This window comes from Hypanus sabinus, chromosome 4 (genome assembly GCF_030144855.1).
Source record: "Hypanus sabinus isolate sHypSab1 chromosome 4, sHypSab1.hap1, whole genome shotgun sequence".
NCBI lineage: Eukaryota > Metazoa > Chordata > Chondrichthyes > Myliobatiformes > Dasyatidae > Hypanus > Hypanus sabinus.
The window spans coordinates 141,212,488-142,323,697 of NC_082709.1; the positions used below are offsets into that span (position 1 = coordinate 141,212,488).

Genomic DNA, 1,111,210 nt, shown 5'->3' on the forward strand with positions numbered 1-1,111,210 from the left:
GAAGTTAAATGGGGCTATTACAGTAATTTTGGGAATGTCCTCCAAGTACACAGGCACCTGATGGCAGCCCCTAACCAAGTCAGCCTGAGCAAAAATTAAGTTACTGGTTAAATGTGCTGAAAAGTCTTGGATCTTTGGGACTGGGTAATGATTGGGGCTGGTGACCTTGTTAAGATGTGGGTAACTGCCAGATGCACTTAGCAATCATGTGGAGGTGTAAAGCCCAGGGGCTATTCGACCTGCATGCAATGTCAAGTCTTTCCATGTTGGCAAACTCAACCTTTGTGGTTGCCAGCTCTTCTGGGTCCAATCTGCATGAGTGGGCATGGACTGGCAGGCCAGTTGGGGAAACGTGGTGCTCGAGCTCATGTTTTGTGACTGTAATGGAGAATGTGGGCTTGGTGACGTTTGGAAATCCACCAAACAGTCGCATGAACTCACAGGTGGCCGTGTATGCGCTTCACAGAGTCATTGTGGGGAACTTACTGGGTGAGCAAAGACCACAATCTGTGACATCTACAAGCCAGCAGTATTTAACATCAATCAACTGTCCTTGGACATACAGGAACTCTGCGCCGAGCAAAGTTCTGGTGTGTTAGCCAGGACAAAGTCACATGTGTAATGTCGCCCACTGAAGCAGAGCATCCTCTGTCATGTCCCATAAGTTTGGATCCGGCTGCTGTTGGTGGCCTCCAGGGAGGTTTTGTTACTCCTGATCAGTAGGCGATGCTGGCCGCACACTCAGTTGAGCCTACGTGTCACACTGGAAGTGTCATCCTGAAAGGGTGTCTGTAGTGAACTGTAATGAACCTTGGCAGCTGGAACCCTCGGTGTTCACACACCTCTGATATCTCTATGCACAAGCACTGTTGAAGTTGCAAGGCAGTCAGCACTTCCTAGCATTCATACCAAAGTGAGATGTGGTAAAAGCGCAGACCTGGCATTGTCTGTTTCGGAGTCGCGGACACGCATGTGTTGGAGAACCCTGCTAACTGGGTTTATTGAGACATGGAAAGGAGGAGGAGGAGTTATGTGTCTCTGCCTGGCTGAGTGTAGACTATCAGCCATTTTAGCAAGATCCCTATAGTCCTACATGGGTGATTTAGCAAGGGCTATGCAAACTTGCTCAGGCATTTGCTGCATAAAAAATTCTTTAAAAATAAAACAAGGATGGTGATCTCTCAGGAGAGACAGCATGTGGTCCATTAGCTCTGAAGGCCTAGCCTCCCCCAGGCCAGGCAAAGAGATAGATCAACTGTTTAGCTTGGCCAGACTCTGAAAGTCCAGAAGTCTGTAATAAGTGATTTTTCATTGTGCCATATTTATCATGTTCAAACAGACTCACCACCTGCACTGCTGTAGAACTACTGAGCAACACTGTTACATAGTAATAATGTCATCCGCGGAGATTTCTCACAGTGTGAATTGGGCCTGGGCTTGTACAAACCAAGTGACGGCATTTTGATCCTGAAACTTCATCAGTTTCAAAGCAACTGCATTGGCCAACGTGTTGAATAACTCCGGAATTGTCCTGGAGCATCGGGGTCACCAGTGTAGGTTCTCGTAAATAAAACGGCAGAGGCATTTTAAGTTTAAGGGAAACTGTAACAACTCTTTTACAGTCCACCAAACACAGAATATAAAGCATGGCAAAACCTTCACATCATTATGTCACCACTGCAGACTAGCCTCTTAAAGTGAACCCCAATTCAATTCAATTCAAGTTTAATTGTCATTTAACGATATATGAATACTGACGATCACGTTACTACAGGGTCAAGGTGCAAGGACTCATTATCAACAGTCACAAACAGTAAGCACACACATGCTCACCATCGCATAATAAGAGTCCTGAGGCACACCTCCCCACTTCCTCCCCACAATGCCATGGCTTGATGCGTACAAGTCAAAAAACCCATCAAACCCATCTAGAATATCAGTAAAATCCAACGCAAAATATGTGTGTGTGTATATATATATATATACACATCCAGACCTACCCAACTCACCAATATCTTCTGTCAGCTGGTCCCTGACTCCCACTAGGTGATTCTGTGGCCTTAAGGCCCAATCCTCGCCTTGAAGCCTAACTCCCACAAGGTGAATCTGTGGTTATGCATTTACATGCACATATAGAATATTAGTAAAAGCACAACCAGACTAATATATATGTATATAGTCCAGGCCCCTCAGTCCATTTGAAATCTTCTGTTTCCACAATTGCACTACACCACCTGTGGTAGAGCATAATGGCTCAGACCCTCTCCCTGGTGGCTGAAAAGCAACCAACCCCACAGCTTGAGGCCTGAGTCCATTGAGTGCCACTAAAAATCTGCAGCCGGCCACAAAAGAGCTTGGACTGTGAAGCCAACTCTCCACCAGTCTCGGAAGTTCAGTGTGCTGCAGTGTAGGGCTTCTCTCTGCTCACAGATAACCTTTGAGTGTCAGCCAGTATGTCCCTGTCTCCAGCCACCAAAGCTGTCACTGAAATTGAATATCTCTGAATGTCAAAAACATCAGTGAACCTTAGAACTTAAAAATAAAATTTAGAAATTAATTTATGGATGATACAACATAGCATATACAATTAAAATAATTAAATGTATTAAACTAATTACTTTAAATCAAATAAATGTATCTGCTACCTATCTCTTTCACATGAATGGAACTGTTACTTCTGCACCTTGTTTCAGGTGGTACAGGCTAAGCAAGCAGATTTCCTACTGTGCTGACAAGGTAGTCTGCGGCCATTTGTATAGTCCCTCGGGACTCTATGAGATGTCCACCAGCACAGCACAGGCAGAAGATACCAACACTGGAGTAACTCCGCACCAGCTCAAGGCCTCACGACTCCCATGGGGAATCGTGGTCAAATCCCAACAGAAGGGCAAGCAAACAATGAAAAAAAAATTGCACCCATATGTCTTTCAGCACCTGTATCTTAGTCATACACATATAAATACTGGAGTCAACAGGACCAGTCTTATTGCAACATAAACAAACTATAGTTTGGAGCTTGTTGAGGATAGTATACCTGCTCTAGTTCATTATTCGTATATTGTAAATGTGAATAAAAATACTATGACAGAATAACAATAACTATATCAGACTTTGGCTTTACTGATTATTGTGATTTTGCATAGTGCCTCAGTCACTGATTAATAATATGAAACATAATGTTGCATATGGACAATACACAGTGTGTTTAAATAGCTCTTGAAACACAAAAGCTGGTTGTTTATTTAAAATGCAACACTGATGGATGGTGTCAACAAGTGCTCTTGAATATGATGGATATTGTTACCATGGCAACAGCCTGTTACCCATGTAGCATTTAGGTGCTTCAACACATCAATAGCCCTGCAGTTATTTATTAGTATGGATCACCGGCTGCAGCTAAACATCCCAGAGAAATTATTGCTGTGGGAATTTGTTCTGAGTTGTTGGCCAGCGTGATTTCCATGTTTTATTATAACAATTGTTATAATTACAAGAATTGCAAGGTGAAACTACACTGGCGGCATATGCGAAAAGCAGTTTATATTCTAAGCCCTGAATTTAGGGTGCTTGATAAAATCAGCAGTTTCATTGTGTACACTTCATCAGACTAAAGATTTTCACATGCATTTATTAAATGGCCATTAAACTTAAACCACTCTGTGACAATGGATTATCTGAGAAGGGAAGCAGACAGCCATTCGAGATTATATACGAACTATGCCACGCTAATGGAGAGATTAGTGCAAAGATCGAGGATGAGCTACAGGGATTAGTAGCGGATATTATAATAATTACTGGATAGTTAAACTAAATAATCTGAAGTTTTGATGACATCTAGTGATTGACATCCTGATGAGGGCTTGTTGTCTAGGCAGAAGCTTTGCCATAATCATATGCAAGCTTAACAGGAACTTACCTTCCACTTTTTGCCATAAATACAATCATGCTGAGTGAATGCCAAACTTAACCTAATTGAATTTAACCAATGAAACTACCACAGTTGTGAAAAGGAGGTCACAAAAAATTTGGGTAGAAATTATTAACAATAATTTAGGGATTGGGCAGGATCGGGAAAGGAATGGCTTGAAAATCAGGAATACTAGATGCATGCAGAGTAAGTAACAGTGGAATGGCTGAGCCATTCCATTTATTTCTGAGCTGTAAACTCTATATACTTTGACTTATGCTTTAGTTTGCTATCCTTGAAGCACGTTTCCCGATTGCTGAATCGAAAGGTGACATCAGCCATGATCGGATGGCGAAACACACTCGATGAGCCGATCAGCCTCATTCTGCTCTTCTGTTTTATGGGATTATGGTCAGCAGGGTTGCAGTAACAGTCTAATACAGCCTGTAGACTACAGTCTAATACAATCTACGATCCATTCTGGACTTAATCAACGTATGAGTCAGAGATGCTACAGTTAGCTGTCCTCTACAATTAACTGGAATAATTTCTTAGAATAGTTTTATAGGGCTAGTAATCAATAGGCACCATGAAAGTACAGACCAGATATTTTATAAGTAGTTAATATCCCTTCAAACACTCAGACCGAGCTTTCATGAGGATGTGGAAAGCTTTTGACATATAGGACTCATTTTAGATTATTTGGTAATGTCGGCTCATTTTTATAAAGGATCAATGGAATATTACTTATGGACTGCATTATCAATACCTTGCAGTGGAGTTAGTCTCAAGTTTGAGATGCTTACACCGACGTGCACCCTGTGCTTATAGGTGCAAGCCGATGCAGTTATGTTTATTTTACCCACTTATTGCTTGGTGCCTATACATTCAGTGACCACTTTATTAGGTAGTGCCTGCAGTAGTAAAGTGGCCATTGAGTGCATGTTTGTGGTCTTCTACTGCTACCGTAGCCCATCCAATTCAAGATTTGATGTGTTGTGCACTCAGAGATAGTCTTCTGCACACCGCTGTTGTATCACATGATTATTTGAGTTTCTGTCACCTTCCTGTCAGCATGAACCAGTCTGGCTATTCTCCTCTGACCTCTTTCTGCCACTTGCTGAATGTTTTTTCTTGCACCATTCTCTGTAAACCCTAGAGATTGATGTGCGTGAAAAACCCAGGAAATCAGCAGTTTCTGAGATACTCTAAACACGAACAATAATTCCTTGGTCAAAGTCACAGTGGAAACCATTTCATTTGGCACTTCATTCAATGCTGGAACATCTGGTCAGCAAAGATGCATACATCAGGATGCTCCTTATCGACTACAGCTCAGCATTCAATACCATCATCCCCTCAAAACTAATTAATAACATCTTGGCCTCAATACCTCCTTATGCAATTGCATCCTTGATTTTCTCATTTACAGACACCAGTCAGTTCGAATTGGCAACAACATCTCCTCCACAATAGACACCAGCACAGATGCACAACAAGGCTGTGTGCTTAGACCCCTGCTATACTCACTTACACTCATGACTGTGACGCAAAGCACAGGTCCAATGTTTTATTTCAGTTTGCTGACAACACCACTGTCATTGGCTGAATTAAAGGTGGTTGCAAATCAGCATATAGGAGGGAGACTGAAAATGTGGTTGAGCAGTGTCACAATAATCACCTCTCACTCGATGTTAGCACACCCAGGGATCTGATTATTAATCTCGAAATGGGGAAACCAGAGGTCCATGAGCCATTCCTCATCAGAGGATTAAAGTTGGAGAGGGTCAGCAACTTTAAATTCCTCGGTGTTATCATTTCAGAATCTGTCCTGGGCCCAGTACGCACTGTAAATGCCAGCATGGGGAAAGCACAGCAGTAATTCTACTTCCTTAAAAGTTTGCGAAGAAAACTTCTATAGATATGTGGTGGAGGTTACATTGATTGGTTGCATCTTGGCTAGGAATGGAAATACCAATACCCTTGAGCAGAAAAGCCTCGAAAAAGTAGTGGATACGACCTTGTCCATCTCAGGTAAAGCCGTCCCCACCACTGAGCACATCCATATGAGGCACCGTCACAGAAAAGTGTCATCCATCATCAAGGACTCCCCCTCCCCACCCTACCATCACCCAGGACATGCTCTTTTCCCATTGCTGTCATCAGGAAGAAGGTACGAGCATCAGCAGCCATACCATGGGGTTCAGAAATAGTTAATACTCTTTAACCATCAGGCTCTAGCACCAGGGCAAATAACTTCACTTGCCCCATCACTAATCAGTCCCACAAACAATGGACTCACTTCATTTCAGGATCTCAATATTTATTGTTTATTTATTTATTAATTTTACCCATTATAGTTGCACAGTTTATTGCCTTTCACATTGGTTGTTTGTCTGTCCTGTTGGAGATGGTGTCTCATTGATTCTATTGTGTTTCTTGGATTTGCAGTGTAGGCTCACGAGAAAAAGAAGCTTAGGATTGTATGTATGTATGTATGTAGGCCTCCGCTAGTCTTGATAGACCATGGATTTGCACCTTGGAAAGTTTCCAGGGCGCAAGCCTGGGCAAGGTTTTTTTTTATGGAAGACCAGCAGTTGTCCAAGCTGCAAGTCTTCCCTCTCCATGCCACCAACGTTGCCCAAGCATTAGGACCCATACAGCTTGGCACTGGTGTCGTCGCAGAGCAATGTGTGGTTAAGTGCCTTGTTCAAGGACACACACACAGCCTCAGTCAAGGCTCGAACTAGCCACCTTCAAATCATTAGATGAATGAATTCAGTAGATGAATCCCACTTGGCCACGTGCCAGCATTAGGATTGTACATAGTGACATATATGTACTTTGATAATATGATAATGTTTGGTCTGAACAACAGCTGAATCTCTTAACCATGTATGCATGATGATTAGATATTTGTATTATTGAGCAAGTCTACAGTTGTACCTACACTGAGCGTAGATGAGAAGCAAATTTCCATTTTTGACTTGTAAGTGTTTAAATATTAAAACCAAGACCAAGAAACTTGCCCGTTTTGAATGAGCAATCATCATGAGCAAAATATAAATATAGCTCAAGCTTAACATGGACCAGGCTTCACATGGGAGCTTCTGGGTCAGCCATCTGTCTATTCTCAATCAAGAGTTAAAATTTGTTCTCAAGAATTTTGTAACTGTAACTTACATCCTTAAAATTAATGTGGCTGAGTTTGAACTACTATTTGAAATGAATGACTCCAGAATCTGTTTGCCTGAACCTTTGAAACACAAGTCTGGAAAGGTCAGGTGAAAGTGCATATTGACACATCTTTGCAGCACAATGTATGTAATCATGCTTTCACCGGTTAAATCTAAAATTGCAGAAACTACTTAAAAGGCACTTCAGACAACAGTAATCATTCCTTTCAAGACATTCGCTCTTTGAGTGCTTGTTGATTGCAGGTTTATTATTGAAAAATGCATAATGAGGAAATTCAGTGTTCTTGATTTCGGAATTATACTTGCTTGTTCATATTCAGGTATAGCGTTATTTTATAACAGGATCCAGCATGTATTTTTGTGCAGTGTAACTTCAGTAACCTTGTTGAATGAGTCACAGTTTTAAAAAAAAATGTTCAAGTTAAAGCTACAAACTGAGATGCTGAAAGCCCAGGCTAATGAGGAGAGAGAGGACGAGATTTCCTCCCCTCAGTGTTTTGGCTGAGCACGTGAAATGATGTCCTTGGAACAACTTGGCCTCCAGCGAGACTTGAACTCCATTTGGAATTGGCATTTCGTTCAAGCTGGGAGCAGGAGGTTAGACACTGCTTTCACAGTTTAAAGCTTCTTGCTCTGCAAAAATATTGGAAATCTAATCTAATGTCGGTAACACTCAGTACACCTTCTGTATCAGGAAGCTGGAAAGGTAAAAACCTCTTTCCACGCACAGGAGTTCTGCTGCTCCTTTGAAGACCTTTGATCTGATGGAGCAGCTTCACATCACCTGTGGTTGTATTAGCGGCTATGATCTGCTAGATGGATTTCCTTTAAAAAATTGTGTGTGAGTTCATACTGTGCTGCTCTGTGGGATTGAGAGTTCTCTTGCCCACTTCTCCAGTTCAGGAAATGCATGTAAATGAAATGCTATGCTCCAGAAATGAGTGCATCTGGGACATTTGGGCAGAAGGAGCTCAGTTCAGTTTACAGCCTTTGTCTTAGAACTAGCGGGGGAGAAAACTGATAAATATAAATCACAAGATCAGTCATCAATGAACTCAGATGTAAAGCCTTTGATGTTAAATATCAATTCTGTTTCTCTCTATACAGGTGCTGTTTGGCCTGCTGAGGATTTCTGCTGCTTTCGGCTTCCTGCAGTATTTTGACAGACTGTAGACTGAGAAACAAAAAAAAACTCTGCTGTAAGTTGAGCAGCACCCGTGAGGAGAAAGGAACTGTTCACAATTGAATCAAAACCCTGCGTCATGACTGAGAACGGAGAGCGAAGGAATAAAGTGGAGTGGAGAAATTGTGAGACAGGGTCCAAAGGTGATTGGTAGGCAGAAGGAGTGTATTTGCTGAAGGATTACCAGCAGCTCAAGCCATGTAAGAGGAGAAGAGGTGAGGTGGAGTGGAGATGGGAGTTATGATAGCTTGAGGCAGACAATTTAAAAGGATGAAGATGGAGCCAGGAGGGGAAGGGTGAAGGTGGAGCTAGCTGCTGGGGATGATAAGTGGGAACACAAAGATTAACAATGCACCAAGGTACCAGGGCTACTGAAGGCTACAAGTGAACTTCAGGTACCCTGTGCTGATCTTGGATTCCTTCAACAGAAGCTGGTCTGAAAAGTTGTCTTGGATTCCAGCCTGACATGCAGAAATGGCATTGTTGTCCTAGAACCACAACTCATCCAACTCTTAGAAACCCTGGCCTGATCAGTATGTTGTAGATTCAGATTCCCACAGTAAACCTGTGAGAAAGCTGCCACTCACATTCACTCAATAGCCACTTTATTTGGTGCCCTGTACATCTATTTGTTAATGTAAGTATCTGATCAGCCAATCATATGACAGCAACTCAATGCACAGAAGCATGCAAAGTCAAAAGGTTCAGTTGTTATTTAGACCAAACATCAGAATGCAGAGGAAAGGTGACCTAAGTGACTTTGACTGAGGAATGATTGTTGGTGCCAGACAGGATGGATGGTTGTAGTATCTTACACAAAGTGCTGGTGGAACACAACAGGCCAGGCAGCATCTATAGGGAGAAGCGCTGTCGACGTTTCGGGCCGAGCCTCTTCGTCAGGCCAAACTGAAAGGAAAGATAGTAAGAGATTGGAAAGTAGGAGGGGGAGGGGAAATGCAAAATGATAGGAGAAGACCGGAGGGGGTGGGGTGAAGCTGAGAGCCAGAAAGGTGATTGGCAAAAGGGATACAGAGCTGGAGAAGGGAAAGGATCGTGGGACAGGAGGCCTAGGGAGAAAGAAAGAGGGAGGGGAGCACCAGAGGGAGATGGAGAACAGGCAGGGTGATGGGCAGAGAGAGAAAGAAAAAAAGGGGGACTTTTTTCCTTTCTCTGTCTGCCCATCACTCTGCCTGTTCTCCATCTCCCTCTCGTGCTCCCCTCCCCCTTTCTTTCTCTCTAGGCCTCCTGTCCCACGATCCTTTCCCTTCTCCAGCTCTGTATCCCTTTTGCCATTCACCTTTCCAGTTCTTAGCTTCATCCCACCCCCTCTGGTCTTCTCCTATCATTTTGCATTTCCCCTCCCCCTCCTACTTTCCAATCTCTTACTATCTTTCCTTTCAGTTAGTCCTGACGAAGGGTCTCGGCCCGAAACGTCAACAGTGCTTCTCCCTATAGATGCTGTCTGGCCTGCTGTGTTCTACCAGTATTTTGTGTGTGTGTTGCTTGAATTTCCAGCATCTGCAGATTTCCTCGTGGTTGTAGTATCGTACTAACTACTGATCTCCTGGGATTTTCTGCACAGCATTCTGTAGAGTTTACAGAGGATCATGCACATAACAAAATACATCTAATAAGTGGCAGGTCTGTGGGAGAAAATGCCTTGTTAACAAGGGAGGTCAGAGGAGAATGACAAGACTGGGTGAAGCTGAAAGGAAGGCAGCAGTAACTCAAGTAACCATGCATTACAACAGTGGTGTGAAGAAGAGCATCCCTGAATGCACACGTTGAACCTTGAAGTGGATGGGCTACAGCAGCAGAAAGCCACAAACATGCATTTAGTGACTACTTTATTACATACAGGAGGTACCTGATAAAGTGGCCACTGAGTATATGGAGTAATGATTCACAGTACAAAAATGCTTGGAAACACATGGTGTAATGTATTTGCTTCAGGAAAATCACTATAAATCACAATAAATCACTACAAAACCAATGGCTATATCTTTTGCTGTAAAGGTTCAGACTGTTAAATTCCCTCCCTCAAGCGCCTAGGTATGTGTGTCTTATTTTAAGTTCTAAATAATTACAACTGGTTGGATGTTTCAGACATGCAAATGTGAATTCCTTGATAAAAAACATTATGTAGCACAATTTCTCAAGGTTTAAGAGTCATTTAGTAGTCTAGTAGCAGGCACTGTAGGGCCATGTATTTGTGGTCTCTCTGATTCTTAATTGATTACAATGGATTCTGTAAGAGGAGTAACTATTTCTTTTCGTTCCTTAAAAGTTTTAAAATTTAAACAAGAGTAAGAAACAAACTTCAATTTCCTCCTGAAGCTGTGATTTGTGAATATTTTACATAATTGAAAAATAGAGAGAAATGTTTGCTTTCCTTGTGATGATTGGATCAGAGAGTATAAATAATAAAGAAAGCCAAAAATCATGTTTTTTTACTCAAAGCAAGTTATTTCAATGATCATATAATGAATAAAATATTCTAAACCTAGGGTGAAAATAAGCTATTGAAATTCCGGCACCAGACAGAGGCAAAGTGAAACAGCTATAAACTATGCTACCCTTGCCTGCCCTGCTAATACCGATAACTCTATTTCCAGATTGAGGATTCCTCTCGTCTTCCCACATCCAATGTGTTATCCAAAGGTCTACCATTGTTTTCACCTCTGTTGCAAAAAAGCCAGCCTCCCGCTGTCCTAGTAGATATGTTGGAACCAATATAAACACAGAGTTGTGAAATCAATATTTTCACTGTGGTCTGAAACAGCCACCCCAGGCAATGTCATTTCTAATGTGCCACAGTTCAGTTATTCAGGGAATAGGAAGCAGACATCCACATAAAGCATCTATCAGCAATGAATACATCCACAGTGGATCTTAGACCAGACAGCATTTCTGCAGCTTACAAATATGACCAACATAGAATTTGGCAACAATGCAGGGGATCAATTTGGATGCATGGACATTCCTAATTCTCACCCAAAGCAAATATTCAGAAGAAAAGGTTAGAAAGGTGACAGTAGAGGGTGCATGGTGCAGCAACAAAGATTATGGGAGGGGCAGCTGTTAGCAGGAAGACTCCTGATGCTCCAAGCTCCAGATTCAAGTAGATTTTGACATTTCACTTCATTCACAAAGGTACCTCGATTTATGTATTCTGGCATTATTGCCAGACTCTGGCAGGCTAACCCAAATGGCTGAGGGAGCATTAAAAATGGTGGTACTCTTACTTTGTATATGCCAAAGATCTACACCTATTTCAGGTATGAAATCTGCACATTGATATTTTGACTTTCATTAATATAGTGGCTGAATGCACTCCAGATGTGAAACCATAAGCACTCTGACCAACTGCCAAACTGGGGGGGGGGGGGGGGGAGGCAGTTTAACGTCCACACAAAGTGTTCTAAAGGGCTTAATTTCTGTGCCACTATATTTTTCATTCTATGGTTCTTGAATAACACATTAAGGACCAACCAAATTAACAATTTAAATTAATGAGATAGAACCACATTAAATCTGCTAAAGAAGTCTCAGTTAATTAACTTACAGGCATCAATAACATTTAAATATGCATTGAAATAATTGTGAAGAATTCCAGAATTAGAATTTTGTCAATGGTGTAGCTAAATATCATAGGAGATTAGAATTGTTCAGTATAAAATCTATAAAGTAGCCTGTCTGTAAAAATTTCAATTTCCATACACAATAGCTGGATTTATATGGAAAACAGAGAAATGTAGGAAATCCCTCAGGATGCCAGGGAGTATCTGCAGAACGGATGGAGGAATTAGGATTTCCATTTTGCTCATTTCTCACAAGAATTCCTTATTCTTGGTGCTTAACCATGAAGGTTATGGTATTTCAGGCATCGAGCCCCAAACTTCTAGGAGGCACGTTGGTTCTACAGATTCCATATAATTGTTTTACTGAATAACTTACATTAATGCCTCCCCAAATCTCTATAGGAAGGGAAAAAGATCATTCCTTTCCATCGTGTCTCAACTTCTCATAATTTTTATACATCTCAAGGTATGAATTGTAGGAAATCTACAATGAGATGGTTTACATGAGTATTGGAAACATAACTAATAATTTGCACACTTTTTAAAATTTATTCATTTTTGGGAAAAGGACATTGAAAGCAAGGCCAGAATTTATTACTCATCCTTAGGTTTGGTTGAGGTAAAGCTGGTGAATCACTTTATTGAACAACTACAGCCCTTCTAGTGAAAGCACTAAAGCTGTGCCACAGGAAAGAGAATTCCAGGGTTCAGAGCTAGCAACAGTGAAGGATTCCTAAGTCAAGATGGCTTGTGACTTGGAGTGAAACATCGTATTGTAGTGGATTAAAATCACCGTCCTTTTCCTGATGAAAGGGGTCTCAGCCCAAAGGAACTGTTCAGTCCCCTCCACAGATGTTGCCTGTCTTGCTGGGTTGCAAGTGCTACTCAGGATTTCTAGCATATGCAGCATCTCTTGTGTTTATGCCCATGGAAAAAAAAGAGTACTTATAAGTGTAGGTCATATGTAGCATTAGCCAGACACAGTGGACAATAAAATAATATGGCATGAGGCAAGTTATATAGAAAGCTATTTCTGTTAAAAATTGCTATTTTGAAGATAAGAATAATTTGTAATTGGAAAAGTGGTTTTAACAGAAGATTCCAAATGATATAATATAAACTGCAAACACTCAAGGCAACTGGAGTCAGCATTAGTAGATTGAATTGATAATGTTCTTGTCTCAGTATGTAAGGGGATCCATGAGAAGTTGTCCGCATCATAACCTGGTATTCATAAAAGAGCAAATAATAAACAAGAAAGGGAAGCTGCAGCAGCTTAGGAGAATAGAACATGTTGAAATTATTTGATCCAAAACCCAATTACACCAAATACTAGGAACCATGTTCACTATTTTAAAAAGTCTGAGTAAATAAAAGATGGGTGCAAACTTGAGACAAAAGGATTAGAAAATGATATTTATCAAGTCATACATTTAAAATTAATGCTTGCCCATGTGGTCAACTACATATTCAAGCTTAACAAGCCAACATTTGACAATAGACAATAGACAGTAGGTGCAGGAGTAGGCCATTTGGCCCTTCCAGCTAGCACCGCCATTCACTGTGATCATGGCTGATCATACAAAATCAGTACCCCGTTCCTGCCCTCTCCCCATATCCCTTGACCACGCTATCTATAAGAGTTCTATCTAACTCTCTCTTGAATGCATCCAGAGACTTGGCCTCCACTGCCTTCTGGGACAGAGCATTCCACATATCCACCACACTCTGGGTGAAAAAGTTTTTCCACATCTCTGTTTTAAATGGCCTACTCCTTATTCTTAAACTGTGGCCTCTAGTTCTGGACTCACCCATCAGCAGGAACATGCTTCCTGCCTCCAGCGAGTCCAATCCCTTAATAATCTTATATGTTTCAATCAGATCCCCTCTCATCCTTCTAAATTCCAGTGTATACAAGCCCAGTCGCTCCAATCTTTCAACATATGACAGTCCCGCCATTCCGGGACTGTCTTGAATTTGCCTTGAATTCTGGTTGAATGTGTTGCTCATAATGTCCTGACAGACTCATAAGTTATTAATATAATGGGCCCTTCCAGCCCAACAAGCCCACACGAGCCATTAACACCCTTGTGACCAACTAACCTATTAATCCGTACATCTTTGGAATGTGGGAGGAAACCAGGACACCTGGAGGAAACCCAAGGAGACGTGGGGTGAAGGCATTACAAACTCCTTCCAGACAGTGGTAAAATTTTACCTAAGTTGCAGGCATTGTGATAGCTTTACACTAACCACTATGCTACCACATTGCTCATGTTTGGAAAAGAAAGGCCTAAGTTGATATCAGTCCTAAGAACAAATGTAATTCTAAATTTCTACCATAGATAGTCTACGTAGTACACTTTCCATGTAAAGGACAGTCAAGTTTTGTGCTCCATCAAGTACCAATGAACATCTGCAGGATCTTCTTAATTACAGTAATTTGCTCAGTCTTGTGAATTCAAAATTATGAATCCTATAAAGTGGTGGTTTTTGAAAGTATTTTTAAATGAAACATTTTATTATGCAATTATCAATTGATAGCAGTATTGAATGTTTCTTGCACTATGAATCAAATTTATAATGCTTTGCATCTCTGTAAAGAAAATTGTTCCTTCTGCTACAAACTTTGCTTTATATTAACCACTGGGAGAATGAAATCTTTAATGTGAGCCTTATAAAGTGATTATCCCTTCTCATGGTGAACATTTTTGTCCATTCATTTAAGGTACAAGTCAATCCTATCTCGATGAATAATAGGCATATTCTAACTAGAATCTAAATTCCCATTTACAATTTGACCTTCTATAACTACAGGCCCTATATGTTGATTAAAATTATATAGTTTGGTACTATCTCAATAATCCAGCTAGCAATTTTAAACATCCAATTACCTAGATATCAGTCGTAAGTAGATCAAGAACAGACAATGCTATCTGAATTGAGAATCTTATTAAAATAAACCTAAGATTAAAAAAAATCCAAGTAGAAGATAAATCTCAAAATATATTATTAAGGGAAAGGGGATTATGGAGGAGCAAGGCAGGCAGACAAGTGAATTCCATTGTTAGAAGCAGTAAGATTTTTAGCAGAAAGTTATAGAAATACCAGATAGACAAAGATTATGATGCATCAGCAATAATCAACTGTTACAGACATGTGGCAAGATAAAGCAGCCCCAGGTGCTTTGGTCGAGAAAATTAAGTACAAGTATAATGAGTGGGAAAGTAGAAAACAAGAGACAATAGACAGTAGGTGCAGGAGTAGGCCATTCGGCCCTTCTAGCCAACACCGCCATTCACTGTGATCATGGCTGATCATACACAGTCAGTACCCTGTTCCTGCCCTCTCCCCATATCCCTTGAGCCCGCTATCTATAAGAGCTCTATCTAACTCTCTCTTGAATGCATCCAGAGACTTGGCCTCCACTGCCTTCTGGGGCAAAGCATTCCACATATCCACCACTCTCTGGGTGGAAAAGTTTTTCCACATCTCTGTTCTAAATGGCCTACCCTTTATTCTTAAACTGTGGCCTCTAGCTCTGGACTCACCCATCAGCGGGAACATGCTTCCTGCCTCCAGCGTGTCCAATCCCTTAATAATCTTATATGTACGTTTGGTACACTGGTATGTTTGGCCCCCAGTTGCAATAAAGCTTTGGATTCTCTCTTCTCTGCTGCTGCAGTTTATGTCATGGGAGTATAGAGAGTGGCTTGGATGTTGGTCTGTAGAAAAGTCATGACTGTGAATGAGGTTCCAAAAGATGTACAAGATGGTGCTGGTCAAGCAGGTACGGCACCTTAAAGCAGACAAAGGTTCATTGCTGTGGTCAGAAGCGAGGCAGGAGAGGAGGACTGCAAGCCAGGCTGAAATGCAGAGAGATGAGCCCCCTTCTACCCAGCCTCTTGTTAGGAAACGTGCAGTTGCTGGAGAACAAAACTGAGGACCTAAGGGAAAGATTACTGAATCAGAAGGAAATGTGGAATTGCTGTGTTCTGTGTTTTACCAAGATGTGGCTTACTCTGAGTATGCCAGTCACAGCAATCAAACCTCAACACACAGGATGGACCAAACTGCTGATTCAGAAAAGGCAAAAGGTGGGGGTATGTGTTTCATGATAAACTCTCTGTGATGCTCTGTTGTGGCAATTTTGTCATAGTTCTCCTGACCTTGAACACCTAACAATCTAATACCAAGCATTCAATTTACCAAGAGAATTCTCTTCCGTGATCCTGACCACATTTTACATGCCATCAGCGGTCAACTGTAATCAAGCACTTGAGATACCACATGATGCCATCACCAAGCCAGAAACAGTCCATCCCTACGCATTTCAAATCACAGTCAGCGATTTCAATTAGGCTTGTTTGAAGAAATCCTTGCCCAATTACCATCAGCATATAACCTGTAGTACCAGAGGTCCTAATACATGAGACCACTACTATATGAAGATAAGGAATGCCTACTATTCCATGGCCAGACCACATTTTGGGAAATCTGATCACTTGGTGTCCTTCTTCTACTTGAATATAGGCAGAGATTAAAGATCAAGGCTCCAGAGATTAGGGCAACAAAGAGGTGGTCACGTGAGGCAGAGGAGCACTTGCAGGATTGCTTTGAGTTGGTGGACTTGGCCGTGCTCAAGGACTCCTCTGGGATTTAATACACCAGAGTTGCCATGGACTTCAGAAGAACAATCATAGACAAGTGTGTTTTCACAAAATCTTTCAGCGTATTCCTCCAACCAGAAACCTTGGATGAAACACGAGATCTGCAATCTGCTGAGGGCCAGATCAGAGGCATCTAAGTCTCGATGATCAAAAAAATTATAAGATGTTCAGGTACGATCTCCGGAAAGCCATCTCATGGACAAAACTTGAATCAATGAAAGATGTTCAACTGCTATGACAGAGCTTGAATGCTATCACCTCTGAAAAGTGAAATCAAGCAATAATAGGGCTTCACTTCCAGATGAACTCAATACCTTCTATGCTCACCTTGACTGGAAGAACCATCACACATTCCCATAGCCCCCAATGTCACTGTGATTTCAGTTTGAGTCTGACGTGAGAGCATCTTTCTGGAGAGTGAAGCCAGGATGAGTATGCATGAGGATGGGGTACCCGGCTGAGTACTAAAGACCTGCGCTGATCAACTGGCTGAAGTGTTCACTGAGATCTTTAACCTCTCATTTTGGCAGTCAGAGATCTCCCTGTGCTTCAAGCAGACCTCGGTTTTACCAGTGCCCAGCAAGAAAGCGGTAACCTGCTTCAATGATTGTTATCCATTAGCACTTACAAAGAACAAAGAACAATACAGCACAGTACAGGCCATTCGGCCCACAATGTCGTGCTGACCATTACATCCACAACGATGAAGTGTTTTGAGAGCTTAGTGGTGAAACATATCAATTCCTGTCTGAAAAGTGAGTTGGATCACCTGAAATTTGCCTACTGGCACAACAGGTCAACAGCAGTTGCCATTTCATTGGTTTTCACTCAACCCTGCAACATCTGGAGAGCAAAGATGCATACATTAACTAGGATGTTCTTTGTTGACTACAGCTCAGCATTCAATACCTTTAAATCTAATCAATAATCTTTAAAACTCTGGCCTCAGTACTTCCTTGTGCAATTGGATCCTTGAGTTCCTCACTTGCACAGCCCAGCCAGTTTAGATTGGGAACAGCATCTGCTCCACAATCTCCATCAGCACAGGCTCAGCACAGCTCCAATGCCATATTGAAATTTGCCGACACCACTGTCGTTCGCCTAATGAAAAGTGATGATGAATCAGCAAACAAGAGGAAGATTGAAAATGTGACACAACAACAACACCTTTCTCAATGGCAGCAAGACCAAGGAGCTGACTATTGAATTCAGGAAGAGGAAACCAGGGATCCATGAGCCAATCCTTATTGCATGATCCAAGGTGGAGAGGGTCAGCAACTCCTCATTTCAGAGGACCTGTCCAGCGTTCAGCATGCAAATGCAATTACAAAGAAAGCAAGACAGTGCCTCTAGCATGAAAGTTTGCAAAGTTTGGCATGACATCTAGAACTTTGCCAAACTTCTATAGATGTGTGGTGGAGAGTATATTGATTAATTGCACCACAGCTTAGTATGGAAATACCAATACCTTTGAATGGAAAATGCTATGAACAGTAGTGGATACAGCCTTGTCCATCATGGGTAAAGCCCTTCCCATTTTGAGTAATCTACAGAGGAAAGCAGCTTCCATCATCAGGGACCTCCACTAGACAGGTTATGCTCTCTTCTTGCTGTTGCCACAAGAAGGTAGTACAGGCACCTTAGGGCACACACCACCAGGTTCAGGAACACTTGTTAGCCCTCAATCATCAGGCTCTTGAAGAAGAGGGGATAACTTCACTTAGCAGCACTTGCTGCACCACTGAACTATTCCCACAACCTATGGATTCACTTTCAAGGCCTCTTTATCTCATATTCTCAAAATTTATTGCTTATATGCTTATTATTATTATTCCAAACACTGGCACCTCCTGTACTACATCTTGGTACGCCAAAAGGATGTGTCGGTTGTTCTACACACCAGGGTTATGCCGAGTGTGGACTCTAATATGGATCACAGACTGGTCAGACTGGCTATCAAGCCAGCAATAAGACTCCGGGTGGATAAGCTCTTTGGCCTCTGAGGTGTGTTCCAGATCAAGCTAAGGGAGCAACTGGACAGCAGAGGCACCCCAAGAGCAGACTCTGACACGGGAAAGAAATAGGAGCTCCTGAAGACTGCCATCTAAGATGCGGTTGTCGAGGTAGTTGGGCATTCTTCATGAAGAAACAAGGACTGGTTTGATGAAAACAACATTGAAATCCAGAACCTGCTCCAGATGAACTGCTCCTCCCATCAAGTGGTGCTGTCTAGACCCGACAACCAAGCAGCCAGAGCTACATGCAGCACCCTCCAAGCCAAACTGAGACAGATGCAAAATGATTGGTGGACTACCCTAGCAGAATGAACACAGCACTCTGCAAACACCAGCAACACTTAAGCCTTCTACGAATTGCTGCTCTCTGAAGTGCAGATTCAAGCCTTTCTACACTCATCCAATGGCTCCCGCCTGCTGACAGACAAGGAAGCCATCATGAGGTGATGGACAGAGCACTAAGAGAGCCTTTTCGGGGATAATCGTCAAGTACAAGAAGCATCCATTGAAATGATCCCCCAGCATGAGGTCAGGCTTAAGCTTGATGGCCCGGCAACTCTGAACGAGGTCAGCGTTGCTATTTCCAAACTAAAATGTCATAAAGCCCCTGGCATTGATGGCATCCCAATGGAAGTGTACAAAATGGGCAGTGACATTCTCCTGAGCAAACCTACAAACCCGTTCATACTCTGTTGGAAGAAAGGTTTCAGTCCCAAATGACCTACGCAGCACTGTAATCATCTCCCAGTAAAAGGAGATGGGGGAGAGACTGGATTGCTCAAACTACGAGGAGTTACCCTGCTGTCCACAACCGGGAGAATCCTAACCAGTAATTCTCTTGGACAGAACCATCCCTGCCATTGCAGAAGGTAACCTTGAAGAGAGTCAATGTGGATTCAGAGCGAACAGAGGCACATCATAAATGGTACATGATCTTTGTCGTACACCAGATACAGGAGATGTGTCACGAACAGAACATGGGATTGTACACGGTGTTCATTGACCTGACCAAGGCCTTTGACACAGTCAGCTGCAACAGTCTCTGGAAGATTCAATTGAAGCTCGGCTGTTGCCCAAAATTCCTCATTATCCTGCAGCAGCTCCATGAAGGCCAAAGATGTCAGATTAAACACACTGCTGACCTGTCTGATCCAGTCCCCATCAGTACTGGCATGAAACAAGGCTGTGGTTTGACTTCGATGCTCTTTGCCATCTTTTTCAGCATGATGTTATGGGACCTCCCTTGGAAAGCATCTACATTTGGTTCCACACTGATGGAAATATCTTCAACCTCAGCCACTTTCTCACCCAAACAAAAACCATGCAAGAGCCCATACTCAAGCTACTGTAAGTGGATGACTGTGGTCTTCTCATGCAAATAGAGGATGCACTACTGGCTGCAGTCACTCAGTTCACCAAGGCTGCAATGCTCAGTCTGAAGAAAACAATGATCCTCCATCAGAAGCTCCCTCGTGCACTTACAACTCACCTCAGATCACCATTTATGACCATCATCTCACCACGGTTAAGCAGTTCACCTACCTGGGCAGCATCATCTCCAAAGACACTATTGTAGTAAGGGACTTTGACAATCGACTCACCAGAGCTAGCAGTACCTTCAGGTGCCTCCAGAAACGTGTGTGGAAGAACCACCAGCTGTACCTCTCCACAAAAATCCAGGTGTACAAGGCTGCTGTCGTCACCACACAGCTATCCGGCTCTGAAGCCTGGGTCTTGTGTCACAAGCAAATCCAGTTGCTCGGGCGTTTCTGTCAGTGCTGCCTCTGCTCCATCATGGGTATCAGCTGGCAGGATCGTGTCTCCAATGGCGAGGTCCAGGACAAGGTTCAACTTCCAAGCATTGAAGCCACTTTGTTGCTCAGGCAGCTCCACTGGCTTGGCCACATATCTCACATGGGCAACTCCAGGCTACTGAAAGCAGTGCTCTACGGAGAACTCCCTCAGGGCAAGAGAGATTGTGATGCTTACACAAGACGTACGAATATCAACATTATCAGCAGCTCTCTCAGACAAGTATCGAGGTCAACAAGTGGCAGCAACTCGATTGTGACAGAGACCGCTGGGGGAAGCTGATCCACAGAGTAGCCAAGAATTCTGATGTATCCAGATGGCAGACTGGTGAAAAGAAGAGGAGTTGCAGGAAGGATCCAACTACCCAAGCCAGCACCCACATCCCAACTGTTCCCGTGTCCCTACTGTTCCAGAGTCTGTAGATCCAGAATTGGCATCAACAGTCACCAACAATTGTGGCATTGCTCCTAAGGACTCTTCTTCCTTCCTGATCTTTGCAAGCAAATCCAGCTATCATCATCATCACCTGATATTATTATAAATGTTCTTTCTTTTTGCAGTTGCAGTTTGTTGTCTTTTGCACGGAGGCTGTCTGCCCTGTTGGGTGTGATGATTCTACTATGGTTACTGGATTTACTGACTGTGCCCACAAGAAAATGAACCTCTTGTTCGCAGATTTACTTTCACCTTTGCACACTGTGCATCACTGGTGCTCACAATAGGAAACAGTGACAGCAAACACTTCCTGAGTTTTTGAGGAAGAGGGTGGAGTGGGCGTAGAATAGATAATAGCCAGCAAAATTGTAGATTTTATTACCTCACTTACAGCAGGAGGTGAAACCCTCAGGCAGGAGTAAACAGAATTTCCTGACTACCTTAATGAAAAATTCAGAGAATTCGGTAAGTTCTAAAAAATCCTTTCAGCAGATGGATGATTCGGCACTCATTTCCTGTCCTTTGCTGAGCTGAGGAAGTAATGAAAGGCATCATCCATCAACCACATTGACAGTGAATAGTCTGTCAGGCCACTTCAGAGGAAAAAGTCGACCATGGAGGTGTTGCACATGTTTGTCAGAGGGAACAGCAATGTCACAGACTACTTGCAGCATGGAAGAAGGTCATTTGATCTCTCAAGTTCATTGCAGTTCTATGTAAGTGCCATCCATCCAACTGGTCCCATCCCCTACCTGCAGCTCATAGCCCTACAAATCCTTATCTAGTTCCATTTTAGACACCACTACTGAAGCTGCTTCACTGCTGCTTCTGCCTATACATTCAACACTCTAGCCATTCTTACCTCACCGATCTTATCTCCTCATACCTTGATTCTATCCCATCTCCCCTTGTCCATCTACATCCCCGATACCTCACATACCCCCCTCCAATTTCACAACTTCCGACTTCCTGATCCCCGGTGCCCTGTCTTCACTATTGATGTTCAGTTTTTAGAAGCCTCCACCCCTCATCAAGGAAGTCTTAAGGTCCTCTGCTTCTTTCTGCAAGAAAGATCCAACCAGTCCCACACACCAGTACTTCCATCTGCCTTGCTGGTCTTGCTGAACGTAACAGTGGATCTGTCCTGGATCCAGCATGTAAGTTTCATCAAAAACAGGCACTACAGCACCTTTAGTTTCATCAAGAAAGCAGCACCCATCATCAAAGATCCCCGCCACACAGGCCATGGGCAGATAGTACAGGAGCCTTAGGTCCCACAGCACCAGGTTCAGGAACAGTTATTAACCTACAACCATTAGACTCCTGAACCGGCATGGATTACTTCAATCATCACTGATCTGAACTGATTCTGGAACCGACAGACTCGTTTTTCAACAACTCCCTACAACTTATGTTTCCAGTATTTTTTTTATTTTCCCAGTTTGTCTCCTTTTGTCATTGCGGTTGGTCAGTCTTTGTATGTTTATATATAAACAGTTTTTCATAAATCCTGTTATATTTATATTCTCCTTGTAAATGTCTGCAAGAAAATGAATCTCAATGTCAATATGTATTCTGGTAATAAATTTAAGAAATTTACTTAGAAATTTGAACTTTCTAACCAGAAAATCTTCTATTTTGACTCCTCTCACTTTCTTCGACTCAAATGTGTAGACATAGATACCTACACAGGCCTCAGCAACAACTGTCTTTCTGAAGTCTGCATGGAAAAATCTTTGTCCAACCCTTCTCTGGTACCACTCCTCAACTCATTCCCTGTTACATTGATGAATGCATTTGTGCTGCTTGTTAATTTTTATTGCTACTAAATTCCATTCTACTCTCAAACAGACATGGATAATTTCTGATGCCTCTCTCCTGTTTCTGCATCTCTTTGTCTCCATCTCAGGAGAAAATTCTATCTACCGACATTTACTATAAACCAATTACCTGCCATAGCTTCCTAGACTACACTCCAGAATATCATCCTTCATCATTTCTGCCAGCTGCAATGAGGTCCCAGCACCAGCTGCATCTTTTCCTTCCCAACCCTTTCTGACTTCCGCAAGGACCACTTTCTCTGTGGCTCACTGGTTCGCTCATCCGTACAAACCATCCTTTCCTGATCCTTGGCCCTTTCCTCTGCCCTCGCAATAGACGTAGTATGTTCTTACACCTCCTCTCTCACCACTCTCCAGAGATCCAGGCAGCCTTTACAGGTGAGGCGAAGAGCACATGCACCTCCTCTAACTGTATCTAATGCAATCAGTAATCCTAATGTGGTTTCATCTTTAAATAGCATCAAGCACAGGCGAGCCAACCGTGTTTGCTGAGTGTCCCAAGTTCCCACTTGCATGCCATTTTAACTCCCCTTTCCACTTCATCCTGGGCCTTCTGCCCAACACATTCAGCTGGGGTTTGCAATCCAATGGTATGAACAGTGAATATTTCACTCTTAAATAATATATTCCTCTGACATTTATCTTTGCCACCATCCATCTCCCACCCACAACCCACCTCTAGTCATCTCATTTGAGTCCCATTTCCTATGCTCCATTTTCATTGCCCTCCCCCCATCTGGTTTCATCTTACTCTCTCCATTAGTGGTTCCTAAAGGCAACTTCCTTACTTATTCATTTCCATTTCTGAAAGCCTTTCTGTTCCTGCTTATCCCCCTCCTTGCTGCCTCCATCTTCTCCTCTCCTCCCTCCACCTTGCTACTTCTGAACTGTTTTTAACCGCTACATACCATACACAGTTTCCCAATTCCACTCCTCTTTCCTCCTCCCCCCACCGTTCACTTGGCTCCATCTGGGTCCATCAATCACCTACTAGCCACTGTCTCACCACTCCCCTTCTCCTCTTCCCTCTCTGCTTCAATCCTGATGCACAGTTTCAACACAAAATTGACATTTCCTTTCACCTTTGACCTTGCTTGACCCCTGAGTTCTTCCATCAGATTACCTACTACTCCACACCCAAACCTTTTTTTGGGTAAAAAGATTTCCCATGTCACTTCCACTTTATTTGACAACTGTCTGCATTCTATGTACTTTGATTCTTCATCATTTTGCCAAAAAGGGGATAATTTCTTTCTTTCATAATTTTAAATACCTCAGTTAAACCCCTGTTCCAGTCATTTATGACCTTAGTGATTGTCAGTGTAAGCTTGAGAGACTGAATGTCCTCGTTCTAGTCCAAATTTGTATGTCTATAAATATCTCCAGCTTCTCTCATCCTTAGAAGCACCAGACCAAACACACTAGCTCAGTTACAGGTGGACAAGTGACCAGTTTATACCAAATTTCCTTTCTTGGCCACTGGTGACCAGTTAGGTTTCCAACAAATGTGAACCAGCTTCATTACCTGATTTACTGGATTATTTGTTAAATTGAAAGTGCTTTGGCAGTACTGGAAGTTATGTTCTTTAGACTCTTATTATAGGCAACAGAGTGAGTTCCACTTCGGTAAAATAACCCACTAGAAACAAGCCAGCAATCCCCAGGTAATCCTCAAAATCTTTTCCTTCTGCTGGCATTTTGTAAAAAAAACCACCAGAGGGCACTCTGATGGGAGCAAACATTATGCAATGTTCATCATTCCAAAATATATAATTCTGTAATAGATTGAGTTATCCAAAAAAAAAACCCTATTGAATAAACAGCCACCCATTATGCTGCCTGGGCAATGGAATACTTAATTGGTAAAGGATGTGTGAATTTGAAGAATACAGTGGGGGATCCACTTCACCTGTCAGATCCAGTGTCAAATACATTGACTAATTCCACAATATACTTCATTGATTTCATACCGAAAATGCATATGCAAAACAAATCAAAATCATCAAAGGATTGTCAGTTCACGGAGTGTAGGAGACATATTGAGTGGCATTTCTTTGTGTCAGCAGCAGTAAGTTTAGACTGTTGGTTGTACAGAGGCAGAGGCAGCAAAAACAGATCTGTATAAACTGACCTGATTACTATGTAAATGTATGCAGACCATAGTTTTAAAATATACCACAGAGGTGCTTATATCTGTCAGTTATTGATCAGCAACTTCTTTTATGTCGTATTTCTGAGGCTTAAAATTTAATTTTTTTCTGAAATAAATATGAGGGATGCACAGACACAGGACACTGCTTGGATATTGCTTAAACAGGTACGAAGAAAGAGCATTTAAAAAGATTATTGAGGGAAAGCCTACTAGGCTTTTCATGGATTCACTTGTTTACTTTCATACCAAAGTAGAAGCCTCTTTTCAGAAGTATCCAAGCAAAGAAAATATTCCTTAACTCTAAGATCTTCTTTGTTCAGACAAAGAAGGAAATGACAAATCAAATCCAAAATGTTTGAGTAGGACTCTTTCTTCTAAGGGAATCAATTAGGTTTCCTTCACGATCATACAAATGAAAGGTAATGATCAACAGTGCAGCAATCACAATTGACGAATCATGTCCAAAAAAATCCAGCTTTACAATGGAGTTACCTAGCAGCAACAAAAAGAGTAATCATTATACCATCACATTTCCTTCTACCAGCAAAAACTTGTATCAACATCTCGGGAAAGTAAATTTGGCTTTACTGAATCCACCAAAAGAAAGAAATGCAGGCTAATGAGGAAGAAAGCATAGATGATTGGCAATTGGATCAAAGTACTAGAGAAAGAAGAACTAAGATGAGAAGGGGAAAGCTTAGTGGCCACATTGTTAGGTACACCTGCTCGTTAATGCAAATATCAAATCAGCCAATTATGTGGCAGCAACTCAATGCATAAAGGCAAACAGACATGGTCAAGAGGTTCAGTTGTTGTTCAAACCAAACATCAGCATGGGGAAGAAATGTGATCTAAGTAACTGACTGGGAAATTATTGTTGGTTTGAGTACCTCAGAATCCGCTGATCTCCTGGGCTTTTCATGCACAACTGTTCCTAAAGTTTATGGAGGATGGTGCAAAAAACAAAAGAAAGACATCTAGTGAGTAACAGTTCAATGAGTGAAAATGCCTTGTTAACGAGAGAAGGCAAAGGAGAATGGCCAGACTGGTTTATGTTAACAGGAAGGTGACAGTAACTTAAATAACAATGTGGTACAACAATGGTGTGCAGAAGAATATCTCTGAACACACAACACCGAACTTTGTAGTGGATGGACAATAGCACCACAAACATACACTCAGTGGCCACTGTATTAGATGCAGGAGGTACCTAATTAGTTAGCCAGTGAGTGTATATGGTGTATATCATGTTTTATGCAAAACATTTTAAAGTACTTTATACTCAGTATTTAAGTTACAATAAAGAAATACCATCTAACTTGACAACACTAATTGTATTTACTATTTTTAAACTAATTTGAAATGTTGTTTTCAAAATACAATGATCTTACCACAATTCCTTATGTCAGTTGTTTTAATTTCATTTATATTCCACTTTTGAAAGTAATAAACCCAATTTCAGTTTATTGATTGTCTATGTTCAGGAAGGTGTTTCTTAACCTTACAGAGCTACTGTACTATGTGACATATGTAACCTTAATGACTGTTAGAAACTCAGGGAGAAATTGGTGAAGACCAAGTTCTTCTCAAGCTGCTTTGTATTTGTCAGTGGTCCAAAGCAAGTAGGCTATCAGGCATCATTTGAACAAATAATATTGTGACCGTCAAATGTGCATCATGGCAACAAGCTCACCCATGCTAAATTCTGGATTATTTCAGGGCCAAACTGACCACTGGTTGGGTGAGTTAAAGCCAAAAGAAGAAAGCCCACTTTGGAATAAATGATATCACTGAAGTGTAATGGGAAGTGCCCAGTGCTCTTTTGTTAGGTAGCCTCCAGGACACCTTGTCAGCTGCAGATCCAGTCGGATAAAGCTTTGGACATATTTAACTGAACTGGACAACTGCAGGATGTGTGCAGTAGTTCCCAACTCCAGCTGGAATTTTTCAGACTTTATTCCATGACCTCAACGTTCCTTTGAGTTCTTGGGACCTATGGGCTTTGATAGATTGATTACGAGTTTTTCAAATGCTTCAGATTTGACTGGCAACTCTGGAATTTGTGGTGAGGAGAATATAATTCAAACTTTTCTCTGGGCTGTAAAAGGAATGATGATAAAAACCTACTGGCCAAAGAAATTGCTAACAGTGGAAAATGAAAAGAAATGTAAGAACTCATCCAGATCTAAACAAAGCAAAAACAAAATATGAGACAGACTTTGATTATTGAAAATACAATGGTACTTTTCAGAAGCAAGCCCTTCAGACAGCAATGTCTGTGCCAACCATGGTATCAGTTTGAACTGCACATCTGCCTGCACATTTGTCTATATCCCTCAATTCTCTGCCTGCGTGTATGCCATCTAAATACCTTTTAAATGTTGTATCTGCTTTTACCACTTCTCCTGGCAGTGAGGTCCTGGCATTTACCAGTTGCTGTATATAAAAAAATGTGCCTTGCTAGCAGTAAATTGGCAACAACCAAACATTAAGACAATGGCTTGTGTTAATTGGCTTACATCAAGCCAGGCAACATGGCTAAGTCATTAAATAACTCAGCCATTTTGCCTGGCATGTACAAGGCAATTAACACAGCCAATTGTCTTAACTTTAGGCTTTTGCATATGCAATGTCATAGTCTGTGGGCCAATTTAACTTCAATTTGCTGCTTGCAATTTACAATAAGGACTGAAGGCTAATTGCAAACTGCCTGAATTTATTTACATTTACAATAGGATCTGAAGCTGCTTTCTGTTTGAATTAATATCTTCTATATTCACATCATTCCAGAACACTTCCTAACACAGGTCTGATGCTCCAGAGAACATGATCCAAGTTTGACGAGCCTTTCCTTGCAGCTCATAATCTCAACCTGGGCAACATCATGGTGAACCTCTCCTGCACCCTCCCCAAAGTCTCCACACTTTTCCTGTAACGTGGTTGCCAGAACTGCACACATTGCATGTTTGAACATATAAGCAGCGGAAGTTAATGAATAATCCTTTTTGTGTTTTGAAAAGGGAACTGTATTGGAGAGGTTATGGCGACCCACTTTCTGCGCAGGCGAACCGGCTCACAAATAGCACCTCTGGTAATGCACCACTGACGTCAATTCCATCCGGAGAGGGTGGGCACTCGGGATTAAATACCAGTGCTACGAAGTTTGAATAAACTAGTCTCGAAATGACTTACCGACTGCGTGTCGTCTCTAGCTCTGTGTGTAGCACATCGCTACATTGGTGACCCCGACGGTCCAAACGGGATTTGGACCAAAGATGACTGACTCTTCATCCGTTCACGCAGTTTCGCTAAAACTGCCGACTTTCTGGACGCTGTGACCACGCGTGTGGTTCAGCAAAGCAGAAGCCCAGTTCCAGATTTGGCAGATATCGTCTCATTCCACACGTTACTATCACGTGGTGAGCGCCGTTGACCAGCAGACGGCCGCCCAGGTTGCAGATTTCATACAGTCACCCCCGGAAGAAGGCAAATATGAAGCATTCAAAGTGCTGCTCATTGGGACCTTTGGCCTCTCGCGGCATGAGCGGGGTGCCCGCCTGCTTCACCTGGACAGTTTGGGAGACAGGCTGCCGTCAGCATTGATGAACGAGATGCTGGCCCTGGCTGACAGACACAAGCCTTGCCTCATGTTTGAGCAAGCGTTCCTGGAGCAACTGCCTGAGGACATACATCTGCTGCTGGCCGATGCAGATTTCAGCGACCCCCGGAAGGTGGCAGCCTGGGCAGACGTGCTGTGGAAAGCCAAGAGGGAGAGCGTGGTATCTGTCGGTCAGATTACCAGACCAGGCTCAGCAGGGGGGCACACACAACACAGAGGCAGGAGTGAGGAGGCCAGTGAACAGTGGTGTTTCTACCACCAGCGGTGGGGCACAAAAGCCCGCCATTGTTGCCTGCCCTGCAAGGGCCAGCAGCCACTAATACTATGGCGGCTGGCCACCAGGACAGCCTCTTATACGTCTGGTACAAACAGTCGGGACGCCGCTTCTTGGTCGACAGCAGAGCGGAAATCAGCGTCTTGCTCCCGACGGGGTACGACACCCGCAACAGGAAGCCAGGACCCACCCTGAGGGCCGCAGACGGCAGCAAGGTATGGACCTACGGCACCCGCACAGTGCAGCTGCAGTTCGGCGCCAGCCAGTTCACATGGGACTTCACACTGGCCGCCGTGGCCCAACCACTCCTGGGGGCAGACTTCTTGCGAGCTCACAGCCTGCTGGTCGACTTGCAAGGGAAAAGACTGGTACATGCCGAGACTTTCCAGACATTCTCCCTGGGTGAAGCCAAGTTGCCAGCCCCATACCTGGACTCCATCACGCTGTCGAACAACGAATTCACCAGAATCCTGGCTGACTTTCCATCGATTCTGGCACCACAGTTCCTGGCAGCCATGCCCAGACATGGCGTACAGCACCACATCCCGACCCAGGGATCACCCCTCCACGCCCACGCATGAAGGCTCCCCCCCCGTTAAAGCTCCGCCTGGCAAAGGAGGAGTTCAAGAGGATGAAGGAATTGGGGATCGTACGGAGGTCCAACAGCCCATGGGCCTCCCCCCTGTACATGGTGCCCAAAGCAGCCGGGGGTTGGAGACGATGCGGTGATTACCGCAGACTGAATGAGGCTACCACTCCAGACCGCTACCCCGTGCTGCACATACAGGACTTTGCAGCAAACCTGCACGGGGCAAGAATATTTTCCAAAGTAGACCTCGTCTGGGGATACCATCAAATCCTGGTGCACCCTGAAGACATCCCCAAAACAGCACTCATCACCCCGTTCAGCCTGTTTGAGTTCCTCCGAATGCCGTTCGGCCTGAAGAATGCCGCACAGACGCTCCAGCGGCTAATGGATGCGGTGGGACGGGACCTGGACTTTGCGTTCATCTATTTGGACAACATCCTTATGTAAAGGGGGTATCTTCTTTTTCATTGTTACTGTGTATGTTACTCAGAATGGCTTCTTTGTTTTGTTAAAAGTAGGAATGTTTCTTTGTTGCGAGAGAGTGCTGGAAACTTGTTTGGGTTGAAATTTACTGATAAGGAAAATTGTATTCCTTTGTTAACCAATTGGGATTAATGTTGTTCTTTCTTCTGAGTCTGTAAACTATTGTTGGCGGACTTTTGGGCAGTTGGTGCGAGGGGGTGAAAGAGAGAGGACGCGATGCTGGAAGCTGGGCAACGGAATGGACCCCGAGTGGAGGTCCGAGGCCCAAGGTTTTCGGTGAGGAGAGGAGACGAAGACAGATTCATGTGGAGCGTCTGGTCGACCACCGTGGTTGGTCCCAGGCGGCGGGTCGAGGAGTTCGGAGGGGATCGAGTGGTGGCCAGAAGACTTCAGTAATTGAGCTCCAACGGTTGTGCACGAAGTGGTTTGGACTTTGATCAGTTTGGCGCCTTTTCTTTATTTTTTTTCCTTCATATACACTGTATCGTTATTAATCACTTAGTTATAGTAACCTTTATAAATTGTACTCATTTAATCGCTTATGGTGTACTGTCTGTTTTTGGGCGAGGCGAGAACATCACACAGCATCTACACCAGCTGATTACCCAGTTTGGCGGGGCCGAAGGCTGCTCCCCCTAGACGACAACGAGCTGAGCGAGCTTTCTCGTAGGCCCAGGTGAGAGGACCCTCCTGTGCGACGTGGCTACCGGCCAACCTTGCCCCATCATCCCGGCAGCCTGGAGGTGGCGAGTTTTCAACTCCATACATGGTTTGGCACACCCATCTATCAGGACAACCATCTGGCTGGTCTCCAGCAAGTTCGCGTAGCACGGACTTCACAAGCAGTTCAGTGAATGGGCCAGAACGTGCGTGCAGTGCCAAACAGCCAAGGTGCAGCGGCACGCTAAAGCCTGGCCGCAGCAGTTCGAACCCACCCACTGGAGGTTCGATCACATTCATGTGGATATCGTGGGGCCTCCACCAGTGTCCCGAGGAGCACGGTACTTGCTGACTATGGTAGACCGGTTCACGAGGTGGCCAGAGGCGGTCCCGCTCACCGACACATCTGCCGATTCCTGCGCCTGAGCACTGATTGCAACCTGGGTACCACGCTTCGGGGTACTGGCTCACATTACCTCCAACAGAGGCACCCAGTTCACTTCCAGCCTGTGGTCGGCTGTGGCCAGGCTGTTGGGAACGCAGCTGCACCACACAAAGGCCTACCACCCACATTCGAACGGACTAGTGGAACGCTTCCACCATCACTTGAAGTTGGCTCTCATGGCCCGCCTGAGAGGACCTAACTGGGTGGACGAGCTTCCCTGGGTCCTGCTTGGAATCTGCACGGTGCCCAAAGAGGATCTGCACTCCTCATCGGCCGAGTTGGTGTACGGCGCACCCCTGGCTGTCCCAGGAGAGTTCATACCAGCCCCAAGGGGACAAGAAGAAGAACCCACGGCAGTCCTGGACAGACTATGTGAAAGGCTCGGCAACCTGGCCCCCGTGCCGACTTCACAGCATGTTCGGACCCCGACCCATGTGCCCAAAGACCTACAGGACTGTAAGTTTGCGTTTGTACAAAGGGGCGGACACCAGGCACCGCTACAGCGGCCGTACGAGGGGCCGTTCAAAGTGATCAACAACAACGGGTCCACGTATGTTCTGGACATTGGGGGGAGAGAGGAGGCTTTCACGGTGGACCAACTCAAACCAGCCCATGTGGACTTGGCGCAGCCGGTCAAGGTTCAGGCGCCATGGCGCAGAGGCAGACCTCCGAAACAGAGACTGATCCAGACTGTGGACATTGGGGGATGTATCGCCGGTTCTGGGGGGGCGGTGGTTATGTGGCAATCCATTTTCTGCGCAGGCGAACCGGCTCACAAATAGCCAGCGCGCGGGGGGAGACTTTGGTAATGTACCTCTGACGTTATTTCCACCCGGACAGGGCGGGCGCTAAGGATTAAATGCCAGCGCCGCGAAGTTTGAATAAACTAGTCTCGAAATGACTTACCGACTGCGTGTCATCTCTAGTTCCGTATGGAGTACATCGCCACAAGGTAAGGATTAGTAATCTTTAGAAGCTCTTGTGTTTTTGTTGGACTATATTCAGAATAAGTGAAATCTGCACTCCTGATTGGACCCCCAAGGTCATAAAGGAATTAATATTGAGATAAATTAACCAAGTCCTTCAGTACCACCTCTCCAAAAAACATATCCCCAATATTGAACCCATTTTCCAAGAATCCCCTCTAGTTCTTAAAAAGTTGCAGTAATAATTAGGCACTAGTTTTGGTGGGAAGCAAACTGGGAAGATTGGGTATGACTTCTCCCTTTCCTTCCCAGTCCTGAAGAAGAGACTCAACTCAAAACGTTCACTGTTTACATTTTTCTATAGATGCTGCCAGGCCCATGAGTTCCTCCAGCATTTTGTGTTTGCTCCTTTGGATTACCAACATCTGCAGCTTTTCTCATGTTCGTATAGCCTCTTGATCTAGTTTGCATTGGACTTTAATGTATATTGCCAATTTTATTTGTAAGAGAAATACAAAGGCATATTGTAATGGAAGGAGCTGCTGCTTGGATTGCTAATTGCTCTGAATCTATGCAAATCTGGTATGATTCACAGAAACATCTGGACTGTTATTCACACAGTGCCAATACCACATGCAAATATAAATATCCCCAAGTTTTGAACACTACTTATCCTCATTAATCTTCCAATTCTGTCTTAACTGGTTACTCATCCACATCAGTTAATCAATATTAGGTATTAACTTCTTTTGATGTTATTCTGTTGCACACATATTGTTCTTCAGAGAGAAAAGAAACATCTTATCTCCACTCTTGCTTAAGGCATGTTAATTTTGGAGAATTTATACATATGTCCTCTAGCTCTGGGATCAAGGTAAACTGAATAACTTCCTTTCATCTACACTATCCATGTCTGTCAAAATGTTTAAAAACCTAGAATGTCCTACTTTCAATGTCATTTTCATCAGAGGGAATAAATTTAGCGTTTCAGTATTTTATGCAGACAGTGCATAAGACATAAGTGCAGAATTACACTTTGTGGCCCATCGAGTCTGCTTCGCCATTCATCATGGTTGGTTTATTATCCCTCTGAACTCCATTCTCCTACCTTTTTCCCCTAACTTTTGCTGCCCTGACTAATTAAGGATCTATCAACCTCCACTTTAAATACACGCAATGACTTTCCCTCTATATCCACCTGTGGCAATGAACTCCACATATTTACTACCCTCTGGCTAAAGAAATTCTTCCTTCTCTCTGTTCTAAATGAACATCCCATTATTCTAATGATGTGCTCTCTAGCCATAAACTCCACCATTATAGGAAACATCCACTCTACATTCACTCTATCTAGGTCCTTCAATCTTCAATAGGTTTCAATGAGATCTCCACTTCTCACTCCCACCCCATTCTTTTAAACTCTAGCAAATTTAGGATACACCACACTAGACCGGATAATTTTGAAATCGCCAGTTTCACGTAAAAATGATAAACATCCACACTATGCGTTTTTAAAAATATCTCTGTCCACATTGAAACGGAGATTTTGGCGAATCTCCTCCTACTACGTATGCACAGGACACATCTACCAAAAACAAGCGACATGTTTAGTGTTGAATCTCGCTATGAAAGACGGTGTTGTGTTTGTTCAATTACAAACTAGAAAAACTTAACTGACAGGCAGCTGTTGGCTCTCACAGAGGAAGATTTAAAAGTAAAAAAAAACAAAATACTGAAGTGTATGGAGGCAACTGACTGGGAGTTCACGGACTGTATGACCCGGCTGACGACGAGCATTGAAAAACTGACTAAATCTGTTGCATTAATAAAGCACCTTGTTAAATGTATAAAACATGTCTGCATCAGTGTTATCTTGTTTTTCCATACAATGTTACATTAGGCTGTTACACATCTTTCGTCAGAGAAGTACTTGCATAAATAGGTAAACCACCTTCATACGAGCAAGGACAGAAAACAGGGCAAGTGAGTACAGTATATTTATTTATTCAGTAAGTTATGGGTCAAAGTATTTGGTGAGTACATTTCTAACTCTTCTGGCTTCAGTCTCGTTGCTGTCTGTTCTGAAATTGTTAGATTGCGTTCAAAAAAAACAATGAAATAGCGTGCTGTCATCTGACAGCATTTTCAGATTTCCCCGGTTACCCCATCCACACTGATCTGCCCAAGCAGCATTTTCAAAAATACCCACTCTGGAGTGATTCTGAAAAGCTCCGGTTTCGGGGGACATAAATGCTGTTTTAGTGTGGACGGAGGGTAAAAACGAAGAGAAAAAGCTTCAGTTACAGATTTATCCAGTATAGTGTAGATGTAGCCTTAGGCCCAGAGGATTCAACTACTCCTCAAAAGTTAACCCTTTCATTCCCGCGATCATTCTCCTGAATCTCCTCTAGACCCTCTCCGATGCCAGCACATATTTTCTTAGATAAGATGCCCAAAACTGCTCTCAATACTCCAAGTGCAGTCTGATCAATGCATTATAAAGCCTGATCCTTACTTTTGTATTCTAGTCCTCTCGAAATGAATGCTAATATTGCATTTCCCTTCCTTGCTTCTGACTCAGCCTGCAAGTTAATCTTTAGGAAGTCCAGCACGAAAACTCCAAAGTCCCCTTTTACTCTCTTTATTGAATTTGGAAAATAGTCTACACCATTATTTCTTCTATCAAAGCGCATGATCATATACTTCCCTACACTCCCATCTTCCACTTCTTTGCTAATTCTCCCAATTTGACATAGTCCTTCTGCAGATTCCCTATTTATCCCCTTCCTTTTGCTTTTTAATCTTTTATTTTTGCCTTTCCTTCAGAATACTGCTTCATCTTTGGATGTGTCTTGCCTGTGCATTTCAAATTGCTCCTAGGAACTCCAGCATTGCTGTGTTGCTAACCCCTGCTAATGCCCCTTCCAATCAACTATGGCCAGCTCCTCTCTCATGCCTCTGTAATTCCCTGTACTGTAATACTGATGCATCTGACTTTATCTTCTCCCTTTCAAATCGCAGAGTGAATCCTAGCAGATTATAACCTTCACTAAAGGTTCCTTTACCTTAAGCTCCATGATCAAATCAGGTTCGTTACACAACACCCGATCCAGAATTATCTTCTCCTTAGTGGATCCTATCACAAGCTGCTCTAAAAATCTGTCTCGTATGTATTCTACAAATCCCTTCTTGGTATCCAGCACCAACCAGATTTTCTCAATCTACCTGCATATTGAAACACCCCATGATTATCATAACATTGCTTTTTTTTAATATGCCTTTTCTATCTACCCCAGATCCTGGCTACTGTTTGGAAGCCTGTATATAACTCCCATCAGGGTCTTTTGTATCTTTGCAATTATTACACTTCCGTAAACGCTTCCTGAAAGGATGACAATGTTACTTTCAATGATAACTTTTGAAAGAGAATTTGATAAGTACATGTATTTCTTCAGACTAACATAGAAAGCCCAGAAGAGTGGAATGAATTAGATAGCTCTTTCACACCCAGGTGTTCACAAGCTGGATAGAATGTTTTTCCTCTTTGAGAACCTTATCTCCAGCTCCTGAATTCCTGATTTTATTTAAATGTTGATCTATATTCATTTTCTGAAGTTCCCTCATTTTCCTGGTGCCCTTCTAAGATAGCTAACCTAAAAGTGTACCCAAAGTGGCATATTTTCATCTATTTAGAAACTCTAATGTGGAGAGCTTTGAAGCAAAAACCAAAGGAGGAGTGGATTGAGACTGAGCAGACAATGCTATTACTTCACCAAACCTTGCCCATAAATCTGCTGGTAAACTTGAACACAGGGCTGACCAGTGCAAACCTGTGCTGATCAACTGACCGGAGTGTTCACTGAGATCAATAATCTCTTGCTTCAGCAGTCAGAGGCACCCACCTGCTTCATGCAGTTTCAGGTATACGGGTGCCTAAGAAGAATGTCATAACCTGCCTAATGACTATTGGCCACTAGCACTTGCACCACAGTGACTGAGTGTTTTGAAGCATTTCAGCTCCTGCCTGAGAAGAGATTTGGATCTACTCCAATTTGCCTACTGGCGCAACAGGCCCACAGCATAAGTCATCTCATTGGCTCTTCACTCAAGCTTGGAACATGTGGACAGCAAAGATGGATACATCAGGGTGCTCTTTATCAGCTACAACTCAGCATTCAATACCATTAACCTCTCAAAGCTAATCAATAAGCTCCAAGGTCTTGGCTTCAATACCTCCTTGTGCAATTGGATCCCCAATTTCCACACTTATGGACCCCAGTCAATTCAGATTAGCAACAAGCATCTCCTCCACGACTTCCATCAGCACAGGTACACCACAAGGCTATGTGCTTAGTCACTTTACACTCAAGGCTGTGTGGCTATGCACAGTTCCAATGCAATATTCAAGTTTGCCGATGACACCACTGTCGTAGACGGTGATGATCAGTATATAGGAGGGAGATTAAAAATCTAGCTGAATGGTACTATTACAATATCATCTTACTCAATGCCAACAAGGCTAATGAGCTGATTATTAATTTCAGAAGAAAAGGAAAGGTCCATGAGCCAGTCCTCATCGGAGGATCAGAGGTGGAGAAGGTCAGCAACTTTAAATTCCGCAGTGTTATTATTTCAGAGGACCTGTCCTGGGCCCAGCACTTAAGTGTAACTACAAAGAAAGCACGATAGTACTTCTACTTCCTTAGGAATTTGAGAAGATTTGTCATAACATCTAAAACTTTGACAAACTTCTATAGATGTGTAGTGGAGAATATCACAGCCTGGTATGGAAGCACCAATGTCCTTAAATGGAAAATCCTGTAAAATGTAATGGATATATCACGGGTTTAATCCTCTCTATCACTGAGCACACCTACATGAATTACTGTTGTCACAAAGCCACATCCATCATCAAGGACCCCCGCTGCCCAGGACATGCTCTCTTCTCACTGCTGTCTTCAGCAAGTAGGTACAGGAGCCCAGGACTCAGACCACCAGGTTCAGGAACATATTTTTCCCCTCAGCCATCTCAGGCTCTTGATACACTGAACTTCACTTATCCCATCACTAAACTGCTTTCACAACCGTTGAACTCCCTTTCAAGGACTTTTTAGCTCATGTTCTCAATATTTAATGCTTATTTAATTTATTTATTTTTGGATATGCACAGTTTATTGTCTTTTGCACATTGGTTGAATACCCAAGTTGCTGCGGTCATTCATTGATTCTATTATGGTTATAATTCTATTATAGATTTACTAAGTATGCCTGCAAGAAAATAAATCTCAGGGTAGTATATGGTGACATTGATAATAAATATACTTTGAATTTTTGAACATTGAACACAGAAGAGACAGAGGGTTGGTATGTAGGAAATATGCACATTATTATTTATATAGTTGACTGATCTCACCTGGACAAACAAAGTTAAAGACGGCGTGCTCCATCTCTTTAGCCTTCAGTGGCCTGGAAACGAGTTCACACATTCATTCTGTACTAACAGCTGCACAAGTAGCTCTTCACACTGCTGCAGGTTAGAAAACATTCACTGAGAAACTTCACTGCTGCCTCTCTCCTTAAAATCAGTTAAATACACACGCAACTCCATAAACTGTCTTCTAGTCTATTACTGGAATAACCTTTATGCCAGCTTTCCATGACACTTGCCACGTATTAAAACAGAAGTTGAAAATGCTGAAAATACTTAGCAGGTCAGGCCACATCTGTAGAAAGAGAAACAAAATCAATATTTCAGGTTGGAGTCCCTACGGTAGAACTGAAAAAGAAGCTTGTATTTTTTTGTTTTACTTTTTTTCTTCCTTCCTTTATTCACTCTCTCTAGGATTGGAGGACATGCCCAGGCTGAGATCTTGGGCTTGTCCCCTGATCTGCGTTTTGCAAGTCCCACTTTAGTTTGTCTACCATTCTTACTTGTTAGCAGCTCACATTTACTCATTCACCAGAAAATCTTGTTTATAGTTTCTCCCATGATCAACCTGTTTCTACTCAATCAGAGCCATCTCCTCCCCTCCACCACAGCACCAGCCAGCACTTCTGCAGCTTCACAAACTTTTTTCTCCTTTTCAATTCGGATGAATGGTGTCTGACATGAAACCGTGACTCCCTTTTTCTCCCCTCAAAAGCTACCTGACCCGCTGAGTCTCTCCAACATTTTCTGATTTTGCTTCAGATTTCTCACAATATGCAGTTTTTGATTTTCATATTTGGTGCATAGTGTTTTAACTATTAAGTTAATTACAAGGATTTTCCTGTCCTCTGTCAAAGATATTATATTTACAGCCCTCTTAAAAATGTAACATGTTTACTTAGTGAGATCTGTAAGTATTTTGTGGGGTACTTCAACTGCAAAGGCTTTTTGGACGTGTCAGAGTAGTTCAGCTTTCCAGAAACATCAATCACCAGCTAAGGAATATCTAGCATCGGTCAGTATTAATATTCTTTGGTCTAACTTCCAAGAGGTCCTTCAAGCAGCAATTGACAAGTATGTCCCTCTAAAGTGAGCTCTTCCAGGTTCAACTTACCAGGGGTAAACCAGTCCATTCTATAATAAAGCTAGGAAATCCGGTCATAGTGAAGACTGGCAAAAGTTCAAATCCTCGCGCCGACTTATTGATAGAAACATCAGGAAAGCTCACCATCAAAATGTTAATGAGGTAATAGGTGAGAGCTTAAAGAGTGACAACACCAAACCCTTCTGGAGTTTTATTAAATCTACAAGGCAAGAAGTTTTTGGAATTTCCTCTCTCTCATCTGGCGGCCGTGTTGTATCTCTTGCTGCAGACAAATCACAAGCACTTAACCAGCAGTTTTGCTCTGTGCTTACAAGGGAAAACTTGAATGAACTCCCCACTTTATACCCCAGCAATATCCCATGCTTGCCAGATCTCATTCTAACTGTAACAGGGGTTAAGAAGCTTCTTGAGGAATTACAGCCTAAGGAAGCACCAGGACCTGATCAAACACCAGCCATAATTCTGAAGAGTTGTGCTTCCAGTCTAGCTCCTGTTTTGCAAAGGATATTCCAGAAGTCTATTGATACTGGGACATTACCGGATGATTGGTTGAAAGCGAAAGTCATTCCAATTTATAAGAAGGGCGAGCATACAAATCTGGGAAATTACAGACCGGTTCCATTCACTTCCATCCCTGGTAAAATTCTTGAGCATATTATTCACCATCACATTATGGACCATCTAGACAAACACAATGTTCTTACTCCCCACCAACATGGATTCCGACAGGACAGATCTTGTGACACACAACTTGCAGGGCTGATCAACGACTTAGCAAAGACCCTTGACAACAGAAGCCGAGCAGACTTGAAACTTAACTTCAGCAAGGCATTTGACACTGTCCCCCACCAGAGAATGCTACGTGAGCTTGAACATGTGGGCATTGACAACAGCCTTCTACATCGGTTAAACATGTTCCTTACCAACAAACAGCAACGTGTGTTTCTCGAGGGGGCAGAGACCCTGAATCTCCAGTAACATCTGGAGGGCCCCAGGGGACCATGTTGGGACCCTTACTTTCTCTCATTTACATCAATGACTTGCCAAATACAGTCAAATCCAAGGTCAGACTCTTTGCAGATGACTGCATAATCTACAGTGAGATAAAAAATGACCAAGATGCTCAGCTGCTGCAAAAAGATATTGATTCATTATGTCAATAGGAGTCTCAATGGCAAATGTCCTTCAGCTCATCCAAATGTTATGCTCTGCATGTCAGTCACAAAGTTAAACCAATCAACATGACATATAACATGAAAAGAAAGATTCTTGAACCAGTCACCCGCCACCCATATCCTGGTGTTGAAATTAGCAAGGATCTTAACTGGGTATGCCACGTCAATCAGATTACAGCTAAAGCAAACAAAATGCTGGGTATCCTGCGAAGAAACCCCCACTCATGTAGGAAATCCATCAAGGTCATGGCATACAAGACACTCGTCCGTCCAAAGCGTGAGTATTGCGCGGCCGTATGGGATCCCAACAAGCTAACAATAAGAAGTCCATTGAAAAAATCCAATGCCGTGCTGCTCGCTGTGTGCTAAACGATTACAGCAAGAAGTCCGGTGTCACCAACATTGTCTCTAAACTTCAATGGGAACCACTTGAAAACCGACGTACTAAATTACAGTTAATCTCCATTTTCAAACAATTTCACAACATCACTCCATCTGACATCCAAATTCATCACAGGGTCTGTTCAACTCGACAGCAAACTGGACTGTACATACTGGAAACCCCTTCATTCAACAAGGTTTGCTACCAGTACTCGTTCTACCAAAGATCAACAAGAGAGTGGAAACTTCTGCCACCAGATGTGCGCAGCATTTCCGACATTAATATTTTTAAAGATAGACTCAATCAAATCAATTTAGGTGATCTAGTCAAAAAAGCTCTCTTTACAATATAACTCTCACACCGTTCACACCGACTGCGCGCTATAACAGCCGCCCGGCAGTGCTTGCGCAGCACCAAGCAGAGACTGAATGCTTTTACACCTATTCCATTGGTTCAGGTGCTGTAAAAATGTATCATGACACTAATAAACACCTGCCATGAAGATGTCCTTGTGTCCTTCCACTGTCTGCCCCTTACATCAACACTGTCAGTTTCAGATGACTAATTATTTAACTCACAATTAATTAGAGGATCTTGCTCTGCAGCCCTCAATAATACATGTCACCATAAGCATGGCTATTGCAGCTTACTATGTGTGAGGAGCTTTGAAACATTTTGAGAGCAATTATAAAATGTTACGCAAATAAAACTCATTACCTGTTCACACCTTCAACCTGATTCCCACAATGGTTTAAATTCACTATAGTACTCCTGTGGTAATCAAATTAATTCATAGCAAGAAAAATACAAGGTGAACTGATGACTTCCTGCTAGATAAACAACATATTAATACGGTTCAGACAGAATTGAGTCAGCTATGAAAGCTAACTAGGTTTGTAGTTTGTCTAGTTAGCTGTAATATTCTGGATGATGCTAAATGTAGTCACTAATAAATATAGAAACGGAGAATTGTTAGAGAGATAAAGGAGGCTAATCAGCCAACTGAGACAGGCTGCTCACTGTATTCGTATCAGTTGTATACCCCTGCTCTTTCTCCAGAGCCTTGGAAATTATTCTCTCTTGAGTCCCTAACCAATTCTTTTTTTGAAGACAATGGCAAATTTTGTTTCCACCATCTCTGCAGGGTAGTGAGATGCTGATTAGAACTGCCCTGAGTGAAAAAAAAAATGTTATCCTCCACTAACTCCATTTTTCCCAGAATACGTCTCTGGTAACTGAAGATTCTCTGACTGAGAATGTTTATCTCAATTGAACCAGTCATAAGATTTCAAACGCCCTCCAGAGATAACCTGGAGCCCATGTTGGCCAGCAGAAACAGAATGGGCTGAATGGTCTCCTTCTAAGCTATACCAAATCTAAATAATAAATGCACCATAATAATGGAGTAAGAACCAGGTAAGTGCTTTTGTACGAAGCAAGCAGAAACCTCTCACAGAAATCAATGCATCAAAGAAATCAAGTCAGAGTGGTTAACTCCAATAATCTGGACCAGACGATATTTTATGCTTTGCAAAATTAATACCACTAGTGGGGCTTCCACATTACTGAGAACAGCCATTACTATCATTTAGAGCTTTTATAACAAATGGATGAGCCACATTGGTCAGAATTGTCTGTTCAAATTCCCACTTTCATTTTGGGTCAGAAGGAAGTTATGTAACCTGCTTCACTTAAATTTCTAAGAAGCCATTCCAAACATACCCATTTGTCACTGAAACTAAACCAAAGGGAGGTCAAGATGGCAAGGATGAGCAATTAGCTGCAGAAAAGGAACCAATGCATGCTAAATAGACAAATGATGTTGGGTGGGTTAACGCTGACAAGGGACTCCAGGGACCAAACTGGTCTCTAATCTGCAGTAATAGTTTAGATTCAGAATCCCAATGCACTGTCAAATTTACAGATAGTGTTAAAATGGGAGAAGGAAGGAAATCAGACAGGGTAATTGAAACAGAATTAAAGTCTGCAAACAGATTTGGATTTAATACATTGCAAATTGTCTTTTTAGTGCAGTTAAATGATATTATATGTAGATTAAAATAAAAATGGATGTGATAAGCATAAATGATTATGTAGAACAATTAAAGCGAAGACATAAAGAGTGACAATTGATTTGGCACTCAGCAGCACATACTGTAAATAGAAAGTTGAGATACCAGGTGAATTTAATACAGGTTAGTATGAAACCATTCATTGCCTTTGGTGAAGGGAGCTAATTCTGCATTGTTTAGCAAAAAATGTTAGAACCACCCAGGGCTGTGTAAAAAGAGCATAAGAAATTTATCATGAAAACATGCACCAAAATTAGCCACTTTTGCCATTTGGCACCAGTGCTGCGTGTGCAGGGTTTCATTGTGTGCACCTCACCCAAAGGGTCTTGCAATAATCAGAATGATTTTCCCATCTGAATCAATCAGTGAGTAATTTCAGAAGTCCTGTGCAGGAGCTGAAACCATGCTGCATTGACTGATGCTCTGATGGAAAGATGAGATCCGATTCCAACTACTACTGCAAGTTCACTGTACAGCTTAGATAATGGAAGATGGAGCCACAGAGAGGGACCAGGCAGAATCACTATTCCAATCAGGTTCATTATTACTGACATATGTCACAAAATTTGTCACTTTGCAGCAGCAATACAGTACTATACATATAACGTACTATAATTTATAATGAATAACTATATATTAAATATCTGGGATTACCCTGAAGGACAGAAGCAAAAGAGACCGCCAAAATCTGCAGAGGAACGGTGGCAAATTTTCCAAGTTATTTGGAACAGGCTATCAGCCATTTTTCTTATAAAACTGCAAGAAAGAGAATTGATTCAGGTTTAAAGGCAAAGGGAGGTCACACCAATTTAATTTATTTTTTTACTGTTTACTGCTCTTTATAGTAATCCTTTCGATATTTTGAGACTTTTTCATTACTTTTGAAAGCATCTTTGCTTTATAGAATTTATTACATGTGCATAAGACTTTTGCACAGTATTGTATCTACGCATGTACAGTACGTATATACATACATATTCGGCATAACTTATGCATAACCTGATAGATGGCGATGAACATCTTCATACTCTGTTCTTCTATTTACAACTACTTCCACTGAGGTAGCTATACAGCAATAGCACTTTTGTAGCTGCTGGACCCTTGTAGTCTCATACTCTGTAATAATGGAGCCTATCATTTCCAGGATGATGTTCTGAAATCTTCAGCTGGTTAAATTCACTATCATAAGATGTTTGTTCATTTATGACAAGGCTCTGAGAGGTAATCTTCTGATACTTGCCAATATTCACAAATCCAATTTTAAAGGAAAGGACTTCCTACGGCACAACTAAACAATTCATTTCAACAAATGTCATTTCATGGCAAATCTGTCTACAGAGACCAGTTTGGATTTAAGAGTGACTTAATTTGAAATTGCCAGATAAAATTTCTGAGCCAGGTATTGATTGTTTCTCAAAGAAAAAAAAAATACTTAATCAAACAACAATGTTCCCATTGAACTTTCAGGCCGTTACTGCACAAAGAAACCCTCTTTGCCAAAGATAGGGCAAAAATAGAGCAAAAAGTAGAAGATGTGGAAGCTTTTAATAAGCCATGGCAAGCAACTAAAAAAGTCATTAAGTGGGAAAAGATGGAATATAAAAGTAAGCTAGCTTATAATATTAAAAAGGATACCAAAGTTTCACCAAATATGTAAACTGTTGAAGAAAGGCGAGAGTGGATATCGGACCAGAAGAAAATAATGCTGGAGAGGTAGTCATGGAAGACAATAAAGTGGTGGATGAACTGAATAAGTATTTTGCATCAGCCTTCACTGTGGAAGACACTAGCAGTATACAAAAGTTCAATAGTGTCAAACGGACAGAAGTGTGTGAAGTTGCCACTACGGGAGAAATGTTTTTTGGGAAACTCAATGGTCTGAAGGTAGATAAGTCACATGGACCAGATGGTATCATCCCAGGGTTCTGAAAGAGATGGCTGAAGAGATCATGGAGGCATTAGTAATGTCTATTACTAGTAATATCTATCGATTCTGGCATGGTTCTGAAGGAATGGAAAATTGCAAATGTCACTCCGCTCTTCAAGAAGGGAGAGAGGTAGAAGAAAGGAAATTATAGGCCAGTTAGTCTGCCCTCAGAGTTAGGTAAGATGTTGGGGTGAATTTAAGGATGTAGTTTCAGGGTACTTGGAGGCACATGAAAAAATAGGCCATAGTCAGCATGATTTCCTCAAAGGAAAATCTTGTCCAACAAATCTGTTGGAATTCTTAGAAGAAATAACAAGCAGGATGTACAGGGGAGAATCGGTGGATGTTGTGTACTTGGACTTACGGAAGGCCTTTGACAAGGTGCCACGCATGAGGCTGCTTAACAACTTAATAGCACATGGTATTACAGGAAAGATACTAGCACAGATGGAACATTGGCAGATTGGCAGGAAGCAGAGAGGGGATTAAAGGCAGCCTTTTCAGGTTGGCTGCCGGTGACTAATGGTGTTTCAAAGAGGTCTGTGTTGGGACCACTTTTTTTTATGTTTTATTTCAATGACTTGGATGACGGTATTGATGGCTTTGTTGTAAAGTTTACAGATGATACGAAAATAGGTGGAGGGACAGGTAGCTTTAAGGAAGAAGGGAAGCTAGAGAAGGACTTAGACAGATTAGTAGAAGAAGTGGCAGATGGAATACAGTGATGAAAAAGTATAGTCATGTACTTTGATAGAAGAAATAAAAGCATAGCCTAGTTTCTAAATGGAGAGATAATTCAACAATCTGAGGTGCAAAGGGACTTGGGAGTCCTTGTGCAGGTTAATTAATCTCAAGGTTAATTTGTAGGTTGAACCAGTGGTAATAAAGGCAGTCATTTCAAGGGGAATAGAATATAAAAGCAAGGAGGCTTTGTAAAGCACTGGTGAGGCCTCACTTGGAATATTGTGAGCAGTTTTGGGCCCCTAATCTAAGAAAGGATGTGCTGACATTGGAGAACACTCAAAGGAGGTTCACAAAAATAATTCTAAAATTGAACAGTTTGTCATATGAAGAGTATTTGATGTCTCTGGGCCTCTACTCAATGGAATTCAGAAGAATGAGAGGTGACCTCATTAAAACTTATCAAATGTTGAAGTGCTTCAATAGACTGGATGTGGAGAGGATGTTCCCTTTGGTGGGACAGCCTAGGACAAGGGGGCACAGCCTCAGGATAGAGGAGCATCCATTCAAAACAGAGATGCAGAGAAATTTCTTCTAGAGGGTGGTGAATTTGTGGAATTTGTTGCCATGTGCAGCTGTGGAAGCCAGGTCATTGGGTGTATTTAAGGCAGAGATTAATAGGTTCTTGATTGGACATGGCATCAAAGATTACAGGGAGAACTCTTGCAAATGGAGTTGAGGAGGAGAAAAAAAAGGATCAGCCATGATTGAATGGCAGAGCAGACTCAATGGGCCAAATAGCCTAATTCTTCTACTCCTATATCTTGTGCTCTTAAGTTCCTTACACAAGGAAGTTTCTCAGGGAAGACTCACCCAGAAAGTCATGAGACATGGGATCCATGGAAACTTGGCAGTGTGAGGCAGAAGGTGGTAGTAGATAGAGTGTACTCTGCCTGCTGGTCGGTGACCAGTGTTGTTCTGCAAAAACCCATTCTGGGACACATGCTCTTGTGATTGTTATAAATGACTGGGCTTGAGGAAGGAGAAGTGTGTGTTAGTAAGTCTGCAGATGACACAGTGGTTGGTGATATTCCAAATAACATAGGAAGTTGTTGTACATTACAATGGGACAGAAGGCTGAGCTAGGCTGAGAAGGGGCATACAGAGTTCAATCCAGTAAAGTGTGAAGTGATAGATACACGTTAGAAAATTGAAGATTGAAGACAGAACATCAAGTTAATAGCAGCAGTCTTGACAGCATGGAGGAACAGAGGGATCTTAAAGTCCAAATCCATAGATCCCTCAAAGTTGCTGTGCAGGTTGATAGGGTGGTTAAGAAGGCATATAGTGTGTTGGTTTTGTTACTCTGAAAATTGAGTTCAAGAGCTGCGAGGGAATTTGCAGTCCTATAAAATTCTGGTTAGACCAGACTGAGAAGTATTGTGTTCAGTTCTTGTCAAAGGATGTGGAAGTTTTAGAGACCATGCAGTGAAGATTTACCAGGATGCTGCCTGGATTAATGAACTTGGCTTAAGGGGAAAAGTTGACTGAGTTAGGACTTTTCTCTTTGGAGCAAAGGAGGATGAGAGTTACAGTAACTTGTTAGTGGTGTACAGGATGAAACAAGGTATAGTATTTGTAGAGAGCTGGAGACTTTTTCCCAACATGGCAATGGACATCCTTTTAAGGTATGTGGAGGATGTCAGGGATAGATTTTTTTTTAAATACAGAGAGTGGTAACTGCCTGGAATTCACCACAGAGGGTAATGGTTAAGGCCAATACATTGGGGATAGCTAAGAGATTCCTAGAGGGGCATATGGATAAATGAAAAATAGAGAGGTTAGCTGTTATGTAGGAGGGATGAGTTATATTGATCATAGAATAGGTTTAGAAAGGCTGGCACAACGTCATGGGCTGAAGTCTCTGTACTGTGATTTACGTTCTGCATTCTATGTTTGAAAGAAAAAGAAAATCTATTGCTTCAATCTGGCATTATTCAACACTAAACCCCCTATTCTCACTTACACTCACAAATGCAATATTATACCTGGGTTTATGATACAGGGTCAGTCCTAATATAGTTCACCTCCCATCAGCGGCTAATGTTATGAGCAGTGTGCTAGCCAAATTAAGGTTTCTTATAAAATTGCACACACATACAAGTTATTAAAAGGTAAATTGTTTTATAACCCGAGGTATCTTGTCATTCTCTCAAATATTAAATTAGTATATGGAAAAGAAGGTCCACTCCACCTCAAAAATTGATGTATAGAATGCAGAACTCCTCAGACTATCTTATTACGTGCCCTGAGTTTGGCATATTCACAGGAATATAAATGCTTCTTGAAATTTGTGCAATGTCTTTGACACTTTGATTTTTAAATCCGATAGTCCAGCGATAATTCTTTAATGTGATTTGGTGGGGTTAGAAAATCAAGTTCACGGCCCTGATAAAAGGTGACAGCTAGCATGTTCAAAATATGTGCATAATAAAGGCCTGCATTTTAAAGCTTTCCTTTGCTATTTAAGTCAGTAACAATTTATTTCTGGTTATTTTCTTCTTGAGTGAATTTGCACCAGTTTCAGTCTATATACTCTTCTTTTCCTTAATCTAATTTCCTGTTGCCTGTAACTGCAATAAATTCATTCACAATGAAATTTTCCATCAGTAAACAATATGCCCAACTCTAGCAGGTCCATATTAATACAGCTCAAGGCAATAGCTGCAATAATAACTAGATTTTCTTATTTTTGCTCTTTATTCGAATGACGGGGGGACATTGACAATGGGCACCATGGTAGCATCGCAGTTAGCGTGAGTGTGATGCTGCTACAGCTCAGGTCTTTCTGGAGCTCAGAGTTCAATTCCAGCACCATCTGTAAGGAGTCTCTGTATGTCCTCCCTGTGGAATGTGTGTGTTTTCCCTGGGTGCTCCAGTTTTCTCCTACCGTCCAACGATGTCCTGGGTAGATTAATTGGTCATTGTAAATCGTCCTGTGATTAGGTTAGGGTGAATCAGGTTTGTTGGGGTTTGCTGGGACGACATGGGCTGAAGGGTCAGAAGGGCATAATCTGCACAGAATTGTGAAATAAATAAATAAATAATCATTTAGAGGGGTTTATGTCACTTAGGATATTCTTACGGAAATAAGGAGCCAACATAATTATGGAGTTCTGGAGGTAGAGGCTAAAAGTGGAGTCTATGTATCTAGTCAACTGTGATCTTAAGGAGTGCTAGAAGTTCCTGAGAATCTAATAGCCTGCAGCTGTTCCCATTTCTTATTTAAAACTCCCCAGTGTATTTTGAAAATCTAGACAATATGTAGGGGAAGAAACAAATTTTTAAGTTGTTCTTCATTAAGTTTACATCATTTCCAAGGTAACATAATTGGTGGAAATGTACTGTACCTAATTCACCACCACTAACTGTGAGGCTGGTCTGATGTGAAGACATAATTACGTAAAGGGTTTTAAGCACGCTTTTGTGTTCAGGTTTTGGAGTTCAATAAAATGTGTTATGGTTTTCCTTAAACATAAAATGCCTCACTTCATATTATAAAAACCTACACTAGTGACCCCGATGCTCTAGGATGATTCAAGAGTTATTGAACATGTGACTAATGCAGTTACTTTGAACCAGCTGGAGTTTTGGGAGCAAAATGCCTTTGCTTAGTTTGTACAAGGCAAGACCCAATTTACACTGTGAGAAATATCCACCAACAACACCAAATGTTTTTATGTGGTGGCATTGCTTGGAAACTCCACAACTATGACAGTGTTAAGTCTACTAGAAAACCTGCCTGAATGTGAGAAATACCAAACGCTGAAGACTCACCTTTTACAGACTTCTGGACTATTGGAGCCTGAGTGCACCAAACAGTTGCTCTCCTTTCCCAGCCTCTGCGATGCTAAGCCATCGGAGCTAATAGACCACAAGCTGTCTCTCCTGGGAAATCACCATCCTTGTTTTATTTTTAAAGAACTCGTCATGCAGCAAGTGCCTGATCAAGTTCAGATAGCCCTCGCTAAATTACACTTGAAGAACTATAGTGAGCTTGCTAAAGTGACCGATAGTCTACACTCTGCTAAGCAATGATGTGGAATTCCTCCTCCTTTCTCTACCTCAGTAAGCCTGGCCAGCAAGGCCTCCAACACAAGGACACCCGCGGCTGTGAAACTGATAAGGCTGAGCCTGTGTTTTTGCCATGCTTGCTTTGGTACAAACACTAAGAAGTGTTGACCACTTTGCTGCTTCGAACAGTGCCAGCACATCAAGACATGAACACCATGGGATCTGGATGCCAGGGTCATCTACTGTTCATTGCCAACACCCTTTCAGGGCGACACTTCTTGTGTGAGGCAGATGCTCAACTGATATGCTGCCAGCATCGCCTATTCTTGAGAAAACAAACAGCAATAAAATCTCACTGGAGGCTGCCAAAGGCAGTAGGATCTAGATGTATGGGACATGACAGTGAAGCTCTTCTGCGGATTTCCTGTGTGCCCAAGGACTATTTTGTAATCATGGGCTTGTGGTTGGCTGACATATGTTTGAGAAAGTTGTGCGATGTCTCAACCGGTCACCGTTGCCCTATAGTGTCTGCAAATTGGAGGTGTACTCTTTTTAACTCCATTCATAGCCTCCTGCATCCAGGCTAGAAGGCCTCACAGAAACTGGATACACTAAAGTTTGTGTGGCACGGCCTTAGAAAGGACATGCGTGATCGGGCTGCAGCCTGTGTAAATGCCAGCAGGCAAAATTTAACCATCGTGTCCAGGTACCATTGGCACCTTTTCAGGTCCCTGAGTAACGATTTAACCATATTAATGTTCCCCCCCCCCTTTGTTTCATGCACCTCCTTACCATAGTGGACCATACCACCAGGTGCCCAGAGGTTGTCCCTCTAGCTTCGACGATGGCCACAGATGTAGCTCAGGCATTCATCAGCACCTGGATTGCTCAGTTGGTCACCCCATCTGATATTTCCTCTGACCGTGGTCCCCAATTCATTTCAGACCACAAGGCTGCGATGGCTCAGAATCTCGGCATTAGGCTACATCACACCACGGTGTATCACCTGCAGTCTAACAGCCTGTGCGAATGGGTTCACCACTCTCTAAAGGCTGCTCTGAGGGTTTCTCTGAAATATGAGTGTTGACATGATCGTCTCCCGTGGGTTCTGCTGGGGCTCAGTACAGCTCCAAGGGAGAATCTGCAGTTGTCCGTGGCTGAGTTGGTATATGGTCAGTCATTACGTCTGCCAGGTGATTTCACTCCTGATACCACGATGCTTGGTCAGCCTCTCAACAGAACTCCACCCTCCTCAGTAAATCCAATTCCTTTCACCTATTCCTACCTTCCATCATCGCCTGCAGCATGCTTGGGTTCCTGTTGAACTGCATTCTGCCTCGTTCATTTTCGTCTGCCATGATGCACGCCAACATCCCCTTAGGCCCAACACACCTCTGGATGAGCCAGAGGCAGCTTTGTTTCCTCCACCCATGGAACATAGAACCCAACCCGGATCCAGACAGGCTCACAATACCGGTTTTAGTGAATTCTGGGGTTGGGGGCCTGTGTAGGCCAACTTAATTGATGGAAATGTACCTAGTTCATAACCAATAATGTCGAGTTGGGATTTCACTTTATGAGGCTGGTCTGACGTGATGATGTAATTATGTAAATGGTTTTTAACATGCTTTTATGTTCAGGTTTTGGAGTTCAATAAAATCTGTTACGGTTTTCCTTGAACATGAAATGCCTCACTTCATTTTATTTTCAGAAACTTACACTTTAATTATTTAGGGCTTTGCAGTATTAGTTTCTGTTTTCTTGCAGATTAAAACTAATTCATGAAGCATTAGGGCAAAATAAACCACCTAGTTTGTAAGAATTTGCTAAGATTATTTTCTTTAGATTTTTATCAACCTTCTGATGTAGCCAAGTCATTTTGTCAACACCGCAACGAGAGATAACCTTTTGCCACAAACTGACCAGATATCTGTCCTGAAACTCAGGACACAGATAAGAAAACATTGATTCTGCCTGAAGAATTAATAAATTCTCTCTGTCACAGCCTTTTCTATAATTAGTCGGATATCTTTAGAAGCCATCAGAAAAGCTCACCAATGCCACTGCTTTCTGAGGAGGCTGAAGAGAGCTGGAGTATGCATGTCTACGCTTTTGTCATTCCACAGATGCACAGTAGAGAGCATTCCAACAAGCTGCATCGCTGCATGGTACAGAAACTGCACTGCGGAGGATAGGAACGCCCTACAACAGGTAATCAGAACTGCCCAACGCCTCACTGCGCGCAGCCTATCCAACAACAAGGACATATCTACCAAAACGTGTTGAAGTAGGGTCAGTAATGTTACGTAGGACCCATACCACCCTATTCATTGAGTGTTTGTCCCACTCACAGCAGGGAGGAGGATATGAAGCATCCACACTAGAACTACCTGACTCAAGAACAGTCACAGACCCAAGAAGTGAAGCTGATCAACACTTCCACTCATGAACCCAAACCACCACCACTAATTGATCATTTGCTGTCAGTCACATTATCTACAGTGCCTATAAAAAGTATTCACCTCTACTTGGAAGTTTTCATGTTTTATTGTTTTACAACATTGAATCACAGTGGATTTAATTTGACTTTGTTGACACTGAGCAACAGAAAAAGACTATCATCTAAAAGTAAAATCTGATCTCTACAAAGTGATTTAGATTAATTGCAAGTATAAAAGACTAAATAATTGATTGCATAAGTATTCACCCTCCTTTAAAATGACAAACCAAATCATCACTGGTGCAGCCAATTGGTTTTTGAAGTCACATAATCAGTTAAATGGAGATCGGTTTTTGGAGACCTGTGTACAGTCAAAGTGTTTCAACTGACTGGAGTAAAAATGTATCTGGAAGGTTCAACGGCTGGTGAGTCAGTGTCCTGGCAAAAACTGCACCATGAAGACAAAAATACACTCCAAGCAACTCTGCAAAAATGTTATTGAAAAGCTCAAGTCAGGAGATGGATACAAGAAAATTTCCAAGTCACTGAATATCCCTTGGAGTACAGTTAAGTCAATCATCAAGAAAGGAATAGAATACGGCACAGTTGTAAATTTGATAAGAATAGGTGGTCCTCAAAAATTAACGGACTTTTCAAGAAGGGGACTAGTGAGGGAGGCTACCAAGAGACTGATGACAACTCTGGAGGAGTTACAAGATGAGATGGGAGAGACTGCGCATTCAACAACTGTTACCCGGGTGCTTCACCAGTCGCAGCTTTATGGGAGAATGGCAAAGAGAAAGCCACTGTTGAAAAAAACTCACATGAAATCTCAGCTAGAGTTTGCCAGAAGTCATCTGAAAGAAGGTTCTCTGGTCTGATGAAACCAAAATTGAGCTTTTTGACCATTAAACTAAATGCTATGTTTGGCATAAGCCAAACATCACACTTCATCAAAATCACAACATCTCTACCATAAAGCATGGTGGTGGCTGCATCATGCTCTGGGAATGTGTCACTGCAGCAGGCCCTGGAAGGCTTGTGAAGATAGAGGCTAAAACGAATGCAGCAAAATACAGAGAAATCCTGATGCAGTCTGCAAGAGAACTACGGCTTGCGAGATGATTTGTTTTCCAGCAAGACATAAAGCTAAAGATACACAGGAATGACTTTAAAGATAACAAAGTTAATGTCCTGGGGTGGCCAAGTCAGAGTCCAGACCTAAATCCAATTGAGAATGTGTGGCTGGACATGAAAAGGGCTGTTCATTCACAACCCCCTTGCAGTCTGACAGAGCCGGAGCTGTTTTGTAAAGAATAATGGGGGAAATTGCAGTGTCCAGATGTGTGAAGCTGACAGAGACCTATCCACACAGACTCAAGGCTGTAATTGCTGCCAAAGGTGTATCGACTAAATACTGACTTGAAGGGGTGAATAGTTCTGCAATCCATTGTTTTGTGTTTTATATTTGTAATTAATTTAGATCACTTTGTAAGGACCTGTTTTCACTTTGACTATAAAGAGTCTGTTTCTATTGATCAGTGTCAAAGAAAGCCAAATTAAATCCACTTTGATTCAATGTTATAAAACAAAAACATTCTAAGGAGGGAAATACTTCTTATACGCACTGTACAGACACTTCTGTGCCTTTGTCACTCTATAGACATAGAATCCATCTGTGTATACAAGCTGAATTATGTCATGGAGTCATAGAAGAGTACAGCATGGAAACAGGCCCTTCTTCCCATCTAGTCAATGTTGAACCATTTGAACTGCCTGTTCCCATCAACCTGCATTGGGACCATAGCCCTCCACACCACTACCATCCATGTACCTGTCAAACTTCTCTTAAATCTTGAAATCAAGCTTTCATGCACTACTTGTACTAGCAGCTTGTTCCACTTTCTCATGACCTTCTGAAAGAAGTTGCTTCCCCTAATGGTCCTATTAGACTTTCCACCTTTCATCCTTAACCCATGATCTCTGGTTGCAGTCCCATCCAGCTTCAGTGGAAAAAGTCTGCTTGCATTTACCTTATCTATACACCTCATAATTTTATATACTGCTATCAAATCTCCTCTCAAGCTTCTACATTCCAAACAATAAAGTCCAATCTATTCAAGCTCTTCCAGACCTGGCAACATCCTTGTAAATTTTCTTAGTACTATTTCAACCTTATTTACATCTTTCCTGTAGGTAGGTGACCAAAACTGCACACAATACTCCAAGTTACTCTTCTCCAATGTCTTTTACAACTTCAGCATAGCATACCATCTTCTATTTTCAATAATTTGATTTATAAAGGCCAATGTGCTAAAGGCAATCTTAATGACCCTATCTAACTCTGATGCCAGTTTCAACAAATTATGGACCTGTGTTCCCAGAACCATTTGTTCTCCTAAGCTACTCAGTGGCCTACCATTCACTGTGTAAGACCTATCATTGTTGGTTCTAACAAAGTGCAACACCCTGTACTTGTCTGCAATAAATCCCATCTGCCATTTTTCTGACCATTTTTTCAGCTGGTTCAGATCCCGTTGCAAGCCATGATAGCCGTCCTCGCTGACCACTACATCCCCAATCTTGGCATCATCTGCAAATTTGCTGATCCAATTAACCACATTATCATCCAGATCATTGATATAGATGACAAATAACAAAGGACACAGCACTGATCCCTGAGCTCATCTGCCTTTTCTGCAATACTTCTTGCAGTGAAATATATGCATACCAGGATATTCATCACACCATGCTCAATCTTTTGTATCCCGACTTTGTCTGAGGTTTTATCAACATCTGCCTCTACAAACTTTTCTATCACTCTGGTTCTCCCCCTACCCCCCGTACCTCTAGTTTATTTTTATATTATTGCATTTTTTAAACTTTGTTATTGTTTCTTTTTTTGGCTGCATCAGAACCAGAGTAACAATTATTTTATTCTCCTTTACTGGAAATGATATTAAACAATCTTGACTGTTGAATCTGAATTCCTGAGTTACTGTGCACAAATGTATTTGTAACTGTTGCACAGTCGAGAATCCTTTATTTACTGATGCCTATGACTCGCACCAAAATATTGTTTGAAATTCACTACATTATCACAGCCTCCTTCATGATTTGTGAGACCAGACCACATATACAAGTAAAAGTTGGCTATGGGAGCTCAGACACGTCCTCCTCTTTCACTTAGAGTTTGACATTCTGTGGCATGGGTTACTGGTTACTGGTTAAAGAAGAAAAACAGGCTCTGCCTGGCTTAGCAACTTTTACAAGAGCAGACTCAATGGGCTGAATAGCCTAATTCTGGTCCATTGTCTTATGTTCTAACTACTGCCCAAAGTACAGTGCAGAAGTTATGCATCATTGTTTATGGTACCCGTTTAATGAGAGTACGAGAGATTATCACCGTTTTATTCTGAGCAAACGAGCACAGATGCTGCAACAGAAATCCAAATATGTTTCGTAACAGAGCAGGTCAGGCAGCATCTAGAGGGAGAGAAAGAGAAAGAGTAAATGTAACCACTGAGCTCTCATCAGAACTGAGGAAAGGATCATTAAAACATTACCTCAGATTTTATCTCCACAGATGTTGTCTGACCAGCCAAGTATTACTATAAACTTTTAGTCTTTTTCATTTATTGTGTGTTCACTTTCTGTGTAAATTTTTACTTCTTACCATGTTTTGCAAAACTATTTATGGATGGTATGCAAGATGATAACAGCATATTGTGTGTGTTAATATGACTGACCACATACAACCATGGAAAGGCAAGTTTTCAAGGGTAAAGGAATGTATTTATGTCAAGCAGAGGATTGGAAAATGTAAGCGAGCCTCTGTATTTGTATACAGCATAAGAACAACTGTATTACAAGTGGTTTTCAGTTCACTCAAGATGTAAAGCGCTGACCAGAAAGATTAATTAGTGTTTCCTGATGACATAGTGGCACTTCAGTGATTACTTTTTCATCAAATGCAAAGCCCTGTGAAGAGAAAAATTTTCCATTATGTCCTTATTACTCTAAGTCCTGTATCATTTGAAGTGAAACTATTATCAGACTTATTAATGCATAATTTCCCCTTTAAGCAAGGCCTGTAAAGCTTTAAACTATAACTTACCTGTCCTTGTGTAAATATCTACTTGTAAGTGTGACCAATAACAAGCAGAATATTTCAATTGGATGAATGAAAGGCAATGAACTGATAAATTAGGAAAAAAAAAGAAAAACTGATTTTTTTAACAAGTCAGACAACTGTATCTATTTCTAACACATTTCAGCTTGTTGTAAAGGTTCTGCATAAAATCCACCAGGTGACATGAACATTATGTTTCCTAGGGTCAACCTTGTTATGGATATTAACACTGAAAGTAAATATTATTATTACAATTCAGTATATAATAGTGATTGTACTAAAATACTAACCCAATAAATATTGAGTTGTGACAAAGGTGTTCAAAAAAAGATACATCTGTTTTTGAGTGGGTATCTGGGTGACAGTCATTAACATGGGACACCATGGATTTTCTCTGAATGCTCCAGCCTCCTCTCACACCAACATGTTTTTTTTTGTGTGATAGGTCATGTCTAACCAGTCTTATAGAGTTCTTCAAGGAAGTTACCAGGAAAGTTGCTGAAGGCAAGGCAGTGGATGTTGTTTACATGGACTTTACCAAAGCCTTTGACAAAGTCCTGCATGGGACTTGGCCACAAATGCTTAATCACTTGGCATCCAAGATGAGGTGGTAAATTGAATTAGATATTGTCTTCATGGGAGCAGCCAGCGAGCATTAGTAGATCATTGGTTCTCTGACTGGAAGCATGTGCCTAGTGGTGTGCCACAAGGATCGGTGCTGGGCCGATTGTCATTTATCATCTACTCCATATCAACCATTTGGATGATAATGTGGTGAAATAGATCACCAGATTTGTGGATGAACCCAAGACTGGGGATGTAGTAGATAGCAAAGAAGGCAATCAAAGCTTGCAGTGAGATCTGGACGAGCTGGAAAAATAGCAGATACAATTGAATGCAGACAAGTGTGAGGTGTTGGATTTTGGGTGGACAAACCAGCGTAGGACTTATGCAGTGAGCAGTAGGGTACTGAGGAGTGCAGTAGAACAGAGGGATCTCTTGAATACCAATCCATAATTCCTTGAAAGTTGTGTCACAGGTAGATAGGATCATAAAGAAAGCTTTTGGCACATTAGCCTTCATAAATCAAAGTACTGAATACAGCTGTTGGGATGTTATGCTGAAGTTACAGATGATATTGCTGAGGCCTAAGTTGGAGTATTGTGTGCAGTTTTGTCACGTACCTAGAGGGAAGATCTCAATGAGAATGCAAGTGTGCAGAGAAAATTTTCAAGAATGTTGCCAGAACTTGAGGAAATAAAATATAGGAAAAGGTTGAATAGGTTAGGATTTTATTCCCTAGAGCATAGAATGAGCAGAGATTTGATAAAAGTATAAAAAATTATGAGAGGTAGAAATAGGGTAAATCCAAGCAGGCTTTTCCCACTAAGGTTGGATGAACTTATGGATAACATCAGCGGGCACAGTTTTAAGGTGCTTGGAAGTAGATACAGAGGGACAAGTACAAACCAGCTTCAGCTTGTTTATACGTGTTGATTTGACCACAGCATCTGCAGTGTACTTTGTGTTTAGATACAGGGGAAATGTCAGGAGTAAGTGTTTTTACACAGGGAGTGGTGAGTGCATGGACTGGGCTGCTGGCAACGGTGGTGGAGGCAGATTTGATAGGATCTTTTAAGAAACTCCTGGATAGGTACATGGAGCTTAGAAAAATAGATGGATATGGGTAACCCTAGGTAATTTCTGAAGTAAGGACATGTTTGGCACAGCATTGTAGGCTGAAGGGCCTATTTTGTGCTATAGATTTTCTATGTTCTATGAACTAGAATTAGAGGTTATGGGTTAAGGGTGAAGGATGAAATGTTTAAGGGGAACATGAGGGTGGTGGATCGGAGGGATATGGAAGTCTATGATCTGAGTACAGATTGATGGCACTAGGGAGATGAATAATTCAGCATGTATCACATGAGCCAAAAGGCCTGTTTCTGTGCTGTGGTGTTCTATGACTCTATCCCAAAATATGAGTGGGTTGGAATTTGAATGGCCACTGAAGAGTATTGGTGGCTGGTAGAATCTGGGAAGTGGATGGTTTTCTGTGTTTGTTGGTTGGTGGAGGAAGGGGGGTGGATTTAATAGAAACAGATTACAAGGAAAATTAGCAGGCTGTATAGCCTTCTTCTCAAAATATGGAAATACGGTAACTGAGACGTCCATGTGTCCTGTTCAAACTGTGGATTTCCAAAACGATCAGAACTATAGGCAATTATGAAAAAATACATACATTATTTATTACCCGTGAACCTGTCATAGACAAAGAACCAAATACAGATTTATCTTAATTAAAGTATGAGTTAATACTACTACAAAATAGGCTTAAGAATGGATTAATTGCATCGATGTAATATTAGGCAATAGGGTCAGTTGTTATACTCAGTAAAATTGAAGATTAAAGAAGCAACACTCAAACTTTTGCAAAGGAATGAAGTCCAATATTAGAATGCACACACAAGGACAGTTAAGAGAGAAGTGAGTAGGAGAGATTTGCTTTTGTCAGCTTTAATTGATTTTAATGCTCTATACATGCTTATATCCAGTTAACTGGCTAATTTCGATGCGTATGATTTCAGGGTCTTTTAACTTTTGTATGAAACGTGTCTCTTAACTATGAAGTGTAAATATCTCATATGATTTATATACCTGCTACCCAAATCTTTTACCAAGTTCATTAAAGTTACAGTTTTTATTTAAAATTGTTGATTTTGACTCATCCAATTGGTAAGAAATTTATTTCAAATTTAACATATTCACCAGATATTTACTTATAATTTAGAAATAGGACTGTTCCCTTTAGAAGTTACATTTCGTGATGCTTATGGATCTTCAGATATTTATTCAAAATTTGTTTCTTTGAGCATTCATAACCTTGCATACCTAGTTCCAGCTCAGTGATCAGCTCTGCCTCAGTAAATTATGCTAGATTTTTTGAAGTAACTGCCCTTTATAAACATGCTTGGTTTTAGTTGATTCTGATGAAGGGGTCTTCCATCTGAAACGTTGCATCTGTTTTCTCTTCTCACAGATACAGCCAGTTCTGCTCAGAATTACTAGCGTGTTTTGTTTTTTATTTAATGTGTGTTCACGTTATTGTATTATAATCTGTAACTTTGTTTCTGTGGAAAATATTTATGGCTATGAAGCAATGTAGGTTGACAAAGATGTCCAGAAGAACTGCAGCATACATACAAGAATTGAACTCCAAAGATCAATAAGCTGCCACAGATGCAACCTCCTGACAGGTGGCTGGTATCAGCAAAGCCTGCTCAGAGCAGGGTCTTTTTATCTGCTTGTCTGTCTGTCCGTGGAACTCCACAATAGCTTCATCTGACCTGGAGAAGATGATGGTGTGGTGGAGAGGGGGTGGGTGAGGGATTGGGGACGATGGGGAGATGCTTGAAATTCAACGTCAAGGAGCCATGAGTACAGGGGTGCTTGGGGAAGGTAGAGATCAGGAGGTTTGAGGGAGGACAGAGTTTAGTTGGGCTTGGGAAGGTTAGAGATTGGGAGTGCCAGGAGTGAGTGGAGTTCAGAAAGGAAAAATAGACATTAATTTGCAAGGGTAGGGGAACTGGAGTTCCCGTAAATCTTGACTCACTTATTATTCAAAAACCTCCCTCGGAATACATCCATTGCTGCTCCACATTGGACAGGAAGGCAACACTGCAGCATGACATAAACGTGTGCTAATTCTAGAAATGTAACATACTGTGGCACTCTGGGGGTGATGCCAACAGCTCACCCCAGCATTCCGAGCATCCAACACTACTTATTGTTCTTGTTTTTTAAAATGCGTTCAGAGTGCATGTACCCAGTAAAATTATGGTGAGATGTTCAAGTTCATTTCTTGTTAATTTTTATCCTGGGTTAAACAGTTATTCACATGTGTGTTGTGTGCCACCTTGAATGTAACTGAGGTGTGTAATAATCACCTCCTCTGTCTGTATGTGACTCAGTTAGTTCTCACCAAACTATTGCGCTCTTTCAGTTGTTGTGCTTGTCACAATAAAAATGGCCATTGAGATAAACGAGCTTTTCTGTCTGTCATCATGAACCGAATGCTTAAGACTCCACAAAAATGAATTCAACAAAAATTTCCATTTGAAAGTTACTTGTCTTATATACTTCTCAAGCCATTAAATACTTGCATTGAAAAGAAATTATTTTTCCTCACCTATTACATTACTAGAGTACAAGTTATGACTATGGGTTTTAATTGAAAGTGCAAGTGTTTTTCATGCACACCAGAAACTCATTGCAATGAATATAGAGCAACATTGTGAGTAGCCTGACCTTCTGTAGCAAGAGCCACTACCCAACAAACTCCACTATTACCATGTCGCAGAGAAAAATCTATCACCACTGCCTTTATCAGGATTTTCATGTTAGAATTTGTATGTATTTTCAAATGCTAAAGTAAATCTTTGGATAAAATCATTCCAGATATATTTCTATTTTAACCAATATACAATATATATGACATAGATTGTTCCATATTTAGGTTACAGAATATGCTTATGGTATACTCGAAAAAATGATTATGGTTCCAGCTCTGTTCATGTCCAGTGACATAATGGAAGGTTTGCTGGTCTGTTGTTAATAATTACATCCCATTTGCATTAATCTTCTTCTGATCTTATTTCAAATGTTGGCAATGATTAATTTTAATAAGCGATATATATTGTAGTCTTGATTAAATATACCGGTAGTATCTCTAGAATTCACAGGAGAGCAAGTTCACTAATGTAGCTAAGGTTAATTTGAAGTATGCAGAATTTGATGGTCGCTAGTATATAGAGCTAGGAATTAAATGGTCTCATCTTCCGACTTGTGGATATTGTCACTAATATTGTTCCATTTTACCTTCAATGAAAAAGAGTTGCAGATTTATTCAGCATTTTCAAAGTATCTATAGATAAGATAATGTTGATATGGAAGGACATTTAGGAAATGGATTTCACCTTTAATGAAGGTGCAAAACAAACAGCGGCACTTAGCTCACTGGTTAAATTCAGTACTTGGCCTTATTTTTCTATTGTTTTGCCATTCCCAGCTTTGTTTCATCCCATGCACAGATTGAATTATAATCCTTCAAGAGCCATAAAAATAAAAATAAATGATTTAAAATTCCATAATCTCTGTTACTAAATTTACAACTGGTTTCAAATAAAATTCTAGGAAAATGCCCCAGGAACTTTACTCATAATACAGAAAGGCCCGAATCCCAGAGGAAGAGTATAATAAGCAAATGCTGACTTTCACCATACATTAATTCCCGGGTAATATGACAGTCAGGTAAATGACAATTGCTACTATTGCTTTTTGAACAGAGACTAAGGCAGATCAGTAATAATTGTTTGCTGATAAATGTCCCTCTATATGTGGTGCTATCCACAAACATGATGGGTAAAATGCAGATTGCTTTTCTCTCCAGCTAAAACATTAAAGACCATCTTCCATTGCTTCCTTTTTTGCTCTAGTAAGCTAGTAAATTTTGCCCTGACCAGAAGTAATATCAACGAACTTGTCTGCATTCACAGGTTTTCCTTTTTCCCCATCCTGATGCTTCGCACAGGAAGCTCGCCTGAGAGAAGGGGATAAGAAACCATGTGTCAGCAGCCCACCTGGAAAATCCAACAAATGCAGGAACTTAAAAATGAATGGATAGACAATTACTTTATGCTTAGGAAGAGGTACTAAAAGGGAACTGTGCAGGGCGCACTTCCAGGTCTACGGAAGGCTGTTTTTCATATGAGCGCAATATCTCAATGTGGAGCCTTTCAGCACATGCTCATGAAACGTCCAGTAAAGCAGCAGGTTCTCAATCTGCTACACAACCTAGTTAGGCCTGATATATGGAAATAGTGACATTGCCACAGGAATAGGCATCATACTTCTCTAATGCACAATCCAACTTTGTAATGGAGGTATATAACCAGAAGCCATGATTGGTACAGTTGGCCTCATACTTCATCATCAAAAGGACTGGCCCACATGCAAAGAAAGTAGATATTTGACAGACTGGGACTCATGGGTGCTGCAGGATTCACTGCTCAGGTCCTATGTTTTGACAACATATATCAGTCATTTGGATGAAGGAACTAAATACCTTTTAATCATGATCAGTACTGAGAGCAAGTTATTTAATATTTACTGAACTGTTGTGTGAAAGCCTGCACCATGACCCAGAATCAACAATTTAGATCTCATCATAACAGCAAGGAAAGTTAAATTCAAGTTATTAAATAACTTTTTTTCAAAAAGAAGAAACATAATAGTGATGCAAAAAATAGCAGACTGTGGTTTTGTTTTTATAAAGTTATTGTTGGCTGATGTCCTTCAGGAATGGACATCTGATTCGCCTTTCTGATCTGGCCCACAGATGAGTGTGGACCCATCAGTGAAGTTGAGTGTTAACTTCCCACTGAAGTGGCTTAGGGAGGCAATTAGGGACAAGCAATCAATGATATACAGAGCAGGAAGCACTCATATCCCAACAAACAGTTTTGCATGATTTCATTTCTAGACGAAGAAGCCAAGTATCAGATTCTTCAAAGTGGTAACTATTTCCAAATAATATCTTGGCCTTGGCAGTTACAAAATGGGAAGAAATGGTTGGTAAAATATAACGGAGAATGCGGAGGATGGAGGCACTGAGTGTGAATAAATGATAGAGTGCCAAGCAAAGCCCCATTTGGTAGCTGATGGTGCCTGAAGTGGGTGCAAGGAAAGCTCACTTATATTTCTAGAAGATAGCAGTGCCACATGCCAGACGGAAGAAAAATATAGGAGCTGGCAAACATAACCAGCATTGGCATGTGCTGCTTCCATGCTTCAGCTTGGTTGCAAGAATCCATACAGCAGATGGTGAAGATCCATAAATAGTCGTGTGTTTCAGTATAACTCTGCTAGCAATCTGGGTAGCTTGCACTCAGTTCTCATCCCCTATTATCAATGTCATCCTTCAAGTCAATGTAGTTTCCAAATGATTTTTTACCTCAACACAGAAAGCAGAAAGTGTGAATAAACAGATCCTTCTCATATTGGTAGGCTGTGACTAGTGGGACACTGCAGGGACCTCAGTAGTCACAGCTGCACAACCTGACCAGGGGTGTGCCTTCACACAGGCCAACATGTAGGCACAACAGATGATTAGAAAGATTAATGGTAGTTTGAATACAGGAGTAAGGAAGCTTTCTGGCAATTATATCAGGTATTGGTGAGGTTACCCCTGGAATACTGTGTACAGTTTTGGTGTCTTTATGTAAGGATGTAGTTGACATAGATAAGTTGCAGCAAGTGTTCACTAGATTGCTTTCTCAGATGGTAGGTTTTCAATATGCAGAAAGATTGAGTAAACTGGGACTGTATTCTTTAAAGAGAGTGTATTCTTGAGACACATCAATCTGCAGATTATTTGTCATTGTATACTCGGGTTTTAGAAGAATGAAATATCTCATCAAAACTAACAAAATTCTGAATGGCCTTGACATGCTTCATACAAGGACAATCTTTCCCCTGGTTGAGCAGTCTAGAACTGGGGGCATAGATTCAGAATTACATCGGTAGAATGGGTGCTGTTTAGTTCTGAAATGAGGAGGAATTTCTTCACTCAGGGTAGAGGGAACCTTTGGAACCACTATACCAAAGGGCAGGAAAAGTTAGTTAGTAGAGATTGGTAAATTCTGGAATCAAAGACTATAGGGATAGTTCTGAAAGATAGCTCTGAGGTTGACAAACGTGACCTTAGAGAATGGTGGAACAGGTCTGAAGGGTTGGATGATCCATTCCTGTTCCTATTTCTGCTGCGCTTATGAAAGTAAGAGTGCATACAAAATCAGGGTACTATTTGCACTTGGTTTCTGTTCAGTATAAAGCGGGGAAAACTAGAAATCTAAAGTTTACCTTGGATAGCCAAACAAAACGAGCACTACTGTATTGGCAGTATTTTTTTATGCTCAGCCTGACTTGCCTACTGAGGTCAAAACAAATTTTACAAGGAAAATCGCTCCAACTTACATTAAGTCAGCATTTTGGATCACTTATATTGCTTGCAAAAGTCATATAAAAATCAATATCTCCAACGACGAGGCTCATGGAATGGTGTTATCTAGATTCTTAGTGTAGTATCACACTATGGCCATTTCAAAGTGGTGTTTTCTATTGATGAGTTACAGATTCTGTTCAGTACTAGCCTGTAGCCTTCAGGATTGAACTTGCCAGCCAGCTTTCACATACATTTCCTTTAGCAGAAGCAGCACACATTCAGCCGCTGTTTTTATTTGCATCGAATGACTGGACGTTACAATGAAACAAGAAGCTTGGAGACCTTCAAAGTGAGCCAGAGGCTTCTGGGAGTTCTGGTAAAGAGCAGTTTGTGTTCTTCGGGCAAAGGAGATAGGAAGACCATTCAGGACTGTAACCAAGTGCTCCCAGTAGAAAATTGCTAGGGAGATCTCTCTAAGAACATGTGGGGTTAATCAATGCCTAAACATTGTGGATGTCTGCAGGCTAAGTGCTGTGTCTGTGGGGGTTGGAAAAGTAAATGTAGCCTCCCATCACTGAGTATGGAGTATTTGTGATTTCTCTATTTTCACTGCAAGAAACAAAGTGGGATGTAGAAGGGATCAGCAGCAACATCCTGGAATGATAATGAGATGAGAGTGAATGCGACCCAGTCCTTTCAAAGCAATGCAATCGTGGCACAAATGTGGGGTTGTATTTCAGATCTAACATTTCTTGGGACTTTTAAATGGCATGGTCTTAGAAAAAACTGGGTTAGAAATATCTGGCCATTCTGTGAGTAATTTAAAACTATTCTGTTCTCTATACTGTAATTGAGATTGCTCTACCATCCAGTATGATTTCAATTGGACAAATTGTGCCAGCAAAAGCACGTCACGGCCAATGTCAGACATCACATGAAGCTGTTTAACATCCCCAGAAATGTGTGCAACATCTTCCAGCTCAATCTTCAGCCACAGTCCACCATTGTTTTGGAATTGTGAGGAGGAAATTCTGGAACCGTAAGTTGCTACTTTAATGATAAATCTGTGTCATTTCTGTAACTGCTCCAGAATGAGCTTAAACACTCTGAGATTTCTTAACACATTACTATTGTTTCCACTGGAATATCTACAAGCATTAATCTATCTTTGGAAATATTTGGTTTACTTTGGATTTCAAAAGCAAGTTGACTCAAGCCGTTTTATAATTATTCATATGCATATTATCCAGTAATTGAAAACATTAACTTTCTATTCCACAACACGTAAGTGACCATTTGCCCCACCAGAAAGCAATATGGAGAGTGACGTATATGGGTTGAGAAATGCACTGGGAAACAAATCTTAAAGATCAGAAAATGTGAAAAAAAGACAGAGTCTGAGGAAAGAGAAAAGCATTATTGTTTTAGGTCAAAGACCTTTTGTAAATACTGGAGACCAAATCTTTTTGAAATGAGCAGGGTCATTAACAGAGACAGTAAGAAGCAAAATAGACTATTAAGATAACACCTAGCCAATCTATCAAGTGCTTAAGTTCAGAAAACTTCAAGAATGAAGTATTGGATGAAATTCTCTGTAAGAGTTATAACTGATGGTAGAGTTCAGAAAGGGAGGTTTTAAGCAGCTGCCGTTGAGCAAGTTTGGTTATTGGCAGAATCTGCCTAATAGCAATTACATTTTCTGGAAAAAATTAATTAAAAATGGCACTTTCAATTTATTTCAGCCCTGACATTTTGCAAGAGGAATTGTATTTAATCCTTGAGCATGCTTCCTGAAATTTAGTACAGATATTCTGAACATAACCCTGAAACAAAAGCCATTCAAACATGAAGAAATAAAGGTGTTATAAGCAAACAATACCTTTGCTAAGCATGGATATGGCTTGTCTAATGCATTTGATGCATTAATGCAAATGTAAAGTTTATTGTAACCAGAAGAGGCAGAAGTAAAATATAAGTAGGTAAAACCCCTCACTTTAGAAACAAGGTTTATTGACCATGTTCCTTCCTCAGGCTGAGTTTTACAATATCCACTAATGATTTAATTTGGTCAAAATAATCTTTTAAAATGCATCCTAATTTTCAAAATTATTCAGTGAACATTCCAAAATACCCATTCTTGTAAATAATATGGAAGTATGGAAATTTATGGCAGAAATGAAGACCATTCAGCCCAATATGTTTCAGACTGCCAAAAAAAGTTCAACTTAGGTCCATCTTACTTCCCAGCTCTTAGTCCATATACATACCTTCGACTGTTCATCCTATTACACTTTGAATAGCAAACTATCAATGTTAATGAGAAATATCAATTCCTCCCTTCTTCTGGCATGGGTCCAAGCCAACAGTTCTTCCCATATTAAAGAGTGTTACACAAGTGTCCTATGGCATGGCCATGCTCATTTTTAGTGTGATTAGCAAGAAGGAATTGAAATAATGCACTGTACAGAGTTTAATTTTGAGCTGATTCTTACTATAGCTGTTGCTACAATTCTGTAAACATTTGCTGCTTTCTATAGTTCATAATACAAGAGTCTACAGGGAATGGTGTGTCAGATGCGGAATGTATTTTAGCTGACTTCAAATTTTCTGCACAAACCAGATCCTTCAGGGATTATTACACTAAAAGGGGTTCCCTAGCAATAAAGCACCAATGGGAGCATGAGCTGAGAACTGGCAAAGTGGGAAAAACTATGGGAATTTCATGGAGGATTGGGGAAAAATATGCTGAGGAGGACCGCCAAGCCTACCAGGGGGCATCAGAGAACAGATGTCAGAAAGGGTCAAGATGTGACATGTTTGTCTTTCCTCACTGAACTCAGCAAACTGAGGCAGCAGCACCAGCCCTGTTCGAGCAGGATTAAGGCTGCATTGGTAGCAGTTTGCTAGATCAGACTAGCAACTAATTTCTGTGCATCGTCACACTTCAGACTGGAGTTGCAAAAGTTTTGATACCTCACAATTTGATGTTTGTCACAATGTAAGGGAGGTTACTGAATCACAAACACAAGAATATCTGCAGGCGCCAGAAATCCAAACAACACACACAACATGCTGGAGGAACTCAGCAGGTCAGACAGCATCTATGGACAAGACCAAACAGTTGACATTTTGGGCCCAGCCCCTTCATCAGGACTGGATAGAAAGATGAGAAGTCAGAGCAAGAAGATGAGGGGAGGGGAGGAAGAAGTACAAGGTGGTAGGTGACAGGTGAAACCAGGAGACAGGGAAGGGTGAAGTAAAGAGCTGGAAAGTTAATTGATGAAAGAGGTAAAAGGCAGGAAGAGGGGGAATCTGATAGGAGAGGGTAGAAGACCATGGAAGAAAGAGAAGGTGGAGGAGTACCAGAGGGAGGTGATGGGTGGATAAAAGGAGATAAAGTGAGAGAGAAGTGGGAATGGGGAATGGTAAAGGAGAGGGTGTGTTCAGTAACCATAAGATTGAGAAATCAATGTTCATGCTATCAGTTTGGAGGCTACCCAGATGGAATATAAGGTGCTGTTCCTCCATCTTGAGTGGGGTCTCATCGCATCAATAGAGGAGGTTACTAAATGATTGTTTTCAACGGAGGTAACCATTTTTCATTCTTCTTTCCCAGAAATCAGCAATGCAGAGTACGTATAAGGATTGGGGCTCTCAAAGATGCAGGCTGGCACTAACAATATGCAGAGGGCATTGTGGACAGTACTTGTTAACTTTGTCATCAACTTTCAACTTAGAGGAACTCCATACCTTAACCTCCAGTTAATCTGTGATCTTGGGCAGCACATCGTGCAGGCCAATGTCTTCATGCTGCTGCAGGTGTCTGGGCCAGGTTTGTGACTCGGTGTGCAATATGTGCATATCACATTCCAACTTATTTCATAGCTCATACCCACAGTAGGTAAAAGGAAATGAACATGAAAATAGGATTTATATCAGCATAGTTTTGTTGGGCCAAGTGGCCACTCTCTGTATCATCAGAAAATATAAGAAATTCATCCTGCCTTCTGTGGTCCTTATCTGTCTTCAAGCTCCTCCACAGCATTATGCATTACCCTAGTGGATGCTGGAGGAAGGTTCAGGGTTTTAGTGGAGCAGCAGCAGTTGATTACGAAGGATAATCAGGCGGCTCTGAGCATGATATTCTGATTGCGGATTGTACAATCTGACAGGCAACACCAGGTTTTGGCAAAGTGGATGGACTGGAGATCAGACATACTTTCCCTAATGGGTCAGTATTTGTGATCCGCAAAGCCACGGTCACTCCCCGCAAGAATGCGTTTGTAATACTCAAAATCTATTGGAGGACAGGTTGCTAGACATCTGTAGCAACTGACAAGTCCCATTTGCACAAAGTAATCAACAGCTATGATGCCAACGAGCTGACAGCAGAGTGGGCTTCCACAATGGCACTCAGCTATTTGCTGCTCATCCTGTATTGAAAACTGCACTGTTTGACATCAGCGGCACCAGGAAAATGTGTGAACTGAGTTGTCCGCCAACTGAAAGGGAATTTAAGCATAAATCAAAGCAATTCTCCCTGAATCTTCATGAATTTTCTCTGGCAGGGTAGCTACTTCTTTCTCATCTGAGTTCATCAGGGCCCTCAATCAGTGTAACGTCAATGCATCCTCTCCCTCCTGGGAATAGGCCCACTTGCTCCTTGCCCTGAATTTTGCCACATTTTGCCCAGGGACACATCGAATTCAGGTGTTTTCTCTAAGTTGCAGTCCAAGTTATACACATTTCTAGCATCTGAACTGGTGGTTGTGAGTGTCAGATTGAGTGAGGGAATGCCTTCTGCTCTCTTGTTGTTCATCAGTTGGAGCCAAGCCAGGTGGAGAATTGTGCATCATAGTCCCAGTACACATTTTCCAATTATGCCACACAGAACACTGCTGGCAATGACTGAAACAATAGCAGAATGGGGATGAAAATTCCATGGAATTTACACAAAAATTACAGTCAATATAAAATATAAAAGCTGCAAAGTATCTACTATAAGATGAGTAATAATTTACTGCAGAACAATTCCTTGCATGTTTAGCATGGAGATTTCTAGCATCTTCCAACAATTACAAAAAATATGAGCCAGTACCATTAAGACAGCAATTGTTTTCAGCATGGACAGCATCCCCTAAAACTAAACCAACAACTTTCAGTACTTCAATTTATACCTTCTAGAAAGGAACCACAGTAAGGATGTATGATTAGCACCTGTTTAACTATATAGTATTGTTTGGTCAATTCAGGTAGCTGTCACAGAAATAGTTAAATCTGCACTGGTGAGAGTTAAGAATACAGTCAATTTACCAAAGCAGCATCAATTCAGAATTATTCTACCTTCTATCTTAAATCTTTGAACATCTAGTAAATCCTCTTGGTATATTGCTTGGCCAAACAAACCTGTTCCCGTACTGCTTAAGTGGAAAAATAACCTTCCACTCAATCACATTCTTCATCACTTAACAGATCAGATGAAAAAAAAACTTGTCATATAATCAATTATAATTATATGAAATGTCCATCTACCAATTTGACCAATGACATCATGACATGGCATTGTAGAATTCAGATTAATAATAAAACTCAGCATCTCTAATTTTAAAAATATATCTAAATAGAGTCCCTGGTGCACATTGAGTGGATTATATAGAGATATGAAAATATTATTAAGTAACTAAACATGGCTCTAACTAAAGACACCTGAGATATTTTCCAGAATTACTGTAAGCAATACCCATATTGTAATTTATCTGATTACACAATGAATAATAATCAATATATCATGGAAAGCAATTGTTAAACCAGTAGTGAGGACAAGTTATTGCTGTTCAGATAACATGATCATTCATAGCATTATCAGATAAAGCCATTTTAATATATATGGGGTCTGACTGGAAAACTTAAGTATTAAATAAAATGAAGGAATTGAGCCAATGAAGAAGAAAAAGGCAGGGAAAGGGTTATGGAGCAAGCAGAGTTAATTCTTGCAAAGAAATGCAATTGAAATGGTATTGTTACTCGAATGATTTTTTGTCGATGTGAACTTGACCTTAGCTGTCTTCAATTTTAATTCAGTTATCATTAAAATTTTACTGCAATGATTCATTGGCAGGCTCAGTCAAAATAAAATTTTATAAAGAAACTCCCAATTGATCGAGTAACAGACTCACTCCACGGAGGTCAAAGTCAGTTGATGAGGTTTCCTTGAAAGTATCCCCCAGGTGTCATTAGAGCAGTTGCCCAGATATTCAGGTTCTGCAGTATTATAATTGTACTGTCATGATAGAAACTTCAAGAACATACCTAATTATCTCTTCAGTTGGAGCTGCTATATATGCCAACTGCTGGGAGTCTGCACACTGGGAGCAGGATTGCCCGCATTGTCAGTTTGCAGCATTCACTTCAAGTGTAAAGAAAAAACTTAGAAGTGAAGAACTTAAAGTGAAGCTTCAGAACATTTGCTACATACGAAACTGATCTGAAAAGCAGCTTAGTTAATTGGCAGCACTAGTGACGCTTCCTTTTTCTGCCACTACCCGCTCAGTCATGGACAATGCAGTGTTGCATCTAATAGAGCTGTTTCTGCATACTGAACTACAACTGGTTCAATCCTGTCATCAGGTCCTGTCCGTCTGAAGTTGGCACATTCTCTCTGTGGTTGTCTGTGGTTCCTCCAGGTGCTGTTTTCTTTCAAAATTCAAAGACATGGAGGTTGGTACATTAAACGGTCATTGCAAATTGCCCCTGGTGTGTTCTGCAGGTGTGTGGTAGGATCCAGTAGAAGTTAGAGAAAATGTGGGGAATGTAAAACTGGCATGAACGTTGTGTAAGTGGGTAGCTAATGGTCAATGTGAGTGTCATGTTGGATCTCTCTTTAGCTCTATGATTATGGCCTTCTGTTCCAGGCCTAGTAAGAAATGGAAATAAAAGTAACTAGCATTTATAGAACAGAGAAAATAAAAAGGTGCAGCACAAGAACAGGCCATTTAGCTCTCAAAGTTGTGCAGAACCAATTAAATTATTTATCCAATGGCTAACTAAACTAATCTCTTCTGCTTACACAATGTCCATATCCTTCTATTTTCCTCACTTTTATGTGTCTTTCTAAATATTTATTTAAAGTCTCCAATGTTTCTGCCTCTACCATCACCCAGGCAGCACATTCCAGGCACCAACCAGTCTGTAAACAACTTCCACTCTGTGTAAAAAGCGTGTCCCTCACAGCTCCTTTGAAATTACTCCCTCTCAACTTAAATGAACACTCTCTGCTATTAGACGTTTCAACCCTTGTAAAAAGTTATTGCCCATCTACTCTATCTGTGCCTCTCAAAATCTTATAAACCTTGATTAGATCTCCTCTCAGCCTCCATCGCTCCAGAGAAGACAACCCAACTTTAACCATTGTTATTTTAACCATTTGATTATAGCGCATGCCCTTGAATCAATGGAACATCCTGGTTAACTTCCCCTGCACCTTCTCTAAAGCCTCAAAATCCTTCCAATAATGGGGTAACCAGGAATGGATGCAATACTCCAGATGTGGCCTTACCAGAGTTTTATAAAGCTGCAATATAATTTCCTGACTTCTGAACTTAATGCCTTGACTAATAAAGGCAAGCATAGCATATGCCTTATTAACCACTCTATCAACTTGCGTAGCCACTTACAGGGAGCAATGAACTAGGATGCCAAGATCCCTCTGCTCATCAACATTGTTAAGGATCTTACCCTTAACAACATACTGCCTACTTGCATTTGATCTATCAAGGTGCAACACTTCACATTTGTCCAGGTTAAACTTTATCTGTCATTTCTCAGCCCATATCTGCAATTGATCTATATCCTGTTGTATTCTTTTCCAGATCCTCTGCTACTCATTCATCTGCATTATGATCACATTCCTGTCCTGACTATCACGTGGCAATGAAAGTAATCCAGAGATTACTACCTTGGAGGTTCTGCTCTTCAGTCTCTTTTCTAACTCCCTAGATTCACAGTCCAGAACCTCTTCCCCCTTTTTACCATGTCATTAGTGTCAATGTGCACCACGACCTCTAGCTGCTCACTCGCTCCTTCAGAATATTCTGCAGCCTCTCTGAGATAACCTTGATCCGATCTGGGAGGTAACACATCACCCTGGAATTTCTTTCGTGGCCACAGTATCTCCTGTCCACCTCCCTAACTAGTAAGTCTCCTATCACTGTTTCTCTATCTGACTTTACCCTTCCCTGCAGAGGTTCCACTATCTTGGTTGCTACAGCTGTGTCCTGATAAGTTGTCCCCCTACCACTCCTACCCCCAGCACTAGCAGTATCCAAAGAGGTATACTTGTTGCTGAGGGGAATGGCCACAAGGAACCCTGCATTGACTGCTTACTCCCCTTACCTCTTCTGGTGGTCACCCATATACCATCTGAAACCCACACTCTGTGTGTGACACCACAATAAAAGTCTCTTCTATGAGGTTTTCAGCCTCCTGGATGGTCCTGAATCACATGTTGAGGTGCAAGATACATATTTGCGTATCATTTAAAATAATTCCAAAATTTCAACACTACTTCTTCACCTGCAGGACAAATTGGCACAAACAAAAGAAGGAAAATCTCTAGGAATAACATTCAAGTATTCATAGTTTTGATTCTGTATATAAAACGATGACACTAAATTATAGATTCAGAGAGCAGATCAATGCATTAGAGGTCCAAATAAAATTCTTCCCCTTTGATCTACAGCAGGTCACCTGACAGCATCTTTAATTGCTTTCTTTCAACCGTGAGTGGACTGCCGGACAATCAGATCACACTGTGAAGAGGAGCAGTGGCTACCTGGGAAATCAGTGACTGATTCAACCAACAGTCTACCTCATTAACCAATGACATTTAAAGAATAAAAATGACACTAAAAATTAAGAACTGAAAGCAAATCAGAGTCAATTCAAAGGAGAAATAATAAAAGGGGAAGGAAGGTTGATTTAAGAAACCAAATGGAATGAGTTTAAATTTTTCCCATTCTGCATTGGATAAATTTACTAGAAATGTATGAATCTAAAACAAGCCGATTAAAACAGATTTTAATAGTTAAGTAGCGACCCTAACTTTTAATGGAAAACTTTATTTCTATTAATGTATAGTTAACATCAAAACAACAATGAAGTTGATGGCAACTGGCTAGAGAGTGCCAAATGACAATAAACTCAGATTTCACTGCCTTGCTCCACCTCTGGGACAATTCACAAATCATGAACCGTATCTAACATTAAACTCTCTGTGCCAATAAATTCACCTCTGTCAGCTGATCTAATCTATCTCCAAAATGGATCTCAGTGAATCAAATGCAATAAAATTTGGGGACAGTGCACAAATGTGCTTACACTACTAAATGGCATATTTAGAGGCTTTAACCAAGGATATATTTGTAGCTAGAGTTATGCAGGCAACAAATTATGGGCCTGCATCTCTCCCATAAACAATATCTTAATCTTTCTTAACATTATTATAATTAAACACATCAGCATGATACAACACATTGCTCTGGCATTCAAGCTGCTGATGTGTACAGACACAGTTACCAGCTTAAAATGAACTAGTAATCTCATTATAAAATGTCATATCAGACTTGAGACTACAAATCAGCTGCAAAGAAGGCAGCATCTAATAACACCTTCCATTTTTCACCCAACGTGCTGCAATGTCAGCAGAGAAACATCTACCCCAGGAGGTTTAGGTAGTGAGTTTGAAGAGGGCACAGACATCCAATGAATCACAGCATTAGAAAGAATAAGCAAGTGGTGGTGATACTGGAACAGCAGGAATCTGCTGACTGGAAGGCATTGATACAGGCCTCAAAGGACCAAATCAAATGCTTAAAAAAGACATTGGCCTAGAAATTCTATCATGTAGCCTAATGATTTTTTTTTTAGATTTAGCATAGAATTTTACCTAAAATCCAGTAACATAAGTGTAATCGAATACTGGTGTACTTTCAGATTTTTCTTCTTTATCCTGTAGGCCTTTGACATATGAACAAGCTCCTTTGGGTGTAAGCAGTGGTGTAAAGCAATGCACATGTGTTTTTTGATGTCATCTGCATAAAGTTTTGCATACCATTCTCACAGATGGGAGTGGGCTTTATTAGGAGCTCAATTTAGCAATGGTTAATAAAGACTGACCTTACTCTTGTCCCTGTCTAGACAACCAGATGTTTCCATTATCTTCCATGTGGACTTGTAATGCATTTAATACTTCAGTAATCTTTGAGTAATAATTGTAAATATATTGTTTGATTAAGCATGTTTTGTTTGTTTACATAATTCATTATGAGTTATATGTATGAACTATGTTAATGGCATGTGGCATTTCACCACTTCGTCAAACATAAAATGTCAAATGCCTCACTAAAATAAAGGAGAAAAAAATAATTAGACAAGTATCCTGGCCATTGTGTTTTTCTTTTGATTCTGGAGATACAAAAAAATAGTGGTGATGAGGAAGTTTTAAAAGAAACCCAAGATGACTACAGTACCTACCTGTTGAAGCACAGCATGTTTTTCTTTGGATAGGGAGAGTGACATTTGAGTTTTTTTTTTAAAAGGCAGAAAAGGGATGAAATTAACAAACAATGAATACGGCCACAGGTTCATATGCAGTGAGTACCAGGTGATATTAATAATTTATAAAAAGCAGAAATGATTCACTACATCAGAAAGATAGAAGTGTTTGATTGCACAACTGATAACTGGATGATGTATACTGAATGAATTAAGCAGTATTTGAAACAAATGAAAGAGCCGATCAAAAACAAGTGCCAAATTTGCTGAGTGCAATAGATGGAAAAGCACACACAGTTTGCTTGGAAGTTTATCTGCTCCAACCAAACCAGCCAAAATGAGTTTTCCTGATATAATGAACATAATGCAGGAATTTTTAGAACCAAAGTGCTTTAGATTTCATAAGCAGAATCAAAAGGAAGGGGAGCCTATTTCAGTTAACACGGCTAAATAGAAGAACTTGTCCACACATTGTCAGTTCAGTGATGGGTTTAATGGAGCACTGAGAGATCATTTAGTTTGTGGAATCTTACAAAGAAAATTAAAAATTGACTCTAAACTAAAGCACAACTCACATTTAAAAGAGCAATTGAAGTCACTGTATCAATGGAAATGGCAGCCAGATACACAATTGAGTTGCAGTCAGGAATGAAAGTAAGCATGAACAAAATTGCAAAGTCTAAACAGAAACTTGCCTAGCTAAATAAATTGTGTTACTGTTGTGGCAGGGTCTCACCAACCAATGCAGGTTTAAAGCCGAAACTTGCAGAAATTACAACAAGGTAGGGCACATACAAAGAGCATATCTGGCAGACAAAAATAATTGGATGCACAGGAAAGAGAAAAAGTTAAAACTTCAAGTTGTAGTTTCAAAAAGAACATTAATCTGCATGCTGTTGATGAAAATTCTGATAATGATAAGAGTGAGAGAGAACAGAGTAGCCTTGAGACTTACAGCATAATAATTAACAAGAGATAAACAATTTGGCTTACACCAGAAGTGAATGGCAAAATATTTAAAATTGGATTGGACTCTGGCTCAGCTGCTTCAGTCATTCCACAAAATTAGTTTGAATGCATTTTCAAAGACACTGAATTGAAGCCTGCAGGTATCCAACTAAGAACTTATACTAGACAAAAGATAACTTTTGTGGTAATGACATTCTTAACAATGATGTATGACAACCAACAAGCCATAGCGGGCATGTGTATGGTAAAAATAGGAGGACCAGCATTGTGGGTCCATAATTAGCTGAGACAGTGACAACTTGATTGGAAATCCATCCATCACCTACCTTCCACATCCCCTGCATTAGAATCAACTGAAAACGAATTAAGAAAGATGATGGCACAGCAGTGTTCAAGGATGGCATTGGAAAACTTAAACATATCAATGGTAAACTAGTGTTAAATGAAAATACCACACCCAAGTTTTTTACAGCCCATCTGGTTCCTTATACCATCCGTGATAAAATAGCTAGTAAACTAGTTAGCATGGAAGCTGAAGGAATTCTTTTCAAGTTTGAGTGTAGCCCAAGAGCAATACCAGTGGTTCCAGTAACCAAGAAGGATGAGTCTGTCAGGATCTATGGCATAAATACAGAGATGCCTCTGTTTCTTGGAGGATACAATTACAGGACTAAATTCACAAGAGGACATCTGATTATGGAAACACAGATGGATTGTCCTGTTTACCATTGGAAAAGGAAAAAACCAAAAACTTTACAAAAGGGGACACTGCTACTTACATACTATATTCTTCCTCATGTAAAATTGAAAGTGTCCCCATTATGGCAGATATAATCCAAAGGGAAACCCAAAAGAGACCCCACATTGTCTCCTTTCTCAGGTCTAGATGGCAACCCAAAACTGTAGGAATGTACAGCTGAAATCCTATTTCCCCACTTTTAAGTGTCGGGATGAACTTGCCCTTGACAGAGGTTGCTTTATGTGGGGTTTGAAATATTATGTACAATCCAAGCTGAGAGCTAAAGTGTTGGAGGAGCTACATATCCAGGTGTGGTCAAAATGAAAGCGTTGGCCCGAAGCTTTGTCTGGTGGACTGGGATAGATCAGCAAATCGAGCAGCTTGCCATGAACTGTTTGGGATGCCAACACATCCAGAAGTTGGCAAGAGCAGCACCTCTCCACCCCAGGAAATAGCTGACATTGCCTAGCGGAGGATGCATATGGATTTTGCTGGACTATTCATGCGCATAAATTTCTTGGTAGTTGTGATACAGTAACAAAGCGGCCAGAAGTGTTCCCAATAGCTTCCACTACAGCCTTGCACGCTGTTGATGTGTTGTGAAAGACTGGTATTCCAGAATACTTTCGTCAGTGACATTGGACAACAATTTGTTGTGGAACAATTTCAGTCAATCCTGAAAATGAATGGAATAAGACATATTACATCTGCACTAGGCAACCCACCTACAAATGGCTTAGTGGAAGGGCTTGTCCAGAGTCTAGAAGCTCACCAGTTTTCTCCTTGCAATTTGCAATGCAGCACACTCCACAACAAACAACTCACCAGGTACACTATTCCCTTGCACTCACCCTTAGATCTCCTCAAACCCAAACTCAGAAGGAGCATGCAGGAGAAACAGCTGAGTCAAATTGAGGGCTTCTCAAACAAGGAGTTCTGATGTTTCACTTCTGAACAAACAGCTCCGGCAGGGAACTACAGAGATGATCAAAAGTAGGTACCTGGAAAGATTAAGGACAGAACTTGGACCACTCTCCCGAACAGTGGAGATTGTGTCTGATGTCATCTGAAGATGACACATCGATCAACTGAGGGGAGCAAAGTCAATTTTTTAGAGAAGAGAGGTGCCCAGAACTATCTGAACCGCTTCCTGCCATACCAGAGTCAATTCCCACAACTACGATGCAGGAGGCTCTTGAACCTGAGATTGTTTCACAGCCACAAGTCTCACCTGCCAAGCAGAGTGACCATCGCCCCCCCACCCCACTTCCATCAGGAAAGATGTAATCCTACTAGAGTAAGAATCCTCCACAACAATTAAATCTTTCAGTCTGAATGGGACAACTTAAAATTTATTATGCTGTGGATGACTATATAGTAGTGATTTATATATAGATATATATATATATATAATTACTATAGAGCAACTTGTTACATATTTGAGTTAAGATGCATTCTATTTTGAGTTGATATATAGCTAAGCAAGGAGGAGTATAGTGTATTTAATATTTCAGTAATATTTGAGTAATATTGTAAATATATTGTTTGATTAAGCATTCTTTGTTTGTTTACAGAATTCATTATGGGTAATGTGTAAGAAGTACATAAAAATATACATTATTATGTCACGTGCAGGCAGTTCACTGAAACAAAGGAGAAAAAAAACCTAAGTAGACAAGTATCCTGTCTCCTGTGTTTTCTTTTGGTTTGTTTCTAGAGTTTCAAAGCATAATAGACCATCTTTTAAATTATTTCTGTTACAATTGCTTCTATACATTGAGGATGTGTTTCCCAGATTACCACACCAGTCCTAGCCCAAGACAAGCATTGGTCTTCTCTCTCAGATACCCAAACCCTCCCAATTGATTTCCAGTGGCATCCACAGCTTGGGTCAGCCACCATGCTCTGAATATATCTTGACTCTCCCACAATTTTCTTTAATCAACCTGTGCCACAATGATCAGAAGGTTTTATTTTAACTAAAGATCTGATGTTGAATTGGAACCTGTTAAACAACAAAATGAATACTGAAGTTAAAATATAGACCAGTCACAATTTCACTGGATCGTATAGAAAAGAGCATGGTCAAAGTTAAGCAAGGCATAAGGGCAAGAGGAGAAGGAAAGGACAAGGCTGATAGGAACAAATGAAAATATCTAAAGTGCTCTTACAACATCAAGGGTGTGTACTGGTGGGTATAAGTGTACTTTGCATCCACTTTCAAAATTCATTTCCTTTGATTTCAAGGACTAACATTAATGTGACATGGTCTCATTTCCCTTAATACTACGGTTATGAATTTGCTCACAGTTTTGCAGAATCTTTTAAAAATTAATTATTTAAATACTTTTAAACTGTTTAAAAACATCTCTGATTATCAGGGGCATTATATACAGTAAGCCTTTGAGAATGAAGGGCAGTTCGGGGAGGGCATGCAGAATTGTCACCTGAAACATTGATAGCATTTGCAGGTCACTAGACTTCACTCAGTAGCTGTCTTAGCATGCCATTGCAGACCACTGGACCCACACAATATAGGTACAAGAATAGTGCACAAGGCCCATGCAAGCAACAGTCTGGATTGAACATAATCTGCCTCATAACTATCTTGAAGAACACGTCAGTATGAATAGCCTGCAGTACATACTCAAATTCCAAATTTCAAAAACATTTATGCTTTCATCAAGGCATGTCAAGGGCATGATGGAATATTCTCCCCTTGTCTGGATGTGCAACAGTAATAACACTGAGAATATCCTCTCAGTTGCCTGGATAAGTGCACATCAATAACATTCAAACATTTAGCATCATTCAAAATAAAACAACCCACCTAATTAACTCCCTTATCAACCACAGTGAACATTTACCCTATGCACCTAGGCACACTATGGTTGCAGCATGAAGCAGTAGAAATCCAAGAGTCGTACAAATCAATCACAAACGAGCAAAAAAAAATCTGCTGAAGGCAGCATCTTTGGGGGCAAAGGAATTGTCAATGTTTCAGGTCAAAACCCTGCATCATAAACCTGCATGATATATCCAACTTAGATGAAAACCAAGTAAACCAAAGTCAACCCATGTGCATATCTTTAGTTCTCACCTTCCAGCTGCCTTTTTCTGCCTAATATTTCAGGCAAGTACTTCTCTAGTGCCTGCACCCGGTCTGGTAGAAGTTTATACTCTTGCACATAAAAAGGTTGCTCACGAGTGACTTTGCTAGCTCCTAGATAAATAAAAAGGATCACCTATAGATTTAATTGCTTTGTATTACAATAATAAACATGACAAGCTTAAATAAGTAGTCATGAAGCTACACAGGAGGTTTAAAAGATTCAGCTTTCAGTCAAATTTTTTGATGCATTGATTATCTTCATACATTCTATTGGTTTGTATCATATTGGTAATGGGATGCATAAATATCAACAACTTTTAATTGTTTTGCTGACACAAGAATAATGGTATATTATGAATATAATCAAGGTTTTATTTTTTTTAAGTCAAATAGGATCAGGATGTAAGCACTTCAGAATAAAATGATTGAGTGAGTAAAGATAAAAATATTTGCTCAAGAAACAATATCAAAGTACATCCCTCTGTAAGAATTATATCAATGTGAATTTAGACCACTAATCAGAGTTAAGATGATAGGAATTGATCAAGGCTGTTTCTGAATCACAGCAACATGAGCCCCAGGCTGTTAAACCATTAGCAAAAAAATGAAAATTTAAATAGTACCCTTTCATTGAGAAAAGTTTTGTCCACAAATTTGTTTGCTTAGCCCCTTATTTCCTTTTCCAACCATAATAATAATAATAATAATGAATGCTCAGCAGGGAAAATCTCAATAAAGCATTAAGACACCGATGGAAAGAATACAGAAAAACAAATAAAAGTAAAATAAAGAGTAGGAAGAGAGATTAAAAGATTATTAACAGCCATGATAAGGAACATCTCAAGGTTCATTCAAATAAAATGTCCACAAGGGGAAGAAACCACTTTTTACTGCATGCAATGAGACATACTGCCGTAGCCATAAAGCGTATCTAAAAATTACACAGAGAAATCTGAAAATACCAGAGCATCAGAAGGACTCCCACATTAATGTTGATTTACCACCTCACTCTATCTTAAGAAGATTCAAAAGGAAGTACAGTTAGCTAATACAAATCTGCACTAGTCACCTTTTGTAAACCTACCTTAGTTTTCATTCTCTTTACTGTTGAATAAAGAACTCTTATAAAAGACTGTAATAAATATAGTTTGTTACTGAAATTTTGTAAGCTAAATAAAATAAAATATCTGGACAAGTTCTTCTTAACAAATTTAGAAATAACAAATTGCTTACTTTCTTTTCAATAAGCTATGACCAGCTATAAAGTGCAACCACAGGCGTAGTTAGTTACAGACAGATCTTCCAAGGGGAATCCTAACATCCCTTTCAAAATTTATCCAACCATCTTTCCTGTTTGATTGTCTCAGCATAATCAAAACAATGCCACCAAAATGTACAAATGGTGCTTTGTAAAAGGAATGATTGTAATGTAATGCCCTCATAAAATCACAAAAAGCACATTAGTTGTGATGGCATGTCAGTTGTTCTTGCAATTATTATTTGGCATATTCTGTATAATAATGATATAATAATCTAAATTATACTGAAGGAGATGTTGATACAACAATGTAAATTTAACACCTTAAAATACCACTGAGGGGCATCATCAGACCTTTTTTGTGTCCCATAATGTACGCAGGAAAAGTGAATGTCTGCTTCCGCCAATGACATTAGAACAGGGATTTAGAATAGCTTCTTAGGGTCAAAGATTAAGGATTGGTGATGATATTATGAATATACAGGGACATTTTATTTTTTTCATAATGCACTCAATATTCCTTTATCATTGACCCACTGAGATTTTTCCACTTCCTATTACAAAATTAATTGGCTCTACCAGGCTCATTAAGTCGTGAAGAAAATAGGCAAGAGCCCAAGTTAACAGTTCCATTTGTCACAATTAACTTACAAGAACACAGAGTAGAAGAACACTGAAAAAAACATAATTTTCTACCTTGAGTCAGAGTCTTTGGGATTCAGTTCATGGTTGAAAAAATATATTGTGGAAGCAATATATTCAGTTTATATTCAGTTTATCTAATCTCCATCTGGGAAATAAAGACATTTTATTTTATTTCATTTATTTATCACATGTATATCAAAACATACAGCGAAATGCGTTCTTTGTGCTAATAACCTACACACCGTAAGGATGTGCTAGGGACAGCTTGCAAGTGTTGCCATCGTAGCACACCCACCATGCTCACAGAACACAAGCAACAACAACAGAACAACTGGAACAAAACAACAACTTCAAATGGAGCCCTCCCACACACTCACACACAGACAGTCCTCCATCCCCAGGACAGGCAGCCTCCTGGCCTCCAGTGGATTTGTGGACTCGCAGACAGGATGTCAGAATGAATAAACTGCAGCAAAATGAAATTAACGCTGAGGAAAGTGGTGTGTTACATTTTCTAAGGAAGAATAGATTGGACATCTCACACAGAGGTCAAAGTTCTAAAATGGGTACACGAACATGAAATCTTTGATTGGATGTGCATAGTTCATTAAGTCTGACAGAGCATGTTGAGAATGCAGTTGGAAAAACCAGCAGGACCCGGGACTTTGCACAATCAGAGTGGAGCACCAAGAGAAAGGAAGTAATGACCTTTACTTATGAAAAACTGTTCACCCACAAATGTAATGCTGTACCCAGTTTTAGATAGCATGTGCAGTACTTAAGAATTGTAAATGGGAAAGGTAGATACTGTTACTATTGGTCAAGCATAAGGTGAAGAAAATGACTGGCAAAACAACTAATAGTGACATGAATTAACAGTGTTTTTTAATGTAAAGACTGGTTAAGAAATGGATTACACAGTAATTGAAGCAAAACCAATCTCATATTTAACAGGGAGCTAAATGGAAGGAATTTTCAGGACAGGGGTACAAATGTTGTTGCAAAGGTTGTTCTTACACACAGGAAGTTTGGACATGCTAGCCACATAGCTCCTTCCACACTCAAGTGATTTTGAGATTCAGTGATTACATGTAAAGACCTCTTTTATATAAAAAAAGAACTTGTAATGTGGGGTGTTGTGCTGGATGTGCCCAGCACATCCATTTACAAAGGAAGGACATTTACAAAGACAGGTGTGTAAAAAGGGCCTGAAGGATCATTGGGGACCCAAGTCACCCCAACCACAAATTGTTCCAGCTGCTACCATCTGGGAAATGTTACCACAGCATAAAAGCCAGGACCAACAAGCTCCAGGACAGCTTCTTCCACCAGGCCATCAGACTGATTAAGTTATGCTGATACAATTGTATTTCTATGTTATATTGATTGGCCTGTTGCAGATACTATTTATTACAAATTACTATAAATTGCACATTGCACATTTAAATGGAGATGTAACGTAAAGATTTTTACACCTCCTGTATATGAAGGATGTAAGTAATAAAGTCAGTTCAATTCAATTCTCTTCAGTGCAGTCTGTGATGCTTGGAACTGGATGTCCCCACCATTGTCTGCGACTCCTCATCCAAAAGCTAGATTGCCTGGTCAGGCACATTCCAGCCTATTAAACATGAAATAAGCGGATTTCATTACAATACTTATGTTTTATGTGCTTTAATAATTTTAAAATGATAATTTAATCAATAATAACTATTTATTTACCTCAGTATTTCCATGATGAGTATTTAAGTACATTAATACTAACAGCTCCCCTGTTTGAGAGAGTACCACTGCTGGGAATGGCCAGTTAATATTGCAGGAAATATAGTTTGCTTACTATTTGTTTCTTCATGTACAGTAAATACAATGATGCAACATTACTAATGGTTATCTCATTTGGTCTAGTCAGTATGGACTTATATAACAGCATAAGGAGAACTTAAAGATTGCAAACGTTGTATATCCTGGGGCATTTGGGCCTCAGGAATATTGAGTCAAATAGAAATAAAGCATTGCCTTCTGAAGGACAAGACACTAAGACAGAGGGATCGTCTGTAAATCAGTAGATTAGATACAGGTAAAGTCTGACTGCAATTTCATTGAGCACTTAGAAAGCATATGCAGAGCTAGCTTATGCAGCAAAATAAAATGGAAATAAATTTAATGCAGCTCGTGATGTGTCATTGCTCAGTTACCCTTTGAGTGGCATACCTCTCATCCTCTGTACTCTTAGGTCATAATTTTCCTGCTCTTGCAGCCTTGGCAGTTGCCACTAAATCTCCATATTATTCACTTTTAACATTATCTTGTTGCCTTCAAATTATGCCATGCAACACACACAAAAAAAGGATCATGGGACGGGAGGCCTAGGGAGAAAGAAAGGGGGAGGGGAGCACCAGAGGGAGATGGAGAACAGGCAAGGAGTGATTGTGAGAGGGGCAGAGAGAGAAAAAAAGGAGAAAAAAGGGGGGAATAATAAATAAATCATGGATGGGGTAGGAAGGGGAGGAGGGGCATTAACGGAAGTTAGAGAAATCAATGTTCATGCCGTCAGGTTGGAGGCTACCCAGACGGAATATCAGGTGTTGTTCCTCCAACCTGAGTGTGGCTTCATCTTGACAGTGCGTCTTCCTATAGATGCTGCCTGGCCTGCTGTGTTCCACCAGCATTTTGTGTGTGTTGCTTGAATTTTCAGCATCTCCAGATTTCCTCCTGTTTGCGCTTTTAAATTATGTCATGCCTTTATTTGTAAATGCTGTATCTATTATCACTGGTATTCAAGAAACTGAGTCTTGCTTTGAGATCTTTTAGGACCATTTTTCCACACACAATAGATTTGGGGGGGGGGAGGAATAAATTTTAATGTAGAATTTCTTAAATCATAGATCTTGAAATTCCTCAGTAATCTGTGACATACACTCAGTGACCACTTTATTAGGTACCTCTTGAACCACATAAAGAGGTCACTGAGTGTATGTTTGTGGTCTTCTGCCGCTGTAGCACAACCAATTCAAGGCTGAATGTGTGCAGAGGTGCTCTTCTGCACACCTCTGTTGTAACATGTGGTTATTTGAGTTACTGTCGCCTCCCTGCCAGCTTGAACCAGTTTGGCTATTCTCTTCTGACCTCTCTTATTAACATGACATTTTTTCCCACAAAACTGTTGCTCACTGGATTTGCTTTTTGGCTTTTGTAAACTCTAGAGACTGTTGTGTCTGTGAAAATCCCAGGCGATCAGCAGTTACTCAAACCAATAACCATTACATGGTCAAAGTCACTTAGATCATATTTCTTCCCCATTCTGATGTTTGGTCTGAACAACAACTGAACCTCCTGACCACGTCTGCATGCTTTTATGCATTGACACGCGGCCACATGATTGGCTGATTAGATATTTGGATTAATGAGCAGGTGTACCTAATAAGTAGCCACTGAGTGTAGAACAGTACAGCCCATGAACAGGCCCTTCATTCCATCATATCTGCATCAACCATGCTGCCAACCTAAACTATTCTGTCTTTCTGTACACAGCCCATATTCCCTGCCTGTTCAGGAGTCTGTCAAAATGCCGCTTGCCATTGTGGTCCTATATGTTCCCATCTTTCCCCTGGGAGCCACAACTCCCTGTGTTTAAAAAAAAACACTTGCCCTGCAAATCTCCTTCAAATTTACATCCTTTCAATTTAAACCAATGCTCACTAATATTTGAAAGAATATGGACATAAGATTCTGATAATCTACTTATCTATACCACTTATTATTCCATATGCTTTTATCAGATCAACCTCTCAGCCTCCAAGGTTCCAAAGAAAACAATCCAAATTTGTTAAAACTCTCCTTACAGTTAATACACTCCAAAAGCTTGGAAGAATTTATGAGCCAAGACATTGCATGCACAAGGCCATGCTGGCTATCCTAATAAATCATAAACATGAAAAATTCTGCAGATACCGGAAATTGAAAGCAGCACACACAAAAAGCTGGGAGAATTCAGCAGGTCAGACAGCATCTATGGAAATGAATTATCAGTTAATATTTTGGCCAAAGACTCAACTTCAGGACTGGTAAGAAAGGGTGAATACACCATTATAAAGAGGTGGGGAGAGGGGAAGGAGGAAGATAGAAGGTGAGAAATGAAGCCAGGTGGGTAGGAAAGGTGGGTAGGAAAGGTGGAGAGGAAGAAATGTGATAAGGGAGGAGAATGGACCATAGAAGAAAGGGCAGGAAGAAGGAACCCAAAAGAGGTGATAAGCAAGTGAGAAGAGGTAAGGAGCCAGAGTGGGGAATAGAAGAAGAGGAGGAGGGGAGAGATCAATATTCATGCCATCAGGTTGGAAGCTACCCAGAGGAATATAAGGTGTTGCTCCTTCACCCTGAAGGTGGTTTCATTTCCAAATGCAAATAAATCTTGTCCCTAAGAATCTTCTTCAATGATTTCCCTATCACTGTTGTAAGGCTCACCAATAAATCATTTTTTGGTTATAGGATGAATGCTGATTTAGAAGTGTTCAGTCATATTCCCATGATGGAAGCTTCACACCATTGCCTCTAATTAGAGAAATGAATAATATACAATGAATTATGTTAAGGTCACAACAATCTCCTCTCTTGCCTCCCTTAGTATCCTGGCATAGCTCCCATCAAGCCTTGGCAACTTATTCATATTAATATTTTTAAAGACACCCAACATCTCCTCCTTCTTAGCATCAGCACATGTCCTTCCCTAATATCTCCATTGCCCATGGTCATTTTCCTTATTAAAAATCAATACAAAGTAATCATGAAGAACTTCACCCACTTCCTCAAGCTCCTTGAATTGTATTCATCCAAGCTCCTTGCCAGTGAGACCTTTACAAAGATTTGTTGATAGGAATCTTAATTTGCCACTACCGAGTTATCAAATATAAACTTAACAATTGGTTGAAATGAATATGCCCTTTAACCAAAAGTATTCAGCCAGGCAGCTGTGGGTATGATAGACTGCATTAAACTTTCCTTTACTGAATCTTCCTTCTGCATTCAACCCATTTTAGTAACTTATTCTTTTATCCTTTAGCATCCTCAAATATTATCTCAAAACTCAGCATCTTTAAAAATTCACTATTATATTCAAGCATGTTTAAAATTGTAGTCATGAGGTTTCTTACACACATGACTTTCATACACTTTGCTTCAATTCAATGAAAAAAAAAATCCTTGCTCCATCGTCTCACTTGCTAGCATTAATTTGTCAGCCACCAGTTAAATCGATAACAATGATACCAGACCCGTGGTGTTGGAATGTGAAATAAGTTGAAGGAGAGCTGACACTTAATAGATATGACATTTAATAAGTCCAATAAAGAATATCAAAAGAGCTTACAGAAAGCTCAGCTTTAAGCAAAACAACAGAATTTAGCTCAGAGAATGCAGTCCGAGTCAAGCTATATCTGTCGTATGAAAAGAGATATGCAAGAACTCTGAAAGCAGAGAAGAACAACCAGTAGAGTCATTGATCTGACCGGCCGAAGAATACGGTTTTTTCTCTAGAATGAAAATATCTTAAGCAGTGTTTTAACGGAAAAAAATCCACTACTTTGAAGTTGTTCAATACAATAAGGGATGTCAGGAATTTCTTTTTTCATATAAAGTGTAATCAATATGTGAAATAACTTCCAGTTAGAATGATGGAGAAAATCATTTAAGAGACAATTAACTGCTACAATGTGGGGAATTGAGGATTTATCTGCTGAGATGAACTGTGATGAGCCTATTACCTCATTATTTTTGCATTTGCACACAAGAACAAAGAACATGATCTTTGTGTGGAATGGCAAGAATAATGTGTTAAAAGGAAATGCTTTATCTATCTGGCTGTTATTTTGTGGACTTTATGAATCTTGTAATCTCTCTGTGAAATGCATGAACAATGCATTAATAAGCATTGCTTAAGCTTTCTGATTGTTAATTTCTAGAAGTCAATGATGTGTCATTTTTAATTAGTACCACTAGGAATGATTTCTCTGACACAAAAATGTACAATATGTTCTGTATTGATCTACAGCTTGTGTAACAATCAGACATCAAATTAGTTAATTCTGAACTTGCCTAATTGATCTATGAATATAGAAATGAGGTTCAACACTTTCTAATTAATGTATTTTTTCTCAGACCTTTGAAAACTACAAGTAATTGAGACTACCTTTGTGCTATGAAATAGCTATGTATTATTCTAATTTATTATTTTGGAAATCAAACATTCTAAGACAAGCAAACCACATCACAAAGTCACAGTTATAATATTTTGTTTGATGTAATCTGACCAAAAACACAATGAAATATGCTTCCATGTAAGTTGATACTTTAACATACCCATGTGTGGAAACACTCAAGTCCAACTGCTTAATCTAACCTGACAAAGACCAGGCAGTTATCAAATCTGCATTAAGCACTGAGAATTGATCAAAGAATGCTATCTGCAAAGTATTGTCTTTTTTTACTATATTACGAAGATTTCTATCTTTGTTACTACATTTTGTTTGTAACCTTTCTAACATAAAACAACAAATACTAAATTATTTACTGTCTCTGGGTGTTGTAATGGAATCAAGATGAACAAAGGGAGTTGTTTCTTAATGTACATTAAGTTAACATACTTTACATACCCATCAGAACATTAAGGGTAAAGAATTACATCTTTAAAGGTACAACTGCACTTAAGTTAGCATGTCAAAAGAATATTGTTCCTTCCAAGATCATAAAAAATATAGAGTCAATAAAAGTGGTCCTTTATCTTTTGGCATGAAACTTCTTGAGGGATCACAGCATTGGTATATGGAAGAGTTGATATCTCCTTTCACAACTGTTGGGAAGCTCAGTATTGCTGTGCTAGTGGCTAGTGAACATGAAACACTTGTACATCTTCACATCCATTCCAAATGTGCTGAAGTTCAAGTGCCAACTTTCTGCAGTTCCCCAGGAATCAGACTGGGAAAATGTGCCTGACAACCAACACTGGGTAACATTGGCCAAGGGTTCAGTAATTCCAATCATTTCACAAACAAAAGAAAATCTGCAGATGCTGCAAATCAAAGTAATGCACACAAAATGCTGGAGGAACCCAGAGGGCCAGGCAGCATCTGTGGAAAAGAGTAAACAGTCGACACTTCGGGCTGAGACACTTCATCAGGGCTGGAAGAAAAGATGAGGTCAGATTGAAAAGGTGGGTTTTTCATTTAATGGACTACCGTAAATGGATGGTTTTGAGTGAGAGGAGTTAATGTTTTTTTTGTCACAAACAATGGCTCCAATGAGAGTTATCAGAGAATTATCAGATGAGAGTTATCCAATGAGAGTTATCAGAGAAGCTCAACCTCTGTAATAAGGGTAATCTTTGGAGCCTTAGAAATGCTGTGCAATTTATGGAAGATGACATATTAGCAAAATTAACTCCAATTTTATCCTGAATAACTGCTTAACATGGAAAAGCCTGTAGGCAAAGATTCTTCAAGGATGGCAGAAGCTGCTTTGGTGACCGAGAAACCTGAAGGGACTTTCAGATTGACTGCCTTTGAAACTCTCCACTAACCATTTCAGGAGTCGATCAGCCCACAACTCACTGCTGAAGTATTCTCACTTTCTTAACATCATTCTTTGACACAACTATATGATAAATTTTTCAAGCTGCTACTTACCTAAAATATTGCAAGTTCTATTCCCTTCCCCAGGGTAAACTCAAAGCAGCATGTAAATCTATTCTGATGCTAAAGCATTTCCCCATGGAGGAGGGGGGAAAGGGATGGAATGGTTCCAGAAAATAAAATTTTAGACAAACTGAAATGAAGTTGGTGATATCAAACCCACAGACAAGGGTGGTGCTGTTGCAAAACATCAGCTATCTATTTCCCTTCAATTATGCCATCTGACACACTGAATTCCTTCACCTGCTCTTATTTTTCCCCTAAATCTTGCATCAGCAGCCTCTTGTGTCTCTCTGGCTTATGTTCTGTCAGATTATGTTTTATTTCAGGTGACATGATAAAGGACGGTCTAGTGAAACATCACATCAGAATTTTTTATCCCATATCAAGTAGATGAGGATAACTTATTTGTCACTTATTTGTCCAGATCAAGACCAAATGTAGTCTTTCCTGCACCTCAATATTCTCAGGAAGTAGCCATAATTTGGTTCCTTCAGGAGGGGTTTGTGGGAATAAGCTTCCACTACCTATTAAATGCTCCCAATGGTGCGTGTGCGCCTCAAATAGAACAAGTCCAGCTCCTGGCTTTCACACGTGGCTTAGTTACTAAGCCCAGTGGAGCCATTTCTATTGACAGGACAAGAGGCTAAGGCAGATTACTGTTGCCTTAAAACCAGACACTCCAAGCAGATGGGGCTCGTCAGCTGTGGTTGGGAACTCATCCAGAATAAGGAGAATTCAGATCTCAAGCCTCTGCTGGCTTGCGGAGAAAACCCTGAGGGAAAATCCAGAGCTGTTGTGTTCAACATTGACTGGCAATCCCTGCGATGCCAGTGGTGCAATAGTTTCAACTGCTTGGAGAGGAGGAGCCTGTGGCATGGGCCACAGCTTACTCTCCATCTCGTACCATCCTGGCTTGCATACTGGAGTGTTTATCAATAACGTAGACATCCATTGTTGACCCCAACTACTGGAGAGCCTCAGCCATGATATATAGTATATAAATGCTATTTATATACATATACTATAAATATACTACATAAAATTATATACTCATTCATTATTTTTTAAAATAAGGAAAGTTTAGACAAACTTCCCTTGGACCTCTGAATATCTTCTCTTTCTCTCTTAATGTCCCAAAACAAATAAGATCCTGATGTTATAGGATCTATTCACTGCAGAGATTTTGAACAATTCATTTTACCCTGAGTCCATATACACCCATCATATACAACTGGCATTGATTATTGTTAATTTTCTGCTCTCTACTGATAATGATTTGGATAATGAACAGTTAAAGAACATGATAAAATATTAACAAATGGGACAACATGTATAATTCTGAATTGATTTTATAGTGTGTCTAAACTACAACACGTTGCTTGTATTGTTAATTCCAACAGCCAATTACAAGGTATACAGAACACTGCTCATATCAACAACAGACACACATAGGAATTCACATAACCTTGTTTTCTTCTTCGAGCATGTGCAAACGAGGTGGAGCAAGATGACAAGGGAAAATAATCCCATTTGGAAACGTCTCTAAAGGCACACTTTTGAAATCCCTTGCCTCACATAGAAACAAATATCAAAATCAGAATCTGAATAAGGTTCAATATCACCTGCATATGCTGTGACATTTGTTGTTTTTTGGGAGCAGTACAGTGCAATACATAGTAAATGTAAAAATAAAACTATAAATAACAATAAGAAATATATATTGAAATTTACTTAAATAAGAGCAAAAAAAAAAGACCATAATAAAAATAGTGAAGTAGTGTTCGTGGGTTTATTGTCCATTTAGAAATTTATTGGTGAAGGGAATAAACTGTTCCTGAAATGTTGAGTGTGTGTTCTCAGGTTCCTGTACCTTTTCCTTGATGGTAGGAATGAAAAGAGGGCAAGTCCTGGGTGATGTGGGTTCGTTATGCTTACTTTTTGAGGCATTGCCTTTTGAAGGTGTCCTCGTTGCTGGGGAGGCTAGTGCCCATCATGGAGCTGGCTGAGTTTACAACTTTGTTTACAGTCTCTGGGGTGTTTTGTGCAGTATTACCTATGCCTACTAACCAGTGTAATGGCTGATTTGTGAATTAAATTCACATACCACCTTCTACCCAAATCTCTTCATGGGTCAGATTTTCTATTGCAGGCCACCTGCTCCTATACTAGTGTGTTTTTTTTTTACTCAGCTTCATTCCTGAGCAAACTTCCATTGGGAGCCCAAATCCAAGCAGCTTGGCATTGCCCAGAGCAGTGCAAGGGCTATCTGGATGCAGGCTGATGGCTTTACTCACAGAACCACCATGGGACCAATGTTCCCACCCAAAGCTGTTGGTGCGAATGGATCACTGAATGTCTCTGATCATAGATATTCACAAATGTTCAGTCACATTGCTGCTTTTACACATTTAAAAGCTGATAAGCACACCCAAACACCAAAAATCTAACAAATAAATAATAAAAGCATAATTGTTTAGCATCCTCACAGGAGCCAATTACTTCTTTCATTGGAATAGGAAGTATGGTGCTTGCAGTTAACCCAGCACAGGATTGGGGACAGATGGCCCATCCTGAGAGTTGAAGCTTATAGAAGATTGTACTTCTTTATTGGTCCCATGAAGAGTCCACCGGATCCATACAGGGCAGTCACAGCCAGCTGCAAATGACTTAGGCTGACACTGATAATGGACAGACAGATAGACAAAGAAACAGAGATAGAAGTCTAATATGTTGAAATGATAGGTACAGAAAACAGCAGCTGCTGGAAATCTGACATAAAGGAAAATATGGGGAAAGTTTAGGAGGTAGACGGATGTTTACCTAGCATTTTGTTTTACTTCTGTTTTCTAGTGACTGCTATGTTTAATTTCTCACAATTCTGGCATTTTTTTCTTTTCTGTTTCTCCCCTCTGTTCTCTCTCCATTTTGACAGATCAGCTCCCACTAACAAGTGTCAATCAGCCTGTATTGCCCATTTTATCTAGGTCTATTCCAATCACTGATGGTCAATTTATTCTCTTTACCCTCCCTGTGTCTGCAACTTAAGGCACATCTGTTGCTTAATTTTTTCTCTAGTTCTGATGAAGGGCCAATGACCAGAAATTGTAACTGTTCCTCTCTCCATATGTGCTGTCTGACCAGGTGACTATTTCCAAAAATAGTCCAAAAATGTAACTATTCTATTTTTTTTAACTTCCTGCCCATAGTACTTATTTTTTTCTAATGCTGATGGCCAATCCTAATGCTTTGAGAAAGTTTGTCATGTGGGCAGAGCATAGTTTGCCTTAGCTCTTAGACAGGGAAGGATGATCAGCTTTCCATCAGTTCTGGCATGTAAGGGACCAGCCTTTCTGAGTGAGCTGAGGGTGCATAATAACAGTAATGAGAAGAATATAATAAAGGTTATGTTGTTCTCCATAAATCCTTTATTTAGAAAGTACTCCATTCCAATCTTTTGTGGTTAAAATCTGATGTCCTCAGACTTGTCTACATTGAAATCTGATTGAAAATTTGTTTAATTGATTCATATCTTTTGCAGTTTTATGCATCTATCTAGTTTGTTGACATGATGATCTGTCTTTGTGAAATCAGCCTTCTTGAAACTTTGGTACTTTGGCTTAATATTTGAGTCACGAATAGTGAATAAATGACCTCAAAATAGTTCCTTGCAGGAAACTATTAGTCAAATCCTAAAAATTACTGTAGATTACTTGTTCAGACAATTTCCTAACAAAGCCAATAATTTCCCTTCAATTCCATGAACTTCAGCTAGCTAACAGACTTTTAACATAGAGTTTATCAATTCCCTCTGGTCCATATGAGCAAAACCATTATCATTCCTCTGGGTAATATTTATATCTCTTTTTTTAAAAAAACTACACTACATCATCAAGCTTGATGTGTCCTCTGCGGGTGTTCTTAGTTAATGTGAAAATTTTCATGATGTTTAGTCACTTTAAACTGAATTATAGCCTCTACTAGTTTTCCCGACAAATGTTATGCTAACTGCTTTGCACCTCCCTTATCACGTCTTTCTTAAATGCAACTACAAGAACAATCTAAAGGAATTTTTTTCAGATTACTGCCTGTTATCTGCAAAAACCTCTGCACTGATCTTCCATGTTCTTGGCTTTATCACTTGTATTTCATGGGGTATTTTATACACCAAGCAGGTCAAAACACATGCAAAACAACAGCAACTTGCACAAACTGCAGCTGGAGTTAAGAGTTAATAAATGACCATTGATCATCGAGCTAGATTCTTATACAATGATATGCTTTAAATGGAATAAAATACCATGACAGTGAATAAACTCGAACATCATAGAAACGGGATGTCTGCCCCCCCCCCCCCCCCTTGACCATGCTACAATGTCTATCTATTAGTTATTAGCTATTTCCTCAAAAACTCAATCAGATTTTTAAGACATAACCTCCTGTACAAAAACAACATGGCCTCCTTCTAACCAGTGCCTGGCTTTCCAAATGAACACAACTCCTTTCCCTCAGGATCTTCTCCAACTACTTCCCTGCAGATGATATATAGCTCATCAGCTGGTCATTTCCAGGTTCTTGCCCATTGCCTTTTTGAAGTAAGTGACAACCTTAGCTATCCTTTACTTTTTAAGTAATTTATCTGTGGCTAACTAAGATGCAAACCCCTCTGTCAGAGCCCCACCAATGTCTGCCCTTGGTTCTCTTCGCATCCTCTGATAGATCTCATCAGCCCCCGAAGATTTATCCACCATAATGTTTGCCAATGCTTCTAACCCTTCTACACTCCAGAATATCAGACTAACCCCTTCTCTTAATTCTTCAGCCTCTATACCTTTCTCCCCAGAGAATACCAATCAGAAGTATTAACTTAATACCTCACTCCTAATCGCCTGGCCCCACACATAGATTACTACTCTGGACTCTTGAGGGAGCTACTCTTTCTTAAGCTTTCTTCTTGCTTCTAATGTACTTTTAAAAGATTTTAGAATTCTCATTAATCCTATTTGCCAAAGTCATTTCATGGCCTCTTTCTGCCCTTCTTACTATTTTTACTTTAGTTTTCGCTAACCATGTAAACATCAAAGGCCTCCTTCAATATCAATTTCCTATATTTGGTAAATGATTCCATCTCTTCCTTGTTCGATATCCTTTGTTAACTAAAGTTCCCTAAGTACATTATATTATCTTTGCTTTTACCTTCACAGGGACAAGCTGTGTCTGATTCCTTACTATCCTACTTCCCTTGAATGGATGTTGTTTTCACTTCTGGCAACTGCCCCCATTTCTCTTCCAGCAGGTTCCATCTTACACTATTGAAACTTACCTTCCTCTTGTTTAGGGTCCATCTTGAGCACCAACCGCATGTTTTTCCATGCCTCCCTTATGCTTACCAGACTATGGCAATTGCTCCCGAAGGATTCCTCCACCGACACGTCCACCCTTGTTCTGACAAATAAAATTTAACTAGTTCCCTCCCCACTTCAAAAAAACCTCTTATTTTATGAATTCCACCCATCAAAGCCTCTACCACTAATATTGGAAAACTTAAAATCCCCTATTGCTACAAATTGCATTTTTTATACCATTTTGCCATCTGTCAACATTTCTCTTCTTCCAATTCCTACTGATGATTGGGAAGCCAATAGTATAACTTCAAAGAAGCAATGCCCCTTTCTTATTCCTAAATTCTATCCCTTTAGCGTCACTGGCAATCTGCCTGAGTACTACCATAATGCTCTCTCTGAACAGCGGTTCAACAACCCCACACCTCACGTGGTCAAACTGAAACTTCTATATCCAGAATACAGAGCTGCCAGTCCCAACCTTTTCTGAACCATGTGTTCACAACAGTATCATAATCACATGTGCTGAAAATGTTTTCAGTTCATCATCTTACCTCTGAGGCTTCTAACATTAAACTAAATGTAATTAAGCTTAGCAGCCTTCTTGTGGTCCTCCTCCTACCTCTGCCTACACTTTAATTTGTTCTGACTCTTCGACTTTCTGCATGCTCGTCTACATGCTGAACTGTCATTCTAGGTCCTACATCACTACATCCTTAGCTTAAACCCTCTCAAGCGGCACGAATAAACTTCCCTGCAAGGGTAGTGGTCTCCCTCAGTTCAGGTGCAACCCCTCCTTCTTGTGCAGGTCACCTCGCCATGAGGAGATCCCAAAGGTTCAAACATCTGATGCCTTCCCTCTGCACCACACAAATGGTATTGTATTTGGCGGCACAGGAATTTAATATCTACTCAGCCACCTACTCCGTTAGTGACCTTCAGCTTGCAGGTTTGCAACAGTGAGAAATGCTCTCTCTGTGGAGGTTCTTCAGTTTTTATTCTGATGTTCTGCATCTGGCCTTTCTCAGTGTGATATGCAAAAGAGAATAAGCCCCAAAGGTTCACATGGCACAATTTGAACATTGGTAGCTGAGAAGAGTTTTGGATCACAAAAGCCTGGTTTTTGAGAAGCAAACATTTGAGCTATTCATTCAACAAGAATGCAAAGCTGAAATGCACAGCCAACACTGTTTCTGTATGGCCCTATGTAATACCTAGTGTGTGCCATTTAAGAAATAGGAATTACTCTCTAATTCCATGTTTCATTAAAGTAAGTTCAATTATTTCTCAACGTAAGCTCAATGATAACTATTATTTCAATGAAGAAATTAATTGTTAAAGACATTTCAGCCAACAAATTGTAGTGTATCCGAAAATAATCAAAGTGGTAACACACAGCATGTAAAAGTACACACGATTGAGATTAGGCCTAAGGGGATAAAAGGGACTAGAAGAGCAATTACGGTCTGAGCAAGGTCAGACATCAAGTAAGTTGTGGGGGGGGGGGGGGGGTGATCTCAAAAGAGAATTAACAAGCAAGTTAAAGGCTAGCTTGGGGGAGATCAAAGCCTTGGCCAATTTGAGAGGGATTATTAATTTAGCATTCTGAAAAGGAGAATAGTTGCTTGGGATTCGAATAGCAAAGGTTTGTAGGCACAAGAGACTGGGATGTTGGAATCTGCAGCAACAAACAATCTGCTGGAGGCATTCAGCGGGGTGAGCAGCATCTGTGTGTAGAAAGGAATTGTTGATGCTCTGGATTGAAACCCTGCAAGGGAAATGATGCCGAATTGATGCCACTTTTCCTCCCACAGACGCTTCTCGACCCACTGAGTTCTTTCAGCAGATTGTTTGTAGCTATCACAGGAGTATCAAAGGTATTACCATAGTAGAGTTATAATCCATTGTTGTACTGTGAAGGCTTAATGTAATGCAATTATCATCCAAGCTATCTTGCACTTTATGAAGAAATTGAAAGGGGATTGTGTCTGCAGAGATGCAAAATGCAAACTATAAAGGTTAGGCAGAACATGTACTCAACATGACTATAAGCCAAATAACTACCTTCATGTGTGGTTTAATCAACATGTGAGTAAATTATAAATATACAATCACCAAGTGTCACCTGGTGCTGTGGTTCTATCAATCCTCCTATTGCAAAGGATGGGTCTGGCCTATGTATTGGAATGTCCCTTGGATATAGAATATTATTTAAGACTCTGTCACTATTACACACTACGGAGTCAGAACCTGTGTAAAAATCTCTTGGATTGTTTGATAGTGGAATTATGTGCAAGAAAAACTAAAATAATGCGAAACGTATGCATAAAGTACATTTTCTGCCATTTACTGTGAGTAATTATATACGAATACACTGCAGCTTGTATTTGCATATGTTATGAATAAAGCATATCCATTTCAAAGGAAAAACCCAAACTAGCTGCACCCCAGTTCACTCCCCTCCCACTAATCCTCAGCCCCTCTCTTTCCAGTCAGGCCTTTTACTGTTGCTGAACCTCCTCTATTGACTCTTGATACTGACTCCTGTTCTAATTCCTTAGCCAGTGGATGGAGGATTTCTCTAACCAAAACTTCACAACTCAGACTTGAACTCACCTATTTTCCATTGCATGGGGTGGGGGAGGGGGGGGGTAAGGCCAAATGCAGCAACAATGTACAGCCAAATGAGTATTAAAATTTCCTGTGGCAGAATACTGACCATTTAGTGAGTCTTTGCTGATGCTATTCAGCTTTTTCACCGTCAGCTCTGCTGGGCCTGTTGCCACTGGACCATTATGTTAGAAATCTGACAAGGATGAAGCAAGGTGTTTCAAACTAAAATAATTTCTGCTGGTGACATTAATCAATTAATTTTTAATGCATTTGGATGACATTGATTTGTTAGCTGTCGTAGTGATGATGTTAATTCATTTAATATATAAGTGCTACATCTGTATTAATGAGGGATGGTGAAATGGGTACACAATGATTAAAATATGTTCATAATTTCGCAAAGAATTGAAATACACAACCAGAGTAGCAAAGAGTGACAAGAAATTAAATTATCAAGGAATATTAAAAATACAATTTTACAGGCACATAAATAACAAGAAAATATAGGATCACAGTGAAGTCACTTCATCATATTATAGGTAATGAAGGTAAAATACCCCTATCTGAGAAAGGAGAGAGAGAGAGAGAGAGTGAGAGAGAGAGAGAGAGAGGGAGAGAGGGGGAGAGAGGGAGAGGGAGAGGGAGAGGGAGAGGGAGAGGGAGAGGGAGAGGGAGAGGGAGAGAGAGAGAGAGAGAGAGAGAGAGAGAGAGAGAGAGAGAGAGAGAGAGAGAGAGAGAGAGAAGAAAGTAGCATTGATTTGATTGATTAGGTTCAGGCAGCCTGCTGTAACAAAGCAGAAGAGCCAAATATTGAAACCTGTTTACCCAACAGCAGATACTTAATTTGCATGTGTTAATGATTTATGTTCCAAACTGGATCATGATATTGTTGAGGTATTTTGCATTTGATGTGAATGTAAATATAGCTGTTTATTTGCATTAAGTACCAGACCAAAGAAGGTCAGAAAGGCCATCACTTACCTACAGAGATCAATAAAAACGAGATGACAAGCTTTGTTGGCTTATTCTAAATTGGGTTTGATAACAAGGACAAAACTAATTCACAATTTTCAATAATAGCTGAGAATATCCAAGTGTATGAATGTAATAAAAGTGTTTTTAATTTAATAGGTGAATATTTTACTGCATCAACTTCAAAGGTATATAAAAGTTTAGAAAAAATCTTTTAAAGTTTAGAACATGAAGGGTATAAAGTTTAAACATTAAAACTACCCATTTAAAATTTTGTTAAAATGTTAGCACTGTCATTTAAGACCATGTAATTTCTCTTATTCAATGGTATCAGGTTAGTACAATGTTATAACTTAAGTGATTTATTGCAAGATTAACTGCAATTGATATTTCTAGTGGCAGCTCACAAATTTCAATGTAGATCTTAGCAACGTCATTTCAAAATAAGATACGAATGTAAAGCATCAAATGCAAATTATAAGTTTGAATCAAGAAAAATGTTGAGAAAAAGCACACTCAATAATAAGTGTTTGGAATGATCAACAGAGCATAATTTTGGTTAATCAAAGGCTAGGTAGATGAGATGCTGGAAGAAGAATATATTAGCGTTAGAGATCGACATCTTTTTTTCTGATGGTTAATTGAAATTAACATACCAAATTGAACACCAGGGAAGTGCAAATAGTTAAACTACATTAAGATCTGCTAAACTACATGTTGCAAATGATTACATTGTGTACTCTGCCATTTTTGAATTCAGAAAGTCCATATGGGAAACAACACTAGTGGAAAGTTTTCTTTTGGAGGTTAACTATCACAGCAAAAGCTGCTGACAGAATCTTATCAAAGAAAGAAATAGAGTCACACGCATGTAAAATAAGAATAAATAACCTTCATTCAACAGAGAAGTCCATATAATCCTGTGCCCTATTTAGACCTACCAGAGGACGAGAATATCCATTGGCACAGGTGCTAATCAATGACTTCAATTACCTTGCTTGTGGCTGTAACTATGACAGCAGCATTAGTTTGGTGGCTTTGGAGTATTCCAATCACAAGAGGTTGATTTCTCTGGCTTTCGACAAGGTACTCTATCCACCTGCATTCGAGAAGTGACAGATGCACTGTTTCGTAAGGCTGGCAGGCTCATCCATTTCCACAAAACCCGAAGAAATAGTTGTGGAGACAGTAAACATAATCCAGTAGAGCCTCTGGTGATCCCTTTAAATTGGTTTCCAGCATTGAATGTACCTTTGATAAAACCTCCCAAGAGAGCTCAAACCATCGACTGCTGCTCTGATAGGTTGTAAAAGATCTATAGATTAGCTCCATCTCATGTTCCTCAACCTCGTTGTGAAACCAGTCCTCCTCAGGTGAAAATGTGGTCAGTGTTTCATATGGTAGATAAAAGGGAAAATAATCCAGTTATTTGAAAAATAACTAATTTTTAACCTTGATTCAAAAACAAACAAGTGAATGTCAGTAGCTAAGTGGAACATCTGCAAATTAATTCACATGAAACTTTCTTATTGCACAATAAGGAACTGACAATGGAAATGGCAGGCCCTAAAGTGGGGTTGGTAAATTGGCATTCAGGATGGAAAAAAAAACATTTTGCTAATTCAGGAATTCAATACACAAAGACATTTAAAATAAATGTATTTTTAATTGAATATTCTTCCAAAGTTAGGCTCCAGGGACATCAGTGTACCAGTTAGGGCCAAAATACATGACTGTGGAAATGGAATTTAATGGCATGTAGGCCCTGCCTTCTGTGTGTGGCTCCTAAAACTCTGCTTCACTCCCCACTTATCCCAATAAATATTCAAGCCTGATTCTCTTTTATTTTCAGAAGCTGAAATTTTATTAAGCAGAACAATGGCACAGCGTGAAAATACTGCACATTAAGTCCTATGCTGTAGAACTGCACAAAAGTCAGGGTTACCAACTACTTAGTGGTTAAGATTGAGACTACTTTATAATTGCCAATACATGTTGGCAGAAACTGAAAGACTTTTCCTGAGTAAATCAATGCACTAATCTCTAATAAATTTGTAGATTACAACGAGACATTGGTAGGATGCAGAACCGGGAAGAGAAGCGCTAGATGGAGTTCAATCCAGATAAGTGTGAAGTGATTCACTTTGAAAGATTGAATTTGAAGGCAGAATACAGGGTTAACAGCAGGATTTTTAAGCAGTGTTGGGGAACAGAAGGTCCATGACTGTGGATCCCTCGAAGTTTGCATGTAAATTAATGGTTATGTTAAGAATCCATATAGTGTGCTGGCCTTCATTAATAGGGCAATGGAGAGCAGCGAGGTAATGTTGCAGTTCTATAAAATTCTGGTGAGACCACACTTGGTGTATTGTGCTCAGTTCTGGTCACCTCATTTTAGGAAGGTTGTAGAAGCTTTAGCGAGGGTACAGAAGACATTTACCAGGATGTTTCCTGGATTAGAGAGCAGGCCTTGTGAGGAAACATTGAGTGAGTCAGGGCTTTTCTCTTTGGAGCAAAGGAGGATGAAAGATGACTTGACAGAGGCATTGACCGAGTAATTTATTGGATTAGTTTATTTGGTTTAATCAACTAATTTATTTGGTTTGGCACAAAGGGCCTGTGCCTCTGTTGTAGTGTTTTATGCTCTATGAGTGGACAGCCTGTGCCTTTTTCAGAATTCCCAGGGCAGAAATGGGTAGTATGAGACAGCATAATTTCTAGGATGATTAGGAGAAATATGGGGGGAATTTCAGAAATAGGTTTTTACAAGGAAGTGGTGGGGCATAGAGTATGCTACCATGAGTGGTGATAGAGGTAGATACATTAGGAACATTTAAGAAAATTTCAATAGGTGCACGGTTTAAGGAAAAATGGAGGGTTATATGGAAGGAATACATTAGATTGATCTTGGAGTACATTAAGAGATCAGTATAACATTGTGGGCCAAATGGTCTATACTGTGTTGTAGTGTTCTTTGTTCCAATTTTAATTTTGTCGAAACTAATAGCCCTATAATTTGTAGTACTTCTGTTGAATGTGCAACATAAATGTAATGAATTCAAAAGTATTGCTAACAGCAAAATCTCAGGATCCCTTCACTTTTCAGATTACAGGACAATATTAGGATCTGTCAGGAACCTAACTTGCATTGATAAACAGATTAGTGTGATTTATTTTAATGTATTAACTTGGTTACAAGAAGTGAATGTCGGTGGTTAGAGGAAATTTTATTAGCCTTCAGATTACATCTGGAGTGTTTTGTGCAGTTTTGATTTTCCTCACAGAAGGAAGATATCTGCCTTGGACATAATGTAAATAGATTTCCTAGTCAGATTCTGAGAAACAGGAGAGATCGAGTTATGTGGACTTGCACTCATTGGATTTCAAAGAATAATAAGCGATCAATTTAATACAGAATTTTGAGAGGTTATTACAAATTAGATGCAGAGAGGTTGTTTCCTTAGGCAAAAGAGCCTAGGAAGATGGGAACATAATAAACTGAGAAGAGGAAAAAGTGTTCCCTCAGGAGGCTTACAAATGCTGAAATTCTTTAATTCTGATGCTTCATAGTTACGCATTTACAAAACTGAGATTGAAAGACAGTAAGGAAATCAAAGAGTGTAAAGACGGGGGGAGGATCACCCACAATAATATTGAATGGAACATTAGATCCTCCAGCAAGATGGCGCACGACTAACAGCAACATCTTGCAGACAGCTTACAAAACGAATGGATCGACTTCTTTTTTGAAATGTACTCCTTCTTCTTCAGAACTCCAATTGATTGCAGCCAGTAACTTCCCTTGTAGGAGTGTATTTTTTTGGGCCGACTGAATGATTCGGCACTTCTAAGTTCTCCTGGGGCATTCAGTGCAGTTGAGCTTCTGTGTCGATTCCTAATGGTGGAATACGAACCTGAGGTTGGCTCCATTACTTCATTACTGATTAAAGCGTCAAGCAAGATTAAAATCATTGAGGATGAGAAAGGAAAACGAAAAGGCATTCAGCATCATCTGCCTGTGTTTGACCAGTCTCTCTTGCCACGGTCAGCGGTTAGAAGGGGCAGGATTCTTGGGTCCCATGCTGCTGGATCCAGGAGCAGCTGTTGCCTGAAACCAATGGGCTCGCCTCAACACTGAACATGCTCTGCTGTTTTGGATTTACTTTGGGGTCTCTGCAGATCATGTTCCGTACGTTTTTCACTTATTTCCTTTTACTATTTGCGTGATTTGATTGGGGCACTTCGGTGCTGAACTGCCTCTGCAGCTGTGGCCTGCAGCCATCGGCACAGCGCTGAGGACTCACTTTGGGAGACACTGTAGTTAATGTTATTTGTTTATGTTTTACTGGTTGCTTGATTTGTCAATTTTGGTCTGATGGTCTTGTGCTGGATTTCCTCTGAATGGGTTTTATGGTGTTTCTTAGTTTTATGGCTGCTTGCAAGGTGAATTTCAAGGTTCTATACTGTATACATACCTTGATAATAAATGCACTTTGAACTTTGTGATTGAAGTTCTGCTTCACATTTGCATCCTTATTTCCCATTCCAAGAAATGAATCAAGCCTCCTTCTTGAACTGCACTAAATCAAGCAGGGAAGCAATTTTGAAATTGTTGCTGGGTGGAGTGTTTTTGAATTTCTCATGAATCTCAATTCAGAATGGTGTGTGACTTGACAAGTGGGGGAATTCCATATATTCACATACCTCATCCTCTGGAGTAATTGCAGATTTGAGAGGTAGCACTAAAGATGACTAGACATACTTTATTTTATAGCTGGCATATATTGCAGCAATGGTAAGCCAGTGGGGAGGAAATGTTTGGGATGGAGACTTAAATGACAATTTAGTGAACAGCTAAGCTCTGTACAATGTTGTGCTTCTTGTATATTGGAGCTGCACTGATTCCATGTGCTGTACTGAGGCTACAGGGAGGCAGGAAGTGAGCCAAATATAATACCACTGTTTGAGGAAAGAGATAAAGCAAAAAAACTATCAACCAGTTTGCCTTTTGATATATGCAGCAATCCATTATTAAGGAGATCATTCCAGGATATTTAGAAAATCTTAAGACAATTTAGGTTTAATTAATGGTAAATCGTGTTTGACAAATATGCTTGAGTTATTTCAGGATATAGTAAATATGGTGGATAGGAGTATGTTTAGATTTGCATAAGGCATTTAGTAAGGTTACTGCAGAAGTTAAGAGCTATGAGGTTGGGAGTAATATTCTATCACAGATAGGGAATTAAGTGAAAGTAAAGGGAACAGAGACAGCATTGGTAATCAGCAACTAATGGGGGTGGCAATAGGCATCAGTGCTGGGTAATCTATAGCATGTTAATGACTTGGATAAAGGAAACAAGCGCAGGATTGCTGAAAACATAAAGGTACGTACAGGATGCAAGGATACGTGTGTGGATATGTGAAGTAAGTGGTTAAGAAATTGGCAAAAAAAAATAAGGTAGGAAATAAGAGTTTATTCACTCTAAAAGGAAGACTGAGAAAACAAGTTATTGTTTAGACTACGGTAGTGTTACCATACACGATGGCCTAATTGTTAAGGTAGGTGACACACAACATGTTGGTTGTCAGGTACAGCAGTAATTAGGAAGACATGAAAAATTGATCTTTATTTCAGGGGTTATGAAGCATCAAGTAGCTCTGACACAACTATAAGTAGCACTCTTGGCAGCTACACTGAAGTCCCACATACAGTTTGTATTTCAGTATTTAAGAAAGAGTACCTTTGCACTGGAGGGAGCATCGAGAAGGTTCGCTAGGTTGATACTTGGGATGAGAAGCATGATGTACGAGCAAACTATTGAACAAGTAGGATCCATACTAATTGGAGTATAGAAGAATGTGAGGCAATTTCACTGAAACTAGAAGATTCTTCACCAGTTTTTCAACATCAGTCCTTCAAGATCACTGGGTCTAAATTTTTGAATGCTCTGCCTGGCAGTTTGGTGGTATTTTCATCAATAGAACTACTGCTACTCAAGCAGTGGCTCACCACCATCCTCTTAAGGCAATCAGGATTTGCACAATAAATACTGGCATTGCCAGGGCTGACAACATTCCAAAAGTGAATAGCTGAGGATAGTTGAGCCTGAGAAGCCTCTGCAAAGACTGACAATCAACAAACAAACCATTGTCCTCTGTGCTATATTCAATATGTATGACATCTGCCAGTGGAAGCTTCAATCTTTAATTCCTATTCAATTCAATTTTAGAAAGACTCCTGAATGCAGATCTGCAGCAATTCAGGAGTAAGCACTACACCAGATTTGTTTTGTATCCATGCTGTCCGGCAATTCTTGTCACAAAAGTAAATTAACTGTTGATTTTATAATTGCAATGATCTCAAAAGGGGCAGGATGGATACTCATTGGAAGATGATTGTGAATGCTTCTAGCCCCTTCAAAGGTCTTTAGAATCCACATGACATAATAGCCCATATCGAACTTTAACGTATTATTGCTGCTGAATGAAATGCATTATTTTCTTTAGTCAAATTTGCAAGTGTGCAGTTGAAAGGCATATCTACCATACATTTCTACAGGATTCAAAAAAGGATAATGACTAGTCTTTGTACAGCACCTCAAAATATCTCAGCTTGTTTCAGGAGTATTACAAAATGAAGTTTGACAAAATGCTACATGAGTTGAATTTAAGAGATGACAAAATATTAATCAAATGAATAAGGGTTCAGGACTATCTTAAAGCAGCAAGAAAAGCAGAGATAATGAAGGAGTGAATTTCAGAAATTTGATCACTTAATCACTGGTGAATATATATGGTTGTTTTTTGATCATTTATAAAACTGTGTCACATTAGTGTATTCTTTGCAGCTGTTTTCTTTACTGCAATGACCTCCGTTATAAGCATTAGTGCTTGAGGATACATTAACGTCTGGCTCCGTCATAACTGTTTTCAGTCCAGGCAATGAAAGCTCAAAGGAAGCACCGACATGATTCAAAGAACCTAAGTTTTTTGCTTAACTTTTGCTTAACAATGACCATATGGAATCACCACCTGACTATTTGCTTCCCAATAAACTGAGTGATGTCGTACGGACCATGAGGGGAAAAAGGAAGGAGAGCTCAGAGAACAACTAGAGACACAGGTAAAAGAAAACCATCTCTTTTAGAAGGACAACATTGCTAAACTATACCAACCCAATTTTCAGGCACTTTTATATCAACTTCTCATTGGCAGGGTTGCATCGATTTTATGATACAAACTACCCCTCCTCAAACACTTGAATAAACAACACACGGGATAAAAGTTTTTTATGTCTTTTTGTGGACTGTAGAACGGTTCAAGGGATCATATCTTGCAGAACTTGATTATAAATAGAAAGTTTTGTTATTTGGTACCAAATTGTCATTCCATTCAGTGAATTAATCAGCCTTGATTTTCTGATCCTCCAGCATTCTAGACATTCTCTTAAATAGGTGTGCCTCACAGTGGCCTTTGTAGGCTATTATAAATTTAACAAATAGATATAATGATGATGGCTAGAAATGAGGGATGGAAATAGATCATGGGTTAGCAGTTTGGGAAAAAGGGAGAGTTTGAGGTAGGCAGGAGGGTATGCAGAAAATGTAGGCCAAGAAGCCACATCAATATTTCAAGCCTTTTTATAACAGAGTCAAGGAATGACTATGGGTGATCTAATGGAGTGTTAATCCTCAGGATTTCAGCACAAAAATCAATGACAAACTGCTTAGCTATTTACCTAATAAGTTAATAATAGCTATCTGTTTCAGGTTAAGTGTAGTTTATGTTAAATAGGAGGTTGGGCAGTTTAAGTTAAATCCTTTCTAAGCATTTCACATTTCAACCTTCTTTATTTTTAACAGGCAAGATAGCTAATGAATTCATATAACCATCCAAATATTTTAAACAGGTTTCATTGTAGTGAGGTGACACAACTCTCTTGCAATTAGCAAATAAGATAGGTGTAAAGGTACCCTTTCTGCGGCCTGGAAACAGAGACTCCACCAGGGGGAAGAAAACCTTCCAAATTTGTTTTCCCAGCAGTTGGATCTGTTGCATAAATTATAAGACAACTGAAAATACTGGCACCTAATAGCACCAAGGAGTTTAAAGGTCTGGAGCCTCATATTTAAGTCAGTGCGTTTATTTCACATTCACAGTGCTATCTGCCCAACAGAAACCCATTTAGTGTTAAAATTGACCAATGCCTCACAATTGCTTATTAACCTTCTATTTTCAGGAATAGCTCAATGAATCAGATTTTTGGCTGTTAATTATAAATTTAAGAAATTGACTCCATTGAAAATTGGTGAAAGGAACATTACCTATCAAATCATAGACTGTGGGAGCTCTTTTAATGTGGGCTTGAATCAAGGAGAAGTCACATATATAATTATTCCCTTTGTGGGGTTTTGTGAGTTCAATAATGAAATCGCTGAAATGAGGCTTTAAGAGGCTGATAGAAAATTATACCTAAATTGTTTCCAATGTATAAAGGAAAGAGATTTAGATTGATTTAGACTTATCTCAACTGAAGAAACATCTCTTGGAATTACTGTAGATTTGCAATAAGCTTATGTGACAGATACATTTTGTCTCATAGAATTAATGCACAAGTAATCCCAGTTATAAATCACAATTATGCCATTCTGGCAGACACACCAATAATATAATTCAAATTTTAAAAGATGCATTGAACTTTTTAAGCAGTAAACTTATCTGTATTTCCAGTTCCATAATCTGTCTACTTGGGTTCAGCATGGATTTCATAAAGTAGGCTAAATATCAAACATTGAAATAATGTCCCTATTTAATCAATAGTAGCAGAAATTACTTCATTTTTTTCTTAATTAGCTCATTGTTTGGTGCAATGTATTAGGGAAGAACTTTAGCTAATCTTTTGAATTCTGCAGAAGCATGACAAAATGTTGATAATCCTTTGGTTGTGAAAGTCCCTAACTTTTTCAGCGAACTCCTGATGTGTATGGAAGTATCATGAGTTAAGCTGACAACCGGATGCTTTGAACCTTGAATATCCTTTCTTGTGAGCTTCCTGACAATTCTTGTTGTACTTATAGGTGCTATTCATCTCCACCTGGACCACAGAGACACAGGGGCGGATGGTTGAATGGGAATTCAGAGACCCATATGTGGTTGGTGGTTTACAGGTACATTGAAAGCTACCATTTGCTTTAGACAATTTATATGGAAACAACATAGTTTCCCCCAAGAAAAATGCACTTCAGGCAGGCAAATTAATAGGAAAAGAGGCCTGATTTGGGAGTTTCCATATGTAATGCATAAGTCAAAGAAACAAATAATAATTTTCATTTTACTAAACCTGCTATTTTGGGTACACAGATGTTTCAGTGAGTGTTTGTTTAAGTAAAACAAAGATGGTAGGTACTAGTGAAGAACAAAAGCTGAGCTTGGATCGTACCTTTTTGTATTGCATTGAACTGCTGCTGCTAAGTTAACAAATTTCACGTCACATGCCGGTGATAATAAACCGGATTCTGATTCTGAATCTTTATTCTCCTTTTCTTATCTGTTCTTGAAAGTCTTTGCTTGTATTATGAGGACTGGCTTCTGAAGTAAAGTAAGAATGCAGAATTACTACTCCTCCTGTATCTTTGATGTTTTATCTGTACAGGCAAGTATTGCATTGTTGAATTTGAAGTTCCAACATGTACTATAAATGTGTTAAAATAGTATCCATAGTCATGAAGGCAGAGAAGTGCTGAGCATGAAATGAATTCTAAGGAATGATGACTGGCAAATTGTGTCCTTTATATTAACATCCATGACTGGTGGCTGAGGACTAGAGTAATGTTATATTCTTAAAAAAATATGAACCATATTCCCACCACACTTCCTGCTGTCTTCTGAAGCAGCAGTGTTCTGAGATTAGGTAGGATTCTATTAACATATTTAATTCAGTTCAGTTGCTGATCACCTCTCCAATCACCAGCCCATTAACAATCCAATCATGTTGGCAACTGGTTAGTCAGGAAAATTAAATAAAATACAAATTGTAATGAGATCCTTACTTTAAATTTAGCAAGACCTCCAGATTTTTTGGTTTTGTTAATTTATTTCTAGACTGTAAAGTGCCATGCATTCCTTATCCCCACTCCCAATGTCACACCCCCCCCCCCAACATAACTTATGTATCCCAGTCACAGAATGGTATAAAGCAAAACGTCATTTTCATCTTATTGCTGGGGAATTGCAATAAGCCACGGTCTACTATTGTTGCAGTGTGACAACCAAACAGAACATTTACAAATAAGTGCGATATGCATAGAGAAGAATCAATGTAATATTTTATCCAACTGAAAACACTTCACGAAAAGTTCTGAATTACCCGTTTCTTGAGATGTTTTCATTCTATACTGCTGGTAAGATGCGAGGCAGAAGAAGAAAAGTTTATTTGTTCTTCCATTGTATTATGAGTTACGTCAGTGAGGCCTACCAACTGAATGTTAAACAGTGCTGGCACACTCTAGCAGTTCTAATTACAACTTTGTTGTGAGGAATAAATTGTTGGAAAACACTCATAGTCTACAACATCCACTGTTGTTGGTGGAATCTCAGATGGTGACGAGGAAACAGTCAGTAGTGAGTTAAATCAGATGGCTCAGCAGTGATACAACAATAATGTACTCATTGATTGTGGTCTTCCGGAAGAGTAAATCAAGAGAACTTGCACTAATCCTCATTGAGGGGTCTGTTGTGGACCAACATATTGATGCCATCATGATGAAGGCACACCATCAGCCATACTTCATTGAGAGGTTGAGGAGATTTGGATTCTAGCATGGAGAGCATTTTGACTGGTTCCAGGTTTGGCGGATGCAATGCAATGCACTGGATCAGAAGAAGCCACATATCTATGTAGACTCAACTAGTTTTTCATGGGTACAATCCTCACTTCCCCCGCCATTGAGGATATCTTTAAAAGGTGGTGCCTCAGGAAGGCATCAATTATTAAAGACCCTCACCATCCATGACATGCACTCTTCTCATTACTACCTCAGGAAAGAGGTACAGCAGCCTGAAGACTCAACGTCATAGAAACAGCTTCTTCCCCCTCTCATCAGATTTCTAAATGGACCATGAAACAATGAGCACTACATAGCTATTCGTCTTTTGCACTTTTTTATTGTAACAAATTGATTTTTTTTATTGTTTTGCACTGTACTGCTGCTTTAAACAACAAACTTCATGACATGTGTCAGTTGATAATAAATTTGCTTCTGATTCTGGAAATAATTGAAAATTTATTTTGCATGAATCTTAACCAAATGTTTCAAATCCACAGAGGAATTCAAATTAAAATTCACAGTGTAAATAAATAACAAGGTTTGAGAGAAGCAAAAAATCACCAAAATCTTAAGCAATTATTGGACTAAGATGGGCAAACTGGACTACAAATACATTAGTCAGTTATGTGACATGCTGTTTCGGTATTTTCCCTGTGTCACAGTGATATGCTCTCCTCCTCCACTTTCAGCAGATATGGGCCAGAGGTGGGGAAAAAGCTTGAAAGATGTGCATGATTTATTTTTCCTTCTGATCAATGTCTATTTATGACTGTACCCTGAAAAGAGTGAATGTGAATAATGTGCTCTGCTCACTACTGCTGAATATGTGCAATTGGGTTGCCCCGAGAGAAACTGCTGAGTAGGTCTGCTTGCCCTTCCGGTGAATCTGGGGTATTTTGCTGAGGCAGCATTAGTTATATATTTTTTTCAGTTTCTTCAAGTACCTGTTGCAGGTAGTCCTTGAGTTGGAATCATATAGAAGGCTAATGATCACTGCTGCCCAGTAGACCATATATTTTGTGCCCAGTCTGAGGAATAAATTTTTCAAGTTCCTTTTCCTCATTCAACCAAAAGACTGTACTTGTGCATTGTAGTTGATGGTGAATTTCATTATCAATGTCTGCTTGACTGAACAGAAGTAGTATTACAGCTTATTCCAAAAGGACATTAAATCTTTCCAGTATGAAAATGCTACTCAGCACTCCTCGTTCATGAAGTTATGATACATGTTCTTAATTTTAAATTATTTATTTATTGAGGAAGAACCCATGTGCTAAATTAGTTTGGCAAAACTTATTAAAACAGGGCCCACCCGTCTGCTAAATTAGTTTGGCTAAACTTATTAAAACAGAGCCCAGTTACAAGGATCTGTCAATGTTATAGTGGTTAAAGCAGTTTTCTGTAGTACCAACACTTTAACGCAAGACTACATTTGCCCAGTGGCATTTGAACTAAACCAAAGGAGGGAAAACAACCTTTCACAATATGTTATCCCTTAAAGGTAATTAGTAAGCAAAAAGTTAATGGTGGATTTCACTTCAACTTCAGATAGATCTATAAACTACTTTGCTTGAACACTAGTGATAATCCAGTGACATACATGCACAATACACAGAAATTAATTCAAAATATATCATAACAACAAAGGAACTTGCATTTCAATACTACAGAAAACATCAAAACAAATCTGCAAAAAAGCATTGCTTTTAGTCATGCTGTCTGTGAAACTGTTAGATTGCGTAAGTGCAGACACTCAATTGGTTCAGGGAAGGAAATCTGCTGTCCTTACTGAAGCTGCCCTTCACGTTGACTATTAACTACACCCTGTCGCTAAGTACCACCCAGTTCTGCCAAATATAAAACTGGACGGAGAATTGGCATTGACTAATTATCAGAGATTTAAACAAATCAGTCATATAAACTCTGTAGTTACATGACAACACAAACCTCCAGACACCCTACAAGCCACAGGTCCGGAAAGCAATGGAAGTGCATCCCCTTGCCTGGACAAATGTAACTATGACAATACTCAACAGTTTTTCAAAAGTTCACAGTAAAATTTGTTCTCAGAGTACACATTACCACATACAACCCTGCGATTCTTTTTCCTGCGGGCATATTTAGCAAATCTATAGAACAGCAACTGTACACAGGATCAATGAACAGAAAACTCTGCAACTGCAAATAGAAGTAGGTAGCAATAAATAAAATGAGCGTGAAATAACAAGATAAAGAGTCCTTAAAGTGAGACCATCAGTTGTGAGAACACTGGAAAAAGAATTATGTAGCTATCCACCTTTTTTTTAAAGAGCCCGATGGTTGAGGGGCAGTAACTGCTCTTGGACCTGGTGGTCACAGTCCTGAGATTCTTGCACCTTCCACCTGATGGCAAGAAAAGATTATGGTTTGGGGTGGTGAGGATCATTGATAATGAGTGCTGCTTTTCTATGACAGCATTTTGTGTCGACGTGCTCAATGGTTGGGAGGGCTGTATGCTAGTTCAGCACTACTTTTGATACAGCCCACAACAGTGGTGTCATCAGCAAACTTCTATTTGGTGTTGGAGCTGTACTTAGCCACACAGTCACAGGTGTAAAGTGAGTAGAGCAGGGGTCTAAGTACACATTCCTGCAGTGCTTCTGAGCTGATGGAGGTTGTGGAGGAGATGTTGTTGCCAATCCAAACTGACTGGGGTCCGCAAGTGAGGAAATCCAGGATTGAATTCCACAAGGCGGTATTGAGGTGCAATTCTTGGAGTTTACTGGTTAGTTTTGAGGGGATGATGGTTAAATGCTCAGCTGTAATCGATAAAAAGCATCATGATGTATGCAACTTTGCTGTCAAGATGTTTCAGGGTTGAGTGAAGAGCAAACCAGATAGCATCTACTGAAGACCTGTTGATTCGGTTGGTGAATAGGAGCAGATCCAAGTTGCCACTCAGACAGGAACTGATATGTTTCAACACCAACCTCTCAAACCATTCCATTTAAGTGCCTCTGGACTACAGTCATTTTGACAGGTTTCCTAGCTCTTCTTGGACACTGGTATAATTGAAGCCAGCTTGAAGCAGGTGGGTAACACACACAGCTGGGGTGAAAGGTTGATGATACCTGTGAATACATCAGCCAGTTGGTTGGCTCAGGTCTTCAGTATTTGGCCAGGTGCTTTCCATGGATTCACTCTTTTGAAGGCAGCCCACATGTCATTTTTAGATACTGAGACCAAAGGGTCATCAGGAGACATGGAGATGTGCGATGGTTCCTCCCTGTTCTGGTGATCAAAGTGAGCATAGAAAGCATTGAGCTCATCTGGAAGTGATGCTCTCCTGTCCCCTATATCAAAAGATTTAACTTTGTAGGAGGTTACGGCATTCAAACCCTGCCACAGCTGTCGAGGATCCCTCGTTGATTCCAGCCTCATCCGGAATCACCACTTCACCCGAGAGATGGAGTTCTGGAGATCATAACTGCACCTCTGTTAGCATTCTTGATTTCCAGACTTGAATGCCTCTCAATCAATTCCAGATTTCATTGTTCATCCAGGGCTTCTGACTGGGGAAAACCCTAAATGATTTCACAGGGATACACTCAGTCACAGCTGTTTTAATAAAGTCTGAAATGACCCTGATGTTGTCATTCAGGTCCTCAGATGAGTTCTTGAACATGGCCCACTCCATCAACTAAGGCAATCCTGTAACTGTTCCTCTGCCTCCTGCGACCACCTCTTAGCCGTCTTGATCTCTGGGGCCTCGCTCTTAGGCTCTGTCTGTATGCCAAATGTGGTCTTGGGAAGGAATGATAGGCATTCCTTATGACAGTGTAACAGTTGGTTACCTGACCACTGGCTGATTACACTTTATCACACTCCATCCAGACTTGTTTGCCTGTAATCCCTACACCAGCCTTCTCTCCCTTTCTCGCTCCCAACCCCATCTGGTTGTTCCCCAGTCACACTGTATGCTCTTTCATTAGAAGTATTAACTTTGAGCAGGCAAATTGCCATGGTCCATTTACACCCACACTAAAATTTAATTGTCCCTTCAAGATACTCAAACTGGCATTGATATTGATCGTAAGTATTCATTAAATCTTTAAATTACTTTTTTTAGACATTAAAAAGGTCTTTAATGATTCATTTTGAATGATTGTAACCTGAACTTTGAATGCTTATACATAAAGATAGAGCTGAGCGATTTCAAGCAGTATCTTCCTTTATTCTTCAGCAGTCCCTTGGGATTGAGAATAACCAGCTGTCAGCCGGGTTCTGTGGATTTTGCAGTGACTGATGAGAGGAAGGTAGGAGTGCATTACAGGCTGAGTGGGTAGGAGGGGATATGCTTCTTCTGCCATTTACACTGCACCTTCAAGTACTTCTGATGAATGGAAGAGAGGTTCTCAGTACCATCCTGAACGCCCCTCCTTCATTCTGAGCAGTCAATGGCCAAGGATTCTCTGGAATCAGAAAAAAAAATGCATCTTTTAACGGAAGTTTTCAGAGTATTCTTGCAACCCCTCCTTTATTCACCCGGATATCTTTTCCTGTGGCAGAGCTTTGAATAAAGTGCCCATCTCGGGAGTTTTGTATTGGGCATGTAGGTAATGTGGCTCATCCAACAGAGCTAATTGAATGTAATTAAAGGATTTTGGACAGGGAGAGGATGTTGATATTGGTTTATTTATCCTTCCTGTGGATTTGGAGAATTTGAGTCACAGTTGGAGACCTCTCTCCAGAGCCTTAAGGCTAAGGGTAATCCATGGATCAGAGAGGTTTGGGAGAACAGGGATTACTACTGCTCAGTAGGCCATGTTATTATCTTGATTGAGCTCTTGTTCTTCAAACATCCTTTTACTGAAATGCCCAAAGCCTGTGCCAACATATCAGAATCAGATATATTCTCACTGACATATGATGTGTTTGTAAGAGCAGTTCACTGCAAAATCATAACCATCTATAAATTACAAAAACAAATACGTGGTAGGAAAAGAAAGGAATAGAGAGTCAGTGTGTGTGGGCCATTCAGAAATCTGATGGCAGAGGGTAGGAAGTTGTCCCTAAATTATTGAGCATGGGTCTTCCAGTACATTCCTGTACCTTCTTTCTGATAATAGTAATGAGGTGAGTACATATTCTACATGCTGAGGGTCCTTAATGATGAGTGACACCCTCTTGAAGATGTCATCAATGGTGGGGATGGTTGATTGAGCTGCCTGAGTCTATAACCCTCTGCAGCCTCTTGTGATCCTGTGCATTGGAGGCTCCATACCAGGATATGATGCAATCATGAACACAAGAGATTCTACAGGTGCTGGAAATACAGAGCAACACACATAAAATGCTGTCAGGCAGCATCTATAGAGATTAATAAACATTTCGGCCCAAGACCCTTCATCAGGTCTTGAAAGGAAGGGAGAAGAAGCCAGAATAAGAAGATGGGGGGGGGGGGGAGGGAAGAAGTACAACTTAGAAGGAGATAGACAGATACATTATTGATCCCAAAGGAAATTATAGAGTCATCGAAGTATTACAAGTGATCAGTTATAAACATTAGAAGTAGAAAGAATTAAAAATAAGTTACCTCAAACAGCCTAACAGTTACCTCAAACTTCTCTGGCGATAGATTGACTTTAGAGCTGAGGGTAAGAACGTCCTCATATAGCGCTCTTTGGAGCAACGCAGTTATCTTAGTCTATGACTAAAAGTGCTCTTCCTTCAGCCAAGGAGGCATGCAGAGGGCGAGAAACATTCTCCAGAATGACCAAGATTTTCTGTAGAGTCCTTTGTTCTACCACAGCCTCCAGTGTGTCCAGTTTGACTCCTATAACAGAGCCACTCTTTCTCATCAGTTTATTGAGCCTGTTGGCATTAACCAAGTTGATGTCATTGCCCCAGCATAGCACTGCAAAGAAGATTGTACTGGTGACAACAGACTGGTAGGTCACCTGAAGGAGAGGCCTACATACTCCAAAGGACCTCAGTTTCCTCAGGAAGTAGAGGTGACTCTGGCCTCTGGACTCCAGATAGGTGAAGAAAAGTGGGTGAGGAAGGAAGTTAGAAGCAGGAAGGTGATGTATAGAAGAGACAAAGGGCTGAAGAAGGAATCTGACAGGAGAGTTCCATGAGAGAAAGTGAAGGAGAAGGGGACTAGGGGGAGGTGTGATAGGTAGCTGAGAAAAAGATGAGAGATGAAGGAAAAGCCAGAGAGAGCTAGATCCTCTGAGATGCTGGTGTCCAGGAACTTGAAGTGCTCATCATATTCATGGTTGACCCTTCAACAAAGACTGGTATGTGTTCTCCTGATTTCACTTTCAAGTCCACAACCAATTCCTTGGGCTTACTGACATTGCGTGCGAGGTTGCTGAGATTGCATCTGACTTTAGGTTTCATCATTAACACCTGTCTTTGCTGAAAGATGGCTCCTAACATATGAGGAATGGGGAGGGTCCACATTTTTCAGGATCTCATTGTGAAGCTTTACTGTTAAAGAGATAGCATGGTATAGCAGGGGCAGGTTGATACAGGGCCTTTGTTTGGTGTATGTTGAATGCAAGGTCTGTTCTCATGAATATAAGTAGACAATAAGTTGGAGTTCAGCACGTAAGTACATGCAATACATACATACTACTTACTACAAAACAATCATCAAGATTCAGGTGACCTTGGTCCTGGAGTGGAAACCACATAGGCTAACCAATATCTCAATTCTCTGTTAGTTCCAGTCCAGCAAGAAGTTTGTTGGATGTGAAATGCGTCATTACACTGAGAAATAGTGAGAAAATTGTTGGGGTGATGACGCTGTTTAACATGAGATTCAGCCTATCAGGTATCTATCACTTCGGAGTCTAACTTCCATGCCATCATATAGCAATTGTAAAATAGATGCAAATTTCTCTGGTTAGCCAGGAAAAGGAATGCTGTGCAGTCCTTCCTGGCTGACAGAGTCAATGCCTTTACTGACATCAAAGAAAGGCATTTTGAATTGGGTGCAGGTATTCCGTCATTTTCTTTAGAACTGGTGCACAATAATGATCATGTTGATTGTGCATCTGAATGGCTGAAATCAGCACCACAATTTATGAAGCAGCTTTTCAGCTCCTGAGCAGAGCTATTGGTGATGATCCTCATGTGGACTTTCCCTGTGGCAGATAGCAGGGGGTCCCTTCAATAGTACTGCTACCCCTTTGTAATAGATTATGGAGCCAGTGACATACAGCTTTGGTGATCAGCAGAAACATGAAGCTCTATAAGCAACCAAAAGTAACGTTAGATCAAAGCTAATGAAAAACATCAACCCCCATAAAATAAGAACATGGAAAAAAAAGCGAGACATTTCAAACCCTTGTACCTGGCATTCAATAAAGTCACACTTGACTAACTCCTGCCTTATTCTAATAAATATTTAATCGTGTATTTTAAATGCAGAAATGCTAAATACTACTAAAGCAGAAATGAACATTCAACTTGATATATGACGGTGGGCATAAAGAGCATAATAATTACAACAGCTTTGGAAAACATGGTTCACTCTTGTTGTGTGCATCTATACTCTGTGCTTCCCTTTTGAAAACCTATTTTATACAGCTTCCTTTTTGTTAGATCTTTTTTCTTCTTTTGAAAATGACTTGATAGCATAGATTATTGAAGACTTTTGCAAAAGTGACTATATTCTCAAACATAATATGTTTCTCTTCCATTTGCAATAACAATGTGTTAACAATAAGTTTCTTTTGCTACAAGCAAGGATAATAAAAATTAGTTCTCAAATTCCTGGGTGTCAAGATATCTGAAGATCTAACCAGGACCCAATCTATTGATGCAGTGGCTATATTTCATTAGGTGTTTGAAGAGGCTTGGTTTGTCAACTTAAACACTCAAAAACTTCTATAGGTGTACTGTGGAGAGCATTCCGATAGGCTGTATCACTCTCTGGTATGGTGGGGTGGGGGGGAGGGGAAGCTACTGCACAGGACCAAAAGAAGCTACAGAAAGTTGTAAAATTAATCAGCTCCATCTTGGGTACTATCCTCTGTGGTATCCAAGACATGTTCAAGGAGCGGTGCCTCAGAAAAGCGACGTCCATTATTAAGGACCCCCATCACTCAAGGCATGCCCTCTTTTCATTGTTACCATCAGGAAGGAGAACCAGAAGCCTAAAGGCACACATTCAGCGATTCAGGAACAACCTCTTCCCCTCTGCCATACGAATCCCAAATGGACATTGAACCCATGAACACAATCTCACTTTAAAAAAAAATTACTTCTGTTCTTGCACAATTTTTAATCTATATAATACACTGTACATGTGTGTATATATATATATATATATATTTACTGTAATTCATTTACTTATTTTTTCTATCTATATTTTTCATGTATTGCATGGTACTGCTACTGCTAAGTTAACAAATTTCACAACACATGCCAGTGATAGTAAACCTGATTCTGATTCAATTCACTATGAAACTGTAAGTGCCATTAGTTCATGAAATGGCGCCACTGAGCAGATGCACAGTCAATTGTATTCACACTCTCTTGGGATTGGCTGTGAATTGAAAACCCAATATAAGTGTCCGTAGAAAGCAGAACAAGCCCTAAATCAGTGAGCAATGCCAGTGCTTCTAATATGGGAAGTCTAACCTCTAGCTGATCCCCCTGCTGAATCACATGTGGTTGCATAGGTGTAAAGCATCAGGAAGGAAGCCTCAGTGCAATTATTAATACAATTCCTCAAGTACATGATATTCTGTAAAGTTCTTTCAAACTAGGCAAGCAACAGGTGGTGTAAAAGGACATTTTTCTGACTTCAAAGCTTCTGTGCAAACCATGACTAGTTGTCCCTGCTATGTATGTAACATGACTGAAGAAGTGACCACGTGATACCCATGAAATGGACAAACTCCTAGAAGAGGGGTTTGGAAATGTTCTTTGATCAGAAGATATATCTGTTCTGGGTGCACATGACAATTACCTGTGAAACTCTGTGAGAACCAATAGGCAAGATACTGTATGTATTCTTCAGTAAGGATACGTTCATTGCCACTGCAATGGCAACGTTTGAGGACCACCTTCTGAGTGGCTGTGACTATAGCAACATATGTTGATGTGCTTTGTTCTTTCCTGAAGACAATATATCTGCCAGTTTGTGGACCATTGAGTGATTTATTTTGTGGCAATAATTTCAGGTCCTTGCTGCTTCAGTTTAACATTGATTTTTATGTTGACTTGCAAAGGGGAAGAGGAACATATCCTTAAATCATCGCTCTCCAAAACAGTTTAAGTTAATGGATCTGCATATATATGGTAGTTCCGTAATGTGAAAACCATGCATAGTCCTCCAAACATCAGCAAATTTAAATTCTTATACATGTCCCTGAGGCTATCTGTTCCACTGTTCTCTGAATATGCATCTGAGGGCATCTAATACCAATTGATGCAGAGTTAATGAGTTTAATTTCTTAAAACTAATTACTTTGCATCCTTTGGTCAAATATTAAAAAAGAATTGTTTAGCTGATTGTTTTAGCTATTGAAAATAACACTCAATTCTAATTAGGTGCAAGAGGTTAAAATGCTTTTAATTGCTTCTGATCAATATTAAATTTAAACTAAAGGTTGATAGACTCAATCTTCTAAAGGTATGAACTGGTCACTCATTAGGACTCCTTGTGCTTGGAGTAGGTTCCAAGGCAAATATATGTCTATGAAGCACAGTCGTAACTGGGCTCAAAAGCCATTAATTCAAATTAGCAGAAGAATGCATGGATCCTGCACTCTGAAAATTTATGAAAAAAAACGCGAAAGTGATGATCGCAGAAGAATCCACATTTGAGATACATCCAGTATGAAGGCAACCAGTAACCAGCAACATGTATGTAATTAGCTTCACAAGTGTAGACTTTGACTGTGTAAATCTGTGGACCACAATGTAGACGACAGCTTTACACTTCTCTCTCTTATATTCTCATTGCCATCTATGGAAATAAAAAATGGGTAAGATCGAATACAGGCTGCTAATTTGCTTTCATCAGTTATACACAGCAGCAGCTGAAAATCTACTCCACTGAGTGAGGTTTACTGTTCTCACCAGCAAATGCTTCCTGAGCTAAGGAGTGAAACCAATTCATCAATCATAAGCTGGATAGTCCTGGATACACCGTTTTTCATCATACCTCAGCCATTCCCAGAAAATAGACTTCGCTTGGTCAAAATTAATAGACTTACTAGCTCGATACAATGTTCTTTTGGTAGCTATAAAGTAATTTTATAACTAAGTGTTTATTAGTTTCCTTTAAGTAAAAGGTGTGCATATACTGTATAACATACTGCACACCTAAGAATGTGCAATTAAGATTGTATCATGAAGGAGATCAAATTACATTGCAGGCAATAACATCAAAACAGCTGGAATTTAATAACCCCTGTGTCTCTGCACTAACTTGATCAGGTACCAGTACAGTGAATAAGTTTCATCTGGAAGTGTTACTCAAATACAAATCCTCTTGCATTCGTAATTGGAAAGGAGGAACAAGAAAACGATTTCAGCAAAAATGTTTAAAGTATGATTTTAAAAATATGATGAGTTTATAATATAATCCTTGTGCCAGTGTCTGAGTAATATTAATGTACTGTAATAGGAAAAGAAAGTTTAAGCTGAAAATTAATGTAAGTGTGCAGTCCAAAGCTGTGGGAGGAAGATTCCTGGAACAGAGATGATATTTTTGATGACCTCCCTTTCAAAAAGTTATTAGATTTAAGAAAGCATGGCCTTTAGGGAAACAGATGAGTCTTGGATCGGCAAGAAAAGACCGATTTTCAATTTTCAGGCCAAACACATTTTACTGAGGGCACAAGATGCATCAATGGCTATGCCCATCATTCCATTCTTTTTCAAGATAGATAGATTATGGCAGATGCTTATGTACTCCCAACAGACCAGTGCAGATATATTGACACCAGGCCAGGAAACAACATTGTGAATCCAAAGATAATTTCTAGTCATTCCAGCATAGCTGTATTGAAGGTAGTTTTTAATCATTCCTGCATTGAAAGATACTTGCTAAAACTGTGATACATTTCATTGTCAGTAATATGGTCTCAAAGCATTCTACAGTGTAAAATGTTGCTGAGAGCAAAATGTACACTGTGGCCCTTTGACATAGATACTAAAGAGGGATTACTTCAGTTTGACGGTGCATTCTCACAAAATTGCAGGCTTCAATGCACATATAGCAGTTTATAAATTTTGTATTAGGATAGTTAGTTCAAATGGCAGCTACTTATTTTGTCGACCAATTGTTCACATTCAACTCAGTGCTATGGTACATTGGCTTTTTTTGCTCTGGCATGTCCATTGGGAGTAACAGTTGTTTAATGCCTGAAGCACAGCTGTAATTATTTTTCCCGATTCAAAAAGAGTGATACTTATGAATGTTTCCAATCACGATGACTGGAATCTATTCATGGAATCTATTCATCTATTCATGTATCAATATTCATGTGATATTGTGATCATAGGAGCCATTTTTTCCTTTGTCAGTCTGACACAAGTGTGTTCATTTTATCAATGCACCAAATATTTTAAGTTATAAACATGAGAAAGTCTGCAGATGTTGCAAATCTAAAGCAATGCACACAAAATTCTGGAGGAACTCAGCAGGTCGGGTGGCATCTATGGAAATGGGTAGATGGTAGACATTTCAGGCCGAGACACTTCTTAATATTTAAGTTTGTTTAACTGTATAGGAATGAGAAGAAACTACTTCAGAGAAGAATAATTTTTGTACCAGGGACACATTCTTTAGTGTGTTTCACACTTCTGCTATGATTGTTTCTGATCAGAAAGTTACAGTAATATGAAAACTGAACTTACTTTATGAATACATTGTCATTGCTTTAGTACAATCTTGAATTATATTGCAATTTTGCATCTTACACTAATTAAATGTCATGGGATTTCTCATTTCTAGATTTGTGATGGTGTACTGCAGAAGAAAGATATTTTACAGAACTTTCTATAAAAGATTTAAGCCTTCAATAGGTAGAGCAAGCTCAGCAATGCCATCAACACTTGCTGCAAATGTTTTCAATAAAATATTCAGTGGTTGAATTTCAAAAGTATTTTAATTTCTTTAAGAAATGCAATCACATAGCAAAAACACAGGAGCTTACTGAGTGCAGGATTAAGTAATATTTGGTACTAAAGTGCAGAAGAGGTTAACATTGTAGCCTTAAATGTTCGAAAAAACAATAAATGGTCAACATGAACTTAGTCATCCATTCAATGAAACACCACAGTCAAATATTCATCATTGTTATTTGTCTGTTCCCTTTTTCAATTTGAGAATCTTAGTATTATTTATTACCAGTAGTCATTAATCCTCTGTCAGCTGCTCCAAGTGAAGCTACAGTATAGTTACACAGGCAAATAAAATGAGGGACATGAAGATTAAGTGTAATCATTACAATTGTCTACACAGGATTTATTTTAGTCATTGTCAAGTCAGAATCAAATATATTATTTCTGACTTATAGGTCTGGAAATGTGTTTTTAAGCAGTTATATAGTAGAAAGACATAAATATTACTATAAATTACAAAGTAACAAAAATGGAATAACAAATAGTATTCAAAACACCTATGTCAGGATGCTGTTCATCGATTTTAGTACCATCAGAATTTAGTACCATCATTCCCACAATCCTGATTGATACAGAACCTGGCCCTCTGTTCCTCCCTCTGCAATTGGATCCTCAGCTTCCTAACTGGAAGACCACAATTTGTGTAGATCAGTGATAACATCTCCTCCTCACTGATGATCAACACTGGTGCAACTCAGGGGTGTGTGTTTTGCCCACTGCTCTACTCTCTCTATACTCATCACTGAGTGGCTAGACATAGCTCAAATACCATCTATAAGTCTGCTGATGATACAACCATTGTTGGTAGAATCTCAGATAGAGACAAGAGCGTGTTTAGGAGTGAGATATGCCAACTAGTGGATATGCCAACTAGCAGCACAGCCTTGCACTCATCAGTAAGACAAAAGAGCTGATTGTGGACTTCAAGAAGGGTAAGACGAAGAAACACACACCAATCCTCAGAGAGGGATCAGAAATGGAGAGAGTGAGCAGTTTTAAGCTCCTGGGTGTCGAGATCTCTGAGGACCTAACCTGGTCCCAATATATTGATGTAGTTATAAAGAAGACAAGACAGCAGCTATACTTTATTAGGAATTTGAAGAGATTTGGTATGTCAACAAATACACTCAAAAATTTCAATAGATGTACCGTGGAGAGCATTCTGACAGGCTGCATCACTGTCTGGTATGGAGGGGCTACTGCACAGGACTGAAAGAAGCTGCAGAGGGTTGTAAACCTAGTCAGTTCCATCTTGGGTACTAACCTACAAAGTATCCAGCCATCTTCAAGGAGTGGTGTCTCAGAAAGGCAGAGTCCATTATTAAGGTCCTCCAGCACCCAGGACATGCCCTTTTCTCACTGTTGCCATCAAGTAGGAGGTACAGAAGCCTGAAGGCACACACTCATTGATTCAGGAACAGCTTCTTCCCCTCTGCCATCCGATTCCTAAATGGACATTGAAACCTTGAACACTACTTCATATTTTTAATATATTTTTGTATGATTTTTAATCTATTCAATAAACATATACTATAATTGATTTACTTATTTTTTTATTATTATTATTTTCTTCTTCTTCTATAGTATGTATTGCATTGAACTGCTGCAGCTAACTTACCAAATTTCAGGACACATGCCGGCGTTAATAAACCCAATTCTGATCCTGATTCTGTTTCTGATGTGGTGGTAGTGCGAAAGAAGCAGTTCCTAAATTGTTAAGTGTGGACCTTCAGTCTCCTGTATCTGCTCCTCCATGGCAGTTACATGAACAGAGGAGATATAGAGGACACAAGCTCATGGCAGAACCTGTGTAAGTTCTGCTTTATAGCTTCAGCTATCTCGATTTGTAAATTTTACCAATATGCACTTGTGCACACATCTTGTTTAGGGGGCTAAGTGTCATTGACAGAACTAAATGAAAATTATGATGTTCAACAGTGCTGTTTCATAATGTATGTTTCTAAATTAAGATAGAAACACTTCATAAAAGATTTATCTAATAAATGTTTTGAATGTTAATTTCTGTAAAAGCTATCTTTGCAAAATCTTCCCAATGTTTAATGGCAAAAAACTCGAACAGCCATCACAGAATTTCACCACCATTATATTTCATAACAGTCCCTCACCACTGGAAGTTATCAACAGTCATGGATATTGATCTAACTGTTTCTTACTGATCCCTGTGATTGAAAGTGTGTGGAGTGCCTCAAGCAGGGTTTCAGCTGAACCAACACCTGGCTAACTACACTCTGTAGACTTACACCAGACATACAGCCACTGGGGAAGAGATGCAGACAGAATATTGCCAATGATATTCCGTAAAAAGAGCAAGACAACCAAAATGAAATCTGATTTTCTATTAAATGGAACTAACATGCAGTTATAAAATTCTTCTGCACAGAACCAGACTCGTTAATCCAGGATGACCATGTTGACTATTGTATTTTCTTTCTGTCTCTATGTTTTTCTGAAAATGTAGCCATGTGTGCCAAATTTGCTGTTTGTGCTAAGTGTTAAGTGCAGTATTTTTCACCTTGGCCTGGGAGAATGCTGTTGCGTTTGACTATATTCATGTATGGTTGAATGATAATTAAGCATGAACACAATCTGCTCCACCTCAGCACCAATGATAAAGTCAGAAGAATGTACTCCACCCACATCCTCCTGAAACACAATAGAAGCAAAGATCGCACCCAGCAAGATGGACAACCAATATGCAAATGACAGACTGTGTAAATATAAAATAAAACAAAATAATCAATAAGCAATAACTATTGAGAACATGAGATGAAGAGTTCTTAAAAGTGAGTCCAAAGGTTATGGAACAGTTCAATGATGGGGGTGAGTGAAGTAGAGTGAAATTATCCTCTCTGGTTCAAAAGCCTGATGGTTGAGGGGTAATACCTGTTCCTGAACCTGGTGGTGTGGGTCCTGAGCCTCCTGTACCACCTTCCTGATGGCAGTAATGAGGAGAGAGCATGGCCTGGATGCTGAGCGTCCTTTATGAAGGATGCTGCTTTCCTGCAACAGCGCTCCTTGTAGATGTGCTCAATGGTGGGGAATGGTTTACCTGTGATGGACTGGACCACATCCATTAATTTTGTAAGATTTTTCCATTCATGAGCATTGATGTTTCCATAGCAGGCGGAGGTGCAGCCAGTCAACAAACTCTCCACTACACATCTATAGAAATCTGTCCAAAGTTCAGATAACACACCAAATCTTCACAAACTTCTAAGAAAGCAGGGGCACTGCTATGCTTTGTTTGTAATGGTACTTACTGGCCGGATGCTGGACAGACCCTGTGAAATGATAACACCAAGGAATTTAAAGTTGCTGACCCTCTCTGCCTCTGATTCCCCCAATGACGACAGGCTAAGGTCCTCTGGTTTCCTCCTCTTGTAGTCAATAATCAGCTCCTTGGTCTTGCTACCATTGATTTAGAGGTTGTCGTTGTGGCAGCACTCAACTAGATTTTTAATTTCATTCCTAAATGTTAATACATTGCCACCTTGGATTCGGCCAATGATAGTGGTATCATCAGCAAACTTAAATATGGCATTGGAGCTGTGCTTAGCTTCACAGTCATTAGCATAAAGGGAGTAGACCAGGGGGCTCAGCACACAGTCTTGTGATGCATCTGTGTTAGTGGAGATTGTGGAGGAGATTTTGTTGCAATCCTAACTAACAGGGGTCTGCAAGTGAGGAAATCGAGGATCCAATTGCACTAGGAGGCATTAAGGCCTTGAAGTTTATTGATTAGTTTTTAAGAGGATGGAAGTATTGAATGCTGGGCGGTAGTCAATAAAGAGCATCCTAGTGTGTGCAGCTTTGCTGTCCAGATGTTCCAAAACTAAGTGAAGAGACAATGAAATGGCAACTGCTTGGAGTGGGTCCAAGTCGTTTTGGGGCAGGAGTTGAAACGTTTCATCACCAACCTCTCAAAGCATTTCATCACAGTGGATGTATGTGCTACTGGAGGATAGTCATTGAGGCAGGTTACTATTTTCTTCATAGGCACCTGTGTAATTGAACCCTGCTTGAAACAGGTCAGCACCACAGACTGCTGAAGTAAGAGGTTATAGACGTTGAACAACACCTCAGGGCTGTGGATAGTGCAGCATAGTGCAAGCTCCACGTCTGCCTGGAGTGGAATGTAGACTACTGTTAAGATAGCCGAAGTGACTTCTTGCGCTAGGCTGTATCATATTTGATTCATAAAATCTCTCCGGCATAAAATCTGCTCTTATTAAAGTGTGGAATTCAAACTCCGCTTGAATCTGCGATTCATACAAGTGCAATTTTGAATCTCAAGTCTATAATTCAAAATTATTATTTCAGTTAAAGATATTCTGAGCATTAAAATTTGTATTTTAGAATTCAAAGATGATTTAAAATACCACAAAAAAAAACCTGTGGTTCACCAGGAACTTGAAAATCCCTCTGTTCTTTGACATGCATGTGGCTTTGAATTGTGCTGATTATACACTTCATAAAGACAAAATGAAGAGAATGAATCATATGCAGACACTCCTTATTATATTGTACTTTCATTTTCAATATAGATTATGGCATGGAGTAGTAATAGAATATTAGACCAAGAACACAACGTATTATTAATTCTGGAGGTGATAACACATCGGTTATAAAAACAGAGTAGTTGACAGCATTTGGTTTAGCGTATGACATACAAATCATGCTGTTTAGTGAAAAGAACAAAAGAATTTTCTTAAGGCTTGAAATTAAAAGCCATTAAAAACAGTAATTGTCAAATATGCCAGCAATATTAAAAGCATCCAAATTTTCTATGCTGTGATAATTATTCTTAAATTGAGTGCATTTAAAGATACGAAGCCCAATGTATTTTTAGTCTATTAAACTTCAGTTTAATAAATTGACAATAGAATATTACAGTTGTGTAATTAAAATGGAAACTTCTGCAAAAGTAATACTATCCATGATCATGAATGCTTAATGCTTAATATTTTCCTCTCTACAATTGCAACCTAACGTGCAGAGCATCTCTAATGTTTTCAGTTGATATTTGCTTAGCATTTCTTCGCCATCAAAATGAGTTTAATGCTTTCTTCTGACTTCACTGTATTAAATGACACGTAAAAATAGAAAGACAGCAAAATAAAAGTTGGTCAGTTCAGTTTTCATACATGTGTTACTGCCTTTATGATAGATACAAATAGTTCTGGATAATTCAAGTTTGAAATTTTTGATGAATGCAAGCCATTGCAGAAATATTGCATTAATTCTTAAAACGGGAGGAAAATAATGGATTTGCATTTATGGTTGTTACAGCTTTGAACTGAAGTAACTTATTAGCATAACTGTTGTTGCCATAAGTTCACAATCAGATTCATTAATCATACAGCACAATATGACAAATAAAAATAAATGTCAGGATTCTGACATTTAAGCACAAAGAGTTGAGGTAGCTCTGTCTAATTCTACACACAAATTTTATAACAACTGAAACAGGAGGATTTGAAAAATAGCAGATGCAACTTTGGTAAGGTCACATCTTAATATGCAAAAGAAATAACCCTTCTGTCTCACCCATCTTTATGGTGACAAAAACAAAATGATGACCACAAACATTCCTACTGGAGTGTGATTGTGAAGTGTATTAATATGGCAACATCACCAGGATCATGGAAAGCAATATAATTTACAAGCATTCAGGTGTCATCTGCACTAAAATGGTATGTTCATATGGTATTAAATTTCCTGAATGTAATAATAACAAGGACAAATATACCAACAATTAACCATTTTGAACATATTCCTGAACTAAAAGCAAAACCCTATGAAAATTTCAAACAAATAAAGTAAAATTCGTAATAATATTTTTACCACTACTTTTATTCCGGAATACCTACCATGTCAAGGTAAAAATGAATCTGGGCCACTTTCTATACCCACTTAGGGTAGGACACGTGTAAAATGCAATTAGATATAGAGATTCTGGAGAAATTGGTACTAGTAAGTCATTTACTTTCCTTTGATGATATATTGGTACTGTGTAGATTTCTACAAGCACTTACTTTCAGAAAGAAAATCCATTAAGTGACTAGTAATTTTGCTCGATCTGATTCCACTGGAATAAAATGAAAATTGTAGCCTGTTGATAGGGACTACATGAGTACGTATTCTGAGCAAACTCTGTACCCATTGGCCTCAATAACAGAAGGTAGGGGACATGTAAAATAATATGCATGATGAAATCAACAGAAAAAAAATAAATTCATTCAAACGTGTCATACTGGGAAAGGCAAATAATTTCCCTCTTTCAGAAGTCATAAGATAGAAATTGGTCTTCTCTACATACTTTTTTTGTGTGGGAAACTAATGGAAAACAGCAACAATTTCCCAAGGCAATGGCTAGGGTCCCATCCCAATTGCACCAAGCTACTTTCTAGGATTCTGTTTGCTTGCATTGTTGAAGGTATGCCGATAAATAACTAAAACCGTCAGAATGGATAGAGGTAGGCTATTTACATGCCACGGTTTGCACATCCCTGAAAAGTATCCACAGCTCTGGCTGTTCTCGGAAAATGTCATCCATGGAAGTGGAATACCAACATCCACTTACCCCCTCAGTACAAAGTATCATTACCTTTCAATCATATCTCACAACACCCACACTAGCTCAGTCTTGCTAAGCAGTGCTATTTTCTAAGCCTAATTTGTCAGCACATTTGAAAGAATAGCTCAGGCCTATGCTTCAATTGTTTTCGAATTCTGATCTCATAACATGCCCATCATAAAGGCAACCTACTTCCATCGTAAAAATTCATATGGACCAACAATTTGCCCAGCACTTGTCAGATTCAGCTGTGTCATTGCTGAGGTTTGACTGTTCCAATATTTTCAGGATTATGTTGCCACTGTCTACCCAAACTAGTGCAAAAGATGACAGAAATTCCTATCAGTTGATGCACATCAGAATGTGTTATGAAAATATTATCTACTGAAACCTCAAGTGGAAGGAATATACATGGCTCAAATTCAGAATTTATACCTTAATTAGTTGCCAGTTACTATTATAAAGCTTATGAGAATGATATTACTTGAGCCTCATTCAAGCCTATAAAGGAACACAGATGAAATAGATGAAATTAGAAAACTACTGTTTGCACCCAGCCCATGGACAATATGCGGATGTAAAATACAGAAAGCATAGTTTCACAAGTTCTTCTGTGAAAGATGTGCACTCTATACAGCCACAAAAATAACAACCTAAGAATTGAAATTGTATGATTCAATATCACCATCCCTGTTATCTTCCTGAGTTAGAGCTGGATCTGTGCCACCTGTATTTATTATCCTCATTAATTGTGCTGTATTGCTAAGCGTCAACTTTGTTCTGTAAATGCTTCTTTGGATTTGTGGATTTGTCAGTTGGGTGCTCGATCTAAGTAGCATTGGTCAAGGGAATGTTACATGTTGTTAATGTTTTAACACAGTATTACCTGCCTTGGGTACTAAGGGTGATCTCCTTAGCCTGGTTCTTTTCTCCTACAAAAACAGGGATACACATGTTAAATACTCATATCTGTAGCATCACATATGTCAAAGCCAGGGAATTATTTATGGAAAGAAAAAAAGCATGCATCAACAGAAAGCAGAAGGTTGCAACTGAGAGAGATAAAACTGGGCCCATTAAGTTTCACTTAATGGACAGTTTTTAAAGCTGAGTGAGTACTGTAGGATCATGGGAGAAGCAATAGCTACTGTAACATATAACTCTGTAGTTCTAATTGCATTGCATCTCTTGGTGTGGACATAAATATTTTTCCAGCACTAATTCATCGGCACATTTTTGTTAGCACTGACATAATAGTCAATTTTCTTTGAACTTTGAATATTCTAGCAAGCATGCCAACTGTCTTCTGCAGTCCCAAGGTTACATTGGTGAACAACATTTTTCAAGCCTCAGTACAAAATTGCATGCTCTGCTTTTGAGCTGACTCAATTTGTTCATTCTTTTGATGTGTTTTCATTCACTCAATTTTCAACCAGAATTTCAGGGTTCCCATTTCAGTCATCAAAGGCCTCTTGGACTCAGCACACAGGAGTGGATGATCCCATCTAGTGCATAGACAACCTTGAGTTCAAATTTACAGTCCAATGCATGTAAAATACAATAATGCTAGTGGTAAACTGCCTTTGTGACACAATGAAAGCTTGCTCATTTCTGCAAACTACAGAGCTATTGATGTATATCCCACAGATTGCTAATGGTAAATAAAAGCATTTTAAAAACAAAAAACCATAAAAGGTTGAAAGTGACTTTAGTATTCAAATTATCATTTACTAAAGTAACTGTAATGGGCTCGTAAGCAGCCAGAAAAGAAAATGAGGATGCTTTAGTCACACAAAGAAAGCACAAGAGGAATGTAAAATGATGCATTTAAGTATTAGCATAAAATTAGGCATGATTATTTTGATGGCCAAACCCTTTCTTCTGCTTCATCGATGGCTTAAACTTCATGCCTTATAATAACAATTGTGAAGCAGGGACAGTGTAATATGCAAAGATTATCCAGTCACCAGCTGCTTTAGAATAATTAATGGAAAAGATGTCTTCTCAGTCTTTGCTTAGTAAGATTAAATTATTCCCACAGTGTGCATTCATTCCCTATGGAACTATATGGGATAATTAAAAGAAATCATAAAACCTCCGAGAAAGAAAGCTGCCCATTGAGTGCATACCCAGCAGTTTAAGAAAATACAATGCAATGCTAGTCAGCACAGGGTCAAAATTCCAATGGGTACAAATAACGCACAGGGAAACCCAAAACTATTCATGAACATGAACAGAGAAAAATTGGTAGGGATTGACAAGCTAGCATCCTCATTAAGGTTGCATCAGAAGCCTTGTCTCATTTGTCTATCGGAAGGCAAAGAGACAATCCTTCATCGAAGCAATAGCCAGGTCATAGAGACAGCTGCAGTGAAGAATTCCAACTTCAGCACGTTCACTAATTCTGCAAATTAAAATCTTATTGATCCCCTCTAACTCTTGAGAATCAAGAACCATTGAATATCATTTGATTCTTTAATGCAAAGTTCTGGCCATATATTACTTTCATGTCCAGTATTCAGCAAACTTTGGGACTTCAAATGAGAAATAAGGTATACTTGCAAACATACATCAAGTGCCATAGGTCAGTGTTGTTATTCTTGCCCCTTGTGTACATAGAGTCATTGCAGTAACTCATAATTCAGGAAAACATTTCTGTTGCCTTTGAGTCTAGAGAAGAACCTGGCACTATACCAGAGTGCCAGCTGTTTAAGTAAGAAATTCACCTTATTTTGATAATGGAAAATAAATACTATGCATAAGAATTTATCCTTAAGCATATTTAAGACAAAATGTTTAACCGAAAATGAAAGAATATTAATTTTACATTAATGAACACAAAGAGAATTATTGGGAAAAACAATTAATGTGTATTCCAACCAAAGATTATAGATTAGGTTTTACATGCTTAAAATTTAGAAGAGAAAAATAGTAAAAAATAGAACTTGCCTTGACACATGAAATGAAGTTTTTCCCACAATGAGTATTTACTTTTTCTCTAAGCTCACCAGGCACACCACAAATAGCAAAATTTTTGGACTGGAATTTTGCTGGTGGCTCAGATGGAAATTGAAATAAACCTCTGACATCCATGCAAGGAAATCCAGGGCTTAATGGTAGATTTGGAAGATTGAATCCACCGTCCACTGCAAACTTCAAATTAAGTCTAATAATAGGGCCTGATCTTACAGTGATTTTGAGCATTATACTAGGTCCAGGATGCAGATCCCCACTGATTTCAATGGGATTGTATTGGCAGGCAGGGGTGGGTCAAATGTACTGATTCTGCCCAAAAGGCAGGGCTAGCAATGAATTGGACAAATCTGGGATCAGTAGCACTTGAAGAATCAGATGCTAACCATAAAATTGAATTTCCCTTTTCAGTCAAATTTCATCCACCATAATATAACATTAGAAGATTTTTAATTGTAGCAGTGGTAGAAAACTGGCAGCAAATGATTGTCTATCTTCTATGCACTCTGTTCATTCTCTGTCACTGACAAAACAGAAAATCTTACTCCAGACTGTCCTTTGGAACAAACACATCTGTTAGTTTGTGTAGCAGATGCACTATCTCAGAACCCTGAGTCCTGTGACCTCTTTTCCTTGTTAAATTTTTAAAATATATACTTTTGGGTATTTATCTCCTGCAGCAGCCCTTTCAAATTCTTAATGGAAGCTTCATCTTAACTTTATGTACTTTTCCAAAATTAAGGAGAGTACTTATTACACATCTCTGGTATTCCCTCAGATGGGTCCTTTCACTCTAAACTGTTTCATCCCTTCTAAGACAACATTTTCCATTTTATTATGCTCATAGCATCTCTTGCTATTTCAGTCATGTTTTTGTCATTTCCTATTTTTACTTCCATGAAAATAAGTCTCTTCCTAATTAAAATTTGGAATAAGTTCACGATAATACATTTAGCAACTGTATAGGAAGCATACAATGTTCCTTTACTAATAATTTTCTATCAAAAGCAATGTATATTGCAACCGCTTTTAAAAAAATCTGTAATTTATGCAATACTCCTTTTGTTCCAGTGTGGTAAAAGGCCTAAATGGACTCTTGGAGTAATCTATATGTTGTCCAATGTCAGCATTTTAAAATATATTTGGCCTACACGTATTAAGGAGTCACCGATTAAATGATTCCTTTTCAATTTCCTATTTAATCAGTTGAAGTTGTTCCCAAGTCTTAAAAGCAGACCTTATTTTTAAAGAAATGATTGGTAAAGCATCTTTGGACAAGCAGTTCAAAATGGTAATGATATCTTAAATAGTCATTGCCTAATGACTGCATAAAGCCCACTCCGAAGTGCAAAATTTCAAACAATCATGCATAATAAGACATCTTCTTACCATAAGTTACATTTAAGTGTTTTAACCACTGTTGACAATGAAGTTGATAGGGACAGCTACAGAAACAACAAGATATGTCAGATGTTACTCATTGGCATTTGAAGTCTTGCATTTCATTTATAAAATCCTTGTATTCAAGAGTCATACAGATTTCTGATTATTTTGAAATGTGTAGCCAACTCCAAAGTCTATTTTCCAGTATATGTAAAAAGTAAAACAAAAATCAAAAAACATTTCTAACTTGCTACTTTTGCCATGATATTCACATGGACAGATTAAAAAAAGCACATTGGTAATCACTGTAAAATGAATCTCATTTTCAATAACCGTACAAGGTTGCTTTAATAACTAATAACAGAATATGAAGACAGAAAACTTCCAGTGCAGTAACGTGGTATATAATTTTATTTGCAAGTTATAATACAAAAGCTGTATACTTAAATCTAATCTTTTTCCCCTTTTCACTGACTAAAGAAGATTGGGGATCTGAAATGAAAATGGGTTTCAAGTGTTAAAGAACACCTCACTCCTTGTCCCGTAATAATTCTTTAATGTGGACACATTAGCAAAATTAGTAATCAACCATCTTTCCTTTGTAACTCCTACTTCATCTATTTAAAAACAAAGATACGAAAAAAAATCAAAGATGCCGCTATTTTGCTAGAAATCAGTAAAAGTACTGTGAAAACTCAACGTCTATAAAGATGAGTGATCAGTTAATATTACAGGCATTTCAGCAATATTTTTTTTTTGATTTGTAGGTTCTCCTTTATCCTAGCAAACCAAATCAAAGTGTGGTTGTTCAAAGCAAATAACATGGAACAAAATTCCTAAAAGTCCATAAACCAAAGAGTACATTCTAACTCAGTTTTTATGAGCAAACATATACAACACAAATACTTGATCAGCATTTAAGAAATGATGGCAAAATGAAACAATAGTTGAGAAGAAATAAATCAATGTAGCCAAACCAGAATAAATAAGATCTCAATTTGATTTTTTGTTGGTAAAAGAAAATGATGCTGAGTGATGACATGACTAATTGGAAAGCAGCATCAAGAGCAACATAAGTGCCTTCCTTTAAACCTGGCCAGGAAATGGTTCGAAGTGTAAAGTCTGTAAGAAAGCAAATGAAAGTGTGATGGAAGCGTTAAAAAACAGGATGCTTGATTACTTTGCAAATCAAGTGAAATAAAAGTAGCAATGCATCATCAGAAAGGCATGAATGTGTGAACTTTGCAGTGGGCTTTAGAGCTATTCTGGAATGCAAATTGATGTGCATAACATAACAATTCACTGCATTTTCAATTTATATTTCATGGCATTAAATTATCAAACAAGCATTTGGAATTTTCATCAGTGAATATTAAATACATTATTTACTTAACAGAACACAGATTAATTAATTAAATAATAAAGGAGGAAACGCCTAGAGATGGACATAAAAATCTAGAATAACACATACAAAATGCTGGATGAACTCAGAAGGTCAGGCAGCATCTATGGAAGTGAATAGACAGTCAACATTTTGGGCTGAGACCCTCCATCTGGACCCGAAAGAAAAGGGGAAGAAGCCAGAATAAGAAGATGGGGGTAGGGAAAGGAGTACAAGCTTGAAGGTAATAGATGAAGCCAGTGTTCAAAGTTTAGAACTAGATTGTCTAAGACTGTTCTCCAGCTGTGAACGGCACAGAAATACATTAACCCTGCTCAGGAATCACTTCCTTGTGAAACAGTACCTACTAGGAAATTGCTTTAGGCATTTCCATACATTTTTATGTTTATCTGCAGTAATGATAATACATCAATCTCTGGTCTAATTACATTGCTGCCACTGTTTTACTGGTGAACAACTCACCATGGCATACATTCTGAAGTTGAAAGCATGTTTCTCATCTGGAGATTTTCATACCTGAAGGGCACATCCAGAAGCACCTCCTGCCTGGTTCCTTCTGTGGTGGCCCTAGCTGATCTCCTGGTCTTCTTGATGTCCAGGATATCCTCTTGCAACAGATCTTACATGTTAGGTCCTTGACGTCTGTTCTTCTCCCCCTCTCTTTTGCAACTCCTTTCCCTCCTCCATGGCAGTCACAATGCACCTTCAGGAATTTGCACCCTTCTCAGAGAAGTGAGCTGCAAATTGGTAGAAGCTGTAAACAGCTGAGCCTGGTCCTGACAGAAGCGATTCAAGTCTCTGTTTAGCACATCTTTTATGGCTGTGAACTCTCTTAACACAATTACAAAATTCTTTTTAGCCTATTTCACTGTTAGGGTGACCAATTAGACATTAGTACAAAGCAAAGCCCTGGTATAGCACACTAGAAACAGGGAGAGGCCATCAGGCTCCTCAAGTCTATCCTAACATTCAATGCGATCATGACTGATCTTTGCTGCCCACCACTCCTCTTTCATACCATTCTCCATAATCCTCAATTCCACAAGTATCAATATTCTACAAATAACCACATTCTTTCAATTATCTGTCCATTTCCAGCTTACCTATATCTAATAATATGACCTCCACCTCAATACATGCACAGAATTCCAGAAAATAATGGCTGGCCTTTGAGAAATGAGCTCAAAGATAAATTCTTGTTTTGTATCCATTTCCCCTTGTTTTTGACTCTCCCATTAGTGATAGTATCTCAATATCCATCTTGTCAAGCCCCTGAGGCACAGGTGTTTTAAATGTACACAATATATGCAAGCATTTCATGCATCAAAGATGTTGCAAGCAATGTAAACAACTAATTTTGCACCAATTCCAATTACAGAAGCTGTTGTTTACTTGAGGCAACAAATTATACAAATCAATGCAAACTGCTATTCATCAATTTTGAATTTGAAACACGCCATCAAAGTTTCATTTTTATTCATAAAGTGATCCAAAGTTAATTTGAATGTAATTTGAATTTGAAGCTGATCGGATCAGGTTCACCATAGCAGTTATGTAAATATTCAGAGTGTCTTCCATTTCGAAGTTGAAGTCTTCACCACCAAACACTCAAATGCCAATTTCAAAAGAGAAAACGTAGAAGATAGCAAGTCTCAGAAAGTATTTGCAGAAAGAGGAAGAATTCAAGTATCCGGTCAATAATCTTTCATTCAGAACTTGAAGGTTGAGAAAACAGAGTTGGAGAGGGGTGCGGGTGACCAGATATTAAGGAGAGGTCTGAAATAGAGTAATGACCAACATGATAAAGGTGACATAAATGTGCTGATACTATCAGATATTGTGAAGAATTTGTGTTAATCATAGCTGATCTTTCTCTAGGAGTGCAGAGGGAGAGGAAAAAAACAAGAAATGTTAGAAGTACACATTTTTGAATGCAGTAGTTGCTAGAAACATGAAATGAAAGATATGCTGGAAATAGTCACCCAATCGGGAGGCTTATGTGGCAAGAGAGAAACCAAGCTTATTGGGCTATGTTAAATGCCAATAATTTATTGCTCTTAGATTGCTTCCCTGTAAATGGCACTTTTAAGCAGGCATGAGAAATGCTGAAGGATTCATTAGGCATTCATACATGAAATTTGCAGAACATAATTTTGGGGTAAGTGTCCAGATAAAAGCATGATTAACCAGTGATTAAATCTGGCAAAGTGATTTAGTATATTGGTAAATTGCAAGGCTGCATCACATTGATGCTGGATCTGTTCTCCTACTCAATTAGTTCCAGTTCTGGACATATAATTCAATTTGCATCTAGTAAAAACAAGTAAGAGAGTGGCTTTATTTGGCAACAATTTCTGGACTACAATGTCACTGAGTGCATTTATTGGCTGATCAAAGCAGCAGTTGGGGACTGGTGTGTGTGTGAAGGTAAATCCAAAGCAATTGTATCAGTATCAGGCCAGTTTTACTTTTTAGCAAACATATACAGTATGAGCTGCTCAGAATAGTGACTGAAATTCTTCCATCAATATTCCCTCTACCTTCCATGTCTTTCTCCTTATCCTACATTCATACACCTTCTTTGCTTGCTTTGACTGTCAAAGCACGAAGGAACCGTCACAAACACCTACAGCCCCTGACGACCCTGTGATTTCATTTGAAAGCAGCCTTCAGTAGGGTAAACCCATAGAAAGCATCTGGCCCAGATGGGGTAACCGGACAAGTACTAAACACCTGTGCTGATCAACTGGTCAAAGTGTTCACTGATATTTTTAACCTCTCACTTCAGCAGTCTCAGGTACCCATGTGCTTCAAGCAGGCTTCAGTTATATCAGTGCCTAAGAAGAACGTAATAATTTGCCTCAATGATCATCATCCAATAGCACTTACAGCCATTGTGATGAAGTGCTTTGAGAGGTTGGTGATGAAACATCTCCTGCTTCGGAAACAACTTGGATCTGCTCCAGTTTACCTACTGACACACCAGGTCCACAACAGATGCCATTTCTTTGGCTCTTCACTTCAACCTTGGACAGGAAAAATACAAATGTCAGATTGCTCTTCAATGACCATAGCTCAGCATTCAGTGCAATCATCTCCCTCAGAACTAATCAATAAATTTCAAGACCTTGGCCTCAATACCTCCTCCTGTAATTGGATCCTTGGTTTCCTCACTTGCTCCCAGTCGGTTCAGATTGGTAGCGACATTTCCTGCACAATTCTCATCAGTACAGCTGCACCACAAGGTTGTGTGCTTAGACCACTGCTCTACTCTACTCAATTTGTACTTATAACTGTGAGGCTAGGCACAGCTCCAAAACCAATAATTAATTTTGCTGACAACATCACTGCCATTTGGCTGAACAAATCAGCATATAGGAAGGAGATTGAAAATCTGGCTGAGTGGTGTCATAACAACAACCTCCCAGTTAATGTTAGCAAGACCAAGGAGCTGATTATTGACTTCAGGAGAAACCAGAAGGTCCATGAGCCAGTCCTCAGCAGGGGTTCAGAGGTGGGGATGTCAGCAACATCAAATTATTCCATTATCATTTCAGAGGATCCAGCACATAAGGGCCATGACAAAGAAGTAACAGCAGCACCTCTACTTCCTTAGAAGTTTGTAAAGATATGGCACAACTTCAAAAACTTTACCAAATTTCCATGTCATACATTCAAACTTCCATACACGTATGCTGAAGAGTATATTGACTGATTGCATATTTCAATAGTCCCATTTAATATCAGAGAATGTACAGTGAAAAAAAAAGCATCATTACCCTCCACTCATCCAAATCATATCCAATCAATACCCTCCCTCCAAGCAAGCAATAGCAAAGCCCCCCAAAAAAACCATAATCTGCCATACAACAAAAACTAATCGTTCACTTGACAATTCAACTTATCACAGCCTCTTCTCTCCCTGATAAAGGGTCAAAGAGGTGTCACTCTTTCACTACAACAAAAATAACCAGCTTGCTGATTTACAGTGTTAAAGTCTGCTGCATTTCTTTTTTCCCCCCAGAGTTCTCTGACTCGAGAATCAGCAACAAACTCTCCCCCCCCCCCAAAGTGAGGGGGAGAGGGGAGAGGGGAGAGAGAGAGAGAGAGAGAGAGAGGAGGAAAGAGAATTCTAAGTACAGAGACCCTGATAGTTGATCTGCTGTTCCAGATGTTCCATTTTCACCTGTGACACTTCATTCAGCGAGACCAGCATAGAATTGGCCCATGCCCACAGTTCCAAAGCCTTGGAACCCCAAAGGCGCATTTGTCTTCCACACCACGTTCTTGAGATACCAAAAAACGGCTGGTCAGTGAGGCTCAGGAGTGGATCCCATCGCCATAAAGAATCAAAGTTTGAGTGTAGCTCTAGGTCAGGGTCTTCAACAGAACCTCATCCTCCTTGGAAAGGAATAAGAGAGACATTAAAGGTAGAAATTAAGTTGTTTCCAGAGATGAGCTCGAAGAAGTCGCAGTTGAATGCCATCGTAGCTCCGCCCACTGCATCATGGCCTGGCATGTAAACAGCAATGCCTTTGAATGGAGCGTCCTACAAAAAGTAGTGAATATGGCCCAGTCCATCATGGGTAAAGCCTTCCCCACCACTGAGCACATCTACATGGAGCACTGTCGCAGGAAAGCAGAATCCATCAACAAGAACCCCCATCATCCTGGCCATGCTCTCTCCTCATTACTGCCATCAGGAAGAAGGAACAGGAGCCCTAGGACCCACACCACCAGGTTCAGGAGCAGTTATTACCCCTCAACCATCAGGCTCTTAAACCAGATTTGATAACTTCACTCACCCCATCACAGAACTGTTCCCTCAACTGACAGACTCCCTTTCAAGGATTCTTCAAAAATGTTTGCGATATTTGTTGCTTACTTATTATTATAATAATTTTCTTCTTTTGCATTTGCACATTTTCTTGTATTTACTGTGTATCCCCACAAGAAAATGAAGCTCAGCGTTTTATAAGGTGACATATATGTACTTCAATAATAAATTTACTTTGAACTTTTTAAAAGAGTACTCTTTCATTTTGAATTGCAGTGTTTTAGAAAGTCCTGGTAAATATGAATGATTTGATAAACAGTAGTTCATTATCATAAGCAACATGCACAAAATACTGGAGAAACTCAGCATTTGAGGCAGCATCTAAGTAAATGAATAAATAGTTGATGTTTCAGGCCAAGATCTTTCTTCAGGACTGAGAAGAAAGGGGAAAAATGCCAGAATAACAAGGCTGGAGAAGAAGGAATACGATAGGAGAGGAGAGTGGATCATAGGAGAAAGGGAAGAAGGTGGGGCCCAAGAAGAAGTAATAGGTAGGTGTTGTTATGACCGTAGCCCCCTCCTTTGTGAGAATCGCAAGATCACTGTTGGGTTGGGTCAAGGGGCACAGGAAATGAGAGAGAGAGACGTGCAAAATGCCTCGTTTCCCCGGCGATGTAAAGCTACATGGCCATTGTCTCCGGAAGACCAAATTGTGTATTGAGTACTGTACTATTCATTGAAGCCCCTCAGGGGATGACCAGAGTGGGCTGGTTGAGGGATTGCATCATCCCAACTTGATTGACATCTGAGACCCCGTGAGTAAGGATAAAAGAGGGTCTGGGGAACAACCCCTTCAGACGCACCAGGAGAAACGCTAGAAATCCCGTGACAGCGTTTAATAGCGACGGCCGGTGGGGGGCTCGCGTGTGTTCTTTCCCTCGCCTGGGATTGGCAGCCTCACCACGGAAGAACGGCTTTAGCTAAAGGAGAGGCCACAAGTGAACGGCCACCCCAACAGGACTCCTGACGGATTGAAATCGTGAAGGTTGGAAAACCCGCAGCGGTAACTGTTCCCATTCTATTTCTATTTCTATCTCTCTCCAACAAAATGCAACACAGCGACAACCAAAAGGCTGCAGCCTGCATGAACTGAGTGACTTTTATATTTCCATTGGACAATACATTTATCCCCCAGACAACGATAGAGCTATTTCTTATTGGTTATTATTATACCCATGCTTTAGATTTAGTATTGACGATGTATATTATCTGTATGCTTGCATTAATCTTATTTTTGTGCCCTTTATCAATAAATACTTTTAAAAATAGTACCATCAGACTTCAACGGACCTCTCTATGTTTGCTGGTAAGTGATCCAGTTATGGGAGTTCGTAACAGTGTGAAGAGGTAAAAATTCAGAGAGAGAAATAGAGGAAGCCGGGGGGGGGGGGGGGGGGAGGAATTTGTTTACCGAAAGGAGAAATTGATATTCATACCAGGTGGCTACCCAGTTGGAATATAAGGTGTTGCTCCCTCCACCTGAGGGTGTCCTCACCTTGGCACAAGAAAAGGCCATGAGGCGACATGTCGGAACAGGAATGGGAGGCAGAATCAACATAATAGTGCTTTATCTTTTTCAAACAATAGACTCAATGGACCTGAACACTGATCAAAGACGACAATATGAAAACTGACTCTGCTAGATTTAATATGCACTCAAGCAGCTTCATATAAACAGCAGGTGTCTCAATATCTTGTGTTTCTGGCTAGTATACTGCATGACATCTGATCATTTAAATTTAAAAGAAGCTTTACTGGCCAAAAGACCCTGGAGAGAGGGATATAGAAAGACTGATTCCAGCAAGCTCCCTACCAACTAGGTAACAACAATGTTGCATAATGCAATTCTTAAAATGACTTAAGTAAATATTAAACACGAGAGATTCTGCAGATTCTGGAAATATAGAGCAACACACACAAAATGCTGAAGGAGCTCAGCAGGCCAGACAGCATCTCTGGAAAAGGAGTACAGTCGACACTTCGGGCCAAGACCCTTCCCAAAAGGCAGAAGGGTCTCGGCCCGGAACATTGACTGTACGAAGGGTCTCAGCCTGAAATGTCAACTGTGGAAGGGTTTTGGCCTTAAACGTTGAATGTACCCTTTTCTGTAGACGCTGCCTGGCCGACTGAGTTCCTCCAGCATTTTGTGTGGGTTGCTTGGATTTCCAGCATTTGCAGATTTTCTCTTGCTTGTTGGAGGAACTCAGCAGGTTAGGTAGCATTTATGAAAATTAATAAAGAGTCAAAGTTTTGGGCTGAGACCCTTCATTAGGATTAGAAAGGAGGAGAAGGCACCAGAATAAAAGGTGGGGAATGGGAAGGAGGACAAGCAAGAAGAAAAGAGTGAACCATGCGTGAAAGGGAGAAAAGGGAAGGAGGAGGTGCATCCAGGATGAGTTAATAGGCAGATGAAGAGGCCAGAGTGGGGAAGAGAAGAAGAGGGAAGGGCGAGGGGAAAAGAAAAAAATGAATGGATAAAACAGAAGGAGAAATCAATATTGATACCATTAGGTTGGAAGCTACCTAGATGTCCTAGGATACACATTATATTGAAAGGATTGGCAGGAAGGCAGAGGGGGTAGCATTGCTCTGTTGGTAAAAACATGAAATCAAATCAATAGAAAGAGGTGACATATGGTTGGAAGGTTTTGCATTATTGGGAATCATTGTGGAGCTAAGGAACTGCAAGTTAAAAAAAAAGACCCTGATGGGAGTTATAAACAGACTCCCAAACAGTAGTAAGGATGTGGCCTACAAGTTACAACAGGAGGCAGAAAATGCATGCCAAAAGGGCAATGTTACAATACTTTCAATATGTGGATTAAATAGGTAAAAACAAGCTGGTGCTGGATTCCAAGCGGGAGAATTTCTAGAATGCATATGAGACGGCTTTTTAGAGCAGCTCGTGGTTCAACCCACTAGGGGATCAGCTATTCTGCATTAGCTGTTGTGCGATTAACCAGAGTTGAATAGAGAGCTTAAGGTAAAAAAAAACCCTTGGGGCAAATGATCATAATATGACTGAATTCACCCTGAATTTTGAGAAGGAGAAACTAAAGTCTGGTGTATCAGTATTACAGTGGAGTAAAGGAAATTACAGAGGCAGCAGAGAAGATTTGGCCAGAATTGTTTGGAAAAGAACACTGGCAGGGATGAGAGCAGAGGCAATTGGCAGGAGGCAAAGAGTGGGAATAAAGGGAGTCTTTCCTGGTTGGTTACCAGTGACTAGTGGTGTTACACAGGGGTCTGTGTTGGGACTGATTCTTTTTAAGTTATATGTTAATGATTTGGATAATGGAATTTATGGGGGGTTTTTTGCAAAGTTTGCAGATGATACAAAGACAGGTGGAGGGGCAGGTGGTTTTGAAGAACTAGAGAAGCTACAGAAGGACTTAAACAGATGAGAATGGGGAAAAGTGACAGATAGAATTCAGTGTCAGGAATTACATAGTCATGCACTTTGGTAGAACAAGGGTTAACTATTTTCTAAATGAACAGAAAATACAAAATTTGAGGTGAAAAGGGACTTGGGAGTGCTTGTGCAGGATTCCCTAAATATGGATTTGCAGGTTGAGTTTGGTGCAGAGGGCAATTGCATATTAGCATTCATTCTGAGAGGACTCAAATATATAAAAACAAGGGTATAATGTTGAGACTTTATAAGGCACTGTTGAAGGCTCATTGGGGAGTATTGTGAGCAGATTCGAGCCCCTTATTTAGAAAGGATGTGCTAAAACTGGAGAGGGTTCAAAGGAGGTTCACAAAAATGATTCCAGGATTGAATGGCTTGTCATATGAAGAGCATTTGATGGCTCTGGGCCTGTATTCACTGGAATTTAGAAGAATGTTGGGGGGAGGAATCTCATTGAAATGTATCGAATGTCGAAAGGCTGAGATAGAGTGGATGTGGACAGGATGTTTCCTACGGTGGGAGAGTAGAGGACCCAGCCTCAGAATAGAGGGGCATCATTTTAGAATAGATTGGGGAGGTATTTCTTTAGCCAGAGAATGGTGAATCTGTGGAATTCATTGCCACAGGCAGCTGTGGAGGCCAAGACTTTGTGTTGATGGATTCTTGTTTAGTTAGGCCATGAAGGGATACAAGGAAAAGGCAGGAGATTGGGTCTGAGAGGAAAGATGGATTAGCTGTGATGAACTGGTGGAACAGACTTGATGGGCCAAATGGCCTAATTCTGCTCCTATATCTTATGGTCTTATTGAATATGAAGTGTTACTCCTCCACCTTAAGAGTGGCCTCATTGTGGCAGAAGAGGTGTGACATGCCAAACAGAAATGGGGATAACAGTTATAATGATTGTTGGCCACTAGAAAATTACGCTTTTGGCGGATGGAGCAGATGTGCTTGATAAAGCAGTCCCCCAGTTTAGATCAGGACTCAGCAAAGTAGAGGAGGCTGAATGGGGAACACTGGGGCAGGAGCAGGCAGAGACAATGGGCCTCCCTGGACAGTCAGGAATGCCAATATTATATAGCTTATTTTAAATAATGAAATAAATTGAAAATGTCACATCCAAATCACAACTTCCCAGGGCCATATCCAAAAAGTCACACCCAACCCAATCAGTGCAGAACCTTGCAGATAAGGCAACCTCTGTACACAGGAAATTTTGTTTTCAGCCCCTCATGCTACTGCCTGTAATGCTTGCAAAATTCTAGGCTGAACATACTCTGCCTTTTGTCTTGCATTTCCCTACATATGGTATATCTTCCGCCATCCAACATGTCTAGTCTGACTTTGCGTTGCATTGTAGCAGTGCACATCCATCTTCACCTCTAATTTGTTCATTCATGAGCAAGTTCTTCAGTAAGTACCTGCATTTCCATTAAGGAGATAATACAGTAAATGCTGATAATCTAACATAGAAGTGGAAAATACTGGAAATGCTCAGCCAGTCAGGCAGCATCTGTAGAAAGAGGAGGGTTAATGACCTAAAACATCAGCTCTCTTTCTCCCACCATTGATGCCTTCTGACCTGATGACTGCTTCCAGCATCATCTCCTTTATGTTTCATTTCTAATTTCAAGATTCAAAGTACATTTATTATCAAAGAATATATAAATTATACAATTTTGAGATCTGTCTGCTTCCTTGCAGCAAATTGAGAAACCTGAAAGAACCCTATTTAAAAAAATACAGGCCAACCCCCAATGTGCAGAGAAAGAGAAAAAGAAAACAAATCATGCAAACAAAAGAAGCGAGCAACAACAGCAGCATTCTGAACCAAACTAAGTCCTTAGATCCAAATCTCCAGAGCAACCAGAGTAGGCCCAAAGCCTCAGTCTCATACTAACGCAGCAAATCCCAGTGGATTGTTCCTGCCACACAAAACACTCCACACCTAGGCCACACCAGCCAGCCCAAAGCCATTCTTAACCTCTTCAAATTGGCTCAGCACTTACACCAATCCAACATCACGATGCATTCTCTTGACCCTTGTTTGGGGGTTTGATGGAAAGGCACAATTCTCTCTCCTTGGGCAACTGTGATGCAACCATGTCTATTTTTCTGTTCTGGTTTATCTGCCACAGCCAGCTCATTATGAAATGTGAACACTTTCCTCTGTTGTCTTCACTCTTCAGGTGATCTGCCTGGAAATCCAGCCTGGCTCTCTTTACTTTTTCCATGTGTATCAGCTCTATTGACCCACACAGCTCACTACTTGTGAGCACATGTCCAAGTGCTGTTTCAGTCAGGAAAGATGATGCCCAAAGTTCCATTTTCACATTCAGGCACAGAGTCTATATTTCATAATTCAAGCTAATGTTTCTAACACTGTGTTTCTGCATTTTCTCACCTTCACACTGTAGTACTGGAGAAAACCCAGCAATTTAAACTAAATAAAATTAAAAAAACAACATTTCCTTTATGTGCCTAGTTGGCATTCTGGCAAGTTCTAAAATAACAGTATAAAAACAAGTCAGAGATCTGTTGGTCACATGCTTCAACTCTTAAAAATACCTACCAAGATTATATGCTCATAGTGTCGGCTACATACAGGAAATCCTTAACTTCCACATTTTTAAACTTCTGAGTTGTCATAAATTAGCAGTTGAAACCGTCAATAGTTGCCCTGGTGAGGCTGTTGTGTAGCTACAGCATGACAAATAAACTACTGCAAGCAGCGTCCAGCTTTACACAACATTGACTACCACCCACATCCCAGAATCTTTGCAGCCGTGATATGGCCCTTATAACAGAATGAATATGCCCTCTTCTCCTCCTCCACTACTAACCTTGCTAGCATCTCAGGTGGCATCTTCATTACAGCTGATCCAGATAATCTTGCTGGGAAACAGAAACATTAATTTGTTGTCTTCATGATTGTATGTCAAGTTAAGTTTAGTAATATATCAAATTATTTGGTGCACATTATATATGTATTGGACTAACGTAAAAGGGGGTTTGTAGTTGTTCAAATTCACAGCTTTTTTGCAACACATTTTCTATGAAAGTTTCAGACAACGGGAATTTAAGTTTTGTGAATAATTAGCTCAGTATTTTGTACTTCAATGTTTTATATCCTGCCTGACATCCCTTTCCAATAACATCAAAGAAACAAATAAAGCTTCAATAGTGCATAAATCCACCCAACATTTTCATCAACTCCATCTATAAGGTTGGGTCATTCCCCAGTCTTCTTTTGTCACTTGTGAAATTTTACCTCATCCTATAAAGTTTTTTTTAAATGCAGTTGATATTTTCCATTCCAAGGAAGTTGTTAGATATTTCAAATGCTAACAGGGGTTTTCTCAGCAGATTGTGTCTAATTCACTGAATCTCAAAAACGGTATCAGTTGTTGTCCTGAAGGTGGTGAGTAAGGATGCTATTTTTAAGGCTTCATCATCTTCAACAGCATGCTTGGGTTGCTCTCTCATTACAGAACTGCAGATCAAGAAAAAGAGATTGAGAGGAAATCAGCGTGAAGAATATTGTTCAAAGTGTTCTTGTGGACAACAGACACTGAGCCATCAATTCACCTTTGGATAGTTCTGTGGTGGGAGACGGTCAATGAAATGTCTTTCAAATGAACTATCAGACTCAGGTTCAGCCTGCTTCAATAACACTATTTTTAAGGCTTAAGGAGTTACCCTCAATGTTGAGGAGTTTATCACGCTATTTCACAAATACAGATATCCTGGTTAAAATCACTTGCATTTCCCAGCTTGCTAGACTGCAGCTGACAACCATATTTCCTATATTTCCCATTGACTCAACCTGCAAATTAACCTTTAGGAAAACTTGCATGAAGACTCCCAAGCCTCTTTACACCTCAGGTTTTTGAATTTTCATGCTGTTTAGAAAATCGTATCTGCTTTTATTCCTTCTATCAAAGCACTTAACCATACACTTCCTGACACTGTATTCCATTTGCCACTTCTTTGTCCATTCTCCTAATCTGTCCAAGTCCTTCTGCAGACTCCCTGCTTCCTCAGCACTACCTGCTCCTCCACCTATTTATGTATCATCTGCCAGCTTAGTCATCCAAATCATAGACTTACAAAGTAAAAAGAAGCGGTCCCCACACTGACCCCTGTGGAACACTATTAGTCACCAGCAGCCAATCAGAAAAGGCTTCCCACTCTTTGGCTGCTGCAATCAGCCAATGCTTTATCCATGCTCGTTTGTTTTCTGTAATACCACGGGATCTTATCTCATTTAGCAGCCTCATGTATGTCATGCAAGTATACAACATCCATTGATTCTCCTTTGTCTATCCTGCTTGTAATTTCCTCAAATAATTCTAATTTGTATGTCAAACAAGATTTTCCCTCGACGAAACCATGTTGACTTTGGCCTATTTTATCATGAGCCTCCAAGTACCCCAAAACCACTTCTTTAACAATCAACTTCAACATCGTCCAAAGCACTAAGGTCAGGATAACCACCCTATGAAGTCCTTTCTTCTGCCTTTCTCTGATCCCAAAGAGATGAGTGACATTTGCTATTTTCTAGTGTGCTGGAACCATGCCAGAACCTAGTGATTCTTGAAAGGTCATTACCGATTTCTCCACAATCTCATCAGCTACCTCTTTCAGAACCAGGGGGTGTAGTCCGTTTGGTTAAGGTGACTTACCTACCTTTAGACCTTTCAGTTTCCCAAGTATTTTCTCCCTAGTAATAGCAACTGTACTTACTTCTACCCCTGACACTAACAGACTCCCAAAATACTGTTAGTGTCTTCTGCAGTGAAGACTGATGCAAAATATTTATTCAGTTCATCTGCAATTTATGTGTCCTCCATTACAAACTCCTTAGTCTCATTTTCCAGTGGTCCAATATCGACTTTTACCTCTCTTTTATTTCTTAAACAGTATATCTGAAAATAACTTTTACTATCTTCTTTGATATCACTGGCTAGAATACTACTACTTCTTTGGGATGTATCTATCCTGTGCCTTCCAAATGCCTCCAAGAAACTCCAGCCATTACTGCTACATCTTCTGATCCTATGTCACTTTCCTAAGGAGTTGATTTCATTTTTTTTTTAACCAACAGAGCCACTCCATCCTCTCTGCTGGTCCCTGTCCTGTGTATCCTTGGATGTTAAGCTCCCAACTATAATATTCTTTTAACCACAACTCAGTGATGCCCACAATGCCATACCTGTCAATCAAATATGGCACCTTCAGTCCTGTATTTGTCACCCTTTTTGATTTTGTTCCATTTTACACTGCAGCTCATCCCACTGACTGCAATTTTCCCCTGTCAGCTCACTACACATGCCTCTTTTTGTAAACACCTACCCCATCCTCAGCCCTGTCACTCAGGTTCCCATTCCCTGGCCAAATTAGATTAAGCCCTCCCCAACAGCTTTAAGACCATAAGACCAAAAGATATCGAAGCAAAAGAAAGCCATTCAGCCCATCGAGTCTGCCCTGTCATTCATCCAATTCTTCCGGTAATCCACATTCCCCTGTTTTCACCCCATACCCCTGGATGCCCTGGCTAATCAAGAACCTATCTATCTCTGCCTTTTATACACCCAATGACTTGGCCTCCACAGCTGGTCATGGCAACAAATTCCACAGATTTACCACCTTCTGACGAAAGTAATTTCTCTGCAGATCAGTTCTAAAAGGACGTCCTTCAGTCATGCCCACTTGTCCTAGAATCCCCTACCATGGGAAATAACTTTGCCATATCTAATCTGTTCGGACCTTAATGTTTCTATGAGATCCCCCCCCTCATTCTCCTGAACTCCAGGGAATACAGCCCAAGAGCTGCCAGACATTCCTCATACAGTAACCTTTTCATTCCTGGAATCATTCTCGTGAATCTTCTCTGAACCATCTCCAACGTCAGTATATCCTTTCTAAAATAAGGAGCTCAAAACTACACACAATACTCCAAGTTTTGTTTAGCAAACCTGCCTGCAAGGATTTTGGTCCCCTTTGGGTTAAGGCTTTACCCATCCCTTTTGTACAGGTCATGCCTTACCCAGAAGAGATCCCAATAATCCAGAAATCTGAAACCTTGCCCCCTGCACCAGTTTCTCAGCTATGCATTCACCTACCAAACCATCCTACTCTTACCCTCACTGACGCGTGGCACAGGCAGCAATGCAGAGTCTACTGCCCTAGAGATCCTGCTTTTCAGCTATCTAACTAGCTCCCTAAATTCTCTCTTCAGGACTTGTTCACTTTTGTTACCGATGTCATTGGTACCAATATGTACCAACACATTTGGCTGCCCACCCTCCTCCTTTAGAATGTCATAGATACAACTTAAGATGTCCCTGATCCTGACATCTTGGAAGCTACATACCATCCAGCTGTCACAATCACATCCACAGAATCTCGCATCTACACCTCTAACTATGAAATCCTCCATCACTGATGCAGTCCTCCTCTCCCCCTTGCCGGGGTCTCTCTTTGAGGACTGTGAGCAGTTTTGGGCTCTTTATTTTTAAAAAAGCATGCCCTGACAGTGGAGAGGGTTCAGAGGAGGTTCACGAGAAAGATTCCCGGAATGAAAAGCTTTTCAAATGAGGAGCGATTGATGTCTCTGGGCCTTTACTCACCGGAATTTAGAAGAATGGAGTGGGGCGGGGGGTTCATTGCAACTTATCAATGAGATACAGTGGATCTGGAGAGGATATTTTCTATGGTGGGGGAGTCTAGGACCACAGGACACTGCCTCAGAATAGACGGATGTCCACTTAGAATAGAGATGAGGAGGTATTTCTTTAGCTAGAGGGTGGTGAATCTGTGGAATTTGTTGCCACAGGCAGCTGTGGAAGTCAGATAATTGATGTATTTAAGGCAGAGGTTGATAGGTTCTTGATTAGTCAGGGTGTGAAAGGTTATGGGTAGAAGATAGGAGAATGGGGTTGAGAGGGAAATGGATCAGCCATGATGAATTGACATGGCCAAGCAGACTCGATGGGCTGAATGGCCCAATTCTGCACCTACTTCTTATGGTCTTATATTACAACAGTGTACATCCAAGAAAATCCAAGAAAATCTTTGATTAAACATACAGAGTTTAGGAATGTCTGGAAATATTAATCCAACTCTTTCTTTTAACACTTCAAATTCCTCTACAATGATCTCATTAGACCAACAGATGGCATTTTGGGCAGAGACTCTTCATCAGGACTCCTGATAATTCTTATAAAAGACTTGGTCCAAAATATCAGCTGTTTATTTCCCTCCATGGATGCTGCATGACCTGCTGAGTTCCTTCAGGACTGTGTATATTGTTCAAAACTTCCAGAGGCTGCAGAATCTCTTAAGTCATCACGCATTTTCAGACTAACCTTGAGAATGAGTAGTAAGATAATGTTTTTGATTATATTTATTTTCATACTAAGACCACAGATTCACACCTCCAAGGCTATGGTGAACTTCCCTCTGCAAACTATCTGTGCACATACCTTCCCAGTTCTCAGACATCCTCATATTCTGTGAATCACTTCATGCTATTGGTTGATGTATATTACTGAATCTAGAAATTGTTCCACATTGGGCTTTTGGTTACCTAACAGCGTTCCATGTCATCCAAACACTGCTTGTGGAGGATACATATCTAACAAGACGTTCAGCTGCAAAGCTCAAAAGGCAGAGACATTACATTTCCCTGTATGACATCTGCTGTATCTGACATTATCTCATCCAACCATAGACTTTTCCAGTAACAGGAGAGCATTGACTCAATGGCTGAACACTACAAGAAGGGGTTGAGATGGGAGGGTACTTTGAAGAAGTCAGAAGGCCTTAGGTAAGCTTGGAACAGTGTCTGCAATTCTCTTTTATGTTTTGGGCCAGTAATCCGAGAAAGGTCCCCGTAGGGCTAAAAGTATAGTATGCCCTCTGGGATATTTGTACATAGGAAGAGCAGACATACTTCCAATTCCCAGCAGCAGAAAAGGTAGATGAAGTTTTCTCTGCTAGAATATAGAACTTGGTTGATCTCCCTACTGGAGTTGTGGGCAGCAAGTAATAAAATGCAGCAAAAATTGACCAGCATCAACCAGGAATGGTCCAGAGACAAGGATGCCAAGAGTGACAGTGGTCTGAATTCCATAGGCAAAACTCCTGTGAGATGAATTCATGGATTCCACTGAGGTCAAGAACTGCTTGAGTGGTGGCAGCTTAAACCACAGATTCAGAAAGTCTAGTTAATAGTCGAGTAAGAAATGATTGTTTTAAACAGATAAAGATTTCAGTCTCACTGCAAACAAATTTTGATTATTTCATTGTTTGCCATTATATGGGAAAGATTTTCAAGAGTAAGTAAGTATTAGGGAGAAGGAAAATCCCACTAAAATATGGGACTTCCCAAAACTTTCTTTGAAGTTGCTTTACTCTAGGTTGAATTGACTTACAGCAGCATGATGCTGTTTTGTTTCAAGCTGTGTTCAAAAATTTCTAGCTCTACTTGTAACTGATCCTCCAGTTAGGCAATGAAGCTCTACACAGGAGTAAGAAAACAAGCAATATTATCGTGATTGTGCCAGTGCAATTGGAAATTCAGAGACTTCTGAATGACCTTCTCTACAGTATTCTGCTGCTCATCATCATCTACCATTCACGTCGGAGCTGCAAGGTCCTTGGCCAAATTAATGTGTTGGACAAAATTAGAAAATGAAGCAGCAAGCCAAATGTAATTTTTAAATCGAAGGGTACGGAGTTTCCACAGAGGCACAATTGGAAAAAATATATGCTGGATGTTACCAGTTTCAGTCAAGGTGGTTTTGCACCGACGGTCACACAAATTCAATAGAATGAACAAAAAATGCAAAACCTCCACGAATTCAGCACTCATGCTGCATGATCAATTGCAATTGATTTGACACTAATATAGGGCATTTGCCATCACCACACAGATGAATGCAATTGCCAAGAAATGAGCCATTCTTCAACTGCCTGAGATAATACCTTTGGCCTTACTTTTTAATTGCCTTCAATTGACTGCCTTGGTCTGCCCTTGCACATCAGATCAGTGACTAGCAGTCAATTGAAGCCACACGTGTGTACTCCTCTGCTGCAACTGATTGAATTGAGTTTAATTTAAATTGAATGTAAAGTAATTTAAAACAATTGCAGCAGCAGGAGGAGAAGGAGACCTGGTTCAAGCTTTGATTCACTGCTAGTCATTGAAGGCACAGGTGATTAACGTTGGCTTCACATGACTACAAGTGCCTGCGCAGAAAGGCAGTCACCGCCATGTAGTACACCTCATTCATAAGGAAGACATCACCAGTAATGTTATTGTCAGAGAAGGTCAGTCAGCATTAAATGTGCTGAGGCTGAAGTCTATATGAAGAGAGTTTCAAGATAATTTTCTCTTATATCATCTTCCTACATAATCACATAGATCTTCTGACTCACAGAGCTCAGCACCCATCGGCTACATTACAATTCTATTTCTGTGGTAATACTAATCCTTACATTGCATTATAACTAAATTTCCCCTCTTCAAATAATAACACCAACATCTACCTCACTTCAGACTATTTTAATAAACTCCCCCTACCTCCATCACCTTTAATCATCTAATCTTCCCTGGTTAAACACTTCTTCACCCACTTTGTATATTAGCATATTCCAAAACTATCTATAACTCACTTTGCATTAAGTAACTTTTATCCAGTATTTAGTTTTTGCTGCACTATGATGATTCCAACTTCATTGCAGCCTCAAACTCAAATTCTTACAAACTAAATCCTTGAGTTTCTTTACTGATACAAAACCCTCCAGCCTTACAAGATATGTTGGAAACTATCTTTTGTGTCTTTTGCTCATTCTTCATTTCCTAAGCACAGCGTTGCTGCTTTGGAGTTTTTTTTTACTCCTTGATATGGTCCATGCCTCTCCTTAATTCTAAGGCTATTTTTTAAAGTCAAAGCTCATTGTTTGTGTTCATTTTTACATGAAAATGCAATGGACTTTTGCCAGAATCAGGACCATTCATTTCAGGATTTCACACATGAATACTGCAATCCTGAATATGCTGGCATCTCCTCTGCTGTGGTATATACTTGGAGAACCTGTTAGTTAGACCTTGCAAAAGGCCAACAAATCCATTCTTTTGAATGAAGAGGAATAACTGAGGAATGTAAGCATCAGATAAATCATATGTCCTTAAACTGTTTACTTTGTCTTTAATTAGAACATAGAACAATACAGCAGGGGAATAGCTTCTTTGGCCCACAACGTTGTGCTGAGCCAATTACTGATCAAACAGCTAACTAATTTCTTTTGCCTACACAAGGTCTATATCCTTCCATTTCCCACACGTTCAAGTGCCTATCTAAATATCTCTTTAAAGAACCTTCTGTTTCTGCCTCTACCACTACCTCAGGCAGAGCATTCCAGGCACCAATCATTCACTGTGAAATAAAATAAAAACAACAAACAAACATGCCCCCTCATATCTCCCTTGAAATTACCCCCTCTTACCTCAATCCATTCCTTCAGGTATTTGATATTTTAATCCTCAGAGAACAGTATTGTCTGTCTGTTCTATCTATGCCTCCCAATCTTATAAACATCCCCCGATGAGATCAGATCTCCCCTGAGCCCCAGCTGATGCAGAGGAAATAACTAGTTTATACAACCTCTCATTATAGCACATGTCCCCTGGTTGACTTCTCCTGCACCCTCTGCAAAGTTTTGACATCCATCTATGAGGGTAACCAGGACTGTATGCAATTCCCAGATGCAGCCTAACCAGAGTTTTATAAAGCTCTGACTTCCTGACTTTTGAACTCAATGCCTTGATTAATAAAGGCAAGCATGCCATATGCCTTCTTAACCATTTTTAACTTGTGTAACCACTTTCAGGGAGCAATGAACTCGGACCCCACGATTCCTCTGCTCATCAACACTTAAGGATTGTGCCCTTAACAGTGTACTTTTTCTTTACATTTGACCTACCAAATGTGCCATACTTCACAGTAGACTGGGTTAAACTTCATCCGCCATTCCTCGGCCCATGTCTACAACTGATCACTTCCTTAACTGCTCACCCACTGAGAGGCCTGTCACCTGGACATGCTCATTATCCAACACCAGGTCCTGAACAGCTCCTCCTTTTTTGGACTATCTACATATTGATTTAAGAAACCCTCCAGTTGAAGCCCATCTAAATCTCTGGCGCTCAGAAGGTCCCAGTTGTATATTAGGGAAGTTGAAGCCCCCATGACAACAATGATTTTGTTTTTGCACCTTTCCTTAATCTGCCTACACATCTGTTCTTCAATGCACAGTGACTATTACAGAGTCTGTAAAACAATCCCATTAGAGTGATTGCACCCTTCCTACTTTTTAGTTCTACCTATACAGACTCAGTAGATGAACCCTCCATTATGTCCCCTGACTACAGCTGTGATATTGTCTCTGATTAGTCGCGCAACTTCCCTATTCAAACTTCTATTGTATAATCACCATTACTTGTTAATTTATTTGAGGTAATATTACGTTGTGTTATGTGTGAGTTAAATGTTGTACACCTCAGTCTGGAGGAACGTCATTATGTTTCTGATATACATGTGTACAGATGAATGGCAATAAAATGACCTTGAAACTTGACTATTCCACTTCCTGACGTGGTTCCTATACATCTGCTAAACTAGTTTAAATCCTCTTGAATAGCACTAGAAACCATTCCAGCCAGGATATTGGTTCCCCTCCTGTTCAGTTGCAACCCGTCCTTTTAGCACAGTCATTTCTACTCCAGAAAAAATTCCAATGCTCCAAGAAACTGAAACCCTGCCCCATGTACCAGTTCCTCAGCCACTCATTCATCTGTACTATCACTAGTAGCAATCCAGAGATTACTCCCTTGGAGGTCCTGTTCTTCAGCCAATTTCCTAAATCCCAATACTCTCCATGAAGGATCTCTTCCCCTTTTTTCCGAGTCATTGTTGCCAATGGCACCATGACTTCTAGCTGCTCACCGTCCCCCTTGAGAATATTCTGCAGTCACTGTGAGACAGCCTTGTCTCAAGCACCTGGGAGGCAACTTACCATTGTGGCTTCTCTTTCATGACCACAGAATCTCCTGTCTGTCCCCCTCATTATCAAGTCTCCTATCACTATTGCTCTACCTGACTAATCTGCCACTGGTCTACCTGCTCCCCTCCCCTACAGCTGTATCCAAAGGAGTAAACTTGTTGCTGAGGGGAATGGCTATTGGGGGTGGGGTGTGGACCCTGCACTGGCTGCTTTCTCCCCTTACTTCCGCTGATGGTCACCCGCCTACAATATGAAGCTTGCATTCTGGACATGACCAACTCAATAGAAGTTTCATCAATGAGATTTTCAGTCCCCCGGCTGGTCCTGAGTACAGCCAGCTCCAGTGTTTTGACCTTGTCATTCAGGAATTGATGTTGGATGCACTTCCTGCAGATGCAATCATCAGGGATACTGTTAGGTACCTGAATTCTCACATCTCAAAGGAGGAACATTCCATCAACTTAACTACCATTCTCTCTACACTTGTATACTTTTGTCTCTAATTTCTTAATTTTAAGTTCTACAATCAATTAAATCAATTAAATAATTCCAAAAAAGAATCAGCACCCTCAGCCTGTGCCTGTTTTTGCCAAAGCCCGTTGAGCCAAAGTCTAACATTCTAACATTGGCCCACTCACAAAATGGCCTCTCCACTTAGACCTCACTACTTCTTGTTGGCTCACTCCCATCAAGACCCTTTCTTTTCCAAATGGCTCCCACTTTTCAATGATGTTGCTCTCTCACTCACTTCTTCAAATTATAACTCACTCCCAACAAGACTTGTCTTTTCAAATAGTGTCCACCTTGCAACAATGTTGCTCTCACTCACTCCTTCCTTAAAGTTGTTTAAAAATGCAAATTTGTCTTTCTATCTTTTTTTAAATAATCTTTTCTAAAACCTAAAATCTTTTAATTCTCTCATTGACTGCTTGTTGCTTTTGAATATTTCTGACATTTACAATTGGACAAACCTGTGGAAGTTGTTCAGCTGCTGTCCACATATTTCTTGTTTTTCCTTGGGCTAATTTTATTCTGGCTTGCGAACTGAAGGTTGTATGGCCACCAAGGGCTAGGGAATTTTGGACTGAGATGATGTCAGAAGCTTCTCAACTTAAGTGGATCCAGTAAAGATAAATCAGTAATTGCTTTGGGTCACAAGTGAGTACAGTCAACCTGTTCTTGCTATTTATTTTTGTATTTTACTATCTTCACAACATTAGTATAATGTGGACAGCTTCTTATTGGGTTAAAATGGTTTCCTTATTTTCAACTATTTCTTTGGGTTCATAAAATGTTTAGGTCTTATGATAACCTTTGTTCATAGCAATAATATATAATACTGTTTTACTCACAAAATAAAATCTGAATTAGAATTTCAATTAACAACTGATTGCCACAATTTAATATTGCTAACCATTTGTGACAACTATTGGAATGTCTAGCTTTCATGACTGGGTAGGATGTATCCCCACACAATTGTACAAACCAACAGCAAACAGCTCAAAAATAGGATCATAATTTCATGAGGAATAGTTCAATTCACCACGATGCACACAGACTGAAAGCCAAGCTTCAGAGCCTGCAGCAGCACTACAATAGCTAAATCCCTTCAGTTATTCTAATCTTCTAATTCCAGATGAAACAACTGAATCTCCCTTACCAGGCCTCTTACAAAAATAGATTTTTCTATTTATATTAATTGGCAATGCAACAAAAGAAGTAAAAACATCTGATAAATGACTCAAAATGTAATATTGTAGAATAGTGCATATTGGATTAAACATCTACATAATTGTATAAAATTCTCCATCGTCATACTTCATCCACGTCAACCATCACTATGCTAATCCCGTCTAACATTCCCTGGTCTGTAGCCTACTATGCCTTGGTGATACAACTACTTCTCCAGAAGTTTTATTAAATATTGTGAGAATCCCTGCCTCCATTACTTTGTCAGGCAGTGAGTTCTGCACCACCCTTGGGGTGCAAAAAAAGCTTTCTCAAACCCTCTCTGAACCCATTACTTTAAATCAATGACCTCTGCCATGGGTTAAAGTTTCTTACTATCTGCCCTAATGCTTTTTATAATTTTACACAGCTCTATCAGATTTTGTCTCTGCTCCAAAGAAAACAAACCCACCTAATCCTGTCTCTATACCCAAACTAATCCAATAAAAAGACTCTCAAGTTACGAGCAAAATTTTGCCAGTAACATTTCATCTAAACTCTGAGCAATGTTTTGATTAAAAAAACTCTGGTTTTATCCATTGGCATCTAATGAGAAAATATTACATGATCATAATATAATTAGGTGATAAAATATTATGGAAATGAAGATATCAAAAATGTTAAAATGCAGACTGAACTCAAGACAACAATGGTAATTTCAGCGGATTCTAGCACAGCTGGGCAATCAGTAAAGATTAGTCATTAAAACTGCACAATTCTGGTGCCCTGGCTGAAAATGACCGTATAAAATGGCTGGTGAAGGGAAACGACCAACCTGCCAAATGAAGCTCAGTCAAGCTAAACTCAATGTTGGGCAAACTTCTGCAAGCCAATTGCAATCACAACATGACAAATGTGAAGTAATGTTAGGGGAGGCTGGTCCGTGGAATGTGGCAATACAAACATGGACTGACAAAGTACTACATACATACAGACATACATTCATAAAACAGAACCATGTGGATAACATGGGTCCACATTTGACAATAGTAATAACAGAATATTATATTGCAAACAAGAAAAAATCTGTAGATGCTGGAAATCAGAACAACACACACAAAATGCTGGAGGAAGTCAGCAGATCAGGCAGCATCTATGGAAAAAAAAGCACTGTTGATGTTTCGGGCCGAAACCCTTCGCCAGTCCTGCTGAAGGGTTTTGGCCCAAAACATCGCTGTACACTGTACTTCAGTATCATCAGATTTGATTTCCAATGCATTTTGACCAAACTATTACTAAAACATAACTCAGTGTATTTTTATCTTAAGTACATGTACTTTCTGAGTTCACACAATTAACCATTATATTTCCATACACTGTGTAATGCTATCATTTCAATATGACTATTCTCTTCATTCACTGATTGTGGCAAAGAAAACCAAAAATTTTTCTGTGTGCATAATATATTTAGATGTCTGGTGTCACATACAGCTTCTTTTTGTTCCTTGAATGAAGAACAGCAGGAAACTAACAGTGAATAAATAGATAACTTGCACTTCCACATATCATTAGTAGTTAGACAACTCAGTGAATAAAAAAAACTTACATTTTTATACTGATTTTCATGATCCAAGATCATTGCAAAATACTTCATCTGGAGAACAGGATTATACCAGCTAAATAGCATAAATAGTGCAACTGGATAAACTATGAGATGATGCATGTTTTGTGATGCTTCTGGAGATAAAGGTTGCTCACAACACAAGGGAAACTCCATTGTTTCTCCTTAACTAATCCAAAGAGATCTTTTGTTCCATGTAAAAGCTTCTTATTAATACCGTAGCCCATATAGGGCGGTTTGAGCATGGTAGTGTTCCTTCTGTTCGACATGAGAATAAGTCTAGATTAGATAATGCAGTTTCTGAAGTGGGCTCTAATCAAGAGGCAAGAATGCTTCCAATGAGCCAATAAGCACTAAGTGCACTGTCAGTTTCTGGACAGCTACTTTAGGTAGTTCAAATCACATACCTGCACTCTCATTCCTCAACTATGTGTGTCTCCTTTAAAGTATTACAGAAGAATAACAAACCTACAGTAACACAACATAGCACTGGCACTGGCATAACCTAACATTGTAACATTATGTACTGAATTAACACAAGGGCATTTTATCCAAGTATATTCCTTCTAGAACCCAGTGATACTCTCCTCACTTCTACCTTCAGCTGAGCAACCAAAGGGAAGGGGCAACTTTCATTATGAGCCAGAGCACTCACACCTCCAACATTAAGCAAACGTGGTGAATACACTGAGTGCAAATGCACCAGAGTCTGTAAGCTATGGCTCAAATATAATTTTGTATGCAAATTTAATTCAGCATTGTGCTTGTGCAAGAAATTTTAATCAAGTTCCTCTGAAGAATATAGTAGGTATCAGGTACAGGAAATAGCCACAGCTGACAATCAGGAAGTTCATGTTAACTGAACTCCTTAAAAAATATTACAGCGAAGAAATCCACTTAGCATTGCCTTTTGAGGAATCCAACCAGATGTTCAAGGAGCACAACTCTCTCTTGCTTAAATGTATTTTCCATTGAAAAAAGATTAATTGATTCTCAAATGCAAGAGCAATATCTGAAGCTATCATGATGCAATAGGGCTGTTGACTGTAAAAGCAGCTCTTACCTAAACAAGCACTGTTAGAAATATCCATGAACTGGAATTTATTTCTAAGGCCTGACTGAAGAGGCGTGTATACATTTGTGTGTACAGTGGCCTACGTTATTGACCTCCTAACCCTGAATGGCTCTTTCATCTATCAATCTGCCCAAAATATTACAGTTTCCATAAGTTTTCTCACAAATGTAAAAGAAATGTAAGTATAATATAAAAGTATGCACAAAAGAATTTAAGTTCAACCTGAAAAGCTGTTTCAATTGCATGTGGTCAATAAAGCTCGTTTATGTAGTCTCCTTGACATGAGTTAATTGATTTCTGGTAGTTTCAATTGCTGCTTGGTTTGTGGAATAGCTTCATAACATGAATGAATAGTACTAGGATAACAATAAGCTTGTTTACCAGTGCGTTGAATCTAAATCTACATCCATTCTATGGCAGTTCACAAATTCATTTTATTACGCATCTGATTTTAGATGTATTAGCATTTACTGTAGACAAATAAAAGTATATTCACACTTCTAAAAGTTTTAATTGTAAATATATAGTCAAATACTTTAATTACTCACAATAAGGGTTATTATTTACAATGGGCATCAGAATGGCACCATCTCATTTCAAGCATTATTGTCCTAAATTATAAACTGAATGCAACATATGAGAACCAAGGAATGGTACCAAAACCCAATTCCAAAAGCACATGGCAACAAAATCATGGTAAAGTCTTATATTCTAGTAAAGATATTATGCATCTTGCAGTTAAGGGTTACTTTTCAATAGCACTGTTATTTTATCAGAACTACTTATAAGACCAATGTCTATTGACAGATTTGTTCAATGCCACTTAGCATACTTAAAAATTCAACTGTTTACTTCTAACAGCAGGACGACCCTTTAAACAAACAGTTTATCAGCTAATTGTGGAGAACAGAAGAAATACACTAATTTTGTCAGAGGCAGTTTCTGAAGTTGAAAAACTATGATGGCTAACCAAAAATAAAACAAGTGATAAAATTAGGAGGGGAATAATGGTCAGAAGTACAACTCTGATGAGGTCAGTGAACTTGACTTCCCGATGGATTATTTTCTTACAGCAAGCAGCCAATATGAAGGCAGCTCATTTGGCAAAGTGAAGGCCCAAGTCACTCAGACTGAGACATTAATGTAGCTGTAGAGAGAAGTTTTGGCAGACAAAATGCACCAGTAAAACAAATCTCACAAACCACATAAGGTTACCACTGAGTTGATGACTACTACCAAAACTCCCTGAAATATTCTTCATCTCCTTCTGAAGCCCATCACCCCAACTGGAGCATAGACCACCAGCAGCAGCTCACCAAAGTCCTTTGTCCTGGGCCAGTGTTTCAAGGAGCACCAGGTGTAGCCCAGCTTCAAGAATCCTTCCTCTCCCAAGGATGAGATATTAGAAGCTTCTGCTGGCATTTCTGTAGCTCTAGGTTTTGACAGAATGGGGTTGCTAGCCCCCTGCCCAACCTTCTCCTTTTGCAGCTGGGCTTGGAATCTTCCACGGCAGAGTTCCCTGAAATTTTAGATGGAGGAATTCATTAACCTAGGTGTATACTTAATCTTATGAAAATCACTAAAGCAAGTAATGGGGAGGCAAACAGTATCTTGTTCTATATTAGCTACTAAAGGTGTTGATAGATTAGCTTTATTAGAAAGAAAGATCAGCTTTATTTGTCACATTGAAGCATCAAAACGTACAGTGAAATGCCCCATTTGCCTCAACAACAGTTCAATGGTGTGCTGGGGACAGCCCACAACTGATGCTATGCTTTAGTTACCAAGATAGCATGCCCCGAACTCACTAACCCAACCATCTTTGGAATATGCGATCACTGGGAGACCGTTCAAACTCCTAAAAGACAGTGGTGGGAATTGAATCCCACTTGCTGGTGCTGTAAACCGTTATATCACCATTATTAACATCAATAAAATTATCAAGTTAAAGAAAGTCAAAGAAATGAAAGCAGCATTAAGAAAAATAAAACACATTGTAACACATACAAAATACTGGAAGAACTCAGCAGGTCAGGCAGCATTTATGGAAAGGAATAAACCATTGATGTTTTGGGCAGAAACCCTTCAACAGGACTGGAGAGGAAAGGGGAAGAAGCCATAATATGAAGGCGGGGGAGGGAAAGGAGTACAAGCCCAAAGGTGATAGGCGAAACCTAGTGGGATGTTGCAGAGATGAAGCAACTAACGAAAGGGCTTGGCGTTTTGACAGGAGACAGGATGGGAAGAGGCATAGTCAAGATAGCTGGGAGAGTCAATTAATTTAAAAGGATATTGGTAGATAGTTTCTGATCAGAGATGGAGTCAGAGAATTAGAGAAAGGGAAGAGAAGGCTCAAAATTGGACCAAGTGAACTTAAGGGCAGGGTGGAAGTTGGAGACAAAATTGTTGAGATTCACATCGGTGCATGAAGCAGCACCAATACAGTCAACAATGCAGCACAGTAGAGTTGGGAAACATTACTAGTGCAGTCTTGGACCATAGACTGAGTGCTTGTTAAAGGATCTAAGGATACATCATATTTATTTCTTCATGGCAAATGAAAATTCATGTGGTCTAAAACTTTGGAGTAAATTCACCATTCTCACACTGGAGAAAGTAGAGGTTTGGGATTGGCAGTGCAGTGTTGTACCTCATTTTTGATCTGTGCTCTTGGTGAGGAGAGATCCTTGCTGTGAGCGTAGACCAATGAACATTCCCACATAAGAAACTGCAGGATGGCTTGTCAAAGCAGAAGAGGGGCAATGAGTTATGTAGAAAGTCTCACATGTTACTGAACTTTTACCGTTTTCTAAGTATTATCAAGAAACGGGCTGCAAATTGCAGAGAAAAATTTAGATTCTACCCCTTTAAAACACAGCTTGTAAAATGTTAAACTTGGAATACTTACTTGAATTACACTAACCTTCTAACATAAGAGCTCAGTAGGGCATTATAGGCTGTATTTTTTACAAGGCAGTGAAGATTGATAATCATACTGTACATAGATTTGAAGCTAGTGTTTTCCCGGTGTATTTAATGAATAAACTCTTTCTGGGCTGTCAGTCGGGAACAGGTATCAATTTTAACCGTTTCAATGACAAGCTCTGTCATCTTCATCAGGGATGATGCCCGGGCAGGTCTAGTTTGGTGGTATTTATATCCCCGACTTCTGTCCCTCCTGGTTGGTTAGTTCTCATACTATCAGGTTCCTGCTCTCTCACCTTGTTTTTACAATCAAATTCCAGTTCCTACTTAGAGTGGGATTTCACCTTTATTAAAATTATTTTCCACCAGTTTTACTTCAACAGCTTCCTTCACCAGGTGGTCCCAAAATCCACTGGTATGGCACAGTAGTTTTGTGCCATTGCAGTCAATCCTATGTGCATTGCAAATGCAGTGTTCTGGTATTGCTGATATCCCTGGGTAATTTAAACGGATACACCTCCTGTGCTCCTTGATGCGGGTTTCCACTCACTGTGTGTCCCGTCTGGCTGATATATGCTGCTCCATATTTACAAGGAATCCTGTAAACTTCAGCCGTCCTGAGTCTGAGGTCATCTTTGACCCTCATAAGCTGTGATTTAAGCTTCCTTACAGGTTTGTGGATGGTATTAATCTGGTATTCCTTCAGGATCCTGGCGATCCTTCCAGAAACCGAGGAAATACAGTGAAGACAGGCAGTAGTGATGGGTTCCGCCTTGTTGTTCGGTTTTCTGGTTTTTTCTTTGGCCTTTTTAAGGGCCTGATTGATTTTCTTCACCTTGTAGCCATTTTGTAGGAATATCATACATTATTATCTTACTTCCTTGTGGAGACTCTCCGGGTTTGAAATAGTTTTTGCACAGTTAATCAAAGTAGAAAGAACTGCTCAGTGTTACAAAGCGTGATGATTACTGTTATTGTTGAGGTGCAAGTCCGTGTGAATGGATTTCTGATAGATGCCAATTTCGAGACTACCATACAGTTTCTATCATGTTAGAATGTCTTCTTCTCTACCTCCATTGTAAATTGAATGTTTCAACATATGCTGTTCATCTGGTCGTGGAACTGTTGGGATGCCTGAAGTCATGAGGCCACACTACGAAGGTGTCACTGACATTTATGAAGGAGAATTGGGGAGTGAGGGCAATGAAATCAGAGCCGTCTCCTCAAAGTCCTCCATGCAGAAATTGGCAATAGCTGGTGACAAGAGCAATCTACGGCCACTCTGTCCGTTTGTTTGTTGTATAATGAGCCAGACGGGATGCATGGTGGAAACATGCATCAAGGAGCACAGGAGATGTATCTGTTTGGGTTATCTGGGAAAATTGGCAGTAGCAGAACATTGCATTTGTAATGGCCATGGGATTAACTTCGATGGCATAAAACTACAGTGCCACACCAACGGCTTTTGTGACCACCTGCTGAAGGAAGCCATTGAAATAAAACCAAGGAAAATAATTTTAACAAAGGCAAAAAGACCTCACTCCAAGAACAAACTGGAATTTGATTGTAAACAAGGTGGGACAGTGGAATCCTGATTGGATAAGGACCAACCAATCAGAAGGGTCAGAAGATGGGTGTATAAATACCACCAGACCAGACCTGCCCGGGCATCATCCCTGAAGATGATGACAGAGTTTGTCATTGAAACTTCAGTTAAAATCGATACTTGCACCCAGCTGGAGGCCCAAGAAGAGTTTATTCATATAGACATAAATTCATTCGTCCATGAAGGTTTACATTCCATAGCAATGCCATTACTATAAAAGTCACAGTGTAGTAAGTAACATAATGCTGAATATCCACTGTGTAATTCCACAGCTCTTTGGTCTGACACATTTAGTTCATGATTTGTGTTGTTTGACAACATAAGTATCGGTGTAGATCTTAAGACAGAGAATGTTTTGATTTCCATGTATATAAGGGGCACCCTGACCAATATAAATCAGTGATAATAATTCTGATTCTATGCCATGATCTTTGTTATTTAGACAAAGCAGTACAAAGAATGAAATCACTATAAATGGAAGATATATAGTGCAAGCAAAGAAATAACAGGGTAACACACACAAAAAATCTGGCAGGCTGAGTTCCACCTGCATTTTGTGATGTTGCTTTGGATTTCCAGTATCTGCAGATTTTCTTTTGTTCCTAATAAAGAGGTAGTTTAAATGGGTTTCATGGGCTGTCAGAAATCTGATGTAGTAACAAGGAAATGGAATGTCCCAAATGATGAAGGTCCTTAATGACAGATGTTGCTTCTTGAAGCACAGACTTTTGAAGTTATCATTGATGGTGGGAAAGTTTGGGCCCATGATAGAATTGGTGAGTGATTTTGTGATGTTGCTTGAATTTCCAGTATCTGCAGATTTTCTTTTGTTCCTAATAAAGAGGTAGTTTAAATGGGTTTCATGGGCTGTCAGAAATCTGATGTAGTAACAAGGAAATGAAATCTCCCAAATGATGAAGGTCCTTAATGACAGATGGTGCTTCTTGAAGCACAGACTTTTGAAGATATTGTTGATGGTGGGAAAGTTTGGGCCCATGATAGAATTGGGGAGTCTCGAACCTACTGTGATCCTGTGCCTTGGAGCCTCCATGCTGTGATTTAACCAATCAGAATGCTGTCCATAGTGACATAGCAGATCTCCTCAAACTTCTAACATGGTAGAACTACTAGTGTGCCTTCTTCATGATTACATCAATATGATGGTCCCAGGATAGATCATTTGAGATGTTAGTGCCCAGGAACTTGCTGCTCCCTTTTCCCACATCTAATCTCTTAATGAAGTCCAATGTGTGTTCTCCCATCATTCCCTTGCAGAAGTCCACAATCAATTCCTTGGTTTTGCTGACAAAAAGTGTGAAGTTGTTGCAACACCAATCAGCCAATTGATCTATTTCACTCCTATAAACCCCTTATTACCATCTAAAATATGTCCAACAACAGTGGATTTATAGATGGCATTGGAGCTGTGTTTCACCAATGGTCATGACTGCAGAGCAGTAGGTCAAACGCATATCCTTAAGGTGTACCTGTATTAATAGTCAGCAACAAGATGGTATTGCCAATCTGCACTGACTACAGGGAGACAGTTACACCCAAGGTTTAGGACACTGGTAAATGAGTGACCTTCAGGAGGGGGAAAGGCAGCTTATGCACAATGCCCCAGTGGTCGTTCCCCTCAACAACAGGTATATCACTTAAGTTACCCTTTGAAGGGATGACATAGCAGAGGAAAGCCAGTGGTCAGGTGTCTGGCTCTGTATCTCAGAGGAGAAAAGAAATGCAGTAGTGACAGGATAAACCATAGTTAGATGAGCAGACAGGAGGTTTTGTTGCCTGTCAGTTGCCGGAGTCAGGGATGTCTTGGATCGGGTCCATAATATTCGAAAGGGGAGAGTGAGCAGCTGAAAGTTGTGGTACATACTAGTTGTGGCCCACCAGACCTGAAACATCTCTCACGTACTGTCCACGTTACCTACCATGGGAGATCTCTGTGATCATTTTGGTAGTGGTATACATTCCATCTCAGGCCAATATCAGTCAGGCTTTAGACGATCTTGAGCAATGGGATCAACATGCATGAAACAGCACACCCTAATGCCTTCACCATTGTTTTGGGGGATTTTAACTAGGCCAGTCTGGAAAAAAGAATCTCTAAGCAATTACCATCAACAGGTCACTTGCAATACCAGAGGAAACAACACACTAGACCATTGTTACACTACCATCAAGAATGCCTACCGAGCTATTCTACGCCCTCACTTCAGGAATTCTGATCACCTGGCTGTACTCCTACTCTGAGTATAGGCAGAGACTGAAGACTGCAGCACCAGTAGTGAGGACCAAGAAGGTTTGGACAAGGAAGCACAGGAGCACCTACAGGACTGCTTTGAATCGATCATCTGGACCATATTCAGGGATTCATCTTTGAATCTGATGAGTATGCTGCAGTTGTTACCGACTTCATTAAAACCTGTGTGGATGAGTGTGTGTCTAAAAAGATTTGCTGTACATTCCCAAACCAAAAGCCATGGATGAATCAGGAGGTACATCGTCTGCTGAAGGCTATATCTGTGACATTCAAGGCTGGCAACTCAAGGCTGTACCAGAAAACCAAGTATGATTTGATGAAGAGACAATTTTAAATGAGGTTGGATGTGACATTGGATGTATGACAACTTTGGCAGGATTTGCAAGACATTATTCCCAACATAGCGAAATCCAATAGCATGAATGGCAGCAATGCTTCACTACCAGATGAACTCAACGCCTTCTATGCCAGCTTTAAAAGGGAGAATATAACTACATCTGCGAAGATCCCTTCTGCATCCAGTGATCTCTGTCTCGGACGCTAATGTCAGGCTGTCCTTAAAGAGGGTGAACCCTCGCAAGGTGGAAGGCCTCGATGGGGTACCCGGTGAGCCACTGAAAATTTGTGCTAACTAACTAGCATGATAATTCAAGGACATCTTCAATCTCTCACTGCTACGCAGACAAGTTCCCACTTGCTTCAAAGAGGCAACAATTACACCACTGCTCAAGAAGGATAATGTGATCTGCCTTAATAACTATATTGCACAGTAGCATTCACATATACAGTGATGGAACGCTTTGAGAGTTTGGTCCTGACTAGACTGAACTCCTGCCTCAGCAAGAACCCGAGTCTACTGCAATTTGCCTATCGTCACAACAGGTCAATGGCAGACACAATCTGAATGGCTCTTCACAGAGCCTTAGATCACCCGGACAATACAAATATCTACGTCAGAATGCTGTTCATTGACTATAGCTCAGCATTTAACACCATCATTCCCACAATCCTGATTGAGAAGTTACAGAACCTGGGCCTCCTTACCTCTCTCTGCAATTGGATGTTCAACTTCCTAACCAGAAGACCACAATCTGTGTGGATTGGTAATAACATCTCCTCCTCTCTACCAATCAATACTGGTGCACATCAGGGGTGTGTGCTTAGCCTACTGTTCTACTCTCTCTATACCCCTGACTGTGTGGCTAGGCATAGCTCAAATACCTTCTGTAAGTTTGCTGATGATACAACCATTGTTGGTAGAATTTCAGATGGAGATGAGAGGGCACACAGGAGTGAGATATGCCAACTAATGGACTGGTGTTGCAGCAACAATCTTGAACTCAACGCCAATCAGACAAAAGAGCTGATTGTGGACTTCAGGAAGGGCAAAATGAGGGAACACATGCCAATTCTCATAGAGGGATCAGAAGTGGAGAGAGTGAGCAGCTTCAAGTTACTGAGTGTCAAGATCTCTGAGGACCTAACCTGGTTCCAACATATCAGTACTGTTATAAAGAAGGTAAGACAGTAACTATACTTCATTAGGAGTTTGAAGAGACTTGGTATATCAACACTCAAAAACTTTTATAGATGTACTGTGGAGAGCATTCCAACAAGCTGCATCACTGTCTGATAAGGGGGTGGGCTACTGCACAGGACCAAAATAAGCTGCAGAGGCTCATAAATTCAGTCGGCTTTACCTTGGGTACTAGACTACAAAGTACCCAGGCCATCTTCAAGGAGCGGTGTTTCAGAAGGGCAGCGTCCGTTATAAAGGACCTCCAGCACCCAGGACATGCCCTTTTCCCACTGTTACCATCAGGTAGGAGGTACAGAAGCCTGAAGGCACTCATTCAGTGATTCAGGAACAGCTTCTTCCCCTCTGCTATCCGATTCCTAAAGAGACATTGAACTCGTTAACACTAGCTCACTTTTTAAAAAATATGTATTTGTTTTTTCACGATTTTTAATCTATTCAATTTACGTATACTGTAATTGATTTATTATTATTACTATTATTTTTCCTCTTCTATATTATGTATTGCATTGAACTGCTGCTGCTAAGTTAACAAATTTCATGACATATGTCGGTGATGATAAATCAGATTCTGATTCCAGTACCAACAACAGTGGTAGGAAAATGAAGGAGGGCCTGAAGGGAGAAGATAGGAAGTTTGGTAGAAAGCTGAAAAGCAGGACACCCAGGGTTAGTAATCTCTGGTCTGCTTCCTTTGTCATGTGCCAGTGAAGGCAAGAATAGGATGATTTGGCAGATGAATGCATGACTAAGGAACCAGTACAGGGGGCAGAGGTTCAGATTTCTGGATAATTGGGATCTCTTCTGGGGAAAATAGGAGCTTTACAAAACGAATGGGTTACACCTGAACCTGAGGGCCTAATATCCTTCTAGGCAAGTTTGCTAAAGCTGTTGGGGGAGGATTTGAACTACTTTGGCAGGAGGAAGGAACCAGATTGAGAGGGCTGAGTTTGACGCAGTTGGTAAACAACTAAATGCAGTGTGCGGTGAGACTGAGGAAGGACAGGCAGATAATAGGGCAAAATTGAAAACAATCATGAATCCAGGTATTATATTTGAATAAGAAAAAAAGTAGATGATCTTGAAGTGCACTTAGAAATTGGTAGGTATGACGTCGTAGACATTTCTAGGTCATGGCTGAAAGAAGATCATAGTTGGGAGCTTAACATCCAAGGTTACACTTTGTGTCAAAAGGATAGTAGGTAGGCAGAGGGGATGGACTTGTTCTGTAGATAGAAAAATGAAGTTAAATCCTTAGAAAGAGGTGACACAAGATCAGAAGATGTAGAATCCTTGCGAGTAGAGTTAAGAAACTGCATAGGTAAAAAGATCCAGATAGGAGTTATATACAAGCCTCCAAACAGTAGCCAGTATGTAGGGTACAAATTACAACAGGAGATAGAAAAGGGATGTTAAAAAAAAGGCAATGTTATAGTCATTGGGAATTTCAATATGTAGGTAGATTGGGAAAATCATGTGGATGATGGATCCAAGAGATGGAATTTGTAGAATGCCTATGAGATGGCTTTTTAGACCAGCTTGTGGTTGAGCCCACTAGGGGAAAGAGGGAGAAAATAAGTTAGATATATCAGTACTGCAGTCAAGTAAAGTGAATTACAGAGGCATAAGAGAGGATTGGAAATGGATACTAGCAGGGTTAATGGCAGAACAGCAACAGCTGGAGTTTCTGGGAGCAACTCAGAAGGCACTTTTTGTATACATCCCAAAGATGAAATAGTATTCTAAGGGAAGGATGAGGCAACTGTGGCTGATAAGAGAAGACAAAGACAGCATTAAACCAAAATAATGTGCATATAAAATAGCAGAAGTTGGTGGGTATTTAGAGGTTGGAAAACTTTTAAAAATCAACATAAGGCTACTAAAAAGCCATAAGGAGAGAAAAGATTAAATATGACAGTAAGCTAGCCAAAAAAATAAAAGAGGAAACCATTTTTTCTAGATACAGAAAAAAGTAAAAGCGAAGTGAGAGTGGATATCAGACTACTGAAAAACAATGCTGGGTAGTTAGTAGTGGAGGACAAAGAAATGGTGGACAAACATGTGTTTTGTGTCAGTTTTCACCGTGGACAACACTAGCAGCACTTCAGAAATTCAAGAGTGTCAGGGGCAGAAGTGAATGAAGTTTCTATTACTAAAGAGAAGATACTTGGGAAGCGAAAGCTCTGAAATTTAGCTACTACCCCATCAGCCTTCACATTCAACACAGCATCCTCCAAAGGGATCCCACAAATCTTTATCTCCATACACCACGCCCAGCTTTCTGCAGGTATTGCTCCCTCTGTGATTCCCTCGTCTTTTCATTTTGTCCCTCCCAGCAATTATCTCTGCAAACAGCCTGAGTGCTACACCTGCCCATGCAGATCCTCCCTCACTTCTAATCAGAGCCACAGGCAGTCCTTCCAGGTGAGGCAATGGTTCACCTGCGAATCTGCTGGGAACACCTATTATGTCTGGTGCTCCTGATGCTGCCTCCTCTATATTGGTGAGATCATCATAAATTGGGGATGCTGCCTGGCCTGCTGTGTTCCACCAGCATTTTGTGTGTGTTGTATAAATTGGGGAGTGTTTAGCTGAGCATCTATACGCCATGTGCCACAAGACTTACTGGTGGCCGAACATTTAAATTCCCATTCCGTTTCCAGTTCTGACATATTGCTCCATGGCCTCGTCTTGTGCCAAGATGAGACCACCCTCAGGGTAGAGGAGCAACACCTTATGTTCCATCTGCCTTCAACCTGATGGCATGCATATCAATTTCTCATTTGGTAAATAATCCCACCCCCAACTCTATTCCCCTCTCTGACCTTTTAACTCTTCTCACCTACCTGTTACTTCCCCCAGGTCACCTCCTCCTTCCCTTTCTTGATATTGTCTACTCTCCTAGATCAGATTTCTTCTTCTCTTGCCTTTGACATTCCCACGCAACTGGCTTCACCTATTGCCTTCCAGCCACACTCCTTCCCCTCCCCCCCAACTTTTTATTTTGTCATCTTCCACCTTCCTTCTCAGTCCTGAAGAACAGTCTTGGCCCAAAACATCAACTATCTGGTCATCTCCATAGATTCTGCCTGACTTGCTGAGTTCCTCCAGCGATTTGTGTGTGTTTGGATCGAAAGGTCTGAAGATAGACAAGTCACTTGGGTCAGTTGGACTATACCCAATTGTTCTGAAAGAGATGGCTGAAGAGATTGTCGAGGCATTAGCAATGACTTTTCAAAAAAAAAAAATCACTAGATTCTGGTATGGTTCCTGAGGACCAGAAAATTGCAATTGTCACTCCACTCTTTAAGAAGGGTGGGAGGTAGAAGAAAGGAAATAATAGGCCAGTTATCCTGAGTAGTTGGGAAGATGTTGGAATCCATTATTAAAACTGAGGCTCCAGGATACTTAGAGTTACATGATAAAATAGGCCAAAGCCAACATCGTTTCCTAAAAGGGAAATCTTGCTTGACAAATCTGTTGGAATTATTTGAGGAAATAACAAGCAGGATACAGAAGGAAGAGTCAATGGATGTTGTGTATTTGGATTTGTTGAAGGCCTTTGACAAAGTGCTGCACAGAAGGTTGCTTAACAAGAGCACATCACATTACAGGAAAGATACTAGCATGGATAGAAGATTGGCTGACTGGCAGGAGGCAAAGTGAGGAAATAAGGGGGCTTTTCTGGTTGGCTGCTGGTGACTGGTGGTGATCTGCATGAGTCAGTGTTGGGGTTGATTCTTTTCACATTATATGTGAATACTTTTGATATGGAATTAATGGTTTTGTGGCCAATTTTGCAGGCAATATAGGTGGAGGGATATGTATTGTTGAGGAATCAGGGAGTCTCAAAATCAGAATTCGGTTTAATATCACAAGCATATAGTATGTCTTGAAATTTGTTGTTCTGTGTCACTATTACATTGTAATACATAATTTTTATATATTTCTTTCTTATTATTATGTAAGTAATACAAAAAAGACTGCAAAAACAGTGAGATAATGTTTCATAAGTTCATTGTCCTTTCGGAAATCTAATGGTGGAGGGGAAGAAGTTCAAAGTTCAAAAGTAAATTTATTCTCAAAGTACATATACTGTATGTCATCGTATACAACCATGAGATACATTTTTTGCAGGCATAAACCGAAAATCCAAGAGACGTAACAGAATCAATGAAAGGCCATGGCCAATGGGACAAACAACCAGTGTGCAAAAGACAACAAACCATGCAAAGAAAAATAAATAATAATAAATTAATAAGCAATAAATATCAAGAACATGAGAGGAAGAGTCCTTGAAAGTGAGTCCAAAGGTGGTGGAAACAGTTCAGTGACTGGATGAGTGAAGTTACAGTATCCTCACTGGTACAACAGCCAATGGTTGAGGAAGAATAACTGTTCATGAATGTGGTGGTGTGGTCCTGAGGCTCCTGTACCTTTTTCCTGATGGCAATAGTGAGGAGAGTGTTTGGCCAAGGTGCTGGGGTTCCTTGATGATAGACACTGCTTTCCCATGATAGTGCTTCACCTGTAGGTGCTCAATGGTGGGCAGAGCTTTACCCGTTATGGACTGGGCCATATCCAAAACTTTTTGTAGGATTTTCCTGCTGAATGGGTATTGGTGTTTCCATATCAAGTGTGATTCAACCAGTCAATATACTCTTCACTACACATCTATAGAAGCTTGTCGAAGTTCTAGATGTCATGCTGAATCTTCACAAACTTTTAAGAAGTTCCAAAGTGCTGCTGTGCTTTCTTTGTAATAGCACTTACTGTACATGCTGGGCCCAGAACAGATCCTCTGAAATGATAACACCAGGGAATTTCAGGTTGTGGACCCTGTTTCACCTCTGAACCCCCGATGAGGACTGGCTCATGGACCTCTTGTTTCCTCCTCCTGAAGTCAATTATCAGCTCCTTGGTCTCACTGACAATGGTTAAGAGGTTTCTGTTGTGGCACCACTCAACCAGATTTTCCATTCTCCCTCCTACATGCTGCATCATCACCATGTTTGACTCTGCCAGTGACAGTGGTGTCATCAGCAAACTTAAGTATGGAATTGGAGCTGTGCTTGGCCTCACTGTCATAATTATAAAGTGAGTACTTATGGGGGCAGAAGTGAGTGCAGCTGCCTCTACGAGAGAGGAGGCGACTGGGAAGCTGAAAGGTCTGAATGTAGGCAAGTCAACTCAACCATATGGCCGACACCCCATGGTTCTGAAAGAGGTGCTGAGGTGATTGTGGAGGCATTGGTAATGATCTTTCAAGAATTATTAGTTTCTTGCTTGGTTTCAGAGGACCGGAAAATTGAAAATGGCACTTCACTCTTCAAGAAGGGAGAGAGGCAAAAGAGATGGTAATCATAGGCTAGTTTGTTGGACCTCAGTGGTTGGGAAGATGGTGAAGTCAATTGTTAAGGATATGGTTTCGGGATACCTGGAGACAAATGATAAAATAGGCCAAACTGAGCATGGTTTCCTAAAGGAAAATCTAGGCTGGCAACCTGTTGGAATTTTTTGAGGAAATAACAAGCAGAATAGACAAAGGAAAATCAGTGGATGTTATGTCCTTGGATTTTCAAGACGCCTCTGACAATGTGCTGCACATGAAGCTGCTTAGCAAAATAACAGCCCATAGTATTACAGGAAAGATACTAGCATGGGATAGTGCATTGACTGATTTACAGGAGGCAAAGTGAGACATTAAAGGGAGATGGGCTGCTGGTGACTAGTGGCATTCCACAGAGATTGGTGTTGGGTCTGCTTTTTTAACGTTGTATGTCAATGATTTGGATGTTGGAATTGATGGCTTTGTGGCCATGTTCGCAGATGATATTATGATATTAAGACGGACAGACAGTGTTGAGAAAACAGAGAAGCTGCAAAGGGATTTAGATTTGGATAATGGGCAAAGAAATGGCAGATGGAATACAGTATCAGGATGTGTATGGTCATGCACTTTGGTAAAAGGAATAAAACGATGACTATTTTCTTAATGTGGAGAAAATTCAAATATCTGAGGTGCAAAGGAACTAGGGAGTCCTCATGCAGGATTTTCTAAAGGTCAACTTGCTGGTTGAGTCAGTGGTGAGGAAGGCAAATGCAATTTGGAGAGGACTAGAAAATAAAAACAAGGATGTAATGCTGAGGCCTCACTTGGAGCATTGTGAACAGTTTTCAGCCCCTTATCCAAGAAAAGATGTGCTGGCATTGGAGAGACTATTGTTACGTATCCCGTAACTGGATAACTTACCAGCAAAGATAGAGAGGTCCGTTGGAGTCTGATGTCACTATTTTTAAACGTTTTTATTTATAAAGGGGCACAAAAGTAAGGTTAATGCAAACATTCAGATAATGCACATCACCAATACTCAATCTAAAGCGCGGGTATAGTAATAATCATCATTAAGAAGTGAGCTCTACTGTTGTCTAGGGGTAATAGATTGTCCGTTGGAAATATAAAAGTCACTCAGAAGTCTGCAGGCTACAGCCTTTTGGGAATTGCTGGGTTTCACGTGGAGCGACCGAGAGAGAGAGAGATTGGGGGAGAAGAGAAAAAACTTGCTGGGTCTTTATGAAGCTTCCATGAAATCGGGGGAGCATTGGTTCCCTCTCCCCGATGTTAGTTAAAAGCGGTTTTCCGTGATTCCAGTCACAAATTCCAATCCCGGAATCTAACGCATGTGGCTTCCTTCAGAATGGCTTCCCGCTGCTGCGGGATCACTCTCGTGTCTTCTTGGTGCATCTGAAGGGGCTGTCCCCCTGAGACTCTCCTTTATACTTCCTCACGGGGTTGCAGGTGTCAATCAGGTTGGGATGATGCAATCTCTCTCTCAACCAGCCCACCTTGCCCGAGGGCTTTTCACGTGGTCTCCATGAGACAATAGTCACTGTTGCCTTATTTTGCATCCCGGGTGGAACGTGCTCTTCGGCACATTTCTCTCTCTCCCACTTCCTGGGTCTACTGACCCCCCCCCCCCCCCAACGGGTGCTCTTGCGATTCTCAGAAAGGAGGGGGCTGGGATCATAACACTATATTCACTATAATTTAGAAAAATGGGGGGGGGGCGGATTTCATTGAAATGTATCGAATGTTGAAAGGCAGAGATAGAGCCGATGTGAGGATGTTTCCTATAGCGGGCGAGTCCAGGAACAGAGGACATAGCCTCTGAATAGAGGAATATCCACTTAGAAAGAGATGAGGAAGAATTTCTTTAGCCAGAGAGTGGTGAATCTACGGAATTCTCTGCCACAGCTTGCTGTGGAGGGTATAGAGACCAAAGTCTTGAAACTTATTGATCAGTTGTGAAGGGGTGATGACTTTGAATACCGAACTGTAGTTGATAAAGTGTATCCTGATTGATTGCAAGCATCTTTGCTATCCAGGTATTCCAGGGCTGTTTCCTATAACTTCGAGTATGTCTTCAGGTTCCTCTACCAGGTAGAGGGGTTATTAAACTAGCATCCACAGACTTCTCAGTTAATGATAGAGTCCATGGCAAAAAAACCCATAGGGAACCTTTGCTCTACCACCTCCTTAATGGTAGCTATGAAAGAGAGCATGTTCTTGATCACATGGGTCCTTAATGACGGATGCCTTTCTTGAGGCATCACCTTCTGAAGGTGTTGTTGAGGCTGTGGAGTCTAGTGTCCATGTTTCAGCTGACTGAGTTTACAACTTTCATCAGCTTTTTCCAGTCCTGTGCAATGACCACTTCATACCAGGCAGTGATGAACCAGTTAGAATGCTCTCCATGATATACCTGTAAAATTTGCAGGACTCTTTGGTGACATACCAAATGTTTGAAAACTCCTAATGAAATATAGCCACTGAATTTCTAATTACATCAATATTTCGGACTCAGGATAGGATCTTCAGAGATGTTGACACCCAGGAATCTGAAACTACTCACCTTTTCCATTTGAAGTCCACAATCAATTCCTTCGTCTTACTGATGTTGAGTGCAGGGTTGTTGTCTGTTGAAAAACCTAAACAGGTTGGAAAAAAGGACAAAGATATGGCAGATGGGAATATAGTGTTGAGAAATGTATGGTCATGTACTTTGAAAGAATAAAGGTGTAGACTATTTTCTAAACAATGAGAAAATTCAAAAATCAGAGGTGCAAAGAGACTTGGGAATCCTCATGCACGACTCCCTAAAGGTTAACTTATAGGTTGAGTCGGTGGTAAGGAAAGTAAATGGAATGTTAGCATTCATTTCAAGAGGACAAGAATACAAAAGAATGGATGTTTTGCTGAGGCTTTATAAGGCATTGGTCAGACAACAATTGGAGTATTGTAACTGCATCTTATCTAAGAAAATAAGTGCTGGCTTTGGAGAGGGTCCAAAGGAGATTCATGAGAATGAATCCAAGAAAAGGTTAAAGAATGACAAGCATTTGATGACTCTAAGCCTGTACTCGCAGAAGTTTAGAAGAATGAGAGGGATCACATTGAAACCTATTGAATATTGAAAGTCCTAGATAGATGTGGAGAGGATTTTCCCTATAGTGGAGGGAGTCTAGGACCAAAGGGCACAGCCTCAGAATAGAGAGATATCCATTTAGTACAGAGATGAGGAGGATTTTTTTTAAGTCGATGAGTGGCAAATTTATGGAATTCATTGCCACAGACAGCCGTGGAATCCAAGTCATTGAGAATATTTAAAGTGGAGGTTGATAGGTTCTTGATTTGTGTCAGGGCAGCAAAAGTTACAGAGCGAAGGCATGAGAATGGGGTTGAGATGGATAATATTTCAGCCATAATAAATATCAGAACAGCTCCAATGGGCTGAATGGCCTAATTCTGCTCCCATGTCTAATTGTCTAATAAGTCAAGGAACCAGTTGCTAGAGGAGGTATGGAGGTCCAAGTTTGGAGTTTAGTGATTAATACTGAGGGATTATGCTGTTGAACATCATGCTGTGATTGATAAAAAAACAGCCTGATGCATACCTTGCTGTTGTCTAGTGGATCCAGTGATGATTGGACAGTCAGTAAGATTGTGTCTGCTGTAGACTTGTTGCCATGATGGGCAAAGTGCAAGCCTGTTGGCCCTGGCTTTTATGCTGCAGTACCATTTCCCGCATGGTTGCAGCTGGAACAGTTTGAGGTTCGGGTAACTCAGAACCCCAATGATCCTTCAGGCCCTTTTTACACACCTGTCTCTGTAAGTGTCCTGAATAGCAGGAAGTTCACATCTACAGATGCACAGTGTTATCCGCACCACTCTCTGCAGAGTCCTGCGATTGAGGCAAGTACAGTTCCCGTACCAGGCAGTGATGCAGACAGTCAGGATGCTCTCAATTGTGCCCCTACAGCTGCTCATCTTGCATTCCTTGGGCACCAGTAAGATTGCTGCATTTCTAAAGTAGATGAGAATTTCAGACGTCAGCAGTGAGAGGTTGAAAATTCTACCTGGTATGGAATCCCCAATGCACAGGATTAAAAAAAGTGCAGAGGTGTGTAAACTTAACCAACTACATCATAGGCACTGGGTTCCCCACTATTGAGGGCATCTTCAAATAGTGGTGTCTAAAGTAGCTGGTATCCATCATAAGGACCCTCACCATCCAGAACCTGCCCTGTTCTCATTACTACCATCAGGGAGAATATCTAGACTTAAATGTTTTGGGAACAGCTTCTTCTGCTCCGCCATCAGGTTTCTCGCTATTTTGCTCTTTTTGCACTAGTAAGCTCTTTATATTTCTTATTATAACTTATATTAATTTTTAATACATTACACTATACTGAGAGGTTGGTTCTGGCTAGGATCAACACCTGTCTGAGCAAGAACCTGAACCAACTGCAATTTTCTTACCACCAGTATAGGTCTGTAGCAGATCCCTGGTTCTCTGCTCAGCCTTGGACCACCCAAACTACAACAATACCTACCTCAGGCTGCTGTTTATTGATTACAACTCAGCGTTCAACACGATCACACCCTCGGTATTACTCAACAAGCTTCAAACCATGGGCCTCTGTATGTCTCTCCGCGACTGGATCCTTGACTCCCTCACCAGGTAGTCACTATTGGGTAACTTCCGCTCCTCATTGACAATCAACACTGGCACACCTCAAGGATGTGCCCACTGCTCTACTCTCTGCACCCATGACACATCAACCACCATCTCTCAATATGCCAATGAACACAACTGTTGTTGGCAGAATCTCAAATGGTGACAATGAGGCATTTAGGAGTGAGATAGATCAACTGGTGTCCTAACAACTTCCACTCAACATCAGTAAGACCAAGGAATTGATGGTGGATTTCAGGAAAGGGAAGTTGAGAAATACATGCCACTAATCATTGAGGGGTTAGCCTTGGAATGGGTGAGTAGTATCAAAGTTCTGGGTGTCAATATATCTGAAGATCTACCCTGGGTTCAACACATCAATATAATTACAAAGAAGGTAGAAAAGTGGCTATATTTCATTCAGTTTGAGAAGATTTGGTATGTCAACAAAAACTCTTGCAAATTTCTACAGGCTTACCATGGAGAGCATTCTAACAGGTTGCATCACTGCCTGGTATGGAGGGACCACTACAAAGGATCAAAAAAATCTGCAAAAGATTGAAAACTCAGCCAGCTCCATCAAGGGCACTAGCCTCTCCAAAATTGAGGACACCTTCAAAAGGCAATGATGCCTCAGAAAAGTGTCCTTGCTCATTAGAATCCCCAACACCTAGGACATGCTGTCTTCTCATCGCTACTGTCAGGGAGGAAATACAGGAGCCTGAAAGAAACACATTCAACATTTTAGGAATGGCTTCTTCCCCTCTGCCATCAAATTTCTGAACAGACAATGAACCAACCCATGAACACTACCTCACTTTATTTTTCTCTCTTTTTGCATGATTTACTTAATTTTAATAATATATAATTAAATATCATTAATTTTATATAATATCTATTTTGTATTGTAATTTATAGTTTTTATGTACTGCTGCTGCGAAACAATAAATGTCATGAAATATGTCAGTGATGATAAACCTGATACTGATATGTTCTTGAATGCCTCAGCTAGCTGGCCAACACCTCAAAAGAATCTAACCCAAGGGTCTAAATTCCCAAACCAATAGTCCATTATTATGAATCGAAAGGTTGCACCATTATTTCAAGTATTGTTCCAGATAAGTTCTTGAAATGTCTGTAGGTAGCAATTTCATTTTTCAGCACATATGAACTTAACACTTATACACTCATTTATGATAAATAATTGGATGCTGGAGTATCAAAATTAAGCAGACTGAAAAATGCGAGGCTCAGAACCCAACCCCAACATTATGGGTAACCCTTCTTTACAGCTCTAAACTTGTGCTGCATTAGCAGTTAAACCTTCTATGGAAAATTGTGAAAGTCATCATTGGCAAGATGGTTTGGATAAAGAACAGTGCAATGTTAATGTAGCATTTGAACCATTAAATAAATACATAAGTGAAACAAAAATGGCATTATTAAAGATAAAAAGGGTAATTTTTCAAACAAAAAACCCATTAGAAACGCAAAGCAGGCCACATGGCACACACTAAATGCTGAAGGATCTCAGCAAGTCAGGCAGCACCTATGGAAAAACAGTACAGTCAACATTTTGGGCCATGCAGCATTGCTTAAATTCTCAATTAACCTTCATGTTAATGTCCCTGTTTGGGCTGAAGCTAACCTTTCAGGTTAATATCTTTGTTCAGAGCTTTGTTCAGAAACATCAACATGGTTTCCCTTTGCACAGATACTGCCTGACATGCTGTTCCCCGCATTTTTATTTCAGATTTCCAACATGTGCAGTTCAGTTTTCATTACTTGTGGTTTGCATTTTTTTTCAATTTAGTTTCTGAAGACAAACCCCATTAAGATCAGTTCCTGTTTAAGAGCAAGTCACATCTTAACATGAGAATTGACAGTGGTGTGAAGCTGCTGGCTTTGTTGCAAATGGAGTTCTACACTGGTGTCACGACTGAGGCACATATTGAAGTAGTATGTCAGCAGCTAAAAGCTGACAAACAGAGTTCCTTGTTAGTTTCAGTATATGCTATTATCTTGGGAGTTGTTTGAACAGTCTTTAGAGACTGTTAGGTCTCCTAATGTCAGCTATATATCCTTAGGGAGACACAAATGCAGCAAGGTAATTCAATGTACACTTAGTTTTACTGTGAGTGTGCAATGTTTATTGAAGTTTATTACAAAAATCTCCAATTTAGGATGCCAATGGAGGAGTTGCTGTTTGGGATTTGTAATATCAGTAGGTGCACAATCAATGATGGGAAAGGATCAGCTAAGCTTAACTTAATTGTATATGGGCCAATTTCCCAAGCACAGTTTCCTCCAGAATAATTATGATCCACATAGTTTAATTATCACTGTCTGGTTTTCACAAAAGTTAGTTGCTAATGCTAATGGATGGAATTTCTCAATATCCCTCCTTTTCAGAGCAGTACAACACTAGATGCAACAAGTGATATTGCTTCTGGTGAAGTCCTCTGCATTCTCAAATCTGAGCAACGATCTGATTAACAGAGCATGGAATCCTTGCAAGCGTGGGTAACAGCATCCCTGGATAATACTAGCTCTGCTGCCGGCTTTCTTGTGCATTAAGATAGAAAGCTTCTTTATCTGGCAGCTGGCAAAGTATTCCCCCAATACAGTTCCAGGAATGACCATTCCCTAACGTTGTGCAAGAACCAATGAATTTTTGCAGATGTAATGCTACATTTTCAGCTCTATGATAGCAGAATTCCATGCTTCAGTACTACACGACCAGAATGTACTGACTTCATCAATGACTAAGAAATTATGTAATGCACGATAATTGGTCCCATGACAATGTTTTGGTTTTGTTCAGCAACAAGGATTCTGATTGCAGAGTACATGTGTAAAACAGGTGCTGAGAGACCTCCAAGCTTTGAACCAGAACATCATGACTTAAAGCAAGATACTATATTTGTAAGAGTTGCACTTTGCTTGCTATTTCTCATGTGATAGACTGAAATTTGTTCCTTGCCATGGTGCTGCTCCCCACCCCCACCTAGTTCTTAGTATCATGCATTTCCACACAAGTAATACTCTTGTTCAGTCGAATACCTGCTAATGATAAAAGATGATGCAGCATTACTCCAAGGTGGTAGGGTTTTCAAATGTGCTTGCATTTATAACTGCACATGTATCAGCATCTGGAGGTTTGACAAATTACAAAGCTATACAATCCTTTAGCACTGCTTGCCTATGTCAACCAAATTGCCCGCTGCCTGTGTTTGGTCTATGTCTCCCTAAAACACCTCTCCATCTCACTGTCCAAACGTTTTAATATATATTGGATCAGGTGGTCTTGAAGGAACCTAATCACTTAAAATGGAAACCATTCAATTACTGGAATAACAAAGGAGATAAGTAGTATCCATAATATTGTAATCTTTTGACAATACACATTACATCATTATAAATGAACAATCATAATACAAATGAACCACTAGATGATCCGAGAGTCCTCCAGTGTTCTTCACCTAATTTGTCATTACCTTCTGATATCTGTATACACACCTCTCCCCTTTTGTATAGAGTCTTGATAATTAGCTGGACAATGTATCATGTACAATTTTACCATTTATTGTGAACTGCAGCTTTAATGATACTAAAAGAAGTTTGGAACCCAGTGATAAAGAACAAAATCAGAAGTGCACATTAGAAAGGCAAAAGAATATTGCTTATTTACAGCATACGGGCCCCAGCTCTGAAAGGTAACATCCACATCTCTTTTTAAACATGCTTAGTTGTTGGCTTTCTCTTGTAGAATACAGGGATATGTAGAAACAGATCATTATTCACCTTGTGAGTAGTCAGGCTTCAGCGAGAACAGGCGGAGGTTCTAAGTAAGTTTCTAGTTTTTCTTTGCCCACGAGTACATAGCTAGTGCAGTGAGAGTGGGGCTATGGTTAGTGGTATGTCCTTTGTGTGAGATGTGAGAACTCAGGGAGGTCCCCAGTCTCTCTGATAACTACATCCCCATGAATTGCACAAGCTGCAATTCCTCAAAGACAATGTGAGGGAACTGGAGCTGCAGCACATACAGAAAATGAGGTGTTAGATGAGAGCTACAGGGAGGTCGCCACCCTAAGTTGCAGAAGGCAGGTACCTGGATGACTGTCAGGAAGGCAAAAGAGCATAGGCAGGCAATGCAGAATACCCATTAGCCATTCTCTCAATATTAAGTATACTGCTTTGGATACTGTTGGGGGGGGAGATAGGGGAGAAAGACCTATGAAAGAGATTTAGGCACTAAGGCTCAAGAGGGAAGGAAGAAAAGGAGTGCAGTAGTGATAAGGGGTTCCACAGTCAGAAAAGCCAGTGAATCTCCTACCTGATGTGAAAGATGGTCAGTCGCCTTCCAGGTGCTAGGTTCATGGTTGTCTCACATCTGGTCCACAGTATTCTAAAGTGGTGAGCAGCCAGAAGTTATGGTACATATTGGTACCACAACATAGAAAAAGGGAGGAGGTCCTGAAGAGAGAATATAGGGAGTTAAAGAAAAAGCTGAAAAGCAGGATCTCCAGGGTCGTAATCTCTGTTTTGTTGTCTAAGCCGCATATGATTGAGGGTAAGAACAGGTCGATTTGATAGATGAATATGTGGCCCAGGACTTGCTGCAGGGGTCAGGCTTTCACATTTCTGGATCATTGGGATCTCTTTTGGGGAAGGTAAGACCTGTACATAAAGGATGGGTTACACCTGAACCCAAGGGAGACAAATATCCTTGCAGATAGGTTTTCTAGAGCTATTGGGGAAGGTTTAAAATAATTCGGTGGGGGACGGGAACCAGAGTGATAGGGCTGAGGATGGGGCAGTTGGTATACAAGTAGATGCAATGTGTATTGAGACTGTGAGGAAGAACAGGCAGATGATAGGGCAAAATTTCAGTTAGAGGGATGAGTTGCAGTGTGCCATGGGAAGAAAATCGAAGAGGGAGATGAATACAGGACTGAAGGTGCTATACAGAATAGGTAGGTGATCTTGTAGCACATTTAGTGATTGGTAGATATGATGTTGTGGGCATCACTAAGTCATGGCTGAAAGAAGATCATTGTTGGAAGCTCAACATCCAAGGAAATGCATTGTACTGAAATGTCAGGTAGGAGGGCAAAGGGACCAGGATAACTCTGTTGGCAAATAATGAAATCAAATCCTTAGAAACAGGCGATGAAGAATTGGAAGATTCTTGTGGGTAGCGTTGAAAAACTGCAAGGTTAAAAAGACCCTGTTGGGAAGCCGCTTAACAGTAGCCAGGATATGAGCTATAAATTACAACAGGAGGTAGAACAGGCATGTGAAAAGGGCAATGTTACAATAGTCACATGGATTTCAATAGGCAGGTAGATTGGAAAAATAGGGTTCTTGCTGGATCCCAAAAGAGAGAATTTGTAGAATGCTTACGAGATGACTTTTTAGAGTAGCTTGTGATGGGCCCACTAAGGGAAAGGCAATTCTAGATCAGGTCTTGTGTAATGAACCAGATTTGATTAGATAGCTTAAGGTAAAGGAATCCTTACAAGACAGTGATCGTAATATGATAGAATTTACCTTACAGTCTGAGAATGAGAAGCCAAAATCATATGTACCAGTATTACAGTGGAGTAAAAAGAATTACAGAGGCCTGAGAGAGGAGATGGCCAAAGTTTATTGGAAGAGGATACTAGCAGGGATGATGGCAGAACAGTAATGGCTGGAGTTTCTGAAAGCAATTCGGAAGGCATAGGATCAATACATCACTAAGATGAAGTAGTGTTCTAAAGGGAGGATGAGGCTGACAAGTCAAAGGCAGCATAAAAGCAAAAGAGAGGGCATATAATATAGCAAACATTAATGGGAAATTGGAGGATTTGGGAAGCTTTTAAATACCAACAGAAGGCAATCAAAACGTCGTAACGAGAGAAAAGATGAAATATGAAGTTAAGCTGACAAATAATTTCAAAGACGATACTTCATAGATACAAAGAGTAAGTGAGGATATTAGATCTCTGGAAAGTAACGGGGGGACAAATAAATAGCAGACAAACTTAATACATAGCTTGCATCAGTCATCACCATGGAAGACATCAGCAGTATGCCAGAAAATCAAGAGTGTCAGTGGGGCAGAAGTGAGCGTGGTTGTTACTGTTAAGGATAAAGTGATTTGGAAGGAAAGCTCTGAAGATGGACAAGTCTCCTGGACCAGATGGACCACAATCCAGGGTTCTTAAAATGGTAGCTGAATAGATTGTGGAGGCACTAGTAATGATCCTTCAAGAATCACTAGCTTCTGGAATGGTTCTGGAGGACTGGAAAATTGCAAATGTCACTGCGCTCTTTAAGAGGGAGGCAGAAGAAAAAAAGATTATATGCCAGTTTGCTTGAAATCAGTGGTTGGGAAAATGTTGGTGTCCATTATTAAAGATGAGGCTTCAGGGTTTTCTGGAGGCATATGGATAAAACAGGCCAAAGACAGTATGGTTTCCTTAAGGGAAAACCTTGCCCGACAAATCTGTTGAAATTCTTTGAGGAAATAACAAGCAAGATAGACAAGGAGAGTCAGTAGGCGGTGCTTACTTGGATTTCCAGAAGGCTCTTGATAAGGTGCCACAAATGAGACTGCTTAATGAGACATGGTGGTTTATATGGAAGATACTAGCTTGTATAGAAGATTAGCTGACTGGCCGGAGGCTAACAGTAGGAATAAAGGGGGGCTTTTATGGTTAGCTGCCTGTGACTAGTGGTGTTCCACAGGGATTAGTGTTGGGTCCACTTGTTTTTACATAAAATGTCAATAACTTGGATGACAGAATTGATGACTTGTTGGTCAAGTTTGTTGACAATATCAATGTAGGTGGAGGGGCAGGTATTGTTGAGGAAGCAGCGAGCCTGCAGATAGACTTAAACCAATTAGGAGAATGGGCAAAGAACTGACAAAAATAATATAGTGTAGGGAAGTGTATGGGAAGTTTAGGAGAAGGAATAAAGACATAGACTATTTTCAAATTGGAGAGAACGACCAGAGTTGCAAAGGGACTTGGGAGTCAACATGCAGGATTTCCTAAACGTTAACTTGTAGAGTGAGTCTTGGGTGAGGAAGGCAAATGCAATGTTGGCATTGATTTTGAGAACTAGATTATAAAAGAAAGAATGTAATGTTGAGTCTTAATAAGGCATTGATTATTACAGAGTATTGTGAGCAGTTTTGAACCCTTATCTAAGAAAAGATGTGCTGGCATTAGAGAGGGCCCCAGAGAGTCACAAGAATGATTCAGGAAATGAAAGATTTAACGTATGAGGAGTGTTTGATGGCTCTGGACCTGATGGTCACTGGAGTTTAAAACGATGCGGGCGGATACATTGAAACCTAGCAAATTTTAAATGGCAAAATAGAGTGGATGTGGAGAGGATGTTTCCAAGAGTGGGGAAGACTAGTACCAGATGGACATCCACTTAGAACAGAGGTGGGAAGAAATTTCTTTATTCAGTGGGTACTGAATCTGTGGAATTCATTGCCACAGACGGTTGTGGAGACCAAGTCAGTGGGTATACTTAAAGCATAGGTTGAGAGATTCTTGGTTAGCAGGGTATCAAAGGATACAGGGAGAAGGCAGGAGAATGAGTTTGAGAGAGATAATAAATGAACCATGTTAGAAGGGTGAAGCAGACTTGATAGGCTGAATGGCCTAATTCTGTTCCTATATCTTTTGGTCTTAAAAAGAGTGTGAAACCATTTAGGTGCTATCAAGAAAATCTCCCAGTATCTATAAAATAATCCTTGTGCAATTAAGCCCGAAGTTTTCTGGTAGCGCGTTAAATACTGGTACTGGCAATGCGTGCTCAAGGTGGTTCTAGCAGGGAAATCAGAAATGACACCTGCTCCTTGGGTGCTCCACAGGTTCCAATGTTCACTCATCTACCAATCAGCAGAATTGTTCTCATTCTTTCAGGCATTATGTTCTGAAAAAGCTCATAAAGTTGACTGAAGAACTCTTGCAGGAGGGCATGTACAGTTTTGGACTCAACTGTTGTTTGATACAAGCCTACCAGTCCCACAACAGCCTCAGCCCTAGACCTCTGACTTTCTATTCTGTACTATACTCCCTCTGGATGTCAATCAATGCCTCTATCTGTATTTGGTGCACAGTAAGTTTCTCAATGATTTCAGCTATTTGACCACCCCCCCCCCCCCCAGTTCAAATGCATCTGCTTTCATCTGATGGGGGCTTAGCTATGTTCAAGCTCAGCTGAACTCCTGTCCACATGAGTAGATGAGTTGGTAAAAGGTAGGGGCATGAAATTGGATCATCAAATTTGGTACAGTGAAGATTAAGTGTCATTAATCTGTATTAAGGAAATTGGTGGTTATAAGGAACTGGTACAGAAAAGGCCACAGGCTGCCAATGAGGCCTGAGGCTGTCAACCATAATCATATTAAATTATACGGCAGGTTTGAGGGGTTGAGTAGTCTATTTCTGCTTCAATTATTCATTGCATTTCAACTTCATTACATTTAATTTAATCTATGCAGCCAACTAGAGTTGCCAAGGTACCCATTTGTTGCTTGCATCAGCTCAGGCCCAATATTGTATGTACCACACAATGCCAGGCTACATTACTTGAAGATTTTCTGTACTTTTTAAAAGGAGAGGCATTAGGCTTTGTACAGGTGCTGAGGTCACTAACTGATATTCAGAGGAACAAATGAACCATAGCTCATTGTGAGAGAGCAGAGGTGCCAAGATTTCTGATGCTGCAGTGTTGCTCTACACTGAAGAAATGGGTCCTCAGAATATCTGGTACCTCTTCCTGACATGTACAAACAAACCAGTTGCAAGAAATAATGCAATGAGGTTGTAAATCTGAAATGATGCAGAAACAGGAATAGCAGGAGGTATTTAGCACTTTGAGCCTGCTCCACTAATACGATCACGAATGACCCTCAGTCATAGAATCTTACTGTGCAGATACTTTGCTCCAACTTATCTGCATGTAAACTACCCATCTATACTTAATTTCTCCAACTGGAATGCAGACAAGATGCCAATGTCATTTCTGCACGTGCATTAATACACTTCATGTACACAACAGAATTCTAAGCTGCACCTTTCTTGCAGAGAATAGAGCACAGCCTTTAACAAGCAAGATCTGTTTGGTGCAGATGTGTAACTACATATTCAAACCCTGGTGAAAGCAGCACGTCTGCCTCTTCTGAAAAGACCAGTATGGTGGCTGCCAGCATGGCTGAAGCCAAAGACACGAGTACTGTATGCTCTATCCTAATCCTCCTTCTCCCGTCCCACTTATTCCCTCTTCCTATGTCTTCTGACTTGAGAAGGTTCCAAAAATGAGTATGCACTTCTTAAGCCATCTTTTTCCCCTCTTGCCCTGATATACAAAAGGCAGCAGAGAGAGACAAGGCGGCAGAAAAAATGGAGCTAGAGATTTGATCCTATTCCACATTGGTTCATACTATAGAGAATAGTGCATAGGTGATAGTAGGGACATTCAAACAGTCCTGATGAAGGGGCTCACCCCAAAACATCAACTGTTTATTTCCCTCCACAGATGCTGCCTTACCTGCTGATTTCCCCTGGCATTTTGTGAGTGTTTCTCACGATTTACAGCATCTGCAAAATCTCTTGTGTGCATATGTGAGGTTTGCCTGTGGCTGAGGCATCAGGAACAAGTGTTCTGGAGAGAGAGTGAGACGGAAGGATAGTCCATAACAGCCAATGGAAATTGGATCTCTAGCAGCAATCATATTGGAAAATTTCACAGTTTACACAACAGTTCAAATGTCACCCTTCCAATCCATGGGTGTTGCCACATAAAGTCATGTAATTTTCACTTTCACAGCTCTACAAATCACTGTTTATCATTATTTTCAAATTCAGTTAAACCACCAGCAGCTTTGCATTTACAGTACTTGCTTGTAGACTACAATGGTGCTGCCTCTAACGAAGGACTTGAATGCACTGAGCTACTTGAGACTACCAACAAGGCCACCGACAGCCTTTCCATATAATCCTTCCACCAGCCATACTCTGGAGGAATAATCCAGTGGGCACATTCAGACAGGCCCAGGATAATGGGAGAGGCACCAAGATACCAAGAACAGCACAAGGATAATTTGGTTATTTTTGCTTCCACTTTGGCATAACTTCACTTACAAGTTTAAACAGGGTCCTTTTCTTTTGTTTTTGGCTTTATTATTCCGTAATGTTTAAAAAAAAAACAGGAGATGAAATGGAGAATTGGGATTTAAGATCATTGGTACGCCTCATTAACTGTTGACAGGGTGTTCAGCCAGACCCAGGCTGCCTACATTACAGAACTCTTTTTCCAGAAGCTGAGAATTCCCTCAGGGTCAACAGCCTACCCTCTGGAGATGAAAGAGAAGTGGCAGCAGGATTTTAGCTGCATTGATCTTTCAGAATCCTTTAGTTCCTAAATCTGTGTACACGTGTTGCAAAGAAGCAAATGTAATTTATCTGTTCGAAAAAAAAAAGCAGGGAGTCCACTGCAGTCTCAGATGTTCACAATCCATATCAATGATTAGATCAGGAGATCACAAGTAATACCTTCAACTTAATAGAGGATCCAAAACTGGGTGGGAATAGAAACAGTCAATACACAGAATGGTTGCAAAAGCACAAGGAGCAGTTAAGTAGTTGGATACAATGGACGAGAATGCAGCCAGTAACAAAATTAATTTCAAGTCACTTTTATTGTCATTTCAACCATAACTGCTGGTACAGTGCATAGTAAAAATGAGACAACATTTTTCAGGATCATGGTGTTACATGACACAGTACAAAAACGAGACTGAACTACGTAAAAAAAATAACAGAGAAAGCTACACTAGACTACAGACCTACACAGGACTGTATAAAGTGCACAAAAACAGTGTAGGCATAACAATAAATAATAAACAGGACAATAGGGCAAGATGTCAGTCCAGGCTTCGGATATTGAGGAGTCTGATAGCTTGGGGGAAGAAACTGGTACATAGTCCGGTCGTGAGAGCCCGAATGCTTCGAAGCCTTTTCCCAGACGGCAGGAGGGAGAAGAGATTGTATGAGGGGTGCATGGGGTCCTTCATAATGCTGTTTCCTTTGCAGATGCAGCATGTAGTGTAAATGTCTGTGATGGCAGGAAGAGAGACCCCGATGATCTTCTCAGCTGACCTCACTATCCGCTGCAGAGTCTTGCGATCTGAGGTGGTGCAATTTCTGAACCAGGCAGTGATGCAGCTGCTCAGGATGCTCTCAATACAACCCCTGTACAATGTGATGAGGATGGGGGGTGGGAGATGGACTTTCCTCAGCCTTTACAGGAAGTAGAGACGCAATAAAAGTGACTTGACTTGACTATTTTCCTTGGTAGAAATTGCAAGATTAATAAATACCAGTATTCAGGAAGTTTATGTCCCTTCTACACATCTCACCAATTTAAAATCAAAGGAAGCAACTATTGTTTATTTATAAAGGAGTTAGAACGAGGACACAACCACTGCACAGTTTTGCTGAGATCAGATTTGAAGTACTGTTTATATCTACAGCATGCTACCCAAAGGTGGTCATCTATGTCCAGAGAAGATGCAGTGAATAGTCATTTGTTTGATTCCTTGGATTAGAGGACTGCAAAACAAAATTAGTCAACCTATATTCCCTGGTTTCCAAAAAGTGAGAGGCAATTTCATTGAAATACCTAATTTTATTAGAGGGCTCGAGAGAATAAATATTTCTTCTGTTTGTGCTGAGCAGTACACAAAAGTACCAGGATGAAAAGTCAAACAATTAAGACCAATGTCTTCCCTCAGGGTTGCAAATCTTTAGATTTCTCTGCTCACCAAGTTGTGAAAATTGAATTAATGAGTGTATTTAAGACTGAAATTGATCTTTGAAAAGAAAAGGAATGAAAGGTTATGGACATAGGCCAGGAAAATGGAATTGACCTCTGCAAATTTGAAGAAATTTAAGGCAGAAGAGGTTCTCCTTATGTTGTCATTCCAATCTAAGGAGATCTCTAGTCAAAGAGCAAGAGAACACATGCTAATATTGTAAATGCAACCCACTGCTCTGCACACACCAGCATATTTAATAGGTGCAGAGCTGCCATGGGCCAGATGCAGTTTATTAGTCACTACTGAACAAACAAGAGGAATCTGTAACACAGTTTCACTCTTTTGGGCAAAGCCAAATTATCAAGTTCCCAACTAATAATGTTCCAAGTTGACTACACTGCAAGCAATTTGCGTTTATTTCTGGTAGACTTGCTTCATCCTTTGAAGAACTGAAAGTGTCTTTTCAATACCAAAAAGCAATATGAAAGTCTATCCAATAAACAGGCTACAGTTCTTCTATTATGGTTGAGAATTTAAGGAAGCATGCATCAAACAGATGAGAAAACTCAGCAATGCAAGTTAAAAAAAAAAGTTAAAATGAAATTTTATAAAGTTTGAATAGCAGTTAATACCAGTACTTTACAGGTTGCATTCTAATACAGTAGGTAATTTAGCCCAAGTAGGTAATCCGTTCACACTACAACTCCGCCTGGGTTAAGTGTGCCTATTAGTCTTTTTCTCATGTCAATCTTCTCAATCTACAACATTTTATCTTCAACTTCTAAACCATCTGCTCATCATCTTAGCAAGTTTCTACAGTTACAAAGCTTTGCAGAAATCTGAAATCTAATGAGATTCCTAAAATCATTCTTTTTTTTTAATTTCTGAAATCCATGGATTCTAAAGGATTTAAATGAGCATATCAGCAACTGATTCCTACATCTTTGGAAAATTGCCACAAGCAAATCCAACTCATATCTGTTGTTGTAGGTCATTGCAAAATTATATGTAGCAGACTGCATATGGTCTTAACAAAGTCATGTTGACAGCAGACAAACCCAAACCAAGGAATAGTTCAATGTGATCTAATTACACGGAAGGCTGAAATTTCTACAAAATAGACAGACAGAAAAATGAAGGCCATGAAGATGGCCATATTCCAAGACATATCTGCCCTGACTATAGTTTCCTCTTCTAGCTTAGGTCCACTAGATGGCACAACCATCTCCTTGTATTACCAGTGTACACTGGTTTTAAGGTAGATCCAGTTAGTAGCTCCCAAGGTGGTGGATATGATTCCATGAGCATTTAGTGCACATTCAACAAACCCTACAGTTCTCTGCCATCAGTACGTAAGGACCAAAAAATATTGCTGATGCAGCTCATCTTCTAAAGTGCATTTTTGGCAGTATTGTTTAATTATCTTCAAACAATATTGAAGTAATTTAGAAGAGACAGGTGGAAGGAAATGCTGATAGAAGTGAAAGTGCAAAAAAGTCCTAATTAGTCATACTAAAGAAAAACAATATAAAATTCTCTATCTTCCATTGAGCATTGGAATGCCAGACCTCACATCTCGTGGTAATTATCATTAATTCAAATACCTGCTTCTTACATTGCTTATTGCAATGTCATTTAATATATTAACTATTAACCATCTATGGCTGCATGGCAATTGTACTTAGTAATATTGATAACGTGCAAAATTGTTGGGCTTGCAATCTGAATATTCATTTTTCATAAGATATGAGTATATGCTCACCTTCATTTGCATTATTGGCAATATAGTATGGTATTAATTCAGGGATAAATGGTCATTATTTTTGGATTATATGAACCACATTTATCTGCTAAAATTAATCACAATGTATCAACAAGCCTTAATGTCAGAATAACATATGTAATAAGGATTGACAGGGGAACAGACAATGTGAACAGTTCAATCTACACAAATGTGCACTTAAGGAAAACAAAGTCAAGCATTGTCATCCAATACTGACCAGTGTGGACTATCTTGCCATAGCAAAGGTCAGGGAGATGGCAAGAGGTCAGTGTTGAAATTTTATTTCTTTGGTTGATATTTTCTCAATAGTTAATCAAACTGAATTTTGGAAGGGTGTTTGCAGACTATTGGTACTATAACACTGTTTCAGCCAAGCAACCAGACACATCACCAAAACCAGAAAATATAATAAAGAGTAATCAACACAGTATTCAGAAGTATAGTTTTCTAACGGATTAAGGAAAACCCCCAAGGCATTTTACAAGTACGTGAAGAGCAAAAGGATAAGATGTGAAAGAATAGGACCTATCAAGTGTGACAGTGGGAAAATGTGTATGGAACTGGAGGAAATTGCAGAGGTACTTAATGAATACTTTACTTCAATATTGTAGTGATGACTTGCAGCAGACTGAAAAGCTTGAGATTGTAGATATTAAGAAAGAGGACATGCTGGAGCTTTTGGAAAGCATCAAGTTGGATAGGTCGCTGGAACTAGATGAGATGTACCCCAGGCTACTGTGGGAGTTGAGGAGATTGTTGAGCCTCTAGCGATGATCTTTGCATCATAAATAGGGACGGGTGAGGTTCCAGAGGATTGGAGGGTTGCAAATGTTGTTCCTTTCTTCAAGAAAGGGAGTAGAGATAGCCCAGGAAATTATAGACCAGTGAGTCTTACCTCAGTGGTTGGTAAATTGATGGAGAAGATCCTGAGAGGCAGGACCCATGAGCATTTGGAGAGGTATAATATGATTAGGAATAATCAGTGTGGCATTGTCAAGGGCAGGTCATGCCTTACAAGCCTGATTGAATTTTTTGAGGATGTGACTAAACACATTGAAGAAGGAAGAGCAGTAGATGTAGTGTATATGGATTTCAGCAAGGCTTTTGATAAGGTACCCCATGCAAGGCTTATTGAGAAAGTAAAGAGGCATGGGATCCAAGGGGACATTGCATTGTCGATCAAGAATTGGCTTGCCCACTGAAGGCAAAGAGTGGTGGTAGAAAGGTCATATTCTGCATGGAGGGAGGTCACCAGTGGAGTGCCTCAGGGATCTGTTCTGGGACCTTTACTCTTCGTGATTTTTATAAATGACCTGGATGAGTAAGTGGAGGGATGGGTTAGTAAGTTTGCTGATGACACAAAGGTTGGAGGTGTTGTGGACAGTGTGGAGATTTGTCAGAAGTTACAGCAGGACATTGATAGGATGCAAAACTGGGCTCAGAAGTGGCAGATGGAGTTCAACACAGACAAGTATGAAGTGGTTCATTTTGGTAGGTCAAATATGATTGCAGAATATAGTATTAATGGTAAGACCCTTGGCAGTGTGGAGGATCAGAGTGATCTTTGGGCCCAAAGTATCTGCGTAGGTTGACTCTGTGGTTAAGAAGGCATACGGTGTATTGCCCTTCATCAATCATGGAATTGAATTTAGGAGGTGAGAGGTAATGTTGCAGCTATATAGGACCCTGGTCAGACCCCACTTGGAGTACTGTGCTCAGTTCTGGTCACCTCACTACAGGAAGGATGTGGAAGCCATAGAAAGGGTGCAGAGGAGATTTACAAGGATGTGGCCTTATGAGAATAGGTTGAGTGAACTTGGCCTTTTCTCCTTGGAACGACAGAGGATGAAGGGTGACCTGATGGAGGTGTATAAGATGATGAGAGGCATTGATCGTGTGAATAGTCCCAGGACTGAAATGGTTGCCACAAGAGGACACAGGTTTAAGGTGCTGGGGAGTAGGTACAGAGGAGATGTCAGAGGAAGGTTTTTACTCAGAGAGTGGTGAGTGTGTAGAATAGGTTGCCAGCGACGGTGGTGGAGGCGGATACAATAGGGTTTTTTAAGAGAGTTTAAAGAGAGTTTGGATAGGTACATGAAGCTTAGAAAAATAGAGGCTATAGGTAAGCCTAGTTCAGCACAACTTTGTGGGCTGAAGGGCCTGTATTGCGCTGTAGGTTTTCTATGTTTCTACAAATTCAATGAAGTTGTTCATGCAATAGGAAAAATAAAAAAAGTTGATAAAGGTAATGAAACACATCAACTCCAGCCTGAGAAGTGACTTGGATATGCTCCAATTTGCCCAATGGAGCAATAGGTCCACAGCAGATATCATTTCATTTGCTCTTCACTCCACTCTGAAACATCTAGTTAGTAAAGATACATACCTATACATTGGGATGCTCTTTATCGACTACAGCTCAGCTTTCAATACCATCATTCCCTCAAAACTAATCAATAAGCTCCAAGACCTTGACCTCCTTGATAAACTGGATCCTCAGTTTCCTCACTAGCAGATGAGTCCATTCAGACTGGAAACATCTACTTCATTATCTCCATCAGCACAAGTGCACCACAAGGCTGTGTGCTTAGTCCCGTGTTCTACTCACTTTATACTTATGATGGTGTGTCTAAGCACAGCTCCAATGCCATTTTCAAGTTTGCTGATGACAAGAAGCTGATTATGGATTTCAAGAGAAGGAAACCAGAGGTCCATGAGCCAGTCCTCACCAGAGGGGGAAAAAGGGTCAGCAAATTCCTTGGTGTTATTCTTTTGGAGGACCTGCCCTGGGCCCAGCACATAATTGCAATTATCAAGTAAGTACGGCAGTGCCTCTGCTTCCTTAATAATTTGTGAAGGTTCAGCAAAACAGCTAAAACTTTGACAAAATCCTATAGGTGTGTAGTGGAGAATATATTGACTGGCTGTATCACTGCGTAGTCACCAATGCCCTTGAATGAAAAATCCTACTAAAAGTGGTGGATCCAGCCCAGTCCATCACATGTAAATCCCTCCCCACAATTAAGCATGTCTATACAAAATGCTGTTGCAGGAAAGCAGCAACTATTATCAGGAAGCCCTGCCATGCAGGACACACTCTCCTCTCACTGCTGCCATCAGGAGCCTCAGAACTCACACCACCAAGTTCAGAAGCATTTATTACCTCTCAACCATCAGGATCTTGAAGCAACAGGGATATCTTCACTCAACTTCACTTGCCCCATCGTTGAACTGTTCCCACGACCTACAGACTCACTTTCAATGATTCTTTATCCCATGTTCTCAATATTTATTCCTTATTTATTTATTACATTTATATCTCTTTACTTGTATTTGCACAGTTTGCTGTCCTGTGTACATCAGTTGGTGCAACATTTCAGTGATTCTTTTATGGTTATTATTCTATAATGTATTTATTTAGTATGCCCACAAGAAAATAAATATCAGACTTGTACATAGTGACATATATGTACTTTGATAATAAAGTTATTTTGGACTTTAAACATAGCAACTGTAATGTCAGGATTTCCAAGAAGATTTTGTAAAGGCACTGCTTAGTGGACAACCGACAAAGAACAAAATATACCGATCAGCATGGTAGCATGGGAGCTATCATAATGCTTTACAATGCCAACGGTAGGGTTTTGGTTCTCGCTGCTGCCTCTATCACTGACACATTTTGTCTCTTGTGTGACTATGTTTGCTTGCTCTGCAGAATGTGCTGTGTATGTTTTACACCTTGGCCCTGGACAAACTCTTTCACTCAGCTGTATCCATGTATGGCTAAATAATAATTGATCTTGAAGGAGTTTGGACATTCTCCTCATGACCAGAAGGTTCCTCCTGTTTTATCTCACATTCCAAAAACACAAGGGTTAGTAATTTGTTGGCATGCTATGTTGACACCAGAGGCACAATGACATTTGCAGACTGGCCCAAGCACACCCTTGGAATGTGTTGGTCACTGATGCAAACAACACATTTCACTGAATATTTCAATGTACATGTGACAAATAAAGCTAATCTTTAGTAGTGAACTAGCCAAGAGGAAACCCTGCACAATAAAATGTCAAAAATAATATGCTTGAATTTTAGATTCAAAGTGAGGAGGAGGAGAATGACTGCAAGACAATATTTTAAACTTAAGCAGGGGTAATAATGAAGGCACAAAAACAATGCTTACTGAAGTGAACTATCAAATTAGGGGTCAGTCAGACATATACAGTGGCAGGTACTGAAGGAAATCTTAGAACTCAGAGGATAGATTGAAACCAACAGGAAAAAAAAATCCAGGAGGAGCAGGGCCACCATCTATGGTGAACAAAAAGAGGCAAATATATTACCAATCCCAGTAAAAAGTAAAGCATATAATTGCATTAAGATGGCTTACATGTCAAAGCATTGATCAGAATGCAAAGTAATGTGATTGAAAGATTGCTAAGAAAAATCAGAGTAGAAAATAAAGCCAGTCAAAAGTATAAAATACAGACGGTAAGAGTTTCTATAGTTATAAATATCAGAAAGGAAAACAATTAAGAGTTCTAGTCCTACACGAAGCAGGTATTGTATATAGATCTAATAATGGAAAACAAAGAAATGGTAGATGAATACCTTTGCTTCAATCTTCAACCTACACAATACAAATAATATTTCAGCACGGATACAGGCTTTTCAACTCAATTTCTCCTGTGCAACCAGAGCCAGTCCCATTTTTCTATGTTTAGTCCATATTTTTCCAGCCTTTCTACCTATGTACCTACACTTATGTCTTCTAATTGTTGTATTTGTACCTGTCTGTCACTTTCTGTAAATCAGAAATTGGAAGGACAGGAGAAATTTTGGAATACAAGTCCCCAGGGAAGAGGCCCTGAGCAAATTGTTGGAACTGCAAGCTGGAAGATCTCTGATCCTGATGGACCTCATCCTAGCATCTTAAAAGGAAGAGTTGGTGAAACAGTGGATTTATTAAATTCAATTTTCTAAAACTTCCCATGCAAGCTTTCATTACATTGCAAAAGAACAAACACAACGTTGTAAATGATATAGAGAAAAGACAGAAAACAATAAAACAATAAAACTACAGACCATGTAGCATACCTTTCAACAGAGGGAAAATATTGCAAACTATTATTAATGACTTTATAGCAAAAATTTAGGAAATAAATGAAGGCCATCAGACAATGATGGCATATCTTTGAGAATTTAAAAAAAAATGACCAATTTACTGAAGTTCTTTCAAGTAACAGTAACATTTGTTAAGGTACTGTTGCTGAAAATAAATCTCAAGATATAAAAGGTAGCATGTTAGTGTGGATTGAAGAATGGCTGGCCCACAGGAAACAGACAGGAGGCATAAATGGGTCTTTTTTGATTGGTGAGATGTACAAACGGTGTGCAGAGATCATTACTAGGGTCTCAACTGGTTACAATTTATATAAATGGCACAGATATATGGTAAATAAGTTTGTTGAAGGTATAAAGGTAGTAAGGAAAGCAAGTTAAGAAATCATAAGGAGGTCATAAAGAAATACAGATAGGTTAAGTGAGTGGGCAAGGATCTGAAAACAGCATATAATTTGGAAAAAAAGAGAAACTGTCCATTTTGACAGAAAAAAAAAAGAGTGAAAAATGCATTATCCAAATGGTTAGATATTGCAGAGTCCTCATGTATAGAGGGAGCTAGCTGTCTTAGTACATGTTTTGTAGAAGATTGATACGAAAATATATTAAGTAATTAGCAACGTTAACAGAAAGTCACATTATACATATCCGGTGAGACCATATTTGAAATGCTATGTACAATAATGATCCTCTAATTTAAGGAAAGATGTTAATATGTTGCAGAGGTTTAAACAACTAACTCCCAAAATGGATCAGTTATCTTATGAGGAAAAGTTGTCCCTACTAACAGGGATAATAATTAATATTGTTTCTGTTGCAGGAGAATTTGGGATCATAATCTAAAAAATAAATGAACACTCAGGAAAAAGTTATTTTTTTTCATTGGGTTGTGAGTTTTTGGTAGTCTTTTCCTCAAAGGGCAGTTGAAGTAGGATCATTAAATATGTTTAGGTAGCGATGTTTCGAGATGTGTGAGGACGGAATGGGCAGGGAATGTTAGGGATGAGAGTGTCAAATTTTTGAGGGGACCGTTGTCTATTGTCCTACGCAAGGCCAAAGGTACACTGTGTGGTGACCAGCAACAGCGCACAAAGGCCTTTCATATACAACTACAAAGAGTGGCTAGAATCTGTTTGAATCTAGGAGGGAATTGGTTGGAGGAGGGAATTGGAATGTAACAACAAAAATATAATTGTTAGGGATGGGAATAGTGGCAATAAAGTCTTATAGATGAATTAGCTTTAGTGCCAGATTAATACTTAGTAGTTCCCTAGGAAAGCATGGGCACTTTGGCCAAAAATACATCAGCAACCATGTTACAGCAAAACCATCATCCTCAAACTTTCTTGCATTTCCTTTCCCAACACTCTCTCCCGTGTGTTGTCTTTTCTGGCATTGGGGGAGATCTCAGAGGAAAACAAAGTAATTCTCTAGAAAACTCTGTGGGGAAGTAAAGCCTTTGCTATTAAAACCTTAGAGGTAAAGCCTATTCTCTAATAAAGATTAAAATTTATTAGTCACAAAAGGAACAAGTTTATTAATGAATTAAGTTCCCAGTAAGTTCAGCATTTTAAAAGTGAATTTGAGTTTCATGATTTATGAGGACACTGTTTCACAAAATCAATGATAAATTTAGCATTATAACAGTGTTACACCTCAATGCATACCCTCAATATAATCTTAGAACTCTGATGAGCACTATTGATTGGAAGAAACACAGAAAATAGGATGATTCATACATAGCTATTTAAAGGCTAATTAGTCATAATGTTGTAGGTTAAAAATTAGATAAAATACAATGTTCATTCACAGTCAAAATATTTTAAAAATTGTTTCTCCCCCTCCCCAACAGAAAGAAAAAACATTTTAATGTTTAGAATATTCATTTGAAATTAAATTTTTGCCCTTTCTCCCCAACAGAAATATACTTTTCTTTTAAAAAATTTAGAGGCTAGATTACTTAGAAACCAAGCAAAAAAGAATCTCCCAGAAAGTGAACTGAAAAAAATTCAAATACACTTTACAACGAATTGTTTTATTTAAATAGGTTAATACATCCTGTCAAATAATGGACAGATTTATTTCATAATATTTTGATTACTAATGTCACTCACTACAATTTAAACCAGTATGAGCTGTCGGTCCAAAACATATTGCACATTGATTCCCTACTGTAACATTGAACTTTCATTTAGATTGCTTCCTCTATGTTCAAATCTACCTCAAAGATACAGAAACATCAATAAAAAAAATTACTGTGCTAAAGAAAGAGATAATATGGGGAGAGAATAAAAGCAATAACATTAATGGTAACAAAAAATTGCATACAAATTACAACCAGAAATACAATCCATGAGCAGAGATGACATCATAAAAATGAAACTGAACTCGTTGCCAATTTAACATCTGGATGCATTGGTAGAAATATTGTATATAATTTCATTTTTATTAAATATAAGCATGCCCGTGGTTATCCTATAACGGTGGCATTTGCTAAGAAATACGAGCAATCTCATACTGATATGACCCCATAATTATCAGGAAGTTCTGAATTCCTACACAAGGGCAGAAGTTATGAACTTGCTGACTGAGCCCACTGCAAATTTCCCGGAGGCACTCCCCGTAGAGTCCAGCAGTGGTGCAGAAACTTATACAGCAATCTCTTCATTCAATCTGTCAGGTTAGGAACACTCAGCTATGGAGAGGAATGGCTGTGAGCAACAATGCAAGTATCATCTAATTCACATTTTGTTTAATCGAGTTTGCTTTTATGATTTTTTTTCCTTCCAAGAAAAGTTTGGCTGCACTGAAGTGATTTTCTTTTTCAACTCTATAGTAAATAGATTTTATGACTTAGTTTTAAATTGCTTTTAAATGTCTGTTGGTAAGACTCGAGGGCTTCTCGATACACTGGCTACACCGGACTGCTGATTCAGAGAAGGTAAACGGTTGGGGGGTGGGGGTCGGTGACTCATGGTAAACTCTTTGTATTGCTCTGACACAGTGGCCTTGTCGCATTTGTTACCCCAACCTGAAACACCTACTGATTAAATGCCAATCATTCCACTTAGCAAGAGAGTTCACCTCTGAACTCCAGACCGCAGTTTACATACTGCCAAAGACCAATGCTAAGCAGGCACTCATGGTACTGGGTTGCAATCAGCAAACAAGGAACAGTCTATCCCGAAACCTTTCCAATCATTGTCGGGGACTTCAAACAAGCTTGCTTGAAGAGATCTCTACCTAATTATCATCAACACATCACCTGTTGCACCAGGGCTCCCAACATCATAAGACATAGGAGCAGAAATAGACTATTTGGACCATCAAGTCTGTTCCGCCATTCAATGGTCAACGCTCGACCATTGTTACACTATGATTAGGAATGTCAACTGTTCCATGCTTAGACCATATTTGGGAAATCTGATTACTTGACAGACCTCCTCCTATCTGCATACAGGCAAGAGTCTAAAGAGCAAGACGACAGAGATAAGGATAACAAAGAGGTGGTTGCAGGAGGCAGAGAAGCAGCTACCAGATTGCATCGAGTCAGTGGACTGGGCTGTATTCAAGGATTCAGAGAATACAGCACAGTTGTCACAGACTTTATAAAAACATTTATTGATGAGCATGTCCCCACAAAAAACATTCAGTCTTTCTCAACCAAAAGCCCTGGATGAACCATGATATATGCAATATGCTGAGGGCCAGATCAGCGACATTCAGGTCTGGCGACCAAGTTAAGTTAAATACAAGAGCTCCAGGTACAATCTCAGGAAAATCATCACACATGCAAAGTGGCAAATCCAAACTTGATTCAATGAAGGATGTCCGTCAACTGTGGTAGGGCTTGAATGCTATCACATCCTATAAAGTGAACCCAAGTGACATAGGTGACAACAGGACTTTGCTCTCAGGTGTACCCAATGCCGTTTAAGTGTGTGAAGCCACTGAAAGCATCTGGCCCAGAAAGGGTACCAGGCCGAGCCCTGAAGACCTGTACTGCTCAATCGGTGGATATCAGGGGAGTGTTCACTGATATGCTTAATCTCTCACTTCGGCAGTCTGAGCTATCCAACTTCTTCAAGCAGGCTTCAATTATACAAGTACCTCAGAAAGGCCTTAAGGCTGTCTACTTTTTTGACAACAGACCTGACCAGTTCCCCTCCACCACCCTCCAACTGGTCCTCACCCTCAACAATTTCTCCTTTGGCTCTTCCCTCTATTTCCAGGCTTGAGGGGTAGCTATGGGCACCCACATGGGCACCAGCTATGCCTGCCTTTTCATTGGCTATGTAGAAAGGTGCATGCTCCAAACCTTCCCCTCTAATGCTCCCCAACCCTTCCTCTGCTACATCGGCACCAGCACTGGCACTATTTCGTGCACCCATGCTGAGCTTGTCAATTTCATCAACTTCGCCTCCAACTACCACCCTGTCCTTAAATTCAGTTGGTCCATTTCTCAGTCCTGAGGATTCAAAGTGGTATACCTTTCCATCACCTCCATTTAGGGTGCCAAACAATGCTTCCAGGAGAGGCGACAATACACCTGTGAATCCTCTGGAGTTCCCTTTTGTGTCTGGTGCAACCGATCTGGCCTCCTCTGCATTGATGAGACCCATTTTAAATTGGGAGATCGCTTTGTCGAGCACCTTGGCTCCATCTTCCAAAAGTGGCATTTCCCAGTGAGCAAACATTTTAATTACAATTGCCATTCCTCTTCTGACAGGATGAGTCTGCCTCAGGATAAAACAGCAGCACCTTATATTTCAGTACAAATATGTTTTCTTCCCCTGCCCCTTTTCATCTGATCCTCACTCTGGCCTCTTACCTCTTCTCACCTGCATATTACCTCACCCTAATGTCTCTCCTCCTCCTATTGTCCAATCTCCATTCCTATCAGATTCCTTTTTCTGCAGCACTTCACCTTTCCTACCTGCCTGGCTTCACCAATCACTTTTATAGCTATCCTCTTTCCCCTTTAATTCGGGCATCTTCCCTTTTCCTTTCCAGTCTAAAGAAGGGTCTCAGCCCAAAACATTGACTGTTTATTCATTTCCATGCCTGAGTTCTGAGTTCCTCCAGCATTTTTACATGTTTCTTCATCTCATGTTCTTGATACTTATTGTTTATTATTACTTTTCTCTTTCCATTCGTACTGTATTGGCGGTTCGTTGTTTTTTTTTGCACAATGGTTGCATGTCCAATCTGTTGGGTGTGGCCTTTCCTTGATGATTTTTTTGTTTCTTGTGTTTACTGTGATTGTTCACAAGAAAATTAATCCCAGAATTGTAGATGGTAACAGATATGTACTTTGCATATAAATTTACTTTGAACCTTGAATGTCAGCAATGGTTAGAAGCAACTATGCCTGTCAATAGAATAAACATTTAACCAAGCTAAGAGCATGACTTAGTAAATTTGTCAATTACTTTCAGCCATTTTGTGGATGAGATTATATTAACATACTTTCGTACCTTAAATTTAAATCAATCCACTCTAAATTAAACATTACCGACCTTATTTGGGTAATTATCTATTTCTGAGCAGCAACCAAGAAAACACTTTCATATTTACTTCCGCTGCCACTCCAAATAGTGAATTCCAGGCACCCACCAATCATTTATGTAAAAAGCATGCCCTACACCTCTTTTGAACTTACTCCCACCCTCAGCTTAAATGCATACCCTCTAGAATTGGACAATTTAACCTTGGTAAAAAGATACTGACTGCCTACTCTGTGTCTTTCATAATCTTATAAACCTCTATCAGATCTCCACTTCTGGAGAGAACACAACCCAATTTTTTCAACCTCTCCTGATGGCACATGCCTTCTAATCAAAGCTGCATCCTGGTAAACCTCTTCTGTTCCCCCTCCAAAGCCTTGACACGCAGCCTTCACAATTCTTCATACAAATAGAGTTTTATAAAATGGCAACATACCTTCCCAACTCTACAACTCATTTCTTCAACTGATGAAGGCAATCATGTTACATGCTGTCTTTACCACCCTATTGACCTATTTTTCCAGTTTCAGAGATCCATGGCCTTGGACCCCAAAATTTCTCTGCACATTAGCAATGTACTGTCCCTTCACCTTTGAGCTCACAAAGTGGAATATTTCACATCTGACCTGGTAAATTCCATCTACCATTTATTCTCAGATATCTGCAACTGATCTATATCCTTTATTGATCTTCCATCCACAACAGAACCAATCCTCATATCATCTGTAAACTTATTAAAGTACATGCATTATAAACAGTAGACATCCCAAGTTGAACCCCTAAAGAATACAGGCCTCCAGCCACAACAAATCTTATTGACCACAACCCTCTGTCCTCCATGGGCAAGCCAATTTTGAATCCAAATGGCCATCACACTATAGATCCCAGGCATCTTAATTTTCTCAATGAGCCTCCTGTGAGAGACCTTGTAAGCTACTAATAAAAATCCAATAAATTTATTGTAAAAGGTTTCCACTATCTGCAGTCAGACTACACACAGTAGGAAGACAGTAATGTTTACTGGATGCCAATTATTTCAGCTATAGGAATTTCACAATAACATCTTGAGTCAAAAACCTTTATCAATGTTTTTCCTCCATCACAAGGTCTTGGAAGCAATCCATCTCTACAAGTGGCAGGGATGAGGCAACAATCAGACTTGGACTACTGAAGCAAACCATTAGGACTATGGTTAAAGAGTGATCAGGTCTACTATCTGTACAGTTCTATAGTGAGTTGACCTGGTACACGAAAAGGCATCTTTTATGATATAACAGCTCTATAGTAATTATGCTCTATGCACTAGACAATGTTAATCTCCAAGAGAAGTATAGCCCAATCACTTAATTTTAACAACTCTGTCATTACAATTGTCAGACATCCAACCCTAGACACCTTGTTAAACATGGATTACAGCATAGTACAGGCCCTTCAGCCCACAATGTTGCACCAACCTTTTTACCTGGTCTATGATCAATCTAATCCTCCCCTCTACATAGCCATCAGTTTTTCTATCTCCTGTATGTCTATTTTAAGAGTTCCTTGAATGCTCCTAATGTATCTGAGTACATCACTACCCAGGGCAGGGTGTGCCGTGCACCCACCACTTTGTATAAAGAACTTATCTCTGACATCCACCCCCTAATACCTTTCTCCAATCACCTTAAAATTATGCCCCCTCAAATGAACCATTTTCATTGACTCAATCGATGACTCTTACCATCTTGTACACCTCTATGAAATCACCTTTCATCGTCCTTCACTGCAAAGAGAAAGTCCTAACTCAATCAACTTATCCCCTTAAGACATGCTCTCTAATCCAGGCAGCATCATGATAAACTCCTGAGTAATGTAACTCGGTCAACTGCATAAACACTCGCATCACAAAAGGAGATACACGAGAGAATATACATGGAAGAAGCAACACACCAAAATGCTCCAGGAATTCAGCAGGTCAGGCAGCATTTATGAAGTAAAATGAACAGTTGACATTTTGGGCCAAGACTGTTTGTCAGGACTGGAAAGAAAGAGGTAGAAGCAAGACAAGGTCTGTCATTGGATTTCCAGCAGTGAGCGACCCAAAGATCCTTCCGCCATTTATAATGCACACATTCAGTATGTGATGGAATCATCCCTACTTGCCCAAGGGGTGCGATCCAGATAACTCCCATGAAGCTTAATCACAAGCAGGTCAAAGCAGCCTATGTATATCATCTACCATCCCAAACATCCATTTCCATATAACCACAAGTCCCAAGAGCAGAGTCAGGCCATTCAGCCATTGAGTCTGCTCTGTCATTCGATCATGGTTGACTTAATTTCCTTCTCAACCCCATTCTCCTGTTTCTTCACACCCTTACTGATCAAGAATCTATCAATCTCTGCTTTAAAAATCTCAATGACATAGCTTCCACAGCTGTCTGTTGCAATTAATTCCAAATATTCACCACTTTCTGGCTAAGGAAACTCATTATCTCTGTTCTGTTGTATTCTGAGGCTGTGTCCTCCAGTCCTAGATCTTCTACTATTAGAAACATCCTCCTTACATTCACTTGTCTAGGCTTTCAATATTTGTTAGAGTTCAATAAGATGACCCTTCCATTCTTCTGTAGGCCAAGTGCCATCAAACACTCCTCAAATGTTAACCCTTTCATTCCTGGAGTCATTCTTGTAAACCTCTTGTGGACCATCTCCAAGACCAACACATCTTTTCTTAGATAAAGAGCCCAAAAGCCTCACATACTCCAATGTGGTCAGACCAATGTCTTACAAAGCCTCAGCATTACATCCTTGCTTTTATATTCTAGTCCTCTTAAAATAAATGCTATCACTGCATTTGCTCTCCTTACAATGACTCAATCTACATGTTAACCATTGGCTCTTATCTGAATTGGCAGCCTCATGTGCTGCACCTTGTCAGAGCCCTTTTGAAAATCCAAGTAATCCAACGTCCACTGACTCTCCTTTGTCTATTCTGCCTGTTATTTCCCCAAAGAATTCCAACAGATTTGTCAGGCAAGATTTCCCCTCAAGAAACCATGCTGACTTAAGCCTATTTTATCACGTGCCCCCAAATACCTCAAAACCTCATCCTTAATGATCTTGTCATCCAATGAAGTCAAGCAAACTGATCTATAATTTCCCATCTTTTGTCCGCCTCCTTTTCTAAAGAATGAAGTGACATTTGTGAAATTCCAGTCCTCCAGAACCATTCCAGAATCCAGTGATTCTTGAAAGATCACAACTAACAGCTCCACAATCTCTTCAGCTACCTCTAAGAACCCTGGGGCTTAGTCTGTCTGGTCCAGTTGACTTATCTACCTTGAGACTTTGCAGCTTCCCAAGCACCCAAGGATATCCTCAGATAATGGAATACAAAATAAATAACTAAAGCATGTTGGGGTTGGCATGTACAAGAAACATGCATGTAAGCACCATTACTTAACTACATGAAAGTAGCTTCAAAGGCACTCATGGAGCTCAATAGCATCCTGGAGAAAACGGGCTACTAACCTTGGTATCCGGTTCCTCCACCAATTTTACAGCCAAACACACTATCTCACTAGGAGGTCAATGATAACAGGTGCTTGTGAATGACACCACTGAACATTCCCCTCTACCATCCAAAAGAAAGCACATCACCATTGCCACATCATCAATGTGTTTATATTCTTGCTGTCTAACTGACAGCACTCGTGGAGTATCTTCACCTATATTTAAGGAAGCTCGAGAGTAATTACGCATGAGCTTTCAAAATTGTTTTGCCAGCAACACCTATATTAATAACTAAATAAAATTATTGTAATGATTGATCAACAATGATTTGCACTTCAAATCTAATCACCTTTTTGCCATATAGGCTTTTTGATTCTAACCTTTTCTTAAAGTTGGATGTAAATCACATAGTATGTAGTTCAATGATGTGATTTATATCCAATTCTTCTCTGGCTCATTGTCCATGAATTTACATTTGAGGTATGCATGTAAGTGTAACTACATTCTGAAATAAAATGAATTATAAATCTAGCGTTTTCTGCAATCCACATGTACACATTTCCATGAGGATTGCCTGATACCAGTTGCTGCACCCTATTGCCCCAATTAGGATCCACAACTTTTGAGTGCACTGGCAAACAAGTTGCATTCATTAAGACTGTCAATCAATATCTATTTTTCTGCATGCTTCATTTATTCAATGAATAAATTTACTTGCAATCACTGGAGAAACCTGAATAAAATGTAACCAGTTTAGCGCTTCAATGTGAAGAGTATAATATGAAACAATATCTTTGCTAAGAGGTAATATATAATTTCTTTAGGATGCCCTTTTACAACACAATGAGGAGAATAATTCTATTACACTAAAACTCCAATAAATTCTATCTGGTTATTCAGAAACTCAAGACATTCAGCATCTGGTAAAGCAGGCTCTGAGTCCCCTCCTCCCTCTAATACACTGGGTTCCAATTTCTCAAAATCATTTTAAACTCACCTAGCTCCATTTCTGCTGCTCAGTTCAAAGTTACTTGTTTAAATGGAAAGTTTATTATACCACTGTGTTATACAACATCAAAAAAGTAAATATAATCTATTAGTCAGGAATAATACCAGTAATCTGGGAAATCTGTCAATCAAATTCCTGAGCATGCTGAATTAAGAAATTTATTATATTGATAACAAGAAGCCTACAAAGCTACTTACATTGGAAGGATGCTAAAAGTTTTACAAACATTGTGCCAAGATCGCTGAATTTTGGATGAGTGGAAAGACTGGCTGAGGTCAGTTTATTTTTGTGACACCAGAGACAGGAAATATCAGAACCAGATTTAATGTCATCGGAATATGTCATAAAATATTAAATAGTGTTATTAATTAGAGTTGAATAAAATTATGAAAAGAATGGACAATGAACAGAATAGGTCCATTTCCCTTGGCACAGAAATCAAAAACGAGACCAGGCTAAACAATAGATAGATGAGGGAGAAAAATTAATGTTTTTGACTAAAAGAGCAGCGAGTGTCAGGAACTCTGCTTGTAAAGGCAGTGGAGGTGATAAAACTCATCACATTTAAAAGGCACCTGAGTGAGCATAATCTGCAAAGCTATGGACCAAGCGTTGAAGTGTGCAAGCAGCCTAAATAACTTGTTCTGTTTGTTCACTCTGGCTACAATAGGTCCAATGAACACAAGGGATTAGGAGTTAACCATTCAGTTTCTAGTGCCAGTTCAACATGTAGTAAGATTATGTTCAATCTTCTGTCTCTGTATCACATTCCTGTACTAATTTCATATTCCCTGATTACCTATTAATTAAAAACTATTAATCTCTGCCTTCAACATACTTGGTAACTGAGCCTCCTAATGCCTTTTACTTTCTCTACACTCCAGATGAATCTTGATCATGAACGACTGTGCTCTTACTTAGAGATGAATCAATGGTTCCGGACACATCAAGCAGAGGAAGCACTCTTCTAAACTCAACAGGGCATCAGCTCAGACTTCTTGATCTCTCCTTACATGGCCAAGTTTTTGTGAATCTCCACTTTTGTCATAAACAAATTCTTCTAATGACAGGGAGAATGGCCATGTACATAATATTCCAGATGCCATCTCACTGGAACTCCATTCAACCGAAGGGAAATATCTGTCTCTTATGACAAGGGATTTTCATTTTAAAGGGCTAACATGCCATTATCCTTTAGAGTGGCTTGCTGTACGTGTTAAATTACAGTAGCATGTATACAAAATTGCCCAGGTCCCGACATCATTTAAATACTCTACTTTGCAATCTTTTCAACCAAAATAACACATTATTTCCAATTAATATTCCATGCCTTTGACCATTTTCTTCTTCTGTCAATATTTCCCAGAAAACTTTTTGCTTTGCACTGCTCCATCACCAAATAAGCAAACTTGAATAAATTATACTTGACCCCTTCATCCCATCACTGATTGAGATTGTGAAGAGTTGGAAGCCAGCATAGGTCCCCACAGCACCAAGGAATAATTTATTACTACTCTATTTCTGTTCTTTTATTTACAATTTACCCTCAGTATTATCCTTAGCATATTACCTTCAGGACCACACTCTCCAGAGTTGTCCAATATTTTCTCATGAAACACCTTTTTAAATGTTTTCTGGAACTCTAAATACATCACAATAACAAGTTGCTTATCTACTCTGCAATTTACCACCCTGAAAATAAATGCTGACATTTTTCAAACATTATTTCTTTTCTATGAATCTATACTGTCATTCCTGAATAAAAATTTCCAGCATTTTTCGCTACTTTTGTTTTCAGGCTAAATGGAGATGGAATATCAATGATACACTTACTTTTGCTATAAATAGCAAGAATCTTTTTTAAGTTCAAATAACAAATTAAAGGACCAGATTTACAGTACAAAGAGAATAGTTAAATATTGAAATAGTCACTAATAAGAATGTAATTTCTCTTATTTTACTTGCTAGTAAAAAAATGGTTCTCGAGTCTGAATGATGCCAGACAGATTTTAAATCATGATAACAGTTACCATTTTGTATGATAGATTTTGAAAGGGTGGAAAATGCAATCATTTGGTTCTAGATACTTTGAGAAACTACATTTGCTATTATTCACATAGCCTATTATATCTTGGGAACCATTCAACTGAATTACTATTATGTAACTCCCTGACAAACATCCATTTTACTACCTTATACTTAACTACCACTCAGCATCGGTGACTGACATAAGCTCATTTAGGCAGTAAGTGAGCTTTTGCCATTCATGAATTAAGGGAGGGGTAATACAATTACATGGCAATTATAATGAAATGATTTCTTTTGTAACGTTTGGCAAGCTCAGCAGACTGGTAACAATTAGTTGATTTTAGTGGGTAGTACCAGAGGAGAGATTTGACTCATTGCTATGCTAATAGTAGTGAAGCAGGCTTCAGAATTTAGATGATGTGATATAAGACAGGTGTCAGGAGGAATACAGTTCAGCTTAATGAGTTCTTAAGGATAGAATCACATTCTCTCCACATTCATACCTGTAATAAAAAGAAAGAAAAAAAAAGGACAGAAGAAAATACTTGAGTTTCCAATCACAAATGAAGTCCATTTGGCGGCTCTTCATTGAAAACAATTACACCTTTTGTCACTATTGCAGATTTTCATGACTGTTGACTTGTGGGATGATTGACATCTCTTGCACAGACACCTGAATGAAATGACCCATGACATTCACTTATCTTTCACTGTCCTGGTTATGATTTCTTCCCCAGGAGATATCAAAGGTTAAGTTTATAATAACGATGCAAACTTGAACTTCCACTGGCAGCCTGGTACAGAAACTTCAGATACTGGCAAAGGCAAAAAGTCTTAAAGACCTAGGAACATCAACAAGGCAACCTTTAAATATCTCAAAATTTCCAAGTCAAACTCCAGTCTATCCAGCTTGACACTTAGTTTTTTGATTGATAGCTACATTGTTCCACAAAACTTTTGAGTTGCATCATCAGCTATGTGGGATGCAAGCATAAGCAATATCAAAGTGACTCCAAAAAAGTATTACCACACTAATATTGATTCAATGAAAACACCCTCAGATATTCTACTTAGTATCCTAGCTGCCCAGCATACTATTAATGCCCCGCAGACAGCATCCAAAACAGTCTAACTCACACTCTTATTATTGAAAACAACAAATTCCAATTTTTATATCCTTAACAGATGAAAAATTGTAAAATACAAGTTAAAGAAATAAGCTATTGCTAAAACCTTAATGGAAGTTGTGATAATGAGATTTAAGGAAGAAGGGGGAAGAGGGAGGGGAGGGAGAGACCTTGACATCACGCAGCAGAAGGCGAAGAACAAAATACAAACAGAAAGTGAACAACAAGCAATGTGAGTGCGATGCAAGGAGGTCAGGGGGAAACTGGAGCTCTGACAAATGTTTGGGAGACAAGATGGAGGTTTTAAAAAATCCAGATATTTAAATACAGAGTAGAGAAATTTACATTTAACTTGTTGAGTGACAATTCAGCGATGACAAAGAAAATGAAGTTTGTGCTGAAAATATGTAATAAGTCCATAGATTTTACCAACTTTTACCTACAAGATCCGTCATGGCAGCACAAAGGAAACATCATCGCATTGAAAACTGGAGGTGAGGCAAAGTTAAATATCACGGAGGTACCAATCCACAACAGTGATAAAAATCAATCCAAACTACCAGAGCAGTTTCTTACATTGTTATATACCACTGACAAACTTAGTCTATTTCACTGGCAAATTAGATTGAACTAAACTATGATATAGACAATGAAGTTTGTTACAATGTTTTGCACATTTGAAAATTAGAAATAATAACTTTCCAATATATTCTGTTCAAATAAGCAGATTTTCTTCACTAAGTTTGTGATCTCTTACACAAAATGTCTTAAATCTGAAAGTCAGAAAACACTGGAAGAACTTATTATTTCAGGTCAATGACCTGTTCCCAGGAATTCTTCAGCTTCTGTCTGCTTTGCGGTTTCTCAAATCTCAACAAAATCATAAAAAGAAAAATGTTTTTTATGAATTTTGAGTCACTTGCAACTATTGTTACTTTCTCGTTGTTTACCTCCAAATTAATTATAATTAGATTAATAATTTCTTTCTCATTTACAAACGTAAGTGACTGATTGTCATTATAGTCCTTATTAAAAATACAACTTCATGCATCAAGTCACCAAAAATATCACTTCATCAACTTATTCAATGCATTAAGTTGCCAATTCCTCCACCTGAGGAGTTTATACTTAATTTTATGTCTGATTGCCTGGTTTTGAATTTACCAATCTGCCCCACAAGTTAGAATCTCATGCTCAACATCCCATAGAGATAAAGCTACTCTCAATGCCACCAATAAGATGTTAGTACTTTCTAAATTTCATTATTGTTTTTAATCAATATTGTCCATATTCCTAATATAGTTAATGTATTCTGCTGAAGGTTAAGAAAGAGATGGAAAGGAGAAATCTGTAAACGTCCTTCAGAATTTCCGGTAATTGCTTCCAAGTGGGAGTTCATCACGAATTCACCCAATTGGCAGCAACCAGCAACAATTCACCTTAAGTACGACAATCAAACAATCAATAACGATGAAATGGGCGTGGCTTTGAGGGAGGTTCTTGTAACCCACACACTTACCTATAATACCTCATCATCGGCTTTGATTATCCAATATTACGATAATGACGACGCTGCGATTGTGATACCGTATTAACTATTGAGATGCTTTTTTTCTTCAGCATTTTTAAATTCCACTTTTTATTAATGATTTAGTGTTGATGTCTACAATGCTTCTAAAAATCTGATATTTCTAAACATAATATATTTAATACAGGGAATGCTATAACTTGTTAAATGATCTAGAAAAATTGTGTTTTATCTTAAGCACTATTAACTCGCCGTAAATAGAGAGCGTATCCGCTTTCCCATAGGGGCGTACGTCGTCGCTTAAAACTGTTAAGAATTAAAAGTGGAACATGAACTTTGATGAATGGGTGAATGTGACAATGAAGTGAACAAATATTTTATGATGCGTGTAACAACAGGGCCAAGAAATACCTTGTTTAAAAGGCAAACAGCCTTATATCTGAACGTGCCGTCGACCAAACGTTAAAATCAGTTAAAACAGTTTATTTAGGTTCTCTCAGGATTCGCCCTGGCGATTTATTCAACAAATGTCCACCTTGCATGTTTAAAAACTCTCATAATCCGTTCACCTACTTACATGATACCGTATTAGTTGCTCTTAAAGAGGTGAAATGTTTGCCGATCGTAAATCAAAGACTGCGCGATATAATCATGAGAGTACTGTCCCCTAACGGCAGCTGCCTTCAGAGTTTTTCACGGGCTTGCGCTTCCTCAGGCTCGTTCCATGCCAGCAGAGTACCAGCGTCTCCACAGATAAAGTATAAATCACACACTGGTTTATTCGCAAGATTAAGAGGCAGGAGAGTCCAGTTAGCGATAAATAGACGTATCCTTAAAACAATTACATCAACCACGAACAGGAGGTATCATATACATCCACGTCATGTTAAATCAAAGATCAATAGGAATGATTAGCAAGAGCCTCATGGCTGATAGGTCAAGTGACTGAGTTGTTCTCTAAGACATTCATTGTAATTTCCACGGATCCTAGACAGAAAGTATTGCAGTCAAATGATTTACTGTATTTATAACCGAAAATATATATTTACAATATTAATATTAAGGTTATTAATTACAAATGTGCAGAATTAATTTCGTCTATTAATAGAATTGGTGTGTGATCTTGTGTTATACCTTCGCAGCGTTTTAAATTGTACATATATTTTCATGGCTGGTCCCACCTGTATGTGACTATAGTAATACTCCATCTTTGTTTAACGTATTTACATATTAAGAAATTTGGTTGTAATTTATATTTTAGTCTGCATGGCTCCTAGTTAAGAAAAGCCTTGAATTTAAATGTCTTTACTCTCTCACCTTATACAATCTCTGCGATCCCCGGCCCTTGGCCCAAATATCCCCAATGTAAATTATTCTATAATTGGAGGTACGACTGCTCTGACGCAGGTTTGGAGACGGAAAACACCAACAGTTCTTTTTCTATGGATGCTGCTCGACGTGCGAGTTTTTCCAGTATTTTCTGCCCTTTTTTCTGTTTTCCCCCGCATTTAAGAAACATTGGCAAGCAAGCTCTGATGCCCAAGCCTTTGGCTTTCTACCCAATTGCTCACTGTGTCATTTGGTACCACGGAAGGCGTTGGGACATAATGAATATTGTTGCAATGTAGAATATTATTGATTGGTATTTGTCAGATATTCAGAACATAGTTAATCTAATGAAATTGAAGGAGATAAAGTGAGCAAAATGATTATTAATTGTGCTATGATACCACGCAATACAGATCAGATGGCGTAATTTCAAGCAAGGGTGAATGAAGAAGCTTATCATGAAAGAGTTTCCCTTCTCTTTCCATTTATTGTAAACTACACAATTGCACACAAGTGAAATTTAGTTGATGAAGCGATATGTTTGAACGATGAGAATGAAGCAACTTTAAGAATGGTGTGTGATCTCATACTAGTCACTTTAATCCAATTTATAATTACTCTATCCTTTATAAATTGCCACACGCCCAGAGGATGATTATTATTTACCAATCAGAACCAAATTTGTGAACCCCGACTGCAAAATTCCCTTTGTGATTAATTTCAATTTGAATATTCCCTTTCCTCTACCCGGCATTACTTAGTTAGACAATTGGTGGTATTTTGTCTTCTGGGGCCGGGGGAGCTGCCTGCAGTATTTTGTGCGAGATTGCTCTTTCCTGTGCAACTGAACACCCAAAGAGCCGCTCGGGTGACCTCAGACGTGAAATAGTTTCCCCGCCCTACTTGGGTTTCCCAGTACGTTTGACCAATTGCGTGGACAAAGTCATCAGTGGTTACAGATTTAAAGCTGCTCGAGACCCCTGCCAAAATACTCTCACTCAACCTTGTAAGAGTTGGGAACAAGCTGTATGTTTTGTTATTTAAGAGCGGGAAGTAGCGTTGAGTGTAGCTGTTGTTGACACCCTCTAGTGCTCAATGTCAGCTCACTTGACCTGCCAGTGGCTCAGAGGCGCCTGTCCAGCTCTTCCCTCGCCGCCAGCTTTCCCGCTCATCCGCCTGGACAAGCGTTCTCCCAGGGGCGTTTTATAAAAAGCGCAACTATGACTATCCTCCAAGGGGCAAGAATGCCAGCACCCGTCTTTCTGGTTTCTATAACGATGATGTATAAAAAATAGCAAGTTTTATACAGTGTGAGCGGACTGGGCGAGCGAGCTGCTGAAAGTTGGCAATCTGTGGTGCGCTCGCATTTGCTGGAAACAATCCCCACCAAAGCCGGCTTCTTGTACACTCCTTTGTCTGATTATTTAAAATATAATACTTTTCAAACCGGCGAGAGATAATTGGCGTTCGTACTTATATTCTGCAGCTACAAGCCGTCACTATAGACAGAGGGAGGAGAATAATTAGTCCTGAGATTCATGAGGCCAGGCGGGGGTCTCTCCCACTCCCCTTCCCAACGAATGGGAATTTTCGTGACCACTGTTGAAAGCAAGGGGGGTCTGGCTGTGAAGTGACTGACTACCTGTCCGTCAGCCCAGAGACCAGAGGGATGCTGCTGTGAGCTTGGTGACTGCAATTCCCAGACGATGGCTCCCTCAGTTTGGACGTGAGCGGACGACCGGAGGAGGGCAGCCGCACTAACTCGCTTCTCCGGCTATTCCGCTCCTATTATTTTATTATTTTTTTTTCAAATTTTTGACAGTCGGAGGGCCTACCTGGTGCCTTCCTGTCTCAGCCAGAGTGAGTTGAGCCGCTTCTCTTGGAGCCGGGACTGAGAAGGGTGTGTTTGAAGGATGATTTTGAGCGTGGGCTTCAGCATCTTCCTGCTTCTCTCTCATCGGGTCCTCGGCGCCGAGAGTCACATTTCCACCGAAGGTAAGAGAGAGCGCCCCGGGGAAAGTGACAGCCACTCAACACCACCTTTAACTTTAGCAACCCCGCCAGTAGCCGCTTCGGCCCGGGGAGCGCCACTCTTGTTGCTGTCATTTGAAGTGGGCGCAGGATTTTATGTTTACAAAATGGCAATGACAGCGGCGTTTAAAAATAAAATGCATATTTTTCCCGGTATCTCAGTAACCCAGCGCAGGAATGGACCCCGCGATGTTGTACAGTATCTGAAATAACACCTTCCATAAGTTGGAGCTAAACTGATGCAAAATGGTAATGAGTTACACTCGGGTTTAATAATGTTTGTGGAAAATCGCGGGCGCTTAGTTTATAATTGAAAATCGCTCTGTTCAAATAGATCTGTGTTTTAACTTAAACGGCTGGTTGCTGGGTCTATCCTTCTGGTGTTGTTTTAAATATTGCAAAATTTATTTTGTAGCTATTTCCTTAAAAATTAATACATTGATGTGTTGTTATTCCAGTTTATTTTACAAAACAATCTATAATGTGCAATATTGTCCTAATTTATCATATTGCATCGTTCGTAGATCATATAATGTTCAAAGGGAAGCAGTTTTCCTTATATCTTTTCTAAATGGTTTTAAACTATTCTGGAATAATCTCACTTTCACTGTAATAACTTACCAGTTTGAGGGGAGATAATGAAATAAAAGGTAGAAGTAACAGCAAATTTAAACTACGGTTGCCGGCCTTGGTTCCAAAGGCCCAGCCGAAGTCCTTTCCGATTCAGTCCTTATCTGATTGAGCCATGATCTGTTTCCCGTAAATATTTAGAGACCAAGATCGACATCTATTGAGATTTTCAGGAGAGATAACCAAGAGTGGTATCAAGCAGCTGTTCGTATAAGCCAGGCTTGGAACATGTCATGCCTATACTAAGGACAATCGGGCTCTTTTTAAAGTTTATAATTTGAAAAGGACTGCTGCAAGGTTAAAACAGTGACTGCAGCTGCTTTCAGGAAATAGGTGTACGTCATCATTCGGGTGCTTTTTGCTGGGACAATTGTAATAAAATTGAGATTGGATTCTGCTAAAATTATCTGTAATGTTGATGTCTGATGGGACAATATGTGAACTAAAAGCAAGGTTTGCAACATGTTTATATGTAGTGTTTATATACGTTCGCAAAGAGGACAACTATTCCTCTTCTCATTTATGAGATAAGCCAATGCATTATTTAATGTCATTAGTGTGCTGCTACATATCAATGTCCTAAAGAAAAGTGGGATTTTGAGAATGCTTTAATATTTGAATCAGAGGGTGCATCCAAGATGCATAGAGCAATACAACCGAGGGGAACATAATGCTGCGCAAACTATCTGGAGTTTTTACATTCTGATGGTGGTAGTTGCTTTTTTTTTGTTTCATGATTTGTTCACGTGGTCAGTATGTAAATCTTTACTAAATTTATAATTGAGTTATTTAACTCTGCCCATTAAATGCCTTTAGGTATCATTTCCCTTAATAGTTAAAAATGAGTACTTTTTGAACTATAGTGTCAATTTATAGGGTTGTCAGAATCCTTTCAATTTTAAAAAATGTTGCAGTTTTAGTGGTCTGTGGATTTTGTTTTGGAAATTAATCCTCGGAACTAAAACTTCAGTCTGGTTGATTAAACATTTGCAACCATTTTTAATACTTCATCCTGGGAGGTTTCGGTCTCTCTTCCACCCATCAGAAATATTTATCAAGACCGCTGCATACACAGGGCCCTTCGCATTGTCAAGAATTCCTCCCATCCATCCAACAACCTCTTTGACCCCTATCATCAGGCAGGAGGTACCACAGCTTTAGGATAAAACTATTAGAATGAAAACCAGCTTCTTCCCCCAGGCTGTAAAATTACTGAACTCCCGGCCACCGCCTAGGTCTCGTGCATGATGCGCCACTAGCATTATACTGCTTACTTTTTAACTTGTGTCATAAATGTGCCTTAGTATTGGTTAATTGTCATATTCATATGTTGTGCACCTGGGTCTGGAGGAATATTGTTTCCTTTGGCGGTATACATGTGTAGGCTTGAATGACAGTAAATTGGACTTGAACTTGGCAACATTTTGAATTTGTTTTCTCTTTCAACAAAAAGTTAACTTTATAGAGTCAACAAAGGTTCAGGAGGTGTAAAATAAGTTTTAACTTAAACATTCTGCATTGAGACCCTAATGTAAAATAAGTGGTTTTATGGTTTAAAGCAGACATTTTATAATTGCATGGATCATCATTTGATTGCAATAATACAGTATATCCTAAAGACTGGACAGGTGTGATGTATATAATAATCTGAAAGGGATGAGAAGATGTTGCTTAAGTTGAGCTTGTGGTAAAAGCATTGTTTTTTTTTCATAAGTTGCTTTAATAGTTCTATTACACAAGCCCAGGATTTACGCAGGAATAGTATAACATATTAAGTCAGCAAATTCATAAGAATAAAATGCATAATTATTATAACCAAATTATATGTAGTATTTGTGGACTTAATTTACATGTTTTTGTATTTATTTATTATATCCTGTTACAGTTCTCTGTTAAAGTAATGGTGAGGCTGGCAGTGCTTGCAGTTTCATGTGAAAATGGCAAAATAACTTCACATGGAGCACTTGCATGATTAAATTTAAAAGCTGGTGCTACTCTATTCTGTTAAATAGTGCAATATTGACTTGCAAGCTACCAGATATTAAAATGGTGCATAGTTGCCATATTTGTGTTCTAAAGGTGGAAAAAACAGTTGGTTCGCGGCTTATCCATTTCAATCCCGTTACCAAGCCCAGTTAATTTACAGTCCTCCAAGAGGACACAGTCTTTGTCAGGTTTGGAAGCTTGAGCGCTTCAGTGACCTGGAGAACTACATATGCTGGTAGGAGTCAGGGCCTTATACTTTGGCTTTTGGTAGGGTCACCCATACCAAATAGGTCAAAGAGTAGAGGCCAGACTAAGTTGTCCACTGGTCTTGCAGCTTCAGGGGTTTAGCTCAAGGCTAACAATCCTGACTAGTCAAACAAAACTGTTACAGAAACAGAAAGAAGAAAAAAAATCCTTCATTGCTGCCCTAAACGTCAGCAGTGTAATGGGCAGTGAGTAAGTATTAATTTACAGTGCTAATTAACAAATAACATAGTGGTGGCTTGTATTTCATATTTGAATGGTTGGAGGTAACTTTTTCTCAATGAAAATATTTTTTCTCTTTATTTTCTCTGAACCTGATTTAGCAGTAATTTCATGCACTTGTGTTTACATTTTATTTCCAAACTTGGGATGTTAATTTCTTAGTCCTTTATTGGATAAAGAAGTCTATAGTTAGTTTTCTGATTCAGTCAAGCTCCAAAAGCCCTTTCTCTCCCCCCCCCCCCCCCCCATCCCTTGGCAGTGCTGTTCCTAGCTCATATTCTCAGCAACATGCAACATAAACTCTGTATAGTTTCTATGCAAGTTGGGTCTTAAATAGCCAGCTGCAACAAATAGTGGCTCAAGCCGTTAGAAATAAAATTAGTACATTTTCTCACGTTGATGCCGAATATATAGAGTAATTGATAAACTTCAGTCTTAAGGAACACTTTCGTACTTTAATCACAAGTCTTAGAGAAGATGCAGTTTTCATATGGGGTATTCTGCAAACTGGCTTATTCTTATGAATCACTTTGAATTTCGTCTGTGTTTAATACTTGTGATTAGTTGACTGGCTTAGAATATTAATAGCACAATGTCAATCACCTCTTAGAGACTGGGAAAATATCTTAATCAGTTCAAAATTTAACAAAGTCAAGCTTGGAATTAGAATAGATTCAAATTGGTCACTGAAATATGACATCCAATATTCTCACACCATATCGGAAAGAAAAATCAGCACCTGGTTTTGCTCACTTAATTTTTGAAAGGGCTATGTTATAAAGGCAACTAGATGTGCAATATTTGCTTATTTTACTTGGAATAAAAGTAAAAACTTATTATATACAAAAATCCACTGATTATGGTAGCTTTACACATGGGATTATAGAAGCTGGAAAAAATTATTCCAACGATTTATTTTGATTGATTTAATGGTGATATTTTTAACTTATTGTGTGGGTATGAGTACAATGTAAATTCAGAATACTAATGGAAATACCCAAGCAAAGAAGATTAGTGCCCATAGCAGAGGAGATTCATTGATTTCCCTAAATGTTTTTGATTGTCTCTGTTGCAGCAATCATTTTTTGTTGGGTTTTCAATTAGGGCTTAAATGACTATAATTTGCAGGGAATTTGTATAGTTTTAAAACTTTGAGCCTATTAAACTGCTTCACCTAGTGTCTTTAGTAATGTAGAAAGAATTAATTCAGTTACTTGGAACAAAAGTTTTCAAAGCATTTTACATGAAAATTTGTTAATTTTGTTGAGTGTATTTGATTGTAAATATTAAGGAAAGCAGGTTATGTTCACTAATCAGCTTTTGTGCTCGGTGAAATTGGTATCTGAATTTAATCCTAGTTGAAGTAGAAGAGTCAAGTTTATCTTTGAATACTTGTTTGCTTTTTGTGTAATATGTGCATGGAAGCAATCTATTTACTGAATTTAAAGAAAACCCTTGTGTAGCCAGTGAACTTTACAATATCCTTTTTAATGCCTGTAAACTACTTTTTTCTGTGTTCTGTTTGGCTTTTTGCTTACAGTTGTGTTATCAATGCTTCTAAGCTAGGCAGCACGGGTAGCCAGGTATGAGTCCTTTTAATTATTGTTTGACCCTCTGCTGTGCAATTCTGAAAATTCCTAGAGCCTTCATACTGTCCGGCAGAAGGGAAGTTGTTTGCTCTGCATCATGAAACCTGTTACCCAAAATACTTGCAATTGCAATATCCGATTCCTATATTTTAACTTCATGGTTCTGTAGCAGAATGCATTATTAAATGCCTGTATTCTTCTACTTGTTTCTGTCGTGCAATTTTGAAGGTGGAAATTGTAGCTAATTAGCTTATGGTAGGCTCCTTTTTGCTTTCTCAGAGACTGATCAGCATGCCCTATCAGGGGTTTCCCAACCTTTTCTATGCTGTGGACTAAGCAAGGGGTCTGTAGACCCCAGGTTAGGAACCCCTCACCTAGTTCATCTTTGAACCTGTATGAGCCAGATCACTTCTGAGAAATGAGCCAAAGTGGGAAAGGTGGATAGATAAATGCATTTGATATAAAGCATAAACAAATATCTACACAATGCAGTTCTCTCTGCTTTGGATTTGTCACATGCACTTTATTTAATATTTAGCTGTTAACAGGTGTAACTGTTCAAAATGGCACATTCTTTAAATGCATCGATGAATGATTCAACTTTCATGATGCAAATTGTTAAGTATTTATTTTATTTAATTAAAATGTGAAAGCAAATGGTGTAGCTGGTAGTTAAAAAGCAGGACATTCCAAACAAAATGGAAAATGGTAGAACTACTAAGTACATTAGGCAGCATCTGTTCAGAGAACGTTTAAGTCAATGCTTCATATTGACTTTCTACAACTTGCAATGTTGACTGAATTTATTTCTCTACATTTTTTTGTTTCTGATATTGGTGATAATACAGGTCATTGTTGGCCATCTTGAACTCTATCAGTGCAGAAATGCACCTCGGTGTTAGTGAAAGGATTAACATTGATATGACAGTACTGCGGAACTCAACATTTGTAGCGCACACTGTGAAGTGATATGTGTGCTCACACTGAGCACATTCTTCATTATTACTTTGTAGGGTACAACCTATAATGTGACAAAAATCTGTGTGCATTTCAGATTTATATTTAGTATCATTTTAGAGACATTTTATTTTCTAGTTTATAATGGAATAAACTACTACAGTATTGGAAGATTAAACACTAAAATGTAATGGAAGTAGAAAGGTTCATAAAGGTATTTCATATTCAGTTATATTGGTGCAGGATTGCAGCGTACAGATTGGTTAGATAAATACAGGAACTCTACAGCAGGCAGACATTTGGAGATTATAATATGGAATAAATTGAACAGAAACTTTCATTTTAAAGAAAAACACAGCCAATATGGATTTATTAGACATGTCATGTCTGACAAATTTAACAAGTGTTTAGTTTGAGGAAAAGCAGTGGGTGTTTAGTAGATGGATTTTCAAATGTTTGAAGTGGAGCATTAGAAGCACTCAGGATGAAAGTTGTTATAAAAGGAAATGCAGGAGCAAGGAAATGAAGTTGAATGGTAAGAGCTGATAAATGTAATTCTGGCTATATATCTATACGTTGTATAGAATCATTTAATATTGGATTTCTGTATTCTCAGGTACAAAGTAGTATGCAATAGTCCAATCCCAAAATTTGTTCAGAATAGTTCATGTAAAATTATTTAAGGGCAAAGTTAACATAATTATCTTTCAAATACAGTGTAATCATGAGAAAACATGTATTCTGTGTTGTAAAATTCTTTTAAAGATGTGCTATAAGATCTATTGCTCTATGGGTGAAATCTTATCCATTTGTAGTAATGATTCTTTATCATCTCTAACATTCAGAACCCTCAGTTGAAATGAAGACTGCTGGCACTTTGAAAACATTTAAAAGTCAGGATGAAGCAAAAGCAAAGTAATATTAAAGTGAACAAAATCTTTCATCATTGTTATCATCTCAGTTAAACTTCTACTGTGCATCTTCTATAATATCTTGATGTCCTAAGTTCTGGGAACGAAACAATGCTGAAAGAGCATGCGACGGTCATTTGACTTTGGTTGAACTGATATTTTTAAACTAAATTGTGTGGTTTCATTACATAAAGTTCAAAGTAAATTTATTATCAAAGTACACATATGCCACCCTATACTACCCTGAAATTTATTTTCTTGTGGGCATACTCAATAAATCCATGATAAAATTATTGCCATGACAGGATTAAAGAAAGACTGCACCAACTTGAGCGCTCAATCAGTTTGAAAAGAACAACAAGCTTTGCAAATACAAAAAGAAATACATAATACAAAACAAATGAGCAATAAATATTGAGAACATGAAACGAAAAGTCCTTGAAAGTGAGTCGATAGGTTGTGGGGCAAGTGAAGTTGAGTGAAGATATCCCCTTTGGTTCAAGAGCCTGATGTTTAGAGGTAATAACAATTCCTCAACCTGGTGGTGTGAGTTCTGAGGCTCCTGTACCTTCCTGATACCAGCAACGAGAAGAGAGCTTGTCTAGGGTGGAAAGGGTTCCCTGATGATAGATGCTGCTTTTCTGTGACATTGTTTCGTGCAGATGTGCTTAATGGTTTGATATCAATCCAAACTAATTATGATATTCAATTCACTGAAGTAAGTCAATATATGTTTTCAAAATCTTTGATTTATTGCTTCTTAATGTTCATAGTTTAAAATCCTAGTGTATTACGTAATGAAGCCAGGGTGTCAAAAGGTATGGGGAGAAGGCAGGGGAGTGGGGATGACCGGAAGAATTGGATCAGCTCATGATTAAATGGCGGAGCAGACTCAATGGCCCGAATGGCCTACTTCTGTTCCAATATCTTATGGTCTAACTTAAACCATAATTTCAACTATTTTCTTTGAGGAAAATTTAGAATAGAAAAGGGTTAGTACACCATCTATTCAACATGTTTGTGTTTAAAATTCTAGCGTTTGATAATAAATGGAGAAATTGCTTCAACTGGAAAGAGACACTAATTCAGAATATGAGGAAAGAATTTACTGTGTATTACCTGTGAATTCTGGAAGCAGAATAACTTTTGTAAATAAGTGGGTATATAATTAAATTGGAATCTTGCTAGCTCCATGCCCCAGCTTTGAAGTTGTCGGGTTTTTTTTCTTGTATATATAATTGTCTTTGAATGTTCCAATAGAAACTACTGCCATCAAATTTCAAATGTAACATTTCATGCAATGATAATTGAATGATGAGATTTTCCCTTATTTCTCCTCTAATTCTTCCACCAGTTAACATAAATTAGAAACTTCTTACCATTTAACTTGCCTGAAGAAGCAGTTTCCCCTATTTGCTCTCTAAAAACCTCCGTTTTGAGGACTCGAGTAGATTTCTACTTGGCCTTTAACCATTCCTCCATCCCAAGTGGAAAAATAAAGTTCTATTTTATTAGCCTCCAAAGCCAATCCAGTCACTCAACCTAAGTATCATCTCAGTAATATACACATATCCTCTCTAAATCCTTCCCAAGAGTGTTATGTTTAGAATTGTACAGAATAACCTAAGGTATGTAAAGTGTAGAATGTTGCTTTTGCTTTTGTATTCAGTATCGTATTTCTTATTAAAGCCAGGTAACTCTCAATTTCTTAACCAGGTGTATTGCCACTTCCAGAGTGTTGTGAATGTTCACCCCCTGGTGGTTTTATTCTTGCACTTCCTTCAAAACAGTCCCTTGTACAGAACTATCATGTCTTATTTAATCATTTAAGGGCACCTTCTGCGAAACTTTGGTAATCAGCTGTATTATTGTTTATCTTTGAAATCTGATGAGAAATAACAAAATGAATGATATAAAAGTTTGTAGAAGTTTTTTTCTCTCTAAAAATGAAATCCTAAGAAAGTTCTTAAAAATCTCTATTCCAGAAAGCAATTGACAGTGTTAACATTAGGTCACTAGACACGGCATCCTATAATCAAAGAAATTTGTGGATTATTAGAAATGCTTAAAAGGAAGTAAATGTTGCATGGATCTCAGAGCCAGAATTCTTTGTTTACTGAAATTAAACCGGTATCATGATATTGGATGTTCATTATAATCCCCTCCTTGTATTCTGTTCCATTGTCCTTAAGTCTTTTGGAGGAGAAGCCAACAGATGACTTGTACTGTAGTGACCTTTTATTTCTAATGATTTCACAATTAATTTCAGTTACACAAAGGTTGTTCCACTTGACCTTTCAAAGATATTTTAGTTACAAAATCGAGCAGCCATTAGCAAATAATTGGAAGATGTGTTCATCTTGATGTATGGTTCGGTGTGGAGTGACTGCTTTCACTGTAAAAAGCTTCAAATTAAAGCAATCATGGTTCCAACTTTATGTGAAAGAAATCACTTACAGGTTAAGGTCGTAACTGACAATATCTGCATTCAGTGCCCTTGAGAAAGTATGGTGAGATGCTGGTTAGAGAGCTGCAGTGATTCTGATTGAGTTGCTCACTCATTTCTAGGATTTGGATCAAACCATAGTGAAAGACTGGTGATTCGATAGAGTTCCTATGCACTAAGAGCATGGGAATTAATCCTTCTTGGTATTAATGTTACCATGCTTGATGGGTATTTTGGTACTTTACTTATGAAGTAGCTCTGTGGATAGGAGTGGATGTTCACCATGGTAGGTAGCATACTAATTCAGTTTTGCTCAAGATGGTGCCAGAGTAGCTGGAGCTGTACTCACATAGATGATGGAAAAGCCCTGAGGAGATGGGAGATAAATAATGATATCCAGCTTCTAGCCTGTTTTTGTGGCCATAGTCATTAGTTGTCTGATCCAGTTTTGCCTCAAAAGTGATCAGAATTGCTAATGTTCAGTGGGATTATTATTACCAAAATAGAGTCTGGAAGCCTAAAATACTTGTACTTCACAAATACTGCAACACAAGCCCAACGTGAAGATTGCAGAAATCACACAGTTAATGATCTCCATTTGTCCGTGCAGGGTTATCTTTATATAATGGTTCAAAGTCAACAGTCTTTGAAATGTTAAGTAGTATTCCCTTTTCCCTACGTAAACACTAATACTGTCTGAGACTTTAGTCAGTTAGTATGCAGATCATTCACAACAAAATCTAATCTTTCCGCTTATTTAATTGTTTAACTTTCTTAGATGTACAACACATGCTTATCCCAGTATAAAGATTAGAGGTTGACAATACATTTCAAATTCACTATTTTTAATTATTTATTTTCAATTTAACTTTGCAAGATTACTGTGGCATTATTATTTTAACACCCGAAAAATACTCTATTTAACTTTTCATTATGTGTTCCATAAAATCTATTTAGGGAAGCATTTGCTGCTTGCACTTGACCTTTTTGGTGCATGCCAGAATTGCTGAAAGCAATCCTATTGATGTAGCTAGTCCTATCTATGGGGTTTATAAATGACTCAGAGATGACTGGAGTAGTGCATCTTCAAGTGAGCACCATAACTGGCTTTTTACCTGGCCCTTCAATTTGTGTTGTGTTATGTTTTGCAATGCAGAATAATAGTCATTTAAATTGATCATAGTGCTAAAGGACATCTGGTTCATCCTGAACCCCAAGTCCAAGAGATTATCATTTTCATGGAATACAAAGGTACAGAAATAAACAGAGAGCTAATGCAAAATAGATAAATTGGACTGTTTTTGGATAAAGAATCGAACAGGAAAATAATTTAAAGATGGGAGTGTATTTCTTAAAAATTAAATATAGGGCAATTTCAAATATTCCCTTTCTGGAGCATGATAATCGAGACGAGCTAGAACTATAAATCACATCATTAATAGAAACCACAAGACATAAAACATGAAACCTAAATGGCTGTAAAGAGATGCATTTGCATTTATGGCATAAATCCAATAATTTCTGACACTTACGAGAAGTTAACTGCTTTTGCATTTGTAAGGCAGAGTAGGAGAACAAAAACTACAATGGCCATTCCTAACTATTCATACCTCTTCGTACATCTCTTGCCACAGTTTTATTTTATTACACATTAATTATGATTAATGCTGAGAACCCACAGTTATCTTCCCAGCGTCAGCTCAGCCAATGGTGCATTATTATGCCTTCTATTTGAAAATCAAATTGTTTGCAGTTCTTAACCTCACAGAATTAACAGAAGAAACTTAAATGGAGTATCTGGTCTTGTACCATATCAAGTTGCCAGAGTAAAGGCGCTGGTTTCCAATTCATGCAGCTAACCTTAAGTTTGAAATGCAAGACACAGAAGAAATTGGCTGATAAGAAGCAAAATGGGGTCACTGGATTTTGCATTAAAGTCTCTTGAATTGAGTTTCAGTCCATTTGTAATGAATATTTATACACATTCAAAAGCACAAATGCTGGAAACTGCCATAAAATGGTATTTGATTGGCTTTGAAAATACTATATATGTTTAAATAATCTAGTGCAAATGATATATTTAATTTTATCCCACTGAAGGAGAAACCTGTTGTTTGTCATGTAGACAGTAATGTTGTTCATGATAAACTAAGCAGCTGAAAAATCATCAATTATTATTTTCAGTGTAAAATGAGCTTTTTCTCCTGGGACTTGAACAGAGCCTTGTCATTGTTGTAACCTCCTTAAAGATTAGTGGTTTCAAGGGAATAAACACTGGGGCATTTGGTTTGCTAAAATCCTATTGTAGGTTGAAACCATTTTATTTATTCCCAACCCCTTTTACAAAAATTTCTGAGGCAGCATTAGGAGCTCAGTCGGGTTTTTAGATGATTAGATGAAAGATGTAAGCCTAGACCTTGATGGAGCTCCATTTCACTTCATTGAACACTTATATTCAGGCATTTTGTGCAATTTTTGCTGAATGGATAAGCTTGTATTGAAACTCCTGGGGCCATATAACCAGTATTTGTATCTCAACCAATGGAATATATGGATTGAGGATTATAAGGATGCAGTGATGGAAATCAGTGGAATTTAAAATCAAATTGGGTATACAGAGTGTGTGATGAGGAAGAAAAATCAGAATTTTGAAACAGAATCTTACTCTGCCTCAGTCTGAGTTCTTTTCATTTTCAAACAAATTAGAATTTGAATACCTTAAGACTAAAAATAGGCACTTTAATTTACATGCAAGAAGTAGATGTGCTTTAACATGGAGCCTATCACACCGCTTGTATGGTGTCCCAAAGTTCTTCACAACCACTGTAGTACTTTACAAATATAGTTGCCATTGTAATCTGTGTAATGGTCTGTTAGGCTACATCCACACTAGACCGGATCATTTTGAAAACGCCAGTTTCGAGTAAAAACGATAGGCGTCCACACTATGCGTTTTTGGAAATATCTCCATCCACACTGAAACAGAGATTTTGGCGAATCTCCTCCTCCTGCGCAAGCGCAGGACACATCTACTGAAAACAAGTGACATGTTTGGTGTTGAATCTGGCCGTAAAAGTGCACATTTGTGTAGTTACAGACTAGAAAAACTTAAAATAACGGACAGCTGTTGGCTCTCATTTAGGAGAACTTAAAAATATTTTTAAAAATACTGGAGCGTACGGCAGCAACCGACAGGGAGTTCAATGACAGATTGACTCGGCTGACGATGAACATTGAAAAACTGACCAACTCTGTTGCATTAATAAAGCACCTTGTTAAATGTATACAACATGTCTGCATCAGTGTTATCTTGTATTTCCATACAATGTTACATTAGGCTGTTACACATCTATTGTCAGAGAAGTACTTGCATAAATAGGTAAACCACCTTCATACAAGCAAGGACAGAAAACAGGGCAAAGTGAGTACAGTATACTTATTTATTCTGTAAGTTTTGGGTTAAATTATTTGGTGAGTACATTTCTGACTCTTCTGGCTTCAGTCTCTTTGCCGTCTGTTCTGAAATTGTTAGGTTGCATTCAAGAAAACAATGAAATAGCGCGCTGCCATCTGATAGCGTTTTCAGAAGTCTCCGGTTACGCTGTTCACGCTGATCTGCCTGAGCAGTGTTTTCAAAAATAACCCACCCTGGAAAGCGTTTCTCAAAAGCTTCGTTTTCGGGGGGACGGGACAAAAACGCCATTTTAGTGTGGACGGAGGGTAAAAACGAAGAGAAAAAGCTTCAGTAACGGATTTATCCGGGGTAGTGTAGATGTGGCCTTAGGTTTTTGAGAAGCAGTGTGATAATGGCCATGTGATCTGTTTCATTAATGTTGATTAAAAGATGAATTTTGGCTCATTCACCTTGGACAACTTCCCTGCTCCTCATCAAAATGTTTTCCTGAGAACTCAGATGGGGCCAAAACATTTGTGTTCATGTCTGTAGAGGGGTATTTGAAATTCCAGCCTTCTGACTTGGATGGGATTGACCACTTTAATCACAGCTGATGTGACTGGTGAAAACTACCAGTGCATTTTGTGGCCAGAAACATTGCATCTGCAGGAGTGCTTGCATTAATCCCATTTGATGTGGTTAAGCACCTTCTTCAGAAATTAAGCTTGCGTAGAATCAATTTCACTAGCCATTATTGTTAGATTGTGGATAGTTTTGTTTAGTGGACCGAGGGAGTGGATGGAAGCGGGTGAAACTTGTTCATGATCATTTAGTGTGAGTGAGAAACGAGGAATCCTAGCAGGCAACTGAACACAGTTTCTCATCGGGTTTGAATTCTCCTTTGATTGGGACTGAAATCACCTTTGAGGCACAGAACTAGAGCTGTGATGCAGCAATTAAATTGATTCAGATCAAATAAGGGAACAAATTCATTACTGTGTTTTTTTAATAATATATCTTAAATTACTTAAGTAGTTACATCATCCTAAGAGAGACATGTAATGCTCTCAGTTAAGTAAAACCTTGTGCTGAACATGGGATTATATGTTTTGGTTATTTATACATCAGATACAAGCATTTATGTTGATGCCCACATCCATTACCTGACCCTGATTGCTCACAGAATGGTGGCAAGGCATTACCTAAACTTCTATAATAGGTGGCTGTATTTCATAGTGAGGGAGAGTGTTTCAGATTTTACGGGATAAGGGAGAAGATGTACTTCTAAGTCAAGATGGTGTGTGACTTTGAGGCATTTCTGCTGGTTGAAGTATACAAATACAGCAGATACTTTCACAAAATGTCATGGCAAGTTCCTCGAGCAGAGATAATTCCCTAGTGACTGTATGAGCTGTAAACCAATCATTCTGCTTTGTCTGTGTGATATTACAGTTGCTAGTTGAAGTACCTTTGAAACATAATCTTTAATATTGAAAATGCATGAGCCAATTTGGACAAAGCAAGCTCTCAGAAAATACAATTGCCAAATAATCAGCTTCTTTGCAAAGTTAACTTGGATAAATATCACATGGAACAACTACCCTGAAGAATGTCCACTCATGCAGCAGAATAGGCAATATTTCACCTTGCTCCTGATACGCTGTGTGGAGAGGGGAATTGCTTAGCGGTCACGGATCAAGTCATTTGCTGCGGAATACCAGACTCAATTAACTTTCTAGCGAAATGAGCTCTAGGAGGTTGATGCTAGAGGATTTAGTGACAATACTTTTCAACACAATTGCGTGGGGGATGGACGTAATAAATGGCGATTGCTGTGTTGTACTTTTTGTGAAGGAAAGGATACTTGGTATTTATCAACTCATTTGTGAATGATTTTCAGGTGTTACTGGAAATGTGCATAGTTTGTTTTATAGAACAGAATATTCCATTCGTAGAAAGAGAAAATAACCTCATCCTTCTCCATGTGGAGATGCTGCAGCAGCAGGGTTGGCCTTGGGAAGCCAGGGTGTGAAGTGTTTGATCATTGGATACTTCGTTGTGAATCAGAGGTTGGATATTGGCCAGAGTAAGTAGGAGTGTCATATTTCCTTCCTTAAAGAACATTAGTTTCCAAATATGATTTTCAACAATTCATTAGTTTCATTGTCGCCATTAGTAAACTTGCTTCATATTCCAGTTTTACATTAAATTTCCCAGCTGCTGCACTGCAAATTGAAACTCTTGTTTCCAGATCATTAGACCAAGTCCCTGGTTTACTAGTTCACTAATGTAACAGTTAAGTCCCACTCTTGCAAGTGACAAATCATCAGTAATAACATTCGGTCATCTTTAAGGTCAACTCGGCAATCTATTTTGTGATTTTATTCTTGCTTGATCATCGTGAAATCACATCAACAAAATACTACATAAAATTTGTGATTTTTGTTTTGTATAATAAAATTGCATAATAAATTTGTGATAGATGAAATCAGTGCTATTATAATGAAAAAATGTTGTTTATAATCTGATAAATTCCATTTAATGTCATTGTTCAAGATCTGATTCGCAATACTTATGAGTTTAAATATAAATGAACTGAAAGGATGTTTGGTGAATTGATTTCTGCACACAGTGGACATAATGATTTATTGTTAATAAAACTAGGAGAATGTATTTTTAATACCATGATCAGTCATTGGTCTAAGTTTGTTGGACATGGGTTTGTCCAAAGTTGTATTACATCAAAAACTAAGCTTTCTAGGAAATTCAGTGCCTAAGAAACCAGTTAAGTTTTTTGGTCAATGAAAACCAACAACATATGAATTCAAACAACACACACAAAATGCTGGTGGAACGCAGCAGGCCAGGCAACATCTATAGGGAGAAGCGCTGTCGACGTTTCAGGACGAAGGGTCTCAGCCCGAAACATCAACAGCGCTTCTCCCTATAGATTCTGCCTGGCCTGCTGTGTTCTACCAGCATTTTGTATGTGTGTTGCTTGAATTTCCAGCATCTGCAGATTTCCTCGTGTTTTCCATATGAATTTTAAAATGCCTTTTATAGATATATATTATATAATCTATATAATATATTATAGATGGTGGTAAAGTATTGTAGAGAGCAGAATTTATTTAATGATCATCACTGCACATAAGATTAACCTATTTGTCCACTGACTGTGAGAAATATGGTTAGCTAATTTGCAACCTGACCCTGTTATGCTGAAAAATTCAACAGGAGCATACCGATAATATACTTTCTGGAGTTGATTTGTCACTGACAATAATGGGTTCTTTGAGACCTTAATTAAAATTTCACAGGCACTGAAATCCACAAACAGCATTCATTGTAAAGGAAGTACATACAGTCTGGAAGGTTTAGTGCCTTTGAGATGGTCTCTATTATCATTTCCCTGACTTGCCTTGAATGCTCTTCTGTCTTCATTTTGGTTTGGTCTGTTGAAAATCTACTGCCCTGTTGGACCTTACAGAGAGAGGGGGTACTTGTTCAGGATATCCTCCAATTTTCTGCATCAACAAATTGGGTGAGTTGGTAATGTAATATACAGAATTGCACCTGAGGAAAATCAGTGTTATTACAAAGGGTATGAACAGTTTCTCAGCCTCCATTTTGTTTTTATTAATTTTTAGTTAATTGTTGACAGATTTTGACATTCTTCTTTTGATTTGACATGATGCACTTTTTTTTGTAGATTAGAGATAAAAATCCTACTTTAATATATTTCAAATTTAGAAAATGAGTAAAATGTGAAAATAGGTGTGTGTTGAACACTTTTTCAAGGTATTGTAAATTAGAAGAACAGAAAGGGGAATTCCACAGGTAAGTATAATTTCTGACTGTTGAGTGAACAATATTATTGCTTTTTGGGAAATTAATGCCTTTTCTAACAGCTGAACCTGATATAATCAATCAGTACCATCAAGGTGATTGAAGCAACATGCCTCTCAGGAGGAGGGCAGAGCATTTGAAACACTGTCAGGATGGCAGTGAAAGATCTTGATGAAGGGGAAACCCTTCAACAGGGTTCTCTTTATCATGAAAATCCTGATTGAGTGGCAAAGGGCATATCTTGCCTCCGGGATTCCCAGGTAACAGGCACTTTGTTGCCTTCAAGTATGCAGTTGGATGACAGAAGATACTACAGGCCTTGCAGGAGAAGGAAATGAGGTTCTTTTCTCACTGCTGAGGTTACAACCACACTTCACCCTCTTGTAACAGAAGGACCATGTGGTACTGAAGCACATATTCAACTCGCGTGTGCCCTTTACATTGAGAGAATAGGAAGCTGTGGAAATATCAAGGTCCTGTTTACAGTCTGGGCCACCAAGCACCAGGTGAAAGTCAAGCTAAGGATGGATGCTAATGGAGCCATCATTCAATCTCTGTGTTTGCTGTCGAAGGGTACTGTGGGCCCGGTGTAGTGCAGTCATCTAGAAGAATTGAATGGAGGAAGGACTGCAGAGGAAGAAAAAGTTGCAATCAGTGCAGACAGGCAGGCCATCCCTACAAATCTTGCCTAAAATGTGCTTATAATCTGTGCTCAGGCAATGAGGAGAAACTGACTCCAACACCTGTCAGGGGAATGCTGATGCATCCCTTACTAGTACAGAGGCCCCAGTAGAGACTGACAGCAGAACTTAGCAGAGGACATTAACCTTGAGTTTCTAAACCATAGTTTCCAGTCAGAGACTAGACAACAAACCTGATGGAAGCAGTTAAAGATGCAAAACCCTTAGCACCTTTAGCACCCTTCAAGCAGAGCATAGTCCAGTGTACTTGGCCCAGCACAGGCAGCTCAATACGATCCTGGATTGACTTACTCTTTCTGTCGAAGACAATCACAGTCAGATCCACCTACATCACTTGGTGTTCTTCTCTGATAACTCTCTCCTTTGAGCCTTCCTCCCCAGCAGGAGGACCAAAAAGCAGACACAGGGACATGGAAGTTGAATGTTAAGCTGCGGACCTCACAGAGCATCAAGGAACTAAAGAAGAATTGCACAGGTTGGAGAACTGTGAAGTCTCTCTTAGACTCTTGGATTCGCTGGTGGAAAGCAATCAATGAGAACATCAAGGAGTTCTTCATTCACAAAGCTTTTCTGAAAGCAAGACAAAGATCAAAAGAAATTCTGCCAACCTTTGTCAAACTTGCAGCAGCTTCTGCAATTCAGGTTGAAGAGGAGTTCAGATGAAGAATTGGCAAGCTGCGCTCTTTATCTTGGAATCCTCCAAGATCATCTTCTGACTTGTAGTCCACTTTGTGAAGTAGGTTGAGATATGGTCATATTTCTTCTTTCAAAAAGTTCACACTGCATGTTCTGTAATCCACATCCTTAAAGTAGAGGATGGCCCAGTAATGTCTTCACCAACAAACATACTGAGGATCTGCAGAACCTATACTGGTCTGTATGACAGCAAGTCCACAGACAGCACATACAACCTGTGTTCTATCACAGAGGTGCTTATCGATATCTAGTAGAAAAGTGTGAACCAACCTCTGAACCTGGGGAACTGACTAGCACAAATAAAACTCCCAGAAGCAAGTTTGCTAGATGATTTGTACTCAGCTTGGTGGGACTTGATGGGCCCAAGCCTGCCAGAAGTGTGCAACACCGCTTCTGTCTGGCAGTCAGGTTGTAGACTGATCAGCATCAGTGGCCATACTCCATGAAGAAGGGCATCATTACCTTCATCAGCAAGGAGAGGAGTAGAAGATCACCAGGAATTGGAGTCCCACCTCACTGTATGCGTGGACTAAAATACTGTCCAAGGCTGTTGCCGCAGGTCAAGTTTGCTTTGGGACTGGTGAGACACCCAGATCAATCCTGTGCTGTACCTGGCAGGAAAATCTCTAGCCTTGCAGTACTTGGGGATACCATCGCCCTAAGAGGACAGAAGTGTGGATGTCACCTGATCACCTTAGAACAAGAGTAGGCCTTCAGTATGATATCAAACATGTACACTCCATGATGGGTGTGCTCTCCAAAATGGGATTTTTGGAGGGAATTAGAAATGAGGTCCATCTGCTGTACACAGACATCCTTTGTGTGGACTAAGTCAATGGATGGGAGACCAACAGCTTCCCTATCAAGTCTGGAGTCAGGCAAAGTTGCCCACTCCACCCCTATCTTGTGTGTGTTGCGTAGAACCATTTGCTGAATCCATCAGGAAGGACAAGAACATAAGAGGGGTGACATTGCCAGGCAGTGGAGGCATACAAGTTAAACCTCCCTGTCTGTGGGCAATGTTGCCTTATTCTGCTTGGATCAGTTTGTAGATTGATCAGCATCTCTGACCAGTTTGTTCTAGATGGGATCCAAATCAATCACACAAAGAATCAGGCCATGCTCTTTGGTAACTGGCGTAACCAATCTGATGTTCTAATGATGCAAAGTATCTGGTTTGGAAGGTCTGAGCTGCTTAATGAGAGCTAGCTGGTGCATATTGAGAATATAAACCAGAAATAGTCCATAAATAGCTGGGAAGGATTTGGTTATCAAGTGTGATTATGCTCTCAGGCCTCTGTGCTTGGTGCAGGTATAGCTTGTTCCTTGAATCTCTGCCTTGTTAATCACCCAGGATATTTTTTAGTTTACCTGGGCATCCACAATGGAGTGAGTCTGTCAAGTCACTACAGAATTGGGGCAAAAGCATAACTGATGTTGCATCTCAGCCTGGTGGCTACCTTTGTGTCTGTGGTGTGTGGACCAAAAGTACGTGGGCACTGAGTGTCACCACGTGCAAAGGTTCTTTTGGTGTTGTGGAAGGAAAGCCTTGATCCATTACTGTGCAGTATCCCAGTCAGCTGGATGTATCCACAGGATCTGTCCTTTGCGGCAGAGTTTTCCCAAGTAAATGCCTTTGACCACAAGTTCATCAGGCAGTGGTCTGTTGAATGTAGATACAGACACTGAAGGATAGGGACACTATGGACTCGGGGTTTATTCCTGAGCAAAGGTCCAAGTCATCTGCCAGAATGCCTCAAGTACCAAGGAGTACCAAGATCTTCCCATACATACACCCTCTCCCACCTCACCCATGCACACTGTTCTTAAGATGGCTGTAGTGGGGAAGAGATGGTCACCTTCCTCTTTGCACTCTGCAATTGCTAGCAGAGTACAGCAAAGCATCATGCCCAGCAGCTGTGTATCAAAGGACTCTAATCTACAGGCTATTCCTCACAACATACATCAAGGCATATATCAAGTGCAGAGAAGGGATGAAGGGGCCAGTGGAATAAGCGTAAATGAATTGGTGGGAGAGGGAGGTGAGATGGGATTGCTTAGCAGAAACTAAAGAAATTCGTATTGATGCCATCAGGTTGGGGACTACCAAAACTGAATATGAAATGTTGTTCCTCTAATCCACATATAACCTTGTCCTGGCAGTAAAGGAGGCCGTGGAAATACATGTCACTGTGGGAATGGGAAGTAGAGTTAAAAATGGTTGGCCACCAGGCGATTTGGCAGAGGGAGTAGGGAGTAAAGATGCTCAACAGAGCGATATTCCCCCCCCCCCCACCCCCTTGATTGTGGGATCTAACTGTAACTTTCAGTTCTGATAGTGGCTTAAACTAGGGGAAGATGGTCTTTGGCCCTGCCAAACTTAAGAAATCTTGTTTGAGTGGATGCTGCACGATGTGTTCCCTGTTATAACTCAGTGCCACAAAATAACAAAAAGTAAACAGTATGCGATTAAACAATTGAGCTTTATAATTCGTAATTTGACTATATGGTTAGTAAAGAAGCAAAAAAAAAGAAAAGGGGCCCATTCTCATGAAATAGTCCAATGCACAACATTGGAGCTCGCAGTTCCATTCATTTGTTCCCCATCAACTTCCTCCGAGTGTAGCTGACCCTTGGACCCCCACTCCTCCTCCACTCCATCTGGCGGTCTACCAACTCTCCTCATTCAGTCTACTTTCCCCATCTCTCCCTGGCAAAAGACAATGAAATCCCTGCTCCCAGACCCACAAGAAAGAACAACATCCCGCTAATTGGCTAGCATACATTCCAAAGCCCCTGTTATCTCTTGGCATAACCCAAACATTGCTGCTACAGAGAAACCATTACCTTAGCAGTGAAACACTACAGAGAAGCCATTACGTTAGCAGTGAAACCTTACAGAGCATTACATAACCAATGCAGAGGAGGTTGCAGCTGATGCAATAAATGATGGCACCTGTGAAGTGCTGCTTCCTCAGATGCAATAAATGATAGCTCATGGGATGTGCTCCTTCACCTGGATGGACTGTTTGGATCCTTGAATTGTGAGGGAGGAGGTGTTGGGGCAGGAGTAACATATAGCAATAATTCCTGGAGGTGATTGATAGAGAGATATGAGTGGACACGGGAGTCCTGGAGAGAACAGTTCCTACAGAAAGAAGAGAGAGGAGGGGAGAATGTCCCTGTTGGTGGTATCTCGTTGGAGGTGGTGGAAATTGGAGAGAATGATCTGTTGAATGCAGAGCCTCATGGGGTGGTAGGTGAGGACAAGGGGAACCCTATCCTTTTTTTGACAGCTGGAGTGAAATGGGGGAGAGAGGAGATGCAGGCATGGGCTGCATTGTTAGCAGGGGAATGGAAACCCCGTTCTCTGAAAAGAAGAGAGGACATCCTGCCTGTCATGGAATGAAAAGTTACGTCAAGTGCCCCTTGCACATATTTAACGATAAATATCAGTGAACTCAATACACAGCTAAACTACTGATGCTCATTACGGCAATGGGCAATGCTGATAGGATTCAGAGTAGAGACTCATCAAGCAAATGAGAAGACCAGGGTTAGATCCCAGTCACCCCAGATCAAAATTTTTTTCCTGAGTTCACTAAGATTTTTCAAAAATTCTATTTAGACATTTGCAATGGAAACTGTCCAAGTTAAATTGCTGTTATATAATTGTGTTCCCTTGTTGAAATGAATGGTGTTTATGACCAATCAAGGTCACTTCCTTGGTAAGATCAAAAGTAAACTGCAAGGCAGTTTAAGTAGCCTTCTGTCACCCAAGTTCTCTGCCAATATAAAGAAACAATCTAAGATTTATCATGTCTTGAGTTCCCCTAGGCAAATGGGCTTTTCAAATATATTATCCATGAAAATATAATAAGTGTATCTGGCAATGGCTCCTAAATCAGACCTAAATTTAAGCCTTAAATCTTTTGATTAATGTATGACAAATAAGTAAGAATTATTCATTAAAGGGCATTGAACAAATCTTTCCTTATCTCTATACTTCTGCATTAGTGAATTGATTTTGCCAATAAATTATTCACATGTGAATTTTTATGATGTGAGAGGAACTCTCCTTTTGGATTGCACCTAATAACAATAATGCAATGCAACACATAAGCTAGGTATCATGGATGAAGAACAAGACTGATACATGAACTCAACTAAAATAATAGCTGTATTTTCATGATAAAATGTATATTATTTACAGCCTTTAATACAGCCTAAGGTGTATGTTGGTAGTAATATAGGTAATGCAGCAAATAGTGTTCAAGAATCGGGATTCTATTCAAACTAATGTAGAAAATTATTGATGGTAGGCTAAAATCAGCATTGTTACAGGAATCACCCCTTATAATAATGATCAGGGAGGCACAGAGAGAATCTGTAATCACTGATTACCTTTATTGTCTCAATGGAAGAACACAGGAACTTACACAACCAAGTACCTGTGTGCACACCTAAGTTTTTCCTGATCTTCTATGAACAGTCAAAGAATAGAAGATATAATACCAGTTTAAAAGGAGTTTCTGCTGCTGGCCAAGTGTACCTTGTAGTCCCGTTTCGAATCTCCACGTATCCATGAGGCACTTCACATCCACGATACTTGATCCCTTACAGAGTTAACACTGCCAATGCACTTGAAGTGTCTGCTTTTATATTCATTCCTTACCAATTCAGATGTCACATTTCGATATCATTGGTTATAGGTCATGTGCCTGACCTTCGAAACCTTTTTATTGGCTCTGCTCCAGGCCAGCATTCATTTATTGCCCTCTTCCCAGCAAGTGCCAATTGTTAATTTATGGCTCTTTGTTCTCAATCAGATAACTTCTTACTTGGAAATGATTCTTAGTTCAGCAAAATACCTGAGGCATCATTCTATCGACTTTAAATGCCAATCAAGCCAAGCGACTTCAACTCACAAAATGTCTTTTCATAAAATGGCAGCCTCCATCTCTCCTTCATGGCAAGAACAAAGGTAGTTGGTCTGTCTGTCCACTGTCCTTGATTCAGTTGAATTTTCTGATTTGTAGACTGTAGCTCTTTCTGGCCAATAGCTTCCCCCCACCCTCGATCCAAAAGATATTTATCTTAGGATCACTGACTTGCTCTATTCTATTGACTACTCGTTGGTCTGCTGTGAACCCCCAGAAGATGTGTGACACTTGCATTATACAAAGATAAAGGTGCCACTTGCTTACTGAATTCATACACTCTGTATACAGATAATCATCTCTGTATTATAAAGGCATCATCCTCTTCCTTTTGTACAACTACGCTCTTCCAACTTCTAGGGTGATGCACATTGAACAATATTAGTGACAGCTTATATAAAATTGATACTATGACAGCATACAATATTATCCTCATGCATGGATGTATTTGAACATTTGATCCCCAATTCCAAAACATATCGCAAGTCTGAGTCATGCAATGTATCATTTACTTTCTCAGCATATCTGAATAACTTCTGTATATTTAGTCCATTGATGGATTTCTTCTTTGCCTCCTCCACAACTCGTGTCCAGTCCGCATTCAAATAAGGAATTGGCAGCAACTCAGTATCAGCATAGTCCTATAAGTTTTCTAATCATCACTTTCTCCTGGACTTAATTCTATGGGACTGAATTTTGAGTCAAAGTAGACTTTATTCTGTTGCCTTGTCTTTTGTAATTGGTAGGCTGCCACATAATTGGCCTCTTTCACTATCTCTACCTATAATTGTATCTGCTTTTCTGACACAATCTCATCTGATTCGGGTTCTCTCAAGTCTAATCCTAACAACTGCTCCAACCCTCTCAAGTCTCTTGCATTCGTGTTTATCGGAGGTGTAACCTATTGATGATGCCACTCTATTCCTCATTATCATGGGTACACAAGGCAAAACTACCTGCCCTGTTGTTCCATGTTGTTGCACTATCTTGGCCATCATTTTTTTCATCATTTTCACAATTCCACTAGACTAGTTTCTATAGGGTATATGAAAACTTTGCTTGATCCTTAAAAGTGCCAAGACACCTTGTGTTACCTGGACTGTAAAATGTGTATCTTGATCTGATTCTATATTATGAGTTAATCCCCAGTGAGTGAAGACCCTTTCCAGTAAGATTTTTGCAGTGGCTTAATCACGTTTGCCTTAATCAGGAAAGCCTCCATCTACTTGAAGTATCTACTGCAACAAAATACTTTACCCTCCTGGGGTGGAAGGCAAAGGTCCAACGTAATATGTCTACAAATTAGCCCAAGGCCTTTCCACTGGTCTGGTATGTCAGAGGTCTTCTTTCTTTACATTTCTATCAGGATTATATTGTGTACAAATCAAGCAATTCTTCATATAGTGCTCCACATTGTCCTTAATCCTAAGCCACCAACACCTCCTTCATCTTTTCTAGGGTGCTGTTGGCTCCCTGGTGTCCCCTTAGATCATGGTACAAGTAGATCATTTGATTTCTTCCTCCCTCTGGGACAATAAGCTTCCCTTCATACAGGGCTACTCCATCCTTAACATGTACACCCTTCTGCTCTTAGTACATTTCAGACTCTGCTCCTTCCATTAATTTTTTAAGATTCCATTTCTTTACTATGCTCCTTAATTAAATTCATAGCCTTAACCTGTTGCCCCTTCTGCCTTCCCATCTCCCTGATCTGCGGCTGCCATTCCTACCCATTTAAAGCACCTTGCTTCGCTAACTCATCAGCCTTTTATCCCCCTCAGGGGATCATTTAGACTGGGGTTTCACCTTATAACTCCATATGCTTTCCCTTTTGTCTTCAAATATATACTCCAACACAGCAGCAGATGGGAGGGGCTTTCTGTCAGCTGAAACGAACCCTTGTACTTCCTAAAGAGGCAAATGTTCTGTAAGTCAATTGCAAATATACATAGTACAAGAATGTATAACTATAATTGATTTGTTTATTATTTTTCTTTTCTATATTATGTATTGCATTGAACTGCTGCTGCTAAAAATTACCAAATTTCATGACATATGCTGGTGATGATAAACCCGATTCTAATTTGAGTCGGACACATTCTCAGTGGCTAATCACATACCACAGCTGCCATTTTTGCTACCTGTGCCCTCATCGTGTTGGGTAACTTTAAAGCTATACTTTACCTTTCCTAGCTATTTTCATCTTCTACTTATATACCGCATTCAGTTCTCCTCTCACCCATCTGTACTGATAAGGAACCACTACAAACATTTAAAATTGTTTTATTTTCCTTTGGGTTTTCCCTTTGTTTGTGTCTTTGTTCTCTAGTATTGCTTTTTAGTCTCCCTCCACGTCACCCCTTATTATTTTGATACAAATGATCCCTTGCATCATTTGCTATCATATGCTGAGGCCCATAAGATTCTCCAGTACAATGAAGATTATTTGCAAAAGGAGTAGACTGTTTGATACCCTTTACAGTTACACCTCAACCCTACGGTGCTAAGGCTGATTGACCAAGTTATTTTAATCTCAACATCCAGTGGTAGTTACTGATAAATGCTGAAATGTTGTTTGGATCAATCCAATGTTTAAATTGAACCTCTACTTGCACTTTGCACAACTAAAAACTGGGTTGCTTCAAAACAATTTGTCCAAGGGGTCTCAAATTCAAAATCAGTATGTCAAAGGTCCTTAGCAATGTCTTTTATATTCTGTAAATGGAAGCAATTTTATTAGTAAAGGCAACTTTTAGGATTGCCCCCCCCCCACAAAGTTCCAATCTTCTGAAAATGTTAAGTTCAAATTCAAAGTTTAACTGTCCACCAGGGCACAATTTCTCTGAATGCCCATTTCCATCAGAAATGTGGGTATCTCATTATCAGAAATAGAGATGCACAAGTTTCACTCCCAACCCAGATTATATCTGGGCAGTATGGTATCTGAGTTTCTATAAATTCAAATCCATTTAAAACACAAGCACAACTAAAGAAACACAAACCAAAACCATAGAGGGGACAAACAAAAATCTATGCTTGCACTATATTTCCTTCGGAACCTTCTTCAAGTAACTGCAAAACTTCAAATAATGGTTAATTAACTCCATGAAACTTGCACACATTTTTCAGTGAACCAAAGAAGAGTGAAAAAATGCTGGTTGCCCCCCCCCCAAACACAATAACACATTTTATGCAACTTTTTTTAAAGGCCCTCTCTCCTACTTCTCTCTCCTCCCATTTGAGGGAATGTGTTACTCTAAGCCTTTAAAATTTAGAAATGCAGGAAACATGTTCCTGATGCTGGGGTGTCCAGAACCAGAGGCCACAGTTTAAGAATAAGGGGTTGGCTATTTAGAATGGAGTTGAGGAAAAGTTTTTTCACCCAGAGAGTTGTGGATCTGTGGAATTCTCTGCCTCAGAAGGCAATGGAAGCCAATTCTCTGGATGCTTTCAAGAAGGAGTTAGCACTCTTAAAGATAAGTGGGGTCAAGGGACATGGGGAGAGGGCAGGAACAGCTTACTGATTGGGGATGATCAGCCATGATCACAGTGAATGGTGGTGCTGGCTCGAAGGGTCAAATGGCCTACTCCTGCACCTATTGTCTATTGTCATTCCACATGCACCAATAAACAACATCCAACAAGTTTAGAGCACAAAACCCCCATATTACCCAACATTATAGCATTGTCTGACTCTTCTGTAACCCCAATCTCTGATTTTTGTTTGGATTTAATTTACCTGAACTGTCTGCTATACATTTCCACACATGATCCATATGACCACATCTGAAACAACAGATTTGAGTACTGTACTGTCCTAGACAACAGCTTCCCTGATTGGGTGAAGGCACTGTGTTACTTCCCTTCTACAATCTCTCTCCTGGCATCTGTCCTGACCTGCATTTCTCCACACAGTTCTCCAAGTATTTTCTTGGAGGAAAGGCTCTTTAGCTGCCTCTGGAGTATTTCTAAAGTTTAAAATCTAGCTTATGCACTTCCTTCATTCATGCTCTAGTCATTTTCCTCAGAATGTGTCCGATGTCTGAGATCAAGCAGTTCAAAATTTTTTTAGATTTGTTGGTGCGATGAAACCCTAATATTAAAAACCTGCATGTTATATCCAACCAAAGAACACATCACAAATAACCTCATATTTGGAAAAGATTCCCAGATCAGCAGATTACCTGAGGCATCATTAGCAACATACCTGATAGCCAGAGGTCTCAGGGAATAGAATTCGGTACAGTCAAGATTACTAGAGAGAAAGTGCTTGAGAAGCTAAATGGACTAAGGATAGATAAGTCTCCTGGACCAGATGAAGTGCATCCACGGAAGGAGGTGGCTTTGGAGATTGTGGAGGCGTTGGAAATAACCTTCCAGGAATCAGTAGATTCTGGCATGGTTCCGGAGGACTGGAAGGTCGCAAATGTAGTTCTGTTGTTTAAGAAAGGGGAGAGGCAGCAAAAAGAAAATTATAGACATCGGCAGTTGGAAAATTATTGGAGTCGATCCTCAAGGATGAGATTATGAATTACCTTGAGGTGCATGACAAGATAGGCCCAAGCCAGCATGGTTTCATGAAGGGAAGATCCTGCCTCACCAACCTGTTGAAATTTATTGAGGCAATCTCAAATAAGATTGACAAGGGAGAGGCTGTGGATGTTGTGTATTTGGATTTTCAAAAGGCCTTTGATAAGGTGCCGCATAAGAGGCTACTTAATAAGATGAGGGCCCATGGAATTACAAGAAAGATATTGGAGTGGGTGGAGCATTGACTGATAGGCAGAAAGCAAAGGGTGGGAATACAGGGATCCTATTCTGGTTGGTTACTGGTTACTAGTGGTGTTCTTCAGGGGTCGGTGTTGGGGCCTCTTCTTCTTACACTGTATATCGATGATTTAGATTATGGATTAAATGGTTTTGTGGCTAAGCTTGCGGATGACACCAAGATAGGTGGAGGAGCAGGAAGTGTTGAAGAAACGGAAAGGTTGCATAGAGACTTGGTCAATTTAGGAGAGTGGGCAAAGAAATGGCAGATGAGATACAATATTGAGAAATGTACGGTTGTACATTTTGGAAGAAGAAACAATCAGGGAGATTATTATTTAGATGGGGAGAAAATTCAAAAATCGGAAGTGCGAAGGGACCTGGGGGTCCTAGTGCAGGATACCCTAAAGGTTAACCACCAGGTTAGATCTGAAGTAAGGAAATAAAATGCTATATTGGCATTCATTTCAAGAGTAATAGCGTATAAGAGTAAGGAGGTATTGATGAGGCTCTGTGGGGCATTGGTGAGACCCCATTTGGAATACTGTGTGTAGTTTTGGGCCCCCTATCTTAGAAGGGATGTACTGATGTTGGAGAGAGTTCAGAGAAGATTCACTAGGATGATTCCTGGAGTGCAGGGACTAACATATGAGGAGCATTTGTCGGCTCTTGGATTGTGTTCGTTAGAGTATAGAAGAATGAGAGGGGATCTCATAGAAACATTTCGAATGTTGAAAGGGTTGGGCAGAGTAGATTTGGAAAGGCTGTTTCCCTTGGTGGGTGAGTCCAGGACAAGAGGCCACAATCTTAAAATTAGAGGGTACCCATTTAAAACGGAGATGAGGAGAATGTTTTTTTAGCCAGAGGGTTGTGGATTTATGGAATTTGTTACCACATACAGCTGTGGAGGCCCAATCATTGAGGGTTTTTAAGGAGGAGATTGACAGGTATCTAATTAGTCAGGGTATCAAGGGATATGGGGAAAAAAGCTGGAAATTGGAACTAGATGGGAGAATAGTTTAGTTCATGGTGGAGTGGCGGAGAAGACTCAAAGGGCCAAATGGCCTACTTCTGCTCCTTTGTCTTGTGATCTTGTGATTATGTCAACTTTAAAACACTGATCAAGCCAAGTGACTGTAACTCACGAAATGGAGAACACAGTCTCTTCATAAAATGGCTGCCTCCGTCTCCTCCGTCATGGCAAGAACAAAGACAGTTGGTCTGTCTGCTTCCACTGTCCTTGATTCATTCAAATTCACTGATTTGTAGACTGTAGTTCTTTCTGGCCAACGGCATAGATGATACGTTATAGGGAAAAGAATACATCCCTGTCAATGCACTACAAGGGAGATGGTTGTAATACTGCATTGATTGCCAGCTTTCTTATTAGCAGGGCTAATTGCTGCAGTGTATTCTATATACTGTATAATGCATTTTGCAGTCATTGCACACCTGTGTAAAGGGTGTCTTTCTGGTGGACATGTGCTCCCAAACAGATCTACAGCCAGTTGTGCTCTATGACCAAAATGAGATTGGATAGGTTGAAGTTTGCAGTTCTTTGAACAGCTGTTGCTGTAGCCTCCCAGCTGCAGGAATACAGGTGTGATTGTGACCTCCCATGCTGTTAGGAGATTGGATATTTTCCCTTTGCCAGTGCATTTCCCCATGCACTACAAAGACCCTTTGATTGGTTACTTGACTATAAATTACCTTTCAGTGTGGGTAACTGCCAAAAGTATGATAGAAATGGGAGTTTATGGACAGAAAGAAAATAAGTTGCAGGCCACAGGACAAATGAGGAGTGGAGGAAATGGACTGATGGGATTTCTCTGCTGTCACAGACCAAATGGCTTCCCTATATGTCATAATAAATAGGAAAAGATTGTCTGTATAAATAAGCTTTCACATGCTAGCTCTGCTGACTGTGCTCCCTGGGGTTGGGCCTAGAAAAGAATTTGATTAATGAATGGGAAATCTACTGGAATGTAAGAACTATTAATGAAAAGATATTGAACAAATCTTCTTCCTATTCTTCAATTTTCAATGTTAGAAAATTGAACTGGGGATTTATTATTCATGAGGTTTTAAGATGTGAAAGTATGTGATTGTGATTGTCTTCCATTAGCTAGTCCAAAATACAATAAGTTAACTATATTCAATATCTGTCTCTTATCTTATAAATTAAGAAAAAAGTTGAGTGCAACCTACAACCCTCCCCCCATTATCCTGCACTTCCCCAAGTGAAATCTGGAAGTTAAACTTGCTGATCAAGTGCATCCTAAGTTTCAAGGCTGTGCGTAGCCCCAATTCTCCTGGAACTCCTCGAATGTTACTGAGCATGCTGGGGCATGCCAGAGCAACCACCATCATCCAAAAAAACCAAATTCAAAAGCCACGCCCTTTGGGATCAATCAGTTAAATAAAGACACTTAATATCATATAAACACTGTTTAAGGTAGTTATTTGTACATATATAATAAGAATGTATTTGACACTAAATTTTAAGTAAGTAACTTGGTACTTGTTCTGGGGACACAAGACTGCTGACGCTAGATTCAGAAGCAACACAAAGCACTGGAGGAACTCAGCAGGTCAGGCATCATCTACTGAGGTACCTGGGCAGTCAGTATTTCAGGTGGAGTCCCTTCATCTGTAATTCTATAAAATCTATCAACCCAAAATGCCAACTGTCTATTTCCCTTCATGGATGCTGCCTGACCAGCTGATTTCTCTAGTGCTTTGTTGATACTTGATCTGCTGTCTCAATTACTTCGTTCTATAATCTGTACGAAGTATTGTATCATTTGCTAAACTCATGGTGTAAGAATACATAAATACATATGTTACTGAGTCACATCTCAGAAAATCCTAACTAAATGGATGGAAAAAATGGAAAACTTAAACATTCTTCATTCACTCAGAAGTATGGCTTTTAGTTGATGTGAACTCTTGCCTGAGTTTCTGAAAGACAGACAATAGCTTTCACTATACTCAAAATACGTTCTCTACAAAACAAAGCCATAGGGAGATTACTGAATAAGCAAGGGGAGAGGAATAGTGCAGTAGCCATGTTAAGTCATTGCCTGAATTGTGGAGAAGGCATGTAAAGCATGTACAAGACCAGTTCATAGAAATATGGAGCCAAGACCATGCATCATTGTACATGAGAAAGTCACTGACTGAGGACATACACAGGACAGGAAATGCAGCACCAGAGCATGTGAGTGTAACCTCCACAGCAATAGAAACAACTAGAACAGCATCAGTAAAACAATAAAACCAATTCCTTACAGTTAAGAATGACTACAGTCAAGATGAAAGATATAATAGTTTTATGCCTAAACAATATTTGGAACAGAAATTTCTGCAACAAGAACAATATATCACCCATGTCAAAGTGATGTTAATAGAATAGATAGAGAATGATACTGTTTATTGTTGGCAGACAACTAGTATTTCCTCAGTCACTAGTGCACCACGTTTTTAATAAAGTGAATAAATTGTATCATTTGCGAAGCACATGATATGAGTTTGGAAGGAAGAATAAGCTTTTATGATCGTGGTCTGCAAATCTAATTAAACTATGATCCTGAAAGCAAGCAAAATATAATAGAAACATTTGTCCTTTCTTCTTTGCACCTATAAAATCACTACTGAGATGATAAGGCTTATAGATCCTGATCTAGGATCCATAAGGAGTAGTATTTACCCTGTCAAGCTCCATCAGTAACACCCTCTAAAGTACCTGTTCTGTACCTTTGCACTGTCTTTAGTAGCAGCTTATTCATCTTTACCTTGATTTCTAGAGCTAACATTACTGCAACTCTTTTTATGTCTTGTGCTGCATTTCTGGTAGCTGAAGACATTTTGGTGCCATCCAAAGGACCAGTGTGAATGGCTTTTGGAACACCTCCTTTCCAAAATATTTTCATGAACCTCCTTTGAATCCTCTCCAATGCCAGCACATCCTCTCTTAGATAAGGGGCCTAAAAACTGGTCAGAATACTCCAAGTGAGGCCTTGCCAGTGCCTGGTAAGGCCTCAGTGATACATCTTTGGTCTTTATATCCTAGTCCTCTTGAAATGAATGCTAACATTGCATTTACGTTCTTCGCCAGCAACTCATCCTGTAAGGTAACTTCTAGGGAATCCTATATGAGGACTCCCAAGTCCCACTGCACCCCAGATATTTGAATCTTCTCCCCATTTAGAACATTGTCTATGCTTTTATTTCTTCTACCAAAATGCATAACCGTACATTTCTTGACACTGTATACCATCTGCCACTTCTTTGTCCATTCTCCTAATCTGTTCGGGTCCTTCTGCAGCCTCCCTGCTTCCTCTACACTACCTGCCCTTCCAACTATCTTCATTTCATCTGCAACCTTAGCCTCAAAGACATCAATTCTATCATCCTAATCATTGAAATACAATGTAAAAGAAGTGGTCCTGCAGAACACCACTCGTCACTGGCATCCTGTCAGTAAAGGCTCCCTTTATTCACACTCTTTGCCTCCTGCCAGCCAGCCAGCCAGCCAATGCTCTATCCAAGCTAGTGTCTTTCCTCTAATATCATGGGCTCTTATCTTGCTAAGCCTCATGTGGGGCACCTTGTCAAAGGCTTTTTGAAAATCCAATTCACCTATTCTCTTTTGTCTACCCTGCTTGTCATGCCCTCATTTCCAACAGATTTTTCAGGCGAGAGTTACCCTTAAGGAGATCATGCGACTTTGGCCCATTTTATCATGTGCCTCCAAAGATCCTGAAACCACATCCTTAATAATCGATTCTAACATCTTCCCTACCACTGAGGTCAGGGTTACTGGCCTATAATGTCTTTATTCTACCTCTCTCCCTTCTTGAAGACTGGAGTGGCATTTGTAATTTTTCACTCCTCTGGACCCATGCTAGAATCCAGTGATTCTTGAAAGATCATTACTGAAGCCTCCACAACCCCTTCACTGACCTCTTTCAGAACCCTGGGGTGCAGTCCATCTTGTCCAAGTAACTTATCTGTCTCAGACTTTTCAGCTTCCCAAGCAATCTTCTCTCTAGTTTTAGCAGTGACTTCTGCACCCAACCTTCTCAAACTTCTGCTGTACTGCGAGTGTCTTCCACAGTGAGGAATGATGCAAAATGCTTATTCAGTTCGTCTCCTACTTCCTTGTTCCTCCATTACTACTTCTGCAGTGTAATTTTTCAGTAGTCCAAGATCTACTCTCACCTTTCTTTTACTCTTTATATATCTAAAAAAATACTTCTGGTATCGTCTTTGATATCATTGGCTAGCTTAACTTCATATTTAATCTTTTCTCTCCTTATGGCATTTTTAGTTCTCCTTATGGCATTTTTAGTTCTCTCCCATTGATTTTTTAATATAGCTTCCCAGTCTTCTATCTTCCCACTAATTAAGATTTCCCTTTTGCTTTTCTGTTGGCTTTGACTTCCCTTGTCTGACATGGTGGAGTCACCCTACCTCCTCCTTTGGGATATTAAATATCCTGAGCCCTCCAAATTGCTCCCAGAAACTCCAGCCATTGCTGATCTGCTGCCATCCCTACTGTTGATCCTTCAAGCAACTTCAGCCATCTCCTCTCTCATGCCTCTGTATTTTCTTCCCTTTAGTCCACAGTAATACTGATATACATGACTTTAGCTTCTCCATATTAAATTGCAGGGTGAATTTTAACACTTTATGATTACTGCCTCAAAAGGCTGCTTTACTTTAAGCTCCCTAATCAAATCTGTTCCATCACATAACACCCATTTCACAATACCCGATCACCTAGTGGGCTCAACCACAAGTTGCTCTAAAAAGCTAACCCATAGCCTTTCTACAAAATTTCTCTCTTGGGATCTAAAGTCAGCGCCAACCTGAATTTCCCACTCTACCTGCATATTGAAATTCTCCATAACATTGCCCTTTTGACATGCATTTTCTGTCTCCTATTGTTATTTGTAGCCCACATTCTGGCTACTGTTCGGAGGCCTGTATACAACTCCCATCAGGATCTTTTTACCCTTGCAGTTCCTTAACACTACCCACAACAATTCTACATCTCCAATCCAATGTCACTTCTTTCTAAGGATTTGATTTCATTTTTTACCAACAGAGTTCTGCCACACCTTTGCCTATCTGCCTGTCCATTTGATGTAACATGTTCTTCAGCATTAAGCTCCCACCTGAAATGTGCTTTCAACCACAACTCAGTGATGCTCACACATCTCAATGCCAACCTCTCATTTTGCTAGAAGATGATCTACCTTATTTAATATATCATGCAGAAGGTACTGAAGTATAAGAGTAAGGACTGTTAGGCTAGGTAACAGTTTTTTTCTCTAGGCAGTGAGACTTCTGAACGCCCTGCTGACACCCAGTGCACATCATTTATGACAACATCAGTAGCATATACTGTTGTTCATATAACTATATGTCACATATGCACTTTATGTCAACTTGTGCATACATAACAATATTAACAAATAATAAATAATATGTTAATATTATGTTTTTGCTGAATGTGATAGGTAGTGCACTGTGTTTTGCACCTTGGTCCCAGAGGAATGTTGTTTCATTTAGCTCTATACATTATGTTACGTACACACAACCCTGTAAAAGTATCAGGAGCAATAGAACACACCTGTTGCTGTTAACAATCACTATTTTATTAGTAACTTAAACCAGGTAAACCAAGAGTTAGCAGTGTTATGCATATATAGAGGTGTAAATAAAGATCTCAAACTTCTTCAAGTTCAAGTGGCAAGAGTTACAGTCTTACGATGGTATGTAAGAAAGTTCTGTTCAATCCTCAGGTTAATTAATGTGAGATAATTGTAATCCAAAGGCGAATGTTGTGAGAAGGCAAGTATGTTGATATTCCACTGATTCCATGACAGCAATACAAAACAACAATAACAGTCGGTTTTATCTCCGAAGTTGTTCCACTCCACACATGAAGTATCACTGACCTTGATCTTCAACGAATATCCTTACAACAAAAGTGGTACCACACCCAAATACAGTTACGGGTCACCCCAAAGTGCTGGCCACAGGATACTCAAATAGAATCCAAATATGGATTATCCCCAACAGTAGCTCATCACAAAGGGGACCGTCTTCCAGGGAAAACTACCACCCAGGCAAGGGTAGACGCACCAGTAGATTCCACGAGGTGATAGCCACTTATCCAGTTCCATGACATACGAAATAGCTCCAATAGTGATTTTCCACAGAGGTGCATTCTTCATTGATATACTATACCCAGACAAGGGTAAACACACATGTGGTATTCACAAAGGTTTCACCCTCACCAGAGAACCCACTCCTGTGGATTAACTATGTGATAATCACACTTTTGTATTTGAATGAAATCAAACTCACCCCTGCTGGCTGCTTGGAGAGAGAGAGAGAGAGAGAGAGAGAGAGAGAGAGGGGGAGTCCAAACAGTGATCTCTTCGTCACTAGGTTTCTTCTGTTTCAAACCTTCCTCTCCTCTCCTCTCTTCCTGTAACTGCTTCTAGTTGCAGCACTTGTGCGAGTCATTTATCTGAATCTATCTCAACTCATCCCTTTGGGCTACTGAAAGTTTAAACAACGACCACACTCACTGGAGTCTTTCATTGACCAAAACCATTTCGACTCTGACTGTGTTTGTCTCTGTGTCCTTGTATATTCAAAACAAGCTACAGAAAAAAATGTAAACATTCATTATCCATCAAATAACTCCACCTCTCTCACCATAGTAGCAAGCAATTTTGTAGTCAGTAGAAATCCAACAGTGTCCAAAAGTCAGTTTCAGTCTCTCAGTGTTTTAAACTGACAGTCCACAGAAAAAATGAACCCTAGGGGTATATAACAATGCGTACAGTTGAATGACAATAAATTTGAACATGAACTTCCTGAAACATTGCATCTGGGCATTGCAGTATTATCTTCAATAAATAATGCTTTGTTTGCAGTTCTACCTCTTTTTATTTGTGAAAGAAATTCACAAGTAGTACAATAATAAGATGATGCAATACTGTTAAGTGGGGGGGATAGATCACAGAGAGTGGAGCACACTAAAGAGGATGAATGATGATTCAACTAGCAGGAGAATTTAAGGACATTTTATACCTCTCACTGCTATGGGCAGAAGTTCCCACTTGCTTCAAAAAAGGCAACAATTATGCCAGTGGCTAAGAAGAATAATGTGAGCTGCCTTAATGACTATCGCCCAGTAGCACTCACATCAACAGTGATGAAATGCTTTGAGAGGTTGGTCGTGACTAGACTGAATTCCTGCCTCAGCAAGGACCTGGACCCATTGTAGTTTGCCTATCACCACAATAGGTTAATGGCAGATGCAATCTCAATGGCTCTCCACACAGATTTAGACCACCTGGACATCACAAACACCTACGTCCGGATGCTATTCATTGACTATAGCTCAGCATTTAATACCATCATTCCCTCAATCCTGATTGAGAAGTTGCAGAGCCTGGGCCTCTGTACCTTCTTCTGCAATTGGATCCCTGTTTTCCTAACCAGAAGACCACAATCTGTGCAGATTGGTTATAACATACCCTCCTCACTGATGGTCAACACTGGTGCACCTCAGGGGTGTGTGCTTAGCCTACTGCTCTACTCTCTATATACACATGACTGTGTGGCTAGGCACAGTTCAAATACCATCTATAAATCTGCTGATGATACAATCATTGTTGGTAGAATCTCAAGTGGTGACGAGAGGACATACAGGAGTGAGATTTGCCAACTAGTGGAGTGGTGCCGCAGCAACAACCTGGCACTCAACGTCAGTAAGACAGTAGTACTGATTGTGGACTTCAGGAAGGGTAAGATGAAGGAACACGTACCATTCCTCATAGAGGGATCAGAAGTAGAAAGAGTGAGCAGCTTCAAGTTCCTGGGTGTCAAGATCTCTGAGGATCTAACCTGGTCTCAACATATCCATGTAGTTATAAAGAAGCTACACAGCAGAGGGGCGACTGCTCAGGACCGAAAGAGGCTGCAGATGTTTGTAAATCTAGTCAGCTCCATCTTGGGTACTAGTCTGCAAAGTACCCAGAACATCTTCAAGGAGTGGTATCTCAAACCACTTTGAGATACCACAAATAATGAAGGTCCATTATTAAGGGCCGTCAGTACACAGGACATGCCCTTTTCTCACTTTTACCATCAGGTGGGAGGTACAGAAGCCGGAAGGCACACGTTGAGCGATTCAGGAACAGCTTCTTCCCCTCTGCTATCGGATTCCTAAAGGGATATTGAACCCTTGGACACTATCTCACTTTTTTAAACATACAGTATTTTGCGCATTTTTTAATCTACTCAATACACTTATGCGGTAATTGATGTACTTATTTATTTTTCTCTCTCTCTTCTATATCATGTATTGCATTGGACTGCTGCCACTAAGTTAACAAATTTTATGTCGCATGCCGATGATAATAAACCTGATTCTGATTTCGATTGCAGGCAACAGATGAGTTGATAGTAGAATTGCACATGGGCCTTTGCCCTGTATATGGGACATAGGTTGAGACATAAAGATGCTCTTAGATGGGATATGACCATGCATTGAATGGAGGGATATGGACAATGTGCAGACAGAGGAGATCAAAGAGCATGAGCTTAATTACTTTTGTAAAACATTGTGAGCCTATGGGCCTGTTTCTGTGCTGTACGACTCCATGTTCTAAAAAATATTGTTACAAGTAATTGAGTCACAGACAGATGAAATGTTGGTGAGTCTATTCATGCTCTGATCTACTGTCGACTGTGCAAGGGCACGGTAAAGTCCTTGAAGGGAACTTGCAATCTAACATCAGAAAGTGTCAGGAGAATTTTGGTAAAACAGTTTAATGCCAGGAAGGTAAAGAGTGATAGAACATGTGGGCATGCCTACAGCATGGAGATGGTGCTTCAGAATGCAGCCAGTTTCTCTAGAGCAGTGATTATCAACCGTTTTTGGCCACAGCCCCCTTAAGAACACTTGTCAGGTTCCAGGGCCCCCCTTTCAAACAGGAATACAACATGAATAGATAGACAGAAAATCATTTATTATTGAACACCAAGAAAACTTGAACATTCCGACATACTGGACAAAACTTAAAAAAAGACTGTATGAAATGAAACATCTAACAAACGGTGTGTTGGAAAGATATTATAAATAGGAGGGAAACTATTACTGCTTGGGTATTTCATCTGTTCAGTTACCAGGGCCCCCATGAACACTTAAGGCTCCCCTTCTCACAGTTTTCAGTTGGTGGCCCCCTTCAAATTTGCCAAGGTCTCCAAGGGGGCATATGGCCCCCGTTGAGAATGGCTGATCTAGAGCTTACATGAGTAAGAAGATGAGGGTAGGTATTGCAGAACAGCCATGACAAGTGTAAATCCTCAAACATGAAAAAGTACACAACACTGTAAATCCTTAAAAGAGAGTAAAGATTGATAGATAAAGTAGTCTCCTCATGATACAGAAGAAGGAAGGCGATGCCACAGAATGGACCTGCTGGGGTACCAAACATGAGGGAGACTCAGAGACAATCATAAGAAGATTGATTTTGTACTGTGTGCGAGATGTGGGAATTCTGAGAGACCTCCAGTAACCTGGATAACCACGTCTGCACCAGGTGCACCGAGCTGCAGCTCCTGAGAGAACGTATTGAGGAAATGAAGCTGCAGCTCAATGATCTTTGGATCAAATGGGAGAATGAGGAGGCTTATGGAAAGGAGCTATGGGAGGGTCGTCTCCCCTAGGTTGCAGGAGACAGTTAACTGTTAGGACTGTCAGGAGAAGGAAGGAAACTGCACAGCCAGTGCAGAGTTATCCTGTGGCCATTACTCTCAATATTAAGTATACCAATATAGATACTGTTGAGGGGAGATGATCTACCGGGGGCAGCCACAGTGAATGGGTCTTTGGCACAGAGTTTGGTGCTGTGGCTCAGAAGAGCAGAGGATTGCAGTGGTGATATGAAATTCCGCAATTGAAGGAACAGAGATGAGATTCTGTGAGTGCAATAGAGGCCCCTGGCTGGTATGTTGCTTCCCAGGTGTCAGGGTCAGGGATGTCTTGGATCTGGTCCATGGCATTCTCAAGGGGAGAGCCAATATTAGAACCAATGACATAGGCAGATGAGGTGAGGAGATCCTGAAGAGGGATAAGAGAGATTTAAGGGTGCTTGGTAGAAAGCTGAAAAACAGAACTTCCAGGGTAGTAATCACTGGATTGCTGCCCATGCCCTGCACCAGTGTGGGAAGAACAGAATGATTTGGCAGGTGAATGTGTGGCTGAAGAACTGGTGCAGAGACAGTGGTTCAGATTTCTGGATTATTAGGATCTCTTATGGGGAAGGTACAATTTGTACAAACGGGTTACACCTGAACCCAGGGGGGTCCAATATCCTTGCAGGCAGGTTTGCTAGAGTTGTTTGGGAGGGTTTAAACTAATTTGGCAGAGGGATGAGAACCAGAGTGATAGTACTAAAGATGAAGTACTGGTTTACAATCGAAGGTAATGTGTAGTGAGTCTCCTAGCAAAGTGAGGCTGCTGATAGGGCAAAATGTCAGTCAATAGGATGAGTTGCAATGTAAAAGGCAAACAAAATCGAAAGGGGTGACTAATGCAGCATTAAAGGTGTTATATTTGAATGCATGCAGTTTATGGAATAAGGTAGAGTGACTTGTAGTACAGTTACATTTTGGCATGTATGATGTTGTGGGCATCGCTGAATCATGGCTGAAAGAAGATTATAGCTGGGAGCTTAACATCCAAAGATACACAGTGTATCAAAAGAACAGGCAGGAAGGCAGAGGTGGTGGCATGGCTCTGTTGGGAACAAAATAAATTCAAATCATTAGAAAGAGGTGGGATAGGGGTAGAAGGTGTTGAATTATTGTGGTTAGATTAAGGAACTGCAAGGGTAAAAAGACTCTGATGGGAGTTATATACAGACCCCCAAATGGGGCTACAAACTACAATAGGAGATAGAGGGATAGAGATAAATGCAATGTTATAATTGTCATGGATGATTTCAATATACAAGTAGATTTGGAAAATCAGGTTGGGTATAGATCCCAAGATGGGGAATTTCTAGAAAGCCCATGAAATGGCTTTATAGAGCAATTCGTGGTTGAGCCCATGAGGGGACCAGCATTTCTGGTTTGGGAATAGTCCAATGTACCGGACTTGATTGGAGAGCTTAAGATAAAAGAACACTGAGGGAAAAGTGATCATAGTATAATTGAATTCACCCTGAAGTTTGAGAAACAGAAGCTAAAGTCAGATGTATCAGAGTAAAGCGAGTTATAGAAGCATGAGACAGGAGTTGGCCAGAGTTGTTTGGAAAAGAACACTGGCAGGGATGAGGGCAGAGCAGAAATGGATGGAATTTCTGGAAGCAGATTGGAAGGCATAGGATATACATATACATCCCTAAAAGCAAGAATTATTCCAAATAACACACACATATTCTAAAGGCAGGATGACAACCATAGCTAACAAGGAATGTAAAAGCCAAAGAGAGGGAATATAATAGAGCAAAAATTAGTGGGAACTTAGAACATTGGGAAGCTTTTAAAAAGCAACAGAATGCAACAAAAGATCATTAAGAAGGATATTTAGAAGGCAAGCACGAGGAAATGTCAGAGTCCTGATGAAGGGTCTCGGCCCAAAACGTCGACAGCGCTTCTCCCTCTAGATGCTGCCTGACCTGCTGTGTTCCGCCAGCATTTTGTGTGTGGCGCTTAAGAAGGGTATGGTGGAATACAAAAGTAAGACAGCCGATGATATTAAAAAGGAACCAAGTGTTCCTTCGGATACATAAAGTGTAAAAGAGAGGCAAGAGTGGATATCAGACCACTGGATGACAATGTTGGACAGGTAGTAATAGGGGTCAAGGAAATGGCAGATAAACTGAATAAGTATTTTGTCTCAGTGAAAGACACAAGCAGACTGCTGGAAGTTTGGGAGCATCAGGAATCAGAAGTGTGTGAAATTCCCATTACAAGAGAAGCTGGAAGATCTGAATGTAGATCAGTCACTTGGACAGGATGGTATATACCCTAGGGTTCTGAAAGAGGTGGCTGAAGAGATTCTGGAGGCATTAATAATGATCTATCAAGAATCGATTACTAAGGATGTGGTTTTAGAGTCCTTGGAGGCACATGATAAAATAGGCTGTGGTCAGTATAGTTTCCTCAAGGGAAAATCTTGCCTGACAAATTCTGTTGGAATTTTTTGAAGAAATAACAAACAAGACAGACAGAGAATTGGTGGATGCTGTGTTCTTGTATTTTCAGAAAACCTTTGACAAGATGCCACACATAAGACTGCTTAACAAGTTAGGAACCCATACTGTTGCGGGAAAGATATTAGTGTGGGTAAAGCAGTAACTGATATGCAGGAGGCAAAGAGTGGGAATAAAGGGAACTTTTTGTGGTTGGCTGCTGGTGACTAGTGGTGTTCCACAGGGGTCTGTGTTGGGATTGCTTCTTTTTGCGTTATATGTCAATGATTTGAATGATGGAATTGATGGCTTTGTTACAAAGTTCGTGGACAGTACAAAGATAGGTGGAGAGGCAGGTAGTTTTGAGGAGGTAGAGTGGCTAAAGAAGGATGTAAACAGATTACAAAAATGGACAGATTAGGAGAATGGGCTAAGATCAACCCATTAGGAGAATGGCTTGTTATAAGAAGAGAGTTTGATGGCTCTGGGTCTGTACTCACTGGAATTTAGAAGAATGAGGAGGGATCTCATTGAAACCTATCAAATATTGAAGCACAGAAATATAGTGGATGCAGAGGGGATTAATTCTATAGTGGGTGAGTCTAAGACCAGAGAGCGCAAACTCAGAATAGAGGGATATCCATTTCTGAAGAGGAATTTCTTCAGTAAACTGGTGGTGAATCTTTGGATTTCATTGCCACAGATAGCTGCGGAGGCCAAGTTGTTGAGTCTGTTTAAAGGGAGGTTGATAGACTTTTGATAAGTCAGTGTGTGAAAGGTTACAGGGAGAATACAGGAGAATGGGGTTGAGAGAGAAATGGATCAGCCATGGTCAAAAGGTGAAGCAGACTCAATGGGCTGAATAGCTTAGTTCTACTCCAATATCTTATGGTGGTAGGAGGTCAAAGAGATTGTGGGACGGATGGGAGGGGTCCATGGCAATGCCGAGTGCATTCGCTATTTATCTTTGATGAGGTGGGGTGGATAAAGAGACCCTGATGCTCACAATCTCTCGCAGGGTATTGCAGTCTGATGCTGCGCCGTTCCCAGAGCAGACATTGATACAGCCGGTCATGATACTCTCAATAGAGTAGAATGCTGCAGTAGAATGGGGGTGCGGAGCCTCATTCACCTCCATCTCCTTAGGAAGTGGAGGTGCTGCTGTGCTTTCTTGACTAAGGAAGTGGTGTTGATGGTCCAGGTGAGATCATATGTGATATACAGTCCATGAAACTTTGGTATTCTTGATCTCCATAGAGGAGCTATTCACTTCAGTAAAGAGTGATCAACCTGCACACACAATCATCTCTTCAGTCTTGTACATGTTCTGATTCAAGTTGTATTCATAACAGTCCACAAGCCACTCAACCTCCCCTCTGATTTGAATCCTATCACCTCCTGAAAGTACCATTTGCATGTGTATGGCACACCCATGCATATACTCAAACAAGATGGCAAACCAGGAAAGAGTCCCGGCAATTAGACTGGATACATGCAAAAGATTTTGAAGTTGGAACAATACCAGTATATAAAGGATTAAACTATGAGGGCTGACTGCATAAACTTGTCTAGTACTCCCTAGAGTGCAGTAGATCTGTGGTGATTTCATTCAAGATAAAGTAAAAATTATTCAGTAGAGTAGGTACTGAGGAGTTATTTCAGCTGGCAGAGATCTCGTGAACTGCAGACAAAAGACTATCCTCCAATTCTCTTCCAAGAGTCATATACCCACATACATCTATATGAAAGTGAGAGCTTGGTCATTTAGAAGTGAAATCTGTAAGCACAAAGCATAGTGGAAATTCAGATTTCTCTCACTCCCCAAAAGGCTATGTAGGTGTTAGATCAATTGAAATTTTTCGCACTAAGGTTAATAGGGACATTAAAGGATCTAAAGCAACAATGGATTACTACAAATAAGTCATAGTACTTTGAAATTTAGAATGTAAATGTTGAATCAATGGAGGGTGCTAACTTTGAGAAGTAAGCTTCTTGAGAAATATTTCAGTTCAGTTACTTTTCCAGTACTGAACCTTTTAGTTTTGGATACGAAGGTTTAAAAGTGAATTTATATGCAGCCCATTTTCATTATGTGTTGATAGCTATGAAGAAGCAACACCCCAATAGTTTTCATAAAATAAAACTGAGAAGTTATGGCCATTGTTTTTTGAGTTCTCAACAAATTTTGCTCTAACTTTTTTATACTACAATTCTTATCAAATATGGAAACTTGGCAATAGTCCAAACTTTTGATCTAGCCATCATCAAATTATTGATTTTAAATTTAAAATATTCACTCATTAAATTGAATTTTGATTATTGAAACAAAACAAATTCAGTAGGTGCTTTCTGAGAATTAGTCTGATGCAATATTTCTGGTACACAGTTTTGTGAATATTGTGTTTAATTTGTTACCAGACATATTACTGCTTCGGGATTTTTATCAGTGTTCTCACTGTGTTGATTTGGATTTCCTTGAGATTCAGCAGTAAAAAGGCAGAAGGATGTCTGAAGATAATAAAGATAACTAAATGTTGTGCCTTTCTGCCAGAGTTTTGGAGACTTCACTGAATCATGAGCATTGAAGAAATTGAGCAAATTTCCTTCTCAGTATTCAGTGCAGGGTGAGGTAGAACTTAGTGAAAATCGCATGACAGATATCACATTGACATAATGGTAAAAAGAACAACTTAGGTTGCTAGGAAGAATGTGTCTGTGAAAGTGGAACACAAGCTTGGCTCTTTGGCAAGCGATGTGCAACATTGCATTATTCTGTTCTATACTTACACTGGCTCTTGATCAATCGCCAGTGAAGAGACTCTCATAAGGACAATCAGAAGTCATGGAGTCAAGATGAATGGAGACAGTATTTAGCCCAAATGTACATCCTGCTCACAGACAGAGGGAGCTAGAAATTTAAGTGTATCCATGAACAGGAGAAGAGGTAGGGTTAATAAGGTAATCTTTCAAAGACAAATCACGTGGGTTGATTCATAGAGGGATATTGAAAAGATGGTTGTAATTCCAAACTTGCACCAAGTATGGACGAGACAACTTGAAAACTCCAGGGGCTGTGTTGCGTTTTTTGTGTGAGATGTGGGAATTCTGGGAGACTGGAGGTCTCCCAGATAACCACATCTGCACCAGATGTATTGAGTGCAGCTCCTCAGAGAACGTGTTAAGGAACTGGAGCGACATCTCGATGACCTTCAGCTCATATGGGAAACAGAGGAAGTGATAGTTAGGAGCTACAGGAAGGTTGTCAGCACTAAGTTGCAGGAGCAGGTACAGGGTGACTGTCAGGAGAGGGAATGGACATGGGCAGCCAGTGTAGTGTGCCCCTGTGGCCATTCCCTGTAATAATAATAAGTAGACACAGGAATGTTTGGACCAATGGAGGCACCCAGATGGTATGTTGCTTTCCAGGTGCCAGGGTCAGAAATGTTTTGGATCAGGTCCAGAGCATTCTAAAGGGGAAGGGAGAGCAGCCAGAAGCCTTGGTATGTATTGGCACCAGCAGCATAGGTAGGAAAAGGGAGGAGATCTGAACAGAGAATATAGGGAGCTAGGTAGAATGCTGAATAGCAGGAGCTCCTGGGTAGTAATGGCTGGATTGCTGCCTGTCTCATGTGCCAGTGAGGGTAAAAATAGAATGATTTGGTGGACGAATGCGTGGCTGTTGTACTGGTGCAGGAGACTGGGCTTTTCATTTCTGGTTCATTGGGATCTCTTCTGGGGAATATATGAACTGTACTAAAGGGATGGGATATACCTGAACCTGCAGAGAACAAATATCCTTGTGGACAGGTTCACTAGAACTTTTGGGGAGATTCTAAACCAATTTGGCAGGAGATTGAGGAACTACGTGATCGGGCTGATGCTGGGGCAGTTGGCATACATACAGAAGCAGTGACTGTCAATAAGAACAGGCAGATGATGGAGCAAAGTTACAGGCAGTAGAATGAGTTGCAGTGTAACGGGGGACATAATCAAAAAGAGTGAGAAGTACAGGACTGAAGCTGTTGTTATATTTGAATGCATGCAGTGCACAAAATAATGTTGATAATCCTGTAGCACAGTTAGAGATTGGCAAGAATGACATTGTGGTCTTCTCTGAGTCGTGGCTGAAAGGAGATTATAGTTGGGAGCTTAAGATACAAGGATATATGTTGCACCGAAAGGACAGGCAGGTAGGCAGAATGGGTGGTGTGGCTTTGTTGATAAAAATTGAAATCAAATCCTTAGGAGGAGGTGACGTAGGATCGGAAGATGTAGAATCATTATGGGTAGAGCTAAGGAACTGCAGGGACAAAAAGACCCTGTTAGGAAATATATATAGGCCTCCGAACAGTAGCCAGGATGTGGGCTACAAGTTACAACAATGGATAGAAAATGCGTGTCAAAAGGGCAAACTTACGATAGTCATGGGGGATTTAAATATGCAGGTAGATTGGGAAAATCGCCTTGGTGCTGATTTTGGATGCCAAGGGAGAGGATTTGTAGAATGCCTACAAGATGGCTTTTTAGAGCAGGTTGTGGGTGAGCCCACCAGGGAGTCAGGTAATCTGGATTTGGTGTTGTGTAATGAACCGGATTTGATTAGGGGGCTTAAGGTAAATAAAGACAGGAGTAATGATGATAACATGCTAGAATTCTCCCTTCAATTGGAGAGGGAGAAGCTAAAGGCAGATGCACCAGTATTGAGGTGGAGGCATGTGAGAGCAGAATGCCAATGTTGATGGGAAGGGGACACTAGCAGGGATGTGGCAGTGCAGCAATAGCTAGAGTAACCGCAACTATTCGGAAGTTGCAGGATAAATCTATCCCAAAGAAGAATAAGTATTCAAAGGCAGGATAGCATAACCATGGCTGTCAAGGGAAGTCAAAGCCAACATAAAATCAAAAAGAGAGGGCATATAATAGAGCAAAAAATAGTGGGAAATTAGAGGATTGGGAAGCTTTTAAAAACCAACAGAAGACAACTAAAAGAGCCATAAAGAGTGAAAAGATTAAAAATGAATGTAAGATAGCCAATAATATCAAAGAAGATAACAAAAGCTTTTTTTTCAGATATTTGAAGAAAAAATGAGAGGCAAGAGTAGATATTGGACTGCTGGAAAGTACTGCTGGAGAGATAGTAATGGGAGGGCAGAAATGGCTGACGAACTGAATAAGTATTTTGCATCAGTCTTCACTGTGGAAGACACTAGCAGCATGCTGGAAGTTAGTGTATCAGGGGGCAGAAATGAGTGTAGTTGTTATATCTAGGGAGAAGGTGCTTGGGAAACTGAAAGGTCTGAATGTAGATAAGTTACCCGAACCAATTGAACTGCAATCGATGGTTCTGAAAAATGTGGCTGGAAAGTGTGGAGGCATTAGTGATGATCCTTCAAGAATCACTAGATTCTGGAAGACTAGAAAATTGCTAATGTCACTCCACTCTTCAGGGCAGGAGGGAGGCAGAAGGAAGGAAATTAGATAGCCCGAATTCGGTGGCTGGGAAGGTGTTGGAGTCGATTGTTAAAGGTGTGGTTTGGGGTACTTGGAGGTATTTGATAAAATGGGCCAAAGTCAGCATGATTTCCTTAAGGAAAAATCTTGCCTGACAAATCTGCAGGAATTCTTTGAGAAAATAACGAGCAGGATAGGTAAAGAAGAATTGGTGGATGTTGTGTACTTGGGTTTTCAAAAGGCCTTTGATAAGGTGCCACACATGAGACTACTTAGCAAGATAAGAGCCCACAGTATTACAGGAAAGTCATTAGTGTGGATGGAGCATTGACATTGACTGATTGCCAGGAGGCAAAGAATGGCAATAAAGGGAGCTTTTTCTGATTGGCTGTTGGTGAATAGTAGTGTTCCACAAGGGTTAGTGTTGAGATCGCTTATTTTTATGTTGTATGTCAATATGTAGATGACAGAATTGTTGGCTTTGTGGATAAGTTTGTGAATGATATGAAGATAGGTGATACGGCAGGTAATGTTGAGGAAGCAGGGAGCTGCAGAAAGACTTAAACAGATTAGGAGAATAGACAAAGAAGTGGCAGATGGAATGTAGTACAGATGCTGGACATCCGAGCAACACACACAAATAATGCTGGACGAACTCAGCAGCTGGGCAGCACCTATGGAAAGAAGTACAGTTTGATGTTTCGGGCAGGATGGAATGCAGTGTCAGGAAGTGTATGGTCATGCATTTTGATAGAAGGAATAAAAGCAGATACTATTTTCTAAATGGGGGAAAATTTAAAAATCTGAGGTGTAAAGGGACTTGGGAATCCTCATGAAGAACTCGCTGAAAGTTCATTTACAGACTGAGTCAGTGGTGAGGAAGGCTAATGTGATGTTAGCATTCATTTCAAAAGGACTAGTATATAAAAACAAGGATATAATGCTGAGGCTTTATAAGACGCTGGTGAGGCCTTACTTGGACTATTGTGAGCTGTTTTGGGTCCCTGATCTAAGAAAGATTGTGCTGACACTGGAGAGGATTCAATGGACGTAGATGAATATGATTCCTGGAATGAACGACTTATTTTATGAGAAGTGTTTGATGGCCTTTGGGCCTATACTCACTGGAATTTAAAAGAATGACAAGGGGGGATCTCATTGAAACCTTTTGAATGTTGAAATGCCTAGATAGAGTGGATGTGGAAAGGATGTTTCCTGTAGTGAGGGAGTCTAGGACTAGAGGGCCAACCACAGAATAGAGGGAGATGAGGAGGAATTTCTCTAGCTGGAGGGTGAGAGTCTATGGAATTCATTGCCACAGGCGATGTGGAGGCCAGGTCATTGAGTGTATTTAAGGCGGAGGTTGATAGATTCTTGAAAAGTCAAGGTATAACTGGTTATAGGGAGAAAGTAGAAAAATGGGGTTGAGAGGGAAATTGACAAGCCATAATGAAATAGTGGAGCAGACTAGGTGGGCTGAATAGCCTAATTCTGCTCCATTGTGTTTTGTCTTCAAACTATAAGATAAAAGGGATGCAAAATAACTAGAGAACATACAAAAAAAACATGAATGACACTGGAATCTATATACTACTAAAACTCTCATGCTCTGCTTGCCTATTTGTGACCTCCAATTAACCCAAACAGTGCATTACAGCGGCACTATTTTTGGCTAAGTCGACTTGAAATGCACTAACTTACAGAATGCAGGCAATGTTCAGGGTTATATATTCGTATAAAATTGCTCACTCGCCAAAATCAACAGCCCCGCTCTCACCTGAGAGCTGATGTCAGCCATGATGGAAACCGTGATGCAACGCCATGACGCATGCGCATAGCCAGCCTCAGAAGCAACTCATGACCCTCACAGCAGCAACACCAACTGGAGCATAAGGGCAGGGCAGCTCTATTTCGAGCAGTCACTTTCTGCATGTGCAGGACTGGGACAGATCAAACTGCCCCCCATCAACAAGAGATAATTAAATCTTATTGTAATGACGTACTTTGAAACACCCATCAAACCCTTTGCTGCAGTCAAAGGACAGTGGTGACTAAATCTCGTCCATTTAGGAGAGCGCCAACTACATCATCAAGAATAATCAGCATCCTGGAGGCTTTGGTGTTACTAGTTCATATCTTCTATCCAGCATTAGGGTAAAAAAAATATATGGTCAGCCTAATTATGCCACGTGTAAGGAGAAGGGGGGGACATTATGGTCAAGAGATAACGCCAAATGTCGATGGGAAGCGGCAAGGAGAGGGAGAGAACAAGAATCGGATGAGGCCAGGGCCGCATGACTGCAGGATCAAAGAGTCAGGACAAAAAGGATGAGAGAAGAAGAGGCAGAGGAGGAGAGGCATGCATGTCTCCAGAATGACAACAACTGGCACAGAAGGAGGAGAGAGGAAGAGACGGGGGATAAAATGACTGCATGTCTCCAGAATGACAACAACTGGGACAGAAGGAGGAGAGAGGAAGAGATGAAGGAGCTGAGAAATGCATGTCTTCAGGATCAGAGACAAAGAAAAAACAGCAGAAGAGATGAACAGACGGGGGATGAAAGGGCTGCACGTCTCCAGAATGACAACAAGAGGCTCAAGGGTAGCAGATAAACCAGAAATTATGCCATCAAAAGTGTCCTTCCTTAAACGGGGAGGAACTATATTTGCCTTGCGACGTGTCGTTCTTCTTTAATAAACTCAGGTTTCTTCTTCAATTTCCAAAGCCAAGTGATACCAGTAGGATTCAGGAAAATTTAATGTTCATTCTGGTCACATCAGACTGCACTACCCTTCTCTCAAAGGGTGCGCCAATGGGTCACCCCATTGTCTAGTATAACATTAAACGTATAAATGACTAAACAGGGCAGGTTACCTCCTTTTCTGAAACAAGGATGTGGAAGGCAGATATTTTTAATTAAAAGAATCCATTAAAATTCATCCTCCACTACTTGTTGTAAATGTCTGATGTTGTTGTTTATGCCCATAATCTGCTTCTGAAAATCAATTCCATTGCTGAAATTAGAACCAAATTTTGGAGCCTAAATCTGGGTACTACCACATGGAATATTTAATATGTGCAACCAAGGATGAAATTCTATCTCAATCCTTCCACATGAGGGCAAACAAGGCCCAAAGTCATCAATATGAGATAGTCCTCAAAAAATCTAGCAGCGGATTCGAAAGAAATTTGTAAGTGTTAAGAATATGGAACGTAACCCAGGGAGGGATTTTAAGCCAAATTTCTTGGTAACTCTCTCTTTTGTATGTGTATTGCATTGTATTAGAATGATGATGCTTTCATGAGGGAAGTGGGGAACTGAGGGCTCTTCTAATGAAGTTAGATGAGAAAGCTCAGGTAGTACTCAGGCATGACCGAGTGCAGTTCTTTATCTGCTACACACTTTAAGCCACAGTATTGTGCTGCAGAACAGCTCGAGATAACAGAACGCAGAGCCATCTCAAGCAGGTGAATGGCTGATGCCATTTTCTTTGTGAGTGTTGATGATGCAGCTGCGGCTATTGATAGGAGTAATTGTCAGATTGCCTCAAGTATTGAATTGAGACCTGATGCTTGCAAACTTCCAGACAGGGCTTTGGCGGAGCGGAGCCTTCCTACAATTAATCTTTCATGTATTTTGGAACTCGTACGCTGTATCCAGTGCAGTGTGCTTTTGGTAGTCATGAAACATGACCCATGTTAGATAGGTAAGTAATTGTTATAAATTCCATTGTGGAAGGCAGTGCTTCAGAAAGCTACTGCAAAATTGTAAACGTGCCTCTCCTCAAGCTTTCTCCCCTTATCCAGCTGTCTCCTTGTTCAAAATCAACTCTATTAGCCCAAAATTCTCTCCAGCACCTTTGCTTGATGTGAGCTGTTGGGTCTGAGTCGAAGCCAAATGTTATTGAATGCTAGCCCAGTGGTAGATACATCATATGTTGACACCCAAAGATTGCAATTTGCACTCTCTGTGGCAATGATTCCAGTTAAACAACAATCTAGAAAATGAATCATTCATAAACATTCCTGCACTGATGAGTGGGGCTTGTTAACATCCTGTTCCATTAGCCTGCATTTCGATGAAACCTAAATTAATATCGCTACCAATAAGTTTCACTGCACAATTTTAATGCCCTGCAGTGAATTGGCTTTGGAAATAATGATTATAATTTTTCAATTTAAATCTCTAGATCTTGATTTTTTTTTAAACCAATTTCTAGCTTTTACTTCCAATTTCTGATTGCTGTCGCAGCAGCCTTCACCTCCTCTTGATTCACTCAAGTGGCTTCTGGAATTGTTTTAGTTAATATGAATTGTCTTATAGGCGTCTGCTGAATCCATCTCATACAGGCATGTAATTTCCCTGTCTTATGAACATAATTGCTATGTGTTAGCTTTTTAAAATGCCGTCCAATTTTTATTATGCAGTTTCACAGAAATCTGATCTTAGTATGAATTCTATCTCAATTAAAGCAACATCGCTCTGATATGATCACTTAACTGATACAATCATTCTGCACAAGTTACATTGCTAAGCAGCAGCAGAAAGACAAGAAAACTTACAGAAAATTACTAAGTAACTTAAGTGAGTTATTAACTTGTTGTCCAAACAAGTTTATCGACCCAAACTGTTCTCTTTAAGGATGCTTATATTTGTACACCAAGATGATGCTGTGATTTCCTTTACATCACCCCATTTTTATTTTAATTGACCTTTAATTATTTAAATATTTACAAATAAGATTTAAGGGTTTGTCATTAATTTTGTCTCTTGTTTACTTTAACTTGTATTTGGCCTATTGTTTTCAACATGCATGTGTTTCTGCAACCACGTGCAGGATTTCCTTGGGAGTTTTGAAAGTTCTTGCATCAAAGATTCAGAAGATTCTAGAATTCAAAGTGCACTTATTATCAAAGTAAATATACAGTGAACAGCCCTGAGATTCATCCTCCATGGGCAGCCATGAAACAAAGAAACACCATGGAACAACGATTTCAATAGTGCTCTACGCTTTAGTCTACCATGAGCAACAGGGCCATTCGTGAGTTTGTGCTCCGCCATTAGGCTGCACACTCTGCTCTCAAGCTTGCCAACTTTCCCAGAGACAGCAAATGCACCAGCTCACCCAGTCAGCCCAAAACACACCACCAAAATGTAAACTATAGGCTCCCATTGCACACAGTTCAGTAGGGGAAGCAAAGCATGTTGAAAAGAAGGCGTAGTTTTGTGAACTGTCTGCTGGATGTCACCATTGGTCATTGCCACCATCAGCTAGATCTACTGACATGCAAAAGCTTTGTTTGTGGCACTTAGTCCAACTATATGCAAAGCTGTCCCACTTTCTGAATCATGCTTGTTAATGCTCCTTATTCTTGTAATATAAATCTTCCCACCATAATCCGTAACCTTACAACAGAATTTCTCCACAGATAACCTCTCTATCCCAAAAGAAATTACATTGTATTTTACATTAATAATTAACCTAATTTTTATTCCAAGAACATACGGATTCAAATATGTTCTTAATTCTGTACTCTGCCTATTTTATTGTATAGATGCTATATTTGCTGTCCAATTCATTTGGGAGAAGGATTTAAGCTGGAATGCCATGCCTACTGGGTGGAAGGGCCATAAGGTGATGTGGAAAGGATGTCTTCTCTAAGAGCAGTGGGTCCCAAGCTTTTTTGGGTTACCGACCTCTAGGCTCCCAGGCCAAATCCTCAGCAACCACACCTCCCTTCTTTCTGGCCATTACATAAAAACTATGAAGAATTTTGATTTACGACGCACAGTACTAGAAAGAAGGATCTGCAAATTCAAAGCAGTGAGAAATAATAGCAAAAATTATTGAAATCTAGTTAAAGTTACAAATAAAATTATGCCTTTAATTACAGTAAAACAATTTTCAGCAATGATTTTCAAGTGTACATTAATAGTCTAACTATTCACTATTTCATTGCTTTTTGCCTTTCAGTGGGATGGATGGGCTTGGTGAAATGATATCAGCTCAACATCAAGTTTATTGTTATTTAACTATATACATGTATACAACATATATAACCATATAATGCATTTAGAAACGAGATGTTTCTTCGAAACAGGATGCAAAGCATAATACACATAGCACATGATAACTTATGAAGGTAAGCATAAAATCTATAGATGAATCACTCATAAATAACCAACTAAAGTACATTAATATTAAATAATGTAAGGTACAGAATAGATTAACCAGTGACACTTCGAGTATAATGCGGTAGGGAGTTCAGAAGCATAATGGTTTGAAGGAAGAAACTTCCAATCCTGATCGTTCATGTTTTTAGAAAGTCATAGAGGATGCTGGATGGATGAGTGGGATCCTTATTAATTCTAAGGTCCCTTCATACGATGCGCTCCTGATAAATATCCCTGATGGATGCTAGGGAGACACTATGATCCTCTCAGCTGTTCTCATGATCCATTGTAGGGATTTCCGGTCCGCTGCTCAGCTGCTCCCATACCAGATGGAGGTGCAGCTTGTCAGGACACTCTCAGTGGTGCTGCTGTAAAATGCAGTTAAGATGGGTGTGGGGGAGCCATTGTTTTCCTCAATCTTCTTAAGAAGTGGAGGTGCAGCTGTGCCTTCCTGTTCAGGGAGGTGATATTGAGGGACTGGGTGAGGTCATCTGTGACGTGAACTCCCAGCAACTTGGTGCACTTCACTCTCTCTACGGAGGAGCCATGTATTCGTAGAGGGGGATGGTTTGTCTGCACCTTCCCGAAGTCCACGATGACTTCCTTTGCCTTCTCCATGTTCAGGCTTAGGTTGTTGCTCTTACACGAATCCACCAGCTGCTCTACTTCCTCTCCATCTCATCCTCACTCTTGATAAGGTCAATCGCTGTCGTGTCATCCACTAGCTTGTTGACACAGTTTGAGCTGGATCCAGCGATACAGTTGTGCTTCAGCAATGTGAACAGCAGCAGGCTCTGGACACAGCCCTGGGGAGCACCAGTGCTTAGTTTAGTGAGGCAAGAGGCATTGCTGCCCACACAAACTGACTGTGGCCTTACTGCTAAAAAGCCCAGTATCCAATGCAGAGGGAGGTGTTGAGACCCAGCAAAGACAATTTCCCCACAATTTTCTGGGCTAGGATCATGTTGAACACTGAACTGAAGTCTATAAACAACAGTCTGGCTTATGAGGCCACATTTTCCAGCTGGGATAGGACAGAGTGGAGGGCAGAGGCTGTTGCATCATCAGTGGATTGATTTGAGCGATTAGCGAATTGGAAAGGGTCCAGTGTAGTCGGGAGAAAAGCTTTAATGTGCTCAATGACCAGTCGCTCAAAGCATTTCATAATGGTTGATGTTAATACACCAGACGATAGTCATTTAGACAGATTACTGTTGCCTTCTTTGATGATGGTTGATGGTTGCTGCCTTGAAAACCAAGGGGACAATGGATTGTTCCAGAAAGATGTTGAATATATCTGCCAGCTGGGCTACACAGTCCTTCGGAACCCAACCTGGTCTATTATCAGGCCCCGCAGCTTTGTGTGGGTTAACTCTGGCCAGCGTCTTCCTCACCTGAGCTTCAGCCAGATGGAGTGTCTGCTTCCCTGGGTGGAAGGCTGCTACCTTCGCCAGCACTTTGTTCTGTGCATCACACTGGGCGTAGAAGACTTTCAGCCTGTTAGGGAGTGAAGCATCCTGGTCACTGATGTGCAGGGTAGACTGGTAGTCTGTAATCCTCTGAATTCTCTGCCACAATCGCCTCGTGTCTGTGCTGTTACAGAAGTGGCTGTCAATTCTCTGAGAATGCTCCCATTTTGCCTTCCTGATGGAACGAGAAAGTACAGTTCCTGCTTCCCTTTGAGCTGTTGCATCCTCCGATCTAAAGTCCTCATCACAATCCCTCAGCCTGGCATAGATCTCTGCAATAAGCCATGGCTTCTGATTTGCCCTCACCTGGATGTATTTCGTGATGGTAACATCTTCAGTACACTTCTTTATGTAGCTGGTCACAGAATCCACATATTCCTCAGTGTTAACATGGTTGCTATAGGTAACAGCCTCCCTGAACATTCTCCAGTTCGTATTATCAAAGCAGTTCTGCAGTGCAGAGATTGCCCCCTCAGGTTTTCCCACCTTTAGAACTGGTTTGACCCATTTGATCACTGGTTTGTATGCTGAAATTAACATCACAGATAAATGGTCCGAGACTCCAAAGTGGGACGAGGAACTGTTTTATAGGCATCTGGTATGTAAACCAGGTCTAGTGTATCTTCACCTCTGGTAGCAAAATCAACATTCTGGTGGAATTTAGGCTGGACTGTCTTTAGGTTTACATAGTTAAAATTGCCTGTAGTAATGAAAAGACCATTGGGGTGTTTGGTCTGAAAGTCACAGATGGCACTATGGACCTCACACAGTGCCTCGCTGGCATTAGTGGAAGGGGGAATATATACATCTAACTACACAATTAGAGTGAACTCCCTCATTATATAAAAAGGTCTGCACTTCACAAAAATGAACTCCGTTATTGGAGAACTGTGGTTCTTATTTTTGAAAATACAGATACCACCACCTCGGGTCTTGCCTAGAATGATTTTTTGAATCTCGGCTTCAGGTCAAAGTTATATTGTAGCAAGATCAGTTCTTGCTCTAGCCTTCCTGTAAATTCCCCATGGCAAGCATTCAGGAATAGATTTATTCCCCAATCTGGAAACTGGATCAAGAACAGATCCTGAAATCTCTCTGACATACCTTTATGCAGCTCATCCATGTGTGCACTGTATACTTAGAAATCATTGTCTGGAATTCTGTCTTTCTCTTCAAACTCTGGGAGGAAATGGGAGAAGGTCACGACAGCCAATATTGCATTTAAATAGCAATAACTTGGACAGAAATATAGAAGCAATTGATTTGACTATGATAAAATTCATTTCATTTCCTTGCAATTGATGATTGATTTAATTAATCTTTGCAAATAATTCTGGCAAATAACTGAAGTCATGCCTAATGTTTCTGAGTTTATTTCTGAATGGAACATTTGTCTTCAAAGAATTTTATCAGAGTTTCAGAAAGTGTATTGAAGTGTCTCGGGCACTTTTCTTTTGAGAGCCATCTGACATCTGTGTGCAACAGCAAGCATTGAAATTGTTCATCATTCACAATACAAAGATCTCAAAATAATCAAGAATTGAGAGCATGGGGTTTGATTTTATTTACCGCTGTACTGCTGTGATAACAGCATTTAATGATGTGTGCAGCTGATCACTTAGGTTTTTTTGCAACAAGATGTTGTTTGTGAATTACACAGTGAATGGTAAATATGTTAGGTACAGCTTTTTTCAGGAAGGTAATATCCACCACCACCCCCCCCCCCCAACCACTGGTGGCATCCTGTCATTGATGGTGCCCCATCTGTTGCACAAGCAAAAATGCTGGCGAGCAAAATGTCCTTCTCCTTGAAAAATTGCTCAACAACTTGAAATATTAATTCTCCCTTCATATGTCTCCTAGCCCCCTTGCAAATAACAACCATGCTTTCATCTTTTATGAAGTGAGCATAACCAAGAAGCAAAGATTTGTTGCCTGGCAAAGTTGACTGATCCAATTGCAGAGCTAATTCTCTAGCCCTAAGTATGTTGCACAATGTGGCTTCCGCATTCTCAGACTTTTTATCTATTTGTTTTTCAGTAGAATTGTTGGCTGAGCAGAATTGCTTTAATTATTTTGTCTGATGATTTATGCAAAACTGTACTCAGAACCTCCCTTACTGCTGGCAGAATCAGTTTTGCTTCAGTTGTATGGGGCTTTCCAGATTCAGCAGTGAGGAATACAATGTTGTATGAAGCACAGAAACCATTACTGTTTTGTTGTGATGTTCTGGCAGACGTGTTTTGAAGTATTTTTCATTTCTGAAAGTTTTCATGAAGTGACTGAAATAAGCCAAGTACTTATCCAGGCAGCAACCTCCTGCACTGCAATCAATAAAGGGGAAAGTCATAATAGCTCAGGCAAAACCTGATTCTCTAACTGAAGGTACAGTACATAAAATAGGGCAGTGATATCTCAGTCGGTCTGTGGGCTAGAGAAATGCAGTTAAGACCATTCGAGAGGATGGATTCTGAACTTTACCCCATTGAATGCCATACCCTAATTCACAGGAAATATGTTACTATGGGATTGGAGTACAGGAATCATACTAGCTAACTCTGTACTACAGTAATGAACGGCAATAATGTGCAGGATTGGCCCTGAAATAACACGAATTCTTAAGTCCAGATTTCTCATGATATGGCAAAAATAGAAATATCCCTTTGCTTTTCAACAACTATAACTCCCTTTGAGCAAAGTCTAAGAGATCGGTGGGTTAGCAAGATATAATGTGATTATGTGATCATTGTAATCAATTTTATGAGACACTGAAGATCAAATGCTTATAATAAGTAATTCATTTCTTAAATTAAGCCAATAATCCATCAGCTGCCCCCTGCTAATTAATGCCATCCCCATTGCCCCTTTTAGCTTTATCCCTCCCATAGAAGCTCCCTCCGCTCCCAGTGGCATGATATTGCCCACTTTTGGAACTACTGTCTTAGAGCATGGAAGATAGAACATTGGAAGTAAAGCACAGGAACAGGAGGTTTAGCACACAATGTTATGCTGAACTAATTGAACTAGTAATTAAATACCTAACTAAATTAATCCTTTCTGCCTATGCAATGAACACATATCCCTCCATTCTCTGCACTTTCAAGTGTCTATCTAAGAGTCTCTTACTCTATTGTATTTACCTCCACTACCACCCCAGGCATCCACCACTCTCTGTGTAAAAAAGAAGAACTTTCTCTGTGCATCTCCTTTGAACTTACTCCCTCTCACCTTAAATGCATGCCCTGTATTTTTGAGTACTTCAACCCCCTGGGGGAGGGGAAAAAAAGGTCTAGGCTATTTACTCAATCTATGCCTTTCATACTCAGGTCACTTTTCACCTTCTACGGTTCCAAAAAATAATCCAGATTTGTCCAACCTTACATTCTGGCATAATCCCTTTTATCCAGGCAGCATCAACTCCAAAACCTCTGCATTCTTCCATTAATGGGGTGACCAGAAATGAATGCAATCATCCAGATGTGGTTGAACTAGCGTTTAATAAAGCTGCTAGATTGCTTCCTGACTTGAACTCTAATAAACAATGCAAGCATCCCAGATGCCTTCTTAACCACCCTATTAACTTGTTCAACCATTTACAGGGAGCTATGGACTTTGACCACAAGATCCCTTTGTACGTCAACACTATCAAGCACTCTGCCATGAACTCTGTACTGTTCCTTTTGATTTCCCAAAGTGCAACACCTCACACTCGGCCAGAATAAACTCCATCTACATCATCCACATCTGCAAATGATCTTTGTCAACCTTCTCCACTATAAACGGAACACTGCTGGTTATGGACCTCCAATCAGAATAAGACCACTCCCCTCCACCACTACCTTCTATGGGCAAGCCAATTCTATGTCTAATCAGCCAAGTCACACATCTGGATGAAACTACTATGAGCAACTTTGTCAAACACTTTAATAAAATCCAGGTAGGCAACAAGTCTACCATCATTGATCACCTTTGCTACCTCTTCAAAACTCTCTTTCAAATTAGTAAAATACTACATGCCCCACAGAAAGCCATACTGATTGTCCCTAATTAGGCTGTATTATTCCAAATGTTCATAAGTCCTCATCCTAAGGATCCTCTCCAATCGCCTCCTTACCACTGATGTAAGGGTCACCAATCTACATTTGCTAAGCTGATTCTCATTTCTGTTCTTCCACAATGGATAAATTTGTGGGAGAGTTTCTGTTGAAATTTGAACATTAGAAGCTACCCACTTAGGACAAACATGAGGTAGAGTTTTGTTTTCATTTGAGGGTCATACATTTTTGGAACTATGTTTCTCAGGACAGTGGAGGGCGAGTCTTTGAATGTTTTTAAGGCAAAAACTCTTAAAAGTAAGGTCATCCAAAGTATATGGGAATACAAAGTTACTGAAAATGTTATGATGCTATTAACCGGCGGAGCAGTCTCATGGACCAATAATAGGCTGCTTGGCCCCTAAGTCATATATTTGTATGTGACAATATTGTTTATTAAGAGTTAGAGTCATGTCAGGCTAGTAGATTGCTCCACAGGTAATTATAGAGTGGCTGCCTGCAGCAGTCATTTGACTGCAGTGGCTGGATGTCAAGGATGTGAATGCTGGTTAAAAATATGCCAAGTCTATTGTAGCTCTACTTTGAGATAAACCCTCAACCTACATTGTGATCTGTTCAGATTAGGTCACTAGCACTGTTGAGATATCTGAAGTCTTGTTATTAAGTTCCCTGCCAAAGTAGACTATTATAATACTGCTGACAGTCCAGGGCCAAAGTCAAAGCCTTTGTGATAGACGATACGCTTGAGTTTGGAACTATGCTGGAAGAGACTCTATAGTAGGAAATCCTCTCTGCAGCTACTAAAGTTTGCAGGTACAGCAACTAATCATTAAGTATCACAATGCCTGACTCATTTCTAACTGCCTGCTGCACTCCACACCCAAATTCTCCCTTCTGCAAACCACCATTTCACCATCTTGTGGCTGAATGGAGTTGCAAGAAACTGTAGAATCTAGAATCTGGAGCAAAAAGGAACACTGGAGGAACACAGCAAGTTAGACAAAACCTGTAGAGGGATATAGACAATCAATGTTTTGGGTTAACACCCATTGTCCATTTTACTGTCTTTATGAGCCTGGATGTCACTGCTACGCTTGCATGAGTGGATGATGCCGGGTTCTCTGAGAGGCATTTTGTGCTTAACCACTTACTCTCAGGCATTTAGCCTGGCAAAAGAACAATTGGCTAAAGATGGTGATTCCTTTGACATAACTTATACAACAAAGTGTTCTTGAGTCCAGTAGCATTTGATTTGTTTGTACCTGCGTAAAGGGATCTTCAGATGAATAAAAATAAATGAAGCACACAATGACATTGTGCTAGCCTACTTTTTCTCACTCACTATCAGCAATTTCCTTTTCAATTTGAAATGGATTTGTGTATCAATTTCATTAGGGCAAAAATTGCAGCTGTGCAGTTATTTTCAATATACAAGAAAACTCAGATTTTAGTCAACTGAAATATACTGGCTACATGGGGAGAATCTCTGCAGCCAGACCTCTCAAAGTGTGAAAGTCATAAATTATGGCCTCTCCCATTGCATGTGATATTTTTAATTATTCCTGGGTTTTTTCCACGGAGAAAATTAAGCTTGAACAGGAATTTGAGATTAGTGCCATCCAAATGACCAGACCAACACCTACTTAACTTGACAGTGTTTGATGTTTGTTGCTTGCCATATTAACAGGCCATAGGACAAACAGATTGCCTTACTGCAAAACACAGTGGCCTGGGAAGCAATAAATGTATATGTTGATTAGAAAAATTTCTATGTACACCACCTAGGAGCAGCATGCTTCTACTTTATTGTCTGGAAGTTCCAAGTCTGTGGGGAATAGAGCAGAACAGGAGTAAAAGCAACTTGAGATGGATTTTTATCTGTAAAATGAAATGCAACTTGGACCAACTCCAATTTATTATCTTTTCACACTCAACTTGGATTGCTCACAGACGATTTGACAAATTGAACTTCCTTCTGCAAAGCTTCTAGCAGATTAGGAAGTCAATGTTCCTGTAACAATTTTTCTGTGCAGGCAATTGTTTCATTGTACTTCTTGACACTGAGGAATCTGTTTTCAATAAACAAGCATTTGATTGAATTCTACTTTTTAATAGGGGACTGAGAATGACTTTGCCATCAAGTTAGTGCCGTCTCATCTGTACTTAGATAATCCACCGACTTCTGCAGTGAAGAAAAATTCACAGAAGAAACTATAGTTAGAACTAAAAAGTACGGTGAACTAACTCCGTAAGATGATCAGCCACTCTTTCCATTTGATATTGTCGGCATTTACTTCCCTTGGATAAAGGTTATCTCTTGTTTATGAAAATCTGCATTTGAAACTAATATCTTAAAATGAATCTAAAAATAAGTAGGTAGATAGATACTTTATTGATCCCAAAGGAAATTTTAGTGTTGCAGTAGCATTACAAATGCACAGATGTAAATATTAGAAGAGAAATAGAAAAAATAAAAAAATAACTTACCACTAAAAGTCTAACAGGAGGGGGTCAGTACTTCCTCAGCTATAGGTTGACTCATTATTGAGCCTAATAGCCGAGGGTAAGAATGACCTCATATTGCACTCTTTGGAGCAGTACAGTTGTCTTAGTCTTTTACTAAGTGCTCATCTGTTCAGCCAAGGTGGCATGCAGAGGGTGAGAAACATTGTCCAGAATTGCCAGGATTTTCTGTAGGGTCCTTTGTTCTAAAACAGCCTCCAGTGTGTCAAGTCTGACTCCTATAACAGAGCCAGCCTTTCTAATCAGTTTATTGAGCCTGTTGGCATCACCCCTGTTGATGCCATTGCCCCAGCACACCACTGCATTGAAGATTGTACTGGCGATGACAGACTCGTTGAAGGAGAAGTCTGCACACTCCAAAGGACCTCATCCTCTGGAAGTAGAGGTGACTCTGGCCCTTCTTGTACACAGCCTCTGTTTGGTGCTACACTCAAGTCTGAAATTCAAGTGCACCCCCAGGTACTTGTAGGTCCTCACCACATCCACATTCTCACCATCAATAGTAACAGGAGCAGTGCAGGCTTAGTCTTCCTAAAGTCCATCACCATCTCCTTTGTCTTACCAATGTTGAGCTGCAGACAATTCTGTTTGCAGCTTTTGATGACAAAATCCTCAACCAGGGCCATGTGTTCATCCTCCTGTCCTTCATTTATACACCCAACTATTGCTGAGTCATCAGAGAATTTCTGCAGATGACTTGACTCAGTGTTGTATCTAAAGTCCAAGTTGTACATGGTAAACAGGATGGGCACCAGTACAGTCCCCTGTGGGGTCGCTGTGCTGCTTATAGCTATGCCTGACACACAGCTCCGCTGTCGTACATACTGTGGTCTGCTAGTCAGGTAGCCCATTATCCAGGATACAATGGAAGTGCCAACTTGATTTTCCCTCAGTGATGAGGGCTGTATGGCCCTCTGCATTTGAATCTAATCTCTGAAAATGAATCTAAAAATGATTAATGATTACAGTATTTTTGTCAAAGGTTATAGTAATCCTGTGTATTTTTAACAGAAAATTGCAATACTAAATGATAGAACTGATGAATAAATCATAAAACGTCAACATGAAAGAAATCAAGACACCATTTGGATCTGCCTTTAGTTTTGCCACCATCAAGGACCCAAATAGCCCTATCAGCTGAAGCAGTGATTCACCAGTGCTTCTTCCACTCCAGTCCATTATTGCATTTAGTTGTCACAATGTGATCTTCAGAAATTGCAGCTTGCCTAATCACTGTCCAGCATATCTATTCAATCCACAAAGGTAACTTGCAGTTTCTAGTCTCTATCCTGCTTCCACTCAAACCTTTTTGTGTTCAGTCTTCTATATTATTCCAACCATGCCCCAGCATGAGCTAGAAGAACTGTACCTTGTATTCTAACTAGGCATATGACAGTATTAAGAACTTAATATTATCGATATCAGAAAAGCATTATTATTCTATCCAGAGGTGTGACTGCACCAACCTATTTAAACTTTAAAGTTGTTTTTGTAGTACTTTGCTCTCACTTCTATCTTTTATTTAAAGTAGTCATTACTCTGACAACTTTGGTATACATTATTTCACAGGAATTCCCTCTGCTCTTTCCATCTTTCTCTTTCTGCAATTTAAAGTGCATTTGCCTTTCTTTTCCAATTCTGCTGAAGGGTCCTTGACCCAAAACATGAACTTTCCTCCCCTGGATGCAACTTGACTATTAATCTCTTCTAGCACTTTGTTTTGGATTTCCAGTATCTCCAGTTCTTTGCATCAAGTAATTTTTAACATGTCTTTTTTATTACTAATTGAATATTTTGCTTTAATTTCATTAATTTAATTTTAATAAATCAAAAAAGCTGAAGATGACCCTGGTAAACATACATCTGATATTATGTAATGTATTGATTTAACGTTGTCCATTCTCAGTGAACAGGCAGTTTATTAGTTAAATTCTAATTGGCCAGAATGTTATTATTCAATAGCAAAAACTCCTTATTGATATTTTCAGTGAGAGCATTGTAAAGGTATCTTACAATAGTTATCTTTTGTGTGGTAAATTTCTCGCATTTTACAAATGGTCGAAAGACATTGCCAAGTTTAAATAAGATTTCTTAAGATTCTAATACAGATTGACTGTAATAATAAGAAATATTTTAATAGCTTTTAAATGATTTTCATATTAAAATCTTTTTACTCTTTTTTTTACTTATTTCTTTTTACTTAACATGATAATGCTTCTGCTCTGTCTGATCCAGAGAAAAAAGTGTTTTCTATTAAAATTGGAAGAATTTTATTATATTCAAAACTTGTCATGTATACCTGTCAGGTTATTGTTGCACATACTGTAAAAGTTGTTGCTATATTTTATTTAGAGATACAACACAGTAACAATCCTACCAACCTATACGTCTTTGGAATATGGGAGGAAACCAGAGCATCTAGAGGAAACCCATGTTCAAAAATTCAAAGCTCAAAGTCAATTTATTATCAACGTACATATTTGTCACCATATACTACCCTGAGATTCTTTTTCTTGTGGGCATACTCAAAAAATCCAAAATAGAATAATAACCATAATAGAATCAATGAAAGACTGAACTAACTTGGGCCTTCAATCAGTGTGCAAAGGACAACAAAATTGTGCAAATACAAAAAAGAAAGAAGAAATAATAGTAATAATAATAAAAGAAGCAATAGGTATCAAGAACATGACATGAAGAGTCCTTAAAAGTGAGTGTAGGAATATTTCAATGATGGACCAAGTGAAGCTGAGTGAAGCTATCCCCTTTGGTTCAAGAGCCTGATGGTTGAGGGGTAATAACTATTCTTGAACCTGATGTGTGGGTCTTGAGGTTCCTGTACCTTTTTCCTGATGGCAGGAGTGAGAAGAGAGGATGTCCTGGGTGCTGGGGGTCCCTGATGATGGATTCTGCTTTCCTGTGATAATACTTCATGTAGATGTGCTCAGTGGTGGAGAGGGCTTTATCTATGATGGACTGGGCTGCATTCACTACATTTTGTAGAATTTTCTGTTCAAAGGTATTGATGTTTCCATACCAGGCTGTGATGCAGCAATTCAATATATTTTCTACTCCCCATCTATAGAAGCTTGTCAATGTTTAAGATGTCATGCTGAATCTTCCAAACTCCTAAGTAAGTAGAGGCGCTGCTATACTTTCTTTGTTACTGTATTTATGTGCTTGGCCCAGGACAGGTCCTCTGAAATAATAACTCTGAGGAATTTAAAGTTGTTGACCCCCTTCATCTCTGATCATCTGATGACAACTGGCTTATGGACGTTTGGTTTCCTCCTCCTGAAGTCAATAATAGGCTCCTTGGTCTTGCTGACATTGAGTAAGAGGTTGCTGTTAAGGCACCACTCAGCCAGATATTCAACCACGTGGCTACAGGAAAATTGTATGAACTCTTTACAGACAGCAACAGGAATTCAACCCAGGTTGCTTGTACTGTAATAGTGTTATGCTAACCACCACGTAGCTATGCCTCCATGGAGCAGACTTGATGTGCCAAATAGACTAATTCTGCTCCTATGTCTTATGGTCTTTCGGTTGTGTTGAGAGATAAACATCTTTTTATAAAGTTAACCAGTGTCTTTATTATAAAATCCAGTAGGATGCCTCATATTACATATTGGAAAGGATGTATCTTGAGTCCTGGTACGTCATATGTATCATGAACTCAACTGCATCAAACTAATAATAAACTTCATCAGAAATTAAAAACACTGTGCAGACATTGCAAGATCTAGCCTTCCAACTATAGTGACTGGTGAAGGTCTCCTTATGCCTATGCCTGGTCTGGACCAGAGACAGAAGGCAGGTCTCTGTATCCTTTTGCACTGAGGCAACATGATTGAGACAGTGAGAATGCTCCAGGCAATGTGGTGAAGAGGTTCTATTCCCAGAGTACTACATAAACCAAGGACACACCTCATATTTTGTCAAAATTACTGAGTAATACCAGTTTCTAAGGAAGTGATATAATTTAAGGTAATTTGTGAAAGGAGTTACATTGAAATACTTGAAGTTAATTAAAGCACAAAAGTATTTTGTTTTAATTGGACGTATAAAATAAATTCCTTTGTTTTGTAATTTGCAGGATTATAATCCACAATGAAGTCCTTGAAATTTCAGAGCCAGTGCCAGATCTGACTGGTGTAATACTGGTGAATCCCAATGAGACAAGGCTCCACTATTGGGCTCCATGTAGAATCCAGTGGCAGATGCTGTTGCATCTGTCATTCAGTACATACCACACTCTAAGCATGTTACGTAAATCCCACACTTACGTTCAGATGGCTGCATTTGAAGTTAGCTACTGGCCACAGACAACAAACTTGACCTTTTGTTTATTATTATTTAGAGACTCTGTGTTTGTTTAAAATGCATTGGGACTTTGAGTTCTATAGTAGTTTTAACCTCCTTCCTTTTGACTAATTGAAGGCATATAGATCTGCCGATTAGCATCTGGCCTCCCTCACCATCTCTGGCACTCATTTCATGAAACAACTATTCTGCCTGAAAGATTTACCCCTCAGATCTCCTTCAGGACTCTGTTCGCTCACCTTAACCTATGCCTTCAAGTTTTAGACAATGACTGCCTATCTACCTTATCTGTGTCACTCATTATTTTATATACCTCTATCATTTCACTTCTCATTCTCCTGCACTCTAGGGAAATCAGTTCCAGCCTATTCAGTCTCCACTAATTACTCAACCTCCAATCCAGGCAGTATCCTCGAAAATCTTTTCTACATTATCTGCAGCTTAAGCACTTACTTCTGATAGTATGGTGACAAGAACTGTACACGATACTCCAAGTGTGGCCTAACCAATGTTTTGGACAATTGTAACATGTTGACGCAGTTCTTATACTCACTACCTTGGCTGATGAAAGCAAGCATACTATTACATCTTTCTCGGTACATTATTTTCAGTGAACTATTTATCTGTACTCCAATGTCTCTATTCAATAACATTCCCCAAGGTCCTGCCATCTACTGTCTATGTCCTGTCCTGGTTTAACTTTCCAAAATGCATCATGTTGCACTTTCCTACTTTCCTGATCAATCCTCTTGGTCATTATCATCATCATCACCATGTGCCATGTTATGTGATGTGGGTGCTCATGACCTTTGACCATGATTGCTCTTGGGAAAATCTACAGAAGTGTCTTGCCTTCTGGGCAGTGTCCTTACGTGAGGGGTGACTCCAGCCATTATCTATACTCTAGCGATTGTCTGCCTGGTGTCAGTGGTCGCATAACCAGGACTTGTGGTATGCACCAGCTGCTCATTTGACCATCCGCCACGCTCTCGTGGCTTCATATGATGCTGATTGGGGGTTAAGCAGGTGCCACACCCTGCCCAAGGGTGACCTGCAAGCTCGTGGAGGGAAGGAGCCGCTTACCCCTCCTTTGGAAGAGACGTATCTCCACCCCACCACCCTCAGTCAAATTCATGATACGTGATTTCCCAGGCACAAAGCAATGCTGAATATCGGTAATCAGTCCTTGCCTTTCCAAATATAAATAAATGCTGTCCCTCAGAATCCCTTACAATAAGTTTGCCACTGCCCTGTTGTTCCCTTTTTCTCCCTGCTGCTTTTCTTAAAGGAAAAGCACAACATTAGTTATCTTCCAGTCTACCCATATCTTGCCTGTGGCTAATGAATGTGATTGTAATGAATGATGAAACACACATACACACACACACACACACACACACACACACACACACACACACACACACACACACACACACACACACACACACACACACACACACACACACACACACACACACACACACACACACACACTCTCTCCTTGTTGCTTCCCTTGACATCTAGGAATACACTCAGTCAGGCCCAGGGGAATTTATTTTATGCATTTAAACACTTCCAACACCTCCTGCTTTGTAATGTTGAAATCCTCCAGGATAGCACTGTTCCCTCGCCTCAACTCACAAGATTCCATGTCCTTCTCCCATGTCCTTAGTCCCTACCATATTCTTTATTTGATCTCTGCAATACATCCAGGAAGGATTGATGCTAACTCAATAAAATAAAAGTGATAAATGGTCCTTTGCTGTGCATTGATGCATTCAACCTTGATGAGCAAAATATTCACACAGGGAGGGAATGCTTCTTCTTTCCCTTGCAGTTTCACTATACTTGTAGTTCAGAACAAAACTCAGTCACATAAATAATGATATCGAGTTTTCTTTTTTTTTCACATGTGCCTTGGGTCTCATTACACGTACAGGGAAAATGTTCTGTTTAAATTCAATTCTGCTGAGATTCTTACAGCAGGTATCTACAAGATAGGATAAAAATAGAGCCATTTTGTCCACATAGCATTTTATATCATTGATGCATTCCATCAGAAGAGTAACTTGGCATTAACCTAATAAGCTGACAAGAAACATATTAAGCCACATTTGTAAATAACTGAGATGAATATTGTGATAACTACATTCAAGGAATCAAATATACAGTTGGAATGTTTCAAGGTTATTATTTTCTTCTTGCAGTATTTCTGATTGTGTACCGTAGCGGTGGAGATGATGTTCGAGAGTTTATATTTTCACCAGCTGTATTTACCCTATGGTTAGAATTTTGCGCAGCATTTTAAATAAATGAGGATATATGTTATTAAATTGGACATTGGGGAATTCAGTAAAAATGTGGTATGCTATCATGTATAATGGCAAGTTTCTTGGAAATCTGGATAAATGAATGGGTATTACAATTAGCTCCCAGTAATTCACTTGTGTGAGCTTCATTTGGGGAAAATTGCAGTTTGTTTTACAATACATTTTGGTTGCACACCTGCTGTTTGGTGCCTTGCCCAGGAGTGTTTGAATAAATAATGAGTTGCTGCCTGCATGCACGCATTGCAGCTAAGTTCAAGAATCTGATTTTACAGCACATAAAGGTGACCCATTTGGTTGTTGTGCTATTTAGCAAATGTGCTGCTGTTCAACAAAAAGGTGACTATCGTGCATAAAACTGTCATGTTTAATTTATGAAGGTCATAATTTTTTTTCAATGGATAAATTATTAAATACTGTGTCACACTGTGCACACAGCAACTCTTTAATAGATACAAGGCACATAGCACTGAGAAGGAACGTAAGCTTCCATAAGCATTTGAACTACTGAAGTCACCTATATGCTAGGCATCTAACTATGGAAACATAGTAATATGTGCATTTTTGAATCCAAGATCTGAGCTTTAAGTCCAAAAGGATAAGTGGGTCTCCAAGCATCTATTAACAATGTGCTGTGTCAGTTCCTCGATAACCATTTTCATTCATAATGGAGAGAGACTTGGCCAGATCTATTCATTGTGCATCATTTTTGATCGTTCCTGACTGATGTTTTTGTAGAGGGATTGTGTCCAGCCCCTTGGTATGAACATCGAATTCTCCAACTTCTGGTAATTCCCTCCCTCTCCCTTCCACGATCCCACTTTCACTCTGCCTCCTCTTCTAGCTGCCTATCACCTCCCTCATGATTCTGCCTTCTTCTACTACCCATAGTGTTTTCCTCTTACCTTCCTCCTTCACCTCTCCGGCCTATCCCCTCCCTGCTTCCCCTCCCCCAACCCTTGAGCTTTCCTCTGATTGGTTTTTCACCTGGCACCTTCCACCCTCCCCCCACCTTCTTTATAGGGCCCCTGCCCCCACTTCTTCAGTCCTGATGAAGGGTCTCAGCCCGAAATGTTGACTGTTTGTTTACACGGATGTTGCCCAACCTGCTGAGTTCATTCAGCTTGTTCATATGTGTTGTGTACAGATTAAATGCTGCATTGTTTATTGTACAATATTAATGTTTCAAAAGTAGTTCATTGTCACTTAAGTTGTTTGCGATGTTCAGAGCCTTGTGAAGGTCCGAATCTTAGTTTTAGGATCTCCAGGCTGGGGAGGACATGTGGATAGGATGGATGACTGACCCTCATGTTTTGCCCACACTTGCTCAGCCAGCTTCACCTGTGAGTCAACCCCATGATGATCCATGGCAGAGAAGGCTCATATCAACTTTTCAGTTGGAATGCAATGTAGTCTTAGGCATTCAATGAAATAACAATAAATAAGCAAAGCATGCTAATACTGTTGTTTTACTTATTTCCAGTTGTGCTGCTGGACACAACAGCTGCACTTGGAGAACTTGGATGGAAGGCATACCCAGTAAATGGGGTGAGTTGCAAATGATATTCATTTACTTTGTGCTTAGAACTGGCAGGTCATAAATGGCAGCTTAACTAACAAAGAAATCAGACCTTCACATTTGGAATTCTGTCATTGTCATGGCTTGTTTTGCTTTTACAGGTTTTTTTATTATGTATGGAATAAACCTATAACATAATTGCTCAAGAATGAGTATGGTGAATACTCTAATGTCATTGATGATAGAACCTTGGATTAAACCACATTAAAATGTCACAGTGGACGAGGTGATATCAATGTGATCTTTTTTAAACTGATTATTTATCCTTTTGCTAATTAAATTATTGGAGTGCTAAGAAAATCGTAGTGTATGGCTAATGCCATTGTTACCATCACATTTCCCTGCTTCATTGCTACTGTAGTGGATGTTACGTGAAATGCCAATGAAGCCACGAATTCCGCTACATTGCATTTCTGATACATTCCCTCTGAGATCAGTCCAGAAAATGGTCTGATGCAGTATTGTCAAGTAATGATCTGCCAGATCCACGTGGTGCTCTGTTCTAAGTGCAGATCTTCTGTTCCTCCTGGAAGCTTCAGTATGACAGCATGTGAATACAATTTTTAACAGCAATAAATTTGTGAAAAGATGCAGTAAGCACTGTGTAAAAGATTAATCATATTGCAGCAAGTTCTGTACATTCTATCATACCTGACACTTCCTGCCCATTCACTTAGTCTGTCTGCTCCCCTCGGCAGACTCTGTGTCTTCCTTCTCCACTCAGCTCTGTGATATCGGTAAATTTCTATATGTCATGCATTGCCCTTTTATTTAAGCCATTAAGTCATTTCAACCAGGTGGTGCTTCTGCCTAGATTTGATCCTGAGTTTGGATGCTGTAAGTGTGGAATTTGTGCAATGTTCCTGTGATGATGTGTTTCTCCTGGATATTCCATTTTCCTCCTACACTCCAAACATATGTAGATTGTAGGCTAATTGTCCACTGTAAAGGGTCCATGAAGAATCAGAGAGGAGTTGATAGGCATGAAAGAGAAAATAGATTATTGAGAAATAAGTGAATAGGATTAAGTTGATTGCTCTGAGAACTGGCATGGACTCAATGGCTGAATAGACTGCCTTGTCATAAGAAAATATTAAAGTATTAAGATAAATAATACATCAGTGAAGGCCCAGCACTCATCATTTTGCCCTTAACTGGTTATAGACACGTTTAACCTTTTTTATTTTTTAATCAAACTTCTCTCCATGCTAATTTATTGTCATCAATCCCGCAAACATCTACTTTACCTAACAAACATGCCTGAAGCTTGACCAAGATGCCGTATGATCATTCAGATTTACTACATCCACTGGTAGCTGTTATCGCCTTGGCTATTTTCATTTTCATAAAAAAGTATTAACTTTTTTAAACACAATTTAAATTTATTGAAACTGTTTTGAATATATGTTCCTCACCGAGTTTAGGATTCCTGGGTAGAAGACCTGATCTTTGCTCTTTTCTCTTCCTTCGGGTTTTGCCACCTGCACTTCAAATCAGCATCTTTTAACTCTCTTAAAACGGGGGTCTGCCAACGGAATCAGTACAGAGTTTGGTTGATTTTTGCAGGGAAGATCATTCAGTTCAATGCTGATGAAATATATTAGAGACAGAAGTACGTATTATTAGGCAGAGATAGTTTTTATTTCTGAAATAATTTCGTGAAATCAGTTGTAAGTTAAAATAATAAATTAATATTATCTTTAGAATTGACAAAAACACTTAAAAAAAAGACTATGAACATCAAGACAGTCCCAAACCAGTGGCTTGACAGCCAGGTAAGTCTGTAGATCTGATATAGTTGGCTGAAAGTTTTTTCAGCTGTTCAGTGAACAAGTTTGTAATCATCAACTTGTGTTGATATTGTCTTGCCACCAGGCCGGGTTTTGCTATTCATGGGCAGCCATGGGAGTCCTGGAGCAGATGAACATTAGGAGGGTGCTTGACCACAAGTACAAGTTCCTAATAATGTCCAAGTGCCCATTAGCATTAACTTAATAATGGATTTAAGCAATGTCCTGGCAACTAGCATTAAACTAACCCTATTTTTTGAAAGTGGTATTGCACATGTTAACTTCAAGCCTATTGTGAGCAATGCGGATTCTAAGGAATTTTGGAAGATCATTCATGCATTTATTTCCTCTATAGGCAGCTTTTTCACAGCCTTGTAATGTAGGTCATCTGATCCAAGAGACTTCATCATTTTAATTTCTCCAGGGCATTCACTTTATTAATTCTGATTACTCTAAATTCCTCAGTTTCATCACATTATTTCCCCAATATTTCTGGTATGCTCATTACTTCCTATTGTAACAGCAACTGAAAAATATTAGTTTAATATCTGAGCTTTCCTTATTTGACATTATAATTTCTCCTTCCTCTGCCTCAAAGATCATATTTACTTTTTCTTTTCATTTACATATTTATGAAAGCTCTTAAAGTATTTTATATCTCTTGCTAATTGATTTATTTTTATTATCGTATTTATCTATCGTTGGCCATCCTTTGCAGCCTTCTAAAACTGCTAGTACTCTCTACAACAGTGTAAACCATTTTAATCAAATCTTACCCCTAATCTCTTTAATTAGTCACAGATGGGTTTCTCTTGCAATAGAAACTTTATTTTTCAATAGATTGTTTATCTGCTCAGAGAAAAGACATTAGAGATGGGCAATAACTGAAGTGGTTATACCTCATAAAAGAAAATTATGAAATATTTTAAATAGTTGTCAGATTGTATCCACTGTAAAATATTTTAATTCAATGTCCTCATCTACTATAATAAATTCTTTACTCATAACTATATAATACTATTTGAATTAAGTTTGTCACTCATGAAGTCTGCAAAATTATATCATTTTGCAGTCACACTTCCCTAAATTACCACTTGTTAAGATTAACTATAATGTTTACCTTATTAAAATGGCCTAACATAAAAAAGCCTGTTTTCTAGTTGTTACCTGACCTTTGTTCCTGAGGCATATTTGAACATTTTGTATGTACTCACTCCCCAGACTACTTCTGTTAGTTGATTTGTGAAGGCAATATACTTGGCTTTTACTTTGTGTTCCACTTATTTTTTGGTTATCAGTGCCCTCTCCAAGAGTGTAGTTATTAATATCATACATCTAATAGCATTATTGCCTATGTTACCCTTTATGGCATTTTTTTTTACTGATTATGTTTCCTATTCAGAGCCAAGATTATTGCTTGCTATTGCCGTCATGTAATGTAGGTTGGAGAGTTGATGGGCGGTGGGATTGTTGTCTCTTGAAAAGTTCAGATTCTAGTCATCCTGGAGCAGGCAGCACATTTCTGCTTTATTGCTGAGTGTCGCTACTGGTGTGCAAGCATTTATGGGCAAGTGTTCTTGACTCTGTAAATGCAATTGGTAACAAACGCAAGTGTTATGTCCAGAATCCTGCACTGATGCACTGCATTTGACTATATTCATTCAATAACATGAAGTCCTGAGATGAAGAACCTTTAATCATATTCCTTGTATTTTGAAATGGCAGACACATTTGGGAACATGTGGAGAAGTTAGGGAAAAAACAGAACTGGTGCTTCATGCCTTTGTCCCACAAGTTAGCAAGTTCCATGCTGCATGACTTTATGACTCTAAGTTCTTTCATGCTGTCTGCAAGAGTACGAGTGGCAAATGATACCTTCACCAACATCAGTGTACATACTGTGTTTTTCTGAAGTGTGTAAATTTATAAGTACCTAGCAGTTCAATGTCTGAAGAGCTGACCAAACAGTTGCCTCTCTGTCCTAAACTGGGCAGCAGCACTAGTTTGTAAGCAGTAAATAAATTTCTTAGCAGCAATGTTTTCTCCCAGCATTGAATAGGAAGCTCTTGTTTTAAAGTACAGCTAATTGAAATAAATATTAAATTTGTGCCTGGAGCCCTATTGAAAACATTTGAAGTGCAGCTCCACTATTACAACAGCAATGTAACAATTGCAACTCAAAGATTGCAGTATCAGTTAAAGCATGTATTGCTGTTATGTAATCCTGTTCAAATAAATACACAGATCTGATTATAAACTAAAATTAAAGATAAAGTGTCCTATTAAATAAGAATCTGCACAGCTGTATACATCTGTACATGATTGCTTGTTTAGTACATTTGAGGAACGGAGAGATTTAAATAGAATCTAAAGGTAAGTGAATTGTTTAACTCATACAATTAAAGACAAATCAGTAATGACAATGCAAATTAAATCTTTTGTTCTTCAGAGACCCTCATTGAAATCTCTCAAGACTGCTAAATGCAACATCTGTGTTTTCATAAGAGATTTTGTGCATAAACATTCAGCACATCACTGATATTACTTCTAAATCCCATCAGAACATGTGTATCAGACTGTAGTGTGCTAGTAGTGGAGCGAGTGACAGTCTTCACTGCAACATCAGGCTTTCTTGATTTGCTCAAGCAAGCTATAATTTATAATGAAGTTGAATCATTGCTCGAAGATTCTTCTTGATGACTGTTTGAAAATAACGTTTGAAAATTAGCAACCCTTTTGGGCTTTCTTTTAGTCACTTGTGCAAAGTTCGTTATTTGATAAATATGTTGTCAGAAAATTGATCTTTCTTACAGGTTTTCTTATTGTCATCTCACATCAGATTGTTAATTCACTGCCAACGTGAACCATGTGACATTTAGTTAAGTGCTGTCAGCCTGCAATTGTTCAAACACACTTTATGCAAGATCATTATAGTCAACAGGGAAAGGATATTTCATCTTATTAACTTGGGCTAGATTTAATCCTCTGTTCCAGCTAATTTCAACTAGGATGTCACAGAAGTGCAACAGTTAGTGCAGCTGTCTTGCAGCCACAGGAACCCAATTTCAATCCTATTCTCAGGCACTGTCAGTGGGAAGTTTGCATGTTTTTCGAGGATAACGTGAAATTCCTCTGGGACCTGAATTTCCTTCCACATCCCAAAAAAATGTTGGCTGGTCATTGAACTACCATAACTTGCCCTTTGGTGTTAGTCCTTGGCAAAAAAGGATCAAAGAGGAATTGATGGACATGTGTGAGGGAAAATGCATTAATCAGGTTTACAGGGAAATAAGAAAAGAGGCAATGGGACTAGTGGAATTGCTCTTTCGGGAACCAGTGTGCACATGATTGGGCAAATAGCATCCTGTTTTGTTATGATTATAAACATAATTTATCACATTACTTGTTAAGGAGACAGTGATATATTGAGGCGGTAACCCAGTATTTATTAAGTTTAATACACCTTCATGTGAATGATGGTCTTTAAATTTGGGAACCATGTCCAAGGTCTTGAATGGATAGAGAAATCTATTTAATTTTAAAGCATATCTCTTTGTATTCGTCAGTCTAGTTGGGGTATGCCTAGTTAATCTAAATTTATGACCATGCTCTGCATTGAATTGTTAACTGCATGCTTCTCATGATGTACGTAATATCTAATGTGCAAAATGTCACTTAAAAAAGCAACTTGAAAGATCATGGGGATAGAATTACTTAATAATGACCAGAAAAAGTAATTTTTCTACTGCAATGACTATCATAATCTGATTTTTTTTCAACCTTTCCTTTTAGTATGCATAAAATTTAGAACAAAGAGCAGCATGGCACAGTACAGGCCCTTCAGCTCATGATGTATGCCAACCTTTTAATGGACTCCAAAGTCAATTTAACTGTTTCTTCCATATAGCCTTACTTTTTTTCATCCATATGCCTATCTAAGAGTCTCTTAAACATCCCTAATATATCTGCCTCCACCACTATTCCTGGTAGTGCATTCCATGCATCTACAGCTCTGCAAAAAAAAACTATCTCCGGCATCCCCCTGATACTGTCCTTCAAATATGTTATAGTTATACACCCTCATAATAGCCATTTCTGCTCTGGAAAAAGGGTGCTAGCTGTCTACTCTTACCCTTTTATCATCTTAACTACCACCTTAGCCCCCTAACTATGCCTCATATCAGCTTGTACACCTCTATCAAGTCACCTCACATCCTCCTCCTCTCCAAAGACCAAAGTCCTAACTCACTCAACCCATCTTCATAGGATATGTAATGTACAAGATCAGTTGTGAGTCACCCAGACCTACTGATGATCTACTTACTGAGAATCCAGTTGTCTAAGTTGCAGCACAGACATGCTGGATAGTCTCCCAGATCTTTAATGGTGAAGATCTAAACTTCACAATATAAATGGAATGTCACAGGGTTGCATTGGACAATGTGAACCAGATGTTTTATGGGGGAAACAAAAATTGATAGCTGGCTAAGAATTATCCTGGGGATTCACAACAGAATCCCAAACTCGATACTTTAGCATGTCAAACTTGTTGTTTTAGCTTTACCCTTTCCACAATCCAGGTAGAACAACAATTCATTTGTAATACTTCCAATTTTCTTCATTGTTCACCATGCAATTCATCTAATTTCAATGAAACAAAGTCAGTTTGTATGATTGCTTTGCAGAATTTATCAGTTTGGTCTGAAAGAGCAACCTTGAACTTCCAGAAATATGTTCCTTAGTTTCTCTAACCTATTCTCTTCCATCGCTGTCTATCAGGAGTTTGTATGTTCTCCTCATGACGGTGTGAACTTCCTCTGGGTGATATAGTTTTCTCCCACATTCCAAAGACATACTGGCTATGGTTAGTGAGCCAAGTGCATCGTCAGAGTGGTGATACTTGTGGTCAGCTCCCAGCATAGTCCTTGGACTGTGTTGGTTGTTGTACAAAATGACACATTTCACTGTATTGTTTCAATGCATATGTGACAAATATACTGTTCAAAAATGTTTCTTCTTCAATCTCAGCTTGCTGCAGCCCTTGGAACTCTTTTTTTCTTCTCACAGATGTTACTTAATATTTCAGTTTGAATTTGTTCCTTTTTTATTCACTCTTCTGATTGTCAGCCTTTATTTAAATGCTGTTATGTTGACAACAGTTGGCAGCTTAACACAAGTACTTCCTCTTTTTTTTGTCTCGGCCATTCCTTAAGACATAGGAGAAGAATTAAGCAATTTGAACCATTCTATAATGGCTGCTTTCTTTTCCCTCTCAACCACATTCTCTTGTTTTCTCCCCATAGCATTTGATGGCTTTAGTAATTAAGAACCTATCAAACTCCAATTTAAATATTCGCAATGACTTGACCTCCACTGCCAAAAAATTCCTCCACACAGTGGGGAGGGTTGAATGGACAAGTGAATCTTTGAGAGCAATCGCTGTGGAAACCAGAGAATGGGGGGTAGGTAAAGATCTCTTTTATGGTGGGATCCTGTTGAAGATCACGCAAGTTGTGGAGAATGATGTGCTTGATCCAGAGGCTCGTGGGGCAACAAGTAAAGACAAGAGGAAATCTATTGCTGATAAGCTAATGCAAAGATGGGGTGAGGGTAGATGTCTGGGAAATGGAGGAGATATGGGTGAGGGAAACATCAATGTGTGTGTTACTCGGATTTGCAAAATATCTTGTTTTACTGTATTCCATCTGCCTCTTCTTTGCTGATTCTACTAACCTGTCCAAGTCCTTCTGCAGACTCCCTACTTCCTCAACACTACCTGCCCCTCCACTCTTGTTTAGCAGCCTCGTGTGTAGCACTTTGTCAAAATACTTTGGAAAATCCAAGAAAGCATCCACTGACTCTCCTTTCTCTATCTCACCTGTTATTCTAACAAATTTGTTGGACAAGATTTCCTTTTAAAAAATAGTGTTGACCTGATTTTCCTAATCTACCAGTATATTGAAATCTCTCATGATTATCGTAAATTGTCCTTTTATGCCTTTTCTATATTCTGTTGTAATTTGTACCCTGCATCCTGGTTACTGTTCAGAGACCTGAATATAATTCCCATCAGGGTCTTATTAACTCCATGCACAAGGATTCCATCACATGATCCTATGTCACTTCTTTCAAAGGTTTTGATTTGACCAACAAAGCCTCAGTTCAATGTGTAGCCTTGGATGTTAAGCTCCCAGCTGTGATCTTCTATCATCCATATCACAATGGATACCCACAATGTCATACCTGCTCATTTCTAACTGCACGACAAGATCATTTACCTAACTTCATATACTACGTGCATATAACATCTTCAGTCGTGTTTTCACCATCTTTATTTTTATTTTTGCCTCCATGTTGCCTGAACTTTCGAAACTTTTTGTCATATTGTTTATTTTGGAGACTTCAGTAAACTCTCCTTCACTCTGTCAAACCTCCTCCCACCCCACTATTTTGTTTAAAACTCTATCTACTTGTTACATGCTACTCACCTCTGCCTCCTTGCTGAAGACTCAGCATTCAGTCTTCTGCACTGGCCCACTCACACAATGGCCAATGGGTCCTTGGCTTCTCTGCACATCAAATTAACACTCTTGTTTTCACTTTTCCAATCTCTGACCTGAATTGTTGGCCTGCTGAATGGGTGCAACATTTTCAATTTGTTTTGGACTTCAGCATCTGAAGTTTTTGGCTCCAATTACACCATCAGATGTGCATGTGTGATCCCAGCACACATGAAGAATGGCAGAGAAGTTTGCCTGCAGTCCAAGCTAGCATCTGATTGTCAAACAAGTAAATAATCAATAATTATAAACCCTTGATCAATACTCGCAAAGAAGTAGGAGAAAGTCATAAAAGTTTCACCTGCTTTTTTGCGAAATGCTTTATCAAAAGACTCCACTTAAAGTGGATGTAATTGCAGTAAATGCATTAGCTTGAAAATGATAAAAGTTCCACACACATTTATGACTTTTATCCATTTTACACTTTAACAGAGAGTAGAGGCGGAAGGTTAGTTCAAATACTCAATAGTACATTTTATGGAAAAAAAAGTGTAAGATAAATGTAGTTTTAAATAAAAGCAACATGATTAAGAAATGTTATGGGCTGATTCCTTGAAGTGCTAAATTCTCTGAATGTGGCTTTAATATTTGAGTTAGGTAGCTGGGATCAGGAAAGGAGAGGTTGCTTTACAAATACACATTTCAGCAAGAATCCTCAGAAAGGCGGCATCCATTTTTGAGGACCCCCATCACCCTGGACATGCCCTCTTCTCATTGTTACCATCAGGGAGGAGGTACAGAAGCCTGAAGGCACACACTCAGTGATTCAGGAACAGCTTTTCCCCTTCTGCCAGCTGATTTCTAAATGGACATTGAACCCATGAACACTACCTCACTTTATTTTATTATTTATGTTTTGCACTATTTTGAATTAACTATTTAATATACATATATCTTCTTACTCTAATTGATTTTCTATATTATCATGTATTACATTGTACTACTGTCGCTAAGTTAACAAATTTCATGACAAATGCTGGTGATTTTAAACCTGATTCTGAAAAAGGTTGGAGGGAAAGGTTGTAGCGGTGTGCTACACACAGCGCTGGAATAACGACACGCAGACGGTGAGTTGCAGTTGCGTAAAAGAATTATTCAAACTTCACGGCCTCGCTTTTAAGCCTCCCCGTTTCCGCCCTCCCCGGGCGGGAATGCTGTAGAGGGCGCATATTCACAGTCCCTTCCCACACGCGGGCTTTTCCCCTTGCTGGTGAAGAAGGCCTGGCACCCTTTTTGGGGCCGGCCTCTGCCTTTTTGTGAGCCAGTTCGAGTGCACAGGAAAATGGGTTACCACAAGGTTATATTTTAATAACATGGGTTTTCTCCAATCATAACTGAATAATCACAATATATTTCTACCAATTCCCACATTCCAGCCCCTACCTTTAATTACAGCTGTTCCTTCCAATGACCTAATCCCAACATTATCCACACAGTAACGTACTGTTAGCTTTACACTATGACCTGTGTTCAATTCCCACCACTGCCCCAACGGAGTTTTTACGTTCTCCCTGTGACCCCGTGGGTTTCCTCCAGGTGTTCCAATTTCCTCCCACAGTTCAAAGGTGTACCAGTTGGAACGTTAATTGGTCATTGTAAGTTGTCCTATGATTAGGCAAGGGTTAAATTAGGGGAAAGCTGGGCCTATTCCACACTATGGGATGAGGGCATAAGAGGAGTGACGTTGCCAGGCAGTGGAGGGACCCAAGTCAAAACCTCCCTGTACATGGGTGATGTCACCACCTTCTGCTCCGATCTGAGGTCAGTTTGCAGGCTGATCAGCATCTGCGAACAGCTCAAGCAGGCGTCGGGGGCCAGGGTCAACCGCATGAAGAGCGAAGCCATGCTCTTCGACAACTGGCCCGACCAGTCCAGCATCCCCTTCACCATTAGGTCTGCTCATGTGAAGGTGTTGGGGATCTGGTCCGGAGGGGCTGAGGCGTACAACAGGAACTGGCAGGAGCGGACTGCCAAGGTCAAAAAGAAACTGGGACTGTGGGGAGGGTGCTCCCTATCGATAACGGGCAAGAATCTGGTTATCAGGTGTGAAGTGCTCTCAGGGCTGCTGTACTTGGCGCAGGTGTGGCCAGTAGGAAATCACCCGAGCCATCTTCAGATTGGTCTGGAGATCCAAGATGGAGTGGGTCAGACGAACCACCATGCACAAGTCCCTGGACAACGGGGGCAAAAACATCCCCAAAGTTGCCCTCACCCTGATGGCCAGCTTTGTGTGTGGCTGCATCAGGTTGTGTGTGGATCCCAGGTACGTGGGCACCAAGTACCACTATGTGCCCAGGTTCTACCTGTCGCCCTGGCTACGAAGGTTGGGTCTGGCCCCTTACCGCATAACACCCCTGTCAGCTGGTCGCTGCCACCATACCTGTCCATCGTAGAGAAGTTCTTTCAGGTCAACGCCTTTGACCACAGGGCCATCAGGCAGTGGTCAGCACATAAGGTACTGCAGGAGAAGGACGTGATTGACACAGTGGGGTGGTTCCTTGAGCAGACCGTCCAGTTCATCTGGCAAAATGCCTCATCATCAGACCTCACCAAAAGGCACCAAGACCTCGCCTGGCTGGCGGTGAGAAAGGCCCTCCCAGTCCAATCCCTCTTGTACGCCTGGAACGTCGTCTCCACACCCCTCTGTCCACGGGAGGACTGCAGTGAGGAGGAGTCGGTGACCCACCTCTTTGCACACTGTGGGTTCGCCGAGAAGGTGTAAAGGAGGATGGAAGGGACAGTGTTGTGGTTCATCCCCATCGGCTGCGTAACAGAGGACTCTCTGATCTACGGGCTGTTCCCGGGGATGCACACGGAGACCAACATCCGGTGCGGCTGGTTGATCATCAACTCAGTCAAAGACGCTCTTTGGTCAGCTTGAAACTTGATGGTCTACCAGCACATGGAGATGTCCGTGGGGGAATGCTGCTGACTGGCACATTCTCGGCTGCAGGAGTACGTGCTGAGAGACGCACTCAAACTTGGTGCAGCCGCCACAAGGGCCCAGTGAGGAAGGACCACAGTCTAAGGTTCTTCTTCCGCAGGAGTTGAGGGGTAGGGGGGTGGGGTGTATACCCCTGAACAAGTGTATGTAAATATGAAATAACAGAGTGCCACATGAGTGGCCAAAGCATGGGAATGTAAAGACTGTATTGGAAACATTTGTAAAGGACTGAGAGCCATTGAATGGTTTATTGTACATAATTTTATTTTTGAATAAAGTATATTTTGATTCATTAAAAAAAATTCCACGCTATATCTCAATGAATAAACAAATAAATCAATAAATAACTAGATTAAAGGGCCGACTTAGTTCCATATTCCAGATTCCCAATACTTCGGACCTGGGACTGATCTCAATGAGGTAGAGAATTAGGAATATCAATTGAAACTTCACAAAGCTAAGAGTTCAAAACAATCTTTCTAACCAGAAAGAAATGTTTACTCCTCTCCAAGAAATAAGCAAAATGGATCATTTAGCAAGAAGACTGGCAAATAAATCTACAGAGGTTTCAGTTTCTTCACTAGTGTAACGAGATAGAAGGCAGGCAGCAGGCTTTGCAGGCTTTGGCAGGTAGGAGAGAGCAGATTTGTAAGATTATTTCATGATCCAGTTACTGGCCTTGAGCACATTTTTTGTGACAGAAGTTAGTCCTTGGAAACGTGATTCAATATTTACCTATCCATCTCTGGTAATTTAACATCAACAGGATTTGATATCGTGATAGTAATCTGATAGAGTCATAGAGTAATGCAGCATAGAAACAAGCCCTTCAGATTAACTTGTCCAGGCCAACCAAGTTGCCTATCTAAGTGAGTCCCATTAGCTCATATCCCTCTGAACTTTTACTGTCCAAATGATTTTAAAATGGTGTTATTGTGCTCCCTCAGGCAGCTTGTTCTATGTTTGCACGACCATCTGTGCAAAGTTAGTAGCTCGGGTCCCTTTTAAAACTTTCCCCTCTTACCTTGAACTTGTGCTTTCTAAGTTGTGATTCCTTTTCCCTGGGGAAACATAGTGTGTGTTCAACCTATTTATGCCCTTTACCATTTCATATGGTCATGGAACAGCTACAGCCACAAAATTGTGAAGTTTTATTTTTGAAGCAAACATTAGTTTCACATTTATAATTTATGAAATACATATAGATACCTAATCTCTGAGGTTGCCTATGGTTAGTATGGGTATTGAGAGTGATTAGAGTGTGCAATTAGTTAATACAAGCTTAGAGACCATCACATTTTCTGGTATTTCTAGTACCTACTTCCTACTTAACTATACTGGAATGTGATGATGGCAGGTGATTTCCAAGAACCTTTATTTTTGTGAAATGTCTAATATGAAGAATGAAACACCAAAGTGATTTTGTGATGAGACTGGCTTTTCTTATAGAGGAACAATTTCCTGCTTGTAAGGCCTGCTTTACCTGTCAAGATTGAAATGGGAGACACTTGATATTTGATTCAGAGAACTGTGCATTCAAGGCCTGCTGTGGGACTTGAGCACTTAATCTAGGCTGACACTTTGACAAGACAGAACTCCTTTGGAGACATTAAACTGAAGCTCTGTCCGCTGTAAATCAGCAAAAATGATTCTGTTGTACTTTTCCCAAAATTTGGATCTCCCATCAGTCTCAGAAAATCATCATTCTTCAACATCACTAAAATTTATTAATAGCATAATTAAAAATAAAGAAAACAAAAACTACTTGAAATATTCAGTCGTTCTTGCATGAAAAGGATAGTTGTTAATGTTCAGGAGAAAAGACAAGTCAGATAATTCAGTAATATTGTGCGGTCTTCTATGCAAAAAAAAAAGACTATTATCTTCGCCTACAAAGTAATTAATGCTTCAATTTCTCAGCAGAGCCTCTGTTATTTCCTCCCTTGCTTTTCTCAATAGTATGAGATGTATTTTATCTGATCTGATCTTCTTTCAAAGATACCAATTCCCTTAAATTTCCCCTCAGTAATTTATCATTTCTAAAATGTCACAGTCTTTCTGCTTAACCACACAATTTCGAGCATCCCTTTCTTCTACGAAGATGACCATTCAGCATTCATTTACACCTCAGCCAATATCACTTAACACATGTTAACTTTTTAATCTCCAGTAGACACATTTATTTACCTTTCTGCACTTTTAAAATATCTTCGGCTGTCCTTGATTTTCTTTTTGATATTATACCTTGGATTATCTTTACCACCTGAATTCCATCCCAGAACTTTCTATACTCCTTTCAGCATTCTGTAGTATTGAGCTGTTGTTATCTTACATAAGCTCCATAAGCTCCTTTTTTGCCTTATCCCTAGCTTATATGCCGCTTGACATTGCTGCATTTGGTAGTCCAAAGTCTTATCTTGGTAGTAACATATTTGCTCCAAAAACTTGTCATTTCTGTAGTTGCCTCCAACTGTTCTCAATCCCTTCAGATATTTTCAGTCCACTCTTGTTATATCCCATCCTAGTAAACTTGGCCTTGCCTGTAATATGCCAAGATCAAAATGCCATTTTGTACTTATATGTCACTGAAATTATAGGCATCACTCAAAGATTAATGCTTAATTCACAATAAGGATGCCATTGTGGTTAAACAATAAATCTCATTGAGTCAGATTAGTCGACAACAATATACCAAAATCATATCAACTGATGGAGTTCACCCACACCAGCGCTTGGCAGAAGGTTCTGTGGTCACTAAGGACTTTGGATTTTTTTGTGGTTATGTTTCATTGATGGTTCCATGTGTATCTGTCTATTTATGTATTACATTTTGTAAATTGTTCAATTCTCATGTTAGTGATTTCCACCGATTCTTCCAGTTGCACAATTGTATGAGGACATTCATACAAATCATGATCTTTAGAATTCATGCTCTAGCCTTGAAGTTTCTATGAACAAAATTTCACTAACTCTTTCTGGACAATTAGTCTAGAATGAAGCCTTCATGAATCCTTTGATGCCCTGACCAATCAAGAACATAACAACCTCAGTTTTAAGTATACCCAATGACTTGGCCTCCATAGCTGTCCATGGTAAAGAATTCCACAGATTCAATGTCCTCTGGCTAAAGAAATTCCTCCTCATCTCTGTTCTAAATGAATGTTCCTCGATTCTGAGGCTGTGTCCTCTGGTCCTGGAATCCCCCACTATAGGAAACATTATCACCATATCCACTCTATCTAGGCCTTTCAGTATATGATGTTTCAATGAGATCCTCCCCCCCCCCCAACTCATTCTTCTGTACTTCAATGAGTACAGGCCTAGAATTGCCAAATGCACATTAACCCTTTCATCCCCAGAATAATTCTTATGAATCTCCTCTGGGTCTTTTCTTAGAGAAGGGCCCAAACCTGCTCACAATGGCTCAGGTGTGATGTGATAATGAAACATGGGAGGGGCTCTTAAATTGCAAAGGTATTGTAATCTCCACTTTGCTTTGTATGCCAATGAGTTAACGCTTCTTGTTCTGTGTTTAATGAATCCAATATAGTTTGAGGAAACATGATCAAATCAGAGGAATTAAAGGGCTTGTTATAAACTTAGCTATTTCTTGCACTATACTGCTGTACTTTTCTTGGTATGGTATACATGGAATGGCAAGGTAAGAGTGGTTCAGCAGAAAACAAAGTGTGATCATGTTTAGTGCTTATGACATGCGGTGATGAAATCAAAGAGAGCTTCTAGGCCAGGGGTCGGCAACCTTTACCACTGAAAGAGCCATATGGACCAGCTTCCCACAGAAAAGAAAACACTGGGAGCCACAAAACCTGTTTGACATTTAAAATGAAATAACACTGCATACAACGTTTTTTTTTGCCTTCATGCTATGTATAAACAAACAATAAGATGTTGCATTTATGAAATCAATGAACTCCTGCAGAGCAAACGAAATTACATTTCTGCATGCAACAAAAACATTTTGAACTCCAAAAAAAAGACATTGGGTTGAAGGTTACTACATCGTTAACCTACCTTGGATCGAAAAATTAAAAGAAATTGCGCACTGGTGGGTGTCAGGCATTGGCAGTGGTGACGTATATAAATAGCGATAAAAACACGTTGTAGCATTGTGCTACACGCAGCGCTAAAATAACGACACGGAGTGGGTAAACTGCAGTCAAAGATAACTTTATTCAAACTACACAGCCTTGCTTTTAAGCCTCTCTCAACCTGCCCCCCCCCCCGTGGGCGCGGATGCTCCAAAAGACACGGACTCACAAACCCCCGTAGGCTATCACCCTTAGCCGGAACGCTGGCAAATTGTGAGCCGGTTTGGATGTGCCAGGAAATGGGTCACCACTACGTTTTATTTAGATTGTACAAGATCACCATAATCTTCAAATTTAGAATTACATTTCAAAAACTAACAAACTAACATAAAATACATTTTAATTAAATACTGACCATTTATTTTCCAAAGCCACAGGGAGCCGCAGCACAGAGATGAAAGAGTCGCATGCGGCTCCGGAATTGCGGGTTACCGACCCCTGTTCTAGGCCAACCTTGGTCAAGTCATGAAAGCAACACCTCCAAGTGATAATCTCATCCTGATGGGTGAATTCAATGCCAGGGAGGGTAATTCCCCCAACAACTGGAAAGGGTTACATCACTATGTTTGAAATCTCAACACCAACTTGACGATCACTAACACCCCATTTAGACGGGCAGACAAATACAAAGCAACATGGATACAGCCCAGTTTCAAGCAATGGTACTTAATTGACTACATCATTGGTCGCAGATGAGACACTCATGATTTCAAGATCACTAGAGCCATGTGTGGAGCAATGTGCTGGAGTGATCATCGCCTGGTTAGATCCAGCCTATCACTGCATATTGTCCAACTGCACGAAAGGAAATCTGACAACTTCTTGATAACGACAAGTTGCAGCACCGTAAACATCAGAGGCGACGTGCACACCGTCTCGATACACTGGCGTCCCATCGGCCCCTGAATGGGTGTAGCACAGAAGTAGGATGAACACAAGATGCCAGTGATGAAAACAGCAAATCAGTCCTTGGACCAATAAAGAGCTCATCGGGATTGGTTTGAAGAAAATGAGAATATCACCAGGATACTGGAAGAAAAGGCAACATTTCTTGCTTGGCAGAATGATGTTTCTTCTATCTCAAAAACAAACACTTCAAACATCTTCTGAGGCAAGCACAGACTGCACTGTGCAGACTGCGAACTGAATGTGGGAGAGAAAGGCAGAGAAAATCTACACTGACAACAAAAACTTTAAGATGCTCTTCAATACCATCAAAGCAACCTATAGACCACACAAGCCACGCACCACACCCCTTCTGTCAGCAGTAGGCACAGTGTGCTGCTCAGAGGTAAAGTGCATTAACGACAGGTGGAGAGAGCACTTCAGCAACTTGTTCAACAGGCCCCCTACCACAGACCAGGCTGCAAGCAACCAGATCTCCCAGAAACCATTGCTGACAGCCTCGACCTCCTTCCTACAATTGTTCAGGTTAATCAACCATTGCTTACTTAAATTCTGGAAAAGCCTCTGGGAAGGGCAGAATACTTGCCAACATCTTCATGTCAATGGGTCCAGTTGCACTATGGGACTTCCATGACATTATAATGAGCATCTGGGAAGATGAGGACATGCCCAATGAATTCGATTGTACCTCTTCTGAAGAACAGAGGCAGCAAAACTGACTGCAGTAACTACCAGAGCATCTCCCTGCTGTCAATTGCCAGGAAGATCATGGCCCAATACATTCTCAACCACCGGATTACCACAATATCAGAGAAGAACCTGCCTGAGGCACAGTGTGATTTCTGCCCTGGAAGAAACACCATTGTCAAGTCAAGTCAAGTTTATTGTCATTTCGACCATAAACTGCTGGTACAAAACGCAATAAAAATGAAACAACGTTCCTCCAGGACCCTGGTGCTACGTGAAACAACACAAAACTACACTAGACTATGTGAGACAGCACAAGGCTACACTAGACTATGTAAAACAACATAAAAACTGCACTAGACTAGAGAACAGCACTGGACAGTGCAGGGCAGTACAATAATTAATAAACAAGACAATAGGCACAGTAGAGGACAAATTACAATATAATAATAAATTATGTAGATGTCAGTGTAGACACTGGGTATTGAGGAGCCTGATGGCTTGGGGGAAGAAACTGTTGCACAGTCTGGTCATAAGAGTCCAAATGCTTCAGTACCTTTTGCCAGATGGCAGGAGGGAGAAGAGTTTGTGTGAGGGGTGCGTGGGGTCCTTCACAATGCTGTTAGCTTTGCGGGCGCAGCATGTGGTGTAATTCACTGTCTCTCGGGTTCAAGGAAAATGTATTGAACAGAACCTGAATCTGTACATTGTCTTTAAAGATTTAACGAAGGTCTCTGACACTGTTAAGAGAAAAGTGCTCTGGACAAACTTCTCAGAGTTGGGATGCCCACACAAGTTCATCAGTTTTACTCACCTTTTCTATGACGATATGACTGGCTTTGTCCACTCGACTGGGGAAGCCTCAGAGCCAGTCAATAACCCAAATGGTGAAATATATGCAGCTCAGAATATTTGCCCTAGCATGCTCAAACAATGGATTCCTGAATTCATCTGGGGTCTTAACAACATTTGTCTCCACAACCTCTCCACAGTCTGTTCTGGCATTCTGGTTCCCATCTCCCTACAACTCTAGTTTAAGCCACACCGTGCAGTACTAGCAAACCTTCCCACTCGTCTACTAATCCCCTTTCGGTTTAGGTGCAAGCTGCCTCTTCTGTACAGGTCCCACCTTCCCTGGAACAGAGCCCAATGATCCAAAGTTCTGAAGCCCTCCCTCCTGTAGCATTTCCTTAGCTACATGTAGGTTGTATGAACTTCCTATTTCCAGCCTCACAAGCATGTGGCAAGGGTAGCCTGAGATCATAACCCTGGAGGTCCTGTCCATTAAATTTAGTACCTAACTCCCTGAACCCAGTTTGAAAAGCCTCATCGCTCTTCCTACCTCTGGTAACTACATGGACCACAACGCTAGCTGCTCACCCTCCCACTTAAGAATGCTGAGGACTTGATCAAAGATGTCCCAGACCTTGTCAACTGAGAGGAATTTTTGTTCTTAGACACAGAAAATCCATTCTGTTCCCCTAACTAACAAATACCCTTTCACCGCAGCTCAACTCTTCTCCCCCTTTCTCCTCTGAGACACAGAGCCAGACTCAATGCCAGAGACATGATCTCTGTGATTTTTCTCTTCCAGGTCACCCCCCACCAAGAGTATCCAAAATATACCTTCTGTTGAGGGGGAATGGCCACAGGGGTAGTCTGCACTGGATGTTTAACCTCTTTCACTCTCTTGACTGTTACCCAGTCTGCTGTGTCCTGCAGCTTGTGTATAACTACAATGAGCTCTGTCTTGTCAAAGTGTCGGCCTAGATTAAGTGTTCAAGTCTATAACTACCTGTCTATATGTCCTGTCTATCACCCCCTCAGCCTCCCGAATGATCTGGAGTTCATCCAGTTCCAGCTCCAACCCCTGAATGTGGAGTGTTAGAAGCTGCAGCTGGATGCACTTGTTGGAAGTGAATTCATCAGGGGCACTGGAGGTCTCACTACCTTCCCACATCCTGTAGGAGGAGCATTCAACTATCCTGCCTGGCATTGCTGCAGCTCTGTGCAATTAAAAGAAGGATACAATAAATAAACTGGAAAAAAATCTACCCGCAGCTTTTTGCCTTCTCCCACTCAAGCCTCTCTTCTCTGAAGCTTCTAATCTAATACTGTCCACTCCAACAAAGGCATCTCTGTTTGCCCCTGCCTTATTTTTATTTGCCCTGGCTGATGAAACATAGAAACATGGAAAACCTACAGTGCAATACAGGCCCTTCGGCCCACAAAGTTGCACTGAACATTATAAATTAATGAATCCAGATTTCTAATTGACCGGTATTCAAATACTGGAACGCCCATGAAGTGATGCTTTCTAATGCACTCTTACTGACCTATGGCACATTTCAGTCTCTGATTGGCTACTGCTCACATGGCCATTGAAGCAATGATCTTGAACCCATAATTTCGCTGGACTGGACATGATATATGCATGGAGGATTCTAGACTCCCTAAGCAGCTGCTGTCTGGCCAATTGCCACGGGGAATCAGAAACCATGGTAGACCTCATAACAGGTGAAAAGACTGTGTGAAAACCAGCATTGCTTATAATTGGCTTTACTCCCTGGCTTCTGGGACAAAGGACATGAACTTGATGTCGTGCCTTGACTAAGCTTGTTGACTGCAACTTTGAAGATGACCATCATGCTCACCTGGACGTCACATGACAGAAAAAGAAAACAGCAGCAGCAGCCTTGCCTAGGGAATGAGGACAACTCCCTTGTCCCACTGTGAACATCTATGCCATTGAAGAAATGAGTTCCACAGTCACCTGCAAACACACATCAGATGAGTTTTCATGAAATCATGAAATCACTGGACAGCCAACATGCATAGAGTAGCACTGGTATGTCCTGCAACTGGGTATGCTATGTGCAGGGAGGCACCAGTGCGTTCTACAGCATCACAGGCAAAATGCTAGAAGCAACATCCATGGAAGGAATGAACAATCAACATTTCAGGCCAAGACTCCTCATCAAGACTGAAAAGGAAGGAGACAGAAGACAGAGTAAGTAGGTGGGCCGAGGGGAAGGAGTACAAGTTAGCAGGTGATGGGGGAAGGTGGAAGCTTGAGTATTTTGCCTGGGTGTAGCTTGCAAAAACCGGTCTGGGGAAGTTTTACAGCTATGTTATCTTGGAATATAGTAGGCACGAATTGGTGCTGGTGCTCTCTGGATTAGTTTCTCATTAAGAGAATTTGTTCATGGACCGTGAATAATTAGACAAAGCTGACAACTTCCTTTGTGACTTTTGCAGGTCCCACACATTCACTTGTAGAATTCGGTCTTTACTACAATGCTATTCTGTACACCCTGTACTCTGCTTCCGTGTCCACCTCGACTATCCTTCTGACAATGTCCTTGTCCACTACTTCACAGCAATGTTTACTAGCATCTTGTCTTTTGCTTCATGAAGACAATGTTTACTTGAATCCCCAGTGACTGAGCTTGGGTGGGTCCAACCTGCTCAACCTGTATACTTAGGATACTATTTCTTATGATAGTACATTATAATTTGCTTTCAGAATTGGCACCTCTGAGGGAAGAGTTTTGAATGTGTATGGATAGTCACTGTATCACTGCGGCACGTTTGAATGTCGAATAAACTCTTCTCAGACTTCCAGCTTGGTACAGGTATCGACTCTAACCAACATTTCAAAGATAAGCTCTGCCGTCTTCATCAGGGATAATACCTGGGCATGTCTAGTCTAGTGGTATTTATACCCTGTTGTCTGTCCCTCCTGATTGGTTGGTCCTCATCCGATCCAGTTTCCACTGAACCACTTTGTTTACAATAGAATTCCAGTTATTAAATAGAGTGAGACTGTGTTGCCTTTATGGCATTTGCTTAGTTTATTATATTTTCGCTTTAGTAATTCATTTGTTATCGTTTTCTAGTTAAAGTTAAGATTGTTTAAAGTAAATTCGTTGTCTGTGATATATCGCGGCATGCGATGACGTCACACCCAGTTTCGCCGCGTCTTGTGGGAAAATACCGGTTTGGAGAAATGGGAAGGAGGGGGGCTCACATGTGCAGGATCAGCGCAAGAAAAGTTTTCTTTCTATGCACTAGAAACATAGTGAAGCAACGCCGTAAGTTCATGAGATAATCGATATGTTGAATTAAAAATGTTAACGCTGATTCTGTTAAAAGTAATGACGGTTGATAAGGTTTATGTTTTTGCTATTTAAAGAGTTGCAGATAGTTTGTGTTGAAGTGTATTTAAAGCAGTCAATGGCGTAGGTAGATTCTGACTGTATGTTGCACTTTAATGTAATATAGTTGTACTTTTACTTATGCAAGTATTTATGATGTAAATGTGATATCAGGAAGGAAACAATACTGTGTATATTTTGTATTGTTTTATCAACAGTTTTCACCATACGTTAATGTGGAAGAGTGAACAGTAAATGGTTAATCTTACTGGGATTGCCTCATTGATTGGTATAAGCTTGGTGTTTAGTTCAGAGTTCTTTTACACCCGAGCAAGAACACTACAGTGAAAAGGCGGCATTACCAGGTGTTTCAAGTGCTGCAATGACAACTCAATCCAGCATCAAGTCATTGCCATCCAGTAACAGGGGCAGTAGGGCATCGACAAGTAAGGCTGCCCATGCAAGAGCTAAGGCAGTAGCTGCCAAGGTGCGAGCGTTGTACACCAAACAAGAAGCAAAATTGAAAATGGAAGCGGCTGCCAGAGAAGCCGAAAACCAGTTGGAAAAGGTAAGGATAGAGTCAGAGTTAGAAGTGCTGATGCTACACCGAGAAGCAGAAGCTGCCAGGGTGGAAGCAAAGCTAACAGAAAGTGCTGAAGAAATGCATGTTCTGGTTGTCGTAAAATCTACTTCAGAAAAGATCAGATTGGAACGCACAAGTGACTATATCCGATCTCAAATGGACTTGAAGGTTCGTTCTTCCTCTCCATACTTGTATGCTAATGTCCCATTTCATGAGGAGTCTCAGAGAGGCCCAATTGCATCACATTCACCTGAGGAAGGCAATTTACCCTTGCAACTCCGCGATGAATTCAAGAATGAAAGGGCTGATGACAAATACTTCTCGACACCAAACTTACCAGATTTGGCGAGAAGAGAGGCAAAGGCTGAATTCAGAACAGCAAATTCCATAACAAATGTACACCCTCTGTCATATACCCACTGACATATTCCCCCAGCCAGCATGCCACTTGCAGTTGAACCCATGGCACAATATTTAGCACGACAAGAGCTCGTCACTTCAGGACTATACCAGTTCGACGATAAACCTGAAAATTACCGTGCATGATATTCCACATTCACCAACGCTATCCACGGAGTCCAGCTCGGAGCAACCCAAGAGTTGGATCTTATGACAAAATGGCTGGGGAAAGAATCATGCAAACGGGTGAGACGCATACGTTCAGTGTACATTAACAATCCCAAGCTAGCCTTAAGCAAAGCATGGGAGAGACTTCAGGAGTGCTATGCGGCCCCTGAAATTATTGAATCGGCACTATTCCGACGTCTGCAAAATTTTCCTAAGGTGTCAGCCAAGGACCACACTAAGTTGAGAGAGCTCAGAAATTTACTCATGGAGATTCAAGGCGCCAAAGAAGATGGCTATTTAACTGGTCTAGTATACATAGATACTCCATCCGGGATTAGACAAGTCGTGGACAAACTTCCATTTGGTCTGCAGGAAAGGTGGGTGTCTGTTGGCTCAGAGTACAAGGAAGAGAATGATGGTTGATTTCCACCCTTTGAGTATTTCACTAGGTTTGTGTGCAAGGAGGCGAAGAAGCGAAACGACCCTAGCTTCATGAGTCCAGGTAGCAGTACAATTTACACCAAGCCAGTTAAATCCACTTCGAATAATTTCAACATTAATAAACCTGTCTCAATGCTTAAGACTGAAGTCTTTACAACTAACAATGACCCTAGCAAGAATTGTCCATTGCATAACAAACCCCACCCCCTCAAAAAATGCAGAACGTTTAGGGAAAAACCCCTTGAAGAGAGGATGGCCCTTCTCAAGGAGAAAAAAATATGTTTTAAATGCTGTTCCTCAACCTCTCACCTCGCCAGAGAGTGTACGATCACCGTGAAATGCCCGGAATGTAATAGCACTAATCACGATGGGGCCATGCATCCCGGCCTGTTACCGCAAACCGACAAAGCTCCTTCACCTTCACAACAGGACGGCGGGGAGGGAGGGGCTCACTCCAGGACAACTGTTGACAGCTCGAGCTGTACAGAAGTTTGCGGTCAAGCTCAGTCCAGCCGTTCTTGTTCAAAGATCTGCCTCACTAAGGTGTACCCTAAGGGAGCCAAAGACAAGGCCATCAAAGCCTACGTAATTCTGGATGATCAGAGCAATCGCTCACTAGTCAGACCAGAGTTCTTTGACTTGTTCAACATTGAGAGTAATCAGTTCCCATACTACCTTAGAACTTGCTCAGGCAGCGTGGAAACTTATGGAAGGAAGGCAGAAGGCTTCCAGCTTGAGTCCCTGGTTGGTAAAGTTGTCATCTGTCTCCCTCCACTCTTAGAGTGCAATGAAATTTTGAATAACCGCCCTGAGATCCCAACACCAAGTGCAGTGCTACACCAGCCACATCTCCACCACATTGCCAAGCACATCCCAGAACTGGATCCAAAAGCAGAAATACTCCTGCTATTAGGAAGAGATGTTCTCAGGGTGCACAAGGTTAGGCAGCAGGGCAATGGACCACATGACGCCCCCTTTGTACAACGCCTGGATCTGGGCTGGGTGGTGATAGGAGAGGTGTGCGTTGGCAATGTACACAAACCAACTGTTAACACACTCAAGACCAATATGCTAGAGAGCAGCCGCCATCCAATTTTTCAACCCTGCACAAGCTACATGTGTATCAAGGAAGCACGACAAGGCTTTAACAAATGTAAAGTAATCGACAAGACGCTGGGTCAGTCAGTCTTCGCTCAAACAGAGCATGATAATAAACTTGCTCCATCAGCTCAAGACACCATTTTCTTAAAAATAATGGACACCAAGGTCTTCAGAGAGGAAGCAAATAATTGGGTCGCCCCACTACCTTTCAGAGAACCACACCAGTGCTTGCCAAACAACAAAGAGCAGGCGGTCAAGCGGTTCATGTCCTTGCAGAAGACCCTGAAAAGGAAACCCGAGATGCGGCAACAATACATAGCATTTATGAAGAAGATCTTCGCTAATGGACATGCTGAAATAGCACCGCCACTGAGGGAAGGCGAGGAGTGCTGGTACCTCCCAATGTTTGGGGTTTACCACCCACAAAAGCCCAATCAGATCAGGGTGGTCTTTGACTCCAGTGCGCTGGTATCTCCCTTAATGACGAGTTCCTTATAGGCCCGGACCTTAACAATACCCTTCTCGGGGTCCTGCGGCGCTTCCGGAAGGAGAAGGTCGCAATCTTAGCGGACATCCAGCAGATGTTCCATTGCTTCTTAGTACAGGAGGACCATTGCAATTTCCTCCATTTCTTATGGCCCAAATGTAACTTACCTCGCACTGCGGACGAATTGGCCCAGGCAAAGGACGTCATCTTTAAAGCAACTCAAAAAGCGGCTTTTGCAGGGGAGTTTTCAGCTCTCCAAGCTAATAAACCAATACCAAAGGACAGCCCTTTGAGGAAGTCTAACCCGATCCTGAAGAATGATATCATCTGCATTGGAGGCCGGTTAATACACGCCCACCTTCCAGCTGCAGAAAAGAGTCCAGTAATCCTGCCTAAAGACAGCCATGTGTCCTTACAGCTCACTCGCCATCACCATGAACAGGTAAAGCATCAGGGCTGTCACCTGACGGAAGGAGCAATAAGGACAGTGGGACTGTGGATCTTGGGAGGTAAAATACTGATCAATTCAGTACTTCATAAATGTGTAACCTGCAGGAAACTACGAGGCAAGTTGGAAGCTCAACGTATGGCGGACCTCCCACCAGAACGCCTCGAAGCCTGCCCTCCTTTTACATATGTGGGGCTCAACGTATTTGGTCCCTGGACTATCACTACGAGACGCACCACAGGAGGACAAGCAGAGAGCAAGCCGTGGGCCATCATGTTTAGCTGCATGAGTTCAAGAGTGTTACACATTGAGGTCATCGATTCTTTGGATACATCCAGCTGCATTAACGCTCTCAGGCGCTTCTTTGCGCTAAGAGGCCCTGCAAAACAGTTAAGGTCTGATTGCGGCATAAACTTTGTTGGAGCATCAAAGGAGCTCGGGATGGACAAAATGGTGCAAAAGTACCTCAGTCAGCAGGGATGCAACTGGGAGTTCAACACACCACACGCCTCTCACATGGGAGACGCATGGGAGAGGATGATTGGTATTGCCAGAAGAATTCTTGATTCAGTGTTTCTGCAGCAACGCACCTGATTGACCCACGAGGTACTGTGCACACTAATGGCAGAGGTCACAGCCATTATAAATGCACAACCACTCCTACCTGTGTCTTCTGACCCGGAAAACCCCTTCATTCTCTCGCCATCAACGCTCCTTACGCAGAAGGCAGGAGCTCCCCCTCCACCTGGGGAATTCTCTGATAAGGATTTGTACACAAAGCAATGGAGACAGGTCCAGGCTCTGGCAAATCGGTTCTGATCTTGTTGGAGACAGGAATATCTACCTTTATTGCAACACAGACAAAAGTGGACAGAACCCTGCAGGAATCTTCAAGTTGGAGATTTAATCCTGCTCAGGGACAAGCAAATCGCCCGCAACAGCTGGCCAATGGTCAGAATCACTGCCATATTGCCTAGTAGGGATGGACATGTCAGGAAGGTTGAGTTGAAAACTACTGACCAAGGTGATGTGAAAATTTACCAAAGGCCAGTTGCAGAAGTCATCCTACTTCAACCTAAGGACTGATTTAGAGACTGAAGTTTTGTATTATGTTCATTGTGACCCTACGAAGGTCAGGCGGGGAGTGTGTTGCCTTTATGACATTTGTTTAGTGTATTATATTTTCGCTTTAGTAATTCGTTTGTTATCATTTTCTAGTTAAAGTTAAGATGGTTTAAAGTAAATTCGTTGTCTGTGATATATCGCGGCATGCGATGAAGTCATACCCAGTTTCGCCGCGTCTTGTGGGAAAATACCGGTTTGGAGAAACGGGAAGGAGGGGGCTCACATGTGCAGGATCAGCATGAGAAAAGTTTTCTTTCTATGTACTAGAAACATCAGTGAAGCAACGCCGTAAGTTCATGAGATAATCGATATGTTGAATTAAAAATGTTAACGGTGATTCTGTTAAAAGTAATGACGGTTGATAAGGTTTATGTTTTTGTTATTTAAAGAGCTGCGGATAGTTTGTGTTGAAGTGTATTTAAAGCAGTCGATGGCGTAGGTAGGTTCTGACTATGTTGCACTTTAATGTAAAGTAGTTGTTGTAGTTTAACTTTTGCAAGTATTTATGATGTAAATGTGATATCAAGAAGGAAACAAATACTGTATATATTTTGTATTGTTTTATCAACAGTTTTCACCATACGTTAATGTGCAAGAGTGAACAGTAAACGGTTAATCTTACTGGGACCGCATCATTGATTAGTTTAAGCTTGGTGTTTAGTTCAGAGTTCTTTTACACCTGTGCGAGAACACTACAGAGACCTTCATCTTTGTTTTAGTTCAATGGCTTCCTTCATCAGGCAGTTTCAAAAGCCATTGGCACAGCAAAGTAGTTTGATGCCTTCAAAGTTCTATGGCCATTACAAATGCAATGGTCTGCAAATTTGACTGTCCGTCAAAACAGGCTGCCAAAGAACTTTTTATTGAGACCTAGTATGGATCTACAGAAATGACTTGTACTGATGGTCTGACTGATCTAAGCACATACGTGTAGAGAGGTGTTTGCTTCAGCTGCACCCACTGTGGAGATCACAAGTGACTTTTAACCCAAACTTTCTCAGAAACACGTGCTGAAATACGGTTAGTTTGAAGATATGGTCATGGGAGTGGAAAGAGGTAGAATGAGCAAAAATGATATTCAATTTATAGTTTATACTTTTTTTCTGCATAAACACTTGAAACGTACTTTAAAGCACAACTTCAGTTTGGATTGATTTGTAAAGAACTTCAGCTAAGCAAAGCCAAAATACATTACTGTCAAATAATAATTAAAGATGTTTCTATACCATTTACTAGTCACTGACACAATGAAAGTTCTGGCAAATTTCAGTTCATTCTGCAACTATTTCAGTAATTGGTCTGTCATAATTGCTTCTTATTGTCTTCTTAAGCTGAAGGAGTCTAAACAATCTAATTGCACATCCTAGTTTTTAATGGTAAAAGTATGAAATGCAGCAGATGTACTGAGAACTATTCAGGTAGCTGATCCCTTTGTCTATGCTTGGTATCAGTTACAGTGTATATTTTTGTTAGTTTGCGTCCACAGGTAACAGGCTGGGTTGATCAGACCCAGTCAATCTAAGTGTCCAGGAGATGTAGGATTAAGTGTTCAAGCACAACAAAATAACTTAAGCCTAATTTATTATCATGAAGTAGAGAGCACAAATAAACCACACAAAATCCTACATAGCAAGTCACAAGTACTTTCACAAAGGTTTCAGGGCTCACATTTCTGAGTCACACTTGATTGTTGCTGTTGTCACTTGGAATTCTGACTTTCACATGAAACCCCTCTGGGTCCTAGTCACCAAACACATTCTTGGTTGAAGTCCAACAAAACTGGGAAAGACACCCCAGTAAATAAGAGTTTCACAAGTGCAGAGCAACCCTGAGACAGATAAACACCTTGACCTTACATTAACTTAGCCTAGTTTCCATTCAAATAACAGATGTTTTCGTTAATACAGTGTTCAGCATATCTTCATCAATCAATGAGACATTTTAATAGTCACTCCCCCTTATCTTGTTGCACATAATATTCCTTTGGACTTACGAAAGGGCATTAAAGTTTACACGCACAAACAATTAGCTTGAATGTGGACACCAAGAAAGAATCTATCAGCCTAGCTCTCAAAGTGATCAACTGCCATTAACAGACCTACGGTGTTCACTCACTAACAACCATACAGACCCCACATGCTAAGAGTTCAGAATCAGTTAAAATATCATTTCACCCTCTTGACATTCATCCAGTATTTTACAAAATTTAATGTGACATGTTCCTGCCCTTGAATGTCTGGTAGGTTAAAGACACATGGAACACTTCCTTCTGCTTAAAATAAAGAAACCTTTGGATGATTAAAACTAATATTATCATGATTATTAAAATATGAAAAATTATACAGATCCAATGATTAACCTCAACATTTAAATTAGTATATATGTCCTCATCCTTAGGGGGTGGTAACAACATCTTGTTGACAATTTGAACAGAATAAGATGTATAAACACTATGTTGAGATCAGGAGTCAAATTACAATCACTTGTGCACTTGTTTCACCAAAAAAAAGTCATATGCGGTCAGTTACTCTAGGTTTATAACATTCCCTCACACTTACAGGCGCCACTTACCACTTATCACATATAGTACATCTTTTCCCAAAACAATGTTTTCACAAATCACAAGGTTATCATTGGCTTGTCGGGCCTCAATAGAAATCCAGCATCCAACAAACACAAGGCAAGCATTAAAACAGAACAAAGCAACACTCAGGCAGGAACCTTTAAAAACAAAAGTGGACAGATCATGGAAATGTTTTGATTTCCTCTTAGTCCATATACCCCTATCCTCACATACAGGATGGGTCTGTCCTCATACCGTCACCTTGTCTGTCAGCTGCAATCTCACCCTCCACTGTAGAGGAAGACGGGTCTGTCACAAACACTTTACCCCCCTTGCAGAACTGAATTGGCTCTTTATCAGCACAAACAGTTATGTCATCGAGAACAAGAGGAATAGATTGTCCTGTCATTAACAAAAAGGGAATATCTCCTTTTAAAGGGCAGTTGTTTGAATTATACAAAGCACTGGGAAGGACAGGTTACCTTATAGATAAGGTGTGGGCAGGAGTAAGTCAATGAATTTGATGTTTTAATGGCCATTCATTCGTTCAATAGCAACGGGCCTGTGGATAATATAAGACATGGAAGACCCATTAGAGCCCACTCTTGTACCCTGGACCCCGAAAAGTGGCAGTGCATACTATTCAAACAAGAGGAAATCTGCAGATGCTGGAAATACAAGCAACACACACAAAGTGCTTGTGGAACACAACAGGCCAAGCAACATCTATAGGGAGAAGCGCTGTCGACATTTCGGGCTGAGACCCTTCGTCAGGGCTAACTCGTCAGTTAGTCAACTAACCTTGTCAGTTAGTCCTGACGGAGGGTCTCAGCCCGAAACATCGGCAGCACTGCTCCCTATAGATGCTGCCTGGCCTGTTGTGTTCCACCTGCATTTTGTGAGTGCATACTATTATGGGATTGAATTTTAAAAGGATTACTATATTCAGAAGCAAGATGGTACTCTTCAGATATTAGAACATCTTGATTAGGTTTAACAATAGAGATTGCCTCAAAACACCAGATTAAGTGTCCCCCATAGTCAGGAGATACTGAAATCACTTCTGTAAAGGGAGGGGTCCAACATAATCTTTTTGTCAAATCTGAGCAGGGGCACACCCATGCTGAATGGCAGCCAAGGGTCGTTTTTAAAGCTATCAATCCTTCAGTTCTGAATGTCGCCCACAATTCCTTACCGCTAATAGCTAGATCATTGTGAGGGAATAATCCCTGATGCTTCTTCCAGTCCATGTTACCCTGTATCCCCAAATGACAGAAGGCTCATGCACCCATGAGTAAGTGAGAATAACACTATTTGAGGCTGGGGACTAGATGTCACTGTGTCAACAGAAGCAAGTTAGTTCACAATGTTATTAAATCTTGCCATTGGTGAATTATCTTTCAAATGAGTGTCAACATGGTCCTAAATGTCCTTCAATAGCTCAACCCCTCATAAGGGCACCTTATAATAGTATAAGACTGGTGGTTTCACTGGGGTAACCAGAGAGCAAGTCCATTAGTAAAAGCCCAAGAATTGGAATAAATATGGCTTCTTAGGTTTCATGAATAATAACTGCATGTACTGCCACAAGCTCTGCATATTGAGATGCTCTGCATCAGAGCCTTCCTTCTTCAGAACTTTTTTGGTGAGAGGATTAAAGGCAGCAGCTTCCATCAATGATGACTATTCTTCCATCAGTGAACCGGATGTGCTGCTGCTGTGCAGGAGTTAGAAGGTCAAAGGGAATGCACCACACAACGGGCAAGACTTCAGGCATGGGTGACAAAGTCTGTGGGGACTCAGCAGCCAGTTCATGTATTTTATTGCATAGGGTCGCTTTGATGCTCATTTAGAAATATACCACCTCCACTTGACAATTGAACTCTGTTGTGCACACCCTACCGTATGGGCGAGTGTGTCAGAGAGTACCCATCCCATAGTGGGAAGGTCGGGGCAGAGGGTGATGAGAGAATCTCCCATCTGTATTTCAGTCTCCGTCGAAGCCCAGAAGCAGGAAAGAAGTTGTTTCTCAAACACAATGTGTCTGGTGCCAACATCAGGAAGCCTTTGGGACATGAAACCCAGGGGCATGTTCTTTCCACCATACTTCTGTCGAAGGCTCTGGACAGCCACATCATCTTTAGCAGAAACCTACAGCTCAAAGGGGTGGCCCTTTCGATGACAAGAAGAGCGTAAGGCCACAGCAACGGCCTCCTTTGCAGCCTCAAATGCTTATTTCTGACGTTATCAGGAATTATCCTAAAACCCTTAGTCCATTGTATTCCCAGAGGATGAGCAGTCATAGCTGGGCCCCGAACTTTCTCAGGATTAATTTCCCATCCCCTCAATTGCATGCGATCGATCAAAGCTTCAGTGACCTGCTAATCAGAGGATCCCCGCAATAGCATCATCACCTGTATAGTGAGCTGCTTTAACGCTGGGGGATAGGACGCTTTCATGCAAATCCTGTGCCAGTACACTATGGCAAATAATAGTTCTGTGGATTTATCCCTGTGGAAGCCTGTAAAGATGTACTGAAGGCTGGTCAGGGTGAAAACAAACCGATCTGTGGACTGCTCAGCCACAAGGATGGAGAAGGAAGCTTTAGCCAAATCAATAACAGCATAATAACCGTCAGTCCCTCTAGAAAGGTCCTCAGTCAGAGTCACAACGTCTGGAACAGCTGTGACCAGTGCAAGGGGCAGACCAATTTAACCAATGATAATCAGTGGACATATTCCATGAACCATCAGGTTTCCAAACGGACCACACAGAGCTGTTATAAGGGGATGAGACAGGACAGAGAACCGCCAGGTCTAAAAGGGACTCGACTGTCTCTTCGATTTTCTTTTGCCCTCCTGGATACTATGTTTATTGATAACTACTATTTACAAAGGCAAGGATATAAAGACAGGTTCCCATTTTGCCTTTCCAACCAGAACAGTCCCCTTTCTAATACGACAAGCAAATATGCCAAAGGGTGTCGTGATGGAATTTTTTGTTAGCAAATAAATTCATAAAATGTTTTCGGGTACCTGGGAGATAAGTACAGGGGTAAACGGAGAAGGTCCCTTGCCAATAGCGAGAGAGACTTTTGTTAGTACGGTATCCATAACTAACCCCCTATATCCCTCAATGCACACTTGCTCCCTTGTATATCGATCTGGATTCCCATGAAATAAGTAACCTCAGCTTCAGGGTCCACTGGTGCTACTTATTGCGTGTGACCACCAAAGGTAATAGATACGTATGGCCTCTGGTCTTCCTCTGGGATGCTGGAAATACAAGTTGCCATAGCAACAGTGGCAGTCCTGGAGCCCAAGCCATACCTGTAGGTGATGGGCCAAGTAACCAGATATCCAGGGTTCAATTCATCGAAGTCTGGCTGTATCGGGGGAACGGCCCACTTTTTTGGATGAATGTTACATTCTGGTGTAAAGGCCCAGTCCCTTTGTCTGGGCTATTGAATACAACCCACCTGGGTCACAATGCTCGCAGCATAACGCATAAAGGACAGCATAAAGTACACAGTCATTTTTTTTCCTTATCCAGCCCTGCCTTCAGCAGGAACAGAATCATTTCATTTCTGCTGAGAGGTGCTCTTTGAGGCTGACTGCTAAGGTACAGTTGTTGGCTGCTTTGGGGCACTCCCAGTTCCATTCATCATGCACTCAGATTGCCCCTGCTGCAGTCGGGATTTAAAAGCAGCCTTAACCCGCACTCATCCTCAATTTACATCTGACCTTTCAAGTTGGCCCCATGAACTGCTAGACTCTGCAACAGTCCAACCTTCAACTGGCGCTCACCAAGCCAGCAAGGCACCTCTGCACCATGAAGGTCCCCATTCCATCATTTGGGTACGTACAGCCTCAGGGCCAATAAAAACATTATTACTATAAATGGAAAATTGTGTGGCCATATCATGGAGGCGTGAAGTATCCTCCAAGTGTGATTTCCAGGGACAAGGAGATGCATCCTAATTCAAAGGGCATGGAATGAGCATGGACATCTTGTATGACCACTGCCCACAGGAGCGTTCACTTCCGTCAGACTGACCAGCCCACAATTCAGCCAAGACCAATTGGTCCGTCATTAATTATCCTAAGTGAATCAATTCATGCACGTTACAAATAAGTTGAGAGTTTCCTAAATCCTATAGGTGGGTGAGCCAGCTGGGCAAGGATTTGGGCTCAGTTCTGTAACTTGGTGTTAGAGTAGCTACGAATAATGGTCTTGGTAGAGTTAGGGGCAGCCACTGCAGTTTAATTTTGTTCATCAGCGTCTGGCATTCCTTTTTAACTTTTCTCATGTCTGAGGATATGCGTCTCGATTCCATTGTTCTCATCCCCATCCGAATCAACATTATTCCACGTATCCCCATCGGCCATGGCAGTCTATTAAGGCTCGGAGTGTTTAGAATGCTCCTGCCCTGCCCGTGGCATGTCACATAAAACAGTTTTCTGAGACCACAGAGGCCAACTTGCACTGCAGTCACTTCATTTCCTCAGAGAGTTCAACTGTTTTGATACTCAACTGCCACAATACAGTCATAAGAATCCACCTTACCTGTGGCAGAGAATCAGAATGGGAAAAGCAATATGCTTGAGGCATTGTAATACTACACATGGAAACAAAACATTAGACAATTCAGCAAATTTCATCTTCCAGCATCTAGGAGGACCCCATTTACTCAGAGTATTAGCCAGCAATCCAAAGCCCTTAGAGTTATCCATCCATCCAGGAACCTGTCAACTTGCTTCTCTACCACCACATTTCCTGGACACCATTTGAAATGCCAAGGTGTAATGGGCTGGGTTGATCAGACCCAAGTTATTTTAGTGTTCAGAAAATATGGTAATAAGTGTACAAGCACAAAAGTAACTCAAGCCTAACTTATTATCATAAAATTGATAGCACAAATAAACCTACATAGCAAGTCACAAAGATTTCAGAGCTCATGATTCTTAGTCACCACTTGATTGCTGCTGTTGTTGAATTCTGACTCTCTCTTGAAACCACACCTGGATCCGAGACACTGATTGTCATTTCTGGTTCTTGGTTGAAGTCCAACAAAATGGGGAAAGGCACCCCAATAAATACAAGTTTCAGAAATGCAGAGCAACCATGAGACAGACAAGCACTTTGATCTTACATTAACTCAACCTGGTTTCTTTCAACTAAAAAGCACATATTCATTAGCACAGTGTTCAGCATAATCCTCATAAACTAATTAGACACGTTAACGGTCACTCCCTGTTATCTTGTAGCAGACTACATTCCTTTGCACTTATGAAAGTTTTAGCGATTATTCCATCGGAAGCAGGATATATTCCTGCTTCCGCTCAGTGGATGATAGCCTTTTCAACCTTATTGGCTAGGAAAGCCATTTTACTTAAATGGAAGGACCCTAACTTTCCTACCGCCTTTTATTGGCTTTCCTCTATCATGTCCTCTTTAAGTCTAGGGAAAATAAGAAGTCAGACATTGGATACATCCTTTAAATTTGAAGAAATCTGGCGACCTTTCATTCAATATTTTTGTATGATCTGATTTTTGTACTGATTCTTTTCCAGCTATTTTTTCAGAACCTTGGATTTGATCAGAGTCTCTCTTCTCTTGGTTTTTCTCTCAGGATGGCCTGCCCAGTCCTTTTTTGTTTAGAATAGTGTTTTTTTTTCTCTTTTCTTTAATATAAAAATTTCTAATAGTCCTTCCTTTCTTCATAGATTGATAAGAGGAGAATTATACATTCTATATCAAATTTATACTTTGTAGATCAACACTATGTGCGATTCTGATATTGTTTATTTTACCTTCTGTATGTACTGCTATTGGCATATATACCAGAGATATATGGATGGATGGATGGATGGATGGATGGAAGAAAGAAAGAACATTAAGGTTTATACACATAAACAATAAACTAGATTGCAGACACTGAGAAAGAATCCATCAAACTAACTCTCAGAGTGTCAATTGTCATTAACAGACATTAACAGTCCTACAGTGTTAACTCACTATCAAACATATAGACCCCATATGTTAAGAGTTCAGAAAGAGTTAAGTTGTCATTTCACCCTCCAGACATTCATTCAATGTTTTACAAAATTTAATATGACACACCACACATTAGACGTTTCAATGTCCAAAAATAATATTGCTTTTGAAGCAGACAAAGCCTCCACACAGCAATTAGGGAGATAAGTGGAATGTTGGCCTTTATTGAAAATATTGCTCTTGTACTCTATCAAAAGTCACTATAGCTATAGAGCAACTGTTTTCTTAAAAAAAAAGGATCTTTTGTTATGGAAGCAATGCAACAGAATTTCACAAGATTAATTCTGAGGATGATGAGAGATTAAGTAGGGCCCAACTCGAGAGTTTGGAAGAATAAAAGATGGTCACATCGAAATGTAGAAAGATGTTTTGGGTCGCCTGTCCTTGTCCATCTTCAGTCAAGCACACACACACACACACACTCAGGCACTCTTTTCTAGATGGCGTGATTCTGAAGCCTGCACAAGATCAAGGATCACAGCCCAGTATACCATAAGCTTTGAGCCTGGCTTGATATGGTTAAACACCATTTCCTCAGCTTGTCAAAGACTGGACTGATGTATTGAAGGTGATGATAAAACTCACCCTCTATTATTCTTTTTTTTTGAAGGATATCGCTTGACAATGAATGATCAAAAGAAATTGCATCCTTTTCTCTTTATTGCTTTCTTATCATTGCTGCTTACCGGTGCCCATTGCATCACTCCACACATCCACCACACATGGGCAAGTCACGTGATCAATGCAAATTGCTGCACCAATGCAAAAGTGATCTAGACACTACCGGATAGCAACTCAACATGTGTATACAAGAGATCTGGATCACATATTTGGATCCAGATTTTGTATTTCTGTCGGGGAAGAAACTGTACTAGAGGGGCAAGACCTACATAAATCAATGTGATTGAGGGGTAACCTGTTCTATTTGCATATAGAATAAGGGTTACCTTAAATATGGAAGATTCAAATGTCACACTTGTAATTTCTGAGCAGGTTTAGCCTTAGTGCTCCCCAGAGTAACTGTTGTCAAGCCTGGAAGAAACTTGACATTGTAAAGATAGATATGTAATGTTTCAGGTCTATGACCCTTCATCAGAACAAATGAAGGGTCTTCAACCTGAAACTGTAACTCTTGATTCTTATTCCATAGATACTATCTCGTCTGCGGAATGTTTCCAGCACTCTCTGTATTTCCAACACCAGCCATTGCAAGATTTGTCTTTCTTTTAACCATGGAAAGGCCAGAGATTTTATTTAGTATTATGAAATGAAACTTCTTAGTGGCATTAGTATTTCTAGTTCATTAATTTATCAATCCATAGATTTGCATATTTGGCCCACCGTAAACTTGCAGAACCTTTCAGTGAAAAATAAAGATGCTGGAAATACTTAGCAGATGAAAAAGCATCTGTGGAGAGACAAGCAGAATTAACATTTCATTAGAAACATTATTATGCCCCTTTATGCATTCTTGATTTTATATATTGGTTTTAAACACTTGTATTAAGATAAATTACAATGTTAAAAAAACAAACATTGCTTTGGTATTTGGCCTTTCATCTACAATGTGGCATTCTTGAGTGAAATCGTTCAAGTGTCACAGCTATAATTTTAAGTACATTTAAGTACATGTGTACTTCTGGTACATTTATCAGAACCATTTATAAAGTGAATTTAGTCTAAAAGTAAATAGAGTGGTCTTAAGTCTTTACTTTTAATTGTCAGATTATAAATCAATCCCTGTATTTCTTCTTGATCTATTCAATTATATATACACTTAGTGGCCATTTAATTAGGTACCTTGAACTTAATTAAGTGACAACAGTGTATGCTTGTGGTCTTCTGCTGCTTTAAGATTGATATGATGTGCATTCAGTGAATCTCTTCTGCACATCACTGTTGTAACACATGGTCATTTGACTTACTGTCACCTTCCTGTCAGCTTGAACCAGTCTGGCCATTTTCTGCTGACCTCTCTCATTAACAATTCATTCTTCGTCCACATAACTGCCGCTCACTGGACATTTTTTTTTTTGCTTTCGGCACCATTCTCTGTAAGTTCTAGAAACCGTTGTATATGAAAATCCTGGGAGATCAGCCATTTTGCTCAAACCACACTGTCTAGCATCAACAATCATTCCACAGTCAAAGTCATTTAGATCACATTTCTTCCCCATTCTGATGTTTGGTCTGAACAACGACTGAGCTTTTTGACCATGCTTCCATGCTTTTATGCATTGAGTTGCTACCACATGCATGGCTGATTAAATACTTGCATTAACAAGTAGGTGTATCTAATAAAGTGGTCACTGACGCTATTTGTTGAATCACTGTCCAATGGATCCAATGGACTCTGTTTTCTCTGGCAATTGAGTAAAGTTTTTTTTATTACAGTCACCTGTGCTGAGGTAGAGTGGCAAAATATTCCTCTGCATACTGTCTATTCAGATAAATTTGTTATGACAGTGCATCGAGGTACTACAAGGTAAAACAATCACAGTGTAGAATAAAATATTACATCTGCAGAGCAAGTGCAGATAAACAATAAGGTGCAAGGTCATAACAAGCTAGACTGTGAGGTCAAGAGCCTATCTCATCATACTAGGTAATCAATTGATATAATTGTGGGATAGAAGCTGTCCTTGAGCCAGTTTGTATATGCTTTTAGGCTTTGATATTATCTGCCTGATGGGAGGGGGTAGAGCAGAGAATGTCTAGGATGAGGGTGGCATTTGATTATTCTAGCTGTTTTACGGAGACAAGGAGAAACACAGAATCCATGAAGTGCGGGCTGGTTCTTGTGATGTGCTGAGCTGAGTCCACAGCTCTCCAAAGTTACTTGCAGTCATAGGAAGAGTAGTTCCATATCAGGATGGCATGCTTTCTGCGGTGCATCAATAACAATTGGCAAGGGTCAAAGTGGACATTTCAAATTTCTTTAGCCTGCTGAGGAAGTAGAGATGCTGTTCAGTTTTCTTGGCCAAGGCATCAATACGGTTGGACTAAGTTAGGCTAAGAACTTGAAATTCTCGGCTCTTTTAACCTTAGCACTGTTGATGTAAATAGAAGTAGATGGACTACTACCCCACCCCTTTCCTGAAGTCAATGACCAACACTTTTGTTTTGCTGACATTGAGGAAGGATTGTTGTCACCTTACCATGGCATTCTGTCTCTACCTCCTTCCTATACTCTGATGCGTCATTATTTGATTTATAGCCCACTACAGTATCAACTGTGAATTGATAGATGGAGTTGGAGCAGAATCTTGCCATGCAGTTGTGGTGAGCGTACAGGGAGTAAAGTAGGGGACTGAGGATTCAGCCTTGCCAGCCACTAGTCTTAAGGAAAATTGTGGTGGAGATATTGCTGCCTGTCTTTATAGATTGCAGTCTGTTACTAAGGAGCTGTTCCCAGAAAGATCACCTCACAATTTGAATCTGGATAATCACAGATATCAGCGAATGTTGTTAGAAACTATTGGAAGTTCAGGACTCCTAGCAGGGAGAGCCCAAACCTCTTGTGTAGTTAATGGCTGCTATAATGTACTGTTGGGAGTGCAGTGATGAAATGGAAATTTCCAAAACTGTTCATTAGGAAGGCTGGGAGTCCTGTGTGCTGATCGCTGTCCAATGGGACGTTGGTATTAATGGAGAAGATTGGCTGGAGAGATATGGGTGACAGCAAGCTAAATTTTCTCTTGGTTTTGATTTGCTTGATTTAAACAGTGCTTTCTGGTGATTTGAGTATTTATTAATTTATAAATATTAAAACTTCTAATTTTCATAGTTATTGTTTTTGGAGGTAAGCAAATGTTTGACTAATGAATTTTTGATCAATTTAACAGCCTATAAACCTGAAGACAGGATATATTTTCACCTCAATACAACTCAGGGGAGGGGCTTTCTTGTATTGATCTCAATGGGCCTTGACAATTAGCTCCGAGGTGGCTTCTTGGAGGAAGATTTTCTCGGGGTTCTGCAGCAGTTATTGAGGCTGAACTTTGATATTTTTCTGGTCTGTAGAAGATTCAAATTATTCTTTTCTCAGTAACCGGAGCTCCCAAGTTTGATTATTATGTTTACCTGTGCCAACATAAAGATGAGTAAGATGGTTTAAACTGAACATTTCCAGTTGTGAAATACAGAAGCACAGAGGTGACAAATCTACTACTGATGAGGAAACAGATACTCTGAATGGGTAAACATATGGACCAGAGATCTTTTACAAATTCACTGTCATATCTTTTCAGTTGCATGGCTTTCCATTATAAATTATATTTTAGTTTTAGTTATGTATCACTTTTACTCAGACAGTTTCACAACTTCGTTAAAATTCTAATGGTGTACAGGTCACTCGTGTATTATGGCCTTTGAGGTAACAGGAAGTCAATCTGGTGGAATTAACAAATCACTGTCTAAAAAATTAGGTTAGTGAGTAAAATTCATTCTTGCTGAATCTTGTGGGTAAAAAGCAAATACTTTTTTTCCCCAGTTCTCATTTCTTAATGCATGCATAGATAACTCAGCTCCACCTTTTCTCATAATGCCTGGGTTGCCAGCTTTTGCTTTCCCTCACCTCCCACTCTCACTCTCTTTGTGATGCCCCAGAAGGCTGCATTATAGGTGAGATCCAAACGGCTGACACGAATCGAACCAGCAATTTACACATCTCTGCTGGCAATTTTCAGCAGCTCAGGCAGGACCTATGGAGAGACAGACAGCTAATGCTTTAGAAGATTGATTTTTTTTCATAATTGCCTTTTAAATGTTTTGAGCAACAAACTATGGCCATCAAAGCACCTGAGACGCAAGATTTTGGCCCTGTATAAGTAGGGAATGTAAAGACATAATTTTCAACCAATGAAACTCAATAAAAAGTTGACCCCGTAAAAAGTGCATTGGAATCAAATTCAAAATCAGAATGAATGAAAAGTAAACACCTTAATTTCATGAAAAGGCTTAATTATACCTGGATGCTGAAAAATGAAGCTCATTTAAATGGGGAAATGCTTTTAAGAGGACTTTCTCTAAAGGATGGCTATGATAAATTCTCACTTATTTCAATGGTCCTTATATAAACAAGTTACTAATGAAGCACTATTTGTGAAAAAATAGGACAAATTGGAAGGCAACATAAAGAATGCTGGAGGAACTCAGCAGGTCAGGCAGCATCAATGGAAAGTAGTAAACGATTAATGTTTTGGGCTGAGACACTTCAGGACTAAAATTAGAAAGCACTGCTGGATTTCATTGCTTTATTGTGCATTTTCGAAAACACCAATTCAGCCCCAGCTGGATTGGAGAATTCTGTGCAATTTTGGTCATAATGAATTAGGGTGGCTTTTGGAAGATGACTAAGATATTTCCTTAGAATTGTTCTGTTGTTTAAGGAATTAGTTTTACATGGATAGGCTGGGGAAACTGGGAGTGTTCTTGTATTGGAGAAGTTGGAAAGGGAATACTGATAGGTCAATTAAAAATTCAGATATTGTAAAAGAAGCCAAAAGACCTATAACATATTGAGATAAGGTGATTGACAAAGGAACTAGAGATGCTATGATGACCTTTTTTTTTACAATGCAGCATTTGGAAAGCATTGCATAAGAATCACTATATCAATTCACCAGTAGCAGGAGTCTGTGGTAGCTAGCAAAATGGAATTGGGTGTATAAGAACAAAAAATATACTGCTAAGCTTTTAGTGGAAAACCAAAAAATCAACTTCATAAATTTAGTTCAGAAAACTTTGAGCAAGATGCATGTTTTTCTGAAAAGGTTTTGCATTTGATTCATCATGTAAAAGAAATTTTCTTTGAGAAAAACAGAGAATATTTTTATCATCAAAATATCCAAAATCCGGTTAATTTGTGTGTTTGCACATATACTCTGGAAGACATATAATGTGATCAAAATTGTATCATCAGAATAATATTGTGCAGTAGAAGATTAATTCATTTATTGAAATATGAAGGAAATATTTCACAAATCTCCATATAGTTTGAAGGCTTTAGCTGTGACTCTTAACTGTTCCCAAACAGAAATGCTAAATTTACACAATGGTGTTGTTTTTGGTAAACATTTTTATTTGATCATTTGATCATTTTTATTTGAATGGACTGTGTGAGGCATCCAGGAAGTCTTGTGAGAAACTGTGGGGAAAAGTTAGCATGATTCTTTTGTTTCAGAACATACCAACTATGAAACAAAGAAACAACATTTAAAGACTTTCAGGAGACTCATGTGAATCTAAGTGAATTACCCAAATCGCCAGCACCTTGTATTCCAACAATCTATGAAGATTCTTTCCATGCATTGCAGAGCTATTGTCTTACTGTTGCTTGAATTTGTATGAAACCAAGTATACAGTGTTTTGCTGAACCCCGCACACACATCTGATACTGAAACAGATATGGCCGTGTGCAATGCAGAAAAGTACAGGGGTATAAATAATCCTATGATAACAAAGATTTTGAAATGGTTCAGCTTAGATGGTGAGGGCAGTCCTTTTGGTTCAATAGTTTAGACGTCAGACTGGATATCTGACGAGTGGTTGAGACAGATGCTTCTCGATTTCGTACATTTTAATTTACAGTTCCCTTTACTGAAGAGTTGTTTGTAGGAATTCAAACAAAAATTCTTTTGTGCCTTGGTGGATCCTGTTAAAAGTTTAGTTTCGCCCACAATTGAGTGGCATTTGCACATTTTTGCCAAAGTAAATGCGTTGCCCGGATCAGAGCTGGCTGAGAATGCGGACGTCTCTGAGTTCAGTCAAGTAGTCAGGTTTGAGTTCAGATAAGGTGTCAAATGGGGGAAGTGGACTACTGTGAACAGGTAAGCTGCCAGTGAGCAGAGAGAGGTGATGAGTAGTGAGGTAAATAGCTGCTGAGCGAGATAGAGAAATTAATGAGTGAAGGGTGTTTTGTTTGACCAGGGATTATGTGGTGAGAAGTGGACAGAGTGTTTTGGATTAGGGCCTTGCATGAGCAGATTTGAGGGCAGTGTGTGATAAGTAGCATTGAATATGACCTGCATAGTAGAGAGTGAGTATGGATATGCATGCTGTATTGCAGTTCAGTATGTTCTATAAAGACATCTTTCGTTTAAGGGTGCCCATTAATGGTTGAACTAAGGACAACAACATAAAGTTTCTTCTATTTTTCCAGGAAGTGCTGGGCTATATTTCAGGGTTGATGCAAAAAGGCCCAGGGAACTGATCATTATTGCATGTTTCTCTGAGAGAAATAAGTTTTCAATCCATACCTCTGAATTAAACAGCTTTGCACAATCTAATTTCTAGGCAAAGTTGTTTATTGACTAGTTAATGCTTTGAGGCTCAGAATGCTTTGAGGATTCATCAACTTTGTAGCTGTAGTAATACACAGGAGGCTAACAAAGTCATTATAGCTTCTATATAAACTCGGCAGTGAATTACTGTAAAGTTATTCCTTGAGTTTGAAGAGACTTGTGACAGGTTCATCTCATTACTGTGCCACTAGAAACAGCCAACATTAGGAGAAGGAAAACTCAGTCATGAAACTCAGTGCTTACAGAAAGAGAAAACATTTACTTTTCAGGCAATGACTTTTCAGTCGCACTGGGAAAAGTTAGAGAAAATAAATTTTAAATTGCAGAGAAAAGGACTCCTGTTTAAGGTGTGGGAAGGACAAAGAGGAAGAGGATAGGTTGGAGATAAGAAAGGAATGAATGGTGCTTCTGATGGTTTGCAGGCTGAAAAAGAGTCGTTAAGGCAAATTAGTGGGAAAAAAAGTGTTGTGTTGATGAATAAAATTATGAACTAGGGGAAAGAGAATTGAAGACTGGAAATGGAGTCAACTTGAAACAATGACCCTAACTTTACAGCTGCTTGTCACTGAGCACACCACACTGATCACTGTCCTTTGCCACAGAGGCACAATGACATTTTCTTGGATTCAATAATAAATTTAACATTTGCAGATGATCATCCATTTTGACCTTATGTATGCAATTTCCAGCTTTGTCTTTCTTCTTCTCTCCTCTTTTGGTGCTTTTATATTTAACGTGATTTCTCCGACTGACACTGCCTGCAGACACCTCTTCTATTATCCTCTTTCAGCCAGCAACATCAGCCCTTGTATCATGATATCTCTCCTGATCTGCAGCCTATAACTATCTTTTAATTTTGTATTCTCTGCCACTTCTCAATTTTCTCTGCGTCTTGAAGTTTATTTTACTTCTAACTCTTCCCAGTTATGATAAAAAAAAATCGAGTCTGCTTATCTCTCCAAAGATGCTGCCTGTACATTGCCACAATTGTTAACTCTTGAGTTTTTAAATTCATTTTAACACATATTCCAAGATTAAGGAAATATTGCTCATAAGTTATATTGCTGGATAATTGAAGTGGTCAGTATCCTAGTAAAGAAATTATCATTGAAAATCTAAAGCTGGGAATAAAATTTTACTTCTGAAAATATCTTTAATGGATTTGGGATAACATAATATTGTGGACAGAATCTTCTCACTAATATAAATGTTGTGTTCTAATAAAATAAATATTCCTGAAAACAAATCAAAAATATTAATTGCAGCTAAGTTTAAAATGCCTTTCGGTAAAATGTGACTACTATATAGAAAATGAATTATCTAGAATCTAATTGTTATGCAATTATCTTTACATGCAATTTTATAGAAAACATGCAATATATTTATATAGGAAAAAATCAAAGTTTAACCTCACAACAATTATGTTGTGCTGGCCAATAATTCTGTTACTTGTATGTAGTATGAGTTATGTTAATTGATTACATATTCAAAATCAAGGCTCATTTACCTCAATATCAATGTTCTTGGGTGTAAAGGAATTGATCAGATAATAGTTTGTCAAAAACTGCTACAAAAATATTCTTGTCATTTATGTGCTTAACAATCACTTAATATCAAATTTAATGTGAAATATGATAAACTGATACTGTAAAACTTTACTCAAGCATTTAGCTTTAGAAGGGCTAATTTGCAGGCAATTTCAAATGTTTAGAATCAGTTAAAATGTGGGTTAAATATGGACAGAGTTCATTTCAGACTGAAATAAATATTTTAGGGTAAATATTGAGCATGTAGAAAAGTAAAAAAAAAAGCAGGAAAATGAAGTCTATCCTAACTGGAATGGGATAGAGGGAAGAGTGAAACAAAGGAATTCCCACTCTCATATCCATCACATTTCATCAAAAGCTGTCAAAGGCTAAAGATGGAACTTAAAATAAGAATAGTTGCAGCAAGTGATTTTTTTTTGTTCACAGAGGTGTAACTGAGTTATGAAAGAGTTAAGCTGCATTATTAAATGCTCTTAGCTGTGCATGTAATACTAAGTGGAAGTAAACAAAATATTAAATTATTACTAAAAACACAAAATGCTGGCAGAACTCAGCAGGCCAGACAGCATCTATAGGAGGAGGTATTGACGATGTTTCAGGCTGAAATCCTTCATCAGGAGTGATGTAACATGGGACAGTCAAGGGCCGATAAGAAGTGGAGGGAGGGATGAAGTAGAGAGTTGGGAAGTGATACGATGAAGGGAAATAGGCTAGGGGGAAAGGTGGAGAATTATGGGAAATAAAAGAGGAAGGAAGGTAGTGCTGGGGGGAGATTATAGTGGGGGGGGGGGGCGGGAAGAGAGAGAAAGAGAACCAGACTGAAATAATAGATAGGGATCAACGGAGGTCTGTGAGTTGAATGTTCATGCTGGCAGGTAGGAGGCTACCTAGGCGGGAGATAAGGTATTGCTCCATCAACCTGCGTGTGGCCTCATCTTGACGGTAGAGGAGTCCATAGACAGACATATCGGAGTGGGAGTGGTCTGTGGAATTGAAGTGTGTGGCCACAGGGAGATCCCGCCACTGCTGAAGGGCGGAGCGCCAGTGTTCGGCGAAACCCAATATATAAATGGCCACATCGGTGCTCCTGATGTGCCCATTTATACATTGGGGAGACCCGCCACAGACTGGGAGACCGTTTCGCCGAACACCAGTGCTCCAGCAGTGGCGGGATCTCCCTGTGGTCACACAATTCAATTATGCTGTGCATTATGGGTGGTTCTGGGATAAGATAGCGGGACCAGTTGGCTGCCATCCCCTTTGCAGGTAAAGGCCAAATGTAAAGTATATTTGAAACTGTTTTCCTTCTGAGTTTAAGAAACATTAGCAAGTCAAATAATCAAGCTGAATACCAAACTAAAAGATAAACTTAAGTAGTGGAGGCCACAGGCTTTGTGCTGGGTGGTAGTGGAGGCTGCAGTCTTTGTGCTGGGTGGTAGTGGAGGCCGCAGTCTTTGTGCTGGGTGGTAGTGGAGGCCGCAGTCTTTGTGCTGGGTGGTAGTGGAGGCCGCTGTCTTTGTGCTGGGTGGTAGTGGAGGCCGCAGTCTTTGTGCTGGGTGGTAGTGGAGGCCGCAGTCTTTGTGCTGGGTGGTAGTGGAGGCCGCAGTCTTTGTGCTGGGTGGTAGTGGAGGCCGCAGTCTTTGTGCTATGTTCCTCTCGTATCAAAGCAGATAAGACAATGAGGGAAGTATAGCTTACTCTGGCAGAAAGGTAAGATCTTAACAATCAGAATTTTAAGGAAATGTTCAAAATTGCGGCTTTTTTATGTAACAATACATCCAGGAGTCTTACTAAAGTACTCAAAGAAGATCCACAAACATATCAGACAGACAGCCATACTTTATTGATTCTGAGGGAAATTGGGTTTCGTTACAGCCGCACCAACCAAGAATAGTGTAGAAATATAGCAATATTAAACCATAAATAATTAAATAAAAATAAGTTAATCATGCCAAGTGGAAATAAGTCCAGGACCAGCCTATTGGCTCAGGGTGTCCGACACTCCGAGGGAGGAGTTGGAAAGTTTGATGGCCACAGGTAGGAATGACTTCCTATGACGCTCAGTGTTACATCTCGGTGGAATGAGTCTCTGGCTGAATGTACTCCCGTGCCTAACCAGTACATTATGGAGTGGATGGGAGACATTCTCCAAGATGGCATGCAACTTGGACAGCATCCTCTTTTCAGACACCACCATCAGAGAGTCCAGTTCCACCCCCACAACATCACTGACCTTACAAATGAGTTTGTTGATTCTGTTGGTGTCTGCTACCCTCAGCCTGCTGCCCCAGCACACAACAGCAAATATGATAGCACTGGCCACCACAGCCTTATAGAACATCCTCAGCATCGTCCGGCAGATGGTAAAGGACCTCAGTCTCCTCAGGAAGTAGAGACGGCTCTGACCCTTCTTGTAGACAGCCTTAGTGTTCTTTGACCAGTCCAGTTTATCAATAAAGTATTCAGAATGCTAGAAACTCTAAATAGAGAATGGGAGAAAATAGTTGAGGTAATAATGTTATTGATCTGAGGTTTGAGGTCCTGGTAATTTCAAATGTTTGCTACTTTGTTCACTTTGTGTTGCCAGAGCACCATATTTGGCTTGGTCTTGGATGCAGAATGAAAAATAGCTACTGCACTGCAAGCATAGCTCATAAGTTTCATATTTACAAAATCATGTCTTTGTAACTGATTTTATAATCTAAACTCTGTATAGCTAATGCTGCGACCTCACTACTCTGCCTTTCTCTTCGAATGCGGTTCTCCCTGTGTTTGCATGAGTTTCCCTCTAGTGCTCCGACTACCCACACATCATGAAGACATCTAGATAGGTTAAAGGTTCAAAGTACATTTATTATCAAAGTATTTGATAATAAACATACAACCTGGAGATTCATCTCCTTACAGCAGCCACAAAACAAAGAAACCCATTAGAACTCATTAAAAAAGACCATCAAACTCCCAATGTGCAGAGGAAAACTTTGAGCAAACAATAAATGTAAGCAAATAATCTTCAGAACAAAAGTTCACAAAATTGAGTTCCCAGCCACAAAACTCATCACAGCCAATCCAGGAGCCTGTTAGTTGCAAGCCACACCCTCAGTTCAGTGTAGAGACGAGTTAACCTCGTGGAGCAGTGAGCTTAAATGCAGCCCGTCCCTCACCTCAAACCCCAGCATGCTGACCTTTTCAATCTGGTCTGCTGCTTAAGTCGGCCAAGCAACACTTTCAGACCTGAGCCTTGCTGCTCTGATACCTCTCGGGTCTGGGCCCGCCCTACTCAATTCTACCCGTATCCAACCTGTCCAATTTGGCTCGGTGCTTAAATCAGTCAAGCACTGGCTTGTTCCTCACTCTCAGGCCTAGGACCTACCTCAGCTCTGCCACTTCGAATCGCTCCAAGTAGGCTGCAACAGCCAACATTGACTCATTCCTCACTCTTGGACCCGGACCCCACCGGCTCCATTCGCCCATACACACCACACTGCAACCATCCTGCACCTTCAAGACTTCAGTTCACAAGGCAAAAATGTCAGGTCATACAGGTGGTTCAAAAGCTTATCTTTGAAAGGGAAGTTACAGGCTGTTGATTGCAGTGGTTGTTTGCCAGAAAAACTGTGAGTAATGAAGTAGATAATAGTTGTGTCTGCTGTCAGCTTCACCAGCACCATCTTAAACTGAATTAAAAGGCTGCTATATATATTTTTGTTGTATTATAGATAATGAAAGGATCAAAAGCATGAGGATAAGCATGTAGATAGCAGGGAAATAAAAGATGGAATAGGACTGATGGGATGTCTTTGCTGAGAGCTAGCACAGACACACTGGGCTAAATGGCCTTCTATATCATAAGTATTCTGGATGTAACTCATTGAAGAAATTTAACACCTAAGGATGCAGAATGTCTGTGTGACATACTAAATGGAGTTAGTAGTAATAACTCTAATTCTGTGCATGCTTTAATTTGCCATTTGTATTTAAAGAAATCAATAAAAGTAATGGGTTTACTGTATCATTTTATCATTTTATATATCAATTTACAAAATTATCAAGTAAGTTTACACTGTACATAAGATTGAATTGAAGTTTCTACATAATCGTCAATCAAATTAGCTTTTGATTATAGGAACACAATCAATTTGAACAGAAAGTGGAATTTGAACTATTAAGTTGCATCTAAAATTATTTCATAATCGAGTAAGAGCACTGTTTTACTTTGGTTAACTAAGCTTTGCATCCAAAGCAGTCCCAACCTACGAAATGGTCCAGGAATGTCTGCTTTCTGCTTATACATTCATTCAAGGGAATTCATCATCACAATGAGCCCAGATCCTCAGGCACACACACACTTGTGATGACATGAATTCAACATTAATTACCTGACCAGTCAGTTGAAGCCACCAACCAGATTTGCCCTATTCCTGCAGTAATTAGTTAAAAAGCAAGTCTCGAGGGTACTAAATCAGCCAACTATTCAAGCGATTCACATTGAATTACAGGATAAAAATTTTAATTTTAATCCTTACCAAGATAAGTTTGTTTCTTTCCTCGTGGTTTCCAGCCTTGCTCAAGCAGATTTTGTTTCTCTGGCCTTCAACGCTATCTGAGGCCTGCACCTTAAAATCACTTTGGCTTTATTCCAAACAGGATTCACTTACACTAGACTGTACAAGCTTCTTTGCAGACCAGCCAATTTGGTCTTGTTTTCTGAAAGTGTAGTAGGTCAAACGTGTTTGGGAAAATTCAGTTGTCACCAGTTAATTATCTCAAAATGTCAAGCCATTTTGACATATTGATTTTTTAGAATTGAAATAGTGAATCTAGGTAGTTGACTGAAAGTGTTGCACTGAAGGAGGTAAGTATGGCCATCTAAAATGTCCAGGCACTTCAAATCTGATTTCTGACAACCCAGGAATGATAATACATAACTGAAGGAAGGAATAAAAAGGAACATTATTTCAGTAAGATTCCTTCTTGCTTGAAGCCAGCAATCCCATTAAACCCAGCCAAATAAAACCGAACAAAGTAATTATTTCTGTATAAATAGGCATCCATTAGTCTCATGAGGCCATGGATTTGCGCCTTGGAAGGTTTCCAGGGTGCAGGCCTGGGCAAGGTTGTATGGGAGACCGGCAGTTGCCCATGCCACCGATGTTGTCCAAGGGAAGGGTACTAGGACCCAAGCAGCTTGGCACCAGTGTTGTCGTAGTGCAATGTGTTGTTAGGTGCCTTGCTCAAGGACACAACGCGCTGCTTCAGCTGAGGCTTGAACCAGTAACCTTCAGATCACTAGACCAATGCCTTATCCACTAGGCCACGCGCCAGCATTTTCTGTATGCATGTAAGCAATCAGACATGATGTGTGACATTTACACATTCTCCATGCAGTGGCTGTATGGGTTTCCCCTGGTGCTCTGGTTTCCTCCAGCATGCTGGACTCGTGCTGGTAATTTAATTGGTCTCTGTAAGTTGCTCCTCGTGTAGGTAAATGGGAGAAGAATGAAAGATGAGCGGATGTGCATGTAAGTTACAGGAAACTGGGCAGCACGAACTCTTTGGGCAGGAAGGGATTGTTATTGTGCTATATCTCTAACCAAATAAAACATAGGAGGGGCAATTGGAGTAATGGCATTGCAATTCTGGAAACCAGCATTGGTCTCAGTATTCGGTGTTTCACTCAGTCTGAAATCATAAACTGTTAAACCAGACGTCCAACATAATAATCAAAATATCAAGTGTGTGTTTTTAAATGTACACAAAACTAATCTAAATTCTCTCTACAAGTTCAAGTTTAATTGTCAATATCCATGAATACAGCCAGACAAAACAGCATTACTCTGGGGCCAAGGTGCAAAACACAGTAGCAACAGTCACACACAGCACAAGGTACATACAGCATTTATAATATAGCAAGCACGTGTAAGATGTCAATAAAATACAGTCATACAAAAAAAGTGGTCCAAGATCCTTAGTCCATGAACATTGCAGCAGTCTGCTGTTGAACACAGTACAGCCTGTCTTCTGCTGAGCAAACACCGGGGCACAGCACCAGCTGCAGCTTGGATGCCACACCACTCCGACTTTGACACCTCTCTTCTGGGCAGCTGTCAGCAGGCAAAACCACAGCTCCAGGCCTAGTCCTCTTTTTGACCGAGGTCAGGCAGCTCCCCTGCCGTCTGCCAATAAATTAGTGAATCAGACTTGCAGCATTCTACATTTTCACTGTCCCACAGAGTCTAGCGAGCACAAGAAAAGCAACTGAAAAATGATCAAGCTTTCTTTGAAAATAATTATAAATGAACAACTTTTTATTGTCAAGGAACCACTTGCATTCACCTGATGTGTATTGCACCTTCAAAATATCCTGAAACATTTCACAAATAATAAGTGGTCTAGAGCTTCTTGGGGAAATTGTGGCCAGCTCTGCAAAACTTCAGCCTTTCTATGCATAATTGGCACCAAGTTCAGAATTCCCACAGCATGTCCCAAGCTTGCTGGTTGCTCTTGGACAGCCTCTGGCTGTACTCCAATGTTAGACTGCAGGAGAGAAGGAACTTTCAGCAGTGATCTGGATAGGATTAGGCACCTACTTGTTTACTAGTGTTTTCTGGTAGCTTCAAGTATTTTTTGTTTGAATTTAAAACCTACTTTTGTCCCCTGTAGCCAATCTTATTCAGAACATGAATGGGAACTGCTGATCAATGTTCAGTCTGATCTGGAACTATTTGACCAAAGCTCATTTTAACTTGTTATGGGTTCAGTAGATAGGTTTCCCTTCATAATTGCTAGGAAATTATAAGATGTTAGTGCTCAGTTTACAAATTGTATTGGAGCGCCTAATATGTGACACTCATACAGGAATTCTGAACTGACAGTGACATGAGAAATGCTGACAAGTGCACACAATTACTGGCATTTCTCAGAAGCAACATTCCATAAACAACAGCTATGTTAACTTGCAATGTGTTGTTTTTTTGTTGATTACGGTGACTTGGGGGAAATATTTGCCAGAATCATGGGAGAAAGTATTAATTCTCTGCAAATAATGTCATTCTTACTGAAACTGTCCCACCTGAATGTATCAGCAAAACAGAAGGTTTTGAAGGTTCTGAAACAGGATAGTTGGTATGAAGTATGAGCCCCTATTTGACTTTTAAGTGTTATTTAATCAGGATGTTCAAAAACACAAAACAAATCCCAAGACTGCCAGATGTATTGGTTGTGACTTTGACAGCCAACAGGGTGCTTCACTGCAGTTTGGCTACCTACTGCTGCTAGAATCTTGCCCTTTGGAAGCAGGCTGTGGCAAGTTTGCATTGCTGAAGTTGTGTATTCTACTGCCAGCAAATACTGTTTTAAAGTTTTGCTTCCAATATGGTTTTCAGGGTTGAATGTGACTCATGAGGCCAATGTGGGAACAGCAGACTCCTACGCAGATGGGCAGGAAATGGCTTATAGAGAGGGCTGGTTGTGAAGTTATCCACTCCTGCTGCCTGTACAGGGCTTCTGTGTGCCCCTGACGCATGGCTTCGCATTCTGAATGTTCCTTCCCTCCTTTGAGTAGTTATATCCCAGCATTTCCTAGGAGTCAGGAGGAATGGTGAACCTCTTCAAGGAAGCTCCAAGCAGATACTTCCTGAAAATGTCCACCCAAAAAGAGCTCAGAAGAGACTTTCTGGTTCAGGGTTCTGGTATTTGGTGGGTGAACAACATGATCAGTACAGTGTAAATGAATGTATGGCCTTAGTTTTGCCCAGGGGGAGAATGCTCGCATTGGTTCATTTGTCCTTCCAGTGAATTAACAGAATTTTGAAGAGAGAGCATCAGTGATATGTTTTTCTGTGTTTTGATGTGCCTATTGTCGATTGACCAGGCATTATGAAAACCTCTGCAGGGCTGAAACATAGAAACTAAACCAGTGTAAAGAACATCTCTTATAGCTAGTATTACAGAATATAACACATCAAATAATGGTTTTACAATAAAAACATTGAATTAACAATTAGTGTAAATAATAAAACTGAATAACCTCTAATTACCTCTCAGTTGTTTTAAGAGGCCAAAGGAAAATTCAGTCTACTTGAAGTCAGTATATTCTACCTGTCCAATTACTAAACTTGCAACAGGATAATAAGAAACAATTTTCTGATCCACCTTTTTATTTTATGTCTCCTGATTAATTATTCATAGCAGTGAACAAGACTTGCCTGTAAATTACTTGGGAAGTCTACTGGGTGCTTGAATTTTTATTCAGGCGTCTCCTCTCCTTTAGACGAGTATGTTAAAATTATTTTAATTTGAGAAAGCTCAACCTGCTTAAAAATATTATCCTGGAAAACAAAACATTTTGACACATTCCACAGCAAGGGACGTGGGATCATGGGATCAACATTTTGGAAGGGGAAAAAAATAAGCATCTTCTTCAACTTGAAGTGCCCTGCAGCCTTTGGGAAACAAGTTTTATTACTTGTATTCTGCTGAAACAACAGTAAACTAAATATCAAAAGCTTAAAGCTCACGGTTCTTAATGCTGAAATCTCAGCCTTAGTTCTTTGCTGTTATTCCAACCAATGAGTGTACGCTGAATCTCTCAACTTGCAATGGCAGGGAGAGGCAAAGTGGTTCTAGGTCACAGTGGTCTGAAGGGAACTTTGTACAGTATGTAATATTTTTGATCATGGTCACTTGTTAAAAGAACCCAGAAATGATGGGGAAAAGGGAGCAAGGACTAAGCACTTTGAGAGGGTTAGCAGCACGAGGGGTGAGTGTGATTGAGAGGTACTGGCCAGCAAAAAAACAAAGGCAAATTAGAGTTAAACTGAAGATATACATATTGCATTAGATACAAACAGGTTTTGTTTTTCCTCAAAAAATCAACAGTAAGATAAGAGAAGTTCATCAGATAATGCTTTTAATTACAGTGGATTCCATTTAGTTAGGACACATCGGGACCCAATTATGTGGCGGCGCAATTAGCAGAAGTTTCATGGAAGTTAAAATGTTATGAAAAAGACAAGCTACCATTTAACTGAGTAACAAATTATGCATTTAAATTAAATCAGAACAAACTAGAACACTATCAATATGACTAGAGTATTATAAAACTTGTGTATTGGTTCCTAATATTTATCAATAGAGGAACTTATCCAGTGTACGGTGCCCTGTTCTTTTGATTGACTGTAAATAAACGAAGTCAGCACAGGCACCTAATGGACTGCCTTGACGTTTGCATCCTCCAAATCTTCATTTTCATTGTAACATTTAAGACAGTTGTCATTATCTTCAAATTCTTCATAATTCCAAACATGTTGAAGAAGTGAAATAATTTCATTGTTACTAGGCATTTCTTGTATTTCCAAGCTGGACTGTTTGAAACCACAGTGAGTGAGCAAAGAAATTCAGAATTGTCTTACTGCTTATTTCTTGCCAATTACTAGTGGGAAAAATCACTGCTCTTTGAACACAAACACATGGCAAATGACAATATTTAAAAACTTAACTCTAAGCATGATGTAGTGTCCAACAGCAACACAAAATTATGGGACTGACGCTATTTAGCAACTTTTCAGCAACAGTCTCCGGTCCGAATTTAGCGGCATAGTGTCCCAAATAAATAAAAGGAATAGTTTCTTGATCAGTTTTTGTTCTTTAAGACACACAAAATGCTGGTGGAACACAGCAGGCCAGGCACCATCTAAAATGAGAAGCACTGTTGACGTTTCGGGCCGAGACCCTTCGTCAGGACTAACTGAAAGGAAAGATACTAAGAGATTTGAAAGTAGTGGGGGGAGGGGGAAATGCAAAATGAACATTTTCGCATTTCCCCCTCCCCCCACTACTTTCAAATCTCTTAGTATCAGTCCTTTCAGTTAGTCCTGACGAAGAGTCTCGGGCCGAAACGTCGACAGTTCTTCTCATTTTAGATGCTGCCTGGCCTGCTGTGTTCCACCAGTATTTTGTGTGTGTTGTTGTTTGAATTTCCAGCATCTGCAGATTTCCTCGTGTTTGTTCTTTAAGAGTTGTCCCAAATAAGCCGCTGCCTCGATTAACTGATATCCCATTTAACCGGAATCCACTGTGCTTTACCACAAAGAAGCATCTCTGGTATAATACTTCTATGCATGATATTTACCATTTCTATTCAATGCTTTGTATAATATCTTTGTTATTATATAATCTATGTTTGAAATGTTATTTGAATAAGTGCACTAACACATTGACAGCTTTGCCAAGGTTTTAAGGCTACAAAATAAACTTGTGTTCATTTGAGAATAAAAGACTTGAATTTGCACGGGGACCTACCTTTAAATCCAAAGTGTTTAATTATTTTTGATGTTTAGTCAAAGTTATAACATGGGAAATACAAAACCCAATTGTGCAGTGCGAGATCACACAAATGAATCAGAATTAGAATCAGGTTTTTTTTATTGCTCCCTCATATAATTGAAATGTGTAGCTTTGCTGCTGCAGCATGTTATAGAGACATAAAATTACTATAAATTACGAAACAAATACAGCACCAAAAGAGGGATAACAAGGTAGTGCTCGTAGGTCATGGACTATTCAGAAATCAGATAGCAGAGAGGAAATGTTACGTTTTGTAATTCCAAAAATTAATCAAAAGGAAATCACAGGGAGACGGGAAGAACACGTACACTTGGTTTTTACTTTCAATGAGGTGCACCCTTGTGGTGTGGTCAAGTAACGACATAGACCATTCACGCACTTTATCATATAACCCATAATAAATTATATAAACAACAAAGAATGCTTAATCAAACAGTATATTTACAATATTGCTCAAATATTACTGACATATTAAATACATAACACTCCTGGAAAGGATTCTTAAGGATAGGATCTACAAGCATTTGGAGAAGTACAGTCTACTCATGGATAGTCAACATGGCTTTGTGAAGGGAAGATTGTGCCTCACAAGCCTGATTGAGTTTTTTGAAGAGGTAATAAAAGAAATTGATGAGGGTAGGGCAGTGGATGTGGTCTACATGGACTTTAGCAAGGCATTTGACAAGGTCCCTCACGAGAGACTCATCCAGAAAGTCATGAGGCATGGGATAAGTGGAACCTTGGCTGTTTGGATAAAAAATTGGCTTAAAGGAAGAAAGCAGAGGGTAGTTGTGGAAGGAAATTATTCTGCCTGGAGGTCAGTGACTAGTGGAGTGCCTCAGGGATCTGTCCTGGGACCCCTGCTATTTGTGATTTTTATGAATGACCTGGATATAGAGGCAGAAGGATGGGTGAGTAAGTTTGCAGATGACACGAAGATTGGAGGAGTTGTAGATGGAGCTGCAGGTTGTTGAAGGTTAAAAGAGGATATAGACAGGCTGCAGAGTTGGGTTGAAAAATGGAAGATGGAATTCAATCCGGATAAGTGTGAAGTGATGCATTTTGGAAGGACAAACCAGAAGACTGAGTACAGGATTAATGGTCAGTTACTTAAGAGTGTGGATGAACAAAGGGACCTTGTGGTTCAAATCCATACATCCCTCAAGGTCGCTGCACAGGTTGATAGGGTAGTTAAGAAGGCCTATGGAATGCTAGGCTTCATTAACAGGGAGATTGAGTTCAAAAGTAAAGAGGTCATGTTGCAACTGTACAAATTTCTGGTGAGACTGCACTTAGAGTATTGTGTTCAATTCTGGTCCCCTCATTATAGGAAAGATGTGGAAGCTATGGAGAGGGTGCAGAGGAGATTTACCAGGATGTTGTCTGGTTTGGAGAACAAGTAATATGAAGCAAGGTAAGCAGAGCTGGGACTTTTCTCTTTGGAGCGTAGAAGAATGAGAGGGGACTTGATAGAGGTCTACAAGATTATGAGAAGCATAGGTAGGTTGGATACTCAGTACCTGTTTCCCAGGGCACCAATAGCAAACACCAGAGGGCATAGGTACAAAATTAAGGGAGGGAAGTTTAGGGGAGGCATCAGGGGTAATTTTTTTGCACAGAGGGTTCTGAGTGCTTGGAATGACTTGCCAGGGATGGTGGTGGAGGTTAAAACATGAGGGGTATTTAAGAGCCTCTTGGACAGGCACATGGATGAAAGAAAAATGAAGGGTTATGGGGTAGTGTGGGTTTAGTATTTTTTTAAAGGATTATACGGGTCGGCACAACATGGAGGGCTGAAGGGCCTGTATTGTGCTGTAATGATCTATGGTCCTATCTAGCTATAAACTCCAACTCGATATAGAATGCATCTGCACTATGTACATAGGATATTATTCAATGCAACTACTAGATATACTCATCACAGCATAATAAATGTTGAATTGTCCCACTTGGGCCTAAAGATTTGATCACTGTGGAGGATTTCTTACTTTTGTGGGATAAAGTATTTTCTGACAAGGGGGGATCACTCTGCTTGGCATGTGTGACTTGTGGCTGTGTAATAATCTCAGGTTCTGGGCCGTACTTGGAAATTGTCGGAGTTGTCTCTGGGACTGCAGATTTTGGTGCTGGCAGCTCTGGACACCTTCCTTCTGGACGTGTTGGAATTTTGAAGAGTGCACGGCAAGCTGCTCGATCTGCTGACTTATCCCAACATATAGCTCCTCCAACACTTTAGCTCTCAGCTTGAATGGTACACATCTTAATCCTCACAAAAGACAGCCTCTGTCAAATGCAAGTTCATCCCAGAACTGGTAAAAGTGTTCGAACTAGAGTTTTTTTGCATATTCCAACCATTTTGTGTTGCCTCATAGACCTGAGGCAGTGGTTTCTGGTCTTTTCTGGTTTCGCTTTAGATCACCTCTGCCCTAATAGGGAAACTCTCAATTTGCATTTGGGAGAATATGTAGAGAGGAGTGTCCTCTTTTGTAAATTTTCCAGGCACTTCCTTTTCCAAGGGTATATGAGACAGTCCACCAGTATTTCCATGTCCTCCAAGAAACAGAGAGCCCATCTCTGTATTCGTGCTGCTGCTGTTAGTGGAGCTGCCTTCTGTAGATTGAAATTGGATATAGTGGTTGAGGGTCAGTAATCAAGTTCGATAAATTTTCTCCCATATAATACTGGCTGAAATGTTTTACACTTCAAACTGGACTCCAGGCCTTGCTGTCAACCTGTGTGTAATGTTTGTCTGCAGCGGTAAGGGAATGTGATGCAAAGGCTACAGGGCGTTCACTTCCATTACTTATAACGTGTGACATGACTGCACCTGTGCTATAAGGCGAGGCATCACCTCACTTCGGAAAATCGGACCATCAGGCCGTACTCCTCCTCCCGGCTTACAAACAGAAACTGAAGCGGGAGGTCACGGTGTCAAAAGTGGTGTCGTGTTGGACAGAGGAAACGGATGAGGACCTCCGTGACTGCTTTGAATCGGTGGACTGGTTAGTATTCAAGGACTCGGCAGCTTACCTCGATGAGTATGCCTCAGTTGTCATGGACTTTATCTGGAAATGCACAGAGGACAGTGTGTCTCGCAAGAAGATCCAGGTATTCCCTAACTGGAAACCTTGGATGAATTTTGAGGTCCAGTCCCTTTTGAAGGCTAGAGTTGTGGCTTTTAGGTCCAGGGATACCAGTCGCTACACAGAATCCGGGCATGAACTCCAGAAAGCCATTAAGGGCACCAAGAGGCAGTATTGAGCCAAATTGGAAGCCTAGGCTAACCAGAGGGATGCCAGTAGACTATGGCAAGGTCTAAATGAGATCACTGGGCACAAAGAAAAGGCAGAGAATCTCAATAACTGTAGTGCTTCTCTTCCTGACAAACTTAACGTATTCTATGCAAGATTCGAACAGAAGAGGAGTGTCCCGGCCCCTCTGGATGAACCAGACCTAGTGGCATCAAGATTCATCGTCACTGAGGAAGACTTTAGAAGAGCCTTCCTGAAGATAAATCGTCTTGCATTTTCCAACCATTTTGTGTTGCCACATAGACCTGAGGCAGTGGTTTCTGGACTTTTCTGGTTTCGCTTTAGATCAGCTCTGCCCTAATAGGGAAACTCTCAATTTGCATTTGGGAGAATATGTAGAGAGGAGTGTCCTCTTTGTTAAATTTTCCAGGCACTTCCTTTTCCAAGGGTATATGAGACAGTCCACCAGTCTAAGATCCCCTCATGTTTTAAGAAGGCAATGATAATCCCGGTGCCGAAGAAAAGCAAGGTGGCATGCCTGAATGACTACCGACCTGTGGCTCTAACATCAATTGCAATGAAGTGCTTTGAGTGATTGGTTATGGCACACATAAACTATAACCTAATGGTCAACCTCGACGCTTTGCAATTCACCTACTGGAGCAACAGGTCAACGGCAGATACCATCTCTCTGGCACTATATTCCTCCTTAGAACACCTGGAGAATAAAGACACATATGTAAGGCTCCTTTTCATCGACTACAGCTCTGCCTTTAATACCATCATTCCAAATAAACTGATTCCTAAGCTCCAGAACCTGGGTCTCAGCACTCAAATCTGCAGCTGGATCTTCAACTTCCTCACAGACAGGACCCAGGCTGTAAAGATAGAGGACAAGCTCTCCTCTACAATCACTCTGAGCACTGGTGCCCCACAAGGCTGTGTACTCAGCCCCCTGCTGTACTCACTGTACACCCATGATTGTGTAGCCAAGTGTCCATTGATCTCAATATATAAGTTTGCTGATGACACCACAATTGTAGGCTGTATCTCAGGTAATGATGAGTTTGAGTACAGAGAGGAAATTAAGAACCTAGTGGCACGGTGCAAAGACAATAACCTATCCCTCAACGTCAGCAAGACGAAAGAATTGGTTGTTGACTTCAGAAGGAGTAGCGGACCCCACGACCCCATCTACATCGGTGGTGCGCAGGTGGAACAGGTCAAAAGCTTTAAGTTCTTCGGGGTGAATATCACAAATGACCTGACTTGGTCTAACCAAGCAGAGTCCACTGCGAAGAAGGCCCACCAACACCTTTACTTCCCGAGAAAGCTGAAGAAATTTGGCCTGTCCCCTAAAACCCAAACTAATTTTTATAGTTGCACCGTAGAAAGCATTCTTCTAGGGTGCATCACAACCTGGTATGGAAGTTGTCCTGTCCAAGACTGGAAGAAAGAAGAACATCGTGAACATAGCCCAGCACATCACACAAACCAATCTTCCATCCTTGAACTCATTTTACACCACACGCCATTGGAGCAGTGCTGCCAGGATAATCAAGGACATGACCCATCCAGCCAACACACTTGTTGTCCCTCTTCCCTCCGGAAGAAAGTTCAGGAGCTTGAAGATTCGTACAGCCAGATCTTGGAACAGCTTCTTTCCAACTGTGATAAGACTGCTGAACAGATCCTGACCCAGATCTGAGCCATACCTTCCAAATATCCGGACCTGACTTGCACTACCTTACTTTCCCTTTTCTATTTTCTAATTATGATTTATAATTTAAATTTTTATTATACTTAATTCGATTTGTACTTCAGGGAGCGCGAAGCGCAGAATCAAATATTGCTGTGGTGATTGTACGCTCTAGTATCAATTGTTTGGTGACAAAGTAAAGTTTTATTGGACTGTGTGAATCATAATGTGTCAGTTCAGTGACTGCCATCATCATTTCCTTTAACTCCTCTTTGATGATAGTAATGAGAAGAGGGCTTTTCCCAAATGGTGACACTCACAAGGCTGCAGGACAGGACGGCATCCCAGAGTGAGTACTCCGAGTGCATTTTTAATCTCTCCCTCTGCCAGTGTACAGTGCCCTCCTGCTTCAAAACATCCACCATTGTCCCTGTACCTAAAAAGACCAAGATAATGTGTCTGACTGACTGGTGTCCTGTCTCACTCACCTCAATAATAAGCAAATGCTTTGAGAGGCTGGTCAAGGATTACAACTGCAGCATGCTACCACCCACACTGGGCCCCTACAATTCACCTACCGACACAACTGATCGAGAGACGATGCAATAGCTCTACACACCGTCCTTACACATCTGGAGAAGAAGGATACTTATGTGAGAATGCTGTTTTTGAACTACAGTTCAGCTTTCAACACCATAATTCCCTCCAGGCTTGAGTAGAAGCTCAGAGACCTCTGCCTTCACCTTGCCTCGAGTAGCTGAATCCTGGACTCACTGTCAGGTCATCGGCAAGTAATAAGTGTGGTCTCCCTCACTTCTGCCCCTCTGACCCACAACTCAGCTGCCCCTCAAGGTTGTGTCCTAAGCCCCCTCCTTTACTCTCTATATACCCATGACTGTGTCCCCACCCACTGCTCCAACCTGCAAATTAAAATTGCTAATGATACTATATTGATTGGCCTACACAGAAGAAGTCATCACCCTGACACAGTAGTGTCAAGAAAACAGCCTCTCCCTCAATGTCGCAAAAACAAAGGAGCAGGTTGTGGACTACAGGAGGAATGGAGACAGGCTAATTCCTATTGATATCAATGGATCTGGGGTTGAGAGGGTGAGTAGCTTTAAGTTTCTTGACATACACATCACCAAGGATCTCATGTGGTCTATACATACTGGCTATGTGGTGAAAAAAGCACAGCAGTTCTTCTTTCACCTCATACAGTTGAAGAAGTTTGGTTTGGGCCCCAAAATCTTAAGAACTTTCTACAGGTGCAAAATTGAGAGTATCCTGACTGGCTGCATCACTCCCTGGTCTAGGAACTGTACTTCCCCCAGTCGCAGGACTCAGCAGAGAGTGTTGCGGACAGTCCAGCGCATCTGTAGATGCGAACTTCCCACTATTCTGGAGATTTACAAACACAGGTTTTAAAAAAGGCCCAAAGGATCAGTGGGGACTTGAGTCACCTCAACCACAAACTGTTCCATCTGCTATCATCTGGGAATCAGTACCACAGCTTAAAAGCCAGGACTAACAGGCTCCGGGACAGCTTCTTCCACCAGGCCATCAGACTGATAAATTCATCTGTATTTCTATGTTAGATTGACTGTCCTGTTGTATGTACTATTTAATATAAATTACTAAGAATTGCACATTGCACATTTAGACGGTGATGTAACAAAGATTTTTACTCCTCACGTACACGAAGGATGTAAGTAACAAAGTCAATTCAATTCACTTCTTTAGTAATGGATGCTGCCTTCCTGAATGATGGTGAGGCTTGTGCTGATGATGATGCTGGGTGAAGTCACAACCCTCGGTAGCCTCTTGCGATCTTCTGCATTGTGCAAGCTCAGGAACTTCATGCTGCTCACCCTTTCTTCTGCTGACCTCTCAGTGAGAACTGGTGCATGTTCTCCAGGATCTCTCTTCCTGAATCCCACAGTCAATTCCTTGCCTTGCTGGCCTTGAATGTGTGGTTGTTGTTGTGACACCACTCAATCCAATGGTGCTTGAGCTGTGCTTTGCCACACAGTTATGAGTGGAGAGAGAGTAAAGCAATGGGCTAATCATGCATCTTTGAGATGCATTTGTGTTGTTTGTCAGTGAGCAAGAGATGTTGTTTCCGATCCACTTTGACGATGGTCTCCCAGTAAGGAAGTTGAGCATCCAGCTGCAAAGGTAAGTACAGAATCCTAGATTTTGAAGATAGATGAATAAACCAAGGGGATTGTCTATTGAATTGCAAGATGATTTTTGTTTATTCATCTTCTTTAGTATTTAGTGTCAATAGCAAAGCCAAGATTAATTGTCCATCTCTAACTGCCCTGGAAAAGGTGGTGATGACCAGCTTTCTTGGATCATTGTAGTAATTCTGTTAAACATGCTGTTGGGTAGCAAGTACCAGGATTTAGACAGATGAGCCACAAATTTTCAAATGAACATGATTTATGATTTGAAGGAGAAAATGCAGACATCTCTGCTCCCATGCACCTGATATCCTCATCCTTCTCAATCATACTGATTGTGCTTGCAAAATGCTGCTGAAATATCGGTCACTGTGCCTTGGTAGTGAATTAAATAAATGCTTAGAGTCATGGATAGGGTACAGTCACACCAATTGCATTGTCTTGTGTGGTGTTAAGTTTCTTGATTGTTGTTGGAATCGCATTCATGCAAGCTGTTGGAGAATGCTCCATCACACTCTTTCTTGTACCTTTCCTGAAATATTGAGTGTGTGACTTTAAGCTCCCGTACCTCTTTCTTGATGGTAGCAATTAGAAGAGAGCATGTCCTTAATGATGAATGTTGCCTTCAATGTTGCCCTCAATGCTGGGGAGCCAGGTGCCCATGAAGGAGCTGGCTGAGCTTACAACTCTTGAAGCTTTTTCAGATCCTGTGCAGTGACCCCTCCGTACTAGACAATGATGCAACCAGTTAGAGTGCTTTCCCCTGTACATCTGTAGAAATTTGCAAGTGTCTTTGGTGACATACCAAGTCCACTCAAACTCTAAATGAAAAATAGCATTGTTTTGCCTTGTTTGTAATTGCATCAATACATTGGGCCCAGGATAGATCTTCAGAGATGTCGACACCCAGGAACTTGAAACTGCTCACCCTTTCCAGCTCTGATCCCTTGATGAGGACTGGTGTGACTTCCCGACTTCCCCTTCCTAAAGTTCACAATCAATTCCTCGGTCTTACTGACATTGATTACAAGGTTGTTGTTGTGACACCACTCTATCAGCTGATTTATCTCTCTCCCGTGCACCTCTTCATCACCATCTGACATTCCGCCAATAATAGTTGCACTGTTGGCAAATTGATAAACGGCAGTTGAGCCGAGCCTAGCTACACAGTCATTGGTTTAGACCAGGGGTCGGCAACCTTTACCACTGAAAGAGCCATTTGGACCCGTTTCCCACAGAAAAGAAAACACTGGGAGCCACAAAACCCGTTTGACATTTAAAATGAAATAACACTGCATACAACGTTTTTTTGCCTTTATGCTATGTATAAACAAACTATAATGTGTTGCATTTATGAAATCGATGAACTCCTGCAGAGAAAACGAAATTACATTTCTGCATGCAACAAAAACATTTTGAACTCCGAAAAAAAAGACGTTGGGTTGAAGGTTACTTTTAAGTAAAATACTCAACGTCTATTTGAGTCCTTCTTGTATTTATGAAAAACGCCGAACTTAAATTGTCCGCCAGCAGCAAACCAAAAATAACGTCAGCCAGCTGTCAACCTGAAAAATAAAAGGACTATTTCACTGAACAATGAAAAAATATGAATATACTTAAAATAATAGGCAATTAAAATATTTATCATACTTGGTTAATGGGATTCCTGCTCCTGGACCTCAGCGCACAGCGTCTGCACATCAGGGCTGTATGACGTCACCTTCATCTTTACACAGGATCGCAAGCTGTCATCTGTGAGGCATGCGCGATGTTTGTTTTTAATAAAGTTCATGTTGGAGAACACCTGTTCACATACATATGTGGATCCAAAGATCGACAGGACTCCAAGCGCATACTTTTTAATGATTACATAAATGTCGGGGATAGCGTTCCATGTTTCGAACACAAGTTTGTCCGGTTTGGGGAGGTTTTCAATATCACTCCATTTGTGATTCTGAGCAAGAATGGCCTTCTGACGGGCAACATCTTCAAGGTCTGCTGTCAAGCGTCTAAACTTGGACACCCATATGTCTTTGTCAGCTATGTCTGCCAGTTCCATCTCAAGATCAGGTTGACTCACACCTGCCAATGCAGTCATATTCAGTAGGGATGGATCGATGCTTAGGGGAGTGACTGGGAAGGATAATATGTTTTTTTCCTCACTGAACTCACAGAAGCGTTTCCCAAACGATGTTTGCATTGCGATGATTGCAGAATGTAAATACTCCGAATTTATCATGTCGTGAGCTTGTTTGAACTCTCTCAAATTGGGGAAGTGAGACAAAGTGCCTTTCTGTAAATCTCTGGCAAGCACTGTCAACTTGCGCTCGAGTGCCAAAACATCCTCCAACTTGTGCAGGGCTGTGCGTCCTTTCCCCTGATGAGCTGTGTTCAGCGTGTTCAGGTGCGCTGTCATGTCTACCATGAAGTGTAACTTTTCCAGCCACTCTGACTGTTCCAGCTCAGGAAAGGTGAGCCCTTTGCTGCACAGGAAAGTTTTCACTTCTTCCAGACACACAACAAAGAGTTTCAGCACCTCCCCTCTTGATAGCCACCGGACTTTGTTGTGCAGCAGGAGATCAGAATATGCACTTTCCAGCTCGTCCTGTAACAAACAGAATTGACGGTGATTTAAACTTTTTGCCATTATTTTATTGACAATCTGAATGACAACATCCATTACTTCTGTGCATTCCTGAGGAAATGTTTGAGCGCACAGTGCCTCTTGGTGCAAGATGCAGTGAAAAGTCAGCAGCTTTCTGTCCAGCAACTTCTGCAGTAAAGCCACAAATCCCTTGTGCGCTCCTGTCATACTTGGTGCCCCATCAGTAGCTACTGACACCAGGTGGGTGGTCTTTATTCCTTTGGTTCTTAAACAATTCAAGACAGCCTCACAGATGACCTCCCCCAGTGTTTGGCCTTTTAGAGGTATCAACTCAATCATTTCTTCCTGTGGCCCGGCAGAGTTTACATACCGGCAGAACAGCACTATTTGTTCAATATCACCTTTGTCTTTAGACTCATCACAGGCAATCGAGTAGGCCACAGCTAAATTGATGTCTTTAATTTGCTGTCTTTTGATGTCTTCTGCCATTTTTATGGTTCTGTCTTTGACAGTCTTTGCAGAGAGGGGCATATCCCTGATTTTCTGCACAATTTCACTTTTTTTTTTAATTCCGTGAATAGATGTTCTGAAATCTTAATGAAAGATTCTTTTATATATTCACCATCTGTAAACTGCTTCCCGTGCCTGACTATTTCCTGAGCGGCAACATAACTGGCGTATGTCGTTGATTTTCCAGACTTCATCCACTTCTTGAAATGATTTTTGCTCAGATCAACCTTCCGAATCAGTTCCAAAACGGCTTTTTTTCTCTCATCTCCATCCGGATATTTTTGAGCAAAGGCTGCGTGTTTATTCTGGAAATGTCTTGCAACTTTTGACTTTTTGTTGTTTGCTAGTTTCTCATTGCATATTAAGCATACCGGTAAACTAGTCTTGTCAGCAGTGAAAGCAAATGAATCTGCCCACCTACCATTAAACGTTCTGTTTTCTTCAGTCACTTTTCTTGTTTTAGAATTCTTCATATTTAGCCTACCTTGGATCGAAAAATTAAAGAAATCGCGCACTGGCGGGTGTCAGGCATTGGCAGTGGTGACGTATATTAATAGCAACATAAAACACGTTTTATTTAGATCCTACAAGATCACCATAATCTTAAAATTTAGAATTACATTTCAAAAACTAACAAACTAACATAAAATACATTTTAATTAAATACTCATCATTTATTTTCCAAAGCCACAGGGAGCCGCAGCACAGAGATGAAAGAGTCGCATGCGGCTCCGGAGCCGCGGGTTGCCGACCCCTGGTTTAGACAGAGTAGAACAGCTAGTTAAGTACACCTCCTTGAAGTGCATCAGTGCTAATTGTCAGCAAGAAAAAGATGTTATTTCTGATCTGCACAAACTGTGGTCTCATGGTGAGGAAATTGAAGTAGAATGGAAAACAAAAGCGTTGCTTGTTGACATCTGGAAGGGGAAGGAGGACTAACATGGGCCAGTCTACACGGGGGCAAATCAGTGGTGACGAGAGTCCGCAGCTTTAACATATTGGATAACTTACCCAGCAGGTAGATCCAATCACAAGGAACACACAGCAACATCTTTGCTTTGTGAAGAGACTATGGTTATTCAGCTTGTCACTGAATTCTCTGACAAATATACACGGTGCACCATTGATAGCATCCTAACTGGTTGCATCGTGCTCTGGTATGGCAATCTGAATGTGCAGAACTTAAGAAGCTGCAGAGTCGTGAACTCTGCCTAAAACATCATGAGCACTTTCCTCCCCACTGTCAGTAGTACCTAGAGGAGGTGATGCCTCAAGAAGGCAACACATGTGGTCAAAGATTCTCATGAACCAGGCTGTGTGACATTCTCACAGGTAACTTCAGACAGGAGACACAGAAACCTGAACTCCCATACCAATGTTCAAGAACACTGCTGACCTCTTCTGCTGATAAAATGTTGTATTTTCTTGAGTCTTATCAAGCATTTAAAGAAATGTCCAGTGGACCTTGGGAACTTGCAACAAATTCGACCATTAAGTAACAACCTACTGTAAATTCTAATTCCCCTTCCAGTGACTTTGTAAAAGTAACTGCTTCTTAGACAATGAATGGACAAATCTACTGAGCCAGTTTTAGGTCTCAGAATAATTGACCATTTCTAAGCAGTTCATGCAAAAGCACAATGTCGATACATGTACATGTCATGCTATTTAAATATATAGGATTTATAGATATAAATGTCATGCTGTGTGTTAAATGCAAATGATTCTAATTTAATTTGTTATTCAAATGTAATTATTGTTTTTGTGATCTTTTTAAACTACAAGGTGATTTTTTAATTGATGTGCAATGCAAGGCATTCTTATTTAGTGTTTAACAAAAATATTGTATGTGTTGTAAAGGATCATTACACTAACATAAAAACTCTACCTTCAGTATTAAAGAACTGTATTAAATTTTGTTGAACAAAAAATTTATAGCTTCATTATTTATAGCTTTTAATTTGTTAAATGTCCACCAAAAGTAAATTATAAAATTAACAATTTCAGTCATCTGAAATACAATCAAACTATTTTTTTTTTCAATTAAAAACAATTATGGAAAAGTCTGAACCATAATTTTTCAGCCAAATATACCACTACCGCAGAGCAAAATAATAGCTTGTTTTATTATGGCTAACACGGTATTCTATTAACTCTTGCTTTATATATCATTTAACATATCATGGAGAAACTTTGTAAAATACAAAACAATTTCCAAGGCCATTTCAGTTGTTTGGGTAAGTTTTAGCTGAAATTATCTTTGTAGGATTGTTCATGTTGATAATGGGGGAAAATAGGATTTGTGGTCAATTTGGGCCCATGGGATTGTTTTAGCAGTTGATCTGTATGGGCTAAAATAACAGTCCAGGTGCTTGCCCCTGCCACTTAGCTCAGTTATCTTGGGATGCAGATGTTACTGGTACCAATGCATGCATATATCTCCAAATGAGGAGACAATAGTATTTTGTGATATAATCTGCTCTCAGGAGTATGTCAATGTCAAGGTTAGGTCCTTGTTCCCTTTCTCCATGAAGATTGATCTGTCCTCCACTTTTGCTGCTTTGATGTTACTTTTCAGATTAGGTAGTCACTTTTAGTATATGGAGTAACTGGTATTCAAGTTGAATTTGACACTATATTGAAACATTGTACTGGGTCTCTACATTATCTCTTGAAAGCATTAGCTTAGACTCTCTATGACGTATTTCATTGATTGTACCTTCACCTTTCCATTTCCCTACTATTTCATTGATTGATAGTTCCATCTCCGCAGCCTATAGAGAAATGCAGACATCACACTGCTAACTGTACATGTATATTAATTTGAAAGAATGAATTTAGTGTCCTTTAAGTTAAAATATCACAGTAATGAAAGATGTTATTCTGACTTTCATCTTGACTCCATCAACATCTGTTTGGTTAGGTTTGTTACTGAAATGGAGGCCATTACTAATTGTACCTCAAAAAAAAAGATTAACTTTAAAATACGCACAAGTGAAGTAATAAAAACAAATTCTCTTTAGTGAGAACAGATTCTCACTGATTCTCACTAATTCTCATCAGTGAGAACTTTTCTAATAATTAGCACCATTTCTCATTACACAAAGCATGCCTTAAAGTTACTAAATTGGCTCAAATATACCAAGGCAGATTGGTAATGTTAAAGAACTGCATGCACACGTGTGCATGAGAACCATGTGTACCCATATTGTAGCTATGCATGAATGCATTTTCCACACTTGCCTCTTAGAAACTAGGAACATAGGCTAGAAGGGCTGAATGGCCTACTCCTGCACCTACTGTCTATTGTCTATTCCATGGAGTTCAGCAATAGTAAAGTTCAAAGTATATTTTATTATCAAAGTACATATTTGTCTCATATACAACCCTGAGATTCATATCTTGTGGGCATACTCAATGAATCTATAAAATAATAACCATAACGGAATCAATGAAAGACTACCCAACTAGGGCATTCAGCCATTATGTAGAAGTCAATAAACTGTAACACAAAAAGGAGAAATCATTAATAATAAATAAGTAAGTGATAAATATCGAGAAAGTGAGATAAAGAGTCCTTGAAACTAAGTCCATTGGTTGTGGGAACATTTCAATGATAGGACAAGTGAAGTTATCCCCTTTGTTTCAAGAGCCTAATGGTTGAGGTTAGTAACTGTTCGTGAATATGCTGGTGTGAGTCCTGAGGCTCTTGTACCTTCTTCCTGATGGCAGCAGCGTGAATGAAGAGAGAATGACCTGGATGGTTGGGGTTCGTGATGATTGGTTCCTGCAACATCATTTCATATAGATGTGCTCAGTGGTGGGGAAAGCTTTACCTGTACTGGACTGGGCAGTATCCACTAATTTATGTAGGATTTTCCATTCAAGCGCATTGGTGTTTGCATACCAAGCTGTGATGCAGCCAGTCAGTACACTCTGCACTACATATCTATAGAAGTATGTCATAGTTTTAGGTGTCATGGCAAATCTCCACAAACTCCTAAGTAAGAAGAGGCATTGTCATACTTTCTTTGTAATTGCAGTCATGTGCTGGGTCCAGGATAGGTCCTCTGAAATAATAACACCTTGGAATTTAAAGTTGATAACCCTCTCCATCTCTTATTCTCTCATGAGGACTGGCTCATGGACCTCTGGTTTCCTTCTGCTGAAATCTGTAATCAACTCGGTCTTGCTGACATTGAGTAAGGGTGGTTATGACACCACTCTGCCAGATTTTCAATCTCTCTCCTATATTCTGATTCATCACTCCCTTTGATTTAGTCAATGACAGTGGTGTCATCAGCAAACTTGAATATGGTATTGGTGCTGTGCTTAGCCACACAGACTACGTGCAAATGAGTAGAGCAGGGACTAAGCACACCACCTTGTAATGTACCTGTGCTGGTGGAGATTATGGAGGGATGTTGTTCTAATCCAAACAGACTGGGGTCTGTAAGTGAGGAAATCCAGGATCCAATTGCACAAGGAGGTATTGAAGCCAAGGTCTAAGAGCTTATTGATTAGTTTTGAGGGGATGATGGTATTGAATCCTGAGCTGTAGTCGATAAAGAGCATCCTAATGTATGCATCTTTGCTGTCCGGATGTTCCAGGGTTGAGTGAAGAACCAATGAGAGGGCACCTGCTGTGGACCTGTTGCTCCAGAAGGAGTTGATGTGTTTCATTAGCAACCTCTCAAAACACTTCATCACTGTGGATGTAACTGCATCCATTTGGACAGACAAAGCTAAAATAATCCATTTATCTTTAGCTAGCGCTTTAAAATCAGAACTATCCAGTTTAGTTTGTAATTGAAAGAGGAGTGTGTATGTCTAAATCAGTTATTTCACCCAAATATCTACTTAGTTCTTTGTTGAAAGACTGCTTTAATGTTAGTGGTGTGTGAATGTGCTATTTAGTGCTACGGTACAAAAGTTTGTTGATCGATAAATAGGAATCTAGTTGGATGTTTGCCACGGTATGGCAGCTACCTTTATGGAAAATCAATTACGGGCTGGAGCCCGATCATTGCTAACACATTTTATAATTATAGCTGGAGCTTCTATAGAACAAATGTAAGCAGGAGTATACCATTAAGTTAATGTAACAATATTAGCAATGTTGTGGCTTCATTGCCATTGTGTATTAGCTGAAATGTGAAACCATAAATCCATTATAATGCATATATTGTTTTTATTTCCATATTATTTTAATGATCTGGTTAGATTGTTACCCTGAGTTATTTTCTTTCCTATTTTCCAGACACTTAATTACCATAAGATCATGAGACATAGGAGAAGAATTAGGCATTGAGCCCATCGAGTCTGATCTGCCATTCCATCTTGGCTGATTTATTATCCCTGTCAACCCCATTTTCCTGCCTTTTTCCCCATAACCTTTGATGCCCTTGCTAATCAAGAACCTATCAGCCTTCACTATAAACATACCCATTGGCTTGGCCTCCATATCTGTGGCAACAAATTCCACAGATTCACTACTCTCCAGTTTAAAAATTCCTCCTCGGATCAGAGGGCATAACCTCAGAAAAGAATAATGTCCTTTTGAACAGAGATGAGGAGGAATTCCACTAAAGAACTCTTCCACTAAAGAAAAGATAATCTCCATGTCCACTCTATCTAAGGCCTTTCAATATTCAGTAGGCTTCCATAACCCTCCCTCTCATTCTCCTACACTGCAGCAAGTATAGGACTGTATCGATCAAATGCTCCTCATATGTTAACACTTTAATTCCCAGGATCATTCACATGAATCCTTTCCAATGCTAGCACATCCTTTTTTAGATAAGCAGCACAAAATTGCTCACAATACTCCAAGTCTGGTCCTACTAATGCCTTATAAAGCCATTGCATTTTGGTGAATGTGCCCAGTAAGTTTACCAAACATGAGAAAATCTGCAGATGCTGGAAAAACACAGGCCTGATAAAGGGCTTCAGCCCAAAACAGATTACCTTTTTCCATAGATGCTGCCTGGAAACATCCTGCCTAAGTTCTTCCAGCATTTTTTGTGTGTTGTGTAAATTTACCAGCTCTTTTCTTTCTACTCTCCGCCTGCAGAAAATAAACTGCCTTAAACTTGCCCAACACAAAACACTATGTGGAAACAAGCTCTTTTAAAAGATATTTAACACATGAAAGATATTTGTGATCATAACTCTTAATCGTTTGAAGAAGTGTCAAAAATTCCATTAGTTTCAAGGTAAACATGGAGAAGGATAGGTCTACTCTTTGGCTTGAGTTTCTGAATTGGAGAAAGGCCGATTTTGATGATATCAGAAAGGATCTGGCCAATGTGGAATGTGACAGGTGATTTTCTGGCAAAGGAGTGCTCAGTAAGTGAGAAGCTTTCAAAAGCAAAATTTTGAGAGTTCAGAGTTTGTATGTTCATGTCGGAATGAAAGGCAAGACTGACAAGTTCAGGAACCCTGACGTTTAAGAGATAATGAGGCCCTGGTTAAGTGCATAGTAGGCATAAATGGAAAGAACAAATGAGCTATCTGATATTCACCACCATCCTAAGCAAATGATGTACTTGAGGAAAATAAGCAACAGAACTCTTCGAGGAAAGAATTACAGGATGCGTATTGTATACATTTCCCTGTCATTAAATGTACCTATTGAAACATACTGAAATTAGGAGAGCTAAAAGAAGGCATGTGGTTGCTCTCGTAGACAAGTTGAAGGAGAATTCAAAGGGTTTTTATTGACGTATTAAGAGCAAAACAATGGCAAGGGACCAAAGTTGATTTAAAGATTAGAGTGGTCATCTTGACTTGGAACTAAAAAAGATGGGGGAGATCAAATAGATATTTGACATTTGTCTTTACGAGGGAGATGGACACAAAGTTTATAGAAATGAGGCAAAACAGTAAGAGAAGTCATGGATTATGTACAGATTACAGAGGAGGAGGTGCTTGCTATCTTAAGGCAAATCAGAGTGGATAAATCCCAGGGCCTGATGAGGTGTTCCCTCAGACCTTGTGGGAGGCAAGTGCAGAGGCCCTAGCAGAGGTATTTAAAATGTTCTTCACTACAGTTGAGCTGCCAGTGGTTCTTTAAGAAAAGCTTTAAGAATAATTGGGACTTCAGTAGTGGGTTATTATTAGAAGATATTCTAAAGAATTTGATATGTATTTATATAGATAGGAACTGATTGTGGATAGTCAACATGTCTTTGTGCATGGTAGGTTGTGCCTAACCAGTCTTAAGAGTTTTTCAAGAAGGTTATCAGGAAAATTTATGATGTAAAGTCAGTTGATGTTATCTGCATGGACTTTAAGAAGGTTTTTGACAACATCCTGCATGGGAGTTTGGCCTCGAAGGTTCAGTTGCTGGCACTGGTAACACTGTAAATTGGATTCAATATTTGCTTTGTGGGAGAAGCCAGAGAGTGGTAGTAGATGGTTGCCTCTGTGACTGGAGACCTGTGACCAGTGGTGTGCCACAGGGATCTTTGCTGTGTCTGTTGTTGATCACCTGGGTGATAATATGGTAAACTGTATCGGCAACTTTGCGGATGTCACCAAGATTGGGGGCAGAGTGGACAGAGAGGAAGGGATAAAAGCTTGCAGCAGGATCTAGGCCAGCTGGAAAAATGGGCAAAAAATTAGCCGATGGAATTTAATGCATACAAGTATGCAGCATTGTATTTTGTGAGGTAAAGCCACCGTAGGACTTGCACAGTGAACAGTAGGGCACTGAGAAGTGTTTTTAAACAGAGGAATCAGGGAATTCAGATCCATCATTTCTTGAAAGTCACATCACAGGTAAATAGGGCCATAAAGAGAACTTTTGGTGCATTGGCCTTTATAAATTAAAGTATTGAGCACAGGAGTTGGGATGTTATGTTGGAGTTAAATAAAACATTGGTGAGGTCTAATTCGGATTGTTATGTGCCATTCTGTTCATGTACCTGCTGGGAAGATATCAATAAGATTGAAAAACTGCAGAGAAAGTTTACAAGGATTTTGCCAGGATTTGAGGACTTGAGTTGTAGGGAAATGTTGAATAGGTTAGGACTTTATTCCCTGGAGTGTAGGAGAATGAGAAGAAATTTGATAGAGGTATATAAAATTATGAGGAGTGTAGATAGGCTAAATGCAAACAGGCTTTTCCCAGTGAGGAGGGGTGCAACTACAACTAGAGATGATGGGTTAATGGTGAAAGGTGGAATGTTTAAGGGGGACATGAAGGGGGACTTCTTCTCTCAGAGAGTGGTGTGAGTGTGGAATGAACTGCCAGTGGAAGTGGTGGATGCGCATTGGATTTCAGCATTAAAGAGAAGTTTGGATAAGTACATGTATGGGAGGGTAATGGTGAGTTAAGGTCCAGGTGTGGGTTGATTGGACAAGGCAGAGTAATAGTTTCACATGGACTGGATGTGCCAAAGAGCCTGTTTCAATGCTGGAGGACTCTGTGACTCTTTGACACTGTGATGATATTGGGTTCGCTGAGTTCTAAACTCAAATGGAGATCTTAAGTCCTGTCCGATATAAATATCCATGACTACTGTCACCTATCACTGTAGGAATATTATACTGTAACTACCCAATTGTCAAATACTAGTTTACTTTGCTGTTTGTTTTCCATAGTGCACTTAGCTGCTAATGCCCACTGTTCGAGTGGAGGGTCCCTTCTCCCTACCAAGGAGAAGATACTTCCAGCAAACAATGTAGTTTAAAACATAGTTCATTTATTTACAGTGATAAAAGTTTAAATCCAAACAATACTCTTAAAACACATTTAAAACTCACAGAGGATTACTATCGTAAATATTTCCAAATTACAAACCATTTCTAAAACACAAATCATTTCCTTAAACATAAAGCATTTCTCAAGCATAAAGGATAAAGCACAAAGTATAAGCATTTCTTAAACCTAAAAGACTAATAATTTCCAAAATACAGGTAGAATTCCTATAACTATATATATATACCCCTTTTCTCCACTGGGATGATCTCACACGCATATGAAATTTCCTCTGATATCCTTTCAAATCTAAAAGCCTTTTTTGGAGACATAGACCTCAGCTTAAAGTTCACACTTAAAGTTCACACACAAGTAATGCCGTAAAGCTATCTTCTTTGAGTACATAACACCTTTCAACTATATGCACATCAGTTATTGATATACGAAATGATATTATCCATCTGTTCTGCAAGCTTCTTCGAATAAGCAACTTGAGAGTCAACTTGTCTGTTTGAAACAACCCATTTTCTAAAATGACACCTTGAGCAATAATAAAGCAGGTGTAGTGAGCTAGCATCTGTTTTCACAGACAGATAGGGAGTATTTTTTTAACTTCAAGCTGATTACTGCTTTCCATTTACATTTTTTTAAATGGTCTGACTCCCATTTATGACCATAAGCTAAACAAATTTAGTTACAAGTTTATTTGCAACTGTTTGTGATCTTTCAAATGTAGCTTGCATAATTTAGAAAGCAAATTAGAAAACATGAGAAAGAAACAAATATCCAGAAAATCCATCAGAGACACTAGCTGCTGATCCCATGGACTATCCTGGCGTACTGCCTTCCCTAAAAAAAAAACTGGCCTCTCTCTCACTTCAACATTCACTCTGACTTTGCGTTACTTAAATGCAGCAGACTGATACATTCCTGATCACTTCTTTCTATTGATGGTACAAGTTCAGTATTTCTAATAGAACATTTTTCACATCATTGCAATTTGCGAGAGTTTGTGCTTTCTTTATAGAAAGGTAAGGATGGTCTAACTTATAACATATTATTGCAATGTTATTTACAATATAGACCCAGAAATTGTCAGTGTTGAGCAGCCCTAGTTTAAGATTGACTTACATAGAAGGATCTTTTCTTGTGAATATTTTCCAAAGCTAGCATGCAACAAAAGGTATCTGTCAGCATACTGAACAATCACCCTAGCTTAGTGGGCTGTGCAAACAGTCAAAATACCACAAACATTTTTCATACTTAGAAGATATTTTTTTAAAAAATCATTCTTATGAAAGCTATAAAGTTTATAAAAACTTAAACAATTATATAAAAAGAAGCAACAAGCACATTTAAATCCCAGCTGCATTTAAGTAAGTTAAAGTCATTTGAAAATAAATTGTAATTAAGCCAAAACTTAGTTCCTCAAATGATGGTGACATATTTCCTGCACTAGCACAGATGTCCAATAAGTTTTTTGAATGATTAACTCTCTTCCAGTGAGCTCTTTGTGGGGCTCCTTACGAAGTCCAGCATTGGACTGGAGCTGGGAAAATATTTGTAAACAGCTCCATGAAAATTGAGGACCTCTGTGGTTGCATATATACTTATGGGAACTGCAAATTTGCTGAAACTTACATAACAGCTCCATTTAGATATAACAATAATTCCCCACAAAATACAAGCCGTGTAGTATTGTGTTAAATGACATCTGCCCTTTCAATCCTTGGAATTATTTGGCATGTTGCAGTATTATTTAGGTACAGATGGTTTGTGGAAAAAAAAATTGAGTATTGAATATGTGAAGTCATCGAAAACCAGAAAAGCTTGGGTGAATGTAAGGTCTTGCATGTATAAGTTATATTTATTATAAAAACGTGGCACCAAGGTTAGCTGTTAACAGAATCAAAATCAGTTTTATTATCACTGCCATATGCCATGAAATTTGTTGTTTTTTGGCAACACTACAGTGCAATGCATAAAAATTTGCTGTAAGAAATGGATTTTTAAATCTTAGCTCTCAACAGTTTGTTTGCTATAGTGGCTCTTTATGCCCCTTTTGTAGCATTTACCTTCTAAAATTGGTCATTATTATTAATTCCACCAAGTTGGGAGTTTTAATTTCAGTAAATTCTTCTCCTGCTCTCAGTTGCTGGTCTGCTAGTTAGTAGAGGAATAATACAGAAGAGAATGGGATTATTAGAAAGGCAGTGACAAATTTTACATTTTACATAGCACTTCTAAATGAAAAAGAAAAGGATGTCTGATAGAAAGTGCATGGAAGTACAGTGATTAATGAAGCTGTCAGAAATGAACATGTTATCAGAAAAGTTTATATGTGGAGAAATTAGTAAATTATTTCATAGTTTTGGAGGGGAACTTCAGCAGGAAAGACTGTATGACTGGCTTTATTAATGACTTTGAAATAAGATATTGTATAATACAGAGATTGGGGAGAAAAATTCTCTACTATAGCACAAGGGCACTTATAAACATTAGATATGCTTTTAAATGGTTGAAAACAAACACTAGGATTCTATAATCAGTTCCAAGACACATGAAGCAAGTACAACTTGGTAAGAACATAAGTGATCACTGCACAGTAATAGATCAATGGAAGTTTAGATACATGTGGACATGCAGGAGACATATTAAATCTAAATGAAATAGGTGAACAACATGGAGAATGGGAACAGAAATTAGTGAGAGAGTTCACAGAGAAAAGATATGAATAGGAATATTCCATGTTCACTCCAGGCTACTGAAATATTTAACATAGTTCTTACATTAAATTAATAAATAGAATTGCACAATCAAAGAGTGTAAGTTCTTAATAAGAATAATCTGGCAGGAATGCCATTTCCATCCTTAAGTTCAGATTTTCTCTGGCAGTCACTGTAAGACAATCCACTTGCTGGTGGCCGAACGATACTTCCCGCTTAAGTGCCATGGAGTTCTGATGCAAATGGAAAAGACTTGAACTTGTTGACAGGTGTTTACTAGGGTTTTGTAGACGATGTTTTCCTCCCAACTGTTCATGAGTGGCAGAGGATGACTATTCTGCAAGAATATTCCCATTCTATTCAATGCCTGCTCCTTCTCTAATTGACCTGCCAGCAGATTTGTAACTGAAAGATCTAGAGAAATTTACTGGATTGAAAGCCTTAAGTTTGGCACAAGTAGTAACACTGACTTATCTGAGAAGGCAAATGCCTTAGAAATGGCTTAGAGGATTCTAATTCTGATTAATCTATTTCTGATTGTGATGGAGAGCCACTACAAACAAAACTGAGAGGAGAGCTAACTGATTAGTTGAGTATAATGCCACACCATTTTAACTGGTTACCAGATCAATTGAGTTTAATGAGTGGAGTGGCTATTCACAACCTACATTATGATTAGATAGCCTGCATTCTTAATTGAGTTTCTATGCTTATTTTTTTACTATTTAATTATTTTGATTCAATATTTTGATTATTTTACCAATTTCTTTTATTTTTTTTGCATTTCCTGTATGGCAGAGACTTTCAGAAGCATTCAGTAGTTTTCCAGATATATTGGGCAAGAATCTGTTTTCCAGTACTTCTGCATTTGCTTCTTCTGTTTCCACTGTATAATTAGATTCGTATCTAGAATAACCCATCTTGCAGTCTTGATACTGAGAATTGGGATAAATCTACTCGAGATAACTGAAGGTGTGGGACAGGTGAATGAAAAGTTGAGGCAAGTACAGATGTTCAAGAAATTCTGGTCAAACTATGGCCTTTTGGTAGTTAATCATGTCTGGATGTGAATAATCTCATAACCATCAATTACACATAGTGAATACGCAAGTGGGATTTCAGAAATTAGTTTACACTGAGTGGTTTAATAAATTATTTGCAACTTTGGTATTTTCAAGCCAAAGAATGTTGGCATTGTTTCAAACATCATTGCACTGATAAAACCCAAATCAAAATAATCCACATCCAGCTATTTAGTAGTAATACTCATCTGTGCAGTAATCGTGTGCCTTATCCAAAGCTTTTTTTTATATATCTCCCTGTTCATAGTCCTGACTAAACAAGTGTGGTCATGTGTTCTGGGCTTTTGATCAAATGAAGTCTTCAAACTGCACGATGGCAGCTGGAAAATGGAAGTGTATGAACTTTAATGAGAAGTTAATCGTAATAACATTCTCATGAAGCTACCTCATCACTGAAACGATCTCCTGCATAGAATGGTTGCACCAGAGAAGGAGGTTATTTGGGTCTCTGTAACCACCCTAGCTATCCAGAAGAACAGCTCTATGGTTCCAAACTCTGGCTCTTGCAATTTATTTCTTCATATGCTTATCCATTTACCTTTTGAAGGACACAGTAAAACCTGCATTCATCAAATTCACAGGCAGTGCTTTCAAGATTCCAGCTGCATACTGTGAAAAAATTATTTCTTTCCGCCACTCTAAATTATCGTTATTTATTTTATAATTGTGACCTCTAATCTTTTTTCCCTTCACCAATAGGAACAATCCCCCACAATCGAGTGGCCAGACCATCATTTTCTAAAATAAAGCAGAGTTCCAGTGTCTCTAAACATTCTTGTAATTAGTTCTGCTGATCATAGGAACTGCCTGGAAAATCTATTCTGAACCCTCTCTAATACCTTCGCAATCTTATAATTGGCAACCAAAATTCAACAAAGTATTTCTGAAGCCCGAATTGCATTTTACAAAGGTTTAGCACAATTTCCTCACTTTATATTCTGTGCCACTTTTGACAAATCTCAGAATTGTGTGTACCTTATTAACTGCCTTCTCCACATACCCTGCTGTGTTTGATGACTTGCACATCCAAATCCCAGGTCCTTCATTTCATACTCCACTTTTAGGATCTTTATTCTGTATTGCCATTCCTTGTTCTCACCACCTCACATGCATTTCTCAAAATGCCTCAACTCAAATTTCATCTGCCGTGTGCCCACCCATTCTGCCAACTGCTTATATCCATCTGTAATCTGTCATTTTCCTCTTTGCAAACATGATACTGATTTCACCGGCAAACTTAGAAATTGTGCCTTCCACCCTTGAGCCTAGTTCATTCATATACTGTAGACTGAAACAATCTATTGCCCTGAAATCAGTATTTGGGAAATGACATCATTCACCTTCCATCAATCCAAAAAAAAACAATCACCATGCTGTCTACTTCATTATGAACATTTCATGCCACATGTTTCAACTTTGCCAATAAACCCATCACAAAAGCTTACTGGAATTCATATACATCATAACAATTTCAATGGCCTCATCAGTTCTGTCTGTTACCTCATCAAAATCCTCTAAGTTGGCTAAAGATGGTTTGCTCTTAATAAATCCACACTGCCTGCCTTAAATAATCTATTTTTCTCCAGGTCATTACTAATCCTTCCCCAGATCATTTCTAAAAGCTTTCCTATCACCAAAAGAATAATATTGGCTCCATGATGCTTGTTTAATCTTACTCCCTTCTCTTGTAACACAAACAAGAGAAAATTTGCAGATGCTGGAGATCCAAGCAACACACACAAAATGCTGAAGAAACTCAGCAAAAAAGGCAGCACCTGTGGAAAAGAGTAAATAGTCAACATTTCAGGCTGAGACCCTTCATCAGGACTGAAAAAAAAAGATGAGATGTCGGAGTATGAAGGTGAGGGGAGGGGTATCTCATCTCTGAGAGGATTCTGGGAGACAGAGGCAGTGTGCACGAACCTCGTGGTAAAAAGACTGCAGGATAGGTCATGAGCCGATGTTCAATTCCGTTTTGCTGACCAAAGCTTCCATTGTTCACTGATTGAAGCAACTTGTGAGATTGAAAGATTAAGGTGAATGCAGAAGGTGAGCAATGACTGCCTGCCTTTTGATCGCTGGTGGGAAAGATGTGCTCAGTGGTGGGATCCTGTTGGAGATGATAGAAGTTGTGGGGAATTACTTGCTGGACACGGAGTCTTGTGGGCTGGAAGGTGAGGATGTGAGGAACCCAATCCCTGGTGGGGTGGTGGGAGGATGGGGTGAAGGCAGATGTGCGCAAAATGGAAGAGATGAGGGCGAAGGCCACGTTGATGGTGGAGGAAAGAAAGCCCTTTTCACTGAAGAAGGATGGTATCTCATTAGTTCCTGAATGAAAAGCCTCACCTAGAGAGCAGACACGGCGGAGACAGGGGGACTGAGAGAAGGGGGTGGCATTTTTACAAGTGACAAGATGGGAAGAGTTTTAGTACAGGTAGCCATGAGAGTTATTGGGTTCATAAAAGATATCAGTAGACAGGCTTTCTCCAGAGATAGACACAGAGAGATTGAGAAAGGGGAGGGAAGAGTCAGAATTGGACCATGTAAATTTGAGGGCAGGATGGAAGTTGGAGGCAATGTTGATGAAGTTGATGAGCTCAGCATGGGTGCAGATGCAGCCCCAATGCAGTCTCCGATGTAGCTTAGGAAGTGTAGGGGAGTGATACTGGTGTAGGCTTGGAACATAGACTCTTCCATGTTGCTGACAAAAAGGCAGACATGTTAGTGCCCATGGCAATAACCTTGTGCTTGAAGGAAGTAGGAAGAGTCAAAGGAGATATTTTTGAGAGTGAGGACTAGTCCCACCAGACTGAGGAACGTGATGGTGGAGGGGATCTGGTTGGGTATGGTGTCCAGAAAGAAGCTGAGAGTTTTGAGGCTTTCCTTATGGGGAATGGAGGTGTGTAGGGACTGGACATCCATAGTGAAAATGAGACGATCGGGGGCAGGGAACTTGAGATCGTTGAAAGATCATGTGAAGTGTCACGAATAGGTAGGAAGGGATTGAATGAGAGGGATAAAACAGAGTCAAGGTATGCAACCAGGGGAGATTGATAATCTCCTATCTTCTGATACCATTCCTATGTACAAAGACCATTATGATCAATTGCCTACAATTACATTTCACATTTCTCTCATAATCCAAGGATGAATCTCATCCTATCTGGTCAATTTTTCCAGTACTTACATGCTATCATTTTTTAACACATCTGTCATCTTAATTATTTCATCCTTCAATATGCTTAATCAGAATTGCAAGCACTAATGGATAAAAACACATAATCAAGGAAATTTATGGACTGCCAATTAAGAAGGGATTAAACACCAACAAAACTTATTTTGCATAAATGAGATCCTGCTCAGAAAATCTAAGGTGTTTTTGTTTCCCTAGTTTGCAATAGAGTGAACCACCCCTGCTGCACCTAAAAATAAACACGCTTCACTGTTCCATGTCAAAGGCCATTGTCACTTAGCTTGTTAAGATGCAATATTGTAAACTTATCCATTTATATAATGGGCAACTCCAAATACATTCTCCTGGATAGAAGCATTTAAAGGCCCAGATCTGTTACCTAAAAGATAGTAGTACTGGTTTGACATGCCAGTTGTTGTCTCTGTAGGTGTGCTGAAGTTTGGGGCTTACAGGTGAAGGAAGGTGATAATCCTCACTTTCTGGATTATTGTGTTCTCTCACCGGAGCTCCACCACTGAGTATTGTCTTCTGTAAATTTCCCAGCGCTTAGACTGCAAAATCTGCCTGCTGGACCCATGCTGAGCAAACTTGGCACAAGTTCACTGAACCTGTTCATTTGAACAGAATGAATAGGTTGCAGAGAAACGAACAAATAGAAATGATCTTTTTTTCAAATAATGATAGTGATTTAAATGTTTTAAGTGTCAATTGTTTTCTTCTGTTTTAAACGTATGCTGTATATTTTAATAGCATCGCTAATGTTAATGAATATAAAAAGATCTCACAGGAAGCCTGTGAATAGAGCTTAACCCACCGTCAAAGTGAATCTAGCGATAGGACTTGCCACCTAAATATTCAGAGAGGGGCCCCAGAAGATAATGTCCCCGAGGACCTACTCCAGCTAAGAGCAGATTTTGAGGGCAAGTGAACAGTGGGGTTCACTGGTCAGTAGAAGAGCTGGGTTATTAATATTCTAGCATGTTGCTCTTCTCTATATTCCCTGGGAGTCATCATCAATAGTTCAAAAGTTCCACTTAATGTCAGAGAAATACATGCAATACACTTCCTGAAATTCTTGTTCTTCGCAGACTTCCACGAAAACAGAAGTTCCCAGAAGAATAAGTGACAGTAAAAATGTTAGAACTCCAAAGCTCCCCTACTTCCCCCATGTATAAGCAGCCACAAAACAATGACCTTCTCTCATTCCCACCTGCGTCTGCAAAATAGCAGCAGCACCCTCCACCCAGAAAGCAAGCAATAGCAAAGCCCGCAAGAAAGACCATGATCTGCAGTACAATAAAAATTAATCATTCACCCAAAACTTCAACGTGCCATAGGTTTGATCTCTCTCTCTCTCTCACACACACACACACACACACACACACACATATAAAGCATATAAAGGGAAAAAGAGGTGTCCCCTTTCACAGTGAGAGGGGAGACATAATGGTATTATGGTGATTTACAGTGTTAAAAGTCTGTCACGTTACTTTTTTTCCGCTTTCTCTGATCGGAGAATTGGCAACAAACTCTCCTTTTCCAATGAGAGAGAGAGAGAGAGAGAGAGTGATTCACCAAGAACAGAGCCTACAATGGCTGATTTGCTGTACCCAATATTCCATTTTCTCCTGTGATACTTCAATCAGCGGCACTAGCTTAGAGTCAGCTCATCCACAGGGCCACGAAACCTCAGAACCCCGAAGATGCACTTGTCTTCTGGGCCGCGTCTGGGGATTTCAAAAAGTGGCACATCATGAACCCCTGGATTCATATCTCTGCATTACCTGCATATTCTTGTGTCTATCTAAAAGCCTCTTAAAACACCTCAATATATCGGCTTCCACCACTGCCCCAGCAGCCTGTTCTAAACACCTACCATCCTATGCAAAAAGCAAAATAGCTCACACAGATCCTTTAAACTATGTTCATCTCACCATACTTTCATGTCCTCTAGTATTTGACGTTTCTAACCTGGGAAAGAAATTTTGATGTGTCTACCCTATCTATGCTGCTCATAATTTTATAATGTTATTAATACCATCGTTGTCATTGTAGAGGACATACAATCACCAGCTTGGTGTGCAATTGAATGATATATTCTGTATTTGTGCTGAAAAATAATGAAGATAATAAGTCTTGTGGATTAAAGTGATTTTGCCCTCTGTATAATATTATAATAATTAAAGTATTTTTTCCTGGTTTCATGTCAAGTTGCCATAGTCACAGTTTATTGATGTCACTATTGTTTGTCATTATGGATGCCCTACAGAAAGCACTAACTTGCAGACAGGGTCAAAAGCAAATCGACACAACGGATCCACTGAATCCCTATGTGCAGGTTTCATCAAGGTCTCTGGTGAATGTCATTCTTTTCCCACCAAAAATAAACTCTGGGCCTATATGTTAATGTTCCTTGGGCTGCCTAATTGAAGCTTCTAATTGTCTGTGATTGATGAATTGTTAGTATTAAATGCGTTGCTGAACTGTAAAATATTTTTGCTGTGGGAAGATTTTCACAAATTGATCTATTATAAACGATATTTAATATAACAAAATAAATGGGTTTTTTTCAAGAACCACTAGCTTTATAATATTAGCAGCTGGAAGGTGTCCCAGCCCACCTTATATCTTGGCCAAGCTGCCTTAGCCATCAATTCAGATGCACCCAAACCTTTCCTGCTGTTATATAGAAGTGCAGATTGATGTAAAGCTCTGGACATAATCAGCAAGATCTTCTTTCCTTAGTCATTCTGGAGGTTGACTAATATTGGCCTTTCACATTGCTGGGCACAATATAAGTTTCTCCAGCTAAATGCTAGTTGCCAACAACATGTTAATGTGTTTATAATTATCTTTATTTATAATAGGCATATTTTTCAAGACTTCTAAGACCTGTATTAGAAGGACAGAAGTAGGAAAGTTTGCTGATGATTGCATAAAGTTGAATTTCATTGGCAGCACCACCACAGATGAAGCAAAATCTAGACAACAATCAGCCACGGGCTGGCATTAATCACGAGAACTGCCAGGCAATGTCCATCTCCAATGAAAGAGCTTCTAATCAACTCTGCTTGACTTTCAGTATTATTACCTTGTGGCGACCCATTTCCTGGCACATCCGAACCGACTCACAATTAGATAGCCTACGGGGGTTTGCGAGCACAGAGCTTTGGAGCCTCTGCGCCATGGGGGGCAGGTTGAGGGAGGCTTAAAAGTGAGGCTGAAGATTTCGAATAAAGTTTTTTTCCTTCGACTGCAGTTACCGACTCCGTGTCATAATTTTAGCGCTGCGTGTAGCACACCGCTACAACCTCATCAATAAGGCCCCAGTCATGAACATCCTTGGGGATCTCCTTGCCCAGAAATTAAACTGGATCAGCCACACAAAACCGTGACTACAAGAACAGATTAGAATTTGAGTATTCGGCAGTGAGTCACATGGTGTGACTTGCCACTCATCAGCTCACGCCTGATTGTTCTCCAGATTTTGTCTTTCCTGCCGAGGTGCTGCTAATGTGATTGAGCTTCATGCAATCATCAGCAGACTTCCCCACTTATGATCTCCTAATGCATGGAAGGTCATTGTTAAAGACTTAAAATATATGCTTATAATAAACAAAGATGATTACAAATTCATAATCAATCAGGTGTTGAAGCCTGACACCTCATCCTTTCCGTTATCCACATGGTATTTCAGTTTGTGTGCTGGAATTCTCACCACTACCCTGGATGAGTCCAGCTCCAGTGACTCTCAGTAATTTGGACACTATCCAGGATAACGCAGCATCTTTGACTGGCAACCTGATTCATCAAGCTCTGTGTCCACTCCCTCTAAATATTGGCTGCAGTGTGCACCACATATAAAATGCACAGCAGTCATTCACCAAGACTACACTACAATTGCCTTCCAACCCCATGACCAAGAGGAGAAAGCAGTAGGTGCAAAGGAAGCATTGTTACCTTAAAACTTCGCTGCAAGCCACCTCCCCACTCCCCACCACCACCACCACCACCAGCCACCGTCAATGATTAAATATACTATACATCCTTAGGTGTACTGTCTACAAAACCATTCAACCTTTTCTATATTTTTAATATTCCTAGCATTCAGGCAACTAAAAATTACAATGATGACAAATTCAAATAAAATAATGTTTCAAGTAATTAAAGTTGATATTAATTTTTAAATCTGCATACTTTTGTTAGTATTCTGCAGGTAACAAGGGCTTGAAATTTATCTTTGCAACTAAAGTCTTAAATAGAGCTAAGAATTGGAAATTTTAACTTTTGTCCATGTTGTGTGGATAATATCTCTCATGAGCAAAAATGTAAGCAGGAATAAGATGGGCTGAAAGGTCCATTTTTGCACCATATAGTTCTATGACTCTCTAAGTGTGAATCCAGTAGGGCTCACATCTTGTAGCATACAGTGTAGATCTGAAGAAGATCTATGGCACGCATAAGATACCCAAAATTCATCTCTAACCAATCATAGATTTGGGTAGCACAAAACCCAATATAAGGGTTGGGGATTTCAGCAAGTTCATGTTGCTACTGCAGGCACAAACAGTGGAGCACTGTGTAGGCCTCCGTTAGTCTTGATAGACCATGGATTTGCACCTTGGAAAGTTTCCAGGGCACAAGCCTGGGCAAGGTTTATTTTGGAAGACCAGCAGTTGCCCAAGCTGCAAGTCTCCCCTCTCTACACCCCCAATGTTGTCCAAGGGAAGGGCATTAGGACCCATACAGCTTGGCACCGGTGTCGTCGCAGAGCAATGTGTGGTTAAGTGCCTTGCTCAAGGACACACACGCAGCCTCAGCCAAGGCTCGAACTAGCGACCTTCAGATCATTAGACGAACGCCTTAACCACTTGGCCACGCGTAAGTGGAGCACTACTATAAAATCATCAGCAAAGATGGGCTACCAAGTTTGAAACTAATCCATTCGCACCAGATGCCAGAAGTGGCTGGCAGTTATTAGGTAACTGCTGAAAATTTTGTTACAGATTTGAATGTATACCATAAGATTTTTAGCTTGAATTCATATTATTTTGTTATTGTGTATTTTCAAGATGGATGCTTATTTGCTTCAAACATTAAAGTAAAGCTTAAAACACCAACTTAAAGAAATTCTCTGAAATAGTCAAGTGCTGCTGATCACATTTGAAAGTTTCAGTGTTTGGCTAATAGTTAGAAATAGGTTGCTGAGAAATGTCAAGTTTACTTCTTATATTCACCCTTCTATTTAAAGTTTAAAATTGATCACTTCCTTCTTAAACACTTGGAAAGGGATATTTTTAAAGTTTAATTTCAATATAAATAGTTTTAGCAAATAGTAATGGTTTAATATTTTGCAGATTATTTCAAAAGAAATCTTCTATGAGGTCATTTGTGAGGTTGAGGCTTTGGGAAATAATTTATATGAGCATATGATATTGATTTATTTTTGCAGTTTAGGTGGTGGGTAATAGACACAAAAATGCGAGAAGAATTGAGCAGGTCAGGCAACAGCTCTGGAGGATAATTAACAGACGATGTTTTGGAGCCATCAGGACTGGAAAGGAAGGGTGAAGAAGTCAGAATAAGGTGTGTGGGAGAAGAAGTACAACCTGGCAGGTACACATGAAACTGGAAGGTAGGCGGTTGGGGAGGGAAGGATGAAGTGAGAAACTGGAAGGTGATAGGTGAAAAAGGTAAAGGGCTGAAGAAGAAAAATCTGAAAGGAGAGGACAATGGACCATGGGAGAAAGGGAAGGAGAGGGGTACCTGAGAGAAGAGATGTGCAGGTGCAGAGAAGAGATTGGGTAAGAGGGGAGTCAGAATAGGAAATGGAAAAAGAAAGAAAGAGATGGGTGAGCAATTATCAGAATTTAGAGAAACTGATGTTTATTATGTCAGGTTTGAGGCTACCCAGATGGAATATGAGGTATTTCTCCTCCAAACTGACCATGGCCTCATCATGGCAGTAGATGAAGCCATGGACCGATGTGTCAGAATGGGAATGGGAAGTAGAATAAAAATTGGTGGGAAATCCTGTCTATTGTTGTGGACGGAACAAAGGGGGAAGATGTGTTAGTGTTGAGTGTCAGAGTCAGGTGGGTAGAACTATTGTCCTCTTGGCATTTGAGAATAATAGTGTATGGAGTGTGTGATTCAGTGCATTATTTATAAGAATTGTCATTCATATACTGTATGCAATGAGCATATGGAAATAATTTTCTAAATAGGTGATCAGGAAAAATTTAATGAGATAAGAGCTGAAATAACAAATTATAAAGCAGAAACAAGTCCTTCAGCCCACCAAATCTGAACCAGCCACAAAGCACCCACCCACACCAGTACCAGCTTAATCCAGTTTTGTTCTTCCTACATTGCCATCAACTCTTCTCAGATTCTACCCATTATCTACACTCTAGGCAGGTGCAGGTTAATGGAACCAATCAACCTACTAACCCAACATTTTTGAGATGTGGACGAATTTGGAGTACCAGGAGGAAATACACATAATTACAGGGAGAATGTGCAAACTCCGCATAAACGGCACTGGATGACAGATATCAAACTCTGATCACTGGGGCAGTGAGACACTAACTCTGCCAGTTACACCACAATGCTAAGCAATATCTTTTGTTTAGTTTGAAGAAGTCTGATACAGGTTGAGTACCCCTTCTCTGAAATGCTTGGGGCTGGAAGTGTTTTGAAATTTAATGAGATAGCTTGGGATCTCCATCATTTCTGACAGAATTTAAGAGCGGATTTTGTCCTGCACTTGTTCATCATTGTGGACTTCAGGACGGTGCAGATGAACCATTCCCCTCTGCAAATATGTGGCTCCTCTGTAAGTGCACCAAGTTCCTGGGAACTCACATCACAGATTACCTCACCTGGTTCCTTAATATCACCTCCCTGAACAAGAAGACACAGGAGCATCTCCACTTCCTAAGGAGATTGAGGAAAACAAGGCTCCCCTCCCCCATCTTTGAGACACCATTGAGAGTGTCCTGACAAGTTGCATCTCCATCTGGTATGGGAGCAGCTGAGCATCGGACCAGGAATTCCTACAAAGGACCATGAGATCAGCTGAGAGGATCATAGTGTCTCCCTACCATCCATCAGGGATATTTATAAGGAGCGCAATATATGAAGGGAACTTAATATTAATTAAGGATCCCACACATCCATCCATCATCCTCTGACATTCAACCATCAGGCAGGAGACTCCGGTTCATAAAAGCAAGACCGGTCAGGACGGGAAACAGCTTCTTCCCTCAAGCCATTAGGCTTCGGAACTCCTTGCTGCATGGCATTCAAAGTGTCACTGGTTAATCTGTTCTTTCTGTACCTTAGAATATTTAATTTATGCACTTTAGTTCTTTTGTTTATGTGCAATGCACGTGTAGATTTCATCTTTACTTTCGTAAGTTACTGTGTTCACACCCTTGTTCAGTGAAACATTGTCTTGTTTGATGGTGCACGTACAGGTATATAGTTAAATGACAATAAACTTGACTTGATATTTACTTAACAGTAAAAATTCTAAAATACCTTTAGTATATTGAAAATGTAATGTGCGCAGGGTCACAAAAGTGGCACAGCAGCATTGGTAGAATACCTGAATCAACTGTTGAACAGCAACAACAACAGCAGGCTCTCAGTCTCCACCTGCAATGCCCTGTTTTGATTAAAAGGTTACAGTACACTGTATTTGTATGTTATTCTTTTTTAGGTTTTATGTAAGGTATGAAAAAGCAATCAGCATTGCAGACTTGCTCTGGTGCTAGATGTTCCTGATCAGCTCATGCTTCAAAAATTTAATGCAATGCCTTTTCTTAAATTTCTGCAACCAGCCTGCTGAATATTCACAATTATCTTCAATTTTCAGTTAATTGTGACAGATCTTTGCTTGTTTCGTGATCAGCACACTGTTAAGCAGCATATGTTCACTTCGACACTGTCGAAACATGATCAAGATTTACATTTTTCACTTTATGCAGTGTTTTTCTATTTTTTGTTAACTTCTGTTCATCACACATGTGAAGTCACTTCTCAGAGCTCTCTGTCGTCTGTAGAGAACCGTGCATTATCTGGGATCCTTTCCAGCATCCCGTGGAATTTTCCATTTGTGATGTCATATTGGCCCGCTAAAAAAATAATATTTTGGAGGATTTTAGATCTTGGAAGTTCGGATAAGGGGTACTCAACCTGTACTGTTTTTGAATGGAATTTTTTTGCCCAATGTCAGAAACTAGTAATTTACAGTGCTTATAAAAAGTATTCACCCCACCCCCCCCCCCCGGAAGTTTTCATGTTTTATTGTTTTACAATATTGAATCTCTATGGATTTAATTTGTTTTTTTTTGACACTGATCAACAGAAAAAAAGTCTCTTTCATGTAAAAGTAAAAGCAGATCTCTACAAAGTGATCTAAATTATTAAACAAACATAAAACACAAAATAATTGATTGCATAAGTATTCTCCCCCTTTAATATGACACACCAAATCTTCACAGGTGCAGCCAATTGGTTTTATAAGTCACATAATTGGTTAAATGGAGATCACTGTAGTCAACGTATTTCGACTATATCTGGAAGGTCCAACAGCTGGTGAGTCAGTGTCCTGGCAAAAACTACACCATGAAAACAAAAGAACACTCCAAGCAACTCTGCGAAAACGTTATTGAAAAGCACAAGTTAGGAGATGGATAAAAGAAAATTCCGAAGTAACTGCATATCCCTTGGAGTGCAGTTTAGTAAATCATCAAGAAAAAGAAAGAATACAACACAGCTGTAAGTTTGCCTAGAGCAAGCTGTCCTCAAAAACTGAGTGACCGTGCAAGAAAGGGACCAGTGAGGGAGGCCACCAAGAGACCTATGACAACTCTGGAGTTACAAGCTTCAGTGGCTGAGAAAGGAGAGACAGCACAAACAACAACTGTTGCCCGAGTGCTTTCTCCAGTCTTAGCTTTATGGCAGAGTAATAAAGAGAAAGCCAATGTTGGGAAAAAACCCTCCATGAAATCTTGGCTAGAGTTTGCCAGAAGGCATGTAGGAGTCTCTGAAGTCAGCTGGAAGAAGGTTCTCTGGTCTGATGAAGCTAACATTGACCTTTCTGGCCATCAGACTAAACGCTATGTTTGCCATAACCAAACACTGCACATCATCAAAAACGTTCCATCCCTACCATGAAGCATGGTGGTGGTTTCATCATGCTGTGGGGATGCTTCACTAAAGCAGGCCCTGAAAAGCTTGTGAAGGTAGAGGGTAAAATAGATTTCAGCAAGATACAGGGAAATTCTGGAGGAAAACCTGATGTACTCTGCAAGAGATCTTCAACTTGAGAGAAGATTTGTTTTCCAGCAAACACCAGAGGGCATATGTACAAAATTAAGGGAGGGAAGTTTAGGGGAGGCATCAGGGATAAGTTTTTTCCACAGAGGGTTGTGAGTGCCTGGAATGACTTGCCAGGGATGGTGGTGGAGACTAAAACATTAAGAGCCACTTGGACAGCACATGGATGAAAGAAAAATGGAGGGTTATGGGGTAGTGTGGGTTTAGTACTTTTTTTTAAAGGATTATATGGGTCAGCACAACATGGAGGGCTGAAGAGCCTGTACTGTGCTGTAGTGTTCTATGGTTCTATGGTTCTAAGACTATAAGTCCAAGTATCAAGCCAAAGCTACACAGGGATCGCTTAAAAGTTAATGTCTTGGAGTGGCCAAGTCAGAGTTCAGATCTCAATCCAATTGAGAATTTATGGCTAGGCTTGAAATTCCTATGAAATCTAACAGAGCTTTAGCAGTTTTGTAAAGAAGAATGGGGAAAAATTTCAATGTCCAGATGTGCAAAGCTGATAGAGACAGATCCACACAGAATCAAGACTGTAATTGCTACCAAAGATGCATCTACTAAATACTGACTCGGGGTGGGGGGGGGGGGAGTAATTATGCAATCAGTTATTTTGTGTTTAATAATTGTAATAAATTTAGACCACTTTGTAGAAATTTGATTTCACCTTGACACAAGAGTCTTTTCTGTTGATCAGTGTCAAAAAAGCCAAATGACTTCCATTGTGATTTAATGTTGTAAAATGATAAAACATGAAAACTTCTGTTGGGGTGGATACTTTTTATAGGCTTTGTAAATGTGTATTTGTATGTCTATTCCATTAATGCATATGTTTCTGTTAGATGAATAAAAGAACAATTAAGTCAAATGTAGCATTAAGGAAAAGCAGATAACTGGTCAGGCCATAAACATATTCTGTTTTCGACTATTTTATAATAGTCTACTTAACTTGAATTTTCATTGTGACTTAAAATGTTAAGAATTCTATTCAGGATAAAATGTAAAGGTTTTATAATTGAGAACTGACTATGAACTAGAACAGGCTTTTAACCTCAATTTTCCAAGTGATAATCATTGAATGTTGATAGGTGTTGGTCTTAAAACTTTGACCCCCCCCCCATAAATTTGATCCACAGTAAAATATCTTAAAAAGCATATCCATATTGAACCCAATGTAAGTTATAAATGGGAACAAATAAAGCATTTGTAATTTTGTTCTGAACTTGCAATGTATTGCATTTTTGGTTCAAGTTAAGCGATTTAGTAAAGCAATGACCTCAAAGCAACAGCAGATGATTATGTTAGTAGAAATATAAAAAAGATTTTAAGAACAAGATGTGAAAAATACTTAAATCTTAAAATGCATACAGTTATATGCCCAAGTCAATATGCAGTCATTTTCAATTATATTAGTCTATATATTAAAGTACAGAAAGCCATCATATGTGGTTGGTATTTTCTAAATCACCTTCTTCCTTTCGTAATGAGAGCCTTTGAAATCACATCAATCTTTTAACTGCTTGATTTGCTTTTAAAATATTGATATTTCTCCTTGTTGCTATATTGACTTCGGGCAATGCCTGTCTTTCAGAGGGTGTGGACAGGCATGAAATGACAATAGCAATACCTATTTTTAAATAAATGGAAGTATTATAGGATGGAGGTATGAAATTAAACACTATGTGGATCACATTTTGTCTATTTTCATCTGATAAATTATTGTGAACAGAACTGTACTTCAAAAGTATCAAATCTACTGCATGACAGAGTATCTCACTTTTGCATGGAATCTATAAGTGATGTTGAGGGTTGAAAATTTTCCATTTAGTGCCATTACTCTATGAAAGTGATGATGATATTTGTGCTCATGTGTAAGTTAATGCAGAAGCCATGAAGTTTATCTCAGCGATCCATTGCTATTAGTAGCTTTTTTTCCATTTTATCTCGATGTGAATTATCTAAAATTGTAGTGTAGTGCAATAGGCAAATTCATTGGCTGTTGCATGACCCATCAATGATCCTCAGGTTTTGGACCTCTTGCTTCAAGTTTCAGGTCAAAAGCTGGTCATCTGCAGCTAGTATAATATTAGTTTTTCAATTTAGCAGTGGGGCTTTGTCACTCATTTATTTTTAAGAAATCACCAGAGAACTGGAGAAAGATTGGCAATCAAGACTTTGATTAGCTGGAATTTGTATTAACTGAGAACAGAAATAGATTTACAATGTTGTCCTTAAGTAAAATGCTGACTAATTACAGCAAAAATAGTTATAACTATTATTAGTTATAACTATGCTTTTTTTGGTAATGATAATTTGTTCATTTCAATCTTACATAGCCTCGAAATATTGACATTTACTGAAAAGTGTATTTGTTTTGTTGTATATTCATCAGTATAGATTTTGTTTTATAACTGGCCTTATTGCTTGCTCTACCATTAAATGTATTGGCACATCATTCAATGCACAAGAAACATGAGCAGTTTGAAACTTTAGGATACATTTAAGAAATAGTTGAAACGTTACCCACATTTCCTCTCCAGGGTTTCAGATTTGTAATGAAGGTTTGGTTACTTTTGGAGTGAGTGAGCGGTAATATCTTTAGTTAGAGGGTTGTGCTGAATTCAATACAAAGACTGATAGATCTTTGGATACTAATGAAGCTATGGATGGATTGGGCAGTAATTACATGATTTTTCTGAATGGTCTAACATCAAGATGAGTCACTTTTGCTTTTCTTTGTGTTATTGCACCATGAAATTGCTAATTCTAAAAATAATGAAAATAACAGAGCAGTAGCAAGCAAAATACATTTCTGATATTTGTCCCTTTATAACTTTGCCAAAATTAAATTTGGCTAACATCTGTCTTTTATGTCAATATGTGGAAATAGTTTTTCTGCAATTTGTTGAAGTTGTTACCTGAAACTAGGAGCTCCAACTTCTATTGCAATTGGTTTACAAAGATACCCCTTACACAATGGTTGACGTTAAATATGAGTTTGACTTGAGGAAAAGGTCTGATTTGAGGTTTTAAATGCTAAGTTTATCTCCACAATTGACACAGTTTTAACAAGAACTGATTGCCTTAGGATTGGGTTGCTCTGGAAAAATTGCATAACATTATCTAAGTTATAAGCATAAATGTCTTGCACACGTAAAAGCATTAATTAAACCAGTCCTTTTACAGTGTACTACATTTTAATTTATTTTCTGTTTTTGAGTGCATTATTACAGTATTTGTCAACAAGTGTAATCCAGATTATGCACTAAGTGAACCTGGTAGTAGAAGTAGTTTTGGAATTTGTTGGTATTTCATAAATGAGAAGTAACTGCAATTGTATCTGATTAGGACAGAACACAGTTCAATATTTGGTTCCAATAAAATGTGCCTCATGCAATGATAGGGTTTTCGATTATGCAAATTCTGACATTTCCATGCACTTAACACTCTCCATGTAAAAAAAAGAGATATATCTTTAATATCCCTCCCCCCCCTACATTTTCTTCCCAACACCTTAAAGTTATGCCCCTTGTACTTGTCATTTCCACTCTGTTAAAAAGTCTTTGGCTATCCACTCAATCTATGCTTCTTATCATCTTGTACACCTCTATCAAGTCACCTTTCATCTTCTTTCTCACCAAAGAGAAAAGCCAGGCATCATCCCAGTAAATCTCCTCTTCACCCTCTCTAAAGCTTCCACATCCATTTTTATAATGAGGCAGCCAAAACTGAATATTGATTACTATTTTTCAGAAAAGTGGGTCTAGAAAAATTGTCATTACTGAGTGAGGTTCAAAGTGAAACCCAGTCTATTTCCCTTTCTTCCCCCAGGATACCTCTCAGTCTTGAAGCCTCAGAATCTACACTCACTTAAGATGCCAGCCTTGGTGCTTTGATTTCACCAGCAATGATGTCAATAAGTAAATTGGATCAACCCAGTGTTCTTAGTGGCAAATTTTCCTTACCTTGCTTTGATATACTTTAAGGGCTTGAAGTATTAAATTATAACATTGGGATAAAAAAATGACTGGACACCAAATTATGTATCTGGAAATGTCTGCCTGCCTGCTTACAACTGCAATATGTGACTACAGATTACTTGGTTTCTTTTCCAGGAATAGCTGAAACTTCTGGGAGAGAAAAGGAAATTTCAAAGGAGAGTAGTCTGAAAGTATACAGAATGTGGGTTTTTAGAGCTTTTTGCAAAAGAACAGAAATACAGCAGATGGCAGTTTGTTTTCTGGATAGCTTTCCAGAGAGAAGTATGGTGCTAAATGCTTTTGGAAGAAAACAAAATGGCGACAAGACAATAGTATTAATAAAATGATTGGAATGCATGAAATTAACATGCTGCAAAATAAATTATTCAAACTGTGTTTAACAAGGACGTGGATAGATTGAAAGAGGAACATAGAGATATTTTTGAAATAAACGAGCTATTGTTCCAGGAGTCAGTGAAGGATGGTTTCAATGTGTGAGAGTGAGAAAGCATTTAGACTGCAAAGTTCTAGAGCAGGTGACGTGCATGAGTAATTCAGAAAGGAAAGCAGCCAAGGTCAAAGTATGCAAAATCAAATGACAGCGGCTACAACATTCGGTTCAAGGTTCTGATGGCTGAGGATTAAAGAAATAAAACGGAAAGATTCAGGTATAAGATGAAGATGGAGAAAACATAGTTGCTGTGACAAACTAGATGTCGAGTCTCCTCAATAGCAGCTTCAATCTGGACACACCAATTCATAGACTGAAATGTCAGAGGCTGAAATAGATAGCTGTAGTTTCATTGAAATTCTTAAGCTAGAGTGTAAAATGTCAGATAATTATTCTTTTAATATATTTTTCCAAGCCCATTCTATGGATCATGTAAAATTATATGCTCTTCCACCTCGACCTCACTGACATATTACTAAATAGCATTGTTAAATTTAAGGAGAAATTTCTCCTTGGAAGATCACTTTTCTTCCAGTGGCATGGAAATCAAAACATCTATAAAATCTGAAGCAAAAATTAGTTTCATATTTCCACTATCTGCAGAAATAGAAAATCCCAGAAATGTTCAATAGTTCAGGCAAGAACCGTGGAGATAGAGACAAAGACACCCCTTTGAAAAATTGAGAAAATCGTCTTCCCGCAAATGCGGGCTAACTTGATTGTTTCCAGGATGTTCTAATTTTGTAAAATGCATGATATACCGTAAACAGTTTCCAATATTAGGTGAACAGGTTGCACTGCTCCAAAATAAATATCTGTGGCTCATTAAGTGAGCCATAAGAATTCTAAAACATTGGATTGCAATGAATATTAGAAAATCATTTGCCATTTTGGTTGAATAATCTGCTGGGACTGTGTGGTATTGATAGGGTGTAGAATCTATGCCAAAGGTAGCCTCAGATTTTTCTCTGGAGCCTGCAGATTCACTCCTTATGTCACTGATCCCTGCCATGTATTTGCCTAGATTTCGAATATCCTTTGTGTCATTTTCAGTTCAGTAAATTAAAGTCAATTGGGTTGTTTTAGTGCAGGTAAAGTAACCTTGCTAATTAAATGTGTAGCAGAGTATGTTAAAACCAGACAATAGTTTTAATTAGGTCTGTCAAAAAATCCTTGGGAATCTTTAAAAAAAAATCCCTTTTGCTTTTGCAGCTGTGGTCTGCTTTATTTGCCTGTGGCTCTAGCAGTTATGAGTGTCCAGTGTACCAAGGATTTAATTACTAGAAAGGTACTTAGTAGTATTGGCATATAAGGACAGTTCTGTCCTTATCTGTTACAGAATTTAGGGGCTTCAGGTTACACTGTATAATCTCCAGGCAAGCTAAATAAAATATTGCAAAAATGTGAAAGTAAATTCAATTAAAATATTAACAATTTGTTCTCTGGTAACACAAAAATGTGTTGAAAATGTGTTATTGTTGAGAGTAATACTGCATCATTTTTGTTGTTGAAATTAAAGTGGACTGTGTGATAACACAAACTGTGTAGCAAAATTGCTCAGTTAAGAAAAGCCAGTGTGACTGAAAGCACACACAAGATAACTATTTTTAATCTGCACAACTTCATTTCCTGCTGTGCATCTCAAAATTTCCCCAAATTTTAAATGTAAAATCGAGCCTTGCTAAATAACCTCAAATAATCGACTAACCACATGCAAGAAGGCTGTATGGTCCCAATAGTTACTGTATATATCTACAGTATCTATTCTGAAGTTCTCTGCTTTGTAAATTCATGTTCGCCTGCCAATCTATTTAAATAACTTATTATTCCCTGTAATGTCTTCCACATCACAAAGTAACTGCTTGGCCATATTTCCCATCCTCATTACCCCTTCTCACCATCCCATGTTCTCTCCGTTCCCCTTCTCTCTGCCTCTCCTCTGCTCCCAAATTGCAGTTTGACAAGGCTTATCAGATGGATCTGTTTGCCAGGCAATGACTTTCTCTGGTTCATTTAATGTGAACGGTGTGCACATATTACAGTATTGAATGTAAGAAAGGTATTTATCGTTAGGTAGTTAGCAGTGACTTTGAATTTACTCTGGTGTCCAAGTTGTCATTCATAAAGGTTGATTATGCAGGATCGTTGTTTTCAAATCAAAGTCAAATACATTCCACTTATTGGTGTTACTTTGGTCCCAGACTGGGATTTGTTAGTTCTCCACTCTTATGGAGTTATTAGTTCCTTTCCATCAAAGCAGTTAAGAGACTGTAGTTCTATGTTATAATAGATTTAGGGAATCAGCATTAAATATTTATTCTTCTGTTACAAAGTTAGTAAGTGTACTTTTTGAATAATATCACGTATTTTGTAGACATAGCTGAAAGTAAAGCTCATCATTTTCTACATATGTTTCTCTTTTCTGTGTTACAGTGGGATGCTATCCCAGAAATGGACGAACGCAACAGACCCATCCACACATATCAGGTCTGCAATGTGATGGAACCAAATCAAAATAACTGGCTGCGAACGAACTGGATATCTCGTGAGGCAGCACAGAAAGTGTATGTGGAACTGAAATTCACCCTGAGGGACTGTAACAGCATTCCCTGGGTTCTCGGAACCTGCAAGGAAACATTCAACTTGTATTACATGGAGTCAAATGAATCTCATGGAATTAAATTCAGACAAAGCCAATATACTAAAATTGATACAATTGCAGCTGATGAGAGCTTTACCCAGATGGATCTGGGAGATCGTATACTTAAACTAAACACTGAGATCCGTGAGGTTGGGCCAATAACCAAAAAGGGATTTTACTTGGCCTTCCAAGATATTGGAGCTTGTATTGCTCTCGTTTCTGTGCGGGTGTACTATAAAAAATGCCCATTTACATTTCGCAACTTGGCAATGTTTCCTGATACAATCCCCAGAGTTGATTCTTCATCCCTTGTGGAAGTTCGAGGTGCCTGTGTAAAGAATTCAGAGGAGAAGGATACACCAAAACTCTATTGTGGTGCCGATGGAGACTGGTTGGTTCCTTTGGGAAGGTGTGTCTGCAGTGTTGGCTATGAGGAAGTTGATGAAGCTTGCCACGGTAAGTGAATGAAATAAGTACTTAAGTATTTGAGATGTTCTGCAAATGTTTCTTGAGAGAATTTTTTTATATAAACAATGGGGAAAATAGAGAAAATCAAAAATAAGCATCCCATCACATGAAGCCTCAAAAACACAGTATCAAGTTGAGTCATTGCGTCTGACATTGATTTTATAGAAATAAAACAGTACCAATCAGTTTCTGTACTTTTGCGTTATTCAAAACTAAAGTTTCATGGGACAGTTCTGGAGGGAAAACATAGCAGGGCTGCAAAACAGACAATGGCTTGTAATTTGCAAAAAAAAAAGAAAAGCTATTGAAAGTTTTGATACAAGTTGTTTCAAAAGCTACAGTCAAATATCCAGTCTAAACTATTACAAAATGGAAGTTTTGTTTGAAATGGGTATGAATAAATTCTCACTATTTAGCTATGGAACATCCTCAGCATCGTCCGGCAGATGTTAAAGGACCTCAGTCTCCTCAGGAAGTAGAAGTTTAGCTATGGAATATCACACAATGTCATACTAACTAGTCTTTATCCATTAGTTTCTTTTTTTTAACTTAGAAATGAAATAATTATGAGTACATTATAGAAAACAAAGATAAATATTTTGTCATTTTTATTTGCTTATTAAACAATATCCTGTTTAGTTTTGGATTCTTGGCTTGTTAATTAATACTGGCTGAAACCAAATTTTCAATAAAAATCCCTGTTGCAGTGTGATCCATGAAATTCAAGATTGGGGTGTACAATCACACATGAGCCCCCTTTCTGATCCAGTGGGAATTAACACAGGGATGTAATCATTTGTGGTATTTATTAGATAGACCAGTTTTCAAATGGGCTCTGTCAAAGATCTGGGAAAAGTCCACTTGTATAGCCTGAGGCAATCAGAAAGGTTGAAGGAAAAATTCTAACAATGAAAAAGAAAGCATTGTACAAATAACGGAGTTGGAAAATAAAGCAAATTACTCTGTGGTGAGGTTTGTATACAATGAGCACTCTGCTGCATTTACGTGTTCACTTTTCATTTGTTAATTGGTTAGGTCAGATGTGTAAGAGCACTGGCTGTTCTGTTTTTTATATAAAGAAATTAATATACCTGAGACTTATCAATCACTGGCAAGTGGTCATTTACATGTTTATTAATTTATTGTAATAATTACATCCACACACCCTGCATTTTGATATTTCCAACTTGATACCCCTGAGTATTTTAAGTCTTCAATACTGCTCATCAATGCCCCATGATGAGCTTGATTCCAATGGGTACAGATGGAAGTTTAAGGAGAAGCTATATCAGAGAAACACTGATTTTTGATCTTGTTTTTTTTAAATTGTAATACAAATTAAATTCAAAACTGCTGTTCGCTTTGACAGCCAAATTTATCCAGAGATTTCAAGGTACTTAAAAAGAGTAAATATTCAACTGAGAGTGGGAAAAATATGTACACTATGTCTGCAGTAAGGCCAACAATATTCATTTACATTTTGCCCAGAACCAATATAAAAATTAATTGCTTCACCACCACTAAGGAGCTCTTTTAGATTCTTTGTGGAATGGTCCTCTCGTGTACTTCTGTACCCCAGCATTTCCAAGCAGCAGCACAATCTTTGGCTAACGGTCCAGGAAGAGAGACAGCATTTTCATGTCAGCTAGAGTGATCACCTAGTGGCTGTATGCTCCACAGGCACCTACTTTGATGTTTGCTTGTTTACCTTTGTGTCACGAAATTCTTGCTGAAATTCCCACCTGATTGGAATCAAGCAGCCATAAACAAGTGTTTTCCTTGCTGAATGTAAATCATTTGGACAATCTGATGATTTTAATGGTTGCAAAAAAATTGACAAGTGGATTATTTTGATAATAAAATGTAAAATCATACAATTTTAATTAACAATGGTCATCACTTGGCAGGACACCTGCGAGATGGAGGACAATGCACATACAGTACATACCTTGCATATGTTATCACTGTGTTTTTCTGTCGAGTCAGCCTAATTAATTAGGTCTCAGATGGAAAATATGCATACCCTTAAGGATGTTGTCCTGATCATAATATGCTTGAATTTTTAGCAAAGAGCTTTTTGTGATTTAATTTTTTTCAGTTCTGTAAGAATCAATTGCAGCTTATTCTGTAAACAATGTCTACACCTGAACTGTAAGACATAAATAAGAATTAGACTAGCTAAATATCTGAGTATACAAAATAATTTAGAAATAAATTGGAGACACAAGATTCTGCAGATGATGGAAATCTTGAGCAACACACACAAAATGCTGGAAAAACTCAGCAGGTCAGGCAGCATCAATGGAGGGAAATAAACTGTCAAGGTTTCAGGCTGAGACCCTTCATCAGGACTCAGGAAATAAATCACTTTGTCAAGAATTTTTCAATTTATTTTTATAAAAGTTTAAAGCATTTATTTGGACTTGATATTGCCGCAATTTTTCTTGGATCCAGCTGTTACTCAGTTAATGTTTCTAAACCCAGTACAGCATTTCTCAGCCACTGAAAAGCACCATAGGTGCAATGCAGTCAAGCTATCACTCTCAGTCTACAGCAGGCAGGATGCTATTTACATTGCTCTGCTTCTGCTTTGCCGTAGCGTTAACTGTGCTCTTTTGGAGAGCCAACCATACATCTGACTTGGAGGAAAACCTGAGCAAAGCATATCCTTCCGTACACTCAGAACAATTGGATTATAATTCAATAAACTGCAAGCAATTGATAAATCAGGATCGACACCGTACTGGACCTGCAGCAACATACTACGCAATGTTAAACCAAAGTGATGAGAGGTTATTACCTCTGGGTGAATGACTCCTTTCACCCCAGAGTCAGAGCAGAGCATGGTGAATGTTATGTTGCAGCTGTAGCTGCTGCAAGTGTTTAGTGTATTTTCCTTTAATGCACACCAAAAGAAAAGCCAGCATTAGTTTGTGAATAAAATGCTGTGTTTTAGAACAGATAAAGGTGAAGTTAGTGCTGATAAATGCATGGAAAAAGCTAAGATATTTCAATAATGTTATCAAATATCAATAGATTTTTGCCATAATCTAATTAAAAGACAAGAATGGAAATGTTTCAGAGAAGAAACTTGAAGCATTGGGAGTGCTCCCGCAGTAACAAAGGATAGACAGGAGCTTTGAAAATACCATTTTGAGAGAATTTGGTGAAAAATGATTTCTGTCAATGAGTGATGAAGGATTTGGTGACAGTATTAAAATAGAACATTTGATTCCTCAGCAGCATAAAGACATTGATAGGAGGATATTTCAAATGGAACAGTTGGAGCATATTTAGGAAGAATTGGATAAATATCTGAAAGAAGGTACAATATTATGACTATGATACTAAAATTATTTATGCTGACATTTTGTTTGCTCAAGACTAATATTATCACAATGTAATGATTGTGTCCAGGTATATAAGGTAATGCATATTTCCTAACGATCTCCTCGTAATAGTAGATCAGCCCTGAAATTTATTTAAAGCTATCTTTATTCTGATGCTGTGGCACAGCTTATTTTCACTCTACAACATTTCACTGAGTTCACCATACTCTTCTGACAGACAGACCTAAAAATACCTTCCCAGTTATTCATCCAGCGTCTCCACTCAGTGTATACTTGTTCATTTGTGATTGCCTTATTGCTGACCAAATACAGACTGCAGTACATAACAGCAAGCTCTGGCACCCTTGCCTCAGCTGCCGAGTCCATGATTGTAGTATTTGGAAATTTTTTTAAGACTTGGTACATCTTCTACTCTTCTCGAATCTGTAGCTTATTCATTTCTTTGGTGATAGAAAATATGGTTTAGATAAGTATAGCTAAGCATCGAAAAATATAAATGTAGAACTTGTATTATGAATACATTCAATGTAAAACAAATTAGATGTCATGCAATAGGGAATACCATGTCAACTTTTGTGCTAGATCTAGGCCAAATATTTTCAAACATGTAATTAAAATTTTTTGTAACTTCGTAGAAAACATTGTGTCAGCATTAGTTCAGTTTGACTTAGATTAATTCTGTTTGACTTGTTGTAGTGTGTGAGGGACATTGAAATGATGCAAGAACACCTAATGCATTGGGTTTTTAATCTTCATTTACACAAACCATTCTTCAGGCTCTCAATATTTTTTAGTGATGGAATTTTGTCGAAGACATTTTAAAAATGATGTGGCTCAAAGGGAATATGAGAATGTCATATAAAAGAATAGTTTTGGTCACAGGGAAAAGTGATTTGCTCAACAATTCAAGATTCATGATATTTCACAACTCCACAATTTTAAAAATTATTTTCACACTATTCTCTGTTAACACTAGAGGTTATTGAGTGTGAAAATCCTAGGAGATCAGCAGTTTCTGAGATACTCAGACCATCCTGCACGGCACCAACAATCATCCCACGGCCAAAGTCACTCATATCATATTTCCTCCCCATTCTGATCTTTGGTCTGAACAACAACTGTTCAGCTGCCGATTGGCGGATAGGTGATCTGTTAACTTTATGTGTTTGGTGGGGGGCTTTGCTGCTACTGTTGCTGTTCATTTCTGTGAGTGAGGGGGTCGGGAATTGTTATTGTCACTGTTTTTTTCTGTGGGGAGAGGGCGGGGATTTGTTGCTTTTGCTGTTTTTTTCTGCAGAGGAGGGTTGGGGATTTGTCGCTATTGTTGCTGTTCCTGGGGGATTTTGGAGTTTGTGAGTTTTGTTTCATTTTTTTTATGCCGGGGGGGGGGGGGTGGTGGAGGAGGGAGTTGATGTCTTTTCTTTCACAACTTCCATGGTTTTAATCGATTTCATGGCTACCCAGAGAAGACGAATATCGGAGTTGTATTGTACATGCATATTTAGGCAATAAGATGAATCTTTCAAACCTTTGAACTGAACCTTTTGACCATGTCTGTATTATTTATGCAATGAGTTGCTCCCACATCAGAGGCTGATTAGATATTTGCATTAATGAGTGTGTGTACAGGTATGCCTAATAAAGTGGCTACTGTGTGTATATTTAAACGTATAAAATATCCTTTCTTGAGGCAGACCTCTCTAGCATTGTTTCATTATTATTTATTAAATCCTTATTAAATAATAGATTAAACAAAAAAATGAGGTTTCTCTGCAAACCACTGAGGCTATGTTATTTTTGCCTTAACCTAGAACCTGTGTTTTCCTTTTAATTTTGAAACTAAACCAATTGTGATCATTGTATTAACAAAGCATGGTCATAAACACTAGGTTGATTTGGTTTTGAGGAATTTGAATCAATTGAACTGGAAAGAAACTGGAAAGAAACATGTTGAAAGCATATGCATTTCGGAGGGTGCTTAAATAAACTGGTTTCAAATAGAATTAAATCTTTTCCTGCTATATTTGTCACTACTGCAGATCTATTTTAGCCAGCAAGTGATGTTACTGTGCTTTGTGTAAAGTTATACGTAGTACTACACTCCAGCTATATTATCCTTCTGTACTATATAACTGTGACAACCCAGAAATCATGCTTTGATATGAATAAGGTTCTGGCTTTTATGTAATATGACTTAGTCCATTATTAGAACTGAGCTTTGACCTCTACAGTTTAGTTTTATTGCAAGATTGATAGATGCCGTGATAAATACCAGGATTGCGCCTTGAGACAAATTTGCTCCTTTGTGTAATACCATCTGTGAATACTAAACACGATTTGAATGGTAATTGCTTGCACTATTTTTAGTTTTAAATTTATTTTTCGTGTAGGCACTAAGCACCCAGTGTTTGCTATTTTCCTTGCATTTTGGATCTCCCCAGTCGTCTCTTAACAAACATATATAAATTGTCCGTGTTTTCAGGCCGTGTACTCTGTGCGTTTAACATCTGACTCTAAGTAGTTGAACTGGGACAAATTTGATTTTTGTTTCCATTCTACCTAAAGTACTTTGCCGACTTCTAGGCAGATTGCAACCACAACAGATTGAAATGAACACAGTATTCACATACCTTGCTGCAAATCGAGTTCAGATAGAGGTCAGCCATGATCAAATAGAATGACAGAAAGGCTCAAGGGACTGCAAGGCCTACTGCCAATCCAAAGTTCAAAGTAATTTTATTATCAAAGTACACATACGTCACCATATACAACCCCGAGATTCATTTTCTTGCAGGCATGCACAGTAAATACAAGAAACACAATAGAATCAAAGAAAGACTGCATCCAACAGGAAGAACAGAAAAAATAATGTTCAAAGGACAACAAACAGTGCAAATATGAAAGAGGAAAATACAGGTGGCCCTGTTTACTGAACATTAACTTTACGACTGCTCGCTGTTAAAGACCTACCCTGTTTTTGCTAACCAAAGAGGATTTTCACTTTTATGAAAAAAAGACGCCCGCTTTATACGTGTGTTTACCCTGACAAAGACTACCATGACCGTGAAGCCTTGTGCAGGCAGTTGTGTGCACATGTGTGTATGTACATAGGCATGTATGTGCACATACGTGTATGTGCCAATTTTTCTTCTCCAAATCGATTTTCGCTCGCTCTTCCCAATTCTGATAAGTGAAACTACACCGTAGTACAATATTTCTACTTTATATAGGCTGTATATTTATCATATCATTCCTGCTTTTACTATATGTTCATGTAATTTTAGGTTTTCTGTGTTATTTGGTGTGATTTGGTCAGTTATTTTTTGGGTCTGGGAATGCTCAAAAATTTTTCCCATATAAATTAATGGTAATTGCTTCTTCGCTTTACAACATTTCGGCTTACAAATGGTTTCATAGGAACACTCTACCTTCGGATAGTGGGGGAAACCTGTAATAATAATAAATATCAAGAACATGAGATGATGAGTCCTTGAAAGTGATTCCATAGGTTGTGGGATCAGTTCAGTGATGGGGCAAATGAAATTGAATGACGTTTTCCCCTCTGGTTCAAAAGCCTAATGTTTTAAGGGTAATAACTGTTCCTTAATACTGATGTTGTGGGTCCTGAGGCTCTTGTAACTTCTTCCTGATGGTGGCAGTGGGGAAATCACATAGCCTGGGTGGAGGGCATCTGTGATGATGGATGCTGCCTTCTTGCAACAGTGCTCGATGTAGATGTGCTCAGTGGTGGGGAAGGTTTTACCTGTGATTTTACCTGGGCTTTATCTACTATATTTTGTAGGATTTTCATTTCAAGGGCATTAGTGTTTCCATACCAGCCCATGATGCCACCAGTCAATAAACTCTCCACTACACACTTATAAAAGTTGGTCAAAGTTGAACAAACATAGATGTCATACCTAATCTTAAGCAACTCCTAAAGAAGTAGAGGCACTGCCATGCTTTCTTTGTAATTGTAGTGGATCATACGAGAATTATTGGTCCACAGATATCTCAAGAATTGAAAATTTACTTGCAAAATGGTTTGGAGAAAATGACATTGGCAAAAATGAATTGTTTGCACTTTAACTTCCTCCAGACTGATTTTCAAAACTGTTCGAAAATCCGTATGGAAGAGTACACTCAGTGGCCACTTTATTAGATACCTCCTGTACCTTATTAAGTGGCCGCTGTAGTCTGCTGCTGCTGTAGCCCTTCCATTTCAAGGTTTGACATGTTGTGCATTCAAAGATGCTTTCCTGCACACTACTGTTGTAATGCCTAGTTATTTGCGATACTGTTGCCTTCCTGTCAGCTTGAACCAGTTTGGCCATTATCTTCTTGACTATTCATTTTTTTGTTCTTTCATCCATCGGGCAATGATGAGAGCCACTCTAGTCATCCATTATTTGTAGAGGGCTGGACTGGTCTGTGGGTATGCAGATGGCTGGAGAGGCCAATCCACACTTGAAACTTACTTTGGCCATGTTGACAAAAGATAGCTGCCCATACAGCCTGAGAGATGGGTTGGGGTCGCTGTCTCAAGCTTTCCTGGCCAGCCTACATCTCTCTGCTGCAGTTGTCCATTCTGCCTCATTGCATCCTTATGGAGGGGAAGTGTCAAAAAACCCGATGATGAGCTGATGCCAAAGGCCGTTAGTGAAGTTTTCAAGTGTTTTTACAGTGTTTCCTTTGGTCTCCATAGGAATACTTTATTTTCTGTAGTTCACTGTAGAGCAGTCTCTTAGGCAGCTGATGGTCTGGCATATGAGCTACGTGGCCTGCCTAGTGTAACTAGGACTGCTTCAGGACGGTGCAGATACTGGACAGGCCTGACTTGGTAATTACCTCAGTTTCAAGAATTCTGTCTTGATACTTAATGTTGAGGAGCTTTCAGCAGCAGACTGTGCAGAAATGGTTCAGTCTCTTGTCATGCTGTTGATACACTGTACATGTTCAGCAGGCATAAAGCAGAAGGGGAAATACTATGCCTCTTTCTACCAGTTGCTTTATCTGCAGACGTGTGCATCTTCTGTTCCACACATTACTATAAAGTCTGTCAAAGGCTACACTTGCTTTGGTGATCTCAGTGACGATATTCTAGGGCAGGGTGCTGCCAAGATGTGAGAACCTGTTCACTGGGTTGAGTCTTTGACCGTAAATTGTGACGTATGATTTTCCTGGATCTGGGTGATACATTTCCTCAGTCTTGATGTTGATGTAAGGTCCAAAATTGGCACACACACCAGAAAACTTGTTGACACAGTACTGCTTATCAGCTTTTGAACCAGTATTGAGGGCGCAGTCATCAGCAAAATGAAAGTCTCTGATGATGCCCGTCATAACGTTAATTTTTGTTTGGAGCTTTCTGAGGTTGAACCATTTCCCATCAGTAGGAATCTGATGCAGGTGCCTACATCGCCATCTTTGAAGGAGTCAATCATTCAGACCTTTCACATTAACAAAGCATTTTTGCCCACAGAACTGCCACTGACTGGATGTTATTTTAATTTGTTTTTTGCATCATTCTCTGTAAACTCCAGAGGGTGTTGTCTATGAAAATCCCAGGAGATCAGCAGTTTCTGCAATACTCAAACCACTCCATCTGGCATTAACAATCGTTCCATGTTCAAAGACACTTTCCTTCCTCATTCTGTTGTTTGGTCTGAACAACAACAGTTTTGACCAGTCTGAAATTTTGTGCACTGGGTTGATGTCACACCATTGAATGATTAGATATTTGTGTTAAGGAGCAGATGTACAGATATACCTAATAAAGCTGTCAGTGAGTGTACATTAATCAGATTAACAAAATCAGTTACCAGTCAACTGAAACTAACAAATCCCCGACTTATGTACAGCAAATGATCATTTGGGAGACCACCGGAATTCATTTGCCTCAAACCAAGATTCCACAGAGCAGAGCTGCAGGTATCTTCTGCTCTGTGGGAACATGGTTTGAGATCCCATTTCCCACTTGCAAACTCTTTGCACTATAAATAGTTTACATGAATTAAACCCTATTGTAACCTAGAGAGAACCTGTACAGAACTCTTTGAGGAACCAAAATGACCTTAATGTGCTAATATTTTAATCATCTCATTGTTAGCACTGGTGTGTTTTACAGGATACTGCCTGCTTCTGGACATTATATTTCCTACAATTAGTATTGGGCTCTTATTTACCTAGTTAAGATTTCTTGCTTCTATTTTTAGTGTGTGGTGTGAACGAGTATTTAGAGAGATAAATGAAAACTGCATTGGGTTTGCTTTTGCAATCAAGGGATGATGGTGTATTTGATACCCTATGGCACTGTTCTTTGCAAGTGCTAATATCTCTTCAGTCAAAAGGAAAGAATGAGTACTTCAGGTGAGCTTTCTCATGGTATTTGTGCTTACTTTAGTATTAATCATCCCAAATGTTCAACAATAATGTGTTTTAGACCTGGGATTTAAATAACAAAATATTTATTCTTGTTAATTGAAGAGGTATAAAAGATGAAGAAGACCTTTTTAAGGCAACCTAAGACCAAGAGATCTCTGTCTGCCATTTCATTTTGTGAAATGTTCATGGCATTTGAATCTACTACCATTATAGTGGTTTCAGAAATTGCCCTGTTTGAGGTTGTTTTTGAATAGACCCACATTGCATGATATAAAGGACAAAGCTAAGAACAAAGAAGCTTTTCCTCTCCTGGGACCAATGATGTGCTCTGTGACAGGTGCAAAGCAATGGCAAAAAAAATGAGGCAAATGACACTGTGTAAAAGAGGGGAAAAAACCCAAAAAGGATCTTAAAAGAAATATCATGATAAAATAAATTTTATTAGACTGTGTACATTTATTGAAAGGTATAACATTATGAGGAAATATTGCACCTTCATGGGAATACTGCTAATACTGCTATGAAAAGACACTGATTATTGAAGGAAGGTTTATGTAGTTTGAGGCTGGGAAATTCTAATCAAACACTCCTTGCTGGTTTCGCATTTTCTGTCCTTTAAAAAAATTATAACTGGTTTTGCTCCACTCTGTAAAGTTTTACTGAAAAATATCATTATGTTTTGAATGTTATAATATATTTATTAAATACTATAAAGTATTTGATTAAATCTGGCTATTATTGGAGCCACTGAAATGTGACCTGCATTTTCCCCTGGATTAATGACAGTCCCACTGACAAGTGGATTGAGAGTGTATTCAGAAAACATTGCATCAATAAAAAAAATCTGAACATCCAATGAACCAAACAGTATCTATTCAAGCATATGATTTACCTCATATTAAAAACATATCAAAACTCTATCCAACTATCAGAAGATAAATAACTCTGCATTTGGCTCCCATTCTATTAAGGGTCAGTCATCATGTTAGGACAGATACTTCATTATGCATGTCAACACAATATTATATCCAGAATATCTACAGTCAACTGTTCCATATTCAAGATCCATGATAAAGCAGATTGATTATTAACATGTTGTTCTCTCTATTAATAATTACTGAACTGATGTTGTAAGATATTTGCAATGAAAGGAGATCAGCAGGTGTTTTAAGGCCTATGGAATTGTGTGGAGTTACGTAATGCATTCACAGCTTGTAATTCTGCTGCCCACATAAATATGCTGGAGTTTTGTTGTAGAGCTGACTTGGAATGCTTCATCATTTCTTCCCAAGTAATTCTGCACACCGTTATGAGAGGAAAGGCTCTTTTTAGAGCATGCTTGATGAGAAGGGACTGAAAAGTTATCCCTTGCCAAAGATAAGACCATAAGGGATGGGACCATTCAGCCCATCGAGTCTGTTCTGCCATTTCATCATGACCAATCCATTTTGCCTCTCAACTGCATTCTCCTGCGTTTTCCCGTAACCTTTCACGCCCTGACTAAACAAGAGCCTATCAACCACTGCCTTAAAGACACCCAATAAACTGGCCTCCACAGCTACATGTAGGAATGAATTTTATAGATTCAGAACCCTCTAGCTAAAGAAGTTCCCCATCATCTACATTTCAAATGGATGTGTGTCTATTTTATGTCCTCTGGTCCTAGAGTCCCACCCCCCCAATATAGGAAACATCCTCTACATATTCACCTTCTCTAGACCTTTGAATGTTCAATGTTTTAATGAGATTTCCAACCCCCACCATTCTTCGAAATTCCGATGAGTACAGGTCCAACACAATCAAATGTTCCTCATACGATAACCCTTTCATTCCCAGAATCATTCTCATGAACCTCATCTGAACTTTCTCTAATGTCAGCATATCCTTTCTTTGATTAGGGAGCCAAAACTGCACACAATTGTAATGAACTCTTTGGGCGGGCCTGTGTGGGGACCAGAGAATGTTGGGCTCCAGGGTTTTTAGAGCACCTGAACTGGTTAATTGTTGTTTAAAGGTGGTTGTTAATTGTTTAGATTTCCTTATTAAGTTTATTTTGATAGGCTTGGGGATTTTTGTGTAACTTATATTATTTAAGTGGACACTCGATTAGTGCTATCACGGGTCCTAGTTTTGGGAAAGTTTTATCTTGTGATATGGCTCTGCTGAACCTCCAAAGTTCTGTTGGAGCTTTTATGTATTAACTCTGATCACTGCCTCTACACTAGAATCTGTCTTTCCTCTGAACTTGGGTTCCGTCATTTTCCATGTACATTGTGCCAGAAGGACCCTATGAGCTACTGAACCTAGCAACATTTTGATATTTGTCCGTGTCAGATGAGGGTGCCATCAATTCTCAATTCTTCATTCTGAGCTTCTTTAGTCTACATTCTAGGCTGCTTCCAAGGTTTATTCGATGTTTCTGAGGTTTATTCTGTCTTGAGTCCCTCAGGCCTGTCTCAACCTCCCCAGGGCTGTCTTGAGTCATACCTGGATCTTGAGTACTGCAGGTCTCCTTGGGCCAGACATGTGGGCTGGGAGAATACTGTACCAAGCTCTTCAGCAGGGAGTCAGTGAGTGTTTGATTCCTAGCTTTTTAGAGCACCTGAAATGGTTAATTGTTGTTTAGTGACAGTTGCTAACCATTTAGACTTCCTCACTAAGTTTATTTTGATACGCTTGGGGCATTCGGATTTCAGTGTTACTTGCTTTATTTGAGTGGATGCTTGATTAGCACTTATTGGGAGTCCTTGTTTTGAGATTGGTTCATCTCGCAATGTCAGTCGTCCGAGCCATTGATGTTCTCTTGGGATTCTTATTTATCATCTCCGATGGCCGTCTCTGCATTTGTAGTCTGTCTGGATCCCATCATTCTCTGCGTACATCGTGACAACAGTACTCCAAGTGAGACCTCACCAGTGTCTTATAAAGCCTTAGTATTACATCCTTGCTTATATATTCCAGCCCTCTTGAGATGTACCCGTACATTGCATTTGCCTTCCTCACCATTGACTCAGCATGCAAGTTAACCTGTACACCTCAGAATCTGCCTTTTTAGAAAATATTCTGTGCTTTTGTTCCTGCTACCATACATTTCACAACAATGTATTCCATCTGCCACTTCTATACCCATTCTCCTTATCTAAGTCCCACTGCAGCCTCCCTGTTTCTTCAGCACTACCTGTCCCTCCACTTATCTTCATTTCGTCCGCAAAATTCACCACAAACCCATCAAATCAGTCATCCAAGTCATTGACATATAACATGAAAAGAAGCAGTCTTAATACCAACCCCTGTGGAACACCACTGGTCACCAGGAGCTAACCAAAAACATCTTCCTTATTCCCACACTTTTCATCCTGTCAATCAGCCACTTTGTCTATCCTGCTTGTTATTTCCTCAAGGAATACCAACAGATATGTCAGGCATGATTTTCCCAAATGGAAATCCTGCTGACTTCAGCCTATTTATCATGAGCTTTCAAGACCTCGTCCATAACAATTAACTCCAACCTCTAACTGCTCTATAATTTCCTTTCTTCTGCCTCCCTCCCTTCTCGAAGAGTGAAATGAGATTTTCAATTTTCCATTCCTTCAGAACCATGCCAGAATCTAGTGATTCTTGTAAGATCATTACTAATACCTCCACAATCTCTCAGCTACCCTTTTCAGAACCCTGGGGTGTAGTCCACCTGGTCCATGTGACTTACCTACCTTCAGACCTTTCAGCTTCCCAAGCACCCGCTCCCTAGTGACAGCAATTGCACTCACTACTGACTCCTGACAGTCTCGAACTTCCAGCATACTGCTAATACCTTCTCCAATGAACTTGGATGCAAAATACTTATTTAGTTCAGCAGCCATTTCCTTGTCCCCAATTATTACCTCTCCAGCGATAATTTCTCAGCGGTCTGATATCTATTCTCAACTCTCTTTTACTCTTTACGTATCTGAATAAACTTTTTCTATTATTGGCTAGCCTGTTTTTCATCTTTTCCCTCCTTATGGCTTTTTAGTTGCCTTCTGTTGTCTTTTAAAAGCTTTCCAATCCTCGATCTTCCCACTATGTTTGCTCTCATTTGCATTTATGACCAGTTGCATCATTTTGCCTTTAGAATATTTCTTCTTCTGTCCTGCACCTTCTGAATTTCTCCCAAAAACTTCAGTAATTACTTTTCTACCGTCATCCCTGCTAGTGTCCCCTTCCAGTCTACTTTGACAAGCTCTTCTCTCATGTCTCTATAATTCCCCTTACTCCACTGTAATACTGATACATCTGAGTTTAGCTTCTCCCTCTCAAATTGCAGGATGAAGTCAATCATATTATGATCACTGCTTCCTAAGAGCTCCTTTACCTTAATCAAATTTGGTTTATTATGCACCATCCAATCCAGAATAGCATTTCCCCTAATGGGCTCAACCACAAACTGATCTAAAAAGCCATTTCACAGGCATTCTACAAACTATCTCTCGTAGGATCCACCACCAACCTGATTTCCCAATCTACCTGTGTATATAAATCTGCCCACCACTGCCCATCTGCCTACCTGCTCAATAAAATGTGTATCCTTGGATGTTATACTTCCATCTATGGTCTTCTTTCAGCTATTGTGATGCCTACAATGTCATAGCTACTAATCTCTTAACTATGCGACAAGATTATCTACCTTATTCCATATAGAGTGCATTCAAATTTGACACTTTGGTCCTTATTCATCACCTTTTTTGGTGTTCTCATGTTACACTACAAATCATCCCACTTACTACAGTATTCCTTATCATCTACCTGTCCTTGATAGACTTACTGCACACGACATCTACTTGAACAACAACCGCCCGATCCTCAGCCCTATTACTCTGGTTCCCATCCCCTTGCCAAATTAGTATAAATGCTCCCCAACAGCTCTAGCAAACCTGCCTGCAAGGTTATTGGTCCCCCTCAGATTCAAGTGTAACCCATTCCCTTTGTACAGGTCATTGGTCTCCAGAAGGTATCCCAATGATCCAGAATTCTGAATCCCTGCCATCTCCACCAGTTCTTCAGCCATGCATTCATCTACCAAATCAATCTATTCCTACTCTTACTGGAATATGGCTTAAGCACCAGTCTAGAGCTTACTACTTTGGATGCCCTGCTTTTCAGCTTTCTACCTAAACTACAAATTCTCTGTTCATGACTTCCTCCCTTTTCCTACCAATGCCATTTTTGCCAATATGTACCAAGACATCAGGCTGCTCAAACTTACTCTGATGGAGGCAACCCTAACCCTGGCACTTGGGAGGCAACATACCATCCAGGTGTCTCCTTCACTTCCACAGAATCTTGTGTACTTCTCTAATTATGGAATTCCCTATCACTACTGCAGTCCTCTTCTCCTCCCTTCCCTTCTGAGCCACAACCCCAGACTCAGTGCCAGACTCTGGGTCACTGCAGCACCCACCCAGGTGAACATCTATAGAGGTACTTCCTACTGGCTACATATTTCCTTTCCCTCTCCTGACAGTCACCCAGGTACCTGCCTCCTTCCACTTTGGAGTGGCTACCTCTCTGTAGCTCCTATCTATCACTTCCTCAGTGTCCTATATGAGATGATGGTCATTGAGCTACAATTCCACCTCATTAACACATTCTCCGAGGAGCTGTAGTTTGTTTCCCCGGTGCAAGTGTAGTTATCTAGGAGGCTTGAAGTTCCACAGAATTTCCACATCTTACACAAAGCACACAACACAGCCCATGGAGCATTTCCCACTGCACTACCTATGCACTAAGAGACAAAGAATGAAGAAGAAACTTAACTCGCTTGAGCCTGTTGAGCTAAAGCCTCCTCACTCTAACACTGGTCCACTCCAACAATAGCCATTCCACTTGTCCCTATCTTATTTTTATTTGCCCTTGTGAATGTATCACAATTTGATTGGGCCGCTGGATTGAGCAAGAATAGAGAAAAAAATGGACAGATATTAAGAAAGAGCAGGTATTTTTAATAAAGTACAATGAATAACTTAGTGCTGTCCATAAATATGAGTTAACTTACCAGTAAGCTGTCGTCCAACTTCAGTAGTGCCATCTTAAACCGGACCTATTAAAACGTTGTTGATTAGATCAAAGACTTCTGTTATGAGTGTACCACAGCTCTGAGGGGCCGAAGGGGTGGGAGCAGCCCCCTCCTTCCGGAGAATCGCAAGATCACTATTAATTCGGGTCTCGGACCCAGGAAATGAGAGACAATGCAACGGTTTTGGCCATTGTTCTTAGAGACACCTGTGTGAAGTGCATGTCCCTGCTACGTGACAGCTACCAGGGACATGGACACCCTCGGGCAATGTGGGGGTGGGGATTGCATCACCCTACTTTGATGGACATCTACAACTCTGCAAGTCAAGATAAAAGGGGACTGCAGGAGGTGGTACCCCAGTGACGCACCAGAAGGACACCATCGCTCAGTGCTCCCGTGCTAACGGGAAGCCATACAAAGCCACGTGTGTTTCGTCTCTCCTTTGCCTGGGAAGTGGGTGGCTGATAACACCGAAAAGGACTTCGAACTAACCACGGGGAACCAATGCTCCCCTGATTCAACAGAGTTGCTTCATAAAGACCCGGGCAAGTTTTTTTCCTTTCCTCACCAATCTCTCTAAAACACGTGAAACCCAGCAATTCCCCAAAAGGCTGAAGCCTGCAGACTTCTGAGTGACTTTTATATTTCCAACGGACAATATATTATCCCCTAGACAACAGTCGAGATTATTTCTTAAGGATGCTTATTACTATACCCGCGCTTTAGATTGAGTATTGACGATGTGCATTATCTGAATGTTTGTATTAACCTTACTTTTGTGCCCCTTTATAAATAAAAGCGTTTGAAAATAGTGACATCAGACTTCAACGGACCTCTCTATCTTTGCTGGTAAGTTATCCAGTTACGGGATATGTAACACTTCTATAAAACCCTTCATATCAGAAATCTGAACCTCCCTTATTATTAATGTAAGCAGTAAAATTATAACACATACATAGAAATAAATTCACAACAATATATGCTCAAACTTCACTGACTACAGAACAAAGTTTCAACCTAAAATAATCTACTTTCTTTTACATGACGGCTTTAGAGTGCAATAAATTTAATTAGCCTTGCATGAAATCAGCTGTTATTTTCAAAGGCTGACTGTCCCTCCTCATTAAGGAAGCTGAGAGACAAGTAGTATCCTTCAAGCTTAGCTTTGTTAACCATGATAAAACAGAAAAGTTCCTTACTCTAACATGTACTGAATTACTTTTGCTGCAAGTGTTTTATCCAAATAATATTCAATTGGAAAACTGCTGCTGATTCAGCTAAGGAAGGGAAGTAATAATAATCAACAGGCATTTTCCTTGTTTATGTTCTAGATCACAGTATTCAATGTTGATAATTCATAAAACCAAACCTTCCTAACACTGCACCACTGCTTCCAGCATCGATGCTTTTGCACAGGATATGTCCCATTGAGAGAAGAAGTGAAGAAGATGGAAAGTCCTTTAATCCAAACACTTTGAGTTAAAAATGTACAATTTTAATGTATTGACAAAAAGAGTTTTATATTCTTGAATCAGAAACTCTTGGAATTCATTCCCATTCTGGAAATAAAATAATATCATGTATTGTGTGAGTTATTTTGCTTAAGCTAGCACATGAGATATTAAACCAAAGTTCCCTATGCCTTTTCTGTTGGAAAGCTCTCACTGTTCAAGAAGAGCAAATTATATTTGCCCGATATCTTGGTCAGCATTTATTTCCCATCTATGTTTGCAAATCTGTACTTTTTTTTTCTCAGCACCATCACAGGATACCAGCTATCAGTATTAGATTAATATCACACAAAGACTACTTAAAAACTGTTTTACCTCGCAATCTTCCTTGATATCACACAATAGATTCTCACAAAGTACTCAATGAGCCCTAAAATGTTTACATTGCCATGTAAGTAATATCTTTCCATTTTCTCTATGTAATGTATTACAAGAACATAACATGGGTTTATTTCTCTCTCATGTAGTTTTGTAATAAAATCTATCGAATACAGGATTTTATTCAGGAACATGTCACAATCATCGATGTAGCAGAATTATTGTAGGCATTTTTTACCAAGATGTAAGGACAACTCACAGAAGTACAAACATGTCTTTGCTGATTATCGTGTTTCATTAAAATAATCTTGTTTTGGGAAAATAGTACTTTATTATTTAATAAATTATTACTTATATATTTATTATAATTTTCTTCAAATGGTTGTGTCTAATTAAACCGTTTAACTGGTTAGTGCCTTGAGCTTTATATCCTGACAGTACATTTGCATTTTATTGCAGATTTGGATTTGACAAGGCAAAACAGAAATCAGGAATACTGTGCATTCCTTAAGCTGTCATCACATAAATATGAGCTCCATATGTTGGGCAACATTGCTGGCATATCGAGTTCCATGGTTTAAAATATCAAAATTAACATAAGCCAAATAAAATTGTCTAAACACAAATTATAACCTGGGTCTGATTAACCTGCCTGAGGATTAGACCATTTTAACTGATACTACTAGATGAAGATTTAAGTTAGCATGGTAGCTAAATGCTACTAGGGCTGCAACATTGCCATGTGAAATCCAAAGTAGTTTTCCTGCTTTTCCCTGAAGCTGGTCCTACAGAGCACCGTGTTTCCCTGGTGAACCGGGAAATGAATACACAACTATGTTTATATATAGTACTGACGAATAGTCTCAGCCTGAAACATCGGCATATTCATCTGCATAGATGTTGCCTGACCTGCTGAGTTCCTCCAGAATTTTGCATGTGTTGCTTTGGATTTTCAGCAACTGCAGAATTTCTTATGTTTATGTTTATATATGTCAGAAAACATTCACTGAAGTCATTAGGTCTTGACTTTTGCATTTCATTATGGGCCCAATAAATCTGTTATTAGAGAATACCTGTAAAACATGCATGCCACAAAAGTGAATATAGGTCTAATTAGATGGGAAATTGCTCCTGTTTAACCCTTGGTTGTCTGATGCAGAAGGATGTTCAATTCAAATCTTTACAGTAGTTATATTTTGTATGTTAAAATAAACATTATTTTGCCTCACTACAAAATGCCATAATTTATTGAAAGTAAATTTCAAACGATATAAGCAAGATTCTTAAAATTATTTAAGTTATTGCCAGACAACTAATTAAAATATTAATATTGGTGATCATCAAGAAACAATAGAGGAATGATTAGGTTTAATGCTAAACTCAGCAACAGTTTTGTCTGTCTGATAAAATGAAGTACTGTGCCGTTATTGCATGAATCATGCTTCATCCTACTGAAGCAAGATAAATCACCTGGTTGAGTGATGCTGCATAAAGAACCTCTTGCTCAACGTCGGCAAAACTAATAAACTGACTGTTGACTTCAGGCAGGGGAAAGAGGGGAGACCGGTCGGTCTCCACTGCCAGATTGGCAGCAGCTTTAAATTCCTGGCCGTTAACATATTGGATGAAATATCTTGAGCCCAGCAATAGATGCAAATATAAGGAAAACACGCCAGTGTCTTTACTTTTTTAGGAGCTTAAGAGGGTTGGCTTCTCCTCCAACCACTCTAACAAACTTCTAGAGATGTACTGTTGAAAGTATTGTGACTGATTACATCATGGTGTGCTACAGCTATTCAAATGCAGAGGAATGCAAGAAGTTGCAGGTAGTAGTAGAGTCTGCCTGATTCAGCAGGATTTCCTCAAGAAAGTAACATTTGTCATTAAAGATTCCCACTATACAGGCCATTCATCTTTTCACAATCACCATTTGGCAGAAGGTACAGAAGCCTGAAAGCCCATGCCAACAGGTTCCATCACCCATTCAGTTCTTGAAGCAACCAGCAAAACTCTAATTACTACAATTTGGCAACATTGCAATGACTTTGACCTCCTTACACTAAGATTAACTTTGCTTTTTTTTTGTTCTAAATGTGTTTCTTGTAAAAACTGTATATGATTTATGAATAATTAAAATGTTTCTTGTGGATGTTGCTTATTTGATGCTGTGTTGTTGTGATGATGCTGCATTGGAGTTTTAATTATCATTCAACCATTCACATAAGTATATCCAAACAAAACAATGTTCCTCCGGGGCCAAGATGCAAAACACATCACCAACAGCACACAGCACATAGCACATAACACAAACAGCACATATGGTTACAATTTCAGAAAAACAGTTTCAAGAAAAAAATATATAGTCCAAGTCGCCAAATGGCATGATTGCAGGTTGAAGTTAAGTTGTCCTGGTCCAGCAAACACCAAAGGGCAGCACAAAGCGACAGTGGAGTCAGCACCAGAATGGATTCTGCATGTTTACAGAGGCCTCTGCTCTTTCCCACAGACCCTCCCCTGTGAGACTGCAGCAGGTGATCTTTCAGTGAGGGCCTAGTCCTGGTCATAAGTGAGGCTACACAGCTCCCTGCCTTCAGCCTCGCCAATGAAACAGTGAACTGGACTTGCAATATTCTACATTACCAATGTCCAACAGGTCTTTATATCACAGTAAAAATGTCCAAGGCAATCACTCCCACCACACACCATCTCAACACAACAATGGTGCACAACAAGTCAAAGCAACAATACAATAACGGTACGCAATAAGTTCAGTTCCATTGCTATTGAGCAACTCTGATGGGATAGTTCTGCCGTACTTGATGTATTTAGTATCCATCAGTGACTTGTGATCATAAAAAAGACTTTCAAGACAAACAAATACACCTTTGTTTGGACTGCTGCGTCTAAATGTGTCGCCATCTTTCCAGACTTTAACTTTGTCAACTTTGTAAGTTTGCCTTTATTGCAGGGGGTATGGAGCAGGAAAATTAGTAAGCATTGATTCAGCTTTATAGACATGAATATTGTATTTTTAAGTAATGATAGACTTGTATGGGAGGAAGTACAGTGAAAGTTCACAAAGCTGAATCCTCAGATGAAAAGATAGATATATGAAGAAAGGTTTGACAGGTTGGGCCTATATGCACTGGAGTTTTGAAGAAAATGAGATCTTATTGAAATTTATGCTAAAAGGAAGTTTAGCACAATCTAAAACTAGGTGGCATAGTTTCAGTTGCCCAATATAAACAGCGATATAGAGGAATTCCTCCTCTGAAGGTGCTGAATTTTTGGAATTCTCCACCCCAGGGAGCTGTGGAGGCTTAGTCATTGAATATGAAATTGGCAGACATTTGAACCAAGTGAGTTGAGGTGTCAGGTGAGAGAATGCAGAAAGTGATGTAACGCTAACGTCAGATCAGCCCAATCTGGTTGAATGATAGAGTAGGCTTGATATGCCTATTTCTGTACCTGTTTCTTAAGCAGGTTGTTATATGCCAAAAGTTGAGCTCTGTTTTGTGCATGTCAATGCACAGTAATGTGATGTTCCTCGTAGCTAGAGGCAAGTACGGATCAGGTCACTGTCACATTTTGTTTGCTGCTACTTGTGTTACGAGTTCAGAATGATTAATCGCAACTTGTCTTTAAAGGCAATTGGCATAATGTCTGCTTCTCCGATTTAAAAAAAATTCATTTGTTATCAAGCTTGCATTTTTACAAACACAAAGTTGGGACATTTTTTTGATGGTTGTATTAGAAATCCCAGTAAACACCTTGATAAATGGTAAAACAGCACTCTAAGAAATCGAGCTCCATTTATGCCTTTAATGGAGAAATAGACAATATTGAAAAGAGACCGTCTGTCCAAGACTTGGGAAAGTTGCAGATAAACTGATACTATTGTAAATTGTATTTGTTCACTTAGATCAGGGGTCAGCAACCTTTACCACTGAAAGAGCCACTTGGACCCGTTTCCCACAGAAAAGAAAACACTGGGAGCCGCAAAACCCGTTTGACATTTAAAATGAAATAACACTGCATACAACGTTTTGTTTTGCCTTTATGCTATGTATAAACAAACTATAATGTGTTGCATTTATGAAATTGATGAGCTCCTGCAGAGAAAACGAAATTACATTTCTGCATGCAACAAAAACATTTTGAACTCCGAAAATAAGATGTTGGGTTGAAGGTTACTTTTAAATAAAATACTCAACGTCTATTTGAGTCCTTCTTGTGTTTATGAAAAACGCTAAACTTAAATTTGCCGCCAGCAGCAAACCAAAAATAACGTCAGCCAGCTGTCAACCTGAAAAATAAAAGGACTATTTCACTGAACAATGAAAACATATGAATATACGTAAAATAATAGGCAATTAAAATATTTATCATACTTGGTCAGGTTGACTCACACCTGACAATGCAGTCGTATTCGGTAGGGATGGATCGATGCTTAGGGGAGTGACCGGGAAGGATAATGTGTTTTTTTCCTCTCTGAACCCACAGAAGCATTTCCCAAACGATGTTTGCATTGCGATGATTGTAGAATGTAAATACTCCGAATTTATCATGTCGTGACCTTGTTTGAACTCTCTCAAATTGGGGAAGTGAGACAATGTGCCTTTCTGTAAATCTCTGGCAAGCACTGTCAACTTGCGCTCGAATGCCAAAACATCCTCCAACATGTGCAGGGCTGTAAGTCCTTACCCCTGAAGAGCTGTTTTCAGTGTGTTCAGGTGCGCTGTCATGTCTACCATGAAGTGTAGCTTTTCCAGCCACTCTGGCTGTTCCAGCTCAGGAAAGGTGAGCCCTTTGCTGCCCAGGAAAGTTTTCACTTCTTCCAGACACGCGACAAAGCGTTTCAGCACCTCCCCTCTGGACAGCCAGCGATAAAAACACGTTGTAGCGGTGTGCTCACGCAGTCAGTAAACTGCAGTCGAATAACTTTATTCGAACTAAACAGCCTTGCTTTTAAGCCTCCCTCAACCCAGCCCCCATGGACGCAGATGCTGCAAAAGACGCGTACTCACAAACCCCCGTAGGCTATCTCCCTTAGCCGGAATGCTGGCTAATTGTGAGCCGTTTCGGATGTGCCAGGAAATGTGTCGCCACACTTAGATTGTACAAGATCACCATAATCTTCAAATTTAGAATTACATTTCAAAAGCTAACAAACTAACATAAAATACATTTTAATTAAATACTGACCAATTATTTCCCAAAGCCACAGGGAGCCGCAGCACAGAGGTGAAAGAGCCACAAATGGCTCGGGAGCCGCGGGTTGCCGACCCCCGACTTAGATACTTCTTAAATATAATGAGAGTACCTGCCTCCACCACCTTATCAAATACCCTCTGGATGAACAAAAGAATCTTTAGATATATTCTAGGTCTCTAATTCATTACTTTAAGCCTCTGCCCTGACGATTCTGCAAATTAGGAAATGCAGAAAAGCTGAGTGTCAGACAACTTTAACAGGTGCAGCATTGTTATGAGTGAATTTCTTGCCTCTTAAAGAGATGGCGAGCGTTGCTGTATTGTATAACTTAGCAGTGATTCTGTAGCATGGGCTACATTATTTAAGAATGCCAACACACAAGAAGGCTTAATCTACATTAAAGGTGTTGGCTCTTATAACACTTGATTTAGTGTTTTGTTTTGCTGCTCCTGCTCCCATAATAAAAATAAAATAGTTTTCAGAATGGGCTGCAGCAGATTATTCTAAGGAATAGGCATATCAAGCCTGCTCTATCATTCAACCAGATTGGGCTGATCTGACGTTAGCCTTTAATCAAATTAAGCATTGCACAAATTCTACTTTTCCCTTTCTGTGTCTGGCACTTAAGTAAGGTTAGTCAAAGAAAAGCTGAGCTTTCTATTGGAAGTTACCACCAAAGATAACTGTTTCAAATGTTGATTATGGCAATCACTGAAAATTAAAAAGAAAATAGTTATAGGGTGAAAAGTTCTCCATCTTTCTATAATCAATGAATATTCAAATTTAAGTTCCTTTCCATAGCTTGAGGTGGAAATTTGCAAGTGGACAAGGCAGTGTGAAGAAGTAAACTGCAGAAGTAAGTTGTATCAGGCACATGAGCCAGGTCCCAACTCCTAGAATCAGTTGAAGAGCCTAATACAACAGTATTTACATTATCTGGAAGTGGATGGCCGAGCTTGGCCATTGTCCAGCTGTGTACTTCAATGACTAGTCTAGAGCTGGTGCAGTAAGGAAGCCCCATCATAACAGCCATCAAGTGTGCTAGAGAGTAATCCAGTTATACGTAATGAAAACAGGCCATTCAGCTCAACCAAGGACCATGACTGGACTTGTTCCATTTGCCTGGATTTGGATTTATCCCTCTAAACCTTTCCCATCAATTAACCTGTACATCTGTCTTTTGTGTTAAAATTCTACCACCGTGTCTGGCAGCTTGGTCCATATGAATAGCACCCTCTGTAAGCTTCCCTCTCCAGTTCCCCTTAAATCTTTCCCCTTCACTTTAAATTATGCCCTCTGATGTTGGACTCGCCTATCCTGGAACCATGCGCCCTATCTTTGCCCCCATGATTCCAAAAAGCTTGAAAACAATGCACCTCAGCCTTCTTTGTTCCAGGGAAAAAGTACCAGCCAATTCAGTCTCTCCTCATAACTCAAGCCTTCCATTCCTGGCAGGATTCATATGAATCTTTTCTGGACCCTGTCTGGCTTATTCACATATAGAATGGCAACCAGAACTGCACACAATATTCCAATATGGCCTCCCCAGCAATGAAAGTGCATGCACTGATTTCACTGCAGATTATTGAGCTAAACACTGACAACCAGAACCACAATGTCTATCCCATTAACTCTGTCTCTCCAACAGATGAAAATTTTCAGCATAATATGACTGAAACTGTTCTTAATGGGTCACTGGTTATTTTGCAAGTTAGTTTCAGTGATAAGAGCTACTTTTAAATGAATGCTGACTAAATCCTTCGCTAATGGGTTTAATCAGATTGGTTCACATTAATCAGATCAATCTCTAATTATGTATTAAATCATAGAACACTACGGCACAGAAACAGTCCCTTCAGCCCATATAGTCTGTGGAAAACCATTAATCTGCTAATTCTATTGACCTGCATCAATATCTCTGCTAGGCCCTCTGCATTTTCTGCGCTTGCTTTCCACAGGGTCCAACGGAACATACAGCCAGGCCCTGGGGAATTATCCACCCCACTTTGCTCAAGACAGCAAACACCTCCTCCTGTGTAATCTGTATAGGGTCCATAACCTTGCTGCTGCAGTTACTCATCAATAGACTGTGTCCATCTCCAAAGTAAATACAGATGCAAAAATTCCATTCAAGATCTCCCCCGTCTTTTTCAGAGCCTCACATGGAATACCACTCCAATTTTCCAGATGACCAGCTGGTTTTCAGTTAAGATCTGCTTGTTCTGATTTGTTAATCCTAGTCACATGTCCAATGCAGAACAAAGGCACCCAGTCAATGTCAGAGTGGGTTCAATGAACCAGTCAATGACTCCTGTTGATATTCAAGATTCAAGTTTATTTATCACATGAACAAAACATATTAGTGAAAACATATTTGTGCTGACAATCAACACACCCAGGGGTCTCCTGGGGACAGCCAGTAAGTGCATTTCATGTTCTAGCACCAACACCGCATGTCCGCAGTACTAGGCAGAACAACACAGGATGCAACAAAACTGAACACAACAAACAACAGCAGCAAAACAAGTCCCGTTCCTCCCTCATACTTGTGCACATCTACAGCTCACTAACTCCAAGACAGAAAGTATTCTTTGGCCTCCAGCGGACTGTGATTTGGACTTGGACAAACAGGCCCTGGGCCTTCAACTACCCCAGTGTACTCATGGAGATTTCCAGACCTGGAGCTCTGGCCAATGGGCCTTAACTTCTGGATTTCCGATTTAACTCTTGGGCCTCAATCCCCAGCATTGACCACAGGACCCAACAAAGACCTCAAACTGCAGTCTTGCCATTGATGGGACTCTGAACAGTAGGCCTTCAATTCCAGTTACAATGACTTAGAACCCAGAGGGTCCCCGGACCACGTTCCTCCTGCCCACACAAAGTTCCATTTTCAGAACCCACAGACAACTCGATCCCGGGTGAGCCAACAGCCTTCATCCATGCTGGTCTGTCAGCCAGACGTCTTTTAATATGGTCTTTTTAAAGGAAAAAGGTGAACATGGTAGGTCAATGGAGAAGTCAAAGGAGCAACCATCGATTGGCAGGGGAGGATCCATTTGCTAACTATATGAGAAACTGGTGTTATCCTCAAAGAAGGAAGCATTAGACTGACTTCCATTTCTACCCCCTGTATAAAATGTAAACAAACACAATATTCCTACCTCTAAGCCCTCTGTCACCTGAAGAACATTTTCCGTGTTTGACACTCTCAGATCTGCTGGTCATATAATATTGGAAAGAAAAACAATTACCACGCCTCTAAATCAGCCATGTTTAGACATATATTTATGATGACATGAAAACTGTAAGTCTCTCTGTGTGTGGTGCTTTTTATCACTGTGCTATTGCATGATGGATGGACCCTGAATTTTAATTTAGTCCTGTTCCTAGGTGCAACCTGAGCTGCATGAGTTATCAAGCTGTTGTGTGTCAAAATGAGTCTTCCAGGGTTGAGGTGGTTCAGCTCACACCCTGGTATGCACCCTGGGAGACATGACCCTGCCTCATTTCAGACAGAATAGGCAGGACTCATGCTGGCTTTCAAGAAACAGCATTATCATTTGGGCTCCAGCCTGCCAGGGCACAGCAAAGGGCACAGGCTCTGTGTGGTCACTAAACCACAGTGAATGATTGGAGTTAGATAAGAAATCAGCATTCAGTCTCATTCAGATGCAGGTCTGCTGCATCTCATTGTGCAAGTCAACATTCTAGGCAATCAGTCAGAGAAAGTTCAAGTACTACTTATAGCTGTTGGGCAGAAACCTGAAATGAGCTCCACCAGATAAATCAGTGGCACTTGCCAACAGTGGTAAAAGCGATTAACACTGAATAGTGATAGATGCTTGTTAGATCAATATATGCTTTAAATATTGTTTTCTTCATGTTTATTAGGAGTTTTCTGTATGAGGCTAATGTAATTAGCTAGTGATTTCCTCTGGACAGAGAGACAGTACACTCTCAGCAGGAATTAGGATTCAACAGAAAATCAGTGTAAAGAATGTTGTTATCCTCCTTGTCAGAGCTGTATTTGGAAAATGTGAAATTAAAGAATGAAGATGCTTTGAAGTGATAAATCCAAAAATTTAAATGACAAAATTAAACCACTGAACCTGCTTTATGAGAGATGATGTGGTTGATTATAGTAAAACTCCGGCTGACAGACACAACACCTTTGCTGCATCATTAACATTATCCATGGAACATGCCTGTAAGCAAAGCAGAAGAAAAGCTGCACTCACAAGCTGAAGCAAGTATTAGCCTCTCGCTCAGTACACAAACAATTTACTTGATCAGCAAAATAATGAGACATTAAATAAATATTATAATTAAATAATAAAACTTTGGTGTCAAAAGGATATTTTGAGCTGCTTATGCTGTTTACTTATTGTGGTAGCTCAACTAGTTTCAAACTCTTGAGTTACACAACTTTATTTCATTCCTTTGACCCTAAATATCAGAAATGACATTTTTCATTGCCCAGAGCATCAATCATATCTGAATTTCCATTGCCACTTAACAAAAATCAACATCTTTTATAGGCAACAGACAATTTGAAAATCAGAATCAGGTTTAACATCACTGGCATACGTCATGAAATTTATTTTGTGGCAACAGTACATTGCAATGCATATTAATAAAAAATTATAAATTACCATTAGAAGCATATATTAAAATAAATTAAGTAAGTAGCGCAAAAAGAGAGGAAAGCAAAATAGGTGAAGTAGTTTTCATGATTCGTTGTGCATTCAGAAATCAGATGGTGGAGGAGAAGATGCCGTTCCTGAAATGTTGAGTGTGTGTTTTCCAGCTCCTGTATCTCCTCCTTTATGGTAGCAATGAGAAGAGGGCAGGTTCTGGGTGATAGGGTCTTTAATGATGGATGTCAACTTTTGATGGTGTCCTGGGTCCTGGGGAGGCTAGTGCCCATGCAGGAGCTGACTGAGTTCACACCTTTCTGCAGTATTTTCCGGATCCTGTGCACTGGATGATTCACACTAGACGGCAATGCACTGACGCCTCTTTGGCGCAGGCAGCAGCACGATCTGAATCAAGTCCAGCTCTTTCAGTTTTCCGCCAACAAACAGCTTGCTGATAGGGTGGACATGCTGTAGTTTAAGTTGTTGATATCCTGGAGGGTCTTGCGATCATTACAGATATGCTTAAAAAAGACAATAACACCTTTGGTTACATTGCGATTGAATGCACCACCATCTTACCTAAAGTAGTCCTGTATGCATGCCACCCTTTACTATACCTTCTTGGTCCTCACCACTGATGCTGCAGTCTTTAATGTCTGCCTATATGTCGGGGGTAGAAGTACAGCCAAGAGGTCAGACATTCCAAAGTGTGGGCATGGGATGGCACAGGAAGCTTCCTTAATGGTGGTATAACACTGGTTCCTTTGGCTCCACAGTGATATGTTGGTGGTAGTTGTTCAGAGACCAAATGCCCCGGTTGAAATCCCTCGCAATAATAGGGAATGCATCAGAGTCCGCTGTTCTGTGCCTGCTGATTATGGTGCTCAGTTCCTTCAGTGCCTGCCTGACTTTGGTCTAAGGTGAAATGTACACTGCTACCAGAATGATGATGGAAAACTCTGTCGATGGATAAAATGGATGACATTTGACCACCAGGTGTTCCATTTTGGATGAGCGGGACTCAGACAGAAAGCACCATGTCTATATACCATGATGAGTTAATCATAAAGCATACTCCACCTCCTCTACTTTTAAAAGACTAAACTGTCCCCTCTTTGTGGAGAATGGTGAAGTCATCGGGCCTCAGCGCTGTGTCCAAAATGACAGGGGATAGCCATTTTTCCATGAAGCAAAGGATCCAGCAGTCACTGATGTTCCTCTGGAACTGCAATTTGCTCTGTCATCTTCAATTTTATTTTCCAGAGACCGAAAGTTTGTCAGCAGCAGAGTCAGGAGTGGGGGTGTAAGGTCTGTGCATTTTAATCCTACCTGTAGACCAGCATGCCTTCCCCCTGCCACATTTTCTTAAAGGGGAACTGCACCCAGGACCTGAGGCTGCAGTCTGGGATCCATCGATTTTATTTTGAGTACTAGTTGAATTTTTAAATGTCTTAAAACTTACTGAAGTACCCATGGCTGTGACTGTGGATTTCGGTTGTAATAATCCTAAAAGAGAATATTCGATTATTCCTCTTGGAGCAGAACACCAAGAGTCCCTACTTATCTGTGCTAACTTCTCATTCCTTAGGCCTGACAGCATGTGAAATAACATTTTTTAAAATGTCAGTAATACTCACCAATGCAGACAGCACCTGCGATTAAAGGAAACAGAGTTAATCTTTCAGGTCCATAACCTTTCATCAGAACTGATAAATTCCAGGCAGCTACACTCTCAGCCTCTGGCCTACTGTTGTGAGAATAGCATTCATATGGCTAGTTCTGTTGTGCTTCCGGTCCCTAGGTGGGGATTTAGCAAAGGCAATACCATTGAAAATCCGCATTAGGTGGTTGAATAGTCTTTTGTTGGTCACTGGCAAGCACTTTTGTGGTGCTAATGTCACCTTTCAGCCCATGTCTAAAGACTGCCTAAGTATCATTACATGCACGTCTGGACTGCTTCACCTGCTGAGGAGTTGTAATTGGAATTGAACAATGGGAGCATCTCCACTTTGACCTTTGACAGTAAGAACAGTTATAGATGAAGTGGTTGAAGATGTTTGGGCCAAGAGCAAAGTATTGTGGAAATCCTGCAATGGACTCCTAAACCTAAGATGACAGACCTCCAACAACCATCTCCCTTTGTGTAGGGAATACGCCAGCTATTGGAGTATTTTTCCATTGATGCACGTTGACCAGATTTAGCAGGGTTCCTTGAAGTCAAGGACAGTCCCTCATGGATCCTTGGTCGGTTTGATAACATGGTTAATGGCAACTGCCATTATTTTTCAGATGATCAGCAGTCTGAAATTTACCAGACTGGATTTGCCCTGCTTTTTCTGAACAGGATATTACTAGGCTATTTTCCACATTGTTCAACGTTGCAACTGAGATGGAACGGCCAGTTAGTTCTGCTGCACTAATCTTCAATACTACAACAGGGATATTGTCCCGCACCTTTTGCTGTATCCAGTGTTACATAGAAATTTAGAAAAACTACAGCACAATACAGGCCCTTCAGCCCACAAAGCTGTGCTAAACATGTACTTACCTTAGAAATTACCTAGGGTTACCCATAGCACTCTATTTTTCTGAGCTCCATGTACCTGTTCAGGAGTCTCTTAAAACACCCTATCGTATCCACCTCCACCATCATTGCTGGCAGCCCATTCCACGCACTCACCACTCTCTGCACAAAAAACTTACCCCTGACATCTCCTCTGTACCTTCTTCCGAGCACCTTAAAACTGTGCCCTCTCGTGCTAGCCATTTCAGCCCTGGGAAAAAGCCTCTGACTATCCACACAATCGATGCCTTTCATCAGGTCTATCTCTCTATCAGCTCTCTCAACACCTCTATCAGGTCACCTCTCATCCTCCGTTGCTCCAAGGAAAAACGGCCGAGTTCACTCAGCCTATTCTCATAAGGCATGCTCCCCTGTTCTGTGCTATTTTACATCAAGTTTATTGTCATAAGCACAAGCACAGTGAGGTACCGGTACAATGAAAAACTTGTTTGTAGCAGCATCACCGGCACGTAGGTTCAGACCACACGTAGACCATAAATATACAAACTACACATAATATATAACAGACAGTAAAAAAAAGACTGTGCAGAACAAGACATCAATGGAAAATGAAAGCACAGAGACAAGCCCACATTAGTGCAAGAGATGGCATTGGTGTTCCATTGCCAGGGTGGGATTAGGTTCACGTTCTTCCTGATATTACTTGAGTGGATTGGAATGACTGGAGGCTGACTTCTATGAGGGAACCTCAGGAGGAAGCCAAGCTGAATAATTTACTCTGCCCTTTTCTAGCTGAACATATTGCTATTGCTTCTTATTTTATTTTGCCATTTGCACACAGAGCCTCAGCTTTGGTGTGGATGGAGTCTCCTCTTCCCATTAATTGTTTAATTGTCCATTGTCAATCATCAGTAGATGAGAGAAGGGTTTTAATCTTTGTTTTTGTGAGATCACTTGTGTTGCGTTGTGTTGTTGAGCTTGCAGAAAGAATGTGACAGGAGCTCAAAGTTTTGGTGCTGTCCCAGCATGCTTTTCTGTACTGCCTCTTGAGGTAAGGCCATTCCTCAGTTTGAAATTCATGGTAGGTATTCCCCAGTATTCCCTTTCCTCATGTAGAGTGAGGGGATATGCCATGCCATAAAGTTATAGCTTTTTATGATCTATATTGCTACTGGCCCTCAGCACCTCTTTGGTGTGAAATTGTGAGCTGCCACTTCTGCCAAGCCTATCCATTTTAGTATCATTGTTGTGTGTTACAGAACATAATGAGTGGTGTCTTCCAATGCAAAGTCTCTGTTTGGACATTTAAGTGGTTATTCCTTCCAATGCTCAAATGGGCAGTGGTTTCTGCGACAGGCAGAGTCGTGTGGACAAGGGCAGGCCAACTTACCCCTCATGATGGTCAGTCACTAACCCCTTCCATCCCAATCTTAGACAGTTCAGTCTGTGGTAGTACAGTCAAATGACTAGTGATGATGGACAAACTTTCTGTGCTTCTTTCAAGTGCTGTTCAACATGAAGAATGAAGAAGAATGGTGAGTGGTAATGAGATGTATATTTCCATGTCCATAGTTGAATGAATGCCACAAAACATAATGGCAACACGTATATAATACTCCAAGTATCAATAAAAGCAGCCTGACATGTACCCTAAGGACAAGTTTCTGGGAATGAAGGTGACCTTGATGTTGAGAGTGGTGCTGGTACTTGTAGAAGTTTAAACTTGATTTCTGAAGTCGAAGAATGAGTGTGATCTTAAGCAACACACACAAAATGCTTGAGGAACTCAACAGGCCAGGCAGCATCTATGGAAATGAATAAACAGTCAATGTCTCGGGCCAAGACCCTTCCACAGGATGGAAGAAAAGGGAGGGGATGCCAGAATAAGAAGATGGGAGAAGTGAAGGAGGATAGCTAGAAGGTGATAGGTAAAGCCAAGTGGGTCAGAAAGGTAAAGTGCTTAAGAGGAACCAGATAAGGGAGGAGAAAGGAAAAGAGGAGGGGACCCCGGGGAGATGATAGGCAAGTGAAAAGAGGTAAGAGGCCAGAGTGGGGAATAGAAGAAGAGGGGAGAGGGAGAGAAAATTTTTACCAGAAGGAGAAGCAATATTCTTGCCATCAGGTTGGAGGCTAGCTAATTGGAATATAAGGTGTTGTTCCTACACCCTGAGGGTGGCCTCATCATGACACAAGGGAAGGCCATGACTGACCTGTCTGAATGGGAATTAATATGTTTGGCCACCGGGAAGTTCCACTTTTGGCGGATGAAGCGGAGATGATCAAAAAAGCAGTTCTTCAATTTAAGACAGGTATCACCAACGTAGAGGAGGCCGCATTGGGATCACTGGAACCCAGCAAAATTTGCAGATGAAGTGCTGCCTCACCTGCAATGATTGTTTAGGGCTCTGAATGGAGGTGAGGGAGGAAGTGAATGGGCAGGTGTGGCACCATAGCCACTCGCTGAGATGGGTGTCATGAGGGAGATTAATGGGGAGGAACAAGGGAATCATGGAAGGGGCAATCCTTACAGAAAGCAGAATGAGGGGAGAAATAAAGATATGTTTGCTGGTCAGGTCCCTTTGCAGATGGCAGACTTTGCAGAAAATGATGAGATGGTTGCGGAGGGCCATAAGGTGGAAGTTAAGGATAAGAGGAGCCCTATCACTGTTTAAGCAGTAGGAAGATGAGGTGAGTATGGATGTTTGAGAAATGAAGGAGATGTCGGTAAGGGCAGCATTAATGGTGTGGACTGTCTTATGGAAGTGTAGCCTATTTAGACATTATTTCTGCAGGAAAATTAGGAAAGAGGGTGAAGAAAGTATCCCTTAGTCCCCTGTTAAATTTGGAATTTCTATTCAATTTGCAAGTCTTAATCAGGAATTTCTGGTTGCGGAATTTTAAACATACTGAAACTATCTGGTGAGACCATTGGGTCTCTGCTTGGGTCCATTTATGTTATGCTTGTTGTACAGACAGTTGTCCAATAATCTACCTTTGAATAAGCCATGTAGTCTTCTACTGAGTGAAAAAACATCAGTTGTTACTTTCACCAATGTAGTTGGATGTCTCACTGACAATACATTTTGGGCATATCGTGTTATTTGGTTAAGAACTTCATACCAAGCACCAGGTTATATCAACATCTTGCACCAAGTAGAACGCGGGATGTTAATAACTGGCAGTGTGTCTCTGAGAAAAGTATTGAATTGTTCAAAGCCACAATAACAGAATTTTTACCCATGCATTTATTTTGTTTTTTCAGTGTCAGGCAGATGAGTTTCCAGCCATATTATTTTATTATTACAGAGATTGACTGTTTCTTAAATGATTTTATTTCACTTATTCTTTTTATTTTCAAGTGTTGTTGTGGGAAGAAATTCTCCTGGAGGAATTAACTGAAATGTATGCTTTGCTAGCTGCAGCCTATAGTTCCTAACTGATATTGTATTTTATCTCAGAGCAGTGCTTCAGGTTTGCCTTTGTTGCTGGAACTTTGAGTATATACTGTAATGAACTGACCCATTGACCAACTCTACTGAAGTCTAAAGGGTTCGCTTTTTACAGTCACTTCATATTTCAGTGTTTGACACTTAGGAAGTTGCTTGCATCTTTCCACTGCCCTTTAATTTCTGGTCAAAATGAATCCAGTGCTACAAGATCGTGAGATCTTGCTCCCATTCTCCTGGCAATACGTGATTCACTTTCATACTCCTGACTTCACATGCATCATATGTGGCAGTGTGTGTTAATCTGGAAATGAGCATCTCTCTCATCGGTGATTCTGCGACCGTTGACAGTCAGGCAACTTGTTAGGATATTTCATTGTTCTGGGCTGGATTTGAATTTCCATCAAAATTCAAGATTTATTTATTAGCAGAAAATGTATAATTTATACAACCTTGAGATTTGCTTGCTCACAAAGCAAGAAACCCAAAAGAACCCAATTAAAGAAAAAAAGAATGAAAATAAAAATAAAAGATCAACACTCAATGTGCAAGAGATAGAGAAAAATAAAAATCATGTTAACAATTGAAACAAGCAATAGCATTCTGAAGCAAAATTGAGTCAATAGACGGTAGGTGCAGGAATAGGCCATTCAGCCCTTCTAGCCAGCACCGCCATTCACTGTGATCATGGCTGATCATACACAATCAGTACCCCAATCCTGCCCTCTCCCCATATCCCTTGACCCTGCTATCTATAAGAGCTCTATCCAACTCTCTCTTGAAGGCATCCAGAGACTTGGCCTCCACTGCCTTCTGGGGCACAAGTCCTCAGATCCAAATCCTGGAACAGCCCAGAGTAGGCCTCAACCCTCACTTCTCGGTTCACCACATTAGCGGGCTGCTAACGAGTCATGAGTAATATGTTATGTGTGTGTTTCTGATGCAAACCAACCACTGAAGGTCGGATCCGTTTAGTAAAGAATCCAGTAGGTGTTCATTGCCAATGCAATTCTACTTTGAGTGAATTAGATAAATAACTCAAACTGATTTTAGTTTTTTTTAACAAAACCGTGAATAATTACTACTGCTTTGTGTGGAAATATAATAACGATGGTACGTTAATATAAAATGCATCTATTTTTATGAAATGCACTATCAGTAATCACATTGCTCTCTCATATTATATACTTACATAACAGACAACAGCTTATCCTGAATTCCTGTGATGATATTGCAGGCTTTCAGCGACAACAATGTAATGTGCAATGTTCCCCAAATTTCATAATTTTGCCTTTATGAAATATGTTGTTTAGAAAGTGATGATAACAATGGATTAATGTGTCAGATCTAGGCGACACTTAAATAAATCCATAATTTGCACATCAGTGAATAACGCTTCAAGTAAGAGATAGGTAACATTCACTATTTTAATATATTTATCTGTATGTCTTCCATATTAAATATTAAGTGATTTTTAAAAATAAAATTATGATACTGCACAACTTTTTAAATGGGCTTCAGGGTATTATTTTATCAGGTCACTGCTTAATTTACTGATTTTAATCAGATCCTATCTCCCACACCAGATTTTGTAATTATTACATTGGGATGTTCATTGTTCAGCAGTATATATTTGACAGCTTTCCCAGTTACTGTAATGGATTATGATAAGTCGAATGAAAATTGTAATAAGTGGCAATGCATCTAAGACAGTCGCAGACTGCTCTGGAAGTATGTATTCTTTGAGGAATTCTTACTTCAAAGACATGTCGATCAAAGCTGAATGAAATTCCCATATGATACAGTGAAAGAGCTGTTTCAAAAAAAACCTCCTGAAGATAATAATGTTAAGTGCTCAGCATTTTGGAAACAGTTTAGAATCGCATAGAAAAAAAATGTATGATGGCAAAAGTTTGTAATCAAATTCAGTCTATTGTAAATAATTACTTTATTATGCATATTTAAGATTCTAGACTAGCATTTCAAAGGTATGTTCCTCCTGGATTTAACTATTCATCCAAATTAAGTGTGCACAAAGAGAACCTAGAATGTAAGATTTTCGAATTAGCTTCTTAACATAATTGTGCTTTATATTTAGCTGTGGCCCACAATAGTCTCTTTTAGCTAAACATTTTCTTTTTAATATTGCAAGAGATGGTGAAGGGACTTCCTCACTGAATTAGTTTTTTTAGACAAAGCTCCCATGTGAAAATATCTGATCACATCGGAATCCTCAATAATTCTTATTATAACTTTTTCTTTTGTTAAAACACTTGCTCAATAGAAAATTTATTACTTGTCATTTGTTATGAAATAAAAGCCTAAGAAAATTTAAAAAATGCTTTAATTTTTACTTTATTATGGAGAAATATGCATTTTTGTCTAATGATCTTTACTGTAAATTAAGGAAATTAAGAGTAAAATAATTTTCTATTTGACATTCCTAAATAACTTACATTCAGAATACCAGTTCCCTTACAGATAAAATGTTGACTATGGCCTCACCTTGGATGAATTAGTTAATATATTACACCTAACCAACGAAGATACCTAGATGTTGATTGATTCCTTACCAAAATAACTTTTATTATAATAATATAGAGAGGGAAATTGAACCATGTGCTGTTCATCTGGGTGCAGCTATCACCCATTGGTCGGTGTCTACCATGAATATTGCATCCTAGCTCTCATATGCAAGCCAGGCCAGTACAATGTGGAGAACAAGCTGTTGCTCTCATAGCAGGCTATGCAGCTGATGAATCCAAAGGAATGGCAGAGACGATACAGTTTGGTACCAGCAGTGTCGCAGGAACTCAACGTGGGACTTTCTTAGAGGCTCCAGTTCCGCATTTTTCCTTGGGGTTTACTCCTGAAGCCTTCTCCATGAGTGGGTAAAGCTACAAGGCAGTGGAGGTCTGAGATCAGAATTTTCTGTCTCGTAGATAAGCTGCCAACCATGGCTGATGAGCCCCATCTGACCAAAGCGAATGGTTTTAAGGCATCAGTTACCCACCTTTGCCATTTCTTCTGTCAGTAGAAATGGTTCTGCCAGGTTTAGTAGCTAACACGTGACGGCTAGAAGTTGGATTTGGTTGTCGGAGACTATTTGAGATGGACACCATTGGAAGTATTTAATAGTGTTATATAAAGTATGTGGGTTATAACCAAAGGAGTTGCTTAGCACTTTAGTGCACTTTAGCACTTCAGTGTTTATTAGATATGTCAAAAACCAAACTTACAAAAGTTAGTGAAAATAGCAAAAATAAAAATGTCAATATTTACAAAAAGATATCCACCAGAAAACTCAATAATAGCTCAATACTATTTTTGTCCACAGTGAACCCTTGGCAGCCCTGATCTTTCTCTCTTACTGAGAATGATGAGCCCAGGACATAACATTTTTAATTACCCACAAAGTTAACTTAAAGGCTACAGATAAATTAGAATATGATGCACCCCACAATATATTTATTATCATATTCCAAAATACACGGAAGTACCTACCTTAAATAGAGTATACAAAAAACATATACACATTGACACATCTGCATTAGTAATGAAATGGAATATTCTAGCATGTATGGTGGGAAAGGCACCATAAAAACCAACCTGAGTGCAGCAGCTCGGTTTAGGGAATATACCAGGGGAAGACATTGAAGTGTGTACACTTAGAACAACGACACCAGCATAACAAGGCTATGTTTTTGTGTGTGTATGTGTAAGGAATGTGCTTACCGAGTTGTCTCCATCACAATAGGTAGTGGCAGTTTATCACCATTACCTCCCCTGGCTATGGCAACCTTAAGAAATAATGTAGAGAAATACGATCAATTACTCAACTCAATATTTCCAGATCATTTTCATTACATTTGCACTAGCTGCCAGACCAGCAGCAGGAACTTTAATCCTTGGGGTCTACCTTCCCTGTCATCAGTATCCTATATCCTTCTTCATCTGTGGCATTTAAATTCCTTTGTCATCAACTTTATTCCCATTGTGTCTGCCTTATCACTATTCCCTTCTTGACTTCCCCCATTTCCCCTTACACTGTAGCAGTAAGTTGCTTTAAGCATGACCGAAATTCATTGTCCAATTTAGTAAAAAATTGTTAAATAGTACCTAATGGTGGAAGCAAATATTGCCCAGTAAATAAATGGTGTGAATTTTGATTCTGTTTTCAGCAATGAACAGAATTTTCAAAAAGACATGTTTTGCCATTTTACCTTATAGATTTGTAGGTGAAAATGACTGGTGTCTGGTTCGATTTTAAAGTTTGCAGCAAGCTAAATGTAAAGCTATTTTTAAATCACTTCAAAGTTCATGAACTATTTTCCTTTCTTTCTCTTGAGGGTGAGATGTCAGCAAGTAGTGGTCAGTTTATTTATAAACCGCCTGCAATGCAGATTTGCATATCAAAGGTTTGAAGTGATGAAACAAACCGTCCTGGTTCCATCTGTTTTGCCTCTCATGAGGCCAGGAACAGGAAATGAAACAAAGATCGGGAGATTGCCACAGAGCTACAGTACACTTAACTCCTACCCACTGCATCAAAAAAAATTTACAATATCAATTTTGATATACACTCAACGTGCACATACAAATTGAAATGCAACTTAGACATGTGCACTTCAGGAACAGCTTCTTCCCCTCTGCTATTAGCTTTCTGAGTGGACAATGAATCCACGTACACTAGCTCACTAGTTTTTGCTCTTTTTGCACTATTCAATTTGATTTATATATTATATATACACATAAATACTGCTGCCACAGAATGACAAATTTGCTGATATATGCCGGTGATTGGTCCTGATTCTGATTCTGATTCTGAATAGCGCTGGAGAAATAAAACTACCATATGCTAGCTGTTGAGGAAAAAGTACTTGCTTGAAAATTCTGTAAGGAAAATCATGATAGTTTGTTTCAGCCGAATAATTGGATCAACTTGTTTAATATGTCTGCAGTGGTCTGTGTAAAATAATGGACCTGAACTTCCAGTTACCAATATTCAGCATTGACCAATATGGTAGGTGCAAACTTGACTTTCTTATGTCAGTGTTGCCTAAAGTCATTCCGTGTCAACATTGCAAGTCCCTGCTTGGTGGCAGAACATTGTGGGACATAATGGTGTCAAATAGGCAGATATAAAAAAGTTATACCATTAAAAAAATGAAAAAAAAAGCTCGTCAAACCATGGTCAAGCCATGCTTATGGTTATCAAGAATTTTGGATGTTTCCCAATGTTCAAGAAAATTTGGAATGTCCATAGTCAATGAAACAGGTAAAATATGTTGAATGCTTTTGCATTTCTAAAACACATCTAAACAATTGAATCAATTACAAAAACAAAATGAATTAGAATACTCTTTGTCATTGTATAATTACTTTTGTTCCTGACAATAGTTTTATCTTTAATTGGTCTTTTTTTTCAGAATGTATGTATCATTGGCAAGGCCAGTATTTATTGCCCAGTTCTAACTGGCCTGGTCCGAATGCTAAGTCCTTCAGGTGAGGATAATATTTCAAGGCAATTGTTAAGGAGGTCCGGGATTTAGAAACAGCCAAGATAAAGGAATAGAAATGTATTTCCATGTCAGGAAGTGCGTGATTTGTACGGAATCCTGTTGTGTTGTGTTTCAGATCTTGTTTTCTTCCCTGTCTTTCTGATGGTGGAGGTAGCAGGTTTGGGAAGTGTTTTGGTGAAGCAGCCTGGGTGAATAATTGCAGTGCTTCTTAGATGTGACACGTTGTGCGAGCAATGTGCAACAAGGGAGGTAATGAATGTTTAGGGTGCTGGATAATATATCAATCAAGTGAGTCATTATATTTCCCACTGAGGCAGATTCCTGACCATTGAAATGAATGGACTCTCAGTTTCTGTGTGGCCTCAGTGGAATCCCCTGAGTAGCTGCAGTCGAACTGCAGCAAATTCGTGTTCCATCATTGGAAACCATGAGGAGTTCAGTGCCAAAGTTCAGGACATCCACACTTTGAAACTTAATGGGAGAGTTGCCAACAATTTCAGTGCAATCTATTTCACAGCAAGTAAATCCAAGTCCTGATAACACAAAAATAACATTAACTTTTCCTTCCAGGACGAAGGAGATGTCTTCCTTTTTTAAACAAAGGGGCTTCCTTTCCTCCGCCATCAACTCTGCTCTCAAACGCATCTCTCCCATTTCCCACACATCTGCCCTCACCCCATCCACCCGCCACCCCACTTGGGATAGGGTTCCCCTTGTCCTTACCTACCACCCCACCAGCCTCCAGGCCCAACATATAATTCTCTGTAACTTCCGTCACCTCCAATGGGATCCCACTACCAAACACATTTTTCCCTCCCCCCCTCTTTCTGCTTTTTGCAGGGATCGCTCCCTACGCGACTCCCTTGTCCACTCATCCCCCCCCATCCCTTCCCACCGATCTCCCTCCTGGCACTTATCCTTGTAAGCGGAACAAGTGCTACATCTGCCCTTACACTTCCACCCTCACCACCATTCAGGGCCCCAGACAGTCCTTCCAGGTGAGGCAACACTTCACCTGTGAGTCAGCTGGTGTGGTATACTGCGTCCGGTGCTCCCGGTGTAGCCTTTTATATATTGGTGAGACCCGACGCAGAGTGGGAGACCGTTTCGCGGAACACCTACGCTCGGTCCACCAGAAAAAGCAGGATCTCCCAGTGGCCACACATTTTAATTCCACGTCCCATTCCCATTCTGATATGTCTATCCGTGGCCTCCTCTGTTGTCAAAATGATTCCAAACTCAGGTTGGAGGAACAACACTTTATATACCGGCTGGGTAGCCTCCAACCTGATGGCATGAACATTGACTTCTCTAACTTCTGTTAATGCCCCTCCTCCCCTTCTTACCCATCCCTGACATACTTAGTTGTTTGCCATCTCCCTCTGGTGCTCCCCCCCCCCCTTTCTTTCTCCTGAGGCCTCCCGTCGCATGATCCTTTCCCTTCTCCAGCTCTGTGTCACTTTCGCCAATCACCATTCCAGCTCTTAGCTTCATCCCACCCCCTCCAGTCTTCTCCTATCATTTTGCATTCCCCCCCCCCCCACTACTTTCAAATCTCTTATTACCTTTCCTTTCGGTTAGTCCTGACAAAGGGTCTCGGCCCGAAACGTCGACAGCGCTTCTCCCTATAGATGCTGCCTGGCCTGCTGTGTTCCACCAGCATTTTGTGTGTGTTGTTGTTTGAATATCATTAACTAATGCTTTATAAAAATATACTTGATGCTAAATTTTAATGTTGGTGTCAGCTTAGTGGTTTCCCCTCAGCCAACAAACTTTATTCACACAGAGACACAAGAGACTATGGATGTTGAAATCTGGAGCAACAAACAATCTGCTGGAGCATCTCAGTGAGCTGAGCAGTTTCTATGTTGGGAAAGGAATTGATGTTTCAGCTCATATCTCTGCATCAGGACAGCACTCAGAACCAAATTTTTGACCCAAAACTTAAATGTTGCTTGACCTATTGAATTCCTCCAGCAAAATTTATTTTGGACCTTTATTCACCTTTAGCTCCTTTTCTGTCAACATTTCGTTCATTATTTTGTTCAAAAGCTTCAATACCTGGAAAAACATTGTAAACCAAAACAAGATTTAAAAGACAAAATGGTAATTGATTAAGAATACCAACTGCAAAATGAAAGGTGGGGTAATTCACAACCACTGCATGTGATCGGTCCCGTTCTTATTAGCACCTCTCAGGTTTAGCATTTAGTGATTTTCATTTCTCTTTTCAACTTATTTTGCTTGGCATGTGGTAAAGTTCAGCTGAAATGCTAAAGAGTTGTATGAAAAAGTAAACTAGGATTTCTGCTGCTTGGAGTTGCCAACCAAACAGTATGTATGAAAGGTAGCATAAACTGAAAGTTTAAAAATATATAAGCTGTGGAACAGGCAAAATAAAAGAGAAAACATGGTAGATTAGTTAACATGTGGGGAAAACACAAACATTAATGGCTCAGATTTGATGCTGCTATAGCAAAAACAACAACCTTTGCTATGGTTACAGTTGGTCTCAGTTCCACAGTCTGCATGTGTGTGGATAGGCACACAGATATACAAATGGAACTACTGATTCTCAGCTCCTCCACAGTATGTGCACTGTCACAGTCTTTGCAGATCAAATCAGCTCAAAATAATGAAGTGACAACAGTTTCAACAATTGACAACTTTTTGAACTATCTACAGCTGGTTGATTAGCTACAACTGAGTTTCAATGGAATACTAGGGCATAATTGTTGCAGGAAGTCATCTTTTGCACTGAAAAACATTTTACCTGTGAATTATAATTTGCTCAGTATTTCAAAATTCCCTTTAAAATATTTTTTAAATTATTTCAGCCACTAATCTCTGCATAACTTCCATTATTTTTATTTTGCTCTCTGTAAAATCAAGTTAAGTACAAAACTCATTTACATCCAGATATGTTGTTTCTGAGATTTCTTTAAAATGTTTCCTCAGCATCTTCCTTTGATTTCAATATCGCTGGGCATTGAAGGTTCATGACAACTGATTTGGCAATAAACTTTAATGGTGAAAATCTAAGTCATCTCTTTAGATATGGGCTCTTGCATCTGTTCACCTGAAGTCTTAAGTAATCTATCCTGTCCGTAGATGCAGGTAGACAGTAAGGTCAAAGATGTTCTTTTTTGCTTATTGATTGCTGGGGTTCTTCTTCAAATCACCATTCTGTTGTTATCCAATGGTTCGTGGTGACATTTAGCTCCAAAAGTGTCAGAATATGCTGGTGACTCACTAATGTAGGAATCCAGTACCTAGAAGTGCAGGCAGCGGTATGGCCAGCCTGTATAAGTCCATAATATACAGGAACAGAATTGGGCCATTCAGCCCATCATCACCCTCTCAACCCCATTCTCCTGCCATCTCCCCATAACCATTGATGCCCTTACTAATCAAGAACCTATCAACCTCCGCTTTAAATATACCTAAGGACTTGTCTTCCATAGCCATCTGTGGAAAAGAATTACACAGATTCACCTTTCTCTGGCTAAAGAGGGAAAAAGAGAATGGAAAGAGAAAAAGAGAGAAAATTGAGAGAGAAAGATTGAGGTGGGAGAGAGAGATAGAGAGAAAGAGAGAGAGAGAGAGAAAAAGATGGAGAGAAAGAGGGGAACAGAGAAAGAATCCGTGAGTCCAGACTTGTGGTTCCACAGAATCTTAGCATTCCATGAGAGATTGTGATTAAAAAAAAACATAGTTTTTTGAACTTCATGTGATGCACGATAATAGCGCTCGTAATGATGGGCAGTAACCAAGCAAACCCATTAGCAATCTCATTAGAGGTCTCTCAGCCAATTATGGCAATGCGTAGTAGGACTACGTTGAGTCCGTCCTCAGTTTTTGATGTGAGATAGGGGAGGCTGTTGATAATTAGTGAGCACTGTATTGCATGGAGGAGAGGATGGTAGGCTGATGAGGAGCCTGTTTTCCAAGCGTGGAATGGACTCGCCCATTTTTATGTTTCATTATCCCTGTATTTTACAGACATGCCTGATGGTCCAATGTGATAATTTTTGAATTACAATCTTCTGAGTCTTTTCACTACTAGTGCAACAATGGACACAAAATGGTCCATCTTTATAATGAAAGCTACTTATCACTGGGTTTTACATGGACTGGTGATCTAAGTTGTCCTAGTCCATTGTGCCTAATCTGTGGCAAATAACTTGCAAATGCAGCAATGGCTCCAGCAAAATTGAAAAGACACTCAACTACATATGACACATAAAAGTGCTGATTATTTTAAATGGCCATTGGAATCTGAAAACAAACAGTAAAGCTTTTGTTGATAAAGACAGTCAGTAGAGAGACCCAGGAGGCAAGTTATTTAGTATCAGAACTTATTACCCAGAAAAGAAAAAGTCACACAGTTGGTGAGAACCTTACAATGGCAGAATGTAAAATTATAGTGGGTGAAATGCTAGGACAGGACACAGAAAAGAAATTGAAAGGTCTCAAGCTCGATGATGATGGCTGGTTCTTTGCTTGCGAAGATCAGGAGGGAAGAAGAGTCCTTAGGAGCGATGGCACGATCATTGCCGACTGTAAAAGCCAATTCTAGACCTGTAGACTCTGGAGTAGTAAGAACAGGGGGACAACTGGGAGATGGGTGCCTGAGTAGTTAGATCCTTCCTGCATCTCCTCTTCTCTTCAACAGTCTATCTTCTGGATTCCTCAGAATTCACGTCTGTGCCATGGCTCAGTGTTCTCCAGCGGTCTCTGTTACAAGCTAGCTAATGCCACTCTTTGACCTTGATATTTGCCTGAGAGTGCTACTGCTTAAATTGGTATTTGTATTTCTTGCGTGGGGCACCACAGTCTCTCTTGCCCTGAGAGAATTCTCCATAGAGTAGTGCTTTCGGTAACCTGGAGTTGTCCATGTGAGACACGTGGTCTGGCCAGTGGAGCTGTCTGAACAGCAAAGTGGCTTCAGTGTTTAGAAGTTGAACCTTCTCCAGGACCTCATTGCTGGAGACACGATCTTGCCAATTGATGCCCATGATGGAACGGAGGCAGCACTGACAGAACCGATTGAGCAACCAGATTTGCTTGTGGTACAAAACCCAGGCTTCAGCGCTATATAGCAGTTTTGTGACAATGGCAGACCTATACATCTGGATTTTTGTGGACAGATGCAGCTTCCACATGCATTTCTGGAGGTGCCCGAAGGCACTGCTAGCTCTGGCGAGTCATTTGTCAACATCCATTACAACTGTAACGTTGTTGGAGATGATGCTGCCTAGGTAGGTGAACTGCTCAACGATGGTGAGAGAATGGTCATCATTGAAGATCCAAGGTGAGTTGTAAACACCATGAGGGAGCGTCTGATGGAGGATCATTGTTTTCTTCATACTGACTTTTAACCCGAAAGCCCTTGCAGCCTTGGCGAACTGAATGATTGTAGCCTGTAGCATGTTCTCTGTTTGAATGACAAGAGTACAGTCATCTACATATAGCACTCCGAGAATGGGCTCTTGCATGGTTTTTGTTTGGGCGAGGAAGTGGCCTCTCGCAAATAGTACGATAAGATGATGTATTGATGACATGTCAGATAATGCTGAAGAGGTGTGTGTGATAAACTGAAAAACAACAGCCTCGCAATCCAGGTTGATGAGTCAACAGATTTCTCCAATAAAAGTCATGTTGTAGCATTTGTAAGGTTTCTAAGGTATGGTGAAATTCAGGAAAACTTTTTATATTGCAAAGAGCATTCCAAAAAGAGCAAAGACCAAGATATATTTAATATTTTGTCTTCATCTGTTGGAGAAAAGGTATGTCTTAGAGGAACTCTGTTGGCATCTGTACTGATGGTGTCCCATCAATGGTTAGCTCCATTTGAGGCTTTGTATCTCTTGCTAAAAAAGAATATCCTGACGTGACAACACACTGCTTTTTTTCACAGAGAGATGCTGTTGTCAAAGATTCTTGGAAAGAAAATGAAAGGAGTTCCAGATGAAGCTACAAAAATGGTTGACTTTATTAAACAAAGGCCAGTTCACTCAAGAATGTTTGAAAAACTGTCTGAAAACCTGGACAAAGAGCACACCAATATCCTGCTACATACAGAAGTCCGGTAGCTTAGCAAAGGAAGAGTTCTCGACAGGGTGTTCAAGCTGAAAGGTGAATTGCAAGAGTACTTTCAAGAAAATAGTCAGCCAGATTTTGCTGAGTGCTTTGAAGATGAAGAATGGCTGCAGAAACTAGCCTACTTAAAACTAGCAGACATTTTTTCATCATACAAACCAGCTGAACAAGTCTCTGCAAGGCCCTGGACAAAATCTTTTGACCGTGAAATCTTGGATTTCAAAAGAAGCTGAATCTTTGGAAAAATCTGTTGCAAAAGGAAATCTTGAAATGTTTCCACTGCTGCTTGGGCTTGAGAGGGAGGAAGGATCAGAAAGTCTTGAGTCTTATTGAAAACCATCTGGAAGATCTGCAGAACATAATTGAACATACTTCTCCCTTTCAACACAAGCGTATAGCTGGATGAGGGACCCTTTCTCTGAGTCTTCTGCTCAGCCAGAGAACATGACTTTGAGAGAAAAGGAAGAACTTTGTGAGACGTAGTCCAATTCAGCCCTCAAGAGGAGATTTACTGACCGGCCCCTGGACAAGTTCTGGGTTTCTGAGGAAGAAGGGTATCCTGCCTTTCATAGGAAAGCAAAGAATATGTTACTGCAATTTTCAACTTCTTCTATGTGTGAGCAAACTTTTTCTTGTTCATCAAGAGCAAGGATAGAGATCACCTTATTTCAGTTGAGGGTGAAATCTGTGTATGCTTATCTCACTTTTGACCCAGAATTGAGTACTTGTGCAAAAAAATAAGCACAGGTTTTACATGCTAGGCCTATATTTGAGCCTGATAATGTCATTTAGTAAGAAAATATTTTTTCAAAGTCTTGTATAAAATTGTGTCGGGCTATATTTTCATTCAGCTTGCTTTAGCTTATGGTTTTTAGTAACTTTACTATTTAATGTTGTCAATAAATTTTCATGTTGTAAATAGCATTAATTAAAGTCAATTTTTATCCTTTATTTAAAATTAAATCTACTGAGCCTACCTTTGGAAAAATTAAATCCCATTTTGGTTTAAGCCAATTATTTAAAAGAAATTTATTGTATGCCTTATGAGTATTTTAAACTTAAGAAAGGGAAAGAAAGAGATTAATTTCAAGAAAAGTAAGCTAAGTTTAACCACTTGTTTTTCTTAAGAAAGCTTGGCTAAAAATTTATTCTCTACTCAAAAGAGCATTGACAATTACGTTTGGTTTATTATATCTACAACTTGCTGATCATACCGTGAGCTCTAGATATAATCATTTTTATGCAGGGGTTTGCTGAGAACTGAAAATTAGTTTAAGGATTCCTCCAGGTCAAAAAGTTTGAGGAAGGCTGATCTAGACAATTATTGCTTGAGGGTCTGGACACTGATATGGCCATGCTGCATCGGTAAGTTTAGATACTAGCATCACTGTCCTAAGTCTGCGGGCCAGATACAGGTGTGACTCTCCTATGTCTGCAAGTCTAGACAGCGATGTAGCCATTTTGTATCTGAGAGTCAAAATGCCAGTGTAACTGCGGTATGTCTGCCAGGCTAGATGCCTGCATGGCTATTCTGTTACTGAGAGTCTAGACTACAGGATAGCCATCCTGCATTTGACAATCCTGTGCCTGTAATTTTAGATAATGCATTTGAGCAAGTTCAGATTGATATTGGATGCAGCGTGGATGAAGGAGGTGTCCTCTTCATCTGTCTACACAACGCCTGTCAACTATTTCAGACTGCCCTACTACACATTTTTAAGACAATGATATGTTTGCAATCATTTCAAAGATTTTATATATTAGCATAACTTTATGAATATATAAAATAAAAACAAATATTTCTCTGCACTTCTATAATCACGGTGCATAGGAGCTTGTGAATTGAAAACTTGTCTTGATACTAAATCAGCTGATCTCAATCAGGGTGCTGGTGACGACAATGTAATTCGTTTAATGCCTCTGCATCAGTGAGGAAGACTAACAGCTGAAGTATCATTTGGGACCATAATCCAGCCATCCCCGTTGGCAGTATGATCAGGGCAGGATCAAGCTAAGTTAAGTTGTCATTCCATTCCCTCCCCAAACATTTGAAACGCCTGTAGCATCACAGTGCGAATGGCCAGTGGGAAACAAGGGAAGGGAAAAAAGAGTGACAAGAAAAATGAGCTATTCCCAACTTTGAAGTGCTGGATCAGTAACAGACGGAGAGATTTCAATGTCTAGATGGTTAATTGAAACCTTTAGACAGAAGAATTGTCATCAAACAAGTAGGATACCGTGTACTTGCTGATCCGTGAAGATTGAATGTACTGACTCCTTGGATTGCAACGTGTCCAGTGTGGCATATAAAAGCTTCAACAGTGATCGGGCTATAGGCAAAAATTTGAACGTCATCAAATTCGCCTTGAAAAACACAATTGGCTCCTTATGTCTTGAAAATATTTCCAGTTCCACCAACCCCTTTGACCAGAACAGGTTGGAACATCCAAAATCCCTGCCATTTTGCCCAAAATTATAGGAATAGATTAAACAGAATAAATAGAGATGAGCCCTATTGCTGGACCAAAGCATTTCATAGCAATGTCAGTTGTGCATTCTATGTGTCTGCAACAAATAAAGTTCTTCCCTATCCAAGTCAATATGTCCAGGATCTGGATATGTCTGTACAGACTGTTATCCTTTAATGCCCCTTCACTGTTGTCCATCTGGCTCTGACAAATCATGGCCACAATATCTCAACATCCTGTATGGTCAGTGAATCTCCTATAATAGCTTCCATGCCCACAGCATTGCCAAAGAGTTTCCCCTAACCTCTCCACACTTCATCTGTTGGTAACTAGTTCCAAGATAGTTACATTCCATTGGACATTGACAACAGCAAACACTCCTGGAAGGAAGAAGACAAAGAAAAGTCAAAGAAATACTAAGAAAATAAGCGGTCTTCTTTTACCAGTTATCAGTAGACGGATAAGGAAATTTCATTGATAAAACAGCCAATGAAGCAGTTTGATTAATGGCCGCAAAGAAAAAAGCTACAAAAAACAGAACCAGCTACAAATACTACAAATTACTAAGAATCCACTGAACATTTACAGACAACAGGTTATTACACAAACATATAAGCAGTCTTAAAGAAAGTTGAACTACAAGAAAATGACTAATACAACACTTTTTGATAGTTAATCAAACAATCATCGGCATTGCATCCCATTCCTCAAAGCATTTTGAGTAAGGAATGAAAATGTTTGTGGTGGGGTTGCACTCAATTGGTTAAGTTCCAGCAACTGAACGTGTAGCCAATGAGGGGGAAGTGATTAAGTATGGAGATCGATAACAAGCCATTTGGATGAGAACCGATGTACTGAATGGTTTTTATCTTGAAGTAAGTTCAAGTTATAGGGAGGGCAATGCCACAGTGGGATTTACTGACAAGAGTGAACACTTCACAATGTGGATGTTGCTTTATCCTGTAAATCAGCAGTGGAGAGTACTGAATGAGCAGGATTTGGTGCAGTTGGCATATGGGCAGTTGAGTTTCAGAGCAAAGGAGACCAGAAATAGTTGAGGGCATAGTTCAAAACAATTTAAAGTTCAAATAAATTTATTTATTATCAACGTATGTATGTGTCACCACATACTACCTTCAGATTCATTTTCTTACCGCCATTCACAGTGGAACAAAGAACTAAAATAGAATCAATGAAAAACTACACACAAAGACTGATAAAACAACCAATGTGCAAAAGGAAACAAATGGTGGAAATAAAGAAATAGCAGATAAATAATACTGAAAGCATGAGTTTTGGAGTCTTTGGCTATTAGTCCATAGGTTGTGGAATCAGTTTGAAATTGAGGTGATTGAAGTTATCCACGCTGGTTCTAGAGCCGGATGGTTGGAGAGTAGTAACAGTTCCTGAACCTTGCGATAAGCGACCAAAGGCACCTGTGCCTCCTTCCAAATGGCAGCAGTGAGAAGAGAGGTTGGCTGGGATGATGAGGGTTCTTGATGATGGATGCTGCTTTCTCGTAGCTGTACTTAATGGTGGGGACCACATTGCCTATAATGGACTGGGCTCTGGGACCATCACCTTTTGTAGGTTTTCCATTCCTGGTGTTCTCATAGCAAGCTGTGATGCAACTAGTCGGGATACTCTCTACAGTTTATCCATGGATGGGAACAGAAGCAAGGATTAGAGTTTTAACTGAAATTGATAGGTATTGAGGTTGTCATGCATGGTTTTACTAGTAATGTGGATATATATTCATGCAATCTAATATGACATCAATGACAGGAATGATAGGAGGGAGAGGAATGAAATGCAGATCCTGTTTTTGATAGATGGCACAGCAAACTGAATAAAATTCTTGAGGCTTGAGACATAGCTAAGGACAAAATTAAGGCTTCAGTTTCGTACATGATCATTAAAAAGAGGTTGAAATCTGTAAAACAATACTGTTCGGAGCACAATGTGACTCCACATTACACATTGATGTTGGAAAATACTGCGTCACTGAATCTAGTTTCCCCATGTGTATTAAATTTCTACTCTATGCATGCAGAAACCAGTATTTAGGTCAGGTTCCAAATAAAGATCCCTGTAACTTGGAATGCGCTATCATCCGTGGAAGACTTATTTTTGCTGAAAAGTAATTTAATGAAGTTACTTCATTAGCTGAAGACATAGGATTTGGAGGTGAATGGGGATTGCATTAACCTATTGCGCCTCTCATGTGCACATTGCCTTGTTTCTTCAACCTCATACCCTCTATAATGCCATTACATTTCATAACACATTCAAAGATTCAAAGTTCAAAGTACATTTATTATCAAAGTATGTATGCAGTATACAATTCTAAGGTTCATCCCACAGGCAGCCATGAAACAAAGAATACCTTGGAACCTGTTGAAAGAATAAATATCAACACTGCCTCTGCCTCCACCCCAACAGTGCGGAAAAAAAAAACTTACCGTGCAAATGGCAACAAAAAAAGATCGAGAAAGACAAACTGGAAAGTGTCCAGCCAGATTCTGTTCAGTCCAGTGTTCGTTATCTGCAGACCACCCGGTTCAAAATCTCCCAAAATGCAACAAAAAAAAGAGCAACCTGAAACGAGAAACACATCATAATGTGAACTACTGAGTCTATTCCACAACTCATGTCAATGAAACTCTGCCCAAGGCCCAGGACTCTGGCACCTTCCCCTGACAGCACCAAGGGGGAGAGAGATCATTGAAACATAGGGAGCTTCCTTCGGGAGCAGCGATTGGTGGTGGGGGGGGGGGGGGAGAGAGAGAGAGAGAATAAGAAATTGAAGTTCCTCCAGCATAAAGTGGATAAAGTAAAGAAAGCATAAAGTCCACATCTCCTGACCTTGGGGATCAGCCTCACCATATTCAGTGCTTGCTGGCTGCTACTTGTTTGGTACTTAGAAACAGATTCTATTTTCAGGGCTGGTCTACGTAAATACCCATATTTAATCATTTTACCATCTAATTGACATTCCCATACTGTTATTTATGTTGCAAACATCTCAGACATTTTGTGGATTGCATTTAATTGAATGGTTGAAGCAAGTTTACCAAAGCTCTCATGGCTTCTTCCTCACGTCTTTTAATATTTTAACAGAAAACCTATATTAATTTTTCTCTTCCTATGTCCGTCTACAGTAAACTTACTCTACCATTGTTCTGTTGAATTACTAATCTTCCATTAATATTTATTGTCTGCAGATTTGATCAATTTCTGAATCCAGGTTTATGTTAATTAAAAAGAAACGAATTCTCAGCCTCAGCCCTGAGGTGTCAAATGAATGAGCTGTCATTGTCTGGGAATTCCCTCTCAGATGCTCCCTCTGCTACCATAACTTTCCGGGGAATGTTGTGAAAACATTGAACATCTGAAAATTCTCCTTCTCCTCTCACACATCTGGTGAAGTGATATCTGAGCATTCGAAAAGCTCTGCACAACTGCACCGACCAGCTCCTAAACATTCCCACAATGAATAATCACAGCAATTAGTTAAGTATCAGCTTTACCCGTGGTACTCAAAATTTCCTTTGAAATTCTTTATGCTCCATGTGGTAGAATTTATGACAGCTCACATGGACTGTTATTTCTTCAAAGGTGTTTTTCAGCAGACAAAAATATTCTCTTTCATTGAATCTTATGAATTTATAGCACAGGAGAGGGCCTTTTCTGATAATGATACCTGCTAGTCATTACATTATCACATACAGAAGGCACATTTACTCTCAGTAATTACATCATTAATTTACTTATAAATGTGAGTAAGTCTTGCAACTATTTCATTGACTGTCAGATTTGCAATCTTTTCAAAAATGTGTTTCTGTTTTATATCTCCTTCATGATAATATGCAAGCTGTGGTCTCAACCAGTGAGTGTATAACAGACCTGATCTCAGTGCAGTCTCCATCAAGATTCTTCTCACTTTGCTCACCTCCACATGTTTAAGTGAAGCTAATTTACAGGAGCAGTCAGCAGAAGATGCTCAGCCTATGACACCTCCACTGCAGGACCAAGATCACCTGAGCTTCAGTCATTGTTCTTTCCTCTGCATGCGTTCAGAGGCCATACAGTTTGGTATTGGGGGCGTCAAGTCCATTTGCTGGGAGCACACAGAGGCCCAGCATAAATAGCAGCCAGAGAACATCATCTCCCAAACTACTCGCCTACCTGTGCCATGAAATACCTCTCACTCCCACTAGAGGCAGGGTTTACAAGTCCTAGCCTGAACTCATTAGTAACCTTGTAACCTACAGAACTGGAGAGGATATAAGCTATTCACAATCCTAAGGCAGGGGGGAGGGAGGGAGAGAGAGAGAGAGAGAGAGAGAGAGAGAGAGAGAGAGAGAGAGAGAAAGAAAGAAAAAAAATGAATCACATCAGGAACACAAGACACTGCAGATGCAAAAAAGAAATTGCTGAAGGAACTCAGTGGGTCAGGTAGCATCAGTGGAGTCAAAGGAATGGCTTATGTTTCAGAAGAAGACCCTGCATCAGGATTCAGTGTGTGAAAGGAAAACAGACAGTATAAAGAGGTGAGAGGGAGGACAAAGACACAAGCAGGTAGGTGATAGGTGGAATCTGGTGAGGTGGGGATGATGGGCAAATGGAACCAGATGGGAATGGGGAGGGGGAGGGACAGGCAGTAGACAGAGATAAAGTAGTGGGTGGGAAGTGAAACCAGATAAAGGATCAATGGTAGGCAGTTGGTGTCAAGCAGGGAAGAGAATATATGTGCATGTTATTGATTAGTTCAAGTAATTGATAGCTTTACAAGGGGAAGGAAAGCAAATGTTGAGGTTGCCGATATTACAGGATTATACCGGGAGAATTATTATATATGGATGGCCCTACTATACTTTTATCATGGGTAAATACAGAAAAGCAAATGCTGTCAGACCATTGAATTCACAGTAAAACCATCAAGGAAATCAAAGGTGAGAAATAAATGTACAAAGGAATATTAATAGTCAGCCAAAACAGAAAACAGTGACAAACTTTAAACTGCTGCTGCATCCAGAATTTGAGTCCTTTAAGTGGAGACTTAATGATTCAGTGCAGACTGTCTGAATCCATAGTATCACCTCTTGCTGCCTTGATGTGGAAGATGAAAGGTTAAAATAAGTGAATTGAACATTGTGGATTACTATCCATATACACCCATCACATCTTTGAAGTGCCAAAGCAGTTTCTTTGAAGAGGCCTCTGCTTATTTTTCAATAGGCTGGTATTTATATGAATTATTTCTGACACTTTAAGAGATTGAGATGTAGACAACCAGTCCATTGCTGTCTAGAAAAAAAACCCTTTGATTTTTTTTCAGTACATGCCTTTAGTAATTGTGAGTATTGACTCAGATAAACTTGCCTGTGGTGTCACTTAATAAATGTACTAAGCCACTTTGATTTCAGAAAGTTTTGTTTAAACCCAGTTACTTATTCAAAGATGCTCCCAAATCTGGCCTAGGCACTATTCTCCAGGCAATGATATATACTACTTTGCCATCAAAGTGCAACTCTAAAAGATTATTTAAAAAATATTACTTAGCTAGCATTCCAGTGAAATTATACAGAAGTGGAATATTTTTGGGTATGAACCAACAAATTAGGCTCCATTGGAATTTCTTTGCTCCTTTTGTGTAATTATCAGATACATTGAAATGATTGATTTAAAAAAAACTATTGCAAAGTCCTCTTGTTCCTCTTAGCCCCCATTATAAAGCAAATCAACATTGCATTGTTTTGATTATATTTAGGGTTAACTGCTCCTAATGCTTTTTATCAGATGTTTGTTCAGGTTGATTATATTATGTAACGATTTTGCCGAGAATTTAGTGTACACCCTTAATAGTTTTGACCTAACGGCAATAGTCTCCAATTATCAATATTTTTTAATTTAAATTTAGCTGGAACATCAACTTTGGTATGTGGACCATGTGGACATTGTTAATATTACATTCAATTCTATTGCATTTAACCCAAGATGAATACATTTTTACTAAAACATTGACATCCATTTTAACAACCTCACCTGCCAATACACTATCTAATGTCAGCAGGCTTATTTTCTTTAAACTTTCAAAAGTATTAAAACCTCAGTTAACTAAAACCTTTTAAAAGGATTTCATTTTTAGTCCAGGCTAGGCTTGGGCTAAACTTAATAATATCAGATTTATTATTAAGAATCATAAAATACCATTTAAAATGAGTTTCTAAAACATCCTGTCTGCATTCTACAACCCAACATTTGGAGAAAACAAAGGTGATTTATGTCAAGATTGGCGGTTTCATCCTATTCTGTAAGCTAACTTGTTATATCAGAATCAGGTTTATTATCACCAGCATGTGTCATGAAATTTGTTAACTCAGCAGTAGCAGTTCAATGCAATACATAATATGGAAGAAAAAATAATAATAATAATAAAAAATAAATAAGTAAATCAATTGCGGTATACATATATTGAATAGATTAAAAATCATGCAAAAACCAGAAATACTGTATATTAATAAAAGTGAGATAGTGTTCAATGTCCATTTAGGAATCGGATGGCAGATGGGAAGAAGTTGTTCCTGAATCACTCAGTGTGTGCCTTCAGGCTTCTACCTGATGATAACAGTGAGAAAAGGGCATGTCCTGGGTGCTGGAGGTCCTTGTTAATGGATGCTGCCTTTCTGAGACACCGCTCCCTAAAGCCGTCCTGCGTACTCTGTAGGCTAGTACCCAAGATGGAGCTGACTAAACTTACAACCTTCTGCAGCTTCTTTCAGTCCTGTGCAATAGCCCCCCCCCCCCCCAGCCACCCACCATACCAGACAGTGTTGCAGCCTGTCAAAATGCTCTCCTCGGTATATCTATAGAAGTTTTTGAGTGCATTTGTTGACATACTAAATCTCTTCAAAGTCCTAATGAAGTACAGTCTCTGTCTTGCCTTCTTTATAACTACATTGATATGTTGGGACCAGGTTAGATCCTCAGAGATCTTGACACCTAGGAACTTGAAACTGTTCACTCTTTCCACTTCTGATCCCTCTCTGAGGATTGGTGTGTGTTCCTTCATCTTAACCTTCCTGAAGCCCACAATCAGCTCTTTCATCTTACTGATGTTGAGTGCCAGGTTGTTGCTGCGACACCACTGCACTAGTTGGAATATCTCATTCCTGTACGCCCTCTTGTCTCCATCTGAGATTCTACTAACAATGGTTGTATCATCAGCAAATTTATAGATGGTATTTGAGCTATGCCTAGCCACACAGTCATGGGTTAATTGAGAGGATAGCAGTGGGCTAAGCACACAACCCTGAGGTGCACCTGTGTTGATCGTCAGTGAGGAGGAGATGTTATCACCAATCCACACAGATTGTGGTCTTCCATTTAGGAAGTTAAGGAACTAATTGCAGAGGGATGTACAGAGGCCCAGGTTCTGCAACTTATCAATCAGGATTGTGGGAATGATGGTATTAAATGCTGAGCTATAGTCGACGAACAGCATCCTGATGTAGGTGCTTGTGCTGTCCAGGTGATCTAAAGCTGTGTGAAGAGCTATTGAGGTTGCAACTGCCATTGACCTCTTGTAGCAATAGGCAAATTGCAATGGATCCAAGTCCTTGCTGAGGCAGGAGTTCAGTCTAGTCATGACCAACCTATCAAAGCATTTCATGACTGTAGATGTGTGTTACCGGACAATAGTCATTAAGGCAGCTCGCATTATTTTTCTTAGGCACTGATATAATTGTTAACTTTTTGAAGCAAGTGGGAACTTCCACCAGTAACAGTGAGAGGTTGAAAATGTCTTAGAGTACTTCTGCTAGTTGGTTGGCATAGGTTTTCAGAGCCTTAGCTAGTCCATCGGGACCTCTGGAGTGTTCCATTTGAAACCCTCTGAAAGTTGAGGACTCCCTCAAAGTCACATAATTTAAAAAAAAACTACACGCACTGAAAATCTGAAAACAAACCTTAGCAAGTACACAGCACCTGGACGTGTGGGAAGAAATGGAGTTAATACTTCAAAAGATGACGTTTCAGCAAAACGAAACGCGGGAAAGAAAGCATGTTTTAAGTTGCACAAGAAGAGAGAGGTGGCAAAAAAAGGGAATGTCAGTGATAGAGTGGAGGCCAAGAAAGACTCAATGACACAAGGAAAGCTGCAGCCAGGTGAGAGAGAAGGAAGGTTTGTTAATCACAGCTAATCTGTCCAGACAAGATGTAAATTAGAGGAAATGAATGGGCAAAGAAGAAGAAATGGAACATTTGCCAGAACTATGAGATACAAAGCTTCAGTGGTTGCTGGAAACCTGGAGAGAGATGAAAGAATGTTGGTAAGATTCAACAAGTCAACCAGTATTTATGGAGGGAAAGATTTTTTTGTTAAAGATGGTTGGTGGGGAGTAGGGGGACATGGGAAACTGAGAAGAGGAGTTGAGGCCTGGGGCAGATGAACTATGACCATAATAAAAGGTAGGGCAGGCCCAAATTTCAGTTGCTGGGCTTCTATTTTATTGAATTCTTTCTTCAGAACTAACATATCTGAAACACCTGGAATGGCGATATCAGAATTAGCTCACAGTTGTAGTGTTGCTTATAAAAACCTCTCATTCTTCTCCTTCTGTTTCCATCTCCTCCCTCCATTGCGGTCCCTCTACTACCATCACCTGCAAATTTAGACAGATACACACACACACACACACACACACACACATACACACACACACACACACACATACATACACACACACACACACACACACACACATACACACACACACACACACACACACAGACACACACACACACACACACACACACACAGACACACACACACACACATACACACACACACACACACACACACACACATACACACACACACACACACACACACACACACACACAGACACACACACACACACACACACACACACACACACACACACACACACATATCTAGGGTGTGTAGGACTTTTGCACTGTGCAATGTGGAGCAGAGGACGAGTTTGTAAATTTGGCAGGAGCAAAGAATGTTCGGAATAGGTGAGGTTGGAGTGACACAGGAGGGATGTGCGACAGGTGGTCGAGAAAGAGTGCCAGGGGAGCGGGGGATGCTGTGGGTGCAGATACATGCCCAGCTCCGAGCCATTAGACGAGGTCATTTGATTCCATATGATTGGTTTATTGATCATTGCAGGGAGTCTCTCACGTGTTTTCTGCTCCCTTCCCTCCCTCTTCTCCAAACCAACATTGCCCTCTCTTTGCCCACATCCCACACTCAGACCACAATAGAGACCCGTTCTTATTATCACTCACAAATGTCATGAATTTCTTTTGCATCATCAGTTCAGTGCAATACGTAAAATTACTACTGAACTATGCCAAAGTCTTAGGCACATTAGCTATAACATGTGTCTCAGACTTCTGCACAGTCCGGTGTCTCATTCACTCTTGGTCTCCCACCTTCCCAGAGGCATACCCCTTTGCTTTTCTCCACCCCCTTCTTGACAACTTAAAACACGCTTGATGTCGTCCTTTGCCTTGCTATGATGTAAGGTCACAAACCTGAAGCAAAAAGTGTCTGTGTCTCCATGGTTTCTAACTAATCTGTTGGTTATTTCCTGCATGTTCTATTCTTAGGTCCAAAAGTTACACCAGCTTTCCACATCAACTCTGTTATTAATTGCATTAATGAATATTTCCAGATAAAGCATCTCTAATTTACCCATTAAGATTTGGGACTTTATTCTTCTAACAATTGTGGAGATGTTTGTTTATGTCGTTAAATCTAGATTTGTAGATTTTTACTCTAACCTGCATGACCAAGTTCCTGAGGAAAGTCAGCATTATCTGGCTGAGCAGAATACTGTATCCTTAGAAATGTCTCATTCCTATAAAATATGATTTTTAAAATATTTGTGCAATAAAAAAATGGAAATACATTTCTAAAGTCATAAAAGTTTTTATAAATAGAATATACAATTCAGGTGTGTCAAATGGAGCAGAACAATAAAAAAATGGAAACAATATCAAAGGGAATATTCATAGAAACCCAAACTAAACTAAATTACCTCATGAATAACTGCATATCTTTCAGATTGACCTGATGGAAATAAGGTCAGTCTTCCATGAATTGAAGTTTCAAATAACAAGCCAGTATAGATAAATGAAAATGTGTGATTATGATCAGAACGATTGTGGATCCTCAGAAATCTGTTAGCTAGACTTTGAAGCATTTTCATTTTTCTCTCCCTTTTTCTTTAAAGCCATTTACACTTTGCTGAGATACTGGTCCCTAGGCACTGCACTATCCTTTTTCTCCTTTCATCACACTTAAGTGTGCTCTTTACTGAGAACCATTAGTGAGGCAGCAGGCTCTCCTCGCCTTCATTTACCACTCTATAGCTAAACGCACTGGACTATGGAGCAAGTCATTTCTGTCTGTTTCTAAATCACTCTTTGAAGTGCTTAATAATACAAAACAAGATAAATATAAAGAAAATTGATACAAACGTCTTGAAAGCTCAGTGGTGAATTCTTATGAAAATATGTAAACTTGATGTTCAATAAAATGTTGACTTCAGCAGCACCTTATTTTACAAGGGCAATGTGATATATATTTTCATTTCTTGTGCACTATCCACAAATGCTGAGTCAAATATGTTTTTGCATTCTCATAAATCTGTTTAATACAAAGGAATATATGGAATATGCACCCATCTGCTTAGTTCTTGTTTTCTATCAATAAACAAAAGAATTAATCCCTAAAGTAAACTTGCGCACAGATTTATTTAAATCAGTAGTCTGTTCCTTTCATTTAAGGCATTACGTATTTAACTTTGGAAGTCCCAATGGTACATTCACACAAGACTTATTCCTCCCATGGTACTAACTTCCAACCTAAGGTTCATGGTGCTGATCATTCACAACAACCTCCTCAGAACTCTGAAAGACTCAACCTTTATTTCCTTCTGCTGCTTCTTCCACCTTCCGTTTCTCTGGTTAGCAGTTGCATTTCTCTGTTTGTTCTTCCTGGCACCTCTCAATAGCTGTGCATAGTCTTTTTTTGGCTTAAGCAGTGGCTGCCTACTTCCCACTTAGCACTTCAAGAAGCCAATTGACTCCTACAATACTTAAGAATATTCTAATTTGTAGCCTGGAAAATAGCTTTAATATTTTCAAATTACTGAACATTCCACTTTTACCATAGCTATATAGTTAGAGCAAATTTATAACCAATTCCCAATCACAATGGTCAAACAATAGTAGGGTCTTTCTCAGTTTAAGGAGGCATGGCTGAGTAGCAGGTAAGAGCTAAAAGCAACACACACAAAATGCTGGTGGGACGCAGCAGGCCAGGCAGCATCTATAGGAAGAAGCACAGTCGACGTTTCGGGCCAAGACCCTTCGTCAGGACTAACTGAAAGAAGAGATAGTAAGAGATTTGAAAGTGGGAGGGGGAGAGGGAAATCTGAAATGATAGAAGACCGGAGAGGGTGAGATGAAGCTAAGAGCTGGAAAGGTGATTGGCAAAAGGGATACAGAGCTGGAGAAGGGAAAGGATCATGGGACAGGAAGTCTAGGGAAAAAGAAAGGGGGAGGGGAGCACCAGAGGGAGATGGGGAACAAGCAAGGAGTAATGGGCAGAGAAAGAAAAAAGGAGGAAAAATGGGGGGAATAATAAATAAATCAGTGATGAGGTAAGAAGGGGAGGAGGGGAATTAATGGAAATTAGAGAAATCGATGTTCATGCCATCAGGTTGGAGGCTACCCAGACAGAATATAAGGTGCTGTGCCTCCAACCTGAGTGTGGCTTCATCTTGACAGTAGAGGAGTCCATGGATAGACATATCAGAATGGGAATGGGACGTGGAATTAAAAAGTGTGGCCACTGGGAGATCCTGCTTTCTCTGGCGGACCGAGCGTAGGTGTTCAGCAAAACGGTCTCCCAGTCTGCATCGGGTCTCACCAATATATAGAAGGCCACACCGGGAGCACCGGACACAGTATACCACACCAGCCGACACACAGGTGAAGTGTCGCCTCCCCTGGAAGGACTGTCTGGGGCTCTGAATAGTGGTGAGGAAGGAAGTGTAAGGGCAGGTGTAGCACTTGTTCTGCTTACAAGGATAAGTGCCAGGAGGGAGATCGGTGGGAACAAATGGACAAGGGAGTCGCTTAGGGAGTGATCCCTGCAGAAAGCAGAAAGGTGTGGAGGGAAAGATGTGCTTAGAAGTGGGATCCCGTTGGAGGTGGCGGAAGTTACAGAGAATTATATGTTGGACCTGGAGGCTGGTGGGGTGATAGGTGAGGACAAGGGGAACCCTATCCCGAGTGGGGTGGCGGGAGGATGGGGTGAGAGCAGATGTGTGGGAAATGGGAGAGATGCGTTTGAGAGCAGAGTTGATGGTGGAGGAAGGGAAGCCCCTTTCTTTAAAAAAGGAAGACATCTCTTTCATCCTGGAATGAAAAGCCTCATCCTGAGAGCAGATGCGGTGGAGACGGAGGAATTGCACAAAGGGGATGGTATTTTTGCAAGAGACAGGGTGGGAAGAGGAATAGTCCAGGTAGGTGAGAGTCAGTAGGCTTATAGTAGATATCAGTAGATAAGCTGTCTCCAGAGATGGAGACAGAAAGATCAAGAAAGGGGAGGGCGGTGTCAGAAATGGACCAGGTAAATTTGAAGGCAGGGTGAAAGTTGGAGGCAAAGTTAATGAAGTCAATGAGCTCAGCATGCGTGCAGGAGGCAGTGCCAATGCAGTCGTTGATGTAGCGAAGGAAAAGCGGGGGACAGATACCAGTATAGACTTGGAACATGGACTGTTTCACAAAGCCAACAAAAAGGCAGGCATAACTGGGACCCATACGGGTGCCCATGGCTACACCTTTGGTTTGGAGGAAGTGGAAGGAGCCAAAGGAGAAATTATTGAGAGTAAGGACTAATTCCGCTAGACCAGGCATGGGCAAACTACGGCCCGGGGGCCATATGTGGCCCGTTAAGCTTTTTAATCCGGCCCGCAGAACTTGATGAAATTATATTAATAAACCTTGTTAACGTTTTTTCCCCGCAATTCTGGCGTTTTCCCAATAGATGACGCACTCTATATACATTGACCTTTGTTGAGGTGCAGCGTATTACTCCACATTTGCGCTTTACTCTTTGTTTGGCTCGACCTATTTGTGTGAACAGGCGTTCAGCGTCATGAACATCAACAAAGCCAGCCACAGATCCAAGTTAACTGACCAATACCTCAGATCCATCCTGAGAATCGCCACAACAAAACTAAATCCAGACTTTGATGCGCTGGCTAAAAAGGGAGACCAACAACACTGTTCCCACTGAAATTAAAAATAAGTTTCTTCATTGTGTTATGTAAAAAATGCATTTGAAAATATTTTTTCAATAAGCCTTACATGTTACATGTCATTTCTGTTAAGTGATGGACATGAGTAGTGCGCAGGTGCACGTACATTCTCAAAATAAAAAATGCGCTCCAGATCAAATAACGCGCTCTGCATACTGGCGCACTGTCACTGTTCTGTCCTTGTGCTGGTCGTTGTTGAGTTTTGGCACAGGGGACAATTGAATAAGAAGGAGCAGGACAAGTAGACCTGCATCTCCTACTGTTTTTGAAATAAAGACAGGAGGAGAGTGATGATGATAATATCTTGAAGGATAACAGAATTTTCAGTGCTTTAAAATAATAACTGTTACTATAAAAAAAGCTGTATTTTATTCATTTAATTTTCAGTGTTTTAAAAGTCATTTCAATAAATAGCTAAATACCATGGGACTTCAAAGACAGATATTTTGTTGTAATGCATTTGTTCATTTTCAATTGAAATTAAAGCACATGTTTTCTACATATCCCATGATATTTTATTTTCTCTTGTGAGGTGTATTACAAAACACTCTGTCCATCTGCTCCTGGTCCGGCCCCCCTGTCAAATTTTAGAACCCTTTGTGGCCCACAAGTCAAAAAGTTTGCCCACCCTTGCGCTAGACAGAGAAGAGTGGTGGTAGAGGGGAACTGGTTTGGTCTGGAATCCAAAAAGAAGCAGAGAGCTTTGAGACCTTCCTGGTGGGGGATGGAGGTATATAGGGACTGGACATTCATGGTGTAAATAAGGCGGTGGGAGCCGGGGAACTTAAAATCATTGAAAAAAATGCAAAGTGTGAGAAGTGTCACAAACATAGGTGGGAAAGGATTGAACAAGGGGGTATAAGACAGTGTCAAGGTATGCAGAAATGAGTTCAGTGGGGCAGGAGCAAGCTGAGACAATGGGTCTACCTGGACAGGCAGGTTTGTGGATCTTGGGTAGGAGGCAGAAACAGGAAGTGTGGGGTGTGAGAACAATGAGGTTGGTGGCAGTGGATGGGAGTTCCCCAGAGCTGATAAAGTTGGTGATGGTAAGAATTAAGTTTGTTTTTAGTAACAGTTAACTAAAAAGACGCCAACTTAAAACTAATCAAATAAAATAGGGATGTAGGATCTGCTGATATGTTGTAGCTGTGCTATGTGGGAGCTGGTGTACCCCATTGTGGTTCTTGATGACCACACCTGCAGCAAATGTTGGTTGCTCAAGGAACTCAGGCTGAAAGTTCATAACTGGAGTCTGAGCTTCAGACACTGCCGTCAGGAAATGTAGAGGGGGCTTGACTCAAAGGCAGAGCAGCTGAGACGATTTAGCAGCGAGTGATTACTTTAAAAGTAAATTGCAAAGTAACAAGCCACACAGGGCCACAAAACGAGAGAATAGATGCTTAACACAGCAAGGTGACTGAAGGCTGGGAGCAACTGGTTGATGCTGGCTGTATGAGGACTGTGCCTGAGAGCTGGGTTTAATGAGTTAGAAGTGAGTGGCAGATGACTCCTCCAAGCTGGATGGAGACTGGGAAGATGCTGCATGTGCAGGCCTGAAATGTGAATCGTCAGGGAGGGAGGGAGTTAGCTGGGCCCTGTGTTTCAGGAGGCACTCAACCCATTAGATTAACTACTTCAAACTTGGTCTGTGCCCAGGGAGAAGAGGGTGTGACTGTGAGTGAGACAGGTAGGGTATCCAAGAGGTATTGCTGGAGGAGCCTCAGCCCCTAAGCTAGCCCAGCAAGTCTAGATTGTTGCTCTCTGTGAGGATGAGAGTGGGGGCTTTAGGAAGGATGCACATGGCACTGTGGTTCAGGGAGCCTTTCAAGAGGGGGAGAGAAAATGAATCTAGTCGTAATTGTGGATGGTATAATCAGGTGAATGGACATCATTTTATGTTGCAAGGATCAAGATTCTCAAAGGCTGTGTTGCCTGTCTCGTGCCTAGGTTTGGTTCATCTCATCTGATCTGCAGAGGAATTTGAAGTGGGAGGGGAAAGATCCAATTTTCATGGTCCATGTTGGTACTAACAATCTAGGACCAAGGAAGAGGTTCTGCTAAGGGAATTTAGTAGCTATGTACTAAATTAAAACACAGAGCCAGAAATGTAATAATTAATCTCTGGATTGTTACCTTATTAAACTGTACATGTTTAATAATATAGGAAATTTAATGTGTGGCCTAAACATTGATGTGGGAGAAGTACAGGCACCAGTATAGGGGAAGGAGAGCTGTTCCAATGGGACAGGTTCCATCTGCACCATGCTGGAACCAGGGAGTGGATGTCAAGGGCAATGTTATGGAGGAAGTCCTTATGCATGTAAATTGGGAAAGTTAAGTTAGTGTTTGATCTCAAGTCTCATTGTGAAGATCACTCAGCCCATGGCCCTGTTACAGCCTTGATTGAACGATGGACACAAGGAATGAATCCCAGAGTGTAGCTTGATCGAATATGACATCTGGACCCCTGGCTAATCCGCAAAAGCAAAATCAGAACAGCACTCCGTTGATCAGGATTGTCTGTGGACATTGCGTGCTAGCTGTCTACGCAAGCCAGGACAGTACAATATAGATAACAAACCGTTCCCGTGCAGTAAGCTCCTGCTGTCCACGCGGCTGATGAGTCCAAAAGACGGGAGACCGATCCAGTTTAGCACCAGTGGCGTCGCAGGAGTTGCCAGTCAGTATTTAACTCAACAAAATGAGTCCAGCTTGATGTAATGAAGAGATGCACCAGCTGCAGAAAGAAAAATCCCCTGCTCATTTGGTTTTGATCTATATTCAGTGGCCACTTTATTAGGTACACCTATACTCCTGCGTGCTAATGAAAATATTTAATCAGCTAATTATGTGGCAGTAACTCCTAACATAAAAGGTTCTGTTGTTGTTCAGTCCAAACATTAGAATGGAGAAGCAATACAGTCTCAGTGACATTGACCATGGAATGATTGTTGGTGTCAGATGGGGTGGTTTGAGTATCTCAGAAACTGCTTTCACACCCAACAGTCTCTAGAGCTTACAGAGAATGATGTGAAAAACAAATCAAGTGACATCCAGTGAGTGGCAGTTCTGTAGGTGAAAGTGCCTTGTTAATGAGAGACGTCAGAGGTTAATGGCCAGACTAGTTCAAGCTGACAGGAGGGCGACAGTAACTCAAGTAACCACACATTTTATAGTGGTGTGCAGAAAAGCATCTCTGAACACACAACACATCAACATTGAAGTGAATGGACTAGAGTAGCAGAAGGCTATAAGAATACACTTAGTGGTCATTTTGTTAGGTAGTGGGGGTACTGATTGGAGTGGTCGCTGAGTGTATATTGACAATTTTACTTCCTGAAATAAAATACATTAATAGTTCTAAAAAGTTTTAACTGACTGTTATCTTGAGCACTTTTTATTCTTCGGTCTTTTTTCCAGGTTACGTTGAGAAATGATATCACGTCTACTTGACAGCAGTGCACAATAAATAACCAGCTTTAGTTTGATGGCAATACCTTTGTGTCTCATTCAGGAGATCATGGATGGAGGTAAAATGCAGTCTGAGCAGAAAACTAAGCTAGTAACTCTGTGCAGTGCTGAAAACAGGCAACATTAGTAATTGTGCCCTTTTAAACAAACGTCTAAGATTTCTTTTTAGGTGGAGATAAGCGCTGGTAGGAACGCTAGTTCCTCTTTGCAAATCCAGGATCAATTTCATTCGCCATATACATTCACATGTGTTTGGAATTTGCTGTGGTGTGTTGGCCAAGATACAATATCCAACAAAAGATAACATTCAGCAATTATAAAGTGTAATGAAATATAAAGAAAATAAAGTTAGAGGTTAATGTATGGATAGGAAATAAAATGTATTTACAAAGTAAGCAGCTTTTCAAAAAGTGGTTTAAAATGTTTACAGTAAAGTGCACTGAAGGGGGTGATAGAGGGGGTGTAGGGGGAATTAACAGGACTGAAAAATTGCAAATGTCTTTCCACTCTTTAAGAAAGGAGGAAGGCAAAAGACAGGAAATTGTAGGCCAGTTCACTTGATTTCAGTGGTTGAGAAGATGTTGGAATCCATTATTCAGGATGAGGTTTTGGGTTGTTTGGAGGTGCACAATAAAATAGACTGAAGTTAGCACTTTTTCTTTCAGGGGAAATCTTTCCAACAAATCTGTTGGAATCCTTTGAGGAAATAATAGGCAGGATAGACAAAGGAGAATCAGTGGATGTTGTCTTCTTGGATTTTCAGAAGGCCTTTGACAAGAAACTGCACACGAGGCTGCTTGACAAGATAAGACCTCATGGTATTACAGGAAAGATGCTATCATGGATAGAAGATCGGCTGACTGGCAGGAAGCAAGGATTGGGAACGAAAAATGCCTTATATAGTTGTCTGCTGGTGATTAGTGGTGTTCCACAGGGGTCAATGTTGGGACTGCCTCTTTTCACATTATATGCCAATGATTCAGATAACAGATTTGATGACTTTGTGGATGGTACAAAGATAGGTGGAGGGGCAGGTAGTGTTGAGGAAGTAGGAAGTCTGCAGAATGGGTAATGAAGTGGCAGATGAAATACAGTGTTGGGAAGTGAATGGCCCTACACTTTGGTAGAAAGAATAAAGGTGAACACTGTTTTTTAAATGGGTAGCAAATTCGAAAATCAGAGTTCAAGTCAAGTCAAGTCACTTTTATTGTCATTTCGACCATAACAGCTGGTACAGTACATAGTAAAAATGAGACAACGTTTTAGCAGGACCATGGTGTTACATGACACAGTACAAAAACTAGACTGAACTACGTAAAAAACAACACAGAAAAAAACTACACTAGGCTACAGACCTACCCAGGACTGCATAAAGTACACAAAACAGAACAGGCATTACAATAAATAATAAACAAGGCAATAGAGCAGTAAAGTGTCAGTCCAGGCTCTGGGTATTGAGGAGTCTAATAGCTTGGGGGAAGAAACTGTTACATAGTCTGGTCGTGAGAGCCCGAATGCTTCGGTGCCTTTTCCCAGATGGCAGGAGGCAGAAGAGTTTGTATGAGGGGTACATGAGGTCCTTCATAACGTTGTTTGCTTTGCGGTTGCAGCGTGTAGTGTAAATGTCCATGGCGGGAAGAGAGACCCCGATGATCTTCTCAGCTGACCTCACTATCTGCTGCAGGGTCTTGCAATCCGAGATGGTGCAACTCCGGAACCAGGCAGCAATGCAGCTGCTCAGGATGCTCTCAGTACAACCCCTGTAGAATGTGATGAGGATAAGGGATGGGAGTTGGTCTTTCCACAGCCTTCACAGAAAGTAGAGATGCTGCTAGGCTTTCTTTGCTGGACTTGGAAGACCTTGTGCAGGATTCCCTGAAGATTAACTTGTAGGTTGAGGCAGTGGTACGGAAGGCAAATGCAATGTTAGTATTCACTTCAAAAGGACTAGAATATAAAAGCAAGGATGTGATGTTGAGACTTTAAACCCAATGGTCACACAACATTTGGAGTTTTGTGAACAGTTTTGGGTGTCTTATCTAAGAAAGGATGTGCTGGCCTTGGGGGTTGGGGCGTGCACAGGCTCCAGAGGAAATTCATGCTAATGATCCTGGGAATGAAAGAATTAACAGATATGGAGTGTTTGCTTGTTCTGGGCCTGTATTCACTGGAGTTTAGAAGTGTGAGGAAAACTCTTACTGAAACCTATCAAATATTGAAAATCCTAGGTAGGCCAAGTGGCCTAATTCTGCTCCTATGTCTGATGGTCTTTACAGCAAGTGCATGTCCACCAGTTCAGTCCTGATGTGATTGAATTGGAGATTAGGGACCCTGCTTGTATCCATGGTTCCTGGTATCAGTATGGCAGACACAGATGGAATAAGTTTAATGAGGTCTCATAGGACTACTGGAAGCATGAAAGAGCAAACAATAGTCTTCTTAGATTTGATTCAACTGCCTAAATAAATCTAGTGAAAAACAGTAATTTCAATATAGCTTATTGTTTCACAATGAAGTTCTGCAGAAATGGATGAAATTCCCCATATCTGCAATAAAAAGCTGAAGATGGAGAAGATCACATTAGAGGAACCTAGACAGGTAGAAGAGAAGATTAAACAGAAGTGATACACATCTGCGTGCCTTCAGTAAATCACAACATGCCACCTTTCTTCTCTCACCTAGAAAGCACATATCTCAAATATTCCTGTGCTTTGTATCTAGACTACAATTCTTCAGATTAGATATTAAATCCAGCCCCTGAAGTGAATGTAAAATAGGCCACCACACCACTGAAAGAAGAGCAGAGTGTATCTGTCAGTGTCCTGGTCAATTATCCTTTCTTCAGCTTAAGCATAAACAGGACAGTTATCGCATTTATAAGACATTGCTTTGTGAAATCATTCACAGCACAAACTCATCAACTTGCAAACATAGGCAAATCAATGATGATCTGTGATCTTTTTTAGTCTTTTATTAAAAGTCATTAATAAACCCTAATAATTCCTTAAATTCTAAATGCAAAGATTCCAAATCTTTCCCCCCTTTAAACCATATTGATTCAGCTGCCCATCATAGATCTCTTCCAACTTTGCTGACTTCAGTGGAAATGAAAATCAGCAGAGATGCAGCTGGATCAATAGTGTCTGTTTCACACTATCATTCAAAGTCAAAATTACCCCCATTGTGTCACCTGAAAACTTCTGGATCAAAGTCAACATTTCACATTTGGCTCGAGATTCTGTCTTCAGCATGAAGTCTGTGAAGTTTTCTCCTGCTGATTAAATACACAGAGCTTATTAATGGTGATTGTTGTTCTTATATAGTTAAACTCATGTTCATTCTTGGCCATCGAATGTGTTATCACTTTTGTGCAACTAATTAATGGCAAAAGTTGCTTTGAGTAATTTCATTCAGGATCATTTATGAACTCGATGCTCACATTTTATTAAGTCATTTCACACAGGGTTTCCCCTTGCCTCTTGCCATATTTAGTAAAGATACCTGCTGGCCATTAATCCAGAGGTAACACTGATATCCACTATGTAGAAGAAAGAACTGTGCTCCCTTGAGTTTCACTGTTCCATATGAATTTTCTTACATGCTGCAGGAGTATCAGACAAAAAATAATGTAGTTGTGCAGTTCCCCTGGAGCAGTGGTTCCCAAACTTGTTTGGGTTACTGCTCCCCTGGCTCCAAGAACACATCCCCAGTGCCCTCCTCCCCCTTTCTGGCCATTACATAAAAACTATAAAGAATTTTGATTTACAACGCACAGTGAAAGAAAATAGGAACTGTAAATTCAAAGCAGTGACAAATACTTGCAAAATAAAATTCAGATTTTTCAAAAATTCAAATAAAGCTATAAATAAAATTATTTTATTTATTTACGAGGGGTGATTGATAAGTTCGTGGCCTAGGGTAGAAGGAGTCAATTTTAGAAAACCTAGCGTATTTATTTTTCAACATAGTCCCCTCCTACATTTATACACTTAATCCAGCAGTGGTGGAGCATATGGATCTTGGACCTCCAGAAAGTGTTCACAGCAGGGGTGATTGATAAGTTTGTGGCCTAAGGTAGAAGGAGATGATTTATACAGCTCTCATTACATGCACATGCAGTTCAACTCTGAGTGAAAATGCGGAAAGTTTGAAGTTAATAACTCATCTCCTTCTAGCTTAGGCCACAAACTTATCAATCACCCCTCATACATTAAAAACAATTTTCATCAATAATTTTAGAGCATACATGAGTAGTCCAACTATACCCTGTTGCTTTTTCACCTTCCAATGGGCTTGCTTGGTGCACAGATTTTCTCAGCATCAGTCTGAATGTCACTCAGAAGGAGTCTCACATCCCCACGTTCACTAAATTGCAGTCTGTTTCATTTCTTTGAAAGAAGCTGGGCAATTGCACTCCACTAAATATAATATTGGAAAGGCAATAAACCATACCTTCAGTAGTGGAGAATAGTGTTCAGAGATTTCTTACTTCAACCAAAAGTCTTGACATGACGTTTTAAACCTTGGCTTCAGCTCAAAGTTATTTCGTGGCAGGATCGCTTCTTCCTCCATCCTTCCTGTTAATTTCCCATTACAAGAGTTCAGGAATGGATTTATTACGCAATTTGGAATTTGGATCGAGAGAAGATCGTGAAATCTCTGACATGACTTTATGTAGCTCACCCACATGGGCACAGAATACTTGAAGATCATCATTTGGTATTCTTAGCAACACACACAAAATGCTGGAGCCACTCAGCAGGTCAGGCAATACCTATTGAATTGAATAAACAGTTGAGGGTTTGGGCCAAGACCTTTCTTCGGGACCATTACTTTCTTTCTTTTCCAAATCAGAGAGGCTCAAAAAATGGTAACGATTATAATGGCCAATATTGCACGTAAATAGGGTTAACTTAGACAGACTGGTTTGAATTTGATAAGATTTACATCATTTCCTTGTAATTGAAGATCGATTTCATTAAACTTTGTGAAAAATTCTGTCAAATAAGCAATGACATGCCTAATATTCCTGAGCTGATTACTGAATAAAGCATTTGAGTCTGCAAAGAATTTTATCACAGTTTCAGAACGTTCATAAACGCGTCCCAGGCATTTTCTTTTTGAGAGCCACCTGACTTCTGTGTGCACCAGCACGTGTTCAAACTGTTCTTCATTCTCATTACAAAGCTCTCAAAGCCATTGAAAATTGAGAGCATGGGACTTGATATTATTTATCGCTGTGATATCAGTATTCAGTGTAGCCAATCACTTAGGTTTTTTGCAACAAGGTTGTTGTCTGTGAATTACACACTGAGTAGTAAATATGTCAGGGTTAGATTTTTTCAAGAAAGTAATAACCTCACTGTGGTTATTACAGAGAGCATTCTGACAGGCTGCATCACTGTCTGGTATGGAGGGGCTCCCGTACAGGACCGAAAAAAGCTGCAGAGGGTTATAAATCTAGTCAGCTCCATCTTGGGCTCTAACCTACAAAGTACCCAGGACATCTTTAGGGAGCGGTCTCTCAGAAAGGCAGCGTCCATTATTGAAAACCTCCAGCATCCAAGGCATGTCCCTTTCTCACTGTCACCATCAGGTAGGAGATACAGAAGCCTGAAGGCACACACTCAGCGATTCAGGAACAGCTCCTTCTCCTCTGCTATCTGATTCCTGAATGGACTTTGAAGCGTTGGACACCAGCTCACTTTTTTTAATATACAGTATTTCTGTTTTTGCACATTTTAAATAATCTATTCAATGTATGTAATTGATTTACTTGTTTATTTATTATTATGTTTTATTTTATGTATTATTATTGTTTTCTCTCTCTCTGCTAGATTATGTATTACATTGAACTGCTGCTGCTAAGTTTACAAATTTCAAGTCACATGCTGGTGATAATAAACATGATTCTGATTCTGGCATCCTGTCATTGATGGTGGCCCATCTGTTGCATGAGCAAGAATATTAGCGAGCTGAATCGGGTCTTCTGCAGTTGTATGGGGCTTTCCAGATTTAGCAATGAGCAGTGAAATCTTGTATGAAATGCACAGGAGGAGCAATATCCTTGCTGGTAGCATGGTTCGGGAGAGTTTAAACTAATTTGCAAGGGGGATGGGACCCGGAGCGATATAGCAGTGAAAGAAATGCATGGAGTAAAGCCAGATCTAACATATAGAGAGGCTTTGAGGAAAGAGAAGCAGAATAAAGGGTGTAAAGGTAGTAAAGTGTGTGTACTTCAATGCAAGAAGCATCAGGAACAAAGGTGATGAACTAAGAGCTTGGATACATACATGGAATTATGATATAGTGGCCATTACGGAGACTTGGCTGGCACCAGGGCAGGAATGGATTCTCAATATTCCTGGATTTCAGTGCTTTAAAAGGGATGGGGGGGGGAAGGGAGGAGGGGTGGCATTACTGGTCAGGGATACTATTGCAGCTGCAGAAAGGGTGGGTAATGTAGCAGGATCCTCTTTTCAGTCAGTATGGGTCGAAGTCAGGAAAAGGAAGGGAGCAGTTACTCTACTGGGGGTATTCTATAGGCCCACTGGTAGCAGCAGAGATACTGAGGAGCAGATTGGGAGGCAGAGTTTGGAAAGGTGCAAAAATAACAGGGTTGTTATCATGGGTGACTTTAACTTCCCTAATATTGATTGGCACTTGATTAGTTCCAAGGGTTTAGATGGGGCAGAGTTTGTTAAGTGTGTCCAGGATGGATTCTTGTCACAGTATGTTGACAGGCCGACTAGGGGGAATGCCATACTAGATCTAGTATTAGGGAACGAACCGGGTCAGGTCACAGATCTGTCAGTGGGTGAGCATCTGGGGGACAGTGATCACCGCTCCCTGGTCTTTAGCATTATCATGGAAAAGAATAGGATCAGAGAGGACAGGAAAATTTTTAATTGGGGAAAGGCAAGTTATGAGGCTATAAGGCTAGAACTTGCGGGTGTGAACTGGGATGATGTTTTTGCAGGGAAATGTACTATGGACATGTGGTCGATGTTTAAAGATCTCTTGCAGGATGTTAGGGATAAATTTGTCCCGGTGAGGAAGATAAAGAATGGTAGGGTGAAGGAACCATGGGTGACAAGTGAAGTGGAAAATCTAGTCAGGTGGAAGAAGGCAGCATACATGAGGTTTAGGAAGCAAGGATCAGATGGGTCTATTGAGGAATATAGGGTAGCAAGAAAAGAGCTTAAGAAGGGGCTGAGAAGAGCAAGAAGGGGGCATGAGAAGGCCATGGCGAGTAGGGTAAAGGAAAACCCCAAGGCATTCTTCAATTATGTGAAGAACAAAAGGATGACAGGAGTGAAGTTAGGATCGATTAGAGATAAAAATGGGAAGATGTGCCTGGAGGCTGTGGAAGTGAGCGAGGTCCTCAATGAATACTTCTCTTCGGTATTCACCACGGAGAGGGAACTTGATGACGGTGAGGACAATATGAGTGAGGTTGATGTTCTGGAGCATGTTGATATTAAGGGAGAGGTGTTGGGAGTTGTTAAAATACATTAGGACGGATAAGTCCCCGGGACCTGACGGAATATTCCCCAGGCTGCTCCACGAGGCAAGGGAAGAGATTGCAGAACCTCTGGCTAGGATCTTTATGTCCTCGTTGTCCACAGGAATGGTTCTGGAGGACTGGAGGGAGGCGAATGTTGTCCCCTTGTTCAAAAAAGGTAGTAGGGATAGTCCAGGTAATTATAGACCAGTGAGCCTTATATGTGTGGTGGGAAAGCTGTTGGAAAAGATTCTTAGAGATAGGATCTATGGGCATTTAGAGAATCATGGTCTGATCAGGGATAGTCAGCATGGCTTTGTGAAGGGCAGATCATGCCTAACAAGCCTGATAGAGTTCTTTGAGGAGGTGACCAGGCATATAGAAGAGGGTAGTGCAGTGGATGTGATCTGCATGGATTTTAGTAAGGCATTTGACAAGGTTCCACACGGTAGGCTTATTCAGAAAGTCAGAAGGCATGGGATCCAGGAAGTTTGGCCAGGTGGATTCAGAATTGCCTTGCCTGCCGAAGGCAGAGGGTCGTGGTGGAGGAAGTACATTCAGATTGAAGGGTTGTGACTAGTGGTGTCCCACAAGAATCGGTTCTGGGACCTCTACTTTTTGTGATTTTTATTAACGACCTGGATGAGGGGGTAGAAGGGTGGGTTGGCAAGTTTGCAGACAACACAAAGATTGGTGGTGTTGTAGATAGTGTAGAGGATTGTCGAAGATTACAGAGAGACATTGGTAGGATGCAGAAGTGGGCTGAGAAGTGGCAGATGGAGTTCAACCCAGAGAAATGTGAGGTGGTACACTTTGGAAGGACAAACTCCAAGGCAGAGTACAAAGTAAATGGCAGGATACTTGGTAGTGTGGAGGAACAGAGAGATCGGGGGGTACATGTCCACAGATCCCTGAAAGTTGCCTCACAGGTAGATAAGGTAGTTAAGAAAGCTTATGGGGTGTTAGCTTTCATAAGTCGAGGGATAGAGTTTAAGAGACGCGATGTAATGATGCAGCTCTATAAAACTCTAGTTAGGCCACACTTGGAGTACTGTGTCCATTTCTGGTTGCCTTACTGTAGGAAGGATGTGGAAGCATTGGAAAGGGTACAGAGGAGATTTACCAGGATGCTGCCTGGTTTAGACAGTATGGATTATGATCAGAGATTAAGGGAGCTAGGGCTTTACTCTTTGGAGAGAAGGCGGATGAGATGAGACATGATAGAGGTGTACAAGATATTAAGAGGAATAGACAGAGTGGACAGCCAGTGCCCCTTCCCCAGGGCACCACTGCTCAGTACAAGAGGTCATGGCTTTAAGGTAAGGGGTGGAAAGTTCAAGGGGGATATTAGAGGAAGGTTTTTCACTCAGAGAGTGGTTGGTGCGTGGAATGCACTGCCTGAGTCAGTGATGGAGGCAGATACACTAGTGAAATTTAAGAGACTACTAGACAGATATATGGAAGAATTAAAGGTGGGGGGTTATATGGGAGTCAGGGTTTGAGGGTTGGCACAACTAAACCATCAACGTTCTTTTGTAAGTGTTAGCAAACATGTTTTCAAGTGCTTTTTGTTTCTGAAAACTTCCCCAAAGTGACTGGAAGCAAGCTAAATTCTTACTTGCTTTATTAGTGTGTATTCTCTTCAAATGTTCAAGGAACCTGGGTGGTTTCATTGCTGCATTTAAAAAAAAACTTTTTCATATGATAGACACATTGGTTGTTGCTGGTCGCTTGGAACTGGTATAAATCCATATTTCAGATACTCTGAACTTTACTATATACTATCTGCACTTCTTTTTCATTTGATTTGCCTGTGAAATTTTCGTTATGAGTCAATGACCACAGTTAATCACCTAGTATCCAACCTCAAGCTCTGTGATTAATGAAGGGGAAAGTTATGACATCATCACTACTCAGGCAAAACCTGACTCTGACTAAGGATACATAAAGTGGGGCAGTGATTCCTCAGTTGGGCTTTAGGCTAGAGCAATACAGTCAAGACCTTTCAAAAGTGCAGATTCTGAACTTTACACCATTGAACGCTGTACCCTAATTCACAGGAATTGCATCATTAGAGTATATAGTACACTGTACTATAGTAGTGAATGCCAATAATGGGTGGGCTGGGCCCAGAACTAACACAATTTTGTCAGTCTAGATTTCTCATGATATAGCAAATCTGGAAGTTTCATGTAGTTTTTGAACAACTATAATGCATTTCGAGCAAAGTCTGAGGAGATGGTGGGTTAACAAGAGATGAGGTGATTACTTGATAATTGTAATCAATTTTATGTGGCCCTGAGGATCAAATGTTTATTATAAGTAATTAACTTCTTAAGTTAAGCCTGTATCCCCTCAGCTGACCCCCTTGCTACTGAGTGCCATCCCACCACCTCCTTTGTCTTTATCATCCCCTTAGAAACTCCCACCACCTCCAGGGGACTGATATCACCCACTTTGAGAAACATTGCCCTAGAGGAACGAGCTCCTGGTAGTTAAATGTTTATTGGCTAAATAATTGATTGCACCTGCACCCATTTCGTGTGTATTACTTGATTCGATTTCACTGAAAAATTAAATAGAATAGAAAATTGGGGACTCACTGCAATTTAACTTTCCAGTCCATCAAACATCTTTTGTTCTTATGTGTGGCAAGGTTGAAGAAGTCTAGTAACATTCAATAGCAAGAGAGCATTTGTCACCCTACCTCAGCACATAATTAAGGAGGATTTGTACCGGCAGATCCAGTCCAGTCCTGGGAATGCACTTCCGATATATTTCTTTTAACAAATCCATCTATTCAACTATCTCTCTTATTTGCATGCTTCCTCTTCCAGCCACCTTTCTTCCACTCTCCTTCCCACATAGAAGCCACCTACCAACTCCAAGTTCATCCAGTCTTTTTCCCACCAACCAATCAGATGATGTTCCATGCACTGAGATTGCCCACCCCTCCCTCCACCAATTCCCAAACCTCATTTTGCCCTTCTCTCTCTGAAACCACTTCTGACCACGTAAAGACTTCAGCCCAACGCAACGACCCAGACACCTACTCACCCAGTCTTTTTCACTGATAACGTAATCGTCCCCGCTCATGTGGCCCCTGACATAACTAGTTTCCTACAAGTGCAAAGCAAACGGCTTTGATTTTAGAGGGCCTGTTCAATAGCGCATGATGTATTGAGTTTGTGTTCTATTAATTTTCTCAGCTGCAGGCTGTCAGTGAAATCACTTGGTGGGCTGCTGCCTTTCAATTTTTAGGCATGTGTGGTTTCTATTCAAAAGCCCCAGATGACTTTCCAGGGCTATAGTTTTTGCCTCTGATCCCTCGTTTTCATAGTTACGTAATTTATACTTCAGCAGCTTGATTCCATGTGTGAGTTTGTCACAATTTATGAAAATCAACACAGTTTATAAAAAACATTTAGTACTGTACTTAAATAATTGATAAATCCATGAGCTGGTAATGGTTTTTTATTGTCCATTGTTTGTATTTTGGTCTCTGAGTCTCAGAACAAATCACATTCTGTAAACATACAATCAACCTGCTCGTTAATATACATATAGGTTTTAAATCTAGGTCATCAAACTCATCCTTGTGCTGTGCAATAAATATTTGTATGTGACTACACAAAGACAGCAGAATGTGCTGTAAGTCATTCATTGGATCAGTTAGATGTTTAATAGCTAAATTGGTTTTACAACTGAGACAATTTTGCTTTTATGATTTCCAGATATTTAAAGAGATAGAGAAAGGTTGGTTGTATTTGTCATGTGTATGTCGATAAGTCAAAGCAGACAGTGAAAAGCACCATTTACGTCAATGACCAACGCTGTCAGAGAAGGTGCTGGGGGTGGCCGCAGGTGACGCCATGTTTCCAGTGCCAACATAGCATGTCCACAATTTATTAACCCCGAACTCTAACTATATGAGAGGTAACCTATGCGGTCACGGGAGATCGTGCTAACTTCTTATACACAGAGGCAGAAGTTGAACCCTGACTTGACACAGTACAGCATTGCATTATCACCTACACTACTATGGCACTCTGAGATACTGAAAACATCTGCTTTTTGGTCTAATAGATCCTAATTCCAAAACATTAACTTCATTTCTTTCTCTGTGACCTGCCACGTACTTCCAGCATTTTACCACACGCACATTTCCTGACATATCTAACTATTATTCAAATATGTGACTACATTACTATGATTGTTGAGATGTGCATTGAGTGCTCTGTGATTATTTATGTATCAGTTTAGGGATTTCTGATGGATCAGAGCATACTTAATGAGGGTTATTTGCTGTATCAGTATGACAAGTCAAATATGACACTACTGAAGGTTGTTGATTGATCAATTTTAATCTATACACTGGAGATGGAAGATTACAATTCTTTCATAAACCCCCTACCATAATTCAAGGGAGATAGTGATAGGAAGGCCGCAAATTAAAATGGAGCCTGCTTTAATGTCTTGCAAATCTTTGTAGAAGATTACAGCACTTCATAAATCAATGACAGAGGGAGTAGCGGGTTACAGGAAAGAATTCCTCATTGCTGAAGGTCATGTATATTTATTTTTATTCATTGAGAAATACAGCACAGTAACGGGTACATCCAACCCAACAAGCCCACGCCCAGTTAAACCCATGTGACCGATTACCCTGTTAACCCAAAAGTCTTTGGTATGTGGGAGGAAACCAGAGCACCCAGAGGAAACTCACATGTTCATTAGGGACAGCAGCAAAATTGAGTCTGGGTTGCTGTCACCGTAATAGTGTTAAGCTAACCACTGTGCCATATGTTCTAACCACAGACACTTGATTTCCCCCTGCATCCATTATGTCCAATGAATGCTAGCATCATTGAATGAAAACAAGTTCATTTATTTTTTTTAACTGTCCATACACCCCAAAATGCTGCTCCTGCTCCACTTAATGCCACAAGTTTGGGATTCTAGAAGAGAGCCCTAAATTTGCGACTGCACCTCATCAGCTATTTATCAACAATAAACTCTTATTATAATATTTGAATTAAATGTCTGCAAGTATTTTAGGAGATTTAAATTTATTATGTTTGAGTTCTTATTGTTTGATCTTAAAAAGTGTGTGAATGTTTTTAATTATTTCTGGTTTATCAGATTTGACAGCAAGTTAAGCAGCTAACCTGGTGGTGTTGGGTACTGGAGGTGGTGGATAAAGTGTGTGTCATGTACTCTGGGCAGTAGGATGGTGGGTATTCTTATTCTGGGCACCTGGAACTGTGGCAGCTGGACAGTGTGGCGGTGGGTACAGTGTGCCTCAAGTCCCGTGCACAATGGGTACTGCGGGGCAGTGGGAACTGAAGGTGGTGGAAACTGTGGATTGCGGGTACAGTAGATAGTGGGTACTGTGAACTATGGGTATCGTGGACTGTCACCCACCCTGTTTTTTTTTCAATTGTGCCACCTGCAGGGCTATTTCTGCCACCACATGAGGGCAGAGCAGAATAGCCCTGTAGATGGTGCCGTTGAGTAAAGGGCATTATGTGCACAGCAAGTTCTAACCCTAGAGCAGCTAGGTCCCAGGACAGCACAGCAGTCCTATTATATGCAACAATACAAGCGCTTCCCTGGATACATTTGCAGTTGTGTAGCTTCCCACTGTTTAGTTATCATATGAGCACCTCTCCTCCCAATCCTATCAATAACTGTGGGAAAGGTTCGGGCACGTGCTTAACAACACATGCCACATCCATCCAACCAGTAAAACTTGATGTCTCTTTTTATTTATTCTACTTTGGTTTGTCTGGAGATTTATTGTGCTTCACTCTATTGTGTGGTAATGGCACCAATAACAGAAATGTTAGTATATTCCAAATATTCTATCATTATTCTTACAGCTAAACTGCTTTTTATGGCCTATAGGCAAAGTCTTTCTACTGAATTCTAATAGTTTATTGCCTGTATTTCACTCTTGTCACAAATCCATCAGAATTGTTGGCTGCTAGACAGCGTGCTAAGAATTTGCTCCTTCTGAAGGCATTGAGAAGGCCCCACCAAGAGGGGATGAGGTGGAATGGGATTTGAGCAACAAGTAGATTAGTAGTGTTATTTCTTGAGATTCTGCCTTACTAGTTCTGGGGGTTGGTCTTGAGAGGCTTTTTAAAACTATTCAGATCATTTAATTTTTAAAAAGGAAATATTTGAAATTATCTATCACTAATTAAAAAGTCCTGCAGTAAATCAAAATAACTTAAGCATTTACCATTTTCCTGAAACCATGAATCTCTTTAAAATGAATGGGATCTTTGTCCATATGTAGAAGCTTTTCCTTTGGATTCAATAGTGTGTCCAGTGGTAACAAATACACTCAGAAGTGCTGGGGCCTAACCCACAGAATCCTCTCTTTCACCTCACATATGAACATAGAACATCAGAAATAGGAGCAGGAGTAGGCCATCTGGCCTGTCGAGCCTGCTCTGCCTTTCAATAAGATCAAGGTGGACCTGGCCATGGACTCATCTCCACCTACCTGCTTTTTCCCCTTAACTCTTAATTCCCCTATTATGCAGAAGTCTGAGATAGCTAGGGGTTTCCCTTATGCCAGTGGAAATACACAGAATGAAAGAAGTAGTTGGTAGGGTTGTTACCACACTAACATTGTACCGCAAGTTACTACGTAAATGATAGAGAACTGGAAAAGCATTTGAAAGAGCAATTCCGATAATGCTTGTGGAAAGTGCAGAGAATGGACCTCAAACAGATGGTTAAAGTAGTAATGGCATTGAGGATATAACTGGCAAGTCATCACCATTGGACTGTACTTTGACTAGAGCACTGTAGAGTGCATCTTGTGTTTTCCTTACAGCTGGTTCTCAAGCATTGGAATCTCATTTCACTTTTCATTCACTGGCATTATTAAAAGCCCTATTTTCATTTTGGCTTGTATGGCTGAGATGAAACTAAGTTTTGTAGCATTTATTTCTGTCACCTTAGCACCTCAGTTTGATAAGTGTGTATGTGCAATACAGGTGTGTCATGCTGCCAATCAGTCATGGTAATGGAGAACATGTTTAAGGTGAGTTAGGGGCACTGAACAGACAACAGCTGCACTCTTTAAATTTGAACATGGTAAAATTGCATTGATTTGCACAATTAAAGAATCTTTATGAAACTAAAAATGGGACCCAAGAGAATCAACTGGACCAATGGTGCTGACTTTTTTGAAATCAGCAAAGGACAATGATCCTTTTCAGTTCAGGTTATCGTTCTACTGGTAATCAACACTTTCTTTTTGGCACTAAGAAATTCAATTTCACTGCAGCCACCATCCACTTTTTAAATAATTTCCAAAAACAATCTTCATTGATATTAAACACATTGCATTAGTGAATTAGATTAGATCACCCCGCTGAAATCAACCCTGTTCTGGGAATTTGCAAGACGAAGTATTCCAGCACTGGGGATCAGTTGCACTACCAAACGTAACCTGAATACAGATTGTGGAAAAGCATATTGAGCAATCTGAAACAAAATTGAAAACGAGATATCAGTAAGTCACATTGAAATGGTCCCACAACAAACAGATCAAATCATATACACAAGAGAGTCTGCAGATGCTGAAAATCCAGAGCAACATGCACAAAATGCTGAAGGATCTCAGCAGGTCAATCAGTAAACAGTTGAGGTTTCAGGCTGAGACCTTTCTTCAGGACTAGAAGGGAAGTGAGAAGACGCCAGAATAAAAAGTTTGGGGAGGGGATGGGAGACAAGCTAGAGACGATAGGTGAAGCCAGGTGGGTGGGAAAGGTAAAAAGCTGGAGTGGAAGGAATCTGATAGGTGAGGAGAGTGGATCAGGGGAGAAAGGGAAGAAGGAGGGGCACATGGGGGAGGTGAGAGGCAGATAAGGAGAAGAGGTAAGAGGTCAGTGTGGGAAATAGAAGTAGAGGAAAAGGGGAGGAAAAAATACTGGAAGGAGAAATCTATGTTCATGCCATCATAAATTCTGAGGAAAAAAATTCAGAGACCATTTGAAATATTCCTTTAGTTTACTCCTTGAGTGCAAGACATTACAGATCTCATTCTATTTCTTGGCATCATTGCCATCGTAGGCACAGGTGGCCCAGGGACGTGTTCCCATGCTGTAAAATGAACAGTCTGCCCCTCAATTATCCCCAGTATTTCAATGGGTTAGTCATGCATTGTCATGCTTTTTATGCAGTATTCTGGGAAGCAGTCCAACAATAATTTGACCAAGTTGTGTTTTAATGAATAAAAGTTACTCAATTTTCTTCTGTAACAAATCTATTCATTACATTTTTTTTGTGGGTACTCATGTTTATATTATAACAATACGGGCTGTAGCAACTCTAACCTCAAACAATAATTGTTTTTTTTAAACCTAGCAAAATATTGAAAGGTGTACTTTTCTTATATGTAAGGAAATCACAATGTTATTATTAATTTTTTGTTTATTGAGATACAGCTCAGAAAAGGCCCTTCCAGCCCTTTGAACCACGCCACCTGCATCCCCCGATTTAACCCTAGACTATTCCCAGGACAGCTTACTTTGACCAATTAATCTACCAACCGGTCTTTGGACTGTGGGAACAAACCAAAGCACCTCGAGGAGACCACAGTCATGGGGAGAACAAACAAACTCCTTACATACAGTGGAGGGAATTGAACCCAGGTCGTTAGCACCGTAAATTACACTACCGTGGATGAAATTCACCTTCTGCTAGTTCATACATTATATTTTTCCCTTCAATCTAAGAATAATCCTGTCAAAGTTTTTCAGGCAGGATTTCCACCGAATGCCATTGTATTTATTGTTGGGGATAGCAAATTGCTTTGTTAGCTTTTTATTGATTTGTGCTTTACTAAGAATCATTGTAATTTTGCAGAGTTAGAAGCTGTAGCCACACAGGCATGAAACTGACCAAATATAAATCTGAAATGGTTTATCTGGATAGAAGGATTAATTCAGGGAAAATTACAGAATGGATCCAGGAAGTGAGGTTACAAAAGGCCAACAACATTATGAAACTGAACATAATAAAGAGAGAAGACGAGATTGAGTCAGATTTGTTTGCCTGATTGTGGTATCCAAGGTAGGCATTGAAGGGATGTTGCATCCATTACAGTATTGATTTAGTCAGGGACTGAAGGAAAGGGGATCAAGAATTTCTCATTTAGCAGAGTGGTTTGTTTGGCCACAGAAGACAGATAATGCAATCCGATCCTCAGTAGAGCAGACTCAGTTTATAGCATAGTCAAACTTTCATCAGAGTGCAGGCGAATGGGATTAAAACTTTGTTTCAGCTGTTTCAAAATACACAATACATGTGGCAAAATAAAGTGCCACGAGCACTGCTAGATTACTTGTCAAGCATAGAGAAAATCTTTATCTCCTGTTATGTTCATTAACGAACCTTTGAAATTGATTTACAATGAACAAAATTTGTATCAAGAAAAGGCATTCCTAAAATATGTGAGAGCCAATTTGCATCTGTGCCAAGGGAACACTTATCTCCTTGGCACAAAGCAAATGAAAAATAGACAAGGTTGAAATGTGTGCCTTCATGCAGTTTATGTTGCTTAGATACTGCTAACAAATGTTGAAATGAGCAAATGCTGGGAGAGTGATACAGCAAAAAGGCGAAGGGTGCAGAACCACAATGCCCTGTCTCATTGACTTGAACTTTTGTTGAAAGTTATACAGGGCCATTAGCGACTATTGTGCTTTCTACGCAGCTGACAGAGTCTACCAACATTTGTCCCTTGACGAAGTATGTTTCTTCTTATTTGGCCCTTAAGACAAATACAAGTGGAAAGGTCAGAAGATCCTGAAACTAACAACTATTTCCATTTCTACTGGCCTGGAAGTAAACTTCTTCACCTGCCAGTTCATGCTTCTACAACTGTGGTAAATCAGGTTTATGGTAATACTGACCTAAGCAAATAGATGAGTGCAAGTGAAAGACGTGCACTTTGGAAATACACTGGCTGACAACAATCCAAATGCAACCATTGACCGAAAAGTGAACTGAAGTAGGCCATGCACACGATGTGGCTTCAAGAACAGGTCAGAGGTTAGGAATCCTGCGCTGAGTAACTCACTGATTGAAGACTTCGCTTGTTTGGCTGCCAGTGAGAAGATCTCTCCCAGTCCCTTTCATAATATTTCCTAGGTGCTCAGAGTATCACTCCCACTGTGTGCAGCCCCAAGAGTACTGTTGTGAGGACTAGATGATCACACATCTCTTTGCAGGTTGTGGATTTGTAAAGAGTGTGTGGAGAAAGATACAAGGGCTTGTGTCCTGGCTCATCCCGAGCGCCTGCGTAGCAGAGAACTCTCTGATCTATGAGCTCTTTCCCAGGACACACAGAGAGTCAAACATTGCTGAAGAATCATCAACTTGGTGAAAGGCGGTCCGCCAGCGCGTCGTAGTATCTTCCAGGTCACAGGAGTACATGCTGAAGGATGCACTGAAGCTTGGTGCTTGGCGCAAGAACTCGTTGAGAGAGGAGCACAGTGTAGGGTTTTCCACTACTGGATAGCGAAGAGCTCGGATGGGTGAGAAGGCCCCTCAGTTATTGTAGCAATCCAGGGTGTCACATGAGTGATAATTGTCCCATTGTTCATAAAATGTAATTTGACAGTACTCGATGCATTGTCTATCAATGTAGGAATGAAAAGGCATTGCAGAGTTTATCCTTGTAAACATGTTAAAACTATGAATAAAGTTTATCTTGAATAAAAAATACACCCCAGAGCCTATCCACCATCTAGCTAACTCAGATCAGGAGTGTAGTGAAATACTTTTCCCTTGCCTGGATGTGCACAGCTTCAGCAACACACAGGAAGCTCAACTCCGTGCAGGACACAGTAGTATCCAATGGCTGTGGATTCAGAGCGAGTCAATCCACAACCATTCACTCCACCATTGGAACACAGCACCAGCAGTTTGCAACTAACCAGCAACTTAGACAGCAACCACCATACCGGTGACCACCACCAGCAAGAAGGACAGGGGCAGTAGAAGCATTGGATCTTCACCATTGGAGGATGCCCTCCAAGCCACACACCATTTTGAGGGGGAAATACTTTGCCTTTTCTTCACCGCACTGACTCTGCCTCTCTAATAACTTGTACCCTACCTTATGGACTGCAGCAGCTCACCAAGGCAGTTAGGGATGGGGAACTAAATGCTGGCTCAGCCCGCAAAGCCCACATCTCTGGAACGAATAGATAAAGGGAATGAAAGTAGGCTTCATGATCTTCTTACCATTGACGTAACAGCAAAAACATAAGTACCCTGAAGTCCACTCTCTGTCAGTTGAGACAAGCAAATAGGCATGCATTGTATTCTGCTTCTGAAATTCAATTCCTATAAGACTTCACTGCTAATCAGTTGCAGTAAAATAATGCTATTGATTGAATGAAAAATGAATGAAATCATCATGGTTTTAGTAGTTTCCTTTCATTATTTATGTGAACTGGAGCAGCAGTCTTTGATTATCTGACATGTAGAAAGTGACTTTTTTGAGAAGAAATATATTTTTTTTAAATTTTGAGTAAATTGATTGATCTGTTTTCAGTGGCATCCTGATTATTTATTTATTTATTTTCATTCTCCTTTTTTTTTCAAATTTATAGATATAGCCCAGAATAGGCCCTTACAGACCTTTGACCGTGCTACACAGTAACCTCTAGTTTAACCCTAGCGTAATCATGACACAATCTATAATGACCAACTAGCCTTCAAAAGTGTATGTCTTTGGAATGTACAAAGAAGCTAGAGCACCTGGAGAAAACACACATTCCACGGGGAGGCCGTAGACTCCTTACAGAGGATGCTGCAATTGACTTCTGACTCTCTGAGCTGTAATAACTTTGCACTAAACACGTTACCATGACGATTTTTGCTGCTGTTCTGTCTAAGTTTTCTCTATTTCACAAAACTGCGCCTTGCTTCAAACTGCTATTTTGCAGCCAAAGTTGTCAGGAGTTGCTTCATAGCATCTGAGCTTGAAGACATTGCAGCAGCTCTTGTGGACATTGAAAAGATGCACGTGGGCTCAGTCTTCCAATGTGCACTGTGCCATTTTTAGTTTGTGACTTGCATCCTTTGAGTCAGACTTTCAAAGGGATTGCTGTGTGTTTGCACAATTGTTTGGAGTTAATTTATAGACAGCTTGTACCATTTGAACTTTTTGCCTTTCAGACTGCTACCAGTGACATATTTCAACTCTTTGCAAATTCATCAAGATTGCAAGGGGCTTAATGAATAAGGATTATTCATCCTGGGTAGTTGTAAGGACTGTCCTCTTCATACAGGTCCCAGATCCAATGTAGAGGGTACCAAGCTGTGTCACAAACTCCATAAACTTGAAATCCCAAGGAAATGTCTACAAGATGTTAAAGGACAGCACTAAATATAATAAATACCAAGCACCATACCATCACCTTAGCATAAACTCCAACCCAGATATACTCTCAAAAGTTCATTCAAAGTATTTTATCTCTTATCCAGAACAGGTGATCTTTGCATTTTCCACTAAGTGTGGTGAAAATATAATGGCTTAGAGAACTAACTGAGAATCTTTGTTTTTTTAAGTAGCTGTTAAAGGTTGTGTAGAAATCAATAAGATTAATTCAAATTGAAACAACTGTAACTTGATGCTTACCGATTTGATACTAAGGTTTCAACAATAAAGTCAGACTTAATATTCTTGAACTTGACAACTATTCATTTCTCTCCCTAAATTTCACCCCACATCAATGAAATATATGACCACCGATCAATTCTATTTGATTTTACCAGTCTGTGGTATTCAGTCGTAGCATTTTCCCCTTGCAGCTGTCATCTGGCTTCTAATGATTCAATTCTAGCAGGGAACAGAAAATCAAGTAGTGACATTAATGTGGCGACAGACAACAGTTCTAAATTTAGATGTATATTTGCTGCAGACTATAGAAAAGTGATTCGAATTTGTCACTAGCAAGGAAAGTAAAACAGAATTGATTTGATATTTCTCCTGTAGCTGGATCTAGAACTCATCTTTGCTTTTAAAACATTAACTCAATATATAAAAAGTTAGATTGATTTCTTGTGTCAAAATTCTTCAGCGCTATTTGATGTCCAAATATCCTTCTAGCTTTCCCAGACAGAATAAATGATTTATAGAAACGGGAACAGATTGCTTTAAACAGGCATTGTCTTGGAATAGAGAGTTAGATAAAATGTATTCCATTTAATGAACAGAAATGGAGTGACTTTTTTTCAAGTACTAGAGCACAAGAGTGTAATTTACAAAGATCAAGGACAGACATATAACCCTCGAGTGTCCAGATGCAAAGACCTGGCTAAATAATAGATTTGTTTAACCAGCAGTGGTCATATTGTTCCATTGTTCCATAATGTGAACCTTCAATGTTCAGATAGCTTACGAAGTAACCAAAGAATTCTACACTGGAAAACAAAAAATATAAAAAATGTTTAAATATATAATCCTGGAAATTAAATTTTATAATATGTTTCAATTCCATGTGTTCACAAAACCAATTACCATTTGTGACCAGTAGTTTAAACCCTGCATCACACTTGTTCAAAGATTCTATTATTCAGTCCAGCACACAGAGGACAGCATGATAGTGACATCAATCATTGAACTACACAAATGTTGCACCTTCCTGCCAGATTGGTTCATGCACCTGCAATTATCAAACAATGTGGTCCACAAAAAGGATATCTCATCTGAATTACCAAAAGCAGGACCATTCCAGTGCTACTCAAAGGCATCTTTGTCGACTTTGATAATTATTTGGGATTGATTTATTTAGAGGAGATCTCATTGGTGCAGGTGAGCGTGTTTTAAGAGCTCTATCAGTTGAGGGGATGAATTGAAGCCTTTTACTGGGTGTTCGACTGGAACTCTGATATGGGCAGAAAAAAGGAGGGCCCGTATGGAGAAAGGGCAGGAGGAGGGGGAAGGGAGTCTTTGTTCAGGAGGGTAGACTGCCTCAGAAGTCCCACAAGAGCCACACTGACATCACCTGTTCATAGACTAAAGTGCTTGAATTTATCACCCCTAGCAAACAGGGTTCCATTAACTCACTTCTGCATGGAAGTCAAGATCACAGTTAACCCTGAACTTCATGGTATCCAGTTGTTTGCAGCCAATATCAGCCAGGTGACCCTGTTTGCAATTATTTGCTGCATTCGTGATGTCTCCAGACCAAGAGCGGGAAATTACACCTTTCTCTATCAAGCAATGCAGAGGCATGAGTGTGCCCACATTGTGGATTTCCTGTTGACTGGCTGCACACCAATGATGTAAGAATTTATATTTAAACCTGGAGCTATCATTCCAGCCATGTAAGTAGTGTCAAAATATTCTCAATGAAAGCTCTGTGCAAAAAGAATCTGGAGGATAAAATTACAACAAAAGGGCACAATATGAAGACTGCATCATACTTTACAAAGCAGAACTCCATTGATTGGACAGTTGAGCAGGTAGCCCCAGAGGGTTCTAGAGTGGCAATCTGCCTCTTCATTCTCCCCTCTAACAACAACATGGGTCTTGCTGCAGGGAAAGTGTAGTGGCACAGAGGAGTAGGAAGAACAATGCAGAGACCTGTGATAGGAAGATGCTCTTCTTTGGACTTGCAATTGAGCTATACCTAATAAATTTCAATAAATTTCAGATGACAATCCACTCTAAATTATCATCTATAAAATTATAGAAGTAGAAACCACAGTCTTCCAGGTTCGGGGGTTCAGCTCAGTGCAGACAACCCTGACTGATAAACCGAAGTTGTAATGGAACAAGAATGAGGAATCCTGCTACACCTGAGTGCGGTGGTGTCCCATGAGTCTCCACCTGGGACTTGCATGGCTGACAGTAGTGAAAACCAAGAGGATGGTACTGACATAATGAAGGAAGCACAGCCAGTGATGGAGGACCTTCATTGTGGCAAAACGGGCAAAAGAGAGAAAGCGCAGAAGCAGGCCCTTTTGGCACACCTTGCCCATGATGAATGTAATACCTTTTTATGATTGCCTACATTACCTCTTAAATCTTTTTGTATCCAAGTATCTGTCCAAGTAACTTAAACATTGTAATAGTATTGCTATATTGTATGCCTTATGTTTTCCTTTTCTGTAGTCTTTGACTTACCTTGTCAGCCATAATTGCTTAATCCTCCATTTAGAATCCTTCTTTTTGGAATGTATCTATCCTGTGCCTTCCAAATTGCTCTCAGAAATTCCAGTCACTGCCACTCTGTTCTCATTCCTGATAGTATCCCCTTCCAATAAACTTCAGCCAGTTACTCTCACGTGCCTCTGTAGTTCCCTTTTCTCCATTGTAATAATGACACATCTGATTTTAGCTTCTCCCGGTCAAACTACAGGGTAAATTCTATCATATTATAATCACAGTCTCCTAAGGGTTCCTTTACCTTAAGGTCCATAATCAAATCTGTTTCATTACTCAACACCCAATCAAGAATTGCCTTTTCTCTAGTGCTCTAGAAAACAACCTTGTAGACATTCTACAAATTCCTGCTCTTGAGATTCAGCAACAAATTCATTTTTCAATCTACCTGAAAATTGAAACTCCCAATGACTATTGTAACATCATACTCCTTACACGCCTTTTCTATGTCCCATTCTAATTCATGACCCACATCCTGATTACTGTTGAGAGGCCTGTACAGAACTCCCCCAGGATCACTTCACCCTGATAGTTTCTTAACTCTACTCACAAGGATTCTACGTCTTTCAATCCTATGTCACCTCTTTCTAAGGATTTAATTTTTTTTTACCGACAGAACAACCCCAACCTCTCCAGCTACCTGCCTGTCCTTTTGATATAACGCATATCCTTGGATGCTGGGCTTCTAACTATGATCTTATTTCGGCCATGACTCAGTCAAGCCCACAACATTGTACCTGACAAACTCTAATTGCACTACAAGATCATCTACTTATTCCATATCCTCCGTGCATTCAAATATAACACCTTTGGTTCTGTATTCATCACCCTTTTCATTTTTGCACCTATGTTATCCCTTTCCAAACTACACACTGCATTTATTTGTATATCAACTGCCCTCTCCTCTGCTTTATCACTCTACTTCCCATCCCCCTGTCAGATTAGCTTAGCCCTCCCCCCAACAGCTCTAGCAAACCTGCCAGCAAGGTTATTGATCACCCTCAAGTTCAGGTGTAACCCATCTCCTTTTTGTACAGGTCATACCTTCTTCAGAAGAGGTCACAGTGATCTAGAAATCTGAAATCCTCTTCTCTCTGAGCCACAGAATCAGACTCAGTGCCAGAGACCCAGTTATTGCAGTTAGTTGGTCATCCCCTTCCCCCAACATATACAATGTGGTATACTTATATTGAGGGGGACAGCCACAGGGGTAATCTGCACTGTCTGCCTATTCCCTTTCACTCTTCTGGCAGTCACCTAGCTACCTGCCTCCTGCAACTCCGAGGTGACTATCCCCCAGTGGCTTCTATCTATCTCCCCCTCATTCTCCTGTATGAGCCAAAGATCATCAGACACAGCCTCCGTTCCCTAACACTGTTGGTAAGGAGCTCCAGCTGAATGCACCTTGTGCGGATGTAGTTACCAGGGAGACTGGGGGTCTCCAGGAGCCCCCATATCTCGCACGAAGAACATAGTGGACCCTGATGCTGGGCCCATTCTCACTGCACTAACTATGTACTAATAGTAGACAAAGAAAGATTAAAAGCTTACTAGAAACTTACCTAGAGCACTTGCCTTTTTTGTGTAAGCCTCTTGAGCTAAAGCCTGACCATTCCAAAATTGTCCACTCCAACAATGACCACTCCGTTTAAACCTATCTTTTTCATATTTGCCTTTGCCAAGTGCCTGATGGATCATATGATTGAAGCCCAGTGAGAAGTCCCAAAAGGCTCCGAGCTCTATTTAAATTTCGCATGACTGCTCATGATGATTGAGCCCGCTGAATAGGAAAAAGAATAATGAAATTTATGAAGCATTTGTAAATCTGATGTCAGAGAGAACAAAACTGTTCCTAAAACACTGAGTGTGTGTCTTACGACTCCTCCCTGATGGTAGTATTGTAAAAAGGGCATGCTGTGGACTGACAGGATCCTCAGTGATGGATGCTGCCTTCTCAAGTCACTGCCTTTTGAAGATGTCCTTGACAGAAAGGAGGCTTGTGCCTGTGGATAGCTACACCTACAATTTCCTGCAGCCTTTTTTAAGGCAGAATGATAGCATAGTAGTTAGCACAATTGCCATGCAGCACCATTGTTCACTGATCAGGGTTCAATTCCCATCGTTGTCTGTAGGGAGTTAGTACAGTCTCCCCACGAACGTGTGGGTTTCCTACAGACGCTCTGGTTCCCTCCCACATTCCAGAGACACATGGGTTATGGTTAGTAACTTGTGGGCATGCTCTGTTGGCACCAGAATCATGGCAACACTTGTGGGCTTCCAACAGCACAATCCTCACTGAACTGATTTGACGCAAACAACGCATAAGCTATAAATTAAGGATTAACTATAATTAAGCATTAAGGACCCCCATCACACCCATTGTGCCCTTTTCTCATTACCATTGAGGAGGTACAGGAGCCTGGAGACACAAAATCAATGTTTCTGGAACAGTTTGTTCCATTCCACCATCAGGTTTCTGAATGGAAATTGAACCCATAAACACCAGTGATATTAAACCTGATTTAGATCCTGATTCATTTCACTGTGTGTTTTGATGTGCATGTGACAAACAAAGCTAATCCTAATTTTATTTTATCTTATAAATCTTTCAATCCTGTGCATTGGAGCCTCCATACAAGATGGCGATGCAACCAGTTAGGATGCTTTCCACGGTACATCAGTAGAAATTTGCCCGTATTTGGTGACAGCAAGGCTCAATATCTTAGTGAAGTACAGCCACTTAGTGGACCTCCTTCATAACTGCATCAATATGTTGGGTCCAAGATAGATGCTCTGAGATGTTGATGCCCAGGAACTTGAAGCTGCTCACCCTTTCCATTGCCGATGCTCAATGAAGACTAGTGTGTGTTTGTCTGACTTCCCCTTCCTGAATTCCACAATCAATTCCTCGGTCTTGCTGAAGTTAGTGCAATATTGTTTTCGTGACTCCACTCAATCAGCCGATCTGTCCAATTCCTGTACACCTCCCATAGTAATCAAGTCAAAGGATAGCCGGATTGGAGCTCACCAAGTCACAGGCAACCAGGGTCATCAAAATGTTCGGTTCTAGAATATTTACTTCTGATTATATGTTTGGAATTAAATAATAACATGCAATTCCAACACTGCTTGAAATGGTTGACCAGGATTTACCTGTAGTTTTCCACAATGTTATGACATATTGCATCACTGTGACAAATTATCTCACTACAACAGTAGGCATCCTGATCTCGGTTATTCTGTGGACCACGCGGGACTCCACATTCAAGCAAGATGTAGAATATTTAAAGAAAACACAACACATTTATTTGGATGCCCTCTGATCAATGTAAAAGAAGCTACTTGAAGAACAGCCAGGCTTTACAGCTGAAACTACTGTTTAAGGAGCTAACATTCAATCTGCAGTCCTTGATCTCACTAAGATCAGTGACCTCTTGTGACTGCTAATTCAATACCACATAAGTTTCTGCTACATTTCCACTGATGGTTAGTCTCAGCTTACTGAACTTGGCTCTAAGCTGCTGCTGCTGATTACTGCCTCATTCTAGTTTATTATCCAGTGTTACTGTAGAGCATTCACTAAAATTCCATGCTCCAGGAGCAAAGGCTTCATCCATTTTTCCTTCAGGTCAAAGGAGCAGGTAAAGTGTCTTGTTTGCAGACTTCCCCAAAGAGTAATCATTGATTCACTGCATTCATATCTTCATGGTCCTCTGATGCCTCCCTGGTAACTTCCTACAAGCAGTGTTGGACTATAAACCTGGCCCCTTTCCTCAGAGAACATCTGTTTTAGAGGTACATATTTTCAGCAGATTCCAGAAGTTTTTCCAGTCCTCTCAGGACATTCTCCCAATCCTTCATTAGCAACATTCTCCGGTAAATACTTCTGGTATACCTGCATAGGGTTGCAAAGGTGGCAACTGCTGCACTACATTGTCAGTGTTGATGACAGCATTACCCAGGAAAAGCCTGTATTATAAACCCGCTTTGTGTATCTCCACGCTGTGTGAACATACAGAAAGCTGTATTTGGAAATGATCCTGCTTTGTACAGAAAAAGTGCCACAGAAGATCAGGAACATTAGGAGTACCTGCACTGCCCAATTACAACAACTCAAAGTGGCGAATCATTCCCAGTGTCTCCATGACAATTTGAGATGGACATTGAGCACCAATCTTTCCAGCCATGTCTATATTCCAAAACAAATAAATTAAAAAGAAATATGTTATCTGAACATATTTAAAACTGATGAATGATTAGTACAAGACTCTCAAGCAAATTCACATAAGGTATTGAACGCTTTTATTAATTGTAAAGTTACTTCAGTAATACTACCACTTTATTTCAGTAATTCTACTGACATACTCATGATAACATTTCAGCATGTTAGTAGCAGGATTTTAGGATTATTTCCCTATGGTTAGTTTTATTTCTTCAGGAAAGCTGTATTTTATCTTAGCATACCTGGCTCTGCAGTAAACATGTCTCCAGCATTATTTTCTTTTGCAACTAGACTGCCGTACGTCATTATGAATGGCAATATCTGTTTAGTAATTTGAACCATGTGTCTTGAAAATCTGAGTTCCAGTTAAAGTATTATAATAATTTACTAACTAAACTGAATTACTAATGTTATCCATTATAATTGAGGTAAATGAATGGCTCAATTTTTCCACCTGATTATTTAACATTTTTCTTATTTATTAAGTTACTATTTTTATATTGCTGATGTTTGTGCTTTAATTTGGCATCAACTTCAAAGGAAATAGCATATGAGTGGTGAAGTAAATATATTGGAGAATTTGTCAAAAGTTTCTTTGCTCCACTATGAGTTTTGCATAACTGATATATTGCTGTCTACCTTACCATTGTAAAACATTGAATATCAGGATGTTTCTGTGCATAAAAAATACTGTGTATGCTGGAAATTGAAAATCAAATAAAAATATTCAGTAGGTCTTGCAATATCTGTGAAGAAAGAAATAGAATCAGTAACTATTAGTATAAAATATTTAGTGTCCATTCATATGATGTGAATATTCTATTTAAAATGATAGGAGATGCCAAAACATCCAGCTTGCCCCAAACTAACATCTGACATGCACAGTGTTCAGTAAAGTCATGACAAAAATCAGAAGGCATTTGTACGATGCCTCATAAATGCATATGAGTGTATTATATTGGGGAAGTGTATTGGAGATTGGTTATTACAGTCGGAGAGGAGGAATGAGCACCAGGAAACAAAGTGGGAGGGCATGTTGGCTTGACGTTATGTGGACTCTACCACAGGATATAGATGGGTTGGGTGAGAGAGTAAGTACTTGGCAGATGGAGTTCAATGTGGAAACTGAATCCATGAACTTTAGTAAGAGGAATCTAAAGGCAGACAATTATCTAAATGGAGAAATATTGCAGATGATTGAAGTACAAAGGAATCTAAGTGTTGCACATGTATTAGGAAAAGCTAGCAAGCAGGTGCAACAAGTGGTTGCAAATGCAAAAGTCATATTAGAATTATTGTAAAGGGGCTACAGTTCAAAAATAAGGAAACTTTGTTATAATTGTACAGGGGAAACTGGGAGGTCACACCAGAACTACTGGGTACTGTTATAGTTCTTACTTTAGAAAGAGTATACCAGCATCAGAGAGAGTTGGAAAACAATTCACTCTGCTAATCTTTAGGATGAAAACATTGTTTCATTACAAGAGGCCACTGAAATTAGAATTATATTATTTGGAGTTTAGAAGAATTCAAGGTGATTATTATCTGATGGGGCCACAACAAGTTACATGTTCAGATGCTCCTGCTAAAAAATAACAACCTTTTTTATGCCATGGAACCTTACCATTAACCAAGAGGTCCATGGACCCCAGGTTGGGAACCCATGTGCTAGAGGGAGAATCTCAAATGAAAAGGTGTGGTTACAGAATTAGGGGTAGTCATTTAAAATTAAGTTGTTCTTCTCAAAGAGGGTGGAAAATCCCTGGAATTTTCTATATCAGAGGTTTGCATTGCCTAGATCAATGGTGATGTTTAAAGAGAAAAATGTTAAATTTTTTGCAAGATTATGAAACTTATGAAGCTATAGGGAACTGGCAGTGAAGAGGAGATGAGGCCTTGAGCAGGTGATCCACAATCATATTGAATGGTAGCAAATCCTGGGCTCTGCTGGTCCGACCATCACACTTTTGAAGCAGTGGTAATGTCAGCACTGCTTCAAACAAAATCCTTGCTCTTTCAATTTCATTGTAAACTTCTGACACCTCAAATCAAGCTTTTCTTTAAACGTACGGGAAATAGAGAACAGAAAGAAGCATCTTATTTGCAGCACATTAGGAGGTTGCTGCCACTTGAGAAATAGTCCACCACCTGGTGACTGGGATACAGGAGAAGAAAAAATTGAAAAAAAAGAAAAAGAAAATCTATAGGATTTTTATCTTCGACTACACATAATTGCAAAACCAGATCTGATGGAAGCAGTGAACAATGCAAGCCTAATACTTAACTGTAAGTTGTACCTAACAAACATGAAAAAGTTGCTTTTTTACTTCAGTTATAATTAGCTGAGTGAGTTTATTGAAACACATGAAAACAACAAATAATGAACTAGCAATTTGCACATAAACATCATGAAACAATACAAAGGTTTTAATCCAAATTTTGACCTTAAATGGTTTTAACATAACTGCCCATTGTGACAACTGTAATGACTAATGAAATGTAAGCTTCTGTGCCTGTACAAAATTCTACCAAATGTAATAATCCTTTTCAAGATCAAATTCCGCAAGAGTATGGGTATTTACTCTGACTGTGCATGCATGGATACATATTTTTTTTAAATTTCAGAAGTCATAGACAGCATTGCAAGGATGATTAAGATTTGGCAAGGCGGTGGGGAAGGATTCTTATTGAACTGGGAAGCTTACTATTAATTCAGTGGAGTACATTTAAGTGGATTCCAGTTAATTGAGACACATGAGGATAGAATATTTAGGCCCAATGAAGTGGCTGTCCCAATTAATTGAAGTTTTATGGAAATAGTTAATGAGATAAATCACTGTTTAGCTGAGTAACAAATTATGTATTTAAGTGAAATACAGAACAAATTAGAATACTACCAATGCTACTACAGTACTGTAAAATGTCTATTAGTTCCTAATAGTTATCAACAGAGGAATTTATCCAGTGTACACTACTTTGTTCTTTTGTTTGACTGTAACTGAACAAAATCAGCGCAGACACCTGGTGCAGATAATGGACTGCCTTCATTGCCTTCCTGCATGAAGTAGTGTTGTAATCGAACAATAAGTTTCCTGGCATCCTGTGTAGTCACAAACTTAAGTTCAGATATATCATCTTCATCACTTTCCTCATCTTTTTCTTTCCCATCTTGGAGTTTTGATACAATGCTTTCAACGACTGCATCCTCCAAATCTTCATTGTAATATTCAAGATGATCGTCAATACCTTCAAGCTTGTCATAGTGCCTGACTTGTTGAAGTAGTGAAATCTTTTCATTTTCACTCCCAGCCGTATCTGACATCTGTAATCCTGAATGTTTGAAATCACAGTGAGCTGAACAGTTCTGAATTGTTTGTTTATTTCTTGACAACTATCAGTGATAAACTGTACTACATGTACTTACTTCCTTGGCTGATGAAAAAAATGTCAGTGTATTTTCTAGAATTGCTCCAAGAATGTGGTTCACCAACTTCCTGTGGTACAATGTCACTAAATTTTTTTATGATTCCCATATCGACTAGCTGCACCAAGGATGTTATATTGACCAGCAGAAACTCCAGCTGGATGTTCCTCAAATATTCTAAATAAGCATGTGTTGCACAATTGCCAGCAAACTTCTATGTTTCTTGATTTCCACTGTGGCTCCATGTCCTAATCACATCAGCCATTTCTTACAAAATTGGAATTCATCCACGTACTCAATTGGTAAACTATCCATGCTTAGCCCTTTAAAGCATCGAGGCTTAATGCTTTTCCCAAACACCACTAATTTCTTTTTATCAGTTCCTGACATACTTAAGCAACACAACACTGTTAGGCAATCCATTGTTTTCTTTGAACCTGATAGTTTTCCAGGTTTGTAGTAAAGGGAACCGTCCAATGTGGCATGATTAAAAAAAGGCCTGTTTCATGGGCATTTGTCATCTGCACAAGATTTTTGAAGCAAGTCAGGGAGCTTTGTAGACTTCTGCACATACCATATCAACACTATTTTGTTCACCACGTGCTTTCTTGAATTTAATTTATATTTCCATTGAGATAACCAACTATCTGTTGCTTTAAAATCTTCATGATCCAGCTTCTTAGCTAGCTCTTCTGACTTGTTTTTTAACATTGGTCGACTGACGTGTACATCTCTTCCAGTTACAATGGAAAGCCATTAACGGGAGACCTCTCCAACAGCTGGATCCTTACCCTTATGCTTTCGCATTTGGGATGTTCCCAGTTGACCCTCACGTACTGCTCATCCTTCTCACAGTTTATCTTGCTGATGTATCAATCTACAGTTGAATGCTTTCAGCACTCCAGTTATCCGTCAGCTGAAGATGAGTGGTGTTTGATGGATGATTTTAATTTGGTCCAGTAAGGTAATTTTTGCAGCTAGTGTCAACTCTTTTTGTGGCATCTTGGCAAAAGTCTGCAATTTTATAAAGTCAAAATAAAAAACAAAATTATCAGAAAATCACTGCTTTTTGAATCGGCATCAATCAGCCCAAATGGTTCACATACACGCACACAGGTGCCACTGTTTAAAAACTGTTCATTCTAACATGGTGTGGTGTCAATAATCACATGTGCATGTGACTGAAACTGTTTGGCAACAATCTCTTGTCCCAATTAAGCAGTGTTATGTCTCAAATAAACGAGGGGAATCCTGGCTATTTTCTCACTTAGTTTTTGTTCTTTCGGTGTTGTCCCAAATAAGCAACTGCCCTGATTAACTGATGGTGCCATTAACTGGAATCCATTTCAATGGGCCTCTGTAGCTCTAATAGTAGTTCATATCTACCTGATAATGCAGCATCATCATATTAGAGGCTGGTCACGCTGATGCAAAAGCAGGCTAATTTATTGAAGGGTAATGATTTAGCCACCGAGTGCCGGCTCTACTTAATAAAATATAATATTTCTGTGACAAAATAAAAGCAGAAGATGCGGACAGCATCCATAAATACAGAACTGATTACATTGATGTCATCAAACTCAACAACTTGGGAACTACAGAATCCTAACACCCATTTGGATAGAAGCCACACAGCAAAGACTTGTGCAATGCTGGCGGTGATATTTTGATGGTTAGTTTTTGTTTTCACATTAAGGGAATTAAGGGAAAACAAGAAATAACAGGCCCCATTTTCTATTGGAGAATCCTATATCCTTTAAACCAGTGACTGAATGCTATTCTACCAATGCAACTACGAATGTTCAGTGTCTCCTCGTGTACACTGATTCACAAAGGGCCTCCAGTTAACCTGCACAATTTTAAAAACATTATCTCTAAAATAAGTTATGAATGTGTCAGTATTGATAAACTTGGTAATTCAGTTTTGTCACTTGAATTCAATTCCCAATGGCTCTTGTTGATACTCTTAGGACAAATAGGCTCATAAAATTATAATCAATGCTATACATTTTGGATAACCTCTTATTTCCTCCTTGGATTATACCTGAGTGGTTGATTTCCAAATTGAGTAAATCACCTTTTACTCTGAGGGCATGTGAACTGCAAAATTAATACAGCTTCAATCTGTACACATGGCTTTAGACAAGTTTGAAGTATAGAATGCGAGTGTAAAATAGCATAGCAACGAGCTGAACAACAGCGATTTTCTGCTTTTTGAATGCCATTCAGAGAAAATGCACAGTTTGCCTTTGGTGTAGTAAAAACAGAAAATGCTGGGAGTACTGTTGGTCATGTAGTGTTGTGAGGACAGAAACAGAGAGTGGCCAACCTGAAATGTTAAATATTTGTCCCACCACAGAAGCATTCTCTGTTTGGTTTTAGAATGCCTGCATCACCAACATCTTTTTTTACACTTAAGTTCACCTTTAGTCATATGTATGTCCAATGCATGAAAATCAATGGTTATTTAAATTAAAAAACACAAAATGCTGGCAGAACTCAGTGTGCCAGACAGCATCTATGGGACGAGGTAATAATGACATTTCGGGCCGAAACCCTTCATCAGGAGTGAAGTAACATGGGGTGGTCGAGGGGGGATAAGAAGTGGGGGGAGGGATAAAGTAGAGAGCTGGGAAGTGATAGGCTGGAGGGTTGCTGCTGAAGAAGAGTATTAAAATTACCTCATTCAAGTCTGGCAAACAGTTCATCTGGCCACTTGTATCCAATACAAATATACAATAAATAAATGGCTCATCTTGCAAAAGATAACTCAACACCAAAACAATTACATTTTAGAAATGTTGCACACTAGTGGAAAGGCCAAGTCAAGCCATATAGTCTCAGAGGTGCGATCTAATTCGGTGAGATCATGTTTTTGCATTTATGGTGTAGTCATCTGACTTCATTGTTACTTGCTTTCCTCATTGTTACTTGTTACTCCATTATCACTTTCAACTGTGTATTTTTATATGGAATTTATTACACTAAAAGCCTATTGGTCAAGCTCAGAGGTAGACTTGTTTGGGATGCCCTGCTAGCATATATGCTTGGCAAGTCCTCTGTAGAAATATTCTTTCTGGCGCAGAAATAGGTCACATATGACTTGACCATAAATAGCCTGGATGGATTTAGTGGTGGGTGGGAGGGGGGAATGATTGCTGTTACACCTGGAAGCAGCAGGAACGACGTTTGTCACTTTTCAAAAGATTACCAAAGCAAATGTGCTCACACTTCAGGTTGTAATGTTGTTAAACAACACCTCCAACTCTGGGCAGTAAGCCAGGTGGGAAGTGAGAATGGAGGTTTACTCTTGGGGAAGTAAAATGTGGTTTTACATTAGGAAGATTAGTGGGAATGTATGTTTTCTGGTGTTGGACAAGTGGTTGGGGGAGAGTAGAGATATCAAAGGTGGAAATGAAGAATGGAAGAACAAATTGAAAGTTAGAGGAACAGGGGAGCTAGTGAAATGCATTTGGGAGTTTGTATGTATAGTTGTAACTAAACTAAAGGAATGTTATCAGATTTTGTTCCTTTATTTTATAGCTCCTTTTCTATACCCTGCTATATTTTTAAAAATCTTAAGGTTAATGAATACAAACCAATCAATCTAAAAGATACAAAAAAAACAGTATTAATTTACAAGTTCTTTTGGTGTCTGCTTCAAGGTAATGAGAATTCCCTGCTGCAGAAGATCAGAGTGCACTAATTAGGTTCTTCTATTCACAGCTGGGCAAATAAAATGGTTGCTAATCATCAGGTTCTTTAATGAGATTTATAAAGTACTAATATCTAATTTCAAAATTAATGAAAATGAGGAAAATGTGACCATCATATTTGTCATGCTCCTCCTTTCTCTTTCTTAAACAGCAAAATATTATTATTAACACAAAATCCATGATGGGAAGCAACAGGAGGGCAGAGGATGAGTGATGTGAATAACATTCAAAACAGCAGATCCATTCAACTTGATGGAGACATAAAATTAATCATCGTCAACTGCCCCAAACTAGGTGTGAAGAGAGCAATAGTCCTTGGAAATGCAAAGTGGGTAACGGGAGACATCTGGAGAAATAGCCCACCTCAAAGTGCATTGGTGAAACTCAGTTAAAAGTGTTGATTCCTAAAAGGGGCCTTTCATGGTAATATGCAAACCACCACTTTGGTTTTTGTTGCTTTCCTCTGACTTCGATCATAGCTACAACTTGGAGGCACACCTGAAAATTTGATGTAAATGCGCATATCCCAAAGGCAATTAAAAAACCTATTTTGACGAGAGTTGCTGTAAGTTATCAGACGTTGGTCTGTTTTGGAAAAAGGCCAGATTATCAAGTCAGGAATAATCAGAAGGAAATGACTGCATCTTTAACATACTCTTGTTATAATGTGATCTTGGAAGTGGCATATGTACTAGATGAAGGACTTGAATTGAATGCTTTCCTGAACAATACAAGTTATTTTGAAATTATTAATGGGTACGTGACAAAATATATGCCACAACTTTTCATCAAAGAGGTTAGCAAGACACTTACTACAGTTACATATACTAAAAAAAAATTAGTTACCACAAACAACTTATCCAGAGATAAATGATATTTAAGGACCCAGTAATCATATAGTTTGACGTGATAATCATGATCTTAACAATAACATAAAAAGGGAAAAATAAACAACAAATTGACTTCAACATGTTTAACTGGAAATTTAAGCTTAACATGTTAATGTTAACTGCAGTATAAACACTTAAACATTAATTTCATTTTTAATGAAGGTAGGTAATTTCATTCAAGTGACTGCGTGTGATTCATTAACTAAAGCTGAGATGAATCCGGTGTCAGGCATGCAGATGACAGCCCCTGTCCAATGGTAGCCTTTATTACGCTGGGGATGTTGGCCAAGAAGAGGACAATATCATTGGTTTGCTTATCCTTCTAATAGATTTAGAAAAGTCTTTTTGCACACTATGTCACAGATAGCAAATACCAGACAGACAGAGGAAAAAATTTCAAGGATGCTCTCAAAACCTCCTTGAAAAATACAGTATCGCTACTCATTCGTCGGTCACAATCACCCAAAATGAAGAAGGAACATGGTGCAGAGAAACTCAGGACCATGTGCAAATAGTTTCTGATGGTACCAAGTCATCCTTCATGCAAAAGCCCTGAGGTTCAGTAAGTTGCAGAATCTCTTTAGTGATAGAGATGCTTCATCAGGTCAGATCTGCCTGCATCTACATTTCCCATTTTCACACAGCAGGGCACTAACACCAAAGCCATGAACACAAGTGTACCATTGGAGCCAGTAGCTGGCTGTCAGTAGTATATGTCCCAACAAATAAATCACAATGGCCCACAAAGATGTGAAGAATAAAGTCAGCCAAAAGGAATTATTTAAATAAATGTTGTACAAAAGTAGCTTTATGAACGTGTGAAGCACAAGCAAAGAAATGAAAGTGATAATTGATGGCTGCATCACATACAGAAAGCTGGATTTCTAGCATCTAAAGATTTTATCTTCTTTGTTATTGATGGCTGCAAAATTAATTGCCAGCAGAAATGGTAGATGCAGGCTCAATTGCAACGTTTAAATGAAACTTGAATAAGTACATGGATGGGAGAGATGTTGACGGCTATGGGCAAGACACGGGCCAGTGGGATTAGGTAGAGGAACCGTTTGGCACAGTCTAGATGTACCAAAAGAACACTTTCTGTTCTATAGCACTTTATGACTTAATGACTCTATAATATCTTTCATTATACTAAGAGCAGACAGAACATTAAACAGCAGCTATATTCTTGTATGGCATACACTGGTTGGAAAGATTGTGGAGGATAAACAAATGGATGATGCCTTTAGATGAGCCAGTGAAACAGGTGGTGGAATCTGTAATACCTAAGGTATTGCAAAATCCAAATAAGGAAATCCCACCTGTATCTGGTGAAATTCACCAAGGTAATCCTCAAGACAATGCGGAGGAAATAGCAGTATAATTTTCAACAGTGTCATGGAACCAGTTTTGCACCTTACACTGGAGAAACACCCATGCAGGGTTGCTATAAAACAAATTCCACTGAATGATTTCAAATTCCTTGTTTAACATCTTACAACACTAGTACATAGAACACCAAGGCTATTTCATAGGTTATTTTCAAAGTTCAAAGTGAATTTATTATCAACCCACAGGGAATTTTCTTGCAGGCATTCACAGTCAGTACTAAAGAACAATAGAATCAATGAAAAACCATACACAACATAAACAGACAAACAAATAAATGAGCAAAAGACAACAAAGTCTGCAGATCAAGTCAGGGGTATTTTCATTTAACTATATACATGTATACTGCAAACAAGACAATGTTTCTGCAGATAAGGGTGTAAAACACTGTAGTTTAGTACACATAACACACAATGACTTAAAAAGTAAGAATAAAATCTACAGATGAATTTTGCATAAATAAATGAAGTGCATAAGTTAAATATTATAAGGTACAGAACAAATTAACCAGTGAAATTTAAAATGAGATGTGGCAGAGAGTTCGGAAACCTTATGGCCTGAGGGGAAAAACTGTCTCTCATCCTGACTGTTCTTGTTTTTATGCATCAGAGTCTCCTACCTGATCATAGAAAGTCAAAGAGGATGCTGGATGGATTGGTGGGATCCTTGATAATACTAAGGGTCCTGCATATGCAGCGTTCCTAATTAATGTCCCCGATGGATGGTTGGAAGACCATGATGATCTTCTCAGCCTATCTCACAATCCTTCGTAGAGAATTCCAGTCTGATGCTCAACTTTTCCCACACCGGATGGAGATGACACTTGTCAGGATGCTCTCAATGGTTCTCCTGTAAAATTCAGCTAAAATGGGGCAAGTAGAGGTGCTTCTTATTCAAGAAGGTGATATTGAGGTAATACAGAAAGTGAAGAAAAGAACAATAAGACCATAAGATATAGATAATGGAGCAGAATTGGGCCATTTGGCCCATCAAGTCTGCTCCAAATAATAATAAGTAAATAAGCAATAAATATCAAGAACATGAGTTATAGTGTTCCTTCAAAGTGAGCCCATCAGTTATGGAATCAGTTTGGTGTTGGGGTGGAAGAAGTTATCCCTTCTGGTTCAAAAGCCTGATGGTTGAAGGGAAATAACTGTTCCTCAGCCTGGTGGTGTGGATCCTTGAGGCTTGTGTACCTCCTTCCTGATGGCAGCAGCGAGAAGAGAGCATGGCCTGGATGGTGAGGGTCCTTGATGATGGATGCTACTTTCCTGTGACAGTGCTCCTTGTAGATGTGCTCAGTGGTGGGGATGGCTTTACCCACAATAGACTGAGCTAGATCCATGACTTTCTGTAGGCTTTTCCACTCAAGGGTACTGGTGTTTCCATACAGGACCATGGTGCAACCAGTCAGTATACTCTCCACCAAAATCTATAGAAGTTTGTCAAAGTCTTTAATGACCTCCTGAATCTTCGTAAACTTCTATGAAAATGGAGGTGCTGCTGTGCCTTCTTTGTAATTGCAATTAAATACGTGTTGAACCCAGGACAGATCCTCTGAAATGATAGCGCTGAGGAATTGAAGATTGCTGACTCTCTCCACCTCTGATTCCCTGGCTCATGGACCTTTGGTTTCTTCATTGTGTAGTCAATAATCATCTCCTGGTTTTGCTGATATTGAGTGACAAGTTGTTATTGTGGCACTATTTATTGAGAGCTTCAGTCTCCCTGCTATATGCTGACTAGTCATCATCTTTGATTCTGCCAAAAGCAGTGGTGGCGTCAGCAAACTTAAATAAAGCATTGGAGCTATGCTTAGCCTCACAGTCATAAGTATAAACTGAGTAGAGCAGGGCTCTAATCATGTTAAGTATATAAGAGACATTAATCCCAATAGACTTTCACAAACATAACTTCATGACTTAAACATCTTCAGTTCTGAATGTTACAGAATTGGTGGTCTTCACAAGAAAGTATATTTGATTGATTTTTTTTTCAAATTATATATAAATAAAAATAGTTTCAAAGTTTTAAAAATAACTAGCTCAGCTGAAAATAGTTCAAACAATTAAAAAAGCACCCAGAGAAGGTGATAAATGTGAAGGGAGAACAGGGAAGGGTTTTCCACAAAGGTTTATTGTGAATCCTAAGCAAGGTACATTTCAGGAATATTTTCAAAAAGCTGATAGCTAATGTGCTGTATAGTCACTGCATAATGGATTGAAAGAATCCAGACAAACTGAGCTGAGAAGCTGAATAACATTGCTCCTTTTAATAACATATCCTATGTTGGAATTAGAGGCTATGGAAGCAATGGCCAGACTACCATTAGAGTCATGGAAGGGAGCATTTTGACTGTCATTAAAATCAATGACAACTTAAAAGAAGGTAAAGTTTTGTCTCCTTTCAAGGGCATTTCAGGGCCAGGCTTCCCCTCTGGGCCTTTGCATTCTGATCTGGAAAATACATGCATGTGCTTAACTCGAGAGGTATATCTTATCAGTGATCCCAGTCCAGCACAATCTCATCCACAGACAAAAACATTCCAAAATGTTCAAATAACTCAAAACAATTCTTAAGATTAAAATTGCAACTCTTTAAAGCGTTTCTCATGTACTTTAATTAGTAAAGGAAATCTCAGATCCATGTTCTGTTTAACTAAGAGTGGGCTTATGTGGCTTCCCTACTGCCAATCTTCAACCTGCTCTGTTACTCTGATATCTGAGTGCTAGATTACAATTTTGAGTTGACAGCCTCCAACATTTGCGACTTTATGGAAATACAAATACAAAATTCCCTAAAAGTGGCGTCACAGATAGATATGGTAGTAAAGAGAGCTTTTAGAACATTGGCCTTTTTAAATCAAAGTATTGAGTATAAGAGTTGAAACATTATGGTGAGGTTGTATAAGGCATTGGTGAGGCCGAATTTGGAATATTGTGCGCAGTTTTGGTCACCGAATTACAGGAAGGATATTAATAAGTTTGAAAGAGTGCAGAGAAGGTTTACAAGAATGTTGCTGGGACTTGAGAAGCTGAGTTACAGAGAAAGGTTAGGACCTTATTCCCTGGAGCATAGAAGAATGAGGGGAGACTTGATAGAGGTATATAAAATTACGATGGGTATAGATAGAGTGAATGCAAGCAGGCTTTTTCCACTGAGGCTAGGGGAGAAAAAAAACCAGAGGACCTGGGTTAAGGGTGAAGGGGGAAAAGTTTAAAGGGAGCATTTGGGGGGGGGGGGGTTCTTCAAACAGAGAGTGGTGGGAGTGTGGAATGAGCTGCCAGATGAAGTTGTAAATTCGGGCTCACTTTTAACATTTAAGAAAAACTTGGACAGGTACATGGATGAGAGGTGTATGGAGGGATATCAGTCGGATGCCATATAGGTCCAAGATAGGTGCGTCTATCAAGTCTCCCCTCATTTTTCTACGCTCCAGGGAATAAAGTCCTAACCTGTTCAACCTTTCTCTGTAACTCAGTTTCTCAAGTCCTAGCAACATCCTTGTAAACCTTCTCTGCACTCTTACAAATTTATTAATATCCTTCCTGTAATTCGGTGACCAAGACGGCACACAATACTCCAAATTCGGCCTCACCAGTGCCTTATACAGTGGGACTAGGCAGAAAAATGGTTCGGCACAGCCAAGAAGGGCCAAAAGGCCTGTTTCTGTGCTGTAATGTTCTATGGAAATCCCTAATTTACTGCATTTTTCCTTGACTAAATCAACCCCATTAACACTGCAAAATAAAGCATGGGTCCAGCTGTTCTTTGGAAGTTTTTTTTTATTGAAACCGATTCCATTCCCTTTTCAGATTGCACGTTCAAAAGCTCAAATGTAGAAACATATTTCATCTTATCTCCCCTTTGGTTGTTTTGCAAATTGTTTTACTTCTCCAAACATCAGTGCATTTGCTAGTAAAACTAGATTCTTTCTATCAACAGATCAGATAATTCTGTAGATCATTATATACATCCCTTCACCTTAATCTTGCTAAGAAGGTCAATCTCAGTTTCTAAATTTCTCACAGGAGCTCCTGGGAGTTATTTTACCCTGAGGAAAACAACTGCAACACTATGCTTGGTGCAATGTTGCTCCTAGGAAATTGTGCAACATTGCTCCTAGGACAATTGTGCAACTGCTACTCCTAATTGCAGCACATTAGCTAGATTAATTGCTGCAAAATGCTCTCTGATGCCCTTAGGTCATGAAAGTTCCCATATTAGCACCAATTGTGTCAGAATCGTTGTTCTTTGAGTCAGATAGTAAATGTAACCTGTCTGCATGTTATTCTGGTTCTTGTAAATATTAAAGATCCTACAGCAATATTTGAAGAAGAGCTGAAAGTTCACCCTGAGCAACTGATGAATGGTTCACCAAAAGAGAATTAACTGGCCATTAATCTTTTTACTGACTGTGTGTGCAGAAGGCTTTCATGCCTGTTTTTGTTGTAGGGAAGAGGCTACACAACATCCACGCCAGGACCACAAGAATCGTAAACAGTTACTCCCCCCACCCCCCCCCACCAGCCATCAGGCTGATCAACACAAACAAGAGAAAGTCTGCAGATGCTGGAAATCCAACCAACGCACCCAAAATGCTGGAGGAACTCAGCAGGTCAGGCAGCATCTGTGAAAAAGAGCAAACAGCTGACATGTCGGGCTGAGACCTTTCATCACTTCTGAGCTCATTCTTCTAAACTCCAAACAAGTACAGGCCCAGAACCATCAAATATTCCTCATACATGCTGCCTGACCTGCTGAGTTCTTCCAGCATTTTGTTTGTGAGGCTGATCGACATCTCCATCCATTAACCCACCCCACCACACTCCCTACCACCACTGCTTGATTTCCTATCAGAGTCACCCTTCATAACAGATACTTCTGCACCTAGTGCCTTCTTACATACATACAATCAGTCTATGTATATAAACTAATCTTAAGTTTTTTTTTACAGACAGACATACTTTATTGATCCCGAGAGAAATTTGGTTTCGTTACAGCCTCGCCAACCAAGAATAGTGAAGAAATATAGCAATATAAAACCATAAATAATTAAATAGTAAGTAAATTATGCCAAGTGGAAGTAAGTCCAGGACCAGCCTATTGGCTCATGGTGTCTGACGCTCTGAGGGAGGAGCTGTAAAGTTTGATGGCCACAGGCAGGAATGACTTCCTATGACAGTGTTACATCTCGGTGGAATGAGTCTCTGGCTGAACGTACTCCTGTGCCTAACCAGTACATTATGGAGTGGATGGGAGTCATTGTCCAAGTTGGCATGCAACTTGGACAGCATCCTCTTTTCAGACACTACTTTTCAGAGAGTCCAGTTCCACCCCCACAACATCACTGGCCTTACGAATGAGTTTGTTGATTCTATTGGTGTCTGCTACCCTCAGCCTGCTGCCCCAGCACACAACAGCAAACATGATAGCACTGGCCACCACAGACTCATAGAACATCCTCAGCATCGTCCGGCAGATGTTAAAGGACCTCATTCTCCTCAGGAAATAGAGACAACTCTGACCCTTCTTGTAGACAGCCTCAGTGTTCTTTGACCAGTCCAGTTTATTGTCAATTCATATCCCCAGGTATTTGTAATCCTCCACCATGTCCACACTGACCCCTTGGATGGAAACAGGGTTCACCGGTGCCTTAGCCCTCCTCAGGTCCTTAGTCTTTTTCACATTAAGCTGCAGATGATTCTGCTCGCACCATGTGACAAAATTTCCCACTGTAGCCCTGTACTCAGCCTCATCTCCCTTGCTGATGCGCCCAACTATGGCAGAGCCATCAGAAAACTTCTGAAGATGGCAAGATTCTATGTTGTAGTTGAAGTCCGAGGTGTAGATGGTGAAGAGAAAGGGAGACAGGACAGTCCCCTGTGGAGCCCCAGTGATGCTGACCACTCTGTCTGACACACAGTGTTACAAGCACACGTACTGTGGTCTGCCAGTCAGGTAATCAATAATCCATGAGACCAGGGAAGCATCCACCTGCATCACTGTCAGCTTCTCACCCAGCAGAGCAGGGCGGATGGTATTGAACTCACTGGAGAAGTCAAAAAACATGACCCTCACCATGTTCGTTGGCTTGTCCAGGTGGGCGTAGACACGGTTCAGCAGGTAGACGATGGCATCCTCAACTCCTTGTCGGGGCTGATAGGCGAACTGGAGGGGGTCTAAGTGTGGCCTAACCATAGGCCGGAGCTGCTCTAGAACAAGTCTCTCCAGGGTCCTCATGATGTGGGAGGTCAATGCAACCGGTCTGTAGTCATTGGAGCCACTGGGGTACAGCATCTTCGGTACGGGAACAAGACAGGATGTCTTCCACAGCACAGGAACCCTCTGTTTAAATTGTGTTCTTTCTGCTTATTGTGTTTTTTATGCTGCATCATATCCAGAGTAGCAAATATTTTTTTCTCCTTTACACATATGTACTGATGAATGACAACAAACAGTCATGAACCTTGAATATAGATACTGTACTTCAATTCTTCCTGCGTTGTGAGTGACCGAGGTCCTGATAGAGGCTCAACAAGAGCCATTATGATTTGATAGTCACAGCACGTTTAGCTTGATAGCTGTTTAACTCCAAAAAAATCCTCATATTTGATGTGATTTAATTGATGTATTTAAATGAAGCATGGATTTGAAGTATTTGGACAGGCTACTAGTGTTGGATATTTTTGGAAAAATGAGATCCATTGCTTGTTCGATGTCAAGAGCACTTTCTCAGTCAGCGGGTTTTTGTTGATTAGAACATGTTTCTCAAGCCATGTGCAAAGTTGGACAGGCAGGAAATGACTCCTAAATATATAAACCATGAGATTATAGCTGCTGCACATATGCATAATCCCTGTGTTTAGATCACAGGTGCCTGGCCCCATAGAAATGGGCAAATTGAAATTCCTGCAGACACCCCTGAATCTGTTTTGTGTACAGTATTTCGAAGCTTGCAGCATTTTTGTGTAAAGGAATAAATGAACTCTCTTTCACTGTGATTTCCTGAACTTGCCCCAAGTACTTTAAGGGATTAGAGAGGACTTTACAAGACTAATTTTCTTTGAGTTGGACCACAGAATTAAAAAAAAATCTGTAATCAGTTTCTGTTCTGTCGCTGGAGATTATAGGCACTGCTCAGAGGAAACGTTGATGGTCTCGATGGCAGGCTGTGTCGTAACTGCTTGATCAGGCTCAAAGCACAATCAGCCTTTTCTTGTCCATCAAATCTTCCATTCATAAGCTCAAAATAATTAATGGAAACATTGCTGAGAAATGCAGTTCCTTATTATTTATGACTAACAGAGTTGACAATTATTTATGGCTAACAGACTTGACAATAATTTATCAGTTTGAGTGTCATTCCACAGCCTTGCCTAATTTCTCAAAAGACAGATTTAAACAAATGCCTTTTTCCTTGAGAATAGGTGTCTGGAAGTTGAATGACAATGAAGTTAGCATTTATCCTGCAAGATATGCTGTACCTTTAAGGATGCTTTTTCTACATAATGACTTTACTTCAGCTCTTTACCAGAGTTTTATATGATAATACAACCTTTACAGTCCTTCACCCATGCTCAGAAAAATGAAGGATGACCATATTGGACAGGATGAAGTTTTCTGTTCTGCTCCAAGTAATGAGTATTGGCTGATAAGATGTAGCACTGGTTTTATGCAAAGAACAGCTCCACTTAAATTACCTCAACAATGCAGCTCAACCTAATCGTAGATGAGTTCCTCCACAACACCAGTCTGACATTTCCATTTCACAAAATCTGTCTTTGCAGCTTCTCCAGAGAAGATTGCTCAATTAGTGCCATATTTGAAGCAGTTTGGAGTTGTAGATTTATTGCTTGCCTCCTGGGAATGATGAGATTGACACTGCCAGCACTTAATGCATTTTTAGAGGAGGAAGCATTTTTTTGTAGTTGGCAGACTTGATTTGAGCTCCATTTTACAGCAGTTGAGTAAGTTTCCACTTACCCACTATGTAAATATAGTGGTACAAAAAGCTATAGTGCCTGTGTCAGACAAATCATTTTTCAGTGGAAGGGTTTTTGATATAAGCTATGTAGTATATTAAGTGATTATTGCGGTAAGATAGCTCCTGGAATAGCAGCTCCTTAGTGATCTCCCCTACATAAATCTATCCATTATCTTCCTTCCCAATCTCCTTTCTATTTAACCATAAAGCAAAGAAGCAGGCCATTTGGTCCATCACATCTGCTCATGGTTGATTTATTTTCCCTTTCAACCCCATTGTCCCTTTGATGTTGTTCATATCAACTTCTGTTTTAAAAATGACTTGGACTTCATACCTGTCTGTGGCAATGACTTTCAAAGATTCACCACCATATGGCTAAAAAAAAATCCTCCTCCTCCCTGTTCTAAAGGGGCTTATTTTATTCTGAAGCTGTTCACTCTGGTCCTAAACCTTTCCGCTGTTGGAGCCATGCTGTCTCCACACCCACTCTGTCTAGCTATTTCAATATTCCATAGGCTTGAATGAGTTCCCCCCTCATTCTTCTAAACTCTAAGCAAGTACAGTCCCAGAAGTATCAAATGTTCCTCATACATTAACCCTTTATTCCCAGGGTCTATCTCATAAACTTACTCAGGACCTTCTCTAATGCCAGCTATTTCTCAAGACCTATTTACCCCATATTTGAAATTCAAGGAACAATTTACACTATCAGTACACAGTACATTATCTTTTCCTGAAATATTTTTATTCAGCATAAATAAAGTCTATCATTGGGTAAAACAGTACCCATATTAACTTACCAATATTCTGGATTCCCTTTGCTATCACACTACTGCTCTAGTCTAAGATCTGACAGTCGTGCTTTGCTCTGTTCTTTAACCATTTCAAATTTTACAGTAATTGTTTACCTACTGACCCTTAGGACTCTATTAGACACAGGACAGAAATCCATGTTAATTGTGTTACAAAGAGATTTAGCATGAAAAACAGGCCCTTCAGCCCTTTCAATCTATGTTGACCATTAACCACCCATGTATATTGATCCTGTTTTTCATTATTAACCCCACCCCCATTTTATACTACTGACCTTCATACTAGAGACAATTTACAGTGAGTCATTAACCCAGCAAAATGCAGTGTGATTTTCTATTCTTTGAACTCTTCTGACCCTCACAATTATTTTCCAAGCTGTGATTTGCACTAACCTAAATTCACCATATCTTCTACAGAGCACATAACACAGACTTTAATTCTGGAATCTCTTCTTCCTTAGTATCATCCAGGAGCTGATCATTTGTTCTGAGTGAAGTCATTGAGTACAAAATTAAGAAGCAATTTGAAACAAAGTTGTCTAGAACTTTGAACCATTTCCCATCACTCCAAAAAAGAGTAGTTGTGATGGATAATGGAGAGGTTATTCGTTAAGAGAATTAATTGAAATATTTGGTATCTAGGAAAATCTTGCTGAGGTGCAGATCAACCATGATTTAGTTAAATAGTATGATAGTCATAAGTGCCTATTTCGATTTTTGCAGCTAGGCCAAGGTGTTTGAAAGACCTATTCTCACCTGGTTGCTTGACCCCAAGATAATCATCATCATTTGCATCTTCTATTGTACATGACTTCCTTCTGGTCCTTTCAATGTGCATCTGCCATTGAAATTCCTTGAGCTCTCTTACTTCTTTTTCACATTTGCAGAGCTTGTCTCTATATAATTTATGAAATTATTGTTTTCGTCATTGCTTTTGCTTCATAATATTCCTTTTCCCCACCATGTACATTCACCTATCTCAGTTCAAAAGCTCCACAATTGCCCCCTTCATCTCATCAAAACTCATTGACCAAGCATTTATCACCTTTCTGAATCTCACCTTTGACCTTGAATTCAGTTTTTATCTGACTTTGTTTTTGAATTATGGAGAAGACAACTGAGTTAACATTTCAAGTCAATGACTATTCATTGAAACATCAGTCATGGTCCTGAACTGCTATCTCAAGCACTACCAGATGCTTGCTAAGAGTTGAGCATTTTCAGTATTTCCTATTTTAGTTCAGATTTTCAGGATGCACAGGATTTGGGAATGCTATTTGATGACTTGCAAATCCCCTGTCAGTCCTGTATGCAATAAAAGCCTTTTAATACAATCATCCACTCTGTTCCAAGCATGTTTCTCTGTAGATGGAGAACTTGGAGGTGAAGCAAAGAACCGCACGATACAAATTAGAATACAAATGAATTTACTAATCTCCTAGATCAGACAGAATGAGAGATTGAGAAACTGGCTGAGAAAGCAAAATTCTGAGCATTAAACTAGTGGGCAGCTTCTATTCTGCTTAAATTTTAATTAAAAGGTTAATTACTTCTTAACCAATAGATCTGCAATTAAGATAATTTATTGCAGTTGACATATTATCTCTGATATCAATTATTATGTGAAGTTTGTTGTAACCCTGGCTGTAATTAATACAAAAAGTGATTTATTTTAGGATTATTTTGATCACTAATCAATTAAGCATTAATAATTTTGATTATTTAAAAGTCTAACTTGTTTTAACATACTGTTGTTTCCTAGTTGAACTTTTTAAAAGTGACATGCTGCATGAAACTGAAATGAGAGAGGAGGTTTAATATGGTATGGTGGAAATCTACAATTTGCATTCCAAACAGGAAGAGTTGGCCAGTATAGCTTCTCTTTTGTTTCAGTTGAGCAATGCAGAAAGTAATCCCTGGAGACCCATCATGCTTAGTTGCCTGTAACAGGCTAATCTGGCAGTGATGTACTGTAAAATTAGGGTTCTGATTGGTTACATGCATATTAATATGCCAGCAGGTTTCACAAAAAGTAAACCCTGTCAATTTATGCTTCTCTCTTTACACTGTTGGATTCTAACTGAAATCAAAGCAGATTCCTGCAGAAAGCTATTAAACTCTCTGAATACATACATTCACACACACACACATATATGTGTGTGTGTGTGTGTGTGTGTGTACTTCTAGATTATCTGCTCTTACAGTTCCTTACAGTTCAAAGACTTATGCCCTTAATAAATTTGATTTCAGTGTGTCAGAGGAGAATCTTTTTCCCTATATATCTCTCCCCTCTCCTGCCCCTCTTTTCCCGCTGATGTCCAGAGGGGTTTGCTGTGAAATGAGTACAACAATACTTCATTGCCTAATAAAGAAACTAGGGGCATCCTGAGGTTATGAACGGCAAGAGATAAATGCATTTTTCCTATATTTACTGCACAATGACAGTATAATAGAATATTCCCTGCCAACACAACCTCCAATAAGTTCCTTATAAGTGTACTTTACGATAATGGATTATACAGATATTTTTTTTATTTTGCAATTCATAAATATGACAAGCAATGTAAAGAGAAAAAAATTCCAGTGTTCAGTGAACTTGAACTGCTGATATTATATATGATCGTTTTGCTGTTAAGGTCTCAGTAATAACATGATTGCTGTTGTAAGATTACTGGAGAATAGTACCTGACATTTTTGTGTTACATCTTCTGCACTGTTGACATCTTTATACAGAGGTGCCTCCTCTAATCTGCTAAATGTTTGGTGCACAAAGACTGGGAATAACAATGAAATGGATCTGTATCCATTCATTTAATGATGGAGCAGTTGCAACAAAGAGAAGAATTCTCAAAGGTCTTAGAACAGATTTTTGTTTAATTCGAGGTTGTAGGAAATAATTAAAGTTGGTAATGACATGTTAATAGCATAATGTTTTAGATTAACGTTATTGACTTGTAAAAGTTCGAACCTCACATAGTATTTACATGAAGATGACATCCTGAAATTTTCCTAAGTAGTGGTTGGGAATCCAATTCAATGTAACGCTTAGAGATGAAAGCTGAATTGTATCCAATGTAACCTCCTCAAGTGAAGTGCTGCTTGGAACTTCAGGATTCTCTAACCTCAGTCCTTCCTGATAGAGTTTGCATTATTGTGTGAAATTCTGGTCATCCCATTTTAGGAAGCATGTGGAGGCTTTGGAAAGGATGTGGAGGAGGCTAACTAAAATACCAAGGGAATAAAAGTGTATGAGCTGTAAGAACAGATTGGACAAGTTTGGACATTTGCTCTGGAGCATCAAAGATTGATGTTTATAAGTTTATGAGAAGCATTGATAAGTCTTTTTTCCAGGATAGGAATCTCAGCTACAAGAAGGCATGTACTTAAGGTGAGAAGTGGAAAGTTTAAAAGAGATATATAGGGCGATTTTTTTTACTCTGAGTGATGAATGCCTCGGACAAGCTGCCTGGTATAGAGGTGGAACAAATATGATAATGGTGTTGATGAGATTGTTAAATAGACACATGAATATAGGAAATGAAGGGATGTGGATTAAGTACAGGCAAAAGACAATTAATGTTCAGTGTGCACATCATAGGCTAAGGGATCTCTTCCTGTGTCGTACAACAGTTGTACGATATGTTCTATGACAGTTGTCTATATGGAAATAAATGGCAGCTTTATTCCAATGCTGTCATTCTTTAAAATTTGCTGCAAAGCATACTGGACCTCTAATTAATTCCAAGCAGGTTTTTAAATCAAAATTATTTGAGTATTCTATGTCTTATATCAGCACAGTCCAGTTAATTGGTTTAATTAATTACCGGCTTGTTTATTCCATTAGCAATAATATTATACTCCATTCAGACATACAGAATGTCTGTATGTGTGACTTAGACTGGGAACATTTATTTCTAAACAAGATAACCACACATCAACATAAAACACGGATCCTGTGGGAAATCCAAACTAAAACCAGAAAATGCTCAAAATAGTCAGCAGTTCAGACATTAAGTGTGGAATGAGAAACTCAATTAATATCTTGCATATCAGATGATCTCACAAGTATTGATGTTGGAGCATTAGCAATGTAAAGTTTGAAGTCTGAAGTGGGAATTAATTTGAAAGATAGCGTGAGGGAGAAAAACTGCATAGTTCGGATATTTGTGCAAAACTTTGCAAAAGCACATAACAGAACAGATTCAAAACCTATTCTCAGGGGCAATTAGCCTATTATTAACCTCCCATTTTATTCTCTAATAATAATTACTTTTAATGATTATCGATTACTCTGCTTTATATTTCTAATTATGTTTGCATATAGCTATTAGTTGCATCTCTGAATCTCTAATCCACACGGTAATCTCTCCCATTTAGCAGAGGATTCAGTAGAATAGCAGAAGCCTATTATAAAACCCTGGGACAAAATGCTGTTGGCAGAACTATTGATTGCTGTGGTGTACAGTAAGAAAATGGTTTATTTTCATTGGGAACAGATGTTTTCAATGAAAACAGAACAGACCTTTGAAGACAATCTAAATAAAATAAATCTGATACAATTAAATTTTGTGGATGTTTGCCACATTTTGAATGTTGACAAAAAGATAGCAAAATATCAGTATTGCCTGTATGTAGTTTGCAATATTCTCCATGATTTCGACATACATAAAAAGAGGTCATTCTATCAAATGTCTCTTTGAAAGAGAACATCAAACATAGGAGCAGAATTAGGCCATTCAGGCCATCGAGATTGATCCACAATTCCATCATGGCTGATTTATTATCCCTCTCAAACCCCATTCTCCTGTCTTCTCCCTGTAACCTTTGACACCCATACTGATCAGGAACCTATCAACCTCCACTTTAAATATATCTAATGACTTGGTAATGAATTCCACAGACTCACCACCCTCTGGCTGAAGAAATTCCTCCTCATCTCTGTTCAAAAGGAATGTCATTGTATTCTGAGGCTGTGCCCTCTGACCCTAGACTCCACTTCTATAGGAAACATCTTCTCGATGCCCACTCAATTTAGGTCTTTCAATATTCAATACATTTCACTGAGAACCCCCCATTCTTCTAAACCCCAATGAATACAGGCCCAGGTCCATTAAAGTGCTCCTCGTGTGTTAACCCTTTCATTCCCAGGATCATTCTCATGAACCTCCTCTGGATCCTCTCCAATGCCAGCACATCCTTTCTTAAATAAGGGGTCCAAAACTGCTTATAATACTCTGAATGCAGTCTGACCAATGCTTTATAAAGACTCAGTTTTATATCCTTGCTTTCATATTCTAGTCCTTTTGAAATAAGTGGTGCTGACATTGCATTTGCCTTCCTTACCACCAACTCAACCTGCATGTTAACTTTTAGGGAACCCTGCATGAGGACTCTCAAATCCTTTTGCACCTCTGATTTCTTAATTAAGCTTCTACTGTCCTGTAGAATATACTTTTCAACTATTAAATCAATTGCCCAATGAGCATTAAAGTTGAATCTGTTCCCATTATTATTTCTTGGAATGTATTTGGAGCATCTGACTGCACAATTTAATTCAGGTTGATCACCGATTTTCCAGCACCCTCGGTTCTTCAGCCTTGCTGGATAAACATTTTTGCCGGATTAAAAAAGTTAACACGATATTAATGGCAAAAATGAACTGTTGAAACTTAAAATGGATTATTAATTAAAGAAAAATTAAATGTAAATTTATTAATTACTGTGCTTACAAAGAACGTTGCTTCTCAGTTATCTTTTTAAACATTTCATCCAGGCAAATTTGTTTTGTGTGTTTTGATCCTTCCCTGTGTAATTTTTCTTGTGTCAAATAAAAATTCATTAGCTCTTGTTCAGTCACGAAGGTACGTTTTTCTAACCAACCCTTTGATTAAATCACTCAACAACTCAATTAGCTCATTAATAGTAAATCTTTCAGTTTCATCCATTTTGTCATCATCACTGCCATCTTCATCACTTGCAGTGTTTTTATCAGCATTCGAAACACAGTCTGTCATTTCCAAGTCCATAAGGTGATGCACAACAGACGTTGACAATCATCCACTCATGTATATTTCCATCATTAAGTTTACTTGCTGTATCTTTGAAAGCAAGATCTGTAACACACAAGCAAATCATGAACAACTACTTTGTCCTTTGGTACACAAAATCCTGTAAAATCATCGTCAAGCTTTTCTTTAGGCACATTATCAGACATCAAGGTAGGCCATGACTTATGCCAGCCATTCTTTAGTGGTGAACATTCTACCTTCTCCCACCCTCAAGCAATGAACCAAGGATATCCTTCATGTTAAAATCTTTAACGAATGTCCGTACGGAATTACCAGCATTTACCTCATCTAACAGACTTTTCATGAAAAGTGAGCGATGCTTGGCCTCATAATTTCATCCAAATTAAAACAGGTTTCGAACCATTGGTTTCTGGAAAACCGGTGGTCAACCTGTAAAGCCGTTTTTGTTTACGTCATGTGAAATCTCTGAGCGATCAAAACCTTTTCAAATTTTGATCATCTCTACCAAAACTTTCATTAATATTCACTAGTCTAAATGAAAACAATTTCCATTTAGCTCATCTTTCCCTGTATTTAAAATCACAGATATCTAATTCCTTTACAGTAAATTTCCTGGGCCTTCTTATGAGACCAGTGTGCGCTTGTAGCCGAATACTCAGCTTGGATTGTTATTCTCAAAGGTCATTGTAAATAGTCCTTATGTTGACACTCCCTATAAAAACTTACTATTCTGTTTACCATGCCTCTATGTAAAAATATATCACTTAATACTTATAAGAGATTTCAAGCAGGTAGCTACTGGATTACATGTTATTTACTAATAAAATGATTTTACATCCAGTGTAATCTGTTCATCTTGGTTTATTTGTCTATTTATTTCCCATATCTGTTGCTTCAGATTTGATTTGTGATCTCTGCTTGATTAGTCATGACAGGTGAAGTGGAATTTGATCAACACAAAGAGGAACAATTTAACCTCCTTTTAAAGTCATACGTTTTGACCTTGAGTAATTCTTATGTGTGATTTGTTTACAATGTCAAAACAATGGTATGTAGAAAAAGAGGAATGTAGAATTGACTGAAGGAGACATCCAATCATTTTTAATACATAGGTGTAATATTAGGCTATTTAGCCTATTGTGCTTGCTCTCGTAGCTGATTTATTTTTCTCTCAACTCCATTCATTTGCCTTCTTGCAATCACCTTTGATGCTCTTACTAACTTACAATCTATAAACCTCCTCTTTTAATATACCCATTCACCAAATAGATTCACCAAACTCTAACCAAGATGAACACCAAACTCTAACCTCATCTCTGTTCTAAAGGAACTTCTTTCTATTCTGAAGCCATGCCCTCAGGTACTAGACTCTCTGACTGTTGGAAACATCTTCTCTGCATCCTCTTTATCTAGGCCTTCCAATATTCAGTAGGTTTCAATGAGATCCCCCTGATTCTTCTAAACTCTAGCCAATAGAGGCCCAAGGCCAGGAAACACTCCTAATATGTTAACCTTTATATTTTACTTTTTCACTCTTTATTGTATTTTTAGTGACCTTTTGTTTTTTTTAAAGCTCCCCAATCCATTAACTTCCCGCTTATTTGTGCTATACTCTCTTTTGCTTTGATGCTATCTTTGACTTTTCTTGTCAATAACGGTTGCTTCATCCTCTCTTTAGAATGCTTCTTTGGAATGAACCAATCTTCCAAATTGTTCCAAAAGACTCCAGCCATTAATGCTCAGGTGTCATCCCTGCTGGAGTCCCCTTCCAATCAACTTCGGCTAGCTCCTCCCTCATGCCTCTGTGGTTATCTTTACACATCTGTAAAAAATATTAAAGATTAACGTTTTTATCCCATGTCTATTGCTACTTCAAAATATGCAGTGAAGTGCTTCATTTGTGTCAACGACCAATACAATCCAAGGATGTACTGGGGCAGCCCGCAAGTGTTGCCAAGCTTTCGCGCTAACATAGTATGCCCACAACTTACTAGCCTGTATGCCTTTGGAATGTGAAAGGAAACCAGAGTACCCGGAGGAAATCCACACCATCACTGGGTGAATGTATGACAGCTGTGATAAATGAACCCAGTTCACCTACACTGTAAAGTGTCTTGCTAACTGCTATGATACTGTAACAATACATCTGATTTTAGCTTTTCCCTCTCAAATTGCAGGGTGAATTCTACAAAATATGATCACTACCTCCTAAGGGTTCCTTTAATTTAAGCTCCCTAATCAAACCTGGTTCATTGCATTACACCCAATCCAGAATTGCCTTTTCCCTAGTGGTCTTGACCACAAACTGCTTTGAAAATCGCTCTCATATGCATTCTGAAAATTCCTTCCCTTGGGATCCAGCACCAAGTCACGTTCTCCATTCTACTTGCATATTGAAATCCCCATGACCATTGTAACATTGCCTATTTTACATACCTTTTTTATCTCCCATTGTAATTTACACCCCTCAACCTGGCAACTGTTCGGAGGCCTGTATATAACTCTCATTAGGATCTTTATATCCAAACAGTTTCTTAACTCTACACACAAGGTTTCTACATCTGATCCTTAATCACTTCTTTCTATGCATTTGATTTCATTTTTTTAACCAACAAAGCCACCCCACCCCTCTGCCCACTTGCTTGTCCTTTCAATACCATGCCTATCCTTGGATGTTAAACTCCCAGTTGTGATCCACTTTCAACATGATTCTTTGATGCTCACAATATCATTGCTGCCAATTTGTAACTGTGCTGCCAGTTCATCTACCTTATTTTGTAATGTGTGAGCATTCAAGTCTGTAAAGCCGTTTTTGTTTACGTCATGTGAAATCTCTGAGCGATCAAAACCTTTTCAAATTTTGATCATCTCTACCAAAACTTTCATTAATATTCACTAGTCTAAATGAAAACAATTTCCATTTACTAAAGCTGTGGATTTTAAATGTGGACATGGTTGTTTTGCATTTATCTAATTGGCACTTCCTCATTCTGCTTCTCAATAAATGGACAAATTGCTTTAATCAGTGGGAGGGAGCTGCGGTATAGAATCAAACTCATCCAGTCCGTTCTGAGCTGTTTTTTTGCCTAGTCACATTGATCTGTACTCCATACTCCTCCCATCCATGTATTTATCCAAACTTCTCGTAAATATTACAATCAAACCCACATCCACCACATCTGCTGGCAGCTCATTTTACACTCCACACTCTTATTACTCCTAAGTCTTGTTTTGTACATTCTTTAGTTCAAATTTATCAATCTTAAGTATAATCTTTATAAGGTAAAATTCAATCCATCCACTTGAGTTCATTTTATTTTTTCTAGTTGTTGAAAGTGAACTGTACTCATTCAAATTCCTTATCAAAAGGAAGAAACTTACTCCAGCATAAGGGCTTAAATTTATTATTTTCCTTTACATCTGAAATTAGGGACGCATACCTTAAATGAGTTTAAATTTTTTGGCCTTTCAAATATGAGTGTGCTTTCATTCAGTCATTAGGCAAATGTTTGTGTATACGCTTTAGCTACAGGTGAATGCATCATTTCAAATAAGTGTTCATAAGGAAGAGGCCATAGCCTCTCCTCATCAGTCTCTGCCATCCTCCACTCATTCCAACTAGAATTGCCTAAAATACCTGGAACTTGGGTGTGCTTCCCAAATACTTGGTGCAGCCACAAATCCATTGTTATCCTTGGCTCTACTGTCTGCTCACTTTTAAGAAACTCTCTGCTGTCCTCTTTTATAGAAATGGCTTTCACTTCCCTGACTTTGTTTACTCCTTGTTCAGTTCAGCATTCTCACGGGCTCTTGTATAATCTCTAAAAGCTTTTGTTGTATGAAATGTGCCCTTTAATCTTGCAAGGCAAGGTTAAAGTAATATATATCGAAAGCTTTGATCATGCTGTCAATATTCTATAAATATGAAAGCTAAAGGGTTGTAAGAGGAGACATAGCTGATCGAAGAGGAAATTTACTCAGGAAGGCAATACATGGCTACAAGACAAAATGGGTACTTTATATCAATCTTCACCAAGGGAAAAACGCAGATGGAATCTCAACAAAAAAGACACATTTCTGATTCCAGATGCACTAAGAATTGCTAAAGAGGAGGTACTAGAAAGGCTGGCAGCACTTAAATGGAATAAATACCTGGTTTAGATGAGTTGATCAGTGGATGTTGTGTAAAGCAAAGGAGGAAGTAACAGGGGCTTGCCATAATAGATTCAGGTGTGGTACGTGAGGAATGAAAATTCCAAATGTTACTTCATTATTTCAGGATTAGATCCAGTAAATACGGGCCGATCAGTCTAATCCAAATGATGGAGAAGATCTGATAAACAATGGCCAGGATTAGAATTAGCTTGGAAAAATGTGGATTGATTTGAGAAAGTTAATATGGAAAAGTAAATTAATGTTGTAAGGGATTACATTTTGGTTTGAAGAATGAAAAGATATAAACTAGAAGACAGTATTCTAGTCAGGTATAAGATCACATGAGATTGCCCACTTTTTTATGCCATGGACCAATACCATGGGCCCCAGGTTGGGAATCCCTGATCGAGAGAAATGTGTACAAGGTTTGTTAAAAATATCACTCAAGCTCAGAAATTGATAAAGAATATGCACTATCTTAGATGTTATTAATAGAGGCAGAGGCAAGAAAGTTCAAAAATATCATAGTCAATCTGTATAAATTACTTGTTAATCACATATGGGGAAGTGTTTAATTCTATATATTCTTGTGCTAACCTTTAAGAAAGATGTAATAGTTTTAGAGAGTATGCAGAAGAGATTAAAATGATTCCTGGGATGTGAGACTTAAGTAATGTGATTGTACTGTAGAGACTGGAGTTGTTCTCCAAGGAACAGAAATGGCTGCACATGAGGTTGATAGAGGTTCTTGAAGGTATAGATAGAAGAGGTAGAGAAAAAACTGTTTAGGAGTTAGGAGTTGGGGGCAAAAGTTTAAGGGTAACATGAGGGGGAATTTCTTTACTCAGAGTGGTAGCTGTGTGGAATGAGCTTCCAGTAGAAGTGGTAGAGGCAGGTTCGGTATTGTAATTAAAAGTAAAATTGGATAGGTATATGGACAGGAAAGGAATGGAGGGTTATGGGCTGAGTGCGGGCCAGTGGGACTAGGTGAGTGTAAGCGTCGGCATGGACTAGACGGGCCGAGATGGCCTGTTTCCGTGCTGTAATTTTTATATGGTTATATGTTTTCATTGGTGGAAGGCTCCAGAACTAGGGAACATGGACTGAAGGTGATTGGCAAAGGAGCCAAGTATAAAATAAGGAAACACTTCTTTGTACATTTAGAAAAGAATTCACAGAGCTATAGGGAAAGAAACTAACTAGTTTCCTCTTAACAGAGGAACCAATATGGACTCAGATTGCTAAATTATCAACTTTCATGCAGTAAGTATTGGTTGCTAATACCTAAATAACAGTGAAATGTATTGTACAACAGTCTGTTGTTTATCGATTGCAGCTTGCTGCTCAATATTATCATCCTCTTAGTTCAAAAGCTTCAAAGCCTGGGCCTCTGCATCCCTCTGCAACTGGATCCTCCACTTCCTCATCAGGGGAGCACAGTCAATGCGGATTGGTAACTACACCTCCTCCTTACTGGCAATCAATGCAGACACACTTCAAAGATGCTCTCTATTCTCTCTATGTTCATGGCTAAATACAGCTCAAAAGCCATTTATAAATTCACAGCCAGCATTAAGATTGTTGGTGAAACCTCAGATGGAGACAAAGAAGCATACAGGATTGAAATAGATTGGCTGGTTGAGAGGTGTATCACCAGCCTTGCACTCTACATTATCAAGACCAGGGAATGGATTGTGGACTTCAGGAAGGGGAAGGTGGGAGAACACACACCAGTCCTCATTGAGGGGTCAACGGTGGAAAGGCTAATCAGCTTTACTTCCTGGACTTCCTGGATCTTTGAGGATGTATCCTGGGCACAACATATCAATGCAATCATGAACAGGATAAGCCAAAAGCTCTACTTCATTAGGAGTTTGAAGAGATTTGTTATTACACTAAAGACTACAGATATTCTGTAGAGCATATTGTGACTAGTTGCAGCATGGCCTGGTATGGAGTCTCCAGTGGGACCATGGTTTGGGATCACAGAGTTGTAGACTCTGCATCATGGACCGAAAACTCTGGACCATCAAGGAGATTTTCAAGAAGCAGTTCCTCAAGAAGGCAGATGCCTAATTAGAGACCCTCACCATCCAGGGCGAACAATTTTCACATTGTTACCATTGGCAAAGAGGTATCGACACCTGAAAACCAACACTCAACAATTTAGAAACAGCTATCAGCTTCCTGATTCCCACTATCAGATTTTTGAAGTCAACAGGTGAACGCCATCTCTTTATTCCTTTATTTTGCAGTACTTACAGTATTTATTTTGGAATGTATGCCTTTGCTCTGTATTGCTGCCTCAAAGCAAACAAATTTCTTGTCATATAAGACAGTGACAGTGACATTCCTGATATTTAAATTTGACAAAATAAATGATGAGTTAGGGCCAGTCAGACAGCCGAGTCTTTATTTTTTTGCATACAGTGTTTCAAAGTCCAGAGTAAATTTATTATCAAATTACATATACAGTATGTCACCCTATACAACCCTGAGATCTGTTTTCTTGCAGGCATTCACTATAGATCCAGTAATTGTAATAGAGTCAATGAAAAACCACACTCAAAAGGGCAGATAACCAGTGTATGAAGAAAAACAAACTATGCAAATACAAAATTAAATAAATAAATAAATAAATAAATAAATAAATACACAAAAAATATCGAGAACATGAGATGAAGAGTCCTTGAAGGTGAGCCTCTAGGTTGCAGGAACTGTTCAGCATTGGAGTAAGTGAAGCTGAGTGAAATTATCCCTTCTGGTTCAAGAGCCTGAAGGTTGAGAGGTAATAATTGTTCCTGAACCTGGTGGTGTGAGCCCTGAGGCTCCTCTGACTTCTTACTGATGGCAGTGGTGAGATGAGAGCATGACCCTGGGTGGTGGAAGTCCCTGATGATGAATGCTGCTTTCCTGTGACAACGTTCCATATAGATGTGCTGCAAGTACGTTCCTGCATTTTGCCTGTTTCAACAACCCAGAAATTTACAGTGGCATCTTTTGTTTGAGTTGCTTCTGATGGAAATACAACAATAGATCAGTGAATGCCACATGCCTTAGACCAGGCATTCCAAACCCTTTTTTATGCCATAGACCCCTACCATTAACCGAGTGGTCCGTAGACCACAGGTTGAGCCCCCTACCTTAGATGGAACCATATCATCATCCTATAATCAGATCAGATCAAAGCTTTAAAATTCTGCCAAATCCAATGGTGAATAGTGCCCAGCGTCCTACCATGAGGTTCCATTTCTCAGTCTACCTTCATAACGTGCAAACTCCAGTATCATAGGTGATGAGTGTGAGTCAGAATGTACCATGCCTTCATTCATCTCTTGATGCTCACCCTCGATCTGGTCAGCTGGGTGTGCTTGGAGATCTTCAAGAAGAAAGATAAAGGTAATGTTATGGTAAAGGTTTGGGTGTCATATACAAAGTGCATGAAACTTAACCAGAAAAAGCTGTGGATGAAGACACTGGGGTGTGAGGAGGAGGAGGAAAGATGAAATGGATATGCAAATATATTGCATGTAACAACATATGAGGTTTGTGGTTCAGTTTATTGGGAGATAGGATTTGATATTTAGACTAACTTTAACCTCATGGATGAGATTAAATCTCATCATGTTGGAGATCAACTCCGTACAATAACCTTGTTTGCTATCCCCTCCCACAATTTACTGCCAGCAAAGGGGACTTCTGGACCTTCTTTCGGAAGAGTAACTCTCTCTTACTTACTGCCTCCAGATCCAAATGCTGATATCCAGCTACCCACTCTAACCTGTGATAAGCCATATTTTCATCATGGTTCAGAAAAGAGTAAAATGTACAATTTAATCATAGGAAGCCTCAAAGCTCCTGCGCTTAAAGTAGTACAGGCATGGGTTTAACAACTAGAAACATAGAAAATAGGTGCAGGAGTAGGCCATTTGGCCCTTCGAGCCTGCACCGCCATTCAGTATGATCATGGCTGATCATCCAACTCAGAACCCTGTACCTGCTTTCTCTCCATACCCCCGATCCCTTTAGCCACCAGGGCCATATCTAACTTCCTTAAGTTAGATCTGCTGGCTAGTATGAGCAGTCATTAGCCACTCACATGATTGGTCCCTCATATTTGTTCAAAGGCAACCAAAAATATGATTGGTGATGGTTGGGCAGTGGAATGATATTAAGAAGGCCACAGTCAAACTTTGTGTCTGGGCTCCATGGGTTTGAACTGGAATGAACAAATCACCCATTTTGATCTCTGCACTTTTTTTCTGGCAGTCTCAAAAGCTTGGCATATATTTTTAATTCTAATTTTATATTTAATAATTAATTTACTATGGTCCAATCTTAAGATTGGTATCTATAACTATTACAAGATTTACCCATTGGGAAGGTGCTGGTATTTCTGGATGATATAATATACTTATTATGCAAATCCACTCCTCTAATCACATGAGCTAACAGTTCAGGACTATAAGCCATATGTCTGTTTATCCCTAAGGACAATGCAGGTAGAATATGCATTGCTGAGCCTTACTTTGGTTTTGCTGGTTTGTCCATGAATTTATCACTCTGAAGTTCTTTTTTAATGTTTAATTGCATGTGCTATCATGAAACCATAAATGACTCTTTATTGGATGCACACATATTGCCTATTAATTAAACAGAACGCTGTAATTGAAACAACTCTTACCTACTGATTACGGCATCTTCCTTATAAACAATTTCCAGAGTTAAAATTTTCCCCAAGTCTGCAATTGTAAAATTACCACATACAAGTGTTAATTCTGTATTCCTGGAATATTTATTGTACACAAGCACGGACAAGCTATATGTCACGTGGAAGGAAAATGGACACAGTTTGTTTGAGAAATTTATGGTCCAATTATATTTGTGCTGGCCTAGTGCCAGCTCCATTTGTGTAGCAATTGAAATGGAAACTGCTGTGATATTCTAGCCACACTCATTGTTATGGTTGCTGTGGCCAAGCACTGCATGTGTGCACTAAATTGCATTCACAGAGTTTGCTTTTTCAGCATTGTGGATTGCAGTTGTACTTATTAGAAGAATCTTGTAGGCTAGTTATCTCTCTTCATTCAGAACAAAATCAAATCACAGGATAAGGACCAATTTTTTTTCAAATCAAATATAACAGAACAATGGTAGTTACATTTGGAGCAAAGAGGTGTTTAGAATGAAGGTCTGACCAGTATTGCCTGACCTTTAGATGTTGAAGTAGCCGTTGCACACTTTTAGATAGTGTAAGAAAAATAATAGTATGGGATTACTATTCAATCAGCTAAATATTGACTCTTTGACGTATAACACACAGTATGCCAACCGCAAAGCATCTGTGATGGTTTTCCCTGCAAGGTAATGTTGTTCACGTCAAGGGGCTAAGCTGTTTTGAAACAGCTCAGAACAACCAAACTCCAACAGAGATGCCAGCCACTAAGTTAATATTATCAAAGCCTCTGAGAGGCATAACAAACAGATCTCATTGGGTTGAAATCAAATTGCAATGATGGTTAGTAGTTGTCAACTCACTACCATTGGAAAAAATTATAGCCAGAATTGCCCCAAAAGGGGCTTAAATGACTTAATAGATCTCAGTCAGCTCACTACCTTAACTGTTCAGGGAATGACATTCTGCAACTATTACCTGGACCAGTGGCACATGGAAGGTTTTATTGCAGTGCCATTCTAATATGGAGCGGAACCATCAAGAGAACATCATGTTTGCAAATATACCCATAAAGTGCAGATGGCATTGACTCTTAGTCAAATTATTCACCAAATGTTGCAACCTTTAACGTACAAGTAATCTGAGGAAAAGAATCCCATTATATTATTGGAAATACTAATGTCCTCGAGAAGAAAATTCTACAAAAAAGTAGTGGATCCAACCTAGAGCATCACTCCACATCTACACGGAGCACAGGAAGGCAGCATTCATCATCAAGGATCCCCACTACACAGGCTACTCTCTCTCCTCATTGATGACATCAGGAAGAAGGTACAGGAGCCTCACACCACCAGGTTCAGGAACAGGCTCTCAAACCAAAGGAGATAACTTCACTCAACTTCACTTGCTCTAACACTGAAATATTCCCACAACCTATGGACTCATTTTCAAGGACTCTTCATCTCATGTTCTCAATATTCATTGCTTATTTATTAGTATTTGTATTTAATATTTGCATAATTTGTTGTCCTTTGCACATCAGTTGCTTGTCCATCCTGTTGGGTGTGGTCTTCCGTTGATTCTATTGTGTTTCTTGTTTTACTGTGTATGCCTGCAAGAAAAGAATCTCAGGGTTGCATATGGTGATGTTTTTGTACTTTGATAATAAATTTACATTGGAACTTTGAACTTGCACCATGCAGACAAGGGAAGTCAAACGCAGCATAAAAGCAAAAAGAGGGTATATAATATAGCAAGAAGTTAGAGGATTGGGAAGCTTTTAAAAATCAATAGAAGGCCAAAAAAAGCCATAAGGTAAGCTAGTCAATAATATAAAAGAGGATTCCAAAAGTTTTCTCAGATAGATAAAGATTAAAAGAGAGCCAAGAGTGAATAACAGACTACTTACTGGTAAATGACTCTGGAGAAGTAATAATGTGGGACAAAGAAAGGATGCACAAATGTATTAAGTATTTTGCTTCACTATGGAAGGCTCTAGCAGTACACCAGAAATTGAAGAGTGATGGGGGTAGACATGAGTGTCATTGCTATTACTAAGGAGAAGGTGCTTCAGAAGAAGAAAGGTCTGAAATTAGGTAAGTCACCTGGACCAGATGGACTATGTGCCAGAGTTCTGAATGAGGTAACTGAAGAGATTATGGGGATAATTACCATGATCTTTCTATAATCACCAGATTCTGCAATGGTTCTAGCGGACTGGAAAATTGTAAATGCCACTTCACTCTTTTAGAAGGGAGGCAGGCAGAAAACAGGAAATTATAGGCTAGTTAGTGGTTGGAAAAATGTTGGAGTATGAAGTATGAGGTTTCAGGTTACTTGGAGGCACATGATACAATAGGCCGAAGTTAGCATGGTTCCCTTAAGAGGAAGTGTTGCCTGACAAATCCGGTTGGAATTCTTTGAGGAAATAGCAAGCAGGATAGACAAAAGAGGGAAGGTGGAATTTGTTTTCTTGGATTTTCAGAAGGCCTTTGACAGGGAGCTACACATGAGGCTGCTTAACAAGATAGGAGACCATGGTATCACAGTAAAAATACTAGCATGGATAGAAGATTGGTTGACTAGCAGGAGACAAAGAGCTAGAATAAATCGGGATTTTTCTGGTTGGTTGCTGGTGACAAGTAATGTTCCATAGGTGTCGGTATAGGAACTGCTTCTTTTCACATTATATGTTAATGATTTGGATGATGGAATTGATAACTTTGTGGCCAACCTTTGAAGACTATGCAAAGTAGCTGGAGGGGCAGGTGGTATTGAGTAAGCAGGGAGGCTGAAGAAGGTCTTAGATTGAGAGAGTTGGCAAATAAGTGGCATATAGAATATAGTGTAGGGAAGTGTATGGTCATACACTTAGATAGAAGGAATAAAGTTGTAGATTATTTTCTAAGTGGAGAGAAAATTCACAAATCAGAGGTGCAAAGGGACTTGGGAGTCCTTGTGCCAGATTCCCTAAAGGTTAACTTTCAGGTCGTGTCAATGGTAAGGAAGGCAAAAGCAATGTTACCATTTATTTCAAGAGGATCAGAATATAAAAGCAAAGATGTAATGCTGAGGCTTTGTAAGGCATTGTTCAGACTGCACCTGGAGTATTGTGAGTAGTTTTGAGTCCTTTATCTAAGGAAAGGTGTGCTGGCATTGCAGAGTGTCCAGACAAGGTTCACAAGAATGATTTTTGGAATGAAAGATTTAATGTGAAGTATGAGGAGCATCTGATGGCTCTGGGCCTGTACTCGTTGGAGCTTAGATGAGTTGGGGGTGTGGGGGTGTGGGTGATAGAGCGGATGTGTAGAGGATGTTTCCTATAGTGAGGCAGTCTAGAACCAGAGGGCACAGCCTCAGAATAGAGGGATGTTCATTTAGAACAGGAATAAGGGGTTATTTCTTTAGCCAGAGAATGTTCAATCTGTGGAATTCATTGCCTCAGATGGCTATGGAGGCCAATAGGTTCATGATTAGACAGGGCATCAAAGAATTATGGAGAGAAGGCAGAAGATTGGGACCAAGAAGGATAATAAATAAGGCATGATGGAATGGCAGTGGAAATTGGATTAGCTGAATGACCTAATTCTGCTCTTCAGTCTTATGGCCTAAAAAACTCAGAATTCTAATATAAAAGAAAATTAACTTTTAGTACTAAATTTTAAAACTGCTTGCATCTGGAGTACTTGAATATTTTGCAACCACTTGTGTGGAAATCCTTGGAAATCATCTTTTACAGAAACACACCAAGAAACTCTGTCTGATTTAGACTTTTTAATGATTAGTTTTATGAAGATGCTTTCTTGCATTTTGTGTTTTTAAATGGACTTTCAATTATATTTCACTGCATTTTTACGTGAAGTTCGGCCCTTTGTAAACAATAATAACTGGGTGATTCATTCCAGGTTTTGCTTTACTATTTGTGTTGGGAAATAAATAGAAATATTACTGGTGTGACTTAGGTAGTTTGTTTTACCTTCATTGCATCATGTTATCTACTAACAGTTGTCTTATATACCACCAGTAAACTTTTGATAGAGAACTTGTGAATTCATCCCTTATCCAGTGCATAATATAGAGCATAGAACACAACTGCACAGTACAGGCCCTTTACTCCAAGATCAGTCTAACCCTTCCCTCCAACATAGCCCTCTGTTTTTCTTTCATCCATGTGCCTATCTAAGAGTTTCTTAAATCTCTCTACCACCACCCTAGGGCATTCCAAGCATTCACTATTCTCTGTGTAAAGAAATTAGCTCTGATGTGTCCCCTATAATTTCATCCAATAATCTTAAAATTATGTCCTCTGATATTAACCATTTCTGTCCTGGGAAAAAGTCTCTGACTATCTACTCAATCTATACTTCTATCATCTTGTACACCTCTATCAAGACATCTCTCATCCTCTTTTTCTTCAAAGAGAAAAACCCTAGCTCACAATCTTTTCTTGTAAGGCATGCTCTGTATTCCAAGTAGCATCCTAGCAAGTCTCCTCTACACCCTCTCTACAGATTCTGCAACCTTCCTATAATTAGACAACCAGAACTGAGCACAATACTCCAAGCAACACTCTCAACATGCTGGAGGAGCTGAGCAGGTCAGGCAGCATCCACTGGCATAGACAAAACAGTTGACCTTTCTGGCCAAGACCCTTCATCAGGACTGAAGGGTGTTGGCCTGAAACATCAACTGTTTACCCTTTTGAACTCCCAAAGTGAATCCCTTCACAATTTTCTGAGTTAACTAGATCTGCCAGAACTGTGCTAGAACTTAGCACAGCTTTGCATCCCATCAATGTCCCATTGTAACCTACTACACTATCCACAGCTCCACCAGCCTTTGAGTCATCTCCAAACTTACTCACCCACCCTACTACTTCCCCATCATTTATGAAAATCACAAAGAGCAGGGGTCCCCAAGCAGATCCCTACAGAGCCCCACTGGTTACCTACCTCCATCTACTACCATTCCCTGCCTTCAGTGAGTAAGCTGAATCTGCATAGCTAAGTTTCCCTGGAACCCATGCCTCCTGACTTTATGAATGAGCCTATCACCAGGAATCTTACTAAAATACATAGACACTCAGTGGCCACATTATTAGATACACCTTTTAATATCTAAAACGTGTATCTTTATTGCCAATATCTAATCAGCCAATCGTGTGGCAACAACTCAGCATAAAAGCATGTAGACAGAATCAAAAGGTTTAATTATTGCCCAGAGCAAACATCAGAATGGGGCAGAAACGTGATCTAAGTGACTTTGACCATGGAATGACTGCTGGTGCCAGAATGGGAAACTGCTGACCTCTTGGATATTGGAAAAAGCTGCAGAAAGTTATGAACTCATCCAGCTCCATCATGCACTCTAGGCTCCCCTGCACTGAGGACATCTTCAAAAGGCAATGCCTCGAAAAGGCAGCATCTGTCATTAATGAGACCCTTCACATTACTGCCTTCTTCTCATTGCTACCATACAGGAGGAGGTACAGGAGCCTGAAGACACACACTCAACACATTAGGACAGCTTCCCACCCTCCCACACCCACCATCAGATTTCTGAATGGGCAATGAACCCATGTGCGCTAATTCAATCTTGCTCTACTCATTTAATTTTTAAAATTAAATGTATTTCTTATTATAATGTATAGCTTATTTCATTACAATATATTGCATTGTACTGCTGTTGCAAAACAACAGATTTCATGACATAGCCAGTGATAACAAACCTGATTCTGATACCTTCATCAATGAGCTTTGTCACTCCCACAAAGAATTCAGTCAGGCCTCTCAACAAGCCATGCCAAATATCTTTAATCAGACCATGCTCTCTAGATCATCATAAATCCTGTCTCAGATAATCTTCTCCAATAACTTGCCCACCACTGAAGTAAGACATATTGGTCTGTAATTCCCAGGGTTATTCCTACTCTCTTTTTATAACAAAGGAATACTATTTTCCACCCTCCAATCCACTAGTACTGCTCCAGTGGCCAGTGAGGATACAAATATCATCATCAAAAGCACAGCAATCTCTTCTCTCATTTCCCATCATAACCTGGGCTGCATTCTGTCAGACCCTGGAGACTTACCCATCTTAATGTTTTTAAAAAATATAGTTTATTGTTTACTTCTATTAAGGTATTTTTAAACAAGTATTTTCTTTGCTCCCTGTTAGCAAGTGCCTGGCAGGACAATAATAGAGAGCCATTTAAAATGGCCATTTACAGGCTGTCTGTCAAACGCTCTGTTCAATTTATGTGACCTCAATTCATGCATGCAGCACTACCAAGTTCAGAAAACTCGGTGTGAGATGAATTACAAAACAACTGACCACTCCAAAGAAGTGTTAGTTTTAAAGTGCCATTTTACCAGCTGTGATCCAACAGTCTAGTTAATAATTAATATTTAAATCAGCAAATTATAATAAATATTTATGAAACTGACAATCTCAATTAAGGTACTTATTTGTTTTCACAATGCTATTCATTATTAATTAGTTTTGAAGAAGAACGCAATGTTTTAATTTCTATATTTAAACATGTTAATCTGAAGACAAGGTTATGCTCCATTTTCTTATTGTTTAATTTTATCCACATTTTACTTTAAACCCGCTACCTTCCTTTTGGACGTTTGTCAATCATTATTAAGGCATTTCATTATTCCAGTTTAACGCTGTACTAGTTTGGGGCTGTCTATTTCTACATCAGTCAAAGTGTGGCTTGTGAAAACCTGTTACTTTCCATTATATATGCTTCCATATTTGGTACAATAGAAACTTGGCCACTAAACAATGACTAAACCTGTTTGGTTAATTTTATAGATGTAATAAATTTAAGAATTTTCAAATGAAATTAATTGTATTTTCCAGCACCTATTGACTTCTTAACTCGCAGTTCTGTTTCACTTTGCCCAATTGTAAGATCATCCAATTACAGTTACAAATGAAAATGCATAGATAAACTCCCCCACCGAATAAATAATTTGATTTGCCCACACTAAACGATGTCCTTTGGGGAATCGAGCAATTCTTTTGCCACATCATGCACCCTTTTACCTACACTGCTATCCCTGGAACAGCTGTATATCACTCCCATTGACCTGCCTGCAGAATTGGTTTTATATCCCATGCTGGGATTCATTTCATTTAATTTACACTGAATCTAAAATGTGTGAAATTGATTTTGAAGCTTGATAAAACTGAAAAATATCTTCATCCCACCATCCATACGCTTACCTTTTAAGTACACACATCCCTTTAATCTGGAATTGATAGCTGGGATCTTGTCCTGGCTGCTCGCACAAGGGAAAAGCTAGCAACTATGCATAATTATTCATAGAGCTGGAACACAAGCTTTGGAGCAGGCAATATGCATATACATAAGGGAAAAGAGTAAAGGAAATTATTGCAGTAGTTCAGGTGACAAACTGCATCCTGGGAAATTGCAGGCTGCAGCTAACGCAGTGAATAAAACAGAGATTTTTGGAAAGACTAACAAGTGAGACATTAGCAGGGAATACAATAAAATATTTTAGTTGCCTTACCTTGAAATGTGTAGTTAGTTGATTGATTTTAAATCCAATTTTGGACTGTAGCAGTTGTTCAATAATATAGAGATTGATAAATATTCCAGTTTTAGTAACAAGAAAATGATAATTGTGTTACCTAATGATGTGAGAGGTATGGTTGCAGGTCTGCATTATTTTCCGTTTAGAATTCTCGTTAGTGTGTCAGAGATGCGGGTTCAAGGTAAATCATAACATTGCAACATTAGGCTTCCCCAAGGGAATTTTGGAAAGGTTGTAGTAGGCTGTATGTCCTAGTGAAAACTTCTATCAAGACATTGATTAAAAACAATCATTAATTCCTGAAACATTTCTGTAATGTATTTATTTTGAGTAGTTTGGATTAATGACAGGAACACAGAATAGAAAACACAAGTACAAGTTTGTTTTATTCTTATGTTTGTACCATGATGTCAAAGAATTGACTAAAACTTTATTTTCTTTAAAATAGAAAAACTAGGATGTGTTAACTTTCAAACGTAACAAAAAGTCACTCTGGCAATCCTTCTTATCTGACAAGAGAAAAGAGCAAATTAGTGGTCGTTGTCTCTCAGCCGCTTGAGTGCTCTGCAACTGCATGATGATATATGAATGTCAGAACAATTTATCAGCAAAGTAGCTTTCGAATGAAACACAGACGGGATCAGTTCCGATGACTGCATATATGCTGCCAACTTAAGCTATTTAGCTTGGCCTTCAGCTGATAGAAAACATCAAAATTCTTTTACAAAATTGGTTGTGTATCATTCTGTTCAATTGACACCAACGATGTGGTAATAGGAGGTCGCTCAAATGCCAGAAACCACAATTACTTTTCAAGTGAGTCGAAGCACTTGTGAAACCATTTCCTTGTGCTGTAAAATATAGTTGCCTTGCAATAGAAACACACCTGAAAATCAGTTGAGTATCTCTTATTAAACAAAATAGAGAAAGCAGAAGGTGTTCCTTGGTGAAAAATGAACAGAGGGATTATATTCAGAAAATGCAGTGCTTTATCTGGAGAACCATATCTGGGCCATTGATCATTTTATGAAAACAGCAAATATCTTCTGCAGCCATTTATTTTTGATTCAAAATGTGCAAGCACATGATTTAAGATATTCCTAGATATTGAAGAGGGTAGATGATGATAATGCAATTCATGCTCAGACCCTAAACTTTGGGATCACAAACTCCTTTAAACTACTGTCCTTCTGCACCCCTCTTTCTGACACATGCCCTCAAATCCACCTTTTTTCCCAGTATCTGCCCCCTCCCCTAACTGGTTTCATCTACCGCTTCTAGTTTGTATTCCTTCCGCTCCACCCAGCTTCTTGTTCTGGCTTCTTCTCCCTTCCTTTCCAATGCTGATGAAGGGTCTCGGTCCAAAACGTCAACAGTTTATTCTTTCCAGAAATGCTACCTGACCTGCTGAGCTCCTCCAGCATTCTGTGTGTGTTGATCTTTGATCTGGATTTGGCTTGGTATCAAATCTTCTTTAATAATGGCTCCACTGGGAGTACATGAAATGTTCACTATTGTAAATGCTGGCCATCATTTTAAATACAAATGCTGTCTTCCTTCTTTCAGCTTTATTAGCATTAGCTCAGAGAAGTAACGAGTTGCAACCAATGCTCCCTCTAATTTTTAGTAGTCAGTGCACACGAAAATCTTATTTTGTGCAAATTTTTTCCTGTGACAGAAGTACGTGCACACTGAATGCACACATGCCACAGTTTATGCAGGTTTGCAAAATATTTGACATAAAACTGCACGGAATAACAGCAAAATAACATACATATTTAAGTCACTCAGTTACTTTTTCTTTCTCCTGTCTTTGGCATTTACCCATTTTTTGTAAACTCTATCTAGATTAATAGAACTTCCATCCCATTGATAGCTTTTGATTCTCATTAACATATCCAAATTACTTTCACCTAAATGGTTCCTCAGCTTGTTTTTGAGTTGATTCATTAGGCTGAAACCTCGCTCACAGTCTGCACTAGATGCAGGAAATGTTCCCCAATGTCCATCAACTGTGCAAGTCGCAAAACTGTTCATTGTAGACTTTGATCTCCTCTGCGGTTTGATCGTTTTCGCTCTTGCTCATCTGCACTCAACCGTAACATGCATAGCACTCCTGTATTGGGTAATGATGGGTTCTGTTGCCTGAGCTTTTGTACACCGTCCAAATGTGATTTACTTGCCAAATGACACTTCAAAAAGTCAAGTTTTCAAATATCATCCCACTTCTTTCCACTAGCAAATTCTCCAGCAACTTTTGCATCACAACAATACAAACAGATAACTCCAGTTTCTGAATCATACATAAATATTTCTTGTAGCTGAACATTCCTGACCTCATGAGCTTTTGGTGTAGCAGTTTCCACTATTTTGTTAAGCCATTCAAAATTAACAAATTTGCACTTCTTTTGCACTTCACACCCTTCGCTTCTTTTGAATTCGACATAGTGAATCAATACTTTTTCAATAAAAACTTAGTAAACTATCTACAGGATTTGAATCAGCTCTTTGTGAACTTTACGATATGGACACTGTCCACCAAAGATGGCTGCCGCCGTGACGCAGCTGTACAAACCAGAACAGGAAAGGTGAGGTGACGTAGATTAGTGACGAGCATTGTAGTATTTGAAAAACTGACTAACTAGTTAATAGAAAAATTTAGCTAAAAGATTATTTTCAATAAGTATAAATATTAATTACTACATTATTTTAAGTAATTAACCTTTTGTGCGCACATTAATTTCCTTTGTGTGCTGGTTGAAAAATGTGTGTGTGTGCGCACACGTGCACAGTGTAGAGGGAACATAGGTTGCAACTCAGTGTAGAAAGACAAATTGATACTCTCACTATCATGGATAGACTAGGCATACTGGAGTAGTAATCCAAGATGTAAGGATTTATCTGAAATACTCCTTCTCTACTTGTAGTTCCTGGGTGTACCAAGTCCATTTCAGTAGGACAGTACTGAATTAGGAAATTATTCAAACTTCAGTAAAGAAATAGTTAGTCACAGGGATCTGACTGTTTGATGTTCTCATGCCCTGAAGTAATGGGAAAATAGATTGGATTAACTTTCTTCAGGGGTATAATGAGAATAAATGAAGTTCTATTTTACATTGATTATATTTTGTTGGACTGTTAAACATTAAGAATATAAACATAAAGTTTACATAGGCATTCATTGCTTCTTTGCCCTTAAGGAGGGGGATTTAAAGAGAAGATTAACAGTATGTTCTTTCTGGAATTGAAAATGGTTTATTATTGTCACACGTGCAAAGTTTGTCTTCTATACTGTTCATACAGATCGAATCACTACACAGTGTATTGTGGCAGTACAAGGTAAACCAATAACAGAATGTAGAATAAAGCTGAACAAAAAGGATCTAGTGCTTTTCCAGCATATACAGTGCCTATAAAATTAATAACCACTGCCCCCCCCCCACCCCCATGGAGTTTTCATGTTATATTGTTTGACAGCATTGAATCACGGTGAATTTAATTCGGCTTTTTTTTTACACTGATTAACAGAAAAAGACTCTTCCATGTCAAAGTGAAAAGAGATTCCTACAAAGCCATCTAAATTAATTACAAGTATAACACACAAAATAATTGCATACAGTAAGTATTCACACCCTTTAATATGACACACCAAATCATCACTGTTGCAGCTAATTAGTTTTTGAAGTCACATAATTAGTTAAATGGAGATCACCTGTGTGTAGTCATGGTGTTTCAGTTGATTGTAGTAAAATTACACCTGTATCTGGAAGGTCCAACTGCTGGTGAGTCAGTGTCCTGGCAAATACTACACTGTGAAGACAAAATAAAAACTCAAAAAAACTTTGCAAAAAGTTATTGAAAAACACAAGTCAGGAGGTGGATAAGAAAATTTCCAAGTCACTTGAATATCCCTTGGAGTACAGTTAAGTCAATAATCAAGAAATGGAAAGAACATGGTACAGCTGTATATCTGCCTGGAGCAGGCCGTCCTCAAAATCTGAGTGACTGTGCAAGAAGGGGACTAGTGAGGGAGGCCACCGAGAGATCTATGACAACTCTGGAGGAGTTACAAGCTTCAGAGGCTGAGATGGGAGAGACTGCACAAACAACAACTGTTACCCAGGTGCTTCACTAGTCGTAACTGTATGGGAGAGTGGCAAAGAGAAACCCACTATTGGGTTAAAGAGTCTGGCTAGAGTTTGCCAGACGGTATGTGGGAGAATCTGAAGTGAAATGTAAGAAGGTTCTATGGTCTGATGAAACCAAAATTGAGTTATTTGGCCATCAGACTAAATGCTGTGTTTGCTGTAAGCCAGACACTGCACATCATCAAAAACACACCACCCCTACCGTGAAGCATGGTGTTGGCTGCATCATGCTGTGGGGATGCTTCACTGCATCAGGCCCTGGAAGGCTTGTGAAGGTAAGGAGGAAACATGAATGGAACAAAATACAGGGAAACCATGGAGAAAGACCTGTTGTAGTCTGCAAGAGAACTGCAAATTGGGAGAAGATTAGTTTTTCATCAAGACAATAACCCCAAGCATAAAGCCAAATCGACACAGTGATGGCTTAAAAACAGTGAAGTTAATGTCCTGGAGTGGTCCAGTCAGAGTCTAGCCCTCAACCCAATTGAAAATTTGAAAAGGGCTGTTCACTTATGATCCCCATGTCAATCAAGCCCTTAAACAGGCTGACAGAAAAACCAGGAAACCGACCTACAACGATGAACCTGTTGCTACCACTATTCTTCCTTATATTTCCACAATTTCTGGAAGGATCGCCAGGATCCTGAAGAAGTACCAGATTAATACCATCCACAAACCCACAAGGAAGCTCAAATCACCCCTTATGCTGGGCAAAGATGACCTGGGACTCCAGTTGGATGGCATTTACAGGATTCCCTGTGAATGCAGTGTAGCGTATATTGGCCCAGACAGTGGAAACCCGCATCAAGGAGCATAGGGTGTGTATCAAGACACTGACCCCAGCAGATGAAGTGTTGCCTCATCTGGAAGGACTGTTTGGGACTCTGGATGGAAGTGAGGGAGGAGGTAAATGGGAAGGTAGAGAACTTTGGGAGATTAGTGAGGAGGGATGAATGGACAAGGGAAATCACAAAAGGAGTGATTCCTGTGGAAAGTGGAGGAGGGGAGGTAAAGATACGTTTGATGGTATGATATCTTTGGAGATGGCGGAAGTTGCGGAGAATGACATGTTGGATGTGGAGGTTCATGGGGTGGTAGGTAAGGGCAAGAGGAGCTTTATCACTGTTAGGGCGGTGGGTAGATAGGGTGAGTGTAGATGTTTGGAAAATGGAGGCAATGCAGGTAAGGGCAGCATCAATGATGGAGGAAGGGAAACCCCTTTCTTTGAAGAAGGAGGACATCTCTGATGCACCTTCTGTCTGATGGGAGGAGAGAGAATACCTGGGGTGAGAGGAGTCTTTGACGATGCTGGCTGTTTTACTGGGAGGCAGTGAGAGTGTGTGGAGAGGAGGCTGGTTTGCTTAATGAGCTGAGCTTTGTCCATAAATCTCTGCAGTTGGACATAGTTGACATCTTGATGCAGCTGGATAAGATGGCTTCTTTGATGCAATGATAAAAATCGGTAAGGGTTGATGGGAAAATGCAAGATTTCTTTAGTCTCCTGAGGAAGTAGAAGCACTGGTGATCTTTTGTTTGAGGTTATATTGGTTATGCGGACTCAGGAGCCTTCCCTGCACTGCTCCAGAATATTTATGATTTTAAGGAAACCAACTGATTGACATGCATTCCATCTATGCTGGGTTGAGCATCAAGCTAGCAACTCAGCCTTTTTAAAAAAAAATCAGAATGCTAAGGAAACAACAGAAAATGCTGCCCGATTTGTCACAAGGCATGAAATGGAACAACAACAACATGATTTTAAAGGAATGAATTATATGTTTCCAAAGCAAAATGGTCTCTGACCCATATGAGGAAGTTAGATCATTTGGATTTATCCTGCATTAAGTGGACAGTGTGTACACCAGCAACTGGGATGATGTTAATACTACAGCCATTCTGGAATAGGAATGTGAGTTAGCTTCTGGAACACTTGGTTCCTAGGCTCAATGGTGATGATGTAGTGCTAGGCCATAAGGTAAATTATGGTGGATTACAATTTTCCTACTTGATGACCCAGCATATCTCATGAATTCCACTTCAGAGCTATTGGATCGGTTGAAAATCTGTCCGTTGTCATGGCAGTGGCAACACACCACTCTCCACAAAAGGAGCGTGGTATGCTGGCCAGACCTCCATTTGATAAATCCCTTGGTTACATATTATGCTCCTGGGATTGAATGAGTTAAAAATTTGTGTGAAGGATACTTCTTCCAGAGATCAGTGTCTCCATCACCAACACTCCTATCGAAGCTCATCTATGAGGCATTATAAAAATAGTAGAATCTGTTATCCTCTTGGCTTCTGTTCTGCCCTGCTGCTCTCGCAGAGACAGGTGGGATATGACAGATCATAACACTTCCATAGTAAATTAAGGAGTGAATGAAGAATGCATTAAGGTGATTTGAAAGGGAATAGAGTAAGTGGTACACATGACTTGTTGGAGGGGCCCTGCAGGTCAGGCAACATTTGTGGATGGGGATAAACTGGCAACGTTCTGGGCCAAGACCTTTCATCAAATTCCTGATGAAGGGTCTCAGCTTGAAACATCAAATGTTTATTCCCATCATAGATGCTGCCTGACCTGCTGAACTCTCCCTCACATTGTGTGTATTGTTCTAGATTTCCAGCATCTGCCATACCTCTTGTGTCTAGAATAAGTGGTTCTGTAATTTATTACATAAATAAGTGGTCATGTAACTGATTCATGAATCCTGATGAAAGCTCACAGCCTGAAACAGTGACTGTTTATTTTCCTCCATGGGTACTGCCTAACATGCTGAGGTTCTCCAGTATTTTATGTGTATTGCTCAAGCAGCATCTGCGGAAGCTGGTGGGTCTTTTATATCTGAATTTGCCAATACTTCATCAAAACTATAAACTATTGAATAAGTTAATTATTCATGTGTTACTGCATTGATATACATGTGAGAAAACTCACATCATAATCTAATATCATATTAATGATTAATTTATTAATTGCTTTGATGTTTGAAAAATATGCCATTAATGATGTATAAGTGAAATCATAGCTTTGCAGCTGAATACAAGTTTCTGATATCCATGTTGACAAAACACCAGAAATGCCTTCAACAAGATATTCAAAGAAACAATAGATGCCTCAGACTTCCCTTTAAAATTTTAACCTGAATTTTTCCAGTTCTGCACCCCAAGGAAAAAGAAACATTCTGTGTTCTACTGTGGTTGACGAAAGTTTCATGTTATTTGAATGATATTTGCACCTGTTTAGATTTCCTTCAGAATTAACACTTGTGGATGATAGCTGTGAACAAGCAATTATTCAGTAGTTTCTTCAGCTGAAAGTTATAGATGAGTGATCGGCAGATTTTAATCATGCTTCTTCAGCATTTTAGCATATAACAGTGCAGTCATAGATCTGTTAATTCTCTGATAACGTAAATCTCACTTGCCACCTTTGCTCACAAAGTCACTGGCTATTTAATTAATATACTGCATTGTCTGCAGCATTTCATCACTTTCCCAGGTCATATGAATCTTTTCAAGTCTTGAATATTCTTTATCTTTAGTAAACTGCATGAGACCCTTAATTGGAGTTTTTTTAAACTCAGAACAAATATACCTGATTCTGCTTCATTGAGAATCTAACCAATTCAAGTTCTATTGGAGCTGCTAAGAACATGAGTGTATTTATTCTAATGAGAACAATAGCCATTACGGATGGATCCATATCCATCCAAGAATGATAAGTCAGCATATAGAGAGGAGGTGCAGCGGTTAATGTACTGGTGCAGAGCCAACAACCTGTCTCTGAAAGTGAACAAAACAAAAGAGATGGTTGTTGACTCCAGGAGAGCACGGAGCGACTACTCTCCACTGAACATTGATGGCTCCTCGGTAGAGATCGTTAAGAGCACCAAATTTCTTGGTGTTCACCTGGTGGAGAATCTCACCTGGTCCTCTCGTTGCATTCAGTGGTACACCTTGCTGGAATCAGTCTTTTACTAAAGGCTTTCCTCTGTTTGTCCAGTATGTCACCAAGGGGGTGAGAGAGATTGTCAATAATGTTCCGTAGCTTCTGCAGCATCCTCCTCTCAGACACAACCAGGGTATCCAGTTCCATCCTCAGAACAGAACCAGCCTTCTTGACTTTGGCTAGATACAAAAGGAAAATCAATGGGGGTGGGACTGGCCAGTTTGCTGCACCAAGAGCAGTGTATTTTAGAAGAGCCAAATAGACTCTAATATCATTTAGTTCAAATACCACTCAATTAATCATTACTTCAGAAGCTAACTGCTGATGGCTCAGACTTTGCAGTCAACAGCACATTGAAAGATGTGCTGCTAAATGCAGCTCGACGAAAGATGACCATGACAGTCTAGGGATCTCAATGTGTCTGTGTAAGTCAATGTCAGTAACCATTCATGGTGATTCCTGGTATACAGCAATTTTGATGCTGGTTGAGCTATCAACATGTTGAACAGTTGTCAGATAACAAATCAGAAACAGAAGTTCACAACTTTAAAAAAAAAGTATTTTAAACATTTCCCAAAAAATATTAGGGCATGCACACGTTATTAATGTAGAATGAGAAATTGACTACACTTTAAAATAATAAAGAAGCATTTTAGATTGCAATCTGTACATATTGTAGGACAAAGAGAAGGCATGTGTTAGTTGTGGTATTGTATCTTGTTGAAAACTTTCTAATCCCTCTTGTAACAAGTTGCAATATTGTTGAGGCACTTTGTGATGGAACAAACAGCTCCTCAAAACCTGAAGTTCACATCACTGCACTGAATTCTCAAGATGCTAGCAAAGATTGTAAAACAGCACCTCCTGTGGAAGAACAGGGAACCATTAAAAGCAATGATGAGAAAAAATATTAGGCAATTTATTCATTTAATTCAGAAGTTGCTTTGTTTTCAGGATGGTGACTGCTGACAGTTTTGCCATCATTATAATTGCAAAATCTGGAACATCATATGGCATGATGCATTTTAATCGGCATGATCTAATTTTCCAGCCCAACATAATATGGAACATTTATTACAATCCCAGTGGAACAATGGTTTGAAGTCATGATGTCAGGAGTGCAAAAAATCCATTAAAATGGAAGTGAAAAATAGGACCAAAATTATTAGCAACAGCAGTACCGTATCGGGAGTGTGAATGTTTAAATGCATACATCAAAAGTCTAGCATTAAATTGCTATAATATTTTATACTACCTATATATACCTTGTCTTTTAAAAAAAAGTATGTGTCCCTTACTTTGCGTTTCTTCTGACGAAGCAAAGACTATAATATGAATAGCGATGGGAGTGTTAAAAGAAAGCTATACTCTCTTGGTCACTGATTAAGAATATACCTGACACACCGGCAACTTGGGGCTTCTTTCACCCAGCGCTGTTCCTTTAGACTTTGCGTAGACCAACAACTTCCATGTCCATAATGTTATGTTCATTTCAGTTCTGTTTATCTGATGGCATAACCTTTTATCATGATCCAAATACTTTTGAGACTCCACTCCTTCACTCTGCCCCCAGAAAGTATCTACTCACCCCTCAGTAACCTTATCCAATCATATACCAGGTCTCGCTGACCTTTTGCCTTTGACTCATTTTTCTTCTAAAGCCTCCAGATTAGTATACTCACTCCTCATATTTCATCCCCTTATTTCTCATCTTTTCCTAATGCTGCTGCCTTCAGGATTGTAACTCCACCAATCTCTTTGCATATTTGCCACTGGATGTTGGTTTAAGGCCCCAGTTCTTTGCCCTGCCTCATTCCTAATGGTGGAAACCCAGACCTCAGTGCACCAGTGGAGGATTATTTCACAGAGTCACACAGTACAGGAACAGTTCTCTCAGTCCATTATGTTCACAGAGGTTTCCCGAGAAGCTACATTAAGAGAAAGCTACTTTTCCTAAGAGGAACGTGCAGATGTTGCTGATCATCAGTCTTCAGTAATAGAAAAGCAAAACTCCTCCTCATGCTGGAACACTTAAGTAAAAGCTGGAGAGACTCAGCAGATCAGGCAGCATCTGAGGGCAGAGAGAGAGAAAGAGAAATTAATGGTTCAAACTGATAACGTTTCATTGTATCCTGATGAAGGACCTTAAACCTCAAGTATTGATTTTGTACTTAATTAAGAAGTAGCCAAGCCCCCTGAGTTGCTCTATCAATGTGTTTTACTTGGGATAGCAGAGAATACTGTGTTTCTGCCATTACAACAGAACCAATATACAGTACATAGGTTCTTTTGAACTGTGATTCAAGGTGTTAACTTTGGTAACATAAAAGGTGCAACTTTAAGGTAACCACAACCTCAAGGGAAATATAAGGGACCATTGGTCTGCTATAAATCTTAGTGACATGGAAAAATTAACTACCCACTGAAAACCAATATGTACAAACACTTTACTCAATTTAGACCATTGGCAGGAGGCAAAGAATGGGAATAAAGAGGGCCTTTTCTGATAGGTTGTCGGTGACTAGTGGTGTTCTGGAGGGGTCGGTGTTGGGGCTGCTTTTTACTTTGTATGTTAATGATTTGCATGTCAAAATTGATGACTTTCTAGTCATATTTCAGATGATATGAAGATGGGTGGATGGGCAGGCTGTGCTGAGGCAACTGAGTGGCTGCAGAAGTTCTTGGAGAACGGGCAATGAAGTGGCAAATGGAATACAGTGTCTGGAAGTGCATGGTCGTGCACTTTGATAGAAGGAAAAAAGCATCAAGTATTTTATAAATGAGGAGCAAATTCAAAAATCAGAGGTGCAAAGGGACTTGGGAGACCTTGTGCAAGATTCCTTAAAGGTTAATTTGTGGTGTTGAAGTTAAATGTAATGTTGGCATTCATTTTGAGAAGACTAAAATATAAAATCAAGGATGTAATGCTGAAGTTTTATAAGGCATTTGTGAGGCTTCACGTGGAGTATTTTGAGCAGTTTTGGGCCCCTTATTTAAGAAAGGATGTGCTGACATTGGAGAGGGTTCAAAGGAAGTTCACAATAATGATTCTGGGAATGAAAGACTTATTGTATGAGGAGCAATTAATGGCTCTGGGCCCTTATTCAATAGATTTTAGAAGAATGAGGGGTGATTTCATTGAAACTTATCAAATGTTGAAAGGCCAGATAGAGTGGATGTGGAGAGGATGTTTCCTATGGTGGGGAGGCTAGGACCACAACCTCAGTGTAAAGGGACACCTATTTAGAGCAAAGATGAGGATTTTTTTTAAAGCATGGGGTGGGGAATCTGTGGAATTCATTGCTATAGACAGCTGTGGAGGGTAGGTCATTGGATGTATTTAAAGCTGAGCTCGATAGGTTCCTGATTAGTCAGCGTGTCTAATGTTACAGGGAGAAAGCAGGAGAATGGGCTTGCGAGGGAAATGGATGAGCCATGATGAAATGGCAGAGCACGCTATCAATGGGATGAATTAATTCTGCTCCTATGTCTAAAAAATATTTGGCCTGTCTTGAGTTATGTTCAAGGTTAAAATAATCTGGTGTTGGAGTCAGGTGTTTGCCAAATCGGGTGCTGGCTTAATAATTCTTTCATTTTGTACTTTAGTAAATTTTCCCTGTGTAGACTGGGTAATGTACGAGCTCTGTACCTACTGCACAAATTCGCACATATCACAGTGTGTATATCCTTACTGGTATGTTGGAAAATGGTCCATTAATATGAATAGTGTTCAAACCTCACTGGTAGCCTGCATGGTAAGGCTTGAAATTTATCTTGGGGTTTAATTTAATGATTAGGAAAAAATATTTTTTTCTCTAACAAATGAGTTATGGTCCCACAAAGTAAAAGCCTTTTTATTTAAAGTGCACTTTAATTGAATATTCTGAGGATTTCACTATGATTTCTGCACCATTTGAATTTAATGAATTTCTGATAGGTAAAGCACGATTATTGTGTGTGAGAAAAGCGCTTACTCTGAAAACTGGAAGGTAATTTCAGTGCATGAGCACAATGAGAAACCAAGTAGGTCTGTGAAAGATATGCAACACAGATAAAATCTCCTTCTCTGAAGGTGTACACAGAATATCTTGTGTGACATTCTTCTCTGTTCAACAAATCTGATAATGTCTGCTTTAGCTGTTGTATCTCAAGAGTGCTTGAAGTATGTTTTTACTCTGAATAAGCTATGTACAAAATAGGCTAGTGTTACCATGTACTGTCATAAACAACAAGGTTAGCGCTAAACCCTGAGTAATGTGTCCCCTGCTACTGTTTTGCTGTTACCTCACATTCTGTCTGCATCTCTTTATAATTAGCAGTTATTTATCTGGGGATTTACGATGAGCACATTTTACCCCTGAATCAGCACTTATTGTTAAAAAGAAACAGATGTAATGTACCAGATTTAATTTAATATCAACTATTAAAGCCCTCGAGTTTGTAAACCAGCTTCATGGAATATTGCAGAGAAATCTGCTTTCTGCAGCTACTGAGGTGTCAGATTTCCCTGTTCAGAACAGCCTGTGCCTGTGTCTTCATACATATCCCACTTCCAAATTCGTAAAATGGGTTTCTAAATTTATTGTGTTTTGAATCATCCCACCTGGCATGTCTAGTATATTTTTGCATTGATAACATTTATGTCACTCTTAAAAGTGCACATATTCTGTTGAGTAAATTAAAGAACACAGGAATTTTTACGGGAATGCAATGATACAGGGATCGAAGGTTGGGATGTTCACTGACGATCACACAACATTCAGCACGATTTGCAACTCCTCTAATAATGAAGTAGGTCTCATCCAAATGCAGCTAGATCTAGGCTTATGAGTGGCTTACCCCCTGACCCTCAATGGCATTATCACCACTAAGTCCCCCAGTATCAATATCCTGGGGGCTATGTTTAGCCAGAAATTAAACAGGAGCGATATACACAAGGTGGTTACAAGAGTACGTCAGAGGCTGGAATTCTGGGGTGAGTAACTCTTAAAAGCCTGGCCGTCATTCACGAGGTTCAAGTCGGGAGTGTGATGAAGCACTCTCCACGAGCGCAGCTTCAACTCCACTCAGGAAGCTTGACACCATACAAAACGTAGCAACCCACTTGACAGGCACCCTCTCCACAACCATTCACTCACATCACAACCAACCCACAACTTGTACCATCTGCAGTATATACGGCAGCAACACACCAAACCTCTACCAGCAAGAAGGTCAAGAGCACCATCCGCCTGGAAGCTGCCATCCAAGCCACGCATCATCCTGACTACGTCGCCGCTCCTTCACCATCACCCAGTCAAAATCCATGAGTTTTCTTCCAAAAAGCATTATGGGTATACCCGAGTGATGGGAATGCCACTGAATGTTGGGGGTGATAGCTGGATTTTCAAGGACTGTTGTGGTTCAAGAGGCAACTTCACCTTCTAGAGAGATGGACAATTAAATGCTGGCTCTGCCTGCAATGCAAATATCCCCTATGTGTATTTTTTAAAAAAATGTTTCCATCTCATACTAATCTTACTCACAAATTTTTGTTTTCCTGTTTCAAATACCCATGTCGTTCATCTGAACAACACTTCTGGATTAGTATTGCATATTCTTAATATTCTCTCTCGAACCCAGGACCAAATTTATTAGTGTTGACTTTCGTCCTCTAGTTTTGGCAACAGCTCCAATCCCGCTGCCACTAAAGTATAATCGTCTATTCTAAATTTACCTTGTCAGATTGTGCAAATAATTATCCGTTTATCTTTCACTCTTCTCTTTTCTAGAGAGAGAAAAATGTATTATATAGAATTTCCTGCTGGTTTTGTCCTTTCAGTTCAATTACCATACTTGCATAAGAAATAGAAGCAAGAATAGGCCATCTGGCCCGTTGAGCTTGATCCGCCATTCAATAAGATCCTGGCTGATGTGGCCACGGGCTCATCTCCACCTACCTGCCTTTTTCCCATAAACATTAATTCCCCTTATAATATTTTATGTACTTTTTACAATACTGCAGAGACCAAACAGAGCTTTGTGTGGCCTGAGAGTGTCTCTGGGCAGGAGAGGGGTTGAGGAGAAGGAATATGAGGGGATTCAGGATGAGGAAAAGAGAAAGAAAAGGGGCAGATGGAAGAAATTACCCCGAGATCCCTCTCCTCCTTCCCATTTTTCCATGGTCCACTGTCCATTTCTATTAAATTGTTTCTTCAGCCTTTTCCTCTTCCACCTATCACCACCCAGCTTCTTACTTCATCTCCCCCCCACACCTGTCTCACCCATCACCTGGCTACTTGCACTTCTTTCCCTCCCTCCCCGCACCTTGTTAATGTGGCTTCTGCCCCCTTACTTTCCAGTTCTTGAGATGAAGTGTCTCAGCCTGAAACCTGCACTGCTTATTCCCTTCCGTTGACTCTGCCTGGCTTTCTGAGTTCCTTCAACACTTTTATTTTTGAGTGTTGCTCGATATTTCCAACATCTGCAGAATCTCTTGTCTTCCTTCATTTCCCCCACCTGTCAAATTCACACTTACCCGTGGTACTTGTGCAGCAATTGTGATCACAAAGCAACTGCAAACAAGTTGACAAGATTGTACACAATACAGAGGCCGCCACTGGGATTGACATCACATGGTTTATTTCAGTTGGATTATCCACATCTCAAGCATTAGCAACCTGTTTTAAAACTTTGAAGGTTAACAGTTACAAAGTTTCAATAACATCTAAAGATATGATAGTGTTAACAAATATTTTTAAAATGAAAATGCTTTAAAATTAAGCCATTTAAAAATTCAAGCAAACAATTTCAAACGATTAAATAAATTCAAGTAAAAATTGTGAATTATCTGGTTTGCCCATATTTCTCATTGCCGTTCTGGTCCATTTGACATGATTGCAGTCTTTGATCTTACCCCTGATTGAGCAAGCAGAACTCCCCATGCAACTGATGAGAAACTGGTGCTCTGTCCATGGGCTCTGCCAGGAATCCACTGTTGGACCACAGTCAGGAATTGTCAGTGAGGAGCTTCAGGATTTCTGCATTCACTCACACTTGGATAGGAGTGTGAAGCATCTTAAATGTTATGGTGTTAACCTCAGGTCAAACTGCCGGCGATTTTCCATCTACTGAAATTGGAGGTCAGTCAGTCAAGGAACTTCGAGTGCAACCTAAAACCACGTCTAATTTTTGAGACTTATTCTGCTTAATTATGTTTCTTTTGAATTGATAGAGGTTGTAATATATTTACCAATATAAAGTTTTTGTTAGGAAGTACACAGAATCTTGAAATTATTTTTCTTCTGTCAGTCTACAATATCGGCTCATGTAGACATAAACATTTTACTAGCAAATCTTTACACTATTCAAAGGAAGTTTTGCAATGAGATATAGGACAGAAATATAATTCTGTTTAGAGGTTAAACTTTCACTTTACTGCCTCTGTTTTAGGTATCTGTCCTTTTAAGGATATAAGATACAAATAATAAATAAGCTGAGTTCATTCAAAGACTCTTTGTATTTCAGTTGGCTATCAGTTCAATAGTTTGTTTACAGTTAATAGCAAAGCTCAAGGCTATTGTTGCATCGCCCTTTTTCTTATTTCGTAGTGCTTACTTCCCAAGCATCAAAGCTGTTCTTTTATATTCCTTTTGAAGTATAACTAAAGTGTATTAATTTGACAGTTCATGATATAATGGAAATGATGGGAACTTCTCATTAAAGTTAAAGCATGTAACTATTAAAAAATATCATGAACTGTAGATAGATTACTCTAGGAAGGTCCGTTCTCATACTGGAGAATTTGGATATGAAGGTTATAGAAGTAAAAAGTTGTTTTTCTTTGATTGCAAAAAAATGTAACTTGGATTCTGAGTAACAATTGAAAATATTAGAACAATTTAAAATAAATTACAGATCAGAGACCCATGCAATATGTTGTATAAACGGCTGCATATGTAATAGTTAACTTTGCAGTAGAATCTGAGTATTCTCCAGAGCACACAGGAATTTTATGAAGATAATCAAATATGTATGACTTGGCAATATTGTTTGTTGGCATGTTCACGTCAGAGTGATGTTTCCAGTCAACTGAGGGTGCAAGTCAACATGCAGATCCATTAATATTCAAACAGAATCTGCAGATTGTTTTCACTGTAGGGATTTTTGTCTATTTATAGTAAGCTTTTTCATATTTTAGTCTAGTCACATATTTTGAGAAATTTTACAAAAGGAATCTTTGTTTCATGTAAGAGTCCCAAAGAAAATGCTTCAAGTATTTTTAAATGCTAATCCATGATTTGATGAAAGCTGCTATTTAAGATGCCCTGAAACTTTCATTCTCTGGAAGTAGACTAATTCTGACAAATACTGGTTTAAATTAAATTTTTTTAATAAGATGTCTACAAATGAATATTCTGAAAGATGAAAGTGGTATTTCCGGAGCATTGAACAGTAATGCATAACGAAGTATTTTAGAACTGAGCATTGCAGAAACAACAGTTAATTATATTTCATTATTTTTTCAAATCACCTAATAAATTATTATAAGGAAATATTGTTCACTGCAAAATGTTATTCTTTAACGACACCATCAGTCCTCCTCTTGATGTCTCCCAGAATGTGTGAGTTCTCTGTGATTGTATTGTGTTTTGAGTGATGATGTCATTACTTTGCCATTCAAGGAATACACTTGAGATTCTGTCTTGGATTTGAACTATGAGGACATAATAAAAGGAATAATAATATAAATACTGGATGTTATTTGTTGGCCTTAGTGTTGCTTTAGGATTCTGATGTATAAGAAGAATCCAGGAGCTTACATTTTATCATGTTTTAACATCACTTGGCTTTTCTCATCATTTCCCTATCAATGTGTTGATATTTGTTTTTGTGAAAGGAAATCTAGAAGCCAGTTCATGTGCAGTCACTTTCACAAACTACAAGTGAACATTTAATCTGCTGTGGCAGACTGGGTTGAGAAGTAAGTGCTAGCAAGGCACTGGGAAAACTATTTGTTTTTGCATTGTAATACGCACAAAATGCTGGACAAAATCAGCAGGACAAGCAGTACTTTACTTTATTGTCACCAAACGATTGATACGAGAGCGTACAATCATCACAGCGATATTTGATTCTGCACTTTGCGCTCCCTGAAGTACAAATCAAAGCAAATATAATAAAAATTTAAATTATAAATCATAATTAGGAAATTGAAAAGGGAAAGTAAGGTAGTGCAAGTTACATCCGGATATTTGGAAGATACGGCCAAGATCCGGGTCAGGATCCGTTCAGCAGTCTTATCACAGTTGGAAAGAAGCTGTTCCCAAATTCTGGCCATACGAATCTTCAAGCTGCTGAACCTTTTCCTGGAGGGAAGAGGGATGAAAAGTGTGTTGGCTGGGTGGTTCATGTCCTTGATTATCCTGGGAGCACTGCTCCAACAGCGTGCGGTGTAAAGTGAGTCCAAGGATGGAAGATTGGTTTCTGTGATGTGCTGGGCTATGTTCACCATCTTCTGCAGCTTCTTCCAGTCTTGGACAGGACAACTTCCACACCAGGTTGTGATGCACCCTAGAAGAATGCTTTCTACAGTGCATCTATAAAAATTAGTGAGGGTTTTAGGGGACAGGCCAAATTTCTTCAGCTTTCTCAGGAAGTAAAGGTGCTGGTGGCAGTGGACTCTGCTTGATTAGACCAAGTCAGGTCATTTGTGATATTCACCCCGAAGAACTTAAAGCTTTTGACCTGGTCCACCTGCACACCACCGATGTAGATGGGGTCGTGCAGTCCGCTACTCCTTCTGAAGTCAACAACCAATTCCTTCGTCTTGCTGATGTTGAGGGATAGGTTATTGTCTTCACACCATGCCACCAGGTTCTTAATTTCCTCTCTGTACTCAGACTCATCATTACCCGAGATACAGCCTACAATTGTGGTGTCATCAGCAAACTTATATATTGAGATCAATGGACACTTGGCTACACGATCATGGGTGTACAGTGAGTACAGCAGGGGGCTGAGTACTCAGCCTTGTGGGGCACCGGTGCTCAGAGTGATTATAGAGGAGAGCTTGTCCCCTATCTTTACAGCCTGGGTCCTGTCTGTGAGGAAGCTGAATATCCAGCTGCAGATCTGAGTGCCAAGACCCAGGAGCTTAGGAATCAGTTTATTTGGAATGATGGTATTAAAGGCAGAGCTGTGGTCGATGTAAAGGAGCCTTACATATGCGTCTTTATTCTCCAGGTGTTCTAAGGAGGAATGTAGTGCCAGAGAGATGGTATCTGCCGTTGACCTGTTGCTCTGGTAGGTGAACTGCAAAGCGTCGAGGTTGACCGGTAGGTTAATGGTTGGTGTATGCCATAGCCAATGGCTCGAAGTACTTCATAGCAATTGATGTCAGAGCCACAGGTTGGAAGTCATTCAGGCATGCCACCTTGCTTTTCTTCAGCACCAGGATTATTGTTGCCTTCTTAAAACACAAGGGGATCTTAGACTGAAGCAGGGAGCAGTTGAAGATGTCAGCAAACAGTCCAGCTAGCTCACTTGCACAGGCCCAGAGAACCTGTCCTGGGATGCCATCTGGGCCCATCGTCTTCCTTGGATTTATCTTCAGGAAGGCTCTTCTAACGTCTTCCTCGGTGACGATGAATCTCGATGCCACCAGGTCCGGTTCATCCAGAGGGGGCAGGACACTCCTCTTCTGTTCGAATCTTGTGTAGAATACGCTAAGTTCGTCAGGAAGAGAAGCACTACAGTTATTGATACTCCCAGCCTTTTCTTTGCGCCAGTGATCTCATTTAGACCCTGCCATGGTCTACTGGCATCACTCTGGTTAGCCTGGGCTTCCAACTTGGCTCGATACTGCCTCTTGGCACTCTTAATGGCTTTCCAGAGTTCACGCCTGGATTCCGTGTAGCGACTGGTATCCCTGGATCTAAAAGCCGCAGCTCTAGCCTTCAAAAGGGACTGGACCTCATAATTCATCCAAGGTTTCCGGTTAGGGAATACCCGGATCGTCTTGCGAGACACACAGTCCTCAGTTCATTTGCAGATAAAGTCCGTGACAGCTGAGGCATACTCATCGAGGTAAGCTGCCGAGTCCTTGGACACTAACCAGTCCACCAATTCAAAGCAGTCACGGAGGACCTCATCCGTTTCCTCTGTCCAACGCGACACCACTTTTGACACCGTGACCTCCCGCTTCAGTTTCTGTTTGTAAACCGGGAGGAGGAGTATCTATGGACAGAAATAAACAGTGGACATTGGGAGCAGAGACCTTCACCAGCACTAGAAAGGTCTCAGCCCAAATTAGCTACTTTCAAATCCTGATGAACACCATGACCTGAAAAGGCAACTCTTTAATTTCCCTACACAAATGCTGAGTTCTTTCACCATTTTTTGCATGTAACTCCAGTTTTTCAGCTTCTGTGGAATATCTTGTGTCTCGTTTTCACATTGTACCCTTGGAGACCTTGCTTTTGAACAGGCATTGGGACCTATGGATTGAAATTTCGGCTGAAAGACCAAAAGTGATGAGTCTCAGGAATTCTCTACCCTAAAAAGAAACTTGTAAAGTTTAGGGCACTGGCATATTTAAAGACAAGGTAGATAACTTTTAAAAGGTCAAGAAATTGTGTGTTATGGAGAACTGCCACAGAGAAGAGTTGAAGCTTGGGAAAAAAATCACTCATAATCAAACTGAAAGGCAGAGCAGGCCTGAGGGATCAGGTCGCTACTCTTTCTTCTATTTTCTCATATTCTTGATGAAAAAGTTCACTGGAGTGTCAGTAACAGACAGACAGTCATACTTCACTGATCCCGGGGAAAATTGGGTTTCGTTACAGCTGCACCAACCAAGGATAGAATAGAAATATAGCAATATAAAACCATAAATAATTAAATAATAATCAGTTAATCATGCCAAGTGGAAATAAGTCCAGCACCAGCCTATTGGCTCAGGGTGTCTGACACTCCAAGGGAGGAGTTGTAAAGTTAACTTGTCCCAGTGCAGCCTTTAGTCTTCACTGAGCATGTGCACATTAACGAAAAGGGAAGTTCTGTAATCAAGTTAAAGTTCATTTTGTTGTCATTCACATGTATACTGTACCCCAAATGAAACAATGTTTCTCCAGAGCAAGGTGCACAGCACAGTACATATAACTCACGCGCATACCTGTAACATATCAAGTAACATTATCACAAATAAACTATCAAATAATAAGGTGCATATATGATACAATTTTAAAAGTAAATAGTATAATGTTACCTGCACTTCATAAGTGATAAGAGCTGGGTGGTGGCAGGGAGTTCACTCAGGCCCTAGGGGAGAAAGCTAATTCTTGTGCTAATGCTTTACCTCCTGCTTTTATGGTAGGCAGTCAGAGATTGTTGAAAGAATGGGGGGGGTCATGCATCAGTAAATTATTTCACTTAATCAGTAAAATAAAGGTTAATGGCTTTACAATATTTCCATTGTTCACTTCATCTACCTTGATCTTGAAAGCACCAACTGCGTGTTGGGCATAAATTAATTATTCAGTTGTAAAATTTTTGAAAATGTAACACACTTTCAACCTCAAGTGAGGCAGATTGAGGCCATTATTTGATAATGGCAAACTGAAGCAAATTGCAAAATTGAAAAAGAATTTTTTTTTTTGGTTCTGTTGTTTTAAAAAGTCCTTCCTGTTAATTCTTCCTCTCCTTACTTTAACAGTGCGTTTACTCAATCCTGTTTAAACTTTCCTTCTGAGTCTCATGTTATTAATTCACTGCAATGGCAACTTACATTAAAGAATCATCTGATTTTTTTTACTGGAGAATTATCAGATATAGTGTAAACTGGAAAACTTGGTGAAGGAGGTGAATGTCAGGGACATCTTGCAAGACGAAGTGTCATTGGGGAGAGAATTTCTGAGGCTAGGTCTTGTGTGTTTAACATTTCAGTAATCTTGGTGAACAATTTGTTTGATTAAGCATTCTTTGGTTTTTATATAATTCATTACAGGTTATAGGTATAAATAGGTGAAATGCATACGTCATACCATTACCACGTGATACCTTAAAGAACAAAGTTAGACACACATTTCGGACTCCCATGTCTTCCTTTTAATTTGATGTTTTGGGGTTACAAAGCATAACATTGGGGTCTTGGAACTTCAAAATATGATGGAAAAAATAATCTGGAGATGGGCAGAGGCCTAGTTTGGAGGAGCCTCTTCAACACAGTTGATTAAAGAGATGTCCATTTTCTTTGCTGTGACATTTTCAATTTGCAATAGGTCCTTTAAAAAACTTAGTCAAACCTGAACAATGCCAAGCAAAGTCTAACGTTGTTAGAAGCCCTGGCCCAGCAAGTTACCTCACATTATTTGTTTCCTCACAGCCAGTTTCAATTCAAATATGGGCAAAAACAAGGTGTGGAAAATTAAGTAATAATAGCTGAACCTGAGCCAAAACCAGAAGAAATCAAGATAACTTTGGAATTATGGCTAAATCAATCAAGATGACCAGTTTCTCTGCAGCACAATGGCATTTTCACGGCAGTTCAATATTTATTTTTGGCTCATACATTTATGTTGTGAGATGACCGCACAGAGCTCAATGAGTGTCTGATTAGAACCCCAAATGGTGCTGTATGATGTAAAATTAATTGCTTCAGTCTCTGCTGAAGCAGATTCCACAGTTCATTTTAAATCTGTTCTGCTGCCACCTGCTCCCTGCTGTTCCATCAAGCACCGGCTGCACACCCTGGGAATGCTGATGAAGGCAAAGGTCAGCCAGTCCACATCGATTTACACAGCCCTTAAATACTTCAGACAGACTGTAACTAGAATCCTTTTACTTGTTAATGTGTGGCGCTGGCAAAGATAGGAATTAAAAATTGAAATTCAGACAAACATATATGAGAGAGAGCATTAACGAAGAGGACATGTAGCCAGAAAATTCTACCAACTTGCATTCCATCGCCTTTGAGTGAATTGACACATGGGATTCTTGTTCTTTTCTTCAGCCTTTAGCACAATAAGTAATTGTATTTGATGTTGGCTTTCATGGTATATTTTGATAGACATTTGGGAGGCAATCTACATTTGCGAGGGAAGGACAAGAATTCCATGTGCTAATTCACTCAAAGGTGATGAAATGTAAGTTGGTAGAGTTTCTTGACTATCTGTCCTCTGCATTAATGTTCACGCTCATGTATGTTAGTCTGAATTTCAATTTTTAATTCCTATCATTTCCTATTCTACTTAGCAATTAAGAGAAAGTTGGGCCAACAATGGCTCCTGAGCAGAAAGCTATGATGGAAAATTACCTGCTTAACTGGAGGAAAACGTATATAATAGCATTTTCTGTTTGGTTTAGTAATTTTCCCCCCCAATGGGAACCCCAAAGCACCTATTCTACAATTTAAACACACTGTTCAGTCATCCAGAGAAAACCTCATGGTTCGGACTGATAACATGTACAGGTGTATAGCAGTGCCAGTACTGAAGGTAGAAAAATATAGTCATTATGGAACATTTCTCCCTGTAAACATTATTTTTATAAGTATATAAAAGTAAGCTGTAAAAAAATTTGTTTCAGCTTGCAGGCAATTAGAGTTCTCTGTCAATCAAAACCAGTTTCCTCTTCAACTGCGGTAATTCCACAACTATGGTCTTTATATCACATAGAAGACCACATTAAGAATACAAAAGTGAAGAAATTAGTAAAAATCAGCAATAAAGTAAGTACACACAGTGGCCACTTCATTAGGTCCACCAGACACCTGCTTGTTAACGAAATATCTAATCAGCCAATCATGGTGGCAGCAACTCAATGCATAAATGTATACAGACGTGGTGAATAGGTTCAATTGTTGTTCTGATCAAACTGCAGAATGGGGAAGAAGTATGATCTAAGTGACTTTACCGTGGAATGATCGTTGGTGCCAGATGGTCTCAGAAAGTGTCTAGAATTTACAGAGAATGGTACAAATAAAGTAACAAAGAAAAAACATCCAATAAGTTGTAGTTCTATGTTATAACCACATGTTATAACAGTAGTGTACAGAAGAGCATCTCTGAATGTACAACACGTTGAACCTTAAAGTGGATGCTCTACAGCAGCAAGAAACCATGAATATACACTCATTAGGTACCTAATTTATTAGCCACTAAGGGTATATTTTCAAGTGTGAAATAAGCGCGTGCACACACACACACACACACACACACACACACACACTTCCCTTTTCTGAATGTAGATATTCAACTATTTTGATTGACTATGATCTTATGATAAAGAAGTAGGTACCTTGCCGTATACGGTACTATGACAGGCTGGGGATTAATTTCTTGAAATTACTTTCAACTAAATTCTGAAGACGTAATTTCTACCTAACAAGGAGTGATGTGCTGATTAAAAGAGTAACAACCATTTCCTAATTCAGGCTTTAAAAATGATTAATATTTAATCAGTTCACTACCTTTGGCATTTTTCTAGTGCTCATTAAAGGTGCTTTTACCTTTGATTAATGTTTAATCTGTACAATATTCAGATATATTTGTTTTGTGTACCAGAAAATTATTTCCATTTCAATTATTTTTAGTGCAAAGAAGTGTGACAGTAGAAATATTCATGGCATAAAACCCAAATAATGTTCTTCATGTAAATTATGGAATAAATGATTAGTAGATTACATGGTTAATTTCTGTAGATGAATTGATGGATAATTTCAAAAAGAGAAATATTTGGAAACATGGCTGTGTGATTTGGTGGAATGGATGGACCATGATATACAACAGTCAGACAATAAAACAAAATCACGGCTATTATTCTTACTCACAGAATGTAATTTCATTGTTCCTGTGAAAATGGTTTTCTTAGACCTCTTCATTCTTTTTTTTATTAATAAAACAACATGACTTCTAGGAATGAAAATATTCAAATAATATAAGCAGAGTATGATTTATTACAGCCCAATACCGCATTTGGTTCCTGTGGTGAGCAGTATTACTTTTCTAGAGCAGGGAGGCTTGAAGAATCCTCAGCATTGTCATCATCATCTGATTCTTGTCTATCAATTCAGAGGCACACAGTAAGTACAGAAATAGAGAGGTGTACGAGAGGGAGGGGAGAATGAACTACATTGCCCTGTTTTATTTTGATCATCAAGGAATAAGATCAGAAGATATAGGAGCAGAATTGGGCCATTTAGCCATCGAGTCTGCTTCGCCATTTCATCATGGCTAATCCAATTTTCCTCTCAGCCCCAATCTCCTGCCTTCTCCCCATATCCCTTCATACCCTGACCAATCAAAAATCTATCAACCTCTTCCTTAAATATATATTAAGGCTTGGCCTCCACATCTCTCTGTGGCAAGAAGAAAATTCCCCAGGTGCTTTTACCTTTGATTAAAGTTTAATCTGTACAATACTCAGATATACTTCTTTTGTTTACCAGAGAATTATCCATTTCAATTATTTTTAATGCAAAAAATGTGACGGTAGAAATATTCATGGAATAAAACCCATTTACTGTTCCATGTAAATTATGGAATAAATGATAGGTAAATTACATGGTTAATTTTTGAATAACACTTGTGCCTCACACAAAAAAATCTTAAGGTTTCATGCTTTCCTCTGCTCAATAAATGCAGTGAAAGACAGTGAAGTTATTTTAACTGGGCTTGCATCAAATTAGACAACACTGGTTAATTTATTTAGTTCAAGGAAGCTTGCAGACCAGACTGATACTACCACTTAGTACATCAAATAGCTGATCTATCAACAGTTGGGTGATTTGCATACTCAGAGTCAGTCCTCATAGCATTAATTTTGGGTGTCTCCAGAAGCTTTTGGACCATCTGTGCAAAGTCACCAAGTAGTTAAAAAAAACTGTGTAAATGTTAGAGAGCCATCTATCAGGCTTGTTAGGAATGATCAAGGAATGACAGAAAGATTGGATGACTAGAATCCGTTCCTCGGCCTTCAGTTTCTGCAATGGACGATCCATTTGTCTCAACTTGTTGGTATGTCTTTTTAGCTCATGGAAATTGTAGCTGTGTTTTGGTAATCCTTTGTATTTTAGAAGTGGTTTGTAATTTTGAAATCTTTTATAAGATAGAAACCCTCTGTGAGTTTTAAATGTGTTGTCAGAATTTACTTGATTTTAAATGTGTATTGCTTGAAATAAATTGAGTGTTTGTTAGTTGGAATTATCTCTCCCTTGGTAGGGAGAGGGGACCCAACGCTCAAATAGCGGATATCGGCAGCTAAACTTGCCACAGAAGATAAACAAGAAAGTGATCTAGCCTTTGAAGAGTAGGTAACGACAGTATAACCTCCCTTTAGTGAGGATGTTGTCAGCGAAATATATCAGATAGGGCTTAAAATCTTTGAGTTCAGTACTTCATGGACAGCAAACCCAATGCCATCACTTTGTCACACAGTTTTATACCCATAATATAAGCACAATAAAGTTATGTACAAATGTTTCCTCATTGGGTGGTGAAGAAATAGTCTTGCCCCCTTCATTTTCAGTCTTGATGAAAGGAATTGCACTGTAAAATTCTCTTACCGACCAGACATATCACAGCTAATATTTTCTAATTGATTATCATCTGCTTTATGCAAAAGGATACCTAATTCTGGAAGTCAAATAAGAGAGCCTTGTGTTTAGATTGCAGTAACAAAATCAGCAAAAAGCACTTGAATTTATAGACCACCATTAACATGATAAAATGTTCTGAAGTGCTTTTCAAGAACATCATCAAACAACTTGACAGTGAACCACTTGGGGAGATATTAGGGCAAGTGATTCAAAGCTCAATCAATATGGTAAATTTCAACAAGTATCTTAAGAAAAGAAAGAGAACTGAGAGATAAAGAGAATTAGGAAGAGGGACTTCACTGCATAGGAACTACATAGCTAAGGCTACAGAAGCATTGTGATTAAAACCTACCATGTGCAGGTGACAATAATGTGGGGAGAACAGTTATGTCAGGAGGAATTAGTGCTGAGGCATTTGACAAGAACAGAGGAAATTAGAAAAGAATAAAAATGAAACACTCTCAAGCAGTGGCTATTGTAATGTAGTAGGAAGGAGATAGTTGAGAGATTCTGTTCCAAAGGACTTGGTATATAGGTTCATGAAATTTAGAAAGCAAAAATACAATTTTGGGAAGCAATTGTAAATGGCAGGTTTGCCATACAGGACCAGCGAGGGACTGAGGGAAAGTTTGTTAAGTTAAGAAGTTACACTGCAGTGAACAACCTGAATGTGTAAAATAACCCGATGACACATTAGAAAACTGCTTCAAATGTTGAAATCTAAATGAATTTGACTACAGTAGGGAAGAATATGAGGTGAATGCTTTTGAAGCTTAGATGATTCCATAGGGAATGCTAAGAGCATTGTGGTATCAGTAAAATAAAGAAGTCTACAACAGAGAAAGTGACTTCAGAAGGCTGAGGACCTAATTCTAGTAGTTCACATGACTGTGAGGATTTTATGATTCTAATTTGCCAGCTCAGCACTGAATTGATGATCCTGAGGTAAATTTGGATCAGGACACACAAAAAACTTGCTGTCCACTTTCTTAAACTGGGAGAAGCTTCAGGAACAAGTTCATGGGCAAAATTTCCATCTACTTTTTATATCATCCCTAAGCTCCTGGGAACATGTGTCTTCCAAATCCAGCAGTAAGCTCTATTAATTTCAGTGCTCTATATTTCACCAGCTAACGTGAATCAATTACAGTGTTGATATTGCAGAAATTGTTAAAAATTCCTATCCCCATCTCTTTAAAAACCCACGGCGTCCAAATTTGAAACAGTGGTTTTACCCCAACAAACAAGATAGTTAAGAGAAATGTGGTTTGATCTTTGAAGAAATGTTAAAATTCCTTGCCACTGTGTGTAATGACTTCCTGAAAGCCTAAACAGGAGCAAATGGATAAGATTCCAAATATTGTGTCTTGTACATGTTCCTGACACCTCTGAACATTGGAAGCAAACAATGTCTCTGTCATCCAGATAGTATCTCCCCAAGATCAAGTTCCCTGGTAAGGTGCTAAATCTGAATCCTGCACCAAAATACTGACATTGAGATACCACAATTACCAGGACTTGCACAAAACCTGCTTTAATCTTACCAGCAAGTAGCAATGGTCCTTGTGGAGGGAAGTTCCCTTCTGATCGTCAAATATCTGACAGAAATAAGCATTAAAGAAAATTAAAGACTAAAATAATGCCTATCTTGATAAAGACAAAGTTCCAAAATCTTTGTTTTTGACAAAAAAAGCGCAACTTTCTTCTTGAAATCATAGTGCAACTAAGAACATAAGGAATAGAACCACATGGGACCATATTGTACCTTGAAGGGGCTCTGTCAACCAGCTGATCAACATCAACTTGCCTGGCATATCCCTAGATTTTTTTATTCCCATTATGCCCTAAAGACTAATAACAATCTCAGCCAAGAATTTATGCAGTGACTAGGATCTACATACAGCATATGGCCTTCATAATAATCAGAATCAGGTTTATTATCACCCGCATGTGTCGAGAAATTTGTTAACTTAGCAGCCGCAGTTCAAGGAAATACATAATATAGAAGGAAACAAGTAAAAATAAATAAGTCAATCAATTATAGTATATGTATATTGAATAGATTAAAAATTGTGTAAAAACAGAAATAATATATATTAAAAAAGTGAATTAGTGTTTGTGGGTTCAATGTCCATTTAGGAATCGGATGGCAGAGGGGAAGAAGCTGTTCCTGAATCACTAAGTGTGTGCCTTCAGGCTTCTGGACCTCCTACCTGTGAGAAAAGGGCATGCCCTGGGTGCTGGAGGTCTTTAACAATGGACGCTGCCTTTCTGAGCACAAATCCCTAAAGATGTCCTGGGTACCCAAGATGGAGCTGACTAGATTTATAACGTTCTGCAGCTTCTTTCGGTCCTGTGCAGTAGCCCCTCCATACCAGACAGTGATGCAGCCTGTCAGAATGCTCTTCATAGTATATATATAAATTCTTGTGTATTTTTGTTAACATACCAAATCTCTTCAAACTCCTACTAAAGTACATGCACTGTCTTGCCTTCTTTATAGCTACATCGATATGTTGGGACCAGGTTAGGTTCTCAGAGATCTTGACACCCAGGGAATTGAAACTGTTCACTCTCTCCACTTATGATCTGTCTATGAGGATCGGTATGTGTTCCTTTGTATTACCCTTCCTGAAGTCCACAATCAGCTCTTTCATCTTACTGACATTGAGTGCAAGGTTGTTGCTGCAACACCACAAACTAGTCGGTATATCTCGCTACAGAACGCCCTCTCATCTCCATCTGAAATTCTACCAACAATGGTTGTATCATCAGTAAATTCATAGACGGTATTTGAGCTATGCCTAGCCATACAGTCATGTGTATGGAGAGTACAGCAGTGGGCTAAGCACACACCACTAATGTGTACCAATATTGATCATCAGCAAGGAATGGATATTATCACCAATCCGTACAGATTGTGGACTTCCGATTAGGAAATTGATGATCCAGTTGCTGAGGGAGGTACAGATGCCCAGCTTCTGTAACTTATCCATTAGGACTTTGGGAATTGGTGTTAAATGGTGAATTATAGTCGATGATCAGCATCCTGACATAGGTGTTTATATTGTCCAGGTGGTCCAAGGCAGTGTGAAGAGCCACTGAGATTGCGTCTACTGTTGACCTATTGTGGCGATAGGCAAATTGCAGTGGGTCCAGGTCCTTGCCAAGGCAGGAGTTCAGGAACTAAAGTCCTCTCAGTAGACAATTCCAAAGACTGGCAACTCTAAAGAGTTATCTCCTCATCTGAGGACAAGAAGAAAGATATCTTATTGTAACTATATTTAGTGCCTTAGTTAGACGGCACATAGAGAATTGTTCAAGGTTTGGTTTCCTTACTTAGAAACCGATGTACTTGCCAAAGAAGAAGTACAACAAAGATACAGTGGTCTTTGATAAGGATACATGGAGTCTACAAAGAATGTATTGTGAATTGGTTATCAGTCAGCAGCAGAGTGAGAATAAATGAGTCTTTGCATTTTAGCAGGTTGTGATTTGTGAAAGTAATTGCATCTCAGGTATTCACCATTTATATCTGAGAAGACCAAATGTCAAATTTACAAGCTAGCTGATAATTTAAAATGCAGGACAGCAAATATCCTGCACATAGCCTAATCTACTCAATTGCTTCTCATGCAGCTTCTTATCTGACTCATTTCGTGAGGACTAGAATATAAAAGCAAAGATGTAAGGCATTCTATCAGATTGCATTTGGAGTATTGTGAGAAGTTTTGAGTCCCAAATCTAAGAATGGATGAGCCGGCCTTGGAGAAGGTCCAGTGGAGTTTCATGATCATGATACTGGGAATGAAAGTGTTCACATATGAGCAGTGCTTGATGGCTCTTGACCTGCACTCACTGGAATTTAGAAGAATGAGTGAGGCATCTCATTGATGCTTCTTCTTCTCCCAGAGAGTTGTGGGGGTCTGGAATGCACTGCCTCAGAAGGTAGTGGAGGCCAATTCTCTGGATGCTTTCAAGAAGGAGCTAGATAGGTATCTTATGGATAGGGGAATCAAGGGATATGGGGACAAGGCAGGAACCGGGTATTGATAGTAGATGATCAGCCATGATCTCAGAATGGCAGTGCAGGCTCGAAGAGCCGAATGGTCTACTTCTGCACCTATTGTCTATTGATACCAACCAAATATTAGATGGCCTAGGTAGAGTGAACAAGCAGAGGATGTTGCCAATAGCGGGGTACTCCAGGACCAGCGGATACAACCTCAGAATAGAAGATTGTCCCTTTAGAACCAAGATGAAGAGGAACTTCTTTAGCCAGAGGGTGGTGAATCTGTGGAATTCATTACCACAGGCAGTTGTGGAGACAATTCATTAGATATATTTAAAGCAGAGGTTTATAGGTTCTTGATTCATAAGGGTGTCAAAGTTTATGTGAAGAAGGCAAGAGAATGGGATTGAAAAGGATAATAAGTCACCCATGATGGAATGGTGGAGGAGACTCAAAGAGCCAAATTACCTAATCTTGCTCCTGGGTCTTATGGCCTATTTGCTTTCTGGACTTGCTTATTAGATTTAATGATGTACAAGAGTGCCTAACAGCCTTTGAACATCAATACTTCCCAAACTACCACTACTTAAACAAAGTACTCATTGTTTCTGTTTCACGTACTGAGGTCAAATAGATTATATTTCTCCACATACGTTCTACCTGGCATGTTTTCACTCACATCATTTCCTTTGAAGTCTACTTACACCCTCCTCCCTACTGACAATGGTCAGCAAACTTGGAAATATGGTATTTTATTCCTTTAGCCAAATGGTTCACGTAGATTGTAATTAGCTGGAATCCAAGCCACAATCTGTGTAGTATTCAACTAGTCACGGCCTGCTTAACTGCAAATACCTATTCAAATCCAACACTGTTTCTAGCTATTAACCATTCCTCAAGCTATTCTTCATAGAATCCATACTTCCTTATCAAGCCTTCTTTCCAGCTCACTTTCCTGCCTTGATTAGCAGTCTTGGAAATGTTATGTCCTGGCTATTCACCTGTCATGAACTTATGAATGGGTGGAAGTCCAGTACTGACATCTCTGCAGTGTCCTTTAGGAACAGCACGCCAAGCTGAAAAAGAGCAGTTTATTCATATTCTTTCTCTTCTGTTCTTTAAGCATTCCTCCAGCCATACAGGCATGTTACTTCAATCTCATGAACTTTTAGTTTACTTTTTATGTCGTACTTTATTAAATGCCTTTTAAAAATCCATGTCCACAGCTTCCATCTTCTACCCTGCTAAGTATTTCCCAAAAGAAACATACTAGACTTCTTAAAAAAGATTTTCCTTTCATAAAACAAAATGAGCTCTTCCTGCTTTTCTGAATACTCTATAACAAAATCCTTAATAATGGATCCTGCATTTTCCTGACAACTGAAAATGGATTTAAGGCTGTCTTGGGTGTTTTAAGTAAATGTGAGAAGCACCATAGCACATCTGAAGGCATTAAACTTTCCTCCATCATGTAATCTAACCTTCAGAGAGTTGATTTAAATCAAGATTTATAGAGAATGAATTTTGCTTACACATCTGCTAATTATGCACCCTGCTTGATTTTAGTCAAATTTTGTAAACAACGAAAGGTGCTTGATCATATTCACCATTGATTTTTGTTTTCTTGTGTACAATGATCTTCACTCTCACTTTGCGAGGGAACTCTAGATTGTGTTTCCTGTGTATGTGTGATTTAACGGATGATGCTATATCAAAGAAAGGGATTCAGGTTACTGAGTAATGGACACAATTGTAATGGAAAGAGAGGAAGACAACAATGAACAGGCAGATCATACAGAAGGTGAGTTGTTAAGAAGGTACAATAAATATACAAAGAATAGATTGAGAATTGGTTATCGGTCAGTGGTAGAAATGGTTGTGGATGGTGAAGTTCATCAGATCACAGCTATTCACAAGTTATATCTGAGAGGACCAATGTTAAATTTATCAAGTTTACTGTTGGTTCAAAACTTGGTGTGATTGTGAGTCGGGAGAAAGGTGCAATGAGACTTCTGAGGAATAGAGAAATTCTGAGTGAATTCTGAGAGCATGCTTGATGGAATGTAATGTGGGAAAATAGGATGTATTTAACTTCAGTGCACAAATGGAATGGCAGCTTTACTACAGAGAGTTTAATAAGAGTCTAAATAGTATTCAATATAGTCGTTACAACCTCTAGAAAAACTGGAATCCAAATATTTTCAAATTCAAGATATTTACAAATGACCCAGTAAATTGCTCAAAACTTTTCAGAACAGTTTTTGTAGCACCCACTGCAGGATCAGGCACAACCAGTTTCAGACAACGTCTTATGGGCTACAACAGAACTTTGGTGGCACTGGATAATTTCTGGGTTTCAATCAGCTGTAGAAGGGTCAGATGATACTCACAGTCAGTCATAATCTTACCTAATGTGAAATAAATTAAAAAGCCCCAAAGTTGACATTTGGATAATTGGAAAAATTAAGCTACTATATTCACTTATATTGGTCCAGATAGTTTTCCCTCAAAACGTACCAAATGCTCCTTTCATTTTCAGTATAATTAATGGATGTTCATTCTGAAGAGATCAGTCTGAAAGCAAAGCTGAGGTCAAGGACTGATTAGAAATTTGAATGCAGGGCAAGTCATCTTTGAAGAGCAAGGTTAATTTGTTCCCAGGATAGGATTGTTCAACCAGATGCTTAGATTAATGATGTTTTAATTTCTGTTCTATGATGTTATGATTGATGTATGGTGTCCTGAAGCTGAAAGTGCAGCACAGAAAATGTCCTTCTGCAAAAATAGGTAACGTATCAGTTAGCATAACGCTATTACAGTTCGGGACACCAGAGTTTTGAGTTCAATTCCAACATTCTCTGTATATCCTTCCCATGCAATGCACGGATCTCCCCTGGCTCCTTCTGTTTCCTCCCACAGTTCAAAGCCATACTGGATAGGTTAATTGGTCATTGGGAATTGTTCCGTGATCCGATTAGGCTTAAATCGGGATTGTCAGTGCTCTCTAAGGTAGCTTGGCTCAAATGGCCAAAAGGGCCACACCGTATCACTAAATAAAAATAAAATTGCTAATGCGTTAGACCTATGGTGCTTCTCTTAAAACACATAACAGAAAGGGCTTGGATATTTATAGTATGTCAGGTTACTTTGTAGTGCTGAGTAAATTTTTATCACAAAAAGTTTTGGAAGTCTTAAAATCCTAAAACTATAAATTACTGCTATCAAAGCAACTATGTCTCAAATCAAAATAAAGGAATGCTGATGATAGTAATTTACATAATTTTTCAAATAAAGTGGACTTGATAAGTATCCTAATCTGAGTCATGAATCATGAAGCTTTTTATTGTGAGCCGAATATGCACTGGCGCAGTGGCAGGTCAGTCTGAGAACAGAATTTTGCAGCCAATTCAATTTTCATTGCATTTTGATTCAGTGTTTTCAAAACTGATTATGCATTTTAAAGGTGTTTTGTTGGGAGATAGAAAGAACATTTAATTCATGTCAAGTGCGTTCACAGTGAGATGCAGCTGATTGTCATTTTCACCCACAAATGAGTTTTTACCCATAGTCTTACTGCCAAATGATCTAATCAATTTATCATATTTATAACATAACCACATATTTTGCACAAATATATTTGGAAACTCTAAAATATATAATGTCTAAAATATTATAAATTATGATTCTGAAATTCTGAATTATTATCAAAATATTGGAATTTGTTTATTAATAGTGAATCTTATTCCATATATACAGAAATGTGTGTAAGTTGTCCTACATGTAGTTCTCTAGCAAAGTCATTCCCATCAAATCTATCAGGAGATATATTGCAGAACACTGAAGCATATATTAATTAATAAATATTATGTACAAGTCAAGTTATACTGTTGTAGTGCCTGTATTGTTGCAAAATATCCAAAGCTGTACATCATTTATTATCAAATAAATTTGAATGCAGATCCACAAATGAGGTGAGACATAGGTGGAACTGAGAAAGAGTATGCATCAGCAGTGGATGATGCACTTTTTTCAGAAAGAGTTGGACTTTAAAGGTAGAATACCTTTCACCTTTGAACAGAGCCTAAGGCCAGCCTTTTCATTTATTTCAAAGTCCAAAGGAAATTTTATTATCGAAGTACATAAATGTCACCATAAACAACCCTGAGATTTATTTTCTTATGGGCATAGTCAATAAATCCATGATAACCATAACAGAATCAATAAAAGACCACCCAACTTGTGCGTTCAACCTGAGTGCAGAAGACAATAAATTGTTCAAATATCAAAAGATGCAACAACAATAATCAATAAATAAGCAGTAAAGATTGAGAACTTTAGATGAAAAGCCCCTGAAGTGAGCCCATGGGCTGAGAGAACACATCGATGATGAGGCAAGTGCAGTTGAATGAAGTTATCCTGTTTGGTTCAAGAGCCTGAATTTGAGAGGTAGTAACCTTTCCTGTCCTGGTGGTGCGAGTCCTGAAGTTCTTGTATCTTCTTTCTGATGGCAACAGCTAGAAGATTGCACGTCCTGGGTGGGTGGGGCACGGTGGTGGTTGCTAATCATTGATGCTGCTTTCCAGTGACAGTGTTTCATGTGGACATAATGGTCGAGAAGGCTTTACCCAGGATGGGCTGGGTCATATCCACTACTTTTTGTAAGATTTTCCCTTCAGGGGCATTGGTGTTTCCATACCAGGCTGTGATACAGCCAGTCAAAATACTCTCCACTACTCATCCATTGAAGCTTGACTATGCTTTGGATGTCACGCAGTATCTCCACAAACTCCTGAGGAAGTAGAGGCACTGCCTGCTTTCTTCATAATTGCACTTAGGTACTGGATCTAGGACAGGTTCTCCAAAACAATAACACCTAGGAATTTAAAGTTACTAATCCTCTCCACCTCTAATGGGGGCTGGTTCACAGATCTACTGGTTTTCTTCTCCTGAAGTCCATAATCAACTCCTTGGACTTGCTGAACTTGAGTGAGTGGTTTTTGTTATGACACAGGCATAGGGTTTTTGGCATTGAGTCAGCCTCTGTGACTCAGCGGGAAGAGGGAAGAAGAGGCACACTGTAATGATAAGGGATTTGTTAGTGGAACAGAAAGGAGTTTCTGTGGGTGAGAACAAAATTCTCGGATGGTATGTTGTCTCCTGAATGCCAGGCTCCGGGACTTCTCAGATCAAGCCCTCAACATTCTTAAGTGGGAGGGTGAGCTACTAGAGGTTGTGGTCCTGGTAGGTACCAATGACATAGGTAGGGCAAGTGACAAGGTTTAGTAAAGTGAGTTCAGGGAGTTAGGAGCTAAGTTAAAGGAAAGGACCTCCAGTGTTATGATCCAAGGATTTATATCCATGCCACATTCTAATAAATCCAGAGCTAGAAATATTATACAATTTAACATGTGGCTAAGGAATTGGTGTAGGAGGGAGGGCATAAGATTTTTGGATCTAGGGAAGGTGGGACCTGTACAGGGGAGACAGTTTGCAATTCAACTGGAAGGGAATTAATATCCTACTGGTAAGGTTTTGTTAATGCTGCATGGTGGGGTTTAAACTAGAGCTGCATGGGGGTGAGAATCAGTGTCCCAGACAGATAGTGGAGAAGTTGAGAAGGCAGGTGTTAGTAAGGCCTCACACAGAGTCAGGAAAGTAAAGGTTGAAGAAGGTGCAACTGGTGTCCTTGAGCATTGTAGGAGAGCCAGGGGAGCTGAACACATGGATTAACACCTGGGATTATGACAGAAATAAGAAAGGTATGACCATGTTATGATGGGATATGGTTTGTCAGATGTACCGAGGAAAGTTCCCTTCACCAGTATGTAGCTATCCCAATGACAGAGAGTGGGATTTTGGATCTGCTATTAAAGAATGAGACCATGATGGCTGATCCAATTTTTCTCTCAGCCCCAACCTCCCCTTCTCCCTTCATCAAGAATCAATCAAGAATCTATCAACCTCTGCCTTAAATATACATAAAGACTTGGCTTCCACAGCTGCCTGTGGCAAAGAATTCCATAGATTCACCAATCTCTGGCTAAAGAAATTCCTCCTCATCTCCATTCTAAAAGGATGCCCCTCTATTCTGAGGCTGTGCCCTCTGGTCCTACCATAGGAAACATCCTCTCCACATACACTCTATCAAGGCTTTTGACCAATCAATAGGTTTCAATGAGGTCACTCCTCATTCTTCTGAATTCCAGTGAATACAGGCCAAGAGTTATTGAACACTCTTCACATGACAAGCTGTTCAAACCTGGAAATCATTTTTGTGAACCTCCTTTGAACCCTCTCCAGTTTCAGCATGTCCTTTCTAAGATGAAGGGCCCAAAACTGCTCACAATGTTCCAAGTGAGGCCTCACAGGTGTTTCACGAAGTTTCAACATTACATCATTGCTTTTGTATTCTAGTCCTCTTGAAATAAGTGCTAATATTGTATTTGCCTTCCTCACCACAGACGCAACCTGCAAATTAACCTTTAAGGAGTCATGCACAAGGACTCCCAAGTCCCTTTGCACCTCAGATTTTTGTATTTTCTCTCCATTTAGAAAACCCTCTAATTTCTTCTACCAAAGTGCATGACCATGCACTTCCCGATCTATTTACCATCAGCGGTTTCTTTGCTCATTCTCTGAATCTGGCCGTCCTTCTGTCAGCTCTCTACTTCCTCAAAATTATCTGCCCCTCCACTTATCTTCATATCATCTGCAAACTTTTCAACAAAGTCATCAATTCCATAATCCAGACTATTGATACATAACATAAAAAGAATCAGTCACCGGCAGCTAGCCAGAAAAGGCTCCTTTTATTCCCACTCTTTGCCTCCTGCCAATAAGCCACTGCTTTATCTATGCCAGAATCTTTCCAGCAATACCATCAGCCTGTGGCTTGTTAAGCAATCTCATATGTGGCACCTTGTGAAAACCCTTCTGAAAATCTAAGTGCACAACATCAACCAATTCTCCCTTGTCTCTCCCACTTGTTATTTAAAAAATTCCAACTGAATCATCAGGCAAGATTTCCCCTCGAGGAAACAATGCTAGCTATGGCCTATTTTATCATCTGCCTCCAAGTACCCAAACATCTCATCCTTAATAATCAACTCAAACATCTTCCCAACCACTGAGATCAGACTAACTGGCCTATAGTTTCCTTTCTTCTGCCTCTCTCTTATGTTGATGAGTACAGTGATATTTGCAATGTTGTAGTCTTCCAAGACCATTCCAGAATCTAGTGATTCTTGAAAGACCATCAATAATGCCTCTGCAAGCTCTTTAGTCATCTCTTTTAAGAACTTTGGTGTGTACACCATCTGGTCCAGGAGACTTACCTACCTTCAGACCTCTCAATTTCCTAAGAACCTTCTCTCTAGTTACTTCATATACTTCATGCCCCCTGACACCTGGAACTTTCACCATATTGCTAGTGTCTTCCACATTGAAGACTGATGCAAAATACTTCCTCAGTTTGCCCGCCATTTCATTATCCTGCTTGACTACTTCTCCAGCATCGCCTTACAATGGTCCGATATCCACTTTGGCCTCTCTTTTACAATTGATGTATCTGAAGAAACTTTGGTATCCTCTTTAATTTTGTGCCTAGCTTACTTTCATATTCCATCTCTTCCTTCTTAATGGCTTTTTATTTACCTTCTGTTGCTATTTGAAAGCTTCCAATCCTCTAACTTCCCACCAATCTTTGCAGTGTTATATGCCCTCTCTTTTGCTTTTTTGTTGGCTTTAACTTCTTTTGTTAGCCATGGTTATGTCATCTTTCCTTTAGAATACTTCTTCCTCTTTGGAATTTACAGCATATATCCTGTGCCTTCCGAATTGCTTCCAGAAACTTCTGCTCTGCTGTCATCCCTGCCAGTGTTTTTTTTCCCAATCAATCCTGGCCAGCTCCACTCTCATTCCTCTGTAATTCCATTTTCTCCACTGTACATCTGATACATCCGAGAGGGCAAGTGACAGAAGTTTGTGTAGAGGAACACTTTGCATCCAATGAAAAGAAAGCTATTGGTAAAAGTAAAAAAGGTTAGTCTGATCCATGGGTTGAGATTCTAAATTGGAGAAAAGCCATTTTTGATGGTATCAGAAATGATCTGGGAAGTGTGGATTGGGAAAGGTTGTTTTCTGGCAAAGGTATACTTGGTAAGTGGAGGCCTCAAAAGCGAAATTTTGACAGTACAAAGCTTGTATGTGCCTGTCAAAATAAAAGGTGAAGATAGCAAGTGTAGAGAACCTTTGTTTTCAAGAGATATTGAGAACCTGGTTAAGAAAAACAAGTAGGCACATAGCAGATATAGGCAGTTAGGAAGAAATGAGAGGCTTATGGACTATCAGTGATACAAGAGAATACTTAAAAAAACAGGAGGGCTAAAAGAAGTCATGAAGTTGCTCTAGCAGAAAAGGTGAAGGAGAATCCTCGGGGATTCCACTGACACCTGTATGTTAAGATATGCAAAAGGATTGCAAGGGTCAAAATTGGTCCTCTGGAAGATCAGAATAGTAATCAATGACTGGAACCAAAACAGATGGGGGAGATCTTAAATAAATTTCTTGCATCTGTATTTACTCAGGAGATGGACACAGAGTCTATAGAAGTGAGACAAAGCGGCATCAATTTCATGGATCTTGTACAGATTACAGAGGAGGAGGTGTTTGTTATCCTGAAACAAATCAGGATGAATAAATCCTCAGGGCATGACAAGGTTTCCCCTTGAACCTTTCGGGAGGCTAGTTCAGAACTTTCCGGGACCCTAGCAGAGATATTAAATTAATTAGCAACAGAAGAGGTACCCAGGGATTGGCGGTTAGTCAATGTTGTTCAATTTTAAAAAATACTCTAACCATAAACCAGGAAATTATCGGCCAGTGATTCTGACATCAGTTATGGGAACGTTTTTGGAAGTTATTCTAAAGAACCGTATATGTACTTGGATAGGCATGGACTGATTAAGATTAGTCAGCATTGATTCGTGCATAGTAGGTCATGTCTAACCAATCTTTTAGAGTTTTTTGCAAAAGTTGCCAGGAAAGTGGATGAATGCAAGGCAATGGTCTACATGGAATTTAGTAAGGCATTTGACAAAGTCCTGCATGGGAGGTTGATCAAGAAGGTTCCGTTTCTCGGCGTTCAAGTTGAGGTAGTAAATTGGATTAGTCATTAGCGTTGTGGGAGAAATCAGAGAGTGGTATTAGAGTGATGTGCCACAGGGATCAGTGCTGGGTCCTTTGTCATCTATATCAATGATCTGGATGATACTGTGATTAACTGGATCAGTAAATCTGCATAAGATTGAAGGTGTAGTGGACAGTGAGGAAGGCTATCATGCCTTGCAGAGGGATCTGCAGCAGCTGGAAAAATAGGCTGAAAAATGGCATATGGAATTTAATGCAGACAAGTGTGCAGTTTTGCACTTTGGTAGGACCAACCAGGGTGGCTTGCACAGTGTATAGTAGAGCACTGAAGAGTGTGGTAAGGAAAGGGGATCTGGGAATACAGGTCCATAATTTGTTGAAAGTGGCGCTATGGGTAGATAGGGTCGTTAAGAAAGTTTTTGGCTCAGTGGCCTTCATAAGTCAATGTGTTGAGTTCAGGAGATAGAACGTTATGCTGAAGTTGTATATGATATTACTGAAGTCTAATTTGCAGTATTATGTGCAGTTTTGGTCACCTACTTATAGGAAAGATGTAAACAAGATTGAAAGTGTATTGAAAATTTACAAGGATGTTGCTGAGTCTGGACAACCTGAGTTATAAGGAAAGATTGAATAGGTTAGGGCTGTATTCCTTAGCATGTAAAAAATTGAGAGGAGATTTGATAGAGATATACAAAATTATGAGGGATATAGATAGGGAAAATGTAAGCACTTTTCCACTGAGGTTGGGTGAGACCACAACCAGAGGATAAAAGGTGAAAAGTTTAAGGGGAACATGAAGAGAAAGTTTTTCACTCAGAGGGTCATGCGAATGTGGTATGAGATACATTGAAGGGAAGTTTGAATAGGTACGTGCATGGTGGAGGTATGGAGGGCTATGGTCCCAGTGCAAGTCGATGGGAGAAGGCAATGTAAATTGTTTTACCATGGACTAGGAGGGCTGAAGGGCCCGTTCCTCTCCTGAACTTCTCTATGACTCTGTGCCGCCACTCTGCCAGATTTTCAATCTCCCTCCTATATGCTGATCATTATCACCTTTGATTTGGACTACATTAGTGGTGTCGTCAGAAAACTTGAATATGATGTATTCAATGTGTGCTTAGCCACAAAGTCATAAAGCAAATAGAGCAGGGTACTAAGCACACAGCTTTGTGCTGCACCTGTGCTGATGGAGGAGATTTTGTTAATCCGAATGGACTGGGGTCTGCAAGTGAGGAAATTGAGGATTCAATTACACAAGAGGCATTGAGGCCAAGGTCTTGGACCTTATTGATTAGTTTTGAGGGTATTGAATGCTGAGCTGTAATTGATAAAGTGCATCCTCATGAATGCACCATTCCTGTCCAGATGTTCCAGAGCTGAGTAAAGAGCCAATGAGATGACATCTGCTGTGGACCTGTTACTCTGATAGGCAAACTGGAGTGGATCGAAGTCACTTCTCAGGCAGGAGTTGATACGTTTCATAACAACCACCATACCCATTGTTCCTTGGTGTGGCAGGGGTCTGCTAAGTATTTGGTTCTAGACATGCAAAGTTGAATAGGATTAAAGCAATGTATGGGAATCTGACCCTTACCATTTTCCACTAACAAGCTCATCCCAGTGGAAAACTCAAATCAGCATACTTTTAAGGGAACCAAAGTGGATTTTTAATCTATTTTAAATTAATAGTTGAATCCAGTTAAATAAATAGCTTTACGTACTACTGTACAATGGTTATATTCATGTTGAATAAAATTTTGGAATTGTTTCTTTGTTCCTTCCTAACAGAAAAAGATTGTTGTTGTCATTTTGTTTTATATTAACTTTTATTTAAGTAAAACCTTTAATAGGCTTCTTTGGTTCATTAAATTATAGAAAGAATAATTTGTTGTTTTGCCTATTGGACTGCGAATAGGGAAAATAATTAGTCAATTATTTTAATTAGTTTCATTTCTTTTAATTGTCATTTCTTCAATTTATGCTGCAAAGAAAAAAGGTCCTTTCATATTTTTGTGGTTTCTTATTAACATTTTTATTGATCTCCGGACATGCTATTAATTGATTTGATCTTCAAAAACAGTCTTTTCACATGTTCTTCACAAGTAATGGTTCAATAAGATTGGCATTTTCATTTTACTTATTACTAGTCCAAGTTGTATGTTACAATTTTCCTACATTTCTTTCTGTGATATTAAATGTCTGGTTACTTATTTCCAAGATACATCAATATATTTTTTTCAAGACTGCAGACCAAACGCAGGCCTTGAAAACTTGTATTGCTCAATGCAATATTATGCAGATAAAAAATAGAGATTTTTGTATAACTGTTAGACTTCCAAAATCCTTTTGTTTGTCTCATTTCTCCATATCCTCACCAGTTGTAACCTGCTCCCATGTCAGTCTTCTCAGCATCACAAATTTAATTCGGATTTTATTGGCCACTGCACCTTCAGCTGCGGAAGCCCTGAGCTCTGAAATTTCTTTCCTTAATCACATTGCTTTTTACTGCTTTTAAATTGTTATTTGAAGGGCACATTTTGACTAAACTTTAGGTCATCTCCGTTTTATCTCCTGCTGTAGTTTTCCTTTGTTTGACAATTCTCTACTAAAGAACTCTAGAGGCATTTTTTATGTTAAAAGCAAAACCTAACCCTTGCCACCCACTCCAAAATCCAGCAGATTAACATTTGTTCCATCTTGTTGGTGGAACACACTGTACATTGCTCTTTTCCCACAGGTCCCAGAAACCCTGCAGAGGGCACTGCAGGCAAATCGCTTTCTAATGACAGCCAATTGCAGGGCAATTTCCCACTGAAAGATAGCGAGTAAGTGTAGTAAATGTCTATGGCTTTTCCTTCATAGTTAATCACTTTATAGAGGTCAAGTCATAGTATTTAATGTAGATTTAAAAGCTTAAACCATAGTGTGGATGATTTGCACTTGCCCTGGTGTGGGAAATATAAAATAATTAAGATGTTTCTATTAGGTTTCATTCTAGTAATGTTAAAAAGGTAACATTTTAAACTAAAGACATGATGAAGACTGCAAGTAAAGGTTTTTAACTATTAGGTTAACTATAATGTTTGTCTTAAATATTCTTTACATGTGGATGCCAGTGGCAATATTAGCACTTGTCAATCACAGGTTCCCCTTGGGAAAATGGTGGTGGACCGACTATACAAGAAATCTCCAAATGGAAATGCTCCGTAACCTAGGAGTAACTGGAGGAAATATTAGTAAACAACAACTTAACATTACAAACAAGAGAAAATTTGAAGATGCTGGATATTTGAGCAACGCAACACAAAATGCTGGAAGAACTCAGCAGGCCAGGCAACATCTATGGAAAAGAGTGCAGTCAATGTTTTGGGCCAAAATGTTGACTGTACTCTTTTCCATAGATGTTGTCTGGCCTGCTGAGTTCCTCCTGCATTTTGTGTGTGTTGCAACAACTTAAGATTATGTCTGCAAGGTTAAGGGAGCTATTTATTTGAACTTTGTCAGTGCTTCCAATAGAAGGGAGTTGAATGATATGCCTTTGGGAAGGTCCAAAAGCTTGATCTTAAGTCATTGCTTCTAGGCTAAAAGTTATTTCCCTCTGAACGGGCAGTTTTAATTTTCTTATTTTGTTACTTTGTTCAATGAAAATGGCATCACATCAAGAGAAAGAACAAGAAAGTTTATTATACTCAATCTTAGCAGGGGGTAGAGTTTTATTCATCTGGTGTTGACAACATATATTTGAACACTTTTAAATCTTGCTGAGACTGATAATAGAGTGAGGACCTCTGATATTCTCTGGAAAGTTTGCAATTGAATGACCATGGGAAATATTTTCATAATCATATTTTGAAATGATAATAGGCACTCAGAGGAGGGTATTCTCATAGAACTTTGATAGGCTGAATGCTCCAATGAGTAGTACTTGCATTTCACTTCAATGTAATAACTTCAAAATAGCCACTGCCAGGCATGAGTGAAAGCTGCTCTGGGTCTGCCCAACAAGTTAAAGAGGAACAAGCAAGGAAAAATGTAAATTTCAACATGTGATTTTAAAAATTTAGAAGTGACATTTAAAAAAAAACAGCAGCTAGCATTATTAATTCCCAATTAACTTCAGTAGTTAACTATGGTGAATGGATTGACCATATCTTAAATCAAACCATTTGCTTTAAATTTTGCCATCTATCAGAAAGAAACAAAGATTCATTATCCAGACATGCTTTTGGACTGATCTATACATGAACACCATCCCAAGGAAATAAGCATTTTGATATTATTATGTGATATAAAATATAAAAGTAGAGTCGAGGCTTCTGGCAAAAAAGATGATCAATTATTCTAAAAATGTTAATTCTTGATTATTATAATCAGCAAAGATAAAATTACATTTACTTAGAGTCTTCTCCTTCCAAATACCACTTTATCCTTGTGAAAAGTGAGATTTACGCCTTCTGGTAAAGTGTTCTGCAGAACATGTGATTTTATATAAAAGGAAATGTATTCTCGTTGTTTCAAACATATTTTACATAAAACCTATTTTCTCAATGTTAGAACAAAATGATTCTTTAGGTTTTCCTTAACCAGCCAAATATTTAGCCAAAATAATGTTATCAATCACATATTCCTGACCTTGTATATAACGTCTACCTCTACTTCCAGCTCTCCCCTCCCCCACTCCATGCACCTAAAATTAATGGGACTGAATTTGTTCCTTCGCTGTATGCACAGCTACACAGCTGAGTGAAGTCCGTATTTGAGAAGCAAGCAGTGTTCAGTGCAACAGGTTACAATATTATACATTTAATACACCTAACCACAAATGGCTTATTGCTGTATGATCTCAGCTGATTATCAATTGCTGGGAAATTTACCCCTGGCCAGTAAAGCAAATTGATGGCTCCACCAATGCATTACATTCCATCTTCATTACAGGGATTGAACACTGCTGAGAGGATCATGCATTTACACTACAACGGAGATTCATTTCTTGGCAAACAGATAGGGCAGGGATTGGCACCATCATTTTTCACCCACAGATGTGCAAGCATACCTCCTCTACCTAATAAGGTAGCCACTGACTGTATGTTCATGGTCTTCTGCTGCTGTAGCCCAGCCATTTCAAGGTTTGTTAATTTGATTCTAACGTCACCTAATACTTAAACAGATACAAGTCGAACAAGATTTCCGGAGGTTAACCTGGTGTAATAATCCTGAATAATAATAGTAATAGTAATAATAGTGTAATAGTCCCTTTGTTGACCTAATATTGCTGAATGATTATATTTGATTTTCGGGATCAGCTATCTTTAGTCCAAGGAATGATCATTCTTGATCTCTGTGATTTATTTGTTGTGAGTTTCTTCATTGAACACTGGACGATTGCTGTATGGAATGTTAATTGTCTTCACAAAAACTTTTCTCTTCAGCATTTGTGAGAAAAGATGAAATTTATGGTAAAAATGGATTTTAAATGGAATGTCTTCTGGAGAGGATATGTGCTTTGAGAATGCTGTTTTAAAATTGACAGCTTACATGGACTTTAATCCATTGCACTTTTATCCCAAGTGAGACTGTAAATGGATTTCATATAGATGTATTTATAATAAAGCAATCTGAGGAAACCTTTCTTCCAGGATTTTTCACAGCTAAACAGGTAGTATGTGTGCTCAAGGAGGTCTTCATTTGAGCATACCAAAAGAGAAATTTTTAAAGATAGACCATTTTGTTTTTAATTTCAGTTATTTCCTTAAATAATATATGAATAAGATTTGTTTGTTCTGTTATCTCAGCAACTAGGTGTGTAAAGGTTCAATTTGCTAATTCAGAAAATGAACTTACATTCATTAGCAAATTGACAAAGAAAGAGAGACTATAGTATGTGGATGAGTAATGTACTCACAAGCCTTTGGAATATGACTACTTTAGTGTAAAATTGTTCAAGGTCAACCTTGATTGTAAAAAGGTTTTTTCAAATTCTGTTAAGATTTGCATTTATGTGGAAAATAACTTGCATTGTATAAAATTAGTTTGGATCCTGCATGAATTTAAGCATTATCAAGTTTGTGCAATTTTAGAATCTATTAATACTGGTTAAACTAATCACATATTATTCATTAAACTATGTAAATTGCAGAACCTAATTTTACATAAAAAGTTGTCCTGAGTTAGTAGTTTTATTTGATCAAAATAATGAATGATATCCTTAGTTAAGCTTAAAATCTGTCTCTGGTATATTTATGGTTGTTTGGATTGGATTTAAAGAGGCAACTTACTAGGAAAATAAAGCCAAGTAATTGCCTTTAAAATTCTAATTGTCTAAGCATGTGAACACCTCCTTCACATCCAAGCCAAATGACAAACTATCATGTGATCTCCATCAAACAGTTTTCTGAATCACTGTTTAAATAAAAATTCTCGTACATTCAATTCAGGAAGTTTTAAAGGAAAGAGCAAGGTAATGGAAAAGCCAGTGACACTTATCACCTGGACCATTATAACAAGAAGAAAAGGTTTGAATCTTGGACTAAAAATTTGTTTCAACTGTATATCATAATTTCTCATTACTTGGAGTAGTTTGTTATATTTTGTGACGAGGCTCTGAATAAATACAACAAAACCATAAATAGATTAAAGTAAACACCAGGAAGAAAATCAAGTAATTTTACACTCTCATCCATCCAAACTACACTTTATTTTAGGAGAACAGAGTTCCTATAAATGTGATAGTTTCTTTTGTTATAATTCTGATGTCACTAATTACCTGGCCAAATGGCCGCAGGTTAATTCTGTAAATTTTACTGAGAATGATATGATGCAATTGATAACTGCTAGTTCAACGTTTTATATTAAGACTTGAGTACATTTCTTGTCCTCTGTAACTGGCTTTTAATAACTATCTAGTGAAAAACCTGAGAGCTTTGCCAAATGACTACTTGCTTTTTCTCCTCTGTCCCATTGAGAACAGGACATCTGCTGCCACCTTTCATCCCCAGCACCGATTGGATAGGATTGAGAAGTCTATGGGTGTTAATCAAAGTGCTTCCTAGCACAGACTTCATTAAGCTGCAGTGCTATTCCCAAAGTGTTAAGATATAAAATTCTTTTTAAATTTGTTGCTAAGTAGCTCATACCTGCCAATAATAACTGATTGACCAAGATATCTACATAGTTGACATTAATGAGCATTTGTCAGATCATCTTTGAAACAAGTCATTTTATTTAGGTCAGTAGTTATTACAGCTCACTTTGAATTAAGTTGACAGATGACTTTTTTTCCCTTGCTCTCCAATCATCTTTACAACCTTACAAAATGCAGTAACTTTTATGTTCTCCAAGTAGAAGTTAAAGAAATTTGAAAGGTACAAAAAATTGGTTATGTATTGGTTTAGACAGGTTGTTACATTACACATAGCCCTCTTTATAACAGGAGTATTATGTATGACCTACAAAACTGGTGAGGAGATTGAAAGATGGAGGAATCCAAAGAGATTTTGTTTTTATTCATTATTCTTATTGAAGTACAGCATAGGATAGGCTGTTACTGCCCTTCAAGCTGCACCTCCCAGCAACCCCGCATTTCACCCTAGCCTAATCACGGGATGAGTTACATAGACCAAATAACCTATTAACCAGAATGTCTTTGGATTGTGAGGGAAAATGGAACACCCAGAAAAAAATCACAAACTCTATGGGGAGGATGTACAGGCTCCTTACAGATGACATCAGAATTGTACTCTGAACTTAGATTAGATTAGATACAACTTTATTGTCATTGTGCCGAGTACAGATACAAAGCCAAATGAAATGCAATTACATTTAACCAGAAGTGCAAAAGAATAGTGTTATTTACAAAATAACTGCGAACAAAATGTAAGTGCTACAAATATAAAAGTACTGAGACAATACAATATGGGTGCAATACTGCTTAGCGATGTGATGTGAGGTTCAGCAGGGTCACAGCATCAGGGGAGAAGCTCTTCCTGTGCCTGCTGGTGCAGGATCGGAGGCTCCTGAGGCACCTACCAGATGGGAGGAGAGTAAAAAGTCCATGGTTAGGGTGAGGTGCATCCTTGATAATGCTTTTCACCCTGCCCAGGCAGCTTTAATGGTAGATGTTCTCAATGGTGGGCAATTGGATGCCAATAATCCGCTGGGCAGTTTTCACCACCCACTGGAGTGCTTTGCGGTCCGATACAGGACAATTGCCATACCACACTGAGATGCAGTTGGTGATTATGCTCTCAATGGTGCAGCGGTAAAAGTCCGTCAGTATCCTGGGACAGAGGTGAGCTTTCTTGATGCTCTGCAGGAAATAAAAGCACTGATACCCTGAGGTGTAACAGTGTTTTGCTAACCACTACCCTATTTCACATGGCAAGTGAAGTAAATTTTTTAAAATCAAATGGAATAGTTCCTTCATTTTTTTGAGTATTCAAGCTGCTTATGCTTTGTTTTCTATTGGTTATGTTTTCTATTCTGTAGCATAAATATAGGCAGTTAACTACGTGCATTTTGTAGAAAACAATGGAAAGTGATGTTGAGGTAAGTATACTAAATGGCAGATGCATTAGGAGATGGGTTTGCTTAGAAAGAAAAGCAAGAAAATACAGTAGAGTAATGGAACCTTATTACCATGTGTGACAGTTCACCATGTTTATGCACAAAGACCATGTAAACATAATTTATTATAATGGGGGCAATTTTCTTATATTGTTTGCCCCATTGACATTGGCAAATTGAGTAGCTAACAGTTGCATTTTTATTCATTTAATGTTTAAAAGGACATTTTGATTACCCTATGTTTAGCCAATGGGATTTTCAATCAATCCTGAAATAGCCAGCTTGCTTTTCTCCCAAAACAGATTTGAGGCCACTTATCAGTGCCAATCAGAGTTCCACATGTGTATTTTTCAATGCTAGTTAGCACACCATGTGCCATTCCTTGGTGTAATGGAGTAACATGGAGTTGCAAAAGGGATTTTTATATAAAATGGCTCTCAGTATATTCTTATAAGTGTAGACACTGCAAATAGAAGTTTGATCATAATTATTACCTTTAAAAGAGGCTGGTGTTACACTTTCAATCAAAAAGTGTTAGAATAAGTGGCCAAATTTAAGACACAGTTGAATTGAAATTAAAGAAATGTTTGAGTAGATCAAGAGATGGGTATGTACACATGAGATAGAAATGTTCTGCTGGAAAGTGAAAAGAATTACTGTTTCAGGGTGACTCCTTTTATCAGAGCTTAATGTCTATTCTTGCTGTGTGCAAGACAGAAGTGATATAAAAAGGCAGATTATATTAAAAATGCAGTGAGATTTTGAAGAGATTGAGAGTAGAGAGAAATGTACTTCTGAAATTGATGGCTAATGATATGCTCTAGAAATCTGAGCAGGAACCTCTTGACTTGTCAATCTATATAAATGTTTTGGACGTAGTCTTAGGAAAACTATTGAAATCTGATATAGCAGTAAACAGGCATGGAAACTAGTGAGGATGAATGAAGACAGTGTCAGGAAGGCACACTGGGTGACAGATATATTTCAATCCAAAAGATTTATGAGTTGCTTTTGCAAAAGCTGTGGAAGAATTTAAAGCCTAAAAGCCATGGTGGCACGAAGATCCACAACAGAAAGCTGCAGGTCTACATGCACAGATCTGTGAAAGTGGGGCAAAAATGCAATTTAAAAAGAAGCAGTTATGAATCTATTTTTTCTACCTCAGGACATGGCATTTGAACCAGATATTATTTGTATGATAATTAGAATCTAAAATGAATGTCTGAGGAAGCCATTGTCAGAAGAACACGATGAAATAAAATACAAAGAAAAAGTTCACTGAATAATGCAAGGAATGAAGGATACAAAACAGAAGGATAGAGATATATTGCACTGGAGAGTTGGTTTCAAATTGGAAATTTGCCACAGCAAAGCTGTTGTCCGCACTTCTCACAGTGTTGCAAGAAGCCTAGTGAGCCTGATCAGAAATGTCGGATGCCTTACAATGCCACTCAATATTACCTACATGTGAGCACTGTAAACACACTGGGGTTGAGGTCTTCCTTGTTGTTAGTTGGAGGAGTCAATCCCACACAGACTCCTGCTGGAGACTCTGTCTTCCCAGGAAGGTGTCACTGTCAACTTTCCACTATTGTTTATTGCTATCATCAGCTGCAAAAGCCCTTCTAATGTATGAGAGGACTAATAAAACAAAAAAAAGTTGAATAAATCAAGAGGGTCCAAGGTAAACAAGCACATATTCAACAGGATCTTTTTTCTAAAGGCCTGCCCTGCTGGTCATGTTAATCTCAATGATAGGGTATCAAACGAACACTCCTGCTACACCATTGCCAGCATTACCAATGCTCTGGTGCCCCAAGTACTTTTCCTCAAGTATGAAAGGTTAGGAGACAGTCTAATTGACATTAGCTGTGTAGATGACAATTGTAGATGCCGGCATTCTACAGTTGAAAAGAGAAAATGCTGGAAAAGACCTAGGTACCTTGTTGTATAAGTTTAGGAGATAGAAGGTAAAGCCTTACAGCGCGGTACAAGCCCTTCCCCCACCAACATAGATCTCCATTTTTTCTATCATCATGTGTCTATCTAAGTATTTCTTAAATGCTCATAATGTATGTGCTTCTACCACCACAAAAGGCATGGTGTTCCATGCACACATCACTCTCCATGTAAAAAATAATTACTTCTGATATCCCCCCTATACTTCCCTTCAATCATCTTAAAATTATACCCCTTCATATTAGCCATTTCTGCTCTGGAAGAAAGTCTCTGACCATCCACTCAATCTATGCCTCTTATCATCTTGAATACCTTGATCAAGTCATTTCTCATCCTCCTTCACTCCAAACTGAAAAGCTCTAACTCACTTCAATGGTTTTGGGAGGATTAACAATGGAAGAATGTTTTCTGTGTTTAGGAAACTGGTAAGAATTTTACTGTGCTGATAAAAGTTCTGTTTTTATCCTCCCCTTTTATTCAAAAGAACTTTAACTCCAGGTAGCACTTGAAACAGAAGTTATAACCTTCCTGAAGCCCTAGATAAGCATTTTCACAACATGACAGTGGCCAAGTGTTGATAAAAAAAGAAAGAGGTAATAGATCACAGTTTAGCACCAAGTGTAGAAATGCTTTGAATGCAGATGAAAGTCTTATTCTTGGCTAGTAATGTGCAATATCTCCCCTGCTCTGAAGGAATCTGCCTGTTGAATTAATATAGGAATAAATTGATTTCCTCTACATTTCTGTGTTTGAGCTGTGGGTGCAAGTACACCAGTTTTGATGTCAAATTATTTTGTGATATAGACTTGTACGCAGCAGGAGCTGAGTGAAGACTAACCAAATTGATTTTATTCAGCATGTTTCAAAGGTTTAGAGAAAGGAGACTTTCAAGCCATCAGAAAAGATTCACTCAAACCTCTCAAGCCTTTCACATTTGGTTCAATACTCTTTTGTGTTTTTTTTAATGCCTTCTTTCTCATTTCTAAAAATATTAAAAATCAACTCTGTTGGAACATCTGCTTGTTGAGAGTTTGTATTGGGACATCATAAGCATGGTCAATGTGATTTAGTATCAGTTCATCTTAAAACTGATGGGAAGGAAGTAATGGATACATTATGTCTGAACTGCTGAAACAAGTTCCCAGAGGGTGAAACCCTCGTGGTGGATACAAATTCCTACATTCAGCCCTTACAAGTCAATCTTGTTCCATTTAGTCAAACAACTCAGCCTGATGTTTCCTTGAATTTTCTAGTTCTGTTCAAAGACAACTCCTGGGACTTAAGTAATTTCACACAATGTCCCATTTAGCCTCATCAGGGATTTCTTTAATATTTTTTCATATGAAATTGTTTAAGAATCTGGGTAAAATATAAATAAAATAATTAACCATGGCAATGCTGTTGCATATTGGGATAACTGTATTGTTGTGTAATTGTATATACAAATATTATCGGAAAATTAAAGTCTTCAGTACACTTGGGATCACCTTATTTCAACTGCATTTGTGAGCTTCTGCTTTCAAACTGTTCTTCACGCATATAAACGGAATGACACTGGTGTGTGTAGACATCAAGCGCACTTGTTACTTCACTAATCAATGGACTATTCACTTGGAAAATGAGAAATCATTTGAAGTAGCATGTTTTGACAATGTGCTGATAGAAATTTCAGCATTTCCACGTTCAATTAACATTTCATTCTGAAATCAGTAGGTGCTTATAGGCATGATTGTGGAAATATTATTACACATAACAAGTAATATTACTTTGAATGTGATGTTCTACAGTGTCTTAGTACGATAATATGTTGAAGAATATGGTCATGTCTTTCCTGTTTCTCACTGTCTCTTTGCCTTTGCTTTATCTCTTTCTTCACCTTCACCTTTGGTTCTGCTATATTCGGAATCTGTTTATTATTTAACTGTCTTCCTTCTTAACTTTCTCTCTATGAATGTGAAGTAATGGATGGAGAACCTGCTAACACCAAAAAAGAAATCACTAATGCCAATTATAGTCAAGCAATGAAGTTTTAATTTTGAAGAAATAGGGGAAAAATGTATCGAGAGCATCATCTCAAAAGACTTATCAGTAAGGGGCTATTGCTACAGTTACTACTCATAATCAAAATAATGGGATTTAAACAAAGAGGATATCACGGAATACTTGATGCCCGTTGAATCCTCCTCCAGAAATGGTCAGCCAACTGGAAAAGTCGAGAAACAGAGTTAATATTTCAGGTTGATGATAAATGGAAGGTCATTGATCTGAAACATTAATGACTTCCAGTTTAAGATGGCACCAGTGACTACTTACCAGCGGCAAACAAAACAATGAATATAACTAAATATTTTATTAATGACACCTTTTCTTGTAAAATTCATGGCAAACAAAACAGAGGCAAGCCAAGGTGAGGCTGAGTCGAGGGTCAAAGTGTGCAGTTGCGAGGAGAGATCGAGGCAGGTTGAAGGAAAGGTCAGTGTGAGGTCAAGACATATTTGAGGTGAAATCAGAGCGAGCAGAAGAGAGGCAGATTCGAGGACCATCCACCTAAGGCAACCGCAAGGCTTGATGAATCTAAGTGCCAGACCGATTTGAAAAGGTCAGGTGCGTGCCGAAACCTGGCAGTGGGATCCAGGCCCTGAGAGTGTCGATGCAACAGGGCCCGGGTCCTGGTGTGAGGACGATTTTAATGCCTGGGCAGATGGTTTGAAAAGGGAATGTGTCGGATCAAGAGGGTTGGGTGGTTCTGCTCACTGCTCTGCAATGTTTACTCAGCTTTTTGCTGAGCTGAGGCTGTGGCTGTGGCCAACTTCGGCTGCTCCCTACCCAGTTTGTGCTGAATGCTATTTGTTTGCATAATTTGTGTTTTTCTCTCTCTCTGCACAGCGGGTGTTTGGTCTGTTTTTAATGGGCTCATTTGGGTTTCTTTGTTTTGTGGCGGCTTGTAAGGAGACAAATCTGAAGGTTATATAATGTATACATACCTTGATAATAAATATATGTTAAACTTTGAACTTTGTTTTCCACCAATAAGCCCGATCTATTGATTATTTCCTGCAGTCTCTACTTTATTTCTGATTTCCAGTATCTGCAGCTATTTGCTTTTCAATAAAAATGAATACATACTTTTACCCTCAAAGTCAAGCTACCTTTTAGAATTAAGCATTTTTAATTGACAGCTTGATTCCAGTCAAGTTGCTTCATTAAAACATATGACATGGTTACTTGAAAGTTAATGACTAAAGAAATTATACGTTTATGGATTGGACATACTAGGTTATATAATTCCTTGTTCAGAGTTAATATGCATGATATGAGCATTTATAAGGAGTGCACTAATCAAGAAATGGTGCAGCATATAATATTTGAATGCAGTTCCTATGAGGTGCTAATCGCTAAATTAAAATCTTTGAGACAGATGCAGTTTAACATGGAAAGTTTGTTAGGAAATCAATGCAATTGTATTGTACATAAGTGAAATTTAGCTTTCTGAAAAACATTTGTCTTTTTGATAGTATTTAATTTAGTGGGGATACTTCCTGTTTCTTTGCTCCACACTCCAACTCAGTAGGTGGCGGTAATGCACCTTTAGTTGGTCTGCCAACCATCATTAAACTTTACAAGAAGTAAACGTCTAAAGCATCTTTATCATCATATACTAACATTTAAATATCAATTAGTTGCTGTAAACACATCAGTCCTTTCACCATAATACAGGGTTTGACACCACAATTTAGGCAAGACTAGGATGGCAGTATCAGAGCTAATTGAATCAGAATCAGGTTTAATATCACCAGTATGTGCAAAAATACATTGCTTTTGTAGTAGCAGCTCACTGCAATACATAATAAAACCTGCAAATCACATTATATATACATAATAGTTAAATTAAATAAGTAGTGCAAAAAAGAAGTGATGAGATGTTCATGGGTTCAATGTCCATTCAGAATTCGGATGGTAGAGCAGAAGAAGCTGTTCCTGTATCATTGAGGGTGTGCCTTCAGGCTCCTGTATCTCCTTCATGATGATAGCAATGAGAAGAGGGTACATCTTGGGTGTGTGTGTGGGGGGGGGGGGGGGTCCTTAACGACCGATATCACCTTTTTGAGATAGTGCTCCTTGAAAATTAGCTGGATGCTGAGGAGGCTGGTCTCCATAATGGAGCTGACCGAGTTCACAACTTTCTGCAGTTTCTTTCAATTCTGTGCAGTAGCCACCTCGTACCAGACAGTGACCATACCCATATGACCAGACCCATACCAGACCACTGGAGGAGCTGTCAAAGCCTATGGAATCGGTTTGGTAGGTAGTTCAAAGAATTGATTAAGGAGGTTGTCCAATGGAGGGTGAATTTGCCATTATGATACCAGGGATGATTGGATATCACTTATGTAAAGCTAGGTGTTTTTTTTCTAAGAGGAGTTGAAGTTAAGAGGAGATTGAATAGAAGTTCAGATTTTTCTAAGGTTTGAATTTGACTTGGAGAAACCACAGCAGGAGGATTGGAATCCAGAGGATACAGCAAGCAGCCGGAAGTAAAATGTGGAGGCTTCTTTCATTGCAGCAATTGTTAAAGGTAAACTTCCTCCCCTCACCACTCATGAGGTCCAAGAGAGGAATTCAATGTCAACTTTCAAAATTAAATTTATTTTGAGCTTTTTGCAAAACTTGAGGGCATGATCAAATCTTTTTATGCCAATGTAGATGTGATGGATACAAGGTCTGATGCTATAGTTTGCCATTATACAGAACAGAACTTGTAAGGAAGTGCCAGAAATTCAAAATGAAGAAACTGGCATGTCCCCTTAAACGCTAGAAATTTCTGGACTTCTGCAAAAAAAGTGGAAGTTACTGGCCGAGTCTGGCAGCAATTTTCTGGCTGTATTTCTAAGTGATTTTTAAAAAAATGTTTAATTGTTTCATTATTTATTTTTGGCATTCTTGTATGTTTCTGAATGTCAGGGGCATTCAAAAATTCAGCACCTTTGACAGGAGGAAGAGCTGTGCACGTGGTTTACACATTCTCATCGCTCGGAGTATTGATATTTGTTTTAAATTTCCCATTCAACATCTTACTGACTTGCTTCAGCTGAACTTCTTTTGTTTTGGACTTCCACAAAGGAATGTCTAAATAATTAAACCATTCATGCTTTCACAGATGTTTCAGTCAACTCATCAGCTTTCCTTTGTCAAGATAAAAAAGGCTTATTCTTTTTTAATGGGTATAACCTCCCACTTCTGCTGCCCTTGTCAGTACCTTTATTACCTTATTATAATATACTGACCAGAACTGCACATGGAAGTTCAATCACACTTGAAAATTCAATAAGAGTTCAGTATAACTTCTCGATTTTTCAATTTTATCCCTTTGGAAATAATCCAGAAACTCGTTCTTTTGTACCAAGGCCTCATTGACCTGTGTCTCACCTTGTCCATTTGTACTCCCAAATCCATTTTGTCTCCATCCTGTTTAGACTCGTATTTTTAAAGTAATATATGACCTCATTTTCTTCTTGCCAGGGTGTAATAGATTACATGTAACAACTTGAAATGTATTTGGCAGCAAGCTAGGGTTTTGGCGAATTTATTGATATCTTCTTCAAGTTTCTTCCAGACCAGTACATTGCTAACTACACCTGAGGATTTGCAGGTATATGTGAAAGTTAAATACTCCCCTTCCATTTGTTTGGACTGCTTCCTGTGGTAGTGGTAGCAATTTACACATTCCAAGGTTTTGATTCCACAGTTCGAGTTGTTTTAAATAAGATTATAAACATCAGTGGTTCCAGCACTTTTATTTGTAACCTGCTATACTCCTCTTGCCACTCTAAAATGGTATCCTTTCCCCTTCTATGTTGCTTCTTTCTCGAAGGCAGCAGCCATTCATTCTGCTACCTGTCCTGACTTCATTAATCTATTGGTGCTTCAGTCAAGCCAGAAGAGGCAGCTAAACATCGTCACCTTCCCCACACTCTCTGCCTTCTGCAGGGATTGCTCCCTTCATGATTCCCTTGAACACCTGTCCCTCTCTATTAATTACCCTCATGGCACTTATCCCTGGAGGCAGTGGAAATGCTACACCTGCCCATTCACCTCCTTCCCTCACCTCTATTCAGAACCCCATACAGTTCCTCCAGATGAGGCAACACTTGCACTGCAAATCTGTTGCAGTCACTGACTCTGTTCTATGCTGTCAGTTTGGCATCCTCTATGTTGCTGAGACCTGACGCATATTGTGGGATATTGAGCATCTCGGCTCCAGCCACAAAAGGTGGAATTTCCTGACTGCCAGCCATCTCAGTTCCTATCCCCATTCCCATTCAGACATGTCGGTCCATGGCCTCTTCTTTGGCCATGATGAGCCCCCTCTTAGGTTGGAGGAGCAACACCTCATGTTCTGTCTGGATAGACTCCAACTTGATGGCGTGAACATCAACATCTCCAACTTCCGGTATTTTTCCCCTCCCTGTTCCCTCTTCCCTCTTCTTCATCTCCCCACTCTGGTCTCTTATCCCTTTTCCTCAACTGCTTGGCACCTCCACTTGGTGCCCCTCCTCCTTCCCTTCCTCCCAATATCTAGGCTCCTCTCCCGTCAATTTCCTTCTTCTCCTTACCTGCCCATCACCTCCTTCTGGTGTTCCCGTCCCTTTTCTTTCTTCCATGGCCTTCTGTCCTCTCCTATGAGATTCCCCCTTCTCCAGCCCTGTATCTCTTTCACCAATCAACTTTCTAGCTCTTTACTTCACCCCTCCCCTCCTCCAGATTTCACCTATCATCTTGTGTTTCTTCTTCGATTTTCCTCCTTTCTTACTCTGACTCCTCATTTTTTTTCTCTAATCCTGATGAAGGGTCTCAACCTGAAACATCGACTAAACTCCTTTCCTTCGATGCTGGCTAGCCTTCTGAGTTCCTCCAGCATTTTGTATATGATGCTATTTCTCTGCCTAACTACTGTACTTGCTGCAGCTGCCTGATAATCTTTTTGTGATTCATGAACTCAAATCCCAATGAACTATACTTATTTATAATTGCCCTGTATTTGGGTGATAGCCTACATTTTGATTCCTCCTACTGAAGTGCATACCCCCAAATTTTCCCACACTATACTCCATTTGCAAGTTTTCACCATTCATTCATACTATCTAGACCCTGCTGCAAAGAATAAATATCGTTATCACAACATGCACTCCAAACTATTTTCATAGAAGTAGCAAACTTGTATACTTTACATTCAGCTTCCTCATCCAAGTCATTAATCTAAATGGAAAATCTTTGACTTCTTTGTTCCTCTTTTCAATTGGGATAAATTATTGCTGAGCATTATGAAATATCTGATTAATTATCTGTTCCTACTCATCTTCTGACCTTTTCTTTAGCCTATTTTCTAAGATAATTTCAGCACCTTTCCTTCGTACTTCTCTAATTGTCCTTATTTAATTGTGGACATCTTCTTTGGACAGTAGGTTGTGGTCACTACTCTTCAGGGTATCCTAGATTACAGGATCTCTTTTTAATCTTCCCTTTTTAGAATGGCAAATTCTAAAATCACCTGTTCTTGGGATATATTCTATAATATATTGCGCTAAGATGAAATCCCTGATGAAGTCTACAAATTTCCCTTCCACAATACTCTTGTCAGGTTGATTAATCCAATCAATATGCAGATTAAATCACCCGTAATTGCAGTTCTCTTCATGAGTACCTTTGATATTGTGCTCAGGCTATTTTCCAACTAATAAAAAGGAGTGAACTAAATAACGAAACAAATATTAAAAAAAGCAGATGTAAAAATTTCTGTCTTGTAAAGACAATAATGAAAATTATAGACCAAGGTAATAATTTAAATGATTGCCAAAACTGGGAAGGTCATAACAAGGGAGAATTTAAAGAGACAAGAAATGAAGTCAATAAGAAATTGGAAGGTTAAAGAAGAAATTTATATCAAATTTTCAAATAGCATGAAATAATATCTCAAGACATGTTAAGGGATACCCAAGATAAAGTCATAGGAAGGAATATCCAAATGGTAAAACCTAAACAATTTTATTGCTATGATATTTCCCAGGAAGATGGATCAACTGGATTTGATGAAACTACAATGATAATAAACAGAAGACAACATTAAATAATTTAATCACTACGTATAAAGCCAATTGAATTCATGCATGATAAATTTTAAAAGTGAAACTGGGGCAACAATATATTTGTAAGGAATCAGATTTAGAGAGCATGAGTCAGTGAGATATGCCTAGAGAAATAACATGATTATGAATTAAACATTGTGGTGTATGACAAATACAGAAAAAGTAAAATTGCAAATCAGAGAGTTAGAGCAACATGAATTTATTAAATGCCAAGGTGGTAGCAGAGAAAGGTAAAGGAGCCATCATTAAGAAGAAACTAAGCTTATAATCTAGGGGAAATATATATATATATCTTTGATTCTAACACAGAATGGATATGGAGAAAGAGACATAAGCAAATTAGGAAAGTTACTGTCATGTATAATTTCAATATTCTGTCCTTAATTTAAATTGTTTCCTAGCCACTTTCAGTGGCTGGTTAAGTATTAGCTGTGTTGCTGCCAATTGAATCTCAGGGTGTTTCCGTCAGTATATTAGTTTATTACACCCCCTGAGCAATTGAATTTCCACAGGTCATGCCAATTAAATTATTACTATTTTTATATTATCTAATCATTAATATTATGATGAACAAAAGTCAGTTCAGCATGTGTAATGCTGCTACCTGTGGTAAAATTACCTAATTGCTTCAAGCAGTACTTTCTGTAATGACAGAAAAGAAGATTTAAAATCAAGCAATGCCTCTGGAAGAGGTGATTTTATTTTGTTAGATACCTTGATGTAAGAGCTCCCTAATTATACTAAGAAAGAAAAAGCAGCGCGACATCTTGCCCTTATTCTACTGGTTCAAACTAAATATACATAACATTGCAACTCATTGGTGGTACTGTCAGATTTACTAGCACGTGCATATCTGCATCTATTTAGGAATTTTATGTTCTAGAGCTTGGGTTATCAAAATGTTCATAGATCAATGTACAGATAGCAAACACCTCTTGTTGTCAGCTTCTATAGAATTGTTAAATATTTTTAAAATGCCCTGTATTCTGTGCACTTTAAATTAAGATTCACATTTTATTTCTGTCACTAATGCCATTCATTATAAGGGGCAGCAAGGTAGCATATTGGTTAGCACAAAGCTTGGCAATACTGGCAACCTGGGTTCAGTTTCTACAGCTGCCTGGAAGGAGTCTGTGCAGTCTCCCTGTGCCAAGTGGGTTTCCTCTGGGTGCTCCTGTTTCCTCCCACAGTCCAAAAACGGACCTGTTGGTAGGTTGGTTGCTCATTGTAAATTGTCCTGTGATTAGACTGGCATTAAACTGGGGGAATGCTGTGCACTGTGGCTCGAAGGAATGGAGGGGCCTATTGCATCCTGTATGTCAATAAATAACTAAATACTAGAACAGTGACAATGCTATTGACAAATTCCAGCTTGACTACCCACTTAATCCCTTATTTGTAGCTAATTTACAACATGTTACTGACCTTTTATTTAAGAGAACATTAAAAGATAGGAACCACTGGGTCTAGATTTGTCAAAGGAATGCTTACAGTTTTAGCAGTCAGCTAGGTTTAGAGAAGGCTTGACCTCATACCTTTCTACAGTCCCCCAGACTCTCCTGATACAATGCTATAAAGGACCTTATTGGCAAGAACTAGGGTGGCTTCTCCAAAGAGGGCCTCACCAAGAGAAGCACACAATCTAAAGCTGGACCTAGTAGGTAGGGCTGCAGCACACAATTGTAACTTTCTATTACAAGGAAATTCTGGGCCATGAAGATGCAGACAACAAAGAAATGTCTCCAACCCATTTAGACTTACCCATACAACCTCAGCCCCTCAATGCCATGCCACCTCTTGGGAAAGATGAGGAATAGATGCATTGGCTGAACTAGAGGGGAAATAATCAGATTAATTACAAAGATCTAGCTCTTACAGTATACATTGATAAGTACAAAATGTGTAGAAGCTGTTCAAATCCAACTATAGTTCTAAAAGTAAGGATGAAGTTCATAATACAAACCATTATAGGAGATGTCCTGACTGATATCAACATCTGATAACACTTCTGTTCAGTTGTCATTCAATGAAATATGTGCATTTCTAATTGAGCCTAATGTTGCAGATCACCAAGTGAATTATTTATTATTCCTTCAATTTAGAAATTTTACACTGAAAACTTACCTTGAAGGAAAATGCCATGCTTGGAGAAACAACAGATTAATGCCAGTATCTGAAATTGCTGTCAAAGCAATTACTGACAGTAATAAATAATTTAGTAGGAAAATCTCTGCTTTGTGTTGGCCATAATCAGTTTATCTTTCTAGAACAATGTAATGTCTTCATGTAGCCTCTACAATTCCATTAAATTCCTACTACTAAACTACTCCCTCCGTGATTTCCTTGTCCATTTGTCCCTCCCCACCAATCTCCCTCAATGCACTTAACCCTGCAAGTAGCTATAACTGTCCATTCACCTCCTCCCTTACCTCCATTCAGGTCCCCCAACAGTTCTTCCAGGTGAGGCAAGCCAGCGAACCTGCTGGAGTCATATGTTGTGTCTGGTATTCCCAAAGAGGCCTCCTCTACATTGCTGAGACCAGTTGTAAATTGGGAGACCACTTCATTGAACACCTCCATTTCTATTCTAGAATCGGAAATTCCCAGCGGCAAAACACTTTAATTCCGACTTGTATTCCCATTCCTACGTGACAATCCATGGCCTCCTCTTGTGCCACGGTGAGGCCACCCTGATGATGGAAATGCAACACCTTATATTCTATTTGGGTAGCCTCCAACCTAATAGCATGAATATTGATTTCTCCTTACAGTAAAAAAAAACACTTTTACATTTTACCTCCTCACATGCCTATCCTTCCCCCGGGCCTCCCTCCTTCTCTTTCTCTATAGTCCACTCTCTTCTCCTTTCAGATTCCTTCTTCTCCAGCCCTTGACCATTCCCGCCCATCTGGCTTCACGTATCACTTTCCAACTAGCCTCCTTCCCCTCACCCCACTTTTTATTCAGGTATCTTCCCCTTTCCTTTTCAGTCCTGAAGAAGGGTCTTGGCCCAAATCATCAACTGTTTATTCATCTCCATAGATGCTGCCTGACCTGCTGAGTTCCTCCAGCATGTTGTATGTGTTGCTTGGATTTCCACCATCTGCAGACTTTATTGACCAGGACACGATAACAAATTGTAATCTCTCCTGGAGATATCCATTTTGGTTGTTGGGGAATTTCCACAGATACAGTATTCAGAGTTCAAGGAGATTTAACAAGCCAAAGTGCTGGCAGTCTCTCGAGTGATCTCCCGTTGATAATCTGATTATTATTTGGCATTTGTGCTAACAAGTTCCTATCCACTGCCAATGGATGTCAAATCCACTGTATCCACTCGAAAGAGCATTGCAGCAGAGTGGTTAGCACAATACTTTACAGTGCTGACTATCAGTGTTCAATTCCCACCACTGTCTGTACCGAGGTTGTATCTTCTCCCCATGAGTGCATGGGTTATGTTTAGCAAGTTGGAGTTATGCTTTTTGGCGCCAGAAGCATAGTGTCACTTGCAGCCTGCATCCAGCACACCCTCGGATTGTGTTGGTCAGTAATATTCTTCTTTATCTTTACAATTTTTGGTTCTGGTGGAATCCTGCTTCCTTTCAGACCTGCAAGATGTGTTGCCCTCAGCTTGGTTTGTATACTTTTGAAAAAACACAGCTACGGAACTCCAAACCACAGTATGTGCTCTTACATCTTCCGTGGATTTTGTTTGCAGAATTGGATCTTCCAATTAATTCGAAATCATCCTCTTCAGCTAAAAGGCTTGTGCTTGGATTCACTTAGGTGAATAGATTAGGATATCCTCACTAATACTGAAAATATTTTAAGCAAAAATTATTCCAGTTAACCTGCTGTAACAGCGCAGGATAGAAAAAATTTCAGTCTTACAATGTGTAAAAAATGTGCAGTAAAGGGTTATAATCTGAAGATATATTTTGAGGTGAATTTCAAAGCTGTCTGAGGGAGATTTGCATTGCATTTAGGCTGTCATACTTAATAGCGCTGAATGCTGTCACTGAGTGCAAAGTGGAAAATAGTCCACTCGGAAGCCCTGTTATTACTCCTTGACAGGTACTCATAGAGAAAAATAATTTCATTGTCATGCAGAAAATTACTTTAAACATAATAAATATGTTCTAAAAATACTGTTGAAGTAAATTAGAGCTGAAACAATTCTAATCAAAAATAAAAACAGAGAAGCTTCAGCTTTGTTGCAATTAATTGCTCCACCAGGAGACAGGAAAGATTGCTGACATTAATTGTAGTAAAACAATTATGTATAAAATATGATCCCATTTTGTTCTCATCCCATCTTTCTCTAAAATATTACCGCAGATAACAATTTTATCTCCCTTTGCCGATCTCCACCCCAGGGAGACATTTAATTCCAGATACAATGTTTGAATAATTTTGGCAATGAAAAAATTGGGTAAAGTGATTCCAAGAATATTTGATTAAATCTCAATTATGCAATCTATGAATACTTTTGAGTAGGTTTGATGTTAATAATATAGAAGCATTTGATCATAATATGTTTAGTCAAATTTCACCAAAAAGACTCATATTAATTATTAATTTTTCCACCTATATTATGATAATGTGGTGATGGGAGTACAACTGCTCTGTCTCATTGGCTTTAAATCAAACGTTACCCAGCTTTCAGATCCACCCACAGCGATGTGTGGCATATTTTTCTGCCTTAGCTGAAGCTGTAGGTAAACCATTCAGGACAGCGAAAACAATCGAGCTTGCCACCTTGCCTTTTAAAAATCTTTTCTGTGATTGGCTAAGTGATTTCAGTACAGAGTACAAAAAAAATGCTTGGGCGATATTTACCTTGTGGTATAAAGATCTGAAGTATTACGATGGTAAAACATTGGATATTTTAAAGTACTTTAAATAATATGTGAAATAAAAAAGTGATATTTGTTATTCAGAACATGTTTTATTCATTTGCAGAAAAAGGGCAGAGCTAGCAATGTCAGCAGTTATTGCCTACCTCTTGCTTTCCTACTTTCACAGTTCTGTGTGCTTGGGAATTCCAAGATTTAGATCCAGTGATGATTAAGGAATAGGAATTTACCTCTAAGTCAGGATGGTGTGTGACTTAGAGTGCTAAATGCAGACGGTGGTGTCATCATTGTGCTTGATGCTCTTGATAGAGGTCATGGGTTTACAAGTACCTAGATGAGTAAGTGTTCAGTACTTGGTAAATGATACGCAATGTAGCCATCATGTGCTAGTGGTGGAGGGAATGAGGGCTTTACCTGGTGGATAAGATGCCTCCCTTGTGGCTTAAAGCTCAAGCAGGACCTTATTCACTTCCAGAGTTGTATTGAAATTGTAATGCATGCAGTAGATCCTGCTCCCACTCCTACGCCTTGGAACTGAGCACTATACAAATGGAAACAAGGAAAATCCTGCCAAACATATGAAAGGTGCAAGTGAATTTTATTGAGAACATATAAAAGCAGGAACTGGATGATGATGGAGAATGGGTAAAACAGGACTGCCTGGTAGTTCAAAGGGGCCGGTGTGGTTGAGATGTCCCTTTCCTTGGGTTTTGTTCTATAGAAATCAAGGAAAATGTTTGACCAACTGATAGTGCTATTCCTCAAGAACACATTCAAAGCTACAAGCAATGGGCCAAAGTAATAGTTCAGACCATCGTGTCTACGTTCCCCTCTACAACCTCCTCATATCTAGTGGTGTTCCCTCATCCTAGACTTCCCAAGGGGAAGTCAGATTGTTAGTTGAATTTAATATGAAGATAGATATACATTTAAAAGACTGAGGAGAGTTATGAGGAACTGGCACAGAAGAGGAGGGAAGACTAGCATAGATCTGCGATGATCATATTAAATGGAGTGGCACAGGTGGCCTTCTACTTCTCCTGGTTTCTTGGTTTCAGTGTTCCAGATTTGAGATCCTTCTCCTTTCCCAACTATCAGACTCCTGGAGTCTGCTTAGTACTCCCACCTCAGAGTCCTGAAATTCAATCCCAGAGTGTCCAGCTGTTAGACTTTATTCCAGGCTCTAGATCCAAAAAACTTCTGTGGCTCGAGGAAGAGTTAAATTTACTGAGAATAAAATACATAGACTGCAAAGTCAGTGCTGTGCACACCATCTCTTAAAACCAGAGAGAGTGTGTGCTATTATCTCTAACATATACATTAATTGAATGGTAATCATTAATCTTCTATCTATATTGATGGATTTGTAACTCCTTTCAGCTTGCAGACCTGGATTCTACAAAGCCTTTGCTGGAAACATCAAGTGCTCCAAGTGTCCTCCACACAGCTTCTCCCATGAAGATGCATCAGAAGTATGTGTATGTGACAAAAATTACTTCAGAGCAGAAAAAGACCCACCCACCATGGCTTGTACAAGTAAGTAAATGCATCTCTTGTTTCATATTCAAGTTTCTTAAATGGCTAAAGAATGAATTTTGCTGCAGCCACACAGCATGCAACATTCTGATCACCACATTATGGGAAGAGTTTTAGTAAACAGAATAGGAGTGTTGAAAAAAATCTTTGAGTCATATGATACAGAAACAAGCTCTTTGGCAAATTCCTGTCTACCCTGGTCCAAATTAGCAATGCCCTAGCCTTCTACTGTATCTGTTAATGATTCAAGTGTACATATACTGTAGATACTTCTAAAGTGTTGTGAGAGCAGGTACTTCCATCACCATCTTGTGCAGTACATTTCAGATTCCAGTCACCTTCTGGTGAAGAAGTTCACTTTCAGATCCCCTCTAAATTTTATTCTTCACCTTCAGTCTTTGCCATCTCATTTTAGTTACCTCTGTTATAATGAAAGATTTCCTCCTAAATATCCTATCTAGGCCTCTCATAATTTTGTATACCTCTATCAGTTGCTCTTCAGCCACTTGCAGTCCAAAGAAAACAAACTGGCCCTATCTAGTTTCTCCTCATAAGTGAAACACTCCGTCTCATGAAACATCCTGGTGAATCTCTTCTGCATTACCTCCAGTGCAACCGTGTGTGTTGTCCAGAACCGTGTCAGCAGGACAATGGAAATTTGGTTTTCACTGCCTGAAAGGGAGGCAGTAAGCCTTCTCACACTTGTTTTGAATCATCAGCTGAGATCTTTGATTAGGTTGAAAAGCAACAGAAAAGGTAAAGAGCCAATATATTAAGATATTTAATGGCAGAATTATGCTCAACCAAGACTATGTTTCAGTTTTGACTCCATGGTGATCTCTGCAGTTTAGAGTCATAGAATCATCGAACACCACAGCACCAAAACAGACGCTTCAACCCATCTAGTCCCTTTGACTTGCATCCAGACCATAGCTCTCATTACCACCCTTATTCCATCCAAATTTCTCTCAAATGTTAAAATCAACCCCTTGTCCAACATTTGCACTGCTAGTTTGTTCCACACTAACACCACCTTCTGACTGAAGAGGTTCCCCCTCATGCACCCCTTAAATATTTCACCTTTTATCCTTAACCCATGACCACTAGTTGTAGTCTCACCAGACCTCAGTGGAAAAAGCCTGCTTGCATTTATCCTATCTATACCCCTCATAATTTTGTATACCTCTATCAAATCTTCCCTCAATCTTCTATGTCCTAGGGGATACAAATATAACCTGTTCAACCTTTCCCTATAACTCAGGTGTTAAGTCCCAGCAACAACCCTATAGATTTTCTCTGCACTCTTTCAAGTTTATTTACATCTTTCCTGCAGGTAGGTGACCAAAACTGCACACAAGACTCCAAATTAGGCCTCACCAATGTCTTATACAATTTCAACATAACATCCCAATTTCTGTATGCAATGCATTTGTTTATGAAAGCCAAAAGCTTTCCTTATGACCTTATCTACCTGTGATGTCACTTTTGAGGAATCAGGTATTTCCAGATCCCTCTGTTCTACCACACTCCTCAGTGCCATACCACTCACCATGTAAGACCTACCCTGATTGGTACCCCCTTCCACCCCCAGAGTGCAACATCTCACACCTGTTTTCATGAAATTCCATATGCCACTTTTCAACCCATTTTCCCAGCTGGTCTGGATCCTGCTGCAAGCTTTGATGGTCTTCCACTACACTCCAATCTTGGTATCACTGCAAATTTGCTGATCCAGTTTACTACAGATAATTGATATAGATGACAAACAACAATGGACCCTGACTCAATCCCTGTGCCACACCACTAGTCACAGACCTCCAGTCAGAGAGGCAACCATCTACTACCACTCTATGGCTTCTTCCATGAAGCCAATGCCTAATCCAATTTAACACAACACACACAAAATGGTGGAGGAACTGAGCAGGTCAAGCAGCATCTATGGAAAGGAATAAACAATTGATGTTTCAGGCCAAGACCCTTCATCAGGACTAATCCAATCTACTACTTCATTTTTAATGCCAAACGATTGAACTGCCCTGACTAACCTCCCATGCAGGACCTTGTCAAAGGCCTTACTAAAGTCCATGTAGATACCCCACTGCCTTGCCTTCCTGGTAACTTCCTTGAAAAGCTCTATAAGATTGGTTAGACATGACTTGGCATACACAAAGCCATGTTAACTACACCTAAACAGTCTCTGTCTCTCCAAATACTTATATATCCAGTTCCTTTGAATATCTTCCAATAACTTGCCCACTACTGACGTCAGGCTCACTGGCCTGTAATTTCCTGGCTTACTCTTAAAGTCTTCCTTAAACAACAGAACAACATTAGCTGTCCACCAATCCCCCTGCACCTCACCCATAGCTAAGAAGGTTTTAAATATCTCTGCTAGGGCCCCTGCAACTTCTCCACTGGCTTCCCACAGAGTCCAAGGGAGCACCTTGTCAGCGTCTAGGGATTTATCCACCCAAGACAGCAAACACCTCCTCCATGTTATCGCTGCTGCATTTCCTCACATCTAGAGACTCTGTGTCTGTCTCCTGAATAAATTCAGATGTAAACAATCCATTTAAGATCTCCTCCATCTCTGTAGGCTCCTGGCATTTACAGCCACTCTGATCTTCTAGAGGACCAATTTTGTCCCTTACTATACTTTTGCTCTTAATATATCTGTAGAAGTCCTTAGGATTCTCCTGTACTTTATCTGATAGAGCAATCTCATGTCTTCTTTTAGCTTTGCTGACTTCCTTCTTCAGTGCTTGCTTGATTTTCTTATACTCCTCCAGTATCTCATTTGTTCATGCCTGCCTATATCTGTTATGCACCGCCTCTTTTTCTTAAGCAGCGTCTCAATATCTCTCAAAAAACAAGATTCCACAAGCCTGTTATCCTTGTCTTTTATTCTGACAGGAACATATAAACACTACACTCTCAAAATTTCACTTTTGAAGGCCTCCCACTTACCAAGTACACCTTTGCCAGAAAACAACATGTCCCAATGCACACTCGCCAGATCCTTTCTGATAACATCAAAATTGGTCTTTCTTCAATTTAGAACCTCAACCCAAGGACCAGACCTATCCTTTTCCATAATTGCCTTGAAACTCGTGGCATTATCACGAGATGCAAAGTGTCCCCCTGCACAAACTTCTGTCACCTGTCCTATCTCATTTCCTAATAAGAGATCTAGTATCTCATTCCCTCTGGTTGGGAGTTCTATATACTAGTTAAGGAAAGTTCCCTGAACACATTTGACAACTGCTTTCTCATCCAGCCCTTTTACAGTATGGGAAACCCAATCAATATGTGGAAAATCACCTGCTATCACAACGTTGTGTTTCTTGTGACAGTCTGCACTCTCCATAAATTTGCTCCCCTAAATCCCATGGACTGTTGGGCGATTTATAATAGAATCTCATTCATACAATCATATCTTTCTTGTTCCTCTGTTCTACCCATAAATCCTCATTAAATGAGCTCTTGGTCTGACCTGACTGAGCACTGCTGTGACATTTTCCTTAATTAGTAATCCCTCCCATTGTATCACTTCTAAAACAATGGAACCATGGAACATTGAGCTGCCAGTCCTACCCCTCCTGCACTAATGGCTGAAATGTCATAATTCCAGGTTCTGATCCATGCCCTAAGCTCATCCACCTTTCCTATAATATGATAGTCCTTGCATTGAAATATATACAGCTCAGAATGTTAGTTCCAACATGCTCAACCTTTTGATTCCTAACCTTGTATGTAGGCTTAACAACATCTTTCTCCTCAACCACTCCACTACCTGTTCTGGCACTCTGATTTCCATCCCCTTGCAACTCCAGTTTAACATCCCCCACCTTGCTCCCATGCAGCACTAGCAAACCTGCTTCTAGGATAGTAAACACCCTCCAGCTCCAATTCAGGTAAAACCATCACTTCTGTAGATGTCCAAACTTCCCTTGAAGAGAGCCCAATGATGCAAAAATCTGAAGCCCTTCCTTCTGCACCAACCCTATTGCCATGTATTAAACAATATAAGGCCTCACGAGCACATGGCACAGGTTGCAATCCTGAGATCACAACCGTAGAGGTCCTTTTCTTTAACTTAGCGCCGAACTCCCTGAACTCACCATGTCATTGGTACCAACGTCGATCATTACCTCTGGTTGCTCACCCTCCCACTTAAGAATGCTGTGGACTCATTCCAAGATGTCCCTGATCCTGGCAGCTGGGAGGCATCTAACCATACGAATATGTTCTTGTCCATGGAACCTCCTTTCTATTGTTCTAACCAATGAATCTCCCAATTGCCTCTACTCCCCACATTTCCAGAGACTTGCTCGCTGTGGCTTCACTCAGTTAAGTTGTTCCTAAACAACAGTATCCAAAGCTGTATACATATTATGGAAGGGAATGGTCACATATAATAGGTAGTCTGCTCTGGATGTTCTATTCCCTTTCCCTCTCCTGACAGTCACCAAAGTACTTGTTTCCTGCAAATTAGGAGTGACTACCTCCCTGCAGCTCCTATCTATCACATCCTCATTCTCCCTATGAGCTGAAAGTCATTGAGCTGCAGCTCCAGTTCCTTAAGGTCTCTGAGAAGCTGCAGCTTGGTGCACTTCATGCAGATGCAGTTATCAGGAAGAATAGAGATCTCCCAAAGTTTCCACATCTCACATAAGGAACGTATCATTAGCTCTGTGTAAATCCAAGTCATCAAAATAAATCAAAATGAAAACAAGGGAGCCCAGAATAATGTATCTCGATTTGTGCTTACTTTAAGAGAGGTGTGCAAGTTTCACATGGTGGCCTTATGACATATGCTATTCAATTATTTTTACATATAACCCATAATGAATTATTTAAATGAACAAGAATGCTTAATCAAACAATATACTGCTCAGCTATAAACTCCAACTCAATATAGAATGCATCTCTCTGGATCTTCTTCAATCCCTGCTTCTTTCATGATCCCTTTCACAGTCTCACTCACAGTCCCAATCCTGCTCTTTTTCTTTCTCACGTTCCTTTTCTCATTCACGCCTTTCTATTTCTTTTCCTTTTTATTCTTTCTAGGATATGCAACTAGAACTTGGGAAGGTGCATTTGATTCACTGCAGTATTAATTTATGAATCTTACCATTGCTCCCTTTACGATCCGATCTGTCCTCTTGGTTTCCTCATCCACTACGTCAGGTGTCGAATCCTCTATTCTTGTATCTCTATTGGCTCCTTTCTTATTGGGCTTCCATTCATGCACCTGGGTTTTCATCCTTGAATCTACTTTTGCAAGCATCATTTTGTCTCCCACTTGAAGTTCTTGCAATAACCTTAATGCACACAGAGTAGATTCTGGTTCTTTATACTCACAAACATGGAATGCTTGCAGCTTTCCTGAAGCATCTTGAGCTCTCTTCAGCTTAAAACCAAGCCACATTTTGCAAGCAACTGGCTGATTAACGTATCAGAAACTTTCTCAGATATGTTGCTTATGAAAACTGTTGTAGTCGGACCATTGCTCTCAACACTTTCTCGATCCCTCTGAGCTGCATGACCTTCCTTGGTCCAATATTCTTTCCAACCAAAGGCAGCAACACCTCTTTACCTTCTATTGGGTAATGATTCATGTTATATAGCATGGATACAGTTGTGTCCTCCAGTACCTTTCTTAATTCACATTCAGTTGACTCTGTTATAAGGGATGAGACACACAAATCATGGATGGATCTCCAGTCAAGTCGTAGCTGTGTCTCAGCCACTCACGACCCTACAATACTGGCCCTCCTTTATTTACCTCTTACAAGCCCAATGTGGCTTGTTGGTTGTTCTACTTAACTGTTACCAGTATAAGTCCTTAGTTGGATATCTGCGGCTTCAGTTTGATATGTTTAAAGTGCTGTTTAAACTCATTTTAGTAAATGTTTGAAACAGCCAAACCAGTGTCCAAATACATTTTATTAATTTGCCGTTCACTTCTGGGGTAAGCATATTGCTTGTCTCTTGTTAGTTTTCACATTGTAAGGTGAGCCAGTCTGGTGTCACTCTCATCATTGTCAGATTTTTCATCAGCGTGCAGATTAGTACTCTTTTTGAAACAGCAACTTCACTTTTTTTTTTACTTTTCTCTGTGCAGTCTATTTATTTTTGTCTGCCCAACATGCTTTTTGTATAGGACCTGCTTTATTGCATTTTCTGCAAGTTTCTCCTTCAAATCTGCATTGGTCTGCTGTATGTCACCCTTGCCATAATGGTAACACTATTTCTTCAGCCGGGCCAGTTTCTGTTTAGATGCTGCAATTTTGTTCACAACTCACCTTCATTCCTGACCATAACTCAATTTCATCTCTGCTGTTTCTATTGATACAGCTATTTTAACTGCTCTTGTAAATGTAAGCTGTGTTTAAATTAGAATCCATTTATGAATGCTTTCTTGTATGATTCCACAAACTATATGATTTCTCATTGCACCATTAAGCCCATTACTGAACTAACAATGCTCAGACAATCTCTTCAATTCAGCCACAAATGCTGAAATGGACTCCCCTTCCTTTTGATTTTGCTTATGAGACCTAAATGTATTCAAGAATGGTTTCTGTTCTAAATATTTCTACATTACATTTACGATATCAGCAAAGCACATTGATTCCACTGAGGTTGGGTGGGACTACAACCAGAGGTAATGGGTTAAGGGTAAAAAGTGAGAAGTTTAAGGAGAACATGAGATGAAACTTCATCACTCAGAGAGTGTGGGAATTAGCAGCCAGCACAAGTGGTGTTTGCAAGCTCAATTCCAACATTTTAGAGAAGTTTGGATAGGTACATGAGTGGTAGGGATATGGAGGCTATTGTCCCAGTGCACGTCAGTGGAAGTAAGCAGTTCAAATGGTTTCAGCATGGACTAGGTGGACTGAAGGACCTGTTTCTATGTTGAATTTCTCTATGGCTCCATGGTTTGGCTGGAGCAGTCAAACTCCCAAGTAATACTGCTGAAATATTAAATTCACAACACTCTGGATCCATTTTCTGTGCACTATCTACAAACCAACAGCTAAAACAAAACATTCTGGAAACTTACTCAGAACCTCTGTCAGTGCTTACCCAAGCCTGAAGAGTCAAAGCCAGACCACTCTAACACTGGCCCATTCACACAATATCTGCTCCACTTACAACTTCTTTCTCCTTATTGGCTCAAATAAAACTCACTCCCAACAAGACTTGCAGTTTTCAATTGGCTTCTGCCCCACAAGATATCGCTCTCTCACTTGTTTCATAGCCTTCAATATCCTCAAAGTCTGGTAGCCACAGCTGTTCTGCAAAGCACAGAGGACCTGCAGCAGTTACGAGACCACAGGCAGTTCCATACAAGGCCCCTACCCAAACTGCCCTGATAGACTGCTGACAGATGTTCAGAAACATTAAAATATATTTAAGGATGCTTGAAAATTTACAAAATGTTCACAAATCCACATGAAAAATATTACATTTATTTAAAAACACAGACAGCTTAATTTATATTACTGTTTTAATTGTTAGGTAAAATAAAGTAAAAATAACAAGCCATTTATTTTCTAAGTGACAGTTGGCAGCCCTATTCATGTGAATACAGCCGAGTTGGATGCAAATTGGAAGGCCAAGTATGCAGTGTACCTGACTTCTTAGGCTTTAATACCATGGATGACCTCAGTGTATTTTGTACCTTCATGTGGCAGCCCACAGTTATGGAAGTGGATCACGTTGGGACATGCATTGGAATTGACTGGAATTTCTGTACACAATTGTACTAGCCACTGGTGCAATAGAGTCATATTATTGATGTTTCAGGATGAGTGCACTGCTGAAAAGGGAGCTTTTACTACTAATCCCTAATGCCCCTGGTAAACTGGTGATGAGCTACTTAAAGCAGTCCTTTTGGTGAGAGTGTACATATCCTATGGGTGAAGAGCTGCAGGATTTAGACCTGGTCAAGATGAATGATTGGTGATATGTTTCTACCCAGAATGGGATGTAACATGAGGAATCTGCACTCGGTGATGTTAAAACTGAACCCATGCAGGCTAGTGGAGAATATTCCACCATGCCCTTGTCTTGTGCGAGTAATGTTTCAGGAAGCCATGAGGTGTGCCCCTGTCATTGTATACCCAGTATTATCCCTGCATAACTGTTTTACCAATTAGAGAGGAGATTGAAGAGGAATATCTTGAGCTCTCATAGTGTAGTGGTTGCAGAAATGGTCATCACACTTAAGCCTGCCAGATGAGCACTTGATTCGCTGTACCTTGCAGGACTGTAGGCCAGCTGCCAAGACTTGGCATTGGTTTGAAAGTATTTTTTGCCATCTATGGACTAGGTAAACAAATGTATTTTTCTTTCATCCATTTCTGCCTATCTAAGGGTCTCTTAAATATCCATTATGTAAACTCCTCCACCATCAGCCCTGGCAGTGTAGTACAACCAATTGCCTCTCTGTGTAAAAATAAAAATATACCTCTGTGACAATCCCACTATCTTTTCCTCTAATCACATTGAAATTATTCCTTCCATGTTAACCATTTCCAGCTTGAGAAACAGATGCTGGCTATGCCTCTTATTATCAGATATATGTCTCCTCTCATCCTCCTTCTCTTCAAAGAGAAAAGTCCAAGTTTGCTCAACCTCTCCCCATACAACATGCTCTCTAATTCAGGCAGCATCCTTGTCAATCTCTTCTGCACCATCTCTAAAGCTTCTTCATCTTTATATTGAGGTAACCAGTACTGAACACAATATTGCAACCGTGGTCTAACCTACTCCTCTTGACTAGATGTTTTACTTCCTTTATTAACCATGGCTTCTTCACGTTTCCTTGCCTCAGTGGGACAAACCTATCCAGAACCCCAGCAATGCTCCCTAAACAACCTTCACATTTCTGTTGTACATTTCCCTGAGTAAATCCGTTCCCAATTTGTGCATGCAAGCTCCTACCTAATAGCATCACTATTCACCCTCCTTAATAACTTTTTTGTGCCATCTGCTCCTATCCCCATCCAAGGCTGTGAACATCAGCAAATTGTGGGTACCCTCTTGGAAACGTTCACCCTTCAAGAGATATGGCACCTGACTATGTTCATTGCCCAGTACTATATCTAATATGGCCTTTTCTTTAGTCGCCTTGTCCACATATTATGTTAGGAATCCTTCCTGTGCTCACCTATCAAATTGTGCCCATCTGCACCTTTTTGCACTAAGGAGGTGCCTATCAATATTAGGGAAGTTGAAGTTACCTATGACAACAGCCATATTAAATTTGCACATTTCCATAATCTGCTTCTCAGGGTCTCTTTTGCTGTTGGGGTGTTTATAGAGTGATTGTTCCCTTCCTGTTTCAGACTCCCACTCACACTGCCTCAGGTTGATGATACCTCCATAATGTCCTCCCTTTCTGCAACTGTGATACTATATCTGATCTGCATTACCATACCCCACCTCTTTTACCTCTGCCTTTCCCTTTTGAAATATCTAAACCCCAGAACTTCCCAGCCCTTGTGACAGCTAAGTCTCTGTAATGACCACAACATTGTAGTTCCATGTACTGATCCACTCTAAGCTCATCAGCCTTGTTCCTGATGCTTCTTCCATTAAAGCAGGCACATTCCAACCCATTCAACTGACTGCATTTATGACTTATCCACTGCTATCCTCGCTCACAGCCCCTCTACACATTGTAGCCTCCTTTACACCGACTTCCCCATCCTCTGACCTCTGATTCTGCTTCCCATTCCCCTCCCCAACAGCTCTAGAAAACCTGTCTGCAGGCTTTTATATTCACGACTTGAACAGCTAGGAGGCCTCTGTCAGAGTGGGACCCAAAGAATAGCGTATACCTGAATCTGAGATGGGGGCGGGAGTCTGCAGTGTGGGGGAGCGTGGTTGTAGGAGACTTATTTATTGGACATTTAAAATTATGCTATACGGCAAATTAGCAGGGAGGAAGTAAAAGAAAACGACAATTTGGCCCTTAATTCCCAGTGTCTAATCTTCAACTTGTCTGTACTTTGTAAACAGAACATTTTAAATGAAGGAATTAATTATAACAGGTAGCAAAGCTAAAATAATTCTTGCAATGTTTCCCATTGTAGGAGCACATTTGAATTTCAATAACCCTTTGAAAATCAGTCAACCACCAGGCACGTCAGGTGCATCTCCTTTGTTTCAGAGAACACTGAAGTAGTCTAATAAATGAATGTTAGGTATGTTTTAAGGATGGCAAGATGAAAGAAATGCCATGCAAAAGCACTTTCCGGATCATGTTTCACCTGATCCATTCCTTGCAGTTTTCCCTGCTGTAGCTTCAGAGCTGCAAGAATTTTGCGGCCACAAGAATCCTGAGGTGCTGCCGACATCACTGCCTGAGTTGACGTGAGACCGGTGACTCAGACACAGGCAATGGAAAACAAAGCCCTATCCTCAGACCCTACCCTACCCTCCCCCCTTTAGTAATCCTACACAGCTTGAGCTATCTGAATGCCGCTTCACTATTTCCAGATGCCTTTCATAAACAGAAATATGAAAATTTAAATAATTCTGTCATGACGTCTGAGAGTCAAACAGCACAGGAACAGTCTTACCACCTACCAACGCTATGCTGACCATCTGACATCCATTTACACTGATTGTTTTCCCCCACCAATTATTATCAGCTCCCCCTTCCCCCAATCCTATCACTGAACTTGCCTACACGTTGTCAGCAAACGACCAATTGACCTAACAACCTACATATCTTTGGGGGGTGGATGGAAAATGGAGCACCCGGAGGAAACCTATGCAGTCAAGTAGAGAACGTGCAAACTTCACACAGTAAGCACTGGAGTCCAGATTGAACCCAGGTTACAGGAATTGTGAGATAGCAGCTCCACTAGCTGCATCATAGTGCTGCCCTTTTAATACTTACTTTACAATACAATACTTTTTAAAATTTAAATTTAAACAGCTGGTTGTTAATTTAACACATGGATATCACAAATCAGCAAAAAAAAATACTTAAAGTTACCTTTAAGTTGAAAATTAACAAAGTCATTCAAATAACTGTAATTTCACTGAATCCACCAGCGATTGTTGTATATGGAGCTAGGAATTGGCCAGCTATGAAGAATTTCCAGCTCCTAATAGTTCCTGGACTCAAAAGAGAATTAAGTATGAACCAAAGATCCAGCCATATGTACCATTCACTTACCGTGCATTCCCAACTTGCGCACTTTAATGCAGAATCCCAGAAACTAAAGTCTGCAATTAATGAGCAGTTCCCTGGAGACCTTCCAACCTGCTGTCATCCAATCTCAGCCCAATGATTGAAGCAGCCTGTCTACACACTTACATTGGATTAGCAGTTGCAAGGGATGAGTGTGTTAGAACCCTCCTGAGTAATACTTGGTTCTACCTCTCCTACCTGTATGCAGATATTTGTTTCACCAACCAGGGCCCAACACGGGTCGCAGCAACATCAACTACCACCTAGTTCCTGATCAATTCCAATTCTATTTTCACAATATCTGACAGAAACTGAAGACCATAAAATATGGTCTTATGGTGAAATAGAGAATAATGAGTGCATGCTTCAATAAATCAAAACAAGATGAAACAAACACTTCAACATTAAGGAGACAGCTTCATGTGCTCCTATCATATAAAATGATCTAAACTCTACTCTCCAGCTTCAGTACCTCCATGGGAGTATTCCAAAAGAGCAACAACTTGAAAATTGTTCCACTGTAGCAGTGTGCTACACACAGCGCTGAAATAACGACACTGAGTTGGTAAACTGCAGTTAAAGAAGAATTTATTTGAACTTCGCGGCTTCGCTTTAATGCCTCCCTGATCGCGCCCTCCCCGGATGCTGTAGGAGACACGTATTCACAATCCCGCGTGAGCTTTTCCCTTTGTTAGTGAAGCAGACCTGGCGCCGTTTTGGGACTGGCCTTTATGCCGGAACGCTGGCTATTTGTGAGCCGGTTTGAGCGCTAGGAAGTGGGTCACCACATAACCCCCCCCCCCCAGAACCGGCGATACACCCCCCCAATGTCCACAGTCTGGGCTGGACCCTGTTTGGGAGGTCGGCCTCTGCGCCGCAGTGCCGGGAACTCAACCGGTTGCGCCATGTCCACATGGGCTGGTTTGAGTTGGTCCACCGTGAAAACCTCCTCTCTCCCCCCAACGTCCAGCACGAACGTGGACTCATTGTTCCTGAGCACCGTAACCGGCCCTTTGTAGGGCCGTTGCAGCGGTGGCCGATGCCCACCCCTTCGTACAAACACAAACTTACAGTTCAGCAGGTCTTTGGGTACGCAGGTCGGGTTCTGCCCATGCCACGAAGTGGGTATGGGGGCCAGGTTGCCGAGCCTCTCGCGTAGTCTGCCCAGGACTGCTGCGGGTTCTTCCTCTTGCCCCCTTGGGGCTGGTATGAACTTCCCGGGGACGACCAGGGCTGCGCTGTACACCAACTCGGCTGACGAGGTGTGCAGATCATCTTTGGGCGCCGTACGGATGCCGAGTAGGACCCAAGGAAGCTCGTCCACCCAGTTAGCTCCTCGCAGGCAGGCCATGAGAGCCGACTTTAGGTGACGGTAGAAACGCTCCACCAGGCCGTTCGACTGTGGGTGGTAGGCAGTTGTGTGGTGCAGCTGTGTCCCCAAAAGGTTGGCCATAGCTGACCACAGGCTGGATGTGAACTGGGTGCCTCTGTCAGAGGTAATGTGAGCCGGTACACCAAAGCGGGACACCCAGGTTGTGATCAGTGCCCGGGCGCAAGATTCGGAGGTGGTGTCGGTGAGCGGGATCGCCTCTGGCCACCTTGTGAACCGGTCCACGATAGTGAGGAGGTGCCGCGCTCCACGCAACACTGGCAACACGCAACAATATCCACGTGAATGTGGTCGAAACGCTGGTGGGTGGGGAGGAACTGCTGCGGCAGAGCTTTGGTGTGCCGCTGCACCTTGGCCGTCTGGCAGTGCATGCACGTTTTGGCCCATTCACTGACCTGCTTGCAGAGACCGTGCCAAACGAACCTGCTGGAGACCATCCGGACGGTTGTCCTGATGGAGGGGTGCGCTAAGTTATGAATGGAGTCGAAAACACGGCACTGCCAGTTTGCCGGGACAATGGGACGGGGTTGGCCGGTGGTGACGTCACAGAGTAGGGTCCTCTCACCTGGGCCTATGGGGAGGTCCTGGAGCTGCAAACCGGAGACTGCGGTTCTGTAACTAGGGATCTCTTCGTCTGCCTGCTGCGCCTCTGCCAGCGCCTCAAAGTCTACCCCTTGGGAAAGGCCATGAATGTTAGGGTGAGAGAGCACGTCCGCCACAACATTGTCCTTACCCAAGACGTGCCAGACATCCGTCGTGTATTCAGAGATGTAGGACAGATGGCGGACCAGGGGTCGGACACCTTAGTGAACGTAAAGGTAAGCGGCTTGTGGTCCATGAACGCAGTGAAGGGCCTACCTTCCAAGAAGTACCTGAAATGCCGGATTGCCAGGTATAGCGCCAACAGTTCCCAGTCAAAAGCACTGTATTTGAGCTCGGGCAGTCGCAGGTGTTTGCTGAAAAATGCCAGGGGTTGCCAGTGACCTGCGATGAGTTGCTCCAGTACCCCACCGACTGCCGTGTTAGATGCGCCACTGTGAGGGCGGTAGGGACGTCCATTCTGGGGTGCACTAGCATCGCGGCATTTGCCGAGGCTTCTTTCGTTTTAATGAAAGCGGCAGCGGACTCCTCGTCCCAGGTAATGTCCTTGCCCGGACCCGACATCAGGGCGAACGGGGGGGTGGGGGGGGGTGCATGATTCGGGCAGCTGAAGGAAGGAAGTGGTGGTGGAAATTTACCATACCCACGAATTCCTGAAGGCCTTTGATTGTGGTGGGTCGGGGAAAATGGCGGACTGCGTCTACCTTAGCAGGCAGAGGGGTTGCCCCGTCTTTAGTAATCCTGTGGCCCAGGAAGTCGATAGTGTCGAGCCCGAACTGGTATTTGGCCGGGTTGGTTGTTAGACAGTATTCACTCAGTCGGGCGTAGAGTTGACGGAGGTGGGACAGATGCTCCTGACGACTGCTGCTGGCTATGAGGATGTCGTCCAAATAGATGAAAGCGAAGTCCAGGTCGCGTCCCACCGCGTCCATTAACTGCTGAAACGTCTGTGCGGCATTCTTCAGGCCGAACGGCATGTGGAGGAACTCAAAAAGGCCGAACGGGGTGATGAGAGCAGTTTTGGGGACGTCGTCAGGATGCATCGGGATTTGATGGTACCCTCGGACGAGGTCTACCTTGGAGAAGATCCGTGCGCTGTGCAGGTTTGCTGCAAAGTCCTGAATGTGCAGCACAGGGTAGTGGTCCGGTGTTATAGCCTCGTTTAGCCTGCGGTAATTGCCGCATGGTCTCCAGCCTCCCATCGCTTTGGGCACCATGTGCAGGGGGGAGGCCCATGGGCTGTCGGACCGCCGGATGATCCCCAATTCCTCCATCCTCTTGAACTCCTGCTTCGCCAGTCGGAGCTTGTCCGGGGGAAGCCTTCAAGCACGGGCATGGAAGGGTGGTCCCTGGGTCGGGATGTGGCGCTGTACGCCATGTCGGGGCACGGCTGCCGTGAACTGCGGTGCCAGAACCAATGGGAAATCCGCCAGGACCCTGGTGAAGTCATTGTCGGACAGCGTGATGGAGTTGAGGTGTGGGGCTGGCAACTGGGCTGCACCCAGGGAGAACGTCTGAAAGGTCTCGGCGTGGACCAGTCTCTTCCTGGGCAGGTCGACCAGTAGGCTGTGAGCTTGCAAAAAATCCGCACCCAGAAGCGGTTGGGCTACAGCGGCCAGTGTGAAGTCCCACGTGAACTGGCTGGAGCCGAACTGTAGCTGCACCGTATGGATGCAGTAAGCGGGCAGCTTGCTCGCGCCATGAGAGTCCGAAAGTCCTTATGAGCAGGGCTTTGAATTTCGTGTACTTGCCGTCCGCTGGGGGAGACTGTATGAACTCCTCAACCTGGGCCACTGTGTCCTGGTCGAGGGAGCTCACCACGCAGTAGTAACGTGTGTCATCCGAGGTTATCTGCCGAATGTGGAATTGGGCTTCTGCTTGCTGGAACCAGAGGTGAGGTCGCAGCGTCCAGAAGCTTGGCAGTTTCAACGAAACTGCATGAACAGATGCGGCGTCGTTCATCTCCGGTACAAATAACGTTTGGACCATCAGGGTCACCAATTGTAGCGGTGTGCTACATGCAGCACTAAAATAACGACACGGAGTCGGTAAACTGCAGTTAAAGAAGATTTTATTCGAACTTCGTGGCTTCTCTTTAAAGCCTCCCTGATCCAGCCCTCCCCGGGCGTGGATGCTGTAGGAGGGACGTATTCACAGTCCTGCGCGAGCTTTTCCCTTTGTTGGTGAAGCAGACCTGGCGCACTTTTGGGACTGGCCTTTGTGCCGGCGCGCTGGCTATTTGTGAGCTGGTTCGAGTGCGCTAGGAAGTGGGTCGCCACACCACTTTCCTAACAGATGTACCAAATTGTAAGGAAGTCATCAACTCTATATTTGTCTGTAATTCCTGGGATGCTAATGATTGAATATTTACAATGTTTGAACAATCTATAGTTATCATCAGAATTCTCTCAGGTTACAATTCAAATTTGCATCCTTTTCAAAACAAGCTGGGAGTATATTTATGCAAAGCTCCAGTTAAGTGCCATATTTAAATTACTAGTAAGTACTTTTTTTGTTAAGTACAGTATTTATTGATTGCACATTAATAACTTGGTCAAATAATGTTTCTTTCATTATTCTGACAAACAATAAAATTGAATTATCTGCTGATACAGGAAGTAATAATATTAGACTGAAATAAGCCAATATGTTAAAATTTCATCCCTGTTTAGGCAACTTTCAGATGACCACTAGCTCTGAGAATATGGCCTCAGTGTAAGTGCACACAGGATCTGCTTCAGCATAATGTATAAGTATAGGAAAAAACCTGAAGTTTTTAGAACTGTTCTGAAATTGTGAACATGTCGTTGAGTAGAATATAAAAGGTATTGTGCATTGCCTAATTATTTCAATCATTTCAAACGTATTTAGATGTTTTGAATGCTGAACATTTTCAAGAAGTTGGTAATGTTGATTCTTCAACACCAAAATACACTGCTTTAATCAATACTGTATCTCTGCCCACCTATTAACTCTACAAGGATTAATACAGAGCCAAGGAGAGGCTATTGAAGTTAGCACCAACTCTTCAGCTTGTTCCAACAGTCACTCGGGAACAAGCCAGAAGACATTGTGTAAACACCTGCTGTAAGATCCTCGGAGTCGCACTTGCTTTTTGTAACTGGAGAATCCCAATATCCTCAGGATCCCGTTGACAAGAAGTGAAATAGCTTCCAAACAACAACCTTTGTCCATCAGCCCGAGCTGTCAGATACCTTTCAAATATCAAGGGACATTTGGAAGTAAAAAAAACCCAAATTTATATAGTATTTATTAATTACAATTCCTTTAATAAGTAAGGTAATTGAAGACATGAATATTAATTAAATAAAGTCTGTGAAAAATAAGCACTCTGCCTAGCTAACCTTTTCCGTGCATGCCAGTGACCCCATTCAACTAACAGGACAGTGCTAGATGCATCAACATTGGCTGACACAGAGTAAAAGAGCCAAATACAAAGTGTATTCAGTCGTTTCAGTTTAGCACCTGACGGCGAACTGCTCCGAGCCCAGTAATGCTGGCTAGTTAGTGTACCATGGGCAGTTGTAGGAAATACATACTCACAGAGCTAGTGGCTGTTTCTGTACAGAACTGTTAGCCTGCCATCACAGTTATCCACCCCATTCTCTTCTCACTGACTGGAATTTTGTTGCTTTAACAGGCATCAAGACTTAATGAATTAAGATTTAATTAAGATATAGAAAAGTACTTTTGAATTTTCTTTAATTTCCATAAGGTCAAGGAACTGCTGCTTCTTATTTAATTTTCAATAATAGTCTTGCGTCATAGTTGTCCTGTTGTCCTCTATTAATGTCAACTGTAACTGATAAGGTTCCTTCTATGATCTTAAATCTATTTGTCATTTCATGCTTAGATCCCTATTTGTTAATGGTATCTTACTGTTATCTGCACATCAGCATTGTCTGTGATTTAGACTTGCCACCTTCTTTTCCTGTGTCAAGCAATCCAATTCCACTGTATAAGCCAGAACAATGCAATCAGGATATATTCATAACTGGCCACTAGTTCGCATAATTCTCGACTGTTACACAATTAGAGTTAATCGGCTCACCATTGTTCCAAATTCTAAATCTTGGTAAATGATTCACTGCATGCCATTACAGCTTAAAATTTGCATGAAATCACAGTTTAGCTGGAATAATTTAACAGCAATTAAAAAGCTATTTAATCATTCATCATGCAAGCCAGCATGAGGTACCCCCAGAGTGAAATATGCATGAAGCTCAGCAACGTGAAGATATGGAAAAAAGGATGCAGTGAGACCCTTGTCCCGAGTTCCCCACCCTCACTCATTGTTCTGAATAACAAAAGAAAAGAATCGTGTAGCATGATACAAACATGAAAAATAAGAAGGAACTTCTTCAACCAATATTCCATCTCTTAAAAAACCTATTGGAACCTGCAAATAAATCAAATAATACTCTAAGATATCAGTTTGGTCATTCAATTTTAATACATATGATAATACCTCATTGGTTTAAATTTTTAACTAATCTAATTTAAAGTAGGTTTGTTATTTTCAAGGTACAGATGGAAATAATGTTTTATTTATTTCTTTTGGTTTATAATTGATTTCACTACACAGTAATTACATTCAATGTACTTTAGACGTCAGGTACTGCTATCTGTTAACTGTGTCACACGTGTCAATTAACACTTCAGATTTCCCCAAGTGTAGTATAACCTGCAAGCAGTGAAACTGGCGGCCTCTTCCATAGAGAAAATTAAATTATTAGATTTCCTGTAACCACATGAAAAAAAATCTGTACTTATTATTCAGCCATGTGTTGCAAAATTATATGAATGTGGTTGGGTATTCCTTCTCGTGTACACCCAAGCATACTAACGAGGATGCACTGCACTGTGATATCAATTACCATTGCTAATTTTCCCCTTTTAAAACAATTAGTTTATATATGTAACTTGTTTCCATGGAATTAGTTTACTTAAATGGAAGGTGGCCAGTTCTCACCAGTTAATATCCATGGTTCTGAGTGGAACTGCTGGCTTTTAGTCATTTAAATAATAGTAATTCCAGGACTTCCGTGCATGGGCCATAGAAAGGGCAATTTTGAACTTACTCCTAGATTCGGAACTGTCTGTTTGCCTTATTGGTGAGCTTCCTATGGACTGCAGTTCCAGAGCCCCGTCCCTCACAGATGCCTCAACTATACTGACAAATCACTCCTAGGCACATATGCCCTCTCTAGAGTTGATGAGGGGCAAGAGACCCCATTGGTTTCGATGGAGAATGTAAAGCTACGGAACAGGAAGCCAAAGGGAATGTAAGTCTCTTTTTTTATTTCTTTTAACAGTTACGATTTATTTGTTTGTGTGTGTGTGTGTGTGTGTGTGTGTGTGTGTGTTTGAATGTTCTTATCTATTTTCTTCAATGTTTACTTTAATTTCAAAAGTTTTAAATTATCAGAATATTTGAAATCTAAAATACACTGAATTGCCCCAACAACAGGCAACACTGGGGACAATGGTTTGCCCATGGTCAACAATTGTAGAAAGCATATTGGAGTTGGGAAGTTCCTCGCTGTAGTACCAGAGGACTTCCATCACTCAGGCTTTGCCGCTGGAGTCTGGAGAAATGCCACGTACAGCAGATCTGCTAGGAAACTAATTGAGTGTTTTTTCTTAAGCATTGTGGTTAACTTCTTTTTCAGTTCCAGTCAGTATATCTACATATTCAAATGCAAAATCAAATATTTTATATATATAGCTTAATTCATTTCATGACAATTCTCCAACATCACAGCTTTTAAACAAAGTATATCTGTGGCGAACTACATATACCTGTCTGGACACGCTCCCCCTGCTGACTGCTCCTGTGGCTCTTCCCACAGACCGGGGCTCCTCCCACGGACCCCGGTATAAAGGTGATTGGCAGCACAGCCCCGGCCTCAGTCTCCAGGATGTTGTGTGGTGGTCACTTGCTGCTTGTTCTTTCTTCCAGCCAATAAAAGCCTATATCTCACCTCACGTCTCCGAGAGTTATTGATGGTGCATCAAAATCTCTTTCAGTAACTTAATAAATTCTTTGCAAAAATAATCAGTTCTTGCAGAAAATCAAATTCAGATCCTTTGAATGAAAATAAACTGATACATTCAACCATATAAAAATCCTCTACGTCCTGAAACATTTCACTGCCGCACTGGGTCTTTGACTTAGAGTGACTCGCCATCTTGTTTCTTGATTCATTGGATGAAATAGTTGATCATCCACAGAAAGTCGACTCACAAACTTAAAGAGAATAAAACCTGATTAAATCCCTTGGTATGATTAAACAGAACTAATTCTGGGTTACACGGTGGAGATCTTGGACACTTGTCTCTGTCAATATTGTCATTATAGATGCTGCTTCTTTTAGCCATAGCTTCAATAGATCTTTTAATGCTTTGTCCCTCCTCCAGGGGTTTCACCCTGAGGCCTTCAAGTACGTAGAGTAGAGGTACTCTCTACTAATTCCACTTTTACCAGTTTATATCTTTAGTTTCTGCTAGTTTACTATGTTTCTCTCACTTGTCTGTGCCTGCGTCAGCCACACCTCGTTGCCGCATAGCTTTTTATCCCCTCACCAAGTTCTCTTTCTTTAAAAAATTTGGTAAACCTTGTGAAAATCCCTCTACAGGTGGAGCCTTCTAACATTACTTCTTTGGGTTTAATTAATCTGGGTTACAAACACTTGCGGCAAAGAGATGTTTGTGTACGTTGTGATAAACTTCCACACCCCCTCATGGATCTGTAGTGTTCCTACTAAAGAAACTTGTAAACTTACCATTTTTCCCTCACCAGTCTGTATATTGCTGAAGGAAGATCCCTGGAGTTTGTTTTTTGTTGGAAAAATAAACAAATAGAGGAGAGCTTTCTAGTGAACAGAAATTGTGTAGATTTGCAATGGATCATAGAAACGTAGAAAACCTACAGCACAATACAGGCCCTTCAGCCCACAAAGCTGTGCAGAACATGTCCTTACCTTAGAAATTACCCCAGATTACCCATTGCTCTCTATTTTTCTAAGCTCCATGTACCTGTCCAGGAGTCTCTCAAAAGACCCTATCGTATCTGCCTCCACCACCATCACCGGCAGCACTCACCACTCTCTGTGTAAAAAACTTATCCTGACATCTCCTCTGTACCTACTTCCGAATATCTTAAAACTGTGCCCTCTCGTGCTAGCCATTTCAGCCTTGGGAAAAAGCCTCTGACTATCCACATGATCAATGCCTCTCATCATCTGATATACTTCTATCTGGTCACCTCCGTCGCTCCAAGGAAAAATGGCCAAGTTCACTCAACCTATTCTCATAAGGCATGCTCCCCAATCAAGGCAACATCTTTGTAAATCTCCTCTGCACCCTTTCTATAGTTTCCACATCCTTCCTGTAGTGAAGCAACCAGAACTGAGCACCGTACACCAAGTGGGGTCTGACCAGGGTCCTATATAGCTGCAACATTACCTCTCGGCTCCTAAACTGAATCCCATGCTTGATGAAGGCCAATGCACTGTATGCTTTCTTAACCACAGAGTCAACCTGCGCAGCAGCTTTGGGTGTCTTATGGGCTCAGACCCCAAGACCCTCTGATCCTCCACACTGCCAAGAGTCTTCTCCACCTCTCACTTATCTGGGTTGAACTCCATTTGCCACCTTTTCAGCCCAGTTTTGCATCCTATCGATGTCCCACTGTAACCTCTGACAGCCCTCCACACTATCCACAACACTCCCAACCTTTGTGTCATCAGCAAGTTTACTAACCCATCCCTCCACTTCTTCATTCAGGTCATGTGTAAAAATCATGTAGGGGTTACAGTAGAGATCCCTGAGGCACACCACTGGTGACCGACCTCCATGCAGAATATGACCCGTCTACAACCACTCTTTGCCTTCTGTGGACAAGCCAGTTCTGGATCCACAAAGCAATGTCCCCTTGGATCCCATGCCTCCTTACTTTCTCAATAAGCCTTGCATGGGGTACCTTGTCAAATGCCTTCCTGAAATCCATATACACTACACCTACTGCTCTACCTTCATCAATGTGTTTATTCACATCCTCAAAAAATTCAATTAGGCTCTTAAGCCACAACCTGACTTTGACAAAGCCATGCTGACTATTCCTAATCATATTATGCCTCTCCAAATGTTCATAAATCCTGCTTTTCATGATCTTCTCCATCAACTTACCGACCACTGAAGTAAAACTCAATTGTCTATAATTTCCTGGGCTATCTCTACTCCCTTTCTTGAATAATGAAACAACATCCACAACCTTCTAATCCTGCAGAACCTCTCCCATCCACATTGAGGATGCAAACATCATTGCCAGAGGCTCAGCAATCTCCTCCCTCACCTCCAACAGTAGCCTGGGGTACACCTCATCTAGTCCCGGTGACTTATCCAACTTGATGTTTTCCAAAAGTTCCAGCACATCCTTTTCTTTAATATCTACATTCTCAAATTTTTCAGTCCACTGTAAGTCATGCCTACAATCGTCAAGATCCTTTTCCATAGTGAATACTGAAGCGAAGTACACATTAAGTACCTCTGCTAACTCCTCAGTTTCCATACACACACTTTTCCACTGTCATGCTTGTTTGGTCTTATTCTTTCATGTCTTATCCTCTTGCTCTTCACATACTTGTAGAATGCTTTGGGGTTTTCCTTATCCTGTCTGCCAAGGCCTTCTCATGGCCCCTTCTGGCTCTCCTAATTTAATTCTTAAGCTCCTTCCTGCTAGCCTTATAAACTTCTAGTTCACTATCATTATCTAATTTTTTGAACCTTTCATAAGCTCTTCTTTTCTTCTTGACTAGATTTACAACAGCCTTTATATACCATGTTTCCTGTACCATACCATCCTTTTGCTGTCTCATTGGAATGTACCTTTGCAGAATACCACACAAATATCCCCTGAATATTTGCCACATTTCCTCCATACATTTCCCTGAGAACATCTTTATCCAATTTATGCTTCCAAGTTCTTGCCTGATAGCCTCATATTTCATATTTCCCTTTACACCAATTAAATGCTTTCCTAACTTGAGCTGGACCCTGACAGGTCGACAGTCCTGCCAGGCTCCAATCTTGGAGTGCCTTCAGGGACCAATCAATCCGTGGGTCATGTTGAAAAAGCCAAGTAAGGCTGGGCACCTGTGGTAGTTTAGTGAATCAACAAGATAGCGAGCTGTTCCCTGTGATTGCCTTCAGTAACAAGTTGGAGGAGTTCTTTGGAAAGGTGGATCTTGCCAGTGCCCAGAGGCCGACCATCCAGAGGATTTATATCAATATCCTCCCTCAGTCGCTGAGTCAGAACTCACCATCTCTGAACCAAAGAGATGTCCTTGAGGTTCCTGGCTGCCATGGAGACAATAAATGCCTGAAACTAATGGGTCTGGGACCCTCACATCAAGGAAGCTGGGAGCATTAAATGATTAGGGGACAATGCTTGCAGGAAGAATCGGCCTGTCAGAATTTCACCTCCTGCTGATAGGTCTTTTACTGGACACTTGGGACATGATGCCTGGAAGTGTCCTGGATCACCACAGTAGAAGCAGGAGCTTTCTGAGATGGGCACATGCGCTCTAACTGCATAGATTTCTCCTTTGTCTGGGTACTGAGTGATGAGGAATGGGTGAAGACAGACCGTGATCAGAAGAGTAGGAAGCTTTAGGCACTCTTTCTCTGCACCACTCAGTTGTTTGACTGTCAATTCGAATGTCTGGATTTATCAGGTCATCCAGACTGTCCAACCCATCCTACATTGTAATCTCATGCCGACTCCATGCATGAAAACACTGATGAAGGATCCCTTGTTGCAAGCTATCTTAATCACAGGTGTGCGGAACTTTACTTGAGCAGTCCCTCACTGTCCTCATCGCTTGGCACAGGTTCAGGAATTGGTGTGCTTTCTCCTGATGCCTTAATGGAAGATCAAACACACTCTTGAAGTCAACCATGAATTGTTGGGAGGACTGAGCTGTTGGGGGGGGGGGTTCCTGGTTCTCATAAGGCGATGAACAGGCTGAGTTGGGGTCCATCTAAGAGATTCACCATGTAAGCCAATTTATGCGCATCACCACCGACCCAAACTGGCTAGGCTTAGAGAGCCAGCTCATCCTGGGTAATAAAGCTCCTGCAGCCGCCAGGGTCACCAGGGCATCTGCCTGGCTGAGGAATACTCACTAATGATCTGGAAACTGCGAAGGGAATCCCGGCATTCGTGGCTGAGACTGATGAGACTATAACAGGAGAAGATATAGGAGATCTTGGGAGTGGGACTGCCCTGCCTGAAGCTGCTGCTGAACTGCGGTAGAGAGAGCAGTAATGGCTGCCGCATGATTTTGACTGTCTGTGGTAAGTTGCTGAACCGTCGCTGTTCAGTCCTGTTCAGACAGGGCTGGCTGCACATGATTAGCCATTACAGCCAACCCAGACTCCATTGACTTTAACTCCTTCTCCATCTGACCAATGAGCTTTGGTTTGGACAGGGCTTGCCATTCTATGAGTAGCTGTTGTACTGTACAAGCCACATCAGCCAAACCAGGCTCTACTGACTTCAAACCCTCTCCTTCTGCCCAGTGAAATTCAGGGCTAAGATCAACTGTTTTCTCTCCATTAGGTCCATTTTAGTTGGTCAAGACTTGCTAACAAAAGTGTGCGGTTAGAGCTCAAGTGCAGAAGAAGAGACACTGAAGCAGATAAACTGTTCACTGACTTTTAATTAAAACTGTGCAGGGAATAGGAAAACAGTTAATGCTAGCCCAACAGGGCCATTCACTAAAACTCTCAAGCTGAAAGCTAACACCAACTCTGTAGCTGGGAAGCAGTAATTTATTATTAAATGAATACGCTCCTTCACAGCATCAGTCAAAACAATAGTCTTCTTTCCTAGATCAAGGACGAAGGTAAGAAGGGAGTGTAAATGTTGCTGTGCTTCTGGTCAAGTCTGGAGAAGACTGGAACGGGAGGAAGGGAGTTAAGTACTACCACAATGAAACACTAATCGGCTGGAAAGTACAAGCTCTCAAGTGTGATTTCCAACCCTGTTCCACAGCCCTCCTGCAAGGGCACGCAGACCCCATGACAGAGAAATGGTTGTGACAAAGATGTCTACAATTGAAAACAATACATCTGTTTTGATTGATAACTCTTCTGATAACAAAGGCAAATGCTTACATCTTGCTTTGGTGGGGTAATGATTCATTGAGATTTACAAGGATATAGGTTGTTGACTTTTTACACAACTTGTAGAATATGATGGAGGCTTGTTAGTGAAAACATGATGACAGTGATGAAAGAAAGATAAATAATTTTCTGATTATTGTAAGGAAAACTTATCAAAGCAATTGGCACCACAGAGGTGAATAGCAGTTAATTATAATTGGGGTAAATGTAAATGTAAATCATTAAATAAAAACTTGATCACATTTTAGTGATGCCTGTAATTAATAATCAATAAGATTTTGCATAGGAATTTTAAGTAAAAACTATAGCCAGTAAAATTGAGCAAATTATAGCTAAATTATTTGATTGTAAGAGTTTTATTTTATCCCAATATAACACTGTTAGTAAGTTTGTGAATGCTTTGCGCTTCTATTTTTCAAAAATATATTTTGTTATGGTTCCTCATAAAATCTGAGAAAGAAATTAGGTTTGGGATTTACTGAAATTACTTTTACTACAGAAAGAATAATTGACAAGAAGCAAGGTCAATGTCTTTGCAGAGTATGAATTTGAAGATTTAAAGTAAACAGTTTAAGTTAATTCAATGGGAGGTAAAATTACAATACAGAAAACGTTAAATTTATATCTATTTGATATTTGTGTCAGTTTTGATATATCAATTCTACAAAATTCAGTGAATGTGTTGGTTTCTCACTAAGTGCCTGTCCAAAAACAAAAATTAATAAAAGCACCCATGCTATGTCCAGCTACCTGATCTTAAAAAGAACGTAAAGTCAAAATAAATCCAAAAATAATAATTTAGAGCTATTCATGAATAGTAAGTGAAATAAAGACTTTTATTGTGCAATTCTTGTTTTTTGAAGGGAAGTTGTGAGAATTGAGGAGACTGTGAAGGATAAAAGGTTACACAGGTTAAATGTGGATAAACCCTAACAAATAGACACAGAACTCACAAACCATGATTAATCCATGCCCACTGGTTGCAAGGCGAGAGGATAGCAGACTTATGCTGCCTGCTCATTTCCGAGATGGTGTTATGTAGCCAAATAGCCCCACACAATTCATTGGCTTCACACGTTGCCGGGGGCAAATATCATACGGTAGCATAGTGGTAAGCACGACGTATTTACAGTGCCAGTGATCTCTGATCAGGGTTCAATTCCTGCTGATGTCTGTACGGAGTTTGGACGTTCTTTCCATGACTGCAGGGTACCCCAGCTGCTCCAGTTTCCTCATACATTCCAAAGACACAGGCCCACAGTTAGGGTTAGGGTTAGTGAGACGAGGGCATGCTATTTTGGTGTTGGAAGTATGGCAACACTTGCATACAGCACTCAGTTCAATCCTCAGACTGTGTTGGTCAATAACACAAAATGCCACATTTCACTGTATCTTACAATGTTTTGAAAAACGTGACAAACAAAGCTAATGTTTTTTAAACTTTATATCCAAGTCCTATTTAGAACCTTAAAGGGGAACAGATCTAGGGGACTGCCAATGCCAGGATTCTCTGAACATAGTGCAGTGGATGACTCACAAAAGCTGACCAAGAAAGCTAGATTATTGAGCCTGCATGGTGGAAGAATGGGAAGAAGGAGAAATATACTGAATACTCAGGAGATGTTCCAGAATTGTGCTGATAAGGTGGAGGGAAAAGGGGTCATTACAAGGACAGTAACACTGAGCAGTTGAAAGCAGAACAGGAAGATGTGAAATGATCGCACCATAGTCGTCAAGATTAGAAATGTGCACATCTAAGTTGGTTGAGCATGTGAGAGTCTCAGTGCTGCGACTTTGGTTTGCCAGTGGGCTCTGATAGTGGTTGCTCTGTCCTGCCAATGGATTTCGAGGATTTTGCAGATTTTGGGTGAGTGGCTCTTCCGGGTCTAGAGACTCCAGTTTTCAGACTGGAGATACTCAACAAATCAGGACGCATCAATGAGAAGAGAAACAAAGTTATTGTTTCAGGTTGCAGTCAGAACTGGGAAGGAGAGAAAAGATTATTAAACTTCAGGATGGGTGGGGAAGATGGTACAAGTATGAAAGGGTGACCATGGAGATAAATTGTAAATTCATCTGGTCAGTTAGCAAAGGGGTACAGTTATAAGGTGAAGATATATGACCTAGGATTGGATAATGGTTAGGATTGAATCACAATAAACTTGAACTTGGAGGCTGAAACATGTGCGGGTGGAAGGTGAGGTGCTGAATAGTGAAAGGGAAGATATGTAAGGGCAACCAGTGCAAGGGAAAGTATTGTAAGGATTCTGGTAATTGGTGGGAACAGAGGAATGGACAGGGTGCCTTGAAGGGAACAGTCCTTGCAAAATACTGAAAGGAGAGGAGCGGGGGAGATTTGTCTGGTGTGAAATCTCTTTGAAGGTGGCAGAAATTGTGGAGAATTTTCCATTGACTGTGGAGTCTGGTGGGATGGATGGTGAGGACCAGGGGAACTACTGTATATCCTTGTTCAGTTGTAGAGGAAATAGGGTGACAGCAGAGGTTAGGAAAACTGATGAGATCTGGTCAAGTGCTTTGTTAACAATGGCAGTGGGGAAGAATGAGGACATTTCAAGCCTGCTTTGCCGTTTGATAAGGTCATGGCTGATCTGGCCATGGACTCGTCTCTACCTACCTGCCTTTTCCCCTACTATGCAAAAGTCTATCCAACCTTGTCTTAAATAGATTTACTGAGATAGCCTCCACTGCTTCATTGAGCAGAGAATTCCACAGATTCACCACTCTCCGGGAAAAGCAGTTCCTCCTTACCTGCATCCTAAGAACTTGAGGCTATGTCCCCTAGACAACTTTCCAGCCTCTATCTTATCTATCAATTTCATAATTTTAAATGTTTCTATAAGATAAGGTCCTTACGTGAGATAAGGTGCAGCATGGTAGCATAATGGATAATGTAGCATTTTAGAGCACCGGCCAAAAAGGGAGATTGGGGTTCTGTTTCCACCAGTACCTGTAAGGACTTTGTTCATTCTCTCATTGACTGCCGATTTCCTCCAGGTGCTCTGGTTTCCTCCCATATTCCAAAAGGTGTACAGGTTAGGGTTAGTAAGTTGTAGGCAGACTATATTGGCACCTCAAGCAGAGTGACATTTGTGGACTGGTCCTAGCACATCTTGGGGCTGTGTTGGTCATTGGTGCAAATTGATGCATTTCACTGTATGTATCAATGTTTTAATGTACATGTGATAACTAAAGCTAATCTTTTAAAATGGGATTAAGAATGGTGAAGTCAGCTGTGGTAGTCAGTCTGCTTGTAATCAATGTTAATCAATGTCACTTTCATCGTCCTCATGCTTTTGACTCCCATTTAAACTAGAATGATGGGATTAGGCCCTGATCAATAGAGTGGTCGAGGACAAATCAGCAGATAAGCTGTAGCCAATGTAGCCAATTAACTCAGCAGGCTAGACAGGTCGAGGATAAAAGGAGAGGAAAGACTAATGGTTTAAACTCAATTTATCAATTCAATTACTTGATAGGTCAAATGGATGAACTCAGAGCATGGACTAACTCTGGAGACTGGGATATCATAGCCGTAATAGAAACATAGCTGAGGAAGGGCGGGGCTGACTGCTGAATATTCCTGGATACTGATACTAAAGGCATAACAGACGTGCAGGAAGAGTTGCCTACTTGATAAAAGAAGCCATAACAATAGTCCTTAGAGAGGATATTCTTGAGCAATCATCCAGTGAGGACACATAGGTGGAACTTTGAAAAGGGTATGGTCACTCTAAATGAATTTTATTATAGGCCCCCTAAAAGTTCTATAAGTTTTGAATTGGAGGAGGAAATATGTAGAGAGAATACAACTAGTTATAAACATAATATGGTAGTATTAGTGGGAATTTTAACATTCCTAGAAACAGTTGGGTGAACCATAGTGTGAAAGCCTTGGATGGAATGAAATTTGTGAAATGTATCTCAGAAAGTTTCCTCTATTAATATATAGAAGAATCTATCAGAGAGGGTACAACACTAGACCTCCTGCCTGTAAATGACATAGGGCAAGTGGCAGAAGTGTCTGTTGGTGAGCTTTGGGTTCAGTGACCATGGCTCTATTAGTTTTAAAATAGTTATGGAGAAGGATAAGGTTAAGATCCTGAACTGGGACAGAGCAAGTTTTGGAGCCATTAGACAGAATCAGGATCACAATCAGAATCAGTGTGTGATACATACCAGAATTCATTGTGATTTGGTACCAAGCATAAAACACAGGACAATACCATAACAGACAACACAATATTAGCCAACAGTTTACAAGACAATAGTGCAAACAGTCATGAGCAATTAGCAGAACATTCACATGCATAAACATCAATAATCAAATTTAAATAAATGTGAACATATGAACAGACTCAATAGTTATCAACTGAACAAGTAGAACAGGAAAGAAAACCTCCCTTGGAAATTATTGGTCAGGCTGAGTCACTCAAATTCTATTTAATGTATGTTGTGCAGGGACAGTTAGGGTATTACACTTGATGAGTTTTGTTGAGCTGCATAGCTACAGGAAAGAACTTCGGAGATGACATGTAGTCCAGGTAGTAATGGACTTGTAGCATCTCCCTGATAGCAATTTGGTGAATTTGGTGACTGCTGGGATGGGTGGAATCAGCAGTAATTTTTTCAGCTCTTTTCTTCATTCGAGCAATGAACAGGCCTGTTAACAACAGTAGCTCACAGTCAGTGATCTTCTCCACTGACTGGACCACTCACAACAACCTGGACTTGGAGAAGGAGGAGATGGTGAGAAACCAAATGGTGAGAGAGGTGGTCACAACACTCTCAATGATGGCTGACTGAAAATTCGTCAGGGTATGCTCTGAGATGTTAAGTTTCCTAAGCTGGAGTAGGAAGAACAATCTCTGCTTGGTTTTCCTAGCAAAAGGCATAATGTGATTGTCTCACTTCAATGGTAGTCCCCAGGAATTTGAGTGACTCAGCCACAGACACAGCCTGAGCATTCATTTCCAAGGGGAGCAAGTGGGGGTTGTTAGCAGAAGTCAGTTGTCATTTCCACTATCTTGATGACATTAAGTTTGGGGACTGATACAGGGCTGTGGGGAGAGTGTGGGGCAATGGGACTAGTTTGGGGATAATTTGATAGTATTAAGCTGATTTGAGCACACCACACTGCAAGACGATCTCTCTCCCTCTTTGATAGTAGGGTGGTTTATTTGGTCTCCTGACTTGATGTGTCTGGGTAGTCTTGTTTTGTCTGGTGTGTTTGGAGCTCCTTTCCGGGAAATGTGCTAAGATGATAGCATGATATTAATAAGCAGCAGCCTCTACGGACTCTGAATTTGGGGATTGCCAAACGTTATGTGGATTTTCTGGTGTAGTCTGTTCTGTCGTGTGCTTTTGTGATATCATTCTGGGGGTAACGTTGTTTCATTGCAGTTGTGGTTTCTAAATGACAATAAATTGAAATTCAATTCAATTCAATGTCATTATTAGAGATGAAACCAACTGCAGTTATGTCATCCGCTAACTTTAGGAACATAATGGATTTCACTGTCCAGGTGGAGTTATTTGTATAAAGGGAGAATAGGAAGGGTGAAACATCACAACCGTGGAGAAAGTCTGTGCTTATAGACACTGGTTTGGACAAGTAGGAACCCAGGCTTGTTTACTGCTTCCCTTCTGTTAGGAAGTTTGTAATCCACTGACAGATACTGTAAGGTACAACTAGCTGGGTTAACATGCTGTGGAGCAAATCCAGAACAATGGTGTTGAAAGCAGACCAAAAATCCATAAACAGGGTCCTCACATAGGTGTTGGGGGAGTCGAAATGTTGAAGAATGTAATGAAGGTGCAAGTTAACTGCGTCCTCAACTGAGTGATTTGCTCCATTAGCAAACTGTAGTGGGTCAAGAAGAGGATCAGTAATTGACTTAAAGTAGGCCAATATCAGAAGTTCAAAGGTTTTCATAATTACTGAAGTCAGAGCAACTGACCTATGGTTATTAAGTCTTTCTTGGGAACTGGAATAATTGTAGCAACTTTAAAGCAGTTTGGAAGCCTGCAGGAAGGTGTTAAATATTGCAGTGAAGCGGATCTACACAGTACCTTAGAGTTCCAGGTGAGACACCGTCGGGGCCTGCAGCTTTCCTAACGTTCTGCTTTCAAAAGTGTTTGCAAGTGTCTTCTTACTTCACAGAAAGTGTTGGGTGGGATGGAGGGAGGAGGAAAGGGGGGGAGGAGACCAAAGAAGGTGAGTGGGTTTGGGATGACGGGGGAATGGGTGACATAGGAGTGGTTGTGAAAGAGAGGGGCTGGACCTTAGCATATCAATATCAGAGGAAGTGAAAACAGATAGATGTTGATTGTCCTTATCAAACTAGCAATGGGACTTATTTAGTTGATTGGCCTGGGTGGGGGAGGGTGAGGCTTGAGAACTCTTTTGTTTAAAGTTCTAATACTTTGTAGGGAGCTCCAGTCTGCCCAGATACTGTTGATAAAGGATCTTGCTGAAGTTGATGTGGTTGATTGGGTGAGATTGTTTTCAGGGAAAGGAGAGTCTTCCATGTGGGAAGCCTTTCAAGTATGATGTCAAGAGCACAGAGTCTGCATATTCTTGTTAGGGTGAAAGGCAAGGCTGCCAGGTTTAGGAATCCTTGGTTGACAAAAGATATTGAGTGTTTGGTTAATCAAAATATAGAAGTATACACTAAACAACTTGGAACTAATGTATTTCTTAATGAGAGGTGTCAGAGTTCACCTAAGAGAGGGGTTAACAGATGAGGGCAAACAGATGATGTGAGAAGGACTGGCAGGCAAGGAGAGACAAAATCCCAAGATTCTATAGAAGTAGGGAGAGAACTGGAACCCTTAAAGATCAGCATGGCTGTTTGCATATAGAACTAAAAGAAATACTGTACACACAATTTTTAATAAATGTTCCTTATAATTTTTTTACTGTGGAGAATATAGTGGATGTCAAGGAGAGGGAAGGGGGGAAATGAGTGGTTTTGTATTCAACAGCAACAAGATTAGCAGGGAGAAGGTCTTGGAGGATTTAAAGTGCATTAAGATGGATTAAGCTTGAGAAGAAATTGTGGAGGCTCTCAGACAGATTTTTGCTTCATCAGTTGTCTCAGGTGAGGTTGTAATGGACTGGAGAGTAGCTAATGTGGTTAGAAAGGGCCTCAACAACAAGCCAAGAAACTCCAGACCAATGAGGCTGACAGTGTGCTGAGTAAGTTACTGGGAGGGATTCAGGGGGATAGGATCTAGCAGCATTTGGAGATACAGGGTTTGATTTGGGAGAGTTAACATGGTTTGTGCATGGGATATTCTGTTTGACAAACTTCCTGTAGTTCTGCATGGAGGTAACCAAGAGGGTAGATGGAGAGGAGGGCAGCTTATGTTCTCAATATTGACATTAAAAAGACCTTTGACGTGTTCCCTCATGACAGACTAGTCTAGAAGAATAATTCACATGGGATCCGGGGTAAAGAACAAATTGCTCAGTGGAAGAAGAGGGTAATGATTGAGGGTTGTTTCTCCAATGTTCCATGGCTCAGCAGCCTGTGCTGGGATTTTTGTTGTTTGTTATATAGTTAATTTGGTTGTGAGTGTACAAGATGTGGATAGTAAATTTGTGAATGATACTAAAATAGATGTTGTTGTGGGTTATGAAAAATCACAGGAGGATCTTGATCACCTGGGTATGTGGGCTGAGGACTGGTAAGTGTCTGCCTTTTCTGGAAGTGACTCCATGGATAAAGAGTGTGACCCGTGTTTTCCTGTACTTTGTCCTGGATCTTGATTTTCAGAGATATATGTTGTGTGGTGACAGCAGCTTAGCAGAGGATATTTGTCTTTTGAATGTTTAGTGTAAAGCCCATTCCCTTGCATGCATCACTGAAGGCATCAATGATAACATGGAAATCAAAACAAAACCACTGGAAACCTGAAGTGAATACAGAAAAAGCTAGTAACATTTAGCGGGTGAGGCCGCAGCAATAGAAAATGAATATGTGGAAGCTTCTATGAAGAGTCTTTGATTCACTTAACAATCTCTTGGAGCATAGCTACCAAATGTGTATCTTCCTTTCAGCCAGCTATTAGTCAGGAGGTCCATGAGCCTGAAGTCCCACAAGAGCAACTACTTCCCTTAAACCACTCATTTCTTTTTGAACCAACTGGCAAAACTCTAATCTCTATGGCCACCTTGTTCTAAAATGGACTTTGTTTTTATTTCTTTTAATTTTAAAAATTGAATATGATAAATGATTAATTTATGGTATTTTTTCCTGTGAGAGCTGTTTATATAATGTTATGTACCTGTGATGCTGCAAGTAAGTTTTTCTTTGTAGCTGTGCACACGTGTACTTGTGCAAACGACAATGAACTCGACTTTGACTTTGACACACACACAGCGACAAAAGCATGCCAGATGGCAACATTGATTGAACAACACTTTCTTTTACAGGTGTGGAAGGGGCACAATAGGAGGCAATGGGTTGTATTAACAGATAGAAAGGTTTATCTGCATGTTTAACTCCCATGGAGATGGTAGTGCTGGGCACTGGGAGAAGAGACAAGACTGATAATCCTTTCTCCAGCTGCTTCTCATTCTTCCTCTTTCATATTTAACACCAAGAAGAAGCTCTACAAGCCCACTTTTGTCTTGAGGCAATACGTTTGTGTACAAATCTTTACCAGACTAATCCACTAAATGCCAGATGACTCAGTCTTTACGATTGGAACTCTAACCAAGTACAGATAAATGTTAACAGTTATGAAGAGTAATCCGGCAGCTAACTGCATGTAGTTGATTTACTTAAATGATGCTTTTCTGGAGTTCTTTTTTTTCCCATTTAATATAATGCTTAATTGTCAAGGCTGCAGTTAGGAAGCTGGAGGTGACATTGTTGGAGTCAAATAAGTGTTGAATCCTTCTAGAATTATGATATGCAGGCTCACGGGTGTAAGGTGTGGGCCACGTTAATCACTTTAGAGATTATATCTCATCCCTCTCTCACTGGGAGCATGCAATTACATTATGGAAGCCGTTTTTGTACATTCTGCACAAACAATGGCAGCCAAATTGGTACACAGCAAGACCATGCTTTCAGCAAGGAAATGGTTTGGCAGTGAGTCCATTTTTGGTAATGATGAAGAATGTGAATTTGCATTGAATCGAATATTTATAAGTGCTAGGTTAGACACATTGGATTTAGGAAGCTGCAATACATTTGGGGATTTTGGAAAGGAAAGAAATGTGAAAGACAAATTTATTCTTTACAAAAATTGAAAGGATTCTTTGTGGCCAATTTCGTGTTTTAGTTGAATCATTATAGAGCCTAATGCTATCCTTTCTATTCAAATAGAAGTAATCTGTTAAATGCAATATGATTGCTTTATCTTATTGGACATATATTTATGCAGCCAACATGAAGGTCTTCACAAAACTTTCACTTTCCAACCAACTGGCATATTTCAGGGCAGTTTTCTCAGGATTTTAATTAATCTCTGTGGCTGCTAACATATTATGTAGGATAGAAATTAAGTTTAAAGTTAATTTATTATCGGAGTACATGTATGTCACAATATACACACCTGAGATTCATAATCTTGCAGGCATTCACGGTAAATACAAAGAAATGCAAAAAGCACATGCAAAATAATAATAATAATAAATAAATAAGCAATAAATATCAAGAACATGAGATGAAGAGTCATTGAAAGTGAGTCCATAGGTTATAGGAACAGTTCATTGTTGGGGTGAGTGAAGTGAGTGAAGTTATCCCTCTGGTTGAGGGATACCAATTGTTTTTGAATCTGTATGTGGGTGCTGGGGCTCCTGCATCTCCTTCATGATGACAGCAGTGAGAAGATAGCATGGCTTGAGTGCTGGGAGGTCCTTGATGATGGTGCTTTCTTCCAACAGCTCTCCTTGCAGAATTGTGCAATGGTGGGAAGAGCTTTACCCGTGATGGGCTGGGCTGTATCCACGACTTCTTGTAGGCTTTTCCATTCAAGGGCGTTGGTGTTTCCGTACTAGCTGTGATGCAACCAGTTAATATACTCACCACTGCACATCTGCAGAAGTTTGTCAAAGTTTTAGATGACATGCCAAATCTTCGCAAACTTCTAAGAAAGTAGAGGTGCTGCCATGCTTTCTTTGTAATAAAGCAGGAAAGGTCCCTGAAATGATAACACTAAGGAATTTAAAGTTGCTTTCCTCTCCACCGCTAATTCCCAAAGGAAAGCTGGCTCAAGGAGCTCTGATTTCCTCAGCACGAGTTCTAACTGTTCGGTTTAGAGTTACTTATAGAGCATAGCTTGATACTAATAATCAACACAAACTTGATCAGTAACATTTAAAAATAAGTGCAATATTAATACCTTTTTAGTTGTAAATGTATTTTTCAGGTTTTCAATACAGCCATGACCAAAGATGTAAAAATCAAAAAAAATCAACTGATGAAGTTTGTAGAAAAAACAAAAACTTGGAAACACTCAACAAGTCAGATAGCATCAGACCAATGCAAATGGCACTCTTCACATTTACTGTATGCTCATATTCTCCATTCTTTCTTCAGGACCTGTCCCCAAAACATTGCTTTATGCTATGCTATGCTTTATGCTCTGCCAATGACCGCTCCCCACAACATTATTAAGGGTCTGTCTAATTATAGTGTCATCTGATACGTAATATTTTAATAAGTCAATTTAAGGTACAAGTTATTGGATTGACAGAAATCCTAATAGGAGTTCTTTGTGTTATTTTAGTTTTTGATATTAAAGATGGCTATCTCAGTCTAAATATTAAGTTATGGCTTTTAATCATCTCTTATGATGTTTTATTACAGTAGCTAATTTGACACTATTACATAGTAAAGCAATGAAAGATGACAACCAGATCCAGATTGTAATTCTCTAAGAAGTCAAAACAATGCACTGCTTATTTATGAGAACTAGACATTATAGGTTAAGGCTGAAAGGTGAAATATTTAACGGGAACCTGAGAGAAAGCTTCTTCGCTCAGAGGATATGTGAGTGGGGAGTGAACTGTCAGTGGAAGTAGTGGGTGTGGTTTGATTTCAATCTTTAAGAGAAATTTGGGAGGAGCAAGGAGGGCTGTGGTCCAGATGCGGGTTGATGGGACGAGGCAAGGTAACAGTTTGGCATGGACTAGAAGGGCTGAAGGGCCAGCTTCTGTACTGTGGTGCTCTATGACTCTAAGCTTACATCCATGGATGATGTCAACCTTGTATTCATGAATTGCGGCACTTCAGTGCAACTTTGAAGCTGTATTGCCAGTCATTTGGACAGTAAGCTCTGGCTGTGCTCATTTTATTCCTTGGTTATTGGGTAGTAATGGTGCAAAACCTCTTAAAATAATTTGTTCCCATATAGACACTGGTCTTCTGGGGTGTTAGACAGAGAAATCTTTTGCATTTTCCTCCATGAGTGAGTGTCAACACTTTCAAGATTCTCGCATTCAGACACACAAACATAGAAGAATCACTTTTCACCATTGGGTTCTTGATCCCACTCTGACTTGGGAAGTTGTGGTAAGTCTTCAACATTAATGCCGGACAGTCACTCAAAGCATGATAGGGGAAGCTTATCAGGAGAGAGTAATGCAGAAAGCATGACAGAAGAAGAATCAAAAGGGAGGTGAATATAGGTTAATGCCAGTGGAGCATATCGTAAAGAAATGCACTCAATACCAGTGTACTAAATCAGCAATGTTAACATATGACAATACTGGTAAGAAATTTAAGTTCCTTTCACCTGAAGGAAGATAGGGTAATTCATGAAAAATCAGTACAACAGCAATAAGCAATCTATTTTGTATAATAGAGCTTTGAATATACAAAGTGTGTGCGGTGGACATATATTGTGCTCCATATTTTACACAAGTCATTAGGATCTGTAAAGTTCATTGAGTACAGCACCATAGTGGTCAAGTTATTGGTCTGGTGTTCTGTGCCCTGAATTACTAATCTTGAGCCATGAATTTGAATCCTATAATAACACCTGAAGGATTACATTCAAGGAGTGAGTACAGTATTCCTGGAATAGAAAGCTTACATCAGTAACAATGACCTTCCTCATATGTCTACATTGAGAACAAGCAGCTTGCCACAGGCTGCAAGATCCAGGCTGCTATCTCATTACAATGTTGTATGGATGAAGGCTCAAAGTAATCTTTGCTATTGATATTGATTTATTATTGTCACATGTACCACGATACAGTGAAAAGCTTGTCTTACATATTATTCATACAGATTGAATCATTACACAGTGCATTGAAGCAGAGCAAGATAAAACAATAACAATGCAGGACAAAGTGGAACAGCCACAGAGAAAGTGTAGTGCAGGTAAACAATAAAGTGTAGGGTCATAACGAGGTAGATTGTGAAGGTAACAGTCCATTTTATCATACAAGAAGTCCATTCATGTCTGAGAGCAGTAGGTAGAAGCATTTTTGAGTTGGTGGTATGTACTTTCAGGCTTTTTATCTTCTGCCTGATGGAAAAGGAATGACTGCTTCTTTCAACGGATGCTGCCTGACCTGCTGAGTTCATCCAGCTTTTTTGTATGTTTTGAAGGGGAGGAGAAAGATTGCCCCAGGTGGGCGGGGTCTGGCTGCTTCATTGAGGTGGTGAGAAGTAGAGACAGAATAGGGAAGACTGTCATGTGCTGAACTGCGTCAACAAGTCTGCAGCTTTTTCTCGTCATGTGTTGAGCCACTATGCATTGAGATATAATGCTTCCTATGGTGAAATTTCTTTGGGTGAATTGGGTTTATTTATTTATTCAGTTGTTGAGATACAGCATGGAATAGGCCCTTCCTACCCTTCAAGCCACACCACCCAGCAACCCCCAATTAATCCTAGACTAATCATCAATTTACAATGACTAATTAACCTACTAACCGGTAGGTCTTTGGATTGTGAGAGGAAAACAGAGCACCCAGAGAAACTCACACGTTCCATCAGGAGGACATATAGACTCCTTACAGATAAGGTCAGAATTGAACTCGGAATCCTGACACCCTGACCTGTGAAAGCATTGCTCTATCTGCTACGCTACCTTAGCACCCAAGAAGCCTTAGAAAGTGGGAATAATTGGATAAGTTTACACCACCGTCCCAGTTTAAAACTCACTTTCCTTATTACTACGTTGTACTTTGATGATGTGATTTCCTTTATTTTTAGATAAAATTAATTGCAATTTAGAGGTAGTGTTCAGTTGGGTAAAGCATCGAGGGTTTCCTACAATGTAGCTGAGAGTTGCAAAACTGGGAACAGTATTATGCTGTCACTGGTGGGAGAGATATACAGTGTGGCAAATTTACACAGACAATTCCCATTATAAATGTCAATTTACAAATTAATGATGTGGAAAGTTGACAACAGGAAGAAGGATTTTATTGACAGGAAATCCTCACAGATGTGATTATTAATATGTTATGAGCTGATATCATGCGACCTTGGCATTGGAGTCAGAGATGAAAATGTGTTCTGCAGATGAAGTGCTGTTAAACTGTAGGGATATATGGATTGACTTACAAAATTGTTCATATTTTAATTCCTACATTTTGTGCAGATTGAGCAGATGCTTCAGAAGATAAGATGGTGGTTTGTGGGACAAAACAGTGCCGTACGCATTATAGTGGGAGACCCTGAGAGGAATAATGGAATAATCATAGGACAAGGCCCAGTGCTCACTTGGGAACTGCTGGCTAAGGCTAAGCAGTTCAAAGGGTAGCTGATTTACCCAGCAGGTCAGGCTGCGTCTGTGGGAGCAGAAACCGGTCTCTTGTTTCAGGTATGGGAAGAGGTCTTCAATCTGAAATGTTTCTCTTCCCACAGATGTGGTCTGGCCTGCTGAGCATTTTTTATTTTTACTTACAGACTTTAAACATTTGCTGCTTTTTCTTTAAATTTCACTTACAGGTAACGGTAGTTGATTTGTTGAATTCTGCATCATAGTAAATGTTGAAAGGGATAGCCAGATGGATGGGGGATTTGATCAACAAGGGTCAGACATGAATCCATCAAGTAACTGCCCAGCTGGAGTAAAATGACAAATCAATGGGGGCAGAGGCTGGGTCAAATCTAATTAATCTAGGCAAAATATTAATCAATATGGACGTGCCCATTCTCATACACCATGTTAAGCCATCAATAGTTTGAGAACCTATTGCTAGAGTTCACATTATAAAATTATTTGGAATTAGAATTATTTTCCTCTGTATTTTCTTTTTAAAGTTTGATTAATAAATAATGACTAGAAATATCAAATGATCATAGATTGAGAAGTCAGAAATTCATGAATTCTGAAAACTTTTGCATTAATAAAGCAAAGTATAAAAATTTTAAGCAATATAAATATCTAAATTTAAATGAACTATACAAAGAAACAGGAATTTGGTTTGTGATCTGAATGGAGGCAAGTTAGCAGAATAAATGTTGTAGATGTTGATCTTGCCAATCTGAGATTCACCTCAAATTGAGCTTTGGATCTCATTAGAATGAAAAGTCATAAGTGGCAAGCACAAATCTGCTATTTTGATGCATCTCGCTGTTGGGGTTTGAGTAGTTACAAAATGATAACTGTGAATTTAATTTCTCCCCCATGGTGTTAAGTTTTTAACTGAGCATATTGATCTGTACCTATGGAAATTAACCTGAAGCAGGACACAGTTGTCCACACAGTGTCTGGGCAGACTGAGATGGTGCAGAAAGGCGCAGCAAAACCACATCTGATTGTACAATCAGCAGGGAACATCTGCTCAGGTGATTGTCGTTAGAAAAGTGGAAATAGAATTCCACCGTCCTAGAAACTGGATTTCTCACTCTTCTGGTGAGATGAACAAGTGCTGTATATAAAGTTAATTCCCACTCCTGCTCCTTAGGAAAATTTGCAAAATTGGTTAAAACCAACTGCTATTTAGCTGATGGATTCATTTACTAAAGTCGAACCTCAGGAGTTCCCTGACAGAACTTAGGTGCACAGCCCGATCTTCTGTCCTGTCAGTGGCACCAAGCCCTAGAGAGTTGTGGGCTGATCGACCTTGGTCACAACATGCAGGTCACAAGTGACAGTTTAAAAAATCAGACAGTGATCAGTGAAGGGAGCTGAAGTGGAGTTATGTTGCCTACTGATAAGCAAGGCTGGGCAGTGCAGTGGATAGCAGATAAATTGGAGAGTATATACTCATTCATTGCCATCTCGTTCTCAAACCCTATGCAAAGTGTTCAGTATTTATGTGAATCATTAATGAAGGACATAGGCTTCCTCCCTATGATTTCAATTTCTGCCATTACCTGAGGAATTGCAGCTGCATGAGCTCTGTGCAATTTGCTCTGTGTGTTAAGTTGGGCAGATCTCTACTGTGGCAAGATAAGCAGTGCCCAGAAATAACCAAGACAATATTCTTTTGGTTATAACATAATCCAAATATGATTTCTAAAGTACTTTGCATATGGTGAAACCTTCTACTAAAATATCTTTATGTATCAAAGTCATTCTGTGCTACAGCTACCCTCTCATGAATGCAATAGTTTTTTGTAAGTTGAAATGTACAGCATGAGATACAGGGTGGAAATGGCTAATCAGGGCAGAAATGGCTGATACAAGGGGCATAATATTAAGGTGATGTTAAGGAAAGTACAGGGGGGATGTCAGAGATAAGTTTTTTTTACACTGAGCATGGTGGATGTGTGGAGCGTCCTGTCAGGGGTGGTGGTAGACAAAGGGCATTCAAGAAACTCTTAGGTAGGTATGTGGATGATAGCACAATGGAGGATTATACAGGAGGGTTAGATTTATCTTAAAGTAGATTAAAACGTCAGCACAACATCGTGGGCTGATGGACCTGTACTGTGCTGTAATGTTCTATGTATACCTAATGAGCAAATATTGACTTGGGCACAAAAAATCCCATTTTTAGGCTAATATTTGAGAAAATGTTGTAACAACAAATATATTACAGCAGGAAAGAAGTGTGCACGTGTTAAGTATTTCTATTACCAATTACTGATGTGTAAATTGTACACACCAAGTTTTGTTGATTTATTAGAAGAAAAATTAATGATTTTTAATAAATCTGTACTATTTTCAATCTAATATTCTCTGTTCTATTTTCACGGTTAATTTAGTGGAAAATAAAACAAGTGGTCCTAATATTCATGTTCTCTGTAGAATAATGGCCAACAGAAAATTATTATTTATATCTAAAAATATGACTATAATCTCATTTCACGGAGCACAGTGTTTCAACTTTGTTACTTAAAGCCTTTGTAAGAGGAACACTAAAGAACTGTATGATGAGCATTTAATTACTGTACATAGTATTTTAGCAAAAGCTTTCATAATCATTTTTCAGATTACTGGTTTATAAATAATTGTATAATTATAAATATTATTAATCAAATAATGATATAATAATACACTATGCTCTCCTTAATTGAACTGGGAGTGAACGAACAGCAGCTATACTTGTAACAGGTGGTATGTTCTAAAAAGCTTGCTTTAGGCAAAAGCAATGATATAGTTAGCTCTACTTCAAGTTCTTCTTCTCCCTCAACCTGAACGGGAGAATTTGACACTGATACCAGTCCCAGGAAAGCATCTATTAGCAGTTTGCTACAAAATGAGTGTTATATGAGCACGAGTAAATGCACTAAAACTTAATTAATATGTTTATAAATTCATCCATAAATTATTAAAGCATTTCAGGAACAAGACAAAATAATCTCAAAGTTAATTAATACATTTAGAAATTCATCCATAAATTAAGTGCTTAATTTGTTTATTAATTAATACATGTTTACATAAATTTAAAAAGCTTTCCTTAATTTTGAGGTATAATTATGAATTTGTAAATCAAATCAAAAATGAATTATAATACATTTCCAATGTTAAATTAAAATATATTCATGAATAACATTAAAGTGACAAGCTCCAGAGGGAGGTAATGTGGTGCAATAGTAATTCACCTGCAGTGTGTGCACTGCCATTATTTATCGTTGGCAGTTTTCTCAACTAGATTTTGAAAGGTTCATTTATAGGTATGGTTCATTCTGTGCTAGTCCAGTAACTCATCTAAATGGCATTTGTTTCAGTTTGTATGTTGTAAGAGTAATGAGGGTCCGTCTGGAAAGCCTCTGGTCTGACGGCATGAATATCAATTTCTCCAACTTCTGGTAATTTCCCGCTCACCCTTCCCCAATCTGGCCCCTGATTAACCTCCTCATTGCCTCACCTGCCTATCACTTCCTCCTTCCATTTCCCCCATGGTCCACTCTCCTCTCCTACCAAATTCCTTTTTCTCTAGCCCTTTGCCTTTTCTACCTCTTACCGCCAGCTTCTTACTTCATTATCCCTCCCCCACCCACCTGGCTTCAGATGTAGTTTTTAGCCTGTACTCCCTCCCCTACCCACCTTCTTATTCTGGCTTCTTCCCCCTCCTTTCCAGTGCTGATGAAAGGTCCTGACCCGAAACTTTCATTAGTAATCAATTTCCATAGATGCTGCCTGAATCTGCAGAACGTCTTGTGTTTATAAATGTAAAATAATCTGTCCTGCACAAGTATGACTGACCTGTATACTCAGGTCCTTAGTGTTTAGCAGGATTTTGGTTTTGCCCAAACCTATTTCCAGCATACAGCTCCCACTTGGATGTCAACCCAAGTACAAAATTTAATGGCTGTTGTATTTTCAATCTCTAAGTTCTGGAAAAACAGCCATGCATTTTATTCACAGAACAATCAGATTTTGCTGACTGTATTTTCCTGAAGTCTTCTTATTTAAAGGACCAACACTTAGTCTCCGTGGTCCCCACCCACAAAAAGCAAGCCACCAGAGGGATTGTTCTTCACAAATATGCCAAGATCTCACTGACTCTTGAAAACACTATCCTAGACCCTACCATCATTGGAGCACCCATTTATTCAGGAGAAACTCTTCCTCAAGCTAGAAAATTATACTTTGAATATGTCAGTTTAAGTGCTGCTTTTAAATATCACACAGTCTGGGTTGCCCATCCATGCTCACCCCATCTTCCCACCATCCATGCTCACCCCAACTTCCCACCATCCATGCTCACCCCATCTTCCCACCATCCATGCTGACCCCATTTCCCACCATCCATGCTGACCCCATCTTCCCACCATCCATGCTCACCCCATTTCCCACCATCCATGCTCACCACATCTTCCCACCATCCATGCTGACCCCATTTCCCACCATCCATGCTCACCCCAACTTCCCACCATCCATGCTCACCCCATTTCCCACCATCCATGCTCACCACATCTTCCCACCATCCATGCTGACCCCATTTCCCACCATCCATGCCGACCGCATCTTCCCACCATCCATGCCGACCGCATCTTCCCACCATCCATGCTGACCCCATTTCCCACCATCCATGCTCACCCCATCTTCCCACCATCCATGCTCACCCCATTTCCCACCATCCATGCTCACCCCATCTTCCCACCATCCATGCTGACCCCATTTCCCACCATCCATGCTGACCCCATTTCCCACCATCCATGCTCACCCCAACTTCCCACCATCCATGCTGACCCCATTTCCCACCATCCATGCTCACCACATCTTCCCACCATCCATGCTGACCCCATTTCCCACCATCCATGCTCACCCCAACTTCCCACCATCCATGCTCACCCCATCTTCCCACCATCCATGCTGACCCCATTTCCCACCATCCATGCCGACCCCATCTTCCCACCATCCATGCTCACCCCATCTTCCCACCATCCATGCTGACCCCATCTTCCCACCATCCATGCTGACCCCATTTCCCACCATCCATGCTGACCCATCTTCCCACCATCCATGCTCACCCCATCTTCCCACCATCCATGCTGACCCCATTTCCCACCATCCATGCTGACCCCATTTCCCACCATCCATGCTCACCCCATCTTCCCACCATCCATGCTGACCCCATTTCCCACCATCCATGCTCACCCCATCTTCCCACCATCCATGCTCACCCCATCTTCCCACCATCCATGCTGACCCATCTTCCCACCATCCATGCTCACCCCATCTTCCCACCATCCATGCTGACCCATCTTCCCACCATCCATGCTCAGCACATCTTTCCACTGGCATAACAGGGATAGAGTTCCTCTTGCTCTCACAAACCATCCCATGAGCCTCCACATTCAAAAAGTCATTCTCCACAATTTTCACCACTTTCAAAGGGATCCTACACTGAACACAAATTTACATTCCATCTTCTCTCTATTTTCTGCTTTCCCCATAGATCATTCCCTCCATAATCCCCTTATTCATTTGTCCCTCCCCACTTATCTTCCTCCTGGTACATAACCCTGCTAATGACAGAAATACTACACCTGCCCATTCGCTTTCTCCCTTACTTCCATTCAGGGCCCCAAATAGTCGCTCCATGTGAGCCAACACCTCACCTGTGAATCTGTTGGGGTTGACTACGTGTGCAGTGCTCCCAATGCGGCCTCATCTACATCGGTGAGACCCAATGTAAAGTGGATTACCGCTGTTGAGCACCTCCACTCCATCCATCAGAAGCTGAATTTCCCAGTGACTGACCATTTTAATTCTAACCCCTATTCGCATTCCAACATGTTAGTCCATAGTCTCCTCCACTGCCATGATGAGGCCACATTTAGGATGGAAGAGCAGCACCTTATAGTCAACAACGCACACAAAATGCTGGTGGAACACAGCAGGTCAGGCAGCATCTATAGGGAGAAGCGCTGACGACATTTCGGGCCGAGACCCATCATCAGGACCTTATAGTCAATCTAGGTAGCCTCCAACCTAATGGCACCCTCATCAATTTCTCCTTTTGGTAATTTTCTTTCCTTTTTTACTTTTCCCTTCTCCATTCCTTCTTCTTTTATTTCCCACTCTGTCTTCTTACTTCTCCTCATCTGCTATCACCTCTTCCTGGGTCCCCTCCTACTTCCCTTTCTCTTAAGATCCACTCTCCTATCAGATTCCTTCTTCTCCAGCTCTTTACCTTTCCCACCCACCTGGCTTCACCTATCACCTTCCAGCTTGTCTTACTTCCCCTCCCCCCACTTCTGCCTGACCTGTTGAGTTCCTCCAGCAGTTTATGTGTGTTGCTCTGGATTTTCAGCATTTGTAGAGAGAATCTCTTGTGTTTATAGGTTAAAGCGCACCAGGAATGGTTCACATTGCTCCTCTTGACATAGTATACCCAAGAAGCACAATTTGTTCTAAGATCCATTTATTTTCAATTATCATTGCAATTATTATCAGACTAAAACTGATTTCCTGTGCCTTTGCTCAAGATCAAGTTATGTACACAATTTTGGATTACTTGTCCACAGTCACGTCTTCACGTGCTTCAGCACATACAATCTAATGTGTCAGCCAACAGTGGAAAGTGAACTAATCATTTTCTTCTCAAATTTCTCCTTTCACTGTTCATAATCATTAAAATAAGACCTATTTCTTTTGTTCTAAGTTTGGAAGCAGCTGTTAGTGTCCACTCTGAATCTGTTCATAGCAGTCTATTAATTTTCTACTCGAATAAACAGATGGTGGCTTCTTTCAGAATCATAACACTTTGTGTTGGCTGGAAAAGTACCCCAGTTTGAAATGCACCATGTAGAGATGATAGAAGAACACAACAGCTTCGCAGGTTATTTTTGTAGTCCTCCAACTGAATGCTCTCCTTTCAATATCTGAAAGCCTAGGAGGTTTCTCAAGTGGCCGAGTGGTGTTTCTTGTAATGTGTGAATTCAGTATTAATTAGGTATTCAAGCAACTTTGCATAATCAGTTTTAAAACAAATACATCGGAGAGGACCAGCTGCTCGATCAAGCCCCTGTTTCCATTCTCGCGGCGATTTGGAATGCCACCCTCCCAAACTGGTCCCCGGACTCCAGGCGTACCCCAGCTACAAGTGGTCATGAAATTGACTGGGCAATGCAAAGGGAGTATTTCAGATACATTAGAAAAAATGTATCTTGCCTTCTGACTTTGTTTGACTATCAAATGAATGTCCAGGAACCTTCAGTTTGAAAATCAAAAGTGATGCTGAGACTGGAAATCTGAAAGAACAGAAAATGCCCAAAACGTTCAGCAGACCAGGCAGCATCTGTCGAAAGGGAGACACTGTTAACGTGTCAGGCCTGAGTTTTTTGGGCAGAACCAGGAGGAATCCAGGTCACAGCAGTCAGTGTGTAATCTTGGCCTAAACCAGGAGCTCATCTGGCTCATTTTTGAAGGGATGCAATCCATTAGCACTCTCTGCACGATCTACCAACTTATTCCCTGGACTTATTATCATCTGGGAAAAAGACGTACCTACTGCCCTTGTGAAATTCATATACTGTATATAAGTTCTGATCCTTCATGTGTGAATGGCTGGTCAATTTACATATTGCATTTTGCTGATTCTGATGGATGAAAGCCTCAGAGATATATAACGTTGCAGTGCTATTTATCCGTCCTCTCCCAAAGCTTGCTAAAGATAAACTTGCTTTCACTTTTATAGATTTTGTTCTGCTCACTTTTTCAATGACACTTTGAAATGAACTTGCAGCCAGCTTCAGTGAATGGTTACAGTCTTCTTCTCAGGATAGAGGGGTCTAAAACTAAAGGCTGTTGGTTTCAGGTGAGAGAGGAAAGACTTGGGAACCAGAGAGGCAAGGTTTTCACACAAAGGGTCATGGAGCTTTGGATCAAGCAGCCGAGAGATGCAGCATAAAATGTTAAAATGACATTCCAACAGGTGCATGAATATGAAGTGCTTAGAGGGATATAGGAGAAATACAGGCTAATGGAAGTAGCTTTGGTTGGAATGCGTGAGATGGGCCCAAGGGCCTGTTTCTGTGGGACCTAACTATACAACTCAGTCTTGTTATTTAACCTGGCTTCTAATACTTACAGGAAAGTAAAGTTGTCTGTCTTGTTTGCTAATTGTTTGGCTGCAGGAGTTCTATCCTGGCTGTGAAAACATTTGTCTCAGTAATGTTTGAAATCTAACCCTCGATATTTTAGATCCCTTGTAGAACTGCAGGACATGTGTAATTTTGTATTTATTCATTAGATGCTTCAAAAGTGATATTTATAATGCAAATCAAAGTGTTAGAAAATCTAAAAACCCACGCGTGAGAGCAGTAGCTATTGGAGCAAGCTGTTGAGCAAGAGAAATAACTGTCCCACTAGATATTCACCTACAAGATGGACACTTGTCAAGGTGTGATCAACAGATTAATTCATGCCGTATTTAGTGTAAGCTTTTGCTTCATCAAAGTTTGCTTTCATCGTAGCTCTTTAACTGAGTGCGAGCTGGAATAAAATCAATTGCAGCAGCTTGCTTCAATGTATCATCTTCTTACAGATGGAGACGACTCAGCCAGTCAGTCCTGGGCCAGCTAAGGGAATATCCCATTCCACTCCACTTTCCCAGTTTTCCTTCAAAACCTCTTATTAATAGATTTTGCCATCTACTTTGACATATTGCTGCAGGATTTGGGATTAGGCAAAGGTGAAGTCATCCTCCAGATTGGAATTGAGAGCCAGGTGGGAAGGTCAGAGAATAGTCAAGGTGGATTGATACCAGTGTGATCAGGATAGTGGGAAGTAATTGGGGAGATCAACTGTCCGTACCTATCCTTTCAGGTGATGGCATCCAGAGGTCATGGTCAAGTTCAGTGGGCTGGGCTTGTTGCTGTGTAGTGAGAATGGAGTACAAAAGGACTGAAGTAAGACTCTGACTGTAGGAGGTCCCAATCCGACGCTGCACGGTGATGGCATAATTGTTTCAGCAGTACCTGTCATTTGTCACTCCCAGGCTAACCTGATCTAATTTCCTCAAAGTACTCCAAATGGAGACACCCAGGGAAATGGCATTATTCCACGAGGAACTGACATAGAAATCACATCAAGCATGCAAGGACAACTGCCTGGTTAAATATGCAGAACAATGTAAAACCAGCTATCGGTGGTCATCTCACTCTAGCTGAAGTAAAATTTCAATCACAAAAAAAACTTATTAAGGAGGTGTAATGTAATTAAATTTCTAGCCTAATAATTTTAATTCAGTTGGAAGCCCAATTTTACTTCGGAACCTTGAGTTCTCTCAGTATGTTGTTTTCTTGTCTGCTGGAGGAAACAGCTGCTTACCGCAAGCAACATTTGCCATTTTTATTGAGCAACCTATAATGGTTTTAGTGTCCATAACGATTAAAGGCAGGCAAACATGAAAAGAACATTGAAAAATTAGAAGAAAGTAATTTCAATAGACCAGGAGGGAGGAAGAAAGAAAATCAATAAAAATTTCTGAACAAGGAACATAAAGGGCAAATGAAAGGCTTTGGAGAGGAACATCAGTTGCAGGAATGTCATGGTAAGGATATAACGAGTAGGAGATAAAGATGTTAAAATACACGCTCACTTCCAAATAGATTATGGAAACATAGATTTTATCAAAAACTTGTGTCTTATTTATAAAGGTAAACATTAGAGATTAAATTCATTACCAGAGTGGAGGCTGAAGAAAGACATGTTAAAGTTTTTAAAATACAGACAATTGCATAAGGAGGGATGATCTCTATTAATCAATGAGGCACTAATGGGAATTCTCAATTTTAATAGTCACAAGGAAAATTGATGTTTATACTTTTAATTCAAGTTCCATCTACAGACTGATAAATCAAAGTAGGAAACAACTCAAATACATTAGAAATTAAATAATCGTATACACTAAATGATATATCTATCTCAGAATTTCAAATTTTTTAAATAAATGAGAAGCAAAACTGACAAGACTACATCCACAGATGCATTTATTCTTGCTATGTAGTATTTGTCTAGCTGCTATGAAGAGGGAAATGCTAGTGTATGTTTCACAAATGTGATGACCAAGCTAATCATTATTTTTTATTTTACAGGTACTGAAGTGTTTATTTTCTAATACATTTTGAACAAACGCGAAGGAGATGAGATGGCATAATATACACAAACACCAAAAAACAGGACTAGTTATCTTAAATAGAAACACATAGCGCTGGAATTACCCATCCAGTAAGGCAACCTATATGTAGAGAGAGAGAGAGAAATAATTATATTTGTTTGATGGCCTTTCATCAGAACTGCGGGATTGTCAAAGTTAAAGTAACTAATGAGAGGTCATCAACTTGAAACATTAACCCTTTTTCACTTTACATCTATGCTACCATACCTATTGGGTACTTAGAGCATTTTCTGTCACCATTCCAGATTTCCAACATCTGCAGTTCATTTGCTTTTTAATTTACTTTGTATTCACCTCCTTATTTATCGCTGCTTCTCTATGAGTTATGTTCACTCTGAAGAAGCATATCCAGTATCTTCTGATTTAATTTTCATATAATTTAAATCAATGCATTGTAGAAAGTACCTCCTAATAACATTTTAGAAAAGATACCATGCACCTATGACACCTGACCTAGATTATCCACCGACATATACTACAAATCCACAGTATCCTTACAATGTATCCAAATCCACAGTAATATCCTTACAAGTGACTCCGACAGCTGTCACTTGTAAGCATATCATTCCTTTGTCTCAGTTTCTCTGTCTCTGCTGCATCTGTTCTTAAGAAGAGACCATCCAAGATGTCCTCTCTTTTAAGAAAACAGTGTTCCCCTCCCATCCACTGTTACTGAAGAAGCCCTCACCTGCAACCCCTCTGTCTCCCACATTTCCCCTGCCGCGCAGAACTGGATTAGAGCTCTCCTCGTCCTCACCTATCACTCTATTAGCCTATGCATCCAGCATATCATTCTTTGCAACTTCAATCAGCTACAACGGGATTCCATCACCAACGACATCTTTAGTTCCCCTCCACTTTCCACAGAGAGAGTCTCCTTGTGACTCTCTAGTCTGCTTATCAATCCTTTTCCATCCCTTTCCTTCCCCAGCCACTCTCCCCTGTAATGATAAGGGAGAAATTATAGTAACTGGCCCTAACCTCCTCCCTCAATATCATCCAGGGCCCTACAGCCCTTCCAATTGAGACATACTTTCACATACAAATCCCTAGCATTGCTGCTCTGCATCAGTGAGACTAGAATCAAATTGAGCAACTGCTTTGTTGAGCTTCTAGGCTTGGGCAGAACAATGACATGGAGGTGGACAAAGATCATCTTGGGGTCAAATGTGTCACCAAGTTTACAGCCAATCTGAATGTAGAAAGTGCTGCATGGATACCCAAATAATGCATTTTGAAGGACAAGGTTGCTGATATTTTTCTACCCTGAGTGAAAGGATTATTTTTTCACGTGTGTCATTTCAAGCAAAGTCAAGCATGAATTTACTTCTTCCTTTGAACTGCATTCTTGTCTTGTCATTTTGTAGTCGGTGGAATTTGTGATCTGCTACTTATTGAATGAATATTTTGTCATATCTTCATGTGATGTTCTACTTTCTACAGCATAGTTTGCATACACAGATCATAGGCTTACGCTGCATATTAAACAATTTGATCAAAGTAAGCAGCAACAGAACAGCATGACATTGAATTGGTACCACGAAGCAGTGTTCCTGCACTTTGACATTTATATCAAGGTAGCTAAAAATAAAGTTATTTTTAGCCTCAATTAGTCCTAATTGAAGGAATGTTGTGGTCCCTTGACAAATATCCACAAGGAATTGAACTCCCATAACTCAAGCTCCTTCCATTTTAGGTTCATTAGCATAACAAGGAAAAGCTCTTCTTTCTAGTCTGGATTTGAATGATCTCCATAATATAAAAGAAGACAAATGCTTTTGTTAAAAGTTCTGACTGCCTCATTTAAATTTGTCTAAAGGCAGTATCTTAATATATTCTGTTTATCTTTTGCTTGTTCTTACTTCACCTTGACAGTTATGTACTCCTGCTGTATTTCTACCTAACTTCTATCACCTTGCCCTCTATAACCTTTCAGAGGTTTATTTTGCAGGCATGGAAGAAAACAATATATTAAAATTGCTTCAATATTAGTGGGTTCTTTTATCCAAAAATATAGGAATGGTTGTCTAGCAAAACAATCAATGAAATAACATGGAGTCAAAGGTCTTGACTTTTCAATATAATGTTCCAAGTTAGTTACAGGTTTATGATGACAAGGTGCTCCACAGCTTTTATTAGTTATTATTATACAATTGGAGTTCTATACTATCCTCACCCCAGGGACCTCTTGGGTTTTGACTTAAGCTTTATGTAGATGTCCTGAAACTGCAGGGGTGAAGTAGTTTTAATGTTCTGCTTTGCTTTTTGTCAGGACCTCCTTCTACCCCTCGTAATGTCATTTTCAACATCAATGACTCATCATTGATCCTGGAGTGGAGTCCCCCCGTCGATACAGGAGGACGAAAGGACCTCACCTACAACGTCATCTGTAAGATGTGTGGCTTAGGCCCTAAGAAGTGCTCACTCTGTGGAGGAGGGATGCGCTTCCTGCCTCGAAACACCGGTCTGACAAATACATCGGTGACCGTCGTTGACTTTCTTGCCCACATGAACTACACGTTTGAGATTGAGTCAGTGAATGGTGTCTCCAGTGAGAGTATGGTTCCCAGGCAATTTGCTATTCTCACCATCGTCACTAATCAGGCAGGTAAGTGCTCTCCTGTTATCCCTTCACAGATTTGGTTCCAGTGCTGGTGAGTTTATATTGCTATTGTTGCAGAATTTTATCTCGAAGAAAACATTAACTAACTAAACTTTCATTAGAACTTGAGTGCTTCTCACACCCAATCATCCATTCCTTAAGGAAGGAAATTGAGACTATATGCTAACCCCTGAATTGAAAAGCTTGCATGTTTTCCAGCTGCATAGCCCATGAATAATTGATTTGCAAATTAAGATTGAAATTGGTTATCGAGACGTATCCACCTCACATGTTTGACATGGTGAAGCTTTAATCCATTGAAAGCAGGGCAGCCAGATCTAATTTTAAATTCTAAGTATTTGGACTCATCTGTTTACATCATTAAGGATAGTTAAAATTCAAAACTTAGATTATTTCTAGGCTGTGAATCCTGACTTCTATTTCCAGAAGCAATTAGATTGTAAATAAAGGAAGTGACCTTTGCAAGTAGTTAACTCATCCTTTTATTCATCATGCTAGTCTATTTCTCCATGATGTCAAATTCCATATCATTTTCCCATGGTGATTGCATTTGTTTTCATCTTTCTGTCACTTTCAGCTTCACTTGGTAAGTAGCCTCCTCTCGTCTGAGTTTTCAAGTGTGGGTTCATACCTCACAGCAGTTGTCAATGCACTTGTGATTTGGCGTAGGCTTGGGAAAGACGGCATATAGTGGGTTATTTCATTCAGATCATACATTAAGCTATAGCTGACTGCAGTATTTCATTGCAGCAGCATCCAGATTTCTGCACATGCACAGAAGTTTCTCAGAAGCTAATGTCAGCAGTTTATCACTGAGCAGCAAAATGCACTAGTCTTCAAAATGGGAACGGGAAATTACAGAGATTTCCCCAATACTTACTGTGGGGAATCTCTGCAATATGTGAAGAATTTGGTCCAAGATGGATGCTGCATAAATACAGGTTTGTGCTTCCTTCTGACATCCTCTTCTATCCAGGATAATGAAAATTGAGATTCCCAAGAGTAAGTAGAAAAGTTAGATCATTGAAAGTGAGTAACAAGTTTATATTATAAATGAACCACCCTTGTCTTATAATAAATCAGAATAATGAGAACTCAACAATTACTATCCATGATACGGGACTTTTGTCTAAACCCTGGTATCTCTTTTCCTTTTCTATTATTTTTCTCAGGTCTTCCTGTTTTGATTTTAGCGCTCTGAACAATCATGTGCATAAAGTTCAGTAGTTAACGTTGCAAATGATCTAATATTCATGACTATTTACCTGTATTATTACTCCTGGAATTGTCAGATTTAACATTTTGAGAAATTGGCCTACATGAGGTTTACTTTATCACGTATGTGCTAAATTCAGGTTGAATTCTTACTTGGAACTTATCTTACAAATTGTTGACACAATCAAAACTAGCACCAATTAAAATATGCCAGATTTTTATGCAAATATGGAATGTGCATTTTGCTGACAAGGCCAACATTTAAGGGTCATCTTCAATCACCCTTGAGGTGATAGTGGTGAGCTCTTCCCTTGAACCTTGCATCCATTATACTGAAAGTATTCCACAGTGCTATTAAGTAGTGAGTTCAATGTTTGACTTGATAACTGTGAAGGAATAACGCTGTGTTTGGAAATCAGGATGTTTTATGATATTAAGGATTATTTATGTACTAGCTATCCTTATCCTTTTGGATGGTAGAAGCTGTAGCTTTGGGTTGTGTTCCAGAAGAAACATGGTGACTTAGCAGTTTGCTCTGCTGCTGCAGTTCCAGCAGCCTGGGTTTCATCGTGATCCTGAACTCAGGCTGTGTAGAATTTGATCATGTGGGTTTACAGCCACGTCCCTAAGATGTTCTGGTTGGTAGTCCTAGTTCTCGCTAGGTTAGGTGAGTGGCAGTTGAAGACCATGGAAAACAAATGGGGGGATAAAAGACTGATAAGATTACTCCTTGAGCCACATAGGAGCTGAATGGGCTGAATGGTCTCATTCTGCATCTTAAAACTGAAACAAGCCATGCAGCATTGCTACAACACTGCTCCATAATTTGCTTCAGGCAAAGTGCAGCATTGGCGGAAGAAGCAAATGTTTAAGGATCAGAATCAGGTTTAATATCACTGGCATATATTGTGAAATTTATTGTCTTTGCAGCAGCAGTATAATGCAATGTACGATAATAGAAAAAATGTGAATTTCAGCTAGTGCCCATGATGAAGCTGGCTAAGTTTACAACTCTCTGTAGCTTATTTCAGTCCTGTACAGTAGCACCCCCCCCCCATACCAAACAGTGATGCAGACAGAATGCTCCCCATGATACATCTGTAGAAATTTGTGAGTGTTTTTGGTGATATACCTCTAACTCCTAGTGAAATATAGCCGCTGTCATGCCTTCTTTGTAGTTGTTTTGGATCCAGGACAGATCTTCAGAGATATTGACACCCAGGAACTGGAAATGTTCCTGCGAAGCTATTGGATGAAATTTGAGCAGGTAGTTATCATGGCTCAAACAGTGTAGAACATCTTAAGAACTGAGAAGGAAACAGGCTGGAAAGCCAGGATGGCAAATTTCTACAAAGTCGTGACATTGGTCACTTAGTGCAGATTGCCCAGCATTTGATCTTTTCTTTTAAGCAATGTATTATGTGCCCGTTCTGTTAAATTTCTGGTCACTGGTGATCCCTGGGATGTGTTTCTAGGGGATTCTGAAATGGTAATTCTATTGAATGTCGGGGGTGTTGCTTAGACTCTTGTCTTGTAGAAATAATTTTAGGGCTGTGGAAAGTGAGCAAGGTATTGGAATTTTTGGGTTTGTTCTACCAGGAGCTGGCATGGACTAGAAGGGCTGAAAGGCGTTCTTCTGTGCCATAACATTTCTATGATTCCAAGCTGTACTGAGCAATTTATCTCAATTACCCGAAGTAATCAGGCAAAAATGTCCATGATTTTAACCTAGCAGTGAAATTTATATTATTTATCCTCGATCAGTATTATACTGATGACATTTCCATGGTCCCTGTAGCATATTATGTTTCTGGAGTATTTAATCATGTTCACCTCCACAAGTGTCCTTTTTACTATTAGACCTGATTTTCAACCATTTCCTTAATATTAGCTCAGTAACCTTATCCTGCGCCTGCCATAGAACAGAACAGGAAATCTACCTGCATCTAAAGTGGATTGTTTCATGTGCTATCAGCCGCTTTTTGTACTGTGATAGTAGTTAACATTAACTTGTTTATTTCTAAACTAATACAAACTAATCTGAACTATTGTGTATTGTATAAATAACTTTCTTACAGAAAAAAATTGGGTCCACAGTAGGTGATTTCTCTGTTGCTCCAAACTCTAAAAGGCACATATGAAGCTTCTTTCAATTCACGTTGATATTGAGATTACTTATGAACATTGAACAATCTTTCCTTGAATATTTACATATATCTCTACTAAAGCTTTAATATTTTTGTACACTGTGGCCAATTGCTATCCATCCAAATGTTGGTTTTTACAATAGGACTTGGTGGAATCTCCATAGAATAACTGTCTTTAGTAATGTTTAAAAATGTCCAAAAAAGGAAAAAAAAACCTTAATCAAAAAAGAATTCCAGCTTGTGACTCAGATACCTCACGTTTTTATATATTTCCCGACTTACTTAATCAATGAATGAAAATAACTCTTGCTGAAATTGGAAAGACTACACATAGTAAGTTGTGTATACAGGGCTAAAGAAGGATATGCCTACTTTGGAATGCAGTGCATATTAATCAGTTTGATTCCTGAGATGAAGGATGGTATACAATGTAATGATCTTGTATTCAGTGGAGTACTGGAGAATGGAAAATGATTTCACTGATATCATGTTAATCACTTTCAGAAATATGTGTAAAGACTGGGAGGATGTTCCCTCTGCGGTGAGAGTGTAGGACATCATAGTCAAAGGACAAAATCCTATCTACTTGGAACCGAAATGAAAAAAGATCAGTTAGAAGTTTGTGTATCTTTGGAGTTCTCTGCAGTGATATGTGGATGATCTGTTATTGTGTGTACTTAACAACAAAATCATTAAATTGAGAGAGTGAGTGATATGGGAAATATGGAGAAAAATGAATGATATCACTGTGTTGTTAATAACTGGAAGAGTAGTCTCAGTGGGATTTGGAGTGGTGCTATAAGCATTCAATGGAGTATTTTCTTTTGAAGAAAAGGCAGAGCTTTGAAAGCTAAACTAGTCTGGAAAGCAAAGAAAGCAGGCCCAAAAAAAAGCAGTTTTGGGACAAATGTTCAATTTGGAATATAATAGAAAATCAAACAGAAAACAGAGTTAGGGAAAAGATAGGGAGAAGTTAGGAAAGCATATAAGAAAACCTAAGGGGGATTAAAAGAAAAGGTTAAATTGTATAATAGTTTAAAAAAGGGATCACAAAGGACTGGAAATTTGGGCTCATTATGCTTTTTTAGTGTCATGCATCTGAAAATTGATTTCTTTTTCTGGAGGCAAATTTGACCTGGACCACTACTCAGCTGAATTGCATCTCTACAGGCAATTCCAGTGGAGATTTTTGCCCTCCTGTGACCACCAGGTAGTAATAACAATCATATTAAAGGTCCATTGCTTACTTGCTCATCTCTCTATGACTATACCCAGTCCAAGCCTCAACCCAATGGGATTTGGAGCAGAAAGGAAATGAGAAAAAATCCTATCTGATTTCCTGAAGCATTTTCTCCAAGTACTAAAGCAGCAGAAAAGTTCATTGGGTTGTTAGGCAGGAGAAAAAATAGTCAGAAAGAAAGCTTGACATTATATAAAAATGGCATGTCACCTGATTCTCATAGAATGCTTTATATCCAGACAAAGAGATCAAGGTTGGACGCTATACCAGCTGTGCATTTTCTCAGTCTTTCTTGCAGGTAAATATGATCTGAAGGATTGCACATCCTGCTCAATGTGAGAGGTTTGTCAAGGACAGTTCTAATTCTCATTTGGAGAAGCTTGGGCTGGACAATATTTGTAGTAGCAAAATGACTCCAAAACGATTTGTGGCTCACCAACCTAGCTGAGATCTTTGATGTAGCAAAGAGAGTAGGGCAATAGATCTTGTCAAAGTGGATAAAGAAGAAAGTGAGGGTGGTAGTTTTTGTCTTTACAACAGAGGAAGCTGAAAGATAATTTGATAAGGGTGTTAAAAGTCTAAAAGTAAATAAAGGAAATTTGTTTTCAAAGATTGAAATGTTGGTTCAAGAGGGCCCATGTTTAAGTCAACATGGAGGAGTGGGCGTGAATGGGACTATTTGGATTGTCCAGAAGAGCCACTACAGATTCAACTCCATTAAGAAATCAATATATGTTGTTTTCCAGACATCTGAAAATATTTTCTTCTAGTATATTCATTAACCTTCCATTAATTAATCCCTTTAATAATGGTTTCTACATATTAAATAGGTATCCATTGATAATTTTCTTTGATCTCCAGAAAGCCAATTGAATTGAGAATGATTAAAGTTCTCCAGGTTTAGTGTTTCTGTGTTTAGTCTGTGACTCAAGTGGTAATTCACCACAATGGACAGTTTGATGGGTTATTAAGTTTGGAAACTGAAAATAAAGTCAAGTCAAGTCAGCTTTTATTGTCATTTCGACCATAACTGCTGGTACAGTGCATAGTGAAAATGAGACGTTTTTCAGGAGCATGGTTAAAAGGCTATTAAGAAATTAATTTTAATTTACACTAATACTCTTTGTAAGGGAATGATAAAAATTTTCAAGGATTCAGATCAATGAAGGAGAAGGAACACTCCAAAGTTGCTGCAGGGTATTTTATTAGAGTATAATAAGTGATAAGGTAAAAGAACCAAAAATATATAAAACACTATGAATAAAACAACATGCAAAATTATTGATAAAAGAATATGACCTATCTGTTTCTACTAAATGATGCAAAGGATTAACAAAACAAGTCTAAAACAGTACAAAATAATTAATACGGTACAACTTTCATGCCCTCCTGCTCATCTGCTTTTTATACAAGTACATTTTTATGTTAGTCCAATTTATGATGACTGACTTGGAGACAGTTACTATAGATGTCCTTAGCACCAATCGTGATTCCAGTCCAAGGACAAGAAGCACAATGAGTTTGCTCACTGTTCACACTTATATAATCAAGAAAACCTGCACTTCTTTTCTGATCTATGCATAACAGTCAGTTACAATTATTTCTTAATGATAGATGTATAGGGAGGATCCTACATATGCACTGAACTCACCTTGCTTTTTTCCAAAAGTCTTATTAGTCAAGACTTTACATTGCCAACTGAAATGATCATCCTTGAAAGAGAGAATCAAATTTTCATGTATCTGTAATGGCTTATATCTTTTCTACAAGGTCTCATGGAGTTTATGAATCAAGAGCTTATGCTCTACCTATCTATCTAACTATCATGCTTGTTCATTATGAATACTGTGAACAGACAACTCCACTCCAAGTAAAGAGATCTGTTTTTAACCTTCTCCTTACATGCCAACCCTTTTGTTGTCACTTCACTGGATTTGCAGAAAAGTATGAAATTGAGCAATATGGTAGCAGGATTTCAAAGGGGAGGAGATTGTTCTGGAGTTCTAATTTACACATGTTGCCAGAAGGATAACATGTAGTTATACCATTAAAGATGTTCAATTAAGTCCCCCATTACAGTTTCCATTTGCCCCACAAAAGTATAAGTCCAAATCCATTCTCTGGGCCGCATGTCCTTTCTGCATTGATCTCTTTTTCACGTATATGATAAAACCTCTTGTTACAACAGGCTTGCAAAAATGGAACTGTTAGGAATATGTTGATTGGCTATGTCAACAAATATGCTCAAAAAATTTCTATAGTTGTACCGTGGAGAGTATTCTGGCACGCTGATTCACTGTTTAGTATGGAGGGGCTACTGCACAGGACCGAAAGAAGCTGCAGAAATTTGTAAATCTAGTCAGCTCCATCTTAAGCACTAGCCTACAAAGTACCCAGGACATCTTTAGGAAGCAATGTCTCAGAAAGGCAGCATCCATTATTAAAGACCTCCAGCACCCAGGGCATGCACTTTTCTCACGTTACCATCAGGCAGGAGATACAGAAGCCTGAAGGCACACACTCAGTGATTCAAGAAAGCTTCTTCCCCTCTGCCATCAGATTCCTAAATGGACTTTGAAGCTTTGGACATTACCTCACATTTTTAATATACAGTATTTCTGTTTATTCACATTTTTTAAATAATCTATTCCATATACGTAATTGATTTACTTATCTACTAATTATGTTTTATTTTATTTATTATTCTTTTCTCTCTCTGTTAGACTATGTATTGCATTGAACTGCTGCTGCTAAGTTAACAAATTTCACGTCACATGCCAGTGATAATAAACCTGATTCTGATTCTGATTACAAACGCATGTCACAGTTTGAGACCTATGGCTTATCTATACAACAAATAACATCTGCTCTTATTTTCAGCAAGGTATCTTATTAATCCTGTGTACATTTTCCTGAATATAGTCTAATTGGCACTGACTGTCCCTGTATCAAACCCAAAATGTGTTACCCTGCCCAGCAGCATGAATTTCAGCCATTTGCAGAGGGTTGATCAAAAACTCAGATCACCGGACAACATAAGTACTAAATTGAAAGATTACACAATCCAAAGGAAGGATTAGTAACACCTGTTGTAATGTGAACAAAGTCACCAGAGAAACACAGCTGGTAGATATGAAGTTGTCTTTTATTTGACAAAAGGAGACTTAGAGGCATCATATTGAGACACTTTCAGAGGAAGCAGCCTGTTCAACCCAATATTACATGACATTTTATATGCTAAAAATCAAACGACAATTCTATATTTACAATGTATCTACAGTACTTCCTTTAAATTATATATAGCTTTCACATCTCCTTCTTCACACCACATGACCGACACCCAAGTGAATGTTAATCACCACTTGATGAAGGTTTCAGCCTGAAACATCGAGTGTTTACTCTTTTCCATGGATGCCGCTTGGCCTTGTTACGAATTCCCGTAACTGGATCACTTACCAGCAAAGATAGAGAGGTCCGTTGAAGTCTGATGGTACTATTTTTAAAAGTATTTATTGATAAAGGGCACAAAAATAAGATTAATGCAAACATACAGATAATATACATCGTCAATACTAAATCTAAGCGCGGGTATAATAATAACCAATAAAAAATAGCTCTATCATTGTCTAGGGGTTAATGTATTGTCCGATGGAAAGGTAACAGTCTCTATCAGGTCGTTCAAGCTGCAGCGTTGTTGAGTTTAAAAGTGATGTGGTTTAAACTTGCCACAGGTCCTTTAAGATGCCGATCCGTTGAGTCAGGGGAGCGGGCTTCCCCGTTGTTAGCTAAAAGCTGTTTTCCCGTGGTTCCAGCCACCAATTCCAGCCACGGAATCGAACGCACGTGGCTTCCTTCAGATGACTTCCTGCTGTTATGTGGTCGCTTAACGTTTCTTCTGGTGCGCCTGAAGGGGTTGTTCCCTAGATCCTCTTTTATACTTCCTCACAGGGTCTCAAATGTCAATCAGGTTGGGGGTGTGCACTCTCTCCCTCAACCAGCCCACTTTGCCTGAGGGCGTTCACGTAGTATAGTAGCTCAATCCACAAATTGGTCTCCAAGAGACAATGGCCATGTCCCGTAGCTTTACATCGCCAGGGCCCCTTTACCCAACCCAAAAGTGATCTTGCGATTCTCACAAAGGAGGAGGCTACGGACGTAACAGCCTGCTGTATTCATCCAGCATTTGGTCTGCTGCTTGGATTTCCAGCATCTGCAGATGTTCTCCTGTTTGATAATCACTATTGTCCATATTTATAATTCACTGCTGTTCACAGCTCAGGGATCCTATTGTCCAGAGCTGCACTTTAACTTTAATCTACAGTCCATGTTCAGGTCCAAAGACTGGTTGCTGAAGTTAATGCAAACGTTAATATTTTACTGTCCACTCTAAGTCCAGAATATGCTCTAACACCAAGATTAGGTGAAATTATATTCTTCTGAAAATGTAAATTTATTTACATTCGGACATGTTTAGAATTGGATACACTTACTTTTTAAATAATGACATGCAAAACAATTTCATGGCAAAGCAGATGGCAATCAATTGAAAAGAACATAAGACGATAAGGTACAAGAGCAGAAGATCTGCTCCGCCATTGCATCATAGCGGATCCAATTTTCCTCTCAGCCCCAAACTCCTACGTTCTCCCCATAACCCTTCATGCCCTGATCAATCAAGAATCTATTAACTTCTGCTTTAAATATGCATAAAGACTTGGCCTCTACAGCTGCCCGTGGCAAAGAATTCCACAGGTTCACCACTCGCTGGCTAAGGAGATCCCTCCTCATCTCCATTCTAAAAGAATGCTGCTCTATTCTGAGGCTGTGTCCTCTGGTCTTAGACTCTCCCATCATAGGAAACATCATCTCCATATCCACTCTATCAAGGCATTTTATGATTCAATAATTTCAATTAGGTCACTCCTCATTCTTCTGATTTCTAGTGAATACAGGCCCAGAGCCACCAAACACCCTTCATATGACACCACTCAATACTGGAATCATTTCTGTGGACCTCCTTTGAACCCTCTCCAGTTTCAGCACATCCTTTCTATGGTAAAGGGCCCAAACCTGCTCACAATACTGCAAGTGAGGCCTTACCAATGCCTTATAAAGTCTCAACATTACATTTTTGCTATTATGTTCAAGTCCTCTTAAAATGAATGCTAACATCACATTTGCCTTCCTCACCACCGACTCAACCTGCAAATTAACCTTTAGGAAATCCTGCACAAGGACGCCCAAGTACCTTTGCACCTCAGTTTTTTTTGCATTCTCTCTCCATTCAGAAAAAAGTCTATGCTTTTATTTCCTCACCCAAAGTGCATGACCATACACTTCCTGACCAAAAAAGGCTCCCTTTAATCCCACTCTTTGCTTCGCTACTTCCTCAAAATTACCTGCCCCTTCACCTATCTTCATATCATCTATAAACTTTGCAAAATCATTTCCTTCATCCAAATCATAACGTAAAAAGCATCAGTCCCAACACAGACCACTGTAGAATACCACTAGTAACCAGCAGCCAACCAGAAAAGGCTCCCTTTATTCCCACTCTTTGCCTCCTACTAATCAGCTGCTGCATTGTCCATGCTAGAATCTGCAATACCATGGGCTCTTAGCTTGTTAAGCAGCCTCATGCGTAGCACTTTGCCAAGGGCCTTCTGAAAATCCAAATACACAACATCAACTGATTCTCCTTTCTCTAGCCTGCTTATCATTTCTCCAAATAGTTCCAACAGATTTGTCAGGCACGTTTTTCACTTGAGGAAACCATGCTGACTATGGCCTATTTTATCATGTGCCTCCAAGTTCCCTGAGACCTCATCCTTAATAATCAACGCCAACGTCATTTCAACCACTGAGGTCAAGCTAACTGGCCTATCATTTCCTTTCTTCTCTTTCCCTTCTTGAAGAGTGGAGTGTCATTTGCAATTTTCCACTTTTCCGGAACCATTCTAGAATCTACTGATTCTTGAAAGATCTTTACCACTGCAATCCCTTCAGCCACCTCTTTCAGAACCCTGGGGTGTACACCATCTGGTCCAGGTGACTTCAGACCTTTCAGTTTTCCAAGAACCTTCTCTCTAGTAATGGTAACTTCATGGCCCCTGACACCTGAAACTTCCACCATAGTGCCACTGTTTTGCAGAGTGAAGACTGATGCAAAATACATGTTCAGTTCTACCGCTATTTTCTTGTCCTCCCCCATGACTACTCCAGCATCATTTTCCAGTGCTGCATTATAAACTCTCACTTCTCTTTTATATTATGCATCTGAAGCAATGTTTGGAATCTTTTTTTAATATTACTGGCTAGGCTACTATTGTATTCCATCTTCAACTTATTGATGACTTTTTAGTTGCCTTCTGTTGGTTTTTAAAAGCTTCCCTCCCCTTTAACTTCCCACTAATTTTTGCTGTATTAATATGCTCTCTTTTTGGCTTTTCTGTTGGCCTTGACTTCTCTTGTTAGGCACAGTTGTGTCATCTTGCCCTAAAGAATATTACTTTCTATTTGGGATGTATATTTGTCTTACAAATTGCTTCCAGAATTTCCAGCCATTGCTGCTCTGCCATCGTCCCTGTCAGTGATCTTGTGTTCTTTTCCAATCCTCTCTCATGCCTTTGTAATTACTCCACTGTAATACTGATACATCTGACTTCAACTTCTCAATCTTCAGGGTAAATTTGATCATATTATGATCACTTGCCCCACAGGGTTCTTCTACCTTGAACTCTCTAATCAATTCTGGTTCATTGAACAACACCCAATCCAGAATAGATTATCTCCTCATGGGCTCAACCATGAGCTGCTCTAAAAAGTAACGTAGGCACTCTAGAAATCCCCCACCTCCTTGCAACCCAGCGCCAACCTGATTTTCCCAATATACCTCCATATTGAAATCCCCCTTGACTGTTGTAACATTGCTCTTCTGGCATGCATTTTCGATCTCCCATTGTAATTTGTAGACCACGCCATTACTACTGTCTGGGGGTCTGTATACAACTTCCATCGGGGTCTTTTTAGCTTTACTGTTCCTTAGCTCTATTCTCAAGGATTCAACACCTGCCAACCTTGTGTCACCTTGTTCTAATGATTTGATTTCATTTTTTACCAATGAAGTAACACCGTCCTCTGCCTTCCTGCCTGTCCTTTCAATGCAAAATGTGCATCCTTGCACATTAAGCTCCCAGCTATAACCATCTTTCAGCCATGATTCAGTGATACCTGCAACATCCTACCTGCCAATGTACAACTGTGCTACAAGTTCATCTACCTTGTTCTGTATACTGTGTTCATTCAAATATACTGTAGCACCTTCAGTCCTGTATTCATCCTTCCCAATTTTGTCTGCTTTTTAGTTTGCAACTCATCCTGTTTTGGCTGCAATTTTTCCATGTCAACAGCCTTTCCTCACTACACATTGCCTCTGTTTGTAAACCAGCTACCTCATCTTCAGCACTATCATCCACCTTTTCTACGATACATCTTGCTTTGAAGTATACCTGCACAGGACACTGGTCGCACCATGCTCAACCTTTTGATTCCTGACTTTGTCTGAGGTCTTACAAAGATCTGCCTCCAAAACTTCTCCACCAACTGTTCTGGCACTCTGGCTCCCATCCCACTGCAACTCTAGTTTAAACCACACTGTGCAGCACTAACACCTTCCCCTAGGATACTAGTTCCCCTCCAGTCAGGTGCAAACCATCCCATCAGTACAAATCACACTTTCCCTGGAGCTCAATGATCCAAAAATAATATGCCCTTCCTCCTACACCAACTCCTTGGCCACGTAATAAACTGTATAATCTTCCTAGTTCCGGCTTCACTAGCACGTGGCACAGGTAGCAATCCCGAGACCACAACCCTGGGGATCCTGCCCTTTAAATTAAGCACCTAAATCCCTGATCACCCTATGCGAGACCTTGTCACTCATCTTACCCATGGCATTGGTACTCAATTGGACCACAACTTCTGGCCGTTCACCCTTCCACATAAGAATGCTAAGGACTTGCTCTGAGATATCCTGGACCCTGCCACCTGGGAAGCATCTGGGAATCTTATTTTCGCCCACAGAAAAGAATGAGTTCCTTTGATTGAATAGGCGGAAGTGATAAATTATTTGGTTTAAATTTATTAATTTTGCTAATAATCATTTTGAATGACATCCTAAAGCTGTGTATCCATTTTCCATGGTTATCATTAGAATATATGTCCTTGTGCCTTTTATTGCTCTGACTGTCTCCACCACAAACTGGTGATCCTTCAGTTTCTCTGACATTAATCTACCCCAATTCAAATCATTTTGGTTTAAAGTAAATGCACATTTGATTCGATTCAATGGACTTGAGCCCTCGGGTTGAAAGTTCCAAAATTAAGCTCCAAAGTAGGAACTAGGAGCAGTATAGTAGTGTAGCACATAGCATAATGCTATTAAAATGCCTGTAACCTAAGATCTGCAGTCTGTAGGGAGTTTGTATGCTCTTCACACAAATGCCTGTGCTCTGGTTTCATCCCACACTCCAAAGACAAGTAGGTTAATTGAACACATGGGTGTATTGGACAGGGCAGTTTCAGTGGGTGGGGAGGGCCTGTTACTTTGCTGTATCGCTAAATAAAAAAAAATCAGATATGCAAATCTGGCTGGCCGGAGAGACAGTGTTTTATTTTTGCTTCTGAAATGTATCTGATACCCTGCATGTCTGTTTCTGTCAGTTAAGTAGGTTTTAAAACAACAGTTAAGAGGCACATTGAGTTATAAATTTCACCAAAGCACATTGATCACACTCTTAGTGAAATTCTGTGATTTACTGATTGACTACTGATGAGGGGTTTTATGATCAGTTTCTCCAGCTACACTCTGTTTGCTGTCTATAAAACAAATGCAGCTGGCATGTACACAGTAACAGATGCTTATTTCAGTATCTATAACGCTTTGATGTCTGCAATCCAATAAAACAGAATTATGCCTGTCGATAGCAATGGAGATTAGAATGTCCATGTTACAATTATCCAATGCTATGCATCCATTCTTCCTCAGGTATCACAATGGACTTTGTGTTTATAATTCTATTTTCCAGTTCGGAAGGGAAAACTATTTTGGACATGGTGGAAATGGCCAAAATACACTAAACTGGATTTCAGACGTTAATCATGACAATGTTTATGGAAACGAGGGAGGTTGTTACTCGGAAATTATGAACATCCATTCCATAAAACGTACAGCACAAGAAGACTCACCATATTAGCATTCATCATGATGTCAATCTAACTTAATCCCAGCTGCTTGCACATCATCAGTATTCCTTTCTTTCCTGTCTTTCAATTGCCTATTTCAATAAAGGCATCTGAAGGATTCCCTTCTCAATCTCAGGCAGAAAGCCACACTGGTGGTTGCTGTCTAACAACAGCTGCAAAAGTACTCCTGATATCAGCAGGCCTTTCTGTTCTAGGACATCATATCACTCTATCTTCCTCTCACCCTCTCATACTCTGTCACTCTTTAAAAGAATTAGAAAAGCAGAAAGACCCCACCACCAGTTGCCCCTGGGAGACACAGTCCCCATGTCTGCTTTGACCGCAACACCGATAGGCTATGTAACATCTTCCTCCTTTGGAATGGAGTTTGGATAACCTCTCTTATGCAGCAATTCTTGCACTCTATACATTTTTCATGAACAATATTGGAATTACCAAAAAATGAATTTTGACATAAAAACATTGAGCAATTTGCTTAGTTTCACATTAGTATTTTTGGAATATTAATTTTCATAAGTCGCCTGCAGTTTTCTCACTTATGGTAATGAATGTGCCTTAAAAGTTTCATTCACCCCCTTTAAAATGAGATCACTAGTGCAGCCAATTGGCTTTAGAAGTCACGTAATTAGATAAATGGAGACCTGTTTTTGCACTTTGTGCGCAGTCAAGATGTTTCAATTGATTGTAGTAAAAAATACACCTGTATCTAGAAGGTCCAACTGCTGGTGAGTCAGTATCCTGGCAAAAACTACATGAAGATAAAAGAAAACTCCAGGCAACTCTGTGAAAAGGTTACTGAAAAGCACAAGTCAGGAGATGGATACAAGAAAATTTCCAAGTCACTGAATATCCTTTGGAGTACCGTTGTCAATCGTCAAAAAATGGAAAGAATATGGCACAGCTGTAAATCTGCCTAGAGCAGGCTGTCCTCAAAAACTGAGTGACTGTGCAAGAAGGGGACTAGTGAGGGAGGCCACCAAGAGATCAATGACAACTCTGGAGGAGTTACAAGCTTCAGTGGCTGAGATGGGAGAGACTGCACATACAACAACTGTTACACAGGTTCTTCAGCAGTCACAGCTTTTCTGGGAGAGTGGCAAAGAGAAAGCCACTGTTGAAAAAAACTCACATGATATCTCGGCAAGAGTTTGCCAGAAGGCATGTGAGAGACTCTGAAGTCACCTGGAAGAAGGTTCTATAGTCAGATGAAACTGAAGTTGAGCTTTTTGGTGATCAGACCAAACACTGCACATCATCAAAAGCACACCATCCCTACCATGAAGCATGGCGATGGCTGCATCATGCTGTGGGGATGCTTCACTGCAGCAGATCCCAGAAAGCTTGTGAGGGTAAAATAAATTGCAACAAAATACAGGGAAATCCTGGAGGAAAGCCTAATGCAGTCTGCAGGCGAACTGTGACTTGGGAGAAGATTTGTTTTCCAGCAAGACAAATAACAACAAAGTTAATGTCCTGGAGTGGCCAAGTCAGAGTCCAGACCTCAATCCAGTTGAGAAATGATGGCTGAACTTGAAAATGGCTGTTCTCTCACGATCCCCATGCAATCTGACGGAACTTGAGCAGTTTTGTAAAGAAGAATGGGGAAAAATTTCAGGGTCCGATTGTGCAAAGCTGATAGAGAGCTATCCACGCAGCCTCTAGTGTGTAATTGCAGCCAGAGGTACATCGACTAAATACTGACTTGAAGAGTTTGAAAACTTATGCAATCAATTATATTGTGTTTTATATTTGTAATTAATTTGAGTCACTTTATAGAGATCTGTTTTCACTTTGACATGAAAGTGTCTTTTTCTTTTGAGTGTGTCAAAATCAAAGCCAAATTAAATCCATTGTGCTTCAATGTTGAAAAACAATTAAACATGAAAACTTCTGGGGGGTGGTGAATACTTTTTATAGGTGCTATATATATACTTAATGTAATTCACTTACTCTTTTTTTTCTCTCTGTATTATCATGTATTGCATTGTACTGCTGATGCTAAGCTAATAAATTTCATGACATATGAGTGATAATAAACCTGATTCTGATTCTCATCTTGTTAAATCATTATCATAAACTATTCTCTAGGGAGAAGTGTTGCAACTAGTTATAGTTATATAAGTATGAGTGTGTGGTAATGTGCTGCTGATGTCTGTTTGAAGCTGCTCGTCTGCCTTCCACAACAGCTTGGTAGAAGAATGCAGAGAGATCTCATTGAAACCTACCAAATGTTGAAAGGACTAGATAGGGTAGATGTGGATAGGGTATTTCCTATGGTGGGGGTATCCAGCACCAGATGGTAGTGTCAAAATTGAGGGGTGACCTTTTAGGACAGAGCTAAGGAGGAATGTTATTAGCCGTAGAGCAGTGAATCTGTGGAAAGCTCTGCCACACACTGTGGTGGAGGCCAAGTCTGTGGGTATATCTAAGGTGGAAGTTGATCATTTCCTGATCAGTCAGGGCATCAAAAGATATGGCGAGAGGCAGGTGTATGGGGTTGAGTGGAATCTGGATCAGTATGATGGAATGGTGGAGCAGACTCGATGGGCTGAATGGCCTAATTCTGCTCCTATGTTTTATGTTCTTATGGTCATTAGTTATTTGGTAACTCCCCCACAAGTTTTATTCTGAAGTTGAGACAAAAACAACTGATCAGCTTTACTTTTGTTTGTGTGCGAATGCGCATTTTGAATTAGTCTGAATCCTCACCTTGTTGCTGCAGATCACTTTGGTTCTGTGATCCAATTAGTGCAGGTTATTCATTTTTTGAAATTTTTACCGTCAAGTAGACATGTTAATACTTGCTAGTTGAAACTAGTAGCTAAATAAATAAAGCATTCTGGAAAATGACAATGTAAGTGACAGCTATACTGACATCTGTCCTTTTCATATGAGGAGCTCTTTTACCCGTTTCTGATTACACTTAAATCCAATGTCTCATTGGTAAAATAGTTCTTCACTCTCTCCCAACTAGTGTGATTTATTTTTTCTTCTTTGCTGATGACATCAGAATTACTAATCAGCAAATTTCATGACATACTGTATGTCAGTGATAAGAAACCTGATTCTGATTGTTTGCGGACAGTGTTGTGAATATGGCCTTCATCTCTTTCAGTGCTGCATGAATCTATCAGCCCTTCTTCATTGTAATTTTTATTTACAATTGATATGAGATGAGCAGTCATAATGAATACAATTAAGAAGATATCCCATCCTTGAGAATCAGGAAACCTGTCAGCTATGTTAGACAGCAGGCTTTGTTTCTGAATTCCTTACTTGGTCGCCTGACTTAGAAGAATGAAAAATGATGGAAGAATGAAGAATGCTGTATGCCAGAAAGTTCTGGTACATACAGTCCCTATAAAAAGTATTCATACCCCCTCCCCCCAGAAGTTTTCAAGTTGCAATGTTTTACAACATTGAACCACAGTGGATTTATTTTGGCTTTTTTTTTGACAGTAATCAACCAAAAAAGACAGCCATGCCAAATCGAAAACAAATCTCTACAAAGTGATCTAAATTAATTACAAATATAAGAAACAAAATGATTGATTGCAGAAGTATTCACCCCCTCTTTAAAATGACAAGCCAAATCATCACTGTTGCAGCCAATTAGTTTTTGAAGTCACATAATTAGTTAAATGGAGATCACCTGTGTGTAGTCACGGTGTTTCAGTTGATTGTAGTAAAATTACACCTGTATCTGGAAGGTCCAACTGCTGGTGAGTCAGTGTCCTAGCAAAAACTACACCATGAAGACAAAAGAACACTCTAAGCAACTCTGTGAAATGGTTACTGAAAAGCACAAGTCAGGAGATGAATACAAGAAAATTTCCAAGTCACTGATTATCCCTTGGAGTAGTTAAGTCAATCATCAGGAAATGGAAAGAATATGGCACAGCTGTAAATCTGCCTACAGCAGGCCGTCCTCAAAAATGAAGTGACCGTACAAGAAGGGGACTAGTGAGGGAGGCCACCAAGAGATCAATGACAACTCTGGAGGAGTTACAAGCTTCAGTGGCTGAGATGGGAGAGACTGCACATACAACTATTACCCGTGTGCTTCACCAATTGCAGCTTTATGAGAAAGTGGCAAAGAGAAAGCCACTGTTGAAAAAAAATCACATAAAATCTCAGCCACAGTTTGCCAGAAGGCATGTGAGAGACTCTGAAGTCAGCTGGAAGAAGGTTCTAGGGTCTGATGAAACCAAAATTGAGTTTTTTGGACATTAGACCGAACACTATGTTTGGCATAAATCAAACACAGAACATTTTCAAAAACACACCATCCCTACCGTGAAGCATGGTGGTGACTGCATCGTGCTGTGGGGATGCTTCACTGCTGCAGGCCCTGGAAGGCTTGTGAAGGTAGAGGGTAAAATGAATGCAGCAAAATACAGGGAAATCCTGATGCAGTCTGCAAGAGAATTGTGACTTGGTAGAAGATATGTTTCCCAGCAAGACAATGACCCCAGGCATAAAGCCAAAGCTACACAGGAATGGCTTAAAAACAACAAAATTAATGTCCTGTAGTGGACAAGTCAGAGTCCAGACCTCAATCTAATTGAGAATTTGTGGCTGGACTTGAAAACAGATGTTCACTCATGATCCCTTTGTAGTCTAGCAGAGCTTGAGTCGTTTTGTAAAGAAGAATGGGGATCAGACACAGCCCTAGAGAAGTACAAGGTAGCCAGAAGGACCTTAAGTATGGACTTAGCAAAGGTAGAAGAAGACATGAGAAAGTCTTGGTGAGTAAGATTTAGAAAAGCCCCAAGGCATTCTACACATACATTAAGAAAAGGAAGATGAGTAGAGTGAGGATAGCATCGATAGGGATATAAGAGGAAACATGTGCCTGAAGTTGGAGGAGGTCCAGTACCTAGGCCTCGTTACCTCCTTGTGCATAAGCTCCAAACTATGCTGCAATACCTCCTTGTGCAATTTGACCCTCAATTCCCTGACTTGCATACCCCAGTCAGTTTGGATTGGCAAGAACATCCCCACTATCATTTTTTAGTGCACCACTAGTCTATGTACTTAGCCCCCTGCTCTACTCGCCTTACATTTATGACTGTGTGGCTAAACACAGCTCCAATGCCAGATTTAAGTGTGCAGATGACAGTACTGTCAATAGCTAAATCAAAGGTGGTGATGAATCAGCATTCAGGAGGGAGATTGAAAATCTGGCTGAGTGGTGCAACAGTAACAATCATCTAACTCAATATCAGCAAAACCAAAGAGCTGATTATTGACTACAGGAAGAGGAAACTGCAGGTCCATGAGCCAGTCCTCCTCAGGGGATCAGAGGTGGAGAGAGTCAGTGACTTTAAATTACTCAGTTATCATGTCAGAGGACCTGTCCTGGGCCCAGCGCATAAGTGCCATAACAAAAAAAGCACGTCAGCACCTCCACTTTCTTAGAAGTTTGCAAAGATTCGGCATGTCATCTAAAGCATTGACAAACTTCTATAGGTGTGCAGCGGAGAGTATTGTGATCATTTGAATGATTGCTTATAATGGAAACACCAATATTCTTAAAATGGAAAAGCCTGCAAAAAGTACTGGATATGGCCTAGTCCATCATGCGTAAAGCCTTCCCCACCACTGAGCGCATCTAAAGGAGCACTGTCGCAAGAAAGATCATCATCAAGGTCCATCATCAAGATCATCATGGTCCATCATCAAGGACCCTCACTATTCTGGCCATGCTCTCTTCTCACTGCTGTCATCAGGAAAGGGGTACAGGAGGATCCACACCACCAGCTTCAGGGATAGTTAATACCCTTAAACCATCAGTCTCCTAAACCAGAGGGGATAACGCCACCTAGCTTTGCTCACCCCATCACTGAACTCTTCCCATATCTCATGTTCTTAATATTTAATGCTTATTTATTTATTGTCATTACTTTGCTCTTTTTAAAATTTCTTTGTATTTCCCACAAGAAAATGAATCTCATGGTTGTATATGGTGACATTTATGTATTTTTGTAATAAATTGGTTTTAACTTTGAGTTAAGGGAGATACATCTGAATATTTTTCTTCTGTATCCACCAGTGAGAGAGACCTCGGCAAATGTGAAGACAGCATAGAGAAGGTTAATACACTGAAATGCATTGGTATTGCAAAAGGAGATCTGCTGGAACAGTTGAAAAAATTTGGGTAGATAAGTCCCCGGAGCTAGACAGGTTATACTCTAGGTTACTATGGATGCGAGGGAGGAGCTGGTTGCTTCTTTTACGATGATCCTTGTGTCCTCACTGGTCACAGGAGTAGGACCGGAAGATTGGAGGGTTGAAAATATTATTCCTTTGTTCAAGAACAAAAATGGGGTTAATTCTGGGAGTTATAGACCAATGCGTTTTACATCTGTGGTGGGTAAAATATTGGAGGGAATTCTTATAGAGAGAGCGCTTACAAGTGTAGCCTCCGCACCCCCCACCCACCACCCCCCAAACCAGGCTCATATCCAAACTTGGCTCGTTTGGCAGCTCTTCTAACAGCCATGTGATCCGACGGTGAGGGGGCCTCCTTTCACAAACAGTATACATTGAGGGTCGGTATGATTTGGGGTTCAAGCAAGCAGGAACATTGTGATATTCCAATTAAACCTCAGTATGAGTGAATGCTGTGTAAATACTGCTCACGCACTATTTTTGGTCGTCAAGAAATAACAGATCGTACACTGAATAAAACTATAAAGAAAGTATATTTACAAATTTCAGCTTTATTAAACAGTTAGTAGGAAAGAGAAAGAAAATAAATAAAAAGGCCCATTACAGTTAAACCAGTCCAATGTATTGGAGGTCATCCTGGAGTTGTCTTTACTGACGCACTGGACACAAGGTCTGCAAGAAAGCATATGCCACATTCCGAACTTCACTCGAAATCCATCTTGAACAAATGGACACTCTCTCAGGAATATTGGCCCTTCCTCCTTGGAGCCATTCATCTGCACAAAGCACTTTGTGTAACAGGGTCTCTCCTTCCCATGGCATTCTCAGCCATCTTCTCCCCATCTTTTCCCGCATCTCCTGCCAAAAACACCCCGAACCAGGCTATTGTCCAACACATATATTCTCTGCCCCACTCTCTCTGGAAATTTCTCCCAAATCCACTATCCTGATTGGCTGAAGCAACGTTCCTAAGTTGAACAGCAGGGTTTCTTACATCTAGCTGAAACCAAAACATTCTACCAGCAGGTCACAATGCTTTTGCAAAAACTGCTTAAATGAAATACCTACAGCATAGCAGTAGAAATCTTAACCAGGGCATTACATGGCCATTTGGAGAAGCTTAGGCTAGTTAGGGATAGTCAGCATGGTTTTGTGTTTCATGAGCTTGATTAAATTTTTGAGGAAGTGAGAATAGAAATTGATGAAGGTAGAGCAGTAGATATGGTGTATATGGAGTTTCATAAGGCATTTGATAAGCTTTCCCAATGTAGGCTTATTCTTAATTTTAGGAGGCATTGGATCCAGGGAAATTTGTCTGCCTGGATTCAGAAATGGCTTGTCCACAAAGAACAAAGGTTGGTAGTACATGTGTGTATTTGACCAGGAGGTTGGTGACCAGTTTTCTTCCACAGGCATCTGTTCTGGGATCCCTTCTCTTTGTGACTTTTATAAATGACTTGGATAAGGAAGTGGAAGAGTGGGTTAGTAAGTTTGCAGATGACAGGAAGTTTGGTGGTGGTATTGCTAATGTAGAAAGTTGTTGTAGGTACCAACAGGACATTTATCCAGAACTGGGCTGATAAGTGGTAGATGAAGTTCAATCTGGAAAAGTGTGAAGTGATTCACTACAGAAAGTCAAACTTGAAAGCAGAATACAGGGTTACCGGCAGAAGACAAGAATTTTGTGGTTCACGTCTGTAGATCCCTTAAAGTTACCATGCAGGTTGATAGAGTTATAATGAAAGCATATGGTGTGTTGGCCTTCATTAGTGAGGGGATTGAGTTCAAGAACCATGATGTAATGTTTCAGCTCTATGCAGTTCTTGTTGGAACACACTCGGGGTATTCTATTCAGTTTTCATCACCTCATTATAGAAAAGACGTGGAAGCTTTAGTACAGACAGGATTTACCAGAATGCTATCTGGATTAAAGAGTATGTCTTACAAGGATAGGCTGAGTGAGCTAGGGCTTTTCTCTTTGGAAGATGAAAGGTGACTTGATAGAGATGTACAAGATGATAATAGTCATAGATAAAATGGACAACCAGAAACTGTTCTCCGGGGCAAAAAAAATTGGCTAATATGAAGAGGCATAATTTTCTGGTGATTGGAGGAAACCAGGGGGATGTCAGAAGTAATTTTTACATAGAGTGGTGGGGGCATAAACACACTGCCGGGGGTGCTGGTAGAGGCAGGTACATTTGGGACATCTAAAAGTTTCTTAGATAGGCACATTGATGAAAAGAAAAATGGAGGGAATTGTTAAGTTGATTTAGAATAGGTTGAAAGCTTGGCACAAAATTGTGGGCTGAAGGACCTGTATTGTGCCATACTCTTCTGTGTTCTTTGTGCTAATATGGTTCTCTGCAAATCTAGGTCCTGCTTAGTTTCATAGAATGATTCCAATCCTAACTAGAACACTGAACATTAAAGATGTAGTCCTGAGCAGAACACAAAGAACTTTATTGCTTTTTTCTTTTACCTTTTATTATATAAATTTATTCATTTTATTTTTATTAATCTATATCTGTGCAAATTTTCATTGCATACATTGCAATTTTCTCAAAAAAAAGTTTATTGAAGTAACTTCAGGTATTCATTAGATACATCTAAAATACCGAAGATGTTGTGTCAATTGGCTTATGCATAAAATAGCATTGTAAGCATTGTCAGTCACCAGTTAATTGTGATACTTAGTGCTGTTTGACATTCATTACAAACTAAGTACTATGTCAACTGACTTACTTACCTCATAATCAATTCATCAATAAATGTAAATAGAAGTATTTGCCCTAATTTAATCAGTGCAGTGGGAAAATAATTAAAGAGTTTCAAGTCTAAAAAGATTCCTAGCAACATAAGTGACACAGGAACACAAGATAAATACTGATTAAGACAAACACTTTCTCCATCCTTGCAGAATGATACTGCATTAATATTCACAAATGGAACTATCTGGTTCCAGCTTTGAACTTGGCTCCCCACTTAGGCTCTGAATTTGTGTTTTAAAATAATATTCTAAATTTACCAGTCTTGGATCTATTCAGGGACAGGATTTTAAAGGCAATAACCCAGCATAATGCTGGAAAATTCTAATAGGTCTGAACCCAGTTGCTAGACCCATGTTAAGTCCAACGATGGCACAGTGGCACATGATCTTGAAGGTGCATGTGCACATGGGAGAAATTTACAGTCAGTTGAAATCACAAACAAAGCTCAGTGAGATTTAAGCACACTGACATCGCATTGGTACCTTTACCTGCAGGTAAATTTGTTCAAATTCAATCTCTAAAACCTCTACCTTTTATTTTCATTTTCTTTCTTCTGCCACCCTTCCTTCTTAAAGAGTGGAGTGACATCTGCAAGCTCCTTAATCCTTCCAGCCAGTGTTAAATCGTTTGCAGCAGATGCCAGACGTTTAGACTGGACAAAGAAAGTGAGTGAATTAACAATAGCATTTCCTAGCCTCACAAAGCTCAAATAACCTCAACAGAGAGAAATTCCCATGCTCTTACACTTGGTGCTGTTAGGCACTGGGTTAAGGATGACATTCAGTCATGGACAATCCCTTCTGGAGGACAACCGGTGAGTTTTGGTCATTTTGGCCTTTTTCACCAAGTTAGTGATCTTACATTATTAGTTGATGTCACCGTCAGTAAGGGTTCTAACGAATAAACTGTAGAACATAGAGTCTTATGTTGTCAAGTTGTTGGGGATGAACTACAACAGATATCCCTTGCACTTTTCTCCATCAGGAAGTGGATAATGGTCTCTGCCTTGCTGCAGCCTTGAAGGAGGCATATGGTGTTGCTGAACTTCCGAAAGTGGGACGAGCCTCACATCTTCATTATAGAATAGCTGTTCTTGGCCTATCATACTCCACTTGCATTTTTACACAGAACTTCTGTGATATTTTAGGCAAGTTTTTACATGCAGTTTTGAACAAATGTTTGCCAGAAACTTTTGAAGAAATTAATTTCAGTTGGGCATATGCAGTGGTGAGCACAAAAACCTAAGAAAGCCAAGACCATATGATACAGGAGCAGAATTAGGCCATATGGCCCCCCAAGTCTGCTCTGCCATTGCATCATAGCCGATTTATTATCCCTTTCAGCCCCATTCTCTCTCTTTCTCCCTGTAACATTTGACATGGTGACGAATCAAGAACCTATCAACATCCACTTTAAATTTACTGAGTGACTTAGTTTCCATACCCATCTGTGGCAAAGAATTCCACAGATTGATTACGATCTGGCTAAAAACAAAATCCTCCTCATCTCCATTCTAAAAGAGTCCTTATATTCTGAAGTGTGCCCTCTGGTGCTCAACTTACTTACTCTAGGAAACAATCTTCCCTCATCCATTCTATTTAAGCCTTTCAATATTTGATAGGTTTTATTGAGATCCCCTTCATTCTATTAAATTACAGCAACTACAGGCCCAGAGCTCCTGATACATTAACCCTTTCATTCCCAGAATAATTCTCGTAAACTTCCTCTGGACCATCTCCAATGCCAGCACATTTTTTCCCTAGATAAGGGCTCAAAACTGCTCACAATACTCCAAGTGTGGTCTGACCAATGCCTTGTAAAAGTGTCAGCATTACATAAAAAGGCTCCCTTTGCTCCTACGCTTTCCCTCCTGCCTGTCAGCGAATATTCCATCCATGCTCGTATCTTTCTTGTTACACCATGGGCATTTATCTTGTTTAGCAGACACATGTGCAGCACCTTGTTAAAGGCCTGCTAAAAATCGAAGTAAACAATATCCACTGACTCTCCTTTGTCTATCCTGTTTATTATTTCCTCAAAAGATTTCAATAGATTTGTCAGGCAAGATTTCCCCTCAAGGAAACCATGCTGACTTCACCCTATTTAATTGTATGCTTCCAAGTACCCCAAAACTTTGTTTGTAATAATGGACTCCAACATCGTCCCAAACACTGAAGTCAGGCCAAATAGCATATCATTTTCTTTCTTCTGCCACCCTTCCTTCTTAAAGAGTGGAGTGACATCTGCAAGCTTACAGTCATCTGGAACCATTCCAGAATCCAGGGATTCTTGAAAGGTCATTACTAATGCATCCACAAGCTCTTCATCTACCTCTGTCAGAACATTGGGGTGTAGTCCATCTAGACCAGGTGGTTTATCTTTACTATATAATATGCCCTTTCTATTTCTTTTATGCTGTATTTGACTTCCCTTGTCAGCCACAGTTGTCTCATCCTCCCTTTAGACCCCACTTGGAGCACTGTGCTCAGTTCAGGTCGCCTCACTACAGGAAGGATGTGAAAACCATAGAAAGGACGCAGAGGATATTTACAAGGATGTTGCCTAGATTGGGAAGCATGCCTTATGAGAACAGGTTAAGTGAACTCAGCCTTTTCTCCTTGGAGTGACGGAGGATAAGAGGTGACCTGATAGAGGTGTACAAGATAATGAGAGGCGTTGATCATGTGGATAGTCAGAGGCTTTTTCCCAGGGCTGAAATGGGTAGCATGAGAGGGCACAGTTTTAAGGTGCTTGGAAGCAGATACAGAGGAGATATCAGGGGTAAGATTTTTACTGAGGGAGTGGAGAGTGTGTGGAATGGGCTGCGGGTGACGATAGTGGAGGTGGATACAATAGGGTCTTTTAAGACACTCCTAGATAGGTACATGGAGCTCAGAAAAATAGAGGGCTATGGGTAAGCCTATAGCCAAAGGGCTTGTATTGTGCTGTAGGTTTTCTATGTTTAAAACTTCTTCATCTTTAGGATGTATCCATCCTGCGTCTTCCATTTGCCTCAGAAGCTCCAGCCATTGCTGTTCTTCTGTCATCCCGACTAGTGCCTTATCCCAATCAACTTTTAGGCAGGTTCTTTCATGCCTCTGTAATTCCCTTTACTCCACTGTAATAATGATAGTTTCTCCCTCTCAAACTGCAGAGTGAATTCTATAATATAAAGATTACTGACTCCTAAGGGTTCCTTCACCTTAACCTTGCTAATCAAATTGGCTTCATTTCACAACACCAACAAAGCCACCTCACGCCCTCTGCCTACTTACCTGTCCTGTTGATACAATATGTGTTCTTGGAGGTTAAGCTCCTACACATGATTTTCTTTCAGCCACAACTCAATGATGCCCATATCATACCTGCCAATCTCTAAATGCACTACAAGATCATCTACCTTATTTCATATACTGTATGCATTCATATGTAACATCTTCAGTTTATCACCCTTTCAATATTCATCATCCTTTTTTGATTTTGCCCCCGTTACACTTCAACACATCAAATTGCACTGACTGTAATTTTGCCCTATCATCTTCCTGTCTTTCCACATAATTTTACTACACACAGCATCTACTTGTATAACAACTGGCCCATCCTCAACCCTATCATTCCAATTCCCATCATCCTGCCAAATTAGTTTACTGTAAACCATGCCCAAGATCTCTAGCAACAAATGTTTAGAAACCAATACCATATCCATTGTTTTAGTGTAATAAATTATTCAGTACTTTTGTTTAATTTTCACTTGCATAATCTTCATTACCCCAGCAGTCTTAAAAAGCATCTGGTCCATGCCATAGACAGAAAACTTAAATAGTAGACTTTTACTGATATAATATACAGGAAAAAAAAGTTTTCAGTGAGGGTGAAGGAGAGAGGAAAAACATGAACAATTCTTCAGTGACTTAGTTCATAGAGATACTGCAGGTTAAAGCAGCACCTTACAAACTAGCAATATCTTGGGTTTGATCAGACCGAGTTGAGGCCACTAATCATAACCAGGACAGATGATGTGAATGTCCTTGGCCACTGACCAAGGAAATACCTTTCTGATATTGTAAACCTCATGGAGCATATGTAGATTTTGACACACAGTGAGAACAAATGTTGATTTGACCTCAGTAAAACAACCTTCTAGTATTTTATGTTCAGATTCACATCTGAAAGCACAGAGGCCATTTATACAAAGTATTAAAGCAATAAGTGCCATGAAATTTGATGGTAAAGTTCAAAAGAATTATGAGATTAATATTCACTTTTTATTTTAAATGTAAAAGAACTTTGCAAGCAGAATTGACTGCAACCAGTGAAAAAATTGACAGAAGTATGCTGTCTGTATTAATTAATTAAATGAGAATGTTTAATACTTTAAGTACACGTACCTTAATGTACACGGCTCTTAATGACACAACATCGGTAAGTTTGCTCTTTGAGTCCATTAAATTTGATTTTGTCCACATGATTACTTCCACTGACCTTCCAGAAATGAAATGACAGAGAATGATGTTTATAACTATTTTACCACCTGGGCTGTTAATATCACCTTCTCCTTCACCTTTCTGGTAACCAATCTCACTAAGTACTAAAGTAATTTTCAGAATTAATAAGCAAACAGTTGTAGCTGTGCTGTTTTAATTACATAGCATCTATTCTGTAAATAAAATGAAAATTAGATGAGCCTCCCATCAGGAAGCTCTACTAAAATCAGCTTTACAGTTCTAAGTGCAATACATTTGTCAATAAACTGCTTTAATATTGAAGGCCTGCTGCTGCTAACTTTCATAGTCCAGCAGTAGGGAATTGTTTTTAATCATAAATACCAGCAAATTATGAAAACCTCCTTTCAGTTCTCCTCAGGGTTTGCATTATCGGAATGCTACATGAAGAATACAAACCTTTCAGGTCTTACTTTATGAGTACCTTGATGCCTGAAGCAATTGAAGGTTGTGTGCATTTTGAAGCAAGATTATGATAGGTCTTCTTTGGGGAGGGATGAACCTAAAAGTGATCACAAGTGACTATGTGTGCTTTAGAGAAAATTATATGTAATGATGTTATTCTGAATATTAATTTACATTCATATTATGAAAGTTTTAATTGTTGTAGTTATTAATTCTCTTTCATTGAGGATCTATAATGAATTAAATCAATAATTTAAAAGATAACTAAAATGTTCATATTTCAGTGCAATGACAAATAAGGTAACAAAAGTCAAGGTATTTTATAGAATTACTTAAAAGTACTTCTAGAATACAAATATGTGCTTTTGTGCTAATTTTAAATAATGATACAAGAACTTGTAATCATGCTATTTGCAAACTACATATTTAAGTTACAATTTAAATTGGAGCTACAATGGCTTCCCTGCTAAGGCCACACTTATAATTACAGATGGGTTTTGAAGCTGTCATTAGGTGTCAATGTGCACATTAAATGACAGATCCTGCTGGTTTCAAAAGGATGATCCTGCCATCACCTCAGGAGAGCAGGCTAAAACTGAAAATGCAGTGATCCATGCAGATGTAACTAGTTAATTTACTTGTCCATTTATTTCAGCTGAATTTAAGTTTCCATGTATTCAAGTTGGGCTTAAGATTACTTTATTTAATACTTGAAAATAACCTTTTTTACATTTTCATGCAATAATTTGAATTAGAACTAAATCCCAGTTGCTTAAAATAAAGTAAAAGCAGAAAATGTAAAAATTGTGGCAACCCACTTTCCAGTGCACTCGAACCGGTTCACAAAACGGTGTGCTCCAGCAGGGAGACCGGCCCCAAAAAGGGCACCAGGCCTACTTCACCAGCAAGGGGAAAAGCCCATGCACGGGAAATGACTGTGAATATGCACCCCCTATAGCATTCCTGCCCAGGGAGGGCAGAAACAGGAAGGCCGCGAAGTTTGAATAAAGCTTTAACCCAACTGCAACTCACCGTCTGTGTGTCGTTATTCCAGCGCTGTGTGTAGCACACCGCTACAAAATAATAGTATTAATCTGCTAGAGAAGGGCAAAAACTTCTCCAACTAATTCAAAAGATACTGTGTTTTGGATTTGTTTCTAATTTGTTGTTCTAATTTAGCAATAATTGATAGAGGCAACATTTATTTCCTTGTATCTGGTTAATCAGAGAAGATGTGCTATGTCTTCTCTCTGAACTGTTCTAGTTTTTCAGGAAGATCTTACTGTCATTATAATGGTAATTAGGGAATTTCATACTGTTCATTCAACTCATTGTGACAAAGAATTTGGAAAGGCTCCTGTTCTTCTTACATCCATGCCTTTTTTTTCTTGATAATAGTTATAAGGAATAGAGTTGCCATTTTGAAGTAACTTTAATTTGCATTATGTGGGTAGATCTTATATAATGCAACTAGGGTGAAGAGGTGGTATTAAAAACTATTGAACCCAGTGGCTTGACTGTTAATCAGTCAATCTGCACATTCCTAAACGGCGTTCAGATTCAGGTATTCTTACTTCTGCATTATTTACATAAATAATGTACATTCCATCACTATTTTAACTTGAACCTTATCAGGTTTTTAGAGGAGTGATGTGAAGATTGGGCACAGAGAAGCTGAGTTCTGCATGGTCTTTGTAGTCACAGTGTTAGCGTCGATGGTCCTGTCATCTTTCCAGTCAATATTAACCATCAGTTAAAACTACTTACAAAAAATATACGTTAGTTGCAAAAAGATTGTAGTTTTTCAGTTTTATTTTTGTAAATGACAGCTTCTGAAGTGTACTTCTGTGCAGCAAATTATTTACCATTAGAGCATATTTCATAAGTAGATCAATGTGCGCTTTGACAGGAAAAAAGAACAACTGGATAAAATATTTTTGGAATGATACTTTTTCTCCAAAGCTTGTTTCATATTCACAATTTGGGAATATTGGAGAGAGCTCCAGCATTCCTTCCTTTTTCAGTTTTCAATTTCTGATTAGGATCCCCCAGGTCAGAGTGAATTCAGGAAGACATTAATCATAAGTCAATCAGCAACAAATTAAGTTTGTGAAAAATCATAATTCTCCTGTAAGCCACTAGAGACAATGTATGAGAAGGAAACACATCCCAATGCTGCTGATTTTTTTGCCACAGAATTTCTGATATAATTATTCCTGCAAAATACATTGTGGCAGAATAAATGAGAAGGAACAATGTCTAGAAACTCTAGTACATCCATTGAAATCAGCAGCATGGCACCGATTGTTCCAGGCCTCGTGGTAAAAAAAAATTTCAATTACATATTTGGAGAGTGGTTTCAGGATGTCCAGCAAGCCAAGTGGGCTTGTTCAGCAGCTAGGGCAATTTGTGGTGCTGTTAAGGATGTGTTTGAGTGGAGGAGGTGGGAGGATTAATCTTGTTCTGGTACTAGGCAAAAAGAAGAAAATACAATCTTTAAAACACCAAAATAAAGCCAAGAAAGAGGATCCATTAGCAATGTCTTTCTTTTCAGGAGCCAATTGTGCAGTCTTACCTACAGGAGGTTATGCCAGGCATGAGGAATACTAGGGTACTTGATCTTTGAATTTTGTGGACAGATTCAGTAGAGTTGGGAGCACACTGTACCAGTGTTTGCTTTAATTGCTCTTTAAGGGATGTACTGGAGACATTGAGATACCTGCAGCTTCAGTGCCTATTGTAGGCTGTTCAGACTGCTCCCAATGTCCACCGAGTCTGCTCCATTTAACAGTGAACATTTTGTCCACCGTTTATCTGCTGAGATACTCCTTCAGTGTGAGTCTCGGTAGTGATAAATAAGCTCTCAGGTCCATAACTGGAGGCATCATTATAGACAAGGCTGACTACTCAGGGAAAAGTGTAAGCACCGGGGTGGGGAACAATGATATATCCACCAACACAGAGTTCACTCCCTCAGAGGCATCACATCCAATCCAAGACTGCCATCGTTGATCATTGAGAGGACCTCTCTGCGCAGGCTGGTTATCAGTTTCCTTGTTACAGGGTATGTTTGGGTGATTCATGGTTGCTTCCCAAAGGGTATGCAGGACAACCTCAAGAGGAGCAGGTCATCAGGGAAAATTACTGGGGCAAGTCCCACCTGAGCAGTAGTAGCCTCATCTCCCAGAAGAGTGGAGGGGGGAACTATTACCTGCATGTAAAACAGGGGTCCGAGTCTCTAAGAGAGATTATTTTCAGCAGTGGCCTACTAAATCTTTAACTCCATGGTTACCATGATGGTTCAGTAGTTAAATGATCAGAGCTGAACTAACGTTCCAAACACCTGAGTTTATCGCAGCAGTGGTATTTAAATTCAGTTAATAACCCATAATTCAAGAAGTTTTTAATTAGTTTTAACAGTAATGATAACGAAAAGGACCTTGCTGATTTATCATGTCCATCTGCCTTCCTTCTGGCCAGACGAAAGTCTCAATCCAAAAGGTAAATTGTCCATTTCTTTCCAAAGATGCTGCTTATCTTTTCCAGATTTATGCACCTGCAACCTCTGGTGTCTCCAGTCTGCTACCATTACCCAGCTTGGCTGCTCTGTGACTCCGCACCAACAGAAATGTGTTGAATCTGCCTCCAACAAGCCTTTCTGTTCAGGCGTCATGGGAGATGGACTGTAACTTCTGGCCTTGCCAGCAATGAAAAATAAACACCCTTTTAATGAAATGAAAAGCTCATCACTCTCGTCACACAGATGCTTAGCATGAACACAGCACATCAGTGCCCAGCCAGCTCAGTCCAGATAACGTGCAAAGTATCTCACAGCTCACTGTGCATAAACAAAGGCATTGAATAGAACAAACCAATCAATGGGTCCCTAATCCTATGGTCTACGTAGCTTGCTGCAGTAATTACTGAGAGTTATTTTAAAAAAACCTGACCTCTACACAGAATATACTTCTTCATACTAGCTGTATTGTTGGAAATATTGACCACATTTGCTGGCTGCTCAGGACTGGTGGCTTGCCTAATGCCAGTAGTACTTGTCATAAACATATTCCTCAGATCAATGGGTGGAAGATGCGCCGAGGAGCTAACAGTTCAAACCAATGAAGTCTGATCAGAATCAGGTTTATTATTACTGTCGGTGAATTTGTTCTTATTTTTGGATTGCCACTGCAGTTCAAAAATATAAAAGTTACAACAAATTACAAAAATAAATAAATAGTGCAAAAAGGGAATAATGAGATAACGTTCATGAGCTCAGATATCTGATGGCAGAGAGGAAGAAGATGTTCCTAAAACATTCTGGAGTGCGGGTCTTCAAGATCCTCTAGCTCCTCCCTGATGGTAGTAATGTGAAGAGGGTATGTGCTGGATGGTGAGGATCTTTAATAATGTATGCAGCTTCCTTGAGGCGCCGCCTCTTGAAAGTCCTCGATAGTGGAGAGAGATACTTCTGTGATGTAACTGGCTGATTCTACAGTCCTGACGAAGGATATCAGCCTGAAACGTTGACTGCTCATTTCAACGGATGCTGCCCAACCTGCTGAGTTCATCCAGCTTTTGTACGTGTTGATTCTACAACCTTCTGCAGCCGTTTGCAATCCTGTGCATTGGAGCCTCTATACCAGGCTGTGATGCTACCAGTCAGAATGATGGCCACCACTTATCTGTAGAAAGTTGCGAGAGCCTTTGATGACATATCAAATCTACTTGAACCCCTAATGAAGTACAGGTACTAGCATGCTTCCTTCATGAATGTGTTGGCCACTGCTTTGCTTAAGCCACTGCACTGTTCTACTCTCTCCTTAATGAGAGGTGCCTAATGAGATTTCATTTGAGGTTTGTTTTAAGCTATTGCACCAACTGGCTATTTCAAGGTGTGCAATGGTGACAACTGATGCACTGTCAGTGGTCTAAACAAGGCATTTCACTTAGCTCTCAATAACTGAATCAATTGTCATGCTTTCCTACACAAGCACTTTCACTAACACTCTAAAACCACAAAAAACAATTCATTATGTTTCTCTTTCTATAGCTGCATTTCAATCTGCTGAGAGTTTCCAGATTAATCAGTTTTAGAAATAAATGCCGGCCAAGCCGCTGCAAGAAGTTGTGAAATCCTTTGATATATTGGTGGTATGTTTCTCAGCACAAACATGTTTGCCCAGTAATTTTGTTTTTTTTTCATTCCCAAGTTGCCTGCAAATGCATTATCTATAAAATACTGAATGATGAAACTCAGTTTCTTGTATTTAGTTCATGGAAACAAGTTTAGTAACTATCTTTAGAGATCTATGGCATTTTCATTTTCCAGGAGTCTAAACTATAGGGGTCTTAGAAATACAAGAAGATAATGCCTGTCCTCATAACATAAAAAAAGACCCTTAAACTGAATTTTCCTATTGCACTAAATGAGAACATGATATGGTTTTATGTCATATAAGCATTTGGTTGCATTCAAGTACTTATAATTAATTCAAAGGTATCAAGATGAAAAAGTTCAAAATAAATATATTATCAAAGTACATATATTTACCATTTCTTGTATAGCCCTGAGATCCATGTCAAAAGACCTGAAGAGATGTAAAATAACATTTTATATTTATATTCCAGGAATCTATACATAGGAGTTTTCAATAGCAATAAGGAAAGTTACACAATTAATTTTCATATTTTAAAGTAAAGTTATTATCAAAGTATGTCAACATATACAACTTTGAGATTTCCACAATAGGTACAAGAAACACAATAGAATCAATGAAAGTCCACACCCAACAGGGTGGACCACTGCAATTTTATTTTTCTCAATTAAATAAAATAATGAAGTCTCAATTACAGTGGCATGCAAAAGCTTGGGCACCCCTGGTCAAAATTTCAGTCACTGTGAATAGTTAAGTGAGTAGAGGATGAACTGATCTCCAAAAGTCATAAAGTTAAAGATGAAACATTCTTTTCAACATTTGAAGCATTGATCAGTGTATTATTTTTGTTTTATACAAATTTAGAGTGAAAAAAAGGAAAGGAGCACTATGCAAAAGTTTGGGCACCCCAAGAGATTTGAGCTCTCAGATAACTATTACCAAGGTCTCAGACCTTCATTAGTATATTAGGGCTATGGCTTGTTCACAATCATCGTTAGGAAAGGCCAGGTGATGCAAATTTCAAAGCTTTAATAATACCCTGACTCCTCAAACCTTGTCCCAACAATCAGCAGCCATGGGCTCCTCTGAGCAGCTGCCTAGCACTCTGAAAATTAAAATAAATGATGCCCACAAAGCAGGAGAAGATAGCAAAGTGTTTTCAGGTAGCCATTTCCTCAGTTCATAATGTCATTAAGAAATGGCACTTAACAGGAACAGTGGAGGTCAAGTTGAGGTCTGGAAGACCAAGAGAACTGCTCGTAGGATTGCTAGAAAGGCAAATCAAAACTCCCATTTGACTGCAAAAGACCTTCAGGAAGATTTAGCAGACTCTGGAGTGTTGGTGCACTGTTCTGCTGTGCAGCAACACCTGCACAAATACAGTCGGCCCTCCTTATCTGCGAGTTCCGCATCCACGAATTCAACCAACCGCGAATCAAGAAAACCCGGAAGTGCTCTTCCAGCACTTGTTGTTCGAACATGTACAGACTATTTTTCTTGTCATTATTCCCTAAACAATGCAGTATAACAACTATTTTACATAGCATTTACATTGTATTAGGTATTATAAGTAATCTAGGGATGATTTAAAGTATATGAGAGGATGCGTGTGGGTTATCGTGGATCGGGATATAAAAAATTGTAAATTCTCTTACTAAGTAAGTCAGAACAAGTACATCCGGTATTATTTAGCGTCAGTCAAATGTTTGTCTTAGTATATAGTATATATTTTACCTTTCTATGCATATAAAACACTTAAGAATGTTTGTTTCAGTACCGGGCTCGGGAATGGAAGTTCCCGAGTTCGATCCAGTGACAGACCGCTTTCAAGAGTACTCGCCATCGGTGCCGAGTTGACGTGCAGCATCAAAAACTCAAAATCCCAAAATCCAATAATTAAACCACTGCGTTGCTTAGTAATAATTGTAGCTTTCATCGAGGCAGGGCCTTTCTCACTTTATCCTTTAATATTGTTCTGATTGTTGACCAATGCAGCCTAATGCTTTTACAATGACTGATGGCGTTACTCCTTTTTCCGATTGCTTTATTATTTCCACTTTATTTTCAATTGTGATCGTGATTATTTTTGTGAACAGAAACACTGGGGATTCAGAGCTCCTCTGCCGAATCCTAATGTCCACTGCACTGAGACTGGTTAAATAAGGTCTGGGGTTCCGCTGGGTCCTAAGGTCCAACGTATTGAGACAGGTTGAATAAGTGACTTGAGCACCTGCGTTTTTTGGTATCCGCGAGGGGTCCCAGAACCCGTCCTCACCACAAAATTCAGCGTCAGAAGTTTGCAAAGGAATATCTAAACAAGCCTGATGCATTTTGGAAACAAGTCCTGTGGACTGATGAAGTTAAAATAGAACATTTTGGCCACAATGAGCAAATGTATGTTTGGAGAAAAAAGGGTACAGAACTTCATGAAAAGAACACCTCTCCAACTGTTAAGCACAGGGGTGGATCGATCATGCTTTGAGCTTGTGTTGCAGCCAATGGCACAGGAAACATTTCACTGGTAGAGGGAAGAATGAATTCAATTAAATACCAGCAAATTCTGGAAGCAAACATCACACTGTCTGTAAAAAGGCTGAAGATGAAAAGAGGATGACTTCTACAACAGGATAATGATCCTAAGCACACCTCAAAATCCACAATGGACTACCTCAAGAGGCGCAAGCTGAAGGTTTGGCCATGGCCCTCGCAGTCCCCTGACCTAAACATCATCGAAAATCTGTGGATACACCTCAAAAGAGCAGTGCATGCAAGACAGCCCAAGAATCTCACAGAACTAGAAACCTTTTGCAAGGAAGAATGGGTGAAAATCCCCCAAGTAAGAATTGAAAGACTCTTAGCTGGCTACAGAAAGCGTTTACAAGCAGTGTTACTTGCCAAAGGGGGTGTTACTAAGTACTGACCATGCAGGGTGCCCAAACTTTTGCTTTGGGCCCTTTTCCTTTCTTGTTATTTTGAAACTGTAAAAGATGGAAATAAAAATGTAAGCTTGCTTAAAATATTAAAGAAATTTGTCATCTTTAACTTTATGCCTTTTGGAAATCAAGTCATATTATATATTTAATTTAAAATCAATCAAGAGTTGCCTTTTTAATGATTTGTACTCCAATTTCGTAAGTCTTATTTTAATTTAGATTTTTTCACTTTATATTTTCCAGTGAAGACTGTTAATCTTTGGGCTTATTTCCAAAGTGCAAACCTAGTAACTTAGATGAAGTTTTGAATGGTAACACCTTCCTCTGTGTTAGTTAGACTTACGTATGCAAACATTATACAGCAAATCCTTTGAAGTTCATTCAGCCTGGTTTTAACTGGATTACAAGCAAGATTTGAAACTCTTATGAAACTATTAGTAGTTAAAGTTCGTCAAAATAGTTTGCTAAAGTTTTTTATTAACACACAAAATTAGAAAAATTCTTAAAGATCTTCGCAAATTTCTACAAGCTTATTTCTGCTAAAACAATGCATGGCATAGCACAAACAGTTGCAATGTGTGCATATTTAATCATTTGCCATAGTTTATGTCATAACTTAGAGTGAAATTCATTTGTCATGGTATTTACTCCAGAAAATACTGTGTTCTCTAATAACTGTATCTTAATAACATTGAAGTAACATAATAAATGAAACTTTTGTATTGTCAGCTCAAAAGGTTTACTTTAATTACTTAGTAATGACCTGAATTTCACAATAATTGTTTTAAATAAATGGCAATCTTAGCTAACCTCAGAAAAGCAGGCCACAAAGCTTTTCAGTGGATTGCAACATACATGCTTTCTTTTGTTAGACATCATTTTGAATTTGCTTCCTTCAGTGTACCTGTAATACCCAGCAAAAAGCAACCCTAAAATATGTCCCATTGCTCACAGCAAAGCACTCAAAGAGTAAATCTATGGAATATAAATTCAATTTAAATCATTTAATTGAAATGCAAGATTCATGCAGGGTTCTAGGAGAACGTTAAATATAGAATGAAATGTACTTTATTAAAAATACACACTTTTAAAAGTCACGCAGAGAGACATTAACCCTGTCTCCAACGATGCTATATGCTGCTGAATATGTCCACCATTTTATGTTTACATTTCTAATTTCCAGCATCTGCGATATTGTGCTTCTAGGAGAATGGGTTCTTAACATAACAAACATCAGGTTCATGATTACTGTGAGTAATAATCTTAAATTAGTCAATGATCTGACAGTAAATGAACATAGAGTTAGTGGGAATAATAGGATGATATCATTAAAATTGAGTTGGAGAGGGAGAATGGTGAGTCACAAATCAAGTTTTAACTTTGTGTAAGGCAGACTCTGAGGCATTGGACAGTATTTGACCCAAACTAGGGTGGGAAGAATAAACCTATTGATGAATAAGATAATCAGTTAAAGAAATATGTTCCAGAATTCAGGATCGGCACATACTTGCCCAAAGGGCAAGATCCATTTAATTAAATGGAACTTGGTCAACAAACTGAATGAAAGATCGCATTGAGTGAAAGATGTAGTTTGCACAAAAATATAGAGAAGTCTCGCAGATTGAGAGATCTGACGAAAGGCAAAGAGTTGTAATCAGGGAGTACATGACATGGATTGTAACAAACATCAAAGATGCTAATTTTCTTAAATATGTTAAGAGAAAGTGAGTGGACAAGTATAAAGTGGGGCAGGTAGTGATAGTCATTAGAAATCAAGAAATGCAGAATTATTAAAAATCCACAGTGGATGCTATTTCTACTATAACTTAAAAATAAACCTTTCTACCATTCTACTTCCAGATGAAGCAGTGACTTTTAATTTAGTAAATATTATTCACATTCACAATGTGATCCTCTCAGCACTGGGAAAACAAAATGCATTATAGAACATAGGTGTTCACTTAACAAGTAAGTGCAAGCAAGCGTTCTCTGGTCACCTCTCTCTTCTAATACTTAATCTCACTTCCTCTCCGTCTTTGCCCAACAACAGTATTCCAAAGAAGCTGAGAGTTTGCTTGAGGACCAGCAACTCATCTCATTGTGCAAATGAGTCTTCAACACAGCATGATTTCAGATAATACACACCTCCAAAATTCTTCTGAAAATGAGTTTCCTTGAAGTTAAGGGAACATGATTTCAAACATCAAATGTATGCCTACCATACATTGTGTTGAACAATATTACTCAATAGTGAGTTTGCAGGCCACAGAAAAGGAGACAAGCTAGTGGCCTAGTTTGGGAAATGGATGGAACGTAGAGTCTGAGATCGGGGTAAAGGCAGCAAAAGATCTGACAGGACTACACCAATGATGACTCCATGGAAGATGTAGTTGTAACTGACGATATGAAAACACTCATATTTAAGTTTGCTGATGTGATTACGTTTGTAGATAAAATATCTGTTGTAAACAGGAATGGAACATTCCAATGGCACATTGAAAGAGTGGGAGTGGGCAAAACTGTGGCCGAATGATTTTAATGGAGGAAAGATGAGGTCCTCATTAAATCCAGGCAGTATACATTAGTGCATTTTCTAAATGGTGAACAGATAGGATATGCTAATGAGCAGAGAAAGGATATGCATAGAGTGGTAGTGGAAAATTTTAAAAAGAGCAAATGGAATCGCTGCTCTTTACCTTGTATGGACTGATGTACAAAGGGTTAATACAGTGGGATGGCTACCTGGAACAACTGCCTCAAAGCTCCAGCAAAATGGGCTCATTCTGGATCTCTGGTGCTGTCTGTGTAGAGTTTCTGCGTGTTATCCCTCAGGTCATGTGGCTTTCCTCTGGATGCAATTTTCTTCCATGTCTCAAAACCACACAGGTTTGTAGAATAATTGGCCAGTGTAAGTTGACCTTTGTGTGTAGGGAAGTAGTAGAGCCCAGGAGGAGCTGATGGAAATAGAATTAATGTTAGTGCAAATAAGTACTTAATAGTTGGCACCAAGACAGTAGTCTGAAGGGCCAAACAGTGATCTATCTCTCTATGAACCTGTGATTCAAAATACTAGCTGTTTTATATAGAACTTTGATAAACTCCCATCTAAAGTACTATTCCATTCTGGATTCAACAGTTGAGAAACAACCTATTCATCTTTTAGAAGGTGGAAACTCACTGACATGATACAGGAGTTTAAAGAGTTAAGCAATGAAATTAAATTGTTTAGAATCTCCAGGTAAACCCTTGAATATTGAAGATAAAAGGGTGGTCTGACTGAGTTGCTTAAAATAATTTAAAAAGTTGCAGCAGTTAGGGCTAAATTATTATTTTCTGGAGATTGCCCAAAACAGCGTGCATAATCTAAAGCTTGAATCACATACTATCAGGGTGATATAAGAAAAATACCCAACAAGCAAGTAGAAATCTGAAATGTGCTCCCTATAATCCACATGAAGCCTGTCCATTTGCAAACATCAAAAACTAGACTACTGGTTTCTTTTTGACAAAGGTACTTAAAGTATCACAGAACTGCAAGCAAATGCATATCAACCCGTGACCTAATGAATCATTGATCAGGCTCAGGCCTTATCCTGTCCCCATGCATTTCGTGGAGCAAATGCTTGGCTCAAGAGAATAGTGAGAAAGATTTCATTTGGGCAATTGGTAAAAATACTTTGATCAGTAGCTAATAAGGATACTCTGCTGATGCTCTTCTTTAATCAGCTTCACTGACATCTACCACTTAGCCAATCTTCATCAGAAATGAACTAATGTGTCCTATTTTTTTTGAGTTTGTGGCCATTATGTGCAATCTGCAAGAAGTTTTATAACCTAATTTGGCTATTTAGTTTAACTCTGAAGAGAAAATAGCTGACGATGGCAGATGGAGCTTCCCTGGTGAGGCATAATGGAATCAGGCCAACTGTTAATGAATTAAAGTCAAAGTCTTTCTAAGAGAAACAACACATTAATGAAAGACAAGGAAAATTGGAAACATCCCGCTCATTTGGTCTGTTAAATCTCACAACTCTGTGTGTACTGGCATTGTCACATTATGCACAAGGATATATAGGTAGATCTCCATGGTGCTATAAGTTTGTAATTATGGATATTAAGTAGAGATACAAACCCAAGCTTAAACTGGAGGTAAGCCACAATGACCATTTTCAAAGGAAAGTAAAGAGAGTGTTTATTTTATTTGGGGGCTATTCTATTAGTAGAAATAAATGAGCAGACTATTTTCTAAATGGGAAGAAAATACAAAAATCTGAGATACAAAGGGACTTGGGAGTCCTTGTGCAGAACACCCTAGATGGGATGCTGAGGCTTTATAAGGCACTTGTAAGACCTCCCTTTGAGTATCGTGAGCAGTTTTGGGCTCCTTATCTAAGAAAAAAATGTGATGGCATTGGAGAGGGTCCAGCGGCGGTTCATGAGGATGATTCCAGGAATGAAAGAGTTATTATTCCAGGAACATTTGAAGCCCTGGGTCTGTATTTGCTGGAATTCAGAAGGATGAGGGGGATCTCTTTGAAACCTTTGGAACATTGAAAGGCCTAGACAAAGCAGATGTGGAGAAGATGTTTCCCATGGTGGGGGAGTCTAGGACAAGCAGGTACAGCCTCAAGATAGAGGGGCGTCCATTTAAAACAGATGCGGAGAGAGCCAGAGGGTGGGTGAACTTATAGAATGTTTTACCACAGGCAGCTGTAGAGACCAGGTTGTTGCATGTACTTAATGGATACAACATCAAAGGTTACAGGGAGGCCATGGAATGGGGTTGAGCATGGGAAGAAAGGATCAACTGTGATTGAATGGTGGAGCAAACTTGATGGGCCAAATGCCCAAATTCGGCTCCTATATCTTATGGTTGTGGTCTTAAGGACTTTCATACTTTTTCAGAACACTTCCAAAGTGCTTTACAGGCACTTAGTTACTAACAAAGTGAGATGGCCATTGTAATAGAGAGAAAAGGTTGGCTAATACAACGAGGTCTCACAAAGAAGAAAACATTGATTACAAGATAATCAGATGATTTTAATGAAGTTGATTATAGGATGTATTGTATATTGTCCAGCCCACCGGTGGGAGTGAAAATGATGTAAGGAGCTGGGAGGTGATAAAGGGTGGAAGTCCTGTTTCCACATATGTTTGATTTTTATTTCTCAGTTAATATTATACATTGCCCCCCGAGGCAGGATATGGAAGTTACCAGGGAAATCTGAGCTGAATATATAATTCACTGATTTCAAGATAGTGGCAGGAAAGACAGGTTTAAACAAAAGCACTTGTGTATGTGTATAACATTACTTTATGTATACGGTAAAGCAGATAGCAAAAGAAACTGCAAAAGAAAATGTGCAGCTAGGAGCTTTGGAACACTAATTATATATGGTATTACTTTATGTATATAGTAAATCAGATAACAAAAGAACTTTCGAAAGTGAATCTAGTTAATTTACTGTTATGAGCTTTGGAACACTAAATATGATTTAATGTTTACTGGTGCCTTTTTTTAAACTTAAGGCAGACGTGGTGCTTGTCACTCTATCTCGTACTTACCATTTCATATCCATAAATCTTCTGGGTCTATACATTGTTCCAAGGACAGAGTCAATTATGGAGCTGATTATGCTGATCCAAGCAAGCTCATTCTTAATGCTACTTTTACTTTCACATTTGTTGTCCAATCTAAAAATGCCAGTCGCATTATGAGGCTTCAATCTTTGACAAGGGAATTTTAATCAAAGATGACAAATTAGGACTGCCAGTGGCCACTACCTCTGTCCGCCGCAGCTGCCGGAGTTGCACACCTCACCATCAACACAGGTCTGTCCTGGTAGAATTTAAATTAAGTGTGACAAATTAAGCAGGAAGTTAATTACTAGCTCGGGAAAATTAAAATGACACTGATTGGAAAAGGCATTCAACAGCTAATTTCTTCTTTCAAAGGAGAAGTAGAAAGCCTCTGACATCATGTAAAAAGGACAGCGCCAGCATAAACTGGGCAGCTGAAGTAGTGCCCCTGACTGTGTGAAGGTGACTTTCCTCTGAGTTTATTTGCCGACTGAAAACGCCAAATTGGAATAAGCGTTAGGATACTTGTTACCAGACTGAGGGTTATTGCAGGTAATACGTATATCTCTGTGACACTGACTGCATATTTAAGTCTTTGTCATTTTCTCTTTGAGTCATATCTCTTGGATGAACAATGGTATTTTAAGTGAATGTGACCTTAAATACCAAGAGAAGCCATAAATCACATGTTCATCTAATAAGTTCCTCATTTCTTTTCTGTTGAGTCCATCATATATAAATGCACACATAGTTTTCATAAATTTATTGTCCAAGATATGATCCCCTTTTTGATCCCTCACTTACTGATTTAAAGTTTACCATAACGTTTTCAGAAATACTTCAGACATAAGTCAGATCTTTTTTTCAATTCAAGAAGAATTGTGCAGAATTCTTGCTGTGCTGATATCCCCCAGTGACTACAGAGAGATAAATTATTTACCATTTTCACAGAGGGATTATGTACTTGAGTTTTAGGTTGTAGTGATAAATCATTATTATGTACAGGAGTACACCATAGAGATAAACGGAGCACACATTGACTGCAAGCTCTGCCCATAACAATACAACTAAGTACAGTGGATCCCCGTTAATTGGACCATCAATAAATCAGTGCTGCCACTTATTTGGGACAACTTTTAATGAATAAAAACTAATCAAGAAAGTAGCCAAGGTTCCATTCATTTATTGAGGACACTTAATTGGGACAGGAGACTGATGCCTAAGTTTCTAACTAGCTTCAGTTATGTACTGTTAAACACTATACCATGCTTACATTAACCAGTTTTTAAATAGCATCAGTTGTGTGTGATTATGCTAAAAAAATACAGACTCTTGTTACTGTTAGTTGACGAGCAGTAAGATATTTCAGAACTGTTTTGCACACTGCAGTTTCAAGCTTGGAGATGCCTGAAACGGCCGGGTGTGAAAATATAGCAATTTCACTATTTCAAAAAGTTAGGAACTATGAAGAATTTGAAGGTATCCACAATCATTTTGAATGTTACAATGAAAATGAAGATTTGAAGGGTGCAATCATCAAAGCAGTCCATTATCTGCACCACGTGTCTGTGCTGATTTTGTTCATTTACACTCAATCAAAAGAACACAGTAGTGTAGACCAGATGAATTCTTCTTTTGATGACTATTAGGAACATACTACAATTTTATGTTACTGTAGTAATATTGTTAGTGCTCTAATTTGTTATGTACTTCATTTAACTAGATAATTCATTACTCAGTTAAACCAGATTTTGTATTTTTTATAAGTGTTTAACTATTTCCATGAACTTTTGGCTGATTTGGGCAGCTGCTTAATTGGGCCAAAATGTACTAGTCCTGATGTGTCCCGATTAACTGAAATCCACTGTAATAATTTTAGTTTTGCCATATATAATAGTGTTTTTAATAATTATTGATGCCTTTCAAATTAGTCTTTGAATTATTTTATGTTTCTCGGGATCTTCTTCGTGATTAGAACACCAGTGCATCATGTACCTTCTAAAGAAGTATTTTTGTTATGACCTTTTTATTAAGTTAATTTTGGTGAAAGTTGGCTGTGACCAGTGGTTTTCAAGAGCTCTTGCATTTGTAACTCTCAACCCTTGCAGGGCCACTCCAGAGCCTGTCTCACACTCTTGGCACTCTGTATCTGGGCTTCTATCCTCTGAAGTCTAACTGCAGAGTCCAATATGGTTAGAAAAATTTGCTTTCCCAAGCTAAAGTGGCCACTGAGTGTATGTTCATGGACTTCTGCTGCTATAGTCCATCCACTTCAAAGTTCAACATATTGTGCATTTGAAGATGCTCTTCTCCACACCACTGTTGGAAGGTATGTTTATTTGAGTTACTGTTGCCTTCTTGTCAATTTGAACCAATCTGGCCATTCCCCTCTGACCTCTAACATTAACAAGGCATTTTCACCCGCAGAACTAGATGTTTTTTGTTTTTCACACTATTCTCTGTAAACTCTAGAGACTGTTGTGCATGAAAATCCCAGGAGATCAGCAGTTCTTAAATACTCAAACCACCCTGTCTGGTACCAACAACCATTCCACGGTTAAAATCACTTTGATCACATTTTGTTCCCATCCTGATGTTTGTATGGTTTTATGTATTGAGTTGCTGCCATATGATTTGCATTAGCGAGCAGATTTACAGGTGTACCCAATAAAGTGGCCACTGACTGTATATCACCTTACGGAAAACCCCAACAAAAGAGTTCCAGGCTAATTAATGTTGGTCCATGTACAGAATAGGTAATATCCAGGCATTGATACAGTAGAACAGTAGATAGAAGGGCAACATGGATGAAGTTACCCATCCCTTCAACCAGCCACTTCGCACTCTTCTATCAGCAATGGTCCCTTGGAATCAAAGGAGATTTCCATTAGTGAGTCTCAGGTAAATGGAGGGTATCCTCAAGGCAAGTGCTCAGGAGCAGCTACTGAAGGATCCACACTTCACCACCCCTCCCCCCACCAAATCCTGAGCACCAGTACCCAGAAGCTATCACACGTCAGCTGCTTGCATGCAGACTATCGGCCGGGGGCCTCTAGATATCATGGCCCCCGTGCCCAACACCAAACACCCTCCTCATTATCACAGGGTTTCTGGATCTGATGAAATCTCCCCCCCCCCCCCATGTTACGTTTAGTGTGGGAACTCCAGCAAGCATTCAGTTCCACACAATCTTGGTGGTTGGTGGAACTGAATGCATACCAGAGCCATTTGGTCTTTGCAGACTTCTTCCATCTTGCAACCATTGGTGCCCTAACCCTTCTCCAGCTGCCCCACTATTTGCACTGTTCTCCATCAGGAATCTGCCCCTTCACCTTTCCTCCCTGTGCCAAGGGTGGCCTACCAGGAGCATAAGCTCCTGAAGGAATCGCTTTTAGGGATATTAGAACATGGTAGCCTCTCAACTACATGAAAGCAACATTCTTCCACCAAGATCATTGTAGCCACTTCCAAATATCTCTGCACCATGTATTTGAATGGTGAGGCATCCTGCAAAAAGGTGCTGAATTTGGTACATATCACAGCTCAGGTGGAAGTGGGAAAAGTACACTTAATCAGATCCTGACTACTTGTCCCGTAGGTGTTTGCCCTGGTACTCCTGGGGGTGGCATGGTAGCATAGTGGTTAGAACAATGTTTTAGAGTACCAGCAGCCCAGGTTCAAATCCTGACAGTGTCTGTAAAGAGTTTGTACGATTCCACCGTGAACGCATGCGTTTCTTCTGGGTGCTTCGGTTTCCTCCCACAGTCCAAAGTCATACCGGTTGTTGGTGTAGGATTAAATCAGCTGGTTGCTGTGTGGCATGGCTCAAAGGGCCAGAACGACCTACTCCACACTGTGTACCTATCAATCAATGAATCAATCAATAGATTGCTGTTATTGGCAATTAGGACCAATATTACTTCTTAATAGCACTTTCAGATAGCACAATTAGTGACTATTTTCACTCTGTTAGCAAGAATTGACCAATCCCCTGCTCCCCCCAACTTCTCATCCCGTCAGGCCACCCGCCCCCACCGCCAAGTTCCTCTGACAGTTACAGTTGATATAAGATATACATGGTTTGTGTGAGCATCTTCTTGACACAGTAATGTTTATTCGGCCAAGTCAGTCGAACAAAGTGTCAGAGCACCACTGCAATTTCCAGATGGACATCATAGACAAAATAATGGGATGAGAGTGCCTATTTTAAGAGGACATTAGAAGATTAAAAGAATGCAATGTTATAAGTACAATCATAGATATGTAGCAATATACAAAAAGGGCATCTTACCATATGAAAATATGATCAATGGCTGTGTAATTAGATGGAAATCTAAAATAAAAAAAATGAAACGCTGAAACTCTCAGCAGGTCAAGCTATATCTGTGGAACAAGAAACAAAGTTAATGATTCAGGTCAAAAACCCTTCATTAGAACTGATTCAAGTAAGACCTGAGGTACTCAATTGGGAATTAATTTATTGCTTTTTGAAGCTGCATAGGATGGAAACTGGATGAGCAGGTTCATCATGTACTTACATTTTAAATGTCATTCTAAATATTTTTATACATGGTAGTACACATTGTCCCAGTTATGGTTAAATTTTCATCACCAATGTCGGCTATGTCTGGTGATCAGGGTGAATGATTTGTGATTGATGAAATAACTAAGTAAAAGTCAATTGAAGGACTGGGAGGCAAAGTAAATAGGAACAGTAATCTTGGGGTGAATCTTTATGTTCAGGTAGAATGACATTGACCAGTGTCTGATAATTGTCAGGGATTTGTATGAAATTAGGCTAGGTAAATTAGTACAATAAAACTTCAATGATCTATACTGTCATCGGGACCTTGGTTGCAGTGCAACAGATGTTTTGGCAATTGACCATAAGCAAATAAGATGTTGGAGCAGAATTAGGCCATTTGGCCCATCAAATCTTCTCCACCATTTCATCATTGCTGATGCATTTCCATTCAACCCCATTCCCCTCCCTTTACCTCATAACCTTTCACACCCTGACTAATCAAGAAACCCATCAACCTCTGCTTTAAATACTCCCTCTGACTAAAGAAATTCCTCTTCATCTCTGTTCTAAATGTACATCCCCATATTCTGAGGCCGTGCCCTCTGGACTCCCCCACCATAGGAAACATCTGTTCCACATTCAGTTTATCTAGGCCTTTCAATATTCAATGAAATCCCCTCCCCCCATTTTGCTCAATATCAGCCAGTAAAGGACTACACCCATCCATCACTCCTTAGTTGATAAGCCTTTCATTTCCAGAATCATTCTTGTAAACCTCCTCTGAACTCTCTCCAATGTCAGCACATCCTTTCTTAAATAAGGGCCTGCAAACTGTTCACAGTATGACCTTCCCCCAGTGCCTTATTAAGCCTCAGCATTATATCCTTGCTTTTATATTCTGGTCCTTTCAAAATAAATACTAACATTGTATTTGCCCTCTACACCACCCACTCAATCTGCAAATAAAATTTCAAGAAATTATGTACAAGGATTCCCAAGTCCCTCTCAACTCATATTTTTGAAATTTCTCTGTTTAGAAAATACTGTACACTTTTATACCTTCTACCTACCAAAGAGCATTACCATACACTTCCCAACACTGTATTCCATTTGCCACTTCTTTGTCCGTTCTCCTTGATGAACTAAATCCTTCTGCAGTCTCTCTGCTTCCTCAACACATCCTGCCCCTCTAGCTATATTCATATCATCTGCAAACGTGGTCACAAAAGCCATCAATTCTGAAATCCAAATCATTGACACGTAACGTAAAAAGAAATGGTCTCATCACCTACCCCTGTGCAACACCTCTAGCGCTGGCAATCATTCAGAAGAGGCTCCCGTTATTCCCAGTCTTTACCTCCTTCCCATCAGCCAATGTTCTACCCATGCTAGCATCATTCCTGTAATACCATGGACTCTTAACTTGTCAAGCAGCCTCATGTGTGGCACCTTGTCAAAGACCTTCTGAAAATCCAAGTACACAACATCCACTGATTCTCCTTTATCTATCCTGCTTGTTACTTCTTCAAAGAATTCCAACAGATTTGTCATGCAAGACTTTTCCTTAAGGTAGCCATGCTGACTACAGCCTATTTTATTGTCTGCCTCCGAGAATCCCAAAACTACATCCTTAACAATTGACTCCAACATCTTCCTGACCACTGAGATCAGGCTAACTGGCCTATATTTTCCTTTCTTCTGCCCCCTTCCCTTCTTGAAGAATGGAGTGACATTTGCAATTTTCCAGTCCTTTGGAACCATTCCAGAATCTAGTGATTCTTGAAGTATCATCACTAATGCCTTCACAGTCTCTTTAGCTACCTCTTTCAGCACCCTAGCGTGTGGTTCATCTGGTCCAGGTGTCTTACCTGCCTTCAAACTTTTCAGTTTCCTGAATACCTTCCGCCTAGTAATAGCAACTGCACTTACTTCTGTCCCCTGACACTCACAAACTCTGACATACTGCTCTTGTCTTCCACAGTGAAGAGTGACTGAAAATACTTATTCATTTCATCCACCATTTCCTTGTCCCCCATTACGACCTCTCCCGCGTATTTTCCAGCAGTCCAATATCCATCACCTCTCTTAAATATCTGAAAAAAAAATTCTGGTATCCTCTTTGATATTGTTGGTTAACTTGCCTTCTTATCTCATTTTTTCCCTGTTTAGGCATTTTCAGTTGCCTTCTGTTGGATTTTAAAGCTTCCCAATTCTCGAACTTTCCACTAATATTTCATATATTATTTGTCCTCTGTTTTGCTTCCATGTTGGCTTTGACTTCCCTTGTCATCCTACCTTCAGAATACTTCTTTGGGATGTATCTCGGTGTGCCTTCTGAACTGCTCTGCCATCGTCACTGCTGGTATCCCCTTCCAATCAATTTTGGCCAGCTCCTCTCTCGTGTCATTGTAATTCCCTTTACTCCACAGTAATAATGATACATCTTCTTCAACTTCTTCTTCTCAAATTGCAGAATGAATTATGTCATATTATGATCACTGCCTCCTAAGGGTTCTTTTACCATAAGCTCCCCAATCAAGTATGGTTTATTACACAACACTCGATTCAGAATAGCTGATTCCCTGATGAGCTCCACCACAAGCTGTCTAAAAAAGTCATCTTGTAGGCATTCTACAAATTCTCTCTCTTAGGTTCTGCAGCAACCTGATTTTCCCAATCTACCTGCAAATTAAAATCACCCATGACTATTGCAACATAGCCCTTTTGGCATGCAATTTCTGTCTCCCACTGTAGCCTACATCCTGGCTACTGTTCGGAGGCCTGTATATAACTCACATCAGGGCCTTTTTTCCCCTGAAGTTTCTTAACTCTACCCACAAGGATTCTATATCTTCTGATCATGTATCATCTCTTTCTAAGATTTGAATTCATTTTTTACCAACAGAGCCATGCCACCCCCTCTGCACACCTGCCTGTCATTTCAATACAATGCGTATCCTTGTATATTAAGCTCTCAACTATAATCTTCTTTCACCCACTACTCAGTGATGCCCACAACATCATACCTGTCAGTCTCTAACTCCACAAAAAGATCAAATACCTTATAACATATACTAAGTGCATTCAGATATAACACCTTCAGTCCTGTATCTATCACCTTTTTCAAATTTGCCCCCCTTTTACACTGCAACACACCCATTGACAGCAATTTTGCCCTATCATCTGTCTGCTCTTCCTGACTGTCTCACTACACACTACCTCTGCTTGTGAACCATTAGCCCCATCACTCTGTTTCCCAACCCCCTGACAAATTTAAACTTTCCCCAACAGCTCTAGCAAACCTGCCTGCAAAGATATTGGACCCTGATGGGTTTAGGTGTAACTTGTCCATAAAATCATAAGACATAGGATGGCCATTCAGCCCATTGAGTTTGCTCCACCATTCCATCATAGTTGATCCCAGATCCCACTCAACCCCATACACTTGTCTTCTCGCCATATCCTTTGATGCCCTGACTGATCAGGAAACGATCAACCCATGGACTTGGCCTCCACCACATTCCATGGCAGAGCTTTCCACAGATTCACGATTGTATGGCTAAAAATATTTCTCCTTAACTCTGTTCTAAAGATTTGCCTCTCAATTTTGAGTCTGTGCCCTCTAGTTCTGGATACCCCCACCATAGGAAACAGCCCCTCTACATTCACCCTGTCTAGTCCTTTCAACGTTCTGTAGGTTTCAATGAGATCCCCTCCCCCGCCGCATTCATCTAAATTCCAGTAAATACAGACCCAAAGCTACCAAAAGCTCCTCATATGGAAACTCCTTCATTCCCAGAATCTCCTTGTGCACCTCTTCTGTATTCTCTCCAATGATAACTCATCCTTTCCAAGATATGGGGCCCAAAAATGTTGACAATACTCCAAGTGCAGCCTGACTAGTGTCTTATAAAGGCTCAGTATTATCTGCTTGTTTGTATATTCTGTTCCCTCTGAAATAAATGTTAAAATTGCATTTGCCTTCTTTACCACAGACCTGTAAATTACCCTTCTGAGAATCTTGCACAAGGACTCCCAAGTCCCTCTGCACATCTGATGTTTGAAACTTCTCCCCATTTAAGTAATAGTCTGCACTTTTGTTCCTTTTACTAAAATGCATTATCATACATTTCCCAACACTATTCCATCTGCCTCTTTTTTGCCCATTCTTCCAATTTGTCTAAGTCCTGCTGCAATCACATTGCTTCCTCAGCTCTACCTACCCCTCCGCCTATCTTCGTATCATCTGCAAACTTTGCCACAAAGCCATCAATTCCATTATCCAAACCTGACATACAATGTGAAGAGTAGCGGTCCCAGTACTGACCTCTGAGAAACACCACTAGCCATTGGCAGCCAACTAGAAACGGCCTCTCTTATTCTCAGGATAGAGGGGCGCCCTTTTAAAACAGAGATGCAGAGAAATTTCGTAAGCCGAAGGGTGGTGAATTGGTGGAATTTGTTACCACATGCGCCTGTGGAGGCCAGGTCGTTGGGTGTATTTAAAGCAGAGATTGGTAGGTTGTTGACTGGACATGGCTTCGAAGGTTACAAGGAGAAAGCCGGAAACTGGGGTTAAGGAGGGGAAAAAAGGATCAGCCATGATTGAATGGCGGAGCAGACTCGATGAGCCAGATGGCCTAGTTTTGCTCCTATGCATTATGGTCATGTACTTTATTTCACTTTTTTTTTACATGTTACACCATAATTTAATAAATTTACCAGTGAGATTGAAGGGAGAAGAAAACATCACTCCAGACCCCAGTTTCAGCCACAAACACATCCTGACCCCCAGGCTGCACTCCAGGCCTCTGGAGGAATTTAAGATGGGAGGTTATATGGTTATATGTGGTTATATCGGAGGCAGGGTTTGAGGGTCAGCACAACATTGTGGGCCGAAGGGCCTGTAATGTGTTGTACTATTCTATGTTCTATGGATCTGATTGCTGTGGATCTGCTCACATTCTCAGCTAATGAGTGAGTCAGATGCAAAACTAGCAGGATATCTGAACAACTGGGTGCCAGATCATCAGAGTTTTATTCCACCTGCTGAACATTCGCCAATAGTATTACATATTTAATAATATAGTACAACATCTTTATTTACATTTGTAAAATTACATAGCTGTAGCAGTATAATAAAACTGAAAATTCACTGGTGCAGGACATATTCGTAATGATTTTTCTCCGAACAAATGCACTCAAAATCTTATATAGTTGTACTGTGGAGAGCATTCTGACAGGGACTGGCCTACAAAGTACCCAGGACATCTTCAGGGAGTGGTGTCTGAGAAAGGTAGCATCCAGAGCATGCCCCTTTCTCACTGTTACCATCAGGTAGGAGATACAGAAGCCTGAAGGCACGCACTCAGTGATTCAGGAACAGCTTCTGTTTTTGCAGTATTTCTGTTCTTGCACGTTTTAAAAAATCTATTCAACATATGTAATTGATTTACTTGTTTATTTATTATTATTTTTATTTTATTTATTTTTTTTCTCTCTGCTAAGTTATGTATTGCATTGAACTGCTGCTGCTAAGTTAACAAATTTCACGTCACATGCGATAATAAATCTGATTCTGATTCTGGAAAGGCAAGGGGGTTCTGGAACAGAATTGCAATAAAGAACCTATGATGAAATATTTGGCTTGTACTGTTTGTACTTGGGAGAATTTGTTGCTGACTTAAGATGCTAAGCCAGGAAAATTTGTCATCCATTTTTGTAAGACTGTTATTTGCCGAAGTAGCGCAAAAATTATCCAAAATAGCTGAATGTAAGAGAGAAAAAGCTGTTTTTGACAGGAGTTTTGATGACTGTACAATAATATAGCATGGAGGGGGGGGGGGGTTCTGCCATTCTCAGGCTGTCAAGCTGATAATTATCATTGAAATATGAGACAATGAACAGATAGCATTTTCATTGATGCCTGTATGTTAAATTGAGGTCATTTCAATCTGATTCATATTTTTCAGGAGATAATAATTTAAGTTTAAGGCTTGGCAGAAGTCAAACGCATAAAAAGAATTGTGCTTTTGTCTATTTTCCTCTTTACAGACTTTCGATACAGTAGTATGAAATAATTCAGACTAGTGGCTTTATCCTTGAATATAACCTTAGAATACACATTAGTTTTTTGAAAATTGTGAAATTAGGAAGCCACATGTTAGTGGAAATGTATTGTTAATAGAATAACTACACATTTGTGTGCCATTCCACAAACCTTCCTCAGCACTGAAGAAGCATTGATACACTGAGTTAAGTCTTGTGTCAATAATATATTTGAAATCCTTTCTTGACAAATAATTACCCCACTTCTAGATTGTAGAAGTTTCTATTCACAGAGCATCAGATAGCTGCTCAGTGTACAAATTATTTATGTGGCTATATGTGATTTTTTTATGCAGGATTTCTCTGTTTATTCCATCTGAACTACAAAAAAAGCATTGATTCTTTTCAGAACCATCAGCAGTCTTTTCACTAGCTGAAAGAGTAAATCTTAAAAATGCTGATCGTTTTCTTACAAGAATTTTTACTTGGTGTGTAAATGGATCTTTGCTGTTTATTTATAGTCTTTTCAACTCGTTCCCAGCCCATTGTGTTATACTCTAATTGCTAATAAATGAGTAATTAAGCACTTCAAGACAATAACAGTATTTTCTGCAGGGAATTATAAATGTATTTAGACATACATCAGAGAAATTGTTAGACATTTTAAGAACCTTTTTTTGATGAAAGCAAGAAAGCAATGTGTGTGCAAATATTTTTTCAGGTCAATCAATTATTTGATTTATACTGCAGACTTTTAATTGGTGCAGCTAATACTCACAAGTTGGCATCCTTTTCTCAACTGTCAATTTTATTTGCTAAGATTTTATTGTCAGCCATATAATTGTCTGCAAAGATCTAGAGTCAAGATGGTTTGGGGAAAATTGGTTGTTGTTAGACATCTGCTCAGTATAGGCTTCTTTGACCTCACTACATCTTAGAGGATGGTGAACACCATCCTTTTAATCAGCTACCCAGAAAAATTTATCCCCATCTTACACCTCTCCATGATAGTGTACAAGTATGATATCATCCAGCAGGCCTAGAACAGAAGCAATCTTAGTGAGAAATGTCATCAAACAAAGCTACATCATTGTCCCAATACTCTTCTCAGTGAATTTCAATGCAACATTGCAGTTCACCTCCAACAAACTTTCCGTGAGAACTCCTTCACAACAGGAAATTCTTGAGCTTACTGTGACAACAGTCCAGAACTATGGCTATCTGAATCTCAGTAGATGGTCTGCAGTGTGCTTGTGTTTGGACAGGTTTGGAGACCCAGCTCCAAGATGTCACATTGCTTCACCAATGCTTATGAGAACATAGGCCCTACATTAAACCAAGACCCTCTTCCAAAATGTGTTCACTCCACCATGCTCTCCTCTGACAATAAAAGTTTACAGTGCAACATGGAAAAAGTGGAACACCTCCCCCATCTCAGGAGCCACTATCTTCAATGTGTCAGCTCAGCCTTTTGTTGATTAAGGAAAAGGCTACTTGAAGGTCAAGTTATCAGACCAGGCATAAAACTCATGGCCTACCTGGCAGCAATGATTCCTGCCTTCCTATATGCTACTGAGACTTGGAATCCTGCCATAGACATCACAAGGTACAGAAAAAATATCACCACAAAAACCTCCAAGTTCACTTGCAGGAAAAAGTTAAAAGGTCAAAGGAAATTTATTATTAAAGTACATATATGTCACCATATATAACACTGAATTACAGTACATGCAAGAAACAGAAGAATCAATGAAAGACCACACTCAATGGGAGAACCAATATGCAAAAAAACGTGTAAATACAAAAAGAAAGAAGAAAAAAAATAAGCAGTAAGTATTTGGAAGAGGAGATGAAGAATCCTGGAAAGTGAATCCATAGATTGTGGGAACAGTTCAGTCGTGGGGCAAGTGAAGTTATCCCTTTTGGTTCAAGAGCCTGATGATTAAGGGGTAGTAACTTTTCCTGAACCTGGTGGTGTGGGTCTTGAAGCTTCTGTACCTTCTTCTTCATAGCAGCAGTAAGAAGAGAGCATGGTCTGGATGGTGGAGGTCCTTGATGATAGATGCTACTTTCCTGCAACAGCACCCCATGCCAATGTGCTCCATTTAAGGGCATTGGAGTTTCCATACTGGGTTGTGATGCAACCAGACATCTATACAAATTTTGCAAAGTTTTAGATGACATGCTGAATTTTCCCAAACTTCTAAGAAAGTAGAGGCTCTGCCGTGCTTTTGTTGTAATGGCACTTACGTGTTGGATCCAGAATAGATTCTCTGAAATAATAACACCAACGAATTGTTGAAAAGTTGCTGATCCTCTCCACCTTTGATCCCCTGATGAGGATTGGCTAATGGATCTTCACTTTCCTCCTCCTATAGTCAATAATCTCCTTGGTCTTTCTGACATTGAGTGAGATTTTGTTTTTTGTGGTACCACTCAGTAAGTTTTTCAATCTCCTTCCTATATGCTGATTCATCACCACCTTTGATTCAGCCAACTGCAGTGGTATCATCAGCAAGTTTAAACATGGCATTGGAGCTGTGCTTAGCCTCACAGTCATAAGTATGAAGTGAGTAGGTAAGGGGACTAAGTGCACAGCCTTTGCTGAGGGAGATCGTAGAGGAGATGCTGCTGTCAATCTGAACTGACTCGGGTATGCAAGTGAGGAAATTGGACATCAAAAATCGCACAAAGAGGTATTGATGTCTTGAATTGAACTTGAATCTTATTGATTATTTTTGAGGGGATGATTATATTGAATGCTGAGCTATTTTCAATGGAGAGCATCCTGTTGTATACTCCTTCGCTGATCAAGTGTTATGGGATTGAGTGAAAAGCCAATGAAATGGTATCTGTTGTGGACCTGTTGTGTTGGTAGGCAAATTGGAGTGGATCCAAGTCACTTCTCAGGCAGAAAGTGATATGTTTCATCACCAACTTCTCAAAGCACTTCATCACAGTGGATGTAAGTGCTACCGGACGATAGTCATTGAGGCAGGCTATCATGTTCTTCTGAGCCACCAGTATAATTGGTGCCTGCTTGAAGAAGGTGGATAATTCAGATGACCAAAGTGAGAGGTTAAAAGGTATCAGTAAACATGCCAACCAGTTGATCAGCACAGGCCTTTAGTACTCGGCCAGGTACCCGGTCTGGGTCAGAACCTTTCCATGGGTTCATCATCCTGAAGGCTGTTCTCATGTTTAAAAGTTCAAAGTCAATCTATTATCAAAGTGCATATATGTCTCCGTATACAACTCTGAGATTCATTTTCTTGTGGGCATACTCAATAAGTTCTAAATGGAATAATAAACATAATCGAATCAAGGATAGACCGCCCAGATTGGGTGTTCAACCATTGTGCAAAAGACAACAAACAACAAATACAAAAAGAAAGAAAGAATAATAATAAATAAGTAAGCAATAAATATTGAGAACATGAGATGAAGAGGTTTTGAAAGTGAGTCCATCAGTTCTGGCAGCATTTCAATGATGGGGCAAGTGAAGTTATCCCCTTAGTTTCAAGAACCTAATGATTGAACGGTAGCAACTGTTCCTGAATCTGGTGGTGTGAATCGTGAAGTTCCTGTACCTTCTTCCCAACAGCAGCAGTGAGAAGAGAGATGGGTTCCCTGATGATGGATGTATTAAAAAAATACAATATCAGCAATCTCTCTTAAGCCAACACACCCAGTACTGAGGACATTGTAAGAATTAATTGCCTACACTGGGCAAACCACCTTGTTTGTCTAACCATCATACGACTCCTGAAACAGGAACACTATTTCAGGTGATGTCGTGAGAGGTGGTTACTAAGCAGTGAAAAAGATTCAAGGATGTGCTTAAAGGCTCTTTGAAGAATTGCAACATTCCAGCTAACTCCTGGAAACATCTGGCCCATGGCTATCCAAGCAGAGAGGGAGCACTTGGGATGGTACTGAAAACCTTGAAAGCTCACAGTGTAAAATGTGGTGGGAGTGCATGACCTCACAAAGCATCCACTTCGTTATCCACATCAGTCCTGCCCCAAGTGTCAGCAATGCCAATACTGGCTGCATCAGTCACCTCAGAAACCACAAAATAAGAATAAGAGCAAATCGTCATCCAGCCGAAGGGAGTGCCTAAGAAGAAAATGAAAGTATAATGATGCTCCCCAAAACCCAGTTACTGTGCTGTCCTTGCCTGAAGTAGTTAACTGAGGAAATTCAAGCCATTACTAGTAGTAGTTTAACAATTTGTTGTTTGGATCAGAAAATTTGATGGAAGGTAATAATGCAGCGATTCATTTTAAAAAGCACTCTTACTTAATGCAAGAAGACTCAATATTAAAGGAATATTTGTAAATACTTTAAATTCTTATCAATTCAGCTGGTTTTCCTAGATTCCACTGGGGACCAGTATCTAAGGAGGGTGGATAATTGGCAATATTTAGGAGCCTTTGCATTAAATTGCACATGATTGTCCTGCCATTCTCACAACTGAAAACCGGAATCAATGAATACACACCATTTTAATTAAGTAGTAGAAAAATAGACTGGCATTCTAGATCCCTGTGGACCAGATTATATGTTGGGTTTTGAGCACTGAAGGGACCATGGCTGGTCATCTCCATCACACTGATCGTTGAATTCTGAGGTTACCAGATGCTGTATAGGTTTGATCGTTACCTCATTGCTAGTTGCACATAATGTTTTCCTTGTCTTTCAGTGAGCATTCAACAGAGATTGTAGGTTGCACCCAGAATCTCCAGTCTGTATCAGTAATGGAGGAAGAATGCAATGTGATATCACTGGATGCCCAAATGATGCCAGGAAATCATTAGCCAATTCTCAGCTGAATTTTGTGCAGTTGTATCTGGGCTAGGGTCCTGATGGGCATTCTTTCACCTGGAAATGATTGCCAATGCATTCTGACCCAGATAAAGTTCTTCTATCACACAGTTTGCATATGAGAAATGTGTGGAGTTTATCAAAATTTGCGGATATTTCCAAGACTTTTCTTTTCAACTTGCATTACTGCTTTGTGACAGGTGATGCTTCTCATGTGACTTTTGAAAGAACTTTGTGAGCAATTTCTTTTATCTTAGCAATTCTTTTTAGTTAGTTAGATATACAGCACAGCAACAGGCCCCTTCAGCCTAATAAATCAGCATCTCCCATTTAGACCCACGTGACCAATTTACCTGTGAACCCATACATCTTTGGAATGTGGGAGGAAAGTGGAGCACTTAGATGAAATCCACATGATCAAGGGAAAAACATGAAAACTCCTTACAGACAGGGGTGGAGTGGGGGGGTGATATTGCATCCAGGTTACCGGTGCTGTAATATGCTAATTGTTGAGTTACCGTGCTGTGTTCTCTGTTTCTTCTGCCTGAATGAAATTGATTCTTCTTCAGAGCCTGTAGGTCCATAAAGGAACTGAGAGTAGTCAGAGGAGCATTGCGGCCAAAGTGGCTATCTATATAGCTGAATCAGAAAGCTTGGCTCAGATACTAACTGCAGACTTTGCATCAGTGTTTACTAAAAAATGAGAACTTTGCCAAATCAGCAGTAAAGAAGTAGACTGTCAATTCAGTTAATGAGAATAAAAATAGATAGAGGTGAGGCAGAAAAAATGTTAGTGATTGGAGTAGGTAAATCAAAACCAGAAGGAAACTAGGCTGCTGAAAGAAATAACAACATGAAGTGTAGAAGTGCTGGTAACTATTTATCATTCCTGTACTGGCAGCTCAATATTAGTGATGGGGAAGCTGTTAAAAAGCAATAATTCACAAAAAAAACTTATAGACACTTGAACAGGCAAGCCAACATGAAATTATTAACGGAGAGTTATGAGGAGATATTGGTACATTATTATGGATGTCCTGCCTGACTGTCATCATGACTTTCTGGCACCTTGCATTGTCAATGACCTTTGTAACCCTCCAGATGTTTCCAATGATTTAGTACAGTTGAAATATTCTTCACTGACTTAAAAAATTAACTTAGTTAGAGACAGTTGACTCAGCTTAATTAGGACACATTGGGAACAGTACATTTTGGTCCAATTAAGCAGCTGCCCCTTAACTGAGTAACAAATTATGTATTTAATTGAAATACAGAACAAATTTGAACACTACCAATACCACTACAGTATAGTAAAACTTTGAATTAGTTCATAATAGTTATCAGCAGAGGAATTCATCCAGTGTACGCTGCCACGTTCCCTTTGATTGTAAGTGAACAGAGCCAGTGCAGACACCTAGTGCAGATAATGGACTGACTTCAAACAATACTTCCAATGATTCCATCATCCAAATCTTCATTTTCATTGTAACATTCAAGATGATTGTCAATACCTTCAAATTCTTCGTAGTTCCTATCTTGTTGAAGTAGTGAAATAGTCGTATTTTCTCTCCTAGCCATTTCTGGCATCTCCAATTCTGAATGCTTCAAACCTCAGTAAGCAAAACAGTTCCAAATTGTCTTACTGATTATTTCTATTATCAGTGACAAGAATCACAATTTTTTTAACACAAGCATACACAACTGACACTATTGAAAAACTAAGCACGGTGTATTGTCTAACAGCCAGATAAGTCCATGCGACTGATGCTAGTTGGAAACTGTTCAGCAGCAGCCTCCTGTCACAGTTAAGCAGTATGTTGTCCAAAATAAACAAAGGGAATCCTGGCTATTTTCTCAATTAATTTTTGTTCTTTTAGAATTGTACCAAATAAGCTGCTGCCCATTTAACCAGAATTCACTGTATTTAAATCAGTGAAATTAAATAAATTTTATTTAAAATAAATATAACTGCTCTGAATTAGCTAAAACATAACATGTAATTAAGGAAAAAAAAGAAGGAAGTTCACTTTCGTTTACGGTTTTGGTAAAGATTGGTGACCTCAGCCTGAGGGATCAGATAAGACGTCTATACAGCCACTCAGTTCTGGTAGATCTGGAATTGCCTCTGGATTCAAGGGGCCATTCTAGATCCTCTTCATTCCTGGAACCTCTGACTTATGCCAACATCCTTCACCAAGAAAACTTACTTTTTTTTCTTTTCACTGCATGTTCTTAGCTATCCCACCACAAACAACAACTATGGTCTTATAACAGTGAAATAGAAGCTCTCCTCGAGCCTGGTGGTGCATGATCTCAGGCTTTTTGTATCTTCTGCCTGATGAAGGGGGAGAGGAAAGAGAGAATATCCAGGGTGGAAAAGGTCCCTGATTATATTGATTATTTTACCAAAGCAACAAAAAGTGTAGACAGAGTCCATGGAGGAGGGCTACTTTGCATGATGTCCTGATGAAGGGTCTCAGCCCAAAATTTCATCTGTTTACTCTTTTCCACTGATGCTGCCTGGCCTGCTGAGTTCCTCCAGTGTTTTGTGTGTGTTGCATATTCCTGGCTGTCTCGGTTTGGAGTGAGAGGTCAGAAACATCCAGCTGCCCTCCAGTGTGGTTAATATTTATGCACTGTGTGCACAGATTCTTAAATGCTTTGACCCACAGGAAAGATTTATGTAAATTGGAGCATAGGTTTATTTTTGTGAAATATACCAAAGTACAGTGGAAGAACTTGTCTTTCAAACTGTCCATTTATTCATCTATGGAGAGAAATAAATGGTCGGTATTTCACACTGAGCAATAGTCAAGTGGAATAGGTTAGCACTTGACTGATGCAGTCTAATTGGGTGGTGGATTCATATCATTGAGAGCCTTCAGAAGGCTATTAAAAAATGAAGAAAAAAAAATCACAGCAAGATTGCCTCTCTGTAGATGCTGCCTGACCTGCTGAGTTCCTCCGGCATTTTGTGTGTGTTGCTCTGGATTTCCAGCATCCGCAGAATGGCTGGTGTTTAGGAGTTGCATACTGTTCATACAGATCAATTCTTTACAACAGTGTATTTAGGTAATGCAAAGTAAAACAATAACAGAGCACAGAATAACGTATTACAATTGCAGACAACTTGCAAAGAACAGGTAGAAAATAAAGTGTAAGTCTGCACCAAGATAAAATGTGAAGATTCTTATTGTACTATGGGGCTGTTCTATGGTCTTATAACAGTGAGATAGAAGCTCTCCTCGAGCCTGGTGGTGTATGATTTCAGGCTTTTGTATCTTCTACCTGATGAGTGGGGAGAGGAAAGAGAGAATATCTAAGATGGAAGGGATCTTTAATTATGTTGGTTATTTTACCAAGGCAGTGAGAAGTGTAGACAGAGTCCATGGAGGGGAAGTTAGTTTCTATGATGTCCTGAGCTATGCAGTTTCTGGTGCTCTCAGACAAAGCAGTTGGAATACCAAACTGTGGTATAATAAATTTACTTTGAACTTGGATGTATTTGGATAGGATTGGGAATTGTTGGCCATAATTCAGCATTATCCAGCCCAACAGAACAAAAAAGTAACAATTAAATTTACATCAGTTGCATAAAAACACAATTGCCTTATGTTCTTGATTTTTCTTTAATTTGAATACCACTTAGCTTTTAGACTAGAGATCATTTATTTGCAAGTATAGAAAATAGGTATAGGGCTAAAGGACAATAAATATAGGATTGACTTGAATGTATTTGTTTGGACTTCTTTGCAACTGCAGGGTCATATCTGAACTATTGCTGATTTAGGTTTGATTTCATGACTTGGGAATACCAAACACAAATATGAGAAAGGTGATAAAGATAATAATGGACTTCAACAGCAATAATCAAGTGGAATAGGTTAACATGTGGCTGATGCATTCAGATGTGGTAATGGAGACAGATCAATGACTGCCTTCAGACGGCCATAAGAGATAATGAAGAAGAATATAACCATAGCAAGATGGTGAAAGGGTCAATACTGGGATTATCAGAATTACTCCTTGGATGAGTCAGTTTAGACTGGCAGAATATTTTACTTCTGAGCAATGTAACGGCAGATTGGCAAGTGTGCTGATCATTGGTTTGTAAAACAAGGCACAGAGTTATATCTGTACTTGTAGGCTACACATAATTGTACATACTTTACCATGGCAACCTTTTGCTTGACATAAAAAAGCTGAAGGAATCTGAATCCAAGTTAAGTGTCTAAGAGTAAAATAGGACTAAGTTATCATTGGACAGTATAAAAGGAAGGAAGTCTATTCAGTATATAGATGATAATTGAGATTTAAAAGGGTAAATAATTCTTCTCCTGTCATGTTTGTTGTGAACAGATACCATTAGGCTGAAGGACTGTCTGCTGTACTGCTAAGGAAGTCATCCACCGAGTGGTACAAATTAAATTAATGGACTTGGAGTGAAAAAAATGATTATAATGTAATGAATTGCCAGGGCAAACACTCTGGCATAATCCCATAGGATTCATAAATAATGTAAAATGAACCATGTCATCAAATGTGTACAGTCAAATCTGTTATGTACAATATTTTGGTTGGAGGTTAAAACATCTTGTGTGACTAGGCCCCATGGTGACACAATGTCATTCCCTTGGGAGGAATATAAAGTTATATTGCAAAGTCATATCTTTTACAGTCAACAGCAGATTAGAATATAAATTAAAGCATACAGAGATTATGAAGTATTTTCACACCATGAATAAAACCTGTCCTTGGAGGTTTCCATTGGCAAGGCCTTTTAAAATATTAATGTCATTTGTTAAGTCTCAGCTAAACCAATAGAATATGAGATTTGATTTCTTTTCTGAGCAAAATTGAATCTCTTGGAGGATTACATCAACATTATGATAAAATATGGAGAAATAAGTGATAAATGGAGGCACTATTCTCATATTGATTATTGATTTGTATACAGTGCATTGCCAGAGTTTGATGCAAAGATTTGATTCAATGTATTTTGTATATTTTACCACAAGTTTTCAGTACATCTTTAGCAAATGCAGCCAGGCATTTGATTTCCCTGCACCAAAATATTGAGAAATCTTAATATACTCTTGAGGTTTCTTCCATTTAAGGGTTGTTGCATAGGAAAGTGTTCATTTCCACTAAAATGAAGCATGACTTTGTGCCAAACATAGTTGGGAGCAGCATCCCCTTGGAGAACAGTAAAACAATTTATTCTTCTAGATATTAAATAACCATTAAACAGAAATTATCTAGGTGACTTACATTCTAGGCATTTTAATAATGTGCTATATTATAACCGGAAACACACACAATAATCATTCACAAAGTCAGCCAGCAATAATCACTTGCTGCTGTCAAACCAAGTGACAGAGCAACTTTCAACCTTTTCATGAAGTTAATCTAGAAACCAGTCAAAACAATTCCTTTCATTAGTTTTCTTTTTATATCTTTCAAGAAAAAATGCACTACTGCCTCGCCAACAGAAAATTACTACCTAATTTTTTGCATTATCTTACCTAGCAATATGGTAAACCCGTGGAATCACACGTTCTTCTGCCTTTGTTGCAACAAACTCAAACCATACTTCACCATGTTTTAAATCTGTTTCCCCAAGGAACTTTAGAAGTAAACTGATTTTGAGAAGCTCCATGGAAGAAGGATACTTTAGACAATAAAACCATGAGATATTGAAGCAAAATTAGGCTATTCTTTCTTTCTTTTTCAATCTTTTTATTAAATTTCATATATAAAAAAAAACAACACATAATAATGAATAGATTACAAATTCAATAAACTTGAGATTACATTAGTAATAGGATAAAAATATCCTATTAAATATCAATCAACAAAAGGTACATAAATCAATCAAGTCTATATAAATATATATGAAAAAAAAATAATCATCAAAAAAGAAAAAAAAATTGAAATTATATATGAGAAAAAATATATATTGAAAAAAAAATACTAAACTAAACTAACATGGGCAATAATAGCACTTTATAAATATATGAAGGTGTCAAGAAAAGAACTCCGGAACTCCATACCTGAACAAGGATAAGTAGAGAAAAGGATCTGAAATAGGCCAAATTAATTCATATGAAAGTGTCGAATAAATGGTCCCCAGGTTTCTTCAAATTTAATTGAAGAATCAAAGATAGTGCTTCTAATTTTTTCCAAACTCAGATAAGAAATAGTTTGGGAGAACCACTGAAATGTAGTAGGAGGATTTACTTCTTTCCAGTTTTGTAATATAGACCTTCTGGCAATTAATGTTACAAAGGCAATCATTCATCTGATTGAAGGGGAAAGCTGATTGCCATCTTCATTTGGTATACCGAAAATTGCAGTAATAAAATGGGGTTGTAAATCGATATTCCATACTGAGGAAATGACATCAAAAATGTCCTTCCAATAGTTATGTAAAGTGGGACATGTCCAAAACATGTGAGTCAATGAAGCCACTTCTAAGTGACATCTGTCACATTGAGGGTTGATATGCGAGTAAAATCGGGCAAGCTTATCTTTAGACATATAAGCTCTATGTACAATTTTAAATTGTATTAAAGCATGTTTAGCACAAATAGAAGAGGAATTAACCATTTGTAAAATTTTTTCCCATTTATCTGTTGATATATTACATCGAAGTTCTTTTTCCCATTCTTGTTTAATTCTATCCGATATTTCTGGCTGTATCTTCATAATCATGTTATAAATAAAAGCTACTAATCCCTTCTGACAAGGATTAAAAGTAAAAATCAAATCTGAAAAATCCGATGGAGTTGAATTAGGAAAAGATGGAAGAATTTTATGTAAGAAATTTCTAATTTATAAGTATCTAAAAAAATTAGATTTAGGTAATTCAAATTTGTTGGAAAGTTGATCAAAAGACATCAAAGTACCTTCAAAAAAAAGATCACGAAAACATTTTATACCTTTCCTTTTCCATATACTAAAAGCTTGATCTGTCAGTGAAGGTTTGAAAAAAAAATTACATAAAATAGGGCTGTCCAGAACAAGGTTTTTCAGATTAAAGAATTTGCGAAATTGAAACCAAATTCGTAGTGTATGTTTAACAACAGGGTTAGATATCTGTTTATTGAATTTGGCTAAATCAATAGGAAGAAAAGAACCAAGAACGGAAAATATAGAATATCCCTTTACCTCACTACATTCCAAGTTTACCCACTGTGGGCACACAGGTGAATCCAAATCTAGTTTCCAGTACATTAGGTTACGAATATTATTCGCCCAATAATAAAATCTAAAGTTAGGTAAAGCTAGACCACCATCCTTTTTAGACTTTTGTAATTGCCTTTTGCTTAACCTAGGATTTTTATTTTGCCACACAAATGAGGAAATTTTTGAATCAATATTATCAAAAAAAGATTTAGGAATAAAAATTGGTAAAGCTTGGAATAAATATAAAAATTTCGGTAAAATCATCATTTTAATAGCATTAATCCGACCAACTAATGATAAAAATAAGGGAGACCATCTTGTAGTAAGTTGTTGAATTTGATGAAGCATAGGTAAAAAATTCAGTCCAAATAAATCTTTATATTTCTTGGTGATTTTTATACCTAAATAGATAAAGTTATCAGTAACAACTTTAAATGGCATCCTATCACTCAATAAGGTTTGCGCGTTTAAAGGGAATAACTCACTCTTATCTAAGTTTAGCTTATAACCAGAAAAGCTACCAAATTGAGCCAACAAGGATAAAATAGCAGGAATAGACCTACTAGGATTAGAAATATATAACAACAAATCATCAGCATAAAGCGATAATTTGTATAACTTCTCATTACGGATAATACCAAAAATATTAGGAGACTCACGAATAGCAATAGCTAAAGGTTCTAATGCAATATTAAATAATAAAGGACTTAAAGGACAACCTTGTCTCGTACCACGAGATAATTGAAAAAAAGAGGATCTATAATTATTTGTAAGAACAGAAGCCACAGGTTTATAATATATTAATTTAATCCATGATATAAAATTAGGACTAAAATTAAAGTTTCTCAATGCATTAAATAAATATGTCCATTCAACTCTATCAAAGGCTTTTTCAGCATCTAATGAGATAACACATTCTGGGGTTGTAGGTGATGAAGTATAAATTATGTTAATCAATTTTCTAATATTAAAAAAGGAATACCGATTCCTAATAAAACCAGTTTGATCTTCTGAAATAATCTGTGGTAATACCTTTTCTAATCTAATGGCTAAAATTTTTGTAAGAATCTTAGAGTCTACATTTAATAATGATATAGGGCGATAAGATGCACATAAAGTAGGATCTTTATCTTTTTTAAGAATTAGAGAGATAGTAGCTTCATAAAACGATTGAGGTAGTCTCTTCTTAACAAACGCATCATTAAAGATTTCACATAGCCAAGGAGAAAGCAATAAAGAAAAAGTTTTGAAAAATTCTACAATAAAACCATCAGGACCAGGAGCTTTCCCTGAATTCATTGATGAGATAGCCTCTCTTATTTCATCCATAGAAATAGGAGCATCAAGCAAGCTACAATCTTCATCTATCAGTTTAGGAATATTCAAGTTATTAAAAAAATTATCCATCGTAAACCGGTCACCGTCAAATTCTGATTGATATAAAGATTTATACAAAATTAGGCTATTTGACCCATCAAGTCTGTTCTGCCATTTCATCATGGCTGATCCAATATTCCTTCTCAGCCCCAATCTCGTGCCTTCTCCTCATATCCTTTCATGCCCTGACTAATTAAGAATCTATCAACCTCTGCCTAAAATATACCCAATCATTTGGCCTCTGCAGCTGCCAGCGGCAACAAATTCCACAAATTCACCACTCGCTGGCTGAAGAGTTCCTCCTCATCTTCGTTCTAAAAGGACACTCATCAATTTTGAGGCTGTGTCACCTGGTCTTTGACTCTCCCACCATAGGAAACATCCTTTCTACATCCATTCTATCGAAGCCTTTCAACATTTGATAGCTTTCAATAATATCACCCCTCATCCGAATTTCACCGAGTAGAGACCCATAGCCATTAAACGCTCCTCGTCTAACAAGCCCTTCGGTCCCGAAATAATTTCTGTGAGCCTTCTTTGAACTCTCTCCAATGTCAGCACTTCCCTTCTTAAATAGTGGGCCCAAAACTGCTCACAATTCTCCAAGTGAGGCATCACCGGTGCTTTATAAAGTCTCAACATTAAATTTTTCCTTTTATATTCTAATTCTCCTGAAATGAATGCTAACATTGCATTTGTCTTCCTCACCACCAACTCAACCCTCAATTTAACCGTTAGGAAATCCTGCATGACAACTCCCAAGTCCCTTTGCACGTCAGATCTTTTTAACTTTCTTTCCATTTAGAGAATAATCTGCTTTTTTCTTCTACCAAAGTGCATGACCATACACTTCCCAACACTGTATTCCATCTACTACTTCTTTGCCCATTCTCCTAATCGGTCCATGTCCTTCTGTAGCCTCTCCACATCCTCAAAAATACCTGCCCCTCCACCTATCTTCATATCACCTACAAACTTAGCCACAAAGGGAACAATTGTATCATCCGTCATTGTCATATAACATAAAAAGAAGTGGTCACAATACAGACCCTTGTGGAATACCACTAGTCTACTACTACTACTATTACTATTCTTACTGGGATAAAGGAAAAGTAATCCAAAAGTTTGGGGCCATGTAACCTATACTGTATCCCTTGCTATATCTGAAATATCAATGGGAGCTGTGTGGTTGAAGTATCAATGTTGGTATTGTCCAATCCTTATTATTTTGAACTCTTCACCTATTCATTCACAAGAGAACAACCCACAAGTTTTACCACCATTGTGTCTGTGAAGAGTCAACAAAGGTTGAAGAAGAAAATCAGACAGGAAAAGAAGGATTATAGTGCAGGGAGCTAACATATTGAAGCCTGTTTCTGAGATTTTAAATGTATACATGGTTTGTCACATCCATCTATACACATTCACTTACCACGTTATGAAGGTTCAGCATGTATTTACTGAGTATGCCCACAAGAAAATGAACCTAAGGATTGTATATGGTGATATATATGTACTTTGACACAAAATTTACTTTGAAATTTTTTACTATTGCACCTTTGCATTCCTCCCCTAGAAGCAGTGTGAAAAAGTGAAAGGCTTTGCAGGCTAATTTGTGTTTGTTTGATAATTTGTGTTTAATAAGAACACAAATACTGCCTACAATGTGACTGTATTTGTATTTTTTTCAGTGTAATTGCAAAACAGATTAGTTCCTAGGTTCTTGATCCTGGTGTTTTTATTTTGGACCAAGGAAAATACCCCAACCTTGACTGTCCTTCTGAAGTCTCTATGCTTGTCATGTTAATGAAATCACCTTCACTCATTTCCCACCTTGCTTATCAAAACTTAAAAAATTCCCTCTGGCCACTGCTTGGTGTAGCAACCGCTCTGTCCGAGACCACAAGAATCTGCAGAGAACAGCTCAGCACATCACTGAATCCAGCCTCCCCTCCCCTCCATAGACTCTGAGTACTCTTCAGTAAAGTAGCCAGCATAATCATAGACCCCACCCACCCCAGACATTTTCCCTTCTGCACTGTCCCATCAGGCAGAAATTACAAAAGCCTAAATGCATGTACCACCAGGCTCAGGGACAACTTCTATCCCACTGTTATTAAACTATTGATTGGTTCCCCAGAATGATAAAATAGATACTTAACTTTACAATTACCTCGTTATGACCTTGTGCCTTAATGTCTAGTTGCACAGCACTTTCTCTGTAACTGTAACACTCTATTCTGCACTCTGTTATTGCTTTAACTTGTATTACCTAAATGCACTGTTGTATTGATTTGATCCATTTGAACAGTATGCAAGGCAATTTTTTCACTGTACCTCAGTACATGTGGCAAGAATGAACCAATTTAACAATTTACCTATTGTCTTCCTGCAGTCTACTTTTACCTATGCAGTCAAATCACGTCTGGTGGTCTACAGAACCATAATTATCATCATTCACAGAAATAGCATATTCATCCATTCGTCTGAATTTGATGACATCCATACCTACTATTCTATAAGCTCTGCTCAGTCCTTAACCCCATGCGTATGTGTATGTTGATTTCTATTTGTGAACAAACCATAATTATCTCTAAAGGAAAACTCTAGCTGTAGCTCTCAGCTCCTTTAGTACCTTAACTACCAACTACATTCACAGACTGGCCTCAAGCTTATCAGTACTATCTTAGACTACCTAGACTATCATATCTTAGATAGGCTTACAAACCTATATTCTACTATATGTCTATACCTCCTATATTATATCACATTCTCCATTCCAGCAAAGCTTCCACTGAAACACTCATCAGTGCCTTATTTTAATGATCTCCCACTTGTCTTAAACACTTGCTGACTTCAACTGGAGAAGCTTATTCAGAACATCGTTGGTCATGTTCTTTATCAAGCAACATTCCATTCGCATTTTCACTCTAATCTTCCTGAATTTTATTCGGTCCCCATTGCCCTACACTTCCAATACAAAATTCTCACCCAGAAACTTAAATTCCTTCATGAACTTATTGTTCCTAAGGTTTGTGTATCTCAGTCTAATTATTCAGAAGAACAAACAATTTCTGGAATCCTCCTTTCATCTCTCCTCCCTTAACCAAGAACTGGATGATAGTGCTTTTAGCCACTGAAAAAAAATTATATGTATATCCCTCTATCTCTCTCTCTCTCTACTCTCTCTCTATCTCTCATATTTTCTCTGTCTCTCTCTCTCTCTCTCTCTCTCTCTCTCTCTCTCTCTTCACTCACTCACTCTCACTCACTCTCTCATCACTTTTAAAATCCATATCCCTGACCAATTTTGATCGCTCCTACTAATACGTTTTACTTTGGCTTGAAACACTTCTCTAAATATAACCACAATATAAATGCAAATAGTTGTCACAAAATTATTTTGAGATGCCTTTGGAAAAATTCAAATAATTACTTTAAAATCTGTAAGTATTGTATATTCAGATGCCCCATGCTAAACTCTAATATCCTTGAATTCCTATTTAATAAAATTAAGATAATTCCACTATTGTGGTTCCACACTGGTAGATTCAGACAAATGTTATGTTGTTTTCCATTGCTAAATTTACTTAATTGCAAAGGATTAAAATATCGATTTGGTACCTATCACATCTGTGACAGGCAGGAATCCATATTATTCTGTTACACTGTTTTACTTACTGGCATTTCACTTCATTTTCAAAGCGTGGTTGTATTTTTTTTAATCAATTGGTAATTAAATTTCTTAGGCAGATTTTCCACTGATATTGATAAACCTGCCAGTTACTAGAAGCAGTAATACAACCAGGGCTCTCTTTATCTTAATAGAAAGACAATTATGTGGTGCGTAAGAGTTTTACAGTATGTCTTAATGTTTATTCTGTGTAACCATCAAATCAAAATTTATCGACTGAGTGGCATAAAAATAAAATATAACCTCAATTAAATTGTTTTTTTTTTATTCTGTGCGTTGCTAATATCACTGTTCAACATTTAAGCAATGATACCTTAACTTTGTCTCCATAAAGGTATGTGGCCATGTGGGTCACTGCTGTAGACAATCAGAAAGTCTGGTCATTAGAATTTTTTTTAAATATTCATGTTATTGTATTAGTAATTTCATTTCAAAGACGACACATTTTAACTGAATATCAATATCTCATTACAACATGAATTAAATAGTTTGACATATTTCAGTGACATTTATAATTAGCAGTGGATAACATACTGTACTTAATACTTCCCATGGTCCGAGAAAGCTAAACAAGAGTGTCAAGGTTTCAGCTGATTTTGCTGGGATCCCAGATGTCAAAGACTGATCTGCAACACCCTGCCTGCTCACCATTATAATTGGACAGGAATACAATTCTATGAGCATGATGTGTGTTTGCAAGCACAGAAAGCACATCATTCAAGCTGACCACCTGTCTTCTGGTAGCAGTAATGATGAGGATATAAGCCAGCCACTCACAATAAGGAAGGTCCCTTTCTACGTGGCTTATGATTCCTCTCTGCACATAAATGTCATTGACTAGGCAGACACCTGTCAAAATAACCCATTGTCTATCCAGGCCATTTTGGAGAGCTCTGGAGTACACCACTGAATGAGTTTCCTGGTTTCTCACTGCATGCGCTATGCTATGTTATTTTGAAGCTTTGGGGAATGAGCCTGTACAACCAGCTGAACAGCAATGGTGGAGAAGTCCAAAAGCAACACTAATTTCCACAGTGAGATGCTGGATGTCCAGGGACTCTTCACCTGAGCCAACGCCTCCCAGCATCCCACAGTTTGTATTACCATCATCTTCAGTACCAGCTTGAAATGGCCTTCCTTCATTAATCTTAGCCTCACCTGAGTATGTGTGAATGTCAACAACAGATCTAGTAAACAGATCCCAGAGGATTTGATGCCAAAAAATGGACATCACAGGTGTTTCAAGAGAAGTTATGTTTAACAGTAATAAATTTAATCATAAAGCCAAATTGTTTCAAAGACAAAGCTCTGCACCAAAAAGCAATGGTAGAGAACTAACACTGAATTATTAGGTTCTGATTATTTTAAGTAGCAGGTGTCTAATTTCCAGTAATGGTGATAGACTTCTTTCCTTTCTTCACACTGTGCCTCATCATACCATTTAGAAAAGAGTCTATCAAACTTAAGTTTCCCCTTTGAATGGCTAATGTTACACAGATCAGTAGGATGAGTTTTCATTTGTTCAGTCTGTTAGTTCCATTAAAAAAGTGTGCAGTGACCAAAATGTTCCTCTGAACACTGGCTTCTGCTGCAAATTAAGACATTGATTTTAGATTTTGACATTTATAATGTCCTCAGTGCTCAAATATCAAACTTGTTTCTCAGTGACATTAAGTTAAAGGTGTCAGTGGATACTCCAGTTTTGATATTTGGCAGCCTCAGGTTCTGGCACTTGGACTGGTACTGATTTCTGGCCAACCTATTTGACGGGATGATCCTAAATCCCACCCTGCTAACAAAATAGCCTCATTTTGTGTATTTTCCTGAACTGAAGCCCCAATGTCATTCAGCACTAATTAAACAGTTTCTTTTGGGGGCATAGAAACACAAGTGTACCCCTTCAGGCTGATCCACTGTTCAGTCACATCATGACTGATCTGTGTCTGTCTTCCATTTATTACCTTTGCGCTGTAACTCTTTGTAACTAATATTAAACCTATAATTCTCCACATCGAAGTTTTCAACTTACCAGCACTCATAGCCATTTGTTTCACATTTCTATTTGTATGGAAAAATTTTTGCTGATACTGCTCATAAGTCATTATTCTGTAATTCTGCCTTGTCAAAGAAAGTCCATGTGAGTAAATGGTTTATCTGGCTGTACCCTGTTGAATCACTCTATACTTTTAAATACCTCATTCAAAACACCCATTTATTTCCTAAAGTCCGAGAAACTTATTTCGTAAAATCCAAAAAATCTTTACATTGCAATTCTTTCTAAATTAACGCTTTGAATAATATTGGTGGTGTTGTGCCACACCCTCTTCAAGGCTGACACATATTTCTTTAGATTTGGAGACAAACCTGAACACAATTTTCCTAACAGAGAAATCAAAACCAAATTTTGTATTCTAGCCTCATTTAATAGAAAAACAGTGATTCAGTAGATTTTTGATTATAATTGTTTTGCACCTGTGTTCTTAGTTTTAAAAAATCATGTAAATGAACATCCAAATCCCCTTATTGTTTCAGAGTCGAGATTTTAACCTTAGAGGAATTATAACATATATAACTATATAATGTGTATAGAAATGAAACAGCAATTTTCGAACCAGGGTGTAAGGCACATTAGTTCACGTAACATACATATTACACACAATAAATTATGTAGGTAAGTATAAAATCTACAGATGAGTCACACAAAATTAATGATCTGAAGTGCATTGATATTAAATATTGTACGATACAGAAAAGATAAAACAGCGACACTTTGAATACGATGCGGCAGGGAGTTTAGAAGCCTTCGTCCTTGTTTAAAAAACAATGAAGCAAGCTCGCTGGCTCAACTCTTTTGGATTACTGCAATGTTGAAGAGTGATTTTAAGCTTTATTTTTGCTACATTAAGTCAGCCACTTTGGTTGCTCTACTATTTCCGAATAGTGCAATAAATAAAATTATGTTTATGAAGCACTGGCTAATCTCATCTTCCATTAATCTTATTGTACAAGTTTGACTAAAGTCAGCAATGTGAAAATTTAACCACCACAGAGCACAGGGTTGTTTCCCCTCTAGTCTCCTTGCCACTTTAGATACCATAATGAGGAAAATTATAGCTTATTATTTTACTTTATTTCTTCCTCTCCACATGCTTTTTGCTGTCTCCCAACAGAGTCAACCTAACTGGCAGTCAACTTTCTCCCAAATTGTTGCTGATTCTCATTTTTAATCAACTGCCAAGAGATTACACTGGAGTTTCTGAATTTAATTTGTTATTTATTTTCATAATTGTCATTTGGGAAGTGTCTCATCTCCAGTCTGTGTTTCTGCTGATAGGACAATTCACTTCAAGAATTTACAATTGGCTCGGGTTTACACTGAGGTTCATTATTTTCTGAACAGTTGATCCATTTAAAAACAAATAGCTTAACAACTGTTTTAAAGTAGCACACAAATCACTTGTATTAAAACTATTTAATGAGAGATGAAAGCTAAGTATAGAGACTGTTATCATAAGCTATCATGGACTTGGGTTCTGTACTGCTTCTCAGTCCCAAAACAATCCGGTGATTGGTTTTTAATCCACCAGAGTTTGGTGCTGCAATGCAAATAAAAGTGATTAACCCATGCATAATTGCTGTAGTTTATTATACCCCTGTAACTATCAAAGCAAATCATTACTAAGCACATTAAAACATATAATTTAACAAAAGCATTATGGGACTCAAATTTGCTGCCGAGCAGTTAGCACATCTCCAGTTGTTGCCTTCTTTTCCATCTCAGCTCCCACCCCTACAGAATCTCCAGTGATCAATTGTTTGTTCCTAAATGTACTGATTACATTCAGCCCTCATTCTCCAACCATTCACTCCATTCCACAATATTTTCAACCATCAAACCAGCTATCCTTATATCAAACTGATTGTCATTGTCAAGTTTATTGTCATAGGCATACATACTCAGGGTATGAATGCCATGAAAATTAACTTTATCCAGTAGCACAGTACATTATAAGCATGACAAACATAAGTTAACATAAATTTAAATTAACAAAAATTAACATAAATTATGTATAATTACATAACTAAATGAAGGTGATGACATTAGTGCAAGTTGAGGGAGAGATAAAAAAAATTATAATCTGGGGTAGTGTTAGGACTATGCCAGTTGATTACAAGGAAGATCATTTTTAGGCCCCACTGTAAACATTGCTCATTTTGGCTATGATATTGTTGCTTCCTGCTCATGCTGGCATAAAGTAAATCCTGCTTGGATGCTCTTATACATGAGCCACCTGTCACTAAAGCAACTATTTCTGTTTCCACAACACCCAGCTTGAGACTGAAGCCATTAACCATCCTCATAGGTCACTTGACAATTTTCTCAATGTCTCTTTGAGAGCCTCTCACTCCCCACCCTGCAGAATCTCCAGCCTGTCCAATCAGTCCATGTCCTGCCTTATACCAAAACATGTTGTTCATCCCTCTTATGTTTCAGAACCTATATCTGCTCTCTATTTCACAGAGCATTACATTTAAAGTATTTATTATTGTACTCAAATACCCAGCTGAATTCATCCTTCATTAGCTTATGCACACCCATGTCACCTTTGGTATATATTGCACGGTCAAGTATCAGCCAACTTCTCAACTCTCTTATCATCAAAAATTGCAGAAGTTATGAGAATTGTTTTTGTTTGATGTGCACTGCTGTTTTTTTTCCCTAAAAAATGAAATATTGCAATGCTGGTCACAGGAGGAATGCCTTCAGAAAATCGCTGGAAATGGATGCTGTGTCAACTGAAAGAGAAGTTACTATAAACTGGACACAAAAGTTGTTAAAATTAACAGTGGAGCATAGGGATTACTGAATTAAAAAATAATAATATTTCTCTTAAATTTGACTCATGCTGAGAAATTGATGAATTATTTAACTAATCCAGGCAAACAATCGCTATTAATGAATCCAAGTGGATCTTACATGAGGCGGGAAAGGCCAACACTGGTGGAAAAGCTAAGGAAGCAACTCCAGCGCCTCTTAAATTTGTAATCTTACCACTTCGTGACTTGAATCACTCATTCTGATTACTTGTGAATTAAATTTATCTAATTTCCATTTGTATTGTATTTCCCCACCAGGAAGCCAGTGCTCCTGAATATATTCCACTCATAATTCTGAAATCTGTATTCATAACACCAGTTCCAATATCTGGTCATAAAATGTTTTGGACTGTGCACTATATTTAAATCTCCTGTACCTACACCTCACTTTTGAACTTGGTCTCTTTCTCTTTCTTTTTATACTTTACATAAAATAATGTTTGAAATATGATTGTTTAGCCCTAGGTGCCTCCCAGTGGCAGGAATCAAAGCAGGGCTTGAAGTCCAAGTTCAAGTTTATTGTCATTCAACTGTAAACATGTATATCACCAAACAAAACAACATTCCTCTAGACTAAGGTGCAAAACACAGTACATATAACTCACACACATAACACATGAAGTAATATTCACACTAGTAAATTAACAAATAGTAATTTAATGTTACAACACAAGTTAAAAAGTAAACAGTATAATGTTACTGGCACTTCATGTGTGATGAGGCTGGGTGATGGCAGGGAGTTCAGTAGTCTTACAGCCTGGGGGGAAGAAGCTGTTTCCATCCTAACAGTTCTTGTCCTAATCTATGGTACCTCCTGCCTTGAGAGACTTGTTCCCCTCTTTACCAGTAAGACTCTCTTGACATTGGGTTGAGCCTGTCTTCATTGTTCGCTTGCAGAGTGCACAGGCTATATCAGTCCTTGGGCTGTATATTTCCTGGTATAACAGTATGAATAGGAGGGCTTGTGTAGTAACTTTGGGATGTACTGGTCACCTGAAAGCCACCCATATTATTTGCATCTATTTCATAGAATGCCCAGTCCGACTAGTTAATCTTTGTCAGTAGCCTTCTGGAACTAATTTCAAACCTCTTGAAAGCAGTTCTGGCAGGGCAAGATGTCCCAGCCTAATATCTAGCTTCCAAGGAGGAGCCTTCCTTTACCCAGATTTTGTTTCTGCTATTATGAATAATCTATTTCCAAAATATTATTAGACCACAATGACTTGAGTATCAAGAAAGTATGGCTCACACCGCAAATAAAAGAAATTGAGTCATGCAAACAGATCTTTAACTAAAATCATCTTTCATTAATACCACTTATCCAGTCTTCCATTTAATCCTGCAGCAATTCAAGGTCACAAAAATGTTTTCAGTTTATGTTGGATTCTGAGGGATTTCCAACATAGACACAATGGATACCCTGCATCTCCTGCTGTGCCATAAATTACTAAGGGCCCTTCCAATAATAATTTCCTACATTGAGCCTACTGTTGCTGGGTATAAGATATTCCATTTTAACTGTTAATATCTCTTTCTTTGATTAAAAATGAATGCAACTATGAAAGTAGCTCTTTGGAATAATATGTTTCACTGGAAAATATATTCAAAGAGGAAATAATTATTGCAATAAGTCTGCCTTTCAGATATCTAAAACAAGATATTTGGTGTCTAATTGACAAACAGGTGCATGTACAGTTAAGACTTCAGGTTAATAAATAAAAAACAAACAATGCCAATGCTTAATACTAATTGCTATTTTGCATGAATAGAAACAATTATAATGTTGCTTTTGGGGAAATCCAGCTTTTGGAAACTGTGTTTGTGTTCCATATGGACCTTTGTTGAAATCAGCATACTCCTGTGACTGTCAAGGTGGAGTGGAAACAAATCAGTCAGGATAAAACTGAACCTGGTATAATCCTCAAATTCTAATTCCTTGAAATGAGCTGATCTTAAGCAAGGGATATCATTTTTCCTGCTGCTGATTGCCTTTACACAAAAATATAATAAACAAAATACTATTTTCCTATATACAGTGGCATGCAAAAGTTCGGGCACCCCTGGTCAAAATTTCTGTTACAGTGAATAGTTAAGTGAGTAGAAGATGAACTGATCTCCAAAAGTCATAAAGTTAAAGATGAAACATTCTTTTCAACATTTGAAGCAAGATTAGTGTATTATTTTTGTTTTGTACAATTTTAGAGTGGAAAAAAAGGAAAGGAGCACTATGCAAAAGTTTGGGCACCCCAAGAGATTTGAGCTCTCAGATAACTTTTACCAAGGTCTCAGACCTTAATTAGCCTCTCTGGACTCTGGATTGGGGATTGCCAAACGTTATGTGGATTTTCTGGTGTAGTCTGTTTTGTCATATGCTTTTGCGATATCATTCTGGGGGAACTACATCTCATTTTTTAACTGCATTGCATTTGTGGTTTCTAAATGACAATAAACTGAATCTGAATCTGAATCTGAAATGATGCCCACAAAGCAGGAGAAGTCTATGAGAAGATAGCAAAGCGTTTTCAAGTAGCCATTTCCTCAGTTCGTAATGTCATTAAGAAATGGCAGTTAACAGGAACAGCGGAGGTCAAGTTGAGGTCTGGAAGACCAAGAAAATGTTCCTAGAGAACTGCTCGTAGGATTGCTAGAAAGGCAAATCAAAACCCCCGTTTGACTGCAAAGGACGTTCAGGAAGATTTAGCAGACTCTGGAGTGGTGGTGCACTGTTCTACTGTGCGGTGACACCTGCACAAATATGACCTTCATGGAAGAGTCAACAGAAGAAAACCTTTCCTGCATCCTCACCACAAAATTCAGTGTCCAGAAGTTTGCAAAGGAACATCTAAACAAGCCAGATGCATTTTGGAAACAAGTCCTGTGGACTGATGAAGTTAAAATAGAACTTTCTGGCCACAATGAGCAAAGGTATGTTTGGAGAGAAAAGGAAAACCTCTCTAACTGTTAAGCACCTCATCACTTCTCCACTCTGTGTCAGCATTATAGACTGATATTCAAGCTGATTTCATATAATAGTTGATAATTAAAAGTTTAATTGTATCAGGCTAGTTATCTTCCTTAAAAGATAAAATGCCACATATCTCAAGCAAATGCATAGTCTCTAGATGTTTTTAGAACTGATTTTAACACCTTCCCTTGCCTGCTTTTGGTATACTCAACAGAAAGCTGGCACAGATTACACTAAGGATATTATTTATGGTTAATCGGTACAATTGATTCAATAATTATACTGTACACAATTTTTAAGAATGTTTATTTAATAAATTCTGTGGCTTTATCCTCTTAACTTTGCAAAACGTTAGGTACCAGCTTTCAAGTAATGGGAAACCCTGCCCTCTTCCAAATTAGTGTAATTTTCATATTAAATTAGTCCAAATTAGCATAAACCATTAATATGTTATTCCTAAAGGGGTGCCAATTATTATGTTCTTTAAATTTCATAGAAAATGTATTGAGCTGATAATGAACATATTTAATAGATTATGTCAATAATGACATGAATACATGAAGATTATTCTTCTGTGAATTATCCTGTTAAATTTAGAGTTCCACAGTTAACAGTGTGTTAATTTTATCATTAGCAAGTGTCAATTAAGTGCAAACTCTCAAAAATAAGAAAATTGCCTTTTTCTGATAGAAAAAGTTATAATAGCAACCACAAACTTATAAGCTAGAAACTGGAGTATGTTCTTGGCAGGTGGGTGCACAAAGTGGGGGCAAAGAGAGAAGTCATCTCCAATAAAATAAAGTACCTCAAGCTTAACTGCATCATCTCAGTTCATAGATGCATGCATACATTCAGTGAATATCTTTGAGATACACAAAGTTTTACAGTTATGATCTTAACCTCAACTCCACATTACTGTCTTCCCCTGGTGACCCTTCATTGTCTTGCATATCAAGAATCCAGCTCCATCTTGATTTAAGTATTCACAGACTGCTTCCACAGCACTTTGAGGAAGAGTTTAAAAGGCTGACCACACTCTGAAAAAGAAAAACACCTCATCACTGTCTTAAATGTATGACCGTTTTTTAAACAATGACCCCTATTTCTAGTTCCTCTGATGGTAAAACATCTTCTCCACTTTCAAGCTCCTTCACTTTCACTTCCAAGGCCCCTCAAGATATTTATTGTCTGTTTCAGTCGTCCCCTCTCACTCTTCAGAATTCCAGTAGCTTCACGCCTCACCTGTCCAAACTTTCCTCACAAGACAACTGCTCATTCAAGTTCCTTAGAAGTAAGGTCAGTGCCTGTTCTCAATGCACAAACCTAAACTGTTCAGCTACACACAAAAGATGCTCAACGTTTTGGGCTGAGACCGAAGGGAATAAATGTCAACCGTTTGCTCCCTTACATAGATTGCTGCCTGACTTGCTGAATTCCTCCTGCATTTTTTCTGTATTGCTCAATATTTCTAGTATCTGCAGAATCTCTCGTGTCTATAACTTGTTCAGTTGTATTTATTTATCTTTTTGAAACAAAAGAGTTAAGTTCAGTGTGCAGGAACAGAATCTGGGCTGGCATTACCTTGCTGGGCTGCAAGATGGCTGGATTTTCAGAGATGCTAGATCAGTGGTTATTATCTGAAGAGGAGAAGACAGTCATCTCATAGTCTGATCAACATTCTCCCTTCAGCTATCTTTTCCAACAATATCATCTACTCTGTCAGTGATTTGTGTTCATGGACAGTTTACTGGGAATAAATTGCCTATTATAGTTGCTCATTCAATGACACTGATTGCACTCTATAAGTCATCCATTGATTGGGAAGCACTTTGCAGTAAGTTTGTTATATTAATTAGATGGGTTTTTTTAAACTGTGGTGAGAAACAGCTTGTTATTCAACCTCAACAGAGACCGATCCAAACCTGTCCTCAGCTTATTTTCACATGCACTTATTTGCTGTGTGGTCAAATGATAACATTCATGAGCACAGATGATTAAACTTACTAATATCAATCCATGTAAAGGAAGGGGCTTGAGTCTGGCACAGATTAATAATCAGATGAGTCATGTTCTGAGCCTTTTGTCCCAGCCTTAGACACGTGCCACAGAGCTGAAGGGAAATGGGCTCAAATGGAGCACTGGAGTGAACAACGTGGTGCCATGAAAGTCATACAAAGCTCCAGCATCCATCAGTTTTCATCCATCAGCATCCATCAGTTTTCATCCATCAGCATCCATCAGTTTTCATCTGTCAGCATCCATCAGTTTTCCTGAATCATCCTTTTCCAATTACCAGAGTTTAATAGTCAAGGAATTCAGCTTGAAATGATGTACTTTTGAATGTCACATTCTGAAGAAAAGTGTTACAGAGAAGTTCAAGTTCAAATTTATTGCCATTTCACCTGTATTAGATTAGATTAGATGATTCAACTTTATTGTCATTGTGCCGAGTACAGATACAAAGCCAATGAAATGCAATTAGGATTTACCACAAATGAAAAGAATAGTGTTATTTACAATTAACTGCGAATAAAAAGTAAGTGCTACAGCATACGAATATAAAAGTACTGAGACAGTACAATATGGGTGCAATACTGCTTAGTGCTGTGATGTGAGGTTCAGCAGGGTCACAGCCTCAGAGAAGAAGCTCTTCCCTGAGCCTGCTGGTGTGGGATCGGAGGCTCCTGTATTGCCTACCAGATGAGAGGAGAGTAAAAAGTCCATGGTTAGGGTGAGATGCATCCTCGATAATGCTTTTCGCCCTGCCCAGGCAGCGTTTATGGTAGATGTTCTCAATGATGGGCAATTGGGTGCGGTTAATCCGCTGGGCAGTTTTCACAACCTGCTGGAGTGCTTACATGTATTCCACCAAATGAAACATCTTTCCTGCAGACCAAGATACACACACAGTACATATAGCTCACACGTAACACATGAAGTAATATTACCACAAACAATAATGTGCATTTATGGCATAAGTTAGAAAGTAAATGGTTAACACTACTGGCCGTTCATATATGATGAGACTTGGGTGCTGGCAGGGAGTTAAGACATCTCAGCCCGAGTGAGGAAGCTGTTAAATTATAGGCCTAATGTTAAGAGCTAGGAAATGATGATTTGGAGGCTTCAGTTCAAAATACATCAAGACAGGTAGAGGATTTAAGTAATCTGAAATAAAGAGTTTATATCAGTAACAGTGTCGGTGGTGTGTAAAAAAAAACTGTTGGAGGAACTCAGCTGGTCAGACAGCCCAAAGTAAATTCCATCAGATTTCCTTTAAATTTCCTTTAAAGAAAGAAATCTATTGTCCATATCATTGGGCTGTATGTAGAACTAGACCAGAGGTAAAATGTTTGATTATTACTCATCCACAAAATGGCTGAACAAAACACTAAGCTGTCCCACAAGACTATATTTATATAAAACAGAATGAAACCAGATGACCTGAATGACATCAAACTAGGTACCAGGTTTAGGTACAAAGACTTCATGTACATCTGGTGAAACTCCTCAAAAAGGAGAGATTGGTGAACACCTCACACCATCCTTCCAGCTGCCTTCCTTCCCCACTATGATTACCAGTGTTGCTGTACAGTGGTGTATGAAATGGTCTTGGGGCTTCTTCCTCTGGATTCCATGAAGTAGTATGGCATTAGAGAAAGGCAGTGTGGTGAACTACATATACCTGCTGACTGCTCCCGTGGCTCCTCCCACAGACCCCAGTGTAAAGGTGATTGAGGCCTGAGCCCTGCCCTCAGCTCCAGGATGTAGTGTGGTGGTCACTTGCTGCTTGTTCTTTCTTCCAGCCAATAAAAGCCAATATCTCACCTCACGTCTCCGAGAGTTATTGATGGTGCATCAGGCAGAAATGAACCCAGTGATCACCACAGCAACCCTTCCTCAAAAATTGCAGAACCCAGTCTGTAAGCGAAAAAAGTACTAAGTGATGGCTATTTTAATTCATCCTAAGATCCCCACCCTTGTGGAACCTAGTCTGTGGCTAAACAGTTTAGGTGACAACTGTGTGCTGTATTCTGGATACAGCAAAGCAGCATCCCAGCTGAAAATTCAAACTCTGGAATGAGCCACTTTCCTCACAAAGTCTAAAGGTAGCTCCTCAGCACCACCTTAAGGCAATTAGGATGATCATTACCCCCTGCTTTTGCCACTACTGCCATTATTCTCTCTGCAAGATAAAAAGAAAAATCTGCGTTTTTATGAATAACAATTTCCTTTTTTTAATTGTTGTTGCAAAAGCAAGCAATCTAGTGTTTGCCATAGCGCAGAGAGAAAAAAGCCAGCAAAGAGAAGACGGAGGGAGAATCAGATGTGTTGATTGGCACAAGGTTATCCTTACAGATGTTGCTAAATGTGCAGAGTGCTACACTGCGTGCAAAGATAGCTGAAATTTCTTCAGCTAACAGTTCCGTGGCCTGGAGCAGAACTAGTACAAAGAGTAAAGTAAATTCGTTATCAAAGTGAATCTCTGACACCATATACAACACTGAGATTGTTTTTTTGCGGGCATACTCAGTAAACCCAAGAGCCGTAGCAGAACCAACGTAAGATCACACCCAGCAGGACAAGCAGGCAACCGATGTGCAAAAAGCAATCTAAGCAAGAAAAAAATAATAAAAAATAAAAACGCAATAAATATCAAGAATATGAGATGAAACTAAATCCGTAGGTGGTGGGAACAGTTGAGAGAAGTTACCCCACTGGTTCCAGAGCCTGATGGTAGCGGGGTAATTGTTCCTGAGCTGGTGGGGTAAGTCCTGAGGTTTATGTATCTCCTTCCTGATGACAGCAGCAAGAATCAGAATCAATATGACCAATGTATGGTGTGAAATCTGTTAACTTAGCAGCAGTGCAATGCAACTCATGATCATATAGAAAAAATAAATCAGTTATGGTATATATATTAAATAGTTAAATTAAAAATAGTGCAAAAACAAATAATAAAAAGGTGAGGCAGTGTTCATGGGTTCAATGTCCATTTAGGAATCGATGGCAGAGGGGAAGAAGCTGTTCCTGAATCATTGAGTGTGTGACTTCAGGCTGCTCTACCTCCTCCCTGATGGTAACAGTGAGAAGAGAGCATGTCCTGCGTGCTTGGGGGGTCCTTATAATGGACGCTGCCTTTCTGAGACACCGCTCCTTGTAGATGTCTTGGATACCACAGAGGATAGTACCCAAGATGGAGCTGACTAACTTTACAACTTTCTGTAGCTCCTTTCGATGCTGTGCAATAGCCCCCCACACCCCTCCCCATACTAGACAGTGATGCAGCCTGTCAGAATGCTATCCACGGTACATCTGTAGAGGTTTTCAAGTGTTTTAAGTCACAAACCAAAACTCCTCAACTCCTAATAAAGTAAAGAGCATGACCTGGCTAGAGGGAGTCCCTGGTGATGAATGTTGCTTTCATGCAACAGCACTCCATGTTGATTTGTTGATTGGTGGGGAGGGTTTTACCCATGACAGACTGGGCCGTACCTGCTATTTTTGGTAGGATTTTCCATTCAAGAGCATTGGTGTTTCCATACTAGGCTGTGATGTAACCTGTCAATACACTCTCCGCCACACATCTGTAGAATGAAGGGTCCAAGATGGGTGAAGGGATTTTTAGTTTGAAGCCTTCAGAAGACAAAGAGAGATTTGAAAACATGGTTGAGAATTTCATAACAATTTATGCCCTTAGCAGTGCTGACTTATGACAGTTTGTTTGATCCTGGCCTTATGTATCTTCTGTAAAGAGCTTACAATTTTTTCTTTGGACCTAATAGGTCCTTGGTGTCCCTGGCTGACACACTGGAGTGGGAAAGGTGTAAAAAGAGATCAGCTGGCAAAGAGGCAAACAGGGCAGTCATTTTCATCAAGGAGAGGCCCATGCCCGTTATATCAACGAGGCCTAAACCCACTCTGCTGCTAACTACCAAATCATAGGAGATGAGGGTCAATGTGGGGAGGAAGCTGCAGTTCCCGAGGTGGTGCAAACCACACTTCAACCAGATAATGTACTGTGGTCCACTAAAGACAAGAAAATCACGGCAAGAAGGATGTGAGGGGGCTCATCAGAGGAGGGCCCTGAAGTACAAGTCCTTAGTCCTGGAGTACAGGGTCAAAGGATAGCAGATGTGGCTATTCCCCTTGCAGATTAACTGTAGAGGGTTCCCACCAAGTGCGGCATGGAGGTTGTTGTCTCCGCCCGGACTTGATGAAAAGAGCAAGAATCAAGCAGCTCGCAGGATGGGGGAAGAAGCAGAAAGAGCCTCTTGCTGGATACGGAGCTGGCGAGAGGAATTGAGCTGGAAGTTAGGAGTAGATGGGCAGTGATTTGGCTGACCTGCCAACTGGAGAGTGTAGTGGTTAAGGGTTGAAACACTCTCTGAAAGTTGGGCACCGCCTGATGACATCTGCTGACCTACCAACTGGAGAGTGTAGTGGTTAAGGGTTGAAACACTCTCTGAAAGTTGGGCACCACCTGATGACATCTGCTCCTGGCCAAAGGCTACAGTTACCTCATTAGGTAACTGAAGAGAGTACCCCGCTGTATGATGCAAGTTTAGGTTAATTGGCTTCCAGAAATCCTTACAGGGAGTAAGTAAAAATCACAAAAGAAGGCAAATGCATATATAAGTGCTGTAGGAACAGGGAAATAGAGAGAAAGGAAATAGGACAGATGGGGTTGCTTTCCTGAGATCCAGCATTGACCTAAGGAATCAAATCACCTTCTCTGTTGTAATTAAGGCTGCCAGTCATTCCTGCATTTTTTTAAACTTTAAAATTCTTATCCTTGGTGGTGATGGGAATGGTGTAACTGTCTCATAGTTCCATCAGCCCAGCCTCAATTTCAACTTCCACCGCTGTCTGTGTGGAGTTTTCATGACCTCCCTGTTACCCTGGATGGTCCATACTCCTCCCACATCCCTGATTGGTAGGTTAATTAGCCATTATAAATTAACCCCTCATATTGACAGCTGGTGTGAAGGTCAAGGGGTTATTAATTAACTTGTGTGAGACAGTGCAGTATATGATAGAGAATTAAGTGGAAGAATATGAATGATGCATTTGTTCTGATAGTTGCCATTACCTGGCGGGCCAAATAGCTCATTTCCATGTTATGATCTGAGGAATAAGTTTCTTGCTTGTTTTTATTTTAAACATGTATAGTGTTTCACATGACCCCAGAGAATACTCAGAGATGTCAGATTTGTCCCCCTGGAAGAGATAAGTGTGGCCTAAATATGTCTAGTGCATCGTTATCAAGCGAGTTTTTAAATTCAGCAGCTTTGTATATGATCTCTTCAACAGAATTTGCCACGATTTTCTATGAATTTAAAATTCTTATCATTTAGACACATTGTTCAGGTAAAATAATATATGTTTGGTTAGGCTTTATTGTCATTTTACATCAGGTAAATTTTAATATTCAGCAGCAATTCCAGCAGATGTATCTGCATATTTTGGATATATGTGTGTGTATATATATATAGATCATTGAATAAATAATTTGAACAATGAATTTTTCTGATAAGCAAACTTTGATTGACTTTAATACCCTTTGCTAGTATTCTTTTTCCTTTCTGAGTACTTTTTGTACGAGCTGTGTATTCTGATGATATCAGGGGAACTAATTTGGAAGAATTCCTGAGCTTGACAGTATGAGGAAGCTGGACCTGTCATCAGTAATGATTCATTAATTAGTCCAGGGTGCTTTTATCCTTATTTTATCTAATCTCTTACCTGTTATGACTTACTATTGGTTTCAATAACACTTTTGATTGGTTGCTATTTATATCACCTGTAATCACTATTGAACAGTGATTTGTCTATCATTGTCAAGTTTGACAGCATATAGTTCATCTCTAATGCAGGCAATGGCTTTCCCTAGAACTGTAAAATATTATTTTTCCTAGCACCATTATTCCACACATGGGATATTTGAAGGCCAAGTGGCCTAAGGGCTGACCTTTGCTTTGAATATTGTTTGCCCCGTTGGATTCATCTTTCTATAACCTTAGACCTGCCATTGAAAATCAGTTTTTGCCTCTTTGGTAGTTGATTGGCACATTTGTAAATTGTTCTTTAGACTAACAATGGTGTAGCTTTCCCAAGTGTTGCCCAGATACACAGCAAATAAAGCCACAGCTGCCCTATTCCTGAATGTGGCTCAATGCAGCCTTCCATTCATCAGATGCCTGATCCAGGGATAGCTGTACACTGCTTCTCCCTGCCTGCTGAGTCCATGTAGATTAAACCTGATACCTGTACAGGATGCCGTTTAAAATGAATGGAGAAATCAGCTGTTGGGTGAAAGGTAGAGGAAGTATTTTATTTAATTTTATTATCATTTAAATGTAACTGTGTATCTGTTAGTCATTCACTGATCTTTAAATGATTTTTTTTTACATTTTGAATGTTTGTGTATAGGTAATATGACAGCGTAACAGCACATCGCTTTGCAGTGCCAGCTTTCACAGTTTGCGGTTCAATTCCCACCATTGCTTGTATGGAGTTTGTAAATACTCCCGATAATTGTGTGGGTTTCCTCCAGGTGCTCCAGTTTCCTCCCACATTCCATAGACTTACAGTTATAATTAGTGAGTTATAGCCATGAGGTATTGGCACTGGAAGCATCATGGCCCTTGTGGGCTGCCCAACACAATCCTCGCTGATTTGATTTGACACACTTCACTCTTGATGACTGAGTGTACATGTGACAATAAAGCTGACTTTATCTTACTTTCGATGACATTGATCATTTCACATTTAGTGAGCCTGGGGTCCTCACTGTCGGCCAACTCTATTGTGTCAGCACAGCCAGTGGTTCCAGGAAAGGAGAGATCCTCCACTTCATTCCGTCTTGCTGAGATATGGAAGAAACACTAGGTGCCAGGTGCAGAGGGCCCTTGATTATTGAGCAATGGCAGATCAGGCCCAGTGCTTGAATTGACCACCATGAGAGCACCAACTCATCCAAGAAATGGCCCAAGCTCACTTTTACGTCTGCATTGCAAGTGGACACCAACAACTAAGACTTCCAAAGCTCTTCCTTCCGAGGACTTACTTTCAGACTCCAGATGACTAACGTTGCACCATTTGCTATTAGAAAGAGACTAATAGTCTTAACAGTCAGGGGCAATGAGGATTGCTCAGCAAAACAGCAGCAGGATCTAACATTTGATTCGATGTTCCATTTTCCACACTAAATTGAGAAACCCTTAAAATATTGGCTTCACTGCTCCAGATTTCAGCCTTATGTGAAAACACTACAGAGCCACTGGCTGGGGTCCACTGGTGGTTCATCATGCCATCGTAGATCTCAGCATAACTCTCAATTTCCACAGCTTTTTCACCATCTCTTTTTCTACGTAGTTTGCAATATTGTGTCAAACTTATTGCTATAAGCATCTGAATTTGATGTTAACTCTAAGTTGTTCACCTCTGCATGATGATGGGTATTTTTCTAATGGGATGTTAGTGACGAGTTATCAATGCTAAATTGAGGGATTTCTTCAGCCAAAGGGAGAAAATTGGGCACCAAGTTGAATCAGTGCTTGTTTTAGAAGTCTGAAATTAGCATGCAACTATGTAATGAGAGCTGGGTCAATTTATTTGTTCTCAGTGTTAGTCTCCTGCCATCTAGCAAAAGATTAGCAGCAAGAAAATGACAAGGGGCATGATAGCCAGGGAATAAGAGACCTGACCATTGAAATATATCACATGCTGTCAAATATTTCTTGTCTCCTTGAAAATGGACTAAATATGCACTTTTACTAAAGACTTAAGCTCTAAGCCACACAAGGACTCTGCTCTTGCCTTGTGAGACCAGCTGCTGTTAAAAATCTGGCTCAGTCGTTTCCCTTAGCTGGCCTAAAGCGATTCAGGCAGCTGGTGCTTGACTGTCACAGGACACCAAATTTAACTTATGTTACAGCAGGCACTAATTTGACAGTGAAAGAAAAATCTAGTCAATGAATAATCCTTCCCCTTCTCAAAAGTCTTGGGTTTGAGGGCAGCCTGTGCCAATATATCACAGGATTTGTGCTGTAACTATACTATGAACACCATCTTCAGTGATCAACATTCCGATAGAACAGTCATTCATCAACATTTGGTGAATTATGCTTTTGACAATCATAAAAGTGATGAATGTGGTGGCTGTTGGTTACTTGAATAATTCATACTGAACAACTGATTGTAATTGTCCCATAAGTTCCCACTGTTTGGGGGCTTTTCTCCACTGCCATGTCTGTACTAAACTGACAGATTTTTGGTTGAAAAAAATTAGTTGTGCAAGCTTGTATACAAATCACTTACACTTGCTTCTAGCAATATAAAATATGAATAAAATTTTAATAGATTCAGTAGCAATTAGATTGGAGGATATCCATAAAATATATATTCAATTGAAATAATAATGACTATTTTTGAAGAGGAGTCTCCTCTTGGTCACGTCACTTATCTTTCATTTATATCATGAGGATGGACACATCACTGCTTTCTATGTTTGCTACACCAAAAACAAAATGCATCCCCTTGACAGTTTTGAAATTTTTCTTTGCGATTTTGGACTATAAATTGGACTTTTAATGTATCTTGACTATTTGATCAGATAATTTTTAATCTTGAAATCATCAGTTATTTTAACATTCTTTCCAATTGTTAGTTGTATTACCTGTCATGTCTAATTTTACTGAGAATGACGTTGAGCAGTAAATTCACTGAACTGAAAGTTAGTTGGGTTCCTGCTCAATAGCCTTTTAATTTAGTTCTTTAAAATGACCCCTGTTGATAGACAGACAGTATTTGAATAGAAATTATCAAAAATCTGTATGTTCTCATTTTATAACATGCTGGGACCACTTAGGGAGTTGTTAGAAATTGACTTTTCTAACTTTAAGTAGTCATTTCCTTCATCCTTTTCCATGCTGGTGGAATTCAAGTGACCTGCTTCTATCATGACACAACTTGATGTTTTTCATTGAGCTCAGGAAGAAACAAAAACTATAAAATATTTTTGACCTCCAATAGTACTGCCTGGGATTTCTTTGGGAGCTCTCTAGTGGGAGAAGTGCCATGTATAGATAAAAGCAGCAGGCAATGTGGAACCCAGCATGGAAATTCAGCACACTAATTTATATCATACAGATGGTTGGCAATGCGGTACAATATGTGGGATGTGCTACCCTCTCAGAAGATCTATCTTTTGGATGAGTTATTAAATCAAGGCCCAATTATTCATAATTGGGACATAAACAATCCTGTGCAATACTTCAAAGGATCCTAAGAGAATTATCCATCACTTGGTGGTTCATAGTCAGATAGTGGTTTGAAGCTGAGCCAGATGGGCCTGGAGTTTCACCTTCAGGTTAGCGAGCCACTGTGCGGGCCTACTAGCAAAGGCATGCAAGAGACAAACAATGCTATCAGTAAGAATAGATGGCTAATGCTTACAGACATAGAAAGCCATAGAAGTTCCCAGAAACACTGGAGTCAAGCTGAACTTGCACCTTGTGTGGCAAAAAGGAATTCTTCCACTGAACACCATTTCTGGAAGAGCTATGCTCTCATGGGAGAACCTAGAATTTGCAAACCAATTCAGAATTGTGGTTTGCCCATTTAACATGAAGATGAAGAAGAATTTCTGCTGTCAGGTTGCCATAAAGCTTTGGGGTTTCTATCCCAGAGAGCTATGGAAGCTATCAGGTGGACTTTGGGCGATAGCAGATCAAGGGCTATGGGATATGTACACAATGCTGGAAGAACTCAGCAGGTCAGGCAGCATTCGTGAGAAAAGAGTGGCCAACATTTCGGGCCGAGACCCTTCATCAGGAATGTGGGGGAAGAGAGGGCCAAAGCCCAGTAATGGGCGCGAGGGGGTAGGGCCCAGAGGCACCAGGTGGAAAACCAATCAGAGGAAAGATAAAGGGGGGAGGGGATAAACATGAAAGAACTGTAGAGATGAAGAAGCAGAAAGCTGAAAGGGGAGAGAGGCAGAGAGGGACCTGGGGGAGGGGGAGGGAATTACTGGAAATTGGAGAATTCAGTGTTCATACCACCAGGCTGGAGGCTACCCAGACAGTAGATGAGATATTGCTCCTCCAACCTGAGTTTGGCCTCATCATGGCAGTAGAGGAGGCCATGTATGGACATATCTAGATGGGAATGAGAGGCAGAGTTGAAGTGGGTGGCAACCGGGAGGTCCTGTCTAATGTGACAGACTGAGCGTAGGTGCTCGACGAAGCGGTCCCCCAATCTGCATCGGGTCTCGCCGATGTAGAGGAGGCATCGGATGCAGTAGACGACTCAGTAGACGACTCCAGTAGACTCACAGATGAAGTGTTGCCTCACCTGAAAGGACTGTCTGGGGCCCGGAACGGTGGTAAGGGGGGAGGTGTGGGGACAGGTGTAGCATTTGCGCTTGCAGGGATAAGTGCTAGGAGGGAGTTCTGTGGGGAGGGACGTGTGGACCAGGTAGTTGCGGAGGGACCAGTCCCTGCAAAAAGCTAAGAGGGGTAGGGAGGGAAAGATGTGCTTGGTGGTGGGGTCCTGTTAAAGGTGGTGAAGTTGCAGAGGACAATGTGTTAGATCTGGAGGCTGGTGGGGTAAGGGCTATGGTAATTGGTAAGATGAGGTTAAAGTCAGATCAGCCGTGATCTTATTGCCAAGTGGAAGATCACAAAGAGAGTTGGAAACAGTTCCTTGTGGAGCTTACACGACAGTTTTAAAAAGCAGGTGGAGACAGGGCTGAGGATGTGGCGGTTGGTATAAAAGTAGATGCATTGTGTAGTGAGACTGGGAGGATTAACAGGCAGATGATAGGGCAAAATTGCAGAGAATTAAGATGAAGTTTAATATGGAGGCAGTATCAAAAAGGTTCATGAAAACAGGGCTGAAGGTGATATATTTGAATGCACACAGTACACAGAATAGGACAGGTGAACGTGTAGTGCTGTTAGATATTGCCAGGTATGTCACTGTGGCCATCACTGATCATGGCTAAAAGAAGGTTATAGTTGGGAGCTTAACATCCAAGGATATACATCATACCAAAATGACAGCCAGGTAGGCAGAGAGAGTGGGTAACTCTTGGTAAAAACTGAAATCAGTTCATAGAAAGAGATGACATAGGATTGGTAGATGTAGAATCTTTGCGGATAAAAAGACCCTGATAGGAATTATATACAAGCCTCCAAACAGGAGCAAAGATGCGGGGGTACAAATTACAATGTGAGTAGAAAAGGCATGTTAGAAGCACAATGTTACAATAGTCTTGGGGATTTTCAATATGCAGGTATATTGCAAAAATCAGATTGTTGCTGGATCCTAAGAGATGGACTTTGTAGAATGCCTATGAGATGACTTTTTAGAGCAACTTGTGTTTGAGCCCACTAGGGAAAGGGCAATTCTAGATTGGGTGTTCTGTAATGAATCAGATTTGATTAGGAAGTCTAAGGCAAAGGACTCGTTAGGAGGCAATGACCATAAAATGATCAAATTTACCTTGCAGTTTGAGAGAGAAGATAAAGTCAGATGTGTCAGTGTTACAGTGAAGTAAAGGGCATGAGAGAGCAGTCGTGCAAAGTTGATTGGACAGGGATATCGTCAGGGATAATGGCAAAACAAAAATGGCTGGAGTTTCTGGGGGCAATTTGGAAGGCAAAGGATAGATACATGCCAAAGAAGAAGTATTCTAAAGGAAGGATGAGGCAACCATGGCTGGCTAGCAAAGTCAAAGACAGCAGAAAAGTAAAAAAGAGGCCATATAATATATGAAGTATTAGATATTTTCAACTATACTGTATAAGGTGTAAGAGAAAGTTGAGAGTGAATGTTAAACTGCTGGAAAATAACACAGGAGAGGTAGTAATGGGAGACTAAGAAGTGGTGGACAAACTTAAATATTTTGTGGCAGTCTTCACTGTAAAAAATGTTAGCAGTATGCCAGAAATTTGAGTGTCAGGAGGCAGTAGTGAGGGTAGCTACTTTACTAAGGAGAAAGTGCTTGGAATGCTGAAAGGTCTGAAGGTAGATCACCTGGACCAAATGGACAACAGCCAGTGTTCTGAAAGAGGTAGCTGAAGAGATTGTGGAGATATTAATAGCAATTTTTCAAGAATCAATAAATCCTGGAATGGTTTCAGAGGAATGAAAAATTGCAAATGTCATTCCATTCTTTAAGAGGGAAGGAGGCAGAGGAAAGGAAATTATGGGCTAGTTAACCTGACTTCAGAAGTTGGAAAGATGTTGGAGTCCATTATTAAGTATGAGATTTCAGGATACTTGGAGTCACATGGTAAGACAGGCCAAAGTAAGGGGGAATCTTGGCTAACAAATCTGTTGGAATAACAGGCAGGATAGACAAATGAGAATCAGTAGATGATGTTTAGTTGGATTTTCAGAAAGCCTTTGACAATATGGTACACATGAGACTTCTTAACAAGATAAGTGCCCATGGTGTTACAGAAAAGACAACCAGCATGGACAGAAGATTGGCTACCTGGCAGGTGGCAGAGAGAGGGAATAAGGGGAGCCTTTTCTGACTGCCAGCCAGTGACTAGTGGTGTTCCACTGGAATCGGTGTTAGGAATGCTTCTTTTCAGGTTATATGTCATTCATTTGGATAATGGAATTGATGGCTTTGTAGCCAAGTTTGTGGATGATACGAAGATTGGTGGAGGGCAGGTAGTGTTGAGATAGCAGGAATCTGCAAGTGATCTTAGACAGATTGGAAAAATAGACAAAAAAGTGGCAGGTGTAATATAGTGTAGAGAACGCATGGTCATGCAATTTGGTGGAAGGAATAAAGGCATAGATGATTTTCTAAATGGGAAGATAACTTAAAAAAATCAAAGGTGCAGAGGGACTTGGGAATACTTGTGCAGATTCCCTAAAGGTTAACATGCAGGTTTAGTCAGTGGTAAAGAAGGCAAATGCAATGTTAAAATTCATTTCAAGATTATAAAAGCAAGGATGTAATTCTGAGGCTTTATAAGGCATTTGTCAGACCGTATTTGGAGTATTATGGTTAGTTTGGGTCCCTTATCTAAGAGAGGATGTGCTGGCATTGAAGAGGGTCTAGATGAAGTTCATAAGAATAATTCTGGAAATGGAAGGGTTAACCTATCCAGAGCTTTACTCGCTGTAGTTTAGAAGAATGGGGGGTGGGGGGGGGATCTCATTGAAGCCTATCAAATATTGAAAGGCCTAGATCAATGGTTCCCAAAGCTTCTCAGTTACCACCCTCCCTGGATCCTTAACCACATTCCCAGCATCCATTCTCCCTGTTACATAAAAATTATAAAGGATTTTGATTTACAATGCACAGTGATAGAAAATAGGAACTGCAGATTCAAAGCAGTGACAAATAATTGCAGAATTTATTCAACTCTATTTAAAGCTATTTCTGTATTTAATTACAGTAAAAACAATTTTCATTAACAATTTTAGGGCATACGAGGGGTGATTGATAAGTTTGTGGCCTAAGGTAGAAGGAGTCAATTTTAGGAAACCTAGCATATTTATTTTTCAACATAGTCCCCTCCTGCATTTACACATTTAGTCCAGCGGTCGTGGAGCATATGGATCTTGGACCTCCAGAAAGTGACCACAGATGGGTGATTGATAAGTTTGTGGCTTAGGGTAGAAGGAGATATACAGCTCTCGTTACATGCACATACATTTGAACTCTTTGAGTGATTATGCAGAAAGTTTGAAGTTAATAACTCATCTCCTTCTACCTTAGGCCACAAACTTATCAATCACCCCTCGTATATTAGTAGTCCAACTTCACCATTGCTTTTTCACCTTTCAATGAAACAGATGAGCTTGCTGCAATGATATCAACTTCACTACATCAGGCTGATTCTCACTATTTTGTAGTCATTTTCATTACTTTGAAAGAAGTTGGTTGACTGTACTGAAACTGCGCTCCACTAAATTTGATGTTGGAAAGACAATAAAGATCACCTTGACCTTTGTTCTATAGTACAAGATAGTGTTCTCAGCAACCAAAAGTCTTTATGATATCTTGAACCTCGTCTACAGCTCAAACTCATTTTGTAACAAGGTCAGTTCTTCCTTCATCCTTCTTGTTAATTCCCCTTTACAAATGATCAGGAATGGACTTACTACTCAATCTGGAATTTGGATCAAGAGAAGATTTGAAAGTCTCTCTGGCAAAGCATTAGGCAGCTCACCAAGGAGGGCACAATAAAATTGAAGATCTGGTATTCTTTCTTTCCCTTTTAACTCAGAGAAACTTGGAAATTGGCCAATGTTGCAGTCACATAGGGTTAACTTGGATAGAAATCTGGAAACAACTGATAAGACTCTGATAAGATTCACATCATTTCCTTGCAATTGAAGATTAATTTCATTAAACTTTGTGAATAATTCTGTCAAATGCACAATGTCGTATCTAATATTCTTGAGTTGATTACTGAATGAAGTATTCAAGCCTTCAAAGAATTTTAGCACAGTTCCAAAAAGCACATAAACGCATCTCGAGCAATTTCCTTTTGAGAGCCATCTGTATGCAACAGCAAACTGTATCATTTTCAATGCAAAGCTCTTGAAATAGCCAAGAATTAAGAGCATGGGACTTGATATTATTAACCGCTGTGATAACAATATTTAATGATGTGTACAGCTGATCACTTTGGTTTTTTTGCGACAAGATGTTGCCTGTGAATTACACAGTGAATGGTAAATATGTTAGGCACAGATTTTTCAAGAAAATAATAACCCCACGCTGGCATTCTAATATTGATGGTTCCCGATCGGTTGCACAAACAAGAATATTGGTCAGGGGAATGTCTTCCTCTTTGAAAAATTGCTCAACAACCCGAAATATTGACTCTCCCTTCATATCTGTGTTTAGTTCCCTTGCAGATAAGAAATCCTGAAACTTGCTTTCATCTTTTATGAAGTGAACAAAACCAAGAAGCAAAGATTTGTTGCTTGTATTTAATAATTTGTGCAGCCGACAACATAAGTTTTTTATGACAAGATGTTGTTTGTGAATTACACAGTGAATGGTAGATATGTTAGGTACAGCTTTTTTCAAGAAAGTAATAACTACACAGTAGTGCCCTGTCACTTTTTCACACAACAGACATATTGGCTGCTGTTGGTTGCTTTGTGCTGGTATAAATATAATTTCAGATACTCCACACTGTACTGCCTACATTTCCTATTTACTTGGTCCTCTTCTGCCACTTTTGTTATGCATTGTCGAGCATGGTCAATTGCCTATTGTTTCAGTTCAACCTCAAACGCTGCTTTCAGTCATGAAGTTATGACATCATGGTACTCTGCCTAGAAGTACACAAAGTGGGGCAGTGATATCCTGGTTGGGACATAAGCTAGAGAAATGTGATCAAGACTATTTGAAAGGGCAAATTCTGAAATTTACCCATTGAATGCCATACACTAATTTACAGGAATTGCGTTATGGCATAACCAGAGTATGGGACTCATACTAGCTAACTGTACTGCAGTAGTGAATGGCAAAACTGTGCGGGGCAGGCCCAGAAATGACACAGTTTCATCAGTCCAGATTTCTCATGATATGCCAAATACAGAAGTCTAATAAAATGGTGGGTTAGCAAGAGATGAGGTGATTACATGATCAATTATGAAGCACTGAGTCTCAAATGCTTATAATGAGTAATTAATTTCTTAAATTAAACAAGCAACCCTTCAGCTGTCTCCTTACTGTTGAGCAGCCCCCTCCCACCATCCTCTTGATCTTTGTCGTCCCCTTAGAAATTCCCACCACCCTCAGGAGAGTGATATCACCCACTTTGGATCATAGCCTCAAAGTTTGTGGTCTCTGCTTTGTTGAGCACTTCCATGTTTGTGACTCAGTCCTGCCAGCGGATGCCTAAAATCGACCTCAGGCTATGAATGTGGAAGTGATCTAGCTGGTTGAGCTATCTTCTGCAATGTCCATATTTCACAGCCGTAAAAGAGACTGCTCACAACAACAGCATTGTACACCTTGAGCTTTGTGAATGGTTGAATGTTGCGTTGGTTCAACATACGTGAATGCAGGCAGCCAAGGTTTTGGCTGGCCTTGCAAATATTAGCATTGATTTCCTTGTCTGGGGAGCCATCACTAGAGATGACGGTACTGAGACCCCTGCCTGATCTACCATATTCGATTTTGTTCCCTTGATGGTGATGGAAGGAGGGCAATAGCAGATCCAGGAGCAGAATAAAATAGGACTTCCATCTTTACCTGGCTGATGGTGAGGCCAAAGAGATGAGAAGTTTCTGCAAAGTGGTTGACAATGAATTGGAGATCAGACTCTGTGTGGACCATTAGGGCACAGTCATCAGCATAGAGCACTTCAAGGACGAGCTTCTCAACTATCTTTGACTTGGCATTCAGGTGATGCAGGCCAAGAAGTGATCCATCAAGCATGTATTTCAGATACACTCCCTGTTCAAGGCCTCTGTTGGCATGGTTCAGCATCCATGTGAAGAAAAGCACACGGACCAACACACACCCTCGTTTCACACCTTTTTAAATGTTGAATGGCTCTAAAACTTCTCTGTTTTGTCAGGACAAGGTCAGTCAAATTGTCATGAAAGAGGCAAATGAACTTGACAAATCTACAAGAGCATCCTAGCTTCAACCATACCATCCACAGTGCTTCTCTATTGACCACATTGAACACTTTGGTTAGATCTATGAAAATGGCATACAAGTTCAAATTTTGTTCTATGCACTTTTACTGAACCCAACAAACAGCGAAAGCCATGTCGATGGTGCTGCAACCCAACTGTGGCTCAGGGAGATACGCCTTTCGTATTTTTGTTATTAGGTGGTTGAGAATTACATGGGCTAGAACCTTCCCGGCAATGGACAAGAGAGAGATGCCTTGGTAGTTACCACAGTCAGCTTTGCTTCACTTGTTCTTGAACAGCAAGATGATTTTGGCATCCTTGAAGTCTTTAGGCACACCTTCTTCTTCCCAAATGCTCATAAGATTGCAGTGGAAGGTTTTGATTACAAATGGATCTGCTCACTTGAAGATCTCAGTTGTTATTCTGTCCTTCCTGGGGGATCTGAGAGCTGGTTTGAGCAATGGCTTTCTTGATCTCATCCAACGCTCGTAGGAGGAAGTTCGAGGATGTCAACAAAAGTTTTCTGCGGGATCTGGTCGACTGAAGGGGGCCTGTTGAGTAGGTTATTGAAGTATTCCTTCCACCTGGCATTGATGCTGTTCTTCTTCCTGAGTTATCTGATGAAACCAGAAGGGTATGCTTGGTGTATGCAGTCCATAGATTGCCTTAATAGCGTTGAAGTACAATTTGGGGTTCTTGGTGTCTTCTGCTTTCTTCTCCTACCACTAATCCTGTGTTCCATGTCACACAGCCTGTGCCCTGCTCTGGAGTATTTGAAGTGATCTCATTTTAATTTGGAGGCTATGCCGTTCTGCCGTGCTTCTCTGCCAGTATCTTGGCAATGTTCTCATTTTCATTGAACCAGTCTTTAAAAAAGCCTCTTTTTCAATCCAAGAATGGATATGGCTGATTCTATCACCACGGTTTTAGATGAGTCTCATTTTAGCTTGTGCTTCCAGTGACGGGCACATGGGACAACAGCTTGTCATCAAGGTTGCCTTTGAATTGCTCATGATTTTCAATTTGTTTCAGCTTCCCGATGTTAAAAAAACCGTCTGATTACCTTTTGGCTTCTTGTGACGCAGTGGAACAATGTTTAGTGTGAAGACGGATCTGACCAGTCAATGACTGGTCCAGCACTGTGCATTGTGCATCACTCTAGTGATCTTGAAATCACGAGTGTCCTGCCTGCAACAGATGATAAAGTGCCACTGTTTTGACCTGGGGTGCATCCATGTCTTTCATATTTGTTGGCTTTTGTGAGGAGTGTGTTCATGATGGACAGGCCGTTGTCAGCACAAAAGCTCAGGAATACCAGTCCATTGCCATGATGTCTTAGTACCCTGTTCCAGTCTATCTGAATTAGTTTCCGACTGTGACGTTAAACTCACCCACCAGGAGAAGTTCATCATCAGGAGGTTTTGCTTTCACAATGGGGTCAAGATCACTGCAAAAGTTTTCTTTGGGTTTGACTCTGGAGGGCATAGTAGGCGCATAAGCATTGATGACAATGACGTGGTGAGGGGAAACCGAAGCTTCATTAGTTTGTATAGTCTATGTGTATTTGTACTGGACATTCATCTTACTGACAATTCCTATTCCACCCATAGCATCTGCTCTGTTTTGTGTTACAGAAACAAAAGCCACACCTGGCAGGGCAGTGGATTTGATTATTGATACAGGTAGCAACAGAAGTTCTGAGTGAAAAGTTTAGGGAGAAGTTTTAATTCTGTTCTCCGGGGGTTTCTTGTCCGTAGCAATACGTTCAATTCAATTTGGGAGAATTGTTCAGGGAGATAATGAGAACAGACTGCTTGGCTAATGACAGCTTGTCACTGAATCAATTCGGGACTCTTTTCTGAGCTTTAGTATGAACCAGGAGTGCACAGTACTGTCAATGAGGTGAGAATGAGCAAATGTTTATTTCAAATGACATTGGTATCGTTATACTAAGTGCATGCCTTGAAAATGATCTTTTTTTCATTCTACTCTCACAGACGGCATTCTCTGGATATACTAATGTATCTGTTATTCATCGAATTCCTTTATTTATATGTAAATTTGAAATCTCTTTCAGAAATATAATAATTTCACTAAGAAATAGATATAGAAATGAGTTTTTTTTGAATTGTAAAATAGTATTCTGAAAAAGATTTTCATTAGTGAGATGAAGATATTTACTGCCAGGGAGTTAACATGATATGAAGCAACGTTAGACAATAAAAGAACTGTAAATTGTATGAGTTGAACCTAGCTCTGGATTCCACTGTCAAGTGAGACTTAAAGCATGTCAGCATTCCGGCAATCCATCCTCCAGGAGATTGCTCAGCAAACGGATGCCCGGACCTGAGGGAGTAGCAGTGGCAACTTGAAGTATAAATTGCTTGTCCTTGTCAGTTTGACAGGGCTTGTGGTTCCACCACTGTCACTCCAACAGCGGCCCCACGGTTGCCAACTTCAACTCATGCTAACATCACACAATCTGAAGTTGAGCCAGTTTGATTCAGGGTTGCTGCTCACTGCTTTTAGAACACTGCAGCATAATACTGGCCCTTCGGCCTATGACATTGTGCCGTACTTTTTAAAGGACCCAGAAATGAATCTAGCCATCCACTTCCGCAAAGGAGTCCAGAATTCTTTCATCTAAGAATCTTTTACATATCTCTAACAACACACACAAAATGCTGGAGGAACTCAACAAGCCAGGCAGCACCAATGCAGAAAAGTACAGTCGATGTTTCAGGCCAAAACCCGTCGGCAGGACTGGAGAGAAAAAGCTGAGGGCAAGATCTGCCTTGTCAGTTACTCTATTGCTATTGGGGATAGGGGACTATAGAATACTCGCTATAGAGTATTTTCAAGGCCTCTTCAAGTTCCTGCTGAAGCCCCTAAGAAAACCCCTGATGGGAAGATGGAAACATGCACAAGAAGACACCAGAGACAGTAAATTCTGGAATCTGTAGCACCAAACTACAGGGTAAGTTGTTGACCCCATAGGTGGTGCTCAACTCATTAAGTTTCTCCAACCATTGGGGCAAAAGAATAAACGAGGTTCTTTGGTCAAATTTGCATCTTTGGTGTTAACTGTGCATTAATTGTTAACTTCTGTCTTTCATGATTTGTGTAGAAGTTACCGTGATGATCAGTAATATATGGATGACTCCATAGAAACTGTTACTCATTGGTGGTAGTCATCTTTGGGAGACTGATGAGGAGGTCACTTACAATCCTGCAGCCATGCCGATGGTGAGGGAACCATAGCGTTATTGTCATGAGGCAAGGAAGTAAATAGTGAGGCACAACAAAAAGGAAGATACATTTTCAAACTGCAGCTTCTACCTCAAAGTTAACAGAGGTCCCAGCAGACAAACTTCAGCCTTGTTTCATGCAATGTTTCCACAACCCAAACCCCCTTTCACCCCCAACAAAATGGCAAACAATTGACAAACCCTTCTTCTGTATCAATGTTCATAAGGTAAATAATGAGGACAGAGTTTTTAATATGTTTTGTTGGAGGTAAACAACACTCGGTGACCAACAGAAGTTGATGCATTACACCTCAAAAATCAGATGACTTAGTACATATCATTCCTGAAATATGTGCTGATTTAATACACGTTATGTTGCATTCCTAAAAAAGTGAAAAAAATCCATATTAGCAATAAAATATTAAGAACATAAGAAATAGGAGCAGGAGTAGGCCATCTGGCCCATCAAGCCTGCTCCGCCATTCAGTAAGATCATGGCTAATCTGACCACAGACTCATCTCAATCTACCTGCCTTTTCCCCATAACCCTTAATTCCCTGACTATGCAAAAATTTATCCAAACTTGTATTAAATATATTTACTGAGGTAGCTCCCTCTACTTCATTGGGCAGAGAATTCCACAAATTCACCACTCTTTGGGAAAAGCATTTCCTCCTCATCACCATCTTAAATTTGCTCCCTGAATCTTGAAGTTATGTCTCTAGTTTTAGTCTCGTCTACCAGTGGAAACAACTTTCCTGCCTCTATCTTATCTATCCCTTTCATAATTTTATATGTTTCTATCAAATCTCCTCTCATCCTTCTGAATTCCAGTGAGTGCAGTCCCAGGCGACTCAATCTTTCTTCATAGTCTAATCTCCAAATCCCTGGAATCAACCTGGTGAACCACCTTTGCACTGCCTCCAAAGTCAGAATATCCTTCCTCAAGTTAGGAGGCCAGAAATTCACGCAGTACTCCAGATGCAGCCTCACCAGTATGCTGTACATTTACAGCATATATTACGTCATATCATCAATATGTTCTGATGAATAATGAAGTGCAGTGATATAACTGGTAGAGCTGCTGTCTCTAACTCCACCAAGCTGGGTCCACTACTGACCTCTGCAAAAGTCAGTTTGGACTTTGCACATTCTCTGTGTAACACTGTGCCCCACTGCCCTCCAACATGGCAAAAATGATGTGCTGGTAGCTAATTGGCTACTATAAATTGTGTCTAGTGTAGGTGATAAAATCCAGGGGAGAATAAAATAAGTTAGGACAGGACAGGTGTGATATTGAGTACTCGCCTCGGTGACCCTATTGCTCTGCTGTACTTCTCGATAACTAATCAGTAAGGCCCTGCTCATTCTGTAATTTTGCAGAAATTGTGGATTTTATGTTTGGCCAGAGCCATCAAGTGCTCAGTTTGCTGTCTCACATGTTTCAGCACACCCCTCCCAGCAAAGTCACACTCCCATCTCTGTTTCTGTCATGGACACCAACTCTCTGTGTTCTGGATACCAGAGGCAGAAGGGCAGAGTCAGGAGAGAATTGCAAGAAGATTGCAGAAGTTTGGTGTTTGTGGCTAAGGTCAGTGACTATCCCAGAGCTGGAGGAATGGACTGATTAACCACAGAAGTTTCAAGGCATCAGTCCACATGTCAGCAACAACTCATTGTGACCAGCTCCCAGGACTACATTGGGCCAATGTTAGAGCTGTGCCTATGGCAGCCCATGTGGGAATGAGTAAAGAGGATCCATGCTTTGATCTGTCTGTGTTGAATGGCTTCTGGCTCGCTCCCAGCTACATAATGATCACACACTGAACAACTGCTCAAATGTGATGTGACCCAGCGCTGAGTACTCCCACACTTAGCAAAGGACAAGCATTTATTACATCAGTGACCTTATCATCCTGCCATGCTGCCAGCAAATACCTATTAATGTGTAGATAGCATGAATTCCTCTTACAGTCTTGACACCTCTGGCTGCCTTCTTCCCCGGTTATTATGGTCCCTTCCTCCTTTCGGGAGCTCTCGATTCAAGGGTATCTCAGTGAGTGACCTGTACCCACATGACGCATCACTATGGGCAATGGACAAGTCATCACCATTAATGCTCTCTTTTGCATGGCCAACACCTGTACTCGAGAATCAGACCCTTCAGAAAGTTGCCTCATAATTTTGAATGCCAATGTTGTGATGGAGGTCATTGTGTAAACCTCCTCTAATGGTAAGCCCTCCATGTTGAACCATCCGTTCTTATGTTCTCATAATTCAATCTACACACTAAAGTCTCCCCAGAATTCAATCTTAAAATGTTTTAAAGTTGCATCCTTTTAATAGAACCCTTAGGCTGACCATCAAATTTTCTTGCAGACTCTGATGAAACATTCAAATGTTCAATTGAAATGTTCCTTCACAGTTTTTGCTGTAAGCTGCTCAGGCACCTTGTTAGTTATGTTGCTCACAAATTTGCTACCATGGTGTTTGCTAATTTATGAAGCAGCATTATCTCAAACTCACCACTGATGTTGCATATGTATTATTTATTTATTGCTCTTCAAGTAACAAGGAAAAAGATGCTAAAGCATATCGTGACTGAAGGTGAATTATATCCAACAAACAAGTCATAAGGCATATCGTTTAATTTAAACTAAGCATTCCCATATTCCAATGCTCTTGCTGTTCAGATATGCATTCCTATATATATTAATTGCTTTGCATGAATAAATTTCACAAGGAGGGGTCGACTGTGTATTGCCATTACCCTAGAGGATTTCTGTAATGAATAAAAAAGATGAGCAAGTTCATTCAATTTCAAAGTATCGAACACCAGTGACTTTAGGAATTTCTTTTGAATTGGAGCAAAAAGATTTAATTTTTATAGATTTATTTACTATTATCATTAAATATTATGATAAGTTTGAATATTCTATAATTGTTTCACTAAAGTCCTCTCACTAAATTGTTTAGCATATCTATAACATTGTAAAGATAAAAGATGTAAGTACTGAGACAGTTAAGCATTTCACATCTAGTGATGTAGCATTTCTATCAATTTCAAATAAAACTGCTGGTATTGCCGTCATTTTGGATTCCAAATATTTGGCATGAAGACATATTAATTAATAGTATGTATTATTTGCAAATGTCAAAATCACAATATGAACTAAAATCATACTCTCTTGTTGAATTTCTCAAAGCATAAGTGTCAGGTGACACCGACAGTATAATATTATCTCTCATGTGTTTGTTTGAAACTGGAATCTGCTGGGAGTGTAGGTGGGAAATTATGCAGCTCTCTGCGCTCTCTGTAAAACATTTTTGGCTTCAGATCAAAATGAAGTCATTCCAACTCATCTGCCAAACTGTCATCAGCCTGTTCATGCCAGGTGTGAAATCTCTCTTTTGGAGGAGCCACCTCCAGAAAAGCCTTGAACAATTTCAGCTTTACACCACTAACGTAAGTGTGAAACAAAATTTAATAATTCTGCCTGCAATGCAAACTCATTAAGTGTCAATTACTTTAACATAACAGGACTGATGAAAAATATTAGAACAGTCTTTGCTGTTAAAATTTAACAAGTCAAGTTCTGGGCATAGGTGTTTGTGTGTAGGATCAAACCTGATCCCTTGTCTTAACGCCAGCTTATTTTTATTTTACAGTCATTGTGGAGACTGCCGTGTTGATTCTCCAATGATCCTAAAATGTTAAACAGAAGTTTTAAATACATTTTTGCAACTTATTCAAATTTAGTTTTCCTTGAGCCAAATGTGCTGTGCCCAGCACACATGTTGCATTTGCCACTGGTAGAATGGTTCCATTTATCCTCTGTGGTCACACAGCTCCCATTATGCCTACAGCTTTGCTGTGCTGGTCCATCCCCAAGCTGAATCCACCCACATGCTGCATCTTGGCCTCGACGGAGGAAGTTAGGCTCTTCCTCACCGACCACCCTGGAAGCATCCTTGCATCTTATATTGACAAAAGGTTTTTCTCACTGTCTCAAATTATCAGGAGCAAGTCAAAACTGATTAAATCAAACAGTACAGCACAGGAACAGGCCCTTCTGCTCGCAATACTGGGCAAATCCATCAAACCAGTAACTAAATTCCTGACTAATCCCTTCTGACGCAATCTCCTTATCCCTCCATTCTCTGCATCATCATATATCTACCTAATGAGCCTGTTAATGCTACTGTTACAGTTGCCTCCACTATCACCCTGGCAGTGTATTCCGAGCACCCATCTCCCTCTGTGTAAAGAAACTTGCCCCACATATCTCCTCCTCTTTACACCTCTCACCTCAAGTGCCTATCCATTTAGAAATACATTAAGCTTTTTATTCCGAATTAAGTATGAGTTCATTGAAAATCACATTCACATCACATACATTGATTAAAACATTAGCCAGAATGAATTACCAAGCAAAAGCTCTAGACTTCAGTCATCTCTGGTTTGTGCAGCCCCTGTCCCCCGTCAGCTTTGTAATGCAACAAGACGCAACAGGACTTAGTGCTATCTAGGAGCAGAGCAGATCAAATGTATTGGTATCTGACCTCCAGTGTGTTTTGTACGTCTAGCACACACGTACTTGATATGAGCTGGCTGTCTCTAGAGACGAATGTGAACTACTTGCCTTCATGACTTGGTGACCATGCTGAAATTACACTGCACAGTTTAGAAAAATGTGACGTTGAAGTCACTTTATATAAATGGAAACAATGTAGCACAGTAGTACTGTACAATTTATTTTATTCAATGACCTTCATCACTTCTATATTAAGGATCTATGGTTAAACCGCAGAATCCGACACACTGGGGACTTTGACAATACCAGACGAGCATATTTTCCAGACTATTGGATTCCTATTAATACCTCAACATACTTTAAATTCATGTTTTTTTGGACATTATTCAGTAGTACGGGACTCTTTCCAGTGAACCAGGTGAATTTAAAAGGAGAACAGGAAATAGAATTTAGTTTAAAGGGAGTTTGGGGATTGGAATGTGAGAAATGGGATTGTGGTGAGTTTAAAGGGAGATGCAGCCCCGGTGTTGAACAGTTGCAGGGGAGAAAAGCAAGTTTTAACTAATTTTTTAACTCAAATTAGTCAAGTCAAAGGCATTTAGATTTCTAAGGGATTTAAGTATATTTTTACTATATTAATATATTCTCAAAAAAGATACTCATATATTTTTTTTCAATGTTTTTGAATGCTAGAGATCCTAACCCTTCTACAGCAAGTTCAGCCTTGTGTTGTGACTTAATGAGCTGGACAAAGATTGTTGTAAGACATATTATCAGAAGCCACAGCACTATCCAGAGCCTTGCAATTTGAAGTTTGGTTCCAGTTTCTTTGCGAAGGTTCACATCAAGATACTTGCTCAAACTAAGATCATGTTGCTGTGTTTAGTGGATGCCAAACAAAGGCGGCAAGCTGCTCCGAGGAAATTGCATGGCTTCGACCTTACTGCCTATCAGTGCTGAATTCATGCTAATTGCATTGCAATGTTTAAGAAGCCAACTCATCTACACAATTCATTATGGAAAGTTTAAGCTCGAAAAAATTATGTAATTGTTTGTGTCCACTTTCAAACATTAAATAATGCCTATTTGATATATTATGAAAACAATGAAGATAACATGAGCTAAAGAATGGAAAACATGAGAAATGCAGAGCTGCTCGGGTGACATCTCTGAAGAACAAAATAAAGATTATGTTTCATTTCATTGAACTTCCTGGCTTGGTTTTCTGTTACTCCAAGTTTCCAAAAATATATTTTTCATTAGCATTAAGAATTCAGTCTTCAGATATCTGCCAATACTGATTAATGCTTTCAAACTATGTACCATGATATGTAAGTATATAGAGTACATTTTAAGGTATGAAGTAAACTATACTGACAATTTTTCAACAAAGTGTTACCGAATGAAAAATGACTAGAATCTGTTAATTTGCAAGTTTCTTCAATACAGGAACATTGTGCCAAGAGACTTCTTTAGCAAGGAAGTACACTTCCTTAATCTTTTACCCCTGGTCCTTTAATAGGGACCTCCAAGGACTATTCTTTGCTTCATTCTCCATTTTTGTATCTATGACAGATTGCAATATGTGGTGGCAACATATTTTTGCACCTTAAACTTGTTAAAAGTACTGAGGATTCTGAGCACATTAAGTATCCATCAGTAGGGCAGTGTGCAAATCTTTAAAAAAAAACATCTCAAATAATTCATTTGGATTCAAACTGCCAAGATTTGTTAATTGTGTGATTATTTGCCAAGCAACGTGTTCTTTGCCCTTTTATAATTACATGGTCATGAAATTCCAAAGTTCTTTTCTGTAAACTTGAGCCAAATGCACCTTACTTGTGCATTGCTCAGATTCCTATCATTCTAGAACTTGAATAACTGCTTAGAGGACTGTTTTCAGTACCTTTGTCCTGATTTAATTTACAACAAAAATCTAAATATGCTTCTAAAAGAGGATTGTGGAGGTTACATCCTGATATATATTTATGAGGTAAGTAGATCACAGCTGATCTACACTGGCACAGAAGCGAAGTTGAGACCAACATAGATCAACTATGATCATAACAATCGAATGATAGACTTGAGCAGCCAATTGGCCTACCTCTTCTCCAATTTTCTTATGTTCTATTCTAAAACATTTTCCGGCCAATGAAGTATGTGTTAAAATGTAGTCATTGTGGAACTCAGGGAATGTGGTGATCAATTTGCCCCATATAAAGCATTATGACATTAACAAGACAATTTTACTGGCATTGACTGAAGGATAAATATTGGCCAGAATCCCAGGAATAATCCCCCAATTCCTCATCAAGAAGGTACTAAGAGATCTTTCTCATCTAGTTAAAAGAGAAGTCAGGTTCAGTATAAAATCACAAACAATTGAAAATCTGCTGATACTGGAAACCCAAGCAGCACACACAAAACGCTGGAGGAACTTAGCAGGCTGGGCAGCATCTGATAATTTTTCTCAGTCTTGCTGAAGGGTCTCAGCCTGAAACGTTGATTGAACTCTTTTCCACAGATGCTGCCTGGCCTGCTGAGTTAACTCCAGCATTTTGTGTGTGTTGCTTTAGTATAAAATCCTTGGCTAAGGATGGAATAGTCATCCCTTTGTACTGCACCAGAATGGCACCTTAATTGTTGTTCCTGAGGTTGGGATTGAAACTGCAATCCTCTGATGCTCAGGTAAAAATTATTATATATTATGTACAGTTGATGCTGAATGGGCAAATAATCAACTGACAGCTAGTTTTACTACACACAGGAAGGTCATTTCCATTGAAGTCAGTTGAGAAGAAAATGAGTCTGACCTGTGCTATGTGTGTGATTCTGTATAGCTTCACTCTTTTATGCCTATGTTTTTGTCTTCAGACACATCACATTTTGGCTCATGATTCTTTCCTCAATCTTTGATTAGTTAGCAACTGCAATGCAATAAAGAATAGGGAAAAAAAGTACTGATAGACAGTAGGTTTGGATAAAGAACAAACTGATGTGAGCAGCCTGCAAAGGAGACCTATTATTTCAAAAATGGTAATGGTGAAGGCAGCTATAACAAAAAGCTAGCAATTGACATCAGTGCAGTCTGCAACTGCTATCATTAGTGCAATCACTAAAATTGAAAAGAAAAGTCATATGAATAAAATTATTGCACAAATTATGAAGATTATGGAGGTATCTTGAATTCTTTAGCATACAGTTAACATGATATTTTGTATTTTATTTCTATTACAGCATTTGGAATGCTTACCAAAGTTAATATTTTATCATAGAAAAATAGAAAGTAAATAGACCATTTGACCCTCCTTCCTGCTTCCCCATTAATTTTGATTGTGCTGAACCTTCCACCTCAATGCTATATCTCACTCTCTTTTCCAGTGTTATTCTTCCTTCCATGGTAGTGAACTTCACAGGGTCACCATTTTCTGAAGGAAGAAATTTCTCCTCAGCTCAGTCCTAAAATCCTTTAGACACAACCCCCTTGTTTTAGATGTCCCCAATAGTGAAACATGTTCCCCACATCTTGCCTTTCTAAGTCTGTCAGAGTTTCAGTGAGACCCCTCATATTCTTCTAAATACTAGTGAATCAGAAAGAGAACAGGAACTCTAAACATGCCCTTGTGTTTTGTACCAATGCTGAAAAAATTATGGGAAAAAAATCACTGAAATTGAGCCATCTTCGCACTGAGATATTGCTATTGTGTTTTTCTCCCATTTAAATGCATAAGACACCTACATGAGCAACCACAAACAGCAGTCTCTTCCCAACTTCACTCTTAAAGACTCTCTCCATGCCAGCCACAAAGATTGGCATTATGTTACTGGAAGTGGGTGGTCAGGGTGACGTGAAGCCATGGGAACAAGTGGTCAATGCTTGTATGAGCAGCTGGTGCATATAGCAAGTCCTGGTTATGTAACCACTGATGCCAGGCTCTGAAGAGTGTAGATAATGGCTGGGGTCACCCATCTTTTAAAGACACTGCCCAGAAGAAGGATATGGCAAACCACTTCTGTAGAAGAATTTGCCAAGAACAATCTTGGAAAGACCATGATCCCCCACGTCATGCGACATGGCACATAACAAACAGATGTTAATTGAAAAGTTAGGATTGGCTTTTGCAGCAGAGAAGATCAAAGGGTAGAGATTTTCAAAGTATTAGGTTTCGATGGAGAAAAAAGAGAAACGAACTGGATGTTGAATGCACCATATCAAAAGTGATGGAAGCTGGTGACATAAATATTTAAAAGGGATGCTGGATGTGGGTTTAGGCACAACTGCTCTTGCAAGATGCCCGTACAGGGATATCAGGCCAAGGCACGCATCATGCTGGAAAAACTCAGATAGGCAGCATCTCTGCAAAGGAATAAACAGTCAACTTTTCAGACAGAGATCTTTCATCAGGACCCCAGTAGTTGTTTTCTATGCCAAATAGATAAATGATTGTAAAATAGTTTGGCACTTTCAGGATAGAAGGAAGCAGGAGGAAAGAAATTATGTGCAGAATATTATGGAGTATTCACTGTATCAAAGTTAACACTAATCATTGTTTAGGTGTTTGCCGGTACAGAACCAAAGTACGGAAAACCTGAAACAGGGATAAGTAGAAGTGAAACTTTGGTAAATTCACCACCCAGTTATCACGTCCTAGTCAGTCTCTTGTCCTAGTAAGAGACAAGCACAGCAATAAGGACATGTAATACCTCTCAGCAGTCACATAAACGTTAACACATTCAAGCACACCAACTCATAAACAATAAATCATTTTGGATACCCAGAAATTTCAGCATGATTCTTAAAAATAATAGTACTTCTATTAAGTTAAGAGTAACAGTTGCATTACTCCAGATGTGTTAACTGTCTCTGTGCCTTGGGAATTCCTTTGATGTTTCAAGAAAATTATTTTAATCATATGACAATTAACATTGTCTAAAATGTGTGTTAGAGTCTACCCTTTGAGCCTCCATGTCAATAAAGTATAACCTTCTGCAGAACTATAAATTGTAAAATCTGGTTACCAGCTATTATGTGCAATGATATCAGAAATGAATCATAGCATTAATGCTCATAGTGTGTTGAAGGTTAATGCTCTTTCTTGAAACAATGCAAAACTACCAAATGTATTCTGAATGAATTTTTTTACGTAATGATTTCTGCATTTGTAATGTGTATGTATTTTATACTATTCATTTTCAGCAAATAGTAAATTGTATTTGGACAGAAGATAATTTAAGAATAATAGAAGCATTTCAGTCCATTATATTGTGTTATCTGGGTATGTTGTTGTAAAATAGGAGTCTGCTTACTCTTAAATGTATTATAACTCAACGTAATATTCAATCATACAATTAATAGCAATACACAGTATTTTAAACAGCTGCTTCCTCAATTATTATATTAAAATACATCTCCTGTTCTAAATTTTCCAATATTAGGGATCCATTGCATCTTTGTATTTTAACATGTAAATACAAAATTGTAAGCTCCTTTCAGTTGTGTGAATATATATTCTCTTCGCAAAGAAAAAATTTGCCCTCACACTTCATTCTCACTGAAACAGTTTAATGTTTCTCCTTCTCAACATTGTGAATACTAATGTTTTGTTCATCTAAATCTTTTTCTTTGCACCTTATCATTCAAAGTGCAGTATATAGTCCAGTCAACAGCAAATCTTTACATTGACGTGCTTCCCAATTCTGATTTTTGTTCTTTTGACTAGATGGGCATATTTCATTTTCACCTTCATAAACCCTGATCTTATTCCATTTTCATTTCTAGTTTCATTCTTCTTGAATTGGCACAATCATCACTAAGTTTACGGAGAAGGTAGGTTATTATAGAGGGATGGCGTCACTGGAAGGGAGAGCCCTGGTAGAATAAAGGGCACTAGTAGAAGTAGAATGACAAATTATATTTGAGGTACCAGTGCAGTGAGACAAGATAGTATAAAGTGCAAATGTTGGAAATTTGAAATAAAACCAGAAAATGATGGAAATACCCCACAAGTCAGACTGGTAGTGTTTGTGTCCATCCTATTCAGGGCCTATCCAAAACTGTGATGACTATCTCCTGCTCTCCTGCGCAAGTCAAAAGTTTCATCACTATTCCTGCCAATTTCTCCTCAAGGGTCACTTTACTAAGGTCTATTTCTGACTCTATCCTTCCCTTTTTCCCTTTTCTATCTTCAGCTTAAGGAATACATCAGTGATCATGATCCATCACAGCCTCATGGACTCCCACAGCAATCTTCACTATACCAGCTCGCACCCTGCTTCCTGTGGAGGATGGCATTCCATTCCAGTACTTGTTCCAGCTTCTTTGGATCTGTTCCAATGGCACCATTTTCCACAACAGTGCTTCCCAATATGGTTCTCTTTCTAAACCACCCCAATTTAGTACAAGGCTTTCAACTTTCCATTTCTAGCATTTCTGTATTCACCTCACTCTCTTCCAACCAGAAAAAAAGTTAATGTTCTCTTTTCTTCAGCCTTTCATCTCACCAGCCTTCACATTCAATAGATCCTATCAATTACACCACTTTCAACTTGCTGTTTTTTCTGGATTCCTCTCCCCTCCTCTCTCAGCTTTCTGAACAAACTGTTCCCTGCTTAACTCTCTGGGCCAGTAGTGTTGTGGATAACCAAGAAGGTTGGCTAAAGCCAAAGAAGGATATTGATCAGTTGGAAAGGTATTGGAAGATGGAATTTAATCCTGATAAATTCAAAGTGATTCATTTGGAAAGTCAGATGGGGTAAATCTTGTACAGTAATGGCAGTGCATTAAGGAAAATCAATGTACCAAAGGACTCTGCGTTTGAGTCCATAGTTCACTGAAAGAGTCAATACAGGTCAATAGAATGGTGAACAAAGTATTAGGCATGCTTGCTTCACAAGCCGGGGAACAGGGTATAAAAATTAAGAAGTATGTTTCAATTTTAAAGGTCACCGGTTTGGCTGGACTTCGAATATTACGTGCAGTTCTGGTCATTATACAATAAGGATGGTGTTGTGCTGGAGAAAGTGCCGAGGAGATTCACCAAGATGTTGTCTGGATTAGAGGATTTTAGCTGTGGCAGGGGATTGGACAGGCTAAGAGGCTAAGAGGGATGACTTCAGAAAGGTATATAAAGTCATATGAGGCAAAGACTGTGCTATAATGTTCTGTGTTCTACATACACTTCCACCTTCTTCAACCCTTATTCTCCTTTACATTGTACCATTCTTTCCAACTACAGGAAACTTAATACAGTGGTGCTAGAAAGTTTGTGAACCCTATAGAATTTTCTCTTTTCCTGCATAATTATGACCTAAAATGTGATCAAAACTTCATGTGTCCTAAAAGGAGATAAATAAATAAATAAATAAATAAATAAAACGATTAAATAACCAATTAAATAAATAACACAGAAAATATTATACTTGTTCATTTTGAGAAAAGTGATCCAATATTACATGTATTTGCTGGGAAAAGTATGTGAACCCCCGGGGTAATGCCTTTTACAAAAGTTATTTGGAGTCAGGTGTTCCAAACAAAGATATCAGATTGGAGGTGTGGGATTTAGAGGTGCCCTGACACACAAAGTCAGGTTACTGCCAGAGCCTGCACTTCTCCAAGAAAGATCTGTTGTTTATGTGCACCAGCCTCTAAAACAACTGCTCTCCAAAAAAAAACATTGCTGCACATCTCAAGTTTGCAAAAGATGAGCTGGATGTTCTACAATGCTTTGGGAACTATGTTCTGTGGACAGATAAGACAAAAGCTGAACTTTTTGGCAGAAATGCACATTGCTTTGTTTGGAGGTAAAAGAGCACTGCACACCAAAACCAAAACCTCATCCCTGTTTTGAAGCATGGTGGAAGGAACATCATGGTTTTGGGGCTGCCTTGCTGCCTCAGGGTCTGGACAGCTTGCACTCATCAAGGGAACAATGAACTCAAAATTGTATCAATACATTTTACAGGGGAATATCAGGGTAACGGTCCATCACCTGAAGCTTAATAGAAGTTGGGCAATGCAACAAGACAATGATTTGCAAGGCAAGAGTAAATCAACAACAGAATGGTTTAAAAAGAAGAAAATTCATGGTTTGGAAAGGCTGAACCAAAGTCCTGAACTTAATCCTATAGAAAGGACCTGAAGCAAGCAATTCATGCAGGGAAGCCCACCAACATCCCAGAGCAGAAGCAGTTTTGTAAGGAGGGGTGACCTAAAATTCTTCCAAGCCGATGCGCAGGACTGATCAACAGTTACTGGAAATGTTTGGTTGAAGTCATTGCTCTATAAGAGCGTCACACCAATTACTAAAGCAAAGGTTCACATAATTTTTCCAACAAATACAGGCAATATTTGATCATTTTTCTCAAAAACATAAATGAACAAGTATAATGTTTTTGTGTTATTTATTTAATTGGGTTCTCTTTATCTAGTTTTAGGATTTATGTGAAGATCTGATCACATATTAGGTCATATTTATGCAGACATAGAAAAAATTCTGCAGGGTTCACAAACTTTCTAGCACCACTGTATACTTGTGGCCATTACTTCATGTGCTCAAGGTGATGCCCTATAAGAAATCATCTGCTAATCTGTTGATTTTTGCTTCAATCGTAAGCATTTCCTGGGTTGTGTGGATGAATATCCTCAAAAAAGGCAGCTTTAGTTTGGTAATGTGATGCATCAGTTTCCTGAGTTCCTGCAGATAAAGCAAGAGCGCAGCAAAGGACAGGGGCTGAAGTCATGTTAAGTTGATCTCACACATGCCAGCTGATATCGGCAGTCAGTATGTGGCAATCAAAGCCACTGTAGATAAAGCAGGAGCATTCATTAACTATGATGTCATCCCCTCCATTGGCCTGCAGCCACTCTCCTGCTACTGGAAGTTACGCCGACACCTCTGTGCAAGATTCTTGGATGGCTGCCATGATGCTTCCGTCTTTATCTCCAGTCCATCCTCCTTGATCCCCTCACACCTCCGGGCAGACACAGCAGCTGGCTGTTTGGAAACAATTATTAAAACAAGACAATTATAAAGTTCACGAGGAACTCAACAAACGAGTCCCATGAGCTGCAACCAAAGCAGTCTGATGTCTCAAAGTCTCACTCGTCTTTTCATAACCATTTCAAAGAGGCACCTCAGGTTACTCAATGGATCTGAAGTTACATTCACTGTGCTCCCTCTCCGTCTATGGCATGGTGTTGGCGTGTCATAAAGGATTTACTGGAAACACAAGCAAGAGAGGGTAGTGACATTCTTAACAAGGATTGACAATTATGATAGTGATGCAAGTACAAGAAAAGTGATTGTACTTTGCTGCCTCACTATTGGGAAGAATGTTTGGGCATTTCCTTCAGCTCCTGATTCAACCAATGCAAACCAGTCCTGCAGAGGTCATCAATGCAAGAGATTCTGTAGATGCTGGAAATTCAGAGTAACACACACAAAATGCTGGAGAAACTCAGCAGGTCAGGCAGCATCTATAGAGAGGAGTAAGCAATCAACATTTTGGGGCTGGTGAAGGGTCTCAGCCCAAAACATCAACTGTTTATTACTCTCCATAGACGTTGCCAGACCTACTAAATTTTGTGTATATTACTTTGCAAAGATCATGTGCTTGCCCTGCCAAACCCTAGCTACTCAATACTAATTTATATCCCACTGCTTCATACACTGAAAGAACACTAACTAAAAGTGATCAAGAATATTGTTTATGCAAGTGCAGATGACTTAAACAATGTTCTTAACATTGTCTGAAGCACTGATGTGCATTCCTTGGTGGACACTTCCTCTTCGTAGAAATCCTATGTGATGTGGCCACTGTGGTTTCAGCAGATGCAGAGGCAGATGTCTCAGGTCCCTGCTGCCTTGGTTAACATGCTGTCTGCCAGTGCTCTCTGAGCTTTGATAGCTGTGAGAGTTCAGCATTACATTTTTCATCTGCAACGGGAACAGCTCAGGGAGCAGCTGCTGAGAGACAAGAGTGAATGGGAGGAACTGACTGAGATGGCTGTGGAGAAAGGTGCAGGGAAGAAGAGTCAGCGAACTGCTTGAATTAAAGATCCCTCTTCTTTGGCCCCTTCCACCACCCAGTCTCTTCCTGCACTTTAAAAAAGCTGCTCTGTACTTTATCACAGACAGTGCATTGCTGATAGATTGTGTGTAATGTACATCCTTTTCAAAGCCCTCTGTAAGCTCTGACAAGCACTCATGTCATTATTAAGTTTGACAATATCTCATGGCTGGCTACTCTTTCTGTGGCAGCAGATATCAAGCAAGCGGTCATGGCATCATTCCACTTGTGCTTGAGGTGAATGTCTTTCATCTTTCTGCAACTACACACTATGGCTTTAGGATGTGAGCTAACTCATCGCACCATTGACAACCTACAAAACACAGACACTGCTTAACCAAACAAACCTTGGGAAGTAGAGTCACTAGAACATAGAACACTACAGCCCATAAACAGGCCCTGTGGCCCATCTAGTCCATGCTGTACTCTTTACATCTCCCCTCAGTTTCCTATACTCCAAAGAATAAAGTCTTGACCTTTTCAGCCTTTCCCTATAACTCAGGTCCTCAAGTCCTGGCAACGTCCTTATAAATTTTCTCTGCACTCTTTCAATCTTATTGACTCCTGTAGGTAAGTGACAAAACTGCATACAATACTCCAAATTAGACCTCACCAACATCTTACAAAACATTAACAAAACATCCCAACTTTTGTACTCTATACTTATATTTATGAAGGCCAATGTGCCAAAAGCTTTCTTTATGATTCTACCTAACTGTGACTGTGAACTTTCAAGGAATTATGGATCAGTATTCCCAGACCCCTCTTTTCTACTGCACTCTTCCATGCCCTACTGCTCATCAGGTAATTCCTACCCTGCTTTGTCCTTCCAAAGTTCAACACCTCACACTTGTCTCTATTAAATTCCATCTGCAATTTTTAGCCCAATTTTCCTGCTGGTCCAGATCCCACTGCAAGATTTGATTTTTGCTATCCAGAATGCCCCCAGTCATCCGCAAATTTGTTGATCCAGTTTGCTATATTATCATCCAGATCATTGATATAGATGACAAACAACAATGGACTGAACACCGATCCCTATCTTACACCACTAGTTACGGCCTCTAGTTAAAGTCATAACCATCTACTATCACTCTCTGGCAAAGCCAATGTCTAATCCAATTTACTACCTAATTTTGAATGCCAAGTGACTGAAGCTTCTTGCTCAACCTCCCATGTGGGACTTAGTCAAGGCCTTGGTCAAGTCCGTGTAGACAACATCTCCTGCCTTACCTTCATCAATTTTCCTGGTAACTTCCGCAAAGCACTCTATGAGATTGATTAGACACAACTTACCATGCACAAAGCTATGTTGACTATCCCTAATCAGTCCCTGTATATCCAAATATTTAAATATCCGGTCCATTAGAATACCTTCCAATAACTTTCCTCCGCTGGTGCCAGGCTCATTGGTCTAAAATTTCCTGGTATATTCTTAGAGCCTTTCTTAAATACAGAACAACACTGACTATCGTCCAATCCTCCAGCACCTCACCTGTGAGTAAGGACATTTTAAATATCCTTGCTGGGGCCCTGCAATTTCTGCCACAGGGTCTGAGGGATTTGGGAAGTACTGAGCCCTCCTCCAACAACTTCCGCCACTGTACTTGAATTCTCAGATCACTCTTGCTCATCTGAGATGAGACACTGACTTTAAAAACCTAACTATCTCTCTGGCAGACCCAATAAAGTCTGAATAACTGAGCTGGCTAATGGGAGGCATAAGGTCTATGACACCAGACCTCAGAGTGATCTATTGTCATCATGGGTGGAATGAGCTGGAGTCCTGTCACCATGTATCTGTGAAACTCCTTGTCTGGAGGCCATGGATTCGATCATGTCCGTTACCTCCAGGGTCACCTGCTGTGCAGGTGTGAGGTGGCTGGAAGGTCCCCTCCCTCATTCTGTCTCTTCCGCAAGAAGAGAGAGAATGTGAGAGAATACTGCTGGATGCTAGGGAGCATCCTTTGGTGCCTGCGAAGAGGGCTGACTTTGCAGACGGAGGAGGCTGTGTGTCAGTGATGGTTGGACAGTATATCGGTCCACAGACAAAAAGGCAAAAGTAATCTTGGTGTGTGGAAGGAGACGAGAAAACAGATTAAGGGGATGAGAAGGTAGATTCAGGGGGTTTGGTGTAATTTCTATCATAATATAAGAGAATCGGTTGCTGCGGCCATGAAACTGTGGTGCTGAAACGAGTATCAGGAAGCCACATTGCTGGTCTCCATTTTGTGGTCATCTGCAGCTGTCCGTCTTTGAGAGTAGACACAAGTCTCTTCTCCCATCAGATTATAAGGTATTCTGTACACCCCTACATTTCAGGCTTTAGTTTACTAAGGACTCACTGATCTTCAGGTAGTCTCAGCACACCAACAGATCTCTTTCTGACTGACATTTGTGGCGCAGCTAATTTGATGTTTTGAATATGACTTTAAAAGCTGCAGCAAAATTGAATTGTGAATGCAATCACCACTGTTCCCTCGAGGTTGCATGGGTGCATGGCCACGCAGTAACTGAAATGCTCCCGCTCAAATACCCTTTGCTGCCATTTGCAGGAATTTTCTTTTATATATTAATATAATTATGCTAATGTAATTTTGAAATCTATGTTAATATAATTGTGAAATACCCTCTGATTAATTATGTGTTAATAAAATAATCCATAAATGTTATAAATAATAATCATACCACAACCTTCACTTTGAAATATTTCAGAGCTTCAACATGTTTACATTGTCACTGTTTCAGGCTACAACACTGTTACAAATTGTAACAATAAACGTGGAATGGAAGTCGGTAGTCGATTGACAGTAAAGTGCTGGCTCGCTGAACGCCAACAACGTCCAGTCAAAACATTTTACTTTTGCCATTAAGCCTGTCAGTTGTTTTGGTTGCCTGACCTTGTTTACTTGTGCTGTGAGTTGTGGCTTGTGTTTGCTTGATGTGCACAGTATATATAAAAAACTTAAAGTTTCACGCAGTTTTTAGACCATATAAAAATTTCCTACTCAGAGCAATGGTTAGTCCATGCAGCTGTGTAAAAAAAAATTAGAGAGGAAATTGGTCATCACCCTGTTTACTCAGTTCGCTTGGTCAGGATAATGGAAATAAATATGTTAATATTGTGGCCCTGCTGAATGTGCTTCACTATTAGTGATGCACAAAATCATGCCTATCCAGTGGTAGCACCTTGACTACATTTTATTAGGAAGTTAACGTTTACATTGTCAAGTTTATTGTCATCTAACTACATACATATATGTAATGTATATGATCATATAATCTGTATAGAAATGAGACAATGGTTCTTCAAACCATGGTGTAAAGTACAGCAGTACATATAACACACAATAACTTATGAAGGTAAGGATAAAATCTACAGATGAATCACACATAACTAAAATGCATTAATATTAAATATTGTAAGGTCCAGAACAGATTAACTGGTGACATTTGAAATACAATGCAGCAGGGTGTTCAGGAGCCTAACAGCCTTGTGGAAGAAACTGTTTCTCAGCCTGGCCATTCTTGTTTTTATGAATCGTAGTCTCCTGCCCGGTGGTAGGAAATCAAAGAGGATGCTGGATAGGTGGGCAGGATCCATAACAATACTCTTGAGAAATGTCCCCAATGGATGGTTCTCTCTGCTGATCTCACAGCCCTTTATGGTCTGTATCTTTCTGGCCTGATGCTCAACTGCTCCCATACCAGATGGAGATGCAACTTGTCAGGACGCTCTCAATAGCACTGCTGTAGAACACAGTTAAGTTGGGGGGAGGTAGCTAAGCTTACCTCAATCTTCTTCGTAAGTGGAGGCACTTCTGTGCCTTCTTGGTCAGAGAGGTGATATTAAAGGACCAGGTGAGGTCATCCGTGATGTGAATTCTCAACACAGACTGACTGGCCTTACTGTTATGACGTCCAGTATCCAATTGCAGAGGGAGGTGTTGAGACCCAGGGAGGAGAGTTTCCCCACCAGTTTCTGAGATATGATAATGTTGAATGCTGAACTGGTCTATAAACAGCAGTCCGGCATACGCGAACCCATTTTCCGGGTAGGACAGGGAAGAGTGAAGGGCAGAGGCTATTGCATTGTCAATGGATCAATTTAATCAGGAACTGCTCCAGAAACAGGGGGAGACAGAGGCCTTTGTATCTTCCAGCATTTAGGTTGGCAGGTTCTGATTAGAAGGTGTCATCCTGGCTTTGTGTGTGGTACGTCATGTTTGAGAGATCTTTTAGAGCTCTTTGAAGAGGTAACCAAAGGAGCTTATTAGGGAAGGCAGTGGATGTCATCTGTTTGAACTTTAGCAAGGTCATTGACAAAGTCCTGCATAGTAGCTTGGTCTTGGGGTTAGGTCACATAGAATCCTGGGAGAACTGGTTAAGTGGATTCAAAATCTGCTGGAGATAGGAAGCTGAGGGTGGTGGTTGAAGGCTGTTTCTCAGAATGGAGACCAATGATTAGTGCTGTGCCACAAGTGTCCATTTTAGGACCCTTGTTATTCATCTTTTACATAAATGATTCAGATGTGAATGCACAAGGTTTGATGAGCAAGTTGGCAGATGACATGAAATTAGAAAGTATTGTTGAAAGTGAAAAAGCTTATCGTAGATTAGAAGAGGATCTTGATCAGTTAAACCATCTTTGAAAGACAAACCAGAGCAGGACTTATGCTATGAATGGTAGGGCACTAGGGTGTATAATGGAACAGAGAAGCCTAGAAGTGTAAATGCATAGTTCATTGAAAGCGGCATCGCAGGTAGACAGGGTTGTGAAAATGGTGTTTAGCACCCTGGCCTTCATTGGTCAGGGCACTGAGTATAGGAGCTGGGACATTATGTTGCAGTTGTCTAAGTCATTGGTTAAGTCTCATTTGGAGTACTGTGTACAGTACTGGTCACCCTCTTATAGGAAAGATGTGGTTAAACTGGAAAGAGAGAAGAAGACTTACAAGGTTGTTGCCAGGATTAGAGGTCCTGACTCCAGGGAGATGTTGGCCAGGACAAGTCTTTACTCATTGGAACATAAGGGAATGAGAAGCAACCTTATAGAAGTGTCTAATGTTATGAGGCATATTTAGGATGGACAGTAATAGTTTTCCCCAGGGTAAGAGAAGCCAATTCTAGTGGCATAGGGTGAGAGAGGAACATAGACCTTAGAGACAACTTTGTGACACAGAACATGGTGGATATTTGAAATGAGCTGCCAGAGGAAGTAATTGAGTCAGGTGCAGTAGTATCATTTAACAACTTGAATAAGTACATGGAGGGGGGGGCCTGGAGGGATGGGCGAACGTGGGAAATTGGGACTAGCACGAGCACAGTATGGGCTGAAGGGCTTCTTTCCATGTTGCTCTGTGACTGCAAGAGTAACAAAAGAAAGCAGGAGAGGAAAATTCAGATAGAACAGATTGCAGAGAAACAATTGGAGAGAAGCAGATGCAAGTCCAAATATATTATTACAGTGAAACAGAAAAAGAGACAATGTGTCAACCATTATAAATGTGGGTGTAATTGAGAGAGATGGAAAGTAACAGGTTAGGGTGCCAACAGATGTATCAACGGTGAGTCTTTCAACTGATGCTTGCGGATGGAATTAAAAGAACTCAAGGCACCGTTTTACGAAGAGCATTGTCTAAAATGTATCCATTAGGCAACAAAAGATAAAACAATTAACCAATCAACTCTCTGAAATGATGACTGCATTTCAGAGACATGCTGACTGCTATTAAACCCTGAAATAAAATTATTCATCAACACGACGTAATTTGTATAAGAGTGTTGAAAGTATTCTGTGTTCTGTGTTTGCAGAGGTGATTCCCATCTTCATACCTGAAGAATTCATTTCTAAATATCCACCCAGTGGAGATTATTTTTATCTACCTGATCTGTTTCCTTGACAATCCGAAAAGCTTCAGTCAAATCAACCCCTTTAAATTCCCAGAAATACAGTTCAATTTACATAGCTGCTCTTGATAACCTTTGGACTTCAGCTATAATTCTGGTAAAACAGTAATGTCTAAAATCTAATAAATGTTTCATAAAACAGGATGCTGGGATATGCTTTTAGTCTAACTGGAGCTTCATATAACTTTAAACTTTTTATATTCATGCAGATTAAATGTAAGACCAGCATTCCAAAACACCATTCAACATCCTTCACAATCTATGAACATGGACACCTGAACTCTTTGGGCTTATAACCATATAACCATATAACAATCACAGCACGCAAACAGGCCATCTTGGCCCTCCTAGTCCGTGCCGAACCCTTAATCTCACCTAGTCCCACCTACCCGCACTCAGCCCATAACCCTCCACTCCTTTCCTGTCCATATACCTATCCAATTTTACCTTAAATGACACAACTGAACTGGCCTCTACTACTTCTACAGGAAGCTCATTCCACACAGCTATCACTCTTTGAGTAAAGAAATACCCCCTCGTGTTTCCCTTAAACTTCTGCCCCCTAACTCTCAAATCATGTCCTCTAGTTTGAATCTCCCCTACTCTCAATGGAAACAGCCTGTACACGTCAACTCTATCTATCCCTCTCAAAATTTTAAATACCTCGATCAAATCCCCCCTCAACCTTCTACGCTCCAATGAATAGAGACCTAACTTGTTCAACCTTTCTCTGTAACTTAATTGCTGAAACCCAGGTAACATCCTAGTAAATCGTCTCTGCACTCTCTCTAATTTATTGATATCTTTCCTATAATTCGGTGACCAGAACTGCACACAATATTCCAAATTTGGCCTTACCAATGCCTTGTACAACTTTAGCATTACATCCCAACTTCTGTACTCAGTGCTTTGATTTATAAAGGCCAGCATTCCAAAAGCCCTCTTCACCACCCTATCTACATGAGACTCCACTTTCAGGGAACTATGCACAGTTATTCCTAGATCTCTCTGTTCCTCTGCATTCCTCAATGCCCTACCATTTACTCTGTATGTTCTATTTGGATTATTCCTGCCAAAATGTAGAACCTCACACTTCTCAGCATTAAACTCCATCTGCCAATGTTCAGCCCATTCTTCTAACCGGCATAAATCTCCCTGCAAGCTTTGAAAATCCACCTCATTATCCACAACACCTCCTACCTTAGTATCATCGGCATACTTACTAATCCAATTTACCACCCCATCATCCAGATCATTTATGTATATTACAAACAACATTGGGCCCAAAACAGATCCCTGAGGCACCCCGCTAGTCACCGGCCTCCATCCCGATAAACAATTATCCACCACTACTCTCTGGCATCTCCCATCTAGCCACTGTTGAATCCATTTTATTACTCCAGCATTAATACCTAACGACTGAACCTTCTTAACTAACCTTCCATGTGGAACTTTGTCAAATGCTTTGCTGAAGTCCATATAGACTACATCCAGTGCCTTACCTTCGTCAACATTCCTCGTAACTTCTTCAAAAAATTCAATAAGGTTTGTCAAACATGACCTTCCACGCACAAATCCATGCTGGCTACTTCTAATCAGATCCCGTCTATCCAGATAATTATAAATACTATCTCTAAGAATACTTTCCATTAATTTACCCACCACTGATGTCAAACTGATAGGTCTATAATTGCTAGGCTTCCTTCTAGAACCCTTTTTAAACAATGGAACCACATGAGCAATACGCCAATCCTCCGGCACAATCCCCGTTTCTAATGACATATTAAAGATCTCCGTCAGAGCTCCTGCTATTTCTACACAAACTTCCCTCAAGGTCCTGGGGAATATCCTGTCAGGACCCGGAGATTTATCCACTTTTAAATTTCTTAAAAGCGCCAGTACCTCCACCTCTTTAATTGTCATAGGTTCCATAACTTCCTTACTTGTTTCCCACACCTTAGACAATTCAATATCCTTCTCCTTAGTGAATACCGAAGAGAAGAAATCATTCAAAATCTCTCCCATCTCCTTCGGTTCCACACATAGCTGACCACTCTGATTCTCTAAGGGGCCAATTTTATCCCTCACTATCCTCTTGCTTTTAATATAACTGTAGAAACCTTTCGGATTTACTTTCACCTTATTTGCCAAACCAACCTCGTATCTTCTTTTAGCTTTTCTAATCTCTTTCTTAAGATTCCTTTTACATTCTTTATATTCCTCGAGCAATTCCTTTACTCCATGCTACCTATATCTATTGTAGACATCCCTCTTTTTCTGAACCAAATTTCTAATATCCCTTGAAAACCATGGTGCTCTCAAACCTTTAACCTTTCCTTTCACCCTAACAGGAACATAAAGATTCTGTACCCTCATAATTTCACCCTTAAATGACCTCCATTTCTCTATTACATCCTTCCCATAAAACAACTTGACCCAATCCACTCTCTCTAAATCCCTTCGCATCCCCTCAAAGTTAGCCTTTCTCCAATCAAAAATCTCAACTCTAGGTCCAGTCCTGTCCTTCTCCATAATTATATTGAAGCTAATGCTATTGTGATCACTGGACCCGAAGTGCTCCCCAACACATACATCTGTCAGCTGACCTATCGCATTCCCTAACAGGAGATCCAACACTGCCCCATCTCCAGTCGGTACTTCTATGTATTGTTGCAAAAAACTATCCTACACACATTTCACAAACTCTAAACCATCCAGCCCTTTTACAGAATGAGCTTACCAGTCTACGTGTGGAAAATTAAAATCTCCCACAATCACCACCTTGTGTTTACTACAAATATCTGCTATCTCCTTACACATTTGCTCTTCCAACTCACTGTATGAGTGTAGTATGAGACCCTAATGTCTCTTGCTTCTCTTGCTTCTATTCTTTACTTCATGATCGTTTAGTATTTCAAAGTGGATTATATCACATTTGAATGACTTGCAAGTGTTTGGCCTATTTCCATAATGTATTACTATCTATGTAAATTTAACACTGCTTATGGTGCCACATACGTACATCTGCGATATCAATGCGCTCAAGTATATGGCTTTAAATCTTATCAAATTAGTTTTCTTACAAGCATATTCCCTGACACACTTTCTTGTGAGAAGGATCAGAATGTGTGAGGTCACAAAGCCTGCAGTTTCCAACATAGCTTAAATTGCATTATGAATCAAATAACGAGGGAGAAGCGCTGCATATCAACCACTTAGCACTTCACCTGTTGGGGAATTACCCGAAATTCAAACCAATGACATATAAGTTTTCACAATATTCTTAATCTGATTATTTTTGATGAATACAGATGTTGAATTGGTCCATTGAATATTAATGGTAAAATCTTGACTGATTAAGCCCGAATTTTCAAGCTGGTGAATAACTTAAGGCAGAAGTTTGATTTTATTATCCCCGGCCAAAACTAATATTCTCTGATTTTTGAGATCTATGAGTATTTAACAATATATTGTTTTACCCACATCAGAAATAACCTTCCAATGAATAAGTGGAATCCTGTTGTTAATTATAAATATTATTGTCTTACATACTTACAAAGCAACTTAACTTGCCAAATGCATTTTGAGAACTAGCATTCACCAGTGAAGCCTTGGTCAATGGATTTGGAAATTACCAAACGTAATTTTTTACTGTGATGAATCATCAGTTTACATTCTCATAGCGCGTGGGAATTAGACAAAGTCTTTGTGTGCTTGCTTTCTAGAGGGAAGGTAAGGGACATTAGGGTCTCATACTACACTCATACAGCTTCAGAAACATGTTTAGTGGCATCATTTTATCATATCAATCTGCAGGTTGTGGGTTTTGCAGCAAAAACATGATTTATCATTTGTCCTTAACAATGCATGAACTGACTAGCTTATTAAGAAGCCATTTCAAAAGGCAGATAAAAGTGACCATATTGCTTTAAGCCTGGAGTAATTAATATTGGCCAAACTAAGTAAGGCCATTAGCTTTCTTTGTCTGAAGGATAATGGTGAACCAGATAGTTTTGAGTTAAAACTATCAGCACCTATAGGAAGAAGTACAGTCGATGTTTCAGGCCAAGACCCTTCGTCAGGACTAACTGAAATAAGAGATAGTAAGAGATTTGAAAGTGGGAGAGGGAGTGGGAGATCCAAAATGATAGGAGAAGACAGGAGGGGGATGGATGAAGCTAAGAGCTGGAAATTTGATTGGCAAAAGGGATACAAGGCTGGAGAAAGGGGAGGATCATGGGATGGGAGGCCTACAGAGAAAGAAGGGGGGAGGGGAGCACCAGAGGGAGATGGAGAGCAGGCAAGGAGTGATTGTGAGAGGGACAGAGAGAGAAAAAAGAGAGGAAACAAAAATAAAAAAGGGGGAAATAATAAATAGATAGATAGATAAGGGATGAGATAGGTCAGGTGATAGAGGTATGTGTTGGGGAGCACTTTGGGTCCAGTGATCACAATACCATTATTTTCAATATAATTATGGAGAAGGATAGGACTGGGCCCAGGGTTGAGATTTTTGATTGGAGAAAGGCTAACTTTGAAGAGATGTAAAAGGATTTAGAAGGAGTGGATTGGGACAATTTGTTTTATGGGAAGGATGTAATAGAGAAATGGAGGTCATTTAAAGGTGAAATTTTGAGAGTACAGAATCTTTATGTTCCTGTTAGGTTGAAAGGAAAGGTTAAAAGTTTGAGAGAGCCATGGTTTTCAAGGGATATTGGAAACTTGGCTCAGAAAAAGAAAGAGATCTACAATAAATATAGGCAGCATGGAGTAAATGAGGTGCTCAAGGAATATAAAGAATGTAAAAAGAATCTTAAGAAAGAAATTAGAAAAGCTAAAAGAAGATATGAGGTTGCTTTAGCAAGTAAGATGAAAATAAATCCAAAGGGTTTCTACATCTATATTAATAGCAAAAGGATAGTGAGGGATAAAATTAGGCCCTTAGAGAACCAGAGTGGACAGCTATGTGTGGAGCCAAAAGAGATGGGGGAGATTTTGAACAATTTCTTTGCATCGGTATTCACTAAGGAGGATATTGAATTGTGTAAGGTAAGTGAAACAAGTAGGGTAGTTATGGAAACTATGATGATTAAAGAAGAGGAAGTACTAGAGCTTTTAAAGAAAATGAAAGTGGATAAGTCTCTAGGTCATGACAGGATATTCCCTAGGACCTTGAGGGAAGTTAGTGTACAAATAGCAGGGGCTTTGACAGAAATATCTCAAACGTCATTAGAAATGGGGATAGTGCTGGAGGATTGGCGTATTGCTCATGTGGTTCCATTGTTTAAAAAGGGTTCTAAGAGTAAACCTAGCAATTATTGGCCAGTAAGTTTGATGTCAGTGGTGGGTAAATTAATGGAAATTATAAATATATACTTTTAGAGTATATATCTCTAATATATACCATTAGAGATGGTATATATAATTAGCTGGATAGACAGGGTCTGATTAGGAACAGTCAACATGGATTTGTGCGTGGAAGGTCATGTTTGACAAATTTTGTTGAATTTTTTGAAGAGGTTACTAGAAAAGTTGACGAGGGTAAAGCAGTGGACTTCAGTAAGGCCTTTGACAAGGTTCCACATGGAAGGTTAGTTAGGAAGCTTAAATTGTTAGGTAATAATATTGAAGAAGTGAAATGGATTCAACAGTGGTTGGATGGGAGATGCCAGAGAGTAATGGTGGATAATTGTTTCTCAGGTTGGAAGCCAGTGACTACTGGTGTGCCTCAGGGATCTGTACTGGATCCAATGTTGTTTGTCATGTACATTAATGATCTGGGTGATGGGGTGGTAAATTGGATTAGTAAGTATGCAGATGATACTAAGATAGGTGGCGTTGCGGATAATGAAGTAGGTTTTCAAAGCTTGCAGAGAGATTTAGACCAGTTAGAAGAGTGGGCTGAAAGATGGCTGATGGAGTTTAATGCTGATAATGTGAGGTGCTACATTTTGGTAGGGCTAATCAAAATAGGACATACATGGTAAATGGTAGGGCATTGAGGAATGCAGTAGAACAGAGTGATCTAGGAATAATGGTGCATAGTTCCCTGAAGGTGGAATCTCATGTGGATAGGGTGGTGAAGAAAGCTTTTGGTATGCTGGCCTTTATAAATCAGAGCATTCAGTATAGGAGTTGGGATGTAATGTTAAAATTGTACAAGGCATTGGTGAAGCCAAATTTGGAGTATTGTGTACAGTTCTGGTCACCGAATTATATGAAAGATGTCAATAAAATAGAGAGAGTACAGAAGAGATTTACTAGAATGTTACCTGGGTTTCAGCACCTAAGTTACAGAGAAAGGTTGAACAAGTTAGGTCTTTATTCTCTAGAGTGCAGAAAGTCGAGGGGAGACGATAGAGGTATTTAAAATTATGAGGGGGATGGATAGAGTTGACGTAGATAGGCTTTTTCCATTAAGAGTAGGGAAGATTCAAACAAGAGGACATAAGTTGAGAGTTCAGGGGCAAAAGTTTAGGGGTAACACGAGGGGGAACTTCTTTACTCAGAGAGTGGTAGCTGTGTGTAACGAGCTTCCAGTAGAAGTGGTGGAGGCAGGTTCGATTTTGTCATTTAAAAAAAAATTTGATAGGTATATGGACAGGAAAAGAATGGAGGGTTATGGGCTGAGTGCAGGTCAGTGGGACTAGGTGACAGTAAGCATTCGACACGGACTAGAAGGGCCGAGATGGCCTGTTTCCCTGCTGTAATTGTTATATGGGATGGGGTAAGAAGGGGAGGAGGGGCATTAATGGAAGTTAGAGAAATCAATGTTCATGCCATCAGGTTGGAGGCTACCCAGACAGAATATATGTTGTTCTGCGGGCATCACTGGCTGAAGTAATTTTCCTAGATTTATTTTAACTGATTAGTTAAATTTAAATTCTCCAAGTGCCAAGGTGTAATTTGAATGAAATCTTCTTCAGGCCTATGTATCTTTCACCTAGTACCTCACCTCAGATCATTCACACTCACCCCCCCCCCCCCAATCTGGACTTGCTTATCACCTTCTCCCCCTCCCCACACCCTTTTATTCTGGTTTCTGCCCTCTTTCTTCCCAAATCATCTCAACCCAAATCATCAACTGTTCACTTCCCTCCATAGAAGCTGCCTAACCTGCTGAATTCCTCCAGCATTTTGTGTGTGCAAGTCGACTGTTTATTGGTTAAGCTGCAGTTGAGATTCCCTGGCAACAGCTTACATCAAGTATTATAACTTCCATGAATAGACTACTTCAAAACATTCAGAGCCCAGACTGGAAATTGTCCTGTTCCCAACCTGTGTTGGGACCTGCTTCAGTGGGAATTGACTGGCTTAGCTGACAATGTCTAACAGGTCTGATGGATGCTGTCATTATTAGGTAAATTATCTAATGAAGCCACTTGATTGGTTCGCCATTGTCCTGGCACTGGCTTTGTGTAGGATGCATACAGCACTTAGGTCATACCCTAATTCACACAACAGCCAGTCTCTAAGCATGTAAAAAATAACAGATAATTTCATTTCCCTGTTATTTTTCACTTTTGTGGGGGACTAAATATGAACAGATTTAAACAGTTTACATAATTCTATCTAGTTTATTCTGCCTCTTTCTAAAGAATTTCAGAAAATGTTATACTTCTTGAAGTAAGCTTCACAACTTGTGATTTTTGATGATACTTGGATGAATACTCCAAGAGGCCCTTGTTGGCATCTTTCTCTTCAATGGAACAGCAAGGAGGAAAGAAGTGCATTTGAAATGTTGCATTTGAATATATTTTGGGGGCTTGTTTTAGCTATGGAACTGCTAAATCTAGCAAAGTTCCAAGGGCAGCCCCCGATAAATCTTCTCTAAGGCCATGTTAATCCTTGCAAACTCATTTAGCTATCACTAAAGCTTTCAAATCCTTTGGCTGGGATCCACAGATCAAGAATTTTTGCAGATATTCCTGAAAATTGTAAATCATTACTGTATTGTGGGACTGCTCAGAATGGAAAAGGAACATTCAGGAAGTCAGTCAAAACCTTGAAAGTATGCAAAAGTCCAGCAAAAACAGTGTTAGGGCTGCATGATCTCCAATAGAACCCATCTACTCAACCATCAGGTCTGTCCTGCCCAGTTGTGTCAGTCAACAGATCCCACTTTGGCCTGATTAGCTTCATAGAATCCAGAGAAATTGGAGAGAAGCAAGCCATCTTTACACAGTGAAACCACCAAGATGCCCGATTATAAAATCTAACTTTGCAAAGTTCAAAGTTTAGTAAATATTATTAATTATTGTTATTTAAGTGAGCTGACACCCTTCTGTCGATCAAAAAATATCAATCTAGATAGGAGATCGCTATCTTTATTTCTCAAAGTTAATTAAAATATCAGTGCAAGAAAGGGACATAAAGGCACACACATTGAGTTTTCAAGAGTGTCCACTTAAACAGCATCATATCTGATAGCATTCCTGAACAGATGAAGACCAGAAAACGCTCTGGAAATGATCCACGCTCGAATGGTATAGGTTAATGCTCACTCCCAGAGCCAGATGGCGAATATTACCCTTTAAGTATGTTGACTCTGTGCTATCATCTAAACCAAAATCAATTTACTTGGCAAGTACCATGAAACCTGCCAATGACTTTATCAAAACTTCCAAAGGAACCCTGTTTTCAAACTAAAATGCTAAAGTCTATGAAGAAATAATGTACAATAAATAGATTTCTGTATTTGGAACAATCCACGTGAACCAGGTGATTTTATACAAAATATTGTCATGAAATTAGTTTTTGAATCATCTCACAAGCTGAACTGTGATTTTGAGAATTTCATTCTTTTCAATGATGTTTCAAAGTGCTTAATGTTAGAGATGCAAAAGTTGACAGTTTCAATTAAGTAACTAGCACATTGTAAATTAAGTCATTTGAGACCATCTGCACATTATTATCTTGAAAAATTATTCATTGATTTCCTTTAGCAAAATAACAAAAAGCTTTCAGCATGTAATAAGGTTTCACTTGCGTTCAATTAACAGTTAGCAGATGGTCTGCGCAGCAAATTACAATTTGAATTCAACACTGCAGTTTTCACTCTACATTTTCAGTGCAATATTAAAAAAACAGTGTTTCAGATTTTCTAAACTTAACATTTACGTTTATTAACATCACTCAAAGGGTGGTGTAAGTGTGGAATGAGCTACCAGCAGAAGTTCAATTCCAACATTGAAGAAAAATTTGGATAGGTACAAGATGGTGGGGGTTTGGAGTGATATGCTTTGGGTGCAGGTAGATGGGACTAGGCAAAAGGTCTTGTGAGCATGAATTAATTGGATCTGCTTCTGTGTTGTAGTACTCTACAACTCAATGACTTTGACAAGCTTATCAAAAGTCAAGGATCAGCACAGTGTATTACATGGCTAAAGGACAGAATGTAGAGATTAAATGAAAACAGAGTTCTCTGCTTGGCAATACTTTGCTTGCAGTCTTTCAGGATCTTGTCACGAGATCTCCTTTACGATATAAAGAGCAAAACTTATGTTGTAATTTGTGGATGATACCAATAGCAACTGCAAAAACAGAACATAGAACTTACTTTGGTGAAGATTGATGGTTCAGAAGAGCGGGTGAAGGTCTCCTGAATGGAAGCCTATGGAAAGATGTGAAGTGGAGCTTTTTGGGAAGAACAGTGAATAGAAAATTATGTAGAAAAATTTCTCATTGGAATGGAAAAATTGGGAAATCTTTCATCACAGCTGTACTGCTCATCAAAAGCAAAAATTGGTTACACTCTAAACATATAGATGAAGAACATACTATATATCACCCTTCATAATTATGTAAAATTTCCATAAACCAACTGGAAGACATTAATTTTCTCCATGTTATGGAGTCATAGAGTCATAGAAAAGAAAAGCACAGAAACAGGCCATTCAGTTCATCTAGTCCATGTGGAGTCACTTAACCTGTCTACTCCCATCAACCTGCACTGGGACTGTAGTCCTCCATACCCCTACCACCCATGTATCTATCCAAATTTCTCTTAAACATTGAAATCGACCTCTCATGCTCCACTTGCACTGGAAGCTCATAAATACTCTCACAACACTCTGAATGAAAAAGTTTCCCCTCATGGTCCCCTTAAACTTTTCATCTTTCACCCATAACCCATGACCTCTGGTTGTATTCCCACTCAACCTTAGTGGAAAAAGACTGTTTTAATTTACCCTATCTGTACCGCTCATAATTTTGTATACCGCTATCAAATCTCCTCTCAATCTTCTAAGTTCCAATGAATGAATCCCTAACCTATTCAATCTCCCCTTGTAACTCAGGTCTTCCAGACTCAGCAACATCCCTCTAAATTTTCACTGTACTCTTTCAACTTTGTTTACATCAGAGATGACCTAAAGTGCACACAATACTCCAAATTTGGCCTTACCAATGTCTTATACAACTTCAACATAACACTCCATTTCCTGTACTCAATACTTTGATTTAAGAAGGCCAATTTGCCTAAAGCTTTCTTTCTGACCCTATCTACCTGTGACAACACTTTCAGTGAATCATGGACCTGTATTCCCGGATCCATTTGTTCTACCACACTCCTCAGTGCCCTTTTGTTCATGTCCATATCCTGACCATAGACTCAGTGCTCCATGGTCCATATCCTTCAATTCACTATTTGTGTTGTTTGTTATAAAAATATTCCCCTTAGCAGCTTATCTGACATTGACCCTAACTAAAATCTGGATATGTGGTCTGTGTACATACATCTACCGATGCCTCTGGACACATCATCAGTGATGCTCCTGGAATCATCGGGTGTTTCGAGTCTTTCAACATCATACACCCTTCTCCAGGTGACCCAGCCGGGGCTGATCAGACCCCAGCTTGTGTCCAGATGGCCAGCTACTTATGACTCCATGGCTCCCCTCTTTTTTAGCCACAGGCACCTTGAGGCCCGATGCGGTGGTACTGCGGATGGCTCTCCTCTTCCTCTCTCCCTCGATGCCCAAATTGCTGAAGGCTCTGGCTAAAGAACAGGCTGCGAATCCCCTACATCCAGCCTCCACTGGGAGACCCCTCACTCTCCATCCAGCCTGAAGGTGTTCTGGAGCCTTTCTTCTCCTCTTCTCTGAACCAAAGTACCTTTACAGATTATGAAGACATTACATGAAATTACAAATCCATGTTTTTAATAATGCACTATGTAGCCTGGTTTTAATTATTCTGGTATTATTGTGCTCCTCCATATCTAAAATGGTTCAATAGAGTCAGCAGCAGGATAATATTTCCAAGTAAAATAAGCTCCATCAGTGAGAACACAGGGCTCTAAAGAAGTATTAGCAGTGGTCGTCTGGGATAGAAACCCTGCCAGTAAGTCATAACGTTGTGAGTAAAAGTCCCACAGTGGAAGCTTGAACAGAAAATCTATATTGGCTCTCCACTGCAGAACTTAGAAAAGATGTTAATTTTGTAAATGAAACATCAAAGTGTACATTCTGTTTTATCAACTGAATTTTAAAGATCCCAGGGTAATTTTTGAACAGCGTCATGATAGATCTGGGGATAGGGTGAGGTGTGTGGCAGTGGAGATTGTCTCTGGTGTCCTACACGTTAGAGTTAGCGTTACTTTCTGTTACTTTTACTTTCCACTCAAGCAACAGAATTTGCCTTGAAATCAGAACGTGTGGTTTTGCAATGTGATCTCATTTCAATGAACAATTAAGAAACATAATCGAAAATCAGGCATACATGTGAGTCACACATGCAGATTGCTGGAGGAACTCAACAGGTCAGGCAGCATCTATGGGATGAATGAACAGTCAATGTTTCTGGCCCTTCTTCAGGATTGGAAAGTATGGGGGAAGAAACCAGAATAAGAAGGTGGGGGGAGAGGAGGGAATACAACAGAGGTGGTAGATGAAGCCAGGTGGATGGGGAAGAAGGGGTTGCTGGGAGGTGATAGGTAAAAAAACATAAAGGGCTGGAGAAGGGAGAATCTAATAGGAAACAAAAGTAGACTATGGGATAAAGAGGAGGAGGAGAGCACCAGTGGGAGGTGATAGCAGCTGAGGAGAAGGGAAGAGTTAAGAGACGAGCCAGGGTAGGGGATTGAAGAAGAGTTAAGGGGGAGGGAGAAATCGATGTTTATGCCATCAGATTGAAGTCTACCCAGAAGAAATCAAATGTACTCCTTCTTCAAATAAGAGGCTCTCCCTTCATCCACCAGTGATGCTGCCCTCACCCTGATCCCCTCATTTCCTGGACATCCACTTTCCGCCACCTTAAAAGGGATAGAGTTCCTTTCATCCTCACTTACCACCCATGAGCCTCCGAATTCAGCACAGTATTCTCTACAACTTGCACCATCATTAATGGTACCCTACCACCAAAAACATCTTTACCTCTCCCTCCACCACCTCTCCACTTTCTGCAGGGATCACTCCCCTTGTTCATTTGTCCCTCCCCACTAGCCTCCCTCCTGGCACTTATCCCTGTAAGCGGAAGAAGTGCTACAACTTCCCATTCACCTCCTCCCTCACCTTCATTCAACACTTCACCTGTGAACCTGTTGGGGTCATCTACTATATCCGGTGATTCATGACAAGCCTCTCGAAACACTTCATGATGATGGATGTGAGTGCAATGGGACAGTAGTCATTTAGGCAGGACGCTGAAGACTTCTTCAGTCTTCAAGGAAACGACCCCCACCAGCAAAAAAAGCATTAGCACCCCCACCGAGCACTCAAATGTGCAGCAAAGCATCAACAAATACACAGGCTTGCAGTACCCCGAAGACTACTCGTTCATCCAGTAATTCAACATACCACAGGTTCTCTCTCTCCCTAATGAGGGAAAAAGAAGTGTCCCTGTTTCACAGCGAGAAGGGAGACATAACAAACAACTCGTTGATTTATAATGTTAAAAGTCTGTTGCATCGTTTTTTCCTAACCCTGCACCCAGAAAGTCAGCCCCGGAAATACTGTGGGCACCCAGCCAGCAGCTAGCCCGCTGCTCCCAATGTTCCATGTTCTCCTGCGACACCTCAGTCAGGGGCACCAGCCTAGAATCAGCCCGTCTCCAGAGCCACGAAAATCCGGCACCCTGAAGGCATGCCAGTCTTTCAGGCCGTGTCCTTAACATATCAAAAAGTGGCCGGTCGTGAGGCCCTGAGAACGGGTCCCATTCCTGCAAAGAACCAAAATCAGAGGGTAACTCCAGGTCAGGGTCTTCAAGAGAACTTTGAAAAGGAAAGAAAAGAGATATGAAAGATAGAAATAGAGCTGTTCCAAAGATGCAAGCAAAGGAATCGCCAATAGCACCATTTTAACTTTGCCCTACGCTCTTACCTGTTGTTTTAAATGTCATTATATGTGCATCAAATTGTGAGGATATGAAAACTATCTTCAGCACATGCACCATCATAGTGTCAAATGTTTAGGCAGCTTCTAATGAAAATTGGAATCTAATACATAGTTCTCTTAGTCCTTTACATCTAGACAAGCAAAGGTCTCTCTAATAAAGTGCTTTATGCAGCTCAGTTCACCACTTTTCAGGTTTAATACCATTAACTAGAAGTAAACAATTGGCCAATAGCTCTAATTTGGAATGATTGACTTCTTCCACTTATAATAATGTCTGATTTTCAATTCTTTGTGTTAATGTTATCAGTAAGCAACAGAAGAAACACATATTTGGTCTGAGCCTTATCCAGATAAAGGCCTGGTGAACTGCTGACTCTTCATCACACCTTCTGTTGAGGCCTTGTTTTGAAATAAATTACTTAAAAATTTATGGCTTCCATTCAACCTCTATCAGGCATCTGCAGCCTTATTTTTCAGCACCAGATAAGTCCTGACTATGGTTGAATGTATTATTAATTATAGTTACTATATAGTATTAGAAAATATTTCCACGAATAAAAAATGTAACAGTGTCAGCCTAAAAAACAATAGTTTGATAGGTTCTTAGAATGTGCTGCCGTAGCTACTTCAGCAGATTGTGAAAATGATGTGCAATGCATTTGAAGGGAAAGTACCAATTACTAATTAGCATCATTCTTGCTGCATACTTAACTTTATCAACACACTTAAAAGGATGGAGTGTCTCAAGTACTTTTATTGTACTTTAGCGAGCAACCTACAAATTTCAAACCAGTGAGTTTATTTTGATGCAGCGAATTTATATTTTCTACGTGTTCTGAACTACTCTTGTGATAAAACTTTTGTAGATGAAAGCATAAAAATACTGGAAATACTCAGAAGGTCAGTCAGGCAGCAAGTGGAAAGAGAAACAGTTAATATTTCACATTGGAGATTTCACCAGAGCAGGATCAGAACAGTCCTCCAGATGTTGGGCCTTCAACCTGAAATGGTAACCAACTGCAGCTTCTCTCTTAGTGTTGCCAGCATCTTCTGTCTTCAGTTCAGATGTCCAGCATTTACAGTTTTCTTGGTTACAAAAGCTTTCAAATGACGAAGTCTTCACTTGTTTCAGAAGGCTAAAGGATGCAAATATCCAGCTAGTCAGATATGAAATTTTGTATATTTTGAACTTGCGCTTTGAACTTGTTGCTTATCACAACAATTGTGCTACTGATGAAGTATTTTTATCTTTACTCTAATTACCATCGCTGGTAAAGTGTTATATTTTCTTGCAAGTGATTTACATGTTCTGATGTCATAGACAGAATATGGGAAGACAGGAAGGAAGGAGATGTGCTTTAAAAAGTCTGTTCTAAAAATCAAAAAACCTGCTGCCCTACATCCTTCTCTGATCTGCTCCCATTTTAGGTGATAAATAACTAGATTTTAAACACCCTCAAATCTGCCAAAAAAAAAATCTGAAACCTGAATCATCTTGCTCAGATACAAAGATTTCCCAGAGATCTGTTTGTGCATCCCATCAGTTTCAACATAATGAATTTTAATGACAGAGGGCAGCAGACTGGTTCAGCAGGTTGTTGACTGAAGAAGGAATCAGCAGTGAGTGACCATCATACTACATCCTGGAGAATGAGGCAGACCTCGATCACCATTATACAGGGGCCTGTGGGAGGAGCCACAGGAGCAGTCAGAAGGGGGCGTGTCCAGACAGGCACATAGTTCACCACACTGTCCCAGGGCTCCAGTGACCTGAGGCCAAGTCAGATCTTTGGTGTACGTTCTCCCTGTGACTGTAGGGATTCCTCCAGGCACTCTAGTTCCCTCGCACATCCCAAAGATGAGCTGGTCTATAGGTTAGATGATCACCATAAATTAGCACCGGTGTAGCTGGGCAGAAGAATCAGGGTAGAGTTAATGGGCATGTGAGGTGAGTAGTTTGGAGGGGAAGGGGATTACTCTGAGAGCTAATAAATTTGACAGCCTCCTCCTGTGTTATGAGAAAGACATGAAAATACAAACACATTTATTGACAGGAAAATATAGTCAGTAATTGGTTTATTATCTTGGGTACAAGCCTCCATAGTATCCAAGTCATCTTCAAAGGGTGGTGCAATGTCCATTATTAAGAATACCCATCACCCAGGATATGCCCTCTTCTAAATGTTACTGTTAAGTAGGAGGTACAGAAGCCTGAAGGCACACACTCAGCGCTTCAGGAACAACTTCTTCCCCTCTGCCATCTGATTCCTAAATGGACATTGAACCCATGAACACTAGCTCACTCTGAAAAAATATATATTACTTCTGTCGTTGCACATTTTAAAAATCTATTTTATATATATATATATAAAAGCAGATGCAGGAAATCTGAGCAACATGCACATAATGCTGGAGGAACTCGGCAGGCCAGGCAGCATCTCTGGAAAAACAATACAGTCAACGATTCGGATGGGAGAGTGAAGAGTCAGAAGTCATGGTCCTTGTAGGCACCAATAACATGGGTAGGACAAGTGATGAGGTTCTGCATAGGGAGATCAGGGAGAAAGGTGGTAAATTAAAGGGCAGGATCTCCCGGATTATAACCTCAAGTTTGCTATCCATGCCACATGCTAGTGAGGCCAGATCAAGGAAGATTATGCAGTTCAACACATGGCTAAGGAGTGGGCATAAGAGAAAGGGCATAAGATTTTTGAATCATTTAGCTTTCTTCCAGGAAAGGTGGGACCTGTATAGAAGGGAAGTTTTACACCTGAACTGGATGGGATTAGTATTTTAGCGGGAAGGTTTGTTAATGCTGTACAGTGGGGTTTAAACGACAGTTGCAGGGAGATGGGAACCAGAGTGCCAGAACAGTTAGTGGAGAGGTTGTGGAGGAAGATGTTGGTAAGACCTCAGACAAAGTCAGGAATCAAAAGGTTAAGCACGGTGTGACTAGTGTCCCGATGCAAGAAGCATCATAGGAAATGCAGATGAGCTCAGGGCATGGATCCATTGTAGCCATTAGTGAGACTTGGTTGCAGGAGGGACAGGACTGGCAGCTTAATGCTCCAGGGTTCTGTTATTTAGATGTGACACAGCGGAACGGATTGAAGGAGACAGGTGGCATTACTAGTCATGGAAAATGTCACGGCAGTGCTCCGTCAGGACAGACTGGAGAACTCAGCTAGTGAAACATTATGGGTGGAACTGAGAAATAAGAAAGGTATGACCATGTTAATGGGGTTATATTACAGACCACCTAACAATCATAGAGATTTAGATAAACAAATTTGCAAAGAGAGATCTCAGACTGTTATAGTAGGTGATTTTAACTTTCCACAATTTGACTAGGAATCTCATACTGTAAAAGGACTAGATGGGATAGAGCTTGTTATATGTATTCAAGAAAGTTCCCTTCATCAGTTCTTAAAAGTCCCGACGAGAGAGCATGCAATACTAGATCTGCTATTAGGGAATGAGACAGGGCAGGTGACAGAGGTATGTGTAGGGAAACACTTTATATTCAGTGACCATAATGCCATTAGTTTCAAAGTAAATATGTAAAGCAATAGTTCTGGTCCGAGGGTTCAGATTTTAAATTGGAGAAAGGCCAAGGTATCAGAAATGACCTGACAAGTGTGGATTGGAACAGGCTGTTTTCTAGCAAAGCTGCACTTGGAAGTGGAGTGCCTTCAAAAATGAAATTTTGAGAGAACAAAGCTTGTATTTGCCTGTCAGAATAAAAGGTTAAGATAGCAAGTGTAGGGAACCTGGGTTTTCAAGGGATATGGAAGCCCTAGTTAAGAGGAAAAAGGAGGTCCATTGCAGGTATAGAAAGGTAGGAACAAATGAGGTACTTATGAAGTACAAGAAATGCAAGAGAACACTTAAGAAAGAAATCAGGAGGGCTAAAAGAAGGCATGATGTCGCTGTAGCAGGCAAGGTGAAGGAGAGTACTGAGGATTTCTATAGGTATGTTGAGAGAAGAAGGGATAAAATTGGTCCTCTGGAAGACCAGAATGGTAATCCATGTGTGGAGCCCAGACAGATGGGGGAGATCTGAAATGAATTCTTTGCATCTGTATTTACTCAGGAGATGGACACAGAGTCTGTAGCAGTGAGGCAAAGCAGCATCATCTTCATGGACCCTGTACAGATTACAGAGGAGATTGTGTTTGCTACCCTGAAACAGATCAGGGTGGATAAACCCCCAGAGCCTGACGTGTTCCCTCGGACCCTATGGGAGGCAAGTGTAGAAACTGCCGGGACCCTAGCTCAGATATTTAACTCATCCTTAGTGACAAGAGAGGTACCAGAGGATTGGAGGATAGCCAATGTTGTTCTGCTGTTTAAAAAAAGGCTCTAAACATAAATTAGGAAATTATAGGCCAGTGAGCCTGACATCCGTTGTTGGAAAGTTATTAGAAGGTATTCTGAGGTATTAGGTAGGTAAGTATTTGTAGAAACATGGACAGATTGAGGAAAGTCAGCATGGTTTCATGTGTGGGAGATTAATCTTGCAGAGTTTTTCGAGGAAAGTTCCAGGAAAGTGGAAGAAGACAAGGCAGTGTTTGTTGTCTACTTGGGCTTTAGTAAGGCAATGGACAAGGTCTCACATGGGACTTTGGCTTTGTGGACAGTTGCTTCTTTGATTGGAGGCCTGTGACTAGTGGTGTGCCACAGGGCTCAGTGCTGGGATCATTGTTGTTTGGTCATCTATATCAATGATCTGGATGATAATCTGGTTAATTAGATCAGCAAATTTGTGTATGACACCAAGATTGGGGGGTATAGTGAACAGCAAGAAGTGCTATCATGGTTTCAGAAGGATATGCATAAGCTGAGAAAATGGGCTGAAAAATGGCAGATGGAATTTAATGCAGACAAGTGTGAGGTTTTGCACTTTGGTAGGACCAATCACAGTGGGTCTTACACAGTGAACAGGAGGGCACTGAGGAGTGTGAAGGGACAAAGGGATCTGGGAATACAGTATATAATTTGTTGGAAGGGTAGTGAGTACCTGGAATTGAGCTGCTGGATAAAGTGGGCAAGGCAGATACATTTGCAACATTTAAGAAGCATTTGACTTGGTACATAGAGGGGAGGAGCTTGGGGTGGGGTTATGGTCTGAATGCATGCAACTGCCATAGCAATGCAATAGCAGGGAGGTTGTTGTGTTTGGCATGGACCACTTCGGTGAAAGGGCCAGTTTTTATGCTCCTTTACTCAATGACTCGATGGCAGCGAACTGAAGATGAGAAATGGACTTCATTATGCATAATGATTATGGAGGAGGATAGGTCTAGACCAGGGGTCAGCAACCTTTACCACTGAAAGAGCCACTTGGACCCGTTTCCCACAGAAAAGAAAACACTGGGAGCCGCAAAACCCGCTTGACATTTAAAATGAAATAACACTGCATACAACGTTTTGTTTTGCCTTTATGCTATGTATAAACAAACTATAATGTGTTGCATTTATGAAATTGATGAACTCCTGCAGAGAAAATGAAATTACATTTCTGCATGCAACAAAAACATTTTGAACTCCGAAAAAAAGACGTTGGGTTGAAGGTTACTTTTAAGTAAAATACTCAACGTCTATTTGAGTCCTTCTTGTATTTATGAAAAACGCCAAACTTAAATTTGCCGCCAGCAGCAAACCAAAAATAACGTCAGCCAGCTGTCAACCTGAAAAATAAAAGGACTATTTCACTGAACAATGAAAACATATGAATATACGTAAAATAATAGGCAATTAAAATATTTATCATACTTGTTCAGGTTGACTCACACCTGACAATGCAGTCGTATTTAGTAGGGATGGATCGATGCTTAGGGGAGTGACCGGGAAGGATAATGTGTTTTTTTCCTCTCTGAACTCACAGAAGCGTTTCCCAAACGATGTTTGCATTGCGATGATTGCAGAATGTAAATACTCCGAATTTATCATGTCGTGACCTTGTTTGAACTCTCTCAAATTGGGGAAGTGAGACAATGTGCCTTTCTGTAAATCTCTGGCAAGCAACGTCAACTTGCGCTCGAATGCCAAAACATCCTCCAACATGTGCAGGGCTGTACGTCCTTACCCCGTTGAAGAGCTGTGTTCAGCGTGTTCAGGTGCGCTGTCATGTCTACCATGAAGTGTAGCTTTTCCAGCCACTCTGGCTGTTCCAGCTCAGGAAAGTTGAGCCCTTTGCTGCCCAGGAAAGTTTTCACTTCTTCCAGACACGTGACAAAGCGTTTCAGCACCTCCCCTTTGGACAGCCACTGGACTTTGTTGTGCAGCAGGTGCCCCATCAGTAGCTACTGACACCAGATGGGTGGTCTTTATTCCTTTGGCTCTTAAACAATTCAAGACAGCCTCACAGATGTCCTCCCCCCGTGTTTGGTCTTTTAGAGGTATCAACTCAATCAGTTCTTCCTGTGGCCCGGCAGAGTTTACATACCGGCAGAACAACGCTATTTGTTCAATATCACCTTTGTCTTTAGACTCGTCACAGGCAATCGAGTAGGCCACAGCTGAATTGATGTCTTTAATTTGCTGTCTTGTGATGTCTTCTGCCATTTTTATGGTTCTGTCTTTGACAGTCTTTGCAGAGAGGGGCATATCCCTGATTTTCTGCACAATTTCACTCTTGGTTTTAAAGTCCGTGAATAGATGTTCTGAAATCTTAATGAAAGATTCTTTTATATATTCACCATCTGTAAACTGCTTTCCGTGCCTGACTATTTCCTGAGCGTCAATATAACTGGCGTATGTCGTTGATTTTCCAGAGTTCATCCATTTCTGGAAATGATTTTTGCTCAGATCAACCTTCCGCATCAGTTCCGAAACGGCTTTTTTTCTCTCATCTCCATCCGGATATTTTTGAGCAAAGGCTGCGTGTTTATTCTGGAAATGCCTTGCGACATTTGACTTTTTGTTGTTTGCTAGTTTCTCATTGCATATTAAGCATACCGGTAAACCAGTCTCGTCAACAGTGAAAGCAAATGAATCTGTCCACGTATCATTAAACGTTCTGTTTTCTTCAGTCACTTTTCTTTTTTTAGAATTCTCCATAGTTGGCTTACCTTGGATCAAAAAATTAAAGAAATCGCGCACTGGCGGGTGTCAGGTATTGGCAGTGGTGACGTATATTAATAGCGATAAAAACACGTTGTAGCGGTGTGCTCACGCAGTCAGTAAACTGCAGTCGAATAACTTTATTCGAACTAAACAGCCTTGCTTTTAAGCCTCCCTCAACCCAGCCCCCATGGACGCAGATGCTGCAAAAGACGCGTACTCACAAACCCCCGTAGGCTATCTCCCTTAGCCGGAATGCTGGCTAATTGTGAGCCGTTTCGGATGTGCCAGGAAATGTGTCGCCACACTTAGATTGTACAAGATCACCATAATCTTCAAATTTAGAATTACATTTCAAAAGCTAACAAACTAACATAAAATACATTTTAATTAAATACTGACCAATTATTTCCCAAAGCCACAGGGAGCCGCAGCACAGAGGTGAAAGAGCCACAAATGGCTCGGGAGCCGCAGGTTGCCGACCCCCGGTCTAGACCCAGGGTTGAGATTTTTGATTGGAGAAAGGCTAACTTTGAGGAGATGCGAAAGGATTTAGAAGGAGTGGATTGGGCCAATTTGTTTTCTGGGAAGGATGTAATAGAGAAATGGAGGTCATTTAAAGGTGAAATTTTGAGGGTACAGAATCTTTATGTTCCTGTTAGGTTAAAAGTTTGAGAGAGCCATGGTTTTCAAGGGATATTGGAAAATTGGCTCAGAAAAAGAAAGAGATCTACAATAAATATAGGCAGCATGGAGTAAATGAGGTGCTCGAGGAATATAAAGAATGTAAAAAGAAATTAGAAAAGCTAAAAGAAGATATGAGGTTGCTTTGGCAAGTAAGGTGAAAATAAATCCAAAGGGTTTCTATAGTTATATTAATAGCAAAAGAATAGTGAGAGATAAAATTGGTCCCTTAGAGAATCAGAGTGAACAGCTATGTGTGGAGCCAAAAGAGATGGGGGAGATTTTGAACAAATCCTTTTCTTTGGTATTCACTAAGGAGAAGGATATTGAATTATGTAAGGTAAGGGAAACAAGTAGGGTAGTTATGGAAACTATGATGATTAAAGAAGAGGAAGTACTGGCACTTTTAAAGAATATAAAAGTGGATAAGTCTCTGGGTCCTGACCTGTTATTCCCTGGGACCTTGAGGGAAGTTAGTGTAGAAATAGCAGGGGCTCTGACAAAAATATTTCAAATGTCATGAGAAACGGGGATGGTGCCAGAGGGTTGGCATATTGCTCATGTAGTTCCATTGTTTAAAAAGGATTCTAAGAGTAAACCTGTAAGTTTGACATCAGTGGTGGGTAAATTAATGGAAAGTATTCTTAGAGATGGTATATATAATTATCTGGATAGACAACACCTGATTAGGAACAGTCAACATGAATTTGTATGTGGAAGGTCATGTTTGACAAATCTTATTGAATTTTTTGAAGAGGTTACTAGGAAGGTTGATGAGGGTAAAGCAGTGGATGTTGTCTATATGGACTTCAGTAAGGCCTTTGACAAGGTTCCACATGGAAGATTAGTTAGGAAATTTCAATCGTTAGGTACTAATATTGAAGTAGTAAAATGGATTCAACAGTGGCTGGATGGGAGATGCCAGAGAGTAGTGGTGGATAACTGTTTGTCAGGTTGGAGGCTGGTGTCTAGTGGTGTGCCTCAGGGATCTGTACTGGGTCCAGTGTTGTTTGTCATATACATTAATGATCTGGATGATGAGGTGGTAAATTGGATTAGTAAGTATGCAGATAATACTAAGATAGGTGGCGTTGTGGATAATGAAGTAGGTTTTCAAAGCTTGCAGAGAGATTTAGGCCAGTTAGAAGAGTGGGCTGAAAGATGGCAGATGGAGTTTAATGCTGATAAGTGTGAGGTGCTACATTTTGGTAGGACTAATCAAAATAGGACATACATGTTAAATGGTTGTGCATTGAGGAATGCAGTAGAACAGAGTGATCTAGGAATAATGGTGGAATCTCTGAAGGTGGAATCTCATGTGGATAGGGTGGTGAAGAAAGCTTTTGGTATGCTGGCCTTTATGAATCAGAGCATTGAGTATAGGAGTTGTGATGTAATGTTAGAATTGTACAAGGCATTGGTGAGGCCAAATTTGGAGTATTGTGTACAGTTCTGGTCACTGAATTATAGGAAAGATGTCAACAAAATAGAGAGAGTACAGAGGAGATTTACTGGAACGTTACCTGGGTTTCAGCACCTAAGTTACAGAGAAAGGTTGAACAAGTTAGGTCTTTATTCTTTGCATATAAGGTTGAGGGGGACTTGATAGAGGTATTTAAAATTATGAGGGGAATAGATAGAGTTGACGTGGATAGGCTTCTTCCATTGAGAGTAGGGGAGATTCAAACAAGAGGACATGATTTGAGAGTTAGGGGGCAAAAGTTTAAGGGTAACACAAAGATGAACTTCTTTACTCAGAGAGTGGTAGCTGTGTGAAAGGAGCTTCCAGTAGAAGTGGTAGAGGCAGGTTCGATATTGTCATTAAAAAAAAATTGGATAGGTATATGGACAGGCAAGGAATGGAGGGTTATGGGCTGAGTGCAGGTCAGTGGGACTAGGTGAGAGTAAGTGTTCAGCACAGACTAGAAGGGCCGAGATGGCCTGTTTCCATGCTATAATTGTTATATGGTTATGTAATTATGTTCAATTATGAAAGCAAGGATGAATTTCCATCATCTCCTATTCTACATTGCACCTCTTTCCATAAATCCCTCTGCATTAATTCCTTTACATTACCCTCTTTGGTCCAACCGCTACCAATAAAAGCTTCACCATAAATCTGTGTGAAAATTATTAATTTCGCAGTGTTCAGGTTACAAATAGTTTGCAGCAGCCGGAATATTTTAAAGTGCTGGCAGGTATTCAGCAAAGTAAAATAATTAAAGTTCACCAAAGTTTCTGTCATGGCACTATCCTGAAGACACAGTTTCACAGCTCTGTCTAATTCAGCTGCTGGAAAGAATGAAAGACTACAAATGCCTGACACAGCCATGTGTGTCCTGAGGAGCTTAGCTGAGAGGTACTATTAGACTTGTCTCAGCACATTGCAGCAAGCTTAAATCCCATGCTGATGTTTGTCAGATGCAGCTGACAGGGAGAGGTAAGCTCAAAACACTTCAAGTTCAGGATTAGTAAGTACAGAAATGTGCTCTCCAGGTAATGTGGTTGTTACTGCCAATTTTACAGCCATTATGTTCAATTGCTTTTTGCGACATTCAGACACATTCAGTTTTACATGCTGTTGAACATTTTTGCAAAAGTGGATTTTACTGGTAAATGCCTAGCTTGGAAACTTTGATTGTTACATTTAGGTCATTGCTTGCAATATTTGGATATTGTCTGTGGTCAGGTAGATCAACGCTAAATCACGCCATGATTCTTTTCCTGATAATACAAAGTTCTGATTGAAACCAAATTACCCACGGTGCTTATGCCAGTACTTTAACTAGCTAATTAATTCTAGCCTTTCACACTTTTGACACAGCCCCACTTTTCCTTCCAAGAACTTATTTTATTTCCTTTTGAATTACTGTGGTATTGACTTGCTTTTACCACCCTTTCAAATTGTAGCTTGTGCAAATAGTGCCCCTCTTATCACTTTTATTGCTTTAGCCAATCAAGTTAGATCTGTGACTTCATAACACCCGTCACCCCATTACCAGTTCTTCTGCCATTGGAAAGAGTTTCCAATGACTTATGCTAATAGAACTATTCTTGGTATTTAATATTGTGGAGAGCATTTGGTCCATAATGACAGGCAAGGATGCTCATTGAACTCAACAACCATTTTCTTGTAATAAACACAAAACAGACCGGGCACCATGACCCGGAGAGTGATTCCAACCAGTCTGACACAGACAGGGGAGGTGACCATCACACACCCCAGCTACAGTTAGGGTGACCCATAATACACAAGTGAATAACTGTACATGCCAAGCTAAAACAACAAATGAACTGGAACTTCCCGTCATAATCCCACAAAAGCATTTTAACACAAGAACAATAAACAGTGCTGGTCGTGTGTAGGGGTGGGCTGTCAACCCCCAGAGTGTCACAGTATCTTTGTAAACTCATCTTTAAATAATGTTACAAGAAGAATAACTCCAACCTCTCTGATCTCTCCACATAACTAAAGACCATCTCTTTGGTGCTATCTGTCAAATCTCTTTGACAGACCTGTGCCAGATTAAGGACCCTAAAGCCAAACATTGAAATTGATCTATAGTTAATTTTGTCTGGCATAGACAGGATGGGTCGAATCACCTCCTGTGCTTTAAATTTCCATTATTGAATTTTGATGTACCACAACAAAAAACTGGTCTAAGCCACATGCAATGTAAATGCTGAGACTAGCCACTGTGATGTAGGAAACATGTTATTCAAATCTCTGTGCACCATTACCAATTCACCAAGTCTTAACTTCAAAACTATACCTAGTTTTGTCTAAAGGTGACTGAATTTTCAGATTTAAGAAAGCTTTCACTCGCGTTCTGAAATGATAAACTAAATTTCAAAAGCTTTTTACCTTTATTTGATATGTCAGTACATTTTCAAAAGTTGTTTTCAGCTCTTTTAGATAAGTTTCTTCGAAAGCTGAAGAACGTATTAAATTAAAAACTGTTGTTGGTGTGTAGAGTGCATTGACCCTTAAAGTGAAGGTTTAAAGATAAGTTTAAGTGCTTGCCTTTTCTGTCTATAATAACCACACATTATGCTGTTATCTATCATTCCTAAAGTGAATAACTCACCCCTATGTAGTGACAGAGTGGGAAACAAGTTGTTTTGATTAATCACTTGAATTTCTACTTTTCTCCAGAACAGCTTTAAATATCTCTGTACCCTACTGAGTAGAATCTTGCAATTAGTGAATCATATTAATCTTACCTGGTAACTAATACTGGAGCATCCGATTTCCAATCAAAAGCCTAGATCTGAACTTTTTTTTTAAAGAGTGTCAGTAGAAGCTGATTTCCCTTGTTTGCTGAGCTTCTCTAGCTGGTATTTCAATAGCATGTGTACTCGCTGTCTGGTGGAGAAGGATGTTTAGAACATCTGTCAGAAACAATCATATCACATCACCTTAGACCTGCTCATTGTAGCATGGGAATGGACAATAAAATGCTGACCTTCCCAGCACCATATTCATGCTAGATGTATACAGTGGATTCTGGTTAACTGGGGCACATTGGGACCAGTACACCTGCCCCAATTAGCCTAAACCCAAGTTTCATTGAAATATTTGAAGAGGTATTGAAAAAAATAAAATTCCACTTAACTGAGTAACAGATTATGTATGTAAATGAAATAAATTAGAACACTACCAAAACTACTACAGTACTATAAAACTGTGTTTTTGTTCCTAATGGCTATTGACAGAAGAACTCGCTCAGTGTATGCTGCTGTGTTTTCTCAATTGACTGTAAATGAACAAAATCATGCAGACGCCTAATGTAGAGAGTGGACTGCCTTCAAACAGTGCTTTCAAGGGTTGCATCGTCCAAATCATTTTAATTGCAACATTCAAGATAATTGTTGATACCTTCAAATTCTTCTTGGTTCCTAATTTTCTAAAATAGTGAAGTTGTCTCGTTTTCACTTCCAGGCGTTTCTGGCGTCTTCAAGCCTGAATACTTGAAACTGCAGTGAGCAAAACAGTTCTGAGCTGTCTTACTATTTATTACTCACTGATTATTAGTAACAAAAATCACTGCTTTTTGAACGCAAACACACAAATTACGCTATTTAAAAACTGATCGCTGTAAGCACCGTGTAGCCACACAACATCCATGCGACTCACGCTAGTTAAAAAATGTTCAGCAACAGTCTCCAGTTGCAATTAAGCAGCATAGTGTCTGAAATAAACAAAAGGAATCCTGGCTTTTTTTTTTATGTGTTTTTGTACTTTAAGAGCTGTCCCAAATAAGTGGCTGCCCCAATTAACCAGAAGCAACTGTTTATAATATGTATGTGTAGCATATATAACATCTAAAATACATATGTATAAGAGAGTAGGTAGCATAAATGTTCACCAGGTTTTATTAGAGAGCTTTGTTGATTACTAGGACTATATATCTGCTAATGTATTTCAAAGTGTCACAAATTAACAAAAAGAAGCAGTCTTTCCTATGCTTTCTATAAAGCACTAAAATATGAAAAAGAGCAGCACTAGATTCTTGGTACTATTCGTGACCCACTTGTCAAATGGCCACTTAGATCCATCTATTAAGGAAGATGCAGTGTCAGGGTTATTGATAAAGCGTAGCGGGTGATGGAGTTAACAACAGTGGTAACAAGACACTGAGGGCATCCACCTGTGAAATTGGAATAACCACAATAGCATGTTGCATTATAGCACAGTGAGGACTGCTGCTCTACTGAACCAAAAGCCGGAGTTTCACTTGAGTTGGTTTTCCCTATGAATATTTTTACAGAACCTTTTGTCCTTCCAGCTCCCTCTCTGATTGGGTTTCTGAGGAAAGACTGGGCATCTCAGAACAGTATTGGTCTGTCATGGCAGGAACCCGAGCATCCAAATGGAATCATTCTGGACTACGAGATAAAGTACTATGAAAAAGTAAGGAAAAGTATTGGAAATATCACTGTAAAGAATTTATTGCTCCTGAGATGTTTCACGGCTTAAGAGTGGTATGTTCACATTGAAGTTTATAACATTTGAAGAGCAGTGTAATAACTTCTGGCACTGATTTTAAATGAATTAAAGTATCGCCTTCACAGTTTACACTTTAAGTCTTGATTTCTATAAAACAGAAAAAAACGTTCTGTTGATAATCAGTTGATGTGACTAAATTTCCAAACATTAGTCATTTTATTAATAAACTCAGTATTAAATCACAGCTCAGATATGGACCAGGCTTAGATATCTGCACACTGGAGTGTGTCTGGAAATCATAGCCATGCTGATGCACAATTGTAGGAACCTGACGATATATAGAAATATGACAGCCCTAATCACACATTCAATGTTTTACATTCCTCAATGAGCACTGAGATTACAGCACTGATATCCATTCCCTTGTAAATGGTGTTTTTAACTTACAGTCAAATTTGATTTGAGTTGATGGCAGCTCGTTTAGTGAGATACATGTCACAAATGTATAAAGGCAACCCCCTTCACAATGTTAACAATTAGGATGTCAACGTACATGCATAGAAAAGTTTGAGATGTATCCAGCACACAGGATACAGGTTAATTTATCATTCCTGGCAAGAACATAAAAAGCTACAAAAAATCTCTCAATGTGAAAATAAAATACCTTCTAATTGATTTAAGTAACTTTTAAAAATCTTATATTAAGAGCAAGGATATGGGAGTTGAGTGATCAGAGAGTTATGATTGGGAATGATCGGTGTGTCAGGCTGGAGATGATTGGGAATCAGGACTGGAGATGATCAGGCAGTGTGGGCTGAGTATCGAGGAAGAGAGTTAGGAGTTGACTGAGGGACTGAAACAGGGAGGAATCAGGGACATTGTTTTGCTCAGTGGAGAGGTGGGTCTGTAGCTTAAGGCCTGATTCATTGGGGAGACATGGTTGAGATTAGCAGGTGGAGCAAGCCAGTATAAGGAGGATGGGTAGGTAACTGAGCCCTGAGTACTGTGATTAAACCTCACTGGTACAGGAGCAGTCAGTTACCGGCCCTCCCTTGACAACATGGTTTAAATCACCTGACAGAGTCCCAGAGGAAATATTCCAAGCTGACTGATGTCACTTGATCTGTGTCAGGCTGAAAATGGCAATTCATACCGGGAGATGTTCAGTCAAATTTCTGGAGAATGTGAAATAACATAGAAATGATGGCTATTCTGATTCATCCTGGGAAGAGTCCATTTTCAAACACTTAACACTGAAAGTGAGCAGCAGCTTCCAATGAAATTTCATCCTGCGCCTTCTAACTTAGCACAAGTAACACCACCAGTAATAAATTAAACTAACAGACAAAGAAAGCCACTTTTCACTGCTATATCACCGAATGTTTCAATAGAAACAGAATTCATTATCAGGTTTGTTGTTCTGGCTCACTCATATTGCTATTCACAGCTCTTTCGTTCCATGACGAATATCAACCCAGAAATGAAAATCTAATGATTCAAATCCAAGTTGTGCTGAATTAAAATGGGGATTGCTTCTCAAGATTAGATGTAAAACAAATGACCTGTACATAGAGCCATCTAGATCAGCAATTGCTGGCAGCTCAGACATGTGGAACCCACAAAGGCAGGTCATATTATGACCCTTCCCTGGATGCTGTGGAAATAGCTGCGTTAGTGATAGAAGCATCAATCGCCACTGAAATAAAACAAGACCAGCATTAAAAGAAACTGAAAATGTACCTGTCACACTGTTCCATTTGCTTGTATCCAGCACCAAATGCAAAGAAGCAAAATGTAGCATCTGCACTTTATGGTAAGTAGACATATGAACACTGTCCAGCAATCCCATCTTATAGATGTAAATTTTCATAAATCATCATTTCTGACAGGAAATTCTAACTATAGCTGTTGCAATCAGGCTATGTTATTCCAAATGAATGAATGGCAGTAGCTACGGCAGAGTGAAGTCAAAGTTGTAGTGTAGTCCTAGTTCTCAAATCATGTCTAAGAAATACAGCTGGCTCACCTGCTCTGTCATTTACCTCATAATGGAGAAAGAATGGAGTTGTCAGAGAACAACTGAAAAGTAAAAACAACTTTCATCATTACAGAATACTTCTGATGTAAAAACAATTAAGCACTAATTTCCTAATCCACACTTTTTTCATCTTTCTTTAAATTTACAAACAAAAAATGTGTTCTTAAGGCAAGCACAATTTTAACACACATGAGTATAGCTATTCATTTTCTAAGGATCAGTAATACTTTCTTTCCTGAAACCATTAAAACAATGACATTGATTGATGTGGACGTGCATTATGGATTAATCGTGATCGGGTTTATCTCATTTCTGACTTAGAGATTAATCTAGCTCACGTTGCTTTCTTCTTCCCCATTAAACATATGGGTTTAAATTTTTAAAATCTCCCAAAAAGTGAGCTCAAGGATGATGCTCATCTTAGGTACATTGGCAAAGTTTGTTTCAGTAGATAAATACAGAAAACAAAGAAAAGTTCCTTTTGAAAGTTTGCCACACTTTGATACACACTTTTCCCTAAGTTCTTTACATCGACTCTGTGCGTGGAAGTAATGGTTGTCGAAAATGGAAAATAGTTCAGTCCTTTCCCTTATTAACCTTGGTGAACAGGAATTACAACCAAATAGAAGTTACTCAAGCAATGCAAAAGTATTCATATTTATATTGGTTGGGCAGAGGAAGTGTCAAACTTTTGACCTTTATAATCAGCAGTAGGTGTTGTTTTGACCTTGTTGTAATTTATCCTTACTCTTACGCAGGAACATGAACAGCTCAGCTACTCCTCCACAAGGTCCAAATCTCCCAGTGTAGTCATTAACGGACTCAAGCAGGCTACGAAATATGTATTTCAGATCCGTGCCCGAACTGCAGCTGGATATGGCAGATACAGTCAGAAGTTTGAGTTTGAGACCGGAGACGAATGTAGGTTTATCTGTATTGTTGAACATAAATATTTTGTTTAATATTTAATCACCTTGTGACTTATTTGCTTTGATCTATTTAGCAGAACAGTTGCATTTTTTAAAAATAATCTGCAATGGCACAAACCTAAAAACTAAGAATCTTTATCATTTCTTCTTCAGGCTATTAATTTTTATTGAGCACATTTTTCCCACAATATATAATGAATATATGCCATTTGTTACCCATGTTAAGTACCGAATAGATTGAATTGGAATATTATTTTCCTGATTGTTGTAGTGTGAACAAAGTCACCGGCAGATATGAAGTAGTCTTTTATTCAACACGAGGAGACACAGCAAGCATCATATTCAGACCCTTCTGAAGGACGAGGTCTGCTAGCCCCAACATTACATGACATTTAATATGCTAAAGATCAAAAGACAGTTTTATATTTACTATGTAGCTAGAGTGCTTCCTTTGAATTACATATAACTTGCACACCTCCTTCTTCGCACCCTCACTCCAGACAAACAAAACGAACGTGGATCTACATTGTCTGGGTTTTTCAATTAGCTGCTCTGGAAACCTATTGTCTAGAGCTGCATCCTAAATTTAATCTACATTCCATTTTCAGGTCTAAAGATTGGTGGCTGAAGTTATTCTTTTGCTAAACACCGTATGTCCAGAATATGCTCTAACAGTGATCATTTCAAAACCTATAAATTATCGGCAGATTGTTGTCTTTAATTCTGTATCCAAATAAGAGGAAACAATATGTCATATTTTTATGCTCTGGTTTCTAGTTAATATTTCATGGCTAATTCAACTAATCTTTTGGTACATAACTTCTAACTGAATTCAGATCAGTTGAAAATGATAAGCCCACATATATCAGGATACAAGAATAGCATACTTGAAGAGACACAGATTGAATTAAGGAACAATATAAATGGCTTACAATTGTCATATACCATAGGATCATTAATAAGTTTATCAGTCCTTGGTTGGTTGACAAGAACCAAGATACTGCAAACCTGAAATCTGGAATAAAATGAGAAAATGCTGGAATACTCAGCTGTTCAAGCAATATCAGAACTAAATTTTGATGGAAGATTGTCAACGTTTAGCATTATTCCAACATTTTTTATTCACTTTTCTTATTCTGATTGGCTTTGCTTATTTTTAATTCATTGCTTAGTACCTGAGAAGAAGCTTTCTTTATTTTAAAAACACAAAGCTCTGCAGATGCTGGGGTCAAAGCAACACTCACAACATGCTGCGGGAACTCAGCAGGTCAGGCAGCAGCCAACTTGCCCCCTCCCTCTTCGGTCCTGACGAAGGGTCTGGGCCCGAAACCTTGACTGTTCATTTCCACGGCTTTCTTTGTTTGTTGTACTCCTAAAATCATATTTTTGGAGAGATAGTAGCAGTGGCACTTGACCTTCAGAAAACTAAAGGGAGAAATTTTTGCTGCTTATCCAGTTATCTACAATTACCACTCTGGAAGCTGAGCCAAAATAGATCAGTTGATAAGAGAAAAAATTCCCTATTATTGCATTTTCTGTTGTAGGTAAATGCATCGAGATATGAAAGTTAAACAAAATGCAGAATATTTTATGTGCTACATGCTAGTCCTCGTAGTTCAGCTAAAAATTGTTTGCTAAAACAATTGATGACTCCATGTAAAGGGTAGTATGCTTTGGGAGACTGTAGTCCAGAAGCTACTGGGCAGGTCAAGCCAGGTGGGTGGGGGGAGGATGATGAAGTAATAAAATGGGAAGTGATAGGTGGAAAAGGTAAAAGGCTAGAGAAGAATAGGAGAGGAGAGTGGACCATGTGCGAAAGAGGCAAGTGAGGAGAAGAGGTAAGAAGACAGAGTGAAAAATTAAAGAAGAGCGAAGGGGCAGGGGATAGAAAATTACTGGAAGTTGGAAAAATCGATGTTCATTCCATCAGGTTGGAAGCTACCTGGACAGAATATGCAGTGTTGCCTCTCTAACCTGAGAGTGGCCTCTTCATGGTAGAAGAGGAACTCACGGACCAACATGTCAGACTGAGAATGGAGATAGGAATTAAGATGTTTGGCCACTGGGAAATCCTGCTTTTAGCAGATGGAGTGAAGGTGCTTGACAAAAGAATCCCCCAATTGTTGGGTTTTCTAATGTAGAAGGGGCTTCATTGGAATTACTGGATATGGTAGAAGCCACTAGAAGTTTCATAGGTGAAGAGTTGCCTGTCCTGGAAGGACTGTTCAGGCCCTGAATGGAGGTGAGGGAGGAGTGAATGAGACTTCTGTCATTTGCGGGGATGAGTGCTTGGAGGCAGATTCGTGGGGAGTGATGTAAGTACAAGGAAATCATGGAGAAAATAATTCCTGTGGAAAGCAGAGAGTGTGGGGGAAATAAAGATGTGTTTGGTGGTAGGATCCAAGTGAAGATGATGGAAGTTGCGAAGAATGATTTGTTGGATATAGAGGCTAATGTGTGGTTGGTGAGGACAAGAGGAACTTATCCTTGTTAAATCAATGTCTTAACAAGGATGGGGTGATTGCGAATGTCCAGGAAATGGAGAAGATGTGGGTGAGGGTAGCATCAATGGTGGAGGAAGGGAAACCCCATTCTTTGAAGAAGGAGGACATGTCTGATGTCTAGGAAAGGAAAGCCTCATCCTGGGAACAGATGCAACAGAGATGGAGGAACTGAGAAAAGGGAATAATATTTTCATAGGAGACAGGGTGGGAAGAGCTATAATCAAGATAGCTGTGGGTTGCAATAGGTTTATAAAGGATTTCCACAGATGGAGACAGAGAGATCGAGAAAGTGGAGATAAGTATCAGAAATGGATCAAGTGACTTTAAGAGCAGAGTGGAAGTTGGAGGCAACTGAGAGAATTTTGAACATTTCATTGCTTGTATATTTTTAGTAATGAATATAAAAACTATTTAACATTTCAAAAGGCTTATCTTAATTAAAACAATAATATAATTTCTTTATGAACCAAATTTTGTAGAGAATTCTAAAGTGTTTTTAAATTTTCTGTTAATATTATTGTTGACCAGCAGTATTGATTTTGGAGGTTGCTGAAGTGTTACTGCTCTTCAGGTAGGGTGTTAATATCAGACCAGACATCCAAAAGAAATCTTCACATAACCAAAATCCTATACATTATGCTTACTGCATTACTTAAACAATTGTGCAGGAGATATACTTTATTTAATTTTTGCCTTAAAATATCTTCCTGCATAATACTTTTTCTTGATTATTGATAAAACATACTCTGAAAGCACCCACTGTGACAGCTTATTATCAAAAACTTGAAAATGCTGAAATGTGACTTGCATCGCTGTATGTTCTCCAGTACCTGTTATATGCGGATATAATTTTAAATCGCTGCTGTAATGATATGTTGTGGAAAAAAAGAAGGAAATAAATGAAAGCAAAGCAGAGGACAGTACACTGGTAATATCTCACAGTTGGCTGGGAGGAACTCAACGGGTTGAGCAGCACACGTGGGAGGAGAGGACTTGTTGATATCTCAGGCCAAAACCCTGTGTCCGGACCGGGAATGCAGAGGGAAGATGGCCAACTGGATTTGGATAAGTAAAGGATGTGAGAATGAAAAGCATTAGAGGAGAGGACGTTGATATCTCAGGCCAAAACCCTGTGTCCGGACCAGGAATGGAGAGGGAAGATGGCCAACTGGATTTAGATAAGTAAAGGATGTGAGAATGAAAAGCATTAGAGGAGAGGAGAGGCATGAATGACAGTTGGAAGCAGATGGGTGTAAGGTCGGGGTGGGAACCTGTGGGTGAAGTGGATGGAAGGCACCAGGAAGGGAAAAGGACAATGATGGATGAAGGGTGGCTGGGGTGCAAAAGGGGGGCTGGGAAGATGAGGGTGGAACAAAAATGGGAAGACTGAAAGATCAGGAAAGGGCTGGAAGAAAAAGGAATGAAAATGGAAGAAGGGTTTATACTGGTAAATATTGTTGCTTGTAGACCTTTAATAGCATAATTATTAGTATATAATATAGAACCAGCAGTGTAAGACTACGTAATTCTTGCTTGTCTGCTCTCAGCCCTTCCTACATCACAGGGATACAGATTCCCCTTTCCTCACTGGCCGCCCATGAGCTTCCATATCCATCTCCAACAGAATCCTACCCCCAGGCATATCATCCCCTCCCCCAACCTCTGCTTTTCCCTTGTCCATTCTTCCCTCCCCACAGATCTCCCTCCTGGCACTTATCGCTGTAACTGTGTTAGACCTGCCCCTATACCTCCTCCCTCACCACCACTCAGGGCTCTAAACAGTACTTCCAGTTGAGGCAACACTTCACCCTGAGAGTTGCCCGGAGACATTTATTATATCCAGTGCACCCAGTGTGGCCTCCTCTACACCGAAGAGATCCAGTGCAGATTGTGGAACCACTTTGTTGAACTCGTTCGTTCTGTCTGCTGCAACAGGCAGGACCTTCCAGTGGCTACCCATCTTGATTTGACTTCTATTCCCACACCCTCATGTCTTTCTGTGGCCTCATCTCCTGCCACGGTGAGGCCAACCACAGGCTGGAAGAGCATCACATCATATTTCACCTTGGTAGTCTCCAACCCGATAGCATGAACACTGATGGCCAGCTTGTACTCCTTCCCATCCCCTCAGTTTCTTACTCTGACTTCTTCCTCCCTCCTTTCCAGTCCTGGTAAACGGTCTTGACCCAAAATGTCAACTGTTGATTCCTCTCCATAGATGCAGCCTGACCAGCTGTGTACCTCCAGCATTTTGTGTTTGTTGCTAGAGATTGAACGTGGATTTCTCTAACATTCGGTAACCAATTCTCGCTGTTTTCACCATCCCCCACACCTTTTTTTGTTTTCTTCCATTCTAGTGGCCCTCTATCCTTTCTCTTCTCCTCCCAATGCTCATGGCCTGCCCTTTGCTTCCTCTAGTTTCCCTTCCTTCCTTTTATTCCAAGATCCATTGTCCTTCCTTATCAGATTCCTTCTTCTTCAGCCCTTTATTTCTTCCACCTATCACCTCCCAGCTCACCTCATTTCCCCCTCCCTCATTCATCTACCAACCCCCTCCCATGGTTTCACCTATGACCTGCCAGCTTTTACTTACTCTGGCTTTTGACCCCTTTCTTTCCAGTCTTGATGAAGGCTCATGTCCCAAAACACTGACTATCCATTCCCCTCCACAGATGCTGTCTGATCTGTTATTGTGTGTGTGTGTGTGTGTGTGTGTGTGTTGTAGCAGAGTTTAATTGTTTAATAAGAAAATTTTGCTGATTGGAAATCATCTGTGTTTGTTTTTGGCTCCAGATAAATTCAAACATTCTTTGTATTTATAACAATAGATATTAACATCTGCAATAATGTTTTACTTGGTGATGTGTGCCATTTTGTGAATCAACCCTGACTCTGGAATGAAAGAAATGTTTTAAGATATGAATTTTGTGTAAGTTTAGAAATCAAGTGGTCTTTGTAGAAGAACAAGCCAAGCATGATGTGAATCTTTTCAGATATGAGTTAACCAAATTAACACATTGATAAAAGGACATTTGATCTATTGAGCCTCTTTTTCCATGCACCAAGAGAAAGTAGTCTGAATTGTCCATATCTAATCCATCCAGGTAAAGTTCTTTACAAAGGATTTTACTGAATCCCAAGTGGCACCAGAGCTGTCCCTTCCAGATCACAGCTTCCAGCTGTTTTGCTTGTTGCTTGGTCTATGGCGCCCATTGTTTGTTTTTATATTTGGCAAACACAAATAAAGCTCTAATGACCTGGTGTTCTCATTTTTCATAGTTTCCTGAATGTTGACCTGCATTATCACAGTAACAATATTATCAAATCGGCATCTGTGGTGAGAACTGTGCCAAGAAAAAATCAGAAATGCAGGTGTTCCACCAATAAGATATATGTAAATTTTTCAAAAATCTGGTTTAAATTTGCTACCTCAAATACTTTCTTTCAGTACATACTTCCAATAATACCCAACAATCAGCCTGTGTGCCATTTTCTGTTTGGCTGCCCATTTGCACCGTGGTTGGATTCCAGAACATGCACAGAGGATTAGATTGCACCCACATGGCCTAACCTGGACCCTTGTTCAAAGTGACCTACAGGAAAGTATCTACTATCTCACAGTGTTGCTTGTTTACGACCAGCAAGTAAACTCTTACTTTCTGGGAGCCGTTACTTATAAATCAGGGCAACATACTAGCTTTGACCTAGAAATACAAGTCTCTGGATGCCCACTGAGAAAGTTAGACTATCCTCTACTGGTAACATAGATAACCAGTATCCAGTATAAGTTTCCCAGGGAACATGTTGACCTTAATAGAGAATAATAACTGAGAATGCCATTGGCATTCTGAATGTATACTTTAGGTCCCTTGATCAGTCTGAAAGCATTCTGTAATATAGTCTTGCTGGTATCTTGAGGACAGCATGCTGTACAACTTGACCTCACAAAGAAGGTACCACACAGTGTAGCTTCTTCTAAAGTGCTCAAGGGAACAACAAAGCTCAATGAAAAAGACGAATTAAGTCAGGACATTCAAATGATTGAAAGACCTTCAGATTTCACCTGATTGACTTGGAAAAATTATATTGAGATTGAATATTACAGCTGCTCCATCTGAAGCGAAATTCAATTCCATCAGAGTCTCACTTCCCTTCTCTTAAGTGGTTTATTTAGAAATATGTATTGCTACTTTTACACAATTGGAAAGGAAAATTTTATATAGTTTGAAGATGTATATTACTCTATTTTATAAATGATTAGAATCACTGTGGGTCCTTTCATAATATTTCACTCCAGATGTTTTCCGCCTCATACTTATTTATTTAAATTTCTGATAACCCTCCTATCCATTATGTACAAGTTGAGTCAACTGAATTGAGACTATGAAGTTGAAAAGCACTGCAGCAAAAAATGATTTCAAGCTGCAACTGCAAAACCTCCCTCCTCACTACTGCATAAAAATGCAATGTCAGAACACAAAAAAATACAACAATTTCGGAAGACTACTAGAATCTTAATAAGAATTGTTCACCTCATCTACGAATCCCTTGGTTAACTTTCCCAGGACAGCCCAATGCACCTAATACATCAAGGCTGAATGCTTCCCACCTGGTGGTACACAACTTCAGTTCTGTCCTCACAAACACGGTTACACAAAAACCTCTTTGTAATTTTCCTTGCTCGTTGCCTTTTGACACAATAGCATCTGCTCTGCTCAAAGATGACATAAGAAGCTGCAGTTACTGGAATATGGAGCAGCAGAAAGCACTGGAGAAATTCAGCAGGTTAAGCAGCATCTATGGAGGGCAATGGACATTAAGGCCTTCATCAGTCCAGATGAATGGTCTCAGCTAGACATGTTGACTGTCCATTTCCCTCCATAGATGTCGCCTGATCTACAGTGTTCCTCCAGCCCTTTTCATATTGCTTAACTCTGTGCAATCTGAAGATGCCCTGTGTTAGTTTACTTTCTGGTCCTCTATATGAACAACTGAGGCCATGGATCTCAGATGTTTTGCTATAGGTCATGACCCAGTCTTGTTTTGATATAGTTCTAAATACCGTAGTATCTGTCTCCAACACCCAATTTCAGTCTCAGGCCAATCATCTCTTACTACTTGCCAATGTGCTATTTCGGTTGAAATACACAACAGTTCCAATTACTACCCCAGCCCTTCTCCTCCATTGTAGTCCCTACCACCCACTTCCAGAACTTACCAATCATCAAGTCATAGAGAATACAACACAGAAACAGGCCCTTTGCCCCATCTAGTCCATCCACTGCCTACCCTGGTTGATCCTACCGAAGTGCAAAACCTTGCACTTGTCTGCATTAAATTCCATCTGCCACATGCAGCTCATTTTTCCACCTGATGCGAATCCTTCTGCAAGCTATGATAGCCTTCCTCACTGTCTACTACACCCTCAATCTCGGTGTCATACACAACTTTGCTGATCTAGTTAACCATATTATTATTAAGAGCATTGATACAGATAATAAACAACAAAGGACCTAGAACTGATCCCTGAGGCACACCACTAGTCACAGGCCTCGAGTCAGAGAGGCAACCATCTGCTACCACTCTCTGGCTTCTCCACAAAGCCAATGTCCAATTCAACCTACATCATCCTGAATGCCGACCAACTGAACTTTCTTTTTTGTAATTCAAATTTTTATTATTATTTATTCTTATTTTACAAAGCAGCACAGCATATCACAGAGCAGATACAGTACAGCATATTTACACAGCCATCCCATGACAGGAAAACATATAAATCTAAGAAACAGAAAAAAACTTCTAATTTAAGTTTAAATTAACATACAATCAAAACTGATCCCACGCATCTTGCACTTTTCCCTCATTGTTAATTCTTCCCAACATGCTCATGTGATGAAATCGTAACCATTTCCTCAGTCCATTCCCTCACAGTGGGACATCTGTGTTTTTTCCAGTTTTGCAATATAATTCTTGCAGCTGTGATGAGACCTACCTTTAAAATAGTAAATTTGTCATTGTTTCTTTCTTTTTGAATCTTTTTATTATTATTAATCAAAAATAGCACAAGTACATTGAGGTAACAACACATACAATGCCTCAAAAAAGAAGAAATTATCTTAAGGATTGAAAATTTTTGTGAATTAAAAAACCCTACTATGCAAGGAAAAAGAGAAAAAAAGAAACCCATTGGGGGTACAACCCCAGAGCCATGCGTCGTACAGAAAGCTTCTAAAAATAAACATCAAAGCACCAACAAGAAAGAAAGATATATCAAAAAAAATTACATTTAGATCGTGGAGGAAATCTATCAGTTAACTGAAATGATAATAACGAGCAAATGAGCCTCACCTCTTCCCAAAATCAAATAAAGGTTCAAAGGTTCGACTTCTAATTTTCTCCAAACTGAGACACAGTATCACTTGAGAGAGCCATTGTGACAAAGTAGAAGCTGATATATCCTTGTTTCAACAAGATGGCCCTCCTAGCTATCAATGTAACAAGTACAATAACATGTTGGTCAGACACAGAAATACCTTGGATATTTTGAGGAATTATTCCAAAAAGCACAGTCAATTTGTTAGGTTGTAAGTTGATTCTGAGTGCTTTAGAAATAGTCGAAAAGACTGACTTCCAAAACTGTTTTAATATAGAACATGACCAGAACATATGTGTCAGTGTAGCTATCTCAGTTTTACATCTATCACAATACTTGTCAACATTGGGAAATATTTTAGAAAGTCTCTCCTTCATCAAATGGTAACGATGTACAATTTTAAATTGAATCAGTGAATGACTAGCGCAGATCGAAGAAGTTAACCAGCTTCAGAATCCGCATCCAGTCCTCCCATATAAAAGTAAAATTGAGTTCCTTCCTCCAATCCTGTTTAATCTTAAGTAAAGGACGCTTATCCCATTGTAATAATAAATTATAAATTCTTCCAATAGAACCTTTCATTGAGGGGTTCAGATTCATAATAATATCTAACAAGTCAGCCTCCAATATGTAAGGAAAATTACTTAAATATTCTTGTAAAAAATGGCTAACTTGAAGATATTGTAAAAAGTGTGAATATGAGAGAGAATACTTATCGACTAATTGTTCAAAAGACATCAATCTGCCTTCTTTAAATAAATCCAAAAAAGAAATAATACCTTTATTTTTCCAAAGTAAAAAAAATTGGATCACTCCAAGAAGGTTTAAAAAAGTGATTATGATAAATTATACTACAAAGTTTAAATTTTTTAAGATTAAAAAAATTGCCAATTAGGGATAAAGAAATTGGAGGCCATTTAGAAAGAGTCTTTTTCACATAATTCAATAAGGGATTTAAGTTTTCTTTAAATAAATTCTTGAAGTTTTTAGTAATTGTTACACCTAGATATGTAAATTGACTTGTAATAACTTGGCTGGAAATTTGGCATTTGATGACATTAGGTCATTTAAAGGAAATAGCTCACTTTTATGTAAGTTCAGCTTATATCCTGAAAAAAAAACTAAACTGGGTAATTAAAGAAAGAACCAAAGGTAAAGAAGTTTCAGTGTTAGAGATAAAAAGTAAAATATCATCAGCGTGTAACGAAATTTTATGAGTCATACCTTCCCTTAGTATACCAGAAATGTCCTTAGATTCTCAAAATGCTATTGCTAAGGGTTCTATAACTAAAGGAAAAAGTAAAGGACTAAGAGGGCAACCTTGTCTAGTTCCCCACTGTAATTTAAAGGGCTTAGAAATTTGAGAGTTAGTAATAACCTGAGCAGTAGGAGACAAGTAAATTAATTTAATTAATAAAATTAGGCCTAAAATTAAACTTTTCTAAGGTCTTAAAAAGATAATTCCACTCAATCCTATCAAAGGCTTTTTCTGTGTCTAAGGATAATATACACTCTGATATTTTTTTGGATGGTGAATATATCACATTCAATAACTGACGTATATTAAAATGTGAGTAACAATTTTTAATAAATCTGGTCATGTGATATAATAGATGGTAAAATATTTTCAAGTCTTTGAGCTAAGATTTTGGATAAAATTTTTGCATCAACATTTAATAAATAAATCGGTCTGTATGAAGAACATTCAGCTGGATTTTTATTATTTTTAAGAATAAGAGAAATAAAAGCTTCATAAAAAGATTGAAGGAGTTTACCTGATTTAAAGGACTCTGATAAAACAGAGGATAAATAAAGTGTAAGCAACGTAGTGAAAATTTTATAAAACTCCCCAGGAAAGCCATCAGGTCCTGGGGTCTTACCAGAATGTAAGGCAAGTATAGCCTCAGCCGCTTCTTCATTGGAAATAGGCTGATTTAACTGTGTTAGGCTATCAGCAGACAATGTAGGAATGTTGATATTACTGAAAAAAACATTCATATAGGTATCATCTGAGGAAGAGTCAGACTGATACAACTTAAGGTAAAAGTCTTTAAATAGGTTGTTAATTTCAGAATGGTCAGATACCTTAGTACCATTATCTTTAAAAATTAGTGTGATTTGATGATTAACTGAAAGATTTTAAGCGGTTGGCTAATAAACTACCTATTCTATCCCCATGAATGTAAAATAGAGTTTTATCTCTCAACAGCTGTCATTCAATTGGGTAAGTCAGCAGAAGATTATACTTGGATTGGATTTCAATCTGCTTATTATATATACTTGGATCTGGAGATAGAGCATACTTTTGATCAAGATCCTTCAATGTCGCTGCTAGGTCAGACCTTTATTTGTCAGCTTTTTTCTTTATATAGGTTGAGTAAGAGATAATTTCTCCATGAATATATGCTTTAAAAGTATCCCAGACTATAGTAGCAGCAGTATCTCCTTTAAAATTTTCTTTAAAGAAAAAAGTAATGTGGTTTCCCAAAAACTTTAGAAATGTTTTATCAGATAACAATGATAAGTTAAAACACCAACTTCTATTTGATACAGAATAAACAGGTAATCTTAAAGCCAGAAGCACAGGTGCATGATCAGACAAAGCAATCTCCTTATAATCACAGGATCATACCAGTGGAAGCAAGTTTCTATCTATAAAAAAGTAGTCAATCTGAGAGTACGTATGATGACCCTGAGAGAAATATGAATATTCCTTTTCTTGGGGGTGTAAAAATGCCAGACGTTGAGAATACCACATTGAAAGAGAAAAGATGTAAAGAGTAGGACTTATTTATTAGTGACAGGTTTATTAATGCTTTTTCAGCATCCAAAGATACAATGCATTGTGGAGTTTTAGAAGAGGGTGAATATATAATGTTAAATAATGTTAAATTTGAAAAAGAATTGGTCACCCTTTATAAAGCCTGATTGATCTTTAAAAATGATTTTACCCAAAATACTCTCCAACCAATTGGCCATCATCTTTGAGAGAATCTTAGCATCAACATTCAATAATGAAATCGGTCTGTATGAGGCACAATCAGTAGGATCTTTATCCTTTTTGAGAATTAAAGAAACAGAAGCCTTATAAAAAATAGAGGGTAAATCACTTTTAACAAACGAATCTTTAAACATCTCCAACATATATGGAGAAAGCAATTTCCAAATTTTTTATAAAATTCTACAGGATAACCATCAACTCCTGGGGCCTTACCAGATTACATTGAAAAAAATAGCTTTAAAAATTTTGGATTCAGTAATTTGGGCATCAAGAGTTTTTTGATCCTCAACAGAAATTTTAGGAAAAGCAATCTTTCGTAAAAAAGAGTTCATTTCGGATGAGTCTACTGGACATTGAGATTTATAAAGTTCAGTATAAAAATCTTGAAAAATCTTATTAACTTCTTCATATTTCCAAGCCAGTGTACCATCCTTTCTATGAATTTTCAATATTTGCCTTTTGGCTCCAGCTGATTTTAATTGAGATGCAAGTAGTTCATTATTTTTATCTCCAAACGTATAAAATTGGCTCTTTAACTTAAGTAGATAACCTTCAATTGGATGAGTTAATAATAGGTTATATTGTGATTGAAGTTCCACCCTTTTTTCAAATAATATTAGGGGAAGTCGCATAAATATTATCTAAATCTTTAATTTGCTTTGAAATTTTATCTAATTCTGCTTTAGTCTGTTTTTTAAGTTTAGCTGAATAAGAAATAATCTGACCACATAAAAATGTTTTGAATGTATCCCATATAATTAATTTAGGCATACCTCCTATATCATTAAAAAGAAAAAATTCTTTTATCTGGCTTTCAATAAAACTGATAAAATCAGAGTTTTGCAATAAAGTCTAAGACATGCACCATAGTGGACGGGCAAAAATGACATCATCAGATTCAAAGGACAAACTCAAAGGCACATGATCAGATATAGCAATAGCGTCATATTCACAGTTTTTAACATTAGGCAAAAGGTGGATATCAATTATAATATAATCAATCCTCGAATATTTTTTATAAACTTGTGAAAGAAGGAATATTCTCTGTTATCAGGGTGTAAATGCCTCCATAATTTGATCAACTCAAAATCAGTCAAAAAGGAGTTAATAACTGACACAGAACGATTTGGAAGTCACTGATTAGTTGAGCTCTTGTCAATCATAGGATTTAAACAACAGTTAAAATCCCCACATATACTCATTTAAATCTGGCAATAAAGCAAATACTTTTTTAAAAAAAAGAAGGATCATCTAAATTAGGACCATACAAATTAACCAAAACAATCTTTCTATTACAATTGTAACAATTAAAAATCTACCATTAGAATCTGACTCAATATCTTCTTGAGTAAATATATTAGATTTAATAAAGATAGACAAGCCCTTAGTTTTGCTCTGAGAAGTAGCATGGAGCTGTAATCCATTCCACCAGTGAAAAAATCTATTTTGATCTCCCGCCCTGATATGTGTCTCCTGAGCAAAAATTATATCAGGTTGGAATCAATTAATAATTTTAAAAATCTTTTTTCATTTATTAGGATGATTCCAACCACGTACATTCCAATTTATTGCATGAATCCGTTTAACTGCCATACTATAATTTTATTCCAATTTACTTTATACATGCACAGAACACATACCAATACGGGATTATCAAAGATGGCAGCGGTGATGAAGAATACAACCATATAGAAAACACGCATGCTCCTGAAACACCCAGTGGGAAAAAATTCCTAACTCTAAACCCACCCACCCTCCCAAATGTCCAAAATAAAGGCACGCAAACTAAGATAGATGTGAAGCCATGGGCTGCTCTGTCGGTCTTGTCTCTCCCTCCCCCCCAGCCAGTACACAAAAAAAATAAAATGACCTTGCAAGAAAGACAGTAATGTCTCAACAAAGGAGAGTGTTTACATTCCATCATGTATTAAACAGAAAAAGAACCAAATTAATATAATCTCTTAAAGAGAAAAACCAGCGCCATCTTAAGTTTAGCTTTAAGTCCCTAAGAAAACTTTAAATTTGGTTATAGGATGCTATAATAAAACAGATAAAAAAAAGGTTAATAGTATATTTAACTGAACTAAATTTACAAAAATATTAATTAGCAATACCATAGTAACTAAACTCTCCCAGATATATATATATATATATATATAAAAAACCCTATTAGTAGGAAAAAAGCTACCAGTTAGTAAGTTAAGAAACAACAAAAAAAAATCAAACCAAATATTAGATAAAAGGAACAAATCCTTTTGTCCTCTTTTCTCAGTCAAATATGTAATTAACCATTTAAACAGTCAAACTTGAACCGTAAATCTTCTTTCCAAAAAAAAATGCAATAGGATGTAATGATGAGCAGGTTTTCTTATCTTCTTTTATTAACCTGTCAATGAAATATCCAGATAGCCCTCATATATCTTCTTTTTGTAGTGTGAGTAATATACAGATAATCAAACAGCTTTTCAGATAGTTCATTCGGTAGTATCAGCTGTGGCAGTGACAGGTATAGCCTAAACAAAATCCAGTGCAGTTTTTGGGTCAAAGAAAATACGTGGGGAAGAATTAAGAGGAAAAACTTCCATTTTGGTTGGGTAACTCAAAGAGGGAAATAGTTTCTTATCACATGCTTGTTTCATTACCAAAGCAAATCTTGATCTTTGTTCCATTACTTCTTTCGAATAATCTTCATAAAAACGCTCAGACTCATTGAATCTGAAAACTCTCTGTTTTCTTGCCTGTTGCATTATTTGATCTTTAATTTTAAAGTGATGAAAACAAACCAAAATAAATCTTGGTTTGTTTGAGTCTCTAAATTTCAAAGTGGGCAGACTGTGTGCTCTTTCAATAGCAGGCAGCTGTGATAAAACAGTTGGAAATAGATTATGAAAGAGCTTACCAAAGTAAACTGTTAAGTCTCCATTTTTAGCTACTTCTTGCAATCTCAACAATTCATACGTTGTTTCGATGAGACCTGGTTTCCAGGTCAATAATCTTATTATGATATTTTTCCAAAAAGGTTGTAGTTTCAGACAGTTTTTGCTTAGTTGACTTCAATTCCTCTTCATGTTTAGTAACTCGAGTTTCCACATCTTTAAGTTTTCCCAGAAATAGCTTCATTTCATTATTATTCTTTTCCAGTTGATCTTTAATTGCCTTATTCTGATCTTGAATTGAATTCAATGTCCAAATGATATCTTCAGCCCATGCTGGCATTTCATCAGATCTTTCCTTCGGCATCTTTCCTTTTCCATTACCTTCGTCAGTCGGTTCATGTGGATTCTTCCCACTTCTCATAGACATAGACATATTACTCCCCTTCAAAAATCAGCAATTAAAAATTTTAAATTCAAAATTTAAGCTGGGGGGAGAGAGAGAAAACTAAGAGCAGCACCAAATTACTGCTACTCCATCCACAGACAGAGGTGGTCTCCAATTTGTCATTGTTTACATTCGGTATCATTGTCCTATCACCCAGGAGACAAAGCCGTGGGCACAAGGGCAGTATAGGACCCGACCTCATTTTTACATTTCCAGAATAAATGATTATCAACAATCCCCATTTTGTAGAGTCTAGTTGGTGTCCAATAATATCTGTGTACTATCTTATACTGAATAAATTTCCCTCTCGCTTCCCTAATATGTCTACCCACATTTGATAAAATATTTGACCACTCATTATCTTCAATATCGCTTCCAAGATCCTTCTGCCAAACTGCTTTGAGATTGTTACATGTTTCACCCACAGAGTGCTTGAACATTTTATAAAACACTGATGCTTTATGAACTTCCTGTGGTAGTGTAAAGTATTCAAATAAAGGGTTACTTTGTGGGCCATTCCTGAATATGCTACTAATGCAATGTCTTATTTGTAAATACTTCCAGAAATTTCCTTTATCTACAAAGTTATATTTCCTCTGCAAATCCACATATAAATCCTATTCTCATAGAGATCACCTACTGTATTTACACCTTTAATCTTCCAATCTTTCCAGTACACCATTCTTTTCCCAATGCATATCACAGGCTTATTCCAGTGCGAGGAGTATAACAGATTTAAATGTGACATTTTACAAGCTTTATGAATGGTACTCCACACACTCCTTGAGTGAAATAGTATAGGATTTATATAACCATATAACAATTACAGCATGGAAACAGGCCATCTCGGCTCTTCTCATCCATGCCGAACGGTTACTCTCACCTAGTCCCACCGACCTGCACTCAGCCCATAACCCTCCATTCCTTTCCTCTCCATATACTTATCCAATTTTACTTTAAATGACAATATCGAACCTACCTCTACCACTTCTACTGGAAGCTCGTTCCACACAGCTACCTCTCTCTGAGTAAAGAAATTCCCCCTCATGTTACCCCTAAACTTTTTCCCCCAACTAGTTTAGATTAGATTAAGATTAGTCTTGTTTTCCACATGTTGTGAGAGAATGTTAAGGGGAGAATGTGGTGCAGCCAAGCTCCGTTCTATAACTACCCAATCTAAATCAACATCAGACAACACACACAAAATGCTGGTGGAACACAGCAGGCCAGGCAGCATCTATAAGGAGAAGCACTGTCGATGTTTTAGGCCGAGACCCTTCGGCAGGACGAACATCAACATCAATCAACATCAACATCAGCCCTGTCCCAATGTTTAGCTAACTTGGTCATTTCAAAGGATAATTTATATGCCCTGTCATCGAGTAGACTGAGCCCACCCGTGTCCCTGGACATACACATCTTACTCATTTTAATTCTGGGCTTCTTCTGATCCCATAGAAAGTCACTAATAATTTTGTTGTATTGCTTGTAGATCAAATCTGAAATATTTAAAGGAAGCATCATAGAAAGATAACTAAACTGAGGTGCTATGACCATTTTTATTACATTGACTTTACCCCAGAGTGACAGTCTCAGTGCCCCCCACTTATTCAGATTATTTCTTACCCTACTCAATAATGGATCATAATTTAAAGTAATTATTTAATCCAAATTCTGACTGAGTTTGATCCCTAGATACTTCATTCCAACTGGCACCCTTCTGAAATTAAACTGAGATACTGAATTTGAATAACACAATTTTGACATTGGCATAGCCTCGGACTGCTCTAATCAGGACTGCCAACGGTTCCAAAAAAATGGTAAATAAAAGTGGAGAGAAGGGCCAGCCTTGGCGTGTACCCGTGAAATGTTGAAAAATGGAGATATGATACCATTTGTAATAACTGCAGTCTTAGGGTTTTTATACAAAATTCTAATCCATGATTTAAAGATAGATCCAAACCCAAAGGATGACAAGGCCGTGGTTAAAATTCTCCACTCAACCCCGTCAAAGGCCGTTTCAGCGTCCAGGGAGATGGCAGTAACTGGGAAACTACTTGGGGAGTTCAGCCATATTAAGTGCAGTAATCTCCTTAAATTGTCAATTGGGGATCTGCCTTTAATGAAGCCAACTTGGTCAGAGTTAATTATAGATGACAATACTTTCTCTAATCGCGAAGCCAATATTTTAATCAGTATCTTACAGTCCACATTAATTAAGCTTATAGGCCTATAATTGGAAGGATCTATTGATCCCTGCCTTTTTTTTTGGAATCAACAATATTAACACTTCATTAAATGTATTAGGTAAAGATTCCAAATTAAATGCTTCTGAATATATTTTTGTTAGAATAGGAGCCAATATGTCCACAAATTTCTTATAATATTCAATTCAACTGGGAAGCCATCCTTACCTGGAGATTTCCCCACTTTCGTAGCTTCAATATCTCGTCTGACCTCATTCTCAGTAACTGGGGCATCCAAGGACTCAGCTTGTTGTGGGGATAATGTAGACAATTTTATGTTAGCAAAAAACTGATTCAGTTCCTCCTGGTCATGATTAAACAGTGATGTCCATAGAACTGTTGAAAGACTTCATTTATTTCTTTAGATAATGACACTAATGTATCCCCTTTCTTAATTACAGGTATAACACTATTCGTATTCTGCTGCTTTAAATATCATGCCAGCAGCTTACCAGCTTTGTCACCACCTTGATAGAAACTTGTTTTTAATCTAAATAATGCATATTCTGCTTCTTTGTTATATATGTTACTTAGCTGGAATTTCAAATTGCACAGGTCTTTGTATAAGTCATCGGTATATTGTCTTGATAAGACCTTTTTCAATGTGGTTATTTCTGCCTCCAGATTTTTTATTTGCTCCATACTTTCTTTCTTTCTTTTAGATGTTTGCACTATTAATTTCCCTCTTATATACACCTTGGATGCCTCCCATACCGAGGGCAGCTTTACTGTGCTCCCTACGTTCAATTCAAAAAACTAAGTCAGATCCTCAGCCAGCTTATCACTGAAATCCTCAGCTTTTAACAGCATAATATTCATTCATCATCTACCCCTCCTTCCCATTTCAGTATTTAAATCGATTTGAATTTCAACCGGTGCATTATGGTTTGATAATGCTATTGGGCGGATTTTACAGTCTATCACCTGTTCAACAAAGGAGTTGGATATTAGAAAAAAATCTATTCTAGAGTAGGATTTATGTCGATGTGAGAAAAACATATATTCTTTTCCGGATGGATTCACCAATCGCCATATATCCACCAGACCGATATGCTCAATAAGTTGATATAAGGCTGCCCTGTCCCTAGGTAAAGGTAATGTCTGAAATTTGCTTTTATCAATAACTGGGTCCATTACTTGGTTAAAGTCTCCTGCTAAAATTATTTTTCCTTCCTTGGCACCTAAAATTTCGTTCACCTTGTGAAGTAAGTCTGGGTCTTCCTTATTAGGTGATTATATGTTACAAAGTACTACCTTCACCCCATTAATAAGTGCATCTATACAAATCATCCTGCCTTCCTTGTCCTTAAATTCTCTAAGCAATACAAAATTAAATTTTGACCAAACACTTTGCTGAGAATTCTGCAGTCATGGCACAGAACTGACCTTCAGCCCACCCTGTCCATTGTAATCATCAAATAACTGCTTACATAAATCCCATTTACCAAACTTGGTTTGTATCCATCTGTGCCTTAAAAATTCAAGTGCTCGTCTAGGTACTACTTAAATATTTTGAGAGTGTCTGCCTCCACCACCATCTCTGACAATGCTTTCCAAACTCCAATCATGCTCTAGGTGAAAACAATTCTTGCATCTCCTCTTTCCTTAAACCTATGCCTTCTATCCATTGGCACCTTTGCTATGAGGGAAAAGTTTACTACTATCTCCCCTATCTACAGTAAGCCCCTCATAGATTTTAACACCTCTACTGGGTCCATGACACAGTTTTCATTCCCCCAAGGAAAGCAAACCCTGCCTATTTAGTCTCTACTCAATCAGGGAGACTCTGTATCGCAGGCAACATCTGACGAATCTCCTCCTTCGGTATGTTTAGATTTGCCCCAAGAGGACAGGTGAGCTTCTGTATATCATTTTGAACAGGGCACAACCAATAAATGACTAAATTTGTTTTATACCATTAAGACAAGTGTCTGCATTTTTGTAGGGTTCACTGAGTCTAATTTGATAGTAGTTGTGGAAGGTAAGTGAAAGCCAGAGAGAAGTTGTTGCTCATTTGTGTGGTTCAGTATTCTATAATGAACAAAGAGGCAGTTGGTCACCTTGATCTCACAGTTGGTGCAGTAGCTGAACATACCATCCTTACACTACAGAGTGGATGTTTGCTTTCCCCAAAGCAGCAAATATTTTTTCCCCAGAACTAGAAGACCATCTTATTTACCTTGCAGTCCATCTGCTAGAAAAGAACCAACATCAATTACAGCTTCTTGATGTAAAAACCTGGTTTAAAGAATCTTGGACTAAGGTCAAGTTGTGAAGATAATTTGAAGTTCCATTTGAAAGTGGATTAACCTTGTAACTTATAGCACTAGGCCAGAGTTTTGGTACTGCCACACAGATTTCTCAATGCATGGAAGTAGAACATGATCCAACATTAATTTTTACTGATGGAGCTAATTGAATACATATTGCTACGGTGCATTTGGGAGCATCACATTTTAATTATGGATGAACTGAAACAAAAAAGACAGTACTTGAATCCTCCACTCTAGAGAGTTTTCTCATCATAAGTATTACTGACTTCTGGTTTATCAGCCATTTTTCTACATTTAGATACTCTTTTTCATTCTACATTAGTACTCCCACTGCCTTGCTTTAGATTATTAAATTCTGGTAAATCTGTTACTAAAGCTGCTCTCTGTGGGTTTCAAGGCAGAGCAAAAAGAAAGGATTTCTGCCCTCTGGTCATCAGGAGTTCCAAAGTGAGATGAATTCAATTGTTTCACTGACTTAGTTGGCTGTAAGCCCTCAGCATGTAGCTGAACTTTAAAATTAAGAAGAAATTCTTATTGAGAAACCATAAGAAAAGTTGATATGGAAATGTCTGGTTACTGTGGCCAAGCTATTCTAAAATTGCTCTGTAGCCAAATTGCTACTGACAGTTTCTTCACAGCAACAGAAGCAACAGGTTTTTATTGCCACATGGTCCCTAATACCCTGGAGACTTTGCTGCTGCTTTCCCACAGTTCATAAGGGAGAATTCAGCCTCAGGTGCACAAACTGAAGCCACATCCCCTTAACAATCCGACAGTCTTTGAAAGCCTATGCCGTTAGAAGGCTGCTTTCCTGTTTCGATTTCCCTTTGATGATCAAATACATTTAGATACAGCTGAAAACAATTTGAATAATTAGGAAGATGAGACCATGAGAAATGAGAGCCAGAGAAAACTATTTAGCTTGATGTGTTTGCTCTAATATTTAATGAAATAATCTTTCACTTCAGTGATGCTTTCCTTGATTTCCCCCCAGTAACCAAAAATCTATCCTTCCCTACCTTGAAAGATGCAGCACATTCAGACGCAATAGTGTCTATAGGATCAACCAAAGGTGCTATGGTCTTTTCTTAAACTTTATTTTTTATGATCGCAAGACCCTGCCAGACATTAAGAACAGGTCTACCTGATCAACTAGTTGCTCCTTGGCAGAGAAACTGAATGAGCTGGACTTGGTGTGCAGCCTACAGCAAGTGATCGTCTTAGTCACTTTCCTCGTAATCACAAGACCCTGTTGGACATTGGTGGTGTGGACTGCTGCAAGTCCAATTCATTGGGTTATTGGCCAATGGCAGGGCAGCTGCACGGTCTTGGCTGTAGCAAAGACTCGGCCTCAACCACATTGTTGCCTGTTTGCAGCTGCACAGGTGGTGAGTCAGAGTCAGGCGCTGGTTCCGATCACTTGTATGCATTATGGTATGTTTTCCACTGATAAAAATGTTCATGCTTAGGGGTTCCTTTGCTGTGTACGAAGTTCCTTAACTTCTTATTGCTGTTGTTAACAGTCATCAGCATGTCTGTTCACAAGATCACAAGACAAAGGAGCAGAAGTAGGCCATTCAGCCCATCGAGTCTGCTCCGCCACTCCACCATGAGCTAAACTATTCTCCCATCTAGTTCCAATTTCCAGATTTTTCCCAATACCCCTTGATACCCTGTCTAAATAGATACCTGTCAATCTCCTCCTTAAAAACCCTCAATGATTGGGCCTCCACAGCTGTATGTGGCAATTAATTCCATAAATCCACGACCCTCTGGCTAAAAAAATTTCTCCTCATCTCTGTTTTAAATCGGTACCCTCTAGTTCTAAGACAGTGACCTCTTGTCCTGGACTCACACACCAAGGGAAACAGCCTTTCCAAATCTACTCTGTCCAACCCTTTCAACATTCGAAATGTTTCTATGAGATCCCCTCTCATTCTTCTATAATCTAATGAACACAATCCAAGAGCCGACAAATGTTCCTCATATGTTAGCCTCTGCATTCCAGAAATAATCCTTGTAAATCTTCTCTGAACTCTCTCCAACATCAGTACATCCCTTCTAAGATAGGGGGCCCAAAACTGCACACAGTATTCCAAATGGGGTCTCACCAGTGCCCTATAGAACCTCATTAACACCTCCTTACTCTTATACACGATTCCTCTTGAAATGAATGCCAATATAGCATTTTATTTCCTTACTTCAGATCTAACCTGGTGGTTAACCTTTAGGGTATCCTGCATGAGGACCCCCAAGTCCCTTTGCACTTCCGATTTTTGAGTTTTCTCCCCATCTAAATAATAGTCTGCCCAATTATTTCTTCTTCCAAAATGTACAACCATACATTTCTCAATATTGTATCTCATCTGCCATTTATTTGCCTACTCTCCTAAACTGACCAAGTCTCTCTGCAACCTTTCCGTTTCTTCAACACTTCCTGCTCCTCCACCTATCTTGGTGTCATCCGCAAATTTAGCCACAAAACCATTTAATCCATAATCTAAATCATTGATATACAGTGTAAAAAGAAGCAGCCCCAACACCAACCCCTGTGGAACACCCCTAGTAACCGGCAACCAACCAGAATAGGATCTCTTTATTCCCACCCTTTGCTTTCTGCCTATCAGCCAATGTTCCACCCATTCCAATATCTTTCCTGTAATTCCATGGGCTCTCATCTTATTAAGCAGCCTCTTATGCGGCACCTTATCGAAGGCCTTTTGAAAATCCAAATACACAACATCCGGAGGTTGTCTTCCCTAGACTTCCGCAGCCAAGGAACCCGGGTGTTTCACTTATATCCATAGTGATGAAGTATTTTGAGAGGCTGATGTTGAAGCATATCAGCTCCTGTCTGAATGGCGACTTGGGTCCTCTCCAATTTGCCTACCAAAGCAAGAGGTCTATAGCAGATGCTATCTTGTTGGCTCTTCATACAACCCTGCATACACCAGGATACTCTTTATCAATTACAGTTCAGCATTTAAAACCATCATCCCCTCAAAACTAATCAGAAAACTCCCAAGACCTGGGCCTCAAAACTACCTTGTGCTATTGAATCCTGGATTTCCTCACTTGTAGACTCCAGTCAGTTCGGATTGGCAAAAACATCTCCTCCACAATCTCATCAGTACACAAGCACCACAGGGACGTGTACTTAGCCCCCTGTCCCTGCCCTACTCGCTTTACACCTGTGACTGTGTGGCTAAGTACTGCTCCAACACCACATACAAGTTTGCTGATGACACCACTACTGTACGCTCTACCAAAAGGGGTGATGAATTAGCATACAGGAGGGAGATTGAAAACTTAGCTGAGTGGTGTGATAACAACCTCTCACTCAATGTCAATAAGACCAAGGAACCGAAAGTAGAGTTCAGGAGAGGGAAACCAGAGGTCCATAGCCAGAGATCATCAGAGGTGGAGAGGATCAGTAACTTTAAATTCCTGGGTGTCACTGTCTCATAAGACCTGTACTGGACCCATCATATAAATATAATTGTGAAGGAAGTATGACACCGCCTCTTTTTCTTCAAGAGTTTGTGGAGGTTTGGTATGTCATCGAAAACCTTGGCAATCTTCTATAGATGTGTGGTGGAAAGCGTAATAACTGGCTGCATTATGGCCTTGTATGGGACCACTAATGCCTTTGAGTGGAAAATTCTACAAAAGGTAGTGGATTCAGCCGAGTACATCTTGGGTAAAACCCTCCCAACCATTGAGCACATCTACATGAAACGGTGCCATAGAAAAGCAGCAATCATCATAAAAGACCCTCACCAACCAGGATCTCTCTCACTGCTGCAATCAGGCAGAAGGTACAAAAGCCTCAGGCCTCACACCACCAGGTTCAAGAACAGTTACTACCCCTCAACCATCAGGCTCCTGAACAAAAAGGGTGTATCTTCAATCTTTTAAGGACTCTGTTATATTGTTATTTCATGCTCAGTATTTATTACTATTTATTTATATCTGCATGTGTATAGTTTTCTTACAGTTTACAGTTCCTGATGTTTATAGTTTACACTTACTGTTCTATAGATTTGTTAGGTATTCCCACAGAAAAGTAACCTCAGGGTCATGTGGTGACTCTGATAATAAATCTTACTTTGAACTTTGAACATTTTGGGCAGAAACCCTTCTCCAGAACTGGAAAGGCAGAGGGAGAATGCTTTGTCCTGCATCTCCATTCCATCCCCCAGAAGTGGAATTTTCCCATGGCAAACTATTTTAATTCCTCTTCCTATTCCCATGTCGGTATATGACCATCTCTTGTGCCATGATAAAGCTTCTCTCAGGTGGAGGAGCAGCACCTTATATTCAATCAGGGTCTCCTCCAACCTGATGGCACGAACATCGATTTCTCCTTCCTGTATTTTTTTATCCCTCACCCTTCCCTTTTCTTCTACTCCCCATTGACCTCTTACCTCTTCCCTACCTGCCTATCACCTCCCCCTGGTGCCCCTCCTCCTTCCTTTTCTCCCATGGTCCACTCTCCTGTCCTATCAGATTCCTTCTTCTCCAGCCCATTATCTTTCCCACCCGCCTGGTTTCACTTAGCACCTTCCACTATCCTCCTTCCTTCCCCCCTGCTTTTTATTCTGGTGTCTTCTCCTTCCTTCTCAGTCCTGAAGAAGTGTCTCGGCCTGAAACGTTGACTGCTTATTCACTTCATGAATGCTGCCTGACCTTCTGGTACATTACAACATTTTGTGTGTGTTGATAAGCAGAGGAGGATGAGGGAAAAAATGAGGAAGACGGAAGTAAGAACACAAAGTGAAAAAGATTTTTATATTTAGGAACACAACAAGTGTTATATCTTGTTCGTAAAGCTGATTGCAGTTTAAGATTCAAGTTTGTAGTTTATAATATGGTTATTTTCAGGCTAATAGACATATGGGTTAAAAATTACAATATCTGTTTCCTGCACTTAACACCAACAATATATAACACAATAATACAGATTGTAATTCATTCTTGAAACTGTAGAGTTATATTGAACATGCACTGTAAAATGTTGACACTCAAATACGCTATAATTATATTCATTACATTGAAACTAAATTTGAAATTAAGATAATGTCATGTGTACGGAGGTGTTGTGGTTGCTGAGAGAGTAAGAATGTGAGGAAATGAGAATGGGAAAAAAGGTGAAATATGACCTCCAACCCAAGGTTGCCGCCAATTTTACTCGATCAGGTTGTAGCCATGTAAGTGCCCATTTGAAAAAGGCAGGAAATCTTAAAATATCTAACTTATGTTCCAAGAGGCCACTTGATTAGAACTTAATAACTGGCAAGTAGGTTTTGCCATGCTCAGGAAACTCAGCAGTGAGATGGAAATAGTAGCAAGTGATTGCAGGAGCAATTCTTCCTACAATTTTGTTCTCTCTTCCCTGTCTCTGCTCCTCAAAACCCTATCTGCTCTCTTCTGATTCCCTGTCCCTGATTGGCTCTCTCAATTACCTTCAAGCCCTAATTATGCCCAATTGCTGAAGACCATTTGTAACTGCACGTAGTCACAGACTTCAAAAGGTCTGGACACTGTAAAATTGATGATAATTTTGCCAGAACCATTATGCTCCTTCAAAACATAGCCACAATTACCCTTCCTTTGTCCTATGGAAAATTGATACAGTTATGATTAGTCACTCATGTGACCGAATTCTCAGAATTTGCAACCGTCTTAAATATTTAGAAAATTGTTTTTAATCAGGAGTTTCTGGTAAACTGGTGGCATGTTTGAATGCAGTGGACTTTCAGGGGCCAACCAAAAGTGCATTTTTTTTAAAAAATTTTGTGATCGTAAGACTATACTGGACTCCAAGAACAACAGCGTCACCGGCTGGGGTATTGAAGGAGCCAGTGCATGAGTCAGGGAAGGAGAAGCTGCTGCTTGACTGGATGAAGAAGAAGAAGCCGGGAGACAGGCCAGAGAAGGAGAAGGGGGTGGTGGGCCAGAGAAGGTTCGGAGGAACTAACCTGGGTGTTGCCTCCTACTCAAAGGCAACAGATTTGGCACACAATAGCAGCATGCAGTGTAACCGCAAGTCTTGGATATTGATGAGTTGTAGCAAGGACTAGGCCTCTAGCGGGCTTGCCTGCTGCTGCTGCAATGCAGGTGAGACATTGCTGGAGGTGGTGTAGCATGGAGTCCCTGCTCAGTTGGGAGCAGGCCTCTCCCATCAGTGCTGCCCTCCAGTGTTTGACCAGTGGAATGGCAGGCTTGATCGCTGGGAGCTGTGCAATCAATTTGCATGTTGTTCAGGGACTTGGACTATGCATTTGTTTTCTTGCCTAATGATGGATGGATGGATGTGTGTGTGTGTGTGTGTGTGTGTGTGTGTATGTGTGTGTGTATGTGTGTGTGTGTGTGTGTGTGTGTGTGTGTATGTGTGTGTGTGTGTGTGTGTGTGTGTGTGTGTGTGTGTGTGTGTGTGTGTGTGTGTGTGTATTTTTCACTCTTTCGCTATTTTGAATGTATATTATGCACCTTGGCCCTGGAGGAATGCTGTCTCTTCTGACTGTATCCATGTATGGTCTGAATGATAATTAAATTTGATTAGATTTTATTTGAAGCATTTGGGAAGTGGAGCCTATTTCCTTAAGGATGACAGAGATAGAATCAGGATTGCTGCCAGTACTACGTGATAGTGATGGTAAGAATTGGAGGAGATGGCAGTTGAATGTGTGGCTAAGGAGTTGGTGCAGGGGGCAGGGTTTTAGATTTTTGGATCATTGGGATCTCTTCTAGGGAAGGTGGGACCTGTACAGATTATATGGGTTGCACCTGAATTCAAGGGGGAGCAATATCCTTGCAGGTAGGTTTGCTAGCATGGTTCAGGAGGGTTTAAAGTAATTTGCAAGGGGGATGGGACCCGGAGCGATAGAGCAGTGGAAGAAGTGCTTGGAGTAAAGCCAGATCAAAGCCAGGCTTTGAGGAAAGAGAAGCAGAATAAAGGGTGTAAAGGTAGTAAGGTAGAAGGGCTAAAGTGTGTGTACTTCAATGCAAGAAGCATCAGGAACAAAGGTGATGAACATAGAGCTTGGATACATACATGGAATTATAATGTAGTGCCCATTCCAGAGACTTGGCTGGCACCAGGGCAGGAATGGATTCTCAATATTCCTGGATTTCAGTGCTTTAAAAGGGATAGAGAGGGGAGAAAAGGGGAGGAGGGGTGGCATTACTGGTCAGAGATACTGTTACAGCTACAGAAAGGGTGGGTAATGTAGCAAGATCCTCTTTTGAGTCAGTATGGGTGGAGGTCAGGAACAGGAAGGAAGCAATTACTCTATTGGGAGTATTCTATAGGCCCCCTGGTAGCAGTTGGGATACCGAGGAGCAGATTAGGAGGCAGATTTTGGAAAGATGCAAAAATAACAGGGTTGTTATCATGGGTGACTTTAATTTCCCTAATATTGATTGGCACCAGATTAGTTCCAATGGTTTAGATGGGGCAGAGTTTGTTAAGTGTGTCCAGGATGGATTCTTGTCACAGTATGTTGACAGGCCAACTAGGGGGAAATGCCATACTAGATCTAGTATTAGGTAACGAACTGGGTCAGGTCATAGATCTCTCAGTGGGTGAGCATCTGGGAGACAATGACCACCACTCCCTGGCCTTTAGCATTATTATGGAAAAGGATAGAATCAGAGAGGACAGTAAAATAAGGCTATAAGGCTAGAACTTGCAGGTGTGAATTGGGATGTTTTTGCAGGGAAATGTACTATGGACATGTGGTCGATGTTTAGGGATCTCTTGCAGGATGTTAGGGATAAATCTGTCCCGGTGAGAGAGATAAAGAATGGTAGAGTGAAGGAACCATGGGTGACAAGTGAGGTGGAAAATCTAGTCAGGTGGAAGAAGGCAGCATACATGGGGTTTAGGAAGCAAGGATCAGATGGGTCTATTGAATATAGGGTAGCAAGAAAGGAGCTTAAGAAGGGGTTGAGGAGAGCAAGAAGGGGGCATAAGAAGGCCTTGGCGAGTAAGGTAAAGGAAAACCCCAAAGCATTCTTCAATTATATGAAGAACAAAAGGATGACAGGAGTGAAGGTAGGACCAATTAGAGATAAAAGTGGGAAGATGTGCCTGGAGGCTGTGGAAGTGAGCGAGGTCCTCAATGAATATTTCTCTTCGGTATTCACCACTGAGAGGGAACTTGATGACGGTGAGGACAATATGAGTGAGGTTGATGTTCTGGAGCATGTTGGTATTAAGGGAGAGGAGGTGTTGGAGTTGTTAAAATATATTAGGATAGATAAGTCCCCGGGGCCTGATGGAATATTCCCCAGGCTGCTCCACGGGGCAAGGGAAGAGATTGCAGAAACTCTGGCTAGCATCTTTATATCCTCGTTGTCCATGGGAATGGTACCGGAGGATTGGGGGGAGACGAATGTTGTCCCCTTGTTCAAAAAAGGTAGTAGGGATAGTCCAGATAATTATAGACCAGTGAGCCTTATGTCTGTTAGATAGCTATTAGAAAAGATTCTTAGAGATAGGATCTATGGGCATTTAGAGAAACATGGTTTGATTAGGGACAGTCAGCATGGCTTTGTGAAGGGCAGATCATGTCTAACAAATCTGATAGTGTTCTTTGAGGAGGTGACCAGGCATAAAGATGAAGGTAATGCAGTGGATGTGATCTACATGGATTTTAGTAAGGCATTTGACGAGGTTGCACACTGTAGGCTTATTCAGAAAGTCAGAAGGCATGGGATCCAGGGAAGTTTGGCCAGGTGGATTCAGAATTGGCTTGTGTGGGGGTAGAAGGGTGGGTTGGCAAGTTTGCAGACAACACAAAGGTTGGTGGTGTTGTGGATAGTGTAGAGGATTGTCGAAGATTGCAGAGAGACATTGATAGGATGCAGAAGTGGGCTGAGAAGTGGCAGATGGAGTTTAACCCAGAGAAGTGTGAGGTGGTACACTTTGGAAGGACAAACTCCAAGGCAGAGTACAAAGTAAATAACAGGATACTTGGTAGTGTGGAAGAGCAGAGGGATCTGGGGGTACATGTCCACAGATCCCTGAAAGTTAAGAAAGCTTATGGGGTGTGAGCTTTCATAAGTTGAGGGATAGAGTTTAAGAGTCACAAGGTAATGATGCAGCTCTATAAAACTCTGGTTAGGCTACACTTGGAGTACTGTGTCCAGTTCTGGTGGCCTCGCTAGAGGAAGGATGTGGAAGCATTGGAAAGGGTACAGAGGAGATTTACCAGGGTACTGCCTGGTTTAGAGAGTATGCATTCTGATCAGAGATTAAGGGATCAGATCGGGCTTTATTCTTTGGAGAGAAGGAGGATGAGAGCAGACATGATAGAGGTATACAAGATATTAAGAGGAATAGAGTGGACTGCCAGCACCTGTTCCCCAGGGCACCACAGCTCAGTACAAGAGGATATGGCTTTAAGGTAAGGGGTGGGAAGTTCAAGGGGGATATTAGAGGGAGGTATTTCTACTCAGAGAGTAGTTGGTGCGTGGAACGCACTACCTGAGTCAGTGGTGGAGACAGATACACTAGTGAAATTTAAGAGACTACTAGACAGCTATATGGAGGAATTTAAGGTGGGGGTTTATATGGGAGGCAGGGTTTGAGGGTAGGCACAACATTGTGGGCCGAAGGGCCTGTACTGTGCTGTACTATTTTGTGTTCTATGTTCTTTGAAAGGAAATAATTTGCATGGTTTTGAGGAGTTGGGGAATGAACTCGCAGGATTGCAGTGCAAGGAAACCGCACGGACTCGATGTGTTGAATGGCCTCCTCTCTGCGGCAGTGATTCTGGGTCTGAGTTCTTTACGGAGGTTTGAAAAGCTACATTTCTGCAATAGTTCAAACTCTTTATTCGGTAAGAGCTGAATGTGTCAAATTAGGTAAACCCCAGGATCAGCGATCAGGCTTTGGAGATTTACCTACTCTAAGCCTCCCACAACTGAGCCTTGATTATGGAAAGGAAAACTAATGAACATTCTCTGAGAGCATTCGGCAGTTAAATAGTCTGGTACCACTGCTGAATCTCATTAAAGAAAATGACACTTTGTCGAGTTACTGAAAGGTGGCTGTGGTACCGAACCATGTTAAAGAGTCAAAGCCATCAAAAAGAAAAGTGGAAAAATGGAAAGTGAAAGAAGTCAAGTACTTATTCCTTGATTTGTTCAAAGCATGCTGCAATATTGATTAACACCATGTATACAAGAACAAGTTGGTGCCAAATGTCAAATGACTTGTTTAACATTTCCTTATATATGGTGCTGTACATTTCCACCTGATTTGCTGAATTTCATCCCATGGATGAAAGAACAATGATGCCCTCACTATCACAACATGCTTCTTCATAACTGAATTTATGTTTCAGAGAAATCAAACTACAACCTAACTGCTCACAGATTAGTGACTCACTGGCATTCTTGTTTAGATAGGATAGCAGTTGTATTTTGTTTTATCTCTACTCTAAGTTTGTTAAGCTTTCCCTAAAAGCGTTGAAAGTATTTCATTGTTTTCACCCATACTGTGGCATTTGAAACAAACTACATCCTTTTGTTTACCCTAAACTATTATGTTAATCAAAACTAAAGCAATATTAATCATGCAGTTCGCAGTGGAGAGAGACAATATATTGCAACATCTTTTTTGCACCCGTAGTGAAAGCATCATTTATTTAAATGACAAGATACGCCTGTCACTGCAGCTGTTTGTTAGAGTGGTTGGAAGTATTTTGCCAAGCTCCAGATAAATGTCAAATAAAAAAAAATCATCAAATATAAAGGTGAATAAAACATCTTGTCTGTTCTGCAGAGCTATGTAGTTACTCCAGTGAAGGAATCTCAGAAATGCCTTTAGTAAGTTTTCTCATCCACGTCAGCCTTCAATTTCCACAGAATGACCTTCGGTAGAGTGATTGCTCAACATCCTGAGTGGTGCTGTAACACCTTCTGGAACATTCAGTGAGATTCAAAGCTCTTTGATCCTGGAGTCCTGGGGAAATTGTACATTCATACTGAGAGTCACACCTTATTAAGTATGGAAAGCACAATGATGCTTTTCATATAAATGTTACACCTTAACCTATTCAGTATGTATACCTCAATGAGACACTATAAATTACTACAAAGAACATTATTGTACACATTGCAGTGTTTAGCACAAGTTCACCAATTCAATAAGTGTGTATGATGCTAACTCAGTAGTCTGTGAACTGATTAAACATAGTAATGAAATTTATCAGACTAACTAGCATTAAAACCTAATCAAATATGACTACAACATTTTGGGAAGTCTGCAATTATGATTCAGGAATTGCTGATTAGATAAAATTAATTGAATTTATCCCCAAGTAATTGGTTTTGTTCTTGTTGTTTAAGTGCTGGCTTAAAATTTTAACAAACCTTTTACATCTATTTAGAAAAATGCAGATTGATGTTTTTAACTCCCCCAGGTTATACTTTGACACCAGGTCAGCCATCATGTTATTTGATGAGCTTAAAAATAATCCAAATTCAATCATTTACACGTTTTATGATTATCAAATGGAGGTCTGTGGCTATTGGATTTTTTGTATGATTTATGGGATCTTGTTAAACCACTGAAAATGCCTGTCAAAATCTGTCATGTGCATACTGAGCTTACAGTGGGGCTACATATGTTGAAATTATAGTAGCCAAGCAGCTGACCTCTGAGGAAATTTCTTGTCCATACTGGTTCTGAAAGGGCTGCAGAAGAAGGGGAAAAGCTTGTACGTCTTTTCCAGCATAAGAAATTCCAAACATTTGACCGGAATGCACTGTTGTAAAGCATGAAGTATAGCAGACAAAATATATCCAGCACAGTGATAGTAGTATAAGATTTGTTTTAGTTAAGCAATAACTAGTGCCAGCTGTTAGTTAAACTAGTTAAACCAATTTAAATTTGACAGTGACATCTAAGCAAAGTTGCTGGACGATGGGATAGAAATGACATGTTTTCTTCTTCAGACTAAGTAACTACCTCCTTACACAAACAGGCTGATGGGTTGTAACTGTAATGCAAAGACTGAGAAGGAAGCATTAACTAGAATATTGAATTCAATACCAAACTAAACAAAGGGAGAGAAATAGATAAAGGAAAAGAAAGATTAGATGATGAGCAATAAAAAGAAAAAGAAAAAATGTGAAGAAGATTTTAACCTGAAACTCTATTTTTAAAATCTTCAACAGCATTTAAAACCTGAATGAATGAGATTCCTCATTTTTAATAGTTAATTTTCCAAGCATTAACATTAACGTGTAAAAATTAACACCAATAATTTTGTTAAGTGTGCTTGGAAATCACTTGCTTTACCTTTGGGTAGGAAATATATTTCATGAATGAACGAAAAGGCACAGAGATGTTTACACATCAGCAATTGTAGAGCACCACCTAGCCTGGTAGTGAGTTTTAGATTTCATAGATCAATTCTAATCTGAATTTGATATTTCATTTACACCATTATTTTGACAATTGTTGGCTGTTGGTCAGGAGATCTGGGAATATACAGTATTTGTATTTTTCTCCAGCAAATGTACTCATGTTTCACTGAAGAATCCTGGGCAGATCTGCTCATTAGCCAACAATTTACATTTGTAAAGGTGCTGACACCAGTGTTAAAAGACTGCCAGGAAAGCCCGGAAAATTATCATCAATCTGAAGGCAACAGTAACGCAGAAAAGACACATTCACCCCACAACTGCTCACTTATGATCACATTTCCTGCTCTGAAAAAGTTCATTAAGTCTGCCATATTTCAACCCTTTTTAACAACTCTAATTTTCATTGTTTTTTTTTAGTATAGCTATTTATAAAATTAAATCAGCAGCCCACTTTAATATATACAGAATTTCCTTGTCTGGGTCCAATTAAATGCAAACAGTTAAAGCCAATTTCAAAAGTTGCTGTCTTAACAGACATTCTCACTGTGTTATATCATTTGTATAAACCAGATTGTCTGCCACTGGATTCAATGTTCTGTGTTAACCTATGACTAATAGATGGGTTTTCAGAATCAAAGAAATATAAACTATGTAACATTATTGAAACTGGAACAAATTAGCAGTTCAAAATGCGGCTAATTAATATTATAATTTACAATTATAATTAATGTACACTATTATTTCCTGACATGGTTCATCATTTGAACTAATTGAAGTAATTACATCATAATTAGTGTAGATAAATTAATGTAGCAGGTACCTCGAACATGCCTATAACCCCTGGCACCAAAAAAGGATTGTAGACATGAAAAACCATGTTGATTTGTATTACACAAGTATTAAAAACTCATCTGATGAAAAGACCACTGTGAATGCTAAAAATGTTTACTCTCTCAATTTTTAAGATTAGACATGTCTTTGTCCTTTGCATTCATGATCCTTTGCTCGTACAATTTATCGCCTCAGTGCTTTATTTGCTTGTACTTTACAATAGTAACAACAGTGAAACTTCCAGTATTCTTTGTCATTGCTCCAAAGTCCAGAGAAATTTTGTGAATTTCAAGCATTACTGCTTTCAGTGATAAGGCCCTCCTCATAGGTCCATTACATGGAATCTTTTCAAATTCAGTCCAGAGGAGTTGCTTGATGTCGCATGAGTTAAAGCTGTTTAAAAACCCTGTACTAAATTTTTTGAAGACAAAGGGAGTTTTCAATAGCTGATTAAACCACAGTTATTGGATGTAAAATAACTAACTCCCTAGTTATTCGCTAGTACAGTAATTCCATGAGATAAGTATTTGGAATTAATAATTTATTTTTTTAAATAAATGTAAATTGGTGTTCATGTGGTTCTAGCTTTCATGTATACTAAAAGAAGTGAAAATGCTTATTTAGCATTTTGCTTGATGTTAAGATATTACTGAAGCTATCTTTCCTAGTTTGTGAGACTTTAATGTGACTGGCTGCCAGACAGTTAATAACCTGCTGCCCTTTCTACATACTATATTTTTATTAGAGTGTCATGCCACTATTTTCAGTGCTGTATTTCTCCCATTTCTTTTCTAGCATCTGACATAGCCACAGAACAGGGGCAAGTTTTGGTCATAGCAACCGCTGCAGTTGGAGGATTCACTCTCCTCATCATCCTAACCCTCTTCTTCCTAATCACTGGCAGGTAATGCATATATTTTGCATCCTTTCTAATAAGGATGTCAGCTTTCTTTAATATCACATCAAGCCAGTACAATCATACTTGTTAGATTGTCCTTTTGTGTGCTGGTGTAAAATACATCGGTAACCTTTTTTTAAATCTCTCGATATTGATTGGTTACTGATACCATTGGAAATTGAAAAGTGATAGTAAACAATGAGTCATGTCAATAATTTACACAACCACACAATCAAAATCTACTTCATTTTTAAAAAGTGCCTTGTCAATTTTGATATTACTTCTGATGTTTTTCATTTTTTTATTTATTAAGATTGTATATTCTTAACAGGTGAAGTAAATAGTTGAGACTGTTGCTACTTTGACGATATTTTAAGAAATTATGAGTACTAATTTGCTGAGTTTATTTTGAAAGTAAGTATTCATCAACAGATCAAGGCCATGCTGTCCCAGTTTACACTCAGTGGCCACTTTATTAGGTATAGGATGTACCTGATGAAGTGTACCTGAGTTTATATCTGTGGTCTTCTGCTGCCGTAGCACATCCACCTCAGGGTTCAACGTGATGTGCATTCAGAGATGCTTTTTTGCACCCCACTGTTGTAACGCATGGTTGTTTGAGTTACTGTCACCTTCCTGCCAGTTTAAACCAGTCTGGCCATTCTCTTCTGACCTCCCTCATTAACAAGACATTTTCACCCACAGAAATGCCACTCACTGTTGTTTTTTTGTGTTTTGCACCATTCTCTGTAAACTTTACAGACTGTTGTGAAAATCCTAGGAGATCAGCAATTTCTGAAATAAACCACCTTTTCTGTCACTGATAAGATTTCCACAGTCAAAGTCATTTAGATCAGTTCATTCTTCATTCTGATGTTTGATCTAAAAAACAAATGAACCTCTTGATGCACTGAGCTGCTGCCTCTGGTTAACTGATTAGATTTTTTCATTAATGATCAAGTATACAAGTATACTTAAAATGAGGCCACTGAGTATAGGTGCCCAAGGTTATTTCCAACTTTCTATCCAATCCATATCCTGCATTAGACAATCTTCCTCACCATCCACATTACCACCAAGTATCATGCCACATTGCAAACTTACCAATCATTCCTCCTGCTTCCACATTCAAGTTGTTATCGTATTCACAAATAACCGGAGTCCCAACACAGATCCCTGTGCTATACCACTGGTCATAGATTCCCAGTCAGGAAAACAACCCTCCACCATCCCCACTCTGTCTCCTATCCCCCAAACCAATTTGGATACAACTTGGAATCTGTTGTCCAACTTGGAATTATTTAGCTATTCCTGTCACTTATCAATTTGTATTCTATTGTAATACTCAAAAGAAAAACAATATTCCTTCACCTTTATGATTATCTTGTATCTGACCAAGATATTTTCATAATCTTCACACTGACTTTCACCTCATATTTTTAATTTAAGAGTTTCTAGTTTTTTAAACAATTTTAGGACTATTGTGAATGACTTTGTGTTTTCAGTAATTTCAGTAATCTATTTGAAATTTATGGTATACAATGTTTTTTATCTTATCTACTTGCTATACTACATATCTTTGTGTCTTCTGTTAATTTGGACAGAGGGATCCTTGTCCCAATCATTTAAATACTGAGATTTTTGTGGGACTCTGTAATTTGTACAATATGAGTAATAGAACTTACTCAGAATCCCAATTCTCTACCTCATTCTCTGTGACCTTCTAACTGGGTCAATAAATTGCCTTCAATGCCACCTGAGGCAAAATTATTTTATGAAAGACTTCAACGTATTCTCTGTACACTATATTAGATGTCTCTTCAGCCTATTTCATCAGACATAAAATCTCTTTATAAGTCCATGTTGTTTCTCTCTAAACTGTGTTGGTGACCATTTTCAAGATGTTCATTCACTGTTCCCTTGCAGCAGACTATAGTAATTTCCTAACAACAGACACAGGGCTAACCAACCTTTCAGTCCCTAGCTTTCCCTTCCCATCCTTTAGAAAACCCAGGGTGATGTGTACTTCTCTAAGTGAAAGAAACATTTCCCAAACTAAATGAATTTTGAAAGATTAATCATTTCTGAACTATGTTAATATTTAATGATCATAGATTGTATTTCTAATGGTTCGTATTTTAGAAACATAGAAACATAGAAAATAGGTTCAGGAGTAGGCCATTCGGCCCTTTGAGCCTGCACCGCCATTCAGTATGATCATGGCTGATCATCCAACTCAGAACCCTGTACCTGCTTTCTCTCCATACCCCCTGATCCCTTTTTAGCCACAAGGGCCATATCTAACTTCCTCTTAAATATAGCCAATGAACCGGCCTCAACTGTTTCCTGTGGCAGAAAATTCCACAGATTCACAGATTCATTTTAATTTTACATTTGTGGGAATGAGATGCCAGCATGCTTGGAAAATATCCACTTGAGTTGTGATATTTTTATATGAAAATAAACAGCCAATGTGTAATATTTATAACTGCATGATTGAATCTGTCACATGCAGATGATTTAAAAGTACTGAAAGTGATTGTTTTCACCATTGACTAATAGGGCATGGGATTGTAGTTATAATTCCCTATCCAGTCTATTTCTGGTCTGAGTGATTACACAAGAGAAAGGTGACTGGTGAACATTCTACTTGGAGGCTAAAAAAAAAAAGAACATTAATTTCCAAGAGTGGTCTCATTGTTGACTGGGCCATTCTGATAGCCTTTCTTAAACCCGTGACCTCAAACACCAAGAGCTGCAAGGGAGGAACATGAAGAAGAGACACCAGTTCCATTGCAAGTTGCATAGACCTTGGAAATATATCACCATTCCTTCATTGTGTAAATCCAGGCACTCCTTCCTAAACAACATTGTGGAAGCACCTTTACCAGAATAACTAGAGTGGTCCAAAACGGTGCCTCATCACACTCGGTTTTATTGAGCATACAAGAACAATAAAATAGGTTCTGTCAGAAATGCTGTCAGCCCATACAGTAAAAGAAAAACTGCTTCAAAAGCACCTTCACAGGTACTTTTATATGTTGTTTTTTAGGAAAAGTCAGGTGGATAGAAAGGTGAATTAAATGAGAAATAGCTCAATGGAAAACTGGATAGCCTGTGTTGTACTGAACTTTGCAAATGTGAAAGATTCTGGGTGCATTCCATTGCCTGAGCAGAGCAAGGCAATCTCATGTGGGACAGCGGGAGAGGTTTTATTATTGGCCTCAGTTCCCCTTGCCTTTATGTAAGTGTGATCCCATGGTCCCAGACTAATGGCTCCTCTGATAAATTCCAATACATCTGGCTTGGCTGTGACCTCCACCCTCCAGGCTATTAGGCTTGTTGTGGAGTGGCCTTGTTGATCCGGCTGTTGTGGTTTCTATATCCAAGCATAGCATCAGAAGAAATGTGTGGTAATTAGACAGTACATAACCAGAAATAGGACAAGAATTTCCAATAAGATGGAGGCATGCTCGGTCACAGCGGCCTCCCTGGATCCAAACAAAGGTGTAATTGTTGGTACTTTACCTCTTTTATACAATTGCAAGACACGGCTGGATATTAGGAACATCAAGTACTGCAGGTCTACGGCATCAGCAAGTTGCTCAGCAGCAGTGGAGGTGGACTTGTAGTGTACTTTATTGCTGCAGCCACCCAGAGAGGAAGGCATCAGAGGTGATATGCAGTCCAACAAATGGGGCAAATGATAGTCCTGGACATTTTTCCTCTGGTCACAAGACCCTGCTGGACATTGATAATGTAGAATACTGCAGGTCCAGTTCACTCGTTCAACGCGGAGACCAACAGCGAGGGAGCTGTGTGGCCTCCGTTGCTCCACTGACCAGGCCCTCACATGGTGGGGTCGCTTTGTGTAGCCACCCAGGAGAGTTAGATGCTGCCGGCGATGTGGTGTGGTGGTCATCCGTGCCGGGCTGAGGGCTGGCTCCCTCCCACTCTGTGGAAGACAAGCTGGGTTGCATTCATCTGCTGCTGTACTAGAGCATGATGAGGAACTGCCGCATGCTGGTGCTTGGAGAAACGGGGTTCCAGGATAATACCCATGCTCCATCGATTCACAGGCCATGATGCTCAGGGACTGGTTATATTATTATTTTGTAAAGGTACTTTTTCTGCTTTTGTAATTATATGTGGTATATGTGCATTGTGGTGTGTGCTACTATTTGCACTGTGTTTTGCCCCTTGGCCCCAGAGGAATGCTGTTTTGTTTGACTGTATTCATGTGCATGGTCAAATGACAATTAAACTTGAACCTGAACTTGAAAAAAAAACAGGTTTCCCTACTATAAAAACAAATTAACCAAGGTTGCCTCAGTGAGAAACAAAATACCTGAGGACTATGTCTCATGATAGCAAGAAGAGGTTAATGTTAAAAGCTTTATTTTTCAAAAAATTGTTTTCATTTAATTTGTTTTGTTCAGCTATCTCCTGACATGATGAAATTTAAATTTTAATTGGCGAAAGTACAGCTTTACATTTCCTTCCTCTATCCTTTTCTCCTTATCAGATTTCTTATGTCTCACTTCTGGAAAATGAACAATTTATTTCCAGTCTCCTGGTGCTCATTTGTAGTCAGGCAATAGATGCTGCGTTATAAAAGGAATTGAAGGAAGTTGTCTGTTTTTTCCTTTCTGTGGGGAACTAACTAGCTGTCTTTGGCAGTCCCTGAAGATTCTGAAGTTCAACATTAATGGCAAAAGTGTTAAAGAAATTCTTAGACTACCTCCTTCTCTTGCCTTTGATTTTGGCCTTTATAATCAATGTTATTTAAAGAGGAAAACATGGGAATAACATTAGGAAAACATAACATGCTCCAAGTTCGGAAGGTGCCATGCCACAAGTCCAGCCTACAAGTGGCAGGTTGCATGACAGTTTATTCACCAAAAAGTATTAACAAATTGGGCTCACTATGTTTTAAATTTGCAGTCGCGGCTGCAGTGGGTGAGGATTTCTATGAAGGTATCTTCATTGTAGAGTGGATATTTTACACATTGTACATTGCTTAGGATGAAGAACATTTGCTTCCTGAACTCCCTGTGTAACTCTGATTCCACTATTTCAGTAGCCTGTCTTGCACGGTATGCCTTCTGCTTATACTATCAGGCTTGTACTCCAAGGAGAATGCTTCTTAATATGTACAGTACCTGCCTTTGCATCAATGCAGAATCTTCAAAATCATCAGAGAGTCTGACACCTCATTGCCTGCAATTTAGGACCTAGAAAAACATGCCTAAATTTATCAACAGCTAAAAGAAATTAACCCGACAGGTAATGAAAGTATCCTTTAAACACATGGGTGGAAAATCCTTTCTGCTGCTAAATGAACATTCAGCAACTCCTAAATGAGTGTACTGATGCAAAATCAAGGATCCGTATGGATTAGGTTGAAGGTATGGTTGCACTGATTAGGTAGGACATTTGCTGTTTCTAATCTTACTAATGTCTTACTAACCTCAACCTCTGATCCAGTGATTCACATATTCTACTCAATTTAGCTATAATAGTTAATTTTGTTCAGAGAACCCATGGATGAGCTGGTGTGGAAAATGGAAAATTACAGTTCTGATGCAACATGGGTTATTCTTTGTTTGGAGCATTGTCAGAGCAGCGAGATGGGGGGGCTTCCCCCCCCCATCTAATTGTTTTTTATCTAACTGCAAATAATCTTAAAAGCCTAATACTGACACTAAGTTCTTTAAAGATTACTTAGAGATACCCAATCCCTTCTGTGTTCAGTGTGTGTGTGTGTGTGTGTGTGTGTGTGTGTGTGTGTGTATGGGGGGGGGGGGGGGGCAGGGAAGAGAGGGAGAGAGAGAGAGAGAGAGAGTCTTTGTGATGCCTTGCTCTGTGGACCTAAGAATTTGTTACTTGGCTTTACAGTGAAATTTATTCAAAAGAAATGGGATCATTATAACTTGTGTCATGGTTCCAATTTACAAATAAATCACAATTCTAACAACACTGATATTAGTTTATTTACAAATGGACTCTTCACATTTCTATGTAGAATATGAATCTATATGAAGACATTCACATAATTAATTGTTTCTAACAGCTTAGAGGGTAATTTGTATTTTAAATATTAGCCCGTGCCTGTTAACGTTAATGTACCACAGTAAGTATTTGAAAGGAATTTTTCAAAATCTTAGCCAGTGGATTACAATCTGTTACTTGGGAGATTATTGACATCATATAAGAAACTGACGATGAGGCAAGTTGTGACAGCACGTAATAACATCTGAATTCACGCTGACAATAAAACAAACATTAATGCTACATCGGTGCCAGGCACGAACCAGCTCCAGCAAGAGAAAGGCTGCCTACTTTGGCTTGATTCAGTGATATTGTAGAATCCCCACCTTCAACATCCTCTAGGTCATCCTTGACCAGAAACCAATCTGTTCTGGTCACTAAATCCTATGGCTACTGGATCAAATATTCAGTAGCAACAAACCTGCTTTAACTACCCAAAGATATGCTTGGAATGTCAAGAATGTGAGTGAAAATTCTGCCCTTGCTCGGATGAACGTGACGATCATCCATCGCATCTGACAATGATGGGGAACGTCAGTACGAGAATTTTTAAAGTGGAAAAGCTGTTGCAAAGGGGCAGTTCCACTCTCTCGACGTCAGAAGTCTGGGTCCAGTGGTACGAACAAAGGTTTCAAACTGGGGTCTTCCTTGGTTGCATCAGATGACTGTGACTTCTTCTGTGCCATGTCACGCCCTTTGCTCTCTGCAGAGCATTACAATACTGCCCTCCTGGCCACTGCATCTCATCCGTCTTGTCCACCGGGCATGATAGGTCTAGTATGACGCTATCTCACCTGGTGTAGCCCATTCATAGAAGCAATGTACCAGAGTATGGCCACAGTTGCATGCAAACAGCTACTTGGAGCCACAGGTGGGAGCTGAGTGTCTGGTGGGGACCAGAGGTAGATGTGCTGCCCCAGAATGGACTCGACAAGTCCCCTCACCAAAGGTGCTACCCGTCTCTAGATACTCCATACACCCCTGGATGAATACAGTCCCAAAAGTTCCCCAGAAGCTCAGATATCATCCAGACATTCACTCACTTCATCTCCAGCACATCGTGTACTATCATACAATTTACCACAGCTAATCTCCAGCCCTTCTTTGTGAAGACCTCTTAGACATACAGCATAAAAGATGGGTTACGGGCACCACCAGCTTCAAGCTCCACCGTCACATCCAAGGTGTTTGCACTGTCTCTTTGAACCTCATCTTGGAACTCCCTACCCCACCTCAGAAGCGAAGATTGGGGCTCACCACCTTTTCAGGGTAGTCAGGTGTTGGCAATAAATATGCCATCAAAGCCCATAGCCCTTATCTGAATAAACAAAGAATGTGTCAGAAAGTAGAATGCTGTACATTGGTTCCAGTACAGCATTTTGCAGAGATTTTGCATTGGTAGTTACTGGGCTGCTTGTCTATTCAGTTGGGGCAAGTGAGGATCTTGTTAGATGCATGCTACATTTCTGCAAGCTCATAAATAAATTATTATTGTGGAACAAGTGTAATTATTGTGTGAAATACATTGAGGTATTTTGGCTCGCTAAGACACTACAGAACAAGTATTTTGACATAATTGCTCATTTTGATTACCTTCTCTCTCTACAAAACAATAGCATTGCATTGGTTTCAGTTCACTATTTGTACTTAATAACCAACCACCAGAAACTTCAGTGAGCATAAATTTATTGTTTCTATTCTCCAATGATCCATTGGCTATACTTTACTTTTCTGTGGATCCCATAATAGAAAATGGCAGAAACAGAAATAGTAGAATGCCTCTGGCTTGTAATGGACCCAAAAGTACAGAGAAAGATATTTTAAGCTCTCCATAAAACCACATTACTCATTAATGTTTAGATGTCAAAGTACTGATTAATTGGTAATTACATTACCATTATCTAGAATGATGCTTCACAACTGGGTGATTGTAACTCACATGCACAATAAACAAAGGCCTGCTTGTCGAGATAATGTCCTCTGCTGAGAGTAATCTATATTGTGCATTAGTGTCTCTTGTGTTGCATGCTAGACATTATTAAACAACATCAGTCATTGGTGTTAGATTTTATATGCTTTAGAGCATTTCTATTGAACAAGCCTCTTGCAAAGAATGCAATCCATCCCTTATTCTTCCCACAGATCTAACTGCAAGTCTGTTGTCCTACAGACACTTCTAACATGTTGCCTAATTTAATATCTGAGTTGCTTTGATAAATACATTGAGGTTGATATGTATTATTTGAAGTTCAAAGGCAATTTGATACATATTTCATTGTTTCTTTCTCTTATATTTGTTAAGGTGTCGTTGGTATATTAAGGCAAAAATGAAATCTGATGAAAAGAGGAGAACACATTTTCAAAATGGTCACAGTAAGTTGAATCTAGCTAAGCATTGGGACAAAACACATTTTCTGATTCATTTTAACATTCAAATCTATTTAAAATCCCTTTCTTCCATGTGATTATACAGGATGCAACACAAGACTGTCCAAACCTAACAGCTCACACCATGCTCCATTCAGTCCACTGTCCAACAATTTACATACATGAACATATTGGTTCTATTGTCTAGGGCATCGCAGACCCATAGTTAACTAACAAGGGATAACAAGGCATCAACAATGACTAGACCACAGTCCTGCCAGCAAACCTCTGAGGACTTAACCCTCAGAGTCCCCAATTCCTGTCTATGTGAAGCTTTGCAACAACATTTTTGAAAGTCAACAACACTTAAAGACATTTATGTAAAGGCCCTTACATAATTAAGAACATTTTAAAATTTTAAACATAAATAAACTATATTATAAATTTTATAGGATATTAACACTATGTAGGATGTTAACAGAAACTGAATCTAATCTTTATTCTAATGTCCAGATTGAGAATTCAAAACAGTGAAGACTCACAACCCCATGACAGGCTGGGGTGGGAGTCACAGCACATTCTGGGAATCATGGAGTTTAACAACAGGGCTGGGTGACAGATACACCAGTAAATATTACTCTGCTTGGCCTGTATTTATGGTGGAACCAGTAAACAGAGGACATGCTTTTCTGTGACCAAGCAACTAACATTATTCTCAAAATAAATGATTGCAGATCTCCCAGTATCTCACATTATAATGTTGGTGAAGGTGGCCTTTCTTTAATATTTCCAGTAAAGCCACAAACTTGTCCTTATAGAATCTGAAACAAAGCCATCAAATGCTAAAGAAATGAAAGTGTCCCAGAGTTTATCATTGGGAGCCAGAGGAAGTATATTCTTCCTAAATTTGAAGTACCTACTTTCCTAATTTTGTGTTTAATTGCATTTTATAAAAGTGCTAAAGCTTCATTTAGGTACAAAACAGTAAATGACTAACATATTTCTTGATGTAAATGCACTGTTTGCCCCATCAAGTCTATGTCAACTCTTAGACCATTCCCATTAATCCCATTCTCCAATAACCTGTCCTGACCCACATATCCATCAAACCCTCCAGCTCAATTCTCATAGCAGCTATCTACACACATGACAATTCACAGTAGCCAAATGGGATATGGGAAGAAACCAGGGCACCTCGGAGAAAGCTCCTGGGTCACAAAGGGAACATGCAAACTCCTCTTCAATGCCACCACGCTGTATTACAGGCCCGTGTGAACCTATGTGTTTGTAATAGGGAAGGTATGGGGGATCTTAGACATATGCTTTCCAAAACCTTTCATGACCGGGATTTTCATCATGTCATGCATTTATTTATAGAAAATGATTGAGTAATAGTTACCATGATGATGATGACGATTTAGCATGAAGCATTTTCCCATTCACTTTTAAATGTCTCCACTCATTCCCTGTGTCTGGTGTAGTCCCTGAGAAAAATTGATATTAAAATCAAGACCAGAAGTACATTAGGCATAATTGCACTTAATGAAATTAAATTTGAAATGTGGTGGTGAATTGGTGGAAAACCAAATTTAGGGAAAAGTTATGTTGACATTCCTTATTGATCAGATAGATTGGTGATGAAAAGACAAGTGATAGTGAGTGTGCACATAGGGTTATTGTTTTTGCAGGAGCATTAACTACTAGGCTGATTGAATGGAACTGACTATTGGTGTACTGTAATTTCAGATGACTTCAGTAGATGTCAGTTGACTCCCTATTAGTTTATCAGCTAATGCAGGAACAGCCTTATAACTGTTACATCAGTATAATGGCTTAAGAAAGTTCAGTTCCAATTGCTGTTGATATGTTGTTCTTCACAAATAATTAACATGGAGCAATTGAAACTTCACTCTATGTAATCAAGGCTGTGCGTGGATTAATATGTCATTGAAACAAATCTTTGCACTGGGAACATAATTCCCTGAATTTACATGGTATGTTCACAGAATTTGGTGCTAATGATTCAGTTCTTCAAATTAATTTCCTGAGTGGATGAACTGGAAACAGAGAAAGTCAACTGTAATTAAAAATATTTCAGCCTCTCAATGCTAGAGATTTCAGGAGGGTTCTGAATCAAATAGGAATCTGATAGAGATATCTCTGCCGCTTGCAATATATGTGTTCTATAGTTTTCAGAGAGGATATTGTCAAATTCTAGCAGGATATAATTTCTCTCAGTATTGATTAACATACTGGTAACGGACCAGTCCTGAAACAAATCACAAAATATGGTTCATTAAACTGAAAATTAAAATATTTTGTGTATAACAGAAGTTACCATTGATAGAAATAAAAACAGGGAGAAAGAATACTAATGATATATTAATAGGTTTAATGCAGAAGAGAGGTACTTGATCAGACCTGAAACATTCTGTTTCTCAGCCCATAGATACTATCTGATCTGCAGTGTTTTGAGCATTTACTGTTTTTCTCAGATGTCCAAACATCTGCAAGTTTATTTTTTTATATAGTTGTCTTTTGAAAAATCCATATTCATCTGAATGAATCCAGATTTATTCTTCAAAATTGGCAACAATTCCATATTTGAACAAATACCACTTTTGGCAGAAGCATTTTGGCAATTCTTTTATTTTAGGTTGAAATCAGAAATTCCTGGAGATGTTCAGCAAGTTGGAGAGCACAGTGCAGGGAGTCATAAGCCCGACAAAAAACCAGCCGACCTGCCTCTCTCCATGGGTCCAACCTGAAGTTAGCATAAAGTTTGCATTATTTCATTCTAGCTTTGCCTGCATAAACACTGAGATGCACCATTGAATAGGATCAGGTTAAACCATTGGAAAATATTGAACTTTAATATTAAGGAAAAGCCCTTTCTCATGCTTATACAGATGACATGCAAAAAAAACATTAGATCAAATAAAATAGACCTAAACCTTAGCATCCTCTTTTCTTTATCAGACCCAAGAAATTTTGACTCAATCTTAGACTGTTCACAGAAAGAGTATCAATGATAGAATCACTTTATTAATGTCATATAGAATAAGTAATGTTCTAAAGAATACCAGAACCTCCAAAAGTTTTGAAGCTATTAATGAATTATTTGCTACTCTAAATTATATTTTCATAAATTCATACTGTAATTACAGAGTAGGTGTTACAGTTTTGTTTTCTGTTTCTTAGAAGTCTGATGTATTATTGCAATGTGATAAGAAGAAGGCTTCTGAAGAATGGATTATTATTCTTTATTATTACTGACAGACATTATGTTCAGGCTTTCAGTTGGATAATTCTATAAACAGTTCAATGAGGTTCTTGCTGCTGACAATGGCAAACAGCAATTTTGCCACTAGAAACATTATCTGCACCAAGAAAAATGCATTAACTGCTTTTTTGATTGTCTATCTCTTATTGATATTATACAGAGTTCTCAGGACTTTGACTTACTTTGAATAAGTTGAGTTATATCGAAAGGAGTTTTTTTTATTTTGGCTGAATGGCAATTATTTTTTTCAATCTAAAAGAATGCTAGTACATTTAGGCAAACATGATGTTCTCAAATACTTAATTTAAAACCCTGTGTTGGAAACTATCTGATCCTGTGGATTTGATACTTTTTAAGTGCTATTATTTTCCCTACTAAAGTTAGATTTTTAATATTTATTTTGGTGAGTATTCATCCCGAATTCAGTGGTTCAGAACTTGCAGTCAGTGGCGAGCTGCTACAGTTGCTTCAAGAAAGATCAGAACTTACTTTATGAATTCCATTAGTACAACCTTCAGAAGGAAGCTGGCACCAACTATTTCAGTAAGGGCACCGGGTAGTGAGGGAAGTAGCAGAACTAATGCCATCTACAAAGCAGCTGAGAAAACCTTGGCACCTGGTAAGGCCCGGCATGGGAGGCTAGTCCAGAAAGTTCAGCCGCTTGGCATTCCAGATGAGATAGTAAACTGAATAATAATGATAGTAAACCTGAATAATGGTAATAGATGGTTGCATATCTGACCTGCGACTAGTGGTGTGCTGGTGGGATTGGTGCTGGATCCATTGTTGTTTGAAATCTATATTAATGATTTGGATGACAATGTGGTTAAATGGAACAGCAAATTTGCAGTGGACAGTGAAGAAGGCTATCTTCTTCACTCAGAGGTGGTGAGAGTGCGGAACGAGCTACCAGCAGAAGTAGTGGATGCAGGTTTGGTTGCAACATTTAAGAGAAGTTTGAATAAGTACATTGATGGTAGCATGGAAAACTACAGTCCAGGTGTGGGTCAATGGGACTAGGCAGAATAGCAACTCAGTGTGGATTAGGTGGGTCAAAGGCCTGTTTCAGTGCTATAGTACTCTATGTCTTTAAAGGCATGTAGCCTAAAAAAGTTTAACTACAAGATTTGAACAAGATTATTGTTCAGTTACTGCAAGTAATTAGTAGAGAGTTAATAAAATGTTATTGGTTATAAATGAAAGCTTTACTTCAGTTTTGAAGACCTGCTCCTTATTGAAGGACAAACAGCTCAGAGATGTTTACCTGAAATATTTGGGTTGTTTAGTGATGAAAGATTTGAAGGGCTAGACTTGCATTCACAGGAGTGTAGAAGAGCAAAAAAGGAATTGATAGAAGCATAAGATCCTGAGGAGACCTGACAGGATTGATACAGAGTCGATAATTCCTCTTATGGACATCTAGATATAAAGATCACTGTTTAAAAAATGGTCCCAATCCATAATAGATCAAACATTGATCCTCGACTGACCTGACCCTTATATCTGTCAACTTATTCAATCCCTAAAGATCCTGGTCTTTAATCCTTGATAGTCTGAACCCTCTGATCCCCAGTGGCCTCAGATCTCTGTATGTCCTGATCCCACATGGTCCTAACCCTCCTTGCTTCAATTCTCCCTATTCTCTGATAAGTGATATACACAACCACCGGTTCCCAAATATTACCCAGCATCCAATTCCCATTGGTCCTAATAATTCAATCATTAATGGTTCCCAATCCCTCTAACCCCCGATGGTTCCAATTCCCAATCATACCAGTCTTCAGATCCTCAACTGTCCTTGCTCAGGGATCCTTCAGTTATTGCCATCCAAGCATCCTCCTCCCCCCCCAAGGACCTGATTTACATCCACTTATATTACCAATTCCCCCACCACCAGGCTAGTTCACTGTCTGGCCACCCTGATTCCTTGTACCCATTCTTATCATTTTGTTTCCTTTGTTCCCTGAGTCTAAGGCAATCCAAAACCCACAGCAGCAGGCCGAGACTGAAAACTTACTGATGTAACGTATTTTCAGCACATTACAATTTATGGACAACCTACTTTCAATATTTAGCAATGTTACCTTTGTTGTGTCTCCCACCACATTTATCATAAGACCAAAGACTCAGCTGGACCAGCCACACAAATACCATAGATACAAGAACAGGTCAAACACTGGGTATTCAACTAACTTAATTTCTGACAGCCTAAAGCCTTCTCAGCATCACACTCAGGTTGCTAAATGTATTCCAACACTCAAACCTGTGATCTCAGCCAGCAAGGCAGGCAAAAGCAGCAGCATATATGAACACTCCACGCTACACATCTTCCTGCCTTTGAAATATATCATCAATGCTTCATAGGCACTGGCAGAATCCCAGAGCTCACTACCTGGGACACTGAGGGAGTACCCTTCACCAGAAGAACCACAGCATATCATGAAAGTGGCTTATCACCACCACGTAAGTACCTGTCAGTAACTTTGGGGCTTTTGCATTTTTGCAGAAATGCAGGTGTATGTTGTCCATTGTAGCGGGAGCTATTAACCATTCTCCAAAAATTCTGGGCCAGTGTTAGAAACTACTTACTAAACATGCAAGATGCTTCTGAGTATTTGCCCATAAGATCATCTTTACAAGGGTCCCATATTTCTTCTAATCATCCTCATTTTCCAAGCAAATGTCCAGAAATGTTTTTGTCAATTTTGATTTTGCATGCAGATTTTAGTACTCTTTAGTTACCTGCCATTTGTCACCATTTAGCACCTTTCAATTACATCCAGTCACAGTCATCTGTGCCAGGTTCAGTCTTCTTGTATGTATTTTTCCCTTGCTTTCATGTCGTCAATTACCTCATCACCCACGGCTACCCTCTATGCTAACACAGATTTTGTATCAACTTATGGGTAAAATCCAGTTCTAAATCACACTAAATTACTCTCGAAGGCTCTACCACTGATATTTTGTCATTGTATCATTAACACACATGCTGAATTCCTGCTCCATCAAAATCCTGAATTATTACAGTTGGCATTTCCTTTCAAAGTATGACGAACACAGAGCGCATTCTTAGGAGACCTCTTTGGGAAGTATTTGTTCCATACCAGCATTTATGCACCATCTCTGACAGGAAGTATGGAATTCCTGAACAAATGAGAAAGACACAAAGGTGCAGGCTAAGAGACCGCCGTGTCTTTTCTCCTCTGTTCCATTCGTGGGCTTCATCTAGAGATCAGAGTTTTTACTTGCTACAGTCTTCAAGTAGCTGTGTTAGGAAGTCTGCCAACTGAACCTAAGCCATTTTAGACCTAGTGCAGAAACAACAAACCCATTCTGTGAATGAGATGAAAGTCTGCTAGAAAGAGGACCAAGTATAATGTAATATACATTTTTTAATAAACCGAGTTTTTTTCTTTGTAATTAGTTTCTCAATAATTGAATAATAGATAGATTTATATTGTGAGCCTACGTTATGGAATTTCTACTATATTATCTCAACTTTGTGAGGGACCAGAGTTGAAAGAGGTTTGATACCAAGCGATAGTCTGAGCAGATTTCTCATCCAGTCTGTAAGCTGCATTATCTTGCAAGATCGCTTTTTTCATTAGAATTTAATGCAAAATAGGACATTTATCATTTGTGATGTTTTTAGTGCAACTTTGAAGAACAGAATTCTTGCTGTAAAATAATAGTTGGCTGCTTGAGTCTTTTTTTAATAATATAAATCCCGGCTAAGTGGAAGTTTCTCCTCTTTTTGTGGGATTCAGCTGATATGCCCTCTGAACAAGATAAATAGTCATGTCTGTCTCTGCTATTACTCCAGACAATCGATTGATATTTCAATAAACAACCTAGAGAACTCTCATGGAAATTATAAGGGGATATAGATCACTCAATGTTCTGAAAACATATAAAGGTTTAACACTAAAGTGCTGTGGTTGTTATTTCATATTCTTGACATGAATATATTATTCTCCATCATAGTAGCCAGAACTATGAACACAATAGAAGAATAATGTGAATAGAAGAAGCTGTCTTGCTCATTACTCCGCTGTACGTCATCCATTGCTTGTGTATTTATATTCACCAAACAGCTGTTTCCATGATAATTCAGAAGTTGCTGAGCCTTCATCTCCACATGGAGAAGCAAGAAGCTTTTCACAAATTCTCATTAAGTAGATGATTACACGACATAAATTTCGAGTAATTTCCAAGATATTTGTATGTGCTGATAAAATATTTAGTGAAAAGCCGATACATTGAGACTAAAATCAACCAGCACATCAAAGGAGGATTTCTTTGTCAGGCTGTGTTTACTTTATTCTCACCAATGTAAAATTGTGTTTTAATTCTTTACAGTCAGAGTCCCAGGGATAAGAACTTACATTGATCCTGATACTTACGAAGACCCATCTCAAGCAGTGCATGAATTTGCAAAAGAAATTGACCCCTCCAGAATTCGCATAGAGAGAGTGATTGGAGCAGGTAAAAAAACAGAAAATTATTTTTCCTGTTACGGATAATAGAACATTTTGGTCAGCCATGTTGTTCAGAAATATTAGCTTAATAAAACAGGGTCTAAATGAGAACTGGGAAATAAATTTAAACTATTAAAATGCTCATCAGAAGTGACTGCCTCTGCTGTATTGATGGATACATTAACAGATTTGCAATGTGGTTAGCATTTCCATTAGTATAGGAGAGAATTTCAGAGAAGCACCTCAACATACCTGACTATTATTTCACCGCATTTGATTGTCTTATTTTTGTTATTTGAGAAATTCTGATGAAGAACCATCCCTAAACAGCCTAATTAATAAGATATACCAAGCAATGAGAACATAAAACTTTATGAACATAACAAAACTTCTCTTTTACTTTAGATCAAGTACTTTGTCCAAGCCTGTCCTTCAATTTCTCCTCTGAATCCCAAGAACAATTCAGTGGTCTTCTTAGCTAACTGGTTTACAGAATTCCTTCATGTTGGAAAGAAAAGTCCCACTCCTTTGCTTATAATTTACATATCCTTAATTTGGCATGTTAATTCTTGATTCTACATTTCAGCAATGTAACTATTTTTCACTTCTCAATTTCCAGATACCCTCTTAAAGATCTTGGCTTCTCTATTTGGATTTGGATTAGACTTGAGTTTTGCTTATTATTTAAAAGTCAAGCTGCTATCTAATTGATCTACATAAATGTACATAACACCATTACATGGACTAGATAGTTTACATGTTTTTTACCCATTGCTCTAAAAAGGCAAAATGTGGCAAAATCCTCAATTCTTGCAGCACATCGGGAGACATACAGTGCATCCTACCTGTGGTAACTTATTTTGAAAAGCATTCAGTCTATACGCCATTGTCCCTCCCCTACAAGCCACAACAATGCTCTTTTATATAATTTCCCTTTAATATTCTTCCATCGCCTTGTGATAGTGGATCTGCACCCACAAAATCTCAAAAATAAATTTTATGTGTTATATATAAACAATTAAGTAAAATATTGTGTGAGCTCCGTGCTTCAATTCAATCAAAGCGTCTTTCAGTTGCTTAGAAATTGCTTGGGGTTTGCTGATTGATTTATAACATTATTGGATTGTATCAAGTCGCCTTAAGAAGATTCTCCACGAGATATATCACCAGCAAATATACTGCAGATAGCAGGAGATTTTGCTATCTGTCAATGATAAATAGATGGATAATTTCAAGATTTTAGAAAACCTATATTATTAATTCATTTTAATCCACTTTTATTTTCCCCAAACAATTCAATAATTTGTTCTTCAATTTAGTCACTTGCACTTCAACATTTTTTTGTCTTGCCAGTGTTTATCCACATATAATCTCTCCCAGCTACAATCCATGATTTTATGGTACAAGAATCTCTTTTTTTCTGTCAGTGCCATCCATTAATGGATACAATTTTAAGAAATAGTCTCCTAATTTGGCATTTTGATTCTTAATATTATTTTGTATGCGTCTAAAAGTATAAAACTTTCACGGCTGATTTTCACAACTCTTTGCCATCTGTAAATGTGTTGAGAAATCCACTCCTTTTGCTGTGTAGATATATAAAAATCCTAAGAGGTTCTCATTCACAAATGGATATTACCTTTTTTTCTGAGTGATCAATTGGGATGTACTGCAATAATCAATACAGAACATAATGCATTCTTCTGCAAAGGTCTGAGTAAAATATCTGTAACAGTCTGTTTCTGGAACTATTTTAATTATACAAAATCAGAATCAGATTTATTATCACTGCCTTATAGTGAAATGACTTAATTTGTGGTAGCAATACAATGCAAAGATATAAAATCACTATAAATTACAAATTAAATAAATAATTTGAAAAACTAAAGGAATGCTGAGGTAGTGTTCATTAGTTCGTAGGCCATTCAGAAATCAGATGGTGGAGGGAAAAAGCTGTTTCTGAATCAGTAAGTGTGGACCCTCAGGCCTCCTACCTGATATAGGAGAGAGAAGAGAGCATGGTAGGTGAGGGTCATTGCTGATGGATGCCACCTTCTTAATGCACTGTCTCTTAAAGATGTTCACTGTAATTGGGAATGTTGTGCCCATAATAGATTTGGCAAAGTCTGCAACCCCGTGCAGCGTTTTGGCTCCATAATATGCTGTGATTCAACCTGACAGAATGCTCTGCACCATATTTTCATATAAAATTACAGGAGTCTTTGGAAACACACAAATTTTCAGTTTGCAAAATACAAATTATACAAAATCACATCAAGACCAGAAAGCAAAAAACCAGAACCCCCGATATGTTTCACTGAAAAATAGGATTTCCAGCAGTGGGTATGAAAATGAACTGAGGTCTTCATACCTTGTCAATAGTAATCATAGTTACTGCATTTGAAGTTGCTATAATAATATTAATTACAAACATTTTTACAAAATAATTTAGTATCTGGAATAATGCCAAATAACAATATAGTTCACCAGCCAAACAAATTCATGTTAGCTATAGTCTCCAACGAGTAGAATCACAATGGATTTCTCCTGTAGCAAGAAGTCTAATAATTTATTCTGTGTAAAACCATTTAAGATAAATACTTACAATCTGATGCACTTTCCTTTAGACCTGCTTAAATAATGAATGGAAGCCTGACAATTTAGAGCCTTAAAAACTAGGAAAGGCATGTCCTGGAGTAGGACCCTGGCCAGTATCACTGTCTGCCCCCCCACACCCCCACCCCCACCCCCACACTTTGTCAGGCTGTGGAAGTCTGAAAGACTTGATCCAAAACCTCAGCAATAACCCAGTGGGATAGAGTGGGCTTAAAGGGAGAACAGGCCCAGGCCTCATGTGCTAAGATCCTGCCTCTAGAATGCTTCTGCAGCTGCTTTTGATTAAAAGATCTTTTGGCAATCTTTTTGAATGCTACTAGGAGTGATTTTAATTATTGAAATGTATTTAACTAATTCAATAAGGTTTTTAAAAAATTGACATTCAACCTCAAGCAAATAATTCAAAATGTTCCAGGTAAGTAAAATGAAGTAAATGAAGCACATACTTTGTTTTATTGATCAGGGAAACCACTTACTTCACTTCCCTCATTCTGTAGGTACAATGATGTCCTCCCTGACAAATGCTGAGGCTGCATTCACACCTGAACCCCTCGCTGGTCCCAATCTAATTTAGGGTTAATGTTTTTGTCCACCACACCCACCACATCAGTAAAATGGTGCCCACTGATCAAAGACTCACTGTTCATGCACTGGTCTCAGTAAGGGGTCGACAAGTTCAATGCATCACCTCTAACCTTCAGAACATTCCAGATTTCCATAGTGGCCTTTTATGAACTGAAATCCATGATTTTATGAGACCCTAGCAACAAATTCATAATTTTTCCTGTAAGCTCTGTGGCACCCTTATTTTCCAGTTTAGCTGCAGAAACTGGCGAGTGTGAGGTAGTGGTGGTGATGTGGGGGGGGGGTGGCGGGTGCTGCACAGTCATTTCGCAGGATTATGCTGACCTCCACTCTTCACTCTCTTCTTGCTTGCCCTGATGTTAATCTAATTCTTGAGATGAAGAGAAAGCAACATGTAGGAAAGAAGCAAGGCCCTTTGTACCACATACAGACCCAATGTAATGGTGTTGGCAGGGGTGCGGTAGAAAAGCTACAACTGGAATGTGTAATATTTAATATCAAAGTCCCTTAAAAGTACCAAATGTGCCATTCGAGGCTTTCCTTTTAAGCTTTGGGCCAACCTTTCTGTATTCTCTCTGAACACCCTCTACCATCTCCCTCTGATCAATGTTGAATCTTTTACCTTTTTTTAACATCTGCCACAGACCATTCCTTAACATTGGTCCCAGCAATGAACTATTCCTGCGAGACTGGCAATAGACCTGAGGAAAAAAGGATCATTGAACCCAGGGAACTCCAGTAAAATATGTTTTGTTGAGGTCCAGCCATTAAGACTCACTGGTCGTCTGACCCACTCCCTGATCCCTACCTCATTTAAGGCTGATACAAATCATGTCTGCAATCCCCACACCCACCATTCCATCAAAAACAATATAAATCAGTCTGCTTATTCGAAAACTAGTTGAGATTGGCTTTGAAAATAAGGCTAGACAGGTTAAGCTGCCTCCACTTCAAAACAGTGATTACCCAAACTAAATCCAGAATGTAAACTCTTTATTTATATTTGGGCTTAGTATTTAAAGCTGCTTCTCTGTGTGAAGATTTTCATGTCTGTTTGTTGACTGATTAAAACTGTCAAGTCAATGGAGCTGAGTTTGTTTCCCAACACATTGGATTCAGTAATGGTGGATTCCGCAGGCAGTTTAGCAATATGAAATGCCATTACTTCAAAAACAGTAGACATTTTGGGGGTTTGTCATGGCATTAGAAGAAAGTTGAGATTTATCAATGTAACAACAATCGTATTTTAACTCTAATGGGAATTAAATTATGCATTAAGGTCAGAAGGAAACACTTAATGTATTTTTAAGGACTGCGCGATGGGAAGAATTAATCTAGTTTGTGTGTTGCAAATAAGCAGGAATGCAGAATGATAGGGTTCCTGTCTGAGGGCATACTAAAGAGGTAGGTTGCTGCTTGCTAAACAATATCACTGTGGCACCTGTTCTATCCTCATGAATGGATGCAATTTTATGATCAAAGTGTATGTACTAGAGGCTACTTGCTGATCAGTAAATGAAAAATCCATTAGAACACAAGCTGTTACTAAAGGCTGGAGGCAGTCAGCTAAATTTGACTTTTATCTTGCTGAGCAGTGACGGTGAATTGCCCAGCCACAAACTAAATGACTAACTGATAGAATTGCCACACAAGTGGGTGATAACCAGCAAAGGAGCAAGTCTCATTTCTTGTGGCAGTGAGTGAAGTTCAGGAGGCCTCATTATTGTCAGAGGGTGAATAGAAGAACACAAGATGAGAGCAGGAGGGAGACCACCAGACTCCTTAAGTCACCCCCGACACTCAAAATAACCATGGCTAATATCTGTTGGCATCAACCCTCCCCATAACCGTCAATTCTATCTTACAAATGTTCTTCTATTCCCATTTAAAATATATCTAATAAACTAGCCTGCACTGCCTTCTGGTGCAGAGAATTTCAGAGATACACCACTCTCTGAGAAAAGAAAAGAAATTTCTACACACCTAAATTTTAAATGATCATCTTCTTCCATCCACTTTTAGGTAAAACAACCAAAATATGTATAGAATTCCAGGAATTGCCTCTGCAATACCCTGTATTACTGTGACAAATATACCCTGTTGTTGAACTCCAACTCCCTTGCAATAAAGGTCCAAATGCTGATTGCTTTCTTAACCTCTTGTTGGTCCTGTCTGCTAACATTTTGTGATTCATGCACAGTCTCTAAACTTCACTCATTTGTAGTCCCTGTCCAGTCAGATAAGAATCCACCTTTTAACTCCTCTTACTGAGGAGCATGACCTTACACTTCTCCGATCCATTTCCAGGGTTTTCCTCAGTCACTCTATCTATCTGTATGTTATTGCAGAATCACAAATCCTCATTGCAACCTGACCTCCTGCTTTTGTTGCAGCTGCACTCTTGGAAACCAGATATGTTGTTCCCTCCTCCAGATCATCAACATAAATGATGAGCAACTGTGGACCAAGGACTGACCCCAGAGCATTCTACTAATTACTGTACCCCCTTCAGCTCGGAAAGAACCCATTTATTCCAACACTTTGTTTCCTGTGTGACGGCCAGCTTTCATAACCATACACAAGTCTCTTATGTGACAACTTGACAAATAGCTTTTAGAAATCTAAATAGACTGTCTACATGACCCCCTATATCAACCTTCCCTCTACTAAGCAAATTTGTCAAGCATGATTTACCTTTCATAAAACCATGATGATTTGGTTTGCCTATATTCAGCTTTCCTACATCATTATTTATTTCCGCAGATTATCAACTCCAGAATCTTGTAGCCTGTAGTTCCCCTCCTTCTGTCTTCATCCCTTTATAATGAAGGGAGTCACATTAGCTGTTTTCCAATCTTGTTGTAACGTTCTGGAAATTTGCAAGTTTTGAAAATGTTTAACCAATGGCCCACTTTCTTTGCAGCAACTACATTTCGAAACTTTAGGTGCAAACTATCAGTTCACACCACCAAGCGGCAATTTGTCCTCTTTTAGACTCGTGGCTTTCTCTTACGCTTTATCCCTTGTGCCTAGATTTTTACAAGTTCCTCCTTGTTATTTGTAATTAGCCCATCTGTAGGCTTAAGGATACTTGCACACATAAGAGTGGGCATTCGAATAAAGACCACTTTGGCTCCATTTCTGCCCTCTCTTTGTCTGACAATTTAAACATTGTTTCCCTTAGAACACAATCCATTTGGGATCTCCAAATGATAGAAGTGCTGCTGGGAAGCATTTTGTCAGATGTCAGACAGCACTTAATGCTGTATTATCACACCCTAAGATATTAAATTTTCATATCAGCATTTATAAAACTCACTAAAATGGTGATCTTTTCTTGAAATCATTGACTGCAGTTTTCACCTCATCTCAGTCCTAAGTGGCCTTTCCTTAATAATGCAACCGAGCAAAGCAGTAAAGAAAAGCACCACTCTCATGTTCATTTAAATCTACTTACAATGTTATCAGTTAAAGCAGCCAATTAGTGAAATCATAAACAATTATTTAAAGTAAAGGTTCCTGGCAATTGATGCCCAGTCAATACTGTTAAGCAATTTAGCTGGATCAGCGTGTTCTACTCTGCTTTCTAAATGTGTTCCTTTGAAATCAGAGTCCGCTGCAAACAAGTGATTACGAAGCATGCCTAATGCTACGGTCCTGCTAGGGATTTCTAGGTGAGCTTTTTCTCAGTATTTTATACATATTGTAAAAAAGCAAACGACACACGTAAACCTCAAAATTATCAGCTCCTCTTTTGCTAGTTCACTCATAACTAGTTATTCTTCTGTTAAAAATTATGGATTAAAATAAAGACTATTAAGGCAGTCAGTGGGGATTCCTTGTGCTACCTCTTCTAATGAGCCATGTAGAGTGATTGATTTCAAGTATACAACATACATTCCAATTCTGGAAACCACTTCTGGAAAGAAAATCACTTGGGCAATAGCGTTAGCACTCAGATCACTTATCTGATTCCCAGAGCTTAATGTTCTTTAGTTCGAGGTTTATTATGGATTGCACACTATTGTTTAAAAATAAAACCTGTGAATCTTTGAGTCTAAACAGCCACTGTGTCATTTGTCCATTTCTAGTGTTTGCTGATACAATATGCCAGTATACAATCTTTCTTTGGTGCATTGGTTTCTTAATCCATCAGATTTTGGGTTTCAGGACATGCCTAATCTTGAAGCTGATGCACTTTCAAGGAATGCAATCTCAAAGTCAGATCAAACCCACTTTGATGTTTCAATTCCATGGCTATAATTATTCCCTATTCTGTTTGCAATGGAAGACATTTCCTCACAGTCAGGATATTTTATATTGGAGTTAGGGCACCTATTGTCAAAACAGAATATTTCGAACTACTAATGTGAATGTGTGCAGAATGTAACTTTCTCCTTTTTCACAACTTGGTAGCAGAAAGATAATATCAGAAAGGTACCAGTTATCAAATCTCAGTGCTAGTGGTCCACATTCACCACATCACCTTCTGTTAATAGCTGGCAGCAAGATCAGGGGCTAGTTTCAGTTAAGTTTAACCCCTGTTTCCTGGATTTCAAAGATATTAAGGTAACTCAGACTGCCATTACTTCGATAAACATGAGATAAGACTCATAGTTTTTCACCTCCACTGTCTTAAGTCTTTACATTGGGACTGAGTGCTGTGGAGACAACCTGCAAGATCCTTTTATCCAGCTCCTGAAACCTCTGACAGCTCTTTTCATACTTGTGCATCAGTTAAATTCTGTCTAAACGGAGAGAATTGGCAGAGGCTGTTCATTGGGTAATGGATTTGACCTATCATGGAGAAACTCACTCACAGACTTTACCAACTCTGAGCTTTAGAAACATAGAAACATAGAAAACCTACAGCACAATACAGGCCTTTTGGCCCACAAAGCTGTGCCGAACATGTCCTTACCTTAGAACTACCTAGGCTTTACCCATAGCCCTCTATTTTTCTAAGCTCCATGTAGCCATCTGGGAGTCTCTTAAAAGACCCTATCGTTTCCGCCTCCACCACCGCCGCTGGCAGCCCATTCCACACACTCACCACTGCGTAAAAAACTTACCCCTGACATCTCCTCTGTACCTGCTTCAAAGCACCTTAAAGTTATGCCCTTTCGTGCTAGTCATTTCAGACCTGGGGAAAAGCCTCTGACTATCCACATGATCAGTGCCTCTCATTATCTTGTACACCTCTATCAGGTCATCTCTCATCCTCTTTCGCGCAAAGGAGAAAAGGCCGAGTTCACTCCACCTATTCTCATAAGGCATGCTCCCTAATCCAGGCAACATCCTTCTTAATTTCATTTGCACCCTTTCTATGGTTTCCACGTCCTAACTTTAAAGTGTCCTTATTTTTAAAAAGTCACCTCCTGTCAGTGATGCCTAATGCACTGTACAGTAGTAGCCATGAGTTCTGCTCTATTTCCAAAATGCCATTCCATGAAAATAAATTTCAGAAAAAGAACAAAGTGCTATATTACATAGATATTTCATGATGAAGGATGGATTTCAGAGCAATATCTTTTTTGTATAATAAAACTTGTGGTGGTCAACTATTTATTTGCATTTAGTGAACTCTCACTTTTTATGAGCTGACTTCATTGTGTTTCTGAAGTTAACTAGGAAGTGTGAAGTAATATCAACTTTCATGTAAAATTCTAAGTGATCTTAAAAGTTCTGTGGCAAAGTCACACTGTTTGGTTTCTGCATGTTTAGTGCACTGGTTTTGATGTAAACCTTATTTCAATCTCTAAAAATTTAGATAACATTTCAACATTAAAGTAATCGTAATTTAACATTGAATTAATTCCATCAAAAATATGCTTGATAATGTACAACGATTTCCCACTGCCTAGAATAAATAGAATATATTAGAGCAGACATTGCAAGTCATTAGTAATTTTTTATGAGCAAAAAAATTAGCTGCAAATTACACATGCTACAAGTACACATGAGATTTAACATAGCTGGCCTCTCATAGTGGGATAACACATACCTTGATTTATGGAGAAATGTAACCCTGGAGCAAACTGTGCTCAGGCCATCCTATTATGCACCTGAATCCTATCTATTTGCAGATTATAGCAAGAATATCACATCAACGTACTAAAGTTGTTAACTACTTTACACAGAGTATTTTAGACATGCTAATTAAAATGATGACCTCATTAACTCAGGTACGCTTGATGGTTTTGCAAATTTATTTACCAAGCTTCCTGAGTCACTTATCCTAATGATGTGCATTTTTAGGGGAGTTTGGAGAAGTCTGCAGTGGTCGACTAAAGACACCAGGGAAAAGGGAGATACCCGTGGCTATTAAGACCTTAAAAGGAGGTTACATGGACAGACAACGAAAGGATTTTCTCAGAGAAGCAAGCATCATGGGCCAGTTTGACCACCCAAACATCATTCGTTTGGAGGGAGTCGTTACAAAAAGTATTTCACTTTTCATACATTTCTGAGCATTTCTCCGTACTTCAGTGGGTTGAGATGTGACCATGTTTACAAGATGTATCCATAAAAGGTTATGAGGGCTGAGCAAATTATTGGGCCATCTTGGAAGGGCTGTTATGGTGTGTTGGCCTTCCTCAGTCAGGGGACTGAGTTCAAGAGATTAATGAACACAATATTCCAAGTGTGGTCTAAGCAGGGTTCAACAGGCTGTGAGGTAGTGTAGAATTATAACTGTCATTATAGGAAGGATGTAGAAGTTTCAGAGAAGGTGCAGAGGAGATTTACCAGGATGCTGGGTGGATTAGGAGGATAGTTTGAGTGGGTTAGGGGTTTTCTCTTTAGAGTGAGGGAAAATGAGAGGCAACTAGATAGAGGTATACATGATGATAAGATATAGATCAGGTACTTTTCCCAGAGCAGAAATGTCTAATATCAGGTGGTATCATTTTAAAATGATTGGAGGAAAGTATGTGGGGGGGGGGGAAGATGTCAGAGGTAAGTTTTTTTTACATAAAGAGTGGTGGCTGCCAGGGGTTTGGTAGAGACAAACACATTAGGAACACTTAAGAGTCTCTTAGATAGGCACATGGATGATAGAAAAATGGAGGGCTGTGTATGAGGCAAGGGTTAGAATGATCTTAGAGTGGGTTAAAAGGTCGGCACAGCATCATGGGCCTTAGAGCCTGTACTGGACTGTGCTGTTCTATGTTCCATGTTCTGATTAATCATTTTAACCCAAATACTGGCAGTAGAAAAGAACTTGGGAAATTGCTTTGTGGGGGGAGAAGGGAGATAAACTGGTAGTTAGCTGCAGTAAGATGATTTTGGGAAGATTGGCTTGTTAGACCATTAATTTGGAATTGGGTAGGTGAGAAACAAGTTCGACATTTTAATTTTTATTCAAACCAATGGATCAAGATTAAAATAACTCTCAGATAAAAATGTTTTTCATGTTTGAAATAATGATCACAACTTGAGTTCTCAATATATCTGGTTTGAGATTATTCAAAAAATGGTAAATTTTAATTTCTTAATGTGTATGTTATATCTTCATTAATCAGAAAATGTTTCCATAAGATGAATTATCTTCTTTGCAGAGTTTATAACTAATCATTTACCCTTTAAAAATGTCATATTTTATATGGTTTTCTTTGCATGTATGTCTGCATTAAGAGCACAGTAACTTTCAACAATGTGAAACTGCTTTTTGATTCACATTGGAGTTGAATGAGTTAAACTTGTCCCATGAAAACCCAGTGGAAATTGGTTTGCATTGTGCCGTTTTTATTGTGTCAAACAGTGATGCCAATGACCAATTTATCTGTGATGCCATCTCCACACCATCTGCCGAGATAGTCAAGTTCAAGTTTATTGCCATTGAACCATACACGTGTACACCGACAAACGAACAACATTCCTCTGGACCAAGGTGCATAACACAGTGCATATAACTCGCAGATGACATAGTACATATAATTCACACACAACACAGTACACATAACTCACAATGTATAAGGTAAATTGCCACTAATAAATCAACAAATGATAAATAATGTTCCAGAAGACTGACATTTAGCTTAAGGAGCATTTAAAATACAAGTCAAAAAGTAAACAGTATAACACTACTGGCACTTCATGCGTCATGAGACGTGGGTGGTGACAGGGAGTTCGGCAATCTCATGGCCTGGAGGAAGAAGCTCATCCTCATAGACCTTGTCCTAATGCTATGCCACCTTCTGTCCATGGTAGGTGGTCAAATGGATTATGGAATGGGTGGCAGGGATCATTGACAATGCTGAAGGCCCTGTGTAGGCAGCGCTCCTGATAAACATCTCAGATGGGTGGAAGAGAGGCACCGATAATCCTCTCAGCAGTTCTTGCAATCGTTTGTAGGGTCTTGAGGTTAGATGCCTTGCAATTCCTGTAGTATTTGGTGATGCACCTGGCCCGGATACTCTCAGTGGCCAGAATTGGTAGAGGGGGGATGGGGAGGGGAGCTAAGGGAGAAGCCCTGTTCGACTCCGTGTCTTCATGAAGTGGAGATGCCACTGCGCATTCTTGACTAACAAGGTGGTGTTGAAGGACCAGGTGAGATCCTCCTTTATGTGCACTTCCAGAGACTTGGTGCTCCTAACTCTCTCCATGGAGGATCTGCCTATGTGCAACGAGGATTAGTCAGCCTGCATCTTCCTCCCAGCCTAGACAATTATCTATTTAGTCTTGTCCATTCTGAAACTCAATTTCTTGTGCTCGCGCCATTCTACAAGCTGCTCTCCCTCCCCTCTATATGCCATCTTGTTGCCTTTTTTGACGAGGCCATCAGTGAACTTGATGATTCAGTTTGAGCTGAACTTAGCAGTCGAGTCATGCATCAGCAGTGTGAACAGCAACATGCTAAGTACACATTCCTAAGGGGTGCCAGTGCTCAGCATGGTGGAGATAGAGATGTTGTTGCCATCACGGACTGACTGGGGTCTTTCTGCCAAGAAGTCTAAGATCCAGTTACAGAGAGATGTGTTGAGACCCAATGAGGGCAGTTTAGCCACCAGCTTCTGAGGGATGATTGTATTAAATGCCAAGCTGAAGTCAATAAACAGCATCCATTTTCCAGGTGGGTCAGGTTGGAGTGGAGGGCAGAGGATATGGCATCGTCAGTGGACCGATTTGAGTGATAAGCGAACGGCAAAGGGTCCAGTGTAGCAGGAAGATGGGATTTAATGCAATCCATAACTAGCTGCTTAAAGCATTTCATTATTGTTGATGTCAGTGCCAATGGACAGTAGTCATTATGGCAGATTGCCATCACCCCCTTGGGCACTGTGATAATGGTGGCTGCCTTGAGGCCTACAGGGACAATGGACTGTTCCGCAGAGGTGCTGAAGATAGCTGTCAGAACCTTTGTTTACTGGGCTGCACAGTCCCTCAGTGTCCAATCAGATATATTATCAGGCCCCGCAGTTTTATGAACAGTCTGTTCATAAGTGAGTCTCTCATTTTGGATGTTTGTGTTGCTTGCAACTATTAATTAGGATTCTGACAGCTGCTGAAACACCTCTTAAAAGGAACTTGTTTCTACTGAGGAGGAAAGGCATCAGATCTGTTCGACTCTGGAATCAATGGTTGCCTATAACAAAAACATTTCTTTTCTCTCACTGTAAGTATCTTCCAATGGAGGAAGGTCACCAGGATCAACACTCTGATTCCATATTCTTCACAGTCATGAAATGCATTGACAACTTTGGGGCCTGTGGCCTATTGCCCGGCCAGCATCAGTTCTGTTGTTCTTACACCTGAGTTTGTTATTGCATTGTGGAGCATAGAAACTGGCCCCTTAGGGCACCGAATCCATATATGTATGTGTCTGCTGTATTTTCTTATATTAGGTTTTACCTTTCATCTGTTGTTCTCAATTTATCAACAATAAGAAGAAGACTTGTAGCAGAGCTGTGGAGGGAGGGAGGGTCCTAGGTTTCAGTACCACATTGTGTACAAGACTCTACAAAAGTGGTGTGCAGTAGACTAAATGTTCAAGGTGCAGCCATATACTGGGACCTCCAACTGTAGCAGAGATAGTAAAAAGACATTTGAAGTTTGTTGGATATTCAAATGGGCCAGGGACGATTATTGACCAGCAAGAACAAATTGTAGTGGCAAGAGAATCCAGGGGTGACATGATTGAGCAGATAACCGTGAGAACAAGATCAGTGGGGCTGTGGAGTAGAGAAGAAAGTGAACACCAACCTGAAAACCTGAAAGGTCTCCCGACAGAGGATGGTGAAGGTCTTCATTTCACCACCAATAGCCCATGAAAGGTCAAGCCCTTTAATGATGAAACTGGCCTCAGTCATTTCTGAAGATCACCTTCATTTTTTAAGGTCTACACTGTTCCTGCAACTTCTATGTGTTGTAGTGAATATTCCAAGCATTTTACATTACTCGACGTTACTGAGTTTGCTTGTCAGTCTTTGTGTGCTTTTGCATCAAGTTAAGAATCCTGACTGTGCACATCAGGCAACAGGGTTTTACTAACAATTTCATCACGCCGCTTATAAGTACATTGTACTCTGTGATTACATTTCAAGGCAAAAATTTATTCTCCTCTAGTGCTGTTTCACCTCCACATTTCACCTTTGTGCCCCCTCATTTTCTCACCTTAATTTTGGCCATTGCTTGCTCTTCCCTGACACTTCTAATGACCCTCTGAGACAGTTTGTTCCCCACTTCTCTGTTAGACCACCCTCCTCCCTGCTGTTTGACACAATCGATGTGTGAAATAAAATGGCTGTGCCCCGGAGATCTTAAACAACAGACATCATAATTCAGTGACAAAATTGTGCCAGCATTTTGCCACTAAAATATTGAGCAGATTTTAAAAAGTGAAACAACCTTAAAGGTAGTTTAGTATCCCAATGTTCTCATTAATTGAAAATATTACTTCAGCCTGGTTCTCTCAAGATTCAGTAAACTAATTCCTGGGATAAGGTCCAATGAGAGCACAGTCATTCAGTGCTTAGGAAAATGAGCAATGGTTTCATTGAAGTGTATGATATTCTGCAGGGGATGTGTAAGGTTGATGCCAAGATTCTAAATCCCGTGGCAGTAAATTCTCGAATTAGGGGCACCGTGTCATGATGAGGGATTGGGCATTTAGCACCGAAATGAGGAGGGTCTCTACTCCAGAGGGTTGTGGATGCTCGGTTTTTGAGTGTGTTCCAAACTGAGATCAATAGATGTTAGAACTCCACTGATTAACGGATATGAGGATTAGCAAAAGTATATCTGGGGTTGAGGATTAGTCACAGTAATGAAGAGTGGAGTAAGCTCAAGAGGCCTTAAGGCCAATTTCCTGTTTCCCATGCTCTGGTTGATATGTTTTTTGCTTTCTAATTTGTAGCAAGTTATTGCTGTTTTTAGAATACAATTAAGTGAAATTAAGATTGACTGGTACAGACTCTGGGTCTGAATTTGACTGTGCCAATGTACTGAAAATTGTGGTTCAAAAGTTTGTTTCTTTTTATATTCAAATCATCGGCAAAACAAGGGAATAGCATGTTCTCTTCCAGATAATAAAGTGTCTTTTAGGAATGTGCCAATCTGAGCTGGAAGCCAGCATGAGCATTAAGATTTTCTAAGATGTGACATTGACATATTGAGTGCATCAGTCATACATATGCATTAATCTTGAGTATCTTCCTTTATAATTCTGGCACCAAATGAAGTGATTTCATCCAGAATTATGACAAATCAAACTATTAAACCAAACAGCCCCTACTCATTAATTCATATCATAGCGGGGCTAATTAACACTACATGTCCTTTTGTTAAAAGAATGAATTAAACATATTAACAGATTATTGAAATGCTTTTCAAAATCATTAATATAGGATTCAATGCCAATTGGGTGTTTGCCTGTGTTTTTGCTGTTCTTTCATAGCTTGCTTTGTTGCTGCTGTAAAAAAAACCTGTCATTTTATGATAAATCTGGGCAGATTGCCTCTACTATGTGCTTAGGTTTGGCTAGACACAAGGCAGAGAAAGGGAAAGAAACCTCTCTGTTATCCAGGGACTTAGCTGTCATTGGGACCCGCAGAGATAAGTTTTTGCCACATTGAAAGCACCCTAACAAATTTTCACCAGTTTCCAATAGGTCAGTTAATTGGTTGCTAACACTGGACACATGTTTAGCTTCAATATGCGGCCAGGCATCGTTATGAACACACTTAAGAGCTGGCGTGAATTTTAAAATATCAACTTATATTTGTGTTTTAAACAAAAACATGAAAACAGAATTCAGTTGCAGCATTTTCACAGCTGTCTGTTCAGTATTAAATATTCTAACATTCTTAGTTGTAGATTGAATATAAGTTGCCAGGGGAGCATTTAGCACAAGAGCAGAGTAGTATTTTTCTCTATCACTCTAACCCTTTAGATTTTGGTAAATAACATTAAGGGTAGTTACATTTGTTGCATCCATTGAATGCAAATTACTTGCTGCATGCACTTTGTCTCATTATCCCTAAAACTTGTGCATGCATGGTTGAAATAAGAACCAGTTGTGCATTCATAGAAGATGAAACCAATGTTACAATGTGGCCTATGAGTCCTATAAAGTCCATGAGAACCCAGAGTCGCAGTAAAAATATTGCTAAATGAGAGTGATTGACCAGCACCAGATTTTCCAGTATATTTTCCATGGGATAGAAACTTCCAGCTATGCGTTTTCCTCATAAGTGCTCAATCAAGTCAGAGCACATGTAGAAGGCAACGCACTCTCTGGGTTGAACCTTAGCAGTCTTCAGAAAGTCAGAGGAAGAATTCAGAAAAGCAGTCTAAAGCAGACAAATTAATGTTAAAATGTTTGCTCAGAGATTACAAAGTGAACGGTAGTGCTTTTTAAATTTGTGGAAGGTTTAGTTTGAGCCTGCAGTGGATTTAATATATTCCCTTGCTGTCATTACATCTGTTATTAATGCTCAAATGTATGACTGTTTATCACTTCCTCATAATCAGAATAGATAGTAGTGCAAGTGAATTTACAATTGCAATAAACTCTCAGTCCTGCACCGAAGCCAAAGTGTATGCACTTCGTTTAATGTATTGATTGTTCCTTTTGCTTTACTCACAGGCCGGCCCGTAATGATAGTTGTTGAATACATGGAAAATGGATCCCTGGATTCATTTCTGAGGGTGAGGTAGCCAACAGATTCAAGTACAATATAATATTAATGTATAGAATAGATCTGAAATTATTTGTTGCGAACAGATTTTAATTTGGAGTTATATGTGGCGTCAAGTGCAGAATAATGTGCATTCCCCAAGATATTCTTCCATCTATTTTTATTATTGATGTCATGTCAAAAGAAGTTCTGATTTTCAGATAAGGTTGTTGTGAGTCTTCATGGCTAGTAATGTTACAGTTAATGAACTATAGCCAAGTGGTATTTGAATTAACATTGATTTAATACATTCACATGCATATGAGTGTATAGGCCCAACATAGTGATGCTATTACAAAGAAGGCACAACAACAGCTATATTCCATTATGGGTATGAGGAGAATTGTTATGTCACCAAAGACACTCACAAATTCCTACAGATGTACCAAGGAGAGCATCCTAACAGGTTGCATCACCATCTGGTTTGGAGGATTGGAAAAAGCTGCAGAGTATTGTACACATCATAGGTACTATCCACCCCTCCATCTAGAACATCTTCAAAAGGTGATGTTTCAAAAAGGAGACGTCCCTCATTAAGGACCCCCTCACACCCAGGGACATGCCCTCTTCTCATTGCTATCATCAAGGAAGTAGTACAGGAGCCTGAAGATACACACTTAATATTTCAGGAAAAGCTTCTTCCCCTCTATCATCAGATTTCTGAATGGACAATGAATCCATGAATACTTCCTCAGCAATTTTCCCTAGCTTTTTGCATTACTTATTTAACTTTTTTAATATAAACTTATTGTAATTTATAATTTTCATTACTATGTATTACAACGTACTGCTGCCTCAAAACAACAAATTTCATGACACATCAGATATTAAATCTGATTCTGAATACAGCCACAGGTGAAATGAAGGTCTGTCTGGTGCCTCCTGTGTTATGAATGATCACACAAGTCTTTACTACCAGCTGGGAACTTAACTATCAATGTCTTGGAAGACTAGCCTATGTTCCTCACAAGACAATTCATTTTCTTGGTGATCTGGGGAATGTTTCTGATTATGGTTGTTCTGATTCTACTTTCAGTAAAATTTAAGAACAAAATCACAAACATTTCATCCAAACTGTTGCCCTGTTGCAGATTCATTGGTGCTCAACAGCCACCGAATGCCTCATTCAGCTAGACTCATCTCCCAGGTTCTGGTGCACATTGTTCCCGGCTTCCTGATCATTCATATCATTCTCACAGATATTGAGCATGGCATGCTGGGGTTTTCTCTAGGTACTGCCAATGACAAGGCTCCCTCTTTGAACAGTAAAGGTAACACGTTGTAGAGTCTGACAGAGAGTGCACTGGCTGTGGCTTTGCAAGGATCTGAGCCTAGATGAAAACTCCCATCACAGTAATAATGTGCCCTTGCAGCCTTCCAAACTGGGCAAAGTGAAAGAAGAAATTATACAAATAACATGTAGAGAGGATCTGGAAAGTAGATTTCAGAGGGGAGAAATATAAAGGAGGAAGAGAGTAAACATGAGGCAGAGAGAGGGCTGGAAATTGTTTCAGCTAGATGAAATGTGAGAAAAAAATGCAATGGATTCAAAAACTACAAACTTCTGAGTTGGGATCATGACAGATATTAGATTTACAAATCTGAACCCTGACCCTAAAACTTTTAATTGGGGTTTCTTTTTCATATTCTTTGTCTATTTATTTTTTTTATTTAGAGATACAATGCGAGACAGGCCCCTCCAGTCCTTTGTGCTGCGTTGCCTAGCAACCCACCAATTTAACCCTAGCCTAATCATTGGACAATTTACAATGACAAATTACCCTACTAAACCATGCGCACATAGGAAGGGACATACAGACTTGCTTACAGAGGACGCTGGAATTGAACTCTGAGCTTTGATGCCCTGAGCTATAATAGTATTGCACTACCATGGTGTCCCAAGAACTTTTCTTCGGACAGTAGAAAAGGCCATTTGGCCCATAAAGTTTCTGACAGCTCTAACCATCCTTATCATCCCCATTTTCCCACTTGTTTCCATGAAGCCTCTTTCACAAGCCCTTCAACTACCGCCTAACTCATCCCAGTTCTCCTACCACCTGTCTGCATGGGGCAATTTATATTTATCAAATTAATCTACCAGAGACAGATTGGTAAGCTTTCAGAATGTATGGCCTATTTCATATTTTGATACAACGGTTGACTCCAGATGTATCTACATCGGCAGTTTGCCCCTATGATGGCAAATGTGGCAGCTTGTGAGAGGCAAGAACAATTTAGGGGAGAAGTTCTACAACACTACTTTTGGACAAAGTGGACAATTGTACTTCTTCCAGACCTATCCCCACTTAATCTATAGCCCACCCAATCAGAAACTCTCGCATATACCCCCTTTGACCACACATAAAAATATACCCAGTGTCTCCCCCTTCATTCCCACTTCAGCTTGCTGTGGAGCTACCTGGGAAACAAACTGTCAGCCAGACTGACTTCAGCCTGGCAACCTGTCACTAACAAAAGATGCTCGCAAAGGATACTCACTTACACTGTGAAAAGCATTTGAGGGGGCACTTCCACCACCACCACCTCTGCAATGAAACTAGTCTGTGCTTATAAGGAACCGCAATTAGCTATATTTTTTCCAAAGTTTGTTCCACCATTATATTAGATCAAGGCTAGTCTTCCCTCTGTCCTTTTATTCAACTTTATCTGACTAAAATATAACCGTTCTGAATAATTTAATATTTAGATATGTTTAATTGTATTGTTGCATAAATATTTAAAGAGTATTAAACATTTAGAGTATTATGAAAGAGTTTTATCAATTCCAAATCTTTTAAACTGCATTGAGTTAAACAAACTAATTGAAGAGGAAGTTTATAAAATAGCTTAAGGATGCTGTGAAAAATGTAACATTAGGATATGGGTCAATAAGTATCAAGATACTTTGGTAAATAGATGTAAAAATTCCATGGCAGAGCATTTACAGGGTTAACAGCAAGAATGGTTTAGGCTGATTTAATGGTGGAAACAAAATGTATCGATGTTATTAGGAAACTTAAGCATTACATTTTATATAGAACCATTATACTTTAAAAAATGTATATTGTACAATATATGAAGAACTGGAGCAAAATTATTTCACATACACTCATGGTGAGAGCTGTAATCTAGCAGCATAAATTCCTTCTGTATTTAATGCAGCTTTCCAAACTCTTGTTCTCTTAGAAACATGACGGACATTTCACAGTCATCCAACTGGTGGGCATGCTTCGCGGAATAGCATCTGGCATGAAATACCTGTCTGACATGGGATATGTACACCGAGACTTGGCAGCTCGCAATATACTTGTCAATGGGAACCTTGTCTGCAAAGTGTCAGACTTTGGTCTTTCGAGAGTGCTGGAGGATGACCCTGAAGCTGCATACACAACAACTGTAAGTCAAACATCATCAGTAAGCAATGGTAATCATTTCATTGGGGTCTGAGTGAGAACAGTCTAAGTGCTCATTTATTATAATGTGCCTTCGACCAAGAGACTTCATGGAATATGACTTAATGTCACTGAATTCTACACCCATACAGATCTTTCATCTATCCACATGCTGATAGCTCATATTTTTTCTATATTAAGTAGAAATCTCCAGACAGATCTTTCAAATAAGATGTTACACATGTATTCATCAGCAGCAATCAGAAGTACATCAGTCTTAAACTCAGTTCATTTTTGGAGTACATCCAATTCAATAGATATGCCACCTATTCCGGATACATATGGTTGTACTGTTGTGTGTGCGCGATGCAATATCTGTACATCTGCTTCATGCTCTGCCACTCACAGTAATTGTGATGAATAGTGCTGCTCTGATATTTACCCATAGACTGGAACACCAGACAGAGACTGATCAGCAGCAACAGTGCACACTACAGGACCATTTACAATTGCATCAGTGTGCCACCTTCTATCAGATAATGTAACTGCAGGCGCTGCTAGCTCAGGACAAATGCTGGCATTTTACAGGATGAAAATTCAGTGAATGGAATCAAATAAAGTTTAAAAGGTATACAAAATGGTTGCTAAATATCCACATGAAGGATTGACTGCTGCAACTTAGCCACATTTTGATGATGGGTGTAACTTTGAGGGAGTAAATATGCATGCCTTGGACAGGGATTAGAGATTTTATGGGAATGTCAGTAAAATGAGGTTGGGTTCTGAACCTTTATATCTTGTGTGAAGGAAATAACTATTGGGATATGATACAACACAACTTGCAATGGATACAGATAGTAGTGGACCAGTGGTGTTCTGTGTACAGAGTCATTGCCTCAGATTATTGTTTCTGATGCACTCTGCATCCCCAAGCCCTCATAATTGACTAGAGATACTGGACTATGTTATATAACCTGAAGAAATAAAGTTTACATTTACACTTAACACTGGGGCAATTGATTTCTTCTTAAGCGTGAAAAGCAATTCACATGTGCAGGCATGTATGCTTAACTTTGTAATTATAACTTTTAAAAGAAAATTATTCCTGGAATATGACATTGACAGCAAAGCCAGCATCTTTTGACATCCCTGCATACTGCAAAGCACATGGTGAACCAACTTCTTGAGATCTGGCAGCTCCCTTAGTTCGTCTGTGTAAAGGAAGTATACTTGTTATACTTGATAGGATATATGTAAAATAACTTCAGTTCAGGGGTAAATGAAACATCTAGTAGCTGTTCTTATGATTTGACCAGCTCATTGCATCTATCATCTAGCACAGATCTTCCGACTTACTGTTCAAGTCCACTGTAAAAGGTCAATTTTGATGTATACTGTGATACCATAATCTCTAAACACATACTGGGCTCTAGGATTGTATCAGTTCAGGCAGTTACATCTTAAGCACAGTTAAACTCCTTTGAGAAATCTTAAAGGAGAAAATTCAGCTAAATCAAAGTGAGATTTGGCAGCCCTATGCTCTGGTTTTTTCCTGAACTTGTTTTTAATCTGGTGAATGAATTACTGCAGTGAAAAGGGTTGCAGTTCTCAGAACTCAGACACAAAGAAGATATATGATTATTGTCTGGGACTTTATCATGCAAGGAAATGTACACTTTTTTAGACTACATTCCTCATGTAAGATGCTCAGCTCATCTTTAATATTAATAAAAACACAGTTAACGCATTAGGACTTTTTTCCATCCTTGGCACATTGTCTTAAAATTGAACGCGGTAGACTACAGCTGTACATTCACACTCATGTGCTTCATGTCAACATTTACTAAGTTAGAAATTCTACAGGGGCAAATGTAACATGTTCAATAATATGACAGTCACTGTAGGTGAATCAGGAAGAACAGAAGGTCCATACACTTGAGGGATTTACTTCACCACAACATCTATACTCCATTTATCATAATCAAAAATAGTGAAAATTTTACTATAGCAGGATTTTTATTTTCCTCGTGCTGATTAGGCAAAACATCATTAATTTTTTATTCCAATGGTCATCTGAGCAATAATGTTGCAATTTGAGAAGAAACATTCATAAATTCTACAGTAAGAGTGATTGTAAGCAAATCTCATTTCTGCACAGAAGTCATCGCAACAGAACTACTCTTTTGCAACATTAAATTTTATGATAAATCAATTAAAATTACATATTTATTTGGCCTTAGTTTAATAAATCTGAGTCAACAGCTATCTATTTTTCTCAAAAATGTTTCTCAGATATTTATTTCTTTGAGAAACCCGTTTCCTTGAGAGGAGATTTACAAGGATGTTGCCAGAATTGGAGGGCGTACCTTATGAGAATAGGTTGAGTGAACTTGGCCTTTTCTCCATGGAGCGACAGAGGATGAAAGGTGACCTGATAGAGGTGTACAAGATGATGAGAGCCATTGATCGTATGAATAGCCAGAGGCTTTTTCCCAGGGCTGAAATGGCTAACATGAGGGGGCATAGTTTTAAGGTGCTTGAAAGTAGGTACAAGAGGGAAGTCAAAAGTAAGTGTATCGCACAGAGAGTGATGGGTGCATGGAATGCACTGCCAGTGATGGAGGTAGAGGTGGATTCAATAGCGTCTTTAAGGAGACTCGTAGATAGGTACATGGAGCTTAGAAAAATAGAGAGCTAGGCAGTAGGGCAATTCTAGGCAGTTTCGAGAGTAGGTCGGCACAACATTGTGGGCCCAAGAGCCTGTAACATGCTGCAGATTTCTATGTTCTATGTTCCCAGAAGTGGTTCTTAGCCTTCCTTTATATGTCTAAAATAGTCTCTGAAAACATGCATTGGAGATGTGTTGGAGGAATCCATGCCACAGCTGCAAGATGGCTGGCTGCTTCGTTAGTAGATTGCAGCATGCAGTTTTAGCAACGCTGTTGAGTGGCTCCATGTCTCATCAAGAACCTTAGTTCTATGACTAACAGACACTGTGCTACGTAGACCCTACTCATCTTATGTTGTGCTGCAGCAAGCGGCTGATTTCAATGAACATGGCCTTTCATCTTTGTACAGGGAGGGAAATCTCACTTTCTGAGCATCCCTCATGGATCTCTTCAAAGTTCAAAGTAAATTTATTCTCACATATACGTTACCATGCCATTTCCTTGTAGGCATTTACAAGAACAAATAAATGCAATAGAATTTATAAATAACTGCACATATACAAAGACCAACAAACAACCAATGTGCAAAAGAAGACAAACTGTGTAATTAGAAAAATAATGAGAATATGAATTGCAAAGAGTTCTCAAAAGTCAGTCTATAGGTTGTAAAATCAGTTCAGAGTATTGGTCATTAAAGAGGTCAGAAGCCTGATGGTCGTAGGGTACTAACTCTTCCTGAACCTGGTGGTGTTGGATCTGAGGCTTCTATAGCTACTGCATCATGATGAGCACATGGCCTGATAGATGCTGCTTTCTTGTGGCAGTGCTTCATGTAAATGTTCTCACTATACTCATGTCCTGCTGTGAGATGTTGTTCCTCTCACTCCTTCTTCATCCATCTTCCTTTTCCGGTAACTGGTCCTGCTCTCAATGCTGCCAGTACTACTGGCAAAGTTGACCTGTTAGAAATTAACTAGGAACCAAGCAACAGTAACAAGGCAGGGATGATGTGGTAGTGTAGTGGTTAGTACAACACATCACAGCACCAGCGCTCAGTGATCAGGGTTCAATTCCCACCACTCTCTGTAAGAAGTTTGTATGTTCTCCCCATGACGGATCTGTTTCTTCTGGGTGCTCCACGTTCCTCCCACTTTCCAAAGACGTATGGGTTAGAGTTAGTAAGTTTTTGGCATACTATGTTGGCACCAGATGTCTGGTACACCTGCGGACTGCCCCCAATATATCTTCGTAGTTTCGATGTTTTGATGTACATGTCACAAATAAAGCTGATCTTTAATCTGGTATCATTTCAGGAATGTTAGTGAGCTAGGGTTGGGGAGATTTTCAGAGAAACAACAGCCCTGCTGCTGGCAACACTACTGGGACTCTCCGCACAAATGCACTGATGGTGAATAGGTTAATTTTAAGCTGCACTTTCCCCTTCATGCCTCTGTAGGGGAAATGCCCGTGAACGTTTCCATAAATGGAAGCAATTACCATGCAGAGAAGCTTGAACATCAGAACAATTAGTAATTGGCACATTACTCCCTCTAGAGATCTGTAACTTTAAAGTACTCTTAAAAAAATCAAACCCTTATTGAATTACAGCAGAGCCAGTATATATTAATCTGTGAATTTGCAGTAGCACTTGATGATCGATGGTGGGATTTCCTTTCTCCTTCTGTGCCTTTGATCAGACCACATTTGGAATATTGTGAGCAATTTTGAGTCCTTTATCGAAAGAAAGGCATGCCAGGCCTGGTGAGGGTCCAGAGGAGGTTCACGAGAATGATTCCAGAAATGAAAGGTTTAACCTATGGATGTCTCCGGGCCTGTACTCAATGGAATTCAGGAGGGTGAAGGGACATCTCACAAAATCCTACCAACATACAGAGACGCAGAAATAATGGACATAGAGAGAATGTTCAAATTAGTAGGAGAGTCTAGAATCCAAAGGCACAGCATCAGGATAAAGGAATGCCCCTTCAAAACTGAGACGAGGAGGAATTTCTTTAGCTAGGTGACAGTGGTTCTCTAAAATTTGTTGCCATGGAGGCCAAGTCCCAAGGTGCAATTAAAGCAGAGATACAAGTCCTTAAATGGTAAGGGGATAAGGTTTGTGGGAAGACGGCTGGAGAATATAGGGTTGCAAAAAAAAAATCAGAAATGATTAAATGGCACAGCAGACTTGATGGACTGAATAGCTTAATTCTGCTCCTATAGTTTGAGGTCTTAAACCATTGTTCAGCCATATATGTTGAAAGAAAGAAATTAGCTGAAGCCGAAGTGATTAATACTATAATCTGCCCACTCTGCATTGTTCCAGTATTGTCCTTGCCAGTTTAGTATATAGTGTGACTAACTGTCAGAGCCTTGCAGTTTGGATATTATTTTTGAACTTTTTAGTGCCCAAGGTAACGTCCAGTAGAACCAAATGTTCCATCAGTAGTTTTTGTACTAGTAAATAGTAAATTAAAACAATTACAAGTTCTATGAAGAAATTTTTATGAAAAAATGGAGTGTAGAATTAAATATCAATGTATGTATAACAACAATATTGCATTCTTTTATTTCACATTTCAGTTTGCGTGATTTTTGTTGCCTGTTTACTTCAGATTTTCTATAAAATTGTACTAAATGCATTATGATAAACAAATTGCTAAATGCTGAAGTTATTTATAAGTGTTAGTCACTCATTGTTCCTTAGTCTGCACCAAATTTCTCCTATCAAGTGCTGAACATCTTGCTAGGCTTTGTAACAGATGGAAGAAGCAGCAAGTTTACCCTATAGAATACTAGAATATAAAAGTTCACAAGCTTGACAGATCTTAGTGACAGAACTGTCTGATTTAGAAACTAAGGCAAAGACATGGACCTCATATTTGTCTGTTATTGGGCAGGCCTCCTTCCCAGCAATACTCATGGGATTGCAGATCTATTACTCGTGTCTTGCTGTGAAAATCATACATTCATATCTACCACTGGTTGAGTTCAAAGTTCTACGTTTTGATGTGTGAACTCTAATAAGCCTTGTTGGAATCACAGCCAAAATTGAGAATGTTCTCGGGATTATTAGATTTTTGTTCATAGCCAGCTGGTATTGAATTTTGACTTATCACAATGAAGACCAGATGCTCTTCCACTGAGCCACCTGATTTCAGGCATTCACTATTTGAAGGGGTAGATTAGTATATTCGTTAAACCGCAGGAAATTGAATTTTTTCATAAATTTGTTCAACAGTACGTTGTTGAGGAAGTTATATTCAGGGGGTGAGAATGGTGTGTTCCTAGCTTGAATGCAATACAAAAAGACAAAAGAGCTTGCCTGATATGGATCTAGGATGAGATTTGACCTCAAGTAATATTAAGTAAATAACTTTAAAATATTAAAATAATATAAGTAATTTTTAAAAATCCTCATTATCATTAGGCCAGCTCTGATAATTGTAAGATGAGACTGCCCCCCAGTAAGAAAGGCTCTATCAGGAACAGAGTGGAGTTATAGAGAGCTGTTAGCTCATTGCATACCAGAATTGGGTCCTTGAACATCTTGGACTTACTTACTTGGGAGTGGATATAAATTCCAGACAGTGCAATTCATCCCAGTAATTTATTAATTTGGTGGTTATGAGCCTTCATATTTACTTAACTTGCCCACTGCACCAATTGTGCAAAACCTGATCGATCCAATTGCTATACAGGCCCATGACTGGCATAGATCCTACTTCCAAATACACAGGCTGTCCATCAGCACCAGTTCATGACAGCACAGTGACAACTGCAATCCAGGCTGGGAATTGCCACCATAGTGATCATCCTCCTAATGAAGGCATTGCATTTCATTTATCTGCAATCCATCTGATAGGTGCCAGGGATCAAATATATCAGATTAATATCAGATGACTGGGTAGAAATGGTTGCATATTTAAAACTACAGCATCATGCTAATCAGAGGACAGATGGGTTTATCTGCCTGAGCCAAGTTAGCATTCTGCTTACTGATGTGTAACTTCATTTCCACTTATTAACTATTGAGTGTTAGGGGTCCAGTCAAAGATCAGATAAGGTTTTTCACAAAGCAACCAAGATCATTGTCCTGTGCTTTCGATTTCTGCTAGAGCTTACTTGTTCACACTTTGAAATATGGAGATAAGCAGTAAACATATACAAACTAGATACTATTTCAAGAATTTTCTCAAAATGCTTCTTGCATTACTGTTCCAAGATATGGATGTTTGATCTATAAGTGAAGGAGTTCAGTGTGTTGGCAATGGTCAAGTTGGTGGCTGTGGGTCAGCAAGTACTGATATGAAGATCCCCATGGTTAATGAGTAACATCAGCAGAACTGTGCATGAAGGCTAGTGTTTCCTGTGCCCCGTCAGCGAGTTCCGTAGGTCAGTGAGACCTGAGATCAGAAGACAATGCGGGTAGGAGGTGCACGGGCTGGTGAGGTCTGGGTTTGGAGGTCCATGCAAGTCCAGAGTTCAAGGCCCAGATTTCAAAGTCCCATGACTGATGAATCTTAAGGTCAATAGGTAGAAGCCTGAAAACTACAGCATAGAAACAAGCCTTTGGCCCATCTAGTTCATGCTGACTGTTATTCTGCCTAGTCCCATCAACCTGCACCTGGATTGTAGCCTTCCACACCCTTCCCATCCATGCACCTATCCAAATTTCTCTTAAATGTTAAAAGCAAACCCCTTCTGGTGACAAGCTTCTGCTGACAGCTCGTTCCAACTCTCACCACCCTCTAAGTGAAGAAATTCCTCCTCATGTTCCCCTTAAACATTTCACTTTTCACCCTTAAACCTTAACCCTCAAGTTCTAGAGTCACCCAAACTCAGTGGAAAAGGCCTACTTACATTTACAAAATTCTGTTTGCATTTCACTGTATATTTCAAGGTCAATGCGATAAATAAATGAATCTGAATCTGTATCTTTTCAAAAATAATTACTTCTTGAGAAATTAACTGAACTAGGCCACAGTACTGCGTCTGCCCCTAATTATAGCAAAATATTATTTTGTACTCATGGTGGCAAAAGGGATTTCATTTCTGCCACTCTGTCGCTCTGTTCATTCAGATTGATGAATTGTTTTAATTAGTCCAGGCTGCCCCTGATTAGATTCCAAAAATCATTCCAGATGCAGATTACAATATTGAGAATTTTGGAACAATACTGTTTCATTGCACAGCATGCAACTTTTATAGTTTCCTTTAAACATACGATAGAATAGCATTGCACTATTTATATTCATGTTATGGTTGTCCATGAATGAAATTTATGTAAATATAATAACTAAATAATCAAATCTATTTCTTTTATGTATAAAGTATAAATACCCTGAGGTATTCACAATAGTATTTTAGCTGCAGAATAACCCGGGTATATATGCTTATGCAGCATGACCACATTTAAGCACAAAATAATCCTTTTACTCAGCCAAGCATCATTCGTCAGAGTAAAAACTAGTTAGAGCTATAGTAACGAAAACCTGCGTGAGAGAGCTCTGGTGTGATATTTATAACTCCTTTGGTGTCACACTTTGCTTTGCTTTGGGCCTGTTTTATGTAATGGATGACAAAATGCTATAATGAGCTGTGGGACTGTTTTGATATTTAAGAATTCTTTTTAGGTTTTGTTATATATAACCAAGCCCAAGAGAAGTGACACAGCAAAGATTTTTTTAAACTTTTTTTTATCTCTTCTCCCAGCATTAGAAGAAATACTCGTCATTATCTGATTTGCTAAAAGCAATTTTTGTCAAATCTCTGCTTAAATAAAGAATACGATAGATATGCTCATTAAAAAAAGCTGTTTGCCAGTTCAAATCCAATCACTGAGTAATTCTAAACAGAGACAGTTTTATTGAACTTATACAAAGTAATCAATACCAACCATAATTAACTCTGTGTACTATAGTATGTCAAAAATAGCCAGAAGCTTTAAGATGATGACAAAATAGTTCTAAGCCTACTTGCTTTGGATCTTGATTTTGAGAATTCATGCAGTGAAACTGTCCTTTCACTTCGACAATTGGTTTCAAATCAGTCATGCAGAGAAGATAAAGATCACCTCTTGCTCAGGAATGTTAAAGGTTAGGAATGAGTTGAGTTTAAGCACTCTCAATTCATCTTCCATTGGGGAGAAATCAACAGGACAAAGCTATTCTAAATTCAGCTCAGTGAATGAAATTGTGTGGGTGTCAGATGCAGGGATTTCTGAGAACATTTGACAAAGTATAGCATAAGAGAGTTCTAATAAAGATCGTGACGGATAGAATTAAGAGAGATGTAGCCACATGGATGGAGAGATGATCAGTGGACAGACACAACATATGCTTCTTACATTGGAAATACATTATTTAATTGAATACATGCTGGAGGCCACTAATATTAATACTGTTATTAATATCATCCCTAAATAAAACAGATTGAGAAACTTTATTAAAGTGCATTGATTACATTAAATTTTGATCAGGAGTATGAAGGATTATGTACAGGAAGAGGTGATCTGATTTTTTAATTCTTTAATAGATTTTATTTAGAAGAAAGATGGGGGATAAAAAACAGAAGAAAATGTGAATTTGGAAATTCATTGCTTTTTTTTGCTGAGTGTATGTGTTTATTTTGTAGTTGTGCACTTTAATGTATGTCTGAAATTCCATTGAATGCAACATTGGTTCCATCATGTTGCTGTGTTTTCAATGTTTCTTTCTGTGCTACAACAGTGATTGCATTTTAAAAGTGCTTCGCTAGCTTTGAGTTTGCCAGACATCCAAAGTTAATGAAAGGTGCATATAAACACAAGTCTTGCTTTTAGTTAGTCTTTAAATATATATAAGCTGCTGTTTGCATTGCAAGACTAAATGTAAATTAGTGCAGGAAGCAATGAATGATGAGGATTGGGACTGGGAATCCATATACAAGAAGCAGCCTATCAATGGAGAGCAAAGAATACACAGCTTTGATCTATGCTGAGGATTTCTACAATATTGTGTGTGTATTCCAGTCATTTGCAGACAGAGGATTGATGCTTATCTTAGCTTTATGATACAGTTGAAGGCTTTTCCAATCAGCATTGCTACTATTCTGTTCCTCACTCCCCCTTTCCCATCTAAATTTTCTTAATAAATAGACTAAATTGAGGTCCTTTCCTATTAATGGGGCCAATGGCAAATAAGAATGCTTTTGGAAAAATTCAAATTTAAGGCCTGTATTGTCTTCAGCTTCTCATGTGGATATTGCTATTGACCTTCTGAAAATCCAGTTTCTTATAATACTATATCACAAAAACATTAGCCACGTACAGACGTCCTGGATAATTTTGATATTGGGGATATGGTAGTCATTGTTAACACATGTGCCTTTGGAATTGTTGCACTTTAAAAATATTTGGAAGCTTCTGGTTGAGAGAAAAAATATACACTAAATGGTCACTTTATTAGGTACATCAGTACGCCTACTTGTTAATGCAAATTCATAATTAGCCAATTGTGTGGCATCAAGTCAATGCATAAAACATGCAGATATGGTCCTGGTCCACTTGTTGTTCAGGCAAAGCATAGTATAATTAACCATATTATTGTATTTCATAATTCAATTTATTTTATTTGATTGATCATGCATGAATATGGGATACTGTGATCATATCAGTGTGATTTATATATAGTGCATTTTGTGCTATCTTATTTTGATTTATAATAAGTATCCTTATGAATTCTGTATTTGTGTATATTAAATTTAATAAAAATATTGGAAAAAGAGAGAAAGGAAGAAACATCAGAATGGGGAAAGAATGCGACCTAAGTGACTTTGACCATGGAATGATCGTTGGTGCCAGAGGGGATGGTTCAAGTATCTAAGAAACCGTTGATCCCCTAGGATTTTGATGCACAACAGTATCTAGATGGTGTATCTAACAGAGAATGGTGCTATAAACAAAAACAATCCAATGAGTGCAAGTTTAGTGGGCAAAAAACCCATCTTGTTAATGAGAGAGGTTAGAGAAAAATAGCCAGACTGGTTCAAGCTGACAAGGAGGGCAACAGTAACTCAAATAACCACAAGTTACCACAGTGGTGTGCAGAAGAGCATCTCTAAATGCACAACACAGTGAGGCTTGAAGTGGATGGGCTACAGCAGCAGAAGACCACAAACATACGCGAAGTCAGTGAATTTCTTTCTGGTTGTGAGCTTCCAATGATCCTGATACGAGAGTACCAAGACTTGCTGGACACCAGCACCTTACGTTCTCTAACTGTTAATTCTCCTCTTTAATAACATTTGGAGAACTTGTTTTTTAATCCCTCTCAGATATGTGCCAGAACACAATCAGAATTGCTGGATGAACTCAGTAGGCCAGGCAGCATCAGTGGAAAAAAGTACAGTGGATGTTTCCAGCCAAAACCCTTTGGCTTGTTTTCTCCTGTTTGTGTTGACAGCATCTGCAGATTTTCTCTTGTTTGTGTATTGAAGGGTCTCAGCCCAAAAAGTTGACTCTACTTTCTTCCCTAGATGCTGTCTGGCTTACTGAGTTCCTCAAGCGTTTTGTGTGTGTTGCTCGGATTTCCATCATCCGCAGGATTTTCTCTGGTTTCAGATATGCACCACAATTCTTTTCAGTATTTGACCTTTCTCAGCCTTTTCTCTGCTTGCGTTAATCTCTTGCTGCACAAATTGGATGGACATTCACACAGCATTCTTTACGATGTTCACTCAAGGATTTATGCGTTTAAAGCTATGTCTCCTTTTCTGAAACTATTGGTCAGCCTTTGTTAGAATTCCAGTTTTGGCACAACCAGTCATTGAAAGTGAAATAAGTAACATAAGAATTGGAAATAGAGCTAGCATGTTCCAAAGCAATTGTCAGACTCCTGCATTCACAAGTGGCAATGATGTGAAGGGAAATTAATGTGAGGATGGTTAAGAATTGGAAGGGACATGCTGAAAAACGTATTTTGAGTAAGTGGTGGGGACCACACTTTAAAGGAACATATAAAATAAGGCACTTCTAACAGTTAATGTCCCTTGTTACACTGAAGTGTCACTTATTAGAATAGAACTTGACACATACCTATAACGAGAGCAGAGACAAAACTGTTACTGCTAAGTTCAAGGTACAGATTCATTCTGTGCAGTTTGTGGTGTTAGATCTTCCATCATCTCCAAGCCTAAGAGCACATTATTGTCTAGCCAGTGCCCTTAACCATTATATTGGGAAAGTCCCATTCATAGACACATAGAAGCATAGAAAACCTACAGCACAATACAGACCCTTCGGCCCACAATGCTGTGCCAAACATGTACTTTCCTTAGAAATTACCTAGGGTTACCTATAGCCCTCTATTTTTCTGAGCTCCATGTGTCTATCCAAGTCTTTTAAAAGACGCTATTGTATCCACCTCCACCACTGTTACTGGCAGCCCATTCCATGCACTCACCACTCTCTGCGCAAAAACCATCACCTCTGTACCTACTTCCAAGCACTTTAAAACTATGCTCTCTCAGGTTAGCCATTTCAACCCTGGGAAAAAGCCTCTGACTATCCACATGATCAATGCCTCTCATCATCTTATTTCACTCAACCTATTCTCATAAGGCACGCTCCCCAGTCCGGGCAACATCCTTGTAAATCTCCTCTGAACCCTTTCTATAGTTTCCACATACTTCTTGTAGTGAGGTGACCAGAACTGAGCATGGTACTCCAAGTGGTGTCTGACCAGGGTCCAATATAGCTGCAACATTACCTCTCAGCTCTTAAACTCAATCCTATGATTGATGAAGGCCAATGCACTGTATGCCTTCTTAACCACAGAGTAAACCTGCACAGCAACTTTGAGTGTCGTATGGATTCAGACCCCAAGATCCCTCTGATCCTCCACACTGCCAAGAGTCTTACCATTAATACTATATTCTGCCATTATATTTGACCTACCAAAATTAACCACTTCACACTCATCAGGATTGAACTCCATCTGCCACTTCTCAGCCCAGTTTTGCATCCTGTCAACATCCCGCTGTAACCTCTGACATTCCTCCCAACTATTCACAACACTTCCAACCTTTGTGTCATCAGCAAATGTACTAACCCATCACTCCACTTCCTCATCCAGGTCATTTATAAAAATAATGAAGAGAAGGGGTCCCAGAACACTAGAGAATATGATCAGTCTGCAACCACTCTTTGCCTTCTGTGAGCAAGCCAATTCTGGATCCACAAAGCAAGGAAGTTCCCTTGGATCCCATGCTTCCTTACTTTCTCAATAAGCCTTGCATGGGGTACCTTATCAAATGCCTTGTTGAAATCCAAATGCACTACATCTACTGCTCTACCTTCATCAATGTGTTTAGTCACATCCTCAAAAAATTCAACCCAGGCTCTTAAGGCACGATCTGCCCTTGACAAAGCCTTGCTGACTATTCCTAATCATATTATGCCTCTCCAAATGTTCATAAATCTTGCCTCTCAGGATCTTTTCCATCAACTTACCAACCATTGAAGTAAGACTCACTGGTCTATAATTTCCTGGGCTATCTCTACTCCCTTTCTTGAATAAGGGAACAACATCTGCAGCGCTCCAAATCTCCGAAACCTCTCCCATCCCCATTGATGATGCAAAGATCATTGCAAGAGGCTCAGCAATCTCCTCCCTTGCCTCCCACAGTAGCCTGGGGTACATCTTGTCTGATCCCAGTCCGATAACATCTTGTTATCCAACCTGATGCTTTCCAAAAGCTCCAGTACATTCTCTTCCTTAATGTCAAGCTTTTTCAATCCATTGTAAGTCATCACTACAATCACCAAGATCCTTTTCTATAGTGAATACTGAAGCAAAGTATTCATTAAGTACTTCTGCTATCTCCTCCGGCTCCATTCACACTTTCCCACTGTCACACTTGATTGGTCCTATTCTTTCATGTCTTATCCTCTTGACCTTCACATACTTGTAGAATGCGTTGGGCGGTTTCCTTAATCCCGCTCGCCAAGGCCTTCTCATGGTCTCTTCTGACTGTCCTAATTTCATTCTTAAACTCCTTCCTGCTAGCCTTATAATCTTCTAGATCTCTATCATTACCTAGTTTTTTTAATCTTTTGTAAGCTTTTCTTCTTGTCTAGACTTTCTACGGTCTTTGTACACCACGGTTCCTGTACCCTACCATCCTTTCCCTGTTTCATTGAAACGTATCTCTGCAGAATGCCACGCAAATATCCCCGAACATTTGCCACATTTCTGCCATACATTTCCCTGAGAACATCTGTTCTCAAATTATGCTTCCAAGTTCCTGCCTAATAGCTTCGTATTTCCCCTTACTCCAATTAAATGCTTTCCTAAATGGTCTGTTCCTATCCCTCTCCAATGCTCTGGCAAAGGAGATAGAATTGTGATCACCTATTCATGCACACCTAGCCTTTTTAATGGAAGAGGAATCAAACTCATTTGCTTATGGACTACATTTCATTCTTGGACATCTGACACAAACCTTCATTTTATGTTGATATGGTCTTTCATTGCACCCTATACAACCTTTGGAAAGCTGAGAAGTAATATAGAACATTTCATTTAAAAAATGTTGTGCCTTTATAACTGCTTAATTTTTAACATCCCTATGCCTCTTCGATCTTTGCCAGTGACTTGGATGCACCTTGCCATACCACCATCCAAGTACATGCAGGATATTGATTCTATAGATTTACATATCCTGGCAGCATTAGCTTAAATTCAAAAATTTACATAGAGTTTATTGTTTTCCTGGAGTCTTAGTCCTACTAGCTGTGAGAAGACCTCAAGCCTGACTATCAGCAATTCTCATTACCATCCCCAAGGTTGCCAGCAAACCATAGTTAGTCCTGTCTAAACTTTGCTAAGTATCGGACTTTTACAAAACTTTAGATATTGCAAGACCAAGATTTCCCAGAAACTTAATAATTGTAAAAGAAGAATGTGAATTTGTTAGTTTAATATCAAATTAGACAAAGTTATAAGCAGAATAAGAAAGTATCATGTTGAATGTGTCCTGTTTGAAAATAAAGGAATGCCATCATGAAAGAGATGAGGCAAAACCTTTTCTACCAGAAAATTACTTGGAACTCTTTACCACAAAGCGCAGTGGAAGGAAGTAAGTAAATAAATAGTTTTAAGGTTAATTTAGATATATAACTGATAATCAAAGGGTGGATGATTGCATGGGATCGATAAGAATGCAGAATTTGGACACAACCATATTAAATAGTGGAGATGGCTAGAGGGTTGGAGTAGGCTATTAATTTCATAGTTCATAAGATTATATGCTTATATCTTATTGCAAAGCTAACTCACATGTGGTTGTTTCTTAACACAGGGTGGAAAAATTCCTATTCGATGGACTGCTCCTGAAGCAATAGCCTACAGAAAGTTCTCTTCAGCAAGTGACGTATGGAGTTATGGGATTGTAATGTGGGAAGTCATGTCATATGGGGAAAGACCTTACTGGGAGATGTCCAACCAAGATGTATGTTATTTATATAGGTTAATTTTGTTATTAATTGCTTTTAATTTTTAGATTTTAAACTGCATGATATCCATAAATTGTTTTAAGGTAGAAAATTCTTCTGGACCCATACTTTCGCTATGAAACCTTTACAAAAGAGGTCAGGAATAGCAGGAGAAGTGCTTGATTAAATCAGGAGAGCATAGAGAGCTAAGGAATTAATGCAGGCAAGTGTGATTACTATTGGCAGGCAAGATCCTCGGCATAGATAAAGTGGAATAAAAACCCTGTTACTCTGTTGTGTTACCCTATGACCCTCTGTAATTATGAAAATTAATTTAGGCAGAAACTTAAACTATAATATCACTTTGAAAACTTCCTGTGTTAATTGCAGAAGTCTTCAGTAGCTTTAGTGAACATGAAAATTAGTTATAATGTTGTTCATTCTGTGATGATCCACCCCAATCATATTATCAGTCAGAGAATATGGACTGTATAAAGAAGAGTGGTGAACTGTGATGAGAATGGTAGTAGTACAGTATTTGAGGATATAGATTGTGAGATGGAATGGGCAGGCTACTGGCTGACTGAATATAATGTAAAGTAATTAGAAAGTAGAAATGACAAAATTAAAAGGAGATAGAAATAGAGGGATCTGAAGTTAGAGGTAAATAAATCAGTTGAAGTGACAGTGCAAACGTGCGTACTTTATAAGTAAAGGAATACCATACAAGAATAATAAGGTAACTATTGAAGTTTGTGAGCCTGACTTCAGTTGTAGGGAAGTTACTGGAGGGCATTCTGAGGGACAAGATCTACCATCACTTGGACGGTCAAGTCCTAATCAGGAATAGTCAGCATGATTTTTTGCATGGGATGTCATTGATTGGTTAATTGACCACTCTAAAATATCATTAGTCTGTTGGTGAATGGTAGAATCTGGAAGGGAATTGATGGAAGGTGGAGAGAACATTAAGAACAGAACCAGTGTAAATAGGTGCCTGCTGGTTGGTTGGACTGAGAGGCTGACAAGTCTTCTGGAGCATTTTGAAGAAATATTTAGGGGGATAGATGAAGATAGAACAGTGGATGTTGTCTATATGGACTATAGTAAGGCCCTTGACAAGGTCCCGCATGGCAGGATGATCTGGAAGATTAAATCGCATGAGTTTCAGGGGTAGCTAATGAGTGGTCTCAGAAATGGCTCGGTGATGGGAAACAGAGAGTGATGGTTTAAGGTCAATTCTCTGACTAGAGGCTGGTGACTAATCAAGTGCCCCAATTTGGATCCCCGTTATTAATTATTTATGTAGATGATTTTGACATGAATATACATGGCACAATTAGCAAGTTTGCTGCTGGTACAGGGTGACACGGTAATGTAATAGTTAGCACAACACTTTACAGCACCAGCGATCACCAATCAAGGTTTGATTCCACCGCTGTTTGTAAGAAGTTTGAATGTTCTTCCTGTGACCGTGTGTGTTTAATTTGGGCATTCCAGTTTCCTCCCACGTTCTGGAAATGCATGGTTAGGGTTAGTGAGTTGTGGCATGCTGCATTGGCATCAGAAACATGGCAATACTTGCAGACTGCCCCCAGCACAATCCTCAGACTATGTTGGTTTTTGAAGCAAACAACTCATTTCTCTGTATGTTTTGATATTTCAATGTAAATATGGCAAATAAAGCTAATCTTTAAATCTTTTTCTTTATTAACTTGGAGATCCTGTTGTTAGTGAAACAGATTACATTAAATTACAAAGAGGTCTTGATTAGTTGGGGAGACAGACTAAGGAATGGTAAATGGACCTTAATTTAGATGATAATGCACTTTGGACTGTCAAATCAGGATAAGACCTGTAGAGTGAGTGGCAGGGCCCTGACTAGTGTTGTGGAACAGAGGGACCAGGCAGTGCAAGTCCATACTTCACTGAAAGTGGCTACACATGTCGACAGCATGGTAAAGAAGGTGTTGAGCATTCTGGCCTTCATTAATCAGGGCATTGAGTTTAGGAGTAGGAACATTATCTTGTAGTTATACATTGTTAGCAAGACTGTACTTACAGAGTATTGTGTATGGTTTTGGTCATCCTGCTATAAGGAAGGACAAGCTGGAGAGGGTGCAGAAGAAGATGCTGCTTGCCTGAGTAGTGGAGAGAGATTGACCACTCTGGATCTTTATTCCTTGAAATGCAGGAGAATGAGGGGGGTCCTCACAAAAGTTTACAAAAGCATGAGAGGTGTGGATAAGGTGAACTGTCATAGTCTTTCCCCATGGTCGGAGAGTCCAAAACTAGGGGGAACAGGTAAATGAAAGGCTTAAAAAGTTATTGTCCAAACACAGGCAAATGGGTCAAGAAGGAAAGATGCTGTGGTCGCTATGGACCAGTTGTGCCACAGCGCCTGTTTCTGTGCTATTTTACTCTGTGACTCAGACAGACAGACAGACGTACTTTATTGATCCCGAGGGAAACTGGGTTTCATTACAGTCACACCAACCAAGAATAGTGTAGAAATATAGCAATATAAAACCATAAATAATTAAATAATAATAAGTTAATCATGCCCAGTGGAAATAAGTCCAGGACCAGCCTATTGGCTCAGGGTGTCTGACACTCCGAGGGAGGAGTTGTAAAGTTTGATGGCCACAGGCAGGAATGACTTCCTATGACGCTCAGTGTTACATCTCGGTGGAATGAGTCTCTGGCTGAATGTACTCCTGTGCCTAACCAGTACATTATGGAGTCATTGTCCAAGATGGCATGCAACTTGGACAGCATCCTCTTTTCAGACACCACCGTCAGAGAGTCCAGTTCCACCCCTACGACATCACTGGCCTTACGAATGACTCTGATTAAACACTGGTTTAACCATTGTTTTGGGTCAGTGTCCAGTTAATGGGTGCTGTATTTTAGAAATGACATGAAGATCTCAAAAAGGATACAGAAGAGATTCAAGCAAATGATTTCAGGAATGAGAGTTATGTGGATAGCTTGTGTTGTTCTCCTTTGAACAGAGGAGGTTGACACAGGATTTGACTGAGATATTTAAAATCACAAAGTGTCTAGTTGGTTGGGAAATATACTGTTCCCATTGGTGGAAGATGAGGAACCAGGCAACATAGAATGAAGGTGACAAGAAACAAAAGTGACATGAGGAATAACTTTTTTGTGCCATCTGTGGTTATAATCTGGAACACACTGCAGGGAAGTAATGAAGGCAGGTTTATTTTCTATGTTCAAAGGAAACTAGGACAAACATTTGAAAAGGAAAGCACATTTCAGAACTGTGCAGTTCTGTGTTATTACAAAAATAATGTTTGCTGCTCTTACAGCTTGTTTTAAAACATGTAAATTAAATTGCATTTCTGAAGAAGCAAGAATTCAAGTGCTCTTATTTCCTTATAGGTTATTTTATCGATAGAAGAAGGCTATCGTCTTCCTTCGCCAATGGGCTGCCCAGTCACTCTCCATCAGCTCATGCTTCATTGTTGGCAAAAGGAACGAAATCACAGGCCAAAGTTCACCGAAATCGTCAGCTTCCTGGACAAGGTGATTCGTAATCCCAGCAGCCTTCACACCTTAGTGGAAGAAGTACATGGGTGGGTACACTGAAAAGTTTCAAGTATTTCTCAACAGCTTTCAGTAACTGCAATAGTGTAAGTTTGGAGTTGTGCAATATTTCCAGGTCCCTGTATTTGTCACATCAATTTGTAAATCTGCTTTTAAAATATTGCAAATTTAGAACACCAGAGTCAGGACTGTTTTGAAACTCTCCGCATATGATTGTTGCTCGACAGCTAGAATTATTGACAGAATTAAACAGCTCAGAAACAGGCCCTTTTGGCCCATCTTGTCTATGACAGCTATGATGGCTATCCACATTGATCCCATTTTCCTGAATTGGACCTGCATCCCTCTATGCCTTTCATACCCAAGTACCTATCCAAATGCCTCTTAAACAACATAGTTTTATCTTCCTCCAGCACCTCATCTGGCAGTTTGCTCCTGATAGCCACATTCCTCTTTATATAAAGCTTACCTTCAGATCACCTTTAAATTTAACCCCCTCCCTTCTCTCTAATTCTAAAATCCCTTGCTCTGTCTGGCTATGTTGTCTTTGGCCCTCATAACTTTGTAAACCTCTAGCAGGTCACTCCCTCAGACTCTGACTTCCCTTAAGAATAAACTCAGCATAGCCATTCTCGCCTGCCCACTATTCCAGGTAACATCCTGATGAAATTCTTCTGCATTCTCTCCACTGCTACTACCTTCTCTCTGTAGAGCAAATTGAACTGCACACTATATTCCAATTAATTGGCTGATAACAGAGCAAAATTCCTCTGTGCACCATTTATGCTAGATATGTTTTGAATGGACAGAAAATATTCCAAGAAAGAGATATCTATAATTTTCAATTAAATAATTCAGTTTCACAGAATCTCTTTTTGCAGAAAGATCAATGTTTTTGCTTTTAATTGACAAACCACAAATTGTTGCCTTGCACCTGTGTTTACAAATTAATTCTGTATGATAAATGAGAAAAATACTACCCCTTAGATTTTGTGCTGGTATAGTGGCAGTGATGCTGTATTTTATAACATACCTTACTTTGGCTGTTAATTTAGCTGTATTGAGTATTGAGTGAGGTGATTTGGACAAATACACAGATTCCTCACAGATTCTTCAGAGGCACAATTCCAAAATGACCTTGTTATTTTCCCTCTTCCTACAGATCCCTTACTTAATCTGCTTCAAATGCTATTTTCACTTAAAGGATGTAATTTTACTTCCTCAGTTATTCCCTGTGGCAAAGCTTTGTGTGCTCCAACAACCCAGAGTCCAACTTCCCAAAATAATAATAATCCAGACTGTTGTCCACATTTCATTCACCCAGGGAGATAAAAATAATTAATATTGATTATCAGACTGTTGAGAAAGGATTTGGTATTTCCACTGAAATAATTGCCTATGGTGAAAGCTTCATTTTTGAGCTGAGGTAGAACAGCTGCTTTACCCTGTTTTCCTCACCATGTGTTAATGTCACTGCGTTACTTTCACTGAAGTGAAATAGAATTCTTTGAAGGGGAGGGGAAGGGAGGGAGCTGCTGGAGACAGAAAATATGTTTCATGTAGAATCACTCAGTGCAGGGAATTGGTGCAGATATGTATGAATTCCAATGAAGTAGTTACATTAGTTTAAAGAAAAAGTGTTTAAAAGGTGGCACTGTGTTGTATGTCTTTTTGTTTGCTCCTTTAATAGGGGCACCATGGCAACCAAAGATCATAAGAAAGAAATTTGTGCTTAGTAGCAGGTACTAAAAGTGCAATGTAAAAAATATGCATCTTGTACTGCACTTACAATCTCAACTCAATTTCTAACCAAGTATTTTAAACTAAATTACCGTAAGTCTTCTGCAGCCACATTCCGAACACCAATGAAATACATTGCAAGAATATTTTAGATAAAAACTAAAACATCCTGATTTAATCAAAGCTCCACATTTCCTTCTCTGTTGTTCTCTACAATATGCTCTTTTGCAAAAATCCTTTGAATGAGTGGTTAAAGCAGGAAATATTGGGACCATCATTCACACAAGTGCCTGTGTGTCCCGTTCATTTGGCCAGGAGTTCATACCTCCTGGAATTAACCATGTTAAGTCCATCATCAGCTCACACTTTTGGCAGAAGCAATGCACTCCATTTGTCAGAGATCTGAAATAAAATCAGAAAATGCTGAAAGTATTCAGCAGGTGAGTCAACATCTGTGGGCAAGTCATTGCTTAGAAAGATTCCTGTGAAAAGTTTGGGACCAGAAAAGTAAAGAATGCTTCTTCTCCCACAGATGCTACCAGAGCTTGTAAGTATTTCTAGCATGCTCTGTTCCTATTTTGGCTCCTCTTCAGAAATCAAGTGGCACTTCTAGTGATTTACAAGGCAAAATAATTACTATTGAAGGCTGAAGAAATAAGTGCAATGCCTGTCACATGTGATAAGATACAAAAACAGGCAACTGGAGGAACACAGTGGGTTACGCAGCATCTATGGATGGTCATCAATTTGGGTCAAGATCCTTCATTGGCTAAATTGGGAAACTGGTTTATTCTTGTAACATGTACAGTGAGAAACTTCATTTTGAATGTTATCCATATGGATCATTTCATTACAACAATGCAAGGCAAACCAATAATAGAATGCAGCATAAAGTGGTACAGTTATAGAGAAATATAGGCTATAGGCTGCATGGCCAATCTGAGGTAGATTATAAGGTCAAGAGTTCATTTTATCGTGTTAGTGGAATGTTCAATAGTCTTCTGACAGTGGGATAGAAACTGTCCTTGAACCTGGTGCTGTGTGCTTTCAGGCATTTTTTTTTAAATTTCTGCCCAATAGGAAGGGCAAATCTGGAAGGCCTTTAAAGTTTAATAAGCTGAGAAGTTTCACAAATAACACGCTGGAGGAACTCAGTAGGTCAGGCAGCAGCTATGGAAATGAATAAACAGTCACCATTTTGGCCCTCATCAGGACTGGAAAGGAAGGGGGAAGATGCCAGAAGAAGAAGGTAGGGGAGGGAAAGAGAAGAAGGCTAGGCTATCTATCTCCTTCCTGTACTCTGATAGGTGAAGCCGGGTGCATGGGGGAGAGGGAAAGAAGTAAGAAGCTGGGAGGTGATAAGTGGAGAAGGTAAAGGGCTGGAGAAGAAGGCATCTGCTAGGGAAGGAAAGTGCATCATAGGAGAAAAATAAGCAGGAGAGACACCAAGGAGAGGTGATAAGCAGGTGAGAAGAAAAGGTAATAGAGCAGCTAAAGTGTGGAAATGAAGAAGAATGAAGGAGGAGCTAGGAGAAAAATTACTGGAAGCTGGAGAAATTGATCTTCATGCCATCAGATTTGAGGCTACCTAGATGGAATATCAGGTGTTGCTCCTCCTGAGAGAGGCCTCATCACGGCAGAAGAGAAGGCCTTGGCCATGCCATCAGGTTGGAGGCTACCTATCACCTCCCAGCTTCTTACTCACCCCCATCCCCACCCACCTGCCTTCTCCTATCTCCTTCGAGCTTGTACTGCTTATTCTTATTTTTTTCTTCTTCTTCTTCTTCTTCTATTATTATTATTATTATTATTATTATTATTATTATTATTATTCCACATTCTTATTTTGTCATCTTCCCTCTCTTCCTTTCCAGTTCTGATGAAAGGTCTCAGCCCAAACAGTGTCTGCTTAACCAACCAACACACACAAAATGCTGGAACTCAGCAGGCCAGGCAGCATCTATGGAAAAGAGTAAACAGTCGATGTTTCAGGCCGAGACCCTTCATCAGGACTGGAAAAAAAAAAATGAGAAGTCAGAGCAAGAAGGTGGAGCGAGGGAGGAAGAAGTACAGGGTAGTAGGTGATGGGTGAAACCGTAGGAGAGGGAAGGGTACAGTAAAGGGCTGAGAAGCTGATAGGTGAAAGAGATAAAGGGCTGGAGAAGGGGAATCTGTTAGGAGAGGGTAGAAGACCATGCAAGAAAGGAAAGGGGGTGGGGGGAGCACCAGAGGGAGGTGATGTGCAGGTAAGGAGATGGGGTGAGAGAGGGAAATGAGAATGGGGTGCAATTACCGGAAGTTCGATGTTCAAGTATCGAAAGGTGGGGACACCTGATGTGGTGACGGGAGGATGGGGTGAGGGCAGATGTGCGCAAAATGGAAGAGGTGTAGATGAAACACCTTTGATGGTGGAGGAAGAAAGCCCCATAATTTGAAGAAGGAAGACATTCCATTAGTTGTGGAATGAAAAGCCTCATCTGGAGAACATATACTGTGAAGACAGAGGAACTGAGAGAAGTGGATAGCATTTTTACAAGTGACAGGGTGGAAAGAGGTATAGTCCAGGCAGCTGTGAGAGTCAGTGAGTTTGTAAAAGGTATCAGTAGATAAACTGTCTCCAGAAATAGACAGAGAGAGATCGAGAAAGGGAATGGTTTCAGAAATGGACCAGGTAATTTTAAGGGTGTCTGTTTATTCATTTCCGCAGATGCTGACAGACCTGCTGAATCCCCTCCAGTATTTGGTGTGGTTCCAGCATCTGCAGAATCTGTTGTGTTTATGTGGGGAATGTCCAAAGTAGGTGGGAAGTTTGATGATGTTGGCTGCTTTACCAAGGCAGTGAGAAATGTAGACAGTATTCATGGAGGGGACGCTAGTTTCTGTGATGTGCTGAGCTGTATCCAGAACTCTCTGCAGTTCTTAGTCGACTTAGAGAGGCCAGATGCCACACAAAGCCTATACTCCCTGAGTATAGGCAGAGACTGAAGACTACAGCACCAGTAGTGAGGACCAAGAAGGTATGGACAAGGGAAACACAGGAGCACTCACAGGACTGCTTTGAATCGATGATCTGGACCTTATTCGAGGATTCATCTTCGAATCTGGGTGAGTATGATGCAGTTGTTACCAACTTCATTAAAACCTGTGTGGATGAGTGTGTGCTACAAAAACTTGCTGTACATTCCCAAATCAAAAGCCGTGGATAAACCAGGAGGTACATTGTCTGCTGAAGGCATTCAAAGCTGGCTACCCAGGTCTGTACCAGGAAATCAGGAAGGTTTTGTGGAGGGCTACTTCAAGGGCGAAGAGACAATTTCAAATGAGGTTGGAGGTGACATCAAATGTACGACAACTCTGGCAGGGTTTGCAGGACATTACTTCCTACAAAGCAAAACCCAATAGCATGAATGGCAGCAATGTTCCACTACCAGATGAATTCAACGCCTTCTATGCCTGCTTCAAAAGGGAGAATATAACTACAGCTGTGAAGATCTTTGCTGCACCCAGTGACCCTGTGATCTCTGCCTTAGAGGCCGATGTTAGGCTGTCTTTAATGAGATTGAACCCTCAGAAGGTGGAAGACCCCAACAAAGTACTTGATAAGGCATTGGAAACTTGCGCCAACCAATTGGCAGGAGTATTCAAGGACATTTTCAACCTCTCAATGCTATGGATGGAAGTTCCCACTTGCTTCAAAAAGGCAACAATATACCAGTGCCTAAGAAGAATAATGTGAGCCGCCTTAATGACTATCGCCCAGTAGCACTCACATCAACAGTGATGAAATGCTTTGAGAGGTTGGTCATGACTAGACTGAACCCCTGCCTTAGCAAGGACCTGGACCCACTGCAATTTGCCTATCGCCACAATAGATCAACGGCAGATGCAATCTCAGTGGCTCTTCACACGGCCTTAGACCACCTAGAAAATACAAACATTTACGTCAGGATGCTGTTCATCGATTATAGTTCATTTAACACCATCATTCCCACAATCCTGACTGAAAAATTACAGAACCTGGGCTTCTGAACCTCCCTCTGTGATTGGATCCTCTACTTCCTAACTGGAAGACCACATTCTGTGTGGATTGGTGATGATATCTCCTCCTCAATGACGATCAACACTGACGAACATCGGGGTTGATCAACACTGATCAACCGTCAGGGGTGTGTGCTTAGCCCACTGCTCTACTTTCTCTATACCCATGACTGTGTGGCTAGGCTTAGCACAAATGCCATCTATAAGTTTGCTGATGATACAACCATTGTTGGTAGAATCTCAGATGGAGGCAAGAGGGCATACGGGAGCAAGATTACCAACTAATGCAGTGGTGTTGCAGCAACATCCTTACACTCAATGTCAGTAAGATGAAAGAGCTGATTGTGGACTTCAGGAAGGCTAAGACAAAGGAGCACATACCAATCCTCATAGAGGGATAGAAATGGAGAGATTGAGGAGTTTCAAGTTCCTGGGTATCAAGATCTCTGAGGATCTAACCTGGTCACAACATATTGATGCCGTTATAAAGAAGGCAAGACAGTGACTGTACTTCATTAGAAATTTGAAGAGATTTGGTATATCAACAAAAACACTCAAAAACTTCTATAGATGTACCATGGAGAGCATTCTGACAGGCTGAGTCCTTGTCTGGTGTGGGGGTGGTGGGGGGGCTACTGCACAGGACCAAAAGAAGCTGCTGTGGATCATAAATTTAGTCGGCTCCATCTTGGGTTCTAGCCTACAAAGTACCCAGGCCATCTTTAAGTAGCAGTGACTCAGAAAGAACCCCCAGCACCCAGGGCATGCCCTTTTCTTATTATTACCATTTGGTAAGACGTACAGAAGCGTGAAGGCACACACTCAGCGATTCAGGAACAGCTTCTTCCCCTCTGCCACCTGATTCCTAAATGGGCATTGAACCCATGAACACCACCTCACTTTTTCAATATATATTATTTCTGATTTTGCACTATTTTAATCTATTTTAATTAATATGATTAATATTTTAATAATATACTGTAATTTATGTATTTATTTATTTATTCTTCCTCTTCTATATTATGTACTGCATTGAACTGCTGCTGCCATTAACAAATTTCATGATACGTGCCGATGATAATAAACCTGATTCTGATTCTGAAAGCAGTGATACATCTTGATAAAATGCACATGATAAAAAATTAGGAAGGGTCAAATGGGACATGCCATCCTGAGGAAGCAGAGGCTGGGAGGTGTTTCTTGGCTACATCATTGGACCAGGACAGACTCTTGGTGACATTCACTCTTCAAAACGAAGCTTTGAAACTTCTTGACCCACTGATGCAAATAGGTCTGCGTACTGCACCCCTTTCTGATGTCAATGGCCAGCTCTTTTGTTCTGATGACATTGAAGAGAATATTGTCGTTGTGACATGCTACTAGGTTATCTATCTCCTTCCTGTACTCTGATTCTTTGTTATTTGAGGTGCAGACTGCTACAGTGGAATCATCTGCAAACCTGTAGTTGAAGTTAAAGACAGACATACTTTATTGATCCCGAGGGAAATTGGGTTTCATTACAGTCGCACCAACCAAGAATAGTGTAAAAATATAGCAATATAAAATCATAAATAATTAAACAATAATAAGTAAATTATACCAAGTGGAAATAAGTCCAGGACCAGCCTATTGGCTCAGGGTGTCTGACACTCTGAAGGAGGAGTTGTAATGTTTGATGGCCACAGGCAGGAATGACTTCCTATGATGTTCAGTGTTGCATCTGGGTGGAATGAGTCTCTGGCTGAATGTACTCCTGTGCCTAACCAGTACATTATGGAGTGGATGGGAGACATTGTCCAAGATGGCATGCAACTTGGACAGCATCCTCTTTTCAGACACCACCATCAGAGAGTCCAGTTCCAACCCCACAACATCACTGGCCTTACGAATAAGTTTGTTGATTCTGTTGGTGTCTGCTACCCTCAGCCTGCTGCCCCAGCACGCAACAGCAAACATGATAGCACTGGCCACCACAGACTTGTAGAACATCCTCAGCATAGTCCGGCAAATGTTAAAGGACCTCAATCTCCTCAGGAAGTAGAGACGGCTCTGACCCTTCTTGTAGGCAGCCTCAGTGTTCTTTGATCAGTCCAGCTTATTGTCAATTCGTATCCCCAGGTATTTGTAATCCTCCACCATGTCCACACTGACCCCTTGGATGGAAACAGGGGTCACCGGTGCCTTAGCCCTCCTCAGGTCCACCACCAGCTCCTTAGTCTTTTTCACATTCTGCTCACACCATGTGACAAAGTTTCCCACCGTAGCCCTGTACTCAGCCTCATCTCCCTTGCTGATGCATCCAACTATGGCAGAGTCATCAGAAAACTTCTGAAGATGGCAAGACGCTGTTGAGTAGTTGAAGTCCGAGGTGTGGATGGTGAAGAGAAAGGGAGACAGGACAGTCCCCTGTGGAGCCCCAGTGATGCTGACCACTCTGTCTGACACACAGTGTTGCAAGCGCACGTACTGTGGTCTGCCAGTCAGGTAATCGATAATCCATGAGACCAGGGAAACATCCACCTGCATCACTGTCAGCTTCTCACCCAGCAGAGCAGGGCGGATGGTGTTGAACTCACTGGAGAAGTCAAAAAACATGACCCTCACCGTGTTCGTCGGCTTGTCCAGGTGGGCGTAGACACGGTTCAGCAGGTAGACGATGGCATCCTCAACTCCTTGTCGGGGCTGATAGGCGAACTGGAGGGGGTCTAAGTGTGGCCTAACCATAGGCCGGAGCTGCTCTAGAACAAGTCTCTCCAGGGTCTTCATGATGTGGGAGGTCAATGCCATTGGAGCCACTGGGGCGCGGCATCTTCGGTACAGGGACGAAGCAGGATGTCTTCCACAGCACAGGAACCCTCTGGAGACTCAGGCTCAGGTTGAAGACATGGATAGGTCTTCAGGTTGAAAGCTGAATAGTGCCCTGCAGCTGTGAATATATAGTGAGTAGAGTAGGGGTTAGGGCTCCAGTGTTGAGAATCATTGAGGCTGAGGTTTTGGTGCCTGTCCCTACTGATTGTGTGGTCTGTTGGTCAGTATGTCAAGGATCCAATTGCAACAGGAAATGTTGAGTCCCAGGTCTAGGAATTTGGAGATGAGTTTGCTTGGAATTATGGTATTAAAGACAAGAGCTGTAGTCAAACAATAACTTAACATAAGTAATTCAATTATCTAGATTCTCCAGAGATGAATATAGATGGCATCCACTGTGGATCTGTTTTGGTGGCAGGCAAATTGCAGTGGATCGGTTTTCTAAGGGAGGCTGGAGTTCACCAGACTGTCAAAGCAAGGAACTGACAATAGACAATAGACAGTAGGTGCAGGAGTAGGCCATTCAGCCCTTCTAGCCAGCACCACCATTCACTGTGATCAGGGCTGATCATACACAATCAGTACCCCGTTCCTGCCCTCTCCCCATATCCCTTGACCCCGCTATCTATAAGAGCTCTATCTAACTCTCTCTTGAATGCATCCAGAGACTTGGCCTCCAGTGCCTTCTGGGCCAGAGCATTCCACATATCCACCACTCTCTGAGTGAAAAAGTTTTTTCGCATCTCTGTTCTAAATGCCCTACCCCTTATTCTCAAACTGTGGCCTCTAGTTCTGGACTCACCCATCAGCGGGAACATGCTTCCTGCCTCCTGTGTGTCCAATCCCTTAATAATCTTATATGTTTCAATCAGATCCCCTCTCATCTTTCGAAATTCCAGTGTATACAAGCCCAGTCGCTCCAATCTTTCAACATATGACAGTCCCGCCATTCTGGGAATTAACCTTGTGAATCTACACTGCACTCCTTCAATAGCAAGAATATCCTTCTTCAAATTTGGAGATCAAAACTGCACACAATACTCCAGGTGGGGTCTCACCAGGGCCCTGTACAGCTGCAGAAGGACTTCTTGACACCTATACTCAATTCCTCTTGTTATAAAAGCCAGCATGCCATTAGCTTTCTTCACTGGCTGCTGTACCTGCATGCTTGCTTTCATTGACTAATGTACAAGAACATCTAGATCTCGTTGTACTTCCCCTTTTCCTAACTTGACTCCATTTAGATAGTAATCTGCCTTCCTGTTCTTGCCAACAAAGTGGATAACCTCACATTTATCTACATTAAACTGCATCTGCCATACATTTGCCCACTCACCCTGCATTCTCATAACATCCTCCTGACGTTTCACACTGCCACCCAGTTTTGTGTCATCAGCAAATCTGCTAATGTTACTTTTAATCCCCCCCATCTAAATCATTAATGTATATTGTAAATAGCTGCGGTCCCAGCACCAAACCTTGCAGTATCCCACTGGTCACAGCCTGCCATTCCGAAAGGGACCTGTTAATCACTACTCTTTGTTTCCTGTCAGCCAGCCAATTTTCAATCCATGTCAGTACTCTGCCCCCAGTAGCATGTGCCTGAATTTTGCCCACTAATCTCCTATCTGGGACTTTATCAAAAGCTTTCTGGAAGTCCAGGTACACTACATCCACTGGCTCTCCCTTGTCCATTTTCATAGTTACATCTTCAAAAAACTCCAGAAGATTAGTCAAGCATGATTTTCCCTTCATAAATCCATGCTGACTCAAACTGATCCTTCTACTGCTATCCAAATGTGTCGTAATTTCCTCTTTTATAATTGACTCCAGCATCTTTCCCACCACTGACGTCAGGCTAACTGGTCTATAATTCCCTGTTTTCTCTCTCCCTCCTTTCTTGAAAAGTGGGACAACATTAGCCACCCTCCAATCAGCAGGAACTGTTCCTGAATCTATAGAACATTGGAAAATGATTACCAATGCGTCCACAATTTCTAGAGCCACCTCTTTAAGTACCCTGGGATGCAGACCATCAGGTCCCGGGGACTTATCAGCCTTCAGACTCAACAGTCTATCCAACACCATTTCTTGCCTAATATAAATTTCCTTCAGTTCATCCTTTACCCTAGTCCCTTTGGCCACTATTACATCTGGGAGATTGTTTGTGACTTCCCTAGTGAAGACAGATCCAAAGCACCTGTTCAACTCATCTGCCATTTCCTTGTTCCCCATAATAAGTTCACCCGTTTCTGCCTTCAATGGCCCAATTTTGGTCTTAACTATTTTTTTGCTATTCACATACCTAAAGAAGCTTTTACTATCCTCCTTTATATTCTTGACTAGTTACCTTCGTATCTCATTTTTTCTTGGCGTATTTCCTTTTTAGTTATCTTCTGTTGCTCTTTAAAAGCTTCCCAGTCCTTTGGTTTCCCGCTCATCTTTGCTATGTTATACTCCTTTTTTATTTTTATACTGCCCTTTACTTCCCTCATCAGCCACGGCCGCCTCTTACTCCCCTTAGGATCTTTCTTCCTCTTTGGAATGAACTGATCCTGCACCTTCTGCATTATTCTCAGAAATACTTGCCATTTTTGTTCCACTGTCTTCCCTGCTAGGGTATTGTTCCATTGAACTTTGGCCAGCTCCTCCCTCATAGCTCCATAGTTCCCTTTGTTCAACTGTAATATTGACACATCTGATTTTCCCTTCTCCTTCTCAAATTGTAGGTTAAAACATATCATATTATGGTCACTACCTCCTAATGGTTCCTTTACCTCCAGGTCCCTGATCAAATCTGGTTCATTGCACAACACTAAATCTAGAATTGCCTTCTCCCTGGTAGGTTCCAGTACAAGCTGTTCTAAGAATCCATCTCGGAGGCACTCCACAAACTCCCTTTCTTGGGGTCCAGTACCATTCTGATTCTCCCAGTCTACCTGCATGTTGAAATCCCCCATGATAATTGTGTCATTACCTTTGCGACATGCCAATTTTAACTCTTCATTCAACTTACACCCTACATCCAGACTGCTGTTTTGGGGCCTGTAGATAACTCCCATTATGGTCTTTCTACCCTTAGAATTTCTCAGTTCTATCCATACTGACTCTACATCCCCAGATTCTATGTCCCCCTTCGCAAGGGACTGAATTTCATTCCTCACCGACAGAGAAACCCCACCCCCTCTGCCAGTCAGTCTATCCTTTCGATAAGGTGTATATCCTTGAATATTCATTTCCCAGCCCCTGTCCACTTGAAGCCATGTCTCAGTTATTCCCACAACATCGTACTTGCTAATTTCCAACTAAGCCTCAAGCTCATCTACTTTATTCCTTATACTTCGTGCATTCATATATAATACTTTTAATTCGGTACTCCCCTCTCCTTTCATATCAATTCCTATTTCACTTGGCCATACTGTATGATCTCTTCTTGAGCTTTCTACTCCATTGATTCTGTTGTCCTTTTTAACTTTTCTTATTTTCACTTTCCCTTTAACTCCATCTTTATATTTCCAGTTCATCCCCTCCCCCCACTACTTAGTTTAAACACATCCATGTTGCAGTGGCAAACCTGTCTGTCAGAATGCTGGTCCCCCGCCTATTAAGGTGCAACCTGTCCCTTTTGTACAATTCATCCCTACCCCAAAACAGATCCCAGTGGTCCAAGAATGTAAATCCTTGCTTCCTGCACCAGTTCCTCAGCCACACATTCAGATCCATTATCTCCCTGTTCCTGCCCTTTCCAGCACGAGGAACTGGAAGCAAACCAGAGATAACCACCCTGGAAGTCCTGCTTTTCAGCCTTTTTCCGAGTTCTCTGAAGTCCCGCTGCAGAATGTCCTTTCCAATGTCATTTGTGCTGACATGCACTACCACTTCCAGCTGTTCACCTTCACCCTTGAGGATTCCCTGCAATCCGTCCGTGATGTCCTGGATCCTAGCACCAGGGAGGCAACACACCATCCTTAAATCTCGCTTGTTGCCGCAGAAACCCCTTTCCATACCTCTTACTATGGAGTCCCCTACTACCACGGCTCTTCCTGATGTCTGTCTCCTCGGCTCTGCTTCTGCACCAATTTTCAGCTCGCAGACCTTGCAGTTGAAGTCTGTAGTTGCTGGAGATCCAAAGCACCACACACAAAATGCTGGAGGAACTAACTCAGCAGGTCAGGCTGCGTCTATGATAATGAATAAACAGTTGACGTTTTGGGCCAAGGCATTTCTTCAGGACTGAAAAGAAGGGGAACATGCCAGAATAAAAAGTTGGTGATGGGGAGGGGAAGGAGGCTAGCTAGAAGGTGATAGGTGAAGCCAGGAGGGTAGGAAAGGTAAAGGGCTGGAGGTAAATGAATCTGGTAGGAGGGAAGAGTGGACCATAGAAGAAAGTGAAGGAGGAGAGGACCCAGGGGAAGTGATGGACAGGTAAGAAAAGGTAAAAGGCCAGAGTGGGGAAAAGAAGAAGGAGGGAGGCAGAATTTTTTTTAACTGGAAGGAGAAATTGATATTCATGCCATTAAGTTGGTGGCTACCTAAGTGGAATATAAGCTGTTGCTCCACCACCCTGAGATGGCCTCATCTTAGCAGAAGAGGAGGCAATAGACCGACATGTCTGAACGGGAATGGGAATCGGAATTTAAATGTTTGGACACGGGGAAGTTCAGCATTTGGCAGATGGAGTGGAGATGCTCGACAAAGCGGTACCCCAATTTATGATGAGCCTCACCAATGTAGAGGAGGGTGCATCAGGAGCACCGGACACAATAGACAACCCCAGCAGATTCACAGGTCAGGTGTTGCCTCACCTGGAAGGACTGTGTGGGGCTGAGGCAGGAGGTGAATGGGCCGTGTAGCATTTAGGGCACTTGCTGAGATAAGTGCCAGGAGCAAGCTTAATGGGGAGTGATAAATGGACAAGAGAATCGCAGAGGGAGTGATCTCTGCAGAAAGTGGAGGGGAGGGGAGGTAAAGATAAGTTTAGTGGTAGGATCCCTTTGGAGGTGGTGGAAGTTGCGAAGGATAATGTGTCACCTTAATTGTCTTAGGTACAGGACAATGATGGTCTTTTTAAAGCAAATGAGAACCTGAGATTGAAGTAGGAAGAGGACAGAAATTTATGCCAGTACCCTTGCCAGCTGATCTGTGGAGGACCTAAACTATCCGTTTTCTCCCACAGATGAAGGGTCACAACCTGAAATGACAGATGCTGCCTGATCTGCTGAGTTCTCCAGCAGCTCATTGTTTGATCCAGATTTGAGCATCTGCATCTTCTTACATGTTGTAAGAAGCCTCACCACAATAAACGGTGGATCATTGTATAATTTCGTCTGAAGTACTCAATTTATGAAAATGAAATTGTGCTGCTGAAATGGAAACAATGGATGGGAATGATGTCTACAATTGCATCAAACACATCAAACTCTAGAGTCTTGGCTTCTCAGTTCTATTTTGATTATGTTTTTTTGTCTAAAAATACCCCATTTTGTATTAATCATGCTAATCTTTAAAACCTGTCAGTTTGTTGCTTTGCTAACCCATGTCTCTTCCACTAGCCCTATATCCTCCCTATCACCACTGGTCAGTCACTAGATTTTGGTATATTCATCTCTCCTCACCAGAAATTAGTGAGAGAACTATCAGCCTCTTGAATCCAATGGTCTAGAATTTTACTTATGTGATTTGGTACTTTTTTATTGCTTTTAAGCTCAGTGGAAGTATCTTTATTAATGTATAATAAAACTTTGTGTAGTAAATAAATTTTAACAAGTAAGGTAACTTTCTACTGCTGCTAGGGAAAAATCTCTGCAAAAATACATTTTTTTCTATTACACTTGATTATCTTTGCAGCCCTATGAGGTTATTAATTGTAATGAAATTATATTTTGGACCAACTGTTATTAATCACCTACTAAATTTATGTAAGTAATTTTATATAAAATAAAGCTCAAAGTTGAATCACATCACAAATCTCATAAATTAAAAATACATAAACAAAATCAACAATGAGGCATTTATTGAAAATTACTTGGAAATTTATTGAGAATTTGCATAACCATTTCTTTTATTTGCACATCATTAGTGCTGCTAGATAAAGAAAGATTTGTTTTAGATATGTATTCTTTCCTAGGGTGAGAAAACTGGCATATGCAGCAGATTAGCAAGTGTTCCATTTCCAAAGTTCAGAATGTCTCACTGAATACCTTTTCTATTGCCAATTTTTGTTGTTTTATTCCTGTAAAGAATATTCATGTGAACCAAGGTCTTCAATTAGAAACAGCAGCAACTGCTCCTTGCTGTCTGTCAATTTTACAGTGTAATTGTTGGATTGTGGACCACCTGACAGAGTTTTATGCCTTGGATACTGTGCCTATCAACCACTCAAATGCTGTTAAATGGACCTGGTAAAGTGACCTCCCTCGTCTTCTCAAATGGTTTCCATTCTCACCTCCTTACTTATCTGAATCCAGCTCTGGTAGCACTTTGTGTTCCTGCTTATCTCCCTACAACAGCTGTCTCCCATCGCCCTCTGACACTTTGTTCCATCTGTCATATTTTTTCTTTTTTCTCTCTCTCACTTTCTCAGCCTCTGTCCATCATTCATCTGCCACAGTCTTTCAACAACACCCCTTTCACCTCCCCTACCTAGCACAACCTGTCTGCCATCTTACACCCTTCCTCAGTCCATCAATCACTTAAGAATCCTTCCTTGCCAGTCTCCTTCTCATCTCTATTTTGGCCGTCTCATCTTTCCTCTCTCAGACCTGATGCCAGGTTTTAACCCAAAACATTAAAGGTTTCCTTCCTCCCACAGGTGCTGCTCAACCCACGGAGTTCCTTCAGCAGACTGTTTGTTGCTAATCAGGGACATTTTCTGTCCCATTTTTGTATCCCAAACATTTCAGTGTGTTTATTCTTTTTGGGCAGATCATGTTCAGATGGTTTGCATTGGAAGTCAGAAGGCTAAGGGCATTCTTCAAAGTTTTGTCTTGGAACTAAGCTCCATCGCCATTTACTAAGGAGTCAATTTAATTATTTTCTGGAAATTAAATGGAGAAAGAAAATATCAAAAGCATAGAACAAGTAGAGTAAGCAGACCATAATACCTAAAATATAACAAGCATGGGAGTATTAAACTATGATATTCTTGTTTTCTTCTTTATAGAGTCATAGAATGCTACAGCTCGAAAACAAGCCCTTTGGCCCACCTAATCCATACCAAACTATTAATCTGCCTCGTCCCATTGACCTGCACCTGGACCATAGCCCTCCATAACCCTCTTATACATGTACCTATGCAAATATCTCTTAAGTGTTAAAATCTAACCCAAATCCACCACTTCCTCTGGTAGCTCATTCCACATTCTCACCACCCTCCGGGTGAAGAAGTTCGGCCTTATGTTACTCTTAAACATTTTGTTTTTCGCTCTTAACTCATGACCTCTAATTCTAGTCTCACCCAACCTCAGTGGAAAAAGCCTGTTGGCATTTACCCTACCTATACTCTTAATAATTTTGGATGCCTCTATCAAATCTCCCCTAATTCTCCAACACTCTAGAGAATAAAATGCTAACTTATTTAACCTTTCCATATAACACAGGTCCTGATGTCCTGGCAACAATCTTATAAATTTTCTCTGCACTCTTTAAATGTTATTGATATTATTCCTGTAGGTAGGTGACCAGAATTGCACACAATCTCTAAACTGGGCTTCACCAACGTCTTATACAACTTCAACATCAACATCCCAACTCCTCTACTCAATACTTTTCCTAAAAGCTGTGTTTTCAGTGTACACTTACCGAAAATAATTCTGTGAACCAAAGCCTGAAACTTCAGCTGCTAGCTTGCCCTCCATAGATGCTACCTGACTTGCTAAGTTTGTCTAACATTTTGTATGTATTACTTTTAATAAATCAGTTTACTATTGGTTACAGGAATGTAGGAAATGTAGGTGAGCAAAGAAATTTAGATGTCCAAATGCCGAAAGCACTATAAAGTAGTGAGCGAGCTTTTACAGAATTACAAAACACTGATTTTTACTGCTGGATTTTATATAATATCTTGAATATGAAGGAGCTAAGGTTTTCTGCACAGCTGTGTGCAAATACAGTTACATCTGGAGAAATACATTCATCTCTGGGCTCTGTAGCCAAGGAAGAATACATAAACCCTATGGGAAGTTCAGGACAGATTTGCCCAAGCTGAACTGTTTAAATATTGAAGAGCATTGCGTAGTTTGGGTTTGTTCACAAATATTACATTAACTAATGGCAGACCTGAGAAAATAAAATCCTTTTTTGTTCAGGTGATGAACTGAGGCAGTTGAATTCTTGTCAAATGAAACAAAATGCAATATCTTTGGAGATGACCCAAATAATACCAGTGCAGTTGTTGGTAAAAAAAAAGAATAGAGATGAGGTCTTCTGTTTGCTTTCAATACAGGTTACCGGAATCACCGGGTGAACTCCCAGAATTCTCTTTCTTTGTCTCAGTGAATGATTGGCTGGACTCAATCAAGATGGATCAATACAAGAACAATTTTATGGCTGCAGGCATCACCACTTTGGATTCTGTCACAAGGATGAGTATTGAGTAAGTGAAACATTAAGCTATGCACTTTTATTGTGTGACAAATCTCACCTAATAAGTACAAGCCATTACATCATTAACCCTTCAGATGGTAGGTACAGATCTATAATCTTTCAATTCGTTTTAGTCATTTGCCAAATACAACATCTGGGAGTCTGTTTTGAATTCATATTGATTAACTTATCAACATTTGACATTGGAGAAACCTTAAAATGAATAACCAGAAATCAAAGATTCAAACACGATAAATCTGCAGATGCTGGAAATTCAAACAACAACACAGACAAAATGCTGGTGGAACACAGCAGGCCAGGCAGCATCTATAGGGGGAAGCACTGTCGACGTTTCGGGCTGAGACATCAACAGTGCTTCTCCCTATAGAATCAAAGATTCACCTGATTTCTTCCCAAAAACTTAGGTAAAAAACCTTGGAGGAGTAGTTATGGAAATGAAGAATCATCAATGAATCTGGTTTTTCTTAAAATAGCTCATAAACTAATATGGGATCATGGACATTATGTCTGAATTTTCCATGTGCCATACAGATGAATGTACAATAATCCCCTTATTATTTACCGTTTCAACTTCATATCCATACATTTCCACTTCCATGAGTGCTTATTATTTTCATTTGTACAAATGCCAAAATATCTCTAACGATTTGTAATTCTTAATAGAGGATTAGATTAAAATGCCAGACAAACTTCATGACACATGCCGGTGATGATAAACCAATTCTGATTCTAAACTCTAAAGCAGACTTAAGTTTGGAGATATCAGAGCATTCTCAAAATGCAATTTTTTTCAACGTTCAAAGTAAATTTACTATCAAAGTACATGTACAGTGCCTATAAGTATTCACCCCCCCCCCATAAGTTTTCAGGTTTTATTGTTTTACAGCATTGAATCGCAATGGATTTAATTTGGCTTTTTGACACTGATCAACAGGAAAAGTCTCTTTTGTGTCAAAGTGAAAAGAGATCTCTACAAAGTGATCTAAATGAATTACAAATATAAGACACAAAATAATTTATTGCATAATTATTCACATCCATTTAATAGGACACACCATATCATCACTGAAGCAGCAAATCACTTAATTAGTTAAATGGAGATCTGTTTTTGGAGACCTGTGTGCACTCAAGGTGTTTTAACTGATTGTAGTGAAAATACACCTGTATTTGGAAGGTTCAACAGCTAGTGAGTCAGTCCCCTGGCAAAAACTACACCATGAAGTCAAAGATACACTCCAAGCAACTCTGTGAAAAGGTTATTGAAAAGCACAGATCAGGAGATGGATACAAGAAAATTTCCAAGTCACTGAACATCCCTTGGAGTACAATTAAGTCAATCATCAAGAAATAGAAAGAATATGGCACAGCTGTAAATCTGCCTAGAGCAGGCTGTCCTCAAAAACTGAGTGACCGTGCAAGAGGGGGACTAGTGAGGGAGGCCACCAAGAGACCTTTGACAACTCTGGAGGAGTTACAAGCTTCAGTGACTGAGATGGGAGAGACTGTTTATCTGAGACTGAGATGGGAGAGTTGTTTTATCAACAACTGTTGATAAAAAAAAACACATGAATTCTCAGCTGGAGTTTTCCAGAAGACGTGGGAGACTCTGAAGTCAGCTGGAAGAAGATTCTATGGTCTGATGAAACCAAATTTGAGCTTTTAGGCCATCAGTTTCAATGCTATGTTTGGCATAAGTTAAACACTGCACGTAATCAAAATGCAATTGAGAATTTGTGGCTGGACTTGAAAAGGGCTGTTCACTCATGATGCCCATGCAATTTGACAGAGCCTGAGCAGTTTTGTAAATAAGAATGGGGAAAAATTGCCATGTCCAGATGTGCAAAGCTGATAGAGAGCTATCCACACAGAGTCAAGGCTGTAATTGCTGCCAAAGGTGCATCTACTAAGTACTGATTTGAAGGGGGTGAATACTTATGCAATCAATTATTTTGTGTTTTATATTTGTAATTAATTTAGATCACTTTATAGAGATCTGTTTTTTTGTGGACATAGTAAATCCAAGAAACACAATAGAATCAATGAAAGACCATGCCCAACAGGGCAGATAAATAATCACTGTTCAAAAGACAACAAACTGTGCAAATACAAAAGAAAATAATAATAATAATAATAATAATAATAATAAATGAACAATAAGTATCGAGAACATGAGAACAGGAGTCCTTGAATGTGAGTCCACAGATTGTGGAAACAGCTCATTGATGGAGTGAGTGAAGTTGAGTGAAATTATCCCCTTTAGTTCAAGAGCCTGATGGTTGAGGGGTAATTCCTGACCCTAGTGGTGTGGGTCCTGATGCTCCTGTACCTTCTTCCTGATGGCAGTGTTGATAAGAGAACATGGCCTGGATAGTAGAGGTCCTTAGTAATAGATGCCACTTTCCTGCAATAGTGCTCTGTGTAGGTGTGCTTAATGGTGGGGAGGGCTTCACCCATGATGGACTGGACCATATCCACTATTTTTCATTTGAGGGCATTAGTGCTTCCATACCTAGCCATGATGCATCCAGTCAATATACCCTCTATCATGCATCTATAGAAGTTTGTCAAAGTTTTCGATGCCATGCCAAATCTTCACAAAATTCTAAGTAAAGGCTTTCTTTGTAATGGCATTTACATGTTGGACCCAGGACAGATCCTCTGAAATGATGAACCAATTTAGCATGGATGCTAACTAAATAGTAACCTTGTGAGCTGTAACCTTTGTTGATAGTACATGCTGGATCAAAGAAAGGTAATAATTACAGTGTCACTCTTGTTTTTTTTAATCTCTGTTACATGCTCCATTTATTCCAGGCTGTCGTGTATGAAAAATGTTTACACTCATTTCCATTTTCCTCAGCTGTCAGTTGTTTCCTTCTCAGACCAGAAGGCTGAATTGTCTGCTTTCTTGGTCCTGGTTGGCAATAAGCTATTGTACTGTAAATTTCCAATCTTTAGCATATCAGCAGATCTCAGCAGCTTTGCTCTGTTTTATTCCAGTGACGTGAGAAGAATTGGTGTCACATTAATAGGACATCAGAGGCGAATAGTGAGCAGTATACAGACTTTAAGACAGCACATGTTCCACATACAGGAGAAGGGATTTCATGTGTGAATGCTCTTTGAACACCATTGAGTAATGTCTCAGCAATTTCAGTGGGAGAACATTTTATAACTACAATGCCTAGCTTTGTCTATTTCAATATGTTGACAGTTAGCATATTCTTCATTTGGAGAAGTTTTCAATATGAATCTTAATCCTCTACAAGTTTCCATCCTTTAGCTAAAACTTTACAAACCAATTACCCATATAGCTTACAAATATTGCTAATAAAGTGGAGTCTGAGACACACTTATTGCCAATTTTCTCATTGTTATTTAAAGAAGACTTCATGTGTAGATGAATACCCCCTAAAGTAATATTCTAATAGCCATGTGGCTGCAACAGTATTGATACATTTAGAATTATAGTTTGAGAAGCAATCAGTTTTCCATGTTTGTGACTATTTAGCTGCTGCTATCAAATGTGCAATCAAAAGTTTGACTTTAATATGTTGCTCTTTTTGTAATTTATCAGTACAGATTTTAAAGGTTTGTTTTATCTTTTTGTTTTTGAAATTAACTCTTGGTATGCTAGTATATGGTCAAACTAGGGATCAACTAAACTTGAAGGTATCCAATTTAAAACTTGCTTGCACACTGAAAGGGTGAAATGGAATGGATGGTGAGGCTGCACATTCAATTCATTTTTTGTTGATCTTCATACTGAGCACCATTTTTATGTTGTGTGGTTGTATGTTTGTACTGAAAATAATGAACATGTAATCACTCGTTTAACATTATCACCAATTTCTTGTCTTGCAATAAAAGTAAGGATTCATCAGTCCTTAATCCCTGATCATCTTGTTGATCAGCCTGTATGGTTTTGAGATGATATCTAGATGTTCAACCATTGAGCCTTCATCTTGTAACATCAGGTGAAAATTAAACTTGTAAAATTGTTTTTCATTGCAGGAATTCACTAAGAAAGTTCTAAGGTATAATTTTAAGACTTAACTTGCTGGCAGAAGGCTGTTAGTTACAATCAGATAAGTGGTTCATCCACTGACATTACACAGTGTTGAAATTTAATTTGCTCTTTCAAGAAGGCAGGAAGATTATGAGCTAATTAATTTTTAATATACTTAGGTTGATCCAACAAGGGACTGAGCAAGGAAATCTGACCGCTAGAGGGCCAAGCTGATAGGCTTTCCTTGACTGAAAAAGGTCCAGCCAAATTCTCCCCTTAGTCATCCTTATACTTTTATCAGGCTGTGAATTTTCTCAAAATCAACTCAACACTCCAATTTATTTGCCAATGAGCATTTCCGAAGTGCAGCTGTTGGCCTCTTGCAGCCTGACCCTCTGCATCAGCAAAGAGACCATGCCGGGAGTTGAAATGACACTTCCAAGATAGGAGAGGGGAGATTTGGCTATCACTCTACCCGCCCCCGCCACCAGAGCAACCGAAATCCCCATAAATATTGAAGGATACTGTCCCCCACAGAAATTGCAGTGGTTGTTGTGAGGCAACCTTGCTTATCGAATCATTGGCTTCAACCAGTAGCAGAGGGCAGCTACATTCAAAGCAAGTGCATCAAGCCTTGACTGGATTCAAAAACATCATGGAGGACTATTTCATATTACATGGACCTCCCAGGACTTCAAATGAATCCCTCGAATAGTTTAGTGTTGTTACAAAAAGGCTCTAAAATTAGTTTCAACTTCAGAGAAAATATGCAATTAATAGATATATAATATGGTCATTTGATAATTATGTATTCCAACTTTATAATACCACATGCACAATTTATTCAAGTACATCAATACAGACATGATTTAAATCACAAAACAAATTCCACCAATGAGGGTCTTCTGAGGAGCCAAACAAAAGAATAGCTAGATGATAAACAACACTTATCATCTTAACTTTACTGCATCTTGATGGATTCTGTCAACGTATAGTTGTCCCATTGATGTAAAGTATGCACAATCAATGTAAAAATAAATCCAGTCTTACTGTTGAAACTTAGCATTTGACAGGAATGAAAGTTTCGTAAGGATAAGTCTGAAAACTTAAAGGCTACTGGTGAAGATTTTAAATTGGACAAAAGAACATCCGCCTTAAGAACTTCACCAGTAGACTTAACAAAGAGTATAATTTCTGCTAACAAATCTATCAGTCAATAATGATTAGTCTCATGTAGCTTTTGTAGAACTAATAGCTTAAGTGGAAAGCATAATCTATTGGTTTACTGGAAAGGAAAGGCTGAGCATGCAGAAAAAAAAGCAGAAAATGACAGAAATACACAGCACTTTAATCAACATTGATCGAGAAAAACATTTCGCCTTTCATCAGGGTGTCCTCATTTGTAGGCCCACCTTTCAACCAATGACAGATTTTGTTTTGAACGTTTAATAGATTCTAGTTAAAAACAAACTAAATATAATAACTGCAAAATAAAAAGATTTGCACTGAAACAAAATTAAATTTGTGCTTGATAAGTTGATATGTGATTTTGACAACAGAGAAAGGAACTGTAATTTTGAAGCTAACACAGTGTAGAGCTTATTTTTATATGGTGAGTTATGACAGTTTTCTATTTTCTCAGCTCGTACCATTATTTAATAAATTTTTGAACGGATGCTGTCCAAGGCATTCAACTTTTAACACCCAGTTCTCAATTGGATATCAGCCCACCCAATTAAATGTAGCCATTGAACATTTGGTATTTTCAGGAAGTGATATTAAATGCTGAGTGTCGATTTCTTAAGTAACAAATGAAAGAGTTGGGAAATACTAGCTTCCAGTTGAAGCACTAGCAACTAATGTTGCTCCTGCTGCTGCCACCCTTTGGAGAGCAATGGTATAACAAATATCAAAATTGATGCAAGTGTCTATTTCTTCTAGTAAGTACGATCAGTGAATTTCTGATAGGAATTCTATAGAATTACATAAATTGGAATATACAAGCCTTTGAAATCAGCAAAATCTTTTTGTTCAAAATTTCTCCCGGGCCATATTGTTTCTTAGCCTTTTTTTTAATAATTCTAAATTATTTATTTGGTTTTTGAGTAATGCATTTGACTCATTTCTTTTTTAACTGTTTCAGGGTTCAGCAATAAATATTAATATAAAAATTTTATATTATTTAATTATTTTGAAATCTAGTCACTAAATTCCTACTTTCTCATATTAATGCTGTCTGTGTGTCTCTTAGGAGTTGAGAAGCTTTTAATGTAGTTTGCGAGGGCACAGTGACCTCAGGGCTCTGACATCCAGTGCTATCAATATTGAGCTTGAAGCTTCTCCCTGGGTCTATGTATCTCCCCCCCCCCCACCCCGAGTACTTCAGTTTCTTCTTGTATCCCAGAAACTTGCTGACAGTTTAGAACTGCAAGTTTCCCTAGTGTGAGAGAAAAATTGATGGTGCGAGGGGGACGTTATTGCAGGAGTGGGAGCAGAACAAAGCCTCCAAATAGAGCCTTTACAATGCCCTGTGCGAATGCCAGAAGGCTTCCCTGCTATGGTGTTCCAATCTTTTTCTATATAGAGAATGTACATTTGCCTTCCTAATTGTTTAGAGTAGCTGGATTCCAACTTCCTGTGATGTTTGAGAGCACCTAAATTATAATGATAAATATTACTAGTTAATAATTTAAAAGACTTTACAGGATATTTTATTCTTCCTATTAACCAAAGAAACTCAATTGCCTATAATATTCTCCACCTGTTGTTTTCTTCTCCACCCATGTAATCTTCTATATCTTTGCATAGTTTCCCACCCAGCTTTGCATGGTCACCAAGCTTAGATACATTACAATCTGCTCCTTCCCTCTATCATTCACTGGATCATATGTACCAAAAGTCCAGGCACTGATCCTTGTGGCTGCCGCTGGTAACAGCCTATCAGCCTGAAAATGGCCACTTTGCTTCCACTTTTTAAATGTCTTCACTTTAACCTATGTTGTATCCATCTTAATAAATCCAATGAGCTCTTATCCAATACAACAGCCTTTGACATGGAACATTAACTTTTGAAAATCTGAGTATATTGTTTGTGCTTTATTTACCCTCTTAATATGTAAGCAATAATCTCCTAATAAATCTGCCAAGTAGAATCTTCATTTGATTCTTCTTTGTCAGGTAATATGTTTCTAGAAATAGCATTATCATTTCAATAATAATAAACTCCACTGATTTCTGATAACTGCTGCCAGCTTTTTTTTTCTTCTCTCTCTCTCTCTCTCTCTCTCTCTCTCTCTCTCTCTCTCTCTCTCTCTCTCTCTCTCTCTCGCTCTCTCGCTCTCTCGCTCTCTCGCTCTCTCTCTCTCTCTCTCTCTCTCTCGCTCTCTATATATATATATATATATATATATATATAGCAATGTTACATTTGCTCTTTTGTATCCTAGCATGAGATTTGTGCAGTGTTGCGAATTTGAAGAAATCACAATCAAAGTAGTCATCCTATTTCTGCAACTTCCATTTTTACGATGTAGGCCGGGAAGCTCAGAGAACTGGTAGTTTTCAAATCCATTAATGGCTCCATTACCTCTTATTTACTACTTTACTTTAAGTTATTCATGTCTATTTGTCCCTTGATTCTCTTTTCTAACTGGAATGTTTTCTATGTTCTCTACTATGAAGACACAAAATACTTATTTAATACCTCTTTTCATTTCTTTTTTCCCCCACCACAGCTTGTCCTGACCCAGCCACTGGGAGAACTATTCTTATCTTCATTCCTCTTCTTTTTAATTTGCTTAGTGAAATTCTGTAATCCATTTATGTATGCCCTGCTGGTGCAATTTCTCAAGACATCATTGGCATGGAAACAGGCTTTTTAGCCCATCTACTCTAGGCCAACCATCTGATAATTATTTGTACTCTTTCTGCATCTGCCCCATCTTATTCTTCCTGTATACCCTCTAATTCTTCTCCTGCCCATAGATTCTACCACTTAGCAACCAACCCACATAAAGCTAGGATTAGGAGGAGCACTTAGAGGACACGGTGAGAATGTGAACATTCCACACAGACAGAACCAGAGATCAGCATCATAGCTGAGTCATTGTGGAGCTCTGGAACTGTGAGGCTGCAGCTCTACAAGAGGCATGACTGCACCCCTTCTTTTCCTTTTGTTTAGGAGTGTCATCATCCTTTGCTGCTTGTTTCAGAAACCCTCAAAATGCTTAGACTTGCTGCTGTCCTTTGCGGTATTAGACAGGATCACATTAAAGGCCATCGATTCCAACACCCATCACACATTCACTCCCACCCTTCTCCCCTGGCCCTATCTTTAGTGGGGTAGATTTCACCACTGATTCTTTATAAAAACACTGGCTCTATGTGAGCACAATCTGCCCATTATATCCTAATCCCTATTATTTTAAGCTAATCATATCCATAGACTTACTTAGCCGTTGGTGGGAGACCTTTTCCACCAATGGAATCTTCTTTTTGTTAGATCACTTACGACATGCTTCATTCATGATGGAACCAGCAATGTTTCAGTCTTTCTAATACTTACAGGGCAATTGGTTTTATATTGATATTTATATGATGCATGGATTGCACTTAATTTAAAATCATATGACCCATTTTAAAGTCTGTATTAAGTTGTATGTCACATTTTTATTAAGTGAGCTCTGTTCTGTTCTCAGGCAATTATAGTATATATTTCTCATTAATATCCTGTTCCCCCCCCACCTACTCCACCCCCCCCCCCCCCCAGCATCCTCACCACACACATCCCTCAGAGTCTCTGACCTTCATTGAAGTAGATGGTAGATTTACAGGCACTTCCAGCTTTTTAGTGTGGTAAATTATCAGCTGTACTTTCCAAGAAAGGAGTATAGATCAGCTGGTAGATCCCGTCAGACTGGAAACCTGAGCATGCCTCACTCTTCTCTGAATAGCCTTTACATACTTTCCTGTTGCTTGACACTTTCACTTTAATAAAATGATTTAAAATAAAATGTAACCATAAAGCCACTGAAAGGAAACTGAAGGAAGTGTAATTATTGCATGAATTAAAGAGGCAAAATACTTTTGATATGAAGGATCTGATAGAAGTAAAGCAAATGATAAGAAGTTTCCAATCCCTTTATTTGTTATCCTAACAGTTTTTTTTTAATCTCTTAATTCATTTTAGAAACTGGGTGCCAACTGCAAGGCAGCATTTATTGCCCGTTCGTTTTTGTCCTTTTTGAACCAATTTCTTCATTCACCAAATTCCTTCTGACAAAGATCCTCCCACAGTAACAATGAAGGACAGGACTTCTATATTCCAATGTAATGCTCTTTCAGACACACTTCAGTCCATAGTGATTGTCTGAAGTGAGTCTTACTTTTCTTCCTCCAAAGTAGTTGAGGAGCAATTTACCTTAATCCTGCCGACTGAGTTCCAGTTTAATTTGTGTGTGTAACTGGAGGGAACCCTTAGTGGGAGAAATGGGAGATCACATGCTGAATGAATACAGATAACATTTACGTGCCTGGAGCACTCACCTTCATAGTAGCTTGAAAAGAACTGGCTGCTCATATCTCAACAGTAAACAATTTGTGAATGTCAAAGGCCTGCATAGCAGTGAGGAAATAATTGTTCTTAATTACGTGCACATTCATGTATACTTTACATTACAATTAATTAACTAAGAAAGCAATAGTAATTTGTCAATAATGTAAGGCAGCATATGGCATAGAGGTTATCAAAATGCTTTACAGTGCTAGCAATCAGAAGATGAGGGTCCAATTCCCACCGCTGTCTGAAGGAGTTTGTACAGTACATTCTTCCTGTGATACGTGGGGTTCTTCCAGGTATTCTGGATTCCTCCCACATTCCAAAGACGTACAGGTTAGTGTTAGTAAGTTGTGAGCATGCTGTGCTAGCGCCAGAAGCAAGATGGCACGTGCAAAACTGCCCCAGCACAGTCGGTCTGTGTTGGTCATCGACTCAAATGTCTCATTTCACTGAATATTTTGATCTTTCAATGTACATGTGACAAATAAAGCTAATCTTAAGTTTTTATGTGAAGTAAGACAGTATGCTCTAAGGACAACCATGCTCATCAAAAGGATTGATATTTTCCCTTTTATTCTTCAAGTTAGCAATGTCCAGTGGCACACTAATCTTTGATATTTTCAGGCTTTTCTGTGCTGGCTACAGAAGTGATCCCAAGTGTCCAATCTTATGACATTTTATTACCTTCTCAGTCACTTCTACAATTTTTAGAGCAGCAATTTACAGCTTGCCATCAGTGGCAGCCAGCCACTAATGTAAATGTTGCACAAATATTTGTCAGGCTTCTGTGATTTCTAAAATTGTAGGTTGATCTCTAGTCAACACAGAAATCTTTTCCGAATGTTAACCAAAACAATGCACTTTGTGGACCATCTGCATTTATTCATTAAACAATTATCAATTAATGTAAATTTTGCACAATGTACCAGCATGCCAAGAGTTAATAGTAATTAGAGTTTCAGCTCTCTAAAGCTGGGAGTGGACAGATAGAATTGTGTTGTCTGAATCTAAATAATTTACTCACACAGAATATGCTGTATGGCAAATATCTGCTGAACAATGATGTAAAGAGATTTTGTACAAAGTACAAGTTACTTATTGCTGTATTTTATTTTTCTATTATTTCTTATTGAAGCATTGAAAGTGTTACAGATTAAAATAGCTCATTTATTAAACTATTTATTAGCAAATTTAAAAAACTGTCCTCTTGTCATTTGGATATCTTGTGTAATAATTATTGCTAATAAAAATGGCTTACCTATATCATCGGCTTTACTAGCAAAGAAAACTCATTAATAATGTTTCGTGTACTTAAAAAATGACATCCATGGATATAGTTTATTGAAGTTTATATTCAGTAAACATCAATCACTAACGTGACCCCCTACTGCAAGCCTTTGGAAATCTAAATAAATTCCATCATTATCCCTTACTCTTTCCATGAGCACTTAAAATAATTCAATCAGTTTGATCAAGCTAGATCTTTATTTTTGAAATCCATCCTAACAATTCATTGTCATGTTCTATGCTTTGCAGATATATTTCATGTTTTTCCTTTTGATAAAGATACTGGAGCCTTTATATTTATATTCTCCTAGACCAACATCCCTGTTGGAAAATTATTACTCTTAGAGCTAGAGCACAGAACATAAAACAGCACAGCACAGGAACATGCCCAATCTCAAACAAGAGAAACTACAGATGCTGGAAAGCCAAGCAACACACACAAAATGCTGGAGGAACTCAGCAGGCCAGGCAGCATCTATGGAGAAGAATCAACAGTCGCTGTTTCAGGCCAAGACCCTTAATCAGGACTTCATTGTCCTAATGAAGGATCTGGGCCCAAAGTATCAACTGTTTACTCTTTTCTGCAGACGTTGCCTGGCCTGCTGAGTCCCTCCAGCATTGTGTGTGTGTTGACAGGAACAAAGCCTTTGGCCTACATCATTGTGCTGAATGAATTAAATTCGTAATCAAATGGCCAACTAAACTAATCCCTTCTGCCCACACAATATCCATACCCCTTCACTTCCCTCACATTCATGTGCCTATCTAAGCATCTCTTTAAAATCCCTAATATATCTGCTTCTGCCTCTACCACTACCATGGAAAGGACATTCCAGGCACCCACCACTCTCTGTGTAAATTACCTGCCCCTAACATCTCCTTGAATACCCCTTCTTACCTTAAATGCATGCCCTTTGATATTAGCAATTTTAAAGCTGGGAAAAAGATACTGTCTACTTTCTCAATGCCCTTAATAACTTCATAAATCTCTTTCAGATGCATTGTCTTCCTCTGTAGCTCCAGATAAAACAACCAAAGTTTCCCTGGATTAGAGGGCACATGCCCACCAAAGCCTCAACACCTTTCTTATAATGGGGTGACCACAACTGTATAAACCAGAGAACAGCTGACAGCAGTGGATTAGTTCCACTTTCAGGTGCACTCTTTCTCAGGATTTACACCAGATGGTAGGTATAGGAAATAGGTCACATCAAATACCTAGTCAAAGGAAAATGTGATGCAAAAGTAGTAAGAATGTTACATTTTTACTGAGAGCCAGATCTCACTGGGACTGCATATGCACCTTTACTTCAGAATCATTGAGTCATTGAGCAAAACAGCAGGAATACAGGCCCTTCCTTTAGCCAAATGAGTTCACACCAAACATGTTCACTGAAATAGTCCCAATCACTTTTATTTGGCCCATAGCCCTCCTTGTACTTATCCAAGTGCCTCGTAAATGATACTGTTGTACCTGCCTCAAGTACTTCCTCTGGCAGCTCATTCCATATCTTCACCACCCTCCAACCCTCAGGAGTTGCCCCCCCCCCAGCTTTCTTTTAAATCTTTCCCCTCTTACTCTAAATCTACCCCCCTCCTAGTTTTGTACTCCTCTACCCTGGATTAAGGACTCTTAACAATCTACCTCTGGGTTTGCTGAATCTTAGTGATAAGTGGTCTAATAATATATTAGGCTGCCTTGATGATTTTTTTTCAGAATTTTCTTTTTTAGTAACTGACTTAATCACACTTAATGACTTAAGCCTCATCTGTTTCATAATGACAGACAACAGAGATACTAAAAGGTGAATATTCAGGAAAGCTCTTGTCACACATGGACTTACTTGAAACATTGTCAACAACTTCTGTACCTTTTGACCATCCACTTCATCTATGTCTCTCATAATTTCAAACACTTCTATAAGGCTGCTCCTCATTCTCCTGTGATCCAAGGAATAAAAACCTAGTCTGACTGTCCTCTTAAACCTAGAAAGTAAATAAACTTACCTTCTCTTTTGCCGATTAATCCACAGCACTGAAATCTCAACTTGGGTCTCAAATACTATGCTAGATCCAAATTTGTGCAGGCACTTCTGTAGGTAATTCTTGGGTTTTCCAGTAAGATTGGCCTTTATCACTAGATTCTACTTGGAGTACAGTGGTGGAATGTAGAGACAGATACACTGCTATCTATCACTCAGCAAATGCCAGACTCAAAGTCTGTGTAAGTGCAAGACTTACTCCCATTTGAATTGTTGAATACTTACAGCTTGGAAGGCACAAGCAGCAATATTTAACCTAATAATACCTTTCACAATGTCTGGGTGTGGTTTGTTACCAACTTTAGAGCATGTTCACTACTGTAATGCTGAGAAACAGACAAATTGTGCGCAGAAAGATTAATAAAAAGTCTACTTCACTGATGCATGAGGAACGAGCGTTGGTTAGGACACTAAAGAACTCTACCTTTCATCTTCAAGTATTGCACTTGGATTTTAAATGTTGACTGATTTAAAAGTGTCCTGATTTAACCATTCATCCAAAAGATGTATCATTTGCTCAGTACTGATATCCCAGATGAGGTCATGCTTCAGGTCTTCAATATGGGTGTTGAACTCACAACCGTCTGACTGCAAGGTGAGAACCAATTGATAGTTCGTCATTGTAAACCAGCTATCTTACGACACTGTGAATAGTGGTTTCCTGTGAGTGAACAGACTCCTGTCACATTTTGTTATGACTTATCGGATGTGGTAAGTGGAGTTTGGGAAAAGAACAGATTGACTGGCTGACCAAATCTGTTCCGTGGCTCTATAATTACACTGTCAGACTAGCTGATGTTTGCCATTTTCCCATTTATCTTTTGAAAATGTCTTGAAACATGAAGTTTTTGGGCAGTTGTCACTTTTACAAGAGTAGCAAATGTTACTGAAAATCTTGGAAGTTATTCAGGCTGACTTTGATTTGCTAAAAACCCTCAATGGGAGAAATTGCTCTTTAATTGCCAAACCGATTTTATAACAGTTTTATTAGTTCATTCATTTTCTTCTTCTTAATGTTTACAAAATGCAAGTGGACAAATCTGTCACAATTTTGAAACCGAGATTTCCATGCCCAATCTGTGATCCTTTAGAGAAGTGAACTGTTCAAGGTTACACATTATGTCTAAATATTCAAATTAATACTTTGCATAATATTATTTGTTTTCTACCAACTAATAAAATTATTCTCTGCATTTTAGTGCACAGTACTTAATCTCTACATTAGAATGGCATAGAATAGAATTTAATATCAGAGACTTAAACATTTGTTTAAAAGTATTACAAGTAATTTTATACTCTTATGATCTGTTGCTGTTTATAGAACCATTTAATTTGTTCATTGTACACAATCCTGTTCAAATCCCATAGAAGGAATTAGGAAAATTAATTTGTGTTATTTGCATTCCTATTAAAAATAAATTTTGATGCTATGACCCAGGCCCAACACTTTTATTTATGGTTGAGTAAGCATACTAAAATGATCCAAGCAAGCTGTATCTTATTAAAATACTATTTTGTGCCAGTCCATCAGTCTACCTCCAATGCAAACACGAATGTATTCACACACAAGTAAGGAGTTTAAAATGGCTTGGGTGATTTGGACTCTAGTGCAACCATGCATCAAATTAATATTAAATTGACTATAAATGCATATGGTGCAAGCTAACACCATCTGTGTTACATTTGGTTCCACCAGGAAAGATCAAAATAGCGCTCAGTGCTATTCTATGGGATGCCTTTTGTTCAGTCCATGACTCTACCACGGATTTATTGTGCATCTGGGTTCTTAAACGGTCAGTGTTCTTTTTGCATAATTCACAACTGCAGGATTAGAGGAAAAATCTTTGGGTTTTTCTAAATGGAAGGAAGGGGTTCAGAAGATAATATAGCATGTTCTGTTGAGGTATTCCCATATCTTAAAGGAGGATAAAGCAGGCTTCAAAGTTATTTATCATTATTATTTTATGTTTACTCTTCCTGGTATGTAAAGCCTTAATGATGCTTCTCAGGTGTGATTTGTTTGGAGTGAATGGTAGATATGGGACTTTTCCCATCCCACACAAGAACACAGTCAAAAAATACCTCCAAAGACTTCAGTATGTATCAGCTTGGAGATACAGCAGTACATATCACCTGTTCACATACTGATGATTGATGAGTGGTGTGGAGTTCACCAGAGGCCCAGGTTACCAACCTCAGTCAAGAGTTCTACATGCCAGTTTGGTAGTGAGACTACATTGCATATTGTACATCAGAACAATCTGTGGGTCACCATGGGTCAATCCAGTCCACATACACACTGAGGGCAAAAGAAGTTCAGCCCTCTCTTCTACAAAACAGTCGATGGTGAGGCAGATAGAACTCTATTAAACCATGTTAAGGAGTCAGGTAAATCCCATTTGATACAGGATCAAGTCAAATGAGCTAAATGATCCATTGTTGTTCTCAGGTTTCCCCACTCCAGTCCATGTCAAATGTTCCGTATAACTTAGCCTTTTGCCTTCATGGTCTCCTTTCACAGAGTGGGTTAATTTCTATTTGCTAAATGTAAAACACTTCTCAGTGTCAAAAGTAAATAGGGAATAAACTTCTCTTTATCCAGTTAAAAGGGGAAAGAACTTTAAAATATGCTGTCAGGAAAAAAAATGTACAAATTATTCAGCCACGCATAGACAAAAGCCTCTGTCTGAGGACGCATTTGGGGGAGTGATTCTTAAGATTAGCTTGGTGTTTGGATGTCTGATTTTGAGTCTTCATAATTTAGTCAGCTGGAAAATTTTGTGTCACTTTGAATAATGATGCAAAGTAAACCTTAATAACTCAAAAAATGCTAAAGCTATTAAGAGTTGTTATCTTGCACCAGCATCTTGTAAATGGTTGTTGTGTGCTAACGTTCTGTATCATGTGATACTGAGGCCTAAGGCTTGCTAAGTGCTGAATACATAGAGTGCTTGATAAATCAGTCAACAAGCATCTGTAGCTCTGACAGCCTGTGCACCCAGCTTACACCAGGCTCATTATGGCACTATATTTTATTCAGATTAGAGAACTGCACCCATAATTCATGTGGTGCATCGGAGCAGGTGGCCAAGCTCGGAGTGCCCTGAAGAAGAAAGCACCCCAAGGAAGCTTTGCTCAGAGTATCATGGCCTTTAGGTTTCAAGGCAGTGGCTTGCTACTATTTGTTTTACTTGCAGCAGTTTCTGTGATTCTTTAGTGTTCTGTTGTCATGTGAATAGATTTATCTGCTTGCATGCTATATGACAATTAAGCTTACAGATAGCCTCAAGCTGGACTGCATCTGGCTCTGCACCTTTCCAAGTATTTCACAATTTTCGTGCTATTCTCCTTTGTGATGAGCAATTGTTCTTTGCAACTCCACAACACTGAGTTTAATTACCTTGCTAAGGCTGCACACAATATCCAGTGCAATGCCACCTTGGTCACATTATTTCCCTATTTAATCTCATTCCAGGACCACAGGGCAGAACCTACACACAGTGAGATCTGTCCTTTGGTGAAAGGTGAGTTGAAAGAACCCAAAGGATTAGTGCGCATTTAAACATTCCAAAATGTTCCAATTCCAATGTACAATTCCAAGAGGAAGTGAAGATCCGTTTAGTTAATTTTCCCTCCTTGCCTCAACCTTCCAATTGGATCTAAGATAGGAAATTTCCTTCTCTTCCTTATTTATTATAAAAAGGAACTGGGCAGGCTCCCAACTGATGTCAAATATTTATTTCCCTCTGTCTGTAGACCTCACATTCTCATTTCCTTTCTCTTCTCAATCCATTTCATTTTAAATTCAAGTCTTAATTAGTTATCCTACTTACTTTCTCATTTACACCATATATCTCTTTCTTATTTTCTTCCTTCCATCCATGTATTAGTTTTCCTTAACTTTCAATTTATTCATTCTCATGATTACTTTCTCTGAGAATAATGAGGTAGCTTCTTATTTATCCACACAATGATTTAATCCTGTACCGAGTTATCACAATATCCTTATTCTCTGAGGTTGTTAAGTTTATAACAGCTAATTAATCTCATGATATTACTAATATTTTTGCTGCTTTCAGATTGAATTCATATCTTCCTCTGTAGAAAAACAAAAGCAATGAGAACATCTGTATACCTCAACTAAGAGACCAGTTCAATTACACCAGAAAAGTTATTTACAGAAAAAGTACAATCACTGATCTATTTCATTTAAAATGGTATTCAGGTGCTTAAAGGCTATGGGCAATATAAATCTAAAGGTTTTAACTTTCTGAACCTTCTGATTAAATGTCTTTTTACAATCCCTAATCTGTGCGATCTGCTCAGTTCTACACCAAGTAAATCATTATGGGTGTGTTCCATCTTACATGTTGTTTCTTTTCCTAGTGTGGCAACTAATGCAATATTCCAGGTACCGTATATATTTATAAAGCACCTGAGATGCTCCGAGTCTAACAGGCAGCACACTTATCACATTGCTTCGATTGTTAAGCCGCTGTACACCTTTCAGGCTGGTATACATTCAATCAACTGGCAGCCGTGAAAGCAAACAACCATTCATTATCTTTGATCTAGTTGTTGGGATTCTATCTGCACTTTTGTTCAATTTCAATCAACACGCGAGCTCTCGAAAAGCAATTTTTGAGATTCACATTAGAGCGTAATCAGGGATTACTGACAGAGCATCTCTGCAATCCTCTAACAGAGTAATGAATCATTGAATCATTTTTATTTCAAAACTAGTCAGTGCCTTGCCTCATTCAGCTGGACAGAAGATTTCACTTTAATATAGCTGAATGTGGTTTGAAAGTCTAAAGTCACGAAAACCATTGTTCTTCTTGAGACAGATTCGGAGAGGTGGGGCTGGGGTGTTGGGTGGGGCAGACAGTGTTCCATCAATATCTGAACTTGCCCACTGTGTAATTATGCTTGCAGCAGCACCATGGGGATCCTTACTACTATGAGAGGCTTGTAATGATTCTGCTTGTAATGATGTTGCTCTATTGCATTGATATAAATAGATGAGAACATTACATCCTGGAGCCATTATAATTACCCTGAAGGCAAGGTTTAAATTAAGCTACACTGAACTATCCTAACCAATACTCCCTCTCACATCTTGATGACTGCTCTGCACACGGAAAGATGTGATATGCTCAGGGAGAAATTAATTCTGTGCAGTCATATTGGGAAAAGGCATCAATATATCCTTACTAGATGTTTTAAGAATAAGTATTCAAACCCTTGATACTTACTGCATCCAAATTTCCAAAGAGGTGGTGAGGTCAGGAATTTGGGTCATGGCACCATGGAATTTTAACTCGAGAGCAAAAATGCTTTTTTGTATTGATTGATTTGCTACCAGGAAGTCAGCCTGATCGTTAAGTGAGCACAGTGCGAGATGGGTAGCCTTCCCACTTTCTGCACTGGAATTCATGAGGTGATTGTCCACAGTGGGAGTAGGTTCCAATGCTGAACATGAGATCGTGGAAAGCATAGGTGAGTTCGTGATTCCAAGAAGGTCAGAGATTACAAGGAAAATCAGAATAAAGGAAGGGTTCTGGCTGCAGACCAGCTTGAAACCTGACGGAAAATGATTCTTCTCATTGCCAACATGGTGTTAAGAAAGTACTAATAAACACAAGAGATTCTGCCACTGTTGGAAATTGGGACAAACACATAAAAAACACTGGAGGAATTCAGCCATGTAGGCATCGACTATGGATGAAGGGTTTCAGCCCGAAACCTTGTCTGTATGTTCCTCTCCATTGATGCTGCCTGAACTGCTGAGTTCTTCCAGCATTTTGTGCAAGTGTTGTTGACAAAGCATTTACTTCTCTCGTGCAGCAGACCTTATTGATTTTCAGCTACCGTGGAAAACTGGGAGAGTGAGAGAGAATAGCTGGGGTCTGCAACCTCATTTGAATATGTAATTGAACAACCTATTTCTTGGAAATGAGTGCAACCCCCACAAATTCCATTTCCATTTAAAATGGAAGTAGCACTTTGAGAGAGTTAGGTTAGGTTTGGGACTGTTGAAATTTAACATTCCTTCCGACCTACATCTGCTGGATTTTCCCAGGACAAGTTTAGAATAATTGATCATCTAAAATTTCCAATGGGCCAAAACACTAAAGGTTAATTTCCAAAATGTTTTCTCAGCTGTAAAGTATGGCACTTTTCAAAAACTAGCATTTTTTTACCTTACTAAATCTCTTGAACACAGGATTTCAAAATTAGACCCATTGTGTCTGATGTTTAGGGTAAACTGAGGGCACTTCCATTGCTTGAAGTCTCTGAAGGATAAAATCATTACTTCAGAAGAAATTAAAGCAACTAATTCATCCATAAAGCCAAAGCTGAACACGTTATGGAAACATTGCTAATTACAAACATTCAATCTAATCAATGCTCTGCCTATCCATAATGCAGATAACTTGTCATTTATCTAAATAATCTAATTATAAATTAATTTTACCACTTTATATCAATTCAGTCACTGATCGCTGTTAATGTATCATTAGCAACCCAGTTAATGATAAATTACTATGATATTACTAAATCACAATAACCACTATTATTTATTTTAATCCTGGAGTCAGAGTTATGCACAGAAGCAGGATCTGTGGCCCCCATCTTTACCAATCAAGATGCCTTCCTGATCTGGTCCCATTTGCCTGCATTTGGCCCATGTCCCTCTAAATCTTTCCTAGCTACGAATTTGTCCAAACATCTTTTAACTGTTAAGATTACACCCATCTCTCTCCTATTCTCTGCCCAATTACTCATTTGAACTTTATATGTTTATAGAATTTCTTCAAGTATGCGTGCAGTCCAACTTGTCATTCCGCCAATCAAACTCTGGATGCAGCCCCCAACCAGCAGGGATGCTAAGCTACGTCGATTCTGGCTTCTCCTCTCCTAGACTGCTGCAACAGGAAAGCCCGCAGCTTGAGGCTACAACAGCTCACCCACCATCTGTCTCATCAAAAAATAAGGGAAATGAGCTTGCAGCATTTTACATTACCAATGTCCAATAGAAACGTCCAAGACATTACTCGCTGTTAGACTGCATACCACCCTCACGCACTGACTCTGAGGCCTTCCTGTGGCAGGCAGTAATATGGTCCACACCAAGTCAGCTCTGGCATCTCCTCCAACAATGGGCAGCTCAGTGAAGCAGTAGACCTGCAGTACTTGAAGTTTTTAATGTCCAGCATTGTCTTCCAATCATAAAAAAAGACATTTAAAAAAGACAAAACCACATTTGGTTGGCCCCGAAGAGGCCACTGCATCTAAGTGTGCTGCCATCTTACCAGAAATCCTAGGGTTTATCTGCCAAGGATACGTTATGCCCCTTCTGGTCTTTCAGATTTTTTTAAAGTACAGTACACTCTTAGATCCCTTCTGTTATTCAAGGGAGTAGCTTGATGCCAGGTGCTTAATCATGCTTCTTTTGTTTCTAAACAGTGCCTCAATATTTCTCATCACACAAAGTTACCTAATCCATTCATCCTTACTCTTCACTCTAGCAGGATCATGTTGACTCAGAACTGTCCCTCCTCACTCTTAGAAAATTCCCACTTTCTTTCTTTCTTTCTCAATCTTTTTATTATTATTAATAATAAGGACAAAATACAAATGATATATTAATAAAAAAAGAAATTATAAACATACAAATTCCATTACAGATGAAAAAAGACATAAACAATAGTTACAGTATAAATGGGTTTACCAAGACATAAACCATACAGTATATGTATGAACATGGTTTGTCTAAATATTTCATAATATATGATATAAAAAAACAGAAAAAAGAAAAAAATATATAATGCAAAATTAGCTAACCTACTAATCTAATGACTAATCGAGAAGAAAAAAGAAGCAAAGAAAAAGAAAAAAAAGAAAAAAAGAAACATTGGGAAAAGAAAAAAAAGGGCTGTTTATATTATCTCAAATTCCCACTTTCCATACATCCATTAACAGTTTCTTCTAAACAACAGTTCCTGTCTAATGGCATTAAAATTAACTGAGAACCATCTTGCAATTTGCAATAGCTATTTTACAATACGATTATGATCATAAGTTCCAATGCGCTTCTTCACTGACACTTCCATGCACAACATAATTTCCCAAAAAAAGATCAAATGCTACTGCTCTCTAGTAGAATCATTTAGAAATTGTTTGGGGCAACTTTTCTGGGGACACCTCACAAATTCTGCGCCATCTAATTCATTAGTACCATGACAGCCCCTGTCAATATTAGGAAATTCAAATCAGCTTCTATTACAACCCTATTTACCCTCAGATATTTGTTCTTATATTTCTATTTGAATATGGGGGGAGTCAAAAGTAAAACCTATCAAAGTGGTTACTCCCTTCTTATTTCCACATTTGACCCACGTTACTTCAGGAATATCCTCTCTAAATATTACCATGTTCTTCTCCTAATCAAAACCACAACTCACCTTTCCTCTTAGCTCCTCTATTATGACAGTAGCATATGCATTCGCAGCATTCAGCTGCCAGTCTGGCCCATTCTTCAACCATATCTTTGTCATAGCAATAATATCACAATCCCTTGTGCCTATCCATGCCCTGAGCTCACCTGCCTTAGCTGTCAGGCTTATTGCATTAACATTAATGCAATCACAAGGAAGGCATGCCAGCAGCTCCACTTCATTAAGAGTTTGAGGAGATTTGGTATGTACAAATGTCTATAGGTGTATGGTGGAGAACAATCTGACTGGTTGCATCACAGCCTGCTACAGAGGTTCCATGCATAGGATTGCTAGAGGCTGCAGAGCTGTAGACTTATCCATTTCCTTCGTAGTTGCAATCCTCCCTGCCATTTAGGACATCTTCAGGAGGCAGTGCCTCAAGATTGTGGCACCATCATTAAGGACCCTCACCATCCAGGACATGTTCTCGTCTCTTTGCTGCCACTGGGAAGGAGATACAGGAGCCTGAAGACCCACATTCAATGACTCAGCAGCAGTTTCTTCCCTACTGCCATCAGGGTTCTGAATGGTTTCTCACTCCATGAACTTTACTTCATTTTTCTTTTACATCATTTATTTATTTTATAATTTAAAGTAATTTTATGTCTTGCACTACACTGCAGCCAGAAGACTTCAGATATCTCATAGATATATCTTAATTAATTAATCTGTTTATTGATTTATTTTTTAGAGATACAGCACGAAATAGGCCCTTCTGGACCCTGAAGTCGCACCACCCAGCAAACCCCAGCAACCTTGATTTAATCTTAATGTAATCACGGGACAATTTACAATGACCGATTAACCTACACAGTACGTCTCTGACGGAGGGAGGAAACGGGACGACCCGGAGAAAACCCACCATTCCATGGAGAGGACGTACAGAGACTCTTTACAGAGGATGCCAAGATTGAACTCTGAATCTCGACACCCCAAGCTATAATAGTGTCATGCTAACCACTATGCCACGGGTAATGGAAGGTTGGAAGTATAAAAGTTACCATAAACTTACCAATACAAAGCAGATTGGTTGGATAAGTTTAGACATTAACTAGGCTTTTAAACGTAAAGAGGATGACAAATTCCAATAGGGTCTGACTGAACTATTAAAATATAGTTAAGATTTCATCTAGTGCCATAAAGGATCCTCTTCCCCAAGAGATCAAAAATTATATTCAATATTTCCTTTTAGTAAAACTAAACATGTTTCAGTGCATATCTTCATTGGAGTTAAAGCTAAAGGATTTCTTATGGGTATGTTGGGCTGAAATCTTTAATAGTGAATGACCAATAAGTGTTCTGTGTGCGTCAGTGTGTTTTTGACATCCATGGCTACCCACTGCAGTGCAAGCCAGTAAGTAATGTGTTAGAGAGGTGAGGTACAGGCACATCTCACACCTCCCATTCTACTTCAGCACTGATCATACCAACTAGGGACAGATAGCTGGCTATACTTCATATCAAATCTTTCAGCATAACATTAGGCTTTTGAATGGGGTTGTTAAACGAGCATGTAGAGATAGTCATTTTTGTAATTAATTTTCAAATGTTTAATTAACACAATGATAGGTGGATAACAGCAACCACTTTCTTCAATTAGTTATCCTTTTTGAAATATATCTAATGACTCTGATCATGAAGGACTTTCCCCTCCTGGTTTTTACACTGCAATGTAAAAGTGTGAAGGTCACACATATACAACCCACATTGAGCTTTTCTGTGGATACCCTCTGTCAAGTAATTGGCACAGATATGCTTGCCCCCTCCCCCACATGTTCATTGAAATTGTTTGCTCCTCACTTCAACCTAGTTATTTATTTAAGTGCGTTGTTTGAATTATTTAGTTTATCCAAAAGGAAACATCTGGTGTAGGAATATGATTTTGATGTCTCTGGGAAAAGAAGCTCCTCAATAGCATCAGGTAAATCCTTCACATTTATATTTTAACACCGCAATCAGAAACCAATTGGAGTTTGGCAGCTCATTTATGTCTAAATGCTATCTAATTACTAAATTTATCTCACCAATCAGATTTGTATTAGTTGGCTTAGATTACATCAGAAAATTGGATTCATTACTAATAGCTACAAATCTACCCCCAATATGGATGGTTTCCTTTCACATTCAAGTACAAATTTATTGTCATCTGACTGTATGTATCTGCAACCAAATGAAACAGTGTTCCTCGGGACCATGATGCACCCACAAATCATATATCACATACAACAAAAAAGCAACATATTACCAAAATATCATTCAAAATGCATGTTGTGCACGGGCAAGTAAGCAGTAAACAGCTTGCTGTCCTAGTGAAAAGACCTCAGTGGTGGCAGGGTATTCATTAGTCTCACAGCCTGAGGGAAGAAGCTGTTACCCCGTCTGGCAGTCTTAGTCCTGATGCCCTCTACCTAATATGACATACTCTAATTTGCCTTGCAAAGAGTGTAGAATGCACTAAACAATCTCTTCAAAACACAGAATTGTCACATGAGAGATGCAGGAGTAAGGGAGTACTGATCTGTGTTACTAGACAGCTCCTTTCACATATCTGGGGTAACTGATGTGACCTTCAGCCAGTTTTTCCTTTATAACCTCCTGCTGCTGCTTAACCAACCATGACCTATGAAAATTTCTCTGAACCTAAGCAAAAAAGACCAAAAAGGACACTCACTAATAAGCCACAGGTAAGCAGACATAATGATTTTATTTTGACCTATAAAAAGTCATAGAGAAGGGTCATTTACCTATTTTTCTCTCCTTACATATTCCCTCACCTGCAATCTATTACCTGCATTGTATCCAGTGCAAACCACTACTTGCCTCTTCCATTGTGACCTTAGCACACAGGTCTCCTAAATGGTGTACTGACATGTTATGGTTGCCAAAACATATATTTCTTATCCAGCAGAAGACAGTATCTTAACTTTGTCAATCCTGGTCAAACTGTTCATTTCTTTTATGACATTGTTCAGTGGTGTGCGAAATGGAATTCCTGCTTAGACACTGGAAACAACTTGTGAAAAGATTTTTCACTAGGAAAACTTGTCTCACCAAAAGCTTACTCTGATAAAATGATGGCATTTTTCCATGGCTGTTAAAAGAATATGAAAGGCTTAAATAAAAGGAATCAATAGCATATCAATGACCACTTCTATCATGAGTGTTTTGATACCCAGGCTACAGGAGCTTTGTACACTCACACGTCCACCACAAAGTTCAAAGTAAATTTATAATCGAGATACATATATGTCACCATATACAACCCTGAGATACAATTTTTGCAGGCATACACAATAAATCCATAACAGAGTAATAATCGTAACAGAATCAATGAAAGACCAATCAACTTGGGTGTTCAACCAGTGCATAAAAGACAACAAACTTTGCAAATACAAAAGAAAGACATAATAATAGTAAATAAATAAGCAATAAATATTGAGAACATGAGATGAAGAATCCTTGGAAGTGAGTGTATAGGCTATGGGAGCATTTCAATGATGGGGCAAATGAAATTGAGTGAAGTTATTACTTTTGATTCCAGAGCCTGATAGTTGATGGGAAATAATGTTCCTGAACATGGTGGTGTGAGTCCCGAGGTTTCTGTATTTTTTTCCTGATGGCAGCCGGGAGAAGAGAGCATGACCTGGGTGTTGGGAATTCCTGATGATGGTTGCTCTTTTCCTGTGATAATGCTTCATACTGATGTGCTCAGTAGTGGGGAGGGCTTTGCCCATGATGAACTGTGTTGTATTCATGACTTCTTGTAGGTTTTTACTGTTCTAGAACATTGGTGCTTCCATATCAGGCTGTGATGCAGCCAGTCAATATACTGACCAGGACACATCTATAGAAGTTTGTCAGTTTTAGATGTCATGTCAAATCTTCGCAAACTCCTAAGAAAGTAGGTGCTGCCGTGCTTTTTTCATAATTGCACTTACATGGTGGGCCCAGGACAGGTCCTCTGAAACAATAATACTAAAGAACTTGAAGTTGCCGACCCTCTCCACCTTGATCCTCAGATGAGGACAGGCTCATGGACCTGAGTTTTCCTTCTGAAATCATTAATAATCAGCTCTTTGGTCTTGCTGACATTGAGGCTGTTGTTATGGCACTCCTCAGGCAGATTTTCAATCTCCCCCTGTATGCTGATTCGTCACTACCTTTGTTTTAGCCTATGACAGTGATATCGTCAGCAAACCTGAATTTGGCACTGGAGTTGTGTTTAGCCACACAGTAAGTATAAAGTGAGAAGAGTACATGGCCTTGTGATACACCTGCACTGAGGGCATGTTGTTGCCAATCTGAACTGACTGGTGTCTGCAAGTGAGGAAATTGAGGATCCAATTGCACAAAGACGTATTGAGGCCAAGGTCTTGAAACTTATTGATTAGTTTTGAAGGGATGATGGTACTGAATGTCGAGCTGTAGTCGATAAAGAGTATCCAGATGTATGCATTTTTTCTATCCAGACGTTTCAGGGTTGAGTGAAGAGCCAATGAAATGGCATCTGCTGTGGACCTGTTGCTCCAGTAGGCAAATGGGAGTGGATCCAAGGCACTTCTTGGACACAATTTGATGTATTTCATCACCAACCTCTCTAAACACTTCATCACTCTGGATGTTAGTTCTACTGGTCATTGAGGCAGGTTACCACATTCTTCTTAGGTACCAGTATAATTAAAGTCTTCTTGATTCCTTCAGGTTGTTATAGCCGGGAGTGGGAGTGGGATTGGGGACAAGTTCCCACTACCTATTAAATGCTTCCAAGGGCAAGCAACTCAATAGCCTCTGACAACCAGATCCAGCTCCTGGCCTTCACATGTAGCTTAGCTACTAAGCCCAGCAGAATTATTTCTACTGACAGGAGAAGGGGCAAAGGTAGGTTACTGGTGCCTTAAAACCAGTTACTTTGGGAAGTTGGGGCTCATCAGCCATAGTTGGCTGCTCATCTAGGAGAAGGAAAATTCTGATCTCAAACCTCCGCTGCCTTGTGGAAGACTTCAGTAGTAAACCCTGAGGGAAAATTCCTGAGCTGGAGTCCCTAAGTCAGTCCTGCGTTGAGTTCAACACTGACTGGAAACCCTTGTGACAGTGCTGGTACCAAATTGTTTCAGTCTTTGCCATTCCTTTGGGTTCATCAGTTGCATAGAGATGGGGAGCTTACCACATGGGCAACAGCTTGCTCTCCATATTAAACTGCACTGACTTGCACATCTAGACAGCTAGGATGTAACATCCACGGTCAACCCTGACTAACAGAGGCCTCAATGAAGCAGGAGAGTACCTCAGACTGCCAAAGCGAGAGGTTAAAGATCTCAGTGAACACTTCAGCCAATTGACCAGCACTGGTCTTTAGTACTTGGCCAGGTACCCCACCTGGGCCGGATGCTTTTCATGGGTTCACCCTCCTGAAGACCGCTCACACGTTGGTCTCAGAGACTGAAATCCCAGGATCATCTGAGGTTGTGGGAGTTTATGATGATTCCTCCATGTTTTGACAGTCAAAGTGAGCATAGAAGGCATTGACTTCATTTGGAAGTGAAGCCCTGTTGTTAACTATGTCACTTGATAAGAGGTGATAGTATTCAAGCCCTGCCACCGTCAAGCATCTTTTGTTGATTCAAGCTTAGTCCGGAAATGCCACTTTGCCCGTGAGAGTGCTTTCCAGAATTTGTTCCTGGACCACTTGTAACTTTCTTGATCACCAAACTTGAATGCCTTTGATCCGGCCCTCAGCAGATTGTGGATCTCATGGTTCAGCCAGGGCTTCTGGCTGGGGAAGCTCTGAATGATTTTGTGAGGACACAACCGGCTACAACTATTTTAATAAAGTCCATGACAACCATGGTGTATTCATTCAGATCCACAGACGAGTCCTTGAACGCAGCCCAGTCCACTGACTTGAAGTAATCCTCTGGCCACTCCTCTGGCTCCCACAACCATCCCTTTGTTATTCTAATCTTTGTAGCTTTGTTCTTTAGCCACTGCCTGTATGCTGGTACAGTCAAATGATCAGATTTACCAAAATGTGGTTTGGTCATTTAATGGTAGGCATTCTTTATCTTAGTATAGCCGTGGTCAATTGTTTTGTGAACTCTGGTGCTACAGGTTATATGCTGGTGGCAATTAGGCAGAGTTATCTTTAAACAAATCTGATTGAAGACCCCAATTATGATTTGAAATGCCTTGGGATGGCCTGTTTCTTGTTCGGAGATGGCATCATGCCGTATTTGAAGTGCTTGATTATAGTTGGCTGGTGGTGGTATGTAAACTGTGATCTGGATTATGGAAGAGCACTCCTAGGTTGGGAGAACACAAGTTCAACAAAACCACCACATCGGAGCACCACCAAAGTTTATCATGAAACATACACCTCCACCTTTTGCCTTGTCCAAATCAGCAGTTTGGTCCTTTCTGCGAATCAAGAAGCCTTCAGGTCTGATCGCTGTATCTGGCATGCTGAGATCAAGCCACATCTTCTTCAAACATAAAACACAACAATCTTTCATTTCCCCTTGATACAGCAATCTTGCCCTCTTCTCCTCAATTTTGTTCTCCAGCGATTGCACATTTCCTAACAAGATAGTGGATAGAGGGTGCCTCATCCCAGTGTGTTTCAGCCTGACTTGGATCTTGCCCCTTTAGCCTTGCTTCAAGCCACGGTGAAGAACCTTCGGCCGCTTAAGGCTGCTTGGTCCGGAAAATATTTCAGGTGATCATGAAATCTGTAGATCATTAGGTTGATTTAAAAGTTCAGAACTTAAAGTGAAACTATTTAGCGTTATTGTACATAGCCCACAGAACGTCACTGAGGTTCACCAGCATCATCTTGGTTTCAGGTTATAGCAAGTTTGGGTACAGTTGTAAGCAATTTGCATCCCAATCAGAACCTGGAAAGAAGAGAGCCAGAGGAGGAGGGCTCACTGAAGTTAGTGCCAGGAGATTTAGTGGAAGAAGCAGTGAGGGGAAGTACTTGCCCAGAGATCACATCTTGGTGGAGAGATTTAGAAAAGTGGTTTGGGGCCTGTATATGGGGTATTGTAATACCAAAGCTTGGTGAACTTCAAGCACGAGGAAATTCATTCCAAGGCAACGCACAAAAAATGCTGGAGGAACTCAGCAGGTCAGGCAGTATCTATGGAAAGGAATAAACAGTTGATGTTTAGAGCTGAGACCCTTCATCAGGACTGGAAAAAAAGGTGAGAAGTGGAAGCAAGAAGGTGAGGTGGGGAGAAAGAAGCACAAGGTGGTAAGTGATAGATGAAACTGGAAGAGGGGGAGGCGTGAAGAGCTGGGGAGCTGATTGGTGAATGAGATAAAGGAATGGAGGAGGGGGAACCTGATAGGAGAGGGTAAAAGACCACAAAAGAAAGGGAAGGAAGATTTTAACCAGGCCAGTCTGAAAAAAAAAATCACTAAGCAACTACCATCAACAGATCACTTGCAATACCAGAGGAAGCAACACACTGGACCATTGCTACACCACCATCAACAATGTCTACAGTGCTATTCCACACCCTCACTTCAGGAATTCCGATCACCTAGCCGTACTTCTGCTCAGGACAGCTGCACAGGAGCGCCTACAGGACTGCTTTGAATCAATGGACTGTGCTGTACTCAGGGATTCATCTTTGAACCTGGATGAGTATGCTGCAGTTGTTACCGACTTCATTAAAACCTGTGTGGATGAGTGTGTGTCCACAAAGACTTACTGTACATTCCCAAACCAAAAGACATGTGAAGGCTAGATCTGTAGCATTCAAGTCTGGCAACCCAGGCCTGCACCAGAAAACCAGGTATGATTTGTGGAGGGCTATTTCAAGGGTGAAGAGACAATTTCAAACGAGGCTGGCGGGCAATATCAGATGCACAGCAACTCTGGCAGAGTCTGCAAGACATTACTTCCTACAAAGCGAAACCCAGTAGTATAAATGGCAGCGATGCTTCACTACCAGATGAACTCAATACCTTCTATGCACGCTTTGAAAGGGAGAACACAACTACAGCTGTGAAGATCGCTGCTGCACCTGGTGACCCTGTGATCTCTGTCACAGAGGCTGATGTTAGACTGTCTTCAAAGAGAGTGAACACTTGCAAGGCAGATGGTCCCAATGGAGTACCTGGAAAGGCTCTGAAAACCTGTGCCAACCAACTAGTGGGAGTATTCAAGGAAATTTTAAACCTCTCACTGCTAAGGCCAGAAGTTCCCACTTGCTTCAAAAAGGCAACAATTATACCAGTGCCTAAGAAGAATAATGTGAGTCGCCTTAATGACTATCGCCCAGTAGCAATCACATCAACAGTGATGAAATGCTTTGAGAGGTTAGACATGATTAGACTGAACTCCTGCCTCAGCAAGGACCTGGACGCATTGCAATTTGCCTATCACCACAATAGGTCAACGGCAGATGCAATCTCAATGGCTCTCCACATGGTTTTAGACCACCTGGAAAACACAAACACCTACGTTAGGATGCTGTTCATCAACTATAGCTCAGCATTTAATACCATCATTCCCAAAATCCTGATTGAGAAGTTGCAAAACCTGGGCCTCTGTTCCTCCCTCTGCAATTGGATCATCGACTTCCTAACCGGAAGACCACAGTCTGTGTGGATTGGTGATAACCTATCCTCCTCACTGATGATCAACACTAGTGCACCTCAGGGGTGTGTGCTTAGCCCACTGTTCTACTCTCTATATACACATGACTGTGTGGCTAGGCATAGCTCAAATACCATCTATAAATTTGTTGATGATACAACCATTGTTGGCAGAATCTCAAGTGGTGACGAAAGGGCGTACAGGAGTGAGATATGCCAACTCATAGAATTGTGCCACAGCAACGACCTGGCACTCAACGTCAGTAAGATGAAAGAGCTGATTGTGGACTTCAGGAAGGATAAGACAAAGGAGCACATACTAATCTTCATAGAGGGATCAGAAGTGGAGAAAGTGAACAGTTTCAAGTTCCTCCGTGTTAAGATCCCTGAGAATCTAACCTAGTCCCAACATATGGACGTAGTCATAAAGAAGGCTAGACAGCAACAATACTTTATTAGGAGTTTGAAGAGATTTGGCATGTCAATGAATACACTCAAAAATGTCTATAGTTGTACCAGTGAGAGCATTCTGACAGTCTGCGTCACTGTCTGGTATGGAGGGGCTACTGCACAGGACCAAAAGAAGCTGCAGAAGCTTGTAAATCCAGTCAGCTCCATCTTGGGCATGGGCCTACAAAGTACCCAGGACATCTTCAGGGAGTGGTATCTCAGAAAGGCAGTGTCCATTATTAAGGACCTCCAGCACCCAGGGCATGCCCTTTTCTCACTGTTACCATCAGGAAGGAGATACCGAAGCCTGAAGGCACACACTCAGCGATTCAGGAACAGCTTCTTCCCTTCTGCCATCTGATTCCTAAATGGACATTGAAGCTTTAGACACTACCTCACTTTTTTTAATAGACAGTATTTCTGTTTTTTTCACATTTATGAAAATCTATTCAATATACATAATTAATTTACTTGTTTATTTATTATTATGTTTTATTTTATTTATTATTACTATTATTTTTCTCTCTCTGCTAGATTGTGTATTACAATAAACTGCTGCTGCTAAGTTAACAAGTTTCTCGTCGCATGCCGGTGATAATAAACCTGATTCTGAGCAAGGGAAAAAGTGGTAAAAGTGAGAAGGAAACAGGAATGGGGAATGGTAGGGGAGGGGGCAGCTACCAGAAGTTGAAGAAATCAATGTTCATGCTATCAGGTTGGAGGCTATCCAGGTGGAATATAAGGTGTTGCTCCTCCAACCTGAGTGTGGCCTCATCGCAGCAGTAAAGAAGGCCAGGGACTGACATGTCAGAATGGGAATGGGAAGCAGAATTGAAATGGATGGCTGCCGGGAAATCCCAATTACATAGAAACATAGAAAATAGGTGCAGGAGTAGGCCTTCGGCCCTTCGAGCCTGCACCGCCATTCAGTATGATCATGGCTGATCATCCAACTCAGAACCCTGTACCTGCTTTCTCTCCATAACCCCTGATCCCTTTAGCCACAAGGGCCATATCTAACTTCCTCTTAAATATAGCCAATGAACCGGCCATAACTGTTTCCTGTGGCAGAGAGGAGCCACAGATTCACCACCTTCTGTGTGAAGAAGTTTTTCCTCATCTTGATCCTAAAAGGCTTCCCCTTTATCCTTAAACTGTGACCCCTCGTTCTGGACTTCCCCAACATCGTAAACAATCTTCCTGCATCTAGCCTGTCCAATCCCTTTAGAATTTTATATGTTTCAATAAGATCCCCCCTCAATCTTCTAAATTCCAGTGAGTATAAGCCGAGTCGATCCAGTCTTTCTTCATATGAAAGTCCTGCCAACCCAGGAATCAATCTGGTAAGCCTTCTTTGTACTCCTTCTATGGCAAGAATGTCTTTCCTCAGATTAGGGGACCAAAACTGCAGACAATACTCTAGGTGCGGTCTTACCAAGGCCTTGTACAACTGCAGTAGAACCTCCCTGCTCCTGTACTCAAATCCTTTTGCTATGAATGCCAACATACCATTTGCCTTTTTCACCGCCTGCTGTACCTGCATGCCCACCTTCAATAACTGGTGTACAATGACACCCAGGTCTCATTGCACCTCCCTTTTTCCTAATCGGCCACCATTCAGATAATAATCTGTTTTCCTGTTCTTGCAACCAAAGTGGATAACCTCACATTTATCCACATTAATTTGCATCTGCCATGAGTTTGCCCACTCACCTAACCTATCCAAGTCACCCTGCATCCTCTTAGCATCCTCCTCACAGCTAACACCGCCACCCAGCTTCATGTCATCCGCAAACATGGAGATGCTGCATTTAATTCCTTCATCTAAATCATTAATATATATTGTAAACAACTGGGGTCCCTGCACTGAGCCTTGCAGTACCCCACTAGTCACTGCCTGCCATTCTGAAAAGGTCCCGTTTACTCCCACTCTTTGCTTCCTGTCTGCCAACCAATTCTCTATCCACATCAATACCATGCCCCCAATACCGTGTGCTTTAAGTTTGCACACTAATCTCCTGTGTGGGACCTTGTCAAAAGGCCTTTTGAAAATCGAAATATACCACATCCACTGGCTCTCCCCTATCCACTCTACTAGTTACATCTTCAAAAAATTCTATAAGATTCATCAGACATGATTTTCCTTTCACAAATCCGTGCTGACTTTGTCTGATGATTTCACCTCTTTCCAAATGTGCAGTTATCACATCTTTGATAACCAACTCTAGCATTTTCCCCACCACCGATGTCAGACTAACTGGTCTATAATTCCCTGGTTTCTCTCTCCCTCCTTTTTTAAAAAGTGGGGTTATATTAGCCACCCTCCAATCCTCAGGAACTAATCCAGAATCTAAGGAGTTTTGAAAAATTATCACTAATGCATCCACTATTTCTTGGGCTACTTCCTTAAGCACTCTGGGATGCAGACCATCTGGCCCTGGGGATTTATCTGCCTTTAATCCCTTCAATTTACCTAACACCACTTCCCTACTAACACTTTTTCTGGCATAGTGAAGCAGTCTCCCGACCTAGGATCACCCAGAGATCCAGGCCTGTATTCAGAAACTGGAACATTGATGTGAGAGATGTACATAGAGGTAATGGCCATTTGAGCTCTGAGTTCACTCAGACAGGTTTCAAATGGTTGTAGGAGAGGGCAAGAGATTGACATAATTAAAGCCAAAGAAAATAAGTAAATGAGTTATCTTTTTTTTATTAAGTGGTCAACATTTATATTGGAATTCCAATGCTGGACAGACGGCTGTTTCAGGAGACCTTCTTCTGTAAACACAGTTGTTCTGACGGCTACCAAAAATGGTGGCACCTTGTAACAATGTGAATTACTTTCTCAGACAGGGCTCGAAACGTTATGAAAGAAAAATGTGTTTGTATAGCCACCTCCAGATCCTCAATTAGAGCGGTTGGCTTTCGTCTGAAGCAATAAGTAATCTGCTGGAGGAAACCAGCAAAGCAAGCAGCACCAGTGGAGGAAAGGAATTGTCAATGTTTGGAAAGCCTGCAATGTAGCAAATGCAGCAGATCAGTTGTGCACAAACAGCAAAATTATAGAAAGCAAATAATCCACAATCATTAAAACTATACGGGCACTATATGCCAATCCTACAGCTCGGATTAAAATCAATGGATGTTTATCAAATAGTTTTACCCTAGAAAGGGGTACGAGACAGGGTTGTCACCGCTACTCTTCGCGTTATATCTGAAACCATTAGCTGAATACATCAGGCAAAATGAAAATATCAGGGGAATTACTATTAAAGGGACAGAGCATAAATTGGACTGTTGCACGGATGATATTTTTGATATATCTAGGGCAACCAACATACTCTTTACCTAAGTTGATGCAATACTTTGAACAATATGGTCAATTATCAGGAGACAAGATCATCATAGATAAAACCCAATTACTCTCACATAATTATAGCCCACCAAGAGAAATTGAAATTAGATATCCCTGGGCATGGCATACAGAGTCTTTCAAATATTTGGGCATCATTATGCCAAAAAATTTGGCAGAATGCAATTATCCGCCTATATATTAAAAAAAATTAAGGAAGATATAAAAAGATGGAACCTAATTCCTTTTTTCAGTCTCAGTTCAAGGATTGAATCCATTAAAATGAATATATTGCCCAGACTATTATATCTCTTTCAGACCCTACCAATAGAGATTAAACAAAATCAATTCAATGAATGAAACAAAATGTTATCAAGATATATTTGGCAAGGTACAGGGCCTAGAGTTCATCTCAAAACTTTGCAATTAGCCAAGGAAAAGGGGGGATGGAGCCCACCTTCTCTTAGAGATTATTATTTTGCAGCACAGTTGAGAGCTGTGATATGTTGGCGCAACCTATCGTATGACGCTAAATGGAAAAACATTGAGGAGAGGATACCTTCCAACCCATACAGGCAATTTTGGCTGATAACAACCTACAAAGTTGCATAAATACTATAGACAACCCATGGGTGAAATGGACTCTTAAAATATGGAAAACTATTATAAAAGAATATAAACTAGAGGGAGATATTGCAATTCTTAAATGGTGTGCATATGACTTGGATTTTACGCCGAGTAAACTGGATGCTAGATTTAAGGTCTGGACAGCTAAAGGACTAACAGTCCTTTGCAATATAATGAAGGAAGGAACACTGTTCAGTTTTGAAATGCTTAAAGAGAAACACTTATTAGAAAACCAAGACTTATATCGGTATTTGCGACAGTATGTTAATAGGAGAGTTAAAAATGTAACCAAGGCAAGTACATGTTTGATAGAGCTATTTAGAAAAGCATATAATTCAGGTAATGGTAGTAGAATCATTTCAAGCGTGTATAAGGGTTTGTCAAATCTTAAAACACATTCCACTTCATACATTAAAACAAAATGGGTGAAGGAAGGAGGAATAATTATACAGTTGGCCCTCTTTATCCGTGGATTCTGCATGTGTGGATTCAACCAATCGCGAATTAGGAAAACCCAGAAGTGCTCTTCCAGCACTCGTTGTTTGAGCATGTACAGATTATTTTTGCTTGTCATTATTCTCTAAACAATACAGTATAACAACTATTTACATAATATTTACAACTATTTACATAATAATAATAGGTATTATAATTAATCTAGAAATGACTTAAAAGTACAGGCAGTCCCCAGGTTATGTATGAGTTCCGTTCTTGAGTCAGTCTTTAAGTCGGATTTGAAGTTGGAAACAGGTACATCCGGTATTATTTAGCGTAAGTTAGTCAAAAGTTTTTCTTAGTATATAGCACATATTTTACCTTTCTATGCATATAAAACACTTAACAAACATACGTATTTCAATAATTAAACCACTGTGTTGCTTAGTAATAATTGTAACTTTCATTGGGGCAGGGCCTTTCACATTCTCCATTAAAATTGTTCCGATCGTTGACTGACTGTAGCCTAACGCTTTTCCAATGACTGATGGTGTTTCACCTCTTTCCGATCACTTTATTAGAACCATAGAACCATAGAACACTACAGCACAGTACAGACCCGTCAGCCCTCTATGTTGTGCCGAACGATATAATCCTTAAAAAAAGTACTAAATCCACACTACCCCATAACCCTCCATTTTTCTTTCATTCATGAGCCTGTCCAAGAGGCTCTTAAATACCCCTAATGTTTTAGCCTCCACCACCATCCCTGGCAAGTCACTCCAGGCACTCACAACCCTCTGTGTAAAAAACTTAACCCTGATGTCTCCCCTAAACTTCCCTCCCTTAATTTTATACCTGTGCCCTCTGGTGTTTGCTATTGATGTCCTGGGAAACAGGTACTGACTGTTCACCCTATCTATGCCTCTCATAATCTTGTAGACCTCTATCAAGACCCCTCTCATTCTTCTACACTCCAAAGAAAAAAGTCCCAGCTCTGCTAAGCTTGCCTCATATGACTTGTTCTCCAATCCAGGCAACATCCTGGTAAACCTCCTCTGCCCCCTCTCCATAGCTTCCACATCCTTCCTATAATGAGGTGACTAGAATTGAACACAATACTCCAAGTGCAGTCTCACCAGAGATTTGTAAAGTTGCAACACGACCTCTCTACTCTTGAGCTCAATCCCCGTTAATGAAGCCTAGCATCCCATAGGTCTTCTTAACTACCCTATCAACCTGCACAGTGACCTTGAGGGATGTATGGATTTGAACCCTGAGGTCCCTTTGTTCATCCACACTCTTAAGTAACTGACCATTAATCCTGTACTCAGTCTTCTGGTTTGTCCTTCCAAAATGCATCACCTCACACTTGTCCGGATTGAACTCCATCTGCCATTTTTCTGCCCAACAATACAGCCTGTCTATATCCTCTTGTAACCTTCGAACACCTATAGCTCCATCCACAACTGCTCCAATCTTCTTGTCTTCCGCAACCTTACTCACCCATCCTTCCACCTCCACATCCAAGTCATTTATAAAAATCACAAATAGCAGGGGTCCCAGGACAGATCCCTGCGGTACTCTACTAGTCACCAACCGCCAGGCAGAATACCTTCCTTCCACAACTACCCTCTGCTTTCTTCCTTTAAGCCAATTTTTATCCAAACAGCCAAGGTTCCACTGAACCCATGCCTCATGACTTTCTGGATGAGTCTCTCATGAGGGACCTTGTCAAATGCTTTGCTAAAGTCCATGTAGACCACATCCACTGCCCTACCCTCATCAATTTATTTTATCACCTCTTCAAAAAACTCAATCAGGCTCGTGAGGCACAATCTTCCCTTCACAAAGCCATGTTGACTATCCATGAGTAGACTGTATTTCTCCAAATGCTCATAGATCCTATCCTTAAGAATCCTTTCCAGTGGTTTGCATACAACCAACGTAAGACTCACCGGTCTATAGTTCCCAGGTTTCTCCCTATTACATTTTTAAACAAGAGAACTACATTTGCCAATCTCGAATCCTCCGGCACTTCCCCTGCAGCCAAAGAGGATTCAAAGATCACAGCTCCTGCGATCTCTTCTCTCAGTTCCCACAACAACCTGGGGTGTATCATATCCGGCCCTGGGGATTTATCAATCTTAATGGTTTTAACAAGATCCAGCACTTCTTATTCCTTAATCTCGACATTGTCCAGCATACAGGCCCGCTCTACTTCGACCTCATCCTGATCAAGATCCTTTTCACTTGTGAATACTGAAGCAAAGTATTCATTTAGGACCTCCACAACCTCCTCCGCCTCCAGGCACATGTTGCCCTCTTTATCCTTTAGCGGTCCCACCTTCGTTCTCGTCATCCTCCTATTCTTCACATACACATAGAACGCCTTGGGGTTCTCCTTAATCCTACATGCTAAGGCCTTCTCATGCCTCCCTTCGAGCTCTCCTAAGTCCTTTCTTTAGCTCTTTCTTGGCTACCCTATATTTCTCATAAGCCCTCCTTTTTTTCATTATACTTATTGTTTAAAGGGAATAAGGACAAGTATCAGTGGCATAGGATGGTTGATCATAATATTATCATAATTATGTACAGCCACCCAGCTTGATGGAATTGCTAGGTTTATTGAGGTTTGCTTATCATTCTTCTTCCTGTGGGGAGAAAATTCAAATTTCAGCTATTGATTCTTTACTGAAAAATTGTTGAAAATCAAGCTGGATTTGTATGGTTAGGGGGCAGAAATGGGCTGGTAAATTGGCTTTTATTGGACTGTAATAAACACACACTGCAAGTGTTTCATCTATTTGTACTTGGCATTGATTTTTAAAGGCAAGTCTTCATGTAAGGTTGAGAATTTCATCATTAAACTCCATGTAAAGACCAGCACACATAGTTGTAACCTGCAAATCTTCCTAATTTTCTCCAAACTCCAGCAATTGTTTCACTTCCAAATAGGTGAATCAGTTTAAAGCAATATATTACACACCTAACAGACAAGTCATTTTTAGCTCCCTTCTCAGCACTTCATTCCTTGGTTTTGGAGCCTCTCTTTCATGCATCACCAAACCTGTATTCTCTAGTTCATTTTGGAGCCTCATTGTTTGCTATAGAAGTAACCATTTCATTTTTTGTACTTTATTTGTTTCTTGCTCAGCTCAGTTTGAGGTTCATGCCATGCATCACACCTTCAGAGTACTTTTGTTTGCTGTTAAAGCTTGCTGTTTACATCCCTCTGGCTATGTTATTTTCTTTCCTCATATTTTGATATCTTTCTGACTGATGCCTTGTATTGTATTTCAGTAATAGTTCTGTAAAATGTACTCTAACTCTTTCCCTGAGGTATACATTGTGTATTGGTTTGATACTGGTTTCCATTTTCTCTTCGCCTCCTCATGCTTTCTTGAGCTGCTGAAGGAGGAATCTGAAGGATTGTTCCTTTCTACTTTAATACAATTTAGATAATTTGAGAGAATGTCCTCTCAGAGGATAATTGCAGGTCACCACATATACTTGGCCTTTACTGTACTATCCTCATCCAGGATTTAAATTATTTTCATTCTGCAATATTTCCAGGAAAGGCTATTGTTGCAGGTAGCATGATAAAGCAGTGTCATGTGAACAGTTTTAGCCTAAATATAGATGTGTCCACCTCAGAGTAAATTCAATATTTAATGTGGATGGTGGTACACGAGACTGGAGGGAAAGGAGAACTAAAATAAAATTCAGTTGGCATTTTTGGAAGCATCTGATTCAGCTGCTGTTTATGATGTAACAATTGAAACCAAGGATGCAAGAGCAAGACACACAAAAAAAGCATGCAATTGACGTCTGATTGCACTACATTAATACATCAAGTTATAAGACAAATATTTCAGGCTATATCTCCCACTATACATCACTTTGTCTTAAAGACACATGGAAAAATTGAGATGAGTAAGCCAAAGAGAGAACTATCAATAGGCAAGTTAGAACAGTTTTCCATCACATGCTCAACCTGAAAACTACATAACAAATTTATTACATGAATGAATGAAGAGCAAATGAACCTAAAGATGAAGGTAAGATAACATGTCAAAATTCAAGAGAGTTTCTACTTCAGTCCCAGAGCTACCACTCCATAATGTTCTAAATGTGTTGCAGTCTCACAGCTGCCCAAATCTAATAAAATATATTTCAGATATTTTTTCCAGTATGTTGAGATGTGCCATGAAATAAGCTCTAAGAAAGTCCACATATTGGCATCTACAAATTATTCAATATTAATTTCATGATATAATGATAATCTGTAGCAGTTTATTCAGTTACAACAAAGACACATTTGATTAGTTTTAGCATTCATCAATTTGCACTCATGGTTTAGGGACTATGAGATAAAGCTAAGCAGGTTAACTTATTTCAAAGTTAACTGATTGAAAGGTAGGATAATGGTTTGAAAGTAACAGTAGGTGAACCAACTACTTGGGTAGCAGAAGAACAAACTATTGTCTGTCATTCAGCAATGAGAATAATAAAAGCCTTTAATATTTATTGCATTATGCTGTAATCCAGTTCAGGAAATCGATGTCATGAGAACAAAGGTTTGAACTTTAACCTGATTTCAGAGCTGCTGGTAGGGATGCAAATTGTTAGTAATGACAGCTCATCAAGACACTGGCTCCAGGCTACTGTCTTTCTTATTTGGACTGCATGCAACTGATGGTCTCAGGACAGATGAGTCGCCACATAGATATACTGACACTTCAATGATTTGGAACTATTGTTTAAATTGGATCTGTGGACTTCCAGAAACACATCTGTGAAAGCAAGGTAAGATCTTAACAACAATGAAGGGAACTGAAGTCAATTGGAAATGGCATGTTCATAATCCTTCTGGTGACAAATTATACACTTCCTGAGATTCAGAGGTGCAATCTACAGTCTCAAGCTCCAGGATGTCAAGTAACCATATGTACCACTTACTTTAAATTAGACGTCAGATGAAAGCAGTGACCTGCGAGAGCAGAAGCTGTGTTGGGGAGAAGAGAATAGCAGAGAGGCACATGTGGCCATATTGTGGGTAGAGTTAAGAAACTGAAAAAGTAAAAAGACCCTGTTGGAGTTACATACAGGCCTACAAACAGAAACCAGGATGTGAGCTAAAAATTACAGTGGGAGATAGAAGAGGCATATAAAAAGGGCAATGCCACAATGGTCATGGGGAATTTCACTATGCGGGTAGATTGAAATATCTGGTTGGTGCTGCACCCCAAGAGAAGAAATTTGTAGAATGTTCTAACCTTTTAAAGCGGCTTGTGAAAAAATCAATTTGGAATTGGGTGTTGTGTAATGAATCAAATATGATTTGGAGGCATAATATGATAGAATTCATACTGGAATTTCAGAGGGAAAAGCTAAAATATTGTATCATATTTACAACAGGGTAAACATAACTACAGAGGCATGAGAGAGGAGCTGGCCAAAGATGACTCTAAGGAGACAACAACAGGAATGACAGTAGAGCAGCAATGGCTGGAGTTTCTGGGAGTAATTCGGAAGATGCAGGATTGATTCATCCCAAAGAAGCTGAAGCATTCAAAATTGTGGATGAAGTAACAATGACTGACAAGGAAGGTCAAAGACAGCATGAAAGCAAAACAAAAATTAGTCGAATGTTAAGGGATTGAGAATTTTTTAAAAGCCAACAGAAGGCAACTAAAAAAAAAATCAATAAGGAGAGAAAAGAGAAAATATGAGGGTAAACTAACTAATACTACAAGTGACTATGACAAAATGTTTTTTATATATATAAAGAGTAAAAGAAAGGCAAGGCTACTGGAAAATGATGCTGCAAAGGTAGTAAAGGAGAAAAAGGAAATTCTGCACAAACTGAATAGGTAATGTGTGTCAATCTTTTCTGTGGAAGACAACAATAGCATGCCAGAAATTCAAAAATATCGGGAAGCAGAAGTGTGTGTAGTCGCTATTGCTAAGGAGAAGGTGCTTGGGAAGCTGAAGGACTGAAGTCAACTTGACCAAAAGTCTGTTGTCACCTGGACCAGATAGACTACACATGAAAGTTCTGAAAGAGGTGGCTGAGGAGATTGTGGAGGCATGAGTAGTAATCTTTCAAGAATCACTAGATTCTGGAGTGGTTCTAGAGGACTGGAAAATAGCAGAAGTCCCTCCACTTTTTTAAAAGGGAGAGAGGCAAAAAGCAGGAAATTATAGGCTAATTATCATGACGTTTGTGGTAGACAAGATATTAAGAATCCACTATTAAGGATGCAGCTTCAGGGTATTTGGAGGCATCTGATAAAATAGGCCAAACTCAGCATGGTTTCCTTAAGGGAAAATATTAGCATGGACAGAAGATTGGCTGACTGGCAGAACACAAGGAGTGGAAATAAAGGGGACCTTTTTAGGTTGGCTGGTGACTAATGATGTTCTACATAAGTCAGTGTTGGGTCCACTATTTTACACATTATATGTTAATAATCTGGATTTGTGGGAAATGCAAGGAGGTGGAAGGGCAGGTAGTGTTGAGGAGGCAGAGTGTCTGCAGAAGGATTGGACAGATTAGGAGACTAGACAAAGAAGTTACAGATGGACTGCAGCAAAGGGAAGTACATGGGCATCTCTAGTAGAAGGAATAAAGGTGTAGACTATTTTGTAAACAAGGTGAAAATTCAGAAATGCAAGGTGACTTGGCAATCCTAGTGCAAGATTCCCCAAAGGTTAACTTGAAGGTTGAGTAGATAGTAAGGAAGGCAAATGCAAAGTTAGCATTCATTTTAAGAGCACTGGAGTATAAAGGAAAGGATGTAATGCTGAGTCTTTATAAGGCATTAATTAGACTGCATGTGGAGTAGTATGAGCAATTTTGTGTCCCATATCAAAGAAAGAATGTGTTGGTATTGGAAAGGGTCCAAAGGGGGGTTGATGAGAATGATCCTGGAAATGACAAGGATAATGTTTGAGGAATGTTTGTTGCCTCTGGGCCTATACTTGCTGGAGTTAGAACAATGAGGGGCAATCTCATTGAAATCTACCAAATATTGAAAGAGTGGACATGAAGAGGATGCCTGCAATAGTGGGAGAGTCTCAGAACAGGATGTCCATAGAGAACAGAGATGTGGAGGAGTTTCTTTAGCCAGAAAGTAATGAATCTGTGGAATTCATTGCAACAGACAGCTGTGGAGGTCAAGTCATCAGGTGTATTTAAATTGGTAGTTGATCGTGTTGTGTATTTAATATTCAGTAATATTCTGAGAAATATCATAAATATATTATTTGATTGAGCACTCTTTGTTACTTACGTAATTTATTATGGGTTATATGTATAATGTACATGAATGGCATTCATCATTATGCCACCACATCATATTTACAAACTTTGCTAAAAAATAAAAACAAAGTTTACATCCATCCCTCAGCCTCCCTTATTTTTCCTTTGATAAGTTTTATGTTTTGGAGTGACAAAACATAACAGCAGCAACAAGTAAGTTTTAAAAGTCAAACCAGAGATAACCACTTACCTGTTGAAATGCAGCACGTTCTTTCTTCGCAAGAGGCAGAAAGAGATGTTCAAATAATAAAAAATGCAGAGCATGTGGTTTCTTCAGAAAAGAAAAAAAGACCAAGTTTAAAGAAAGGCAGAAAATGGAGAAATTCACAGGTTCATAAACAGTGAGTTATAAACAGCTGATAATTATCATAAATAAAAAAAGTAAAAAAATGGCTGGCTACATTGGAAAGATAGACAAATTTAGTTACACAAGAGATAAATGGATATTGCATAGTGAGTGAACTGAGCTATACTTTAAAGCAAATGAAATAGCCCATGAGAAGCGAATGCCAGTTTTGCTGAGTGCTACTGCTATGAGAGCAAATAGTTTGCTTAGAAGTTAGACCGCTCCAACCAAACCATTCGAAATGAACTTTGTTGATCCCCTAAAAATAATGAAGAAACATTTAGAACTCAAAGCATTGTTGATTTCATAAGCTGAATCAAAATGAAGCAGAATCCATTTCAGCATAAGTGGCTGAATTGAAGAGATTGTCTGAGCATTCCGTTATTAGCTTAATGATGCAGTGAGGGATAGTTTAGTTTGTGGAATCCCTCAAGAAAACATCCAAAAAAGGCTCCAAACTGAAGCACAATTCACATTTAAAATAACAGTCGAAATCACTGCACCAATGGAAATAGCAGAAAGATGCAATTGAGTTGCAGTCAGGAATAAAAGTGAGTGTGAACAAAATTCTAACACCTAAGCAGAAACCTGTCTGGCTGAACAAATTGTGTTACAGTTGGCATGCAGTTTAAAGGAGAAACTTGCAGAAAATACAACAAAGTAGGGTACATGCAAAGAGAATTTCAGGCAGACAAAAATAAATGGACTGCACAGGGAAGAGAAAGAGATTAAAAAGTCAAGTTGCAGCTTCAAAGAGAGCACTAATCTGCATGGTGTCAATGAAAAACCTGACAGTAATGAGAGTGGCACAGGGTTGGTAGTCTTGAAGGACAAGCAATCTGCCTTACACCAGAAATGAATGGCAAATTAACTAAAATGGAATGGACTCTGGCTCAGTTGCTTCAGTTATTCATTCTATAAAGTGTTTGAAGGGCATTTCAAAGATACTGAACTGAAGCCTGCAAATATTCACTTAACAACCTATACTGGAAAAAAGATAGGTAACTCTTGTGGGAATGATGTTGGTAACAGTGAAATACAACAAACAACAAGCCACACTGAACTTACATGTGGTAAAATCATTGTGGTGATGTAATCGATTGAGACCACTACAACTTGATTGGAGATCAATCCACCATTTGCATGCCACATCCCCTGCAAGAAAGTCAACTAGAAATGAATTAAGAAAGGTACTGGATGATGCCAAAGTAGTATTCAAGGATGGCGAAATAGTGTTAAATGAGAATATCATGCCAAAATTTTACAAAGCCTGTCTGGTTCTTTTTACCATACATAATAAAGTAGCAAGTGAACTAGATAGCATGGAGGCTAGAGAAATTCTTTCCAAGGTTGAATGGAGTCCAAAGAATACGCCAGTTATCCCAGAAGCCAAGAAGAATGGGTCTGTCAGGATCTGTGGTGATTTTAAGGTCACCATCAACCCAGTACTGAAAGTAGATCAGCACCCTCTGCCCAGGATAGGAAATATCTTTGCAAACCTTTCTGGAGTGACACACTTCAGCGAAGTGGACTTAGCTGAGGCCTACCTACAGTTGGAGATGGAAGAAGAGTCCAAAGTGTTTCCCACCATAAGTACTCACAAAAGGCTTTATTGCTACAATTGGCTAATTTTTGGAGTTGCATCTACAGCTGCACTCTGTCAGAAAATTATGGAGCAAGTGTTGCAAGGTTATCCAGGCACAGTGTAACATGGGTGACATAATTGTTGCTGGTAAGGGTGACATCATTATTACCAGTAAGGATGATGAAGAACATCTCCAAAATCTCAAGACAGTGTTAAAAAGATAAGATTATGGGCTCAGAGCATTATGTAACAAGTGTGAAGTCTATAAACCAATCAGCACTTACTGTGGTCATACCATTAACATACAAGGATTACACAAGTGTGCTGAGAAAATTCAAGCAGTGGTGGATGCCCCAAGGACAAAGGATGTGTCACAGTTGTGGTCATTTAAGGATGTGTCAATTACTATAGCAGATTCCTGCCAAGCAGAGGTACTGTGCTTCAGCTGGAGAAATGGTAATGGACAAAGCAGTGTGAGGTGGCTTTCCAAAAGCCAAAGGAAATGATGGCATCAGACACTGTACTCACACACTGTGACCCACATCATCCAGTGAAGCTTGCCTGTGATGCCCTGCCTTATTGAATGGGTGCAGTCGTCACATATTATCAGTGATGGAGGTGAACACCGTATAAACTTTGCATTACATTTCCTTTCTGATGCAGAGGAAATTTATGTGTTTATTTATAAGTAAATAAATAAAAGCACAGAATGATTGATGTACAGTATTCTCCCTAATGCAAATCAAAAGACTCACTTTTACAGCAGATGAACCAAAGGGAAACCAGAAAAGACTCCACACTGTCTCCTGTCTACATTTTGTTTCTACTCCACAACATGGTTGGAATGTGCAGCCCGAATTCCAATTTCCCCATTTCTACCAACTCGGGGATGAACATGCCCTTAAGAGGGGTAGCCTCTTTTTGGGGATTGAGAGTTGTTGTGCCACCCAGGCTGGGAGTCAAATGGACCAAAATGCTCCTTTATCTTATGATCATATTCAGCACACAATATTTAAAAGGTCAGTATAAATTTCTCCATGCATTTGTCAGTCAGGGGCTTGAGAGACTCAAATTGTCACATCAGATGATGATAAGAACAATATTTTCTGCCTGATAGCTCCCACTTCCAGAGGTTGTCAAAGTACCTGCCATTTCAATTCATAAGCTTGTTCATACCTTCAGGGCATTTTGAAGATAACACATTCAGAGAAAAGAATATAAGATGGATGACTGAAAACTTGTGTCAACTGGCTTATGACACCAGTCATAATGAGCAGTGTAATGGTTTCAGTAAGTTTACCACAGATGTAAGAATGGTTAATTGAACAAATAAAATTAAAACTGCTCTGTTAAAGATAGCAAGTAGTGTGAAATGGGGACCCATATTCCATCATCAATACTAGAATGCATGGAGAGTGAACAAATCAAACAAGTTATTGGCATATTAAACATCCATTTTTGTTGTCATGATATATCAGTAAATTCTTTTCAGTTCATGATAAACGGGGTCACCAGAATGGCTGTGGGTGACATTGCTTGCATGTTATTTCAATAACTCTTAAGTTTTGACCCACAGGAAGAATGAGCTGGAGAGCATTGATGAACTTTGGTGGATTTTGAGGAAGATGAAGACAAAGAGGACAGAAGACGTTACTTGCATTGCATATCACAGCTCATATTGCTCAGGCTGTCTCTATTTTTTGGTTCCATCATTTCACCCATTCAACAAGCATACTCAAAAGGCCTATTTGTGCACACTAAAAAGCCAATTCCTCCCCACTTCCCACCAACACTTTCCCTCCTGTAATGCCTCTAACCAAGCACCACTTTCACACTGATGCACCATCAATAACTCTCGGAGACGGGAGGCGAACGATAGGCTTTTATTAGCAGCAAAACAGACCACAACATCCTGGAGACTGAGGGGGGAGCAGTGCCTCCAATCGCCTTTATACTGGGGTCTGTGGGAGGAGCCACAGGAGCAGTCAGCAGAGGGGCGTGTCCAGACAGGTATACATTTTTTACCACACACACCCAACTCAGTTCCTCCACCATCAAAGGCTACTTCCCATCCACCAAACTAAGGTGTAATAAGATAAGAAAGAAATACAGCAACTTGCTCAGTTCAAAATAGATATCAAAAATTTAACATTGGTAAAACACATTCACAATCTTGTGCACTGGCAAATGTTTACCTTCCTTTAAATGATCCAACCTCTTTAGTTTCTATGGAGTCAGAAGAAGGCTGCTCAGACACTGTTGGCTGTCATTCTTTGAGTTTTGTGCCCACGAAGCTGCTGCCAAACACACTTCTGAAGCAACAAAATTGTTTCTGACATATTAGAGAAACCTTTGCTGCAGATCAATGGAGCAATGAGAGGCCAAAGTATATAATCTTTCATCCTATTTAACTTGGCATTCAGAGTTTGCAAGCTATTGTTCAAGACCAGCATCCAGTATAACTGCTACACTTGATACACCATGTAGATGGCAGCATTTTCTGAGCAAATGCACCCAGCATTCTGCCACTTGCTGGAGGTGAATTCCTCAAAAAATAAGTTTTTTAAAAATTTATTTAGGGGAAAATTGAATATGGGAGAAGATCATGGTAAAACTACTAGAATATTTCTAATTAATTATGCCTGACACAGGAATGATTGGGGTAAATAGATTCCTTCTAAACATACTAAGTTTATGCATTTTTATGCTTCCAGAAACAGGAATGATGATTTGCTTTGATTATAATTAGAATCACATTTCACATCTGTAAATGTCTATTTAAAATGATAGATACAGCACTAAGAATTATCAAAATTTAACAAAAAAACTTTACTACAAGAATAAAATTCTATTTAATATAGTTTAGTATAGCAGTTCGAAATTGTCTTTTCTTATTGAAATGATGGCAAAATTCATTAGCAAAATAACTGAATTTATTTATTTCAATTTCTTATATCTAAGTATTGTCATGAATGTACCACAGCTCTGAGGGGCCGAAGGGGCGGGACCAGCCCCCTCCTTCTGGAGAATCGCAAGATCACTATTAATTCAGGTCTCGGACCCAGGAAATGAGAGACAATGCAACGGTTTTGGCATTGTTCTTAGAGACACCTGTATGACAGCTACCATGGATATGGACACCCTCGGGCAATGTGGGGGTGGGGATTGCATCACCCTACGTTGATGGACATCTACAACTCTGCAAGTCAAGATAAAAGGGGACTGCAGGAGGCAGTACCCCAGCGACGCACCAGAAGGACACCATCGCTCAGTGCTCCCGTGCTAACGGGAAGCCATACAAAGCCACGTGCGTTCCGCCTCTCCTTTGCCTGGGGAGCGGGTGGCTGATAACACCGAAAAGGACTTCGAACTAACAACGGGGAACCAATGCTCCCCTGATTCAATGGTTGCTTCATAAAGACCTGGCGTTTTTCCTTTTTTCACCAATCTCTCTCTCTCTCTGTCGCACCACGTGAAACCCAGCGATTCCCAAAAGGCTGAAGCCTGCTGAGTGACTTTTATATTTCCAACGGACAATATATTATCCCCTAGACAACAGTAGAGCTCATTTCTTAATGATGATTATTACTATACCCACGCTTTAGATTGAGTGTTGACGACGTGCATTATCTGAATGGTTGTATTAACCTTACTTTTGTGCCCCTTTATAAATAAAAATGTTTGAAAATAGTGACATCAGACTTCAACGGACCTCTCTATCTTTGCTGGTAAGTTCTCCAGTTACGGGATATGTAACAACTTGGGTTTCTCGTCTCGGGATTTGACACCAAATTGGGAGGTCAGTGAATCGGGCTTGTAAGTCCAAAACTTGAATCTGGTTACGCGGGTAGCCAGATGGGAAACCAGCAAAGATGGACATGGGTGAATTTATGAAAAACCCGACTGTGGGGGCGCTAGAGGCGGCCACCAAATCAGACTTGTTAAATTTGGTGAAGGGGTTGAACCTCGCAGAAGTGAGGTCGTCCATGAAAAAGCGGGAGGTCCGAAGGGCCATAACTCAGTATTACATTGGGAAGAATGTGTTTGAAGCTGAGGTATTGGAAGATATCCCTGAAAAGGTACCATCAAGTGGGACGGTTCAGTTAGAGGTGGAGAAATTAAGGTTGGAACATGAAATTAAGTTAAAAGAGCTGGAAGCGGCTGAGAGAGAAAGGGAGCAGGCGTTCCACCTAAAGGAGCTAGAGGTGACCCGGGACCATGAGCTCCAACTAAAGGGGTTAGAGGTGAAAAAGGAGCAGGACCAAGCTGAGAGGCAAAGACAGAATGAAATTCAGCTGAAGGAGCTAGAAGCACTCGAGAAAGAGAAGGAACGGGCCGAGAAAGAGAAACAGAGGAAACATGTCTGGGAGATGGAGAAGATGAGGAACGAGCAAAGAGATCAAGGGTTAGACCGAGCGGAGCGGTTTAATGTTAGTAGGGAGTTGAGATTGGTACCCCCGTTCGAGGAGACAGATGTTGATAGTTATTTCTTGCTTTTTGAAAAGGTGGCAGTAAATCAGAAGTGGCCAAAAGAGTAGTGGGTGACGTTGTTACAAAGTGTGTTAAAGGGGAAGGCCCAACGAGCATATGCAGCATTGTCCCTGTAGGAGGGAGAAGCGGAGAATTATGCTGAGGTAAAGGAGGCCATTCTCCGGACTTACGAATTGGTACCTGAGGCCTATAGACAAAAGTTTAGAAATTTAAGGAAAGGGTGGAATCAAACGTATACCGAGCTAGCCCATGAGAAGGGGGTGCTCTTGGACCGTTGGTGCACCGCGGAAAGGGTGGACGAGGATTATGGGCGTCTCAGGGAGTTACTTTTGATTGAGGAATTTAAAAGTTGTGTTCCGGGGGAGATCCGGATGTATTTGAATGAGAAGCTGGATAAGTCCATTTCAGAATTTGCTAGGTTTGCGGACGAATATTTTCTAACCCACAAGACAAAGTCTTCCTCGAATAAAAGTTCCCAGAGAGACCATGGGAACGATCAAGAAAGTCCGACAAGTGAGGCAGAGGTCCCACCGGGAGCTAGCGGTAAGGTTGAGGGGGAAAGGCAAGACGGCCAGAGGTTTCTGGGTTTGACCTGTTTTAATTGTGGAAAGGAGGGGCATATTGCATCTCAATGCTTTGCTCCGAGGAAAGAGATAGGAAGAGGGAAAGCCGCAGTCCCTATCGGGTGAAAATAGTGACATCAGGCTTCAACGGACCTCTCTATCTTTGCTGGTAAGTGATCCAGTTACGGGATACTTATCAGTGTATAATCAATATTCAAAAGGAAAGAATAAATTGAGTCTGAATTAGGTTTCTGATTTTTTTGATATCTGTACATGAACTGTTACAGAAACTAGACTTCTAACTTACTTACTTCTAATAAGTACTTCTAGTAAGTACTAACTTACTTCTAATTTACTTACTTTCTATCATTCTCCAAACTTACATGTCATAACTAAAGCCATCTGCCACAGCAATTTTAAAACTGCCTGTCAACTGGTAGCTGCCAATTGTAACACAAGCTTTGTATATAAAAATGTTTAAGAGTACTGACAGCATCAATGAAATATACAAGGAATTGTAAGAGAAAAAGTCAGATGTTTAATGTGAGGCTTATGTGCAAGGGTGTAATTTGACAAGCATGACAGGACTTATCGCCTTATGCATTTGTTCTGTGTTAAGTGTGCATGACTGTTTATCATGAATTTGGTCAAGTAAACCCGAGTGTAGTTTGTCATTAATTCTTGTGAAATACTGAATTTTTAAAAAAACAGCTTTTGAACCATGTATTGATTTTTGCAGATGAAGATTGAGTATAGATGGTCATTTAATATGATTGAAATTCCTTCATTATGGCACCACTTCTATGAAATTCAATACACTATTGATACAGAAAACTCTGGAAACAACTTTAAATTTCATAATGCCATTTGCATAATGTGAGGGGGAAGTCAGGGACTGGCAAAGAATGAACTGATTACACTTGGGCATAAACGGATGCAAAGTATTAAAGCAAGGAATTGGTGTTTAATATTTATAAAACACCAGTTAGGTGACAAATGGAGCATTGCTTGCACTTCATGTCATTTTTTAGAAAAGAGGTAATGATCCTACAGAGGGCACATGAAAGATTTACTAGAATAGTTCTAGTGAAGATATATTTAAGGTATAAGGTTAGACTGGTGAAGCTGGAGTTGTTCTCCTTAAACAAAATAGCAAGAGGTGATTTCTGTTCTCTGTTCAGAGATAATTTGATGGAGGTGAATATAAATGGGAAGGAGTTTGAACGCATTGCTTATAAGGATAGCGGAACAGTCAGTCAGGTTTTCCAAAGGGTAATTTAATGTGTACTTGAGAAAAAAATAATAATTTACAAGACTGGAGGGGAAGCATTAGGGGAATAGGACTGTTTGGATTGTTTTACAAACTTCTGATCTGCAATCAATGATCTGCAATCAGAAGAAGTTGCCTTCTTCTGTGCCTTTGACAGAAGAGTTAAATAAAACAGTTAAGTAAATCAAAATGACTGATATTTTAAGAGACTTTCAAATGTGGAAGAGTTTCAGATTGTAGGATATTAGTAGGCAATTGTTATGACAATGATAGAGAAAGAATAAGGAAACAGTGAATGAAACTTGGGCCTTGAAGTTTGAGAAGCCACCTTTGTAGATAATTACGCAGAATTAGAATTTAATTTAGAAGTGATATGTATGGGGATTGTTGGTAAGAATAGGAGTACTATACTCGTAGGATAGTCTTTGAGGGAGATTTCTATACTGTACGTGTTAGAAATGAAAAAATATAAAGAAACCATTGCTATAGGCTGACAATTCATTCATATTTATATACCATTTGTGAAATTTCTTCATAAGAATATTTTACTCTGATAAAATGGGATACTGAGTAACTTCAGAGATTTTGGAAGGGAAATCCTATAGAAGAGGAACATTTATTTATCAAGGCCAGAAGAGATTCTATTTAAATGTTTGGCCTTGAAGTGAAAACATGCATGAATAAAAGGTGAAGAATTCAGCATCCATTCCAGCAGATGATCAGGGCAGTTCTGAGAGAATTCTGCAATGTCAGTGTACCATTTTACAAATAACCTCCAATTCCACTACTAATGGATAGGCGCAATGTCACCTCTAATTTTCTTTACAGTAGCGCAGACCAACCATTGCTCTGAGCAGGAAATTTTCAGAGGCCTGAAAATTGTGCGACACTTTAAATGTATCTTTTTGTAATATGCATACTACAGGCAGTCCCGGGTTACATACGAGTTCCGTTCCTTTAAGTCAGATTTGTACATAAGTCGGAACAAGTACATCCAGTATTATTTAGTGTCAGTTAGTCAAATGTTTGTCTTAGTATATAGTATATATTTTACCTTTCTATGCATATAAAGCACTTAAGAAACGTATGTATTCTGATATTTAAACCACTGTGTTGCTTAGTAATAATTGTAGCTTTCATCGGGGCAGGGCTTTTCACATGCTCCATTATTATCATTTCTCCTTTAAAATTGTTCCGATCATTGACCGACTGTAGCTTAACGCTTTTCCAATGACCAATGGCGTTGCACCTCTTTCCAAACGCTTTATTATTTCCACTTTATTTTCAATCGCGATCGCTTCCCGTCAGTGGAACAGAAACACTGCGGGCAGCAGATCCCAAGCTGCGCTGGCTCCCGAGGTCTGCTGGGTCCTAAAGTTCACCGCACTGAGCCAGGCTGAATGGGACAAGTAGGGGCTGTGCTGGGTTTGGGTATTTGATCCTCCATAATATTCTGCATGGGAATTTAAACTGGAGGTTTAAATTCAGTGGGTTTTTTAACGAGGCCAAGTTGCAAGCTTGATACCAACCCAGCATGGATGGTACGGGAGTCACTGGATTGACATCAACCCGGCACAGGAGTGGTCTGCGGTCTGTCACTGGATCGATCGGGAACCTCTGTTCTCCAGCCCGGCGCTGATCTACCAGCCGACCAGAACTGGGGGGGGGGGGGGCTTCAGGGTGAACCTTACTAAGAAAAATTTAAGCCAAGTACAAAGTTAAACACTCAACACAGTGTCAACGGCAACGACTTAAAACAGTGGACGGCGTCGTGATCTGACTTAAAATGGTAGACGGCGTTCTCCTTCCTCAGTGCGTAAGTACAAGTTGTCCGTAAGTCGGATGTTCCTAACTCAGGAACTACCTGTATAAGTGTTTATAATGAAATTTGAAAAATCACATGCTTCTGATTTTATTTTTTAAGTCAAGGGTATAAAGAAATACTGTACAAAAAAGAAAATCTTTCACATTTCGTAAACATTTTCTTGCCTGTCTTTAATACAAATCCATTGTCGATAACACGGTCCAGTTCAATTTCACATCCGGATGGAAGATACATCTTAATCCTTATTAGATCATCCAGATGTTCCACTTCTAGTCTGTTTCTTGATTTATATTTGATCGAACTCCTAAGAATGAATCCATATTCACAGTCAGCACAAGAAGCTGGAAATGTTCCAATGATGCCAACAAGAATTGACAGTTCTTCAAATCCTTCATTTCTAAGCACATAGTTCATATCAGAGAACATTTTAACTAAATCAGTCTTAACTTTCCCAGAAACAACACATTTGAAATCATAGTAATATTGAGATATTTTTGAGGCAACACTTTCATTACATATGCAAGAAAGTTGCAGCTGTGTGGCAGCAAAGGTGGTGAGCAGTAGCATTTCAGTTACTGCACAGCTTAGAGGGTACAGTGGGTAGGTGTAGAAGATCATCTAGGATTAACACTTTTAAAAAACGGGCTCATCTGGTGTTCTGACTGTCATCCTTCAATCAAGAATACCAAAATAGATCAACCAGTCTTTTATTCTACTGCTTATTGGCAGACACTGCAATTAAAAATAACACATTATAAGTATTTTTTCAATTTCAAATCAATTGCTGATTATGTAAAAAGTAGTAAATAAGTACGTTCTTATTTTCTTCTCTTTTCTAGTTTTACATAAAATGATATAATGTGGGAAATATTACATTTATTTTATAAACATCATCTATTCTATATTCATGTGTATTTGCATCTTCAGTGCGCAACTGGTGTAGAACTAGATGAAACTGTTAAGATCGATAATTGCACTATACATAGTGGTAAACCAAATTCAGAACTTCCCATTGAAAAGAAGCAGAAATCTACAGATCACAAACAAGCGAAAATCTGCAGATGCTAGAAACCCACGCAACACAAACAAAATGCTGGAGAAACTCAGCAGGCCATACAGCATCTATGGAAATGAGTAACTAGCCAACTTACCGGACTGAGACCCTCTCAGCCCGAAACATCAACTGTTTACTCTTTTCTGTAGATGCTGCCTAGCCTGCTGAGTTCCTGCAGCATTTTGTGTGTGTTGCTCAGAAACCCACAGATGTTCAAAATCTGACAGAAAAAAATTAAAATACTGGTATGCTGTAAGTCAGTAAGTCACAATTCAAATTCCACATTGAAAACCTTTATCAGGACTGGGAAAGATAGAAACAAGTTAATTTTAAGTTCCAAAAAAGTACAGAGGAATGAATAAAATAAACGGAAAATCACTAAATGGGTGAGGCCAGAATTTTCTGGTGAATGGATTATTGAAACAGTAAGAGAGAGTCAAGTGTTCCAAATTAACCTGTTTTAGTATTCTTGGTTGATGGATTTCGGTAGACAGAAAACGACAGGAGCACTTGTTTGAAAAGCGTTACTCCTTTTATTATTTCCTTTTCTGTAGATGACAGAGGAGAAGAAGTTGTTCTTAAAAAGTTGAGTATACTCTTTCAGGCTCCTGTACCTCTTCCTTGTTGGTAGTAACGAGAAGATGGTATGTCCAGGATTTATAGATGGGATTTGAGCTATGCCAAGCCACACAGATATGAGTGTAGAAAGAGTGTAGAGCAGCAGACTAAGCACGCATCATTAAGGTGCACCATGGTGATTTGTCAGTGATTAGGAGATAACATTTCTGATTCGCAATGACTATGGTCTCCCAGTGAGGTCAAAAATCCAGTTCCAGAAGAAGGTATAGAAGCCCAGGCTTTGAACTTTGCCAGCTATCAGAAACTGATTTTGTAAAATATAATTAAAAATATGATATATTGTTCAGCAAGCAATAAAAAGTCATGATTGCTTAAAGTGACATGAATTTGCAGGTATACTTATACATATACTATGCCGATGTAATAAACTAAATAATACTCAAATTTCAGAGAGTTTTATGGAGAGTTGAGGATGCAAAAAATACATTGGGTTCACATTTGAAATAACCCTCACAATCTTCCTGTAACCATCCCATCCTTCTCCAGTCTCCATAATGTTCCTCTTAACTATTTGGTGTTTGCACATGTGTACTGTAATATTATTCCTCATTTTTATTTCTCTTCTCAATTCCTTAGCTTGTCTAATGCATCAACTACTTGAATAAGGGAATTAGCAGCACGGAAAGTCAAGCTGTTAATAAAATTGTAACAACCACTGAAGTTGACAAATGTCATTATTTTTTCTTTATTTGTCAACTTTGAAATTCAGGTGAAGATTTTAAATTAACTTAGGACCTCTGTTTAAAATTGCATGCAATGAATTACTTTGAATATAGTCAAGGTCTTGACTGCAGGCTTTTTGCACGCAAGATCCCAAAAACACCAAAGATGAAGGACAACCCAATGTTTTTCTATGATCATAATGGCCATACCACAAGGAAATATTCAAAAGGCCCTACAAGATTCTTACATCCACTTGAACTAAATGAACAGATCGGCTTCGCAGTTAAATGTCTCATAAACAGAGGACATCTTGAACATGACAGTATTCCTTCTACATTGCGATTGAATGTGAGATGTCAAGTATACATACTCATACTGAATCTAAAACAACATCTGTAATTTTTCTATTGCCATTAATGATTTAATACTATTTTGAAACTGATTGTTACATTTTTTGCTAACTGAAATAGCTGCAGATGTGAATTATTACTTAATCTGTGACATGCAATGTTAACTTCTGGATATATTAAAATTTCAAAGTTCAAAGGCCCTGTATGGCTGAAGAAATCACATTTTGATTTATTAACTAGATGATTATCAAAGGGAAGTAATATATTATTACAATTTGAGCACCCTTATATGAAAAGCATGGGTCGGAATTGTTTCAGGTTTTGGATTTTTTCAGATTTTGGAATATTTGCATGTATACAATGCCTATAAAAAGTATTCTTACCCCCCCCCCTTCCCCTTGGAAGTTTTCATGTTTATTGTTTTACAACATTGAATCACAGTGGATTTAGTTCGGCTTTTTTGACAATAATCAACAAAAAAAGTCTATTTCGTGTCAAAGAGAAAATAGATCTCTACAAAGTGATCTAAATTAATTACAAATATAAACACAAAATAATTGATCCATAAGCCCCTTTAATATGACACACCAAATCATCACTGGTGCAGCCATATGGTTTTAGAAGTCACATAATTAGTTAAATGAAGATCTATTTTTTCAGACCTTTGTGCAGTCGAGGTTTTTCAATTGATTGTAGTAAATTAGACCTCAAACTCGAAGGTTCAACTGCTGGTGAGTTAGTATCCTGGCAGAAACTACACCGAAGATAAAAGAACACTCCAAGCAAATCTGTGAAAAGGTTACTGAAAAGCAAAAGTCAGGAGATGGATACAAGAAAATTTCCAAGTCACTGAATATCCCTTGGAGTACAGTTAAGTCAATCATCAAGAAATAGAAAGAATATGGCACAACTGTAAATCTGCCTAGAGCAGGCCATCCTCAAAAATGGAGTGACCGTAAAAGAAGGGGACTAGTGAGGGAGGCCACCTATGACAACTGGAGGAGTTCAAAGCTTCAGTGACTGAGATGGGAGAGACTGCGCATATGACCACTGTTCTGTGGGTGCTTCACCAGTCGCAGCTTTATGGGAGAGTGGCAAAGAGAGAGCCACTATTGGAAAAAACATGAAATTTCAGCTAGAGTTGGCCAGAAGGCATGTGGGAGTATCTGAAGTCAGCTGGAAGAAGGTTCAAAATTGAATCCAAAATTGAGCTTTTTGGCCATCAGACTAAACACTATGTTTAGCATAAGCCAAACACCACACATCATGAAAAACACACCATCCCTACTGTGAAGCATGGTGTGGGCTGCATCATGCTGTGGGGATGCTTCACTACAGCAGGCCCTGGAAGACTTGTGAAGGTAGAGGGCAAAATGAACGCAGCAAAATTCAAGGAAATCTTGGAGGAAAACCTGATGCAGTCTGCAAGAGAACTGCAACTTGGGAGATTTGTTCTTCAGCAAAACAATGGCCCCAAGCACCAAGCCAAAGCTACGCAAGAATAGCTTAATAACAAGAAAGTTAATGTCCTGGAGTGGCCAAATCAGAGTCTAGACCTAAATCCAATTGAGAATTTGTGGCTGGACTTGAAAAGGACTGTTCACTCATTATCTCAATGGAATCTGACAGAGCTTAAGCAGTTTTGTAAAGAAGAAATGGTATAAAACTGCCAAAGACAAACAGGATGTAATCAGATATCACTTTCCTGTCAGCTTGAACTAGTCTGGCCATTTTCGTCTGACCTCACTCATTAACAAGGCATTTTCACCCACAAACAGTGGCTCATTGCATGTTTTTTCTTGTTGTTTTTTTTCACACCTTTATCTGAAACCCTAGAGACTGTTATGTGTGAAAATCCCAGAACAGCAGTTACTGAGATACTCAAACCACACCATCTGGCACCAACTATTACTTCACAGCCAAAATGACTTAGATTATATTTATTCCCCATTCTGATGTTTAGTCTGAATAACAACTAAACTTCTTGACCATGTTTTCATGCATTGAGTTGCTGCCGCTTGATTGGCTGATTAGATATTTGCATTAGCGAGCAGGTGTACAGGTGTACTTAATAACGTGGCCACTGTGTGTACAGTCTTCGAATATACACTGTGCAGCTAAGTCTATTAAATCAGACTAGATAAGAATCTAATAGTACTTCATCACAAGAAACATTTTTTTGTAATATAGGTCTCACTGAAGCAGAATGTTTTTGAATATGTAGTTTTTTCCTCAAAACATTTGAAAATATTAGTCTGGAACCACCGTTATTGGAATAAGAAGCAAAATAAATTTGAAAGGTGTGTCACTCAGCTGATATTCAGAGTTGTGTGATCTGTTGCAAGTGTTTTGTCAGTCAAGTATCCTAGGTTAAAGTATTTTGACATCTTCCATCAGTGCTTCCTCTTAAATAGTTTTATGGAAAATTAGGTACAAGATATACAAGCTGCAAAATTCAGCTTCATTTCTTCAAGTAATCAAAATTCAAATCCTTTAGACAGTACCCCATTTGATAATTGATAGATCTATTTTAATTGATGTGAACAGGTCAGATATATTTTGCTTTCAACTCATTACTGAAACCCTAGAGACTGTTATGTGTGAAAATCCCAGAACAGCAGTTACTGAGATACTCAAACCACACCATCTGGCACCAACTATTACTTCACAGCCAAAATGACTTAGATTATATTTATTCCCCATTCTGATGTTTAGTCTGAATAACAACTAAACTTCTTGACCATGTTTTCATGCATTGAGTTAAAAATGCTTAAGCTCTGTCAGTTTAATAGTCGCTTTTGTTTCAAACTAAAGAGATTCATCAAATAAAGTATAAAATCTGCCTGTTAACATAACGCTCACTGTGTCATTTACCTTGTAAAATGAAATAAATTTAAAATTCTTTATGTTTACTAACTACTTTTCCAAATTAGCCTACAATAAGGACATTTTGAGCTAATCTTCAGTGCAGTTAACAATATTCTTTCAGTGGCCACTTTTCAGTGACTATTTTCTTGAAGCCGCAATAGTGCTTGGATTGAGTGGTATGAACCAGTTCCTTTTGTCCTTCGCTATCGATGAAGTTTTAATTCCTCTGACTAGAAAGCAGGGAACAACAGAACAATGGGAAGTAAGATCAGGGTTGTGTACAGGTTCCAGGAGAGGTCAAAGACCATAAAACTAAACGCAGGTTGGGGAAAAAAATTCTTGGTTTCAGAAAGATTGCTAAAGCACTTGTTAATCTCTTTTTGAATCTTTTAAAGTGCCCTTCTACATTAAAGTTTAAATGCATTTCACTCTAAGCCTGTTCTCACCTTACTGAACAGCAATGCACAGCATTCTGGTTATTGGTCAATTTTTTTCACATTAAGCAAGCATTAATAACTTTTGTCAAATTGTCATAAAGCTTCCTGAAATAAAAGGTTAATTTCCTGTGGAATGCAACCTGCAAGAAAAATGTTTGGATCATTTTCTGATATTGGCTTGAATTTCTGATTAGCAGTAAAGTGACAATGTGTATCACTGACCTTGAAGAATGCTGCCTAAAAAGATTTAGTTGGTTTGATATGTGAATGGCTCTCTCTTCGAACATGACTTGCAACATACTGCCACCTATAGGTGATCAACACTATCCTGTAGCACTGAAACCTTCAAATTAACTGAGTAGGCAATGGACTTCAAGCAAGTTTGCAAAATACTTTTATGTTTACACATTTATCAGGAAATAAATAAGGTTGGGAAATATAGATAATATTATGGTAAAGGTGAAAAATCAAACTGTAAAATATTATTTTTATTACTTTGAGTATGGTGTTTTTAATTAGAATCAGAATCAGGTTTATTACCACTAACTTATATGTCATGAAATTTGTTATTTTGCACTAAATTATAAAATAAATAAATAGTATAAAAAGGGAATAATGAAGTACTGTTTATGGTTTCATGGGCCATTCAGAAATCTGATGGCAAAAGAGATGAAGGTGTTCCTAAACCAATAAGTATGGGTTTTCAGGCTCCTGTACCTCCTTCCTACTCAAAGTAATGAGAAGAGGGCATGAACCAATTAGTGAAGGTCCTTAGTGATAGATACCACATTCTTGAGGCATTACATCTTGAAGATGTCCTTGATGGTGAGCAGGTTTGTGCCCGTGTTGGAGCTGGTTGAGTCTACAGCCTGCTGCAGCCTCTTGCAATCTTGTCCATTGGAGGTTCCTTTCCAGCCTGTGATAAAACCAGACAGAATACTCTCTATTGTACATCTATAGAAATTTTTCCTTGGTGACATACCAAATCTCTTTAAATTTTTAACAAAGTAGAGTCACTGACATGTCTTCTTTGTGATTCTATCAGTATGTTGGGCCCAGGATAAATTGTTAAATTGCTTCATTATTGTCACATATACCAAACAAGTGTGAAAAAATTGTCTTGCACACCATTGTGCAGATCATTGGTTCACACAGTGCATCAGAGTAGTACAAGGTACAATAACACAGGACAGACTGAAGTGTAACAGTACAGAGAAAATATAGTGTAGGCAGACAATAAGATTGAAAGTCGCAACAAGGTAGATTGTGAAGCAAGGGTCCATCTTATCACATTACAAAACTGTTCAATAGTCTTAGCACAGTAAGATAACTCTGTCCTTGAGCCTGGGGTGCATGCTTTTGGGATTTTGTATCTTTGATTATGCTGGCTCTTTTACTGAGGCAGTGAGAAGTGCAGAGAGAATCCATGAGTGGAGGCTAGCTTCCGTGATGTGCTGAGTATATCCACAACTCTCTGCAGTTATGGACAGAGCAGTTGTCATACTAAGCTGTGATGCATCTGGATAGGATGGAGCACCTATAAAAATTGGTGGTGGTCAAAGGGGACATGCCAGATCTCTTTAGCCTCTTGAGAAAGTTGAGGCAATGGTGAATTCTATTAGTTGTGTGTCAATTTGATTGGACCAGGGAAACCTACTGAACTTGATACTCTCAAGCTTCTTGACCTCAGTACCGTTGATGTAGACAAGAGCATGTGTATAGCCTCCTTTTGCTGATATTGAGGAAAAGGTTAAGTTATGACATCAGATAATGAATCAGGCTTAGTATCACTGATACATGTCAAGATGTTTGTTGTTTTGCTACAGCAGTACTGTGCAAAAATATAAAATTACTGTAAGTTGGTAAGGTATTACTGTAAGGCATTGGTAAAGCTGAATTTGGAGTATTGTGCACAGTTCTGGTCACCGAATTATAGGAAAGATGGCAACAAAATAGAGAGAGTACAAAGAAGATTTACTAGAATATTACCTGGGTTTCAGCACCTAAGTTACAGGGAAAGGTTGAACAAGTTAGGTCTTTATTCTTTGGAGCGTAAAAGATTGAGGGGGGACTTGATAGAGGTATTTAAAATTATGAGGGGGATAGATAGAGTTGATGTGGATAGGCTTTTTCCATTGAGAATCGGGGAGATTCAAACCAGAGGACATGAGTTGAGAGTTAGGGGGCAAAAGTTTAAGGGTAACATGAGGGGGAAGTTCTTTACTCAGAGAGTGGTAGCTGTGTGGAACAAGCTTCCAGTAGAAGTGCTAGAGGCAGGTTCGATATTGTCATTTAAAGTAAAACTGGATAGATATATGGACAGGAAAGTAATGGAGGGTTATGGGCTGAATGCGGGCCAGTGGGAGTAGGTGAGAGTAAGCGTTCAGCAGGGACTAGAAGGGCTGAGATGGCCTGTTTCCGTGCTGTAATTGTTATATGGTTATACCTATATAAGTTACAAAATAAATAACTAGTGCCAAGGATGAGAAATAAGTAGTATTCGTGGGTTACTGGATCATTCAGAAATCTGTTGGTGGAGAGGAAGAAGCTGTGCTTAAGATGTATGTGAGTCTTCAGGATCCTGTACCTAGTAAGTATGGGAAAGAGGGCATGTCTCGGACAGTGAAGATCTTTAATGATGAATGCAATCTTCTTGAGGTGCCACCTTTTAAAGCTGTCCTTGATGGCGGGAAGGGTTGTGACTGTGATGGAGCTGGCTGTGTCTACAACCCTTTGCAGCCTCTTGCAATCCTATGCATTTGACATTCCATAGCAGACAGTGATGCAACCAGTCAGAATGATCTCCACCACAGATCAGTAGAAATTTGGTCTTTGGTGACTTACCAAATTTCCTCAAACTCCTAATGAATTAGAGTCACTAATGTGCTTTCTTCATGACTGCATCTATGTGTTGAGCCAAGGAAAATTCCTGAGGTGTTGACACTCAAGAACTTGAAGCTGACCCCTCAATGAGGACTGTCACTAGGCTATCTCCTTCCTCTACTACAATTCATCACCATATGGTCCAGCCAGTTATGGTAGTATCATCTGATAGACCATCTGAAATATTAGAATATAGAACATAAACCAGTACAGCATAAGAACAGGCCTTCCAGTCCATAATGTTGTGGTGAACTAATTAAATAGTAATCAAATACCCAACTAAACTAATTCTGCCTATAAATGAATGTATTATCAAAGTACATATATGTCACCATATATAACCATGAGATTCATTGTCTTGCAGGTATACTCAATAAATCCAATAGCCATATTAGAATTGATGAAAGGCCACACCAACAGAGTGGACAACCATTGTGTAAAAGACAACAAACTGTGCAAGTACAAAAAGAAAGAGAAAAAAGGGAAATAATAGTAATAAATACCTAAGGAATAAATAACAAGAAATTGAGATGAAGATTCCTTGAAAGTGAGTCCATACGTTGTGGGAACAGTTCTGTGGTGGGGTAAGTAAAGTTGAGTGAAATTAACCCCTCTGATACAGAAGCTTGACAGTTGAGGAGTAATAACTGTTCCTGAACCATTGCGAGTCCTGAGGCTCCTGTACCTTTTTCAAGAGGCAGCAGTGAGAAGAGAGCATGACCTGGATGGTGGTGTCCCTGATGATGGATGCTGCCTTTCCTGCAACAACTCTCCGTGTATTTGTGCTCAATGGACTGGGCTGTATCCACTACTTTTTGAAGGATTTTCCATTCAAGGGCATTGGTGCTTCCATACCAGGATATGATGCAACCAGACAATATACTCTCCACCATACATCTATAGAAGTTAATCAAAGCTATAGATGTAATGCTGAATCTTCTAAAATCTAATGAAGAGGTGCTACCATACTTCCTTCATAATTGCACTTACATTTATATCCTCCCCTAAAAACTAATCAATAAACTTCAAAATCTTGGCCTCAATGCCTCCTTGATTTCCTCACTTGCAGACCCCAGACAGTTCAGATTGGCAACAATATCTCCTCCACAATCTCCATTATGCAGGTGCACCAGAAGACTGTGTGCTTAGCCCCCTGCTCTACTTGCTTTACACTAATGACTCTGAGGCTAAACACAGCTCCAATACCATATTTAAGTTTGCTGATGACACCAATGTTGTAGGCTGAATTAAAGGTGATGACGAATCAGCAATTAGGAGCGAGATTGGAAATCTGGCTGAGTCGTGCCACAATAGCAACCTTTTACCCAATGTCATCAAGATCCAGGAGCTGATTAGTGACCTCAGGAGAAGGAAAATGGAGGTCCAAGAGCCAGTCCTCTTTGGGGGATCAGAGGTGGAGTGGATGAGCAATTTTAAATTCCTTGGTGTTAAAGATCCTCATCAGCCAGGTCAGGCTCTTTTCATGCTGCTGCCATCAGGTAGAAGGCACATGTTCCTCAGGTCTCACACCACCAGGTTCAAGAACAGTTACTACCACTTAACCATCAGGCTGTTGAACAAAAAGGGATAATTACACACAATCTATTTCTGGTGTTCCCACAACCAATGGCCTCATGTTAAGAATTCTTTATCTTGTTATTTCATGCTCTCGTTATTTATAGCTGTTTATTTATATTTGCATTTGCACAGTTTGCTGTTCATTGATCCTATTTGCAATTACTGTTCTACAGATTTGCTAAGTATGCCGGCAGGAAAAAGAATTTCAGGGTTGTATATGGTAATATGATAATGAATAATTTTACTCTGATAATAAATTTCACTTTGAACTTTGATTGCCGAGCTGCAGCCGATAAAGAGCATCCTTATGTATACTTTGTTACTGTCTGGATGTTCTAGGGTTGAGTGTAGAGTGGATGAAATTTCATCTGCTGTGGACTTGTTGCACCACCTTCTTTGTTTAAAACTTGCCCCACACACCTTCATTGAACTGAGCCCTTCTAATCTTAAATGTATGTGCTCTGGTGTTAGACATTTCAACCCTGGGTAAAAGATACTGGCTATGTACTTGATGCCTCTCATAATCTTACAAACTGCTATTGGATCTCCTCTCAGTCTCTGTCACTCCACAGAAAACATCACAAGTTTCTGCAACGTCTACTTATAGCACATGCTCTCTAAACCAATCAGCATCCTAATAAAAACCTATTCTGCACCCTTTCCAAAGACTCAACATCTTTCCTATAATGGGGCAACTAGAAATGAATGTAATCCATATCCAGTCTATCCGGAGTTTTAAAAAGCCGACACATAACTACTCACTCTTGAACTTTAATTCAAAGACAAGCATTCCATATGGCTTCTTTACCACCCTATCAACATGTGTAGCCATTTTCAGGGAATTATAAAGTTAGACCCCAAGATCCTGTTGCTGATCAACACTAACATTAACATTGCACTGTTCCTTTACATTTGATCTCCTAAACTGCTGCATTTGACCACACTAAAATCCTTCTGCCATTTCTCCACCCATATCTACAATTTATCTGTATCCCACTATATCCTTTGCCAGTCTTCTATACTATCCATAAAACAAGCAATCTCAGTATTATCTGCAAACTCACTAACCCATCCATCTGCGTTTTCACACAGGTCATTTATATTAAACAGCAAAAATCCCATGATGGCATCCAGGAACTTAAAGCTGTTCGCCCTTTCCACGACTGATACTTCAATAAGGAGTGATCTGTTTTCTCCCAGTTTCCTCTTTCTTGAGGTGAGCTTGAGCTGATTGTCAGTAAGGAGATGTTATTACCAATCTGCATTGACTGTAGTCCCCCAATAAGGAAGTAAAGGATCCAGTTACTGAGGGAGACATGCAGGCCCAGGTTTTGAAACTTTTTGTTTAATACTGAGGGAATGATGGTGTTGAAATCCATCATTATTATTTTGAAGAAATTATGGCAGACATTATGGCCAGTAATTGAGTAGGTCTGAACTGATTATTTATCTGTAACTGGTGCAATTAAAATATCAGTTACACTGCCATTAACCTGGGTTAAACACTTTCAACGTTTATATTTTGTGAGAATATTAGATAAAATACTGAAATTCACATCAAATCACTTAATATCTGTAAAACCAGATAATTAGCATCATGCAGATGTTTCTGAAAGAACTAAAACCAGCAACAGATACTATACCGGAGAAAGTTATTTCTAACAGCTATCCTCTAGGTTTTGCACTTCCCTACAATCTCTCTGCATTATTTGCTCACTCATTGATTAGAATGCACCCATCAGGGTGATAATTCCTCCTCTATTCCTTGGCTCTAACCAAACATGGTCTTTGTTCACTCTGCAACATCCTTTCTCTCTTGCACTGTAACATTCCATTAAATCAAAACTCTTCAATGTTTTTTCTTTCCTATCCCTCCTAAACAATATGTGTGTGTAGAAATGCTAATTACCAGTTCTGCCTCTTTTTGAGCCAAGCATCTGTTATAATCATCAAACCTAATTTGGACATGATCTACTAAGGCACCCTTATGCTTGTACCCCTTGCCTCAAGCCACTTGTTGCATTTTCCTTTCTGAATAGCTCCTCCCTTGCCTTCAGTTCCTGACGAAGGGTCTCGGCCCGAAACGTTGACTGCTTATTTCAATGGATACTGCCCGACCTGCTGAGTTCATCCAGCTTGTTTGTACATCTTGATTTGACCACAGCATCTGCAGTGTACTTTGTGTTTATCCAGCCTGCTGAATTTTTCCTCAGGCTTCCAACCTCCTGCCAAACCAGCTTACCACCAAACTCCAATCCCAATCTCACCAAGACACCTTACTGACAGGCACCTACTCTACTACTTTTGCACCCACGGTCAGGTGGGAAATAAAAATATTAAAAGGCAACATGCAGTTAAAAACTGTAAGATGAATGGGTAACACATACTTTGGTAAATCTTCCTGCCCATCTCTTCTTGGTTTGAGGCAACGCACACAAAATGCTGGAAAAACTCAGCAGACTAGGCAGAACTGTCTTTGAAGCTCTTTTTTCAAACAATTCTGATTAAGCATAGATAATTTAAATATTTATCACAAAGGCTTAATATCTTTGCTGGCTTTCTAATATATCCTCCGCACTAGTTAAACCCAGTGAAAACGGCAAAGACTAGGCAATTATTTCTGCAAATTGAAACTGGAATATTTTCATGGCTCCAAACTGGAGTAAAGGATTATAGAATTACTTTGGTAAACTGAAGCCTTAATGAAACCAGGCTGCAGCATCACCCGTTCAATGAGTTTTGTCTTCCATTAAATTCTACCTGAATATTCCAGTGCAAACACGAGGAAATCTGCAGATGCTGGAAATTCAAACAACAACACACACAAAATGCTGGTGGAACACAGCAGGCTAGGCAGCATCTATAGGGAGAAGCGCTGTCGACGTTTCAGGCCGAGACCCTTCGCCAGGACTAACCGAAAGGAAAGATAGTAAGAGATTTGAAAGTAGTGGGGGGAGGGGGAAATGCGAAATGATAGAAGACCAGAGGGGGTGGGATAAAGCTAAGAGCTGGAAAGGTGATTGGCAAAAGTGATACAGAGGAGGGAAAGGATCATGGGACGGGAGGCCTCAGGAGAAAGAAAGGTGGTGGGGGGGAAGCACCAGAGGGAGATGGAGAACAGGCAAACAACTAAATATGTCAGGGATGGGGTAAGAAGGGGAGGAGGGGCATTACCAGAAGTTAGAGGTCAATGTTCATGCCACCAGGTTGGAGGCTACCCAGCCGGTATATAAGGTGTTGTTCCTCCACCCTGAGTTTGGATTCGTTTTGACAATAGAGGAGGCCATGGATAGACATATCAGAATGGGAATGGGACGTGGAATTAAAATGTGTGGCCACTGGGAGATTCTGCTTTTTCTGCCCTTACTACACCTGCCCTCACCACCATTCGGGGCCCCAGACAGTCCTTCCAGGTGAGGCGACACTTTACCTGTGAGTCAGCTGCTGTGGTATACTGCATCCGGTGCTCCCGGTGTGGCCTTTTATATATTGGTGAGACCCGACGCAGACTGGGAGACCGTTTCGCTGAACACCTACACTCAGTCCGCCAGAAAAATCAGGATCTCCCAGTGGCCACACATTTTAATTCCATGTCCCATTCCCATTCTGATAAGTCCCCTGATACGTCCCATGGCCTCCTCTGCTGTCGAGATGAATCCAAACTCAGGTTGGAGGAACAACACTTTATATACCAGCTGGGTAGTCTCCAACCTGATGGCATGAACATTGACTTCTCTAACTTCTGTTAATGCCCCTCCTCCCCTTCTTACCCCATCCCTGACATATTTAGTTGTTTGCCTGTTCTCCATCTCCCTCTGGTGCTCCCCCCACTCCTTTCTTTCTCCTGAGGCCTCCCATCCCATGATCCTTTCCCTTCTCCAGCTCTGTATCACTTTCGCCAATCACCTTTCCAGCTCTTAGCTTCATCCCACCCCCTCCGGTCTTCTCCTATCATTTCGCATTTCCCCCTCCCCCCACTACTTTCAAATCTCTTACTATCTTTCCTTTCGGTTAGTCCTGACAAAGGGTCTCGGCCCGAAAAGTCGACAGCGCTTCTCCCTATAGATGCTGCCTAGTCTGCTGTGTTCTACCAGCATTTTGTGTGTGAATATTCCAGTAATTTTTTTGTTAATGTTATTGAAGTAAATTAATAGTTTTAAAAAAGGACAGCCATACAGTAAATACAATGAGCAATGTAATCAGTGTTTTAATTTAATGCATAGAGATTGAGACGGTGGAAATGACATAAATCTCACTGAGCTACCACTTCAATACAGTTAGCGTGGGATTTCCAGATTTATGATTATTTGTTGAGTGTTACCCTCATTCACTGGTTTATTACAGCTTTCTACTTTGTTCAGCTCATGTGTCTGATGTGACTCTGAGTGTCATTGACTGATGCAAGATCACTGATCTGAATGGTTTCCTTCTGCAGATACTGTCCCAGCTGCACTTTTCAAGTAGCCTGTTTTTATTTCTGTGTCCTGTTACCCTGAAAAATTTGCATTTGTTTCATAATTTCTATGATGTGCTGGATTATCACCAAACTACACAGCAAGACATCAGGGGCACTGATTGTGTCTCTTAACCTTAATTTGTTTTAGAACAAGTCCTTATAAATAGAGGAAATGGTTTCATGATTCAGCAAAATGTGACCAAGGCAATGCTCAGATACTCATTCCAGCAAGTGCATTTGGGAAGGGAATTAATGCAAAAGAGATCCTGATCTCAAAATTGACAGTACCTCAAATGGGGAAAACAGTATATATATTGCACATGCATGAGTTAATTATGTCAGGGGTCCTACCAATGCTGTAGTACTTTAGTCAAGAACACCCCAGAAGATGGTTTAATTGCAAAAAGCTATTTGCAATCAAATGTTGCAGGCTGGCATATTCTAAGGAACATTACATGCTAAGGGATACACTGAAGCTTGGTACAGCTAGTATAAAAGTTGTATAGGAAAAGGCTACAGTTTAGGGTCCTCCACCAACTAGACTTTGGATTGTGTGTCAAAACTCTCAAAACTTTGAAGGTGCATTTGTGAAATATTGATGCCCTGTTAACATAATTTAATTATCTCAATCAAATATAAGTAAGTGATTGGTGGTAACACTGCAATATGTAGGCAACGCTTGAGTTTTCGCATACTCAGAACTATTATTGACTCTTCACTGAAGAATGACAAGACAAAGGTCCCCTACCAACCTGCCCCACTATACAAAATTGCCCTCCAACGTTATAGGTTCAGTGGGATACTGGAAAGCCAGTTCTCATGTCCTGTGCTGCACTAGTCAATAAAAATAGATTATTGGGGAAACCAGGAAGCCTTCAATGCACAAGCATTGAGAAATGGATACTTGATTATCAGGATGTCAACTCGACAGCAAACTTATTATATACGAGGCAGCAGTGATACTTGCTTTCCCATATACTTCTGTAACCTGGGCTACTTACAGATGGTACCTCAAGGCAGTGAAAGCTAATAAAGTTGTCACCACAAAATTCTTTCAATCCACTGGAAATAAGCAAGCCAATAACTTACACGGAGATCCTAATTACACTCAGAGGGTTCTGTTGTGCTCCATTAGGTGGATCATTTCCAAGATATAACACAGAGTTCGATTACAAAGACAGAGAAAAAGATTCAAGGATATATTCAAACCCTCTTCGAAATGTTGCAACATCCTGGACTGACTCCTGGGTATTGCCATTCCATACCGCATAAAATGCAGAAAAAGCATTCAAATGGTATTGAGATATTCTAGGCAATAGCTCAAAAGCACACAGAAAGCTAGTGTAAATGGCAAAAGGAGAGTATCTCCTCACAACTATCTGGTCTCCTACCTCATCAGGCATATCCTGCCCCATTTGTGGAAGTGCCTTGATTGGGTTCATCAGAAACCACAAAATAGGTGCAGAAGAAACTTATGTTTACCTAAGAAGATGACAAATGGTGCAGAATATTACAGCAGATAAATATATTACATAATTGAAAATTTCACAAATAAAGTTTATTTCACATATATTGACCTTGAATAGAAGAACAAGGACTTTGCAATTCTCAACCATGCCCAGAAGTGCTAATGATCTTAAATATAAAGAATGCAAAGGATGTCTTTTCATTATTGATCCACCTTTACAGTGGGGAGGGGCATTTTTTCTGAATTCCTCAAACTGTTCTATCATCATAAATTTATGCCCACCCAGTAATAAGTTTAAAGCATTTTTTACAGTTAAATGTGTAATTTAATTGGCAGCATGGTAGTGTAGTGGTTAGCACAATGCTTTACAATACCTGTGACATGGGTTTAATTCCCACTCTCTGTAAGGAGTTTGTCCGTTCTCCCCATGACTATGTGGGCTTACTCCCTCAGTCCAAAGATGTACTAGTTTGCAGGTTAATTGGTCATTGTAACTTGTCCTGTGAATAAGCTAGGGGTAAATTGGGGGTTGCTGAGCAGTGCAGCTCCAAGTACCAGAAGGGCCTCTTCCGCACTGTACCTCAATAATTTACCTCTCAGCTTCTTGTTTCTTCAAAACTTACCAAATCTATCCTCATAACTGAACATCTCCCTCCATAACATCTTCAAATCTCAACTCACTCTCATGAAACTACATTGTTTTATGCAGTGACTAGAATTATGCCTTCTCCGTGGATTGTCATCTTGTTGTGGTGAAACTTCTGTGGTCCTGAGGTCCCAAGAACAATGCTATCTGGAGCTATGCTCCTGGTAGGGTCACCCATGGTGGTAAGGTCAAGGGTGAGGTCCCTGACAAAGAGCAATCCAATGAAGACCTCAACGGTAGAACAGGTGGACGAAGTTACTTCGAACTCAATGGCTGTAAAGGCAGATGAAAGCTGCAACAAATCCATCAGTTCCAATCGTAATGGTTTCCATGCCATTGGAATCAGTTGGTTGATTTGTGAAGTATCATGTGCTTCTTGGAGTACGTCAAGTACACGTTAAACAAAGACACACATAGGCGTCTTCACTCTGTGGAAACGGAACGAAGACCATCATCCTCGACCTCAAGGGATAGCCACGATGAAAACTATGCACACCACTCTATACCTTTGACCTAACTAATGTTTTGCATAGTCCAAGCACAATAACCCTGTCCTTGTATTCTTTCCTCCAATTGTGTTTGTCAGGAAAATTACTTCATTTACTATAGATAGGTGATAAAGATTTTTTTGAGGTTTTTCTGGTGACATCATCGTCGAAAATGGCAGCTTAAGTCACTAGCTCCTCTGGAAAAACACATATTGAGCACCGTTAACCCATCAAATATAATATTTTTTGAAAAATATTTGAACTGAAGAGGGGCAAGAATGGGGAAAAAGAATGGAAATAAAAAAAGCGACACTGCAGAGCCTGCATCTGAGAGGAGTGCAGCGAGTGGCTCTCCTACCCGACCACATGCTAGCGAGGTGGCTGCTGGGCCGCGTTCAGACAAAGTGGCGAATATCTTCGAAATACTGAAAGAAATAATGGAGGTCCAGAAAGGTATAAAGCAGCAGCTCCGTGATATTAGTCAGAGTTCGCCAGCGTCAATCAAAAAATAGCGATGGCAGAGACTCGAATTGAGAAGGTGGAAGATCACGTTCAAAACGTGGAACGGATACTGAGTAAGACAATAAAAATATTAAATCACCAAGAAGGTAAACTGCTTGACCTGGAGGGAAGATCACGGCAGAAAAATATCAGAATCTACAACGTTCCCGAAGAAGCAGAGGGCTCGTCTATGACGGAGTTTGTCAGAAAGTTACTGCGGGACACGCTGGATCTTCCCCCAGCTATAAAGCTGGAAGTTGAAAGAGCCCACCGCGCGTTAGTCCCAAAACCTACCCAGGATAGAAAGCCATGCTCAATAATAATTAAATTCCTTCGGTACAGCACTAAGGCGGAGATTCTACGAAGGGCCTGGGGTAAGAAGAGAGTGATTTTAGAGGATAAATTAATATATTTTGACCAAGATTACCCCCCCACCCCCGCGGTCCTCCAGAAATGCAAAGAATACTCCGAAGTAAAGCAAGTACTAAAGCAAAATAAGATTAGATTTCAAACTCTATATCCTGCTAAACTTCAAGTGTTTTATGACAATGGGATGCGGTTGTACCTGACAGTGGAAGAGGCGACTACAGACATGAAGGCCAGAGGGTTGCCCGTCAGCATGACCAAAACGAAGGAAAGTCTGGCTGAGGAATTATCCCGCTCTGCTTGGGAAATAGTGCAAGAAACGAGGAGGCAGGAGACGGGAGGAAGTCGAGAGAAATATATCAGGAAGAAATCAGGAGTTTCCCAAAGACAGTCCTCACCCCCTTCAGAAGAGCCATAAGGTTTGGCTAACTTTAGTAATGTTGAGAAGCTAAATGGAAGCAAAACTACACGGTGATATACCTATCTCAAGAAATACTTATTATAATGTGGATTTTATATTGCTTAGTTGTTAGTCTTTATTCACTCACTTACTTCTTTTTCCCCACCAAAATGAGAATATATATATGTGTGTATATATGTAATGTGTGTGTGTGTGTGTGTGTGTGTGTGTGTGTGTGTGCTTGTGTGCGCACGCATGTGTGTGTGTGTGTATATATATATATATATATTTGTGTGTGTATGTATGTATATATATATATAGGAGGAGTACACAGGGAAATCTTTTCTGTGTAATGGATTTGTTCACTGACTTTTATGAATACTGCAATGGGGGCCCTCAACTCACAAGTAGGAGGAGTTATCTCCCACAGCTAGACATTTCCTCTAGCTCAACGCAGGGTCATCTACTAGAGACCTCAGCCTTGGAATCACACGTTCATTGCCATTTTTGTTATTACTTGCGTTTCTTGGTTCTTATTTCTTCAGGGAGTAGATCGATTAAGTTTTATTCTAATTTCAATTATACATTGACAGATAAATACAGATGGCTAAGGACAAGGTAAAATTCATTTCTTTTAATATCAATGGGCTATTAAATCCAATCAAACATGAGAATTTTATCCAAAATGAAAAAAGAACAAGCCCATCTAATATATTTATAGGCAACTCATTTAACTCATGATGAGCATAAAAAACTAAAGAGAATGGACTTCGCTAATCTGTTTTTCTCCTCATATAAATCAGGACATAGGAGAGGAGTTGCTATTCTTATCTCAAGAAAGCTAAATTTTGAAAAAGTATTTGAAATGGGAGATGAAGAGGGCAGATATATTCTGGTAAGGTGGAATATAGATGGCAATTCAGTTACTCTATTGAATATATACGCACCCCGGGGGAGTGATATTGGTTTCTTTCAGAAAATTACTGATATTATGGTAACAGAAACAGAAGGTCTCCTGATATGTGGGGGAGACTTAAATTTACAATTACAACCTCCCATTTTATTGGATACTCTGAAGGTGGTCTTAATAGGGAAAATTATAGCGATATCTTCATATAAGAAAAAAATAAGGAATAAAACATTAGAGGAATTACAAAATAGGCTGAAGGAACTAGAGAAAAAATACAAATTCAATTTGCAACAGGATACATTAGGGGAAATCAAAAGAATTAGGAATGAAATAAATAATTTGACTACGCAAGAAATCAGGAAAAACTTAATGTTTCTGAAACAGAGACATTATGAAAGTGGATCGAAATCTATGAAAATACTGGCGTGGAAACTGAAAAACAAAAGATAGCTGAAAATACAATTCATAGAATTAGGGACCCAAGAACGAAAATGATAAAAAATAAGCTAAGTGAAATTCAAGAAGCTTTTGAAGTGTGTTACAAAACTCTATATTCCAAAGTTCCAGGGGGAAGCATAACCCAAATTGACACCTTCTTGAATTCTCTAGAGTTACCCACTTTAAGCGAAGAACAAAATAGAACGATGACTGCTGACATAACTGAAGTTGAATTAAAAGCTGCAATTAGTAGGCTTAAATTAAGCAAGTCACCAGGATCAAATGGGTATACAGCAGAGTGGTACAAAGAATCTTAAAATAAGTTAATTCCTGTGTAAAAAATAAGTTAACCCCACACTGAACTGGGCTCTAAAAAAGGCACAAATGCCACCCAGTTGGAAGGAAGCGATAATCTCAGCTATACCAAAAGAAGGCAAGGATAAAATGGAACGCAGGTCATTTAGACCAATATCCGTTCTTAATGTAGATTATAGATTATTTACCTCCATCATGGCCAAACGATTAGAGGAGTTTCTACCCATACTGATACATAACGATCAGACAGGTTTTATACAACAATGTCAGAAACAAGACAATATACAAAGGACACTTCACATTATGGAACATACACAAAAAATAAAATCAAAGCAATAGTGTTAAGCATGGACACTGAAAAAGCATTTGATTCGGTTAATTGGAATATTCTTTACAGAGTTTTACATAGATTTGGTTTCCAAGACACAATTATTAAAACTATACAGACACTATATGACAATCCTACTTCTAGGATTAAAATCAATGAATATTTCTCAAATAGTCTTACCCTAGAAAGGGGCACGAGACAGGGTTGTGCATGGTCACCACTACTCTTCACGTTATATTTGGAACCATTAGCTCAGACAAAATGAAGATATCAGGGGAATTACTATTAAAGGGACAGAGCATAAATTGGCTTGTTATGCGGATGACACTTTGATCTATCTAGGGCAACCAACATACTTTTTGCCTAAATTGATGCAATCCTTGGAACAATATGGTCAATTATCAGGATACAAGATCAACATAGATAAACACAATTACTTTCATATTAATATAGCCCACCAAGAGAAATTGAAAGTCGATACCCCTGGGCATGACACACAGAGTCTTTCTAATATTTGGGCATCATTATGCCAAAAGATTTGGCAAAATTATCAGAATGTAATTATTAGCCTTTATATAAAAAAAATTAAGGAAGATGTGGCAAGATGGAACCCGATTCCTTTTTGCAGTCTCAGTTCAAGGATTGAGTCTATTAAAATGAATATACTGCCCAGACTGTTATATCTGTTTCAGAGATTAATCAGAATCAATCCAACAAGATGCTATCAAGGTATATTTGGCAGGGTAAAAGGCCTAGAGTTCGTCTCAAAACTTTGCAATTAGCAAAGGAAAAGGGGGGATGGGGCCTATCTTCTCTTAGAGATTATTATTTTGCAGCACAGTTGAGAGCTGTGATATGTTGGTGCAACCCATCATATGATGCTCAATGGAAAAACATTGAGGAGTGGGTACTTCCCATCCCCATACAAGCAATTTTGGCTGATAACAACCTGCAAAGGTACATAAATACTATTGATAACTCATGGGTGAAATTGACTCTTAAAATATGGAACACTACTATAAAATATAATCTAGAGAAAGATATTGCAATTCTTAAATGGTGTGCATATGACTCGGATTTTACACCAAATAAATTGGATGCTAGATGTAAGGACTGAACAGCTAAAGGAATAACAGTTCTTTGCAACATAACAAAAGAAGGAACACTGTTCCGTTTTGAAATGCTTAAAGAGAAACACTTATTAGAAAAACAAGATTTTTATCGGTATTTACAGATGCGACAATATGTTAATAAGATGCTTAAAAATGTAACCAAGGCAAGTGCATGCTTGATAGAGCTCTTTAGAAAAGCATATAATTCAGATAATGGTAGTAGAATCATTTCAAGCATGCATAAGAGGTTGTCAAATCTTAAAACACATTCGACTTCATACATAAAAGCAAAATGGGAGCAGGAGGGATAATTATATCTGAGGAAGAATGGACAATATGGAGGTATCAATGGAAGTATTCCAGTTCACAGAAATGGAGGGAGTTTGGATGGAAAAACTTTATAATTTATTACACTCTCTCAGAAATCCCATTAACCTCCCTGTTTGCTGGAGAAATTGTGGAAATCAAAATGCAAATCATTATATTTTTTGGGACTGCCCTGTTTTCAAAAACTGTTGGAGGGGGATACACAATGCCCTACAAGACATTTTTAAATGTGATATAACCTTGGTGAGTAAGACCATATATTTTGGATATATACCTCAAGAATGGTTGAAAAGAGATAAATATTTAATGAATATTAAATTTACTATTGGTGGCTGGTAAAAAGACTCTTATTATGAAATGGTTATCACAGGAGAGCCCAACTTTAAATACATGGATGGAAATTACAATGGACATTTACAAAATGGAAAAGATAACAGTGTCTGTTAATCATAAGCTGGAACAATTTGATTCATACTGGGAAAAATGGTTTAACTACATAATGCCTCACAGGCCTGATTTTATTCTCACAAATCAATGAATCTGTTGTAAAAAAAAGATCACTCCCTACTTGTACATAGTTCTTTCCTTTTGCTTGTTTTTTCTTTCCACTCTTTTCTATAAGTGTATACCCCAGATAAATACTTTGTGGAGATTTATGATATAGATAATATGATATATATGTACAATGTCTGAAATACATCTTATGCAAATGTTTGTTTGATGAACTTCAATAAAAAATAAATTACAAAAAAAAGATTTTTTTCGACATTCTGTATGCTTATAATTAGCAGGGATTCATAGTAGCAATATATCATTTCACTTTCAGAATTAAGGAACAAGTACATTTTCATTCCACATAGTTGTATTTTCCATCATTGCTGCCAAAAAATCTGAAAGTTCTTAATTGATAGCTGTACTTAATGGAATAGTGAATAAATAGTTGCATTTAGAAATATTAAAAGTCAAGAAATTATGTTTATCTTTATAATTTGTGTGTTTTAAGCAATGATAGGCACAGATTAAATGAAAATCAAGAACATTATAAATTCTGAAAATCTGAAATAAAACAAACAGCAAGTCTCAGAGAATCAGTGGAAACAGAAATGGAGCTAACATTTTAACTCAGAGCACCTTTATCTAATGGGTCCAATAAATTGTCTCCAACTGTTTTTCTTTCTCCCTGACCTGCTGAGTGTTACCAGCATTCTCTTATGGATTTATAGTTAGCACAGCTTTGTGCAGGAAAGATTCTGCCTTATAAACCTCAAAGAGATTTTGAAGTGATAACTAAGATTAATGAAAGGAGAGCAGCAGCTGCAGGTTATATGGATTTTGGTAAAGCATTTAACAAGTTGCTGCATGATAGGGTGTCCAGTATAAGTATCTAAGGTAAACTTCCTAATGGGATCCAAAATTGATCAGATGCAGATGCATGGGATCCAAAATTGCATTCAGATGCAGATGCTAGTGGTTGAAGAATGCTTTCTCATTGTAAGTCTGGGATTAGTGATGTATTACAGGGATCAGTACGATGACCATGATTGTTTTTGATATATATTAATGACTTAGTTGCGTTCAAATCCACAGTTCCCCAAAAGTAGGGAAAGCGACATTTAAAATGCTTGTTTTCATGAGTCAGAACACTTTAGTCACAAACACTGGTGAAACCACACATCAAGTAGGTGAGGCTGTCACTCATCAAAGTAGTTATGTGATTCCACTAGAGAGTTCTGAGATTTACCAAATTGCTCCCTGGAAAGAAGTACTTTGCTTATGGATGAAAGCTGGGCTTTGCTTTCCCCAGATTTTGACATACATTCCCATGGTAAGTATATCAAAATCAAGAGGGCATAGATTTCAAATCAGAACACTTGAGCATTCTTTTTTTACAGTGATTGATAACTGGAACTTAAAGCCAGAGGAGAAGGTGGAATCAAGATACTGTGGTGACCCACTTTCTGTGCAGGCGAAACAGCTCACAAATAGCCAGAACACAGGGAAAGACTTTGGTAATGCACCTCTGACGTCATTTCCACCCGGAGAGGGTGGGCGCTAGGGATTAAATGCCAGTGCCACGAAGTTTGAATAAACTAGTCTCGAAACTACTTACTGACTGCGTGTCGTCTCTAGCTCTGTATGTAGCAAATCGCTACATTGGTGACCCCGACGGTCCAAACGGGATTTGGACCAAAGATGACTGACTCTTCAACTGTTCACGCAGTTTCGCTAAAACTGCCGACTTTCTGGATGCTGCGACCACGCGTGTGGTTTAGCCAAGCAGAAGCCTAGTTCCAGATTCGGCAGATATCTTCTGATCCCACGCGTTACTATCACGTGGTGAGCGCCCTTGACCAGGAGATGGCCGCCCAGGTTGCGAATTTCATACAGTCACCCCCGGAAGAAGGCAAATATGAAGCATTCAGAGCGCTGCTCATAGGGACCTTTGGCCTCTCACGGCATGAGCAGGGTGCCCGCTTGCTTCACCTGGATGGTTTGGGAGGCAGACTGCCATCAGCATTGATGAACGAGATGCTGGCCCTGGCTGACGGACACAAGCCCTGCCTCATGTTTCAGTAGGCGTTCCTAGAGCAGCTGCCCAAGGACATACATCTGCTGCTGGCCGACGCAGATTTCAGCGACCCCCGGAAGGTGGCAGCCCGGGCAGATCTGCTGTGGAAAGCCAAGAGGGAGAGCATGACATCCGTCGGTCAGATTACCAGGCCACGCGCCCAAGAGCAGACCAGACCAGGCCTGGCAAGGGGGCGCACACAACACAGAGGCAGGAGTGAGGAGGCCAGTGTACAGTGCTGTTTCTACCACCAGCGGTGGGGCATAGAAGCCTGCCATTGTCGCCTGTCCTGCAAGGGCCAGGGCCAGCAGCCGCTAATGACTATAGCGGCTGGCCACCAGGACAGCCTCTTGAATGTCTGGGACAAACAGTCGGGACGCAGCTTCTTGGTCGACACCAGAGCGGAAATCAGCATCTTGCCCCCGATGGGGTACGACACCCGCAACAGGAAGCCAGAACCCACCCTGAGGGCCGCAAACGGCAGCACAATACAGACCTATGGCACCCACATAGTGCAGCTGCAATTCGGCGCCAGCCAGTTCACGTGGGACTCCTGGGGGTGGACTTCTTGCGAGCTCACAGCCTGCTGGTCAACTTGCAAGGGAAAAGACTGGTACATGCCGAGACTTTCCAGACATTCTCCCTGGGTGAAGCCAAGTTGCTGGCCCCACACCTGGACCATCACGCTGTCGGACAACGAATTCACCAGGATCCTGGCGACTGTCCATCGATTCTGGCACAGCAGTTCACGGCAGCCATGCCCAGACACGGGGTACAGCACCACATTCCAACCCAGGGACCACCCCTCCATGCCCGCGCACGGTCTCCACCCGGAAAAGCTCTGCCTGACGAAGGAGGAGTTCAAGAGGATGGAGGAATTGGGGATCATACGGCGGTCTGACAGCCCATGGGCCTCCCCCCTGCATGTGGTGTCCAAAGCAGCCGGGGGTTGGAGACCATGTTGTGACTACCGCAGACTAAGCGAGGCTACAACTCCAGACCGCTACCCCATGCCGCACATACAGGACTTTGCAGCAAACCTGAAATGGGCAAGAATATTTTCCAAAGTAGACCTCATCCGGGATAGCATCAAATCCCGGTGCACCCTGAAGACATCTCCAAAACAGCACTCATCACCCCATTCCGCCTGTTCGAGTTCCTCCGAATGCCATGCAGCCTGAAGAATGCTGCACAGACATTCCAGCGGTTAATGGATGTGGTGGGACGCCACCTGGACTTTGCGTTCATCTATTTGGACGAGATCCTGAGAGCCAGCAGTAATCGTGAGGAGCATCTGTCCCAACTCCGCCAGCTCTACTCCAGCCTGAGTGATTTCGGCCTCACGATCAACCCGGCCAAATGCCAGTTCGGGTCTTGATACCATTGACTCCTGGGCCACAGGATTACCAAAGACGGGGCAACACCTCTGCCTGCCAAGGTAGATGCGATCCGCCACTTTGCCCGGCCCAACATGGACAAAGGACTGCAGGAGTTTGTTGGTATGGTGAACTTCTACCACCATTTCCTGCCCTCAGTAGCCCGTATCATGCACCCTTTGTACACCCTGATGTTGGGTAAAGGCAAGGACATTACTTGGGACGAGGAGGCCGCGGCCGCTTTAGTTAAAGCCAAGGAACCCTTGGCAGATGCCGCGATGCTGGTGCACCCCAGAACTGACGTTCCGACCGCCCTCACCGTGGACGCATCCAACGCAGCAGTCGGCGGGGTGCTGGAGCAGCTCATCGAGGGGCGCTGGCAACCCCTGGTGTTCTTCAGCAAGCACCTACGACCACCCAAACTCAAGTACAGTGCTTTCGACCGGGAGCTGTTCGCACTGTATCTGGCAATCTGGCATTTCAGGTACTTCTTTGAAGGCAGGCCATTCACTGCGTTCACGGACCACAAACCGTTGCCCTTCGCATTCACGAAGGTGGCCGATCCCTTGTCGGCTCGCCAGCAGCGATATCTGTCCTACATATCCAAGTACACGACGGACATCCAGCATGTCTCGGGAAAGGACGACGACGTGCAGGACGCAATCTCCAGACCAGCTGTCCAGGCCCTGTCCCTGGGGGTGGACTATGCAGCACTGACAGAGATGCACCAGGCAGACGACAAGATGCCCAGTTACAGGACTGCACTCGGGTTTGCAGCTGCAGGACTTTCTTGTAGGCCCAGGTGAGAGGACCCTCCTGTGCAATGTGGCTACCGGCCAACCTCGCCCCATCATCCCGGCAGCCTGGAAGCGGCAAGTTTTCGACTCCATACTCGGTTTGGCGCACCCATCTATCAGGACAACCATCCGGCTGGTCTCCAGCAAGTTCGCGTGGCACAGACTTCACAAGCAGGTCAGTGAATGGGACAGAACGTGCACGCAGTGCCAAACAGCCAAAGTGAAGCGGCACACTAAAGCCCTGCTGCAGCAGTTCGAACCCACCCACCGGAGGTTCGACCACATTCAAGTGGATATCGTGGGCCCCCTACCAGTGTCTCGAGGAGCACAGTACCTCCTAACTATGGTAGACCAGTTCACGAGGTGGCCAGAGGCGGTCCCGCTCACGACACATCTGCCAATTCCTGCACCCGAGCACTGATTGCAACCTGGGTAGCACGTTTCAGGGTACCAGCCCACATTACCTCCGACAGAGGCATCCAGTTCGCCTCCAGCCTGTTGGGGACACAGCTGCACCACACTACTGCCTACCACTCACAGTCGAACGGACTAGTGGAACGCTTCCACCGTCACTTGAAGTTGGCTCTCATGGCCCGCCTGAGAGGACCTAACTGGGTGGATGAGCTTCCCTGGGTTCTGCTTGGAATTCGCACAGGGCGCAAAGAGGATCTGCACGCCTCGTCGGCTGAGTTGGTGTATGGCGCACCCCTGGCCGTCCCAGGGGAGTTCATACCAGCCTCAAGGGGGCAAGAGGAAGAACTCGCAGCAGTCCTGGACAGGCTACGCGAAAGGCTCAGCAACCTGGCCCCCGTGCTGACTTCACAGCACGGATGGACCCCTACCCATGTACCCAAAGACCTGCAGGACTGTAAGTTTGTGTTTGTACAAAGGGGCAGACACCAGACACTGCTACAGCGGCCGTACGAGGGGCCGATCAAGGTGATCAACAACAGGTCCACGTACGTTCTGGACATTGGGGGGGAGAGAGGAGGTTTTCACGGTGGACCGACTCAAACCAGCCCATGTGGACTTGGCGCAGCCGGTCGAGGTTCAGGCACTGCGGCACAGAGGCAGACCTCCCAAACAGAGGCTGATCCAGACTGTGGACATTGGGGGGTGTATCGCCGGTTCTGGGGGACGGTTATGTGGTGACCCACTTTCTGCGCAGGCGAACCAGCTCACAAATAGCCAGTGTGCGGTGTGAGACTTTGGTAATGCACCTCTGATGTCATTTCCACCCGGAGAGGGCGGGCGCTAGGGGTTAAATGTCAGCGCTGCGAAGTTTGAATAAACTAGTCTCCAAACAACCTCGTGTCATCTCTAGCTCTGTATGTAGTACATTGCTACAATATCATTATTTTAGTTACGAGACATTTAAAAAGCTTGAGTACAGAGTTATATGGACTTATATGGACCTAGTTTAGGCAAATGGTTGATGTGGTTATGGACTCGAAGGTGCTGCCAACTCTAAGATTCTCCTGTTTTAACCCAGGCAGGAGCTTGGGGTGGATATTCTGGTCTACAGGATGCAGCTGAAACGAGTGTCCGTGGACAGAGCTGTAGGTGCACACTGATGCAGCTGAGCTGAAACAAACTCCAACGGGTCAGGGACCGAAGGCCATCCGAGCAGATACCACAAAGAGACTCCGGTCTCGTCCGCTACAAAGCCACTTGCATGACCGCCTCCTTATGTATTTCTCTCGATTTCCGACCTGTAACCTTAATACAGCTTCGCCTTCCACAAATGCTGCCGAATGTACTGTCTCCTTCTAACGCACCTTACCCCGAATTACCGAGCCGCCCAGCCCGCCCCTAACGTCACTTTCACTTCCGGCAAGCACCGGAAGCTCGGCCTGGCTCTCCCTCAGGTGTTAAGAGGCTGCTCCTTAGCAACGCGACTTCGGGCTGTAAATAGACATCGGGTAGAGGTGGCTTACGCTAAGCTGAGCGAGGATGTGCGTCCTCGCAGACTGGATTCTTTGATTTGCATGCTACTGGTTGCTATTTTATTTTTCACGTCTTTGGAGCATGCTACTACTTTCAGTAATGCCAGGATTCCAGCAGATTTAGTGCTCCGGTTCAGGGCAATCAGAGAGGTTGGGCGCCGAAAGGGACTGCAGTTGCTTTGAGGGGAGAGTTGAGCAGAAAAGGACCAGTTGCATACAGACAATCCATTGAAAGAACAGATCTGGTAAGTATTTTATATGCTAATTTCATGATGAAAATGGACAGACCAGTGAAGCACCGTCATCGCTCTAGAGCTAGTTATAAAGTCCACACTATAAAGCAATAACATTAATTGAAATCATGGCTACCTATTTCATTATTAACAATCAGCTTTTACAACTGCTGCCATTGTTATTTAAATATTTACATCATTATTAAAACTTGTTTTTATATAATTTTTATGAAGTAATATGTCCCAAGATAACAAATGTTATTGAGAAAATGTTGGCAGCCCAAAGGACTGATAACCAGAATAGGTATGTTTAGAATGCATTTTAAAAGAAGGGAAGCTTTGATAATGAATTCCATTAGTTGGATGGCTGAAATCATTGGAGCTTGTGAGTGGATCGGTCAAAATCTGCTAATGGGTAAGAGGAGCTCAGACATCCCAGGGAGAACTAAATGAGAAAGTGAGACTAAATGAACTTGAAATCTTGGAGAGGATTTTTTAAACCAGTCTTTGTGAACTAAAACTGAAAGGTTGAAGGTTCCTCACATTGGCACCGGAGTGGTCATCTCAAAGTTATCAAGATGTATTTAAGTGATTCATTAGTAAGTAAGCTGGTGACAGGATGGAATTGGTGAAGTTACAAAGGAGGATCATGTGATATTGGAAATGGAGGGAATATTGGAATATTGGAAGTTTTGATATGTCATTGAATGATCGACAAAATAGAGAGACAAAGAATGGTTTGGGAATAAGTTACTTGCACATTGCAGGAACTAATGATGATAACCTTAGTGTTCTCAATGTTTAATTAAAATAAATCATTTCTTATCCAGAGGTGAATGTCAGATAAACATGGGAGAACGTTGTGCCATTCAGTTATAGAGTTGAGTGTGGCAAGTGTTGAAATGGAACCTACCAAGTTGCACAATGGAGAGTTTGGGAGACTTGGATCTAAAGAAATGGCAGGTTTTTTTTTTGGCTCTTTAAAAATGCCAGATGTAGTTTGGGTAGCATTCCATTCCATAGATTCATATACTGAAATCCAGTTTTGCAGTCTAGTGTAGATACTCACTGTGCATCAATGATGGCCATTTGGCCAGAGCTCTTGGAAATAAAAGCCTATTTGAAAGAAGACTAGATTTTTTCCAGTAAATACAGTGTCTGACCCTACTGCTTGGAAAACGCTTGTTTTGTTAATAATGTCAGATGAGAAATCTTACTTTTTTCAAAACCAATCCTTTCAATTCATTTGTATATTGTACCAAGTTTTTAGAATCCTGTTTACAAATATCAAATTGTTAATGTGATTGAATTTTGTTTGGTAACAGAAACATTTAAATTAATTTAATTAATTATGCTAAATTTGGATGTGGCTGGGGAAAGTGCTCGAAATGGATGGAAGTGAGACTTATTGGACAAGGGGAAAACAACATAAAATTAAACAGAAAAGATTAAAGCAGAAAGCGGGAGAATTGAAGATTGAAGCCAATTCTATGTCAATACTTAAAAACAACTCAGGCAAGTAGTTAATGCAAAGAAAAATAACGGTAAGAACAGTGTGTGTTTTCTTATTCCTTATTCTTATTCTTATTCCTTATTTTTGACTCAGCTGTATTTTGAAGATAGAGTGGTATAATGGGCTGTGCTGATCAAACCCATGCAATTCGAGTGTCCAGGAGTTGTGGTAATAAGTATACAAGCACAATAAAGTAACTTAAGCCTAATTTATAATCATAAAATAGAAAATAACAAATAAACCACACAAAATATTATGTAGTGAGTCATAATGATTTCAGGGCTCATGATTCTTAGTCACCACTTGATTGTCGCTGTTGTTGGGGGAGCTCCGAATTCTGATTCACTAGTGAAACCACCCCGAGTCCTATGCACCAATTGCAATTTCCAGCCCAGGAGAGCTCCAAAGAACCCAGGGAAAGGTGCTCCAATAAGTATGAGTTCCACGCACATAGAGAAACTCAGAGATCAAAACTCTTTGATCTTTTTTCTCATGTCATTAACTCAGCTTGGTTTGTTTCATTCAAACAATACATATGTCCATTAACACCATGTTCAACGGTGTTCAGTGGTAGACACTTTAATGGTCACTTCTTGTGCACCAATGTTTTGGACTTGCAGAAGGGCATTAATTTTGCATATTAAGCCTGTATCCATCAAGCCAATTTGACAGACTCCAAGAAAGAATCCATCAGCCGAGCTGTCAAAGTGACCAACAGACATTCTCATGTTAATGGTGCCTGAGACTAAGAAATAATCCAGCTGCTATCAACAAACATTACAGATTAACAAATCTACAGTGTTTACTTTGTATAGTGAGCTCACAGAGTTAAGTTGTTGTTTTGAACTGTTAAGACATTCATTCAATGGTTTACAAAATTTGATAGAACGCAAGTGGTAATTTCTTCATTTTGCAAGTGTTTGAAAATTTCCACAGGAAAATCTGTATTTATTTAGTAGCCCAAGAATTTTGATCAAATTCTAGTTCAAAACCAAAAAGAAAGAGATAAATTTCAAAATAAGTCATTTATAACTTGTGGAAATTCATAATTACTTGTGTCATTCAGGTGCTGTCAGCTATAAATCTTCTCAGCTGTTGTTGTGCTTTCTGTTAAGTATCTCAAGAGCATCACTGATAGGCATCTGGGTGAAGGCTCATCTCCTTCTAGCATTATGTGTTGCAAGGACTATAATGTGGAGAATAAATCCAGCTTCAAATCTCATTTAAAAATAAAGTACAGGCAGTCCCCGGGTTACAAACGAGATCCATTCCTAAATCTGTCTTTAAGTTGAATTTGTACGTAAGTCAAAACAGGTACATACGGTTCTTATTTAGCGTCAGTTAGTCAAATGTTTGTCCCAAGCAATAACGTTAGCCTATACTCTATCCTTCAATGCCTTATGCCCTGGTGCACTTTTTTTCTCTTTTGAAATGTAGGTCCTTTCAAGCATAAGCCAGTCTCATCTACATTAAATATTTGGTCTGGCAAATAACCTCCCTCCTCAATAATTTCTTTCAGCATTTCAAAAAAATCACTCGCAGTATTTACATCGGCACTTGCTGCTTCACCTTGCACTTTAATATTATGTAAATTTCCCTCACTTTGAAACGATTGAACCAATCCCTACTCACAACAAATTCTTCATCACAGAGTGCAATAGATACGGGATGGGAATTATCAATTCATAATTTTAACTCGTTTACTGTGTCCGTCAACGGAATAGAAACAGAAACACTGCTTTCATCAGGGCAGGGCCTTTCAAATGCTCGATTAAAATTGTTCCGATCGTTGACCAACTGTAGTCTAATGCTTTTCCAATGACCGATGGCATTTCACCTCTTTTTAATCGCTTTATTACTTCCACTTTATTTTCAATCGTGATCGTGATTATTTTCGTGGATAGAAATACTGCGGATTCAGAGCTGCGCCAGGTCCTAATGTCCACCGCACTGAGACAGGTTAAATAAGGTCCGAGGTTCTGCTGGGTCCTCAAGACCACCGAATTGAGACCGGTTAAATAAGGGACTTGAGCATCCGCGGGGGCCCCGGAACCAATCCCCCGTGGATAAGGAGGGCCGGCTGTAACTGTTACTGAATCTGGTGGTATGGGGCAGAAGATCCCTGTGCGTCATTCCTAATGGCAGCCGTGGGAAGAGAGCATGGCTGGTGGTGGGTTTCCTTGCTGATGGATCTGCTTGGCAGCACTCCTTGTAGAAGTGCTCAGTGGGAGAGAGGTCTTTGCCTATGATGGACTGAGTTGTATCCACCACTTTTTATAGGCTTTTCCATTCCTGGACATTAGTCTTTCTATACCAGGCCATTGTGCAAGAAGTCAGCATATTCTCCACTGTCCATGTATAGAAGTTTGTCAAAGTTAGGTGACATGCTGATTCTGCACAAACTTCTAAGATAGTAGAGGTGCTGTTGTGCCTTTTTTGTAATGGCACTTGTGTGCTGGTCCCAAGACAGTTCGTCTTGTATGATAAAACTAAGAAATTTAAGATTATTGATCCTCTCCACCTCTGATTCTCCAGTGAGAACTATCTCGTGGACCTCTGGTTTCCCTTTGTTGTAGTCAATAATCAGCTCTTTGGTTTTGCTGATGTTGAGTGAGAGGTTGTTATTGTGATATAATTCAACCAGATGATCATTCTCTCTCCTATATGCCAATTCATCACCACCTTTGATTTGGCCAGCAACAGTGGTGTCATCAGCAAACTTAAATATGGCATTGTAACTGTATTAAGTTGTAGGTCTAAAACAATGGAGCAAGGGGCTAAGCACACAGCCTTCTGGTGCCCCTGGGCTGATGATAATTGTGGAAGAGATGTTGTTGCCAATCCATACTAACTGGAGACTGCAAATGAGAGGGGTCCAGTTGCACGAAGGGGTATTGAGGCATAGGTCTTGAGGCTTAGTGATTAGTTTTGAAGGAATTTTAGTGTTGAATGTTGCAGTTTTCATATCATGCAGTGACGCATCTTGTTAAGTTGCTCTCCACTGCACATCTGTAGAATGATGTAATAGATGTGCACAGATGAATATGTATTTATGCAGGTCCTCTGATGAGACCTTGAACATGGCCCAGTCCACCAACTCGAAGCAATTCCATAGCTGGTTCTCTGTCTCCCATGATCATCTCTTTGTTGTCCTTGCCTCTTTCATCTCTGTGTGTATGCAGATAGGAGATGATCAGATTTCCAGAAATGCAGTCTATGAATGGAGCAGTAGGCATTCCTAATGTAGTGTAGCAGTGGTTAAGTGTTTTATGTCCCCTGGTGCTGCAGGTGATATGCTGATGGTAACTGGGTAGAGATTTCTTCAAGCAAGCCTGATTGAAGTCCTCTGCGAGGATGAGAAAGGCATCAAACATTCTCAGCTAAAATAGTTATCACTGAAGATACTGTCATTGCAAGTTGGCACAAACAAAATTCCTGGATAGGTATGATTTTTAATGGTTTAAATATATTTGAAACCCATCAAACTGTAGACATTAGAAAGGTGAATTTGAAAATAATCTTATGGCAGAGAAGTTCAACATCTGTGGAAAGAAAAAGATATTTACAAAAATCAAAAGTTATGGGAGAAAGGCAGGAAAGTTGACTCGAAACAGCCATAATTCCATGATTGGTGGAACCTGTTAAAAGGCTGTATGGCTTACTACTGTTTCTATTTATGATTTTAACATTCAGAGTTAAAAACACTTCATCAGATGTGGAGAAGTGAGGGAAATTAGACTTAAGTTGCTGAGAAGTTGCTGTGGAATGGTTGAGCAAAGGGAATACAATGGATTATGATTAATCGGAGCAGCTGTTTATTTGGGGCTACTCTTCAAGAACAAAAACTAAATCAAGAGAATAGCTGGGATTCCCTTTGTTTATTTGAGAGACTATGCTGCTTAAATGGGACAAGAGACTGTTTCTAACTAGCATCAGTCGTGTACATTTGCATGGCTGTTGGACACTACTTCATGCTTACAGCAATCAGTTTTTAAATAGAGTCAGTTACATGTGTTTGCGTTCAAAAGGCAGTAATTTTGTCATGAAAATAAGGAGCAGGACAATTCGGAACCATTTTGTTCACTGCGGTTTCAGCATTCAGGCTTGGAGATGCCTGAAATGGCCGGGACCGAAAGTGAAATGATTTCACTACTTCAACAAGTTAGGAACTATAAAGGTATCGACAATCATCTTGAACTTTGCAATGACAATGAAGATTTGGAGGATGCAATTGTCTAAAACATTGTGTGAAGGCAGTCCATTATCTTGACTACATGTCTGCTGATTTTCTTTATTTACAGTCAATCTAAAGAACACGGCAGGTGAATACCTCTGTCAATAACTGTTAGGAACTAATGCACAGTTTTATAGTACTGTTGATTAACTGGTAGTGTTATAATTTGTTCTGTGTTTAATTTAAATACATAAATTGCTCCTCAGTTAAGCAGTAGCTTGTCTTTTTTTTCTTTTAACGATTTCCATGAAACTTCAGTTAATTGGGGCAGCTACTTAATTGGGCCAAAATGTACTGGTTCCAATGTGTCCCGATTAACTGGAATCCACTGTGTCTCAGATAATACTCAGCCAGAATTACCAAGGTTATGCTATTGTTTGTGGAGCTATCTGGTTGAGAAATTAGAGAGAAGTGAGAGAAAAAGCAAACAAAAGTATTACAACCATGAAATGCAGGTCCGATCAGAGCTATTGTTCAAACCTCAGACCAAAAGGAGATTATGTAGCAGATTAGACAATATCTCTGGAGAGAGGGGGGAAAGAAACTAAGTTATTATCTATCAATATATCACTGTCTGATTCTCCCTGTCGTCAATGTCATTGCCCACCATATTCATATTTTCTTACAGCTTTTCTGTTACAAAAGTGTAGTCATCCAGCAGGTTATGAACCTGTGGCAGATCACCTTACTTTGGGAAAACAACTGTCACCTATTCAATGAATGTGACCAATCCACTCTAAATGTTGTTAGTATATAACTGAATGAATCTTGATGGGCTAACTCACTCCTGGACCTCTATATTGGTAACCTTCCACCACAAGAAGATGTATGAGATGTGTTTATGCAACAAATTGAAATTGTTATGCATTTTTATATGCCTTTCATTTGGTGTCTGAGTCTTGCTGCTAAACTTGGTAGACTCTAATTTGGTATTCACTGTCAGGGTGCTTAACTTGGACATAGCACTTAGAATTTGCAATAGGCAATTTTGGTATCAAATGACCAATAGCTGGCACTTGATGAGCCCACATATGAGAAGTTCTCAACAGCTTCCAGTAATGTATTTAAGTTCTTTAGCATCAAGCATTACGAGATCAGTTTCAGGAAAACTGAATGCAGAATTTATGTTTCTTAACCCAAGGTATTCTTCACTGGATGATAAGTGTAAACCTCTACAAAAGACATAAAACTGCCTACCAACTTTCATTCTTATCAATAATTGTATTTGCCAACTCAGCTCCAGTGACCTGGGATCAATATTATAGTGGGTGGCATTTGGGTGTCCTCCTTTCTCCTAATTTTCTGGTTTTCTCCTACATTCCAAAATATGTTGGTAAGGTAATTGACTACTTATTTTAAATTGTTCCTAGTGTCGGTTGGTAGCAGTAGAAATAGTTGGGGGGTGGGGGAAAGGTTTCTGTTGGATTTGTAAATAATAAGTTGGAGGGAAAAGTGAGATAACATAATGGGAATGGTGGTGAATACTTTTAGCGTGAATTCAGGTGTTTGCGGTATTCGCGTGCTTGGCAACTAGCTTGCAGGTGTCGAGGTGACATTCTCAGTGCACAGTTGTTGGTGTTTCTCTGTGGGAGGGTTTGCATTTACATAGGCCCCCGTTTGCTTGCCTCAATCTTGATTGGCTACCCATTCAGTTGACCTTTGAATTCTATTGGCTCAGGTTTCTTTGGCTCTTAGCAGTTCATCTATTTTGATATGTTTGTTTATGAAGTTATCAGAAGAGAGCCATGCTTCTAAAAATTCTCATGCCTACTTCATGTCGGCCTGTGCCAGAACCTCCAAGGTCTCTCAGCTAGTGCTGTTCTTCTTGGTCTTCAGGTACTGAGATCAGCGACAGTGGATCATGCCTCTGTCCCGCCAGTTTAGATTTCTGTAAACAGATTGAGAGTTTGCATCCTTTCTGGCTGACATAGTTCTTGTTGCAGTTTCCACAGGTGATCCTGTACACCTTATTGCTTTTGTCGGTTGTCTTTACTGGTACCTTGCTTCTTGAGTTTGTGACCAGTTGTGATGCCGTGAGGTTTGAGCAGTCACATTGTCATTTCTGATATATTCTTGAGCATCTCCAAACTTCAGGACTGGGAAGGGAAGCAAGGGAAGCACTTACTAAAAATACGCCGGAACAGCAAAATTTCACCCATGAAACTGCATCAGGAGATGCTTACTAAGGAGAGAAATTCAGACTTTACTCAAAGTGCATTGAAACGCACGACCTTGTCCTACATCAAGAATATCTCAGGAACTGCAGGGTGAATTCTATCATATTATGATTGCTTTCTCCTAATGGTTCCTTTACCTTATGCTCCATAATCAAATCTGGTTCATTACACAACACCCATTCCAGAATAGCTGATTCCCTAGTAGGGTCAAACACAAGCTGATCTGAAAAGCCATGTCGTAGGCATTCTACAGATTCCACCTCTTGCAATCCAGCACCAACCAGATTAACCTAATCTACCTGCATATTGAAATCCTCCATGATTATTATAACATTGCCTTTTTCTCAATCTCCTGTTGTAATTTGTACCCCACATTTTAACTACTGTTCGGACGCCTAGATATCACTCCCATCAGGGTCTTTTAAACCTTAAAATTTCTTAACTCTACCCACAAGGATTATACATGTTCCATTTACATCTTCCAATCCTCTGTCACCTATTTCTGAAAAGGGTGCTTTACTGTACCTCTGGGGTATTTAAGTACTGTATTCCACTTTTCCCATAATCTAATGCTGAGTGTGTTACAAGTTTTCTGTTAAGTTCCTTGAAAGTATATCTGTTGTATACAGAAATAACAAATTACAATTTGCTATTTATATATTTAAAATTGAAAATCTCAAGATCTATCACAAACAAAAGAAAGTCTGCAGATACTGGAAATCAAAGTAATAGCCCTGATGAAGGGTCTCGGCCTGAAACATTGACTGTTTACTCTTTTCTATAGAAGCTGCCTGGCCTGCGGAGTTCCTCTAGCAGTTGTATGTATCACAAGATATATACTGTATTCCATTAAAGTATATCTGATTCAATTAGAATTTATTAATGTTTAAAAAATGTCATCACAGGGCATTTGATGCATTTGGGCATTTTATCAGCGATGAAGTGTTTTGAGAGTTTAGTGATGAAACATACCAATTCATGCCTGAGAAACAACTTGAATCTGCTCCAGTTTGCCTACTGACACAACAGATCCACAGCAGATCCCATTTCATTGACTCTTCACTCAACCATGGAACATTTGGACAACAAAGATGCATACATCAAAATGCTTGTCAAGAACTACAGATCACCATTCAGTACTATCATCCCCTTCAAACTAAACAAGACTTTGGCCTCTGGCTCCTTGTTCAATTGGATTCTCGATTTCCTCACTTGCAGACCCCAGTCAGTTTGGATTGGCAACAACATCTCCTCCACGATCTTCCGCAGCTCAGTTGCATCTGGGGTGCCAGCAGCCCCCTCCTTCCAGAGAATCGCAAGATCACTATTAATTCGGGTCTCGGACTCAGGAAATGAGAGACAATGCAACGGTTTTGGCCATTGTTCTTAGAGACACCTGTGTGAAGTGCATGTCCCTGCTACATGACAGCTACCATGGATATGGACACCCTCGGGCAATGTGGGGGTGGGGATTGCATCACCCTACGTTGATGGACATCTACAACTCTGCAAGGCAAGATAAAAGGGGACTGCAGGAGGCGGTACCCCAGCGACGCACCAGAAGGACACCATCACTCAGTGCTCCCGTGCTAACGGGAAGCCATACAAAGCCACGTGCATTCCGCCTCTCCTTTGCCTGGGGAGCGGGTGGCTGATAACACCGAAAGGGACTTCAAACTAACAACGGGGAACCAACGCTCCCCTGATTCAATGGATGCTTCATAAAGACCCGGCAAGTCTTTTCTTTTCTCACCAATCTCTCTCTCTCTGTTGCACCACGTGAAACCCAGTGATTCCCAAAAGGCTGAAGCCTGCAGACTTCTGAGTGACTTTTATATTTCCAACGGGCAATATATTATCCCCTAGACAACAGTAGAGCTAATTTCTTAATGATGATTATTACTATACCCGCGCTTTAGATTGAGTATTGACGACGTGCATTATCTGAATGTTTGTATTAACCTTACTTTTGTGCCCCTTTATAAATAAAAGCATTTGAAAATAGTGACATCAGACTTCAACGGACCTCTCTATCTTTGCTAGTAAGTTATCCAGTTACGGGATACGTAACAATTTGGGTTTCTCGTCTCGGGATTTGACACCAAATTGGGAGGCCAGTGAATCGGGCTTGTAAGTCCAAAACTTGAATCTGGTTATGCGGGTAGCCAGATGGGAAACCAGCAAAGATGGACGTGGGTGAATTTATGAAAAACCCGACTGTGGGGGCGCTAGAGGCAGCCACCAAATCAGACTTGTTAAATTTGGCGAAGGTGTTGAACCTCGCAGAAGTGAGGTCGTCCATGAAAAAGCGGGAGGTCCGAAGGGCCATAACTCAGTATTACATTGGGAAGAATGTGTTTGAAGCTGAGGTATTGGAAGATATCCCTGAAAAGGTACCATCAAGTGGGACGGTTCAGTTAGAGGTGGAGAAATTAAGGTTGGAACATGAAATTAAGTTAAAAGAGCTGGAAGCGGCTGAGAGAGAAAGGGAGCAGGCGTTCCACCTAAAGGAGCTAGAGGCGACCCGGGACCATGAGCTCCAACTAAAGGGGTTAGAGGTGAAAAAGGAGCAGGACCAAGCTGAGAGGCAAAGACAGAATGAAATTCAGCTGAAGGAGCTAGAAGCACTCGAGAAAGAGAAGGAACGGGCCGAGAAAGAGAAACAGAGGAAACAAGTCTGGGAGATGGAGAAGATGAGGAACGAGCAAAGAGATCAAGGGTTAGACCGAGCGGAGCGGTTTAATGTTAGTAGGGAGTTGAGATTGGTACCCCCATTCGAGGAGACAGATGTTGATAGTTATTTCTTGCTTTTTGAAAAGGTGGCAGTAAATCAGAAGTGGCCAAAAGAGCAGTGGGTGACGTTGTTACAAAGTGTGTTAAAGGGGAAGGCCCAACGAGCATATGCGGCATTGTCCCTGTAGGAGGGAGAAGCGGAGAATTATGCTGAGCTAAAGAAGGCCATTCTCCGGACTTACGAATTGGTCCCTGAGGCCTATAGACAAAAGTTTAGAAATTTAAGGAAAGGGTGGAATCAAACGTATACCGAGCTAGCCCATGAGAAGGGGGTGCTCTTGGACCGTTAGTGCACCGCGGAAAGGGTGGACGAGGATTATGGGCGTCTCAGGGAGTTACTTTTGATTGAGGAATTTAAAAGTTGTGTTCCGGAGGAGATCCGGATGTATTTGAATGAGAAGCCGGATAAGTCCATTTCAGAATTTGCTAGGTTTGCGGACGAATATGTCCTAAGCCACAAGACAAAGTCTTCCTCGAATAAAAGTTCCCAGAGAGACCATGGGAACGATCGAGAAAGTCTGACGAGTGAGGCAGAGGTCCCACCGGGAGCTAGCGGTAAGGTTGAGGGGGAAAGGCAAGACGGCCAGAGGTTTCCGGGTTTGACCTGTTTTAATTGTGGAAAGGAGGGGCATATTGCATCTCGATGCTTTGCTCCGAGGAAAGAGATAGGAAGAGGGAAAGCCGCAGTCACTATCGGGTGTGCCGTGGTAATCAGTAAATCGACCAGAGAGCCGAGGGTAGATAGAATACGAGAAGGCTCTGAGTATTGTCTGTCACACGGAACCGTGTCTGTGACGGAGGGAGACACACCAGTTCCCGTACGAATCTGGAGAGACACGGGGGCTGAGCTGTCGCTGATCAGCAGTAAGGTACTAGAATTTGGTCAGAAAATGGGCATGGTAAAGGTAGAAGGAATAAATAAAAGGATAGAAATGGTGTCCTTACATAAGGTCATTCTGGATTGTGAGCTGGTGTATGGATCAGTTGAAATAGGGGTGCCATCAGAATTCCCGAGAGCTGACGTGGACATCCTGCTTGGGAACGACTTAGCAGGGGGTAAGGTTTGGTCAGCAATGCTGCCGACCTGCCGACCGGTGAGTATGGTGGCCCCGCCCCTAGCGCCCAAGGACTATCTCGCAGGCGCGGTCACTCGCAGCCTGTCGAGAGAGGCAGCTGAGAACGAGAGCAGTTTAAATCTGGCCAGTTTTGATTTGGCCGAGATGTCTTTGCTGACCCTGTGCCACGAGGGTTTAGAGGGTGGTAAGACGAAGAGTAGTAAAGTGAGAGGGGGTAAGGGAGAGGAGGTAGATCTGCCCTTAGCGAAGAGAAAGGTCCTAGAGGCAGGAACTAAAGATGAGAAACAGATAAAGCTGTTAAACGGTCCAGAGTTGGACATGGATGATCTGTCTGGTTTGGCAGAATTGTTTGAAGAAGTTGAGAGTTTAAAAGGTGTTCCCGATAATGAGATGAGGGCAGTCCTAGATGGAAAGGATACCCTTGCCTCGAAGAAGTCTGCTGAAAAGGCCGAGGAAGTTGTTTCAGCTCGCAGGGTTGCGCCTTCCCCGCGGGGGGGGGAGGGCTGCCCAGAGAGTAACTGGGAGGATCGGGGGGAGTTAGAATTTGAAAAAGGTACGGGTGTTGAAAGCCTGGAAGAGGCCAATGTCCCATTTGAATGTGTCCAAGATGGGGATGCACGTGGTGCTGTACCTGGTAACGGAGCTCGGAAGAAGTCTGAGGTATTTGATTTAGGGAAACGGGGCGGCCGTCCTTGTGGGTCAGATAGACTTGGTTCAGTGGAAAAAGGGGTAACCTTGGTAACCGTGGGAAGTGTGAGTTCCCCAGTGTTTGTATTTGAAGGTGGGTTCAAAGTTAATGCAGAATTTAAGAATGGGGGGGATGAGGATTATTATTGAAGGAAACGGAAAGTCTGTAGTTCCAAAATCGAAGGAAGAAATCTTAAACCTGGCAGATCGCTCACAGAGTGAGCCGGGAGATAGCGGGCCCCCCCACTCTATTGTTATGCCAGGATGGGGTTCAAAATGCTACTTGAACGAAGAGTTCGAATTAAAAACCCATATCCTGAAGGGTACTGATAAAAGGGCCAGCCACCTGGGTAAAATTAAAGAATTGGGTGGAAATGGTCTAAGTTTGGGGCATGGTGTTGATAAAATAACCCCGATGAACGAGGCGGTTGGGAGTCCACCACGCCAAAGTACTCAAGTTCCCCACGGGGGGACTCGCCGGAAAAGGGGTGACAGTTAATGGGGATGCCATTTTTAAACAGCAAAGCAGGTCGAACGGGGTTGCGCCAAAGCCTGCGAATGATAAAGACAGCCTCTTTGGAGACCTGCCGGTTAAGTAAAACGACCGAAACGATTAGTATTCGCATAAACTTTTGTAGATGATCACACCTCCTTAGTTCTGTTACTGAAGAAAAAAAAATAGGTGGTTATTGAATTGAAGTCTGATGCTACAAGACTTTAGTACGGTACATGATGTTAAGATATTAAAGAAAGGGACACTGTAATCGTTAACTGTTTAGATACTGACTTGAATGTATAACGGTAGTACTCAGTAGTTAAAAGAAAAAGCTTGGGTATTGTGTTAGATTAAAAATCCTGTAAGACTCTGTACAACTCCGTTTTTAACCGCTGGTAAAAAACGTTTTTAAGAGGGGAGGTGTTATGAATGTACCACAGCTCTGAGGGGCCGAAGGGGTGGGAGCAGCCCCCTCCTTCCAGAAAATCGCAAGATCACTATTAATTCGGGTCTTGGACCCAGGAAATGAGAGACAATGCAACGGTTTTGGCATTGTTCTTAGAGACACCTGTGTGAAGTGCATGTCCCTGCTACGAGACAGCTACCATGGATATGGACACCCTCGGGCAATGTGGGGGTGGGGATTGCATCACCCTACGTTGATGGACATCTACAACTCTGCAAGGCAAGATAAAAGAGGACTGCAGGAGGCGGTACCCCAGCGACGCACCAGAAGGACACCATCACTCAGTGCTCCCGTGCTAACGGGAAGCCATACAAAGCCACGTGCGTTCCGCCTCTCCTTTGCCTGGGGAGCAGGTGGCTGATAACACCGAAAGGGACTTCAAACTAACAACGTGGAACCAACGCTCCCCTGATTCAACGGATGCTTCATAAAGACCTGGCAAGTCTTTCCTTTTCTCACCAATCTCTCTCTCTCTCTCTGTCGCGCCACGTGAAACCCAGCGATTCCCAAAAGGCTGAAGCCTGCAGACTTCTGAGTGACTTTTATATTTCCAACGGACAATATATTATCCACTAGACAACAGTAGAGCTCACTTCTTAATGATAATTATTACTATACCCGCGCTTTAGATTGAGTATTGATGACGTGCATTATCTGAATGTTTGTATTAACCTTACTTTTGTGTCCCTTTACAAATAAAAATGTTTGAAAATAGTGACATCAGACTTCAACGGACCTCTCTATCTTTGCTGGTAAGTTATCCAGTTACGGGATATGTAACACACCACAAGGCTGTTTGCTTAGTCCCTTGCTCTATTTGCTTTACACTTATGACTGTATGGCTAAGCCAAGCTCCAATACCATATTTAAGTTTGTTGATGACAGCACTCTCGTAGGCAGAATCAAAGGTCGTTACGAAACAGCATATAGAAGGAAAATTGATTGAAAATGTTGCTGAGTGGTGCCATAACAAAAATAATCATTGTCAGCAAGACCAAGGAGCTGATTATTGATTTCAGGAGGAGAAAACTGGAGATCCATGAGCTAGTCCTCATTGGGATCAGAGGTGGAAAGGGTGAGCAATTTTAAGTTCATTGGTGTTATTGTTTCAGAGGACCTGTCCTGTGCCCAGCACGTAAATGCAATTATGAAGTAAGCAGGGCAGTGCCTCTGTTTCCTTACGAGTTTGTGAAGATTTACCATAACAACCAAAACTTCGACAAACTCCTATAGATGTGTGGTGGAGAGTATGTTGCCTGGCTGCATCACAGTTTGACATGGAAACACCAATGCCCTTGAATGGAAAATCCTACAAAAAGTAGTGGATACAGCCCAGTCCATCACAGTTAAAGTTCATTGAGCACATCTGCATGGAGTGTTGCCGCAGGAAAGCTTCATTCATCACCTGCACCATGCTCACACTGCTGCCATCAGGAAGAAGGTACATAAGCCTCAAGACTCACACTACCAGGTTCAGGAACAGTTATTACCCCTCAACCGTCAAGCTTCTGAACCGGAGGGGATAATTTTACTGAATTTCATTTGCTCCATCACTGAACTGTTCCTACAACCTATGGGTTCACTTTCAAGGATTCTTCAACTCGTGTTCTTGATATTGATTGCTTATTTATTATTATTTTATTTTTCTTTTTGTATTTTCCTTGTTTGTTGTCTTTGCACACTGGTTGGTTGCCCTGTTGGTGCAGTCTTTAATTGATTTTATTATGGTTATTGGATTTATTGAGTAAGCCTGCAAGAAAATGAATCTCAGGGTGACATATATACTTCAGTAATTTACTTTGAACTTGAACTTTGAGCATTTTAAATGCAAAGGCAAATCTCAAAGGTGGTATTATTTAAAGCACTTGCATAGTAATCCATGATTGTAGTCTGCTCATACTATTTACCCAATTAAACCAGCTTCCATTGCAATGTCAGGCTATTCCTCAGTAATCCATTAAACCATTGTTATGGGACTACAAGCCTTCATCTGATCTTTATTTGTGTTTATGACTAGAAGCTTATTAGTGAAGAGAATTATTTAAAAATATTATACACTTGAAGAAAGAAGTTGCTTAATTCTGAATTCTGTACATTACATTTTAAAATTTAACTCTTGATATTTTTAACTAGGTCACCTGGAGTCAAGATCATGGGTCTTTTTGACAAACTAGCTGGCTGGCTTGGTTTAAAGAAGAAGGAGGTTCATGTGTTGTGTCTAGGGCTGGATAATAGTGGAAAAACAACTATTATTAATTACTTGAAGCCTTCAAATGTAAGTTCTTCTGTGCTTTCTTGTATGGATTATACAGTAAAATGAAACTAAGTGCACATAAATCTGTATGTAACTTTTCTCTCTAAATTATACACAATTTAACCACTTACTCTTCTGTCTGACAATTTTTATTTCTTTACTTGCTCTTTCTGTACACATTATTCATCTAGATTTCTTACCAGTCTGTCAATTTTCTTGTTTCTTATTTGTTTTTATGTTCCTATCTTACATTGATTTCTTTCATTCATTTACCTGAGTAATTTGTGGATAAAAATCCCACTTAAGGGACAATTGCATTATCAAACTGTGGGTTAATGTGCTCTGGAAGTTTTGCTTAGAGGATTAATATAAGTTAGAAAATGTTAACCATGATACTTTTAATATTATTTCTTGTTCATGTATGTTAAATTAATATTCGAGGGGTGATTGATAAGTTCGTGGCCTAAGGTCGAAGGAGTCAATTTTAGAAAACCTAGCACATTTATTTTTCAACATAGTCCCCTCTTACATTTACACACTTAGTCCAGCGGTCTTGGAGAAAGTTTGGTTAATAACTCATTTCCTTCTACCTTAGGCCACAAACTTATCAATCACCCATCTGTGGACACTTTCTGGAGGTCCAAGATCTGTATGCTCCACGACCGCTGAACTAAGTATGTAAATGTAGGAGGGGAACATTTTGAAAAATAAATGTGCTAGGATTTCTAAAATTGACTCTTTCTACCTTAGGCCACAAACTTATCAATCATCCCTCGTACAAAGGGGATGATGAATCTGAGACATTCGTTAATTTTTTCTAGATATAATTTAGTTTTTTTTTAATTTCTGAAGTGCTGATTCTCATTTAATTGCCAGCAGTCCTTTGGTATCAAAGTCTCTTTGTTGCGGCATCCAAGTGGCCAGCCTCGTGTTTGAGCCCAGACAGTAATTCCTTTGGGCAGTTCCTTTGTGTGTGCCATCATTGGTTAAACTATACTTGACATTACCTCCAAGGTGAAATAGTGTCTCTTTGGCAGAGAAGTAGTCACCCTTTGACTAGGTTCTGGTGGGCTTTTTCGCATTCTAGTTGTCAAGACCAGTAATTAAATGTAGAATATTTTATAATAAACCATGGGACTTACATTTGAAGAATGATCATTGATTTTAACCTTGGGAAAACAATAATCATTTTCACATATTAAAAAAATCAGCAAAGCACACACAATGGAATCAAGTGATTCTCTATTTGAGTATGCCAAATGAATGTAAAATCGTTTGTTTTTATTTCAACTTTAAACATTATATTGTCAGAGAAATGGTGTTTTTACCATTTGGGTAGTGTATTTCCAATTAATAGTGTGTGCTAAATATTTCTTTACACCCACTATAAAATTTATTTTGATTTACTAATGTGGTAAAATACTCTGTGGTATGGCAAATGTGTGAAGAGAAAGACATTGAGATTGTTAGTACCTATTTTGAGGGTTGGAAGCATGCTGGAGCTCTGAAATAACATTATGCCGTAACATTTACGTGAAGTCATTAGCATGCTTATACATTTTCCACCTGAAGAAGATTATCAGTAAAATTAAAACTGAGCTGCTATTTTGTAGCTCAGTACTTCCAGCTGCCACTTTCTTTGCAAACTTGAACATTGAACATTGACGTCGACTAGTCAGGAACAGGTTCTTCATCCCAATATGCTGTATGAACTAGTTAAATTAGTGATCCAGGTGCCCATATAAACTAAAATCACTTATGCCTACATGAAGTCCATATCAAGATTGTTTAATGTGATTTACTATACACAAGTATAAAGGAGAAGAAAACAAATGTTACTCCAGATCCCATGCAGAAAAAAAAACTCAAAATATAAAGAACGCAATAATAATTTTTTTTTAAATACACAGTAAATACAAACGTTTGTATATATACACAGGCTAGCTTACATACATTTATTGCATGTCCATAAAGTGCACTAGGCCATGTTGAGCAATGAACTGGAATTGATTAGAGAGCTTAAGTTAAAAGAACCCTTGGGGGACAGTGATCATAATATGATAGAATTCAGCCTGACATTTGAGAAGAGAAGTTAAAATCAGATATATCAGTATTACAGTGGAGTAAAGGGAATTATAGAGGCATGAGAATGAAGCTGGCCAGTGTTGATTGGAAGGGGACACCAACAGGGATGATGGCAGAGAAGCAATGGCTGAAACTTCTGGGAGGAATTTGGAAGGCACTGGATATATACATCCCAAAGAAGAAGTATTCTAAAGGCAGGACGACACAAACATGGCTAAAAAGAAAAGTCAAAGTCAACATAAAAGCCAAAGAGGGGGCATATAATAGAACAAAAATAACTGGGAAGTTCTTAAAAACCAACAATAGCAACTAAAAATGTCATAAAGAAGGAAAAGATGGTATATGAAGGAAAGCTAGCCAATAATATTAAAGGAGGATACCAAAAATTAATTCATATATATAAAATGTAAAAGGGAGGTGAGAGTAGATGTCAGACTGCTGGAAAATGATGCTGAAGGGGTAGTAATGGGAGACAAAGTAATGGCAGATAAACTGAATCAGTATTTTGCATCAGTCTGGAAGATATTAGCAGTATGCTGGCAGTTTTAAGAGTGTCGGGGCAGAAGTGTGTGAAGTTGCCATTACTCAGGAGAAGGATCTTGAGGAAGTTGAAAGGTCTGAAGATAAATAAATCACCTAGACCTGATAGTATCCGGGTTTCGAAGAATGAGGGGTCACCTAATTGAAACCTATCAAATGTTGAAAGACCTTGAAAGAGTGGATGCGGAAAGGATGTTTCCTATGGTGGGAGAGTCTAAGACCAGAGGACATTTAGAACATAGAAAACCTACAGCACAATACAGGCCCTTTGGCTCACAAAGCTGTGCTGAACATGTCCTTACCTTAGAACTACCTAGGCTTACCCATAGCCCTCTATTTTTCTAAGCTGCGTGTACCTGTCCAGGAGTCTCTTAAAAGACCCTATTGTTTCCGCCTCCACCACTGCTCCCAGCAGCCCATTCCATGCACTCTCCACTCTCTGCATAAAAAAAAACAACTTACCCCTGACATCTCCTGTGTACCTACTTCCAAGCACCTTAAAACTATGCCCTCTCGTGCTCGCCATTTCAGCCCAAGAAAAAGCCTTTGACTATCCACATGATCAGTGCCTCTCATTATCTTGGTCACCTCACATCCTCCGTCGCTGTAAGGAGAAAAGGCCACATTCACTCAACCTATTCTCATAAGGCATGCTCCCCAATCCAGGCAACATCCTTATAAATCTCCTCAGCACCCTTTCTATGGTTTCCACGTCCTTGCTGTAGTGAGGCAACCAGAACTGAGCACAGTATTCCAAGTGGGGTCTCATCAGGGTCCTATAAACCTGCAACATTACCTCTCGGCTCTTAAACTCAATATAATTCCTCAAACTACTGGGAGATGAGTAACTCCTTCAGCCAGAGTGTGGTAAATTTGTCAAATTTATTGCCACAGGTGGCTGTGGAGGCCAAGTTATTCGGTACATTAAAGTTAGAAGTTGATAGATTCATGATTAGTCAGGGTTATGGGGAGAAGGGAGGTGACTTGGGCTGAGAGGGAAAATGGATCAGCCATGATGAAATGGCAGAGCAGACTCTATCACCAAATGGCCTAATTTTGCTCTTTCTTTTATGGTCATGGTCTTATAAGGTGACTGACTGTGTGTACATATGTAATCCTTGTTAGGGGATAAGCTAATGCTGGTGATGCATTGGGCAGTTTTGACTGCACTCTGAGAACCTTCATGTCTGCCTCAGTGCCATATGTCAAGGTGCTCTCTAACATGCATTTGTAGAATGACATAGTTATGGATGTGCAAAGTCCAGCTCTCTTCAGCCTCCTCATAAGGCAGAGGCATTGATGAGTTTTACGAAGGGACTCCTCATTTCAACGAATGCTGCCCAACCTGCTGAGTTCATCCAGCTTGTTTGTACGTGTTGATGAGTTTTCTTGACTGTGTAGGATGAGTTCTAGGACCGTGAGAGGTTGAGTTTGATGTACACTCCCAGCAGTTTGAAACTGCTTGCAGTTTCCTCTCTTGTGCCACCAATGTAAAGGGATGTGTGAGGGTGCGAGTTCTTCTGAAGTCAGTGACCATCTCCTTTATCTTGTTGACAGTAAGGAAGACATTTTTTACCCGGCATCAAGCCTTTAGCTTTTCCACTTCCTCTTTGTAAGCTGTCTCATCGTTGTTGGTGATGAACCCCACCACTGTCATGTCATTGGCGATCTTGACAATGTGATTTCTCTGGTGCTTGACCATGCAGTCACGTCTAAGCAGAGTGTAGAGCAATGGGCTCAGCACCAGCTCTGGGGAGCACCCATGTTCAGGATGATGAGGAAGGAGGAGTGGTTGTGCATCTTGATTGTCTGAGGACTCTTCATTAGGAGGTCCAACCCAGTTGCACAGTGGTGTATTTAGACCGAGAAGTAGGAGTTTGTTCACCAAGGTCTTCCATTTCCTTACATTTTCTACATATTCACATGCCTCTCTAAGAGCTTCTAAAACACCTCTATTGTATTCGCTTCTGCCAATAGCCTTCCACCTACCCACTACTCTGTGTATATTAAAAAAATCTTACTCCACACATCTCTGCCTCTCACCTTAAGTACAGGGCCTCTAATTAAATAAAAAGATACTGGTTGTCCACTCTATGTATACACTCTGTGTATGAAAGAAAAAGCTTGCCCCACATATTACCCCCTCTTGCCTTAAATACAGCCCTTCTAGTGTTGGACATTTCAACTTTGGGGGAGGGGAAATACTGGCTGTTCACTCCATCTATCTCTTTAATAATTTTATTAACTTCCCTCAACCTCAGCTACTCCAGAGAAAACAGACCACATTTGTTCAACTTGTAGCATATACCCTCTAATTCAGGTAACATCTTGGTGAGTCTCTTCTGCACCTTTTGTAAAGTCTCAGCATTCTTTTTGTATTATTAATTGACAAGATTCTGGTATTAAGTCCATTATTTTATTACCTTTCCCTGAGTGCTGTTGATGTAAATTGTCTGCTAGGCCATTGCAGAGGGCAGTTATGAGTCAATCAATATAATATAAATGTTCACTTAAATATTCAGTAAGTGCACCACATTTCATTACCAAAAGGAGATTAGTGAAAAATCTGTATTTTACAACAATCCATGTTGCTGATTATATTGGTTTTAGTTAATTCACAGAATTTAAAATCCTGCAGATATCAGATACTCATGGCCATGGATACAGTATTAGTTCACATTCACCTTGAAGAGCAAAAATTATGTAGATTAGGACAAGTTGTTGGAGAAGATGAAAATCCACCTAAAGTTAGCACTCCTTTCTGAACATAAATTAGGGATTATATGTGAAGTATGAACATTTAAATACTAGCACACCCTCAAAACTGATCAATAAACTTCAAGACATAGGCTCTGATATCTCCTTGTGCAACTGGATCCTCAGTTTCCTCACTTGCACACTCCCGTCAGTACAGATTGGCATCATCTCCTCCACAATCACTTTGAATGCAGGTGCACTATAGATAGGGCTGTGAGCTTAGCCCCCGCTGTACTCACTTTGAGTACTGTGAGGCTAAGCACAGTTCCAATGCCATATTTAAGTTTGCTGACGTCAGCACTGTTGTTGGCCAAATCAAAGATTTGTATATAGGAGGGAGATTGAAAATTTGGTTGAGTGGTGACACAACAACTTCTCAATCAATGTCAGCAAAACCAAAAGAGCTGATTATTGATTCAAGGATGAAGAAACTGGGGATCTGTGAGCCAGCCCTCATTAGGGGATCAAAGACGAAAATTTTATAACCCTTAAATTTCTTGGAGTCATTATATTAGAGGACCTTTCCTGGGACCAGCACATAAGTGCCATTACAAAAAAGGCACAGCAGCACCTCTACCTTCTTAGAAGTTTGCGTAGATTCAGCATGTCATCTAAATCTTTGACAAACCTCTTTAGGTGCACAGTGGAGGGTATCCTGACTGGTCGCATGATGGTCTGGTATGGAAGCACTAATGCCCAAGAGTAGAAATGCTTACGAAAGGTTATGGATAGAGACCAGACCATCACAGGAAAAGCCCTCCCCACCACTGAGCAAACCTAGAAGGGGTGCTGCTACAAGAATGCAAAATCCAGCATCGAGGATCCCCCCACTATCCAGGCCATGATCTCTTCTCATTGCTGCCATTAAGAAGGTACAGAAGCCTTGGGTCCCACACCACCAGGTTCAGGAACAGATATTCCTGAACCTGGTGGTGCAACCAGTTGGAGCATTCTAATTGGATGCACCACTGTCTGGTGTGGAAGAGCCACTGGATAGCATTGTAAAAAGCTGCAGAAAGTAGTAAACTCAGTGAGCTCCACCATTGGCACTATCCTCCCCAGCATCCAGGGCACCTTCAAAAGGCGATGCCTCAGAAAGGTGGCATCCATCATTACAGACCCCCTATTGCCCAGGGAATGTCTTCTTCTCTTCACTACCATCAAGGAAGAGGTACAGGAGCCTGAAGACACACACTCAATGTTTCAGGAACAGCTTCTTCCTGCTCACTATCCGATTTCTGAGTGGACAATGAACACTACCTCTCTGTTGGGTTTTTTTGCTCTCTTTTTGTACTACTTTTTATACATGTCTCGGTAAGCATGCCCGACAAGGGTACTGGTTGGGAAAAAACAGATGGTAAGCCGCAACAGCACGCCAATGAGAAGGGGTTTTATTTAGTTCTAGATGGGGGAGAAGAAGCTCCCCAAAAGTTGTGAAGAAAAAAAGGGTTTACAAATCGACAAATGAAAACAAACGTATAAAAATTTACAAATGTACAGAGGCTTTCTCCATGACACATTTTGTCTTTTACTTTCCAATGTAAAATCCTGTCATCAGCCGTCAAATCCTGTCTCCACACCCCTCAGCAAAGCTAAACTGAAGGTTTTAACTCTGTTTGAGTAAGATGTAGTGTGCCTGCTCCCCGTAACCCAGGCATTATTTTAGGATGCCCCAAACTGTCCCTCAGGTCTTTTGGGGCTATTCTGCTGCCTACAAACCTATGTAACAGCGTGAATGAAAATAAATGAAACTGTTTTGAATGCCTGTGTCTAAAATCCTTATTTTTATGAGTTATAAACCAGTAGAGTACGTTAACCAAAGGGATGCTTTGATTAGCCAAGCTAGTGATTGTTTTACTGTTGGAATATGTAAATAGTGAACTCCCAAGATCTACAGAGTGGGAGGGCAAAGTTTGTGAACTACTGGGGAAACTAGACTAGGGACAGAACAAGGAGGAGTGACTAACTGGGCAAGTGGGCAAGGTTAGCAGGAGAATTTGCATTGCCAACCTGGTCTGTCACAACATACTTATTGTGGTTATAGTATTTTATATTATTATTATGTATTGCAATGTGTCAATACTGTAAAAACAACAAATTTTACAGCATTTGCCAGTGGTATTAAATCTGATTCTGATTATTATCCTTCAACCATCAGTGTGGATAACTTCACTCACTGAACTGATTCCACATACTATCGACTCAGTTTCAAGGATTCTACAACTCATGTTCTCAGTATTAACTATTTATTCATTTATTATTTGTACAATTTGTCTTCTTTTGCATATTGGTTGTTTATCAGTCTTTATTTGTATGTAGTTTTTCATTGATTCTGTTGTATTTATTTGTTCTACTGTGAATGCCTGCAAGAAGATGAATCTCAGGTGACATATATACTTTGATAATAAATTCACTTCAAATAAGAATCTCCAATATGGAACCAGTCTACTGTAGTAAACATAACTGCAGCATCACAGCAGAGCAAGAACTCTGTTGCAAGTGACCATCAAGGGGACCCTGGCAATGATTTTTTTTTTATTCTGGTTCCTTCCAGTTGGTCAATCAAGTAGACTTGATTGGTATCATATTCACCACTTTAAATATTCACTCGCTGCTCACTAGACTACTGTGACAGTGGTATGGACCACCTTGCCAAAGTGTATTCTACTCTATCTCCTAAGTGCCTCGATTTGTACCAAAATGGAAAAAGGGCAACAACTACTTTGGAATACCAGCAATTGTAGCTTTTTTAATGCTATTCTGACTTGAAAATTAATTACTATTACTTCTTCATTGCTGGACAAATATCTTGGAATTACATAGATAGAAAATTTTAATCTAAATTAAATGCCTTTAAATGCAGATCTAATGTACTGTCACCAGTGGTTGCCATTTTACCTTTTCTCTGCTACTGACCACCATCTTGGCCACAATACAATATTGAAAGCCACCATAACCTCACTTTATTTATTGGAGCATGCTGAATTACATACTGCAACCAAGTTATGATCTTTATTCATTGCCTTGTGGTTCCCCTCAATATTCCTTTGCCACTCTTTATGCTCCTACCTAGGAAGACTGGGTGATGGCAGATAGCTGGAAAGTTGCAGTTGGGAGAGTTTAAGCAAAACTGGGGATGACACCAGCACTAACACTGCTTGAAAAGAAGAATTTGGTCTTCAGCAGGAGTATTGGATAGTATAAAAGAAGAAAGCAATGCAGAATTACATCAGAGTAAACAAAGAGACTACAAAGAATAAAGAGATGGGTTTAGAATGCATCTGAGGGAAATGTGGTGAATATAGTGAATTGTAGGAGTAAAAAACTTAAGTGAAGAGTGGGTTGAAAAACAGATTATCATTGAATATTTCTCATTTATAAAATGTTTGGAAAATTACATCAGAGTAAACAAAGAGACTACAAAGAATAAAGAGATGGGTTTAGAATGCATCTGAGGGAAATGTGGTGAATATAGTGAATTGTAGGAGTAAAAAACTTAAGTGAAGAGTGGGTTGAAAAACAGATTATCATTGAATATTTCTCATTTATAAAATGTTTGGAAAAGTTGAAGGAAGAAAGATGATAGATTCTCAAAGCTGATTAAGAAAGAAATTGCTATGCTGTAGCGAGGGGATGTCCTTGAGATGATCGATACAAATATACATTTGATTTTGAGGAGCAAGAGAGAGTTTTTGTGCTACTTTGGGTATTTTGCAGGACATCAAATTGGGAGAAATTACAAATGTGCAGGATATATAGAGGTGTGATTTTGGAGGCTATCATTTATCCCAAATTGATTGGAATAGTAAGGTTAAAAAAATTACTGAAATGTTTTTAAAATTTGCTTAATCGGTATATTGTTGGCCCAATAAGGAGTGGGGAAGGCCTTGTTAGGTCCATTTCCAGGGGATGAGGTGGACCAAGTTAAGCAGAAAAGTTTAATTGTTGGCTATTCACAATTCACTAAAGCCTTAATTCTGTAATAGGGATAAAATTCCAAAGGACTGGATTTGTGTTCACTTGGACAGGCAGCGATTGATTAGGAATCACTTTGTATGGAGGGGAGAGGAGCACAGCCTGATTGCCCACACTTTGGCAAATCAGACAGAGAAGGGGTGGGATAAGGGTTGCTCAGCAGGCGTCTTTGATGGTTGTGTAGCAATGGTCAAGGGTATTTGGGCCACTGGTGTGACAGGAAACATGCTGGTAATATTTTGGGAGTGCACTTTTGAAGACGGTCTGTTTGAAGTCATTGACAATGATAAAGAGGGCATTAGAGTATCCCATTTCATATCTGTTGTCCATGGAGTATAGTTTATTGGAGTGTTGGTTTCATGTCCGCCTGAGGTGGGATGTAGCCTGCCATCAGAATAGCTGAAGTGATCTCCTGTGGCACACAGTATGAGTAATGCTTTACTGTTTCTTTTAAATTTGAAGTTGAGTGAGCAACTTGCTAGGACTGTAACATCTAAGCACCATGAGATATTCATTAAGAAGTATATCTTTTCACCTCTAACTTAGCCCAAAGATGCTGAATAGTCCATCTAGTGAATTGAAAGTTCTTCAGGCTGTATGGAGCAGTCAGGTGAAGCAAGTGTAAGCCATACTTCAGTGAGATATAGCACACAGCAGTCTTTCCATTCTCTTTGGTTGCCCAGCCTTGCCCTTAATTCACTAACATTGTTCTCAATAGCCAGGTGTTAGCTAGTAATATACTTGGGAGGCGGGGGTTGAACTTGACCCCACACTGTTTCAGCTTCACCTGCAGTCCAGCCCTCTTACCACACTTCTGGAGTAATAGATTTCATCAGATCTTTATTAGTAAACAGTTCAAAGTAAATTTATTATACCATAAGATACAGGAGCAGAATTAGGCCCTTTAGCCTATCAAGTCTGCTCCGCCATTTCATCATGACTGATACAATAGATTCACCACTCTCTAGCTAAAAAGATCCCTTCTTGTCTCCATTCTAAAAGGAAGCTCCTCTATTCTGAGGCTGTGTCCTCTGGTCTTAGACTCTCCCACCGTAGGAAATATCCTCTCTACATCATCTCTATCAAGACTTTTCACAATTATTGAATTCCTTCCCCCCCCCCCCCCTCATTCTAATTAATTCATACAGGAAGACCACAGAGAGTGTCCTGCCCAGCTGCATCACTTTTTGGTACAGGAATTGCAAGACATCTGACTGAAAGTCCCTACAAAGTATTGCGAGAACTGTTGAGAGCATAATCAGGGTCTCTGTTTCACCTATCAGAGATGTCTACCAAGTATGGCAAGCCCTTAACATTAAGATATGAACTGTTGAGATAGAAAACAACTTCTTACAGGTTTTATGACTACTGAATGACTGCCACCACCCAGGTCTCATCACATAGGAAGCACCAGTCGTGTTATACTGTTTACTTTTTAAATTTGTGTCATAAATGCACTTTATTATTTGCTAATTTATTTGTGGTAATATTACTTTGTGTTGTGTGGTGTGAATTATATGTACTGTGTTGTGCACCTTGGTCTGGAGGAGCATTATTTCATGTGGAGGTATACATGTTGAATGACAATAACTTGAAGTATAAAGTAAGTAGAGTATCTGAGTAGAATATGCTATTTGTGGAGCCCAGAGTGCACCCGGGCTGTTGGTGAGTGCAGAAGAGCTGTTGCTGCCAATCCATACTAACTGGAGTCTGCCAATGAGGAAATCGAGTATCTATTTGCATAGGAAAGTACCAAGGCCCAGGTCTTGAAGCTTATTGATGCATTTCGAGGGAATGATACTGTTGAGTGCTGACATATGCATCTTCATTGTCCAGGTGTTCCACAGACTGGGGGTCCACATCTATAGTTCATTGAAAGTATGAACATGAGTCAATAGGGTGGTGAAAAAGCATGTCGTACTTGTTTTAGGAGTTCTTATTTTCTTTTGAGGTGACTTTGAGCATATCTTTGAACCTTTTCTGTCCACCTGGTAATCTCTTTTCATTACAATATATGAAAGGGGATCTGCGGCCTGAGTCTGATGTTGGGTTTGCAAGTGATCAAGCTAAAAGAAGTATACTGCATGTAACCAGGCTTAACTTTGAGGGTGTTTGCCTGGGAGAAAAGCTCGTGTTAGTTTGCTGACCTTTCCATTGGTTTTGTAGGAGCAGCTTTCTTGGTTTTTTCCACAGTGCCATGAAGTGCCAACTGCAGATGATCAAAGTCTTCTTGAAGGATGGTGATCATGTTTGCACAGTAGACCATGAGCATTATATCATGTTGTTCTTTTCCTCAACTAATGAAAAGTTGTGCCAGTGTGTTGAAGATGAAGGTCAATTTGATCATTGTCTGCTGATATTTGAGAAGTGGTCCACGTACTTCAGGGTCATCTCCTGATGCTTCATCATCAGACAACAATAGTGAGGTCAGGTTTATAGAGGTTCCTAATCTTGCATATGTTAAAGTGGATCCATCTTTTCATTTGTTTAAGACCATAAGATATAGGAGCAGAAGTAAGCCGTTCGGTCCATTGGGTCTGCTCCACCTTTCAATCATGGGCTGATCCAATTCTTCTAGTCATCATCACTCCCCTGCTTTCGCCCCATACTCTTTGATGCCCTGGCTAATCAAGAACCTATCTACCTCTGCCTTAAATACACCCAATGACTTGGCCTCCACAGCCATTCGTGGCAACAAATTCCACAGATGTACCGCCCTCTGGCTAAAGTAATTTCTAAAAGGAAGTCATTCAATCCTGAAGTCGTGTCCTCTTGTCCTAGAATCCCCTGCCATGGGAAATAACTTTGCCATATCTAATCTGTTAAGGCCTTTTAACATTTGGAATGTTTCTGAGATCCCCCCCTCTTTCTCCTGAACTCCAGGGAATACAGCCCAAGAGCTGTCAGATGTTCCTCATAGGACAACCCTTTTATTCCTGGAATGATACTCGTGAATTTCTCTGAACTCTCTCCAATGTCAGTATATCCTTTCTGAAATAAGAAGCCCACAATTGCACACAATACTCCAAATGTGGTCTCACGAGTTCCTTTTTAGAACCTCAACATCACAACCCTGCTCTTATATTCTACACCTCTAGAAATGAATGCCAACATTACATTTGTCTTCTTCACAACCGACTCAGCCTAGAGGTTAACCTTTAGGGTATCTTGCACAAGGACTCCCAAGTTCCTTTGCATCTCTGTATTATGAATTCTCTCCCCATGTAAATAATAGTCTGCCCATTTATTTCTTCCACCGAAGTGCATGACCATACATTTTCCCACTACAGGAGGCCCCCATTTTTCGAACATTTGCTTTACAACAGCTCACTGTTATGAAAGACCTACATTAGTACCTGTTTTCGCTAACCAAAGAGGATTTTCGCTTTTACAAAAAAAGACACCTGCTTTATACCCCTAGAAAGACTACCATGGCTGTGAAGTCTTGTGCGGGCAGTTGTGTGCGCATGCGTGTAAGTGCAGATTTTTTTTCTCTCTAAATCGATTTTGGCTCACTCTGTTCCCCGTTCTGATAAGTGAAACTACACCGTACATACAATATTTCTACTTTATATAGGCTGTATATTTATCATACCATTCCTGCTTTTACTATATGTTTATATTATTTTACATTTTATGTGTTATTTGGTAGGTTATTTTTTGGGTCTGGCAATGCTCAAAAGTTTTTAACCATATAAATTAATGGTAATTGCTTCTTCGCCTTATGACATTTTGGCTTACTAACGGTTTCATAGGAATGCTGTACCTTCAGATAGTGGGGGGGACCTCTATTTCATTTGCCACTTCTTTGCCCATTCTCTAAACTATCTAAGTCTCCCTACAGGCTCTGTTTCCTTAACACTACCCACTCCTCCACCTATCTTTGTATCATCGGCAAATTTAGCCACAAGCCCATTAATAATGTAGCCCAAATCATTGGCATACATAGTAAAAAAAAAACAGCGGTCCCAACACTGACCCCTGTGGAACTCCACTGCTAACCGGCAGGCAGCCAGAATAGGATCCCTTTATTCCCACTCTCTGTTTTCTGCCAACCAACCAATACTCTACGCACGTTAGTAACTCTCCTGTAATTCCATGGGCTCTTAACTTGCTAAGCAGCGGCTCCTTGTTAAAAACCTACTGAAAATCCAAGTACACCACTCCTATTGGATTTCGCTTGTCTACCCTGCTTATAACTTCCTCAAAGAATTGCAGGATTTTCCTTTCAGGAAACCAGGCTGACTTTCGCCTATCTTGTCATGTGCCTCCAGGTACACTGTAATCTCATCTCTAATAATCGATTCCAACAACTTCGCAACCAAGCAAATGAGACAATGCTTCAGCTTTCAAATGTGCTTAAATGCTTATATTGTCTACCTACTGCTATTCAACTACAGTGATTTAGGTGATTTTACTTCTGTAGTACGGTTGCTGTAGATTCACCAATTTCCCATTTGTTCTGAAGATTAAGATCTGTACAAAGTTTATTCAAGGTAAGAAAGATTGAAAATGTATGGAAGCAATATCACAGATTGGTTTGATACAGATCTTCATGTTATAACAGCGCTGTTATAGAGCAATTGATTCAGAATGTGGCTTGTATTCCATCGTGAAGCGAAGCATAAGATTATGCTGAATGTTCCTGGACAGAGAAATTTCAGGGTTATGCTCAGACCCCAAAGGTTTCAAAAGGCCATTTATCATAACCGATGCTGCTCCTACGCTTTTCTTGGAGTTTTGCACAATAAAGATCAGATCACCTGTGCCTCTAGGTAGAAATTATCTACACTATAACTTAAGGAGCAAAAATTAAATGATTAGGTGTGTTATGTGCCAGCAGCAATAGACCACAAACTGAGTCAGGGTTTAATGTTAAACAACTATATTTATTAGTATCTACCCAAACTATAGAAAATTAAACAAACTATTCTTCTAAACTGAAGTTAACAGTGTTATGCAAAGCTCCCAAACCGTCAGGCTAAGGGACAGTTCTTAAAGTCTTAAGATGGCAATTTAGAAAGTTCCAGTAATCCACTGAATAGGTGAGAGAATTCCACTGGTTCCATGCTGGGAAAACGAAGTAACAGTCACAGATCTCAGCCGGCGAGTTGTATTCCGAAATCCACGTAGAGATATCACTAGGTGACAGTTACTGAATATTCTTTAGCACAAGTGGGCACCACGTAACACACCCGAATCCATGTAAGCGGTAACAAAAAGTGGTTGCCACAGTGTACTCCAGCAATCCACGTATGGATGTATGGATCGTACAAAGTGACAGTCATGTATCCAATATGCACTGTGTGCCACTCCATCACCCAATCCTTTGGGCATGGGAAAGTATCAAATTTCACCCATATAGAGAGAGAGATTTCTGTCTCTCTTCCTCTTTCTCTTCTCCCCCCTCTCTCTCACTACCCCCTCCCCCTCTCCCCCTCTCCCTAATGTCCCAGCCGTCTGTCCACATTTTGTTATACTGACATCATACTCCTGCCTCATCCAGGCATTTAAAGTGACGCCCACAGTAAACAAAAACCGTGGTCACATAACACCTCCCTCCCAAGAAGGAAAAGTTTTAACTACAATCTACAATATGTGAAACAATACATCTACAATTACCCTATAGCACACTTCAGAATAATAAAACATTGCAAGAGCATATACAAATATCAAATTCTATTCCACTATCAAAAGTACATTGCAAGGTTAACACCTAGAAAGACAATCGGCAATTATATTGGCTCTGCCTTTAATGTGAGTTATCATGAGATCATACTCCTGCAAAATCAAACTCCAATTAACAAACTTCTATTTTTGTTTTTCAGCGTACTCAAAAACACCAAAGGATTATTATCTGTATACAGAACAAGTTGTTTCTGAGTTGTACAAACATACACATCAAAGTGCTGCAAAGCCAAAATAAGTGACAATAATTCTTTCTCTATGGTGAAATAATTTCTTTGATGATCATTAAATTTCTTTGAAAAGTAAGCCACAGGATGGTCAATATCATCATAGTCATCCATTGTAGTAACACCGCTCCTGCAACTTTGTCACTGGCATCGACTGCTGTGGAAAATGGCTTTGCAAAGTCAGGTGACCTGAACACAGGTTGGTGACATAAGATGGCCTTCAATTTAACAAATCCCTCCTGGCAAGGCTCTGTCCAAACAAATTGTTCACCCTTCTTTAGGATGATAGTCAATGGGAGGGCGATACCAGCAAAGTTCTTACAGAACTTAAGATAATATCTGACCATTCCCAGGAACTTCTAAGAGATTTCTTACCGGTTGGAATGGGGACCTCAGAAAATGCCTGATCTTCTGCCTGAACAGCAGCCATCCTGCCTTGACCTACAGTATAACCAAGATAGGTCACAGTGACATGGCCAAATTCACTCTTAGCTAAGTTAACTGTAAGATTGGCCTTTGAGAGTCTGTCAAACAGCCTTTCCACTGCAGAGGTATGGGCTTCCTATGTGTCATTCCCTGTGACCAAATCATCAATATAGGCACCTATGTGTTCTAACCCATGTTCCCGGAGCATTCTTCATTCCAAATGGCAGAACATTGTATTTGTGTTGCCCTTGAGGCATTTATTAGCTTTATTACATTTTCACTTTGAATAATTCATTTGTAATTATTTTCTAGTTAAGGTTGATAACTATGTTGCATTTGTTGAAAGTAAATTCATTATCTGTGATGTATTGCGGCATGTGATGATGTCACACCCGATTTCGCTGCATCTTGTGGGTAAATACCAGTTTAGAGAAACTGGAAGGTGGAGGCTCGCGTGTGCAGGATCAACGTGAGAAAAGGTCCATTTCTATGCGCTAAGAAACATCATAGAAGCAATGCCGTAAGTTCATATGGCAGTCGATATGTTAAAGTAAAAATGTTAATGCTGATTCTGTTAAAAGAAATGACGGTTGGTAAAGTTTATTTTCTTGTGCTATTGAAAGTGTTGCTGGAAAGTTTCTGTTGAAGTGTATTTAAAGTTGTTGATGGCATAGGTAGATTCTGACTGTTGTACTTTAATGAGACTTTAATGTAATATGGTTTGTTGTAGTTTTACTTTTACAAGAATTTATGATGTAAATGTGATGCCAAGAAGGAAACAAATACTGTATATATCTTGTATTATTTTATCAACAGTTTTCACCATACGTTAATGTGGAAGAGTGAACAGTAAACAGTTAATCTTACTGTGATCCTGTCCTCATTGGCTATGGTTTAACTTGGTATTTAGTTCAGAATTTCTACACACTGCACAAGAACACTACAGTATTCATACAACCCAGAAGGCATTACCAATGCAGAAATTTCTTTACTTCTATCCATTAATGGAACATACCAATACCCTTTTAACAGATTGATTTTTGTAAGAAACTTAGCTTTTCCAGCCTTATCTACACAATCATCCACTCTAAAGACGGGATAAGCATCTGGTTTTGTTATAGCATTCACCTTTCTGTAATCAGTACAAAACTTGATACTACCATCTGGTTTAGGTACCATAACACAAGGTGAGCTCCAATCTGAAGTAGAATACCTATTAATACCATTTTTCAACATATACTCAACTTCTTGATCAGCAAGTCTACATTTTTCAACATTCATGTGATACGGATGTTGTTTTATAAGTTTGGCATCACCAGCATCTATATCATGTGAGGCTACTGTTCTTTTCAGAAAATCAGGGAACAACAGATCCTGAAATTTCATGATCTACTGCTTCATCTGCTGCCGCTGCTATGGCTATAAATGAGCCGGTTTCTCATCAAGATTTTCCAAAATAGTTGAATTTGTCAATCTGGCTGAAATAATGTTTGTTTTTAAAATGGGCCTCATAAGGTTTAGTCAGTAAATTTCCAGAGAACTCAGACCAGTCTTTATTTACAACAACTACTACAGCGGAAGTCTGCTTTTCATGATAAGGTTAAACGTGTTTATGTGACAAAGCTGCATTGGCCTTCTATCTGGTGTTTTAACTACATAATCCACATCATTGACCTTAGACATAATTTCATAGGGACATGGAACCTAGCCTGCAGAGGATTTGTTTGCACAGGGAAAAGAATAAGTACCTTATCTCCTGGCTTGAATGATCTAATTCAGTGGTCCCCAACCACTGGGCCGCAAAGCATGTGCTACCGGGCCGCAAGGAAACAATATGATTTGTCAATATGAGTCAGCTGTACCTTTCCTCATTCCCTGTCACACCTACTGTTGAACTTGAACGGACACGAAGTCATTACGATGACCCTCTCTACCTCTGCTCCTACGATGAGGAATGACTCATAGAACTCTGGTTTTCTTCTCCTGAAATCAATAATCAGCTGCTTGGTCTTGCTGATATTGCGTATGAGGTTGTTGTCATGGTACCACTCAGCCACATTTGGCAGCAAACTTAAATGTGGCATTGGAGCTTTGCTTAGCCACACAGTCATAAGTGTAAAGCAAGTAGCACAGGGGAATAAGAACACAGCCTTGTATAAATTGATGCAAGATTCATCACTTTACAGTTCCTTTCAAATGCATTCAACAGTCAGGAGTTAGGAAACCCTTAATTATGGCCCTGGTTGGGAAAGAGTGAATCTGCATCTAACTTCTCATTATAAGCATATTATAGATCAGCTTACTTTTCATAGGTTTATATCAATGTCAGGCATTGTCTATTTTCTGTACTCCTCACAGCTAATGAGTGTAGAGTATATACGTGTCTACTAATTAGTACTTATTATATTGAAGCACAAACAATCCCATTAAAATATTTGCAGCCTCGGATGCCAAATAATGTTATATTGTTTTCACATTTAAATGGGACTTAGAAGAATTCTATTCATCCCATCAAGTTCAACAATCAACAATCCAATTGCCCCTCATATTTCACTGCGACCTATTCTCTATCTCATACATCCATACGACCTCTCCACTTGATTTTCATACTAATCACTTACACTATTCCAGTCAAGATGGCGCTGAGCTGCAATGTCCATCAAGGTCATGGCTCAGACTTAGTTATTTTTTAGGTTTGTGGTGGATGGTTTAGGGGATGGCATGGGGAGTTTAGAAGGTCATGTTAGGGTTCAGGGTCAAGGATGAAGGAGAATGAAGAGTTAGGGGCAGGAGCCAGTGTTGTCCAAGTTGGAGTGATCCTGGGGGGTTGGGTCAGTAAGCTCTGAAAACAGCAATCCCCAGGTTGAAGGTCCATACAGGTGGGAATCATTTGAACCAAAAACATAGAAAACCTACAGCATAATTCAGGCCCTTCCGCCCACAATGCTGGGCTGAACACGTACTTACTCATTACCTAAGGTTACCTATAGCCCTCTATTTTTCTAAACTCCATGTACCTATCCAGGAGTCTCTTAAAAGGCATTATTGTATCTGCCTCCACCACCGTCGCCGGCAGCACATTCCACGCACTCACCACTCTCTGCGTTTTTTTTTAAATTACCCCTGACATCACCTCTGTACCTACTTCCAAGCACCTTAAAACTATGCCCTCTCGTGTTAGACTCAACCCAGATCACTAGGGTCAAAGGTCCATGCAAATCTGGACATCGAGGCCCAAAGTGCTCTGTGGTCGAAGGTCAGTGATCATGGGATTCCCAGATCATCAAGTCCAGGGACAGAGTTACTTACAGGCAGGACTCATAAGAACCAGTGATAGCATTGCAGATTACTGAGGTCAAAGTCCATGGTTATTGAGAAGTTGAGGCCCAAAGGTCAAACCAATAATTGGCGAATCCTGTGGTCATGGATCTAAAGGTAAAACCCATGATCAGTGAGTCCTGGAGTTGGTACCAAAAGGTTAGCAAAGTCCGGAGGGCAAAGCTGAAGGTTCAAAGGTCGAAGACCAAGTCAGCGAGCCTGGTGGTAGATGCCCAAAGATCAAATTTGTAAATATGAGCCTGGGACTGAAGGGTACAGTTGAAATTTACCAGAATGATTCCAGGGATATATTTTAGGCATGGGGTTATTCTGGAGATGCTGTTTAGAATCATGGCATTGTAAACAATGTAAGAGAGAAACTGTTTCCATTGTGGAAAAGTGAAAAGTTATCTGGTAGAATAAACTGTTTGCATTGCAAATAATGGGAGAAGCTCTGTTTATCATTGCATATTCCATTATTCCACTATAATATGACATCTACTTCTGTTTTATCGAGGACTGAAGTTTGAGGTGAAACAGAATGACATTTCAAAATTGTCAGGTGCTTCAAGAATAAAAGAATACAGTATCATTGCAATGTCTACCATAATTTGGTTAGAACTGGGCAGGGAGGGGTAGCAGCCCAATCTGAATCTTCTGTGAAGAAGAACCCAAAAAAGCTACAGATAAACCCAATGAAAGACGCCCCCAGGGGAGCCCGAGAGGTTGGGGGGAGAATGAGCACCCCAATAGGACAGACCTAATAACAATGACCAAGGCAAATGGATTGTCGACGATGAGAGAGAGATGCATTTGTAGCAAGGTTTGTAAGAACAAGTGCTTATGCTGGTGAGATGCGGGAGGAGCCCGGCCTGGAGTTACCCCACAGAGCCCAGAACCTCCAAATGCCAGAAGCTTCTGTCCCAAGCAACATAGTTGAACAGTGCCAGATCAAGTGGTCCCCAGCCAGCAACAAGAAACAGTGGCTCCAGTTCGATGGGGATGTGGCATAGAGTTGACAGCCAAGGGAGATGTTGACAGACGGCTTCAGACAATTACCACCTTCATTGTCAGCTTGGACCAAATAGCAACAACTTTACTGAGGGCAGATGTGGTCCTTTCTTCAGTGTCCTTGAAGCAGGTTGTCCTCATCGAGTTGACAGTTCCCTGGGAGGACCGCATTGAGGGGGCAAATGAGCAGAAGCGGGCCTGGTGCCGGGAGCTGGTGGAGCAGTATCGGAGGCAAGGCTGGAAGGCTCACTGCGAGCCCATCGAAGTAGGGTGCAGGGGTTTTACCGGCCGCTCACTCTGCAGAGTCTACACCCTACTTGGCATCACTGAGGCTGGTAAGAGGAAAGCTATCGGGACCATCACAGAGGCTGTTGAGAGAGGCTCCAGATGGCCATGGATCAGGAGGGGTGATCCATGGGCCAATGCTGTTGGGACACAAGCTGGGGTCTGATCGACCCTGGCTGGATCACCTGGGCAAGGATGTATGATGTTGAAAGACCCGAAACACCCAACGACCCCAGGTTACATCACTGATGATCTGTCCCAGCGCATCTGCGGAATATATCTTAGAATCATCCATCTCTTTATCTGGTTAGTTTTTAATTGGTGGACAACAGTAATATAGAAACTACTGCTATTCAATTGAAGAAAACGGAGGAGGGATTGGGTGTTAAATAAATATGTTTTAGGAAAGACCAGAAATATGCTTAATCAGTCAATCAAATCATTTTAGTGGCCTTGGTGCCATGATTACTAAGAATGCTTTTATGGCAAGATATAACCTTGTACTTTGCAAGGTGGCACATTAATTTTTTTTAAATTTCTAACTCTAAAGGGTGAGTTGCTAGTTAAGACATAGATAAAACTTAAGCCCTAAATTGTTCTGACACAGCTGTTATTTTAGCATTGATATTAAACAATTTATTTTAAACTAGTTAATATCCCTGCAACATTCATCCACAAATATCCCCATTTATTGGGCCTGACAATGATTAATTCTGTTTAGTTTTTTGAACTGTACATGTTTCCGGCAGATTTATCATCTATCCTAATTTATTTCTTTCAGAAATGGTGGTGAGCTTTTTCATAGGGATTTCCAAACTTTAGACCCATAACAATGAAGGAATAGTTAAATATTTCTAAATCAGGAAGTTGTGTGATGTGAAAGAGAACAAATGTTGCCTGCCCTTTACCCTTGGCGGTGGAAGTGGCAGGACTGGAAGGTGCTGTTTTATTTACTAGCTTATTGCTGCAAATTTATTTTCTTTTGGTGGCATGCAATGTTCAAGACTGAGGTAGAAATGTTAAAAGCCAAATTTGCATCTAGCTTCAGTTATGTGCTAAATATTAGTTTGAAGTAATTATTTTTTGAAACCACATTCTATCTTGCCAGCAGTCAGTTATGCAGAATCTTTGCCAGACTAAAAAATACAGCTGAATAACACTTTTCACATGCTTCAGTTGTTCTGAGGTGCTTTACAGCAAATGAGTATTTTTGAAAGTATGTTCACTTGCATTGAAGGGAATCTATTGGTGTGAATGGATTGTAATAAATGAGGCTGGAGAAATGACATTAAAGAAGTATTGTAATATTACCCTTTCATGAAGTTCTTTTTTCTAGACTGACGTACTTGTTATTTGAAGTACAGCAGACAAAATATTGCAAAATGATGTGGAATTTTAATCTAACCTGTAACAATTCTAGTTGAATATTATTTTCCATTGATCATGTCTTTATTTTACAGGCTCAAGTACAAGACATTGTTCCAACTATTGGATTCAGCATAGAGAATTTCAAGACCTCAGGGTACAATCTGTTGCATGCTTCTCTGTTTGGTTTGGTCAGGTATATGGGGAGCAATTAGAATTATATTTTTATTAGACAAATCATGTCAAATCCTTTGTACTTTTGGAATTCTTTCTTTCATAAGATTTCAATCATATTCTGGACAATAGGTCCTGTACCGTACCTCTCCAGAATAGTTTTAGTATGATTGTTCCATATTAGTTCTTTCTTGCAAATAGCTTTGTTTGAATGTACAGTACAGAATGTACAGTATACAATAATGATTAAGATAGGACTCAGCACATCAATATTGCAGATGGGATTGTCTAATGCCGAATATCTGTGCTTATCCATGAACCCATTTTGATGTAAGGTTACCGAAACTTTCATCCTAACCCAATGGCAGTTTCTCCCCCCCAGTTTTAAAGCTTTCCTTATCCAGCTTTGAATGCCATAATCTGCTGCTGCCACCATTCTGGGAATAAACCTATTACCATTGGCTTTTAGGGACCCTCTCCCAGTCAATAGCCCAACACAGAGGTTTGGCATGTGATTTCCCTCATCAGAGCTTTTCACAATATCGTGTTGGTGGTGTGTTATTCCATTGAGTGGAAATTAGTTCTGAATAACCATATTTGGTTGGATTAGAAAGGTTTAGCCACTACTTTTTGGGTTCATTGAGTACATTGATAGTCATGATTTCACCATAAGTATCAGGGGTATTAACTAAAGTGCAAAAAAACTAAGTTTAACTGTATGTTCAAGCATAATTTCTGCAAATCCCTGAATACAGTAGATATATTTTAAATAAATTCTTTTTCAGTCGATGTTGATATTCTTAGTAAATGAACGCAGTCAGTCAATTCAGTGTAGTTTGGAAGTTAAATTCATGAGGATTATGCTTTCAGAGCTTAATATGGCACATGCCTAAATTTTTAAAGTTCCTGTATTTATGCTTTAATGGTACTGGTGGTCAAGAGGAAAGAACAGCAAATCTTAAAATGCATTTCAAACTCAGCTGGAAGTTTTTAAAATTGTTCCAGACCTTTAACTTTTCTACTTATCACCTCCTAGCTTCTTACTTCATCCCCTCTTGCCCACTGTACTCCCCCTTCCCCTTCCTTTCTAGTTGTAATAAAGGGACTCAGTTCAAAATAACAACTGTTTACTCTTTTCCATTGACGCTGCCTGACCTGCTCATTTCCTCCAACATTTTGTGTGTTGCTGTGGATTTCCGGCATCTACAGAATCTCTAGGGTTTAAAATGCAATATTTTTCTCAAGATACTTGTATGTCTGAAATTTATGTAAATTGGAAATGCATCTGTTGAGTGGTGTGAAATGATTAGCTAGCTTGCAGCTTTAAAATAATGTATAACTTGAAAATAGTTCAAGTTTATTGTCATCTGACTGTGTCTGTAAAAAGCATTCATTCCCTTGGAAGTTTTTTTTCATGTTTTACTGTTTTACAACATTGAATCACAGTGGATTTAATTTGACTTATGTTGATACTGATCAACAGAAAATGACTTTTTTATGTCAAAGTGAAAACAGAACTCTACAAGGTCATGTACATTAATTAAAAAATAAAACACAGAATAATTGATTGCCTAAGTATTCACCCCCTTTAGTATGAAACACCAAGTCATCACTGGCACAGCCAATTGGTTTTAGAAGTCACATTTGGAAGTCCTGTGTGCTGTCAAGGAGTTTCAATTGGTTGTAGTAATTGATTCCTGAATCTGGAAGGTCCAACTGCTGGTGAATCAGAATCTGGCAAAAACTGCACCATGAAGACAAAAGAACATTCCAAGCAACTCTGTGAAAAGGTTATTGAAAAGCACAAGTCAGGAGATAAATACAAGACAATTTCCAAGTCACTGAATATCCCTTGGAGTACAGTTAAGTCAGTTATCAAGTAATGGAAAGAGTATGGCACAATTATAAATCTGCCTAGAGCAGGCCATACTCAAAAACTGAGTCACCAAACAAGAAGGGGACTAGTGAGGGAGGCTTCCAGGAGATCTATAACAACTCCGGACGAGTTACAAGCTTCAGTGACTGAGATGGGAAAGACTATGTGCATACAACTGTTTCCTGGGTGTTCTGCCAGTTGCAGCTTTATGGGAGGGTGGCTAAGAGAAAGCCACTATTGGAAAAAAAAACCTCATCTGAAATCTCGTCTAGAATTTGCCAGAAGGCATGTGAGAGACTCTGAAGTCACCAGGAAGAAGGTTTTATGGTCTGATGAAGCCAAAATTGATATTTGGTTAAGATAAGCCAACACCATTAATTATCAAAAACATACCATCCCTACTGTGAAGCATGGTGGTGGCTGCATCATGCTGTGGGGATGCTTCACTGCATCAGGCCCTGGAAGGCTTGTGAAGGTAGAGGGTAAGATAAATGCAGCAAAATACAGGGAAATCCTGGAGGTAAACCTGATGCAGTCTGCAAGAGAACTGCAACTTGGGAGAAGATTCGTTTTTCATCAAGACAATGACCTCAAGCAGAAAGCCAGAGCTACACAGGAATGGCTTAATAACAACAAAGTTAATGTCCTAGAGTGGCCAAAGTCAGTGTCCAGGCCACAATTCAAGTGAGAATTTGTGGCTGGACTTGAAAGGGGCAATTTGTTCATGCTCCCCATGCAATCTGACAAAGCTTGAGCAGTTTTGTAAAGAAGAATGGGGGAACATTGTAGTGTCCAAATGTGCAAAGCTGATAGTGACCCATCTTTCCTGTCAAAAAAAGCCAAATTAAATCCACTGTGATTCAATGTGGTAAAACGATAAAACATGAAAACTTCCAAGGGAGATGAATACTCTTTATAGGCACTGTATATACAAGCAAACGAAGCAAACAGACCACAGTGCACTCACAAAACATATATCACACACAGCACATAAAGCAGAATATTACCACAAATAAGTTAATAAAATATAATTCAAGATGCATGTTGTGCACAGAACAGATAAACAGTAGACAACTTGCTCTCTTATTGATGGGACCTCAATGATGGCAGGGTATTTGTCAGTCTCACAGCCTGAGGGAGGAGGCTGTACCCAGTCTGGCAGACCTAGTCCTGATGCTCTTGTACTTGCTCCCTGACAGTAGTGGATCATAGAAATTGTGGAATGAATGGTAGGGATCTTCAAGAATACTTTGGGCCCTTTGTATACAACACTCCCAGTAAATGTCACAAATTGGTGCGAGACCCCAATGATCCTCTCAGCAGTTTTTACTATCTTCTCTAGGGTCTTGCAGTCCGACGCTTTGCTGCTTCTTCTGTACCAGCTAGATAGGACACTCTCAAAGGTTGTTAGAATGGGGGCAGGTAGCCTTGCATGCCTCAATCTCCTCAGAAAGTGTAGACATTTTTGTGCCTTCTTGACGAATGAGGAAGTTTTGATGGTCTAGGCAGAATCTATTTCAATCTAACAATTCACATGAAGATATCCTAGCTCTTAAGCAAAGTAATAATTGAGTTAAGATCAGCCTCTGAAGCACTTACCCATTAATTTTGTCAATATCGATATCCAGATTTTATATTAGAAGAATAAACTGTCCATTTGTGGAATTTCTGGGTGAATCAGTTCTTGAGATTGTAACATGATGTTAAGTTTGCAGGTATTGTAGCCTTGTTCTTGATACTTTTGTCTTTTATTTTCCGCTTCCCTAGCCTATCTTTTACAGTGTTTGATATGTCTGGCCAGGGAAGATACCGGAACTTATGGGAACACTATTATAAGTAAGTGCCGCATACAATAAATCACAATAATATTTGCAAAATTCCTAAAAAGCATTTGATGCCACTGACCTAGCATGTCCTTCTATAATAAATCCACTGTCTTAGAGTCTCAGTTAATTTAATTTTTGTTGGGAACAAACATGCAGTCTAAAACAGAACATTATTTGTGAGTTTGTGTGTGTTTGCGCATGCATGCACGCACAAACGTAATCCGTTTTAAACCTGGCATGAATAGTTTTCCTGTCTAAACTGTGATTAATTTTATTCAATTTTGAACTGCTAACTTCTTTTACACAGAGCTTAAGGAAATGTAGTTCAGTGCTCTTAACAAGTAACATAATGCAAGAAATTAGTTTATTAATCACTTTTATTTGGAAAAAGATAATACCTAGTAATATCTTCAAGCAAGCACATGCAGTGTTAGGAAGAGGCAACTGATTTTGCAGGAATTGCCAACAGTTCAGTCACTAAGTCAATAATGGGTCCAGTGCAACATGAAGCTATTGAAAAAAGTTGATCTGTTTCAGTCGATACTCATATCAATCCTCCACTGGGTGTACGGAAGTAGTTTCTATTTATCAAAGGCTCTGTGGTTTTCGCAATTTTTTCAGAAAATCAATGGTGTTGTTGTATACATTGTATGTACAATTACACAGTATTGTTTTCATGGTATTATTTGATTTGGTCTATTGCAATATTGTTGACATTGAGTAAATTAAATAAAAACATAAAAATTAATTAAAATTGTGGCTTCACTGTGGGTCAACAGAACTGGAAAAAATGTTGGCAAGAGAACTAATTTTAGTGGTCATATAAATAATACTGGCTATTATATAATGTTTTTGTTGAGGCATTAGATTGGGCTTGTATACCAGGGTACAGTTTTTTTTTTAATTCCCTCCCGTTCCCTCTTTTATTCTGCATTCTGGCCTCTTGCCTCTTCTCACCTGCCAATCATCTACCCCAGGTGCCCTCCTTCTTCCTTTTCTCCTATGATCCACTTTCTTCTCCTTTCAGATTCCTTCCTCCCCCAGTCCTTTTCCTTTCCCAAGCCACCTGGCTTCACCTGTCACCTACTCAGCTTACCAAATATTAAAGGCCTTTTTAAATCTGCCCAAACAAACTGAAAACCTTTTCACTTCAAAAGTAAAAATATCATTAAGTCAAAGCTAGAATTTAAGCTAGGGGAAAAACAGTTGTTTTTTTTTAGGTTAACTTGGACAGAATTTGATCTTGATTATTTTGAATATCATGACTCTTAAAGTGTTGTGTTTAAAGGAGTCAAATAAACTTTGGTTAAAAATTCTGTAATGGTGAAGCATACAGTGCATTGAGTAATGCAAGCAAAGCATTTATGTAACATGATTAAAGTGAAAGCGTATAATCAGTCTTTGTTGTCTCTTCAGGGAAGGCCAAGCCATCATTTTTGTTATTGATAGCAGTGACAAGTTAAGGATGGTGGTTGCGAAAGAAGAACTTGACACGCTTCTGAATCATCCAGGTAAGATCATTTGACTTTACTTCCATTCTCAATACTACTCAATAGTAAGAAATACTACTGCCCTTTTTTCCTGACAGCTGTAAAAAAAAGAGACAAAACTAAATCTGAATGACTAATGATACGCGCTTTTTAATCACAGTAATCAATATTATTTAATGAAGAGTGTAAATTCAATACTGTTGATCATTTCAATGGTAGAGCACTGAAGCGTCCCAAATATATCCATGAGTTCAAGATCATCCTGACAGCTAATAATCGTTGCTACTTTAACAATTATCTTTATTAGCTTTAATAATTTTACTTTTACTATAATTATTGAATTAGATTTAGCATTAATTAGCTTTAATGGTAAAGATGCATTTGAATGACTGATAGAACAAAAGGCCATGAATTTAATTTTGATGTAGAGAGTTTCAAAGAAACTTATTAATCTGATCAAAATTCATGTTTGATTTCTCTTTCCTGTTGTTTCTATTTCATATTAAAATTATTTCTTAGTACAAATTATGTTCATTCAAGTACTTCAGAAAGGTTTCCTAAAAAAGACTAAAAAAGAAGCATTAACATGCAAAATAAAATTTTGTTTTGTATGAAAATGTAGTAAAGGAACTTGAATTTGTATTATTGACAAGACATTACTGTAAATCTCCAGTAATTTTACTGATGGATCATATTTCAGTTTTTAAAAATTTTTTTTACTAGAAGCTAATAATTTCTTGCAGGAGTACTACAATTCATAAATGACTTCTCTTATTTTTGATCGGTAGCCTTACTAACTCAGTCAAAGTCTCCATTCTAGTGTAAAACATACCAGAACATTTGTTATAAAAATGTTAATCTTTAGAAATAGAAACATTTTGACACCACATTGTGCTTAGACTTGAAACATTGGTACAGTAAAATTTAGTTTCATACAGTGATATCGAAATTCAAGAGCAAGCACTGATAATCACAGGTGACAAACATGATTATTATCCTGTCCTTGAGCATAATTCTGTTAGGACTTTTCATAACTTAGTATACTGACTTGTATATTTTGATTGCTTAGAATGTAGTTGTTGAAAATAGATGCTGTGTTGGGTAATAAAATAATGACTCTTGCCTTCTGATTTTACATGGTTATGACTACCTGTTCATTTGTAGCCAGCATCAAATATTTGCACTCCAGTTGTAAAAGTATTCTTTTCATGTATACTTGTACCCTAAATAGCCTCACATTTTGTCTGATAATCAGCCGAAACGTCCACATATTCATTGTACATGCTGGAACAAAATACTTGTAAGTTTACTAATTTTTAATTTGCTGTTTTTCCCTTCTTTCAGACATTAAACACAGACGAATACCAATTTTGTTTTTTGCAAATAAGATGGACCTCAGAGATGCTTTGTCATCTGTTAAGGTTTCTCAGATGTTGCGTTTAGAAAACATCAAAGATAAGGCATGGCATATTTGGTAAGTAGAATTACAGTGTGTATGTTTATTATGTTTGATTCTCAGTCGAGTGCTACTTCATACATTCTGTGAATAATAATTTTTAAAGAATTATGTTTCAATTGCATACCCTCCAGTCTATAATTTAAAAAGGCACTTGGTGTTAGATCAAATCATGTTCTCAAGTGCCCCTAAGGATATTTGACATTTAAAGTAAATACCACAATTAATGGTCAGTCATATTTTTTAAATTGAATCTGTCAATGTAACACAGAATCAATGCTTCGCCACCAGATGTCAGTACAGGATGTAAATCCTGTGCCTCTTAAAATGTATAATAAAATTTCCAGGGCTAGAACATGAATTACTTTACCCACTTGCTCATATTGATTCCTTGTAAATTACTCATGAAAGTTCAAATGGACTATAGTTCGTTCTGACAGCCATATAATAGTGAATTAATGGTATTTTTAAAAAATGGTAGTTTCTGTTTTCTTCTAAAAATATGAATGAAAATATAATAAACTTCACAATTTTGTTTAAAATCCTTTTATCCAAGTGTGCTAATTTTTAAAGTAAGTTTCCAAATCAAACAATTTTTATATACATGCTGTTTGAAAGCCAAATTTCAAATAAACTATGTTCTATAAAAGGTTGATCTTTTGTCCCATATTCTCAAATATACTGTTCATATGAAATTTAGATAATTCTGAGGAAAAACTCACTGCAAAGAAATTGCTATCTCAGTAGTTACTGTCTTTTTCACTTGCATCTTTATACCAGGGACTAGATCTTAAGATGTTCATTCTTTATTATATCAGCCAAGGAGAGTTCCTCTATGCTAATGTAGCCAATATGTTTCAGTGCCGTTTACTAATGTAGTATACTGACAAATTGCACACAAACTAAAAACACAGCTCACTTTATTGGACTTGAGGCAGATAACTGGTAAAGTTACTTGGCAATTGTGCACGAGAGAAATGTGAGAATATTTTTTTCTTATCCAAAGACAGAGTAACAATGAATTGTTCAGCTTACTTATTGTAAGACTGGCCTTTTAAGAATAAAGTTTAATTTGGGAATCAGACCGATTATTCCTCTCCCCCTTTCTTTTTAATTCCTCCTCCCAATTTGAGAGAGGTGCCAAACCTTGAAAATTTCCCACACTTTCTCAGATCATTAAACAAATTATAAGGGCTCCTTGTAGTGTCACGATAGTTATACTCATTAAGGCCAAGTGTTATTCTATCTTTTAAATGAGCTTTGAGCTAAAACTGCAAATTCAGACCCCTCATGCTCTGTTCACAAAACTGCATTGTTACTGTTATTTCCAGCACCTTTAGAAAGTGTTGATGCACAGAGGGGTCTCATTTTGTTGCACTGAACTGAGGGATGCTGAATATTGCCACCTCCTGATGATTTGAGCCCATCATTTGAAAAAAAAGTCCAGCCTCTTACTGTGAATATACAATAACTCTTCAGCATCATCATTAACTTCCTCTAATCCCACTTCATTGGCCAATTCAATGATGTTTTGGGTGACTGGTTCTGCCTGAAATACTAGGATGTCATTGCATGCTTCTGGCCATAGCTTCTTCCACACTCTTTCTGGAGTTTGAGGTTACTTAATCCCAGGCTGTTCTGATATTATCTACAGCTTTCATGACATTTTAGGTTTTCCAAAATTGCTTGAGGGTTTGTTTGTCTTAATCTTTTGCTTCCTCTACAAGTTACTTGAATGTGTGACAAAGGTAGTAGGCTATACAATTCCCTATTACTTCTTGGTCCATTGGTTGGAATAATGAAGTGGTGTTGGGTGGAAGGTAAACCAGTTCTATAGGAATGCAGGTCCAAAGCATGTCAGGATTCTCAGGGTGACCTGGGGCATTATCAAGTACCAACAATACTTCAGGTTGAAGGTCACGTTCCTCACAATACCACTTCACTGCCAATTTTGGAAATTTCTTATTTGATTTCCAAATCGCTGGTAGATTTGACTTTAAAATGCCTTTCATTGCTTGTGGTGCTTCAGAGTGATACATGATCATAGTCTTTAACTTAAAGTCACCTTTAGCATTGCCTCCTGGCAAGGAAGTTAACCACTTCTTTACAGCCTTGAACCCAGATGCATGTTTCTCTTTTCGGGAGATGAAAGTACAAGAAGGCATTCTATTTCAAAATGGACCCATTTCACCCACATTGAAGACAAGTTCGGGAGAATAATCATCCTTCAGTGTTGCAGGAGAATCCTGGGCTGCCTGGCTGCCTGCACTAGGTGTTTCACCAGAGATATGTATGCTATGGAGGGTATTGCGCTGTTTAAATCTGTCAAACCAATCTCTCCTGGTTGTGAATGTAACCGATTCATCTTCTTGAATATGATTGAAGATGCTTCTTGCCTTTTCCTTTATTACCAGCAGGCTTAGGGGCATGTTTCGTTATGTGTGGGCATTCACTCATATATTTAGTCTATCTTCCATTTTTGTTCAAGCAAATGGCTCCTTCAACAAGTCACCTTCATTGATGATAACTTTGGGGTTATCATTACAGAAGCTTTTATCTTGTCTGCATTTTTTATAATTCTTCTGATCATCGATGTCACCAAGTTCAAAGAAGCATCAACGTCAACCTGACGCTCACCAGCTACCAAAAGCCCTATCACTTGCAGTTTCACATCCATGCTAATCCTTTTCCTAGATATTTTAGATGTTCTACCCTTACTGGAAGTTGCAGGCTGTTTTCCAGACATTAAGGGTGAAAAAAATTGAAATAATTGGCAAGGGAGTCAGAATGTTTACACGTGGGGGAGGCAGAGTGTGAACTAATATGTGATTGGCTGTGAGTGGCTCACAGTATAGCATTCTCATTGCCTGAATGAATGGTTTACTGTAATGGTGGCCTCTCTTGAGAAGTTTTGTGTTGCTTAGAATGAAATTTTGCCATTTTTAAAGGTTTCAATAAAGAATTGAATAACTGCTTTGTAACATGTCAGCACTATGCAAGGACTAAGTGTAATTGAACAAAGCAAAATCAAAGAAAAACATGAATTTCCTTCATGGGTTCCATTATGTAAAGAAGTAAAATTATGATTTGAGATCTATTTATTTAAGCATTTGCCACAAATCTGTATTGATAAAAGATAGAATCTTTGGTTTTTGAGGCATGTATCTGCTCTTCTGAAATAAGGATTAGTAAGTATACACGTCAGGAAACTGCAGTTGTGTTCTTGATTATTTCCTGTCTAATTCAATGTTTTCATGTCGTTTGCTCCGGCAATCCAATGAAAAGCTTCCTGGAATACTTTCATAATGCTTATCCTGAAACTTGCCTTGAACAACTGTACGTTAGGTGATGTCAGTACTAAATATTTCGTAGTTTGTTTGACTAGTTATGTTTGCATACAGTTAATATACTTCTCATCTGATGGTGATTTTGATTCCTTTTCAGTGCTAGTGATGCGTTAAAAGGAGAAGGACTACAGGAAGGTGTTGATTGGCTCCAAGGTATAAGTTGCAGCTTTACTAGTTTGCTTTTATCTTTTTTCATGTAAAAGCAATATTAAATATCTTGTATTGTAAAATTCATATAGTTATTCCTGTATCTTCCTTATGGTTTTAGTGTCTTTTTTTGTGTTCTTTATGTTCTATTCATCTGATCAGTTCACACAGTAAGAAATGTATTAAGATTTTGGCTGTTCCATATAGCTCTTGTCAATAATTCTGTTATGGAGGTTCCCAACAGTATGCACACTAACAATAGAAGCCAAAAGAAACATTAAACCAAAACGACCAAAGTTATGATACAGATAAAAAATAAGTGTTGATCTTCAATGGCAATTATTTTTAACACATTTCACAGGATGTGAGTAAACCAGGTGGTTCCAATGGGGCTTCCTATGCATTGGTGAGACCTATCATTAATGGGGAGGCTGCTTCGTTGAGTACCTCCGCATCATCCGTGACAAGCGGGACTTCCTAGTGACCAAACATTTTAATTCCAATTCGCATTCCTGTTCCAACATGTTGAAGATGAGGCTGCCCTCTGGGTGGAGGAGCAACACCTTATATCCCGTCTGGGACCCTCCAACCTTTATGGTGAACATTGTTCTCCCCCCCCACCCCCATTCCCCACTGACCTTTCACTTCTTGCCTGCCTATTAATTCCTCTGGGTCCCTTCTTCCTTCCCTTTCTCCTATCATGCACTCTCCAACCAGATTCTTTCTTTTCCATCCACCTGGCCTCACATATCTCCTTTCAGCTAGCCTCTTTCCCCTCCCCCCTCACTTTTTTCTTCAAGCATCTTTCCCCCTTCCTCCTCAGTCTTGAGGAAGAATTTCAGCCTGAAGCATCAAATGTTTACTTTTTTCCATTGATGCTGCCTGATCTCGAGTTCCTCCGGCATTTTGTGTCTGTTGCTCTGGGTTTCTAGCATCTTCAGACTTTCTCATGTTTGTGAGTTATTAACCATGTTTTATTTTCCTCAAGAAGGAGGTTATTCTTGGCAACCTTGAATGTTTTGAATGAAAATAGTTACACAATATTATTAAGTGAGTTTTTACAGTATTTTGACAAGTGACAATTTGCAGTATTTATAGGTCAAGAAGTTGAGTGACTTGTAGAGCAACCTGCAAGTGAAGATATTCCCAAGTGCCTCTATTATACTTCCTGGTAATACACATTTGTGAGTTTAAGAAGTGAGTTGGAGCAAATTCCTGGCAGATGGTTTCTCACCAAGGCTATTATGTAATAGTGGTGGAAGGAGTGAATGCTTATTGTGGTGCATGAGCTGCAAATCAAGATGCTGGATGGTATTAACTTCCTTTAGTGTTCTGAGTGTTCTATCACATTCCTAACTTGCTTTGTAAATTATGGAAAGTCTTTGAGATGTCAGAAGCCGAAGCATTCACTGCGGATAAACTGATCTAATATTGTAGTCCACAGTATTTACGTAGCTAGTCATTGGTATTATCCTGCAAATTGTGAATGTCTTTGAACGTCAAGAGTAGGGGGCTAAAGATGTTTGATATAGCCTTGAGGTCATTAATATGACATAAATATTACTTGTCACTTGTCAATATGTATCAGAATATTATTTAAGCCATCCATGCAGGCATGGACTGCATTATAGAAACATAGAAAACCTACAGCACAATACAGGCCCATTAGCCACAAAGTTGTGCTGAACATGTCCCTACCTCAGAAATTATTAGACTTACCTATAGCCCTCTATTTTACTAAGTTCTATATACCTATCTAAAAGCCTCTTAAAAGACCTTATCATATCCGCCTCCACCACCGTTGCCAACAGCCCATTCCACACACACCACTCTCTGAGTAAAAAAACTTACCCCTGACATCTCCTCTGTACCTACTCCCCACCGACTTAAACCTGTATCCTCTTGTGGCAACCATTTCAGTCCTGGGAAAAAGCCTTTGACTATCCACACGATTAAAATGCCTCTCATCATCTTGTACACCTCTATCAGGTCACCCCTCATCCAACGTCACTCCAAGGAGAAAAGGCCAAGTTCACTCATCCGATTCTCATAGGGCATGCTCCCCAATCCAAGCAACACCCTTGTAAATCTCCTCTGCATCCTTTCTATGGCTTCCACATCCTTCCTGTAGTGAGGCAACCAGAAGTGAGCACAGTACTCCCAAGTGCGATCTGACCAGGGTCTCATATAGCTGCAACATTACCTCTCAGCTCCTAAATTCAATTTGATGGTTGATGAAGGCCAATACACCACAAAGTCGACCTGCGCAGCAGCTTTGAGTGTCCTATGGACTCGGACCCTATGATCCCTCTGATCCTCCACACTGCCAAGAATCTTACCATTGATACTATATTCTGCAATCATATTTGACTTATCAAAATGAACCACTTCACACTTATCTGGGTTGAACTCCATCTGCCACTTCTCAGCCCAGTTTTGCATCCTATCAATGTCCCGCTATAACCTCTGACAGCCCTCCACACTATCCACAACACCTCCAACCTTTGTGTCATCAGCAAACTTACTAACCAATCCCTCCACTTCCTCATCCAGGTCATTTATAAAAATCACAAAGAGTAAGCGTCCTAGTACAGATCCCTGAGGCACTCCACTGGTGACCGACCTCCATGCAGAATATGACCTATCTACAACCACTCTTTGCCTTCTGTAAGCAAGCCAGTTCTGGATCCACAAAGCAATGTCCTCTTGGATCCCATGAGTCCTCACTTTCTCATTTCCCAAAGAATTGCAAATGCAATCATCACCAAACATCTCAACTTTTAGCCTTCCAATACAAGGAAGATCACTAATGAATCAGTTGAAAATAACTGGGCTCTGCACATTGGCCTAGAGATCTGAAGAAACGCCTGGAGCTGGGGTGATTGTCTTCTGCCATCACAGCTGCTATATTTTGTGTGAGGTATGACTCCAGTCATTGGAGTGCTTTCCCCTTGATGTATTGGCTTCATATTTATTAGAACTGTTTAATGCCACAAAACAGAAAATACTTGTTGTTTTCACTTTTGCTAATCTAATGAAGGGCCCTTGATATGAAACATTGACTGTTTTGACTGCTTCTCTCCATACTGTTTTTTTTTTAGTTATTTTCGATTTCTGTCATGTGCAGTATTCTTCTTGCTCTAATATTACATGCTTTTTAATGCTACCCTGACGTCATGGAAAACAGTCCTCACCTGTAGAATTCAGCTGTGGTCTATAGATGCACCAAAGTTGAATGAGCTTGGGAGCCAAGTGCTAATGGATGAAGCCCAAAGTGCTAATCACGAGCAGGTTATTAGGAAACAAAGTCTATTGAGACCATAGATGTCCATGCCCTTGATCTGTTTACTTGAATTTTTCCTGCTCTTGTGGACATGGCTAATATCAGATATTTTCCTCATAAGTGGGTGAATGCCAAGTTATGAGTATACTAGTTTAGTTTGGTTAGAGATGTTATTAGTTCTGGAGTGCATCTATTTCAATCTACTGTGACGAGAAAACCTACAGATGCTGGAAACCCAAGCAACACACACAAAATGCTGGAGGAACTCAGCAGGCCAGGCAGCATCTATGGAAAAGAGCAAATAATAAATAATAATATGAGAATGGTGATCCAAGATGGCGGCACAACGCAGCTTGCAGCGGCCACTCCGGAACGGATTATCTGTTATTTGTGAAGTGGGGTGCCATGCGCAATCATAATCGATTGAGAACAGACGTGGAAGCTCGGAGAAATATCGGGAAATTCCAGGAAGACCTTCTTCGTTGTTACTGCTGCTGTGAGGTCCAGGACTCTGCTGGGAAGAACAGGCCTCGAGTCCTTGGGGTCGCGTTGCCGATGGCCGTTGGCGGGGCCACCTTAATAAGCTTGGCAGAGCATGGTGCTCGGAGAAGCTGTGCCGGAGGGGATGGTCATCAGCTCGGAGGTTCGACAGACTAAGGTCGCTTCCGGTGTGTGCTACGTCTGCGAGGCTGGTTTCGACGGAGCTTCCATTGTGTGCTGCGTCTGCGAATCTGAGTCGGGCGGCGCCTTGGAAGTCCATAGCGGGGTTACTCCCTTCTGCCGTCAGTGTGGGATGGCGAGTCTGTCGGGACCCTGGGGACTTGTGGAAACCGTGGTGATTTCTTTTGAACTTACAGTCCTTTAACATCTTTTTTTACTGTGACCATAGTCTGTTTTTAATCAATTACACTATTGTTTGCACTGTTGTAATTATGTGGTTTTGTGCAGGTCTTGTAGCTTTAGTTTTTGGTCTTGTTTTTGTCTGGTGGATTTGGAGCTCCTTTCCAGGGAACACGCTAGACGGTAGCACGATATTAATATGCAGCAGCCTCTCCAGACTCTGGATTGGGGATTGCCAAACTTTACGTGGATTTTCTGGTGTAGTCTGTTTTGTCATATGCTTTTGTGATATCATTCTGGGGAACTTTGTCTCATTTTTTAACTGCATTGCATTTGTGGTTTCTAAATGACAATAAACTGAATCTGAATCTGAAATAGTTGACGTTTCAGGATAAGAGCTTTCATCAGGTCTAGGGGGAAAAAGATGAGAAGTTAGAGCAGAAGATGGGGGGGGGAAGGAGAAGTACTAAGTGGTAGGTGAAACCCAGAGAGGGGGAGGGGTGAAGTAAAGAGCTGTGAAGTTGATAGGTGAAAGAAATAAAGGGCTGGAGAAGGAAGAATCTGATAGAACACCACAGAAGAAAAGGGAAGGAAAGGAGTACCAGAGGGAGGTGATAAGCAGGTAAGGAGATTAGAAGAGAGAGGGGAATGGGAAAGATGAAGGTGGGAGGAGGTAATTACTGGAAGATTGAGAAATTGATGATAATGCTATCAAGTTGGAGGCTACCCAGACAGAATATAAGGTGTTGCTCCTCCAACCTGAGTGTGTTCTCATTATGGCAGTAGAGGAGACCGTAGTTTGACATATGGGAATGGGAAGTAGAATTGAAATGGGTGGCCAAAGGGAGATCCGGAATTTTCTGGTGGAGCAGTCTCCCAATCTACACTGGGTCTCACAGATATACAGGAAGCCCCACTGGCAACACCGGATACAATAGATCACTCCAATAGACTCACAGGTGAAGTGTCATCTCAACTGGAAGGACTGTATGGGAGTGAGGGAAGAGCTGAAGGGCAGGCATGATACTTGTTCTGCTTGCAAGGATAAGTACTGGGGGTTGGGGAGAGGGCTGAATGGTCAAGGGAAATGCATTGGGAGTGATCCCTGCAGAAAGTGGGGGTAGGGAAAGATGGGCTAGATGATGGGATCCCGTTGGAGATTCTCCAAAATCAATCATAGAAGTCAGCCTAAAACATTGTAATTAACTTTATAGTTATTAATACCTATCATGAAGTGACATTTTCAACGTTACAGTATTTCTTAACTATTATAGTGAGATGTCTATATGATTTATACAGTGTCATGGGTAATTTTAACATAAACTTTAAAAACTCAAAATAGAATTGAAAAGCAATTCCAGGAAATTGCTGCAAAATAAAATACAATTTTTTTTATGTACATGAATTCTGAACTTGATGGTGATAATAATTTCAGCTACAAGTTTAGAATGGAGATACAAGAATTGTTCTCCTTAAATATAAGAAGAATGAAGGTAGAATTGAAATAGAAATGAAAGATTATGTGGGTTTTCATTTGGTAAATCAGGAGAAACTGTTACTATTCATGGTGTATTCAAGGGCCATGAGACAGATCCAAAGGAATGGACCAACAGGACATAAAGTAAAACTATTTTTATGTGGAGATGATGTGATCTGAAACCCATTGCCTGTGTCAGTGATAGAGACAGCCAGTCAGGGCTTTCAGGAGAGAACTAGATATACGCTTATTGAAAGATATTGGAAGGCTCTGCATAAAAATGGATATGGCACAAATTGAATTATTCTTTGCAAAATTAGCATGATTCAGTAGGCAAAATGTTCCTTTTCTATGGTAAGTAATTATGTAATTTAATAATGTATTTAAATCTTAGTTTTGGAAATTTGGATATGAGTAGTATTCAGAATTTTTTATTCATAGGGTAAGCAATGAATGCAATTTAGCTGAAAGATAACGTAACAGGGAGATTAATGTTCATGTGATATTTTTGTTTCAGTGTAATATATTGTTTATACCATTACTTAATTTTTTAAAGTAGCAGTAAGAATAATTAGGGATACATTTATATTTGTATATTGTAGCGGTGTGCTACAAACAGCGCTAAAATTACGACACGGAGTCGGTAACTGCAGTCGAAGGAAAAACTTTATTCGAAAACTTCAGCCTCACTTTTAAGCCTCTGTCAACCGGCCCCCCATGGCGAAGAGGCTCCAAAGTTCTGTGCTCGCAAACCCCCGTAGGCTATCTAATTGTGAGTCGGTTCGCATACGCTAGGAAATGAGCCGCCACATAACCCCCCCCCCCCCAGAACCGGCGATACACCCCCCAATGTCCACAGCCTGGGCCAGAACCTGCTTGGGAGGTCGGCCTCTGCGCCGAGGCGCCGGAAACTCGGCCGGTTGCGCCAGGTCCACATGGGCCGGCTTGAGGCGGTCCACCGTGAAAACCTCCTCCTTCCCCCCAACGTCCAGCACGAACGTGGACCCGTTGTTCCGGAGCACCGTAAACGGCCCCTCGTATGGCCGCTGCAGCGGTGGCCGATGCCCGCCCCTTCGTACAAACACAAACTTACAGTTCCGTAGGTCTTTGGGTACGCAGGTCGGGTGCCGCCCATGCTGTGAAGTGGGTATGGGGGCCAGGTTACCGAGCTTCTCGCGAAGTCTGCCCAGGACTGCAGCGGGTTCTTCCTCTTGCCCCCTCGGGGCTGGTAGGAACTCCCCGGGGACGGCCAGGGGCGCGCCGTATACCAACTCGGCCGACGAGGCGTGCAGGTCGTCCTTGGGCGCTGTGCGGATGCCAAGAAGGACCCAGGGAAGCTCGTCCGCCCAGTTGGCTCCTCGCAGGCGGGCCATGAGGGCCGACTTCAGGTGACGGTGGAAACGCTCCACTAGCCCGTTCGACTGTGGGTGGTAGGCAGTGGTGTGGTGCAGCTGAGTCCCCAAAAGGCTGGCCATAGCTGACCACAGGCTGGAGGTGAACTGGGCGCCTCTGTCGGAGGTAATGTGGGCTGGTACACCAAAGCGGGATATCCAGGTGGCGATCAGGGCTCGGGCGCAAGATTCGGAGGTGGTGTCGGTGAGCGGGACCGCCTCTGGCCATCTTGTGAACCGGTCCACGATAGTCAGGAGGTAACGCGCTCCGCGCGACACTGGCAGGGGGCCCATGATATCCACATGAATGTGGTCGAAACGCCGGTGGGTGGGATGGAACTGCTGCGGTGGGGCTTTGGTGTGCCGCTGAACCTTGGCCGTCTGGCAGTGCATGCACGTCCTGGCCCATTCACTGACCTGTTTGCGGAGTCCGTGCCAAACGAACCTGCTGGAAACCATCCGGACAGTTGTCCGGATGGAGGGATGCGCCAAGTTATGAATGGAGTCGAAAACACGTCGCCGCCAGGCTGCGGGGACGACCGGACGGGGCTGGTTGGTGGCGACGTCACAGAGTAGGGTCCTCTCACCTGGGCCCACGGGGAGGTCCTGGAGCTGCAAACCAGAGACTGCAGTCCTGTAACTCGGAATCTCCTCATCTACCTGCTGTGCCTCTGCCAGTGCCTCAAAGTCTACCCCTTGGGAAAGGGCATGAACGGTAGGGCGAGAGAGCGCATCCGCCACGACATTGTCCTTACCCGGGACGTGCCGGACATCCGTTGTGTATTCAGAGATGTAGGACAGGTGGCGTTGCTGGCGGGATGACCAGGGGTCGGATGCTTTCGTAAACGCAAAGGTAAGCGGTTTGTGGTCCGTGAACGCGGTGAAGGGCCGACCTTCTAGGAAGTACCTGAAATGCCGGATTGCCAGGTAGAGCGCCAACAGTTCCCGGTCAAAAGCACTGTACTTGAGCTCGGGTGGCCGCAGGTGTTTGCTGAAAAACGCCAGGGGTTGCCAGCGACCTGCGATGAGCTGCTCCAGCACCCCACCGACTGCCGTGTTTGATGCGTCCACTGTGAGGGCGGTAGGGGTGTCCATTCTGGGATGTACTAGCATTGCGGCGTCAGCCAAAGCTTCCTTCGTTTGAACGAAAGCGGCGGCGGACTCCTCGTCCCAGGTAATGTCCTTGCTCGGACCCGACATCAGGGCGAACAGGGGGCGCATGATCCGGGCAGCTGAAGGGAGGAAGCGGCGGTAGAAATTGACCATACCTACGAATTCCTGAAGGCCTTTGACCGTGGTGGGTCGGGGGAAGTGGCGGACCGCATCTACCTTAGCGGGCAGAGGGGTTGCCCCGTCTTTAGTAATCCTGTGGCCCAGGAAGTCAATGGTATCAAGTCCGAACTGGCATTTGGCAGGGTTGATTGTAAGACCGTACTCACTCAGTCGGGCGCAGAGTTGACGGAGGTGGGACAGATGCTCCTGACGACTGCCGCTGGCTATGAGGATGTCATCCAAATAGATGAACGCGAAGTCCAGGTCCCGTCCCACCGCGTCCATTAACCGCTGGAACGTCTGTGCGGCATTCTTCAGGCCGAACGGCATGCGGAGGAACTCGAAGAGGCCAAACGGGGTGATGAGAGCCGTCTTGGGGACGTCGTCAGGATGCATCGGGATTTGATGGTACCCTCGGACAAGGTCGACCTTGGAGAAGATCCGGGCGCCGTGCAGGTTTGCCGCAAAGTCCTGAATGTGCGGCACAGGGTAGCGGTCCGGTGTGGTAGCCTCGTTCAGCCTGCGGTAGTCGCCGCACGGTCTCCAGCCCCCCGTCGCTTTGGGCACCATGTGCAGGGGGGAAGCCCAGGGGCTGTCGGACCGCCGGATGATCCCCAATTCCTCCATTCTCTGGAACTCCTCCTTCGCCAGTCGGAGCTTGTCCGGGGGAAGCCGCCGAGCACGGGCATGGAGGGGTGGTCCCTGTGTCGGGATGTGGTGCTGTACGCCGTGCCTGGGCATGGCTGCTGTGAACTGCGGTGCCAGAACCGATGGGAACTCCGCCAGGACCCTGGTGAAGTCGTTGTCGGACAGCGTGATGGAGCCGAGGTGAGGGGCTGGCAACTGGGCCGCGCCCAGGGAGAACGTCTGAAAGGTCTCGGCGTGTACCAGTCTCTTCCTGGGCAGGTCAACCAGCAGGCTGTGAGCTCGCAAAAAATCCGCACCCAGAAGCGGTTGGGCTACGGCGGCCAGTGTGAAGTCCCACGTGAACTGGCTGGGGCCGAACTGTAGCTGCACCTGACGGGTGCCATAGGTCCTTACTGTGCTGCCATTCACGGCCCTCAGGGGGGGACCCGGTGCCCTGCTGCGAGTGTCGTAACTTGTCGGAGGTAAAACGCTGACCTCAGCCCCAGTATCGACCAAAAAGCGGCGTCCCGACCTGCTATCCCACACATACAGGAGGCTATCCCGATGGCCAGCCGCCGTAGCCATCAGCGGCGGCTGGCCCTGGCGTTTCCCGGGAACTTGCAGGGCGGGCGGCAACGGCGGGCTTCTGCGCCCCACCGCTGGTGGTAGAAGCACCAGTGGTCATTGGGCCGGGGGTTAGTGGGCTCTGCGGCCGGGCCTGGACTAGTTTGCTGCCGGGAGCGTGGCTGGGTGATCTGTGCGATGGACGCCCCGCTCACCTTTTTGGCGTTCCACAGCAAGTCCGCCCGGGCTGCCACCTTCCGGGGGTCACTGAAATCCGTGTCGAACAGCAGCAGGCGTATGTCCTCGGGCAGCTGCTCCAGGAATGCCTGCTCAAACATGAGGCCTGTGTGTCCCTCGGCCAGAGACAACATCTCGTTCATTAAAGCCGATGGAGGTCTGTCTCCCAAGCCATCCAGGTGCAGTAAACGGGCAGCCCGCTCGCGCCGTGAGAGTCCGAAAATCCTGAGGAGCAGGGCTTTGAATTCCGTGTACTTGCCGTCTGCCGGGGGCGACTGTACGAACTCCGCGACCTGGGCAGCTGTGTCCTGGTCGAGGGAGCCCACCACGTAGTAGTAGCGGGTGTCTTCTGAGGTGATCCGGCGAACGTGGAATTGGGCTTCGGCTTGCTGGAACCATAGGTCCGGGCGCTGTGTCCAGAAACCCGGCAGTTTCAACGAAACCGCATGAACAGAGGCGGCGTCGGTCATTTCTGGTCCAAAAATCGTTTGGACCGTCGGGGTCACCAATTGTAGCGGTGTGCTACAAACAGCGCTAAAATTACGACACGGAGTCGGTAACTGCAGTCGAAGGAAAAACTTTATTCGAAAACTTCAGCCTCACTTTTAAGCCTCTGTCAACCGGCCCCCCATGGCGAAGAGGCTCCAAAGTTCTGTGCTCGCAAACCCCCGTAGGCTATCTAATTGTGAGTCGGTTCGCATACGCTAGGAAATGAGCCGCCACAATATCATGAGAGAGAAACCATTGTGTTCAGTGAAATGCATCTACAGCAGATTTGAAAACATCCTTGGAACATTGTGCCTTTACAGAATCCGGCTTCTAAATCAAATGACCTTTCTAAGATAGGAAAGCAGGGAGAGAAATACCTGAAATCAGTTCTTAAGGTGTAATAAAAATGTTTTAAACAAAAAGTACAGAATTTTTCCTGCATCTTTTAAGAAACAAGGAAAAGTATTTTTGCATATCTATAACTCACACAAGTTGCTTTTCACTGGAAGATAATCCTGTGGAGACCCATTTCCTAGCGTATCCGAACCGACTCACAATTAGATAGCCTACGGGGGTTTGCAAGCACAGAGCTTTGGAGCCTCTGCGCCATGGGGGGCCGGTTGACAGAGGCTTAAAAGTGAGGCTGAAGTTTTCGAATAAAGTTTTTTCCTTCGACTGCAGTTACCGACTCCGTGTCGTAATTTTAGCGCTGCGTGTAGCACACCGCTACAATCCTGCATTATTCAACAGTAAAATCAGAGTACTGAATTTTAAAAAACCATATTTGGGTTAACTGAAAACATGCATGAAAACTCTTTCCATATATTACTTGAGAATACTGATATTAAACCTCATTATCTTCATCATGTGCAGAAATGCCACATGCCGCTAATAATATCAAGGCATAGCAACCTTACTTTAAAACTAGGATTTGGACGTATTAATACAGGTACTATAGTTTCATATGGTTAAACTAAACTTTTCCTAATTTTGTTCTGCTGGATATTCATTTTATGTTTAGTTTCTTTTCTGTCACCCCAAATGATGAATTACATTATTTGTTTTGACTTTTTCAAAGGGTAGTAGAATTGGATAAATAATTATTTTTAGAAGGAGAAATACCCTGACAAATTTGGAGGATGTGTAAAGATGGGAGAGTAGAATAGATTGGAGGTGGCACTAATGATAGATGCGTAAATGGCCTCATGAGTAGAATTGTTCTTTACAATAAGGCAATTAATAAAAAGAATTATTCTGTTTGGCATATCAGTTGTTAATTATCCTCACTTTAGTTGTAGATGTAGTTCTGCACACATCATTCATTTAGAGCCATATGAACAGCATTTTAAACAAAAAAAAAGTGTTATGACTCCTGCGAAGAGAGATGTAATGGATAAAAGTTGTGTGTGGCAATTTTTACAGTTGAATCCCTTTTCAAACAATCAAGACAATCTTAGAGAAAATAAAGTTAAATTTGCCAGGTTTATCAATAATTGGAAATCAAGTGGAGCTAAAGAAAACCTAAGATGTCAGCAGTCGCAAATTCAGACAACTGATCTGGCTGAGTTACTGAAGGGCAAATATACAAATATGATTTATTATCAGAATGGGGGGGTCAGCATGTTGGAAAGGGAGAGGAAAGCAAATGGAAGGACAAAGGTATAATAATATTGGACCTAATAAACAAGACTGAGAGCCTAATTTTAAAACTGTATTTCCCTCTACCATCATTCCTTCCACTCCTCCCCCCAACCCATCTTTGCAAAGATGTTCTTTTCTAGATCTTACCTGTGCATAAAAACATAGAAACGTAGAAAACCTACAGCACAATACAGGGCCTTCGGCCCACAAAGCTGTGCCGAACATGTCCTTGCCTTAGAAATTACCTAGGGTTACCCATAGCCCCCTATTTTTCTAAGCTCCCTGTACCTATCCAGGAGTCTCTTAAAAGACACTGTCGTATCTGCCTCCACCACTGTCACCAGAAGCCCAATCTACGCACTCACCACTCTCTGTACATTAAAAAAAAACTTATCCCTGACATCAAATCTGTACCTACTTCCAAGCACCTTAAAATGGTGTTCTTTCATGCTAGCCACTTCAGCCCTGGGAAAAAGCCTCGGACTATCCACACGATCAATGCCTCTCATCATCTTATACACCTCTATCAGATCACCTCTCATCCAACGTCACTCCAAGGAGAAAAGGCTGAGTTTGCTCAATCTATTCTCATAAGGCATGCTCCCCAATCCAGGCAACATCCTTGTAAATCTTCTCTACACCTTTTCTATGGTTTCCACATCCTCCCTGTAGTGAGGCAACCAGAACTGAGCGCAGTACTCCAAGTGGGCTCTGACCAGGGTCCTATGTAGCTGCAGCATTACCTCTCGGCTCTTAAACTCAATCCTATAATTGATAAGGCCAATGCACTATATGCTGCCTTAACTACAGAGTCAACCTGCACAGCAGCTTTAAATGTCTAATGAGCTCAGACCCCAAGGTCCCTCTGATCCTCCACACTGCCAAGAGTCTTACCATTAATACTATATTCTGCCGTCATATTTGACCTACCAAAATGAACCACCTCACACTTATCTGGGTTGAATTCCATCTACCACTTCTCAGCCCAGCTTCGCATCCTATCAATGTCCCGCTGTAACCTCTGACATCCCTCCACACTATCCACAACACCCCCAACCTTTGTGTCATCAGCAAATTTACTAACCCATCCCTTCACTTCTTCATCCAGATTTATAAAAATCATGAAGAGTTGGGGTCCCTGAAGCACACCAGTGGTGACTGACCTCCACACAGAATATGACCCATCGACAACCACTCTTTGCCTTCTGTGGGCAAGCTAGTTCTGGATCCACAAAGCAAAGTCCCCTTAGATCCCATGCCTCCTTACTTTCTCAATAAGCCTTGCATGGGGTATCTTATCAAATGCCTTGCTGAAATCCATATATACTAGATCTACTGCTCTTCCTTCATCAGTGTGTTTAGTCACATCCTCAAAAAATTCAGTCAGCATTTTTAAGCTTATGATTGCAATTACTCAAACCTGTTTTATTGGTCAAAATTATTCATTTGCTTTGTGAATGCCTTTTGTGATTTTTTTTGCTGTTCAGTCATGGTTTTGTGATCATATTTCGTGGCTGCCTGCTGCACTATAGTAGAGTAAAACCTCTACTTCTGAGTAAAGTAATGTTGATCTTGGCGAGCACAAGGAAAGAAAATGAGGAACTCTGCCTTTTTGTGCCATTTCACTAATTTTGGTACCAAGCTAGGACAAGGATGTTATAGCCATTATGGGAATACGCTAAGGGGGCAATATGACTGGCAACTTAAGTATTCTGGGACAAAAGTGCTTTAGGTGTGATGCAAGTGGAGAAATGCAAGGTGAAGGAGTTATACTTTTGATGCAGTGAATGTCACAGCAGTAGTCTCAGATGAAAGTACTGAAAGACCATCTAGTGAAGCATTGTGTGTGGTGCTGAGAAATAAGGTGGGGGGGGGGGTCATATTATTGGGATTATACTATAGGCCCCTAAATAGCCAATAGGAATGAGAAGAGAAAATATGCAGGTAGTTTGTGGAGAGTTGTGAAAATAACAGGGTTGTTAAAGAAGAGATTTTATACTTTCCTAATATAGACTGGAACTGCCATTCCTGGCAGAGTCAAAATCTGGGGTATTATCACTGTGACATGAAATTTGTTGTTTTGCAGCAGCAGTACTCTGCAAAAGACATAAAATTTCTACAATTACAAGATAAATAGTGTAAGATAAAAAGGGAATGAAGAGGTAGTTCATGAGCTATTCAGAAATCTGATGGCAGAGGGAAGGAAGTTGTTTCTGAATCTTTGGGTATATGGGTTTTCAGGCTCCTATATGACCTTACTGATGCTTAGAAAGGGTGGAGTTTGTTAAGTGGATTCTGTAAAGTTTACTTGGGCAAGATATAGAGGGCCTTACTAGGTAGAGAGCAAAGCTTGGGTAATAAGGCAGGGCAGGTGACTGAGATGCCAGTGTGTGAGCATTTTTGGACCAGTGGCCACAGTTCTGTTAGTTTCAAAACAGTTATGGAAAGGGACAGAACTAGTCCACAGGTTGGAAGTTCTAAATTAGGACAAGGTGAATTTTGGTGGTATGAGACAGGAGATTGCAAAGGTTAATTGCAATAGGTTGTTTGCACAGGTCCCAAAAGCAAATGGGGGGCTTTTAAAGGTGAGGTGGTAAGAAAAAGGAGTAAGTAGGGAGAGGATAGGGACCCTCTAAGACCAAAGAGGACATCATTGTCTGGTGCTGCAGTAAATGGGAAAGGTGTTTAATGACTGCTTCTCTTTTGGTTTTACCATAAAGAAAGATGTGAAGACTCACAAGTAGGAAAAGTAAATGTGGAGGTATTAAGAATAGGCTGCATTTAGTTGAGAAGGTATTGGATGTCTTTATAGATAAAAAGGTAGACATATTTCCAAGTCCTGACCATGTGCATCTGAGAACAACTGTGGGAGGTTAGAGAAGAAATTGTTGGAACCTTGGCTGAAATATTTGCATCAGTAAAATCTGTAAATGCTTGGCAGTCCAAGCAGCATCTGTGGAAATAGAAACAGCACCAATATTTCAACCAAAAAAAAACCCTCACATTGTTCGGAGAAAATTCCTTCTACTCGCATCCAACGCCGTGCTAGTTCACAAATTTATTTTTTATTATCATTCCTGTTTATAGTTTCTATTAAAACATGTTCTCAATCTAATCATTTCTAATAAGCTTAAATGATTCAAATTTAATTTTCTCTAGATTTGTTTAGGTGTTGAGAGTTGAACCTTCCAACAATATTCTGATCAGATGTACTCCAAATTACATTAAGTGATTTTTTTTCTCCCTTTTTGCTTCTGTTTAAGAAAACAGAATCATTGTGAATTAACACCAAATTGTTTTGTCCATTAATTCTTAACAGTTGTGTCCCACGTTCTTGCCTTATTCATTTTCTTCTTAAGTATGCCTGGCATCCAGTCCCTTTGGGATATTCTCTCCTGCAGCATTGTTCTAGTTTAATATTTGTTTTTCGTGTGTGTTTTGTTTTCTCTGATAATGCAAGATGATTATTTCCATAATTATAAGCCGATAAGTTGATCTAAAATTTCTGCAATAATTGGTGTTTTAAGATGTGGATGGCATAGTGACACAGCTAGAAGAGCAACTAAAGAACTGGGCTCAATCCTGACCTCAGGCACTGTTTCTGAGGAGTTTCCACTTTCTCCCTGTGATACACTGATTTTCCTCCTGCATCCCAAAGAATTTCAGGCTAGTAGGTTAATTTATTTTTTTTAAAAAAAAAGAAGAAATGATGCCACGGTCGTGTGGTAGAAAGCACAGACTATTACACCTCAGGACACCAGAGTTAAATTCCTGCACCCTCTGTAAGGAGTCTCTATGTCCTCCCCGTGGAATGCGTGGGTTTTCTTCGGGCGCTCCTGTTTCCTTCCACAGTCCAAAGATGTATCAGTTAGGTTAACTGGTCATTGTAAATTGTCCTGTAATTATGTTAGGGTTTATTGAGGTTGTTGGAGTGTTGCTAGGTAGCTCAACTCAAGGGGCCAGAAGGGCCTTCTGCATGCTGTATTGTTAAATAAAGTAAATAGATAAAGATAGGACTTATTCTTAGATATTACACTATTGGTCATAATGGATAATTGCAAATTTTATAATTGAGAAATAAAGCACTGCTGTTCTGTTTGCATCAAGATTGTTGACTTTCTGTTATTAATTTGCCAGATCAAATCAAAGCAATGAAGACGTGAAAAATCAATCTTACGCAAAGGCTTCTGATACGACATGAAGCAGAATGTGACTTGACACAACTCAAGAATTAAATTTGTCCCGGATGCATCTTAGCATGTTGTGGATTAAGCTTTAATCTGTCTTTAAAATGTATTCTTAAGAGAGAAAGAATAATGTACATAGTCAAAGTAATAATGTGTACTATTTTTACATATTGTAGATTTTGCTAAGAACCATATTAAGAAATTAAACAACAGGTCTGAAAAGAGTACTTTTTGCTCAAACACTAACAAATGAAAACCCTTTGAGAAATTTACTTCTAATATTTCTGGATTAATCAGAAGTGCCATGTATAAAGAGTATTTATTTGCTTGCTACAACCCAGTCACTAAGATGGAGTAGCCTCATGCAATCACAAGCTGCTTTCTGCCAAACAATAAGGATCATATCATCAGACCTTACTGTGTGTTCCCTGAGTCCTTGGCAACCACTTTACAACCCACTGTCAGGTTAGTCTGGAATTTGTTTACCAGTGTTCTAATGAGCTTTGAAAAGACTGAACAAAAAGTGTGATTAATCTAGGACTGGTGTGACTAAATGGTCGATGGTCAACGTAGACTTGGTGAGCATGTGGGGCCTGTTGTTCGTTATTTTCTTGTCTCTTTGAGAAGGGAGTCAGTTTAAAACTCTTTATGCAATTAATTTATCCAAAACATCAAAATACTAGAATAAAAATTCTATTGGATTTGCCATGACCTTTGACAAAAAAATGTTCAGTAAAATATTTCTACTCCAAGCTTGATGTTTTCTCTGAATGTATAGTTCTATAGAGGATGGTGGAGACAATAGGAATATTGAAGATCTCTTGAGTCTATTTTTTAGGTCACTCAAACTAAACACACTTTTGTGATCCGCATTGCAACTCCACGAATCTTTAAAGAGTTTATTATTGAATATATTTAGGGAAATAGGAAATCAGATCTAGTAAAGAGCTATGCTTGTAGTTGACCTAAGCTAATCTTGCAAACAAAAAATAAACTAAAGCAAGGTGCATAGTGGTAATTAAGCTTTGTTTTAATCATCAGATGTGACTTTTGAAAGAGTGAAGTGTATGGCACTGTAGATAGCCCATTTATAAATGGGAAAGAAAGCTATGTTGATCATTGATTCAATAGTTAGAGGTGCAAGCAAGGGATTTTGCAGCCATGGATGTGTTTCCAGGATTCTTTGTTACTTTCTTAGTACCAGATTTTAAATATCAGATGTACTGTAGAATATACTGAACAGGAAAGATAAAAATACAGAAATGCAACTGGTTACATGAGCTGAAATAGAGATGAAGCCCTGCAGGCAGATTATTAGGAGCCAGCAAAAAACCAAAATCCTCAAATAAATGTATGTGTGTTTCTTTGAGTGGAACAGGCTACATCATAACTAGTGCCAGTTTAGGGAAGTTTGTGTATGTCATTGGGCAAGATTTTAGCTACTTTATTTTGTAGCTGCGGATAAAGCATAACTGTAAAGCCCTCTTGGCAGTTTCACAATCCTGGTTAGGGTTTTTCAGATGGATTTATAAAACAGATGGATAGCGTGGTTAATGAAACACTAAGCTGTGAAAAGTGGAGAAAGCTCATCTAACGAACAGGACTCATTGTACTGGATGCGAACTGTAGATATCCAAACAGTTAAAATAAAGTTAATTCCTGATTCAGCCTTGATTATTGGCCAGCTTGCAGCTTAAACAGTGGAGTTTTTAAAGGTTTCTGGTGTCCACTGAAAAAGCTTGTATTAACTGCTTTAAAGATCCATGTTTTCAGATTCATAAAGCCGGTGCTTCCAGGGAGGCTCCATGTTTAGTATGTTACCTATGTTAGAGTACAGTAAAGCCAATAAATCTTTGGCACTTATAGTATTTACTCAGTCGGACTGCATCTATAATGCAAATTACTAATATTTGACTAGTAGAAAGGAACTTGCAATACTAGAGAAAGGGTAGAAGTATGGAAATGACTCTCAAAGGATGCAGAATATACCACCGTGTGCTGCTCATTAAGTTCGTTAGTGAAGGTGATGGGTTCCTTTGACATTAAAGCTTTATTTAAAGCTTTATAAAGAATTAGTGTGCAATCAGCTGTGTGTTTTTTTCCAACAGTTATACGGTGGAATTGGATTATGTGCACATCATTCACAAAGTGCCTTCATATCAGCCATGAGTATTTATTAATCATTATTTCACTCCCCTAATGTTAGCTTCACTGTACCCAACTTATATGCGGGCTTGTGCAGGGTTCCAGGATATTAAGCACAATTCGTTCTTTCTTCATCAGTCTACCTATGATCAACTCTCATTTCCAAGCTAATAGACTTACTTAAACACAGAGTATCTAACTAAAATAGTCATTTCTATTGAGGAACCTAACTAATGAGGCTCAGGAGAAGTTTAACCAAACACACCTATCCATTGGGAAGCTACTGGCATTTAGAAGATCTGCATTGACCAATATGGTAGTAGCAAGGAAGAAATTACATCACATGAAAAGTCCAGAACAGCAGCCCACATTCATGCACGAAATGCCCTAATTGCTGTGAAGCTATCTGAGAACGTTTTGACCATATAACAAGGAAGTAACTCATTCCTTGACAGTTTCATGAATAACCCTATGTGCCTTATTATCCTCCATTGTCCACCGTTGATCCATAATCTCATCATTCCAAAGCAAACTAAATGACTAATTGCCACCCAAAAAACATGTTTTGGACCATGCCAAGAAATAATTCTTGTGAGTACATGTTGAATATTTTGAGTTCTAATATACCAATGTGCATAGCTTTGTGTAACTTCCAAAATCTTTCCAGAAAGCTGATATGATGTCTTACCCATTATATCTATTGACATCCAGTGTAGATAGCAGGCAAACGCCTACCTAGAAAGCACCCTATTGATCAACATCACTATTAACAAAGAATGCAGAAAGGAGTACTAAAACATGAAGAGCCTTTGAGAGATGAGGAATAACCTAGACTGAAGATATATCAATTTAAATGCTAAGTATGTAAGTAAAGAATAATATATACTTGTTGCCATAAAAAATGTAACCATATCTTTCTAAGGTGCCTTGGAAGATCAAGAAGAATAAGATGCAAGGGCAAAGTTCCAGATTCAGAAATTGCTCTAACATAGATCGATTCAACATGCTATGACAAAACAAGAATCATTGGAGCATCTTGTTTTAATGTCAAGTGATCAGCTTCCAAGCTGCCAACAAGTATAAGTTTTATATTTATTATAAAAAATTATTATTTTAAAACTTTCTATGTGTTACATAAGAAATAGGAGCAGGAGTAGGGCAACTGGCCTGTTGAACCTGTTTCTTAAGATCATTCCTTAAGATTATGGCTGAATTGGCCATTAACAAGTTGAGTAACAACTCACCTGCCATTTCCCATAACCTACAATGCAAAAATCTATGTGTATTAAATATATTTAACAAGATAACTTCTACTGCTTCCCTGGGCAGAGAATTCCACAGATTTACCAATATCTGGGAAAAGCAGTTCCTCCTCATAGAATCATGGAGCACTGCAGTGTAGAAATAGGCCATTTGGACGATATTTCATGCTGGTCTGATCTGCTGCTTAGTCCCACCTACCTATACCTGGACCATAGCCCTATGTACCCCTCTTATCCATGAGCCTATCCAAATCTCCCTTAAATGTTATATCTGAACTCACACCTACCACTACTGCTAGCAACTCAATTCAAATTCACACCACATTCAAACGAGAGGACATGATTTGAGAGCTAGGGGGCAGAAGTTTAAGGGAAACACGAGGGGGTATTTCTTTACTCAGAGAGTGATAGCTGTGTGGAATGAGCTTCCTGTAGAAGCAGTCGAGGCCAGTTCAGTTGTGTCATTTAAGGTAAAATTGGATAGGTATATGGACAGGAAAGGAGTGGAGGGTTATGGGCTGAGTGCGGGTAGGTGGGACTAGGTGAGATTAAGAGTTCGGCACGGACTAGGAGGGCCGAGATGGCCTGTTTCCATGCTGTGATTGTTATATGGTTACTTAAGTAAAGAAGTTCCCCTTAAATAACTCACCTTTCATCCTAAACCTAGGGCCTCTATTTCTATTCTTACCCAACCTGAGGGGAAAATACATTTACCCTGCATATACCCCTCATAATTTTTAATACCTCTGTAAAATCTTGTTTCATTCTCCTGTGCTCCAGGAAATAAAGTCCTAACCTATTCAAGTTTTCCCTATAGCTCAGGTCCTCAAGTCCCAGCAGCATATTTGTATTTTTTATGCACTCCTTCAAGCTTATTGATGTATTTCTGTATATCATGACCAGAACTGCACATAATACTCCAAATTTGGCCTCTTCAATATCATATACAACTTCAACATGACATTCTAACTCCTGCACTCAGTGCTTGTTATAAGGTCAATGTGCCAAAAACTCTCTTTATGATCTTATCAACCTGTGATGCTACTTTCAAGGAATTACGTATCTGTATTCCTGGGTCTCTTTTGTTCTACTGCACATCTCTGAGCCCTACCATTCACTTATGTTTATTCTCCCTGGTTGGTTGTCCCACAGTGCACCACCTCACACTTGGCAGTATTAAATTCCACCTGCCATTGTTACCTAGCTGATTCACAGTACTAGATTTACTTAACATTTACCACTTAAAAAGGCATATTCTTGCCCATAAAGACTTTACAAAGCATCACTTAGAAGATACTGTAAGGATCTGGAAGAGGGTCTTGTGGCCAGATGAGACATAAGTGGAACTTTTTGACCTCAATTCTAAGTGGTACATGTGGCATAAATCTATGTCTGTACATCAGCCAGGTAACACCACCGCTACAGTAACATATATTGCAGGTAGCATCATGCTATGGGGATGCTTTTTGGTAGGAGAGACTGGTCATCTAGTCAGTATTGATGGGAAGATGAACGCTGCTAAATACACAAGACTGTGGTTAAAAACCCGCCAGCCTCTGCCAGAGAGTTTAAATTGGGGAGGACGTTCATCTTTCAGCAGGGCAGTGACTCAAAGCACACTGCCAGAGCAACCATGGAGTAGCTTCAAATGAAGAAAATTGATGTCCTTGAGTGGCCCAGGCAAAGTTCTGACCTTAACCTGATCAAACATCTCTGGGAAGACCTCAGATTGTTGTCCACCTCTGCTCCCCAACAGCATAGGTTGAGCAATTTTGCAAGGAGGAATGACCAAATCTTGATCAATCTCATTGTGCAAACTAGTGGAGACTTACCCAAAATGACTACTTGGCTGTCAACACACACAAAATGCTGGAGAAACTCAGCAGGCTAGGCAGCATCTATGGAAAAGAGTACAGTCGACATTTCTGGCAAAGACCCTTCATCAGGTCAGGAGAAAATACGATGAGGACTACTACTACTGGCTGTAATAGCTATGAGAGGTGGGTCACATAATTACTGAGGAAAGGGAGATGAATACTTTTGAACTGCTGACATTACAGTTTTTGAACTTTTAGATCTTCATCCTTTACAATTTGCCCTGTTTTTGGGTGCTCTACTGTGGAAAAAAAGGAACATGTGATTCACAAATAAAAATTCACAGTTAAAGTTAGCAAAATCCCTAGTATACTCATTTATGTGAACAAAGGGTTTGGGGCTGAATACTTTTTTAAGGTACTATATGTCACCATATACAACTCTGAGATTCACCTTCTTGCCGGCATACTAGGTAAATCCAATAACCAATGTGCAACAAATATTGAGGACATGAGATGAAAAGTCTCTGAAAGTGAGTGGGAACAGGTCATTGATGGAAAACTTTTGACAGACTTGATGCACAATGGACAGTATTTTAACTCATTGCACCACATCTTGGTGTGGAAACACTAATTTTCTTGAATGAGAAAGGCTACAAAATATAGTGGATACATCCCAGTCCATCATAGGTAAAGCACTGAGCACATCTACAAGGAGTGCTGTCACAGGAAAGTAGCATCCATTATCAGATCTAAGCTCTCTTCTTGCTGTTGCCATGAGCTACTGGAGCCTCAGGTTCCACATTGCCAGGTTCAGGAACAGACTTTTTCCCCTCAACCATTGGGCTCTTAAATGAGAGCGGATAACTTCACTCAACTTCACACCTCAGCAGTGAACTACTTCTACGAACTATGGACTCACTTGCAAGGACTCTACAACATATGTTCTTGATACTTCCTGTTTATTTTTTTCTCTCTTTGTATTTGCACAGTTTGTTGTCTTTTGCGCATCAGTTGTTTGTCCATGTTTGTAGTTTTTCATTGATTATATTGTGTTTCTTCATATTTATTGTAAATGCTGATAAGAAAATGAATTTCAGGATAGTATATGGTGGCATATATGCATTTTAATAATAAAGTTACTTTGCATTTTGACAGTGCAAATAAAAAGACATTAAGGTAAAATTAGTTAATGTCATTGCAATTTGTCACTCATTGGTGAACTGAGCTTTGTATTGTTATTGGATGTGATACTAGTTAAGCTCTTCCCCAACCCCTTCCCAATCTCCAGTAGTCATATATTTGATCCTGCCTGTCTTTTCAATTTCTCCTCCCCGCAGAATCAGTTAGTGAAATGCAAATCTCCTTTTGCTCTCTTCTTACCCCTGGTGTTTAAAACTTGTACAAGTAGTATGTAGTATTGTATATGATGACCTTTGCCTTAAAAATACTCCATCTGGATTCACTGCCCTATGTGTGTGGCCCTCTGAAAAGATTTCTCCCCACATCTTAAAAGGGAGACTCCTTCATTTTAGATAGTGACAGATTCAGTGCTTCCATTCATTGTAAAGTAATGCTACCAGGAAGACGAATAATATATTAAGTTAAGTTAAATGAATTTCAATGTTTAGTGGCTTCTAACATTCTAAAGTACTTAATATGTTTCTACTTCTTTTAAATAATCTTTATCAGCTTTGTCAGCTGGGAAAATAGCCTAGCCATCTTGACAAAGCATTTCTGTGGGTAGTGGCTTGACGTTCAATCAGCTTTGTGGATTAAACTACTGCTGGAAAATCTCCATGTAAGAGTGAACTTAGCAGGTAGGGCAGCTTCCACTTTATCATGACTACTTTATAGTAACAATACAGTGACTTGCAATCTTCTCATACATCTACAACTCCCAACCCCACCACTCATTTTCTCACCCTACAGAAGTCCAAAGTTAAAGCTGAAGTCCTTACTTTCCACAAGCTCTGCTGAAACCTACACATTCTTCCTGTGATGCCTCTTTTGGGTTTAACTCATCCAATTGATCAATTTTGTTTTATATTATATATTAAGAACAAAAGAAGTAGTAACAGGACAAAAGCATGTAGCTTCTCGTAACTGTTCCAACATTCAATAAGGTCACGGCTCATCTTTACTTAGCCTGCTCTCTGTTTCTCTGCCTTTTCCCAATATCTCTCAACTCCCTTGAACATCAAAAGTCTGTTGCCTCAGACATTGATATGTTTAATGATTGAGCTTCCTCTTTCAAGTAAAGAAACCCAAAGATGCAGAGCCTTCAGAGAAGAAACTTTCATCAGCATCTTGATTGAGGCAGCCCTTTCTCCAAATGTATCCATTCAGTTCTAGATACTGTGAAGAATAAAATCCTCTCAGCATCGAATTCCCAAGACTTGTACTTCAATAACATCACACTTCATCCTTATAAACGAAAATCAATGTAATCCCAATCTGCTCAATTTTCTTCATAAAGTCAACACCATTATTCCAAAAATCATTTACCAAATTTTCTGAGCTCCCTCCAACCTAAGCATATTTCTCCCTAAATACTCGAGGTGTGAGCTCATCAATGCCCTGAACAGTTCCGGAGATGCTTCCAAACGTATATACTTTATCCCTTTTACTATTAAGGGCAACATTCCCCCCCCCCCCCACACACACACACTTATTTGCTGTACTGTATCAAATCTTATAAAAAGCATTACCTAAAAACATAGTGTTTAAAGAATTAAATTTTAATAAACACAAGCGATTCTACAGATGCTGGAAATTTTGGGGAACACTCACAAAGTGCTGAAGGAATTAAGTAAGTCAGGTGGCATCTAAGGAGGGGAATCTATGTATGTTTAGGCAGAGACCCTTCAGCATGCAGATGAAAATGCTGTTTTCAGCAGATGATTTTATTTTACACGGAGTGTGTATTCTGCAAAGGTTGGTCTTCAGCATTTTATGAGTCAAAACACATAATACACGTCAGAAGGCAACCAGAGAGGAAATATCTGTCCAGTAGATAATCTAAGCGAGACAGCAAAAGGAGGGAGGGAGGGAGGGAGGGAGAGAGAGAGATTGATTTTTAATCTTTCCCTTAACAATTCCTTCAATTAATGCCTTGTAGAGATGAAACTACAGTTTTTCGACTATACGTGGTACTGGATTATGGTCATTGTACATTTAATTTTGGCTGATAAGCTGTCACTATTCTCAGGCGTTAACTTGCTGACAACCTCACTGAATCAGGTGTATGGTTCAAGTCTCGGTTTAGTACCTGGAACGTCCTGAAGAAATGCTCTTAATGTTGGTCTCTCAGAAGTTCCTAATTTCAGTCCCAACTGCCTCCTTCAGGTAACTAATTAAATTGTACAGATTCTATATTTATGCTTGAGACCAAAAATCGGTTATCGGGCGAGTATTGTCATTTTTCTTCCACCTCCGTTCAAAATTGGTTACGGTGATTCACTTACAGGGATTATTGCTAGACCATTATTGCAGCTCCAGTCCTGAGAGATGCCATCTGAATGAACATACGAGTCAGCAACAAATTCCAGAAAGGTTTTCCGTTGAGTGAAGATAACCTTGGCTATGTTGCTGTTTTGTAAAAAGAGCTTAATAATAATTTACTTTTAAATCTCATTGAAGAATAAGGTCGGTTTTCACTGCCTCTCGGAATAATGCAGGATAGTGGACGGGAGTTAAGATGTTAAATTTGCCGTCTCGTATTGAAAAGTTCAGTTACTACATCCTTTTTTAATAGTTGGCTCTACCTATCGAAGCAACTATTTTAATAAGAAGACTCCTCCTCCGCTATTTTGATTGTTTCTGTCAGCCCAGTTGTTCAAGTTCGACCAGTCCAACCTCCTTCGGTTTCAGTGAAGGGTTCCCTCTTCAGTGTGGGATGCACCGCTCCCTCCATCGGTCGGGATAGAATGAGTGCATTTAAAATGCCAAGTGTTTGGCATGAGAACATCGCAAAAAACGTATCCAACATATCCTCTTCGAATAAACCTCCCGAGGAAGGAAGCCCAGCGAGAAACGCGCCCGACACTGACAGGTAAGTCCCGGGTCTGATGGTCAGCAGATATGTGGGGCACAAGTCATCGTCGATGGAGAAATACAAGGAGTTTCGTATTATTATTATCTGTTTTCTATTAAGTTTTAGTTATGGTTAATCGGCGTTGTCAAAAGTTACATAGACCCCTACATAAAGGTAGAAACGGAGTGAAAAGCGAGAAAACAGCCTGTGAATAAAGGTCGCGAGAGAGTCAAGGGACAAGTCTCTGCTGATGCGGTACGGAAATTAGTGAAAAAAGCCATTTATATAGAAGTAACAAAGACTGGTAGATTAGTGGGCCGGGAAAATGTCAGCTGACTGAGAAATGACAATCTAATTTTACTCCAGCATATTTTGTCACCCTAGCTGCCCTTGAACCCCTACAGTCCTCCTGGTGGAGATGCTTCGACAATGTTGTAAGGTACTGAATTATAGGATTTGAACTCCCTGACGAGGAAGGAGTAGTGATATAGTTTTAGGTTACGATGGTGCACAGAGTAGTGGGGAAGGTGCAAGTGATGGCATTCCCGCGTGCTCACCGTCCTTTCTTTGACGCTTTAGGTTGTAGGTTTGTACAGACAAGGACCAAAATATTTGTTTTTCACTATATATATAACTGTATGACCCTATGCCATACAGCAGGTCAGGCAGTTTCTGTAGAAAAAGAATCAGAGAATATTTCAGATTAAAGATCTTCCTTAATAATGGGGGGGGGGGAGAGAGAAAACAAAATGATTTTGTTGTAGAGAGTGTGGGGAGGCTTGTGTGGGAGCAGGGGGAAATCATTGACAGAGTGGGGTCAATGTTGCCATGGGGATAAGTCATGTTCTGATATTATGGACAAGAGAAATCTGCAGATGCTGGAAATCCAAGCAACACACGCACACAAAATGCTGGAGGAAATCAGTCAGCTAGGCAGCATTCAGGGGAAAAAAGTAAACAGTCGACTTTTCGGGCTGAGACCCTTCATCAGGATATTATGGTGTAAGGTGGACAAAAGAAATGCATTGAGCTGTTCCTCAAGCTCAAGTATTTAACCTCACCTAAACAACTTAGGAGGCCACAAATTTGTCTGCCAGTAGAATCTCATTGAACTTTGTGGAAATGGCATAGAAATTTACATTTATGCCCCCTCCTTTACTCTCTGATCATTGGGGATCAGAGTCACTCCAACCACAAACTTCCAGCTACTATCATCTGGGAAATGGTACTGTAGCATAAAAACCAGGACCAACAGGCTCCGGAACAGTTTCTTCCACCAGGCCAACAGATTGCTTAATTCATGCTGACACAACTGTATTTCTATGTTTTATTGACTATCTTATTGTACATACTATTTATTATAAATTGCACATTGCACATTTAGACAGAGATGTAATGTAAAGATTTTTACTCCTCATGTATATGAAGCATGTAAGTAATAAAGTCAATTCAATTCAATTCAATACAAGGTCTCGGAAAGAGAATTCCTTTAGTTGTTTGAATCATTGGTCTGCAGGCCAACAGATCATTCAACAGTATTCTCTCAGCAGGTTGTTGCCATTTGCAGTGAAGGTTGCCACTTGGATGCAGTTCTTTGACTTTCATTTAAGGTCTTTCATAAATTCTGAACTATTTTGGAGCATCTGATGATATACATGGAAATATAATGTGCAAAAAAAAGAAAAAAAAAATTCTTGTTTGCAACTGTTGTCATTCAGCCAGAATGATGGAATACGTTATGGCTCTTTGCTTGTTTCAAAATCATAAAAGTGCTTTCATAGCAGTAGAATTTGTGAATCCTGATGCCATCATACATATGTAAAATTGCTTGTACATCAACTAAAGCAAAAAGAATCCCCTGTTGAGTCTACACTGTGACTTGATACTTAAAGGGAGAAAAATGCTTTTTCTTAACCATTTCTTAAGCATCCCTCATGATTACAAAGTACCACATGGCATTTTAAACCAATGAAATACTTTCAAGGTGTAGTGATTATTGGACTGAAAGAAACATGCCAAGCAATTTCTACACAACAAGCTCCCACAAAAAACGCAATTAAATTTGGTGATGTTTGTGGGTAAATATTGACCAAACACTGGACATAATTTCCCCTGGCCATTGTCAAAATAGTGCCATAATATCTTCGCATCTACTCAAGAGAACAAATTCAGTTTCATTTTAATGTTTTACCCAGCTGATATATTTATAGCTCCAAATAAGGTTTAAGTCAGAAATTTGATTCCAGAATTCAAAACAAAAGTGATATCTGTAATAGAAGCATCTTTATGAGCAATAACAATTCAAGGCATTTTGTGGTTCAGGTCTTTTCAACTAGGTACCTTATTTACATAAAGCTCTAGGGTACAAACATATGAGAATACCATTTAAGATTATGTTTAAAACCATTTAATTATATTTTATGATCACATGTTGGGTTTTGGTTTCCATAAGAGTTCTTCCATTCATCTGTAGTAACATGTACTGAAAACTGACTTAAAAGCTGGAAGAAATATCCCTACAGTGTATCCACCAGTTATGTTAGAAATAGAGAAATTATTCAGAGATTCTCTACCCTGTATTAATAAATTTCATTTGATTTACTTTCTATGGTGACAGAGTAAACTTTATAATTATCTGTGCAAATCCAGCAAGACTACATTCTTGTGATCACTGGTCTCAATGAGAGAAGACAGTGAAGGCTTTAATCATGTTGTTGAATCATCATTCAAGTAGTGCATCACATTGTTGCCACACCCTGTTTCATTCTTTAGGGTTTTATCATTGAGAGAGATTTCCTCTGTTAACTATATTTAACCAAATAATAAACACAACACTTAAAATTACAAATCAAGAAAGTAAAATCTGATATAGAGAAAATATTCCTATTGATCAGTGTAGCTTTAAATAAACACCAAGAAAAAAGCTACAAGAGCACATTCATCATTATTAGTTTAGCAATTCCAATCAGCATCACTTGAAAGGTAACACAAAATTGTTGAAAGTTTACTTCACTGGGTTTCTCAGCTTCAGCAAGACTGTAATAAAAATTTGGCCCTATGATACTTTAGCCTGAGACTTTTAGAGACTTTTTGCTCAATAAACCAATATGATGGCTCCATGCACAATCCTCGGTGCATTGTTCTTTATGCACAATCGTTGGTTCAATGTTTTAAGATTTAGATCTGTAGAAATATGGCTGACATTTGTCTGTATTTATCAAGTCTCTATTTTCATAATTCTTACTGCAATTTCAAATTAACCTTTTTTAAGATTTAATATATTTTTAATATAAAGAGAGATGAGAGTGGATATAGGACCATTAGAAAATGAGTCTGGAGAAATAATAATGGGGGACAAGGAGATGACAGGTGAAGTAAATAAGTATTTTACATCAGTCGTCACAGTGGAATATACCAGCAGAGTGCCAGGTGTTGAAGGGTGTGAGGAATGAGAAGTGAGCTGAAATACGTAAAGATGCATGAGTCACCTGGACCAGACGAACTGCACCCTAGGATTCTGAAAGAGGTAGTGGTAGAGATTGTGGCGGGGTTAGTAATGATCTTGCAAGAATCATCGGACTTTGGCGTGGTTCTGGAGGACTGGAAAATTGCAAATGACACTCCACTCTTTAAGAAAGGAGGGAGGTGGCAGAAAGGAAATTATAGACCAGTTAGCCTGACCTCAGTGGTTGGGAAGATGTTGGAGTCAATTTTAAGGATATGGAATACATGGTGACACAGGACAAGGTAGGACAAAGTCAGCATGGTTTTCTTGCCTGACAAACCTGTTGGAATTCCAGGTAAAACCATTGTTACAACTTGTTCCTAAATCACTGAACTCATATCTGTACATCTTGACTCTGTTTCATCCCCCTAGTTCAGCCCTTCCTACCGACATCCGTGGCACTTCACATGCTCTGGATCTTTTCAATGATTCAAGTTCCATGGCTCCCAATACCTTATTTTCACAATGGATATCCAATCCCTATACATCTCCATCCCCCACCAGGAGGTCTGAAAGCTCTGCATTTCTTTCTGGACACCAGGCCCAACCAGCTCCCCTCGTCCATCACTCTCCACCATCTAGCAGAACTTGTCCTCACTCTTAATAATTTCTCCTTTTTCTCTTCCCGCTTCCTTCAAACAAAAGGTGTAGCCATGGGCACTCATGTGGGTCCCTGCTATACCTGCCTTTTTGTCAGCTACGTGGTACAGTCTAGGTTCCAAGCCTATACTAGAGGCCATCCCCACTTTTCCTATGCTACTTTGACGACTGCATTGGTGCTGCTTCCTGCAGCAATGTGGACCTCATCAATTTCATCCACTTTGCCTCCAACTTCTACCCTGCCCTCAAATTTACCTGGTCCATTTCTGACACCTCCCTCCCCTTTCTCTAGCTCTCTGACTTGTCTACCGATCTACCGATGTTTATTATAAACCCATGGACACTCACAGCTACCTGGGCTATACCTCTTCCCACCTTGTTACTTGTAAAAATGCCATCCCCTTCTTTCAATTCTTCCATCTCCACCACATCTGCTCTCAGGATGATCCTTTTCATTCGAGAACAAAGGACATGTCCTCCTTCTTCAAAGAAAAGGTCTTCCCTTCCTCCACATTCAACGCTGCCTTCAATCACATCTCTTCTATTTCACGCATGTCTGTTCTTACCCCATGCTCCCACCACTCTACCAGGGATAGGGTTCCTATTGTCCTCATCTACCACCCACCAGCCTCCGTATCCAGCACTTAATTCTCCGCAACTTCTGCCATCTCCAATGGGATACCACCACCAAGCACATCATTCCCTATACGACTGCCTTGTGCATTTGTCCTTCCCCACTGATCTCCCTCCTGGCACTTATCCTTGCAAGCAGAACAAGTGCTACACCTGCTCCTACGTCTCACTACCATTCAGGGCCCTAAACAGTCCTTCCAGGTGAGGTGACTCTTCACCTCTGAGTCTTTTGGGGTCATATACTGTGTCTGGTGCTCCCGCTGTGGCCTCCTGTATATCATTGAGATCTGACGTAGATTAGGAGACCGCTTTGCCAGGCACCTAGGCTCCATCTGCCAGAAAAAGCAGGATCTCTCAGTGACCACCCATTTTAATTTCACTTCCCATTCCCATTCTGATATGTCTATCCATGCCCTCCTCTGCTGTCGTGATGAGGCCACACTCAGTTTGGAGGAACAACGCCTTATATTCCGTCTGGGTAGCCTCCAACCTGATGGCATGAACGTTGATTTCTTGAACCTCTGATAATTGGCTCCCCTTCACCATTCCCCATCCCCTTTTCCTTCTCTCACTTTATCTCTTTGCCTGCCCATCATCTCCTTCTGGTGTTCGTCCCCCCTTTTCTTTCTTCCATGGTCTTCTGTGCTCTCCTATTATATTCCACCTTCTTCAACCCTTTATCTCTTTCAACTTCCCAGGTCTTTACTTCATCCATCCCCCTCCCAGTTTCAACTATCACCTTGTGTTTCTCCCTCCTCTCCTCCCACCTTTTGACTCTACTCTTCATCAATTTTTCTAAAATCCAGCTGAAGGGTCTCGGCCCGAAACAGCGACTGTACTCTTTTCAATGATGCTGCCTGGCCTGCTGAGTTCCTCCAGCACTTTGTGTGTGTTGCTTGGATTTCCAGCATCTGCAGATTTTTTCTTGTTTATAAAAGGATCCAATTCTGGTTGACTGCCAGTGGCTAGTGGTATTCTGCAGAGGTCGGTGTTGGGACTGCTTCTTTTTATGTTGCATATTAATGAATTAGATGATGAAATAGATGGCTCTGTTGCCAAGTTTGCAGATGACATGAAGATTGGTGGAGGAGCAGCTAGTGTTGAAGAAACAGGAAGGCTGCAAAAGGGCTTTGACCAATTAGAAGAATGAGCACGAAAGTGGCAAATGATATACAATATTGGAAAATGCATGGTCATGTCCGTTGGTAGAAGGCAGGCTATTTTCTAAGCAGGGAAAATATCCAAACATCTGAAATGCAAAGAGACTTGGGAGTCCTTGTGCAGGACTCCCTAAAAGTTATCTTGCAGGTTGAGTCGGTGGTGAGGAAGACAAATGCAATGTTCGCATTCATTTCAAGAAGTCTAGAAAACAAGAGTTGGGATGTGGTGCTGAGGCTTTAAGGCACTGGTGAGACCTCCCCATATTGTGAACAGTTTTTGGCTCCTTATCTAAGAAAAGATGTGCTGTCATTGGAGAGGGCCCAGAGAAGGTTCGCAAGGATGATTCCAGGAATGAAAGGGTTATTATATGAGGTCTGTACTCACTGGAATTTAGAAGGATGTGGGGGGGGCTCTCATTGAAACCTTACAATTGTTGAAAGGCCTAGACAGAGTAGATGTGGAAACAATACTTCCCAATGGTGGGGGAATCTAGGACAAGAGGGCACAGCCTCATGGTAGAGGGGATTCCATTTAAAACAGAGTTGCGGAGAAATTTCTTTAGCTGGAGGTGAATTTATGGAATTTGTTACCACAGGCTGTGGAGGCCAGGCCATTGTGTGTATTTAGGGCAGAGGTTAATAGGTTCTTGATTAGCCATAGTATCAAAGGTTATGGAAAGTGGGATTGAGGAGGGAAGAAAGGTTCAGTCATGATTAAATGGCAGAGCAGCCTTGATGGGCCAAATGGCCTAAATCTGCTCCTATGTCTTATGGTCTAATATTTTAGCAGCTCAAGTATAGTACACGCACATAATAGTCTGGTTGGCAATTTAGGCATTTCAGATATAACAGCTAATTTGATAGAACGAGGACGTTTTTATCGAGGCTCTCTTCAAAAGACCTCTGTTTCTCCATCTCTGCCACATCTGCTCTCACGATGAGGCTTTTCTTTCCAGAACCACTGAGATGTCCTCCTTCTTCTTCAAAGAAAAGTGTTTCCCTTCCTCCACTGTTAATTCTGCCCTCACCTACATCTCTTCCATTTCATGCACATCTGCCCTCACCTCATCCTCCCACTGCCATATCCTCTTGTCCTCACCTGCCACCCCACAAGCCTCTGCATCTTGCAAGTAACTCCACAGGGATCTACATGACTCCCTACTCCCTCCCCACTCATCACCTCCTTCCTCACTACCATTCAGAGCCCCAAACAGTCCTTCTAGGTGAGGTGATAATTCACCTGGGAGTCTGTTGGGGTCATCTACTGTATCTGGTGCTCCCAGTGTGGCCTTCTGTATATCGGTGAGACGTGTCGTAGATTGGGAGACCGCTTCATTGAACACCTTTGTTCCATCTGCCACAAAAAGCCACCCATTTCAATTCTACGTTCCATTCTCATTCTGACATGTCAATTCATAGCCTCCTCTGCTGCCATGATGAAGTCACACTCAGGTAGGAGGAGGAACAGATTATATTCCATCTGGGTAGCCTTCAACCTGATGGCATGAACATTGATTTCTTGAACTTCTGATAATTGCCCACCTCTTCTCCTCCACCTTTACCCACTGTTGTTTCCCTCTCATACCTTCTCTTCTTACCTGCCCATCACTCCCTTTGATGCTCCTCCCCCTTTCCTTTCTTCCATGGTCTCTTGTCCTCTCCTATCAGATTCCCCCTTCTTCAGCTCTTTATCTCAACTTCCCAGCTCTTTACTTCACCCCTCCCAGTTTCATCTATCAGGTGCTATCTTGTATTTCTTCCTCCTCTCCCACTCCCATCTTTTTATTCTGACTTCTCCCCTTACTTTCCAAGCCTGATGAAAGGTCTCAGCCTGAAACACCAACTCTTTGCTCTTTTCCATGGAGGCTGCCTGGTCTGTTGAGTTCCTCCAGCATTTTAATGCATTGCTTTGGATTTCCAGCATCTGCAGATGTTTTCATGTTGGTGATTCAAAAGACCTTTTTTGTTTCCTGTTACATTCCTTTGCCAGTGTCCCAATTTCTTGATTTATAAAAAATTAATTGATATTTTCATCAATGATGTTCCCTCTAAAAGTCAAACCAATTTAAAATAAAAATGTGCTAAACCAACAGAGATATATTTGACAATGAAAAAGGTGCAGACTTGAACTTATAAACTAATATGATGAATGTGTGCTTACAGCATCTTTCTTGTTGTTTATTTAAAGTTGCATAGATCAATTGGAATATTTTAATTGGTGGCGGCTACAGTTACCAGCCGCACCATCAACCGGGCATATTAAAGTGTCCTGCAGCCAACATCCTCCTGATAATCGGGCAAATGACTGAGTTATTGCATTGCACCAGCCTCAGTAAATGGGGCTGGATAATTGGATTGTGCCATTCTGCTACAGCCAGAGGGGTGTTCTCTGGAGCTGTTTCATTTATGCCATATCTTTTTAAGGCGAGGAATGTTTTCTCTCCCCTGCAATTTAATATGGACTGGCCAGCATTGAATTTAAACCTGCAGTCAGGAGATGAGTGGTGTCACTTGGTTTGAGGAGTATTTATTATGTTGTTGTAACAAAGTTCTGTTCAGCTGATTCAAGTTTGGACTCTAGAATAGTTCTGTTGAGTTTGTAAATACTTTGGGTGAATAAAACCTCTTTTTTTTTACCTTTACCTGCTCTCCCACTTTTATGCTTGCCCTGGTCCTTTGTGTAATCCTAGCAAAGGATTAAAGAATGATCTGTAAGGGGATGTTTCATTGGAGGGGAGGTAGTCTTCTGGGGGTTCTAGAAGGTAGGAGGGGAGAGCAAGCAATCACAGATCCAAGAGACTAAAGGATTGTGTGTGGAACCTCCCAGCACTTACTCAACAAGGATTATACAGGAAAAAAACATTTTATAAAGACTACTTTCAACTCTGAAGAAAACAACAAGAGAATGTGAATGGAGCTGTGAAACTAAATCTCTTTTGATAAACCAACCCAGTAATTTGCTGCACTTTCATTTCAGTGTACTTACATCAATTTTACTGATATAACACATGCCCTTGCAATATTTTCCAATAAATTCCACATTTTTGTCATTTTATTTTGTTTATTATATACAGCACATTTTATGCTTGCCTTCTTGTGTTTTTTTCTCTAGGACTTTGCACAAGGAAACCACAGAGAGCCCAACAGATGGCAAAGCTGCCAATATGTTGTTTTCTGACCCGGCAAAGGTAAAACACATCTTGATTTCTGTTTCACTGTTTTGGTGAAATTGCTGTTTAAATCTATTTTAAAGTCTTGGAACATCAGGTTGTGTTGCTTCTTTCCTCTAGGGTTTACAAACTTCTGTCGATCAAGAGAAATCTTCATCTCAAGAAAAGCAGAAAGCTAATGAAAATGTTTTAAACCCAGGCAATGCATCAAATACGATGAAACAACTAGATGATGGAATTCTACAGAAATTGGGAAGCTTTTTCAGTCGAACACTAAAATCAAATCCAATAACCCTACCCCAAAATAAAAATGAGAGTAGACCAGGTTTAAACAATGGTAATCAATATAGAACTCACACACCTCATCAGAATAATTATTCAAAAGGGAAGCCTTTTCGTGGACAAATTACACAGAATATTGACAATGATAGCAAAGGAAATGATAGGAACACACTGGTGACGAGCCATCCTGAGAATCCTTCCGCAGGACACAGATTTGTTAATTCACAACCAGAAGATTTGAACAAAATTGAGATTGCTATTCCCAAAGAAAAGACAATTAATTCAACCCCACAGGAACAATGCAAGGAAAGCAGAAGATCAGTGAAAAAACCTAATGGCTCATCTTGTTCCACAGATCCCTCAACATATCAGTAAGTCATTCTGTACTGTACTTTTTTTTCCCAAATATTCTAAGTGTTTTGTAGAAACAGTAACCTAATATCTATAGAGATTTTATAAATCCTGTTCTCTGAAGTAGGTTTCTGTTACGATCAGTGTGGTCTATCGATGAATTTCAAAGAACTGTGTTGAAGTGGAGTTGGAAGCACCTTATCCCAATCAGTTTTCTGTCACTTTTTCAATAGTTCTTATGTTTAAGGAATTCAATGTAGAAGTATAATGAGAAATTCTCCTTGTCTGTATTTGAAATTTTTAACCCTACCTTCCAGTTAGGAGGTTGCAAGGTCTGGGTCCACACATATGCTTTTGCTCTCCTTTTAATTTAAAGGACAATATAATGAGGTGAGGTACAAAATATCAATTTGTAAGTTATTACCACACTAATTTCTAGTTAACATGGTCTCAGCTAAAACTAGTTCTTATGATCTAAAATCAAACTAAGATTTTAATTCTGTGAGGCTGAAAACAACAGGATTGTTGCACAAGCATCATTTAACATAGAAACTCTGAGTCGGTGGCAGTGCTTTCTTCCCCCCACAATGTTCTTTCGTGCCTCCAACATCAGAATCAACGTAATTCATTAAAGCAGGCACAAGTTAAAGGGTTTCACTGCTCCAAAACATTGCCTTTTTATTACATGACAAGTAAAGATTTCTTTAAGGTGCACTGAACCATTTATTCAACAAACTCACTGGAACTAAAATATTTATACGCATGAGCTTTGTCACTTTATCTCATAAATATTTTGACAACATAAGGGATCCTAAAATTCAAGGAATTAGGTCATTTATGAAGTTGGGAAACCTTCCCTGACCACATTTCAGTTGTAATAAGCAGCTTATAATATTCAAAAGCTTTATAAAAACTAGTGATTTTACTTGTGGGCTGAGATGATTCTGTGAAGTAAACCAAACCTTACTACAGCCAATATTGCATAAAAAATCTGTAACAAAACCACAAGTACTAATGATCTTTTTAGAGAAGAGGATTTCTGTCTTTTTGCTGAATATTATTTCCTTCCATCAAGCTTATTTCATAGCTTAAACTGAAATTAATGTGGGATCACTAGCATCACAGTTGCAATTGCATTCTGCTTGACATTCATTCTAAATTCAAAGTAAATTTATTATCAACGTGCAGAAATGTCACCATATACAATCCTGAGATTAATTTTCTTGCAGGCATTCATTGTAAAGACAAAGAAAAAAAAGCAAAATAATAATAATAAATAAGCAAGCAATATATATCGAGAACATGGGACGAAGCATCCTTAAATTGAGTCCATAAGTTGTGAGAACAGTTCAGCGTTTGGGTGAGTGAAGTTGAGTGAAGTTATCCCTTCTGTTCAAGAGTCTGATGGCTAAGGGGTAATAATTGTTCCTGAACAAGATGGTGTGAGTTCTAAGGCTCCTGTACCTTCTTCCTGATGGCAGCAGCGAGAAGAGAGCATAGCCTGGATGGTGAGGGTCTCTGATGATGGATGTTGCTTTCCTACAACAACGTTCCACGTAGATGCGCTCAGTGATGGGGAGGGCTTTACCCATGATGGACTAGGCCATATCCACTACTTTTTGAAGGACTTTCCATTCAAGGGCATTGGTGTTTCAATACCAGGCCGTGATGTAACCATTCAATATACTCTCCATTGCACATTATATAGAAGTTTGCCAAAGTTTTAGATGGCATGTCGCCTCTTCACAAACTTCTAAGAAAGTAGGAACAATGACACTTATGTGCTAGACACAGGACAGATCCTCTGAAATGATAATGCCAAGGTATTTAAAGACGCTGACCCTTTCTACCTCTGATGAGGACTGGCTCATGGAGTTTTCTCCTCCTGTAGTCAATAATCAGCCCCTTGCTTTCACTGACATTGAGCAAGGTGTTGTTGTTGTTGTGGCACCACTCAGCCAGATTTTCAATCTCCCTCCTTTATGCTGATTTGATATGGCCTACAACAGTGGTGTTACCAGCAAGCTTAAATATGATATTTGATCTGCTTAGCCTCACCATCTGAAGTATGACGTGATTAGAGCAGAAGGCTAAGCACACAGCCTTGTGGTGGTCTACCTGTGCTGATTCTAATTGTGGAGGAGATGTTTTTGCCGATTTGAACTGACTGGGGTCTGCATGTGAGGAAATCAAGGCTCCAATTGCATAAGGAGGTATTGAGGCCTAGGTTTTGAAGCTTATTGATTAGTTTTGAGGGGATGATAGTACTGAATGCTGAGCTGTAGTCAATGAAGGGCATCATGATGTCTGCATCTTTACTGTCCAGATTTTCCAGGGTTGAGTGAAGAGACAATGAAATGACATCTGCTGTTGACCTGTTGTGACGGTAGGCAAATTAGGGTGGAACCAAGTGACTTATTAGGCAGGAGCTGATAGCGTTTCATCACCAGCCTCTCAAAGTATTTCATCACTGTGGATCTAAGAGCTTAGGCACCGACACAAGTAAGCCTGCTTGAACAGTTGGATGCCTCAGACTGCCAAAGCAAGAGGTTAAAAATATCAATTCTGCACACTCTGCATATATCAGGCATGCAAAATAATTGTTTATAGCCTTCCAAATATGGAAAATAGTACGCATTCTATCAATACAATTATGTGCATTGGTTGCACTTTTGGAACCATCATAGCACCTTCAATTCCTAAAACATAGACTAATTACATAAAATTTTGTAGCCCTAGTTGCTTCCCCTGTTCACCAAGCTTCCAGCTGCTTTGCAGAGGCCCAGTTTTACACATGACTGGAAAGCACCCTGTCAAAAGTCAGTGTGCAAGTGTAAGTGTAACACATTACTCACATCAATATTTAGCCCATTGTGATTAATCTCATAATCATTTATCAATAATATTATGCAGAGAGGGGGCAGGAGTTACTCTTGAAATAGAATTTTTTTAACAGATTTTCCGTAGCAGTCTCATATTCTTAGAATTATTAGTGCTTTGAAAAATGGTCGGAATGTTATGTAACTTTGCCAGTAGCATTCCACTGATTAGTTTTCAAATGAATTTTGTCTACTATGGGTGAAAGGTTAAGGTTTTGGAATGTCTACAAGGTTTCAGCAACAATATTTGTGAAATGCCTTTAATATAGAAAACAATGCCATCCATCGTTGGAAGTATTAAATGGGAAGGTAGATAATTTTTTTGAAAGGGAAATGGCTCAAAAGAGAAACTGTAGACAGTGTGGATCAGCCATGATGACATTGAATGGCAAGGTAGACCTGAGGAATCAGGTAGCCTAGTCTGAGTCCCAATTTGTTATTGCTTTTAGGGTTAGGGTTATTATTATTGCTGTGCATTGAAGTGAAACTAGACACACAGAAACACTGAGCTAAAGGAAAAGGTATGAGGTTTATAAAAGGGTCGATTAGACATATTCGGGAGATTGTCAGGGAGATCATATTAGAAAGATCTTGAGGAGGAATTTCGCAGCTTAGTTCATGGATGGCTGAAGCAGGACCACCAATCAAACAGACATGGCAGTGGAGGGTTGAGATATGTACAGAAATGCAGTCATTACTGAGACAGCAGGCAAAATAGATTGCAGTGATGGGTGAAGTTAAGACCATGAGAGAAATTAAACATTAACAATAAGTGATAAGTGAGGGCTATACGTGTACAGAAGCTAATGTAGCTCAACAAGCAAAGGGGTAATTGAGAAAATAGATTTCTCCTCATCTGTCTCTCCAATGTATGGCTCCTTTCTTATCAAGTGTTAGCCTTGGTCCGCAATGTATTTATTAAAACCTTTTGCATAGCCTTAATATTGTTCAGGTTTCATTCCACGTTTTATTCTTTGTTGTTGCTCTTTTTCACACCTTGTGGTGCATCAGGTTACAGTTTTGCCATTTCTTTAGCATTTTGACTGTTTTTAATGAGGCCAAGTTGCTAGCTCAGAGCTCAACCCAGCACAGATAGAATTCTGTAAGGAGCCAGCTGAGTTAGAACTCTGGACCATTCACCTTGAAGTCCAGTCCTGATTCTACTACATCATCAGCTGGTATTCTTTAGCTTTTATATACTTTATTTCTCATTTATGAGCTCTCCACTAATCTTTGTAATTGTGAATGAGTCAACATAGTCTTATGAAAGGGAGATCATGCTTGGTGATTTTGGAAGCATTCTTTGAGGATTTTACAAACAGAGTGGATAAAAGGGAGCAAGTAGATATACCATAGCCAGAAGGGATGCATTTATGTGCTATCTAAAAGGTTATTGCACAGGAAAAGAACACAGGTTGGGGAAAAAAGAATGTAGTGGCCTTGTTGGAGAAAATTGTTGAGTTGCTGAAAATAGTTGGGATAAATGGGTAATTTTTGTATTTTGCAATCAATAACTAGTGTGGTAACACAGAGATCAGTGCTGTGGCCTTAGCTATTTACAATGATGTTAAAGACTTGGATGAAGCTACCAAGTATATTGTAGCCAAATTTGCTGATAATATGAAGATATCAGAGGTAATTTATATACATCATAAACAGCAGAAGTCTTAGTACAGATCCCTGTGAAACAGAGCTAATCATTGACCTTCAGCTAAATTAAGTCCCTTCAACCACTAACCTCTGTCTTCTATGGACAAGCCAGTTCTAAATCCAAATGACCAATTCACCATGGATCGCATGCGTCTTAATCTTCTGGATGAGCCTCCCATGAGGGACCTTGGCTTACTGAAATCCATGTAGACAACATCCACAGCTCTCCTTTCATCAATCATCCTTGTCAACTTTTCAAAAGCTTATGTTTTCCAAATACACATAAATCCTATCCCTAAGAAACTTCCCTGCAACTGGCGTTCCCTTCTTGAGTCCTTTTCTGGCTTCTTTATAATCCTCAAGGACCCTGTTTGATCCTAAGTATTACATACCTCACTTTTTTCTTCTTGACTAGATTCATGACCTCTCCTGGTATCCAGCATTCTCTTACCCTGCCATTCTTGACATCCTTCTGACTGGAATATACCTGTCCTGTACTCTGCAGTAGGTCTTTAAACAGCCTCCACATCTCAGATGTAGATTTACCCAAAAAACAGCTGTTCCCAATTAACTCTCGCAAGTTCTTGCCTAATATTCTCATCACAGTCTCTAGCTGCACAACCACTGAAAATTCTGTCACCTGGCCAGGCTCATTACCCAGCACCAGATCCAGTACAGCCCCTCCTCTTGTTCAATGATCTATATATTGAGTTAAGAAACCTTCCAGAATGCACCTAATGAATTCTGTCTTATCTAAACCTCTTGCATTGAGAAGGTCCAAATTTATATTAGTGAAGTTGAAGTCCCCCATGACAACAACCCTATTGTTTTTACACCTTTCCTTAACCTGCATGCATATCTGTTTCTCTGTGTCCTGGTGGCTGTTGGGGGGGGGGGGTGGTCTGTGGTTCAATCCCATCAGTGTGATTGCACTCTTCCTATTTTTGAGTTCTATCCATATAGACTCAGTGGACAAGCCTTCCATTATGTTCCCATTGAGTGCAGCTGTGATATTGTCCTTGAGTAGTAGTGCAACTGCACCCAACCCCTTTTACCTCCCTCTTCAGCCACTCTAAAACATTCAAACCCTGAGACATTAAGCACCCATTCCAGTTCCTCTCTCAACTAAGTCTCCATCATGGCCACAGCATTGTAGTTCCATGTACTGATCCATGCTCTGTTCATCACTTCCACCCATAATAGCATTAAAATACACCCATTTCAAACTATCTGTCCCATCATATCTATTACTTGCTCTTGCATCCTTCCACTTTCTGACCTGGTGCTCTGGTTCCCATCCCCCTGCTTAACTTAGTTTAAACCCTCCCGAGTAGCACTAGTGAATCTCCTTGGCAGGATATTGGTTTCCCTCCAGTTCAAGTGCAACCAAGCCCTCTTGTACAGGTCACTGCTACATCAGAAGAGGTTCCAATGATCCAAGAACTTGAAATGTTTGTAGGCTAATTTACAGCTGAATTTTCCCTCATCTGTAACTGAGTAGGAAAATCTAGGCGCATGTTGATGGGAATGTTGGAATAAAAATGGGTACTTGATGGACAGCTTGGATTCATCTCGGACAAAAGGCTTCTTTCTGGCATCCATGACTCTGACTCACTTCTTGAGTGGTTTTGTCTATTAACACCTCTAGTTTGAGCAATTACTTCCTACCTTCACCCAAATCTACCACTGAAACCTTGGGTTGGTAACTCACTCTATTCTTTTCAAACCTCATGTTAACTGCATGTTGTTGTGAGTTTCCATTCAATTTAATTGTTTATTTACTAATTCAGGCTCATTACTTATAGTTAAATCTACTATGTCACATCTTCAGGTTGACTCAAGGCATGTTATTTCAGAAAAACTGGCTCAAGAAATTTGAAATGTTCTCTCAGCTTCTTTCACTCTGTCAAGATTTGGTTCCAACTCTTTTTAAAATACCTATTAATAGAATACTGTCTGACTAACTCTTAAACATAACAAGGAGTGTCAACATGAGCTATAGGTTTGTAAGACAGCTCATTAAGAGTTACGACATCCTTTCATACCAGAGCACAGACTTGTGCAACCATAACTTGCCTCTTCAATCTTAAATTGTAATCCTAAGGCTTGGTCAGTTGAAAATACTTTCAAGAATGGATTTTGGCTATTCAGAGCCCAATTCTTTGGACATTGCTCCCACTTCTAAATCGAGTGTGCAGCAAACAAGAAAATCTAGAAAGTATAGCCAATTCATCTTGGTGAACTAAATAGGTGCTGCAGGTAAAACTAATGTCATATCAAGAAAATAGATCAACAAAGGTAGTCTTTGCCATGAATAATTGAAAAACTTTACCCACACCTCTTCCGATTTTGTCTGCCTGCCAGATTCAGAGTTGCCTCATCATTGGCATGCTGATCTCTGGGATGTGAGTCAAACTTTAAAGAACACTTCTCATTGTATGGCTAAATAAAAGGTTGTCATGGGTTTGAGGGAAAATGTGTTTTGGGTGGTGTGGAACATCATACTCTCCATGCCTCTGGCAATCTTCCGCATAATATTCTGTCCCAATAAACATCCATACTGTATGAGACTGCACGTTACTGTGTGGGACAAGCAGGGACATGCATCATGCAGAAACACCATGCACTTTGTCAGTGACAGGTGTGGGCAATAGTGAAGCACAACAAAATAAATCTGGCAAAGACAATGGGGAAAACATTGATATTCTAATGAAAACTGTTTAGACAGTTTATCTTTCATCCTACTCTCGTTTACTCCTTGTCTCACTGTTGGTGAAAAATGCAGATCTTCAGTTGCATAATTACCAGCTAATTTCTGTAAATAAAAGTGGACCAGCTGATTCCTCGTGCCGAACAAACATCAGAAATGCTAAAGGTGCAATGCAATACATGTGATGTGGCTAATTTCTAATGGTTGTTAATCGATCCAGAAGTTATCTCAAGCATGAAGCATAAAGGGAAATTTTAAACATGAAATTATGCATAACATATATATAAACCAGATTGACATGGTGTAGGATCCCAAGCATCAAGAAGGCAGATGAGAAAGAAGTTATTTACAGCAAGTTGAATAGAAATGACAGGCAAGAGAATGGCCAGGAATGAGGAAGCCTATTGAATTAAGTTACACTTCAATGCAGGAGGTCTGACAAGTGAGGTGGATAGAGGCAAAAGAAAGCGAGGAGGGGAGTTGTATTTTTGATTAAGGGGAATGTCACAGCAGTAGTCTGTCATGGTCCCTTCTGGCAATCCCCCACCTTGCTATTTACCTCAGGAATTGGGCCTCAATCCCCTCGTTTAGTTTCCAATCGTTCCCAGGTTCCACTAACTACACACACCTGCTTTCCATCAGAAAATGCAGGATAAAGACCCTGTGATCACAACAAGGAGCTGCCAGTTCATTGGTTGACTCCGGTGCAGAGTAACCTCATTTCATTGTTCTTAGGACTGTCAGTTCTAAGTCTAGCATCGCTCCTGGATACCAATCCCAAGCTCTCTACATCAATAATGCCTCTCGACTCTGTCTCCATGCCCATGTTCTGCACTTGGGTTTGTCCACCACCTCACTTGTGTAGCATAGTCAGACATATAATTACTGAAGGATCATCCAGTGGTAGTCCTGAGAAATAAGACGAGGATGATCACATTGTGGGAATTGTCCTACAGACCTCCAATAGTCAACAGGAATTAGAAGAACAAATATACAGAAAGATTGTTGTGAGCTATAAGGATAATAAAGTTGCATTAGTAGGATCTGAATTTTCCTAACATAGACTGGGACTGCCATGCTACTATAGGGCTTAGATGTGGTGGAATTTGTAAATGCATTCAGGAAAGTTTCCTTGGGGAATATATATACAAGGGACAGAGTAAAACCCAACCTACTCTTTGGAAAAAGGATGTAGCAGGTGATTTAGGTGACAGTGGGGAGAACTTCAGGGTGGATGAGCATAATTCTATTCTTTTTGAAATAGTTATGTAAATGGACAGAAATTGTGTTTCTTGGGCTGGAAGCATGTGAATAATGGTTTGCCTCGGGGATCAGTGCTGGGCCCATTCTTGTTTGTCATCAATATGATTCAGTTAAGAAAGTATAGGACATGGTTAGTAAGTCTGCAGATGAAACTAAAATAGGTAATATAGTGGGCAGTGAAGAAGGTTGCCTAAAATTATAGGGGGATCTTTATCAACTGAAATGGTAAGTGGAGTTTAATTTGGATAAGTGTGAAGTATTGAACTTTGGAATATCAAATCCATTTAGGAAGTTCACAGTAAACAACAGTAACCCTGGGGAATATTGTAGAATGGAGGAATTTTGGAATACAAGTACATGGTTCACTGGATGTGGAGTTGCAGGTAGACAGGGTAGTAATGAAGGCTTTAGTCATGCTAAAGGGCATTGAGTGTAAAAGTTAGGAGGTCATTGTGCAGTTGTACAGGATGCTGTTGAAGCCTCACTTGTAGGACTATGTTCAGTTCTGGTCGCCCTGTGAATAGGAAAGATTTTATTAAACAGGAAGGCATGCATAAAAGATTTATAAGAATGTTGGCAGGACTTGAGGATCTGAGTTTCTGGGAGAGATTGGACAGGCTAGGACTTTATTTCTTAGAACGTAAGAGCCTTTTTTCAAGAGTTGGAGAATTAAGAACCAGAGGGCACAGGTTTAAAGTGAGCGGGGTAAGATTTAAAAGTAAATTGAGGTTTTTTTTTCCACACAAAGGGTGATATCTAAGTGAGAATGTGCTTCCAAAGGTAGTAGTTGAGTTAGAAGTAACAACTTCTAAAAGACATTTGGACAGGATTGGAATAATTTAGAAGATTATGGGCAAGACTATGGGCCAAAACTGGCAAATGGGACTGGCTTGGAGATGATGCAATTTGGTCTGTTACGAACCCCGAAACTGGGTCACTTACCAGCAAAAATGGAGAGGTCCGTTGAAGTCTGATGGTACTATTTTTAACAGTATTTATTAGTAAAAATACACAAAAATAATATCAATGCAAACAAACAGATAATATACATCATCAATACTAAATCTAAAAGTGCGGGTATAATAATAATCAATAAGAAATAAGCTCTATCGTTGTCTAGGGGATAATGAATTGTCCGATTGAAATATACAGTTCACTGCAGTTCCACAAGCTGCCGTCTTTTGGTTGTCGCTGTGTTGCACTTTGTTGGAGAGAGAGAGAAATAGGAAAAGAATGGGAACAGTTACCGCTGCGGGTTTTCCAACCTTTATGATTTCGATCCGTCAGGAGTCCCGTTGGTGTGGCCATTCACTTGTGGCCTCTCCTTTAGCTAAGCCGTTCTTCCATGGTGAGCCCGCCAACCCAGGCAAGGGAGGACGCACACGGGCCCCACCGGCTTTGGCTATCAAATGCTGTCACTGGATTTCCAGTGTTTCTCCGGGTGTGTCTAAAGGGGTTGTTCCCCAGACCCTCTTTTATCCTTACTCACGGGGTCTCAGATGTCAATCAGGTTGGGATGATGCAATCCCTCAACCAGCCACTCTGGTCGTTCCCTGAGGGGCTTCAATGGATAGTTCAGTACTCAATACACAATTCCATCTCCAAGAGACAGTGGCCATTATCAGTGGCTTTGTTTTGCTGAGGCCAGGACACATTCCAAACCTTGTGGATCCTGCGTGTCTCTCTCTCATTTCCTGGGTCCCAGACCCGAATTAATAGCGATCTTGCGATTCTCAAAAAGGAGGGGGCGACTTTGTACCCTTTGGCCCCTCAGAGTTGTGGCACATTTGTAATAGGTCAACATGGAGCAGCTGAGCCAAAGGTTGAGTTTCCATGCTGTACAATTCTATAGCTCTGCATGCATGTAAAAGTGGGTTCAATTTTGATTATTTTTAAATGTAAATAGTTATAAAAATTGCTGAATGGTTTGTGCTGACCTTTGGTTCCAACATATGTGCCTTGATACTGGCAGCAGGCCAGTACCTTAGTACTCTAGCATTTGGAACTCAGCTGATCTAATATAAAAGGTATACTTTTGCTTGGTACAATATGTTTGTTTGTGTGGAAAACTTTAAGACTTTTTAACAGTCACTATTATAAATATTGCTATTTTAAAAGAGGAAGATGAAGAATGCAGTAGTCATAGGGGATTCCATAGTGAGGGGAACAGACAGGAGGTTCTGTCAGCCTGATAGAGAATACCACATGGTGTGCTGCCTCCCAGGTGCCAAGGTACAGGATATCTCAAATCGGGTGCAGAGTATTCTGAACAGCCAGAAGTCTTGATACACATTGGTACCAATGACATAGGTAGGAAAAGGGAGGAGGTCTGGAAGAGAGAACTGAAGGAGTTAGGTAGGAAGCTGAAAAGCAGGAACTCTAGGGTAGTATTTTCAGGATTTCTGCCCATGCCACGTGGTAGCAAGTGCAAGAATAGCATGATCAGGTGTATTAATGTGTGGCTGAGGGACTCATGTACCGGGCAGGGCTTCAGAGTCCTGGATCATTGGGGCCTCTTCTGGGGGAGGTACAGCCTGTACAAAAAGGATGGGTTACACCTGAACCCAAAGGGTTCAACATTCAACGTGTAATCCATCATCCTGGCGGGCATGTTTAATATTGTTTTAAGGAGGGTTTAAACTAATTTGGCAGGGGGATGGGAACTGGAGTATTAGGGCTGAGGAAGGGGGAAACAAATAAATCAAAGATAGCTTGCAACAGAAATTATAGAAAGAACAGGTAGGAGGTGAGGCTTAATCATAGCCAGTGGAAGAATTCTAGGGCAATAGAGGCATGGTGCAGTTAAAACAGAAAGCAACAAATACTGGACTGAGAGTGCTGTATTTGAATGCACGCAGCATAAGAAATAAAATGGACAATCTTGAAATTCAGCTACAGGCTGGCAAATATGCAGTTGTGGCCATCTCTGAAACTTGGCTAAAGGATGGCTGCCATTGGGAGCTGAACATCCAAGTATATACGGTGTATCAAACATGGGTTAGTAGGTAGAGGGGATGGTGTGGCCCTGTGTATAAGAAATAATATTAAAACATTAGAAAGAAATGACATATGATTGGAAGGTGTAGAGTCTTCATGGGTTGAGTTAAGAAATGGCAAGGGTAAAAGGACCCAAAAGGCAGTTGTATAGAGGCCTCCAAACAGCACCTGGGATGTGGATTACAAATTGCAACAGGAGATAGAAAAGCTGTGTCAGAAAGGTAATGTCATGATAATCATTGGGGATTTTAGCATGAAAGCGGATTAGGAAAACCAGGTCAATACTCGACCTTGAGAGAAAATTTGAAAAATGTCTAAGGGATGGCTTTTTAGAACAGCTTGTTGTTGAGCCCACTAGGGTATCAGCTGTGCTTGATTTCATGTTGTACAATGATCTGGAGGTGATAAGGGAGCTTAAGGTTAAAGAACCCTTAGGGAACAGTGATCACAATATGATCAAGTTTGCATTGAAATTTGAGAGGGAAAAAATAAAATCCAATGTGTTGGTATTTCAGTGGAATAAAGGAAATTACAATGGCATGAAAGGGGAACTGGCTGAAGTTGACTGGAAAGGGACATTTGCAGGAAGGACAGCAGAGCAGCCATGGCTGGAGTTTCTGTGAGAAATGAGGAAAGTGCAAGACAGATATATTCCAAATAAGAAGAAATTTTCAAAGGGAAGAAGGACACCACCATGGCTGACAAGTGAAGTCAGAGCCAAAGTAAAAGCAAAAGGGAGAGCATACAAGGAAGCCAGAGCTAGTGGGAAGATAGAAGGTTTTTAAAAACTTCCAGAAGGAAACTAAGAAGGAAAACATGAATTATGAAAGGAAGCTGGCAACTAATTCACAGTGGAAGACATCTGCAGTATACTGGACATTCAAGAGTGTCAGGGAAGTGAAGTTTGTGCAGTGAAAATTATGACTGAGAAGCTTAATGGTCATAGTGTAGATAAATCTCCTGGACCTGATGGCATGCACACTTGGGTTCTGAAGGAAGTAGCTGGAGAGATTGCAGAGGCATTAATGATGATCTTTCAAGAATTGATCAATTCTGGCATTGTTCTAGATGACTGGAATATTGCAAATGTTACTCTGCTATTTAAGAAGGGTGGGAGGCAGCAGAAAGGAAACTAAAGACCTGTTAGCCTGACTTCAGTGGTTGGGAAGTTGTTGGAATCGATTGTTAGGAATAAGATTACAGAGTACCTGGAGGCACATGACAAGATAGACCAAAGCCAGCGTGGTTTCCTGAAAGGAAAATCCTGCCTGACAAACCTACTGCAATTCTTTGAGGAAATTACAAGCAGGGTAGACAAAGGAAATGCAGTAGACATGGTACCTGGATTTTCAAAAAGCCTTTCACAAAGTGCCGCACATGAGGCTGCTTAGCAAGATAAGAACCCTTGAAATTACAAGGCAGTTACATGCATTGGCTGGTCAGCAGAACACAGTGGGAATAAAGGGATCCTATTCTGGCTGGCTGCCAGTTACCAGTGGAGTTCCACACAGGTTGGTGTTGGGACCGCTGCTTTTTACAATGTAAGTCAATGATTTGGACTACGGTATTAATGGATTTGTGGCTAAATTTGCCAATGAAACAAAGGTAGGTGGAGGAGCAGATATGTTGAGGAAACAGAGCATGCAGAGAGACTTGGATAGTATAAGGGAATAGGCAAAGAAGTGGCAAATGAAATACAATGTTGGAAAGTATATGATCATGCACTTTGGTGGAAGAAATAAATGGGCAGACTTTTATTCAGATGGGGAGAGAATTCAAAATGCAGAGATACAAAGGGACTTTCATTCCAGGAATGAAAGTGTTACCATATGAGGAATGCCTGGCAGCTCTTGGGCTGTATTCCCTGGAGTTCAGAATAATATGGAGGGAATCTCATATCAACATTCTGAATGTTAAAAGGCCTGAACAGATTAGATATGGCAAAGTTATTTCCCATGGTAGGGGACTCTAGGACAAGAGGGCACGACTTAAGGATTGAAGGACGTCCATTTAGAACCGAGATGGGGAGAAATTACTTTAGTCAGAGGGCGGTAAATCTGTAGAAATTGTTGCCACAAGTAGCTGAGGAGGCCAAGTCATTGGGTGTATTTAAGGCAGAGATAGGTTCTTGATTAGCCAGGGCAGGGGAGTGATGATGACTGGAAGAATTGGATCAGCGCATAACTGAATGGCGGAGCAGACTCAATGGATCAAATGGCCTACTTCTGCTCCTATATCTTGGGGTCTTATGGTTTTTATTTCTTTGTATAATGTTTTAACATAAAAAAACAGCATTTCTGCTTGCTGAATTTGATTCTTAGCTCTCCAATGAGAAACCAGTTACTGGAATATCTTTGAAGGGGAGTTAAGGCCTCATTGTACATAAGTTTACGCAGTGCAGCACTTTCTGTATTTCTCCAAGACCACATTGCATGGTCACTCCATAACATAAGGGCAACCACTACAGTGTCTTGAGATGAAAACAACAAAAGAAGGAAATCTTAACAGGTCGGATGGTATATGTGGAAAATTGTTAACATTTTAGGTCAATGACTTTTCATTTCCAATAGCTGTTCTACTTTGCTCATTTGATGATTCATAGATGTTTCAGCTGCCATTACAGAAATGGTGATTGTTGTATTTGAAAAGGACATTTCACAAGATACTGGGATTTAGATAGTGAATCACTTTCCACAGAATATCCATCCCAGTTTGATAGATACAATTTTTCTCATGTTGTAAAATGGAATTATCCAAAATTCACAAGCAGTTTTAGTGAGGTCTTCTATTGGTACTTTTATTTTGAAGTCAAAAAATATGTTTTTAAATTTCTCTTTGATTTCCTCTAACACTGAGAGTATGATATCAATAGCATTATTTATTTATTTATTTGTTTTATTCAGAGATAACTGCCCAGCAACTGACTGATTTAACCCTAGCCTAGTCATTGTACAATTTACAATGAGCAATTAGCTTGATAACCAGTACATCTTTGGACTGTGGGGTGAAACCAAAGCACCCAGAGGAAGCCCATGGGTTTCATGGGAAGTATGTACAAACCTTCTTATGGAGGACAGCAGAACTGGATTCCGAACTCCGATGCCAAATGCTCTGACAGCATGGTGCTACACTCTTCTATGGGTCGTGATGTACCAGAAATGGGGTTTTCATTTTCTTTAGGCTATACAGCATTCCAAATGATACACAAATAGCTTTTTAAAAATATTTGATCTTGAACTACAGCAATCACTGCCATGATCCTCTTTTTTTAGCATCAAGGATTAAATCAAATGGAGTTTAGCCAGTTATGTCCTTTGTCATTGTAAACACTCTCATACCCTGAAAAAAACATCTGCTTTTTTTTCTCTCTATAACTTATACTGTTTTCTAATGGTAGCCAGGAAATTGTCATGAGGCCCCATGTGCCCCCGAGGCACTAAGGGTTCAGACGAAATTGATGTATTTAATTCATTTTCTGAATCTACCATGGATCTGAATTCATCTCTTACACTGGCTCTACCACTATCATAGATGACTATTTACACTGTGTGAAAGTAATGATTTTGTTCATTTTTTTCCAACTCGCAGAAAACTCCAGAGGTTCAGTGGAAGCATCTTGGTGGAAGAAGACATAGATTCAAAGAAGAAAGCTAATGACAAAGCCCCAAGAAAGCCTCAAACTGTAGCTGCCAGATGCAAAGAAAATAATCGGTACCTTTTACAAAATGGAACCGATGAATCTGCTAGTTCTGAGAATGGAAAAGATGCCTCTCTTGCACCAATTGTCACTTATTCAACTTACCAAGGAGCAAGGAGAATGAGAAGAAGGAAGTCGCTGAAGAAAGTATTTAGACCAATAGCTGCCATCATCGCTGAAGAAGATGAAAAGAATGCCACTTCATCAGCCAATCAACAAATTGAAAGTTCAGTGAAAGAAGAAACTAATCAAGACAGTCCAACCATAACTCAGGTCCAAAGGCCTTTAGAGGAAAAGTTATCATCAATCAATCATGACAGTGAGAAGAATGAAGCCCAATTCAGAATCCACACAGAAAGAGTTCCGTCAACCAAAACTGAGTTATTGACAGACATGAAAACAGCAAGTGAAATACCTGCACAGCAATCTTCATTCATTGGCACGAGCAGTGTAGAAGAGCTGAAAGACCAACAAAAAGAAGAAACGGCACTGAGAACAGACACAATAGACAGCACCACGAAGCAAGCTTTACAATTGGATACATCTCCATCAAATGGAGCTGGCACGAGTTTCAGACCTGATTTAGGAGAATATGGAACTCACACAGGCTCTGTGATCATCGGTTCAAAGTTAAAAGATGTAATGAAGCAGACTGAAAGAACTGAATATGTGGGGGAAGACCTGGCACAGGAAATAGCAAACCAAGCTGCTGCTCCAACAAAAAGTATCTGGTTAACAGAGCCAGTGGAAGTGGTTCTTATGAACAATGAGGTAGATCTATCAAACATTTTGCTCATTGACTGTGGTGATAAATGTGATGTGCAATTGGAAGATGCTAGTAGGACTCAGACAAATAAACATACAAGAGTGTCAGGAGCAGATAATATAACAGGAATATCTACTGGGCTTTTTACATTTAACACAGAAAATATAATGGAGAAACCATCAAGAGAACACAATCAAATGGAAAGGAAAGCAGAAGCTGACATTAAACATGTAAATACTGAGCAATTGTCTGACGATGTGGAAAAGCTGATGAATAAGAATTCATCTATTGCTGAATTAATGAATGAAACCAAAAGTGACAAAAATACTACTACCAATGTTGATGGTGCATCAACAAAGACCTTTGAAATACCAGGTGAAACTGTCTTTACAATAACTTCAGAAAAGGCTTCAAGTGTAATAAAGTCACCTGGAGTTAGAAGTTCTGAAGCCTTCTCAACGAATGAACCACAGATGACTACAGATGGAAATTATACACAGACAGAGAAATCATTCTACATTCAAAACCCTGATCAGTTGTTTAACATTTCTTCTGAGAAAAAACATGACCTCACTTCAGAATCATTCCTCTCTGACCAAGCTCCTTTGACCGAACCCAAGGTTTCGAGAGGTGCTAGGCTTTCTTTACCTTATGAGAGTATCTTCTACAGGTACTATCAAGAATCAACAAATTTGTTATTAGATTCAGACAATAGACAATCACTTACAAATGCTGAGATCATTGCAGAGTCAGCTTTCAAAGAAAGTAAGTTTAAGGAAATACAGAGCCTGAGAAAAGAACTTGATTTTATTAATGCACAAAATAATAACAATGAAAAAGCCAAGGAAACAAGTTGCAGGTACAGCCCTGCAGCAAATAATCTGTGCTGCAGATGTTTGCAACAAATTTCAAGCTTGTCAAACACTAGGGGAAATGTAGAGTCTGAATTAGACGGTGATACACATCTGGAAAGTCCACCGGACAATGAAATTGTGCGTTCAACAAAACTATTTGCTTTGGTAGCTAACTCAACTGATAAAGTAATTCAAGGCATCTCACAGGAATATGCATTGAATGATTCCAAGGTGCCAGGTGAAGAAATGACAAAGAGGACAAAAACCAGTGAAAATGAGGACTCAGCTGAGCCATTTTCAGTCAAACCAGAAGGCAAAGAGTCCACATCAAAAATCAGTGCTGAGGACAAAAAAGCCTCCATACACTCAAAAGAAGAATTTGTAAGCAAAGTGTACACAGTGGCTGCATCCAGTGGTCAACCAGTAGAAACAAATAGTGGTGACACTTTGAAAGAAAGTTCAAAAGAAACTGCAGGGAAGTTGATATTTTCAGCAGAACAAGAAACCCCATATATCCAACCGATTACTACAGATAGCAAAGAGAACAGTACTACTGAGGATAGGGTGACAAATCTAATAACCTTTGTGAATGTAAAGGACTCTGAAGATGTTGATTTCAAAGATAATTTTGCAAAAGACCATCCTTTTGAAGAGATGCCTAAGAAATTAGAGGAGAGGGTACAAGTTGATGGTGAGAGAAGGATTGAAATAATGAAGCCAGAGGGTCTAGAGAACTATGGAAGTAACTTGATACGCAGCACTGGACGAGAGGATAAAAGTGTGCTTCTGATAGCACAGGATAAAGTTTTGGAATATGTTCCATCATTCCAGAATGCTGCTAAGAAAGACAGCTCAGTGGTGATTAAATCACAGGAGGCAGGGATCAATTCATTGCCTGTATTGCCTATGGGCATTGGTCTTACACCTGGACATGCTGCTGAAAATGTAACAAATCAGGAGGCAAGTACAAGTCTTTTAAAACCTAACACAAGTCCTGCATCTGCGACTACGGAGTTGTTGCTTAAAGCAGATGAGGATAAAGTCAATGATGGTCAGATACAAACATTGCCGCCTTTAGAAGAAACAGAAATAAGAACTGAGGAAAGGAACACTGTGGTTGGTGCAGAAGATTCCTGGCCAGAAACCGCTTCTAAAATGGCCTCTCATAACACAGAATCTGAGGGCCAAGAATTAAGAGAAGTGTCAGAGCAATGCAGTATTATTGATCCAGCACAGAGTACAGTTACACTGAGATCTAATCCTACAAAACTGCCTCAATCAAATGACTACCAGGGCAATTCTGATGCCAATTTTACAAGCAAATTCCCAAACTCTGAAGAAGAAAATAATTTCCAAGTACGTTCTGTCCAGTCAGAGAAGTGGAACTCCAAACAGTCTGGTGACCAGGGAGAGTCTGAAAACCAAAACATAAAACCCAATAAAAGAACAAGGACAGTTTCTGGAGAAAAGAGCAAGTCCAAATATCCATTACTAGATTTAATCAAACCAAGGAGTGAAATGAGAAAACCAAGGTTTCCAGAAGTGGCACCGACCAACAAGGAGACAAAAGCAAACTCCTACATACTCGGTGCAGCCCAGCTGAGTTCGTCGAAAGCTGGGGCAGCTTTGGCTAGTGACTCAGCCATGCCATCAGAAGCAAACTCATCTGTGGATCAGGTGACTTCCCCTAAAGGAGCCACACCACATACCAAGCACAGTAACAGTGAAGAATGTACCACAACAGAAACAAGCTCAAGCTCACATTTAGTACAAATTTCCAGCTTAAAGGATTCTGAAGATGTTTATTTAAAAGAAAACACAAAGGATTTAATTGCAAATGATATGAGCAAAGAAATACCCACAGAATTTGTGAAATCAATGCAAGTTGAAGTGCAGGAGAGAGAGGTGATGCAGTCCAAGATACAAGAGCAGTCTGATAATAACACAATGCTCATTGCTGAAGGAGAGGATAACGTGAAGTATGATCAGATAGAAACACAGCATCATATACAAGGAACAGAGCCTAGAACTGATTTGAGAAACACTGTGGTTGGCACCGAAGATTCCTGGCCAGAAACCTCTTTAACAACAACACAATCAGACAACACAGACATTGATGCTGTATGTCAGGAATTGATAGGCATAGTCTCAGAGCAATGTAATGTTATTGATCCAGCACTGAGTACTGCCATATTAAGTACTAATTCTACAATATCATACTGTGCAAATGAGTCTCAAGAAAATCCAATTGTTGATTTTGAGACGAGTGCAAAACATGCTGAAAATGAAAATGTTCCTGTCCAGTTAAGTTTAACTAATCAGAATCAGCCAATTGACCAGGAAGTGTCCACAAACCTAAACACAAAGTCCGAAGGTGAAACGGTTTCCAGCATAAAGACCATCTCCAAATATGTATTACCAGAATTCATCAAGCCAGTGGATGAAAAAGGAAATAGAACAGTACAGAAAATGGCACTGATCAGCAAAGAGATAAAAGCAAGCAGTCAGATACTGGATGAAACCCAACCGCCTTTGCCAGATTCTGGAGCAGTTTTGGAGACTGACTCAGCCATTCCACCTGATGCAAACTCGGCTGTGAATCATGTGTCTTTCCATAAAGTGGTAACTCCACGTGCCCAGCACAGTAATACTGCTGCCAGTAAAGGAGATGCCACTGTTGAAACAAGTTCAGATCCAATAACAGTTACGAGATTAAATGATGCTGCTGAAGATGTTGAGTTACAAATAGACAAAACTAATGTAAATGTAAATAACAATGCTAAAGGAATACCTAAGGAATTAGTGAGAACAATGCAAGTTAGTGGTGTACAAGAGAAAGAGGCAATGCAGTTAGAGATACAACAGCAGTCTGAAAATAGCATAATTTTCATTGCTGAAGGAGAGGGTGAGGCCTCATTGCTGATAACACAGGGAAATATTTCTGAATACATTCCTGCAGTCCATAGTGTTGACAAGAAAGATACCTCAACACCATTGGAATCACATGAGAAAAGTTTCATATCCACGCCTACATTGCCTGTGGACAATGTACATGCAGTTATGAAGCCTGAACCAGACCTAATAAATCATGATCCAAATGCTAGCCTCTTAAATCCTACTTCCTCAGCTGATCTACCTGATGTCATGACGTTGTTACTTAAAGCAACTGAGGACAAAGTGAATGATGATCAGGTACAAATACAGCAGTCTATTGAAGGGGTTGACCTGAGAAGCACTGAGGTTTGTACAGAAGATTCCCGGCCAGAGACATTGTCAAATATAACAAAGATGGCCAATCATTGCACAGATTCTGTGGGCCAAGAACTGACAGGCAACATTTCAGATCAATGTGATATAATTGATCCAGAACATGGTAGTGCCAGGTCAAGAACTGATTCAAGTTATTCTCAAGAAAGTACATTTGCTGATTTTGAGGAAAATAAGTCCAGTCAGTTTGCTGAACATTATGATTTCACAAACTTAGAAGAGGAAGAAGCAGAGATAATTCCTGAAGTACAAGCAGACTTTGACCTTGAAAATATACATTTAACCAATGTATATGATGATGATGATGGGGAGTATATTGCAGAATACTCTGATGATGAGGATGAAATGGAACCACATGATTCAGAAAAGGAAGCATTAATTCTAGATTCATCATTAAGCCATAGATTCAAAAGAAAGAGATTTTATCCATTTGCTTTACCACCAATATATGAAGAACAGGATTTGGAAAGAGACAGTGAGATATCAACGACAACTTCAAATATTATCCATTCTCCAACTTCAGAAGAACAGTACAATGGTTTTGAATCTGTTGCAACGGTACCTGAATCTGATGCAACATCAATAAATACAATGCAGAGAGAAAACAAACTTCCAGAAGTTCAGGAAGATCAAGAAAATTCGACCAAGTCTGATTTGATTGGAGAAGTGAGCACAACAGTCTCCAGTGATCATCTGGAAAAGGCAACAAAAGTTTCTCAAGACAGAAACAAGGAACAAAATTTGCCTGTACAAGTGCAGGCAGAAATTTGTGTAGTTGATTCCAATACCTCCCCAAAACCAATGCCATCATCAGTAGGTAGTATACTCTATAATTATTTCCAGTTGACTAAAGATAACTTAGAAAAGGTTAAACCAGCATCAATGGAAATGGCCGCTGAAATACCCATTCATTTGCAGCAGAAGCCTTTTGAAGATGTAAATGCATTGAAATATCCATCAGATTCAAAGGTAAGACTCTTTAAATTCATCACAGGACACATCCCTGGAAGTATTTTTCTCCTTCTCCATTTGGGCCTTCCTGAATTGTGAACAATCCACAACAAAAAAAAAATCCTAAGTTCTTCCCTACCTTTTGTTCTGAACAAACCATAAGCCCTTAAGACCCAATGGGAGAATGGCCCATTGAGTCTGCTCCATCATTCAATCATGGCTGATTTATTATTCCTCTCAACCCCATTCTCCTGCCTTCTCACCTTTCATGCCCTTGCTACTCAAGAGCCTATTAACCTCAACTTTAAATATATTCAGTGATTTGGCCTTCACAGAATCCATGGCTGAACAAATTACTCCTCAATTTGGTTCGAAATGGATGTCCTTCTGTTCTGAGGCTGTCCCCTCTGGTCCTGGACTCCCCCACTATAGGAAACATCTTTTCCACATTCTCTCTACCTAGGCCTTCCAATATTTGATTGACTTCTATAAGATAACTCATCCTTCTAAATTTCAGTATGTACAAATCCAGAGCCATCAAACGTTCCTCAAATATCAACCCTTTTATTCCTAGGATTATTCTCATTAACCTCCTCTGGACCCTCTCCAATGCCAGAACATTCTTTCTTAAATAAGGGACCCAAACTAGTTCACCTACTCCCAATGCTATCTGACCAATGCCTTATAAAGCATTAGCATTACATTAAGATCTCTGCAAAAAGTCTTTGCAGAGGCAGCTGAAGGGGACAATCTAGAAGTTTCCTTATTTGATTGCAATTTGATGTTTTTGCATGGTTGTGTAGTGTTGAAGATTTATGGATACGAAACTGTCCACCACTAAGCCATTACACTTTTTTCCATAGTATTTTTAAGCACATTGCAATTTCATTGAGATATTTTGCTTTTATCACTCTGCCAATTTGACTGTTTGTACAAAATACTACAAATGAAATATGAAACTTAGTAACTTATGAGCCTTTCTATTGTCCCTCTTCCCCTTGTATATTTTCTCCTGCGCAGTGCACTATTTTTGGTGAGCCTACCAAGAATTGGCATTCTTTAAAATGTTTTATAGTGCAGATGGCATTAGGGATGCTACACCATCGATTTTTCTTTATTTGCTCCAAAGTATTGCTTCCATGTGTCTTTGTTATTTGGGCACTATTTTTGCGTAACTTGGAATCCTAAGAGTTAAATGTATTTAGAATATTAAATACTGAATATTAATAGTTTATTAACTGAAGTCAGTTGGGTTATCTTTACCCAATATTCTGCATTTTGTCTACAGTGGCATAGGTTGTGCTTGTTTTAGTTGTATTTTATTGCCCTCATCTAATGAGGTCTTTAGGTGGAATGATAAGATTTAACATCATTGCTAAAATCATCATAGGATTGTCAAATATGTTGTTCTGGGCTAGTTGATATAAACTACCATAATAAGTGGTAACAGTTAAATAAAATAATTAAGTTTTTTTTAATCAATCCCTGCCTTGAATATATTCAGTAAACTGCCTCCACAGTTTTCTAGATTAGAGTATTCCAAAGGTTCACAATTTTCTGAGAGAAAAAAAATCCCTCCTCCTCTCCAGTAGAAATGGGTAAACAATGACTCCTGGATCCAGATACCCCCTTTAGAGAAAACATCCTCTTAGAATCCCCCTTCCCTTCAAAATCTAATGTTTGAGAAAGGCTTCCATTCATTTTTCTATAATTCATTCCAGATAGGCACCTCTTCTTCAAGCTCTCTTCGTATACTTTGAATATTGTATTTTGACAGAGAGAGGTGGGTTCATTGAATGTGTTGCCAAAGGCGATAGAGTGGCAGATACATTAGGACACAAGAGATTCTGCAGATACTGGGCATCCAGAGCAACACACACAAAATGTTGGAGAAACTCAGCAGGTCGGGCAGCATCTATAGAGAGGAATAAACAGTCAATGTCTTGGGCCGAGACTTCCTGATGAAGGGGACTGGCTTGAAACATCAACTGCTTATTCCTCTCTATAGATGCTGCCTGGCATGCTGAGTCCCTCCAGCATTTTGTTGTGTTGCTCCAGAAACATTAGGAACATTTAAGAAATTCTTTGATAAGCATATGGATGAAAGAAAAATGGAGGGCTATGTAGGAAGGAAATGTTAGATTGCTCTTCAAATAGGTTCAAGGGTCGGCACATCATGGGCTGGAGGGTCTGTTCTGTTCTTTAGCCTCTCACTCCAAAAATCAATTTCTTAAACCCCCTCTGCATAAGTAGATTACCCTTGTTAAAACAGAGACTGAAACAGTACATGGTACTCCAAGCATGACTTCAACAGTGTTGTACCAAGTTGCAACAATATTTCCCTATTTTTACAGTCTATTCATCATGCACTGAAACAGCAATCAAATAGCTTCGTAATTCTTTACTACAAATGCTCTTGAATGACTGAATGCTAACTTTTTATGTTTAATGTACTAGTAGTTTTATAGCCTTGCTCAATTTAAATAATATTTTTCCTTTTTATTTTTCTTTCTGAAGTGGATAACCTCACATTTTCCATTTTACGCCATCTGTTAACTTCTTGCCCAATCACTCATATACAAATGTCTTAGGCTGGATTTGTTTTGCTTGCAAGCACATAGATAGTTGTTCAAGCAAAATGGGCTACAAAGCACTCAATTCCTTCGCCAAGTCATCAATGTAGATTGTGTATTAGCTAACACTCCCCTAGTTATTAATCCAATTTAACCAACACACACAAAATGCTGGTGGAATGCAGCAGGCCAGGCAGCATCTATAGGAAGAAGTTAAGTCGACGTTTTGGGCCAAGAATTCTAAAGATTCTGCCTGGCCTGCTGCGTTCCACCAGCATTTTGTGTGTTACTCTGTACCTACTGGTTCCGCTTCATCCTTTTTTTTGTTACATCCTCAAAGAACTCTATCATGTTTGATAAAAGTAATTTTCCTATTGGTAAATCTATTCTGACTTTGCTTGATTATTTCATGATTTTCTAAATGTCATGCTTTTTTCTTCTTAATAATAAATTGATCTTCTTTTGCTCATTCTGCTTCCAGAAAGCAAAGCCTGTGTCAAAGGATTCCTTTGAATCCTCCCAGATCATTGGGTCAAGCCTGGCAAGCTGAATGTGCTTTTCAATGCAGTTTGGAGTGGAATTTGGAATGATTGGTCTTTCAAACGTTTTTCTTTTCCAAATTCACTTTATTTTAACTTAAGCAGTGAATTTTTGTTCATGTGTGTGACATGGTCGATGCAGATCATTTGTCTCTATGTCAGCATAGTTTCAAAAACTTGGCATTTATGTCTGTTATATTACATCATCATTACCAATTTTTGTCAGACCATTTAATTTCCACTGTGCAACATATGAGACTTTATTGCAAGCGATTTACTTAAGTGCTTCCATTACATAAATATTTGATATGTAACTGTACCAGATAAATACCGGAAGTACTCAGCTGGTTAAATTCATGAGTATCATTTACTGCTTTTTGTTGTAGTGTCCTGTTGAGAACAAAGCCTTGAAAATCAACCAAAGGCCAGGGAAGGTAAGTCTTTTCTTTAAAAATGCTTCAGAAAAATAGATATTTCAAATGTTTTACTAATTAAAAACCCTTTTCCTCTGGTGATTTAGATGGTTATTTATGATCAACTAAACTTTAATGGAAACAAGCGTGAAATCTTCACAGATCAGTCTGATACAACAAGCTGGATTTTTTCCGAAGGACTCTCTTTAAATGTTGTCAGAGGATGGTAAGAAAATTATAATTTTTCCTAGAAACCAGGACACCATTTAGTTGGCTAAGATGCATTTATCTAATTTGATCATGAATTCCACTTTCCATTTCCTAGCCACATTTTGCCCATCCACAATGCTCAGAATATTTCTTTCAGAATACCTTTCTATTCCAAAACTTAATTAAAAGGGTTCTGTTTGCACAATTCACTTTGTCCTTTCATTCTAATATATTGACCTTAAGATTATGGCCTTTCCATTTTTGTCTTTTTTCCTTTGAATCAAATAGAATTATCATTCAACTATATATGAATTACCATGAATAAAGCCAAATGAAAGTCTTACTCTGGAGCCAAGATACAAAGTATAGTACTGTTACGTAACCCGTAACTGGATAACTTACCAGCAAAGATAGAGAGGTCACTATTTTCAAACGTTTTTATTTATAAAAGGGCAAAAAAGTAAGGTTAATACAAACATTCAGATAATTCACGTCGTCAATACTCAATCTAAAGTGTGGGTATAGTACTAATCATCATTAAGAAGTGAGCTCTACTGTTGTCTAGGGGTTAATAGATTGTCCGTTGGAAATATAAAAGTCACTCAGAAGTCTGCAGGCTTCAGCCTTTTGGGAATCACTGGGTTTCACGTGGGGTGACCGAGAGAGAGAGATTGGGGGAGAAGAGGAAAAACTTGCCGGGTTTTTATGAAGCTTCCGTGAAATCGGGGGAGCATTGGTTCCCTCTCCCCGATGTTAGTTAAAAGCGGTTTTCCGTGATTCCAGCCACAAATTCCAATCCCGGAATCTAATGCACGTGGCTTCCTTCAAAATGGCTTGCCGCTACTGCGGGATCACTGTCGTGTCTTCTTGGTGCGTTTGAAGGCGCTGTCCCCCTTAGACCCTCCTTTATACTTCCTCATGGGGTCGCAGGTGTCAATCAGGTTGGGATGATGCAATCTCTCTGTCAACCAGCCCACCTTGCCCGAGGGCGCGCGCTCTCTCTCTCTCTCTCTCTCTCTCTCTCTCTCTCTCTCTCTCTCTCTCTCTCTCTCTCTCTCTCTCTCTCTCTCTCTCTCTCTCTCTCCCTCTCTCTCCCTCTCCCTCTCTTCTCCCTCTCTCTCCCTCTCTCTCCCTCTCTCTCCCTCTCTCTCCCTCTCCCTCCCTCTCCCTCCCTCTCCCTCCCTCTCCCTCCCTCTCCCTCCCTCTCCCTCCCTCTCCCTCCCTCTCCCTCCCTCTCTCTCCCCCTCTCTCCCCCTCTCTCTCCCTCTCTCTCTCTCTCTCTCTCTCTCTCTCTCTCTCTCTCTCTCTCTCTCTCTCTCTCTCCCTCCCTCCCTCCCTCCCTCCCTCCCTCTCTCCCTCTCTCCCTCTCTCTCTCCCTCTCTCCCTCTCTCCCTCTCTCTCTCTCTCTCTCTCTCTCTCTCCTGGGTCTACTGCCCCCCCCCTCGACGGGTGCTCTTGTGATTCAAAGGAGGGGGCTGGGATCATAACAGTACTAACAGTCATTCACAGCACAAGGTGCATAGAGCACAGATAAGACAGAAGTAAACACACAGTCACACAAAAAATATATACCTTATTTAGCCCAAGTCCCTGAGTGATATGTCCTGTAAATTGATCGTGCATGGGTGTTATCAGCAAGAACAAGCAGTTCTCAACAGTCCGCAGATGAATTATGTACACACTCAAGCAATTCATTGATCGAACACTGGAGTGTAGCACTGACGGGAAGGGCCAGCCACCAACCCAGCATCATGCTACACTACACTGCCTCCGACATCTCCTCCCCTGAACTACTGCAACAAACAAGCCCACGACTTGAGGCCTAGTCTTTGCTACAACAGAGGCCATGCAGCTCCCCTGCCACATGTCTCACCATTAAACAAGGGAAGCAGACTTACAGCATTTTGCATTATCAATTATCAACAGGGTCTTGCTATTGCAAGGGAAGCATCCAAGATAATTACTCGCAGTAATGCTGCACACTGCCTTCAGGCACTGACTCTAATGCCTTCCTGAAGAAGGCAACAACACAGTCTACATCAAGTCCAGCTTCTCCAGTTCCTCTGCCAAAGGGCAGTTCGCTGATGAGATAACCTACAGTACATGAAGTTCTTAACGTCCAGCATTTTTTGTCCTGCAAACAGAAAAAGGGCATTTTCTTAAAAAAAGACAAAAACACCTTTGGCTAGCCCCAGAAAGGGCACTGTGTCTGAACATACCAGAAGACGTGTACACTTGGATCTTGTAGATTTAAACTGTTGTGCCAACTACAGCCAAGATTGTTCCATTAGGATGACATTTGAATCTAGTACAATACTGTGCACTTACTATTGTCCACTGTTCATCTAAGTGAGTTTGCGGGCGAGTAGTTAATAAAAGGTTAAAGTACACTTGTTATCAAAGTATGTATTCATTATACAACCTTTATAATCGTCTCTTTACAGGCAGCCTCAAAACAAAGGAACTCAAAATATCATTAAAATAATTCTAACAAACACCCAATGTGCAAAGAGAGATATAAAAAAAAATCATGCAAGCAATAAAAGTAAGCAAGTAGCATTTAGAAGGAAAGTGAGTCCTCGGACATGTAGGCCGAAGCAGCCGGAACAGGTCATAGCCTCAGCCTCAGAGCGGAGTAAAGGTCGCAGAGGAGCGAGCAGAACCAGCTCAACCCTTGCCTCTGGCCCTGATACACTGTCTTTCAATCCATTTGGCCTGGTGTTTAAATTGTTCAAACATTGGGTCATTCCTCATTCTTTTTTTTATTACAAAATCCTTTATTACAAATATCGGCGCTATACAATATATACAAGACAGTGGCAAACACAATTACTGCACTACAAATAGTCAATAGGCATTACACCAGAATGTTGCCATCCCTATCCACGATGGCATTTACACCCCGCAGAGCCCAACGGTCTCGAAACTCCTCCAAGGCCGCTGTGGACTGCGCATGTTCTTTTTCAATAGTTACCGGGCACGAACATACCCCCTAAACATCGCCAGGCAGTCTGCCCGGGGAAATCTTCCCGCCGCCCGTTTCCAAGACCCACGGATGGCGGATTTCGCCAGCCTCAGGAGCAAGTTGACTAGGACATCCTCATTCTAGGACCTGGGCGATCATGTTGATATGCTCAGGGCTCAGAGCCCATCACCAGGTTTCAGTCTGTACCCAACTTTTCCAAATCAGCCCAGTGATTAGATCGATCAATCCTCGCTCTTGGTTTAGGGGGACAGATCTCAAATTTGCCTTGAATATGCCTCAACCTCGCCTCACACTTGTACACTTCGACCCTCGATTTAGCCTCGCCTTCGCTCGCCACTTTGTTGTTTGTAGTGATTATTTACCATAGCTTTTTACAGAAAAAAGTATCAATAATAAAGTGTTCAGTTGTATTTCTTGCTTTTGGTAACCACTAATTAGGTAGCAACACACCTTCAGCAGCCCTATCTTAAACCAAAGGTTTTATATTTTGGAGTAATTCTCAACAAAGTTACTTGTTTCTTAATTTCATGCTGAAGTTCTAAGCTCAAGTTGTCATCATGGTGGTTCAGATAGCGAGTAAACTGAAATAAGCTCCATTACATGCAGTTCAGCAACTTTTTTTTTACATCAACCTTAGTGGAAAGTGGTACATACAGGACAATCAAATGACTGAAAATGGAAACTGAACTGACTGGCCCTCACTTGATGAGATCAACAGAGAGAAACATTTTTCATAACATGTTTTTGCCTGCAGTATATCTAATTTTCTTTATCTATCCTCATTCCAGTTGGATAATATATGAAAAGCCTGAATTTCAAGGTCAATTGCTTGTTTTAGAAGAGGGACAAAAGGAACTTAATAAGCTCTGGGATAACACTTACATTCACTTGGATTCTACACCATCAAAAATTATGATTGGTTCCATTAAAAGGATTATAAAGGTAAGTTTCCCTGTCAATGAGAAGAAACAAAATGTTGGGTAAGACGTCTTTAATGATAGATAAAATGATTTTTCCAATCTGTTTCAAAGAATCGTTCTGAAGAAATAAAGATTAAAATGAAAAATAGGAAGTTATTCATCAGGTTGGATCTTAAAAAAACATACGATGTAAATTGTAATTTAACACAATGTAACTGAATTCTCTAAATTTATCCTCTTAAAATTACAGCCCAAAATGACAATAATTCAGTTTACAGTTTTAAAATATCATTTAATCTATAAGCAGTAATCCAAAGAAATTGGTTATTGGAATAAAATAGTATTTTCAAGATAAATGTTTCACGTTTGGAGCAAAAAATTAAAAGTTACTGCAAATAAAACCTTACTAATGGTCTTCTTAAACATTATAGATATTGCAACCATAGATGTTGAATATTTCTCATTCCAGAATCACTGCATTCCAGAGATTGAAATCATCCAAGAACCTCAGCAACAAAATGGCAGTAGCATTTATCTTAATAGTGAGGTAGCCTGCATAAGAGAATGTGGAATTATACCTACAATGTCTTCTCTGATTGTCAATTCAGGAATGTAAGTGAAAGTAACTGTTTCGATTTTTTTAAATACAAAATATTTTTCATTACACAAAATTTGTAGGCAGTTTATTTCTGTTCATAGTAAGCCTTCCTTCTCTGCAAATGGCTATAAGCATCAAGAGCCCAGAGTTCCTGTCCTCCTTTATCATTTCACTTTAATTTGAAATTTTCTTCAGCAGCATAACTAACAATTAAAACCAAAACTTACAAAGATCACTGCACTAATCTTGCTGATCAGCAATCCGATTAACCAAAGCTGAAATATAAAACATAACCAAGCATTTTACATGATACTGGATTATTGTTCAGGTGCCTTGCCGTTCGACATGAGTGATCATGTCTCTCCATGCATCATGGTCCCTGACCCTCTGAATTGTAGTTGTTGCCTCCCCTGTTTCTAGCCATGATGTTAATCCATCTATCATTTTCATTCTCTGTTGGCCTCTGCTTCTTTTTCCTTACAGTTGTAACTAAATGTTCTAATTTCTCTCTTCACATGATGTGTCCAAAGAATTTTGACTGCTGTTTTTGATTTTTTTTTAAGTGTGTACATTTTGTTTTCGTTCTCGGTAGAACTTCTTCATTGGTTGTCCTGTCCCTATATGATATGCATAGCGTCCTTCTGAGGAACCACATCTCTGCTGCGTCGATTCTTTTTTCCATTGCATTTGTGATGGTCCATGACGCGCTGCCACACATCAAAATGGGAAGAATGTAGCAGCTGAGAGTTCTAAGGCAGATGTCAATTGCTATTTTCCTGTTCGTTAAGATGTTTCTCATTTCTGTAAATGCTGTTCTTGCCATTACTGTTCTTGCTTTTATGTCTATTTCACATTTGCCATCAGATGTTACCCATGATCCAAGGTACTTGAAGTTGTGAACTTGTTTCAGGATTTCATTTCCCAATACGATCCTACAGTTTGGGATATCAGGTTCTTTGATATTACCATTACTTCAGTTTTCTTTTTGTTTAATGTTAGGCCAATTCTTTCTCTCTCTGTGTTGATGGTAGATACTGGTTTCTGTAAATTTACTTCACTGTTTGCTGTCGGTACTGTATCATCTGCATAGCGGAGGTTGTTGATGTTGTATCCTCCTACACTTATTCCAGGTAGGTCTTGTATGGTTCTCATGATGTTTTCACTGTACAGGGAGAACGGGTCTGGCAATAGAACATGACCCTGTCTGACTCCTCGCTTTATTGGCTGATATTCACCAATCTCGTCTATCCGTATGGCTGCACTTTGTTACCAGTAGAGATTCCTGATTATTCTTAGATACTAGATATTTAGCTGTTAAAGATGGAATCTTTCGGAGGGGTCACCCAACTAGGTTATCTAATCTTATTGGATAAATCGTGATTGATAGAAATCTACAGCACATTACAGGCCCCTCCTGACACCCTTGTAATTTTCTAAAGCTTTTCTTTTCTTCTTAACTAGATTTTCTACATCCTTTGTACACCATTGTTCTTTTACCCTACCATCCTTTCCATGCAAATGTCCAAACTGTTCAAATGCCGTGCATTTCCCTGAGAATATCTGCTCCTAATTCATGTTCCCATGTTCCTGCCTAATAGTATCATATTTCCCCTACCCCAAATGTTCTGCTCCTATCCCTCTCCAGCGCTATGGTAAAGGAGATAGAGTTGTGATCACTACCTCCAAAATGCTCTCCCTCCAAGAGATCTGACACCTGACCAGGTGCATTTCCCAATACCAGATCAAGTACAGCCTCTCCTGTAGTTGGCATATCTACATATTGTGTCAGGAAACTTTCCTGAACACACGTAACAAATTCCACCCCTTCCAAACCCCTTGCCAGTCAATATTAGGAAAGTTAAAATCACCCACCACAACAACCCTATTATTATTGCACCATTCCAGAATCTGCCTCCCTGTCGGCCCCTCAGTCTCTGTTACTTTTGGGGGGATCTATAAAAAACACCCAGTAGAGTTATTGCCCTTTCCTTTTTCAGACTTCCACCCACACTGACTCAGTAGGCAATCCCTCTATGACTTTCTCCTTTTCTGCAGCTGTGATAGTATCCCTGATTAGCAATGTCACGTCCCCACTTCTTTTGCCTCCCTCCCTGTCCTTTTTGAATCATCTAAAGCCTGGGACACTCAGCAGCCATTCCTGCCCCTGGGACAGCCAAGTCTCTGTAATGGCCACAATGTCATAGTTTTACATATTGATCCACCCTCTAAGTTCATCTGCCTTATTAATAATACTCCTTGCATTAAAATAGACGCATCTCAAACCATCTAACTGAGTGCGTCTTTTCTTTGTCGTCTGCCTATCCTTCCTCACAAACTCCCTACCAGCTGTCTCTACTTGTGCACCAACTGCTCCATCCTCTGCCTCTTCACTTTGGTTCCCACTCCGCTACAAATCTAGTTTAAATCCTCCCAATAGCATTAGCGAACCTCTTCCTAGAATATCGATTCCCCTCCAGTTCAGTTGCAACCCGTCCCACTTGTACAGGCCATCCCTTCCCCAGAAAATGTTCTAATGATCCAAGAACTTGAAACTCTTCCCCCACACCATCTCCTCAGCCACTCATCTGCACTATCTTCCTGTTCTGACCTTCACTAGCTCATTGCACTGAGAGTAATCTGGAGATTACCATCTTGGAGGTCCTGCTCTTCAACTTCCTAAACTTACTGCGCAGGACCTCCTACCCCTCTCCTACCTATGTCATTGATACCAATATGTACCACGACCTCTGGCTGTTCACCCTCCTCTTCAAGAATATTCTGTAACCGCTCAGAGACATCCTGAACCCTAGCACCCGGGAGGCAGCAAACTATCCTGGCATCTCTTTTGCTGCTGCAGAATTTCCTATCCGTCCCCCTGGCTATTGAATCCCCTATGACTATGGCTCCGCCTGACTTCACCCTACCCTTCGGAGGCTCAGAGCCGACCACAGTGCTATTGGTCTGGCTGCTGCTGCCTTGCCCAGATTGGTCATTCCCCTCAGCAGTATCCACTGGGGGATGGCCTTGGGGGCCCATGGCCATTTGGGGGACCCTGCACTGACTTATTTGTCCCTTTACCTCTCAGTGTATATTTCGTGAATTCTGCACTCTGGGTGTAACCATCTGCTCAAAAGTCTTATCTATCAATTACTCTGCCTCCTGGATGATCTTTAGTTCATCTAGCTCCAGCTCCAGCTCCTTAATGCACTCTTTTAGGAGCTGGGGTTGCCTACACTTACCACAGGTGTAGTCATCAGGGATACCATGAGGCTTCATGAATTTGCCCATCCTACAGGAGGGGCATTACACTACTATATCTGCCATCCTGCCTGCACTCCACTACAGGCAACCAAGACCAAACCAGCAATAATGAAAGGAAAACCTATCCTTCTCATCGAAGCCTCTAAGTTCCCACTCTGACTGTAGCCGCCACTCCGATGATGGCCGCTCTGCTAGACCCTATTTCTCTTTTATGGTTTACAAAATAAGAAAAAACTCCATGCAAGGAGAAAGAATTCACTGCATTTAGTGGTGCTCAGCCTGCCTTCCGCTGCTGCCAATGCCTCTGACGCTTCCCGCGCCTGCGCGCTGGCTCCTGTTCAAACAAAACAATGAGAGATAATCCATGCATTTCTTAGGCAAAGGGAAAAACTGAAAGTGGAAGTATACATGTTTAAAAAAATCTGCAATGTATAATATTTGGATTAGGACTTAGTATGCTAAGATTTTAAGCTTTAATACAAACTTCTGTCTTTTGGGACATAGCAAACACATTTATTCATGCATGAACTGCAAGATCACAACTTCTGATACTTGTGTTTGTTTCTAAAATATAAGATAGGCAAATACATTTTTATGTTTGACTATTATAAAGTAGTGTTTTATATAATTTCTGAAGACTTTTTCACCCAGTTTTCCATTAACATATATTTTCAAAATGTTTCTTTTATTAGTTGGCTTGCCTATAATAAGATAAATTTCTGTGGCCCTTATACCCTGCTAGAAGCCAGTAGCAAGCCAATTCCAATATCAACTGAAGAAAAATCCAATGATATTAAGTCACTCCGGCCTCTGAAAATGGTGAGGAAATTTTTTTTTTGAGTTTTATAAAATGGGTATTTAATCTGTTTTAGCTCATTTTGCTTGATAGTATTTTCACCTTTGTGTTTAAAGATGTTGGCCCGAGTCCAGTATTTAGTACTTCATTTCATTATCTGTATCAGCAATCGGTAACATAGTGGGTTGAATTATAAATTGAATTGAGATGTGAGCCTGTCTGTGAAGGCACAGAGTTTACTAAAGAACCTAAAGGGAACACTTCAGGTTCTAGTTTAGACTGTAGATCTCTGCCTTCGATAACGTCCCAATGGCAGGCTAGTCTGGAAGGTTAGATTGCATGGGATGCAGAGAGAGAGAGTTAATTGGATACATAATTGACCTGATGGCAGGTAACTAAGAGTACATGTCAAAGGGTTTTTTTGGATGGGAGCCTGTGATTCATGGTGTGCTACAGGGATCAGTGTTGGGATCTTTATTGTTCATTATTTATATAAACCATTTGGATGTGAATATAAAAAGCATGGTTAGTGAGTTTGTAGGTGATACTAAAATACAAGGGGTGATTGATAAGTTTGTGGCCTAAGGCAGAAGGAGTCAATTTTAGGAAACCTAGTACATTTATTTTTCAACATAGTCCTCTCCTCCATGTACACGCTTAGTCCAGCGGTCGTGGAGCATACGGATCCCTTCTTTGTAGAAGTGATTCACAGCAAGGGTGATTGATAAGTTTGTGGCCTAAGGTAGAAGGAGATGAGCTATTAACTTCAAACTTTCTGCATTATCACTCAAAGAGTTGAACTGCACTTGCACGTAACAAGAGCATCTTGGACCTCCAGGTGGTCCACAGAGGAGTGATTGATAAGTTTGTGGCCTAAGGTAGAAGGAGATGAGTTATACAGCTCTTGTTACGTGCACGTGCAGTTCAGCTCTTTGAGTGAAAATGCAGAAAGTTTTAAGTTAATAACTCATCTCCTTCTACCTTAAGCCATGAACTTATCAATCACCCCTGCTGTGGACCACTTCTGGAGGTCCAAGACGCTGACTTCTACAAAGAAGGGATCCATATGCTTCACGACCGCTGGACTAAGTGTGTAAACGTAGGAAAAATAAATGTGCTAGGTTTCCTAAGATTGACTCCTTCTACCTTATCAATCACTCCTCATAGATGGTGAAGAAGGTTAATCAAAAATTACAAGGGAATCTTGATCGCTAGTTGAGTAGACACTTGGAAAATGGCTTTCAATTGTGGTAAGTGCTGAGTGTTGCATTTTTGAAGTCAAACTAGGGTCGTGCTTAGACAATGAATTGTCACACCCTGAAATGGAAGGACCTAAGAGGACAAGTACGTACAGTAATTTGCTGACAGCAGCATCACAAATGAACATTGGTGAAGAAGTCAGTCATACAAGTCACTGCTGAGGCTGCACTTGGAGTATTATGTACACTAAACACGAGGAAATCTGCAGATGCTGCAAATTCAAACAACACACACAAAATGCTGGTGGAACACAGCAGGCCAGGCAGCATCTACAGGGGGTAGCACTGTCGACGTTTCGGGCCGAGACCCTTCGTCAGGACTAACCGAAAAGAAAGATAGTAAGAGATTTGAAAGTAGTAGGGGGAGGGGGAAATGCAAAATGATAGGAGAAGACCGGAGAGGGTGGGATGAAGCTAAGAGCTAGAAAGGTGATTGGCGAAAGGGATACAGAGCTGGAGAAGGGATGGGACGGAAGGCCTCATGAGAAAGAAAGGTGGGGGGAGCACCAGAGGGAGATGGAGAACAGGCAAACAACTAAATCTGTCAGGGATGGGGGAGGAGGGGCATTAACGGAAGTTAGAGAAGTCAATGTTCATGCCATCAGGTTGGAGGCTACCCAGCCGGTATATAAGGTGTTGTTCCTCCAACCTGAGTTTGAATTCATTTTGACAGTAAAGGAGGCTATGGATAGACATACCAGAATGGGAATGGGACGTGGAATTAAAAAGAGTAGCCACTGGGAGATCCTGCTTTCTCTGGCGGACCGAGCGTAGGTGTTCAGCAAAACGGTCTTTCAGTCTGCGTCAGGTCTCACTGGGAGCACCAGACGCAGTATACCACACCAGCCGACTCACAGGTGAAGTGTCGCCTCACCTGGAAGGACAGTCTGGGGCCCTGAATGGTGGTGAGGGAGGAAGTGTAAGGGTAGGTGTAGCACTTGTTCTGTTTACAAGAAAAAGTGCCAGGAGGGAGATCGGTGGGAAGGGATGGGGGGGGTGGGGGGGGGGGACAAGAGACTCGCGTAGGGAGCGATCCCTGCGAAAAGCAGAAAGGGGGGGGGAGGAAAAAATGTGTTTGGTAGTGGGATCCTGTTGGAGGTGGCGGAAGTTACGGAGAATTATACGATGGACCTGGAGGCTGGTGGGGTGGTAGATAAGGACAAGGGGAACCCTATCCCGAGTGGGGTGGCAGGTGGATGGGTTGAGGGCAGATGTGCGGGAAATGGGAGAGATGCGTTTGAGAGCAGAGTTGATGGCAGACGAAGGGAAACCCCCTTGTTTAAAAAAGGAAGACATCTCCTTCGTCCTGGAATGAAAAGCCTCATCCTGAGAGCAGATGCGGCAGAGACGGAGGATTTATGAGAAGGGGATAGGTTTTTTCAAGAGACAGGGTGGGAAGAGGAATAGTCCAGGTAGTTGTGAGAGTCTGTAGGCTTATAGTAGATATCAGTAGATAGGCCGTCTCCAGAGATGGAGACAGAAAGATCAAGAAAGGGGAGGGCAGTGTCAGAAATGGACCAGGTAAATTTGAGGGCAGGGTGAAAGTTGGAGGCAAAGTTAATGAAGTCAACAAGCTCAGCATGCGTGCAGGAGGCAGCGCCAATGCAGTTGTCGATATAGCGAAGGAAAAGAGGTGGATGGATACCAGTATAGACTTGGAACATGGACTGTTCCACAAAGCCAGCAAAAAGGCAGGCATAACTGGGACCCATACAGGTGCCCATGGCTACACCCTTGGTCTGGAGGAAGTGGGAGGAGCCAAAGGAGAAATTATTGAGAGTAAGAACTAATTCCGCTAGACAGAAGAGAGTGGTGGTAGAGGGGAATTGGTTAGGTCTAGAATCCAAAAAATCTTACTATCTTTCCTTTCGGTTAGTCCTGACAAAGGGTCTCGGCCCGAAACGTCGACAGTGCTTCTCCCTATAGATGCTGCCTGGCCTGCTGTGTTCCACCAGAATTTTGTGTGTGTTATTATGTACACTGCTTGTCAGCATATTGGGAAAAGTTAGACAAGGTAAGATTTTATTCCTTGGAATATAGGAGATTGAGGGGGTGGCCTTACAAAAGTGTATAAAATTATGAAGGATATAGACAGGGTGAACAAACAGTCTATTTTCCAAGGAAGAGGAACTAAAAACTAGAGGGCATAGGTTTAAACTGAGAGGTAAGAGATTTAAAAGGGATTTGAGGGGAAACTTCTTTATGCAGAGGATGGTGTGTATGTGGAATGAGCTGCCAGGGAAAATGGTTAAGGCAGTTACAATAACAACTTTTAAAAGACATTTGATTAAATGAATGGATAGGAAGGGTCTAGAGGGATATCACTAGCAACTACTAGGACTAGATTGGTAGACAACATTGCCGGCATGGACAAGTTAGACCTGTTTCCAACTGTGTTTCTCTTTGACTCTAAATTAAGTCAATCATTCCTCCTTTTAAGTGATATCAACAAAAATAAGTCCACTTATCATTCATTTTACACTTGCTTCTAAGTTTATTGATTCTAGAAAGGCAGAACGTCTAACAAATTAGCTCAGTTCATGTTGGTCATTCTTCTTTACAGGTGCAAAGGTGATTTGTAAATTGTATTTTTAAAATAGAAAATATAAGGAGTGTTTCAGTTCATATTCATGCCATTTCGGTATGTTTAATCAGAAAGGGAATTAGATAGATAGATAGATAGATAGATACTTTATTCATCCCCAAGGGGAAATTCAACATTTTTCCAGTGTCCCATACAGTTATTGTAGCAAAAACTAATTACATACAGTATTTAACTCAGTATAAATATGATATGCATCTAAAATCACCCTCCCAAAAAGCATTAATAAATAGCTTTTAAAAAGTTCTTAAATAGTTTACTAAAGTGCATTGAGTGGTAACTTAAGCTCAGTCCTAACCCCGGCACTATAACATGTCTTGCCCCTGGTGGTTGAATTGTAGAGCCGAATGGCATTGGGGAGTAATGATCTCTTCATCCTGTCTGAGGAACATTGCATTGACAGCAACCTGCCGCTGAAGCTGCTTCTCTGTCTCTGGATGGCGCTGTGCAGAGGATGTTCAGGATTTTCCATGATTGACCATAGCCTACTCAGCGCCCTCCGCTCTGCCACCGATGTCATACTCTCCAGTTCTGTGCCCACACAGAGCCCACCTTCCTTACCAGATTATTAAGATGTGAGGTGTCCCTCTTCTTAATGCTGCCTCCCCAGCACGCCACCACAAAGAAGAGGGCACTCTCCACAACTGACTGATAGAACATCTTCAGCATCTCAATACAAACATTGAATGACGCCAGCCTTCTGAGGAAGTACAGTCGACTCTGTGCTTTCCTGCTCAGGGCATCTGTGTTGGCAGTCCAGTCTAGCTTCTCATCTAACTGCACTCCCAGATACTTGTAGGTCTTAACCTGCTCCACACATTCTCCATTAATGATCACTGGCTCCATATGAGGCCTAGGTCTCCTAAAGTCCACCACCATCTCCTTGGTCTTGGTGATATTGATCTTGGTGATCCTTAACAAATATTATACGAAATTTATTACCTTTAATAAATACATCACAGAAAACAATTCCAGTCTAAAGAAAATGCTGTCCTAGTTGAATATAACTGGAGAAGGATGTTAAAAAACAATTTGTTTTTTTCTAAAGAAGCGGTAAACTAAACTTCTCCAGATATCTTTTATTTTAATTTACCGAACATATAATATTAATGGAAAAGCAACAGGCTAAGTGCATTTTGAATAGTTCTGTAATGAAAGGAGTTTGGATTTTAGATAACACTGGTATACAGCTGTGCCTCACTCAGGTAGATTATCCACATTGTGTTGCACAGAGATAGTTTGGAAGTAGAATATAAATTGCAGAAATATGACACTATGGGCTTCATAGACTTTTCACAGCTTAGTCCCTGCTTGTTAGATTTAGATTTGGATTCAACTTTATTGTCGTTGTGCCAAGTACAGATACAAAGCCAAATGAAATGCAGTTAGCACCTAACCAGAAATGCAAAGAATTGTTATTCTTGACTATTTTATTTAAGAAAATAAGATTACTTTTTCTTATTTTTATTTAGGGTGGACTAAAAGTGGAACACCCTATGTCTCCCAGGGTATGTATGGATCCATGGATGCTAAGATTAGTTGCACAGATTACTTGAATACCACAATACAAGTTGTTTTGTTTCAATGACTTCTTGACATTTATTGCTACTGAAACAAATAAAACCCTGCATAAGAAATCAATTCTGGTTCTTTCAGACATGTTTAATGGGTTTGGATCTTACTGACTGTACAGAAGTCTATTACTAAATCACATTTGCAAAATCAAGTAGTACTTCAGTGCATTGTAAGTCGCTGCTGATTTCGAAGCAGCGAACAGATGAGAGCAAATCCTGCCTTGTACTTTCTTTTTATTCTGTGCACGTAACTGTTACACATAAAATAAATGCCACTGAGGACATAATACAAGCTCAATTTTTTTCTGTTCATTGCTTTTCAATTTGGTCAGCACACAGTATTACTGAATGTGCCTGAGTTTTATTCAATTTGGTAATAGAACTGCACAGTGGTAATAAAATCCTTTGGAGCACATGGGACGCCAGAGTCCAGATAAGTTGAGAGCACCACTTCAAGATGAGCCCTGACAGAAGGACAGAAGCTGGTACTTGTGCACCATGTGCACTTTGAATTATATTTTATTAACTTATTTGTGATAATATTTTGTGTTATCTGCTGTGTGTGATAGATGGGTGCTTTGTGGTCCAGAGGAACATTCTTTTGTTTGGTTGTGTGTGTGCAAACTCAAAGGATAATGAACTTAAACTTATTTAGAACTAATATTACAAAAACACAACTGATTGGACTTTTAAATATGATAGCAGATGAAAACAAAAACTGGTTATTAAATGGCAGTGAAGTCAATGAAGAGTTTATTGTTAAATCAGTAAGTTTGGATGAGTGATTTTTTTCCCTATAGTTCAAACCAGAAGATAAATATAGATAAAGTCTGGGTATAAACAGAAGGTTATTTGTATTGATCTCAAATCTAGTCTGGTCAATATTAGGGCAGATGTTTCAAAATTATTTATAATCCAGTGGACCAATGTCTACTTGGTTCATTGCCATCTCAAATTTGTTATTTACTGTAAATCAAAGACCTGTAGATCCTGTGAATCTAACATAAACATGAAGTGGTAGGGGGAGTTAAAAAGCAGGGCAGATAGCATCAATGGACAGAGAAACAGTTAATGTTTCAGGTTAACAACTTTTCATCAGAACTGGTAAAGCTTTGATGAAGGATCATTTACCAGAAATGTTAAATTTGTTTCTCCACAGATGCTGGGTACTCTACGTACCTTTTGTTTTAATTTGGTGTGTTTTTTTTTTGTTCATTTTAATTGTACTATCTTTGTATTCCTAATTTTTTTTCAAGAACTCTTTGTTAAACAGATCCTATCAGTAGAAGTAGTATTTCTGATTTTAATTATTGTGAAGAAAAGTACAAAGGAGCCATCTGTATTGCTCTTGAATTAATCTTCCTAAATGATGCTAACTGTAGTAAATTATCTCTTATCCTAGATTGTAATATTTGAAAAAGAAAAGTTCAATGGGCATTTTCAGGAAATTTGTAAAGACGTACCAGATTTGAACAGCCTTTTGAATAAAACTACAGATGAAAATATGGATAATGTTAGAGGAACAGGCTCAATACGTGTAATTGGTGGATTGTGAGTATTAATTACTAAGTTATGATCAACAGGTTTAATGAAAAAAATGCTGCATGTTACTTTTTTAAAAACTAAATAACTTAAAAATGCTTTGAATTATATCTGACTTGTTCTTTTTTTTTAAATTCTTCTAAGTAGTTTTATTTGTGTGTCCATAACTAATAGAAGTATCAATGAACAATCACTGATCTGGAGGAACCATAGGGCTTCTCAAATGCAACTGTCCCAAATAGCTGAATATTTGATAGAATAATAAAAACTTAATACACTTTTATGGTTTGAAAATTCTCTTGATTCATCATTTTGGCATTGTTGAACAGTCATTCTTCTGCCCATATTAATTGGGAGTTTCACCCAACTCATAGAAACATAGAAAACCTACAGCACAATACAGGCCCTTCAGCCCACAAAGCTGTGCCGAACATGTCCTTACCTTAGAACTACCTAGGCTTACCCATAGCCCTCTATTTTTCTAAGCTCCATGTATCCAACCAGGAATCTCTTAAAAGACCCTATCGTTTCTGCCTCCACTACTGCTACTGGCAGCCCATTCCACGCACTCACCACTCTCTGCATTTTTTTTTAAACTTAACCCTGACATCTCCTCTGTACCTACATCCAAGCACCTTAAAACTATGCCCTCTTGCGTTAGCCACTTCAGCCCTGGGGAAAAGCCTCTGACTATCCACATGATCAATTCTTCGCATTATCTTGTACACCTCTATCAAGTCACCTCTCATCCTCCGTCACTCCAAGGAGAAAAGGCCGAGTTCACTCAACCTACTCTCAAGGCATGCTCCCCAATCCAGGCAACATCCTTGTAAATCTCTGCACCCTTTCTATGGTTTCCACGTCCTTCCTATAGTGAGGCGACCAGAACTGAGCACAGTCCTCCAAATGGGGTCTGACCAGGTCCTGTATAGCTGCAACATTACCTCTCAGCTCTTAAACTCAATCCCACAGTTGAAGGTCAATGCACCGAATGCCTTGTTAACCACAGAGTCAACCTGCATAGCAGCTTTGAGTGTCTTATGGACTCAGACCCCAAGATCCCTCTGATCCTCCACACTGCCATCATATTTGACCAAGATGAACAACCTCACATTTATCTGGGTTGAACTCCATTTGCCACTTCTCAGCCCAGTTTTGCATCCTATCAATGTCCCACTGTAAACTCTGACAGCCCTCCACATTATCCGCAACACCCCAAACCTTTGTTTTCAGCAAATTTACTAACCCATCCCTCCACTTCTTCATCCAGGTTATTTATAAAGATCACAAAGAGTAGGGGTCCCAGAACAAATCCCTGAGGCATACCACTGGTCACCAGCCTCCATGCAGAATACGACCCTTCTACAACCACTCTTTGCCTTCTGTGGACAAGCTAGTTCTGGATCCACAAAGCAATGTCCCTTTTGATCCCATGCCTCCTTACTTTCTCAATAAACCTTGCATGGGTTACCTTAGCAAATGCCTTGCTGAAATCCATGCACACTACACCTGCGGCTCTGCCTTCATCAATGTGTTTGGTCACATCCTCAAAACATTTAATCAGGCTCATAAGGCACGACCTGCCTTTGACAAAGCCATGCTGACTATTCCTAATCATATTATGCCTCTCCAAATGTTCATAAATCCTGCCTTTCTGGACCTTCTCCATCAACTTACAAATCACTGAAGTAAGAGTCACTGGTCTATAACTTCCTGGACTATCCCTACTCCTTTTCTTGAATAAGGGAACAAAATCCGCAACTTTCCAATCCTTTAGAATCTCTCCCATCCTCATTGATGATGCAAAGATCATCACCAGAGGCTCAGCAATCTTCTCCCTCGCCTCCCACAGTAGCCTGGGGTACATCCCATCCAGTCCCGGTAACTTAACCAACTTGATGTTTTCCAAAAGCTCCAGCACATCCTCTTCCTTAATATTTACATGCTCAAACTTTTCAGTCTGCTACAAATCATCCCTACAAGGGTCAAGATCCTCTTCTGCAGTGAATACTGAAGCAAAGTATTCATTAAGTACCTCTGCCATCTCATCCAGTTTCATACACACTTTTCCACTGTCACACTTGATTGATCCTATTCTCTCACGTCTTATCCTCTTGCTCTTCACATACTTGTGGAATGCCTTGAGGTTTTCCTTAATCCTTCCTGCTAGCCTTATAATCTTCTAGATCTCCATCATTACCTAGTTTTTTGAACATTTCGTAAGCTCTTCTTTTCTTGACTAGATTTACAACAGTTTGTACATCATTGTTCCTGTACCCTACCATCCTTTCCCTGTCTCATTGGAACATATCTGCGCAGAACCCCTCACAAGTATTTAGCTAAAAACAAATATTCAATATTCCACAGCAAAAATTTAGCGCAAATGTGTGTCTTGGTATTTTGTAATAAGTTCCTTCAGTCAGAATCAGAGAATTTTAAAAATGTAGCTAGGCTTTGTCTATATGGGTAGGTCTAAATTTCAACATATCCAAACCATTGAAAGATAAAATCCATATTGGAATGGTTCATAATGTAATAAAATTTTGTCCAGGTTAACATACAACATTTTTTAACAAACAACATCTGATAATTTAGGTTAACTGATGTTTGCACCTCATTTCCTTTCAATTTCAAATATAATTAGTTGTCTAAATATGGAAGGCAATGTAACAATGATAACTGACAGGAAATCCACTAAATATAACTATGTTGCAGTTCAGTTGCTGTAAAACTATTTAATTGTTGTGGTTCAATATAAAAGCATATGTATGTGTTGTATTTCATCACTTATTTCATAAGGGTTCTTTTATTTTTGCTGATTAGTTTAACAAACTAATTAAGAACATGGAACAATACATCACAGTGTAGGCCTACGATGTTGTACTAAGCTTTTAACCTACTCCAAGATCAATCTAACCCTTCCCTCCCACATAGCTCTCTACTTTTCTTTCAAGCATGTGTGCCTATCTAACAGTCTTCAATGTCCCCAAAGTATCTGCCTGTATACAACCTGCAGAAGTGCATTCCATGCACTTACCACTCTCTATATCCAAGCATTACTAATATCATAAAAAGATTATTATCATGTGCATTATTTTGATTTTCAACAAATATTTCAGCCCCGCTGACACATTGTTTTAAGCAATATTTTAATTGATTCTTCTTTACTATCCAGATGGGTCTGTTATGAAAAAGAATATTACCAAGGACATCAGTACCTGCTGGAGGAAGGAGAGTATGAGGACTGGCAGGCATGGGGTGGATTTGACAGTACAGTACAATCACTGCGCTATATTTTAGCTGTGAGTTATGATTAGTCTAAATGGTTTGAATAAATTAAATGAATACCAAAATGTTTTCTTCTCTTTAGCTCTCTTTTTCTGTACAGCTGCTACACTTCACCCTGACTTGGGAACTCAGTTAATCTGAGCCATACCCTGAATAGTTTTTAGATTTTGGTCATTCAAATATGTTTCTCCTTATTTGGCTAAATTCTCTCTCTCTCTCTGTCAATGTCTCCAACATATTTTATTTGACGAGGAGCTGGCCAGATTCATTAGATGACAATATGCTGAGGTGCACAACATAATTATTAATTTTAAGTAAACATGAGAAAATCCTTAAACAAATTGTTACCAGTTTAAAATATATCTGCAAACAGAATTGGTGGGATTTTTCGAGTGCCTTGAGATTTCTTCTGTAGGTGATCAAGCATTAGAAGCAGGAGGACTGGGATCAATATTGCCTGGGATCAGTAGGTTTTGTATTGGACAAACTCTTGATTTTCAAACAGCCCTTTCCGTAGTTGACTGTATGCTCTGCTGATGAATTGATGATGTAGTTTGCCATAGCCTTCAAAATAATATTTCCCAAGATAGAGTGTTTTCCAGAGTCTTGTATTGAACTTTTATTAGACCCCTTGGTCTAATAACCATTAGAACCACTTAAAAGTAATCCCACTTACCATTTTGTTGTAGTATGGAAGCACGTTGGTATTGAATCTTTGTCCTATGAATATTGAGTGTAAAGCCCACTTCTTATCTGCTTAATTGTCTCCAAACTTATCCAAGTACATTTTTCTTTTATGTGCCATGTCATATGACATGGGTAAAAATATAGAAATATAGAAAACCTACCGCACAATACAGGCCCTTCAGCCCACAAAGCTTTGCCGAACATGTCCTTACCTTAGAACTACCTAGGTTTATCCATAGCCCTCTATTTTTCTAAGCTCCATGAATCCATCCAGGTGTCTCTTAAAAGACACTATCGTTTCTACCTCCACCATCGTCACCAGCAGCCCATTCCACACTCTTATGACCATGATAGTTCTTGGCAAATATTTCTGCTAAAGTGGTTTGCCATGCCTTCTTCTGGGCAGTGTCATTATCCCCAGCCATTATCAATACTCTTCAGAGATTGTCTGCCTGGCATCAGTGGTCGCATAACCAGGACTTGTGATATGCACCAGTTGCTTATAATGGCTTCACATGACCCTGATCAGGAGGCTAAGCAGGTGCAACACCTTCCTCAGGGGTGACTTGCAGGGTAGTGGAGGGAAGGAGCACCTTACATCTCCTTTGGTAGAGATGTATCTCCACCCCACATTTGTGTATAGCAACTCAGTTACCTTGGTTCGAGAGTGTAAGTGCCATAAGTTATATAGGTTTGAAGACCAGCTCTATTCTTACTGGAGGTTTGCTGGAGGGGAGTTGAGAAATTTTTAGGAAGATCTCAAACAATTCACAAACATTTTTGGTGAAGTTACTCTTGAATGGGAAACCCATTCTTTTCAATTGGAAATATCTTTAACACACACTTAAAACAATTTTAATGTCTCTTCCAAAAAAACATTATCTCCAGATAGAAAAATAGTTGTATAACATAATAAATTGTCTCACAATCAAATCAACTAAATTGAAGGCATCATTTTCTTATGATGCAGAAGTCCCATGTAATAAAAAAATCTATTGTATTTTGGTTGAGATTAGATAGAGGATCTAATGAATAACACTAATGAAGAGCAGGATATTATAGAAAAACTTTTGTAAACAAACTGGTGGTCTCGATACCTAATATGAATGTTGCCAATTACATAAATTAAATCGGTGTGAAGAGAATACTGCCTTAATTCTCAAATCAATTGCATTGTTGTGGGCATGAAGTCAGATAAATGGGTAAGGTAGATTTTCTTATCAAAAGGATATTTCTGAATCATGTATGTTTTAAGACACTGCTAGTTTTTTATTTCTGATTTTGCTTGATAAATTGAAATTAAGTTACTCATTTGGCTTTTTGATATTTGAAGCTTGGATCTCTAGATCATAGCCAACCCATTAGATTACTAGCCCAGCAAAACATATCATATAATAACATATCTGTCCATCCAGTTAATTTGTAATGTCTTTTAGGAAGGGAACTTGATCCTTACCCAGTATGGCCTCAAGACATCTATGATTATCTTGTTCTCCAAATTGGATCAAAAATCCTTTAAAATTCAAGAGACAATAAGAATAGGAAGTAAACTCTGTGCAATACTCATGCTCTATAATGAGTTTAAGTCACTTTTATTCAAAGTTCAAAGCAAGTACATTAACAAATTATGTATGTGTGTATGTTTCATATATAATATATATCACCATATACAACCCTGAGATTCGTTTTCTTGTGGGCATTCACAGTAAATACAATGAAAAACCACACACAACAAGAAGGACAAGCAACCAATGTGCAAAAGTTGTGGGACAGTTCAGTGTTAGAGTGAGTGAGGTTGATGGATTGGTTCAAGAGCCTGATGGTTAAAGTATAATGCCTGTTCCTGAACCTGGTGGTGCAAGTCCTGAGGCTCCTGTATCTCCTTCTGAATGGCACCAGTGAAAAGAGAGCATGGGCTGGATGGTGGGGGTACTTGATGATGGATGCTGCTATCCCATGACAGTGCTTCTTGTAGATGTGCTCTGTGGTAGGAGGTACTTTACCCATGACTGTCTGAGCTGTATCCATTACTTTTCATAAACTCTTCCATTCAAGGGCATTGGTGTTTCCATACCAGGCCGTGATGCAACCAGTATGTATAATATCCAATGCTCATCTATATAATCTTGTCAAAGTTTTAGATAACATGCCAAATCTTTGTAAACTTCTATAAAAGTAGAGGTGTTGCTGTGCTTTCTTTGCAATGGCACTTTCATGCTGGACCCAGAACAGATCTTCTTCCAATAATTTGTTCCAATAAGACTCATAAATTTGTCCAAAAAGGTTGAATTTTAAAACAAGACCAAGTAGAGTGTAAAAAAAGTACCAATTTCTTGATTACATCGGAAACATTGATCAGATAAATTTGACAATAGACAATAGATAGTAGTGGCAGGAGTAGGCCATTCAGCCCTTCTAGCCAGCACCGCCATTCACTGTGATCATGGCCGAACATACACAATCAGTACCCCGATCCTGCCCTCTCCCCATATCCCTTGACCCCGCTATCTATGAGAGCTCTATCTAACTCCCTCTTGAATGCATCCAGAGACTTGGACTCCACTGCCTTCTGGGGCAGAGCATTCCACATATCCACCACTCTCTGGGTGAAAAAGTTTGGATTTAATTTATTTATTTTTTGTGGTGTAATATATAATTGATGTAAAAAATTATATTGCACTAATCTTAACTGGACATTTGTTGTATTTGTCATACTGTCAAGACATAATCTTGACCAACTTGTTTCTTCAGTTTTAATATTCAAATCAGTTTCCCAATATTATTTTTATTAGGTGATATTGAAGGGATAAAACCGAAATCCAAATTGAATAAATATCAGGAAGAATTTATAAAAATTGCATTGGCAGTAGCCAAAAAGGCTATTGCAGTTACTTGGAAATCGGATTCATACTTAAGTATAGATCGTTGGAAGAATGAAATTTTCAGCTGCATTCCACTTGAAAAAATTACTTATGATTTAAGAGATAAATATGAAATATTTCTGAAAATTTGGTGCCCTTATTTACAAAAGATAGGATTAAATATATAGGTGCTCTGAAGATAAAATTATTGGTTATCTGGGGAAAGGAATAAATATGTATACTAAAGCTATTATGAACTCCATGGAGCATGTGGGGATCTTCCGATGTCCAGGCACTCTTTCTTTCTTTTTTCTTCTCTCTCTTTTTTTTCTTTTTCTATAGGGATATATTAGGGGGGAGGGGTTAAGGGGAGGGGGAAGGGTTGATAATTTTTTTTTCTCTTTCTGTAACCTATTTGAAAATTCAATAAAAAAATTATTTTAAAAAACAGATCCTCTGAAATGATAACGCTGAGGAATTTAAAGTTGCTGACCCACTTCACCTCTGATCCCCTGATGATGGCTCATGGATCTTCACTTTCCTCCTCTTATAGTCAATAATCAGCTCATTGGTCTTACTGATATTGAATGAGACATTGTTGTTGTGGCTCCACTAAGCCAGATTTTCAATCTCCCTCCTATATGCTAAATCATCACCACCTTTGATTTGCCCAATGACAGCAGTGTTGTTAGCAAACTTAAACATGGCTTTGGAGCAGTGCTTAGCCTCACATCATAAGTATAAAGCAAGTAGAGCAGGGGGCTAAGTACACAGCCTTATGATACACCTGTGCTGATGGAGACTGTGAATGAGATTTTGTTGCCAATCTGAACTGACTGGGGTCTACAAGTGAGAAAAATGAGGATCCTGTTGCACAGGGAGGTATTGAGATCTAGGTCTTGGAGCTTATAGATTAGTCTTGAAGGGATGATGTATTGAATGCTGAGTTGTAGTCACTGAAGAGCACCTTCACTGTCCAGCTGTTCCAGGTTGAGTGAAGAGCCAATAAAATGGCATCTGCTGTTGACCTGTTGTTGCTGGCACATAACAATATTTTAACTATCTGTTTTTAAACTAGGACTATATGAATCCTGAAATCACTTTATTTGAAGAAGCAGACTTAAAGAATGGCAAAAGCATCGTTCTCAAAAGTGCGGTTCCAAACTTGGAAAGTAGTGGATTCAAAACTGTAATTCGGTCAATTAAAGTCAATAGTGGAGTGTATGTACATATTCAATTCAAGCATTTAATTCAATTCAAGCATACTGTAAATGATGTTTCATGATGAATGATAACTTATTTATTGTTTCACTATGTTAGGTGGGTGGCCTATCATGAAGAACATTATTCTGGAGAGCAGTATATCCTAGAAAAAGGAGTGTATAAAAACCACATCAGCTGGGGAGGATCGGACAAGCCAATTAAATCTATTCACCCGATACAACTGGTAACTTATTTTTGGTAGTCAAAAAATTAATAGTTGCCTGGTTAGTCATGACTGATGAAATTCTTCAAGAAAAATGCCCATCATATGGGGTGGTAAATTGGATTAGTAAGTACGCAGATGATACTAAGATAGGTGGTGTTGTGGATAATGAAGTAGGTTTTCAAAGTTTGCAGAGAGATTTAGGCCAGTTTGAAGAGTGGGCTGAACGATGGCAGATGGAGTTTAATGCTGATAAGTGTGAGGTGCTACATTTTGGTAGGAGTAATCCAAATAGGACATACATGGTAAATGGTAGGGCATTGAAGAATGCAATAGAACAGAATGATCTAGGAATAGTGGTGCATAGTTCCCTGAAGGTGGAATCTCATGTGAATAGGGTGGTGAAGAAAGCTTTTGGTATGTTGGCCTTTATAAATCAGAGCATTGAGTATAGGAGTTGGGACGTAATGTTAAAATTGTACAAGGCATTGGTAAGGTCGAATTTGGAGTATTGTGTACAGTTCTGGTCACCGAATTATAGGAAAGATGTCAACAAAATAGAGAGAGTACAGAGAAGATTTACTAGAATGTTACCTGGGTTTCAGCACTTAAGTTACAGGGAAAGGTTGAACAAGTTAGGTCTTTATTCTTTGGAGCATAGAAGGTTGAGGGGGGACTTGATAGAGGTATATAAAATTATGAGGGGGATAGATAGAGTTGACGAGGATAGGCTTTTTCCATTAAGAGTAGGGGAGATTCAAACAAGAGGACATGAGAGTTAGGGGGCAAAACTTTAAGGGTAACATGAGGGGGAATTTCTATACTCAGAGAGTAGTAGCTGTGTGGAACGAGCTTCCAGTAGAAGTGGTAGATGCAGGTTTGGTATTGTCAATTAAAGTAAAATTGGATAGGTATATGGAAATGAAAGGAATGGAGGGTTATGGGCTGATTGCGGGTCAGTGGGACTAGGTGAGAGTAAGCATCCGGCATGGACTAGAAGGGCCAAGATGGCCTGTTTCTGTACTGTAATTGTTATATGGTTATATGCAAAGAAAGTACAGGAAATCCAGTATAATATCTTAGTTCTATAGATGTAGACAAATAAGCAGGCTGGAACTCCATTCTCAAGAAATGGGAAGACAAAACAATGTCTTGTATTTTTTTTTAAGTTACAAGTAACTTTGACATTTATATATGGATACCCATAGATGACACCAGAACAAACAGACATAAAACTGGTGACTTTAAATAAATCCAGTAAAGAACTCAGGATAAATCTCTTTAGCTAGAATGGTTAGAACGTAGAACCAGGGCTGATCTACTGGTCAACCTACGTAGGCATAGGGGAGCCATCAAATTCAGAAATAAACCAACCTTATGGAGACCTTGTAGAATAAGGCAAACTTATAGAAGACTTTAGGCATCAGACGATGCTTGTGGTAACTTTGCAAGTTTACTCAACATTGCTCACAGATAAATTGACATGGGCAGACTCCATGTCAAACAAAAATTTATTGGAGAAATAAACTAAGGACAAAATTTATTGTTTCCCAATGGAAACAGAATTGTATTTCTTAACATTTATTTCCAGTTTTTTTAATGTTATAATGATAAAATACTATGTACAATAATCTTGTATTATTAAATATAAATATATAACATCATAATAATTAAATATCTGATATCTATTTCAGAATTTAAAATCTACTGTTTTTAAAACTGAACCAATTTCATCATAATTGACTTATTAATGTTTAAAACAGTGTTTTATTGAAACAATAATGCACTCTTTTAGTTTGACAACAAATACTCTATGAAATTATATTACAGGAATCTGTTGGAGGGAATGAAGCACTATTTCAGGTAAAATATGTTACATTATATTGTAGAATTAAGACTGTGTTCACAAACATGATTTAATTTTGCAGTTGCTGGCACTATTCTTTTGAAAGGCAGCAAGACCCCCTTCTGTTCTGTTCAATTCCAACTGATGTATTGATGGGCATCAACAAAATACACACACAGTGGCCATTTTATTAGGTACAGGAGGTTACTAATAAAGTGGCCAGCCTCTGAGTGTATTTCTGTATGTTCATGGTCTTCTGTTGCTTAAGCCAATCCACTTCAAGGTTCAATGTATTGTATATTCAGAGATACTCTCCTGCACATCACTGTGGCACTGCGTGGTTATTTCAGCTAACGTGCCTTGAATCCGTCTGGCCTTTCTTCTCTGACCTCTCTCATACAAGGCATTTTTGCCCACAGAGCTGCTGCTCACTGGATGTGTTTTGACTTCCGCACTATTCTTTGTAAACTCTAGAGACTGTTTTGCATGAAAATTCCAGGAGATCAGCAGTTTCGGAGGTACAAACACCCTGTCGGGCACTAACTATCAGTCCACGGTCAAAATTTCTTCCCCATTCTGATGTTTTGTTTGAACAACAACTGAACCTCTTGACCATGTCTACATGTTTTTATGCATTGAATTGCAATTATAAGATTGACTAATTAGATACTTGTATTAGCAGGCAGCTGTTCAGATATACCTAATAAAGTGGCCACTGAGTGTACATTAATTAAGCAATTTCTGTTGTGTTGTGGCAGTATTCTGTTGTGTATAATGGTAAGTTGTTGCTAAAGGCACCAGGAAATTGTTCCCTTCAACGCTCTCCTCCTCCGTGGAAGCAGAACGATTCTGCCTTCCTTGTTGTAGGAATCTCAAAGTTGCTGATTCAAATGCACTCTAGTCCTCTGTTGCTAATTTATATCAGAATCTTTTGTTTGTGCTGCATCTAGATCAGGCATGGGCAAACTACGGCCCGGGGGCCATATGCGGCCCGTTAAGCTTTTTAATCTGGCCTGCAGAACTTGATGAAATTATATTAATAAACCTTGTTAACGTTTTTTCCCCGCAATTCTGGCGTTTTCCCAATAGATGACGCACTCTATATACATTGACCTTTGTTGAGGTGCAGCATATTACTCCACATTTGCGCTTTACTCTTTGTTTGGCTCAACCTATTTGTGTGAACAGGCGTTCAGTGTCATGAACATCAACAAAGCCAGCCACAGATCCAAGTTAACTGACCAACACCTCAGATCCATCCTGAGAATCACCACAACAAAACTAAATCCAGACTTTGATGCGCTGGCTAAAAAGGGAGACCAACAACACTGTTCCCACTGAAATTAAAAATACGTTTCTTCGTTGTGTTATGTAAAAAATGCATTTGAAAATTTTTTTTCAATAAGCCTTACATGTTACATGTCATTTCTGTTAAGTGATGGACATGAGTAGTGCGCAGGTGCAAGTACATTCTCAAAATAAAAAATGCGCTCCAGATCAAATAACACGCTCCGCATACTGGTGCGCTGTCACTGTTCTGTCCTTGTGCTGGTCGTTGTTGAGTTTTGGCACAGGGGACAATTGAATAAGAAGGAGCAGGACAAGTAGACCTGCATCTCCTACCGTTTTTGAAATAAAGACAGTCAGGAGGAGAGTGATGATGATAATATCTTGAAGGATAACAGAATTTTCAGTGCTTTAAAATAATAACTGTTACTATTTTAAAAAAAGCTGTATTTTATTCATTTAATTTTTAGTGTTTTAAAAGTCATTTCAATAAATAGCTAAATACCATGGGACTTCAAAGACAGATATTTTGTTGTAATGCATTTGTTCATTTTCAATTGAAATTAAAGCACATGTTTTCTACATATCCCACGATATTTTATTTTCTGTTATGAGGTGTATTACCAAAACCTCCGTCCATCTGCTCCTGGTCCGGCCCCCCTGTCAAATTTTAGAACCCTTTGTGGCCCACAAGTCAAAAAGTTTGCCCACCCCTGATCTAGATCTATATTGAACATGGTTCTCTGAATTGCAGGATGATGCAGTGATACAGGTTTACAGCACTTCACTGATGAATTTTCTGGATAGGATCATATATATTTTAGAAAATAAATATTTTTGATCAATCACTTGTTGCTTTTGCTCTTTTATACATGTATAAATGTTCTGATATACATATTGTACAAGGAAGTGGCCAACTAAGCTGAATGGAAAAAGACTCCTATCATTATGGAATAGGTTAAAAGGTCAGCACATTATGAGCTGAAGGCTCTGTATTGTGCTATACTGTTCTATCAGTCATATTTATTGATGAAAATTACTGCTAATAATCTGCTTAATTCAAGTTTCCTATTTAACATTGTTTCACCATTGTACATTTTTGAGTCTAGTACTATTTTGATAAACAACAAACACCTTAAATTTGTGATGTCTTAGTCTTTGAAGATCAAGGTTAAGCCCATTTATTTTAAATATGCTAAGGGCTCCTCTGAAATAATACATTAAAGACTCTAAAAATGTCCATCTGAGAATAAAGGCATCAATTAGAGTGTGACCCAAAATTAAATCAATGATCTAGTACAATATCAAAATAGCTTCCTGTCGTAATCTTCATTAGATGGTTGTGCACAGATGACCAATGAAGAAGTTAGTGCAATCAGAGTGAGCTTGGAAGGCTTAATAAGTAACAATCACTGCTGGAGAACTATTTGGGCCTTGAATTTATGTTTGCACATGTAAATTAAACTAATTCATTTTGAAAGGTCAATTTTTGAAGGCAGGATTCTCAGCAGTGTGGAGAGACTGGGGGATCACTAGGATCCACATTCATAGATCCCTCAAAGTTGCCATGCAAGTTGACAGGGTTGTTAAAAGGGTGTATGGTGTGTTGTCCTTCATTAGTTGGAGGACTGAGTTCAAGAGATGCAAGGTAATATTACAGCTCTATAAAACCCTGGTTAGGCTACACTTGTAAAATAGTGTTCAGTTTTTGTTGCCTCATTTTGGAAGGATGTTGAATCTTTAGAGAGAAAACAGAGGAGGTTTACCAAGATGTTGCCTGGACTAGAGGGCATGTCTTATGAAGACAGGCAGAGTAAACTAGGACTTTTCTCTTTGGAATGAAGGAGAATGAGATAGAGGTATACAAGATGATAAGAGACATAGATAAAGAGGACAGTCAGAGATGATTTCTCAGGGTGGAAATAGCTAATGCAAGGAAATGTCATACTTTCAGATGTTTGGTGGGAAGTATAGAGGATTGTTAGAGGTAGGTGTTTTTTTACACAGAGTTGTAACTTGTGTGGAACGTGCTTCCAGGAGTAGTTGTAGAGGTAGATATGTTCAGAACATTTTAGAGGCTCTTAGGTAGACACAGAGATGAATGAAAAGTAGAGGGCTATGTGAGAGGAAAAAGTTAAATTGATCTCAGAGCAGGTTAAGGGCAGAACAACGTTGTATGTTCTATATTCGGTTCTGTTTGTACCAAAGTAAGTTTGTATTTACTGCTCAGAAATCTTGCAGTCTCTGCAGTGTAACTGTATGAGAGCTGAACAACTAAATACCACTGACAGCAAAAGGCTAGCAGTGACAGTATTGATAGTATTTGATCAGCCATGATCTCAAAATGGCGGTGCAGGCTCGAAGGGCCAAATGGTCTACTTCTGCACCTATTGTCTATTGTCTATTGACATCTCGATAAGAATTACAGAAAAAAGTATTTGAAAGTTATTTTGGAAAACTATTGTTTTGCATCCCTGTTACAGATCCAGGCATACAATGGAATTGACTTTGAAGGAGAAAGAGCTGAATTTGTATCAGAATTGCCCAGTTTACTACCTTTACAACCAAATTCATTTAAGGTTCTTCATGGATGGTAAGGTTGAATTGAGTATAAGTGAGTACATACAGTGGATTCCGGTTACTTGGGCCATCAGTTCATCAAGGCAGCTGCATATTTGGGACAACTCTTAAAGAACAAAAGCTAATTGAGTAAATAGCCAGGATTGCCTTTATTTATTTGGGACGCTATGCCGCTTAATTGGGGCAAAAGTCTGTTGCCAAACCGTTTCTACCTAGCATCGGATACACGCAATTCATTAGCCATTACACACTACACTGTACTTCAAGTGCCACAGTTATAAATAGTGTCAGTTGTGCGTGTTTGTCTTCAAAAAGCAGTGATTTTTGTCACTAATAGTTGGTGAGAAATAAGCAGTAAGACAATTCAGAACAGTTTTACTCAATGAAGCTTCAAGCATTCAGGCTCGGAGATGCCAGGAATGGCCAGGAGTGAAAATGAAACTATTTCACTACCTCAACTATTTAAGACCTGCTAAGAATTGGAAGGTATTGACAATCATCTTGATGAATGTTCCAATGAAAATGAAGGTTCAGAGGATGCAATTGACGACAGCATTGTTTGAAGGCACTAGGTGCCTGCACTGAGTTTGTTCATTTACAGTCAAAAAAATTTGATGCAGATGAATTCCTCCATTGATAAGTATTAAGAACAGTCTTATATTACTATAGTAGTATTGTTAGTGTTCTAATTTTTTCTGTGTTTCTTTTAGATACATTATTTGTTTCTTGGTTTAACTATCTATGAAACTTAAGCTAATTGCAGGGCAGCTGCTTAATTGGGCCAAAATGTACTGGTCCTGATGTGTCCCAATTAACCAGAATCCACTATTACTGCAAAGTGAAGCATGGGGCCATATGCAAATTTATCAATCTTTTATGTCTATTTTAATCTTAAAAATTAGATATCTGTCCAAGCAGATATTCTACAGAAATTTCTTTCCTGACAATACATGGTCAATGCAATGTTTGCTCTGCTCAGGAGGAGCATCATTTATTTATTAACAAATACTGGCTCCTGTTCTGGTTTAGCATAATAAAATAGCTCCACTTCGGGACTTTTTTACCTACTTGTCAATGCTAAGAGGATAAATAGGATAAAATATGTAAGACCTTCAGGGGGAAATTATTTTTATAATATACAACAGTATACATAAAATATGAAATGTAGATGTCATTAACTTTATTTTCATTCTCCCCTCTCCAGCTGGGTACTGTATGATGAGGAGGATTATGGTGGCTGTCAGTATGTGTTAGAGGAAGGTCACTACCCAGACCTTGACTCCCTAGGATGTCTGTCGGGCAAATCAATCAGATCTCTTAAACCCGTCATATATGTAAGTTAATTTTGTCATTTTCAGTGCTATAAATCAATGTCTGTGCTTCACAATCAGGCTGACTCTCCACAGCCAGTTCTACAATGACTTGTTTATCTGTTCTTTTCCATAAAATTATTCTGGAAAATAATTCCAGGTTTCTTTTATCTTTTTCAATTTCTCTTCCATTTTCCTTCTGACATCAGCTTTGATCATGCATGGACTCTTTTTCTTCCAAAGCCTCTGCTTCCTTGTTTAAATACCTTGGCAAGAAGGTGTCATAGTATACTACAAAGGGGAAAAAAATTCCAAATACTTTCCAAAAGACCATAGATTAAAGCATAGACTGATGCACGTCAGAACTGTATTTGAAGATTTTAAAAAACACCAGGAAAAATATAAATGTTTATTTCAATCCACTGCTTAAGTAACTGGCAACAATTCTGCCAAGCAACCAATTTTTTTTGTGAATTGTAGATATATCAGGATTTAAAATGATTATAATTGTTTATTAGTGTTCTGTTAGGTAGATGAGGAATTGCTGTTTAGATACTATTATTTACAGATCCCAAAGCAAAAGCGCACTTGCATGAGAGTGGAAGGAAGGTGAAAATCTTTAAATGGCAGGAGGTGGTTTAAGATTGAGGGTACTTCATGAACAGAGTCTTAAAAATGGCAAAGATTTCTGTTTAAACAGATAAGGGCAAGGAAAGAGGCCTGTTGTCACCCAAAGCACAAAGTTTAGCCCAGATAGCAATGCTGATGTCAGTGGCAAACCAACCTCCCAGTAAAAGGCAGGAAGAATATCAAACACAATTCAATGGCCTCCAACTTGGTTGGTGTAAGTGAAAGCATGATGAGCCATGGATGTACTAAAGTACTGGAACTTATACATGAGATGCAACTATAGATAAATAAAGAGAAAAAGAATAACAGATAAGACACTTCACCAAGCTATTCCACACCTTTAAACAAGATGCATTGCTGTAACACTGGGTAGCTCACTGTTAAAAGCAGTCTCGTGAGACAATATGTTTTTAATAATGATATTGCTAGTAGGTGAAGTATTTATTGTTCATTCCTGGTTAAGCTGTTAACCTGGGCCAATTTCTCCTTCAGTCATTACAACATGCACAGTAAATGAATCCCTTAGAGCTTTTAGATGGGTAAGTTTCAAAATATTGACTTTGAAAATTAAAATACTCCAAATGAAAATGCAGCAACTGGACATGATGCTGTTTCTATGTATTTACGTACCCATATATAAGTGAGGAATATGTCAATGATGAAGGCAATGAATACAAAGGGGAACTTAATCCACGTGAACTGACCCATTTCTTTCAGAAATATGGTTCTACTTAATAAGACTTGACAACTTCTTTCATCACTTTGAAAATGATTAGTTTCATGTTGTCAAGAATAACAATCGACACACATTTGAGCACGTACAAGATACTTCAAAAAAATTCCTTTAATGTAGATAAAATGTGTTTGATTTATTTAGCAATGTACTGCAAAACAGGCCCTCTGGTCTGTTGAGCCACACCACCCAGCAACCCCCAATTTAACCCTAACACAATCATGGGGCAATTTACAATGACCAATCAACCTACCCAGTACACCTTTGGACCGTAGGAGGAAACTGGATTGCCTGGGGAAAACCCACATATTCCATGGGGAAGACATACAGAATTTGCCGGAATTGAACTCTGAACTCTGAGCATCGCACTAACCACTGTGCTACTGTGGCACCCATGTTCTAAGGCATTTAAACCTGCAAACTCAGATTAAAATGCAAAGCTCCAACAAAAATTAAATATTCCCTGTTAATGATAGACATTGTTGAGGTTCTATATTAATACATGATTGTATTAGATGTAATTACCTTACAACTTGCACACAGTATCATAGTAAACTGTTTTTTCATCTTATAAACCTCTGTATTTCCAGTAAAACCAACTCAGTGTGAGCCTATTATTTGTTTTAGGATTTTTCCACACCTTCTATTGGTTTATATAGCCTTGATTCATTTGGAGGTCAAGAACTGATTCTTACAGAAGGTGCTAGTGGCTTGCAGAAGATGGGATTTTATCCATATCTGAACTCAGTAAAGGTGAACGGTGGAACGTGAGTAGGCAAACTATTGAATACATTTTCAGATAATTAGAAGGTATATTAATTCTGTTCTAAGGATGAAGTCCATAGAAAATAATTGATTCTGGTTGAATCATCTTTGTGGGTGAGCATAATGATTTGGAAGTTAAAAAGTATTATGGCAAACCAATGGAAGCTTAATAAGTCAAAAACTGTGTTTTTAAAATATTATTTATGATAGGTAAAAGGGAACATAACTGATGCTAGGCCTAACTGATGTTTTGTCTGCCACCACAGCTCCTCTACAGCTCCAGCAGCTCTGGTTCAATCCCAAGCTCTTTGCTGTCTGTGAACTTGCCCCAGGTTCACTCTCATATTCCCAAAGATGACCTGGTATTTTGATGTGTTGGTAAATACTAGTGTTGACAGATGAGTAAAGAATCAAAAGGGAGTTGACAGGGAAGTAAGAAGAGGGTATGTGAGTCTTGGGATTCCTGTTTAGAACCAGCCATGGCCTCAAAGGACTGAGTGGCCTCCTATGGTATAATAAGTTAAAAACATCTATTTATTTACTTAAGTGATGTATAGTTAGAAACACTTCTGTTTATCTGTCAGATTCTTAGGGACTGCTATGATGGTTTTGACAATAACATCACTTTCAATCCACAAGTCAGTAAAAACACCATTCACTGCAAAATGTAATGTTTTCTGCTCAGTAGCTATTTAGTGTTAACTCAAATTTTTATCCAATTATCATATAAGTATTTTTTAAAGTAGACAGGAAATATTGATACAATAAAGTGGAATTAGCTTGCATTAGATTTAAGGAGTGGCACTACTAACTAAATGCTATTATTGCACAAGATTAATGTAATTACAAATTAACTTCTTTCCAACACACCTATTGTTCATGCAAATGGAAAGATTACAGGAGGAATCTGTTGGACTATATCTATTGTGAAACCTTCACTGGTGTATTATAACAATGGGCCAATAACCTATGTACCTCAAACCTTCCAACCTCTACCTCCTCACTTACTTTGACCTCTGCTCCCCCAACCCCAACTAATGACAGGCCATTAGGGCACCCAGTCACCTTTCCAAAACAACCCACAGATGCAAAAACCTACTGATATCACCAGTATCCAATATCTTACCCCTGGCCCTGCCGCATGACCCTTCCTCCCTCCTCATCGTTCCTCCCTCTCATGCATTATTATGTTCAACGGAAGTTATTAAAAGCGTACGTAACACTATACTTCATAAGAACATATATACCCAAAGTTCAGCTGCCATTTCACAATCCTTCACAGTATACTGTGTGTATCTATTTAGGTGGATAGTCTATGAACATGCCAACTTTAAAGGAAAGCAATTGGTTTTACAATGTTCTGAAATAACCAACTGGAATGAATTCAGCGGATGGAAAACAATCGGATCACTTCATCCTCTAAAACAGGTAAAATGCCCAGATTTGCAGCTTAAAGTACATAAATAATGTGACTAATGTTTCTGCTTTTGAATTCAATACAAGTGACATTCAAAAATATTAGAACTCTGACAGTTTTGACAGCAGCAATCCATGGCTTACAAGGTAGTTCTATGCCATGACATTTGACATATGGTTAGAGGATTCTGCATTTTGTAGGGCTTTTCTACTTGAAATGTGAACCCAGCAGCTTCTGGTTTTGAAGGTAACATTAATTTTGTTGATCTAAGTAACTGAGAGGGAAATGTATCTCATAACAGCTGCAAGTTTGAAACTTTTACTGGATGGTAAATAAGTTCTAACTTTCTTCCTCATAGTTCAAGTAGGTGTGTTGTGTATATGTGTTACCAACAATAGTTAGATACAGAAGATTGTACAATGTTTGTAATGCTTTTTGCCATCATATCAGATTTGGAGTGGGAAGATCACTACTAATGCATACTCAGTCACCTTAGCCACTTCTTTCAGTCCTGAGATAAAAGAATAAAGGCCTAGACTGTTTTCTAAACAGGGAGAAGATTCACAAATCAGGTTTAATCAGTAGTAAGGAAGGCAAACCTACCCCAAAATCACATCCTTAACAAATAACTCCAACACCTTCCCAAACACTGAGGTAACTAGCTTATAATTTCCTTTGTTCTTCCTCCCTCTCATCTTAAAGAGTGGAGCAACATTTACAATTTTCTAGTCATCTGGAACCATTCCAGAACCTAGTGATTCTTGAAAGGTCTCTCGTAATGACTCCACGATCTCTTTAGCTACCTCTTTCAGAACTCTGGGGTGTAGTCCATCAGGGTCCAAGTGACTTCACACCTCTAAGCTTCCTAAACACCTTCTTCCTTAGTAAATGCAACAACACTCACTTCTGCCCTGACACTTTCGAATTTGATTTAATTTCCATTTAAAAAATTGTTTTCCTTAAGAGTACATGAACGTTTACAACATGCAAAGGACAGGATTATAGAAGAATGCAGTTCAGCCTCAGGCATATGTAAAGTATTACTGTACTATAAGGGATTGCTATTTTGGAGATTCCATTAAATATCAGCATCAAGTTTTCTATACCATGGGTTTTTTTTTTGGTGTGAGAATTATTTCTATCAATACTTGCCACTGCAGATCATTTACCCTCACCAGCATTATATCTTACTTAAAAAATCCAACACTTAATTATGATAGAAGGGGAACAAAATACTACATCATTACCATTTGTACTAGTGATATAGTGTAACTTCTAAGACACAGAACAGTCGCCCAGGCTGAGTGGGATCACAAAGTAAATAAAGTCAGACTTGACTTTTCTAGATTCTCGCCATCTTTAACTCTTCCTTCTAAGGCAGGGGAAAACAGTGGCTGTTTTAATCCACACTTCCTCAAAAATATCAACAAATTTCATTTGGGAAACAATCAAATCTGATTTTTGAATGAGCAAGGTAAGGAGCAAAGAGGTGACCATAGTGGAGAGAGGTGGGAAGGAATGGGAACTAGAATCATCATGAAAAAGGAAATAACATTTCAATAAAGCATCTCCACCAATCGAGGGATGTAATAGATGCATCAGCAAGCTTTGTTTATAAATACTTGAAATGCACTTGAATCCGAGGGGGACCAATATCCTGGCGGGAAGGTTTGCTAAGGCTATTGGGGAGAGTTTAAACTCGAATTACTGGAGAAACAAACAGAAGTGATGGAGGAAAGGGAGGTTGGCTCACAAATAGAGAAAGCTTGGAGACAGTGTGAAAGGGAGGATAGACAGGTGATAGAGAAGGGACACGCTCAGTCCGATGGTTTGAGATGTGTCTGTTTTAATGCGAGGAGTATTATGAATAAAGTGGATGAGCTTAGAGCATGGATCAGCACTTGGAGCTGTGATGTTGTGGCCATTACAGAGACTTGGATGGTACAGGGGTAGGAATGGCTACTTCAAGTGTCAGGCTTTAGATGTTTCAGAAAGGATAGGGAGGGAGGCAAAAGAGGTGGGGGTGTGGCACTGTTGATCAGAGATAGTGTCACAGCTGCAGAAAAGGAGTAAGTCATGGAGGGGTTGTCCATGGAGTCTCTGTGGGGGGAAGTTAGGAACAGGAAGGGGTCAATAACTTGGTGTTTTTTATAGACCACCCAATAGCAACAGGGACATCGAGGAGCAGATAGGGAGACAGATTCTGGAAAGGAGTAATAATAACAGGATTATTGTGGTGGGATTTTTTAATTTCCCAAATATTGATTGGCATCTCCCTAGTGTGAGGGGTTTAGATGGGGTAGAGTTTGTTAGATGTGTTCAGGAAGGTTTCTTGGCACAATATGTATATAAGCCTACAAGAGGAGATGCTGTACTTGATCTGGTATTGGGAAATGAACCTGGTCAGGTGTCAGGAAAGCGTTTTGGAGATACTGATCACAATTCTATCTCCTTTACCATAGCATTGGAGAGGGATAGGAACAGACAAGTTAGGGAAACATTTAATTGGGGTAAGGGGAACTATGAGACTATCGGGCAGGAACTTGGAAGCATAAGTTGGAAACAGATGTTCTCAGGGAAACATACCGAAAAAAATGTGGCAAATGTTCAGGGGATATTTGCAAGGTGTTCTGAGTAGGTACGTTCCAATGAGACATGGAAAGGATGGTACAGAACAAGATCCATGGTGCACAAAGGCTGTTGTAAATCTAGTCATGAAGAAAAGAAGAGCTTATGAATGGTTCAAAAAACAAGGTAATGATATGAATCTAGACTATTATAAGGCTAGCAGGAAGGAGCTTGAGAATGACATTAGGGGAGCCAGAAGGGGCCATGAGAAGGCCTTGGCGGACAGGATTAAGGAAAACCCCAAGGCATTCTTGAACAAGAGGATAAGGCGTGAGAGAATAGGACCAATCAAGTGTAACGATGGAAAATTGTGTATGGAACCAGAGGAAATAGTGGAAGTACTTAATGAATACTTTGCTTTAGTATTCACTACAGGAAAGGATCCTGGCAATTGACTTCCAGTGGACTGAAAAGCTTGAGAATGTAGATATTAAGAAAGAGGATGTGCTGGAGCTTTGGGAAAACATCAAGTTGGATAAGTCACCAGGATTGGACGGGGTGTACCCCAGGCTACTCTGGGAAGTGAGGAAGGAGATTGCTGAGCCTCTGGCAATGATCTTTGCATCAACAGTGAGGATGGGAGAGGTTCCAGGGGATTGGAGGGTTGCGGATGTTGTTCCCTAATTCAAGAAAGGGAGTAGAGATATCCCAGGAAATTATAGGCCAGTGAGTCTTACTTCAGTGGTTGGTAAGTTGATGGAGAAGATCCTGAGAGACAGGGTTTATGAACATTTGGAGAGGCACAATATGATTAGGAATAGTCAGCATGGCTTTGTCAAAGGCAGGTCATGTCTTATGAGCCTCATTGATTTTTTTGAGGATGTGACTAACCACATTGATAAAGGTAGATCCGTAGTGTATACGGATTTTAGCAAGGCACTTGATAAGGTACCCCATGCAAGGCTTATTGAGAAAGTAAGGAGGCATGGGAACATTGCTTTGTGGATCCAGAACTGGCTTGCCCACAGAAGGCAAAGAGTGGTTGTAGATGGGTCATATTCTGCATGGAGGTCAGTGACCAGTGGTGTGCCTCAGGGATATGTTCTGGGACCCCTTCTCTTTGTGATTTTTATAAATGACCTGGATGAGGAAATGGAGGGTTGGGTTAGTAAATTTGCTGATGTCACAAAGGTTGGGTGTGTTGTGGATTGTGTGGAGGGCTGTCAGAGATTACAACAGAACATTGATAGGATGCAAAACTGGGCTGAGAAGTGAGCCCAGATAAGTATGAGATGGTTCAGTTTGGTTGGTCAAATATGATAGCAGAATACAGTATCAATGCTAAGACTCTTGGCAGTATGGAGGATCAGAATGATTTTAGGGTCCGAGTCCATAGGACACTCAAAGCTGCTGCACAGGTTGACTCTGTGGTTAAGAAGGCATACAGTGCATTGGCCTTCATCAGTCGTGGGATTAAGTTTAAAAGCCAAGAGGTAATGTTGCAGCTATACAGGACCCTGGTCTGACCCCATTTGGAGGACTGTGCTCAGTTCTGGCTGCCTCACTATAGGAAAGACGTGGAAACCATAGAAAGGGTGCAGAAGAGATTTACAAGGATGTTGCCTGGATTGGGGAGCATGACTTGAGAGTAGGTTGAGTGAACTCGGCCTTTTCGCCTTGGAGCGCCGGAGGATGAGAGGTGACTTGACAGAGGTGTACAAGATAATGAGAGGCATTGACCGTGTGGATAGTTGGAGGCTTTTCCCTGGGGCTGAATTGGCTAGCATGAGAAGACATACTTTTAAGGTGCTTGGAAGTAGGTACAGAGGATATGTTATAGACAATAGACAATAGGTGCAGAAGTAGACCATTCAGCCCTTCGAGCCTGCACTGCCATTTTGAGATCATGGCTGATCATCTACTATCAATACCCGGCTCTGGCCTTGTCCCCATATCCCTTGATTCCCCTATCCATAAGATACCTATCTAGCTCCTTCTTGAAAGCATCCAGAGAATTGGCCTCCACTGCCTTCCGAGGCAGTGCATTCCAGACCCCCACAACTCCCTTGGAGAAGAAGTTTTTCCTTAACTCTGTCCTAAATGACTTACCCCTTATTCTCAAACCATGCCCTCTGGTACTGGACTCTCTCAGCATCTGGAACATATTTCCTGCCTCTATCTTGTCCAATCCCTTAATAATCTTATATGTTGCAATCAGATCCCCTCTCAATCTCCTTAATTCCGGCATGTACAAGCCCAGTCTCTCTAACCTCTCTGCATAAGACAGTCCTGACATCCAAGGAATTAACCTCGTGAATCTACGCTGCACTTCCTCCACAGCCAGGATGTCCTTCCTTAACCCTGGAGACCAAAACTGTACACAGTACGCCAGGTGTGGTCTCACCAGGGCCCTGTACAAATGCAAGAAGATTTCCTTGCTCTTGTGCTCAATTCCCTTTGTAATAAAGGCCAACATTCCATTAGCCTTCTTCACTGCCTGCTGCACTTGCTCATTCACCTTCAGTGACTGATGAACAAGGACTCCTAGATCTCTTTGTATTTCTCCCTTACCTAACTCTACACCGTTCAGATAATAATCTGCCTTCCTGTTCTTACTTCCAAAGTGGACAACCTCACACTTATTCACATTAAACGTCATCTGCCAAGTATCTGCCCACCCACCCAGCCTATCCAAGTCACCCTGAATTCTCCTAACATCCTCATCACATGTCACACTGCCACCCAGCTTAGTATCATCAGCAAACTTGTTAGGGGTAAGTTTTTTTTTATGCAGAGTGGTGAGTGCGTTGGAACGGAACGGTCTGGCGGTGGAGGCGGAAATGATGGGGTCTTTTAAGGGACTACTGGATGGCTACATGGAGCTTAGAAAATAGAGGGCTATGGGTAAAGCCTACGTAGTTTCTAAGGTAGGGACATGTTTGGTACAGCTTTGTGGGCCAAAGGGCCTGTATTGTGCTGTATGTTTTCTATATTTCCATTTCTGATAATATTTCTTTACGTAGTCCAAGAGCACGTTTGAAGGACTAATTAATATATTGATAAGTATCAATGACTATTTGCAATGTTGTTAAATACCATACTGAATTCTCATTTATGCTATTCTTGTTCCAATAGCCCACAGCGTACTTCAGAATTAAAAATAAGGCAACAAGGACATTTCTGACGGTTTGTGGAGACTCAGCAGACCCAAAGTGGTCTAAGTTATCTGTCTGTCCTTACAATGGTACAACTACACAGGTGTGGTCTTACTACAACGGACTTATTAAATCCAAGGTAGTATATTCTAAACTACTCCAGTTACACAAGCATTTTGATGTGTGATTAGAGATGGAGGAAGATGACCATTTTTATATTCCTATCAATGATAAGACTGAAGGAAACATTAATTCAAATAATCATATTGATTACTGAAAATATTTAAAACAGCTATTCAGCCAACAGCAAATTATAAAACAGAATAATTTAATAATTAAATCTGGTTTTAGTATTTAATACAGTAATATTTATGTTATTGTCCCTTGCTGGTAACCTGTTGTATTGAACTAAAACTCTAGGCTTCATGCAAAGTTCAATACCGAGAACACATTTGGCAAATCTAGCCAACAAACACCAGATATCCACATTTATGCAGTATTCCAATTTGCCAAATTTCTTAACTAATCTTTCACTTAACATTTTAAAGTTAGTACAATCTAAATTATCTACCTACAGGTTAACCATGCATGCATAGACATCATTGGTGGTCAAGCAAAAGCTGGAACAAAAGTACATCTTTGGACAGAACATGGGCGTAATCATCAGAAATGGAGAATCAACTGCAATGGAACCATCACTTCTTTTCTAGATTTCAATCTTCGACTTGATATTAAAGGTAACATGTTACATTATCCAAAGCACAAGCCTCAATATTCTGTCTCAAAAAGGGTTGACTTTCATTTTAGATAAATGTGAAAGTTTTTTGAATTTTCATAGTTCTGATGCAAGATCATAGACCTGCAACATCAATTTTTGTTTGGTTACCACAATTGCATTGTCTGCTAAGTATTCTTGATTTTCTGTCTTCATTTCTGATTTCCAGAACTGCACCTTTTTTCCCAGTTGGCTCATTGCCACACCTCTTCTAAGAATGCCCACCTTGAAGAAGCTATATTTATATCTTTATCAAGTTTTCTCTTTGTCCCTTTTACCTTAATCAATTTAATTAATTTCTATTTGCCATTCTTGGAAGTATACCTTTGCAAGAAGCATTTCCTTGGCCAAATTCTGAATATCGATTGTGATTAGCTGGGGCTAGCCACCAATTCCTGCAATAGCGCATGCCACATCATGCCATCCCAAAGTCACATTTATCCCTCCGCTTTGTTTCTTATCTATTAAACAACTCTCAATCTGTCCTAATATATACTCCAAAATTCCATGTGCTTCAACCTCCCATGTGTTATCTTGTCAGAAAAAATCCACACCAAATTCCCTTGTGACCCAGACACAATCCTAATCTCAGGTTCTACCTCTGGGGATCTTGCACATTCAGTCTGTGACAACACAGGTTTTTATAGAAAGCTCCTGTATCTACAGAACCTACCCACGATTTGCTGGTGGGCTAACTATCGTAAATTATTCATGGTAAAGATGAGTAGCAGGAAAATTAAGGATGGAGGGGAGTGGGGATTAATGGGCACAGAAGTGAGACTAGGTTATGGAAAATAAACTCGGGATGGCACGGTGATGCTGTTATAAGAGCTACTGCATCATAGACCCAGGTTCACCCTGACCTCTGGAATAGCTTGTTTGGAGTTTGCACATTCTCCCTGTGACCATAAGCACTTACACAATATTCTCACATCCCAGAGACGTCCAAGTACTCAGGTGAGCTTGACACTGTAATTTGTCCCTAGTATATGTGGGTGGTAGAATCTGAGCAGAGTTGATGAGAATGAGAGGAGAATAAAACAAAAAAAAACAAGGTTAGTATGACTGGAAGGGGCTGAAGGCCTGCATTTATAGGCTAATTCTGTAACAATAGAAATCTTACTTTTAATTGTGGCCATTTTGTAAGTTTAGCATCAGATAATTTTCACCTTGCAGAATATCAAGCACTGTCGTATGTATTTCCTGAGTTTGAAATAAAACTGCTTGAAAATACGACTCATTTAAAATAAAAAAAAACAAATGGGCAGAAGTATCTCTTCCAATCTTTGACTTGGTTTTGCAAGATCTAGGTTAAATTATCAGTATTCCTGGAAATATGCTAAGATACTCAAGGGGTTATAAAAGTTGGCTCCGATATTTAGGAAAATACAAAAATGCAAGCATATTATAAAAACTCTTACCCTATTAAAAGAGAAGCTCTGACTTAACCTAAATATTATTCATGGCAAACCAGTATACTTATAGTATTTATTAATGATATTTGTATTATTTTTCAGGTGGTAATTTCAATGACAAGGATGCAATCATTTTAAACCTGGCAGAACAACAACACACACAGTTCTGGGACATTGAAATGCTGAGATGAGGAAAACAACTTCTGAAAAGTAGAAACCTAAAACATTGTTTGGATTCAGCTCTCAAAATAAATCCCCAATGCATTTTGGGCAACTTAAATCCGTAAGGTTGAGGTTACTTCCAATCCAAATAATCACAACTGAGCAGCACAAGTATTTTGACAAACACACAGCGTTTGAGAGAAAACATACTCACCTGCTTATTCTTCACTTAAACTAGAACTGCTAATTGATGAACTAATGAATGAAAGCGTTTCAGACAATATCACCATTCTCCACAAAGCAACTCAGTGTTAAGGGCAAAGGACACAGATGTTTGCTTGAGCCTAGTATGATTTTCAAACTTATTATGCTGAAATCTAATAGTAGATTGTAACAGAAGCCTACGTAATCCAACTAGAATTTACAAGGCCTTGAAATGAAACAACCACAATTGAAAAAAGCTTCACTGCATCAGTATAAAAAACCCTACTGCATTGATAAAACACCATGTAGTTTGATATTTAACCTTTTATATTAATTTTTTTAATGCAACTACAACTTCAAACTATAAAGCTTATCCTGGATTACTGTTAATTTGTATTAATTCTTAAATTATTGCTAATAGCTGAAGGTTGTATTTGTACATGTACAATACTGTTTAAGAAAAATGTGATCAATATGTAGATAAATATTTCAATGCGAATTAACTTTTGAGGAAATTTGCCTGCAGTTTCCTTGTAATTATAGAATAAATGAGATG

At 39.8% G+C, this 1,111,210-nt stretch overlaps 2 protein-coding genes across 3 annotated transcripts; both read left to right on the top strand.

Annotated features, from left to right (window-relative positions):
* Positions 1–212,138: 212,138 nt before the first annotated feature.
* Positions 212,139–882,635, top strand: epha6 (eph receptor A6). The gene is made up of 17 exons (XM_059968217.1): positions 212,139–212,194; positions 280,625–280,689; positions 376,609–377,272; positions 572,968–573,123; positions 623,837–624,172; positions 770,352–770,476; positions 773,309–773,471; positions 807,208–807,316; positions 815,664–815,734; positions 823,371–823,496; positions 832,949–833,134; positions 839,778–839,839; positions 843,055–843,264; positions 858,272–858,421; positions 861,810–862,003; positions 879,004–879,153; positions 882,165–882,635. The coding sequence occupies exons 3-17, from the start codon at positions 376,627–376,629 to the stop codon at positions 882,277–882,279; spliced, it is 2,799 nt and encodes a 932-aa protein (XP_059824200.1). The 5' UTR covers positions 212,139–212,194; positions 280,625–280,689; positions 376,609–376,626; the 3' UTR covers positions 882,280–882,635.
* Positions 882,636–960,249: 77,614 nt separating this feature from the next.
* Positions 960,250–1,026,338, top strand: arl6 (ADP-ribosylation factor-like 6). 2 transcript variants are annotated; one of them, XM_059968218.1, is made up of 8 exons: positions 960,250–960,595; positions 976,159–976,300; positions 998,052–998,113; positions 1,001,774–1,001,842; positions 1,003,249–1,003,343; positions 1,004,667–1,004,796; positions 1,008,223–1,008,278; positions 1,024,231–1,026,336. In XM_059968218.1, the coding sequence occupies exons 2-8, from the start codon at positions 976,178–976,180 to the stop codon at positions 1,024,254–1,024,256; spliced, it is 561 nt and encodes a 186-aa protein (XP_059824201.1). In that variant the 5' UTR covers positions 960,250–960,595; positions 976,159–976,177; the 3' UTR covers positions 1,024,257–1,026,336. The 2 variants fall into 2 exon arrangements, with proteins under 2 accessions (XP_059824201.1, XP_059824202.1); XM_059968219.1 differs by lacking the exons at positions 960,250–960,595; positions 976,159–976,300 and adding an exon at positions 995,703–997,529 and having other exon boundaries at positions 1,024,231–1,026,338.
* Positions 1,026,339–1,111,210: the final 84,872 nt, after the last annotated feature.

Bases quoted from the DNA above. Each gene is read 5' to 3' on its own strand.
- epha6 (XM_059968217.1), top strand. From the start codon at position 376,627: ATGGACGAACGCAACAGACCCATCCACACATATCAGGTCTGCAATGTG. The intron at 624,173-770,351 runs GTAAGTGCTCTC...TTGTCCTTCCAG, and splicing joins CATCGTCACTAATCAGGCAG to CTCCCTCTCTGATTGGGTTT. The intron at 858,422-861,809 runs GTATGTTATTTA...ATTTCCTTATAG, and splicing joins GGGAGATGTCCAACCAAGAT to GTTATTTTATCGATAGAAGA.
- arl6 (XM_059968218.1), top strand. From the start codon at position 976,178: ATGGGTCTTTTTGACAAACTAGCTGGCTGGCTTGGTTTAAAGAAGAAG. The intron at 976,301-998,051 runs GTAAGTTCTTCT...TTTATTTTACAG, and splicing joins ATTACTTGAAGCCTTCAAAT to GCTCAAGTACAAGACATTGT. The intron at 1,008,279-1,024,230 runs GTATAAGTTGCA...TTAATTTGCCAG, and splicing joins AGGTGTTGATTGGCTCCAAG to ATCAAATCAAAGCAATGAAG.